The sequence below is a fragment of the Ovis canadensis genome, chromosome 19 (genome assembly GCF_042477335.2).
Source record: "Ovis canadensis isolate MfBH-ARS-UI-01 breed Bighorn chromosome 19, ARS-UI_OviCan_v2, whole genome shotgun sequence".
Classification (NCBI taxonomy): Eukaryota; Metazoa; Chordata; class Mammalia; order Artiodactyla; family Bovidae; genus Ovis; species Ovis canadensis.
This window is the reverse complement of record NC_091263.1, coordinates 36,640,817-37,794,249: the sequence shown is the minus strand read 5'-3', so window position 1 is coordinate 37,794,249 and position 1,153,433 is coordinate 36,640,817. Positions and strand designations below refer to the sequence as shown.

At 39.7% G+C, this 1,153,433-nt stretch overlaps 4 protein-coding genes, 3 long non-coding RNA genes and 2 pseudogenes across 13 annotated transcripts; 4 read left to right on the top strand and 5 right to left on the bottom strand.

Annotated features, from left to right (window-relative positions):
• Nucleotides 1-9,969: 9,969 nt before the first annotated feature.
• TRNT1 (tRNA nucleotidyl transferase 1) lies at nt 9,970-35,984 on the top strand. 6 transcript variants are annotated; one of them, XM_069561828.1, is made up of 8 exons: nt 9,970-10,059; nt 11,142-11,315; nt 16,744-16,937; nt 23,246-23,384; nt 27,934-28,060; nt 29,151-29,344; nt 29,926-30,179; nt 30,367-35,984. In XM_069561828.1, the coding sequence occupies exons 2-8, from the start codon at nt 11,168-11,170 to the stop codon at nt 30,619-30,621; spliced, it is 1,311 nt and encodes a 436-aa protein (XP_069417929.1). In that variant the 5' UTR covers nt 9,970-10,059; nt 11,142-11,167; the 3' UTR covers nt 30,622-35,984. The 6 variants fall into 6 exon arrangements, with proteins under 6 accessions (XP_069417929.1, XP_069417927.1, XP_069417925.1 ...); XM_069561826.1 differs by having other exon boundaries at nt 9,999-10,085; XM_069561824.1 differs by having other exon boundaries at nt 10,002-10,059; nt 11,168-11,315.
• Nucleotides 32,542-54,416, bottom strand: CRBN (cereblon). Its single transcript, XM_069561823.1, has 11 exons — nt 54,240-54,416; nt 50,711-50,823; nt 49,912-50,114; nt 48,925-49,074; nt 44,484-44,643; nt 38,198-38,260; nt 37,054-37,138; nt 36,377-36,492; nt 35,973-36,037; nt 34,920-35,051; nt 32,542-33,550 (listed from the first exon to the last, which is right to left on the bottom strand). Exons 1-11 carry the CDS (start codon nt 54,304-54,306, stop codon nt 33,370-33,372), a joined length of 1,335 nt encoding a protein of 444 aa, XP_069417924.1. The 5' UTR covers nt 54,307-54,416; the 3' UTR covers nt 32,542-33,369.
• Nucleotides 54,417-56,262: 1,846 nt separating this feature from the next.
• LOC138424621 (uncharacterized) lies at nt 56,263-347,047 on the bottom strand. The gene is made up of 4 exons (XR_011250889.1): nt 346,633-347,047; nt 139,858-140,008; nt 124,688-124,839; nt 56,263-56,381 (listed from the first exon to the last, which is right to left on the bottom strand). It is a non-coding gene; the product is annotated as an uncharacterized lncRNA (long non-coding RNA).
• A 90,195-nt stretch (nt 347,048-437,242) lies between these two features.
• LOC138424620 (uncharacterized) lies at nt 437,243-1,131,603 on the bottom strand. 2 transcript variants are annotated; one of them, XR_011250888.1, is made up of 11 exons: nt 1,131,266-1,131,603; nt 1,090,697-1,090,790; nt 899,048-899,186; nt 884,236-884,328; nt 874,294-874,370; nt 768,685-768,808; nt 694,291-694,409; nt 685,318-685,422; nt 579,689-579,847; nt 489,431-489,549; nt 437,243-437,713 (listed from the first exon to the last, which is right to left on the bottom strand). It is a non-coding gene; the product is annotated as an uncharacterized lncRNA (long non-coding RNA). The 2 variants fall into 2 exon arrangements; XR_011250887.1 differs by lacking the exons at nt 437,243-437,713; nt 489,431-489,549; nt 579,689-579,847; ... (1 more) ...; nt 694,291-694,409; nt 768,685-768,808 and adding an exon at nt 871,245-873,397.
• On the bottom strand, nt 474,607-475,176 carry LOC138424356 (iron-sulfur cluster assembly 2 homolog, mitochondrial pseudogene; annotated as a pseudogene).
• On the top strand, nt 662,663-704,931 carry LRRN1 (leucine rich repeat neuronal 1). Its single transcript, XM_069561816.1, has 2 exons — nt 662,663-663,143; nt 702,404-704,931. The coding sequence occupies exon 2, from the start codon at nt 702,683-702,685 to the stop codon at nt 704,831-704,833; it is 2,151 nt and encodes a 716-aa protein (XP_069417917.1). The 5' UTR covers nt 662,663-663,143; nt 702,404-702,682; the 3' UTR covers nt 704,834-704,931.
• LOC138424623 (uncharacterized) lies at nt 723,998-780,694 on the top strand. The gene is made up of 3 exons (XR_011250890.1): nt 723,998-724,112; nt 778,914-778,986; nt 780,062-780,694. It is a non-coding gene; the product is annotated as an uncharacterized lncRNA (long non-coding RNA).
• LOC138424774 (high mobility group protein B3 pseudogene) lies at nt 1,029,880-1,030,517 on the bottom strand (annotated as a pseudogene).
• On the top strand, nt 1,131,281-1,141,398 carry LOC138424618 (histone-lysine N-methyltransferase SETMAR). Its single transcript, XM_069561822.1, has 2 exons — nt 1,131,281-1,131,639; nt 1,139,219-1,141,398. Exons 1-2 carry the CDS (start codon nt 1,131,523-1,131,525, stop codon nt 1,140,020-1,140,022), a joined length of 921 nt encoding a protein of 306 aa, XP_069417923.1. The 5' UTR covers nt 1,131,281-1,131,522; the 3' UTR covers nt 1,140,023-1,141,398.
• The last annotated feature ends 12,035 nt before the right edge of the window (nt 1,141,399-1,153,433 follow it).

Below are 1,153,433 nucleotides of genomic sequence, written 5' to 3'. Positions count from 1 at the left end.
CAATTCTGATTTGTGTAAGGTGGTACCTCACTGCAGTTTAGATTTGCATTTCTCTAGTAATTAGTGATGTAGAACATCTTTTCTTATGTTTTTTGGCCATCTGCATGTCTTCATTGGAGAAATGTCTATTTATGTCTTCCACCTAGTTTTTGATTGAGTTGTCTACATAGAGCTGTATTTGCTGTTTGTATATTTTAGAGATTAATCCTTTGTCAGTCGCCTCACTTGCACATATTTCTCTCTTTCTGAGGGTTGCTGTTTCATCTTTTTTATGATTTCCTTTGCTGTGCAAAAGCTTTTAAGTTTCATTAGGTCCTATCTGCTTATTTTTGTTTTCATTTTCATTACTGTAGAAGGTGGCTCAAAAAAGAATCTTGCTGTGATTTAGAGAATGTTGTGTCTATGATTTCTTCTTAAGAGTTTATGATTTCCTCTTAAGAGTTTCATGATGTCTGGCCTTGCAGCATTCAAGTCTTTAATCCACTTTGAGTTTACTTTTGTGTACAGTGTGAGGGAGTATTCTAATTTCATTTGTTTACCATAGCTGTCCATTTTTCCCAGTACCCCTTATTAAAGAGACTGTCTTTTCTCCATTGTATATTCTTGCCTCCTTTTCATAGATTAGGTGACTATATGTGCGTGGGTGTATCTCTGGGCTTTCTATCATATCTTTTACTTCTTTTCCTTGCCTTATGTTAACAATTTGAACTGTGGTAAAATTTTGAAAAGAAACACTGGGAATAGGTATTCTTTTTGCTGATGTTAGCAGCAAAGTAGCCAGTATTTTATCATTAAATGTGATATTACCTGTATGTTTTTCATAGATGCTCTTTGCCAAGATTGTAGAAGTTGTCCTACTAATTTTCAGAGTTTTTAATCATGAATATATGTTGAATTTCTAGTGCTTTTGATGGTGAAAATCCAGCCTCTGTGCTCCAGTGCTGAATTGGATGTTGAAGACAAGAGTTTTGGGTAAAGTAGAAAAGAATAGCTTAATTGCTTTGCCAGGCAAAGGGGCACACAGCAGTTTCATGCCTTCAAAACCCAGTGTCTCTACCCAGAAGGATTTTGTGAGGAGCTTTATGTAGCAAAGGTGAAGATGCTGATAGGATCAGGGTGTGTGCAGGACTTGTCCTCCTTCAATCTGGGCCTCAGGTGATTTTTTTTAATATAATTGCTTTCAGTATTGTGTTAGTTTCTGCTCTTCAATGAAGTGAATCAGTCATATGCATATATATGCCCTTTGTCAGGCTTCCTTGGTAGCTCAGCTGATAAAGAATCCACCTACAATGCAGGAGACCCCAGTTCGATTCTTGGGTTGGGAAGATCCCCTGGAGAAGGGATAGGCTACCTACTCCAGAATTCTTGGACTTCCCTGGTGGCTCAGATGGTAAAGAATCCACCTGCAATGTGGGAGGACCCGGGTTTCATCCCTGGGTTGGGAAGATCCCCTAGAGGAGGGCATGGCAACCCACTCCAGTATTCTTTCTTAGAGAATCCCCATGGACAGAGGAGCCTGGCGGGCTTTAGTACATGGGGATGCAAAGAGTCGGATACAACTGAGTGACTAAACACAGCACAGCATCCCCTCTCTCCTGGAGCTCCCACCCACTACCATCCCACCTCGAGGTCTTCACAGAGCGTGAAACTGAAGTCTCTACAGCTTCCCACTAGCCAGCTAGTTTACACATGTAGTGTATAAGGCCAGGGGCAGTGGCCGGGAGGAGCAACCCCGCGCCCGAGGCCAGGGGCGGCAGCCAGGAGGAGCCACACCACGTCCAAGGAGTGGTGGCTGTGCAGGCACAGGAGGGCCTAGAGGAGCCATCCCACGTTGAAGGTCAGGAAGGGTGGCGGTGAGGAGATACCCCTCATCCAAGGTAAGGAGCAGTGGCTGCGCTTTGCTGGAGCAGCCGTGAAGAGATAACCCACCCCCAAGGTAAGAGAAACCCAAGTAAGATGGTAGGTGTTGCAAGAGGGCATCAGAGGGCAGACACACTGAAACCATACTCACAGAAAACTAGTCAATCTAATCACACTAGGACCACAGCCTTGTCTAACTCAATGAAACTAAGCCATGCCCGTGGGGCAACCCAAGATGGGCGGGTCATGGTGGAGAGGTCTGACAGAATGTGGTCCACTGGAGAAGGGAGTGGCAAACCACTTCAGTATTCTTGCCTTGAGAACCCCATGAACAGTAGGAAAAGGCAAAATGATAGGATACTGAAAGAGGAACTCCCCAGGTCAGTAGGTGCCCAATATGCTACTGGAGATCAGTGGAGAAATAACTCCAGAAAGAATCAAAGGATGGAACCAAAGCAAAAAAAAATACCCAGCTGTGGATGTGACTGGTGATAAAAGCAAGTTCTGATGCTGTAAAGAGCAATATTGCATAGGAACCTGGAGTGTCAGGTCCATGAATCAAGGCAAATTGGAAGTGGTCAAACAAGAGATGGCAAGAGCGAATGTCGACATTGTAGGAATCAGTGAACTAAAATGGACTGGAATGGGTGAATTTAACTCAGATGACCATTATATCTACTACTGCAGGCAGGAATCCCTCAGAAGAAATGGAGTAGCCATCATGGTTAACAAAAGAGTTCAAAATGCAGTACTTGGATGCAATCTCATAAACGACAGAATGATCTCTGTTCGTCTCCAAGGCAAACCATTCAATATCAGGGTAATCCAAGTCTATGCCCCAACCAGTAACACTGAAGAAGCTGAAGTTGAACGGTTCTATGAAGACCTACAAGACCTTTTAGAACTATCACCCAAAAAAGATGTCCTTTTCATTATAGGGGACTGGAATGCAAAAGTAGGAAGTCAAGAAACACCTGGAGTAAAAGGCAAATTTGGCCTTGGAATACGGAATGAAGCAGGGCAAAGACTAATAGAGTTTTGCCAAGAAAATGCACTGGTCAGAGCAAACACCCTTTTCCAACAACACAAGAGAAGACTCTACACATGGACATCACCAGATGGTCAACACCAAAATCAGATTGATTATATTCTTTGCAGCCAAAGATGGAGAAGCTCTATACAGTCAACAAAAACAAGACCAGGAGCTGACTGTGGCTCTGATCATTAACTCCTTACTACCAAATTCAGACTCAAATTGAAGAAAGTAGGGAAAACCGCTAGACCATTCAGGTATGACCTAAATCAAATCCCTTATGATTATACAGTGGAAGTAAGAAATAGATTTAAGGGCCTAGATCTGATAGATAGAGTGCCTGATGAACTATGGAATGAGGTTCGTGACATTGTATAGGAGACAGGGATGAAGACCATCCCCATGGAAAAGAAATGCAAAAAAGCAAAATGGCTGTCTGGGGAGGACTTACAAATACCTGTGAAAAGGAGAGAGGCGAAAAGCAAAGGAGAAAAGGAAAGATATAAGCATCTGAATGCAGAGTTCCAAAGAATAGCAAGAAGAGATAAGAAAGCCTTCTTCAGCGATCAATGCAAAGAAATCCAGGAAAACAACAGAATGGGAAAGACTAGAGATCTCTTCAAGAAAATTAGAGATACCAAGGGAACATTTCATGCAAAGATGGGCTCGATAAAGGACAGAAATGGTCTGGACCTAACAGAAGCAGAAGATATTAAGAAGAGGTGGCAAGAATACACAGAAGAACTGTACAAAAAAGATCTTCATGACCCAGATAATCACGATGGTGTGATCACTCATCTAGAGCCAGACATCCTGGAATGTGAAGTCAAGTGGGCCTTAGAAAGCATCACTACGAACAAAGCTAGTGGAGGTGATGGAATTCTAGTTGAGCTGTTTCAAATCCTGAAAGACGATGCTGTGAAAGTGCTGCACTTGATATGCCAGCAAATTTGGAAAATTCAGCAGTGGCCACAGGACTGGAAAAGGTCAGTTTTCATTCCAATTCCAAAGAAAGGCAAGGCCAAAGAATGCTCAAACTACAACACAATTGCACTCGTCTCACATGCTCGTAAAGTAATGCTCAAAATTCTCCAAGCCAGTCTTCAGCAATACATGAACCATGAACTTCCTGATGTTCAAGCTGGTTTTAGAAAAGGCAGAGGAACCAGAGATCAAATTGCCAACATCTGCTGGATCATGGAAAAAGCAAGAGAGTTCCAGAAAAACCTATTTCTGCTTTATTGACTATGCCAAAGCCTTTGACTGTGTGGCTCACAATAAGCTGTGGAAAATTCTGAAAGAGATGGGAATACCAGACCACCTGACCTGCCTCTTGAGAAACCTGTATGCAGGTCAGGAAGCAACAGTTAGAACTGGACATGGGACAACAGACTGGTTCCAAATAGGAAAAGGAGTACGTCAAGGCTGTATATTGTCACCCTGCTTATTTAACTTATATGCAGAGTATATCATGAGAAATGCTGGACTGGAAGAAACACAAGCTGGAATCAAGATTGCCAGGAGAAATATCAATAACCTCAGTAAGGCAGATGACACCACCCTTATGGCAGAAAGTGAAGAGGAACTAAAAAGCCTCTTGATGAAAGTGAAAGAGGAGAGTGAAAAAGTTGGCTTAAAGCTCAACATTCAGAAAATGAAGATCATGGCATCCGGTCCCATCACTTCATGGGAAATAGATGGGGAAACAGTGGAAACAGTGTCAGACTTTATTTTGGGGGGCTCCAAAATCACTGCAGATGGTGACTGCAGCCATGAAATTAAAAGACGCTTACTCCTTGGAAGAAAAGTTATGACCAACCTAGATAGTATATTCAAAAGCAGAGACATTACTTTGCCGACTAAGGTCTGTCTAGTCAAGGCTATGGTTTTTCCAGTGGTCATGTATGGATGTGAGAGTTGAACTGTGAAGAAGGCTGAGCGCCGAAGAATTGATGCTTTTGAACTGTGGTGTTGGAGAAGACTCTTGAGAGTCCCTTGGACTGCAAGGAGATCCAACCAGTCCATTCTGAAGGAGATCAGCCCTGGGATTTCTTTGGAAGGAATGATGCTAAAGCTGAAACTCCAGTACTTTGGCCATCTCATGCGAAGAGTTGACTCATTGGAAAAGACTCTGATGCTGGGAGGGATTGGGGGCAGGAGGAGAAGGGGACGACCGAGGATGAGATGGCTGGATGGCATGACTGACTCGATGGATGTGTGTCTGAGTGAACTCCAGGAGTTGGTGATGGACAGGGAGGCCTGGCATGCTGTAATTCATGGGTTCACAAAGAGTCAGACATGACTGAGCGACTGAACTGAACTGAAGTGAATGACGTTGAGCATCTTTTCATGTGCCTTTTGGCCATCTGTACATCTTCTTTGGAGAGGTGTCTACTTAAGTGTCCCAACCATTTTTTGATTGGGTGGTTTGTTTTTTTAATACTGAGCTGCATGAGTTGTTCATATACTTTGGAGAGTATTCCATTGACTGTTGCTTTGTTTGCAAATATTTTTTCCCATTCTGAGGGTTGTCGTCTTATTTATGATTTCCTTTGCTTCAACTTTTAGGTTTAATTAGGTCCCATTTTTATTTTCAGTGCTCTACTTGGTGGATCAAAAAAAATGCTGTGATTTAGATCAAAGTGTGTTTTCTCCAAGTTTTATAGTGTTTTATATTTATGTCTTTAATCCATTTTGAATTTATTTTTGTGAGTTTTGCCACCAGAACACATGGTCATAGCAAACACCCTCTTCCAACAACACAAGAGACAACTCTGCACATGGACATCACCAGATAGTCAATACCAAAATCAGATTGATTACATTCTTTGCAGGCAAAGTTGGAGAAGCTCTATACAGTCAGCAAAAACAAGACCTGGAGGTGACTGTGGCTCAGATCATGATCTCTTTACTAAAAGATTCAGGCTTAAATTGAAGAAAGTTGGGAAAACCACTAGAGCATTCAGGTCTGATCTACATCAAATCCCTTATGATTATACATCAGAAGTAAAGTTCAATGCTGTAAAGAGCAATATTGCATAGGAACCTGAAATGTTAGGTCCATGAATCAAGGTAAATTGGATGTTGTCAAACAGGAGATGGCAAGAGTGAATGTCAACATTGTAGGAGTCAGTGAACTATAATGCACCGGAACTGGCGAATTTAATTCAGATGATCGCTATATACTACTGTGGGCAAGAATCCCTTAGAAGAAATGGAGTAGCCCTCATAGTCAACAGAAGAGTTAAAAATGCAGTACTTGGGTACAGTCTCAAAAACGACAGACTGATCTCTGTTTCCAAGGAAAACCATCCAGTATCACAGTAATCCAAGGCTATGACCCAACCACTAATGCTGAAGAAGCTGAAGTTAAATGCTTCTATGAAGACCTACAAGACCTTCAAGAACTAACACCAAAAAAGATGGCCTTTTCATCATAGGGGACTGGAATGCAAAAGTAGGAAGTCAAGAGATACCTGGAGTACCTGGCAAATTTGGGCTTGGAGTACAAGATGAAGCAGGGCAAAGGCTAACAGAGTTTTGCCAAGAGACCGCACTGGTCATAGGGAGCACATTCTTCGAACAACACAAGAGATGACTCTACAGATGGACATCACCAGATGATCAATACAAAAATCAGATTGATTTTATTCTTTGCAGCCAGAGATAGAGAAGCTCTGTACAGTCAGAAAAATAAGACTGGGAGCTGACTGTGGCTCAGATCATAAACTCCTTATTGCAGAATTCAGACTTAAATTCAAGAAGGTAGGGAAAACCACTAGATAATTCAGGTATGACCTAAATCAAATCCCTTATTATTATACCGTGGAAGTGACAAATAAATTCAGGGGATTAGATCTGATAGACAGAGTGCCTGAAGAACTATGGACAGAGGTTCCTGACATTGTACAGGATGCGATGATCAAAATCATTCCAAAAAGAAATGCAAAAAGGCAAAATGGTTGAGGAGGCCTTACAGATAGCTGAGAAAAGAAGAGAAGCAAAAGGCAAAGGAGAAAAGGAAAGATCCATTCATCTGAATGCAGAGTTCCACAGAACAGCAAGGAGAGATAAAGCTTTTCTAAGTGATCAATACAAAGAAATAGAGGAAAACAAGAGAATGAGAAAGACTAGAGATCAAGATTGCTGGGAGAAATACCAAGCTCAGATATGCAAATGATAACACACTATTGGCAGAAAGCAAAGAGGAACTAAAGAGTCTCTTGATGAGAGTGAATGAGGAGAGTGAAAAAGCTGGCTTAAAACTCAGCCTTCAAAAAACAAAGATTGCAGCATCCAGTCCCATCACTTCATGGGAAATAAATGGGGGGAAAGTGGAAACAGAGACATTTTATTTTCTTGGGCTCCAGAATCACTGCAGACAGTGACTGCAGCCATGAAATTTAAAGACACTTACTCCTTGGAAGGAAAGCTATGACCTAGAAGAAATGGAGTAGCCCTCATAGTCAACAGAAGAGTTAAAAATGCAGTACTTGGGTACAATCTCAAAAATGACAGACTGATCTCTGTTCGTTTCCAAGGCAAACCATCCAGTATCACAGTAATCCAAGGCTATGACCCAACCACTAATGCTGAAGAAGCTGAAGTTAAATGCTTCTATGAAGACCTACAAGACCTTCGAGAACTAACACTAACTATTAAAAAGCAGAGACATCACTTTGCCAACAAAGGTCCCTATAGTCAAAGCTATGGTTTTTCCAGTAGTCATGTACAAATGTGAGAGTTGGACCATAAAGAAGGCTGAGGGTCAAAGAATTGATGATTTTGAATTGTGTGCAGGGGAAGACTCTTGAGAATCCCTTGAATATCAGGGATATCAAACCAGTCAATCCTAAAGGAAATCAACCCTGAATATGCATTGGAAGGACTGGTATTGAAGTTGAAGCCCCAATATTTTGGCCACTTGTTGTGAAGAGCCAACTCATTGGAAAAGGCCCTAATACTGGAAAAGATTGAAGGCAGGAGAAGAAGGGAGCAACAGAATTAGATGGTTCGATTGTATCAGCAACTCAGTGGACACGAGTTTCAGCAAACTCTGGGAGATAGTGAAGGACAGGGAAACCTGGTGTGCTGCAGTTTATGGGGTCATGAAGAGTTGGATACAACTAAGCAACTGAACAACAGCGTAGTGTTAGATACTGTTCTTATTTCGTTCTTTTATATGGCACTGTCCAGCTTTTCCAGCACCTCTTATTGAAGTCTTTCTTGTCTCTATTGCATATCCTTGCCTCCTTTGTCATATGTGAATTGCCCACAGATTGGTGGGTTTATCTGTGGGCTTTCTATCCTGTACCGTTGGTCTATATTTCTTGTTTTATGGTAGCACCATCCTTTCTTGATTACTGTGGCTTTGTAGTATATTTGGAAGTTGGGAGCCTGATTCCTCCAGCTCTGTTTTTCTTTCTCAAGATCGCACTGGCTATTTAAGATTCACATGTTCTCCTGAAGAGCTTCTCTGGTCTTTTAGTCTACAATAAAGAATGTTAACATATTTAATTTGTTGGGGGTTTTATTTCTGTAAAAGAGCTCAAAGATACTGTTATTTGTATCCCTTGAGTTGGAACCAGGACCCTGTCTGAAGGCTACATTACTGTGTCTTGCCTGTTCCTCACTTGCCTCTGCATCCCCTCCCTTACCTGACTGACAATGTTTGAAAGGTTTCTGTGCCCAGGAGCCTCTCAGGGTCCAGCTGTTTCACTTATTCTGCAACTAGAGAGATGATACAGTTTTTCTTTATCAGCCTATAATATGGTAAGTAACACTAATTGTTTTTTAAATATTGAATCCACCTTGCATTCTTGAATAAACCCAACATTATCCAACTTGATGGATTCAATTTGCTAATACTACATTAGAGATATTTGTTTTCATGTTCATATGGATATTAATCTGTAAATTTTGGGGGGGTAGTATCTATTTGAAGTTTGTTATCAGTGTATGCTGGCCTCAAATGAAAGGAAGACCATTCCCTCTATTTGCTGAGCAAAAACTGTACAAATTTGGTGTCCTTTCTTCCTTAAGTGGTTGATAAATTTGACCGCTGAAACCATCTGTGTCTGGAATTATCTTTGTTAGAAGTTTGTTGAACTAAACTCCGTTTCTTTAATAGCAAATGTATGGATGCGAGAGTTGGACTGTGAAGAAAGCCGAGCGCCGAAGAATTGATGCTTTTGAACTGTGGTGTTGGAGAAGACTCTTGAGAGTCCTTTGGACTGCAAGGAGATCCAACCAGTACATTCTAAACGAGATCAGCCCTGGGTGTTCTTTGGAAGGAATGATGCTAAAGCTGAAACTCCAGTACTTTGGCCACCTTCATGTGAAGAGTTGACTCACTGGAAAAGACTCTGATGCTGGGAGGGATTGGGGGCAGGAGGAAAAGGGGACGACAGAGGATGAGATGGCTGGATGGCATCACCGACTGGATGGACGTGAGTTTGAGTGAACTCCAGGAGATGGTGGACAGGGAGGCCTGGCGTGCTGCAATACATAGGGTCGCAAGGAGTTGGACATGACTGAGCAACTGAACTGAACTGATTCAGATGTTAAAGTGTCATCCAAGGTCAATTTTAGTATGTTGTATTTTTTCAAAGGATTTGTCTATTTCAGCTACAATATCAAATTGTTTGCCACACCAATTAGGGTATAGAATAGTAACGTGAGTCAAGTGCCAACCAGAGAGCAGGCAAGAATAACAAACAGTTACTGAGCCCTTCCCCTTTACTAGAGGGTAACATGACATTTAAGCCTGGCAATTCCCTGAGATAGGTTCTGTTGATAGTCTCATTTTACAAAAGAAGTCGGTGTCACTTGTCCAGAGTCACACAGGTATGCAGTACAGATGGGTGTCTAACAACCCCAGGGCCAGAGAAAGGTGCGGTGAGGTATAATTAAAATAAATGTACAGCCCCTGGTCCCTCGGGTCCCCCCAGGAGCAAAGCCTGGCTGTGCAGGACTGGGAAAACTGAGGAACCTTGCTGAAGGTAGGGTCGCTGCCGGCAGCGAAGTAGGAGAGACAGGGAGAGCCTGGTAAAGTACCGCCCACTCCCTTCTGCGACTTCCCATTTGCGGTCAACTGGCGCGCATTGGTGACGTCACGGTGCCTGCCGCCCGGAAGTGTACGCGAGGGCGACGGAGCCTTGGGGACGGTGAGAAGGCGTGCGGGGACGTGCGGGTGCGCGCTGCTGGGGGTCGAGGAGCCGCGATGGCAGGACTCTGGGGCTGTCCCACGGGCTTGGTCTTGGGGAAGGCGGGTGCGGGGGCGGTGAGAGGCCTCTTCCGCCCTCGGGAATAGAGCCCACTGTCTAGGTCGTGGGACCGCGTTTCTGCTACATCTGACTGACTGCGGGCTGATTCATCGGGCTTCCCCTGGACGCTTTCCCTTCCTTGCGGCCGGGCCTCTGGCCTCCCTTGTAGGTCCAGCACCTGTTGGGAGGGGACAGGACACGCCGTTTCAGGGCCTGGGTTCCCGCCTGGTTTTCTGGGTAGAAGCGTGGAAGGAAGTGTGGTGTTTTTCCTCCCCAGTCCTTTGGATAACGACAACTCGCCCCCTGGTGGGAAACGCCGCTCTGTGAAACCTGCTTTTCCAAGTAAAGAAATGGTTCTTCTCTGGGGTTTCTGTTGGTTTCTCTTTGCGATCTGTTGCTGCCTCCCAGAGGCCCACCCTACATGGAAAACGCAGCGTGATGATGATGGACGACAGATGGCAGGGTGTGAATGGGTGGGATTCAGGAGACTTGATGGGATAGGCGGATGGTGAATGAGGAAGAAGCGGGCAGCAAGAACAGATGATAGGAAAACATCTTGTTTTACAGTGCATAGGACATATCCCTGGGTCATGAGTCTCAGGTGTGTGTGAGCAAGTATGCTGATGTACACATGACTGAATTGTTCTGGAGAAGAGCAAGTGTCCCTGCAAGTGTTTGAGTTACATTTTCTGAAACCACTGTTCGTGGCAGCCTTGTACCCCTCAGGCTTCAACTGAGACCGGTCTCCCAGGAGAGCATCCGACAGTAGAATGCGGTGTTAACATAGTAGCAAGTGCCTCAGGAGGGCAAAACCGGGTTAACTGCAGGGGTAGACCCAGATGTAATTCTCCCTCACGTTGTCAGTGTTTTCCGTTTTTCACGGGATCAGGAAACGACTGTGTCTCTGTTGATAAAATCACTGCACATCCCCTCATTGTCCTGCGCTTGTAAATTTCATCGTGGTGTGCATGCTTATCTTGTAGATGCGAGGTGGTGACTTTCTCCCCAGATGCTGAGGTGCCTGGATCCCTGGCGCAGGCAGTTACTGAGCTGCAGCTGGAGTAGGCTGTGCCTTCTGAAGCACTCTGTGTTTACAATGAAGTTGCAGTCTCCAGAATTCCAGTCACTTTTCACAGAAGGATTGAAGAGTCTGACAGGTGAGAAGTCGGGTGCCTCTTCTTGCTTTGGAAGCTTGTATAAATAGAGAGGCAGAGAGATAATGTTTCAAGCCAACATTCAGTTTTTTTGTGAATGTAGAGCTAATGAAAGCAGGGTTTATTATGAATAATCCAAAACTATAGCCAAGTCATGAGAAGAGGCAAATAATGATTGCAGTAAAAAGCATGGCTTTTTTGTGTTACCCACATGTCCTTTATATGCATCTCAGAATTGGGCTTACTGACTTAAGGATTAGATACTTTTCCTCTTGTTGTATTGTTGAGGAAGCAGAGGCTTAGGAATGTGAAATTTCTTGGCACCATTTTTATAACTAATAACTGAAGAGCTTGGATTTGAACTTTTGCAGTCTGATTTGAGAACGCAGCTTGTCACCACTAAGCTATATTTCTGGCCCAGGTATTAGTGCTTTCCAAGAGAACCAGAGGCAGAAGTAAGTGGGAGTCATCTCCATTTGTGCATATATAAACCTTATCTGGAAGGGACACAGGAAATGGCTTTAGCTAAGTGCCTGGTCACAGGAGCTTCATGTTGTTTGCCGAAGTTCTCAACTTGGTATCAGCTGTCGCTGTTACAGTGCACACAGCTACATTGCAGACTTCATGATCTCTTAGCCATGTCTTTATAAATGCAGTGTTATTGTTCAGTGGCTCAGTCGCGTCCAGCTCTCTGGAACCCTCTGAACTGCAGTATGCCAGACTTCCCTGTCCTTCACTATCTCCTGGAGTCTGCCCAAACTCATGTCCGTTGAGTCAATGATGCCATCCAACCATCTCACCCTCTGTCATCCCCTTCTTCTGCCCACAGTCTTTCGAAGCATCAGGGTCTTTTCCAGTGAGTCGACTCTTCACATCAGGTGGCCAGACTGTTGGAGCTTCGGTTTCAGCATCAGTCCTTCCAGTGAATATTCAGGGTTGATTTCCGTTAGCGTTGACTGGTTTCATCTCCTTGTTGTCCCAGGGACTCTCAAGAGTCTTCTCCAGCACCACAGTTCAGAGGCATCAATTCTTAGGTACTCTGCCTTCTTTATGGTCCAACTCTCACATCCGTACATGACTACTGGAAAAACCAAAGCTTTAACTAGATGGACCTCTGTCATCAAAGCGATGTCTCTGCTTTTTAATACACTGTTTAGGTTTGTCATAGCTTTTCTTCCAGGGAGCAGGCATCTTAATTTCATGGCTAGAGTCACCGTCCTCAGTAATTTGGGAAGTATATTGAGGTGTATATATGTAGAAACATGACCTTACATGTTGGTCTGTCCTTTAGATTCACCTGGGGAGCTTTTATAGCTTACAAATGCTAGGGTCCGACTCTTGCCCTACTGACTGGAATCTCTGGGGAGTATGGGCATTTATAAATTTCTGTGAAAACTACTCCCTTAATTCTGATGCCCAGAAGGTGAAGGGACCGTTGCTTTAAAGGGACTGTCCTTTTAGTAGCTGACTTTTAATACCTGTCTGGCTGCACCAGTCTCGGCTGTGGCGTGTGGGATCTTCATTGCAGCACACAGACTCCCGAGTTTCGGCGCACGGGCTCAGTAGTTCTGGGACACGGGCTTAGTTGCTCTGACATGTGGGATCTTAGTTTTTCACCCGGGGATTGTACCCTTGTCTGCTGCATTGCAAGGTGGATTCTTAATCACTTGACCACAGGGGATGTCCCTGTATTAGCTTATTGACAAAGCTACTTTCCTGTTCTTGAAATAAGGTGATTTTTAGGTATTTGTTAGAAATAAATGGTCCAGAACTACTTGAGTTTTTTATAGACCATAGTTTCATATGGTCTTGAAGTGGGGGGCCTAAAGTAGATACTTCACTCTGAATTAGAGTGAAAAAGAGAAATGGGTGAAATTAATTTTAATAACTTTTTAGTACATCTCATTTAATTCAGCACATCTAAGATACTGTCATTTTAAAGTCCTATTTGTATAAATTATGAGTGACATATGTCCCACTCTTGCTTATAATCTTTGATATCTGGTGTTTAGTATAGACCATCTTAATTCAGACTCACCACATTTCAAGTGCTCAGGAACCACATGTGGCTACTGTGTGTACAGCTCATATCTGTAGGTTCCGACTTAAACTGAATGTGAGTTTGTTCTTCTTTATATGTCTCTCCCAGCTCCCACTCTTACCATCTTCACTGTAAGAGGTTTCTTGGAAGATAGCCAAATGACTGGATGTAGCAAATTTATTTATTTTGGCTGTGCTGGGTCTTCACTGCTGTGCCTTTTTTTTTTTTTCCGCCTAGTTGCGGCAAGTAGGGGCTTCTCACTGCAGGTGCTTCTCTTGTTGCAGGGCATGGGCTGTGTGGCACGAAGCCTTCAGTCCTTGTGGTGTGTGAGCTCAGCAGCTAATGGCTCCTGGGCTCTGGAGCACAGGCTCTCTAGTTGTGGCACATAGCCGTAGTCGCTCCATAGCATGTAGGATCTTCCCGGACCAGGGACTGCACCCATGCCTCCTGCATTGGCAGGTGGAATCTTTACTACTGAGCTATCAAGGAAGCCCCTTCTGTGTTTTTCTTTTGGAAACAAGACCGAGGATATTGATTACTGTAGGTCGTTGAACAGTTTTTTACCAGTTGCATTTGGCTTCCTAACCCTGACTTCAGGAGCCGAATGTGCTTTACCTTGAGGTGATGTCCCAGGAAGTGAGAAACGGAAGAGTGCGGTAGAGAGAGGCAGGATTTGGCCCATGGCCTTGGCCTTGAAACACCAACCCAGGTTTTCTTGGTTATAGTGGAAGTGGCAAGGATGTAATCTTTTAATGCAACGCCCAACAGTTAGAATGTCAAATAGTTACTTCTATATGATCTCTGCTAGTTTCTACAGACTTGAATGTCTTGCTAAAATACAGTGTTCTGTGTGAGAACCATGCACAAAAGCAACAAAGGAAAAAAAAGGCGGCTGTTGTACGGTGCTGCTGCGCAGCTCAATACTGTACCAGTTAAATCATGATGGCTGTTTTGCCAAATGTAAAATTAGTTTCCAGTGTGCAAGAATTTGGGAGGTTTAGGATAGTGTATGATGCTCATATAGAATTTTATGTCAGTTTATTTCATGTAATTTGTTTTCCTTTTGCTTAAGGATAGCCAAATAATACTGTTTTGTTTAGTTGCTAGGTCATGTCTGACTCTTTGTGACCCCATGGACTGTATAGCCCATCAGGCTTCTCTGTCCATGGGATTTTCCAGCCAAAAATGCTAAAGTGGGTTGCCATTTCCTCCTCCCAGGGATCTTCCTGACCCCGGGATCGAACGCACGTCTCCTGCTTTGGCAGGCCAATTCTTTACCACTGAGCCCCCTAGGAAGCCCCTCCTTCATTCTATACATGAGGCTAAAGTTCCAAATGTAATAATTTTTGTGTAAGTTAAATGGTGGTGGTTGTATAGTCGCTCAGTCCTGTCTGATTCTTTGCGACCCCGTGGACTGCAGCACACCATGCTTCCCTGTCCTTCACCATCTCCCGGAGTTTGCTCTAGTTAATGTTCATCGAGTCAGTGATGCCATCCAACCATTTCATCCTCTGTTGCCTCTTTCTCCTTCTGCCCTCAGTCTTTCCCAGGTTCAGGGTCTTCAGTGCGTTGGATCTTTGCATCAGGTGGCCAAAGTATTGGAGCTTCAGCTTCAGCATCTGTCCTTCCAATGAATGTCTCCTTGCTATCCAAGCAGCTCTCAGGAGTTTTCTCCAGCATCAGAGTTCGTGTGACCTGTTCATGGGTCATAAAATCAATTTAGTGGTCATGACCAATGTTAAAAAATAGAGGAAATGAGATAAGCAATAGAACAGGTTAGATTGCATGGTAATATAGTAAGGGTGAGTGCTGCTGTTTCATGAAACTCTTGTTTACCCTCCCTGTCTGAGTCTCATGAAAACTGCACTAACAGATGATTTTAGTGTTTTAAGGAACTGTGGACCCCATATTAAGGAATCACCGGGACTTGACTGGAAACGTGGGGCTGGAGGAGTATGAGTGCTCCCTCTGGGAGGGGCTCCCAGGAGTGGTTTCCATGTGAAGAGCTTTTAGTCAAGCGGGGAGGTAGAGGGAGCAACCTTGGTTGTTTTTCAGCAGATCATTCTGGGGAGTCTGCAGAGATGTGGAGCTGGGAGGAAGGTGGCGGAGCACAGAGGTTGGCACGGGGCTGGAGGGTGACGTCTTGAGTTGTGTGGCGGTGCTAGAGCTCTGATGCACCCTCCTGCCAAGGACCAGTAGGAACACCCCTCGGCGAGTCCAGGCAGAGTGGGGCTTGCTGACTGAGGAGAACCTCGAGGCCTCTGAGAAAAACCATTGTAGAAATGACTTTTTGTAGGATTTGGGCTTGTATCACATGATTTGGGGGCTTTGCTATGGATTAGGGTGTCAGGAAGCAGGGGTTAGTCTGATGGTCTTAAGAATCCTTACCTGGAAGCTTGAGGATAAAACTGGCACCTAAGGCACAGTTGTGTGTATTAACTGTGAGAGGGTGCTGTCCAGACAGTGTGCATGTCTCATCTTTATTCGCACGTGCACGCTGGTCTCAGGCCTTGTCTCGTGTGGACGTTCTCTGACATGGTAATGTTCACAGGAGAGTACCCAGGCCTCGCATGCCAGTCCAGCACGTAGCAGCAGCTTGGCTTCCGTGGGGAGTCAGGCTGGGCCCTGGTTCATCCTCACTGGATCCCATGTGGGTCCCTCAGTCACGTGGGTGGTTATGGTGGACTCAGCCTTGTCCTCCGCCTGCAGAGGAGTCAGCTCTTGGTCTCCTGGACTCAGTCCTCAAGGTGGTTGGCGTGTGTGGCTTCTCTGGAGCAGAGCTATGAGCTGGTTTTATATGTGACTTATTTCTGGAAGGATTCTTTGCAATGTTGACAATACGTGGTGTGATAGATAACATTTGATGGCTTCCTGCATCAGCATGCTGTTGCTTCAACAGAAAACACACTGAGGTTGTGCAGGAACACTTCACCTTTATAGAGTATTCCCTGTACTTTTGGGTGGTGATTCAGATTTACATTGATGACCTTGAGGTATTTAGATATTCTGAATTAACCTAAGGAAAATTCTGCCAGTTCCCTGCTTCTCATGATTGTTGAAGGCATTCTGCTGTAGGCAGGTCCCTTTGTTGCTGTGGGCTTTCTTCTCACAGGTTTTTTTTTGTTTTTTTGTTTTTTTTTTTACTAATTTTTAATTGGCAGATAATTGCTTTACAATGTTGTATTGATTTCTGCCATACCACAATGTGAATCAGCCAAGAGTATGCCGCAGCTCCTACTTCCCACCCCAACCCACCCCTGCTCTCCCAGTTTTATATAAAAAGACTGAGTTCAATTCTCTCTGCTGTGCCAAACAGATGGAAGAACTTGTGCTTCTGTGATTCTTGAAAGAAACCCACTGAAATAAAAAAAACATCCCTTTTTGTCTCAGAATTATTTGCCAAGGAAAATCATGAGTTGCGAATCGCGGGAGGCGCCGTGAGGGACCTGCTGAGTGGGGTGAAGCCACAGGATGTGGACTTTGCCACCACGGCCACCCCTGCTCAGATGAAGGAGCTGTTCCAGTCGGTCGGCATCCGCATGATCAACAACAAAGGAGAGAAGCACGGGACCATCACCGCCAGGGTGAGTGAGGAGTCTGACAGGAGCGGCCTTGTCTTTTTTGAAAACTTAAAAAAATTTTATAGATGATTTCTAGTGTTTAAAAACCTAATAGCAAAGAAGCCTCATTAAAAAAAAAAGTCTCCTCTGCCTTCTGTGATATCCTGCACCCTCCTTTGTTGCAGCCCCTTTTAGCTAATTTTTATAGCCGGTACCTTTTCCCTCCACGTTTCTAAAACAGACCTTTCTAATGCTTCAGTGTTTCTTTTCTGTTTTAAGTTTCCAGTCTTCAGATGTTGTTTATTGACTTCCTGCAAGGCAGATGGCTTAGCCTCCTCAGTGCCTTTCTGCCGTGATTTCTGGCCGGATGCGCCCCTTTTTGCAGCTAGGCGGCGGCGTGGGGCGCTTTGGCTCCATTCCTTGTGCGTCATGCTTGGGGTTTCCCTGCAGTTGGTGGTGTGTCTCCGACACGGCTCTGGGCCGCCACTCGCTCCCTCTGTGCCTGCCTGTGCGCGTCCTCTGGGGGCCTCACCGCGGCGGGGTTCAGTCCCTTCTGGAGCCAGCTCACCTGCTGCTGTCTGCCTCCTCCCACCCACGCTCACCCTGGGGGGCCCGTGCGTCAGACCCAGGAGTGTCCTTGCCCCTTTCCTTATTAGACCTGCTGGTTCCTGATCCCAGGGGCTGTTCTGTCTTGGTTTATGCCGTCATATTAGTAGCCTGAGAGAGCTTGGCGTGAGTGAGAACACTGTCATTTTGCCTCCATTCATGCTGATCGGATAGTTTGGTTGGCTGTGAAATTCAAGGCTGGGAATTGCTCTCAGGCAGAAATGTAAAGGCTTTGTTCTCTACCTCCCAGAGTTGCCACTGAGAAGCCTGAGCTCGTTCAGATTTCTCCCGTGTTCGAGAACTGATTCCCCCCTCCCCGTTTTGGAAGCCTTTCTGATCGCTTTATATCTGGTGTTTTTAATTTGAAGAGGACGTGCCTTGGCTTGGATTGGGCACTGCCTTGGCGTAGCGCACTGAGCGGGCTTTCTTGTGTTCATTCCTCTCCTGACTCCATCCCCTTTGGCAAATGTCTTCTCCTGTGGAAGCCTCTGAATGCTGGATGTTGGGCCACAGGGACTGATCCTCTAGTTTTATCTTTTACCTCTTATATTTCCATTTAATTTCTGTGAAACTGCCTTAACTTGATCATCCAGTTTTTCTGTTGGCAACTTTTGCTGTCTTTTTTATATTTTCCTAGGTCTTCTTTAGACTGTTTTTGAAAGCTTCCTGTTCTTGTTTCAGATGCAGTGTCACCTGACATTTCCCTGAGAGATCAGTTCTCGGTACTCTGTTGTTTCAGTCGCTGTGTTGTGTGGGACTCTGTGACTCCATGAACTGCAGCACGCCAGACCTCCCTGTCCTTCACCATCTCCTGGAGTTTGCCCAAGTTCAGGTCCATTGCATCAGTGATGCCATGCAGCCATCTCATTTTCTGTTGCCCTCTTTTCCTTCTGCCTTCTATCTTTCCCAGCTTCAGAGTCTTTTTAGTGAGTCAGGTGTTTGCATCAGGTGGCCAAAGTATTACAGCTTCAGCATCAGTCCTTCTGATGAGTATTCAGGGTTGATTTCCTTTAGGGTTGAGTGGTTTGATTTCCTTGCAGTCCCAGGAACTCTCAATAGTCTTCTCCAGCACTACAGTTCAAAAGCATCAGTTCTTCAGCACTTTGCCTTCTTTATGGTCTAGCTTTCACAACTGCACATGACTACTGGAAAGACCATAGCCTTGACTATACGGACCTTTGTCACCAAAGGAATGTGTTTGCTTTTTAGCACACTGTCTAGGTTTTGTCACAGCTTTCTTGCCAAGAAACAGTCGTCTTCTGATTTCATGGCTGCAGTCACCATCCTCAGTGATCTTAGAGCCCAAGAAGAAATCTGTCACTCTTCAACCTTTTCCCCTCTGTTTGCCATGAAGTAATGGGGCCAGATGCTATGATTTTAGGTTTTTAAATATTTGGTTTTAACAGGCTTTTTCACTCTCCTTCTTCACTCTTATGAAGAGGTTGTTTAGTTCATCTTTGCTTTTGCCATTAGAGTGGTATAATTCGCATATCTGAGGTTGTTGATATTTCTCCTGACAGTCTTGATTCCAGATTGTACTTCATCCAGCCCAGCATTTCTCATGATGTGCTCTGTGTATAAGTTAAATCAACAAGGGTACAGTAAACAGCCTTGTCATATTCCTTTCTCAATCCTGAACCAGTTGGTTGTTGCATACAAGGTTCTGTTACTTCTTGACCTGCATACAGATTTCTGAGGAGGCAGGTAAGGCAGTCTGGTAATCCTATCTCTTTAAGAGTTTTCTGCAGTTTGTTACAGTCCACACAGTCAGAGGCTTTAGCATAGTCAATGAAACAGAGGTAGATGTTTTTCTGAAATTCCCTTGCTTGCTTTATGATCCAACAAATGTTGACAGTTTGATCTCTGGTTCCTCTGCCTTTTCTAAACCCAGCTTGAACATCTCGAAGTTCTTGGTTCATGTACGGTTGTAGCCTAACTTGGAGGATTTTGAGCATAACATCACTAGCATGGGAGACGAGTGCAATTGTCCAATGGTTTGAACACTCTTTAGTACTGTCCTTGGGAATTGGGATGCTGCTGCTGCTGCTAAGTCGCTTCAGTTGTGTCTGCGACCCCATAGACGGCAGCCCACCAGGCTCCCCCGTCCCTGGGATTCTCCAGGCAAGAACACTTGAGTGGGGTGCCATTGCCTTCTCCAATGCGTGAAAGTGAAGTCTCTCAGTCATGTCCGACTCTTGGCGACCCCATGGACTGCAGCCTTCCAGGCTCCTCCATCCATGGGAGTTTCCAGGCAAGAGTACTGGAGTGGGGTGCCATCTCCTTCTCCAGGGAATTGGGATGAGGATTGACCTTTTCCAGTTCTGTGACCACTGCTTGGTTTTCCAAATTTGCTAACATATAGAGTAAAGCACTTTGATAGCATCATCTTTTAGGATTTTAAATAGCTCTGTTGGAATTCCATCGCTTCCACTACTTTATTGACAGTAGTGCTTCCTAAGGCCCACTTGATTTCACACTCCAGAATGTCTGGCTCTGGGTGACTGACCACACCATCACAGTAATCCAGTTCATCAAGATCTTTTTTGTACAGTTCTGTGTGTTCTTTCCATCTCTTCGTGATCTCTTCTTCGGTTAGCTTCTGTCCTTTTTAAGAGCCACCTTTGGAGGAAGTGTGCCTTTGACATTTCCAGTTTTCCTGACGAGGTCCCTAGTCTCACCCTTTCTGTTGCTCTCCTGTGCTTCCCTTCACTGCTCATGGGAGAAGCCCTCGTCTCTGTGCTGTTCTCTGGAGCTCTGCGTTTCATTGGCTGCACCTTGCCCTTTCTCCCTTGCTTTTCACTCCTCTTCTCTCCCGAGCTGTTTGTAGAGCCTCCTCAGATGCCCACTCTGCCTTCTTGCTTTTCTTTTACTCTGGGAAGGTTTTGTTTTCTGCCTCCGGTACCGTATTATGGGCCTCTGTCCATAGTCCTTCAAGCATTCTGTTTACTAGATCTAATCCCTTCAAACTATTCGTCACCTCAAGTGCATATTCGTAGGGGATTTGATTTAAGTTGTACCTGGCTGGCCTCGTGGTTTTCCCTGCTTTCTTTACTTTAAGCCTGAATTTTGCTATGAGAAGCTGATGATCTGAGCCAGAGTCCACTCCAGGTCTTGTTTTTGCTGACTGTATGTAGTGTCTCCATCTTCACCTACAAAGAATGTAATCAATCTGATTTTGGTATTGACCATGTGGTAATGTCCATGTGTAAAGTTGTCTCTTGTGTTGTTGAAAAAGGGTGTTTACTATGACCAGTGCATTCTCTTGGCAGAATTCAGTTAGCTTTTGCCCTGCTTCATTTTGTACTCCAAGGCCAGACTTGCCTGTTACTTCAGGTTTCTCTTTACTTCCTACTTTTGCATTCCAATCCCCAGTGATGACTAGGACATCTTTTTCTGGTGTTAGTTCTAGGAGGTCTTGTAGGTCTTAATAGAGTTGATCAGCTTCAGAACTTCCTCAGCATTACTGGTTGGGACATAGACTTGGAATACTATGATGTTGAATGGTTTGCCTTGGAAACCAACCGAGATCATTCTGTCCTTTTTGAGGTTGCACCCAAGTACTGCATTTCAGACTCTTGTTGACTATGAGGGCCACTCGATTTTTTCTGTTGCATTCTTGCCCACAGTAGTAGATATAATGGTCATCTGAATTAAATTCACGCATTCCAGTCCAGTCCATTTTAGTTCACTGATTTCTAAAATGTCGATGTTCACTCTTGCCATCTCCTGCTTGACCACATCCAATTTACCTTGATTCATGGACCTGACATTCCAGGTTCCTATGCAGTACTGTTCTTTATAGCATGGGATTTTACTTTCATCACCAGACACAGCCACAGCTGAGCGTTCTTCCCGCTTTGGCCCAGCCGCTTCATTCTTTCTGGAGCTGTTAATAGTTGTCCTCTGCTCTTCCCCAGTGGCATGTTGGAAACCTTCTGACCTGGGGGATTCATCTCTCGTTACCTTTCATCCAGTTCGTGGGGTCCTCACGGCAAGTATGCTGGAATGGTTTGCCGTTCCCTCCTCTGGTGGATCACGTTTTGTCAGAACTCTCCACTGTGACCCATCTGTCTTGGGTAGCTCTGCACACTATGGTTCATAGGTTCATTGAGTTATCCAAGCCCCTTCGCCACAACAAGGCTGTGATCCATGAAGGGGCTAGGTGCTTTGATGATGTCTTTATTCCCTTTGAACTTATTCTGTCTTTGCTGTTGGCATTCCTTCGGTGTAGAAACTTTTCAGTGTCTCTGTTGGAGTAATGGAGTGCATGCAGAATGCCCTGGGCAACTTACTGTAGCTTGTGTGGCAAGCATCAGCCTTGTTAGTGATGGGACCCAGCTGTCAGTATCAGGAGGGCTTTTCATTCGGGGACACCAGAGAAATCCTCTCGCATTACCCAGGTTGGAATAAGGCTGCTGATTAACATTTTGAAAACTGACTGCAGAAAGGGATAGAGGTCATGTTGAATTTTCTTCACAACCTTATTTTCTTTTCCCATGATTTTGTATATGATGCCTCAAGTTGTGATTATTTGGGGTCATCCTTTCTAGTTAATCTCTGGTTCTCTGCTTGGGCGAGGGAGGCACTCTGGGGGTCTCATTGTTTTCTGTAGATTTCAACTCTTAATATTTACACCATTTTCCTTGAGTTAACTTGTGCCTCAAATTCCTAATTCTGGAATTTCCCAGTGAGAACCGGTTTGTAGAAAACAATACATGAGATTGAGAGGAATTCCGGAACAGCCTCTGCGTATAAGTCGCTCAGTCGTGTCCGACCCTTTGCAGCCCTTGGACTGTAGCCTTCCAGGCTCCTCTGTTCATGGGATTTCCCAGGCAAGATTACCGGAGTGGGGTGCCAGTTCCTCCTCCAGGGGATCTTCCCGACCCAGGGATTGAACCCACGCCTCCTGTGTCTCCACATTGCAGGCAGATTCTTTACCCGCTGAGCCAGCAGGGAAGCCAGAACCGACTTTACTGATCATTAATGGCTTTCCATTCCTAAAGAGAAGATCCTAAACTCCTGCTTGGCGTGTGAAACCTTTTGCTCTCTGCCCCTAAATGTGGATGCCCTGTTTCTGCTGTGGACTTGCTCTTACGTGTACCCCTCTGCCTCTCCACTGTGCCTTTGCTCATCTTGAACTGTTGTTCTTCCCTCATCTGCATGTCCAGATCTCACTTACTCTTTCAGGTTAAGCTCCCATGTCACTGTAACAGAGCTGCTCTGCTTCTCCCAGCAGGGGGTAACCTCTCTTCCCAGGATGTACAGGCTACTTTATTTTAACGTAACTGAAGATTAACCAGCAGAGGAGCCGCCGGGTGTGTTGCCTGTATTTCTTCCTCTGTCAGTCCTTTGCTCAGAGGCTTATATTCTATAAATTGGTATTCAGCTCTTTGAAAACTGGAGCTATTAAAAAAATATTTCAAAGAGTAGCCTGGTTTTGTATTGAAGAACCAGAATATTTTAAAGGATCTTACTTTCTATCACATAATTTGTCACGCTTGCCATTTTTTCTATGCAAACTTATCTTTTTAAATTAAGATAGGTTTATTATTTCTTAAAAATGTTGTTTGGATGTATCTTTGAATACTGTGGGTGTCATTGTATTTCAAGGCATATGTGTACTAGTTGACTTCAGAAGGAAAGATATACTTGTCAGGACTTATATTTTCTTTTTCAATCCATCCAGTGATACTGAAAACTAATTTTTGAAAAACATTTACTTCCAGCTTCATGAAGAAAATTTTGAAATTACTACACTGAGGATTGATGTAGCCACTGACGGAAGACACGCTGAGGTGGAATTCACAACTGACTGGCAGAAGGATGCTGAGCGCAGAGATCTCACCATAAATTCCATGTTTTTAGGTGATGCCTGGGGGTCGTGTTCTACTTCATCCCTTCCAAATGCTTTCTTCTCACGTGGCGCGTGTCTTCTGGCAGTGTTCTCCCGCTGGAGGGCTTGTGTTAGTCTCTGTGCAGAGACAGGCTGTTGGTTAAAGCTGACTGTGGAGCCGAGATCTCTAGGTTCCGCTGCCTCGGTCGCTCTTGCTGTAACGCGAGGTGGCTGAGAGCAGCCTCGTTTGCAGGGCTGCCCTGAGGATTAGCGGAGTCGGTCGTGGCGAGTCCCTGGTGTGTGTGCACGTTCAGTCAGTGGGTCCTTATGAGTCGCATTGAAAGATGGTAGGCTCCTGGCGAGGACCGTGCACACGCGCGCGTGCTGCGCCTTTCTCCTGTCTTGCACGCACACACGCCCACCTTCCCTCTGCTGGCGCCTGTGGCGGACACGGTCAGTGATGCCACCTCCTCTGCTGCTCCACGTGCCCAGCTCTGCCTCACAGTCCTCCGTGGCACTGCGGCTTACGGACCGTCTCGTCTCAGCCCTGGCATGTGAGAGGAAACCTGTTGATCATCTCAGCGTAACGTTTTGCTCGTGAAAGAAAGCAGTGAGGATCGTAATGGGAGTCAGTGTGAATTAGGTTAGCGTTTTGGTGTGCAACTGAAGCATTGTTTTTGTCCCTTAAATTTTAGGCAAGTTCTTCGGGGTTAAGTCTTTGGATTAGGAAAGAGATGGGCATCCACTGGAAAGGAGGAAACAGTGGTACCCACTTTGTGGGATGGAGAAGGGGCTATAGACCCAAGTGGGCTCACTTTGCTAATTAGAGTAATGCCCAGTAACATCTAGGGTACTCCCTGGCTTGAGGTGCATCCATGCTCACTTGATGTACTTCAGCTCATTGAATGCTCAGGAAAACTCCATAAAGTAGGTATTAAACTCATTCAACAGATGTGGAAACAGACTCAGAGACGTTAAGTACTTGAGCCCAAGTCATGGAGAGCTTTGATTGGCACCAAGGCTTCCAGAGCCTGGGTGATTTATGGCCACAGGGAGCCTAGTTGGAGGCATGTTTTCTCTCCATTATGGGGTTGAACTCCAGGTGTTAATTTCTTCTTAAATCATTTTTACTTAGCGTTAAACTGCTCCAACTAGTTCAGTGTGTGAAAACTTAACTAATGTCTCATAACCAGACATAACTAAAAAAGAAACTAATATTCTTTTTCAAGATACTGTTTTATAAAAATAAAAGCTATTCTTACCGGTGCTACTGTTTGCTGACATTTGCTGAGCCCTTATAAAATGTGACCGTCTGTCACAGAAATTTAATCTTCCCACCAACCCTGTGAGGCAGATATTGGTGTGTAAATAAGGAAAATTTCCTCAGAGTCCTGCAGGCAGTAAACTGCTGAATTTGGATTCCAACTTAACAGTTTATTGACCAGAGACATATTAATACATCTTTCATTACCTGAATGTTATTGACTAGAGTGTTTATATTCAATATATATAGCTAGCTTCTGCAAGTTTCCTGGTCAATAATGTGTTAAGCAGCCTGGCTCCAGAGGTTAGGTCCTTAACCACTGCATTATACTCAGCACCTCAACTTTATTTCTAACTTCTACTCATCATTTTTTAAAAGCATATTCAGAGCAAAACAAAATACAGATGATACAGAGCACTCTTTACCTTCAGCCCGTTTTCCCATCCAGACTTTTTTCAAGCCTTATCAGAAAAGCGTTCCTAGTTCTGGGGGTGATGGTCACGCTGTTTCTCAAACTCTTGTTTCCCCTTTTGTAACACTGTGTGTTTTTCCTTTTGAAAAGATCAAATTTTTATCTTCCCTTTACTAAAAAAGATCTGGTTTCCGCAGTCCCCAGGGAGTTGCATCGATTCAGTAAGAGAAGTAACAGGAGACGGTATCCTGCATGTATGTTGTGATCGTATTGTCTAATTATTTTGGTTTGTTGTCATTTCCTGTTGTATCTTTCTGAATCTGGAGCCTTATAAATTGGCTCTAAGTGTCAAAATGCCAAGAAGAGTTTGGCAGAAGTTAAGCCTGAGCTTAGAGTGTGGCTGCATTTGCCGTAATCATGACGAGTGGTTACTTTCTTGCTTTCCCGCCTTCCTGTGATGCCACATGCTGAGGTCTCTCAGGCTCACGGAGCTCCCCATTTGGGTGGTTGAATGGCGCCTGCGTCTTTGCTCCATCTTAGTTTCCAGAGTGACCACCTGTCTCAGTTTGCCTGGACTAAGGTATCCCCCAGACAGGAGATTTTCAGTTTTTAAATCAGGGAAGTCCTGGGATAGCTGGGAGAACTTGGTCACTTCGCACATACCCGAGGTTTTATGTGCCTTATATTAAAATTGTTAAGTTTTTTGTTTTTGTTTTGTTCAACATAAGAGGATATTGTGCTAGAAATATGTTTATAACATTGAACAGATGTTAAGTTCACACGGTTCAGAATTCACAAGTTCAGAAGGCTGCGCAGGGAAGTGTGCCCGGGCAGATTTTACTGTCTCCTGGCCAACATGTAATTGGACTTAGGTCCTTGCTGAGCTGATGTAGGTCTGAAAAATGATTATCTCATAAATGTGCACTTCTTACAACTAAAGTTGAAAATCTTCATTTTTAAACCTTTTTATATTTCATATATATTTTTTAGGTCGTTTTTTTCCCTCTTTAAAAAATTTTTATTATAGTTGACTTACAGTGTTGTTTCTACTGTACAGCAGAGTGAATCAGCTGTACCTTTTTTGAATTTCATTCCCATTTAGGTCACCACAGAGCACTGAGTGCCGTTCCCCAAGCTGTGTACAGTATGTCATTAGTTACCTATTTTTCACACAGTATCCAATAGTGTATATATTTGAATCTCAGTCACCTGGTGCATCCCACCCCCTCCTCCCCGCCTTGGTGTCCATGTGTTTTGTTCTCTACCTCTGGGTCTCTCTCTGCCTTGCAGATAAGATCATCTCTATCATTTTTCTAGATTCCACATACGTGTTAATATCCAGGCTGTTTTTCTTACTTCACTCTGTGTGACGGTCTCCAGGTCCGTCCACATCTCTGTCAATGGCCCAGTCTTATTGTCGTGGCCGAGTAACGTTCCATCGTATGCGTGTCCCACATCATCTGTGTCCGTTCCTCTGTCGGTGGGCATTTAGGTGGCTTCCGTGTCCTGCCTGTTAGGAACGGCGCCAGAACATGGGTGCATGTGTCCTTTCGCATTATGGCTTTTCCCAGGTATATGCCCAGGAGTGGGAGTGCTGGTCACAGCTGGGGAGTTCTGTATTCAGTTTTTAAGGAACCTCCATACTGTTCTCCACAGTGGCTGCACCAGTTTAACATTTCCCCTAACTCAACTTTTCTATAAAAGTGTCTAGGATTTTGTAGATTATAGAAAGCCATTTGTCTCTGTGATACCAACTCTAAATGTTTTCCCCAGTATATTACCTTATGTAATTTCGTATCGTGGCATTTTCTTGCTACCCAAGAATGAATACCTAATGTTTCATGTAGTTGGATTCACTAATAGTCTCTTTGAAGTCTCTGGTAGTGTGTTTTGGTTTCTTTTGGTAACCACATTTTGAAAAGTCTTCCCTATGTTAGGATTATAAATTTTTTCCCTATGGTTTATTACAGCTTTTACTACATTTTTCCAGATAGTTTTGATTATCATTTCTTCTTTCCAGGTTATTTTGGCTGTTCTTATTGATTTTCCATTATTAACTTGAAAATCAGCTTTATTGTTTCTGCTCATTTCATACTGGCATACATCTTATTTACTGTGTTGTCTTTTTATTGCTATTGTAAATACAGCCTTTTATTCCACTATATGTTCCATTTGCTACTGGATACAGATGAACATTACTCATATCAGTACTTCACTGTGTAGCTCTTTCCCTAATTTTTTACTGTCTGTGATAGTTTTTAGTAGATTAAGTTTTCCAGTTTTTTCTGTTTAATTCCTTTAATTGAGGTAATGAAATACAGCCTTACATTATTCAGTATACAGTGTTTGATATTTGTATATATCAAGAAATGATCACCACAGTAAGTCTAGTTAATGTCTGATACCGTATGTACTTACAGAATTTTATTCCCCTTGTGATGAGAACTTTTAAGATCTACTGTCTTACAACTTCCGAGTGTGTTCTACAGTGTTGGTAACTATCGTGGGCCAGTCTCGGGGCTGTAGAGTCGGACATGACAGCACACACAGGTTGTGCACTAGTTGCCGTAGTATATGCCGCCTCCTCGGGACTTGTTCTGTAGCTAGGAGTTTGCACCTTTGACTGTGTCCACTCATTGTACCCACCCCGGCCTCTGACAACCACCAATCTGTTCTCTGTCAGCTTTTTTTTTTTTTAAGATTCTGTATAAGAATGAGATCGTATTGTATTTATCTTCCTCTGGCTTCTTTTACTTAGCGTAATGGCCTCAAGATCCATCCATGTTGTTGCAAATGGCAAGATTTCATTCTTTTTTTTTATGGCTGAATGATTATTATGTATGCCCCAGTGTTTTCCAGTTCTTATTTGCTAATAGTGATTTTTCTTCCCTCTTTTAATGACTAGGTTTTGATGGTACTTTATTTGACTACTTTAATGGTTATGAAGATTTAAAAAATAAGAAAGTTAGATTTGTTGGACAAGCAAAACAGAGGATACAAGAAGATTACCTTCGAATTTTAAGGTATTTCAGGTAAGGCTTTTTATAAATTACAATAATCCAGTTTTGAATTATTATTATGACCAAAGTGCAATTCTTTCTCGTCACGTGAAACGCACAGCAGCTTAGTGCACAGGGCTGCCGTCTCACATCTGTCTCCAAGAGACAGGACAGTGGCTTTGAGACACCTCATCTTTGCATTCTCCAAATCATTGGTTCGTCCTTTCTGTGGTGATCTTTTATATGATGCAGTTGTAAGTCTTTTATTTTCTGCATCAGTTGTTCATCACACGGGTATTTGAGTGCTTATCACTGTCCTGGGTGCTTTGAACCTGGAGTAACGAGTGGCAGTGTGCCTTAATGTGGCTTACAGTGCTAGGTGTTCATGGGAAATGTGTTAGATGAATCTGGAAGGTATGTAATGCACCCGGATGGTTTTGTGGGTAGCAGTCTTCAATGCTGAACCATAACACTGAAACTATTGTAACTGGCTAATTTGTATCTATTAATAGTTAATTTTTTACAGCTTGGGATCATGCTTAGAATATTCTTTGACAGATTTTACATTTTGTCAATGACTGCTATTCCTTTAGACTTCAGTGGTTGCAAACAGTCTCTCTACAAATAACAGGACACAGACTAAGGTACAGACAGTCGTTTAATTAGATCACTATAGAAATGCATTGTGAAGAAATAAGCGGTAAAAGCAGGTATACTCTAATGCTTCCAATAGAGTCCATGAAATACACTCCCATATCTGCAGTGAGATGTGTTTCACGTGACAGTCTTAATTGAAAGCATTAATGTGTACAGACAGGCAGCCTTTGAGGAAGCAAGACTACTCTGTGACGGTATCTTGGACCTGATTTAGTGCCTGCCTAAGACTGCTCTGGTTTATGCGTCCACTGTCAGTACCAGTCAATAGAGCTTTATTGAAGGCCACTCAAATTCACACTTTTTGGAGCTCAGGTTTTCTGAGCTGAGAAAAAAGACACGGTAGATGGGCAGATGATCTCTAAGGTCCTTCCTAGACCTCACCAGCAGCATCAGGAAGATGAAGAGCGCAGCTTTCTGGTGAAAGGCCAGCACAAAGGCAGTGCTTTTGGACACGTTTGCTTTGTAGGTTTTACGGGAAAATTGTTGACATGCCTGGTGACCACGATCCTGAGACTTTGGAAGCAATTGCAGAAAATGCAAAAGGCTTGGCAGGAATATCAGGAGAGAGGATCTGGGTGGAACTGAAAAAGATACTTACCGGTAACCACGTGAACCATCTGATTCATCTCATCTATGAACTCGATGTGGCTCCTTACATAGGTGAGTCCAACTTGTACAATGTTTGCATTTTTGGCAATGAAACATATCTCATTTAAAATTTCATAAGGAAAAAAAGTTAATTCCAAAAGGAAAAATGGACTTCTTTAAAATATGGTAGCCTCTGAGCCAGGAGTGGCCAGGAGTTTTCCCAGGCAGGGGACAGCGCAAGGGCAGCATGTGAGGGTGGACAAGGGGCCTCCAGAGTCGGTCCTTCGGGCTTTGAGCAGCTTCACCACGTTATCAGCTTTGTAACTTGGGTTATTTCCTGACTGCAAATCTAAAAAGGGATATGAAAATAAAAGCAGCTGTCTAATGGAAGAGCTGAGCGCTTCAGGGAGTTAACACATGTAGAGCATGGAGAAGGTGGGCCTTACACAGACAGTTCAGTAGGGTTAGACTTACTGTTCAGAGCGACAGTGGTGGTTTGAGATGTGGGAGGGGAGAGCAACAGTGGGCAGTGGTTCACCTGTAAGACGGACAGCAGACGGGACCAGCAGTGGATCCTAGTACCAGGACATTTCTGTGTATGAGAACACGGTGTGCTTAAGATAGGAGCTTTGAAAATGCTTCTGTCCCTACAGGATTGCCTGCTAACACAAGTTTAGAAGAATTTAACAAAGTCAGTAAAAATGTGGAAGGTTTTTCACCAAAGCCAATGACTCTCTTGACTTCGCTGTTCAAAGTACAGGATGATGTCACGAAATTGGATCTGAGGTTGAAGATTTCGAAAGAAGAGAAGAATCTTGGTTTATTTATTGTTAAAAATAGGAAAGATTTAATTAAGGCAGTAGATAGTTCAGAACCACTGAAACCCTATCAAGACTTCATCATAGATGTAAGTATTTTCACAGCTTGGTCAGAGTATAGATATCTCCACTAACTGCAACCAATGCATTAATACTAGGACCCACAGTGTATTATGTGAATTTCTTTTATTTTAAATGAAAATTTGCACATTGCATTTATTTAAATGTCAGCATAAGCTCACTGCAAGTGTGGTGATGTTTGGTTTTGGCCCTCAGTCTAGAGAGGCGGATGCGACGGCGCGTGTGTGTGAGCTTCTCAAGTACCAAGGCGAGCACGGTCTTCTGAAGCAGCTGCAGCAGTGGTCCATTCCCCCGTTTCCTGTAAGTGGCCATGACATCAGGAAAGTGGGCGTTTCTTCCGGAAAAGAAATTGGGGTGCTCTTACAGCAGTTGCGAGAACAGTGGAAGAAAAGTGGTTACCAGCTGGAAAAAGATGAACTACTGAGTTACATAAAGAAGACCTACAGTTGATGGGAGTGGACTACGAAAAGCAGAAGGTTTTGGTGAGACTCGTTTCCTTTCCCCTCCCTCTGAGTGAGATCTAAGAGACTCGAATATATAGCAGAAGGAAAGCCAGCTTAGGGGGTCTCTTCAGAAGAATGAAGGTCTTATTTTATGAAGACTATATTTCAGGCACTAAAGTCAAGTCTACTTCCTCTTAATCTGATTTGTTATCACTGAAGCTTGTAATTCTCTTGGAATAGTTCCCACTGAGAAAAGTAGTTAGTGCCTCTTAATCTGTCTAGGCTTTTTTAAAGTGGATTTTTGGTTGGTTTTATTGCATATGACAGAGCTGAGATTGTTCCTAAGAAGTGCTAAGTGTCTTGAAAAACAAGTTTCTTTGTATTTGCAATTGAAATAACTGGGTTAATTTAGTACAACGATGGTCTATGGTGTCAGTTTTTTTCTGAATTCTAGAATAAACTTGTGTTTGAATACAGCTGACAAACTTGCATAAAATATAACATATACAGCGTGAAGACTAGATGTGTCCCACGTGGCTGCCGTTGCTATACCCAGGACACGTTTGCAGGGAGCTGTAGTTTAGGATATAGCTGATAGTTTTCTCTGTCAAAATGAAATTTCCCTAACTTCCTGGAAAGCTGAGAAAGCTTAGCTTACCATTCTTGCGCCCACTATCTTGATAAACATTTCCTTTGATATTGGAAGATTAATGTGGCACTGATGTTATATATCAGGTGCCATGTATACTTAGTGACGGCACTCCTGTCGCTTTAAAGTAAAGAAAGGTTATGGCCCACATATTTGCTCTTTAAATATTTGAGCCTCTGTGCTTTCAGTAGGTTAAGAGGTGAACAGCACAAAGTATTGTTTATTTCAGCTGCTGTACTGACATTTTATAACTAACTTTCCTTTCTGTGTAGCCAGTCAGAGCATCTTTGTGCGCTTCAGGCAAATAGCACTTTTGGACTTGATAACACAAAAAAGCGCATTTCTGTTAAAACCCAGATAAGAGGAAGTGTGACAAACACTCAGTGTAACGGGGGCTTATGCTGCAAGAAAGGGAGCCTCAGAAACACCTGCACACAGGTCAGTAATTGAATGCTTATAAGTAACGCTTAAGATATTTAAGTACTAGTTAAGATATGTATTGGTCGCAACATTTTACAATTCCTACTATTCTATATGGGACGAACGCAGATTGAGCTATTAGAGGTCTGGTTTTGTCAGGTTAGAAGACCTCCGATTAGTATTATATGCATATTTTATATACCAGAATATTTTATTTGCAAGAGTCAGTAAACAGTACAGAACATTCTGAGCTTACACTCTTCCAGGGGCAACTGTAAAAGCAGTGTTTCCTTACTACAGCTGGGTTGGATGTAGAGATGTGCCGTGCTACCGAAAAAAACACTCTGTGGATCCCTTTAGAGGAGGTTTTGGTTCAGTGTAAGACTTCATGAACAAATAGTAAAGTCATAAAAACCCAAGGTTGTTAGTTGTAAAAAGGTAAAGAAAAGTTAGGCATATTTTAAAGAATCAACAGCATTCTTAAGTTGGTTTTCGTTTACTCTCTTTACATAAATATGCAACATGATACTCAATTTAGGTTTCTAGTCTAGGCAGTCAAAAGCATTGTATTTTTGGAAAAATAAAATACTGGTAAATTAAAATGTAAGAAACTTTAACAGTCCATTTTTGGTCACATACATTGTACCTAATTAGCTGAACTTTTCCCAGTGAATTATGTAAAGCAGTGGAGGAGTATCAAAATGACACCAATGTGAAAGGATCCAATAAACCCCTTGAATGTGTAAGCAAAGAGGTAGGTGGCAAGTCTGTCTGTCTAGAACTTTACCTTAAAAATTATTTCTTACACCTAAAGTATCCGCATCCGAGTAGATATTTTACATCATTTAAACAAACATGTTTAGCTTTGCTTTTATAGTTTACTTACAGAGTTTCTCACTTTACATTGAACAAAATAGCCTATGAAATACATCATTGCCTCTAGCCTGTAGGAAGGAGAACGTGTTTTAGCATCTGTGCTCCACAGTAGTCTGAGTTCAGATTCAACTTTGAAACAAAATAACCAAACACTGAGCAAATACACGAGATATTGCTATTCACTAACAAACATGTTAAGAAGACTTTTATTTTGGGGCTCAAACTGCATATTATAACTCTTTATTTTCAAAATTTACAAATCAGTATCTCAGAAACTAAAGAAAAGGAACAAAGCCCTTTTACCATGTACACATTTCCTTGCCTCTTTCAAAAAGGAACAGTACTAGAGCTTGGCACCCTACCTTCTGGAACGTCTGCCCTTTGGAGCACTGATGCAAACACGCCATTCTGTTCTGTGTATCAGGATCAAATAAATGATGAACTGCGTTAATTACAGCGACTGATAGGAATTTCAGATTTGTTTTGTGCAGAAAACATGCTCACCAGTTTCACAGATGTCTTCATGTCCTCTCAGTGATAACACTACCAGGCATAGCAAGAGTCCACAGGATAACAGCACCAAGCTCCTAAAGTAGGTATTCCTGCAAACCAAGTATTCTAGACTGCTTCTCATCCTCTTCAATAGAACATCTTAGTTTAAATCTTGAAATCCTGTTGTTTGACTAAGAAACTGCAACCTTCCATGTAATGTTGCTTTTACTTAGGTATGCATCAAAAGCAGTAATTTCCAAAGCAGGTCTTGTGTTAGAATACCAATGTGTTAAGTAACCTTATCCCTACTGTATTTGTTTATAAGCAGAGTATTACTTTGTCAGGGCTTATGTCATCTTCTGTATCTGGGATGGTGGGCAACAGAGCAGATCGAGTCAAACCCCAGAATTTTTGAGGTGACATGTCTTTTTTGGTGGCTGTAAATTTCCATCCAATATGGCTGGCACAGATCCTGCACTGGGCAATAGTCCAGGCATACCTACGAGATTAAAGAAAGGTAAATCAGCTCAGGAAATGCATCTCTGTATCCCACCCTATCAGAAACCTGTTAGATCTTTTAGTAGCCAAGTTCTAAGGATGGGGAAGAGAAAACTCAAAGCTTTGATTTATACAGTTCCCTGAAACAGACCTCACAAAAAAGATTTTCTAATTTGTATCAAGTCATCATGGTAATGCATCAGTCTTTATAAAGTTACTTGATTGTGCTCTTAAGCCATGCTTAAATTTTTTCTCCAATGCCAAGGAAGAAGGAAAAAGAATATCTAATTAATACAGATTTCTTTATACAATTGCTGGCTGCCAGGAACACATTGTAAGTTGTAGCAGCATTTTCTTAGTTGTTTTACATTGCAGTCAAGTTAGGAAATAGCAATAAGATTTAAGGACTCCTTTTCTAAAAGAAGAATGGTTTTGTGACATAATTTATCCAAAAATATAAGCCCTGGCATTAAAGGAAAAAAATCCCAAACAAGTCAGGATTCACCCAAACCATGTAATGAAACTTTTTCTCCAGAGATCCATATTTAGTATTTTTAGTAACCAGTTAATTCTACTTTTAGTCCTTCAGAATGCTATCACATAAGATTGGCCAGTCCAAGTGGTATGGTTCTAGGTCCAGAATAACAAATCTAGTCACTAAGCTCTGCTCGGCTTGCCTCTTTCAAAATAAAAAGGCTGAGCCAGCATTATTGGCTGAAGGGATCCCACAAGTTCTCAGGTAGTGTCGTAGGTCCCACAGTCATAATTTGAAGGTCAGTAGGTTAAGCCAAAAAAAGCAAAGCCTGCAAACTAGAAGAAAAGCTGGATTCTGCATGTTTTATGTGTATCACTGCTTGGGTAACAGTCGCTAATTTTATAAATTATAAAATACAGTGGACCCTTGAATCCACCTATGATTATAGTTGGTCCTTGTATCTGCAGTTCACTCTGCATCTAACAATTCAGCCAACAGAGAAGCACCAGTATGATAGCATTTTACTACTGAAGCACACCTGCACCTAAGTGGAAAGTGGAGGCCAGCAGTTCAACAGCATGCTGTTCAAGGGTCAACTCTAGTTTCACTGGATTATGGAACAGCTGATGTTTCATTTTCCTGTCAGCTCATTCTGAAGGGGTGTGGATCAGCCGTATAGCTGAGTTAAGGACTGCAGCTCACCTGACCATACATTCAGTGAGACTGTGTAAGAGTAACTTTTTCTAGCCAGTCATGAAATGAACGTTTAAATAGCTATTTATTTCATTGCCTATCTCTGATGATAAATTCTAGCAACTCTCCCTAATACTCTTTTGAGCTTTACTGCTCAATTAACGCACGCACACAAACCCAAAAGGGGACGCCACTACATTACCCAGGAAACCAGCTGTGGTCTGTAGAAGGCCGGCCAATCAGGTTCAAGTTGCAAGCCTTATACACGGTAAGCGTCTCATGCACGTACCCGTGAGGGTTCACATAAGCTGCCATTGGCCCACATAAAGATAAACTAAAACAGAATCAGAAGAGTCAGTATGGGGGAAAAGATCCAACAAAGTTCACCAAGAAACGAGGTTAAAGAACTACAGTGCAGTTAAAACTAACAAGAGGCTGGCAGTCAGCCCAGTTTTATTTGGTTTATGTTCTCCCGTGTGGCTTCCCCTGTGGCTCAGCTGGTAAAGAACCCACCTGCAGTGCGGGAGACCTGGGCTCTATCCCTGGGTCGGGAAGATCCCCTGGAGAAGGGAAAGGCTACCCACTCCAGTATTCTGGCACGGAGAATCCCATGGACTGTATAGTCCATGGGGTCGCAGAGAGTCGGATATGTCTCAGTGACTTTCACTGGTTTTCATGATGACAAAAAGGAAAGTAGTACTAGGTGTTAAAATCTTCAAGATACACATTGTAATACACAGGGCGCTCAACTTGCCCAAAAAGGGCAAGTCCCATAAAAGGTTCCATGTGGTCATTCTTGGGCAGCTGAGTACTGTGCAAAAAGCAGTACTATGTATCACACAGCATCAGCACATGTCCAGAAGCACGTCCTGCAAAACTCTGGCCCTATGTGGTGAAGCTGAGATTTGAGTGAAGTAGTGCATAAAGCCGAGGCATTCCTGCTAGGTCCGTAAGTACTGAGAAAGATACAGTTGATAGGTTTTTAACAAGATTGGGGTGGTGGGGAGATTTTCCTTCACCAGGCTCACTCATTGCTGTGAATAATCCTGTCCACACCCACTGCTGTTCTGGTACCCAGTCAGGAGGCGTGTCTTACCTACCACTGAGGTGACTTCCCGGATCTCATTTGCTGAGCATTTGTAATTTAATGGAGGGAAATACACGGAGAACAGAAATACAGTCTTGCCTGTTGTTCTGTTAGGGCAGTTGGGAAAATGTACTCAGACGTGTACTAAAAATGTAATAAAGAGCTCACCTGAATATTTCATTTTTGGTGGTTATTTCTGTTTCTTGACATTGTTTACAGCAAAGTGACGTACACTAAAATATTTAAGAGAAAATTAGTGGGGGAAATGCTCCAAAGTGTTGATTCCTCTAACTGTAGTTTTAAAGACACAACAAGAAAGACACAAGCTGATATATTCACTAAATTAATGACCCTCTAGGACACAAAGAGGAATGCAAAACAACTTCTCTGTCTCACAGTCTCAAATGAAGTGTTTAAATAACCTTTTCAAATATTTTTAATGCAATTAAAATTAGTTCTCTTTCCATGACTACATGACTAGACACCCTACAGACAGCCTTGGTGGTCCCAACAGTGCAACGCCCCCCACCCCAGACGGACAGAACGTGAGCATCCAGACATTCGTTACTCACTTTATTCATAATGTCTAGTTCACAGCGAAGTCGCTGGATCGCACTACCAATTTTAAGGAGCTGAATTCGTAATACATCATCGATAGGAAGACAAGCAGCTACTCTGTAAGAAAAATCTGAGAGACAGGATAGGTTTTTCAAACTTTTAAACTTATGAAGCAGATACATATGACTTATGAATGCAATAACATCCTTTTCGAATAAACCCTTCCCAGAGGCCACACTAAACAGTTATAAACAAGACTAAAATGCATCAGCTCTCAAGTGTATATATATGTATCTTAAGGACGTAACTTATTTTCCCATACTTGTTTTTGTAAATGTCTTAAACATGAAATCAAACCCATGTTATCAGAAGTCACTTATTTACTAAGACACTAGAAAAATAGTTAAATTGTACCTAATTAAGTCTTGGAACTAAGGTGACCTTTAAAGGCACCCTGAAGACCAAGGAAAGGAGTCTTTACAACCCAGACAGTGTTTCTGGATGCCAGCCGTTTACTGCAACCCGAGCCTTTTATGTCTAAAATAGGAATGCTCAGAATTTAAGACCCTTGTTACAGTTAACTAAAGAAAATTTTTTTTTCTGTAATTCATGAAAACAAATGCTTTTTGGTTTCATTAAACAGAAAACAATTTTAGTAAAACATCACAGGAAGAAAGCTGATTTTTCATACCTATTGGATTTGAAGGAAGAGAATCTTCTTTGAGATTTTCATCCCATTCGCGTAGCTGTTTCTTGATTCTATCCATTAAGGTTTCCTTGTTTGAAACGAGCCATAGTAAGGTTCACACACTTTACACTTCACTGTCAGCTTTTCAACTCAGTAAATCTAACATATTAGTAGCAATGTAAGTAGTTACTACCTAGTAAAGATCCAGTATATACGTGTCTGTTTTCTTACACAGAAATGCTTGCAGCCCCTGCTTAGCCCAGCATGAGGCTGGCTTTCTGGCCTCTCTTCGTCCCCTCTCTAGGAAAAAGCTGCACTAGCAGCCGCTACCTACACACCTTACCTGGTGCCTGTTTACCACATCAGAGTGCTCACTATCTTTCTGCAGTGGATATAAAAAATACTCTGGTCTATTACGTACTTGTAATGCCTCTTAAGCTGCTGAAGAGCAGAGTGAACCATCATTTCCTTCGGTGCTGCCCATGTGCTAAGTGCCCACAACCTACCAGTTCAGTAAGCCCAGAGCTCCAGCTCTGCGGGCAGGCTGATTCCCAAGGGAAGCCTAAGACCCTCTGCTGCCTCCCAGGACAGTAACAGCACCTCTACCCCCATGTTATACTCAAGTTCTGCCCCAAACCACAGGAAAGTTAACAGAAATCAGGCTTTGAACACAGCCTGTGTCTGTGACCTACATTCTGTGAACTATCCCAACAGTCTCTTACTGAATTTTTCAAGCTGTCATGATGCCTAATATAAAAAATTTGAACTGGAAAAGCACTGTTGTATACATCAATTAGTACACTAAAAGCAGGAAATAAAAGTGGACATACTTGTTTACAAGAGAACTAAAACCCTGTTAGGGTTCTGTATTTTTCTAAATGTAACTCTAACCTGACAACAGAAGTTTAAATGCTTAACACACCCAAAGATGCCACAGCATCTTGTCCTGAAGTTACAAGCCACTATCCACTGACAGAAAACTAAAGGTCTATACGTTCGAAGTCAGGCCTGTCTGGCAGGATGATTCCTGCCTTTTCCCCTTAGATGAACGGCACTAGTTCCAAAAATAACATGGCACTTGTTTCATCTAATGACCCTTACGACATGGCTTCTCCGAGAAGCAAAACTTTCAATGTAAGTTACTTACAGCATCATATAAGGAATACAGCCAGCGAGGCCATGAAGTCAAATTTGCACAATGAAACTTTCTCTGAAAAGAAAACAGAAGTCACTTAAACACCATAGAATCAAGATGGTAGGGTACAAGGAACCACATTTAAAAACTGATCTTGGCCCACAAAGACCTTCTAATTTCAAAAAAGATGAAAAAGTCTGCAGAGAATCCCATAAGAGATGACTATATTTGACAAAGATGTTTTTACTTAATTCCTATAAAATTTCAGTAACTGATGGAAAGACTCAATAAGTAAGATATTAGTCCTCAGAGTATATATTCAATGTGACACCAATGAATTGGAATTCAGAAGCAATTTAAAGTTCATCTGAACAGATGTGTGAAAGCAACCAAGAAAATCTGGAAAGAGAAGTGTTACACAGAACATGGACGCTGCCAGGACGCACTGCAGCGGTGCTGTTAGAGCAACAGGTTGGAAACAGCCTAGCCAGCTATCAACAGCAGTTCGGTATGATATGCTTAAAGCAGAGAGGGTGCTATACCTGACCCAAAAAAGCACAATATAAAGAATGAGCACATCTTCTCCACATACAAAACAAAGCCTGCACATCTACGACCTGTTAATTTTGTACAGAAGCCGTTCACTGACAGGGTGACACGTGACACTGGGCGGGGAAGGGCACTGTGCCTGCAAAACCAGACGGCGGGTTAGAGTGACCGCGGGAGTCACTTGCTGTGTCAGGTCCTCACGCAGTCAGCAACGTGAACTATGAAAATAACATCCAAGTGATTGAAACACTACAGTTTTTGTTTCCTTCATTTATCAAATCCTACTTGCTTGTAAGAACTGGAATGGAATGGTGAGCTTTCTCTAGAACCTGAGGCTTGCAAGCTCATAATGCAAGATACACAACCACAAGCTTCCAGTGTGTGCTGGGAAACCGTTCCTCCACTGGAGAAGCCTCTGCCTACAGGACACACAGCCTACCACTGCAAGACGTCTCTCATCCGTAAATACCACTGCTCTGACCGCTGCTCTTACTACTACTCTGGAACAAGACAAAAGCAGACTCTAATGTTCCTGTGGATAAGGTAATAAGCAATAGTAACCACACAAATCTTGAAAAGAGGAAAGTACTGATGGGGTTAGGGGCCATATTTTTACTTACAAAATTACAAACAGTCAACAGTTACGTTATGTATCCTGGTGGGGCATAAACAGACAGACTGATTACAGAACAGAAGAAAAATAAAGTAAAAAACAGGAATCTGGTCTATAAGGCAGCACAGGTGTGCTGAGTGAACACAGCTACCTGGACAGGTGCTGGAGTCACACCAAGAGAACTACACACGGCTCAAAGCTCACATTCTGATGTCATTAAGAAGAAGTGAAGTCAAAAGGAAAAAACGGCACGTTTCTTTGATGAATGAAGATTCCTTCACACAGGGAGGTATTGCTAGCTATGATTCAGAATACAGAAGTATTAAAAAGAATTCAACTATATGACCACCAAAATACAGTTAAAAGACAAATATGACAAATGAAAGAATGTTTGAAACTAACTGCAGGTAAAGGGATAAGCTTCCTTTACACACAGATAAGTGTGTAAAGAACTAGCAATAAATAGTAGGGGGAAGACAATTCCAATTAAAGGAAATAAGACATGCTCTTATACACTAAATGTCACACGTCATTCACATTCAGAGAAATTCAAGGTAAACCCTCAACAAGCTCCTGTATTTCACTTAACCAGATCAGCAAAAATTAAGCTGGATACTGTGCAGCCTTACTGAAACACTGAGTACAGAGATGAACAATCTCAAGTAAGAAACTTTGAAAATACATGTCAACATTACAAATGCAGTTGCCCTGACATCCAGTAATCTCACTTCTCAAATACTGACCTATGTGAAAGGTCATCTGTGTACATAACTGAGTCTAGGTCCGTCATTAATACAGAGAATACTGTGCGGCTTTCAAAATAAGAAAGCTCTGAAAACCAGAGAGCGGAGAATCTCCTGCACTCTTAAAACAAGGTGCAGGACAGCATGGATCCTCCTCCGTAAGAAAAAGGAAAGAAGTGAGAATATCTATCTGTGTTTTCATAAAGAAACTCTGAAAGAAGGCTGAGGAGCTAACCTGTGAGCTCCTATTGTTTGTGGGTCCTGCCCTTGAGTTACGCTCAGTTCTTCCCTGCTCCGTATGAGAAGCAGGAGGTTATAAATTTAGCAGAGACCAGAAAGATGAGCTTCAGGCACTTTCTTATCTCGTTTCCACATTACTTTTTTGCACTTCATACTCTTTTCTCATTAACATGGAAGGGCTTTATAAATGAGCAAACAGTGTGGGCAAGAAGGGAGTATCCTTAGAAACATATACACTGTGTTCTAAGTAGGTTTAAACAACATTTTCCTCATTTTGAGAGAATTTCGCTATAGTAAACAGTGAAGAGAAAAAGACACCGTGAGAAGAAGGAATAAAGAACTAGAGTTTTAAAGATCGAATCACTGAATGAGAAAGGTTTCCAGATAGAAGTGGGTTTGGAAGAGCACTGCCTGATTATACTGACCTAACTTCTCAATCCTGAGGGACAGTGTTCCCTTGTCAGAATGGAAGATAACCGAAGCGTAAATACTTTTGTCATTTCAACTGTTTTGTTTTCAATGGCAAATGTTGAGAGGTTATGTACAGTTTCAAGGTCAACTGAATATACTTCTGGAAGACTCCACTCCACTCCACTCCCAGATCCTTTAAGTATCATTTTCTGGTGGAAAAGTGGGTGGCAACCTGATTAGAGTGAGTTATCTAAGAATCAACTAAGCTTCTCCCAGTTCTGGCCTCGTGAGCCGCTTCTCAGACACCAAGACGCACGAGGCCCTGCTGGGGCCGTGGCAGGCACAGCAGTCAGATTGAGTAACTCCGCAGAGGGCTGGCCCGAGCCCCAGGTCGGCCCGAAGACAAGCACTGTGACAAGTCAGCGTCCACTGCAGGTGCAGCAGGCCGGCCCCTGAGACGGGCCCAGGCCCCTGGAATCCCCCCCCAGCGCCTCCGCCAGCCCTTCCCTGCACTCCCCGCCCCATGCCGGCAGAACGGCTCCCAGTGGGCTCTCTAAAGCGAGGCAGAGTCTGCAGGACGCCTGGAGTCCAAAATAGAGCGGCTGGTGTTTTTTCTCGGCCTAGTGATCTAGATCCAAATTTCAGAACCTAAGAAACTCTACCCGAAGTGTAAGCAACAGAACGATCAGAAAACACACACAGAGGAAGGCATCCGTAGCTATGAACACCTTTTATATCTCGCTCGCTCCTCAGCACCTTCTGTTTAATCCTCGGCAGTTCTGAACATGAAGAAAACTGACGGCCAATGTTTGAGAATCCAGAATTACTGGCGAAATAAGACAACAGGGGCAGGTCAGAGGATCTGGCTCCTAACGCCTGACGGCCCGCCTGCAGAGGCCTACGCCTGAATTCAACACGAACAAGCTGAGGTGCTTTAGCCATAGAACAGGAAGGAGTTAATCAGTAATTCACACAAAAGATTTTTACAAGTTCTGTTTGTCTAATCCAAGTTCAGGTTTAAGATGTCAAGATCCTACAGAGAAAACACAGAACTAGCTGTCCAGAGCGCTTAAGCCAGGAATTAACTCCACAGACTCTCACTCTATCCTCAGAACTGTGCTAAGAGGTAACTTAGAATTTGTAAATGCTTAAGAATTTTTAACAAAAAAATCTTGGTGTGGAAGAACTACTATATAAAGTACTTAATACCTCCTGGAAAAAATATCCAATGAGTGAAACCCACAGCTATCTAAATCCTGAGAGACTATGTATCCTGACACAGTGACCTCGCCACAGAGCATCTCAGCACCACCCAGGGCCGACACACTGCTGGGACTAAATGACTCCAGAGCAAAATCTCCCACTGTGCTACTGGTCAAATAAACATGATTTACAGTATATGTAAAGCATCTGTATTGGGGACATCCCTGGTGGTCCAGAGTACAACTGTACTCCCAATGCAGGGGGCCCGGGTTCGAGCCATTGTCGGGAAATTAGATCCCTCTCGCTGCAACTAAAGGTCCTGCACATGGCAATGAAAGATCCTGCATGCCACGATTAAGACCCAGTACAGCTAAAGAAATAAAAAATTAGATTAAAAAAAAAGTATCTTTATCAAGTCCGAAAAGAAAAGTACTGCGCAGCTAAACCAAGTTACTGTGAACTTCAGCTCTTTGCTGTTTAGTCGCTACATCACGTCAGACTCTGTGACCCTCCCAGACCACAGCCCGCCAGGCTCCTCTGTCCATGGCATTCTCCAGGCAAGAACACTGGAGTGGGTTGCCATTTCCCCCCTCTAGGGGATCTCTCCAACCCAGGGTTGAACCCTCATCCCCTGCATCTACTTCTGCTTTACTGACTACGCCAAAGTCTTTGACAGTGTGGATCACAACAAACTATGGGAAATTCTTCAGAGATGGGATACCTTACTTGCCCCTCCTGAGAAATCTGTAGGCAGGTCAAGAAGCAACAGTTAAAACTGGACATGGAACAACAGACTGGTTCCACATTGGGAAAGGAGTACGTCAAGGCTGCGTATTGGCACTCTGCTTATTTAACTTACATGCAGAGTACATCATGAGAAATGCTGGGCTGGATGAAGCGCAAGCTGGAATCAAGACTGCCAGGAGAAATATCAATCACCTCAGATATGCAGATGACACCACCCTTATGGCAGAAAGTGAAGAGGAACTGAAGATCTTCTCGATGAAAGTCAAAGAGGAGAGCAAAAAAGCTGGCTTGAAACTCAACATTTAAAAAACAGAGATCATGGCATCCAGTCCCATCACTTCATGGCAAATAGATCGGGAAACAATGGAAACTGTGACAGACTTTATTTCACTGGACTCCAAAATCACTGCAGATGGTGGCTGCAGTCATGAAATTAAAAGACACTTACTCCGTGGAAGAAAAGCTATGACCAACCTAGATAGCATATTCAAAAGCAGAGACATTACTTTGCCAACAAAGGTCCATCTAGTCAAGGCTATGGTTTTTCCAATAGTCATGAATGGATGTGAGAGTTGGACCATAAAGAAAGCTGAGCACCGAAGAATTGATTGCTTTTGAGCTGTGGTGTTGGAGAAGACTCTTGAGAGTCCCTTGGACTGCAAGGAGATCCAACCAGTCAGTCCTAAAAGAAATCAGTCCTGAATATTCACTGGAAGGACTGATGCTGAAGCTGAAACTCCAATACTTTGGCCACCTGATGCAAAAAACTGACTCATCTGAAAAGACCCTGATGCTGGAAAAGATTGAAGGCAGGAGGGGAAGGAGATGACAGAGGATGAGATGGTTGGATGGCGTCACCGATTCAATGGACATGAGTCTGAGCAAGCTCCTCAGACTGGTGATGGACAGGGGAGCCTGATGTGCTGCAGTCCATGTGGCTGCAAAGAGTCGGACACGACTGAGCGATTAACTGAACTCCTGCACTGGCAGGCAGATTCTTTACCGCTGAGCTATTACCTCAGATTAGGGCCCTAGGATAATCTACATCAAAATTAAAACCTTCGATGATTAGTACAGGATTCTTCAGGTTACTACAGAAATTGTCTTTCCGTATTTTTAAAAGACATATCTCAAAAATAATTTTAAATTTAGAAACTAGAAATTTTTTTCCTTTAGGGAGAAATCATAAATATTAGGTATTTTATACTCAAAACTGATACATCTCACAGATAAGTACAAACAAGTTTCACTGGTATCTGTCCTACGAGAATGATCTAGTCAAAAGGATATACATAGGAATTAATGCCCTACAGGCAATACTTTTAAAGAGCGCCTATTCTCAAGCCAGCTTTGGTGATGTCCTTACTGTTGCACAAAAACAGCTTCCTTTCAGAAGCCCACAAAGAGGAAGCAACTGCCACTGCACCCTCTCCCACACTCTCCCCTGAGTCTAGGTGTTTATGACTCAAGAGCCAAGTGCCTCCTGTGACCAGTCTAATAAGCGTTTCCTGCAGCACTTAGAACCACAGCAAAGTAATTCATAACTTAAAGGAATAGTAGCTGGAATACCTCACAGTATTCTAACATTTTACTTGATTTTGCAAACTGCTCTTACATCAACAGCTGCCTATGAAATTTTAGAAACTCCAGCTATGAACAAATGCAACTATAGTATTGCTCAGAAGATGTCTGGGGAAGGACTCATGACAGTTGTTGGTGTTTCTTTCTTTAAACAGGAAAAAAGCAACCTGTCTCTGCTTTCTGAACACACATAAAAAAATCAGTTTCTCACCTTCTGGTATTTCTGCCACCATTTATATGAACACTGGTCTTCCCATGAGACAGGTTTTGAAGGAAATATCTGGCACTTATTGAGGGACTCTAGTTGAACTGCAGACATGGTCGAAGGCAACACACACTCAGGAAGAATCTGCACTTTAGCCTGCTGGATTCTAGAAGAGAGCCAGGCACGGTGTTCATTTTTAGGATAAACTAATTCTAATCACTACGTTTCTAACCATTATGGATAGCTTCAAGTACTAAGACTTTCAAGGTTTTCTTTTTTAAACATATTAATCAAATCCTGATATTAAGATACAAGAAATTTTCAAAAAATACTGTATTTCATAAATCATACCAAAGTTAAAACCGAAGGTAACCAAAGATTTTTCTATTTCACTGTGGAATGGAAAATGCTATTTTTACATTTCAGACAAAGCCTGTAAATGAAATAAAGTTAAAAAATAAATATACCACCAACCCCTGATGTGTTGATACTTCTGTAAAAATTTCTTATTCTGGGACACCCCACCCTGCCCCTTATCCCACTTCGTTATGTTGCCTGACTCTTACATCTATCCCTTCTCATGAATCACCTATCCTAAGTAAGTAGGTAAAGGAAGAGAAACTTAAAAACCCTTTTACATGGATAAGACTACAGAATTATACGTAGCCTTATTTCTATGTGCATTCCTTTTCTCATTCTTAAACATTTACCCTGAATATGCAAAGAATCAAAATCTATATTATCTTTAAAATTATTTCTACTCATATAGTAAAGTCATCCTTCAACAATGCTACTTGAGAATATCATAATTGTAAGTATCTTCTCATGAATTAATGCCAAAAAGGCTGTACCTCCAAGCCATTGTCTTAGGAGGCACTGAAAGAATTATCTCCTATTATAACTTTTCAAATGCAGAAAGTATCAACACATCCAAATGCTAGAATGAAAAACAGTCAGAAGAAGTCAAATATATTACAAGTCTCTGCTTCACTATTATTCATGTTCAGGAAGTCTAAAGTGGTCTTTCATTGTGACCACTGTCTCAACCCACAAAAACTTATGACACTTTAATACTTCAGATTTATTAAATGAAAATAGCTAAACGTGTCTGAAAATATGTAGGTTTACTGCATGATGATATTAGACACACTCCACTCACCTCATTTCTCTCCTGCAAGCTCAAATTTAAGTCTACATGACTTTGGAAAATGGTAACATAAATCTGACTATGTTCAAGTGTTCTTATGTTATTAGAGTTCATTGAAGACAAAAATAACTAAATAATCACGTTTTCCTCACCTAATTCTTAAGATTTTATTATGATACAAACATCAATGCTACAGAAACATCAGCTTAGAGATCGTTTTGATAATTAGTGTACACAGGCTGTGTCCATCGCCTCAAGGGTGGACACTGCTCTCTGTTCCTGTGACGCACTGCAGTGTCTGCTGCACACACGGCTGGTTCTTCTCCCAGCAGCAGAGTTTTGCTTTTAACATAAACTAGTTTTGTTTCTTCCCAACCTGTTGGTGGCAGTTGTTGTGCAATTATAGCTATATAATTTATACAAATATTTTTCGAAGTGGAAGGAGCTTTATAAAACATTTTATTCAAGTCTAGTTGATTTACAGTGTTGTGTTCATTTCTGTTATACAGCAAAGTGATTCAGCGGTCTATGTATATACGTTCTTTTTCATATTCTTTTCCATTATGGTTTGTGACAGGTTATTGAATATAGCTCCCTGGGCTATACAGTAGAGCCCTGTTGTTCTGCAATTTATGTGAATACTGCGGCAACCAGGAAAATAAGTACAAAATTAAATCTGCTTTAATGAAACACTAGCTTGAGTCCAAAACATGCTTTCAAATCAGGTTCAGACAACCCTAATAGGGAGAAAAGTGCATGACTCTGGAAGGTTTCTGTGCTCAAAGCCCTTGTGAGTATCTTCGGAATCTCTAAAGAAAAACTACAGGTATGCACTGCAGACAGGTGATGTAATGAAAGCAGCTGATGCAAGAAAGACAGATGTCAGCTCTACCTGCAGACCCGACATAACGACAGTCCCTGCCTCACCAGCAAATGTGAAACGAATAAAGGGGCATTTACATATCTTAAGTTAAAATGTTTAGGATATCTATGTATGTATTTTCATGAGTTCTAGTTTTAATCACCTTTTTGACTAAAAATTACTCACTTCAATTATGGTAAGTACAAGGGCTTCTTTTATAATTACAAATAGAGTATTAATCTCCCCTTCCTCTCTACATGTAAGAAATACTCAGGAATTTCTAAAACAGTCCTACAGAGATGCAATCATACATTTCTACTTTTTTATTAATTAAAAAAAAATTCCATCTGTTCAGAAGATGTCAAAGAAATACAGACACGACTTGGAAAGGTCAGAAGGCAGCAGTACACCTTGTATATGTGAAGAGTCTTAATAAGACACATCACTATCATCTGGTCCTACATTACAGAGACAAGGAAACTGGCCTGAGTTGCAGATGTGCAAGGGGAGAATTGTGGTTTGGTGGGAAGAGCACTGGTTTGGAAGTCGGGGGCCTAGAACACACCAGCGGTGCCCACGAGCTGTACAGCTTTGGGCAAACTTCTCTCCATCGCACTCAGGTTCCTTTTCTAAAAAAAGAGGGGCCTGCACCACATCCTCTGTAGTCTCTGCCATCTCACCATTCCCACTGAAGGTAGTTCGAGGGCCAGAAGGGCAGGGGACCCAGAGAATTCTCACTCCACGGAGGTCTTTTCAGACAGACATTTTTGTGAAAGCCGTGGTGGTGGGTCTAAGGAATACTAGGCCCTTTCCCAGTCCTATCCCCCCTCATCAGTTTGACGCTAATCTCTACTTGAGTCCAATGCACATCCGTTTACTTGCTTTCAGAGTCAAGGCTCTGTTGCCATCTTGTGTTCAAACTAATTTTCCACAATCACAAGTCACTGATGTCGACACCTTCAGAAATATACTTTTCCCCAAGTCAATTTGCTACTTTGGTTTCTGGAATACAGTACTCACAAATATTCAAAATTTTATAAGCACATAGGTAGGAAGTCCTTTTAAAATGGAACTGTCAGTAAAATCCACGGCACAAACAGCTTGCTGTCTCAGCACAGGGCCCTCAGAGGGATGCTCACTCATCCATGGAACACTCATGGTCCTAAGTGCAGAACACACAGGCGTCGCATCGACTGGCCTGAGCAGCCTGCATCTTGAGGGACAGACAGACAACACAACACTGACGACCTGTGTTCAGCGCGGGGAGAGTTCCCGGAGTGAGAACTCTAGGGAGCACCAGGCGGGGAGCACCGAACCCCCATGGGCTCCGGCACTCCACCCTCCCTGCTCCTATGCTCGCTCAAGCCCCGGGGGGGGGGGGGATGAGTACACTCATATTTATGAATGCCCACTATGTGGAACCTGCCCTCATGCAGTTCACATTCTTAAATCTTAAAAAAGAAACACACCACCACCCTCTGAACGTCCTTGATTTCAGAAGACATTACCTGTCCAACACAGAGGACTGACAAGATTTTCAACTGTGACTACAGATAAGAGACCAATTCCCTAAGGCTGGGAGGACCCAGGAATTTGTATCTTTCTAAGACTTCACTAGTGATTCACTGGTGATTCTTATGTGCCAGAGTTAAGAACCATTCCTATAAAGGAAACACACAGTGATGAGGACAAATGCTCTGTGGTTTTTTTTTGAGGTCTGCAAGTGAACTGCATTTTTTAAAATGAGGTATTCCTTAAGGAATGAGGTATTCGTTCCTCACTAAGGAATGAGGTATTCCTTTAAAGTGCTAAATAGAACACTCAGAGCATTTTTAAACTGTATAAGGCACAGGGGTGACAAGCACTTCCTGACCACTTAGTAAACGTATGGTCCACTGTGGTGAGAGAACATTTGTGGTGAGAGAACATTTGTGGCGGAGATGGGTACGCAGGGTACGTGGTCTCCCACACCCAGACGGAGCGGGTGGCAAGCGTGACCAGCTCTTGTGGCACCCGATGCTGCACACAGCTCACCAGCCCTGACTTCCCACCCTTCCCAATTTGGAGAGATGTCTTCAATCCCAAAGAAGCCCTGTCCCAAATGACACTGCCTGTTGGGGTTACATCACTGCTCTGAAACCTAGAGGGGCATCAGAGTCACCTGGACATCATCAGAAAAGATGCTGCGGCCTCCTCCCCAACTGGTCACTCTCTAGGGATGGGAGGAAGGGCAGGAAGGCAAGTGTCTGTGGTTTTACTGCCCAGGTCACTGTGATGCAAAGCAAAGTTAGAAACCCCAGACTGCACTTTCAAAGGGAAAAGAACAACTAGGTACAAGCTATAAAACGTGAACGTCAGCAAAACAGACAAAATATAGGAAAAGTACTTCATTTTACGATGTTTGAGGAGTTTTAAGATAGACAGACAATGTTTCTTACCCGTCTGACTGTGTCCTGATCTCAAGGACTTTGAATCTCTGTCTTCCAATTGCTTTCACTTTCACAACCTCGATTCCAAAATCCTGTTCTTCTCGGTAGGCATATATCTCTGCTGTTGTTCCAAATTGTGCTTCCCTTTCCTGTACATTACTTCCAAGGCAAATTTTAAAAAGGAAACAGTTTTAAACATTTAATTTTCAAATATGCAAAGTTGACAAAAGCAATATACATGGGAAAACAATTTATAGCAATCATTCTCACTGCAAAGCTATTTTATTTTATTTATTGTAGAATCACATGGGGAACTGAGATATATAAAGAGGGCTTCAGGAAGTACAATTAGAGCCCACTAGCAGAAGAACAGATTTCTAGTCATTGAAAATAACCCACAGCTGACAGGGGTTAAACTGTCATTTCCCAAACTAAACATTCTTTTATTCAGCAGATCATCCTTTCTGCCGCTTATCAGCAGCTCTGTACTGGGTTGAGGGGGGAGGGGAGTGGGGACTTCCTGTATCAATTTCCTGCCCCCACCACTGATTTCCTCTAGTTCTCATGGGACACTTGACATTTAGCTTCAACTTACCACTTGTCTACAAGAGGACAACTTGGGAATTTTGAGAGACAGAAAATAACTAGACACTCCTTTGTAAAAACCATCCTTTACAAACAGTGTAAAAGCCCTCTTTTTCTTGAAGACAGCTCTTGAAAATAAGGTTCTAGAACTGTTCTTCATTATGTATTAATGATTTTAAAACTTTCACATACCAGAAAGTTAACTGTGTGTGAAAGTTAAAGCTTGACTTAGACAGTAATGATCACAGCAAAATACTCCAACTTCTACTTCCAAGCTTTTTATGGAAGTGTTTCACTCCACAGCCTTGTCCCAACTTCTATGCAGGCAAAACAGTAGTCAGTTTTGCCTTTAAAACAACCTCTCCTGTGAGTGCACAACAGAGTATTAGTCAGTTCACTCTGAGATTTTACCTGTACGCAAGCACTGCAAAGGTTCTGTCCTTCTGAATTAAATTCCGCACCATACTGACTTCTTGAGGACTGAAGAGCTGGAGAGGCAAGGTCTGCCCGGGGATCAGGGTCATCACCACCTGCGGCAGCACCGGGATCACCGGGCAGCTGTCGTCGTCATGCAGAGTCCTGCCGTGGAACTCCTCCATGTCGGAGCCCAGGTACTGCAGAGGGCACACACAGGCTCAGTCGTTACAGACAGGCCACGGGACACAAGCTCAACAGACTAACGCGCAAACTGACACGCACACGTGGACGGCACACCTATCCAAATAATACACCTGCCGTATCAGCGTCCCACAGGAAAATCTGACTCCTGGAAGGAGAATTCTCAATTCCTTGTGAAGAATCTCTCATATACAAATTAAAGAGCATTTTTTAAGCTCAAAATATTTGATTTTGACTAAGCTCGACACCTCTACGTCTGAAAAGCACAAATGACAAGTATAAAATGCTAGTTTGTTAAATCCTGGAACCCTGCGGTAAGGAGAATAAGCAGTACTTTAATAGCTCTATCACTGGCCAAGATATAAGGAGGGTGCCAAGTGTGCAAAGAATTACTTGTAATAGACAAAGTACCAAACTGCTTAAAAATTACAGCTTAACACTATCAGTTGGCAACAAGCCCACATCCTCATCCACGATTTCAAGCTTGAGGTAATATCAGGTAATGTTAAAAGCAGTCATTCATTTTCAAGAACTTTTATCTACAGTTAAATGTACGCATCTCTCATACTGGATCTAATACAAAGTTACATACTGTATGTGATGTCGGCAAACTAGTGTCAAAATTTATGATGTTTGGTTTCTTGGGTTCTTTGATATCCTGGTCTTCAACTTCCATTTCAATTTCATCTTCTTCCTCTTCCTCTGCTGTAAAAGTACAGTATTATAAGCAAAAAAACAAAAAACAGAGGGAAGGAGACGTAAAAGCTATGTTCCCGTTCAAATACATAGTTCCTTCTTAGGGATTCCAGGCCCGTGGGAAGAGGAGCTCTTACGAACACCATCCACACTTGGGAATCTCGACAGGACTGTGAAGAGGCAGCCAGAGGGGGGTCTAGGCTGGGTCTGCCTCTAACTACTTCTCTTAAATCAATGTTTAAGTTTAGAATAGTTGAAGACTTACAGAAAATTTGCAAAGATGGCAGAGAGTTCCTTATACCTCACACCTGTTTCTCAATAGGTAACATCTTAATTAGGGTGGCACACTTGCCATAACCAAGGAATCAGCGTTGGCACAGCACCATTAACTAAACACATTTCATTTGGGTTTCCTGAGTTGTTATCTACGATGCTACTTCTGTTCCAGGACCCTGCCCACGACACCACGTTACATCTAGTCGTCAGGTCTCCTTAGCCTCCTCTGGGCTGGGAGGGTCTCTCAGACTTTCCTTGTTTTTGATGGCCTTGACAGTTTTGAGGACTACTGGTCAGGTGCTTTGTAGAATGTCCCTCAAGTAGGAATTTTCTTGGGGAGGAAGCCCAGGAAGGTGAAGAGCCATTTTCATCACGTCTCATCAAGGGGGCACACTGCTGACGTGACTTAGAACTGCTGAAGCTGACCTGGATCACTGGTCAGGCTTCTCCGCTGGAAAGCTCCTTTCCCCCTCTTTTCCACACTGTACTCTTGGGAAGCAAACCACAAGGCACAACCCGCATCTAAGGGGCAGGTAGGGGTTGTGTCCCTTCCTTGAAGGGTAACTAGCTGCATAAATTATTTGACGTTCTTCTGCACAGGAGATGTGTCTCTTCTCCCTCACTAGGAACCAGTTCTGACACAGCAGACAATTCACCCCACATGACGAAACCTTAGTTTCCTCATTTGAAAAATGACAATGAACAAGACAGTCTCTAGAAAGTTTTTTCAAGCATTCAGAGTTTCTAAAGGAGACAGAAAGGAAGGAAAGAGGAAAGGGCTAAAAAGCAAGCAAGCTCCTAAATAAACTTCCAAATAGATAAAATGGCTTTGCAAAACAGTTACTTGCTGCTGTGCATATCATTGTTTAAATCTAACCACCTCCAGTTAGGTTCCTGACAAGAAAATATAAATGTTTTTCAATATGGCAACTGCTTTGGACTTTCTATTAATTCTTACAAAGTCCTTAGATATACAGCTTTGCCAAAGAGAACAACCTAATTATTTCAACTTAAATTCAAATGTCCAGTGACTTAACACTGCATACAAAATTTTCCTAAGAACAAAAAAATTCAATGAGACCAAGAGATAACAAAGAAAAATCTAAACCGATGACAGAAATGTGCTGCATCTACTTCCCTGCATTCACAATTCTGACAGCATGGCTTTCATTACGCACTTTTGACACTTTACTGCTCCGATATGCACTCTATAATGCAAAGTTTTAAAGGTCAACTTTTAGCTCAAAGGCTAGAACTAATTTTTAATTTTACATTTTAACTATTCTGACTTCATCTCAAAATGATTTCCTTCATATAAACTAGCCTTTCTCCCATATATGGCTGAAACCCACTTCCCCCTACTTGGCTATTTATGTATTATTTCATTTTATGTTTTTTTTTTTTTTTTTCTGGCAGGGACAGATTCTTCAAATCTTAAAATATTAAGCAACTACTTAAGCACTTAAAGGGAATTACTCTTCCAAACAACTCATACTCCATGAAGTATGGACAAATGAATGTTTCTAAAAATAAGTCATATATGATTTGCAGGGGCATGACTATTATATTGACAATCTCTCTGAGTCCCTTGCGCTCTCCATTTTTTTCGACAAAACACACCATTCAGAGCTACCAGGGTGAACTGTGATGACTCATCTCATGCAGGAGCACCATGTGGATACCAACAGAACATCAGCATCTTCCCTAACACACTGGATTTGGCACAGACAGAGTTGGGCTGATGTCTCTGAAAAAACAGCTCAGCTCTTTGACCAAATTCAATTCAGCTAGGTTGCTTCCAGATGGACCACTGACTCTGATTCTAATCTATTTTCATGGAAAAGGTCCTTTCCATACAGTGGGGGCATGCCTTCAGTCTCCTCCTCCTCTGGCCCACACCCCTCCCAGTGGGCAAAGTCATCTTCCAAGCACAGCTTCTCTTAGGTCTCAAGTCCATAACTGCTTCTCTCCAATCCATGGAACAAACTCACGATCCCACTGGCGAGAGATGCAAGCTTTCCAACACTCCAACCCAACCTACCTTCCAGGCCTTATCTTCTGCAAGCCAATCCTAGGTCATAATGCTTTTGGATGTCTGTAGTACAACACAGGGCTTTTCCCCAGTCCTTCTCAGCCATAATCAATCCCTCCCTCTGACAATTTTACTTATCTGGCCTACATCAATGGCCTTCTGCTAGTTATATTTTCAGGAACCAAATATACATGATAAACTTCTTCAAGTATCAGACTGTGCATTATACCTCTTTTTACCTTCAGGATACATAACACACTTCCTGCACACAGTGAAGTGACTCCGCTAATAGTCTCAGTTTGGCTGATACACCTCTTGCAAGGCAACTCTTGTCTACAGCATTCCATGACAAAACTGTACAATTATTCTGGACTTTTTTTCTGCCCACTATTCCAACATAAGGCCAAGGTCTAAATTTTCGCAAAACATAAAGGAAAGAGAATCCTGATTTTAATATCCCAGTTCTAAGTATCTAAAATTAGGTGTATTCTAACATGTACTTGTACTACGTCCTTACAAGCCTAAGAACAGACCAAACACCGGCGCAGCACTGGGTGGTTAAGAGACACCAGCTATGCAGACAGAGAGATCTGACTAGGACTCCTGGCCTTGCAACTGTGTGACCTTAGACAAGTCCCACACTAACCTGCCAATTCATTTCTCACCCACCAAGTCAGGACTACACAGTGACATGGGGAGGATAAAATGGAAAAATGCACGCAAAACGCCTGGGGCAGGGCCAGTGACACGGGAACACTTAATGAATTAGCTGTCACTCTTATGGTGGGGGGGATGAAGTCCCAGAAAAGTCTGGGATGCTGGGCGGCCTCAGTCTCCCTCTTTCCCCACCCAGTTTCATGCCATTTCCTTGGAGCCAAGTTCTGGGCACACAGAGGATGGAGAGCACGAGTCCCTGCCTTTGGGGACAGCCTCCTCCCTCCCCAAACCCTCGTCCGCATACTAGGGGGAGCCGAGATGCAGCAAGAACCACCACGGTCCCGGGCCCGCGGCCCCGAGCAGGTTCTGCACCACCCGCCCGCCTCCCCGGCCCCGCCGCGCCACTTGCGCCTCTGGCCTCGCCTCCTCTCGCTGCCAGGAACAGGCCCCAGACGGTTACCGGGAAGGAGCGGCAGGTGATTGCCCATGTTGTGCGCAGCGTCCTCCGGGTCTCCCTCGCCGGCCATGTCTGTTTACCCGCAAAGGAGCCTGGGACAGGGCGGCGCCCGGGCCGCCGGGGGAGAGCCGGGGCAGTGCCGCTGTCGCTGCGCCCCGGGCCACAGCTCCTCCTTGCGGCGCCCGCGGGGAGGACAGCGCACTGGCTTGCAGGGACCGGCACCGCGGGCAGGAGGGCCGGCACCGCGGGACTAAGCGCTGTGTCAGCCGCCCTTCGCGCTCGCTGCGCTTGGTACAGAGCCCTCGCCTGTCCCCGTCCCTGGTAGGACATTTCACACACATAGGGAAACAGGCTCAGATTCTTCAGTCTCCACCTTGGTCTTGACAAGGGAGACGGGAAGCAAATAGGAACCCGTTTATACAGCCTTAGCTCCAATTCTTCAAATAAAAACTGTATACATGAAGACTGGGAAAATGCATCAGTTATTCCAAAGACGGCTGGGTTATACCTTAGTTTCTTTACAACAATCAAAAGTAGTTTTCATATATCTTTTCCAAAATTAATAAGCATTGGTCTGAAACAAATACTAGAAATGATAAGAGAACAGAGAAAGGCCTATGATTGGCAAGTGAGATTGTCAATATAAAATAGCTCACTCGTTATTCAACTAAAATGAGTCATTGTGTTACAAGAGAAATAAAAAAGGGGGTTTTCCTAACAACAAACAAAGGGAAGAGTGAATGGCAAAACAGGCCTGTAAGAGTTAAGCAACCCTAGTTCTACTTTAACTTTTATTATTCACAGTACACGTACCTAGACTTGTCCTTCACAAAAGAATTCCACAATCACTCTCTGAGTCTGTGTGAATCATATACTCCACTGAATCACCTGGCGTTCATTTTTTTTTTTAATTGGAGTGTAGCTGCTTTACAATGTTGTGTTAGTTTCTGTTGTACAAGGAAGTAAATTAGCTATATTTGCCCACACTCCCCTGTAGCATTCTTCATTTCAGAAAGGTCATAAACCAAGAGCCCACCAGACCGTTACCTAGCTGTCTGATGCCACTTGTGGCCATTTGGAAATTCTGCAGAAGAAAGAAGGCAACAACTTTACTGCTTTGATCCTGCTCGCTTACCCCAGACCATGAGCCCTGCCTGTAAGACGTCCCCCTATTCCCCAGGGAGGCGGGCACAGTTTCAGAGGAACTCGCCTCTGATGTTCCATCTCTGCCTGGCAACGAAATAAAGCTACTTTTCCTTGTTCCTCCAAAACTCTGTCAGCACTGGTGCACAGAGGGCTATCTGGATGAAGGACAAAAGCTTTATTAGTGTCTTTTCACTCTTTTCAGTGAATGAAATAGAATACCTAAGCATGGTGGGGAGAAGGGTGAGAGGAAGAAACAGCATTGCTCAGGAGAAAATAATGAATCGAACAGTTTAAAATACGCTTGTTCCCAAAGTTTGCTCGCTGAAAAGTTAAAAGCCGAAAATCTCCTTGGGAGAGAGGCTGATGGATCCTTTCAGTGCCATTCTGCCTTCTGTCCCCGAACCACCACTCTGTGACCTTGATCAATTCTTTTTGGCTTCTAGCCATAAAACATGATCAGTTTATCCATTTGCCAAACAAGAGTAGGCCAAGCAGTGTCTCAGGTTTGTTCTAGCTAATAATGGCTGCAGTATTCATGATAGCATTGCCTTTTATGATTATATATAACCATTACAGGTTATAGATTAATAACAGTTACATAAGATATACTATCACGATGGGCTATTGAAAGTAAGATGGTCACTCTAGACAGGTGAAGGATGAGAGAAAGCAAAGTGCAAGAATGATAGAGCTATGAGAGAAAGGTATGTGTGTGTGTGTGTGTGTGTGTGTGTGTGTGTGTGAGAGAGAGAGAGAGAGAGAGAGAGGGAAGGAGGGAGGGCAAAGGGGGATTACAAGTACACAGTATATACATTATCAGTCTCGGTCTATAGAATTATATAGTTCTGTGATCTACAGAATTTCAAAGAACTGTGCTTACCTCCAATATAAGTTTCTTTACACAGGAAACATCTGGCTCCTAAACAAGGAAGCTCTGACCTGCCCGGGTCCTGCCCAGAGGTGGCACCAGCACTGTGCACCCTGGGTCAACCAAGAATCCTGTGGGGAAGAGAGGACAGCTGTGAGCCTGGCAGGGTCAGCAGATGTGGCTGGAAAAGCACTCGCGCCTCTTTCTTCTTTTGTGCTCGGCCCCCGGGTCACCGATGCTGCCATCTGTGCCCCTTTCACCCCCCATTTGCCTCCTTTCCCTCGCCTTCATTCACAGTCACCATCTGCTCCTGCATTCATTTCATCCCTCCCTACCCCCACCACCCCAAGTCTACCCAGTCATCCATAGCTATGTCTTTCAATAGGGGTAACAACAAATGGCTACTGAACAAAAACATCTCAGCAAGCAGGTTTCTTGGATTAAGCCCTGGTTATTAAAACCAAAAAGGAAAACATGATCATTCACCATTTATTTTTAATTGGGTAACTTTATCCTGAAGCGAGCCATCACACAGAGTAGCTCACATTTCTTCTTGCTTCTGTGAAATGTGTTCATTGATAAGAAGCTCAGCAAACCAGTGGGAAAGGAAACTTATAGCTTTGTCTTATAAGACAAACTTATAAGAGCTTTGTCTTATAGTTCAAGAATTACCTTTAATAGGATAAAATGAGGCTGATATTAGATGAGAGAAAATACAAATCAAAAAGGCCCCACTGTACTTTTAATTCTGGTGTCTATACACTGTTAGTAGAAAGGGATACACAGACTTGGAAGACAGTTTTTTTGGTTTCTTTCTGCTTTTTTATCATTTGCATATGCTGTATATTTTTAATGTGTTAAAGAAAGCTACTGCCTTGGTCTAAGCAGTCAAGCTACTACAGTAGCTTGAATAATGGTTTTTCGACCTCCACTATTGGTCTCCACAGATCATCCTCAGCAAAGCAGCTGGAGTGAGTCCCTTAAAGCACAGGTCAGACCATGTGAACCCTGCTCAGAACCACGCCTCCATTCCCCATCTCACTGTAAGCCACTTCCGCCCAGTGGCCTCCATGTCCTGACCTCCCGTGACCCTCCAGGCTCTCCCTCCGCTCTGGCCTCTGTGTTAAACCAAGCAGGGGGCCACTCCCATCACAGGGCCTTTGCACTAGCTCTTCCCTTTTCCTGGAATGCTCTTTCCTTATGTAGATCCATGACTTGCTCCCTTACATCTTCCAGGTCTTTGATGAAATGTCCCTCTTTAGGGAGTCTTTCCCAGATTATCCAACATCTAACTGCAACCCCACCCCTAGTCTCATCACCCTTTATCCTTCTCCTCTGTTTTATCTATTTTCCCCCGCCCTCAGAGGATGGATCAACTTCTAAAATACTGTGAAGCTTACTTTTAAAAAATATCCTCGTCACTGGGCTTCCCTGGTGGCTCAGTGGTAAAGATTCCACCTGCCAACGCAGGCCATGTGGGTCACATCGCTAACTGAGAAGACCCCACGTGCCTCGGAGCAACCAGGGCTGGGCACCACAGCTACTAAACCTGCGCCCTAGAGCCCAGGAGCTGCGACTACTGACGCCCATGTGCCCCAGAGCCCGTGCTCTGCAACAAGAGAAGTCACCTCAGTGAGAAGCCCGCGCCCTCAAACCAGAGAGTAGCCCCCACTCGCCACAACTAGAGAGAGCTCACACAGCAGCGAAGACCCAGCACAGCCAAAAATAAATGAACACGTAAAATTATTTTTTAAAATCCTCCACTGCAAGAGTGTAAACTCAGTGGGAGAGGTCAGAGATCTGCGCCTCTTTCGTTTACTCCTGTGTCCCAAGAGCTAGTAAGTGCTCAAACAATGTGTACGGAGTGAATGAATGAATGGCACCCTTAATGGGAGACACTGTTGATTGATCCAGCACCAGTTCCTCTCCTCTCCCTGACTAAGAACCCTCCTTTGGTTTGGGGCGATGGTGTGCCCAGCCCCGTGGGCTCACGTCCGCTCTCAGTCTGTCGTGCCCCAGTCCCCTCCCCCGTGATCTTCTGCAGCTCGTGGGAGCCAAGAGACACAACTCTGGCTGATGTAATGCAGAGAAAGGTACCTGCCGGAACCCATCGACACTGTTTGCAACCTGACGTGTGAGCGTGTACAGGGAGCGTGGCGCCATGCCCCAACCAGCCCAGGACAGCCGTGGTGTGTGTCCAGGGAACCAGGGCACCCACAGCCCCACTCCACTCCCCAAAGTGTGCCAGTCTGTACAACAAATCATATGGCCCAGAGGAGCTTGGAGCATCGTGCTGGGTCTACACAGTCTTCAACAACCCATGTGAGGATTCATATTCATGTTTAGCTGCCTTTGACAAGAAAGGGTTGAGATTAGGGATCTTGAATCCTCTGTAGCTCTGAGATTCAGGCTTCAAGGGCATCGTTTTCATGAGTTTGTTTGTTTTTTTAACTAGTTTAGTTGTGCTGTAACTTAAGAAAAAAAAATCTTTGGAATTAAAACTGTGGTAATTCTCATGTTCCTAATTGCCATTAACCACAAAGAGTTTGCAAAACTTGTCCAAGCAGAGAGATCTTTTTTTCACTTGAAGAGGACTCTTGAGTATCGGGGAAAGAAATACTCAGTCCTGCTATGCAGCTCTTCCTTCCTTCTCTTTCGAGCCCTGGGTCTAGCCCCATTGTCTCAGGATGTGCAGTTGGGCATCTATTATCCTGTAAATCCCACAGTTACTAGGGAATGAAAGATGGATCCTGTCTGCTTTATGCAGACCTAGAGGGGAGAGTGCAGGCATAAAACCAGATGGAGTAAGGATATTTCATGGCTCCTTCAAAATGTTGACAATTTTATTAACTACTCACTTTCATATTTCAGTAATATGGTGAATAATTTGGGATTCGAAGAAATACCTTTACATACATCTTTCACTGCTGTGGTAGTATTTCCAGGGACACCAGAGCCTATTCAAGTCCCAAGCATGTTGGATTATTCGCAAAAATGATTATGGGTGATGATACTCAGAGCTGCAATTCACTAAGACTTCCTTCCATCCCATCCATCTCTGACTTGACAGGTAAAGGAGGGGCGATTTTGCAGGACAGTAAAATGTGGGGCAATTTATGGTTTTAAACTTGTTCAGTGTTCAGACTCACCCAGGAGCTTTCCCCCACGGCAGTGTGCTGTTCCTTCCGCAGGTAAAGCACCTGGAGCGTCGGGGAGGATGAACGTAAAGCAAGGAGCATCGAGTCCTGGGTTCTGGTCAGCGCCTCGTTTCCAGCGGCCACCTAGACTGGGTCATTTCAACATCTTCTCCTTGGCCTTCTATTCTTGGCCTTGCCTGTTGTAAGGGTAACAGCCAGGATGTGTGAAGTTTGGCCGTTCAAAGAAAATCTCAGTGGCTTCACACAAGTGTGCTTCTGGCCCCAATCAGGCCTGTCTGGGTTTGGTGCTTCTCCGAGATGTCCCCAGTCTAGCCTGCTTCAATCTTGCGGTGCCTCTTTATCTTACACAGGTTGATACTCATTGACTGCTGTGGCAGAGAAAAAGCTTGATGAATTGAGCACTGCCTCTCAAACACTCCTGCCTGCCAGCAACATCTGCCCCCGCCACACACATTTCAGTGGCAAAGTGAATCCAAGGGTGACTTCAAAACACTCTGTCCTTTGGCTGCGCGAGGAACATCAGCCACACGATGGAACCAAATCAGAGTTTTCCACGGATGTCTGAGGACGTGTGTATGCACGTGTTTATGTGCTTCATCGCTGAGTCTCGTCCTGCTCTCTCCGACCCATGAACTACTGTAGCCCACCAGGCTCTTCTGTTCAAAGGATTCTCTAGACAAGAATACTGGAGCGGATTGCCATTTCCTTTTCCAGGGGATCTTCCCAACCCAGGGATCGCGCCTGAGTCTCTTGTGTCTCCTCCACTGGCAGGTGGATTCTTTCCCACTCTTGTCACCTGGGAAGCCCGTGTGTGCGTATATGCGTGTATGTACGTATACAAACGCACAAACATATATACACATATTTAGAAATATACACATATATATGTTGCAGAATGCTTTGCCCAGATGCATAAATAAATAAATATAACAAATGAAAGGGGGACAGTTGAGGCTTGTTTTTAGCTCTTGTCATTCTTCTACACTTAAGGGGGACTGTGGTTTGACAATCCCTGGACAGTTCTAAAACACCGTGATGTGACCCAAGGCCAGGAATCAAGTAACTCCATAAGCTACCAGCTCAAAAATAAGAGATCAGAACAATGACCAAAGCAGATATAATGACAATAAGGTATCTCATAGCATCTGTACTATGTGAGAAAGTCAAGCAATTCATGAGGGACGTGAAAAGACAGGAAAAACCGATCATATGAGGGTCTGAATAAATATGATTTCGATAGTGTGAAGATGATACAGGTCCCCAAATTCTAGTATATAAACTCTTAGCTGCCACTGAATTCAGTTTATCATTCACATCAAAAAGCAGCGAAAAATCTGGGTGTTAATTGGGAAAGATATGTCATATAAAGTTATTAGTGGGTGCACAAGGAATGTGAACTTCAAGATAAATAGAGTGGTGGATAAAAGAATCTAATAATGTATTCGGTAGAGAAATGATTAATAACTGGAAAGCCAAGTAGATAGAAAAAGTCTAAGATGATTTGCAAGCCAGGGCCAGAGCTGAGAACAGAAGTTGAAAATGTTCAGAGACTAGAAGCATTCTAACACTCCAGACTCTGAATCACTTGTCTTTCTTCAAACTCAGATTAACAAGCTTGTTCGCTGCTTGTCTGCTGTGTGCAAGGTACAGGAACCGGGGAAACTGCCAGTATAAGAAAACACATAGGAGTGCCTGTCCTCGGGGAGCTTAATCCTGCTAGGAGCAGAAGGATAATGAGCCACTTAGAGACAGAATGATCACTGCAATGTAGCATCTGCTCTTGGCTGTGCTCTAGTTTGAAGGCAGAGGTGGGAGAACCAAGGACATAAGCAACGTGACAAAGCGTCCAGTGCAGCGGTCACGGTCCACATTCTTTTTCATGTAAACAATGACGGCTGCTGGAAGGAAGGGACACATTTCAGCAAGCACTGAAGCGATGTATCACTCACTCACCGCCCTTCACAGAAATCACTTACAGGGGCGTCCCTGGGGGTACAGTGACTATGAATCCGCCTGCCAATGCAGGAGACATGGGTTCAGTCCCTGTTGGGGGAAGATCCCACATAACTCGGAGCAACTAAGCCCAGGATCCTCAACTACTGAGGCCTTGGTCTACAATGACTGAAGCCTATGTGCCCTAGAGCCTGCTCTCTGAACAGGAGAAGCCGCTACAGTGAGAAGCTCGCGCGCTGCGAGAGTAGCCCGGCTCACTGCAGCTTGAGCCAGCCCGAGCACAGCGATGAAGACCCAGCACAGCCAAAACTAATAAATAGATACATTTTTGAAAATTACTTACGGACTTAACATTAGCCATCCGAAAGCTTAATCAAAACTAAGGACCCAAGAAGAAGACGGAGTCATACACTGGGCTTGAGAATCACTGCTACCCAAACAGAGATACATACAGCCCCTCTGAGTGGACCAGAGCTTGGGTCCAGGACTGCACTCTTGAGATGGCTGATGCTTTGTTACGAGTTTCCTGTGTGCCTGGGCTTCCCGGCAGCCAGACAGAGCACTTCCTCTAAGTCAGAGGACCTAGTTCTCATTCTGTCACTGACCAGAAAGCACATATTAAATGCTTTCTCTGAGCCCAGTTGATACACATGCTTTGCACATATCCTCTCACGGAATTTACAGCAATCTTGAGACGTAGGTACTATCATCTCTATTTTTTATGATCACAAGTCACTTTCTGTGAAGACGGAGGGTCAAGACTGAGTGATTTCCTGGGTCTTAATGAGCTTTCATTTTCTATCACTCTGTGAATTCAGATCTTAGCTCACAGGATGTACCTTAACCTTCGTCCTATCCTCTGGGACCCTGTCCCTCCACTGCCTACATATACCTCCAGGTTCCTCCTTTTCATACAGTTTAGAGCACTATTCTTGATTCTTTAGACACTGCCCAGCTTCCATGCAGGCAGATTCTTTACTGTCTGAGCCACCAGAGAAGCCCAGGACAGAGGACCTGGAGAAGCACATCTATGGGGTGGGGAGGCGAGGCGAGGCATGGATACTGGTTTCTCGGGAGCAGTGTTTCTTAGGGTGTGGCCTTGAGTCCACTATACGTGGCAGGGGTTTTCCTGGATGGATTATACATGTATCACAGGGTCAAAGTCTTTTCTTTGGAGACAGCAGACACAAACCCATAGATTTTCATTTTGCTACACAACTAGGACTATTTATAAACACAGTTTAAAAATAAGGGAAACTAAAACTTGATTTACATAAGCTAAAATACCAGGCCATTATTAGACTTTGTTCAAGGCTTTAACTTTATATTCCATCAAGAAGTCTGGCAACCACCCAGTGCCTTGGCAGCATTGCAAAGCCTCTGCTGAGAATGTGCGCGCAGGAGATGCAGGGTCCCCAGAGCTTTCCTGGGATGAGTCCATGTTACATGACTGCATCTGCGCTGTCTTTGCTGGTCTTGGTCCTAGACTATTGTTCCTACTGATGCATGAATTAATATAGCTGAGGAACTATGCTGGGATTTGCTTTTACTGATCATTATGTTGGCTGGCTGAAGCACTTTCAGAGATCTTATTGTTACTGTGTTCACCCTAAGGTTTAGCCATCTTGAGGTTCTTTTGTTCTAGAAAGGCTGAACACACAGGATTGACAGAGGCAGGACTTTTACACTGCTGTAAGGAGTCAAGATCTAAAAAGTCAGAAAGGCACTGATCTACAATCCAGCCTGACATCGTTTGAGCTTTATGACAGGGCTGTTGTCCTGCTGGCAGGAGTCTCCTTGGGTTGGCTAAGATGCTTGGGCAGCAAAGTGACGGAGCTCCTTCAAATTTATGTCAGGTCTGTCTCTGGAAAAGCAGAGCATGTTGGGATTAGCCAGGCCCCCAGCAAAAGCTCTCGCTGTGCCAGGCTTGGGCTTAGAAGAACAGAGTGGTGAAGCTCTTATTATTCTGAAACACTCAAGCATAAATTCTGCTGATGATGGTTTGGCCCAATGCCTTGGGTGGTGATGTAATCGATGAATACAAAAAGGCAAAACCCTTTTCCTGCAACAGTATTTCCTACCTCACTCAGCTCAAGTGTCCCCAAATCCAAAAATCTGTCCTGATCTCGCCAAGCAACCATGGAGTTTGCCACTTTACTTTGAAATGTTGCGTTTGTGTGTCCCTTGGTCTGTGGCATGTCTGCTGAGGACAGGGACCAAGCCTCACTCACCTCTGTGTGCCCCATGCTGGGATGGGGCTGATCAACAACTGCTGGGCTGGATTCAACTTGAAAAAGAACGTGACGGACAGAAAAGTCCAGCCCCTGCCTATCTAGTCATAGTCTACCCTGCGAGAGGCACGGCTCCAGAGAGAACCCAATGCCGTTTGCAGCAACAAGGATGGATTCAGAGGTTACTATACTAAGTCCAGTAAGCCAGACAGAGAAATACCATGTGATTATCGCTTATAGGTAGAATCTAAAAAGGTAAGAATCAAATGAGTTTATTTACAAAACAAAAAGACTCAAACTTATAGTTACATCAAAGAGGAAGGGGGAGAGGGATAAACCAGAGGAGTTCGGGATTAACATAAATACACTAGTATATAAAAACAGAAAACCAATAAGAACCTATTGTACAGCACAAGGGACTCCACTCAATACTCTGAATGACATAGAAGGGCAAGGAATCTGAAAAAGCTGGAGATATATAGATGTAGATTATATATAGATAGATAGATAGATAGATAGATATACACACACACATATACACATATATATGAAAGTGTTCCTGGTTTAGTTGTATCCAACTCTCTGCAACCCCATAGACTGTAGCCCGCCAGGCTCCTCTGTCCATGGAATTTTCCAGGCAAGAATACTGGAGTGGGTTGCCATTCCCTTCTCCAGGGGATCTTCCCAACCCAGGGATCAAACCTGGGTCTCCTGCAGTGTAGGCAAATTCTTTACTGTCTGAGCCAGCAGGGAAAATGTGTGTGTGTGTGTGTGTGTATGCATGTATATATGTGTGCGTGTGTATATATGTGTGTGTGTGTGTGTGTGTGTGTGTGTGTATATATATATATATATATATATATATTCCCTACAGGATGAAATGGCAACCCACTCCAGTATTCCTGCCTGGAAAACTCCATGGACATAGGAGCCTGGCAAGCTACAGTACATGGGGCTTCAGAGAGTCAGATATGACTCAGCAACTAAACCACCATTATATACATCTGAATTACTTTCCTATACACCTGAAATTAATACAAAAACTATATTTCAATATTTTAAAAAGTAGTATAGGCCTCCAGACCCCAAGTCAGGACAAAGGAAAGGGGTAAACTCAAGTGTGGTTACAAAGCCTACACATTATGGAAGTAGCAGAGCTGGAAATTCAAACCCAGGCCAGTTTGTTTCCAAAAAGAACTCGGTCACTACAGCTGAAGGCAGGGCGGGTCATTATCTGCCCAAAGCTGAGGCATGCCGTGTGGGAGAGCAGACAGAGTGGAAAGGAGGCCGGTGTGGTGAAAGCCTTGGCAAACACAACGAGCATTTAGTCCTGAGAAATAGGAGGAAAGCAGAGAGACTGGGGTGGGGATTGGGGCATAGGCTGGTACCACAGCGGTCCTCCAAAGATGTCCACACCCAGTCTGTGGAACTTATGAGTATGTTACATTATGTGGCAACAGAGACTTTGCAGATGTGTTAAACTAAGAATCTTGAGATGGAGAATCACCTGAGCCTCTTTGGGGGACTCAATATGATCACTAAGGGTCCTCATAAGAGGGATGCAGGAGGGTCAGAGTCAGAGGAGATGTGATGCACCAGCCAATGAACTCAGGGCTTCTAGAAGCTGCAAAAGGAAAGGAAGCAGAGCCTCCCCAGGGCCTCCAGAGGAACACAGCCTTTCCACCACCTTGCTTTCAGCTCACTGGGACTGATTTTGAATGTCTGACCTTCAGAAGAGTAAGGCGATAAATCTGTACCCTTGAAGGCGCCGGGTTTGTGGCGGTTCACTGCAGTGGGGAGAGGAGAGCAATGCAGGGCGGACTGCTGGCGAGTCAGAGACCTGGGGGCAGGCTGCACAGAGAGCGCACCTTGAGGAGCTGGCTGAGCGGCCCTCCTTCCCCAGAGCCAGGTGTCCTGGCAGCAGGTCTGCCCTTGCTCCCAGCATCTGGCTGCCAGGGGGAGGGCCAGCTGGGGGGGGGCGGGGCCAGGAGACACTGCTGAGGTGGATGGGAGTGACCGCACAGCACCTGAGAGTCAGAGGCTGTCCAGGGAGTGCTAGCCACGCCCCCTACTGCCGCACAGTTCATCTTTTAAAAGAAGTCAGATTTTTAGCACACCTTACTCTTCGTCTCAGAATAAACAAACAAGTTCTCATAGTTTTTCCAAACCTAGAGCTGATCAGCATGGAGAGGCAGAGTTCAAGGTAGAGAAAGCGCCTTCGCTTGGGCTACAGGTACTTCAACTGCATTCAAACAATCCCGTGCAGCCGAGGAACAAACCAGGGAGTTTTCCTATTGGTTATAGCTTCGGGAGCAGCTTGGGTCTAGGTTTCAAATCTAGGAAAGACAAAGAAGGACTGTTCTCACCCAATTACCATCTGCAAAAGTACAGAAACCAAAGCACCAGTCAGTGAAAGTAATTTCAAACACATCAACAGAATGTGTGGTTTTTCACCACAGTGGCAAGGATGCCTGAAAATACCAGCTAAAAAAAGATAAAGACTTTTTTCAAAAAGTAAAGAAGGAAAGATATTGATGCCATCTGCCATATTTTTATGAGCTAATATGACCAGAAAATATTGATGCCTGTAAAAGTTCTCTGAAGTCAGGACACCTGCTATTAATTTTCATGTCTCATTTACCATAATTCTGTATAGTTTTACAGTAAATCCCCTTTATTTTGGGACTTGAATATGAAGATAAAAATGAGTTAGATGAATCTGAATTACATATTTATTCTACTTGCATCTCCTGGCTGTATGACCTTGGGCGGATGATGTCAACTTTCTTGGCTTTATGGTCTCACCTTTTCAGTGGGAGCAGTGAGAGCTCTCATCCTAAGGGGCTGAGATGAGGTGTGAGGATCAGAACTGTCCTCTCTGTAATTAAATATCAGGCTGAAGGAGAACACTAAGGTCTCATGGAGTAGCAGCTGTGATGTAGCATAGGTGATGCCTTATGCAAGCGGGCATGCGGTAAGTACACTCCTAGGTTGGCTACTTGAACTCCTAAAGGTTAGCTGCTCTGAACTATGACACATCTCAAGCCCAGATCCAAGCCCCTCGTTGGTTGTCCCTTCCACACACTTTGCTTTCAGGTTCTCTTGACAAGTACTAAGCTCCTTTAGGACTTCCCTGGTCACTCAGACGGTGAAGAATCTGCCTGCAATGTGGGAGACCTGGGTTCGATCCTGGGTTGGGAAGATTCCCCAAAGAAGTGCACGGCTACCCACTCCAGTATTCTTGCCTGGAGAATCCTCATGGACAGAAGAGCCTGGGGGATTGCAGTTTATGGGGTCGCAAAGAGTCATACACGACTGAGCAACCTTCACCTTCTTAGCTCTGACCTCACTCTTCCCCCATTTGGGATGATGGCGCCAGACAGGAAAACCCAACTCTGCTTGACAGATGCCAATAGGGGGCGCTAGCGGGATCCTGCGAGGCTGGAAGAGGAAACTTTAAGCCTTCAGGACGGCTTCCTGTCCCTAAGGCACCAAGCACTTCATTGCAACAGGATGAGTTTGTTCTCATACCAGCAATCAGATCCAGTATGGAGTTTTCCCAGCACTTATGAGAGTAGCCTTATCGCCTCTTCTCAGAGACCAAACACCAGCTGGCTGTGTCTCCTCCTCAGAGACCCAAATTCCTGCTCAGCAGGCTGGGCGAAGGCCCCTTCTCTGGGCTTCTGAGTTTAATAGCGTCAACATTTCCCTTCTTCCCTCCAGTCCCCGGAGGCAGGGTAACTGTTTCCTGCAGCTGCTACTCCAGGTGACCTTAGTCTTTTCTTTCGGACTGATATTTAGTTACAGAGACGACAATTGTCTATCTAGCTAATAGTTCTTTGTGTTAAACTCTCTCCTTCCAGGTAACTTGGGGGTTTTCTATGTTTCCTGACCAGACCCCAAGGGAAGCACTCTGGTGGGGTCTTTTGTAAGAAACTGTTACTTTGAATATAATCCAACTTATCAAGGAAGTTGCAAAAATTAAAAAAAAAAAAGTTCAAAAGAAAAATAAGCAAAACATTTGAACACATACTTCACCAAAGCAAGCCCACCAAATTTGAGAATGTCAACTTTCTTAGTAATTTAGGAAAATGCAAATTAAAACTCTAAGATACCTTCCCAGACTGATTAAGTTGGACAGAGATGCCTGGTGGGCTACAGTCCACGGGGTCACAAAGAGTTGGACACAACTGAGCAACTTAACTTTCATACTGAAAATAGCAAATCTTGATGACAATATGGAACATGGGGACTCTCCAACACTACTAGTAGGGATTTAAATTGGTTCCAGTCACTTTTGTAAACTGTTGGAAGGGCTTCCATAATGCTCACACAGGTGACCCAGCTGTTATATCAGAGGGATAGCCCCAGTAGAGATGCATGCATAAGATTAAAGACCTAAATGTAGGACTGGACACTACAAAACTCTTAGAGGAAAACATAGGGAAAACACTCTTTGACATAAATCACAGCAAGAACTTTTTTTATCCATCTCCTACAGTAATGAAAATAAAAACAAAAACAAATGGGACCTAATTAAACTTAAAAGCAAAGGAAATCATAAACAAGATGAAAAGATAACCTTCAGAATAGGAGAAAGTATTTGCAAATGAAGCAATGGATAAAGGATTAATCTCCAAAATACACAGACAGCTCACGAAGCTTAGTTAAACACACACACACAAACAACTCAATCACAAAATGGGGAGAAGACCCAGATATTTTTCCAAAGAAGCCATACAAATGGCCAATAGGCACATGAAAAAGATGCTCAACATCACTAATTATTAGAGAAATGCAAATCAAAAGTACAATGAGGTATGACCTCACACCAGTCAGAACAGCCATCATCAAACAATGTACAAACCATAAATGCAGGAAAGGGTATGGAGAAAAGGGAACAGTCTTGCACTGTTGGTGGGAATGTAAATGGTACAGCCACTGTGAAAAACAATATGGAGATTACTTAAAAATCTAAACAGAGAACTACATATGACCCAGCAATCCCACTACTGGACATATACCCTCGTTCAGTTCAGTTGCTCAGTTGTGTCCGATTCTTTGCAACCCCATTGACAGCAGCACGCCAGGCCTCCCTGTCCATCACCAACTCCCGGAGTCTACCCAAACCCATGTCCATTGAGTCAGTGATGCCATCCAACCATCTCATCCTCTGTCGTTCCCTTCTCCTCCCACCCTCAATCTTTCCCAGCATCAGGGTCTTTTCCGATGAGTCAGCTCTTCGCATCAGGTGGCCAAAGTATTGGAGTTTCAGCTTCAGCATCAGTCCTTCCAATGAACACCAAGGACTGATCTCCTTTAGCATGGACTGATTGGATCTCTTTGCAGTCCCAGGGACTCTCAAGAGTCTTCTCCAACACCACAGTTCAAAAGCATCAATTCTTTGGCACTCAGCTTTCTTTATAGTCCAACTCTCACATCCATGCATGACCACTGGAAAAACCATAGCCTTGACTAGACGGACCTTTGTTGACAAAGTAATGTCTCTGGTTTTTAAGAAAACCATAATTCAAAAAGATACACGCACCCCAATGTTCCCTGCAGCACTACTTATAATAGCCTGGACATGGAAGCAACCTAAGGGCCCATCAACAGATGAGCGGATAAAGAAGATGTAATGCATAGATCAACGGACTGTAACTCGGCTCTAAAAAGGACTGAAACTGGGTTATTTGTAGAGATGTGGGTAGACCTAGAGTCTGTCATACAGAGTGAAGTAAGTCAGAAAGAGGAAACCAAATATCGCATATTAATGCATGTATGTAGAATCAAGAAAAATGGTACAAATGAGCCTAATTCCAGGGCAGAAACAGAGATGCAAACATAGAGAACGGACACATGGGCATAGCAGGGGAAGGGGAGAGTGGGATGAACTGGGGGATTAGGTTTGACATAAATACACTGCCATGTGTAAAACAGTTGTTTTAGATAGCATATTGCACAGAGCTCAACTTGATGCACGTTGATGACCCAGAGGGATGGGATGGTGGGGCGTATGAAGGAGGTCCAACAGGCAGGGAATATGTGTATACATATTGCTGATTCACTTCATTGTACAGCAAAACCTAACAATACGGCAAAGCAATTACACTCCAATAAAAAAGGAATGTTCATAGAAGTATTTTTGGTGATAATTCCCATCTGAAATTAACAGAAATATCCTCCAACCATAGAATGAATAGAGACACTGAGGTCTACTTATATAGGGTGATATCTTACAGTAACAAATGATAAACCATAGCTACAATACATAGAACATGAGTAAATCCAATCCACTTCAATAAAAGATTAAAATATTTACAGCCTGAAGTTTCCCATTTATACTGGATACTTACTTTGAAAACTCACCAGCTTATCCCTTACTACACTCTACCTTGCTTTAGAGCCTCATCTCTAGATTGGGTTTCTTGGAATCCTCTGAAAACCTAGAAGGCAAAACATAGCTGTTATAACCATTGGTTATGGTGCCAGATATTGCCTACTATGAGAAAAACTATTTCAAGGCAGAGTTTTACTTGATTTTTGAATCTCCAGGACTGAATACACTGTCTGACTCAAGCAAGTGCTCAGGAAATATCTCCTGAATGGATCCTGAGGGATTTTTGCCTAGAGTGTCTCATTACTGTTCTCGCTACTCCAGTATAGTCCCTTGCATTGGGAAGGCATCCAAACATATTTCCTGAGTGTCTAAACTGAATTTTAAAATACAATTATATTTGTTAAAACCACATGATGCCTCACTGGAAAATTATTTTCAAATTCTTTTGAACTATTTGATGAATTGTCATCAATTTCCTAATACATCACCATCCAAATACCTTTTCTGCTTTGTTGTGCTTTTTCATTCCTGAAGTTTTTAGATACCCAAGAAACTATTACTTGATTTTCTATTTTCTAGAAGTTGTGAGTTGATATTACAGAGGTGGTAATGCTATGATAAAAATACTAGTGGCCCGTCCAGTTCAACCACAGGCCAGGTGGTTGATTCTGGCCAGTCCTACGAATTCCGCTTGTCCTTAGGCTGAAAGTGAAAGTATTAGTAGCTCAGTCATATTCGACTCTTTGCAACCCCATGGACTGCAGCCCGCCAGGCTCCTTTGTCCTTGGGGATTCTCCAGGCAAGAATACTGGAATATGTAGCCATTCCCTTCTCCAGGGGATCTTCCTGACCCAGGGATTGAACCCAGGTCTCCTACATTGCAGGCAGATTCTTTATCATCTGAGCCAAAAATGAAGAGGCTGGAATTCTTAAGGACAGGAAATATGTGTTCTGCCAGTGACTTTTCTTTCTTCCCACCCATGGCAGACATTGCTAATCGATCACATTACACTCATCTATTGAGTCTGAGTAACGGAAAACTCCTTCTCAGCATGGCACACCAGAGGCATACCCATCGACTGTAGTTGGCAACTATACAAAACTTAGTTATTAACCCTCTACTGAATGACATAAAGTTCCATTGACTCCCAAACTTCTATAGTTCCATGATCTATAAAAAGTTATATTCTCTGCAGTGACTCCAAGGCACTGCATAATTTTAAAGTGCATTCGGAACTATCAAAGAAAGATTACATTTTATTACTCACAGTTTCCAAGTTAAGAGTATTTTACTGTGTTATCAATCTTTGCAAATGAAGAATCCAGGTCCAGGGCTCACTGAACATTACTCTTCTCACGCATGCATTGTATTTCTAGGATGAGATCTCAAACTAGCACAGGGACACCTATCGAGTATCAAAATAGAAAACAGATACCCCAAATCTGAAACCCCCTGGTCCCTTAAGCATCAACAGTACAGCGAATTCTCCTAAAATGGTAGCACTTGACAGGTAAGCAATTTGTGTGCCTCTTTATTAGAGCATGAATTTAGAGAAATCAGGAATAATGATCTCAGCAATCTGAGCAGAGGCCTGAGGTCTGAAGTATTAGAATATTGTCTTCCGATTAGGTTTCATATCAAATCCCAGGTTACCTAATGGCTCTGGATGGACGTCTTTATCTACTGCTAAGTATATTAAGCTGAGTGTCTGGGTAACTGTTGGATAACAGTCCTGTCCACATGGTGCTACGTCGATGAGAGGAGTATGAGGAGTCTGTGGTTTTCCCAAACACTGCTGCTTAGAACAAGAGAGGCCAATAATGAGTGCCTTCTGTTCCAATCTCCCTCAAGAAGCTGTGTCCTCAGCTTCTCGGACATTCTAGAAGTGGAATGTCTTATATTAATTCAATTGCCAGGAGAAATATCAATAACGTCAGATATGCAGATGACACCATCCTTATGGCAAAAAGTGAAGAGGAACTAAAAAGCCTCTTGATGGAAGTGAAAGAGGAGAGTGAAAAAGTTGGCTTAAAGCTCAACATTCAGAAAATGAAGATCATGGCATCTGGTCCCATCACTTCATGGGAAATAGATGGGGACACAGTGGAAACAGTGTCAGACTTTATTTTCTTGGGGCACCAAAGTCACTGCAGATGGTAACTGCAGCCATGAAATTAAAAGACGCTTACTCCTTGGAAGGAAAGTTATGACCAACCTAGACAGCATATTCAAAAGCAGAGACATTACTTTGCCAACAAAGATCTGTCTAGTCAAGGCTGTGGTTCTTCCTGTGGTCATGTATGGATGTGAAAGTTGGACTGTGAAGAAAGCTGAGTGCCAAAGAATTGCTGCTTTTGAACTGTGGTGTTGGAGAAGACTCTTGGGAGTGCCTTGGACTGCAGGGAGATCCAACCAGTCCATTCTGAAGGAGATCAGCCCTGGGTGTTCTTTGGAAGGACTGATGCTGAAGCTGAAACTTCAGTACTTTGGCCACTTCATGCAAAGAGTTGACTCATTGGAAAAGACTCTGATTCTGGAAGGGATTGGGGACAGGAGGAGAAGGTAGGCAGAGGATGAGATGGCTGGATGGCATCACCGACTTGATGGACATGAGTTTGAATGAGCTCAAACTTGATGGACATGAGTTGGTGATGGATAGGGAGGCCTGGCGTGCTGCGATTCATGGGGTTGCAAAGAGTCAGACACGACTGAGCGACTGAACTGACTGAGGGGTAAACTACCTCTAACATTCTCAATGGTGACCATCATGTTAAGGGATCAAACAAACTAGTGATGATATCCACATTTTCCAGATAATTTAGGACAAAGTGCACTGTAGACCAAATTAAAGCAGAGATTCTATTTTTTATCTGGAGATGTGTCGGCCTGAGCTGACTGCTTGTGTGTCAGTTCATATATGCCAGCTACCTCCCCTTCCCCTGGTGCCTCCTCAAATTGGGGTCAGTTTCCCGGTTTGGGAAGCCAGACCTCAGAAGGTGGTGCACCGCTGATTTGCAAGTTACTTTACAGTTCTGTAAGTCAGAAGTCCCACTCCGCCTGATTGGGCTGAAATCGAGGCCAGAGGAACATTGGCCGGGCCGCAGCCCTCCCAGGCAATGCGGATTCTAAGATACCATGATGGAAGTTTACTTTTCAACCCTGCTTTCGTCTCAATGATGGAAACTTCTTTTTTCTTCTCAATGATGAGAACTTTCCCCTGTAGCAGAAAGGACTTCAGGTTTTGTTTGGGGACAGTTCCTGTTCGAGTCTCAGTTTAGTTACCTGCGGAATGAAGGAGGCAGCCTGAGAGACGGACAGTCCCCTTCTGCTCTGTGATTTCACACCTATCGGGATGCTGCTTTTGATCCCAGGTTTCTCACACCAGATCAATTACCTTTATGCTCCAGAGTTACATGGCAGATGCTACTTGCCTCTGACGGTTCTTTTACTATTGACGCTGGGTGCATGCCCGTGCAACTGGCTGAGCCTGAGTGGCATTTGTTATGAACTATGCAGTGTGTTTTTAGCCCGTCCAATAGTTTTCCTAGAGTTGCTGAAAAATTATTCTGGCTGAATATATGTGTGTATTTATATACATAAATAGAGCAGCTTAAATGGTACAAATGTATTACTTTACAGTTCTGTAAGTCCTGGTCGGTCTGACTGGGCTGAAATCAAGGCCACAGGAACATTGGCCCTCCCTGGACGCTTTAGAGAAGACCTTCAGTCACCTTTCCCAGCTTGTGAAGGCAGCACATGCTCCCTGCCTCCTGGTCTCCTTCCTCCATCTTCAAACCACCAATGACCTCTCTGGCCCTCTTTCCATCATCACATCTCTCTCTGATCACAGTCAGGAAGTGTTCCCTGATTTTGAGGACCAATGAGTAGGCCAAGCCCACCTGCATGATCCCTGCTAACCTCCCCACGTCAAAGTCCTTAATCTAATAACATTTGCAAAATCCTTTTTTTTTTTTTTTCCACATAAGGTAGCACATTCACAGGTTAGGGATCAAACACAAACATCTTTGGTGGGGGGCATTGTTCTGCCTCCCTCAATATATTCAAGGGAGGCCTTCAGGAAAGTCTTTTTCTTTCTTTTTTTGCTGCCAAGGATGAGGCATTGCGGGGGTGGGGGGGGGTGGGGGGAGGCGGTAAATCTAAAGCCTCAAAGTGATTCTAAAAAACACACAGCCTACAGGAGCTCATTCGGCTAAATATCTCACTTTGCTGACAAAGAAACATTGTCCAGACAGGGGTGTGACTTGCTCAAGGTCACAGGATTATAGAGGAGTGGCTGCTGTGGGCTCCAGCCCTCCTGGCTCACAGCCAACTCTCTTTGCACCCTCCACGTGGACCTTCTGGATTCATATTGCAAAGAAGCATTTTAAAATAAAAATAAAACCACTGATGGGAAGCTTTGTTCTACTTGAAAGAAGTGTTTTGAACGAGAAGAGAAATTTGTTAAAAAGTTTGTAATGAAATGTCAAGATGGTTTGCCATTTTACAAAAATATAATTTTTAATCCCAAGTGACAAAACTACCCTGTTGCTAAAGAGAGATGATATTTAAATAAAGGTCAAATAAAATCAGGGGGCGAATACAACACATGATGTATCAGAATATTTAGGATAAATTCAGAGGATCTGTGGGGACCTTGACAATTTTACCAATCTCTTTTCTACTCTTGTTCACCCTGTCTTTAAATTCCTGAATCTACGTAATCTTTCAGCATTCCATCCAGCATTCCCCCCACCCACCCACCCATCATTCCCACCTACAAGCTGTCCATTGCATACCAACCATGGGAGCAAAAAGGGCCAACCAGAGCACATCCCCTCCCCTAAGTACGACCAAGACTTCACTACTACGGTGGTTAATCCCTCTGCACCCCATTTTCCTTTGCGAGGTTCTTGATCTCTCAGTAAAGTGAATAATCTCCCTAGAAGAATCTCTGGGAACCCACAAGATTGCTCTTTAAATTGAATGAACTCAATTGCAAATAAAATCTGCAGAGTGTCCAACTCAAATCCATGTGCAGTTCAGTTATCTGGCCACCATTTCTTCTGCTGTTTGAGTAGGTCCTGCATGATTAGAATATGCGTCAGGGAACACTTGGCATTTGTCAGAAGTCAAAGTACAAACGTGGCACTGTGATTGAAATGGAATCCTTGTTGTTATGTGACTAAGTTCATGTCCAAGAAAGCAGAGGTGAGCACTTTGCTTCCAGTGTACTGACATCGACAAGCTTGGCGACTTACGAAGCTCCCAGTGGTGTCAGTCCAGTTAGTCAGTCCAGTGTCCGACTCTGCGACCCCATGAATTGCGGCATGCCAGGCCTCCAAGTCCATCACCAACTCCCGGAGTTCACTCAAACTCATGTCCAAGTGATGCCATTCAGCCATCTCATCCTCTGTCGTCCCCTTTTCCTCCTGCCCCCAATCCCTCTCAGCATCAGAGTCTTTTCCAATGAGTCAACTCTTCACATCAGGTGGCCAAAGTACTGGAGTTTCAGCTTCAGCATCAGTGCTTCCAAAGAATACCCAGGACTGATCTCCTTTAGGATGGACTGGTTGGATCTCCTTGCAGTCCAAGGGACTCTCAAGAGTCTTCTCCAACACTGCAGTTCAAAAGCATCAACTCTTTGGTGCTCAGCTTTCTTCACAGTCCAACTCTCACATCCATACATTACCACTGGAAAAACCACAGCCTTGACTAGACGGACCTTTGTTGGCAAAGTAATGTCTCTGCTTTTGAATATGCTATCTAGGTTGGTCATAACTTTCCTTCCAAGGAGTAAGCGTCTTTTAATTTCATGGCTGCAGTCACCATCTGCAGTGATTTTGGAGCCCCCCAAAATAAAGTCTGACACTGTTTCCACTGTTTCCCCATCTATTTCCCAGTGGGGGGGGGGCTACTTAAATCAGTAATATAAACATCAATTCATAACCCAGAGGAGTCTGGCAAACATCAAAATGTGAATTTCTAAGTTGTTCTTTGAGTTGATCAGTGATTCTGAAAGGCACTTGTTTAGTCCCAAAGACCCCAGCCTAAATAAGGTGGCTTTTGAAAACTAATGTCACCCCACTGAAAAATGAATGCATGCTAATGGTTATACTGTCAGAAGCATGGTCTCAAAAACTGCAGTTTCCCAAACTACCAGAGATATATCCAAACCAGTTTGACTGAATATCTTGAAAAAATGTTAGTCCACACCACTCAGAGAGATTACTCTAATTTTATTGTTCATATAACTGCTTTTAAATTTTTTTCACATATTATAAAGTATTTTAAATTCAATTAAATTCATTGGACAAATATTTATATTGAGTGTCTACTATACACATGGGGGATACCACGGGGAAAAACACAAAAGCAATCTCTACTGTTGTGAAAGTTACGTCATTTTAAAAGCAATGCTGGAGCAAAGAAGCAAATAAAATAACAAAAGGTTATTTTAAAAATTTGAAAAAAATAATAAGGGGCTGAAGTAGAGAAGGATAAGGATTTCGGGGAACCCCCTTGAGTGTGGGTATGAAATGAAACCCTTTACAACTGCCATCACAGACTTGAAAATTTCTCAAGCTTTGTTTATAAATAAGAATCTGTAAGAGTTTTGTATCTATTAAGTTTTAACTGCCCTTCATTTTATAACAAATATTCCACAACAGGCATCTGGTTAATTTTTACTCTGAATCCTAGTTGATGTTCATTGCATCAGAACTGGTATTTAATTTAATGACTGAAGATAATGAGAAATCATGATACTGTGCTATGCTTAGTCGCTCAGTTGTGTCTGACTGTGAGACCCCATGGACGGTAGCCCACCAGGCTCCTCTGTCCATGGGGATTCTCCAGGCAAGAATACTGGAGTGGGTTGCCATGCCCTCCTCCAGGGGATCCTCCCAACCCAGGGATCAAACCCAGGTCTCTTGCACTGCAGGCGGATTCTTTACCGTCTGAGCCACCAAGGAAGTCCAGGTATTTTTCGAATTTGATTTTCAAAGCCAAGTGCACATATATCCAATCACCACCAGATGGTGTAGTTGACATTTACAGAGAGTGCATGGAGGGAAATTGGATCTCTCTCTCTCTCTCTCTCTCTCTCTCTCTCTCTCTCTCACACACACACACACACACACACACACACACACACACACACACAGCCTCTCTCTTTCTAATAATGAATAAAGAAACCAAAGCAGATGGGAAAATAAAGGCATTAAAAATGCTCAACTAATTTTTTAAAGTAAACAAATGTCCCCTATCTTTGTGAAAATTAATAAGTGGGTCGGTAGCCCCTCTTGGAAGGAGGTCTGACTCTACTTACTGATGCTAATAATTTGAACTCATCAGTTTCCAAAATGTATTTACCACTAGAATAACCTTATGCCCTCTCACAGGAGGAAAAAAAAGAAAAGAGAAAATAAAAACCAAGAAAACATTCTCTTGGTTATTTTTAAAGTCCCACACTTTAATGTGTTAGACCATGGTGACATATTTCTACATTTTTTCCTGCTTCTTCGCTGGATCTCCATTCTGTTCCTTGTCCTGCCCCACCTACATCTCTATACACATTCCTGTTTAAATCATCATCATTTTCATCTTTGGGTTTAAGGAAAGGGAATATTGCCCTTCATTCTTGAGCAAGCTCTTGTATATTTTCATTCTTAAAAGTAAATTTCAAGAACTCCTGGGTTGGCTCTATATTTTAGCATCTGGATTTTCACGTTTTTCTCATTATAACCCCTCCCCTTTGTTCTGGCAGTTCCTCAGTCCCCTCCACCTCCTCCAGCAACTGGCTTCATAAACCTCAGGTCCCCCATTGATTTTCTAATATTCTTATCTCTGCCTTCAAAGTATTTTTATTTCTACAGGACTATAATGATTTCTTATATCTACTCTTGCTCTGGACACACCTCAGATAAATTTCAATTTCATTCTGCTCCGGCATTAGAGCCAATAACTCAGTCCTCATGTTTTGCTAACTGATTCTCCTCACAGTGTGGAGCCCTAATGAAAATGAGAGCTGGTCAGATTCACCTTGTTTTAGTCAAGTTTCTTTGTTTTGGGTGAGAGCAGCTCATACTTTTAATGTGTCTCAGAGATGCTACCTGACTAGCATAAAATCAGGGATCTGGGCTGCTAGTCCTGACTTCCACACATTAATCATGTGACCTTGTATGTGACCTCTTTCAGCCTCAGAGTCCCCTGTAAAATGAGAGCCTTGGAAACATGCTCTGCAGACCTCTTCTGATTCTATCATTTTCTAATTCTGTAAATCAGTGGCTTGATACTTTAGCAACCTCCTCCAACAAGGTGTTTGCTGACTTGTAACTAATACCTGCAAGCCTGCTCTGCTGGAGTGGGGATGGGGTGGTAAAAAGGGAAAGGGAATAAGGGGGAGAGGAGCAATGCCCTCCACTGCCCTTTCCTCCAATTCCTGTTTCCTTTGCACAAATATCCCAGTGATAACAAAACTGGACTAAAACCTCACCTACTTAAAAGGGGACTTAACTGGATTTCATAAGCCATCTTAAAACCCATGCAGTGCAGAGAATAACTATGACAAATACATGATGACATTAAATCTTATAGAAATTTAATCTTTAAAAAACTTAAAGGCATCTCTCCTTGACAAAGAGTGAAGACGGGCTTCCCTGGTGGCTCAGTGGTAAAGAATCCGCCTGTCTATGCAGGAGATGTGGGTTCGATACCTGATCCGGCAAGATCCCACATGCCACAGAGCAACTAAGCCTGTGCGCCCAAACTACTGAGCCTGTGCAGTCGCGCCTGGGAACTGCAGCTACTGAAGCCTGTGCACCGTACAGCCCGTTCTCTGAACAAGAGAAGCCACCACAAGGAGAAGCCTGCACACCGCACATAGAGAGCAGCCCTTGCTCATTACAACGAGAGAAAAGCCCATGCAGCAACGAAGAGCCAGCATAATGGAAAATAAAAATAGTGAAATTAAAGAAAAAACAGACTGAAGGAAAGACAGTTGCTCCCAAGAGCATGAACAGAGTATGAGTCCGTTCCCTACATCATTCCCTAGGCTGCTGCTGCTGCTAAGTCGCTCCAGTCGTGTCCCACTCCGTGCGACCCCATAGACGGCAGCCCACCAGGCTCCCCTGTCCCTGGAATTCTCCAGGCAAGAACACTGGAGTGGGTTGCCATTTCCTTCTCCAATGCATGAAAGTGAGAAGTGAAAGTGAAGTCACTCAGTCGTGTCTGACCCTCAGCGACCCCATGGACTGCAGCCTTCCAGGCTCCTCCATCCATGGGATTTTCCAGGCACAATACTGGAGTGGGCTGCCACTGCCGTCTCCGATTCCCTAGGTAGTGGTTCTCCAACTCCAGCAGTGCTCAGTATCATCCTAAGGGCCTGTTAAAATACTGACTGCTGAGCTCCACCTCCCCAGCGTCTCTGATTCTGCAAGTTTGCAGTGGGCTTAAGAATGTACTTTTCTATGATGTTCCTGGGTGCTGCTGATGCTCCAAGTCCAGGAAGCACTCAGGGAACCACTGGTCCAAGCAGAGCAGACAGCTGCTGCACACTCACTGTTCAGGTTGCTTGCTACCTGCTTAGGACTCTGGGATGGAATAATGGCCCCCAAACATGTCTACAGGCTGATCCACATAGCCTATCAATATATTACCTTAAACGGCGAAAAGAGACTTTGCAGATGTAATTGGTTTAAGGATCTCAAGATGACAGGTTATCTGAGATTATCTGGGTGGACTTTATGTAATCACAAGCATATTTCTAAGTGGAAGGCAAGAGGGTGAAAGGGAGGAAAAAAAGAGACACGACAACAGAAGCAGAGGTTAAAACGATGTGCTTTAAAAATGGAGGAAAAGGCCACAGGCCACGGAAAGCGAGGGGAATGTAGGAGGAGGAAAAGGTGAGGAAACATTCTTCCACCTGGCTGTTCCCCTCTACTCTTTGTTACATCCTCTAGAGTAAAGCAGTGACTTCTGTTTTTCTGAGTTATCTGAGCCATTCTCTCGCAAATTATCAAACCAAGGGTTGCAGGAACCTGGATTTACAGCTGGTTGGTCAGAGCACAGGCGGCAACCTGAGACTTGCAGTTGGCGTCGGAAGTGGGGCAGCCTTGTAGGTCCGCACGTTTAACCTGGGGGCTCTGTCCTAAAGCCAGGCTCTCGGTGTCACAACTGCACTGAAGTGCAGGACACCCTGCTGGTGTCAGAGAACTGGCTGGTGTGAGAAAAAGCTGACACAGGAGGTCACAGAAGTGTTCTGTGGGAATAGTAGAGGAGAAACAGAGTTTTTCTATCTGACTATCTCATTTTAATAAATTTGGGAAATTCCACCGCCTTTGCAGAAATAGGGAAAAGGCCAGGTCTGGCATGAGAATGAACTTGCGGTCTGGCCTGCCTGTAGCCATACCAGGCATCTCTGAATATCTGTTTTCAAAAAGACATGCCAAACATCTGCTCAGGGTGTTAATTTGCAAGACTACCTGCCTTAAATACCATCCAGCGGTGACTGATTTACAGAATCAGAAGCACTTACTATATGTTTTCTAAATCATTCACTATTATATCCCTATCAGTGTTGCACTTAGGAGGAAAAACATTTGTATTTAGTGTCTCTTAAATCTCATGCCTGTTTTAAGGACCAATGAGTGGGAAATCTCTAATAAATCCCTGATTCTTCAGAGTTCACGAAACACACATAATTATATTCTGTCAGAACAGAAAGCTTAAGGATTTCCCCTACTCCATTTTCAGGGCAAAGCAATCATCAGGCATTTACAATTTAAGCTGGACTCTCTTCCTGATGCATCACAGTTATTAAAGTTCCAGGGTTCAATATTAAAACAAACTAAAATGAACTATCTACAGTCAAACACATACTCCCACCAAGCAGCAAGTATATCTCCCAAATCAGACTGCATCTCTAGTCTGCATTTCTTTCTTCCTTCCTGCAGAACCCTGTGCTTACGGAGCTAGAATTTTTCACTTTCCAATATGTATTGGAAACTGTATTTTACTAGTAGCCACTAGTCAAGTATAGCTATTTAAATATGTTATTTAAAATTAAATAAAATTAAACATTCAACTCCTCAGTAGCACTAACTGTACTGAAAGTGCTCAGTAGCCACATGTGGCCAGTGGCTCCCAAACTGGGCAGTGCGGACATAGCTTGTTTCCATCACCACGGTAACTGCAACTGGACAGTTACTCTGTGCTACCAGGTGGAGACCACTCATGGAAAATGGGGAGGATTCCTTCTTTCATATGATCTGATTCCAAGAACTTTAGGGCGAGAAGAAACACTGGAGTTGATTGACCTTGTTCCTTAATGGTCATGTTGGCAACAGTTTACAGTTTTATAGCATCTGGGACTGAGGTTGGTCAATAAATGTTTGCTGAGGGACTGAATGAAGGATTTAGTGTTTATGGTGTGTTCATTTACCGAGCATCTCGCTTGATCTTTACCAAAACTTTGGGATGCACTAGGCTTCTGATTCCAGTTTCAAGATGAAGACATTAAAGACTATACAATTTGGCTGGTCCCAAACCAGCAAAAAGAAAAGATCAACAGGAAACCATGTTCCTTAATCAAAATGCAGGGAGGGACATGAGATGCACAACAGACTGGTTCTGTTACATTTTCAAGAACACACAGCAGTTGATAACAGGTCTAGGACTGAACTCTGGGTCTCCTGAAAGTGAGTCCAGTGTTTCTCTACTTTACCACATCATCATGTGTAACTTGAAAACATATTTCTTATTTCTCGATGCCAGAATTCTCCATAACTAGTTCCCAGTCTCTTTGACACTGAATTTGTGTCTTTGGTAATAATCTTCTAGACATTGCCTTCAAATTATTAGTACATTGCATTAACAATAACAATGTTTATTATTGTATTTTACCATATGACAACCTCTAAACACTTTACATTAATAATTTCATTGAATCACTTTCAGAGCCCTATGAGGCAGATTCTGTTATTGTTCTGTTTCAAGGGTGGATTAACTGAGACATGGGGGCCTGGGTAATTCATTAGTGATGTCAACTCCTGTGAAGTGATTCCAGAGCCTAAGGAAGGGAATCTTACTGGATGAAGAGAAAGATCCCTGCAGGGCAGCTGGAGGGTCCTAGAGCAGAAACACTGAGAAACATACAAAAAAACCCAACTAGGGAAAAAAATGTGCCAAAGAGAAAGAGATTTAAACATCCTCCAAGTGCAGAGGGTCCTGATGCCAACTCATGGCAGCATCAGCCCCATGAGGTTGAGCCCTTTTCACCTGCTTGCCAACCCCTGGTCTCAGCCTGGAGTATAAGCCAGCTGATGAGGACCAGGAGACCAAGAAGGAAAGCAGTGGGCTCCCACCATCTCCTCCAGCTTCAGCAAAACTAAAAGGCCAAGGCAGTACTGAGCAAGATGTACTATTAGATAACAGTTTAGACTTTTAGATTCTTACACTGGAAAGAAGATTTTAATTCCTTGATTTGAGATTGTTTTTGAGAATTAAAAGTCATTGGGAGATTTTATAATTAGCTGAGCATGACCCTTGAATGTTCTAAGATTCCACCAAGATTTCATCCAAGTGGTGAATCTGAACATATAAGGGGAGACAATGAAGTTGTCTTCTGCCTGCATGATATTGAGCCCAGCTCTGGACAAAAATGATTACAGAAGGTAAAAGGCTAAGTGTGCTGCCATCCAGGCTTCAGGGCTTCCTAATTTTATCCATCTCTCTACTCAGCTCAATTTACTACCTCTCAGACTAAAGGCTGGGCTATTTTAAAAGCCTGAGGGAAAAGTCTTTAACAATCTATGTTGCCCAACTTCCTCCGGGAATAGTAGTGAGGAAATGGATTTCTCCCAATGAAAATGTAGGGAGAGGATGTCACTGGTGGTCCAGAGATTAGGAATCCACCGCCAATGCGGGGCACAAGGGTTCAGTTCCTGGTCTGAGAAGATCCCACACGCCAAGGAGCAACCTAGCCCACATGCCACAACTACTGGAACCTTCGCGCCGTGGAGTCCACACTCCGCAGCAAGAGAAGCCACCACAGAGAGAAGCCGATGCACCGCAGTGAGAGAGTGGCCACTACCCGCCGCAAGCAGAGAAAGTCTGGGTGCAGCAACGAAGACCCAGCACAGCCACAAATAAATAAATAAAATTTAAAAAGCAAGAGAACGCGGGGAGAGCTTGTGAGGGCCTGGTCCCTTGGCCGGACCCTGGCGACACGCCGCTTTGCCAGGTGGCATCCACCTTTCACAATGCGCCAAACCCACGAGGCCCAGAAGAAGGGCTCTCCTCCTTCAGCTGTTCTGAGGCCTGGCTCCTGAAGCAGCAACGTCATGTACCAAGTCACCCGGTGAGTGCATATCCATCCGTAGGCTGAGAACAATACATTATATCAGGTAATAAAAGAGAGACAAGAGCGGCGGAGCAACAGGAACTCCATTCACTGATGGTGGAAGTGCAAAATGGTACAGTTTGGTGATTTCTTACAAAACTGAACATAACTACAATCCAGCAGTCTCATTCCTTTTATTTAGTCAAAGCAGCTGAAAATCCATGTCCACACAAAAACGTGTACCAGATGTGTATAATAACATCTTTCTTCATAATTGCCAAACCTGGAAGGAACCAAGATGTCCTTTGGTAGGCAAATAGTTTACCCTGGATTACCCAGGCCATGGAATGTTATTCAGCACTGAAAAATAAGCAGTCAAGGCATGAGGAGACACGGAGGAGAGTTCACTCCTTATCACTAAGCTAGAGAAGCCAACCTGAGAAGGCAGCACACTGTCTGATTCCAGCCATTGGAGAAGGTAAAAAGATCAGTGGTTGCCAGGGGCGGGGGGAGGGAGTGATGAAGGGCAAAGCACCGAGTGAGAATGTCATGCAAGTGTCTAAACCCATCGAATGAACACACCTACACCCAGACTGACTAACGTACACCATGGACTAACGATGAGCCAGTGTAGGTGAACTGACTGAAACAAATGCGCTGTTTCATTCGCAGTGTTGAAGGTGCGGAAGGCTGTGTGGGGACCGGGTGCAGGGGAGCTCTGTGCTTTCCGCTCAATTTCACTGTGAACCGAAAACTGCTTTAAAAAATAAACTCGACAAAAATACATTTAAAAAGCCAAAAGAAGACAAAGAGATAAAAGAGTGGCCCAGGATTTAACCTGCTGTCTCCTCTCTTCCTCTGGCCGTCTGGCCGTCTCTCTGGGGCTTTTGCGTCACTTGCTCATTATGGAGGACAGAAGCTGGTAACAGCTCCAACCTGGTTAGTGTCTGCCTGTGTCCCCCACCAACCCCCAGAGTCTCTCTCCCTCCCTTCTGCTCCCACAGGGAGAGAATTCTCTCCCCGCAAGGGAGACAACTGGACTAATGAAAAAATGTAAAGCAGAGATGGAAAACTGGCAGCCTAAAAATAGGCCAAATTCTACCTGAGGATGTATTGTGTTGGCCAACATTTTCTTTTCGTTTTTTCGAGCCACTTGCTACAATTATATTAATTTCACATTAATGAATTTCACATAAAAAAAGGTCCATGTTTGGCTTTTTCCTTAAAAAAAAAAAAAAGCAAAACTAGTAACAGAGTGCTCAGATTTTCACAAAGCAGTAGTCAGCTAAGCTGAGCTGCTGGCCATGCATCCATCCCTGCCCTGGCCTCGGAGGCAGTGAGGTCTGAGACCCCTGCTATAAAGGGATGCATCTATTTAAACAATTACCTAGGGGCAGAAATGCATGTTTTAAACTATAAAATTATTTAGGATATGAAAAGCATCAGTTCATTTCAGTCAGTCAGTCATGTCCAGCTCTTTGTGACCCCATGAACCACAGCACGCCAGGCCTCCCTGTCCATCACCAACTTCTGGAGTTTACCCAAACTCATATCCATTGAGTCGGTGATGCCATCCAGCTATCTCATCCTCTGTCATCCCCTTCTCCTCCTGCCCCCAATCCCTCTCAGCATCAGAGTCTTTTCAAATGAGGCAGCTCTTCACATCAGGTGGCCAAAGTACTGGAGTTTCAGCCTTAGCATCTGTCCTTCCAATGAACACCCAGGGCTGATCTCCTTTAGAATGGACTGGTTGGATCTCCTTGCAGTCCAAGGGACTCTCAAGAGTCTTCTCCAACACCACAGTTCAAAAGCATCAATTCTTCAGCACTCAGCTTTCTTTATAGTCCAATTCTCACATCCATACATGACTACTGGAAAAATCATAGCTTTGGCTAGATGGACCTTTGTTGGCAAAGTAATGTCTCTGCTTTTTAATATGCTGTCTAGGTTGGTCATAACTTTCCTTCCAAGGAGTAAGCATAAACTAGGACATTACTGATCTACTGCTACCTATAGAAAAATTCTAGAATCTTATAAAAAGTAAGCATTTATATGTGTCAATATCAGATGACCTTCTGCCAAACAAGCAGACAGTGAACGAATACGAGGGAGTGGAGAGCTGTTCTGAGAATCTGGGAATCTGAGATTTTATTTCTAGTTTGGCCTTCGGTCAACTGGACTACAATTCTCGTTTAACAACGGGTACTGGGGTAGCCAAAGTTCCCCAAAGAGTACTTCCTGGCACTCTGATCTCTTGAGTCTCTGTGTAAACAGGGTTCCATTTCCACATAGATTGAAAATGCTTTTACCTGGGTTTGGACAATAACTCTTCAATATTACCACATCAGAGTGCTTCTATAGGAATAAAACTTGGATAACTTTGTTTAATCTAGCACATTTTGCAGACTGACTTGACAAAAGACAGCGGTTATTAACTGCCCAGAACTTTCCTCCAGTGGCTTGCACGTTGATGAATCAGCTGTATTGGGATCAACCCAGCCTGTGTGTCTGATGGTCCCAGGAAGCTTTTAAAGAATATGTTTAGAATTTGAGGGGTGTGCACTTCAGGGTGTTTCTAATTCATCTGCATTTTATCCATTTTTTCCTTCTGGAGAGAACACTATTTTTCACCCTTGCTAAGATAACTGTAAAACAAATTAGCAATGGAAAGTATATTCTTTGCATTATCTGAATTTGATTTTCCAAGGTCTTCCTTACCCAGATATAATGGGTGTTCATCCCTTCCAAAGTGACCATTACGCTGCCACCATATTGAAGTCTGGCAAAAGCAGGGCTGTTGTGGAAACATTAAGAAAACATAATTATCGCACAATGGCACCACCTAATTTGCATATTGTTGAAATGCATCTTGATGGGAAAAGGAAACAATTTTCAGAAAATGTTTTCTGTGTCATGGTTACTATCCTCTTTGTTTCTCTTATCCACATGGGGTCGATCAGAATGCTTTACTACCTAAATTTGAAATAAATCAGGATTTTAGAAAATCTACTTCCCATGAATGAGGCAAGCTTAATCTTTTATGGTACCTCAGGGGTGAGTTTGGGAGCCCCTGAAAAATACAGCTCCTTCTGGAGCACTAAATTCCCTGAAAGAGCTCATGGAAACACCATTTCCTTCCAGACGATGTGATGCTCACACGCAGGCATGGGGGAGTGAGCCCGAGAGCCGGTGTGCCAGATATTAAGCCAACCATTCAGCGTTTTATGGATGAGATTAGATTTATGTCTTTAAAACAGTCTGAATGGGAATGTTCAAAGTCTTCATACAGAGCTCTATTTATTTTTCCCATGAAGGCAGAGACTGCTGCAGGTATTCTTTTCAGTGTTGAACCTTAACTCTTGTTTCCTTTTCTAGACCACTCCATGGCGAGGGGTTTAGGAATGACAGTGCCTAACTTCTTATAGTGTGTAAGGTCACCTTTGGTAGACTAGAGAATTACTCTCTGCTTAGAAAGAAACCTGGAGCCAGCATCTAAAAGAGAATTTTGAAGCTAAGAAACCACAAATCAAGGGCTTCCCTGGTGGCTCAGCAGTAAAGAATCTGCCTGCCAGTGCAGGAGACGTGGGTTTGATCCCTGGTCCAGGAAGATCCCACACGCCACAGGGCACCTAAGCCCGTGAGCCACATGTACCCCGGAACTGCAACTACTGAGCCCACCATGCCACCACTGCTGAAGCTCACATGCCCCAGAGCCTGTGCTTCACAACAGGAGAAGCCGCTGCAGTGAGAAGGCCGTGCACCACAGCTAGAGAACGGCCCCTGCTCACCAGAGCTAGAGCCAAACCATGCAGCAACAAAGAAGCGGCACAGCCGGAAATAAGCAAACGATGGTGAAAGGAAAAAGGAAAGAAAAGAAACCACGGGTCAAGAATCCAAACCGTTCGGATAAATCTGACGGGAATGCACATATATATATCAGTTCAGCTGCTCAGTCGTGTCCGACTCTTTGTGACCCCATGAATCGCAGCACGCCAGGCCTCCCTGTCCATCACCAACTCCTGGAGTTCACTCAGACTCACATCCATCGAGGAGTCAGTGATGCCATCCAGCCATCTCATCCTCTGTCATCCCCTTCTCCTCCTGCCCCCAGTCCCTCCCAGCATCAGAGTCTTTTCCAATGAGTCAACTCTTGGCATGAGGTGGCCAAAGTATTGGAGTTTCAGCTTTAGGATCAGTCCTTCCAATGAACACCCAGGACTGGTCTCCTTTAGGATGGACTGGTTGGATCTCCTTGCAGTCCAAGGGACTCTCAAGAGTCTTCTCCAACACCACAGTTCAAAAGCATAAATTCTTTGGCACTCAGCTTTCTTCACAGTCCAACTCTCACATATAAATAGCTTTTTACTACAGTTCAAAGAAGCAGGGTGCACAAATGCATGACAGATCTCTGGACTAGAGACCTCCAGTTAACAATGTGCTCATCATGAGCTGGCAGGTTCGTAGGTTTCATTAACAAATGTAGGCTATTTAACACACATACAAGGTTAGTATCCCACTCTCTTCCAAACTGCTCGGTCCAGATAAACACAACTCGTTTTGATCCCCAATGCCATATTTCCTAGAATAATGATAAGCCATAGAGTAGAGCTGTAAAGAACCTGCCTGTCAGGGCAAGAGACATAAGAGACGTGGGTTCAATCTCTGGGTTAGGAAGATCCCCTGGGGAAGGGCATGGCAAGCCACTCCAGTATTCTTGCCTGGACAATCTCATGGACAGAGGAGCCTGGGGGGCTACAAGTTCACAGGATCACAAAGAGTCGGACACAACTGAAGTGACATAGCAGGCAGGCACAGAGTGTGCAGAAGGGACTCTTGGAAAGGCAGGGAGGGAGGGTTTGGAAACCCTGACAATTTGGAGAACGTGAACTTTCTAAGGCAGAGGTTGGGTCCCCAGGTAGCTGGTTGCTTGGAACAACTGACCTACATGAAGAAAAGTTTTAATGCAGAGGTGCCAGCTGTAATGCGGAAGCAGCAGCTGGCTTTCTCTAGAAGGAAAAAAGACAGGGCTGGTGGGTGCAGATTATCGCTATGTGATAGTGGAAAAAATTATGTTCCCTCCAGCCGATCGTCTGCCAAAGACCTGTGATGTTTCTCAAGGCAAAAGGACCATAAGTGGATTTTCATGAATTGATGTACGTTCACAGAATGGCTTCTGTGATGTGTTTTCCCTTCCGGTTGCTTCAACTAAATGCTTTAGAGTATCTCTGCTATTTTCTATACTATTTCTCTCCTTCTCTCCCTGACAACTCCAATAATAAACAAAATTTGGATTGTCAAATCAGAAGGAGTTGAGTTCATCTGATATTATTAATCGAAGAAAATCCAACAATGAGATGAGGCCCCTAATGAGAATCTCTGCCCACATCCTTTTTGCTATCTAGGATGCTGTGGTAATTGAGGAAAACTACTGCAAATACAGCATTTCAGCTTAAAAATATTTGTGAAAGTTTTTCCTCCTCAGCTGCACCTGAATTTGAATGCAGCATGACTCCTATTACATTGGAATTCCAGAATCCCTCTAAATAGTCCACTACATTATTTTTAGGAAATCTTAAGACCTGAAGGGTTCAGAGCCATAAGAAAAATGGCAGTGGGCAGGCTGCTGTGTACATGGACACAAGAGCCCGTAGTGTGCCACAAAAACCATAGAACAGAAAGCTAAAAGCTCTAGAACCTGGAAACAAATACAGAATCAGCCAATAATGTCAGGGTGAAGGTGAAGGTGAAGTCGCTCAGTCGTGTCCGACTCTTTGCGACCCCGTGGACTGTAGCCTACCAGGCTCCTCCGTCCACTGATCTCTTAATACTGGAAATCTTCAAGCAAGGAGTCTGAAGGTCTAGCAAGAGCGGTGAGGAATTTTATAATGTAAGAAGCACTGCACTAATGGACTGTTTCTGGGTTTCCTATTATTCCAAATTGCTACAAAGTGATAATCAACAAAGCCACAGAAAGGGTAGATACCCTTCTAGCTGTTAGCCACACAGCAAGTCAGTTTTCCAGTCCGTTCCCAATGGCTGGCTCCATTCTCTGTCTAAGCCTGAGAGGAGTATCTATGCCAGTCTGACCCAGAAAGTCCTAGGTCTGCTTTATCAGAGAGGCTCTCCACCCTCTAGGGAGCAGAGTTTCTGGGAATAGAGAGCAAAAATGTTGGGTGGGGGGCAGGGTGAAATTCAGCAAGCATTTATTGAGCTTCTACTTCGGACAAAGGACTATGCTGGATACTTGAGATTCTGATGTGAATCCTTTTCCTCCAGGACTTCACAGTCTAGCTGGGGAGATAGACAGACAGACACACACACACATAGAGGAAGCGCCATCTCTAATTTTTCATTCTCTCCTCATCCCGTTATGAAGGTAACTGCTAAAATCATAGAGCTGGCCCTCAGGGGTTATGCTTTCCTCCTCTTTACCCGCTCCTCCTACATCTGACTAGTTTAGACTCACACCTCTGGACTGACACCTGTCTCCTAAGCATCCTTCAAACCTCCGAACTTTCCACTTCCAGGGCTTTAACGCTCTGCCACCATTAGCCGAATGGTGGTATTTTCACTTGGAAAACCTCCTGACTCCCTGCATCCTCCTCAAAACCCTAAGCTTGGCATTCAAGCCTTGCAGTTTTCTGCTCCAAATTATTTTCTGTCACCACCTATGGCTGCCTCTGTACACACACATAAGCACAACCACCTCTAGGCCTTTGTCTGATCATATTCTCTAGCTGGAATGTCAGACTGCCAACCTCTAAATATTTAAATCTCACCATCCTTAGCAATCAACTCAAACTCCACCTCCTCCATGACATCAATCTCAATAATGTCACCTGGAAGTAACCACCCCTTTGTCTTAAATGACCAGTACCATTTGATTGTCCTTATCTTTGTTTCCACACACTAGCTTGAAATATATTTACATGTAAAAAGTAAAAAAATGTTTTAAGTTACTTTAACTAAAAAAAAGGTATTAAGCTAATGATGGTAAGAGAGTGATAAATGATGTGTTTTAAATTTACATACAGTAGATTATTTTCCATGTCATTCCATTTAATGATAATATGCCCTGGAAGGAACCCAAGATGGGAGATAAGAATAAACATTGGGTCCCAGTCCCTGTGGATTTGCTTTTAGTGTATGCAGTAATACAAACATGTATTTCCTTAACTTTTTACTTCACTTTGGGGTATAGCTGATTAACAATGTTGTGACAATTTCAGGTGAACAAAGGGACTCAGTCATACATACACATGTATCCATTCTCCCTCAAACTCCCCATTCATCCAGGCTGCCACATAATACTGAGCAGAGCTCCATGCGCTATGCAGGAGGTCCTTGTTGCTTATCCGTTTTAAATATAACTGTGTGTGCACGTCCGCCCCAAACTCTCTGACTATCCTTTCCTTTCATCCTTCCCCTCTGGCAACTGTAAGTTTGACTAGTATGTATTTTTGAACACTAGTCCCATCCAGTTTACTAAGAGGTTCATATCGGAAACCTTGACTGCAGAGGCGGGCTCATGGCCTGGGCTAGACCAGAAGTAGTTCCCAAGGCAGAGACAGCACTGGGGATCACCGAATTTGATTCAATTTTCCTCTTTCTGGGAAACAAACTCCTCACTTTATTCAAAGAACTGATGATCTGTCCTACCTACTAGAAACACTGGCTCTGTTGGGCTTATTGAGCAAGACACCTTGGTCCTCAACACGGCCCACACCATTCCATGGGCCTCGTGCAGAATGCTGACTGGGCCTCTTGTGCGGGCTTTAGAAACTCCTTGTTAACTAGATGACTCTGGTATGTGTCTTACCTCCCCAACTCGAATAGGACTCTGGAGCTTGGAGAGAGGATCTTTGTCATTGCAGAACAATGCTCAGTGGACCTGTGTTCTGAATGAGGGGATGAACAAACTCTCAATTGTGAAGATGTCACACTTAGGAATGGCCCTTTAAACGTTTTCTTTTTTCTTTTTTAATTCTAGGAGTTTATCTTCAAATTGCCCCATCCAGTCTCTGTCACAAACTCCACCTTAGACATTTACAAAATGGTTATTCTAAGGCAAGGACCTTAGCTATGGCCACAGAATAGAAGGAGACTAGCTGTCTCCCTTTCCCCAACACTCCAATCCTGTGGGGGTACAGCAAGGTATGTCTATTTCTTAAGAATACAATTTTAATGAAAGGGACAGAGACCCATATTTTTTATAGACAAGTGGCTCACAAGTGCCAAGATACCCAGAGAATCAGTGGTGTACTCAAGATGGCCTCGCATCTCTGCCTTCCAGAAAGGCTCTTTGCTCTGAGATATATGGCACACCACGTAAAGCTGATTCATGCTCACAGTCGTGAAGAGGGCATGGCTGATGGCTGCTTCCTTATTTACCAACCTGTAGATCAGCCACTCGTCATTCAGATGCACAAAGTGGGCTGTGTTGCAAATGAGATGATACCGCCGAAACCATATTTCAGTTCAGGATAAGAGACTGTCAACTCATTGAAAATGTGTGAAAATAAATCTATCTGATATATATTTTTTTTTGATCCATTCCAGCAGGACATGATAAAACTGTATGTGGGTTAAGTTTTATTGCAGATGGAAAGAAGAGAGCGACGGCCGCCGCGCAGGATTGCTGAGCACATCGCCCTAGGTGAGGTCTCCTCTCCACTGCCCAGCAGCTCGCCTGTTCTTCCTTCGTCTTTTCCCTCAGATCTGTCCAATTGCATCATAAACTGTCAAAGTTGGAAGGGGCCTGATAGATCATTTTCGAGGATTGTGGCCTAAAGCATATAAGCTTTGAAGGATGTTGAACCCATTAAATCTTTCTTGCATCTAGGCAATTGCAGTGTCGTTGACTTTTGTCAAACTTTCGAAGAAGCTCCCAAATAATCATATTTAAAGTTAATTTTGATGTCTTATATATATATATAAAACAAGAGTAGACTCATGGATAGAGGGTCCACTGTTACTCTTTGTAAGTTAAAGGTGCAGCACCACAGCGGGTCCCTGGTTCCTGAGTCACTGCACAATGTTACCTCACAGAGTGGACAGTGGTTACCACTGTTCAGGATTTCTCACTTTTCCTGTTCTCCTTTGGTAATAAAGACCACAGAGGTGGGGCAAGCCTTAGGATGGGCAAACACAGTTCTATGACAGAGATGGTGCCACAAGATAATGCAATTCAATTCTGTTTCCTTCTTTGTGGGCACGTGGGAAAACTGTAATTTCCAGCCCACTTTGCAATTGGTGTCTGCCTCCAATGCGGGAGACCGGGGTTTGATTCCTGGGTCAGGAAGATCCCCTGGAGAAGGAAATGGCAACCCACTCCAGTATCCTTGCCTGGAGAATCCCATGGAGGGAGGAGCCTGGTGGGCTACAGTCCACAGGGTCGCAAAGAGTCGGACACGACTGAGCGACTTCTCTTCACTTGCAATTAGGTGGGCTCCTGCTATTTGGTGGGATATGCGTGAAAATCGTGTTGACATTTCCAATGATGGCCCTTAAAGACATTCTTTATAAACGTTCAGCTTTCTTCCCATGGCTCAAGACCTTGGAGGCCAGATATATAGATTAAGGGTTACAAGAAGAAGGGAGTCTGGACCGCCAAGTTATCTGATGGAGGACTGCCCTATGGATGCACACTGGCATTTGTATGATAGAAGTGAAGTCTGATCTGCAGACTCACGAAGCTGTGGGGAGTCACCATGGTGCAGCCTGGGCACCTTTAGTGACACGGTGCCCCACTCCCCTAGCACGTGAATTGGTTCAAGGGAGGGCCGGTGACATAAACGTGACCAGAGAGGCTCCGCGGCACCCCCTGCAGCTGTGCTTTGATAACAAACATCCTCAATAGCTTGGTGCCTCAGAGCAGCAAACATCTTTTCGTTCACATTACACCTCAGAAGATTAATGTTGGGTTTAGGGCTCTTCGTATCTTTTCATTCTTGGACCCAGGCCAGTGGATGAGTCCCTGAGGGGGTACGCCTGGTCTAATCACAGAGGAGAAAAGCAAGAGGGCTGGCAGAAACCCCTGGTGCCTCCTGAAGTGACGAAGCTTATGTCGGTATCTGACACACACTGTTTACTTCCATCTCAGTGACCAAAGCACGTCAGACGACCAGAAGCAAAGCCGACGGGGTGGGGTGCACGCCTGTCCCGGGGGAGGGCTGGCAAGCCACATGGCAGTGCCCAGGGAGGCGCGATCCTCTTAGAGGGGTGGGGGAATAATTGTTTTGACTAATAATACAACTGTTACCCCTTGGATTGGTATATAAATGTTGGGGGAAAGACGTTGCTTTCTGCCTGTAATCTACAGCTGTAACTGCTAACATGCATGTCTGACACCCTGTGGAAGAGGCCCGTCAAAGGTTCAGTTCAGTTGCGCAGTCATGGGAGACACTGGGTTCAACCCCCAAAAGGAGGAGGCAGGAAGGGGAGGCCAGGCGCACTGAGTCACCCTACTGACTCAGACCCCTCAGTTGAGGTCCTGAGACCCTGGGCTCCACAGCGCATTCTTTGGTTCTACGAGTCACCTACCCAGTAGCCATCCCACCACACCAATCGGCAGAGCCGACTACCCTCTGCTTTACTTTGTATTTTCGCCTCCGCTTCTCTAGAATTCCTGCCACTTGTAACTAAGAGAATCCCGGGTTATGTAACTTATTATATAATACATGTTATCACAAGATACATATTTTGTAATGTATATCTGCCTTGTGGAATTCAAGTTGAGAGAATCAAATAAGGTTAGGGTCAAATCCACTCCGTACTTTTCTAGTTATATGATCTTGGGCAACTTCACGCCTCAGTTTCTCCATCTGTAAAATGGGGCAACAACCTCCACCTCAGAAAAGGAGGCTAACCTGTCCCTCTCTCAGCCTTTCCCATTTCAGCTCCACCAGTCCAGCGACTCGGGTTGAAAGCTCTGGAGAGTTTATTGGCTTTTCTTTCTTTCTTGTTATACATGTTCCACATTCGGTGCATTGACAACCATACTGAGAACTCAACCTCTTCTCACCACTCTGACCACCACAGTCCAAGCCATCACCTCTTCAGACCCTTGCCTCCTACACTTTCTCTCCTGTGTTTGTGGTGCAACAAGAGGACTGAGTCTCGTGAAACACAGCTCACCTCGTGGCACACTCCCACTCGGTGCCCCTCACCTCACCCAGGGAAACGCAAACCTCTAACGGGGACACATCACACGTGGCCGGGCTGTCCCCCCCTGCCTGCTGCACCCCTGCTGCTTCCTCGCCTCACGCCACGCTCAGCACACCTCCCCCAAGGCTGATCCCGGAACGGTCAACACGCTTCTGCCTCAGGGGCTGTGCACTTCCAGCCCCTGGGCTTGTATCACTCTTTCCGGCATGTTTACTCCTTCCTTCCTTCCAATCTCTGGTCAAGAATGCCCTCATCCTGCAGGCCTTCCCGGATACCTTTACGTAAAACAACAGACTTCCCCTCTCCCCGTCTGGGCTTTGTTCATCTTCGTCAGAGCACAGGTAACCACCTGATATATATTTATTAGCTTATTTCAGTAAGCTCTAGGAGAGCAGAGACTGTTTTGTTAACTGTTTTATCTCCGCATTTCGAAACATTGTATGTGCTTTGTGAATGTCATGAATATACAAATGAACACAACTGATCTAGAGATTAATTTAAAGCACATAATACCTGTAAAGTGCAGTGTGAGGATGAGCACACAGTAGGACATCCAACCTTTGCTATGATCTCGAGGTATTCGTATGCTATGTTCACGGTCCTTGAAATAACAGAGGCTGACGTGGGAGAACTTGGGAGCAAGGCCCCTTTCGAAGCCCTTGACACCAGACGACATGAACACATCTCTGAAGCCCTGAGCTCCGAATATATTGCTGGCCTTCAGGGAGAACCCTGGAGTGCCGCCCTCCTGTCCCCAGTGACACCCGGCCTCCACCTTCCCTAGCAAGACCTCTCCGGCCACAAGCCTGGAGAAATCTCAGGCAGACACACATCAGGAAAAGGATTATTAAATTCTAACTGGATGGCCTAAAATAGACAGAAACCCCCCAAGTCTACCTGGTTGAGACAACAACAGGCAGAGCAGCTGCAGCACCTAGGCAAGGGTAGACCCGGATTTGTGAGCAGGCATCATGGTGAGAATTACCACCAGGGATGCTGAGGCTGGCTGCACCCAGGGGTGATGGAGAAGTCATCACTGTAGAGCCCACAGGCGTCGGAAAGACTAACTCTCTCCCCCATCCTCCATCCAGAACAACTGTGTAACTCCAGTGGCCCTGGTTTGCACACATTCTGAGGTTCCATCAGAGCTGTGCACAGAAAGAGCAAGGGGTCTAAGCGGCAGCTTCATCAGAGAATCTATTATATGTCCCCGCACACAGAGCGCCTATTGCACATTCTCTGATGACCGCACAGGGATCCTGTTAACACAGAGCAGCTTTATGCTAGCCGCGACCCCATGGAAGAGCTGGAGGAGCCATTTACTGGCTGGCAGCAGCCACCACAGAGGGAAAACCGTGGTCACCTGCCTCTGATCCGCTCTTCCCTCTCCCCAGCGCACCCTCGGGGTGGGGCAGGGCGTCTTCCGTCTGTATCTGTGTCCTCAGGTCGCCTCCTCTCTCTGACTCCCACCCTTCTCCCCTCCCGTCACCATTCCCTTTCTCCCTGCCTCGTTCATCAGCGGTGTCTCCGACACTCACTGGGCCCTGCATGGGCACTGGCACTGTGATGAAGATGGCCAGGACCCGCCCCTGAGCTCTGGAGCCTGCGGCCCACTGCTGAGTATGCGCCTCCCAGGGAACAGAGGAGGGAGCAGGAGCGCTAAAGGGGAGTCGGGAAGCTTTCTGCAAAGGCGCCTGAATGAAGGAAGGATTCGAAGGAGAGACGGGGTGAGAAGCGCCTTTGAGCGGGAAGGGAGGTCACCGCCAGCAGCCAGGGAGGATTTAGATTTATCTTTGTCTAATAGCTAACGTTTCTGGTATGCCTACCTTATGTCAAACACGACGTTAAGTCCACGACATAGACTATTTCATTTAATCTTCATTTAAGCCCAAGAGGAATGAGCCCCTTTACCAGAGACTGAGGCTAAGAGAAAAGGAGTAATCTCATTCAAAGCCCCACGGAGACACATTCTAATTTCTAGAATTAGAAGTTAAACCCAGACCCACACCCCTGGGCCTTACCGCCTTCTGAGTAGGGTAGAAGGACATCTGTTTAAAACACAGATGCAAAAGCCAGATGGTGACGGACCTGGGATGCCAGACGGAGTTTCAGATTTCCTTGGACAATAATGGTTAGGAGTGGGGAAGGGTCTGAAAACAGTTGAACAAAGCATTAATAAGCTCCCTCATTTAACCTTTGTCTTACAGCCTCGTAACTAGGCAAACAACACAAATTCTTCTCCCTCATCCCAGCTAACCATCTCCTGTACCCTCCTTAATTCTACAGATCACTCAAGAGAAAGGTAGTTTTTATCACGGCTGTTTCATCTCCATTTCACCCTCCTTCCAAGTGTCTTTATACTGTTTGATATTGTTGCATGGTATTTTAATACAGCTAGTTGCAACAGGACCCTAGAAATATGCATTAAATCAGTGTTGGTCACAGCAGACCTTTTGGTAGTGGCTTTTTTCCTAGTGCATTACTTAGTAATAACAAAACTTTCTGGCCCAGAAATCGTGATCTAATGATCATGTACATAGTTAAATGGTAAGCACATTCCCAAACTGGGATTTCAAACTTTTTCAGAAGAGTCCCCAGCAATTTTATTTTAAAGAAATCTGCTTATTCATTAAGCAGATTTTTCTTGAAGTAGATAATATAATCTCTCGAGTATAAGTTTTATTACTTTTCCTCAAGGTTAACAGATGAGGTCAGATATAAACATGCCAAAGAGCTTTTACCTCTCTGTACGGCCATTACCTGGATGGTTACTGAGTGCATTTTAAAATATTCCACGACAGCTTTGATTAGGGTCTTGACTTCTAAGTTCCTCACAGCAGCTCCCAAAGCAGAATGTTAAATAAATGTCCAGACTGTCTCTGGGGAACTGGGACCTGTTATCAACAGTTTCACACGGTTTAGAAATTTCTTAAGAAGAGAAAAAATTACAGCTGAGAAAGAAGACAAGATAAAGGCAAAGGAGAAAAGGAAAGATATACCCATTTGAACAGAGTTCCAAAGAACAACAAGGAGAGATAAGTAAGCCGGCCTCAGTGATCAATGCAAAGAAATAGAGGAAAACAATAGAATGGGAAAGACTAGAGATCTCTTCAAGAAATCAGTCCTGAATATTCATTGGAAGGACTGATGCTGAAGCTGAAACTCCAATACTTTGGCCACCTGATATGAAAAACTGACTCACTGGAAAAAACCCTGATGCTGGGAAAGACTGAAGGCAGGAGGAGAAGGGGACGACAGAGGATGAGATGGTTGGTTGGCATCACTGACTCAATGGACATGAGTTTGAGCAAGCTCTGGGAGTTGGTGATGGACAGGGAAGCCTGGCGTGCTGCAGTCCATGGGGTTCCAAAGAGTCAGACACAATTGAGCGACTGAACTGAACTGTTTGAACTGAAGAAGAGAAAAGAGGCATCAGCCTACTCTTAGCAAGGCAGACAGGCAAGAATATACGTGGGGAAAAGACAGTTTATTCAACAGGTGGTACTGAGAAAACGGAACGGCCACGCGCATAAGAGTGAAAGTGAGCCCCTATCTTACACTGTGCTAACAACTAAAGCAAAATGGGTTAAACACGTGAGTGTAACACCTGCAACTGTGAATCTTCTGGAACAGAAAATGGACAGAAGGCTCTCTGACCAGTCTTAGATCTGAATCCAAAGGCAATGGCAGGACTTCGCTGGTGGCAAAGTGGATAAAAATCTGCCAGCCAATGCAGGGGACCTGAGTTCAATCCCCGATCCAGGAAGATATCACATGCCGTGGAGCAGCTAAGCCTGCGCACCAAGACTTCTGAAGTGTGCAAGCCTAGAGCCCACGCTCTGCAACAAGCGAAGCCACTTCAGTGAGAACCCCTAACACTGCAACAAGGAGAAGCCCACACTTGTCTCAACTACAGAAAGCCCACCTGCAGCAAGGAAGCCCCCGTCCAGTCAAAAATAAAGAAAATTTTTCTAAAAAGGGCAACAACAGAAGCAGCAAAATGTCCGTTACTGGATAGATAAAGGAAATATATGTACGACTCAGTCACGAAAAAGAATGAAACAAAGCCATCTCCAGCAACATGGAAGGACCCAGCAATGAGCATACTAAGTGTATGGAGTCACACAAAGACACATCACCCTATTACGTATGGGCAGCATGTATGAGTCAAGTAAGTATAAATGAGCTCATTTACGAAACAGAAGCAGATGCACAGACTTACAAAAAACAAACAAGCTTGTTTCAACCAACAGGGAAGCCTGGGGTGGTGAGAGGAATAATTCAGGAGGTTTGGCTTAGCATATTCACAGCATGTACAAAGAGATAATTAATGAGGACCTACAGAATAGCACAGGGGGTCTCGATGCTCTGTAATAACCTATCAGGGCAAAGAATCGGAAGAAGTATGCGTGTGTGTGCATGTATATATAAACACATGGATGTGTGCGTGTGTGTGTGTGTGTGTGTGTGTGTGTGTGTATGTATCAAAATAACTGAATCAGGTGGCCATACACCCAAAAATGAGGACAGTGAAAATCAATGCTATTTCACTATAAAATAAGAATTGAATGAAAAGAAAGAACAGAACTGCCAGTGGCTTCCCCTCAGGCCTGGGTGACCTGGCTGCTGTCACCTTCCTGGAGCCTGTCTGGCCTGGGTCTGAAGGCTGGAGGACTACAGAGCTAGGCAAAACGTGAGGGTGTGCCAGGAAACGACTGCCCCCTTGAAATTGGAGTACCTGGTCCGCTATGGATGGGAGCCCAGTCTCCATGTCCAGGTGGTGCCTCATAAATGTCAACCAATCCTAGGACACTCAAGAGACAATGGAGCCACTGGGCTAAAATGTTCTGAAACGTCACCAGGCCTCAACTTCTTCCAGAGGTGGGGTCCACAGTGGACCCCTCGTTGTTCCCCACCTAAGTGCAAGAGGATCATCCGCAACCCACTTTGGCCAGGGTTTGGGTTTTGTCTGCCGGATGCATGCAAGGGGGAAGAAGTAATGAGCCTGGCTCTGGCATATTCCATCTATCCTACAACCCAGCAACAGGAGTTGACTCTAGGGCTCAGGATACTGAAGGAACTGGAGTGGGGCATAAAGCAGTGCCGCCACCTTGTGGACATTCCCTGTAACTACAAGTTTAAAACCACCTAGTGAAAGTCACTCAGTTGTGCCCAACTCTTTGCGACCCCATGGACTATACAGTCCGTGGAATTCTCCAGGCCAGAATGCTGGGGTGGGTAGCCTTTCCCTTCTCCAGGGGAGCTTTCCAACTGGCGGATGGAACCCAGGTCTCCTGCATTGCAGGTGGGAGTCTTTACCAGCCGAGCTGCAAGGGCGGTCCCCACCTAAGGGCACTTCAAATTCACAAGACCTGAGACCTGAGGGGTTGTAAAGGACACCTGCCCTCCAGCAATAAGAATCCCATGGAAAGAGGAGCCTGGCAGGCTACAGTCCCTGGCGTCATAAAGAGTCAGACACCACTGAAGACACTTAGCATGCACGATAAGCAAAAGCAAGGAGGTTCCTTAAAAAACCAGAAATGGAGCTACCACATGATACAGTCATCTCATCTTAAACCTGGATGCAGAGAGAAACCATAGTTTGAAAGACATATGGATCCCAGCGTTCACTGCATCACAGTTTACATGAGCCAAGACACGGAAGCATCCAGAATGTACATCATCAGACAGATGGATAAAGAAGATGTGGTGTATCTATGCACACAATGGATCATGACTCAGCCATTAAGTGAGTGAAATAATGCCTTTTGCAGCAACATGAATGCACCTGGCAAGGATAAGAGCATAAGGTCAGATAGACAAAGACATATAACCTATGATATCACTTACGGGTAGAATTTATAAATCAAATTTGTATAAATGAATTTCTTTACAAAACAGAAACAGACCCCCAGAAATAGGAAAAAAAACAACAACTCACTTTTACAAAAGGACAAGGTGAGACAGTGGGAGGAACAGTTAATGAAATTTGGATTAACAAACACAGTATATATACACAATACAGAGTCAACGAGGACCAACAGCATAGCATTTGGAGCTCTGTACTCAATAGACTGTAAAAAGCAATCCAGAAAAATAATCAAAAGAATGCTAGATAAATGTATAACAGAATCAGGTGGCTGTATCCCCCCAGACAAAGAGAGCAGTGAAAATCAATGCTATCGCAGAATTCAACAAAACTTAATTTTAAAAAGGAAGGAACGAAATTTCAACAGGATTCCACATGTGTAGATAACCTGGGCTGCGGTCACATTGCTGGTGCATGGGAAGCCGGGGTCCCCAGGCTGGAGTGGTGTGGAGCTAGGGAGCTGGTGAGGGTGTGCCAGTAAAGGACGGGCCCCTGGAGCTGGAGGGACCGGGCGACTGCGGATGGGCCCCGATCTCTAGATCCAAGTGGCACCTCATAGATGACAAGCACTCCTTGGGCACCGCAAACGTGGAGCCTCTGGGATAAAAGCTCCGAGAAGTCGCCTGGTCTCCTCTCCCAGGGCTGAGGCTCCCACCTGCTGTCTCCTTCCTCCTTGTCACTCCAAGTACAAGAGCACCGTCAAAACCCCGGTTAGGCTAGGACTTGGAATCTGTCTGCCGACTTTAGTGTAATGGGTATAAAGTAATGAGGCTCTTCTGGCATATTCCATCTAGTCTACAACCCAGGATCAGGACTTAAGCTCGGGCTCCGGTGGCCAAAGGAACCAGAGCAGGGCATGAAGCAGTGCTGCCGCCTTGTGGAGATTGCCTGTAACTACAAGTTGAAATCCATGGCCTACTGCCGCTGCTGCCAAGCTGCTCCAGTCGTGTCCGACTCCGTGCGACCCCATAGACGGCAGCCCACCAGGCTCCCCCGTCCCTGGGACTCTCCAGGCAAGAACACTGGAGTGGGCTGCCATTTCCTTCTCCAGGAGGTCTTCCACACTCAGGGACTGAACCCGCATCTTTTACATCTCCTCCACGGCCTAGGGGCACTTCAAATCGCCAAGACCTGAGGGGTTGTAAAGGACATCTGCCCTCCATCGATATCCTGGAGTAGGCCATGGAAAAGTGAAAGTGAAGTCGCTTAGTCGTGTCCGACTCCGTGCGACCCCATAGACGGCAGCCCACCAGGCTCCTCCGTCCATGGGATTTTCTAAGCAAGAGTACAGGAGTGGGTTGCCATTTCCTTCTCCAGGGAATCTTCCCGACCCAGGGATCGAACCCAGGTCTCTCGCACTGCAGACAGACGCTTTACCGTCTGAGCCACCAGGGAAGTCCTCAAAAGCCTATATGGCCTAAGTGCAGGAGAGGGCATGGGGAAGAGGGAGCCCTCTGCACTGCTTAGGACTTCCCTGGCGGCTCAGGTGGTAAAGCGTCTGCCTACAGTGTGGGAGACCCGGGTAATGAAATTGCTCCCAGCCATGATGGAGCACAGCATGGGTGGCCCCTTCAAACACGGAAACTAGAGCTACCACGTGATCTCATCTCACTCATAAACCTCACTGCAGAGAGAATCCGTAATTTGAAAAGACACATGCACCCAATGTTCTCTGCACCATGGCTTATGCTAGCTAAGACGCAGAAGCACCCGAGTGTGCACCATCAGATTGTCGGATAAAGAGGAGGTGATTATCTGCATACACAACGCAGTATGACTCAGCCCCCGAAAGTGATGAATAATGCCTTTTGCAGCAGGATGGATGCACCTGGTGGGGACCACAGTAAGTGCATGGAGTCAGACAGGCCAAGACATTAGACTCATGGTGCCATATGGGTAGAATCTAGAAATCAAATCGGTATAAATGAACTCACCGACAAAAGAAAAACAGACTCATAGACTGAGAAAACAAAGCTTTTTTTTTTTTTTTTCTTCTTCTCAGCGAAAGGACAATGTGGGATGGTGGGAGGAATAGTTTAGAAGGTTCGGATTAACATATACACAGTATATACACACAATATGTAATCAAAGAGGACAGAATGTACAGCACAGAGAAACCTACTCAAGAATCTGTAATAAGCCATCTGGAAAAAGAATCATAAAAAAGAACTGATAAATGTATATGTATAACTGAATCAGGTAGCTATAGACCCAGAACAAAGAGGATAGTGAAAATCAATGCTATTCCAGTATATAATAAAAATTAAATTTAAAAAGAAAGGAAAAGGAAAGAAATTCCAATGGCGTTCCCCAAACGCGCAGGTGACCTGGGCTGCCGTCACATTGCTGGGCACGTGAAGCCGTGGGTCCCAAGGCTGGAGTGTGTGGAGCTGGGAGCTGGTGAGGGTGTGCAGCAAAGGACGGGTCCCTGGACCCGGAGGACCCAGGCCACTGTGGATGGGCCCCGATCTCTAGGCGCAGGTGGTGCTTCATAGATGACAACTGATCCTCGGGCATTCAAAAGAAGGTGGAGCCTCTGGGATAAAAGCTCTGAAAAGTCGCCTGGCGGTCCACTCCCCCAGCGCCGAGGCTCCTACCCATAGGCTCCTTCCTCCTTGTCGCCCAGCTAAGCACTACAGTACCATCAGCACCCCAGTTTGACCAGGGCTTTGGATTTGTCTTTGGGGTGCAGAGTAAGGGGGAAGAAGCAACTAGATAGCAGCGCTGGCGCATTACACTTTATGCTAGAGTCAGGAGCAGGACTTACTCTGGGGCTCCGGTTACCTGAGGAACATGAGTGGGACATAAAGTAGTGCTGCCGCCTTGTGGACATTTTCTGTAACAACACCTTGAAAACCTGCAGAAGGGCACTTCAAATTCACAGGGAACCGGGCTTCTAGAGACACCTGCCCTCAAGCAATCTCTTAGGTTGGGTAATCAAAAAGCAATTTAACCTGGGTGAATCTTCAAGAGTACAGTCTCAACAGGTGGGCTCTTAGTCTCTGTTTCCCTCTCAATCTCTTTTTTTTGGAAGGCATTTGAAAAGATGCTCCTCATTTGTATTTATTCAAGAATCTCAAATTAAAACTACAGTGAGGTATCCCTAGGCCATTCATAAGGGGCATCCTCAGAAACCCTACAAGCTGTAAATATGGGAGAGGGTTTGGAGAGAAGGGGACCCTCCTTTTCTGTTTCTGGGAATGTAAGCTGGTAACAGCCAGTATGGAGGTTCCTTACTACACTAAAAGCATAGTATCACACAATCCACCCATCTCACTCCTGAGTCTGGCTGTAGAGAGAAACCATAGATCAAAACTACACATGCACCCCAGTGTCCACTGTGGCCCCATTTACCCTCCCAAGACATGGAAATAACCATAGGGTTCATCATCGGATGGATGGATAGATTGGTAATTGCTATCATGAGACTCTCTCTTGACTTCACTCATTAAAAATAAGCATTGGCTTTAAATAAGGTCAAAAGTTGAACTGCCCATACTTACCAAGCACTTCTTTTAACTGAGGCATCTAGATAAGAACATTTACAATTCTTCCTTTTTATTTTTCCCTTCTGTTCTTCCTGTTTCTTTCTTCCTGAAAATATTTAGCACCTACTATGTGCAAGCATTACACCAGATGCTTGGGGAGCAATAATCAATAAGAAGTGCCCCCTCCTTTCAAGTCATGGTCTACACTGGAAGCCAAACAAGAGGTCATTCATTCGTACATTCTCCAAACCATTACCTACTGAGAGCCTGCTTGCAAGCCCTGCACAGCAATGGCCCCGAAACACTCAGTTACCCAGGGATGCAGGTGAATGCTGAGGTGACCTGGGTCAAAAATGCCAGGATAGCAAATGGCCATGTTCTCAATTTCCTCTACCTGCATATTACATGTAAATAATGATAATAAGCTTTTGTAGACAAACAGAAAATGTGGTATATTTATGTACACACACGCACACACACACACACACACACAATGGAGAGTGACTCAGCCACACAGAAGAATGAAATAAGGCCTTTTCCAGCAACACAGGTGGCATGGAGATAATCAGTGAGTGAGTGAAGTCAGACAGAGAAGGACAGATAGCCTATGGTATCACTATGGGTTGACTCTAAAAATCAAATTGATATAAATGAACTCCTTTACAAACCAGAAGCAGATTCACAGACATAGAAAACTAACTTCTGTTTATCAAATGGGAATGGTGGGGTGGGGTAGGAGGAAGGAGGGAGAAATCAGACCGTTGGGGAGTTAGACCATGAAGAAGGCTGGGGTCCGAAGAATTGATGCTTTCAAACTGTGGTGCTGGAGAAGACTCTTGAGAGTCCCTTGGACAGCAAGGAGATCCAACCAGTCAGTCCTAAAGGAAATCAACCCTGGATATTCATTGGAAGGACTGATACTGAAACTGAAGTTCCATTACTTTGGCCACCTGATGCAAAGAGCTGGCTCATTGGAAAAGACCCTGAAGCTGGGAAAGACTGAGGGCAGGAGAACAAGGGGGCAACAGAGGATGAGATGGTGGGATGGCATCATCAGCTCAATGGACACGAGTTTGCACAAACTCCAGGAGATAGTGAAGGACAGGGAAGCTTGGCATGCTGCAGTCTACGGGGTCACAAAGAGTTGGACATGACTTAGCAACTGAATAACATTAACATACGTGGTAATACACACACAACAGATAATCAACAAGGACCTACTACACAGCACAGGTAACCCTACTCAGCACTCTTGATAACCTATGAGGAGACAGACTCCAAAGAAAAAGAGCTACGTGTACACGTACAATGGAATCAGGTTGCTGTACATCCAGAAGAAATATGATGCTGTCAATCAATCGTATTCCATCATATACATAATAGACTATTACTCAGCCATAACAAAGATCTCAAAATACACTCATATATTGAGTACAAGAATGAGAGGAGAGTGAGTGTAAGAATGAGTGAATATAGGAGTGAGCACAAGAATGCACCTTTTTCTGCTGAGTATTTTGCTAAGTATGTCAGAGAAAGACAAAAATTGTACGGTTTCACTTTTATACAGACGCTAAAAAACAAAACAAATGAACAAACAAAACAAAAGTCATAGATGTGGAGAACAGGGTGGTGGTTGCCGGACGGGAGAAGGGTTGGGGGGTGGGCGAGATGGGTAAAGGGGGTGAAAGGTACAAACTCCCAGTCATGTAAAAACTAAGCAATGGGGATGTGATTACAGACAGCATGGCGACTGCAGTCAGTAATACTGTATTCTAAATTCGAAAGTAAAACTTTTCTGACTTCATATGGTGATTGACTGGTAACCAGACTTACTGTGGTAACACTTTTACCAAGTATACAGAAGTCCAATGATTATATTGTATATCTAAATCTAATACAACATTGTATGTCAATTATAGCTCAGTTAATAAAAAAGGCAAGCAAGCAAATGTTTCCATTGAAGTTGAAATAGTTTAAGATAGCACAAATCCTCTTTACGATCATCTTATAAAAAGGGGAGGGAAGGAAGTAAAAAGAAAAAAAAGTGTAAAGGAAGTTAAAAAAAAAAATGAAATCCAGGATGATCTGAAAAATCCAGAGATACTTAGGCCTTCTCGTCCTCTTTTGATGTAAATTTCCGGTATACATCAAGCTTTCCTGGAAAAGGAGTGGGACTGGGCATAAAAAATCTAATAGTCATATATCCAGTACCAAAAAAAAACTTTTGGTTTTAAGATCCGTAGTATACATTTTCAGACAATGGCTGAGTATCTCCAGGGACAAGCCTCCTTGGTCCGTAAAGCATACACCTACTTTTCCTCTGTGTTGATTCCATGTGTTGATTCATACTTTTCATGCCCACAACATGAACACTGTGATGTTTAACTTTATTTGTCTACTTGACTGGGCCACAGGATGCCCAGGTAGTTGGTTAAACACAATTTCTGTGTGTGTCTGTGAGGGCGGTCCCGGTGAGATTAGCATTTGAATTGGTGTCTTGAGTAAACCATATGGCTCGCCCCACTGTGGGGGGCAGGGGCAGGGGGCAATCTGTTAAGGGACTGAATAGAACAAAAAGGCAGAAGAAGTTTGAATTAGCTCTGCCTGACTGCTTGAGCTGTAACATTAATCTTCTCCTGCCCTTCATGCTCCCAATTCTCAAGTCTTCAGAGCCGGACTGGAAAATACACCACCGGTCCCCGTCTCTCAGGCAACACCAGGTTTTCCTGGCTCTCCACCTTACAGATGGCAGCCTCCATAATCACAGGAACTGCCTTATAATAAATCATATACATACATATAGACATATGCGTATATGTATACACATGTACGTGGTACTACTGGTAAAGAACTCGCCTGCCAATGCATGAGACTTAAGAGATGCGGGTTCGATCCCAGGGATGGGAGCATCCCCTGGAGAAGGGTATGGCAACCCACTCCAGTATTCTTGCCTAGAGAATCCCATGGACGGGGGAGCCTGAAGGGCTGCAGTCCACGGGGTCACAGAGTCCGACACGACTGATGCGACTTAGCACGCATGCATATGTATATATGTGTGTGTGTGTGTGTGTATACATACATATATATAGTAAAGAGACTGCTTCTCTTGAGAACCATAATTCAAACTTTAAAAAATGTGGAACAATAGGTTACATCATAGAGCGCCAACTCAAGTGTCGACAGGAGTCCTGGGGGAAACAACTGAGGGTAAGAAGGCTCCCTCCCATTTTCGCTGAGACATCCAGCTCTCTCTGCCTTTTGCATTCTCCTGCATTCTCCAGGGATGCAGATATATGAAGCAGTTCATCTCAGCTCCAATGGAAGAAAATACAAACCCCAAATACAAATAGAATACAAATACAAAATAGAAATACAAATTTCTATTTCGTGCAAGTACAAAATAGAAACAGACACTTTGACTTGACAGAGGCTGTAGGACTTGACGGTACTGCAGCACACTGCAAACCGGGTGTTCTGTAAACAGAGGCCAGGTGTTACCAAGCCTTGGCTGACTGGTGCAGATGGCAAAGTGATACTTCAAGATTTGCCCTTTCTAAAAAGAGGAACAAGACATTTGGATTTATGCAAACAATCCAGTTTTTGAAGCTGGCCACTAATACAAATTTTTTTCTAAATGACATACATTTAGGGATAAACACGTTTGGGCCATCTCTGGCTCACAGATCACTAGCTGTAGACGCCTAGGCTAAATGGAATGCGGGTGGAAGTGGGGAGAAAAACAACCCTGTAAGAACATGGTAACTTCATCATCCTCAGAGGCTGAGAAAAGCAGATGCATTCATATGACTTCTTATGAGAAGACATGAGAACTTGTCAAATCAGGACCATATTCAATTCAAGGTAGTTGAAAAGATTATCAGAATGATGTGGTGGTAATATGAATTAATTGCATAGTGATCCGTCACAGATTACACGAAGTGAAGGAGAAAATAAAAACAAACACTGAGCTGGAATAGATTTTCAGGAGGAGCAGAGAAAGACTAACCCAGAGAAAGTGGTAGACAAGAAATAATTTCTATTCTCTTATCCATTTACTGAAAACATAAAGGGATTGAAAAAATTGGGAAAAATAGTTAATATTCTCACATGAACAAACAATTTCAAATTCAGAAGCACCATCAAAGGGTCCTCAAAAGAGCGATCCTTTTGTCTGGAATTAATGCACTGGCCTATGGTAATTTTTCTGCTTTGTTAAAATGTTCTGTATAATTTGTAACCTTGGGACAGGTGACATTATCATTCAGTCTTATTTTCTTTATTTGAAAAAGGGTGTTGAACTTGATAGCTTCTGAAAGTTCTTTCAACTTTACTATTTTAGGAGATTCTATTACAAAAGGTGATAGTTGTCCAAGGATAATTGGTACTGTCAAAAGCTCATTCAAAATGAATGCAATTAAAATGTGAACCAAAAATCCACAGCAAATAGTGAAATATTTGATTGAAATGATATGAAAAATGAAATCAAAATTATAAATTTTTTTTCAATGTTAACAACTTTTAAATTATAAATGCAGCTATGTATAAAGTGTCAGAATGAATACAACTGGAACCAAACATTGATTATTTGGGGGTGAGAATAATTTTTTTTCTGACCAATTTGAACAGTAGAGTGAAACAATACCCTTTATTTCATGTTTGACTTTCACAGTGTGATAATCAAGAGAGTCACTTCTGTAAAAGTGTTTGAAGGTTTCATCAGTTTTCCCAGGGGTCTCTATCTTTGATATTTAAATCTTTCTGTTCTGAAGCATTTACCTTGTAATCATTCTTGTCGATTTTCTCTTAATTGCTAGCTGTCTAACGCTCCTAGACCCTTTGTGTTCAATTAGAAGAGATTTCCTTCTCTTTCATAGGCTTTCTGAAATCCCACATTTTGGAGACAAGATTTGTCGAACTTTATTTTGTAATTGCTTTGCATTGCTGAAACAAAGAACTGACAAATATTCAGTCAATAAGGTACCACCCAACATGGACAAATAGTCTGTGTTTGGGGAAGGGACTAACTTTACAAAGGGTTAATTATCAGAAAAATATTTTTGTACTTACAAGATTCCTCACCCTCAAGTAATTTTAGGATAAAAAGTGAGCAATTAAATATTCTTTCATTCTTTTCAAAAAATGAATTTATAGCCTTTTACATGATTCTCTTCCATTTTAGTGAATGAAAGTATTTTTTCACTGAACACAGGATAATGTCATTATAGAAAAATTCTGATTTTTTTCTTTATCTCTTCAGTGATAGAAATCATAAATGAACCAACTGCTATTCTCTGAAGTTTATATTGAGGAGAAATAGACAAGAAAATGAGCTCATGTAATGAGTCTAAAAATCCAATTTCTGGGTATGGACCAAGGTTGGTACAGTTTCAGACCAGGCTCCTATGCATTCTTCAATAATAGAAACTGAAGTTTAGAATGCTAACATGACACCTGTTTAATTGCATGCTGTGAATTATATGTCATTATAGATTTTAAAAAGTAAAATACAGATTTCAATTAAAAGGGTAAAAATAAGCTAAAAGATAAAAATTGTCAGAAAATCTGCAAAGAAATGGTCCAAACAACTGAAATAAAAACTATCACACCCCTCTGATCAGAACCACCCACGTGAGGTTTCTTTTTGAAGTTGAAACAATTAATAAATAGTTAGCAGTGTTCTAACTAGCATGTCTAAGTATAACATGACCAGGGGCAAACTGCAGCTCACTGCTGGGCCACCCTCTGAATTAACGGTTAAAATCAAGACATTTTATAATTAAATAATATGTTCAGAACAAGGAGAAAATTGCAGCCAAAGGTCAAATCACCCAACAAGAATGGTCAACCATAAGGTGATACGCCAACTTTATCAAACAGAACTTGACTTCAGATCAGGTAGGTGGCAGCAGCCGAATCACTTCCGGCACTTGCAGGCACCACGGAGCAGGGCTGAGCACTCCGTGCGCTGCAGGACAGCGAGCAACATTCCTGCTCCCTACCCACTAAATGCCAGGAGCACAACACCCACCTCCCTCCTCCAGACTGCAGCAACCAAGTGTGTCCACACACGGACAGCGGTGCCCAGGGGCCACAACTGCTCTTGATGGAAAACCACTGGGGCTGTGGCTCTTATGTGATGGTAGGACTCACCGTTTTTACAGCGACTTCTCTTTTTAAAAAAAAAGTGAAAGTGAAAGTTGCTCAGTCCTGTCTGACTCTTTTCGACCCTGTACAGTCCATGGCATTCTCCAGGCCAGAATACTGGAGTGGGTTCCTTTCTCCAGGGGATCTTCCCGTCCCAGGGATCAAACCCAGTTTCTCTGGCACTGCAGGAGGATTCTTTACTGTCTGAGCCAGCACAGGACAGATTCTTTACTCCCTGAGCTAACAGCAAAGCCCAGATTCCTGTCTGGTGTCTCTATTGTACCTCACTGGATAACGTCTCAAATTTTGGTCCAGAATATGCCACATTTAGGTTTCTGAGCATTGTTGTTGGGACCATTTTTGATCATTTTTAAGCCACCTGTACTATTACTCAGTAATATTTCTTAAAGCTATTTTTTTCTTTGCACATAGAACCATTCTAGATGCTTTGGAGGGTAGTGAATTCATTTACTACATACAGTAGACACCACTGTACATCAGAGCTTCTGATGCTTCCAGGAATCTCAGCTGAGAAAAGTTGAACCTAATCTAAAACCTGGCAGTCACCCCAGTCAGCTCCATCTCCCTCACTCCTCCAGTCAGCTGTCCTCTTAACTCTGTTTCTCACTTCACACGGGCAGAGCCTCACACAAACAGAGCTGAAGAACACTCTACTTCTCATTTTCCTGGTAGGAATCCCCTTCCTCCTCCTTCTATTTATTTATTTATAACTGGCATATGGCATATTACTTTTAGGTGTACACTTTAAAGCTATTTTTAATGGCAATGCATTTATAATAAATGGAACAAATTTATTTAAAAAGGAAACATGTACCCCACTCCCATAAACAGAAGTACAGCAATAACTGGAAATTAATTTAAAATACAATACTGAAAGCCAGAACAGCTGTTAACTTCTAGCAAGATGGCACTGACAACAGGAATCTCATCAGCCTGAGGTCTGCCCTCTGGGGGACTAACAAGCGTGAGCGGAGCTGAGATGTGAACACCAGGCTGAGAGATTCCTTCCTCCTGTGGTACAATAAAAGGGAAGTGAGTCATTTTCTTACTGTGTTAATCAATGCTACCTGATATCATGAGCAACTTAAAATTATCATCAAACAACCATCCCACACTCTGAGGAACATGTTCTTTGTCTATCTGTGGACTTATCTGAAGGAGGTGTTCCTGAGGACACAAGGTCACTGCCATAGACTTCAAACCTGGATGACCTGCCTGGTGACCTAGAAACAGCGATAATTGTACCTCCTCATAAAGTTGTCATTTGAGAGTTCCATGAGCTAATCGACATAGAGTAGCCAGCATGCTTGGAATGTTGTTGGCACACAACGCTTTTGAAAAGTGCCAGTTTTCAAAAAGAAAGCCTGTCCCTGAGGTTGAGCCTCCAGGACCAGTCAGTATCTTTCGGAAGTGAAAACTCTTTCCCTCCCACCCTGACCCTTCTCTCCCTCAAATTATCTCTCTCTGAATTATCACAGTGTAGAACAGTCACAGGAGAGCTCTGCCCTCAACATTTCTAATTTCTTCTTAGACTCAGGAGCTTTGTGAGGTTCAGACAGGGGCTTGCCTGCTAGATAGGCTAACAAAACAGTCCCTCTGGTAAGGTTCGACGTCTCCTATCACCGTTGGCAAGCATCTCCTACGTCTCCTGCATTGCAGATAGATTCATTATCTCTGAGCCATTTGGTAGTCACGTGTCGAATCCTGCACTGAGGACATTCACCTTCATAGAAGGATGCGGCCAACCCTCATGCTGGGAGGCAGTGAGTGAATAAAACTGACAACTGAAGCGCTGTGCCAGACCCTCCTTGCTTAATCTTCTTAACTGTGAAGTTCCTCTCATTCCCCCCAAAATATGATGAACAGAAAGCTCAGGGAACTTGCCCAAGCTATGATGTTTAGCAACTTGTAGATTTGAATCCACATCTGATCCTAACAGGCATGTTATACCTCATCGGTAGCAAGCAGGCCTCTGTGGAATAGGAACAAATCGACTGAAAATGTTAACAGTCTGCATTTGCGCAGTATTTTAGACCTTTCAAAAGATTTTCACAGCTAGTATTTCATTTGTATTTACAAACCCCCATTTCACAGAAAAGCAACTCATTGATTCCAGAGGTAATTCTCTGATTACAGAGATCCACAGATATTAAGCTCATCCAGTTACCTTACTTTGGCAATAGGGGGTCATTCCAATGTAAATGTGTGTACTTTGGTCATTCCAAACTTGAAGCTGCAGTGCCAAGGCTGGGAGAGGTTTTTATTTGTATCACTGTGTTTCATTTATTACTGATTTAATTCTCAAACTGAGACAAGCTCATACTTTTCTAGTCTCAAAATTCCATGAAAGCCGAATTTTTTTTTTAAAATGTAGATGTCTCCTAAGTATACACGTTTCATCAAACATAATCTGTGATTTCCACCTGCTACTTTTCTCTTGGGCTGTGGACTAGTAAATATTTTCATGGCTATTTTAATACTATAGAAAATAATGGGTTCTAATATTCTGATTTAAATTATTCAGACACGCTGAAAAGATTACACAAGGCTTTACAATCGACACCCTACCCTGATGTTCTACATGAGCGTCTGGATTCTTTCTTTCCTCATTCACTGTTTTACTTTACCAAAACATTTGGTAACTTGGAGGCAACTTTGCTTTTAAGTTTTATTTTCCTACTGCCCAAACCTAGAGATAAAGCAGTCTGATACTCCAAATCCTACCTAAAACGAATCATAAGTATGGAAGGAAAGAGGTTGCCTCTAAAAGTAGCAGGGAAGTTTTGTGATAAGAAGAGAGAGGTGCTAGGAATCGTGCCTAGAGGAGTCAGTCTTCCTAAGAGCTCCCTAGACTGAATATGTCCTTTGAGGCCAATTCGCAGATTTCTAGTTTCTTTCTGCTTTTGATATCTGCTATTTGGCTACAGAAAAGCAAAATGGAAACGTTTTCCTTCACTTAAAAAGTATTCCTTTTGGTCCTTCCCTGGCAGGCCAAAGGATTCTGTGCTTTCACTGCAAGGAGGATGGGTTAGATCACTGGTCAGGGAAATAAGATCCCAAAAGCTGTGTGTCCAGGCCAAAAAATAGTGTTCTTTTTATTTTTTTGAAAGTGTAAGTTTGAGAGAACTGCATCAGAGAAAGCTGTCTCAGAGGGAACAGTTCTATGCACAGTTAGTGTAACTGAGTTCACTGGTTCTGGGATTCCACAGTCATTGTGAGGTCTTCCAGGAGACAGTCTGGCTTGGCCTCCAAGGCTCTCTGTCTAAGCCTAGTCAGGCTAAGTCACTGATGGTCAGATGCTCAGGCCTTCCCTACTCTTCTCTATGGGTCTTTGGCAGACTATAAAGTGGGAGCTTATCTTAGCTGTGTCTCAATTCCTTTTCAGTGTTTATTACCCTCTTGGACCCTCCTCTGTCCTCATTTCTAAACTGGATTATTACAATAGCTGGAGAATGTGACAGATGCTGGTATAAACGGATGAAACTCTTTTTTTTTTTTTCTTTTTCCTCTTGGGCATCAGCCAATATTTCCTTCCTTTGAGTTTGCTAAGGAAGGCAGGCATGTGAGTATGATCTGGTCACTGGAAGGCGGGCAAAGACAGGTCCTAATCCCAGGTCTCTTCCAGATACAGGATGATTGGGGGTTTAGTTACTAAGTCATGTCTGACTCTTTTGTGACCCCCATTGACTGTAGCCCACCAGGCTCCTGTGTCCATGGGATTCTCCAGGTAAGAATACTGGAGTGGGTTGCCATTTCTTTCTCCAGGGGATCTTCCCAACCCAGGGATTGAACCCAGTCTCCTATACTGCAGGCAGATGCTTTACAGATTGAGTTACTAGGGAAGCCTTGTTTTCCTGATTGACTATTTCTAATTGGCAATGGGCTACTAGGAACTCGAGCCCCAAGTTGATTAGAACAGCACCAAAATTTAGAGAAAGAAGGCTCTGAGTTAGAACTCTCCAATGAATGGAGTCTCTGAACTTTTAACATATGCCTATTATGGTATATGAAGTGAAGTGAAGTGAAGTCACTCAGTTGTGTCTGACTCTTTGCGACCCCATAGACTATAGCCTGTCAGGCTCCTCCGTCCATGGGATTTTCCAGGCAAGAGTGCTGGAGTGGATTGCCATTTCCTTCTCCAGGGGATCTTCCCAACCCAGGAATCGAACCCGGGCCTCCCACATTGCAGGCAGACGCTTTACCATCTGAGCCACCAGGGAAGCCCATTATGGTATATACTGGAAATTAACTTTGGGAGGCTGAAAATACCCCCTCCCACCAAAGATGTCCATATCCTAAACCTTCAAACATATGAGCTACCTTACACAGAAACTTTGCAAATATGATTAAGAATCTTGAGATTATCCTAGATTATCTGGGTGGGCCCAACGTAATCATAAGAGGGAGGCAGAAAGATACTTGACCACAAGGAGGAGTGTCAGTGTGAAACTTGACCAGGCATTATTGGTCAAGGAATGGAAGAAAGATCAGCCTAGAAGGTGGAAGGGACAAGGGATCAGATTCTCTCCTAGAGCCTCCAGAAGGAATGCAGGCCTGCTGGCGCCTTCCAGAAGGAATGCAGGCCTGCTGGCGCCTTGATCTGAACTCAGTGAGACTGATTTTAGGTTTCAGATCTCCAGAACTGTAAGTTAATTTATGCAGTTTTCTGTGTCTAGATCTGTGGTAATTTGTTACAGCAACGGTAGGGAAGAAATACACAGGCCTTTTGATTTTTTCCCTCTGGTTCTCTTTTATATTGTTTGCATTGTTACCTAGGCCACTTTGGGTAGATGAGACTGTCCTGTGAATGATAACAATAATAGGTAGCAAGTGCTGTGCCTTAACCATGGGCAAGTGATTATCCCTATCATTTTCCAGTTCTTATATCATTTAATCTTCAAAACAAGTCCAGGAGACAGATCAGATGATTAATTTCCTATCTCTGGAAATGAAGACAATTTTTAGAGAGAAGTAATTTACCTACAGTCACAGAGTTTACTGCTGATATATGCAAGTGGTACAATACCACAATTTACACTTTTAGCTGTTAGAGCGTAGGTATGTAAGTATCTCCATATGTGGGGTCCACACGCTCTAGAAGCTCTGGGAAAACTTGATTTAAAAAACTGTTAGCATAAATAATATGATAGTAACAACACCACTCTAAAACACTCCATTTAGAATATGTATTCACATTTTCCCAGGTAAAAAGGGCACATTTTATATTCATCTGTGAAGTGAAAGTGAAGTTGCTCAGTCGTGTCCGACTCTTAGTGACCCCATGGACTGTAGCCTACCAGGCTCCTCCCTCCATGGGATTCTCCAGGCAAGAGTACTGGAGTGGGTTGCCATTTCCTTCTCCAGGGGATCTTCCCAACCCAGGGATCGAACCCAGGTCTCCTGCATTCCAGGCAGATGCTTTAACCTCTGAGCCATCAGGGAAACCCTATAGCTATGGCTTAAAGATTGACCAATAACTCGGGTCAGATTGCAGCAGTTTTACCCAAGTGGCTCACTTCCTGTCATCAGATTGCACTACGTAAAATAAGTGCAATAAAAATTAATTTAAGTTTCCCTCATTGTATCATAACAGGTTATAGTGAACTGAAACTATATACTTAATTTTTTGCATAGAATATGTCACGTCATATTCAATAATCTAAATTTATTCAATGAACTCTTTGGACTTACTCAGCTCTAGAAAATCATTTAGATGGTGGAGAGATGCTAAGGGACCATGGCAAGTCTTATCTTTCTAAAATAGAGGTGCCTGCTCTGACTGTTCAGATTTTATTGGGTACTTCACTCCACCCAGTCTGAGTGTCCTCATCCATTAAATGAGACACCTTCCTGTCTTATCTGTCCAGTGGGGTTGTTGTGAGGCTGAACTAGATCACATGTATGAAAACACTTGGAAAACAGAAGCCCTACTGAAATAAAACAAGATTCTCATTAAACTTTAATTCTAACAGAAAGTCCAAAACACTTAGCTATTAAAATCTCAATCTTTCAAAAGAAGTTTTTAGGACAAGAGACACAGATACTGAAAACTCCTTAATTTCATGAAGTTTCAGTTTAAGAAGATGGAGTTTCTCTTTGTGCTGCTGGAAGCCTGAGAAGGAGAAGCAGCATAAAGCTGCCTAAGCTCTCCCTGAATCTTGACTTGCATTGTCCAGCTGATACTTGTCACCTGCTAGATTTCCAGGCCATATCCAGGCTTTGAGATAAGGAAAGGCCTGGATGATTATAAATACTTTAACCCTCTAGCTATCTTCTCCCAAGATCAGTAGATACTCAAAGCATCTCACTGACCCCTTCAGGTCTGAACTCAGTCAGAGGGCAGGTTTCTTCTTAGCTCCTCTGAGCCAGCTTCTGGCATCTGCTGGTGGAGGGGGTGGAGAGATGATGGAATGACATGTGGAGGAAGCTACTAGCACTGACGTGAAACACAGGGTTCTCACTGTGCCCCCAGCACCTGACATGAGACAAGACTGGGTAAGTGTTTATCAAATGTCAAAGGAAGGCAGAGCCACGATCAAGGCAGGTATAAAAAGCCAAACAGCGTGCAAGGCAATCACTGCAGTAGGAGGAAGAGAAAGAAGAGGAGAAAGGAGAAATGACTACTGTCTCACCCGTAGTATTTCTCATTCTCATGTCATGAACTAGCCAGTGTAAAAAAAAATAATCCAGCAGAAGTACGCAATACCAAAGGTCATCCAAAGATCCATGACACAACAAAGATGGAGATTCACCAGAAAGATGATCTCTTCATCCAAACTTGACAGATTAAATCAGACTTTCTGAGTCCAAATCCTGACTCTATTACTTACAAACCGTGTGATTTTCGTCAAATTCCTTATTTTCTTTGATTCAGTTTCTTTATTTGTAAGGTGAGATAATAAATCAATTCTACCTCAGTAGTTGTTGTAAATATAGAGTTAATATATATAAAAGCTTAGAACAGTGCCTAGAATTTATTCTTGACTGTGGTAGCTTAGAACAGTGCCTAGAATTTATTATTGACTGTGGTAGGCTTATAATGGCTCCCAAAGGTATATCCACATCTGAATCCCTGTGTGAAATTAGCAGTTAATTTCATGTGTCAACTTGGCTGGAACATGGTGCCCAATATCTGGTTAAACATTATTCCAGATTTTTCTAGGAAGTGTTTTTGGATGCGTTAATATTTAAATAAGCAGACTTTGAATAAAGCAGATTACCTTCCATAATGTGGGTGAGTCTTATCCAGGCAAATTAAAGGTCTTAATTGACAAAGACTACTGATCTTCTCCAAGCAAGAAGGAATTTTGCCTGCAGACTACTTTTGGACTTAACTACAACTTCTTCGTAAGTCTACAGCCTGTTGGCCCACCCTGAAGATTTTGGACTCACCAAGCATCCCACAGTATAGCATCAGTCAATTGCCTAAAATAAATCTCTCAGTCAATCTCTCTCTCTCTCTCTCTCTCTCTCTCTCTACATATATATATATATATATACACACACACACATATGCATATATCTATACATAGACATACCATAACTGATTTTATTGCATTTTGCTTTACTGAGCTTCGCAAATATTGCATTTTCCCCCCAAAAATTGAAGGTTGGCAGCAACTGTACATCAAGCAAGTCTATTGGCACTATTTTTCCAGCAGCATTTGCTTATGTCTCTGTGTCATGTTTTGGTAACCCTAACAATATTTCTAACATTTTCAATATTATTAAATTTGTCATGGCAATCTGTTATCAGTGATCTCTGATGTTACTACTACAGTTTACTGAAGGCTTCTCTTCTATGTGTCTTTCTCCTTTGTGTGTGGGCATATGCATCTCTGTGTAAACACACACACATCCACCCACACACACACACCCACACACCCACACACCCACCCCTGTTGACTGTGTTTCTCACAAGTCAAGGAACGCTGAGGAATGCCAAAAACTACCCAGAAAACTACAGAAGGCAAGACATGGGTTCTCCCCAGAGGAAATACAGTTCCAATGACACACTGATTTTGAACTTGCAGAACTGTGAGAGATTATGTTCCTATTATTTTATACTTACTTAGCTATGCCTGCCGCTTAGCTGCAGCACAGTCGGTATCCTCAGTTGTGGCATGTGGGATCTAGTTCCCTGACTGGAGGTCAAACCCAGGCCTCTTCCACTGGGTGTGCAGTGTCTTAGCCTCTGGACCACTAGAGAAGTCTATGTTCCTACTATTATAAGCCACCAACCCTGTGGCCATGTGTTACAGCAGCACTTGGAAACTAATACACTTAAGACACAGGTATTGTCTATTAGTACTCAGGATCTCCTCACTTACTAGACATAAAACATCAAGCAGTTTCAACAAAGTCCAAAACCAAGAAGAAAAGAAGTAAACTTTCTGAGTGTCTGTATCGATGTTTATCCATGAATATTTTCACACATCACTCCGCAGATCCTCAGTCAGAAGATCACGCTAAATGTTGACACCGAGTATCAACACTGTTGTTGTTGTTCAGTTGCTACGCTGTTCCACCTCTTTGCAGCCCCATGGACTACATCATACCAGGCTTCCCTGTCCTCCACCATCCCCCAGAGTTTGCTCAAGTTCATGTCCATTAATACCAAATGATACCATTGCAAAAAAATTTCCCTCCTCTGGATCCACAGAAGACAGTCCTGCCAAACTGCCTTGATTCCCCACTGGAGTGGGTGGGGGAACTCATCTTTGTGTCCCTCAGTGAGTCCCTCCCCCACCAGGTTCTGCAGCAGCAGTCCACAGAGCCATCCCTAGAATGAGGGGCCCCAAGGCACTACGATATTGGGAGAAGCGTCCTCAAGCTTTTCATGTTTGTGGGGCCCAGGGAGAAGCTTGAACTTGGGTCCCAAGTTGGCAAACACAACTGGAACTCATCTTTATCCTGCATTCTAGTGCTGGCTCATGAAGTGGGATGTACCGAGTGTTTTGGACAAAGGAAAGTTTGCCTCAACCTAGAATCACGTCAATCTCTAGGGCAGTATATAAGATCAAGAGCCCAACTGCACAAAAGGCTCCTTGTGAAACCATTCAGGCCAGTCGTGTCTCACCCATGCTCTTTAAATCCTTTACTGTGAGCGTTCTTGACCTCCAGTCATGAGTGTGCTCAGTTACTCGGTCCTGTGTGACTCTTTGTGACCCCATGGACTGTAGCCCACCAGGCTCCTCTGTCCGTGGGATTCCCCAGGCCAGAATCCTGGAGTGGGTTGCCATTTCCTTCTCCAGGAGTCATTAACATAGCCCTTCAGTATTTTTCAATATCTCTGTACCTCTTGAGGGGGCTTCCCTAGTGGCTCATTGGTAAAGAATCTGCCTGCAATGCAGGAGATGGAGGTTTGATCCCTGGGTCAGAAAGAGCCTCTAGAGAAGGAAGTGGCAGCCCACTCCAGTATTCTTGCCTGGAGAATCCCATGGACAGAGGGAGCCTGGTGGGCTCTTTACTCCATGGGGTCACAGAGAGTCAGACGCGACTCAGTGACTGAGCAGGTGCACACACATAACTCCTGCAATTTTACTCTTCAAATAAACTCATCACTTCCACCACAGCCTCATCCTACACGACCCATAAATTCGTGAGTTTGATGCAATATGATAGGTATGTGACTCAAACAGTCATCACATATATATTTATCCCACTGAAAACTATCCTGGCTATCTTCAGTTGGCCGTTTATCAAAGCGTATCACAGGCACACTCTGTAGCAAATGCTGCCATTATGTGTACGTGGCCTGGGGCTCACTGGAGCCGGGAAGGCCTCCTCAGCTGGGGCCGAGGTGTTGGAAAGGGATCAGAAACTCCTTTTCTCCCTAGTGCTAACAATCTTAGCAAATGGTCAAGATAAAACACCAATCCCTGCCCATCTGCCTTAAACCATTCTCATTCCAACCTCTCCAGGGAAGAAAGAGGCTCTCTTGTGACCCCCAGAGCAGGGGAGGACTGAGCTGTTTCCCTGACAGGGTGGAGGTGGCACAACAAGGCGGCCTCAAGGTGGTGACAACTAGACGTGCGCTAGCTGGAGGGTATCTGTAGCAACTTGAGTCGGGGGCCAAGGCATGACGCCTTGTCAGTTCAGTCAGGTGGGAATAGCACCAGGGAACAACATTCACACCTGCGGATTGAGGGTTTAGGGCTCGATTAGAAGCGACAGATGGGTCTGCCCCCATACAGCGGTGGGAAAGGAGCATCTGGGACTTCTGACAGCCCTGAGCAATGACGAGGGGTTTCCTGGTAGATGACTCTGGAAAATAAACTCACCATTCATGGAAACTCAGCAGCTGGCTTATTCCAGTTTAGGCCACAGCTCTTCTTTCTCCTCAGTTTCTCCAGCTGGCTCCACATTCACGACCTAATCACATTTCAGGTTTTTAAGCTGTTTTTTCCACCTCCTATTACATGGTGAAACCCAAGGAACACTCCTCTCCAGGGTTCTACCTTACACTGATTGCATCTGCATTCTGTGCTGGGTCTTCTAGGCTGACAGTAGCGGAACACAGCAGAAAGGGGAAGCCCTCTGAAAGGGGGACGCTGCCTTGTCACACCAGGACTCAGCAGCATCTTCCAGGATGAGGCAGCTGAGTTCTAGTCACCCCGGATCTGGCAATGACAACCCGCTGGATAACGCCATGTCTGTCCTCTCTGCTCATCCTTGTGCCTCAGTGCCTCTCGATTTGCTCAGGAACCTCCACCTAGGAAACTAACACCCAGCACTACTCTCTCTAGACATATTCTATTGCCTCGAACACCATCGGTCATGGAGAGATCTTTTAAAATGTTAATAACTTGGTTCATTTATATAAGAAGGTTAATATTTGAAAATGCCGTCCCCCCGTGTCTCATCTACACCTTAACATAATGTTCTATATTTGCAGTGTGCTCCCTGTGACACCGATGCAGGGAATAAATGAATATAGATTGAAATAATTAAGGGAAAAAGGCAAAAATTATTCTGAAACTGATGCCAACTTTTGTCTTTCAGTCTATTTTTTGTTTGTTTAATAAGGCATCTGAAGCTAGAAATTAAAAAATAATGATATGATAATGTCAGTTTCTTTCTAGTGAATCAATAGCGGCTATAAATCTAAATTTAATTTTATATTTAATAAACCCCTCCACATTCCCTGCATTAGAGTCAGGAAGCTGATTTGCTTCATGCCAATTGCTTTTCCTGCACATTAAGCTGAATATCATATCTAATCATCCGCTTTGGTGCCTTCCAAACATATCCAACCTAAAACCTGTCTCAAAATCGGTTTGGGTGATAAAACTTGTTATCCTTTTTATATGATTTATGTTGATTCTACCTTTTTGAACATTATTCTTAATTATCTTTGCTGCCTTGCAATTTATAACTTTAGGCCACCTAAAATGTACAAGTTATTATTTGATTTAGCTTTGCTCTCACATCTTTGACAGAGCATACTTTAGCTTCTGAGAACCTCCACAGTTTGATTTCTATGCCTTGCCTCTGTATTTAACAGTCCTTTGAAGTAAAAACAACAAGATACTCTCAAAGCTTCTTTTGGTAAGTGTGAAAAAGAGAGCTGGGATAGGACCTGGAGTGGTGTGGAGGTAAGGGAGGGGGTGGAGGGTGGCAGCAGAGGCTGGAGCAGAGCTTTTAAATGAGTTTCTACCAATCATTCTGAAATAAGGTTAACATATGCACACAGTTCAGATCGTGCAACCATGACTGTTCACATCACCCAAACTTGGAAGACTAGATACCCACTCAGACCAGATATACTCTTGATTAGTAGTTATGAGCTCCTGAAGACATCATTTCATACAGACTGTATAAACTATAAACTTCTGTATTAGAGTGTGTTTTGATGAACTATGGGTTGACCTTCCTATAAATTGAATTAGCTCAGTGGTGGCCATTTCAAATGGTTCAACCTAAAAGTGGGGAAACCTAAACCCTCTCTGTCCTCTAAGCAAAGATGGCAGTGTTCTCAAAATCCCAATGAGGGAGTTGCTAACTGAATTAGGTAAATCAAAGCTGCTGTTAGTGGAGCAGGGGCTGGGCCTCCAGGTCTACTCCTAATGGTGGTATGCTTGGCACAGAAGGAGGGAAAGGGGTGGTGATTTAACCCAGCTCCAGATTAGCCCCTATGTTTTGGATCATACGAAAATTTGACAGGTTACTTCCAAATCTTATCTGTCAGTCTGTAGCTACTCTGTATTTGCAGAAGGCTTAACTAAAGCCTAAGTAGCTCACTTTTTCCATGATGTGATTATTCCTAAGGCTACTGGTCTAATCCTTTTCGTATATCCTTTCCTCCCATATGAATATGGGAACATATTTTTGTATTTTAAATAGTGTATTTTTTATGAACTATTTAAACAACTCAGATGTAAAATTTCCCTCCTTATCCTCAGTCATGAGTCCTTCCAGATTTTTTATGCATACATATAAACATATACATCTTAAATGAAAATAGGTCACACTATATTTCCTATTCTATATTATGCTTTGATTACATCACAGCACATTGAAGACATCTTCCAGTGTCACTACAGAAGGATCTGCCTTAATGATTAAAATCATTGAATAGGATTCCACTCTATCATCACATCATCATTTAAAAAGTCAATCCCCCTCCCCCAAATTGGACAGCCAAATGCAGAAAGATGAAACTAGACAACTAACTCACACCATACACACGTATTAACTCAAAATGGTTTAAAAACTTGAATATAAGGCCTGAAACCATAAAACTTCCAGAAGAAGACATATATAATATGTTCCTTGGCACTGGTCTTGACAATATCTTTCTAGATGTCTCTCTTCAGGCAAGGGAAACAAAAGTAAATAAACAATTGGGATTACATCAAACTAAAAAACTTCTGCACAGCAAGGAAACCATCAATAAAGTGAAAAGATAACCTACTGAATGGCCGAGGATGTATCAGATAAGGAGTTAATACCCAAAATAGATAAAGGGCTCATACAATTCAACAGCAAAAGAATCAAACTAACCCAATGGGGGGAAATTAACAGATGAACTATTTTTTTTCAACAAATACCCACAGAGAGCCAAGAAGTACATGAAAAGAGGTTCAACATCACTAATGATGAGGGAAATGCAAATCAAAATCACAATGAAATGTCACTTCATACCTAAGACAAAGGTTATTTAAAAAAACAAAAATGAAATAACGAATTTTGAAACGGATGTAGAGAAAAGGGAACCCTCATGCACTGCAGGTGGGAATGTAACCGGCGCAGCCACTCTGGAAGACAATATGGAGATTCCTCAGAAGTAAGAATAGAACTATCAGCTGACCCAATTGTCCCACTGCTGGGTCTTTACTCAAATCATATGAAAACACTAATCTGAAAAGGTATCTACAAAAGCCAAAATTTTGAAACAACCTAAGTGCCCATCAAAGTATGTGTGGATAAAGATGTGAGAAATACACATACATACTTACACACAGCGGAGTAGTACTCAGCTATAAAAAGACAAAAGCCTGCCATCCGTGACAACTGGGTGGACCCTAAAGGTATTAGGCTAAATGAAAGAAGTCCCATGGAGAAAGACAAATACTGTATTATCTCACTCGATTGTGGAAGTAAAGAGCTAATAAAGAAAACAAAATATTGGAGAGTGTTTTGCCTATGTTCTCCTCTAGGAGTTTTATAGTTTCTGGTCTTACGTTTAGATCTTTAATCCATTTTGAGCTTATTTTTGTGTATGGTGTTAGAAAGTGTTCTAGTTTCATTCTTTTACAAGTGATTGACCAGTTTTCCCAGCACCACTTATTAAAGAGATTGTCTTTAATCCATTGTATATTCTTGCCTACCCGTGGTGGATTCATGTTGATGTATGGCAAAACCAATACAGTATTGTAAAGTAAAATAAAGTAAAATAAAATAAAATATATAAAAACAAACAAACAAAAGAATAAACTGGAACACTGTTCATGTGTCCCTGATATTAAAAAAAGAAAGAAAGAAAGAAAGAAAACAAAATAAACAACTGATAAAAAACAAACCAAACCAAGCAAAAACAAAAAACAAATAGATACAGAGGACAGAGTAGAGGTTCCCAAAGGCAAAGGGGCTTGGGGGAGTGAGGAACCACTGTATGGGGCTGACAGAGAAAAAAATTTTTGTGGTGAGCATATTCTAGGGTACACAGCAGTAAAACTATAATGGTGTATACATAACACATATGTTACAAATCAAATGTTACCTCAAAAACAAAAAAAAGCAAAACCCAAAGGACATTTGGACTTATTCCAATTTTTGGTTATTAGGAGCAATTCTGCAATAAATATTCCTGTACATATACAACTTTGTAAGCTTATACAATTACTTTCTCAGAATCCATTACTAGAGGAGGAATTGCTAGATTAAAAGGAGGGTACTTTTCACACACACTGATTACATATGTTCAGATGGCTTTTCAAGTTAGACCCCCACCATGACTTTATGAGAGCTCACCTCCTGTACCCTAACGAGTCCCAAGTATCATTGTACCTTTTGGTCTTCTTTTCTTTGATAGAGAACTAATGATATTAACTGTTTCGCTTCACTTTTTAAATTTTTAGCATAATAAAGAACTTCACATACATACAATGACATTTGAATTTCTTCTTTAGTCATTTCTATTTTTCAGGACTCTCAATTACAAGTTATCCATCTCAAATTCATCTAAAACATGTCAATCAACAAGAAAGGGATGCACTGACTCACCAGCTGGGAGAGACGTGGGAGTGCCTCAGAAAACTGGAGGAAGAACTGTAGGAACCTGAGCTTTACGGGCTGGATTAGGAAATTCGCGCTGCTAAGACTCCACGTCTTTTTTTCCCAGGTCTCTGCTTGGATCCAGACTGAAGGCAGGCTCTCTGTAAGGCAAGGAAAATAAATGGCTATTATTATTCTAGATTCACTTCCTTCCGGTTTAGAAACCTCACTGATAAGATAAGGTCTCTTTTCAATTTCTGTGTATTGGTCCCAGAGAAGTCCTCTAGCTGGTTCTGCTTGAGCCAACAGCTGTGTCCAGGACAACCAAGCACTGCAACTGACGATTTCGGAGTCCAGCACCTACCCTCGTGTCAAGAGTTAGATTCTGTTACCCCAGCAAGTTTGACAGAGGATAAATATACCAGGCAACCTAAAATAATTGTCAAGTGTCCTTGCCCATTTGCCTATTTATTGAGTTTTTTTTTTAATTTATTGGGCTAAGTTGATTAACAATGTTGTGTTAGTTTCAAGTGTATAGCAAAGTGAATCAGTTATGTTGCTGCCATCACTGTTCAGTCGCTAAGTCGTGTCCAACTCTTTGCAGCTCCATGGACTGCAGCAGACCAGGCTTCCCTGTCCTTCACTGGCTCCTGGAGTTTGCTCAAACTCTTGCCCATTGATTCAGTGATGGTATCTAACCATCTTCTTTCTCTGCAGCCCCCTTCTCCTTTCGCCTTCAGTCCTTCCTAGCATCAGGGTCTTTTCCAGTGAGTCAGCTCTTGACATCGGGTGGTCAAAGCACTGGAGCTTCAGCTTCAGCATCAGTCTTTCCAGTGAATATTTAGGGCTGACTTTCTTTAGGATTGACTGGTTTAACTCTTCTCCAGCACACAATTCACAAGCATCAAATCTTCAATGCTCAGCCTTCTTTATGGTCCAACTCTCACATCTCTATATGACTACTGGAAAAACCACAGCTTTGACTATTTATCTCTGCTTTTTCAAACAATGTCTAGATTTTCCAAAGTTTTCCTTCCAAGGAGCAAGCACCTTTTGATTTCATGTTATACATATGTAAATATGTATAACATATAAATAACATATCCACTCTTTCTTTTTTTTATTTCCCATATTGGCCATTATAGAATATTGAGTAGAGTTCCCTCTGCTAAACAGAAGGTACTTAATAATTATCCTTTTTTTTTAATATAGTAGGGTATACGGGTTAATCCTAAAATTCTAATTTATTCCTCTAATCCCTTACCCATCTAGTAACCGTAAGTTCATTTTCTACATCTGTAATTGTTTCAGAGAGAAATTCATTTGTAACATTTTTTTAGATTCCACTATAAACAATATCATACATTTGTTTTTCTCTAACTTACTTCCCACAGTATGACAAACTCTGCTGCTGCTGCTAAGTCACTTCAGTCGTGTCCAACTCTGTGTGACGCCATAGATGGCAGCCCACCAGGCTCCCCCATCCCTGGGATTCTCCAGGCAAGAACACTGGAGTGGGTTCCCATTTCCTTCTCCAATGCATGAAAGTGAAAAGTGAAAGGCAAGTCGCTCAGTCTTGTCCGACTCTTTGCGACCCCATGGACTGCAGCCCACCAGGCTCCTCTGTCCATGGGATTTTCCAGGCAAGAGGACTGGAGTGGAATGCCATCACCTTCTCCTAGGTTGCTGCAAATGGCATCATTTCATCGTTTTTGACAGCTGAGTAACACTCCACCACATACACATACTACATCTTCTTCCATCCCTCTGCTGACAGGACATTTCAGATGCCACATCCTGGCTACTGTAAATAGTGCTGCAATGAACACTGAGGTATATGTATCCTTTCCAACTATGGTTTTCTCTAGATATATGCCCATGAATGGGATTGCTGGATCATATGATAACTCTCTTTTTTTGCTCACTTTTAAAGCAACCTCAATACTGTTCTCCATAGGCTTCCATGATAGCTGAGTGGTAAAGAATTTCCTTGCCAGCGCAGAGATGTGTGTTCAATCCCTGGGTCAGGAAGATCCCCTGGAGAAGGAAATAGCAACTCACTCAGTATTCTTGCCTGGGAAATCTCATGGAGCCTGGCAGACTACTCCATGGGGTCACAAAGAATCTCACAAGACAGCAGCTAAAAGTCAGTAACAACAAATACTGTTCTCCATACTGTTTACATTCCCACCAATAGTGTAGGAGGCTTCCCTCCCTTGAATTTTTATGAGAGGTATAAATTATACCACACAAACCACAGTCGCTCCCACCAAACACTGCTTGTATTAATATATGTTTATCCTTCTCACCTGGTCCTTGTGGTTGTCTAGATTCCTAGAGCCCTGGCCCAGAGTTCTGGCTGCATGTGTCTAATGCCACCATCCTCTCTTCCTCTTTGTGGGACTGGGAAGAAGGAGAGGTCAAATTCAGACAGTATAGTTCTTAGATGTTTAATTCAAGCCCCTTTTCCCTGGGGCCTTAATGCCAGTCCTTCTGAGTTGCTATCTTCTTTTGTGTCCTTCCCAGAATTCAGCAAAGACATAACCTTCTCCTAGACCCCCCAAATCTATACCACACGGTTATTTTCTTTGTGTTCTACTAAACCCCCTACCAGTCATCTCTCTCAAAGTGCCAGGACTCCAAATGATCTGTATTCCTGTTGTTTGCTTCCATTACACTGCAATCTGCTCAAGGGCTTGGAGACTGCGTACCCTCAGCACTGTGCATCTGATAACAGATTCTCAGTAAACATGTGTGGAATAAAGAATTAGTTTACAAAATAAGGGAGTTAGACTGCATGGTTTCAGAGTTTGCTGATGCTAGTATTATTTGGATATTAATAATTTTTTAATGTCTTAGCCAAGTCGAATAAACATATTAGAAATGACTAAGGAGTAAGACAAGTTCAGGTTTGGATGGCAAAGTTGATATTCTTGGTCAGCTTAGTTTGATTTTGCTATTCTGCCTCCACATCTACTTCTGAAGATAATGTAATCCACAGAAAAAAGCATTTTTAGAATCAGAGAGTCTTGTGTTTAATTCTCTGATGGCTCAGCAGGTAAAGAATCCTCCTGCACTGAGGGAGACACAGGAAAGGCGGGTTCGATCCCTGGGTCTGGAAGATCCCCCGAAGGAGGAAATGGCAAGCCACTCTAGTACTCTTGCCTGAAAAATCCCATGGACAGAGGAGCTTATTAGCAGGCTACAGTTCTATGGGGTCTCAAAGAGTTGGACACAAGTGAGTGACTAAGGACATGCTTAATTCTGATTTCACTCCTTAATAAACATGTGAGTTTGAGCAATATACTTAATCTCTTCAGCATCTTTAAAATCATAATAGAGTCAAAATGAAAAGATAAAACAACAAAACCAAGAATAACAATGATTGTATCTAGGAACGTTACACAGGACTCAGTGAGATAATGGACGGAAAACATTAAGCCTGGTTCTGGCACATAGTAGGTGCTCAATAAAATACTGAATGACTGAAGCAAGTACATCTACACTATACATCACTGACAAAAGATGTGCTGACGGGATATTCTGGACTAGATCCAGAAGGTCAGTGGAACCTTGGAATTCAGACTCACATAATTCACTGAGCCCATACTGCACCCACCTTCTGTTGAAAGGTGCTTAAAGCCACCGATCCTTATTTTTGCCCTGTGTAATGAAACAATGTAGAAATCCATTTGTTCTTCTGTAATGTGAGAATATGTACAGTGAAATTGACATTCTTCATTTTTTTTTTAGCACCTTACTATATTGAGCTCTTAATTGGTCTGTGTTTCTTTATCAACTGCTGTAGTATTTTCCTGGGATTTACTTGGAGGAAGATCAGCTGGGTCTTTGTTCCTAGCTGGGTCTGCTGTGCAGTCCTCAGTGGAAATCATGTGCATGTGGGGTTCCAGTGCACTGCAGGCTTCACAGGGACAGAAAGAGGCTTTGAACAGAAGGGAGAATGCAAGCAAGTGCTGCCTCTGAAATGCAAATTCAATTCAGTTCTCCATTATAAAATCTAATATAGGTTACTGGGCTTGTAAAACATGTAGTTAACACCATCCCAAAGAAAGAGAAGAATGGAGGATTGTAAAGCCCAGATTTTAGAATCAGGTGGGTCTTTATTTATCTTTCCCTGACTCATCTCTTTGGGAGCAATGTTTCTCCTTTGAATGTGCTTTTATTTATTTTTTAAATGGAAAAACATGGCATCAAGAGGGGAAATCCAACTTGATAAATTTTCTATTGGACTGGTCTTGCATGGGTTAAAAGGATAGATATTTGTATTAAAAATGGGGCCTCTGTTGTGAACTGGGGAAGGAATACTTGACCAGGTGTGAGGAGAGTGACTTGCGATGGTCACTAACCAGCTGTGTGACCTAGAGCAAGTCACTGGACCTCTCTGGGCTGCAAATTCCTTCTTATATAATCATATCATTGGACCAGATCTGTAGTGTTCAAGTTATACTGTTATTGTGAAACCACCACCAAGATCCAGACCCCCTACTTCCACTACATACACACAAACATATTAAGCAACCAGAGCAGCTCCACATGTAGTTCTTTTTTAAGGCTTTCATTTTAAAAAATGACTGTGCAATGTAATGGTTACAAGAGTGTCCTCTAGAATCCAAATGACAGAGCTTGAATGTCTACTCTACCACTGGCAGCTGTGTGAAGTTAAATAACCTCTTCCACTTGCACATCTCTATAATTAACATTTTTTATTATTAAAAAATACTCTTTTTATAGGAATGTCTTATGGGTTAAAAGAAGTAAAGCACTAGCTATAGTGTTATGGCGTACAGTATCTACTTAATAATACTATTTGGGGAAAAGATTCTGAAACAAAAAGGAATCTGAATAATGATCTTTAAAATTCTATTTCTAAAATTCCTTTTTCTAAAAAGTAACTCTCATGAAACAACAGAAATGGGACTCAATATACAGGGTTTATTAATAGGGAAACACAAGCTTTCAATAATATACTGGACCAGCTGGACCTAACTGATGCCTATCTATAGGATATTTCATCCAAAAACAATAGATTTCACTTTTTTCTCAAGTGCATGTGGAACATTCCCCAGGATAGATCACATTTTGGGCCTTGGTAAATTAAAAAAAAATAAAGAAATCAATTCAAACATCTTTTCTGACCACAACACTGTAAGATTAGATGTCAACTATAGGAAAAACAAAACAACCATAAAGAACACATACAAAAAACAGACAGAGTTTCTTAGATTCCTTGACTTCAGAGGCAGCCTGTTTATACATATACTTAAGCTTACTGAGGTAAAATTTACAAGCAGTGAAGCTTTCTCTTTCTTGATACACAACTCTATGAATTTTGACAAACATATAACCATGGACTCACCACCACAATCACATACAGTTCCGTCACCCTCTTTGCCATCACCCTCCTCACCCTTGCAGTCCCTGGAAACCAGTCTGTTTCCTGTCCCAGCAGTTTTGTCTTTTCTAGAAAGTCATATAAACATAGTCACAGAGTATACACAGACTTGAGTCTGCTTTCTTTCACTCTGTTACATTTGAGAGTCATCCTTGCTATCATCTGTATCCCTTTTTATTAGTGAGTTCACCCCTTTTGATTGCTGAGCATTCCACTGTGAATTGTTTATCTACTAACCAGTGATGACTTGTGAAAAAAAAAAAAAACAGCAATAAACATTTGAGTTTATAAATGTTTAAGTACCTAGCAATGAGACTGCTGGGTCACATGGAAGATGTATTTTTAACTTTATTAGATACTGCCACATTTTGTTTCCAATCAAAACAATTTTTGTACTTATTTTGCAATCATCAGACATTTAGGAGAGTTTTGATTAGTTTACATATTAGTTTTCTATGGCTTTTATAACAAATTGCCACAAACTTGGTGGCTTTAACCTGCATGCATTTATAACATTGTAGTTCTGGGGGTGAGATACACAAAACATCTCACTGGGCTAAAGCTCATGTGTGTGGCCAGCTGAGCTTCTTTCTGGAGGCTCTAGGTAGGGTGAGGAAGTTCCCTGGCCTTCCCCAGCTCCTCTTGGCTGTCCAGTTCTTTGGCCTGCGGCCCCTCCCATCTTCAGTACAATCGCTGCTGGAGTTTTTCTCACTGAGCTATAGTCTGACACATGCTTCACCTTCATCTTCCACATTTAAAGGATTCTTGCGACTACACTATGCAGTGTAGTCCAGGATAATAATCTCAGCTAGTCCAGGATAATATTCTCTTTACTTTAGAGTCAGGTGATTAACAAACTAATTTCTATTTGCAATTGAAATTGCCTGTCACCATGTGACACTGCATATTCACAAGCATGGGGAATTTGGACATGCACTTCTTTGGTTGTGGGGGTGAGGTATTATTCTGCCAATCATGGCCTGCAACCTCATAGGCATATACTATTGTCAATTCAAAAGTTAAGTCATTCTAAGGGCTGTACAGTCATAGCACATTATAGTTTTAAATCATATTTCCCTAATGACAATAATGTTGAACATCTTTCCATGAGTTTTTTTTGGCCATCATATGCCTTCTTTCATGAGATGTTTGTTTGAAATTTTCCCTATTTAAAAAATTGAGCTGTTTATTTTCTTCTTACTGAGTTTGAGAATTCTTTATATATTCTTGATAGTAGTCTTTAATCAGATAGACATTTAGCAAATACTTTCCTTCAGTATATGGCTTTTATTTTCATTTTCTTTAGCAGTATTTTTGAAAATAAGATTTCAATTGTAGTGGTATCTAATTTATCACTGGTTTTCTTTTATGAAACAAGTTTTTTGTGTCTTAATAAATCTTTGCTTAACTCAAGGTAACAAATATTTTCTCCTATGTATTCTTCTACAAATTCTGTAGGTTTACGTATTACATTTGGATCTAGAATCCATTTTGTGCTCAGTTTGTATTTAACAAATCTGGGTTCAGGCTTATTTTTTTGAACATAGATAGCCAATTTTTCTAGAACCATTTCTTGAAAAGAAGAAATGCAATTTTTATCCTCATATATTTATTACTTAAAAGACCTTGAAGGAAAACTCTAGTTATTTTATTTTATTTTTTATCACTTCAGAACTTTTCAACTGGTTTTGATTTTTCATTACCTATGTGCTAAAGAAAACATACTCCTGAAACTGAAACATTTATTCATTACAGACCAGATTAGACACATACCAAGATGGTCAATACACAGCACCAGATTTATGATGAATAATTGATTTCTCACTGTCATGAGCTGAGCCTATGTAATTTGATTATGTATTTAACTAGTAATGGAAACTCATTAGCAGAATTCTATTTCATGCTTGTTTGCACCTGCAAACAATTTCTTCTTGTTTAAAGGATTGTTCCATTTGGTCTGCCTGATATAATTTTGCTCAGTAATACTGCATTGATGATCACTACTGAAGCTCACGTAGAAAGTATGAAAACATCTCACTAATCCCTTCCCACCTGTCTTGATTACTACTTCATAACACCCTGGTGACTTCTTGGCACAGAAACCTTTGAGTTGCATGTTTGGTTTAGAGAGCTGATTCTCAGTGACTTAGGGGAAGTTAGTTAAGCCAAGAATAAAGTATGGGAAACCTATAGAACAGTTTCTTAAAATCACATCTATGTGTTTGTAATACAATTCTGACATTTGTTTTTTATGATCTCTCAAGTTCTGTGTGGAGTGGGTTACAGGGAAGATTTCTAATGCCTACTAATTTGGAATCACTGGCTCCTTATGGTAAAGTACAATTTCCAATGATGATGCCTCAGACCCAAATATCACTGGCTGATACAGACCACAGATTTTTCTTCTGTTTTGAACATGAGTTCACAAAGCCTTTGAATTAGGTTGAAGTTGCATTTTTAGGGATGGCTGTGAACACTGACTTAGCCCACGTATTTGCAATTGGCTCTTCTTTCTTTCCTGTGTTATTTACAGATGTCACTTATCCACAGTCCTTCAGAGCAAACTGTAGTGAGGACGCAACAACCCAGTGGTAGTGCTTTGAGATACTCCATCAGCTATACGGAAGTGCTGTTTTTCAGTCACTAGGTACTGTTCGACTACTTGTGACTCCACTGACTGCAGCACGTCAGGCTTCCCTGTCCTTCACCATCTTCTGGAGTTTGCTCAAACTCGTGTCCATTGAGCTGACGATGCCATCATCATATGGAAGTAGCTCAGAGCCATAGATCATGGATTCCTGATGTATCGAGTTGGCCAAAAAGTTTCTTTGGGTTTTCCCTGATATTTTACAGAAAAACCCAAACAAATTTTTTAATCAACCCAACAAAAAGCAGCAAGGAAGTGGCCTACGAAAACATGAAAAGTGGTGGGTAAGCTAGGCCTACTATCCATCCACCTTTAGGAGGCACTTCATACACGTCAATAACCCTAAGGAAGACCTTCACTGAAGAATTCTGTTTTATTCTGATAGCTGCCCAAACACGTTTGGCCATGGAACACTTGTGTCTGTAGGACACCACTTTGGATAATGTTGACCTGGACTGCTGAGAGCAGTAAGGTGCTCAGAGGTTATCCCGTCTATGACCTCCTTTTTCTTATTCTGAGCATCTTAGCTTTTTCTTCCATTCCTCTAATATCAATAAATTTCAGTTTTCTTCCATCCTGTTATAACTTTAATGTTTTCCATTAACATTGGCTTGATGAGTTGTTTTTTTTTCCCCCAGTATCCATAAAGGAATGAAGTGAAAAGTATGCCAGCACTCTCATAAAAAAAGAAGATAATAATATTGACTAGTCTTATTACCGAGAAACTCAAATAAATTATTGCCCGTAGAAATCCTTAGTAAAATGTATAATAAGAGGATGACATTTAGCTATTATGAAAACTAGATATATAGATATAGATATGTGTGTGTGTGTGTGTGTGTGTGTGTATGGTCTCTAAGCTCAACTGGGGCATAGGGCAAAAATCCTTAAAAGCTGAAGATTTTTCTTTGGGTAAACACTGCCTCTAATTTCTATGCCACTCAAGACTGGAGCAGAGCAGGACACTGTGGGGCTTCTGGGTGTAAAATTCCTTCTGTGTCTCCCATTTCCTGATGACAGGAAATAGGCTTCATTCAGCCTCCTAGACCTTCCCTGAGTTCCAACAGGCAGGTACAAGGAGTGGCTAATCCAGGAAGAGAGGGGATGACAAGGGAGAAGGCAGCCTTGGGGCAGGCTCCTGGTTCCCCCTCAAGGGATATGCATAACAATGAGCTGTTCTGCAGATAGTGAAACCCCCACCAGGTGGGAGATGGTAACTGCAAGCTGCTTATAAGCAACGCAGACCCTCAGATAGGTTGAAATCAGAAAGTTGATGATGCTGACTCCTGATTACCTCACCATGAGCCAATCATAAAAATTGTTCACAATCTGACCACACCTTCCCGGTTGAACCATTACTATGAAGCTCCTCGCTACTCTCTCCAGGTTGGAACACACAGTTTTGAGGACATCAGCCCACTGTGGCCACCTTTCCCTAGCAAAGCAATAAAGCATTCTTTTCCACAATATTTCACCCAAGAGATTCAACTCGGTACTGAGATACAAAAGCCAAATTGTGGGTACAGGACCTCCCCTTTTTTGTTCTGTTGTCATGAAGTCCTTTGTCCTTTGATACAAGCCTGCTCTCAGGAAGGAATAAGAACTTATTTACATTTCAAAACGAATGTAGGAAGCTGCATTTCCAGTCCAAGGTGAAGCATGGGGACAGTATATTTAGATGGGGCTCTCTCCTCTCTGCTTGTCACCAGCATCTAATGATGCTAAGAATCATTAGAATCCTCTCTAGAAATTCTCTGTGTCTCTGACAGGTGATGTGGGTCATCAGAGAGTACAATACTCTTATCTGGGACAATCAGTGGCATAGTCAGTGATTCTATGATTTGAGGTGCATGCTAAGTTGCTTCAGTCGGGTCTGACTCTTTGCGACCCCCCTGGTGGTCTGTAGCCCACCAGGCTCCTGGTGGGATTTTCCAGGCAAGAATACTGGAGTGGGTTGTCGTGCCCTCCTCCGGGATCTTCCAGACCCAGTGATTGAACCCGCATCTCTTATGTCTCCTGCACTGGCAGGCAGGTTCTTTACCACCAGTACCACCTGGAACCCCCAGATGATTTGGGGAGGTGGGACTAGATTACAAGATCTAGGCTTCACCATTACTCAGAAACCATCTCCTCCTACTCCCAAAAGTTCTGACAACCATCTAGTTCTTGGTTCAATCCAACCCTGAGGGAAGACGCAGAATTCAGGCCTAGCTTTCAGGTATACAAATTTCCAGGTGGGGGAGAATCTTCAGTGTTTCGAGACGGACATCGGGTCTTGGTCTTCTTGGGCTGAGATGGAATAGGGGAGGAGTACAGTCTTCACAAAGATGGGTAAAGAAAGGAGAAGACTAGAGACCTGCAATTTCTGTTCTTTGAGTGTCAAATTTGCAAAAGAAAAATAATCTCCGAGGAGCTCCACTTTGAACTGGATGATTTCAAGCATGACCTAAGAATTAGGCACACGAGCAATTAGCAATGAGTCACAGTCCAGAGTGAAATCCCCCTGGTAAGGGGGTGACTTTTCTCTTTTCCAGAGCACTTGACACCTTGAACAAAGCTGCCTGCTGCCTCCTCCTCCTGGTGTGATAGGCTGAATGCTTATAAACAACATTTAAAAAAAAAAAATGCAGCACCTCACTATGAGAATAATGAAATCACATGAGTCCTACTTGTTCAAGAAAATGTGACTAAAACAGACTATTTGCAGTACTTTTGATAGTCTCTTCCTCTGGAGGGCAAACTTACTATCTTCCAGAGTTTTATCAGAGCATTCAAAAGGAGTCAGATAAAAACTGTAGGCCAGGTTTTGTGGTCTTGTTTTTAATTCTCCCCGCCCCCCGTACATAAACAAAAATTATCTTTATGGCTCTCCACAGAGTGACCGATCTGTAGATAAGCTCTTTGGCTCAGTTTTCTTTTATAGCCTCAAGAAATGTTCTGAGAAATATTTTGACAGAACACCCCTCAAGTCATAGAATTTTCAGCCACAGGGAACGGCAGCTGGGTTTTCATACTGACACATTGGAGGTGGTAATTTAAGAGGTGCTGCAGGAAGCTCCTAGAGTGAACCAGAGCTCAAATTCTCCAGTTCTCCAAAGTGTATGACTGGTTGGATGTCTGAGTCTTTAAGGCTGCGTTCTTGGGGCTGGAGTTGGTGAGTTGCAGTGCTGCATCTAACGCAAAGTTGCCCTGTTTGGATCTCTACGGGAGGCATTAGCTTGAGGCCGATGTGGCAGCTGCCCAATTCCCTGTGCCTGGCAGAAGTTTCATGTGGAAAATCTACCTCTGCATGATGCAGGCAACCCCAGGGATGCTGTTATCACTCCTCCAAAACGTCCTCTTCTGCCTCTTCTTCTCTTGTTTCCCCATGGTGTGCAATGAGATGAGACCAAGGCATATGTGGGGGTCAGAGTCTTATTGCTCTGGCTCACCGTACTCAGAAAGTGCTAGAATAAGCATGCAAAAGGACAAACATTGCTCCTGAGATGTACAATGTTATTTCATTAAATTCTTTCAGAATTTCATGCTTAGAAAAACCCAGTATTCCCTTAGACAGCTGTAAGATTATGAGAGCACAGGAGCATTTTGTATCTTCCTTTTTGCATGGGTTGCCAGGAAGCTCAGAAGTTGCTATGAGCTCTGTATTAGTTAGTTCCATTAACCTCCATTTTCTGCACAGTTTTTCTCTCCCCAGACATTTTTATTTCATTGATTTTTCTTTTTCTTCTTTGATTTTAGTCATTCTATTTGTGTCTTTCATTATAAGCAGTGAGAAATAAGTACATAGAAAACATTCATTCTAATGCCAGATGGATATTTCACCTTGTATATTTTTGTTCCTGGTGCTCTTCACAGTAATGGTTTTCATACGGGGGAATATTCTTTTTCAGAGTCTATTCTTAGGTACCTTACCAGGGATAGTAATAAAGGGAATTCTTGGTATGTATGCGTCAATAGAAGTTCCTTGAATTTTACATCAAGCTCCTCCAGCCAGTTGTTGTTTAGTCATGTCCAACTCTTTTGTGACCCCATGGACTGCAGCTTCCCAGGCTCCTCTGTCTATGAGATTTTCCAAGCAAGATTATTGGAGTGGTTTGCCATTTTCTTCTCCAGGGGATCTTCTGGACCCAAGGCTTGAACCCACAGCTCCTGCACTGGCAGGCAAATATTTTACCACTGAGCCACCAGGGAATCCCAGGTTAAGAGCTACTGGAGAAGAACAATATTTTAAAATTTCATTGTGATATGTTCTGATTGAATAGATCTATCATAGAACCCAGACATATGCAATTAAAATTTGTCTTAAAGGAAGGTTCATACAGGAGATTTAAAACACTGTTAGGAAGACTGTGAGAAGCAGTGATTAATCATAGTTTTAAAAAATGCGGGGTAAGGTGGAGATGAACTTCATTCTATAGGTCAAGGTCAAATGCCAACTTCATTCCCATAGAATATTATCTACCTCAATGAAATTGAAAGACAGGTGACCTGACATCTAATCCCTGCTCTGCCTGGCATCTTGGCGACCTTGAGGAGTCTATTTAAAGCCCATAGCTCTCCATCACATCATCTGTATAATAAATCAGTAAGCCTGTGATCAAAAGAACTCTTCCACCCACAAAATGCAATGATTCTTCGCCACCATTCAGGGAGATGGTGAATTAGAAACAGGTGGAATTTTCATGCAACCAGATAAGCAATGTGCTGTAAGAATGATGGGAAAAACCTTTTCTGTAAAAAGTCAAGATGGCTTGGTTTTCTGCCAGAGAAGTGCACAGCCACTTTTGTTTTCAACATCACAAAGGAGAAAAGTGAATTCACAAGTTGCGCAAAATCTCTGTTTCATCGACAGGAGTTGGAAGCCAAATACAACTGTTAAATATTCACAATCAATAAAACAAATTTGCAAACTTCATTTCTCTTGGAATAAGGAAACCTGGCTGAAAGAGTGCCCTGGAAGGCAATGAGCAGCTGGTAGGGTGAAGAGATGGACAAGCTCTGTCTCTTTCCCTCTATACTCATCTCATCTAGGATAGCTATTTGCCCACCTCTGAAGATGAACATTCTTTTGTAGCAATGACCACTTGAAATTAATGAGTTGATAATCCTGTGTCTCTCTTGGAAGCAGTTATGTCCAGGACTAATTACCTTAGGTGTAAAAAATACCTCTATTATTTTTTTTTTAGTAACTTAAACTCCTTTCCCATTGCTGTACCTCAAAGTACAGCACATTTTAAACAGAGGAGATGTAATTAAATTAGAAGTCGTGGCGGAAAGCTGTGGCAGCTGATAATAATTGCTTTTCAGAACCCACTATAATTGGTGCTCCAAGGATTTTATTTCAAAGCATCAGAGTTAATTTAGAAGGCTTGCTTTATCTGGACTGGAGCCGCTTTGATGAAGACACTATGTCTTCATGTCTCTAGGTTTTCTTAAATTTAACTAAACTGTTTTTTAATGATTATGTTAATAATTACAGTGCCACGATGCTATTTTATGGACACTGGAAGATAAAATTCAAATTCCCCTTCTGCCTATTAGTTAAAGTTGTAACCACGAAATGTACACAATTCTTGCTCATTAACTGATAAGCCCTTGAAATTCTACAACCAATAAAAATATCTCTTTCAGAGGGAGGTGGGAGGGGGGTTCATGTTTGGGAACGCATGCAAGAATTAAAGATATTAAAATTTAAAAAATTTTAAAAAAAATCTCTTTCATTTGGTACCTCCCATGTAGGATTTAATACATTAAATCAAGGCATAAGAGGGAGTTCATTAACAAACACCCTGATATACCACTGTATATCTGCTTTTTTAAACTAATTCCTTTATTTTGGTGTGCTGGGTCTTAGTCGCTGTGCACAAGCTTTCTCTAGTTGCAGGGCATCGGTTTCTCATCCAGCGGCTTCCCTCGTTGCAGAGTATGGGTTCCAGAGCACAGGTTCAGTAGTTGTGGCACACAGGCTTAGCTGCTTCGTGGCATGTGGGATCTTCCTGGACTAGGAATCAAACGCACGTTTCCTGCATTGGCAGCTGGATTCTTTACCAGTGAGCCACCAGGGGAGCACTAGGCCACTTGTTTTTGCTCACTGGATTTTCTCTGCCTAGAATGTCTCCCTCCCTTTTTTTTAATGATTCAATGAGTAAAATTCTACTTTATCTTTCAAGTTCCAGATTAAATGCCATCTGTTACGGAATGAATGTTTGTGTCTCCCCGAAATTCATATGCTGAAACTCTAACACCCAATATGATGGTATGAGTAGGAAGACCTAATTAGTAGGTAGGTGGGAGGTAATCAGGTCGTGAAGGTGGAGCCCTCATGAATGGGATTAGTGCCCTTAATAAGAAAAGATGAGAGCTTGCCTCCTCTCTCTCTGTTCTCTACTATGTGAGGATAGAATGAGAAGACAGGCATCTGTAAACCAGGAAGAGGGCCTTCACCAAGAATTTAGCCATGTTGGCACCCAGAACTTGTGCTTTCAGCCTCCAGCACTGTGAGACTTGCACCACCCAGTCTATGGTATTCTGTGTTAGCAGTCTAAACTCACTACCACACCACCTCTTCCACAAAGTCTTCCGTGACTGCACAAGAGGAGTGCATTTTTCCAAATCTGAGATCCAGGAGCTTAAGTTTCCCTATCTATACTACAGTGATCACAGGGATGTACTGGCCATAACTGACGCTTCCAGCTTAAAGCCATGGGACAGAACACAAGTCAGTTAAATACTAGACTCATCAGGGCACAGTTTTCACCTCTAAGCAATGCGTGCTAAATCTGCAGAATGGTATTTTGTATCTGAAAGGAGGCACTGGAATCTGAGGCAAACACATTTTCTTGCTGTGTGACCTTGAGAAAGTCATTTTACTGTTCTGGTTGTCAATTTTCCTTTGCACACAGTGAGTTTATCAAAGTAAAATTTCATTAAGAATACTTTTGCCTCTAGTGCTCTATGAGTATAATTACAGGTGGTACAATCCTTAAAACTGTGTCCAAGATATTTATAGCATTGAGACTAATTAAATCTACCTAATCATGCCAACAGAGATCAAATTTCTATGCAATTACCATTTTTGGCTTCATAAAGACAAAGTAATGCAAAAATTCATTATCTTACCACACCATGCAAAGTTGATCAGCTCTGTGAACTATGCCAGGTAATTAACAACAGGAGGCGAGATATTCCATCTCATTGTTGTGGCATCATCTTGACAAAACTGCACAGTCCCTCCCCTTGTGCAGAGAATATTTTGCAATGTTCACAGGCTCTACGGAGAGTAGAAAAAAGTAACCTCAATTATAGATCAAATAATGACTAGCATTATTATTTACAATAATAGCAGTAGCAGTAAAATGTTCTTGTTTGTCGGACAAATACTCTGTTCTGGGCACTATGTCATGTTCCATGTCAATTATATCATATATACAATGCTGTGAGGTAAGCATTCTCATTATCTGTTTCTACTGCAGAAACAGAGGCTCAGAATGGACAAGTAACTTGCCCTGGATTACACAGCTGGTGTGTAGTAGAAATGGGATTCAAATGCAGTTTGAGCTGACTCCAGAATCCTGGCCCTCAGCTAGAAGGTTAAAGTGACTCATATGCAGTATAACCAGTCAGGATTAGCATCCAGTTTGTAGAGGACTGGCCCTGTTAGGTATCAACAGAGAGCCTGACATTTAGCTGCTATATACATGAATGGCTAAAAATTACATCACCCTATTCTTATTTGTCTGTGTATGTTTCACAATTCTTGGACACCAGCTGGGTGGCCCGTAATTCAATTCAATTCAGACACAATCTACCTGGGACAGCATCAGATTCCAAAGATTAGGGGCTCAGTCCTGCAAGACTGCCCCTCCATACTTCAGATGCCAGTCACAAGTTCAGATTGCTACCTGGGCTTCTGACCAATTGGGTAGTACACTTGATGTTCCCATGCCTTCCTCCTTGGATTTAATTAATTTGCTAGAGTGACTCAGAACTCAGAAAAATATTTTGCTTGCTAGATTAGTAGCTTATTATATACTAAAGGATATACATACTCAGATATAACTCAGAAAGGATAAAGGATATAACTCAGAAACGGCCAACTGGAAAACATAAACAGGGCAAGTAGGGGGAAAGGGCATGGAGCTGTCATGCCCTCGGAGTGCACTGCTCTCCTAGAATCTCCAACCTGGAAGCCCTCGGAACCCCATCCTACAGGTTTTTAATGGAGGCTTCATTACGTAATTCACTATTGGTGACTGATTCAATCACCAGTCCCTTTCCCCTGCCCAGGAAGAAGAGGTTGGGAGCGAGTGGGACTGAAAGCTTAAACCCTCTAATCACAAGGTTGGGTCCCCTGCTGACCAGCCCCTCATCTCAGGTGCTTTTCCAAACTCAACTCATAATAATGAGAAAGAGATGCCTCTGTCACTCTCAAACTTCTGAAATTTGAAAGGTTTTAGGAACTGTGTGCCAGAAATGGAGATGAAAACCAAATATATATTTCTCATTATGAATCAGAATATCACCATGGCTCTACCAACATTTAAACTACAGAGACCATCCCACACGTGGGAAACTGTCACTGCCAAGTCCCCTGTGTGCCTGTCTCTTGGTCTTGGCTTCCAGAGCTCCTCCCTTGGGCCCCCCTTTCACTCTCTACTTTGTGGTATAGCCACAGACCTAGAAGCAACGGGTTGTGAATACTCATCATGGCGGGCAGGCCTGGACCCTCCCCCAGGGTTAAGGCTAGCATAGAATTTGATTTGTTGCTATCCTTGCCACAATGATTGTGAATTAAAAAAAACACATTACTCTTGGTCAACAGGATTATGCGTCAATGTATTATACATGTTGAAGGCTGAGAGTCTGTGTCTTCATTTTATAGGTGGATGGGATAGGGGACTGTATTAGTCTGTTTGGGCTGCTATAATGAAAATACCACAGATTGAGTGGTTTAAACAACATTCATTTCTCAAAGTTCTGGAGTCTGGGAACTCCAAAGTCATGGTGCTGGCATTTGGTTTTAGGTGAAGGCCCTATTCCTGATTCATAGCTTTCTTATGTGTTCTCTCCTAGCAGAAGGGATGAGGGAGTACTTTATAAAAGTACTAAGCTTATTCAAGAGGCCCCACCCTCATGAGTTAAGCACCTCCCAAAGACCCCACCTACTAATAACATCACAGTGGCATTAAGATTTCAATCTGTGAATTTTGAGGAAGACACAAACATTCAGAATGCAGTACCATCCAAAGACCCCACCTCCTGTGAGCATCACACTGAGGGGTTAGGATTTCAACATATGAATCTGGAGGGGCACTTTCAGTCTGTAACAGAGGCTTTCTGAAGCACTGACCTGAAATCAATGTTAAAAGCAATGAGTTGGTGACACTTCGATAATACCATTTTAAACACCATTCTCCAACAGAAGCAACTAAGCACTCTTTGGTGAACTGACTGATTCTAGGGCAAGGGCAGCGAAAACAAATAAACCTGGAGCATTGTGGAGTGCAAGAAAGTGAGGGAGGACCCCCAAAACAAAACAAGACCAGAGGATGTGGGCATATTACAAGGGCACATACTGAAAGAGTTCTGAATGGCTGAAGGTGGAACAATGTGAGCATCAGTAAGTGACAGGTTATAAGCCAAAGAAGAAAATAAATCCCCAGGAGCTCACAGTGATATAAATGAATGAACAAAAAAGTGAGGGAGAATCAATGACTCTTCTTTAAGAAGAATTTCAATTAATAAATGTAAACAGAGTGAAATAGAAAATCATCTTAAGCACACCACAGTAACAGATGCCACTGGGATGATACACTGATGGATACTAACATTGATGGATGAAATTTTAGGTAGAAAGAGAGTATTAGGATAGTTCCAAAGGTTCTCCTTCAAATATTTAGTAATAACACACAGGGGAAAAAGTAACTTTATAGTCAAGAAATCTGGAAAACCATCTTAGATAAGTGACCAAGTTAACATCACCCCTGATACTTAGCAATGATCATGTACCCCCTGATTTAACACACAGAGAAAAGTACATCGCCTGTGTGGTATCCTTTTCTCTTGTGCATCCCCACTTGAACAGTGAAGAAACAGACAAACACAAAGGGAGGGGCTGTCTTTAAAACAAGGCCCAGTACTCTTCAAAAGTGACCAAGTCATGAAGACAAAGATAAAGAAGTTGTCACAGATAAGAGGAGACTAAAGAAATGTAAAAATTAAATGCAATTTGGGATCCTAATTGGATCCTGGAACAGAAAAAAATAATCAATTGTAGAAAACTATTGAGATCTGAAAAAATTCCATAGTTTAGTTAATAGTAGTGTAGAAGGTTACTTTCTTAGATTTGATCTTTATTTTACGATATGTGAGGGGTTAGTCCAAGGGGAAGCTGGGAATGTGGGAACTCTGCATGGTTTTTGATACTTTTTTCTAAGTCTAAAATTATCTCAAAATAACAGTTTTAAAAAGTGAACTTAGGAATCAAAGCCCAGTAGAGTTTTCTACATTATGGCATGTAAAAAAAACATTCTCCCCTTTTCATGAAACTTAATGGAATTGAATATGGAATTTATCAAAATAAACAAAAATTTAAAGAAAAATTAAACCACCAACATGTGTTAACTTAAAAACATTTATTCAACAAATCTTTATCAATCTCCTACTATGAGCTAGGTAATACGCTATCACAAATATATATTTTTTCTTTTATAAGTATAACCTTCACTTTAAAACCTCTCTGTGGTATTAAGTAGAATTTTCTAGAATAAGCCAATCTATTTTTTCTGGAAAAACTGTTTCTGGTCAACTTGTGCCACCAAAAGATGCCCTAGGTGGCTGCTGGTGGTTCTATTTCCAAGTGTTATCCTGATGCCACCAGCTATGTGAGGGTTCAGGAAATTTTTGCTGTATTCTACTCTGGAACAATAACTTTTAGTGCCCGTGTGTTCCCTCAGTAAATAAATGAGAATACACTATCCCAACGCTCAGCTTGGGAAAGGTTAAGCTTAGCTGGTCTCTAACATCACAGGAGAGAAGAACCAGGGAGCAGCATCTTGACAAAGTGCCATCAAAGTGTCTCTCCCACTTCCCACCATAAATTAGGTCACTTCAATGTGATGTGACTTGATTTATGGATGCCAGACTATAGCTTCAGTTATGTATATAAGATGGGATGGAAAAATCAATCTAACCTGATAATTGTGCTCAGGGATAATATCCCAATGCACGATTTGATGAGAGGATTACACAGCATCTTGCAGTGAGTAACACGAACACAATTATGGGATCTTACACTGGCTACAGCTCACTCAGTTGACATGACATAGTTTCAACCTTTCTCTATCAAGTTTCTTTTCAGTGCTTCAGCTCAAGTGTTTACATGCCTTGAACTTTGGACTGCTGATTGGAAAAATTAAGGCCCACTTGACAGATTTGATAGCAGTGAGCTATGAAATAAAACAACCAAACAAAAACCCCAAGAGCTAAGCAAACGGGAAGAATGTAAGATCTGACAGGAATTGGAAATAACTGTGGATGCAACAATTATGATAATAATAAGGATTTCTTTTAAAAAGCAGCTACATCTGTGAATCTACTTCTAATTTTTTAAAATATTCACCAGTTAGTTGTATATTTAGAGGACAAACTAGCGGTTACCACTGTTGGGAGAAGGCAGAGTAGGGGTTGGGAATGGGAAGCAGAAACTACTGGATAATGACAGGCTCAGGGGTGTATGATACAACACAGGGAATACAGACAATATTTTGTAGTAACTGTATATGGAAAGTAACCCTTAAAATTGTATACAACTAGAAAAAATTTTTAATGACAACCTAAAAAGAAAAAGGCAGCTAGAAGGTGTGTACATATATGTGTATGTGGATATATACCCATACACATACACGCACTGAAGGTGAATAGGTTATATAGGGGAGAAAAAGAACAGAAATAAAAGATATTCCTGAGGAATGAATATGGATAAGACGATAATGAGGAGTCTAAATATATTTGTGGGCCTCACATGGTCTGGTAGCTATGCAAAGGTGCACCCTGAGAAGCACAGTCCTGGCACTGTAGGGTATTTAATGAAACCCCACTCCTTACTCGTGCCTCCTGAAAACAGTAAAGGAACCCCATGCACGCTGATCAGCAACACTTCTCCAAACCTCCTTCCTATATTGTATCAAGTCACCAAACACTCTTAAGCCTAAGCTCGAGGGGTTTTCTTCCTCTATACTTATTCCTTTCCCCCCAGTTCTTTATCATGTAGGTCCATTCCACTAGCTGTCTTCTTGCCTCTGATCTGCTTCTTGTGATTTTCATGTTTCCCTGGGAGAAGTTGAGCTCAGGGTCTTTACACTCTATCATTTTGACCCTTCTGCTCACCCCTACCCTGATCTTCTTGCTTGTGATTCTGTCTCATAAAAGATCAGGAAACTGGAGTCATTAAAACTCTTTAAGTGGGTATAGATGATGACAGAGGAAGCTGCGTGTGTACGTTTGGGGAGGGGGCACAGGGAACAATCCCATGTTCCAACCACAGAGAAGGTTGTGGCTTGTTCCAGAATCAACCTGGAAGTGAAAGAATCCCTTTTTTCCATGAAGAGGTTTCTCCTTTCTCACCACACAGCAGCTTCGTTGCCATGCCCTCCATTACAGAAAGAGGTTTTCTCAGACTTAAAATTTGAGAAATGCAAGCAAGGAGCCAATTTGTAATTGTTACCCATGGGTAATTCAGACACAGGGGGCCCATAGGTAATACCATTCTAGCTCTTGCTAAGCAGCTGCCTCCGCATCCAGCCCTCTTCCCCTCGAAAGTTTCATAAAAGCTTTTTATTACATAATTATACTTCTGTGTTCTGTAGTTGTGTGAGGTAACTTGCAATTAGCATACTTAATTAGGAAATTAGGTGTTATAATCACAATATGGAACAAAAATTTGTCATGAAGTTTTAACTCATAAACAAATGGATTTTTTTTCTTTAAGGAGGAAAAAACCCCACAAAAATCAATGTTAACTTTCTGTTTTGGCAGATAGTGAGATTTAATTTATGTGTAGCTAAAAGGGAGCAGTCCATCTGTTTTCCAGATGGATCCCGCCTTCCCCTGTAGTTGGGGATGAGTCACTCTGGTGTGTAACTGTCCCTTCAGTTGCTACTTGGGCTCTGCTTGGTGTTCTTTCTAGGGTAGACCTTAGGCTGATTTTCCATGAGACATGCATTATAGAGGGTTGGTGCTCAACTGATCCAGTTCACTCTATTTAAGATATGGTTAGTGTGCCCTACTGTGTGCTAGAGCCCTGAGGTGATAAAGATGGAGTGAATCAACTTTGATGGGAGACCAACTTCTAAATACATTGGGCACTGATACAGGGATACAGGAAATTAACAGGAACACTGAAGAGAGAATGCCTAATCATGAGAGCAAGACAGCCACCTTATATGGCATTTCCCAGGAATAAAAATCTATGTTTGAGCTGGATGCAAATAACCTGTTCAAATATACTATGTATCCCACACCATAGTTCTTTACATGGAGTCCAGGGACCCCCTTCAGATTTCATGAGTGGGCTTGATTTTCTGCTGGGCCTGCCTGCATTCTATCTGAGAACAGGTGATGAGTTTACCTATCTTGTGACATGGGAGACACGAAATTATAGGTAAAATGTCATGAATCTGCGTATTTTTTTTCCCTAGAGAAAATGTGAATGACTAATTTTTCTTTTGAACTTTTTAAATTCTGTATTGGGGTACAGCTGTTTAACAATGTTTTGATAGTTTCAGGGGAACATGTACATGACTATATGATATATAAACAATGGTGTCTGTGACCCACAAAATACTAATATTTATATTATAAATATATACATGACATTAATTTCACAAATATTGCCTAGGTGACAGTGAAGGGACACAGCTCCAACTTTCAAGCTGTCAAAGAAAACAAAGAACCAAAGAATGATATCGATGGTCAGTTAACCAAAGACACATGCTCCTTTTCCAAAGAGCAGCACTGCTGCTAGGAAGCAGCTGTCCTGTCCGCAATGTTTCACAATCCCTCTTGCTTCCAAGTGCAGCCTCATGATGAGTTTTTGCCAATAAATGGACATGATGTGATGTGTATCATTTTTAAGCTAAGTCAAGAAGTAGGTCCAAAAAATTTAAAAAAAAAAGAAAGAAATAGGTGTTTGTTCTCTTTGGCAATAACTGTGGAAGATGGCAAAGCTACAAGACAGAAGGAACCTGGGTTCCTGAATTACCCAGGAAAGGCTGTTTTGTTGAAACCTGCACTGTTAAGATTCAACAGAATGTGGCTTCAGTAAAAAATAAACATGTATCCTAATGGCCACTGACATTTTTGTGTTTGTATATCACAGAAGGTAAGACTGACTTGTGATACAAAAGCCAAGGTCAACTAGTACAGCCACTATGGAGAACAGTGTGGAGATTCCTTAAAAAATTGCAAATAGAACTACCTTATGACCCAGCAATCCCACTGCTGGGCATACACACCGAGGAAACCAGAATTGAAAGAGACACATGTACCCCAATGTTCATCACAGCACTGTTTATAATAGCCAGGACATGGAAACAACCTAGATGTCCATCAGCAGATGAATGGATAAGAAAGCTGTGGTACATATACACAATGGAGTAATACTCAGCCATTAAAAAGAATTCATTTGAATCAGTTCTGATGAGATGGATGAAACTGGAGCCAATTATACAGAGTGAAGTAAGCCAGAAAGAAAAACACCAATACAGTATACTAACACATATATATGGAATTTAGGAAGATGGCAATGACGACCCTGTATGCAAGACAGGAAAAAAGACACAGATGTGTATAACGGACTTTTGGACTCAGAGGGAGAGGGAGAGGGTGGGATGATTTGGGAGAATGGCATTCTAACATGTATACTATCATGTAAGAATTGAATCGCCAGTCTATGTCTGACGCAGGGTGCAGCATGCTTGGGGCTGGTGCATGGGGATGACCCAGAGAGATGATGTGGGGAGGGAGGTGGGAGGGGGGTTCATGTTTGGGAACGCATGTAAGAATTAAAGATTTTAAAATTTAAAAATAAATAAATAAATAAATTTTAAAAAAAGCCAAGGTCAACAGAGAAGTGATAAATGGAATGAGATACTAGAAGAGGGGTAAGGAAGATTCAGGAAGCATCTCAATTGTGACAAAGCATTCAGCAACACCTCAGTGATGAGTGGGTACCAAGGTGAAGGGCCCATGGAAGGTGAAAGGGGCTGGCAGAAAGTGGGTGATGGAAGGTAAGCATTTCAAGCAGAGGGGAAAAAAAAAAAAACAACCAAACATGCAAGCCCTGGAGGAGAGAGTGAGGAGGGACTGGCTGACAGTGGCTAGTTGTGACCGGAGTATAGAATGAAATGCAGGTGGAAGTAAGAGAAAACTGCAAGGTCTAGATCCTGAAGGATTTTAAACTTGATTCAAAGGGCAAGATAATGGTAACCATCTGATTTTGGATTTTGCAAAGATAATTCTGGTTGCTGTGTAAAGGATGAAGGCAGCAAGATGAAAACAGGGTGGTTAATGCATAGGCAATAGTCTAATGCTGATATGCAGGGACAGTCATCTAAACTGATGAAGAAGCAATGGGAAGAGAGGGAAGTGACAGGATGATGGGGACTAGATAAGAAGACAATACACAGAGCTAGAGTCAGAGATGGATGCTGATACGATAGTGGAAGGGGCAGAGGACTTTGAACACACGATAATGTGGCCAGCCCTGGTTTTGCTGTTAGGTTGGTGTGTGGTTTTTATCTAGGCAGGTTTAGTTTTACATGTAAACTGGATGGTAAAACTCAGATCGACATATATACACTACCATGTGTAAAACAGATGGCTACTGGAACCTGCTGTAAAACACAGGGAGCTCAGCTCTATGCTCTGTGATGACCAAGAGGGGCGGGTGGGAGAGAGGGAGGTCCAGGAGGGACAGGATGTATGTGTACGCATACCTGATTTACTTCATTGTACAGCACAGACCAACACAACACTGCAAAGCAATTATACTCTAAAAATGTTAAACAATGAAATAAAATCTGTTATCTATACAACAAAATAATGAGACCCTGCCTGTGGAAGTGTTTTATAACTCTGCAGAGCTTTATAATGGAAAGGTGTTCACCTAGAGATAGAAGCTACATAACCACAGTCCAGTTTTCTTTGCCTCAGCAATCTAAGGATTGGAGTACTGTTAGGACCATTTACAGATGGAATTTCAGAGGGTCCACATGGAGAAGGATCACTTTCTACTCTGGTGGATCAACCTCACAAAGAATGTGCAGTGATGCCTCCCTCTATGAACCCACTGTTTCCCTCAAGGTTAGTTATAAATGTTTCAGGTTGCCTCATCTTTCCTTCACTAAATGGCATTTGGAAACATTGCATGCCTTGATGTCTTTGAAGTTATCCTGTCTTCCAGCATAGCCCCTGGCTCCATGCATGTGTAGCTTCCTTGAACTACTCTTCCATCTCAATCTTCTTGTTACTGATAGCAATAAGATGGTCTCCATGATGGAGATTCATGGAGATCAGTGTTCTGAAGTCTCATTATTTCCACCAAAGGCACCGAGGCCTCTGTAGAGTTGGACAATAGAGAATGGCCTTTCCTTCCCTGAATTAATTTCTACAAGACTTCTTTGTGACCACAGGGTAGAAATACACTTGGAACATAATAAACATTTGCTCTGTGGCTCCTACTATCATATAACATGTGAATAATGCAGTTCTTTTCCTTTATTCCTGATACCAGCTGGGCTCACTGTGCTATATTTGACAGCTAATGATCAAGACATCGATTTCATTAAAAACAAAAGCCAAAACAGAACCACCTCTACATTTAACTAATACAACTTAGATATTTAAGTCTGACTTGCAGAAATACTTGCCATTTTCCTACACATCTGGATCTTGGAAATAATTAAAAACAAAGAAAAACAACCCTCTCTTCAACCAGATTGACAAAGAATTTTTGGGACCAAAAGAAACCCGATTCAAGCAATTATTCTTACATGTACTTTCTAAGCCATGGCCAATCTTGGTGGGTGGCAAGTCATCATTTATAGTACAATGAATCTTTGATTGAAGTACCTTTAGGTCAAAGATAAAAAGGAGCAGTTCATACAACACAGCAGCTGGTATGACAAACTCTTTGCATAAAACAACAATTTGCAGCAAGTATAGATGTATCATTAGTGCTTTTGGAACCATAAACCTCTCATCTGATTGCACCATTTAAAATGTTTGATAGAGTGTATTGTGATACCTAATTTAGTTGTACTCAGGCGGCAGCATAGATGATGCACCTCATTTGTGCTGTAGTTCATCAAATGTCTGCCATGCCCCTGTGATGAGAGAGGATTTCCAAAGGGAAAGGGAGGATACAGGGTGAAATGCAGTGGAGACGGGAGCTGCCACTTTGAATGTGCCACCTGGGGCAGGTAGATGATCCTGGAGGCCAGGCTGGGCAGCCCTCTCAGATGGGGTTTCTGCCTCACTGTGCTCCACAACTTAGCAGTAAAGCCTTCTACATGTGATGGGCACTGCAGTAGGTGGTGGTTTCTATCTGCTTAGCGTGTATTCCCATCTCCCTTCTGGTAACAGAACCCCCTTTTCCTTTGAGAAACTCCTCCATCAGCACAGGTGGTCATTTTGAGCCTGTCAAGCATCAAGCCCTACTCTTCAACACTGTGGACTGGACTGGGCACAAAGACCAAGCTGGGCCAGACAGTACACTTCCCCTCTGGAAATGGTGACGGGCTCAGGAACAGGCCTGGGATCAAAGTCAGATCAATTAGAGTTCATGTTCAAACTTGATCAAATTAGACAGACAGACAGCATGCTCTCAGTTGTAGCTCATAAGCTGTGAACACACAGGCTGGGGCTCTCAGAGACACATGTGTGACGTGCCACAGGCCGTGCCAGCAAACATTCACACTGCACGTTCCTGAGGCCAGGAGCTAAATGCACACTTGGACTCCCCAGGTGCACGTGCTAACATACTTCATTCCCTCCATCCCTTCAGGCAGCTGGTTTGGGTTAGGTTTCTGTTGCATTACAGAATTCTAATACAGTTAAACAAATGCAATTTCAATGAAGGGGTCAATTAAACATCTCCATGTCTCACTGTACTATGACCCATACTTAGGCACGACTCATGCTAGATTTCTGATTCCAGAGTATATAAAAAGATTACTCCTAGCACATTTCCTTTTTTTCTTTTTTTTTTTTGCAAGAGAGATAAAAATTACATTAGGGTGAAGTTAGCCAAGAGGCCATTTTTTTCCCCCATGTGTAGAAGGAGATTGTTTTTCAGTGTTAGAGCTAGGATGTCACCATCGATCACTGCCATAACAGACTCTGTGTGTACAACAATTTCTTCTTGGACAAAGGCAGAAAGAGGTATCTTTAAAGGTGATGAGATGTCATGGAGAAAAATAATCCTTTTCTGCATTTGTATCCCGCCCTCCATTTCAAGCCTCCGTTTCCTTTCACTTTTTTTTTTTAAGTAATGGCTTTATTAAGATATGTATTCATATGCTGTATAACTCACACAGTTTAAGTGTATAATCCAATGGTTTTTAGCACATTTACAGAGTTGTGCAACCTTCACTACAATCAATTTTAGACTATTTTAATCACCCCCAAAAGACCCTTTAGCAGGTATCTTCCAATTCTCCCCTCTCCTCAGCCCTAGGCTCCCATTCATTTGCTTCCTGTCTATACAGATTTGCCTATTCTGAAATTTCATTTAAATGGAACCTACATTACATGATCTTTCGTGACTGACTTCTTTCACTTAGCATCCTGTTTTGAAGGTTCATCCACTCAGGAATTCATTCTTTTCTATGGTAGAATAATAGTCTATTGTATAGATACACCATGTTCGTTTACTTATTCATTTGCTGATGGGCATCTGGGTTGTTTCCACCTTGGCACTACTATGAATAAACTGCTACAAACATCCACGTACAGTGTGTGTGTGGACATATGTTCTCGTTTGTCTAAGGTATGTTCCAAGGAAAAGAAATGCTGGATCATATAGTAATTCTATTTTTAATTTTTTGAGGAGCTGTTGTACTATTTCCAAAGTGGCTGCACCATTCTGCATTCCCATCAGCAGGGTGCGAAGCTTCCAATTTCCCCATATCCCTGCCAATATTTAGGTCTCTTTTTGATTATTGCCATCCTAGTGGATGTGAAGTGGTATCTCCTTGTGATGTTGATTTGCATTTCCCTGATGGCTAATTAAGTTGAGTACCCTTTCATGTGCTTGGTGACCATATTTTTCTCTTCTTTGGAGAAATGTCTATTCATATCATTAGCCCATTTTTAAACTGAGTGGTATCACTTCAATAGCAGTGCCAAGAGCCCTTTGGTGAACAGAATGTGGCCTCCGGTTTTGGAGTGACTACCTACTGCTGGGAAATGCACTCTGCATGATAAACGGTATCAGGAAGATAAATGGAAGGGGAGAGGGCGAGGAGAAATCAAGCATTTCATCCTCATCCTGGAGCAGGGGGTAAGCTGGGTGGAGAGGGCAGGATTCAGTCTGCATATCACCTCCTTGGGGATGTCTTCCTTGATAGCTTTTAGAGAGAGATGTTGTGAACTATGTTTCATATTAGACCTCTTTTTGTTTTCCTCATAACACTCTTAGGGCATAATTATTTCACTACTCTGCTTTTACTTATTTACTTTTTTATTTGCAACTGCTTCTCAGATCTTTGAGGGCAACGTTCACATCTGTCTTGTCAATGCTGTATTCTTAGCACCTACTTTTGTTGCCTGACATAGTGCTTTTGCTCAAATATGTCTTTAAAGGGAAACAGCTCATATTAAAAGATAGTTAGGTTAGTTTACCTTCCTCAAACATTGGGGAAAACGTCACAAAAGAGTCTTTACTAAATGACTTTCAGATAAGCTCACTCCTATCTCTCTGTTGTAACACTTAGAAGAATCAACATGCATAGAGTGTTTCCAATGTTCAACTCGGAAATCATGAAGAATACTGCACAGTCTGCTCATGTTCTCCACCCAGAGAAAAGTTCAGGTGAAGACAGGCTTCTCCTGCCCATGATTTATGGACCAAAAGGATTTTATTGATAAGGCCGTGATATCTATGTTATAATCCTACCATACAGAGCCCACCAGTGATGGAATTTAGGCACCCAAAGCCTCCACCCTTTGCTTTGATTCCATATTAAGCAAAAATTGCTTTTGGAATGAGACTACACATCTTATCTTACAAAGGCACAAGTTCTGAATTGCCCTTTGCCATTGAAGCATCATTTTCAAGTCATTTCTTACATTAGTCATGTTTGTGTAGAATAAATTGTTTGAAAAATAGTCAGAAAAAGCACATGACATTCCACACTGCATTATGAGGAATTTTCAAAATTATGAGTGATTTTTAGTGCCTGTTCATCTATTTACCATGTTGCAGAACTCCAGATAAATGGAAGGGCCTTTCTCTCCCTTCTCTACAACCCTCCATCCTGAGCTTCAAATCAAGTTCCCTGCTGGTGGCTGACTGGATACTGAGGAAGAGGGAGCATCCAGGTTCATTTTCAGGTGACCAGATGGGCATCACTGCTATCTTCAGAGACAGGGAGAAGAAGTATGCAAGGTGGCACTGAGAGCCAGTCTTTCTGGGTTTGAATTCTGACACTGACACTACTCGCTATATATTTTTGGGCAAGTTACTCCCCATGTCTTTGCCTCCATTTCTTTATTTGTAAAATGAGGACAGTAAGAGCACATTTCTCATAGAAATAATGTAAGGACTAAATGATTTAACATACAGAAAGCACTCAGAACTGCACTGGAAGAGAATGTTTATAATTATTTGCTTTCTTCTTCTTCCCACCTTCTTCTTCATCTTTGTTAATAACACCATCACCATATTTGAGAATGTGGCAAGAGCAAGAACTCAGGGCAAGTTAAGTCAACTGGAGACAAGTTCCACTTGGGCTATCTCCTCTGGGGCACCTGCGGGTCATCTTGTTAGGCATAAATGGAGAAACTGGCCAGGAGCTGCTGACATTGTTCTGGGACCCCGTGTATGCAGGTGACAGATTAATGTGCAGCACGGAGAGGAGTACACAGCTAGAGCAGGTGGAGGGAGAAGAGAAAGGGAGCGGTAGGCAATGTCTTAAAAGGGAACACAAAAGAAGAGGAACCAGCAAGCACATGCTAGGTGGTCATAAATCAGGAAGACACTAAAGGTAGTGCTGTGCTGCAAATGAATGGAGAAGGAAACGGTTTAGTAAAGGGAGCAGCCCAGAATACTAAGTGACCTAGAAAGTTCAAATAATATAAGCGATTAAGGAGTCTATTGATTGAGTAATCAGGAGGTCACCGGTAACATTTACTAGAACCCAGAACAAAGAAATGGCTGAATTAAAGTTGGAGGCCATGACTTGGTACATAAATTATATAATATCCTCTGATTAAAAAGAAGAAAGTAAACAGTTGATGCTAAGAACTTGGGGAACTGAGTCCTGCCTTGGTGTCTCTTTTCCACCAGGGTTGTTCAGGCAAGAAGCTTGCAACCAAGGAAGAATAATTCACACAATGGGGAATGATGTGTAACTTTAGCAGTCACTTGGCAAACACAGAATCCCAAGGGGTGGCCTCTTTGATAAACACAAACTGGAGCATGCATCTGAACATCTGGCCTGGTCCTTGGACTTAAGCTTCTCATCTCTATTGTACAGAAGCAGACATTTAACTATCACAATATTGTAAAGTAATAATCTTCCAATTTAAATAAATTAATTAAAAAAAACAAAAGAAATAGGAAAAAAAAAAAAGGTGATGGGCATACTGTCCTCACACAACTGGGACAGGAATTCCGGAGGAAAGTGGAGAGTGGCTGCATTTCTGGCAAGGCACAGATATCTGCTGCTGTGGACTGAATGTGTTCTCTGAAATTCATCTGTTGAAGCCCTAACTCCTTCAGTTCAGTTCAGTCGCTCAGCCCTAACTCCTTAGTGTGGTAGTTTTTAGAAATGGACCTATGGGAAATAATTTCAGTTAGATGAGGGTGGGGCCCTTATCATTGGATTAATATGCTTATAAGAAAAGAGTAGACAGAATGTTTTATGTCAGATATATTCAATAAAAAAAGAGTGGTTTCTTATTCACACGGGAAAAAATAGAAGAGTACAGAGCCTACTATCTTTTTTGCAGTCTGTCGTGTGAGGGCACAGCAAGACAGACGTCTGCCAGCTGGAAGAGAGCTCTCCTGGGAGCTGTATCAGCCAGCACCTTGATCTTGGACCTCCCAGCCTCCAGAACTGGGGGAGCATCAATCAATGCCTGCTGTTTAGTTCAGTTGCAGAGTCATGTCCAATTCTTTGTGACCCCATGAACCGCAGCACGCCAGACCTCCTTGTCCATCACCAACCCTCAGAGTCCACCCAAACCCATGTCCATGGTGTCAGTGATGCCATCCAACCATCTCATCCTCTGTCGTCCCCTTCTCCTCCAGCCCTCAATCTTTCCCAGCATCAGGGTCTTTTCCAATGAGTCAGCTCCCGTATCAGGTGGCCAAAGTATTGGAGTTTCAGCTTCAACATCAGTGCCTCCAGTGAACACCCAGGACTGATCTCCTCTAGAATGGACTGGTTGGATCTCCTTGTAGTCCAAGGGACTCTCAAGAGTCTTCCCCAATGCTACAAGCCTATGGTATTTTGTTACAGCAACCCAAGCAGGCTAAGACAGCTGCTACTAATAAAAAACGGCTGCATGAACACCCCACATAAACGTTGCTCCCTTGCTGGCTTCCTCCTCTTAGCACTCCCTCATCATTTTGCCCTATGGATAACCTGGAAATGTACGATGAGGGGCCCAGCTGTACTGCTCCCTCTTCTGGCTATTTCACTGAGCTGAGATTCAGGATTACCAGGCCATATATGTCCAAGGATGTGATTTCCATATCTGGCATATGACCTACAAAAATAATACTTTCTTGATCTTTTAAAAAGCACTCATAATGACTGAACACTTGGAGCTTATTATGTTTTTCATAGAACACCATGAAATATTGATATATTTAATTCCAGGAACAACTTCACACAGAAAATATGACTGTATTGTATGTTACAATATAAAATCATAACCATAAACACACATCCATAAAAACATGCTGTTGAATTAAGAGTGATTGGCTGTTTGCATTAATGTTTGCTTTCTACTTATTCATTTGATTTGATACCAGCTAGAACTCACCAGCAGATGAGCAGTAGCAGGTGCAGAAAGGCTGAAAAAATTTACCAAAGAAAAGCTTAAAATTGAGAAAATTTTATCCAGTAAGTTATATTTTCTGAAGATTGCAAAAACCCAGCAATTATTCTAATTTAGTGATGGAACATATCCGTTTTGCAGAAACTGAAAATCCCTAAGTGTGAAAGTGAAAGTTGCTCGGTCATATCCAACTCTTTGTGACCACATGGACTGCAGACTGCCAGGTTCCTCTGTCCATGAACTTCTCCAGGCCAGAATACTGGAGTGGGTAGCCATTCCCTTCTCCACGGGGGTCGTCCCAACCCAAGGATTGAACCCAGGTCTCCTGCATTGCAGGTCGATTCTTTACCATCTGAGCCACCAGAGAAGCCCCCAAATCCCTTCACTAGTTTTTAAAATTTCATACTGAATTTGTCTGATACTATAAAGGGCATGACTTGTTTGTTAACAGACTTTTTCCTGTTTGTGGAGGTATGGTAGGTGGGTAAAGGCTAAACTCACCCTTAGTTACATACAACCATATGTGAAATAGATCACTGTCCCATTCATACAACCCTTGCTCCCATACATACAACCCTGGACTTGAATAGACTTAATTGGCAAGAAGATTATCCACTTGGTCACCACCACTGATGTTGTTTGTCTCCAGCTTGGAGCTAGAGAGAAAGGGCAAAGATTAACCATGAAGATGAGCCTGTGAACTGAACTTTGGATGAGAGCTGGTCTCAGAAGGCAGCCTGATATACGTCATCTGAATTGAAGGACAACTGTCACAGCATCCCCAATTTACACCCAGAGGTTTCCAAATACCTAGCATGAAAGATGATCTGATCGCTTCCAGAGGTTCGTGTTGAAATCAGTATTTACTGATCATGTTTTTATTTCATCTATAGATTTTGAGCTCCCCCAAGTATACTTTCTGAGTCTGCATCTTGTACCACTTTCAGCTATAATCTACTGTTTTTATACTGAGGCCCTGTTGGTGTGGTACTACATTAGGGAGAAGGGAGTATTATTTTTTAATTAATTAATTTATTTTAATTGGAAGCTAATTACTTTACAATATTGTTGTGGTTTTTGCCATGCATTGTCATGAATCAGCCATGGGTATACATGTATCCCCCCATCCCAAACTTCCTTCCCACCTCCCTCCTCATCCCATCTCTCAGGGTAATCCCAGTGCACCAGCTTTGAGTTCATGTTTCATGCACTGAACTTAGATGGTGATCTATTTCACATATGGTAATATATATGTTTCAATGCTATTCTCTCAAATCATCCCACCTTCGCCTTCTCCCACAGAGTCCAAAAGTCTGTTCTTAAATTTGTGTCTCTTTTGCTGTCTGGCATATAGGGTCATCGTTACCGTCTTTCTAAATTCCATATATATGCCTTAATATACTGTATTGGTGTTTTTTCTTTCTGACTTACTTCACTGTGTATAATAGGCTCCAGGTTCATCCACCTTATTAGAACTGATTCAAATGTATTACTTTTAACAGCTGAGTAATATTCCATGGTGTATATTTACAACTTTCTCATCCATTCATCTGCCGATGGACATCTAGGTAGCTTCCATGTCCTAGCTATTGTAAACAGTGCTGCTATGAACATTGGGGTACACATGTCTCTTTCAATTCTGGTTTCCTCAGTATGTATGCCCAGCAGTGGGATTGCTTGGTCATATGGCAGTTCTATTTTCAGTTTTTTAAGGAATCTCTACACTATTCTCCATAGTGGCTGTACTAGTTTGCATTCCCACAAACAGTGTAGGAGGGTTCCCTTTTCTCCACACCCTCTCCAGCATTTATTGTTTGTAGACATTTTGATAGCAGCCATTCTGACCAGCATGAGATGATACCTCATTGTGGCTTTGATTTGCATTTCTCTGATAATGTGTGATGTTGAGCATTTTTTCATGTGTCTGTTAGCCAACTGTATGTCTTCTTTGGAGAAATGTCTGTTTAGATCTTTGGCCCATTTTTTTGATAGGGTCATTAATTTTTCTAGTATTGAGCTTCATGAGCTGCTTGTGTATTTTTGAGATTAATTCTTTGTCAGTTGCTTCATTTGCTATTATTTCTTCCCACTCTCAAGGCTATCTTTTCACCTTGCTTAGTTTCCTTCATTGTGCGAAAGCTTTTAAGTTTAATTAGGTCTCATTTATTTTTGTTTTCATTTCCATTACTCTGGGAGGTGGGTCATAGAAGACCTTGCTGTGATTTACATCAGAGAGTGTTTTGCCTATGTTTTCTTCTAGAAGTTTTGTAGTTTCTGGTCTTCAATTTAGAGCTCTAATCCATTTTGAGTTTATGTTTGTGTGTGGCGTTGGAAAGTGTCATTCTTTTACAGGTGGTTGACCAGTTCTCCCAGCCCCACTTGTTAAAGAGATTGTCTTTTCTCCACTATATATTTTTGCCTCCTTTGTCAAAGATAAGGTGTCCATAGGTACACAGATTTATCTCTGGACTTCCTTTTTTATTTCATTGATCTATACTTCTTTTTGCCAGTACCATACTGTTTTGATGACCATAGCTTTGTAGGATGGTCTAAAGTCAGGCAGGTTGATTTCTCCAGTTTCATTCTTCTTTCTCAAGACTGCTTTGGCTATTAAAGATTGTCTGTATTTCCATACAAATTGTAAAATTATTTAGTTTTGTGAAAAATATTGTTGGTAGCATTGAATCTATAGATTGCTTTGGATAGTATACTCTTTGTCACTATATTGATTCTTCTGACCCATGAACATGGTATACTTCTCCATCTATTTGTGCCATCTTTGATTTCTTTCATCAGTGTTTTATAGTTTTCTATATATAGGTCTTTTGTTTCTTTAGGTAGATATCCCTAAGTATTTTATTCTTTTCCTTGCAATGGTGAATAGGATTTTTTCCTTAATTTCCCTTTCTGTGTTCTCATTGTCATTGTATAGGAACACAAGGGATTTCTGTGTATTAATTTTATATCCTGCAACTTTACTATATTCATTGATTAACTCTAGTAATTTTCTGGTGGTGTCTTTAGGGTTTTCTATATAGAGGATCAAGTCATCCGCAAACAGTGAGAGTTTTGTTTTACTCCTTCTTTTCCAATCTGGATTCCTTTTATTTCTTTTTTTTCTCTGATTGCTGTGGCTAGGACTTCCAAAACTATGTTTAATAGTAGTGGTGAAGAGTGGGCACCCTGTCTTGTTCCTGACTTTAAGGGAAATGCTTTCAATTTTTCACCACTGAGGATAATGTTTGCTGTGGGTTTATCATATATGGCTTTTATTATGTTGAGGTATGTTCCTTCTATTCCTGCTTTCTGGAGAGTTTTTATAATAAATGGATGCTGAATTTTGTCAAAGGCTTTCTCTGCGTCTGTTGAGATAATCATATGGTTTTATCTTTCAATTTGTTAATGTGGTGTATCACATTGATTGATTTATGAATACTGAAGAATCCTTGCATCCCTGGGATAAAGCCCACTTGGACATGATGTATGATCTTTTTAATATGTTGTTGGATTCTCTTTGCTAGAATTTTGTTGAGGATTTTTGCATCTATGTTCATCAGTGATCTTGGCCTGTAGTTTTCTTTTTTTGTGGCATCTTTGTCTGGTTTTGGTGTTAGGGTGATCGTGGCCTCATAGAATGAGTTTGGGAGTTTACCTTCCTCTGAAATTTTCTGGAAGAGTTTGAGTAGGATAGGTGTTAGCTCTTCTCTAAATTTTTGGTAGAATTCATCTGTGAAGCCATCTGGTCCTGGGCTTTTGTTTGCTGGAAGATTTTTGACCACTGTTTCTATTTCCATGCTTGTGATGGGTCTGTTTAGATTTTCTACTTCTTCCTGGTTTAGTTTTAGAAAGTTATACTTTTCTAAGAATTCATCCATTTCTTACAAGTTGTCCATTTTATTGGCATCTTTGCTGATAGTAGTCTCTTATGATCCTTTGTATTTCTGTGTTGTCTGTTGCGATTTCTCCATTTTCATTTCTAATTTAGTTGATTTGATTCTTCCCCCTTTTTTTTCCTTGATGAGTCCGGCTAATGGTTTGTCTATTTTATTTATCTTCTCAAAGAATCATCTTTTAGTTTTGTTAAGTTTTGCTATCATCTCCTTTGTTTCTTTTTATTTTTGCCCTAATTTTTATGATTTCTTTCCTTCTACTAACCCTAGGGTTCTTCATTTCTTCTTTTTCTAGTTGCTTTAGGTGTAAAGTTAGGTTATTCATTTGACTTTTGTCTTGTTTCTTGAGGTAAGCTTGTATTGCTATGAATCTTCCCCTTAACACTGCTTTTAATGAATCCCATAGTTTTTGGATGGTTGTGTTTTCATTTTCATTTGTTTCTATACATATTTTTATTTCCTTTTTGATTTCTTCTATGATTTGTTGGTTATTCAGAAGCGTGTTGTTTAGCCTCCATTTTTATATAGTTTGCATTTTTAATAGTTTCTTTTTTTTCCCCTTCAGTTGACATCTACTCTTACCACACTGTGGTCAGAAAAGATGCTTGAAATCATTTCGATTTTTTTGAATTTACCAAGGCTAGATTTATGACCCAGGATGTGATCTATCCTGGAGAATGTTCCGTGTGCACTTGGTAAAAAGGTGAAATTCATTGTTTTGGGGTAAAATGTCCTATAGATAGCAATTAGGTCTAACTGGTCCATTATATCATTTAATGTTTGTGCTTCCTTGCTAATTTTATGTTTAGTTGATCTACCCATAGGCATGAGTGCACTATTAAAGTCTCCCACTATTATTATGCTACTATTAATTTCCTCTTTCATACTTGTTAGCACTTGCCTTATGTACTGAGGTGCTCCTATGTTAGGTGCTTATATATTTATAATTGTTATATTTTCTTCTTGGATTGATCCTTTGATCATTATGCAGTGTCCTTCTTTGTCTCCTTTCAAGGCCTTTATTTCAAAGTCTATTTTATCTGATACGAGTATTACTATTCTCCTGTTTTCTTTTGGTCTCCAATTTGCATGAAACATCTTTTTCCAGCCCTTTACTTTCAGTCTGTATGTGTCCCTTGGTTTGAGGTGGGTCTCTTGTAGACAGCATATATAGGGGTCTTATTTTTGTATCCATTCAGCCAGTCTTTGTCTTTTGGTTGGGATATTCAACCCATTTACATTTAAGGTAATTACTGATAAGTATGATCCCACTGCCATTTACTTTGTTGTTTTGGGTTAGAGTTTATAAACGTTTTCTGTGTTTCCTGTCTAGAGATGATCCTTTAGCATTTGTTGAAGAGCTGGTTTGGTGGTGCTGAATTCTCTCAGCTTTTGTTTGTCTGTAAAACTTTTGATTTCTCCTTCATATTTGAATGAGATCCTTGCTGGTTACAGTAATTTGGGTTGTAGGTTTTTCTCTTTCATCACTTACATATATCCTGCCATTCCCTTCTGGCCTGAAGAGTTTCTATTGAAAAATGAGCTGTTAGAGAGGGGAGTATTATACTCTGATTAAACTGCAGTGTTTTAGAAGCCTGAAACTCAGACTTGTCACCTTCACTAGTTTCTCCAGGGGTATAAAATTTTCTACCTGCTTTTTACTCCCTTCCTTGCCTATAGCATTTGCTATCGATTTCCTTGAAATCTTGACCCCTGTTCGATGTGCCCCTTTCTCCAGCCCCCACACTTCCCCAGAGGAGAGACAGGAAGGCTTGAGGGTCTGGAGGTAGAGGAATGTTCTTCCTCTACTGGGATAAGGCTCTGGCAAAATCTTTTTTCCTGGAGAGGAGATCTTTGTTACATACAAGTACAGGGTGAATTTTACTGTGATTAATTTCCCCCTGCCTGCCTCTTCCAGAGCCATGAGAAAATCCAGTGGGGTTCCTGGGAGTTATGCTCATGAAAGAGTGCATTCTCCAAAGCCTGTTGATTCTTGGCAATAAAAGCCAAAGAAAATTAATTGATTTTCATTCAATTGTTGAGTTGTTTTTCTTATTTTAAGGATGAGAAGATGTCTCCCAGCTCTTTACATGTCAGAACTGAGACCCAAAGTCTCTGTCTCAAAAAATGAAGACATATTTATTCACTTACATAACAAATTCACGGGCAGGGTAGAGATAAAGCTTCCCTCAGGAGTAAACAGGACTGAGGCCTTGAATGTTTCCAAGACTAACTTGTTGCTATTGCTGATTGCTGATCTGTTTTCTCCATGGCTACAGGCATCTATGGACTCACACCCTAATAGATGTTACCACACAAGCAAAGAATCTTCCTCTTCAGCTTCAATTAAAAAGAAAAACCTGCCAAAGGATTGTGATTGGCTAACATTGTTTCACATGCCCATGCCTTGAATTGTGGCTATGGAGGGGGAGGACTGGAATTACTCCAGCCTGGACTATGTATACACACTTGGGGCCACATAAATGGGACCATTAGTAGAAAAGACAACAGAAATTCTTTAAAAGTATAAACATAAGCATTGCAGAATGGAGAATGTAGAATAAAGAGGAAAAATAATCCACGACTAAGAAGGAAATAGCTCACTGAAAGCAAACTTTGCCACTTCACAATCTCATGTACTTAGGAACCCCGCCCCCCTTAGAAACTCTTTTTAGGAAACTCTCTTATACTGTTGTTGGCCACTATGGAAAACAACATGGAGTTTCCTTAAAAAAACTAAAAAAAGAACTACCATACGAATCAGCAATCGCACGACTGAGGATATACCCAAGAAAACCATAATTCAGAAAGACATATGCACCCCAATGTTCACAGTATCACTATACAATAGCTAGGACATGGAAGCAACCTAAATATCCACAAACAGAGGAATGGATAAAGAAGATTTGGTACATATATACGATGAAATATTACATGGTCATAAAAAGGAATGAAATTGGGTCACCTGTAGACTTATGGATGGACCTAGAGAAAATCATAAGAATGAAGTAAGTTGGAAAGAGAAAAATAAATATTATATATTAACACATATACATGTGGACTCTAGAAAAATGGTACAGATGACCTTATTTGTGAAGCAGAAATGTAGACACAGACATAGAGAACAAACATGGATATCAAAGGGGAAAGGAGTGGGGCGAGAGGAATTGGGAGACTGGCATTGGCATATATACACTACTATGTATAAAACAGGTAACTAGTGAGAAAATACTGTATACCTCGGGAACACCACTTAATGCTCTGTGGTGACCTAACTCGGAGGGAAATCTGAAAGGGAGAGGATATATGTACATGTATGACTCATTCATGATACTATGCAGTAGAAGCTAAAACAATATTGTAAAGCAACTACAGTGTGATAAAAATTAATAAAAGAAAGCAATACTTTTTAATCCCTTTCCATGTTAATGAGAAGGGATAATGTCAAGCCTTGCTTTTTATGGTCCTTCAGTAAAGTGGGTAACTAAGTCTATTAATCCGACAATACATTTAAACTGAGTTATACTGACAAGGGACTTCCACTATCTATTTTATCTAGTTGCAAACTATCAGAATATATCTCATGGGTGGGGGGATGGGGAGATCACAGCTGCTTTGCTTTATTAGCCAGTTTTATATTCCATGAATTCTTAGATTTGAAAAGGTTTAATACACAACTCAGGGCAGAGCTACAAGGCAGTGATCTCCACTATAAGCTGCTATACCCCCAAACCCTATAAAAGTAAAACTACCCTAGCTGGAATCAAGATTGCCGGGAGAAATATCAATAACCTCAGATATGCAGATGACACCACCCTTATGGCAGAAAGTGAAGAGGAACTAAAAAGCCTCTTGATGAGAGTGAAAGAGGAGAGTGAAGAAGTTGGCTTAAAGCTCAGGATTCAGAAAACTAAGATTACGGCATCTGGTCCCATCACTTGATGGCAAATAGATGGGGAAACAGTGTCAGACGTTATTTTTTTGGGCTCCAAAATCACTGTGATTGCAGCCATGAAATTAAAAGACACTTACTCCTTGGAAGGAAAGTTATGACCAACCTAGATAGCATATTCAAAATCAGAGACATTACTTTGTCAACAAAGGTCTGTCTAGTCCAGGCTATGGTTTTTCCAGTGGTCATGTATGGATGTGAGAGTTGGACTGTGAAGAAAGCTGAGTGCTGAAGAATTGATGCTTTTGAACTGTGGTTTTGGAGAAGACTCTTGAGAGTCCCTTGGACTGCAAAGAGATCCAACCAGTCCATTCTAAAGGGGATCAGTCCTGGGTGTTCTTTGGAAGGAATGATGCTAAAGCTGAAACTCCAGTACTCTGGCCACCTCATACGAAGAGTTGACTCATCGGAAAAGACTCTGATGCTGGGAGGGATTGGGGGCAGGAGAAGGGGATGACAGAGGATGAGATGGCTGGATGGCATCACTGACTCGATGGATGTGAGTTTGAGTGAACTCCAGGAGTTGATGATTGACAGTGAGGCCTGGCCTGCTGCAGTTCATGGGGTCGCAAAGAGTCGGACACAACTGAGCAACTAAATTGAACTGAACCCTAAAATGACTTCTTCATAGTTCAATCTGAATGAGATTGTCATATTTTGATTAATTTATGTTTGCTCATTCAAGCTTGACCTGAAATGGCCTTGTAAGTGCATGCATGCTCAGTGGCTCAATTGTGTATCACTCTTTGGAACTCCATTGACTGTAGCCCACAAGGCTCCTCTGTCCATGGAATTTTCGAGGCAAGAATACTGGAGTGGGCTTCCATCTCCTCCCACATGGGATGTTCCTGACCCAGGGATCAAATGTGTGTCTCTTATGTCTCCTTCATTGGCAGGTGGGTTCATTATCATCACACCACCTAGGAAGCCAGAAATAACCTTGAATCTACAAGAAAACTTCAAAGAAGGAACCAAAGTTTCAAAAAAACTTCCTGAAAAAAATAATTTTAAGGAGTGTAAGGCCTCTTTCTGTTAAACTCAACTTGAACTCATTTAAACCAAAAGGAAATGCATAGCCTCAAGTTAAAGAAAAAAACTCCATGGATAGGAGGAAGGGCATAATCTAGGGGTCTAAACATTGTCATCAGGACCTGCTCTTGCTCCATTTGTTGGCTCTGCTCTTTGCAATGGGCTCCAATCTAATGTTTTCCGTATGAGTTGATTTCCAGTGGAACAGAAAGCATGCTTCTCTCTCACAACCCCACCAAACCTCAAGTTTACAGCTTGAGACTTCCCTGGTGGTGCAATGGATAAGAATTTTCCTGCCAGTGCAGAGGACACAGGTTCGATACCTGATCCAGGAAGATCCCACATGCCTTGGAGCAACAAAGCCCATTCATAACTACTGAGACCACATGCTGTAACCACTGAAGTCCCCACACTTACAGCCTGTGCTCTGCAATGAGAGAAGCCATACAACGAGAAGCCTGAGCATCACAATGGAGACTAGCCCCCACCTGCCACAACTAGAGAAAGTTTGCAGGTAGCAATGAAGACCCAGCACAACCAAAAATAAGTCAATAAATAACAGTTGCCCCACCTCAAAAAAAATAAAGCTTTTAACCACCTGGTTAGACTGAGTCACTTACTCAAACCTCACTGCATCACTGTGCCAGGTAATGACAACTCTTAACTGGAGAGGCAGGACTAAGAAGGGTGGAGCCAGCATTTGTAGACTATAAACTCAAGAACAGGAAGGGGTGAGTTCTTAGAAGACAATCAGGGTTTGCACTAAAATAGTATTAACAGTTATAGGTGTTACACAAGGATGATAGCAACAATAGACATTTACAGGGTGCTTAGTATGTGCTCAGAACTCTTCTAGGCATTTTAAGTGTCTTAACTAATGTAATTCTCAGTATCACCTCATGAGAAGATAGGCTGAGTAACTTGCCCAAAGTTATACAGTTATATACTAACTGCTAGGGTATAACTGAAGTTATAAACTATTAGTAGAACAAGGATTTGAATGCAGGCAATCTGGCTCCAGGGTTAGTGCTATTAACTACTGCTCCATACTGCTGCTTCAGAGACATGTGGCAATAAAACCCCAAGGGCCACCTAGAAGGCAGGGTAGAAGAGTAGATGCTGGTCAGTACCTCTTCTTAGAAGACAGTTCTTCATATGATCTTCAGCTGGCTGTACACTGCAGCCTGATCCCAGACTGCCTAGCCCATTTAGAAAACAAACCCACCTGGGATCAAAGGCTAAACATCTTGACTTGCAATTATATACACTATTTCAGTCCTATATGTCTACTCTCAGCTTTAATATATGGATTTCTATAAAAAAAGCTTTCCCTTTGAAGAGAACCTTTGTTTATATATGAGTGCCTAAATCTGTTTCATTCTGTTTCTCCCCTGAAGGAAAACATCTCCAGTTCACAAATACTGTAGACCTCAGAGTGCTCCTCCATTCCTTTTCTCTGCAGACCCCATGGGAAGTCCACTGAGTTGGACGTTTGGAAACTGATTTCACCCTCCATGGCTATGCAAACCACCTGCGGTGCCCTTTGACGGCGGCAGGCAGATGAGTTTTAAGAGAATCCCGAAGAGAATTTTCACTGGCAAGGCAAAACATCTTGTTTCTATCTGATAGAGAAGCTTGTGGAGCTTACAGGAAAAATGGCTTAAGAAGATTTAAAGTCAGAAAAGTGAGTGGAAGTAGAGAAAGAAAACATTTAGAAATTTGGAGTTAGGAATTCTGAATAACTTACTTGGAAAAATAATCTTGAATTCAGTGAAAAATATTGTATAAACATACTTGAGGAGTGTTATTTGGATTTAATTAGCTATTTTTCTCACTAAAATGATTTATGCCGTGTAACAAACCATCTAAAACCTGAAGACATAAGACAACAGTCACATCTGCTTTCTCATCAGTTTCCAGGCTGACTAGGGTGGTCCTTTTAAGATGGCTGGGTCGGGGCTGGCTGTGCTGTCCATAATTATCACCTTCCTTCTGGAATCAGCAGGTCAACTGGGTCATTACTTTCTCATGTCAACTGCAGAGATGGCAGAGGGGATGAGCCCAACTGTGTAAGAACTTTTCAAGCCTCTGTTTGTACTGTCAGTCCAGTTCCAAAGAAGACACAGAGCTGGCCACCAGGCATATGAAAAGATGCTCAACACCACTAATTATTGGAGAAATGCAAATCAAAACTACAATGAGGTACCACCTCACACAGGTCAGAATGGCCATCATGAAAAAGTCTACAAATAACAAATGCTGGAGAGGGTGCAGAGAAAAGAGAACCCTCTTGCACTGCTGGAGGGAATGTAAATTGACACAGCTACTATGGAGAACAGTATACAGAGTCCTCAGAAAACTAAAAATAGATTTATCATACGAGTCAACAATCCTACTCCTGGGAATATACCCGGACAAAAGTATAATTTAAAAAGATATGTGCATCCCTATGTCCATAGCAGCATCCTTCACAGTAGCCAAAACAGAAATAACCTAAACATCTGCCAACAGATGAATGGATAAAGATGTGGTACATATACACAATAAAATACCACTTAACCATAAAAAAAGAATGAAACAATGCCATTTGAGAATATCATATTACACATTATCATACCAAGTCAAGTAAGTCAAAAGAAGAAAGACAAATATCATGTGGTATCACTTATATGTGAAATCTAAAATATGGCAAGGATTTCTGAAACAGAAACAGATTCACAGACAGAGAACAGCCTCATGGTTGCTGAGGGGGAGAGGGAAACGGATGGACTGAGAATTTGGGTTTAGTAAATGAAAACTATTACATTTAGGATGGGTAGACAACAAGGTCCTAATGTATAGCACTGAGACTATATTCAGTAACTGTGATAAACCATAATGGGAAAGGGTATAAGAAAAAAGAACGTACATGTGTGGATAAGAGAGTCACTTTGCAGTGGCAGAGATTGGCACAACACTGTCAATCAAGTATACTTCAATTAAAAAATATGAGACATAAAAAATAAAATAGAAAATACAGAGGAGAAAAAAAGAACTCTGCCCTCATGTATAAGGGACAAAGACATCTTGAATACATGCTAAGTGAGTGTTTTCTTTATAAAATATGACTTAGCTCCTGAGGTGGTTTCAAACTCTGAATGCCTGCCAACCCATAAGATTCTTCCTCAACCCACTCACAGATATTTCCTGCCCTTTTCAATCCATACCCATTTTTTATTACACAATAAATAAGATTTTAAAAATATTCTGTAAAAGGTGTGGGATCCTTTTCTGAGAGCAGGTTTTGACCTGAGGGGCTAGGGAGGACACAGCTGAACTCTTCCATTCTTTGAGGTTGTAAGATTCCACAATAAAGACAGAAGGTGTGCACACTGAGTGCATTCTGAAAGCAGAACTCAGCTCTCTCACTACCGTATTGTGTTTGTGTTGATTTGGTCCTAATCTTTGCAACCCTTTGGACTATAGCCCACTAGGCTCCTCTGTCCATGGGATTCCCCAGGCACGAATACTGGAGTGGGTTGCCATTTCTTCCTCCAGGGGATCTTCCTGACCCAGAGATCGAACCCTTGTCTCCTACATTGCAGGCAGATTCTGTATCATTGAGCCATCGGAGAAGTCAATACTGACAGCAAATACACAGAAGTTCTCTAACTTTAGTTTCTGGAAGTGTATTGACAACTTTCAATTTGCTGGACCAATGAGCCGGTGGAGCAAACCTGGATGATCGAAATCTAACCCACTCTCAACAGCTCTTCTACATGAAAGTCTTTTTAAAAGTGCTTCTGGAGCATCTGTGGTTTCTTCCTTCCCACTTGGTGCCAATAAACAGAAAAACAGGAAATGAAGGAAGGAAGGAACTCTTTAGAAGGCCCCAAATGTAATCAGCTTCAGAGCAATTAAGAATTGACTGTATTTTTATTATCATCTAAATCCCCACTGAGGTCGATGCTAAAAGCTAATTCGTTCTGGCTGTATCTTTAATGTATGCGATTTATTTTTTAAAAGTTATTTGCAGAAGAAAAGCAAAAGAAGACAAAGCTTCTGTTTTGATTGACTATGATTTCTTCATTGCTTGACTGGGTCAAATTAAACAGTTAAGTTATTAAGCCAGCCAAAAATGTCAAGAACTTTTTCATTGATGTAGACACAGAAAACACAATAGAGAATGAATGCAAGTAAATTTGACTCTCCCCCAGATTTCCACTTCTGTTCTACTTTCTGCAGAAACACCTCACACTTCAACCTTCCAGTCTCCAAAGGATTTATTTAACCTGAAGTCTGCTTTTCTACTTTTCTTTGACTAGATACACCTTGAATAAAATATTCAGTATAATATCTGTTAAAACACATCATTTATCTTGGAAAAAATATGATACAATAGAATACGAGTGCCCTTCTTGCTTTTTAAAAATGGGTCACTCTAAAAGACAATGATGCTAACCACTGTACCACATCAGTCACTCCGCTTTATGTGATATTTGTAATCAGCAGATCTGGTTTAATGAAAACAGGATCTCATTGCTACAGGAAGATTAGTAAGAGAAAATAAAAAGTGCAGATCTTAGAATCCTTCTCTGTTGGGGATACAGCACTTATACTGACTAACTGCATTTTTGAGTGTTAAAAAAATCTTACTTCATGATTTCCCCCAAAGCTGTCACGTGGTCTCAGTGGGTGGTCAGGAAGTGAAGAACAAAACATCAGTGAGTTGCTTCTCAGGGAGTCTTCCCTTTGATCAAGCTTGGAGCCCAGACAGGAAATAATATGCTCATTGCTCTATTGCCACTGCAGATCATTCATTAGTTGTAATTATTTTCTAAGATCTAGAGGGAGCCATCAAAAAAAATTAATCACGAATGGAAGGCAAGGCAGCCTTCTGCGATCATAAAAACACAAAGTGTGTTGGATATTATGGACTTTTTATGATTTACACTCAAACTTGAACGCAAGGGGGCATATGGCACATCAGCGTTTATTAACAAAGCATGGGGATTTACGATAAATCCTAAGTTTTGTTGTAAAATAAGTTGCCTTTTTATTGTGTTCTTAAAGTTGATTTTGTGAGTATGTGTGGAGGAGTCCTTTCTTGATTTTGACCTTGCTAGAAATATAAACTGGAAAAAACAGCATCCCATCGTTAAAGGGAGTTTAAAGATGAAGCCAGTCTTGCAATGTTTGAGCTTCTCTAAGCAGTCTCACCAAATGCAGGGCATTCTTTCCTCTGGAGAAGCTTGTTTCATTCTGGAAAGTTCAGGTATTTGGAACTCTTCCACTCCCTGACTTTACATACATGCTGACAATGCAGTTTCATAAAATAAGCCCAGTCTTTCTCCCATTGTAGCCCTTCAAATAATGAAGAAGGTATTGGAATCCTTTGCAATTTTCTGAAAGGTTCAAGACTGCAGGCTCTGGAATTCAACTACTCAGGTTCCAGTCAGGCTCCTACCACTTACCAGAACCATCCTTGGGCAATTATTTGGACACTCTAAGCTTCAGTTGGGGTTTCCAGGTGACATAGTGGTAAAGAATCCAACTGTCAATGCATTAGAAGCAGGGGACATGGGTTCAATCCCTGGTTGGGAAGATCCCCTGAAGAAGGAAATGGCAACTCACACCAGTATTCTTACCTGGGAAATCTCATGGACAGAGGAGCCTGGTGGGCTGCAGTTCATGGGATCATCAAGAGTTGGGCACAGCTGAGCACACAGTACACAAGCAAGCCTCACTTTTCTCCTTATGAACAAGGTTGTGAAGATTAAAGTGAGAACACTCACCTAAGTGCTTAACAGGGAGCTTGCCAAAAGGACAAGTGCTCGGTAACTGCTAATTATTATTACTGACGTTATGACTATGATTCTGACGAAAAAATTTGCAATTATGTCTTCATGTGACATGGTTTTGAGTCCCGTTATTATTGGGGTGACCAACTTATCCTGGTTTTAAAAGTGAAAGTCCACATCCTGGGAAGGTCTCTCAATGTCAGACAACCTGAGATGACTAGCCACTCTACTCCTCTATTGGTTTCTCACTTCAGGACTTCCCCTCCCCCAATTAAAGCACCTTTAAGGTGCCCCTGGAAAGATCTGCCACATGAGAGAGTCCAGGTAAAAGCTGCCCGGATATACATGGGTATAACAGAGTCACTTTGCTGCACAGCAGTAATTAACACAACATTGTAATTCAGCTATACTTCAACAAAAATAAATTTTAAAAAGACAAATTTAAAAGTTGTCTGAGACACCAAGAAATGTGTTTGGGTCTATTTATTGACCAACTGTTTGATCAAACCTTGCTTCTTTTTTGCCAATTCTTGTACATGTGATGCTGTACCCTTGGTCTTTAGACTCAGGCTCCCTGTGAACTAGCTTGGAATACCTCACGATGTATCTTATTTGATTCCTCACTGGTAAAACTATGTATGCAAAATGCTGCCTCCCATTTCACAGAACCAAACTAATGCTCATTTTTGCTTACTTGGTGTTGAGTTGGCATGTCTCCTATGACACTGGATAAATCATCCTGTACAAACTCACAAGCACAGGCTTAGAATGAAGGAAAGTCCATTCATCTGCACTCAAACGTACTGGCTTTTCAACAACTTCATGAAGCTCTCAGTGTTCTGTTCTCTAATGCAAGCTTTTTGTCTCTCTCTATATTTGCATTTTGATTTTGTGAGTATGTGTGGAGAAGGCAAAGGAGAAAAGGAAATACATACCCATTTGAATGTCGAGTTCCAAAGAATAGCAAGGAGAGGTAAAAAAGCCTTCCCCAGTGATCAATACAAAAAATAGAGGAAAACAATAAACTGGGAAAGACTAGAGATCTCCTCAAGAAAATCAGACATACTAACAGAACATTTGATGCAAAGATGGGCACAATAAAGGACAGAAATGGTATGGACCTAACAGAAACAGAAGATACTAAGAAGAGGTGGCAAGAATATACAGAAGAACTGTACAAAAAGATCTTCATGACCCAGATGTATGGTGTGATCATTCACCTAGAGCCAGACATTCTGGAATGTGAAGTCAAATGGGCCTTAGGAAGCATCACTACAAGCAAAGCTAGTGGAGGTGATGGAAATCCAGTTGAGCTATTTCAGATCCTAAAAGATGATGCTGTGAAAGTGCTACACTCAATATGCCAGCCAATTTGGAAAACTCAGCAGTGGCTGTGGGACTGGAAAAGGTCAGTTTTCATTCCAGTCCCAAAGAAAGGCAATGCCAAAGAATGCTCAAACTACTGCACAGATGCACTCATCTCACATGCTAGCAAAGTAATGCTCAAAATTCTCCAAGCCAGGCTTCAATAGTACGTGAACTGTGAGTGTCTAGATGTTCAAGCTGGATTTAGAAAAAGCAGATGAGCCAGGGATCAAATTGCCAACATCCACTGAATTATCAAAAAAGCAAGAGAGTTCCAGAAAAATATCTATTCTTGCTTTATTGACTACACCAAAGCCTTTGACTGTGTGGATCACAATAAACTGTGGAACATTCTTAAAGAGATGGGAATACCAGACCACCTGACCTGCCTCCTGAGAAATCTGTATGCAGGTCAGGAAGCAACAGTTAGAACCAGACATGAAACAACAGACTGGTTCCAAATAGGGAAAGGAGTACATAAAGGCTGTATATTGTCACTCTGCTTATTTAACTTATATGCAGCATACATCATGAGAAATGCCAGGCTAGATGAAGCACAAGCTGGAATCAGGATTGCCAGGAGAAATATCAATACCCTCAGATATGCAGATGACACCACCCTTATGGCAGAAAGTGAAGAACTAAAGAGCCTCTTGATGAAAGTGAAAAAGGAGAGTGAAAAAGTTGGCTTAAAATTCAACAATCAGAAAACTAAGTTCATGGCATCTGGTCCCATACTTCATGGCAAATAGGTGGGGAAACAATGGAAACAGTGACAGACTTTATTTTGGGGGGCTCCAAAATCACTGCAGATGGTGACTGCAGCCATGAAATTAAAAGACGTTTGCTTCTTGGAAGGAAAGCTATGACCAACCTAGACAGCATATTAAAAAGCAGAGACATTACTTTGCCAACAAAGGTTCATCTAGTCAAGGCTATGGTTTATCCAATATCATGTATGGATGTGAGAGTTTGACTATAATGAAAGCTGAGTGCAAAATAATTGATGCTTTTAAACTGTAGCGTTGGAGAAGACTCTTGAGAATCTTGGACTGCAAAGAGATCTAACCAGTAAAGGAAATCAGTCCTGAATGTTCACTGGAAGGACTGATGTTGAAGCTGAAACTCCAATACTTTGGCTAGCTGATGTGAAGAACTGACTTACTGGAAAAGACTCTGATGCTGGGAAGATTGAAGGTGGGAGGAAAAGGGGACAATAGAGGATGAGATTGATTTGATGGTATCACTGATGTGATGTACCTGAGTTTGAGTAGGCTCCAGGAGTTGGTGATGGACAGGTGATGGACAGTTATTCACATGATGAAATAACTAGTCAATGCTTTTCTAGAACTTCAATACAGTGCTTCCTCTACATTTATTTATCTCCTGCTCTGGCAGCCCTTTAACAAGGGAAAATGAGTTTGGTCAGGCCGAGTGCCTGGTTGCTGCAATAACTCCTTCCATTTACAACAGCTCCAAAGCCATCTATGTGCTTGCTGCAATGGACATGATTTCATGGAGAGACAGCAACAGGCAGAGCAAAAAGCTGCAAGGTTTCTTCCATCGCAAAGGATGACGACATTTATATATCCATTTTAAGGTGATGTTCAAAGTAGGAAGTAATGAGCATGCTCTTGGCCTGCCAGGGGTCCCTGGATTCTCTACAGAAACTCCAGCTGCTACGTGATTCATGCAGTGTTGCATCCTTCACAAGCAAGAAGCCTGCACAATCTCATTTCTTAAAGGTCGTTATATCCTCCTTGCCTTCCAACTGCCTTTAAGATTTTGGCCATAAGCCACCTACTCACCAGGTGCAATTAATTAATAGAAAACAGTCCCAGCACAGTTCAGAGTGTTCACTGCCAGATTTGGGTAAATCTAAGATAAATTTCTCAAGCATGGACTCCTTCTGCAGAGCAGGGTTTCAGACCTGCCTTAGCTTTCTTTTGATATTATGGTCTAGAAAACTGCCTGAGATTATAATTAACACAATGGTCTGGGGTGCACAGAAGGCACTTTTCTACTTCTCTTTCAAAATTCACAGCTAGATCTGCTCATCTTTAGGTTTTGAAAGAGGTTCCACATTGTTTATTCTCTTTTAAGACTTGTGATGTTTCAGATTCTCTTTCTCAAATGGAAGTTAGGGTATGGACTCCAACTAGGACTTCTGGTGCACTGGTAACACATTACAAATTCTAAGCAAGTTTTAAGGAGGACAGGGTGGCCTTTGGAAGTCTTTATCTTTCTGAATTGTGTAGAATGTGATTATGTTCTTTCTGTTATTCCATATACACTTAATCTTTCATTAGATTGTAAGCTCTCCAAGAATAGAAGATTTTTTAAATGTATTTTTGTGTTCTACCAATATCTGGAGCTACCTGGGTGGCTCAGTTGGTAAAGAATCCACCTGAAGTGCAAGAGACCTGGGTTCGATCCATGGGTCGAGAAGATCCCCTGGAGAAGGAAATGGCAACTGACTGCAGTATTCTTGCCTGGGAAATTCCATGGGCAGAGGAGCCTAGCAGGCTACAGTCCATGGGGTCTAGAAAGTTGGACATGACTTAACAACTAAACCACCACCACCACCGAACATTTAGCATGGGGTCTTATGTGAGTGTGTTTCTGTGTGTGGAAAAACATCTTCTAAATACAGAAATTAATCACACATACCCCTCAAAGTAAAGACATTTTGCTAGAATTACAAGCTATCTATAAATTGGAATTCATCATGATGATTGACAGATATCATTAAAGGGGGTTGTGTAGTAGAGTTTCACAAAACAGTGTGTGGCTCCATGGTCCTGCCTTATCATCTGCACCTTCCAGGATGAACAACGCTAATGGCAACAATTTCTATGTACAGGGTGGTTAATTGATCACAAAGTCCATGCTTACTCTAGTGTTGAGCTTTTGAAGCAGGTTATCAATAACCCTATTTCACAGCTGAGAAGACGAAGACTCAGTGGAAATGACTTTACTGTGGAAACAGAAGTACTAACTGCAGAGCCAGGATGTAACTGAGCTATGTGGCTCCTGTCACCCTTCCCAGTGTGGACATCCATGTCCCTGTTGTTTTGCCTATACTTCCATGGTATGTGGGAAACAAAGGTAATGTCCAGCAGTAACTCAAACCATAAACTCAGGAATTCATCTCTCTTTCTCTCATCTCTCTCCCTCCAATCCATTAGCTGCTGCTGCTGCTAAGTCACTTCAGTTGTGTCCGACTCTGTGTGACCCCATAGACGGCAGCCCACCAGGCTCCCCCATCCCTGGGATTCTCCAGGCAAGAGTGCCGGAGTGGGTTGCCATTGCCTTCTCCAATGCATGAAAGCGGAAAGTGAAGTTGCTCAGTCGTGTCCAACTCTTAGCGACCCCATGGACCATAGCCAGGCTACGGTACCGTACCCCAGGCTCCTCCACCCATGGGACCTTCCAGGCAAGAGTACTCGAGTGGGGTGCCATTGCCCTCTCCAGTCTATTAGCAGGTCCTCTTAATGTCTCCTATCAAATTTGCATTGGATTTGTCTTTCTTGATCTACACAGTTGACACCCAGGTCTAAGATAAACTACACTGTCCCTGCCTGGATGGCTGCAATCCTTCCCAAGGAGTCTTCCTCCTGTGGCTCTCACCTAAACACCAGGGTTCTCAACCTGATTGTGCATCAGTGTCCTCTGAGGCCTTATTAGAGCACAGACTTCAGGGTCCACCCTGGAGTTTTTGGAACAGGTCTGGGAATTTCTATCTATAACAAGTGCCCAGGTATGCTGCTGCTGCTGGTCCAGGGATCATACTTTGAGAACCACTGCTATACATGATCTGGTTTTCCCGTAACAGCTGGAATGGTCTTTTCTGTACTCAAATCAGACCAAGAAGCACCCTTGCAAATAAGCTTCCTTCTCATTTACACTCATTACAAAAACCTGATCACTCACACTGGAGTATGATGTCTTTTGGGCATGGCTTCAGATGCGCCGACTGATTTCCTCCTGGTTCACAGAGCCTTCTTTCCATTGCTCATCACTCAGCCTTCTTCCCACCTCAGAGTCTTTGACCAGGAACGTTCCTTCCCCAAATCTTTGAGCCTGTGGCTCCTCCTTGTCATTCAAATGTCAGCTCAAGACTGGTCTCCCCAGAGTTCTTCCCTGAATTTCCTCTTAAGAGCCACCCTCTCAGGGACTCTCATATTCCCTCATTCTGATTTTCCTATTTGTTTTATTTAATAATATTCTCCTCCTTCCACTAAAATGCAAGCTCAGTGAGAACCAGGCTGTAGTCTGCCTATTTCCTTCTCTGAATTTGATGCCCAAAACCATGTCTGGTGCATAGTGTACTCAGAAATATTTGATAAATAAATGAAGGAGTCTCCAAGAGTCTCTTAAGAACAAAAGTACCCTTTAGGCTTTAATAATCCAGCTAGAAAAAAAATAATAGTCCAGCTGGGATTCCCGGTCTCAGGCTTTCTGATTCATTAATTCCATGAATCCGATATCCTCCTTTCCCTTTGCAGAAACAACTACACAAGACCAAGGGAATCTTGCAGCTGTCCAGTTGGAAACAAATTATATGTAAAGAATACCTCAACCAAGAGCCACAGAACAGATTTTCCTCACTATTTGACTATAGGAGGAAAACAGACCCTATGGAGCTAAAGAATCTTGAGAGAGATGGGAAATTGACTCTAAGCACCACCCATAAATACCCTAGACTCTGCTACTGAATCCATGGATTGGATTAAGCTACAATCAAGAACAAGTGCAGTAGCGATAGGAGTCTGTGTGTGTGTAAGTAAATGAATAAACAGACAAAACATTTGTGGTTTGTATACTATCCCATCTTTTAGGGAAAGGCCCAATCTTTTCTTCTTTGCATGCATGGCCCTTGGCAGTGATTTCATATCTCCAGGGCTAGGACCCAAGTCTAGCCAATCAGATTACTCCATTCATCTTTTTTGTGATTGACCAAGAGATATGAAACTGCACCATGCTAAGTCATTGAGAGACTCCTCTATGAATTCTCCTGGTGGTACCAGTAAATAGCCTCCCTCAGCATTTATGAGGGCCTCTCTGGTGGCTTGGTGGTAAAGAATCCACCTGCCAATGCAGGAGAGTCAGGTTTGATCCCTGAATTGGGAAGATCCCCTGGAGAAGGAAATGGCAACCCATGCCAGTGTTCTTGCCTGGGAAATCCCATGGACAGGGGAGCCTGGGTAGCTACAGTCCATGGGGTTGCAGAGTCAGACACTATTTAGCAATTAAATAACAAATGCAATCATGAGAAGGATGTGAGCTTGGGGGCTTTGGTGACCACCTGGTCACTGCATGGAGAGAACCCATCTGAGAAGTAGAGTCTAGATATAGAGACACACGGTCTGGATGACGTGGGTTTAGCCCACGGATCCAAGTATGCTGAATCTGACACTTGGATTTCTTACTTAAGTGTATTTGAAACATACACTGTCACAACAGAAAGGGTGCTGAGGGATCCAGAGTGTCCCACATTCCTTATGAGACTACTCCCTGAGTCTTCCTGCTGTGCTGTGTTATCTTTCTGTCAGCACCTAGCTCAGGGGCAGAAAGAACCACCCACAACGCTGCACTGAAGCTACTGTGAATCTTGAGCCCACACACCACTGCAAGCATAGTACAGAAAATGTTATTAATAACAAGGCCTCCATTTCTATGGAGTTTTCTTTTAAAGATGCCAAAGAATCTAGCATATGTTTCTGTTCTCTTCACCCTGTTCCTGTAAGGACGAAGGAAAACAGATACTCCTCCCAAGCTGTGCGAACCCTAGGAAGTCATCCCACATCTCAGAGAAACCATTTTCGAAAGTGTTGAAATGGAGGGAGAAACGTGAGGCAGAAGTTTCAGATCTGACATTCATGAGACTGGGAGGCATAATGTGAAATCATGAGTGTCTTGACTGCACGGTTTTCCAAAATAAAATGTTGATATTGAATACCATTGTCTACAAATAGCATGGGAGAAAATTCATTCTACTTCATATGAGAATCCTTCAGTGTCACGAAAAGCACAGAAAAATCACTTCATGCTTCTCAACAGATCCTTTATCAAAAAGGAGCAGAAGATGAATTGAAACAGCGTTAAAAGATCCACATACTCATTTTACTGCCAACTCCCCTAGGGAAATGACACTGTAATTTTACCATAAACGGTGGGGCATAAGTCAGTATAATGTGCCTAGGAGTCAAGCTCTGAACTGTAGACATCTTTCTGGTTTCTAAAAGCAAATCTGACTCTGTGAAATATAAGTTTACATGAAAAAAATTCACCTCAATCCTTCCTTCTTAAAGGGTTCCAATTTGACTGATAATCTACATTCTGCCACTTTATCCAAAGCCTTTCAGGCCAATGTAACTTAAATGTGAACAAATTATGAGGCGCTGAACTGATGGGAATTTGTGTCATCATAAGCATGTGCCCTATTCATCAGCCCTTTGAACACTCAGTGTTTGTGCAATTGAGAAATATTCAAATTTATATTTATAGGACAGTTCTTGCTTCAAGTTGTAAAACAAAACATTGGAAGTCCATGGGAAATACAAGAAAACTTTTCAAGAAAACATTGAACTGTCTGCTAATTGATAAAACAAATAGAATAAAAATTGCAGAGAGAGGATGAGCTAGATGGAATTAAGAAGAAAAAGCTTATTCAAAGAACTGAGCTTTACCATGAGATTTTCTAGGGAGGCCTGGCGTGCTGCGATTCATGGGGTCGCAAAGAGTTGGACACGACTGAGCGACTGAACTGAACTGAACTGAACTGAGGGACTATGTCTGTATTTGGCAGTATTTGAAGAATTGCATGGTTTTTTTTAGTAAGGATGGAAGGAGGCTGTTTATAAATGAGGGCCAGAAAAAAGTATTATGAGGCATGATTGAAGAATATATCATTTTACACCATCCAAAGTACCAGTTAAGTGACGAGAACACTCTCTTAAGGATTGGTGCCTTACAAACAGCAGCAGTAGTAGCTGTTCTTTTTTTAAGTGAAAGTACACTCAAATATTGCATGGAACAAACTTACAGTAAAAGATTATAATTTAGGGCACTGAAATTAAAATTCACCAGAGCATGCTGCATTTTCATTGATTGAATCTGGAAACTCTATTTAGAAGATTCTTAGTGGAAGCTTACCTTCAAAAAAAAAAAAAGAGAGATTACAGATATTCCTGTCAACATCACATAGCGCTTATGAGGCTCAATTTTAGACAAAGGACACCATTTGATCTAATCCTTACAAAACTTGAGGAAAGCTTTATTACTTTATCCTCTTTTTCTCAGAGGGAGAAATAAAGGCACAGAGAAGTTAAGTCATTGGCCCATGATGACAAGCCAGTAAGAGGCAGAACCAGGAATTGAACCAATACAGTCTGGTTACAGAATCCATGCTCTACATGACCAGGAATTGTGCCAGGTGAGGACTGTGGCCACATGGTGGCTAAGAAAAACATCTCATCATGGCTTTTTCAACATAGTGAATCCTAGTGCTTAACTGCTGGCTCAGCCCTTAAAACCAATGCACAGTTTCTGGGAAAGAGCACTTCTGATCTTGAAGAGAACCTCTGATCCCTGTCCCTGGAGTTGGATGCCACCTGGTGGTGCAGTCAATGGTCTCCTCACCTCCTCGCCCACCCCTGACTCCCCCAAGCGCTACCACTGCCTCTCCCTGACTAGCTCCTGACAGTCATGCTGCAGTGGAATCACACGATGAGCAAGGCAGCGTTCCAGCTCCCCACTGCTCTCCTGGCACACAGCAGGTGGGAGGACCCCAAGGAAGCCGGGGAAGGGGCTATGCCATCCACAGGCCTAATTTATTGCCATGGATTCAAATACTCACTAGGCTAAAAGCCCATTCCTTTGCACTACTTTGTATCTGCCAAGGTTTGTCCCGAAGATCAGCAGGGAACTCTTGACATATTTTCAAATAGGAGCAAATACCACAGAAATCCAACAAACACAGTACAAGAATTCCAGTGAGAAGAATTATATCTAATACTTAGGGTGCTTTCCAATGAACTGATGCTCTAATTTGTACACCGTAAATTAAAGCAAATCATAAATATGCATTGTTAGTATATTTAGAAATGATTAGGTCCTCGTACTGACTTATTTGGGATTTTCATAATGTTCTATCAATTTGGGGAGTGTTCAAGCATTTTACTTCTGGTGAGACATTTATTTCAATAAAGTGATATAAAACCCTTCACCCATTCCTATTTAGAGCTGAGGAATAAACCTATTTGTAATGACTCTTACATAAGACTTGCATTGAATACTTCTTTATTGTAATCTGACATTACATGTAATTAGAAATAATATGGGAGCGGAATCAATCATCCATGGCGGAGGGATTGAGATAAAAATGACTCATTTGACTGGGTTGATTTGAAAAATTAATAACAGCAGAGGTAATTACTAACCTGGGAGAGCCAGACTCTTGATCATCCTTGAACACTTTTAAACATGAAGTACACAGAGACTCATTACTGTGAGGCACAGGCAGTGTGCTGGAGCCAACAATCAACTGGCTCAAGTGGCTCAAAACTCACATTCTCCAGATCAGTGCTTCTCAACCCAAGGTGACTCTGTCCCCAAGGGGACATCTGACAATGGCAGGGCACATTCTTGGTTGTCCTAACTTGGGGCATGGATGCTACTGGTACCCAGCAGGTAGAAACCAGAGAAGCTGCCACATATTTATTCTATAACACATAAGTGAGCCGCTAGGGCACAGAGGTGGAGACGGCAATGGCACCCCACTCCCGTACTCTTGCCTGGAAAATCCCATGGATGGGGAAGCCTGGTAGGCTGCAGTTCATGGGGTCGCGAACAGTCAGACACGACTGAGCGACTTCACTTTCACTTTTCACTTTCATGCATTGGAGAAGGAAACGGCAACCCATTCCAGTGTTCTTGCCTGGAGAATCCCAGGGATGGTGAAGCCTGGTGGGCTGCCATCTATGGGGTCACACAGAGTCAGACACAACTGAAGCGATTTAGCAGCAGCAGCAGCAGCAGCAAGGCACAGAGGAAATGGCAACCCACTCCAGTATTCTTGCCTGGAGAATCCCATGAACAAAGGAGTCTGGCAGGCTACAGTCCATGGGGTCGCAAAGAATCGGGCACGACTATGCGACTACCACTTCACTTTACTTCAGGACACAGAATTGCCCAGTGACAATACCGCCAAGGTTGAGAAACCCGGGCCCTAGGCGCTACCCAGAGTCACTGACTGCCCTGACTCAGAGCTCACATGGAGGGTCATTAAACAGACGTGCTAAAATTCATTGCATCACATGCCCAAATATGGCTGTTTATGCCTCAAGAAATCTGATGTACACTTTGTTTCATATTGTACAAAGTGGACAATGACCGCTTTGCTGGTAACCAAGACAGTAGAGCAAGCAAACTACCTACCAAACCCCTCATCAGGTTCCCAAGGTCTTGAAGCAATATGATCTTCCCTGCCACCTTAGTCCATCAGACAATGGCAGGTTTTGTTGGGAAGGATTTAGCATGCCTCAGATCATGACATTTGCATGGCTTACTTACCTACTTCATTCTTTCAAAAATCAAACAACTATTGCTACTCCTTTATCTCATACGATAGACACTATACTGTACTGTCCAGAGGAGTTAGCGATTTTCTGACATTCTTCCAGAGATGATATTTAATCTCAGACTGGATTTCCCAATATGCATCTTTCCCAGCTTCTCAAATGTTACACACTCATTTCATTAGAAGCAAGGGGTTTTCAGAAATAACCAATACTATCCTTCCATTTTAGCATTCCCTGGTGGTTCAGCCGGTAAAGCATCTGCCTGCACTATAGGAGACCTGGGTTCGATCCTTAAGTTGGGAAGATCCCTACTGGCTTCAGTATTCTGGCCTGGAGAATTCCATGGGCTGTATAGTTCATGGGGTTGCAAAGAGTTGGACATGATTGAGCTACTTTCGCTTTCATCTTCCCATTTTCAAATGAGGAAGCTGAAGTCTAACACCTTCCATAGTTACTTTTAGACTGTTACTCTTCAAGATACTTTTGCTGCAGCCTTCTGTAGAGTAGTTTTATTTCTTCACTCCTCTGCTATCATATTTCACCATGTTACTTGCTTTGGCAATGAAACATGAGTAGAAATGGTGTGTGCCACTTTCCGGTAGAAATTTGAAGAGCTGGCAGGTGGTTCTATCATGTTCTATACCTCTTTCTATGAAGCAAATAGCATCCTGAACAGGAACTGTTTATTCAGTTTAGGTTCCAGATTCAGGATGAAGCAAGGCAGAGCCACACCCAATTTGGAACAATGCAAACAAGAACTAAAGAGCCTCTTGATGAAAGTGAAAGAGGAGAGTAAAAACGTTGGCTTAAAACTCAACATTCAGAAAACTAAGTTCATAGCATCTGGTCCCATCACTTCAGGGCAAATAGATATGCAAGCAGTGGAAACAGTGAGAGACTTTATTTTTATGGGCTCCAAAATCACTGCAGATGGTGACTGCAGCCATGAAATTAAAAGACGCTTGCTCCTTGGAAGAAAAGTTATGACCATCCTGGACAGCATATTAAAAAGCAGAGACATTACCTTTCCAACAAAAGTCCATCTAGTCAAAGCTATGGTTTTTCCAATAGTCATGTATGGATGTGAGAGTTGGACTAGAAAGAAAGCTGAGTGCTGAAGAACTGATGCTTTTGAATTGCAGTGTTGGAGAAGACTCTTGAGAGTCCCTTGGACTGCAAGGAGATCCAACCAGTCCATCCTAAAGGAAATCAGTCCTGAATATTCATTGGAAGGACTGATGTTGAAGCTGAAACTCCAATATTTTTGGACACCTGATGTGAAAAACTGACTCACTGGAAAAGACTCTGATGCTGGGAAAGATTGAAGGCGGGAAGAGAAGGGGACGACAGAGGATGAGCTGGTTGGATGGCATCACCGACTCAATAGACATGAGTCTGAGTAAATTCCAGGAGTTGGTGATGGACAGGGAGGCCTGGAGTGCTGCAGTCCATGGGGTCACAAATAGTCAGACATGACTGAGCGACTAAACTGAACTGAAACAAGAAATAAACCTTTTCTTCTGTAAGCTGACATGTGAGGTCCTTCATTAATGCAGCATCATCAGCCTATACTGACTGATACAGTAACCCAGAAATTTAAAAAGAGCTGATTTAAGCCCTAGTCCTTATTCAGAGAACAGTTTTTTGGTACAAAATGAACAAAATATAATTCAGCTACACAAAGAATAACATACAACATTTGGGCATAGAGGCCTTGGTTTAAATATTTTGTGTTAGGTTCTATCTCAAAACTAATTGGAAAGGCTTTGCAGATTAACCCCACAACAGATCAGTTGCAATTGTGGGAATACTAAAAGGCAAAGTTCCTCAGCAAAGCATAGACCCAAAGTTTAGACTTTTCATAATCCTCTCTTTCAGATTATACAGGAGGTAAATCATCTTACACAGTACCAAACATCACATGGTTTCAAAATCAAAGATAAAAGCAAAACACAACAAAACTCCTGAAATTCAGAGAGCAAACAAAATATAACAGAGAATGACAGAAAGAAAGGAAAAAGAAAGAAATTTCAGACGTGGCACAGAACTATAAACATCATTTACGTGTACAAATTTACTGCATTATTTTCTAGTTAACGAGTTTTCAAATAAGCTGAGAATGTTCTTTACTTAACACTGTAATTTCACAAACTGTCAAGAATAAAGAACTCCACTGGGGTAAATGAAGATATGCTTGAATTTTCCTAGTTGCCACCTTGCTAAGGCTTGGAGCTCATGTTCGGCTGTGTGACAAATGATTCGAAGCACTGTCAGGCAGTCGTAGGGGAGCCCGGGTTGCTTGCTATACTGTGTGCTGGGCTCATTACTGTGCTGCTGACAGCCCCGGCTGAGAAAGGAAACAACACTTGTTTCAGGAGTGGAGATGCCGGGGCCAGTGTGGCAGGGACTGACAAAGCAGAGGAGTTTTTGCTGTTATCACTGGAATGTTAACTCTCCCCAGCCATCCTCCCCAGGAGAAGACCAGGCATGCAGGGAAAGACTTAATGCCTTACAATGAGTCTCTGTATCAGCCCCTAACACAGGACCTGGCAAACGGCGTGTTCTCAATAAATGTTTGTTGGATGAATGAATCGATGAACATCTCTCCTATCCAAACTTATCTGCTTTGTCCTTTTTTTCTCTCCTCTTGCCAGAAGAAACACTGAATAAACTTAATGATATGGTGATAACAGAGTGTTCCAGTTTTCCACTTTGAGGTTTCAACCCACACTAATTATCTCCCCATCCACCTTCCTTCTCTCTATTGTACCCATTACTCTAGTCCCACCAGTTCCGAACTCCTCTGAGAGATGAGCCTGCAGCTGACTCAACTCCCAATTCTTCCCCATGTTCAGCAAAGCATACTGCTCTTCGCAGGAGTCCTGTGTTTTAATTTTTAAAATGATGTTTTATATTCCTAATATGTTGTATCTTCAAAATGGTTGCTAATTAGAAAACAGACAGGATGAGAATAGAAAATGATGAACTCAAAAGAATGAATTGATGAAGAAAGGATTTCAGATGGAAAGGTGGGGAAATAGTTCTTGGACTCTTAACCTCCTATGAGACTGGATTTGAATCCTGGTTTAAAAACTGGCTTTAGTGTATGGTATCCATTCTCAGTGGGAGTGATATTGTCCCCAAGACAGTGAAAACTGGTTCTTGGGAGGCTGAAGATATTCTAAGATGTTACAACAGCTGGTGACTCTCCCAAAGGCCACAGTACATAAGTATATAGTACATAGGTTACATTAAAATTTCACGAGAGTGTGTGACTAAGAAAATATGTCTAAAAAGACTCTATGAGGGAATGGGAAAGAATGAAAAATATATTGATAAATATTGGTTTATAAGGATGTTTTTCCCAGCCCAAAGCAAAGTGGGTCGTGTATATTACTGTATATGTATGTATACATGTCGATAGCATAGGGGAGACAGATAATGCATGCAATTTCACTAATAGCACTTTTGGGGAAATACCTAGACTTTGAGATATTTCATTTCTTTGCAAAGTAAACATTAAATAACTCTGTTGATATCTGCATTATAAAAATGCCTCTGGTTATTTTATCTTATACAAAAACCTGTGAGTCACTGTTTTGAACAATGGACAACTCAATCCAAGTGTAAAATGAGTCTTGTCAAATATTTAACAAAGAAAGTAGCTTTAAAGTCTGTGAAGATAATTACTTAGAGTCTGAAAGAGATCATGTTTCCTAAAACCCTGAAAAGGGGTTAAGTTAGTTATAGTCTTCAACTGATAGTAAATGATTGTCTGGGCTGTTTCCTTAAATCATTAATTCATTCAATGCATCCATGCTTCCCTCCCTCAACATTTCAATGTTTAACGTGCATTCTATTTGATACATTATTAAAAAATGTGTTTTGTTGTACTATGTGCACGGATTTTCAATTTCTGTACATGGTAATGTTATGTATCCTGTAATTTCTTCCTCTGTTTTTACTGTTTTAAAGATCTCTCCATGTTGTTCTGTTGCTTCCTCTGCTGCAAAATCCTCCTGGATGTGTGTCCACAATGACTAACCCACCACTGTTCTAAAAATGCACACCCAGATAGTCTCCAAATCCTCAGTAACCCAAACACCCTGGCAATGCAGACCAGGGTTACCTGGGAAGAATCCAAGGTGGAGACTTTCCAAATTCATCCTGAAGATGCATAAACCATTTTAAAAAACTTGGGGACATCACTTGCCATAATCATATGAGTCTTCCACTGTTTAGCAGTATTTTATATTTCTGAGATATATTCCAGTTTACTATGATATATATTTGTACACTGTTGAATTAAGTTAGTGTATTTTATACAAATTTTCATAAATAGAATGCGCCTATAATTACTATAATTTTTTTCCTGTTCTTCTCTTTATATTTGGAATTAAGGCTACTCTAGCTCCACAAAATGATCTGCATAGCTTTTGCTCTTTTTTTTTTTTTTCTTGAACAACTTATATAACAAAGAATCAACGTTTTCTTCAAAGTTTGGTAGAACTACCAGTGGAAACATCTGGATGTGCAATTGGTTCAGACTTTGATTATCATTTAAAAATAACTGAATTCAAGACATCCATTTCTTCTAATTTTCTAGGAATTGACCCACTTCCATTAAACACACAGAACCAATACAATATAGCTTTTGATAAGCCTATCAGTCTTTATAAATGTCTATTGTATCTATGTTTATTTCTTTTTATATCCTGTGTTTGTTAATAGCTTTAAAAGTAAAGTCGCTCAGTCATGTCCAACTCTTTGCGACGCCATGGGCTGTAGCCTCCCAGGCTCCTCTGTCCGTGGGATTTTCCAGGCAATAGTACTGGAGTGGATTGCCATTTCCTTCTCCAGGGGATCTTCCCGACCCAGGGATCGAACCCAGGTCTCCCACATTGTAGACAGATGCTTTACTGTCTGAGCCACCACTGAGATAAAATTTAAATAGCATAAAATTCAGTTGCTTAAATACACTAAAGTGTTTTCTAAGGATTTTGAGTAACTTTAGAGTTGTGAAATGATCACCACAATCCAGTATTAGAACGTTACCATTGCCCGCAGATGGTCCCACTTTGAGGGTGGAGAGCCATGTAACCACATGGCTTTGGGCAGCTACTAGTCCACATGCTATCTCTATAGATTAGCCTTTTCTGGTCTGAAATTTGTATTTGTTTTTGTTTATTTTCATGAACCTTTTCAAAGAATCAACTTTTAATTGTGTTGATCTTCTCTACTTTTTTCCTTTAGTCCACTGATTTTGAAAGAGTTCTTCTCAGCCTGTCCCTCAGTGACAGTCAGTAACTACCAGAGCAGGACTAATGACACAGGCCCATTCTTTGCTTTGATAATCGTTTAAGCTGTGCCTGGGCACAGTGTCTGCTGAGTCTTTTCTCTTTGTAGCCTGTGTGATTTTCACATTTCCTGGGCAGGTTGCCCAAATCCTGGTTACCCTCAGACATCAGATGGCCAGGTCCTGTGAAGGAGACCCTAAAACCACTGGAGGAGAGAAGGATGCTGAGCTTCCCAGTTTAGCCATCCAAGTCCCCAAACTTGTCTAGGATCCCTAAATTTTAATTTATACCATTCAGAGTCATTGTATGCTTAGGAAAAATAAAAGGCAAAATATGAAGTGGCTAGTGAAGCCCTTTATGGACAAAGGGCTTCTACGCTTGAGTTACAATACCAACAGTTTCTGGTTGTTAAGGAACCAGAAGACTCCCATCAGTGCCCCTGAAATTAAAAACCAGAGTTGCATTTAAGGGACTAGAAAAAATTTTGATGTCCTGTGTCTCTTGTCTTGCTTTGCAAACACGTGCCTCCATCTATCCCCTTTCTTTCCACTCCACACACTAACTATAGGTTGGACCCCATGGAAACTTTTAAAATCTTCTTTATGGATCTGTACCCTTACCAATCATCAGGAAAGAACAGGGAGCAATATTGAGAACCTAGAGTTGGCCAGGCACTTCAAAGAATTTTCTTTTTGAAAAATTATAGTCGTCCTTAACGTTTGGCACCATTATCATTCCAATATTAGAAATGAGGCAACTGGGGGAGATCAGAGGGCCTGTCCAGACCCATGCCACCCCAGTCACTTAGTGACTTCCTAGGGTTACACAGATGGAATAAGAGCCAGAATGAAAGCTAAGACCCATCTCACTGCAAGTTTCAAGCTCCTTCTGACAGGGATAGAGTAGGTTAATTAAATAGTGAGTTTAAAAATTCAACTAGGGATTAAAAAGAGAATTTTGAGCGAGTTTGAGAGACCATTATAAGCTAATGACCACTCAAGAGAAGAAATCAGTAACCAAGCAACAATCCATACTCCTTGAAGGAAGACCAGGTACATTCAAGCTCCAGGCATGCTCAGCTACCATTTTGAGAGTTGAAACACAAGACAGAAGATACGGGGTATGAATCTTGTGACATGAAGTCAGGGAGTCAACGGTCCTTGAAGAGTAGCATTTCTGCATGTAGCCAAGACAGGAATGTAAGTGCAAGGGGGAAAAAAATTGGTGAAATAGGACATTGTACCAAGTGAAAGTGAAAGTCGCTCAGTCATGTACGACTCTTTGCAACCCCATGGACTATAGAATCAATGGAATTCTTTAGATCAGAATACTGGAGTAGGTAGCCTTTCCCTTCTCCAAGGGATCTTCCCACCAGGGATTGAACCCAGGTCCCCCGCATTGCAGGTGGATTCTTTACCAGCTGAGCCACAGGGAAGCCCAAGAATACTGGAGTGTGTAGCCTATCTTTTCTCCAGCAAATCTTCCCAATCCAGGAATGGAACCGGGGTCTCCTGCATTGCAGGAGCTATCAGGGAAGCCTACATTATACCAAAACCACAGGCAAAGGAGCACATTCCTGAGAGCAAAGAGGGCTACATTTTTACAACCACAGAAAAGTGAGGAGGGAAGAAAACCACCATCTTTCTCATTTTGGGGTAGACATCATGGCTCCTCCTCTGACTCTAGATGACCTAAGCAGGACTGTCACGGCACTGCTTAAATCATACGTATATAAGCAGAAGGGTGGTGACATATAATAAAACATCTATGTTTTAACGATGTAAGCCAATGATGTCTGCCCAAACATGAGGAAGAAGGTGGTTTTCTTCCCTGCTCGTCTGCTCCACGTGTGTCATTCTGGGGCCTAGAAAAAAGGGACAGAGGCTGCCTGTGGTTTGAAACTGGCACTGGACACTTCTGCTCACATTCCACTGGGCAAAGCAAGCCACACAACCAATCCCAGCACTGCTGGGGTGGAAAAAGAACTCTCCAGGCAGCGGAGAGGGAGGAAAGAGTGAGTGTCTGCTGATCGATAATCTAACTTACCACATGCAGAAAAGCAGTAGTCAGTATGATGAAAACCAAGCAGTCTAAACTTTCAGTTAGCCACCACTGCCTGCAGAAGCAGGGTTTCTTGATAAAATGCAGGATGCTCAGTTACAGTTTGAATTTCAGACAAACTTTTAGCAGAAGTACAAATAATTTAGCAGAAGTGCACCCGAATACCGCATGGGATACAGGATAATACTTATTCTAAACAAGAATTCTTTTGTTTATCTGAGATTATTTGTATATTCACTTGCTAAACTGTCCATTCTATGCAGATAGATTTTAGTTTAAGGCTACTTTTTTTTTTCCCTATAAAAAGGGAGAGATTAGCAAATCTTACAGATATTTCAGCATTAACCTGAAACCTTCCCCTCAATATAAGAATGACAAAAAGAGAACTGAATGACTGTTGCAGGTGAAGAGAGGAGTCCAGGGACCTGGGAGAGGCTCCCTCAGCTGCAGAGCCAGTGGCCGAGATCCTTCTCACCTTGGGACGCTTGGTGAAACTCTGGATTCTAATCTTTGCAAAGACAGGCAGAGTTGGATGCCTTCTTCTCCTCAGGATATTTGTTTCTACTTTCCAGAATGTCTAAAGGTCAGGATGTTTATTCTGATTTCAGGTTTAAGGTGTGTGTAATAAGATATGAGGTTTTCAGTAACTTCTGGCAGTCATAATTAACTTCTACAATAGCCATGCTCATCCCTAACCTTAATAGGTATACCAGAGCTAAGGGGAGATGGAGACTTTTCAACTTCCCCAAGATTCCTGAGTTAAGTGACTAGATGCAGAGCAGTTATTAATTATAAGTCAAGAACAGTGGGCATTTTCCTCATGGTTTGAAAACTGCAAATCACCTGCTCTGGCTACTGTGGTCCTTATGTGGGCCTGTGGGATTGTGCTGCTCTTGTATTTTATGAGAAAATGACAAGACTGGGTTTAATTTAGGCTGCCTCTAACCCAACTCAGAAACAATGAAGCACAAATTCAGTGCAAACCAGAGAACACTCTTAAGAAACACTGTCTCAAATCCTGAACAATCCTATGTGATGGGATCCTGTGCTTGAGGTAAGAGCTTCCAAATAGCTAAAATAGCCTGATTTCTTGGAGTCTGTTCTGGTGGCTCTGATGATCTGAGAACCCCGTCTACTTGTTCAAATTTTTCAAAGTCTGGAATAATGCTTGCTTCACATTCCCCCCTCTCCTTTTTCTCTTCTTCTTTCTCCTCCTCTATGGAACCTTCCCAGATCTCTATAGCCTCCAGGATTGAACTCTGAACTCATAGCCTTTGATCCTTGTCCCACTTATTTGGTAATGAACTGAACCTTGGAAATATGAGGTCACCAACACTGTTTGTGTTTGGGAGAAGGGGGTGGCTGTACAGTTGGGGTGTTGGAACACTGCTATATCCTGAATGGCCTTATATTTACCTCTGCTCATGTTTGGGGCTGGCAAACTCTTTTCTCTACATACATACACACACACACACACACACACTTATTTTCATCTCTGGAATTTTGTTATATCTAGTTCAATTTCCATCATGAATTGCCAGCTCCAACTTTAGCCTCAGAAAAACATCCCTGATCCTTGAATCACAGTTACAATACCCTCCATGATACTCTCATGGCCCCTCCACTACCTATACCAGGAGTTAAGTAAGATTTTCCGTAAACGCCCTATAGTAAATATTTCCAGCTGTGCAGCACACATAAAGCCTCTGTCACAACTACTCAACTCTGCCACTGTAGTGCAAAAGTAGCCTTGGATGTGGATGCATTCCAATGAAACTTTACTGATAGTGAAATCTGAATATCATTTCATCTTCATGTATCATTTGTTTTCAAACCATTGCAAATATAAAAATACTCCTAGCTGTAAACTAACGAGATGGTAGGCTGGATTCGGTCCTTGGGCTGAATTTGCTGGCCTCTGACCTAAACTCTTGTTTGTTTACTTGACTTTTTAAATCCTATTGCACTAAAATTTCCCCTCAGGAACTTCCCATCTTGAAATATCTAGGTCCAAGCAGGGCACCTGGTTTGTGTGGAAGAATTTAAGCTTTAGCATCTCAGATTTCATAGCTAACCACCTGCTCTGTTCCACTATGGTCCTCACATGAGCCAGCGGCATAGACCACTATGATCTCTAATTAGAAGATGGATGTTTTAGTTGTATTTCAGTAACATGAAGCTCTCTTTTTCCCCCTACAACACACAGACAGGAAAAAAGCACAATATCAGTACAAACCTGAGAACATTAAAAGGACTTTCAATCCTTTAAAGTCTTTTACAATAGAATTGTATGTTTGGGAGAAGGTCCTAGCCACAGTTCTATAAGTAAAATTATTCTATTTATTTTTATCTCACCTACCAAGTCTTTGTTCAATAGGTCCTGCTCACCTAGAAAACCCTCTGTGCTTTTTAAATATCTTTCAAGGCATGGACAATTCACTTTTCTTATCGTCCATGAAGTCTCCTCAGACCCATGAGTTTACATAAACTGTTCCCATTGCCTGGAATTTTCTTTGCCGTGGTTAACTCTTTCTTATTTTTAAGACCTCAGCTTTAAAAGCGCATTGCTAGAGAGGCTTCATCTGACCACCTGTCAACACAGACACCCATCCCCATTCTGCATCACAATACTGGTCTTTTCCTCTCCCAACACTATCATGATTTTTAACTCCTTCCCCAATTCCATGTTTGCTTTTTATGTCAATACTCTAGCACAGATCTTGACACATAGGAGGTTCTCAATAAATATTGATTGAATGAATACACAAGAACTTCACCGCCTGAGTGACAATCAGTTCAGTTCAGTTCAGTCGCTCAGTCATGTCTGACTCTTTGAGACCCCATGAACTGCAGCACGCCAGGCCTCCCTGTCCATCACCAACTCCCGGAGTTCACTCAAACTCACGTCCATCGAGTCAGTCAGATGGCCATCCAGCCATCTCATCCTCGGTCGTCCCCTTCTCCTCCTGCCCCCAATCCCTCCCAGCATCAGAGTCTTTTCCAATAAGTCAACTCTTCGCATGAGTTAGCCAAAGTATTGGAGTTTCAGCTTTAGCATCATTCCTTCCAAAGAAATCCCAGGGTAGATCTCCTTCAGAATGGACTGGTTGGATCTCTCTGCAGTCCAAGGGACTCTCAAGAGTCTTCTCCAACACCACAGTTCAAAAGCATCAATTCTTCGGCACTCAGCCTTCTTCACAGTCCAACTCTCACATCCATATATGACCACAGGGAAAACCATAGCCTTGACTAGACGGACCTTAGTCGGCAAAGTAACGTCTCTGCTTTTGAATATGCTATCTAGGTTGGTCATACCTTTCCTTCCAAGGAGTAAGCATCTTTTAATTGCATGGCTACAATCACCATCTGCAGTGATTTTGGAGCCCCCCAAAATAAAGCCTGATACTATTTCCACTGTTTCCCCATCTATTTCCCATGAAGTGATGGGACTGGATGCCATGATCTTCTTTTTCTGAATGTTGAGCTTTAAGTCAACTTTTTCACTCTTCTCTTGGACTTTCATCAAGAGGCTTTTTAGTTCCTCTTCACTTTCTTCCATAAGGGTGGTGTCATCTGCATACCTGAGGTTATTGATATTTCTCCCGGCAACCTTGATTCCAGCTTGTGCTTCTTCCTGTCCAGGGTTTCTCATGATGTACTCTGCATATACGTTACATAAGCAGGGTGACAATATACAGCCTTGACGTACTCCTTTTTCCTATTTGGAACCAGTCTGTTGTTCCATGTCCAGTTCTAACTGGTGCTTCCTGACCTGCATATAGGTTACTCAAGAGGCAGGTCAGGTGGTCTGGTATTCCCATCTCTCTCAGAATTTTCCACAGTTTCTTGTGATCCACACAGTCAAAGTCTTTGGCATAGTCAATAAAGCAGAAATAGATGTTTTTCTGGAACTCTCTTGTGGAGAGTTCCAGATCCATGATCCAGCAGATGTTGGCAATTTGATCTCTGGTTCCTTTGTCTTTCTAAAACCAGCTTGAACATCAGGAAGTTCATGGTTCACATATTGCTGAAGCCTGGCTTGGAGAATTTTGAGCATTACTTTACTAGCGTGTGAGATGAGTGCAATTGTGCGGTAGTTTGAGCATTCTTTGGCATTGTCTTTCTTCGGGACTGGAATGAAAACTGACTTTTTCCAGTCCTGTGGCCACTGCTGAGTTTTCCAAATTTGCTGGCATATTGAGTGCAGCAGTTTCACAGCATCATCTTTCAGGATTTGAAATAGCTCAACTGGAATTCCATCACCTGTATTTAAATCCCAGAACCTCACTTTCTAACCTTTCTCAGGCAATTTACATGGTAAGCTGTGTTTTTCTGTTTAATCTATAAAAGGAAAATAACCTGCTTCATAATATTGTTATAACTATAAAATGAGAATTGCACATGCAAATGCTTGGCACAGTGCAGGGCACACAGGAAGGCGATAAGTAGCAATACCTATCTATCTATCATCCATCAATTACTATCATTATATATCTCTTGAATATATGAATTCATATCAGAGAAAATCCAACTAATGCTTTTAAATCTGTTCTTCGTCTTTGGATGTGTCATGCTCAAAACCTCTAATTTGCTTTATTCTATGAAAAACCAGAACAAACAACCCAAACTGTCAGAGCCTTCTCACATTTTCAGCGTCTCATCCTGTAATTGCCCTTGGATTCTATACACGGACAGTGCATCCAGCCCTGGGTGGGTCTTTCACTAGTAAGACTAAATTCTGAGCCACTACCTTTGCCATACATACTTTAAAAAACATAAGGAATATTATCAGTTAGTCAATATGGTGGATGCTGGTTAGTCACATTTTATTATTATTTTTTAAAAATATCTGCCTCAGTTTTTAGCATTGGGATGTCTCCATCTAGCTTAAGTTTTATGCTAATGAAAGTAAGACTGTCTTCTTCAAGACTCCAGAAAGGTACGACGAGTTAAGTGTTGCAATTATCCAATGAGTAGACTTGGACAGTGAATCTCCAAAAGGATGGATTGTTAATTACAGCTGGATGACGATGACATTACACTCTCCATGCTTTCAGGATGAACTGGAGTTTAGCAGACCTTAAATAATTATAGGCATCAAACTAAAAGGCAGAGGGGGGTGATATCAGAATTTGATAAAAATGCATATGAGCATAACTCAGATCATGTTTGAAAATTTCTTTTTTACTTCCCTGCTTTCCAGGATACATATGATAGTGTACATTTTATTAGACCATAACATTTCCCTGTTCTAAATCATTGGTCAAGAAGGAAATATTGATGCCTTTTTGAAAACTGAAGATATGAACAACAGATACTATGAACAGAATTTTAATATTAATGCCACACAGTACTACGCTTAAGTGGCTGTTTTGAATTGACATGGTCCTTTTTTCTTTGAAAGGTTCACTATGGTTTTCCAAACTTTCCATAGGTGGCAGCAATTGTGGTGCCAGATTAAACAATACTTTAAAGAAAAAAAAAATCCTCGTACCTTTTGGTGGCTGAATTTGTTCTTTTGTCTTGCTTAGACTTTACTATGCACATACTGATATACATCCTGAGTGTAGGTGCTTTTTTGTGACATGCCTCTGGTCTTCACTGCCCAACACAATGTCTAGTACAAATGTAAATGAATTAGTAATATGTGACTAACAAATGTGTGACCAAATGAGTATCATGCAACAATGTAGTTTTAACAGTTTTCTACTCAATATAAGAATTATTATCCGATAATATGAATCTGTTAGGAGTGCTCTCTCTCGAGTGCAGCAGAAATAGGCCTCCTCCTTGAAATTTTCTGTTCAACAATCTTCACCTGAGAACTTAAGTGTGTTTGGAACGTGCAACTCCCTGGCTTCCTGTCAGTAATGAAACAGGGTTCTAGGTCTGATGTGAATCTACCTGTACCTACAATTTTTGCTATCATTACCAAAGACCTATTCAGGGGTTTGCATTTTGCAAGAGGAATATTGTGCTAGGCCACAGAATGGTCCCCAAAGGTATGCAGTCCTAATCCCTTCAACCTATGAATCATACCTTTTATGGAAAAGGGATTTTTGCAGATGTGATTACATGAAGGATCTCTAAGTGGGGAAATTGTCCTGGATAATCAAGGTAGATCCCAAATGCAATCATTAACATCCTTATAAAAATGAGGCAGGGGGAGATTTCAGACAAACTGAACAGACTGACTGGAGTGACACACCCAAGAGCCATGAAATGCTAGTAGCCACCAGAAGCTGGAAGAGGCAAGAACAAATCTTTCTCTAGAGCCTCTGGAGGGAGCATGGCTTCATTTATGACAAACCCATGCCAATACAGTACTCAGTGGTGAAAAGCTAAAAGCCTTCATGCTACAATCTGGACTAAGACAAGGATACCCACTCTCCCCTTTCCATTTAACACAGTACTTTAAAAAACATAAGGAATGTTTTGGGAGTCCTAACCATAGCAATCAGACAAAAAAAAAAAAAAAAAAGAAATGAAAAGTACCCACATTAGAAGGAAAAAGGTAAAATTGTTATTATATACAGATGACATGATTCTATCTGTAGAAAACCCTAAAGACTCCACACAAAAGCTACTAACTGATAAACAAATTCAGCATGGTAGCTGGTTACAGATGAACAAACATAAATTGATTGCATTTCTTTACACAAACAATGAACTCTCAGAAAAGGAATGCCAAGAAGCAACACTTTTCAAAATTGTGCCCTCTGAAATAAAATACATAGAAATAAACCTGAAAAAGGAGGTCAAAGATTTATATTCTAAGGAGTATAAAACATTAATAAAGGCAATTAAATATTATTCAAAGTAATGGAAAGATATCTCATGCTCTTTGATTAGGAGAATATTGTTAAGATGGTCATACTACCCAAGGCAATCTACAGACTGAATGTGATTCCTATTAAATTACCCATGACATTTCTCACAGAGTTACAATAAGTACTCCTAAAACTTATAGGGAGCCATTAAAGTCTTCCAATTGCCAAAGGAATCCTGAAGAAAAAGAACAAAGTAGGAACCATAACCATCCCAGATGTCTGACAACACTACAAAGATACAGTAATCAAAACAGCATGGTACTAGCACAAAAACAGACATATATGGATCCACGGAACAGAATAGAGAGCCCAGCAATAAACCCACACATCTAGGGTCAATTACTCTTTCACAGAGGCAGCAAGAATTTACATGGGTAAAAATTCTCTTTAGCAAGCAGCATTAGGAAAGCTGGACAGCTACATATAAACCAAGAACACAACCTCTCACCATACATAAAAATAAACTCAAAGTGGCTTAAATGCTTAAATATAAGACATGATAGCATAAACTCCTGGAAGAGATCATAGGCTGAACATTCTGACATAAATCACACCAATGTTTTCTCAGGTCAGTCTCTCAAGGCAATATAAATGCAAAAATAAACAAATGGGACCTTATCAAGCTTGCAACTACTTGCACAGTAAAGGAAATCATCAAAAAATAGAAACAAAAAATGAAAAGACAAACTAATGGATGAAAAAACTTGAGCTGGCCAAAAAGTTCGTTTGCTTTTTCCATAACATTTTATAGAATGTTAAGGTAACATATGATGCAACTGACAACAGCTTAATTTACAAAGTCTGCAAACATCTCATACAACAACAACAAAAAACAAACAACCCAAACACACCTAAAGGACAGCAGACCTAACAGACATTTCTTCAAAGAAGAAATACAGCCAGTAAGCACATGAAAAGTTACTCAACATTGCTAATTATCAGATAAATGCAAATCAAAACTACAATGAGGTACCAGCTTCCGCAGGTCAGAACGGCTATCTTTAAAAACTCTGTAAGTAACAAATGCTAAAGAGGATGTGAAGAAAAGGGAATCCTCTTACACTGTTGATGGGAATGTAAGTTGGCACAGCCACTATGGAAAACACTATGGGAAGTTCCACAAAAAACTAAAATTAGAACTACCATATGATCCAGCAATCCCACTCCTGAGCATATATTGAGACAAAATTCTAATCCAAAAAGACACATGCACCCCTATATTCAAAGCAGCACTGTTCACAATGGCCTAGACATGGCAACAACTTAAAAATCCATCAATAGATGAATGGATAAAGAAGATGTCATACATATCCACAATGAAATATTACTCAGCTATAAAAAAGAACAAAATAATGTCATTTGAAACAACATGGATGTAAGTAGAGATTACCATATAAGTGAAGTAAGTCAGAAAGAGAAATTACCATATGATATCACTTACAGGTGGAATCTAAAATAGGACACAAATGAACTTATCTGTGAAACAGAAACAGGCTCTCAGACACAGAGAACAGACTGTGTTTGAGAAACAGGAGGGGGCTGCAGAAGTGGTAGAGTGGGCAGTTGGGGGTAGTAAATGGAAGCTATTATATATGGAATACATGGACAACAAGGACCTTCTGTATAACACAGAGAACTATATTCAGTATCCTATGATAAACTATAATGTACAAGAATATAAAAAGAATGTATATATATAAAACTGAATCACTGCTGTACAACAGAAATTAATACAACATTGTAAATCAACTATACTTCAATTAAAAAAAAAGAAAGGAAGACTCTCAGGTTCTATCTCCAGAAAAAGAATCTGCAATTTACCAATATCAGAGGTAACTCATTAATACTTTCAATTTAAGAGAATCACTGCTCTTAATGATCTAAAAGGCTTTAGCCTTTTGACGAGAGGCTGCTTCTCACTTGTCAGAAGGTGTGAGGGTCACTATTTGGTGGAGGACAAGTGTTCGTTATAGGCTGGCATATGTGTGCATGCTCAATCATGTCCAGCTCTTTGTGACCCCATGGACTGTAGCCCACAAGACTTCTCTGTCTATGGAATTCTCCAGGCAAGAATACTGGAGTGGGTTGCCCTTTCTTATGCCAGGGGATCTTCCTGACCCAGGAACTGAACCTACGTCTCTTGTGTTTCCTGCATTGGCAGGTGGATTCTTTACGACTGCACCACCTGAGAAGCCCAACAGGCTGGTGAGAGCTCCATGAATGCCTGACGGTGGAGCCATACTGCAGGTAAAAATCTCTCAAACTAGAATCTCAACACATGTTAGAGAGGCGCAATGTATAAACGGCAACTATCTTGCAGCTGTCAGGAGAACTTCAAGATTCTTTAAGATGGTGCTCAAATACCTAAAAATGAGTTGACATTGACATGACCAGATCAAAACATATTTCCTTTATTCTAACTATTAACAGAAAGAAATTTCTGAAAAGCAGAACCACCCCTAGACAAGTGAGTTTCTTACAGCATCACAGGTGACACACTAACAAAGATGTAGCAAGGATACAAGCTTTAAGACAAGAATGACCAGGTAACCTTTAGAATCCCTTTCAATGGAAAGCTTGTATTTCTGTGATTCCTGAACATCACCAAAAGTCACATTTATACTTTAGCAACAGTTTTTAACAAAGCAAGAGGGTTGAATTACAGCATCTACAGCCAAGGAAGGACTCATTAAATGGTTTGGATGGATTCCAAAAGCTGTGCAGTACTGTTTCCTGACCTACAGAAGAATCCAGCAGAGGAAATTTACCTGTCAACTCCTGCTTTAATAGGCAACAGCAAACTGCTGGAGTCAACAACACAATCTACTAAATGTGGATGGCAGCTAATTTTTAATTGGCACTTTCTCTTGCACCTGCCATAGGAGTTTCACACATTTATCAACAAATTGAAAATGCTTACTTGGTATTTGCAATCCTATTTCTTTCATATGCAATCAACACTACTCAAATTAGTGTCCCTCTGAATACTCACAGGTATTTGGAGTGAAGAAACGATCATTTTACACTTGGCTAGTTGGAAAGGATTTCAGGGTCATAATTCTAACGCTTTTATTCTACAAACGAAAAGGGAAAAATTTTTTTGAATCTAGAATATTGATGGCAATGCTTCCTATTTCAACTCTCAGTAGTACTGGAAGTTTCTAGAATAACATGGAGTTTCTAGTAGATATATGAGATATGAGTGGAAATGTGGTGGGGGAGATGAAGAAGTTACTGCAAGAATATATGGATTGAAGAGTGTCCCTCCAGATTTTATGTCTACCTACAGCCCCAGAATGTGACTTATTTCCTTATTTCGAGGTAGGACTTTCAATTAGTTAAGATGATATCATACTGGATTAGGGTTGACCCTACATTCAATAAGTGCTGTCCTTATAAGAAAGCCACATGGAGATACACAGAGGAGAATACCATGTGAATTCAGTTCAGTTCAGTTGCTCAGTCGTGTCTGACTCTTTGCAACCCCATGAATTGCAGCACGCCAGGCCTCCCTGTCCATCACCAACTCCCGGAGTTCACTCAAACTCGCGTCCATTGAGTCGGTGATGCTATCCAGCCATCTCATCCTCTGTTGTCCCCTTCTCCTCCTGCCCCCAATCCCTCCCAGCATCAGAGTCTTTTCCATGGAGTCAACTCTTCACATGAGGTGGCCAAAGTATTGGAGTTTCAGCTTTAGCATCAGTCCTTCCAATGAACACAGGACTGATCTCCTTTAGAATGGACTGGCTGGATCTCCTTGCAGTCCAAGTGACTCTCAAGAGTCTTCTCCAACACCACAGTTCAAAAGCATCAATTCTTCGGTGCTCAGCTTTCTTCACAGTCCAATTCTTACATCCATACATGACTACTGGAAAAAACATACCCTTGACTAGATGGACCTCTGTTGGCAAAGTTATGTCTCTGATTTTGAATATGCTATCTAGGTTGGTCATACCTTTCCTTCCAAGGAGTAAGCGTCTTTTAATTGCATGGTTGTAATCACCATCTGCAGTGATTTTGGAGCCCCCTAAAGTAAAGTTTTGACACTGTTTCCAATGTTTCCCCATCTACTTCCCATGAAGTGATGGGACCAGATGCCATGATCTTCGTTTTCTGAATGTTGAGCTTCAAGCCAACTATTTCACTCTTCTCTTTCACTTTCATCAACAGGCTTTTTAGTTCCTCTTCACTTTCTGCCATAAGGGTGGTGTCATCTGCATACCTGAGGTTATTGGTAATTCTCCCAGCTTGTGTTTCTTCCAGTCCAGGGTTTCTCATGATGTACTCAGCATAGAAGTTAAATAAGCAGGGTGACAATATACAGCCTTGACGCACTCCTTTTCCTATTTGGAACCAGTCTGTTGTTCCATGTCCAGTTCTAACTGGTGCTTCCTGACCTGCATACAGATTTCTCAAGAGGCAGGTCAGGTGGTCTGGTATTCCCATCTCTCTCAGAATTTCCCACAGTTTATTGTGATCCACACAGTCAAAGGCTTTGGCATAGTCAATAAAGCAGAAATAGATGTTTTTTCTGGAACTCTCTTGCTTTTTTCCATGATCCAGCAGATGTTGGCAATTTGATCTCTGGTTCCTCTGCCTTTTCTAAAACCAGCTTGAACATCTGGAAGTTCACGGTTCACGTATTGCTGAAGCCTGGCTTGGAGAATTTTGAGCATTACTTTACTAGCGTGTGCTGCTCCTGCTAAGTCACTTCAGTCGTGTCCAACTCTGTGTGACCCCATAGACAGCAGTCCACCAGGTTCCCCCATCCCTGGGATTCTCCAGGCAAGAACACTGGAGTGTGTTGCCATTTCCTTCTCCAATGCATGAAAGTGAAAAGTGAAAGGGAAGTCGCTCAGTCGTGCCCGACTCTTAGCGTGTGAGATGAGTGCAATCGTGTGGTAGTTGGAGCATTCTTTAGCATTGCCTTTCTTAGGGATTGGAATGAAAACTGACCTTTTCCAGTCCTGTGGCCACTGCTGAGTGTTCCAAATTTTCTGGCATGTTGAGTGCAGCACTTTCACAGCGTCATAGCACATGTGTACTCAGTCTTGTCTGTCTCTTTTGCAATCCTTTGGACTGTAGCCTGCCAGGTTCCTCTGTCCATGGGATTTTTTAGGGAAGAATACTGGATCCAGTTGCCATTTCCTCCTCCAGGGGATCTTCCTGACCCAGGGATTGAACCCATGTCTCCTTTGTCTCCTGCATTGCAGGTGGATTTTTTATCTGCTGAGCCATCAGGGAAGCCCAGTGTTTTTAATAACTGTATAGAGCTCCATTTTTGGCTGCGAAGAATATAATCAGTCTGATTTTGGTGTTGATCATCTGGTGATGTCCATGTGTAGAGTCATCTCTTGGGTTGTTGGAAAGGGTGTTTGCTATGACCAGAGTGTTCTCTTGATAAAACTCTGTTAGCCTTAGCCCTGCTTCATTTTGTACTCCAAGACCAAACATTTCTGTTATTCTGGGTATCTCCTGATTTCCTACTTTTGCATTCCAATCCCCTAGAAAGAAAAAGACATCTTTTTTTTTGGTGTTAGTTCTAGATGCTATTCTACATCTTCACAGAACCGTTGAACTTCAGCTTCTTTCACATCAGTGGTTGGGGCATAGACTTGGATTACTGTGAAGTTGAACAGTTTGCCTTGGAAATGAATCAAGACCATTCATTTGTTTTTGAGATTGCACCCAAGTATAGCATTTGGACTCTGTGGTTGACTGTGAGGGCTACTCCATTTCTTCCAAGGGATTCTTAGCCACAGTAATAGATATAATGGTCATCTGAGTTAAATTCTCCCATGTCCTTTTTAGTTCACTGATTTCTAAGATGTCAATGTTCAATCTTGCCAACTCATTGACCACATCCTTTCACTTTGATTCATGGACCTAACATTGCAGGTTCTTATGCAGAATTGTTCCTTATAGCTTGGGACTTTACTTTCACCACCAGACACATCCAAAACTGAGTGTTGTTTCCACTTTGGCCCAGCCACTTCATTCTTTCTGGAGCTATTATTTACTGCCCTCTGCTCTTCCCCAGTAACACTGGACACCTTCTGACCTGGGGGCCCTATCTTCCAGTGTCCTCTCAGCACACACAAAGATGACATTTTTCAGCCCCTGTGCATCTGGGTGGAGCCACATGCCTAGTTCTGGACCATAGAATGTAAGTAGGAGAGATGTAGGTGCGTTTCTTCCAGGCTTGGCTCCTGAGAAATCTCATGCTTTCAGATGCTCTCTCTTTCTATTTCCTGTGGGGCCAGAAGTTATCTTTTTTTTTTTTTTCACTTTACAATATTGTATTGGTTTTGCCACACATCAACATGAATCCACCACGGGTGTACACATGTTCCCAATCCTGAACCCCCCCTCCCTCCTCCCTACCCATACCATCTCTCTGGGTCATCCCAGTGCACCAGCCCCAAGCATCCTGTATCCCGCATCAAAACTAGACTGGAGATCCGTTTCTTATATGATATCATACATGTTTCAGTGCCATTCTCCCAAATCATCCCACCCTCCCCCTCTCCCACAGAGTCCAAAAGACTGTTCTATACATCTGTGTCTCTTTTGCTGTCTCGCATACAGGATTCTCGTTACCATCTTTCTAAATTCCATATATATGTGTTGGTATACTGTATTGGTGTTTTTCTTTCTGGCTTACTTCACTGTGTATAATTGGCTCCAGTTTCATCCACCTCATTAGAACTGATTCAAATATATTCTTTTTAATGGCTGAGTAATACTCCATTGTGTGTATGTACCCCAGCTTTCTTATCCATTCATCTGCTGATGGATAGCAGAGACATGATGGAAGCAGCAATGGACCCTAAAGGCACTGTTTAGAGGGGAGCTACCCAAATAATGAGATGACTGGAACAATAAACTTCTGTTATGCTAGGCTACTGTGAGCTGGGGGACGTTTATTACTGCCTGGAGAATCCCAGGGACGGGGGAGCCTGGTGGGCTGCCGTCTATGGGGTCGCACAGAGTTGGACATGACTGAAGTGACTTAGCAGCAGCAGAGAGCTTCACCCTGACAAATACAGGAAGGTAATGCAATAAGTTAGGCAAGAGATTATAATGATTTGGATCTGGAATTGAGCAGTGGAAGTTGTCAAAAGTAGTTGAAACCTGGATATATTTTGAAGGTAGTTCACACCAGATTTTCTGATAGACTTGAAAAGGCATGTGAGAAAAAGAGCAGGATTAACACCCAGGATTTTGCCCTGAACAACTGGAAGGATAGAGCTGTTCATCGAGAGAGAGGACCACAGGAAAACAAGGTATATAGGCAAGGAGGCCGTGAGACAGAAGGAGATCAGGAGGTCAGCTTTGGCCATGTGAGGTTTGAGATAATTATCGGATATGTAAATAGAAATGCTGAGTAGTAAGTTAAACAACTCAACACAGTGGTGCTAGAGCCAACAAGCTATGAAATCCAATTATAGAAACTCCAAGAGTTTAATAAACCAATTACTAAACTATTGGTAGCTTGAAATCAGCTGTGGTAGGAATATTTACAGTACATGAACTGGCAAATGCCCAAGTCAAGCCTTTTGTTTTTTTCCCCCAAAAGAGCTGGTTGTTAAATATTCACTAGCACCCCACAGGTTTCAAAGTTGAGAGAAGAGGCCAAGTTTACAGATGGAATTATATATTTAAGACTTTTCCCCCACTAGTCATCTTAGAATCTACCTCAAGTGTCAGAAACATCTTTCATTTAGTGTTATTTTTGGCCATGTACTATTAACCAATTTTTTTTTAAGACAACTAGTCATACAAATAGACAACATACACAATTCACTTACATGGTTCACTCTTACATTGACAGCTATTACAGACTGAAAGTAAGTTTTTTAATTCTATTGCTAGTGTATTTAAGCAACAAATAAACAATTAAATAATTTCAGTTTTAAATCCCAGAATGCACTTACATATCTTATCCGAAATTTCCCATATTCATAATACCTCACATACTCCCATCTGAAAAAAGGAGTCCAACTGCGGCCCCCACACTGCAATGAACACAATAATCTCTTCTAACCTCAGATTAACCATCTGTGAAATAAGGATTGTATTTTCCCTGCCTGCATCACCGGATAATTGTGAAGATCAAATGAGAGAATGAACATAAAAGCGCTTTGTCGACTGTAAACAAACAGAACAAATGTTTATAGATCTAAAATAAAATGAGTCTCTACACTGATTGTGACCTTTGAAAGATTTATTAATGCATTCTGTGGATCGCTAGGTACAATCCAGAGCCAATCAAGTTGAAATGGTCCTACTCTTCTAGAACTTCAAAACACATTGACACATAATGGAAATTGATCTGGAAGGACTCCATGCCAATTTATACTGAACATATGCAAGAGAAATGCAAGAAAACACTTTATTTCTGTACTTTATTCCCTTCCTCATCCTGGACACATCATTCCTGGAAAGGAATCTGACTTTCTATTATGGAAAAGATGATAGTAAGACTGAATCTCATTTTGTGATATCAATATTGGTTTTGCTTTTAGCTTTTAAACAACATTTATTGCAGAAGATGTTTTTCTCTATATTTTAATTCCAACAGTCAAGCTAAGAGGGGAAAAATAGTGGCATAAAGTAATTATATATGTTTATGAGATACAGTGAATACAAGTATTTCTTTATCATTGATTCTATTATAGATTGACTATCAGTTCAGTTCAGTTGCTCAGTCGTGTCCGACTCTTTCCGACCCCATGAATTGTAGCACGCCACGCCTCCCTGTCCATCACCAACTCCCGGAATTCACTCAGATTCATGTCCATTGAGTCAGTGATGTCATCCAGCCATTTCATCCTCTGTCGTCCCCTTCTCCTCCTGCCCCCAATCCCTCCCAGCATCAGAGTCTTTTCCAAGGAGTCAACTCTTCGCATGAGGTGGCCAAAGTATTGGAGTTTTAGCTTTAGCATCATTCCTTCCAAAGAAATCCCAGGGTTGATCTCCTTCAGAATGCACTGGTTGGATCTCCCTGCAGTCCAAGGGACTCTCAAGAGTCTTCTCCAACACCACAGTTCAAAGCATCAATTCTTCAGCGCTCAGCCTTCTTCACAGTCCAACTCTCACATCCATATATGACCACAGGGAAAACCATAGCCTTGACTAGACGGACCTTAGTTGGCTAAGTAATGTCTCTGCTTTTGAATATGCTATCTAGGTTGGTCATAACTTTTCTTCCAAGGAGTAAGCATCTTTTAATTTTATGGCTGCAGTCACCATCTGCAGTGATTTTGGAGCCCAAAAAATAAAGTTTGTCACTGTTTCCACTGTTTCCCCATCTATTTCCCATGAAGTGATGGGACCAGATGCCATGATCTTCGTTTTCTGAATGTTGAGCTTCAAGCCAACTATTTCACTCTCCTCTTTCACTTTCATCAACAGGCTTTTTAGTTCCTCTTCACTTTCTGCCATAAAGGTGGTGTCATCTGCATATCTGAGGTTATTGATATTTCTCCCAGCAATCTTGATTCCAGCTTGCGTTTCTCCCAGTCCAGGGTTTCTCATGATGTACTCTGCATATAAGTTAAATAAGCAGGGTGACAATATACAGCCTTGACGTACTCCTTTTCCTATTTGGAACCAGTCTGTTGTTCCATGTCCAGTTCTAACTGGTGCTTCCTGACCTGCACACAGATTTCTCAAGAGGCAGGTCAGGTGGTCTGGTATTCCCATCTCTTTCAGAATTTTCCACAATTTATTGTGATCCACACAGTCAAAGGCTTTGGGGTAGTCAATAAAGCAGAAATAGATGTTTTTCTGGAACTCTCTTGCTTTTTCCATGATCCAGCGGATGTTGGCAATTTGATCTCTGGTTCCCTTCCCTTTCCTAAAACCAGCTTGAACATCAGGAAGTTCACAGTTCATGTATTGCTGAAGCCTGGCTTGGAGAATTTTGAGCATTACTTTACTAGCATGTGAGATGAGTGCAATTGTGCGGTAGTTTGAGCACTCTTTGGCATTGCCTTTCTTTGGGATTGACTATATAGTTCCAACAAATGGGATCTCCAATAATATTTTGGGCTTTTAACTTTTTATATAAGAATGGCAAATTAAAACATTAATAAAGAAGAACCCCTATTTGAATACATCAATATAAATGAATTGGAATTGTCTATAAATGTAAAATATCATGTGAGATTTTTAAATGTCTCTCAATGCATTTAGCATTGTATGCACCTTGGTGTTTTTGTTTCTGCTACTGAAGCTTTAAGAAAGAGGTTAGATAAAACATAAAGGATCTGTAGCATATAAAGTGGGAATTACTGTCTACTCAGTTTGCTGCTGTATTTGCAGGAAACATCTCTAGGCAACTTCAACTTCATAGAATTGAAAGGCACAATAGACAAACCAACTTTTAAGAGAATATCTGAATACTCTTGTAGCTTTCTGGCTGTTTCCTCCTAATAAAGCTGGTGCTGTATGTGGACTGTAACAAAGGACAAGAATGACTGCTGGCAACGTAGACAGGACTGACTTCAAGGAAGGGAGGGATTACCACTGAAACATGATGCACAACAATGAGGTAGAAGGGCGACTACTCATTCTTTTTTTTTTTTTCAATATCTTGAAGACCCAGATATAATACCAATTGATTTAATTATGCCTGACAATGAGTATGTTAGCCACAACAACTACACTGAATGGTAGACTCAATAAGACATTATGAAGTTGGAAAGAGGGACCAGTTAGTACGAGGATATGTAATAGTTACACACACACGTCCTGCTGTAGGTTAAAAACATCAACTACATGAGTATAACACAACCTGTGGTACACCTTGCTAAATTCCTGGTTTTCTTGACCTGACCGCTCTCCAGGTCTTCGTTACTTTTTCTGGCTTCCTGCTACTCAGGTGACCATCTTTAGGTGGACACAGCTAATTTCACCTTCCCTCTTCCCTGCCTCATTTTTCTCATGCCTCCTTCTGAGGATCTGCTTAGTGTGCATGCAAGTAAAATCTGATCTTACTCACTGAAAACAGAAACTGACATGAGTAGAGCAACATACCTCCTTTTGTTACTGTCCTAAGAAATAGGTGCTTACATATTATAGCTTCTCACTGAACTGCAAAATCTATGTAACAGTCATGCTTGATCGTCTGCAGAAGCTAATAGGACAATCTGTTACCTTTTTGGCTCTTTTTCCTCTTGCCCTCTGCCTTTTCCATGGTACTGCTCCCCTCACGGGATTTCACACTAAGATTACTCCTTATCTCTATCACTCTCACTTCACCTTCCCATCCCCCTGAAATAAACACCAACTGTGTAAGTACATGGAGAAGGAAATGGCAACCCACTCCAGTGTTCTTGCCGAGAGAATCCTGTGGACAGAGGAGTCTGGTGGGCTGCTGTCCATAGCATCGCACAGAGTCGTACAAGACTGAAGTGACTTAGCATGCGTGCATGCATTGGAGTAGGAAATGGCAACCCACTCCAGTGTTCTTGCCTGGAAAATCCCAAGGACAGTGAGCCTGGTGGGCTGCCGTCTATGGGGTCGCACAGAGTCAGACACGACTGAAGTGACTTAGCAGCAGCAGTGTAAGTACATCATATAGGGGGCTTCCCTGATGGTTAAGTTAAAGAATCCACCTGCCAATGCAGGAGACACAGATTTTTTCCCTTGTCCAGGAAGATCCCACATGCCCTAGAGCAACTAAGTCCTCATACCACAACTACTGAGATGGTGCTCTAGAGCCTGGGAGCCACAACTACTGAGCTCGTGTGCTCTCGAGTCCATGCTCTGCAACAAGAGAAGCTGCCTTAAAGAGAAGCTTGTGCATGACGACTAGAGAGCAGCTTCTGCTTGCCACAGCTACAGAAAAGCCTGCACAGAAACGAGGTCCCAGCACAGCCAAAAAAACCCCGAAAGTTGTTAAAAGTAAATAATATAACAAAGATCTGGGGTTTTGAATATAAGTTGTATATGAGAAACACTGCAGTGTAACTGCCCCTCAAATCACAATTCAATATCAGACTACCTTTATCAAAGGAGAGGGCATCTGATTTAAGTCCTACAGTCAAGAAGAAGAGGAGATTATATTTGAACCCATCTTGTCTAAGTCTACACCATATGATCTGATTCTCTCATGCCCTGTGCTTTAGGGATTCAAATCCATTTTGCATAATGAATGGTAAAAATATGGAGGATATTCTGGAAAAATTCCTTTGGTGGGATATGAAAGTTGTCTTTAAACAAGGAAAGTGTTGTTATTTCTAAAATTTGAGCTTACTATGTAAAATTCTAGTGAGAAATATTAAGATGAAGAAGCAGAAGAGCAGTCACACAACTACAACAAGAAAACTTTAAGAACGTGTGTGCGCCAGTCATTGCACTGCTTTATCTTTTATAAAAATTCTCATTTATGTTCCCAGCATCCCTACACAATGCTACTGCCCCCCTCTTAGAGACTAGAAAAGTAAGATTTGGATAGGTTGAGAAATTTGGTAAACGGTCCATCAAGGAAGTGGTGAAGCTAAGATCAGAACCCCAGTGTTTAATCACTTGGCCACTTAATCACATCTTGCCATTTTGAAGGCACAGCATTCAGATCACTGTTGCTGCTGCTGCTAAGTCACTTCACTCGTGTTCGACTCTGTGCGACCCCATAGACAGCAGCCCACCAGGATCCCCCGTCCCTGGGATTCTCCAGGCAAGAACACTGGAGTGGGCTGCCATTTCCTTCTCCAATGCATGAAAGTGAAAGGTGAAAGTGAAGTCACTCAGTCGTGTCTGACCATCAGCGACCCCATGGACTGCAGCCTACCAGGCTCCTCCGTCCATGGGATTTTCCAGGCAAGAGTACTGGAGTGGGGTGCCATTGCCTTCTCCACAGATCACAATAGGAAGAACATTTAACAATCAGAACTTTGGAAGGCTGCCGTCATGGTGGTGAATTCCTTGACAGTGAAGATTTGCCAGCTGACCTGCTAGGAGGCTGGTTCTAAGATGAGACAGAGCCAACACAGCATCCCAGTTCTATTATTTCCTCCACATAGGTGGGGCTGGAGGGCAGGACACAGAGCAGGCTCCAGAGGAACCAAAGCAGGAAGGTACAGTATCCAGGACTCATTCCACAGAAATGATAAAGGTTTATGCTGGGGTTGGGGTTGAAGTGAACTCAGAGTTTGGCAAGATGGAGCTCGTCAATGCAAACACTCAAGTAGGGATCCAAAGGTCTGATGATTGAATTGTAAGAGCCACTATGCTTTATCAACAAGGATCTTCTCAGACCATAGGCATTTATCCCTTAATAAGGCTTTAGACAAAGGTCCATCTAGTCAAAGCTATGGTTTTTCCAGAGTCATGTATGGATGTTGACAGTTGAGCATAAAAAAAGCTGAGTGCCAAAGAATTGATGCTTTTGAACTGTGGTGTTGGAGAAAACTCTTGAGTCCCTTAGACTGCAAGGAGATCAAACCAGTCAATCCTAAAGGAAATCAGTTCTGAATATTCATGGGAAGGACTGATGCTGAAGCTGAAGTTCCAAATCTATGGCCACCTGATGCAAAGAACTGACTCACTGGAAAAGATCCTGATTCTGGGAAAGATTGAAAGCAGGAGGAGAAGGGGATGACAGAGAATGAGAAGGTTGGATGGCATTACCAACTTGATGGACATGAACTTGAGCAAGCGCAGGGAGTTGGTGATGGCCAGGGAAGCCTGGCATGCTGCAGTCCATGTAGTTGCAAAGAGTCAAACACGACTGAGCAACTGAACTGAACTGAAGGCCTCAGATAAAGTTGGCCAAACCAGGTTTCCAGAATGGCCCAGATGTTTACTTACAAAGCTATTAGACAGTGAAACATGCTTAGCCAAGAGCTGGGCTTCATGACCTTCAAAAGTCCTACAAATTCAGTAAATCCAACTAATTTAGGAAGCCTAGTAAGGACTGGACCACTGGGGGAGGCTCGTTTAAGACAGAATAGTTTTGATGGACACCCAGGAAGTTGACAATACCCAACTGGTTTAGTTAGTAGTTGATTATCAATGAAATACTTCCTAATACATTGCTAGTATACTTTGGGAATAAAAGAGAAAATTGGTTCCTGTTTGAATCATACAAGACTTTTGAATTCTTTCAAATCATAATGGAAGCACTTAGGATAATCCCTTTAATTCATCCCTCAGCACTTCTCCAACCAGTGAACACATGGAACTGCCATTAACTATCCTGAAGTATCATTTATACAGAGACAGGGAATCAGCCTGGAAGCACCGACAACGGTTTGCACAAATGGACATAAGACCATGTGACTCATGAATAGCAGGCATATTTGGAAGGAAGAGAATCACAACACCAGCAGTCGTACAGTCACCAAGAACTCATCATTTCTTAAGGCAAGCTTCTCTCGTCTTTTCTCAATTATGCTTCATGCGCACTTATCTCAAAATTGAATTGAGCTGGTTCCTTCACAGATGGGCATAACAAATATTTTAGTTTCCAAGCACCGGAGATGGAAGAATGACTGGTACTGGTTCTCAAATTAGAAGCCATTAGGAAGGGGAAGGTTTTAGTGAGTGTGAAGAGTTAACCATATTTGAGGGAAAGTGGTATTTTTCCTGAATATCGGGAGAATTTAGTCCTCGGTGGGGGGAAGAGAAAGGGAGACTGAAGCTAGACTGTGGATCAGGTTGCTCCTCCGTCAGGCCGGGCCTCACCCCCACTTGTGAGCGCTGCACACGTGATGGAAGGAAGGAGGGCTCTTGGAGGGAGAAGCTCTGGAGGAAAAGAGGAGGCTTCAGGGAGGACTGGCAACTGGGAAGAGGTAAAGCCAGCTTGTTTCCTTCTGTACCATAACCCCCTGGACACACAGTGAATTGTGTTTAAATTAATACTCACTGCAATGCTAACCCAAACCCAGTCCCAACTCAAACACTAACTTAATGGAAGATCAATTATCTAGGTGAGTAAATCCTGAAAGCCCTTAAATAACTGTCCTGAAAAGATTTTTAAATCCGTATCAGCCTATGCAATTATGCTACTGTAATAACTGAGAAATGCTTTACATTGGGCTAAATAATCTCTGGTGCTTACTTTATGCAGTTTTCATATGAGGTATTAAAATTATCCCCCATTTATGAATGAGGAATCTGAGGCTTAGAGGGGTTACATGACGTACCCAAGGTCATACAGTTAGCTTCTGCAGGTGGACTGGGACTGAAATCTGACACTCCAATTCCAGAGCAGTGGGTGAGATTGACAGCCAGAAATGGGCCTTCAGTAATGGAGACTGGATGCCGAGACCTTACCAGTATCCCAGGTGCTATGTTAAGAGTTCCACTGTCTCAGCTGATGACCACTCTTATTTCACAGTCCTACTTGCTGCACTGCAGGTAATCAACAAGAATTTTAAAACCAATTGAGTCAAATGAGTCAAACCACAGAAACAGAGACTTTGATTAGACATGAAGATAAACAGAAAACTGAACTGAACAGAAAACTGAACCTGTGGCCTGGGGAAGCAACTCTTCAAAAATAAGAATAACTGTATCATCAGACATAGGAGTCTGGTGAATGAAATCACTGGTTGTCAACTCTGACTTTCTGTAAGGTTTGTTGTTTAGTTGTTAAGTTGTGTCCGACTCTTTCGAGATCCTATGGACTGTAGCCCACAGGTTCCTCTGGTCCATGGGATTTTCCAGGCAAGAATACTGTAGTGGGTTGCCATTTCTTCTCCAAGGGGTCTTTCCGAGCCAAGGATCGAACCCGTGTCTCCATGCTTGGCAGGCAAGTTCTTTACCACTGAGCCATTTGGGAAGCCCTTTGTTAGGTTAGGGACACTTAAAAATATATATATATATACTGATGTATTGGGCTTCATTCAAGGTCAATTAAATCACAATCTCTGGGGATAAGGCCTAGATATTATTTTTTAAAATATCTTGTGGTGTCTCTAGTGTGCAGCCAGAATTAATAACTGCTGATCTTCCCAGCAGAGGCCCCTTTCAACCCTGTGGTGCCTTCAGCACTCTTTGAAAAGCCTTAATTGTTTTCTTATAATAGATATGTCTTCCCTGGTGGCTCAGAGGTTAAAGCATCTGCCTGGAATGCTGGAGACCTGAGTTCGATCCCTGGGTTGGGAAGATCCTCTGGAGAAGGAAATAGCAACCCACTCCAGCATTCTTGCCTGGACAATCCCATAGAGGGAGGAGCCTGGTAGGCTACAGTCCATGGGGTCGCAAAGAGTCGGACACGACTGAGCGACTTCACTTTCACTTTCCTAAAGCCCAACATGAAGACTATGTAAGCCATATGTCCTCCTCCCTCCAACAAAGACACTGAAGAATGAAGCTGACATGTAACTTTCTCAAACTCTGGCATGTGTCAGACTTACCTGGCGGACTTCTGAAAAGACCAGCGTCTGGGCCCCACCCCCAGAATTTTGGATTTAGCAGGTGAAGGCAGGGCCTGAGAATCTGCATTTCTAACAAGTGCCCATATGACGCTGATACTACTTGTCTGAGGATCACACTTGAGAATCATTTTCAAGCAGAGTTTAAAGGAAAATGATGTAAAAAAAATACACTTATCTTCTGTCATCCCTATCAGTCTAACATATTCAAAGAAAACTTTATAACTAGTGGTGGAATTTCTGTATCAAATGGCATCATTGAAGGCTCTCTTCTCATGTGATTGCCATTTACTACCATTTCTAACTCCTTTTTTTTCAGAAGTTCAGTCAATCTGTTGCTGAACTAAAAAGATCTTGTCTGATTTGTCACTTAGACAAGTTTATTTTGGCACCCTAGAGAAATTTAAAAGTAGCCAAAATCAATCAGATTCTTTACTTTTCCAAACTCACTTGGTAAAGCCCTCATGCTTGGGTCTGGCCAGTATCTCAAACCCACTGTGATATGGCCAAAGTCAATTGTGTTTATGACCAGGAAACTGAATAACAGGGTGAGGAGGAGGAAAAGCCAACTCTGACCTGAGCTGCTATCCAGGAAGTCCACAGAAACCATCATGATTGATTTCAAGGGCAATCACAGCAGAGCATCAGGTCATTCAAAGCCAAGAATACTTTAGGGATGGTGACAGCATCTGTTGCTTACCTTAAGTGATTCCATCTGATCTGCATACCTATCTCACCCTACTCTCCTAAATAACTGCATTTCCCTTTAAAGGGTCAACCTTGGTTTCTGATCAGCTTTCCTCAGGTATAATCTTCTGGTCAGACTGGGAATTAAAAGACTGGGCTCTTTCATTAGTAGAAGGAGTAAATTTAAGTATTTAATTCCCAACTCACCAGCACCCAGATTAAGAAAAACATTATTACTCAAACCCTAGAAGCCCACTTTCTATCTTCTTCCAGAGATTAAGCCTATCCACAAATAAGCATATTCTAACTTCTAACACAGCGAATCAGTTTTATGTTTGAATTTTCTTTTTAACACAGGAATTATGCAGCATATACTCATTTGTGACTGTCTTCTTTCACTCAATATTATGTTTGTGAAATTAATTCATAAAAACATCAGGAGTTTGTTTTCAATGTTGCATAGTACTTCAATCTATAACTTATTTTACCTAATCAGCTGCTGATAGGTGGGCAATTTCTGAAAGTGAAAATCGCTTGGTTGTGTCTGACTCTGTGATCCCATGAACTATACAGTCCATGGAATTCTTCAGGCCAGAATACTGGAATGGGTAGCGTTTCCCTTCTCCAGGGGATCTTCCCAACCCAGGGATCAAACCCAGGTCTTTTGCATTGCAGGTGGATACTTTACCAGCTGAGCCACAAGGGCAGCCCAAGAATACTGGAGTGGGTAGCCTATCCCTTCTCCAGTGGATCTTCCCAACTCAGGAATCGAACCTGGGTCTCCTACATTGCAGGCGGATTCTTTACCAACTGAGCTATCAGGGAAGCCCTGGGCAATTTCTAGTTGAGGGCTATTAATAAATAACATGGCTATAACATTTGTTTTAAAGCTGGTTCAGTGGTGCCGAATTCTCTATGACTCTTGGGCAAGTCCTCTGGTGACCATCACAGGCAATTCTGTTCAGTAAATATACAGGATTTTGGGGTCATGGGATGTGCTTTTTTTGGCTTTAATGGATACTGGCAGATGGTTTTAAAACAATGTATCAAGTTTTACTCCCACTAACAGTGCCTAAGTGTTGTAGTTGTTTCATATTCAGGCTAATTCCTGGTGTTGACTTTCATTTAAACCATGGGGGTGTGTCTATAATAGTATATACCACTATGGCTTTAAATTGTATTTCCATAATGACTAATGATGGTGTTACCTATTTATTGCCATTTGTCAATCTCTCTTTGATACACAGTTCAAGTCTTCTCCACATTTTACAAATGGGTTTTCTGACTTTTCTTATTGATTTTTAAGAACTGTTTATACTGAATATGAACTCTGTCAGATTATTCATCTATCTAATCTATCTGCCTAATATCTTCTAGACTGTGGCTTACTTTCTCTTTTAATGATGTTTTTCACTAAATGGTCTTATATTTCTAAAGGTATTTTTCTTCTATAATTCTGGCAAACATGGAAGGAAACACTTCATAGAAAATAACAACTTAAATGGTATGACTTCTGATAGTCTTAGAGGTGAAATTAATACTCCTTAATTCACTGATTAGAAATCATGGCCACATTACTCTTCATTAATTTATACATTTGGACTTCTAGGTACTCATTTCACATATGGAGCCTGTCCATTACAACTTCTGCACAATGGCCAACTGTCAGTTGACTATGGTAACATTCCATCGAATACAAAAAGATTTCTAGTTATTATTCAATCATGTCCATCTCACCAGTTCACACAGGGGACAAAGGGAGAAGGAATAGGAGAAGGAGAATATTCAAATATAAACAAAGAGACTTAAAAAGATAACTGGGGAAGCAGAGAAAAAAAGCAGGCAAGGTTTTATTCAGCTGTAAATGAGGCTCTGAATGAAGTCTTTTGAGGAATTGGTTTAAGTGTCTTCAGAGGCCAGTTTCTTTTGCACTCTTCCACAGAAGACAATTTACATATGTAGAAGCCCCATATCTGAAGTAACCATAGTAACCTTGCCCTTCCATCCTGTTCAAGGTGTGCATTTTTCTCCATTTAGTGAAACCTCTCCATGCATTAGACATGTCAAACTTTCCATGTTGATGCAACATTAAATAAATGGATCAGAGTTGGAGGAAATGTTGCAGGAACTGTCAAGAGGATTGGAGGGAAGAGGGTAGAAGGAGACTGCCACCTGAGAAACCAAATCCATAGGGGATTTAGTGGAAATCACACCTGCCTGGGAAGATACAGACCTAGTCTGTGACTGCCAAGATGTATGATTTTTATTGCCTGGAATTATGTAAACTCAGAGGAGAAAATGTTAGAAAGGGAAGGGGCTCCCTTTAGCTGTGTTATAGTTAGTCTCTTAAAAACTCATTATCAGAGAAATGCAAATCAAAACCACAGTGAGGTACCATTTCACCCCAGTCAGAATGGCTGTGATCCAAAAGTCTACAAGCAATAAATGCTGGAGAGGGTGTGGAGAAAAGGAAACCCTTTTACACTGTTGGTGGGAATGCAAACGAGTACAGCCACTATGGAGAACAGTGTGGAGATTCCTTAAAACACTGGAAATAGAACTGCCATATGACCCAGCAATCCCACTGCTGGGCATACACACCGAGGAAACCAGAAGTGAAAGAGACACGAGTACCCCAACGTTCATTGCAGCACTGTTTATAATAGCCAGGACATGGAAGCAACCTAGATGTCCACTAGCCTATGAATGGATAAGAAAGCTGTGGTACATATATACAATGGAGTATTACTCAGCCATTAAAAAGAATACATTTGAATCAGTTCTAATGAGGTGGATGAAACTGGAGCCTATCATATAGAGTGAAGTAAGCCAGAAAGAGCAACTTCACTTTGACTTTTTCACGTTCACGCACTGGAAAAGGAAATGGCAACCCACTCCAGTGTTCTTGCCTAGAGAATCCCAGGGATGGGGGAGCCTGGTGGGCTGCCGTCTATGGGGTCACACAAGGTCGGACATGATTGAAGCAACTTAGCAGCAGCAGCAGCAGCAAGCCAGAAAGAAAAACACCAATACAGTATACTAACACATATATATGGAATTTAGAAAGATGGTAATGATAACCCTGTATGTGAGACAGCAAAAGAGACACAGATGTATAGAACAGTCTTTTGGACTCTGTGGAGAGGGCGAGAGTGGGATGGTTTGGAAGAATGGCATAGAAATATGTATATAATCATATGTGAAACAAATTGCCAGTCCAGGTTGGATGCATGATACAGGGTTCTCAGGGCTGGTGCACTGGGATGACCCAGAGGGATGGTATGGGGAGGGAGTTGGGAGGGGGATTCAGGATGGGGAACACATGTACACCTGTGGTGGATTCATGTCAACGTATGGCAAAACCAATACAATATTGTATAGCAATTAGCCTCCACTTAAAATAAATTTATATTTTAAAAAATCAAATAAATTGCATCCCAGCTCCAGCTTCTGGGAGATGCTCTCTCTGGGCAATGAGAACACCTACTAATCATGGAGCTGAGCAGATGTGAGGCTGGCTTACCTAGCGCTTGTGGACTGAGACAGTGATTCACAGAGCTAACGTGCCCTCTGTGCCCAATGCAAATCTCTACGCTGCAACCCTCCTATCAGACCATCTGCAGATTTTTCTGGGTTCCATGAGTTATAAACTTAAAACTGAAGTACATACTGATGGCCTGTTCTGTGTTGAAAAATTGATGATCTCATTCAAATGATCAGCACTGATATCAACAATATTATTCACTGTTTTCCTACTCTGGTGCCCCCCTGAAGTAATTTTTGGTGTGACAGTGTGGCGAGATGAGAATCTGTCCCAATGAATCTCTGAGAGGAAGGAAAACCAAAGACCACTCTAATACAGCTGACCTGGTCAATGCTTTGATCAGAAGTGTGCTGAAATCTCAAAGAGGGGAGAACACAATATTATCATAGTTCAATTTGAAAGCCCATCAGGAATGCATTTATGACCTTGTGGAGAAAATACCTGGATGTTTTCATCAATAAATGAAGCCACGGAGCTTTTTTTTTTTTTCACTTCAGAGATGCTATTTCTGGGATTAATCAGCTCGTGACTTGAGACCAACTGGAGGATGCTCAGGAACAGCCTTCTGACATAACAGAACACTCATTTTTATACAAACACTGCCTAAAGTGCTCACTCATTCCAATATGGAATAAGTATGGATTTTTAGTATAAAGCAGTGTCTCAGCAAAAGCACTGTAAATAACAATTTTCAAGAAAGAGGGAAAAAGGCATAGTAAATACAATTCTCCAGAGTCACCATGATCATTTAATATATATTTAAAGTCTGCTTATATTGAGGTTTACATATTCCTTTTCACAAACACAATCTCTCCCTATGCACCAAACTGCTTAGAGCATTGTTCCTTCTGTAAACGTTCCCTGCAGGCAAAAGCATATACTAAATCTGCATTCATGAACAAAATATGGCTTGTGGCAACTTTGAGGCTTTGCTCATTAGAAATGCTGGTTGCTTTTCCTGTTATTTTATAACGAAATTTGGCTCCTAGCTAACATTTCTCCCTAATAGATGCCTACAGTAAAGTTTCAATTGTGAACACTTTCATTACAATTTTTCATGTATAATTCTGCAGTAAATTTTATTTGTGGGAAATAGACCTATTTCTTTCAGAGAAAATCTACTGATTATACACATTCTCTCCACCTTCCTTTCCTATACAAAGGGAGGATAAACGTAAATGAGTCACCTTAAATGTGATAGGTGCTATATACATATGTATTTTTAAAATTATGTTTGTATTACTTTAGCTATTTCATAAATATTTCAAAGGAATCAGAATTTGACTTTAACCCATAAAAATTACTTTATAAGTAGTATTATCTAATTCAATTCCAGAAACATTATAGTGATTCTGATGAATACATATAAAATACAAAGCAAAACCAGTTCAGTTCAGTTCAGTCGCTCAGTCGTGTCCGACTCTTTGTGACCCCAGGAATCGCAGCATGCCAGGCCTCCCTGTCCATCACCAACTCCTGGAGTTCACTCAGACTCGCGTTCATAGTGTCAGTGATGCCATCCAGCCATCTCATCCTCTGTCGTCCCCTTCTTTTCCTGCCCCCAATCCCTCCCAGCATCAAAGTCTTTTCCAAGGAGTCAACTCTTCGCATGAGGTGGCCAAAGTACTGGAGCTTCAGCTTTAGCATCATTCCTTCCAAAGAAATCCCAGGGCTGATCTCCTTCAGAATGGACTGGTTGGATCTCCTTGTAGTCCAAGGGACTCTCAAGAGTCTTCTCCAACACCACAGTTCAAAAGCATCAATTCTTCGGCTCTCAGCCTTCTTCACAGTCCAACTCTCACATCCATACATGACCACTGGTAAAACCATAGCCTTGACTAGATGGACCTTAGTCGGCAAAGTAATGTCTCTGCTTTTGAATATGCTATCTAGGTTGGTCATAACTTTTCTTCCAAGGAGTAAGCATCTTTTAATTTTATGGCTGCAATCACCATCTGCAGTGATTTTGGAGCCCAGAAAAATGAAGTCAGCCACTGTTTCCACTGTTTCTCCATCTATTTCCCATGGTAGAGATCTCTTCAAGAAAATGAGAGATACCAAGGGAAGATTTCATGCAAAGATGGGCTCGATAAAGGACAGAAATGGTATGGACCTAACAGAAGCAGATGATATTAAGAAGAGATGGCAAGAATACATAGAAGAACTGTACAAAAAGGATCTTCATGACCTGGATAATCACAATGGTGTGATCACTCATCTAGAGCCAGACATCTTGGAATGTGAAGTCAAGTGGGCCTTAGAAAGCATCACTACTAACAAAGCTAGTGGAGGGGATGGAATTCCAGTTGAGCTGTTTCAAATCCTGAAAGATGATGCTGTGAAAGTGCTACACTCAATATGCCAGCACATTTGGAAAACTCAGCAGTGGCCACAGGACTGGAAAAGGTCAGTTTTCATTCCAATCCCAAAGAAAGGCAATGCCAAAGAATGCTCAAACTACCACACAATTGCACTCATCTCACACGCTAGTAAAGTAATGCTCAAAATTCTCCAAGCCAGGCTTCAGCAATATGTGAACCGTGAACTTCCTGATGTTCAAGCTGGTTTTAGAAAAGGCAGAGGAACCAGAGATCAAATTGCCAACATCCTCTGGATCATGGAAAAAGCAAGAGAGTTCCAGAAAAACCTCTATTTCTGCTTTACTGACTATGCCAAAGCCTTTGACTGTGTGGATCACAATAAACCGTGGAAAATTCTGAAAGAGATGAGAATACCAGACCACCTAACGTGCCTCTTGAGAAATCTGTATGCAGGCCAGGAAGCAACAGTTCGAACTGGACATGGAACAACAGACTGGTTCTGGTTCCAAATAGGAAAAGGAGTACATCAAGGCTGTATATTGTCACTTTGCTTATTTAACTTATATGCAGAGTACATCATGAGAAACGCTGGACTGGAAGAAACACAAGCTGGAATCAAGATTGCTGGGAGAAATACCAATAATCTCAGATATGCAGATGACACCACCTTTATGGCAGAAAGTGAAGAGGAACTAAAAAGCCTCTTGATGATAGTTAAAGAGGAGAGTGAAAAAGTTGGCTTTAAGCTCAACATTCAGAAAACGAAGATCATGGTATCTGGTTCCATCACTCCATGGGAAATAGATGGAGAAACAGTGGAAACAGTGTCAGACAACACCAAATATGGTTTTAACTTGCTATTGAATGGGATATCAGAATATTAATAATCACTAATTTTAAGATCAGCAGTTCATGGTTTGCTCATGTCACATTGCTGTGAACATAGCAGGTGTTCAATAAACACCTTTTGGCAGACTGATGATTATGTGAGGTTCAGGAGTTTAAAAGTGAGTGGGCTGTATTATTCACAACAGCTGAAACATGGGAGCAACTCAAGTATCCTTCAACAGATAAATGGATTAGCAAAATGTGGAGTATCATTCAGCCTTAGAAAGAAAAGACGTTCCGACTTAAACTACAACACAAATGAAACTTGAAGGAATGAAGCTAAAGGAACCAGTTACAAATGGTTCATTTATATGAGGTATTTAGAGTGGTTAACGGAGAAGGCAATAGCACCCCACTCCAGTACTCTTGCCTGGAAAATCCCATGGACAGAGGAGCCTGGTAGGCTGCAGTCCATGGGGTCGCTAAGAGTCGGACACAACTGAGCGACTTCACTTTCATTTCTCACTTTCATGCACTGGAGAAGGAAATGGCAACCCACTCCAGTGTTCTTGCCTGGAGAATCCCAGGGACGGGGGAGCCTGGTGGGCTGCCGTCTATGGGGTCGCACAGAGTCGGACACGACTGAAGCGACTTAGCAGCAGCAGCAGCAGAGTGGTTAAAATCATGGAGACAAAAAGTAGAATGGGGACTGCCAGGGGCTGGTGGGGAGGGAAGGTTACGGAGCTAGTGTTTAACGTACACAGTTTCAGTTTTGTGAGATGAAAAGTGTTTCAGAAATGAATGGAGGTGGTGGTTACACAACAATATAAACGTTTTAACATCACTGAACTATAAGCTTAAAAATGGTTAAGACAGTAAATTTTATCTTACATGCATTTTACCACATTTTTTAAAAATGGGGAATAAGTACTAATGGCTATAATGCAAAATGATATATTCTATTAAAGAATTTTCTCAGATATTCTTATAAAAGTTGGTTTAAGATGGTGAGTTTTCTGTTATGTGTATTTTACCATAATTTTAAAAATCAGGGAAAAAATGAGATGGGCTGAAAAATCTTGATTTACATAGCTTCCCAACAAAGAACAGAACCATTTGCCTTCTTAGAGCTTTCTGTATCCCTTCACTCCAGGACTTTAAGTCCTCTTTATACCCTGATGACCTGCAAGGTTTATCTCTCGGCCTGACTTCTGTTAGGAGCTCCTGGACGAGTGCATCCTCTCACTTGCTGGAGGTGCCCACCTGTGGGTCTCACAGGTTCCTCAGAGTTAACCGGACCTAAATCACACCCTTCTACACCGCTCCTCCTCCTTTTTCTCCCTCGATCATTGCTGTCTCAGCAAATGACTGTATAATCAAGCCAACCTCTCAAGAGGGAAACCAAGTGTCACCTCCTCTCTTGTGTCCTGTATCCAGAGCACCAGCAGGCCCTGTTGGTTCAACCTCTAACCTGTACCCTGAATATGCTCCTCTCCCACCCCGTCTACCCAGCCCATGGCCCTCCCACTTCCTCTCTACAACCCACTCTCCATCCAGACACCAGAGAAGTCTGTTAATAAGTAAGACCATGTCATTCTGTGTGCAAAATGTGTTCTTGTTTCTCTTTGCACTCCGAAGAAAATCTAAACTGTTTATTATGGCCTAGAGGACATGACCTTTGCAAACCCCTTTTGCCCTATCTTTTGCCCCCACTCCCCATCCTGCTCCAGCCTCACAGCCTGAGTCCAGTGAGGTCAACATGCTCCCCTCTTTCCTCCTTGAAGCCTTCATTTGTGCCATTCCTCCAGTCCAGAGCATTCCTTCCCTGTTCTTTGGAAGGTTGCCTCCTTTACAAGCTTCAGGTTTCAGTTATATGTTAGCCCCTCAGACCCTCCTGGACAGCCATATCTAAAATATTTCAACTCGCTGTTTTCACTCATTTCATTCTTCCTGGTAAGTGATTTTTGCAATTCTAATTATATGCAAGTAAATAAAATTATATAAACAACTATGCATGTAATTATACACAATTGCATAAAATATATAATTTCTAGATATATATCAGTAAGTATATATTTGATATGTATATTTAATATCTTTGTCTTATTAGACTGTAAACTTCATTAAAAACAAGGCTTAAATTATGTTCACTTTTGTTTCCCAATCTCTTAGCACACTGGACCAGACAGAGTGGAAACCAATGACCCATCTGTGGAATAAGAAAGTGAATTAATGTGTTGCATCTATATGTTATTCAAGAAAGAAACCGCATACCTTTTCAACATTAAGAGTTGACTGCATTTGGCAAAGGATGTGAAAAAACTCTTTGTAAGGTACCGAGGAAAGGAGAGGCATGATGATTTTCATTTCTTACTGAAGAAAATGGCTGATTTAGAAGCGTAACAGTGTATAATTTTATAGCTAAAAGCATCCTTTAAAGATAATTTTGTTCAAAGAGCAAATTTTAGAACTGAAGAAACAGCCCAACTCATGGCTTCAGATGTCTTACTCCCATTGTTCATGTGACCTACACCACCTACATCCTTCTTACCTTGCTTGCCAATCTCTACCTCAGGTTCTGAGTGTTGCTGGAATATTCTACAATTGTATAAAACTCACGTGTGAGGACAATTAGCTGATGGTCATACTTAGCTTTTAAATACAAAGTTTTGTGCTATCGAGCATTGCCCTTTCATCTCAGGAATAAAGACTCGAAAAAGAGCATTAAGAGATCACCTTCTCATGTCCCCTCTTCCTAAATAATGGATCAACAGTAAGCATCAAAACCACAGAAATCCCTCCTTCTCTGCATCTCAGTAGTACTTTGGATTACCAGATGGGATGGGGAGAACTTAAAAACAAAGGAACATTTTCATCTCCTTTTCTTTTATCCCAGAACTATTGATCTGTTAATTCAGGAATATGATTATGTTTTCAACTTAATGGAAATGAGAGATTTGTAATGGTTACAGGCCGTGTCTTCTTAAACATCAAAACATGTTGCAAATATCTTGGTCCTATGAGGTACTTTCATTTGTGTCTGAAATTATATAGAAATCTTTTACAAATGGTAACATCAAGGTAAGCAGGCTACTCTGTTATCCACGTAACTTCTGCAGGAGTTGTCGTGGGTATGCGGCATAGACATAAGTACTCTGTTAAAAGTACAGGCATGTGCTGCAATTTCACAGATCCTGTACAAAGACCAACAAGCAAACCTATGCGGTAGCTTCCTGAAGTGGCTTCTGTTTTATTCTTCCATTCTCCAGACTGCCTACTCTGTACATCAACTCAAGTACTAAGACAAAACACACATCAAATGCTAGGTTATGGTTCTAAAGCAGCGATATTTTGGTGGAGACGGCTAAGTTAATCAATGCCTGAAGGGTGCTATGGGAGTCCAGACAAGAAGCATAATTCAGTCTCCAGGGTCAGGGAAGGTCTCCTGGAAGTTAGATTATGGGATGAGAAAGGCATTTCAACCAAAGGCAAGTGCACAGAGTCAAGAGACGGTGGCAGGAAGAAAAGAGTAAACAATTCAGCTCACACTATGAAGTGGAGTTTAAAAAGAAATAGACAGCCCTTCTTGACAGTTAACGTTGGTAAATCCGGTCGCTTGGAAGCATTGTTAAACTTAACCTGGTAATGCTGGTCGTAAGGAAGGGGCACCGTAGGCTGCCTTCACTTGTCTGGAAAACTAATTATATGAGTACTCCTGGGGAGTAGGTCAGGAGACAGATCTGCACAAAACCCAAGTGTTCCCTGAGGAGAGGCCTATTTGCTAGGATTTTCCCTCTTAAGTCGTTGTTTTCCTTTTCCTAAATCTTTCACACTCCAGAACAAAGTCCTGTGTACGCTTTCATTTTGAGCAGTTTATTAAACTGTTCAAACAGATTCCAAGAGGAGCAGCTTTGGAATCTGACCTTTTTAATGAATTATTATTCTTAATGTTTGCAGCTCTCTATCCACCGGGAAAAGGGCAATGACTTCTGCAAACCAGATGGGGGCTTGGTAACAAATCTTGGTATCCTCCTGTTTTCCTCTACCCCATGGGTTTGAAGTGACTCTCAGCAACATTTGACAGATAAAATTATACTGTGTTTTGGCATGCAAGCATAAATAAAATGCCAGTAAAAAGAGGGGTAACTGCAAGGCTCATATATGCATTTATCTTTGCATGAAGCCTAGTAACTCTGTACTATGTCACAAAGATAATAAAAAAAAAGCAGATAGACTGAATTATGAGCATCTGTTTGTCTACTGAAAATAACTCAGCTATTGACAACAACACTGTTCATGATACTCACAGGGTGTGTGTTGTCTGTGGGGGCAAACAGCAGGATTTAAACCAGATAGCAGAATTTATGTTAGTAGGTGGACAGTTCCTTAAATTTTTATAGAGTTTACTTGATCACTTGCTTTAAAGGTGTGTGATATGAGGATGGGTCCACAGACCACAGGTGCTTTTTTTCTTCTTTTCCCTATAAGAAGAGTCGTAACATTAAACTCTGGATTTCAGAAAAAATCTATCAAAAGCATCTCTGCCTTCCCCTGAAACATTCTTCCTTTTTTATGTATGACTTCCTCATTATTACAGAGCTATGTGATGATAGCCATAGGCATGCTTGAGTTCACATTAAAAAAAAAAAGAAAAAGAAAAAGCTAGGAGTAATGTCTCACTTACCACCCACAAAACAACACTCTGGCCCTGCAGGAAAATATTCTCTGTTGTGACCTGGGGAGAGGGGAAGGGAACTTTCCTGCCTTAAAGTGCTATTTTATTTCCATTAGACACTTCCTAAGATTAGTCACTATAAGGTAACCCTGACCTTTCTCTGTATACTGTTAAATTAACCTCATCTACACAAGTCTGTATTAAAACATCTCAACTTTAACATTTGACCATAAGAAGATAGTTTTTACCGTGGAACATATGAAGGAAAAAAGGGGGGGATAGCTGATTTTTTTCTTTCTCCTACATCATTTAAGTGTTATCAGTTACCCAAAGTTACAGTCTTTAATTAAATGTTCCTTTCTAATTGTGACTGTTAGTTGTGACTTGGAATATCACTGACAAATACGGACTTCGCAAGGTATACACTTAATTCCACTCAAGTGATTTTAGGCCTTAGGTCTGGGATTTCTTTAGGTGCTTCTAGGAGGTACATTTGCCAATGAAAGTTTTTTTTCCTGTAGCTAGAATAGTTCTAAGCACTGATATTCTGGAAAGGTTTTCCCCTTTCCCTATAATAATTCTTAAAATACCACTAAGCCTCATTGACATTAAAATACCACTTAAACCATGTTTTAAATAAGAACAACTATTTAAGTACAACTGAGTACTTTATAACCAAGGTAAATGGTTAAAAATGAAATTCTATATTCAAGATTTCTGGTGGTATAAAGACTTGGCATTTGGCCACACACACCAAATCTACTATCTCCATTTACTCAACAGGGTGGCCTTTAGAGACCAGCACAGTGGTGCTGTTAGGGATTTAAAGCCAGATGTGCAGACAGAAATGGCTGTGGGAGCCAGACAGGCAAAGCAGAGAAGCAACCCCCACACCACCACCCCCCTGGCTCAGCCAGGTTACTCCATATGGGAATCTCACTCAATGTCACCAGATCTTCAGACTGGTTTTTAGAAGAAGGGTAAAAAATGTAGGTTTTTATGTGAAATCTGTATGTTTTAGCCATTGGCATGTCATTTAAAACATTCACCTCTACACAGTGTGAGTGAACACAGTGCTGACCAAAAGCCCACAGCAGGATGAATTACAATCCATGGGCGCCTATTTGGGAAATTTCTTTTAAAAAGACTCACTGTTCTTTATGTTTGTTATCTAGAATAGAACCTACCCGTTTTTGTCTCCTTAAGTTTCTTCTACTTTACATTCAGTCTCCCCTCTGACTTAAGTCAGGTCTGCTGCTGCTAAGTCACTTCAGTCGTGTCCAACTCTGTGTGACCCCATAAACAGCAGCCCACCAGGCTCCTCTGTCCACGGGATTTCCCAAGCAAGAATACTGGAGTGGGTTGCCATTTCCTTCTCTAAAGTCAGGTCTATTGAAGTATAATTTACACACATCAAAAATCATCCTTTTTAAATGTATGGTTTGATGGGTTTTGGGGAAAATGTATAGTCATGTAACCACCACTACAACTAAAAAATAGAACATTTCCTTCACCTCAAGAAGTTCTCTGGTGCCCCTCTACATACCCTCAGCTTCCAGAACACCTGATCACCTTTTTATCACCACAGTTTTGCCTTTTCCAGAATGTTGTTGAAGATTTTAACTTTTCCCTTTTTATTCCTTTATAATATTATGTTGCACACATGCACCACAATTTATTAAACCATCTACTTGCTGATGGGCACTTATATTGTTTCCTAATTTTTGGCAATAATGAAGAAACCTGCTGTAAACATTAGTGTACAGGTTATTTGGTGGACATATACTTTCATTCCTCTTTGGCAAATACCAGGAGGAAAACTGTTAGGTCATCAGTTCAGCTCAGTCGCTCAGTCGTGTCCGACTCTTTGCGACCCCATGAATTGGAGCATGCCAGACCTCCCTGTCCATCACCAACTCCCGGAGTTCACTCAGACTCGTGTTCATCGAGTCAGTGATGCCATCCAGCCATCTCATCCTCTGTTGTCCCCTTCTCCTCCTGCCCCCAATCCCTCCCAGCATCAGAGTCTTTTCCAATGAGTCAACTCTTCACATGAGGTGGTCAAATTACTGGAGTTTCAGCTTCAGCATCATTCCTTCCAAAGAACAACCAGGACTGATCTCCTTTAGAATGGACTGGTTGGATCTCCTTGCAGTCCAAGGGACTCTCAAGAGTCTTCTCCAACACCACAGTTCAAAAGCATCAATTCTTTGGCACTCAGCTTTCTTCACAGTCCAACTTTCACATCCATACATGACCACTGGAAAAATCGTAGCCTTGACTAGACAGACCTTTGTTGGAAAAGTAATGTCTCTGCTTTTGAATATGCTATCTAGGTTGGTCATAACTTTCCTTCCAAGGAGTAAGCATCTTTTAATTTCATGGCTGCAATCACCATCTGCAGTGATTTTGGAGCCCAAAAATATAAAGTATGACACTGTTTCCCCATCTATTTGCCATGAAGTGATGGGACCAGATGCCATGATCTTCATTTTCTGAATGTTGAGCTTTAAGCCAACTTTTTCACTCTCCACTTTCACTTTCAGCTTTTTAGTTCCTCTTCACTTTCTGCCATAAGGGTGGTGTCATCTGCATATCTGAGGTTATTGATATTTCTCCCGGCAATCTTGATTCCAGCCTATGCTTCTTCCAGTCCAGCGTTTCTCATGATGTACTCTGCATAGAAGTTAAACAAACAGGGTGACAATATACAGCCTTGACTCCTTTTCCTATTTGGAACCAGTCTGTTGTTCCATGTCCAGTTCTAACTGTTGCCTCCTGACCTGCATATAGGTTTCTCAAGAGGCAGGCCAGGTGGTCTGGTATTCCCATCTCTTCCAGAATTTTCCAGTTTATTGTGATCCACACAATCAAAGGCTTTGGCATAGTCAATAAAGCAGAAATAGATGTTTTTCTGGAACTCTGTTGGTTATAGATAAAAGGGTTGGGAGGGGCACAATAGCTGAGTGGGATTAAGAGATACAAACTGCTAGATATAAAATAAGTAAGTTACAAGGAAGTAATAGTCAACCACAAATTGGCACTTCCCATCTCTCTTTACAGGACTAAATCATGTGCTGCGGCAGCTACTGATCTTCCACATCCCCCTGAAGGAGCTCAGGGTGCAGAGCAGAAACGAAGCACTCTGTGCTCCAGGAGAACTAGCTAGACAGATCTTCAGATAGGTATTCTCAGGAGCTGACTTTATGAGACCAATTCTTTTACCTCCTCATACCTAGAAAAGCACTAAAATCCTTCATGGTGATGACTGTTTCTCATGACTAGCAGAAGTTTCACAAGACCAGCTGAAACTTTCCAAAAAATAAACATGTTTATTGCATGTACTCCCGGCCCTTCACCAAAATCACATATATACTGACCTTCCCCCACTGCGTCTTCAGAGCAGTTTCTCAAAGAGAACTATCTGAGGTACTGCCTCCAGGGTTGCAGTCCTCATATTGCCCCCAATAAAACTTAACTCACAACTCTCACACTGTGCATTTTTTTAAGTCAACATAATGTAAAGCACAGGAGCATAGCTAATATATTGTAATAACTTTATATGAAGAATAATCTACAAAAATACCAAATCACTGTACACTGGAACATAATACAATATTGTAAGTCAACTATATGTCAATAAAAAATTTTAGTATAGTTGATTTTTTTGTACAGTTGATTTTTCTATTTCTTAGCTTTGCAAATTTTCTTGGTACACTGTAAAGCATTTAATGTAAATATTAAAGGTAACAATGTTATTGAAAGAGCTTTGCCCTGAGTTTTTCTTCTGAGCATTTTAAATGTACTGTGAATGTGACAGAGCTCAGCCCAACAGATCACAGCACACACTGGAATTCAGATGCTGGGAGCCCGCCACATGGTCCACGACTCAGGCGCCTGGCATCAAAGCTCTTCCCTGCCTGCTTACATCTCAGCAGTCAATAATTCAGCTACTTCAGCAAGAGTGCCCTTCCCTACTCCTTCCAAGTTAATCTCAGAGAAGCTGTTGTGTCTTTCTAACTCCCCTGTCTTTGGAATATCCTCTTCCCTCCCTCAGCACAGCTTTAACAAGCAAGACAATGGCAATAACAGCTACAAAGCAGGAAGATGTCATTAGGAGTGCAAAGACCTCAGAAATACACTTCTGCTGTTTTTCTCAATCAGGATAAAACTTCCCACCTTGTGAAGTTACAAGAGGACGAATCACTCTCTTTGCCTTACAACTTGGCTTCTCCATCTAAGGTACAGCTTGATTTTTGTCACAATGTGCTTCTTAACAACCCCCTAGCAACACTTAGCAATCTTCCACTCTCAGAATCTTACAACTTATTTTGGTGGAAAGGTGGGTACATAAGCTTCAGTAAAATGGACACCAGAGAGAATAAGAAGCCAGGAAGCAAAGATAATGTTATAAAGAAGTTTTGCTGGCAGAGGAAAAGAAAGATAGGATGGTATAAATAAGGAAGGAATAATGTAAACAATGATGGACGATATTGGTTATAAAGAATAAAAGACTTCACTCCATTCAGTTGATTAGAAAACTCTTTATATGAACAGTGTTAGTGAGCAAGGTGGTAAACAGACTGCCACAAAATCCATAAAACACCTTCTGTCCAAGATACCATTGGCTTGCACACACCAAAGCCAATGGTCCATTCTCAGCACCTGCTTACCCCACCTATGAGTGCATTAGAATGGCAGGGCATTCCTTCTTTCCTGAAAGGTTTTCTTTATTTGGCTTCTTGGACTCCACCCCATTTCCTTATTTTTACTCCTTCCTCTCTGCCTTCTTCTACTCAGTCTTCTTTGCTGGTCCCACCTTATCTCCCCAATCTCAGGCATCAAACTGCTTTTCTTTCTTATCCATACTCGTGCTAGGGGATCTCATTCAGTATCAACTTAGATACCAATGTCATAGACAGAATAATACACCAATCCCCAAGGATGTCCTCATTCAAATTCTTGGAGCTTACTCCTTGGAAGAGAAGTTATGATCAACCTAGATAGCATATTCAAAAGCAGAGACATTACTTTGCCAACAAAGGTCTGTCTAGTCAAGGCTATGGTTTTTCCAGTGGTCATGTATGGATGTGAGAGTTGGACTGTGAAGAAAGCTTAGCACCGAAGAATTGATGCTTTTGAACTGTGGTGTTGGAGAAGACTCTTGAGAGTCCCTTGGACTGCAAGGAGAGCCAACCAGTCCATTCTGAAGGAGATCAGCCCTGGGTGTTCTTTGGAAGGAATGATGCTGAAGCTTAAACTCTAGTACTTTGGCCTCCTCATGCGAAAAGTTGACTCCTTGGAAAAGACTCTGATGCTGGGAGGGATTGGGGGCAGGAGGAAGAGGGGACAACAGAGGAAGAGATGGCTGATGGCATCACTGACTCAATGGACATGAGTTTGAGTGAACTCCAGGAATTGGTGATAGACAGGGAGGCCTGGCGTGCTGCAATTCATGGGGTCGCAAAGAGTCGGACATGACTGAGTGACTGAACTGAACTGATGCCTATTTTACCTTACCTAGCAAAAATGGAAGTAAGGTTGCAGATAGAATTAAGGTTGCCAATCAGCTGTCCTTAAAGTAGACTAGTCTGGTTTATCTTGAGGCTGCTGTCTTGGGTTTGCAGATGGTCCGCTTCGCATTCAGCCCTTCTATGATCTTTTCCATGTGTGTGTATCCCTGTTTAAAGGCCTGGTCTCCAAATACAGTCACATTGAGCACTGGGATTCAAAATATGAATTTTGGGGAACACACTTCAGCCTGTAAGAGTACTATCTATTTCCTTTATGGGTGAATGTGTGTGCAAGTTTACATGTGTGTGTGTGTATGTGTGTAAAATCAAAGCATATCAGTAGAAATACAAATAATTCTTATCTGGGTATAGGCTTTCAGTACTTTTATTTCCTTATTGAACTTCTCTGGACTTCCTAACTTTTCATTAATAAACACGTGTCACTTCTGGTGGCTCAGAGGTTAAAGCGTCTGCCTCCATTGCGGGAGACCCGGGTTCGATCCCTGGGTTGGGAAGATTCCCTGGAGAAAGTAGCACTATTGTCATTTCAGAGGAGGAAAAACTACGGCATTGGGTAGAAAGATACTCAAGACTGTGAATGCAGATGCCAGGTAAACACTTTGGAGGGTCATGAGTAACAGGAAAAGAACACATCAACTTTCTTCTTCATCTTCCAGAGTCCGTGAGAGTATTATCTAGACATGTTAAAGAGGTGACTTAGAACAATGTAAGTAAATGTGGGATATAATATTTATAATACAGTTGTATCAATTTCTCTGGGACACAAAGACTTCACTACTGTACTCCCAAAGTGTATTTGTAAAATACAGTCAATGGAGAATGTTAATAGGTATTAAAGGAATAAACTCTTCAGTGATCATAGTTGGGAAACTCAAAATTTCCCAATTTCTTTAAGGCTTTTCAGAATTTTATTATACATACATAATAGTATGTTATTCTTTTAAATTATAATGCTGTGACTCTCCATGAGGAAGACAAAATATATAGTATTTCTCAAACATAACTGGCCATGGAGCCTTGCCTCTATTTTAGTGTTTTAAGTAGTATTTTACGAAAGACAAATGGAAAAATGCTGTTGTATACAAACAACTCAAAAACATCCTGACTTAAAACTGAATTACAAAGATATAGTATGATACTGGGGGTTTGGCACTGGCATAAAGACAGACATATAGGCCAATAGAGCCAAATAGAGAGCCCAGAAATAAATCCATGCATATATGGTCTATGGATGGTACAAGGATACCAAGAATACACAATGGGGAAAGGAGCATCTCTTCAGCAAATGGTGTTGGAAAAGTTATATATTCACATGCAAAAGGATGAAATTGGACCTCTGCCTAACATCATACAGAGGAATCAATTAAAATGGATTTAAGACAAGACCTGAAACTGTAAAACTCTCAGAAGTAAACATGGGGTGAGAGCTTTATGTTGATGATCTTGGTAATGATTTTATGGATGTAACACCATAAGCAGAGGCAACCAAAACAATAATTGACAACAGGGGCTATATCAAAGTAAAATGCTTTTTCACAGTAAAGAAAACAATCAGCAGAGTGAGGTGGAAATCCATGAATGGGAGAAAGTATCTGTAAACCATATATCACATAAGGGGTTTATTTCTAAAATACATAAGGAATTATAACTCAAAAGCCAAAAACTCCCATATAACTCAGTTTAAAAATGGACAAATGACTTGAATAGACATTCCTCCAAAGAAGACATAAAAATGGCCAAAAGGTATATGAAAGCGGCTCAATACCACTAATCACCAGGGAAATGCAAATCAAAACCATAATGAAATATTATCACACACTAGTTAGGATGACTATTAGTACAGAAAAAAGAAAATAGACATCAGGTATTGGGTGAGCCTATATGGGAGCTGGAAACTTTCAACACTATTTGGTAGAATGTAAAATGGTGCAGCCACTCCAGAAAACAGTATGATGGTTCCTCAAAAAATTAAAAACAGAATTATCATATGATCCAGCAAACTCACTTCTGTATATACATCCAAAATAAATCAGTAGCTTGGAGAGATATTTGCCATTTCATGTTCATTGCAACATTGTTCACAGTAGCCAAAATATAGGAAAAAACCTAAGTGTCCATCAGTGGATGAATAAGTAAAGAAAATGCGATGCACACACACACAGGAATATTATTCAGCCTTAAAAAAAGAAGTAAACTCTACCATATGCAGCAACATGGATAGGCCTCGAAGTCCATTATAATAAGTGAAATAAGCCAGTCACAGAAGGACAAATACTGTATAATTCAACTGACATGAGGTATATAAAATGGTCATAATTATAAAAACAGAAGCTAAAGTGCTGATTGCTACCAGATAAGAGGGGTAGAGAAATAAGAAGCTTTTCAATGGGTATAAAATTATAGTGATGCAAGATGAATAAGTTCTAGAGATCTGCCATACAATTGTAGAGATGTACAGTTATAATAATGTATTGTACACTTGAAATTTGTTAGGAGGGTAGATGTTACATTAAGTATTCTTATCTTCATGTGCACACACAAAATAAAGGGATACAAGAAAAGTTTTGGCAGTGATGGACATTTCTTACCTTGATGGTGATTAATGGTATTGTTAGAATAATATTCTTTAGTGCAAAAAGTGTTAGTTGCTCAGTCGTGTCTGACTCTTTGCAACCCCATGGACTGTACGCTACCAGGCTCCTCTGTCCATGGAATTCTCCAGGCAAGAATACTGGAGTGGGTTGCCATGCCCTCCTCCAGGGGATCTTCCAGACTCGGGGATCGCATCCTGGTCTCCTGCATTGCAGGAAGATCCTTTACCAGCTCACAATACTTAATAACACAGAACAAGCAAAAATTAGTTAACTTTTGTACTCAACATTGAGTTAACTTCTGGATCAACAGCTTCCTCAAATTTCCTTTTGCTATAGGCTACCAATGAAACCTGATCCTCTTAAAATGTATTATTCTCTACCCTAGTTGGGTATCAGAATCACCTTTGTTCTTTTAGAAATTGGACCCTCTCTAGCCTCACGGAGTTAGCAAGCTCACGGGGATGAGGCTGCTGCATTTCTGCTGAAAACAAACCCATCAATCAATCTCCCTGCAGTTATTTTGATACAAAGCCATGTTGGGGACCAATGGCTTAGACATCTGAGCAATATTAAAACGTGACTATGCCTGTTATAAACTAGGTAAGTCCCACACACAGCCTGGATGGGAGGGAGATTTGGGGGGAGAATGGATACATGTATATGCATGGCAGAGTCCCTTCATTGTTCACCTGAAACTACCACGACATCGTTAATCGGCTATAACCCAGCACAAAATAAAGTTTCTGTTTTTGAAGGTAAATCCCACCAAAGATTGTGCTAGTAATAATTGCTATCTCAGTATGAAACAGGCCGGAGAGCAGGTTTTGATTGAGGGAAGTTTAGAAATAATTTGAAGGCTTTCAGAATGTCAATGGAAAGAGGGGAGGTTGCTGGGAATCTGACAGGGAAATGCATAGGCTTTGTTTTGAGAAGGAACCAAGTTTGAATCCTGTCTGTGTCGCTGCAACATAACCTTGGCCAAGTTACTTAACCTCTGGTCGTCTCACTTTTTTCCTTCCTTATCTGTGGAACTGAGAGATAGGAAATAGTGCCTACCTCTTAACAATTCTATGGGGATTAAGTTAAATGAAATCAAGTGGGAAATATATAATTTTGCCTTAACAATGTTGCTGGAAATTTACAAGAAATATAATAGTATCTTTTAGGACAAGCATAAAATACAACTCAAACATACATACAAATAGTTATCTCACCAAGAAACAGCAGCTGGGCTTGCTAGTTTTGTAATGACACAACCATGAAATATTAAAATTGTCTATGATTGGAAATTGCCAGGAGGGACACAAAGAGAAAGCATCCTGATAGGGAATAAAAATGGAGTTTGAGGCAGCTACATTTGCTCTAGCAGTGTTAAGTAGCAAATAATTCCTGCATTTTAAATACCAAAAAATTATGCTGTGGCCATAAGTGTCCCTGGAATAGGTGAAGAAAGAGTGACAAAGCAGTAGCTTTCAATCTGAAAATCACAATGACACATGGATTTTTTTTAAGATGTCTCATCTGACATTTGGCAGGCTGTCAGAGTCTTTAGTTATTAATGTTTACTACTTCAGAAGTTATATTCTTGTCCATTAAGCATCTATTATTATTATTTTATTTATTTATTTTCTGGCTGAAAGTTTTAGCTGCAAAGCCAGTCTCTCTATAGATATACTGCCACTGCCTTAACTCCTGAATGGGGAAGCCAGAGACGCCTCACCATAGATAATACAATAGGACAGCGAGGTCCTTCCTCCTTCCTCGCTTTCTTTCTTTCTGGCTGGACTTGGATGCTGCAGAGTTGGCTTGCGAAGTCAGAATGCATCGCCAGACATGGCAGGCTGGAGACGATTAAGTGGAGAGAGCTCATTTCCCTGGTTTTGATGTGGTCATATCATCTGTAAATTATAGCACTCAGCTGTTTTTCCATTTTGTCATTATTCTGCCATTTGTTTAGCTGCCAGTCCTATCCCTCCTCAACCATGTGCTGTTATAAATTCCAGAAGCAGCTGTTTCAGGAGTGAGCCAGTTCAGGGAAAAGAAATATACATAAAAGCAAATGGTATAAAAGCACATAACCTTTTATTTAAAATTGTTTACATTATTTTTTCATCACCAGTTCCTAACTGAACCCTTTAAACAAGGCCTGTCCTTATGTTGGTTTAGATTTGAATATGACTTGAATCTTTATTGTTAAACATATCAGAACTGGCCAAATACCCATTATAATTACAATTTTAGGCTTGTTCACCAGCTGGAACTACCTTAACCTTAGTCCTGGCACTTTCAGATTCATGATTCTGGAAGCTTTAGTGAGTTGTAAGAAAGAAGTCATTTTACATAAGCAAGATGTCTTCTAGCTATGCATTTTGCCATTTGAAAGCATTTCAACACTTTTTCTAAAAGAGTAAGTTAGATAACCTGCTGAGAGGATGACTCTGAGCTACCAGCCTCCTAAATGAGGCTGATTTGTGTTATCGCAATCTGTGTCTAAACGGTTGTAGTAGCTTTCTGTTATCTTTGTCAACATTCATTACCCACACTGATAACAATCACAACAGAAAAACACTATTCTACTTTGGGGAAACAACCCTCTCCCCTTCTTAGTCCATTTGACTTGAGTAGGGCTAGTTCCATCCCATGAGAATGAATTTGGGTTCATGACCTAAGCCTGGCCAATCATAGCACTCCACCTCCAGTACATTATTCGTCGAGGCATGGGCTTGTGAACCAAGGCAGACCAATAAAATTCAGTTCTGGGACTTCTTCCTGGAACCACTGGGGTAAAATGCTATTTCCACTGGCTGACTTAGCTTAGAGTCGCTGGTGGCTATACATTTGTTGGGGAATAAAGCTAATGAATAAGAAAACAAAGCCAAAATATGGACAAATCAAGAAACACGAGAAAGGGCAGGGAGGGAAGGATGGGAGGGGAAGAGAAAGGAATGAATGAGACATCATTTGAGCTCCTGGATACAGCTTTACCTAAAGATACAGGTCTCTGTGATTTCTCAGTTACATGAGTCAAGAAATCCTCATTTTTGCATAAACCAATCTGAGTTGTGTTTTCAGTTCCTTTCACCTAAAAGATCCCTGACTTCAAATCCCAAGATTAGGACACAGAAGATCCTGGAATTTTTCCTTGCTTTTTCTCCTTTTATCTTATATGTGCAACTTTAAATGAATCCCTGAATGTCTTAGCCTTAGCTTTTATTTTTGTAGAACATGAAATAATGGATGAAAAATACTCAGCCCTATTTTTAGCACATACTGCATTCAATAAATGACAGCTACTATCATTATTTTAATTTATAACAATAGCAGTCATAATAGTAATAGGTACTTTCTTTTCCCTATTGGCAACTTCGACAAAAACATCTTAAGTTTGACAATATGACTTGCATACTATCAGTTGCCTTAAAAAAATCTGCGAAATATGATTATTTTCACCAATTGTATGCGGAAATAGGCATCCTAATTTTCTGGAAATGACAAAGAATGGTTCAATTCACATGAATACACACACACATACACAAGCACTGGCATCTTCTTTGCTAATTTTGACAGGGGAAGTCATCACGGTTGCTACAATTTAGCTGTCTATTTCCTAAAGCATTACAGAGTACATAACTTATATGAACTTTCAAAATGCCACTTAAGGATCATTCCTTGGAAATGAAATTAACATGCTTAAAAACTGCAGTGCCAAAGCACTAGGAGAGTGCCTTATTTCACATCCTGAGTGGATGCAGAGGGGTGAAATAGAGTCTTACCTATGGGCTAAAATCTAAGGTTCTGGTTATCAGTAAGTATAGTAATTCAATAATAAATTGTAAAATGCTCCTAACAGTGTTTGAGACATAAAATATGCTCATTCCCTCTTCTCTCATCCATTCCTTCATTCATCCACCCATCCTTTCATCCATCCACCATGAAATTCAGGCCCTAAATGTGTTAATACAAACAAAGATGATTCAAACATAAGTATCTTTAGACCTTCAGTGAAAAAATAACTTAGCTAAATGCTGCCACTTCCCCAGCTGTATGCAAGAGAAACACTGTGTGTTGTACTTAATAGCATACCATACTAATATATATTAGTATTAATTATGAAATATTTATATATCATGCTGCTGCTGCTGCTGCTAAGTTGCTTCAGTCGTGTCCGACTCTGTGTGACCCCATAGACGTTAGCCCACGAGGCTCCCCCATCCCTGGGATTCTCCAGGCAAGAACACTGGAGTGGGTTGCCATTTCCTTCTCCAATGCTTGAAAGTGAAAAGTGAAAGTGATGCTAAGTTACACTGCCATGTGACAACCAAGACAAAATTTGACAGATGAGGAAACAATGAAACAACAGTTACTGACGCACAGGCAAGCCTTGTTTTCTAGCAAGAAGCCTTCATTACCTAGTCTTGACAGATTAATTGAATGGGAATCCAAATAGGCTCCCTTATGTTCAAGGGAGACCTATTTTATTTAGAATATTACGAGAATTCAAAAATCAGCTTGTGCATGGTTCAGGAAGTTGAAGCTAAAGACCTAAAAAGATCTGTGATCGGCACCTGCTTCTACTAAAGCAGGGGGAAAGAAAGATATCCTCTATTTGAAGCAGAACTGAAGGGGCTCTTGATGTACAAAAGTCGCTTCAAATGTACTGAACAAAATAATTGATTTTCCCTTGAAAGAATAGGAAATAGTACTTCTGATGCAACTGTTCTGTCACAACAAAGTTTTGTAACTTTTCTTCTTTTTTCCTTATCTTTTAAAACAAACCTTCTGAAAATAACTCACGGTTTAAGAGAAAATCTCTTACTTTGACTATGTCCTTTCAAGAAGAGGCAAAGTGATTCTATGTAGAAATAATTTATGATGAAATTGAGAGGGTGATGGGTGGTCCGCCTAGGCTTCCTCTCATTCCCAGAGGGTGGTGGAGGGGGCATGGGTTCTAGACACAAAGACTTGAGTTGAAATACTGGTTTTGCTCATAAATGTCTACAAACTTGGGCAAGGGCACATTACTTAAACTGTTTGAACCTCCATTTCTATACTTACAACAAGAGAATTATTTAATCTACTTCAAAGGGCTATAAGAATTATAGAAAGAAGTGTAAGCAAAGAGTCCTGTGTTCTCATGTGGTTATTTCTTAATATGCCTTTTCACCATGCCAAAGGAAACAGCCTGTGCTATAGATGAAATGTCCCTCTGTCTTTTCTCAATCAAAATTTACTTATGATGTAGTTCATTTTAAACTCAAGTGGGATTAAGTGTGCTCAGGGTGAAGGGTTGCCTGTCCTCTTCACGATTCCAACCCCTCCACCCCAGCCCTAGTCCACAACCTCCCTCCACCCTGGTAGAGCTCAGCTCAACCCCTTTGTGATAAATGGCAGGACTTTTCTTGCCTCTGATGATGGACTCCAATAATCAACAGTTGACAAGGCACAAAACAAACAAACAAACAGAAAACACTGAAAATAGGAGGAAGAAGGGAGGGAAAAAATGAAAACAAGAGGAAGAAGACACTCAAAGAGATGCAGGACAGTATTCTAAAAGGAGCAGAAGAGCTACTTCCTTTGTCCCCCTGAGCTCCATAACTGCTATATCTTGAAAGAGCCACCTGACTCCTCACACTCAGCTGGAGTCTCATTTACAAAACGGTAATAATTTTACCTCTCTCATAAGGCTTCTGTCATTCTGCGGGAAAACACTATAATAAATACTGAGTCACACCAGTGGGGGAAATTGTCGTCAACTAGTAGTTACTTTTTAAGTAGACCAGTATCTTGGCCTGCTAAAAATACTCGAGCAAGCCCAATGAACGTAAAGTAGGTCTGTGGAGTGAAAGAATCTAGTTCTTGAAGTCAGACTGACATAGAACCTTCCAGTTCCATCTAATTTCCCCAACTGTGGCTGTGGACATATTTCTTTCTTTCCAATCTTCAATTTTCTCCCTTAAAAAGCAAGCATTCCAACTCATCCTGCAGATTTTGTGAAGATTGAATGTAAAACATATGTAACACAACTAACAGAGTGTCTGGTACAATTTTACTCAATAAAAACTGCCATTATAAAGTAAGGGTTTCAGACAAGATGTATAATAGGTTTGGCAGTAGGGTTTTGGAGTAATTCTTCTAACATAGGTTCCTGCTGCTTTTCCCGTTCACATGGAAGTTCAGCTTTTTCTTAAAATGTCAGAGTTGTCATGGAAGCCCATATACAATTGAGTCCCTTTGGACGATTGTTGAGATGACCTGGTAGAAGACAAGATAATCCTTTACATAATCAGTTGAAAACAGGGTGACCCAAAGATCCCTTATAAGTCCTGATTTGGGGAAAGAGACCATAAAGTGGATTCCTTTTGCAGTTGCAACTAGAAAGAACTACCACAAAAGGAATGAGATTACCTAAATCTAGATGTATGCAGACAACCTGAGGAGCCTTCAGTGTTTCTGGAATCTAATCAAGATGCCAAAGGCAGACTATCAGGTTGTGCTGATTGGTTTTGAAGTGCTGCATAGAAATCTGTGCTATAGTCAGTTGCTGTAATGACTGACAGAGTTAAAATGCTTAAGATATTACTAAGCTCTGTCTGGAGGTAAAAGATAAGAGGATCATAGTAACTACAGAGGTTTTCCATGCCCCACTGAAATATTCCTTCAGATCATTAACAAACACAAACTTTTTTTGCTTTTTTCTCTGAAGGTTTTTGAAAAATAACTTACTTTTCCTAATTAAGTTCATAAAGATAAGGGTATGCCGTAGAGAGTAGAATATATTTTATTCATTGGGTATCTACTGTGAATTAGAATGCTAACATTACAGTTCACAAATCAATCTTTGGTTTTCTGGTTAGCAACAATGCCTTCACTAAAACTTAGAGACTTTTAAGTAAATTGTTAAAAGGATAAGTGTAAGGTCGGACCCTGGGGGCCATGATGGGCTGCCCCTCCTTCCCCTCCCACCGGCGAAAAAGTCCCTAAGGGAGGATCCTCCCGGATCCCGGGGACCAATGACAGCACACTCCGCCTCAGCTGCATAAGCCGCCCGGCCTCAGCCGCATAGAGAAACCAATCAGCTGGCGACATGGGGAACCAGCAACCTATCCAAACCCCCTTCCGCTAGCCCAGCCATCCCTCGCAGCCTGGTATATAAACAAACTTCCAATACAGCCCAGTGCTCGGATTTCCTCGACCTGCCCCGTTTGTGTCCGGAACCCCGCCTGGGAGTGCTTCGCTATTAAAGCCTGTTAGACATTTCTTGGTGTACCTGGTCGTCTTTTACCTAACAATAAGAAATGGGCAAAAAAAGGAGAAGGGGGGAGCAGCCAAAAGAGAGCAAGGCTGTTAATAATCTACTATTTCTGAACTTATTTGAACTTATTCAAGACATATCTGAAATTATTAAAGTTTTACATTGGGTATTTACAACAGAATCCTTAGAAGAAAGGATTACAGAGGAGACAAAGTGTGGTTTTTAGGATGAAATTTGGGAAAATGATGCAGCTTCTACTGTATAGCACACAGAATTCTGCTCAGGATTATATGGCAGCCTGAATGGGAGGAGCAACTGGGGAGAATGGATACATATATATGCATGGCCGAATCCCTTTGCTGTCCACCTGAAACTGCCATGACATTGTTAATTGGCTATACTCTAATAGAAAATAAAAAGTTAAAAAAAAATGATGCAGCCTCAAAATGAGAAATATGTAACAGAAGTATGTGTTGAGTGAGCCCTCCCCAAATTTTGAAAATAGTCCCAGTTTATAAACACTTTAAAAGCCTAAGTATATAGTATGTGGCTACTGCTACCGCTGCTAAGTCACTTCAATCGTGTCGGACTCTGTGCGACCCCATAGATGGCAGCCCACCAGGGTCCCTCATCCCTGGGATTCTCCAGGCAAGAACACTGGAGTGGGTTGCCATTATATATTTATTGTTAATAAGAATGTTTAGAACAATTATGTAGAATTAATAACAACTTAAGTGGAGGGACGTTCCTGGTATGTGTATAAAGTATAAGCAAGAGGCTCTTACAATCATTTTCTCCCCTGTGAAAAGTCAACAAAGTACAGTGACTAAGACCCTGGGCCCTGGAGCCAAGTGGGCCTTGGAACCCGGGTTTGTATTAATATTTGGCTTGACACTTCCTACAATTATGGTTTTAGACGAGTTAATTTACCTCTCTGAGCTTCTGGTTTCCATTTCTGTAAAATATCATGTATTAGTTATTTGTTGGTGGTGTTTAGTTGCAAAGTCATGTCCCATTCTTTGTGACCTCATGGACTATAGCCCACCAGGCTCCTCTGTCCATGGGATTTCCTAGGCAAGAATACTGGAGCATGTTGCCATTTCCTAACTCCAGGGGATCTTCCCAACCCAAGGATTGAACTCACGTCTCCTGTATTGGAAAATGGATTATTTACCACTGAGTCACGGGGAAATTCATTTGTTACTGAGTGCTACATAAAAATGATCACAAACCCTGGAGACTTAAAATAACAAATATGTATATTATCTTAGGCAGGTTCAGAGTCAGGAATTCTGGAACAGCTTAGCTGTGTTGCCCTGGCTCATGGTCTCTAATGAGGCTATAGTTGAAAGTGTAGACTGGGGTTGTATTTGATAAGGGCTGAGGATCCATTTCCACAATGGATGTCTCACAAGTCTGTTGGCTAGAGGCTTTGTTGTAGCCACGTGTTCTGGGAAACAAACTTACTCAGAAGGACAATGCAGATAGTTGAGTGCAGTTTATTACACTGGCAGGCCCAAGGCAGAGTCTCCTCTTAGCCAAGGACCCCAGTCAGTTTTTGTGAAAACCTTATATACCCTAAGTGTACATGCTCAAACCCACCTCCCCAAATTCTCTAAAACTAGTCTGAACCAAGGAAAAGAAAGATACAATCTAAGTTAACCCATGATTCGTATACCTTAAACCCGGGATTTGTATGCCTTAAGCCTAGGTAGTTGACAGTGGACAATTATCAATAGGCCTGTGGTCATATCCCAATAAGCATAATAGAATTTATGATTCTATTTGCTTACACAGATAATTAGGGTATTCTTTTAGGCCACGCAGAGTCTAGGTACAAGCCCTGGGGCTCTTCCATGTTGGGGGTCTGGTTTTCCAATTGGTATGTTGTTTCCATATATACTGGGCATATTCAAAGTTCACAGTCGAGCCCAAGATGGAGTCCTGCTTTCAAGATGGAGCCTGTTCTATCTGTTTCCTTTTTCAGCTTCAGTCCTTCACCATGAGAACCTCTCCAGTGGGCTGCTTGAGCATCCTCATGACATGGCGGCTGGCTTTCCCCAGACTAAGTGATCCCAGAAAGAACAAGATGAAAGCCATAATGTCTTCATGGTCTAGCTTGCTTTGGAAGTCATATACCATTATTTCTTTCACTTTCTATTGGTCACACAACCAATGCTAATACACTGTGAGAAGGGACTATACAAGGATATAAATACCTAAAGGTAGATATCTTTGTGAAATCTTGGAGGCTGGCTAAATAAACAATTTATATTGCTGTTGAATAAGATATTGCACACAAACAGCTTAGCTTAGACCCTGATACATGAAAGGATTTTTTAGTTAGTGGCTAAATGAGATCTTCATTTTTTTTTTTTTTCATTATGAGAGCTTCAGTTCAGTTCAGTTCAGTCGCTCAGTCACGTCCGACTCTTTGTGACCCCATGAATCGCAGCACACCAGGCCTCCCTGTCCATCACCATCTCCTGGAGTTCACTCAGACACATGTCCATCGAGTCCATGACGCCATCCTGCCATCTCATCCTCGGTCGTCCCCTTCTCCTCCTGCCCCCAATCTCTCCCAGCATCAGAGTCTTTTCCAATGAGGCAACTCTTCGCATGAGGTGGCCAAAGTACTGGAGCTTCAGCCTTAGCATCATTCCTTCCAAAGAAATCCCAGGGCTGATCCTTCAGAATGGACTAGTTGGATCTCCTTGCAGCCCAAGGGACTCTCAAGAGTCTTCTCCAACACCACAGCTCAAAAGCATCAATTCTTCGGCGCTCAGCCTTCTTCACAGTCCAACTCTCACATCCATACATGACCACAGGAAAAACCATAGCCTTGACTAGATGGACCTTAGTCGGCAAAGTAATGTCTCTGCTTTTGAATATACTATCTACGTTGGTCATAACTTTTCTTCCAAGGAGTAAGTGTCTTTTAATTTCATGGGTGCAGTCACCATCTGCAGTGATTTTGGAGCCCCCCAAAATAAAGTCTGACACCGTTTCTACTGTTTCCCTATCTATTTCCCATGAAGTGATGGGACCGGAAGCCATGATCTTACGTGCCTAGTTATAATTTACTGCCAATATTATTACTGCATGCTAAGTCGATTCAGTCATGTCCAACTCCTTGTGATCCTATGGACTATAGCCCACCAGGCTCCTCTATCCATGGGATTCTCCAGGCAAGAATACTGGAGTGGATTGTCATGCCCTCCTCCAGGGGATATTCCCAACCCAGGGATCAAACATGCATCTCTTGTCTCCTGCATAGGCAGGTGGGTTCTTTACCACTAGTGCCACCTAGGAAGCCCAATATTATTACTCAGTAATTTTACCAAAGACTTTAGTGCTGTAGTAACTTAACTAATAGCAAACAATACATCCTTATAGGAGATTAATCCCTATCTCCAAACATAAATACTACAAAAGACTCCTCTCTAAATCCTGCCCACTCTCTAAAGCCCTTCCTTAATTGAATCCAGGAAGTAATATATTTCTCTTTCTCTCTGCCAATGTATTCTGAATCGTTAACATGAGAGAGATAGCAAGAAATAATGAATTCCATCCTACTCTTCTATTATTGCTCTGAGGCAGATAGTATTATTTTTATCTTCTTTCATATAGAAGGAAACTGAGACTCAAGGAAACGAAATAGTCTGTCCAAGTTTACCCAGCAAATTAGATGGAGAGCCACAGATGAACCCAGGCCTTTTGCACACAATGCTCACTGTGTTTTTCTCTTTCTCATCTTTTACCTGGAAGCTAACTAGAGCCTGGTTTAACACGGATGCCTCGTTAGAGTGTGCTTTGGTTTTCATTTTTTCCTAACTACTACACTTGGAAGTCCTAGGGGTCCAGGTGAGCTTCTGCAGTAAGTGCTGAGTTGTGGGGCAATGTATGGTCTTGTTTTATTTCTGCAAACACAGCCCCTGAAACCACAAAATAAACCTTGTAGAATTTCTCACCCTTGTCTGTAAATGAGGTTGAACAATTCCTAAGCCTGCAAACATTTTCTGCAAGCCAAATACATCGCTGTCATCACCAAATCATTTCTTCCCTTTCAGGTGGTGCAATGTGAAGGGGACACCTTATTTTATTGCAAAATGAACAGTAAGTAAACAGAGAAATGTGATTAAAATTCACTTGAGGGCAGGCAGGAATTAAGCCATCCCATACCCATCAGTTTGTTGTCTGCCCTAAAGAGAGAAAAAGAAAAAATGTCACTGCAGCTCAGCTGGAAACTTGTTGGTACATCTTGTTAAATGAGTCTCTTGTTATCCTCAACTCTCTCTCTGCATCCTCTATGCTCTTGAAAGCACCACATGCAACACAATGTACTGTGATGCTCTGGGTGGAACTCGGGGCTATAGTTGAGGTTTGCTTGTTAACATGATTCCCTGGGGGCCTTTTTATACAATTACTGAGCTCAAAAGCTTAAACTGACTACATCCTTACCTTCTGAGCCTTTCAGAGCCATGCATTAAAGATGATTCAATACTCTTTAAACAAAAGACAACAAAAACCCTAAAATCTTCAAGCTATAGTTTCCATAGCAATTCTAAATCCTGAGCAGGACTGTGTTTTTAAAAATGTGGCTCAGTTGCAATAGGCCCTAATATCTCAACAGATATTAAGGTATTTCTCCTGAAAGGACCAGTAAATTATGTTTCATAGACTCAACATACTCAAGGGAGGCAATTGATAACTGGTTCAGGCCAAGGGCTGCACAGTCAGCAGATTTGGTTTTTAATTTAGTCTAGATCATTTCAGCTAGACAGCTAACTTAGGACGACTTATTTGAATTCTCTAAGCTTCAGTTTCCTCACTTGTAACATGGGTTTAAAAACCAGAATGCTGAAAGTACGGCTATGATGACTACAAGAGATGATACACCTAAAGTCTTAGTATGGGACCTGGCACATAGTAGACGCTCAAAAAAGTGCAAGTTGCAGAAAACAGAACAAAAAAGGATTTCTGCAGACATATATGCCTGAAAAGGTGAAGTAACTTATCCAAGGTTACACAGCTAACTCAGTTCAGTTCAGTTCAGTTGCTCAGTCATGTCTGACTCTTTGCGACCCCATGAATCGCAGCACGCCAGGCCTCCCTGTCCATCACCATCTCCCGGAGTTCACTCAGACTCATGTCCATCGAGTCCGTGATGCCATCTAGCCATCTCATCCTCTGTCGTCCCCTTCTCCTCCTACCCCCAGTCCCTCCCAGCATCAAAGTCTTTTCCAATGAGTCAACTCTTCGCATGAGGTGGCCAAAGTACTGGAGCTTCAGCTTTAGCATCATTCCTTCCAAAGAAATCCCAGGGCTGATCCTTCAGAATGGACTAGTTGGATCTCCTTGCAGTCCAAGGGACTCTCAAGAGTCTTCTCCAACACCACAGTTCAAAAGCATCAATTCTTCGGCGCTCAGTCTTCTTCACAGTCCAACTCTCACATCCATACATGACCACAGGAAAAACCATAGCCTTGACTAGACGGACCTTAGTCTAGTTGGGAGTATTTGTACTAGAAATCAGATCTGTTGATTCCTAGAGTATGGCTACTTCATTGTTCTGAAAGATGGAGGCTGGACATTACATGATGATACTCAAAAAATCTGTAAGCTCCCAAGAGTATGAGAAAGTGCACTGTTCTACCTGGTGCACAGACTATTGAGTTGGAAGAGAATGCCAGTCAAAAGAACACTAGAGATATGCTCAAACCAATGAACAAAGTGACCAGCTTGGGTGAGCTTCACTTCATTGTAAAAAGAATTATCAGGTAGGTTATTATTATACTTCACTCCAGACCATGGGCTATACATCCACACATGCTTCTGACTTACAGAGTCACTGATAGACAACAGTGCTTTGTGTTTCCCATCTAAGTTGCCCGCAGAACTCGGTCAGGAGGCTAAGGTAAAATTACTCATCATCCTATTACCTCAAATAATTTCCCAAAGGCGTGGGATCAAATTATAGCATCCTTAGAGGGCAGGCTTACTTCAACACTTAGAAGAGTTCAAGTAAAGTACAGATCTGCTTATAAGACCCAAAGTATTAATAGTTTTGAGTTAAGTCTGTGCATTTGGCATTTTATATAATTTGGGATTTTATGTAATTGTTATGTTTAAGAGAGTTCGTCCTATTAAGTTAGCCTTAAAATTCCACTGTAATATATTCAGTCCAGAAGCTGACGTAGAATTGGGATTTCCAGTTAAAATCATATACATTTTTATATAGCACTGGGAACACTTCAGTTTAGTTCTGTCACTCAGTTGTGTCTGACTCTTTGCGACACCGTGGACTGCAGCATGCCAGGCCTCCTTGTCCATCACCAACTCCCAGAGCTTACTCAAACTCATGTCCACTGAGCTGGTGATGCCATGCAACCATCTCATCCTCTGTCGTGCCCTTCTCCTGCCGCCTTCAATCTTTCCCAGCATCAGGGAACACTTAAGATAACTTGAAGTTCACCACATTTGTACATTGACTTTGCTAGATACATAAGGATAGTTTTAGTGCATAAGAAACAGACGACTGAGGAACCTCAAGGGCTCTGCCCATACTGGCCTGGAAGAGGCCACAGCAGAGTGAACCTTACCAGACTCCCTGTTAGGAGAAGGGCTATGATACTCAGCTTTCCCAGCTACACTAAGTCCACACCAAGGGGCCCCAGAAGTAGACAGGAATCTGGCTGAGGCACATGTGGGGGAATCCTCTGTAATGGAATCAAGGAGACCCTGCATTCAATAGTCCTTGCAAAACAGCTGCCCAAGTTGCTCCTGTGCCAAGCTGGAGTCATGGCCAGATCACTGCAGTGGGGATGGGGGAGACATTTCACTGTCAAGGGGCTACAGGACCCTGACCAAGCAGAGAGTGTGTGCCAGTCTTCCAGTGCCAAGAGCCTGGGCAGCTGAGGGGACATGACCATAGAGAGCTGTAAGGGTAGAGAACTGTTCTTCATAAATCCTCAAGGTCAAGTAAACCTCATTATCAGATACCATTTTAGAGAGAAGCAAAGAAGAGAGGACTCAGAGATTATAAAGGACTTTCTAATGTATTACACTGGACTACTTCTTAGACTGGGATAAAACATTAAGTGAACATGTGAGAAAGACAAATCAGTCATAGACAAAAATGAGAAAATATTTTCTTTGCACATTGTTCTCGTAGTGTGAGCAAACATGCCCTCTTTCAAATCTGGCTCGCTTTTACCTCATAGACTCAAAGAAGGGAGAGTTGGAAGTCAATTCAGAAATTATCTATACCAACAACCTCATTTTGCACATGAGGAAGGTAAGAAAATGTTAAGTGCCCTGGAGAGATAGAATAACAATGCTCAGGAGCTAGACCTGGAATCAGAGAGACCGCCACCCAAACTCTGCTGCTGCCATTTCCTGGGCTGCACGACCCATGGCAAAGTTACTTAACCTCTCTGGGCCTTAGTGTCCTTATTTCTAAACTGGGAACACCATAATGCTACTTCAAAGGATTTTTGTGAGAATCAAAGAGCTAAGATATTTCAAACACAGCATAGCACCTGGCAAAGAGTAACTGCTCAGTAAACAGTAGTGATGAGTGAATGCTGTCCCCGTTCAGCATTCACCATCATTCAGTGATGGGGGAGATAGGACAGGAACTGAGGGCCGGATGCAGAGATCCTCCTGTGTTTGTCTCCGCACATCTCCTCTCACGGCCTTTGTGATGCTGCATTCTTTCAGTTTTCAGGGTGCCCCACTGGATGCTTCTTGCTATTCTCCTTAGTGTTGCTTCTCCTCTCTAAGATCCCTAAATGGGGGAGTTCCTCATGGTGTGCTCAGATTCCTCTGTCTTCTCTCTACATTTTCAGTGTGATTCAATTCTTCCCCATGGCTTTAAATATGTCTACATTATGGCCATTCCACACTTACATCCCTAATCTCAGACCTCCTTCCTGAGCTTCAGATACTTCTGCTTAGACAGTATCTTTTCTGGGTGGTTTCCTGGCATTTTGTAGTAAGTCAGTCTCAAATGGAACTCTTAACTTGCAGCTTAACCTGTTCTCACTCTCTCGCCTCATTTGTTTCAAGCATTTCGATAAACGCCATCATCGTCATTATCCACTCAGCTGCTCATACTAGAAACCTATAGCAAGTCTACCTAGCACAGCCTCCAAAGTGGAACCCAACTCCATCTCCACGGCTTCCCCTCCAGCCCAACTTAAAGCACTTAAAGCTTAAAGTACTTAAAGCATTGATGATGATGATCCCTTAGATAAACTTTTTTTTTGACAGAGGGACAGTTTCTTCTGAAACATTCAAATTACACCTATGCTGCAGACATACACATTCAACATGTGGTCTGTAGACCAGCAGCATGAGCACAGCCTGGGAGCTTTTTAGAGATGCAGACTCATAGGCTTCACTCAGATCTACTGAATTTGGACTTCTGAATCCCTGAAGAAGGGCTTAGGAATCTGTTTAATCGGGGTCTCCAGGTGCTGCTTATTCATGCTACCACAGGAGCACGATGGGGGCTACAATGCAGCCCATGCTCAGAGCATCACTGATGAGAAGTATAAGCTCTCTGCCCAGGAGCCCTGGAACAATTGACAGCATGGAAAGTGACTGTCTCACGGGATCTTACCCTGTAACCAGGCAATATTTCTATACACCTGCAGAAGGCAGATTAACAAACTAGAACACTGGACTGGGAATCAGAAAAAAAAAAGTTTTAGAATGGGTATTACACTTTAATGAAGACACAATGTATACAATGGTTAAAATGAAATTCAAACTGCACACAATACCTACAAGAATTTTCCACTTATTCCAAGTGTTCTTTCCTAGAGCAAACAAATGTTTTATATTTCTCAGTTATTTCCTCCAGAAATCTTATTTACATGTTTACATGTTTCTTATTTTCTCCTGCTGTAACAGAAAATAAAATCATATTATTCTCCTGTAGCACTTTTTCCCTGAAAACTGTTGCTACTGACAGAGATTCCTTGTTCTTTCTAATGGTTAATTCCACTGAGTTTTTGTGTCTTAGTTTCTTTACTGTTGTTCATATAGACTGTTCCTGAGCTGTTGCTCTTACAAGCAATGCTATAAAAATATGCCTATTGTTGTATACGTGTGTGACTATACCTGTGGGACAGATGTCTGCAAGCGTATCTACCTCCACATTTGTCTTGGTTTGCTCATCAGATTATTTCTGGGGGCCACTGTAACTCTGTTAATGTTAGCTCTCTTCATAGATTATCCTGTTCCAGAAACATTAAAATATGTAAACCTTTTTTTACTGAGAAAAGATCTCAGTTAAAATATGCCAGCTTCTGCAGTGTGTTATAACACAAAACACTGATCAGGAAAAAGAAGGGTTTAAGAAGTTAGGGGAGGTAAATTGATTAGCATAAAATATCCCCAGCCAAGAACGATCAATGTTTAAATAATTCTTTCATTTTGCATCTGCTACCTACTTTTTTATTAAGACTACAAGGGTAGGGGAAGAAGCATTAATTTTCTTCTCCCCTGTGTTGCTGAACTCAAGGCATTTCTGAGAGTTCTGCATTTCCTCACATTTGCTTATGACATACATAAAGTATAACTTGGTGGTTTCTGTTTGCAGGAGTCTATTTTAATGTTAGTGTGTGTGTGTTTTTAACCTAGAAGGGAACTCACAGCATTCGCAGGATATGTATATACATAGACACATGCGCTGTTATACTCACTCACTGCCAGTAAGATTATGTGAGAAAATTCCACCACAAGAGGGTTATGGACAAGATTTTCTTTGCTTCTTGGAAGATGGAAGACTCCCTGACAAGGATTTTATTTTCATTGTAGTGGGCTGTCAGCATAGCCATTTATCATAGCCTGAATTAATAAGGCAAGAACAGAAGAAAGACGGCTTGCTGCCAAACAGCTTGGGGACGCTCGGGGCTGCACAGATCAATCAGCTGGACACCCGGGCTATTGTCTACTCATCAATTCATTTTCATTGAGTTTCAGAACAGATAACACCAGGCCTTTTTCTGAGGCATGAGCCTAAACTGACCACCTATGCTTGTTTCCCATTCCACCCTTTTAATCCCACAGGACACTCATCAAGGTGGCATTTTGTGTTTAGATTAAGCTCTTTCTCTCAAAATCAGCTCATGGAAGGACACTGCTCCTTTCCATTGCCCAAATGCACAAGAGCCTTAAGAATTTTTCAAAATAGGCAAAAGAGATTTGCATGAAGTGCATCTAAGATGCAAAGTCAGACCTCTGTGCATTGTGACAGTATAATAAATTAAACAATAAAATGCTTTCTAAGGTAATGGGAGACCTGTAGGCCACAAAGGAAAACAACAACATTGATTTCCAGTGGGCTGCTCTAATGGACATTTTGTTGTTCTCTTTTATCTAGAATGTTCTAGAAAAATAGTTTTCTAGCACATCTACGAAAAATAGTTTTCCTTTTTTTTCCCCCCAGCAAAGCATACCCTCTGCCACTTTCAGATCTTGTGTTTCTGGCTGAACTCCACAGTTAGAGCACTTGACTGAGGTGAGACACATCACAACATCCCATTTTCCAGGTCACAGCGATCAGTTCCTGAAGGGACCCATGACACAACAGGGCCTGTGAGACATAATTAGATTTCCAGGATACTTATTTATATTTTGCTGGCCGCAAGAGGGTAAGAATGTAAATGGAGCGTCACCAAGGGCCACTACAGAGGAGATAAGAGCCTCTGCCTGTACGGCAGAAAAGAGAAATGAGAGAGACGGAAACCAGAACTGATGGTGTTATTTGAGCTACTGGAGAAACCTGTCTAAGGCTTTATCCCTTCGAATTAAAGAAACTAATAGAATCCTCACAATAATAATTTAAAAAACCCAGTGAGAACTGAGTTTCTGCTGTAGTAAAAAAAGAATCTTAACTAATATAGTTGAAAAAATCTATTAATTGGGCTATTGACTTTAGTTCCCTAAATCCTAAAACTTTGAAATAGTTCCAAAAGCTTCCCTTTTCAGACAGAGTCAAATAAATAGCCTTTCTAATTTGGAAATCAGAAAACATGAATATACCATGTGTTAGCTAAGTAGCTAAAATATTTAAAATCTCTCTATGAACTTAGAGACATTTCCATTAGAGACATCTCCATTTCTATGAGATATCATCAGATGGTGAATACCAAAATCAGATTAATTATATTCTTTGTAGCCAAAGATAGAGAAGCTCTATACAGTCAGCAAAAATAAACCCGAGAGCTAACTGTGGCTCAGATCAACTCCTTTCTGCAAAATTCAGACTTAAATTGAAGATAGTAGGGAAAACCACTAGGCCATTCAGGTATGACCTAAATTAAATCCCTTACAATGATACAGTGGAAGTGACAAATAAATTCAAGGGATTAGATCTCACAGAATGTCTGAAGAACTATGGATGAAGGTTCATAACACTGTACAGGAGACAGGGATCAAAACATTCCACAAGAAAAAGAAATGCAAAAAAAGGCAAAATGGTTGTCTGAGGATGCCTTAGAAATAGCGGAGAAAAGAAGAGAAGCTAAGGCAAAGACAAAAGGAAATATACTCATCTGAATGCAGAGTTCCAAAGAATATCAAGGAGAGATAAGAAAGCCTACGTAAGTGATCAGTGCAAAGAAACAGAGGAAAACAATAAAATGGGAAACTTTAGAAATCTCAAGAAAATAAGAGATACCAAGGGAACATTTCATGCAAAGACGGGCACAATAAAGGACAGAGACATTATGGACCTAAGAAGCAGAAGATATTAAGAAGAGGTAGCAAGAATACACAGAAGAACTATACATAAAAGATCTTTATGATCCAGATAACCACAATGGTGTGAGCACTCCCCTAGAGCCAGACATCCTGGAGTGCAAAGTCAAGTGGGCCTTAGGAAGCATTACTATGAACAAAACTAGTAGAGGTGATGGAATTCCAGTTGAGCTATTTCAAATCCTAAAAGATGCTGCTGTGGAAATGCTACACTCAATATGTCAGTCAATTTGGAAAACTCAGGAGTGGCCACAGGACTGGAAAAGGTCAGTTTTCATTCCAATCCCAAAGAAAGGCAATGCCAAAGAATGTTCTAACTACTGTGCAATTGAACTCATCTCACACGCTAGTAAAGCAATGCTCAAAATTCTTCAAGCTAGGCTTCAGCAGTATTTGAACCAAGAACTTCCGGATGTTCAAGCTCGATTTAGAAAAGGCAGAGGAACAAGAGATCAAATTGCCAACATCCACTGGATCATTGAAAAAGCAAGAGAGTTTCAGAAAAACGTCTACTCCTGCTCCACTGACTACGCTAGAGCCTTTGACTGTGTGGATCACAAAAAACTGTGGAACATTCTTCAAGAGACGGGAATACCACCTTGCATGCCTCCTGAGAAACCTGTATGCAGGTTAAGACACAATAGTTAGAACCGGACGTGGAGCAACGGACTGGTTCCAAATTGGGAAAGGAGTACATCAACGCTGTATATTGTCACCTTGCTTATTTAACTTATATGCAGAGTATATCATATGAAATGCTGGGCTGGATGAAGCACAAGCTGGAATCAAGACTTCTGGAAGAAATATCAATAATCTGAGATAGGCAGATGACACCACCCTGATGGCAGAACTCGAAGCGGAACTAAAGAGCCTCTTGATGAAAGTGAAAGAGGAGAGTGAAAAAGGTGACTTAAAACTCAGCATTCAGAAAACGAAGACCATGGCATCTGGTCCCATCACTTCATGGCAAATAGATGGGAAAACAATGGAAACAGTGAGAGACTTTATTTTGGGGGCTCCAAAATGACTGCAGATGGTGACTGCAGCCATGAAATTAAAAGACACTTGCTCCTTGGAAGAAAAGTTATGACCAACCTAGACAGCATATTAAAAAGCAGAGACATTACTTTGTCAACAAAGGTTCATCTAGTCAAAACTATGGTTTTTCCAGTATCATGTATGGATATGAAATTTGGACCATAAAGAAACCTGAGCACCAAAGAATTCATGCTTCTGTACTGTGGTGTGGGAAAAGGCTCTTAAAAGTCCCTTGGACTGCAAAGAGATCCAACCAGTCCATCCTAAAGGAAATCAGTCCTAAATATTCATTGGAAGGACTGATGATAAAGCTGAAGCTCCAATACTTCGGCCACCTAATGCAAAGAGCTGACTCATTAGAAAAGACCCTGATTCTGGAAAGATTGAAGGCAGGAGGAGAAGGGGCCAACAGAGGATGAGACGGTTGGATGGCATCACCAACTCAACTGACGTGAGTTTGAGCAGGCTCAAGGAGATGGTGTAGGACAGGGAAGCATGGTGTGCTGCAGTCCAAGGGGTCGCTAAGAGTCAGCTAGGAATGAGCAAGTAAACAACAACAAATTCTATGAGATGTGAAGAATAGAGCTTTCCACTTTTGGTCATTGTTGACAGGGTAATATGAACGCATAAGAAGTGATGCTTTTGAACTGTGGTGTTGGAGAAGACTCTTGAGAGTCCCTTGGACTGCAAGGAGATCCAACCAGTCCTTCCTAAAGGAAATCAGTCCTGAATATTCATTGGAAGGACTGATACTGAAGCTGAAACTTCAATACTTTGGCCACCTGATGCGAAGAACTGACTCTTGAAATAAGACCCTGAAGCTTGGAAAGATTGAAGGCGGGAGGAGAAGGGGACGACAGAGGATGACATGGTTGGATGGCATCACTGACTCAATGGACATGAATTTGAGTGAATTCAGGGAGTTGGTGATGGACAGGGAGGCCTGGTGTGCTGTGGTTCATGGGGTTGCAAAGAGTCAGACACGACTGAGCGACTGAACTGAACTGAATTTGGACAAAATCTTCGCTAAGGATAACCCTTAAATCTGGAAAAAACAGAAAAACAAAACAAAGATATTGCAACGCTAATAAAATAGCGAAGAATTATTGGGCCAAAATAGGAGAAGCCAGTACATGAGAGATGTGTTCAGAATGTGCTCTTCTAGAGGATGAAGCTGAGAGTCTGAGCCAAATATATGAAAGTTTATGGGGAGGGATTAGAGTTCCAGGGCTTTCTACAGAGGTGGGTCATTATAAATGCAATCTGTGATGTGACCCTGAATATCCGTTATCATAGGAGAAAGGGTAAATTGCAATTAAAACGTTTCTCACATAAACTGATATAAGCTAGGATATTTATGGGTAATCTAGAAAATTAGCCACCTTAGAACTGAGTTAAAGTAATCTCAGATTAACTAGAGCCTCAAATACTCACAGCAGAAACAAAATATTTTACAGAGAAAGATAATATCACTATAGATCATGCATTATTTTTATAATTCTTAGTAATAATCCTGGCATACAATCAAAGATAAGAAGATATACAAGTTAATAAGATAATATGGGGAACAGCAGAAAAGAAAACAGAAAGCAATCCACAGTGTCTTCAGAACCTGAAGTAAGACTTTAAAACAACTATGCTTATTATTTCAAGGACCTAAAAAATGGACTATATAAACAGCCAATAGAATACTACATAAATCACAGAGATGAACAAGAGAATCAAATAGAAATTCTAGACTTAAAAAAAAACTAAAATTAATAATTTATTCGAAACATTTAACAGATTATACTCAGTTGAAAAGAGAATTCCAGTATTCCAGAATTCCAATACCCACTCCAGTTCTCTTGCCTGAAAAATCCCATGGATGGAGGAGACTTGTAGGCTCCATGGGGTCGCAAAGAGTCAGACATAACTGAGCGACTTCTCTCTCTTTCTAAAAATAGAATTACTGTATTTTTAGGAATAGAATTTGTAATTTTAATGTAGTACGATCTTTCAACATTTTTCTTGTTGATTAGCAATGGCACCCAACTCCAGTACTCTTGCCTGGAAAATCCCATGGACAGAGGAGCCTCGTAGGCTCCATGGGGTCACTAGGAGTCAGACACGACTGAGTGACTTCACTTTCACTTTTCACTTTCATGCATTGGAGAAGGAAATGGTAACCCACTCCAGAGTTCTTGCCTGGAGAATCCCAGGGATCGGGGAGCCTGGTGGGCTGCCATCTATGGGGTTGCACAGAGTCGGACACAACTGAAGGGACTTAGCAGCAGCAGCACTTTTTATCTCCTTATCTCTCCTAAGAAATGAGTGGCTGTTTTGAGTAATTTAACCTGTGTCTCTATTTCTTTGTGTGTCAGGTGAGTATTATGAAGTTGAGAGGATGAAATGAAATAAAGCATGTAAGTCACTTAGCGACTGCCTGGCACATCAGATGAGTGCAATTTTGTTTTAGTTATCCATCTACAAAAATGTTCCCAATGTGAGTCAACGTCATACCTGGGCAGAACTGGCTTCATTTTATACCATTCTCATGCCGATCCTTGCCTTTGAGTGTTTCTGTCTAAAGTGGTTAATGTTAGAGATGGAGACCATCAAAATATATCATCTCAGATTGAGGTGTTTCACAAATTTTACAAAGCGCTTTTCTTTGTATTTTCTAATCGAATTTTTCATAACAGCATGTGAAGTCAGGTGTATTTTTCCCACAGACAGAGGTGGAGAAAAGGAGAAGTTTAACTGCTTTGAGTGATATGCCAGAAGTCCCAGTAGCTAGTGAGTGGCAGAGTCAAGGTCTGAAAAACCCAGGTCTCTGTTCTGGACCCAGGACTCTGTGTCACGATGTACTTCATGAGACTATGAATGACTAGATGCTTGGTGGTGCCAGTGGGGACCATAAAGTCTCCACTGTTCAGTCTGTAATGCTGATGTTCAACCAAGAAGCTGAGGCAATGCCTCTTTCTTTTACTCAGTGGAAGAGACAATCTACAACCATCTGTTCAGTATTTGGGAACGAAACTTTTAAATTTCATTTCCTTTACTCCATGGTAATAAGAAACTCATTTCCTTCTGCTCTCTGATCTTTTTTTTTTTTAATCATTTTTTTCCATATGCTCTTTTGTTCTCTTCCTTAAAACTCCACCTCAACATTTGCCATTATGCTACATTTATGGCCCTGGATGACGGTGACAAATCTGGGACACAGAAGCACAATCTATGCTGATTTTCTGTCAAATACTTTGAGTTTGTTGCTCAAGTCAGTTTTTAAAAAATTTTTCAATTGGGGTATAGATGATTTGCAATATATGATAGTTTGATATATATAACAAAGTAATTCAGTTATATATTATTTTTCAGACTCTTTTTCCAGTATAGATTATTACAAAATGCTGAATATACTTCTCTGTGCTATACATTATCAGTTCAGCATTAATAAGCAATTCAGACTTTGGAATATTTACTCCCAAAGCTGATGCTGATGCAGGTCTGAGTTCATTGTTTTGAATGCCTTCCTTGAACTCCAAGTGTTAAGAAATACTCAGTCTTACAACATCATCCTTTTTCATGCCCACACTGGCAAATATACTTTTAGTCCTAACTACTGTGTCATTGATGTGGGAAGACACTAAAAGAAAAACTGGAAACAAACTCAGCTTAAAAAGCTGTTACAGTTTTGTTACTTTTATTAAGAAAAGATTTCAGGTCAAGTCTTTAGAAAACTGAAACTGATTTTTGTTTGTTTCACAATTGGCTTCTTTCTGCCAGCTTACTCTGGTAAGAATTAGTATGCTGTTTTGGAAAAGAAAGTTAGAATCTGAAGTCTAAATATTAATAAATTGAAGAAAATTTTATTGGGCTCCCACTGTTTTCCAAACATTGTGCTGGAGGCTGAAGATAAAGTGATAAAATAAATGAAGTCCTGGCCTTCATAGAACTTACAGGCTACTCAATTGTAAGCACAGGCTAGTTACTTTATCATTAGTTACTCATCATTTTTCTTATCTCTCAAATGGGGATGATAATTCCTGTTCTATTTATCAGGGCTATACTGATAAATATGAGATATACTTATGAGGAGTAGGATGAAGCTATGGTGAAAATTTAAGTCCATTAAAAATGTCAGGTGAATTTCAGTCCAAGATGGCAACATTAAAGTTTTCTAAATCTTCCTCCTCCCATGGACACAATGAAACTATAGTTATACATGGAGCAACTCCCCCTCAAAGAAATCCAGAAAACTAGCTAATCAACTCCTACCCATCAGGCAAAGAAGAAAATACCTTTATCACCCACACTGAAGCAGGTTAAAAAGCAGAGACATTACTTTGCCAACAAAGGTCCGTCCAGTCAAGGCTATGGTTTTTCCAGTGGTCATGTATGGATGTGAGCATTGGACTGTAAAGAAAGCTGAGCACCAAAGAATTGACGCTTTTGAACTGTGGTGTTGGAGAAGACTCTTGAGAGTCCCTTGGACTGCAAGGAGATCCAACCAGTCCATCCTAAAGATTAGTCCCGGGTGTTCATTGGAGGGACTTATGTTGAAGCTGAAACTCCAATACTTTGGCCACTTGATGCGAAGAGCTGACTCATTTAAAAGACCCTGATGCTGGGAAGGACTAGGGGCAGGAGGAGAAGGGGATGACAGAGGATAAGATGGCTGGATGGCATCACCGACACAATAGACATGGGTTTGGGTAGACTCCGGGAGTTGGTGATGTACAGGGAGGCCTGGCATGCTGCGGTTCATGGGGTTGCAGAGTCGGACACGACTGAGCGACTGAACTGAAGTGAAGCAGGTAGGAAAGGCACAGTTACATTCTTTCCATAAACCCCACCCTTGACACAGTGCCAGACAATCAGGATGGAACTCCCAATTCCAAGCTTCTCTCTGAGAAATGAAGGGTATGGAGACCAGATCCAGCATCCCTAATTTTAAGACACCCATCTGAGGGATGGGCTCCCCAAATACCTAGCTCTGAAAGAGAACAGGATAAAAATGCATATCTTGCAATCTTTTCCTGAAAGATGCCTATTTGCACACTTTAAAAGTTACTGCCTGAGGGTCTGGCTTCCTATTTAGCAGGTGTCCAGGGGCTGACCATAATCCTTCCCAGAGACATGGAGAGCCAGCAGACACCACCTCTACATTCTCACTTGAGCCTGCTGCCAATGTCTCCCTGGAAAGAGCTTATACATGCCTGAACCTCAGCTTGTCAGCTGCTGCCCAAGGGATGGGTCCCTAGATCACCTAATGTGATAGCCAATGGGGCTTGAATTCAGTAGTCTCACAGGACTACAGCAAACAGAGAAGTTATTAATATATACAGGAGCACCCTTGCAGTTATACACCCAAGTCCAATGCAGAGGGGCGAGAACAAAAGTTCATCTCCTTGGAAGTGCTGTAACTAGCACTGTATACTTTCCCAGCTGTGGCATGAAGATCCGACCTCCCACCAGCCTACGTTCAGGCATTAACTGAAAAATCTATTAATCTGATGGGAGTTCCCGTGCATGTAACAAATTGCTTTTCCCTTGTTCCTTTTAATAATCTTTGTCTTTAATGGTTGACATTTTGATTAAAACGTGTCTTGGCAGGGGTGTCTCTTAAGGTTCATCTTATTTGGAATTCTGTAAACTTCCTGGATCTGGATGTCCTTACTCAGGTTACAGAAGTATTCAACCACTGTTTCTTCAAGTGAGATTTCTGCCCTTTCCTTTCTCTTTTCCTACTGTGAGTTAATAGAATGAAGAAAATATAAAGTTTAGAGTAGAAATAAGTAAAATAGAAACCAAAAAGAAAAAAGGAAAAAAATAAGTAAAACCAACAGTTGATTTTTAAAAAAAATAAACAATAAACAAATCTTTTGCTTGACTTACCAAGGGAGGACTCAAACTAAGAAATAAGAGGATAAATTTTAGCTGATAAAGAAATTTAAAGGATCATACTGCTGCTGCTGCTAAGACACTTCAGTGTCCAACTTTGTGCGACCCCATAGACGGCAGCCCACCAGGCTCCCCTGTCCCTGGGATTCTCCAGGCAAGAACACTGGAGTGGGTTGCATTTCCTTCTCCAATGCATGAAAGTGAAAAGTGAAAGTGAAATCAGAGGCTACTATTAAAAACAACAAATCAGACAACCTGAAAAAATGGATAAATTCCTAGCGGCATACAACCTCAGAAGGCTGAATCATGAGTAAAAAAGAAAATTTGAACAAGCCAATTACCAGTAAGGAGATGGTATCAGTAATCAAATATCTTCTAACAAATAAATGTCCCAGACCAGACAGTTTTACTGATTAATTCTACCACACATTCAAGGAAGAATTAATACCAATTCTTCTCGATTGCTTCTAAAACATAGAAGTACAGGAAACACTTCCAAACTCCTTGTCTAAGGCCAGTTATTACCCTGATACCAAAACCAAACAAGGACACCATGAGAAAAGAAAAACATAGATACTAAATCCTCAACAAAATATTAGCAAAGAAAATTCAACTGTACGTTAAAAGGATTACACAGCATGATCAAATGGAATTTATCCAAAGGATACAAGGATGGGTCAATAAACACAAATTGTTCAATATGATACACTACATTAACAAAATGAAGGATAAAAAGTACATGATAATATCAATAGATGTAGAAAAAATGTGACAAAATTCAACATTCATAATTTAACTATTGACAAAGTGGGTACAGATGGAACATACCTCAACATAACAAAGGTTATGTATGACAAACCCAAAGGTAATAGCATCATAATCAGGATAAAAATCTGAAGGCTTTTTCCCTAAGATCAGGAAGACTACATTGCCCACTACCAACACGCTTATTCACCTCCTACTGGTAGTCCTAATCAGAGCTGTTGAGCAAGAAAACGCCGTAATGGTCATCCTAATTAGAAAATAAGTAAAACTGCTGCCATTTGCAGATGACACAAAACTGTATGTAGGAAACCCCCAAAACTATCAAAAATTGCTGCTGCTGCTAAATTGCTTCAGCCGTGTCTGACGCTGTGCGACCCCACAGACGGCAGCTCATCAGGCTCCCCTGTCCCTGGGATTCTCCAGGCAAGCTAGAGCCTTACAAATAAGCAAATTCACTTAAATTGTGGGATACAAAACCAATATATAAAAATTAGCTGCTTTTCTATAATAATGATTATCAGAAAAGGAAATAAAGAAATAAGCTGCTAAAATCTATATCCAAAAGGATAAAATACTTAGGAATAAATTTAACCAAGGATGTAAAAGTTTTGCATATGAAAACAGTAAAACACTAATGAAAGGATGTGAAGACATAAATAAATGGAAAGATTTTTCACACTCATGGATTTGAACAATCAAAACTGTTAAAATGTCCATAGAAATCAAAGCAATCTGCAGACTCAATGCAATGCCTATCAAAATTTCATTGGGATATTTTGAAAAAAATAGAGAAAGAATTCTAAAATTTGTTTGAAACCACAAAGACCTCAAATAGCCAAAGAAATTCTGAGCAAGAACAAAGCTATAGGAATCAAGCATCCTGATTTAAAATTATATCACAAAACTGTAGTAGTTAAAACAATATGATATTTGTATAAAAATAGACATACAAATCATTGGAGCAGAACAGAGAGCCCAGAAATAAACCCATGCATATACAGATAATTAATTTACAACAAAGCAGCCAAGAATATATTACAGGAAAATGACAGTTTCATCAATAAATAGTGCTGGCAATACTAGACAGCACATACAAAAGATGAAACTATGTATCTTACACCATATAGAAAAATAAACTCAAAATGGATTAGAAACATAAATTTCAGACCTGAAATTACAAAACTCTATAAGGAAACACAGATGGTAAGCTTCCTGACACAGCTCTTGACAATGACCTTCTGGATTTGACACCAAACGTGAAGGCAACAAAAGGAAAAATAAATAAGTGGAACTATTTTTAAAAGTTTCTGCATAGCAAAGAAAGCTATCAGTGCAATGAAGAGGTAATCTACAGAATGGGTGAAAACATTTGCAAAATATAGATCTATTTTTTGGGTAAATTATAGCCATGATAAGAAGCCAATATCCAGAATACATATAGAACTCAATAGCAAAAAGCAAAACCAAAAAATTACAGAAAAGCAACAACAACAAAAAAATCCAGTTAAAAAATGGGAAGAAGATCTGAATAGACATTTTTCCAAAGGAGAGATACAGATGCTAAGAGGTACATGAAAAGCTGCTTGACATCACTAGTCATCAGGGAAATGTAAATGAAAGTCACAATGAGATATCACCTCACACCTGTCACAAAGAGTACCATCAAAAAGACAAGAAATAATAACTATTGGCAAGCATATGTAGAACAGGGAAACCTTGTGTACACATGGGAATGCAAATTCCTGTACCCAGTATGGAAAACAGTATGGAGATTCCTCAAAAATTCAAACTAGAACTACCATAGGATCCAGCAATTTCACTTCTGGGTATAATACATCCGACAAAAATGAAAACAAGATCTTAAGGAGAAAGCTGCACTCCCATGTTCATTGCATTATCACTCATAAGGGACAAGACATGGAAACAACCTAAGTCGGTCATGGATGAGTAGACAAGGAATTAGGCATATAGGTGCACAAATACATGTGATATTTAGATATGTATGTGACATCTATGTCTATTTACATATAATATTATGTGTAATAATATTCTCATGGCATAATATTTAGCCATGAGAAGTAGGAAATCCTGCCGTTCATGACAACAAGGATGACCTTGAGGGTACTATGCTAAGTGCAATACACTGGACAGAGGACAAATAGAGCAAGGCCATGCTTTATAACTGGAATCTGAAAAAAGAAAAAAAAAGCTAAACTCAGAGTGGAAAAGTAGTTGGTAGGGGCTAGTAGGTGGGAATACAGAGGTTGGTAAAAGGTTACCAATTTTCACCTAAAATATGAATACAATCTGAGGATCTAATATACAACACGATGACTATAGCTGATAACATTATTACACAACTGACATTTGTTAAAAGATGACGACCTATATGTTCTCACCAAAAAAAAAAAAAAGAGATAAATACGTGAGGTCACATATATGCTATTCAACTAGATGGGAGGACTTCTTTCACAATGTATACCTATATCAAATCATCACAATATACACTTCAAATCTTACAATTCTATTAGTCACTTATACCTCAATAAAGGTAAACATTTAAAAATATTAGGTAATACTACACTATTCTTCATGAGATAGTCATATTTACACTCCTATGGTTAAAATGTGCTTCCAGATTATGGGGATTGAGCCTCCTTGGATCATTTTTAAAAGCAATGAAGTTTCATAACTATCATGATGTGAATTACTTAGATTTACGAGAAGCCAAGACACTTATCTCGAACCCAGAGAATAGTATTTATCTCTTGAACTGGACTAAGCATACTCCTTAGGGTACAAGCATATTTCAGAGATACTGCAGGTTTGTTTCTAAACCACCACAATAAAGTGAGTATCTCAATAAGGTAAGTCATGAAAATTTTGGTTTCTAAATGCATATAAAAATTATATTTATCTGTTGTTGTGTAGTTGCTAAGTAATGTACAATTCGTTTGTGACTCCATGGAATGTAGCCCACCAGGCTCCTCTGTCCATGGGATTTCCCAAGAAAGAATACTGGAGTGGGTTGCTGTTTTCTTCTCCAGGGGATCTTCACAACCCAGGGATGAAACCCACATCTCCTGCACTGGCAGACAGGTTCTTTACCACTGAGCCTTCTACACTGTAGTCTATTAAGTGTCCACTGCATTTTACCTAAAAAAACAATGTACAAACCTTAATTAAAAAGTACTTTATTGCTAAAAAATGCTGTCACTTGCCAATGCAGGGTTGTCACAAACCTTCAAATTATTTAAAAAAAAAAAAAAAAACCAAACACAGTATTTGAGAAGCAGGGTAAAGTAAAGCTCAATAAATCAAGGTGTTCCTGTATGTGGGAATGTGCCTGTAAGTAAACAGAGATACCACCTTATATCATGGAAATTTGCCAAAGCTTGAAAACTAAAACAGACACACACTGTAGGTTGAATATAAAGCTCAGATTATTTTTTTAGAAATAAAAAAAAAGATGTTTCAAACTTGTTACAGGCTACTGTAAGCTAACTCCCTAGAACTGTGAGGGGGTAATCAATCAATTGAACTTCTCTGTTCTTACAGTTTGTTTGGTGAAAAAGTTTGAGGTAGATCAAATAAATGATCAAAAGCAGCAGTTCTACATGGTACAGATTAAATCAGAAACCCAGGAAGGTTTTCCTCCATGAACTCAATACTGTGGTTCTCCTGTTGAGTTGACTGCTTTCTGGTGTTTCAATATAGGAAACAGTGGTGCCCTGATGGGGGACTGCTCCCAGCCAGCTGTTCTGGCCATTTGAGACAATACCCATGGGACAAAGCAATAGCTTCTCAGTAATGAGATGGCAAGATGGCTAATGCTCCCCTGGATTCAGGTTAACGTCTGGATAATGGTTTATCTGTTACCATTCCATGCTGCCATTTACAGAGCAAAATCATGATGAGCTTAATGTTTGAAGGATGGAAATCTTGTCTCTCAAACTTGATGAGGAGCTCCTTGATAGTCCAAATGTCTTCAGTCCTCCATATGGCCTAGAAAGTGTTGGGTAGAAATAAAGTTTACCTCTCTAACCAAGCAGCTAGACCCATCTTATTTCCCAAAGTACTTGAGGTGGCTCCAGGCAGTGTAGACACTCCATAAATAAGACCAATTTTAACCTGACTCTGCTCTCAAATAATAAGGTATTACCTAGGTCTTTTATTACTAAAATTTTGGCCAAGGCCTGAAAACCAAGGTCAATCAGAAACAAGCACACATTCTTGGTAGTGCCCTGTGAGATATTAACAAAAGAGAACAAAATAAGTCTGATGACTGCCATCACAAGTTGGAAAAAAGAAGGCAAGAGATTGAAGGCAGAGGTTCTTTGAAATAAATTTATGTGAGCAGGAAAGAGGGGATGGAAGTATTTGTCATCTTTTCTGTAGTATTTGGAGTACTTGTGAGAAGGGCAGCTTATTCACTGCCTGGCACAGCCCATTAGAATCTCGCTAGCATGTGAAATGAGAGCAACTGTATGGTAGTTTGGACATTCTTTGGTATTGCCTTTCTTGGGACTGAAATGAAAACTGACCTTCTCCAGTCCTGTGGTCACTACTGAGTTTTCCAAATATGCTGACATATCGAGTACAGCACTTTGACAGCATCATCCTTTAAGATTTTAAATAGCTCAGCTGGAATTTGATCACCTCCACTAACTTTTTTCATAATAATGCTTCCTAAGGCCCACTTGACTCGTCTGGCCCTGGTGAGTGATCACACCACTGCAGCCCATTATATCAGGCAGAAGAAAGGGGCCAGCAAGCTTATTTCCATGGTTTAGAGGGGCAAAAATGTATGACTCCTTGAGAATCAAGTGAATTCCACCTTGCTGCCCACCAAAATGAGGGGACTTCATAGAATTAAAACTGTGAGTGTATCACAGGAGGGGATGTTTCAAAAGGTCAGCTGTAGAACACAGCACCTGGATCAGAAGTCATTGGAATCTCTAAAGAACACAGTTATATACCCACAAGAATATCCAGGATTTACCAAGACAGAATTTGACAAGCAAGAGAGAACTGTGAACACAATTGACTAAAAACTCTTATTTTTTTTCCCCTTCCATCATTTGTTCACTCTTTGTCTCTTCCTTTCTCTTTCCCAAATACTCCAATAAACCAACCACTGAAGATTCAGGGCCAGAGAGAGTGAGCTGAAGGGCAAAGAAACATGAAAGAACAGAGTGTCCTTCTTCCAATTCTCTCTGAGCAAAGGAGTTAAGCTGTGCTGGCGGAGGAGAGAGGCTTTAACTGATGGAGAGATTGAAGTTTTGATTTAAACTGGCCCAGGTTTTTTTTTTAACATCCCTGTGTGGAAAAAAAGGTGGGGGAGGAATCTAAGCGTGGAGAGAAAGACCTCACTCCTGAAGGCAGCAATGGAGAACTCAAAGGTGTTCCTGATTCTATCCTACTAAACTGAACTGACTCGACACACGAGCAATAGTTAATTGCTGCAAAATGTTACAGTTATGGGACAATTTTCCAATTAAATGACCAGAGAAATACTTAATTCCTCTCAGAACCCAGCATCAGAGGACTGGACCTTCTTCTAACCAGGGAGCAAAAGCTCAGTATACATTATAGAGGGCAAAGAGCAGCACTCAGAATGATGAGAGGCTTTTATGTGTCAAAAAAAAAAAAAAAAAAGATTTTTTTTCTTCTCCGTTGTCAGAAAATACACAGGAATAAAATCCCTATGTATTTCTCTGACTTCAGAGAAAGGCTAAAAGAGGAGTTTTCACTATTTGTAATCACCCAAAGGCCCACAAAGGGAATGGGCCTACAAACTGTGGTACAGACCCACTATGGAATGGAAACATACCACTTATCCTAACCCTGTGTGCAGCAACATGGATGAATGTCACAGGTACAATATTTAGTGAAGGATGTCAGACACAAGAGTGCATACCATGTGATTCAATTTATGTAAAGTTCAAAAGCAGGAGAAACTAAGTGCGACTGGTAGGCGTCAGGAAAAGGTTAACCCTCGGTGGGGAGCAGAGCTTGCTAAGGGTGTGAAAGGGTCTCTGAGAGGAAACATTTTATTTCTTGACTTGGATTTGAAGGAACATTCAGTTTCTGAAAATGTGAATTATGCCCTCATTTTCAAACTATTTAACCATTCAATAAAATGTTCAAAAATGTTTTCCTACTCCTGTCCCCCCAAAAAGTAGATTACCTATTAGAAGTTCAGACAGGGGTTAATCTTGCGGCTGGGGACAGTGCCTAGAAGGTGAGCTGAGAGATTTCCTGACTTCCTGTGGGTATGTTCCCTTTGTGAACAGTCATTGAGCTGTACACATATGTGTGTGTGTGTGTGTATAAAACTGTATAGACACATCCGTGTAGTTCAATAAATTTCACCCTAAGATATAGGAATACTTAATTTTGAAATTTTAAACTTTATGTCCTGAATAATACCCTACAAAAATGCAACCTATCAGATCTTTTACCGTTTTAAATTTTATTATACAGTAAAATATTCCCCAGCTAGTCCCCTTCTGCTATGCTAAAACATTATCAGTGATAATCAATTACAGATCAGAGATCTTTTTTAGACCTATGAAACTCTATTTTGGTTCTCCTATTGTGTTTTTCTATCAGCCTGCTAGGATATTAAAATGACTATTTAGCTTGGGTTGGCAAATACATGGCAAACATATCCCATCGTGCATGCGTTTAAAACACCTGTAGTCTGAACATGTGACATATGTACATGGCTCACTACCCCTCTGCAAGTCTAACAAATACATCAAATTGGAGTCTCAAGCACAGCATCTCCGGGAAGACTCTCGCTTATGCAGGTGGATTGCGATAGCTCACTTCACAGCTCTGAAAAACTAGGCAAGCACCTGGAACAACAGATGCTCCATCAATATGACAATCGGGGCAGATTTAATTTTCTGAGATTAAAGAGTCCAGGCCTTAATCTGCTAACTACATAGAAACAAGGAGAGCAGTTAGAGTCATTTTACCAGATAACTAATAAGATTTAGTAAATAGAATCATTTTATCAACTAAGTACATGTAAGATTTCAGCTGGCAACAGATTTATCTGTTGTGATTGGGTAGTTGCCATTTTAATTATACTATCTTTTTAATGAAGAAGGTTGGGAAATTATGCCATTCAGAATACAGACAGGCTTTAGCAAATATTCAAAGAGCAGATAAATACTGCATGCACCTTATTAACTTTTCTACCAGCAAAGTTAAATCTATCTAATGTGTCCCATCTGAAATCAGAAACCACCACATGCACGTGAAAAACGCTGAATCACAGGCCCTATTTCATTCACAATTACATTAAAACAATTAGAGAAAGGCATAGTACACTGTAAAACAGAAATGGTGCTCTTAATCACTGAGCAATAAGTAAGGAATCATGGAAGGAATAAGGAAAGAGTAGGAAAATTATTTTGGTGTCTGCCTTAAGCCAAACATGCTTGGCAGCTAGAGAAGATATTTGATGCCAACCATGTGTACCAAAATGATCTCAGTAAAACTGAGGCAAAGAAGCAAATAGGAATGTTACTCCCACCACAGTGATATTGAATCTTTTTAAACAGAATTGTTATAGTTGGCTGTATCTCATAAAAAAGACAATCCTTAGAAGTTTGCTTTTAAGTTTTGATGGGTAGAAAATTAACTGACTCTCAAAAGCGTATGATTAGAGGAAGCATTTTATTATGCTGGGTAAATAAATAAATAAAATGATAACAGAAAATATGTCTTGTTGAGTTTTTGGAGCTTTGCAGTTCCGAGGCAGCGATAGCTCAAGTAGTTACCATGTCTATTACCAGGGAAGTCAGTGAGACATGAAACAAGGATGAACCCCATTTGCCTGGGCAAAGAGCCCAGGGAGGAAGTAATTGCTAGTTGGGGCACAGCTGCAGATAGAGGTTGATCAAATTCAAAAATCAAATGCTTATTTCATTCTGATAAAAATCATTAAATCATGAATCAACTTACTCCAGGCTCCTGTATAACCAGGAAATGACTATGTATACCATCTGCACATAACTGTCCCTTAATACACTGAAATGGTGACAGCAGCTTTCATCATGAAATCCCTAAATATAAACAATGTATCAAAGTGCAAGCAGTCATCATTCACATCTTATTTGGCCACCAGAATGAGACTCCACATATGAACTTGGTAAAGGAAATTAAAGCAAAAAAACAAAAAACCTCTAAATTTGGGAAAAGAAAAACTCCAGAAGGAGAATTTTGCTAACTATTTTAGTATGGTATTTCTCATTTGGCTGATCCTTATTCACATTTTCTGACCATATAGAGAAAATCTGACAGGTTATTACAAATTATATAATATAAATAGAATGGTAACGTTTCTTACTATGTCCAAACTTGTACTGTTGCCACACAAAAGGAAAATAAATTGAGAGATGAGTTGTTGGGACAAGGAATATGGACTTTATTTGGAAAGCAAGCTAACTGAGGAGATGGTGGACTAGGGGCCTTAAGAACCATCTTATCTGAGTTAGAATTCAGGTTTCTTTTATACCAAAAGGGAAGGGGGTGTGGTTTGTTGCTCCTATAAACCTCTAGTAAGACAAAACTTCTCCATAACCCTTCTTCACAGCTCTAACTTTACATTTATTGTGCCATTATTTGACTTGTATTTGACTTTACATTGGCAACCCACTTCAGTATTCTTGCCTGGAGAATTCCATGGAGAGAGGAGCCTGGCAGGTTATAGCCCACAGGGTCACAAAGAGTCAGACACAACTGAGCAACTAACATTTTGACTTTACTATTAAGTAGACATGATCTCTTCAACATACACATACAATAAATATTTGCTGAATACATGAGAATGAATGAATTGTGCTCTATTTAAGTCTGTGGTAAATAGCAAGCTGAAGCTGATATCTGCATTTGGTCTGCAGCTGCCATGAAACTGTGCCCCTTCACTATGGTCCTGTGCTAAATAAGTCGCCTCAGTCATGTCTGACTCTTTGCAGAACCAATGGACTATAGCTCACCAGGCTCCTCTGTCCATGGGATTCTTCAGGCAAGAATACTGGAGTGGGTTGCCAGGCCCTCCTGCAGAGGATCTTCCCAACTCGGGGATAAAACCATCATCTCTTATATCTCCTGCATTGGCAGGCAGGTTCTTTACCACTAGTGCCACCTGGGAAGCCCTTGACTATGGGCATATTTGATGGAAAGCCCTAACTGCTGGGCTCTGAAACCCTTCACTGTGTTTGCATCGAGGTCATGCCTCTTCCAGGGGTTCTGAGCCAATGGATGATTATGACAGGGATACTAAGGCAGCTCTTTCCAGGAGATTCAGATAACTTCTGACAGGAGCAGTGACTGGAGGACTCCCCACGGTTCTGGTCAAACTCTACTACCTTCCTTCCTTCTGTCCTTCACAAGGGCCAGACCTAAATCATCATCTTCTGTCTCTCCTGGTATATTTATCCCTTTTCCCTCTCAGATGTTTCCCTAGTAAATATCTTGCATATCTAATTGTATTATGGTATATATTTCTCACACCACCGAGATTAACACAGTTTGACAAAGACTGTGGGCTTGACGGGTGCAAATGTGCTAACATAATATTGCAAATGAAATGCTGAGGCATTGTGCCTTTGTTCTAGTTTATATTTCTGAAAATGACTTGTATCTTTTCAATATTTTATACATTTTTGCTGTGTGATATTGAATCAATTATCACTTTTGTACCTCAAGCAGAACATGCACAGTACTGTGCAATTAAATGAGATACTTAACATGAAAATCTTTGCAAAGTACCCAACACATAATAAAAGCACAATAAAGGTGAATATCACCACAATTACCATCATCACTGTCACTCTTCTCCTCTCCAACAGGTTCTACCCTCCCTCAAAAGGTAGAGTTGGGTGTGTAAATGGGCTTCACCTATTTAATCATCTAGTATCCAGAAACTAGTCTATGACTGTTTCTGAACACAACTTTACTAAATACCAATCAATGTTAAGTAATCTGTTCATTTTTGGGGGAACAGTCTTGTTTCATTCTACAGTTGATCAAATACAAGTTCAACCAAGCCAATTTTCTTCCTACTTTTTGCCAACCTTAGCTGATCAAAATTTATAGCTCTATTAAGCAGATAAAAGCAGTTTGGATATAGGAGATGAAGTCTTGCTACTTCAGTACAGAACAGTTTTCCTGTGATATGACCCTGACTTCTGAAAATCACACGCTGCTTTTGGAACCCATGGTCACTGTGGAATATTTTCAAAAGTATCTTTCTGGCTGTGCAGAAACATTGTTCAACAGGCTTAGGCTTAGTTACTAAAACTTGCTTCTCATTTTATAATCTATTTTTGTAATGTCAAAAGAGATTTCAGAGCTTGGATAAAAATGTCAAAATGACCATTATTTCAAGTGAAAAAAAACACAGTGAAAATATTTCAGTCCTTTAATATTTTCCTGATATGCTTCTCTGTCCTCCAACCTCTTCTTTCCAAAGGCCCGGTGAAGCTGACACAGGCCATGGGGCTGTGGATCAAAAAGTAGAGACTTGCTTTTTTACCATTGCCTATCCCTGGTGGCTCAGACAGTAAAGAATCCTCCTGCAATGTGGGAGGCCTGGGTTTGATCCCTGGGTTGGGAGGATCCCCTGGAGGAGAGCATGGTAACCCACTCCACTATTCTTGCCTGGAGAATCCCCATGGGCAGAGGAGCCTGGCAGGCTACAGTCCACGGGACCACAAAGAGTCAGACACGACTGAGTAACTAAGCACAGTACAGTATACAATATGAAGGTACTAATTTATTCTTGTCTTCTTAAAGTCCCAGGAAAAACATTTATAGTAATTTATTTTTCTAGTTGAAAAGATGGTCACTGTAAGCATTCAGCAGGAAAAAGATAACTGGATTTAAAAATACAAAGAGAAAATGACTTTTGAAGATTTTCCTCTTCATTAGGAATATTATGCATATTATATTAATTAAATCTTTAAAATGTTAAAATTACTATCTCTGGGTAGTAGAAAAATGGAAATTTTTTTTTCTTCCAATTTTCTGTGTTTTAACATACTAGTGGGGGAGTTAGCAGTCTAGGATTAAGTGAGGAGAATTGGTAATATGTCTAGAAATTAGAGATTAATAGGATTCAGGGGGTCAAATTAATTTTCTATTCTTTTGAGAGCTCTGAAAGGATAAAGTTGATGTCAAGGCAAACTTTCTGAAGCAACTGTCCAAAGCTCTGCTAAATACAATCTGTGAACTTGCCCTGTGGCCAACGATATGTGGTTTGTTTTGTTTTCTTTTTGCTTCCTTCTCCCTCAAATGCCTTAGAATTATAAACTGTATTATCATTAAAATGTAAAACTGAGATTCTGAAGAGGAACAGCTAACTGATATGCATGAGTTTTAACTCAGGATATGTTGCTCAGCTGGTGAAACTCTGTTCACGTCAAGCATTTTGCTAGCAATTAAACAATCAAGGAACTCATCCCAGATCTTCCACTGGATTTGAACAAACTGAATAAAATTATGGTTAAGAATGATTTATCATTATGGCTAAACAAATATATGGTTTTAAAGTATATAAAAAGTTTGTTTCCTTGATATAAATATTCCCTTCTATAAACATATTTTCTTATACTAGTTTTCTTATGGTAGGATTTTTTCATCAGAAGTATAAATCACATTCTGTATATCTATTATCGAAAATTCTAAACTTTGGGGACCCTATATATGTAGTTTTACTATGCAGATAAATGAGATATGTGACTAGAACATTCTCTACAACAATGTGCTTGTCATATGTCCCTATCCTAATCTCGGCAGTGAGCTTGGCTTCTATGTCCATATAAGATTAATCAAGAGATGAATAAAAAATGACTGGCTGTTACAATCCACTGTTTAGTCACACCCTCAGGGTCTCATTTTAAGCTGGCCTCAATCCGTATGCCCAAACTGGACCTGTTACTTGGCTTTCTAGAATTATTTACAAAATGTCCTGCAAACTAAATAATTATACTGCTAAACTTTTGTGTGTGTTTTTTAAGGATCAATATATAAAAAGCTACTGAAGAGATTAGATTATGTCATTCAAATTGGTAGTTTTATAATAAAGATTACAAGGTGCAAAAGCCTGAAGTGATATGTCCAAGGTCACTAAGTTAGACCTAGTGCGAATCGGGTGTCCCGATTCCTAGTCCAGTGGTCTTCCTCCTATAGCATGCTACCCTCTTCCACCCATGTAGAATCAGGTGGTGTATCTATTTATCATGATCCAGTTCCCTTTTCTCTGTAATCTTCTCAGGGGCATTTCTTACACATTGCACCTTTTCTGTGGATGTGGAATTCTCTTCTAATTTTTTAATTATTCTATACAAAATTAATTACTCTCTCATTTTCCTTTCTTATATTTGTGCAAAATCTGAATGCATAGTTACAGGTGTAGATCAGAAAGCTCACTGACAAGAGTACAAATCATTTTCCCTAACGCCTTCACACTTGTGGGCAGATTTGTAATGCTCAGAGTTCATTAGTAAACTAGTTCTGTGATCTAGAAAATCCTAGATAAATATCTTCATAAATAGGAAAATGCCAAGTTATGAAGGTGGAGGATCCCCAAAGTTGAAATGTTCCTCTTCTTATTGCTGAATAGACAATTAGCAAAATCAACTATTTATTGACTTGATGCTTTAACTATGTAGGACATATTTCATAATATAGATATTTTACTATATGCATATTTAATAATATACATTAAAAATAATGAAAAAACAATGAGTTCCCAAAGAAATTCTAAAGTTGACATTCTTTCCACACTTTGATTCCTATCTGTCACAGTTAAGTTTTGAATGTAAATATGAGAAGCAGTTTTAGAGAATCACTTTCTGTTTAAAATTCTGTTTAAGTATTTTCAGAATCAATAAAGTAGAAAGTGGAGGGTTATTCCTAAAAACTGAAATAAGTAATAAGTTTGTTCCACCAATGCAGTATTTTTTTCTATGTCCAATTCTATATTCTTTATTTCGGTATGATTATGACAAGCCTGGAAAATCCTATGGACCGAGGAGCCTGGTAGGCTGCAGTCCATGGGGTCGCTAGGAGTCGGACACGACTGAGCGACTTCACTTTCACTTTTCACTTTCATGCATTGGAGAAAGAAATGGCAACCCACTCCAGTGTTCTTGCCTGGAGAATCCCAGGGACGGGGGAGCCTGGTGGACTGTGCTCTCTGGGGTCGCACAGAGTCAGACACGACTGAAGAGACTTAGCAGCAGCACTAGCAGTATGACAAGCCTAAATATCTTGGGAGGAAAACAAAAAAGGAAACAAATGCAACTATGTATGAGTTGTTAAACTAAATATTTCAATGCTATTACAAGAACCTAGATTGTTTTCTGCACACTTAAGTAGTTTGGTAGATTTATATAAATACTCAACTCTCTAGAGATGGAAAGTTAAATACAGCAAATTACTCACTAATAAGGGCGTAACACTGAAGATATTAGGTAGTGTTAACACACTCAATTCCCCATCTTGTTTCCTCCTGTCATTCAAGAAAATTAGCACCAGTTCAGAGAATTAGAGATTTTGAAAAGAAGCAATACCTTTAAAATTTTAAACTCTATTTTTCCCCTAAAGTCAGAAGGGAAGGGGATGAATGAGCCCACGTGTGTAATTCATATCTCATCACCAACTGCATCTGGTCTCTCTTTATCTGACATACACATTCTTTCTCCTGAGTTTCCCTCTCATCTACAATGATTGGCAGAGAGCAAATAAAGCAGTGAGGTTTGGGACTGAAAGGTACCAGGTACAAAGAACTAATGAATGATTATAACATATAATTCACATGACTGTGAATAACCAACATATGACTATAAAGCATTAGAAAAAAATATAGAACTTTCTGCATGCAAACACTAATGTATCTCAACATCTCATATACTTGGAAGACTATTTTAATGTTAACTCATATTCATGAATGCCTTCTCCCCAGAAATACACACAGCACTGCTTTTGCATAATGAATGACTCAAAGCCTGTTTTCTGCTCTCTCACTGGCCCAAGAAAGCAGCTGGGGTGAAATGGAAAGAAGTAAAATTTTTTTCTGCTCTAGATATTCCAAGGTATAGCAGGGGATGCAAGCTGCGAGAGAAAACTATCTATTCCAAGAACATTATAGAGAGTTCCCTTCTCCATTAGACACGAGATTATTCCTTAGCCAGTAGTTATTGGATGGTGTGTGCTTCATTTCCAGAGGCTAAGGTTGGGATGATGTCTTTGCTCTCTAGCCGCTTCTATTATGTGTTAAGGAGAAGAGAAAGAAATAAGTGTAGAGGATTGCACATTACAGGCTGTGGTATACAGAAGCATCACTGACATATCTTATTAAAATGTAGATTCCCAGGCCCGCCATCGAGTGTAATAGCTACCATGGCTACATAAACTCTCACAAAATTTAGTGGCTTAAAACAATCATTTTTATTTTGCTTACTGTTTTGTGCATCAGGAATTTAGGAAGGGCTCAGATAGGACGTTCTTATTTGGAGTATTTCATATGGTTAGAATTAAGTGTTGACTGAAACTACACTCACCTGAAGGCTCAACTGGACAAGACTTTTCAATATGTCTCACACACATAGATATCAAGTAATACTGACTGTTGGAAGGAACTTAGTCTTTGCCAGCATAATGGTATCAGAGTAGTCAGACTTATATGACAACTAGCTTCTCCCACGGTGAGCGTCCCGATAGAACCAAGTGGGAACAAGAAAGCCTTTTTCGGCTTAGTTGTGTCATTTCTACTATAATGTTGGCTCATGTAGTACAAATCTGCCCAGACTCAAAAGGAGGAGACAAAGAGCCTACTACTCAATAGAATTATCAAAGAATCTAAGGCTATTGAAAAAAAAATCTTCCCTCTGAGATTAACAATTATATACATCCTCTCACTTGCAAAATATACTTGTCTCTTCACTTAGACTCCCAAAGTTTCCTCTTATTATGACATCAACTTAAATTCTAGGATATTGTCATCTAAGTCAGGTCTACTGTGGGTAAGGGTCCTTAGGTATGATTCCTTGAGGATGGGTTGTCTTGATCAAAAAACCTACCAATTAAAGAAATAGGTTATTTGCCCCCCAACTCTTATTACATATACTTGTAGCATGCATAGAATAACTGCTATATATAATCCTGTTTTAAAAAGGGGGAAAAGAGCAGATGAAAACAATCTCTGGCCCATAGCAATTTTGAAATCCAATCAGGTACATATTTCTAATTCTTTGAATTAGACTCAGCTATTTTTCATAGAGCTCCAAAATCACTGTAGATGGTGATTGTAGTCATGAAATTAAAAAACACTTCCTCCTTGGAAGAAAAGTTATGACCAAACTAGATAGCATATTCAAAAGCAGAGACATTACTTTGCCAACAAAGGTCCATCTAGTCAAGGCTGTTTTTCCAGTGGTCATGTGTGGATGTGACAGTTGGACTGTGAAGAAAGCTGAGCGCCGAAGAATTGAAGCTTTTCATCTGTGGTGTTGGAGAAGACTCTTGAGAGTCCCTTGGACTGCAGGGAGATCCAACCAGTCCACCTAAAGGAGATCAGTCCTGGGTGTTCATTGGAAGGACTGATGCCGATGCTGAAACTCCAATACTTTGGCCACCTGACGTGAAGAGTTGACTTATTGGAAAAGACCCTAATGCTGGGAGGGATTGTGGCCAGGAGGAAAAGGGGACGACAGAGGATGAGATGGCTGGATGGCATCACTGACTCGATGCACGTGAGTCTGGGTGAACTCTGGGGAGTTGGTGATGGACAGGGAGGCGTAGCATGCTACGATTCATGGGGTCGCAAAGAGTCAGACACAACTGAGTGACTGAACCAAACTGAACTGATTTTTCATAGATCTTTACTCTGCTCATGGATTTTTTTTATTCATGTTCCTAGCAATCCTTCTCTTTTTATTATAAGTGGCCTGTGTTTACACAAGCCATTATAATAACTTTAAAAGTATGATGGCCTTCCTGCCCATGCATGTATAAACCATTCCATTTAATAAAAGCCACAGTCACAAATCTCTTTGCAGTAAGTGTTTCTCTCTACTGGTTCCCTTTGGGACTGCCATGGTAAAACAGAATTAATATTTTTAGGAGCCCTATTGTCTGCAGAAAGGGTTTTTCCTTAAAATCCATAGGAAGTTGCATTTAAAAGAATCTATGACATAGCAATTTAAACCTTTCAATTTTCTTGAGAAGTTGTTTTAATCACACATTTTATTTTTACTGAAACATTTTACTGAAAGTTCTCTGGCTTTGATATTTGCCTCACAGCTCTTTTTTTCTTTTTCTTTCTGGAAGATTTTAACTATCACCCAAACCACTGTCAACTTATAAAAAAAAATGTACAGTGTGAAAGTTGCAAGTTAAATTTTATCTGGGGCAATATGAGGACTGTAGCCAGGGAGACAGTACCTCAGATAGCTCTGAGAAACTGCTCCAAAGAGGTAGCTGGGGGAAGGACAGTATATATGTGATTTTGGTAAAGGGGAAATATAGGCCATCAAGCACATACTTTTTTTTTTTTTTTTGTAGACAGTTTCTGCTTGTCTCATGAAGCGTCTGCTAGTCACAAGAAATGATCATCACCATGAAGGATTTTAGCACTCAATGGATATGAGTTTGAGCAAACTCCAGGAGACAGTGAAGGACAGGGAAGCCTGGCGTGCTGCAGTCCACTCCATGCTGGCTGCAAGGAGTCAGATACAACTTAGTGACTGAACAACAACAGATATGACAAGATAAAAGAACTGGGCTCATAAAATCAGCTCCTAATAATATCTAACTATCTGAAGACCTGTCCTGTCAGTTTTTCTGGAGCACAGAGTGCTTCATTTCTGCTCTCCATCCTGAGCTCCTTCAGAGAGTGTTAGAGTTCAGCAGCTGCAGCAGCACACGATTTAATCCCTGTAGAGGCAGAGGACAAGCACCCAGGGCAAGTGCCAATTTGTGGCTGCCAGCCTCAAATAACTTAATCTCTTTCCATATACGCTGTTCAACATTTATTCAAAAACAGGGGTAAAGACTTGCTTATGAACAGTGAGAACTATAAAGTAGAGCCAAATAAAAATCCCACAACTAAAAATACAAAAATTAAGAACTCAAAGTATGGGTTTACAAGCAGGTTAGATGCAGAAGAATCAGAATTAATGAAGGTAGGTAAGGAGAAAATGCCTAGGATGAAGCACAGTGGGAATAAAGGATAGAAAATGTAGTAAAAGCAAGATATGTGTGTGTGTGATATATATGTGTGTGTGTGATATATACGTGTGTATGTGATATATATGTGTGTGTGTGTGTGTGTGTATAATATAGCACACCAGGCTTCCCTGTCCATCACCAACTCCTGGAGCTTGCTCAAACTCATGTCTATCGAGTCAGTGATGCCATCCAACCACCTCATCCTCTGTGTGTGTGTGTATATATATAAATGGAACACAATAAGAAGATCTAATATGCGTCTTTAGAGTTCTAATAGAAAATAAGAGGGGCTTTGCTGGTGGCTCAGACAGTAAAGAATTTTTCTGTAATGTGGGAGACCCAGGTTTGATCCCTGGGTCAGGAAGATTCCCTCAAGAAGGGAATGGCTACCCACTCCAGTATTCTTACCTGGAGAATTCCAAGGACAGAGGAGTCTGGCAAGCTACAGTCCATGGGGTCACAGTGCTGGACATGACTGAGTGACACTTTCATAAAATAAGATGCAAACAATATTAAAAAAGGATAATGACTGACAATTTTTTGAAACAGAAAAAAATACACTATTAGTAGAACTATCTAGTCATAGCATAGTGAAACTGCTAAAAACCAAAGAGCAAGACAGAACCTTAACAGTGAAAGAAAAACAAAACACAATCTGAAAAGGGATAATAAGACAGACTGATAATTGACTTCTCAACAGAAACAAGAGAAGCAAGATGACTATGGACTGATACTTTCAAAATGCTAAAATAAAAGAACTCTCAACATAAAACCCTATACCCAAAAATCAAAGTGAAAAAGAGACATTTTTAGACAAACAATACTTGAAAGTATTTGTCACTATCATGCCTTCAATGAAAGAAATACTAAGGGGAGTTCTTCAAAACAGAAGGAAAATTATCTCAGACTGAAGTTCAAAGATACAGGAGGGAATGAGGAGAAACAGGAAGGATATATACACAGGTAGGTGGACTATATAACAAAAGATAAGCACAGTTTCTATGGGATTTAGAATACTTCTAGAAATCAGTCCATGAAAACAATAGTATAAATGTTTAAGAGGGTAAAAGGCCCTTGTCTCTATATGGCAAAATTTCCAATCTATATTTGACTCTAAGAAGTCAACATAAGTACAGTAGTATGGTAATATTTTTGGTACAGTCTCTAAAAGGAGAATAATATGATGTATGACTAAAAAGCCAATAGAGGGGAATATGGAACAGTAATTAATATAAGAGGCAAGGAAGGAGAGAAAAGATAGCACAATATGCCACACTGAAAACAAACAGTAAGATGGTACATTTAAACTCAAGTGGGAGAGGGAGAGGGTGGGATGATTTGGGAGAATGGCACTGAAACATGTATACTATCATGTAAGAAACGAATCACCAGTCTATGTTCGATACAGGATACAGGATGCTTGGGGCTGGTGCACGGGGAGGACCCAGAGAGATGATATGGGATGGGAGGTGGGAGGGGGGTTCAGGATTGGGAACTCATGTACACCCGTGGTGGATTTATGTCAATGTATGGCAAAACCAATACAGTATTGTAAAGCAAAATAAAGTAAAAAAAAAAATTAAAAAAAAATAAACTCAAGTGTATCAGTAGTTACATTAAAGGTAAATTTTTTTAAAAAGCACTATTTTAGAGACAAGATTGTCAAATGGAGTTTTTACAAGTACAATTCTATGTAGCTTACAAAAGCATGCCTTTATATCAAGATATAAAAAGAGTGAAAGTAAAAGAATGGCAAAAAAGCTATCATGCAGTTTAGAAAGAGCTATACCTAACCATTTTTTCCAAACAGGAAAAGGAGTACGTCAAGGCTGCATATCGTCACCCTGCTTATTTAACTTCTATGCAGAGTACATCATGAGAAACGCTGGGCTGGAAGAAGCACAAGCTGGAATCAAGATTGCCGGGAGAAATATCGATAACCTCAGATATGCAGATGACAGCACCCTTATGGCAGAAAGTGAAGAGGAACTAAAAAGCCTCTTGATGAAAGTGAAAGAGGAGAGTGAAAAAGTTGGCTTAAAGCTCAACATTCAGAAAACGAAGATCATGGCATTCGGTCCCATCACTTCATGGGAAATAGATGGGAAAACAGTGGAAACAGTGTCAGACTTCATTTTTGGGGGCTCCAAAATCACTGCAGATGGTGATTGCAGCCATGAAATTAAAAGACACTTACTCCTTGGAAGAAAAGTTATGACCAACCTAGATAGAATATTCAAAAGCAGAGACTTACTTTGCCAACAGAGGTCTGTCTAGTCAAGGCTATGGTTTTTCCTGTGGTCATGTATGGATGTGAGAGTTGGACTGTGAAGGCTGAGCGCCGGAGAATTGATGCTTTTGAACTGTGGTGTTGGAGAAGACTCTTGAGAGTCCCTTGGACTGCAAGGAGATCCAACCAGTCCATTCTGAAGGAGATCAGCCCTGGGATTTCCTTGGAGGGAATGATGCTGAAGCTGAAACTCCAGTACTTTGGCCACCTCATGTGAAGAGTTGACTCCATGGAAAAGACTCTGATGCTGGGAGGGATGGGGGGCAGGAGGAGAAGGGGACGACTGAGGATGAGATGGCTGGATGGCATCACGGACTCGATGGACGTGAGTCTGAGTGAACTCCGGGAGATGGTGATGGACAGGGAGGCCTGGCGTGCTGCGATTCATGCGGTCACAAAGAGTGGGACACGACTGAGCGACTGAACTGAGCTGATAACTAACCATAAGCATAACAGCGCTGCTGATTATAAAACAGTCTAAGGGAAGAAGCACTAGTGGAAATTAAAAGGGGCATTTCATAATCATAAGATAGTCTATCAACTAGGAAATTACAGGAATTCTAATTTTTTAGGTAACTAATGAAACAGCCTCAAAGTAAAGAAAACTGACAGAAAAGAGGAATTTAAAAAATCCACAGTCATGGTGAGAGACTAACACATCTCCATCAGTATATAATAGGACAATCCCCAAATGAGTAAAGTATAAAATATTTAAATAACGCAACTACAGATAGATCTGTCATGTAGAGAATGTTTCTCCAAAAACTGCAGAATCTGCATTATTTTAAAGCATGTGCAAAACATGCCAAAATGAACATATGATGGGCTATAAAGCAAGAATCAACACATTTCAAAGGACTGAAATCTATAGCATGTTTTCCCTGACTGAAGCAGAATTAAAGTAGAAGTCAATAGAAAAGATAATGAGGAATTCCCCAAATATTTGGAAAGCAAGCTTTAAACTGTACCAATGAGTAAAACAAGGAACCATATAAATTAAGAACTATTTTGATTTGAATAAAATATAAAAATTGTGAGATACAGTTAAAATCATGAGTACAGAAAATGTATATCCTGAACTATTTATAATAGAAGAAAAGTAAAATCATAAGAAAAGGAACAGCTATCAATAGCCTTCAAAAATAAGGGAAGGAAGGAAACTATTAAGCATAAAAATGTATTAATATCCTTAGTTTGTTAGATTCAAACACAAAAGGTGGTTCTTTGAAAAGACTTAATAAAATTGACAGTCTTAGTAAACTGATGAAGATCAAATAGTCAACAAAGGACTGATATCGATAAAATATAAGAAACTAACAAATATTTAAGAAAAAGATAGATAATCCAATTTAAAATACACAAAATACTTGATGACCAATAAGTAAATAACAGAGTGCTCAATTTCAATAGTCAGTGAAAAGTGCAAATAAAATCACAATGACTTCTCTCTCTAGATGCACTAGCATAACCTTCAAAAAGAAAACAAGTGACCAAGAATGCCACCTGACTACATCAAATGTTGACAAGGATATGGAGCAATTGTCTATTTTAGGTGGGAATCAAAATTGGGACAACTATTTGGGAAACCACTTGTTGAACACTGGACATGTGCAAAATATCTGATCTATTTCACTTCAAAGTATATACACAAAAGAGATGTGTGCTTATGTGCACTGAAAGAAGTGTACTGAAATATCCATTGTAATATCATTTAAAACAGCCCCAAGGTGGAAACATCACAAATGGTCATCAACAGTAGAAATGATTTTGCTAAATGTGGCATATTTGTGCAACAGGGTTCGAACCAACGGCTAAAAACAATGAATTACTATCAAACAAACCAACATGGATGAGTCTCACAAATACTGAAACAGAGAAAGACAACAGTAGTATGTCCTTAGTGATTCCATTTATGTAAAGTTCAAAAACAGACTAAACTCAGAAACTCAGGATCTAAAATTTTACCCTCCTTGCTAGCTGGAAAACTAGCCTGCCATGGTTCATGGATGCTGGCAGACATGAGAACTCTGGATCAGAGACAAAGCAACTTTAACACTGCTGACAGTCAGCAACTCAGCTGGTTTTGCATCAGCTCCCCTTGCCCTTGCCCCCGCCCCCAAGATGCACAGGGGTAACACAGGGCAGCCTAGGTAGATGCTGTTCACAGAGGGGATTTGCATCCCAGCTGAAGATCCTCACATTTAGGAAACCCCAATCTTTTATAATGGGGTGCAAGCAAACCTGTTTGATCTCTGCATAGGAAGGACATTTATTATTATACAGTCTAATAAACAGTAACTGAATCTGCCTTCTGCTCCAGAGGGAAATATTATCTCTACCTTCCAGGGTTGTCCAAACATTCTTGATAAGACAGTCTAGAAGAAAGCTGTCAGTGTCTTTGTTTGCAAGGCATCAAGAAAGACCCATGGAGAACTGTCTCTCAGTAAAACAACAAAACAGACTATACTCATCTATGATGGCAGAAATCAGGACAGGGTTCATCACTGGGGAAGGGCCACAAGGCAAACTTCCGGGACACAGGTAATGTTCTACTTTTTGATTTAGGTGGGCTTAGGGTTACACTCATAGATATGTACACAAATATAAACATTTATTGTAAAAACATAAAATACAGGTACTCCTCACTTTGTGCTATGTGCAGGGATGTAAAAATGAACACTGCAAACAAATTGTTTGCTCAGTCTCACAAAAAGAACAAACTTTTTAAAAGGGATTTCTAAGTATCTTATTTATTTTCCTTTAATTTTATATATGCTAAAATAGTGATAAGATTCAAAATATCAGTATTCGCTAACAGATATTTTATTAAGTATCAACTGTGGGTCTGGCATTTTGCTGGGTAATTAAGAATCTGAAATCAAGGAGACAATCATTTGTGTCTTTCCTCAGGAAGCTTACATATTTGGGGGTGGGAATAGGTGTGTTACCTTGGGCTACAGAATGAAGGCTGCTGACCTTTGCCTCTCTTCATTATAAATATTCATGTCACCCATGTAATGCCCTCTTAAGAAAATAAGCCATGATTTCAGTCCCTGCTGAGCTACTCTCCAGTGGCAGGAAGCACGAGGTAGTTCTCAAGATTCACAGCCACATCTGCAGAATGCCCAGGTGTTATTCATTCATACCCTTGATCCTACAGCGCTCCTCACTCACAGTTTCTATGGTGTCATGTCCACCTAATCAAGTGAAATACAGAATCTTATTCTATAGAGCTCACCCTGATGCTCCAGTCCAGATCAAGAATTCCCTTAGATGTTCTTATAGTATCATACACCTCTCCTTCTAGCACTTCAAAATTTGCAATTATATATTATTTGTGAGAAGATCTGATTAATGTCTCTCTCCCCTAAACAAAGCTCAGCTCCATAAATCCACAGTACCTGGCACACAGAGTAGGCACTCAACAAATACAGCTGAATAAAGGAACTTGGCTGTGGGTAAGCCAGGTTTCAGCCATAAGAATGTGATAAAAGAGAAACTGTTCTTTGACTTTCAAATTTCCTTTCTGATCATTGCCATTTAGCCAGAGTAGAACTGGTGTCTGAAGAGGTTTTCTCATTACATCATCCCTGGCTTTCATCCCACGACCTTATTTCTTCCCCTCTGCTCAGGAGAACATATTGTGGAAGGTCAGTAAGATGGATCTGGAGCCCCAGCACAATGTCTTCTATTGCCAAAAAGACTGCTTCTGCTCTGGGGCACACACCTGCTTCTTCTTTCTCTGCCAGCATGGTGAGGTGAGGTGAATTGGAAATGCTCTTCTTTGGGGGGCTGACGGGAAGAAAGCCTCCAGCTCACTCTGCTCTCCATCAAACGGCAAGTATTCAATAGGCACTTACAGTAAATGTAGGTATTCTGCACAGCACAGGACCTAACAACAATCGATGCAGGCACACAACAATGAGCCTGGCACCTACTTTGACCCTCCCATGCCCAGTCAGCAAATCCTTTTGAATGAAGTCCCCAAATGTCTTTCTCATCAACACACTTCTTTCTGTCTTCATCACGACCATCCAGTATCAGGTTACTATCTTCCTCTACCTTTGTCTCCTAAATGGTATCTCCACCCTTACTCTGGCCCTCTCTAGCTGTTCTCTCCACTGGAGCAGAAGTGCTAAGTAGTAGATCAGATCCTTTTGCCTCTCTTTACTGACCCCTGCCCCTGTATTTGTTCAAAGTCCAACCATGTTAAATCTTCTGCAATCATTCTTGGGATAAAAAACATCCAGCATGTCCTGGCCCTTACCTACTCTTTTAGTTTTACTTTATGCCACTTTCATACCTACTCTCTGCACTCCCATGAGTGTGACCTTCTTCACTCGCCTCAGGGCCTTTGCACATCTTGATCCTTTCATTATTGATGTCTCCCCAGCTCTGTTCAGTCAATTCCTCCCTCACTTTCAGTTACCAGCTCAACTATTGCTAACAAATACAATAGCTGGGTTTTCAATCCAGGTCTGTTTAGCTCTAAAAAATGGTACTTCTCCCACCACATGTTGTTTCCTCCCAGGAAAGAAACAGAACTGATGGGTGAAATAGATAGGCCACGTGCTAGTTCAAAGGCTATGACTGAACAGGCATTTTTTTCCAAAGAAGGCAAACATAATGACAACAGATATATGAGAAGTTGCTCAACATCATTAATCAGGGGAAAGCTAATCAAAACTATTATGAGATACCACACCTGTTAGGATGGCTTTTACAAACAAAACAAAACAAAACAAAACAAGAGATAACAACATTGGCAAGGATGTAAAGAAAAGGGAACCTTATACACTGCTGGTAGGAATGTAAAGTGGTATAGCTGTTACTGACTCCTGTTGGTGAGATTCTGTTTGCTCCCACATCATCTTTTTTATCCAACCTTTTAAAATTTTGAAGGGTTTTTTTCCTATCAGAAACCAGGGAAATAAGAATAAACAATACATACAAAACAAAAGGTGTATTTGAATAAATTTGAGGGAAAAAATTCTCTTTTCTTCATTAAACTCTTAGCATAATGGTAGGGAGTCTGTGTGTTCTGTGTGCTTGCATCTCCAAGACCTAGTACAGTGAATGCCATATAATGTTATGTATCAGGGGCTAACTGGTTTCTTCTCTGACAGATGGTGAAACTGAATGGAAGCAGCTCTGACTTTAGACGCATTCATTCATTTACACTGCCATGTTTTCCTTCTGAGAAAGAGTACCATGTACATATGCTTCTTCTCTTGTTTTGGCTACTGGGGCTCCTAAATACCTCTGCTCAGGAGCATGTTCATCTCCCTCACCCCAGCTTCCCCTACAAAAGCTCAAGTGACATTATACTCCTTTTAGAAAATCTCCTACCGATTTCAGTGTGCCCCAATTTTCCCCCAGGAAAAAAGAAAATTGTTCGGTTAACTCTTTATACACAGTCCATGTTCTTAAGGAACTCATACTTCAGTTAGAAGGTAAGATATGAGTCAGTACCACACATGGTGAGTTATTGCCAGACATGGTTCAAAGTCCTTACACAGCTGGAGGCCAGAAGATACAAGTGAGAAAGAGGAGCTGCATGGGACAAACAGAGCCTGGAGGCTCATGCCTCTGCTGAGTTGGTACGGGCTGGGGAGCCACCAGTCTATCCATAGAGGGTGGGATACCGAGCCAGTGTTGCAGATCTGCCTTTTCACAGTGGGGAGAAGCAGGACCTTGGTATTTAAATGAGAAATCCTTCAATGGGGATCCATTGAATAATTTTAAAACAAACTGTAGGAAAATAAACATATTCCTTGAGTAAATCTGGTCCATGGATAAGAAAGGACCTGTGGAATAAATGACACCATTGAACCACCATGCAGGGCTTAACGCAGACTTCATGTACTGGAAAAGTTGAGAAGAATAATGACTGATTTTGTCAGAGAAAGTTTGAGAGAACAGGTAAGTACTTAAGATGCTCTTGAGACATGAGTATCTTTAGATAAGCAGAAGGAAATGGGGTCTTTGTGGTGAAAGGAAAGATGTGTGGGACAAAGCTCTAACTAGTAGGAATGAGCAGGACATCTTACAAGTGATGAAAAAGAGGTGAGTGGATGGATCAAGTTGGGAAAAATAAAGGACAACAGTATCACTGCAGCCTGTAGAAAGTCATCTTTGGAACTTACAGTCTGTTAAACACCCCATGTGGGCTAAATGGGATGCCGGGTGAGGCACGGCTGAAGCAGATGGAGATGCTAAATGGAGAGAAGATGGGGTTGTGCCAGAGCAGGGGAGCAGGAAGTAGGTTCTGCTGGAAGGAAAGCCTCCTCCACTCCAGATGCTCAGCCAATATTTGTCAAACAGAATTTAACCCCTGGGCAGCGGGGCACAGAAGACAAATTGTCCCCTGGAATCACTTAATAATCTACTTCAAGTGTGTCAGTCAAGTGTTTCAGTAGCATGAACAATGGGAAAGGAGATCAGGACCTCTGAGAGTAAAGATGGAAAGTAAGACTGATGTGGGTTGGACCACAGGGAAGAGGGAGGAACAAGGGACTGTAGAAATGAAGAAAACAGGAAAAGAGTGGAGCAAGTTAAGGTAGAACTTTCGGTGATAAGCACTAAGAACTCGAGGTGGGATAGAAAGGGGCAATTTGACTTTTTAATACTTGCACACAAAGACATGGGTTAAATCTAATGATTTAAATGATTTAAGACATGGATTAAATCCAATGATTGCCGTGTGTGTGTTTGTGTGTGTGAGAGAGAAAGACAATAAAGGGAGAGAGGAGGAGGAGCACAGTGAAGACAAAGAAGGACAAGAAAGAGGAGGAAGAGAGAGAAGAGAAGATGGTGAGATGGAGCCAGGAAAAGGGGAGGAGAGAGCGGGGAGAGAGAGGTCAAGTCAGGTAATCCAGTGGCCTTTCCACGGCACAAGCAAGCGTCCCAGGTGAGCATGAGCGTGAAGCGTCCACAGGCTGGTCCTGCAGCTGAGTTTCATTTCCTCTTCCTTCTTTTGCAGTGTGAGTTTCTTACTATCCTAGGTGCGATTTTAAGTGATGGCTACTAAGTGAAAAAAAAAAAAATTTAATTCCTCTTTTGTTCAAATGAGGAAATAGCAATCTGTTTCAACCCAGGAGGAAAATACGGTTGTGTTGGACCTACTGAGAGTGCTGCGTGGTCTCCAATGTGAGATTTTCAGAGTTCGGTTTGACTCTAAGTGGTACTTGTTCTTTATGTGAGGACTGAGAACACAATTCCTTTATAGAATGCAGCTCCGCTGAGGAACAGAATGTGCATCTTGGTAGCACCCGCTACGGACACACGCTGTGCTGTGAGCAGCCACATGCTGGCAGCAGCTGGCCCAAAGTGGCACTGGCACTTTCTGAAGAAACTGAGTCTGCAGGGAAATAAGGAAGGCTAAGGAGAAATGAAGAAAGGAGAGAATACGGCTGAGACCAGGCCAGCAGAGGCAAGGGCTCTAACTCTAGCGAAGCTGAGAGGAGCCAGTGATGGGTTTCTGAGAACCCCACATGCCAGAAGAGATTTGCCAGCCTGTCAAGGACTGCTGGCGAGGGGCCAAGAAGGGATGCTAGGGGTTGAGTTCATCCATCACTTAGGGCAATAACTGTCCAGGCTGAGACCTAGGAGAGGAAGAAGAGTCATTTCCAGGGGGAGCAAAGTGTGCTCTTTGAAGAAGGGAAAACATCAAGAGGAGATTTTGCTTTTTAAAGGGAGTAATGCATGTTGGTTAAAAATACCGCTTGATGGCTTGTGCTGTTTGTTATGCAGCCCGCTGTCATTTTAAGCAGAATTCATCACTCACTGCTCCGTCAAGCAGGAAGGCAGCCAGAGACTTCCCCAAAGTTGATAGGATGGAACTTCTTCCATCTGCCAATTATGGTGACCTTCGAAATTCAACAGACCCTGTCGGGCACACACAAGCAACTTAATCCTGAGGAAAGCAAGAACATATTTGCACTAGCAGAAGATCCGCTGTGTCTGAGCATCTTATGTCATTTTAAACAACCAGGGGAGAAAATGTAAGTGCAGACAGACCTCAGCAGAGGACCAATGCCAAGCCCATGAATGGCAGAGATGGAAGATATTAAATTTTGTTACTTCACAGGCTACTGCATCAACTCTTAAGAAAAATCTCATTAAAGACACTTAAAATGTGGCCCAGACTGGCTACACTGCCAGACTAAAAACATTCTCTGATGACCATCACGTCTCTGAATAAGCCACTCAGGGGACATTGGAAGAGCTGGGCCTAGATCTCCCCTCACCATAACTCTCGAGACTGCTTTACTGATGGACAGGAAGGAAACCCAAGGGATAACTCCTAACATGATACGCTGACCACTGGCCTGGGTGCAGATGGCCCAGCCCACCTCATGCCCAGGCTTGGAGGAGCTGGGGAGCAAGGGACACATGTTTCTTGGGCTAAATCTGTTACTTAAGAACCTGCAGGTTGGACCATGGACTTTGAGTCCGAACAAATGGAGGCATCACCCTGTAGCCTGGTCACACACTGCCCTACAGAATAATGACAAACTAGGGCCCTTATTTACACAAACATGAAAGGCTCCCTGACTCAGACACTGGTGTCTGGACTGCAGGGGCAGCTGCCATGAAGCTTCTCACCCAGTGAGAAGCTCTGACTTGGCAAATGCTATAGATGGTGCCCATGAACACTACAAGAAGGGCTGCCAAATTTGATGGGGGAGGCACATTTAATCAACAAAACTGAGTCATAGAGATCGAGAAGAAAGAAAAAAAAACTTCATGATTATACCTAACAGTTTAAGAAAAGCCAGGAATGAATGAGTAGAACACCGAAGAAGAAAAAACATTGACTTCTATGCTTATTATACACCAATCTATCTTTCAAATTCCAGCTCAAATGCCATCCACTTAGCCAAGTTTTATTCAATCATCTTCAAAGTTATTTGCTTCATTTGTATTTGCTCTTATGCTTCTACATCATGGCACATATATCTCTACTAAGCAATTTCTATTTTACACCTGTATTATTTATCTTATCAATTTCCTCTGCTATTAATTATCCCTTGTGATAAAGTCTGAGTAATCAAAGAAAATAATGTGCTCATCCTTTAACATGGAAAGCAGTGCTTCATGTCTGTTTTTTAAAGATGCTAGGATAAATGCATGTTTTGAAATCAAGAAGGTGGCAGATCCAAACCAAAGCTTTGTTACTTGCCTACTACTGCAGGTAATGATTTCTTATGATCAGCCACTCAAAAATTTAGAAAAAATATTTAAGTTTTTTTTGTTACCTTTTAGTATTTTTGCTTTTTAATCTGCTCACTGGGCTAACTAAAATAACAGGCCTTTTATTTAACCTCCAGCTAAGAAAACAGTTTTATATAGAGAAGGAGGCTAATGGAAGTACATATTCAGAATGGGTATTAGTTTTTTAACATCTTTGCTCACCAGAGCTTCCTAATTTGGCGCTCTCACTTATGGTGTTTCTTGTTTTGGTTCTCAAAGAAAAACAAACAACCTAAAAGAGACACAGAACAAAGCCATCTAGATTCTGATGCCAGTTTCCTCCAGGGAATGATGCTCAGATGGATGTAACTATGGAAAAACAATTGTAAATCCTTCCTGTGAGAAATGGATGTTCCTATGTTCAAGGCCCACAGAGATTAAAAATGAGCTCTTTTAGGTAGATTCACATTTTTTTTTAATGCGTAAACAAAATGAACACAGAATTCTTTTACCAATTCCTGAGCTCAATCAGAAATCTTCAGCACATGTGCAGGTCTTTTCATCTTAAAAAAAAAAAAAAACTTGCTGCTAGATTTTAGGACTATCTCTATTTTTAAAGAGAAATCTTAAGGAATGTTTTCCTAACATAGTCACACACTCTCCAAAAAAAAAACCACAAAACTCCAGCTCATAAAAGTTTTATTTACCTATTTCACCAAATAATTGTTCTTTTGTTATAACTGTCATTGTTATTTTTGTTGTTATTACTAATCTTTCCATGACCATCCACACTTCTTAAGAACAAATATGCATTTTTGGAGTAGGAAATATATCCCATCTGGTTTGAGCGAGGCTAAATCCTTTCCACCAAGTGACATGCAAGATAGACTCCATCTCCAACATGACCTAAGCCCAGCCCACCAGAACCTCCATCCCACTGGGTGCCGGGATGGGCACATGATTCACCCTGTCAATGATAAGCTTCCCAGAGATTTGCAATATGGACACTTGAAGAAAGAATCTATCCCAAGTCATATAGGCTTGGGGTTATCAGGTTATCACCCTACAGATGGAAAAAACCTGCCAGAAAATGAAGTCACCAGACAGAAGTGGGCAGAGTTGAGAAAGAGAGGAAGAGTCAAGCTTCTGAAGCTGTCATATAGGTCTCTGTGTACAGTGGGACTTAGAGATTCAGTTAATGTGAACTTTATAGGCATGTGACCCAATAATGAGCTTATGATTTTTAGTGAATTTGACTGGATCCTGGGACACACAACACTAAGAGGTCTAATCAATAATCCATGCTTTGCCCGTTTTATGAAAACTGCAGTAGTAGTGAGGCTCTGAATGCTCTAAGTGGACCCTCACATCTGCATCTTTGGTCAAGCTGCCCTCCTTTTGCTCTCACAAAATCCTTTTCTGCCCATAAAAAAATGTTCCAACCTAAATCCTATTTCTTCTATGAGCTTCTTTCCTCCATTTTGGGGAACCTCTTACACAGGAAATACTAAACAATAAGAATTCTCAAAATGGAACTTAAGGATCCTTACAATCCTCAAATTATCCAGGAAGGTTTATATTTTGTCATTAAGTACTAATGATTTGAGCCAGACTTGATAAATCCTAAGAATAGAGAAATGAACAAAATATTCAAGGATTTTAATGTAGCTCAGATTCTACTGAAGGATGAGTAATAAGCAATCGATAACAATTTGGTGATGGAAATAAACCGGCAAGCAAATGTCAGATAGCAACAAATGTCCCCAAGGAGGTGAAACAGGATGATGTGCTACAGTGGCTGTGGGAGGACGGAGCTGCTTCAGACAGGTGGGCCTGTCTAAACACACACTTGAACATATTTAAGTAGAAAGCACAATAACAATAATTAAAGACAACAGTGGAAACAATACTTTTCCTTTAAAAGTGGTCCCCAATATGATAAACAGAGTTACCCTTTGACCCAATAATTCTACTCCTCAGTATACGTTATTGTTGTCCAGTTGCTCAGTAGTGTCTGAGTCTTTGTGATCCCATGGACTGCAGCATGCCAGGTTTCCCTGTCCTTCACCACCTCCCAGAGTCTGCTCAAACTTATGTCCATTAAGGTGGTGATGCCATCCAACACCATCTCGTCCTCTGTTGTTCCGTTCTCCTCCTGCCTTCAATCTTTCACAGTATAAGGGTATTTTCCAATGAGTCAGCTCTTTGCATCAGGTGGCCAAAGTATTGGAGCTTCAATATCAGTCCTTCCAATGAATATTCAGGACTGATTTCCTTTAGGATGGACTGGTTGGATCTCCTTGCTGTCCAAAGGACTCTCAAGAGTCTTCTCCAACACCACAGTTCAAAAGCATCAATTCTTCAGCACTCAGCTTTCTTTTTTTCTCACATCCATACATGACTACTGGAAAAACCATGGCTTTGACTAGACGGACCTTTGTCAGCAAAGCACTGCTTTTTGATATGCTGCCTAGGTTGGTCATAGCTTTTCTCCCAAGGAGCAAGTATCTTTTAATTCCATGGCTGTAGTCACAATCTGCAGTGATTTTGCAGCCCAAGAAAATAAAATTTGTCACTGTTTCCACTGTTTCCCCATCTATTTGCCATGAAGTGATGACTGGATGCTATGATCTTTGTTTTTTGAATGTTGAGTTTTAGGCCAGCTTTTTCACTCTCGTCTTTCACCTTCATCAAGAGATTCTTTAGTTCCTCTTCACTTTATGCCATAAGGGTGGTGTTATCTGCATATCTGAGGTTTTTGATACTTCTCCCAACCATCCTGATTCAGGAGAATCTTCAGTATATACCCAAGAGAAATAAAACAAAATGTCCATACAAAAATGTGTACATGAAAGTTCATAACAGCAAAATTCATAATAGCCAAAAAACTGAAGTAACTGTCATAAACTGAGGAATGAATATGTGTAGACATACAATGGAATATTACTTGACTATTAAAAGCAGTGGACTTCCCTGGTAGCTCAGTGGTAAAGAATCTGTCTGCCATGTAGGAGACACAGGTTCAACCCCTGGGTCAGGAAAAATCCCCTGGGGAAAAGAATGGAAACCCACTCCAGTATTCTTGTTTGGGAAATCCTAGGGACAGAGGAGCCTGGTGGGCTACAGTGTATGAGGTTGCAAAGAGTTGGACACGACTTAGCAACAAAGCAACAATAAAAGGAAATGAAGTCAACAGATAGAGTGGGGCAACATGTACCTTGAAAATATTACTCCAATTGAAAAAAAAAAGCCAGTCACAAAAGATCATATGTTAAATGATTCCATTCATGTGAAATATTCAAAATAGGCAATTCCATAGAAAGCTGGTTAATGGATGGCTGCTGGAGAAGTGAGCCTTGAGAAGTGACTGCTAACGGGTAAATATGGGGGTCTCTTTAGGGGTGCTAAAAACATTCTAAATTTACATAGTGGTGATGGTTCCACAACTCTGCACAACTACAAACTACTGAAGCCTTTAAATGGGTGAATTTTATGGTGGTGGTGGGTTAGTCACTAAGTTGTGTCCAACTCTTGTGACCCCACGGACTGTAGCCTGCCAGACTCCTCTGTCCCTGAGATTCTCTAGGCAAGAATATTGGAGTGGGTTTCCATTTCCTTCTCCAGGGGATCTTCCTGACACAGGAACTGAACCTGGGTTTCCTGCATTGCAGGCACATTCTTTACTGCTCAAGCTACAAGGGAAGTGAATTTTATGGTATATGAATTATATATCAATAAGGCTATTTTAAACAACCAGCAAAACAAGTCTATATCATTTGGGCTTGAGGGACACAGTGTACAGCTAAACTTCACTAATGAATCAAATACTGTTTGCATATTAATTGCATTATGTTTTTACTTTGCATTTCCTAGCACTTTTGACACCAACTAGAGCACCTAGTTCGGTATGGTAGGGATTGTGCCTTTCGTTTCTTTAGTATTTCTCCTACCCCAAGGGTATGCGCACAGTAGGGTTTCATTAAATATATGCTTACAGGTGGGTCATTTTATGAAAGGCAGCAAGGAACATGCAGTTTGTGTTGGTTTGCTAGGGCTTCTGTAACAAGGTACCAAAAACTGGATGGCTTAAATAACAAATTTACTGTTTTATAACTCAGGAAGCTTGACGTCTGAAATTGAAGTATTGGAAGGGTTGGTTCCTTTTGAGGGCTGGGCAGGAAGAATTTGTTTCAGGCCTCTCTCCTTCGTGTTCACATAGCATTTTCCCTCTATGTGTACGTGTGCCTCTATGTTCAAATTTCCCCTTTTTATAAGGACCTCAGTCTACTGAGCTAGGACCCACCTGAATGATCTCATTTAATTTGACTACCTGCCAGTGAGGTCACATTCTGAGGTACTGGGGATTAGGACTCCAACATATCTTTTTTTCAGGGGTAGGGGCTCAATTCAACTCCTAACAGAATCCATTTTCAATTTCTATTAAAAATCTTAACCATGAAGTGCTTGATTTTTTGTGAACTCCCTGATGGCTCCCAGGCCAGAGTATTCAGCCATGCCACAGGTAGTGATCACAAAGCTATTATTAAATCTCCAAAGTTGAACAGAAAGTGTCTCACTCCAGTGACCAGGCTGTAATTCAGCCCTTTTGCTGAGACTTTCTTATTTTGCAGTCCACTACTTTGCCCTATCACCAAATGAATTCATTTGGCTTAGCCTTATTCTTATGTCCACGGATTTCTTAATGTCAAATAAAAGGGCAAGCCAAGTGAGGTGTTGAATTTTTCTGAAAGGTACAAAGCATTACTATTTCCCAAGTCACTGGGAGGTAGGCCAGCCAGTATGAGAAAAAAAAAAAAAGGAAAAATAAATGTACACAAAGTTTGAACTGGATTCAATCCCTGTGGGTATGTTTATTCACTCAGTATATATCCACCTGGGACTGGGTTAAATAAAATAGTTGATGAAATGGATGCTTCTTTAACAAATAGAGCAATACACTTTTTAAATGCTCTTCTAATTATTTTATTTAAATAATGTTTCTAAAAGTCTTGAAAAGTGAACTTTTCTGTTTACTGTTGCTTTCTCACAATCAGGGAAACGTTTACCTTTAAGTCTTCTTGGACTCTTCATTGGCTGAATCAACAGTGTTTACACAGAAGAAGGCAGTGCTCAACTGTGGTAGCGTAATAGGGAAAGACAAATCTGACTCGATACAGGATCTGTTTCTTTTACTTTGACCTTTGTATTCTATTGCTTTTGCTACAAGAGTGTTGCCTACAGCCTAAAATGTGCAGGACAGCCCATTCTCAAGGTTCTGAGCTTTACGGGTATGACACTTTCCCGTTCATATAGAGATATAAAGTTACAGAACAAAGTATAACTTTTGTCTTGTTGGCAGTTTCCAGAAACATCATGAACTGACCTATGTGCACAGCTGTAAGAGCTAAGGATTCTGACTCCAAGAAGTTTGTAACTATCAATCACACTGCCTCCCCATTATAGTATATACTAAAAAAAAAAAAAAAAAAAAAAGCCTGAATGCTAACTTGGGCAAGATGCTTCTTTGGGACATTATTCCCCCATCTTCTTGGTCAGTTGGCTTTCAGTAGCAAATTAGGCCTGGAAGTCAGAACTTCCCAGACCTGTTTCTGGCTCTCTCCCAAATCAGGTATAACAAAGATATCACTGTTAACCCTCCAGAGCCTTATTTTGTTTATCTTTAAAAAGAACACAGTATTACCAAGGTAGTTCATCAGACTGTTAAGGTGAACTAGTTGATTATACCCTGAAGATACTGCAATTTTGTACAATTTGTGTTAAACTGTTCAGTGTTTGTATCCCCAATAAGGAAAAAAGTGCCTAGCCCTGAGTAAGTGCTTTATGAATACTGGTTAAATGGATGCAAAGCCATTAATACATCCTTAGAAAAGTATAGTTTTAAATAATCTCAATGAAATGTTAAATTTCAAAACCAAATTTTTTACATAAAATTCTATTTTTAAAACTATTTTTGAAATTTCCTATGAGTTTACAATTACTTGAAAATAAAAAGGTCAAACTAACAATAACAAAACAACGTCATAGCAAAACAGGTTTTCCCACATCTCTAAACAGACTGATAGCTGTCCTTTGTAGCAAGTCTTGAAAAACATTAAGATCTGTGGTTTAGGACAAGTGTGACTACCTAAAGAGAGCAGATGCAAAGGGTGTAAAGGAAAAGAAAGACAAAAGCAAAATAATTCAATGTATACACATCCACACACATGCAAAATGAAATAATTTGTAGGAAAAAAAAACTTCCGAAAGAGTTTTGTGGCTTCAGATTTCTCAAGTTGCCAGATACAGTTATAGTTGGTACACTGGATTACCTTTTAGTATTAAAAAAAAAAATGTAACTAGTTCTTTCACATGATCAGTAATTTGGGCTATGATATAATCCAAATTAGAAGGTAAAAGTTATAGCTAAAGCTCATTTTATATTCTGAGCATTTAGGGAGAAGTTTTGATTACTCGGTTACACGATGCAGAACTTGAGATATAAACTGCATAGAAAAAATTATTGCATTTTTTCCTGGGTTAACTTTCTCAGATGGTTTTAATTCCAAGAGGATTGCAAAAGTTGAAAGTTACAATGTGTTATTACAAATGCCTTTGTCAAGAATACATTTTAATGGCATCTAATTCTTTTCTTTTTCAGAATAAATACCAAAGTGTGGGAAGCATTACATATGTGGTTAACTTTTACCCCACTTCCACTTAGAGCTTTTCTCTTCTTATATAAAAATTTTTAACACCAGAGCAAAAGTGGAGAAAGCTCCTCGAGCAGCCCTAGATTACAGATGAACTCAGCCAAGGATCTCCTGTTCACTGGTGCTAATTTTATGAACTGCCAATGTCTTGAGCGATGTCATTAAACACATGAATTTATGTTAGACTAAGCGGCTATAAAAAGGGGCAAGCTAGTGTTCATGCTTTCAGTGTTGGACCATCTGAATTAACTGAATAAATATTTATTGGTATTGATCATCTACCCACTAAATTATGTAAAGCACAGTTGTGATGAATACCTAACAGAAAGGTATATGGCACCTCAAGGGAACGTAATTAGAAGGAGTGATGTAATACATAGAATCAGAGATTGCCCTAAGAAGAGACTTCAGCCCAGGAATGATGAGTGAATGAGTTAACCAGATAACATCCAAGAGAATTTAAAACACATCTGCATAAAACTTGCACATACATGTTAATAGCAGCATTATTCCTAATAGCCCAAAGAGGAAAACCTAAATGTCCATCAACTGCTGCTGCTAAGTCACGTCAGTCGTGTCCAACTCTGTGCAACCTCATAGACGGCAGCCCACCAGGCTACTCTGTCCCTGGGATTCTCCAGGCAAGAACACTGGAGTGGGTTGCCATTTCCTTCTCCAATGCACGAAAGTGAAAAGTGAAAGTGGAGTCGCTCAGTCGTGTCCAACTCTTAGCAACCTCATGGACTGTAGCCTACCAGGCTCCTCCATCCATAGGATTTCCCAGGCAAGAGTACTGGAGTGGGGTGCCATTGCCTTCTTCATCCATCAACTGAGAAATAAATAAATCAAGTGTGGCTTATTTATGCAATGGAATATTATTCAGTCATAACAGGAAATGAAGTACTGGCTTATGTTATAATATAGATGAATCCTGAAAACATGAAATGAAAGAAGGTCACTTATCATTTGATTGCATTCTATGAAAAATTTATCATAAGTAAATTCACAGAGACAGAAAGTAGGTGAGTGGTTGCTAGGGGCTGGAGGAGTAAGAGTGACTGCTAAGGGGGGTCTAGTGCTTCTTCGGGGGTGATAAATACTCTGAAATTAGTGGCTATGGTTGTGTAACTTTGTAAGTATACTAAATATCATTCATTTGTATACTTGAAGAGGATGGATTTTATGATATGTGGGCTGTATCACAATAATAAAAGAACTAGACCAAAAATATATATATATAATGGGAACAGTCTGACAAGTAAGAGGAAATGAAGGAAGCCTGGCGGTGTCTGAATAGAAAGGCAAGGGGTTGTGGGCAATGAAGCTGGAAAGAAGCGAGGATTCAGACCAAATGGTGCCTTATAAGGCACTCCATAACTGGGTTGATCTCAGTATCTTTTCACTTGTATTCTAACTCAACTCTACTTGACCAACCTTTCTGGCCAAAGAACGCACTCTCCCTTCATCAATTCTACCTCCTGGTTTTTAGGACATAATAGATTCTTTGTGCTGCTGTATTTTCCACAAGGAATTTTTGAAAATATCCGCACGCTAAGGGAGAGGCAGCACACGCCCCAGGGGTAGGTAGCTCTCCTGCTCAGCACGGCAGCTGGGGGGGCCATTCCAGACAAGTGAGACAAGGTTCCTAAACGCAATGCAATGTCATTTGTTAAGAAAAAAAAAAAAAAGGAGCTGAGTTTTTCTGAAGTCACAAGGATTTGGTTTTTGAGGGTTTTATTTTGAAGGCTCTGATAAAAGGGAGAATGGAAAAGACTATCAAGAGAGGATAGATCTTGAGACAAGGAGTAAGATGAAGAATGAACACCTGCAAGGCAATAGAAATAAAAGCAAAAATAAACAAAGGGGACCTAATCAAACTCACAAGGTTTTGTACAGCAAAGGAATCACAAATAAAATGAGCAGACAATGTACTGAATGGGAGAGAATATTTGCAAATGATGCAACCAGAAAGGGCTTAATTTCCAAAATATACAAAAAAGCTCATACAACTCAACAAAAACACTAACAATAAAAACAACCCCAAACAACCCAATTGGAAAATAGACATAAAGACCTAAAGATATACTTTTCCAAAGAAGAAATCCAGATGGCCAAAAGGCACGTGAAAAGATGCCGAACACCACCAATTATCAGAGGAATGCAAATCAAAACTACAGTGAGGTACTACCTCACACTGGTCAAAACGGCCATCATTTAAAAAGGCTACAAATAACAAAGACTGGAGAGTGTGTGGAGAAAAGATAATCCTACTGTTGGTGGGAATATAAATTGGTGCAGCCGCTGGGGAAAACAGGATAAAGGATCCTTAGAAATCTAAAAATACAATTACTAAATGATAGAGCAATTTCACTGTTGGGCATATATCCAATCAAAACTATAATTCAAAAAAATACACAAACCTCTATGTCCCTAGCAGCACTATTCACAATAACCAAGACATGGAAACAACCTAAATGTCATCAACAGAGGAACAGATAAAGAAGACGTGGACCATATATACAATGGAATACTACTCAGCCATAAAAAGAACAAAATAATGCCATCTGCAGCAACATGAGTGCAACTAGAGATTATCACATTAGTGAATTAAGTCTGAAAGAGAAAGAAAATACCATAGAGCATCACTTACATGTGGAATCTAAAATGTGACTCCAGCCTATCTACAGAACAGAAACACGGACATAGAGAATAGACTGCTGGTTGCCATGGGCTGGGCAGGGGGAGAGGGACAGAGTGGGAGTCTGGGGTGAGCAGATGCAAACTGGTTTACACAGCATGGATTAAACAAGGTCCTACTGTACAGCACAGGGAGCTATATTCAATATCCTCTGATAAACCATATGGAAAAAGATATGGAAAAGAGTGTATATACATGTATAACTGAATCACTCTGCTGCACAGCAGTAATTAACACAACACTATAAATCAGCTCTACTTCAAGAAAAAAGAAGAATGAGAGTCTGATTATGGACGGACCCCTTGGGAAAGCTCAGGCTTTGGTGTTGGCCTTCAGATTTGCGGAACTGTACATCCTGATTCAAAGTCCTTTCTCCCTTCTCCACTGTATTGACCATAGTTAATAGTTATACCTAATCTTGAGTGAAAGTCACAGGCATGACTTACTGACTGTTGGCTAGTTTCTGGTTTCTTTCTGAGTGCCCTGAACTTATTACCAGTACTCTTAAGGTCATTCCAAACTCAGAATAAAAGCTATCTGGCTAACAGAGCATAAAGACCAGAGTACAACTCTTCACATGAAATGTGTTTACAAGTTCCTTCTGTGTACCAAACCCATGTCTAGGTGCTGGTGGTTCTGGAGTATATAATAGCTATTCCCTGACCTCATGGAGCTTCTGTTCCATACCCTTCTCAAATATATATTGAACATCTTGTTTGCCAGGCACTGTGCCACACACTGAAAGAGAACAGAAGAAACTCAAAATGGCCTTTGATAATCTTGCTTAATGGCATTGCCCGTTGCTTTGTGAAAAACTAGAGCAAGCCAGAAGGAACATAATCTATTGACTGGGGCTAAATCACCTATAGTTCCTAAAATAACAGTTACATTTGTCAATTCTAGGTCTTCTAGCAAAGATACACGAAAAAGTATTCTTATTCTTTATTAAAGGAGAACTACCTCCTGTCTAGTATCCCATTCCCAATGCTTGGTGGGGAGGAAATATCATCAGAATCTATTCAGATGTTCAGTCTTTCAAGAAACAAAGATGAGCATAATGATGGGGCCACAGACTTAGATTCTAAGGGACTTTGAACAGCTTACATCTACAACTGAGCTCAGTTTTCCAGTGAGAAATATGAGGTAACAGATGAGCTTTAGAGTTTATCATGGGTAAAGAGTGGGTTTTTAGAAAATACTTTTTAAAAAAATTTGAAATAATTTAAATCCCAAGAAGTTCCTGTATATACTCCACTCAACTCCCCTACAGAAATTATCCTGCAGCACCATGATTAGTGGTCACAAGCAGGAAAATGAAATAGGTTTCAATACTACTAACTTATATATAAACCTTATTCAGATTCCCTGGTGGCTCAGAGATTAAAGCGTCTGCCTGCAACGTGGGAGACCCGGGTTCAATCCCTGGGTGGAGAAGATCCCCTGGAGAAGGAAATGGCAACCCACTCCAGTATTCTTGCCTGGGAAATCCCATGGACAGAGGAGCCTGGTGGGCTATAGTCCACAGGGTCGCAAAGAGTCGGACACAACTGAGCGACTTCACTTTCACTATTCAGATTTCACCAGATTTGCATACACTTTTCCCCTCATGATGTATAGCTCTAAGGAAATTTTTATCTCATACATAAATTTTATTCACTGGACAGAACTGATTTATCACCACAAAGAATTTCTTTCATATTATCCCTTAATAGTTAGTCATAGTCCCCTCCTTAACCCTAACTGCTGCAACCACTTCATTATCATAATTCTGTCCCTTTGAGAATAAAAGATTCTTTAAAACTATAAATTCAGTGACTTGTTTAACTTGTTTAAGCTTGTTTAACAAGAAGTTTAATTGTATTTGGGGTTTCTTAAGAGTGTGGCTTATAATTAATCCTATTTCTTGCCCATACAAACTAGCTCCTCCCTTTCTGCTGTTCCCCATTTCCCATTTTTCATTTAAAGAAACCCTCAGAAGAATCTCAGCTCTGAGCTAAGCTATCTCATGGATTTCAGATTTCTTTATTACTTTACTGTCCACAACCTATCACTGGCCCCAGCATAGTAAGAAGGGAAAGATTAATGTATGTTTCTATCAGGCCCCAGAGCTCAGCATGTTCATGCTAGTATGGGGGAAAAAAAAGAAGAAAAGCAATCTAGAGAGTTTTGCTTCATGTCCTCTCTGGTCACAGAACAGAGATTCATTTCGGGCTTTGGGGATTTGGGGAGGATCCTGAAAGTTAAGGCCACCGACGACACTTTAGGGCACTTAGGGTGTGCGGCCCGGTTGATATACTATCCCTAGTTCAATGTGGTATATGACTCCTTAAAATGTCATTTTTAAAAAAGTGGATTGAAAACCAAAACAAAACCAAGCTACGACTGTGACACCTCAGTGGGAGTTAGTGACTGTGATTCCACGGAAACCCCATGGGAATGAACAGCCACAATGTTCCACAGTTACCAGATGTGATCTGAAGCAAGACGGTGAAGAAAGATTTTCACAGAACGCAATGTCATGTCACAACTCTTCTCAACATGGAGAAGCTGCCTGAAAAGAAATTAACACTCAGGAATCCTGCCAGAAGTGTGCAGACCTAATTCATTTCCCTCTATTATTATTAAAGTGCTTTGGAAGGCTCTCTCTGAAGGCAACAGTCTAAATACACAGTTTTAATCCTGTTCTTTTATGTAAATATAGAAATGCTTCTAGAAAGTGCATAGTATGTAAGCACCAAGAAGTAATTTTTTTAAATATAAGTGCATTTTAATCAACTTTGTCAGTCAACAAATATGTTAAATATTGTTTCGATTAAGCTTAACAAATATGTGGGAAATGCCTCCTTTCATGTGCCAGGCATACTACTTAGACAATGTTCCTCTATGGAAGAAGGAAGAAAACGACACACCCCTGCAGATCAGAGGTTAAAGCATCTGCCTGCAATGCAGGAGACCTGGGTTCAATTCCTGGGTCAGGAAGATTCCCTGGAGAAGGAAATGGCAACCCACTCCAGTATTCTTGCCTGGGGAATCTCACGGACGGAGGAGCCTGGTGGGCTACAGTCCACAGGGTCACAAAGAGTCGGACACCACTGAGCGACTTTACAAATACAGAGGGAAGGAAGAGAGTTGCCATCACTGGTCCAGCTTGTACAGAAGCTTAGGCTCCAAACCTATTGTTCAAGAGCACTTTTTACCTCATTCCCCACCACTCTGCAAAGAAAGCAAAGATTCCCTCTGGATGCTCTGTCCTCATAAAGGTTCTCTGAACACTTGCTGCCTCTCCTGCCTCTGCCTTTTTCTTTTTCAGTTCCTTCCCCACCCTTGATGCCAGTATCTTCCATCCTCTTCTAGAACCATTTAATCACCCTAAAGGTAAAGGGTCAGTTCAAATCCCAGTGGCTACAGGAGAATTCTTACCTTTCGGTTGGCTCTCAAGCCCCTCTGAAACCCCATGGGAAGGAGCTGACATCAACCAAATACTCATTAAGGGTCAACTGTTCAGTGTGTATTGCCTAATTTCATTCTCATCATGAGTGAAGCAGGCACTATTCTCTTTAAAATGAAGATTAAATGAGTGCTCAGAAAAGACAATGCCCTTGTTCTACTACAGCTGGAAGTGGTTTAGGTACTTCCACCTAATTCTAAAGTCCATGATCTTTCACAATCTATCTTTGTCTGGTTCTCTCATTTACAATGATCTTTCACAATCTATCTTTGTCTGATTGTCTCATTTACAATTTCTTATCCTTAGGTGGTATTTTTACTTACTGTTTGATAAGTCTCTGATTTGTCTTGCTATTCTGACTATCAACCTCTCTGGAGCAAAGAACTCATCTTTCCAAATGTTTTTCACTCACAGCTCCTAGACTGTTTCTTAAATAGAAACTACGCAGTCATGAATGATTGCTTGAGGGTCTTTTTCCCCCTTTGTCCCCTTTTCAGCTACTTCAGGTTTGCCTGACTGATTCATTTTTAAACAGCTGAAGAGACTCCTGTTGATACCATGCTGGGCCCTGTGGGGCTCCTGGGCACGAGGTCTTTGTCTCTCCTATTTCTTTGACTATAGGAAACAGCCTTCATTCAGCCTCCATGAACTTCCCTCACTTCCAGTTGGCAGATTCAAGCAGTTGGAGGGAAGGAATGGAGGACCAAGGAAACAATAGCCAAGGGCAGTCTTGGAGCAAGGTCCTGTTTCCCCAACATAAGATACATACAATAGTATCTTTGAGCTATTCTGCAGATACTGAAACCCTCTCCAGATGGAAGAAGTTAATGATTAACAATGGTATGCTGCCTACCTTTGTAGACCTCATACCTGTTGGAGCCGAAGGGTGGACTCCTACTTACCTCATTAGCAATCCATCAGAAGAAAGTCCACAAGCTGATCATGCCCTTTTTGAGCAATTATTATAAAACTTGTCACTATCTTCCCCAAGTTGGGACACTTGGTTCTGGGGGGCATTAGCTTGCTGGGTCCCGCTGTTCCTGACCAAGCAATAAAGCTATCTTTTTCTACCTCCAAAACTCTGTCTCCTAGATTTGATTCCGCAACAGTGTACAGAGAAGCTGGGCTTGAGACATCACCATCTCAAAACAAGGATGCTATGGAGTAAAGTGTACACGGTCAGAAGGAAAGCCACAGCCATTCTAGCAGGATCCTTGGGCACAATGACACCAGAGACCAAGGCAGGCTAGGAAGCTGGCCCCCTTGCATGCTTACTAGCGTCCGCAAGACAAAAGATTGCAGAGGCAAGGAAACAGGAAATCCACATCCAGTCCCCGTATTTTACAGACAAGGAGCCTGGGCTCAGCACGTTCGGGTGCCTCCTTGCCATCCCCCGGCTCAGCATTCTTTCCTCTGCATCTCATGGCCCTACATTGTCCTAAGGATTTATTTCCCTTCCAATTACAGAAGTGTGAATACTAAGTGCCAAGAAGGTGAAATATTCTACACAGTAGGTGAAAGAGAAGTATTAATACAACACCACACCAATAACACCATTTCGTGGTGACAATAATGAGTTTCTATCATAGGGACTTTAATCTTTGCCCCACCACTTCCCATCCTGTATCTTTCCCACCTCTAGCTCCATGACCTTTAATTCTCAGCTCAATCACCTCTTCCTTGGAGAAGGCTCTCCTGATCTCCAGGCTAGGCTAGCTTCCCCTTACACAATTTCCTGGCACCATGTATTTCCCCTTGACTGTACTGGTTAGGTTTCTAATTACTTCTTTCTTTCCTGTCTTCCCTTATGATGCTGATGTTCTTTTGAGCTCTAGTGTCAATCACTGTGCCTGCCAAACAGATGCTTGATAAACGGTTATGGGAAGGATAAGTATTATGGCAGTATTATTTTCTTCTCTGCCTGCTTCTCTCCTTCCCTCTCCCCCTTTCCTCCTCTCCTCTTATACACTTAATCACACACATCCACTTATAATCATAATTCATTTGATAAAACTGTACTAAGGCCTGTTAAAATTGAAGAGGAAAAGTTAAAATTTACATAACCTCCAGCTCCTTCTGCCTCTGTAACTCAGCTTGCTCCTTGCAAAGTCTGGATTACACAGGTCACATAGTCTCAGAAAGTGGGGACTTACAATACTAGGAACTAGAGCTTATCTCACCCAGCCTTGTCCTGCTCTTTGCAATTGCCCAGCCCCTGCAAACCTGCTTAATCACGCCTGTCTGTGTAAAGGTCAGGCATCCCCCACCCATCTTGACTGCTGTTTCAGCGTGCGTGAAACTGAAGGAGGAAACAGAGAGAACAGACTTCCATTTGAAAGCAGGGCTCCATCTTGAGCTGGACTTTGGACTTTGACTATATGCCCAGTATCTATGGAAACGACATACCAACTGGAAAACCAGCGCCGCCCCCCTACCATGGAAGAGCTCCAAGGCTTGTACCCTAATTGTCTGTGTAACCTAAGAGAATCATAAATTCTACTACGCATACCCTGTGGGGTATGACCACAGGCCTATTTATAAGTGTCCACTGTTAACTACCCTAGGCCTAAGGCATATGAATCACAGGTTAACTTTGACTGTATCTTTCTTTTCCTTTGTTCAGACTGCTTTCAGGGAATTGGGGGAGGTGGGTTTGCGCACGTACACTTAGGGTATATAAGGTTTTCACAAAAACTGGTTGGGGTCCTTGGCCAAGAGGAGATTCTGCCCTGGGCCCACAGGTGTGATAAAATGCCCTCCACTATCTGCATTGTCCTTCTGAGTGAGTTTGTTTCCTTGAATGTGTGGCTACGACAAAACCCCTTAGTTTAAACCAGCCTATTCGCAGCTGGTGTTGCCCACTATAGTCTGTCTATAAAAACTCTGTAACCCCTTTGTTCGGAGCTCAGAGCTTGAAGCATTAACATCTCTGGGCCTGCTAGCGTAATAAGCCTGAGTTCTCCAACTCTCCAAGTGTGGTGCTTGGTTTCCCGATTACTGGTTTCTGCAATGAAACAAGAATACTGTTTGTTTATGTGTAACACAGGATGAACAATTTACCATTGCAAAGTTTTTTGTTTGTTTTTGGTGAAAGGCATTTTAAAATAATTTCATACTCTAATATATAAATGAAATATAATTTATATATTTCCAATTTATTGGCTGTTTAAAGCATTCTAATTTTTCAAAACATAAACAATACTGCAATAAATATGCAAACAGCTGTCTGCATTTTGGATTTTTTTTTTTTTGGATGGATTCCTAAAAGTGGAATAACTGGATTAAAGGGGAAAAAAACACTGAAAAACAAACAAACAAAAATATGTATTGAAACATGTGGTAAGTAATTTCCAGAAGGGAAATTTATTTTTGTAGCAGCATGCCTTTCTTTCAACTCAAGTGCTTATCCCTGAGTGGTCCTCAACAGTAAAACCAACCTTTATATTGGCAGTCACGGGGCCAGGGTCACCCAAGAGCAACTCAACAGTCAAAACTATCAAACAAACCTATTAAAAATATTGTGTGCAACCTCCCAACCTTTGCTCTTGACATTCTCTCTTCTCTGCTTCTTTAAGCATTATTCAAACGTTAAACTCCGGTTCAAATCTCATTTCTTCAATAAAACTCTCAACTCACTTTATACATAGCAACATTTTTAGGTATCTTTGTTAACCTTAATGTTAAGTAGAAAGTGCTTGAACCTTGCCTACCATAGTTTTAAATTTTCTTTTGGGGCTTAGCAGACTGTCTAGTATGTAGTAAAATTCCTTAAGACATAAAGGTTGACAGATGTGTTGGACTCCAGTTATTTTTAGAGCACCTACCAACTTCTCATTTGAGAAGTTTTCCCTTCTCCGCCTACTGGGAGCTGTCATCCATACGTCCCCAGCTTTTGTAACCCAGGGTTGGACACTAAATTCCAATTTGTGGGGTTTTACCCATACCAAGCAATTCTCCAACCCCAGCTGGATGTCCTAGAATTCAGCTCAGTGCTGACACTATCTTCTTGGGGATGGTGTCAGATCCTACATGTTAACAGTAGTCACAGGAAACTTCTCCCCACCCCACTTTATCAGACCCCAGTCACAGGTTGTTACCTGTGCTTCTGACTGACAGGCTACAGATTGGAGGTTCCAATGATCCCCTCCTTTGATTGGATTAATTTGTCAGAAAGGCTCACGTAACTCAGAGAAACATTTTATTCACTAGTTTACCAATTTAATTATAAAAGAATGTAATTCAGTAACAAAGAAATGCACTGAGCAAGGTATGGGGAGGAGGGCATGGAGCATTAGTTAATATCAGGTGCACCACTGACCCTGTGTTTAACAGATCTGGGAAGTTCTCCAAACTCAGTTTTTTGGGGTTTTATGGAAGCTTCAGTAGACAGGCATGGTTAATAAATCAGTGGTCATTGGTGACTGAACTTGTTCTATAGCTCCGCCCTGCTCCCCAAAGAGAGACTGGGAGAGTCAAAGTTTTATCCTTCTAATTATAGAGTTGGTTCCCTTAGCAACTACCCTCCCCCATAGGTGCTTTCTCAATGACACTTCATTAAGGTAACAAAAGACATCTTTATCGCTCTCATCACTTAAGAAATTCCAAGGGTTTAAGAAGCAGAGATGAGGGTCAAATATATATTTCTTATAAATCATGTCACAGCGTGATACCTCGACAGGCCAATAACAGCTCTTCCTGAGACTTTTGGTTGAAACTATTAAGCAAAAGCTTTCCATTAGAAAACTAGTTAGGGGCACAATGCAGCTTAAAAGCTGTTCATGGTTGGGTTTCCACCCCAGGGACAAAGCCCATTTGAGAATAAAACCAATGGGGAGAAAAGCAGAACCAAGGGAGGGATACTGTGTAAAAGACATCATTCAAGCAGCTGAATCCAGCTACTACAAGACTTAAGCTCCGCCCCTCTTATATGACACCACAAGTTCTCTTCTCTTTTAGATATTCTTAAATTAGTCTGACTTGAGTGTATATCACTTGTAACTAAATGAGTCATTCATCACTACCACAACTCTACTGTAACAGATTAATACACATTGAAGTTGTTGTAGCCACGCGTTCCGGGGAAACAAACTCACTCAGAAGGACAATGCAGATAGTGGAGTGCAGTTTATTACACCGGTGGCCTCAAGGCAGAGTCTCCTCTTAGCTAAGGACCCCGAGCAGCATTTGTGAAAATCTTTTATACCCCATGTGTACGTGTCTGAACCCAGCACTCCAAATTCCTTGAGACTTACATAAACCAAGGAAAATACAATCCCAATAACCCCATGATTCACATGCTATGTGCTAATGTGCTCAAACAGTCAAACAATTAGCCAATAATCAATAAACCCGAGGTTACACTCCGACTGATACAGAAAAATTTATGGCCTGTCTGCAGGAAGGGGTGATTAGAGTATGTTTTCTCTTAGGCAATGAGTAACCTAGATACGATCTTCAAGGTTCCCTGGTCTGGAGGCGGTCTTATCCTTCTGTTGTTGTTTTCATAGGCACTAAACACAGAGTTCAGAGTCCATTGGAAAGGTGGCCGAGCATGATCAGCACAACAGGCCTAAGATGGAGTCCAGCCCCTATGAATTCCTTCTTCAAAGTAAGCACATTATCCTGTCTATTTAGCTGCACGTTAAATTCAATACTGTTCATTTTTGGAATGGGAGTAAAGTCCTAGTTCCCAAGAAAGGTTAGTTTTTATGAGTCTGTAAGCCCTTAAGAATAATTTTTTATCTAGTCTTTGCCTCTTGGCCCTCATATTTCCCTCAAGCCATCTTGCCCCTATTTGACTTAAAGGAAATTAAACTTAGTAATTTCAAACTACATTTTAATTACTTCTTTCACAATAAACCAAATTAAATTTTAAAAGCTGAAGACATTTTCTCCTCTTGAATTTAGAGATGTAGCTTTTAATGAAATCTGATGTACTTTTTAAAATTTTAATAAATTTTCTACATCTCACCATGCAGTCTTTTTTTTTTTAAAGATTATCAATGTTTAATTTTGCTATATTATAATGTTATTTTTATGAAACTTCTCTTCTGCTTAGGTATTTCCTGGTAATCTATGTTCTAATTTCATCTCTGACAAACTTTGGTTTAAGCTTTACAATTATAGCTATCTGAATATTTTTCTCCTGAGACACTCTAACTTCAGTCAAAAAAAATGATTGAAGCTTATCTCTAGGAAAATCACATTAATTTATGAGGTACCAATTTTGTAATATATTTAGTCTACTCTATCCACAGATGCAAGCTTGAGTCATTGTAATATATTTAGTCTACTCTATCCACAGATGCAAGCTTGAGTCATTCTTTATAGATTCACTATGACTTTGTTCATATGAGACAAGTTTATCCAAACTTGTTAATTACCCAAATATTTCTTTTCAACTCTAAATCGAGTTTGGGGTTGCTTTTTCTTTAAATGGAACTACCCAAAACAAACCAAATATTTTATTGCTTACTTACACATTACATATACTTCTAAAAAATCATATAATATTCAAGTGTGTAAGGTAGATATAAAAAAATTCCAAGAAAAACCATTAGTAAATTTTGTATATTACTTTCCATTTTTCTATATTTAAACATTTAAGTGTAATTTGAATCAAATCATATATATTTCATTCTAATCTAGCCAAAATATTCTATATTGCCTTCCTCTCACCAATATACACATATTTAAAATATCATGGCTATTTCTGCAATATTATTTCATGCAGATTTACCTCATTCCTTTTATAGCAGCTTAGAACCCTTTTGGATCACTGTAACTTTATATAAGCAATCCTTTTCTGCTGGACATTTGGGTTGTTTCTAAGTCTGTGCTACTATAAAACAATGGGCTGACAACCACCATATTATTAAAATACATATATATATTAATGCAATTACTGGAAAATTTCCTTAAATATTAAACATATGCTGCTGTAAAATTCTAGAAGAAGCATCTTAAAAGATAACCATGTGTAAAACTGTAGCAGATATTAACAGACCCCAAGAAGTTTATAAAATATTACACACTCACCAAGATCATAGAAGACAACCTGTTCTCTCACTATTAAAACCTCTAGGCTAGTGGTTCAAAAAATTATGGCTTAGGAAACATCTGTCTTAAGATAGTGATACAGGTACTGCCAGCCAACTATTAATAGATAGTAACTGAAATGGGTTGAGTCTAAGAATCTCTATTTTTAGGTTTTAGAAATATCATCCTGGCCGTATAATTATAAAGGTATTTATTGAACAGAATGGTTAAAGACATTTTCTCATCTTCTAAAAGATATTTATCTGTTTCTATTTTCATATATTTATTGGTTATTTCTTGTGTCTTAACTGTCAGCCTATCTATTTTGTCCATTTTTCATTTGGAATGGAGTTTCATTTTCATTGACTGACATATATCCTTATTATATATTAAAGATATTGACTTTCTCTTAGTCAGGTATCTCATAAATACACTTTCATTACTTTACTTATGTAGTGAGATTTTTTTTTACCATGTAATACTTCACAGTTTTTATGCAGTCAAATCATTCAATCTTTTGACTCTCTCAGCCTTCCTCCTCACCCAATATTAAAAATATTTTCTTAGATTATTTACCGCTACCTAAACATTCAGAAAACGAAGATCATGGCATCTGGTCCCATCACTTCATGGGAAATAGATGGGGAAACAGTGGAAACAGTGGCTGACTTTATTTTGGGGGGCTCCAAAATCACTGCTGATGGTGACTGCAGCCATGAAATTAAAAGATGTTTACTCCTTGGAAGAAAATTATGACCAACCTAAATAGCATATTGAAAAGCAGAGACATTACTTTGCCAACAAAGGTCTGTCTAGTCAAGGCTATGGTTTTTCCTGTGGTCATGTATGGATGTGAGAGTCGGACTGTGAAGAAAGCTGAGCGCCGAAGAATTGATGCATTTGAACTGTGGTATTGGAGAAGACTCTTGAGAGTCCCTTGGACTGCAAGGAGAAGACTCTTGAGAGTCCCTTGGACTGCAAGGAGATTGAACCAGTCCATTCTGAAGGAGATCAGCCCTGGGATTTCTTTGGAAGCAATGATGCTAAAGCTGAAACTCCAGTACTTCGGCCACCTCATGCGAAGAGTTGACTCATTGGAAAAGACTCTGATGCTGGGAGGGATTGGGGCCAGGAGGAGAAGGGGATGACAGAGGATGAGATGGCTGGATGACATCACGGACTCGATGGACATGAGTCTGAGTGAACTCCGGGAGTTGGTGATGGGACAGGGAGGCCTAGTGTGCTGCAATTCATGGGGTCGCAAAGAGTCGGACATGACTGAGCGACTGAACTGACCTAAATTTCTTCACCAAACTAAGCTCTTTTTTTGGTACATACACATGACCTTTGAACAACAAAGGGGATGATTTGATACATTCATAATATATGGTCTGTCCCTTGTATCCTTAGTTCCCACCCATTGGCAGATTCAACAAACCACATACCATATAGTAGTGTACTATTTACTACTGAAAAATACCTGCATGTTTAGTGGACCCATGCAGGTGAAACCCAATTTTTCAAGGGTCAATTATATTTTTAAAATAAAAAGCTACTTTTCTAAACATTATTTACCAAACAATCTCCAAATACTCCCTTACCTGAACACTAAATGCTGGAATTTTGATGTCATTTGATTATTTTCCTTGTCTGTACAGTTTTTTTTTTTTTTAAATCTCAGAATTCAGAAATTCTACTAGAATTAGAATACATTTATTTAGTGCTTGGAAAGCTTGGTCAATATTTAAAATATAAAGTTTCTTGTCCTTTTTTAAAAGCAGATATATTATCTATTATTTTTTTTTAAAAAAACAGTTCTTTCATATCTCTGTTCTCTTCATAATTTCTATTATATAGAAGAAAGTTGACATTATGAGGCTTTCCTCCATCTCTATTCCATTTCTAAAAGTCTGCATAAACACTTTCAGTCATTAACAGAAGTTTTTGCAGATAGATGACTATATAGCTATGTTATTATCTATACTCATACAAAAGGGGAAATATAATTCAGTATTTTTCTTCAGCCAGGAAATAAAATATGGGCATGATATAATGGCAAAACTCAATACATATTCTTACTTTAAAGCCAAGAATGAGCACCAAGTGAGCATCAGGGATTTCTCTGAGTTAAAGAAACAATTGCTGAGGTGGTCTGGGAAGCCTCTGACTGCCTGAGCCTGGCAGCTAAAACAGATGCAGAAGTGAAGGGGCTTTGCAAGGAAAGAGGGAAAAAACTTGGAAATGCAGCCTTGAAAATCACTAAGATATCTCAGACATGACCTTCAACTGCCCACAGGGTTTCTTCTCTTTTAAGCTTTGACATTCCATGGTTCATCATTTTATTTTTATTTCTACCTCAGGCAAAGAGAATTTCTCTTAGCAATTTTTGTTTTCTAAAATTTTACACCATTTTAGGCCCTTTACCAAAAAAAGGTTAAATGGAAGAAAAAACATTCTATCCTAAGAAGTCTTTTTGATATCAATAAAAGAAAATAAAAATGATAGAAAGTAAAAGATTTTATTTGGTTTTATTCATGTTTCATGTATTTCACTTATTTTTTGCAATAATATTCTAAAACTGTTTATCCATCTTCCTTTGTTTAAAATACCAAATCTCTTACATTTGAGTAATAAATGGCTTTTCTTCTGTGTAAAAATTATTTAACAATCAAGTGATGCCTTTAATCAAGATAAAAATCATATTTTTATTCTCATCTGTATGTATTAGAGAGAATTCTAATGTACAGTCAAGTGACAAAAATTCAGTGCTAAATAGCATAATAATGTAGTAATTTGTTGGTTTCTACTCCCAAAGTTCTAGAAGGATAAGAGATGAAAACAAGGATAAGGGATGAAAACAAGGACTGAACCACAGCTGGCACCCTTTCTTATCATCTATTTATGTCTTTCAGCATTTTAGCCTTATTCTCTCAGTCTATATACAGGCTCCCTCATATGAACGTAAATCCTAATCTCTAACCAGGAAGAAAAGAAAAAGATTCTTCCTGATGTCTCTTTCACAAGGGACATGAGGAGGGACTCTGATTGGCCTAAGTGGGTCACATGTCTACCTTTAAGCCAATCACTATTCTCTGTTACATGGGCACAACAGGTTTTATATTTTCCATGGGATTTTTACATTTATCTGATTCTACCAGACATGTGTAGAAACATGCTCTTAGGTAGGTTTGTGTTCAGATGTGGAAAGCCTTGAATGAATATCTTATTCTGTAAATCATAGGAGTATTTCTGGAAAAGCTGTTTGCAAAAAATCATGCATCAAAGTATTTTACATTCGCACTAAAGAGCCAGTTCTTGATAGTTATTCAAGTTCTTCCCCTATGAAACATTGACCCAAATTCTTTATGGAGATAAGTGTCTTTAATTGGCATGTCTCCCAGGTTACCACCTTGAGAATCGGCCTAACGAAATAGTTTCTTAAATTAACTAAATGTGTCCCATAGCAATTTTGACTTGGCAGAAATGAAACCATTTTGAATCTAAAGGTGATGTTTAAATAGCCATAGTTAACATTTTATAAGTTAGAAAAAACAAATTTCTTAAATACACTTTGCCAAGGTGATATTTTGTAGGATTATTTCAAAATCAAGGACTAAGGTGTTTTCTTTTCCTATCTCTCACAGGAAGCTGGGACTGTCTCTGTTGGTACTATCTAAGATTTTTATAAGCAGGTAGTCAATGCTGTGACTAGGCCTTTGATCGACATCGCCTGTCTACAAGGCTGTGTACATCAAGAAAACACTTCTCTGGGTGTAAGGCCAAATACCCAGTAATGCAGGCATCTAGTAAAAAATAATATTCCCCAGTTGGTCTTATATTTCTGGGCTCAGAAAAGTCTTTAGGGCTATTTCTGGCCTCTGTCCAGCATCCAGACTGGAGACAATCAGAACTAACTATATTGCGGGGGGTGCCCTTGCACAAGGGGAGGCCTTGAGTGAGAAGACTTTGGGTATCATCCTTCCTTTGTCTCAGTGCATTTGGGAGCCAAAATTATTATCTGGGTTATTCTCAGAAATGTGTTCAAAAGACGTGTTACTATCTAAAGGAGAGGTTGAGAAACGATCACTATTGTGTCTGACAAACAAAAGAGAATGTAAGTTATTTGACATGTTGTAGCTTCAAACTGACCATTTCATACATGAAAAAAGCTAGTGGGAATAAAGAGCCAATCAGGTAGAAGATGACATGCACAGGCTCATAAAATAGCGTCATATTCAAGATACAGGGAAAAAACCCACTAAATTCTAAAAGGGTAGGTAATGCTCAAATATGCTCACCATATTTGAACAGTACCTGGGGAACTTCCGCTTTCACTCAATATGGAATAGCAGGTACCGATATACACTCCTGCCTGAAACAATCAAAAAGTAGACAAAACACAGAAAAGTGGTTTTCAAGATCCTGGACATCAGGCAATGAAGGACAATGATCTCTGAAAGACAGGAAACAAATGAGGTGGGTCCTAGGCGTATGCCAGCCCATCTGCCCAGTACAGTTCTCAGGTCACGACACAGGAGGGGACACAGGCTGAGTCTGGTGGACATCCTAGGTGAAGGAGGTAGAGCTGAGATTCAGGATAGACCACAGGACAGAAAGCGAAGAGAGCTGCACAGAGGCAACTCCGGGAAACCCATGAGTATTCAGCAGCACAGTCATCTGGGCACGTGGGAGAGAACTGCCTGTCCCAGACTTTTGGAAAGAACCACCCAGCCAAGAGAGAGGGACAAATGTTCAGTGCTCATAAGGAGCTGGGGATAGAGGAAGTTCCCATTCATCACAATGGTTACTCCCATATTAGTGAAATGTTTGTGCCCCAGAATGGGGCAATTTAAACATGGGAGTACTTTATTAAGAGCTTCCCAGGTGGCTCAATGTTAAAGAACCCGCTGCCTATGCAGGCGATGTGGGTTCAATCCCTGGGTTGGGAAGATCCCCCGGAGAAGGAAATGGCAACCCACTCCAGTATTCTTGCCTGGAAAAATCCATGATCAGGGGAGCTTGATGGGCTAGAGTCTATGGGATCGCAAAAGAGTTGGATACAATTGAGTGACTAAACAACAAGAATACTTTGTAATATTGCATATAAAGGCCAGATCCTAAGCCAAATGTCACATACCCTTTTCACAAATGGCATCAGAAAATGCACACAGGCCTGTATATGCAGTCAGGAGAGAAGGGATTACTTTTACAGGTCATGTAGTGGATAATCTTCTCACTCCAGTCTTAGAACTTTACAGGGAAGGTAAGAGGCTTGGCCAATAAATGTAAGTAGAATCTAGCATTTTTACTCTATAATTCAATCACTTTTTCTTTACTCAATGTTGTTTCTTCCCGCCACTATGACCTGTGTTAAGGGAACACAATACTATATACAGTATTTCTTCTCTCTTAAGCATTAGACCACTTCAAGTGCTATTAGAGAAATAGGAAGGTTGTTTTCTGGACTTTTGTGTCAGGGCCACAGTCAAAGCTTTAGAATATAGACAAATCTACATTGTTGCAGAAGCCACCAGTGAGTGCCAGGGCCCATCTGCCTCAGTCAATAGCCTAGCTTTGTTCAAACCCTTTATGGTCAGGTGGACCCATATCAGTAGGTTCAGGTCAGTAGAATGCTTGTCCCTTTCAGGCATGGACCACTGTATGTCTCTCTGCATGATGTTTTTCTTTCTTCCTCTTCCTCTGGCACCTTATAGCCACCTGTGTGGGGCTGTATCACATGGAGGAAGAGCTGTTCTTGTTTAGTCGCTCAGTCGTGATGGTTGAATGGCATCACCAACTCAATGAACATGAGTTTGAGCAAACTCGGGACACAATTTAGAGCCCCAGTGGTTAATGTCCAGCTTTTTGTTGCTGCTGTTAAGTCACTCAGTTATGCCTGACTCTTTGTGACTCCATGGACTGCAGCACACCATGTTTCCCTGTCCTTCAGCATCTCCCGAAGTTTGCTAAACTCATGTCCACTGAGTTGGTGATGCCATCCAACCATCTCATCCTCTGTCATCCCCTTCTTTTCCTGCCTTCAACCTTTCCCAGCATCAGGGTCTTTTCCAATGAGTCAGCCCTTCGCATCAGGTAGCCAAAGTATTGAAGCTTCAGCATGAGTCCTTCGAATGAATATTCAGGGTTCATTTCCTTTAGGATTGACTGGTTTGATCTTCTTGCTGTCCAAGGGATTCTCAAGAGTCTTCTCCTGCACCACAGTTCGAAGGCATCAATTCTTTGGCACTCAGCCTTGTTTAACGTCCAGCTTTCACATTTGTATAACTACAGGAAAAACCAAAGCTTTGAGGAAGAGCTGGGGTCCCTGAATAAATCTGTGAAGTGGAACCCTCCCCCTTCACCCTGCTAACAATGGCGGAACAGTAAATTTTCACTGTGTTAAACCACTGTATGATTTTCAGATTTACTCTTATTCACAAAGCAGGAACGCTAACCTAATAGACTTCTCTGAATTAGATCAAATAGGTATCAGTTGAGAGAGCAAAATACTTTACATATTACCTAGTAAAATTAGCAAAAATGAATGATTAAATATCAACAGAACTTGAAGGATTTTCTAAGAAAATGTAACAGCTGTTTTATTCTTAAAACTTGGTCTACAATTTGGGGTAGTAATTCCTATTTTATACTTTTTTTCCCATATTCCAAAGGTTTTATTTATCCATGACATCATGAGTTACTCTGAAATTTGTGTGCAGATTATCACACACACACACACACACACACACACACACACTTGAAGGGAAGCTTTCAAGTCCACCTCTGTTACTTACAGACATATGTACATAGGCCAAGCAAATATCTGACTAAAAATACTACTAAATGAACTATGGGGTCTGATGGCAAATAGATATTCAAACCTACAAGGGGTTACAATCAGAGTTGAGGTGTGCCTAGTTGACCAGAAACAAACAGATTGCCAATTACCTCTCCAGCAATGATGGGCATATTTGGACTCAACATACAATTGCAAATCGGGCTCTGAAACAATGGCAAACCATGTGCAACTTTCCCACATGGAAAAGGGAGGAGAAGCCTTCTGTAGAAAAGAAAGGGAAGTTTGGGAGGGTAAGAGTAAATAGAGTCCGTGGCTCTTCACTGAGTCTGGGCCAGGAAAGAAGAGAAGTCTTCTTCAGAGGGCTCTGCGGTCTTCTCAGGGCACGAGAGCTCCCCCTTCTGGGAGTTCTCTATTTCTTTGGTGGGGGGAGAGGAACCTACTACCAAAGAGAAATATGTTCTGCCCTTTTTTATTATCCATCTAAAGCTCTTGAAAAATTTATAAAACCCATAGGTCTCTTGACTTTCATTTTTCAAAAGATAATTTCTCGCTTGGAATGAGTAAGATTTGAAGCTCACACTGTGAGAAGTTCACCGAGACCATTTTTTATTGAATGCTGAGCACTTAGTGGTCCAAGACTACAGTCACTTTCTCTAAGTCAGGTAGGAATGAACTCACTCACAACTCGCAGAGTCAAATAAGGGTTTAAAGGGTAAGTTTTTGTTTCGATTAAGTGTTTTTCAATGAATTACCCACATAAAGGAAACTTTCTTTATGACCCTAACTCTGTAGTTAGTGTTATAGTGGCAGAGAGGTCCACCCCCTCCAATTCCCCTTTCTCCTCTCAAGGTTAAGTATAAAATGGGAACCAAATACTACTTCACAGTAGCAGCTCTGGAATTGCTATCAAAGAGGGTATGATGGCCGGAGTTTAATTGGAAAGGAGGTTAGGAACTTCCAACAGCGTTTGTTTCATCAGAAGGATGCTATTTTTTATACTGATATGTAGTTGATTTACAATATTATGTTAGTTTCAGGTGTACAACATCATGATTCAGTATTTTTATAGATAATATTCCATTTAAAGTTATTATAAAATATTGACTATATTTCTTAGGATCTATAATTGTACCTTATTTATTTACAAGGCTTCTATTTTTGCTTTGAAATTGAAGGAAATGTAACACACAGCAAAATTTACTAAAGATACTTTTTAGTGTCAAAAACAGTACTGAGAAAGTATCAACTGTTATTAAATATATATTTTTCTCTGAGAGGGTATGAGGTATCAACGGGTAAAATATCCCTTGATATTTTAAGGGAGAGGTGAAAAGACTCCACAGCTGCTGTGTTATAGAAAGATTTATTGAGCACAAGCCGTGTGCTAAGCATGGCTCTAGGCACTAGAGATAAGAATGGTGAACATAACAAACAAAAACCATGCTCTCATGGAACTTACATACTGCTGGACATGTGAAAATTACCTAAAATATATATTATGCAATACAAGAAATATATATATATTTTTTTCATATATATGTACATATATAGGTAAGTATAATGTTTTACACGTGTGTGTGTGTGTGTGTGTATGTCTAGCATGCTCTAAGACAAGTGAAGGAAAAGACAGGAAATGTTGAGAGTGAGGCTACAGAAGAGACATTTTAGAATTTTAGATAGGTCAGCCATGATGGGCTTCAGGAGAAATTCTTTGCATGAAAAATGGCAAATGAGGCCATGCTCTAAGATCTCTAAAATGTCTCCTCTTAGTCTCCCAAGGCAATAGAAATAAAACCACAATTAAACAAATGGTACCCAATCACACTTATAAGCTTTTGTACAGCAAAGGAAACCATAAACAAAATTAAAGACTACCTATGCTGCTGCTGCTAAGTCGCTTCAGTAGTGTCCGACTCTGTGCAACCCCACCGACGGCACCCCACCAGGCTCCACCGTCCCTGGGATTCTCCAGGCAAGAACACTGGAGTGCGGTGCCATTGCCTTCTCCAAGCCTACCTATAGACTGGGTGAAAATATTTGCAAATGATATGATCTATAAAGCCTTCATTTCCAAGACAAATGAACAGCTCCTACAATTAAATAACAACAACAAAAAGCAAACAACCTATTCAAAAAGTGGGAAGAAGACCTAATAGACATTTGTCCAAAGAAGACATACACATGGCCAATAGGTGCGCAAAAGGATGTTCAATATCACTAATTATTAGAGAAATATAAATCAGAACTACAGTGATGTACCACCTCACATGGGCCAGGATGGCCATTAAGAAGTCTACAAACAATAAACGCTGTAGAGTGCATGGAGAAAAGGGAACTGTCTTATAGTGTTGGTGGGAATGTAAATTGGTGCAGCCAGAATGGAAAACAGTATGGAGGTTCCTCAGAAAACTTAAAAGAGAGTTGCCATATGATCCAGCAATCCCACTCCTGGGTATATATCCAGAAGAGAAAAAACTCTCCTTTCAAATGACACACGCACCCAAAGTTCAGAGCAGCACTATTTACAATAGCCAAGACATGGCAACAACCTAAATTACCACTGACACAAACGGATACAGAAAAGGTGATACACACACACCCATTACTCGCCCGTTAAAAAGAATGAAATAATGCCATTTGCAGCAACATGGAGGGACCTAGAGATTATCATACTAAGTGAAGTAAGTCCAAAAGACAGATATTACTGACATTTATATGTGAATCTAAAATACAACACGAAAGAACATATGTACAAAATAAAACCCACAGATACAGAAAACAGACTTGTGGTTGCCAAGGTTGGGTAGGGGAGGGAAGAACTGGGAGTCTGGGATTAGCAGATGCAAACTAGTATCCATTGAATGGCCAAACAACAAGGTCCTGCTGTACAGCACAGGGAAGTATATTCTATATCCCGTGATAAGCTATAATGAAAAATAATATGAAAAAGAGTATTATGTATAACTGAGTCACTTTGCTGTATAGCAGAAATTAAACACAACACTGTAAATCAATTGTACTTCAGTAAAAATAAATGCAATGTCTCCTCTTAGATAAGTTCAAAAAATATGCCTTAAAGAGAAGAGTAAAAATAACTCATGGAATCACAAACTTTCACAGAGGCTGGAATACACTTAAAAGATTATCTAATTCAACTTATTTTATAAAAGAATAAATTGAAAAAACTGATTTTGAAAGGTTAGATGACATGTCCAAAATGACAAAGCCAGTCATGAGTAAATTCAGATGATCTGACTTTTCAGTGTTGTGTCCTCTACAATTTAAATGAAACTTCCCTTTTTAAATGTGATTATCTTTTAGATTATGTTCTAGAAAGAATTGGTGCTTTAAAACAACATAAATGGCTATTGGCAATATAATATAGTAGAAAGCCTTTGTCTGGGCCCTCCATTTAGATCTTGATTCTAAAGGAATGATCTTGCTAACCAGACAGATTTGGGATTTTGTTACTTTCCTCCTGGGTTTGCTGAAGAGACTAAATGTATAGTGTTTAGCACATAGTAAGAATTCATGACTATAATTATGATGAGAGTGTCAGAAGTCACCTATGTATAGAGGATTATCAGATTATGTTTGAGTGCTGCAAACCAGAACATTGCTCATCCAGTACATTAATATTCATGGTGCCTTCCAAAGGATCTGTGCAAATTGTTCATCTGACCTTAGAAGACATGGGAAGATAAGGCACACCAGTCTTGCTAAGAGCACTGGAGGGCTTTTCTCTGCAGGTGGTCAAGCTGTGTTGCAAAAATAAAATCCATTACAAATCAACTCTGAGTGAAAGTACATACCCATCTCATCTTGTCCTGTCAGATGGAGTGCAAGACTGGGTCTCAGAGTAGAAGCAGTGAAGCTCCACGAACACACATTTCCAAAACAATGGTGTGTGAAATGATGGTGAGGCCTGCAGTCACCAGAGTGGTGAAGCAAATGTTTTAATACAGGAACCTATTACAACTTATGAGCGAGCTGCAAGCTCTTTCCATCTAAATGCAGGACAAACAGTATCCCATTTTGGGGGACAACGGTGTGTGAAATGATAGTCCCTGTTGAAATAGCTGGAGTGAAGAAGCAAATGCATTAAGGTGAAAAGCTTATTACGAACTCAGGAGCTGTAAGCTTTGCTTCCCTCGGGCAAAAGCCTGCAGATCTCTGGAAACTGCAGGCTCATTCCTGCCATCAGGAGCTTGAGAGCGTAACACATGTGCAGGGATTCAGTGAGGTGTGAGGGCCCCTGTCCCACAGATGCAGACTGTTCCTCCTGTTAGCCTTGTGCTCACCCCCATGGGGCTCCGTGAATAACTGCTTGAGGGATAATCCTCAGCCATGCGCTCAAAAAGTGTTACGAACGCTGGTTTTTCAGAAAAATGTCTTCTTCGTGCATGTGCAATGGTGCTTAAAATTTCAACATGCCAATTCCTCTTGAGGCACTTTGCCATTTGGAATATAAATACACCTCATCAGAGAAGTCAGACATTAGGCTACTTTCCACACAACGTGAATTAACCCACCAACGTATGGTCATTCACACTTGAGGAATACACTCATAGCAATAAACCTGCTTTATAGAGGTTCATTGTGCATGCAAATATACTCTGGAGAGTGTTTTGAGACGGGCCTTCAATATCAGTAAAAGAGGGGTGAAAAGGAAAAAGCAGAGAGAGAAAGTACCTTGGAAAGTGGTTGTTTTCCTAGAACCAATTCTTCCCTTTTATTTGGAACATACTACATTTAAGATTCCTTTTCATTTCAGAGATATTAAAATTAGAAATGATATCATTTCTAAAGTTTTTCCTAGAAAAGAACAGAAGTACTTGTAAGATGGGTTTTATTAGATCAAAACTCACTTTCTTTGCTTTAAACAACATTGTATAAAGACTTCTTACAGAGTATAGAGGACAAGATCAAAGTTATGTCTCACTTTGGCTCAATTTAAGGCTTTTCACATCCTCAGAAGCTCAGGATGTTCCATATTCCTGACTTGGAGGAGTTGCATTCAAGTTAGAAGTCAGCTGTGCTCACTGTAATACTCTCTTAGACTAATGAAAAGAAAGTTTGAAATCTGACCAAAATTCAGTTCTACAATTATGGCAGAACATTAGGACAAAACACTAAAAGATGGGAGGAGATGAATTTTCTCCAAATGATTCATGTGTAAAATTGAGATTTTTTGACAGATGGGATTATGTGGCTTACTGTCAGAAACGATTAAGTCTACTGGGGGTTCCCATGGTATCCTCAACTCTACGGGAAAACACAGCAAATGAGAAATAATCTCAAACTTTAAGATGTTAACAATATTCTTCAAGAGACAGAAATTAAACATAGGAAACAGAATAAACAGTGTTACTGAGCACTGAATTTGTTAACTAACTTCAGCTGCTGAAACAATCTTCCAGCTGTAAGAGGAGGTTGGGGTGGTGTGGAAAGACCTGGGGATAGAATCCAGGAAGGTGCCTGGTGGACCTGGTGTCTCAGAAAACTCTGGAAGTCAAGCAGGCCTTAGACAGAGAGGAGAGCATAAGGCATTCCTCAGTGAGAATTGAACACCATAACCATACATCTACTGATGCTCAAGAGCAACAGGTCCCACCTAGCAAAGAAACACCATATGACATATGTGAAGACTTGGACGAGCAATACAACATCGTTTCATCTAACTGGAACGGTGGATACTGAAGAGACAAAGCACAGAGACGGTTCCTTGGCGATTTCAGAGATAGCAGATCACATAAATGAGGGAAACAGGTTTTATCTGAGAAAATACAGAGGGCTGAGAACTGTTGGCAACTGTGTGAGCCTGGCCTAAAGGCATTCAAATAAAAACAGAAAAGCATCTTACAGGCAATGTAGCTCATGGCCAAACTGCAACAATATCCTAACTCCTCCAGGCTGAGCTTCACCTTACCCAGGATTTTCACACACTCAGCATTAACAGCACTATTTTCTTGAAGACTCAATTTGGGATTCTCAGTGACCCTCTCCCCCACTTACTTCTCTAGACAGCACTCCTGTTTCTCCACTTCATCCATTCATATGAATGCTAAAGCCTTTTGTTCCCTGAAATGACCTTGAACTCCCCTACCTCTTCCATTCACTTTCTTCCCTCTATCTCAACTGTCCTTCCCATAAAAGGTCTTCTGATTCTTAAAAGATGTGTTAATTATGACTCAGTTATGAGGTATAGAAACCCAACCCAATGAGCTTAAGTGAAATACGGGGAGAGCCTGACTCAGTTCATATGAAGACTGATCTGCTCTTTATCTCCCAGGCTTTTGCAACTGTTTCCTTTCCTATACTCCTGTGGACTGGCCTCATTCTGTTCTTTTGTGGCCATTCTTCCTTGCATATAAGGGTGTGCTGGGCAGTAAAGGGAAGTATGGAAAACAAAGCATACCCAAGCTTATATCATCCAACTTAGTGACCCTGGAAAACAGGGTGCTTTCAGCATGTAGAAATAACAGTGTCAGAAAAGAACACTGATTGGCCTGACCTGCATAGTAACCTGTGCGTCATAGCACAGGTCACTATGATAGGCCAGGCATGGGCCACATGGTTCCCTTTTAGTCAGAGGTACCACATGGAGTGGGAAGGCTCCTTCCCATGAAGAAAGTAAGGGAATTCACTAAAAGAAGGTGCAAATACCAAGCTACCACAACCAATGCAACCATCAACCACACTACCCTGTTCTAATGCCTCACTTCAGGAATCAAGGGAGCTTAGTGAAAAGAGCACAGACCAGACCTCAGTTTAACAGGGAAATGGAAGTGGCAGTAGCCTCCTCTCCCCCACATGCCAAATTTGTTGTCCAAATCAGTGTGTTCAGGGCAGTGTCTGGAATATAGGAAATGCTCAATAACAAGCATTTGTAACTGCTGTATGATGCCGCTGCTGAATGATGCCGCTGCTGATTACGGTCATAACCACCGGTATTGTTACTATTATTACTACTCTTTTCCCCTTACTCGTCTCCTTTTCTTATGCTCTGAGCCAAAAGAGATCTCCCTCTCTTTCCTTCATTTGTGGACAAACTGAGCACCTTCACAAGTAAAAAATACTTGTTTGTGAAGGTACTCAGCCTTTTTTCCCCTCTTCATGGTAAATAAGCATTTGTTCTTTGTTCACTCTCTTCCCCGCTTTACCCACTCTCTTGCGGTAGCCTGATTCCTTGATTTTGAAACTGGGAATCAGAAGATGTACTAAATTCGATGGGGTAGGGCGGGGGAAGAAAGGGGCTGGAAATGGAGAGGGAAGGGGCCCAGGAGGAGAAAGATGAGAGCCAGGCAGCCTGAATCTGGGGAAGATGTTACTGGGGGAGTGTTGGTAAGAGAAAAGTTCCTGAGCAGGCTGTTCTGTGAGAAGCAGGAGAGGAGATGAAACAGGATAAAATGCAGATGAAACAGAAAGATCTATCCACATTTTCCCAAGATTGACAGCCTACATACATCAAATGCAGTCACAGTCTGCCTTCTTTCCTCCTCTCCTCCCTCCCTACATACACACAACTCAAATCACTAACTTTCCGTTGAAAATGAGAAACAGGTTTATATTTTTGGTTGTTGCAAAAATGTGTACACTGATTATGAGTTCACAGAACAAATGCAGGAAAACCTGCAGTTTTAAAAGTCACATATTTTCCCCATATTATGTGTGCTTATTAAATTATCCATTAAGGTAAAACATGGAACAAATCATGCATGTAAAAGTTATCATCTTTATCATCGTCTTCCCTTGAGCTGATGTCCTAACACAGGATATGGTATGGCCAGGGATTGGGCAATAAAGCTGGGTTATTTATTAAGACAAAGGGCTTCGCTGCCTCTGTTCACACTGCAATGCAGTGCTTGTGTGTAAGCACTCTGCCTCCAATGTGGGCTACAATACGATTTTTAAAAATCACTGTATTGTTGAAGATTTAAAAAGATCACTGTATTGTTGAACAAAAAATTTCTCCAAGATGTATCACTTATGACATGTATCTGGTATTTCACACCAGAGAAATGAAGGGGGTTACACTAAACATTGGTAAGTCTAGTGAAACAAATGCCAGCACTTTCTTAGAGGGTGTAACTGACTTATTTTACAAGGCTGGGAATACCTTTCTGCCTCAAGTCCAACATAGAGGAAATGCCTATGGATGTTTCCAAATACATCTTCCCATGCACATTTCCTCAGGACTTGCCTTCTAATACTCCTTCCCTTCAAAGACTACAAATGTGCAAGAACGCTTCAGGAGACCTTCTCATGCACCACAGCACCTTCAGAGGCAGAGAGCCAAGATGCAACTGCTTATATTCTCTATTCTATTGGCTTTGGACAACATTTATTTCATACCATGTTATGAACACTTACGTATTCAAAAGGTAGGCTAGGATGTTCAACTGGAAATCACGAAGCACTCAGCAGGTAACGTGAGCTGATGTTTAGAAAGGCTATTCCCATATTTCCGTGCCTTGGCTGCAGCCTTAGGCCTGGAGTTTGGAGGATGAAACAGATTCACAGGTGCCTCTGTGAAACAATAAGCCCAGGTCTAGCCAAGGCATAAGGTGATACTTTTTTGGATTCAAATTTCTATCAACACAGAATGGAAGTCTAGAAATGCTTGGACTTCTTAGAAACACCAGTTCTATTCCTCTTCCTAATGTCTGGTCATATAAATTTAGCTATCACCTGAGGTGTTGATGCAACTAAAGTTGTGTGTGTGTGTTCAGTTGCTCAGTCATGTCCAAATCTTTTGTCATCCCATGGACTGTAGCCTGCAAGGTTCCTCTGACCATGGACTTCCCAGGCAAGAATACTGGTGTGGGTTGCCCTTTCCTACTCCAGGAGATCTTTCTGACCTACAGATTGAACTCGTGTCTCGTGCGTCTCCTACATTGGCAGGAAGATTCTTTACCACTGCACCACGTGGAAAACCCAAAATTAAGATGAAAAGCAAAAGTGAAAGTCACTCAATTGTGTCTGACTCTTTGCGACCCTGTGGAGTATATAGTCCATGAATTCTCCAGGCCAAAATACTGGAGTGGGGAGCCTTTCCCTTCTCCAGGGGAACTTCCCAACCCAGGAATCCAACCCAGGTTTCCCACATTGCAGGCCAATTCTTTTTTTTACCAGCTGAGCCACCGGGGAAGTCCAAACTTAACATAAATTAATTAAAAAGGCTTTCCATGTGGTACGGTGGTAAAGCATCCGCCTGACAATGCAGCAGCCACAGGTTCAAAGATCCCTGGGTCAGAAAGACCCCCTGGAGTAGGAAATGGCAACCCACTCCAGTATTCTTTCCTGGAGAATCCCACAGACAGAGGAGACTGGCGGGCTACAGTTCATAGTTTCGCAAAGAATTAGACATGACTGAGTGACTGAGCATGCATGAGCATGTTATTAAAAATAATAAAAGGAAATTATTAGCTTTACTGAATAATAATAGAGAAAACTTTGCAATTTGTGTTGTTCAAATCTTACAGTTTTACATATGAAAAATTTTAGGTTTAGACCAGAAAGGTTAAACCATTTGCCCATAATACATGAGGTCATGTGGGAATACAAAGAGATGATTCAAGACTGAGAGGGCATATGTTATAGCCACAGACTCCAAGTGAAATCATAATTAATTCTTACCACCTGCCCTTGAGGTTTTAGATTTTAATACTCAAATCAGAATTTCATTTCCTACTGCTATCAATTTTTAATTTAATCTTGTTTATACTGATTACCATTTTATCCCTCTTACATATAATGCATTGCTCTCCACTTCTGTCAGTTTTAAGGCTTCATTTAAATCTCTGTACCAGAGGCACCTAATACTTATTGGAATTGGACAGAAGTTACCAACTAGCATATGCTTGGACATTCAAGCAGCAGAAGCCCATGCCTTCATTGTAGGCCCTCGTGCTTGATGATGTCACATATTCGGTCAATGACTTTAACACTGTGAGGCCCCTGAGAGCAGTGGCCTCCCCAGGACTGAGCACCGGGCTGCATACTGGGGTACACAACTGATGAATGGACGACGAAGGGATGGCAGTGTGACACGTGGAAGGCAGGGCTGGCACACCCTCCATTTACTGGGTAACTCAGTAGAGATACCGGACGGTTGACACTCTTAACAGGCAGAGAGCATTCCTGGACTTTCTCTTCCTCTGTTCTGTGTAAATAAACATTGCTCACTCTGAACCATGTAGTGTCTTCTGCACCTGAGAGAAGCAGCCTGCGATCACAGGGACTGCCAGAAACAGAGATCAAGGCTGGCCCTATCCCTGTCTCCACCATTCAGATCACCCATCTACGTTAACTAATCTAGGTCTTTCCCACGTTGCACTTTTATACTTTCACAGAGGAGAAATAAAAATAAGCAAAATTTAAAATATTATTAAGATAGATGAGAGAAGTGGTAGGGATCCGTGTGTCTGGGGAAGGGCAGTCACCTGCATCCTAGTCACAGAACAATGACCCAGACTTGGGAGTTCAGGTGGTGTCTGGTTTAGGGTTACAGCTGAGGCTGGATGCTGAGCCTGTTGGCCTTGGGAGCTGTGGTCAGTGAGAAGACCCCTGTGAGGCAGCTGGGCACAGCGGAGCCTTCGGCATGGCAGCAGCCCTCCTCAGGGGCATCATGCGCAGGAACAACATGTGATGCCCTGGGCCAGTGGGACAGACACACAAGTCTGTCCTGTAAATTTTGGAACACGTCTTCATCTCAGAGGTCTGGTGTCACCCCAGATTTCGTAGCGAGAGCATGGCTGACTCAGGACTTCTCATCTCATTACTTTTCGTAAATGATGTCTCCAAGCTGGATTTGGCTATAAGCTATGAGAAGAGAAGCTCTTTCTCCCCCTCCTACTACAAGATCTCTCAACCTACCCGCATCTCTAAACCAACTGTTGGCTCCCCTCACTACTGCAAGGTAGTCACTACTCATAGTCCTATTTGAAGCAGCCCCTCCAATTGTGCAGGAAACCCACTTGTCCCCACACCCTCACTCAGCGCTTCAGCTACTCTTTTTTTTCTACACTGTCAATCCCTATGTCTCCATCAGCACATCCACTTAATGGAAAAACTCCCAACTTCAAAACACATTGTCTTGATTCATGTCCTTTTCTAGCTACACATGGTCTCTCTGCTACCTTGAGAGTACAGCTCCCCTGACAGTTATATAGATGTTGTTCCCACTGTGTTTCCTCCCGCCCCTACTATTCTTTCCTCAACCCACTCCAGTCAGGCTCTGATGTGCCCCAGTCACAAGACGGGGAAACACATATCTGGTCCTCACTTTCTTCAACCTCTCAGCAGCATTTAATGCTGATGCTGATGCTGGTGTTTACTTCTGCCTCCAAACGCTTTGTTGCCTGAGCTCCCGGGACACCTCTCTGCCCTGTTTGCCTCCAACACACTGGTTGCTGCTTCTCATTCACTTCTGCTAGGTCCTGTTTTCCTTCCCATTTCTAAATGTGGGAAGACCCCAGAGATTAATCCTTGTTTCACTTCACACTCACCCCCTTGACAGTCTCATTGAGTCGCGAGGCTTTAAATGTGCTCTGCATGCGGAAGTATCCCAAATTTCATCTTCAGTGTCCACTTCTTCCTGAACTCCACACTCATATTTAATTCCTACCAAGCGTCTTTATATACCTAACAAGCATTTCAAATCTGTATCTTTATTCCCACGCCCACCCTCAACTATACACATTCCTAAGAGTTTTCTATTTTTTTAATGGTTTCAACATTTAATAGTTGTTTAGTTAAGGAATCATTTGTGGTCTGCTCTCTCAGAACTTAGATCAGATTTATTAGCAAATCCATCTGGCTTTACCTCACTAAATGTCACTTGTCACAATCTTACCACCATCCAAGTCTAAGCAGTCATCCTCTTTTACTTGTGCTATGTCAACTTCCTTCTGAGTATCCCGTATCATTCTTAATGTTGCCAAGAATAACACTTTAGAAGTGTATATCAGAGCATAACAGTCTTCAACTTAAAAGTCCCCAACTAATCCATCATACTTAGAATAAAGACAAAGTAAGGGCAAGGTACTTCTTGCATCCTCATCCAGCAACACACTTTCCTCAGACATGTATGCCCATACTGCCACTTGCTCACTTCAATCCCTGAGTTCCTGGTCAAAATACTACTTAACTTTCCTCCAGAGATCTTAATCCTAATGTCTCATATTATACACTGTTTATGTAATTACTTAAACAATTAAATAGTTATGTATTTTTCTAATGTTTATCTTCTTCACAAGAATGTACACTCCATGGAGCAGTAACTGCCTATTTGGTTTGCCATCTTTTCTGAATCACCTAAAAGAATCTGTGATACAGAGCCAGGCTTACTGTATTTTTGCTGAATGTATAAATGGCAAATTTCAATCAACCCAGGCTATTATATTTCAGTAACTTGCATTGAACTGAAGTGGTGAATTAACACTAAACTGTTACAGCAATTGCACTTATAATGGATTCTTTATGATTAATCTGTGCTTATTTCAAAGATGTTTATTGAAGAAGAAAATGCTAAGAGAAAACCAAACTGCATTTATGATTCTTCCTTTGTGCAAAAATTATCTATCACACAAAAAAAGTATTTTTAAAAATTATCTTGTTTTTAAGCTGCCATCAGTTTTTGCACTTAATCCCTCAGCCTGCAACATTATCCCTCCCCAAATATTTCCATGACATCACACCATCATTTGATATAAATATTTACTGCTCTGAAAAAATAAAGATATTATTTTTCTAGCACTGAAGATTGATTAATGCACATTCTTACAGTAAAAAGTAACAGGAGAAGACACTAGGAATACATAGAACTGACTATAACATTACTATACAAAATATATAACCAACTTCTCTAAATCAGTGAACAAGATAAGCAACAAAATAGAAAACTGAGAATAAGTAAATACATTTTACCGGAAAGGAAGTACAAGTGACCTGCTAATATATGAAAATATGCTCAATTTCCTAAGTTTTTGGGAAAAGCAAATTGAAAATCACAATAAGATACAATTCCCAACTAAGATATTGGCAAAAATTAAAAATTTTCATGGTAGTAAATATTGGTGAGGGTATGTAACAACAGAAACTATCAAACGTAGGCAGGTAAGCAAAGCATTACTGCTTTGGATACTCTTCACCATGATGTATTAAGATGAAACTTAGTCACATTCTGTTTCCAGGCAAATTCACTACTAGGTATGAAAGGTAGAAAAGCTCTTCCCTATGTATACAAGAAGTCATGTATAAAAATGCAATTATAGCTGTTCTTGGAATAACAAACACATACACAAAACCAAAACTGAAAAAAAAATCCAAATACCATATAACAGAAGAGAAAAATAAGCTCTATATTAATGTAGCAGAACATTGTTTAGCAAAGAATATGAATAAATTCTGGCTACACAAATCAATGTATATACATCCCAGAAACACACTGTTGAATCAAGAAGCAACTGTATACAGTATGATTCAATTTTTAGTATTCAAAACAAAAAAGCATTTTTAAGTATACATGTAGAAATGTTAAGAACCAGAAAGGAAGCAACAGAGTGATAAACAAATTCAGGATAGTGATTAACTCTGGGTTATCTGGGAGGGGGAAATGCATCTAGGAGGCTTCTGCTCATAAACTATTTGTTAGTTGGTTGGTACACAGATGTTTGTTTTGTCTTTCGATTGCACTTACATGTAGTAACATTTTTTGTTCATGTTCTCTATTTCTTAAGGGAAAAAAATGTACCACCATGACAGAAGCAGAAGGGTAAAAATAACAATGGAGTTAAGTCACAGAAACTGACTTAAAGTATTCCCTCTGCCACTCCAAGATAGGGCACCCTGAGTAAGTTCTCTCCCTCTCTGAGCTTCAGTCACTTTGTTGATAAATAAGGAGGGAAGAAGGGTGGGCAAGGTGAAGGCTGAAATTCCATACTATGACTCAGGCTCTGCTCTATTTCTGACTCTGTAAGTCAGAGGCATTCGAACAATGTGATTTAATGAGAAGAAACCTAAGTTTTATAAAATAATTTCATTGAGTATCTGGAAATATGAAATCAGTGAAAGTTTCATAGAACCATGCTGACTTTGCATAATCATATACAATAGGTAGCATATATGACATACAGCAAGACTACACCACGAATTGAAATGATCATTTCACTGTCAGAGGCAGCTTCGAAAAACATTCCCCCGCCTGATATTCATGCTTTGTGTGATCCCCTCCTGTTGAATGTGAGCTAGATTTAGTGTTTTGCCTGTAATGAATAGAATATGGAAAAAGTTAGAGGCATCATTTCTGAGATTAGGTTCAAAAGACTATGACTTTTGGTTTACCACCTCTTGCTTTCGGTGCCATCACTCTGCTACACACACACTGATGAAGCAGACTGTCTAAAGGAGAGGGCCTGTGGCAGGGAAATGAGCATGGTCTCTGACCAACAGCCTATGAGGAAGTGAGGACCTCAGTCCATGGGTCTGGAAATAACTAAATTTTATCAATCAACACTGGAATGAACGCAGAAGTGAATTCTTCAGATCATCCTTGAGATAAGACAGGGTATAGAGAAAAGGGAATATTTCTATACTGTTGGTGGAAATGTATATTGGTTCAGCCATTATGTATAACAATACGGAGGTTCCTTAAAAAATTAAAAAGACCTTTTTGAGAAGCCTGGAACTAGCAGATGTTGGTCCTTTAAGAAAAAACCTGTAACACCTAAATGCTTCTCCACCAAATAGGATTAAAGACCTAAATGTAAGATGAGAAACTATAAAACTCGTAGAGAAAAACAGAGGCAGAACACTCTATGACATAAATCAAAGCAAGATCCTCTATGACCCACCTCCTAGAGTAAATAAAAAAAGAAGTAAACAAGTGGGACCTAAGTAAACTTAAAAGCTTTTGCACAGCAAAGGAAACTATAAGGAAGGTGAAAAGACAACCCTCAGAATGGGAGAAAATAATAACAAATGAAACATCTGACAAAGGATTAAATTCCAAAATATACAAGCAGCTCACACAATTCAATGGCAGAAAAACAAACAACCCAGTCAAAAAGGGAAAAAAGACCTAAACAGACATTTCTCCAAAGAAGACAACAGATGGCTAACACGTGGAAGGATGCTCAATATCAAAACCAATAAGATATTGTTCAGAATGGCCATCATCAAAAAGTCTACAAAGAATACATGCTGGAGAGGGTGTGGAGAAAAGGGAATGCTCTTGCACTTTTAGTGGGAATGTAAATTGATACAGCCACTATGGAAGATAATATGCTGCTAAGTCGCTTTAGTCGTGTCTGACTCTGTGTGACCCCACAGATGGCAGCCCACCAGGCTCCCCAATCCCTGGGATTCTCCAGGCAAGAACACTGGAGTGGGTTGCCATTTCCTTCTCCAATGCATGAAAGTGAAAAGTGAAAGTGAAGTCGCTCAGTTGTGTCCGAATCTTCGCAACCCCATGGACTGCAGCCTACTAGGCTCCTCCATCCATGGGATTTTCCAGGCAAGAGTACTGGAGTGGGTTGCTATTGCCTTCTCTGGAAAGACGGTATGGAGATTCCTTAAAAAACTAGGAATAAAACCACCATATGACCCAGCAATCCCACTCCTAGGCATATACACTGAGGAAACCAAAATTGAAGAATACACATGTATCCCATTGTTCACTGCAGCACTATTTACAATAGCTAGAACATGGAAGGAACCTAGATGTCCATCGACAGATGAATCAATAAAGAAGCTGTAGTACAAATACAAGATGGAATATTACTCAGCCATACAAGGAACACCTTTGAGTCAGTTCTAATGAGGTAGATGAAACTAGAACCTATTATAAGGAGTGAAGTGAGTCAGAAAGAGGAAGATAATTATCATATTCTAACGCATACATATGAAATCTAGAAAAATGGTACTGAAGAATTTATTTATAGGGCAGCAATGAGAAACAGACATATAGAATAGACTTATGGACATGGGGAGAGGGGAAGAGAGGGTGAGATGTATGGAAAGAGTAACATGGAAACTTACATTACCATATGTAAAATAGATAGCCAACAGGAATTTGCTGTATGGCTCAGGAAATTGAAACAGGGGCTCTGTATCAACCTAGAGGGGTGGGATGGGGAGGGAGATGGGAGGGAGGTTCAAAAGGGAGGGGATATATGTGTACCTATGGCTGATCCATGTTGATGTATGGCAGAAAACAACAATATTCTGTAAAGCAGTCATCTTTCAATTAAAAAATTAATTAATTAAAAAAACCCCAAAACTAAAAACAGGACTACCATATCATCCAGCAATCCCACTCCTGGGCATCTATCTGGAAAAAAAGAAAACTCTAATTTGAAACGACACATGCTGGAAGATTTCTGATTACAGTTTCAATTTCCGTGCTTGTGATGGGTCTGTTAAGATTTTCTATTTCTTCCTGGCTCAGTTTGGTAAAGTTGTACTTTTTTAAGAATTTGTCCATTTCTTCCACGTTGTCCATTTTATTGGTATATAATTGCTGATAGTAGTCTCCTATGATTCTTTGTATTTCTGTGTTGTCTGTTGTTGCAGGATTTAAATTCAACACACAGAAATCCCTTGCATTCCTATACACTAATAATGAGAAAGTAGAACAAGAAATTAAGGAAACAATTCCATTCACCATTGCAACGAAAAGAATAAAATACTTAGGAATATATCTACCTAAAGAAACTAAAGACCTATATATAGAAAACTATAAAACACTGATGAAAGAAATCAAAGAGGACACTAATAGATGGAGAAATATACCATCTTCATGGATCGGAAGAATCAATATAGTGAAAATGAGTATACTACCCAAAGCAATCTACAGATTCAATGCAATCCCTATCAAGCTACCAGCAGTATTTTTCACAGAACTAGAACAAATAATTTCAAGATTTGTATGGAAATACAAAAAACCTCGAATAGCCAAAGCAATCTTTAGAAAGAAGAATGCAACTGGAGGAATCAACTTGCCTGACTTCAGGCTCTACTACAAAGCCACAGTCATCAAGACAGTATGGTACTGGCACAAAGACAGACATATAGATCAATGGAACAAAATAGAAAGCCCAGAGATAAATCCACACACCTATGGACACCTTATCTTTGACAAAGGAGGCAAGAGTATACAATGGAGTAAAAACAATCTCTTTAACAGGTGGTGCTGGGAAAACTGGTCAACCACTTGTAAAAGAATGAAACTAGATCACTTTCTAATACCACACACAAAAATAAACTCAAAATGGATTAGAGTGTGGTACCTGTATAACTATACTATAGAGAAGGTCTAGAATGTATTTCCCTCTTGTCAATGGACTTAACTGTTTACATTTAACTTAACATTTACTTTTTAAGTATCATGAATATTAAGATTTTTAAAAAATTGAGACATTTGAATGACATAAAATTTATTACTTTAGCAATTTTAAAGTATACAAGTCAATGATTTTTGGTATTTTCACAAAGTTGTATGACCTTCACCACTAATAAGACATTTTTATCATCCCAAAATGTAACTCTTCATTTATTAGCAGTTACTCACCATTCTTTCCTTCCTCCCAAACCACTAGCAAGAACTAATGTACTTCCTGTGTCAGTGAATTTTCTTATTCTGTGTATTTCAAATAAATGTAATCATATATGGTAAAAAAAAAAAAAAAAAAAAAAGATTGCATTCCGAAGCTTCAAAAAAAAAAAAAAAAAGATCTAAACGTAAGACCAGAAACTATAAAACTCCTAGAGAAGAACATAGGCAAAACACTCTCCGACATACATCACAGCAGGATCCTCTATGACCTACCTCCCAGAATATTGGAAATAAAAGCAAAAATAAACAAATGAGATCTAATTAAAATTAAAAGCTTCTGCACAACAAAGGAAAATATAAGCAAGGTGAAAAGACAGCCTTCTGAATGGGAGAAAATAACAGCAAATGAAGCAACTGACAAAGAATTAATCTCAAAAATATACAAGCAACTTATGCAGCTCAATTCCAGAAAAATTAATGACCCAATAAAAAAATGGGCCAAAGAACTAAATAGACATTTCTCCAAAGAAGACATACGGATGGCTAACAAACACATGAAAAGATGCTCAATATCACTCATTATTAGAGAAATGCAAATCAAGACCACAATGAGGTACCACTTCACACCAGTCAGAATGTCTGCGATCCAAAAATCTGCAAGCAATAAATGCTGGAGAGGGTGTGGAGAAAAGGGAACCCTCCTACACTGTTGGTGGGAATGCAAACTAGTACAGCCACTATGGAGAACAGTGTGGAGATTCCTTAAAAAATTGCAAATAGAACTGCTTTATGACCCAGCAATCCTACTGCTGGGCATACACACCAAGGAAACCAGAATAGAAAGAGACACATGTACCCCAATGTTCATCACAGCACTGTTTATAATAGCCAGGACATGGAAACAACCTAGATGTCCATCAGCAGATGAATGGATAAGAAAGCTGTGGTACATATACACAATGGAGTATTATTCAGCTACTAAAAAGAATACATTTGAATCAGTTCTAATGAGATGGATGAAACTGGAGCCAATTATACAGAGCGAAGTAAGCCAGAAAGAAAAACACCAATACAGTATACTGACACATATATATGGAATTTAGAAAGATGGTAATGATGACCCTGTATGCGAGACAGCAAAAGAGACACAAATGTGTAGAGCGGACTTTTGGACTCTGAGGGAGAGGGAGAGGGTGGGATGATTTGGGAGAATGGCACTGAAACATGTATACTATCATGTAATAAACGAATCGCCCGTCTATGTTCGATGCAGGATGCAGGATGCTTGGGGCTGGTGCACAGGGATGATCCGGAGGGATGATGTGAGGTGTGAGGTGGGAGGTGGGAGGGGGGTTCATGTTTGGGAGCTCATGTACACCCGTGGCGGATTCATGTCAATGTATGCCGAAACCAGTACAGTATTGTAAAGTAAAATAAAGTAAAAATAAAAATAAAAAAAAAATAAATGACACATGCAACCCCTGTTCAGAGCAGGACTATGTACAATAGCCAAGACAAGGAAGCAACCAGAATGTACACTGACAAATGAATGGATAAAGATGTGGTACAGGTATACAATGGAATATTACTCAGTCATAAAACAGAATGAAATAATGCCATTTGAGGTAATGTAGATGGATTTATAGATTATCATATTAAGTGAAATCAGATAAAAGACAAATATCATAAGATGTTACCTACATGTGGAAACTAAAAAATGATATAAATGAACTTATTTATAAAACATACTCACTCACAGGCTTAGAAAATGAACTTATGGTTACCAAAGGGTAAAGGGAGCGGAGGGATAAATCACACATTTTGGATTAACATATATACACTACTTTATATAAAATAAACAAGATCCTACTATATAGCACTGCTGCTGCTGCTGCTTAGTCGCTTTAGCCGTGTCTGACTCTGCATGACCCCTTAGACGGCAGCCCACCAGGCTCCACCGTCCCTGCGATTCTCCAGGCAAGAACACTGGAGTGGGCTGCCATTTCCTTCTCCACTATATAGCAAAGGGAACTATATTTAATATCTTGTAATAACCTATAATCCCCTGCCCATTGGGGAGGGTGAGGAAGGCAGGGGTGGGTGCGGCCTCTGGCCCTGACCTTCAGTTTTTTGGGGGGGGCTTCCCCAGTGGCTCAGATAATGAAGCATCTGCCTACAATGCGGGAGACCCGGGTTCAATCCCTGGGTTGGGAAGATCTCCTGGAGAAGGAAATGGCAACCCACTCCAGTATTCTTGCCTGGAAAATCCCATGGACAGAGGAGCCTGGTAGGCTACAGTCCATGGGGTCACAAAGAGCCAGACACAACTGAGTAACTTCACTGACTTACTCACTCACTCAATAACCTATAATGGAAGACTGAAAGCATGTGTGTGTGTGACACTCACACACACACACACATATTCTAACATAACACTGTAAATCAATTATAATAATAACGACAACAACAACAAAAAGACCACAGCTTTGTGACTGACCTTGAGACAGAGCACTCAGCTATGTTACATCCGGATTGCTGACCTACAGAAACTGTTAGATAATAAACATTAATGTTTTAAGCCACTAAGTTTTTAAGCAATGTGTTATGCAGCAGTAGATCAATAATGTGTTCATCAGTTTCACTTGGTGTTTCTAGCGGTGTTTTAATCTTTTAAACTTAACTGTGGCAGGTATCCTTTTGGCCATGTGATGAAATTTATAGAAAACAGGCTCATTATAATCTTTTTAAATGAGTGAGATACATAAAAGAAAACAAATTATGTCAAAATTTACATTAAAACCCCACCTAGTCCATTCCACTGTGCCAGATTCATAGTTTTGATTATACTAGTTACATGTTAAGTCACAGCAACTTATAGACAAGTTCTTATTAATTACTGATTTTCAAAAATTTCCTGGCAACCTCATGGTTATACTTTAATATAATCTCTAAAATAACTTTGCTTATCCTTCCTAAAACTGATTGGGAGTGTTTTGGGAAATGTATTAAATGTATGTATAAATTTTAGAGGCATTAAATTTTTATGATTTTAGGTCTTCTATTTATTCAGACCTTATGCTCATAATACCTATCTTACTTTCTAAATATTCTCTAAATAACAGTAGTAATAATAGTAATAGTATCAATTAAATGCCATGTATATCAATAGTTAATACTTACCATATGCCATACCAGGTACTAGATGTTTTACAAAAATTAGCTAGTTAAACCCTCACAACTCTGAGGTGGGAGCATTGTCCACTTCAAGACAAGAAAGCTGATGTTCAGAGATGTCAAATAAGTTTCCCCAAGTTAAAAAGTTAGACAGCAGCTAAAATGTGTATCTGCCTAGAAATCACATTTTCTCTAAGCCAAACCATGTTCTTGACCTATGCTTCCCAGGAGATGGTCAAAGGCAAAGACTTTTAATGTCCTATAGTATATATCAGAATGAATATATAGTTGTTTAAAAGAAATTCTATATTTCCAAACTGTATACAAATGTGTTTATAATTAAGATATTAACTCCCATTTTTGTCATTTGTCAACAGCTTTCAAGCATCACCTTTCTCTTCCCCTTCTGCACCTCACCAGGGCATGCTAATAAGAAAGCTGACTACACATTTAACACCTGTAGGAAGTCCTAAGATCTCAAGCCCTAGCTCTTGTGAGGAAACCCCCATTCCAAGCCCTGTCCCAACGTTCATAAAACTGTAAGCCCCTTATGCCTTTTACATACCTGCTTGTGAACCTGCCTTTCTTCCAGAAAACCTCACTGATGCATGTGTGGAATCACTGGTCTCAATATGTGAACAAAATGTTGAATGGATATTAATCCTACCTCCATAGAGTGATCACAGGAGCACTGAGCATTTCAGTTAGTCTTTTAGATGCATGCATGCTCAGCCACTAAGTCACATCCAACTCTTTGCAACCCCATGGACTGTAGCCGACTAAGTTCCTCTGTCCATGGATTTCCCAGGCAAAAATACTGGGGTGAGTCACCATTTTCTTCTCTATTGGATCTTCTTGACCCAGGGATCAAACCCATATCTCCTGCATTGGCAGGTAGATTCTTTACCAGTGAAACACTTGGGAAGCTCCAGTTTTTAGATATTATGACGTAAAATCTGCAGTTGATCTATATTACAAATTATTTTACAATGGATTCATTTCTTCCAAGGAAACTTATTAAATACTTATTGTGTAGCACACATCAGTCACCAAGGAGTTATGCAATATGATTCCAGCTTTGGGAACTGAAACATTAATTAAAAAATATAGCCTAACAAACACATGAAAAGATGCTCAACATCATTCATTATCAGAGAAATGCAAATCAAAACCACAATGAGGTACCGCTTCACACCAGTCAGAATGTCTGCGATCCAAAAATCTGCAAGCAATAAATGCTGGAGAGGGTGTGGAGAAAAGGGAACCCTCCTACACTGTTGGTGGGAATTCAAACTAGTACAGCCACTTTGGAGAACAGTGTGGAGATTCCTTAAAAAATTGCAAATAGAACTACCTTATGACCCAGCAATCCCACTGCTGGGCATACACACTGAGGAAACCAGAACTGAAAGAGACACATGTACCCCAATGTTCATTGAAGCACTGTTTACAATAGCCAGGACATGGAAACAACCTAGATGTCCATCAGCAGATGAATGGATAAGAAAGCTGTGGTACATATACACAATGGAGTATTACTCAGCCATTAAAAAGAATACATTTGAATCAGTTCTGATGAGATGGATGAAACTGGAGCCGATTATACAGAGTGAAGTAAGCCAGAAAGAAAAACACCAATACAGTATACTAACACATATATATGGAATTTAGAAAGATGGCAATGATGACCCTGTATGCAAGACAGCAAAAAAGACACAGATGTGTATAAGGGACTTTTGGACTCAGAGGGAGAGGGAGAGGGTGGGATGATTTGGGAGAATGGCACTGAAACATGTATACGATCATGTAAGAATCAAATCGCCAGTCTATGTCCGACGCAGGATACAGCATGCTTGGGGCTGGTGCACGGTGATGACCCAGAGAGATGTTATGGGGAGGGAGGTGGGAGGGGGGTTCATGTTTGGGAACACATGTACACCCGTGGTGGATTCATGTCAATGTATGCCGAAACCAATACAGTATTGTAAAGTAAAATAAAGTAAAAATAAAAATTAACAAAAATATATATATAGCCAAACAAAGGGGAAAAACCTACAGATTTATTCAAGAAATTATTAATGTGCTATTCCCTTATGAAAAAAAATTAGTCTATAGCTAGTTATTTAAAGCATTTGCTATTCTAATCACTAGGAGAAATTAAAGATTTATTTGGTCATATAAAGCTAAAGCTCACAATGTATGTTTGCCTTGCAATTCAAAGCCATTGACTGTTTGCCATTGAAATTTCTCTACAGACTTAAAATTTTTTCATTTATATTATAAAATGACAACTTCCAAAGTCTCTGAACGTGTCAACATAAAAGACATCATAGTTGAAGCATTATAGTTGGAAAGATAAATATCTTACCATCCTGTGCAATCATTTTAAATCAGGTTTCAATACACTGATGCTTGTATTGATTTGCCAAATATTTACAGTAAATTCATACACTAATTTGATAAAGATTGCATATTTATAACATTGTGATTTCAGGGTATATACCTCCATTTATTCAAGTGCATCTTGGTACTCGTCAATCAAATTCTATGCTTTCTTTTAACTAGGTCTTGTACCGTCCATGTTTATTTTATTTTTAGATCTTTCTAATAAAAATTAGAAATGATTTTTTTTTCAGTTTCTATATGGTTATTGCTAACATAAAGTGAAAGTATTGTTTCTGTTGTGGGATTTACCTTGAAAATACTTCGATTTCACTGAATTATTTTATTTATTTTAATAGATTTTTTTTAAATTTGGGAAGTTTATATATGAGCATATCATCTGTGAGTAACAAAAAATGTGTTCTCCTTCCAAACATCTGTTTCATGTATGCTGTTTGCTTTCTTGCCTTAACCTGAACTTCTAAAATAATGTTGAATAACAGTGATAATGGTGACCATACTACAGTTCTAGTTTTAATAGGAATGCCTTTTAGTAGGACATTCACTTTTAGGTTTCTATTCAATATCCATCATATTTAGAAAATTTCCTTCTATTTTTCTTTGGATTAAAAAAATTTGGAATAAGGATTAAATTTTGGATTAACGTATTTAAAATGTAATTTTAACCCTTGTATGGTAAGCTGGTTTCAAGCTCAACCCTCAGGGAACTGAACCAAAAATAACGCTCCAGAAAATTATTCATGTGTTCAATCAATAAATCAAGACTACTACTTCGGTGGCAATTCCTTTTCAGATACAAACATCACAACTTCTATTTACTTCAACCAAATGCTAACTAAACATAATCCTGAAACTTTTTCTTATTTTGAGGACAACTCTAACTATAGTTTGAAAAAAACAAAGAATGGCACTAGTAGAAAGTCTAGAATATTAACTTTCACAATTAATTGGGAACTGTGATTTCATAGAGCCCTTTGGTATTGTATGTTTGACCTGATTTATGATTCTGAGTATTATTTTTTTTTATGTTTTACTCCCTTAAACTAGATGCAGACCTAATATTAGGTAACAATTTACTTCTCATGGTGGCACAGATGGCTCCATGACAAGACATATTTATCAAAATAAAGCAAATGAAAAAACAAGTAATATTTAGCAACAGTTAAATAAGGCTCTCCAAAGTGCTAAGACTTTAAAGCAGACAGCAAAATGAAAATATAGTTATTACATCTGCCTCTGATTCATTTTCAAGTATATTTTGAAGCATGATTAATGGTTTTATAAATACTTTTCTCACTTCATCCATACCAACAAAGGATTTCAAATTAATTCACTATTTCTGACTTTATCCTTAATGGATTTTTAAAGTCCATGGCAACAGATCAATCTATTGCAGATTCAAATCCATGAAAAAAGTGCTACACTTTTTATATAACAGAAAGCAATGGGAATATGACAATATAAATGATACTGTGAAATAGAGTGGTACTATTTGCTCTAAACAGGAAAAGTGACATGGTCATTTTAAGAAATTTAATCACTAATACCCAAAAGTTATATTTTTTAATTTTTCTAGACAACTAATAGGCTCTCGTAAGATTTTAAAGGCTTATAACATACATACTATAATTTTAGCTAAATGTGTTCTTTATTAAAAATTTTCCCCAGATATTTGACCTCTTAAAAAAGCAAGCTAAGATTTTAAACACCCAAGAGATACAAATGGTTTCCAGCTTCATGGAACCTATATTTATAAAGGAATTTAACACTGTCACTTGAAAAGCAAAAAAGTTTCAAGAACTGCCAAAAGAAAAGAGGTTTTTGAAGGCTCATAAGAAAGAAAATTGCAAAGATCAAGGGCTGAAAAACTGTAAGAATAGACAAATAGATCAAAGGTACAAAAGAGACAAAATAATTCCCAAATAAATGGGAACATGGACTATGCCTGAGAAGGAAGGAACAGCAAATCAGGGAAGAAAGGAAGATCAGTTCCATAAATGACGCCAGGGAAATTTGCTCTTCAGATGAAAAGTTATTAAAATTAGAACCATAAACATCAAATGAAAAGAATTTATAAAAAAATGCAAGAGAATATATTGAACTAGAAAATACTTTCTTAAACAAGGCACTATACTAAAAGCGCAAACATAACAGTGAACATCAAGTTTCTCTTCATTAAAATTAAAAATTTTACATAAAAATTATAAAATATAATTAAATGACAAGTTAAGTGTTATTACTTGTAACATTATGAGGCAACTAAGGTTTGGTAATAATAAGAAATAAAACCGGATTATTTATCTAGGATAAAAAATATGACAGCAAAAACTTATCTAATACGTAGCATGTTCCAGACATTGTTCCAGGTACCTTATATCAAACCCCTTTAATCCTCACAACAAATTTTAAGTAAAATTATTCTTTCCATTTTGTAAAATAGGCAACTAAATCATAGGTAAAGTGTGTAAGTCATCCAAGGTCACATCCAAATCATATCCATTTCTTAATGGCAGAAATAGGACACATTAAGATTTACAAATCAAACAAGTCAAGATGAATAAAGTAATACGAAGAAAAAAATAAAGACCCTGGCCATATAACGCACAAGAAAGGAATACTAAATGGCTAACATACACATGAAGGCTTCTCAACTAAAAATGCAAATTAAAACACTAAGATGCAAATTCACACAGATTACATTGGCAAAATTTTTAAAGTCTGGAAACAGCTAGTGTTGGCAAAAATTTAACAAAAGGGAATTTTATACACAGCTGACATCTAGGAGAGTTTAAATACTTACAAACCCTCCAATCTAAGAACTCTACTTTTGAGATATTCTCAGTTGTAAGAATGAAAGGTAATGTATAAATACACTGTAATAAATGGAGCAATCACAATTGTGCAAGCTTCAGAAGGGTAATTCAACATGAAAAAATGTATAATCTAGATGATAAAAGTACAAAGCACAACCATGCTGTTTATGGTTATACATACATAGACACACATCTTATACATACACCGTAAGGCTTTTTACAAACATGTAGAAATGATACACATTAACTTCAAGTTAGTGGTTACCTCTAAGTAAGGAAAGAGACGAATAGGGGTGAGGTTTTATTTTCCAAACAGAAAATTTATAAAAATCAAACTTGGAAAAACATTAGTACCTATTGTGTGTACAGTAGATACACAGGAGTCAGTTATACTGCTTTTAGTACTTATTTTTACGTTGTATTTTTCTTTTTTTTTTTTCTTAGCTCCTCTCTTCTGTATCATTAAATTTATTTATTTATTTTATTTATTTTTTTTTTAATTTTAAAATCTTTAATTCTTACATGCATTCCCAAACATGAACCCCCCTCCCACCTCCCTCCCCATAACATCTTTCTGGGTCATCCCCATGCACCAGCCCCAAGCATGCTGCATCCTGCGTCAGACATAGACTGGCGATTCAATTCACATGATAGTATACATGTTAGAATGGCATTCTCCCAAATCATCCCACCCTCTCCCTCTCCCTCTGAGTCCAAAAGTCCGTTATACACATCTGTGTCTCTTTCCCTGTCTTGCATACAGGGTCGTCATTGCCATCTTCCTAAATTCCATATATATGTGTTAGTATACTGTATTGGTGTTTTTCTTTCTGGCTTACTTCACTCTGTATAATCGGCTCCAGTTTCATCCATCTCAACAGAACTGATTCAAATGAATTCTTTTTAACGGCTGAGTAATACTCCATTGTGTATATGTACCACAGCTTTCTTATCCATTCATCTGCTGATGGACATCTAGGTTGTTTCCATGTCCTGGCTATTATAAACAGTGTTGCGATGAACATTGGGGTACATGTGTCTCTTTCAATTCTGGTTTCCTCGGTGTGTATGCCCAGCAGTGGGATTGCTGGGTCATAAGGTAGTTCTATTTGCAATTTTTTAAGGAATCTCCACACTGTTCTCCATAGTGGCTGTACTAGTTTGCATTCCCACCAACAGTGTAGGAGGGTTCCCTTTTCTCCACACCCTCTCCAGCATTTATTGCTTGCAGATTTTTGGATCGCAGCCATTCTGACTGGTGTGAAGTGGTACCTCATTGTGGTTTTGATTTGCATTTCTCTAATAATGAGTGATGTTGAGCATCTTTTCATGTGTTTGTTAGCCATCCGTATGTCTTCTTTGGAGAAATGTCTATTTAGTTCTTTGGCCCATTTTTTGATTGGGTCGTTTATTTTTCAATTTTCAATTAAGCTTGTTTTTCAAATTAATGATACTGTGGAAATAAAAAATATGCTATGAAAGTAAGGATGATAAGGACAGACACAGCTATGAAAGGGTGGTGTTTTCAGTGAGTAGTAACTGAAGTTCAGTTCAGTTCAGTTGCTCAGTCGTGTCCAACTCTTTGCGACCCCATGAATCGCAGCACTCCAGGCCTCCCTGTCCATCACCAACTCCCGGAGTTCACTCAGACTCGTGTTCATCGAGTCAGCAGCTGAGAGCTACCCCACGTCCGAGGTCAGGGGCAGCGGCCTAGAGTGCCAGGCTGTGATGGCACAGGAACAGCGGAGAGGAGCTACCCTGTGTCCGAGGTCAGGGGCGACGGCCAGGAGGAGATACCCTGCGTCCAAGGCCAGAGGCAGTGGCCGAGAGGAGCAACCCCACGCCCGAGGCCAGGGTGGCGACCAGGAGGAGCAACCCCACATCCAAGGAGTGGTGGCTGCCCGGGCGCAGGAGGGCCTAGAGGAGCCATCCCACGTTGAAGGTCAGGAAGGGCGGCGGGAGGAGATACCCCTCATCCAAGGTAAGGAGCAGAGGCTGTGCTTTGCTGGAGCAGCCGTGAAGAGATACCCCACGACCAAGGTAAGAGAAACCCAAGTAAGATAGTAGGTGCTGCAAGAGGACATCAGAGGGCAGACACACTGAAACCATACTCACAGAAAACTAGTCAATCTAATCACACTAGGACCACAGCCTTGTCTAACTCAATGAAACTAAGCCATGCCCGCGGGTCATGGTGGAGAGGTCTAACAGAATGTGGTCCACTGGAGAAGGGAATGGCAAACAACTTCAGTATTCTTACCTTGAGAACCCCATCAACAGTATGAAAAGGCAAAATGATAGGATACTAAAAGAGGTACTCCCCAGGTCAGTAGCTGCCCAATACGCTACTGGAGGTCAGTGGAGAAATAACTCCAGAAAGAATGAAGGGATGGAGCCAAAGCAAAAACAATACCCAGCTGTGGATGTTACTGGTGATAGAAGCAAGGTCCAATGCTGTGAAGAGCAATATTGCATAGGAACCTGGAATGTCAGGACCATGAATCAAGACAAATTGGAAGTGGTCAAACAGGAGATGGCAAGAGTGAACGTCGACATTCTAGGAATCAAAGAACTAAAATGGACTGGAATGGGTGAATTTAACTCAGATGACCATTATATGTACTACTGCAGGCAGGAATCCCTCAGAAGAAATGGAGTAGCCATCATGGTCAACAAAAGAGTCCGAAATGCAGTACTTGGATGCAATCTCAAAAATGACAGAATGATCTCTGTTTGTTTCCAAGGCAAATCATTCAATATCACAGTAATCCAAGTCTATGCCCCAACCAGAAACACTGAAGAAGCTGAAGTTGAACGGTTCTATGAAGACCTACAAGACCTTTTAGAACTAACACCCAAAAAAGATGTCCTTTTCATTATAGGGGACTGGAATGCAAAAGTAGGAAGTCAAGAAACACCTGGAGTAGTAACTGAAGGAAGACTACTTTTCAGTGAGTCCTGTGGGCAGAAAAAAAGGAGAGAGAATCACTTTCAAATTTAAGAAAGGAGAAGCCACAAAGTGCTGACCATTGTTGCTAAGACATGTGCCAAGCATATTCAGCTGGCACAAAATTATTAAATATTTGAATGTTTTTATCTGGTGCATATAATTTATATCTCACCACGGTTCCCAAAGATCCTTCGCAAGTGCTTTATGTCTCCCATCAGGTTATGTCATTTATTTTGTTTATTTATGGTTATGAAAATTTCTGTCTGTAATCCTTGCGAGAGACCTGTATTTGACCCCTGAGTTGGGAAGATCCCCTGGAGAAGGGAAAGGCTGCCCACTCCAGTATTCTGGCCTGGAGAATTCCATGGACTGTATAGTCCATGCGGTCACAAAGAATAGACCTGAATGAGGGACTTTTACTTTCACTTTCAATCCTTGCAACAGAACAAAAGCGACAGGAAGATACAGAGCCAGCTTTGGAACTTAAGAAGAATACCTCTTCATTAGAACCTGTAGAGAAGGAGAAATGAGAAGAGATGGAAAACATCTGAAAAGTGGGGTTTTGAATGAGAACCAAGTATTAGAAAAAGATTAGTGAAAAGTGAACATTGCTCAGTCTCTTTGCGACCCTGTAGACTATACAGTCCATGGAATTCTCCAGGCCAGAATACTAGAGTGTGTAGCCTTTCCCTTCTTCAGGGATCTTCCCAACCCAGGGATCGAACCCAAGTCTCCCACATTGCAGGTGGATTTTTTACCAGCTGAGTCACAAGGGAAGCCCTTAATATGTAAAATGATAAAATATCTGGAACATGTTAAAATACCACATAGGTCTTTCTTACGTCTATTGTTAAAAGCATCTTCATCAGCTGTTTGTCCCCGATCTCTTATGTTCTGCTTCCAGATATCAGCATTTTTTCTACTTCAAATCTTAATTCTTCAAGCATGAAGTATTATTTATGTGACTACTGAATACCTTCCATGACTACGCTGTGCACTAGTCCTTCTTGGACTTCTGTGAGTGAAACCTTTCCTAGTCTTCATCTAGAAAAGAACCTTGGGAAGGTTCTTCTTCACATAAACAAGACCCGCCTATACAACTTCCCTGAATGTGTAAGAAGCTTTCTTTTCATCAGATTTAGGGTCTCAGCCATTTTCTCCTTAGTCCATTTTCTTTATCTTCTCCTTCAGAAACCTTTTGGTTTTACCACGCTTGAAAGCATGGCAACAGTGTTCAAATACTGAATCAGGCTGCATCTCCACTACATAAGAGTAAGTGATTCAACTGATTTTGTAAAACCCTCTCCTTTTATTAATTGGGAAAAAATGTCCAGCCAACTTTGTCTCCATGAGAATGGTGAATTTGCTATTTCAATCAAACTGGCTGATCAATCCAGTCAAATAAGTGGTATAATTTTTTCTCCAGTGAATTAATTAGTTGTTTAATTGAACTGAAGAGCTTTATAGGTTTCTTGGGTATTTCATGAATAAAACCACAATGAAAATCAACAGTTCAATGTGTCACTTTATAGTCAAAATGCTTTTTTTTCCACATTGTAATTAAGTTTTGGCTAAATTTCTTAACCTTGTGAAGCTTTGTTTATACACATTTAAAATTAATATGTCTCAAAATGTTCTGGATATTTTGGAGGACTGGTCAAGAGGATTATTATAAAGTAGTAGGAATGGAGAAGTAAAGTAATGTGCTGTAGGCATGGTGGAAGAGGTAAGTTTATTCATAAAGAAACTAATGTACCTAAATCAAGATTTACAGCGATTTCAAATTTATATACAAATATATTTTTAATGTAAAACACTGGTCTAGATACAAGCACCCTGAAAATGAAAAGAATAAAAGTTCCTACCTTTACTGAGTGTATTAATTAGGAAACTTTTGTCTGCTACAAATAAAAAATACTATTTGGGGTCAAATGTATTCAAAAAAATGTATCATTTCACATAAATGGAGTTTTAAAGAGTCCAGTTTTTTGGTGCGATTCGATAAGCGAGTTAATTATGACACTGAAGATATTTGGTATTCTTGGTAGTATTCATCCTGATATCTTCAACAGATCTCTACCCTAAAGCAGGTTCCTGTTTTGGTTACAAGGTGGTTAGTAGGACAATTAAGCCTATAACTTCTCTTGTTGTTAGCTACTACTATTCATGAGTGAATATGTGAATAAGGAAGGAAAGTTTAGGGGAGATATGGAGCAAGAGAAACTGAACTGGGAGAAGACAACGGCACAAAAATACAGAGAGAAAAAGTTCTGATTATTGAAAGTAAGCTTTTATCTTTCATTTAGTGGGGCCAATTGAATATGGATGCTCTAGGCTAAGAATACATTCTAGGAGGCATGCCAGGTATTGGCTTAGAATAATCATTATCCCCACTGCCACATGAAAAAACATAATGTTTAGCGGAGACTAGATAAAGAAAACTGCTATTCTCTTAGGCAGTGAGAAGCAAAGAAATGGATGTTGGATAACCAACTGATAATAGCTTCTACATTGATTTTGCAATTTATTTTTGCATGATGATAGGGAAAAAGGCAAGGATACATACAAACAATTACAAATTAAGACGTGATAAAATAAGTGGACAACCTCCTAAGTCAGTCAGAGTTGATATTAGAGTTGAATCATCCCTTCCATTCCTGAAATAAACCCTTAAAATTCTGGGTAGTATTATCGTTACTTTCAGAAATCCTCACTTTGTGAATGCTAGTTTGTACAGACTCTTGAGTTCATCTGGAATGTTTCACTTTGGGTTTCTTTTTGCATGTACTCACAATGCATGCTAATGTTTTAAACTTAATTGAAGATTTTTCTGTGATTTATAGTCATTTTTTCACAAAAAGACAAAGGTTTCAATTACTGCAGAGAAATTACCGTATATTCAGTGAGGAGAGAATAATGTGTGTTGAGATGACGACTTGTACGCAACACATCAGCTTGTCTGTGTGCTCAGTTTGAATATTTTACCTCAGCAAAAACAAATCAAAGCATGTCATAGATATCAGATTTTCACATAGTTGAAATCACTTATATTAAGTCCATAAATGTCAAGGGTATTCAATACAAATAAGTTATTAATAAGTTTTGTGAAAGGTGTATAAACCAATTATTAAGGAAACTTGAAAATCCCTCCCCAGCAAAGCATCACTGGAAATACTGGGACGATTATTGTAAATCAAATACTCACAGCAGATTTAGAAACTCCCTTTGCAACTTCTATGGTAATAATTTGATGTGGATGACTAAAAAAAGTCCGCAGCTCTGTAAATATCTTCGTTAAGAAAAGGAAGCAATTCTTGATTTGAAGAATGGGTGTTGAAAAGGGAAATGGGAACACATTCAACTGCCTTTGTTTTAAAAAAATACACGTAACTGTGCTTCTGAAGGATTGTTTGAAAGTAAAAACATGCTCTCAAGAAAATAGGGAAACTACTTTTAAAAGAAGAAAACAAGCAAATCAACTTGCACAACAATCAGTTTGCAATGTACAGAGCAGGTGTGCAGCCACGTAGAAAGCACCAACTCTGGCGGAGAAGGAAAGAGGATTACTCACAACAGGTCTCTCACATTTTTCCATGGTGCTGAAAGCCACAGACGGAAACAAGTCGAGAGTGAGACTCACAGCTTAAAACTATGGTTCTTCTCACGGCAGTGTAATGAACTTCATGCAATGATCATGCTGGATGGTTAACATGCCCAAGTTAGCAGTTATACTGTTAGTTCTAGGAGAGTGCCAGATTTAGTTAGACAGTAAACTAATCACCAAAGGAGGATTACTTAGTTTGTGGACTCCATCAAGTGGGCTGTATAACTTTGAAGTAATAAAGTAACTTATAATTAATCAAATGATTCAGATGGCTGTGTATAAAGACACACAGATGTCTCAGACTTCACAGTAATTTGGAAACAAGATTATAATAAAAATATGTTCAGCTGTTTGCCCAGAAAATTTAGAAATGAAAGTTACTAAAGCACTGTTGGCTATAAATACATGGGATATGATTTCAACCTCCCTCATGAAAAACATCTCTCTATACGATCTAAAATTCCTTATATTTCACTTGTCTCACTAATGCACACTCAAAATATAAGGATATTTAGAAATATTCACATCTTGAAAAATAAAAAAGCTAGAAGAATCAGGTTAACTAATGATAACTTTACCCATAACACCTATTTGACAGCATATCTTCCTTGAGAGAATGATAGTTTTGATAGGAATGAAGAGTATGTGAGCACTGGAGGTGCAAAAGGATTGCGTGGGTCAATAGAGTATACTTCTAGGATCTACAGACTGGAGAGGGAGATATCAGATGGATTTCCAGGGTCAGTTCTGTATCTGTCACTTACAAAGCTAGGAGGCACAAAATGGGAACTCTCAAAGCTAATCTGTCTCTTAAAAAAAATCACTGCTTCCTTCTCTATTAACTGTTCATACCTATGGCTTTATGTATCCAAGTGTCATCAAAATTTTAGTGAGTACCTACTATGCGCCAGATATTATAAAGTTATTTTTATAAAGATTATCTTATTTAACCCTTAAAACAATGGTCAGTGCATAATCCACACTTTGCAGATATGAAAGCTCGGTAATTTATCTAATACCACTTAATGAGAAGTGACAGAAATAGGATGTGAAAGCAGATATTGTGCCTTCAGGGACAATGTCCTTAATAAGTGTTATGTTTTCTCTGGATTGCTAGTTCCTATTTAGTCTGACCATCTTCCTACGTAGCTATTTTCTTTCTGGATACCTCCATTATTCTAGAAATTCCTTTTGGTTTTCTGACCATAATATTTTCTGGCTAAGAGCTTTCTTTGTTCTGGCAAAGCGCCGGTAATCTCCTTTTTCAACCTGTCTCCAGCAACACTTGACTTTGGTACACAGCAACAACTAAGCCTCCAAGATCTTAACCTGAAAGGGAAGGCACATAAAGACAGAGAGAAAGACAGGGGAGGCTGATGAGGCCAAAATCAGTCTTCTCTTCCTTAAAAATTTTAAACCTAACATTAACCGATACAGAAGATTCTCCTCAAGTTGCTGCTATACCATGACCTTCAGATAAATTACTTCACTTCTCTGACACTATCAGTTAACAAATGATACTTGATGATACTTTGAACAAAATGAACACGTTCTCTGCTCTCATGGGGCCTACAGTCTACAAAACTGGATAATAATCAAACTTTTGCAGGGCTGTTGTGATGATTAATAAGGGCCCTGTGCTTGTAAGGTGTCGACATTTATTAAAATTTAGTTTGCTTCCTCTGGGGAGAAATCAAATACTATCTATTCAAATTTAGTTAAGCTAAATTTTGCTTCTATGTTGGTATTACAAGTACTTGAGTTACGAAACCAAGGCAACTATTGATTACTTTCCTGTGCTTATAAGCCCAAGCCTAAGTACCAAAAAGGCTGCAGATAAACAGACTGAAGGACAAGACTGAACTGCCTCTCAGTGTTTTTCCTGTACAGAGATTGCTGGACTTTGCGGTTCTTATTGCCCATGGGGTAAGAGCAAGTCTTTTACAAGAAAATCTAGGGACTTCCTCAGCAGTCCAGTGGTTAAGACTCCATGCTTCCAGTGTAGGGGGTGCAGGTTTGATTCCTGGTTAGGGAACTAAGACACCATGTGCCGTGGAGCATGACTCAATTTGTTTTTAAAAAACTGAAAAACAAAAGTGGCCACAGCTGTGGTATCGTGGTGTGTTTCCAACTACATGGAGAAAGACAATGCTAATGGCAGTCTTAAGATCTGTCTCTGCATGAAATGACGTGAAGAAAGTCCCAGACCACCATTCTAACGTTTAAAACTGTATGAGTTCATCCAGTGATCTTGGATGAAGGAAATATCTTCTGAGCGTGAAGTATGTATTAGCATAAAGGGTGTCATCTCAATTCTCTGAGAGACAGGATTTTTCACATACAAACTTGCTTCTAACACTGCTAGTCAACACAGTTCTGCTTCAAGATAGCAAGGTTCTTCCTCATACCCTTTCTTCCGAATGAGGTTGGCAAGTACATCTCTACTTGGGCATGGAAGTAAATGGGTCCTATTCAGGTGCATGGAGACAAGGATGGTAACCCTTCTCCTCACACCACAAGGGTTCCAGGTAGAAACAAGAGTAACAAAGACACTATGCAAATTGACACTTACACTTAGGCCTCAGGGAGTTTATTGATATGCACAACCAAATTATAGGACAGCGAATCTAGCTACAAGGATGGCTGGCTTCAAAGGTACATTCAGGACTTTACTTCTCTGTGAGTATGTGTGTGTGTAAAGATAGACAAACACATATGTGTACATATAGGCAAAGTGAAATACTCAAATCCTAAATATGTAATGAGTTTTAATAAATGTATGCAACTGTCTACTCATCATAGCAGTCAAAGAGTTGAAATTTCTATCACACTCAAGGTTCTCAGCTGCCCCATTCTTACGGACAAATCCTTTCTAAATTGTGTTGACCTAACAGCACAAATGTCAAGAAAAGTTTAAGCTAAGTTTAGAAACCCCCTAAAGGATATCTTTTTAGAGTCCAAACATTTCAACTACTTTTCCAGTGTTTAATTAACCAACACTAATTGCTTTATTAATATATTTAACCCAAGTGCACATATGCCTTATAATCACATTAAACTTTTACTGGTTTTAAGTGTTTACAAGTGAGATAATAAAGGCTAATAAAACTGGCATTTTGGTATTTAAAGTATTTGATATTTTAGAACTATTTTTTTTAACTTTATCTACGGCTTACATTTTCTAAGCCTTCTCTAGGTACTCTGCTGAAGATTAATTGTCTATCAAGTTTATGTAAATAGGAGAACTAAGATTCCTGTGCATATTCATTCGTGAATTAAAAACAATGCTTTCCACCAGTTAGCTCTATAAAAGGGAAATAGACCTTGACCAGACATAATGAGGCATTTGTGTTCGTCATAACTGTAATTTACTATGACTGTTTGAAGAGCTATCAGTTCTTGTTTACTCTGTTAAGTGACAATAAATGAGGCTAAAATAAATTCAGATCAACACTCCTGGGTCACCTTAGTGAATTTGTGGAGCATACCATAACAGTATTTGAAACAACTGTAATTTTGGTCCTGTTGTGTGGCAGCACAAACTGCTACTGGTCTGTCATTTTGTATACCCAGTAATGCTCAAGGTGATCCATGGGCAAGACTGACTGCACAGTCACACAGGAATTTCTCACTCTTTTGAGATCCTTCAGGAGAAGTCAACTCTGCGGAGCATGCAAATCCTAGATTATAATTATGTGTAAATATATATTTCAATATTTTTTCCTAAAGCTAGTAATAAATGGAAAAATCATTAATAGTGTAGCCTTTTTTTCATCTAGCATAATTCACAGTTTATCCAGAGGGTGAATTTTAGAAAACTATAATCCTGCAAAATAATAGAAATATAAACTAGAAATTCCTTGATGTTACAGGTTTTTCTTAAGGATGACACCTCTGCCCTAACAGTTTATATAACACATAGATTCACAGGAGACCGGGCTCATGGGATTTTGCCTCCTTGCCCTTCAAACTGAACATTTCTGTTTCTACCTGATGAATTAATTATCTGAGGTTCTATTGAGAGAGAGAGAAAGCAGGTTGCTGGTTTTGACTATATATCACAAAGCCATTGTACCAAATCCAATTTGTTCTTTAAGAGAAGCTCCAAAACTCTAGTCATATGAAGGTATTTTAAGCTTGCTTGACTGGTTTTTTTAAGCCACACGGATCAGAAGCAGCAAATCCAAGAGGCGGCAGTGGAAGTCTAAGAATAAGTACAATCACTGATACAAAGCAACAACAAGCAATCACTGAAAAGGTCCAGTACTGGCATAAGGAGAGACATATTGACTAACAGAATAAAACTGAGAATACAAAAATAAACCCATATATTTTGACCAATTGATTTTTGACAAGGGTGCCACGTCCATTCGACAAATGAGCTGGAACAAATGGATTTTAACAGGCAAAGCATACAGTTCGACTCCCTGATCCGTACTGTATACAAAAATTTAGCGAAAAATATAACAATGACCTAAATATGAGTTAAAACCTTAGAGCTGTTAGAAGAAAATGTTAAATGTTTATCACCTTCAATTTCACAGTGACAACAAAATAATTAGAAGTAAAAAAAGATAAATTAGCACTCATCAAAATTAACAAAATTTTATGCATCAAAGAACACTATCAACAACATAAAAGGATAATCATTAGATTGGGAGAAAATATTTGTAAATCATGTATCTGATAGGGGTTTAATATACAGAATATGTACAAGAAAAAGACAACCCATTCAAAAATAGGCAAAAGACTTAAATAGACATTTCTCCAAAGAACATACACAAATGACCAAGAACCACTTGAAAAAAAAATTCAATTAGTCATTCAGTTCCCTGGTGGCTCAGACAGTAAAAGTATGTGCCTACAACTTGGGAGACCTGGGTTTGATCCCTGGGTTGGGAAGATCCCCTGGAGAAGGAAATGGCAACCCACTCCAGTACTCTTGCCTTGAAAATCCCATGGATGGAAGAGCCTTGTAGGCCACAGTCCATGGGGTCGCAAAGAGTCAGACATGACTGAGTGACTTCACTTTCACTTTCTTTCAGTTCAGTAGCTCATTCATGTCTGACTCTTTGCAACCTCATCAACTGCAGCACGTCAAGCCTCCCTGTCCATCACCAATTCTAGGAGTCCACCCAAACCCATGTCCATCGAGTCGGTGATGACATCCAACCATCTCTTCCTCTGTCATCCCCTTCTCCTGCCCTCAATCTTTCCCACCATCAGGGTTTTTTCCAATAACTCAGTTCTTCACGTCACGTGGCCAAAGAAGTAGAGTTTCAGCTTCAACATCAGTCCTTCCAATGAACACCCAGGACTGATCTCCTTTAGGATGGACTGGTTGGATCTCCTTGCAGTCCAAGGGACTCTCCAGTCTCCAAGACTCAAGAGTCTTCTCCAACACCACAGTTCAAAAGCATCAATTCTTCTGCACTCAGCTTTCTTCACAGTCCAACTCTCACATCCATACATGACCACTGGAAAAACTATAGCCTTGACTAGACAGACTTTTGTTGGCAAAGTAATGTCTCTGCTTTTGAATATGCTGTCTAGGGTGGTCATAACTTTCCTTCCAAGGAGTAAGCATCTTTTAATTTCATGGCTGAAGTCACCATCTGCAGTGATTTTGGAGCCCAAGAAAATAAAGTCTGACACTGTTTCCACTGTTTCCCCATCTCTTTGCCATGAAGTGAATGGACCAGATGCCATGATCTTAGTTTTCTGAATGTTGAGCTTTAAGCCAACCTTTTCACTCTCCTCTTTCACTTTCACCAAGAGGCTCTTTAGTTCTTCTTTACTTTCTGCCATAAGGGTGGTATCACCTGCATATCTGAGGTTATTGACGTTTCTCCTGGCAATCTTGATTCCAGCTTGTGCTTCATCCAGCCCATTATGGAAATGCAAATCCAAGCCACAATGAAACACCACTACATACCTACTGCAATGGCTATAATTTTTTTTAATGGAAATTAACAAAGATGTGGAGAGAGAGAACATTCATACAGTAAGTAGTTTAGTAGTACCTCAAAAATCTAAAAATAAAATTACCTTATGATCCAGCAATTCCACTCTTAGGCATATACCCCAAAGAATTAAAAACATGGGCTTAAATAAATACATATCCAGCACCATTCACAGCAGTCAAAAGATAGATACAATCCAAAATCCAAGTGTCCATCAACAGATGAAGAGATAAAGAAAATATGATAAATGCATAGACTGAAAGGTTGTTGTTGTTGTATGGTCACTAAGTCATACCAGGCTCTTCAGCCTAAAAGAAATGAAATTTTAATATATGCTACAACATGGATGTTCCTTAAAAATTATGCTAAGAGAAGAAGCCAGACACAAAAGGACAAATTCTATATGAATCCATTTATATGAAATGTCCAGAAAACTTGCAGAGACAGGAAGTAGGGACTAGCAGGGTCTAGGGATTATGGTGATGGGAGTTTTATTGCTTAATAGATATAGTTACTATTTAGAACGAAAAAGATTTAGACATAGTGATAATGGTTTCAGAATACTCTGAATATAATTAATACCACTAATATAATACACTTATAAAATTTTAAAATAGTACATTTTATATTTTACATGTTTTACCACAAAAATAACAAAATTGATAAAGACTGGAAAGGGATACATTAAAAAAAAAAGTAGTGATATTTACACATGAGTCAGTAAATATTAACAACTGGTAAAGCCCAGCCAAGCAGCAACCAATCAGCACTGATGTCAACTGCAGACGTGGGTCCAGAGGTACTGTGAGTTCAGTTTAAGTACTACCTTGAATCCAGCAAAAACTACTAGAGCTCATCTCTGAGAAAGCAGAGAGGAAGAAAAAGTCTTTGCATTCATATTCATTACAGTGCGATGGTATCAAAGCAAAGTTTGTTTGAACAAAAGAGCTGTAACATATTTAAGGCCCTCACTTTATGGATGAGAACAGTGAGAACTGCAAAGACTTGCCAAAGCTCCCCTGCATGGTGAACAGAGCCTGCACCACAGTCCTGCTCACAGGACCATCTGTCTTTGATCTTTTCACAAAACACATAGTAAAAGGGGGTGCAAGAAATCCAGTCTACTATATGAAAGTGAAACAAATGCTACAAAAAGGAAATATTAATCTCTGTGATTGTGATGAGGATCTGTGAAGCATTTCTGATTTTCTTTCTTCTCATCCAGGTTGGTCAACAAGCTACTCAGTTTGCAATGTCTCTGGTCCCAATTCTTCTTATACTTTCTTAACTGGACTGAGACTGTAGAGTGGTTCAGAAAACAGAGACCAGAGTTTGCTGTCAGTTCAGCCACGTACCAACAGTGTGAACTATGATTATGAACTAATCTTGCTATTATAAAGTTTATCTTGCTAAACTTCAGTCTCTTCATCTTAAAATGGGTATAAGTTCAGTTCAGTTACTGAGTTGTGTCTGACTCTGAGACCCCATGAAATGCAGCATGCCAGGCCTCCCTGTCCATCACCAACTCCCAGAGTTACACAAATTCATGTCCATCAAGTAGGTGATGCCATCCAACCATCTCATCCTCTGTCATCCCCTTTTCCTCCTGCCCCCAATCCCTCCCAGCATCAGAGTCTTTTCCAGTGAGTCAACTCTTCGCATGAGGTGGCCAAAGTATTGGAGTTTTAGCTTTAGCATCATTCCCTCCAAAGAACACCCAGGACTGATCTCCTTTAGGTTGGATCTCCTTGCAGTCCAAGGGACTCTCAAGAGTCTTCTCCAACACCACAGTTCAAAAGCATCAAATTCTTCAGCACTCAGCATTCTTCACAGTCCAACTCTCACATTTGTACATAACCACAGGAAAAACCATAGCCTTGACTAGATGGACCTTATTGGCAAAGTAATGTCTCTGTTTTGAATATGCTGTCTAGGGTGGTCATAACTTTCCTTCCAAGGAGTAAGCGTCTTTTAATTCATGGCTGCAATCACCATCTGCAGTGATTTTGGAGCCCAAAAATATAAAGTCTGACACTGTTCCCACTGTTTCCCCATCTCTTTGCCATGAAGTGATGGGACCAGATGCCATGATCTTAGTTTTCTGAATGTCGAGCTTTAAGCCAACTTTTTCACTCTGCTCTTTCACTTTCATCAACAGGCTTTTGAGTTCTTCTTCACTTTCTGCCATAAGGGTGGTGTCATCTGCATATCTGAGGTTATTGATATTTCTCCCAGCAATCTTGATTCCAGCTTGTGCTTCCTCCAGCCCAGCGTTTCTCATGATGTACTCTGCACAGAAGTTAAATAAGCAGGGTGACGATATACAGCCTTGACATACTCCTTTTCCTATTTGGAACCAGTCTGTTGTTCCATGTCCAGTTCTAAACTGTTGCTTCCTGACCTGCATACAGGTTTCTCAAGAGGCAGGTCAGGTGGTCTGGTATTCCCATCTCTTTCAAAATTTTCCACAGTTTATTGTGGTCCACACAGTCAAAGGCTTTGGCCTAGTCAATAAAGCAGAAATAGCTGTTTTTCTGGAACTCTCTTGCTTTTTCCATGATCCAGTGGATGTTGGCAATTTGATCTCTGGTTCCTCTGCCTTTTCTAAAACCAGCTTGAACATCTGGAAGTTCATGGTTCACATATTGCTGAAGCCTGGCTTGGAAAATTTTGAAGAAGTACCTTTGTATGCCCTGTGGCATTGCTGTGATAGTGGGACAAGACAGCATCTTTAAAATCCTTTTGTCTTACATATTATGAGCACTCAATCACTGGTAGCTACATTAATTACTCTTCTCATGAATGCTGCCACTACCTCAAACTCAGACTTGCCATCCTTATACCTATAGGGAAGACTTTTTGTGCCTCTATTGCATTCAATAGAGGTTACAAAACCTCATTTGCAAGCTGACTATTCTGATCTTGGTCCAGGCATTACAAACTGTATTCAGTTTAGTTGCTCAGTCGCGGCCGACTCTTTGTGACTCCATGAACCGCAGCTCGCCAGGCCTCCCTGTCCATCACCAACGGTGTATTAGCTGTCTCCTAACACCCAACCCAGCACACTTTCCTTGACTTTCAGGAGAGCATAGCACTAACACACTCCTGATTGGCAGATGTTAAGGGAATTGCATGTACCTAATAGTTAACTGTTTTTTCTCTCTTCTGTGTGAAAATTACAAAAGAGAATGAAACTATCCAAGACCAAATTTCAGTCAGTGACTAAAATGGAAAATGCAATTTGCATACTTTTCATGCTATTCTGCATCAATCATTAGCCCAGTTAGTCTTATACCAGGTTAGGATTAATGAGAAACATGAACTTTTCATCTCTCAGGTTTCTTGGGGAGACATTTCTGGATGGCACAGAAACATCCTGATTAAGAGGGAAAAAGTTACTCATGGAAGTAATCAGAGCTCATTCTTTGCCACTGTCCCTGTCTTGCCTTGACCTTTAAAACACAAACATTTGTGGTTGTTCTACCAAATACCTGACGATAACTAGGCAATACAAGAACTTACATCACCTCCAAAGTCTAGGCTTACACACACAAACAATGAAAGCTCCAGTTCTACATCAGAGCACTGGATATGCTACATCACTAGAAGCAACATGATTAAAATCAGTATGAATCTTTCAAAATGAACTTAAAAAAAATCTAATATAAAAATACACTTATGAAAATATACTTGAGAGTTATTTTCTGTATCTTTCAGAAATCAATAAAATTTTTTTTTTTACTTTACTACTTCCAGGCTGTCCTCTGTTACTTATTCAACAAAATTTCTCCTGACAAGTAACTTTTGATACTTTGTTGAAATGCACATCAGGATACAAAAAGTAAGAATTACTTTATGTTCTAACCTAAAAGATAAATTTTTAAAGGAACCTAATAACCTTATAAAATGATTCTTTACTTCACTGAAAAAGAAAAGTTACCTTTATCAGGGGAAATAGATAATTTAATGGCTCATGTAATGAAAAATTTTATGGCTCTGTCTTCAGGTACAGTTTGATCCAGGAGTCAACAGACAGTCTCAAGACCTACCATGTTTGATTATGCTTATCATTTTTGGTTTATTTTAGAATGTTTTTCACTGCTTGCAATCTGCAGCACCAGGCCTACAGTGCAGTTATTCAGGAACTCCAGAGGAATAGGTCTAACAGCTCAAGCCATGTTTAGCCATTATTGCAGAATTGCTCCCATTAGAGTAGCCAGAAGAAAACGGACTATGCCAGGCAGCCACATTTGGGTCATATTCTCACCCTTGAGAGTCGGGGGATCAATCTCACCCAAACTATGAGGACAGAAAGTGGAAGAAGTCTTCAGAAAACTCAGGCTACTGCTTCCAGAAGACCAAATTCTAAGCAGGCAGAAACAACTTAAACTTTAGGCCAAATTAATTGTTTCTCAACATGGAAAACTACTCAGAGCTCTCATTTCACTTTCTCACAGTGACTAAGAGCCCAGAGTAATACCAGCTCTCTATGCTGGTGCTGAATATTCTGTGATTTCAGAATATTCAGTTACCTGGCTTGCAGGCACACTGTTTACACTCAATGCTTATAAAGTGCTCAGGGCCCCAAACACACTATATAAACGCAAAGCGTCAATATAAATTGTGCTAAAAGAGGTATTCCTCAGTTAACAGGAGGAACAGCATGTCCACAAAGATACACCAAATGTTATAAAAGAAACGCTAATTTCTTTTGCTTCCTCACCACATAATTTAAAAATTGCTTTACCTACAACCATTATTTTAGAGGTTATATTTTCTCTCACAATGTCTGCACTTCAATCACTTGACTTTCTAAAGGTTATCATAACATGACTTTTTTTAAACCAAGACACTTCTAGAGGATGACAGAACCGTTTGTTAGAATTCCAACACAGTGACAAAAATCCTCTTTGCCCTCACTCTCAGTCTTGAGAAACATTGATTTTTCAAGGGCCTCTGATAAAAGATTTCAGTCATTTGGATTTTTTTCCCCGTCTTTTTCAGAAATAAAAAGAAATGGTTTGGATTAAAGGTATAAATTGCCCTATTTAATCACAGAAACAAATTTAGACCTTAACAGCACAAGTGAAGATGAATGAAAAACTAGCACCACACAGATGCTGCCAGGATAAAAGGTGGAAATCTCACCTGACAGGTGATCAATGAGACATTAAAGGTTAGAAGAATTATTAATGTGAGGGCAGAAGAGCAAAGGACAGTAGAAAAGAGCAAAACAGTGTGGGTTATGTTTTTTTATTCATCAGAAGGTAAGATGGTCTAGCTGAAACAAACTGTCTCTTGTAATGGTCACTACTAGTTGATAGTTGAAGGCCAAGTCAAAGCATTTTCAAAGACTGACCTTGTTAATGTTTTGTTATCATAATGGTGGGTTTCTATTTTTGTTTTGGTTTTCATTTCAGTTTTGTTTTGAATTCTAGCAATAAAAATTAATTTTGGTCTAAAGGGGTAGAAAGATATATTTCAGTGACTAAGAATTCAGTTCAGTTCAGTCGCTCAGTTGTGTCTGACTCTTTGTGACCCCATGAACCACAGCAGGCCAGGCCTCCCTGTCCATCACCAACTCCCAGAGTTTACCCAAACTCATGTCCATTGACACAGTGATGTCATCCAACCATCTCATCTTCTGTTGTCCCCTTCTCCTTCTGCCCTCAATCTTTCCCAGCATCAGGGTCTTTTCCAATGAGTCAGCTCATCGCCTCAGGTGGCCAAAGTTGTGGAGTTTCAGCTTCAACATCAGTCCTTCCAATGAATATTCAGGGCTGATCTCCTTTAGAATGGACTGGTTGGATCTCCTTGCAGTCCAAGGGACTCTCAAGGGTCTTCTCCAACACCACAGTTCAAAAGCATCAATTCTTCAGCACTCAGCTTTCTTTATAGTTCAACTCTCACATCCATACATGACCACTGGAAAAACCATAGCCTTGACTAGACGGACCTTTGCTGGAAAAGTAATGTCTCTGCTTTTGAATATGCTGTCTAGGGTGGTCATAACTTTCCTTCCAAGGAGTAAGCATCTTTTAATTGCATGGCTGAAGTCACCATCTGCAGTGATTTTGGAGCCCAAAAATATAAAGTCTGACACTGTTTCCATTTTTTCCCCATCTATTCCCCATGAAGTGATGAGACCAGATGCCATGATCTTAGTTTTCTGAATGTCGAGCTTTAAGCCAACTTTTTCACTCTGCTCTTTCACTTTCATCAACAGGCTTTTGAGTTCTTCTTCACTTTCTGCCATAAGGGTGGTGTCATCTGCATATCTGAGGTTATTGATATTTCTCCCAGCAATCTTGATTCCAGCTTGTGTTTCTTCCAGCCCAGCGTTTCTCATGATGTACTCTGCACAGAAGTTAAATAAGCAGGGTGACAGTATACAGCCTTGACGTACTCCTTTTCCTATTTGGAACCAGTCTGTTGTTCCATGTCCAGTTCTAACTGTTGCTTCCTGACCTGCATATAGGTTTCTCAAGAGGCAGGTCAGGTGGTCTGGTATTCCCATCTCTTGAAGAATTTTCCACGGTTTGTTGTGATCCACATAGTCAAAGGCTTTGGCCTAGTGAATAAAGCAGAAATAGCTGTTTTTCTGGAACTCTCTTGCTTTTTCCATGATCCAGCAGATGTTGGTAATTTGATCTCTGGTTCCTCTGCCTTTTCTAAAACCAGCTTGAACATCTGGAAGTTCACGAGTTAGTGAACAGTAAAGAATGATAATATACAACAAAGGAGGTTACAAAACAGCATGAAATACAAGCCATATATTTTTAAAAGATGGATATGTTATATTCAATGGTGCTTTGATCGTGCTTCCTATGGGCCAGACACTCTTCTGAGGGTTTAATATTTAACTCAGCTAACACCCCCTCTAATGAATACCAATAACCATCTGATACATGAGCAAACTGAGGCATAGGGAGTTTAAGCAAACGTCCTGTGGTCTTAGACAGTAAGAGAGAGAGAGAGATGGGTGCATCAATCTTCATTGATGTTTCTCAAGACATTAATAGTCATTACTTCTGAATATGGGAGAAGATTCTCTGTCAGGCTCACCTTGTTATTTAAAAATTCAGAAAATCATAAATATTTCCCATTGAAAACTATGTGTCTTTACAATCAGGAAGTAAATATCAACAGCTTTTAACATTTAGGGGATAGTGTTTCATATCCTGAACACTGCCTCGTGCTTTTTGATGACTCAGTTATGCCATCAAACATCTTAATCTGACTGCTGCCCAGTCAACTCAAAACAGTTCCAAATGGATGGAAGTTCACCTTCTCTCCAGACATTCCTCTCATCCTCATTCCACCACACCACCCGCCATCCATGGAGGAAATCTGGGCATCCCTTCAGCCATCTTACCCATTCTGTCTCCATTTGGACAGGAGGTGAGCAAGCTGAATTAATTTCACCATCTGCCTTGTTCTCAAACCTTTACCTTCTTGTTTGCCCTTTCTCTCTCCATCACTGTCTTTACCAACCTCAATAAAACTATGAGCATCTTCTGTGAGTGTTTTTGCAACAGCTTCCTAACTCTTCTGCTCCCTCCACTCGCCCATCACACTCATTCTCTCCATCTTTCTAATTTACCTTCCATCTTGTCTACAAAGCTACCTTTGTGGCATTGTAACTGTATCATGCCCCTGCTTAAAAATCTAAAGCTGTTCCCTCTTACGAAAAATAAAAACCAACTCCTTCACCTTAAATAGAAGGTCCTCAATAATCTCGATTATATACACCTTTCTCATTTATAGCATAAGCCTCCCTGTTGCTCTGTGTCTTCCTGCATGGGGTTTTCTGAGTTTACAAACCATATACTAAGGTTTCCCACTTCTAGAACTTGACATATGCTATTCTGTCTGCAATGCCATCTGTTGGATTTAAATCATTCTACTCTTAAGCCCTAGGACAAAGCCTAGTCTCCATTCATTATTCAATTAATATTTATTAGCCACTTGTTATGCACCAAGCAATTTGCCTGTGTACATGATATGAAAGTAAACTTAATTTAACCTGATTCTTGCAAAGGGTGACCAACTTCCCCAGTCTGCCCAGAACTTTATTACTTTTAGTACTAAAAGCCTCACATTTCAGGACATCCTTCAGCCTTAGATAACCCAGGGCAGGTGATATCTCATTCCTGTTACATAAATTTATCTTGTAACAAAGTTCAGTTCAGTCGCTCAGTCGTGTCCAACTCTTTGTGACCCCATGGACTGCAGCATGCCAGGCCTCCCCATCCATCACCAACTCCCAGAGCTTACTCAAACTCATGTCCATTGAGTCGGTGATGCCATCCAACCATCTCATCCTCTGTCGTCCCCTTTTCCTCCCACCTTCAATCTTTCCCAGCATCGAGGTCTTTTCAAATGAGTCACTTCTTCACATGAGGTGGCCAAACTATTGGAGTTTTGGCTTCAGCATCAGTCCTTCCAATGAATATTCAGGACGGATTTCCTTTAGAATGGACTGGTTGGATCTCCTTTAGTCCAAGGGACTCTCAAGAGTTTTCTCCAACACCACAGTCCAAAAGCATCAGTTCTTAGGCACTCAGCTTTCTTTATAGTTCAACTCTCACATCCATACCTGTTCAGTTTCAGTTCAGTTCAGTCGCTCAGTCGTGTCCAACTCTTTGTGACCCCATCCATACATGACTACTGGAAAAACTATAGCTTTGACTAGACGGACCTTTGTCAGCAAAGGAAGTTGGTTAATAAATGACTTGAATGAAACTAGTAAATAAACAAAGGGATTTCTTTTTATAACACCTTAGGATGGCTATTATCAGTCAGTCCAGTCACTCAGTCGTGTGTGACACTTTGTGACCCCCATGGACCGCAGCACACTAGACTTCCCTGTGCCATCACCAACTCCCAGTGTTTACTCAGACTCATGTCCATCAAGTCAATGATGCCATCTAACCCTCTCATCCTCTGTTGTCCCCTTCTCTTCCCACCTTCAATCTTTTCTAGCATCAGGTTTTTTTTTTTCCCCTGAGTCACTTCTTTGCATAGTTATTATACACATCTTTTATCTCTATGTAATTTTACAATAAACCAGAAGTCACCTTTATGATGGAGAGAGATACATGTAAGTAGCATAATATATAAACACAAATCCTAACATGAACTGAACCAGATTATCTGACTTGTGTAGCACAGAGGAAGCCAGAAGAGTTTGTGATTCAGTTCAGTTCAGTTCAGTTGCTTAGTCGTGTCCGACTCTTTGCGACCCCATGAATTGCAGCACACCAGGCCTCCCTGTCCAGCACCAACTCCCGGAGTTCACTCAGACTCACGTCCATCAAGTCAGTGATGCCATCCAGCCATCTCATCCTCTGTCGTCCCCTTCTCCTCCTGCCCCCAATCCCTCCCAGCATCAGTCTTTTCCAATGAGTCAACTCTTCACATGAGGTGGCCAAAGTACTGGAGTTGAAGGGCTCCCCAAAGAGAGGCAGGTAAGAAGGGAACGAATCTTTGTCTCCCACTAGGGGACTGGAAATTCAGCTTGTGTTTATTCCTATGACATGTGGCAGCAGAACGAAATGCTCCTGAAATGGTTTCAAGGGAGGATGGAGTGGGAATACAGGACATGAGGGAAAGGGAGTTCTCAGCCTCTGTTACTGAAAGTCTTCATTACTTGCATCTGTAAAATGGTGGTAATAAAGACACCTAACTCACAAATTTTTTAAAAGATTAACTCAGTGTGTCCAAAGTGCTTTGGACAGCACCTGGCAATGGTAATACTCTGTATCAGCTTATACCACCACAACCTCAGTACCCTTTCTATAGACCAGAAAAGCACGCAGAGGAGCCAAAGCTAGTGGGGCTGACTGAGCGCAGCACCTCTACTCTCACCCTTACCCAGGAAGAGGCCTACAGCAGGCGGGCAGAGAGAGGGCTGCGATTTCCACACCAACCAGGTTTCTCAGCATGCACTGGAGAGGAAAACAATTTAAGACCATCTTCAACCCTACTCTGTTTCAATGACTGAAACTCAGACAGGCTGAGACCTGGACGCTTTGTTCCAAGTGCTGCAGTGCTTTTTGCACCTGGACAAACTTATCCTCCAGCAACAAAGAAACTATATGGGACTAAAAATAACTGTGTGCCTCACAGCTGGGGCAAATTCTGCACAAAAGATACAAAAAACAAAAAACCTGGTTGCCATTTCTAAAGAGCCAGAAGCAAAAACAGGGTGTTGAAGCAAAACCAGGGTACTGATCATGCCCCCTACAGTCAACACCACTAGAGAGGTGGGCAAGACAGCCAAGCCACCCCTACAGTGCGCCCCCCAGACACACCTCTACCCTCACCCCATATAAGGCACAAGCTCACTTCTCCGGGATGGGGCTAGCAAGAGAATCTGTTAATTATTTTTGCTCCCTCCTATAGCTGGCATAGGAGTCTCAATAAAGCCTTGCCTGAATTTGTCTGGCCTCTAGTCAATTTCTATTTATTGGGAAAGACCAAAAACCCTGGTCAGTATCAAAACCATCTGCACTCCCATGAGCATGCACTGACAGGAACAGATTTTTTAAAAGATGGGTGAAAAAATGCACTGAGAAAGAAATCCATCTTTCAAAATATTCCAACACAACTATTTATATTAATAACAAAATTTAGTAAATAAGGAAACTATTTTTCACTCTTTATCTAAATATTATTGAACTTGAAAATTGTGGTAAATTGAGACTTGCTCACACAGATTAAAATAAACAAAGAGAAAAACATCCATCTTTTGCCAAAGGCTTAACACACAATCTGATATTTATATTGTAGCAATAGGAATATATTCATGCACTTTTTAAAGTTAGTTGAATTAAACAGGCAAAATAATCAAACTAAGTATATGTGTTGACAACCTTCTGGCCATCTTTTAAAAAAAATGGATTGAGTTAACTCAAATATAAAGGAATAATACATCCAGGGCTCAGGCACCAAAATTGCAACCAGATAGTAAGACAAGTTCATCTGAGTTCAACAGTTTGCATTCCAACAATGCCCAGATGGGATTCTTGAGTAGATGTGGCCAGTTCAGCTCATGCCTCTTCTTCAAGCCTCTTGCTCAAACATACAGCCTCAAGGAGGTACAGTTGATTATTGGGGATTTGTAATTGAAGACAAATCTCGGTTTCATTGACAGTAAATGTTAGGTTAAAACAATCTGAAAAGCAAATGACGATAAAGATTCCCCAGGCAGAGAAAGGTAGTGTAGGGGTTGGAGATCTCTGCTTGGGAAAGACCAAATCTGAGTATTCATCCCCGAGAAACATGCAGAACGCTTTGTGTAATCTGCCAAGGCTCCTTTCCAGCAGGCCCCCTACTCTCAACAGCTGTGGGCAAGTGAGAAAATGGCCATATTTTTCATGAAAAAACTGCATCCCACATGCCATCTGAGACTTCAACACTTTCTCCTACCTCTGCCCACAATAAAACAAACATACAGGTGTAGCAAAAGTGAATTAAAAGTCTACTAAGGTCATGAGTAAACTGAATCCTGGATTTGCAATTAATTTGTTTCCAGAAGTACCTTCTTTTAAAAAATAGACTGGCTAATAACCTTCTTTAAAAATACAGACTGAACTTTGCTGTTCACCTGAAACTATCACAACATTATTAACTGGCTATACCCCAATACAAAAAAAAAAAAAAGATTTATAAAAAAGGCATAATCCCTATAAATGTATGAACAAAATCCTACAAAATAAAAATAAAGAAAAACCTCTGCTCTGAAATTACAGAATAAAATGATTCATCCATGTTAAAAAAATACAGACAGTTGGACATTTAGCAAAGAATTTCATTATTTTACTATCAATTCCAGGGCATTCTTGAAATTACAGTCCTGACAATTTTGACATTTTCACTTGCCAAATACATATTAATGTGTCTTAAAGCCTCCTCAATAATAAAAGTTGACAATTTTTTTTTCCTAATGTAACATTTAAAGCTGGGGTGTTTCATGTTCGTTTAAATATGACCTGGTCTTGGGAATTTTGAAAAAGGAGAAGAATATTGACAAGCCAACACATAGTTCCTCCCTTAGCATTACTGAAATGATTAAAATGCAGTGGGATATGGCTGTTCAAATACTTGGGAGGAGAAATACCAAACCATGGTATTCCAAACATTCAAGACACTCATGAATAGGACACGTTGGGGACACAACTGCAGTCTGTATGTAGTCACCATACTTCTGGCCACACTGCTTTCTGAAGAGCATTTCTCCATGTTTAATTTAGAAGTTTTTTCCTTACATGAAAATGGAATCTTGAAAAGTCTAAAACATGATATTGCATATGCATATGAGCCAGACTATAAAGTTGAATTATGAGGGTGACATGAGAATGCCTAAAACTCCAACTCAAAAAATTCAATGTTTCCTTCAATGGATGATAATGGAAACTTCTGTGAAGTTGCTTTACCTGTATGGTTAATAACAAGGTGACATTTATGAAACTAATAAATGGTAAAGTCCATTATGGTTTAATGACAATTCTTGAACATGAACTTTGTAATATATTCGTTTATAAAAACCACTTGAGTCACTTAAATATCATTAAACTATGGCAAAATTAAAATGAGTTGTCTCCTCATGGACTCAGGTGTAGGAGAGTCATCGTTTGTGTTGGCTAGAGTAATTCAGTTTAGAGTCCAATGTCTAATGGTGGCAGGCTACTCCTGCCCCTGAGGGTACACACTCGAATCAAGGAGCGTGTCAGCTTCCCTGTGTAAAACTGGGGGAAGTGTAGTCGCTCAGACATGTCAGACTCTTTGCGATCCCATGGACCGTAGCCCGCCAGGCTACTCTGTCCATAGAATCCTGGAATGGGTTGCCACTTCCTCCTCCAGGAGATCTTCCCAATCCAGGGATCGAACCCATGTCTCCCATATTACAGGCAGATTCTTAACCACCTGAGCCACTAGGGAAGCCTCGTAAAACTGAGGAAACTCTTTTTTATTTCTTATTGCACAGTTAGAAAAACAGTGTGTCTTCTTCCAGACTGAAGCATAATTAAAAGCTTTCTGCTATGATCCTTGCTGTCTATGTTCCCAGCCGTGATTCTTACTATGTGGGGACTGACCACTGAAAGAAGCTGTAGGGAGTTTTCTTCAGGAATCAGCCCTCTCCTCTCACATTCTTTCTCATCTGGAGTACGGCCATCATCTAGGACCTGGAGTCCCTGCCCTCAGGACCTTGTCTTCCTGACCAATTTACTCCATTGTCATTTTCCTAAATGCCGCTTACATTTCTGCTTACAATTCTATACAGTAATATTTAAACTCCAAAGTATGGCAGAAAAAGGTATTCACGTTTGGCTCATCTTAATCGCTAAGGCATGCAGCAATCAGAGGAAAGGAAACAGTGGGTATCCAACCATCTTCAAAGAGGTTACTTATGCAAGTAAACTGAAAAAAATAATTAGAAATATTTAAACTCTAAGTTTCTGGCCTATCACATTGATTAAATCATTTCCTACACTAACACCATGAATTGAAAAAAAAAAAAAAAGCCAGAAGTTGAGGATGTAACAAATCACTTTCTTTTCCTCCAAAGAAACAGAGGATTTACTCAAACTAGTCTAGTCAAAACTCCTTTCTGGTGACTGCCTGCATTTACTGTGTGCCTACAGTGTCTGACTGCTATATTTACTTAATCTTTATTTCATTCTGTCTATAGAGCTCAATTAAGAAGGGAGTCAGCTGGACAGCTGCCTTGGACACCAGTTCATAAAGCACATTAAAATAGCCCTAGGATAAATGTAAATACAATGCTAGTTAAGTCAGTTTTCCACATGAGACTCCTAACATAATTGGCAAAAATAGGTAACACACTCAAGTGGAAATTGGAAACACTTCTCCTGGTGCTGAACTTACTCTGCTGAGTTACTTGTGAAGCATAACTGCAAACTGCATGTTTCAATTACAGGCTGCTCCAGTAGCCTTGAGACAAGCTGGCTGAGAGTCAGTTGACATTCTAAAACTGAGTCAGGCATGGTGAAATGGTTTCTTTTTTTGTTTTAATCTAAAAAAAGTGATTTAGTTCATTATCTACATTTCAACCCTTGGAATATGCCCCTAAGAAACATTTTGTTTCAGAAACTTAAATATAAATTGGAAGTGAGAACAAGAATGGTGAAAGGTAGGAAATGATTTGTCAACCTGAAGACCATAAAATTAGAATGTGTTACATTTGAACAAAATGTAACACCATTTACCTAAGTAAGTTACTTTTCTTTTTGATTATGGGTTATTAAAAAAAAAAAACCCTGAAAGACAATTTGAACCAAGTTAAAAAGTTGGCTGAAAATGTATATATCCTATAAACAGGAAAGCTGCTTTGTTTTGGTGTCTATTAAAGAAATGTTAAATACATATTTGAAAAACATCAACTTCAAGGAGTATCTCCAGATAGTTGGACTGTCTAAAGTGTTGTCTTGTCTCCATCCAGCCTGGTCCCTGGTAAACACACTTGTATCCTTCACAAAAGAGACCTAAAGATGTTAGTATCATATCAAGAAACTACTTTCAAGGAATAATTTTGTCAGAAGCCTGAGAACAAGAGATTGTATTTCCATCCTGGATCCTCAGACGTAAGCAATAGTCCATAGTCCAGAATTGCTGACAACTGTCATTTTTTGTTTTAGTTTTTTAAAAATATGAATTGACAGATGACATGAAATAGAGATGCGTATTAGAAATACCAGATATCAGAATTAGGATCCCAGGAGTCTGAAATGAGCTGATATAAAGAAACTGAACTTAGGAAGACTAAATATGAGAAAATTAAGTTTAAGTTTTACACTTAGGCATAAGAAGAAAAGGAAGAAAAAAAAAAGGAAGAATGCAAAACTAACATGTTAGAACACTTTCTAACACCATGCACAAAAATAAACTCAAAATGGATTAAAGACGTAAATGTAAGACCAGAAACTATAAAACTCCTAGAGGAGAACATAGGCAAAACACTCTCCGACAAATCACATCAGGATCCTCTATGATCCACCTCCCAGAATATTGGAAATAAAAGCAAAAATAAACAAATGGGACCTAATTAAAATTAAAAGCTTCTGCACAAAGGAAACTATAAGCAAGTTGAAAAGACAGCCTTCAGAATGGGAGAAAATAATAGCAAATGAATCAACTGACAAACAGTTAATCTCAAAAATATACAAGCAACTCCTGCAGCTCAATTCCAGAAAAATAAACGACCCAATCAAAAAATGGGCCAAAGAACTAAACAGACATTTCTCCAAAGAAGACATACAGATGGCTAACAAACACAAGAAAAGATGCTCAATATCACTCATTATCAGAGAAATGCAAATCAAAACCACAATGAGGTACCATTTCACGCCAGTCAGAATGGCTGTGATCCAAAAGTCTACAAGCAATAAATGCTAGAGAGGATGTGGAGAAAAGGGAACCCTCCTACACTGTTGGTGGGAATGCAAACTAGTATAGCCACTATGGAGAACAGTGTGGAGATTCCTTAAAAAATGAAAATAGAACTGCCTTATGACCCAGCAATTCTACTGCTGGGCATACACACCAAGGAAACCAGAATTGAGAGAGACACATGTACCCCAATGTTCATTGCAGCACTGTTTATAACAGCCAGGACATGGAAGCAACCTAGATGTCCATCAGCAGATGAATGGATAAGAAAGCTGTGGTACATATACACAATGGAGTATTACTCAGCCATTAAAAAGAATATATTTGAATCAGTTCTAATGAGGTGGATGAAACTGGAGCCTATTATATAGAGTAAAGTAAGCCAGGAAAAAAAAAACACACCAATACAGTATACTAACACATACATATGGAATTTAGAAAGATGGTAAAGATAACCCTGCATGCAAGACAGCAAAAGAGACACAGATGTATAGAACAGTTTCTTGGACTCTGTGGGAGAGGGCGAGGGTGGGATGATTTGGGAGAATGGCACTGAAACATGTATAATATCATATGTGAAATGAATTGCCAGTCCAGGTTCAATGCATGATACAGGGTTCTCGGGGCTGGTGCACTGGGATGATCCAGAGGGATAGTATGGGGAGGGAGTTGGGAGGGGGGTTCAGGATGGAGAACACATGTACACCTGTGGTGGATTCATGTTGATGTATGGCAAAACCAATACAATATTGTAAACTAATTAGCTTCCAATTAAAATAAATTTATATTAAAAAAACTAACATGAATAAGAGTATAGACTTTCATGTAAATGAGCAAAATAAAAGGAGGGAATGCAAAATATGGGTACTTAATACTGATTGAGGTTACATGCGTAACTGAAAATCTGATGAGGGAGGAGAGGACGGCACTTGGGCAATTTCAGGAGGAAGCAAAGAAGCTCAGGATCTTCCTAGGTGTCAAAGTGGTAAAAAATCCACCTGCCAATGCACACGATGAGGGTTCAATTCCTGGGTCAGGAAGATTCCATGAAGAAAATGGCAACCCACTCCAATATTCTTGCCTGGAGAATGCCATGGATAGAGGAGCCTGGTGGGCTATAGTCCATAAGGTTACAAGACAGTCAGGCATGACTAAGCAATGAGCATGGCTGATTTTACCATAAAACACAGTAACAAACCAAACTTGGGATTCAATTTCAGGAGGCGAACAGAGACTTGAAACCCATTTTTGGATCCTGAAACTATCCACAGACTCTCAGATTAAGACTTCGATTGGGAGAACTATCTTAGAGTTCATACAACCATAGATATGAACACCAACTTCACCACTACTACTAGGATAGCACTGGGCATGTTACTTACATTTGATCAGCCTTACAATCCTCATCACAACATAGGAATAGAAACATTTACTTATAAGGGTAGTGGTGTGGTTAAAATGAGATTATTTAATAGATTCAGCTCCCAGTTAGTAAATATTCCCTCAATGGTTGATTATCATTGGGAAGATAACATAGAAAAAGGACCCATGTGTTGTGTATGACTCAAAGGGAGTTACAGAGAGCTAGAAATTTGTTCAAAATAAAATGAAGTATAAATTGGTTCAGCTGCCAGGGAAAACAGTATAAAGATTCCTCAAAAAAATGAAAAATGGAACCACTAAATGATCTAGCAATCCCACTCCTGGATATCTAAGAAAACAAAATCACTAATTAGAAAAGACATATGTACCCCCGCTTTCACTGCAGCATTACTTATGATAGCCATGACATGGAAGCACCTATGTGTCCATCAATAGGAGAATGGTAAAGATGTGGCATGCAGACACACACACACACACATGCACACACACACACACACACAATGGAATATTACTTAGTCATAAAAAGGAATGAAATAATGCCATTTACAGTAACATGGATGGACCTGAAGGGTGTGATGCTAAGTGAAATAAGTCAGAAAAAGACAATACCATATGATTTCATTTATATGTGGAAACTAAAAACAAAATGAATGAACAAAAATGGCAAACAGCAAGAGTTATAGGTAACAGAGGAGAACACAGGTGGTTGTCAGAGTGGAAATAGGTAGGGGAAGAAAAGAAAGGTGAGAGAGATTAAGGGATGTAAAGTTTAGGAGAAAAATTAATGAGTCATGAATATGAAGTTTACAATACGGGAAACACAGTTAAGAGTTACTGTCTTTGTAAGGTGACAGATTGTAACTAGACTTATTGTGGTGATCATTCTGAAATGTACAGAAGGCCAATTATGCTTCAAAAACAAACATATTTATAGAAAAAGAAGATTTGTGGTTACTGGAGATGGAGGACAAGGGGAAGCAGAATTGGATGAAGGTAGTGAAAGGGTACAAAATTTCAGTTATGAGATAAATTAGTATTGGGGATATAATGTATTTACCACACGGTAAATATATTACTGCTGAGTTTCATATAAGAAAGCTGTTAAGACAGTCAATCCTAAGAGTTATCACAAGAAAAATTTATATTTCTTTAATTATATACATATAAACACATATATATATACATATATGAGATTATTGTCAGTAAGCTTACTGTGGCAATCATTTCATGATGTATGCAAGTCAAATTAATGGTCTAAACCTCAAATGTAAATAGTGCTGTATGTCAACTGTATCTCAAAATACTGCAGAATGAAAAGCACTGTCAGTTAAAAAAAAAAAAAGCCAGAGATAAAGCATTCCATTGTTTGGAGCTACACTCTTCTAATCAACCTTCTCTTGAGGTATTGAGCCTTCCATCACTAGAGATGGTCAACCAGGATCTGAAGAAATGGTTACCAGTGACAACATAAGACAAGCAAACACAGGGCTGAATTAAGTCTAAATAGGCCAGCCTGGGTCTGTACACACTTGGCCAGGAGTCAGAGCACGGTGGGTGAGAGGCATGGGAAGAGAATAGCGTGAACCAGACCTCTGTCTCCAAATTGAGACATGATATGTGGGAACTGTCAACCTTGTTGGGTGACATCTTTTTTACTCCTGTTTATAGGGAAAGTGTTGCTTAGTCATGTCAGACTCTGTGATCCCATGGACTGTAGCCTACCAGGCTCCTCTGTCCATGGAATTCTCCAGGCAAGAATACTAGAGTCGGTGCCATTTCCTTCTCCAGGGGATCTTTCCTATCCCAGGAATTAAACCCGGGTCTCCCGCATTGCAGGTAGATTCTTTACCATTGGCGCCACCAGGGAAGCCAGATTTGTAAGTTTAAGCAAGTAAGTATCCTTTGCAAAGTGTGATGTTTATGACTGAGAATACTGTAAATTATTAGATGTCTTTAGTAACTGCTGACTTGTAAATTTTGATTCATTTTCACATCAAGTTTCTTTTAAAACACCTTGACTACTCATGTGATGATAAAAAGAAATTTCCATGGGAAATAACGTTGAGAACAAAAGTCCCCCCGCCACCTCAAGAATTGCACATGCCTTGCTCTAGCATCAGATCTGGCCATCACTTGCTCCCCTCTCAGTCCTTGCTTCCCCTGTCCCTGAGGGAGCGTGGGCCCTAGAGGCCTCTAAGAGTAGGAGGTGAGAGGAAGCAGGTCTGGGAGTTCAAGTGTCATGGTGGAGCACCTGCAGTGAGATAGCAAGGACAGGCCCAGAAGCAATGGTGTCCAAAGAGAAGCAAGCAGTCAAAAATCTCAACTTGGAAAATGTCAACCAGGACAATGAGAAAAGGATGAAAACGGACAAGATGCTAATACAGGAGAGCCTCCAGCCCTCCCCTTGGGAGCTGTGAACACTGTGTACCTAGAGGAAATTGTAGGTGGTTCCGTGTTAGGCAGCCTATCCTGCAGTACAGATGGGACGTGACTCCGAGGCATGGAGAGCCACAGGTAAGGATGAGAGAAGAGAATATGGAAAGGACTGGGAAGGAAGTGAGGAAGCTGATGGAATATCTGAGGGAAAAGCATTTGAGTCATAAACTTTGGACAGTTGGTGGTGTTAGAGAAGACTCTTGAGAGTCCTCTGGACTGCAAGGAAATCAAATCAGACAATCCTAAAGAAAATCAGTCCTGAATATTCATTGGAAGGACTGATGCTGAAGCTCTAATACTTTGGCCACCTGATGCAAAGAGTCAAATCATTGGAAAAGACCTTGATGCTGAGAAAGATTGAAAGTAAAAGAAGAGGGTGGAAGAGAATGAGATGGTTAGATAGCATCACTGACTCAGTGGACATGAATTTGAGCAAACTGTGGGAGACAGTGGAGGAGGACAGAGGAGCCCGGCATGCTGTAGGTCATGGGGTCGCAAGAGTCAGACATGACTCAGTGACTGAACAGTAACAACTGTGGGCAGCTGGCACAGACCCCTCACCATGACCATCATGATGGCTTTCACCTTATGCCTTGAATCCTGATGTTTTCCCTGAAGTTAACTGGGAGACACACATGCTTCCTAAACTTACCGGTTTGTGACGTATGTTTGTTGTAAACCTTTTGGTGTTGTTTCTTGTGGGCCTCCTATTACTAGCTTCTAACTGAATGCTGTGCTTCTGACCCAATCTCTAAGTTTCTGTCAGCAGGATAGGTTTACCTCTTGCATGGATGTTCATTATATGCTACTGCTAAGTCACTTCAGGGGCCTCCCTGTTGGCTCAGCTCGTAAAGAACCCCCCTGCAATGCAGGAGACCTCGGTTCAATTCCTAGGTTGGGAAGATCCCCTGGAGAAGGGAACAGCTAGCCACTCCAGTCTTCTGGTCTGGAGAATTCCATGGACTGTATGGACCCCGGGGTTGCAAAGAGTCACGCATGACTGAGTGACTTTCACTTTCGAGTCCCTTCAGTTGTGTCCAGCTCTTTGCAGTGCCATGGACGGCAGCCCACCAGGCTCCTCTGTCCTTGGGACTCTCCAGGCAAGAGTACTGGAGCAAGTTGCAATGCCCTTCTCCAGGGGAATCTGAGTTTTACCTATTGCATGGAGAGATGTTCGTTATATATTATGAAACTAGTAACACAGTATAAAGAAGCAAAAGAATTAAAAAAAAATAAAGTCTTCTACTAAGGTCACTTCCTAAACCAAAATCTTCCGATTTGGTAAACCTCGTGGCAAACGAGAATCCTAAAATCAGGGGCTGGGGTGGAAGGAATCTGGGAAAGGAAAGGGTGTTCTCAGTATGTCACATCTCAGGCGCTGTACTGGAAGAAATGCAGGCAAACCTGTCGTGGCATCAACACACTGCAAGTGACAAAACCGTTCTCTCTGACAAGCTCTTGGGAAGCAACACAACACAGTATATCCTTTTAAGGCAGACTCAGGGGTGGGGAGGGAAGAGGGAAGCCGTGAAGACCAAGTAAGACAAGGCATAAAACAGATAGATGCATTTGGGTTATCAGCTGTCATTGTGAAAACACGCAGACACACACAATGAAACAGGGAAGCCAAGCTACAGGATTGAAGACTTCTAAGCTTGTACTTTCAAAATATGTATGAATGTTGCTACTGGTGATCAAGAAAATGAGTGTGTTTGCTAATTAAATAAAGTATGGGTTCTTTTGGAAATCAGTAATTAATTGATTACTAAAGATAGCCAATCACTGGAAGTCATGCTTACTACCTGAAGGGAATAACAGTGTCAAATAAGAGCATGTTGCCCATTCTCAGCTTAGCTTTCTGGAAGCTCATAAATTAGGTAGCCATCTGAGCCCTCCTGCATCCCACTTCAACACTCTAAATATTATATTTTTTATGATAGCTGAGAGTTTTCACTCTTATGTCTGTTGACAGAGCTGCTGATAATGCACTGTTACAGCAATCTGGTAAGAAATACCGGGATTTTTCTTTTTTTTGGCACTACTTCCTATGTGCAAAGTCACACTTACTAACTGTACATATTAATAACTAAAAAATAAAAACAAAATCTCTGTTCTTCACTCCCCTTACCTCCACTCACAACCAACTTCGTAAGCCTACTTTTCCTTATAGAACAAAAGGAATTCAATTCATTTCCTACTCATAAAAGATATTTTTAATTTCACAAACTGAACAGGCAAATATGTTTTCCTGTTTATTCACAAGCACCACTGGTTTGCATGAACCATGTTCCCTCTGGATGACCCACTCTCAGAGCAGTCTTTCTCTACTAAGCAACAAAGCCACTGGGCTGGAGACTGCAAAGAAATAGACAGTAAATGAAAGGAAGAGGTAAGTCCACAGTTTCAAAACTAAGTGAAGAATAAGTCGATAAAACTTTTTTTTTTTTTTTTTCTGTTCTAGAAACTGAAAAGATATCTTTTCTCTGATGAGGTGGCCAGTCAAGGCACACGGTCTGAAGTGCAGGTGTTTTGTCAGGCTCAGGGCATTATACGTGCTGGACTTCAGATAAAATATTATAACCCAAACTTTTTCAGGAGTCCCCCCGGAAGTGAAGAGTCATTGCTTTCCCAGGTCCTTCATCGAATCTTTAGATCACTCAGAAGCTGTGCCTGCACTTCCCTGCCTCTGTGTCATGCAATGCCACCTTGGACAGATCCACTCTTTCTAAAGGGAGGTTCCCGCTCAGTGGTTTCCCCTCGGCAGTGTAAGTAAATGGTGAGAATAATTAAAGTTGTCCTATCATGACAAAGGTGGTCGGACAAGACCCCCCAGCACTGCTCTCTGATGGGTAAGTGAATCAGTCTGCACAAGGACCCAGGGATCTTTCGTGAATAAAATGTTTCACGCCCTGTGATTGCAAATTGGTAACATTGCCTAAACCAAGATGTTCCTGTTTAAAACATGTGCACAAATACATATACATGATTTTTGCTTCCAGCTGTAGAAAAAACCTTCTGCCCCTAACTTCCACATTTTCTTCAACTATCACGTGCCCCTCTGTTTTGCCCTTCTTAACTTAAAAATCTCTTTTCTTCAGTCACTCCTCCTAAGATTTAATGCTTATATGTTTCTGAAGTGCTCCTGCTGGTCTAGACCTCATTTTTAAGTTCTCTTGCATAAAATCTACTTCAGAAGCTCGGCTCTGGTGTAAGGACTACTCTCTCACACTCTGGAATAGCAAAGAATGGTACTTTCTCTCACTCCCAAGACCATGCTGTATCCATGTCACAAGAACACACTGCTATCTTATCAGTCCCATCACACAACTGTCTTTTGAGTTTATTGTCAAGTCCACAAAAGCTCTTTGATGCACCGCTGCACTTCTTCAGCCTTCATTTTACAGCTGGTATTACAGGCCCAAGGTCAGAAGTTTACGCTGGAGCTTATCCTGTCATAGTCTGTTTATACCTTTGGTTTGTTGCCATCTTGGTGTTTCCATTGTGCCCTCCAGAATATTCCCAATCTCTTAGTTTTTGAATCTACACATAAGCTGAGGACACCATCTCAATTCAAGTGTGATATAGCTGGCTACAGTCAGAGATCCTTTCTGCAGCCATGGATCTCAACAATGGATCTAATTAGCAAGATCCATGCCCCCGATTTCTCCTAATAAAATGTTCAAAATTTTTAAGGGGGGTGCTACTCAAAGAAAGATGATAAATGCCAGTGAGAGCAGGTCTGTAAGAGAATTTATAAAAACATCTGAAACTTTCAATACCTATTTGCTCAGTAAACAAACTGTGGGCCTTAATTTTGCCTTCTATATTCTTTAATGTCAACATTCCTCCTCTCATACGGTCAATGCACTGTTACTAAGTGTTCATTTTCTACCATGTGTGGTAAGCTACAAAGACAAGTGAGGCAGGAGATCTTATCTTTAAGGAGCACCCAGTCTAGGTACAGCAGCAGGAACAAAAGAGAGGACAGCCAATTATGATGCAACTATGACGCAGCACACGGAACTGTGAGAGCACAGAAGAAACAGCTAACTGCCCAGAATGTGTGTGTAGACCTGAGAGTTAGGACAACTGCCTGGAAAGGTTAGTACCTCAGCAGAATTCTGCATGGAAGTGAGAGTTTGCCAGGTGAAAAGGAGGAGACAAAGATTTTCCATTAGAAGAAGCTACAGAAAGTACAGCTTGCCTGGGCTAGGGCAAATCATTCAGTACAGTGCAAATGCAAGAAACTGGGACACAGTATTGAAATGTAAGTCAGGAGAGGCAAACAGGGGACACATAATAGTGACCCTCGGGAACCACTGCATGAGATTGAGACTCCAATTATAATTTAACAAACAAACAAACACTGGGAGGTAGACAGGATCAGCTGTGCACTTTAACAGGATCATCCAAGTTGCAGGGAAGGAAATGTATCAAAGACAGGTGTTGTTAGAGCAGAAAGGTCAGTTAGAAGCTGTTATACAATCTAGGTGGGAAATAATGAGGGTGTTAACTCAGACAATGGTTTTGAAAGCCTGGGATGAATTTCAAAGTATTAAAGAGGATAAGTCTATATATTTTCATAACTCTCTGCATGAAGTAGAAGAGGGAGGGGGCCAAGAAAGATGCCTAGTCTTGTGCCTTAGGAAACTTGTGGAAGATAACCCTATCGACTAAAACAGGAAGCTAGTGAAGTGGGTAGGGAGGTTAGGGACTTGTGTTGATGGGAAACACAAGGAGAGCTTTGCTGTGGACATACTCCAAGTGGTAGTGGTATATTAGGATAGAGATGTCAAGGAAACAATCAGAACCCTGTAGAGAAATGGATAGGAATAGGAGGCATCCCAGCATCAGAGTCTTTTCCAATGAGTCACCTCTTCTCATGAGGTGGCCAAAGTATTGGACTTTCAGCTTCAGCATCATTCCTTCCAAAGAAATCCCAGGGCTGATCTCCTTCAGAATGGACTGGTTGGATCTCCTTGCTGTCCAAGGGACTCTCAAGAGTCTTCTCCAACACTGCAGTTCAAAAGCATCAATTCTTCGGCTCCCAGCCTTCTTCACAGTCTAACTCTCACATCCATACATGACCACTGGGAAAACCATAGCCTTGACTAGACGGACCTTAGTCGGCAAAGTAATGTCTCTGCTTTTGAATATGCTATCTAGGTTGGTCATAACTTTTCTTCCAAGGAGTAAGCGTCTTTTAATTTCATGGCTGCAGTCACCATCTGCAGTGATTTGGGAGCCCAAAAAATAAAGTCTGATACTGTTTCCACTGTTTCCCCATAAAGGGGATGACAGAGGATGAGATGGCTGGATGGCATCATGGACTCGATGGATGTGAGTCTGAGTGAACTCCAGGAGTTGGTGATGGACAGGGAGGCCTGGCGTGCTGAGATTCATGGGGTCGCAAAGAGTCGGACACAACTGAGCGACTGAACTGAGCTGAACTGAGGAGGCATCAGTGTCAGCTAGATGAATCCACAGGAGCAACTGGTATTTCCCAGGGATCTCAATAAGAAAAAGAAAACAGCAGAGAATCAAGTCTCTGCTGAGCATTGCTAATGCTAACTCACGATCTCGACACAGTAGTTTTCTGCATAATATGAAAATAGTATGTTTTAATCAATAACTAGAAGCAATAAAGCAAAGAAAAATTATTCCAAGCATTGACTATACAGAGGCAAAGAAGAAATAAAAACAAAAAACAGACTGATGCAACTGTAACACATGTACATGTTTTTTAAAACACCCAAAAGGGTTATTTTCTTTAACCAAAAATATGTACTCCACCATTTTTCTTGACATGTGCACTTTCTATATTTGGTCTATATTTGGTTTTGAAACATTTTCAGACAATAGTGGGATTTTACTTTAACCTCCCTCCCCCCCAAATTGGGGCAGGTTCACAGATAAAAGGCATGTGATGCGGCAAAGATTGGAAAATAGGAACCTGGGAGTCTCAATTAAAGGGGGCAAATGTTACTTAGCTTGTGACACTTGATGCCACAGAGCAACTCAGGCCCATGATCTTGCAAGTTCTCCATTTTTAAGCAAAAATAAAACCTCTGGATTTATATGGGATTTGGGAGTGGGGAACTAATTAAAAGTTGTGCGATGCTGGAGCAGTGGTGGCACAGCGCTGGAGCAACGGTGAGGAGATACCCCACGTCCAAGGGCAAAGGAGAAGCCCTAGCAAGATTGTAGAGGGGTGAATTCACATTTAGAATCAAAGCCTGTATCTGCCAGAGATGCTCAGATGGCTCAAACATACCTTGTGTGCACCAGGACACAGAGACCTCACAAAGACTGAGACAGAACTGTGTGTGCATGTCTCCTGAGGAGGTACAGGTCAACAGTGGACTGCTGCCAGGGCGGGGCTCTGGGAGCAGTAGACCTGGGTAAGGAGTAAGCCCTCTTGGAACAGGTCGCCATTAACCAGACCATAGAGCCACCAGAACTTACACATGGCTGGGGAAACAGACTCTTGGAGGGCACAAACAGAACCTTGCACTCCTCAGGACCCAGGAGAAAGGAGCAGTGACCCTACAAAAGACTGACCCAGACTTGCCCGTGAGTGTCCAGGAGTCTCTGGGGAAGGTGTGGGTTGGCAGTGGCCTGCTGCAGGGTTGGCAGCACTGAATGTAGCAAAGCCTGCATGGGACCTTTTGAAGGAGGTCACCATTATCTTCATTACCTCCACCACAATTTGGCCTCAGGTCAAATAACAGGGAAGGAACACAGTGCCAGCCTTCAACAGAAAATTAGATTAAGGATTTAATGAGCTGGTGACAGAAGCAAGGTCTGATGCTGTAAAGAGCAATACTGCATAGGAATCTGGAATGTTAGGTCCATGAGTCAAGGCAAATTGGAAGTGGTCAAACAAGAGATGGCAAGACTGAACGTCGACATTCTAGGAATCAGCAAACTAACATGGACTGGAATAGGTGAATTTAAATCAGATGACCATTATATCTACTACTGCAGGCAGGAATCCCTTAGAGGAAATGGAGCAGCCATCATATTCAACAAGAGTCTGAAATGCAGTACTTGGATGCAATCTTAAAAATGACAGAATGATCTCACTTCATTTCCAAGGCAAACAATTCAATATCACAATAATCCAAGTCTATGCCCTGACCAGTAACGCTTAAGAAGCTGAAGTTCAATGGTTCTATGAAGACCTACAAGACTGTTTAGAACACCCCCAAAAGATATCCTTTTCATTACAGGGGACTGGAATGCAAAAGTAGGAAGTCAAGAAATACCTGGAATAACAGGTAAATTTGGCCTTGGAGTACAGAATGAAGCAGGGCAAAGTCTACAGAGTTTTGCCAAAAGAACGCACTCATTGTATTACTCGGCCATTAAAAAGAATACATTTGAATCAGTTCTAATGAGGTGGATGAACTGGAGTCTATTATACAGAGTGAAGTAAGCCAGAAAGAAAAACACAAATACAGTATACTAACGCATGTATATGGAATTTAGAAAGATGGTAACAATAACCCTGTATGTGAGGCAGCAAAAGAGACACAGATGTATAGAACAGTCTTTTGGACTCTGTGGGAGAGGGACAGGGTGGGATGATTTGGGAGAATGGCATTCTAACATGTATAATATCATATAAGAAACGAAGCGCCAGTCCAGGTTTGATGCAGGATACAGGATGCTTGGGGCTGGTGCACCGGGATGACCCAGAGGGATGGTACGGGGGTTCTGGATGGAAAACACGTGTACACCCATGGCGGATTCATGTTAATTTATGGCAAAACCAATACAATATTCTAAAGTAATCAGCCTCCAATTGAAATAAATAAATTTAAATTAAAAAAAAGATTAAAAAAAAAGTCTGGGAGGAGGCCGGAGAATCTGCATGTCAAACACCAATCCCAGATATGCTGTCTGTCCACAGACTAAAGTGCGTTGCTGTAAAAAGCACTGACTATAATATCTATTCTATCCATCTCAAAGGGATATTAATATCTAATTAAAGAATTAGATGGTATGACCAAAAAAAAAAGAGAATGCACTCATCATAGCAAACAACATCTTCCAACAACACAAGAGAAGACTCTACACATGGACATCACCAGATGGTCAATACTGAAATCAGACTGACTATATTCTTTGCAGCCAAAGATGGAGAAGCTCTATTCAGCCAGCAAAAACAAGACTGAGAGCTGACTGTGGCTAAGATCATGAACTCCTTATTGCCAAATTCAGACTTAAATTGAAGAAAGTAGGGAAAACCACTAGACCATTCAGGTATGACCTAAATCAAATCCCTTACGACTGTACAGCGGAAGTGAGAAACAGATTCAAGGGACTAGATATGATACACAAAATGCCTGAAGAACTATGGATGGAGGTTTGGGACACTGTCCAGGAGTCAGTATTCAACACCATCACCAAGAAAAAGAAACCCAAAAGGTAAAATGTTGTCTGACCAGGCCTTACAAATAGCTGAGAAAAGAAGAGAAGCGAAGGGCAAAAGAGAAAAGGAAAGATATACCCATCTGAATGCAGAGTGCCAAAGAACAGCAAGGAAAGATAAGAAATCCTTCCTCAGTGATCAATACAAAGAAATAGAGGGAAAAAATAGAATGGGAAAGACTAAAGATCTCCTCAAGAAAATTAGAGATACCAAAAGAACTTTTCATGCAAAGATCAGCACAATAAAGACAGAAATGGTATGGACCCAACAGAAGCAGAAGATATTAAGAAGAGGTGGCAAGAATATACAGAAGAACTATACAAAAGAGATCTTCACGACCCAGATAGCCACAATGGTGTAATCACTCACCTAGAGCCAGACATTCTGAAATGAGAAGTCAAGTGGGCCTTAGGAAGAATCACTATGAACAAAGCTAGTGGAGGTGATGGAATTCCAGTTGAGCTATTTCAGATCCTGAAAGATGCTGCTGTGAAAGTGCTGCACTCAACATGCCAGCAAATTTGGAAAACTCAGCAGTGGCCACAGGACTGGAAAAGGTCAGTTTTCATTCCAATCCCAAAGAAAGGCAATGCCAAAGAATGCTCAAACTACCACACAATTGCACTCATCTCACATGCTAGCAGAGTAATGCTCAAAAATCTCCATGCCAAGCTTCAACAGTACATGACCAGTGAAATTCCAGATGTTCAAGCTGGTTTTAGAAAAGGCAGAGGAACCAGAGATCAAATTGCCAACATCAGCTGGATCATGGAAAAAGCAAGAGAGTTCCAGAAAAACTATTTCTGCTGTATTGACTACACCAAAACCTTTGACTGTGTGGATCACAACAAACTTGGAAAATTCTTCAAGAGATGGGAATACCAGACCACCTGACCTGCCTCTTGAGAAGCCTGTATTCAGGTCAAGAAGCAACAGTTAGAACTGGACATGGAACAATAGACTGGTTCCAAATAAGAAAAGGAGTACGTCAAAGCTGTATATTGTCAGCCTGCTTATTTAACTTATATGCAGAGTCCATCATGAAAATTGCTGGAGTGGATGAAGCTCAAGCTGGAATCAAGACTGCCGGGAGAAATATCAATAACTTCAGATGCAGATGACACCACCCTTACGGCAGAAAGCAAACAGCCTCTTGATGGAAGTGAAAAAGGAGACTGAAAAAGCTGGCTTAAAACTCAACATTCAGAAAAACTAAGATCATGGCATCTGGTCCCATCACTTCATGGCAAAGAGATGGGGAAATAGTGGAAACAGTGGCTGACTTTATTTTGGGGAGCTGCAGATGGTGACTGCAGCCATGAAATTAAAAGACGCTTGCTCCTTGGAAGAAAATTTATGACCAACCTAGACAGCATATTATAAAGCAGAGACATTACTTTGCAAACAAATGCCTGTCTAGTCAAACCCGTGGTTTTTCCAGTAGTCATGTATGGGCATGAGAGTTGGACTACAAAGAAAGTTGAGCACCGAAGAACTGATACTTTTGAACTGTGGTGATGGAGAAGACTCTTGAGAGTCCCTTGGACTGCAAGGAGATCCAACCAGTTCATCTTAAAGAAATCAGTCCTGAATATTCATTGGAAGGACTGATGCTAAAGCCAAAACTCCAATACTTTGGCCACCTGATGTGGAGAACTGACTTATTTGAAAAGACCCTGATGCTGAGAAATATTGAAGGCAGGAGAAGGTGACAACAGAGTATGAGATGGTTGGATGGCATCACTGACTCAATGGACTCCAGGAGTTTTTGATGGACAGGGAGGCCTGTTGCGGTGTTAGTCCATGGGGTCGCAAAAAGTCAGACACCACTGAGCGACTCAACTGAACTCATTAAAAATGTTAGGAAGACCAAACAGGCCAATTTTCCAAACTAAATATATACACTGAGCACTAGTCTTCAAATTTTACTTTTGGCCTCTGATAATCAACTTATCTCAAATTGATAGTTTTCTCCAAAATCTCACCACCAGGTATAAAATTCCAATCAGTTAATGACATATTTCAGGAACAAATATACATGAAAAGGTTTAATTTCCAACTTCTGGATGACTTGTAGGACTTCATACACTCCTGACCCTTCACTCTTCTAAATCACATAGTGCTTTCATCTCCTTGTGGCCACCAGAGTGAGCATACATTATTAAAGGGCTAATGAACACAGGCAGCTTTCTGCTGAGTTTGTCATTGTGATTAAAGAGTGAAGTGTATGAAGCAAACATCTGTATTCTTCCCCATGCCATATTTTTTTCTGAGAAACTACCTTATCACAATTAAAATCCAATTCATAGTTTACCAACATTTTTCCCTGCAAACACGACAGCATTCATTATGCCAGAAGAACTGACATCCTGTTCACTTTTTGACTGTACATTAAATTCTCACATGGAAAGCAGTCAGTACATAGATAAACATGGCTTGGGGGAACTTAAATTGGCTTGTGTGAGATTAAACATGTGACTTTAAAAGGCTTTTCCTTCAGGAATGCCTTTTCCTTCAACTGTGGAACTAATTCAAGTGGTTCCTACTATTTCTTGAGTTCTGTTATATCTATGTCATCTAGGTTTCTGTTGAAAGGCTGAGGAGTGTTCAGGAATTATTTTACTCTAAATGGCCAGTTGGACAAGCAATAAGCATTTATTAAGTACCAAATAGAAAAAATGAGGAAGGAAGAGAGTGAGGAAGGAGGGGTAAAGAAAGAAACAAGAAATGTAATACTGGCCTTTACGACGCTTGCTGTCTGGTTGCACTAGCAACCATATACCAACCTGAGAATACTTTCAAAGGAACCCAGCACAATTTTTGACTACCAACATGTGCACGCAGTGCTGCAAAGCAGAATGTGCAAGCCCTGATAAAACTTGAGCCAGTCTGAAAGTGGCAAAAAGTTTTCAGAGAAACTTGAGTACTTCCTTTTGGTATGCATATATTTTTTAAAAGCTACCGTGTGAATGTTCATGAAATCTCAGGAAAGATTCTAAGCACTCTGCATGTATCAGTCTCCACAACTAGGAGGTAAATGTATTATCTTCACCATTCAGTTGAGGTGTTGGAAGCTTACAAAGGTTGAGTAAATTGCTGAGAATCAAACAACCAGAAAATTGGGATTTGTAACCAGTTCTCCCTGACTCAAAAGCCAAGAACAGTTTTAATTACCAAGAGACACTGTTCATTCCCTGGAACATTGCCTGGCACAAAGGAAGCAACCCATAAATGTGTGATTGAAGCATGGTTCCTTGGACAGTTACTCATCACTAGCCACAAAGATTTTTCTTAGCCATTTCAAAAATGCCTTCATGATTTAAATATGAATCAGCACAATGCTTGAAAAAACATATGATATATGATGTCATGCATTATTATATATAACACTTTAATTAATAAACTCGCTCTTTCTAGTTACATTTTAAAAATTGTACTTGAAATACCTTGACAATTTCTATCATGTCTTCTAAAAATAGACATTTCTAAATTAAGATACGTTCCAGAAAACAAGTATCTGATATTTCGCAAAGGAACATAAAGGTAAGGGTTTAGCAGGCTTGATTGTCCTTGGCCAAATCACTATTCTTCACTGGATATCAATTTCAGGGATGGTTTCAAAAGCATGCACCTTCCAGGTTTTCAAGTCTATGGTTCTGCGATTTGGAAACATGAATTGGTTTGGGATAAACTAATCAATAAAGATATCTTTGTTACTTATAGCCTTAAGGCAACATGGAGCCAGTAGGGATGGATGGAAAACCAGGACTCCTTGATCCACTTCAGAAAGAAGGAAACTAATTTATGTGTAGGGACTACTGGATTCCAAGGCTCTGATTAGTTAAAACAGAATTTGGATATAAAAACATAAAATACCATTAAATAACCGGCAATCTTCTAGTTTAGACCTAAAAAGAGTTTTCCCTAATGGAGTAAATAAAATTCTACACATAGTAGGTACTCAGTAAGTATTTGTTGACTGAATTAATATTTTCCTCTCATATTCTGAGAAAGCAAGTAAAGCACATCAAAGGGGCAATGGAGATCTGCTTCTGAGGAAGAAACTAGGAATTCAACAGCAGATGTGCTTTCAAAATTTCAGAAAGTAGAGGATCTTTGTCAATGAATCGATTCTCAGGGCTCTATATTCCCAGACATTTTGCTGATGTGATGTACATTTTCAATGAAGGTGAACAATTTACGAGATAATTATAAGAAAACCAAATTAGGATATCCACTCCAAACCAACTGTCAAAACTTTTATTTTCAGTGTCATCTCTGCATTCTCAAAGATGAAACACTTTGGGGAAAAGAGTGCTTGTAAAAGTGAAAAAAGTTATTTTCTGTCAATTAGTACAGGACAAAAAGACAGAATCTACCACTACTGCATTCAGCAAGTGAAGGCCAAGGGATCTGATCTAGCAATGGGGACAGGCATGAGCAAGCACTAGCTGTGTGTCTTGGAATCCCAATGCAGATCTAGAATTCATGGCAGGACTCCGTTCTTGGGATGTGTGTATGGGAGGAGATGAGGAGGAGAAGAAAGGCATGCTTAGTTCTGTCAGCAGAACCAACATGATACACAGTGGAAGATTGAGTAAACTGACTTAGATAGCTTCCTGGAACTTATTGTGGCCCTAATGGATTCTTATGTAAGCAGGACTCTAAGGAGCTAACTTAGCTTCGTCCTTGAAACTGTGATTCTGGTCCTGAAGGTAGCTTAGGGTTGGCAATCAGAAATTCTTTACTTCTATCAGTGTGCCCCTGCTTCTTCCCAATGAACGTTTACAAAAGTCCTCTGAAAATGGATGGTGGTACTAGATACTCTGGGTCAGTTCAGTTCAGTCGCTCAGTCCTGTCCGACTCTTTGCGACCCCCTGAATAGCAGCACGCCAGGGCTCCCTGTCCATCACCATCTCCAGGAGTTCACTCAGATTCACATTCATCGAGTCCGTGATGCCATCCAGCCATCTCATCCTCGGTCGTCCCCTTCTCCTCCTGCCCCCAATCCCTCCCAACATCAGAGTCTTTTCCAATGAGTCAACTCTTCACATGAGGTGGCCAAAGTACTGGAGTTTCAGTTTTAGCATCATTCCTTCCAAAGAAATCCCAGGGCTAATCTCCTTCAGAATGGACTGGTTGGATCTCCTTGCAGTCCAAGGGACTCTCAAGAGTCTTCTCCAAACCACAGTTCAAAAGCATCAATTCTTCAGCGCTCAGCTTTCTTCACAGTCCAACTCTCACATCCATACATGACCACAGGAAAAACCATAGCCTTGACTAGATGGACCTTTGTTACTCTGGGTATGAAGCTGAAATTGATCAAGATGCAAAGATTTGTCACCTTGAAATTCCCATACCAATGCTCCAGCGGAAGAATTAATTAATTAATCTATATTCCAATGAGGACCTACCAGGGAACTATCAGAGGGTCCAGCTGTGAAAAACAGAGAGAAAGAGGAAGGAACTAAAAAATGACTACTTGGGCCCAAGTTCTGGCTCAGGTTTTGTAGAAAGTAACAAGTAATTTGATTCTGGGAACAGGCGAAGTGAATGTTATGACAGTTATAAAGATGTAGGGAAGGGTGGATTCAGGAAGTTTCCTGGGCAAATTAATTGGCTTATTTGAAACTGATTTGTTTTATGAAGGAATAATTAGATATAAAGTAGGAAAGGAAGGAATAGGAAAGGCTGATGATGACACTGGAATTCTGAATTACTATACAGAAGAACAACAGGGAGGCACTGTAGATTACAGAATAAGGATGAGATACAAAGAAGAGAGTATTTATGGAAGATTGTTCTGGCAGGTGTGTGTGGGATGGATTGGTAGAGGGAGGAGTGAGATGACAGAAATGCGCTGAGAAGCTATTTCAGGAACTTCTGTGAAGTTTTTGTTTAGGGCAGTGGTCCTTATTTTCAAGTGACAAAATGCTCTACTGGAGGGTCTAATTTGGAAGACTAGAAGAATAAAATAATCATTACCAAGTTGGTTCTCATCTCTCCCTTGGATCCCTTCATCCATAACAGGGGAATATTTATAGGTACTTAGTTATAACCTGAACATTTTTACAGAAAACTTTAATCTGGCAGCTGGAAACGAGAAAGAATTTCCTTTGCTCACTCCCTCTTTCACTCCCATGTAGCATGGGACGGGATGCTCAGAGACTGAGAAAATGTTTGAGAAGCGTGTATACCAAGGAATCTGTAAATTATGATTCTCAACCAGGTGGTCAGTGGCCAAGATGAACTTGTAATGACTCAGAGAAATTACATTACTATTTGTAATAGTGAATGACAATAATGAGGATGACAATGACAAGAATGCTCACCATTTCGAGAAAATCTGCTATGTACTAGAAACTGTGCCCTGTAGACATTTCACACACACTGTCTTAAATCACCACCATAGTCTTGCATACTAGGCACAGTTGGGCTACTCCAATCTTAGACAAGATGAGACAAGTTGTTTAAAAGACTTGCTCAAGCTCTCAGCTTATTGAAAAACAAAGTCTGGATTTGAACACAGGCATGTTTGAGTCTATAGTACATGGTTCCCACTATGTCACTAATTTGAAGAATGACAGAAAAAGGACACAGTGTCTCATGAGCTTGTAAAATATAATTTATGGTCAGATTCGAGCACTACCATATGTGATTAAGATATCTGCCCTCAATGTTTGAGAGAAACTCAGATACAGAAGTGCCAATATTTAGCAAATTTGAATGTATTATCTAATAGAGGTAAAAAAAACCTGAGATGAAAATCTGTTTCATCAGTATTTTGGTAGCATTACCAATATCTTTGTAGAAACAGAGATAAGTAGGATGCTATTTTAAAAGATGCTATCTTATTACACATTATTTCGTTAGCAAGCAGTCTATTATCCGTGGACACTGAGCCAATGTTATAATAGACTTGTTGGAAGCCTAGTGGAAATAAAAGTTTATGAGGCACAGCTTTATCTTTAAAACTGAAGTAATTCAGACTTTGAACTTTTAAAGAGATCAGTTCTACATAATTTATTCAATAAAATGCAGAACCCTAACTACATTTTATTTGTATATTATGTAAATGTGCAAATTACCTTTAATCGTTTGAATAATAATTCTGACAGCTGATGCTTGTTCCCTCATGGAGAGCACCCTCCATCCTACCCTTGGTCAGTCTTCCTGGTTATCTCTCACTTCTCCCCCTTGAAGGGTGCCTGGGTGTCTGCTGACAAGGCCGCCCTCACTTTCTAGGCAGCCTCACTACCTCCCTGTCCAACACCTTGCCCAAGTCTCAACAGCAGCTACTATATCATATGGCTTTATAACAGAAGGGCAAAGTGAGCTACAGAGGTGTACTTGCCCTTGTTTATACAGCTTGAAGGTGAGCCTGCTGAGATACTGATCCCATCCGCTTAACCATCCTGTGAGACTTGTACAGGATGCACACTTTATATATTTTTGCATCTGGGGACTTAGTAAGATGCCGAACATGTTAGAGGAACTCAATGAAGAAATGAACAAATACTCTGAACTCAAAGGGGGCTTTAGCTGCAGCCAACACTGTGCTTACCATCTACCCACAGGGACTGTCAAACAGACAGTGAGTGAAAAGGCAGTAATTGAGTACTTGCTCTACACTACTTTCTGGAGAAAAAGGCAAAACAGATAGCTTGAAAAATTGATCTACTTCTCCTTCCCCACTGCTCACCACCTCAAGGCCCAGTTAACAGGCACCATCGAGCTGGCTCACTTTGCAGAGGTCTCTTCTCTTGCCATGTGCCAGATTTGTTTTCCCCAGACACCATACGGAAAGGGCTCTGCTCAAAGCTTTCAACAGTTTTCTGTTTTCTACGTGTTTAATCAAAATCTCACCTCAGCCTATAGATCTCTCTAACCCAGGCTTATTTCTCATTATTTCCCCAAATGCATCTTTTAATTTTCACAGTGTCACAAAAATACTCTTACAATTCTCCTGAATTTCATTTTGTAGCCTGTAATTTTCTGAGAATACTGTTTGTTGAAGAATGACTTTTAAATTTTCAATATTTGAAAAAAGTCAAAAGAAGACTAATACTCTATGACTCGTGAAAATGACAAAAAATGCAAAATTCAAAATCGATAAAGTTTTACTGGGATGCAACCAACTTGTTTATATAGAATCTAAAGGCTGCTTTTATGCTGTAACAGTACTGGTAAGGTACCACAAAGACCATTTGGCCCAGAAAGCCTCAAATATTTACCGGATGCAGTTTATGGGAAAAGTTTGGGATAATAGGATCAAACAATGATATCCAATTGTTGAGTATCTACGCTATATGAGACACATGTCTATTCACTCATTATTTCATCGAGACCTCTCATCTGGGGAAGATAGGTATTTTTTTTCTCATTGTAGATAAGAGACAAGGACTAAACAACTGAACTAACAAGTTTGAGAATCAGAAACAGAGCTAAAAATCCTTGGATTTCACAGGTCACTCACAGTTTTTCCTCTGTGATGAGCTTGCTCTCCATATACTTGAGAACAAATGAATACATCAATAAGTGTGAAATCACACAGTATACACTGAATACATAAGCAATGTGGGATGCCAAGTAATGAAGTGGCTCTAGAGAAATCCAGCCAATTTAGGAAAAGTCTTTGGGCATCAATATAGCTTCTTGGTTTCTTTCTTCTCAATTCCTAACTTTACCTGACACATAGTTGCTTTTTTTTTTCCTCTAAGTTAAACATTAAACAATTGCAGATCCTTTCAGGTAGAACTTCAAAATTCCTTTTTATCACTTTTGTCTTTTATCTGTTGATCAATTTGTTCTTTAAAAGAACAGACTTTTTTCAAAGTACAATACTGTGCCTTGAGTCCCATAGGACAAATTTTAAAATCAGCCTTTCATACCACTGAGCTATCTGAGTTACCTAAGGTTACTGTCCTTTATTTTCCAGGACATACAGAATGGATTAAAGAGAAAAAGACAAAGGAAAAGGTTAAAGTTTTCCCCAAAGCACCTGTATCTTGAATCTCACAGTCAAAACTAAGGAGAATCACAGTGATATGGAAGGTAAACAAAAGAAATCCAGCCAAGATAATATAGGTAAACTCGTGTGATTTTTTCTTTTAATGACCCAAGTGAAACGGATGCATTCTGACTTATAGTTAGTTCTGGCTCATGTTTAGAAATAACTGACTGTGTAGCAGGTCCCATGCTTAACCCTTGTAAAGAAAACTGATCCTTAAGAGAACAGTATTTTTTCCACAGCTGTCTTCTGGACTTGCCTCTAATAATCAGAGCCAACATTTATAAATCATCATATATGTTTTATGCTCTCTACATATATTAATGTATTTAACCCCCCAATGGCATTGTGCGGTGGGTAATATTAATATTAACCCCATTTCATAGGTGAATAGCAAAAGTACAGGGAGGTTGGGGGAGTTGCCTACTGCCATTCAGTTAGCGATGAAACCAGGACTGAACAAATGTAATTCAGAGTGTATACCTCTAAGCAAATGACAGACTGCTTATGGCTTGCTTTTGGATGTTTCACTACCATTTAACTAAACATGAAATGGTTAAGTATATCATTTAATTAAATACTTTCATTGCATAATTTGGTGACTGCTCCCCAAGAAAAGCCTGTTCATTTGATTTTCAGTATCTTTTCCTAAGGCGTAGCTATTATGAAGATGGATTCCCCCAAAAGAGTTTTGATAAAAGCATTTACAAATAAACCAAAAAAAAAAAAAGCAACTACAAACATGTCCTTGTAGGAAATTCTAAATCTCATTTAGTACAATCTTGAAGATTTTAGCATTTACATGAAGATACGGAAAACATCTATGTCTATAACTTGTCTGGAAAGTAATTTCACATTTTTAATGAAGAAAGATGATCAGTATAACAGTAGATTATCATGTTTTAAATACAGCAACACACACACACAAAATCAATATGAAGTCATTAATCTAGTCAGAATGGAGACGACCTAGAGGCCAAAGATTGTCCAGATTGCAATGATTTTTTTGTAATGACATTCTTATTACAAATCTATTTGTGCAATTTTGAAATAATCAGTCCTAAGAACATAGCAAATTACACTGAGAAGAAGAAAAACAAGGGAAAAAAGCAAACCCTTTCGCTTTCTCTCAAATTGCATTGGTTTAAGATAAAAGGAATAGCTCTAATTCCCCTATTGTCACAGTTTCATTTATTTTGTTAGTTCAGTGGGACCACTTAACACCATTTACTTTAGAGCAGAAACATACATTTTTTTTTCCTATTCTCTACCTCATTCCAAAATAAATTTATGGAGTCAAATAGACTATAGAAGAAAAGCATTTGTCATGGACTTTGTTCCAGGTTTATGCAGTAAGATATTTTTAAAAAATCAAGGGAAGGTATGATGACTGCTAAACCCATCTCTCATCCCTAAGTTAGATTCAGGAGACATTTGTAACATAAGATTTTTCCATTCTTGCACTATTTCCAAATCTCAGCTATCATCATTGTAAACAGGTGACAGAAAGAGGCTGATTCAATTTTCCACAAAACGGCCACCTCTAAATTAAATGTAGCCTGGGAACTGTCCTGCTATGTTCTGATGGTAAGAATTACTGAATTAATCAGGTAATTATAAAAATTATTTTCTGAGTCCCTACACTTATTTAGGTAAATTTCTATACTATCATTCTGTTCCTAAAGAAACCAATGAGTATTTTTGAGCTTGATTTATTTTCTTAGGATGCCATTTTAAGCTAAAAAAAATCATAACAGAAGATGCATTTTCTAAATAAAAGCAGAGTAGTCGATGCTCAAGGGTTTCATATTGGTCTTGGTTGCTGAAGTTTATCATAGCGCCACATTATATATCGCTTTGGCTGTAATTATCTTATGTAAAAATACAGTCAATACCGTGAAAGCAATCACAGATCTAGAAAGTGGCAGAATTAGTGTCAGATGCAGTATCATTGCATATGCTTTGCTCTCTCACTTTAACGCTGATCAGTCTGGATTATGGATCCATATTTATTCTGAGTAACCCCCATGACAATATAATGAGGGAAATCTTGTTTCAATCACAGATTTGTGTATTAATGAAAACCAATACTATAAAGCAATGTTATCCTCATCTTTTCAAGTATATTGAGGTAATTTTGCTTCCAGTTACAGTGGTGTAGTTTCTATTAGACTACAGAGAAAAACTATTAACTCTGAGTAAAACTACCTGAAGGCATTGGAGAACAGCAAAGCGTAGACCAAATGTTGGAGAAGGAGGGCGGGGCGGGGGGGGGGAGGGGGAACAGGAAGGAATATAAACTTGCAAGAAGGTAACAACACAGGAAGGATTCTGTTTTTATTAACATATTTTTCCTATCAGAGGACAGGCCCTAGTCAACACCATTTGAGGTACTACAACTCAGACATAAGCCTGCAGTTTTACTGTTGAGTAGACCCAAAGGATAAAGTTAGAGATGCCACAAGTTAGTGAGAATGGTACTAAGGAAATATAGTCAGAGAGGGAAAATTCCATATTCTGGGCATACACTCTGCCCAAGTCTCCAGCTGACCCCATGAACAGATCAGACTCCGAGGAGCCCAACTAAGCCAAAAGAGCTGCACAGAGATTCGAGCTACTAAAATTACAAAACAGATAGGGGTTTAGTCAAGTTGACTGCTAATTTTGTTTTCAATATTCATCGGAATATAATAGAATACAGAGCTTCTCCATCATTGACAAAAATCAAATATAAAATTCAAAATTTAGATATATACAGAAACAGGAAAATATGGCACATAATCAAGAGAAAAGGAAATTAATTTAGGCTGAGCTTGAAATATCCAATCAGCAGGAAATCATTTAAAAATAACATATCAAAAGTGCAAATAACAGAAACAAAAACAACTGAAAATATCTCAAAGTAAAAAGCCTCTGTACAGTAAAATAAATAATCAACAAGATGAAAAGGCAGAATGGGAAAAAAAAATTTTCCCTACAGGATGGGAAAGTATCTGCAAACCACCTAACTTCTCCAGGGTTAATATCTAAAACATACGGGGAAAAGAAACAACTCAAGTGCATGCACACTCACATGCACACACAAATAATTCAATTTAAAAAAGAGCAAAGGACCTGAACAGCTATTTTTCCAAATAAAATATTCAAATAGCTGACAGATACATTAAAATGTGCTCAAAGTCACTAATCATTATGGAAATGCCAAAAATAAAAAAATAAAAGTAGATATCACCTCATCCATTAGAGGGCTTCCCTTGTGGCTCAGATGGTAAAGAATCTACCTGCAATGCAGGAGACCCAGGTTCAATCCTTGGGTTGGAGAGATCCCCTGGAGAAGGGAAAGGCTACCCACTCATGGACTCTATAGACCATGGGGTTGCAAAGAGTGGGACACGACTGAGCCACGTTCACTTTCACTTCCACCTGTTAGAATAATTTGATCAAAAAGACAAGAAATCAAAAGTGTTGGTAAGGATGTGGAAAAAATGGAATATTTGTGCACTCTTGGTGGTAAATGCAAACTGTACAGCCATTATAGAAAATACTAAGGACGTTTTTCAAAAAATTAAAACTAGAACCACTATATGATCTCACATGCTAGTAAAGTAATGCTTAAAATTCTCCAAGCCAGGCTTCAGCAATATGTGAACCATGAACTTCCAGATGTTCAAGCTGGTTTTAGAAAAGGCAGAGGAACCAGAGATCAAATTGCCAACATCTGCTGGATCATCGAGCAAAAGAGTTCCAGAAAAACATCTTTTTCTGCTTTATTGACTATGCCAAAGCCTTTGACTGTGTGGATCATAATAAACTGTGGAAAATTCTGAAAGAGATGGGAATACCAGACCACCTGACCTGGTCTTGAGAAACCTATATGCATGTCAGGAGGCAATAGTTAGAACTGGACATGGAACAACAGACTAGTTCCAAATAGGAAAAGGAGTACATCAAGGCTGTATATTGTCACCCTGCTTATTTAACTTATATGCAAAGTACATCATGAGAAACGCTGGGCTGGAAGAAGCACAAGCTGTAATCAAGATTGCTGGGAGAAATGTCAATAACTTCAGATTTGCAGATGACACCACCCTTATGGCAGAAAGCAAAGAAGACTTTAAGAGCCTCTTGATGAAAGTGAAAGAGAAGAGTGAAAAAGTTGGCTTAAAGCTCAACATTCAGAAAACTAAGATCATGGCATCTGGTCCCATCACATCATGGCAAATAGATGTGGAAACAGTGAGAAACTTTACTTTCTTGGGCTCCAAAGTCACAGCAGATGGTGATTGCAGCCATGAAATTAAAAGACGCTTGTTCCTTGGAAGGAAAGTTATGACCAACCTAGACAGCAGATTCAAAAGCAGAGACATTACTTTGCCAACAAATGTCTGTCTACTCGAAGCTATGGTTTTTCCAGTAGTCATATATAGTCATGAGAGTTGGACTATAGAGAAAGCTGAGCGCTGAAGAATTGATGCTTTTGAACTGTGGTGTTGGAGAAGCCTCTTGAAGAGTCCCTTGGACTGTAGAGATCCAACCAGTTCATCCTAAAGGAAATCAGTCCTGAATATTCATTGCAAAGACTGATGCTCAAGCTGAAACTCCAATACTTTGGTCACTGGAAAAGACCCTGATGCTGTGAAACAGTAAAGGTGGGAGGAGAAGGGACAACAGAAAATAAGAGGGTTGGATGGCATCACTGACTCAATGGACATGAGTCTAAACAGGCCCCAGGAGTTGGTGATGGACAGGGAAGCCTGACGTGCTGCAGTCCACGGGGTCGCAAAGAGTCGGACACGACTGAACAACTGAACTGATGCCTTTACAACATGGTAGCAATTTGATAAAATCTACTTTCTCATTTAATGATAATATCTCCAGCCCAGACTGTCGAAGTTCCGTAACATATTTCTTAGGAACATACATAAGTTCCTCCTTAAATGCATTTTGTTCTTCTTTCTAAAATTCACATTTACATTGTCACTGCTGCTGCTAAGTCACTTCAGTCATGTCCGACTCTTAGCAATCCCTTGGACTGCAGCCTACCAGGCTCCTCCGTCCATGGGATTTTCCAGGCAAGAGTACTGGAGTACATTGTCACTACTCACATCCTTTACTATTTCACACTGTGTCTTGCCTGTGTTCCTTCTCTAATCCTATTTTCCTCAGATCTTTCATTCACACTTCCTACTAGATCATTCTTTACAAAATATGGGTACAACACAGCTCTAATATTTGCATAAGTCAATATAGTCTTAAAATAATATTTGAATCTGGAATAACCTAAAATTTCATTCATCTATAATTTGGCTATTGCCTTCAACCTTATTTTCTATAATCCCTTTATTCAAGGCCTCAGAAAAAAAGGCAAGGCACATATCATGTAAATATTTAAAAGGTATAAATCAAGCAACATAGTAAATAAAATCTGCTTTGTATTTCTACTTTTATATACTTCCATATGAATAAAATTTAAAAATACGTGCAAATATGTTTTTATGATTTAAAATGAGCAATGTTTTACCATATGTAAAACAGATAGCTATTTGGATGTTGCTGTATAATACAGGGAGCTCAGACTAGTGCTCTGTGATGACCTAGAGGGGTGGTATGGAAGAGAGGCTTAAGAAGGAGGAAATATATGTATACTTATGGCAAATTCACATCATTTTAGACAGAAATCAATACAACACTGTAGAGCAATCACCCTCCAATAAAAAATAAAGAGATAGCTAATGTAACTATGCTAAAGGTTACATAAGGAAATAAAGGAAAATATGCACTTAGTAAATAAACAAATAAGGAATCTCAGCAGAGAAATAGCAAGTATACAAAAGGACGAAATGAATTTTTAATCCATTAAAATAAAGAGTTAATTCAATTAGGTTAAATAGCAGACTGGGGAGAAGTAGGAATAGGTACCCTTAAAGATAAACATATAGAGAGCATGTAATCACAAGAAAAGAGCAAGGGCAAAGGGCTGAAAAAAATAAACATAGCCCCAGAAAGCCATGGGACAAAATAAAATGGTCTATCATAAAGGTACTTGGATTCCAGAAAAGAAGATAAAGGGGATACAAAAAATATTTTAAAATAAAGGCAAAATGTTGTCTAAAATGTGGTTGAAGACATAAATTTACAGATTTAAGAAGCACTGCAAATACTAACAGGGATACGTGCAAAGAAAACCACACGGAGGCACATCTTAATCCAATTGCTGGAATCTAAACACTTCAAAACTTCACATCACCCAGAGAAAACAACGCATTACATGCAGAACAGTATCACTCACTAATGACTTTTTATCAGAAAAATGAATTCCAGAAGATAGTAGAATGACATTTTTTAAGTGCTAGAAGGAAAAGAAAAAAAAACCTACTCAAAATTCTGTACTTAGCAAAAATATTCAACAACTAAAAAAGCAAAAGATTTTTAACTAAATGAAAATTAAGATCTGTTATGAGACAATGTACATCACAAAAAATGCTAAATAAACTTTTAAGTTAGTTAAGTCACTCAGTCGTGTCCGACTCTTTACGACCCAGTGGACTGTAGCCCACCAGGCTCCTCCGTCCATGGGATTATCCAGGCAAGAATACTGGAGTGGGTTGCCATTTCCTTCTCCAGGGGATCTTCCCAACCCAGGGATCAAACCCAGGTCTCTCACATTAGAGGCAGACGCTTTAACCTCTGAGCCACCAGGGAAGCACAAATGCTCCTTGAAGCTTTAGAAATGAACTAAGAGCACCTAAATGTTAAACAAGTGAGTAAATATACAGATTATCCTTTTCTTTTCTAATTAAAAAAATCATGAAACTGTAGTATGGGGTTTAAAATGTGATTATTTCTAGATGAAAAAAATACATATGGCAAATAGAGAAAAGGAGGAGAAATGGGTAAACAGGGCTATCATTTTCATTTCATATAAAGTGATATAATAATAGATCTGAGTTGATGGTGCAGGTATACATACAGACACACACATATTCACTAGAAAACCTACAAAAAATAATTCAAAGAAGTATAGTTAAAAAGATAGCAGATAAATGAGGAACAAGGAGAACACAGACTCCAAGATTATCAAAGATCCGAGAAAGATCATTGATCTTTGATTCAATGCCAGAATCCCTTCTATGAAACATCTGACCCATTTTGCCCTTACACTGCTCAAATGCTTCCAAATGAGAAAGTTCTTAAGGCAGCCTGCTGCCTTAATTTTTTCTGGTTCTAAGTTAACACTTCTATTGAACAATGCCTCTTCCCTCCCACAAAAGTCTCTGTTATTTTTAAATTAAATATCTAGACATCAATTTCTTCCATATAGTTTTATACAACTTGCCAAAAATTTAAAGGACATGATTATTCATTTTATTTGTTGAATGAATATGCCTAGTGTATACTATGTGACCAGTCACAACAAAATGAAATTAAAGCAAACAAGTAAACATCACCCATTCAAGAAGTCAACATTCAGTAGGTGTTTATCATGAGTCAGACATTCTTAAAATCATTCTTTAAAATCTTTTAAACGCTATTTAATTCTCACCTTAAAAAGGTATATTTTTTAGTAAGACACAGAGGCATTAGTATATTTATAATATAGAAATACATTAGTGTATTTATAATATAGAAATACATTAGTGTATTTATAATATGGAAATATATTAGTGTATTTATATATACTAAGCATAGTATAGACACAGAGGCAGAGGCATATTTTATAGCTAAGACACAGAGGCATTATGAGATTCTCCCAGGGGTAAAGCTAAGATATGAACCAAGAATTGAAGGAATGAAACATATATCTAACCCTGAGTCTTTAAATAAGGCAGGGCTACTGTTCTGATATCCTCTGCCAGTGTCACTCCAGTTTTCTTTGCTTGCCTTTGCATGACTCTCCTCCTTCTCCAGCATCACCACACCTCCCTGTGACAGACTACCTCTCATTCTCTTCCCTGACTGTCCGATTTTTCCAGAAACCCATGCCAGCTGGTTTTAGGGCACTTGCACAATTGACAATTCCATCTTAGTCACAAAGGTCCTCAAAATTGCCTTATGCCAAATAGAATAAATAAAATGGTATTAGTCAATAAAATAATATTGTCAGAGATTACTAATCTTGCTTTAAATATAATAACATAATCAATATTATCATTACATATTACGTAAAGGACATCCTTGGTTACAAGACAGCTCCCAAAGTGTGAATTTCCAGACTTACCTTGAGTGTTCCTTCAATTTTCACATTTGATTTAGCTCTATCTGAATTATATTCTTTATTGATTTTCTTGGTGTATATTTCTGAAGTGTATCTTCTGAATAAAAGAGCAAGTTGATATATGGACCTGCTCCAAGCAGCAAAATATCTGGTTTGCTGGCAAGAATTTACTACTCTGTTAAAGAGTTACATAACTTACTTTTATAGGCTATTGTTTGACACAGTCTTGGTTCCTTATCCATGATACTGAGTTAAATATACTCTAGCAATAGCCCACGGTATTCAATTTTACATTTCACTGTCTCATAACATCACAGTTCACAGGTATTATCAAATAAGGTTTCTTTCTTTGCTATTCTCTTTGATAATTAATGTCAAAACTATGACTGTTTTGGTCTGTCTCCATCAAACTCTTGTCATGTGGGAAATATCACTTTGCTTTAAGTGTAAGTCAGTTTCATCAGTGATGGTGTGAACATCTAAAACACAGCTGGTGTTCTTTCAAACATTAAGTTCTACAAATATTATACTGAGTGGCTACTATTTATAAGACTGTGCTAGATTCTTCAAGGGAGAGAGTTGAATAGGTAATGGGCCTCCTGCAAGCAATTTACAGTTTATTAATGGAGACAAATATGTACTCAAATGAGTAACAGAATACAGCACAAAAATTATTAGGTAGCCTTAATTTTGTAGCGTTGGATACTGGCCAATTACAGTGAATTACTTGTAATGCTCCAAAGCAGATATTAATTCACCCTCGGTTACTGTCTAGGCCAACCGGTTGACTCCAGTTCTATAGACCAGTGTTACTCACAATGTGGTCCAGAAACCTGGGTAGGTTTGTGTGTTATTAGACCTCAGTGAGATAAACAAAAACAAGTGTTTACAGATGTTTATGAATATGTAAATGTATGCTTCCTGAATATAAAAATAAAATATTCTTATATTTTATTACTAATGTAGTTGACACTAACAATGAATTATCAATATTTTATTTATCTATATTCATCAGTTCTGAAAAATCCTCAGAACTAAGCCACATATTACATTATTTCTCATCACAACCCTGATCAATTTGTAAGGATTCCAATGTTTGGTCACCTCAACTGTGAAAACCAGGATGCTGGATGAGATATCTTATGTTGATATTTTATACTATGTTCAATTTTGAAGATAAATACAACAAAAACCAATTTGTTTTCTGAAAAACTAATTTCTTCATTTTGTAACTTCCTTGGAATATAACGCTTCATTTTTAAAGTCTATTTTATTGTATGGATTTTAATAGTTTCACTGAAGGATAATTTACACACAATAACATATTGAAAGGTCAGGGCGAGGTCAGGATGAAGGGTCAGGGCAAGGCCAGGAAGAAAGGTCAGGGCGAGGTCAGGACGTGTCCCAGTAGAGGGCACTGCAGACACGCCCCGGAGACGGGCCGGCAACCAAGCCGACCAATCAGGAGCCGACACGAAGCCCTCACTGTCCAATCAGGAGCTGACACGGAGCCCTTGGACACCAATCACAGCTGAGCCCGCGTTTTCTTCCTTATATGGGAGCCCCGGCCTGGACTATAGAACCCCTTCCCCACCCCTCACACTTCGCAGACTCCATTTACCCCACAGACTCCTTCTACCCCGCTGACTTCCTTTGCTTCCCAGACCCCCCCTTGCTCCCCTGCTTACCTGCCCCCGGGAGTTCTGCCTGAGGGCGACCACCCAATAAAAGGCCCTGAACAACGGTCCATAGGGGTGGTTCCTTCTTCCTGTGGCGTTTCTTACACATATACATTAATTTCAGGTGTAGATTGATGAATTTTGGAAGTTGAATAGTCATGTAACCTCCATCAAAACAAGAACTATGAAAATCCAACTATCTCCAGCACAAGGGGAGGGCTACAAAAGTGAAGGACTCACTTTAGGTAACTCCCTACTTTCCCTCCTTCAAACACATACTCTCCACCAAAATCTGTTTGCTTCTGTTCACTTTTCAATGCTTCTGTATTTCATAATTGTTTTCTGTGGCAGGAACTCTCAGGTAGGAACTTAATTTATTACTCCCTAGTGTCTATATATTTGTATTTGCTTTTAAATTTCATTTTTACTCATTAATTTTACTGTATTTTATAAAAGGATTGGTCTATGATGTTTGATTTTTTAAAAAACCTGGTTCTTCATTATGATAGTTTAAGAAGCATAGCTCCCAACCAGAGGGTCTCAACTCTTTCTATACACTCATCTGAGGAAATCTGTAAAAAGTAAGAGATTCAGACCCCATACTAATTCAATCAACCCTATAATTCTTATTGCTCTAGGTAATTCTGATTCACACAAACTCCCAAGAATCAGTCACTAGATTAGTATTTCAAAATTTGAGTTTCACCTCTTCTTGAAGCCACTCTGATGTTCCATTCATTTAAGGCTATACAGTAGACAGAGTTCACTAGCCAAGCTAAGGTCTATTACTAGGTGGAGAATTCTTTAATATATGATATGGCCATTAGTTTATTACTAACCTTGATCTTTTCATCCACAGATTGAAATCAGAATAGTGAAATAAGCAAAGACCACGTTTTGATAGTACATACTGGCAGGAATACACAAAGTGCTTTTGCTATTTGTCAATGAAATGGGCACAAAAAATGAGGACCATCACTCTCCTCCTTATGAAGCATAACTATTTTTTGTAAATTGGTAATATTCTCTCAAACACAACCTTCCCATTTTATTCCAATTTAACCTTCATGCAATAAAAAATTCTGAGGGCTTATGTGACATTACCAATAATCCTTATCTTTTTCAGTGGAATGTGTACCCTTCTGCTTTTCCCCCAAATTCATGTCAGTCACCAACTTAGCAGTTGTTCTCCTCTGAACCATGAGCAGCAGAATCACTGGGAAATTCTCAGATTCTTGAGTCTCACCCCCAACCTGCTTCACTGAAAGTTCTGGACTGGAGCTTTACAACTAAGAGGCCTTCCTGGTGCTTCTGCTGCATGCTACAGCTTGAGAACCACTCTAAAAGGAGATACTCCATACTAACTCATACTACTTAACCTTGCTGGTGGACTTAAAGAGTCCTAAGAATATAGCTGAATGTCTGAGCCACCAGGGAAGTCCAAGAATACTGGAGTGGGTAATTGACCCCTTCTCCAGGGAAACTTCCCATCGCAGGAAATCAAACCAGGGTCTCCTGCATTGCAGGCGGATTCTTTACTAGCTGAGCTACCAGGGAAGCCCAATAGAGGATACTAACTCATACTACTTAACCTTGCTGGTGGACTTAAAGAAAGGGAGCTAAGAATATACCTGAATGTCATCAAAGCTACAAAAAAGGGAATTCTCTGCCAATGTTCCCCACTCCCCTTTCTTCTCTTTTCAGGTCTTACCACCTATATGGCCAGGTTCCTAACTTACCCATTTTGACAAGGAAAATCTTAAGTATTCTCTCTCCTAGGAATAACGTTAATACTCTGAAGAGGATGGCTGGTGGTGAGAAAGCTTCATTAAAAGGTAACATTCTAACACTGGGGGTTGGGGTGTCATAGACCTCTATACTCCATGATAGAAGAAAAACTTCTGTGATTCCTGTTTGAGGATGGCCTAATGTAGGGTTCTGAGAATCTCTCTCCTACAATCACGTTAATTTCTATGGGAAAGCATTTATTTCATCTACCTCTACCTTTATTTTCCCATTTTATTCTTTAAACATTTATTATGAAATAAATGCACAGTAAGATTTTTAAAAAATAGATTAAGAGATTTTGTTGACTTGCCTCATATCTAAGTTTAATAAAATGTCTTTGCTATTCTAAACAAAATTTAACTGTAGTGCTGAGTTGTGATTATCCTGGTAGCTACGGAGCAGGCAGTTTCTTAAAGACCCCTTAAGAATGACCAAAGTCCATTATAAGTCCTAAAGTACTCTCAGCTAAAGCAATATAACCAGGATATCAAGATGTCTATAAATTTTAACCTGAACATTTACTTAGAAATCCCCAATGTTTCTCACCATATGCATAAGTTGAGCTTTTGTCTCACAAGTCAATTATAATACACACAGTTGTTTGTATAAGCAACTGAGACATTGAACACAATTTAAATGACATAATTTGGAAAGGGTGAAAAAAAAAGGGAATTACATCTCTTAGTGTGCCTGTTTTCTTTTAATGGAAAAGTGATTGAAAGGGTCCTTCTTAACATTCACTCCAGTAACCCACGTAAAAGCTGAACTATAATTATTTTCCTTCCTAGTAATTAACTGGGAATTTCTAATCATTTAATCTGAGCATGTTTTGATTCATTAAGTATCCTGTTCAAATTTTATTTTTTTTGCCTATCAGAGTATTAAATCCTCTTAAGAGCAAGCATATCGAGAAACTGATGTGTTCAGGCCAATAAATAGTTCTGATTGCCTTGCTTAGGTGAGAGAGGACGGGGGGATTTCTAATAAAAATTATTTAACAATTACCCAATCCACTGATAAATTAGCCAAGTGTTAATTGAGTTACACCTGAAAGGCAGATACTATATGACTCAGGAGAGATTAGGAGTGGTTCCATGAAAAACACAGAGTAAAAATAAAGTAACAAATGTTGAAAAAGGCTAAGAAGTTCAATAAAAATGCCATGATAACAGGTATAGGAGCTCATTTTTAATTTGGCAGAAATGGAAAAACCTTTGTTTTGCAACAAATATAAACATATTCTGTAAGACTAAGCACTGTGAAAAAAATACCATTCAAGTGTCTGAATCCCAAGAGTTAGTTCCTGCATACATTAATATGTCGAGAAGTCTGCATTCAATCAACTGAAAATCTCCAGTGAGTTCCTCATTCTCTAGTAAGTATGTTACATACCTCTGAAATGACAGTCTAGAAATCAACAGTATGTAAAAGTGAAACTTTATCCTTTGCATTTTGTTGTTTGAGAAAATAATCAAGTGGTAAAGAATTATTTTTCTTCCTCTTGTCTCCACTAGTGTTTGGTTCTGAATATGTATTACCTCCAAATAAAATTTTCACTTGCATAAGTGGAGATCTATTAAATTTATCATTACATTTGGGTCATAAAATTCTACATATTAGTTGTATGGCACTTGAAACACTGTCAAATTCTAACTGCATCACTACAATTTATACTGAGTCAAGCAACAAAGCAATGAGAGAGGTACATATGGTCTCTATCACAGTGTCAGCTCCTGAGGGCAAGAGTAGATAACATGCAAATTGACTCGTATGGCTGTGTTCCAATAAAACTTTATCAACACTGATATTAGAATTCCATATAATTTTCATGTGTTACAAAACATTATCCTTCTGCCTTGTCAAAGCACTTAACATGTAAGAGCCTTTGTTAGCTTGTGGGCCATATAAACACAGGCAGTGAGCTGGACCTGGACTGTGGGTATTATCTGCTGACCTCTGGGACAGATGTACCCCCATTTAATCCCAAAGTGATGGACACTTGTTTTGATTCTAACCTTTGCTGTAAGAGTGCTTCAATAGCTAGTACTATATGACTATTTATCACCTGCAAAAACATGAGTCTAAGTTTCTATTAATAAAAACAAACCTCTTGGTTAAAAAGCTATTTGCTTTTGCTGTTTTGATAGATATTCCAAATTGCTGTCTGTTGCTGCTGCTGCTAAGTCGCGTCAGTTGTGTCCGACTCTGTGCAACCCCATAGACGGCAGCCCATCAGGCTCCCCGGTCCCTGGGATTCTCCAGGCAAGAACCCTGGAGTGGGTTGCCATTTCCTTCTCCAAGAAGTCCATTGAGACTGTATTAATTTAGACTCCCAGACAGTGAGTCTGTTCTTCACAGCCTTCCCAGAAAACTGTGTTAAGCTTCTAGATATTATCAGACTGATAAATGAAAAATGGTATATAAATGTAGTTTTAATTCTCTGTCTATATAAATGAAGTCAGTATATTTTAATTTGCTTTATTATTAACAGTTAAGAGATTTGAATTTTCTTTGCATGAACTACTGTTAGTAGCCTTTTCTCATTATTCTATTAGGTTGGTAGTCTTATTCTTAATTTCTAACGTTCTCCATACATGAAGAAGGCACAATTGATAAATTAACTAGAAAATAAGGTGTAAAAAAGTAGAGATTTTTGTCAGTTTAAGTCATTGATATAACCCCTGCCTTTAGATAAGTGGCAGATAATTAATCATTAATTAGTCTCTATAAATGAATTATAACCTTTTTCATATTTACACTTTGCTTATGTTGATTCTTGCTATGTAAAAGTTTTTTTTTTTTTAATGTATGTCTATAGCTGACCATCAGAGAAGGCAATGGCACCCCACTCCAGTACTCTTGCCTAGAAAATCCATGGACGGAGGAGCCTGGTAAGCTGCAGTCCATGGGGTCACTAGGAGTCGGACACAACTGAGCAACTTCACTTTCACTTTTCACTTTCATGCATTGGAGGAGGAAATGGCAACCCACTCCAGTGTTCTTGCCTGGAGAATCCCAGGGATGGCGGAGCTTGGTGGGCTGCTGTCTATCGCACAGAGTCAGACATGACTGAAGCTTCTTAGCAGCAGCAGCAGTATAACTGACCATCAATATTTTATAGCTTCTGGTTTTTGAGAGATATTTAGTAAGAGCTTTTCTGTTCCAAGGTTAAAATGGAGTTCCTCCATGTTTTCTTGCTGCAGTTTTGTAATTTCTTTTCACTTAAATCTTTTTTTCTTGAGATATATGTAAGAGATCCTTTTTTTTTTTTTTTCCTGGAATACTACCCAGTTTTACCAGCTGCATTGCACAGTCCATCTCTTGCATTGCAACCATCCTGCCTCCACTATGAAATGCCTCTTTTGCCTTCTGTTTATATACATGAAGAGCTTCTCTGGTAGCTCAGACAGTTTAGTGTCTGCCTGCAATGCGGGAGACCTGGGTTCGATCCCTGGATTGGGAAGATACCCTGGAGAAGGAAATGGCAACCCACTCCAGTACTCTTGCCTGGAAAGTTCCAAGGATGGAGGAGCCTGGTAGGCTACAGTCCATGGGATTGCAAAGAGTTGGACATGACTGAGCAACTTCACTGGTTATATACATGAAAGCTACTGATATCTGCATATTAATTGCATAGTCTAGGACCCAGTGGAACTTCTGGTAGTTTTATATTTTTACTATTTTCCAGATATATGATATTATCTCTATTGTCTACAAAAGAGTATGAGTTTTACCAATTTCTGTATTAAAAACAGGAATATTTAGATACACTTCACATACCATAACATTCATCCTTACCACCTCTTTTAAAATTTGATTAACCTTTAACATCTCTCTCTTGTCTAACTGTTCATCCAGTAAATGTTACACAATACTGGTAAAAGATGGATTCCTGATTTTGTTCCTTCCTTTAGTCAGGAATGAGTCTAGTGTTGTCCCATTGACTTTGATGCCAGTTTTAGAACTGAAATAGATGTAGCTTTGTAACATTAATAATGCATTTATCTATTCTCCTCATAAACAGTTTAGTTTGTCAAATGTAGTAAGCATCTATGAAAATGATCATGACCTTCATTTTCAGCTATTATAATCAGCATATATATTCTTCTTTCCCTGTTCTATTTCACTTTTGACTTCCTACCTCCCCACCCCACTCCCCTGATGAAGTTTGTGTTGCATTCACTCCAGGTGGCTTCTGTGGTAAACTTGGCTGCTTTTGGCAGTCCCTAAGCACTTCTGGGAGAGACTGGGGGCAGGTGGGGAAGGGGACGACCCAGGATGAGATGGCTGGATGGCATCACTGACTCGATGGGCTTGAGTCTGAGTGAACTCCGGGAGATGGTGATGGACAGGGAGGCCTGGCGTGCTATGATTCATGGGGTTGCAAAGAGTCGGACACGACTGAGCGACTGAACTGAACTGAACTGAAGTACTTCTGAGTTAGCACATTTGGCTGTCACCTACTTTCACTGAAAACAAGAGTTATCAGGTTTTTTCCTTCATTCACCTTTTTTGCTTTAGCATGATATCCAGAAAGAAAAGGAAGAAACGGCTTTCTCATGCCACCAGGCTTGTACAGGAACTACAAGTCCTTCTAAAATATAAGCACTGCTGAAGATAAATTACGCAATCTTAACCATTTGTCCTCAGATGGAAATGACCACTGCCTAGTTATCTTCCCATTTTTCACTAGAAGGAGGTCTGTCCTGATACATATAACCGTCACAGCTCTTCCGCATCCCCTTAAATAGTAGAATAGCTCCATTTTTACTGCCCTCTTGCTACATGGCAGACACTGCTCTCAGTTCTTCAAAAGCGTCACCTCCTAGCTCACTCATGAGGGAGGCACTAGAGAAGCAGGGGATAGGAGTGGTTAAGAGGGTGGGCTCTAAAAGCAGAGAGTCTGCTTTGAATCCCATCCCTACTGCCACATCTGCAGCCATAAAATGCTGAGGGGATCTACTTCCAGGGCTGCAAAGAACATAGAAAATATATGAGTGCCTAGGACACAGTATGAGATGAGATACTATGAGATATAGGAGAAGAACACCCAGAGTAAGCTCTTACCAAATGTTTGCTATCATTATCCCAACTTCACAGATGAGAACAGAGATGACTTATTCAGTGTTCTGCAACTACTAAGTGATAGAGCCTTGATTCAAATCAAGCCAGTCGTTCTCCGAAGCCTCTGCTCTCAACATAGTCTCTCAGTTAGCTACGGCTACCATAACGTGTAAACAAACCGGGTGGCTTAAACAAAGGAAATTTACTGGCTCATGGTTCTGGAGGCTAAAAGTCCATGATTAAGGTGTCAGTAGGGTTGGCTGCGGGTCGATCACTAGCATTCCTTGGCTCTTGGGTGATCCATCACCCCAATATCTACCCTTAGGCTCACCTGACATTGTTTCCATCTCAGTGATTGTGTCTAAATCCCTCCCTTTTATAAAGACACCAGTTATACTGGGTTAGGGCCCAACTCTACTCCAGTATGACCTTATCCTAACTTAATGTCTCCAGTGACTGTACTTCCAAATAAGGTCACATTCTGAGGTACTGGGGGTTAGGATTCCCAACACATAAACTCAACCCATAACATACCCAGCACTAAGCAGTCCTGTGCCCCTCGCCCTCTTATATATGTGTATTGTGCTCTAAAAACTTACAGATATACTCAGATTTTATCCATTTATCTATTCTTTTTTCTTTATATGTGTATGGATTTGCAATACCTCTATGTCTATGGATAGGTAGTGTCTGCATGTGTTGCATATGTAATTACTGCATGTCTATGGACATTTAACTCTGTGCGTCTATGGCTATACCATCCATTCCTTACTTAATTCTCATAAAAATTCTGTGAGGCCCTATTATTACATTTACTTTATGGATAAAGAAACTGAATTCTGTCTCAGTAAGCATTCACTCATTCTCCCCCAGCCTCTCGTTCTCTCTTTAACATTTAGTCTTATACTTCAAGGAGCCAAGAGAAGGCATCAGACAGGATTCCACCAGGCTCCCATCAGCACCTCTGCGTAATCTCCTTGCATCTCCGCTGTTGCCATGGACAGAGCATCTTGCCTTATCTTATTGGATATGGTCTTTCAAGAATCACCTTCTTCAGCATCAATAATCATTGAAATAAATGTATAGAAATTAACACACGTGCTATGCAAAGTGGAGAAGGAAATGGCAACCCACTCCAGTGTTCTTGCCTGGAGAATCCCAGGGACGGGGGAGCCTGGTGGGCTGCCGCCTCTGGGGTCACACAGAGTCGGACACAACTGAAGCGACTGAGCAGCAGCAGCAGCTATGGAAAGAAAAAGAGCCATGATAGAAATAACAGGCAGGGTGGCCAGAACACCATATGAAAGGTGGTGGCACTAAATTAAGCTGGAGATGTAGACAGAGAGCCAATGGCAGAGAGCTTTGCATGGCATGGTTAAGAAGATCGATTTTCTCCTCACTGTAGTGAGGAACCACTGCTGCAAGTGGCATGGGCCAGTTTCCATGGAAAGAGATAATTACAACAATATGGCCAGGTCTATAATTCAGCAGAATATTGTGAGGACACAGAGGAAAGGTGGCGGCTCTGTAAGTGGGGTTAGGAAGGCCTTAGAGAAAACAGCTGATCTGACAAGTAAAGGATCAAGTGGGAGTTCTCCTCAAAGATGGCTAGCACTTAAATATATTCTTTGCCTTTTCACACCATGAAGGTGCTGTACTCACTGTATAAACTCATACTACACAAGCTTCCTTGGGCTGAAATTCAGATTTTTATTTTGCTCATGTACTTAAAGAATAAACTCAGTAACAATAATAATATGGAAATATTTTTTCAAACAGAATCTGAGATGTTAAAACATAAAACTTAAACCAAGCTGAGTTCTGAGCAGAGAAAACAGTCAGATTAGGGCCAACAAGTGAACATGGGGGGAAAAAAAGTGACAGCAACAAAGAGCTGGTGATATGACAGAAATAGAGCAGGGGACAGGCAGACATGGGTGACAGAATCTTGGATTAATACCCAAGGTGGATTCCGAACTTTGTCACTTCTTGGTGACCTTGAGAGGGTCTTCCCGCTGGCTCCCCTCCCTCAACTGGGAAATAGGCAAGTGGGCCTGATGATTTCAAAAGTCCCACCAGGCTGAAACATTCAGGCTGTCTCTGAGTCAATGACAGCTTAAGTAGGAAGGCCTCTCCTCTGGATGACCTACTGGTTTGTCAATGGTGAGTGATACAGCAAGGTGCGAAGTGAAAGCTGCTCAGTCGTGTCTGACTCTTTGCAACTCCATGACCTATACAGTCCACGAAGTTCTCCAGACCAGAATACTGGAATGGTTAGCCTTTCCCTTCTCCAGGGGATCTTTCCAACTCAGGAATCAAACCTAGGTCTCCTGCATTGCAGGCGGATTCTTTACCAGCTGAGCCACTAGCGAAGCCCAAGACTACTGGAGTGGGTAGCCCATCCCTTCTCCTACAAATCTTCCCAACGCAGGAATTGAATCAGGGTCTCCTGCATTACAGGTGGGTTCTTTACCAACTGTGCTACCAGGAAAATAGTAGCAAGGTGGAAGAAGGTAAATGAGGAGTTGAGTGTTCATTTTCATTTGCTTCTAAGGAAAAGCATCTAGGCTCCTTACTTATTACCCTTCACCCTGATTTTGCACAGTTCAGACTTGGGTTCAGACTGTCTCTTTCCTCTAGTGGGAGAAGTCACAAGAGACTGAAATAGCAGCACACATATAGTGAAAGCTTTTATTTAACTTCTGTTCTTCATCACTAGAGAGATAAACCAGCCAGAGTTTGATCATCTCTCATGGAGACTCTCTCCCCTACCCCTGGGTTTGTCCTGAAGGCAAAAACTTACTTTGTCTACCTAACAAAGCATAAGGGTAACAACTCTAACTTTTCTCCCAGGAGGGTGCTAAGATCTGACCCATGGGTTTGGGGGAAAGGTCTGTGATGCAGACTGTGAAGGCCTGGCCATCGTTTGGTCCGAAGATGCTTGGAAAGGAGTGAAGATCCAAATGGGGCTCCTCTTCAGTCCTCTGCATTGATCTGGGGACCAAATTCAAATCACAAACTTCAGGCTGTCTAGAGACCTCTTTCAGGGATTTTGTGAAGACCACTGATTGGCAGTAAATGAGATCTGGGTATTCTTGCAGTCTCTGGTAAATGACAGTTACATCCCTGGTTTCTAAATCAGGCATCCTTGGCCAGACTAGCGTCAATAAATCCAGTATTTCTAATATTTTCCTTATGGAAAATAATATTTTTTAATTTCTCAGAGTCTTTGCAATTGGCATAATGCCAACAAATAGTCAATTATTTTTCACTACATGAAAGTGAAGATTTAAGTCAGTTTAACAGCCAGAAAAAAAAGTACAACAAGCTATGGTCGCTAATGTGTTACCATGGAAACAAAATTCAGACTGGAATCCACTTCCAGTCTTCCTTGGGTTGGTAACTGATTGACCTAATCTACACAGAAGCAGCAAAAAGAAAGAAAAATCATAATAGAGTCAACTTTCTATTATCTTCATGTTATGGATAATTATGTATTAAATACAAATATATGTAAACCAATACATATATATTTTATACAATGGCAAATAATCTTCAGATGAAGTTTTCACTTATATGTACCCCAAGGCTTCAATTAACTTAAGTGTAGTAAGACAATTAAAAACCTCATACTCCAAATAATACAGAATCATAAGCTTCCCACAGCACATCAGCAAGCATGTTTTTTTATTGTCCAATTCCTTAAAGTTTCCATACTATCGTTCTACCAACCCAAGTTTCATGGCTTTGCACAATATATAAAAAGTCCCAAAGAACATAGTTCTGCAGCTGTTTCTCCCTATTAAACCCTATCATTAAACAGCTAAGGAAAATCTAACGTGGATCCTATGCACTGAAATTGGAAATCCTGCCCCCCACTGTCTTTGGTCTAAAATGGAAACCCTTTCTCCAACACTCCCCCACATACTGGGAGACTGCCTTAGGAGCTACTTCTTCATAGTTTAGATGAAGACAAATATGATACATTCCTCCCTTATGCCCTTGCTTTTAGGGCTTTACTTCATGTTTCCAGGTCATCATAGAAACAGTCTGCAGTGGGAGAGTTTCTGTACAGTAGCTTTTGAACTTGACACTTCATTAATATCAAATGATGAGCCAACAACTCTGTTTTGGCTTCCTTTAAGAGTCTCTTTCAGGATCCAAAGTCACCTAACACAGGTTACTCCAGAGGAAATTTATGATATCACAAGAGCGGATTTCATTGCAATAAGACACTTGTACTTTGGAGTGAAATGACTATAGATCATCTTAATGCTTTTTTTTTTTTTTCCACTTTTACTTTGCAAGGACTGAGCTATTAATTCCTCCCATCTATATAGACTAGCATTTCAGAAATCCTTCTTTCACAAGTCCCCCTGGGATTCTAAATACAGAAGGAACTCCATTCCTGATATTGACTGCTTGTAAATATCTTCCTGCACCTGTGTGAAGAGTCATAATCAACCAAGGTGACAACACTCACAGTTCTGGAAAACAAGCTCCCATAAGGGGAGACATGCAGCCCTGTTGGCACTGTACTTGCTCCAAAAGCCAGAATCTCCCAGACAGAAGAGTCCTCACATGAATCAATGAGAAAAGACAAGCACAGCTTCAGGTGCTTGTAAATCACAGTAGAGAGATTATTGGGTCTTTCATGTTCAAACTAGGAGGCATCATAGGCTTCCCTCAGTAAAACTCTTATTTCATAGATGACTTGGTTAAGTGATTTGCTTATAGTCAGGGAGTTAATGGAAAAAAGATGAGAAACCATTTCTGTTTTCACATCCTGAGATTCTTGCTAGACATGAATTTTGGAGGAGACACTATTCACCCTACACCACACCTCTGGAGTTATCTAGATATACTATGGACCATTACAATCATTACCAAAGGGTTCTCCATAGAGCAACATACTTTACTGTGAACTACTGTATTGCTCATTGCAGAATGCTAACAAGACTAAGAGAGGTTTGGACCCCTTGGTCATTTTAGTCTATTAGTATTGTGAGCAACATCTTTGTACATGTGATGCTATTTTCACAAGGAAATGGCTTTCTGGAGTGGATTTGCCTAGAGTCAGTATGCTGATTCACACTTCAGCTTCAAAGCTCTGAGAAAACTTTCTAAGCCAGGATTACAAGGTTAATGCTGCATGTGACTTACTCTGAGGAGAGATTTCCATCTTTAATAAAAGAGAAATAAAGGCTCATATGTGTTCAAGAAGAAAAAGGTTAACAAATAACCTTTTTAATAAAAGGTCTGGTCAGTTTTAGCATCTCATTCAGATTAAAACCAGATAATTTCAATAAATATGAGGGCTATGTGCTTTCACCCTATTGATACCAGAGCTGCAGGCAAAGAACTGTGTATGGGGATCTCAAATGATGCTCAGTGTTGTACCAGGGCTGTGTTTGGAGGGCATGGAAGAAGTGGGAAGGTGCATTTGGATAGAGATAAGGGAAGGAATGAAAAAACACAATTATAAATGGAAAATAACCACTGCGTTGCACACCTCTCCCCATTGCCCTTGTTTCTTTAAAAAGTCCACCTTTGCTATTCCAAGATCATATATCTTTGCTCTAGGAGTCAGGAGATTTGATGTATTGTCAAATAGGTAAGCCAAATCCTGAATCTTAGACCCTGTCCTCCCTGTACTTTTAGTCAGGAGGGGGATTAATGACCTCATGTGACAAGACCTTCTAGTTTTGCCATAACTTTGTTGTAAAGTGCTAAGCAAGAACATAGCAGAGCAAACCCTCTGTAAATGTTGGTGATAGTCTGTATTTTCATTTTATAGATGATAAAATCAAAGCTCACACAAGGCATTCATGGTGGTTTGATTACTCAATCATGTCCAACCCTTGCAACACCACAGACTGTAGTGTACCAGGCTCCTGTGTCCATGGGATTTTCCAGGCAAGAATACTAGAGTGGGTTGCCATTTCCCTTCTCCAGGGGATCTTCCCAAAGCAGGGATCGAACCCAGGGCTCCTGCAATGCAGGCGGTCTCCTGAACTGCAGGCAGATTCTTTACCAACTGAGCCCTAAGGCATTCATAGAGAAGCAAAGAAATAAAAAACACTTTAAAGATTATACTTTTAAGTTATGACACGTGTAATTAGAATAGGTCAAAAAATAAATTTCAGTAAAGTTGATGCCAAGAAAGAATAATCACTGTGTTTCTTAACCTTAACATCAAATGAAGGCATTTAACTGCAAAAGGTAAAAGGCAGAACCCTAAATTTATTTTAGGACCTGTGTGAACTTTAAGTGGCAAAGATGTAACAATGGCAGAAAAAGGGGCATCAAAAAGTGTTCAGAGGTAAATAAATTTACTGTGTCCTACCCCTGAAGTCAGTGCTCAAACTCCAGGTCAATCAGAGCTTCATTGGGTCTGTAAGTTGTCATGTGGGCTGGTTCAACATCTAGAGCTGCTGGACCAGCACTGCAGCAAGTCCCAGTGCAACTGATGCTATTCTTTATATCATTCTCTGTGAATTATTTCCACACTGACAAATAGGTCTGAAACATAATCCCTAGAGGTTTGGTGCAGGACCCGGTTTAAGAACAATTTATTATATTTTGTGGGAGCCTGGCCTGAGTGCAGGTGTAATGAAGCACAGGTAAAACAGGGAGGGCTACAGGCAGGCTGTTGTCAGATATTAACTGTTAAGAGGTGAAGGCTGGGGAGGAAGTGGAATTAAACTTTATGTCGGAGCTAGCAGAACTGGGCAAATGCCTTATTGAGTCAAAGGCCTGAGGGAGGGAGAGACAGACTCCAGAAAAGAAACTAAGTCACAAAGTCTGAGTTGAGGAGACTCAAAATGGAACCAAGATATGGTAGCAACAGAGAGATTCTCTTACATCTGAGGCATAGCTCTCAGTATCCAATGGAATGTCTGCTTCTTTGGCTATGGGGTTGAAGTTACCAGAAAAGGCTCCAAGCCTGCTTACAAGGGTTTTGACAAAGCTCCATTCCTTTTCAAAGGAATTCACCCATTTGTTACCTCTTTGAACAATTTCTCCATTAGACATTTGGAAACATATATGCAGAGTACATTGTGCAAAATGCCAGGCTTGTGAAGCACGAGATGGAATCAAGACTGCCAGGAGAAACGTCAGTAACCTCAGATATCCAGATGATACCACTCTAATGGCAGAAAGCAAACAGGAACTAAAGTGCCTCTAGAAAGTGAAACAGGAGAATGAAAAAGTTGGCTTAAAACACAACATTCAGAAAAATAAGATCATGGCATCCAGTCCCATCACTTTATGGCAAATAGATGGGGAAACAACGGAAACAGTGACAGACTATTTTCTTGGGCTCCAAAATCACTGTGGATGGTGACTACAGCCATGAAATTAAAAGATGCTTTCTTCTTGGAAGAAACACTAATGACAAACCTAGATAGCATATTAAAGAGCAGAGATATCACTTTGCTGACAAAGGTCTGTCTAACCAAAGCTATAGTTTTTCCAGTAGCCATGTATGGATGTGAGAGTATTGTTATCATTGTTGAGTTTCTAAGTTCAGTCTGACTCTTTTGCAACCTCATGGACTATAGCCCACCAGGCTCCTCTTCTATGGGATTTCCCTGGGAAGAATACTGGAGTGGGTTGCCATTTCCTTCTCCAGGGGAACTCCCCAACCCAGGGATCAAACCTGTGTCTCTTGCACTGGCAGGCGGGTTTTTTGCCACTGAGCCATGAGGGATGCCCAGTCAAACCTATAGTTTTTCCAGTAGCCATGTATGGATGTGAGAGTTGGACCATAAAGAAGGCTGAGTGTTAAAGAATTGATGCTTTCGAACTGTGGTACTGGAAAACACTCTTGAGAGTCCCTTGGATGGCAACGAGATCAAACCAGTCAATCCTAAACGAAATCAACGCTGAATATTCACTGGAAGGACTGATGCTGAAGCTCCAACACTCTGGCCACTTGATGGGAAGAGCCGACTCACTGGAAAAGACCTGATGCTGGGAAAGATTGTGGGCAGGAAAAAAAGGGGGCAACAGAGGATGGGATGGTTGGATGGCATCACTGACTCAAAGGACATGACTCTGTGAGTAAACTCCAGGATATAGTGATGGACAGAGAAACCTGGTGTGCTGCCGTCCATGGGGTTACAGTCAGACACAACTGAGCGACTGAACAACAACAAGTGAAGAACACCACCTACTTTTAGATAAGAAATGTATGGCACAATTGGAGAAGGCAATGGCACCCCACTCCACTATTCTTGCCTGGAGAATCCCATGGACAGAGGAATCTGGTGGGCTACAGTCCACTGGGTTGCAAAGAGTTGGACACAACTGAGCTACTAACACACACACACAGCACAACTGGTTTCTCATTTCCTTTTTAAGGTCAACAATGTCTAATTTACTCCTATGTACTACGTAAAGCCGGGGTAGATTGTGAATAAAATAGAAATTTCACTTGCACAGAAATTAACACTGAGGTCATGTGGCAAGCGGGCAAGATTTGAAAAGATTGATCCCATTTTCAGATTTATAGTTCTATTTTCATTACCTTCTCATCTGTCTTGACAGATACACAATTCTCAAAATTCAGGGAAAAGTATTAACTATGTCATGAGCAGGCAAGGCAGAAAAAGGACATTAGTCTTTGGTATTAACTGTCTAACATGACGGTTAAATAATTTCTTAGATACAATAAAAATATTACAGATGCAATTAATCTATTTCTTATAGATGCATGATTGGTCTATTTCCAGAGTAAAAAACCAAAGCAGAAAGCATCATCTAAATTTTCACTTTAATTTTTTTAACCACTAGTAGAATCCTGGCTGTAAAGGTAGTGGTGAAAAACTATCCCCACCCACCTAGATTCTTAACTAGTGGACAGACATTTAAAAGGAAGTCCCTCTACTTTGGAAGTTGACAGTAATTATACTTATCAAAACACTTAACTTTGGGCACACATTACTTTTATAATAAAAATCTAAGTAATTCGGGTGTGCTAGCTGGTACAAATCACCACATGAGTAAACAGCTGTAGTTAAGAGAGCCTGGAATATCTAATTACAGGATTATTTGCAGAACACTGCATGACCTTGCATTCTGACTTCATGTCATATGACACCATGATTGAAGGCTTCAGGGTCAAATTTAGATCTCCCGCTTGGTGACTGTGGTAATCAGTGTCTTCTGTCATTGAGTCCCAGACAATTTGAAATACATTGCTCTCCACTAGCAAGGTTACAATATGAGGAAAACGGTATGAGCTTTTTCTCTTTTTTAGCCTTTCTAAGTTTTAAGAATTTTTCCTAGGTCATTTTAATAAAATCAATAGGATGCACTGCATTTCATTCAAAACTGTTTGACATTTCTCGTACGTACTTAAGAGAAATGCAAGCCAGGACAGAAGTAGGCAAGAATGAAGAGAAAGGAGCATGTGCACCGGAAATTCAGCTCTATCATATGCAACCTTTCTTAACTTCACTCTGACGGAGTGGAATGATCTGCCCTACACATTCTCTTGGTTGTGAAAATTAATGAGTACATAGGGAAAAAAAAATCCGAGTGAGGTGACTGCCACAATATAAACACTCAGTAATTACTCTAGAAGAATTTATCATTCTTTATGCTGTGAGGTAGTAATTAAACCTGCTTTCCTATATGCAGGCCAGTTTATCCCATCATTCATTAGTGAGTCATACACTTTTCCTGTTGATTTTTTTAAAAATTCAAAGTCAAGTCACAACAGTAGATTATCACTGTGAAAACGTCAAAAGAGAGATAAAAGTTTTTTGTCAATTATCCCCAGATGTGATCTACCTGTCTCTTAAAGTATTTTTATGTGGTTCAATCAATGTCATTAGAATACTACACATACACAAATGCATGCATATATAATTTCTTCTTTCATACATTGGGTTGTCTACACTTAATATTCTGTGACTTGCTCCTGTCAGTCAATGATATATCTTGAAAATAGTCTCATGGCAGTGGGAATTTTTCTTAAAAAGTCAAATTTTTTAATAAAGTAATATCAAAATCCAGGGCAATCAAAAACCAAATCTTCCAGTAGGGGACAGATAATGATAGAGTATTTGAAAAATGCTGACAAAACTCTAGGAATCAAAACCCTATTTTGCCTCCCAAATCTAAACTACTATCCATGAATCACTGTCTTTCCACAGTTTGAAAATGATCATACGTATCCTCAATTCTCTACTTCATTTTTGCAAATACTAATCTGCCTTCTGTCCAAAATCTTAACAAAAGAGGCAAAAGAATAACTTCCACGTACAAAAATGATGAGAATTTTGGCTTAAGAGAGATCTCAAAGATGACTGGTGAGCAGGTACATGTTAAAGATGGAATATCTTGAGCTCACCTCCTCCCAAAGACACTCCAAAACTACTACTATATAGAGAGCAAGTCTCTCCAAGTAAGGCTTCAAGACTAGTATTAATAGAAGAGCACTTCCACAAAAAAGGAGGGGGAGCCATGTTGAGACAGGTGAAAGCGACAAAGACAATCTTGCCAGGGCCCCCACCCCCACATGCTGACTAGTGGAAAGGATATTACAGAAATGGAGCTCCTCCCTGAAGAGTAAGGGGTGCAAGCTGCACATCAAGTGCCCCAGCTCAGGGGACCTGCACTGGAAAGGCAAGTCCCCACTCGCACTTTGGTCTGGGAGAGCCAGCTCCAGGAAACTGAGGCTCTGCTCTTGAAGCCCTCTCACACAAACTTACTCCATTTTATGAGGCCAGCTTTATCATATCCAAATCACACAAGGACATTACAGAAAAAGAAAAGTACAGACCAATATCCTTAATGAACAAAGAAGGATAAAAATCATATGAACTACTCAATAGGCACAGAAAGCATTTGACAAAATTCAACATCCATTTATGATAAAGAAAAAAACTCAACAAAGTGGGAGTAGAGGGAACATACCTGAAAGTAATACAGACTACATACAAACCACAGTTAACATCATAATAAACACTGAAAAGCTGAAATTGTCTCCTCTAAGGTCAAGAACAAGACAGGAATGCCCACTCTTACCAGTTTTATTCAATATAATCTTAGAAGTCCTAGCCAGAGCAATTAGGCAAAAAAAGAAATAAAAGGTATCCACACTGGAAGTAACTAGCTTTGGTGAAGATGCAGAGAAAAGGGAACATTGGTACACTGCTGATGGGAATGCAAATTGGTGCAGCCACTATAGAAAATAATACGGAAGTTCCTCAAAAAATTAAAAATAGAACCAAGATATAGTCCAGCCATTTCACTCCTGGGTATATATCGAATAAAGTTAAAACACTAATTTGAAAAGATATATGCACTCCTGTCTGTGTTCATTTAATCATTATTTAGAGTAGACAAGATATGTAAGGAACCTAAACGTTCACCAATAAATGGCTAACACTTTTTGTGACACAAACACAATGGAATGATACTCCTCGTGAAAAATAATGAAGTCATGCCACTTGGGACAACAAAGATTAATCTAGAAGGGATTATCTTAAATAAGTCAGAAAGCGAAAGACAAAAATGGTATGATTCTGCTTATATGTGGAATCTAAAAAACAAACCAGAAGAGAGGGAATTAGGGGGTAAGCATAGCAGGGGAAGGGGGTCAAGGGTACGGTAAAAGATGGTAACTAGAGTTTGGGTGATGATCACCGAACCTAATGATATACACCTAAAACTTTTATAATGTCATATACCAATTTCATCTGAATGTGGGGGAGAGGGATGGCGGGAGGGAGAAAGAGATATGGTTGGTGTCTAGAAGCCACTGAAAGCTTCAGGTTGATAAAAACGTATGCCAAAGGACTTTAGTGGAAGACCTTATTCTAACTGCTTTATCAATGGATACTAATCTGCAGTGTAGTTAAATGATTTGCCCAGTTCCCTCCCAGCTAGTTTGTCAGAGCTTCAGTCATTTTCTCTCTGGGTGAATGCTATTTGTCTCCACTTGGAGCTGCCGTAACACAGGGACAAGCGGCAGTATGCCTGGAGTGCTTCAGCCGCTTAAGCAATGAAGCTCTTTCAGGATAGAAAACTTTCTTGCTGTTACATGATATGTTATTCTTTTAACAAGAAATACCTTGACACCATGTATCACAGAGCAGAATGAGATAACTAAGATACTCCAGGATTCTGACGCCATTTACCTGTGTGTGAGGATGATGGGGTATTACCATTTGAGAAACTCCTCACTGTACACACTCAATCAAGTGTGTATTATTTAAAGGGTACTATTTACTTCTTTTGGAGAAGGAAATGGCAACCCACTCCAGTACTCTTGCCTGGAGAATCCCATGGAGGGAGGAGCCTCGTAGGCTACAGTCCATGGAGTCGCAAAGAGTAGGACAGGACTGAGCGACTTCACTTTCACTTTCATTTACTTCTTTGGTAAGAGCTGAGCCAGGATGGTTTTGAATCCCTAGAGCATCCTGACTAAATGGTAAATTGGCTGTGACTATTTTTCAAAACAGTAGGTCAAGACCCATTAGAGGGCTGTGAAATCAGTTTAGTAAGTCAGGATTTGTGTGGCCTGCTAAATAAGACAGAATACATGTACATATAAATAATGAACACTGCATATAATAAGGATATTCATTGCTTTGCAAAATGTTGCATCTATGTTCATATTTGTGTGTAAATAAGTCACAATTTACTTCTTATTGTGGGTCTCAAAAATATTTTGCAAAATTGCTGGTCTACCTTACTATCCTCTTATAGCAGTCAAAGCTAGAGAGAGGTTCACCCTATTGACCAAAAACAGATTTTCCTCACATTAAACTAAGTGCTCATAGAGTGATTTGACAGGGCCAGGTAGGAAGTTCTACACAAAAGTTTACCCTCACTGAATATTACAGTGAATCAGATCCCTAACCCAACAAACCAGAATTCATGGGATTAAACAAAAAAAAAAGTTAGCATGCCAGAGAGAAGGAACCGTACAATGGGTTTCCTTTCTTTGCTATTTGATATATAAACTGAAATCAAGAGAGAAAAACATGCACTCTATAAAACTACTGAGGCTTGAGTAAGGGGTTCAGGGAAAGGAACATTGTAAACTGCCACTTCAGTAGGGTTTAGAATAAATCTTTTTAAAGCTGAGGAGAAATTACCAAGATGATCTAGATCATTCTGCCATCCTGCTCATGAAGTTGAGTGACATGTATTATGGTCACGAAATACATGAAAGATGAGGAAATAAAACCAGCTCCTGTCTGACTCAAAATATGCTGTTTTTTCCTACTGCACTCTCCTGTCCGAGATGGTAGCTGGCTGATACCAAAAGCCTTTGCTGTATATACTTAGGAGAAAGCAGGGAAAGGGAGGAAACACACAGAACAGGGAAATAAAATCCCAAAGAAAACTTAAACAATTAGACAATTTTAGTTAGGATTGCCTGAGGCAAGAAACATGGTCTTTAGGTACCATATTTTGAAAAAAATAATCAAGATATTATTATCTTTGGAGAGAAGAGACCATACAGAGAACACTGTCTCCTTCTCTTCCACCTCAGAAACTGAGGTGAAAGGAGAAGAGATTTAAGTCCCAGGGGGGCCAACTCCCAGTCTATGATTTTTCCATGATATTAACCTTATCCATATAGTTGGATTAAATCTCTTATAGATACAGATGGATTAAAACAAACAACAAAGTGCCCCAAATCACCCAGGAACTAAAGGAGAACTGCAAGTGTTGATAGGAGTTTCTCTTAAAAACCAGTCAGCTTTATAAATGCAGCAGGGCAAATGCTCTTGGGAAGATCAATCACTACCTATTCCTCAAACTTAGTTTAATAACCTATCTTTATCTCATAATGTGCTCCTGGGCAAAACAGACTGCATGGGTATTTGGTGCAAAATCATTTCATGAACCTTGGAGAACTTTCTCCTGTAATGATATTTTTGAATTTTTAAATGTTCATTTCCTGTTAGGAAAAAACCAAGTCTCAGGGGTTAGCTAGGTTAGGAAGAGTTCCTTAGGAAAGTTTTATTCCCACAAGACCTAAGTGATCAATATTAGTGGGATCAATATTAGTTGTTTTAATAGGTGAAGAGGATAAAAATCTGAGTCAGCCAACTAGACGTCTCAGCTTCACTTAGTGGATGACTTCATATATTGTGCTAATGTTTATGTCTTGATGACTCCACACTGAGGTTGGAGATCATCGTAATCTAGCCTGCTTAATGGGCTTTGTACAGCCTGTCAAACAACTCCTGGCAAGCACAAACTTAATGATGATGCTAATGGAGACATTATTGATGAAAATACAAGAACATCTCCTAAACAGAAGTGAAAAGTCTGCAGAGCAATCCATTAAAAAAATAATAATTTGTGAAACCACTTTACAGTAGGATAAAAACAAGGTTTTTTAGAGTTACAGAGACTTGTATTCAAAGGTCAGTTCTTCAACTTTTCTAGGAATACAAGTTTGAGGCTCCCAATAGGAAAATAACTTACTCAGTTTCCCCTGTTGTAAAACATGGATACTAGTGCCCTCCTTCATATTATTAAAATATCTTGAATAGATGATATATGCTCATAATGCAAAAAATATATAAGGTAAATAGAATATTCATGAAACAAATTCTTCTTCCTTCCTCTGTCCCATAGCCACTCAACTTTTCTTTCTGGTACAACCATTAACTAATTCACGACTTCCTTTCTGGAGATACTCTTCTAGGCATTTACAAAACACACGTTTATATGACACACATTCTATTTTATTTATTTATTTTTTTAAGGAACATTGACAAGTTCATTCTATGAGGCCACCATCATTCTGATACCAAAAGCAGACAATTATATTGCAAAAAAAGAAAGTCACATGCCAATATCACCGTGAACAAAGATACAAAAATCCTCAAAAAGATACAAGCAAACTGGATCCAAGAATACATTAAAATAATCATACACCATGATCAAGTGGGATTTATCCCAAGGATGCAAAGATTCTTCAACATATGCAAATCAATCAGTGTGATACACCTTATCAACAAATTGAAGAACAAAAGCCATACGACCATCTCAACAGACGCAGGAAAAGCTTTTGACAAAATCCAACACTTATTCATAATAAAAAGATACATATTTTAAAATTAGATCTGAGCACTTAGATTTAGCATTGTCATTAGGCAAAAAGGTACACTTTGTGAAGAACTAGCCCACGATCAGAGTATGAGAATTTTATAGAACCATGTATGAAACAGAAGGGTGCTCGGATTTGAGGAGCAGTAACTGAGAGGAAGCCATCACCCACTGAGGAGGAAGAGCATCTGACATCACTCAGCTGACACCCTGTATGGTACTGATGATGTTAACCATCTGTTCTTTTTCCTTTCACAGCTAGGGAATCATAAATTATCTTTTGCAGCACTCAAGTTCTACCCCTTTGTGTAGCAAACCTCCATGGTGGAAATAATAATCAGGCCAAAAAAACTGGGGACAGAAAATTGGCTGGAAGGTCCTTGTATGAAAAGAAATGGTTGTAAAGTAAGTTTAGGTGGATCTTGGAAGCCAAATTGGATATTTTGCTTAAGTTTAACTTTAAAATGAAGGGACATTATTGAATTCAATTCAGTAAGTTAAAAATCTTAAACGATGACAGGCAAAAAAAAAAAAAAAAAAAAAGAAACATAGCCGTAAGACTTTCATATATGGTTCTATAAAATGTTTTGAGGAATTCTCTATTTGCACACTTGGATTGAGAGGTCTCTCTGTATAGATAGCATTATTGTTCCTAATTCTCACATTTTCTTATGTTCATGCCCTCTGACGTGATTTTTTTCAATTTTCCCACTACAAGTAGAATATATTTCATTATTTCTTTGATTCTGATTTTAGCCATATGTAATGCTTTGGCTGAAAGAATGTATTTTAAAAGGATAGTCACACAGTTTTGAGCTCTGGCCTTAATAGATATTGGATGTTTCTCTTTGCCCCCCTGTGCTTTCTGCCATCTCCATGAGAGGATCCTGCTCTAGAAAGGTAAAAGTCACATGGACCATCAGAACCTCACCCTCTCTAGCAGTCAAGCCAAGTGTGCATCAGATGAAGCCCTGACAATCTGAAAATTCATGACTTAGGATGTATGATGGAGTTTTGAGTCAGTCAAATTTGATGTGGTTTGTTCAACAGCATTACAGTGACTACAGCCAACTCAGATCATCACACCTTTCTGAAGGTGAAGGAACTTGCCTGTGTTTTAGGTTAGCATGGTGATAGGTACTGAATTGGCATCTTTATTTTACAGCACTGCATCAAACCTAGTTCAACAACTTATTGTCAAATGACAAACTCCTTGGGTTTAGAGAGTAGCTGGAAATGTAGAATTGAATTTTCCTCTCTCCCAGATTAGGTGGAATATGACCTTAAAGCAGAGTTTCTCAACATCCTGGGCCATCTTTAATCTCTTGTTTACTAGATGCCAGCAGCATCCTCACTCTAGTTATAAAAACTGTGTCTCCAAACATTGCCAAAGGTCACATGAGGAGCAGAATTGTACCCAATGAACACCCACAATACTTCCATGAAGGTTCTCTTGAAACCTTGCAGTCTTTACGGCGAGTTAAAATAATGCTTACAAGAATGCAGACTGGATACAACACAAGGCTAACTGCTATCTCACTTACACAAACTATCACAAGGATTCAGCACACTGGAAGCCACAGCAGTATCAGCTGAAGTCCAACACATAACTCAGATTAAACATCTTCATTAGCCAAAGACTGAAGCACAAGGAAGTTTATAGTTTAAAATGTTTTTATGAAGCAAACTTCTAGAAGCTCATTCTTAGAGATCTGTTCTATCCTCCTGGTTTTTTGCTCCTTTTCATCGTTTTTTGGGAGTGTGTGTATTATGAACTCAGAAAGAATCAGCAGAACCAGCAGGGAGTGAGAAAATCCCTTTTCTTATTCACAATTTTCTTGACTCTTGACCAAAATCAGAAGCCTCTCAACTCATTCATCATTAGGGGATATCTGATCATACTGACTTCCACACAGCGCTGGAGCAACACCTAACACAATCTACTCATTGGCTCCTCTTATTCTCTTAACTACTGATATTTTATAAGAGTGTTTCCCTACCCTGGATGTCCATTAGCATCCCCCAGGGGGCTTCTATAATGTACCGATGCTTAATTTTAGCCCAGACCATCCAATTGGAGTCCCTGGCAATAAGCAGTGGTATTTTGAAAAATAACCCCAAGCAACTTTACTGTGCAGACAAGGCTGAGAATGAGTGTTTTAAAACGTCTGTTATATGATGGCACATTTGTGCTCAGAACCATTCCCCACATCAACACAACTACCCCAAGTCCCTCCCACTGTCCAAAAGGGTCCTACATGCTGTAGCCCCTGGCTGCTTTCTCTCCCCATCTATAACCAACCATCTTCCTAATGTTGCCCCAGCCCCACTGATTCCCTCACTACTCCTCACACCACCTAAAGCAACACCCTTGCCTCAGGGCCTTCACTCTTGACGTTCCCTCCTCCGGGATTACTCTTCCCCACATTCACCTGATTCACAGCCTGACTTCATTCAAGTGTCTCCTCATAAGGCATCTCTCCAGAAATGCCTTTCTTGACCTACATGGAAAAAAACGTTACTTGATACTCTCCATGCCCTAGTCATGCTGTATCTTCTTTCGAACATTTATTAATATCTGACAATAAATCTGTATTTGCTCATTATCCCTCTTCACATTAAGGCAGGGAGTGATCATGTTTTGGTTCAGTTCAACATGCCTACCATCAGTATCAGAGCACAGAACCTAGAGGGCATTCAAAAAGTATTTGGTAAAAATTTTAACAAGTATGAACCATAAAACATGTCCATGTTTACTATTTTAGGCATTGAAATAGGAGCTTCGTGACACCATGACCTCATTTCATCCTCAGGATAATTCTCATTATCCTTAATTTATAATTAACAAATCTGAGAATAAGGAATTTTAAAAAAAACATCCATGGCCAAACAGATAAAAAGCTCCTAGCCTGTGACTAGAACCCAGAATTTTTTTAATTCCAAAATTCATTTTTTTCCCCAACACTGAGAGTAACCCAGATTGAAAGCATATTCTAATATAATCAGTCCTTTCACTGGGTCCCCTTCTTGGACAGATTACAGTGAGGAAAACTCAGGCAGTCAAACACTAATGCCTATCAACTAGTTCTGTAACTGTGAGTAAAACATTGAACTACTTTTGCCTTAGTTTTCTTACCTATAAAGTGACAGTTTTGACCAACATGATTTTTAAGAACCGTCTGGGGCTTGAGAATTTTACTGGAGACAAAACCAGACTTGTTCTATGGCCAAAGACTATAGAACCACCGGGGTGAAGTTTACAAAGGTCCCGATTCAGGTTACAATGAGGACCTGATTTCCAACAAATACAGGCAGCATGTCTCTATCACCGTCAAGTTCAATCTTTGGGGAGTACTCTAAAGAGAATTCTTCCTTGTGCTATGGGTTGTACTTGAAAACAGCTAAGTTTCCCTACTAATTCTATGGTGCTCTATTTTTTATTAAGCACTATGTTTATGAAATAATTACCATCCTTTGCTTTGCTGTCCTATCACAGCGTAGAAACATGGCTTGTCTCTACTCCTCCTGAGACCTGGAAGCTGGGCCTCAGCAAGTGTGGTAAGGAGTCTTGGAGCCCAGTAGGCTGTGTCTGTCATTGCATGGAAGCAGTCATCACAGAGCTCTCCCCCTTCATTACTCATCCTGTGCATCACTCACAGGGGGAAGAAGAGAAAATCAGCAGTCAGGCTTCCAAAGAAACTGACAACCTGGATCCCAGCAGTTGGTTTTATTATCCCCCCAGAGAATGTGAGCAGTTGAAGTTCCTCATGGAAAGTCAATCAACAGCACGAGAAGATTCCAAGTTACTTATTTATAAATGAGAGCCTTGTCTTCAAACAGCTCTTAGAGGAAGCTAGTCACTAAGGACTGAACTGAACTTTCCATTCAGTTCCTTAATTCTCTAAAAGGCTTAGTTGTTTTTCCTACTGCTTCTACTTCCAGAAATAAACAAAATGCTTACAAAGTGGTATCAGTGGCATCACTTATCAGATAGCAGGCTGTGTTATGAAGTAACAGATGAGGTCTTTCCAATAAAATCAAAACAAACTGCAAAAACACGATATGCTTTTCTTTTGACTCAGAATAACAAAGTGGACCTTTCATTTCTTTATAACTCATACTCTCACTGTAATTTTACTTCAAATTGATATTTTAGGGACTGGGGCTAATAAACTTTTCAAAATTGACTCAAAAGTGGTAAAATTCAAATGCTGATGTCCTCTATTATGCAGAAATGCTTTTAGGAACAAACCACAGTCTCAAAGAATTATTTCCCAAAGTCAAAGTTGTTGCTGACACTATTTAAAGAAATGCTACTTAGGTTTGTCTTGGCAGGGTTAGAGACACAGATGTAAGAAGATGTTTGCCCACCTCCAGAGGAAAAGGAGGGGAGATGGTAATCACCAGAGATCATTTGGTGGATGATGTCTCACTGCACCTCTGTAGATGGGATTCAGAGCAGACATTCAGGCTGACTGTGAAAAATCTCATCCGTACATCAACCCCTAACCTACCTTCCCTGCTACTCCCCCTAATCCTGACAGAAAAGGACATTAAGTCAGATGCCATGATGTCTCACCACAGTTTTGTTGCTGTCATTTCCCTTCTTAATCATTAAATAAGTGTTTTCATGTCTTCTTTGAAGGGTGTTAATTTTCCTTTCTGCTGTAATATACTACCACAAACTCAGTGACTTAAAAAAAAATTATAATCTTCGAGTTCCATGGGTCAGAAGTTGGTATGGATTTCACCAGGCTAAAAATCTCAGGTCAGCAGAGCTCTATTTCTTTCCAGATGTTCGAGGTGGAGAATCTGTGTATGTGCCCATTCAATTTGCTAGCAGAATTAAGTTCAACGCCATGTAGAACTGAGGTCCTGATTCCCTTACTGACTAAGGGCCATCCCAGGCTCTAGAAGTACATGCGTGTGTTGATTTGTGACCTTTAGGCTAATTCACAAATTACTGATGGGAGATGCCTTAGACTTGACATAGTTCGAGTCACTCTTTGTCCATGATAGGACATAGCCCTTCTTTACTCCTACCCTCCACAATTTAGGTTTTACTCCACTACAATAACAGGACAATGGTCAATTATTGCTCTTCCTAGTTCAAAGGTATTCATGAGGCTGTATTCTCTAGAGTATTAGGACTTTGGCAGAAACACGTACACAAGCCTACTTGGGGGAAATGTATTTTCTTTCATGAGAGTGGAGTAGCAAGCCACCTGAAAAGATCCACCCCTGATATTTTGTTCTCCCATGGCAAGATAAGAAGGCAGGGTGTCTGCTTTGGAACTATCAGAACTCCTCCAGCCCACTCAAAAAAACCCCAAGTGCTGAGAGATTCTGGGCCTTGACATACATCCCCTCATGTTCCATATCTCCTCGAGTATGTTCCAGATCTCCTCTTGATCTTCCTTTGTCTCATAGGAAGATGTGCTCTTCCTAGCAGGGTTGTTTTCGGTATTCTAGTGCAAAGGTCAGAGAAGACTTTTCACACTACCATACCATGAAATTCTTTATTTACTTCAGAAGTGCTTGATTTGTCCCCGTTTTCTATCCCCCCAGCAAAAGCAGCTCCCCACCAGTTGAGACTGGTCATTCAAGTTCACAAATGTATCCCTACTAGCTACAACAGTGTCCATCATGTAATACTCAAATGATTCACTGAATGGGTCAATCACTAACCTAGGAGAGGTCCTAAATTATTTGAGCCTCAGTTTTCTCATCTGAAGGGAGATAACAGCTACCAACACACATGGTTTTGAAGAATCAAGTGAAAATTAATGTCCCTATTTCTCCAGCTAGAATACATGTGCCCTGGGAAATAATTTGAAATCCTAAGGCTATGTAAAGCTAACTGAAACACACAGCATAACTACTCAGGAGTTTGATTTTGCAAGAATATCCAGGGAAAAAACAGTGTTTATCTTTTATACTCAGAATAATTTTGAAAGTTATTAATTTATGTTTTGTCCTTTTTGCATTTTCCCATGCCTCACTTAAGAAGTCTAACATTTTTATTCTTTTACCTCAGGAGTATACGTGCTGGGGGGTGATAACAGTAGCCCACTTTTGTTCCCTTCTCCCTTAAAAAAAGGAAACATTGATGGTGATTATAGAAGAAAGGGACGACAGAGGATGAGATGGCTGGATGGCATCACTGACACGATGGTGGCAAGTCTGAGTGAACTCTGGGAGTTGGTGAGGGACAGGCAGGCCTGGTGTGCTGCAATTCATGGGGTTGCAAAGAGTCGGACACGACTGAGCGACTGAACTGAACTGATGCTCACTGGGCCAGAGGGAAAGAGAGGATAGATATAAAGAGAAGAAGAAAGATCCCCCCATAAAATGGAAGAGATTCTTTCTAGTGGGGGGAAGATGATAATAGGACGGATATTCATAAAGAAAACACTGTGAAACCCAAAGGACTCTCAAAGGGGAAAATGTAAAATTCTTGGATCTTTAGATAGCTCTAAAGGACAAGGAAACACGATAATGATTAAAACTGAATTTCCCACCAGCCAGGGAAACTACACACTCAGAAGAGGTGAATACTGGTTTAGAGAAATAAATGTGTCATTTCTTACAAAGTTATAGAATAAAAATCACTCCATTACATTGCCTTACAAAGCCTCACAAAGCTTACTCAAATCCTTGCACAATAAACAAAATACTGCTTTTTCATGCCAGTCCATTTTTTTGGTTTTTCTTTCAAGTGTATGTGCGTGTATAAGGAAGAACATGTATAAGCTCTGAGACTCAAAAAATGAATTTGCTGTAACTGACCAGAAAATGTGCTTTGGAATTCACGAAAGCCAAAGGTTATAGCACCAGCAACAGATTAGACAAGCCACTTTCGTAAGAATAGATTAAACTCAAATCACTGGCAGTGACAGAACTACACGTAACCAAAGTGACCACTTAGGACTTTTTGGATGCCCACAAACTAAATAGTTTGATGTATGTTCTTACCACAAAAAGATCCTCTATGTAAATTTGTTATAAAAAAATTATAGTATTCATGGTAGAATAAGCCTTCCACAATTCACCATTTATCTTCACCCCCAAATTTTTCTCATGAGTATTCCCAGAGGTGATCTAAGAGGCTGACTGCAAGAGAGAACTTTCAGTCTACCAACAGCACAAGTATCTCTGGAAAATGTGTTAAGAATGGCCACCGGAGCCTGAACATGTTACACTTGATTACTTATGGGTAACACTTGGGAGCACGGCTCTTCAGTGATGAATTTTTTTAACTCAAATTTACTGAAGTTTATAATACAGTACAAAAATACAGTCATCATCTATACCTATATAATTACATGGTTCGGGTCTCTTGAAAGATGCGGCACCAAGACACAGAACTGTCTGAACATTGAATCTGTTATGTTTCATTTGCTCAGTTTTGACTCAATGGTCATAATTGGGTAGATGCAATAAAACAACATCTTGCCAATAAACCACAAGTAAAAAACTACACTCTTCCTCATGGAGCACTTAAAAGCATCATTTCAATAAAGGGAGTAAATACAATTATTTTACAATTATTTTAATTTATTAAAAAATAAGTTATTCTTTCAATAAGGAGAGTAAGGAAGAGGATACAAACTTTGGAAGAATGTGAGACTTGAATTTCTTGCTACACAATCAGTAGTCCACTGCCGGCTACTTGTGCTCAGGTGATGTTTGTTCACTCACTCACTTTTACGAATACTTTTAAAACACATTGTATTTGCAAAAAGAATAAAAGTAAAAAATAGTCTCCAACTTCAAGGCAGTTTTATTCCAGTTATTCAAAAGGATTTCTGAGAAGTTTCTTAGGTCCTTTTGCCCTACAGCAGGGACTCATATTGTGTGTGTATCAGAACTGATGTTTGGTGTTATACACAATAACAGCAAGCATGGTTGTAAAAGTGAAATACTTGCATAGTGGCTGGCAAATTGCTGTCACTCCGAGCTCCTCCCACCATACCTGTGAGAGCTTCAAGATGCCCCAGATCCAACAATTCTCTCCACTGGGCCCCAAGAACTCCCAGGCCTGTGTTCTCATTGGACTGTTCCCACACTAGCCAAGTATCATATACTCCCCACATGTTACACTTCCTTTTCTTCTCCCCCTATGCTGACCTTTAATGCCTTTTGCTCTCCTTTCATCTGTACTTTAAGAGCAACCTTAGCACTCATCTCAGTCAGGATTCCATCCACATCACACTATAGAGTGCCTAGTTAAGGGACAGATGGAGCGCTACCCGACTCAGCCTTGAGAATTATACTGGAGTCACTGAGACAGAGGCACGTGCTTTCCCCTGGACTGTGACTATGGTAGAATAAACAGAGTGTTGGGTATCATCTTTGTCACCCCTGTGGAAGAATATAATAGGAGGCTGAAGACAGCATACAGACAGACAAGTCTAGGGGTGGTAAGAGACTGTGACAGACCCTGGATCCAGGTATGAGATGCACTCCCAGACTTTTCCAGTAAGGGGCCCAGAAGCTTTTTCTTTGGGTGGGATACCACATGGAACAGAGTTCCCAAGTAGAACTTTTAAATCATTTTCCCATCTCCAAATGGTGAAGAAAGCCTAATCCCCTTCCATACACATTCACAGGCTCTTCAGCCCTCTGGTTTCCTCTTCTTCGTTTAAGTCTCTACCATTCATCATTATTTAAGTCACATGTTAACGAGTTTACAGAAAACACCACTTAGGGAGGATTACTTCCCCGGGATTTCAAGAGTAGCATGAGGCCTAGATATTTTATAATACCGTCTGAAAGGGAAAAGCTGCAAAGAAAAGTGTTAGGGAGCACAGGAGAGGAATTTAATAAACTCTGCTTCGAAATTACCCAATTTCTACCTGGGCAATTAAATTCTGATTAAACTGCTGGGTATTAAGACACAAAAAGCTAAAATGGTCTCACACTGAGGGAACAGCTTTTCTCTCCATTTTCTTAGGTCACAAAGAATGGTGGAAGAACAGGAAGTGAAATTAGTATTTTGGCAACAGAAGTGGGGATTTCTAACTAGTTCTATGTTTCTTTCCAAGGGGAGAGGAGTGAGGAAGAAGCACACTGTTGTGACTATCAGGAGTTTAATTTTCCTCGGCTATATGTCACTCTTCTACCAACTAACCTAAGGAAATGAATTACAGGAACAGTTCTCAAAATGTAGTACTTGCACTAACAGCCACATTACCTGGGAGCTTGTTAGAAAGTTAAATTCTCAAGCCCCCACCCCAGATCTACTGAATTAGAAATCTGGAGGTGGGCCCAGCAATGTGTTTAATAAGCCCTCCAGATGATGGAGATATACCTGAGTGACTGAGAACCTCTGCAAAGGGAGTGCTCCAACCATGCTTCACGTGAGTATCACCTGGGGAACTTCTTGAACCCTCCAGGCAGCACTGGTACACCATACCAATTATGTCAGAAGCTTTGTGGATGGGAATCAGGTATCTGTTATTTCTCAAACTCCCTACATGACTACCACATTCAACCAAGCTCTAGAGTCATTGCATGACAGTGTCACTGGCTCAGGAACTGCCACCTTGGGGAATCCTAAAACTCTGGGTTTTGTTCTGCTGGCAAACTCTTCAAAGTGGGCGCCCAGAATAAGAGGAGGAGGCAGGGCTGGAGAGGGTCTCTGAGAACTCCAGCCGTGCAGTGCGTTCACCATCTCAGCGCCCCGCTAACTCTTAGCAAGAAAACCTCCTCTCCTCCATTATTCCCTCTCACGCTCCTCTGTTTCTTCCATGGCATTTATCCCTATCAATATTCATGTCATCATCCACTTCCTAAAGCCCAGTGATTACCATGGGTGGGGGGGGGGGGTGGAGGGCAATTTGCTTTAGTAGTAAGTAGTTGAGATACAATAAGCACTGAAATATTTGGTAGTTGACTGAATTACATCTTTACATAACTTATACCAGGTAAAGACAGTTGAACTCTTTGCTCAGCCACTGTGTTTCAAAGACTTGGCTGCCCCAAATTACACAAACGTCCAAGGCAACAAATCTCTGGATATAAAAACGGAATGTACCAAACCTGCCTTTTAAGCAGCAGCATCATGAAGAGTCAAAATTCTTAATTTTCACTCTGACTAAGCACTAGTTCATCTGGAAATTTCTTGCAGTCTAACCCTTTCATATTAATAAGCATCTCTCTTTTTAAATATCCAAGTCCTTCCTGCTTTTAAAATCTCACTTTAGACAAAATAAACTTTGTGAGGAACTTCAAGGGATCTTGGGCCACTTTCTCTGATGGCCATTCACAAAGTTCAGTTAAAGGTTCTTCCTGGTGTGGGTAAAGTGATCTATCTTTTGCCTAAGTGAACAGAACTACCATTGGTCATGTATCAGAAGCAGGTGCAAAGTAGCTCATATTTATTACCTGCCATGTTTTCCCTTAAAAATTCATTTTTCATTAAATCACTTAAACCCATGTAAGTTAATAAATCCCCTCATGCATTGCATCCCTGAGGATTAGATCATAAAGTTCAGCCAGTAACTGTAGGAGTCAGTCTTAAAATCAGTAATACAAACATCAACAGTAATGGATATATTAAAATGTTATATATACCTTCCCTACTTGTACTTTTACTATCACTTTGCCATGCTTTATAGGAACATGAGAATAGCTTATATAAAATATTTACTGTAATACGAGTTCAATACATTTCACACCCAGCAAAAAAATAAAATAAGCCAAAAAAAAGAAAACGAAAATTAAACCCTCCAAAAAAAAGCTTAATTTTTCCCAAGAATTTTTTTTAAGCTTAAGCATTAGCCAGGAGACTTCACCTGGCAGTCAATCCACTCTCCTGGAGCCTTCGCATCACATTCACTTCGTTCCAGTTTATTTTGCGAGTCATAAAAGCCCTGATCGCTGTCCCTACATTACCTCCAGATATTTGCCCTGACTACTCAGGCTAGAGGCCATAACAAGGCTGTGGAAATTTGAAACTCTTCTACCAAGCTCACATCTTCTTTGAAGAAATAGTTTTTCAGGTCCTTTGCCTAGTTTGAATCGTTTGTTGTTGATGAGTTTTAGGAGTTGTCTATATATTCTGGATATTAAGCCTTACTTAAAAGACAACAAAAAGAGGAAGGGGGAGACTCACTACCTAGTGTTCTAAGACCGCAGGGAAATCAAACGCGCTTGAACGTTTCATTTCAGATGAGAACGCAAACACCATACCTATGTGCTGCATGTAAACACCTTTACAGTTTAATAGAAAAGAGCAAAACAAAACAGAACGAGACCATGTATGGTGAAAGTACTTTGTAAAATGAAATGACTGAAAAGGGAGGGAGCCGTTAATCATAGTTAGCCAACACCTCTTTATTATTATTTTTTTTTCTAAGAATATTGCCGCAAGACGTCCTACCTCTCTCAATTCTGGGGTCCACCGCAACTCTGGAGCACGGAGAAGGCAGCCTGGATTTAATCTTTCCGCAGGACCCTCTTCGTGAGTCTTCTCGCGAGTGTGCGCTTTTTAAAAGAGGCCATGAGGAAACACGGAAGCTTTTGAGAAGTTGTCCGCCTGCAGGTGTTGACATAACACGGACACTCACACCTGTGCCTAAGGGCGCCATTCTCAGTACCGGGATTGGGCGGAAGGCCAATGAGAGGAGAGGCCTTCTCAGCTCAGCCTGCAGGATCCCTCCTGCTTCTTACCAGCCCAGCAAACCCTTCTCATTGGTGTTTTTTGTTTTAAACATTTATTTTTGGCTACCTCCTGTTTTAATTCGGAGAAGGCAATGGCACCCTACTCCAGCACTCTTGCCTGGAAAATCCCATGGACGGAGGAGCCTGGTAGGCTGCAGTCCATGGAGTCGCTGAGAGTTGGACACGACTGAGCGACTTCACTTTCACTTTTCACTTTCATGCATTGGAGAAGGAAATGGCAACCCACTCCAGTGTTCTTGCCTGGAGAATCCCAGGGACGGGGTAGCCTGGTGGGCTGCCGTCTATGGGGTCACACAGAGTCGGACACGACTGGAGCGACTTAGCAGCCGGTTTTAATTGCATCAGGCGGGATCTTCGTTGGAGCCCCTCCCTGGCTTCTCTGTAACTGTAGTGCAAGCTCAGTAGTTGCAGCACAGGATTAGTTGTGCTAGCAGGCTCAGTAGTTGCGACTTGAGGGCTCTAGAGTATGGGGTCACTAGTCTTGGCACGCCAGCTCCATGGCTTGTGGAATCTTTCTGGACCATGGATGGAACCTGTCTTTCTCCATTGGCAGGCCTATTTTTATTCATTGTGCCACCAGGGAAGTCCCCATGTTACCCATTTTTAAGGGTACAATCAAATGTATTAAATACTGTTAAAACCATCACCGCCATCCATCTCCATAGCTCTTTTCATCTTGCAAAACTGATACCCTATACCCATTAAATAATAATCCTCATTTCTCCAACCCCCAGCTCCTGGCACTCACCACTCTACTTTTTGTCTTTTGACAACTCTATTTCATATATTTAAGTGTAACTGTACAGTATTTGTCTTTTTATGACTGGCATGTTAAGTTTATCCATGTTGTATGTCAGATTTTATTTTTAATGCTGAATAAGATTACAATGTATGCATATACCATATTTTTCATAAACATTAATCTGTTGATGAACACTTGGATTGCTTCCACATTTTACCTATTGTCAGTCATGCTGCTGTAAACTTGAATGTACAAGCATCTCTTCAAGACCCTGTTTTTTATACCCAGAAGTAGACTTGCTGGATCACATAGTAATTCTATTTATAGTTTTTGGAGACACTGCAATACCATTTTCCATAGCAAGTGTATCCTTTGTACACTCCTACCAAAAACACACAAAGGTTTCAATTTCCCCAGATTCTTACCAGCACTTATTTTGTTTGCTTGTTTTGATCATACTAATGGGTGTATGATCCAGTAGTATCCATGGAAATACTTCAATGTAGCTGTGATTTGCACTCTCCTGAAGATCAGTAATTTTTATCATCTTTTCATCTACTTATTGGCTATTTGTATATCTTCTTTGAAGAAATAGTTTTTCAGGTCCTTTGCCTAGTTTGAATCAAGTTTGTTGTTGATGAGTTTTAGGAGTTGTCTATATATTCTGGATATTAATCCATTACCAGATAATTGATTTACAAATACTTTTATCCACTTCTTTGAATTCTCTTTTTACTTTATTGGTATCAAGTTTTGTAACACAGATTTTAATTTTTCACAAAGTCCATTTGTCTATTTTTCTTTTGTCACTTGTGCCTCTAGTGTCATATCCACTGTCTTTACCAAATTCAAGGGCAGGCCTAACTTTTGCCCTATGCTTTCTTCTGACAGTTGTAAGGCTTTAGGTCTTAAATTTAAGTCTTTGATCCATTTAAAATTAATTTTTCCATATGGTGTTATCAGTTCAGTTCAGTTCAGTCACTCAGTCATGTCCCACTCTTTGAAACCACATGGACCACAGCACGCCAGGCCTCCCTGTCCATTACCAACTCCCGGAGTTTACTCAAACTCATGTCCACTGAGTAAGTGATGCCATCCAACCAATTAGTCCTCTGTCATCCCCTCTCCTCCCACCTTCAATCTTTCCCAGCATCAAGGTCTTTTCAAATGAGTCAGCTCTTTGCATCAGGTGGCCAAACTATTGGAGTTTCACCTTCAACATCAGTACTTCCAATGAACACTCAGGACTGATCTCCTTTTGGACTAGTTGGATCTCCTTGCAGTCCAAGGGACTCTCAAGAGTCTTCTCCAACACCACAGTTCAAAAGCATTAATTCTTCGGTGCTCAGCTTTCTTTATAGTCCAACTCTCACATCCATACATGACCACTGGAAAAACCATAGTTTTGACTAGATGGACCTTTCTTGGCAAAATGTCTCTGCTTTTCAATATGCTGTCTAGGTTAGTCATAGCTTTCCTTCCAAGGAGTAAGCATCTTTTAATTTCAAGGCTGCAGTCACTATCTGCAGTGACTTTGGAGCCCCCAAAAATAAAGTGAGCCACTGTTTCCACTGTTTCCCCATCTCTTTGCCATGAAGTGATGGGACCAGATGCCATGATCTTAGTTTTCTGAGTGTTGGGTGTTAAGCTAACTTTTTCACTCTCCTCTTTCACTTTCATCAAGAGGCTCCTTAGTTCCTCTTCACTTTCTGCCATAAGGGTGGTGTCATCTGCATATCTGAGGTTATTGATATTTCTCCCAGCAATCTTGATTCCAGCCTGTGCTTCATCCAGCCCAGCATTTCTCATGATGTACTCTGCATGTAAGTTAAATAAGCAGGATGATAATATACAGCCTTGACGTACTCCTTTCCTGATTTGGAACCAGTCTGTTGTCCCATGTCCGGTTCTAACTGTTGCTTCCTGACCTGCATACAGATTTCTCAAGAGGCAGGTTAGGTGGTCTGGTATTCCCATCTCTTTCAGAATTTTCCACAGTTTATTGTGATCCATACAGTCAAAGGCTTTGGCATAGTCAATGAAGCAGAAATAGATGTTTTTCTGGAACTCTCTTGCCTTTTTGATGATCCAGCATGTTGTATATGTGAAAAGATAATTTTACTTCTTACTTTGCAATTAATGCCTTTTACTTCTTTCCTTTGACTGATTAAACTGGCTAGCACTTCCAGTACTAGTTGAATAGAAGTGGTAAAAGTGGGTAATCTTTGTCTTTTAGCCTTTAAACATTTAGACAGATTTGTGCTGTGGATTTTATAAATATAGTTTTTATTATCTTGAGGTAGTCTTCTTCTATTCCTATTTGTTGAAATTCTGTCATGAAAGAACGTAAATTTTGTCACATGCTTCTGCATCAGTTGAAATATTCATGTGGGGTTTTTCTTCATTTTGTTTATGTGATGCATTATAATCATTGATTTTCTTTTGCTAATACATTATATGACTGGAAACATAAATTATTAATTTTTTCAAAATGCATTAGCCTCCTAAACTATGTAGAAAACAAAATTTAGAGTTACAAGCCAAAGTTATAATAATACTAGCTTTTAAGCTAACAATTGCTTTTTAAAAAATATATTAAATCACGTAGAAAAAAAAGTAGAGCTATAAACCATTGTTTCGATAATGTTAGCTTTCATAATTGCTAATGCATTTACCACCAGTGCTATCTGTGTTACAAGTCATACAGCTTTGTGTTACTGTCTAGTGGCCTTTCATTTCACCCTACAGGACTACATTGATAATTTCTTGCAGGATAGGTTTAGTGGCAACAAAGTCCTTCAACTTTTTATTTATCTATAAATATCTTAATTTTACCCTCACTTAAGAAGGACAGTTTTGCTAGATTCTTGGTTGGCCACTTTGAATGCATCAGCTTATGGACTCCAAAGTTTCTGATGAGAAATCTGATGATAATCTTGTTTATGACCTCTAGTATATGATGAATTGTTTCTCTTACTGCTTTCAAGATTCTCTGATCGTCTTTGACTTTTGAAAAGTGAATACAGTGCGTCTCAGTGTGTGTGTCTTTGACTTTGTCTTACTCGGCTCTCAGTAAGTTCCTCAGTTTTTGTACTTATATCTTTCCTCAAATTTTGGACGTTTGCAGCCATTATTTCTTCAAATATCCTCTCTACCCTTTCTCTCTTCTCCTTCTTGCACTCCTCAGTGAGTATGCTGGTTCACTTGGTTTCTGGCTTTTTGGATGAATACTGGACATTTGAATATAATAATGTGATAATTCTGGAAATCAGATTTTTCCCCTTGCCTGGGGTTTGCTGGGCTTTTTTCTAATTCTTGTTTTTATTTATTGTCTTCTTTGCATTGTTGTAGCACGCCTCTGTGCTGAGGAACAGCCTGTGGTATTAACTTAAGGTCTTCACAGGTCTTTTCTGAGCCTTTCCCTGGACATGCACAGCACATGTCACCTTCTAATATTTCCATTTGTTCAGTTGTTTTAAAATGTCCAGTCATTAATGTTTATCTCCCAAGAGGGGAAAAAGATGAAAATGAAGGAAACAGTGAAGGGGGCCATTCCTTTAAACTACCTGGAGGTCACTTCAACCAGAGGGGGAGGGGCTTACAACATCAAGGGGGAGGTACAACATCAGGGGAAGTACGAATACCCACCTCTTTGTCTGCACCTTTGTGATCAGCAGCAATCCATGAACAGGTTTCCAATATTCAGAAGATAGGGTCTCTTTTGCCTACCTTGGTTCCTGAAAGCTGCATGCAGATTCATTCGTTTCATATTCCTGGAAGGAGTGGAGGGTGGGTAGCTGGTAGCATGCTAAGAGCTGAACTTGAACACAATTAAGCACGGTTTATCACCCAAGCCTTCCCTGAAAGTTGAAGCCTTCAATAGACTCCAGAGTTCCAAAATAGTTATTTCAGAAAGATTATGCCAATGCAATTGTTGTCTGGGTAGGGAGATAAATCCCCACTGCTTCCTACTCTGCCATCTTTCCAGAATCTTCTGCCTCTGGGTGGTCTTTATGATATTTTAATTTGAGGGGGCTGCTCTGATTCACTTTTGGCTTACCACTTGCTCCAGAACTTTTTCTGAGCACAATGTCTCCATCTCCAGGCCCTGGCTAGAACCTGGCTTTTGCCTTGAGGATGCTATATTGCAAATCTCTCTAGTAAAGTCTGTCAATTGTCACCTGCCCTTGGAATTTAGGGACAAGAGACTATTTTGTATTCTTTAGGAAAAACCTTTCTCCTCCAGACCATTTCTCTGCCAGGCATGTTAAGAGTTTGTGCATCTGTTACCTCATGTAAGCCTCACCATGAGCTAGTGCAGGAGATGCTGTTAATACTTCCAGTTAGTAGAGGAGGAAAGCAACTGTCATAAAGGTATGGTTTCTAAGCAAGATCACTCAGCTACTAAGTGTCAGCTGAGATTTGAACACCATTATATCGAAGTCTAGAGCCATTAATAATCCTGCATATCTCCCCACGTCCATTCTAGATTTGAGTTTGTCATTTCCCCTGCAACAATCCCATTACCTTTTTTATGGGTTTCTATTGCTTCCATATGAGAGTCCCACAAATTTAACAGCTTACAGTGACATTTATTACCTCACAGTTCTGTTGGTTAGAAGTGGCAGGGTGCTGGATTGATGTCTTTACTTTGGTCTCAAAAGAACAAAATCAAGGTCTCACACAGACCAGAGGCTCTGGAGGAGAATCTGCTCACAGGCGCATTTAGGATATTGGCAGAATGCAATTCCAAGTGGTTGTAGGATGAAAGTTCCTGTTTTCTCACCAGTTGGTGGCCAGGGGATGTTCTGGAGGTCTCTACATTCCCTGGTTTATGGCCCCTCGTCTTCAAAGTCAGCAATAGAGGGTTGAGCCCGTCTCACACTCTGAATTGCTCTAACTTCCCCTTCTGCTTTATTTCCCCTATCTCTATCTAAAGAAAATTCTCTGCTCTTAAGAACTATGATTAGATTGGACCCACGTGGTTAGTCCAGGATGGTCTTTTTATTTTAAGGCCATTAACATTAATTCAAACTGCAAAGTCCTTTTTGCTGTGTTATGTAACATACAACCATATTTTGGCTTTTGGAACCATGGACATCTTTGGATACCTTTCTGTGTACCACCCTTTGAACCTCATGCACTTGCTTATACCACTCCTTTCTTTACTTGTTATATCTTTATTTTCTCTTCTTCTTACAGTCATTTAAATTTGTGGTGTCCTTCTCCTCAACAATTTTTTCCTGTTTCACTTCTGATATTATCCTAAGATACATTTGTGACCATATGGGTAACATTTTTGCCATCAAGTATTTTGCTGCTGATATACTTTTCACAGTCATACTTTGTTTTGCACTCATCTACAGGGTGTAGAAAGAAGTAAAAAGTTGATTCCCAGATGCATATGGGGTCGAATTTTTGTTACCACATTACTGGCTTTCATTTGTGAGTTAATATATGCAAAATGGGTTTAAATCAAATTTAAGAAGGATGAACAATACCTGGTAATAGAGGATATGATTATACAGCATCCTTCAAAACATGTCAATAAACTGATTAAAAAAAAATCAAGGGTAAGCAATTTCATTGACTCAAATGTCAGAGTTTGGTAGAAAGAAATGTGATTTGAGAATGAAAGCTTTTAACAGTTCTGTGGAATGATAGGAATTGATTTTGGCATTGAAATTTGAATTCCCTTGCTGCTTTTAAAAACATATTAAGCACGAGCTCAGTACCAAATTTTGTTACATCAATATGATTTTAGAGAGAGGGAGCATGATTTACATGCTATATAAAACCCATTTTCTCCATTAGCGATAGAGAAATGCGGTATCATCTCAATGGAGTCACATACGATCTCAGTTAAGGAGGAGCGTCTGGGCTTCCCTGGTGGTTCAGATAGTAAAGAATCCACCTGCAATGCAGGAGACCTGGATTCAGTCCCTGGGTTGGAGAAGGGAATGGCTACCTACCTCGGTATTGCTGCCTGGAGAATTCCATGAACGACAGAGCCTGGTGGGCTATAGTCCATGGGGTCGCAAAGAGTTGGACATGACTAAGCAACTAATGCTGCTATACATAATGAAGACTTCAGAAGATGCTCAGGTTTTCTCTGTGGGTTGCTGTTTTACTGCATCAATTTATCCACTATGGCTGTGAAAGGCAGCCTAAGAAGTACCCATCCCATTGCTTCTGGACTGCCACCAAAGCGCCAGCCAGGAACCTTTATAGTCTACATTAGGACAAACGGCATCTTTCAAAATGAGAATTTTTTTTCATATAAATTACTTGTAAAAATAATGTATTCAGGCCTTGAGAAAAGATTTTTTTTTTAATTGGGCTTGAATTTTCTTCCCTGAATCCAACCACATAGCCCAAATAGTTTGTAAATTTTAAAAGTATAAGGTAAGGTTCTTGCTAAAAAAAAAAAAAAATTACATAGCATGGAGATTTTTCTGATTTGGTAGGTTTGGAATAATGGTCAAGAATCTGAATGTTTAATAAACACCTCCATTTAAACACCTCCATTTAATTTTGTTGATGATCATCATAAATGGATTGCTACGCTTTGAGTAATACTGTTTAAGTACTACTTCTCCTAGCTGCTATTTTAAATTATGGGGGAGGGAAAAAGATTAAAATGGGAGAGAAAGAGGGAAAATGGGAAGGAAGGAAAAGAACTGCAACTGTAATCTTAAAAGGAAGAAAAGTATCTTCTGCTTTTTTTCTCCCCACATCTTCTCATATTGCAGCATTAATAATAATACTTCCAACTAAAAGTCAAATTTCATCTTTCATTAAGAATTCAGATCTTCTGGAAAGCTGTGAGGCTCTAAGAGCCATTCAATGACTCAAGTGGAAATGCTTCTAAAAGGCTAAACTAAGAGTCAAAGTTTGAGCCGTGTCCTCAGAATCTCCCTTAAATGGGCTCCTATCCAAATGGCAATAATAGCCATTTACTCTTCTCACTGTTCTTCTTTCAAAAACACCAAAAGAAAAAAATTATATATCATAATCTCAGTGAATGGTCATCCTAATCATTTCAAAATGCAAATGCTTATAGAAATTTGAAGTGGTGATAACCATAAATCCCCCACTGACAGTGTAGTCTTTGAAAAATCACTGGACTGAGCTACTCCTTCAAGAGTTTTAATTTGCAATCAAGTCAAGAGCTATTCTAGTGAAGCAAGAAGCAAGAAACTTCTCTTTGAGAGGCAGAAGTTCAGTCCAAAGTGGGAAAGTAACTATAGGGGTGCCATGAAAAAATATCCAAGAGCCTAACACGTAAAGCCCATCTACCAAGTTTTGTTGTTATTTGGTCACTAAGTCTTTTCTGACCCCATGGACTGTAGTCTGCCAGGCTCCTCTGTCCATGGGATTTTCCAGGCAAGAATCCAGGAGGGGATTGTCATTTCCTCCTCCAGGGGATCTTCCTGATCCAGAGATGGAACCCTTGCCTTTTGTGACTCCTGCATTGGAGGTGGACTCTTTACCACTGAGCCTACCAGGAAGCCCCTGTCAACTTTCTCCAGTTACCAAATGAGTCTACACTGATGAATCTCCTATAGGTAGTCTTTTTCAAACAAGCAATTTAGATCCTTGTAATGAAATATAATGCTAAACACAGGGAGCAAACCTTCAACTGTAACAACTTCCTACTTACTTTCAACAATATATTTTAACATTTACTGAGCACTTATTGTGTGTGAAGTGCTACCGCCTAAGGTTGGGAATGAGGGGTCTAATGAATAAGACATGGTGTGATGCCCTCAAAGAGACTCACAACCCAGTAGGGATCTTACTATGAGTAAATAATTCCCAGAAGGAATATAGAATATTCCACTCTCAAGGTTCAAAAGAGAAATGAGAGCAAAGAAAGAAGAGGAACATTTCTTTGGTGATTCCTCCATGCCTGGCACTAAGTTTTGTGTATTTGTTCTTTATTGTTGGTCCAATATGTGGCTACTTTTCCATCATACCCTAGAAGCATATTGCTGGAATGTAAATCAAAGTTTTCACCATCTGGCTATGAATTCCCCCATCAAAAAACAAATAACAAAAATAATCTTCAGTCTTAAAGCCTTCATCATTTCTAAGTTCATGGCTTGTTTTACTATAAAATATCTTCTTATCTAGAAATTCCTTAGGGGCTAAATATCCAATAACCTTCAGAATTCAAAAGAAACAACACAGTCTCTTTGCAGGTCTGTTACTTTACACTCCTAATGTCCGAAGGGCTCCCTGGGTGCTTCATTTCCTTAAAAAAAAAAAAAATGTGTCCTCAAATGTAGGATCTAAATTGAAGTCAAGGTGAGACCTAGGCTTGCCTTGACATAAAACCACTTCAGGAGCTAGCCCCATGGCCGGATCTAGAGGCCTGAGCTTCTCAGCACTACTCTCTCCAAGCCAAATGGTGTACTGAGGGGCACAGCAGAGTTTCCGTCTGTACCATACTGCTGCTCTCCCTCTCAAGAGGGACTTTTTGGAAAGAGACCATGTCTTTCTTCAAAGTACAAATCTGGGTACACTGAGCACAGAGCTGTACAGTCTTTTCTGGTTGCTCCTAGAGCAATCTGAAGATAAGACGCTACTATTTTTGGACACTTGATTAAGGTCCTGAGCTATATGATCTTAAATCTTGAATGCAAACACTGACCAGCTGCTTGAGTCAAAGGCAGAGTGAAAAATTTGAAAACAGAATCAAGCAATTTAACACTGTGCTTCAAGGTTCAAATTACTGAGAGAATAAACTTAGTAATACCTATCTACCTCTCAAGATGAGATAACTAACAAAGATTTCTGCCTTTTTCTGAAATTTCAAAAAGTAGTGAAAGTTGATATTTTATATTCTGCCCACGTTGCAGAAATTAATGGGCTTCCCTGTTCAGAATAAGCAATGAGGACTCTGTCCTAATTGGGAGGAGTCCAAAATGTGGTAAAAAATTTTTCTGGTCCCTTTGTCAATTCATTTTAATTTTCTCTGTTGTATGGTCTTGAAAGTTAATTTTCTAAAAGGGTATCTTTATATATCATTATGATTTTCTCAACTAATCTTTCTATGTGGGATTATAAAGTCAAAACTTAGTTGATTACAAGCAGGTACATAATAATTTCTCTTTTGGTAATTGCTTCTTTTGATTAGATATATTGCTCTGTGAGTAATGCTTGATCCTCTGATTATGCAAAATGAATGAAGACTTTGCATACCTTTTGGAACAACATATTCTGTTGACTTCCAATAGTGCCAATAGTAATAATAACAGCAATAAGAAGAAGAATGAACTAGTTTGATTAAAAGATGAACTTCATCAATTAATCCAAATGGTGACACATAACTTTTTCGTTTTTACTTTTAAGATAGTTTTTAAAGAAAGTCAGAAAAACTGGGTGATAACATATCCTACATGACAAGACTGTGCTGGTGAGGGCATATCCTGGTATCTATTTTAATTGTAAAGTTCTATCTGTTAGGATGATCTCTAGAAGCACATTTTCTATTGCATTCATTATATGTGAGATTTCCTCCACACACAAACATATGTTTTCATGGTGGACTGAAATGCAAACTTGTTTTACACAACTAATTCCTTTGTAAGGAAGTGGATAACTCTAATGAACATGTATACAGACAGCATACAGTGATACAAAAAAAAAAAAAAAAGAAAAAACGAAAAGAGTAATTCAGGGTGAAGAGTTTCCCCAAGTGTGGTACAAGTAACAGTTGTAATAAAACAAAATCATTGCAGGTGGCATATGGACAAACATTTTTGTTTTCATGGTTTTCTGTTTATTTGACTATCCTTTAGAGAAAACATATAAGTAGTGCAATAAACCCCCAAATTTTATTATCTGAAATGCTTAGAAGGGCACAGGTATAAAAAATGATTTAGGAAAATCATTAAGAAAGTGCTATTTGAGTGGTATTGAGATAAGGCAAACACTGCAGTGTCCTTAGAATGACTGGTAGACACTGGCACAGAGGACTATAGAAACCGGCCCAGTTCTCTGGCACAGCCATTTAATAACTGTCAGATTCTTCAAACCTTCCCACAAGGACCTGGTGGGAGAATTTTTAAAATCCACCTAAATTCTTTAGTATGAGCCTGGCTACCTAGTAAGCACTCAATAAATGACAGCTGTAGTTATTCACCACTATTACAAATCTCATCCCAAGGATTCACCTAGCAACAAAACAAAGCAAACCCTTGGTAGTAGGCGGTTATGGGCAGACAGGAATATGGTTCAGAAAATCATACCCAGCTGTTTAATTTTTGTAAGAAAAAAATGATGAAAACAAGGAAGCAAACTGGGCTTTAATAATAATTCTTACATTTTTAAGATAAAAATATGTGTGCAGTCTAGCTATTTATATATTATACAGCATAGCAAACACCTACTTCCAACAACACAAGAGAAGACTCTAAACAAGGACATCACTAGATGGTCAACACCAAAATCAGATTGATTATGTTCTTTGCAGCCAAAGATGGAGAAGCTCTATACAGTCAGCAAAAACAAGATCAGGAGCTGACTGTGGCTCAGATCATGAACTCCTTATTGCCAAATTCAGACTTAAATTGAAGAAAGTAGGGAAAACCACTAGACCATTGAGGTATGACCTAAATAAAATCCCTTACAGTTATACAGTAGAAGTGCCAAATAGATTCAAGGGATTAGATCTGATAGACAGAGTGCTTGAAGAACTATGGATGGAGATTCATTACATTGTACAGGAGGCAGGGATCAAGACCATCCCCAAGAAAAGAAATGCAAAAAGGCGAAATGGCTGTCTGAGGAGGCCTTACAAATAGCTGTGAATAGAAGAGAAGCAAAAGGCAAAGGAGAAAAGAAAAGGTATACCCATTTGCAGAATTCCAAAGAATAGCAAGGAGAGATAAGAAAGCCTTCCTCAGTAATCAATGCAAAGAAATAGAAGAAAACAATAGAATGGAAAACACTACAGATCTCTTCAAGAAAATCAGAGATACCAAGAGAACTTTTCATGCAAAGATGGGCTCAATAAAGGACTCAAGTGGTATGGACCTAACAGAAGCAGAAGATATTAAGAAGAGGTGGCAAGAATACACGGAAGAACTATACAAAAAAGATCTTCATGACCCAGATAATCATGATGGTGTGATCACTCACCTAGAGCCAGATATCCTGGAATAAGAAGTCAAGTGAGACTTAGGAAGCATCACTACAAACAAAGCTAGTGGTGGTGATGGAATTCCAGTTGAGCTATTTCAGATCCTAAAAGATGGTGCTGTGAAAGTGCTACACTCAATATGCCAGCAAATCTTGAAAACTCAGCAGTGGCCACAGGACTGGAAATGGTCAGTTTTCATTCCAATCCCAAAGAAAGGCAATGCCAAAGAATGTCCAAACTACTGCTCAGTTGCATTCATCTCACACACTAGTAAAGTAATGCTCAAAATTCTCCAAGCCAGGCTTCAACAGTCAAGTGAACTGTGAACTTCCAGATGTTCCAGCTGGATTTAGAAAACGCAGAAGAAGCAGAGATCAAATTGCCAACATCCATTGGATCACTGAAAAAGCAAGAGAGTTCCAGAAAAAAACATCTACTTCTGCTTTATTGACTATGCCAAAGCCTTTGACTGTGTGGATCACAATAAACTGTGGAAAATTCTGAAAGAGATGGGAATACCAGACCACCTGACCAGCCTCTTGAGAAATCTGTATGCAGGTCAGGAAGCAACAGTTAGAACCAGACATGGAACAACAGACTGGTTCCAAATCAGGAAAGGAGTATATCAAGGCTGTATATTATCACCCTGCTTATTTAATTTACATGCAGAGTACATCATAAGAAATGCTGGGCTGGTGAAGCACAGGCTGGAATCAAGATTGCCAGGAGAAATATCAATAACCTCAGATATGCAGATGACACCACCCTTATGGTAAAGTGAAGATGAACTAAAGAACCTCTTGATGAAAGTGCCAGAGGACAGTGAAAAAGTTGGCTTAAAGCTCAGCATTCAGAAAGCTAAGATCATGGCATCTGGTCCCATCACTTCATGGGAAATAGATGGGGAAACAGCGAGAATGGTGACAGACTTTATTTTGGGGGGCTCCAAAATCACTGCAGATGGTGATTGTAGCCATGAAATTAAAAGAAGAAAAGCTATGACCAACCTAGACAGCATATTAAAAAGCAGAGACATTACTTTGCCGACTAAGGTCCATCTAGTCAAGGCTATGGTTCTTCCAGTAGTCACGTATGGGTGTGAGAATTGGACTATTAAAATAAAGCTGAGCACCAAAAATTGATGCTTTTGAACTGTGGTGTTGGAGAAGACTCTTGAGAGTCCCTTGGACAGCAAGGATATCCAACGGTCTGTCCTAAAGGAAATCAGTCCTGAATATTTGTCAGAAGGACTGATGTTGAAGCTGAAACTCCCATACTTTGGCCACCTGATGCAAAGAACTGACTAATTTGAAAAGACCCTGATGCTGAGAAATATTGAAGGCAGGATGAGAAGGGGATGACAGCGGAAGAGGTGGTTGGATGGTATCACCAACTCAATGGACATGAGTTTGAGTAAACTCCAGGAGTTGGTGATGGACAGGGTGGCCTGGCATGCTGCAGTCCATGAGGTTGCAAAGAGTTGGACATGACTGAGCAGCTGAACTGAACTGAACCTTTTGTATAGGGATGGTGTTCTCTTAGTCTTGACATCTTTGAAAGTGTTAAACATGGAATTTTCCCCTAGCTGGCTCTCAATAAAGGAGTAAAGAGATAGTTTTCACATGTATTATTTCACTAATTTTGAAGATTTCTTCATCTGCCATGACACTGGAAGGCAGCAAATATTCACAAAACAAACAGCTTTTGACTGATGTATTTTGTATTCTTGACAAGGAAGATTCTATTTCATAAAACAGTAACAAAAGTTTTCTAAATGTTCTCAATATTATTGTATCCTCTGTGCTGCATGTATTTACCCTGTTTCTGAAATTATACATGAAAAATCCTAAAACATCAGCAACAACATCTCATTACTGTAGCCCATTCATCTTTTCTTGCTCTACTTGCTTAGAGAGCATGGGTTCTTGTATGAAGGATAAAAAAAGTAATCCTAGATATTTTCCTATATTTGTACTGGGCATTTCACAGTTGATCAATAAATACTTGCTTACTAGTTGATTTTCTAAGCAGTCAGGGGTAAACTAATCAGAGAGCAATCCCATACCCTACACCCCCTAAGAGTGAGTGGTTATTCACTGTCATTTTTTAGTGTTTTAAAATCTTTTTTAGATAGATAGAAGGAATAGCAGTTATACTCATCCTTTACTGCTCTGAATTGCATTAAAACACAGAGGGATTCTGATCAATGGTTAGCATCATAGGACCTTAATAATTGTCATGTGAAGTGATTAGGTGGTATGTGAATATGAATACCTATTATATTTACCTGCCTTTTAGGATTTATAAGGGTGGATGATTACAGGTTTAGTCCTCTCAACAATGTTTCTGACATGTGGTCTCAAATGAGCAAATGAGGCAATTAAAAAGAATTGTTTCTATAATATAATAATAGAAATAATAAAAATATTAGAAATGTGGAGACAATCAATGCTCACCGATAGAGAGCTGGTACACCATGGGATAAGCCATGCAGCTCTGAATATAAATGAACCAAATCTGAGTGCATTCATACCTCAGGGCATCCATGGTATAATGTACAGTCAATAAGAGGCAAGTATGACTGGTATGAAGTGTCTGAACACAACCCCATTATATGCACATATCTGCTCTGCCCATGGAAATGTTACACAGAAAAGACATACCAAACTGTGCACCATGGGTCCCTGACGACTGGAGTGAGGAAAATAAGAGGAGGGCTTCTAGCCTTTGCTTTATGTATTCCTATCATAAACTTTTACTATAGTAACAACTTTTAATAAGCATTTTCATTTTATAACCTTTAAAAAAAAGTGTTTTATAAAGGTAGTCTTCAACTAGCATTAGCTGTTGCTTAGACTTATTGCCATGCTACCAGAGGTCATTGTCTACACAGCCTCCTCCTTTGCATACTTGTTTTTGCCTCCTCACTTGAGAGCTCCATAAAGATGTGTAGTTCCATGGCCGTATTCACCTGGCCCTTTCTTTCCAGTGTGGAGGGCCACTAAACAAAGGATGATTTGGAGCCAGCCTTGACTTTGGTTTAATGTCTAAAAGCAAGAGTTGGAATATTAATTCCATTATTTGCAAATTCGTACATTTGGTTGCAGGGAATAGAAACCCACCGAAGCTACCTAAAGTTGAGGGAAGGTTATTGTAAGACTATAGATCACAAATGAACTGTCGGAGGCTCCCAGGAAATGCAGGCAGAAGCTATGAAACTATGGGAGACCAAGTCACTCCCACCCGACTATATGGTTCTCTTGTTTTCTACCTCTGCAAAATAGTTTCATCTTTCCCATGGTTTTGATGCCCAATAACACATTTGCACAAGACTTTTCTTGCTATTAAATCTACTCAGGCCTAGAGTCCATGGGCTTGTTCAGCTTTTTACAATTCTTATGATCTCTTGTTGAGAGATGACAAGAACTGAATGAGACAACGCTTTGTTTGATACGCCCTAGTGTTTCTTGACACTATATGCAAAAGATACCCAACTTCTTTAAACATCAGTATTTTCAAATACAAAAGGCAAATAATAATATTGATGTCAATTTTTTAAAAAAGTCTTAGTATGGAGCTTGCTATAGAGTAATGCTTAATAAATATCAGGTTATGTTCTTGTTATTATTAAATTCATCATGATTATTATTTTAAGGATTTTAAGAAAACGAATGACCTGCTTCATCCAAGTGGGTAGACTTCATGCATGCTTCAGTTTCCACATAGGTTTTCAGAGCAGAGGACAACTTATTGCTTGACAGAGAAGGCCACAGGTAATAGTCTTGACAGACCTCTAAAACAGTTTATCATACATCAACAGTTCCTCAAGGCCAGACAACAATGGGAAAAGACCAAAATGTTCTTATACTTGTTTGAGGTAAAGGCATGTGGAATTGCATACAGACAGTAAAACATTTTAAACAAAGGCAATTGAGATACCTTTATTAAGCACTAACCAGAAGCTTGCTTTTAATGTAAGGGGAAAAAAATCTGTGCTGTTCACAGTCCTCTCTGTGTCTTGGTCCAGTGGAAAAGAATTTAACGAAGCATATAACAGGTAGTTACCTGCCAAATTGTCAGATACCCAGGGAATTCAATAATGAACAGTTTCCAAACCACGAGGTGACCTGTAGATCATTTCAGATCTACAAATGAGAAGGGCCTGCCATGAACTTTGGAGATGCTGTAACAGACATGCTGCTGCTGCTGCTGCTAAGTCACTTCAGTCGTGTACGACTCTGTGCGACCCCATAGACAGCAGCCCACCAGGCTCCTCTGTTCCTGGGATTCTCCAGGAAAGAGTAATGGGGTGGGTTGCCATTTCCTTCTCAGACACGCAGACATGTTTTAATCTCATGTTTCTTATAAAATTAGCAAACAATGTGCTTAGTGATAATCTAAACATAACACGCAGCTATCTGATTAACATAGAGTGTCAGTTTAGCTATCAACACTTAACATTTATTATGCTTAATGACATTCTTGCCTCAGATCTCGAAATCACAGGTGCTTCAGTGATGAAAAGTCAAGACAAAAGTGAGAAGTGAAGGCTTTCACATACTTTTCCTCAAATTTTGCTGCAACACAGTTTTTGACAGAGGGCTTCTGACTGCTCAATTTGATGGCCATACAAACTTATAAAAGCTGAAGTACAAGGTTTCCCAGGGGACGACATAATGAAATAAATGCACTTATGAATATGTATGGTTGGAGGAGCCCATCTGTTCTCCACCAACCTCTTTTCTTTCAACAACTCACAAATACCCAGCTCCCCCCAATGCCTCCTCCATGTTTCAGAAGAGTCTTCATCTTAAGTTTCTAAAAATCAGTAATGTTTCATCTCAGGCAAGAAATATAATTGCAAGATAAATGCTTTTATGGTCAGACTAAAAATAATAAATTAATAAATCAAAGAGTGCTAGTGCACACACCATGAACACTGAAGTTCTTTGCTGCTCTTCCTTCCCTCAGGAATGAAGCTCCTGACTTTTCAGCTAAACTGAAAGCCACATGGACCTGCCTCTTGGGTTATAAATATGAGAACAGGAGAAACTTCAATAACAGCAGACTAGATAACACTCTGTATGTCATTCAGGGATGCCGCATTAGTTCCAGTTGCTGTATACTCAAGTTCAATATTAAGTATTTCCCCTGATCTCTTTGGAATTCTTCACTCATCACTAATTTTGAAGGCAGAGGATGAGACCAATCTTACTGGTCAAAGATGAAAAGAAAATTTTTGAGAAATGAGAAAACATAGTTGACAAAGGACAAGAGATAAATTTCTTGGAAAAACTGATTACAAAATATTAAAAATTTTTGGTCAACTAAATCCTATTTGAAATACATAAAGAACACTTTTGCATACTTATACGATCCTTTTGGTAAATCTTTTATAAAGTGAATGCATATGAAAAGCACAATCATTCCTAATTCCTTTGCTTTGCAATTTCAATTTTGAGCATGTTTTGTCTTCTAAGAGAAAGGAATGCTTCTAGTGACTCTCTGTATTTTAGCAGAAAACAATCTAAGGTTAAACTCTGCTAACAACAAAATAGGACTTGAAAACAACAACAACATAGTCACAGCAGCAGGCCTTGTGTCTATTAAATTTTATTAAGCTACCCTGCTTAAAGATACAGTCTGTGAACAACTGTTATATCAGGAAACCGAAAACCATAGGGAAAAAATACCTTGAATTCTTAAGGGTAGTAAGACAGATTGGGAAAAGCCTACATGGTCTGGAATAAGAAGACAAAGCCTTAACACCTTCTCTGTTTAGTTAATGACAGTGTGACCTTGGGCAATCCAACGGTTTTTAACTCTCCATATTTTTAAATGTTAAATCAGAATAGCAATAGCAACCTCATCATGCTATTAGGATGATCTGATAAGGTAATAATAAACATAAAAGCACTTGATAAACCAAAAAGGATTTTCTGAAATAAGCCTGAAACACATGTTAAAGTGAATCAATTTATAAATTACATCCCTAATGAAAATAAAATGCATTTACTTCCCAACCACCTCTCATCATCAGGTCTTCCTTAAACAGTCACTTGTACAGACTAAAACAATTTCACTAATTTTTGTTCTCTGCAGCTTGCTACAGTAGCAAGATACTGAAAATAACTTGAATTATTAGAATTGCGCCCTGCCTGTATGAATCTTAAGAATGCTCCAGAACACCAGCACTACATCTTAAAAGGATGCTATCAAAGATAGAGTTCTAAGACCATTTTGCAGACATTATTTCACCTCTCTGTAGTCAGCTACTTCTCTGCAAGGCCCATTTTTGGCTGGCATTGTCTGAAGGCCTCTTTAGGCTCTGAAATTCTGAGATGCTAAGAGAGCAGTGTGGTAGAACAAGCACTGGGCTGAGACCCACCGTCTACATGGTTTTGGATGAAGCAAGTTACAGAAGCTCCTTGGGCATTACTTCCGATATCTGCAAAGTGGGGGTGGTTGAGCTGTCTATCTTCTGAGGTCTCTACAGCTCTGAAACTATATGCTGCTATAAGACAGCTGAAGTGGACAGAGATGTAAGGACAAACTGCCTGATGCCATTTAAATTGCTTCCAAAAGATTAAAACAATGTAGGTGTGCATGTGTGTGCAAAGTCGCTTCAGTCGTGTCCGACTCTTTGTGACCCCATGGAATGTAGCCCTCCAGGCTCCTCTGTCTAGGGGATTTCCCAGGCAAGAACACTGAATTGGTTGCCATGTTCTCCTCCAGGGGATCTTCCTGACCCAGGGACTGAACCCACATCTCCTATGGCTCTTGCACTGCAGGCAGATTCTTTACTGCTGAGCTACCAGGGAAGCCCCAAACACTTTATGCAGGGCTTCTATAATTAAAAACAAAAATTCCATCTTCTTTTGTGGCATTAAGGCAGAACTTAAGACTCATGTAAGGAATATGATTCTTTTTAGGGGCTCCAGAGAAAACATATCACAGATTTAATTTTTTTTAAGGCATAGTGTCGTGTTTTTAATTTTTAAAATAAGAGAGAGAAAAGCTACATTCTTGGAATAATGCCAGCTAGGCCTATAAAGCTGTTACATTTGGAACATCAAAATATATTTTCCAAATACTTCAAAGTTGCACACAATACAGCTTTTACGCAAGGGAGATGGGCAAGCTTCAGTTTGACGAAAATGCCAGATTTGGATGGTTTGATAATGTGTCTCAACTGTGAAAATCTTTCTAAATTACATTAGATCAGTTTCCAGAATGTACTTTTTAATATGGTGTCAGATTCTGTGCCAAAAAATCATTTAAAAGTAATTTAATATAAGGTTTTATGACAAAGGGATAAAGGACCACTTCAAAAAGACATTGTGTCTATTTGATAAGGACAAGGCACAAGGACTCACCCCAGAATTTCTAGTCCATGTTAATCCTAACTCCAAAGCACACACTGTACAAAATGCAAAAGTAGGTCAATTAATGACAATATCTTCTTGACGAGCTACTCATTGTTTACTTGGAATACACTTCTTGTGGGACTGGAAGCCTGAATGGAGACTTAGTCAATGAAACACTCACAGTGAATGAGTTCAGAATGCAACTTGACATTGGGATTCTGTCAGTAACTGCTGACAGAATTTAATACATTTAATTCTAAATTCATTAGTAAAACAAAGCTGAGGGGAATATCTAGAATATAACCTCTCTTCTTTTGAGACCACTTAAAAAAAAGAAACACACTAGCTTTACTGATGTGTAGTTTACGTAACATAAAACTCAACTGTTTTAAGTACACAAGTCCAAACTTTTGGTAAATTTAGAGTTGTATAAATGTCATTATAATGCAGGTTCAGAACTTTTCTATCACTCTGAAAAGACCTCATGGCTATTTCACAGTCAATGCAGAATGACTCCCTTCTTGGGAAACCACCAGTCTGCTTTCCTCCTAAAGGGTTGTCTTTTCTGGATATTTCACCTAGATAGAATCATACAGTAAGGAGCCTTTTGTTCTGGGTTCTTTCATCTGTCTTAATATTTTTGAGGACAAGAGTGTATCCATATTTACTTTCTTTTAACTACTGAGTTGTGTGCTACTGTATAAATACAGCACATTTTCCTGATCACCTGTTGACAGACATCTTGCTTGCTTCTACTTCTTGGCTATTATGAATAACGGTGCCATGAATATTTGTGTGCAAATCTTTGTTGTGTTTATATCAAGATAGGTTTCATTTCTTAGGGTGGTTATCTAGGTATAGAATAAATATGTCAAAGGATAAGAATATATTTAACTTTTTAAAAACTGACAGACAGTTTTCTAGAATGGTTATAGGATTTTACATCCCTAAGATATAAAGGAATCTGGTTTCTTCACATCCATACCAATACACATTACTGTCTGTTGCTTGAATTAAAGTCATTTTAGTGAACGTAAGGTAGAATCTAATTGTGATGATAATTTGCTTTTCCCTAAAAACCAATAATGTGGTGCATTTTTTCATATGTTTATTATTCACTTACATTTTTTCTTTGATAAAATGTCTACTATATCAAAATCTTTTCTCCAGTTTTAATCAGGTCATTTGTCTTACTGGTGAATTATAAGAGTTCTTTATAGATTCTGGATACAAGTCCTTTATCAGATACTATCTTTGAAAATGTTTTCTTCCAGTCTATAACTTATCTTTTCACTTTTTAAATTGTGTCCTTTGAAGTGTAAAATTTTAAATTTTTATCCAATTTGTGTCATCAATTTCTGTTACAGATCATGCTTTTGATGACACGTCTAAGTACTCTTCTCCTAACCCAGAGTCACAAAGATTTTCTTTTAAAGCTTGACTTTTAGTGCTTACATTTAAGTCAGATTCATTTTGATCTTATTTCTGTGTGTAGTGAGAGGTAAAAGTCTAAATTCTGCTCTGTGCATTTATGTATGAAACTGTCTCAACATTATTCATTTAAAAGATTATAATTTTCCCCAACTAAATTTCTGTTGCCCCTTTGATAAAAATCAACTGATGATAAATATAAGATCACTTATTTTTAATGAGTCAATATGGTACAGCGCTTAAGAGTTTTGGTTATGGATCCAAACCACCTGGGAAGAAATTTAACTGTGCCTTTTAGAAACTACATGACCTCGGCAGGTGACTGTATCACAGTTTTGCTCTGTTCAAGTGCCAAGGTGCCTCTTGAAACTACTCTCTTCTCCAGACTCCCTTTCAGCTAAGAGGTACTTTGTGACCCAGTTTTGGCCTAATAAACATAAACAGAATCAACTATATGGAATTCAGAGAAAGCTCTTGAGTCCTTGATAGAAAGAAGCCAAACTCAGCTGGCATGAATCTCTTCAACCACCCACTTCATCTTTCATGGAACATAACCAAAATGCCTAAATGGAGAGCAGCCCTCTTGTAGTCAAGATGCAGAAACTGTTAAGCATGATGGAGCAGAAAATTAGAAGTTAGCCTTGATCAACTGGATTAATGCTGGACTGCCTTCCTCTGACTTTGTGTATCATTCTGTTATACTTGTCACAGTTACTAGCAACTGAGTGCCTACAACAGGTAAATGACTCTGTGCACACTCTCAGAACACTATAAAGAGTTCTGTAAAATAAGTTTTACAATCCCCATTATACAGATGACAATATTGAGATTCAAATATGTTTAAATTAGGTGTCTTACAATGGTGAAGCATATCAGTTCAGTTCAGTCACTCAGTCCTGTCCGATTCTTTGTGAGTCCATGGACTGCAACACACCAGGCTTCCCTGTCCATCACCAACTCCTGGAACATGTTCAAACTCATGTCCGTTGAGTTGGTGATGATATCCAACCATTTTATCCTCTGTCATCCCCTTTTCCTCCCGCCTTCAAGCTTTCCCAGCATCAGGATCTTTTCCAATGAATCAACTCTTCGCATCAGGTGGCCAAAGTACTGGAGCTTCAGCTTCAGTATTAGTCCTTCCAATGAATATTCAGGACTGATTTCTTTTAGGATTGATTGTTTTTATCTCTTCGCTGTCCAAAGAACTCTCAAGAGTCTTCTCCAACACCAGAGTTCAAAAGCATAGATTCATCATCACCTAGCCTTCTTTATGGTCCAACTGTCACATCCACACATGACTACTGGAAAACCAAAGTTTTGACTATACAGACCTTTGCCGGTAAAGAAATGTCTCTGCTTTTTAATATGTTGTCTAGATTGGTCATAGCTTTTCTTCCAAGGAGCAAGCATCTTTTAATTTTGAGGCTGTGGTCACCATCTGCAGTGATTTTGGAGTCCAAGAAAATAAAGTCTGTCACTGTTTCCATTGTTTCCCCATTTATTTGCCATGAAGTGATGGGACTGGATGCCATGATCATTGTTTTTTGAATGTTGAGTTTTAAGCCAGCTTTATCACTCTCCTCTTTCACTTTCATCAAGAGGCTCTTTAGTTAGTGTTCGCTTTCTGCCATAAGGGTGGTGTCATCTGCATATCTGAGGATATTGATATGTCTCCCAGCAATCTTGATTCCAGCTTGTCCTTCATGCAATCTGGGATTTCACATGATGTACTCTGCGTATAAGCTAGACAAGCAAGGTGACAATATACAGCTATGATATACTCCTTCCCCAATTTGGAACCAGTCCATTGTTCCATGTCTGGTTCTACAATTGCTTCTTGACATGCATACAGGTTTCTCAGGATACAGGTAAAGTAGTTTGGTATTCCCATCTCTTGCTAAGTAAATCCTTACTCCAGTTTCCTGTTGATGGGTGGGGCTGTGTTACCTCCTGTAGTTTGGTCTGAGGCAACCTCCTTCAAAAGGAATTATGCCAGGACTGTTGTTCAGTGCCCCTAACCCCATGGCAGGCCACTGTCGACACACACCTTCATCGGAGACTCTTGGACACTCACAGGCAAGTCTGGCTCAATCTTTTGTGGGGTCACTGCTCCATTCTCCTGGATCCTGGTGCACACAAGGTTTTGTTTGTGCCCTCCAAGAGTATGATGTCCCAGTCTGCTTTCCCCAGTCCTGTGGAAGTTCTATAATCAAATTTCACTGCCATTCAAAGTCAAATTCCCTGGGGGTTCTCAGTCCCTCTGGTGGATCCCCAGGTTGGGATATCTGTTGTGGGCCCTAGAAATTTCACAGCAGTACAAGAACTTCTTTGGTATAATTGTCCATTTTGTGGGTTGTCTGCTCTGTGGCTCTGTGGTGTGTCTCCCAGGTCTGTTGCAGCCAGAGCCCCTGTCCCCACCGCAGGCCACTGCTAACCTGTGCCTCTGCAGAAGACACTCAAACACTCAAAAGCAGGTCTGACTCAGTCTCTTGTGGGATCCCTGCGTCCTGGTGCACACAAGGATTTTTTTGAACCCTGCAAGAGTCTTTGGCAGGCACATGGTTTGATTCTAAATGCAATTTGCCCCTCCTACTGTCTTGTTGGGGCTTCTCCTTTGCCCTTAAACATGAGGTATCTGTTTTGGTGGGATCCAACATTTTCCTGTAAATGGTTGTTCAGCGGCTAGTGGCAATTTTGGAGTTCTCACAGAAAAAGATGAGCTAACGTCCTTCTACTCTGCCGTCTTGTTCTATACTGAAGTATATATGCAGAGGTGAAAAGATGGGGCCAGTCTCAAATGACTGGGCTTGGCTCAGAATGTACTCTTATCACCACAGAACTTTTCATGTGCTGTGCCAGTAAGCAAGATGACTTCCCAGGGCAGGAGCTATGCCTGGTGTCTCTGTGTATCATACACTCAGCCTAACTCCTTATACAAAATAGGCAAGGTGTTCTCTTCTTCTGCCTTGTAAAGCTTAGAGCCAAGTCCTTACATTTTAAGCAGATATTTTTCTTCAGGAAATTTGCAAAAAGACAAAGTTTCTGGTAATTGTTTTTAATCAAAACGGTCAAGTAATTGACTACTGGTGGCTGTGTGAGCTCCACAGATTAATGGTTAGTAACAGAGTAATTTAAAGCATTTAGGAATTCACTTCACAGAAATCACCCTTTAGGTGGAAAGTACTCCAAACATTCCCTCTGTTCTCTCCAACTCAGCTGGTTATCCTTTCCCTTCAGAGAATGTTAATTGCACCACTAATGCCTTCTAGAATATGAGAGGTTCTAAATAAATGTATCTTCCATACCTCAGGTAAAGTGGGTTAAAAAGATGAATTTAGAACCAAAAAATGTTTTATTATTGTTATTCTTTTGTTTTCATTTGGTTTGGTTGGTTTCCACAAATAGTTTCATTTTCCAAGCAAATATCTTGGAAGATGTTAAGATCTTCTGGAAAAAGATTCTATGGTCAATTTTGAAAATTTTTTTCTTAGAAATTTATAATTCATATTAGCATATAAAAGGTCTTGGGAGATAAAAATACTTTTAACTTTGCTTAACTCAATGTTTCTCAAATTTATATGATATAAGAATTATTTTATTTACAATATTACTGACATGTGTGATAAAAGAGTCTAGTAACTGATATTTCAGGAGAATTAAAAGAATATCCCAACTGATTTGTTTAGCTATTTACTCCATCTAGGCCAGGGGTCAGCAAAAAACAAATATTGGCTGGTGATTTATTTTTATAAGGCCCAGGAGCTAAGACTGGTTTTACATTAACAAAGAATTGTAAAAATAAAAACAAAACCACAAAGAAGAATATACAGTGGAGACCTCTGTGGCTCAGAGGCCTGAAACATTTACTGTCCAGCTCTTTATAAGTAGCACTTGCCTGCTCCTGCTCTAGGACAATAAAATTTTAAAAATTAAATCCATATATCCTGAATATATAAAATATGGCTAAGAAAAGGGGAGAGAGAATGGAGGGAAGGAAGGCATAAGCCTGGAGTCTAAAATGCTGTGGCTGAAAAGTGAAGTCTCTCAGTCGTGTCCAAATCTTTGCAACACTGTGGACAGTAGCTGACCAGCCTCCTCCGTCCACGGGGTTTTCCAGGCAAGAGTACTGGAGTGGGTTGCCATTTCCTTCTCCAGGGGATGTTCCCGACCCAGGGATTGAACCCAGGTCTTCCGCACTGTAGGCAGACGCTTTACCATCTAAGCCACCAGGGAAGTAAAAATGCAGTGGGTGGTCTGACATACCAAGCAGCCCTTAGGACTGTGCAGGGTAATTTTCTCCCATCTTCTATTTGACAGCCCGAAGTATTCTCTCATCCGGAGCAGATGTGTTGCTCCTTCACCTTTCCTCCTATGTGTCTGAGGCTCTGGCCACCACGATCTTTTGACTGTAAATATGTTCCCGTTGGTCCACATCCCTCTGAAACAATGGAGCCCAGACTGGCTGTTGTTCTACTGAAATCCCATGGAGGCCAAGTAGAGCAGGCCTTCCTCTGTCTCTCCAGATCAGAGGACACAAGCTGGCTAACTACATGCCCAGTTACACACATGAGTGTCTTTTGTGAGGCTTCTCCAGCGTTTTAAAATAGAGGAAAATCACCCACTGTAAAGTTCAGGTGTCTGTTCTTCAGCAAGGGAAGACTAGGATGGGAGGATCTGGCAGCATCAGATCCACATTTCCCCATGCTTCAGTCATCCGGAGTGGAGTAGCCACTGCTCCTTTTATACAGGGCACCAGCTCTCTGGTCTGCCACACGCCCTACCACTCCCCACAGTTGACAGCAAGACTATTCTACTCACTAGCATGTCCTGACTGGTCCCTGAGGTATTCCAGTCTGTAACCTAGCTATCCTTTACCCCTGATGGCCTAGTTCTAGAAATATCTGTCTGCTGCTGCTAAGTTGCTTCAGTCGTGTCCAAATCTGTGCGACCCCATAGATGGCAGCCCACCAGGCTCCCCCGTCCCTGGGATTCTCCAGCAAGAACACTGGAGTGGGTTGCCATTTTCTTCTCCAATGCATAAAAGTGAAAAGTGAAAGTCAAGTCGCTCAGTCATGTCTGACTCTTAGCGACCCCATGGACTGCAGCCCACCAGGCTCCTCCATCCATGGGATTTTCCAGGCACGAGTACTGGAGTGGGTTGCCATTGCCTTCTCCAGAAATATCTGTTTAGGTATCTGCATATTTTCAATTCGTTTATTAGTGGAGAATTGGCCCAAAAGAAATGATTCATTGGCTTGAAGTTGTGATGGGGAAAAAGCTCAGGAAAAGAGCCTGGTTTCCCTGATGGTTTCAACTGGCCTCAGTGAGAGAGTGTGCTGTGCAGCTGGTGATGAGTGGTAGGAAATGTCCAGAACCAGAAAGAAAAAGGGAGCCTAAAGATGGGGCCGTGCAGAAAGAGCAGTGGACTAGGAAAGCAAATCCTTGGCTTCTATTTCTCAATTTCATTTAATTTACTGTATGCTCTTGGGCAGCTTGCTTAGCCTCTGTGAGGTTCAGTGAGCTCTTGGACAAACTGCAGATAATAAGCACCTAGTCTTGCCTTCCCTGGTTTGTCAGTACCTGATAAAATCAAGTAATAGATGCGGGAACACTTTAATATCTGTAAAGTATAACACACAAGTAAGGTATTGTTAATCTACTTTGCAGTTTGGCCTAAGGCTGACCTGGTAGGAAAAAAATTGAAAGCAAAAACAAAACAACCAAAAGAAAAAAAGTTTTTCACAAACTAAAAGCGCTAAGTCCCTCTAGGACTAAGACATCCATCTTTTACACTATAAACAGTGAGCTGTTCAAAGGCACAGATGGACCCAGCATGAACTGCTAAAGATGGATAATGATGGTCTCATATTCACCAAGAGTTTCAGACCAACTAGGCTTTTTGGCACAAGATACCAGCCTCTTGGACTCAGAGTGTCAGAGGTGAGGTGTGAAGTAGTTTGAGACTATCCAGCCACCACTGAGATCAACAGGGTTCCAATGAAAGATTGGAAAGTACTTTTCAGCCTAGACTCGGGTTTCATTCTCCCTGCTCAAAGTTCTCCCATGTGAGTGTGTTCCACAGTGATTCTCTATTTGCTTCCCTCTGACTCTCCAGGGAGTTCTGGGTTTGTTCAGAACAACTCCTGCATTCACAGCTTCTTGAAGTCTGGTGCCAAGGACAGATACATCAGTATGAACACCACTTGCTATATTCCCAGGAGGAAGCCAAGGATATACTGCACTGTGTTGTCGTAAAAGACAAAACGAAACTTCTGAAAACTCAAAGCAGCAGAAACTGTTTGGAATCACTCAAGCTCAAAACCCATCCCAATGTCGTGCGTTTCAGTTTGAGTACCTATTTAGAGATTTCTCCTGTAAGTTCATTGGACAATTTTTACATGCCTAAAGCATTGTTCACTTTAGAATAACTAATGGTTATCGAGCCAGTTCTTTTCCTGGTGAGCTGACCTCAGAGCTAAGGTATTAATGGGAGGACAGCACTGTAGCACAAAAGCTGTTCTTACTCCTGTTCAGCAAACCATAGTGAAAGAGTTCTTTGCAGAAGACAGAAAGCTAAATGGGAGTCTCATTTGGACTCAAAGTATAAGAGAATGATCCACAGTCATCAGAGCTGACAGAATATGGACTTTTTGCTTCAGGAGTCTGTGCTTGAGTAAAGTGGAACAGACTTTTGCTCCAGGGATGTAAAAGAGAATCAAACATCCAAAAGAGTGATACACTAGATCTAGATGACTTTCCATGTTCCTTCCAACTCTGATGTTCAATGTTTTCTGTTTTGTCCTTGGATAATTGTCTTGATCCAGCAGCTAGCTTTTACCAAGTAAGGCCAAGGCATGCACAACCAGCAAAAAATGGCTACAGTGTGATTTGTAGGGTGATACAGATGGTCTCTGCCCCAAATAAACATGCCCACTGATCTAGCAGACCAAACTTGAAAATAACAGTTTACCAGAATGCAAGATTTGGTTTACATATTTTCACAGAAGTATAGATAAAGTTGGTTGCTGCTGTTAGGATTTCCAAATCCATATTCAGCCAGTCAAAATGGATCAGGCTGTGATGGTTAATTTTTTTTTTTCTTTTTTTGGTCTCATTTTGACTTGGTCATGGGATCCCCAGATTAAGCATCATTTCTGGTTGTGTCTCTCAGAGTGTTCTAAGATTACATTTGGAGGAGGAAATGGTGACCCACTCCAATATTCTTGCCCAGAGAATCCCATGGACAGAGGACCCTGGTGGGCTATAGTCCATGGGGTAGCAAAGAGTTGGACATGACTGAGCGACTAACACTTTCACTTTCTGGTTGTGTCTCTTAGTGTTCCCAGGTTACATGAGCATTTAGACTAGTATACTCTGTAAAGTAGATGGCCCTTCTGTAATATGAGTGAGCATCACCTGATCCATTGAAGGCCTGAATATAACCAAAGAGGAACAGAAGAAAATTGCCTTCTTTGCCTCCTGCCTGCTAGGTTGAGCTAGGACATCTGTATTTTCTTGCCCTTGGACTGGTTCACCCCGTTAGCTGCCCTGGTTCTCAAGCTTTTGGTCTTGGACTAGAATTACATCACTGGCTTTCCTGTGTCCCCAGATTGTGGGATTTCTAAGACTCCATTATAGCAGGAGATAATGCCTCATAGTAAATAAATCTCTTCCTTTAAATATCTTTTGTTGGTTCTGTTTCTGTGTAAAGTCATGATTAATACATTTTGATTTCTCTAAAACAGAAAGCATTAATGAAGGGGAGAGATGGTATGGATAATGAAAATGATACTAGATTCTATTATGTACCAAACACTATATTAAAGGTATTACATAAATGATTTCATTTAATTCTCACTATTACCCACCCCTGCCCATTTTAAACATAAATAAATTAAGTCTCAAATAGTCTAAAACACTTTCTCGAGGAGTAAGCACCAGGCATGTAATTACAACTAAGACACTGGGATTCTTGCCATGAAGCAACAACTTTCTGGGCAAGAGAAGAGAGGCCAGATATAAGATGGAAGTGAAGGTTAAGGATGAGGATATTGGAAAGTGGGAAGAGAAACCTCAGCATTTTAGACAACCTGGAACAAGCCACAGAGCCCTAGGCATCCATGCCACACTTTCCTAGTGTAACACATGTGGAGTAAACCCAGAGCTTCCATACAGAGGTTTTCTTTTCAGCATCAATCTCTACCTCCTTCTATGCTGCTTCTTAGGAATCTAAGAGTTGTAGAAGCCTGAAAAGGAAACAAAGCAAGTCCTGCAGAGGTTTAAGGGGAGCCTGTCTTTTAATACTAATGCAGGTCAACGTATACTATGACAAGGGCCTCTCAAGCTGGGGGCATCAGGAATGTCAAAGAAGGAACAGATGTGAGGCCTTGAAGAGGACAAAGTCTCAAGAGTATGCTGGCTGGTGGCAGATCAGACAACAGAGCAGGAGTCAAGACGGTAGCCTCCTGCAGGCAGAGGCTTTGCTACAAGCTCCATGACAACAGCACTCCCGTCTGCTTTAATCTCTGTATCCACAGAACCTAGTACAACACGTGAAGACTTATTTCTAGTTTTTGAGCCTGAATGATTGAAAGATCAAACACAAGGAAAATTTTAGCAAGGGCTAAGGGAAAGGAGAAAGATGTTGATGCTTCTTGCAACATTACTCAGTTTTAAATATATTGAAAAATAAAGTCCAAATAGGCACTATTTCAGAAATTACTCAGAAGGAGAACAAATATAAATGCCCTGAAAGGGTTCTGTCTCATCTAAGGTTCAGTGAGTCGCTAACACTTAAATTTGTGCAGCAAATGATTTCAGCCTTTTTGGAGACCACCCTGCTTCCTCCAGTTCATATTTCTATCTAGGATTCATTCAACCCATATTTATTGCACAAGGCCCAGAGGAAATACTCAGGATGATTCGGTCATGGAGACTACCCTTTGGAAGCTAACAACCTAATGAGGAGATAAGTCAAATCCATAAATGACCAGAATATTTAAGAAATAGTAGAGCCTGATGATATATATGTTCACTAAACTCATTAGGGTAATGATTTCATGATATACCTAAGCCACACCTTTAACTTGTGCAGGGCTGTATGTCAATTATACCTCAATAAAACTGAAAGAAGGAAGTGGAAGAGCCTGGGCACTGACCAATCAGAATAGAGTTCTTCTAAAGAATTGGATCACAAGTTGGAGGATCCTCGTCAGGCGAGGCATTACGCTTAGTTGTTGGATTATAGAGACAGCCAAAGGTGCTGGGAGAGGACCAGGGTTAAAGAATATTCAGAGAATTTGGGAAAGAAATTATTTACCCACTGATTCAAAAGTATTAAAATACTGTAACCACTGGTACATAGAAGTAGTATACACCAGTTGATTATCAACCTTATAGATAATAATAACAGAGATAAATAAATATATCAGGTAGCTATTGCTGCCTAGAAAACCACTTGAAGGCACATGCTTTAAATAATGGCCATTGATTATTATGTTTCCTGATTGACATATGATTCAGTTGATCTTGGCTGGGTCCAGCTGTCTGTTTTTCAGTCAACTGGGGCCTCTATAATGGGTTGGGTTTAGTTAAAGTTGCTAGTCTCCTCATACATGTAGCACAGGTACAAGTTCAGTTCAGTTCAGTCACTCAGTTGTGTCCAATGCTTTACAACTCCATGGACTGCATTGTGCTAGGCCTCCATGTCCAACACCAACTCGCAGAGTTTACTCAATCTCATGTCCATTGAGTCAGTGATGCCATCCAACCATCTCATCCTCTGTTGTTCCACTTCTTCTCCTGCCTTCAATCTTTCCCAGCATCAGGGTCTTTTCAGATGAGTCAGTTCTTTGCATTAGGTGGCCAAAGTACTGGAGTTTCAGCTTCAGCATCAGCCCTTCCAATGAATATTCAGGACTCATTTCTTTTAGGATGGACTGGTTTGATCTTGCAGTCCAAGGGACTTTCAAGAATCTTTTCCAACACGATAGTTCAAAAGCATCGATTCTTCAGCACTCAGCTTTCTTTCTAATCCAACTCTCACATTCATACATGACTACTGGAAAAACCATAGCTTTGACTAGATGGACCTTTGTAGGCAATGTGATGGCTCTGCTTTTTAAAATGCTGTCTAGGTTTGTCAAAACTTGTCTTCCAAGAAGCAAGCGTCTTTTAATTTCATGACTGCTGTCACCATCTGTAGTGATTTTGCTGCTGCTGCTGCTGCTAAGTCGCTTCAGTCGTGTGTGACTCTGTGTGACCCCATAGACAGCAGCCCACCAGGCTCCCCTGTCCCTGGGATTCTCCAGGCAAGAACACTGGAGTGGGTTGCCATTTCCTTCAATGCATGAAAGTGAAGAGTGAAAGTGAAGTCACTCAGTCATGTCCGACTCTTGGCGACCCCATGGACTGTAGCCCACCAGGCTCCTCCATCCATGGGATTTTCTAGGCAAGAGTACTGGAGTGGGGTGCCATTGCCTTTGGAGCCCCCCAAAATAAAGTCTGCTACTATTTCCACTGTTTCCCCATCTATTTGCCATGAAGTGATGGGACCAGATGCCATGATCTTCGTTTCCTGAATACTGAGTTTTAAGCCAACATTTTAATTCTCCTCTTTCACTTTCATCAAGAGACTCTTTAGTTCTCCTTCGCTTTCTGCTGTGTGGTGTCATCTGCATATCTGAGGTTATTGATATTTCTCCTGACAATCTTGATTCCAGCCTGTGCTTCATCCAGTCCAGTATTTCTCATGATGTACTCCGCATATAAGTTAAATAAGCAGGGTGACAATATACAGCCTTGACATAGTCCTTTCCCTATTTGGAACCAGTCTTTGTTCCATGTCTGGTTCTAACTGTTGCTTCCTGACCTGCATACCGATTTCTCAAGAGGCCGGTCAGGTGGTCTGGTATTCCCATCTCTTTCATAATTTTCCAAAGTTTATTGTGATCCACACAGTCAAAGGCTTTGGCATAGTCAATAAAGCAGAAGTAGATGTTTTTCTGCAACTCTCTTGCTTTTTCAATGATCCAATGGATGTTGGCAATTTGATCTCTGCTTCTTCTGCCTGTTCTAAATCCAGCAGGAACGTCTGGAAATTCATGGTTCATGTACCATGAACTGGCTTGAAGAATTTTGAGCATCACTTTGCTAGCATGTGAGATGAGTGCAGTTACGTGGTAGTTTGAGCATTCTTTGGCATTGCCTTTCTTTGGGATTGGAATGAAAACTGACTTTTCCAGTCCTGTGGCCACTGCTGAGTTTTCCAAATTTGCTGGCATATTGAGTGTAGCACTTTCACAGCACCTCCTTTTAGGATTTGAAATAGCTCAGTTGGAATTCCATCACCTCCACTAGCTTTGTTCATAGTGATGCTTCCTAAGGCCCACTTACTTCACACTCCAGGATGTCTGGCTCTAGGTGAGTGATCACAGCATCATGATTATCCGGGTCATGAAGATCTTTTTTGTATAGTTCTTCCGTGTATTCTTGCCACCTCTTCTTAATATCTTCTGCTTTTTTAGGTCCATACCGTTTCTGTCCTTTATCGAGCCTGTCTTTGCATGAAATGTTCCCTTGGTATCTCTAATTTTCTTGAAGAGATCTGTAGTCTTTCCCATTCTATTGTTTTCCTCTATTTCTTTACATTGATTACTGAGGAAGGCTTCCTTATCTCTCCTCGCTATTCTTTGGAACTCTGCATTCAAATGGGTATATCTTTCCTTTTCTCCTTTGCCTTTGGGTCTCTTCTTTTCACAGCTATTTGTAAGGCCTCCTCAGACAGCCATTTTGCTTTTTTGCATTTCTTTTTCTTGGGAATGGTCTTGATCCCTGTCTCCTGTACAATGTCATGGACCTCCATCCATAATTCTTCAGGCACTCTGTCTATCAGATCTAATCCCTTGAATCTATTTGTCACTTCCACTCTATAATCATACAGGATTTTATTTAGGTCATACCTGAATGGTATAGTGGTTTTCCCTACTTTCCTCAATTTAAGTCTGATTTAGCAATAAGGGGTTCATGGTCTGAGCCGCAGTGCACTCCAGGGTTTTTTTTTTTTTTTTTTTTTTTTTGCTGACTGTATAGAGCTTCTCCATCTTTGACTGCAAAGAATATAATCAATCTGATTTCAGTGTTGACCATCTGATGATGTCCATGCGTAGAGTCTTCTCTTGTGTTGTTGGAAGAGAGTATTTGCTATGACCAGTGCGTTCTCTTAGCAAAACTCTATTAGCCTTTGTCCTGCTTCATTCTGTACTCCAAGGCCAAACTGGCCTGTACAGGTACAAGAGGCAGGTTAATTTGGTAAGTATTTTTCATGTACTTCCTTGAATTATTTCTGCTAAAACTGATTCTCAAAGCAAGTCAAGAATTCAGAATTAAGGAGTAAGGAAATATTTTCCACCTTCACAATGAAGGAAAAGCAAAGTCTCATGGCAAAACTCAGGGATACAGGAGGTGCTTATTGATGGGACAATAACCACAACAAATACATCTTTTATTGTCTGTTCTGTATCCATTCCTACTTTGGGAAAAGGCAGCTTAACTCTGCTTTACAAAAACACTCTTCCTTCACTTTTGGTCCCTGTGGTTGGTTCTACCCTCTAGCTCCTAAGTGTGGCATCTGTCTCAGCTCTGGACAATGACAGCATTCCATCCACTTTGGCCATACTCATTGGTTCAGAGACAGGCACGCGGCCACAGCCAGGCCGATAAGATTAAATTTTAGGAATTATGTTGGAGTTATTGGGAAAGAAATGTCTTTCTGACGGAGGTTGCTGAGAGGCTAAAACATAAACCTGCTTCTGGCAGTCATCTTGTTACAATGAAAGGAGAACATTGAGAAAGATGCCAATTCAAGGAAACGGTGAGAGACAAAGTACAAATGACTGAATGCAGTTGAAAGCTTTTGATCTTCTGCGTCTCGCTGTGCCTGTATCAGTCATTCTTGAGATTCTTTAGGTATATGTATCAACATTTCCTCCCTTTCTCCCTAGTTAGTTTGAGTTAGGTTAGAGAGGCATAAAGCCATTATGGAAAATAAATGCTGAGTAAACTTGTTTGGCCAGAAGGATTGTGGTAAGCTATTTAGAGAAGCTGTCATTTGAGCCAACCATGACTTAATATTTTGATTTGTGTGTGTGTGTGTGTGTGTGTGTAACTAAATGACCCTTTAAATTCTTCTTCTATCCCTGAAAGAAATAACTTACATTAAAAGGTCCAGCAATAGGAGACATATTTTGAAAAACAAGTAGTCAGACACCTCTTCCATTTCTTCTTGGCAAATTTTAGCATAGAAATGAAATCTCTCCAGTCAACAGCCTAGTTAATTTTCCAGTTGGTCTAACAATATATTTAAGGAACTTGCTTCCTAAAAGATTAGTTGGGCCCCACTGAGTTAGGGAGACACCACCCAATTTCTAGCAGTTAATCTACTCATTATGTATTTTATTCTTAACTTTTTTTTTTTCCCCAAGGATCAACTGAAGCATGAGAGATAATATAGTTTTCTTAAGCAATTGCTTTCAAGTTCTGATGAAGAAAGTTCCAAGCACAGATTTCACAGTTTTTCTCAAAGTTTTCAAGTAGAAGTCAGCTTGAAATCTGTTCTAAAGGATGCTCCTTCTCCCAAACAAAATTCATATTCTAATCAAAGTGACCCACACTTGGTCTTATTCAAATTTAGCCATTTTCCCATATATCCTGTACCTCTCTAAAATATTCTCTAGGACTGAAAATTTAATACATTGCAAAAAATAAAACACTTCACAGACACTCATATATCATTCCAACTGTTCCACTCAAATGGATAACATTAACTATTCTGTTTGTGCTGATGCTAATCTTAGAGATGAAAAAAATATCAAGGGGGAATATCTGTACACTTTTGCAAATGCTCCTAAAACAACCATGGTAACAATTCCCACAGCAACATTTATAACCCATGCTAACAGGCAGAAAAAGAAATAAGCATGAATACACTCCATAGGCATACCATACCCCATTTTCATACACAGAGACACAAACATTTGTGTGTTTGTGTTTTCTTTAAATTCAAATTTAAAAATTACCCTGCAAGCCTCACTGGTAAGGAAGATCCTGTTGGTAACTACTAGCTACACTTTGCTTCCTGAACTAAAATATGCTGATAGGTCAATTGGTCCTTCATGCTCAGTTGTACCTGACTCTTTGTGACCCCATGACCATAGCAAACCAGGCTCCTTAGTCCATGGGATTCTCTACACAAGAATACTGGAGTGGGTTGTCATTTCCTTCTCCAGGAGATCTTTCCCACCCAGGGATCAAACCTACATCTCCAGTGTCACCTGTATTGGCAGGCAGATTCTTTACCACTGAGCCACCTGGGAATCCCCAAAATATCCAGAAGATCACCTTCATCTACATCCCCTCTAGCTGTCCCTCAACTCTCTCTTTCTCACACATACGCACATGCACACAAACTCTACCAGTCATGGGGGCTTATGAGTTCCCCATACACCTCAGAGCACATGTGGGTACAGGTCCTTTTATTTTGGACAGCACCTTTGCCCATTTGCAAACTGTTGCCAAATTTAGAAATCAGTCATCATTTGGCTTGAGGATATATTTTGGAATATTCAGATGGATTCACTGTCATTGCAATTAAAACTCAGAAGGTAACACTGGAAAATGCACCTTGAAGTCCCCCATGCAGTTTTCCTTACTTTCCTCCATAGTCTCCTCAATATTCGTCATATTATATATATATGTATCGTTTTGCTTTTTATCTCTTCCTTTAGCTGTCTGTTGCCATGCAGTTTTCCTTACTTTCCTCCATAGTCTCCTCAATATTCGTCATATTATATATATATGTATCGTTTTGCTTTTTATCTCTTCCTTTAGCTGTCTGTTGCCATGCAGTTTTCCTTACTTTCCTCCATAGTCTCCTCAATATTCGTCATATTATATATATATGTATCATTTTGCTTTTTATCTCTTCCTTTAGCTGTCTGTTGCCATGCAGTTTTCCTTACTTTCCTCCATAGTCTCCTCAATATTCGTCATATTATATATATATGTATCGTTTTGCTTTTTATCTCCTCCTTTAGCTGTCTGTTGCCATGCAGTTTTCCTTACTTTCCTCCATAGTCTCCTCAATATTCGTCATATTATATATATATGTATCGTTTTGCTTTTTATCTCTTCCTTTAGCTGTCTGTTGCCATGCAGTTTTCCTTACTTTCCTCCATAGTCTCCTCAATATTCGTCATATTATATATATATGTATCGTTTTGCTTTTTATCTCTTCCTTTAGCTGTCTGTTGCCATGCAGTTTTCCTTACTTTCCTCCATAGTCTCCTCAATATTCGTCATATTATATATATATGTATCGTTTTGCTTTTTATCTCTTCCTTTAGCTGTCTGTTGCCATGCAGTTTTCCTTACTTTCCTCCATAGTCTCCTCAATATTCGTCATATTATATATATATGTATCGTTTTGCTTTTTATCTCTTCCTTTAGCTGTCTGTTGCCATGCAGTTTTCCTTACTTTCCTCCATAGTCTCCTCAATATTCGTCATATTATATATATATGTATCTTTTTGCTTTTTATCTCTTCCTTTAGCTGTCTGTTGCCATGCAGTTTTCCTTACTTTCCTCCATAGTCTCCTCAATATTCGTCATATTATATATATATGTCTCTTTTTGCTTTTTATCTCTTCCTTTAGCTGTCTGTTGCCATGCAGTTTTCCTTACTTTCCTCCATAGTCTCCTCAATATTCGTCATATTATATATATATGTCTCTTTTTGCTTTTTATCTCTTCCTTTAGCTGTCTGTTGCCATGCAGTTTTCCTTACTTTCCTCCATAGTCTCCTCAATATTCGTCATATTATATATATATGTCTCTTTTTGCTTTTTATCTCTTCCTTTAGCTGTCTGTTGCCATGCAGTTTTCCTTACTTTCCTCCATAGTCTCCTCAATATTCGTCATGTTATATATATATGTATCTTTTTGCTTTTTATCTCTTCCTTTAGCTGTCTGTTGCCATGCAGTTTTCCTTACTTTCCTCCATAGTCTCCTCAATATTCGTCATATTATATATATATGTATCTTTTTGCTTTTTATCTCTTCCTTTAGCTGTCTGTTGCCATGCAGTTTTCCTTACTTTCCTCCATAGTCTCCTCAATACTCGTCATATTATATATATATGTATCTTTTTGCTTTTTATCTCTTCCTTTAGCTGTCTGTTGCCATGCAGTTTTCCTTACTTTCCTCCATAGTCTCCTCAATACTCGTCATATTATATATATATGTATCTTTTTGCTTTTTATCTCTTCCTTTAGCTGTCTGTTGCCATGCAGTTTTCCTTACTTTCCTCCATAGTCTCCTCAATACTCGTCATATTATATATATATGTCTCTTTTTGCTTTTTATCTCTTCCTTTAGCTGTCTGTTGCCATGCAGTTTTCCTTACTTTCCTCCATAGTCTCCTCAATACTCGTCATATTATATATATATGTATCGTTTTGCTTTTTATCTCTTCCTTTAGCTGTCTGTTGCCATGCAGTTTTCCTTACTTTCCTCCATAGTCTCCTCAATATTCGTCATATTATATATATATGTCTCTTTTTGCTTTTTATCTCTTCCTTTAGCTGTCTGTTGCCATGCAGTTTTCCTTACGTTCCTCCATAGTCTCCTCAATATTCGTCATGTTATATATATATGTATCGTTTTGCTTTTTATCTCTTCCTTTAGCTGTCTGTTGCCATGCAGTTTTCCTTACTTTCCTCCATAGTCTCCTCAATATTCGTCATGTTATATATATATGTATCTTTTTGCTTTTTATCTCTTCCTTTAGCTGTCTGTTGCCATGCAGTTCTCCTTACTTTCCTCCATAGTCTCCTCAATATTCGTCATGTTATATATATATGTATCTTTTTGCTTTTTATCTCTTCCTTTAGCTGTCTGTTGCCATGCAGTTCTCCTTACTTTCCTCCATAGTCTCCTCAATATTCGTCATATTATATATATATGTATCTTTTTGCTTTTTATCTCTTCCTTTAGCTGTCTGTCTGTTGCCATGCAGTTTTCCTTACTTTCCTCCATAGTCTCCTCAATATTCGTCATATTATATATATGTATCTTTTTGCTTTTTATCTCTTCCTTTAGCTGTCTGTTGCCATGCAGTTTTCCTTACTTTCCTCCATAGTCTCCTCAATACTCGTCATATTATATATATATGTATCTTTTTGCTTTTTATCTCTTCCTTTAGCTGTCTGTTGCCATGCAGTTTTCCTTACTTTCCTCCATAGTCTCCTCAATACTCGTCATATTATATATATATGTGTCTTTTTGCTTTTTATCTCTTCCTTTAGCTGTCTGTCTGTTGCCATGCAGTTTTCCTTACTTTCCTCCATAGTCTCCTCAATACTCGTCATATTATATATATATGTATCTTTTTGCTTTTTATCTCTTCCTTTAGCTGTCTGTTGCCATGCAGTTTTCCTTACTTTCCTCCATAGTCTCCTCAATACTCGTCATATTATATATATATGTATCTTTTTGCTTTTTATCTCTTCCTTTAGCTGTCTGTTGCCATGCAGTTTTCCTTACTTTCCTCCATAGTCTCCTCAATACTCGTCATATTATATATATATGTATCTTTTTGCTTTTTATCTCTTCCTTTAGCTGTCTGTTGCCATGCAGTTTTCCTTACTTTCCTCCATAGTCTCCTCAATACTCGTCATATTATATATATATGTATCTTTTTGCTTTTTATCTCTTCCTTTAGCTGTCTGTTGCCATGCAGTTTTCCTTACTTTCCTCCATAGTCTCCTCAATATTCGTCATGTTATATATATATGTATCTTTTTGCTTTTTATCTCTTCCTTTAGCTGTCTGTTGCCATGCAGTTTTCCTTACTTTCCTCCATAGTCTCCTCAATATTCGTCATGTTATATATATATGTATCTTTTTGCTTTTTATCTCTTCCTTTAGCTGTCTGTTGCCATGCAGTTTTCCTTACTTTCCTCCATAGTCTCCTCAATATTCGTCATATTATATATATATGTATCGTTTTGCTTTTTATCTCTTCCTTTAGCTGTCTGTTGCCATGCAGTTTTCCTTACTTTCCTCCATAGTCTCCTCAATATTCGTCATATTATATATATATGTATCTTTTTGCTTTTTATCTCTTCCTTTAGCTGTCTGTTGCCATGCAGTTTTCCTTACTTTCCTCCATAGTCTCCTCAATATTCGTCATATTATATATATATGTATCGTTTTGCTTTTTATCTCTTCCTTTAGCTGTCTGTTGCCATGCAGTTTTCCTTACTTTCCTCCATAGTCTCCTCAATACTCGTCATATTATATATATATGTATCTTTTTGCTTTTTATCTCTTCCTTTAGCTGTCTGTTGCCATGCAGTTTTCCTTACTTTCCTCCATAGTCTCCTCAATACTCGTCATGTTATATATATATGTCTCTTTTTGCTTTTTATCTCTTCCTTTAGCTGTCTGTTGCCATGCAGTTTTCCTTACGTTCCTCCATAGTCTCCTCAATACTCGTCATGTTATATATATATGTATCTTTTTGCTTTTTATCTCTTCCTTTAGCTGTCTGTCTGTTGCCATGCAGTTTTCCTTACTTTCCTCCATAGTCTCCTCAATATTCGTCATATTATATATATATGTATCGTTTTGCTTTTTATCTCTTCCTTTAGCTGTCTGTTGCCATGCAGTTTTCCTTACTTTCCTCCATAGTCTCCTCAATATTCGTCATATTATATATATATGTATCGTTTTGCTTTTTATCTCTTCCTTTAGCTGTCTGTTGCCATGCAGTTTTCCTTACTTTCCTCCATAGTCTCCTCAATACTCGTCATATTATATATATATGTATCTTTTTGCTTTTTATCTCTTCCTTTAGCTGTCTGTTGCCATGCAGTTTTCCTTACTTTCCTCCATAGTCTCCTCAATACTCGTCATGTTATATATATATGTCTCTTTTTGCTTTTTATCTCTTCCTTTAGCTGTCTGTTGCCATGCAGTTTTCCTTACGTTCCTCCATAGTCTCCTCAATACTCGTCATATTATATATATATGTATCTTTTTGCTTTTTATCTCTTCCTTTAGCTGTCTGTTGCCATGCAGTTTTCCTTACGTTCCTCCATAGTCTCCTCAATACTCGTCATATTATATATATATGTATCTTTTTGCTTTTTATCTCTTCCTTTAGCTGTCTGTTGCCATGCAGTTTTCCTTACGTTCCTCCATAGTCTCCTCAATACTCGTCATGTTATATATATATGCATCTTTTTGCTTTTTATCTCTTCCTTTAGCTGTCTGTTGCCATGCAGTTTTCCTTACGTTCCTCCATAGTCTCCTCAATACTCGTCATGTTATATATATATGCATCTTTTTGCTTTTTATCTCTTCCTTTAGCTGTCTGTCTGTTGCCATGCAGTTCTGGCTGCCATGCAGTTCTGGCTGCCATGCAGTTCTGGCTGCCCAGTCTGTCTATGGTCATAGACATACTGCGGTTGTTTCTAGTTAAATTCACTGGAATTCGTGGCTAAAAAGCTCTTCTTACACAGACTCTAAAGGAAGGTTATCAAATTTGACAAACAAAAATATAGGATACCCAATTAAATCTGAATTTCAGATAAACAACAAATAATTTTTACTATTCGCAGAGACACACTTATACTAAAAATTATTTGCTGTCAAAAATTCAAATTTAAATGGGCACCCTACATTTTATAGTCCAAACTGAAAAAAACAAACAAACCCAAGTATCTATTATCTATATCAACAAAGGGACAACTTCCAGCTATGCGATGAGACCAGAAACATTTTACACCATAAGATAAATAAAGCAACATATTTTAAAAAGATTTAGTCACTAAATGAGCAAAGAATCACGAAATGTCTTGTGCGAATATGGAGTATGGAGCTTATTTTCAAACTTATGATTCAAGTATCAGTGAGGTTTAGTTCGAAGTTTTTCTGGGTGATGGGTTATTGGTTTCGTGAATCTAACACATTCCTAAGCATGAGAAGAAAATGTATCTGCTGTAACAAATGGGAAGCGAAGAATGGGGTGCACAGAAAATAATGGTAAGTAAACTAGCACATTAAGGAAGGGTGAGATGAAAAAGATAACATTTCAACAACAAGGTCCTACTGTATAGCACAGGGGAACTATATTCAATATCCTGTGATAAACCATAATGGAAGAGAAAATAAAAAGGAAAGTATATATGTATATAACTGAGTCACTTCGCTGTACAGCAGAGATTGGCACAATACTGCAAATCAACTATACTTCAATAAAAGTAAGTAAATAAATAAATAGCAAAACAAAAAGATAACATTCCCTTTGGCTTTCTCATCCTCTCTGGTCTAGTAACACAGTGTTCAAGCTATGCAATCTGTGATTCTGATCCACAACACAAATAAATAAGGACTTTCTTTAAAACGAAGCTTTTATACATAGCTATACACATTTATACAAGTAGCTCTGAAGGCCAGAGAACTAACTCCTGGAACCTTGGAGGTGCTACAGATGATACTGGTTTCAACCAGTTACTAAACCTTAGGTAACAGCATCCACAGGATTGGCCTTACAACTGTGTAGGAGAAATTAAATCAAGAGTAAAAGTTTCACATTCTGAAAATAGTGGTGAAACAACATCCTGAATTAAGGGAAAATAAAATTGAGAGAGGGTCATGATAGGAAGGAAACTTCTAGAATTGTTCTAATCCCAGGTTCCTCAAATCAGTCAGATGATAGCAATCTCCGGGTCACTTGTCATCACATCAAAGTTTGACAGAGAAGGATGATCCACAAGAGCAACCTTGCTGCGCTTGAGGATTGTTCAACACTTGAAATGAGCTTTGGATCAGTTCGTGGCTGAAGTCCACATGGGCCCCTTTGACGAAGGCCAAGCTATCAGAGTCAACCACCACTCTTGCCCCACCCTTTTCAAACACCCCCTTTCTCCTTGCCTGTCGTCGGGGTTGATAACTGTATCCAGTGAAAATTTGTACTGGAATCCGGAGCATCCACCTCCCTCCACCTCCAGCCTGAGGAATTCTGACCCTTCGGTGATTTCCAGAAGCCTCTGGACGCAGCTGTCGGTGAGGTGGATCTGCCCTTCGCCAGCTTCAGGGCTAGAGGACGACAGTTCCCGAAGCGCCCGGGGTCCGCGGGAGGCCGTGAGAATCCTGCTGCTCCTTTGCCAGGGAGTCACCACTCTCAGGGCCACAGCTGTTAGCCCCCGGACGGCCGCCATTTTCTTCTGCAGGCTCCCTATATATTTTTATAATAAACATTCGAACAGGTGTGTGGTGATATCTCATGTGGTTTTGATTTGACTGTGTGTATCACAATAAACTGTGGAAAATTCTGAAAGAGACAGGAATACCAGAATACTTGACCTGCCTCTTGAGAAACCTATATGCAGGTCAGGAAGCAACAGTTAGAACTGGATATGGAACAACAGACTGGTTCCAAACAGGAAAAGGAATACGTCAAGGCTGTATATCGTCACCCCACTTATTTAACTTCTATGCAGAGTACATCATGAGAAACACTGGGCTGGAAGAAGCACAAGCTGGAATTGAGAGTGCCGTGAGAAATATCAATAAGCTCAGATATGCAGATGACACCACCCTTATGGCAGAAAGTGAAGAGGAACTAAAAAGCCTCCTGATGGAAGTGAAAGAGGAGAGTGAAAAAGTTGGCTTAAAACTCAACATTCGGAAAACTAAGATCATGGCATCTGGTCCCATCACTTCATGGGAAATAGATGGGGAAACAGTGGAAACAGTGTCCGACTTTATTTTGGGGGGCTCCAAAATCACTGCAGATGGTGACTGCAGCCATGAAATTAAAAGATGCTTACTCCTTGGAAGGAAAGTTATGACCAACCTAGATAGCATAATAAAAAGCAGAGACATTACTTTGCCAACAAAGGTCGGTCTAGTCAAGGCTATGGTTTTTCCAGTGGTCATGTATGGATGTGAGAGTTGGACTGTGAAGAAAGCTGAGTGCTGAAGAATTGCTATTTTTGAACTGTGGTGTTGGAGAAGACTCTTGAGAGTCCCTAGGACTGCAAGGAGATCCAACCAGTCCATCCTAAAGGAGATCAGTCCTGGGTGTTCATTGGAAGGACTGATGTTGAAGCTGAAACTCCAATATTTAGCCACCTGATGTGAAGAGCTGACTCAATGGAAAAGACCCTAATGCTGGGAGGGATTGGGGGCAGGAGGAGAAAGGGACGACAGAGCATGAGATGGTTGGATGGCATCACCGACTCTATGGATATTAGTTTAGGTAAACTCCGGGAGTTGGTGGTGGACAGGGAGGCCTGGTGTGCTGATTCATGGGCTCGCAAAGAGTTGGACACGACTGAGTGACAGAACTGAGCAGAACAGATGATTAATAATTAACATTTTCAGGTACATATTACTCATTTAATATCTCTGTTACAAAAGTATTTTTTCATACCCTTTACCTGTTTAATTGGATTTATTTTTTTGTGGTTTTTATAGAGTTGTATAAGTTCCTTACATATTCCAGATATTGACCCTTTATCAGATAATGTGGCTAACAAGGGCTTAATTTGCAAAATATACAAACAGCTCATACAACTCAACAACAACAACAACAACAACAACAAAAAACTCAATTGAAAAATGAACAGAAGACCTAAATAGACATTTCTTCAAAGAAAACATGCAAATGGCCAATAGGCACATGCAAAGATACTCAATATCACTAATTACTTGGAGAAATGCAAATCAAAACTACAATGAGTTATCACCTCACACCAGTCAGAATGGGCATCATTAAAACATCCACAAATAACAAATGCTGGTGAGGGTGCAGAGAAAAGGCAACCCTACTACACTGTTGGTTGGAATGTAATTTGGTGCAGCCACTATGCAAAACAGTGTGTAAGTTTCTCAAAAAAACTAAAAATAGAATCACCATGTGATCCAGCAATCCTACTCCTGAACATATATGCAAACAAAAATATATTTCAAAAAGATACATGCAGAACTATTCACAGCAGAACTATTCATAATAGCCAAGAGATGGGGGCAAATTAAATGTCCATGGGCAGATGAAGGGATTAAGACGTGGGACATATATACAATGGAACACTACTCAGTCATAAAAAAGAACAAAATAAGGCCATTTGCAGCAACATGGATGCAATTAGAGATTATCATACTAAGTGAAAAAAGTCAGAAAGGGAATGACAAATACCATATAATATCACTTATATGTGAAATCTAAAATATGACACAAAACAGAAATAGAATCATAATTATATAGAATAGACTGGTGATTGCCAAAGGGTAGTAGGATGTGAGAGGGATGGATTGGGAGTTTTGGATTGGCAGATGCAAACTGGTATACATAGAATGATACACAAAAATGTCCTATTGTATATAAAACAGGGAACTATTTTCAATATCCTGTGATAAATCATAATGGAAAATAATATGAAAGGATAATATATACATTTGTATAATGGAGTCACTTTGCTGTATAGAAGTAATTAATACATTTTAATTCAAATAACATTAAAAAATATCAAAGTTCCCAACTAGTTTTGCAGTGTTGGCTATTTCCCCTTTCAGATCTACTAACATTTGCTTAATAGATTTAGGTGCTCTGACGTTGGATACACATATATTTATGATTTGTTATATCATCTTGATGAATTGATCCATTGTTCACTCTATAATAACCTTATTTGTCTCTTGTTACAGTTTCGGACTTAAAATCCAATTTGCCTGATATAAATACAGCTATTCCTGCTCTCTCCTGGGTTCTGTTTGCATAGGCTAACTTTTTACATTCCTTCATTTTCAGCATATATGTGTTCTGAAAGCTTCTGAAGTGAGTAAAAGTGTATGTGAGTCAGCATACAGCTGGGTTTTGTATTTTGTTTGTTTGTTTTTTAACCTATTCAGCTGCTCTCTGTGTTTTGACTTGATAATTTAATGTACTTACATTTAAAGTAGTCACTGATTTACTGTTGTCCTCTTGCTGGTTTCTGGCTCTTTTATTGTTTCCTTGTTTCTTATTCCTCTCTTGCTGTCTTCCTTTGGGACTGGCTGATTTTCCATAATGCTATACACTGATTTCCTTTGTATCTTTTGTGCATCCACTACAAATTTTTACTTTGTAGTAGCCATGAGGTATAAACAAAACATCTTGTAACATTCCATTTTAAGCTGATAACCACTTAAATTTGATTATGTACAAAATCTGCATACTTTTACCCCCTGACACACACAGACACATACGATTTTGATATCACAGTATACATCTTTTTACATGTATACTCATTAACTGACTATTGAAGCTATAGTTATTTTTAAAATATTTTTATCTTTTAATCTTTAGATGATACTTAAGTGATTATACACCACCATTACAGTATTATAGTATCCTGAATTTGATTGTATACTTATCTTTATCAGATGAACCTCCTCAGCTTTTGTCTGGGAAAATTTTTATCTCCCCTTCATTTTTGAAAGAAAACTTTGCCAGTGAAAGTACCCTTGATTGGCAGTTTTTTTCCCTTTCTTTCAGTGCTGTGAATATATCTTCTCACACTCATTCCCAATGTTTCTACTTAGACATCCAATAATAGCCTTATGGGTGTTAAGTTGTGTGAGATAAGGTTTTTTTTTAAGGTTCATTCTGTCTGCTCTTTGAAGAATACACTAGAAATAGGAAAGAATGAAGTCAGGAAGAATAATAGAAGTTACTGCAGCAATCAAGGAGACATGGGTGGTGGCTGCAGTCACAGAGAGAAAGGGAGCGCACTTGGACTATATTTTATAAGTATCAGTAGGGCTTGTTGCTTGATTGGACGTGAGAGGTGAGGGAGAGGGAGAGGGAGAAATCCAGGAGGACTTCTTAGGTTTTTGATATGAACACAAGTTTGATCATCAACGTCCACAAGGACTAGTGGAATAAAAAGGGATAACTTTTGGGCATAACTGATATATAATACAAAGATTTACTAGGACTTTTTCTCATCTCTCTTCATTGAGGATATCTGCAAAAAAAAAAAATGACACAAGCATTTGCAGAGAATAGATAGATTCAGGAAGGAATGTAGTGCGATTGGGTGTTGCTATTCAAATGTCCTACTGAAAGCAGTCACATAACCCCCAGTCTACTGCAACATCACCTTTATAAAGGAGTTTTGTCTGTGGCAGAAGACAGGAAGCTGCTTCTTTTTGCAGTAGACGGTCTGTCTATAGTGTGAGACACACCTTATGAAGGTGCTCTCATTCCAAAGAACAAAGTTGCATTTTTATCCATTGTATTCTGTTATTTTCATGCATCTTAAATTCAAAAGCATCTTGTCTACTTTTTCTTAACCCTCACTAATGATTCACCTTTTGGGAGCATTGCCCAAGTTGAAAATATCAAAGTAACAGATGTGATGCATTAAGAATTTGTTAAAAATAGACAGTGAATAAAAGGGTTAAATCAAAATTCCTCAGACTGACAGCATGGGCTTCTAAACAACTTGGGAATGGGTGGTACTCAAAAGTGTGCTGAATTAACTTAACTGACTCTTCCATTTCCATACCTGATTCAATATTTTATTTAGAGAATTTTTTTAAATTGAAGATTTGATTCTGAAGTGTTCTAATCACAGACTCGATGGACGTGAGTCTGAGTAAACTCTGGGAGACGGTGATGGACAGGGAGCCCTGGCGTGCTGCAATTCATGGGGTTGCAAAGAGTCGGACACGACTGAGCGACTGAACTGAACTGACTGAACTGGGATGAACCACCTTTGAACTATATCACCTCTTCCCAAGACACAGAATTGGCTAAATTCATTAATTGTCTTTTGATTTCATGGACCGTTGACATGTTAGCCTTTGTGGGTCCTGCTGAGTGGCTCAGGGTCACTAGTGCCCTTAGGATTTATAATCTTCTTAATTTCAATTATTCCTTCCTTGTCTCCATAAGCTTTTATAAGGCCTCCTCCTGGGTTTGCTTTTGCTTAACTGAATTTAACTGAATTTCCTCTCCTGCTACCTCTTCCCCACTTGCTTGCTTTCTCTGTGCCTTATACTTTCCCTTACTAACTTCTGGGGGATCCTCCTGCTGCACACTCTTGAAATATATTTCAGCTGTGGTAATCAAAGGCCAACCTTGCCGTCCACTGTGAAAATAAGTACTAGAAACATTTAATTCAGAAAAGATCTTGGCCTCTGGAGTAAAACTGCCTGGAATTCAAATCCCCACACCTCTACTTCCTGGCTGCACGGTCTTGGATGAATTCTTTAAATGTTTCTGAGTTTCTGTTTTATCATCTGAAAAGTAGGTGTGATAATAAAAACCATAAAAGATTATCGCGAGCATTTAATGAGATAATACACAGAAAGTTTATACTACATAATGCATAGGAAATATTCCCTAAATGTCTGTTATTATTGCCATTATTATAATCATCATCCTAGGGACGCTGTGCAGTTTGTATGCATGTTGTTTGTATGCAAGAAAAGCAATGAGCCCAGTGACCAACACTCATTAAGCTTTCAATAAATTTCAGGTATTACTATTGTACTCATGAATAACCTAGAATCACAAGATAGCATGGAAGAGGAAAATAGAAACTATTTAATCCTCTAATTTTACAGATGAGAAAACATGTTAGAGAAGGGGAATTAGCTGCCAAAGAGGACACAAAGGACAGCTCTGGACTCCACTGCAGCCTCTTTTCCAGGTCAACCTCCAGCCTGATTAGTAGGCAGTGGACAGAGGGGAGGATATTTAAGTTGGTAAGAAAGTGAGGAGCAGGAACATAAAGGAAAAATGCATAAAAGAAACTGCAGAGTGGATCCAGAGATCAACAGAACAGATATTGGTGGGACAGTGGAGAATGTTTCCAAAAAATTGGAATCATAATCGGAGCCTTTGAGAAATCAAATGCTGACAGTAAAAATTGAGACAAGGAAGAGAAAAGCAAGAGGGAATGAAAAAGTTTAACAGAGAAGTACAAGGAGTTTTGTAAAAAAGCTTAAGGCTTCCCAGGTGGCTCAGTGGTAAAGACTCAGCCTGCCAATGCAAGAGATGCAAGAGACATGGTTGGATCCTAGGGTTGGGTTGATCCCATGGAGAATGAAATGGCAACCGACTCCAGTGTTCTTGCCTGGGAAATCCCCTGGACAGAAGAGCCTGGTGGGCTAGAGTCCATAAGGTCACAAAGAATCAGATAGGACTGAGCATGCAAGCATGTGACAGCTTGCATGTAGGGACCTAAAGTGTTACATTGTCCATGACTTTGGTCCAGAGGTAAAGGAGCAGTTTTAGCACAAATGTTTTCCCAAAAGCCTAGGCTGATTTATCACCTGTGAGTTTCCACAGATTATTTATGGTGGGTCCAACAAGGAACTGCTATTGGGTGGCAGCTGTTGCTACCACAACTCTTACTGTTGCTACAAGAGTGTGATTTCACATGGTTCGACACTGACAACACAGCGCTGATAGGGTAGATTGTCACTGGTGACAACAATGGGGGAGTAAGTCTTGGACAAGGCCGAAAATGGGAAGGCCAAAACAGAACTACCAACCCAGTGTCATGAAGGGATGTTACGATCAATATGTGGGTTTCTCATCATGAAAGGAGCATTTGCCTAGAATGCAAAGGCACCGACACAAAATACAGAGGAAGGGGCTAGAATGGAGAGTGACATGTATCTGCAAAGAAGGTGCATATTAACTGGAAGATTACAGAGGGCTTCATAACTCATAGTTTGTCTTCCCTATTTGACTCCCATTGCATCTGTTATGGAGGTGTCCCTGGGGTGCCTGAGCCAGTCAGAGCATAATTACTCCCCACTGTTTTGTTATGTTATGGACTTCAAATGTCTTGCAAGGTTATGGAGTTTGAATTGCCTCCCTGCAGCAGAATCTGCATAAGATGGAAAAAGGGTCAGGCAAAGGGTAAATATAAGCTGGGATACATTTGCCCTTGGCCTGACCAAAGGCTAAAGGGAAGACTCAGCAACATCTTCTAGGGCTTCAGGTTTCAGCTAACAATACTGACAACAGGGAGGAAACCACTCTTGCCGCCACCACTGTCTTTGTCTCTCCCATGAAGGAGAGGACTGACTTTCTAATCTATGTATTTCTGGTCTGTTAGTATGTGCTTAATATGGCGCTGGCAACGATTAAGGGCAAAGAAAACTGGAACACAGACTGTGCCTCAAGGATTTAAGGATGTCAAGTCTTTTAGATCTTCAAGCAGAAGTCCTGCTTTTAGGTGACTTCTTACTTGCCTTCAGCACAGTTAACCAGCTAACTTGCCATTTGCTCAGAGTCTTGGGGGAGGTCAGTGGAAGAAACACATGCTATTTCTCAATTTTGACATGTCCTAGGGCCTCATAGAGATGAAGTAAAGAAGGATAGTTTCTGAAGTTTAAATCTTTAAATGGCCTTCCAGGAAAGGCCCTGGCATTCATACCACTGTCACAGCACCCACTCTCACAGATGCACCACTGAACCTAGATATGGCCTGAGCATCCTTCCTAGCACCACACTCCAGGCAGTGCTACCCAGGTAATAGGATGTGCAACAAGAGATGCCCTTCCTGGCTACTCCTTACTTTTAAAATATGAGTTATTAATGGATGCAGAAGTAAGACTAAGATGCAAGTTCTGTTACACCCAGCTCAGTGCCGTCGTACCTTGATTCTGCTTCTCCTCCCTTCTCCCATGCCAGTGAGGATCCCCTGCTCCTCTTTTCCAGCAACAGCCTTTGAAATTCCACATATTTCAAATGTGTGTTCAATTTGCAGGAAGCCCAGAGCTAGTCTTAGTGAAAGTGATATAAGAGGTGCACAAAGGTCCGCTTGCCCTGAGAGTATAGATCCTGGCAGGCTCTCCTTAGTGAGTCAAGACTATTCCTGTCCACATCCCCCAGCTTCAGTACAATGCAGACGTATCAGCAGGTCATGACTATCAGAAGTCAGGGTACCTACCTAAGGAGACACTTCTGGAAGAATGAGGACTTGAGAGTCAGCTAAAGGCAAATGACAATCATAGTCTTTCCCTTGCACAGACTTGGTGACCTCTCAGAAGCACAGTGCCTTTCTATGAAATGGGGCTAATATGACCCACCTGGAAAACCGGTGAAGTCAAACGAGATAATGAATATGCAGTGCATCATCCGTTGAGCTGGTAAAGAATCTGCCTGCAATGTGGGAGACCTGGGTTAGATACCTGGGTTGGGAAGATCCCCTGGAGAAGGGAAAGGCTACCCACTCCAGTATTCTGGCCTGGAGAACTCCATAGACTGTATAGTCCTTTGGGTCACAAAGAGTGGGACACGACTGAGCGACTTTCACTTTCCTCCATATCATAAGCATGATTTTCCCCAGGACTGCTGAACATAAAAGGACCACTGAGGGAGCAGACTGCAGATAAATGATATATTGAACTGAGAATTAAGAGCAAGAGACTGTCTTACCTCCGAAGTGGTAGGGCAACTGGGGGTGGGTGGAAAATGCAAAACGTCAAGGCGAGAGCACAACAAAGATCACAGCAACAGACAAAGCTGAGCACAGCCTGTTTGGCTATAAGAGCTGGGCCTGGAGCTTGAGTGACACCAGGAGACAGAGCAACTGCTGATAGTGAGGAAAAACCCAGCCTGGCAGGCACTGTGGAGTATTCAAAGGGCTCAGCAAAAAATTGGGTCATGGCATAACCAAGCAGCAGGCACCTGGGATTCTGGGAGAGGGAAGAAACTTGGCGAGAATCACCAAAGGGAATCCAGGAGGCAGTCTCTGTCTGAGGCATCTCTGGGCAGTCAGTAGGATCCCAGGGACCGGCAAGGGTTCAGAGTAACCTCAGCTTTTGGCAGGGATACTGTAAAATCTCATAAAGACCTCCACCCTAGAGCGGCTCTTATGGCAGGCAGGTTCCTGTGATATTGTCTCAGCTACCAAGGCCAGAGGCCAAAGACTGGGCTGTCTTACAGATGGGGATCAGGTAGCTCCTAAAGGTGGGAGAAAGACAAACAAGAGTATTAGAACTGGGTAAGGTCAGATAAGCATCGTAAGAACAGCAGAACCGGAGAAATCTAAGGTGAAAACTATAGCTGGCTTTTTTATCATAGGAACTGAGACACTTTGGACAAATGAAATTTTCAAAGCCACCAACTGTTCATCTGTAAAAAGAGAATAAAAACTAGCAAATAGCATCATTCTGGGGGCTACATAAAATGAACATAAGACATTTTTTCTTCATAACTTCATCCAAATCTGTCTTAAACTCCTATGAACATCTCACTAACTATATAGATAAAAGCATATAATATATGATAATATACAGAACATTATAACTATAGCATGGGCTTCCTTGGTAGTTCAGTTGGTAAAGAATCTGCCTGTAGTGCAAGAGACCCAGGTTCGATCCCTGAGTCAGGAAGATCCCCTGGAAAAGGAAATGGCAACCCACTCGTTTCTTGCCTGGAAAATCCTATGGACAGAGAAGTCTGGCAGGCTGCAGTCCATGGGGTTGCAAGAGTCGGACACAACTAAGCAACTAAACCACCACCACCACAGCTGTAGCATATCCAATGATGGGTACCACAGATGGTGGTGATATTAACAGCCCATACATGTCCATATCACTTTTCAACTGATACTCTTTGTTCTTGCTTGATCTTCACACTTTGTGATGTAGGCAGAAAGAATAACTATGAACTGGAAACAGCAAATGGTTCAGCAAATAGAGAAATATTTGTATTAATGATATTTTTTACTTTTTGTATTTTATAATGGTTTAATATCCTGAGACCTTATGATCTGGGGATGGAGTGCACCTCCCAGGGTTATTATGCTTGGAGATTACAAACAACTTGACTGAAAGTATGCCTTTTATATGCAAACCAACAAATTCAAAGCCCATACTTCAACCACTTCCTTTATCTGATTCTCACACACTGAGTCAGCACTCTCTCTGCCCTAAATCACTCCAGGACCAGATGCCAGACAACTGGGGACTACCCTACCTCCTAGACTCCACTGACATCATCCGAATACGCAATCTTAATCTTGCTTCGTTTGCCTACCCTGCCTTGTCCCTTCCTTTCCACAAAAACCTCAATGAAGACTACATTTCCTTCCACTCCCTCTGCTTCCTGACCAACCCTGGTGCTTCCGTACATGGCCCTGTGTCGCAAAGTGTAGTGTGTCTCTTCTTGGGAACTGCAAGTAACAAACTGTCAGTTCAAAGGCAGTTATTTAGTGACCTGTTGACCTCATCACACCTGAATAACAGCCATATCCCAGGTACATTTTAAAGCAATGCTAAATCCAATATGGTAAATAGCACCAGGGTATTTATAGGTACTCTAAAAAGTTTTACAAAGAAATAAATAGAAGCATTATATTACATTAAAATGGAAAGATCTCAACATTTCAAGCGGAAAAAAGTTATACAACAAATTTTATAATATGATTTTACTCATGGAAAAAAGTTAATTTGTTTCTCTACATGCACATACTCATGCATAGGAGGATAAAGGATTTATTGATGTGGCTAGAGCTGGAAACAAGGATGGGCTGAGGCAAGTGGGAGAAGAATGTTGAAGGAAGAGTTTCAAACTGTTTTATACATATGTCTTTACTCTGAATCTCTAACAAAATTAGATTCATGTTTTATTTAATGATGGCAAAAATGATTATTCAGCATCTGATTCTTAATATGTACATAATACAGTAACATAGAATGGATACTATTCAATAATAAGTATTATTTGGATATTATCAGAGCAAACCTTTCCACCAAAGGGCTACTAGGAGTTAGCAGCCTGGGGCACAATGAGGTTTTTAGAACTTCTAAATCAACTCTGATGAACTGTTAGAGAAGGGCTTATGTCAAAACCCAAAACTTACTAAAAGCATTTATCATTATCTCTCTATCCCCTAATATACGATCACTCATTTTTCCAGCATTCATAGTTTGCAAGGGATTTTAAAATCAAACCTTAAAAGCTAAATTTTTCTAGAATTCGTCTGGACTTAGCACTCAATGCCAATGTAAAAGCTCAGGATAATTTGTTTGCCTCTATAATTTCAACGTAGATCAGTACAAGAGTTCTTTATTGCCTCTAGCGCTTCTATAGCACTTGACAGTCAATCATTACAGAAGGAACAGTCTGGGATCCATAGCTTGGAGGTGGTTAGACTCCATTTTTCATGTGGTTTCTGTGGTTTCAAGTGAATTTGGGGCAGAAAGAAGAGAAGCTAGTGTCTTACTGTGTAGTCCTCAGAATTGAAAGTATGGACTGCTAAGATTGGAGGGTAGAGAAAGGATTATAGTTCAGTAATATTGGAAAGGATAAGATGTAGGCTGTGAAGCCTGACTGGCTTCTGATCGTCATTCTTGCCCTTGGATGTGTGACCTTAAGCAAGTCACTTCACTTCTTTAAGTATTCATTTCCTCGTTGGTCTAACAAGGATAATAACTGCATCAACATCATACAGTTATTATAAGGAATACAAATTCCTGAAAAACAGTAAATGTTCTATATGTGATTTGTTTTCCTTATATTTGAGATAGTATACTCTTAGTTTGGTAGAATCTGTGCCTTCAATCAAATTCATATTAATACATCAGCCACATGATAGCCTCAATCTCTGCTCGTAGGGGGCTTACAGCATAATTAGAGAGGTCAAGATATTCCTGCAAAAGGTTAGTAACCATACAAAGTTTATCTAGAGATTTAGGGCAAAAGTTGGCCACTCGTCTTTCCATCTTAATGGTCTGAATAACGAAAGCTATAGGGGTCTCAGAAGAAGGAGAAATTGCCTTACAGAACATTTCATACGAGTTATGATTTGACCAAGGTTTTGGGCCAGGTTTGTTTGGACAGAGAACAAGGTAGAAAGCCTTCTGGGTGGGAAAACAGAATAAGAAAAACCATGATGTATCATGAGGGTTCACAAAGCAAAAAGTAAACAGTTGATGTGGAGAATGAGTTTTGAAATAATTAGTTGCAGCTGATCGTGTTCTTTTTGAAGATTTCAACCTTATTCAAATTTAACTCTAAAACCCTGCTGTATTAAAGATTATGTCTTAGACACTTGTTACAATTGAGAATGAATTAAAGCAAAGTTCTAAAATCACCTTGAAAACAAACAGTAACCACTGCAATAAAATCTGAGGCCTAATGAAATATGGCAGGGCAAGACCCTAGCATAGTTATACCTATAGTGAGGTCCCCAGACCAGCAGCATGGCCATCACCTTGGAACTTGTGTGAAATGTGAGTTCTCAGGCTCACTTAACTGATTCAGAAACTCTGGGGGTGGGTCACAGAAATGAACGTTTTATAAATGCTGCACTTATGACAGTTATACCACAATCCCACTACATACATTCCCTTCAAGCTCACTTATTGAATATTTGTGTACTGCTTAACACAGAAAATTTCTCTATTATTACTTGCAAAGAGTTTTTTGCAGTGTCCTGCCATCCACTATTTTAGAGCAAATTCTTGGAAAGAAAAAAATCTTGAGCAGGTCTTAATTTTCTTTTTTCCCAATAGCAAAAAGAAAAAAAAAATCAAAAGTAATCAAATGGTTATTTTAATAATATAATTTATCTTCTTATAATGTGACTTAACAGAATCACCATGGAGAATGTTAAAAAGAATATCCTGTGCAATTGGAGCTTTACATTTTGTTTTTCTGAAAATGCTTTAGCTGTAAATGGGCCAGATCCCATTAGCAAACTTACTGTGGAGCCCAAAGGAGCTTTCTGACAGGAATATCCTGTCATGGTGGTAGCAAAAAGCATAAAAATTGATTTTAATCATTTGATCTCCAGGTGAGGAATTGATGCGAGAAGGTTAAGATGTTGCTAGTACATTCAATGTCCCTTTGTAAAATTTTCTGTAAAGGAAGATTTTTACCTGAAAACATCAAAACACATGAAAGAATAAAAAAGAAAAAGAAATCCAAAACTCAAAGCTCCAGAATAAATACAAGTTTAGCTGGAACCCACTATTAAAGCCCCATGGAATATCAAAGGACTAGCCCAAAGATCTTTCTTCCAGTTCTAAGTACTGGGACTTGAAATGTTTTCCACAAACACCCCCTTGAATTGCCTGTACCTGAACACCATTAGTTCAACATTTCTTGTAGATAGGTTATATTTTGAAGCAAACTTTGAGGCCAGACACGTACCAGCCTGAATGAGCCAGCAGTTAAAACTAAGTCCTCACAATGGCATAGCAGTCCCTCCATACTGTGACATCTGACTATTTTTCTATAACCTAGCAGCCCTGACCTAATTACATGAGACCAGTTGAGAGCTTTCTCTGGCTGACAGAGCAAGAGGAAGTCAGAGAAATTCAATGCACAAGAATGACTCAACAGCATATGCACCTTCACTGTTTTGAAAATGGAGGGGACCATGTGGCGAGGAACACAGGCTGCCTCTAGGAACCAAGAGCTGACAGTCAACAAGGAATCGCGGGCCTCTGTCCTAGGGCCACAAGGAATGGAGTTCCCCCAAGAATTCATCTTTTTTGAGAATAAACTTGGAAATAGATATCTACCCAGAGCCTGCAGATGAATACTCAGTCTAGCCAACATACTAATATTAGCCTTCTGATACTCTGAGCAGAGAACCCAGCTGAGCCCACTTGAACTTCATACCTGCAACCCTATGAATGAATATGAATATTGTTTTATGCCACTAAATTTGTGGTAATTTATCACAAAGCAATAGAAACCAATAGAAACCAATATATGAAGTGAAGAAATAAGTACATAAATGTCTAATCTAGGGATAAAATCAGATGCTAACACTCAAGAAATACTCAAATAATATTTGATAAATAGTATGGTGCATTGGAGAAGGAAACAGCAACCCACTCCAGTGTTCTTGCCTGGAGAATCCCAGGGATGGTGGAGCCTGATGGGCTGCTGTTTATGGGGTCACACAGAGTCGGACACGACTGAAGGGACTTAGCAGCAGCATCAGCATGGTGTATTTATCTATTACTCTTTTCTGAAACACCTTAATATTTCTTTACTTTTAGTTTCCAAGTCACTACATGATCAAAAATTAATACGATAGCACAGGCATGTCAAAATTAGGCACTGAAATAATAAATCCTGATGAGGCATTTAAGAGAAATTAAACCATGACAATGTCAATATTAGGGGGAAAAACTCCTTTCTATGGAGATGAGGGTGGGAGGATAAGTCCAATAGCACAATGTCTCTTGGTGTGCCATCTTATAATTAAATTAGGATTTGATGTCTACATGAAGAAACCATGAGGTCAGACAGGAATGTTAAATCTCTCAGCTATCTCTGGATTTACAAATGATCCCACATTTGCAGTTCACTTCATGTCAACTTTCCCTACTTTTAAGTGTCAAAGCTGACAGCCCAGACTCACTAAAATGATATATCTCTTAATGAAATCAGAAGTGAAAAGATATCAGATACGCTTTCTCTTGCTACAGGTCCCCAAGCTACTCACCCATGACGCAGCCAGGGACAATGCTGGGACCAGGAGCATCAGGAGGTAGCAAAGATAACCACACGAATGAGGACAATGTGAAGCCACCAAATAAAGGCCTGTTAATGTGTGGTGAACTCCTGCAAAGAAAGACATGATACACCAGACTGTGTCAACTGATGGCAGCTCAGGGATCCATTTTGCCCTGTTGGTTTCCATCATTCAAGTTTGGTGTTGATTATACTTTATGATTTCAATCTGGGAAATTGTACTGCTTTCAGAGAGGCCTAGATTACTCAACCACATAATGTTAGTGTGCAGGAGCACTTGGGAAGGAATCTAGCATTAGAGAGCTTTTTTCTTCTCTTCAGAGGGGGAAGGGACTTGTCTGAGACAACAGGGCAAGGGAGCAACAGGCCATGCACAGACTCTGTTCCATTTGTTAGGTAATAGCATTTCTTTTCAGTTTTCTCTGACTTTTCGGAGCACTGATGGGACCACTCTTCCATCCACCCCACCCCACTCCATACAATCCATGTTGGTTCACAACCTTAGGTGTTCTCTGGACAATATCTGAAATCTGAAACCCTCCTTGGAGGGCAGAGAGACATTGAAGAAAGAAGCAGAACACACCACACGGGTAGGTTGGAGGTTGGTCTCGGGCAGCCGTGAAAGAATCAGATCTCTGCACCCACCTGAATCTTAGAAGTTTATACAGAGGCCTTAACTGGGTGTAGTCATGTATACCAACAAGATGATCCCAACAACACCTTATGCTTTTAAGGCTACTTTCTTGAAATGACAGCTAGTATGGGAGTAATAGCAGGGTGTACATTCCAAGAACAGGGAAGGGTTAAGGGACCTCCAGATGCCCAAGACCAGCTGGAACATCACCCAGCCTTCACATCCTCTCAATGACCTCCTCCAACAATCCACTGTACAAATAGCTGAGAGAGTGGTGCTTTAAAGTATGCATCATATCACGTCACTTCTCTGCTTTAACCCTCTTGTGGCTTCCCTCCACATACAAAATAAAATTCCAGGCATTTGAAACCTCCAAGCTTCCAGGCTCTGCATTATGTGGCTCCTGCCAACCACCTTGACCTCCCCACCCTACTTTCCTTGCTCATAGCACTCACTCCCCCTCACAAGGCCTTCTTTCTGTTCATTAAGCCCATTCACCCTGCTTCCATCTCAGGGCATTTGCATTTGATGTTCTCTGTATGTGGAAGATCTCCCAGAACTTTACTGTATTGGTTCTTTCTTGTTTTTATCTCAGCCCTAGTGACACATCCTCAGAGAAGCCTGCCCTGACTACTCAGTCTAAATCAGGCCCACCTTCCTGCAACTACTTTCTAATTCCAGGACTCTGTTTACTTTCTTCAAGCACTTTTCACTATTTGAAATCATCATATTCATTGGTGAATGTATGCATTGTTTTTTACCACTGTGAGATCCCAAGACACCAGGGATCTCAGCTATCATATTCACACGCCTCTTATATCCCCAGTATCAATCAATAAAACTGCTGGGAAAGATTGAAGGCAGGAGGAGAAGGGGACTACAGAGGACGAGATGGTTGGATGGCATCTCCAACTGGATGGACATGAGTTTGAGCAAGTTAAGGGAGATGGTCAAGGACAGGGAGGCCGGGCGTGCTGGAGTCCATGGAGTTGCAAAGAGTCAGACACGACTGAGCAACTGAACAACAACAACATCAATCAATAAAATGGTGTCTAATACAGGGAAAATGCTCCAGAAGCATTTCCTGGGTGGGTGAGTGAATGAATAAGGACCACAGCTGCCATCTGCCAGCACCTATATGATAACCTCTATTAATCAGAATGTTTAACTAACCAAAAGAGCATAACCCCTTTCTGAATGTCCCAGAAAACAGAATTTCTAATATACCAATTAGTGTTACAGCTGCATTAATGGAATCATTAAGTGCCCAACTGATCAGGCCTATATATAACAGAAAACAAGAAAAATCACATGTAATTTATATCCACTGGAAATGGACCATCCAGGATACAGAGGGCTGACAGGAAGAGACCCACTTACCCTTTCCTTTGAGTTCTGCAGAAGAATTATTTTATTTTCCCCCAACTATGCTAACACAGTGTGCTTCATTGTTTCCTTCTTATGTGGAATCCATGAATTTGCAAAGGAAATAGAATCTCCCTCCCTTTGTTTCTCCTTTATGGTAAAATATGAAGCTTTTTCCATTCATGGAAACTCACAAAATCACCTGTCTCATAAAGTTCATAACTGTCTCACTGAATGACATAGTCAGAAAAAAAGCTCACTTCAAAATGTTTCCTAATTAATGCCAATGCCCCTTAATTCTAACAAATTGTGTTTTTTTTTCTTAAATTAATATATATAGGTATTCTAGTCCAAGCCAAAATTATTATTATCATGTGTTTATGTGAAAGACAACGTGCAAACTACTAATATGTTTCCCAATTCCTGACAAGTTATAGATTTAACATATTAAGGGTGGGTTTAAATTTTCTTCCAACAAAAGCATTTTAGTTGTATCAACCCCGTATGTGGAGACAAGCACTAGTCAGAAACCAGCAGTTATTTTTGCTTCCTACTCATTTTTTGCCCTTCATAAGATCTCAACCCTTGGGAGCTGACAAATAAAGATAAATTACCAGTCTGGAGCATTCTAACTAACTAAGCCACTGTAGTCACTTAAATGAATCTTGAAACCCTTTTTTTGCTATGTTAGCAAAAATTTCTCATTGTCTTCTGCTCTGTGACTAAGAATTACATAACACCAAGAAAAGGTTGTAAAAGCCAGGTTCATTATCACGCTGACTCTACCTTCAGACTTAATGATGTTCCTTCACTGGAAAAGGGACTGCTCTATGCCTAGGAAAGTGTGTGATAAGAGTTTTGTATCTTACAAGCATAAAACCTCTTTTTCATATATAAAGAGCATATATATGACTTTCAATTGATTCTAGACAATGTTATAGAGTATGATCAAATTAAAAATCCCCTAACTTATTTTAAGCATTGATATTATTTAATGCAAAAACATATTTCTAGTTACAGCAAGAATAGTAAGAGCTGACATTCACTGAGTTTTTCAAAAAACTCTATGTATAATACTTCCTTTAATCTTCAGAGTGATCCCACAGGTAGGTATTTTAATTGTGTAGTGATGAACACACTATAAACAAGGCATTCTAGAGGCAGACTGCCTGAGTCTGTACCCCAACACTGCCACTTACTTGTGATAGGACCTTGGACAAGTTATTTAATCCCTCTAGGCCTCAGTTTCTTAATCTATAAATTGGGAATATTAGGAGTTAACTACCTCATAGTGTTTTGTGAGAAATAAATTATAAACTTATAAATAACAGACTTAAAACAGTTAACCTCAATACAGAGAACATGATACTAGATTTTCTCAAACTTTGGTCATTTTTATACTTTGTATAGGGTTGGTCCATATACCTGTGTACCAATTTAGTATTAATACTGCTATTTACTTAATATTGCCTTTTTGCAGTGCAATTCTGATACTTACCGCCTAGAGCTAGGTCAAAGTTCAAATATGAAGGGAAGAATTCTCCACAAATTCACCTCATTTCAGACACCAGCCCCAAGCTCCAGGACTCTCAGACTATCCACAAATTCAGGGATTTCCACTACCTTTCAAGTTGGATAATTTCCTGGACTAACTCACAGAACTCGGGAGATTTCGACATTTATGATTATAGTTCTATTGTAAAGGACACAATCAGGACCAGCCAAATGTAGACACATACAGGGTGAGATCTGAGAAGGTCTCAAACACAAAATCTCCATGTCCTCAGAACACATTACCCTCCCAGCATGTTAGGGTGTCTCACCAATCAGGAAACTCAACCTGATTTGAGTTTTTTGAGAGATCAGTATTTTCCTTGCAGCTTCAGTACACAGGTATCAGTGAACCATTGGTCACATAATTACATTTAGCCTTCAGTCTCCCCAGAGGTCGGGTTGATGTCCCTTGGCTCAAAGCCCCAACCCTTGAATTACATGGTTGTGATTCAAGCATGGCCAGCTTCTATCCTGAAATGATGTAGGGGTTTACCATGAGTCACTTTGTAGTATGAACTAGGAAAAGCCCAATATGGATAACAGAAACACTTCTATCACACTTGGTAATTCCAAGGATTAAAAGGTTACGTCCCAGGAATCAGGGACAAAAGCTAGACAAAATATTTTAAACTCACTTTGGACCTTAAACAAGTTTACTATTTTTGTAAGCAGTAACATAAGGTTACCACAGGCTTGATATGCTAGATCAAGGGCATCAAGCATACGCTGCTACCGCTGCTAAGTCGCTTCAGTCGTGTCCGACTCTGTGTGACCCCATAGACAACAGCCCACCAGGCTCCCCCGTCCCTGGGATTCTCCAGGCAAGAACACTGGAGTGGATTGCCATTTCCTTCTCCAATGCATGAAAGTGAAAAGTGAAAGAGAAGTCACTCAGTCGTGTCCAACTCTTTGCGACCCCATGGACCACAGCCTACCAGGCTCCTCCGTCCATGGGATTTTCCAGGCGAGAGTACTGGAGTGGGGTGCTATCGCCTACTCTGAAGCATACGCTAGATTACACATTAATGTGTACTACACTTAAAATTTTAAATGTTTATCCGCATATCACCCCAAATCATCTCAGGTCATCATACACTCATTCATTTTAAGTTTCCCACCCACTCCCAAATCCATATTCTTTTACTTTATGTGTCCTTAGAAGTGTTCTTTTTGTCTTAGAAGTGTTCCATGTGAGTAAAATCAGATTGTGTGAGCTCCACAGAACTATCAGAGTCCCATCTGTTCATTTTATAGATAAGGAAACTGATCTCCTGCAGAAGAAAGTGACACACCCAAGTCCACACAGCTAGACTCCATCTCAGTCTTCTGGTCTCCAGTGCAGAGGTTCTTTTACTACTTTCAGAAAGCTTCCTGGCTGGTGTGGAATGGCTCAGAGGGGTGCCTGTAAAGGAGGGAGGAAAGGGAGAGTCTGACATGCCTCTTTTCATACTAAATGCTGATGGCATCATAAGGAGTAAGCAGTGTGTCAAGGCTGAGTTAGACTGACTGGCTTTCTGAACCATGAGGCAAATTCAACTTGGCTCTGTGATCTGGGTTTGTGGTCACTAATAGCTGGTTTATTGCCATCCAGGCCCCAAGTGCTACTTTTTCTCTGGTATTTAATGGACATTTTTGTGTGATATCCTGACCCCAGCCTGCAGGTATGGGAAAACACAGTTGCTATCCTTACTATTTATCTATCTCAACATGAACCTTAAAAAGAATAAACACAGTGTGGGTCACTGTGAAAATAAAGCGAAGAAAAGCTATGGTAAAGCAATTGTATTTTTAAAATGGACTCAGTTTTAGGGACTTTCTTCAAGCCTGGTAACAACTCCACTCTGCACAATGTTGACTTGTCATTTGCCTAATGGGAATGATAGAGTGAGGGCAGAGATGGGTGTCTATTTGTAAAATTCAACATTCATTTCCCCTGTCCTTGTATGTGTGCCCAGACACAATTGCGGCAAATGGTCTTTTAAAAATTTAAAAATACATTAAATAGACTAATGAGCCTCCAATAAGTGTGTATGTGAATAGCTTTTTCCCCTCCACATGGCTTTCTACCATGAAAACTAAGTGCATTCCGGGAATACATTGCAAGTAATCTCTTGACAGCTACTATTTTGGATGCTTATATTTTATACCTGCATTTAAAATGGACTCTGATACTCTGATATGTTTTGACTCACTGTTCTTTCTTTTTTTCTATCCAGTAGCAAACTCCTGTAATGTTCCTTTGCAAAATCTCTCATTGTCATCCTTCCCATCTTTCCTCTTGCAATCATACCAGTCTAGCCCTTCTTTACTTTGTCCTGGGATAATGAAAGTGAATTCTGAGCTGATCGGTCAGAATCCAGGGTCTCATCAGTGTGTAGCACCCCTCTCTGTGTACTGAAATTCATCATCAGTCCCTTGGGATCCCCGGATCTTTACTCTAGGTAGGGAAGAGGACAGGGAGTGTTAGGACTCAGGCTGGGAACCTGATTCCAAACCCTGACTCCCAAGGTCATTAATTCTGTGACTTTGGCAGCTGAATTTATCTTTCTGAGCCAAAGTTCACATATCTGCAAAAAGAGGATGAATTGCATACCTCATACGGTTATTATGAAAATTAAATGAAACAATCCATGTAAAGTACTTAGCACACCATCTTGCATAATGTAAACGTATAATAAATGGTAGTGTAAAAGATGATGCAATCTATTGAACAAACCTAGAGTTTCTTGATTATACTGTAAAGTCCTGCAAAAACTAAACCATTTCCCATGCTTTCCAAGTTTTTATTATTTGTTTCTTAAACAATATAACCAATGAATGATTCAGTCCAATCCTGAAAACCCTGGCTTTATGAGCAATCTATCCCCCAGGAACTGTGCTCCTGTTGACAAGATCAGGCAAAGCACCCCGATATACCACTTTATTAATTTCCATTTAGCCCCAGGCTGGCAAAACCTAATTAGCAGGTTGAAGGAGTCACCACTCATCACTCCAGATTAAGTTGTGGGTACTCATATTGGTAGAAATATAAACTTTATGAGTCTGCTGCTAATCCTACCAAGGGGTGAGTGCCAAGAGCACCAGACCGCAGAATATTTGCCCTGACTACTGAGACTTAAACTTTTATATTGTCCTGTTTGCACACTTACAATTTCATATTCTAAGTCTGTATCTTTGGCTAAACTTTGAGTTGCTTGAGGAGAGAAAAAAACCCTCTCATATATTTTTTTGTCATTTTCAGGGACAAAATTCATTTTCCAAATGACATGAAATAGTTGTTTTGTTTCCATTATGAAGTAAAGAGCTTAGTCAAAGATGCAGTGGACCAAACACTGGTTCTTACTCTGGATTTCCACTCACTTCACCTGGAAATTTAAGCGAAGGACAAGATTGTGTCTGATGAGAAAACTTCAACTTCAAGTAACAGGAACATGATTCAAAACTGTGTCTAACGAAAAATGGGGGCTCACCGACTTGCTAATTAAAAATTTGATGATTATGCTACATTCAAGAAAGTCTAAGTTCTGATTCTCTAATGATGTCATTGAAAACTTATCTCTTCCCATCCACTGTCTCTGATATTATTTGTGTTGCCTTCTTCTCAAGCAGCTCTACTTGCCTGGTGTCCTGATGACTTCTATCCACCCTCATCTTACCTTCTATCCTCCTATTACCAGCAGTATATGAGTTCTCCTTCCTAGAAGTGATGTCTACTACTTTGACTAGATTCTGCAAAACTATTCATTGTATTTGCGGGTGGGCAGAATCCTTGGTTGACAGTCTCCTCAGGATTGGATGCAAATGAGAGAATAGTTTCCTAAAAGACAACCTACAGAATGGGAGAAAATATTTGCAAATGATACAGTCAACAAGGGATTAATCTCCAAAATATACAAATAACTCACAGAGTTCAATATCAAAAAAACCCAAACAACCCAATAAAAACAATAAGCAGAAGATCTAAATAGAAATTTCTCCAAGATACATAGATGGCCCAAAAAGACACAGAGATGCTCTATGTTGCAAATTACTAGAGAAACGCAAATCAAAACTACAATGAAGTATCTCATCACACCAGCCAAAATAACTATTGTTAAAAAATCAACAAACAATATATGCTGGAGAGGGTGTAGAGAAAAGGGAACTCTCTTATACTGTTGGTGGGGATGTAAACAGTTACTATGGTGAACAGTATGGAAATCCCTTAAGAAACTAAAAATAGAACTACCATATGATCCTACAATGCCACTCCTGGGCATGTATAAGCAGACAACCATAATTAAAAACATACATGCACCTCAGTGTTCATTGCAGTACTATTTATAATTGACAAGACATGGAAGCAACCTAAATGTCTATTGACAGATGAATGGATAAAGAAGATGTGGGGTGTATATACGTATATATATTCCATTATATATATCTATGTAGATATATATATAATAGAGTAATATTACATTTGCAGCAACATGGGCGGACCTAGTGATTATCAAGTGAAATACGTCAGTCAGAGAAAGACCAATATCATATGATATCACTTATATGTGGAATCTAAAAATGATACACATTTGCAAAATGGAAATAGACTCACAGATATAGAAAAGAAACATAGTGGCAAAGCAGAAAGGTGGGAAGGAGGGATAAATTAGGAATTTGGGAGTAACATATACACACTACTACATATAAAATAGGTAATCAACAAGGACCTACCGGATAGCACAAGGAACTGTACTCAATATTTGTAATAAACTATATGGGAAAAGAATCTGAAAAAAGATTCATGTATATGTGCATGTGTCTGAGGTAACAAAATCACTTTACTGTACACCTGAAGCTAACAAAGTGCTGTAAATTAACCATACTTGAAATAAATAAATAAAATAAAAACTGGGGCTGTTCCAGATAGAGGAGCAATTTGGCACTGGGTAGACAAAGACAGATGTCTATTAGACCAACTAAGTGTCTCTAAACCCTGACTTTTGATGCTCACCTAGGTTTGGAGCCTTTTAGCAGCTTAAGGAGCCAGCCTGTTGCAGTGAAGAGCCCTATGGGCAACTTCCCTCTGCCCTTGAGTCTGGTTTGCACTACACATCCTTTGGGTAAGTTGATCCTCCTAAGTTACGCATCTTCTCTGTCTGTCTCATGGAATTCTTGTGTGGATTCTCGGGTCTGTGAGGAGCTTATCTGTTGAAGCTGGATTTCACAGGATGTGGCGTTGACTGGTCTGAAGTCAAGTGAAAGAGGATAATAAATACTTCATTTTAGTTTGAGTTTTACTACAATAAAGCCAAATGATCCCTCTCTTGATATCACAAGGCCATTTCTGTTTCATCCTGTATGTTTCACTCCATCCATCACTAGTGAATATTTACTAATTGCCTATATGTGCCAGCCACCAGATGAGGCACAGGTGTCATGAAGCTGGAGTTTTACGTCCTTTTTCTAGGCAGTTTATAGCCCAGTGAGTAGCTGACGTGACAGTATGTGATAAGCACTGTAATGATGGGATTATAAAATATCAAGGAGCATAAAGAAGAAAAGGGGACCCTCTTTTTCTTGTGAGGTCAGCAAAGCCTTCCTAAAAGGATAGGATCTGGAGTGATGGAGACCAAGATTTCCCTGGAAGAGAGCTTGGAGGAGTGACATTCCAGGGTGAGGGGAAGGTAATGTGAAGACATGGAGGTGCGAAACCTCCAGGAGGTTTTTAAGATCTGCAAGTGGTTACTCTGATGTGAGGGTAGTTGAGGGAGGAGAGGTTCTTTGGATGTGATGGTGGGGAGAGAGGTGGTGTGAGATGGAGTCAGAGAGGTAAATGTGGGAGATTCGGAGATGGGCCATCAGGCTGCTTTTTAAAAGAAGGACCTTTTAAAGAAGGACTTTAGCTGCGGGAATGCAGTTTGCAGCCAGCCTCCAACTGTCAGCACTTAAATGTCAGCCTCAGCTGCAGAGAGTGGTTTTGTCTGAGGTTTTGTTTTCAAGGCAGCCTGCGGGGTCAAAAGGCCCTATAGGAGATGCACTGATAAGCAGCACTCCTCCAGACCCGCTGGTAAGCAGGCTGGCTGAATGTCTGTCAAGGTGGGTATTGCAACTTCACTTATTTTGCTAAATACTTCCGCCTGCCTCTTTTTTTTTTTTCCACTGGCATTGCTCTCCAGTAAATATACATGCTTGTGACCCCATGTACTGTAGCCCGCCAGACTCCTCTGTCCTTGGGATTTCCCAGGCAAGAACATCGGAGTGGGTTGCCATTTCCTCCTCCAGGAAATCTTCCCAACCAACCCAGTAAATATCTTGAGCCCCCAATTCCATCTCAAGCCTGCTTCATGGAGAATCCAGTCCTAGAGATCAGCGTGGATCGAACCACAGGAGGCTTTGCATATGAAGCTAAGGTTGGTCCTGTGCTTAGGAGTTTCAAAAGGGGAACCAGTGCAGGAACTGTCCTCTGATAAACTCTCAATATCTCTCAAGTCTGAAACAAATATCCGAGGAAAACAAAATAAAGAAAACAAGCAGCTCTATCGTGTTCCTTCAGTGGGCACTTACTGAATGCCTACTCTGTCATATACCATCTGAGACACTGGAGACACAACACTGGAGACACAAAGACGAAAACAGGACACAAGGCCCACCTGGAAGGCTCTTTGGAGACAGCCTCTGAGAAGGCCCAGGCTGGTTACAAAGGACACATGAGCCAAACAAACAATGTGAACATGAAGATCCAAAACACAGGCTTATAGAATGCGCTTTGTTGGTTTCCTAGGGCTGCTGTAACAAAGACACTGAGTGGCTTTAAACAGAAAGCTACTCTAACCATTCTGGAGGCTAGAAGTCTAAAATCAAAGTGTCAACTGGGCCTGCTCCCTCTGGAGGCTCTAGGAAAACATCTGTCCTTGTTTTCTCCAAGCTTCTGGTGTAATTGGCCCTGCCTTATCTTCACATGGTGTTCTGTCTGTGTGTCGGTCTGTGTTTCTGTTCTCTTTTCTTTCGAGGTTATCAGTCATACTGAGAATATGACCTCATCTTAACATGCTTACATCAGCAAAGACCCTAGTTCCAAATAAGATCATATTCTGAGGTTCTGAGAGTTAGATTTCACCATTTCTTTTTGGTGGACACAAGTCAACTCATAATAGGCTTCATCAAGAATGTCACTGGCCTAGGCAGGCAATAATCACAATGAGAAGGAGCAACACTTTTATAGTCAGAGAGTCTAATATTGAAATTGCAGTTTCCCACTTACTGTGTGACACTGAACAAGTTAGTTTCTCCTCTAAGTCTTATCCTATGTATGAAATAGGAACAATTATCAGTGTGTGCTCATCAAGATTTCTCTCTCTTCTCTTCTTCCAGGCATACGACCTGCTTGCTGTTATACATGGTCATCTGACTTTCTCTGGCTAATTCAAGCAGAAATGGCACGCGTCAGCATGAGGCTGTAGTACTGAAGAGTTAGCACTCTATTCTCCAGGCTCTCTCCCCTGTCATGGCTGGCCTTAAAGATTTCTGTTGACGTGACAGCATCATCTTCCATCAGGCTGGCTTCCTGAATGACAGTGATCAGCAAACATTCCTATTTATCTGCATTGGAACTGTAGTGTAAGCAAGAAAGGAAGTTTTGTTCCTTCAAGACATTGAAATTTTGGTGTTCTTTGCTCATACATATAACCTTCCCTATATTGACAGATACATAGTATTGACCTAAGGGACTGTTGGGAGGTTTAAATGAGAAGAAGCACATGAAGTATTCACCCTGGTGCCTGACACATGGGAAGCCTCAAAAACAATGTACTGTTTTTATTCTGTCTAAATAAGAAGATATATTGTAGCATTTACACAACAAAAATTTTATGAGATTCATTCTTATTCTATTGTACTGAAAATAAAATAAACTCTTGTATTTAACAGCTGAGGTAGTTCATTCACATTGGTAACATTTATTTGATGCTTACTATGTGCTGAGTACTACTCTAACAGCTTTACATGCATTAACTTATTTAATCCCTATAACTGTTGTGGGAAGTAGGTACTAGGACTATGGTTTTTCACAGGTAAGGAAATTAAAGTAAAGATTAAATATAAATTGCCTAAAGTCATAAAGTCAGGAGACGGCAGATCAGTAATTGAACTCACGCAACCCAGTCCCAGCCTAAGCCCTTCACTAGACTCACATTCTTAAACAAACAAGGACAAACAACACAGTGTGTTTGAAAACTTTCCAGGACTATCTTGGAAGGGAAAATAGGAGTAGAGAAAGAAGCATCTTGCTCTCAAGATGCCCCAGGGTCAAATTACTCATTATCCCAGGGGAGTAACAAAACGCTTTCAGGTCTCATCTGCTAAACTTGGGCAAGATGGATACAAGACATGTGTGACCCAGAGACACCGTTTTGTACTGCCATCATCAACAGACCAACACATTTGGTCTTACCTAAACATCTATAAACAAGCAGGGCACACTACCTTGGGGCTGAGCACACACAGGAGTGACAGATGCTACTCACAAAGCTCTTCCTCCTCAAGGCTGCAGGAGAGACGGAGTCATTAGGAATTCCTCTGGAACCCAGAGTAATGGATTTCTAACAACCCCCTCAGACTGATCCTGTCAGAGTTTATGTGGGTTTGGCCCTGGTCCCTGTTCTCTGTGAAAAGCCCTAGTGTAGCAGGTAATGAAAGCACAAAGCCTTTTCTAGGATCAAGTTTTATTTCCTGAAAATAGTCTAGGATCTTGGAGTCAGAAGACCAGATGCACATTTTATGTTCTAAGGCATTCTACAGAGAAACATTTAGAATGAGCCATCTCTATCAGTTTCTTAGTACTTTGCCATAACAAACTACCACAGGCTGGTGGTTTAAACAACTGAAATTTCTTTTCCCACAGTTTGGTAGACCAGGAAGTAGAAATCAAGGTGTCAACAAGGTTGGTTTTTCTGAAGGGTCCTGTCTTGCCTAGAAGATGGTGGTAAGAAACTGCATTTTCACAGTTTTCTCCCTGCATCTATGTGTGTCCTAATCTCCTCTTCTTACAATGACACAGTCATATTGGATTGGGGCAGCTCCAATAACAACAAAGGTATAAACCTAGAAGTTACTAGAGGAAAAAAAACTGGAAAGTTCACAAATACATGGAGATTAAACAACATACTACCAAGCAAAGCAATGAGTTAAGAAATAACTAAAAAGAAAAATCAAACAATACCTTGAGACAAATGAAAAAGGAAATATAACATATCAAAATTCATCAGAAGCAACAGAAGCAGTTCTAAGGGGAAGTTCATAGTGATAAATACCTACCTCAAGAAACAAGAAAAATTTCAAATAAACAACATAACTTTACATCCCAATTAACTAAAAAGAAAACTTAGAAAGTCCAAAGTTAGTGTTATTATGGTTGTTTATTCACTGAGTCATGAATGAACCCACTAAGTCCATGGGTTGCAAAAGTCCTTTTTGCAACCCATGGTCTGTAACCTGCCAGGCTCCTCTGTCCATGGGGTTTCCCAGGCAAGAATACTGGAGTAGGTTGCCGTTTCCTCCTTCAGAGGATCATTCCAACCCAGGGATCAAACCCTCATCTTCTGCATTGGCAGCTGGATTCTTTACCACTGAGCCAACAGGGAAGCCCCCAGAGTTAGTAGAAGAAGGAAATAACGATGAGGCCACAATAAATGAAATAGAGACTAAAATGACAATAGAAAGATCAAGAAAATTAAGAGAAGTTTCTTTGAATTGATAAACAATATTGAAAAAACTTTAGCCAAACTCACTAATAAAAAGGAGAGAGAGCTCAAATACATAAAATCAGAAATAAAGGAGGAGATATTAAAAAGATTCCATAGAGGGACTTCCCTGGTGGTTCAATGGTTAAGACTTTGCCTTCCAATGCAGGGTGTGTGTGTTCAGTCCCTGGTGAGGAAGTTAAGATCCACATGCCTTGTGGTCAAAAAAACTAAAACATAAAACAGAAGTAATACTGTAACAAATTCAATAAAGAGTTTTAAAATGGCCCACATAAAAAAATTTTTTTAAAGATATCATCGAAATGCAAAGGATCATGAGACAACTACAAACAATTATATGCCAATACATTAAACAACCTAGAAACATACAACCCTCAAAGACTGTATCATAAAGAAACAGAAAATCTGAATAGGCCAATTACTACTGAGGAGATTGAATAACTAATCAAAAACCTCCCAACAAACCAAAATTCAGGACTAGATGGCTTCACTGGTGAATTCTACCAGCATTTCAAAACAAATTAATGCTAATCTTTCTCAAATTCTTTCAAAACTTAGAAGAAGAAACACTTCCAAACTCATTTTATGTGGCAAACATTTACCTGATACCAAAGTCAGAAAAGGACACCACTAGGGAAAAAAAAAATTACTGTCCAATATCACTGATGAATAAAAATGTAAAATTACTCAACAAAATATTACTTAATCAAATCAGCAATACATTAAAAGAACCAAATGCCATGATCAAGTAAGACTTTTTCTAGAGATGCAAGAATGTCTCAGCATTTATAAATCAATTAACGTGGTACACAACACTAACAAAATGAAGGATAAAAATCACATGATTGTTTCAATAGATGCAGAAGAGATATTTGACAAAATTAAACATGAATTTATGATAAAACTTTCAACAAAGTTGGTGCAGAGGGAATGAACCTAAGCATAATAAAGGTCATATATCACAGACCCATAGCTAACATCATATGCAATGGTGAAAAGCAGAAGTCTTTTCCTCTAAGATTAGGAGCAAGATAAGGATGCCCACTCTTGCCACTTCTATTCAACAAAGTATTGGAAAGCTAGCCAGTCCAATTAGGTAATGAAAAGAAATAAAAAACATCCAAATTGTAAAGGGAAGAAGTAAAACTGTCACCATTTGCAGAAGGCATGATATTAGATGTAGGAAACTTAAAAACTTTAACATAAACTGTTACAGTTAATAAATTCAGTAGATTGTAGGATACAATAGCACCATACAAAAATTTGCTGTGTTTCTATACACAAGTAATGAACTATCAGAAAAAGAATTAGGAAAACTTCCATTTACAATTGCATCAAAAACAATGAAATACCTAGGAGTAAATTTAACATTTAAGAATGTGAAAGACCTGTATGCAAAACTGTATAATATATTGATTAAAAAAACTGAAGGAGACACAAGTAAATGAAATTATATTTATGCTCATGGATTAGAAGAATTAACGTTATTGAAATGTACATACTACTCAAGGCAATCTGCAGATTCAGTGCAATGCCTACCAAAATTTGAATGGCACTTTTCATAGAAATAGAACAATCTTAAAATTTGTATGGAACAACAAAAAAATACCCTAAATAGCCAAAAACTCTTGAGAAAAGATAACAAAAATGGAGGATTCATACTCTTTGATTTCAAACTCTATTACAAAGCTATAGAAATGAAAACAGTATAGTACTGGCATAAAAACAGACACGTGGATCAAAGGAAAAGAATACAAATCTCAGAAATAAATTAATGATTAATCTACAACAAAGGAGCCAAGAATATACAATGGGGCAAGGTCAGTCTCTTTGATACATGATGTTGGGGAAACAAGATAGCCATATGCAAAAGAAGGAAACTAGACCACTCTGTTACATTATATACAAAAATTAACTCAAAATGGATTAAAGATTTGAACCTAAGACCTGAAGCCATAAAACTCAGACAGTAAACTCCTTGTCAAAATAAGCAAGTAGGATTAAATTAACTAAAAGGCTTCTGCACAGCAAAAAAAAATAATCAACAAAATGAAAAGTTAATCTATAAAAGGGAAGAAAATATTTGCAAGCCATATATATCTGATAACATGTTAATATTCAAGGTAGACAAAGAACTTGTACAGCTCAACAGCAAAAAAGCAATCCAACTAAACAATGGGCAGATAATCTAAACAGATATTTTTTCCCCCAAAAAAGACAGATAATAAATAAGCACATGAAAAGATGTTCAATATCACTAATTATCAGGTAAATGCAAATCAAATCCACAAGGAGATGTCAACCTCATACCTGTTGCATGCATGCTAAGTTGCTTCAGTTGTGTTTGACTCAGTGTGACCCCATGAACTGTAGCTTGCCAGGCTCCTCTGTCCATGGAATTCTCCAGGCAAGAATACTGGAGTTGGTTGCCCGGCCCTTCTTCAGGCATCTTCCCAACACAGGGATCAAACCTGAGTCTCTTACATCTCCTTCACTGGCATGTGGGTTCTTCACCACTAGTGCCACCTGGGAAGACCTGTTAGAGTGGCTATTAACAAAAAGCCTAGAAATAACAAATGTTGATGAGGACAGGGAACCAATTGGAATGCTTGTGCACTACTGCTGGAAATGTAAAACAGCATAGCCACTATAGAAAATAGTATGAAGTTTCCTCAAAAAATTAAAAACAAAACTATCACATGATCCAGCAACTCCACTTCTCGGTATTTGGAGAAAATGAAAACACTAATTAGAAAACATACAAGCAACCCATGTTCATTGAATTACTATTTACAATAGCCAAGATCTGGAAACAACTTAAGCATTCATCAATGGATGAACAGATTTAAAAAACTGGTTATACATATACAGTGGAATATTATTCAGTCACAAAGAATGAGAGAAATCTTGCCATTGGTGATGATAGGGATGGACATCAAGGATACTATGCTAAGTGAAATAAGTCAGAAACACAAATACTATATGTTTCCATTTATATATGGAATCCAAAAATAAGTCCACACATCATATATATATATGTATATGTGTGTATATGTGTGTGCATGTGTGTATATATGTATGTACATATACATATATGTATGTATATGTGTGTATATCCAAGCTCATAGATACAGAGAACATGTTTGTAGTTGCCAGAGGCAGAGGTGAGAGATGGGTTAAATGACTGAAGGGGATCAAAGCTATAAAATGAGTAAGTTATGAGGATGTAATATATAGAATACTGACTGTAGTTATTAATATGTGCCACGTATTTGGAAGATGCTAAAAGAATAAATCTTAAAATCCTCATCACAAGAAAAAAATTTGTGTAACTATGTATGTTGACAGATGATAATTAGATGGACTGTGATCATTTCACAATGCATACAAGTATGAAATCATGCTATATACCAGAAACTAATACACTGTTAGTTACTAAGTTATATATACTTCAGTTTTAAAAACTGACCTACCATACTAGATGCTAAGACTTAAAATGAAGTATTATATAATTAATACATGGTAGTGGCACAAGAACAGCCAAATAAATAAATGGAATAGGATGTGTAGCAATCATAGTTTAGTATATAAAAATATTAGTAGAAATATTAATGACTAATAAAGGTCAGAAGCTATGTTTAATGTATCAATACTTAAGAAGTACCAATTAAAACATCAAAAATACTACTTACAACTATCAAATAGCATATCTTAAGCAGAAATTTGTAAAATTATATTATTAACCAAGGAAAGCACTTAGGGAAATGAAATTATTGACTAGCTGACTTTGTAATTAACTAGCTTCTGGATTTTGATACATAAAATATTATTTTAATTAAATAATAAAGTATTGTTAAACTAATAAATATCATTCAGTTTTAAAAGTGTAACTATCAGACATGCTTATTATAGACAATTTTGAAAATATGAAAAAATACAAATAGTAACATTGAAATGATCTTAAGTTCTATCTCCCACACAGTCACTATTAATAGTGTGGTAGATTTTTAAAATCCATATATGATCATGGATTCTGTTTCATTCTCATGCAACATATGTTGATTAGCTCCTTATTTCATAAGATATCCTTTGAAAATACATTGATGGTTACAAAGCAGTTGGTATTTGCATATACTAGTCATTATTAAACATTAAGACATTTCTGATTTTGCCAAAAATAAATAATGCAATAAATATACCTATAGGTTATTATTTGCATATATCTCTATTTCTTTGCATTTCTAGAAATCAAGAATCTGGGTCAAAGGTCATGACTTTTAATTGCTGTTTAATTGCTATGATGGTCATATTAACTCACACCCTTTGTGTGGCAGTAAAAAAGAATGATAGCTTATCCTATTTTCTGCCCACAATTCCCATGTCTATTTTTATGATCACATCCTCAACATGATGACAGCAAACATTATTGTTTTAAAAATTCTACCAAATAATTTGCACCATAATAGATGAAAAATAGTATATTTTGTTAAGATTTTTAAGATTTTCTATTATTACAAATTGAATTCTTTTATATATTTATTTTCCATTTGCATGTGTATTGCTTATTTGCACCAAAGCCTTTTCCTATGCTTTCTGTCCAAGCCTGAGCCACAACATCCTATTTTGATTATAGGAACATCCTAATACATTTTAGTATCTTGGAAGTCAAGTTTCCTCTTCACTACTCTTCTTGCTCAAATTTTTCTTGGTTTATTACATTTTTTTTCTCCCCAAATCACATCAGAATAACTATGGTAGAATCTAGAGAATGTTCTTCAAAGATTTTGCTGAAATTGTATTAAACCTGTATATTTTTATGAGAAATTTGCTTTATGAGAACTGATTAGTTCTACTATTCAGTTTTTCTATCCATATAGTAAAGCACAATATTTGATCCCTTAAGTTTTTTTTCTCTAGGCATAATACATTACTTTCTAAGTTTATTCCAAGGACTTTAATATTTTTCTTGTTATTTTGAATATCATCTCTTATTTTAGTAAGTTTTCTAGCACATTACTGGTACAGAGGTAAGTTAATTTCTTAAATATTCATTTCATGCAACACAAATTTTGGAGTTTTGTTTTAGTGTCTCTAATAGATTTTTCAGTTAAGTTCCTTCCTTGTCATTCACAATAATTTCCTAGCTTCTATTTAACATTTACATAGATTAAAACTTGTATTATGATATAACCCATATCTTTTTCAAAAAATGAAGCCTAATTCTCTATGTCCAAGAAGTGAAATAGCCAGTCCAAAAGAACATTCAACATCTATCCATCGGAGTAGAAAGTACAAAAAAAGATAATTTTAATACCTCTGTTTACCCTTGAGGGCTACCTTCCTGTTTTTTGTATCTCTTTACTATGGATTCTCTAAACCTATATTTTTCAGGACACTCCTTCTCATTCCTGACATAACCTAGCATTAATGATTAATATCAAGGGACTATCAGACACTCAGTAAATGTCAATAGCTGCTTATTCTCTTAGCCTTTAAGCTAAATAACAAAAACAAACAAAAAAACCTTTCAAAAGAAAAAGGCTAAGTTAAAAGAACCCAACTGAAGGACAAGTTATAATGATGTATAAAAGTACTAATACTAAAATTGAAAAGGAAAAGTCTAGGTTTGAAAATTTCACTCCATTGTTTACTATCTGGGTGGCCTAAGATAATCCACTTAAATTCTCTTAGCCTGTAACTTTCATCTACAAAATGTAACAAAATGATAGATAAATAAATATCAATATTGATATTCATAGCAATAGTAAAAAACTCACCTTCAAATTCCTAATGCCCAATATATAAAAAGCATGCAAATAACACCTTGCTGATCTGTCTCCATTCTAATTGGCATATGGATTACAAATATTGAGGAAGTATTTCATGTCGTGAACCTCAATGGAGAAAATAGATATGATAAAGCAATTATCCTCTAAAAATTATTTAAAATAGATATGAAAACACCTTATGAACCGTAAAGCACATATAAATGCAGGGGCTTTTTATAAGCCCAAAGGAACACGTTAGTTTTTGCCATTAGAAGATATAAAGTACCAAAACCCTGTCTATCTTCCCATCTGCGACAATAAAACAGCAGCAACCAAAATTTCATTGTTGGGTTAGACTGGGACTTAAGAACTAGGCTCCATGCCCAAAGCCACCGGGTGCTGAAGAGAGGAGGATCTTCCTGACTCAGCAAAAGAGAGTTGAGAAGCACTAAGTGAGAAGACAGCTCTTCAGAATTGTTCTGTGACCCAGAGGCAGCCCTCCGGGCAAGCCGCAGACTCCCTCTGCTTCCCCTTGGCCGAGGGAAAGGCAGTGTCAGAAGACACAGGGAAACATATGGAGGGAGAACAGCATGCTGACAGCTGAAGCGCTGTTTTATAATAACACATAAAAGTAACAGCTATGCTAGTTAAAAGAGGATTTCTTTAAAATGCAAGCATATATACACACACAGATGTGTCTTAAAAACTGGGATAGAGAGGCTTTCTGAAGAGGCAGATTTTATCAGATGAAGAGTCAGGAGTTTGCGAGCTCTTGTCCACAACGCTGACATACAACAATGCTGGAAGTTGGGAGGGGGCCAAGACTCCCCTCCTCCTCCTAATCAGGGTCCTAACTAATGGATACGAGAAACTGATACAACACAACAGCTTTACCCATGGCTGGGCAAGCTCCCAATGAACAGGGGTTCTGGTAAGTAGTTTTGGAGAATGTAGCTTGGATTTGAGGTGAGTACTTCTTATTTCCTCTGGAAACCTGAATCTTGAGGTCAACCTGTGTAAGAAGAGTTGGGTCCGCAGAAGAGATGTGTTTACCCACCCAGCCAGAGGAATGGAAGACAAGGACCTGCCCCAAACCTCATCACCAGCAGAACATAGAGCACAACAAAACACCGGGTGGTCCAGGGTTTTCTTTTTAGTCATCCTGCCCTGTAGAAAATGTGGTTCAGTGAATGTCCCCAGTTTTCAGCAATCAGATTACTTTTTCCTCCTAATTTGGGGAAGAATAATAAGGAGGAAGATTATGGGGAGAGAACTTCCCTCTTAAATGGGGAGATTAATTAGGAGAGAGAAATACTACACTTTTTCCAACAAGTTATCAATGGTGTCATTATGTAGCTTGATATCTAAAGGATATACTGAAGGAACTCCATGTAAATAATACGTGAAATACACAAGATTTCAGTGACTTCAATGAGTATTCTATATTTAGGGTGACAATTCAACCAGTTGGCTATTGCTTGTATACCGGTACAACTATAAAGAGCTAGTTTCAGAAACTAAGATGCGTGGTCATTTGTATGTGTGTGCTCAGTCCCTCAGTCACGCCTGACTCTCTGCAACCCCATGGTCTGTAGCCCCCCAGGCTCCTCTCTCCGTGGAGTTTTCCAGAATAATACTGGAGTGGGTTGCCATTCCCTACTCCAGGGAATCTTCCTGACCCAGGGATTGAACCTGCATCTTCTGCATCTCCTGCACTGGCACACAGGCAGATTCTTTACCACTGCACCACCTGGGAAGCCCTGGTCATTTGCCAAGGAGTAAGTTATAAATATGGTGTAAGAAGGTCCCGAGGAGAGAAAGATTATGCTAGTGTAATCACCCAGGTCTGCTCATATGCTCAACTATGATAACATTATCCTCATTTAGATATCAGTGATTTGTATTTATCATCGTTCTAATTGGATCAGGAGACAGTTTCCCTAGCCAGAGCATAATGCTTGGAGAAGATATTCCCTATCTTAATGAAGTTCAAATATTAAAGATACTTGAAAGTACCTTTAGGCAATTGAGAAGCACTGAATTCTGTACATGATAAGGCAGAATTGACAGCTTGAGAGGAACTTGTGATTTAATGAAAGCTACTCATTTTGTAGTTGAGAACAGTGAGGCCCTAGGAGGTAAAGAGACACCCCAAAGAAACATCACAGCAGAACTAAAATCAGATCTTCCAGTCACAAGTGAGTTTTCACACAATGCTGTACCCTTTTCCTGCTTTATTAATGATAAATAGCTCTTATTAAGTAAATCCTTATGTTTGTATTTGGCCCATATTTGGCCACAGACTTTCCTTGCAAAGCTACATTTCTTGTGAACCACTCTACAATTTAGAATTTCAGGAAAGCAGGATGGTCTTCTCATTCAAACATCTGCACTAAGTTTGCAATTACTATTTTGTTTTACCATGTTATATTTTTATTATAATTTTTTTTACTTCAGGACAGTGATTCATGAATGGAAATTTTAAAGATAAGGATGCTACTATGAGTTTGTAAAAAACAACATAACTCTGGAGAAAATGCCCACTATTTGTTTAGCTTCTATGTTAATCTCAGAAGGGACACAAGGATTTTCCATGTGATCAATATGATCAACAGTCTCTATAGTTCCCCACACCAGAAAGAATCTTGTGAGTTGAGAAGGTAGACAAGAAGCAAGAAGAAGACAAAGAATTTCATGTTAAGGGGGCACACTAAATGAATTTAGGTCAAGTTCTATTGTTTGTTTATCTTTTCTTACTCTATTCTTAGAAGCATGAAATCATAAAGATGGGGAAAAGTCGACTTCATATGGAACTGAAGAGCCACCTGTTATGCCCAGAGTCCGAGTCCCCAAAACTGAGAGAATAAGACGTCCACAGCAACGCAAAAGCATAAAGGGGTTTATTGCTAGCTCGAGTTAGGGCCCAGGTCTCATCCAGCACAGTGGGATCCAACAAGAGCCCCGAGCTCTGCATCACATCTACTTTTATACAGACGGTTCTTTGTTTCTGTAACAGCATAGCTGATTGGTTAAACCATATGTTCATGCGGGTCTTTTAAACCTCGCATCCCTATCTGGATTGGCTCAGGTCTGGTGCGAGTTGGGGAGCTACGGGGATTTTTCTGATTGGTCTAGCTACACTGCCTGTGGGAATTCCCAGTGCCTCAGCTTTCCTAGAGACTAAACCTCAGGCCTAGCCTGCCCCTTAGAGCCTGTCCTGGCTCCAGTTTGGTCCTAACACACCCTGAATTTTGGCCCACTCCAATCCTGTGATGTTAGGCTCCTCATGCCCTAGTCACTTTCCTTCCTCTCTTTCACCTGAAAATCTCTCTAGTGGAAATAACTGTGTTTATTCTCCCAGCTCAGAAGCACTTCCTACTTCTTTACAAAATCCTTTCACCTTTCAAAATCTAGCTCTAGGAAACCTTAGTCTGAATGCCAGCTTTGTGATTTACCAGCTGTGTGACTAAGGGCAAGTCAAGCAAATCATTTAATTTCTCTGACTCTCATTTCCTCAGCTGTAAAATGAGATAATAACCGTATCTGCTTTGTAGGAAGTCACCATGCAAATCGTGTGTACATCACAAAAATACTCAACAGCATTATTTGGGTGATAGCAAGTGATGTTTTAAATTATTATTATTTTCTTCTTTCCACTAGTAACACCGTACGACTCCAGCAGGAACATTTTTACCCTCTGTGAGGGAACCTGAGTTAGCTGGTTCTATAATTTCTAAATCATTCTAGTGATAGTATATAACTGCCTGTAGATTAGCTAAGAAGCTATCCTGTTTAACTGCCTCCATCTAGCTCTGAGAACAGGGTGGTGTTGACTTCCTATAACTACCAGAAACAAAACCTGGCAGCAATTGACTGCCTCAGAGTCCTGGAGGCTAGCTGTCTGAAATCCATGTATCAGCAGGACCACGCCTTCTCCGTTGGCCCCGAGAGAATCCTTCTTTGCCTCTTCCAGCTTCCGGGGTGTGTCTGCAATGCTTGGTCATCCTGGGCTTGCAGACGCATCACTCCAGCTGTACAGCTCCTCCTCCCTGTGTCTTCACCTCATCTTCTCTCTGTGCATGTCTGTCTTTATGTCCAAATTTTTTATAAGGACATTAGCTATATAAGATTAGGGTCAACCCTAATGAACTCATTTTAATACAGTTTTACCACCGCAAGACCCTCTTTCTAAATATGGTCTCATTCTAAGGTCCTGGGAGTTAAGAATTTAATATAACTTTTGGGGGGGAGAGGACACAATTGAACCCATAACAAGGACCAAACATAAAGTTGACATGATCACACAGAAAGTTGTCCATGAAAATAGACTATTATTTTTGTTATATTATGAGCAGAATTACTCAAGATAAACTGTATATCTTCTTTGTTTTATGTATATTAGTCCTTTCTCCTCAGCTAAATTTAACTTCATTGAGAAGTGAAGCCATATTTTATTTATTTACTTATAGATTATTAGCCTGCTAGGGCTGTCATAACATTATACAGACTGGATTCCTTAAACAACATATATATATATATATATATATATATATATATATATTTTTTTTTTTTTTTTTTTTTTTCCCCTCACATTTCTGGAGGTTGAAAGTCCAAGATCGAGGTACAAGTAGGGCTGGTTTCTGGTACTTTTCTCTTTGGGTTGCAGATGGCCACTATCTTGATGTCTCTCTTCTTATAAAGACACTAGTTCTGTTGGATTAGGTCCCCACCCTTATGATCTCATTTAATATAATTATCTCCATAAAAGCCTTATTTCCAAATATAGGCACATTGGGGATTAGGGCCTCACCATATAAATTGGGTGTGGACATAATTCAGTCTATAACAATAATACTTTCTCCTAAGCAGAGGTCTAGCCATGTGATGATAATTAATCAATATGTTACACTTAGCAAAAACTTCATAGCTTCACTGGAAGAAAAAGAAAAAAGAACCCAAATGTCTGCATATGGGATCAGAGATGGAGAGTATTCATCAGACATTCTATAGTTGAATTACCTGATTTCATATAGGTTACTACTTTGAAGGACAAATATAAATTTATAAATAAAGCAATTCCCAAAATGACCCAAATATTTGTTGCAGGTCAGGTATTTTGTTGAATCCAGGGGAGGATTAAAAAAAATTATATTTTCAAATCTATTCCTAAAGTCCTTATTTTGGGGAACAACCTAAGGGTTGAAGGCAAAGCATACTATCTTTTTGAGTCTTCCAGAATGTTGCAGTAAGATTGTCATGGGTCTCCCATCAAGTCAAGTTTATGAGGCTTGGAAACTCCTTTTTGAATAACACCATAAAAACTGACCTCTGGAACATTGTCTCTTTATGCTTCAAAAGACTCAGGACTGTCCGCAACGCAAAGTCAAAAAAAAAAAAAAAAAATCTTGACATCTACCAACAGCTTACATCCAGCACGCCTGGTACTCTGATAAAGCCGCATGATCTCCTCTCTCAGGAGGGTCTGTGCAACCTTTGAGGAGCTGAAACTATTTCACTTTATAACTACTGTACACTCTCTTACCTACCTGACAGGCAGTTCCTAGGAGTTCTACTGTTACTAAAGTTCCATGAGTAGGGTGGTGAGGGTGGGCAGCTTAACCCCCATAGTCTTTATCTTACTTTATACTGTCTTGGGATGCAGGAGGAATGGGATCCAAGGCAGGATTTTCACAAGCCTGACATCTCACAGAAACTCCTCCAGCAATGATCATGCCTATAGTCTGTGACTATCCCATCAGCATTTACATATTTAGTTTGAAGTAGGTTATTTTGACCTTGGGCAAGTGGCCCCATAACTAAATCACTCATTCACTCATTCATTCATCCATCCATTTCTCAGCAAATCATTTGTTAAAGTTAATGACTGTCATCTATACCCAGTACCAAGCAAAGGGATGCAGGAGTGAGCCAAAGAGACTAAGTCTTTGCCTTCAAAGCAGTATATTAAACTGTAGATGGCCTGCCTCTATCTGGAATTGAAGGCAAGGAAAAGGTTTCTGGAGACTCTGTGTGTGTGTGTCCCCACAGGGCTGTGTTCATAGCAGGTGCTCAATAAATAACTGACGAGTCAAGAACCAGATGTCCAGGGTCAGCTTTGTTGCCTGGGTAGCTACTGATTTATGGTTCCATATGGTCAGCTTCTCTAACCTTCTCATTGCCTTCTATTCCAAGGCTGCATCCTTTTTCCCTCTGTATCTATAACTCCATTTCTAAGAGCACAGAACGTACTTTGCTTTTTGTTATCTGTTTTCAGATCCTGACCAGCCCAAGTAGAACAGAAAAATTGGAAGGAGTTGGAGGAGTTTTCTTCCTTTGCTTGTACAGGCTAACCCACAGACTGTCTGGGCTGTTTCTCCAGTTGAAATACAAAGTTAAAGCCATTCTCAATCACATTAACCATTGTCAGGAAGGAGCAGATTAGTTACAAAGCATGATGATGCAGAGAAAATTCTAATTAAGAGAGATGAGGGAATCTAACACATATCATCAGTCATTATGCTGTCATCCTTACCCATAAAACAAGAGGTGGTTTGTGCCAAGAGTCTGGCTATCCCTTTTGAAAGAGAACTATTTATAATTAGAGTTGTGTTGAATATTTAAAAGTTGCAAAATTACCATGTCTCCAGGGAAAATGCTTGTGGAACGATGCAAAAGCAAATCCAGAAAGATTTCTGATGCATTTAAGAGCTTCCAGTTTTGTATCAAACATGGAAAATGGGCCATAGCAATTAAAAGAAACATGCATTTTATAAAGCCATTCAGCTAATTAATTGTCATCTTGCAAATGCTACTAAGCTTATAGACTAATGATGAATGTCACAGTTAGTGATTATTCAGTAAATTAAAATTTAAGGTTCATTTTTTTGCATATTTTATAAAGTTCTTAATACATAGTTCTTTCTATGTCTGGAGTCATTTTTCTAGCACCTCTAGCTATCTCCAACACTAGAGAAAAACACCTGATATAAAGCCCTAAGTACCAAAATAGCTATTACAAAGCCCATTCACTTTTATATTCACTGTGAAGACCTCAGATCCTCACTGAAACACTTTTTTAACCTTTTTATTAAAATATTTCTAACTGTAGAAAAGTGGAGACTGTGGTATAATAGCTCCTATTTTACCCACCACATAGCCTCAGCACCTATCAACCCATGGCCAATCTAATTCTATTCATACTTATCTACTTCCCCTCTCATACAGATTATTTTGAAACATATGCAAGATATAAAATTTCATCTGTAAATATCTTGTTTTGTACCTCTAAAAGATAAAGACCCTTTAAAAATCCTGTTAAAAATGACCCTTATTATATCTAAAATAATTAGTAATAATATCTCAGTAACAGTGACCTATCTACTCATTACGGACTCAACTGTCTCAGAGTTGCATGTGTGGCTTTCTTTCCTTCAGTAGACTTGGAGCAGTAAATACGGGAGATAGGAGGGTGGAGGTGGGAACAGGGGACATGTAGCTATGTATTAGCTGAATAATTTTGGGAGTTCATTCACTTTCCTTAAGCTTCAGTTGTTTCAAAAACAATTATGGTTGTTATACTGGTTAAATCAGAGATGATACAATATATGAAGAACTCAGTATAATGCCTTGCAAAATGTTTAAGTGTGCAATGTCGGCTATTATACCTAAAATAGTTAAAATAAAAATATTATCAGCAATGTGAGAAGTCAGTGATAGGTCTATGTAAATTTGCTTAGATGACTCATCAGTGACCACATTGCTTCTAAATCAATAAAGGATATATTCTGAACCCATTTATTGTAACTTCACATTGAAACTACCATTGAGTACACTGTCTATCTGGAAATAGTCTCTTTCTTGTCTTGGCTTCTGTGATACCAAGAAAACTCTCTAGCTTCTCCTTATTAATCTTCAATGGGGGCACGTTCTCCATTCACAACTATTAAATATTAGATTTCTTCAAAGCACTTATTCCATTTTGTGCTTTGTTTTTTTTTTTCATCCTATATTCTTACTAATTTTGTTTGTTTTATCAACTTCCATGGCTAAAAACATTATTTATATGCTAGCAACTCCCAAATTTATATCTCTAACCCAGATGTCACTTGTCAGTTTCAGACATTATAACCACCTTCCTGATAGTCATCTTCACTTAAATGTTCCACAGTAACTCATGGAAATTCCCCGAACTGAAATCCTATCACTCTCTGTTTTGGTTATCTATGCTGTAAAATGAATCACTCCCAAACTGAAAGGTTTAAAGCAGTCAATATTCTCTTCCTCATGATTCTGAAGGTTATCTGGATGTTATTCTGCTCCATGTGGGGCAACTACTGGAAGGTCTAGAAGTCACTTGGCAGTTGATGCCAGCTACTTGCTGGAAGTTAGCTGGCGTGATCAGCCATGGTCCAGCTTCTCCTCTGGGTGAGCTTCTCCATGTCACTGCCTAGGCTTCCTTGAAGTTGGCAATTGGATTCCAAGAAGAAATATTCCAAGAGATGAAGGCAGAAGCTGTCTTTCTCTTAAGGTTTAGTCTCGGAAGCTGTGCAGCATCACTTCTACTGTGCTCTACCAGTTAAAATCGGTCATGAAACCAGCCCAGATTCAAGGGGAGAGGAAATAAATCCTACTTTTTAAGTGGTCATGGCAAGGTCAGACTGCTAAAAGCAAACAGGATGGGAGATCTTGCTTCAGCCATCATTGAAAACAAAATGTACGCCATTCTCTGTGTCTCCTTCCTCCAGAGTTGTCCCTTTCAGAAATCGTCTAACTTGGGATGATCTTACCATGATCAGCCTCCTTTAACCTCAATCTTCATGTCTTCTCATCACTGAATGTTGCCATTTTTACCTCTGATATCTTTTCTAAGTCTATCTCCATGCATCCTTCTATATATCTGCTCGCTGTATCTGCTGTCACAACTTAGTTCAAGACAACATCATTCTCTGTCTGGATTCCTGAAACAGACTCCTAATGGTTACCTTGCTTCCACTTTGTCTGTCTTAATCCATTCTTCCTAGAGCAGAAAGAATGATCAGTCCTCCAAGAAAATACATCAGTATTTTCCCCTTACTATTCAGTAAAGTGCAAATCCTTAGCCTAGTCTGTAGGTTCTATCTATGTATACAGTTTTACTTTCCATCACTCTCTCCTCCATATACATAATCACCATGGCCTGACTTTAGTCCTCAAACAGATCATACTCTTTCCTGCATCAAGAGCTTGCCTAAGCTGTTCTTCTATCTTAAGTGCCCTTCCTCCCACTCTGAACACAGCTTATCCCTACATCTCTTTCATGTCATAGCTAAGATATAACTTCTTCAGGAAAGTCTTCCTTACTCCCTCCAATGAAATCCCCCTACTATGTACACTCTCGAGGTATGGAACACCATTAACTTGTAAAACTTATCATATAAGCAATTAAAGAAGTTTTCATTAAATTATGGTGGGTTATTCATAGTATTTATATTCTATAAAGTCACCATGAACACTACATTAAAGAATACTGAAGTGTTTGCTCCTAGAGAAATATAGGGTTATATTCTTGTGAATCTTTGGTCATTACATTTTTGTCAACTACTCAATCCATAATTTTGTTATGTGTGTATCTGTTTAAAGTGCCTCTTAAAATATATATTGTTGATTCATTAGCACTGAAATCAGAGCCAACAGCACTATAGTCATGGCTGAAGGAAGCTGATCCAACACAAGTATTTTCTCTGTAAGGCACACCATAGCCCTCCTGTGCTAAGGAACACTAGATAGCAATAAATTGGGGTGGGGCATCCTAAGCAACAAACTGACCAACAAAAATAGAAAAACAGGGCATTCAATCTACCACGAAAGGGCTACTTGTTTACAGCATGCAAACTGAAACAAGAAGGCAGTGTTTTGTTTTTTTTTTTGCTTAATCTGAGCTGGGATCATGAGGGTTGGACAACTCTAAATCTTTGCTGCTCTGTGCCTGTCTGCAAATGGCTATGAAAGTGCTATAAGTGTTGATTTGGGAGTCACAAATAAATTTTAGTCAGTTGGTGAATTTACAAATATGGAATCTGGGAATAATGAGGGATTGACTGTCCTAGTTAAGTGAATGCTTCCCTTGCTAGATCATAACCTTCCTGAGAGTAGGGGTCTTGTCCGTCTTGCTCACTGTATTCCACTGTGCCTGAGACATGGTAAGTAATCAGTAAATATGTGTCCAATTGATTAACTTATATGATTTTATTATTTCTTTAAGGTTATAAAATCAATTCCTAACCTTAACTGCCATACAAACTACACAGAAGAAATATGATATACTTCACAAGAGTAGATGAAATATACAGACTAAAGTTAGCGGAGTCCTTGTGAGATGGGTAGGCTTGGATATAGGGCAAGTAAGGACTTCTGTGACTGGGCTGATGAGGAAGAGAGGCTTGGTACAGGTGAAAATCAAGGGACTGAGGGAAAGTGACCAGGGGTAGAACCAGCTCGTGGTATAGTAGTTGACATTCCAAAATGTAGGTCCAAAATTGTGCTTGAGACAGAGTGGTCCTAACAGAAGGGTAAGAAAATCAATGAATAGATATTTGAATTGGTAGATGTTTGAATGGCTAAGGAAAATAGAAAACTGAGGTGATCAAATTTAATCAGCATGATTCAATATCATAGATGTAAGTGACATCAAATTCCTTAGGTCAAGTGTGTGGTAGAAGAATACTGTTGGTTCTAAATACATTCATAGGAGAACTACAGACAGTGGTTTAAGTTTGTTTGCGTATGATTCAGCCCCTTGGAGAAGGAATTAGCATGATTTAAGCACAGTATCAAAATCCCAGCTGAGTAAGCTGGATCCTTAAACAAGCTGCCGTTGTAGTAAAGCACTGAGTGTCAATTATGGGAGAAAATCAAGGCAAAGTCACAACCACACACCCTAGACACCCACAGAAGAAGCCTGCTGAGGCTTAGTGGACATGTACCCTATACAACAGATTCAAATTTCAACATAGTGACTCTAATCCCAAAGCCCACTCTTGGTTTGTGTTAATAGCATTTTACCTACTCCCTTGGGCTTTAGTAAGCTGAGCTTACAATGGGACTTATAAGGCATTTCAGCCAAAAGGGACATGTCAACAGACAGTTTAACTGTTCTGAAATATTCCAGAGGGTTAACTGGACAGAGGACTTCAGGATTGACTTTGAAAGATTTAGAAGACATGTTTATTTCAACCAAGACTTTTGAATACACATTAGGTGAAAAGAACAGGAGGATGGGGAATTGAGGAGGGATCAATGCAAAATGAGTGTCCTTCATCAAGTGTGTGAAACTTCTGGATGCAAGAAATAGCCAATTTTGTTAATTTCCTGGGAGATTCCAAAAGACTATAAAGGCTGATGATTTTCTAATTAGCATCCACAGGACGATTGTACATAAAATTGTTTTAAGATGTACTAATGGTCCTTGAGAAGTAGAAAATAGATGGGAAAATGCTTTGGATGAGAGTTCAATCAAAACAAACTTTCAGAGTCTAACATGTTTCATGGGATTCCATGGGTATGTACGTGCAGAATGTAATCTACAGATGGCTCTATCTAGGTCACACGGGTAAACATACATAATTGCAGCATTTGCCAGCATAAGCACTGACAGACACCTGAAAAATCCCAAAGAGAAACAACTAAGCAATCTGTGCTGAAGAGCTAAGTCTGGTTTTTCTCACTCTTACTCAGTCTGGAAGTCTAACCTCACACGTGCTGATTTTGCTCCCCAAAATAACACTCTTCAAGAGAAAACTGAGATCACAGAACAGCCTCATGGGTTATGCTCAGGATAATCAGCTGAATTCCTAAGATGTCCTTCTGCTTCTGCATTAAATGAAGACTATTTATTTGAAGTCTTTTGGTCTTCAGAGACAAGTTGTGGTTTTGAAAATAACTCTGAAGAATAGTGTTATAAGACAAATGGGGGTCCATGGGTTTCAATAGGGCAGTGAGCCTAATGCAGAACCTAAATAAGACAAATTACCCCTGATTTACAGTCTTGTGGATGTGTCTCCCAGCACATGCACACATATCAAACATTCTCTCACGCATGCATGCACATGTGCACATAGAGAACTCTGAAGTGTGTATTCTCTCTTGGCCTCCAGAATTTCCCCAGTAGGACAAAACTCCCTGGCCCATAGTAAATCTGGCTTGATAAACACCATTCGTTAGGGATACCTTTCCTTCAGTGTCTTACTTCTCCCAGTCCCTACTGGTTTCTATTTGCCACCCAGATAAATTACTCACATCAAATCCTACCCCAATGTTTGCTTCTGTGGAGTTCATAGTAAGAAAGTAGGTAACATGAGTAACATAAGGTGGTAGTGTATACATAGTTCAGTTCTTTCAAATCTGTTATAGCTGAGCAGGCACAGAGAAGAGTCAACATAGTGTTCAATGACAACGACTCTCCAAAGATCCAAGCGAAAATGCCTGTGGAAGAATGGGTTTCCATCAGAGTAAATTAAAGAGCATTAACAGAAAGAATGGTAAAGGCAATTCACAAGGCTTCTGAGAATGAGAAACATTCAGTGGAAATCTTGTAAAATACCATAAAATTAAATGATCCACTCTTCAGAGCACTTGAAAAGCAAAGTTCTCAGAAAGAACAAATGCAGAATTCAAGGTTAGAAAGAACAGGAAAGGCTAATTAGCATTTTTCCCCGATAGTATCATAAAGGAAAAATTAAGGTAGAGGTTTGGTGAAATATAAGTCAATGTTGATTAACCTCCACACACCTTTGCTCACCTCTACTAATACAACGATCTTTTTAAATGGGCCACAACCATCCTGTTGCTGGTAATTAGGTTCGGATTTTGTGTCACAATTGTAATAGATTATTGATTGCCTCTGAAAGAACTTTATAGCTCCCAAGGCTTAGAATTCATTAATGAGTGCTGGAGCTGATAAAGTTGAGTTTAATTACATACTGTATGTCTTGTTGAACATTAAACTTGCATTTTTATTTTTTTTCCTTAGTTGAAATTTTATTTTAAGCCTTCACCAAATAGATATCTGTCTTAGCTGTACTTCATTCTTCAGAAGCCAGGGGCATCGATGAAAATTTAATTTGGAAAAAAGTTAGCATATTCTTCTTTAGGATGTAGTATTGTATATAGTAGTAAAGCTGTATTTGTGCCTGACTGGGTATTTTGCAAGGAGATCCGTAACCTGATCAGGTACTCTGTCCTGAGAAGCCTTCTTCCTTGTTCCCCAGCTCTCTACTGCAGCCCCGTGCCCCGTCATCTGTCTGCCTGAGAGGACGCTGGCACAGTGGCCAGGCTGACCACAGTCTCATGAGCTTGAACGAAAATGGGAAAGCACCCCGGGCTACTACTATCCAGGTTAGGGGTTGCTTGTCTGAAGAAATTCTGAAAGTTTCTTTTAAAGGGTCAGTGGGCTTGATCTGAAACCCCAAATAGTGTATGAAACACATTAGCAAAATAAAATACCAACACATCTCATCATTATTCATGATGATATGCTGGAGGGAAAGAGCAGTTTCTACTGGGAGCTCCACTCTCCCTAGTTTTCAAAACCCAAATCAAGTCTTCCTCTACTGATCATTCCTGGCCTACACAAAAATTTCTCCCTCTGCTAAACTAAACACTTTGTTTTCTTTTTTTTCTTCATTGGGAAATACGCAGTTCATCGGGACAGTCCTGGGATCAGGGATGACCTCGACCTCTAAGCTTTCCTCTAGGGCTGACTGCATTATTCTTGTGCAGGGGTTTGCACCTTATTGGAAGCCTAAGGAGACACAGATTACATAAAATTCTCTTTGAGGAGTGAGGCAGGGGGTGGGAATATCAATAGAGCAGTATGTTTAAAACATAGCAGAACTGGTAAGATACCCCACAATCTCTGAAATCTTCACAAGTAAAATTGTAATGGCTGATTTTTTACTGTTTTAGAAAGCAACTTTCTTTGTAGAATATTTCTCACACCAAAGCAAAACAACAAGAACCTGGGAAAATCTAACCAAAGTTTGACTATAAAAGAAAGCAGTAGCTTAATCAGCAGTATTAGCATATCTGAAGAAAGAACATGTCAATAGGAATCAGGGATGGTCTGCAAGGAATATAAAAATGTGTTCATTCAGGCCTATAGAGACGCAGTGACCTCTACCAGTCTGTCCTTATAGAGTCATTTTAAGGTCAGGAGGGACATTCCTTAAGACTGCCATCATTTCTGAAGCATGGCAAGGCAATGGGAAGAGAGAGGTCATGTGTTTCAAAATCTTCAGAGAAGAAATAAATAGTATGGGTCATTATAAAGAACATGAGGAAAAGATGAGAAATAAAATATATTAAACCATCTATATAAACTATAATCATAAGTCAGCATTCTATCTAAAGTTCAAGAATTAAAAATTGCAAAATTTGTTACAAACCCAGAAAATAAACAAATGAACAAATGTTATCATTACAGAATAATAAAACTAATACATAGTTCTACTAATATGCACAAGCAAGTGTAGACAGACCTCTCCTAACACATCTCACATTTTGATCAACTCCATGTTCTCCTAGGATTTTGCCTTATAGTCAAAAGCAACTTTGTTAATGTAATTTCACTTCCCACAGTGGGTCTGCTTCTAGGTGTAGCATTATTTAAGGGGGTCCTTCCCCCAACTAACTGTTCTTGGGACTTCATGAAATATAACTTCCTCTAGGTGCCTAACCGGGCGCCAGTTACGATACTAGCCCTGCACTTCCCGTGTAACATTTAGCACATAAAAAATCATAGGCTCACAGTCCTGTCTCCACTGCACTGTAATTTCCAGGAACTCAGGTTCTTTTTATAGGATGACCAACAGTCCTAGTTTGTTGAGGCTGGGTGGGTGGGGCAGGGGGTTGCTGGATGCAGAGATTTCAGTGCTAAAACTAGGAAAGTCACAGAAACTAAAGGCAGGACACAAAACTGATCACTCTGTTACACACTACTATTTTCAGAATACCTACCACAATGTCTACAAACTAAGTTCAAAATATATATAGGAAAAATGTGAGTAAAAGTACAAGTTTGTACACTATATCATAATTCTAAAATATACAATCCCAGATTAAAAGGGAATGTAAAGAGTAGTTATTTTGGTTGGTTCCATGATAGGATGATAGTTTTGTTTTATTGGGGGATTTTTACATTAAAAATTAAGTTTATTATAATTTTAAGTTGGTATACTGATTCTTTTGAACTCCAAATCATAATCTACTTTTCTTCTGAATCTTTTGCAGAACCTTCTGGAAAAATATAATTTTTTCCTCAAAATTCATTCACAGGTGTTACCCATGACACTCGTTTATCACATACCATTTTAGTGACTTGAAGTTCTTTCCACCCCTTCTTTTGAGTCCTAACTGCTTATCTAGAATAGACTCTCTTCTCCTGGAAGACAGGCATATGTTTGAGGGCCCTCCTGAGGACCTCATAAGCTCTCTGTCAAACTGCCCCCCTCCCAGCCTCTTCCAGCCCTGCCGTGAACCCTACACTTCATAATCCTGCAACCTGCAATTTACAGCTGATCCTGCCATACTGTGAAACTCAGACCCTCTCTGGAGTACAGAGAAATTCTTGTGGAAATGGCTAGACCATTCCTTCTTTATAATCCCCTCCTTTAAAGTCTTCATCGGCCCCAGGACAGCCATTGTGAGCAGAGTCTCTGTAAATCAGTCAGCCAGAGCTGTGCAGTGTAGAGGTTGAACACCAACTGGGCTCCAGTTCACTTATGTTTCTGTTGCACTCAGAAGCAAGAAGCAGTTTGCTTTTCTAGGTGGGAAGAGGAGGCAGGAGGATGTAACCTGGAGAGAGAGCAGCAGGTGTTTTTAGAGGCAAGATGAAATCTGGTTGGAGAAACAGATTATGTCTAGGTGGATGCCAATTCTAAGACTTGGACTAACAAAGTTCTCCAAGTTAAACCCAAGGCTTCAAAAGATGGAACTGAAGTCTCAGAGACCTTCCCTTGAAAACATCTGTTTTTCACGATCACATGCAAAATGTATAGAGAAGATCCATTGGCCACAAAACAATGTCTCTAATACCAGCTATACCGATGTGTCTCTGCCACGGGTAGGTGGAGTTCTACAAGCAGGGCTGGCAAATTTAAATCTTAGAGGAAGATAATTTTGTCTCTAAAAATATGCATCCATCAAATCTACAGTTCTTGAACTTGAAGGCAGAGGAAAATGGAAGAGTGATATGGAGAGAGAAGATTTCTGAGAAGTTCTCCATTATGCCTGTTCTGAGGTGAAGGGGGAAAAGAAATCCCTTTCTCCAAAGTAGTCAACCTACCACTGAATTCACATCTATTTACTGGGAATAAATGGAGCAAAAAAAAAAAAAAATCACATTCAAAATGCTTTGTAGAAAGCCCTCAAACCTAAGCCAACTTTTTTTCCTTCATTACCCCTCTTTCCCTCTTTCATTCCTAAGTGAGTTCTCCCGTCTTTGTGTGAATATTCAGGCAGGAACACAAAGCCCACTTGTCATGCTGGAGATGGAGAACATGGCAGGTCTAATGGGATTCCAGCCTGGGTAACTCCCATCATTTGTTCGAACATCTTATCACTTTATTCTGCTGTTCTGTGCAATTCTTCTAATCTGCATGACTCCATACTGTGTCTTCAACAACACTGTGTCATTAATACCTTTAAACAAACCTTTCTTCACTACTCTGCCCTAGTAATTTCCTTAAAAGCTTCTGGCTTATTCCTCAATTTTGGCTGAATTAACACACTATGAAAGCAAAGTCATAGGCAGAGAACAAGAACACTTGCTGATAACATACTCAAGAACAAGAGAGAGCAGAGAGGAGGGATCCTTGACCTATGAAGTTATTAAATATAATTCATAATATCACAGAACAAGTTCACTGCTACCAAAAAAACCCCTAAACCTGCATTTCTTCTGCAATCTCTTCCCCCAGTTGGATTTTGCTTTCTTTGTAGAATGGAGGGATTTTGCTTATATGTTCGATTTATCTGCTTATGACAAACACAAAGAGGAATATGTTCTGTATGATGCGATAATGGTGGATGCACGTCATTATGTGCTGTGCTCAGTTGCTCAGTTGTGTCCGACTCTTTGTGACCCCGTGGACTGTTGTCCCCCCAGGCTCCTCTGTCCATGGAATTTCCCAGGCAAGAATACTGGAGTGAATTGCCATTTCCTACTCCAGGGGATCCTCCTGAGCCAGGGATTGAACTTACATCTCTTGCATCTCCTGCACTGGCAGATGGATTCTTTACCACTGTGCCACCTGGGAGTCATAGTATATGGCATCATAAATAAATGTCTAAGCCCGTAGCATGTAATACACCAAACGTGAACCCTAAGGGAAACAATGGATTCTGGGTGGTTCCAATGTGTCAGTGTAGGTTCACCAGTTGTAAACAGTGTATCATGGTGGGGCTGGATGTTGACAGTGGGGGGAACTGTGCATATGTGGGGGCTGAGGGCACACAAGAAATATCTATACCTCCCATTCATTTTTGCCTTGAACCTAAATCTTTAAAAAATAAAGTCTATTAAAATAGGGGGAAAAAAAGGCAGGGGTGAGGGAGATGCAGCAATAAGAGCGAGTCCAGTCAGAAAAGTCCTGTGCACTGTCTGGAATGCTCTCTGCTTCATTCAGCCTGTCCAAATTCTTCCTACTGATCAATGCCCATCCCAAGTTCCACCACAGTCAGGAAGCTTCCCTGTGGTTCTCACTTTTAAGGTTCTGTTTTGCTCCCACTTGTGGATTCACTGTACTCTGATGACCTTGTGTAAGGCAAAAGGAAGCCCAAGAAAAAAGGAAAACTGCTCAGAATAAATAAAATACATGTGCAGACTAAACGCAGACCCCCAGCCTCCATGTTGTCATATCTGATCCTAGACAAACTCTCACTTTACAGGTGAGAAAGTCAAGGCCCAGAGAGGTCAAAATGTTTTTCCAAGGTGGCCCAGCTGGTCACTAGCAGAAATGAGACTGAACTCCCTGTGAGTCTCCTATGACTTGGCTCTGGCAGCAACACTGCCTAAAGTATAATTTTGAAAGTTTCCTTCCTAGTAGGAAAGCTAGTTTAAACCTCTTCACAAAATAGCTGCCTCATGGGTTTTGTCAGAATAGAAAAAGCTCTCCTGGAAAATGACTGTCTCGTGGGAGTGACTGCTGGGTCAGGTTTATGAAAAGAACGACAATTTGATTTGCGGCACTCACCCGTGGGAGCCTGGCTGCGTCTGCTGCTTTCTAATTGCAGGTGGGAAGCCCAGGGACTCTGAGGTGAAGCACACAGAGGTAGCCGTGCTGAGACACACTACCAGCCTGGGCACAAGCCATGCCTTCAGATAGCTCAGAAGATGTATCTGACTTGGCCTCCTGGCCCAACAGAAGATACTGCCTGGCCGAAGTAGAAATGGCAGTCCAAGGCAAGAAAGGAGAGAAATCTAATATGATTCAGGTCATTCACAGGTACAAATTGATGTTTCACCTGTTCTTCTCTTTATTTTCCTTTTTTTTAATGTCCTGTTTTTTTTTTGTTGTTGTTGTTTGTTGGTTTTAACCTTGGCCCAGATGGGTAAAAACGTCTTTTTTTTTTTTTTTTTCACGGAAGAAAAGCAAATGAAGCCAGTGTGGAGAGAGTAAGGGAGGATTTGTAAATCAAAGGAAAATATTACAACAGGAAAATCAAATGATTTAGTCTGTTATAACAGAGAGCCATGGACTGCATAAATAACAACATAAATGTATTTCTCACAATTCTAAAGGTTGGAAGTCTGAGATCAGGGTGCCAATTTGGTCAGGTTTCAGTGAGGAACCTCTTCTGGGTTGCAGACCATTTTATGCTATGTTTTCACACTGAGGGAAGGGAGAGGGAGCTCGCAGGGGTCTCTTTTATAAAGGCGCTAATTCCATTCTTGAGGGATCCACCTTCATGACCTAATCACCTCCAAAAGGCTGCACCTCTAAACATCCTCATATAGGGGATTAGGTTTCAGTACATGAATTGTGGTGACACACAAACATTTAGTCTATAGTGTCAAATATATGCAGGAGTTCAAACTGCAACTGGCCTATGACCTGGCTCTGCGATGAGTCAGTGGCCTTGCTGTCACCCTCTCAGAGAGAATCCTCCAAGCATCAGTCCTTGATGGTCACAGCAGGAATGCCCTTAATCAAGGCCTAAAAGTCCCCTCAAGACTGGCATCTTTGCTCTTCATCCTAAAGGATTCTCAATACATATCTGGTGATGAAATTAATAGACAAATTACTTGTTTCCATTTTTTTCCCCTTGCGCACACAAGAAAAGCACAAACACAAACAAAAATGATCTGGTTAGGACACATGGAGATAATTAAAATGTTGGACACGAGTGTATAAAAATCAAAAAGAGAACAGGAACATATGAGCAGCTTGGAAATGAATTTTAAAAGCCAAACTTATATATTGTCACCCAGCCAGGCAGTCAATTCCTTTAGTCCACACCAGCACAATTGGGATGAAACTGCTATGTCTGTTCCTTCTACAGACCTTTACAATCTCTTCTCAGGAATGAATGAAAGTGCTTGCTTAAGTTGTCTGTACTCTATCTGAACCAATATAGAAAAATTGAAAAGCAAACGCTTTTAAGACAAGTATTGCCCTTGGGTATTTTCAGAGATATATACACTCAGATAGTATCAGTTTCAATTACCACACTTTGGTTGCACAACATCCACCTACTTCCACACTGCTTTTAAATGTGACATTTCAGCACACATCTCATGAAAAACAGGAATGTGCTGTTCAGGTGGTCAGGAGGTCAGGCTCTGCTCTGGATCTGCTAAGAACTGAACCTGTGACCTCCTCAGTCTCATGTTTCCTCATATGTAAAATGAAGATTTGAGTATAAATTTACGAAACTTCTTTTAGCTTGATAGTTCCCTTTGCACTGATTTTGACACAGTGTTTATTCATTTACTCATTCATCCATTTATGTTCATTCATTCATTCAGCACATTTTATTGAGCCCTACTCCATGTGCAGCACTGTGTTGATAACTAAGTGTAAAGAAATGAGCAATGAAAATAGTTCCCGGCTTTATGGACTTTCCATTTGAGACAGTGAGACAGATGGTACTAAACTAGATATGGAAGCAAGAAAATATCAGCCTTGTTAGAAGGATGATCACCATGAGGAGGGACAGAACCCGATGTTGTGTTAGAGAGTAAATGAAGCTAAGCTGACTGGGAAAACCTAAAGCAACAAGTGGTCAGAAGTCCTGGGAATAGCTCCTGGCTGGGCTATAAACTAGGTATGTGACATTAGCCAAGTCTCTCTCCCACTATATCCATCTCCTATCACTGCCAAAACACACTGCCTTAAATTGAGCAGCTTAAAACAGTATAAACATAATATTTACATTTAGGTCATGAATCCAATATGGGCCTTATTGGGTTAATATCAAAATGTAAGCTGGGCTGTGTTCTAGGAGGTTCTAGAGAAGAATTCATCTTTAAAATTTTTTTGCTCTTAGATTGGTGGTAAAATTTAGCCCCTTGCTGTTGCAGGATCAAAGTTCCTATTGTCTTGTTGTCTATAAGAGGAGGGTCACTTCCAGCTCCTGCAAGACTTACATTCTTTGGCTGGAGGTCCCCTTACAACATGATCAACCATGAGTAGAGTCCTCTTCACATTTCATCTCTCTGATCTACTCTTTGGCCTTCCTTTTACTTCTGTAGGGACTCATCATTAGATTGGCCCACCAGGATAATCTAGCATAATTTCTCCTCATCTCAAGGTCTTTAACCTTAATCACATCTGCAAAGGGTAGGGTTTGCTGATATGTTATCTGCAAACATACCCTGTTATGCAGGGTAACACTTTCACAGATTCTTAGAATTGTGATATGCACATCTTTGAGGGGCCATTATTTTGCCAACCACAATGCCCCAGTTTCCTTTCCAGTAAATGAGGACACTGAACTTTTCAAAGCTCTTTCAAATCCAAAATGTCACAACTCTTCTGGGAGCCATATTTTGTCAAAACTAGAATTCATGTTTCCTTTCCGTAACAACTCATGAAGTTTGCTATAAGTGAAGGCAAAAGTCTCTAGTTTGAAGAGGGTATTCATCTAGGACCACTGATAGGAAGTAACTTTGGGTGTTGTGGTTTTATAACCACTGGGCAGTCTCAAGGATGGAGCAGGATGCATGCTCAGGGCTGACCCCTGAAACTAATTGTTAGATGACTGCTTGTGACCATCCTGAATGTAATAAAATAGAACCACTTGTTAAAGGCACACTTTACTAGCAAGTGATCAAGTCAATGTGATGGACTGTTTAAAGGTGTAGGTACAAGGAAAATACGTGCCAAGCTTCCCCAGATAGACCTCTGAGCACTTATCCCAGGTGTGGTGACCTGGGTCATGTCTCTTCTGGAAATGTTAGCTATCACAGGCTTCACTATGGTCAGGGAAGCATGTACACACATACTTGGAAAATGGAATTCCTACTTGGTCAAGCCATGGCTGGTAGCTTTGTGACTCTCCAACTTTGCTGGAAAGATGTGGATATTTTCTCCTGTTGTCTCTTTGTTTTTGTAAAGTGAGAGAAAATCAGACTGGTGGAGGTGGAAACAACAAGAATCCTGGTATAGAGGCTGGTACCCAAAGTGGGTGCAAAAGAATCTACATGTTTATCTGGACCTTAAGTGGACTTTCCCAAAAGCAGTGTTGGGTCCTGATAAATCAGGGCTAAAACCTCAGTGGCTTTCTTTGGTATTTACAGTTGGCTTTGGGAGGAACTGGCTGGGATTAGAACCGCAGCCTGGATGTAACCTGGTCACTTAGTCTACCCAGGAATTAAAGCTAGAGCTTGGATCTTCTCAAATAATACTTGAATATAAGTCCCTTGAGAGACACATCCATTTCTAGAACCTCCCAGGTGAGTTTGGCAATTCCAGAAGTTTTTTAGAAACTTTTGTAGAAAGTTAGAAAAGTTACGTGTGTCCATCTTAAGGCAGAAGATGCTGCCTGAAGTCTTTTAATAAGATTACTCTTTGACCCTAAGTCATTCTAACTTTTCAGTTTCATGATCTCTGAAGTGGGAATTAGCAATATCTATATCATACTGCCATTATAAGGTTCAAATAAAACAAAATAAATACAAGTGTTTTGTAAGAGGTAAACATCTTGTAAATATTACTTGCTAATGTTATTATGCATCACAGTTCCTTGAGCCAGGGTAAATTGAGGGTGTTCATTAATTTTGGTTAGCTGTCACAGTTTGTAATTGTATATTCATGACATTGTTGAATTAATGACTGCCTCCTGCCTCCTCCCTGACATCCAGTAAATTCCCTGAGAGCCGGGATAGAGTCTCTTTTTATCATTTTTTAATCTCTTTTGTCTTCATGGTCTTTGCCCATGTCATGCACTTAGGGGATACTCAATAATTATAAATGACTTGAGAGAGGTAAGAAAACAGGGAGAGAGTACAGTGGAATACAGAAAGAAAGGAAGGAGAGAAAAGGTGAGATTTTTGGAAGGAAAAGCGGACAGTGCAAAGCAAATGTCATTTCCTAAATTGTGGTCTAAAGTTATCTGTAATCTAATGTTATACCTCCAAAGAGAAAGTTGAACATAATAATAATGAAAATAATAGCTAATCAATATCAACTGCATAATCATAATAACTATTATGTACCACATACTATTAATTTTCACTGTTAAATTTTAGAACAGTCATTATGCGGTGGTACTAGATTTATCTCCATTTTACAGATGAGGAAATTGAGGTTCAGTATGATTAAGTTAACTTGCACAAAATCACACAGTAAGTGGTAGAGATAGATGGAAGTCGCACTCAGATGATCTAACTCAGAGTCCATACCATGCTGCTGCTACTGCTACTGCTAAGTCGCTTCAGTCATGTCCAACTCTGTGCGACCCCATAGACGGCAGCCCACCAGGCTCCCCCGTCCCTGGGATTCTCCAGACAAGAACATTGCGGTGGGTTGCCATTTCCTTCTCCAATTCTGTACCATGCTATTGCATGCTAAATTTTAATTTTTAGCTCAAAAAGTATTAGGGAAAACCTGCTGTGAAGACAAATTACTGAAAGTACATTGTGTCACAGGAAAGTAAAAGGAGTTCTATGAATTCCTCCTCCTAAAAAGTGCATCTTACAGAAGGACACAGGCAGAAGTATAGTGTAGGGTCAACAGACGGAAGATACTGTAATATGCTACCAGGCTGCTTTCATATAAATTTTATAAATAAATAATTTAGCAAATATTCAATAAAAAACAGGCATTATTTAAGGATATAGTCAGGTAAAATGACAAATGGCATGCCATTTCATTTTCTCCCAGGCATGCAAGTTTTAGCTGAATAAACATAAAAGAAATCAATCTACATGGTGCAAATGTGAGGGGAAAAACCCAAGATCTATGTCAGCAATAATAAAAGGCATCTACTGTTCTATAACAGTCAGCTCATTGTAAATGGATGCCCAAGCTAAAGAGAAATGCATGATGGGAAAGCCAAGAACCTCTTCCAGTTAGTTCTAAGCTGTCAACATTCAATTAAGGGCATATCTATGGAAAAACAGTTTGCAAAAAAACCCGCAAGATAAACTGAAGAGAGAGAGCCTAAAAAAGATAAACTCTTTGCTTTTGTCCTTTTGTATGTGGTTAGTAGGAATTCCAGATGTTAGCATGCTTTTAAAAATTTAATTAGCCTTCAAAAATTCCAGAAAGCAATACTTCTGTTGTGATGCCATAGATCATATCTACATGGAAAATTGTCAACACAAACTTCATAAAAGCTGACTGAGAGATATTTTGGGAAAAATCAGATCATTCCAACATTAACTGCATTATTTCCTAAACTTCACAATATTAAAGAGATTCAGCAAACAAAGAATTGGAGATTATTAGAATATTGATGATCATAGTCTACAAATAAAATACTAGTGACCCATGATCCAGATCTGATTCAGAGACAGATTTGTTTGACTTGCTTTTTTTTTCCCCAAGTTTTTAATTAGTAGCTAACATTTAAACACTAGGAAACTCTAAAAAATTGAAAAATACAGATTTCTCTTGAAAATGTGAAAGATCTGCAACATTAGGTTCTTCTTCCTGAATGGACTGAGAAGGGATGCCCCACTTCCAGGCTGGGAAGCTGTCTAGATTGTATCATCCCTACCAGCCCCCATTACCTTGCCCTCATTCTACTTTAATCATTTATATGGTCAGTATTGTCTCTGTGGTCTAATCTTTTCTTTTTTTACAAATAAAAGCTATACAGTCTGTGTGGTTTGAAAGGTCACAGAAATAGGTAGTATGTTAGGATTGGCTCTAGGACCCAAGACCTCTGTAGTTTAGTTTAGGTTCTTTGGAATCTAACAAAGATCTGTAAACACCAGGAGCATTCAATCTGCTGTTCCCTATGGCTCTTACTACTTCTTACCTTATGTTAGAGGTTTTTCTACATACTCAATTGGTCAATTTATTTACTTAGTGGTTACTGAACATTGACTGCATGCCAAATATTATGCTAAATCCCAGGGAAATAGTGGTGGTGGTGATAGTTTAATCGCTCAGTCACGTCCAGCCCCATGGATTGTAGTCTTCCAGGCTTCTTTGTCCATGTAGTTTCCCAGGCAAGAATATGGAGTGGGTTGCCATTTCCTTCTCCAGAAGATCTTCTGACCCAGGGATCCTGCATTGCAGGCAACTGAGCCACAAAGAAAGAAGCCCCCTGGTGGAGAAAACAGGCACAAATCTTAGCTCCTCCACTAACCTGCAAATCTTTAAAAAGGCAGTTTCCAATCTGATTCACTTTTGGGCTAATACCCAATGTGATGGTATAAACCATACCACTGCCCACTAAAATATAGAATAAATGAATGGATTTCTTCCTTGTTTTTCACAACAAACCTAAGATTATTATCGGCAGAGATTATCTCCATTGGGCTTCCAGGGTGGCTCAGTTTTTAAAGAATTTGCCTGCGATGCAGGAGACTCGGGGTTCAGTCCCTGGGTCAGGAAGATCCCCTGGAGAAGGGCGTGGCAACCCACTCCAGTACTCTTGCCTGGAGAATTTCATGGACAGAGGAGCCTGATCTCAAAAAGTCAGACTTGACTGACTTAACACTTTCACTGTCACTTTCATCTCCATTAGCCAACAAGTAAATCATGACACAGAGATTAAGTGACTTATCACAGCTTCAAAGTGGCAGAGAGATATAGATATTTGTTCATTCATCCCTGATTAAAACAAACATCTTTCTCTAAAGAAGTTTAACCAGCAAAAAAGCATAGCAGTACTCTATGAAGAACATGACTTCCGGCTAATGTATTTCACTACTACTCTAGAAACACATGGATTCTAATTTTAGATCAATTACTATTAAGTGTGTGATTTTGGATGGATCATTTAGCTTACTGATTCTCAATTTTTTTCATTCATAAAATATTAGTTTGGACAAGATGAAATACAGTGCTTTTATTTGGGTAAAATTCTACAGTCTTTTAAAAACAAAGAAAAGGTGTTCTCTGTTTATTGAAGCAATGCTATGGATTTACTAATTTCTTGATAGATTTATGCTCTTAATAATAATCTCCCTAGAGCTTATTGTGTGCTGGCAGCTTAAATAAACTATAGCTAATGTGGCTTCATAATTGGACCATGACAAATTTTGACAGGCACTCAATGCTGATTTGTTTTTAACAGAATAATAATGGTTCCAATGTGTTGATCCTCACCTCACAGGAGCATCATTGAAATAAAAATATCAGTATCTTATTTTATTGTTTCAAGTATCTTGATTTCATTCTGACTTATAATGAAAATGAAAACCCTAAACTACTAAGTCCTTTAAAAATCATCCTAGTATATGTAAAGACCAGTTCTTTTCATCTTGGAGCTCTTCAGTGGTTGAAATGTTGCCAGTTTATTATAATGGCATCCTTATTAAATTGCTCTAGAGGCACAAGAAAAAAGGATCCAATTTTACTTTAAGGCTACTTAATATTAATATTTTATATGAAAATTAGAGAGTTATATAGGTTCTGGAACTCTTAGAATACTGTGTTTTATTATGCACAGTGAAATGTTTATAGATAGTAAAGTAGCTGAAGGTCCTTCAGTTCAGTTCAGTTCAGTTCAGTTCAGTTCAGTTGCTCAGTTGTGTCTGACTCTTTACAACCCCATGAACTGCAGAATGTCAGGCTTCCCTGTCTGTCCATCACCAAGCCCTGGAGTTTACTCAAACTCATGTCCATTGAGCTGGTGATGCCATCCAACCATCTCACCCTCTGTCATCCTCCAGGTCTTCATTTTAGAAGACTTTCAACTTACAGACAATTTGAAACAAATGCCACACTTACATATCCCATGCTGTGTCTTGTGTGCAGTTTTTCTCTTGATGCTTCATGGGAAGGGCCTGTGTAATCCTTAGAGCAAAAGCACTAATGAAATATGATTCTCAAGTTTAAGGTCAAGTAGTAGATGTCTAAATAGGTACATGGGCAGCTTCTGTGAAAAACACAGCTGAAACTCTCTCAAATTATATACTCTTTAAATTAGGCCCAAGGTTTTAGTGTTGTTACTTTCTTTACAGGATCTTTTCTAAACAAAACTTGTATTAAAGTTTCTTTTTTTTTTTTTTTCCCCCAGGACCACTTTTCATCCATCACCAATCCTTCTGGTTGTCCTCACATTCCAGAGTCTTAGCTTGACTTCCCTAGTAAATACCCAACTCCTTTGCCGTATGTGATACTATCTATGTTTCTTGTTGAAAATGAGTTTCTCTACTTCTGTGAGGTTCTGCATTATGACATCAGACCACAGGAACTGAACTCACAAGAAACATGCCCTTCATTTATGAATTTTTCTAGTCCTGCCACCACTGTCCTAGTTACAATCAGGTAACAGCCGTGGTAGATTAACTGTATGGCAGTGTTATAACTCAGCATTTTCCCTCAGCTCAGACTCAACGAGAAACAAAGATGGAAATAATTAGCTGACAGAAGTTAGGGGCAGAAAAGTGTGCGGAATTTGCTTTTCTATTAATATGAAAATAGACAAAACTGGGCTAGAAGTGGGAAGGTGAGATTAGAAATATAACTCAGAGTAGAGAAACTGGGGTACTTGAAGCAAGAGTGAGGGAAAAAGGTTATACCTAGAGAAGGAAAGTAGACTGAGTGAGAGCTGAGTGATGACCTCCACAGGTTAGCCTGTTGGACGCCAAATATCCGAAGTCACCATCTTTCTACAAATCCCAGGATCTTCACCCCTTGTTGTCCGCAGAGGGTGGGAAAGTGGTAGGAAACTGAGCCCATTCCCCGCCACAGAGAGGACAGAGCCCATTTTATAGGGCCCATATAAAGGAGAATACTGGTAAGCATAGCAGTATCATTTCACGTGCCACTTCTTTCAATGGCCTTTCCCTTTCCCCTCTTTGAGCACTTGCTCGTGTCTTCGCCAACTATTGTATTTTCCCTCCAATGACTAGAGGGATTACACATCTTAGTGCTTCCAGAAAAATCCCAGTTTATTCCTATTGCATCACTGTAACCAGTGTAATTGTCTCTTTTGTTGTTCAACTATGAATAATAAATTATCACCTTATGAAGGCCCATTTTTAAGTTTAAAATTTTCCCTTTCTTCAAGGTAGAGCATTACTACCTCTTATGGGGAGAATTCCCTAGTTTCATAAGTTATAGTCTCTCCCTTTGCCAGGACTTCATAGCTATTTGAAGGGATATCATGATACTCTACCTTAATAAAATAGTAATTTGTGAACATATTCTTCCTCTGCTAGACTTGTAAAGGCCAGGACAACATTCCTTTTTTAGTGCTATCACCACTGATTTGTCGGAGAAGGCGATGGCACCCCACTCCAGTACTCTTGCTTGGAAAATCCCATGGACAGAGGAGGCTGGTAGGCTGCAGTCCATGGGGTCGCGAACAGTCGGACACGACTGAGCGACTTTCCTTTCAATTTTCACTTTCATGCATTGGAGAAGGAAATGGCAACCCACTCCAGTGTTCTTGCCTGGAGAATCCCAGGGACGGGGGAGCCTGGTGGGCTGCCATCTATGGGGTCACACAGAGTCGGACACGACTGAGGTGACTTGGCAGCAGCAGCAACCAGTGATTTGTATGCATATAGATAATATTTCTCAAATTGGTTTAAAGTTATATGTAATTTCAAATATCATAATCTTTGAATGTAAAAAAGGAGGGATAGATTTTCTTTTAAACTAAAATGAATTAACTGGCATTTTCTCTGCTTCACCATCACAATTTGTCTATACATCTATTACAGCATTTTTCATGTTATTTAGATATGCATCACAGCATAAGTGCAAGATACAGGAAATAGACAAAGATAATGTTTTGTAACAATTTTAGCACAATGCCTGGTTCATAGTATAGCTGAAAAATAAAAAACATATTGAATTTGATTTTTGTTGTATATACAACAAATTCATTACTGTAATGAATTAACGTACATGAGCATAAGCTGATGGAAATGTTCTAGAACTAGATTGTGGTGATGGTTGTATAACTACTAATATACTAGAACTTACTGACATATACACTTAAAATGGATGAACTTTATAATATGTAAATTATGTCTCAATAAAGCAAGTGAATAGACAAAGCAATTTAAAGACAATCTACTAAATTGCAGAATAGTTATGCAGAAAACCTAGAGGCATCTCCAACTTGCCAGTCACCTTTTGCCCCAGTTTGTCAACCCAAGAGTGTTCTCCTTCCCTCTGCTAGGAAGAAATGCTAGGAAGGTGTGACAGATGTAACATACCTTTGATAGTTTTTTTTTCTTAAAAAGGTGGTGTGGTGGTTCTATTACTGTCCATCAGTCGATAACTGGTTACATAACCAAGGACAAATCACTTCCCCTACAGATGTTCATTCATTTCTCTTATCTTTAAAACGAAAGGCTTGCAGACCTGATGCGCTATGCTTGCCCATCCGCAACACTGGAGAAGAAGTTGGCCGAGGTGACGACAGCTTAGAGGATGAAGAATAGACACATAACTCAAGCTGAACCAATTAGATTCCTCTTCTAGAACTGTGGGCTTCTGGGCCAGTAACTAGGACAAGTTAAGCGAAAGTCATGTCAACGCCTGTCGTCAGCCCAGTAGTTGGACTGTTGATAATCGGAGGAATGCCAGAGGGAAACAACCTAGAGTGAACAGCAAGAAAACGAAGGAAACCTGGAGCAGAGTTGAGAAATGGTGGCAAAGGACCTAGCTGCCTCCAGCATTTCCTGTGAGATCAAGCAATGCTCTGTGTGGTATTCTTGGATTCCATGAAACCTGTTGAATCCTTTTAATAATGCCCATTCTTTTCTTGCTCTAACTATTGCTATTCTTAGCAATTAAAATAATCTTGTCTAGAAAAGAAGTCATTGCACTGATTTCTGTGGTGGTTCCCAGCTCTTCTACTGTCTTTAGATCTGATGTCACTGCCCAGCATGCCTTTGGCACCCAAGCCTATCAATGAGAGAATGACTTCCTTGCAGATGAATCAGTAATTTCCCCACTAAAAACCACTTTCTTTCTCTTTAATAAAATTAACCTTGAATTCTCCAAACTAAAATATTCAAAGCTGAAACTTACATCAGTGTATATCAAGATTGGAGCACTATACAAATGAGTTAATTTTATTAAAAATCTATACTTTTCTAAAATTTCTTGGCTAATGATATGACTGAAATAGAAGAGTTTCTAACTTTCAAATCATGCAAACAATGTTATACGTTAACATGAACAAAAGCGGATCCTTGAATGAGAGCTAAGGAAGATTTCTTCTAGATTGTCAAATATATATTTGGAAATAATTGTTGGATAAGTTTAATGCAATTATGAGGCTGTTCCAACCCCTGTATTTTAGTGTAAGCTTGCACTAAAAATTAAGATAGCCAAAGTAAGGTGTGGGATTCTGTGGTCTACAACTGTTAGCAAAAGCCTCCTAGCTTTTAAAGAACACTCCTTCCACCTCTATTCTCTTGCTCTCTGCAGTTTCTAATCTTTGAAATAGGATAATAGCTCCCATGAGGGGGAAGTCGAAACTCTAGTGATTAAAATCCAACTATACCATTCTGCTTCACTCCCACTTCATAAAATGGATTTTGAAAATGACACGCAAATGCAAATCACCACATTACCCCATTTTACAGGGCTTAAATGATTTTATGAGCCTTCCAAAGAAGGAGCTAATACGCCCCATAAATAAAACAATCAAATTGTTTTTAAAGTCTCCAGCCTGTTTTCCCACCAGATCACCCACTCTGACTTTAAAGCTAGATCAGAAGTAGAAAATCAGACATGCTACCTAATTACACAGAACCTGTGAAACCACCTTTACCATCTTATTTTGTTGTAAGAATTTAGAATGACCACAGGACTTTTCTGGGTATCATACAAGAATAATTGGAATACAGCACACTGGACTCAAATGAGCTATCAGTTATCTCCTTAGCAAAGGTTCATTTATGCTCTGGAGCAGCAGTTCTCAGTCAGAGGTGATTTTGTCCCCCAGGGGCACCTGGCAATGTTTGGGTACATTTTGGTTGTCCCATTGTGGAGCAGGTTGAGTAATACTGGCATCTACGGGATAGAGGACAGAGTTGATGTGAAGTATCCTATGTCTGAAATTTGGTTCAGATATCAAGACCGGTGATCACATATACCACAGACAACCCAGGGGATGTGAAAGGTTTATTGCTTATACAATAATGCTTCCTGGAGAAGGGCAGGTGCCCAAGTCAGTCTGAAAATGGCTTGGGTTTTATTGTGGTTAGGAAGTAAATCTAGAGTTAGGGTTCGTGCTCCTAGGCCTGGGTATGCCTGATTTGAATTTCCCTGCTACTGCCAACAGTAATCCAAAATGGCAGAGTAGCAGAACATGCACACATCTCCTGTGAGTACACCAAAACTGCAACTCGCTGCTGAACAATCATCGATAGGAGAATGCTGGAACCCACCCAAAAAAGATACCCTACGTCCAAGGACAAAGGAAAAGCTGTAACAAGATGGTAGAAGGTTCACAATAGTGTTTAAAATCAAACTAGAGCCAAGGGTAGGAACACCCTAGCCTTCTTAGGACTGTTCGGATATGGGACAAAAAGTCAACAGGAAGTGGTAGGGTTTGGAAGCTGTCAGTGATCATCAAAAATGGAGGAAGTTTCTTTATCACATCTTACAATACATGGGACAAAAATACACAACAATACTTTTCCAAGCTTAAACTTCAGTAGCGCTAAGGTTTTAAGAGCCCCTGCACTGGAAGTGGGGTGGTCTGAGTCAGGCTCTGACTAGGTAGTGGCTGAGTGGATGTTGTGAGTGCTTCCAAGATGCCTCCTCAGCACCCAGCACTCACTTTTCCAGCTGTGCAGGCTGCTGACTGCTTGGGGCAGAGTTCCTCTGCTGGAACTGCCCTTGGCCAGCAAAGGAAGCTACGTCACCTGAGGCAACTCCCCTTCCTTGGGAGCAGCCTACAACCAGTATCAAGCTGTGGGGTTATAGCTGCTCCCCGTCAGCTGAGAACAACTCTGCAGGCCTTCCAAGCTCCCCATAGGGATCAACTGAGACTTCTGTCATAACTGCAACTCTGTTCAGTTTCTCCTACCCAACCATGCCTCCCTGTCCTTCTTTATAGGCATTGGGCCTGCACTGCTCTTCCTGATAAACCTCAGGAACTTGACTTTTTAAAAAATCTTTCTTATTTTTTAAATTATGAAGATATGATAATGCATTTACAGGAGACTTGGAAATTACAGAACAGAGTTACATATAGGTTCACCATATATTACCATCGTTTAAGTGGATAAAGTAAGATTTTTAGTTGGAGTTTCAATATCAAACTCTCAGAAATTAATAGAATGAACGTACAGAGAAGTAGAAGAATATAGTAGACCTGAAAAACAATTCGACATAATTAAGATTTATACAATTTTCAAACAACAGTAGGATACAAACTCTATTCAATGAACTTGACCTTTTAGTAACCAGACTGAGAGTGAGAAATAAAACTTACATTGTGACCAGAAACATATATACATGTATATGTGTTCCCTCTGTGTAAGTAAAATTAAATTTCACAAACCAATACTAATCATCATTATGATATACTCTGATATTTTCTGTTCTGTTTATTGCTTTTAAAGCTGTCTCTGAGCCAAACCATGGATCTCATAACCTGCTAATCTGTCTTGATCCACAGGCTGAAGTGTATTTATTTACGTGTACAACTAGATTAACTTTTTTGGCAGTCTATACTTTTTAAAATGTAACTAATTGTTTTCCTTCCTCCTTTGCTCAATTTGATAGGCCAATTGGATCCAAAGGCCTAATTAGTTCTATGTGTATAACCACAGAGTAAAAAGCCTCTACCATAAACCACTCTTAAAGAAATGGGACTCGTTACTTTCAATCATGTTTACATATACAGCTAATGCTAACAGACTATAAGCCTTTGCCAAAACCTACTCCATTTAGTTGTTTGATTATCACACCATTAGAACAACTGGCTGCAATGCTTAGAGTTAATTTTCTTAAGGAAGTCAAACATTCCCCTTGCAAACCTGATATACATAGTTTTAAGTGACTGACACTTTCTTTTTTGGATGGGAACAAAGAAAAACTTTGATGAGGTTACAGCAGAGAAAGTTTTACAAGTTTTCAACATGCATAAAAAGTGATTTAAAACATGAAGAATTGATATGCATGTCTCTTACCTTGTAAATATCATTTGCAAAGGTAGATGGAAGTTGTGTCTCATAAAGATATAGTGCCTCTGGGAGGCAGACTCATGAAAAGCCTGGGAAAGAACAGTAAGATAGGTCACTGAAAGATGAACTCCCCAGGTCAGTAGGTGCCTACTATGCTACTGGAGATTAGTGGAGAAATAACTCCAGAAAGAATGAAGGGATGGAGTCAAAGCAAAAAAAACACAACAACACCCAGTTGTGGATGTGACTGGTGATAGAAGCAAGGTTGGATGCTGTAAAGAGCAATATTGTATAGGAATCTGGAATGTTAGGTCCATGAATCAAGGCAAATTGGAAGTGGTCAAACAGGAGACAACAAGAGTGAATATCGACATTCTAGGAATCAGTGAACTAAGATGGACTGGAATGGGTGAGTTTAACTCAGATGACCATTATATCTACTACTGTGGGCAGGAATCCCTTAGAAGAAATGGAGTAGCCATCATGGTCAACAAAAGAGTCTGAAATGCAGTACTTGGATGCAATCTCAAAAATGACAGAATGATCTCTGTTTGTTTCCAAGGCAAACCATTCAATATCACGGTAATCCAAGTCTACGCCCCGACCAGTAATGCTGAAGAAGCTGAAGTTGAATAGTTCTATGAAGACTTACAAGACCGTCTAGAACTAATACACAAAAAAGATGTCCTTTTCATTATAGCGGACTGGAATGCAAAAGTAGGAAGTCAAGAAACACCTGGAGTAACAGGCAAATTTGGCCTTAGAATGCGGAATGAAGCAGGGCAAAGGCTAATAGAGTTCTGCCAAGAGAATGCACCAGTCATAGCAAACACCCTGTTCCAACATGACAAGAGAAGACTCTAAACAAGGACATCACCAGATGGTCGACACCAAAATCAGACTGATTATATTCTTTGCAGCCAAAGATGGAGAAGCTCTATACAGTCAGCAAAAACAAGACCAGGAGCTGACTGTGGCTAAGATCATGAACTCCTTATTGCCAAATTCAGACTTAAATTGAAGAAAGTAGGGAAAACCACTAGACCATTCAAGTATGACCTAAATCAAATCCCTTATGACTATACAGTAGAAGTGAGAAATAGATTTAAGGGACTAGATCTGATATGGACGGAGGTTCATGACATTGTACAGGAGACAGGAATCAAGACCATCCCCAAGAAAAAGAAATGCAAAAAAGCAAAATGGCTGTCTGAGGAGGCCTTACAAATAGCTGTGAAAAGAGGGGAAGTGCAAAGCAAAGAAGAAAAGGAAAGATATACCCATTTGAATGCAGAGTTCCAAAGAATAGCAAGGAGAGATAAGAAAGCCTTCCTCTGTGATCAATGTAAAGAAATAGAGGAAAACAATAGAATGGGAAAGACTAGAGATCTCTTCAATAAAATTAGAGATACCAAGGGAACATTTCATGCAAAGATGGGCTCAATAAAGGACAGAAATGGTATGGACCTAACAGAAGCAGAAGATACTAAGAAGAGGTGGCAAGAATACACAGAAGAACTGTACAAAAAATATCTTCATGACCCAGATAATTATGATGGTATGATCACTCACCTAGAGCCAGACATCCTGGAATGTGAAGTCAAGTGGGCCTTGGGAAGCTAAATCATCAGGAAAGGACATACGTGAAAACACACTAGTGAAGCCTTAGAAATGGCCCATTGCCCTACTTCTACAGAAGGAGAAACTGAGGCACAGGTAGGGTAAGTGATTCACCTCAGGGCACTATCTGACAGGCACCAAACTGGAAGAAGAACCTAGAAACTCTATTAACTTGTCCTCATGCTCTTTCTGCTACACCATGGGGCTTCTATCAGAGCAATTTCCTTTTTGTCAGGAAGAGTTTATGCTTTGTGATTTCCCAGGAGATTTATTCAAAATAAGCTCAAAGAAACAGGTGGCATTGTTTTCCGTTCAAAGTACATCTACCACAGGGCTTGCTGCCAACATTAGGAATATTTTTACTTCTCTAGAATCATTTCTAATAGAGGCAAAGGTTTATGCTATTGCTTTTCTTTTGATAAGTCAGGCAATACCCATATCTCATCTATTCTTCTGGAAATCTAGAAAAACTGCTAAAACCTGTTGTGTTTCAGTCTTTGAAACATTAACTGAGTCCTTGGCAGTAAAAAGAAGTTAGCAAAATTTTGGCTTAAAGTCTTGGGGAAATTATGCCTTATTTGCTCATTTTGCAGGTGTTTGAGCTAGTGCAGACTCTTTAAGTCAAGATCTTAAGGAAGTTCTAATTCTAAAGGAGCTTTATTTCAGAATTGCCCTTTCCAAATTCCTATCTGATTCTTTAACAGGCTTTGTAAGGAAATCCCTTTATCTCTTTTGGATTTCTGGAAATCCAGCTGGTTGTACCCAGAAAAGTGAACAATTGTGGTTAAGTAAATTTCAGATATTTTAGCACACACTAATGTGAATATTTGCTATTAGGAGTATGTGTAAATATTTTATGAAAAGAATGCTTGCCTAAAATAAACATTTCAAAATGATCAAATGAAACTTTCATTTAGAAAGTACCTTTCTCTAAAGGGTTCAGAAATGCTTTATAAACACTTGCTTGATCATAAATCAAGATTTTTAGCTTGAATCCATCAAAATACATTTCTTCTGTGGTGTCTTATCCCTAAGTACAGTCTCTCTCTAGGGAAAAATGTCCATGATTTCACTCAAAAAATAGTCTTACTATCTAGAAATCTAGAAGCTCGGCCTTTGGTCCTCTCTGTGCTATTAACCAGGTTGTTGACCTTGAGCAAGGCAGTGCCTCACTCTTTGTCTTAAGACCCGGAGGTTGGTTGTGAAACTTGTGAAAAGAATTTTCTAGTCTGATTGATAGGAGCTCATCTAACCCTAAACTCTGAGAATACTTTGGGTGATATCATCAGCCTTTGAATCTTATTGTTTTTGGTCAATTGTACTAAGGAGCTTTGCAATTTATTTGACAAAGATAAATCCCATTCAAAACAAAGCCCAATTTTCCAATTGTCTCTTTAGCATGTTTACAATTTGAATCCAAAATTCTAGTTGACATAAAAAATTGACCATGGGGTTAAGAAAAAGAATTGGGTCTAAATTCTAGCTCCTCCACATCCTAATCTGTAAATGGGAATAATAACACTAACACCATAAAGTTAGCAAGATTTTTAAAGGAGATAAGCTATGCCAGGCTCCTGGCACATAGTAAGCACTTGAGAGATGGCAGAGAGTCTTAGTATAGTTAACATTGACACTTTTATCCAGCTCATGAGAGAACTAGAAATAAGTACTTCCAGATGAGTTTAGGGAAAGAGAAGAGTGATTAGAAAGCTGAAAATAATAATGTTCATTTTTGAGAATAAAGTAAATATACAAAGAGAATCTTCTGGAAGCAAGAGGACTTCATAAATGAGAAGGATGTATTGTGCAGTTCAGAATAATACAGGTTATAACAGATGATCTGGACTTTAAAAGGATCCTACTTGATTTGGAGAATGAAATAATGGATTCGTTGTAACTTCTCAGTAAATCCACAAGCCACTGAATGTTTTATAAAACAACAAAAAGATCTATGTGCTTCTGAAGATGACTGAGATTTTCTTTAAGTAACAGGCAAAACAAAAAAAAAGGATGCTGAAAAAAGGTAATGTCAAATAGCATCATCAATGAAAATGGAATTGGAAACAATGATTTCTGAACTCTAAATTCTACTTCTTTAACTCATAATTATTAATGCATAGTAATAGATGATAAAAATCTCTCATTTATTTATTTGATACTTAAAGATCACCAACCATATGCCAAATTCTGTAGTGGGTACAGAGGAAAAAAAATATGGTAAGAGTTCCTGTTCTCTAGAATTCTAGAATCATCTATCCATACTCCCAAAAGATATCAGAAAACCCTGTACAGTTTTGTTCTACTGACTAAGCATCAGTAAGATCTCCATGTACTATGCTAAGTGCCTTCTACATTACATCATTTACCCTAACAGACACAATTCCATCTCTGCTGGAAAATGACAAGACATTCTCCAACCCAAGTCCACACTCTCCACTTGAACAGATGCTGTAATCAAAATCTTCATCCTTATAACTTCTGTATAATCCCCCTGGAGCCACACAGTATCAGGCTAATTCTTTTTCCACAGGCCAGCTGTTCAACGGATGTCAGCTAACAAGGACCCTCATATAATTTCCAAATTAATCACCCCCTTTCCAGATTCACTGTGTTTAACTCCTGTTTGCTGTTTTATCCCTAGGAGAGTGTCTAGTACTTAAGAGGAGTTCAGAAACATTTTTTTCTGATAAAATCCTAGCAACATACCTTAGATATATTACAGTTCACTGATATCCAACTCAGAAGCTAAAAGTCAGAAGTGAGCACACTCTTCCTGGTATCCTTTGACCAGTACAAAGTACAGTACAACCCAATGAAACACTACCTTTTTGGCAAAAACCTCATCCATTCAGCTTGAGTGTGAAATTAACTCAGACCCTCAGGTCACGCTCATGGAAACATATTTTGGGGCACCACCTTGCCAGCCCCTCATTTGTTTTGCTTTGCTCTTTTTAGCTCTCAACCAAGGTCTTTACATGTAACTTTGTTTATTTTTAATCTTGTTTAATCTGGCCCAGTTTGCCTATCTGACTGATTTTATTTAAATTTCTCATGTCGTTTCTAACCTAACCTAACCCTCTCCTAATTTCAAGCCTCTCAAGTCTGATTGGCTAACTTTCTATATGTTATCTAAATTATTAAAATTTTGAATGAAGCAGAGCCTCACAGAATGCCACTAGTAACCTGGCTCAAAGTTGATGCTGCTGTACCACTCAACTTTTGAATTCCCTTAAATCACTAACATTTAGCAGACATTTTCCTCAAGGACATTATGTAAACTTTATCAAACACATTGCTCAAATTTAATTACCCCAGAGAGCCTAGCTCACACTGTAGTAATTCCAGCTTAAAGCCAAGAATGCTGGGGGGTATCCTGTATTTCAGTTCATCTAATCTATTGTTTATTGCATATATATAACACTCCAAATCCTTTAGGACTTCATATTTTAAAACTAAGCCCAGGGTCTTAAGACTTAGTGCCTTAGTTCTGGGTACTTCTCTGCTTTTCTACCATACTTCCCCCTTACCTGCAGCAATGAACACTTATTAGTAAAGAAGAGAAGAGTAATTTGCTCAAGAGAATGGACAATAAAAGGGTTCATTTTAAGTGAACTTTAGTTAAAAACCTCAAAACAGTATCAAAATATTATCTAGCTATATAGATTTAGAAACCAATTTCCCTCACAGTTGTTTAACTTTTCTTCCTGATGCAAGAATCTCAATGCATGGACTAAATGTACATGATGACCTTCTATCCAACTGTGGATAGAGTAATTGAATAATCACAAGAGGAATGTTTCTCGGTATTGCACACTGATTGAAGACTAACATGTAGATTAAAGTCTGCATGCAGTAAACTGGCCAGGAACTTTACCAGAAAGAAAAGTATAGTTTTTTGATAAAGAAGAAAAAATATTATTTTGCCTTTAGAACAATTGACAAATCTAGACTTTTAGAATATGCTGTCTTTAGTTGTTCTGGTTTTACCATCTGTTAGTATAGAACAACTTATTTTTCTTGAGAGAAAGACAAATATCTATGACATATGTTTGCTTTAGAAGATGGTTTGTTTGAGCTGTTAACATAAATTGCAATGTCTTTTTTCTATTTTCATCCTCTCACAAGGATTCCACAGGAATACTTTATATTCCTATAAAATATACTTTTTAATAAAGGGAAAATATCCATTCAATGGATAGTTGAAGTTCTGTCATGTTTATTCATCACTGCTAAAGATTTATTCTGGAGGAGCTTAAAATATTATATAATAAGGATTGACATTAAGGTCTATCAAAATTGGTACAATAAATATCTACTGCCAAATTTTAATAGCTTATTTATTTATTTATTTAATCTAACTGGTTATGTTAGTGGGATGCTAGCCTTTTCTTTTGGACCTTGTAATATGAAATAATGAGTTTCTCGCTATTTTTAGTGCTGTTGAAAAGTCCCATACCAACATTTATGTTCTTCCTAAAACATATTTTATGATTGGATTCCTAGCTATAGTAGGCCTGTCACATTTTTCTTTATTTGATTCAGCATATATTTTAATGAAAAACAGGGTGCCCAAAATTCAATAATATGTGATTAGTAGAGTGATTACCTAAAAATAATATCTCATGACAGGAATGCTTCTGATATAAATTATTTTAAAACATTCTTGTAAGCTCAGCCTTTTCATTGCTCTTATGAATATAATATCACTTACTTGGGTCTAGAGCAAGGATGATAAATAGAAAATTAATAAATTTTTAACCATAAATATTCATTAGAACTTGTTCCTGATCAATCTGTGCATGTTTATCTTAGCTCGCATTGTTCTTTCAGTTCTTTCTAGTACTTTGGCTAGAAGCAAAATGACATAGTCATAATTCTGCAGGATTTGTTTTTTCTTACTGGTGAAGCTATTGAATGTGCATAACGGTGAAGGAAAAAGATTAAATGATAGATGAAGAACTGATGATGAATATCTTACTGATTCTAGATGAAAACTGGAATAAATTATTAGTTTAATAATATTGCTCAACACTACTAGCCTTCTGAAAATAAACAAAATGACATATAGTTACCAGAGTGAGTCCCTTCTCTAGTTGAAGATATTTAAAGATTGTAGTCCCTTGGGGATAAACTAATTTGAATTCTTCTGAAAGTATAATACATTTATTTTAAAAAGACTTTTAAGTAAAACAATAAAGAAGGATTCTTCAATTTATTGATCATTTCTTCATATCACTCACTGTATTGTCATCATTTACAGATGAAAGATTTACTTGCAATATAGTCTTAATATTTATTATAGACCATGAAGAAGAGGCTTGGATTTTTATTTAGGGAAAAGGTAATAAAACAATTTAAAAAGTATAAAACATTTTCTTCTGTGGTTCAATAAAAGGAATGGTGTAGTCTGGCTAATCAAGTAAGGGATGTAATATTAAGAAACCTGTAAAATCCTAGTAGAGTTTTTATTTTTTTAAAGAATTTACTATATTGAGATTTCTATGGAACAGCAATGGTTGCTTTGAAACATACTTTAAGATTTTACAGTGCCTCACAAACATTATTACATCATTAAAATGCAGATCAACTTACTCTCTCATACAAATATCAACTGAGTATTTATTAAGTGTCAGGCTACATGTTAGAATACAAAGATATTCAATCCATGTTCCCTTCTGTAAAGGAGCCTCTAGTCTGAGAGGAGGAGACAGACAAAAAATATACATCCACTGATAAGTGAAATATGGTGTTTTAATTTGGATTTCCCCCAAAGCAGACTCTGTTACAAATACATGGGTAGAGGTGGTTTATTTGGAAGGTGATCCTTGGATCACAAGTGAGCAGTTTACCCTGTGGGCAGCTGAGGTTTACTTCCATGGGTCTTGTGAGGAACCATGTGCCACATACCTCAGAATCAGCCCAGTAAGGGATGGATGGGCTGAGCTTTCCATTAGACACTTCCTCGTTGGTTGAAGCTTGTCTCTGGACTGTCTAGGCTATCAGCGAGAAAACAGCTTTAGGCAGAGAAGCAGAATAACACAGGTTCTTAAGGTGGGAAGGTATTGGCATACAGGTGAAATTATTCATCACAGATTCAGATAAGCTCTGAAGTAGCCAAGAGGGTATAGAATGTTAGTACCTACAGCCTCTGCTATGGATGATGTTGTAGCAGTCCATCATTGTGTGCTGGGGATACAGAAAAAGAAAATATTGGTTTTCTATCTGGTGAATCAGGAGAGACTTCAGATGACAACAGATGCCGAAGCTGAGTAGGTGTTTTCTGGGCAAACGTAGGAGAGTGCTAAGGAGGGCTGCTGTGTTGTGCTGTGCTTAGTCAGTCAGTCATGTCCAACTTTTTCTGACCCCATGGACTATAGCCTGCCAGGTTCCTCTGACTATGGAGATTCTCCAGGCAAGAATACTGGAATGTAATCAAAAAGAGTGGGGGAAAGACCTAAATGTGCATTTCTCCACAAAAGACATACAGATGGCTAACAAACACATGAAAAGATGCTCAACATCACTTATTATTAGAGAAATACAAATCAAAACTACAATGAGATACTACCTCACACCAGTCAGAATGGCCATCATCAAAAGTCTACAGACAATAGACACTGGAGAGGGTATAGAGAAAAGGGAGCCCTCTTTCATTGCTGGTGGGAATGCAAACTGATACAGCCACTATGGAAGATGGTATGGAGATTCCTTAAAAATCTAGGAATCAAACCACCATATGACCCAACAATCCCACTACTAGGCATATACCCTGAGGAAACCAAAACTGAAAAAGACACGTGTATCCCAGTGTTCACTGCAGTACTGTTTGCAATAGCTAGAACATGGAAGCAACCTAGATGTCCATCAATGCTGCTGCTGCTGCTAAGTCACTTCCATCGTGTCTGACTCTGTGCGACCCCGTAGACAGCAGCCCACCAGGCTCCCCTGTCCCTGGGATTCTCCAGGCAAGAATACTGGAGTGGGTTGCCATTTCCTTCTCCAATGCATGAAAATGAAAAGTGACAGTGAAGTCACTCAGTCGTGTCCAACTCTTAGCGACCCCATGGACTGCAGCCTACCAGGCTCCTCCGTCCATGGGACTTTCCAGGCAAGAGTACTGGAGTGGGGTGCCATTGCCTTCTCCACAATAGATGAATGGATAAAGAAGCTGTGGTACATATATACAATGGAATGCTACTCAGCCATAAAATGGAACTCGTATGAGTCAGCTCTAATGAGGAGGATGAACCTAGAGCCTATGATACAGAGTGAAGTAAGTCAGAAAGAGAAATATAAACATCATATACTGATGCATATATAGAGAATCTTTGAAAGATGGCACTTATGAATTTATTTGCAGGGTAGCAATGGAGAAACAGACATAGGGAACAGATACGGGTGGAGGGGAGAAAGGGGAGGGTGAGATGTATGGAGAGAGTAACACAGAAATTTAGAATGCTATATGTGAAATGGATGGGGCCGGTGGGAATTTGCTGTATGACTCAGGAACTCAAACAGGGCCTCTGTGACAATCTAGAAGGGTGGGATGGGGAGGGAGATGGAAGGAGAGATTAGAAGGGAGGGGACACAGGTGTACCTATGGCTGATTCTTGTTAATGTATGACAGAAAAGCAAAAAATTCTGTAAAGCAATTATCCTTCAATTAAAAAATTAAATAAAGTGGGAAAAAAAAACAAAACAAAAAAATGGCCACTGGAGTGGGTTGCCAAGCCCTCCTCCAGGGGATTTTTCCCAACCCAGGGATCAAACCATGGTCTCCTGCACTGCAGGCAGATTCTTTACCATCTGAGCCACCAGGAAAGCCCAAGAACCCTGGAGTGGGTGGCCTATTCCTTCCCCAGGGGATCTTCCTGACCCAGGAATCGAACCAGTGTCTCCTGCATTGCAGGCAGATTCTTTACCAGCTGAACTACCAGGGAACCCCGAAGGCTGCTGTTTACTTGCAAATAAACACCATGGACTATCAGATTACAGAGAAGCCAGTGAGCATGGAGCCCTACCTATGCAGTGGCTGGGATCAAATTCACTGCTTAGATAAATACATATGTGCTTTGGCTTGTGCCAAATGGAGCCAGTTTTCAAAGTCAATGTAGATGTTTTAACCTATTGACAATGTAATAGGCAGTTTCTTATGAGAATTACAGAAACAACTGCTTTACTTCTCAATCTTGTATTTTATCAGAAGATACGAAGGTGGAACCAGGAAGCTGGAAAGAGACAGACTAGAGTTTGATTGTCTGGAGCTCTGTAGGTAGTGAGACTTCAGGAGAGAGACTAACTTCTAGGAGGACAGAATAGGGCAGGGTGGGGCCTTGACCTCATAGAAAATAGGGAACTGGATGAGTTTTCACTGCAGAAACTAGACTGCAAAGTATGAGGCAGAGACTAGAAACACAGTTCTTGAAATTGTGCTCCAAATAAGGACAGAGAAACAAAGCCGGATTCTACCGACTAGAACTGAGATGATAAGTCAGAACAAGAATAGCAACAAGAGTGATAGATCCAGAGCACCTAAGCTTTAAAAGTGTTATTTCTGCATTTTCTTATAGACCGGGTAAGTAGTTTGAAAACATTTATGAGAATCATTTGGCAGGTTTATTTTAAATATGCAGATTCCCTAAGTTCCAACTCTACCCTGCCTGCCTATCACACTTCTGTAAATTTGTAGAGAAGTCAGGAATCAGTATTTTTAACAAGGGTCCCAAGTGACTCAAATGCTGGTGGTGTGTGCTGTATTAGATTAAATGTGTGCTCTATGTGATTAAAAACAAACAAACAAACTCTGTATTAAGGTAAGGTTGATTCCAGGATTTTGGGAAAGAAGTGAGCTTCAACTGACTGCAAAAATGCATAAAGCAGAGTGATAGACTCACCCCAGTATACCTAGAACTTCCCCAGTTTTAGCATGAAAAGTCCCATGTCCCAGAATACAAGTCCTGCACAGTCAGCCACCCTAGCATAAAGGGAATTTCCACTGAGCCAGGTAGTGCATGAAACACCTAAGCATCATCACCTCATATATCATATTACTTATTTCTTGAGTTAAATTTATCATTTTTATTAAGGTAAGATCTTCTGTTTAAAACCTCAGAAGATTCCTGGGTTAAGGTCCTGCTCCCAGAGGTTGCATACCTACCCCAAAGCCCCTTATCCTTATGCCTGGAAATAGAAGAACTCTAGAAAATAGAAGGAATTCAAAGAAAAGCAAATATAAGTGCATGCTAGCTTTTGAATGACTATCTATAAAAACATCTTAACATCATGTGCTGAATGACTATCTATAAAAACGTCTTAACATCATGTGCAAGACTGGCTCTGGGGCCAGGTACCTGGGTTGTATCACTGCCCCATCACTCACACGATATGTGAACTGGGTCAAGTTACTTCTAGTCTACAGCTCTGTTTCCTCATCTATAATACAGATACATTAATATTAATCATCAAAAGATTTATAACAGTGTCTTATTCACAGAATTAAGTTAGTCAACACATGTGTTGCCCTCAGGACAGTGTCTGCCACATAGTAATCACTCCACAAATACGAGTTACTGTGTTTATTAAAACCCTAAAATTGAATGTGACTCCAAGTCATCCAGTTTCTTGCAGAAATAACCCTAGTCTTTCAGGACTTAGACAAATTAAGCTGTAACATTCAAAGTTATTTCATACAAAGAAACTTCTTTTCCTATCACTTAAGATACCATGTGGAAATTTTTACCCTGCACTTCAGCTTCTCTCCGGCGCTGGTGGAAGGAAGGATGAATCAGCCCCTCACAGGATGTTTATTAGGGCCCCAGTTGGGCTCGAGCATCCAGAAAGCTCACAAGCACAGGGGGGAGGCTTGGAAACACTTCAAAGCCTGCAGACACTCAGATTGCTTCCTGAGGCAGGAGGATTAGTATTGGTGGTCTGTCCTTAACCACACACTTTACCTCCATATGTCTCAGCCCTCTTCACCTTTCCCTCTGACTGTGACAATGAGAATATTGAAATCAATAAGTTTGCCCTCCTTGCTCCAAATACTCAAGTGCTTCAAAATGAAAAACGGTTCAGGAGGAAGGAGCCAAGGCAGAGGCAGGGAGGACATGGATGAAGTTAGAACTGGCAATGACTACAGGCTAAAGGGACAGGGAAAGAGGACACTGGACAGAAGTCAGAAGATTCGGGTCTCACACCTGTTTTCTCACTAGCAGTAAAGGGGACAGGTAATTTCAATTCAACAGACCCTGCAATTTCTCCTCTGTAAAATAAAGGCATTGGTCCAGATAAGCAGCTATTATGTCTTCTGGTTCTAAAAACCCAAAATATATATTGATGATAAAATGTCAGTTGGTTTCAGCTTTAGTCATCTCTTTCATAAGTCCTCCTTCAGTCTCATCCTGTTAGAAAAAGCATTCTTCTAACATCCATTCTCAATTTGAACAAACTTATGTGTTTGTCTTCTCAGTTAGACTAGAGGTTCCTCAGGCGAAGATATTTTATTTTAATCTTGTTTTATCCCCAGTGCTTAGAGCCTCACCTGACACGTAAAGATGTTCAGTAAGTGCTGTGGAACTGAATTACCACACTAGCCTTCAAATGTGTATTAGTCAGGATCTTGGCTAGAAACAGATTGCCCACTCACACTGAGTAATTGTGGAGAACTGACTAAAAGGGCTGTTTACAAGGTCTAAGCAGATTTAAGGTAAATTTACCATCACTGGATGGTGAAGCACCCTAGGGCTGCAATAGCAAAGAGTTATACCCCTTCTAGCCCTGAAGGGGTGAGGGAAGAGAGCTGTTTCAGACGCCCTGAAAAGGTTGCTGCTGCTGCTACTGTTAAGTCGCTTCAGTTGTGTCTGACTCTGTGTGACCCCTTAGACAGCAGCCCACCAGGCTCCTCCATCCCTGGGATTCTCCAGGCAAGAGTACTGGAGTGGGTTGCCATTTCCTTCTCCAAAGAAAGTCATAAATACTGTGAGAGTCCTGCCTGATTGGAGTTGGCATCCTCTCGAGAAGAACGCAGCCGACCTGCATCCTAGTAGGAAAGGAAATGGGGGTCCCAACCTCACCCTCCCCTGCCCATCAAGTCTCTCCAGCTCCTGACAGTGCCTTCGTTGACTGAACACAACTGGACGCTGACACCACAGCAGAGGGTCTGTGTCACGCATCAAGGGGAGCCACTGGCACACAAAATGGGGTGACAAGGGTGAAGAGCAGATCCTGTGAGGTGAGCAGAGAACACCCAGAATCCTTGTTCCCTACATCATCACCTCCTCATTTCGAAATAACCTTGAAGGACTGTCCTTTCAGGTAACTTCTTTTCTCCACAAATATACGGACATTTCTTCATCAGGTGTGCACACACTATATACAGACAGTCCCTGACCTACAGTGGTTTGACTCAGTTTTTCAACTTAATGATGGTGCAAAAGTCATACACATTCAGTAAAAATCTAATTTCAGATTTTGAATTTCGAACTTTTCCCAGGCTAACAATAAGTGGAATAATCCTCTCTCATGATGCTGGGCATCTTTTTCCAGCCATCCCAAGATGAACAACTGTTATACTTACAATCATTCTGTACTCATACAACCATTCTGTTTTTCACTTTCAGCACAGTATCCAACACATTACAAGAGGTATTCAATACTTGACTGTAAAAATAGTAGGCTTTGCATTAGATGATTTTACAAAACTGTGGGCTAATGTAAGTTGTTCTGAGCACATGTAAGGCAGGCTAGGCTAAGCTTGATGTTCAGTATTTTAGGTGTATCAAATGTACTTAATCACTTAAGACATTGTAAACGTACAATAAGTTTGTCAGGATATAACCTGACATTCAAGTCAAGGAAGACCCATACACGTGTTTACACATTACTTCATAAGTCTTGCTTAGTTTCTAGCATAATTTTTTTTTTCCCTAACCAACCAAACTGTAAGCTCCCTAAGGGTAAGGATGATTTCTTCTACTTCTAGAAACATTTCTAGTGTATTTTTGCTATACTTACAACAGGCACTCAATATGTGTACCTTTAATGATCATCTTTAACAATATTTTCATATATCAAATTATGCAGTCAGTTATCTCTGTCATGTTAGCCAATTTCTAAATGTCTAGAAAGAGCCCAGTAAAATGTAAGGTGTAGCTAATTGTCTTCTACAGTGTTTCTGCTAAATAATGCTCATGGTGGCAAGTTATAAGTTTCTTTCCTTAGAAGACAGGCTTTGCCTTTCACTCCATAGTAGTTCCTGGAATTCATTCATTCAACATGCCTTTATTATTCATGAGAAGAAAAGTGCTATAGAAGGCAGTGTGAGAAATCAAAGGTCAATTTGACTTAGATTCTGTCCCAAAGAATTTTGAGCCCACTGGAAGAGAGAAAGTATTGAAGTAACTAGGAGGAGAGCAGGAAAAGACAATTCTTTTTTAAAAAGATGAAATGCTAGGGGAGTTCTAAGCAAGAGCAACATTTTGATGGAGGAATTCAGGATAGGTTTAAATTAGGTCTTTAAGAACACAGGCTCTTCAGGCAAGAAGAGAGGAGATATTTTCTCCCTATCTGCAGGTATCTTTACATTTTGTTTTGTATATTGTTTACTTTGCTGTGCAAAAGTTTTTGAGTTTAAGTAGATTCCATTTTTAAATTATTTTTGTTTTTATTTTCATTATTCTGTGAGACAGACCAAAAAAAGATATTGTGATTTATGTCAGAGCGTATTCTGTCAATGTTTTCCTCTAAGAGTTTTATGGTGTCTGGTCTCACATTTAGGTCTTTAATCCATGTTGATCTTACTTTTGTGTATGTTTTAATTTTGTTTTATTAACATAGCTGTCCAGATTTCCCAGCACCATTTGGTGAAGAGACTGTCTTTCCAACATTGTTTAGTCTTGCCTCCTTTGTCATAGATTAATTGACCATAGGTGCATAAGTTTATTTCTGGGCTTTCTATCATGTTCCATTGATCTATATTTCTATTTTGGTGCTAGTACCATACCATTTTGACGGCTATAGCTTTGTAATATAGTCTGAAGTTTGGGAGCTTGATTCCTCTGGCTCCATTTTTCTTTCTCAAGATTGTTTTGGCTATCAAGGTCTTTTGTGTCTCCATACAAATTTTAAGTTTTTTTTGTTCTAGTTCCATGACAAATGCCATCATTTGATAGGGATTGCAATGAATCTGTAGATTGCTTTGGGTTCAGTTCAGTTCAGTCCAGTCGCTCAGTCATGTCCGACTCTTTGCAACCCCATGAATCGCAGCACGCCAGGCCTCCCTGTCCATCATCAACTCCCGGAGTTCATTCAAACTCATGTCCATCGAGTCAGTGATGCCATCCAGCCATCTCATCCTTGGTTGTCCCCTTCTCCTCCTGTCCCCAATCCCTCCCAGCATCTGAGTCTTTTCCAATGAGTCAACACTTTGCATGAGGTGGCCAAAGTACTGGACTTTCAGCTTTAGCATCATTCCTTCCAAAGAAATCCCAGGGCTGATCTCCTTCAGAATGGACTGGTTGGATCTCCTTGCAGTCCAAGGGACTCTCAAGAATCCTCTCCAACACCACAGTTCAAAAGCATCAATTCTTCAGCGCTCAGCCTTCTTCACAGTCCAACTCTCACATTCATCGCTTTGGGCAGTATAGTCATTTTGACTATATTGATTTTTCCAACCCACAAAGATGGCATATTTTTCCATCTGTTTGCATCTTCCTCAGTTTCTTTCATCAGTGTCCTATAGTGTTCAGTAACCTGCCACTATCAGATTCATTGATGAGTTCTAGTAGTTTTCTAGTAGGATCTTTAGGATCTTTTTTGTATAGAATCATGTCATCTGCAAAGAGTAACAGTTTAACTTGTTCTTTTCCAACTTGGATTCCCTTTACGTCTTTTTCTTCTTCGATTTCTGTAGCTAGGACTTTCAAATGATGTGACCAACAAAGGATTAGTTTCCAAAATTTTCAAACAGCTCATGATGCCTAATAGCATCAAAGCAAACAATCCAATAAAAAAAATAGGCAGACGACTTAAATAGACATTTCTCCAAAGAAGACATACAGATGGTCAATAAACACATAAAAAGATGTTCAACATTGATAATTAGAGAAATGCAAATCAAAACTGCAATGAGATATCACCTCACACAAGCCAGAACAGCTATCATCAAAAAATCCACAAACAATAAATGCTGGAGAAGGAGAGGAGAGAAGGGAATCCTCCTACACTGTTGGTGGGAATTTAAACTGGTATAGCCACTATGGAGAACAGTATGGAAGATCCTTAAAAAACTAAACATAGAGCTACCATATTACCATGCAATCCCTCTCCTAGGCATATATCCAGAAGAAAAAAAAAAGAAAAGAAAACTCTAATTTGAAAGGATATATGCACCCCACTGTTTATAGCAGCACTGTTTACAATAGCGACAACACGAAAGCAATCTAAATATCCATTGACAGGGGAATGGATAAAGATGTGGAACATATATGTAATGGAATATTACTCAAACATTAAAAAGAATGAAATAATGTAATTTGTAACAACATGGATGGACTTAGAGATTGAGTGAAGTAAGTCAGACAGAGAAGGAGAAATATCATACAACATCCCTTATATATGTGGAATATGAAAAGATGATACAAATGAACTTTTCAAAACAGAAATAGGTTCACAGACTTAGATAATACTCTTATGGTTGCCAGGGGGAAGGATGGGGGAAGGGATAGTTAGGGAGTTTGGGATAGAAAGGTACACACAGCTATATTTAAGATGGATAACCAACAAGGAGCTACTGTATAGCACAGGAAACTCTGCTCAATGTTATATGGCAGCCTGGATGGGTCGGGAGATTCAGAGGGAATCAGCTCAGTTCAGTTCAGTTCAGTTCAGTCGCTCAGTTGTGTCCTACTTTTTGTGACCCCATGAATCATAGCACGCCAGGCCTTCCTGTCCATCACCAATTCCCAGAATTCCCCAAACTCATGTCCATTGAGCCGGTGATGCCATCCAGCCATCTCATCCTCCGTCATCCCATTCTCCTCCTGCCCCCAATCCCTCCCAGCATCAGAGTCTTTTCCAATGAGTCAACTCTTCACATGAGGTGGCCAAAGTACTGGAGTTTCAGCTTCAGCATCATTCCTTCCAAAGAAAACCCAGAGCTGATCTCCTTTAGAATGGACTGGTTGGATCTCCTTGCAGTCCAAGGGACTCTCAAGAGTCTTCTCCAACACCACAGTTCAAAAGCATCAATTCTTCGGTGCTCAGCTTTCTTCACATCCATACATGACCACTGGGAAAACCATAGCCTATATACATGTATATGTATGGCTGAGTCCCTTCACTGTTCACCTGAAACTATAACAACAATGTTAATCAGCTATACCTCAAAAATTTTATATTTATACAAAATAAAAAGTGGTTTTCAAAAAAGAGATAGGGAAAAGGGTACACTATATGCCTCGAGGGTTTCAGAAAAAAAATTATCTTGGTTTTCCTGTAAGTTAAAAGAAAGTGTCTACTGAGTATGTGACTAGGAGAACAAAGTGCTGAAAGCAGATAAGAAGGGCCTTGGATGGAGGCTGAGTCTGAACCACCTTTATACTGGCAGGAGGGAACCACTGAAAGATTTGAGACAGTAATGAGACCAGGAACTTCAAAGAAAAATATAATGACAATGTATTGAGTGATAATGCATTGAGAACTTTCTGTACCAAGCACCGCTCTTAACACTGTTTCCCAGTTGTGTAACTAAGGGTCAGGGTGGAAGGAGCAGTCCACTCTTAGACTGATATCATTTGGAAGTGCAGCCATGTGAGTACGGGAAAAAACTTCCAGACTTCCAGATGATTTCATTATTCTTTCTAACTCTCCATGGACAATGCATCCCTCCCCTTCTTGCCTGCATCTAGGGCAAACCAATATGTACATATTAACTCATTTAATCTTCAAAACATCCCTGTGAGGTAGATGCCTTTATTATTGCCAGAGAGGTACAGAGAGATAAGAGATTTTTTTTCAAGGTGACAAAGTTAGTAACTGGCAGAGCCAGGACCTAAATGCTGGCTGTATGGTTCCTAAAAACTACTCCAACCACAAAGAAGATAACTTCTTTGAAATCAAAAGTTATACCTACTAAAGGTAGCTTCATGTAATTCCATCATTAATAGGAACTTAAAGTTTTTTTTGTGTGTGGTTGATGATTCCAGGCCTAAAAAAATTGATTCATTTTCCCATAGATACATAGGATCCTAAATAACTCTGTCCTGATTTTAAGTTAGTTCTATTTTGAGTCCCAATAGACATAAAGCAAGGTATTTAATAAGATTCCAGGTGTATTTGACAGGAACCACATACCTACAATTGTCTAATCAGGCAGGTGGAGATTAGTGCTATGTCAGCAACTATATGGGCAAGTCAGGGAGTTAACATTCTCAATGGTTAAGTGAAATCACTTCTTGTTTTCTGACTGGACAGGCTATGAACATTTCTTTTCAAGTGGTCCAAGCACAATTATTCAAAATGGTTGCTCTTGATATTAAACCCTTCAATTATTATAAATGCCAAGGCCAGAAGCTCCATGTCAGAGTACATTTCAAGCATGATTAGGCATTACAAGAATTTCTTATTATTAGTTTTTACTCAACACTTACACTGCACTTTGGATAAGAAATTCTTCTCATTTGTGGATTCAGTACTCACAGTTTTGACTGTGTGGCACTTCCTGAATCCAGGTGTTCACTGAGCCTCCTTATTTGCACCATGCCTGCTTCCCCCAACCTCTCTTCTCTCCCTCTCAGTCACCACCACGGCCTCCACCATCACCATGCACTGTTGCCACAGTACCCAGTGGGACTATTGGCAGAGCTACAGAAGTTGGCAAATTATGAGGGCCTGAGCTTGGATCAAAGTCCTACAGATTAAAAGAATAGCAACAGCAACAATAATGACCACTGCTAATATCCATTTAGTGATTACCACTTCACCTGCACAATTTCATTTAATCTGCAAGTAACTCTAAGTAGGAACTATTCCTATCCCCATTTTCTACGTGAAACAAAACAAAACAAACAAAATAAAAGGAGACTCAAAGAGGTTCAGTGAAATAGTCAATATTATATTGTTTATAAGTTGTTGTGCCTAGATTTGCTAGGAGGCCTGTGTAACTTCAGAGTCCTTGCTCTCAGCTCCTTTACTGCACAAAGGATTTCCCCTGCAGTGGTACAATCCCAAGAAATAAAACAGCAAAGGAAAGATAGAGTCTGGGGAAAAAATGGAACTGTTTGAAGCAATTTCTGAAAGAAGCAAGAGTCTTAAGGTAGTTGAGATAGGGCAAATAGAAAGGGTTTCCTTTTTGTTTTTCCCCTTGGGCTGAGTTGAGCATTTACAAAATTCTGTGATCCCCATAGCTGTGAACGGCTGACACTGTTACTGTTTTTCTCTATTAAAAAATGATTTAGGAAAATTAAATCAGTTTCTCCAAAATATGAGAATCCCAGATCTCTCACCCTCCCCAGTGAGACCTTGGTTTATTTATTTAGGGCATAGAACTCTTTTGCCTTGCATTAGCAAAATAAAGTTTAAAAAAACCAAAATGAGATTGTACCCATAATATGTTAAATGAAACTCTCCAAATGAAGCTCATTTTAAAGTAATCGAATGCTACCTTTTTTTTGGTTTCACTTATTTAAGAGCAGTTCCATCCACTCTGCCAATTAGCATATGAGACATCTACCAGCATACTGTAAATGGTAGGGTGCTTCACCTGGTCTATTCTTCCTGTAGTCAGCAGGTCTTTTGAATCAGAGGAGAAGATGGAAAAAAACACACACACCAAATTTCCCTGCACAGCAATTCCAGACTTGAAGGCACATTGTAATGGCAAACATGTCCTCAATCCAAATGAACATGCTTCCTTTCCCCCTTGGCTTATCTCATTTTAATTTCATAATATATGTGTAGATCCATCTGGATCCAAATAAGGCAGAGTGTCTGCAGAGCTCTTTTTAAACCTCTTCCAGCTCTGCATCCCAGATACTCAGATGGCCTGGTACAGGAGAGAAAGATAAAGGCATAGAGGACTTTGTGCAGTACATTTTCTCAAAACAGGCAAGATAGCAGGTAGACTTTTTTCATGTGGAATAATCCTGAGCAGTTCTTAGAGGCTGCTTGGAAAGTTGATTTAGGAATGTTGATTTGAAAATGGTTCTTTAACCATGCCAGGGCTCAGAAGGAGAGTGCTGTGATCGATTAGTGGTATCTTCCATAGGTGCAGAGAGGAGACTCAAAGCGAGGCAGTTTAGGGGCCAGCATAATATGCAGGATAAGATGATGATGTAATCAATCTTGGTCAACTTCTGCTGATACTAAGGTTGGGTTTACCATAATCCATTTTCATTATTTGCCGCTGGGCTCTCTTATGTATACATGTCCTATCTAGGACTTGGAATTATGGATGCAGTTTAAAGTATTTAAAAGAATGCTGCTTTAACTCCTGCATGTGTATCCAACCAGTCCCTTCATCACCGTCTCCACTGACAGTATTATACTGCAAGGCACCATCACTTCTCACTTAGCTTTTGGAAACAACTTTCTAAACAGCCTCCATGAAATAACTCTTCTTGGCCCTACACACCTCTCCTCACTACTGACAAAAGACTCATTTCAAAATATTGACTTGATCATGTCATATTTTGCTGAAAACAATTTTGGGGCTTCTCATAGTTTTCAAGATATCGACAAGCCCAACATACTCAGCTCCCAAATCTGCTTTCCACCTTTATCTTTTATTGTGTCCACCTAATTCCTTCTGAGCTCCAGCCACATGGGCCTTGCAGTTCCTCAAATGCGCCCTACTGCCCTCACCGTGGGTCTCAGCACACACTGCTCCACCTGCCTGCTATTCTCTTTTTTCTGACAATTCCCTCCACATTTGTCAAGTCTCTCACCCCAGTCATCCTTTCTCTGGGAAGGTCTTTGTGAAGCAACTATGTAACCTGGTATCCAAACCAGAGTACTTTTGAGAGCTAGAGTGCTATCAAAAATTAAGGTGGACCACTAAATGGGCCACTCATATAATATGTGCTCACACTAGCTCATATCATTATATAGTTGTCTATCATGAGGGATGAAAAAGGCTGGAGAAGAGTGCTAAAAAACTCTCTTGCTTATTGAAGCTCAAACCACCTCCCCCATCCCTATTCCTCTAATGATCAAATACAACTCAAACTGTGGCCACCATATGTTTAAAAAATCAAAGATGTGGCCTTTTCTTCAAATTCTCCCATGGGAGAGATTCAGTATGGAAAAGAGAATACATTCACCATGTGGGCACTGGGTGGAGAGAAACAAACAAGGTTATTTGGACAAATGTCCCAGTTTCTCTTTTCCACTTAGAATTATTTTAATTGCTTGTTTTGCTTGTAAAAATTATATGTGCTCATTATTTTAAATTTTTTCAAGCAAAACAGATAAACAGAAAGTAGAAAGTTAAAAAAAAAAAATCCCTCAATCTAACCTTGTTTCATGGATCATTGTTGATAATGAGGAATCTATTCTTTCAACCTTACCTCTATGTCCAAACAAAATAGGTGTTGCTATTTCTGCAGTGAGATTACATCATAAGTAATGTTCTGTAACTTGCTTTTATTTTTTACTAAATATAACATGGGCATCTTCAGAGAAGGAGAAAAGCAACCTCTGACATCTGAGAGCTGGCCTGGTACTACAGTTAGAATTTGATGTTCTTTTGTTAAACATAAATAATTTCACAGAACATCAACAATTGACAAGGCCACTCTGTGACTATGATGGATCAAGATGAAAACAAGACAACCTGTACCAGGTCTGAACATGGATGAAACATGAACACTGTCCAAGCCACCAGAAAAATAACCAGACATTCCTGTTTCCTGACTAGTATCAGTGATTGCTGCTTTTTTATCTTTTATAACTTTATCTTTGCTCTACTCTGTCTTCCTTCCAGAAAAGATTAAGATATGCATTCACAGAATTGCTCCACTGCTTGACAGTATCCAATCCACAGCATAGCCCTGCTTCCTTAAACCCACTTCCAGACCACCAGACACAAGGACAGACACCCTGCAAGTCCCTTCTAACTTCCTCTAACTCAGATGCCCCACCATTCTCTATGCTATGCTTTCCCTCCTTGCAACAGGGAAGCCTAATTGGATAAACTACAGGTGTATCCTGGTGAACATTAGTTGGAGAGAATTTGATGTCAATAGGCATACAACTTTCACTTTTCACTTTCATGCATTGGAGAAGGAAATGGCAACCCACTCCAGTGTTCTTGCCTGGAGAACCCCAGGGACGGGGGAGCCTGGTGGGCTGCCGTCTATGGGGTCGCACAGAGTTGGACACGACTGAAGCGACTTAGCAGCAGCAGCAGCAGCAGGCATACAACTATTATTTTTAAAGATAATTCTCTGGCACTCTATTATATGAATTCACTGGTGTGTACATGGTCAGTCGTGTCTGACTCATTGCAATCCCATGGACTGTAGCCCACCAGGCTCCTCTGTCCGTGGAATTCTCCAGGCAAGAATACTGGAGTGGGTTGCCATTTCCTTCTCCAATATGAATTCAGTATATTTTACTTAACTGAAGATCTACTGATAGATATTTAGGTGCTCCCAATGGCACTGCAATGAATATTTTTCTTTACATATTTGTGTACACTTGTTTAATTATTTCCTTGGAAACATTACTAAAAATAATGCAGAGTCAAAGACCAGGCTCATTTTCATTTTATTTCAAACTAGTTTTTTGTAATATGAAGGTAATATATGGTCTTGGCAAAAAATAATAAATCAAAAGTTGAGATGAGCATATAATTATAAATAAAAGCTCTATTTCTCTCCACAGTCCTCTGGTATCATTTCATAGAGATAACCATGTATATAATTCCATAACTTTCATTCAAAGAAAAAACAGATAAAAATATAATTGTGTATGTATATATGTATACAGATGGTATCATTTTTTAAAAAAAGATTATGTTATACTTTTACTTAATTTTGATTCTGGTTGCAAAATTATCTACTACAATATTTACATTCCTACCAACAATGCAGGAACATGTCTATTTTTCAGCATTTAATTTTAAAATGTATACTATTAGGAAGAAAAACCTATGGCCAAATTTTCTCAGCTTTGCTTTCCTAATTTTTAAAAGTCAATTAAAATATCTGTTCTGCAAGGCTGTTTTGGACATTACATAGGATGATATATAAAGAGAAATTCCATGATTGTCTGGCCAACAAAATATACATAAATAAAATAATAACTTTTATTTGTTATTATAAAGTATTATTTATTTGCTTGTTTTTATTATTATTGTTATTTGTTTATCTGCCACATTAAACTAGCTGTATGTAGCAGTCCAAGTTCTATTATTTAATGTTAAGAAAATAAATCTAACATTTCTAACATTAAAATCTTGAGTTACTGTGTTTAATAACAGGGGGCTAAGAAATTTAAATGTGAGTTGGGCTGGCTACAATCTCTAGGAAAGAAGAATATCTTCCATGCTATCTTGCTAATCAGTCCTTTGGCTACAGTTTTCTATTGATCTCTCCCTTGGAGAATTTGAGAATATTCTAATTCTGAGAACTCTGGCACACAGGCACTTGATAAATGTCTCCAGATTCTATCTTAAACAGCAATAATGCAATTTGGGTGAAAATAAAGAGGCAGCCGGGCAGAGGCTCTGCAGGATGAACGGATAGATTTCACGGGCCCATTTCCCCATTACAGAAAGAGATATTTATTGCCTGCTGCACAGCTGAGGGACTGCATTTGGAAATGCCATAGACAGTGGTCTGTGGCTGAGGTCCTGGGGCTCAGCCCAGGATCAGGCATTTGGCAGGTTCAGGCCCAGAGTGGCAGGAAGCCTGCTTTCCAAACAGCAGCTGCAAAGAGAGGCAGAGTTTGTTAAAACTTATTTGGCCTCATTTTCATCTCCCCCGGCACCCTTCGGCACTCTCCCAGGCACAGTGCTGTCTTTGTAATCCAAGACAGGGAAGCAGGAGGGGAAGGGAGGGGGTGAGAGGAGAAGGACAGGGTAGGGAGAAGGATGAGGGAAAAAGAAAGGAAGAAACAGAGAGAGATTGAGAGGGAGAAAGGGGAGAAACCTGGAGAAAATATTTAGAATTCACTTACTGATCATAAGAACCACACTCAAGATAATACTAACAAAGGGATCTTTTCCGCAAAGGAAACCTGAGGTCTTCCTGCATTCAGGTCTCTAATCTGAATCTACACATGCATTATTATTTATATTATTATTATCATAATTATTTCCTTTGTTAAAATCCTTGATCGATACCTATTACTTTAACTTCTATAATAAATAGAAGTTTTAAATTTTACAGAAGAAACAGCACAGAAATATTAAGTCACTGTCCTAATGTACCTTCAGAAGTTGATGACCAAGGGGATATAAAGAAATAGATTCCAAGGATTCCAACCAAATGCATCCTATCTATACCAGCTTTTTGATTTCTCTTTTTCTCCATTCATTAACAGACTGATCACACCATTACCTAATGTCACCAAATTGACAGAAATAATTTGATAAACTAGATCAGCTTCTATAAACAAATCGTCTCAGTATGTGTTTGGATTTCAAGCATTAGCTTTGTCACTACCACTCAAAGTTCTTATCTCTCTGGGCTACAGTTTCCTTACCTGTAAGGCAATACCTGTAATGGGACAATAATGCCTATCTAAAAGGGTTATCATAAAAATGAAATAAGACAATGTTCATAAAGTGCTTAGTGCATGCCTGGCACATAGTGAGGACTCAGTAAATGTTACGGGAGGTAGTGGGAGTTCAGTACTCATGAATTACTATCAGATTATATCAACAGCATTTCCCACTTACAAGCAGACCCTGAAAGAGAATTCTCATCATTGCCACTAAATTTATCATGAAAAATGCAATTAAGATTGTCTGGACCTAGGGGAGAGAGTTGTTTTAAGAGGCTAGAAGCAGAGGGCAAACTTTAGTCTTTAGCTAGCCAAAGTCCCAAGTTTCACAAGATTAGAGGGTGAGAAGTACTATGAATTCTATGCTTCACTAGGGCAACCCTAGGAATCAATGCCATGCAGAAAAATCAGCCCAGCAAACTGGTGGTTCTTTTCCTTTATAAAGAGCAAAATTTATCTTTTCAAGGCTATAGAGAAAAATTTACAACATGCAAAATGTTGCATCCAATTTTAAGAATTAAGCCCCTGCAAAATGCCAAGCATGCCTTGACAGATGAAAAGAGATAAAAGATATATTAGCCAAAAACAGCTTTGCCTTTCTGCATTTATGATTTGCAACACAGTAGAGTTTTGATCCTAGATTATTCTCCCTGCTGGCTTGATGCTTCAGAGCATCAGCATCTTCTCTAACCTATTTAAATGCTAAGTGCATAAATGAATATTAGGTCAGGAGCAGAGAAATAGAACAGAAGTAGGGGAGGAGAAACAGCAAGTATGTAGGTAAGAATCTAGAAAATTTTATCATGCCTCTCCAAATTTTTCAGATGATAAGGGGAAAAAAGAATACAAAACAACAAAAAACCTGGATGATTTTACTCCTGTAACAAAGAAAGGTCTCTTCTAGTTCTGTGATTCTCTACTGAGAAAATTCAATCTCCTCCACACTTTTCATAAGGCATCAGACTCTTCATAGTTATTAGACAGCAGTTTATCATTCAGTTCAGTTCAGTTCAGTCACTCAATCGTGTCCGACTCTTTGCGACCCCATGAATCGCAGCACGCCAGGCTTCCCTGTCTATCACCAACTCCCGGAGTTCACTCAAACTCACGTCCACTGAGTCAGTGATGCCATCCAGCCATCTCATCCCCTGTCGTCCCCTTCTCCTCCTGCCCCCAATCCCTCCCAGCATCAGAGTCTTTTCCAATGAGTCAACTCTTCACAAGAAGTGGCCAAAATACTGGAGTTTCAGCCTTAGCATCATTCCTTCCAAAGAACACCCAGGGCTGATCTCCTTCAGAATGGATTGGTTGGATCTTCTTTCAGTCCAAGGGTTCTCAAAAGTCTTCTCCCACACCACAGTTCAAAAGCATCAGTTCCTCAGTGCTCAGCTTTCTTCACAGTCCAACTCTCACATCCATACATGACCACTGGAAAAACCATAGCCTTGGCTAGATGGACCATAGCCTTGGCTAGACGGACCTTAGTCAGCAAAGTAATGTCTCTGCTTTTGAATATGCTATCTAGGTTGGTCATAACTTTTCTTCCAAGGAGTAAGCATCTTTTAATTTCATGGCTGCAATCACCATCTGCATTGATTGTGGAGCCCCCCCAAAATAAAGTCTGACACTGTTTCCACTATTTCCCCATCTATTTCGCATGAAGTGATGGGACCAGATGCCATGACCTTCATTTTCTGAATATTGAGCTTTAAGCCAACTTTTTCACTCTCCACTTTCACTTTCATCAAGAGGCTTTTTAGTTCCTCTTCACTTTCTGCCATAAGGGTGGTATCATCTGCATATCTGAGGTTATTGATATTTCTCCCAGCAATCTTGATTCCAGCTTGTGCTTCTTCCAGTCCAGTGTTTCTCATGATGTGCTCTGCATATAAGTTAAACAAGCAGGGTGACAATATACAGCCTTGACGTACTCCTTTTCCTATTAGTTCTATGGAAAATATTGAACCACAGTTGTTCTCAGGAATATCTTGCTGTTTAAGCATAAATATCACAAGATATTTGATCACAGATACAGCAGGGAAGGCAAAAACCTACATACATCCCAAAAAGAGAAGAGCACAAAAAAATGACATAGGTGGGCACAAAATGTGTCTGGGGATGTCAGAGACAGATAAGACATTCTTTCTGGGAGTGTTTTAGAATGTGAATTGCAGACCTCTAGTTGTCTTCCTTTTGTTCAGCCAAGGTAGCCTTTCCTTGATCCTGAGATTATAGTGTTTTGTTATCATGTATTTGATAAAGCGGAGAACAAGAAATTTCCAGCACTGGGTTGGTAGTAAATGTCACCCTCTTCTTTCACCTGGTCACCCTATGAAAATAAATTCAGCATACCTAACAAAGATTTTCTAAGGATCTATTCAAAATAAAATTAAAAAGTATGACTCATTCTATGGATATTTTATATATCTTTAAAATGTAGTTGATTCAAAGAATCAAAACATATTGGTGTTGAAAGGACTTTCTAAAGTCACCTAGATTGAGCCATTTCAGATGGAGCAGAAGAATAGGCAATGAGGAAAAGGACAGAATCAGATTTCCTTCCTTCCTGCATCCCTCAAGTCCTTCCTACGTTTTGAGTAATACAGTTTCATTAGCTCAGGCACCCTATGTATACTTGAGAAAATAGAAATAAGTTGACACAGTGTCCGTGAACAGAGAAACAACTGTAACATAGGTAAGGGTTGATAATCATGTCAGTTTCTTCTGTATACATAGATTTAGGATTTTCTAAAGGACATGGCATCCGGTCCCATCACTTCATGGCAAATAGATGGGGAAACAGTGGAAACAGTGTCAGACTTTATTTTGGGGGGTCCAAAATCACTGCAGATGGTGACTGCAGCCATGAAATTAAAAGACACTTACTCCTCGGAAGGAAAGTTATGACCAACCTAGATAGCATATTCAAAAGCAGAGACACTACTTTGCCGACTAAGGTCCGTCTAGTCAAGGCTATGGTTTTTCCAGTGGTCATGTATGGATGTGAGAGTTGGACTGTGAAGAAGGCTGAGTGCTGAAGAATTGATGCTTTTGGACTGTGGCGTGCTGCGATTCATGGGGTCGCAAAGAGTTGGACATGACTGAGTGACTGAACTGAACTGAAAGGACTTGAAGATACTATGTTTTTCAGTCTCCCCATAAACCTGTTCACTCCTGAGTCTGCTAACCACTTTTCTTCTTTCCGCATATAAGACAAAACCTCCTTTAATCCAGACTCTGCTCCTAAAATTCTGAATTAATGGGGTCTGTGCAGGTTTAACTATGCATGCATTTTTGCTCATACGCCCCCAATTTTACCTTCAGCCCAGCCTCTCTTCTGAACTCTGTAGCAGTCTTCAAACTGTAATACTTGTACTAGCCCTGTGCACAGACTTTTCAAAAGTTATAGAAGTAAGAACAGTCTAAAGGGAATATATTTTCAGACCTTCAGTTTCCATGTATCCTTGTCTCTCAAACTCATCTGCCTAAGAAAGTGCTTCTAGTCAGCATCCTGCCACTTTTCATCTCTCCACTACCCCTGTTTTCTCCTCTTTTACCAAGAAAAGAACAGCTCTCACCTATCCTGGTTTTTACTATCATAAGATACATGAAATGGTTTCCAAATTTTTGTTTTCAGTAAATTTGAAGGAAAATTAAATTAACATATCCATTAATACATTATTAAAAATAACTTGATAGATTACTATCTGACTTTTTTTGCAAATATCTTTAAAAGTATTCATAGTATTGAGCAACACACTTATTGATACACATAAACACAGAAATCACAGACAATTGATATTGTATAGTATCTCATCCTAACAATAAGTAATTTTTATCCTTGACACAGGAGATAAGTAAAAAAGAAACCTGACCCCAATTGTTTCATCAAAAGATGTGTTTCCAGTACAATTCTACTCCGTGTTTACTGAAATTTGTATTATGTATTATTTTGATCAAAGTGTTAGTCACTCAGTCATGTCTGACTCTTTGTGACCCCATAGATTGTAACCCACCAAACTCTTCTGTCCATGGGATTCTTCAAGCAAGAATGCTGGAGTGGGTTATCATTTCCTTCTCCAGGGGATCTTCCCAATCCAGGGATTGAACCTGGGTCTCCCGCATTTCAGGCAAATTCTTTTCCATATGACCCATCAGGAATTTGTCAATTAAATATAACAAATAATTTAAACCAGGTGAAAATTTTAACATTCAAACTTTCTGGACATAAGAAATTTTCATTTTTAAACTATTTCAATTTATATGCATTTTGGCGGTAGCTAAGTAGATATTGATCAGTAAAAGATTCCAACAGAAAATTGTATCACTTAAGGACAAGATTCTTTGGGAAAGAAGAATGAAAATGTAAGTTCAATGAGAAAAAGGAATAGTGTATAATTTTTGACTACATAAGAAAAGCTTGTTCAAATATACTGTTAAATAGATAATGATGATCAAATCACTATGGTTTATAGGCCTGAGGATACATTTAAAAGAGAGATGTAATGGCTTACTTTAAAATATGAATAGTGACAACACACTGAAAATCATATTCTTTGTAACTATTTAAACTCAATAAAAAATATTAGATGCCAACTTACAAAGGTGCTAAAAAGTAGATTTTTCAAAATTCTTTAGATGGTTCAGAAACAAAAGCGTTAGAAGTCCCTTGCAGTAATGTCCAAATCTTTGTGATCCCATGGACTATAGTCCACCAGGTTCCTCTGTCCATGGGTATTCTCCAGGCAAGAATACTGGAGTGGGTTGCCAAGCCCTCCTCAAGAGGATCTTCCCAGCCCAGGGATCAAACCCACATCTCATTATGTCTCCTGCATTGCAGGTGGGTTCTTTACTGCCAGCACTTCCTGGCAAGCCCCTGTTCTTAAAGCTTGCTGTTGAAGCATTACCCAAGGACTCTGTCAGCATTGCCTGGGACCTTATTGGAAATAGAGATCTCAGTTTGCTACCTGAGACATGAAGAATCAGAGCCATTGTATTAAGATATCCAAGTGATCCGCATCCCATTAAAGTTTAAGAACTGCTCTACACGTTTTCTTCACTTGGGTAGTGGCTCCAAGTTAGCCTACTATCCCCTTAACCGTCAACAATTCCTCCACTGTTTTCCTGTCCCAGTTGATAGCAGCAGTATTCAGATAACCCTTGCTTAAAAGCTCAGAGTTATCCTCAAATCTTCCTTCTTAGTTACCACTCCTCACATCCAACCAGTGAGGGGGCCCAATCAAGTTTACTTTCATCATTAGTCACTGTGAACCAAGGAATAAGGATAGAAAGTTAAATAATATATATTCTGGGCCTAGCCTGAATATCTGTCTTCCAATGCCCTCTTCAGAGGACAGACTCTAAGGTGACCCACCCAACGGAACCCCACCCAACGGAACCCCACCTTCTGGTCTTCACACCTTTCTGTAATTTCCTCCCTTTGCTTTGTTGGGGGTGGGGTGGGGCAGGACTCAATGTGTGACTTGCTTCTAACCAATACACTACAATAAACAGGTCACCCCTGCATTACTTTGCAGGCTCATTCTCGAGTCTCCCTCAGCACTGCTGGTCTTAGCAAATGAACCCAGAGGATATAAACTGCATATGGAGACGGCCACGTGGCCTGGAACTGAGAGAAGCCTCTAAGAGCTAAGGGCAGCCTCTTGCTGACAGCTGGTAAAAAAAAATACTGAGGCTCTCAGAACTACACCTGCAAAAAGAAAGATATGCATAAATTCCACCAATAACCTGAAAGCACTTAGAAACAGATTTTTCTCCAGTCAAGCCTCCAAAAGAGAATACAACCTGACCAACATAATGATCACAGCTCTGTCAGTGATCCAACTGGGAGAGAGCCCAGCTAAGCCATTCCTGAATTCAGGAACATAAAATAATACACAGAAACTGCGGGATCTTGATATGTGCTAGTGTAAGTGGCTAAGTCTACAATAATTTGTTATGCACTGTAGAAAGTTATGTCTGCTCTGACAATGCCTTAGCTGGACAGGTATAACATGAGTCTCCTCACTGCCATCAGTCCATAGTCTCTCTCCCTTCTTTATCTAGTTTGACACTGCCAGCAGGGTAACCAAAAAATAAACCTCACATTTCACCATGTCAAACCCATGCTTAGAACACTCTAAAAGCCTAAAAACAAAGATTTCAATAAATATGTTAAGTGAATAAAAAGATGAAAATCCTTAGAAGTTACCTGTAATACAATCTTGTTGGAAGCAATAAACCATTCTATTTAAAAATGCACAGTGCAGGTCCTCTAGATACATAAAGGAAGATGATGAGGTCAGGGTAGTGGTTATTCTGCTTTATTTTAGCTTTACAGCTATCCTTCGCACCCTTTGCAAAATTATCTCTGATATGATTGTTCTTTACTTTGGTAACAAAAAGTAGGCAATCTTCCACAAGTGCTGAATTTATGTATTTTAAAGCCATGTCCAATTTCCAACTGCAGCCGGAAGAGAGCTTTACCAAACAGACTGTCCTGGTGTACGTTTCACTGGCTGCCCCTGATTTTGGGATCCAGCACATGTCCAGCCTGTACATATCCAGCAGACACGCTTCCTCAACATTTCCCTCCATTTTGCTTTATTCATTCACAGAGAGCTTTGAGTGTTGCCAAGTTCAAAATGTGTTGCTAAGAGACAAACTTACTCTGTGGATAAGAAGCAGGAATCAAAGGCAACTTGCTAATGGATTCATTACTAACCCGTTTATCAACCTTGGAAGACACAAAGCTGCTCTGCCTCTTGGTTTTCCCAAATATTAATTAGAAAAAAAGAAAAAATATATAAAGATGGATGTTCCATGCAGGGATAAATTGCTATTTAGTCTCATTTTGACAATTCAGCACTGGGCTGCAGTTACCACACCCACCGCCTGTCTTACCTCTGTCCAGTCCATGCTACACACCAGTGGCAGGTTAACATTCAGACAGCACTTCTCTCATCTTCTAAAGCCCTTCAGTGACTCCCTACTGCTTTAAGGACCCATTCAAGCTGTTCAGTGAGAGCCCTTTAGGATCTGGCTTTATCTTTCTGCTATAATTCTCTGTTTACCTTGCATGTTTGCACCTCGTCCACCTGACTCCCTAGTTAACCCATGCCTTCCTATCCCAATATTTTTCTGCTGCCACTCTGCCTGGCTTAGAATTACTTTAATATTTCTGCCAGTTGGAATTTTCCCCACCTTGAGATGCCTCTCTTGACAACATGCCCCCAACAGAGGTAATCCCTCCTTCCCCTGCTTCCTGTCACTTTTCTTTTTGCTGGCTTCACTGTAGTGGTTACAGTGTGTGTGATCATGTCTTTCCCCCTCAACTAGTCTATTGAGCTACTTGGTTCTAGATACTGGTTCATCCACACTTCTTTCCCACATGACAGCTCATAAGAGCAGACACTCAATTTGCTTATTGAAAAATAATATTTGCCGAGTGTCTTATAATAGGTTCAATGCTAAATATTTTACATGCATTATCTTCACTGAGATGCATAGTTCCATAATGAAGTTTCATCATCAGGAAGTTTGGGAAATGTTAAGTTAAAGCAATTTAACTTAAATTTCCTTTCTACAGGACGTTTTAGAACTGTTAATAGTGAAAGACTGTTGTAAATCTACAAGAAAGGAGTAATGCAGTAATATGTAGCTTTTAGAAAGCATTTTGCCAAAAATAAATCATTCTTTTTTAAAAAAAGATTTTCAGGTAAAATAATGTTCAACCTTTAGCAAACTCTGTTCCAGAGAAAAACTTAGGGAAAGCACCCCAAACCCACAAGATCTTAATGATCTGATGCTGTCAGCTTTCTATCTCTAGCACAAGCTCACCATTCCTTTTGCTCCATCCTAACAAACTCCTGGAGGTTTTTCAGATTTATTCATCTTTTGTTCCACCCTTCTCATACTTTTTGCTAGACAAATTTCTACTCTTCCTTCAAACATCTACTCAAAAGACAACTCCTCCAGGAAGCCTTCCTTGTCCATCTTCTTACCTCTTCCACCTGCCACATGCCCCATAATTTTCTTTACTTTGACCACAGTGGTGTCATCCGGTATATTTAACTTTTACACAGAGCACATCATACAAAATGCCAGGTTGGATGAGTTACAAACTGGAATCACTATTGCTGGGAGAAATATCAACAACCTCAGATATGTGGATGATACCACTCTAATGGCAGAAAGTGAAGAGGAAATAAAGAGCCTCTTGGTGAAGGTGAGGAAGAGAGTGAAAAAGCTGGCTTAAAACTCAATATTAAAAAATAACAATAATAAGATAATGGCACCTGGTCCCATCATTTCATGGCAAATAGAAGGGGAAAAGGTGAAAGCAGTGACAGATTGTCTTTTCTTGGGCTCTAAAATCACTGAGGATGGTGACTGTAGCCATGAAATTAGAAGATGATTGCTTCTTGGCAGGAAAGCTATGAAAATCCTAGACAGTGTGTTAAAAAGTAAAGACATCACTTTACTGACAAAGGTCCATATAGTCAAGGCTATGGTCTTTCCAATAGTCATGTATGGATGTGAGAGCTGGACAATAAAGAAGGCAGAGTGCTGAAGAATTGATGCTTTCAAATTGTGGTGCTGGGGAAGACTCTTGAGAGTCCTTTGGACAGCAAGGAGATCAAACCAATAATATTAAAGGAAATCAAGCTTTGGAAAGATTGATGCTAAAGGTGAAGCTCCAATACTTTGGCCACCTGATGCCAACAGCTGACTCATTGGAAAAGACCCTGATGATGGGAAGGATTGAGGGCAGAAGGAGAAGAGGGTGACAGGATGAGAAGGTTGGATGACATCACCAATTCAATGGACATGAACTTGGGCAAACCTTGGGAGATGGTGAGGGACAGGGAAGCCTGGCATGCTGCAGTCCATGGAGTCACGAAGAGTCAGATGTGACTTGGCGACTGAACAACAACAGCGTAATGTCTAATTCATTTATCAGAGTCTATCAACAGAGTGCAAAGCCCTCAGTAATGAAGGCTTAAGCAAACATAGAAACAGAGTGTAGAGTGCTAGTTATCAAAGTGGCTGTGGAGTGGAAGAAATAATGAGATGTTGGTCGAAGGTTGCAAACTCCCAGTTTTAAGATGAGGAAGTTCTGAGAATTGGATGTATAGCATGTTGACTATAGTTAATAATAATGTTTTATACACTTGAAATTACTAAGAGGGTAGGTCTTCAACATTCTCAACACAAAAAGAAATGGCAGTTATACGACATGATGGAGGTGTCAGCTAAAGCCTATGATGGTGATCATTTTGTAATACATAAGTGTACCAAATCAATACTTTGTAGACATTCAACTTAAAAAAATTAATAAAGCTAGAAAAGAATGTGAACATAAAATATGACATTAATAAATGCATACTGGTAATGAAAAAAATAAAATTTCTAACAATAAAAAATAATATTTAAATGTTATAATACAAAATCTTAAGTATCATTTGTTTTTGTATGTTCAAGGACTAAAATACCTGGAATATAGGAGATAGTATTAAATATACTTTGGATGAAAAAGTGGATGAAACTAATAATAAAAGAATGACTTTCTTTACAATAAGTTACAAAATAAGAGAAAATCACTACTATATTGCTAGCAGAAAAATAATTATTTAAAAGAAAAATAAATTCAACAGTTCTCTACATGAAGGAGATTTGATGACTAAAAGTATGGTATGGTTAATATATGGTTACATTAAGTATAGTTTTGGAATTTTAAATGGTTATCGTGAAATAAAAAATTTGAGTTGAATTCTTATTTCTCATAATCATAAATCCTACTACACATTTTTCACATTAGGATGTAAAATATGACTTGTGTCCACTAAGAACAGGTCCTGTCACCAAACTTGTAGGAAGTTGTTGTGGATTGAATTATTTATCCTAAAAAGATACATTTAGTCCAAACCCCCAGTAACTGTGAGGGTGACCTTATTTGGAAATAGGGTCTTTATAGATGTAACCAAATTAAGATGGGGTCACACTTGATGGGGGGAAGGGAGCTCTGATGCAATGTGACTGGCATTCTTACAAACAGAGGAGATAGAGAAAGTACACCATGCAAGATGGAAGCAGATTTCAACGGTTACCTATAACACTAGAAACTAAGATAAAGGCATGGGAACAGTCTCCCCTGGAGCCTGCAGAGAGAGCATAGCCCTGCTGACACAACCTCCTGGCCCCCAGAACCGTGCAAGAATAAATTTTTATTGCTAACACCACCTAGTTTGAGGTGCTTTGTTATAGCAGCCTAAGAAATATACACAGATGCTCACTGTTCCATGTAATTCATTTAAATCAGTGGCTTTCAGAATTTTGAGTTCAGGTTAAATTTCTATAGCATCAGATTGAGTAGATCTGGGGCAAAGTTCAGAAACATGTACTTAATAAATTCCTCTGGTAATTCCAATAATGATGGATTACAGAGAAAATTTTACAAAACACTGATTTAAACTGCCAAGGTATTTTGTTTTTTCTCTGACTTTTATCAAAAGCCAGGCTCTCTCTCCTGTGCTTTTTCATAAGTAATCTGGAGAACAAAAAACATACATGTGCCTTTGGGTCAATACTAATTCAAAATGGTCAACAATGATTTTAATAATAAAGCAGTGCTAGCTGAACTGACATACCATGTCCCAAATTATAGACCAGAGGGAAAAGAGTTAGCCAAATGGCTCTCCCACTGAATAGGGGAAATAATGGAAATTCTGATAGACCCTTATTTTGCAGTAAAGGGAGCAGATGTTGCAACAATACAGATGACTTGTGTTGCCAAAAGCTGTCCCTTCTTGTCCTGGTGGCTCACTTCAAATGTTTTAGAGTGTCCTCTCACTCACAGACCGCCTGCAGCACAGCCTGCATGAGAGTAGAAGGCTATCGGGGACTCATCAGAGATTTGTTGCTTCCACAAAGCCCTGACTTAGAAGCTCAGAGCACGGTTGGCACCAAGTTCCTTGCCTAAAACTAGTCCAACTGACCAGATGCTGAAGAATGTCAGAACTATATTTTATGTTGAGCTGGTTAAAGCTCAAAACTAACAGCAGCAGGACCCAGATTTCAGTACTGAGCAGATCAGTTAATGTGCGTGCATGTGCTCACTCACATCCAACTCTTTTTGACGCCATGGACTGCCAGACTCTTCTGGCATTTTCCAGGCAAGAATACTGGAATGGGCTGCCATTTCCTACTCCAGGGTATCTTCCTGACCCAAGAATCGAACCTGTGTCTCTTGCGTCTCTTGCATTGGCAGGAGGGTGCTTTACCACCGCACCACCTGGGAAGCCCTGCCATTCAAATCAACAGGCAAACCAGTCTTGATGGATCAATTATGGGCTGTAGAGCCTGGGGCTTGTCTTAGGCATGTCTGTACTTGGTGTGTGTCTTTAGCTCAAGTCATCTAACTCTTCTGAACCTTGGCAGCCCCATCTACAAAACAATGATAATTCCTGCCTCCCAAGGGTTACGTGGAGATTGAATAAAGCAGTGTATGAAACTGTGTTTCATAGACATGTTTGATAGATAGTGTACCTATCAAACACTAGTTAGTATGGGTAGGCAGTCACACATATTTTATTTGGCCATGGAATATACCATCAGCCCTAGGTACCTACTGCAGAGAGTGAGCTCAAAAACACCTGCTCAACCCACTGCCGTCACTGGCTGTTCCCAAAGAGTTTGTCCTGTGGATAGCAGGTGTGTCATACATCATGGTAGGTACCTTAGACATGGTAGGTACCTCTACTGTCACCCACTGTGAACAGACAGGTGGTGGGTCAATTAATTAAAAAAATAAAGGTTAAACTGTGAAATCCTTAAAAATGATACACATATACCTTACATTTATATTGTAATTTAAAGGAACAAATTAGATTCACTTCTAAGCTCTGGATGTAGGGCAAGTTATGTTGCTGTGGTTGACGTTTAAAACAGTGCAGGGATCAGAGTTCACACCACCTCTCGTGTAAACAACTCAAACAATGCATCATCTATTGGGATTTCCAGGTTTACTTTCTATAAAGCAGAGTGAGAAAGTAAAGACCTTTGTGAAACAATCTCAGTGCAGGCTCTTCTAGTTTTTATGATTCCCTCTGCCCCCAAGGTTTTTCAAGTTGTCTCACCCACATCTAATTCCACAGCACTTTTAGCAACTCAACCTTACTGTTTCCAAAACATTCACTGAGTCAACAACTCTCTTTCTGAACTTATATTAAATCAGTTGTGAAACATTTAATTGAAATACGTAATTACATAACACACAGAACTGGCATAAATAGATACGGCAGCAACACAGCTGACTCTTGGCAAGTAGACAACTGCACTGCTGGGAACAGAAGAACCAGGATGAAGCAGAGAGCAGCCCACTAGAAGGGAGTGATCTGCATTCTTCAGGCCTTAGGCAACGTTTTACAGTAGGAATAGAAAGCTCTGGTAGATCAAATGGGTAGAAGGAGATTGGTTAAGAATTTCTGATACAGCAATCTGTCTAATAGAGAAGCACTAGGCTGCCAGCAAAGAGAGTCTCTGAGGCCAACAGAATTGCATGAACCTGACAGAAGCCATGGAGAGCTGCCTTCCTGGTATCTTTTATCAGAAGTTAGGCAGAGAGCTCTGGAGCTCTTTGTAAATTCCCTTTAACAAATGACTTATTTCATTAGATCCCTGGATACTGAGAGATTCGGTCCTTGATGAGGGTTCTGCCCATCCTGACCAAGGAGGAAACAAAGCCCTGAAGCACCCTGAGTATTAGACTGTGAGCACTGGCAGACAGCTGAGCCTCCCTCCCTCTTACTTGCAGCCCCAGAAGGAGTCCCCAGGAGGAAACCCGCTTGCATGAGACCACAGGGCTCACTCTCAACCCAGGCCAGACTAGCTCTCTCAGGACAGCTTCTTTAACAAACAAACATCACCAGAGTCAATGACAAGAGCTCTTTCTTATGTTCAGTCACAACACTAAGTGCTGTAGATACATTTTCTTACCTAAGCTTTACGATAACCCTATGAATATGCTATTTACCCCCTCTCACAAATAAGAACACTGAGGATCAGGAGAGCAAAAACTTATGAACATACAGCTGGTATATTTAAACCTTAGTCTGTCTTACAATGGGACAAACGTCTTTAATCACATGACAGAACAGGAAGAGACAAAGGTATGGTGATTTATTGGAACATATTATTCTTTTAAAAACAACAGTTGTACATTTGTAATTATTTAAGCAGCATCCCTGAAGGCAGAGAGAAGCTTAAATTTCTAAATCTTCAAACTACAGGTGATGCAAAACTACAGAGTGTCCTGGGCAAGACAAGGGTGAACATCATTCTCCTGATAAGGAAATCTAGACTAATCAGTTTGGAATGATGATGATGACATAGTGGGGGATAAAGGTACATGAAGAGAAGGAAATGTGTGTGTAGCGGGGGTGTTCAATATCAGGCAGAAAAGTAGCCATTCCAATTTATTATATTTGCTCTTCTGCCTGAGAAAGTCTCATTATAATATGTTGCCCTAAAACATCACCTATGAAGCAGGCCAAACCTTTGTCACCAAGTACCTTCGTAGCATCTCTCTCACTATGATCAACAGAGGGGACCCTTATCCCTGGAATCACATCAACCAGAAGTTAAATGCTTTGGAAAAAACTTGGTCCTATGCCATTGCCCTCTCAGATTTAAAGAAAACTCATTCATATACTGTATCATTTTCTTTTTCCAATATCCCAGGGAGAATAGGAGAAAAGGTATTACGTGAGAAGCTCCATTTTCACAAAGACAAGATTTGCTCAATTTCACAAAGCTACTTACAGATATTAGAACAAGTTGTTTTCCTTAAGTACTCATTTGGTTAGAAATAAGAGAGCACAGAAGGAAAAAGAAAGACTGACCCCAAATGAATATTTCCTACTGATATTTTCCTAGTTAAAACTAAACTTAAAGAGATGACCACGTTAACATTTTGAGATGCTTGGTTGAAAGGTACATCACAGAAATTCAAAGTCTAATTTGGCACACTCATTAAATATGTGTTCATTAAACACCTACTACATACCTGCCAAAGTGCTGCACATCAGGCACACAGTGGGAAACATGAGCGCAGGAGCTCTGCCCACAACCCCCTCACTGTCTGCTCTGTGTCGTCCAGCTTGTATGAGACCAAATTCTCTAAGGCAGGTCCATGGCTGGCAGGTCCATGGCAACGATTAACCTTCTGAAAATAAAGAGAGATCTTTAGTTATCTGTGTATTTACTTTTCTAAGGAAAGGGTTCATAGCTTTTATTCATTTCCCCGATTCTTCACTTTAAAAGTTAACAACCAATAGTAAAAGAACCATGATTGAAATCAAGGAATGAACAAGCAGTTAATATAAGTGGAGGACCACTCTGCTCCTGTCCCTGTCTCTTCACCCCACCGCAATCTCTGGTCACATCTTATCGAGAAATCCCAAGAGCCACTAGAGTGTAACTGCATGATCCTTGCCTTGTAATCGCTAAAGTACTATACATAAATAATAGTTAATGCGATGGTCATTATTGCTAAATTTGTAGGTTTCTTCTTCCAACATTTTCCAAAAAAGTCAAATATTTCATGACCACCCACTGTCTTTCAAAGACATTACCTTGCAACACTGGTCATTTATGAAGTAAGAGAAGAAAAAACTGGCATTCAAGCTACTGCACTGGTCAGTTAAGTTTGATCTGCTTTTCATTTTCTCTTCTTATTTTCTATCCTGCCTTCCTGACTATGTTTCCTTTTGAAGGATAGAAAGACAATGAAAAACTTAGGTTTTACAGGATTTTTAAATGGTTATTAGTTCTGAATATTTTTAAATGATATTAGGGTATCCTGATGCTAGATGGGACCAAGTGGCTTTATGAATACAATAAATAAAAATACATTCCCAAAGAGCTGGGAATAAATACCTATGTTCCAAAACCCTTCTAGGAACTAAGGGAAATTAATGTTTTTCATCATAAGAACCCTGGGCAGTGTTCAGATTGCATTTGGAACTGCACAGTGGTTGGCTAGATTTATCCTCCTCCTCCATCATTTGTTATACACCATAGTAAAAATCCTCTGAAGAATTTAAGCTAGCATTGTCAGATAATTGCAGCCTTTAAAGACAGACACCTAAACAACAACCACATACACACACGTGTGCACACATATGCACTGCTTTCTACAGCTTACATTTCCCGAATGCATTGCCTATAAAGATGGCTCATTTTTTAGGAAAATCACGCATAATTTGACCAGTTTTGCCTTTTTAAAAGTGTGTAGCTGTATTCATTGCAAAAGCATTTGGAAATGGTTCTATTTGTTTCTTCTAGCTCAGCTCAGGCACTATCAGTTCATCTTGTGATTATGATAGAAATAAACACTCCATGGGGATCCTCTATTTTCAAAGTCAGGTAGGTGGGTAATGTCTCCAGGTTTTTCAGGATTTAAAGCAAAGTATAGGGTCGCAAAGATTTGGACACAACTGACGACTAAGCACACAGGACATATCTAGAGAAAGTGCTTCTGCCTTGTGCTGCTGTTAAATTGGAAGGAAACACGGTTATTTGGCTTTGCAGAACACAAGCAGTTCCCTTCCTCTGACAGCTCTTATAACAGTGACTGGAATAGAGGTAAGATCCTCAGGACGTGAAAATCAAATTCTATATAATCCGCTTACAGGGGAAGCAAATTAAAAGCTATTTTTGTGAGTTTTTGAGCCCAATACATGGTCTCCTCTGCAAATGAAATGTGACACTCAATCCATCCCTACCATCAACCTGAGGAATGTAAATCTGTCAAGAAGCTTAAAATTAGCTAACAAGTCCACATGAGCAATAGGCTCCCCTGCCCAAATTTAACATATTTGCTTAAGCTTTCTAAACAAAATCTGTTTCCTGCTTTTTGTTGGTAGTTTTCCTGCAAATCACTTAAGCATCCTAGGTTACTGTATTATCTCAAAAACAGCATAACTTTCTGCCTCTCTCTCTCTCAGTCATAAAATATTACAAAGTCAAATCTAAGCCAAAAACATAAGCCTATCTGAAAGCAGCTCTGTTGAGATGCTATTATTTTGTTGTTGCTGTTATACCCAACCATGGAGGAGGCAGCAGATGAGCGCTGTGGCCTTCCTCGTGAGCCCTGGCCTCTTCATGATGACTGTCTGCTGGTTCACTGTGCTGGCCGTATTGCTACAAACCACACTAACCACTTATAAATACAAAAGGCAAGTTGGATTATTTAAACCAAGCGGAAATTTAACTGGAGATATTAAAGATTTATTTTATCTTATTTCATTGGGTACATACTGAAAAGCAAACTTTTCTAAGGGTATAGCCTAATGGTTAAAAGTACAAGTTTTGTCATCAAATAGAATTGCTTCAACTCCACCTCTGTCACTAGTTAGCTGTGTGGCCTTAGGGAGGTTAACTACACTTTGCTGTGCAGAGTCTTCTATTTTTATATGAGGATAACAATTGTATCTCTCTCATACAGTCATTGTGAGGAATAAACTATGTGATTCTATAACCCCTCCTTCTTGGGTTGTCTTTGGAAATTAGACATTCGCCAGCCTTTATCAAAACAGCTTTAACATCAACAGAGGAATTAATAAAGAAGATGTGGTACATATATACACTGGCTTATTACTCAGTCATTAGAAAGAATGAAATAATGCCATATGCAGCAACATGGATAGACTTAGAGATTGTCATACTGAGCGAAGTAAGTCAGACAGAGAGGCAGAAACATCGTAAGAGCCTTTATATGCAGAATTTAAAAAGAAATGACATAAAGGAATTTATTTACAAAACAGAAAAAGACTCATGGACTTGGAAAACGAACTTATGTTTGCCAAGGGGCAAGAGTTATAGAATCAGAGAGAAGAAGGAGCAGAGGATAGGAGTAGGAATCAAGCAATCCACTCTGCTGATGGACAGTGTGATGTCAGAGAGGTGCTAGATCCCTCCAGCATTCACACCATATCAAAATCTCTGAGAGGGTCAAGTGCATGGCCAATGATCTTGTCTCTGCTATTCATCCAAGAATCAATATGATGAACCCTTGGATCCTTAAGGTAGCTTGAGTGTCTGTTCCCTACAATCACATGCTTCCCATCACAGTGGGCATTTTGTCCTCATTACACAACTGACTTTCAGGGAGCAGCATTGGACTGTATCTGCACTTTTTCCTCACAAGGGAGCTGCGAACCATGCAGTCGTCTTCAACTGTGAGCACATACGTGGCTTCAATCGGAGCCTTAGCAGAGGATGTCAGCTGGCATACCTCCCTCCTTGAAACTCACTATTTCCCTAATATTTCTCCACTCCACTAAAAAACAAGAACTAAGTGGAAAAGAGTCGTGTAATCCTTGTTGGAACCCTTGCTTCTCAAAACTGCTTCCTCTAGTCCTAAGGAACAGTCCCCAAGGAGAATCACTTGAGCTGTCGCAGTCTACAGAGATCCCTACACCTTGATGACACAACTCTCCAGCTCTATTCTCAATCAATTCTTGAGCAGTTGGAATGGTGAGCTTGACTTCAACTCACCAGTTCCTTAACTTCCTCAGCTGTTAACCACAGTTTTCCAACCCTGGAACCAATTGCTCTGTGTTAGTCTTAGCACATGTCTGCAAACTCCACACCCCAACTGCTTGCTTGTGATTCAGCCTTCTCTACTGTTTGAGCCTAGGATACCTATTCAGGTTTCTTCACCTCCCTCATCTCAACTGGAGAAGAGGATGAGATGCCACTCAGCTTCTGCTCTAGATACTCCTCAGCTGCAGCTAATGGCTCATCTCCTCTTACCCAGCCCTGGCACCAATAATCAGTCGAATCTGAAATTTTCACATCACTGCACTAGGAATCAGAAAATCCAGGGTTTAGTCCTGAATCCATTCTTCTTGGATCTCCACAGCGGCTTCTTGCTATGAAGACACTTCCTAAACCTCATTGATGTATTAATTTGCTAGGGCTTTTAACAAAGTGCCAGAACTTGGGTGCCTTAAAATGTTCCTTAGCTTATAGTTGACCATCTTCTCCCTGGGTCTCTTCCCTCTATATGTGTTTGTGTTAAAAATTTCCCCTTTTATAGGACACCAGTTACATTGGAGTAGTGACTCATCCTACCCCAATATGACCTCATCTTAGCTAACGACATCTGCAGTGAATCTATTTTTGAATAAGGCCACTTGCTGAGGTCCTGTGGATTAGGGCTTCAATTTGTGAATTGGTGAGACTCGGGAGGGAACAGGAGAGACATAATTCAACCTATAACAACTGGTGATCCCTGTTTTATCTTCTTGCAAGATTGACATGAGACTGAATATAAAAGCATTTTGCAAACTGTAAAGTACTACACAAACACAAGGAATTATTAAGACTTACAGTAGTTAATGGAGTTTGTTTTTTGAGAGTTACAGCACATGGCCATCCTATTGATTATTTTGTATACAACAACAGTCAAGAAGTGGATGTGCTACTTCCATGAAAGAAAATTTATTTTTTCTGCAAGTGATGTTTCTTTCTCATTTATTGATTTGCATAAAATGCTGCTTAATGGCTTAAATATTTATATTATATGGACTCAGGAAAAACTTAATTTCCACAAAATAAAAAGGTACATTATCTCTCATTGCAGACAGTCCTTTTCTCAAGACATTTACATTTCCTTCCCCACCCTACCCCCCCAGAACTTATGTAAATGGATGAGTAGCACAGAAACAAAATATAGTCTGCAGAGGAAAATGTGACTGGAAAAGGGGCTTGTACTTTGAAACCGAATCTTCATCATAAGAGTTTCCCCAAAGCCTAAGTAGTAGAGGAAAACTTGAAAATCAAACTGCCTGAAATGACAGAGATTTATTATTTCCCCTAAGGAGGAAAGAGAGGGAAAGCTTTCTGATTCTATCTGGGCGCTTATCCTAGATGTTAGTTTTGGCCTCATCTTCGGCCTAGGGAAGGATTGATAATAATCAACCACTATTTTCATAGAGAAGCTACAGAATTTTTTTATACCTTTGAAAATGGTTTTTTAATTGTACAATAGATTAGTTCCCTGCAGCTGCTGCAACAAGTTACCACTAACTTAAAATAACAGAAATTAATTTTCTCACAATTCTGAAGGCTACAAGACCAAAATCTTAGCAGGGCTATGGTCTCTCTAGGGGCTATAGAGAAGAATCAGTTCCTTGTCCGTTCCAGCTCTTGGTGGGTGCCCCTTCTTTCCTGGTCTGTGGTGATATCACTCCAATCTCTGTCTTCACTTTGCCTTATCCTCTGTGTGACTATTTCTTCTCCTCTTCTGTCTAGAATCTCCCTCTTCTCCCTCTTGTAAGGACGCTTGTGATGGCACTCAGGGCCAATAGGAATAATCCAGAATGACATCTTCCTCTCAAAATCCGTAACATAATCACACTCACAAAGGCCCTTTTTTTCCAAATAAGGTAACATTCACAGGATACAGGAACTTGAGGTGGGTATTTTCTAGTGGCAGTGGGGCTACTTTTCATGTATCACACGCAAGCAGAAAAAGGAAAACTGCATACTATTTTTCAGTTCATTAATTTGCAAGCTTTTCCCAAGAAGCCTCGTGGCTGTGAGATGGAAGAGCAGGAGTTGCAGAGGAAGGTGAGCTGTGAGCAATCCTGACCCCCTCTCCCCTCCATCAGACTGAACATTTCTGCACTTCTGTTGAAAAATGGCACCCTGTGAGAAATACCATCTCAAGAAAGGATTCAAGGGCATAAAAGCAAGGCTGAAAACCATTGTGATACTGAAAGTGCTTTTCTGGCTACAAGTTTGGGAACGCATGTAAGAATTAAAGATTTTAAAATTTAAAATATAAAAAACTAAAAAAAAAAAAAAGAATTTTTATAAACAGAACATGTACTCCATTGTGGGAGAGTCTTCTTCCCTGGTCAGACAGGGAGCCATGCAATCTATATTCTAAGAGGCACCACAGGACTTGATTTCCTCACCAGGATTAGGGGTCATACAGATCCAGGTAAATCAAAGTCTTCATGGGCCTCTTCTTGATCCCTTATTTGAAATTTTTGGCAATAGTGAGAGGGATCTCTGGCACCCAGGAAGACTAAGAGAGGGCTAGGGAGGCCATTTCTGTGATGTGAATATTTCAAGGCACTGTTTCTTAGAGGAGTATTGCCGTTTGTTTAAAAACATTACAGTTCCCCACAAGGAAAAGTACTGTATGATTCCATTTTTAAATCAGTACTTAAAATAGTCCACATGCATAGGGAGAGAAAGAAGAAAGGTGATTGCCAAGACCAGGGGAAAGGGAAGCTCTAGATTCATAGGTACAGAATTTCAGTTTTGTAAGATGAAAAGAGTTCTGTGCATCGATGGTGGTGATGCACAACAATATGCCTGTACTTTATGCCACTGAACTGTACACTGATTAATGGTTAAGATGTTCAATTTTATATGATGATTAGCATTAACTTGAAGATAGTAATTTTTAGAGGTGAAATTTCAGAAGCTATGTTGCAGACTGACGGGAGTAATATTTTAGGGACCTAGACACATTTTTTTAGCACCCTTAAAATCGCGCACAAAGACGAGTAACTAGTCTGAGTAAGGAAGGCCCCGTCCTCAAGCCTGGGAGAGTCCAGAATGCCTGTTGTGCATAGCCAGGTCTCATCACTGCTGAAGGAGGAGGTGCTGATGGGGAGCAAGACAGCAGGAGAACGGGCCTAACTGCCCTGTCAACAGGTAGACCGAGGACTTTCCATACCTTTCTCCTGGGGGTGGGGGGTATTCTCAGAGAAGACAGTAGCACCCCACTTCAGTACTCTTGCCTGGAAAATCCCATGGATTGGAGAGCCTGGTGGGCTGCAGTCCATGGGGTCGCTAAGAGTCGGACACAACTGAGCGACTTCACTTTCACTTTTCACTTTCATGCATTGGAGAAGGAAATGGCAACCCACTCCAGTGTTCTTGCCTGAAGAATCCCAGGGACGGCGGAGCCTGGTGGGCTGCCGTCTATGGGGTCGCACAGAGTCAGACACGACTGAAGCAACTTAGCAGCAGCATGTGTATTTTAACACAATTTTAAAAATTTTCTTCTGAAGTAAGGTCAGGGACAATGCTGCTGCTCCACTTAGATCCCGCTTGATTCCCGTTTAACCTATGTGCACCCTTTTCCAGTAAGATTTGGATTCTAACAAGCAGCACCCATAGGTTATCTTTGGAGAGCTTCCCTTAGGCTATTGTGAGCCACTCTTCACTCATGAATGCCCAGAAAGTGAGTGGGTGGCCCTTATCCAAATCAAGGGTACTCAGTGACGAGGACAACTCTAAGACACAGTTTATAAGCCAGAGTTTGCTTCAGGGTCAGGATGAATGAAGCTTCTGCAAGATGCTGCTTGAGATCTCACTTTTGCCTGACTTCCTCCCATAACAAGTCCCTGTCATACTTGAGAGCCTTTCCTTATGCAGTTAGGCACATGGACATACACGCACACAGATATACACATGAAACAACATTACTGTTTGCATTCTGACTGAGTCTGAGAGAACAAATTCATGCATCAGGACCAACCATATGATTCACTCACTGAAAAGTATAAAGAATTATTCTATCTTTTAGAATTTGTTGAGATTTTTTTTTAACATTCATAAATGTCATCAGGAAGTACGTTAAGAACACCTTAGGAGTGATACAAAATGTTAAGGCACTTCAGTATAGGAGGTAAGTAATTCAGGCTACAATAACCAAGAATGGCTGCATGGAGGAAGAGACTGGCCCTAGGAAGATACGAAGGATTTGGCTAAGTGAAGATTGGGGGATGACAACTCAGATAGTAGACAATCATGCCAGAAGTGAAGATGGGAAAATAAGAAACGTGTTAGAGGAAGGTATTAGAGAAAGCATGTTACATGCCATGCTTCCCTAAGCTACTCGGCCCATAGGCATTATGGAAGAAGTTTGAGATCAGAGAGTAGTAGGTTATTGCAAGATTGAGACTTAAAGGTGCTAAGCCGGAAGAGAGGGAAAAGCCTGGGGCTAAAATCGGCAGGCCACAGGGGTTAGATGCACAAGTATTTGAAGAGACCAAATTCATAACAGACTTGAAACAAAATGAGATTTTGAGTATGAAAGGGTAATTTTTAAAAAAGAAAAAAATCATGCTTCTCCTACAAATATAAAATTAAAATGTTTCAAAGATTTTATTTCATTAAATAATGAGAGAACAAGTAAGATGTAAAAAATGAGTTCAAAAGAGAATTCAAAGGACGTATATAGACAATCAGGAATGCAAAAATAAAACTGTTAGCAGATGCATCTAGGCAACTCCACCAGAACAAAAGAGGTGCATTTGTACTTCAAAAACAAGAATCATTTGCATTACCACTAGTTGTCAACAATTTACAGATCTATAAAATAGTTTGGTCAAAGACAGTAAAAGACCTAGACCCCTATAAAATCAAATAATCCGAAGCCTAAGAGGGTTAATGCTTCATATTCAATCGAAAGGACACCCAGAAATCTTGTGGCCATTTCAAAGCCTTTCAACTTTTCCAGACAGTGATCAAATAAGTTTGAGAAACACTGAGTTAAACAAAGCTATCAAGTGTCTTGTCTCAGTCTTTAATGGGTAATATATATTTAGAAACAACAAAAAGATAACATAGTAAAGACTATTTCCCAAATGTATTTGTTCATGAGACCCCTTATCATGGTGCTCTTTTAAAGATATTATAAAATATCAATATAGAGCTGCTTAGGAAATCTGCACACAAGTGCTTTAAGCTCTTGAAGCTAACAGAAGGAAAGAGTGGATGTCATCACTTCCTTAGCCTGAGGATCTTCATGGTTTTCAGAGTTTTTTACTCATTCCTGAGTGAGCAAATAGCTCCAACAGGTTTCCTGTAACTTGCCCTTATCTTTTCTTGCATTCCCACCTCCTTATCCCACCACATGGTACATAACACAGCTTCAAAGCAGCACTTGAAGGACTGAGAGGATTAGATCAGAGATGCTGGAGAGAAAGTATGCTTGTCCTTTTCTCCTCCCCATCCCACTTTTATATCGACATCTGTTATTTGTGTCTGGTGTGACTTGGGCTTAATTACAGATGGAGGCATTTCTCAAAAGAAAGGAATGGTGGTTAGGGTACACCTGCCACATTTCTGTCTGTCAACTTAGCTGTCTATTTTGAGTCTGTAAGAGCACTCACTGAAGAGTGAACAACTGTTCTCATCAGCAGTAAGCTGTTTGGAGTCAAGGATATCTTCTTCTAACCTGGCTGAGAAAATAAAGCTAAAGCACCAAGCCTTCTTTCTGGGCCAAACAGAACTCCTGGTCATTCTGTGGACCAGGGGACAAAGCTTGGCATTTGAAACCAGAAGACTTAAATTCAAGTCCTAAACTCCTCATTCATTAATTGTATAACTTGAGCCCCTCTTGGAGCTTCTATTTTTAGAAGTTTGCTTTATACATCAAAAAGCAAGTATGAAAATAACACTGAGTTCGGAGGGTTACTGCGAACATCAAACTTGACATTGAGATAACATATATGAAGCACCTACTGTATATCTGGCATATAATAATAACTCAATAAACAGCCCTCCAACTTACTACATTTACTTAAATACAATAAAACATTGTTATTTAGAGAACAGGCAGATGGTGTGCCACTGTTGATGGTACCCAGATGGTTTTACTTGATATATATATTTATTTTTATACATAATGTGAAAAACAATACTTACCCTTTAAACCCACAGTTTCACAGATAATTTTGTTTAGGAAAAAACTAAAGTATATAAGTTAAAAAAATCAACTATTAATAAAAAGAAAATATTCAGTTAATAGTATTACAGGTAGAGCATAGACAGAGTACGCTTGCAAAAGTGGTGAATCAGTAACAGAATTTTGGGAAACACTGATACTCTACGTGCTGAGTGGCTCAAAGAAGTTCTAGAAGCAAAAGGTGGAAGCTTCTGGAAGAACACTTCACTACAGAAGAGGCTTCTAAGATACCTGGACAAAAATAGGCTGGACCAGATAAGTGTTCTGCTTTTAGAGACATTCCAGGGAAGATGAGCAGATTTGCCGGCAGAAGTGGCACAGCAGGGATTCACATGTCAGATAGACGACTGGAACACACGGCCATTAAGACCCTTCTGAACCATATGTGTCTATGATTAGAAGGACTTCTGCTGCGGAAGCCTACAGATCACAGACAAAAATACTTAATAAGGGACTCCTTGGAAAAGGTAGTCTTCGGTAGTTGAGGGCTTGGAGGTTCTCTGTTGTGTCCTGAGGGTCCCGCTGATGCAGGCACTATGGCCTGCCTCCATCTCTCTCTGCATGCCAATTTCCTGTGAAGGTTCTGCGCTTTCTATTCACTGAATGCTTCCTTTGAGAATCAAGTCCAGATCCTCTGCTGCAGCGATTTCCTTTGGGTAAGAACTATGAGAAGGCACAGGGTAATTAAAGCCCACACTTGCAAGCCTGTCTGACTAACTGATGTGTACTCCCCTTTGACTAGGGTCTGATTTGAATAAGAATGCCAGCTGGCAGAGCCAAGAGAAAGCAAAGGCATAGGAAGCCTCTTTAAATTTTAAAAAGGAAATGTCAGACCAGGACCAGGTTGGCATCTTCAGCCACACTCCTCCACCTTCTTCCCATAAGACACCCCACACTCAAGACTGAAGACTTGTATAGCATTCCTGGGAGAGCCTCTACAGGGGGAAATATATATATATATATATATGACCTCCTGACCTAACTATCCATACAAAACATGTTTTATAGGTTGTCAGAGTAGACAACTGCCCAAGTGGAATGCTTTCCAGGGAGCTAGAAAAACCCCTCAGATATCCCCTCCTGACTGAAATCCCTTTAACAGCTAACCACGTCTTTATAAAGCAACTGCCTCCAGAGAAAAGAAATGCCATGATTGAAATTCAGGCTAAGGTGGAAATGACCAACTTGATCCTAGACTGGAGAATTTTACATTAGGAGTATTACTGCCACTGATGCTACTACTAAGAGGACCTGCCAGGCACTATCCTAAGAAATGCTTCCTTTGCACTCAGCCTTTTTGCACCCCTGTCCAAGAGGTACAGGTTTCCATTATTCTCACTTTACAAATAAGGGACTTCAGAATTGGGGAAGATGAGGACTTGTCCAAGTTCACACCTAGAGATTCTAAACCCGACCATCTGCCTGTAAATCTTTCATTTTAAACTAAGAAAAGGTAAGAGATTATTCAGACCAGCCCCTTTCTTTTAAAAATGAGAAACTGAGATGTGAAACTCTAGAATTAATCTGTCCACCAGGGTGCAGCCAGTCAAGTAGAAGAGCTGAAACCCAAATCTAAGTATTTCAGGAAAATCCAAATTCCAGGTTCTTTCTAATAAGCAGGTGAAATGTGACAGGCAGAGACATCGAGAATTCTGGGTGCCTGAAATTTAGAAGACAGAAAAGAGTGACACTGAGAACAATCAGCACGTAAAACATCTCCTTCACAGTTCTGCCTTGGTGGCAGTGCAGCTCACTGGAGCTGAACCTTTTGAGCTTTTGCTGTTCCATGGCAGCACCTTTCTAAGAGGAAGCCTTGTGTTTTGATATCAACAGAGGCACAGCATAGAGCTCCAGGCATGCCACGTTATCCACAGGGCCTCAGATAAAGTACTACCCCCGCTTGCCTGCAGGGGGAGCAGAGGCTGGCAGAGCAGAGGCCACTTGCCCACAGTCACAGGACCAGGGACCCGTAGAACACAAGTTCATATCTAGGTTTTCTATTTACAGCAATTGGGAAAATAGAATGGAGTAAGTCATCAGAGTTTCAGTTGTTGCTGTTTTGGTTTTTTGTTATTTTTGCTCATTTTTCTCTCAGAGGCAGGAGAGGAAGAACAGTGTGTTGGCCTTCGAGACGCTTGTCCTGGCTGTGCTCTCCCGAAATGGCAGAGCCCTGGGGCCCATCAGCAGTGAGCCTGCCTCCCTGGCCAGCCCCAGGCACCTGGTGCCACTCTCCCCACCAGGCCAGCTCTCGTAAGGGGCAGCCTTTCTGACTTCCCGTGGGAAAGGCTGCCCCTGTGACCTGGAACAGACAAAAGGGTCACTTGGAGAATGGAACAATTAGCTGCTGGGGTGGAACTGCTGTCATCAGTGACCTGGGCCAAAGAGCCCTTCCCCCATCCCAATACTTCAGCCTTCAGGAGGGAGGCTGGGCTCGGAGAAGGTCTTAAGCACTTGGAAGCTGACAGTCCTAGCATCTGCTGTTACCCACGATGCCAGGTCCACCCAGGTCTTGCTGGCATTTATGGGGGGTGAGTTTGCTCTAAGTAAGCAGCTGGGTTGGAGGGATAAATGCCTCTCGGGGCCTAGGATAGGTCTAGGTCCCAGTGCCTCACTTCTCCACGCCAAGGTCCCATGTGAGGGACTGTAGCCATTAATTAGACATCTGGACGATGATTGGAGCCCATGACTTCAATCCCTGTTAGGTTATTTTTGTTTGTTTCTTACTTTTTTTGATTGTTTTTAAACAAATCAAACCCTTCTGAAACTGTCTGAAAATGGAGAAGAAATGTCTAAAGGAGAGGCAGGTAACTAAATGGCAGAGTTCTGGCTCTGAAATCTTACAAACCTGGGTTTAAATCCCTAGTACCTCTCAACTTGTGTTGCTGCTGGGCCACTTCTCAATCTCTCTCTAAGCCTTGGTTTCCTTATATATAAATGAGAATAATAACACTTCTTATTTGTATTAGAATTGTTTTGATACTACACAATAAATGTTAGCTATTATCATACTGTAATGCAATTCCCTATTCTTTTGTCTGTATTCCCGTGAATAGCGAATCAGATATATAATAGAAACCACAGACTCTCTGCTCACCACTTGATGTAGGCTGAGTTCCCCTAAAAGTCATCCCCTAGACAAGTATTTGAGAGCAAGTAGTTCATTTGAGAAGGCAATGGCACCCCACTCCAGTGCTCTTGCCTGGAAAATCCCATGGACAGAGGAGCCTGGTAGGCTGCAGTCCATGGGGTCGCAAAGAGTCGGACACGACTGAGCAACTTCACTTTCACTTTTCAGTTTCATGCATTGGAGAGGGAAACGGCAACCCACTCCAGTGTTCTTGCCTGGAGAACCCCAGGGACGGCGGAGCCTGGTGGGCTGCCGTCTATGGGGTCGCACAGAGTCGGACACGACTGAAGCGACTTGGCAGTTCATTTGAAGCTAATCCCAGGAAGCACAGGTAGGAAAGTAGGAAAATAGGAAAATAAGGCAAGTAGGGGAAGGAGCTGATGATGAGAACATGTATCATCTAACCAGGAACTGACAAGGACAGCTGAGGTTCCATCCTATTAAGAAACTCTAGGAAGTCACACTTCCATGTCCCACATCTCAAGGGGTGGGACTGGGGTGCTTATTCACCAACAACCTTTGGATGAAGGGAAGGGCTAAGCAGATGAGGAAACTGGGCTGTTTATGCACTAACACGTGTTCACCGCTGAATGAGGGCTTCTCCCAAGAGGCATTAATTCCCTGGCACTCCCACCTGCTCTGGGCACCGGGTAGAAAACCCTGGGGCAGAGAGTTATGGAGCTTCATATGACAGCATCAGCATGGACTGCAGCAGTGGATGCCAGAAGGACATGAGCAGGGCCCCAGCAGTCTGCAACTCCTGCCACCTGGCCTTTGGTACATGCCTGACACATGGGTGGTGTGTGGTAAATACTGAATGAATGAATGGCAGAAATAGACACAGATATTGACAACTGTAACACAAGACAATAGCTGATCAGAATCATAAAAGAGGCAATTAAATTAGCAAGGGAGGTCAAAGGGAGATAAAGTTTATTTTTATCTAGGAGTTATTTGAAGGTAAAAGGAGAATGGGGCAGCAGAGGAGGAGATGATTACACAGCGTCACTGACTCAATAGACATGAATTTGAGCAAATTTCAGAAGGTAGTAGAGGACAGAGGAGCCTGGCATGCTTCAGTCCAAGGTGTCGCAGAGTTGGACACAACTGAGCAACTGAACAACAATAGGAGTTATTATAAAGATTTCAAAGAAGAGATAGCAATTGAGTGGGGGTACTTAAGGCTATGTTATGGGCAGAATTGTATCCCCCAAGAAATTAATATGTGAAGTCCTCGTGCCCAGTACCTCAGAGTGTGATTGGATTTGGCGATAGATTATTTGAAGAGGTGATTAAGTTAAAATCTAATCTATCATCAGTCTAGTCTATTATGACAGATGTCCTTAGAAGACAAGGAAATTTAAACCCAGACAGTTACAGAAAATAAGACCACGTGAAGATACAGGGAAAAGACAGCCTTCTATAAGCAAAGAGGCCTGGAACATATTCTTCCCTCATGAACTTCAGAAGGAGCCAATCTTATTGACACTTTGATCTCAGACTTCTAGCTTCCAACACTGTGAGGATAAAAACATTTCTGTCATCACACTGCTCAGTTCCTGGTACTTTGTTACAGTAGTCCTAGAAAACTATGCAGGATTTGTAGCTGAGATTCTGCAAGGTTGGGTCTCAGCATAGCAGGTTGCTTGCATATCGTAGAGGCTAAAAAACTTTATTTCATGGTGAATTTAGCTGAGTGGCAAGTGGAGGAAAGGGATTCTAACAGAGACAAGTGCAAGCATAACGGCATGGAGGACAGAAAGTGTGACAGCTGCTAGAAACAGCAAGTTCAGTTTGGCTAGAGCCTGAGTGTGGCATGGGGTTGGGATGCTAGATTGTGTTCAGAATGAATCAGTACGGTGTTAAGGAGTGTTGTTTGGCCCCTAGGTCGAGTTCGACTCTTTGTGATCCTGTGAACTGTAGCTGTATATTGTCACCCTGCTTATTTAACTTATATGCAGAGTACATCATGAGAAACGCTGGGCTGGAAGAAACACAAGCTGGAATCAAGAATGCCGGGAGAAATATCAATAACCTCAGATACGCAGATGACACCACCGTTATGGCAGAAAGTGAAGAGGAGCTAAAAAGCCTCTTGATGAAAGTGAAAGAGGAGAGCAAAAAAGCTGGCTTACAGCTCAACATTCAGAAAACGTACATCATGGCATCCAGTCATCACTTCATGGGAAATAGATGGGGAAAGAGTGGAAACAGTATCAGACTTTATTTTTTGGGCTCCAAAATCACTGCAGATGGTGACTGCAGCCATGAAATTAAAAGACGCTTACTCCTTGGAAGAAAAGTTATGATCAACCTAGATAGCATATTCGAAAGCAGAGACATTACTTTGCCGACTAAGGTCCGTCTAGTCAAGGCTCCTGTGGTCATGTATGGATGTGAGAGTTGGACTGTGAAGAAGGCTGAGTGCCAAAGAATTGATGCTTTTGAACTGTGGTGTTGGAGAAGACTCTTGAGAGTCCCTTGGACTGCAAGGAGATCCAACCAGTCCATTCTGAAGGAGATCAACCCTGAGATTTCTTTGGAAGGAATGATGCTAAAGCTGAAACTCCAGTACTTTGGCCACCTCATGCGAAGAGTTAACTCATTGGAAAAGACTCTGATGCTGGAAGGGATTGGGGGCAAGAGGAGAAGGGGATGACCGAGGATGAGATGGCTGGATGGCATCACGGACTCGATGGATGTGAGTCTGGGTGAACTCCGGGAGATGGTGATGAACAGGGAGGCCTTGCGTGCTGCGATTCATGGGGTCGCAAAGAGTCGGACACGACTGAGCGACTGAACTGAACTGAACTGAACTGTAGCCCACCAGGCTCTTCTGTTCACGGAATTCCCCAGGCAAGAATACTCAAGTGGGTTGCCATTTCCTTCTCCAGGGGATCTTCCTAACCCAGGGATCAAACCCGAGTCTCCTGCATTGGCAGGTGGGTTCTTTACCATTGAGACACCAAGGAAGCCCCATTAAGGAGTGTGGACCTTGTTAAACGGTGTTGTAGCAATGATCCCCTGCAACAATTACAGTTTCCTGGATCCCTCTTTTGATTCTGGGCTTGACTAGGTAGACATTAGCAAGTGTGGTGCAAGCCAAGTCTTAAGAAACCCTGAGACAGGTTCACTTCAGACAAGCTGTGCCAGGTAAGACTCCTAGACCCAGCGGCCTACTCACATTCAAATACATGAATGAAGCCATCTCTAGATATTCCAGCCCAAAGGAGCCAACCCAGACCAGAAAAAAAACCCACCAAATTGCTAAAAGTAATATTGATTGCTTTAGTCCACTAAGTTTTGAATGGCTTATGGTGAAAGCCACTTAATATAATAGGGAAGTCACTGAAGGTTTCTGGAGGTGGCAAAGGGGTATAACTGAGGTTTTATGATTAATCTGGAAATAGTGTGCATGATTTAGAAGGCAGCTGTTACAGCCATTCTCTAATAGGATTAGGTAAATCAATCTTTTGCTCTGCCTTCTGTGGATTTCTCTGGCACCAAGACCAAGATGGGGCCAGGCACTGGAAACCTTGATTATATAATGGATCCGTCATCTAGAGCTACAATTCACAATGACTGTGAGATCTGCTTTTTTGGACCTAAATTTCTCAAGCAAGAAGCAAATGTCAGAGGTGGAATCCCAAGGTAACAGAGCAATAGAATTATTATCAAATGCCAAAACAAGAGGGAGCAAAACAAAATAATGTAAAATTCATAGTGTCTGAACTGCAGGGGAAAAACAGTCTCAGTTGGAGTTTGGGTCAGACTAAAAGAATGGCTCTCACAACTCAGAGACAGAGCACATGTCTGAGCTGACTGTGGCATGTTCTTTAAAACTGCTTGGTCCTGACTCTTTTAACCTTGGGAGACAGCCCGCACCACTTGGCATAACTGGAATGTGATGAAGATATGGGGGATTATTTTTACTTCAGAGCTATGACAAAAGGCTAAGTGAGAAAGGAGATGGGGACTTTCTAAAGACTCTACCTGCCAATGCTGGATATGCAAGTTCAGTCCCTGGGTTGAAAAGATGCCCTGGAGAAGGACATTGCAACCCATGCCAGTATTCTTGCCTGAGAAATTCCTTGGACAGAAGAGCTTGGTGGACTAGAATGCATACAGTTGCAAAGAGTCTGACATGACTGAGTGCCTGAGCACAAGAAAGAAGGTATAGATCATTTCCTGATATTAGCCATCATATTCTTCTCCCTAACTTTTCTAAGAACTTGGTGCACTGTGTCATGCAAACAAACTCTACATAGAGACAGGCTTCCATAACAGGGCTCTTCATTTTGGAAGACCACCACATTTCCAATCAATCAGAGTACTCCTCCCAGCAGCACTGGGCTATGTGTTTCTGGTATTCACAAGCAGCCCAACCAAAGCCATGGGAACAATGTGACTTCCCAGAGAGTCAAAGCAAGCCAGAAGCAGAAGCTAAATCAGAAACCATACCTTCATAAATCATACCTCCTGTGTGACTTCATCCACAAAGCCAGCTCTACCCCAACTTAGCTATTCATAATTTCCCCAAAGATGAGAATGAGGATAATTCATGAAACTAGAGAAACTGCATGCTTTGTTTTCCACTAAATTCCAGTGTACTCTTTAGCATGGCAAACCACAGGAGACTTCAGCTGAGATACAGGGCAGAGAGACAGTGAAAAATTTGGGTCTAGCTCTGCTAAATTTGTTTCACCCTAAAAAAAAAATCATAATCCACTTTAATTATGATAAAGAACCCAGAAATGATTCTCTTTCTACCCCAAATTCCCTCTACACACACATTTTTTAACTTCAAAGGAAATTGATCCTCTGATTACTGGTAAGCAACATCACTGACGCGTGTGTTGAGAGCGTGAGTCTTTGTGTCTCTATGGAACCAATTATCTGCAGGGCTGGAAAATTAAGAAGCTGAATTATGTTTCCGTGGATGCATGTTCAGATGCTAGACATTAGTGCAGAGTTGAGAGCTATAATAATCCTCTCCAGATAAATCCTCATCAAAACACAGGACTTCAACAATCTGCTGTCTTCACTTGCTGAGGATGTAGGGCTTCAGGTTCAGGCCAGTATTATGCACAAGGCCTAAATTTAGTGACATTTTCATGAATTTTCTCTAACAGAGTTTCATACATATCTCGAACAGATTGTTAAGGGCACATTTCCTTTAAGTGGGACTAACTGGTTTCTGAACTTGGCCAGCTGCTCACATATAGATATTTGATACCATAGTCAGCTTTGAGTGAGATTGATGGGTTTTTGAATCTGTGACAAGAAAGCCCCAATTGAAGCATGTGCTGGGCTGAGCTTAGTCGCTCAGTTGTGTCCAACTCTTTCTGATCCCACGGACTGTAGCCCATCAGGCTCCTCTGTCCATGGGGATTCTCCAGGCAAGAATACTGGAGTGGATAGCCTTTCCCTTCTCCAGGGCATCTTCCCAACCCAGGGGTTGAACCCAGGTCTCCTGCATTGCAGACAGATTCTTTACCAGCTGAGCTACCAGGGAAGCCCCAAATGAAGCACAGTAGAGGGATAACAATAGAGTCTTAGGAGAAAAGAAACAACAATAGCCCCAAGTTTTAGTATTAATATTACATTGAATAGTATGGCTATTACATTAAATAGTATGGCTAATGTTATCAATAGTAATAGCAGATAATATCTTTTGAGCTCTTAGTAGGTGCCTATGTCCAAATACCAGCTTCATCACTAACTGTTGGTTTGACCTAGGAAACTTACTGTATTAGTTTCCAGAGCTGCTGAACAAAGTATCAAACTGGGTGGATTAAATACAAATTTATCTGACAGTCCTAGAGGCTAGAAGTCTGAAATCAAGGCGCCTTCAGGGCCATGATCCATCTGCTGGCTCTAGAGGAGAATCCTTTCCGGCCTCTCCTAGCTGAGGGTGTTTGCTGATGAGCTTCGGGATCCTGTGGTCTGTAGATGCGTCGCTCCAGTCACACGGCCATCTCCCCTCTGCGTTGGTTGATCTCTGTGTCTAAATTTTCCCTTTTTATAAGGACACTTGTCATACTGAATTAGGGCCCACTCTAATGACCTCATTGTAACTTGATTAGCTCTGCAAAGACCCTGTTTCCAAATAAGGTCTCATTCTGAGACACTAATAGCTAGGACCTTAACATACGTTTAGCTGAGATGGAAGGGGACACATTTCAACCCATAATAGTTACCTAACCTCCCTTCTACACTCATTTCCCCTTCACAGAATGAGGATGCGATGAGTACTGACCTCCCAGAGCTGCTGAGAGGACGAAATGAGATAATGTATGTAAAGTGTATCCACTATATGCATAATGCCTGGCATATAGCTGGAAGGCAGGAAATGTTAGCTATTATTATCATCAAAGTGGGGATATAGATCCTTAAAGCTCAGTTTGTTTCACTTTGCTTTACAGAGGAGAAGCCCGTGCTGATAATATTTTCCTCCAGCTCTAAAGGCCATAATGATTTTTCATAACACTATGAGTTGATTTTGACATCTCGTATTTTACCAATGTGTTTGCAAAAAAAATTTACTTTTAATTTGAATAACGCTATCTATTCAAACTATGATAAAATCACTTTGAATAAATACCTTACTCCTGGCAAGTAAATAAACCTTAAAGGTTAAAACTGTAATCAATTTTGAAAAGGTTAGTAAATCTTCTAGATTATCTCTAAAATATGAGAAATAAAGGCTCTAAAATGTAATATTAAGGACTTCCATTCTGCTAACAATGCTGATATAGGTTAAATATATTGCAGATACTGGGAGACTGCCTCACAACACTGAAAAGAGCATGACTTTTAGATTCAAGTATATCTGTGCTCACCTCGTAATGCTACTGCTAATGACTCTTATGGGACCAGGGGGAAGTTACTGAACATTTTTTATTTCTGATTTCATCATCCATGAAATGAGGATAATAACATTCTCTCAAAAGTAAGACAGCCTAACCACTGATGGATAATGGATAAACAAAATGTGGTATATACCTATCATGGAATATTATTCAGCATTTAAAAAGAAGGACATTCTGACACATGCTACAACATGGATGAAAGTTGAGGACATCATATGAAGGGAAATAACCCAATCACAAAAAGACAAATACTGCATGATTCCACTTATATTTTTCTATATGGATAATCAAATTCATAAAGACAGGAAGTAGAATGGTGGTTGTCAGAGGTCGGGGGGAGAGGGTTGGGGAGTTATTATTTAGTGGGAGTAGAGTTTCACTTTTTCAAGATGAAAAGAGTTCGGGAGATGCATGGTGGTGAAGACTATATATACAACAATGTGAGTATACTTAACGCCACTGAATTATACTCTTTTAAGATGGTACTTTTTATGCCATGTGTACTTTACTACAATTTTTTAAAATATGTTTTCAAAAATTAAAAAGAAAATGTTAGAAGGCCTAAGTAAAGCCACTAATTAGTATCTGGCATATATTTATAACAGGTAGCAATAGACACATCCCATGATTAATACTCTCCTTCCTCCCCCCAACAATCCTTGCAAAAAGAAATGGTGTGTGTGTGCCCATAGCAACTCAGTGTAAAAGACTGCAGATAATCCACTAACATTTGATTTTAAAATGAACCTAATTAAGTAGGTAGAAGACGCTGGATAAAGTGATAGGAAAACTAGTCCATGTGCTACTATTACCTTGTTTTGTGACTTTGAGAAAGTCACTTAGCTTCTTTGAATCTATTTTCTCATCTGTCAAATAAGAGGGTTGAACTAGGTGATCCATATTACATCCCAGTCCTTAAAAGTTTTCATTACATAAATAAAGCCAAGACATGGTATTTACGAATGAAGAATCATAGCTTAGTATGCTAATACGTCCGCTTCATGAGGAAAATAGGAGAGGGGAAATAGATATCTTTCGTCATGCTAGCATGGTAAATTGACCAAAGGAAGAGAAATTGATTTAAAAACAGGATGAAACAAGCAACCAATAGCAAAATGTTATGCTATTTCAACGTTACTGTATTTAAAAGAATATAGCTTTGCAAAATGAAAAAGTTCTAGAAATCTTTACCTAACAAAATACATATAATAAACACTTTACTGTGCACTTAAAAATGGTAAGTATGGTATATTTTTTATTAAGTGTTTTTTTTTTTTAACCACAGTAATAAAAAAATAGAAAGAATGTGGGCACATGATTTTCTTTCTTTGACCTTCTTCTCACAAGCGATACCAATGGCTTGACAATTTTCTTAGGCAGCAAATTTATTCTTCAAGGGAAGTTTTATGGGAAAATGACTTAAAAAACAAACAAACAAACTGAAAATGGAGTACTAGATGGAGGGGGACTAAACTTCCCAGTCGGGGTCTCTCCTCCTTGTTCCCTGGCCTACCCCTGAGCCCACTGAGGACTCCTAGGTCTGCAGCAGGTGAGTTTGGAAATCAATGCTGTGTCCTCTATAAAGAAATGTAGACGCCATCTCAGTGCACTCAGTTCGAAATTAATCAATAATGGTAGAGCTTTACCAGTCTAACCCCTACAATCCATCTAACCATTTACTATAAGTAATGATTAAGTGGACCTGAGAGGAGGTATTTCATCTGTTTCCATGAAGAGTTCATGGATGTAATAGAGGGGGAAAGAAAGCATCAGTGTCTGCTGTGTTCACTAATCCCAGAGTTTAGCACATGCTTAGTAAAGACATGCATAAATGATTACATTCCAGAAGAGACCCAAGCTCTGGGAAAGACATATCTAGAAAAGAAGTGTATTATTCATTAATTCATTCAAAATCAATGATTTCTTTACCATCAACTATATTCCAGTCCATTGTACACACTAGGGATAAAAACATAAATCAGTTTCTACACAGAAGGAATTCAGTGTCTGGTATGAGAGACGTGTTTCAGCAGATCATTCTAAAAATATTGTGGGAAATGAAGGAAAATTATGCACAGAATGTTATGGCAATGCCAGACCAGCTGAGAAGGAGGCAGAGAAGGTTTGCTGAAGTAAGGAAAGGAGAGCTAGTAGGCCAATGATGGGAAGAAGATTGGGTGGCCAGCCCTAAACATGAGTGCATGTGAGGGAGCCTTGGAATACTTGGGCCACAGAACATGCATAGCAAGAGAGAAATGGGAAAGATGAAGCTGAAGAGCTGTGTCGCAGTGAGCCTGTGCATGAGTAGGGCTCTGACTTTGCCTGGCCTCTTTCATCCATCCTAGGGAACCTCCAAGTGATACTTCCATGAAAACTCAGAATTTGTAATCCATAGTTTACTTGTACTCCATGGAGTAGGCAGGGAGAAAGAGCAAAGAAGATGGCTAAAAAGAAAAAGCAAGGAACATTTCACTTCCTCAATGGAAGCAACCATTAAAAAAAAAGAAAATCACGACATGACATTTTCCCATAGAAGTTTGATTTACTTGGCATCCAGAAGGCCTGATCAGGTCTTAGATCAGTCCCTTCAGGTACTCTCAATACTTTCCATTCTTGCAATGTGTCACTTCCCAGCTCTCTTTAATAAAGACATTACTTATGATCCCATTTTCTTACCAAACATTAGAAAACTTAGGCATCATTTCTCTGCAGGGCAATGCGAACACCTGAGTAATCTTCCTCTGGTCTGAAGGGGTGGGCAGTGAAGGGGGGTGGTGCTCTCCAGAGTTTGAGTCAAAATTCTGGCTCTAAGTGAGGGACTTCTTGGTACCACTTTTCCTTTCCAATACGAACGGCCACAGGTAAACATCAAATGAGCACAGAAAATGAAAATGACCTAGGGAAGACTGGAATTAAAATCTGATAGGAAAGACCTCAGAATTCTCACTACTGTTTCTAAGAAAAAGAAAAAAGTATGTATATTTTAAGTTTTAAAATCCTTTAGTTGATAAAAATCAAAGCACTGCTTTGTTCCACACCAGAGTACATGCACTTTTCACATGTCAAGGCACACTTCAGGAACCCAACAGTCCCATTTGCTATACGCAGACCACAGGTTACTCGGAGAATAGGGATTTCAGAATCAATGAAACTCAAAAGCAAATATCCTTTTGGGGTTCCCAAATCAATGTTCTAGAATCTGAATTATATTGGTAACCAGGGAGAAGCAAGCATTCTACTTCATTGCTCAAAGTCCTAACATTTCCCCTGTGAATTCAATTCTCAATTTCAATTAATTAAAGAAGGAAGAAAAACATATTGAAGTCTTAGAGTCTTCTAGTGTCCCCCTTTTTCATTGTCTGAATAGCAAAGTGAAAGTGAAAGTTGCTTTGTCCAACTCTTTGCCATCCCTTGGATTGTGTAGTGCATGGAATTCTCCAGGGCAGAATACTGGAATGGGTAGCCTTTCCTTTCTCCAGGGGATCTTTCCAACCCAAACTACTATATTATTCAGGACAATAGATTTTGCATATATTATCAGATAAACCTAAATCATTTTTGTGACTAAATTTAGATTATTGATTAAGTGATACTTGGGGGAAAAAGTTTAATTGATTTTGGTACCAATACTGGAAAAGATGGAGGGCAGAAGAAGAAGAGGGCTTGAGAGAATGAGTTGGCTTGATGGCATCACTGATGCAATGGACATGAACTTGGGCAAACTTCGGGAGATGGTGAGGTACTGGGAGACTTGGCGTGCTGCAGTCCATGGGGTCGGAAAAAGTCAGACACAACTGGGAGACTGAGCAGCAACAACCAATACTCAAGAAAAAAAAATGCTTCTACATTTTCAGTAAAACTACAACAAACTTTTTTGATAAAAATAGAGACATGGTGAAAGTTTGAAAATAAAAGTTTGAAGTCTTACATTGAAAAACAAAAGATGACAGATCCACAATTCTATGAATTGGTGTAACAACTTATTATTTTAAGGCTTTATTTTTTAGAACAGTTCTAGGTTCACACAGTTTTAGGTTCACATCAAAATTGAGTAGGAAATTCAGAGTTCCAAGGTACTCCAAACCCTGCCACACGCATGACCTTCCTCACCCATCCCCCACCAGAGTGCTATATTCATTGCAATCAATGAACCTATACTGACACATGATTATCACCCAAAGTTTATATTAGAACTTGCTCTCGGTGTTATACATTCTATGGGTTTTGACAAATGGATCCGCACTACAGTGCCATACAAAATGCTTTCACTGTACTAAAAATCTTCTGTGCTCTACCTATTCATCCCTCCCATTCTTCATCCCTCAGACAACTTCTGATTTTTTACTGTCTTATAGTTTTGCCTTGTCCAGAATGTCATGTAGTTGGACTCATACATTAGTAACCTTTTCACATTGACTTCTTCCACTTAGCAATATGCATCTATGTATGTTTCCTTCACATTCTTTCATGACTTGATAGCTCATTTAGTTTTAGTGTTGAATAATATTCCATTATCTGGATGTATTATACCACAGTTTATTTATTAATTCACCTATTGAAAGACACCTTGGTCATCTCCAAAGTCAACAATTCATTTTTAATCTCCAGTTTTTAAAAAAGTAGCTCAATTGTTATCTTAGCTCAATTGTTATCTTTATTTCCTCATTGAATTTCTGAGGCAACTCAGTCATACTCTTAACAGATGTGTGAATTCCCGACGACAAACAAGGCTGCATGATTGGCTTTGCTTGCTTCCTCTGAAAAGTAACTCACTATTTTCATAAGGCAGCCCATTTCATTACAGGATGTCCCTAATTATTATTAAACAGTTCTTCCTAATGGCTTACTCATCTGCATCTCTCAAAACAGTCCTTGTTCATTTCCATGTATATTTTCAAATGTATTTTTTAATCAAAATCTCAGTATTTTTTCTATTGTTTAAAGGGGAAAAACAGAATCATTTTATTTTTTTATCCACTTTTGCAATTTATTTTCTTGAAATATTCACAACAATCATAGATTTTCAGACAACTAACGTGACCTCTGACACACTTTTTTTCCTCCTAGATAAGCACTGCTAACCCTTGAAGCTTTCTCTCACAACATCATTTTGAGTCTCCCATATCATTCTGGCCATCCTCTAAACATGCTTCTTTTTTATAAATATATTTTTTTCTTCAGACTTGGGCACAATCTTCCATGAGTAATTGAGGGGATGCTGAGGAGAGGAAAACAATTATCTCTCGTGTGAAGAATATACCTTCCAATTACTGCAGTTGAAGGCTGAATCAGCTTTTCTGCCACACTATTCTGAGACCACATTAAACCTACAGTTAATTAAAACACTCCTTTTCCAACTGCTCCACAGTACCTCCTCACATCTTTGTCATATTCTCCATCTTAAATTTTGTCCTGTTACTCAGACATGTTATGTTAATCTGAAAAGATAACTTTGAAAACTTTCTCTACTATCCAAAGTATCAACCTTCTCACTCTGTTTTATGGTACTTGTGGTTTTGATCAATTGCCTTTAATTCATTCATCCACTCATTCATTCATTCAACCAGTACCAAGTGTCAATTATGGTGTCAGGCTCTGGGCCAGGTTCTGGGGCTATATGACACACATAAGTCTCTATTCTTAGGAAACATATGGTGTAGTGTGAATATCAGATTATAACTGATCATACTAATACATGTGTAGTTACAAACTGATGTAACTGTTCTGAAATTTTTAAAATGAAATTGTATTAATGGTTAAAACAAAGTAACCTAGTATGGATATAAGCAGGGAAGTGGTAATGAAAGGCTTTCTTAGAGAAATGGTGGTCAAGCTGAGACCAAAAGGACAAGTAGAGGTGATTAAACAAAGGTGTGGGGTGGAAAGTATTTCAAACAGAGAAGTCCTAGAAGAGAAGGAAGCATGTCATTATTCAGGGATCAAGCCGAGGCTGGAGTGATCTGGAATGCAGAGTGATGGTCACGGGAGAATCATGCCACAGACATACGCAGCAGCAGACCCTGTAAAGTCTTTGTGGGATGGATTGATGATTTGGCTGTGCTTTGTGCTGTGCTGTGCTTCGTTGCTCAGTTGTGTTCAACTCTTTGTGACCCCGTGGACTGTAGCCCACCAGACTCCTCTGTCCATGGAATTTTCCAGGCAAGAATACTGAAGTGAGTTGCCATGCCCTTCTCCAGAAGATCTTCCCAACTCAGGGATCCAGTCCAGGTCTCCTCCATTGCAGGCAGATTCTTTACCATCTGAACCACCAGGGAAGCCCAAGAATACTGGAGCGGGTAGCCTATCCCTTCTCCAGGACAGCTTCCTGATGCAGGAATTAAAACAGGGTCTCCTGCATTACAGGTGGATTCTTTACCAGCTGATTCTTTACCAGTTGCTATTTGTTCTTGTTACTTTTCTTGAATGCTACTTACTTCTGTACAATTTCTACACCTAGTAAATAGCTAATCCATGTTTATAAGTTGTATAAGTAGCCACCTCTAAGAGTTCCCTACTGAATAAGATTACTGTTTTTGCTAGCACTGAGCTCTATGTAGTAGGCACAACAGGAACACCCAGTGATTATAAGACTCGGTTTCCTCAGAAAGGATGCTGTGGAATCTTTTATGTTAGGAGTCTTTACACACTGCAGAAACCAAACTAGGGCATGTTCCCTAATGTTTTGGGACAGCATTCTCCAAAATGTGTTTCACACTACTTTGGTTGTTGTTGTTCATTCACTAAGCTGTGTCTGACTCTGAGACACCGTGGACTGCAGCACGCCAGGCTTCCCTGTCCTTCATGGTCCCCTGGAGTTTTCTCAAACTCATGTCTGTTGAGTCAGTGATGTTATCTAACCATATCCCAAGAAAAGGAAATGCAAGGAGGCAAAGTGGTTTCTTGAGGAGGCCTTATAAATAGCTGAGAAAAGAAGAGAGGTGAAAGGCAAAAGAGAAAGGGAAAGATATGCTACTTCTGAGTTATATTCAAAAAAGTTAGTTGAAAAGGTTTCCCTTGGCCATATATGCTTCAAAATATCAGGTTATGTATGAATTCAATTTGCAGAACTTCTCAAAGCATTAACCTATTGGTAGATACGCCATTTGTTTACCAATACTAAGAATGTAGCATATGCCATAAACAAGCTAACAGAGGTATGCTGGCAAATGTCTAAAAGCCAGCTCTCTAAGGAAAAAGAAATCAGACGCTCCAACTTGAAGTGTTTGCCAACCTCTATAATGTATATATTCCCACATGGTAGATTTCAAGCTATCAAAGTGACATCACTGAACCTGGAGTAAGGTTGAAATGCATGCACACCATCAGCCCTTTCCAGCCAACTCAAATTGGCTTCAGCACAGTGGGTATTAACCAATGATGAATAAAACAGCCATGGTATCTACACTTGTATAGCTTACAGTTTAATGCAGGCAACAGAAAATAAACAGATTAATAAGCCAATATATAAATCTGAATTGTAAAGGGGATGGCCAAGGGGAAACACAGAGCCCTATGAGACAGGGAAGCTCTGGAGACTCAGGAGGTGTCACATGAGTCCCCTCCAAAGAAGACATGTTAAGACCTAAATTATTAGAAGAAGCTTGTCAGATGGAAAGGGAGGAGAAAAGCATTTCAGGTGAGAGGAACAGCATGTGCAAAAACATTACCCTGCAAAGAATATGGCCATGTAGCAGACTATGAAAGCCAGTGTGTGTGGACCAAGAGAGCAGGGGAGAACGACAGCAGACAAAGCTGTGATGGTAAGTGGCTCCACACGCGTGACCTTGGACCTCCCAGAAGGGAGTTTGGATATTAAAAGGCAAAAAGAAGCATCTGAAGATTATTTTTGTTTTAAGAAGAAGGGAAATATCCTTAGAATTTTACAAGCTCACTTTGGCTGTTGTGTGGAAAAGGGCCTGAAGCATTTCCCATTGGTAACTGACAGGGAGCCATGCTTTGTCTCAGGTTCTTTCTTGGGGGACTCTTAAAGTGCATTTTGGAAAATATTATACTGGGAGTTTTAAAGATGCGTGTAATTTTTTGTTTGTTCAGTTGCTCAGTTGTGTCTGACTCTGCAATCCCATGGACTGCAGCATATTAGGTTTCCCCGTCCTTCACCACCTCCTGGAGCTTGCTCAAACTCATGTCCACTGAGCTGGTGATGTCATCCAACCATCTTGTCCTCCGCTGTCCCCTTCTCCTCAACATCAGGGTCTTTTCCAATCAGTCAGCTCTTTGTATCTGGTGGCTAAAATATTGGAGCTTCAGCTTCAGCATCAGTCCTTCTAGTGAATATGCAGGATTGATTTCCTTTAGGATGGACTGGTTTGATCTCCTTGCAGTCCAAGGGCCTCTCCAGAGTCTTCTCTGACACCACAGCTCAAAAGCATCAATTCTTCAACATTCAGCCTTCTTTATGGTCCAACTCTCACATCCATACATGACTACTGGAAAAACCATAGCTTTGACCAGATAGACCTTTGTTGGCAAAGTAATGTCTTTGCTTTTTAATACACTGTCTAGGTTTGTCATAGATTTTCTTCCAAGGAGAAAGTGTCTTTTAATTTCATGGCTGCAGTTATCATCTGCAGTGATTTTGGAGCCCAAGAAAATAAAGTCTGTCACTGTTTCCATTGTTTCCTCATCTATTTTCCATGAAGTGATGGGACTAGATGCTATGATTTTTGGTTTTTGAAAGCTAAATTTGAAGCCAGCTTTTTCACTCTCCTCTTAATTAGTTAACCTTATTTTTCAACCTCTCATGTGACAAGGAACAAATTCTTAAGCATGATTAATAGAAGCTTGTTCTTCGCTACTCCCTACGAAACCATCCCAAGCTTTCCCAAAAGGCTCACTGCAATCCCTAGTACTTCTACATATGATTAAAATGAAAACAGCTTTTTAAAAATGTGAATACCGAGGAAACCAGAATTGAAAGAGACACATGTACCCCAATGTTCATTGCAGCACTGTTTATAATAGCCAGGACATGGAAACAACCTAGATGTCCATCAGCAGATGAATGGATAAGAAAGCTGTGGTACATATACACAATGGAGTATTACTCAGCCGTAAAAAAGAATTCATTTGAATCAGTTCTGATGAGATGGATGAAACTGGAGCCGATTATACAGAGTGAAGTAAGCCAGAAAGAAAAACACCAATACAGTATACTAACACATATATATGGAATTTAGGAAGATGGCAATGACGACCCTGTATGCAAGACAGGGAAAGAGACACAGATGTGTATAACGGACTTTTGGACTCAGAGGGAGAGGGAGAGGGTGGGATGATTTGGGAGAATGACATTCTAACATGTATACTATCATGTGAATTGAATCGCCAGTCTATGTCTGACGCAGGATGCAGCATGCTTGGGGCTGGTGCATGGGGATGACCCAGAAAGTTGTTATGGGGAGGGAGGTGGGAGGGGGGTTCATGTTTGGGAATGCATGTAAGAATTAAAGATTTTAAAATTTAAAAAATAAAAAACTAAAATTAAAAAAAAAAAAAGAAAAAAAATGTGAATAGAAAAACCTAGAGACACTGAAAGTTCCAAGTCAGATGACACTGGCTGTTGATGGTTATATCTAAAGCTTTGTTGTTGTCAGAAAAACAGATGAAGCTGGTTCCAAAGTGGCACCATGCAGCAGGACGTTCTGAGACAATGGGAAGTTCTGTATTTTCTCTGTGCAGCCTTGTCGTTGCTAGCCACATGTATCTCCTGAGCTCTTGAAATGTGGTAATGTGATTGAGGCACTGAATAAATCTAAAATTTTATATAAACTTTGAAACTTTATGTAGCTTTAATTCATTTTAATTAAATTTAAATAGCCACACATTACTTTGGCTACTGCAAAAGATGCTGCAGTTCTAGAAGATATTAATGGTAAAGCAAAAAGTGGTGACATCTCACTTTTTATGGCTAAATGAAACCCCTGCCCCCAAATAAAGTCAGTCCCACAGGAGAGTGGTAACACACTGAAGGCATTGTAAAGGTCACTGCAATTTAATCTTTGAATGCTATTTTCTGCACCACCACCCCCCCCCCAACATCTTTTCCTGTTTAAAGCCATATATACACAGGAGAACTTATTAATATCTCTAAATAATAGATTAGTGTTATTTATTACTTGTACTTGTGTGCTCATTTTCTCCTAAAAATATCACCACATTTTAGACATAAAGCCTTCCTCTTTGATGGAAGACAAAAGTTGGAAGGCAATAGAGAACAGAATTGTCTTGTGACTTTGTTTTGTCAATATGTAGCTGCAACTGACGGACACAGCAACTGTTACCTGCACTCCTATTTTTCATGTCAGTACTCAGAGTTCCTTTAAATCTGCTTTAAGCTCCCCAAGCCCTTTTAAATTACATCATACCGAGTCAATACCCAGGATAAATGGCTGGGAATATATAGTCCATTAGAAATTCCCTACTGACCTTTTATTACAAGGTGTTTCTCAAAACATTCTGTTATTTGGTGAGATAAATCTTTCTTATTGATTTCACTCTTTAGCACCCCAATCATGAAGAACTGAACTTATAAATGGTCCAAGGCAAGGGGTTACAATTTGCTGTGTTCAAATGATGCTGTCGTTGTCTATTGCTTTCCTTCATTTCTTCATTATTGTCCTTGCCTCCTTCCTCATCTGTTCAACAAATTTCTCCTGAGAGCATCTTATGTGCCTGAAACAGCAGCAGGGGCTTGGGATGCAACCAGTTAAGACAGAGAGGTCTCTATCTACATTCACGGAGCAATGGATCACTACCAGACACAAGACAGCATGCTGGGCAGCATGGGGACATCAACAAACAGGTTTGGGAAAGAGATGAACATACGTGTCTGAAAAAAGAAAAGGGGAATAGAGAGATGGGCTTAGAGGACCAGCACACAGGGCTCAAATTTCATCCAGAAATTTTGCCTTTGTAACAAGGAAAAGAAAACTATTCCCCAGAATTATCTTTAAGGTTCACAGAAAGAGCTATTTGAAAATTACTGAAAATAGCATCAAGGCAAATCTTACTTCATCATCACATAAAGCGGTTATCATACAAGAGAATGGTAGAACAGACAAAATCTCTTTAAAGAGGTTTATGGTTTAAGGTTGATATATAGACCATTAAACCATCCCTAATCTAATGCTGACTAGATAGTCTAAAATCCTTAACCAGGCATTCAAGACTCTCCAAAATTTAGCTCTTACTTTTCCAAATTTGCACCACTCTACCCTTCTCAGGAACCTTTAGCTACAACCAGATGGGTCTATTCACTGTGTCCTGAAATGTTTGAGGATTTCTTGGTTTTCTTCCCAGATTCTTGGTAATTCTTCAAAGCCTAATTTATGTCATCTCTATATAGCTATATCTGATCACCCCAGCTTCTAAAGGATGATCTCTTTCTCCTCAGAACTGGTCAGGTACCTTGTGAACACGATAAATTTTTGACAGTGATAATTTATTACTTTGCAGATAGCAAATTTAACAGGTATGTATGTCAAAGTCATAAGAACAATGTGCCTCAGAGCCTACTTTTCATTAGTAACACATTTGCCTATACATTTATGGTATATAAAGCATTTTGACAAACCTTACTGCATTAAACATAAGCCTCACTATAATCCAGTTATGTTAGTATTTTCTTCAACAGTGTATAGAGGTGGATCCAGAGGCCCCAAAAAAGGAATCCAATCCATCTGATTCACTTAATCCAGTTCATTCAGTGAGTAAGATAATGTGTTAGTCACTCAGTCGTGTCCAACTCTTTGAGACCCCATGGACTGTGGCCTGCCAGGTTCCTCTCTGCATAGCTGAGTTTAAAATGAGGACTTTTGACTCTAAGTCAAATGCTCTTTCTAGTAACAGTGAACAGTTTTTAAACCTAGGACCCTTGGTAAATATGCCTCTGTGTGCTCCAGATAATTTTGGTCACAAAGTAGGTATTTTATGGATATATATGGAAAAACTGATTTATTTTTGATTAATGAATAAAATGAGAGAGGTCTCTTTCAAAATCAGCTTCTTCAGTACCACAAAAGAAGTGGGCATGGGGGTTCATCTTTGCTAGTGCCATCCAGGATAATTTTTGAATTAAAAAAACAACTACAGAAAGAAATTGCCTATGATTTCGACTGTGGCTGCTCCAAATACTTCTGAGTCACCTAATATTTAGATCTGCTTTTTCCTAATGGTTTCAGGACAAACTATCCAATCCTTTATGATTTAACAGCTCCTTCATAAATGGAAACAGGTCAGAACCAACTATTAATACCCAGGCAGATTCAGAAACCACCCAGATGGGTAATTTCAACGTGAATACAAAATTTTTTAAAGAGCTACAGAATGTCACATAGAGAATTAGCAATACAAAAGAGATAGAAGGCATTTTTGAAAAGTTTTTTTTTTCTGTGTATCACCTGTACATTTTAAATAGAGCTTCTACAGCTTACACGTGAATTCTACTTTCTAAGCAGGAATTGCCTCACTGTTAAGCATGCCTCTGGGTTAGGCATGCTTAATCATAATAGCTTCCACTTGCCAAATGTGTGAGCTGTGTTACGCCCTGTGCGGGAACTGTTTTACTCCTCACAGTAACTCTGTGAGCTCCATGCTGTAAGACTACTCCTGAGGAGGTGTGTGGACTTTCCATGCCAAGCACCTCTGACATTGCTGCTGCTGCTAAGTCGCTTCAGTCGTGTCCAACTCTGTGCGACCCCATAGACGGCAGCCCACCAGGCTCCGCCGTGCCTGGGATTCTCTAACTGCCTGCAATTAGGGCAGATCCCGCAGGTTACAGGCTCATTCCCACAAGACTGCCCCCCGACTTCAGATGCAGATCTCCCTCTTCAGATGGAATCTAAGTAGTGGGTCCCCAGGTGACTCATATTTCTGTCCCATTTGGCTAAAGATGAGTGATTCCTACAATCTCTACCCTCGAGTTCTGTCATTCACCAGAGTGGTTCACAGAACTCAGGAAAAGTTTATTTACTACTGCTGACTTAGTACAAAGGATATTTTAAAGGATACAAAACAATAGCTAGATGAAGAAGTATGTAAAGCAAAGTCTGGAAGGATCCCTAGTGAAGAGCTTGTGTGTGGATTTGGGGCACATCATCACCACCATCCCTGTACACAAACGTGTTCACCAACATCAAAGATCTCCAAACTCCATACTTCGGGGGTTTTTACGGAGACTTCATTACATAGGTATAACAGATCCAACCAGTCCATTCTGAAGGAGATCAGCCCTGGGATTTCTTTGGAAGGAATGATGCTAAAACTGAAACTCCAGTACTTCGGCTACCTCATGCGAGGAGTTGACTCATTGGAAAAGACTCTGATGCTGGGAGGGATTGGGGGCAGGAGGGGAAGGGGACGACAGAGGATGAGATGGCTGGATGGCATCACTGACTCGATGGACGTGAGTCTGGGTAAACTCCGGGAGTTGGTGATGGACCGGGAGGCCTGGCGTGCTGCGATTCATGGGGTCGCAAAGAGTCGGACACAACTGAGCGACTGAACTGAACGGAACTGAACTGAACTGAAGCAGTTACTAACTCCATTTCTAACCCCTTTCACCTCTCTGTAGAATGGGAAGCTTCTAATCATGGCTTACTCTTTCTGGTGAACAGCTCTCATCTAGGGGACCACCAAGAGTCACCTCATTCAAATAAAAGATACTCTTCCTACCCAGGAAATTCCAAGGGATCTAGAAGCTCTGTGTCAGGTAGTCAGGTACAGGGGGAAGAGATCAAAATATACAAATATTATTATTTCATGGGAGGAAGAATTCCCAAAGTGACTAGATGAACACAGGAGTATAGGAGGATTGTAACAGAGATTACACAATTACAGTATGGTTGAGGAGATTTTTGAGGTTTGATTTTTATGGTAGAAGTTGCTTTATTTATTTTTTGATGTGGAGAAAATTACTTAGAAAATTATATTTAAGGGAAGAATGTGTGACATAATAGCTAAATTGGAAAAAAATAAGAATTCGGTTTTGTTTTGTTTGTTTTCTTCTCTTTTAACAGTGTCAGAAGCCCTTTGATTCCATCATTTCTTTATGAGAATCTCTAGAGCCCAACTGTTAGCTTCTAGTAAGTTCTCTTAAAAAGAAACCTGGTATTTGCAGAGAGTAACTGATCCCCTGCCTTGGAACTCAATAATAATATCAAGAAGCCTGGAACACTGAAAGTTTGCTAAAGAATGATGGTGCTCTTGAGACCATCAGGACAAATGGCCAGTTTAAAGAGACCCTTAGTCACCAAGTTAAGGCAAATTGAGCATCAAAAAGAGAAAAATGAATTTGGCTAAATGGAACAAGTTTGAGTCTATAGGAGACCGTGATTCTACCCCAGTAACAAATGGGGAAAGTTAACAGGAAGTGAACTACAAGGTAGTTCTAATGCAAAAATAAGAATGGCTATAAATATATATATTTACTTTAAAATTGGTTATAATAATTAAAAGCAAAACTATATGTAGGTATGTTGTTTCTTCCATTTATTCTCCTGTACAGCTGCTCATAATGTATAGATACATACTTGCTGTCCAAATAGAGAAGGGTAGAAATACAGAAATACTGGATCAGTCAAAAAATTTTTTAAATAAACCCCTAAATAAGAAATACTTATTATGGCCACAGGTAACCAAGTAAAATGAGGTTAAGTCAATGGTCATACTCAATGACCAAAATAGAAAGAGGGTTCAACAGATAATATTGAGATAATTAGTTAGCCAAATGTCCTCAGAGAGTTAGATGGCCCTACTGATAATAATAAGATACTAATAAGACATAGATAAGTTGCTAATAATACTTATAGGATAGGAAAATATATAATTATTGGCAGGATAATTGATGATTATCAATTTGCTGGCCATGCAAAACTTAAAGACTATGTCATTCTAGGTAAAAGACACAAGTTGCAAATATCTAAACCTGTGGGGAAAACACAGAATTACTATCATGCCGTTAATATAACAAAGTATAGTTTTATAAAGGACTGTGCCAAACAATCAGTGGCTCAGGTTCAAATTAATTTGGGACAAGCAACCACCCCATTCATAGATCAGATATCAGCTTGTATTAGGTTTGTTTTGTTTTGGGGTTTTGGAGGGGGAACCACTAAAGAGCTTGCAATCTTGGGAACAAGTCAATATAAACTCTACTATAATCTATAAATTAACTTAAATATTATTGTAACCCTACAAAGGTGTTTAAGAAGATATATATATATATATATAAATATATATATATATAAAATAAGAAGAACTGATAATTTTGAACAAAGTTCAATTACAGAAAGAAGTTTAGTAACCATTCTAATTGTTTTATCTTTAAGGTATTTATAGTGTTCTAAAGCTTGTCACATTAAAATTTTAATTGTGATTTGTATTTTCTATGAGAGTTTACTTAACTGCATGTATAATAAATTTTAAATGATCAATTTTATGTTTCAAGTTTTGTATGTTAGGTATATACATTTAATAAACTGAGCACTCTAGAAAGTATAGATACAAGTTTATGTTCCTCTCTGTTAAATCAATCCCCAGGGCAGATGGTGGGGGGGGGGTGGTGGTGGTGGTGACATTAGTGGTAGAAACTATCTCAGAGAGGTTAATTTGTCCAAGGTCACACTGGAAACCTAGATCTGTAGGAATATAAAGCCTGTGTTTATATCTGCTGAGCCACCAACTCTTTGTAGACATCTTTTGGAGTCTCTTTTCTCACACTATTTAGGGAACTTTTAATTTTTTTTCATTTAACAGTAAGTGATTTTGATTTGTACAGACATAATTGTCCAAATAGATTCCTCATGAGCTGAATTAAGCCATTAGAACTATTTTTTAATAAAAATGGAAGAATTCATTGATAACATTTTAAGTAAAAGAATTTCAAACAGAAATGTAGACTTCTAACTTCTCTTGAAAAAAATAGCAGATCTAGCAACAATGGGCTATTATGTGACAAAACTCAACAGGAACTTAGTGAGGGTTATCCTTGGAAGATGGAGGAGGAATCGGCACCCACTCCAGTATTCTTGCCTGGAGAATCCCATGGACAGAGGACCCTGGCAGGCTACCATCCTCAGATTGCAGGAGACAGACACGACTTAGCCACTAAACCACCACGACCCATGGGAGGGGCACTTACATCCAATTTTCCTCTAGGTGCATATAAGGTGCTATTTTTATAGCAGACTTGACGTACTGAAACCAACTGCACAGAGACCATCAAGTATCTGCAGGCTTGTAGAATTCATCATCAAAGGGGACTTTTGATAGTACCAGGCACAATATAGAGATGTAACCTATTTTAAGACCTCAAAGACAATGTTTCTCCAGTTCTAAGATGCAGATTCTAGCATCGTATATAACCAATCAATATGTTCTCCTAACATGGAATTGGATATGCAGATTACATAAACACACAAAATTAGACACTGACCGAATAAGAAAAAGCCAGCAAAGGACACGGACAAAGAGCAGCCAAAGAAGTCAAATGAAACTAGAAGAGTTCATCCATCCATTCATCTCTCCATTCATTCATTCACAAAGGAGCTCTGCCAGGTAAATGACAACATTATAACTCTTTCCTGAATCAATCATTCATTCACCCAGTGGTTTTCAGTGCCCACTTTGTTCTAGGTTATGGAAGATGCACAGGGCACACAGCAGTAAACAAAATGCATAGGATCCCTTCCATCACCTGTTAAGTCACTTCAGTCGTGCCCGACTCTTCGCGACCCCATGGACTGCAGCCCACCAGGCTCCTCCGTCCATGGGACTTTCCAGGCAAGAGTACTAGAGTGGGTTGCCATTGCCTTCTCCCCTTCCATCACCTAATAGACCCTAAATGGTTAATCACACAAATAAAACTGGTAAATCTTGTAAAAGATGCTTAAAAGCCACAGTCATCAAGACAGTATGGTACTGGCACAAAGACAGACATATAGATCAGTGGAACAAAATAGAAAGCCCAGAGATAAATCCACACACATATGGACACCTTATCTTTGACAAAGGAGGCAAGAATATACAATGGAGTAAAGACAATCTCTTTAACAAGTGGTGCTGGGAAAACTGGTCAACCACTTGTAAAAGAATGAAACTAGATCACTTCCTAACACCGCACACAAAAATAAACTCAAAATGGATTAAAGATCTAAATGTAAGATCAGAAACTATAAAACTCCTAGAGGAGAACATAGGCAAAACACTCTCAGACATAAATCACAGCAGGATCCTCTATGATCCACCTCCCAGAATTCTGGAAATAAAAGCAAAAATAAACAAATGGGATCTAATTAAAATTAAAAGCTTCTGCACAACAAAGGAAAATATAAGCAAGGTGAAAAGACAGCCTTCTGAATGGGAGAAAAGAATAGCAAATGAAGCAACTGACAAACAACTAATCTCAAAAATATACAAGCAACTTATGCAGCTCAATTCCAGAAAAATAAACGACCCAATCAAAAAATGGGCCAAAGAACTAAATAGACATTTCTCCAAAGAAGACATACGGATGGCTAACAAACACATGAAAAGATGCTCAACATCACTCATTATTAGAGAAATGCAAATCAAAACCACAGTGAGGTACCACTTCACACCAGTCAGAATGGCTGCGATCCAAAAATCTGCAAGCAATAAATGCTGGAGAGGGTGTGGAGAAAAGGGGACCCTCCTACACTGTTGGTGGGAATGCAAACTAGTACAGCCACTATGGAGAACAGTGTGGAGATTCCTTAAAAAATTGCAAATAGAACTACCTTATGACCCAGCAATCCCACTGCTGGGCATACACACCGAGGAAACCAGAATGGAAAGAGACACATGTACCCCAATGTTCATCGCAGCACTGTTTATAATAGCCAGGACATGGAAACAACCTAGATGTCCATCAGCAGATGAATGGATAAGAAAGCTGTGGTACATATACACAATGGAGTATTACTCAGCCGTAAAAAAGAATTCATTTGAATCAGTTCTGATGAGATGGATGAAACTGGAGCCGATTATACAGAGTGAACTAAGCCAGAAAGAAAAACACCAATACAGTATACTAACACATATATATGGAATTTAGGAAGATGGCAATGACGACCCTGTATGCAAGACAGGGAAAGAGACACAGATGTGTATAATGGACTTTTGGACTCAGAGGGAGAGGGAGAGGGTGGGATGATTTGGGAGAATGACATTCTAACATGTATACTATCATGTAAGAATTGAATCGCCAGTCTATGTCTGACGCAGGATGCAGCATGCTTGGGGCTGGTGCATGGGGATGACCCAGAGAGATGTTGGGGGGCGGGAGGTGGGAGGGGGGTTCATGTTTGGGAACGCATGTAAGAATTAAAGATTTTAAAATTTAAAAAATAAAAAACTAAAAAAAAAAAAAGGTTTGTACCAGTGGTTGCCTACCGTAACTTAGAGAGTCAGAGAAAAATTTTCCAAGGATGATATATTAAATCATTAAGGACCATAAGCCATTGATCATCCCTTTCTAAACCCTGGTTGGCTTCAGTGTATGTTCAGTTGCCAACTGAATAAAGTGATAGAAGTAGTTCACATAAACTAAGGACCTATCAGCTGAGCTTTGTGGTGAGTGCTTTACACAGACCAACTCTTTAACCCTTAATTCTATTTTAAGATAGATACTCTGACTGTCTCCACTGTGTAGATGAGGAATCAAGCACAGTACTTGCCCAAAGCTGGAAAACTCAAATCCAGATCTGCCCTTTTAGAGTTGCCATGCCCTTAACCCTTGACTTTCTTTTTTTTTTTTTTTAAGGAGCGTTATCTGAAAAAGTTAATCTAGCTGGTAAATAGTTGCATACTAAACACACACACACACACATACGCACACACCAGAGTAGCATTTCCTGAAAGAATAAATATCAATGTATCTTAATCCATTTTTATAGTAAAGAGTTACTCCAGCAAGAACAAGCAAATCCTTCCTATAATACTTCTTTATTGAGGACAAATATGAGCTAGGAGACATGGTGCAGCATCCAGTCTCAGAAAGCAATTTTCAAGGATGGAGTATCTGCACTTTCTGTTGCAAAATAATGAACACATGGACACCACAGAATGCTTATCCAACATAGTTTGCCATGTTAGCATTTAAAATAGGAGAACATGTGCTGAGAGATATAAAGAAACGTAACTCTACATATGATTTCTTCCCTATTTGGCTCAACATTGATCATTTGCTGTTAAGTAAACACTTTAAAGTAAAAAGAGTCAGTGGGAATTTGGATCTTTTGGAAGAAATTTCATGGCAAAAGCTCACCATGGGGAGGTGAGAAAAGAGAAAGCAAAAGCCTTTATTGTTGAAGAAAAAGTAAGAGAAGCTGATAACTTTGGCTGAGAAAACTCTTTGAGATTGAATCATATCCATATGCAAGGAAGATCACTTTTTATGCAGTTGCATTGTGAAATACGGAGAAAGTTTTCCCCCTTTATCCAAGTTCAAAGAAAGATTCCCTAGATTAACATTAGAAGTGTAAAAATATTTTCTCCCCAACTTTTCCTCCAGCTCCCAGCTCCAATGTCCCTTCTTAACACTCTGACACTCAAATTTTTGTAAATATTAATTCATCAGAAAGTTTCTAGTGTAGTCTAAATTCTAATTCTTGAACACTCTACAAAGCACAGGGAATACCGCCCCAAAAGATAACATGCAAGCTTAAATTTTCTCTACATCTTTCAAAGTTAGAAAATCTGGACCTATTAATGTGGTTAACATGACATAACATGTATATATTCTGTTTAAAATTAATGACTATTTGAAAGAGTTTACAAAAAGCTGAAGAAGTATGACAGAACAATTTTTGTTTGGGGTTTTGGAATTTGTTTTTTTATATTGAGAGGGTGAGGAGAAAGAAACTTTTTTGAGTGCTATGATATGACATGATAAATTAGAGCAATATTTCTGATGTGCATTTAATTACGAATTGGCTTAAGCTTTCAAAAGGACAGGCCTTGTGGATAGACATGTCCTGAATATGAAACATTATTATATTAATGATGTATTAAATCATTTTTATAAAACAAAAAAACATTGCTTCTAGAGTACTTTAAAAAATGTTCACAGCTCTTTGTATATAGTATGCGAAGGAGAGAGAGGAGGTTTTGATAATTTAAAACACCAATGAGTTCCAAGGAATGGGATCATCTGACCAAGGCTGTGTCCTCATTCATTTGTCCCACATATACTTATTGAGGGCTTCTTAGGGCCCAATGGAGGGCTTCTTAGGGCCCAATTGGAGAAGGAAATGGCAATTTTCCAGTACTATTGCCTGGAAAATCCCATGGACAGAGGAACTTGGTGGGCTACAGTCCATGGGGTCGCAAAGAATCAGACAGGACTGAGTGACTTCACTTTCACTTTCACTTTTGGGCCCAATACTCTTCTAGGTCTTGAGGACAGCAGAGAATGAAGCAGTCTCTCTTATCCTAGGGTGGGTGATCTATTATGGGGAAACATAATAAACAGAGAGCAAACAAACATTCAACTAAATGTCAAGGAGGGACACGGTCTTTGAATATAAGTACAGCAATGAAAGATAATGGGCTGTGGAGTGGAAGGAGAGTGGGGGTAAATGAGGGAAGGGCTTATGAAGATAGTTTGCCATTGTCTCTAGCCTCAAGAAAGGGAGTGGTAAATCTGTGAAAGAGCTCTGCATTAGGAGCCAGGAGACATGGACTCCAGTTATGACCTTCTCAACAAAGATTCATTTTTGTTAGAAACTCTTATATTCAAGATCTTATGCCAGTATGGAAAAATGAGGAGGACTGAGAAATTCAGAAACTGGAAAGAGATCCTACGGCATTGCTAGTTTGAAGACCAAGTCTGTTGCTTTATTGGAAAGCAGGAAAGAAAATAGGAGTTGGAAGCAGAAAGACCCAATTCAATCTCTTAGTCACGTGATCTCAGGCAAGTCGCTTCATCATTCTAAGTCAGTATCCTCATCCATCAAAGAGAGATATACACCTACTTCAGGAAGTTTCCATAGGATTAAATGAAAGGAACCATGCAAAATTAGCTCAATGCATGGTTCATGGTAAGCACATAATAATTGGGATATGTTATTAATTATTTGTTGTCGTTTATGTTGTTTAGTTGCTAAGTTGTGTCCAACTCTTTGCAGCTGCATGGACTGTAGCCTGCCAGGCTCCTCAGTCCATGGCATTTCCCAGGCAAGAATATTGGAGTGAGCTCCCATTTCCTTCTCCAGAGGATTTTCCTGAGCCAGGGATCAAACCCATGTCTCCTACACTGGCAGGTGATGTCTTTACCATTGAGCCACCATGGAAGTCCAATATTAATTACTAGATAACAACACAACAATGCCTTTGAAACAGAGCCAAAAAGTCCTTTCATTTTCTCAAGATGCCCCTTCTTACTCCCAGGTGAAACAATCTGATTGTGGTAAATTGCTTTCTTTAGGCTGAATGATATCTGTCATGTTATGAACTGGTCCACTAAATACTGAGTTGGCCGAAAAAGTTCATTTGGGTTTTTCCATTATATCTTACAGGAAAACCCAAATGAACTTATTGGCCAAACTCAATATTTTCATTTTTAAAATAACAGAACCTACTTGCAGCTATTCTTTTCCATGGGGATGGTCTTAATCCCTGTCTCCTGTACAATGTCACAAACCTCATTCCATAGTTCACCAGGCACTCTATCTATCAGATCTAGGCCCTTAAATTTATTTCTCACTTCCACTGTATAATCATAAGGGATTTGATTTAGGTCATAGCTGAATGGTCTAGTGGTTTTCCCTACTTTCTTCAATTTAAGTCTGAATTTGGCAATAAGGAGTTCATGATCTGAGCCACAGTCAGCTCCTGGTCTTGTTTTTGTTGACTGTATAGAGCTCCATCTTTGGCTGCAAAGAATATAATCAATCTGATTTTGGTGTTGACCATCTGTTGATGTCCATGTGTAGAGTCTTCTCTTGTGTTGTTGGAAGAGGGTGTTTGCTATGACCAGTGCATTTTCTTGGCAAAACTCTATTAGTCTTTGCCCTGCTTCATTCCGCATTCCAAGGCCAAATGTGCCTGTTACTCCAGGTGTTTCTTGACTTCCTACTTTTGCATTCCAGTCCCCTATTATGAAAAGGACATCTTTTTTGGGTGTTAGTTATAAAAGGTCTTGTAGGTCTTCATAAAACCGTTCAGCTTCAGCTTCTTCAGCATTACTGGTTGGGGCATAGACTTGGATTACTGTGATATTGAATGGTTTGCCTTGGAGACGAACAGAGATGATTCTGTCGTTTTTGAGATTGCATCCAAGTACTGCATTGTGGACTCTTTTGTTGACCATGAAAAGTTATGACCAACCTAGATAGCATATTCAAAAGCAGAGACATTACTTTGCCAGAAAAGGTCCGACTAGTCAAGGCTATGGGTTTTCCTGTGGTCATGTATGGATGCAAGAGTTGGACTGTGAAGAAGGCTGAGTGCCAAAGAATTGATGCTTTTGAACTGTGGTGTTGGAGAAGACTCTTGAGAGTCCCTTGGACTGCAAGGAGATCCAACCAGTCCATTCTGAAGGATATCAGCCCTGGGTGTTCTTTGGAAGGAATGATGCTAAAACTGAAACTCCAGTACTTTGGCCACCTCATGCGAAGAGTTGACTCATTGGAAAAGACTCTGATGCTGGGAGGGATTGGGGGCAGGAGGAGAAGGGGACAACCAAGGATGAGATGGCTGGATGGCATCACTGACTCGATGGACATGAGTCTGGGTGAACTCCAGGAGATGGTGATGAACAGGGAGGCCTGGCGTGCTGTGATTCATGGGGTCGCAAAGAGTCAGACAGGACTGAGCAACTGAACTGAACTGAACTTGCAGCTATTCAGATAAGCATAAGGGAGGGAAAATCCACTGGAAATGTGTGCTAGTCATTCAGTCACTGAGTCTGAATCATTTACAATTGCAGGGCCTGGATTTCTCCAGATATGGACTCCTATGCAGACATTGGCCATGGGGAGAGAGGAGCCCTGGCTGTGTATTGAGAAGGTACATTTATATGTGTCTGACTGGTTGCATCCTAAAAACAATAAAAATTAACTTTGATTCCTTCATGGATTATTATTGCCCAGAGTATTCTACTAAAGCTAACATAGATATTTAAGTATTTACTTGAAATATATTTTTGTTATTTTTATTCCCTTCTCAGAAACAGAAGAGAAAGAATGAAATACAGAAAAAACGTTAAAGTTTTGCAAGAAAACAGCTAAGAGAAGATTAACCATTTGGCAAATGAGGGCAGCTGGGGAAAGCTTATGCCAGGAATGTGGACAGAATATGACAGAGAGACATGGTATATTGGGATAGAAGCTGTTCCCAAGGGGTATCTCTTACACATGATCCATGAAGCGACAGGTGTTTTTGGAAATAGGATCCTGTCTTTGTCTCAGGCCACATCCTCTGTCACAGAGGGGACAGAGAATTGGAAAAATCACCACCACACTGACAATCCTCATTAACCTCTGGCATGGAATAACATGTTCTTATCTACCAGCAATGGCTGCCCCTTCTGCAGCCTGCCTCTTATCTTCATTTGCAGGCCATGAAATTATCCCAGCCTCTGAAAGTGCACCGACAGCAAACATTGCTACTACCTGAACCTCTTTGGTGACTAAGACCCTCCTGAGGCCCAGTCAGGAGGGATGAGGATAAAGGTTTATCTTGTCGAGTACACATCACACTGCCTGGGCTTTTGAAGGAAGGCTAGAAATCATTCCTCTTTGTTAGGAAAACCCACAAGGATTGAACATCAGTCAAACTAAATTAGGAAGGGAAAAGGGAGGACAGGTAGGTAGAAGTCTGTTGCCATATACCCATGGCCACCCTACCGCCTCAGCCAGAATGTGAGCATACTAGGGAGAGAAGTCACATCCTTCTGTCACCTGTAAGAAGACGCTAAAGGAGGAATGGCCAGTCCAGGACACTGCCCAGTCTCTCACCTACAAAAGGCAACCCTGATCAGTGAGGACTGTTTTACTTGGGCAACCATAAATAGCCAATTTCAACCCAGTAATTCATGCACTCACAACTGATCAGAACAGACACAGAAGAAATGTGCTTCATATATTTTAGATAAGAGTGTGGTATAATCACCACACACGCATGCTTTTCCCTATAGGGGATGAAATCCTAAACACCCTAAGCTTAGGAATTAAAAAAAAGAAAAATTCCTGGCTAGATTTCGACTCACATGACACCATTTTAGAAACCACATGATCTATAAAGGAAAATGTTATCACAAAGTAGCAGATGTGAAGTTTTAAAATGTTAAGTGGATTTAGAAGAAAACTATACTTCTAAATGGCAACAGGTGGTCTTTGCTTCTCATACTCATTTTAAGAGAGAAGATAACAAAAAAGAACACATTTTGCCTGTCAACATGAGAATAGATAATCAGGCAGGAAGTGAAAACATAATGTTACAAGTCAAAACATTTGAAAGAGTTCTTAAAAATGTGTTTTCCATGGTCGGAAGTTTTCAATTGTGGGCGGGGGAGGGGGGGTGGTGGCCGTACATAAGCATATATTGAGTCATTTCCAACATGATTTCTTTTCTCAAGTAGAAAAAAATCTTTGCAGAGAAGGGTCAACTTGTATTTTACAAGCAGAGGAAATGGAATTGGTAGAGAATGAATGACAAAAAAATGCTCAGGTGACAAATATCGCATGTGTCTTCCCTACAGCAGTAGTCAAACTCTTCAGTATATTCAGTATATTTCCGTATATTCATAGCTAATATCCTACCTGGAAGAAAGCTAAGCCTTGCATTTAGCAAGGGGTCACTGTGTGGCTAAGGTCATGAGGTTTTGTGCCCAAGCAATTGTCTCAGAGTTCCTTGTTGGCTGCATTTTTCAATTGCTCAAATCTAGCCATTGCACATAAGCAAAAATTGTCTCAGTAAATGATATGATGAACTAATAATGTCTTGTATTACAAAATACAAGAATTTCAAGATGGAGAAACTCAACAGAAGAATCTAACCCATCTTCCTGCCAAAAATGGCAGTCTTGCAAGTGCTTTGCTTGGTCTTGTTTTAGATATTTCAAGTAAGGAGAATTTTTACTCCCTAAAACCTCTCATTGTTCAAGAGGTTTCTTTTCTTACCTTTAAATCCCATTATGCCTTTTGGCTACCTCTCATTAGTGTCATGGCCCAGGTGCGGGTTGGAAAAGAATTTCCAGACATGAGACAGAATGAGAGGGAAATAAAGTTCATTAGAGTGGGAGACACTGTTAGAACAGTGGGCCAGCTCAAGGAAGAACCAACATTGAAGAGCGGTCCTTAGTACACCCTTAAACCCGTGGTACAAGGAGTGGGACAGGGGTCTTGTGGGTCATTTGCTGATTGGATGAGGCACATATACTGGGTAGGGAGGTGGGGGGGGGCAGTAAGGCAAATATCTTCTCTCTATGGAGTAGGAGGGGAGACAGGTTATACTGCTCAGGAGGACCTGAAATTCATTAATAGTTACAACATGGGGGAGGCAAGGACAATAAGGGTCTGCTTTTTCCATTCCTGCATTCCAAGACCCTCCTTGATTTTATCTGCTCTTTTGCCCTTCAGTTCAGTTCAGTTCAGTCACTCAGTCATGTCCAACCCTTTGTGACCCCATGAATCGCAGCACGCGAGGCCTCCCTGTCCATCACCATCTCCCGGAGTTTACCCAAACTCATGTCCATCGAGTTGGTGATGCCACCCAGCCATCTTATCCTCTGTCATCCTGTTTCCCTCCTGCCCCCAATCCCTCCAAGCATCAGAGTCTTTTCCAATGAGTCAACTCTTTGCATGAGGTGGCCTAAGTACTGGAGTTTCAGCTTTAGAATCATTCCTTCCAAAGAACACCCAGGGCTGGTATCCTTCAGAATGGACTGGTTGGATCTCCTTGCAGTCCAAGGGACTCTCAAGAGTCTTCTCCAACACCACAGTTCAAAAGCATCAATTCTTCAGTGCTCAGCCTTCTTCACAGTCCAACTCTTGCATCCATACATGACCACAGGAAAAACTATAGCCTTGACTAGTCGGACCTTTTTTGGCAAAGTAATGTCTCGGCTTTTGAATATGCTATCTAGGTTGATCATAACTTTTCTTCCAAGGAGTAAGCGTCTTTTAATTTCATGGCTGAAGTCACCATCTGCAATGATTTTGCAGCCTAAAAAAATAAAGTCTGATACTCTTTCCACTGTTTCCCCATCTATTTCCCATGAAGTGATGGGACCGGATGCCATGATCTTCATTTTCTGAATGTTGAGCTTTAAGCCAACCTTTTCACTCTCCTCTTTCACTCTCATCAAGAGGCTTTTTAGTTCCTCTTCACTTTCTGCTATAAGGGTGGTGTCATCTGAATATATGAGGTTATTGATATTTCTCCCAGCAATCTTGATTCCAGCTTGTGTTTCTTCCGGCCCAGCGTTTCTCATGATGTACTCTGCATATAAGTTAAATAAGCAGGGTGACAATATACAGCCTTGACATACTCCTTTTCCTATTTGGAACCAGTCTGTTGTTCTATGTCCAGTTCTGACTGCTGCTTCCTGACCTGCATATAGGTTTCTCAAGAGGCAGGTCAGGTGGTCTGGTAGTTCCATCTTTTTCAGAATTTTCCACAGTTTATTGTGACCTACACAGTCAAAGGCTTTGGCATAGTCAATAAAGCAGAAATAGATGTTTTTCTGGAACTCTCTTGCTTTTTTGATGATCCAGCGGATGTTGGCAATTTGATCTCTGGTTCCTCTGCCTTTTCTAAAACCAGCTTGAACATTTGGAAGCTCATGGTTCACGTATTGCTGAAGCCTGGCTTGGAGAATTTTGATCTTTACTTTACTACCGTGTGAGATGAGTACAGTTGTGCAGTAGTTTGAGCATTCTTTGGCATTGCCTTTCTTTGGTCCTTGGGTCATCACAATTAGCACCTACTTTGTCCCCAACAAAAGTATGTATGGAGAGAGGGGAAAAAATAGGGAAACAAAGCATCGATTGTCAGTCAGACACTTGGAAGAGAAAACACGTACAGGAAAAGTAAGTTCAAGATGCTGGTAGGGGAAAATCCTGAACTCACCCCTTCTCCCCAGACACAAGTCTATAGCTATATATGGAAAAATTCCCTCTGAAAAGAAGCCAAGAAGTAGCTGAACCACTCCTCCACAACAACAAATAAAAGTGACACACTGAGATAGGAAGGAAAGGCAGAGACACCATTTCACCCAAAGCCTCACCCACTGCACTACAATACGCAAGCAAGAGGGATCTCATCAATAGTGAGCATTGCTCTGAGGAGAGAGACATTGGTGCTATGTTCTAATAGCTTTATTAGTTCACCCCTCAATTCACTGAATCCATACCACCATACTGAGGGTTAGAAGAGCATTTTCCTAGGTGAAGAGGCAGACATAGTGGTTGAACTCAGATTTTTCCATCTGTAAAGACTTCTCCTTTGACCCCAGCTACTCACAGACAGCATGATGGGAAGCTCTAAGCTACTGGGTCAGGGGAAGGGCTTAGATACAGTTCATATTTGCTTTAGCAAAACATTTCACACAGAATCTTCCATAATCACCAGTTGTTAGGGGGACTGGCAATTTTATTTGAACCAATGAGTGTTGTTTAAGAGATCAATATTGAATTGGAAAGAAGTCTCTAGGATAGTGCCACAGAGTTATGTACAGGGTCTAATACTCCAATATTTTAATCAATACATATGGTTAAAATGTAGAATGTGCACCTAGGTGGGGGGAATCTTTCGAACAAAACAAATCTGGGAAACAGCATTAAAATGGCTGGTGAAATCATGTTTGAAAATCACCTCCACAGGCAGCAATGCTGGGCTAAAACAATCAGAAGAAATTTAACAAATATGAAAGTAGATTCCTAATATTTAAGTTAAAAAAAAAAACCTATATGTAAGAAGAATGAGACCCAGATAGAGAGTCTTTTTTAAAAATTCATGACTTTCATCGTTCTACTGTCTGAGCTCCACTTTTGAACAAGAACACACATGGGATGATGTTATGGACTGGATAATTGTATTTCCCCAAAATTCACCTGTTGAAATCTGAAATCCTGAGGTAATGGCTTTAGGAGATGAGGGCCTCTGGGAGTGATTAAATCAGGAGGGTGAAGTCTTATGAATGGGATGAATATCCTTATATAAGCAGGCCCAGAGAGCTCTCTGACCTCTTTCCACCAAGAACAGAGGGAGAAGGTGGTCATCTGTGAGCCAAAAAGTAGGTCCTCAAGTAACACCACATTTGCTAGCACCTTGAGGTTGGACTTCCCAGTCTCTTGATTTGTGAGAAGTAAATATTTGTATTTAAGGCCCCCCTGTCTGTGGTATTTTGTTATATCAACATGAGCTAACTAAAACAGATACCATGCTGGCAGGTGAACTGGAAACAGGAGTGTGCGAGGCTAGGTCATGGGTTGTAGAGATGTCTTAGAAGGGACACACTTGGGATCTGGCCATGCAGAGCCTTGTTGATGTGTCCCACAAACAGGAGGAGGAAGAACCAGAGAAAAACTGATGCAAGGCCATGGGACACGACAGGAATGTAGGTCTAAGGGTAGTGCTGGGCTATTTGGATATGAAAGGGAGGCACAACCTTGAGGTCCTGGAATGACTGACCATGGGGCTTTCCTAGGTCATAAAAGGAGTAAAGTTGTATCCCAATAAAAGTTTATTTGGACACTGAAATTTGAGTTTCATTTCCTTGTTGTAATTTTCTTATGTCAAAAAAATATCATTATTCTTTTGCTGTCTTTTCCCAACCATTTTAAAATGTAAAAAACAACAACACACACACACACACTCTCAGCTTTTGAGTAGCACAAACACAGGCAGCAAGCCTTAGTTTGTCAGCTTGAGTGGTGGGCTGTAGTTCAGTGAACAAATAAATGAAAATGATTTCTTAGGTGTTCTAGGAAACAGAGATAGCTAAGAGAAGGATTAATGGAAGATGTACTTCAAGAGGAGAAAATAATTCTATGATAATCTAGATACTTTAGGAAAATTCTCAGGGGGAAATGCTAATTTTAAAAAAATACTAAAAATTCACAACTGTACGGTAGTTATCTGGACCAAAAATTCACCCCAGGAAACGTGAAACTGTTTCATTCAAAAGAGAGGAATATCATCATTCCATTCAGTTCAGTCGATCAGTCATATCCAGCTGTTTGCAACACCATGGACTGCAGCACACCAGGCCTCCCTGTCCATCACCAACTCCTGGAGTTTACTCAAACTCATGTCCATCCATTGAGTCGGTGATGCCATCCAACCATCTCATCCTCTGTTGTCCCCTTCTCCTCCTGCCTTCAATCTTTCCCAGCATCAGGGTCTTTTCAACTGAGTCAGTTCTTTGCATCAGGTGGCCACAGTATTGGACTTTCAGCTTCAGCATCAGTCCTTCCAATGAATATTCAGGACTGATTTGCTTTAGGATGAAATGGTTGGTTCTCCTTGCTGACCAAGGGACTCTCAAGAGTCTTTTCCAACACCACAGTTCAAAAGCATCAATTCTTCGGCACTCAGCTTTCTTTCTAGTCCAACTCTCACATCCATACATGACTGCTGGACAAACCATACCTTTGACTAGATGGACGTTTGTTGGCAAAGTAGTGTCTCTGCTTTTTAATAAGCTGTCTAGGTTGGTCATAACTTCTCTTCCAAGGAGCAAGTGTCTATAAATTTCATGGCTGCAGTCACCATCTGCAGCGATTTTGGAGCCCCCCAAAATAAAGCCTGTCACTGTTTCCACTGTTTGCCCATCTATTTCCCATGAAGTGATGGGACCATATGCCATGATCTTCATTTTCTGAATGTTGAGCTTTAAGCCAACTTTTTCACTCTTCTTTTCCACTTCCATCAAGAGGCTCTTTAGTTCTTCACTTTTTGCCATAAAGGTGGTGTCATCTGCATATCTGAGGTTATTGATATTTCTCCCGTCAATCTTGATTTCAGCTTGTGCTTCATCCAGTCCAGCATTTCTCATGATGTACTCTGCATATAAGTTAAGTAAGCAGGGTGACAATATACAGCCTTGACGTATTCAAGAGATGGGAATACCAGATCATCTGACCTGCCTCCTGAGAAATCTGTATGCAGGTCAAGAAGCAACAGTTAGAAATGGACATGGAACAACATCCTTCCATAGCTTATGACATTAACTGAAACTGAGGTGAGGATGGATACATTAGAGTTAAATATATACAGAGGACAGAGAATAGCTTCTCCGAGACAGGACTGGATTCCCTGTTACATTTTCAGACTGGCAACACAAAACTTTTCTCCCCAGAAGAAAGGCTTTTTAAAAATAAATACAAATTAAATTATTTTCTAAAACACTTTGGATGACCATAACATTAGTTTTTGTTTTTCTGTTCTTTTACACCAACTGATCCATTTTGATTTCATTTTCTTTGCACTTAGCAGCCGAAATGGCAGCTGCCTCTTTCCTGAAAGAGAAATATGAGAACAAAGCCAAGGGGTTTCTATTAGACGTGTACTTTACATGGAAAAATATGCTCCTGAGTACCATAGAATTGCTCGAATTGAAGATGTGCCAATGAATCATGTACTGCAACTAAACATTTGAATGCTATTTCCAACAAATATTGCTTTTATGTCAAATATGATGTTTGTAAATATGGCGTGTAGTTTACTAGTTTCTAAATGAACAATGTTAATAGAAATCCTAGGGCAAGAGTGACAGTATGGTTGTATATTACACTGCACAATTTGCCATCATACTCTTTACATTAAAAAATAATGAGTCTGGTCTCATTTGCAGGTTTCTTAAAAGCAAGCATCACGTGGCCACATGAAAATATGATGGCACAGCTCATAAATAGTAAATGCAGACAGGATTTCCTTACCTTTCTGAACAAGTACGGCTGAAAGATTTCTGGTCCTCAAGGGGCCCAAACTTATTAACAGAAATTTGGAAGTTCAAGGGGAATTTTTTTTTCAAGCCTTTAAGGAAAGTGGTAAAGTAAGGATTTGTTTCTCCCTCATTCTCTGGAAACCTACCATTGTATAGTTTAATCATTTTTAGGATGGAAAACCTCAATTTGCTTATGTTTATGATTAAGTATCACAACAGCTCCCTTTTTCCTAGAGTAGCTTTATGAAGTTATGGTCATTATATTTATCATAGTACTTGTATCAGTTTCTTATGACTGCCATAGCAAAGTACCACAAACTGGACGGCTTAAAAGAAATTAAATATGCTCTCTCACAGTTCTACCAGCTATAAATCTGAAGTCAAGGTGTCAGCAGGGCTGAGCTCTCTCTGAGACTCTAGGTAGAATCGTTTCTTTCCTCCTAACTGCTGGTGGTGACTGTCAATTCTTGCAGTTCCTCAGCTTTCAGGTGCCTCACTCCCATCTACACTTGCATCGTTACCTGGCATTCTTTCCCCTGTGTCTCTTTCCTCTCCTCTTATAAGGCATTAGTCATTCTGGATTAAGTACTCATCATACTCTAGTTTGACCTCACCTCAACTAATTACATCTAGTGACCCTATTTTCAAAAAGATTGCATTCTGAGAATCTGGGGGCCAGGATGTCTTTTGGAGAGGGGCATAATTTACCCATCACAGTACTTAAAGAAATTTGATCCTAAAAGATTTCAGACTCTATGAATGAAGAATACCGAAGACCATATCAACAAACATTTGTGTTGAACTTCTTCTGTGCAACAGTAAGCCTAACCACTTCTTCCTGGGCATCTTTTCTATCACAGGCACTATATAATATGTCCCTCACACAACACTGTAGTAGTTAGTTAACCATACTACTACACTGCAGGGAAGATTTTTCACTTCTGGTTGACAGATGAGTGAAATGAAGATCTAAGTGGTACAATAACTTGCCCAATGTCAAGTCAGGATAATAAGAGAAGCAAGCAATGAATATTCAAACTCAAGTTTGTCTGACAGGCAAAGCAGTGAGTAAACTTAAAGGGCCACGTGATTAAATAACAATAAAAAATTATTATTAATTTGCAGCGGGGTAGTATGATTTAGAAGGACTGTAAATGTTATGAAAAATCAGTGTATAGTCTGGAAGTCTTTACAATGTTTTATTCCAAACTCTATTACAGATTGGAATTACATTAAGAATTACCAATTTTTGGACATTTATTATCTACTAAGCCCTGCAGTAGACAGACATTTGTGATATGAGATCAAGCAAGATAGAGTCTCTTCCTTCAAGATACTCATTGCCTAGTAGGTGAGAAGGACAAGTAAATGGACAATTATTTGGTATAATCAAATAATAATAGGTAACATTTATCAGGTATTTATTGCATTCTTGAGTCTATTATGAGGGCTTAATGTACATTAATATATTAACCCTCACATGTGCTCTGTGAAGAGGTGTTATTTTGAATCTCTATTTTACAGATGAAGAAAGGAAAGGAAGGTTAGCTTTATGCAGAGCAACACTATCAGAGCATGGCCAAGCTAGGTTTAAGCTCACAGAGACTGGCTCCAGAAATCCATACCCTTAACTTGTTAAACTCTACTTGTTTATCAATAAAATATGAAAGAATAGAAGTAAGTAAAGATACTAAAGAAGCTCAAAGGAGAGAAGTATAATGAAGGCTATAAGTTAAGCAGAGTGCCTTGCAGGGTAACAGTACATGAGCAAAACCTAGAAGCAAGTGAGATCACAACAAATTCAATGATTTACGGTAAAATATGTGTACAATAGTCTTTGTGTGTGTGTGTGTGTGTACAATAATCTTATGTAGTTTCTGAGATTGCTACACATATTACATGGAACAAATTAGATTATGCCTTAGTTCAGTGCCTAACAACTGGAAAGCACCTGGTACATATGGTTTCCTTCACCATCACCAGCATTATCCCCAGGCTGACCACCAAGAGCTGTGCTGCTAGAGGGAATTCAGGCACCAGGTGGGACAGAAGGAGGTGAATTTGATCAGGATTTCCCAAACCAGAATGGTTAACAAAAGCACTTCAGGAGACTTTTTAAAATACAGATTTTAGAGACCCACAACAAACTAATTATCCAGAACCTCTCAGCGGTGGAATACAGGAAGTGCAATTTGACAAAAGAGTCAGGTATGAGATTTGGGAACCACCGAACTCCATAACCTTTATCTTTCCAAGCCTGACACTCTATGATTTCAACCTAATGTTTGATCTGCTATCTAGAAATTTGGGAAAAGTGATTCAAGTGGGAAAGAGTGAGGTAAGAATATTAGAATGTATCAAAGAGTAAACAACATGCTTCCACAGTTATTCTGGTATGGGATTATTTGATGCTGCTCAAAACAGAAGTTTTCAAATGTAGTTTTAAGAAAATCACCCCTCAAAAACATGCTGGCATATTTATTATGCTAAATTTCAACCAAGGGCTGATACTCAGTCCACCCTAAACCTGACCTCACCTCCTACCACATACTTGACTCTCTCACCATTCTTGACTCTCAAGCTATCTTTAACCTCATGCTGTTCTTTACTCTTGTCCACAGTAAGGGTGGGATCTTGTCCACAAAAGGACTCGGGGATAAAGTATGCCCAAGCATATCTGTTATGAATAATCCTTAGTAATTACATATAATATTTTTTATGTGACATAGCAGAGCAAAAATATTAAAGTGTGAATATTCCAAGCCTTACCTTCCTCAGTTGTCCTCTTGTGACAACTCTGTCTTTGATAGCTTGGATAGACAGGATTTTGTGATGGAGAATTTGGGCAGTGTCTAGGGAGAGGCCAGATAGAAACAGATAATGACTAGATTAAAAAAATTTTTTTTCATGGTAGAACATAAAGGGAAAACAAGGACTTTCTTAAATTAAAAGAAAAAATTTTGGAGTGTTGACAGTGAGGAGATAAAGAAAATGTTACGGTTAGTTACTAGACTAAGACTTATCTAAGGAAATAGGGAAAGATGATTTAACCAAAATAACAAACAAACAAAAAAATTGGGAGTTTCAGATTGTGTCTGCCTTGACGTTATTCAAGAGATTCCAGTAAAGATGCAAAGAGTTTAAAGTATTTTTTATTTATGCAGTGTATTTTTCTTCTAAGGCTACACTGACAAGGACTGGATTATGTAGAATACTAGCTTTTATTGGAGTTACACATATTTCAAGACAGTCTTTCTGAAGAGACCAGATCTAAATAACTTGCCTAAAAATTCCAGAATCCCAGGAAACTGGAGGGACTCTTTACTCAAGCCTCAGTTTAGATCTTTATAAAGAGCACAGATCCAACTGCCATATCTTCATAATGAAAAGGAGAATTTCTACTTAGTTATGTCAGTTAATTTGCCTGAAGACACAGACATCAACTGCACTCCTGTTCAATTTTTAAATTTAATGAAAACCTCGGTTTCTATTAGTTCTTTGCTTCTCAAGTGTTAACTTCCAAGTTTAAATGTACTTGCTAAAAAATATCTGAACTCAAATTAATTATGTTTGGGGTAGAAGTAAATATATTAATCACAGTAATTTTTCTGAGACCTAAACAGGCCACGTAGGTAGTTCATAGCTGGCAATGGAGCTACTATGAAAATAAGACACAGGTAGGTTCAAATCTTGCCTCTATCTTTAGCATGATACAGACAGCAAGTAAAGAGATGGAACCTGGTTGTAGTCCATGAGGGAAAGAGATTCCATCCAGGCAACTCCAGAAGTTATTCGAGAGCCAGTGACCCATTAGCTGAGCACATGCATTTCTTTCACCAAGACACAGAGAAGGCAAGCTCCTGTGAAATGTATCTGATGCTCTGGACAGAAGTTCAAAGCATCAACAGAGAATTCAACCTGAGGTCACCATAAATCCACTCTGAGAAATCTCAGAGAAATAGCCTTCATCATCTTCAAATTAGCAAATGGAGTACAGGACATTTTATCCTCTCACCTGTCCCAAGGGAAATGTGAAATGCTTTCAGGTCGCAGGTTGTTGAATATACTAAAACTTTCCACTGTGATTGGAAAACCTACTCCTCCCACCAGAGTTATATAAAACCCTCATATGTCATTCATTTGTCTTCACCTACTGATTACATTAAGTAAGCTGAGTCTTTCTTGTAATATATAAGTGACTATTTACTAAAAGTGTCAAGTTAAAGAATCCCTCTAACTATTGGCAAATATACCTTGAATGAGGGGTTCCTACTGATGGGAACAGAACTCTCCAAGGGTACAGAGAGTTCTGCTGCTGCTGCAGCTGCTAAGTCACTTCAGTCGTGTCCGACTCTGTGTGACCCCATAGATGGAAGCCCACCAGGCTCCTCCATCCATGGGATTTTCCAGGCAAGAGTACTGGAGTGGGGTGCCATTGCCTTCTCCAACAGAGAGTTCTACAGAGCTCTTATTCATGTGAATTAGCTGCTGTCTTGACAATATTTTTAAATGAAATATTTCACGTAAAATTCTGGATCTCCAGTGTTTCTTGGCAAAACCCAACCCATATTCTCACCAGATGACAGTCTCATATTACAGACTAGCAGCTGCCCAATTTAAACAGGGCTGTGCTCTCTAATGTGCACAGTCCCTACCAGGCCATTTTACTCACTTATCATCCAGTCTTCTGTAGACAACTTGGTTTGAGATTTCTGTAGTAAAGATTATGACAACATTTTAAGTCAAACCAGAAAAGCACCAGCCCACTCACAGAATTCTCATTTAGTGCTATTTTTATCTATCTCCATACACTACTTGTATTTGTATCTTTTACAGCCCAGTGTCTTCCACAGAATAGTTGTCATACATTTTAGTCTAATAAATGAATAATTTAAACTGAAGATAGTTGCTAGAACTTCTCCTCCTTTCTTTCAAACATAATACTTCTTTTAATACAGCCTGAAGTTACATAAGCTCTTTTAGAAATTAGAAACATTCTGTTGAACTCCCCCTTCTCAGATCATAAATATGAAACACCGAGAATAACATCTTATAATCTATGGGCACAAACTCAGGAACATCCTTCAAGCATCAGATGGTTCTAGTTATGCAATTTTAGTTCTCTCCAGGTTGGTTTAGGGAATATTCCCAAAAACCTGCTGATGAGCCATCTTTCAGAATCTATGGTACCTTTAGTCATAGGTGTATCTGAAACATCTGATCCAGTCATCAGGAGAAGACACCTAATGTGAAGACCAACACAGCCATTGCACAATACCATATGTCAAGATGCTGAGTGAACATTTGGCATAAAACCAGTGGCAGAAACTGCCTAATGTGAAGGTGATGGAGGAAGGCTGGATGAAAAGAGAAATGGGGGATTAATACTGGAAGAGTCAAACTAACTGCTAATGAGTGACATTTTCTCTGCTAGCTAGTATTCATAAAGAAAACTCCTTAGAGTTTCCTAAATGGACAGAATGACTAACCTATTATGTTAACAGGGAATTAGAAATTACAGAGAAGTTATATCCCCATTTAGCTAATATGGGGTTGTATATGCTGGTTTATCACTGCTTATAAACTCCAGAACCCACACTGTTAGGTTTGTCAAAAAACAAAATTTGAACTGTGTTTGAGCATCTCCTGTGGAGGTACAGGTCAGCAGTGGACTGCTGCAAGGGCAGGGGTTCTGGGTCAGTAGACCTGGGTATGGCATAAGCCCTCTTGGAGGAGGTCACCATTAACCCCACCACAGAGCTGCCAGAACTTACATAGGACTGGGAAACAGACTCTTGGTGAGCACAAACAGAATTTGTGTGCACCAGGACCCGGAAGAAAGGAGCACTGACCCCACAAGAGACTGACCCAGACTTACCCAGGAGTGTCCAGGAATCTCCAGCAGAGGCATGGGTCAGTGGTGGCCCGCTGCAGGGTTGGGGGCACTGAGTGTAGCATAGGATCTTTTGAAGAAGTTTGCCATTATCTTCCAGAGAAGGCAATGGCACCCCACTCCAGTACTCTTGCCTGGAAAATCCCATGGATGGAGGAGGCTGCTAGGTTGCAGTCCATGGGGTTGTGAACAGTCAGACATGACTGAGTGACTTCACTTTCACTTTTCACTTTCATGCATTGGAGAAGGAAATGGCAACCCATTCCAGTGTTCTTGCCTGGAGAATCCCAGGGACGGGGGAGCACAGAGTCAGACATGACTGAAGTGACTTAGCAGCAGCAGTAGCAGCCCTTATCTTCATTATCTCCACCATAGTTTGGCCCCAGGTAAATAGCAGGGAGGGAACACAGTTTTACCCATCAATAGAAAATTGGATTAAAGATTTACTGAGTATGGCCCCGTCCATGAGAACAAGACCCAGTTTCCCCCTCAGTCAGTCTCTCCCATCAGAAAGCTTCAATAAGCCTCTTGTCTTTCTCCATCAAAGGGCAGACAGAATGAAAACCACAGTCACAGAAAACTAACCAATCTGATCACATGGACCACAGCCTTGTCTAACTCAATGAAACTATGAGCCATGCTGTGTAGGGCCACCCAAGAACCGAAGACAGACGGGTCATGGTGGAGAGTTCTGACAAAATGTGGTCCACTGGAGAAAGGAATGGCACCCCTGAACAGTAGGAAAAGACAAAAAGTTAGGACACTGAAAGATGAACTACCCAGGTCAGTAGGTGCCCAATACGCTACTGGAGATCAGTGGAGAAATAACTCCAGAAAAAATGAAGAAACAGAACCAAAGCAAAAACAACACCCAGTTGTGGATATGATTGGTGATGGAAGCAAGGTCTGATGCTGTAAAAAGCAATATTGCATAGGAATCTGTAATGTTAGGTCCATGAATCAAGGTAAATTGGAAGTGGTCAAACAGAAGATGGCAAGAGTGAACATCAACATTTTAGGAGTCAATGAACTAAAATCGACTGGAATGGGTGAATTTAACTCAGATGACCACTATATCTACTACTGTGGGCAAGAATCCCTTGGAAGAAATGGAGTAGCCGTCATAGTCAACAAAAGAGTGTGAAATGTAGTACTCGGATGCAATTTCAAAAATGACAGAATGGTCTCTATTCATTTTCAAGGCAAACCATTCAATATGACAGTAATCCAAGTCTATGCCCCAACCAATAATGCTGAAAAAGCTGAAATTGAATGGTTCTATGAAGACCTACAGGAGAAGCAATGGCACCCCAGTCCAGTACTCTTGCCTGGAAAATCCCATGGACAGAGGAGCCTGGTAGGCTGCAGTTCATGGGGTTGCTAAGAGTTGGGCACAACTGAGTGACTTTACTTTCACTTTTCACTTTCATGCATTAGAGAAGGAAATGGCAACCCACTCCAGTGTTCTTGCCTGGAGAATCCCAGGGACAGAGGAGCCTGGTGGGCTGCTGTCTATGGGGTTGCACAGAGTCGGACACAACTGAAGCTACTTAGCAGTAGCAGCAGCATGAAGACCTACAAGACCTTCTAAAACTAACACCCCAAAAAGATGTCCTTTTCATTATAGGGGACTAGAATGCAAAAGTAGGAAGTCAAGAAATACCTGGAGTAATAGGCAAGTTTGGCCTTGGAGTACAGAATAAAGCAGGGCAAAGGCTAATAGAGTTTTGTCAAGAGAATGCACTGGTCATAGCAAACACCCTCTTCCAACAACACAAGAGAAGCCTCTACACATACATGGACATCACCAGATGGTCAATACCAATATCAGATTGATTATATTCTTTGCAGCCAAAGATGGAGAAGCTTTATACAGTTAGCAAAAAAAAGACCAGGAGCAGACTGTGGCTCAGATCATGAACTCCTCATTGCCAAATTCAGACTTAAATTGAAGAGAGTAGGAAAAACCACTAGACCATTCATGTATGCTCTAAGTCAAATCCCTTATGATTATACAGTGGAAGTGACAAATAGATTCTAGAGATTAGATCTGATAGACAGAGTGCCTGAAGAACTATAGTCATAGGTTCATGGCATTATACAGGAGACAGGGATTAAGACCATCCCCAAGTAAAAGAAAGGCAAAATGGCTGTCTGAGGAGACCTTACAAATATCTGTGAAAGAAGAGAAGTGAAAGCCAAAGGATAAAAAGAAAGATATACCCATCTGAATGCAGTGTTCCAAAGAATAGCAAGGAGAGATAAGAAAGCTTTCCTCAGTGATCAGTGCAAAGAAATAGAAGAAAATAATAGAATGAGAAAGACTAGAGATCTCTTCAAGAAAATTAGAGATACCAAGGGAATATTTCATGCAAAGATGGGCTTGATAAAGGACAGAAATCAAATGGACCTAACAGAAGCAGAAGATTGAGAAGAGGTGGCAAGAATACACAGAAGAACTATACAAAAAAGATCTTCATGACCCAGATCACCATAATGGTGTGATCACTAGTCTAGAGCGAGACATCCTGGAAAGTGAAGTCAAGTGAGCCTTAGAAACCATCACTATAAACAAAGCTAGTGGAGGTGATAGAATTCCAGTGGAGCTATTTCAAATCCTGGAAGATGATGCTGTGAAAGTGCTGCACTCAATATGCCAGCAAATTTGGAAACCTCAGCAGTGGCCACAGGACTGGAAAAGGTCAGTTTTCATTCCAATTCCAAAGAAAGGCAATGCCAAAGAATGCTCAAACTACCGCACAACTGCACTCATCTCACATGCTAGTAAAGTAATGCTCAAAAGTCTCCAAGCCAGGCTTCAGCAATACGTGAACTGTGAATTTCCAGATGTTCAAGCTGGTTTTAGAAGAGGCAGAGGAACCAGAGATCAAATTGCCAACATCTGCTGGATCATCAAAAAAGCAAGAGAGTTCCAGAAAAACATCTATTTCTGCTTTATTGAGTATGGTAAAGCCTTTGACTATGTGGATCACAACAAACTGTGGAAAATTCTGAAAGAGATGGGAGTACCAGGCCACCTGACCTGCTTCCTGAGAAATCTGTATGCAGGTCAGGAAGCAACAGTTAGAACCAGACATGGAACAACAGACTGGTTCCAAATAGGAAAAGGAGTACGTCAAGGCTGTATATTGTCACCTTGCTTATTTAACTTCTATGCAGAGTACATCATGAGAAACACTGCATCAGATGAAGCACAAGCTGGAATCAAGTTTTCCTGGAGAACTATCAGTAACCTCAGATATGCAGATGACACCATTCTTATGGCAGAAAGTGAAGAAGAACTAAAGAGCTTCTTCATGAAAGTGAAAGAGGAGAGTGAAAAAGCTTAAAGCTCAACATTCAGAAAATGAAGATCATAGCATCTGATCCCATCACTTCATGGCAAATAGATGGGGAAAAAGTGGAATCAGTGACAGACTTTATTTCGGGAAAGCTCCAAAATCACTGCAGATGGTGACTGCAGCCATGAAATTAAAAGACACTTGCTCCTTAGAAGAAAAGTTATGACTAACTTAAACAGCATATTAAAAAGTAGAGACATTACTTTACCAACAAAGGTCCATCTAGCCAAAGCTATGGTTTTTCCAGTAGCCGTGTATGGATATGCGAGTTGGACTATAAAGAAAGCTGAGTGCCGAAGAATTGATACTTTTGAACTGTGGTGTTTGAGAAGATTCTTGAGAGTCCCTTGGACAGCAAAGAGATCCAACCATTCCATCCTAAAGGAGATCAGTCCTGAATATTCATTAGAAGGACTGATGCTGAAGCTGAAACTCCAATATTTTGGCCACCTGATGCAAAGAACTGACTCATTTGAAAAGAATCTGATGCTGGGAAAGATAGTAGGCAGGAGGAAAGGGGAACTACAGAGGATGAGATGATTGGATGGCATCACTGACTCAATGGACACAAGTTTGAGTAAACTCCGGGAGCTGGTGATGGACAGGGAGGCCTGGCATGCTGCACTCCATGGTGTTGCAAAGAGTCGGACATGACTGAGCGACTGAACTGAACTGAATTCAAATGTGAAGATCTAATTTGCTTCATTTCATGATTCATACATCAGGCAGCATCCCATCTTAGCAGACAGAAAGGGGCTCCAAAATGAAAAACTTCCACAGGTAGACGGAAGCAGGGAAAGGAATCTATTCTAGCAAAATACAGATTGCTTCAGGTAAGATCACCTTCATTTGGGAAAAGCCAGGTGTCTATCAGGCAAGTTACGTCGCTAGTACTGACCAGGTAATTCCAGATTGACTCGTTAGAAGTCATATTTCTGGGAGAGGCCAAAACTGCAATCAGGTTAGGTGTGAAGTCTTGGTTTTCTGACAGGGAACTTAGCACAAGAGAGTCCATTTTGGATCTGTTTCATTTTTTTAAAACAATTTCCCCCTTATGATCAGATTCTCAGTTGAACTGACAATATATCAAAGTTTAAGACATTAGCACCACTCTCAGCTACCACTCTGTGTTCTTTTAGTTTTTGCCACATGGTACTCATAGGTCATGACATTTTTGCTAAATCTCTGTGGTACTCACAACTCATGACTTTAGGTTTATTCTCTCTCTCTCTTTTGAAGTTGGTCATTCTCTTTGTTCCTTTTTTTGATGTTCCAGTCTTAAGATCATTTTTTGGTGATTAGCACCTGCAAACATTCATTTAAAGATTCTGAGAGAATATCATTTACCAGGGGAAACATTAAGACTATTATAAGCAGGATAATTCCCAGTATCCGAAATGTATTTCAGAGCCATGATTCCCAAGGCCCAAGCCAATAAAAATAATGTCAAAGAAAGACTCTGTTGAAGGAGTACATTTTTAAGCCAACTGGACTTCTCAATGATCTAATGCAACTGAGTTTCAACCTCCCCCAAAGTGTTAATCCAGGTATAGCAGGTTGTGTTGGCCACAGAACAGATACTCCCTAACTCCCCTAAAAGACAGTCAAAGGAGGTCCTGTTATCAAGAACAACTTTGACCAGAGAGTCCTAGGATTTTTGTTTGGCAGCTATTATTTTAGCAGTGCATTCCACAGTACTTTCAAGAGTTAGGGAGAGACTCCTGATCATAGCCTCATATGTATTTACTCATGATCAGGGAAATAGAGGCCTGTGAAAGGAAGCAAATACTGATTTATGAAAGCATCCTGGTAAGACTGTTCTAACTCAATGATGTAAAATCAAGGGAGTGGACTAGTGAGGTGTCTCAGTCTGTCTGTGAAGAGTTAGGGGCACAGTTATGTAACCTAAAAGCATTGCTGTATTATACATCAGTCGCCCAAAGAATGGATGCTTTTGAATTGTGGTGCTGGGGAAGACTGTTCAGAGTCCCTTGGACAGCAAGGAGATCAAATCAATCTTGAAAGGAATCAACTCTGAATATTCACTGGAAGGACTGATGCTAAAGCTCCAATGCTTTCACCACCTGACGCGAAGAGCCAACTCATTGGAAAAGACTGCCATGCTGGGAAAGATTGAAGGCAAAAGGAGAAGAGGGTGGCAGAGGATGAGATGGTTAGATAGCATCATCAATTCAATGAACATGAATCTGAGCAAATTCCAGAAGACAGTAAAGAAGAAGGAAACCTGGTGTGCTGAAGTCCACGGAGTCACAAATTTGGACACGATTTAGCAACTGAACAATACCACGTGGCCATTCATTTAAAAAAAAAATGTAATTAGAGCCTTTTCAATTGTATCCAGCTTGTCCACACATCAACATTTCTTTCCACAGATTCTTTTTCCACCAACCTTCTACAACGTTTTTTACATTCAGATTCTATTGTTTTTTTTTCCTCTTCCCCACTCTGAAATAATCAGTCTCACAGTAGAACAAAATTACCTTCTTTTCTCTCAATAAAATGCACCTCTGTTCCTCATTTCTTCTCTTGCCAAAAACACAATCCTACTTTCCATGTTGCCCCTTTCCTTTCTAAAAGCATTAAATAGTTGTGAATAGTCTGGTACTGACAAATTTATAAATACATTCCATTAATTCCCCAAAGTATGTTTTCCTCATAGTACATTTTCAATGTGGCACAAAATATGTTTACCATTAGATCGAAATATCTTTAGTTCCTCTGTTAAAGGAAGCTAAAAAAATGTTTAAACTTGTTTTTAGTAACATTTCAGTGTTTTATTTGGAAATAATCTAAATATTCAATAAATTTGACTTAATTCATCATTTTAATTAACTTAGCAAAACCTCAAGTCTACAAGTAACCAAAAGGTTTCTGGAAACTGTTGAAAAGTTAACCTAGAAACTCTGATCCCATTCAGACCTATTATATTCATTACATCTTTAAACCACTTGTTCTTAATCATGTTTTGAATATCTATGAAAACTTCATTGGACATTAGACAAAGGTAATCATCTTCTTAAGCTATTTTTCTTGCCAACAAATGATGCCAGAGGTAACATGAATTTATTTAATTAGAAAACCCAGGTAGAATGAAAGTATTAAGTTTAATGCTAATAATTCTAAAGACATATCTGTTTTAATTAAACCAACAACCTTATACTAACCTTTATTTTCTAAAGAACCTATTATCAGGTTGTCAACTAAAACACAGTCACAACCTAAAAGTTAAGAATTATGTTTTTTACTCGATGGGAATTTTTTAGGACTTCAAGCCCCAGGCGACAGCATCTCAAATGATCCTGAGAGAACTGCTCCGAAGGGAGGGGAAACAGGGGACTGTGTGTGATCAGGTTAGACAGATTTTGTAACAAAGGGCAAGCACTCTAAACATAAAAAGTATTTTTGTGAATAAAGAAAACCCGATTTCTCAAGTTAAAGGATTTAACGCTTTTCTATGTATGGGGCTTCCCTGGTAGCTTATCTGGTAAAGAATCCACCTGCAGTGTAGAGAGGCCCCAGTTTGATTCCTTGGTTGGGAAAATCCACCGGAAAAGGGATAGGCTACCCCAGAGAAGGGAATGGCTACCCACTCCATTATTCTGTTCTGGGTCACAAAGAGTTGGACACGACCGAGCAACTTTCGCTTTCATTCATGGGAAGATGTAATAGTCTGGGCTCACTGAAATCATTCCTTTCATATGCATCTCAGCTATCTAGCGCCAGCATCCAGCGATCTTTCCAATCCTAAATTCCTCAGTTCTCACTGTAGGGAATGACTGCAGCCTGATGGTTGCCTGATCGCAGGTATTGTTCTCCTTCTTGGTTGTCCTTAGGGCTAGAAATTTACATTTGGAGGGTCAGAACTGCTGATGACTGTGACATCCTTGTTTACTGATATGGCAGGAAGCACTCCATTTCTCAAGGTGAACTTGAAAAACATCTGAGTTATACTTTCGCATTTCCAAGAGTTTTAAGAAATTTTCACCCATATAAGAACTTGATTTTCTTCAAGCCAATGAAATGGAGCTCTTTTACCAATCAGTTTACAGTAATATCATCATATCATTCAGAGGTAGAAATTAATATACATCTACAACACATGCATATAGATATAAAAACGTACAGACACAGATAGACACCTTATAGCTTCTGTTTAAAAATTTTAGCCATGAATTAGATACAGTAATACAAAGCCCACCAGTGCGACCCCATGGACTGTAGCCTACCAGGCTTCTCCGTCCATGGGATTTTCCAGGCAAGAATACTAGAGTGGGTTACCATTTCCTTCTCCAGGTGATCTTCCCGACCCAGGGATCGAACCCGGGTCTTCTACATTGGAGGCAGGCACTTTAACCTCTAAGCCACCAGGGAAGCCCAGTTATAAAAATAGTTGGATTCAAACTACATTTCTGATAGATGGAATAATTTAAAGTTACCTCCTCAGATGGCTAAAGGCCTTTATTAATATTAGTGGAGAAGACACTTAAGATTTTTTATTTGCCTAAGTGTCAGAATAACCTTTCCCTTTTTAGTTTTTCTTCTGATAAGAATTACCTCCCTGAAGTTTTTATTTCAAGAAGATGGCCTAGATAAGAGTTCTAGGAGAAGACCAGGTAGAATATTTACAGCTCAAAGGCACAGAGTAAGAATGTAGTTCCTCCAAGAAGGACTTTTGTTCCCTAAGGCCAAGATTTTTACAATACCTACAATTTGTTTGTCTCTGTAATGTTTTACTAAGTCTTTTCACAAAAGCTTCAGGTTTTTCTTTCCCTCTGGGCACATGGTTTCATTTTAGCTTAGGGGTTCAGTTCAGTTCAGTTGCTCAGTCATGCGTGACTCTTTGCGACCCCGTGAACTGCAGCACGCCAGGCCTCCCTGTCCATCACCAACTCCTGGAGTCTACCCAAACCCATGTCCATTGAGTCAGTGATGCCATCCAACCATCTCATCCTCTGTCGTCCCCTTCTCCGAAGGCCTTAAAAAAAAAATTCCTATCAGGCTGAATATCAGCTTCAAATTTAGCCAAATTCTGATGTGAGAGATGCTTTAAAAAAAAAAAAAAGAAAGAAAGAAAAAGAAAGACATCCTTTCAAATATCTTGTAACTTTTTAGCCAGGACGAACAGTAAATAATTTTGGTAACATAGAGTAATCCTTTTTGGATTAATGAGGTATCCCCAAAAAGGATGCAAGAGAGATTTTCTTTTTCTTTTTCTACCTGGTATTATAGACAGAGATTCAAGAGAGCAGATTCTGGTAAGAATTCTCAACCTTTACTGACTTCCGCAGGATCCTACTTGCAGGCTATGACTGGGGTTTAAAGTAGAGTGTAGCTATGATATCACCAGAATTTGGCAAGATTTTTTAATTTTAATTTTAGTTTTCCTTTGATGGTTTAAAAATATTACTGGCAGTTTACTAGTCCCAGAGAACCCCATGAGCTCTTGAAGGGGCCCACATAGGGCCTGTCCTTTGAGGGTAGAAGCAGCAGATTTGGAGATGGCTTTGAAGATTTTTCATAGAGCCGATGAGGACAATCTTTTTTCCCCAGTGTCCTAGTTGATTACAAGTGAGACATCAATCCCTGGGCCAGCATTTTGATGATGCTTGTGAGGGTGTGATATAGAAGACCCAGGTGTTATTTTAGCTGCCAGGACTTGAAGCTGTTGTAGTTGTTAAGGTCAATAGCTTAGCCGACTTTTGCTTGTGGTCTTATTCCAAAATACTTTCAAAGTGCACAGCAATGATCATGAATTCAGTCAAACCAATAGTCTCCCACCCTATTTTCTGCCCTTTTATCAGTCCACTTATCTTAGGAGATAATTTATTTACAAAAAGGGCAGCTAGAGCAGGTTATGCTCAGGCAGTCAGTCAGGTCCAGCTCTTTGTGGACCTATGGACTGTAGTCCACCAGGCTCCTCTGTCTATGGGATTTTCCAAACAAGAATACTGAAGTGGGTGGGCATTCCCGCCTCCAGGGGATCTTCCTGACCCAGGGATCGAACCAGCATCTCCTGCATCTCCTGCACTGGCAGGCAGATTCTTTATCACTAGCACCACCTGGAAAGCCCAGAGAAGGTGGAGTGACTTCATTTATTGAATGAAAGCTGGAATGCCTTAGGTAAAGCACTTCCAGACAGGCTTTAAAAATTGCAACAGAATCATTTTTGTTTTGTTTGCATCATTGAATAATACTCCAGCCTACATGGGCAGAGAAGACTAGGAATGGCTTTTAAAAGATTGGTTGCTACTTCATGAGCTTTATTTTTTGGTTCATGAGGGAAACATGTTGATGGCTGAGGATCTCATTCTCGGCATTATGTCTTTCTGCTTCCCATATCTACTTTTTGGCATCATCAGGTCCTACCAATATGTGCACCAGCAGAGTATATTGGTAAAGGATAGAGGGGAGCAATAGGAGTCATGTCAGATTTATTTTCTGTATTTTAGGTACCTCTTGGGTCTTTAATTTTCTACTAGTGTTTTGCAGTACATTTTTTGGTGAGGCTATTTTAGAATCTGGAAGACTTTTGGATGCTTGTGCACACCAACTTAAATAGGTATCCCATTCTGTTAGGATCCCACTCAGGAATGCTTGCTTTCAACTACACTTTTAAATGACCTATCTTGTCTAATTGGAACATTCACCACAATGGCCACTGTAATTCTAGACTGTTTTTAGTAAGATTTTGCCATTTTTGTAGATATTTATAACTTCTGGGACCATAGTTCTGAGACATAAAATAAGCAGGTGTACCAGAGACGGTATGCTCGAATTTTTGGAATTTAAGTATCCCATTTTATTACTGTTATTCTATTTGTTTATTTTAGCTAAACTTCTGAGTCTTTTGGAGCCAAACTATACCTAACAGGGATGTGCCTCTGGGTTGGGAATTGTGTAATGCTTTTCAGTGTACCTTGTTGCACAGAAATTTTCTTGAGATTGACAGGTTAGTGTCAATCTAACCCATTCTGTGACCAACTTAATGTAACACAGGTGTGTTAGGTGATGAGCACTCTAAAGGCTTTTAAATGCTTGGCTTATGTACATTTCTGTGACTTTCTGAGATCCTGATTAGCAGTAGTTTCTACTTCATGTAGCATTATCAATGTTACTGTGGAATGGCCAACAGAAAGTCCTGTGTATATCAACAGCAATTCCCATGAAACTGGGGGCTAGATAAAGAAGTGAATCCCAAAGAATGGGGGCTGCAGGACTGGTTTGTACAACAAACCATTTGCACAACAAATGCTGGTGGTGGTAGTGGCTGGGTGGTGGTGGGGGCTGCAGACTAAACTGCTAGCGGTTCCCACTGTGGATCTAGAGACAGAAACAAAGATTGTGGTGTTCCACTCAAAAGGGGAATTGTGAACTGAACCAAAGGCTTGAGTTCTAGATGGAGCCATCTGCTTGCTCATGCTGACCTACCCTGGACTGGAAAGCCAATTAGATCAAGAGCTCAACACAAAGAGAACAGAGCTCAGAACCAAAGGAAATTACCCTCAGCCCTCAGAAATGGAGAAAAAGAGAACTCAGAAGATTTTCCAGGTACCAGGCCTCTATTTCTCATTTTCCCTGAAACCATTGGAAGCGTTAGCTGCTCAGTCATGTCTGACTCTTTGTAACCCCATGGACTGTGGCCCACCAGGCTCCTCTGTCTATGGGATTCTCCAGGCAAGAATACTAGAGTGGGTTGCCATTCCCTTCTCCAGGGAATCTTCCTGACCCAGGGATTGAACCTGGGTCTCCTGCATTGCAGGCAGATTCTTTACCATCTGAGCCACCAGAGAAGCCCCATTGGGAGTCTCCTTCAATTCCACCATGGCCACTAAATTTGTTTAAAAAAAAAATTCAACTGAATAAATCTGAAGATCTAATTTGCTTTATTTCATGATTCATGAATTAGGCAGCATCCCATCTCAGCAATAGAAAGGGCTCCAAAGATCTGCACAAAATGGAAAATTTATAGGCAGAAGGAGGCAGGACAAGGAAGCTATTCTAGCAAAGCATGGATTGTTTCAGGTGAAGTCACTTCCTTTGGGGAAAGGCAGAGGGCTTTCACGCAGATTACCTCAGTAATACTGACCAGGTAATTCCAGATTGACTGATTAAAGGTCACATTCTTGGGAGAGGTCAAAATTGCAATTATGTTAAGTATGATGTCTTGGTTTGCTGACATGGGGCTTAGCACAAGCAACTCCATTTTGGATCTGCTGTTTCTTTTCTTCCTTTTTTTTTTTTGACATTTTAACTGTATTTCTCAGGCTCATAGCACAGAAAGATTTCTGCCTAGTTTGCATAGCAAAATGTATATATCTATCCTGTCTTTGTCACTTTTCCTTTCCACTAAATTTGCACATGGCAAGGAAATGGGATTAGCGCACATTCAAATAATGGGATTTAGACACAATAATTTATGTAAGGGAGGAGGCTTCAGAAGCATATGATCTGAGCTACCTCCTATGATCTATATAAAAATAACATTCATCATGGTAGACCTACATTTTAAAAAGTAGATTATAAAAAATAAACAGAGTATTTGCTGCATATTTTATCCCTAGGGCATTACAAACTAACCTCAGTACTTTGCGTTCCCAAAATTTTATCATGTTATGTTCTAGAAGCTTTCAGGAGATACCCAAGACATAAAAAGATCTCACTTGCACTTGGGAAGTTTTGTTAGTAACTTGGAATTCAACTAGTGAAAACATTTAAAGAGAATTTCCAGAGCAATACACAAGCACAAATGATGGAAGACAAGCACATGTATATGAAAATTCTTATTTTTAAGCCAGTAAAGTATGTTTCCTTAATTGAAGATAGAAAATTCCTAAAATATTTTATTTCCTTTCTGTGCTATACGTGTGTACTATCTCATTTAACCTATTCAAATACATATAGGGTAGATATCTAAATGACAATTGCTTCTATAGATGAGGGAGCTAAGGTTTGGAGAGAAAATAAATTTGTCAAGGGTCACCACAATACCAAGAGCTAGGACCAGAATCTCAGCTACCCTTCTGAATCCATTTCAGACCACTTTGGATCACATCACAGCTACAACCCAATGCAGTTTCTCATTTTAAATTCAGGGAGTTAAATTCCTCAAATGTAGAGAGGCTGCCTAATAGTGGACATAAAACTTGCTGGAATGATCAGCGTACTCCGGTCTAGCCTGACTTTACTGATTTTAGGCATCAAAATATTACATCCTGGGAAATCAGTCTCCCTTTAAAAAAGAAAAGTTTTCTGCACCAGTAAAGTTTTGCAGGCAAACTTGACAGTTGGCCACCTTACCCCTGGTTTTCCCACATATATAGGGGTAGAGTCAATCTTAACATCATTCTCCCAAGTCACCACCACAGCTTACATCTGATCCCCTAGGGCCTACCTAAAGCTCAGAGCCAAAACAACCCCTAAACATAGGAGAAGCTCAACAAATATTTGCTGAATTAGTGTCCATGTTTGTCAAGTTCTCCAGTTCATGGGCCATGATCATTTGCCTCCAGTCATTGTTCATCAATGTTTGCTGAATCATGTATAGATGAAATCAGTCTGAAATAAACTTTAAGGGCAATCTTTCCCTGGTGGCTCAGAGGTTAAAGCGTCTACCTGGAATGCAGGAGACCCAGGTTCGATCCCTGCATTGGGAAGATCCCCTGGAGAAGGAAATGGCAACCCACTCCAGTACTCTTGCCTGGAGATTCCCATGGAGGGAGGAGCCTGGTGGGCTACAGTCCATGGGGTCACTAAGAGTCGGACACGACTGAGCGACTTCACTTTCACTAAAGAGGTAAAGAAGGTTCCAAGGAAGGAAGAGATCTGTCTCTTCATCTTGATGATGGTATAGGACTTGGGGCTTGATTGAACATTTTTGAATATCACATCTCTCTCCTCTAGAAGATCAGTTGGTGGAGCCACATTTCCTCTCCTGACCAGCAACCTCCCCAAATTGCTGCTTGACTGCCAACACCAGCTGGGCTTCCAAAGGAGCAAAGGTCAAAGTAAGTGCCCCAGTGACTGTCTAGACAACATTCCTCAAGTCTCAGGCAATGTGCTCATAATTAGCCCATCTAATGCTTGTAATAACATAACACCATTACTATTATTATTCCTATCTTATGGATAAGTTGACTAAAGTTTCTAAGGGGGCTGAATCAGAAACCAAGCCTTTAGACACAAAGACAAAGAACATTCCATGTAATCATACAGTTGATGGACATGTCATGCCTCATCATGTGTTACCTCACCGACATCTGTTTTCTTTGAGTGTCTTGAAAATAATCAGAATAGTTATTTTCTGGTAATTGAAAGATATTAGGGAATAAAAGATTATGTAAACAGAACTTTGTATAATTTACAGTGGCTTAACTTTGCTTGTTCTCTCCTCTCATTTTTGGAACTTTGTACTTGGAATCTGTAGGTCTGAACCTGTGCCCAGCACTATAGCAGTTTTCCTATGACTGCATCTGCACGTACTAGCAAAGGTAAAATTCTTCCCTTGAAAAGCCCAGAATATGTCCTTCTGAAAAACAAACAAACAAACTATACATCTTCGTCAGATATTCACCTTTCTTTCCCTTGCACTCCTTTTCCTTTCCTTTTGTGTAAACTGGATGTTCTTGTACAGATATATCTAACTGAGGGAATCAACCAAATGTAAATGAAGCCATATGTCATGGCTTTAATATACTTAACTACTGATAATTATAGAGAATATATTGGAACTAGCTGAGTCCAGTAGAAAAATACTTATTTAAACTTCTCCACTTTAACCTTGGAAATGCATAGAATCAAGGAATTTTACAACTGAAGAGATCTTAGAAATACTCTAATTTGGTGGTTTTCTAGGTTTGATTTACAGAGCCATGGGAGCCTGTTTGATGAGTGACTGTTCAACAGGGTCCCATCAACATCAAGGAACAGTGACAGGAAAAGGTTAAATAGAGGTCCTGCTCAACTTCAGTGTGTACTGATGATATGTATTATGAGTTGGCCCACCCAGCACTTACTTCAACCCCTTTCTGGCTCTCCTCCTGCCCTACACAGGGCCTGGGTTCAATCAACAACACACACACATAAAAGTGAGCTACGTGAAAGGGCAGCCCAGAGGCTGGGGGCTCAGATCTTCTGGCAAAGACAATGGTAACAGCATTAGGCAGCCAACTCACTGAAAGAGACTCTGATGCTGGGAAAGATTGAGAACAGGAGGAAAAGGGGACAACAGAGGATGAGATGGTTGGATGGAATCATTTACGCAGTGGAAATTAGTTTGAGCAAACTCCAGGAGAGAGTGAAGGACAGGGAAGCCTGGCATGCTGCAGCTCATGGGGTCGCAAAGAGTTGGACACAACTTAGTGACTGAACAATTAACAACAACCTCATGCCTGTGCCTGAGGTCATGGTCTATGAGAACCCCATGCTAGAAGCCCCATGTCTCAGAAAGTCTTCCTATCTCCTGGCACAAGAAAAAAAAGGCTGACATATTCCACAAATTGCAAAGTGCTTCATTGAACAGTTTGACTTGATTCAAAAAAACAGCACTCAGGATGGACTTTCCAGGGGGCACATTTAAACCGGTGGTTGGCACACTGAGAGGGACATAACTAGTCAATGGTACACTCATATCTTCTGACTGTAGTCCAGGACATTTTAGAGATTTCTATACAAGTAATATTTGACTAATATATTTAAATCCATTCAGTTGCTCAGTCGTGTCGGACTCTTTGTGACCCCATAAACGCCAGGCCTATCTATCACCAATTCCCAGAGTTTACCCAAATTCATGTCTATTGAGTTGGTGATGCCATCCAACTATCTCATCTTCTGTCATCCTCTTCTCCTCCTGCCCTCAATCTTTCCCAGCATCAGGGTCTTTTCAAATGAGTTAGCTCTTTGCATCAGGTGGCCAAAGTATTGGAGTTTCAGTTTCAACATCAGTCCTTCCAATGAATACCCAGGACTTATCTCCTTTAGGATGGACTGGTTGGAACTCCTTGCAGTCCAAGGGACTCTCAAGAGTCTTCTCCAACACCACAGTTCAAAAGCATCAACTCTTTGGCACTCAGCTTTCTTTCTAGTCCAACTTTCACATCCATACATGACTACTGGAAAAACTATAGCCTTGACTAGACAGACCTTTGTTAACAAAGTAATGTCTCTGTTCATATATTTGAATAGCCAGTTCTAAACCAATTTATAAATCATAGGTTGTACATTTCAAAACCAAACAGATCTAAGTATGTAACTCAAGACTGGTGTAAGGTAATAGGCAGGGTGGCTTCTGAGATCATCTAAAAGTCCCTACCCCTTGAAAACAATCACCTTCAAGATTTGTTAATGTGTAGGCTTACTGCCACACTTATACACTGTTCTGGGAATAAAAAAAATGGTACCACCACTTTGGAAAACAGTCTGGCACTTTATTAAAAAGTGAAAAAAAAAAAGGCCCATGTACCATATGATATAGTCATTTCATGTTTGGGTATTTACTCAGAGAAATAAAAGCATATATCCAGATAAAGACTTGAACGTAAATACTCAGAGTAGTGTTATATGTAAGAGGCAAAAACTGGAAACAATTTAAATGTCCATTAACAGGTGAGTGAACAAACATATTGTGATATATATACAATGGAGTTCTACTCAGCAATAAATAACAGACTACAAAAACACAAAACAACGTGGATGAATCTCAAAATAATTATGCTGAGTGAAAGAAATTCTGGAAAGTATTAATGAACTTAGAGAAAGAAGAGTTTGCTGAATCTAGATTTGGGCAGCAAGGAGGGGCACAGAGGGTCGGAAGGAATAAAATACAGGAAGACACAAAGAACCCCTTGAGGGTGATGAATCTCTTTATTATCTCTATTGTGCTGATAGTTTCATAGGTGTATACAGAGGTCAAAATTCAACAATATAAATAAGTGAGTTTATCATATGGCAATTGTTTCAGTTTGCTGCTGCTGCTAAGTCGCTTCAGTCGTGTCCGACTCTGTGCGACCCCATAGACGGCAGCCCACTAGGCTCCCCTGTCCCTGGGATTCTCCAGGCAAGAACACTGGAGTGGGTCGCCATTTCCAGTGCTGCTATAACTAAGTACCATAAACTGGTTTAAACAACAGAAATTTATCTTCTGATAGTTCTGAAAGCTAAAAGTTCATGGTCACGGTGTCAGTAGAGCTAGTTTCTTCTGAGGTCTGTGAGGGACAATCTGTTTTGTGACTCTCTACTACCTTTGTGGCTTGCTGGCAAACACTGGTGTCTCTTGGCTTGTAGAACCCTCACCCTAATCTCTGCCTTTGTTTTCACTGAGTGCTCTCCTCATGGGCGTGGATGTCCAAACAAATTTTATAGGACTCAGTTGTTTTGGATTAGAGGTCCACCCTACTCCAGCATAACTAATCTTAACTAATTACATCTGCAATGATCTTATTTCCAAAGAAAGCCACTTTCTGAGGTCCTGGATTAGAACTTCAACATACAAGAAGAGATACAATTCAACTCATACAAGCAATTATAACCGAATAAAGCTGTTTAGGAAAAAAAAAAAAAAACTTACCAAACCAGTTCAACTTAAATTCAACCATCAATTTTATGTAAGAGTTGAACTTTTCCCATTGTTTTTCTAAAATTAAGTCACCTCTGAAGTGTGGACATGGTGCTCATCCTGCCTCTCTCTAGTTTAGACTACTCCATGTTGTGGGCTGATTCAGTTCTCTTATCCCTTTTTTTTCTCTCCCTTCACTTTTAACTCATGAAATTTCTCAGGAATCTTCTTTCTTGGAATGTGCTGAGACATCATATGCCCTTTACATAGTAACAAGACATCATTTATACATCAAAACCACCCATTTTCTCTCATCATTTCCAATACAAAGTGGTACTGTAATCAACACAGTCATAAACACAAAAACAGATACTGGCACTCGATGGCATTTTTCTTCATTCAGTTATAAGGATGCCATTCAATGATTCCGAATATGCTTATATTGACAGTAACTTTTCAGATTATTACTAGAATGCAAACAAGTAAAATTTTCTTACAGCAACCTAGCAGACTCCTGAGATTATAACCACAAAATTTTGGGAAGCCTGAGGATCCCAGTCTAAGTTATATTACTATTAATACTAGAGAATGATTCCTGATCTAAAAATCAGAGACAGATTTTAGGCTTAAGTGTGCCTGTTAACCAGCAGTGTGTCCTTGGACAAGGATTTAAATCTACCCAAACTTCCCAGATGTGCTGAAGTTCATGGAAATGTTAGCGTTCTTAAGACATGAGCTTGCTAATCTGTGAAATGAAAAGGTTGAGCCAAGTTATCTCTAAGGTTCTTTTCAGCCTTCAATCCTACAGTACTTGCTGAACAGAACTTCAATATAGATTCAATTCAAGTGACCAGCCTAAGTCACCACTTATATATCACATGTCTCTCTGTGCCTTTTTCTTCTCCCAAAGTCACAAAGCTCAAAAGCTAAGGCCCTTTTCCAAAAGACAGTGTATGGTGCAAGGTTTGGGCTAGATACAGACTCAAGGGTACAATGTGAATCAAATTTCAGAGAATAATGATTTCAACAGATGATTAGCCTGGTAGGCAAGTACTCAGTTATCAATGAAAAGGAAATACAGGCAATCCTTTACTCAGATGAAACTGTTAACATGCTCAGAGATGTAAAATGTGAGCATCTTTATTATAAAATGAAGTGCAGTCAAAAATGCAGACACATTTGACAGAGGAAGGTATTGAATGAAGTGGAGGGAAATTCCAAGAGCTTCTGTGTTTCTGCAGGATATGTATAAAACTTCTGTGTCTCCTTTGCCTGATGATCTTTCTTTTATAGCCTGGTAGACCCTTAGGACTAAAAGTCAATGTAGATACTAAATTTATGGTAATGGGGCACTGAATTCCCATGCAGTTTTCCTATGAGGAAATATTCTGAACTTCTTTAAAGTCTTATGGTTACTGAAAGAAAAAGGATATTAATGAAAGCAGGAGTACAAGCTGCTGTGGGGGCAGCTGACGGTCACCTCTCCCTGCTTTAAGTCTCTGGGAACTTTCGGAAGGCAACAGAGTGATGGTAATGAGGTTAGCCATCCCCCAAGAACAGTTTTAAGAGGAAGTGAGAGCAGAATACAGCCAATATTTTATAATATCAGTTGTGTCTGACCTTTTGTGACCTTATGGACTGTAGCCTGCAAGGTTCCTCTGTCCATGGGATTTTCCAGGCAAGAGTAGTGGAGTGGGTTACAATTTCATCCTCCAGGGGATCTTCCCAACTCAGGGATCAAACCTGCATCTCTTGTGTCTCCTGCATTCTTTACCACTAAGTCACCAAGCAGGAAGCATAAGAAGAGAGGAGAACATGGCCAGTATTTCATAATAACCATAAATGGAATATAACCCTTAAAAAATGTGAATCACTATATTGTGTATCCATAGCATAGACTATTGCACATCAACTGCACTTCAATTGAAATAATTTATAATAGAAAAAGAGGAAGTGAGAATTAGAAAGCCCTAACAGATGTATGAGATGGCTGGATGGCATCACTGACTTGATGGACGTTGAGTCTGAGTGAACTCTAAGTTGGTTATGGAGAGGGAGGCCTGGCGTGCTGCGATTCATGGGGTCACAAAGAGTAGGACACTTCTGAGCGACTGAACTGAACTGAACTGAACAGATGTATTACAGTGTATTTTGTTTGCTATAATGATGGCCTTGTCCTTGCTGTATGAACCTGAGTCAGTCATGTCCTGACTGACAGTCCATAGGAAGAAAATCTATGACAAACCTAGACAGTGTATTAAAAAGCAGAGACAGCACTTTGTAGACAAAGGTCTGTATTGCCAAAGCTATGGTTTTACCAGTAGTCATGTATGAATGTGAGAGTTGGACCATGAAGAAGGCTGAGCACTGAGAATTGATGCTTTTGAACTGTGGTGTTGGAGAAGACTCTTGAGAGTCCCTTGGACAGCAAAGAGATCAAAGCAGTCAATCCTAAAAGAAATCAACCTTGAATGTTCATTGGAAGGGCTGATGCTGAACCTCCAATACTCTGGCCATCTGATGCAAAGAACCAACTTATTGGAAAAGACCCTGATGCTGGGAAAGACTGAAGGCAAGAGGAGAAGGACCAACAGAGGATGAGATGGTTAGATGGCATCACTGACTCAATGGACATGAGTTTGAGCAAACTCAATGAGACAGTGAAGGAGAGGGAAGCCTGGCATGCTGCAGTTCATGGTGTTGCAGAGTCGGACATGACATAGAGACTGAACAAGAGTAACAACATATGTTAGGAACATAAACATTTTTTAATCCTCACAAACCCCACCATATAGATGCAAGGACAAACAAAGAGAATTTAAATAACTTGTTTAAACCCACACAGCTATGTTGTGCTGGAATATAATCCTTAGTAACATAAATAAAAGGCCCTAACTTGTAACTTGGAGAAGGCAATGGCAACCCACTCCAATACTTTTGCCTGGAAAATCCCACGGCGGAAGAGCCTGATAGGCTGCAGTCCATGGGGTCTCAAAGAGTCGGACACAACTGAGCAACTTCACTTTCACTTTTCACTTTGATGCATTGGAGAGGGAAATGGCAACCCACTCCATTATTCTTGCCTGGAGAATCCTAGGGACGGGGGAGCCTGGTGGGCTGCCGTCTATGGGGTCGCACAGAGTCATACATGACTGAAGCGACTTAGCAGCAGCAGCAGCAGCAGCAACTTGAAACTATTACAGTATATTGCCTCTTTAGTAGGTGTATTACCTGGCACAGAGTAAGTACTTAATTTACGTTACTTCATATTATCTATTATCATACAGGCAAAAGAAAAATAAGAATGGAGAGCAAATAATTGAAAACAAACATATAAACTAAAATCTTTATAAGAGCCAAAAACCAAAATAAACCTTTATTTATTAGTAAGGTCTGGCTGCCTAAACATAAATAGCAATGGAAATAGAAAAAAATTGAATATATTAAATTGATGCTTCAAACTATAGTTTACGCATCCATAGTTCAATACCCAAAATGGGCATTTCTAATGAGTAAGTTTACTACAACATCTGCTGTAGCAAATAACTGATAAGGCCTTATTTCTCACCAATAGAAGACTGGTAGAATTACATAGCCATAAAGCATTACAGTTTCAAAGACATTTTAATAATATGAAGAAAAAGCTCATGATCTAATTTGCTCTAATTATATAAAGACATTAATTTATTAATTGAGTCAATTCATCCATTCAAAAAATGTTTACTGAGTACCTATTACATGCTGAGTGCTGGGCTAGGAGATGGCCATCTGGTCTCTGCCTTCAACCAGTATGTAGTCTAGCTTTATAGAGTAAGCTTTGTCAATAGCCTGGCACAATCCCTTTATAAGACTCAGTTTTCTTATGTGTAAAATAAGGAGATTGGGCTAGATGACTGACAAGGGCTATGCAGCAATAAAATTAAGTGGAAATGGGATTCTTGATTCAGTTAGGCATAGACATTATTTGGTGTATGTGCAAGGGTATAACAGGACAAAAATTGCAAAAGTACCATAAACTTAGGAATGTGAGCTGTTTAGAACAATGAATCATCTTAATTTGTTCCAGACTGAGGGATTTCTCAGATGTGAAACTTTAGGACTGAAACCTCCAATGTCCTAGGAGAACAAAGATAGTTGAACGCCTTAGTTTCATGTCAAATTATTAACATAATTGCTGAAATTACATTAATAATTAGTAAAATTATTTTGCTAAAATAATATAAATTATTACAGAAACCTTAATGAATACCTTTTCTGTGTTGAAATGATTTCATATGCAGTACAAAACTGAAGGAACAGAAACTATGGACATGCAGGAAACTCATTCAATTGTCAAAAATTTTTAGAGAAATAATACGTTTCGTGTGTAAGTTAACAATGATCACAACAATCACATGAGTTTTACAGTCATTATCCTCTAAATGCTTGGTGATGATTGTTTTAAAACTATAATCTTAATTCAGAGGTTGTATAAAACACTGACCATCAGTGTCTCTCTCTAATTGAAATATATATTTACTATCAAGATACATTAATATAATATTTAGTACATATTATATTAATATTTAATATATTAAATAAATAATGTTTTACTCAAAGAGACATTTCTTTATTATTATTTTCTTTTTACTGAAGTTTTTGTTCAGTCGCTATATCATGTCTGATTCCTTATGACCTCATGGACTGTAGGCACTCCAGGCTCCTCTGTCTTCCACTATTTACCAGAGTTGGCTCAAATTCAGGTCCACTTAGTCAGTGATGCTATCTAACCATATACTTGATTTACAATGCTGTGTTAATTTCTGCTGTACAGCAAACTGATTCAATTTTATGAAAATGAAAGTTGGTAAGTCGTGTCCGACTCCTTGCAACCCCATGGACTATACAGTCCATGGAATTCTCCAGGCCAGAATACTGGAGTGGGTAGCCTTTCCCTTCTCCAGGGAATCTTCCCAACCCAGGAATCAAACTGGAATCTCCTGCATTGCAGGCGATTTCTTTACCAACTGAGCTATCAAGGAAGCCCTCAGTTTTATCTATATATGTAATATACTTTTCAGTATTCTTTTCCAGGTTTTGCACATAACTCCCTGTGTTATACAGTAGGACATTGTTTATACCACATCTTCTTTATCTTTTCATCTGTTGATAGACATTTAGGTTGTTTCTATGTTTTGGGTATTGTAGATAGTGCTGCTATGAACACAGGAATGCATGTAACTTTTTGAGTTATTGTTTTGTTTAAATATACATCCAGGCATAGGACTGTTGGATCATATGGCAAGTCTATTTTTAGTTTTTTGAGGAACCTCCATACTGTTTTCCATAGTGGCCTTTCCAGCTTATATTCCCACCAACAGCGTAGGAAGCTTCCCTTTTCTTCACAACCTCTCCAGTATTTGTTATTTGTAGACATTTTAATGAAGACAAGAAGGTGTCACCGGTTGAGGTGGTATCTCATTATAGTTTTGACTTGCATTTCTCTAATAACTATAGATGCTGAGCAACTTTTCATGTGCCTCTTGGCCATCTGTACGTCTTCTCTGGGAATATGTCTGTTCAGGTCTTCTTCCTATTTCTCAGTTGGGTTATTTGTCTTGTTGTTGAGTGGTATGAGCTGTTTGTAAATTTTGGAAGTTAAGCCCTTGGAAAGAGACATATTCTCAGCTTGTAAAAGTTATGCCTTAAAATGGCATATTATAATTTCATTCTTAAAGTACAGATGTCCTTTAAAAGATGATTCTCACATGACTACCTTCTAAAGATTCCATCTTTCTTTTTTCTGTTCTTTTACCACATATACTAGTACAATTAAGCTAATACCAATTATACTGTTTCTTCAAACTCAAGCTAAAGAACCTCAAGGGGATGGTGAGGGATCCCAGAGGAATTTGTAGTGTCTCAACAAGGCCAACTCCAGGGGCACGAATGCCTCCCTACATCAACAGTAAGACCTGGCTCTTGGGAACTCTGGGGCCCATCTATCAATTTCCATTCTCCTCCAAAGCCTCCAAGGTCTTCCAAAATGTAAGAAATAAATGAATGTTTACTAATAAATTTAGGACCCCAGTAACGGGTGAGCTCAGTAGGAGTAATTCAGATAGATTTAAGGATTCTACAAAAGAAACAAATGAGTTTGGTTTAGTTATCCTTGTCTGTTGACTATTTCCTCTTTATTCATTCCAGTGACAAGAGGTTTTTAAATGTCAGTTGATAAAATTATCCTGACACCCCTTTGCAGAGTTACAAAATGGCAGTTCCTAAAATTTGGACCCATTAACCATTTAGACAATTCATCACATTTCCAATGACTGCATCAAACTTCCAATTCCTTTATAAATGCTCTGTCTATGTCTGTCTTCCTCTGTCCCACAGCCATCTTTCCAACAGATAGCAATCCTGGTCTTCCCCACCAACCAGGCTCCCTTCCCACCTCTGGCACATATCTTTCTCCCTAATGATAATGCTCCTTCTGTCAGGAGCCAAATACATGCAGTGGTCAAGTGGAAACAGGCATAGCTTCCTTTTTCATTCTTGCTTTGGGGAAGAAGGAAAGTAGGTTAAATAAATGATATGGGTGCTTAAAAAGAAATGAATAGTGGAGGGACAGTCTGTTTCTCTCACTGGAGCTGCTAGTAGTTTTAAAATATTCTGTCACCTGTATCAGCTCTGTGAAATAATCATCCCACTTGTCTGACCTAATGACCTACTGAGGACCTAATTAGTCCTCACTACCGGGCTAATAATGCCTAATGCTTCCTTGTGCTGAAAGCTTACTTCAGTTCAGTTCAGTTCAGTAGCTCAGTTGTGTCCGACTCTCTGTGACACCATGGACTGCAGTACACCAGGCCTCCCTGTCCATCACCAATTCACAGAGTTTACTCAAACTCATGTCCATTGAGTCAGTGATGCCATCCAACCATCTCATCCTCTGTTGTCCCCTTCTCCTCCCACTTTCAATCTTTCCCAGCATCAGGGTCTTTTCAAATGAGTCAGTTCTTCACATCAGGTGGCCAAAGTATTGGAGTTTTAGCTTCAGCATCAGTCCTTCCAATGAATATTCAGGGCTGATTTCCTTTAGGATGGACTGGTTAGATCTCCTTGATGTCCAAGGGACTCTCAAGAGTCTCCTCCAACATCACAGTTCAAAAGCATCAACTCTTTGGCACTCAGCTTTCTTTCTAGTCCAACTCTCACATCCATACATGACTACTGGAAAAACCAGCCTTGACTAGACAGACCTTTGTTGGCAAAGTAGTGTCTCTGCTTTTAATAAGCTATCTAGGTTGGTCATAACTTTTCTTCCAAGGAGCAAGTGTCTTAATTTCATAGCTGCAGTCACCATCTGCAATGATTTTGGAGGCCCCCAAAATAAAGTCCGTCACTGTTTCCACAGTTTCCCCATCTATTTGCCATGATGTGATAGGACCAAAAGCTATGATTTTAGTTTTCTGAATGTTGAGTTTTAAGCCAACGTTTTCACTATCCTCTTTCACTTTCATCAAGAGGCTCTTTAGTTCTTCACTTTCTGCCATAAGGGTGGTGTCATCTGCATATCTGAGGTTATTGATATTTCTCCCAGCAATCTTGATTCCAGCTTGTGCTTCCTGACTAGACACCAAGAACTGCACCAAGCATTTTACAAGCTTATTCTTACTTAACCAGCACAACCCCTTGGGATAGGTACTGCTATTATCCCCACTTTATAGGCAAGGAAACTAAGGTTTGAAGAGGAAAAGTGACTTATCCCAGAGGGAAACAGTTCATAACTTGCAGTGCTGGGGTTTAAAGCAGTGTCAGCCTAGTTTCAGAGCTCATATGCTGGTGTCTAACTTGGTTTCTTCTTAGCTGGGCATCATACCAGTCTCATGAAGCCTCTTCCAAAACCTGGAGGCTGTTAGTGATCTTGCCTCCTAGTAACAGTAATTCCTAACCACCATTAACTGCTTCAACTGCTCCCCAGGACTTACCTCTGTCAAACTCCACTGTGCAAAGTACAACACTGTTTCCCTTCCTCTCCCAGAAAGACTCCCTCAGGAACCTGTGTTCTGTCTTTCCCTTATCATTCAAATTCTGTGTTTCTGCTAGATGCCCACCTCCTTTCACACAAGCTACTTCCAAGCTACATGTAATCAGCATGAGAAAATTTGACTCTTGGGAAAGGTTCTAGATTCACCTTACATTGAAAGTTTTGAAATCTTTTCTAGGCAGCACTCTCTCATTCTATTTGCAATGGGCCTTTTTGTATAGCTGTCCTTCTACACTTCATTTTACCTGTTTCCCTAAATCAAAATATCTTCTTTCCCTCGAGCCTTTTAAGGCACACTATGACCCACTGATATCTATATGACAGTTTCAGCACAAAAGAAAGTAAATGGACATTTGAGAGCATCAAATATTTATCAGGCATCTATGAAAGACATCAAGGAATGCTACAGGAATCAAGATAAAACATGACTATTATTAAATGCATACCATATTTTCAAGGAATTTAAAAGATGATACTATAATAATGAATTTATTCTTCCAAATTCCATGGAAGTTCTAAACTTGGACATCACAAAGAAATGTCATATTCTCTTGCCAGAAGCCACTTGGCACTGAGGGGTTAATAGGGCTCTAGCTTAAATCAGTAACAAGTACTAAGGGCTTCTCTGAAGTCTGGTTCCAAGGTGCCCACTTGGAGGATGAAACTTAGGTTCATGTGCAGTTTCCAAAAACCCCTTTCCACCTTGCTCTCTGACACCCCCCAATTCAAACAGACTGCATTCTCAATCCTTCGCTTATCTGAACACAACTTTCACACCTACAAAATCAGAGAGCTGTAATTATGAAGTTTCAGAAATGTTTTCTGAAAGCGTCCCTAAATAAGAAGCTGTTTCGCCATCCATTTAAGTGTCATAATAGTCTCTCTCTGCGGCAAGGACACAGACCATTTCCATGCGCATATAAGTCCAGGTGTGTACACACAGCCCAAGGAATCTCCATTCATTTTAAGAGGAAGGGTCAGGTTTCACACTGAGACTTAGCTGTCTCCTGGGTTGAATTTGTCTGCTTCTCAATCCCCGAAGCCCAAGTTCTATGTTGCACAGAAATCTGGCTCCATTGTGCCTAGGTGGCCTGGTAGAAAGGTTTCTGTTTTTGTTTTTTTCCTTTTTTGGGTACCTTTTCTGCTAAGAAACGGCAATGTGCTTTGCCTGCCTAACCCAGCCGCAGCCTGTCGTTCCTTAGACAAAAAGCGATGGCCCGCTGCTCCCCGCAGCGGCCGCGGCCGCGACTCAGGGAGGCCGAGCCACCCGAGACCCACGGCGTTACGCTTTTGTTGGGCCGGCTACAGATGGTGCCCTAGCACCGGGCTGAGTCGGGGTGATGTGGTGGGGCAGGAGGACCGGAGGGGGAGGCCAGGAAGGGGGTCGGGCGGGAGGGGAGGAGACCGCGGAGCAGCCAATGGGAGTACAGCCCATCAGCTGACCGCTTTTGCTTACACCAGGTGCACGCCGGCTGCGGGGAGCACAAAGCGGGGCGCACCGAGGGCGCCGGCAGCTAGCCGGTGAGCCAAGCGAGGCCCGTGCGCCCGCGCCTGCAGCGCCCTCCGGGCGGGGAGAGGGGCCGCCGGCGTCTGTGCCGGCAGCAGCATCCGCGCGGTGGCATCTCTAGGCGTCCCGGACGCCCTCCTTTGGACCTGGACACTCGCTGCCCCGCTGTCAGCATCCCGCTTCTACCCGTTATCCCGATCCTGCCTGCCTCTGCCCGGCCCCCGAGAGCCGGATTGAGCCCAGGCCCGCGCAGCAGCTGTTGCTCGTGTTACTGCCTCGCTTCGCGTCTTGGTGCTCTGCCGCGAGCCCCCTAAGGAGCCAGTGCCTGTGGGTTTGGAGGGAGGTGCCGCTCAGCCGGTCCTCCTCCTTCTCCTTTTCCTCCTGCTGCCGCCTCTGGTGCCTGGTCCGTGCGCACCCCGACACCCCTGCCAGCCGGGCCTCGGGGTAAGTGCGCTCGCTCAGCCGGGCAGTGGCGGGAGACGTGGGCGGCAGCGAGGGGAAGTCAAGGCAAACTTGGTGGCTTGGAGGGCCCGAGAAAGGTCTGGGGAACCGTGGGACAAGATCGCGGGCCTAAGAGGTACGAGGGGGCGCGGCTCATGAAGCAGGGGAAAATGACGGATCCAGGGGAGCGGGAATCTAGTAACCTAACGGGGGGCGGGGGAGAACCACTGGGGTCGGGGAGAACGGTAATTCGGAAGGAAGGCCGAACAGAAATGAGCAAAAGGCAGTGACAGGAGGCGAACCCGCTAGATTCCCGGGACCGACGGCGGGGAGGGTGATGCCCATGGATCCGGAAGAAGGAGGGTTGCTGGAATTTGAACTGAGGAATGCAGTCGGGAGTCGGAAAGGGCCCGGGGAGTTGCAAAGAGGGCTAAGAAACGGGGAAAGAAGATGGCAAGCTGTGGAAGAGAAGAGATAGAGGATGTCTTGGCGGTGGCCTTTTCGGCAGAAGAGTAAGGGGCGTAATTCACAAAGCACTTGAGTGTACTGAAGTGAAAGCATTCGAAAGAATCAACTCAGCTGTCGCGCTGTCTAAGTGGGGATAGACCTCACTCTGCGTCGCGTTTTGAGTGCAGAAAGGGTGGCAGCCTCAGGAGGTTTGCCAGGGATGCAGAAATGTCTGGGAAACTTGGTCCGCTCCAGGCATGGAGCCGGTGCTGGTTCCCGGCTAGGCTGGGATGGATAACGGGGAAAGTTTGCCTGCGGGTGTCTTTTGTGCTGCATGGAGAGCGGTGTGGGCAGCCGCCGACTCGGCACTTCCCAGGGCCAGGCAGTGACTGCCTCCACCGAGGGGAGCCCCTGTCTGATAGGCCCAGGTAGGGTGGAAAGATCGAGTAGCTAGAGGGGCTTGGCGCCCCCGGGACTGATGGGAAAACCAGTCCCAGGACGGTTGTGAGGAAGCCGGCGTGGATACTGGCACTGGGAGGTTGGGCGGTAGTACCGCCTTCGGGAGAGAGAGGGGGACCTTGCCTGCTGAGTTCACCCCTGTAGCCATAGCGCCTGGAACTGAATGAATGAATTACCGGGGTGTGAAGGTTTTGAGACATTCAGTCAACTCTCGAATCCCACAGGCCAAGAGTTGAGAAAAATAGACCCTTCTCTAAATCGCACACCACTATTAATATCTTTATTCCCAGACGCAGATAATAAAGAAAATGGAATTCATTGAGGGGACAGGTATTGCTGACTTGAGAGCTTTTTGCCTGTAGGATATTTGGGAAACACAGTATATTGTTTTGTTTTGCAATTTGCTCTGCCACCGTGGCCTCAAAAGCATTAACACTACTCGCATATGCCGATTATTTTTGAAAGCCAGGACTAGAGGACTGGAAAGTTCAGGAAGGTACTTTGATCAGTGTAAGTCTACAGTTAAAAAGTGGTGTTGTTGGCTCTGGGGCCATGTGTGTCCCTAAGTCTCTGATTTGCATGCAAATGTGAGCAAATCCTGGCAGATGTCTGGCCTCATCCATTCACATGAAGGAATTTGAAAAGACAAGGAGTCTTTAGTTAACAATAGACCTTAAGAAAATGGAATAAAGGCTCAGTGAGTTTTTCTCTTTGGGAATTCCAAGGCTTGCTGACACCTTTATTCAAGAGCCAAAATCTCTGAGTGTGACTGTACTGAGTGTCCAAGTACTGCTTGATCTTTACCTGGCTGTGTGATTTTGTGCAATATTCAAGCTGGATGTTCTGAGCTAGTGAAGAAAAGTGTTAAATGAAGCAGAAGGTAACTTAATTCCACTTCTGGTAGTTTGAAGTAATTTCTGAATTGACCCCTCAACTTTTATTTAGAGTTTCTTCTCTTTTCCTTTTAGTAACCCCACCTCCTGCTCGCATAGGCTCTCCATCCTCAGGGATATACAGTATAGTTGAAGACAGTTGTAGATGACTGACAGGAAGATCTCACTAGAAGATCTTCGTAGTCCACTCAAAATCAATTCAGTAACAGGCACCAAACTTGTAGAAGTGCAGGTGATGAGAGTGCAGGTGTGAAAACATCACACTCCTAGTCACCTGAGGGGCTTTAGGGCCACAGGACAGAATAGTGAATAGGGAGGCAGTCATGCAATGGACCCCCAAACAGAGAAATGGCAGCCTTGTCTAAGAGTAGCTAACAGACCACTGTACTGCTCACCTCCTGGCATTGATCAACTGCTGAACAAAAGGCAGGCAGTGTGGTCTGCACGTGAGTCCCAGGGATCATACCCACTGACAAACCAACCAGTGGCCTCGTCTTTTGTCAGTTTCAATCACTGTCAAGGGGAAGAAGAACCTATTCACTGAACAACATTTGCCCCTGTATTCTATATATTCACTGAAAAGGACATTAAAATACAAGTTAAAAAAAAGAGAGAGAGAGAGAGACAATATTGTTTTGAAGTTCAGTGGGGTGGGAGAGGTTTAGGGGATGGGTAACAGACATTAGTTTGCTATTTTACCTGTTTTCTTAAGTTATTTTTGCTGGTTCAATGACTTTTTTTTAAACACATAACGCAGTACTTTCCTAGAAGGGGAAAATTGAACTGAGTCAAATTTAAGTGAGAAAAGGTTATAGCCAAGATTACATTTTTCTGTCTTACAGCTATCTAGAAGTCAGAAAGTTACAAATCATTATAATAAACTCTTATGTGACTTAAACCTGGGATTCTGTCTTTACTATGGACTTGAAGGGTACCTATAAAATGCAGTTGGCATTTCTAAACTAGGCAATAAGCCATTTTATTTTAAAGTTATCATCTAGATATTTTTGAAACAAATGTGGTAACTTTAAAATGACCAAAGTCTCACCTTTTGTGAGAATTTCTTTGGCTGTTATCCTGGCTGTGTGAGATCTTTGTTCCACAAGTCTAATGAAAGGGAAAATTAGGGCTTATTCCTTGGTAAATAAAAGTAATAAAGTACCTCTTATTAGAAAGTATCACTCTGCTAAATAAAATCTTAGACCAGATCCAACTGCATACTCTGGTTCTGAACAGTAACATAGGTAGTTTTGCCCAGTGTCTGTAATTCCCAAAAAGCCAGGGGAAACATAACCCCACTGATTTCTCTCTGGTTCGAACCTGTTAAAGCTAGCTTTTTGACCTGAACTGTTAGAACAATTATCACATATTCTAAAGCAGTTATACTCATGAGAGTGAACCCAGTAGGTACGAAAGAAAATCTGCCTTTACAGAATTATACTGCTACTTCCCAAGCCAGTTGGGCGTGATTTTAAATAATCAGAATGGTAGACCTTTTTATGCCACCATAAACAAACCATAAACCATGAGTAAAATGTGGTAAATTATAGGACCTGGATGTCGTTTTTTACTAGACTTTCATAATGCTTTCTTATAATTTTAAGCTACAAAATAATAGTTTTTTGAATGATTCACTTGAGCACTAATGTAAGGTTGCTCAAATATTGTATTTAACTTTTCAAAATTATTATCCTGAATATCTATTTTGGGTTAAGGCAATCTGGAGATAAAGCAAATTCTATTTCAGAATTATAATCACATTTTGGTTTCTGGGAACAATGGAAGTATCTTTAACTCATGAATAGTGTTTTGATTAATATTTTTTTCAGGATGAAATTATAATTATATAGATAAAGTGTCAGAAAAACATGTATTCTTTCTTGTTTTGGCTCAAAGTGCAGAACAGAGACAAAAGTTAAACCCTATATGTAAAATTCAGTACTTTAGTGACCAAGGGAATCATTCGTTCTATAAGTCTTAAATAAAATTTGCTTTTTAAATTTTCTTGTTTTATCATAGTACTCTTTGCCTACTTGCTTCTCTTGTAGCTCAGCTGGAAAAGAATATGCTTGCAACGCAGGAGACCCCGGTTCGATTCCTGGGTCAGGAAGATCTGCTGGAGAAGGGATAAGCTACCCACTCCAGTATTCTTAGGCTTCCCTGGTGGCTCAGCTGGTAAAGAATCTGCCCACAATGCGGGAGACCTGGGTTTGATCCCTGGCTTGGGAAGATGCCCTGGAAAAGGAAACGGCTACCCACTCTAGTAATCTCACCTAGAGAATTCCACAGACTGTATAGTCCTTGGGGTCGCAAAGAGTCGGACACTACTGAGTTTCTTTCACTCACATTTGCCTACTTTATGGATCCATCACTGGATGTAGTATCCAAGTCTCAAAACAGACAAATGTATAATAAATTGTTTACTGGCATTACAATTATAATAGTATGATACAATCATATAGTATATATTTTCAGACTTTATGTACACCCTTGGGCTCCCTGGTGGCTCAGTGGTAAAGAACCCGCCTGCTAATGCAGGAGATGTGGGTTTGATCCCTGAGTCTAGAAGATCCCCTGGAGTAGGAAATGGCAAGCCCTGCCTGGGAAATCCCATGGACAGAGGAACCTGGTGGGCTATAGTCCAGGCTACAGTCCATGGGGTTGTAAAAGAGTCAGACATGACTTAGTGACTAAACAATGCCATGCCAACAGAAGTGCTAAACATTTTATTCAATAAATAAAATTTATTCCATTTTATGTTCAGAGTTTTTTTTTAAAGAAACAATATGCAGGCTTATATATTATTATTATTATTTTACTTTTTGAATATTTTCCAAAGGTCTAACAAAAGTAGAATATTATTAGCAGTTTTATCAGTTATCTGGTTGGTAACTCAGCTATCTAATCATAGCCAGGTGATCTTAGATCAGTTTCTTTACCCCACAAACCCTCCATTTCCTCATCTGTATCTGAAAAGGTTAGGTGGATAGGGTTGGAAGGACTGACTACCCTAATAAGTAAGATTGCTAAAAGGTTTGTGGGAGTTGTGCCCTCAATACCACAGCTAACATAAACATTTAACTTGGATGGAAGCTTTACACTTAATGCACTGAAAATCATCCTGAGATGCAAAGAAACTAGCCTTAAACTTGCACTGATACATTACTGGAGGTCTGTCAACTTTGACTTGGGGGTACCCTCCAAAAATACTGCTGCCTTTATTTATGACATTTAGTTTCAAAAACTGAGGCATGAAAACTGCTTTTACAGTGGCTTATTGCCTTCCATTTACACTCTTCATAGCTTAGGGGTTGAAATGTTATTTGAAAGCTCTGATTAATATAAATGACTGGTAATTTTCTGACCCAGGCCATCCTCGCTCACATCTATTATACCACTGGCAGACATGTGGACTCCACAGCTGCCCCCTCATTTGTGTATGAAACAGACACATTGGTGGCATTTTTTGGTCACCATAGTTACACTAATGAGATACATGTGACATGACGTTCTTCTACATGAAAGATTTTTGTGGCAAATAGTATGTAGACCGGGGGGTAAAGGGGGGTAAAGGGCAACTGTGTAAAGTTTGAGGACTATGTAGATTAATCTGTTGTCCATTTCTGGAGCCGTCATTTCATTCATGGGAGGACAGTCATTCTACAGTGAGATCCAGGAAGAGGCAACTGCAAGCCTTTGACTAACAAAGATTTCTAAGGGAGGCATTTCCAACAATGCTTAACCTCTACTGAAGGATGTCTGTTAAGTATTCATTTAAAAATATTTGCTACTCCTATTTATGACTGCCCTTTGAGATAATGTATTAGCATAGTCATTTTTGATTCATATAGGGAAAAATGGGCAGCACGAGTATTAGCATCCATCTCAGGAAGGCCCAGGAGACCAAAAAAAAAAAAAAAAAGTCAGCGTGCAGTATTAAGTAGGAAGCACAAAGAGAGAATCTTCATTTAGGAAAACTAAGAAAGCTTTACAAAGAAAGAAAGCTTGCTTAATTGGTTTCATGCCTATAATTTTCCCCTCTAGAAAAAAATGTTAGCATGGCAATAAAGAATATCATTAACCTGCATTGTTATTTCACAATAATAATAAGTCTTAATTTGCATCCATAATAATCACTGTAATCAAGTACTGGACAGGGAGTCAGGAAGGCGCAGGCTCATTTGCCAGCTCTGACACTAATGACTGAATGTGTGACCTTCTGGATGTCCTGCATCCCTCCTGGTGCTTAGTGTCCCTAGCCAAGTTGTGTTTTAAAGGATCCAAGCACACTAGTAGATGTTTCTAGTATTTCCACTGCAAAGTATGTGATTTCTGTCGTGTATGTCAGGATGAAACAGAGAGCTTAAGGTCTGGGGGACACAGGAAGGTGATCTTCCTGTTTCCTAATCCCACAGTTTAAGAGATTGTTTTGTTCTTTAAAAATCACCCCCACCCCTCCCACCATAGGACAATTTCCCAGCACCTCACTTGGATTCTTTTGAGGGAAAGAATTTTACTTGGGATACAGGGAGCTGCTTAGGATTATAGAACACTTGTTCACCCCATAAATATATACTGAGCACCAGACGTGTGCCAGGCACTAAAACTAAAAGAAATTAGCTTGATTTTTCTGCAGCTTGTACACTAAACCATCATAAGCATTTTGTTGCCATCAGTCACGTAATCTTCAAGGATTTATTGAATGCCCAGTATGAAAAGACACTTGGCTAGATCTAGCATGGAAGTTTTCACCCGGGGGTGACTTTGCCCCTTCACCCCCAATGGACATCTGAAGACACCTTTGTCAGGTATTGTCACAACTGAGGATGGGGGCTGCTACTGGCTAGAAGTCAGGGGTGATGCTAAATATCCTGAAATGAACAGACAGGCTCTCCATAGCAGAACACATTGTATCTGTTCCACGTGTCAGTCAGGATGAGGTTGAGGAATCCTGCTCTGGTGAGTTTAAGTCTGGTACAGGTGACAGAAAGGAGACTGGCAAGTGCAACAAAGCATTCTGTGATAGTAAAAGTGTGACTGCAGAATCTATACAGAAGTAGAAGCCTTCATCCAAATTTTGACTGCCAGCAAACACTGTAAGAAACATTCTGATTCATTCCCTGAACAGGCTATCACCTGGAATACCAATACTCAGCAGGAGACAATTTTAGACCTAACCTTACTGAACATAAATGAGTTGGAGGGTTGGTTGAAAGAGGGTACAAGCCTTAAATTTTCAAGAAGTCTACAGTGGGGACAGAGCTGTTAATTCCTTGTAGAACTCAGAATTCAGAATGTCTTGAGTCATCAGGAGAGGAGGCTGGAAACAGAATGAGTGTCAGTGACAAGAAACATAGGGCTGTACAAGCTGCTTAAAGAGCTTAAAGAGGAGATGTGGCTGACAAAGCGAATAATTCAGCAGAGTCCTTAAATATCTATCTCATTTGACCAGCATTCTGAGACACCAGATATTATCATTCCTTCTCCATTTCTTTTTTTTAATTAATGAACCAGAGCCATGGAAAGACTCAGTGTGACCTTGGACAAGTCACTTAATATTTCTCTAAGGTTTATCTATAAAAGAAGTAGGGTTGCAAGGCTCTTCTTCGTAATGCATTCAGTTTGTCTAATGTCACACATCTAAGGAAACAACAGAGCTGGGTGAGACCTGTCTCCCGGCCTCTTTCAGACCCAGTGCCTTTCCCATTCACACTGAAGCTGCTTCCTGGACCATGAAGTCGGAACAGGTAATAGACAGTGACTCAGCATTCTAGCTCTTGGGTTACCAAAGAGAGCAAGGATCTGGGATGCTTTAATTATAATGTATCATGCAGAGAAACTTAAGCTGGGTTTCCCAGACACCTAAGGACTAATATTTCTTTTTCTAATATTTTATTTCAAGCTGACCTTAAAAGCTTAAAAATGTACCATGACAAGCTCGGAAGAAAGGTTCATAGAAGAGTGATGCCAGGGTAAGAAAACGACATAACCCAGAATATGTGGACACAATTGAGATTGTTCTCCCTAGAAAAGAGACGCAGCAGTAGTGTGGCTTTCTGCCTTTGCTTTTGCTTTTTTTCTTTGGCAGGATTATTTTAACTTTTCTCTCTGAGAATAATGACCAGTGTATACATACATACACTTGCACCCCCACATATAACAGGTATGACATATTAGATTTCATACCGAGAAGTTTCTGTATTTGCTTTTAATAAAAGCAAAACGAATGCGAAAGTGTTAGTTGCTTAGTTGGTCTACTGTTTGTGACCCCATGGACCGGAGCCCACCAGGAGAGCTGCATGGAGAATTCCATGGAATTCTCCAAGCAAGAATACTGGAGTGGGTAGCCATTCCCTTCTTCAGGGGATCTTCCCAATCCAGGGATCAAACCCAGGTGCCCTACATTGCAGGCAGATTCTTTGCAGTCTGAGCCACCAAAAGACTGGCACATTAAAAATGAGTTTTGGGGAGAGCCTTCTGTCAAGGTTTTAAATATATAACTACTTCTCACTTCTCTGGAATGGTGTAATGTTTTCTTATGAGAAGGAAGACTGAGGAACTGCCTGACTGTTCAGGGTTTTCTCATTTTTGTAATTCTGTGATTTCCAAGATCATGAGTGAGAGTTATGTAGGCCTTCAGCCATGACCTGAGAGTTTCTAAGACACTAATGGAATTTATATTAACTTATCCAACCATGATAGAACCGCTGGAGTGGCAATTAACTGGATTTCTCCGCTTGTTCTTCCAGCTGATTATGGTTCTTTGCAGAGAGAACTTCACATCAGGTTTAAATTCCCAAAGGACCAGTTAGCTTTGCTGTGTCCTACAGGGATAGTCTATCTCTGGAATCCCAGCCAACTTCTGCACATACTCACAAACCCATCATTTCTCACCTGGGAGACCGGGTGGAAACCTTGGGACCCTTCAAAGCCATCTGAAGGAAAAACAGAAAGTACTTGGGCAAAGCTGGTGGGACAGTGTTCTCTTCATTCATTGAAGGATAACACTGTCCAAATAAACCCTACTGAAGAAGTTTCCAAATGATTTCACCCTCAAGATAGAGCAATGGAATCAGAGATTCACTCCATGCAAGTGAGATTCTTTAGTTTTTAGGAAGAAAATATTACATACGACTCCCAAGTTATAGCCCCAGGGCCTACCATGTTACCTAATATAAAATGTAGAAGCAGTAGGAGAAACATGTCCAACAGTCTTGTGCCTTCCCGGTGTGCCCAGAACCATCCCACATACCTTACCTGCATTCATTCATTTAATCCTTGCAATTACTCTATAATGTAGATGCCTGCTTTACAACGCAGGAAACTAAGGGACAAAGCAATTAAGTAACTTGCCCAAGGCCACAAACTAGTGTGTACTCAATAGGCACGTCAAATGAATGAATAGAATATATATGTTTTAGAGGAGAGAGTCCTTTATTTGAACTCTCAGTTTTATAGCAGTCCTGCTTTCTAAGCAGGTACTTTCAAGAACTGGCTCTGGATGACAAATGAAGTCTTAGAGCTGGTAAATGGCAGGGCAGGGATGTGAACTTGGGTCCGACTTTGAAACTGCACTTTAAAAGTCCTTGGCAGTGTTTCTTTCTCTTTAACTGCAGCTGAAAAACAAAAGGATTGGACTAGACTAGCTTTCATAGCCCATCTGGCTCTAAAAAGTCTATAATTCCATTATTAAGGGTTTATGTAAAATAAAATGATGTATTTATTTATTACTTTAAATTTTAAAATATGATGTTTTTATTTAACCAATCATCATTGAATTATCCTTTAAAATTATATTGTAATTATTAACAGCATGTTTCTAAATTGTATTTAAATAATTTTAAGTGGATGAAAATGCATACTTAAAGATTGTGTTCTCCTAACCATTACCATCACATGGCATATTGAGTTACTTCATCTGTTTAAATTTAGAAGGTTTCTAAAAGTTGAAAAACATCTTTATGGTACACATAAAAAAGAAGTAAAATGATTAGTTGTGAAAAAAAGTTATTTGATATTTGCAGAGATAAGTAGATTGCTTAATATTATGAAAAGTATTGAGTTTGCTATCCATATTAGAAACTACATGAGATTTGCTTCTTTTTTTTTTTTTTTTCTCCCATGGAAGGCTAGGTGTTTATTTTTGCTGCTTCTCAGACAAGCTCCTCAAGGTAAAAACAAAATGCACAGTTTCAATAGCACAGATTTTGCTTCTAAAGACTGCTGTGCTTTAAGAGATCCTTCTGGTATGCAAGTGATGCATCAAAAACAATGTGAGTCCCTGTCATAGTGTTACAGGATGTACAACCCAAGGCAGGGCAAAGAGAGTGGATAACCAGGCAGGTCTTAGAGCTGGGAAGAATTGGTTCCAAAACTGAATCCTGGCTCTATAACCTGGAGTGAAGTCAGTGAGCCTCAGTATCCTCTTCAGTAAAATGGGGATAATAATAGGCCTGCCTTACAGAATCACTGGACTCATTCAATGAGATAATGCATCTAAAGCCTTTTGCACAGTTCTTGGACCAACATAAGTACATAGTAAATAGCAGCAGTGGGTCATAGTGGTATTATTATATAGAAGCCCGGCATTCTGACTGCTATAGTGTCTGGATGCTCTTTTGTAGTCAAGTGGAGGTATTTTAAGAGACAAGAAGATTCAGACTAGATGTTTGAGAATTTGATTGTACACACAATTGTCACCTTTTGTGGTGGACCCCAAGAGAGCTTATATTTGTCCAAACATGCAAGAAATCTTGAATCAGTGGATGTACAATACTTTGAAAGAACTGGCAAACAGACGAATACATTAGAGCCTTTTTTTTGTTTCTAGATTGTGCTTTGTATCCATTCTGCCTTTTCTTTCTTTGAAAATATTATAATACCCCTAAGCTGTGATTCCTAGAATTAGATTTTCTAACCAGAGAGAAAAGGTACAGTTCAGATCTATCATTCCCCCAAAGAGGAGCTGAATTCAAAACTTTCTTATAATTTGTTGACTCAAAAGCTTCAACTCTAACTCTGTAGGATCCACTGTTAAGATAATAAATCATGCTGCTACCATTATTATTGTTGATTTTTTGAATCACCCTCTTTGTCCTATTTACCTTCTTGCTTCTTGACTAAACTGCAAAACTCCTGGTTGGGACCAGATTAAAATCCAATGCAGTGTAACCAAAAGTCCTCCTGGGAGCAGATCAGTCACAAAGCAAGAGGAAGTATCAGTCTAGCCAAATCAGGTGACTCTTAAGGAGACCCTTGGTAGACTGACATAGGAAAAAGCTGCTATGATTTAAGCCGCTCTACCTTGTTTCAGCTAGCAGATTCTACTTTACACATGAAGGGAAGGATTGGAATACTATTAAGTGCCTCATTTTCTTTGAATTCTATGAGGGCTGGAAATAATAATTACATGCAGAGAAATTTTATTGTCTGTCTCATCCTTCTAATCAGAGCTTCCCAACTGGTAGGTGGGTGTATTGACAGGTAAATGGAGATGCTGCTACTCTTAGCTGTTGGGGATAGACAGCCAGTGCCACCCAGTTAGTCATCTCTGGTTACTCTGGCCAACAAATAGCTTTTTCTAAGTATGCTGAGAGGAGGGTACAGCAACTCTGGGACATAGGTGTTCTCCCTGTTTAAAGATAAGGAAAAAACCTGACTCACAGAATGTGTCCAGTGTCTCAAGGGCAGTTAGTGTTTTTCCTCCAGGCTGAGCTAGTCACATTGTCTTTGCTTTTCCCGCATTTCCTTGTCCTCTCTTCAAGCGTAGATTAGCTTAATTTAAGATTATTTATTTATATCACTGTGATACCACCCCCTCCATCCTACAGCTCCTTGAGGGAAAGACTGTGACTTCCTCAGCCTTTTGTCCCTGGCACCCAGAAGAGTACTTTGGAAACACACAAATATTCAGCAAATGAAAGAGGAACGGGATTTCCATATTATATGTCCATTTCATTTTGCCATGCTGTTTCTTTCAAATAATTTAAAAAAAATTATTTCCTAAGGTTTGGTAGAAATTAGTAGCTCTTAAACCTGTATTATACTCACACATGTTAGTACATTATTATTTTAGACAGGGTGTTATAGAAAGCTGAACTCATTTGGGGATGCTTTTATGTTATTAATGCCAAGAAAGTACTATTAATCAAAAAGTATTCATTAAATGCATGTAGAATATCAAGTGTTATTAGCAGGGTAATGTGGGGGGATGAAAAATAATGTACAAGGTGCTATTTCCATCCCAAATAAGCTTTGAGACTCACTGGAGAGATAGATTGAATAGAAATAAGACAAAATAACAAAGTGATCATCTGTGGAAATTCCATACAACAGAAAAAGGGGCTTGGATGAGATGAGTCTAGGTTTGACTTTCAACTCTCTCCCATACTAGCTGAGTGATCTTGGTTAAAAGACTGAATTTATTTGCTCCCCACCCCTGCCCCAAGTTCTCTCATCTGTGGAATAGAGGAATGATGTGATCTCACAGGGTTGCTATGAGGATACATGGGCAAGCTCTTGCTGTAATGCTTAGAACATGACAGTCATTTACTTCAGTCACTTGACAGACACTAACAGCATCACCTCTGTCTCAGAGCAGATCTTTGTATGTGGACTGAGGAGCCTTGTGGGCTATAATCCATAGGGTCACAAAAGAGTTGGACGCAACTGAGCAACTAAACGACAACACTATGGCCCACTCTCACATGCATTGTATCTGGGGATATAGTGGTGAGCAGAACAAATGAAATGCGGTCCCTTCCCATGTGGGGCTCGCCTTCTGACAGGGGAAAAAGCATTAATCCAGTTATCACACAAGGAAATGTAGAAGTATATCTCTGTCAAGTCCAGTGAAAGAGAAGTTTAAGAGGCCAGAATAGAACATGCCATGGAGGCTTCTAAGAGAAGACTTCCCTGAAGAAGTGACATTTCAACCAAAATTTCAAGGGTAAGTGAAAATCACCCAGGCAAAAGGGTGCAGGGGAGATCTTTGTAAGCTAGGACCTGGAGGTTGGAAGAAGCTTGATGGGTTTGAGAAACAAGAGAGCAGACCAGTGAGGCTTAGAATAGAACAAAATTTTGAGGGAAATGAGTCTTACCTTCCTTTACCCCTTCCTCTAAAGTACACTGGAGTTCAGACAAGGCAGGCTATTATGAAGTTCTGCAAAGGAAGAGTTAGCATTATGTACAGAAAGAATGGGAGGTGTTGAGTTTAGTCTTGGAAAGAAGACAGCAGAAGGCTTGACTTCCTGGAGAGATGAACTGCTGGAACGACAGTTGAGTGGCATGCCGGTGCCTGACATATTTGGACTGACATGCCCAGACTAATGGAGAAGGCAATGGCACCCCACTCCAGTACTCTTGCCTGGAAAATCCATGGACGGAGGAGCCTGGTAGGCTGCAGGCCATGGGGTCGCTAAGAGTTGGACACGAGTGAGTGACTTCACTTTCACTTTTCTCTTCCATGCATTGGAGAAGGACATGGCAACCCACTCCAGTATTCTTGCCTGGAGAATCCCAGGGACGGGGGAGCCTGGTGGGCAGCCATCTATGGGGTCTCACAGAGTCAGACATGACTGAAGTGACTTAGCAGCAGCAGCAGCCTAGACTAAGAGCTCAAAAGGCACGAGGCAAGAAAGGCTCTCTTCCTTTCTGAGTGGTCCTGGGCATGTTACTTACCTTCTCCACCTCTTGGTTAAAGATATAATGCATGTGAGAGTGGGCCATAGCGTTGCCTTTTAGTTGCTCAGTCACATCCAACTGTTTTGCAACACTATGGACTATAGCCTGCCGGGCTCCTCTGTCCATGGGATTTCCCAGGCAAGAACACTGGAGTGGGTTGCCATTTCATTCTCTAGGGGATCTTCCCAATCCAGAGACTGAACCTGTATATCCTACTTGGCAGGTGGATTCTTTACCATTGAGCCACCTGGGAAGCCCAGTAAACTAATATACCCTCTTTTATTTTCTGCTTTCCATTGCCTGTTTTCCCCCTTTACTGTAGATGTAATACATGCCCCTTTATTGTAGACTAACCTCTGATTAAAACACTGGCTAACTAACAACATATCAACTGTGTTGCCCACAGTTATAAAACTTTAAGTACTGGTTTAGGATTGTCATTTAAATAACTCCTCTTGCTTGGTATGCAGATGTTTTAGGTGTAGAATATCATCCTTGTTCATGGTCTCCATTATAAAAGTTGCACTTTGCCACATCCGGCCAGTGTTAACATGAAAGAGGTGACTGATGTTGAATGTGCAAGATCCTCTAAGATATTTAGGTGGTGAGTAATTTCATTAGGGTGCTAATGACCATAAAACCTAGTAGTTATTGATTTGTCCTCCATGGAGAGAGATACTTTTCTGCCTGATCTCAATTGTTATGGTTCATAATACAGAGATCACTTCAATATTGAGTTAGAGTGCTGCCTGCTAATAATTTGTTTTAGCTCCATCTTTGTATTGACATATAACTTAATTCAGACACTACCACCAAACAGTTATCAAAGGAGATGATGGAGATAGAGTCACTTGTTTTTCGGCGAGATGCCATTATCCTTTGTATTTGTACTGTGCTTTATGGCAGAACATCTCTGGCTTCCCTGAACCCTTTTATTATTGTTCTACTTTTCTCTCCATGCCTCTTGAGGTCTCAAGTCTTCTATACTAGACCTTTATGAAAAAAACATTCAAGTTTCTCTCTGACCATAACCTCACTTGCAAACTCCTGTCCTATATTTTCAAATATCTGCTGGATATTTTCACCCCTAAAGAATCACAACATCATGGAAGTGTCAAGAGGAGGCAATGGTTTGGATCCAAAATGAACTATGGCTGTATGAGAGGATACCATAGTGTTCTGCAGAGGAACGTAGTCACTACACACTGGCCCAGCAGCGAGGGGACCAGAGGGAGAAGTACTCCGACCTTTCTCTCTATGGAAGCTCAGCCCACTTTCAGAATAAGCTCTTGCATGCCCTGTTTCGCAGCCAGGATCTCAAAGTCATCCAGGCTCAATACTTTGGTATTACGTGTAACTCTTTTCTCCCCTTTCTCCACATCTAGTCAGTGTAATATCTGATAGATGCCTCTCTACTTATAGCTCTCTGATGGTCTTTCTACTCTGTTCCTATCACCATGACCCCAGTTCCAATTCTCATTACCTCTCATTTAGCTTATTCAAAGTGCTTCTTGGTGGGTTTCCCCATATCCATCATGTTCCCTCTCCTGTCATACACAGCTGCTGAGTCAGTCTTTCTGAATTTATAGAAATAATCCCATAGTTCCCTGCAAAGACATTTAGGTGTCCTCACTGATACTGAGACTGTGCTGGGTATTCTCTGTACCCCCCCTGGATCCACCTTACCCTTTCTGCTTTGCTTTGTAAGCTGGGAATCAGATTGTATGGACTGTCCCAGTGGGTCCCTTGCTATCTGGTTTCTTGTTGGCTTCTGCTTCTTGCAGTAGCTAGCTCAGGGCTGTTTGGTCATCTTTTGTGAGTTTATCTGAACCTTGTCCATGCCTAGTAAATGGTCCCCTTTTAGGATTTTTTTAAAAAAATTTTAAAAAAATTTTTTAAAAAAACTTTTGAATGTAACTTCTGTTTTCTGCTAGGTCACTGACAAGGATAGTAAATTGAGAGAATACTTCTTAATGAAGCATTAAGCCCTCCATAGATAGGTACCATCCTTCTTTTCTGTCCTGATTTTCCACCTGTTGTTGTTCAGTCGCTAAGTCATATCTGACTCTTAGTGACCCCATGGACTGCAGCGCTCCAGGCTTCCCTGTCTTTCACTATCTCCTGGAGTTTGCTCAAACGCATGTTCGTTCAGTCAGTGATGCCATCCAATCATCTCATCCTCTGTCACCCCCTCTCTCCTGCCCTCAATCTTTCCTAGCATCAGGGTCTTTTCCAGTGAGTTGTATCAGGTGGCTAAAGTATTGGAACTTCAGCTTCAGCATCAGTCCTTCCAATGAATACTGAAAGTCAATTTCTCTCAGGATTGACTGGTTTGATTTCCTTGCTGTCCAAGGGACTCTCAAGAGTCTTCTCCAGCACCACAGGTTGAAAGCATCAATTCTTCAGTGCTCAGTTCAGTTCACTTGCTCAGTCGTGTCCGACTCTTTGCGACCCCATGAATCGCAGCACGCCAGGCCTCTCTGTCCATCACCAACTCCCAGAGTTCACGCAAACTCAAATCTATCGAGTCAGTGATACCATCCAGCCATCTCATCCTCGGTCGTCCCTTTCTCCTCCTGCCCCCAATCCCTCCCAGCATCAGAGTCTTTTCCAATGAGTCAACTCTTCGCATGAGGTAGCCAAAGTACTGGAGTTTCAGCTTTAGCATCAGTCCTTCCAAAGAACACCCAGGACTGATCTCCTTTAGCATGGACTGGTTGGAACTCCTTGCAGTCCAAGGGACTCTCAAGAGTCTTCTCCAACACCACAGTTCAGAAGCATCAATTCTTTGGTGCTCAGCTTTCTTCACAGTCCAACTCTCACATCCATACGTGACTATTGGAAAAACCATAGCCTTGACTAGATGGACCTTTGTTGGAAAAGTAATGTCTCTGCTTTTGAATATGCTCTCTAGGTTGGTCATAACTTTCCTTCCAAGGAGTAAGCATCTTTTAATTTCATGGCTGCAATCACCATCTGCAGTGATTTTGGAGCCCCTAAAATAAAGTCTGACACTGTTTCCACTGTTTCCCCATCTATTTTCCATGAAGTGATGGGACCAGATGCCATGGTCTTCGTTTTCTGAATGTTGAGCTTTAAGCCAACCTTTTTGCTTTCCTCTTTCACTTTCATCAAGAGGCTATTTAGTTCCTCTTCACTTTCTGCCATAAGAGTGGTGTCATCTGCATATCTGAGGTTATTGATATTTCTCCTGGCAAATATCTTGATTCCAGCTTGTGCTTTTTCCAGTCCAGCATTTCTCATGATGTACTCTGCATAAAAGTTAAATAAGCAGGGTGACAGTAGACAGCCTTGATCTACTCCTTTGCCTATTTGGAACCAGTCTGTTGTTCCATGTCCAGTTCTAAGTGTTGCTTCCTGACCTGCATATAGGTTTCTCAAAAGGCAGGTCAGGTGGTCTGGTATTCCCATCTCTTTCAGAATCTCTTCAGCGCTCAGCCTTCTTTATGGTCCAACTCTCACATCTGTACATGACTATTGGAAAAACCATAGCTTTGTATGGACCTTTGTTGGCAAAGTGATGTCTCTGCTTTTTAATATGCCATCTAGGTTTCTCATAGCTTTTCTTCCAAGTAGCTAGCATCTTTTAATTTCATGGCTGTAGTCACCATGCTATCTTAGCAGATGTTGAATCTCATTCATAATGAAGTAGTTCTGATTCCATGTACCTATTCCAACTCTGCTACTTTGGTGCCTTAACACCAGTAGTGTGCTGGTAAATGTTCAACATCTCTCCAATAAGATAATCCTGATTCCTAGGGTTTGCCAATTTCTGTGGTGTACTCCAAGCTAGGCTTCAGCAATATGTGAACCATGAACTTCCAGATGTTCAAGCTGGTTTTAGAAAAGGCAGAGGAACCAGAGATCAAATTGCTAACATCTGCTGGATCATCAAAAAAGCAAGAGAATTCCAGAAAAACATCCATTTCTGCTTTACTGACTATGCCAAAGCCTTTGACTGTGTGGATCACAACGAACTGTGGAAAATTCTGAGAGAGATGGGAATACCAGACCAGCTGACCTGCCTCTTGAGAAACCTATATGCAAGTCAGGAAGCAACAGTTAGAACTGGACATGGAACAACAGACTGGCTCCAAATAGGCAAAGGAGTACGTCAAGGCTATATAATATCATCCTGCTTATTTAACTTATATGCAGAGTACATCATGAGAAATGCTGCGTCGGATGAAGCACAAGCTGGAATCAGGATTGCCGGGAGAAATATCAATAACCTCAGATATGCAGATGACACCACCCTTATGGCAGAAAGTGAAGAGGAACTAAATAGCCTCTTGATGAAAGTGAAAGAGGAAAGCAAAAAGGTTGGCTTAAAGCTCAACATTCAGAAAACGAAGACCGTGGCATCTGGTCCTATCACTTCATGGAAAATAGATGGGGAAACAGTGGAAACAGTGTCAGACTTTATTTTGGGGGGCTCCAAAATCACTGCAGATGGTGATTGCAGCCATGAAATTAAAAGATGCTTACTCCTTGGAAGGAAAGTTATGACCAACCTAGAGAGCATATTCAAAAGCAGAGACATTACTTTTCCAACAAAGGTCCATCTAGTCAAGGCTATGGTTTTTCCAGTAGTCACGTATGGATGTGAGAGTTGGACTGTGAAGAAAGCTGAGCACCAAAGAATTGATGCTTCTGAACTGTGGTGTTGGAGAAGACTCTTGAGAGTCCCTTGGACTGCAAGGAGTTCCAACCAGTCCATGCTAAAGGAGATCAGTCCTGGGTGTTCTTTGGAAGGACTGATGCTAAAGCTGAAACTCCAGTACTTTGGCTACCTCATGCGAAGAGTTGACTCATTGGAAAAGACTCTGATGCTGGGAGGGATTGGGGGCAGGAGGAGAAGGGGACGACCGAGGATGAGATGGCTGGCTGGTATCACCGACTTGATGGAATGAGTTTGAATAGACTCCGGGAGTTGGTGATGGATAGGGAGGCCTGGCGTGCTGCGATTCATGGGGTCGCAAAGAGTCAGACACGACTGAGCCACTGAACTGAACTGCACTGAACACTTAGCATGACCAGTTTCAAGCTAACAACACACTGTCTCTAAATTTGGATTTGAAAAGAAGTGCTCACAATTGGCTCAGGACACTACTCTTTGCTTACAGCTTCACCTCCACCTAGGATGCCCAGCACCCCCACTGCCTGCCCCCTAACAGTGCCTTACACAGGAGAGCTTCTCAATCAACTATTTTCATTCATTCTGTCGTTCCTTTGAAGTGTACAGTAACCTAATTGCCAGCCACAAGTTGATGGTGATACTTCTGAACCCACAGTTTTTTCATGAGTGCTAACATGGGTGCTTGTTAGATTTTTGAGACTTAAAAGTCCTGAAGCAAAATTAAGCTACCTGTCCATGTTTTATCCCAAGTTACTGAAGCTTACTATTTAAAATTGCCTAATTCTCCAGGAAAGTAATTCTCATTTTCTGGTCTTGTGTTCAAATTATGTCTTCATTATCCTCATTTAAATGTAATGTGAAGTAATAATAAACCAACATTAATCTATTTCATCACTGTTATAACCAGTTGAACAAATAGTGTACTCTTAAAACCCTAAGAAATCTTGTAAGGCGTACGTTAGTCTTAGATAGATAAGCTTGTACTGCATTTTATTCTAAAATGTATTTTATTAAAAAAGAACCTTCTTATTTAGTCAACCTTTCTAAGAGATAACTTTCATTTTGATTCATTAAAAATATTATCCCTATATCTAAAGTTCAAAAAGTAACTACTAAAGTAATAAAGATGATCTTCAATAGCATTGAATTATTTTATATTTTAATGGTTATGATGGCAATATATTATAGATATTTAACTAAAACTATTCTTTTTACTTTTAATTTAATAAGACACATGAATTGAAGAGATTATGGAATGCATTATGATTTACAATGCCTGCTGGCATTTTAATGTTCTCAGCTGTTCCTTTGCACCATTGATTACGTAAAGCCTAAACTGTGTAATTAAGGGACCGTCCCACTAATGTGTTCTGGTGGATTTATGGCGCCCAGGTCATCGAAGATCTGAGCACTTTGTGTATTGGACCATTAATTTCAAATGCATACTAACATAGGCAAACACATTGGCATTAAGGAGAATCTATAATAAGAAGCTATTTCAAACTCACGGAGGTAGCTTTCACCTGATTTTAATTTACCAAAACAATTTAAAAACCTGATTACCAGAAATCCTAATTAACTAGAAATTTTTTCCTCCAGAGTCCACTTTTAGGAGAAAATGGGAATTTTGAAGAAAAGAAGTTAATAACGAGGGGTATAGATTTTAAAAAACAGTTTTCTAATATGAGTTCATTATCAGGGCCTTGAAGGAAAAAAAAGTCTTTAAAACCAAAAATTAACTACCCTTATCTAAGGCAAGAAAGTGGGTATTAAAGATGGAAACTAAAAGCTTTCTAATAAAGCTTTACATTTGCAGATTCCCTGAGCTTAATCTTCTGGTTAACCAAGGTTTTACTTTATAAGTTAGTTCTGTGTACCTGCAATTTGCTGCAGTGCATTCACACTTCTTATTGGAGGTCCAATAAGATCACTGAGGCAAGTGGGTTCACAGAATGGGTTCTGACTTCAGAATGTAACAAACTTGGGGGACTCCCCAGTGGCCCAGTGGGTAAGACTCTTTGCTCCCAATGCAGGGGGCCTGGGTTCCATCCCTGATTGGGGAACTAGAGCCCGCACACAAGCTACAACTTAGGTCTGCAGCTATAAACTAAGAGTCTGCATGCTACAGCTACGAAGCCCGCATGCCACAGTGAAGATCTCGCGACCCACAGCTAGGAACCAGTTCAGCCAAAATAAATAAATACATGTCTAAAAATAAATCACAATAAATGTACTTTTAAAAATGACATCTTTTTTTTTTTTTTAAGAATTTTAACAAACTTGGGTATAATACCAGCTCTTTCACCAGTTAGCTGTGGGAATTCTAGCAAGTCACTTAGTTGCTGGGCCCTAAAAGTTCATTTATAAAATGAGAATAATCACATTTGGCTCCATCCCATGCTATGAGAAAGTAGGTAAAGCATTCTCTACAGTGCTGCCCTCTTGCTGTATAACCTGCTCCCATCCCTGGTCTTTGGCCTGACACTCTTCCATAGGCAGCCCTTCAGAGGGAACATTTGAACGGACAGGCACCCTTTTTAGAGAAAGAACTTGAAACCACATTTATTTTCAGAGTTAGGGGACAGATGGCTTTATTTTGCTTCTTTAAAAAATATTGCAGTCTGTAGAAATACAGTGTGCTTAAGGTCTATCAAATTGAAGGGCAAATACTGTCAGTCACCTAAACACTGCAATCTTTAACCTTGAGTAGCAGGAACTTTTACACTGAGGATATATATGCCTCTGTATATCAGTCTCCAAATTTTACAGGAACATTTCAATGTGAAAGGGATATATTCTTGACATTTTCTCAGTATAAAGTTTAATAGCTTACTCCTCTAGTTGGCAAATTCTAAGTAGTCAGATTCCTTAGAGAAATACCTCAAGATGAGATCTAAAAGTACAGGCTCTCCTTACAAGAACACTGGGTGTTTTCATTTTTTAAATAAAATTTTTGTGAAAATATCTCTTAGCTAATAAAGATTACTACTGGATGTAAAAATATAACAAAAGGTGGTACAGAATTCTCTTTGAGCAAAGAAAAATGCAAAAAATATTCTGACTTGGATGTGAAAATGTTTGCCATTTTTTTGATGAAAAGTTATTACAGACTAAGCTCTCATTCAGGCTGGGAGCAAGAGAAAATCTGATACAGTCTAATGGAGTTGCTTGACTTGGTTGGCATCCAGCAGTCCACAGTGTTGGTATTAGCAGCCGACATATTGCTACTTTCAAAACCAACCATGAGTCCATTTTTTTCATTGGTCAGTCTGTAGTTTTGAAAGTATAATCAAGAGCTATTATAGCATGTGGCTCCTTATGCAACATTAACATGGCATGGTGACATCTATGTGCGCAATGAAAATATTAAGCAATATACTGTGAAGTTCTTAAAAAGAAGTAATGAAACAGCCTTCTGGACATATAAAGGCTGCCAAACTAAGAATTTTGCATTTATTTAACATTTAATCATGTCGGTAATTACAAAGCAATTATTTTATATAGACATATTATGGGAGGAGAATTAAAATAACTTGTAAAAAGACTAAAATTAATTGATTTCATGGCATTTTTTATGTCACTGCACTTGCTGATACTAAAAAGGAGCAATAAAAATAGCCCAGTTGTTGGTTCATGTTTTGTTCTGTTTAGCCTTCTGTCGGTTTCTCAATTCAATAATGTTAAATTGCTACTTTATGATTCCAGTTATGCAAATAGCTCATTTCTTACAAAGAGAGGAAAAAAAGAAAAAAACTTTCTTGATCCTGCAAGTGATGTAAACAGGGAAAAAAAAAAAATCCTGGTCCAGCTTCCTTTGCTGTCTTAGAATCTCAGGTTTAAAAGGGATTAGAAAGATGATAAGTTCAAGAATTCTTCAAACTGTATCTGCTTTATGACTTTGAAAACACTGGAGGAAAAATTATTTTGGCATAGAGCTGAGAGTTCATGAATAACCATTAGTCTTGCTTGCTAAGTCCTAGAAAAGAAGCTGTAAAGATCATCAAGTTTACCAGGGCATTTAAGAATGAGTACTTGCCTATCCATAAGATGTACAGGCAATGGCAGAAAACCACCTTTCTTCATGATTAGTTTCTGTTGTCGTAGGTATGCAGTGGGGAGGAGGAGGGTAAAGAGTCAGCACCTTAAATAAAATAATGATTCATGGAAAAATAATTCGGAAAGTAGCTAATACACATATTTATTGTTTAGTCACTAAGTCGTGTCCAACCCTTTTGTGACCCCGTGGACTGTAGCCCATCAGGCTCCTCTGTTCATGGCATTTCCCAGGTAAGAATACTGTATTATTTTCAAGACTGTCATAATGAAGTATCAAGGCTTGGGTGGCTTAAACACCAGAAGTCTACCGTTTCAGTTTGGGAGGTCGGTAGTCTGAAATTGAGGTATCCAGGATGTCAGCAGTGTCATGCTCCCTCTGAAACCTGCAAAGGAACCCTTCCTTGGCCCCTTCCTAGCATCTCGGGGTTTGCTGGCAAACGGGTGTTCCTTGCCTTGCAGCTGTGTGACTCAAATCCCTGCCTTCATTGACAAAAGGCATTCTCCCTGTATTGTCACCTTGCTTATTTAACTTATATGCAGAGTACATCATAAGAAATGCTGGGCTGGATGAAGCACAAGTTGGAATCAATATTGCCAGGAGAAATATCAACAACCTCAGATATGCAGATGATACCACTCTAATGGCAGATAGTGAAGAGGAACTAAAGAGCCTCTTGATGAAGGTGAAAGGAGAGTGAAAAATCTGGCTTAAAACTCAACATTAAAAAGACTAAGATCATGGTCATGACAAATATAAGGGGAAAAAGTGGAAGCAGTGATAGATTTTATTTTCTTGGGCTACAAAATCACTGCCGATGGTGACTGCATCCACGAAATTAAAAGACACTTGCTCCTTGGAAGTTAAGCTATGACAAAAAGCAGAGACATCACTTTGCTGACAAAGGTCTCTATAGTCAAAGCTATGGTTTTTCTAGTAGTCATGTATGGATTTGTGTTGAACCATAAAGAAAGCTGAGTGCCAAAGAATTGATGCTTTCAAATTGTGGTACTGGAGAAGCCTCTGCAGAGTCCCTTGGACTGTAAAGAGATTAAACCAGTCAATCCTAAAGGAAATCAACCCTGAATATTCACTGGAAGGACTGATGCTTACGCTCTAATACTTTGGCCACCTGATGCAAAGAGCTGACTCATTGGAAAAAAACCTTGATGCTGGGAAAGATTGAAGGCAAAGGGAGAAGGGGGCAGCAGAGGATGAGATGGTTAGAAAGCATCATCGACTCAACAGTCATGAATTTAAGCAAACTCTGGGAGATGGTGAAGGGCAGGGAGCCTGTCCTTTGCAATCCATGGCGTCGCAAAGAGTCAGACACAACTGAGTGACTAAATGACAACAATATTCTTCATGCGTGTCCCTCGGTTCACATCATCTTCTCTCTTATAAGGACACCAGTTACATTGGATTAGGGGCCCACCCTGCACCACTATGACCCCATCTTAACTAATTAACATCTACAACAACCCTATTTCCAAAAAGGTCACTTTCTGAGGTCCTGGGATTAGGACTTACCCTTACCTTTTTGAGGGAGGACAGTTCATTTGAGCCTTTTAACAACCTCATGAAGAAAGGATGCTCACACTGCTCCTGTATGTATAACTAGATTTTCATTCAATCTGTTGGCTCCAAAGCCTGAGTTTACATCTTCTAAAGAGTTGCCTTATCAGTTGACATGTTTTCCCTCCCCTTTCTTCTAGGTGGGAAATATAATTTCCTGAGTTCTCAAAAACAATTTCCACCTTTTCTACCATAATATGAATTTGCTCTGCTGATTTTTAAACTTAAATTTATTTCATATCTTCTAATATTATCTGACTCAAGGGTGTGATCTAGAAATGACAAATGTTTTTGATGAGAGCCAACTAAAATGCCTAAAACACAAAATAGTTACGGCACAATAGCACTTGAAAGCTAATTCATTCAACAACCAATGTTGAGTGCCCCCTCAATGCTGAGCACTCTACTAGGCACTATGTAATAAACGCCATCAAAAATTCTTAATTTCTGAAAGTTTCCTACAGTCAGCCTTATCTGTAAGAAATAGACAAAGAATGATGGCATTTGTTACAGGGTTTGACATTTTTTATTTAGGTTATTTTCTATTATTTTTTATACAGAATGGTCTCGGGTAACTGCTATTTTCAAAGATGGTAAGAAGAACAATGGTGTACTCTGATACCAAATTTGAAGGAAGGAGTCTTGCTTGCCTTATCCTGAGACTCTGGACAAAAGTATTCTTTTTTCATAACTTTCCTTCTGTAGTCAAATTATGAATCTTTTAAAGAGTGCATTGGCTTTCTTGTGTTTGCTTTTTGCAGTCCGTCATCCATACATACATCTGTTTCAAGTGGACTTTGTTCTCTGGAGTGGCAGTCTCCTTAAGTAGAAGATTGTTGAAAATATATTTTGTGATATATCTTGGTTGTTTCAGTCAACATTTATAGAAGACTCATAGGCAGGCACTGTGTTAGGCACAGCAGCTACCAAGAGGAATAAAACACAACTTCGGACTTCAGTGAAACATTAGCTTGGAGCTTGGGTCACCTCCAAAATACTTGGATGAGTAGGTAAAGGAAGGAAACAGAGTGACTTAGAGCAAAGCCAAGCCAAGCGACTTTACAGTGACCATGTAAAGATATCATCTGGCTGACATGCCTGCCAGACTCTCTAAGCTTGTGCTTGCTGACAGGGCAGAGCCCAGGATAGCCTGAGGCTGGAATGTTTAAACTTGGTGTGCTTTAGAGCACCCTGTGGAGCTTTATATACCCAAACCCTATCCCAGACCAAGGTCATCAAAAGTTTTTAAGGCATGAGAATCTGCATTCTTAAAGAGAACCCTGGGTAATAAACAACTAAGTCTATAAATCTAGGGCTCTGCTGCCCAATATAGTAGCTGCTAGCCACATCTGGCTATTTAAGTGCAACTGAAATAAGTTTAAATAAAAGTTTTAAATTCCATTCCTCAGTCATACCAGCTACATTTCAAGTACTCAGTCACTACCCTGTTGGGAAGAGCCAACACAGAACACTTCTGTCATCAGAGGTTTGGACTGGATGTTGCTGATGGAGCTGTCACAGGTTGGCAACTCTCATCTCTCCTTCTCAAGGATCTATACATCTCTTCATTCCTTCCTTCCTTCTGACGTGTATCTTATTTTACAGAGTCATTTGTATATTTTGTCTTCTTCTTCCCCACAGGATTATAAATTATTTAAGCCCAGGGTCTGGTCTGTCTGGCCCTGTGACACAGTCAGCACCCAATGAGCATTTGTGTAATTAAATTAATCTAATTAAATTAGGCATCAGTTTATTAGACCTCTTTTGCATTTAGACTAAATCCAGATTTCATCAGAGTCTGGAAAAAAGATCAATCAGAGAGCAAGATTTTCCTAAATCACGGGCATTAGGATGGATGGGGAGAAGTTTATGTGCTAAATTGAAAGATTTTTCTTTTTCTTTCTTAATTTAAATAAAAGTATGACTTTTAAAAGCACAAGGTTGGGCTGCCCTGGTGGTCTAGTGGTCAAGAATCCTCCTGACAATGCAAGGAACATGGGTTCTATCCCTGGTTCAGGAAGATCCCACATGCCCATTCATCACAGCTACTGAGCCCAGGCACTGAGAGCCCGTGCTCCTTCTACAGCAAGAGAAGCCACCACAATGAGAAGCTCGCACACTGCAATGGAGAGGAGCCCCCACTCGCCACAACTAGAGAAAGGCTGCACACAACAGCGAAGACCCAGCACAGCCAAAAAATAAAGTAAAAGAAAATAAAAGCATAGGATTTGTATCAGCCCAAATTAGAAGAGACCCAGTAGGACTGTGAAAATTGCTGGTTTAATATCATTGTCATATTTGGGCACTTGGAAAGCATGTTTTAATTGATTAAGATATTTTCTTTATTTAGTAAGTGCCCACTATGTAGATGCCAGGCCAGTGTCATCGTGAACAAGACAGAAACAGGGTCTCTACTGTGAAGCTCACTTTGGCCCTGGCAGATAAAACATTGCCAAGGACTTGCTCTGCCCAGACAGGCTGGGACAGTAGAGGAGCATGGTTTGGGCTCTGGCCTCACACAGATCCTGCATCACGCTGCTGGCTCCAAGATCTTTGCCAGCTTGTTTCGTTTTTCTGAGTCTCCATTTCATCATCCATAAAAATAGATAAATTAATGTTTCCTACCTCATAGGGTTGTGAACACTAAATGAAATAACTTATGTCAAGTGCTTAGTGCAGTGCCTGTGGCATTGTAACAGCTAACTGCTGTTAGTAAATATGGACTGATATTGTGACCTCTACTCAGTCAACAGGAACCCACAACAAACATTAGGTGTAAAAATGAGAAGTGTCTACAAGGTTAGAAAATAATTTATTTTTTTAGAAAAGATGCTTCCTATCTTTTTTGGGCTAACAATTTAATTCCCTTTGCTTCTTATTTACATCTCTGCACCCAGAGTAACCAAGATCAATAGGTAAGTATGTTGGTAAATGCCCATCCCTTGCTTCATTTTTTATTTCTTTGTTTGGTAAAGGATTTAATTCATTTGGAACATTTCTAAGACAATTAGAAATGGAAATATTCTGGTTGTCATTCAACCTCTCAGTATAGAGAGGTATATGTACTTTTAAATACAGTGCTTCCAAAGGAGAATTCTTTCAAGAGGTTTACCATTAAACTGCTAAATGCAAAGACTTAATTAGCATTGTCTTATTAAAATAAATATAATATTTTCTTAATTCTAAAAATGATATTGCCTTTGAAAGTATGTTCTGGAAATGAGCATTGAACTTTGAAGACAGTAATGAGATAATTGGAGAGTTTGCAGGTTGAGCCTTTTCTGAGTCCTGCCCATTGTTTTGTCTGAGAGAGAAGGACAGCTGCTTCTAAACTTGTATTTCATATTAAGGTAAAATAGAATAAAATTGTGGTACCTACCAAAGTCTCCTGTAATGATTCAATCCAAACCAAACTGCAGAACTATTCTTGTGCCTTTGTTCTAAAATCTTTCTAGAATTCTAGAAAACTGTTCTCTCCTTAACTGAGGAATAGAGGATGTCTCAGTGGTACACGAGCATTTTGGCAAAGAGATGATCCATGCCTAGATCTATTAAGCTCCAATCATTTGGGAAGAATCTGTATTGCCTTTAAGAGCAAAAATGCTCCCAGCCAGCCACTCTATACTTTTGATACTTCATTGACAGTCATACTCCTCTGATTCAAAGTCTGGGCTTCTTTGGGATGATCATGTGGGAGGTCACATGTTACATGTGGGTGTGTTAGGCCATGGGCTGTGGAGCCAGGCTGCATCAGTTCAAATCCTGTTCCATCACTTTCTAGCTGCATATATTGAACACACTACTGAATATCTGCTTTGGTTTCTACTGTGTGAAAAGGGACAATCATAGCTCCTATCTCCCAGAGATGATGTAAGGCAAAAGTAAAGCACTACATACAGATTGGGCTTGAGAGAGAGAGGAGAAAGGAAAGGAAAGAAGAGAAAGGTGTTCCAGATAATTTTCAGGAAATGTGTTCATTTTCTTGTTGGAAGAGTAGATATTAACTCAGTTTTTGGCACCTGACTGTATTTTCTAAGTTGAGAACTCCAGAGGAAATGTGTGATTATTGAGATTCCCAGGCACTGCTCAAGACATGCTCTTTCATTAAATCTTCATAGCACCCATGTGAGGCAGACAGATGAAGATCCCCTTCCAACAGATGAGGAAACCATGGCTCAGAGAGTTGGACTAATTTGTCCAAGGTGATATAGATAGTGGCAGGATATGGACCTAGCTCTGTCTGCCTCTTTAGACCATTTCTTAAAAAAATTGTTGAGTATAATTTCTCTTAAAAAGCCAGGATTAAGTAGTGTTTTGCCGTCATAGGAAGGGCTGCTTATATGGGTGCTACTATGAGTAGAAACTCAGAAAATAAGTGTCAAGTACCTAAAATCCTGGAGCTACCAGAGTCCTAAGAAATCATCTATACCTGGCCCCAACTCATCCCTTACAGGCGGGAAAGATGGCCAGCATGATCTGAGTTGGAGGCATAACCAGAGCTAAGGACTCAGGTCATCTAACTGTTGGTCTAATGCACCAATCCTGTATCACTCTGATTTTTGAACTGCCTCCAAACCAGAAAAGACTCACAACTAGATAAGATTATGGCCTGAGCTTTATGTCCTTGACTCAGTCTTATTTGAGATTTTAGACAAGTTACTTGACCTCTCTATAACACATAGGGATGATCATACATTATAGCATATACATGTAAGGCACTCACTATAGTGGTTAGTCCATAGTAAGTCTTCTATTAAAGTAAGTCTATTAATAAAGTTAGCTATAGTCATTATTATAGTATTCATGAGGCCTCTCCTACCTTGAATGCTCAGTTCCAACTCTTACTAATTTTTCAAATCCACTTTCAGTTCAGTTCAGTCGCTCAGTCGTGTCCGACTCTTTGCACTTATTATATTTGAATATCTGTGCCCTTTCTTACAAAGTTTGCAATATACACAGTCCATCATCAAATTTTAAAAAGTTTAATTTCTGCATTTTACAAATTAAACTTGTGACTTGGTTGTGCTTATGTAGAACAGATCAACCATTATAATCAATTCACTAGCATGTTTTAAAAACATCAATAGACATTGTCTAACTGACCTGGCTTAATTTTTTGGAATAAACTGGCCATTAGCATGATTGATGGAGCTATCCCTGTCTGTGATCCACCTAAGCAAAGGTTAAGATGGAGGTTACTAAACAAGCCACTGCACTCTTCCTAAATCGAATGACATTTTCCTCTGCTTCTAATAAATGGTAACTGATTAACGGAGTGCTGGAGGCCAACATTCTTCAGAGAGTTTTGGACCCTCCCCATTTAGACCCTGCCAGAATATGAATTTCAACTAACCCAAGACTAAGTGGAAGCAATGTGGGGTTCCATAAACAGCCCTGTGTTTGGAGGGTAGGAATGCAGTCAAGCTTGGCCTCCAAATATATGATCTCACCTCTCTGAGGTGTCCTCTATGAAATGAGAGCTTGTTTGAGATGTGCCAGGTGATCTCCAAGGCCTTATCCAACTTTCATAGTTTGTATTTCTCATATTTCAAAGGGAGATGAGGCTGTTTGCCTTTGATCAATTGAAACCAAATCGATTCTGAAGTAGATATTATTCCCCAGGACTCTTCCACAAGCCCCTTCCCAACCATACCAAGCCACCTACTTAGATTTGGGTTCATCCCAACCGGCTCTGGGCTTCTGGCTTTTGTTTTCTTTTGGTCTTTAAAATTTTTTTTTTCTTTTGTAATTCTTCAGTCATGTGTCCTAGCCTGTTCTGTTTACCATGCCTGGCCAACCCTCCCACAAGGGCTAATGTGCTGATGATGCCCAGTTCCTCTCAGGAGACTAATAAATTGTGCCTCTAGCTTATACCCTCAACTTAGAGACCAGCTGCACCTCTGAGCTTTTCCCAGAGGTGCTGGCTGATGCTTTACCTGCAGTGTGATGGATTTGCCCCAGCCCAAAACAGGAAGGAAAATTTGGGGTAATCAAAAGATATGTGTGGCCATCCTCTGCTTTACACACTACCGCATTTGTACTGCCTAAGCATGCCAGAGGATTTTTGAGTCCTTATTAGTTAAGAATAACATATATAAGAAGAAAATAAAATTAGGGAAGGGATGATCACAATTTTCTCTAGGAACCAGAAAAACCAACACTGAATTTTAAAGTGGTCAGATCAGGAACTGCTGAATGGAGGAGAAAGGCACTTGTGTTTTATTTTGTTCCTCTGCCAATTAACTGGGTCATGCTGGATCACCTAGGGTATCTCTAAGGTCCTGCCTTTTAAAGTAGGTGTTCCAAAAGAAAGGGGTGTAAAATGAATTTCTGTAAATGTAATGATTTTTTAAAAAGCACTAAGGTGTTGAAGGATGAGAAGCGGATGACAGAGGATGAGATGGCTGGATGGCATCACTAACTCGATGGACATGAGTTTGGGTAAATTCCGGGAGTTGGTGATGGACAGGGAGGCCTGGTGTGCTGCGATTCATGGGGTCACAAAGAGTCAGACGTGACAGCAACTGAACTGAACTGAACGAAACGCTCTTTTTAAAAGCGCTAAAGTGTTGAAGAAGAATCTTGAGAGTCCCTTGGACTGCAAGGAGATCAAACCAGTCAATCTGAAAGGAAATCAACCCTGAATATTCACTGGAAGGACTGATGCTGATGTTGAAGCTCCAATACTTTGGCCACCTGATGTGAAGAGCTGACTCATTAGAAAAGACTGATGCTGGGAAAGACTGAGGGCAGAGGAGAAGAGGGTGGCAGAGGATGAGATGGTTAGATAGTATCACTGGTCAATGGACATGAATTTGAGCAAACTCCAGAAGATGGTGAAGGATAGGGAAGCCTGGCATGGGGTTGCAAAGAATGGACATAACTTAGCGACTGAACAACATCAAAAGAAGTTTTCTTCAGAACAAAGAGTCACACACATCTTAATACGCTGAGCTTCTAATTATAGGTTTTCATGTGGGAAGTATTTGCTGATAATATTTGAAAACTGACATCTAATTATCAGGTACTCCCATTAGTTAAGCATTATTGGTGATATTGTTACCTATGGAGATATTTAAATAGTTCAGAGATTTCAAACTGGCCACATGCCATTAAAGGTCTCATAAAGCACATAGTTTTGTTTTAGCTTGTACAGATATAAATATCTGTGGATGCCTTTTGGAGTGCATGCACTCTCCACCTTTTTACATGACCATTATTTCCTTCTGTGTTCTACTCAACTGACTTTACCCACCTGACCCCTGAAGGTACTGCAGTTTGAGATCCTTGGCATAATCATCAAACACCATGCCCGTATAACAATTTAATAACCAAAAAAGAGAAACAAAGGAAAGAAGGAAGGGCAGGAAAAAGGATTACCTCTCTGAAATGGCAGGAAGTGTAGTTTTCATGACACTGGAGAATGGGCTGATGAGATGACTTCCTGAGGATTGTGTTGGTCTCGGAAGCTGCTACTGTCTTTCCTCTTGACCCACTTTCTGTGAGATAAATAAAATAGGACTCAGAGTACTGGATTTGCTCAAGGTCATCTGAAAAGTTTGTGGTGAAGCCAAAATGAAGAATCGTTTCCCTGGTGTGCTCGTTCTGTTGCTCAGCCCATTCACACACACTGCTGCACTCTTTGCTGATGAATAATGTGGGCTCTCAGGAACAGTTCCTTATGCAAAAGCGCCTCTGCGAGCTCCATTACATCCTTACAAGGGGATACACTTTATTGTTGCCTTAATGCATTATGGAGATGATTATAGCTCTTCCTCCCATATGCACCCCCTATCTGCGGTCACTAACACATGCTACAGGGTGCTTCATTTTGGATAATGTGCGAACAAGGAGCGTAATTTTGGGAAATGGTTGGAGAAAGAAATCTAAACGTCAGAAAGAGTCAAGGGCCAGAAGAAAGTGTAAGAAACTAATGCCTTTAAAAGCAGTTCTTGCAGATTCAGAGTTCAGAACGCATTAGCAAGACCTTCTTTCATTCTTAAGGGAAATAAAATATACCCTTCATAAAGAAACCCCTGCAATCTCTGTCTTTCTCTCTGGTTCTACCTGCTATAGCCATCTGCCTTGTTAGAAGGCCTCTGGCCAAGTCCTTTTCAGAACTTGCAGTTGCTGCTGCCAAAATGGCACTCTACTGATTTCCACCACCCTTTCATCCTCAATGCCCGTTAAGAGACTCCGATTCAATATGAGACACCAAACCTGTAAGTAGTGATGGCTAACACCTGTTGAGCACTTGCCATGTGTAGGATCCTCTACCAAAAGCTCCCTATTTAACATCTCATCCTAATTCTCTTACCAAAGAAGGCTTTATGATAGCCATTTTCTGAAAAAAGGAACCAGACTTAGAAAACTTCAGTAACTTGCTCAAGGTTACAGAGCTGAATTTGACACCAGGTCTGCTTCTCCAGAAACTTCACTCTTAACTCTGTGCTAAATTCCTGTTTCAAAAAGCTTACAGACTTTGTGAATCATTAGGCACTTGTACCTGGAGCAGAAGTCAAGGTGGCCTTCAGACATAGGGGAGTTCCTTATGGGAGGTCAATCCATGGAGTGAGGTTTGCTCTACCGTACCACACCCACTTCAGCCCCCATAACAGAAGAATGGATAGAGAGAGAATGTGTATGCAGACAATTTTTGTGTCTAACCAGAAGGAAAGCTTACTGGAATAAAAATCCCTTCTCTCCATTATTCAAGCCATTCCGCAAAGAAGACAATCAAACCTGAATGCTGTGTTAGCCCTGGATCTATGTGGGGAACAACAGAGCTAAAAGACTGATTTTTCTGAACATTATGTACATGGTGTGAATTTCGCCACCGAAGAAACTTTGCATAAAAGCATATGTCTGCTAAAGGCATTTTCTTCAGCTTTTAGGAGGTCAAAGTTTTAGTTCTTCACTGATGTAACTAGTAGTGTCTATGAGATGATGTTAATTTCCAGGTGAGAGGTTTGTGTTTCACAATTCGCTTGCCTGCAACAAGTTTTAATTTAGCCCCAGTGCAATATTTGCTCTCTGGGTTTATAACATTAATTCCAATAATACTGGGTAAAAATAGAATGGAAATGGTAAGCAATAATTATTTTTGAAATAATTAGAAAAAATAACTCTTTTTCTAAATACCTGTCATACCCAAGAGTCTTAAAGAGATTTGCTTATTCATTACCTCCCAATCACACTGCAGAGTGAGAATGAAATTTAACGGGGAAATTTGATGAGGCTCCAGAGATTCAAATAAGGATTTGTGGTCTCAGTCTGTGCTGGACTCTTTCCCAGATTCTGGGCTGAATACTTTCACATAGATTATTTTATTTAGTTTCCACATATGAAGTATGTATAATTAGTCTTACTTTAAGCCATGGAAACTGAGACACACAAAAAATGTATGTAGTTTGTATAAGGTAACACTTCTAGTAAGTAAGTGAAGAAGTCTGATTCTGAATCCAGACCACTTGATTCCCCCAGGATAGAATCCTTTCTGTAATTTGAGAGCTATCTGTGTTTAGTGTAACTAGAATTTGTACAACCGTCATGTTACTGTGACTTGCTTATTTCTTTTGCCCAGTTCCCTAAGAACTTCATGCATAAAGATTCTAGCCCAAATTCCTATCAACTATTGTGATTTTGTTAAACTAACATCCATCTGCATGATTCAGTGGGGGAAATGGGAATCAGTGCCAATTTCACTGATGGTGATGACCATGCAGTCCATTTCCTTTGAAATTTTATATGCAGAGCAGAGTGTTCCAAACATATAAAAAAGAAGCATCAAATTTAATTATATAATTGCTCATGGACTCTTTGAAAGGCATCACTGGCCAATTCTGGGCCTTTAAAGCTATGATTTGTTATTATTTAAGGGACCGTTCCTTTAAACTGCCATACTTGTTTATGGAAAACACGGTCTTCTCACATTTGACCAACTTTGGTCCAATCAGCCCTAGAACAAATCAGTTTTACTTTAAAAAATAATCTGTGCTAGCCATTTGTTATTTGTTGCAGAATTTAAGATCTTAATTTGTGTGTTGGTGATAAAAGTTGGCCTGTATTATGATTAACTTACTTTATTATAGTAAAAAGCCCTAACATTAAATGTTGTTGTTCAGTAGCTAAGTCATGTCCAACTCTTTGCAACCCCACTGACTGAAGTATGCAGGCCTCCTTGTCCTTCACTTAAACTTACCATTTTCCATTTTCTAAATGTATAGTCACACTGTTGTACGGAGCTCTCAAAACTTCTTCATCTTGGAAAACTGATACTCTGAGTATCAGAGTAAAACTGAGTATTAGTTTTCCAAGATGAAGTTTAAAAATTTTTTAAATCTAATCTCTTTCCCCTCTCTACAGTCCTTAGCAACCACCTCCCTACTTTCCGATTCTGTGATTTTGATTATTTAAATAATTCATATGAGTGGAATCTTAGAGTATTTGTCTTCTGTGACTAACATTTCATCTAGTGTAAATGTCCCCAGGGGCCATTCATATTGTAGATGTGACAGGATTTCCTTCTTTTTTAAAGCCTTTTTATAGGTGTATAAGACCCCACTTTATGTATATGCCATGTTTTCTTTTTCCATTCATCCATCAGTGGACATCTAGGTTGCTTCCACTTCTTGCCATTATAAATGACACTACAGTTTACATTGGTGTGCACATACCTGTTTGAGATCATGCTTTGAATTCTTTGGGATAAATACCCAGAACTGGGGTTGCTGAATCATATTGTTATTCTATTTCTAATTTTTTGAGGAGCCCTCCATACTGTTTTCTATAATGGCTACACCATTTTACATTCCAACCTGTAGTGCACAAGAGTTTTAATTTCTTCACATCCTCATCAAAAGTTTGTTCTTTTCTGTTCTTTTGACAGTGACTATCCTCTTGGGGCCCAACTTCATTCTTTTGCATCTGGATACCCATACCATTTATTGAACAGACTATCCTTTCCTCATTGTATAGTCTTGGCGCTCTTGTCAAAGATCTTCTGATAATATATGGAAGAGCTTATTTCTGGGCTCTCTGTTCCATTGGTTTTTATGTCAATCTTTGGTCATTATTACTTTGTAGTATGTTTTAAAATCAGGAAGTGTGATGCCTCCATCTTTGTTCTTTGTTTTCAAGATTGTTTTGGCTAGTCAGGGCTCCTTGAGATTCCATGTAAATTTTAAGATTTTTTTCTTTAATTATCTTTAAATATTGTCATTGGGATTTTGATAGGGATTGCATTGAATCTAAAGATCATTTGGGGTAGATAGTATCTTAACAGTGGTAAGTCTTCCAGTCTATGAACATGGAATTTCTTTCCATTTATTTTCATCTTCTTTTATTTCTCTTAGCAGTATTTTATAATTTTCAGTGTACAAGTCTTTCTCCTCCTTGGTTGAGTTAGTTTATTCCTAAGTATTTTATTATTTTTGATGCTATTGTAGGTGGGATTCTTTCCTTAATTTCCTTTCTGGGTGGGTCATTAACTTGTATAGCTACACAACTGATTTTGTGTCCTGCTGCTGCTGCTGCTGCTGCTGCTGCTGCTGCTGCTGCTGCTGCTGCTAAGTCACTGTGTCCTGCAGTATTGTTTAAATTGTTCATTAGTTTTAACAGCTTGGAGGATTTTTGCATGACATCTTTAGGGCTTTCTTCATAGAAGATCATATCAGCAAACAGGGACAGTTTTACATCTTCCTTTCCTCTTTGGATGGCTTTTATTTCTTTCTCTTGTCTAATTGCTCTGCCTAGGAGTTCTATTACTAAGGTAAATAGGAGTGGCAATTGTTGCATTGTTCATGATTTTAGATGAAAAACTTAAACTCTCATCATTGAGGCTAATTTTAGCTGTGGGCTTTTCATATAGAGGTTTTATTATGTTGAGGCAGTTTTCTTTTACTCTTAGTTTGTTGAGTGTTTTTATCATGAAAGGGTGCTGGATTTTGTCAGGTGCTTTTTCTGAATCAATGGAGATAATCATGTGGGTTTTGTCATCCGTTCTGTTAATATGGTGTACAGTGATTGATTTTCATATATTGAATCATCTTTGCATTCTATGTATGAATCCAACTTAATCGTAGTGTATAATCCTTTTAAAGTGCCATTGAATTCAGTTTGCTAGTATTTTGTTCAGGATTTTTGGATCAATATTCATCAGATATTGGTCTGTAGTTTTCTTCTCTTGTTGCAATAATGGCTTTACTTTTAAACACTGTTAATGTATGGTTCCTGAGACATAACCTATGTTTTAAAATGGTATAGGGACTCTATGAAGCTTTGTTCTATGTATAATGTTCAAAAATAAGTCTGGGAGAATACAATAAAGAGAATTTACAATGGTATACAAATAGAAACATCCTAAACACCTCCTTTTGTGTTAAGGAAGTTTTATTCTCAGCTCCCAAAGGAGCTGAATGCTAGTTTGAGAGAATATATCTTCCCTCCATGTTTGATATGATAGCTGACATTCTGAGCTTGTGTGGTGTGTTTGTTTAAAGAAGTTTGTGTATGTGTCAAGGAGAATTTTGAATATTTTGATATAATAACCTCATCATATAAACTAAAATGGAGGGATTCCGCATGATAATATTCAAAGGATAGCCCCATAAAAGATACTCTTCAATGATAACAGACTGTTTTGGGAGTCTCACACAACTTAAATATATGTTTTACTTTCTGCCATGTTTTCTTCAGTTCAGTCAGAATTTAAAAATTAGGTGAAATTCCATCTCAGAGTTATTAAAGGTATATTTATTCTTCTGGTTTTTCTATTATGAATTAAAATTAAGGAAAAACCTGTGGCAAAATGTTCTTAACTGAACATCTATTGTGACCACTGTCCCTATTTTAAGATTACTGTAAATGGAAACAAGAGTAGAATAAACTTGTGGAGTTAATAATATTTGGAAAATGCTATTCTCTGAGGTATGTTTTTATTTTATGGCATTTCTTGATAAAAGTCACAATCAGGTAGTGTTAAACATTGAAAAGTTTTGCAGATCCATGATATGTGCTCAAGTATCCACATCAAGGGGAGGAGGATGTCAGTATGTTTTACCCCACTGAGGACAGTGAGCATCTAGCATTACGCAGCACACAGCCTCCTTCTCCCACTTCTGATTTCCCAGATCTGTACTGGATGGTTTTTTAAAATTCCATCTTGTCTGCAAATAGAACTGCCTTATGACCCAGCAATCCCACTGCTGGGCATACACACTGAGGAAACCAGAATTGAAAGAGACACATGTACTCCAGTGTTCATTGCAGCACTGTTTATAATAGCCAGGACATGGAAGCAACCTAGATGTCCACCAGCAGACGAATGGATAAGAAAGCTGTGGTACATATACACAATGGAGTATCACTCAGCCATTAAAAAGAGTACATTTGAATCAGTTCTAATGAGGTGGATGAAACTGGAGCTGATTATACAGACTTAAGTAAGCCAGAAAGAAAGAAAAACACCAATACAGTATACTAGCACATATATATGGAATTTAGAAAGATGGTAATAATAACCCTGTATGCAAGACAGCAAAAGAGACAGAGATGTAAAGAACAGTCTTTTGGACTCTGTGAGAGAGGGAGAGGGTGGGATGATTTGGGAGAATGGCATTGAAACATGTATACTGTCATGTAAGAAATGAATCGTTAGCCTAGGTTCGATACAGGATACAGGATGCTTGGGGCTGGTGCACTGGGATGACCCAGAGAGATGATATGGGGTGGGTGGTGGGAGGGGGGTTGAGGGTTGGGAACTCATGTACACCTGTGGTGGATTCATGTCAATGTATGGCAAAACCAATACAGTATTGTAAAGTAAAAAAAAAAAAAAATAAAATAAATAAATACCTTTTAGGAAAAAAATAAAGTGATTTGATACCTAAAAAAAAAAAAATTCCATCTTGTTAGACCAATAACTTGGTTTGTGTATCTTATAAAACAACCTGAAAAATGTACAATTTTTCATTCTTTCTACATATATATATATATATATATATATATATATATATATATATAACAAATAGAGAACTGCATGACTATTTGTAGCATTATGCTTCTTGGTCCCTCACAAGGATAACTGTGTTTTGTAAAGAATGAGGGTAGTAATAGCAGCTAATATGAATTGAGACCTTACTGTCTATTGAACACTAGGCTTCAAACATGTTATATGCTCTACGTTATTAATCCTTATAGTAATCTTCTGAAGATAAAGGGAACACTAGTCACTGAAGTACCTTCAGTACTCAGAGCTGAATTGCATTATAGCAAGTGTAAGGAAATATATATCTCTACTTTTAATATCGTAGCAAATGACTGGACTGGTCTTGGGAGAGCAGGACAGACACTGAATCCATGACTTTTACGTGTGATGTAATCTGAAAAACCAGCAGCATTAGCTACTGTATGATCTTTACAAGCAGGCGAGCAATGCATATTTGACTCCAGAAGACCTTATCAAAATCAATAGATGATACATGGCTAAATAAAATCAAACATCTCCAGCTTTCCTTCTTTTACTTATCCTCCAATAACCACTGTATAGCTAAAATTAAATAGATGAGAGCTATAATAAGATAACAAATATAATTAACTTTTATAAGCATTTAATATCTGCCAGGCACTACACTAAGAGCTTTACATAGATTCTTTTAGTTCTCTCAATAATCCTATGAGAGAGATACTTTTATGACCAATCCTGCTTTATGGTTGAAGAAGCTGAGGCTTTAAGAGGTTAAATAACATGCCCTTGTTATTTAACATGTTAAATAAGGTTGAATAACATACCCTTGTATAGCTATTAAGTGACCATGTCATTTCCTATGAGACGGATGAAATCATGCATGTGAAATTATATATAAAGATGTACAAGTGTATTTGTATTTTTAATGAAGGCCAGTAGTGTGGTGGACTAGAGTCCTTTTACAGTTTCATTCAGTCAAAATCAGACGTGTCTATGAGAATACAAGAAAAACTGATATTTTTCTTTTGTAGTTCTGTTAAATTAAATTTTTGCATAAGAATAATTGAGCTAGATCAGCTGTGGCTGAATATGTCTACCATTTGGAAAAGAAAGAATTTGTGAAAACAAATGAAGAATACAATTAAAATACAAAGAGGAATGACCTTTTAATTTTTTTTTTTGAGCCATATATGTAGTTTCTACAGTTACCTTCATCTTGGAAGAAATGACATCTGTGGGCTTTTCTAAGTGTTTTTATTAAGTGTGTGTGTATATGTGTGTACCTGTGTGTTTAATGATTTCACTCAATAATACAAGAAGTCCCAATTAATTGTAAAAGTGAAGGAACACTAAAACTAGTTTAGTAAGTGTAATAATATATTAAAAGTATTCTACAAATTAAAAGCTTGTTTAATTACTTTGAATGTTATTAGATTTAATGTGATTGTCTTTTTAGTAGACAAAGAAAAGCTGTAATGTAGAATGTATATGGAGTAAACATAACATTTGTCCTAATCTGATTTTCAGGCACATCTCCAGACTTTGATTTGGCTGAAATAACTTATGCCATAGAGCTGTGCACATGCCTGGAATTGAGAGATACAGGTAAAGAGACTCCAGATTGCTTCCTGCCTTTTGAAACTCCAGGAAATCATCACTTCAGACTCTGGAATTCTACAGTTTTCAACAGAGACTTTGCTTAAATGTTTACATTTTTTGCTTGCTGTCTTTCATACCACTATATAGTGCTCGTGTTTTGTTAAAACTTAACAATTGTCAGGAGTTCAACTTGCTTGGCAAGCCAGCATGGCTAGGATGAGCTTTGTTTTAGCAGCTTACCAGATGGTGCTGAGCTTGCTCATGACTTCATTAACTGGGTCTTCCCTACAAAGTAGTGAGTGTCCGCAACTTTGTGTATGTGAAATTAGGCCCTGGTTTACCCCTCAGTCAACGTACAGAGAAGCCACCACTGTTGACTGCAATGATCTCCGCTTAACAAGGATTCCCAGCAACCTTTCCAGTGACACTCAAGTGCTTCTCTTACAGAGCAATAACATCGCCAAGACTGTGGATGAGCTACAGCAGCTTTTCAACCTGACAGAGCTAGATTTCTCCCAAAACAACTTTACAAATATTAAGGAGGTAGGGCTAGCAAACCTGACCCAGCTCACCACTCTACATCTGGAGGAAAATCAGATTACGGAAATGAATGATTATTGTCTACAAGACCTCAGCAACCTTCAAGAACTATACATCAACCATAACCAGATTAGCACTATTTCTGCCAATGCTTTTTCAGGCTTAAAAAATCTTTTAAGGCTCCACCTGAATTCCAACAAATTGAAAGTGATCGATAGCCGCTGGTTTGATTCCACACCCAACCTGGAAATTCTCATGATTGGGGAAAACCCCGTGATTGGAATTCTGGATATGAACTTCAAACCTCTCTCAAATTTGAGAAGCTTAGTTTTGGCTGGAATGTATCTCACTGATATTCCTGGAAATGCCTTGGTGGGCTTGGATAGCCTTGAGAGTCTGTCATTTTATGATAACAAACTGGTCAAAGTCCCTCAACTTGCCCTGCAAAAAGTTCCTAACTTGAAATTCTTAGACCTCAACAAAAACCCCATCCACAAAATCCAGGAAGGGGACTTCAAAAATATGCTTCGGTTAAAAGAACTGGGGATCAACAATATGGGGGAGCTCGTTTCTGTGGATCGCTATGCCCTGGATAACTTGCCTGAACTCACAAAGTTAGAAGCCACCAATAACCCCAAATTATCTTACATCCACCGCTTGGCTTTTCGAAGTGTTCCTGCCCTAGAGAGCTTGATGTTGAACAACAACGCTCTGAATGCCGTTTATCAAAAGACAGTAGAATCCCTTCCTAATCTGCGTGAGATCAGTATCCACAGCAATCCCCTGAGGTGTGACTGTGTCATCCACTGGATTAACTCCAATAAGACAAACATCCGCTTCATGGAGCCCTTGTCTATGTTCTGTGCCATGCCACCTGAATACAGAGGGCAACAGGTAAAGGAAGTTTTAATCCAGGATTCCAATGAGCAGTGCCTCCCAATGATATCTCATGACACATTTCCAAATCATTTAAACATGGATATTGGCACAACAGTTTTCCTAGACTGTCGGGCCATGGCTGAGCCGGAACCTGAAATATACTGGGTCACTCCCCTGGGGAATAAGATAACTGTGGAAACCCTTTCAGAGAAATATAAGCTAAGTAGTGAAGGTACATTGGAAATATCTAAAATACAGATTGAAGACTCAGGAAGATACACTTGTGTTGCCCAGAATGTGGAAGGGGCAGACACTCGAGTGGTGATGATTAAGGTTAATGGAACCCTTCTGGATGGTACCCAGGTGCTGAAAATATATGTCAAGCAGACAGAATCTCATTCCATTTTAGTGTCCTGGAAAGTCAATTCCAATGTCATGACGTCAAACTTAAAATGGTCATCTGCCACCATGAAGATTGACAACCCCCACATAACATACACTGCCAGGGTCCCGGTAGATGTTCACGAATACAACCTAACACATCTGCAGCCTTCCACAGATTATGAAGTGTGTCTCACAGTGTCCAATATTCATCAGCAGACTCAAAAGTCATGTGTTAATGTCACAACCAAAAATGCTGCCTTTGCGCTGGACATTTCTGATCAAGAAACCAGTACAGCCCTTGCTGCTGTAATGGGGTCCATGTTTGCCGTCATTAGCCTTGCGTCCATTGCTGTGTATGTTGCCAAAAGATTTAAGAGGAAAAACTACCATCATTCATTAAAAAAGTATATGCAAAAAACCTCTTCCATCCCACTAAATGAGCTGTACCCACCGCTCATTAACCTCTGGGAAGGTGACAGCGAGAAAGACAAAGATGGTACTGCAGACACCAAGCCAACCCAAGTTGACACATCCAGAAGCTATTACATGTGGTAACTCAGTGGATATTTTGCTTCTGGTAGTAAGGAGCACAAAGACGTTTTTGCTTTATTCTGCAAAAGTAACAAGTTGAAGACTTTTGTATTTTTGACTTTGCTAGTTTGTGGCAGAGTGGAGAGGACGGGTGGATATTTCAAATTTTTTTAGTATAGCGTATCGCAAGGGTTTGACACAGCTGGCAGCGTCTCTAGGCTTCCAGTTTGTGTTTGGTTTTTATTCTTATCATTATTATGATTATGGTTATTATATTATTATTATTATTATTTTGTTTTAGTTGTTGTGCTAAACTCAATAATGCTGTTCTAACTACAATGCTCAATAAAATGATTAATGACAGGTTGGGGTTCCCCTGTGCTTTTACCAGTAGCATGACCCCTTCTTCTGAAGCCATCAGCAGACAGTACCGTGTCCTCCAAAAAGCTAACACAAGGTTGTGAAGCAGCATTGAAACTTCTGTAGCAATCTGGTCTATAGACTTTTAACTCAAGAAGCTAAGGCTAGACTTGTTACCTTTGTTGAATGATGTTAGTTGACTGTACTGTAATGTTGTATCAACTAAATTGAATGTTTGCTTTTGAACAACAACTTTTCTTTTTGTAATAGTTAAAAGGCTTAGAACAAGCTAACAGGCAATAGAAATATGTATATCAGATTTTTTATGTAACAAACTACATGTTAATTGTTACCTTATTCTTTTTATCTTTAGTAGACACTTTAAAAAAAAAAGACAATAATTTTGTTGTGTTTAACTCACCAACATGTGGTGTATAATGAAGACAGAACTATAATAAATTAGTTTTGTTCTGATTTTTTAGAACACTTGCAATAATGTATCATTTATAGTTCTTGCTAGTTGCAGTGGTGATATTTTTCACATCCCTAAAAACAACCACCAAAATAAACTACGGACAGCATGTTGCTTTTTGAAACTAGGCCTAAAAAATTTTGATTTCTTTTTCTAAAGGAAGAAATAAATATTTTAATGAAAAGGATTTCTATATTTTAAATATTACTGATGAGACCTAATGGAAGGGAAAGTTCATATGAAGAAAAAAGGTATATTACTGTATCCCATGTAGAGCTAAATGTAGCAAAAGACACAGATACATTGGCTGTGTCACATTCCTTCTCTGTAAGGGTCTTGTTAAAAATATGATTTTTTTTTTTTAGTAGTAGTCATATTCCCCATCAGTCTAAAACATAAGTTCCAAAGTGTATTGCATGTTATTCCTTTAACAGCTGTCATTATGCCTAGATACATAATAATCCACATATCAGTGGGGAGATGTCTACTGAGAAAAGTAAGTGATTAATAGAAGAGAGAACAATTTCTCTACAATTGGCATTTTACATCCAAATAATAGGTATAAACAGTTTTGCAGAATAATGTGTTTCCCGAATAATGTGTGTGAAATTTAGAACAGAAGGAGCCAGATTTAGGTAGGAGGCCAGATCCACAAAGTAGGGGAGGGGGAAGATTTAAAGGTATAGTTAGAGGAAGGAGGACCCACTTGAAGATGCAGATTGATACAGCAGAGAAATGTTTTTAAAAGACTGTTCCAGCTGGCACCTGCTCCCAGAGACATGCTGTCACACCAGGAACGATGAGATTGTAAAAAGAAATTGAGAGCAAGCTGGTGCCAGCTGAGCAAAAGCAAGGGAAAGGGAGAACGAAGTGCAGGTGAGGAAGGATGAAGGATTTCTTTGTAAAATTCCTTTTCTGTGTGTGTGAATCTCTTAGAAAAAAATCGTCACCTTCCTTCCCATAGAGTCTACTGTGTAGAAGAGAAGTTCAAATGCTGAAGCAAGTGAGCTGCATAGAAAAACAAAGAGTATTTGAATAAGAGCATCTGTTTCCACAGCCTTCATTTGTTGGCAGAAAAACTGGGGCCCAGAGAAGGATTGTAACTTGCCCTGGTCAGACTTTTATCCATGGAGAAGGCTGCCTCCGTCTGTTGCTCTGGGACCAGCAGCCTTCTAGACTACGGTGCAGAGCTTCTCTTTTACAGTTCTCACAACCTCTGGTGCCCTTCTTCACAACGGCCTTGTATCTTCAAGTTCCCATTTATTCAGGATGTATTTTAGTACAAGGGCAAACGAAAGGGTCAGGAAAGCTTCTGCCTCACGGTATTTGCCTTTTACATGTAGGATACACCGGGGACTAGAGATGCTTTGGATGCAGCCTTGGTTGGGGAGGGTTTCCTGCTGGGGACTCTTGTCTTCAAATATCTACAAAGAGTAATGGACTACCCAACAAATTCTTCTGCTAGTTCTGCAAACTGTGAAAGGAGAATGATGCCAAAGCATTAGGCCCAGACCAGGGAGGAGGCATTGTTTATCCCATACAGCAATGACTTGAACCTGGCACATAATCAGCACTCAGATATTAGTGCCGTAAATGAAAAAACCACCACCACAACAATGACAAAACTACTTCCCTATTCTGGATATGTAACAAGGGATCGCAAGAGTCGGACACGACTTAGCAACTAAACCACCACCACCACCACCAATAAGCAGCAGGAAATCCGAGTGTTTTTTGCCAACTATCTTCTGCCAGGTCAGTTTGGGGGTAAAACCCTTTAACTCCTTCTCCAATAAAATATTTGAGCTTCTTTTTCTTTGTCCGTGCTACTTGGTTTGGTTTTCAGTTGAGAGAAAGCAAAATAGTATAGCACTTTTTTTTACCCTAACCAAGTATTTTCTCACTTGTACTTAATTTAATTTGATAGTTAGACAGCCAGTGAAATTAGACATCAAACTAGGTCTTGATTGGTAATGGAAGTTATATCACCTTTACCAATGAAGTGACTATTATAGGTCACTTTCTAATTTCATATTTTTCTCTTTCACTTCCTGTACCCTCAGGGCATATAATGTTTCTCTAACTTGATTTTACAAGGTTATTTTTGGATCAGTTTCTCAAAACAGGCATTCCCAAGTTTGCCTAATTGAACTGATGCCATGAATATAAAAACAAATGCAATGCTTGATTATCAAATTTTCCAATTTGCCTGTGTGATTGGCCAAAAGGTATTCTATCCATTCTTTCACAAACAAACAATACTGAAATCTATTATCTTCTCTTATGTGGTTTTCTATTTATTCATTCATTTATTTGCTAAGGACACCATGATCAGTCCTTTACTTGGTGTTTGCTTTCTATCTCTGTAGTCATGTTCCAGGGCATTTTCTTTTCTTCATTACTGGGGAAAAAATTTTCACATCCCTAACATTTTGCCAGGAAAACCATACTTTCTGCCTTTCTATTCACTGAAAAGGGGAGTTTAACTACTTCTGATGCATTCTAAATACAACTGAAAAATGCTTTCTTCATCTAAGTTCTGTCACTCTCACTCTGCTGGCAAATAGACTTTTTTAAAATTGTTTATTCATAAGGGATTACCTGCAGGGAAAATGTCTCTTAAAAGACTTTGACAATCACCATTCATCCAGAGTTCTGGAATTATTTTGACCTACAATCCCTGCCAGACTTGATCTAATCTGGTGTTGGCAAGATCTCTGCTCTGCCCCCCTTGCAGTGATACCAGCTCCTTCACTCTGTACTCCAAATCAGGAACTTAGGGTACATGGTAAGAATAAAGAGATAGCAAGGGAGTGCTTTATTTTTGTACCTGCTTATTCAGCATTGCCCAGCACAGGTTGAGAGAACTAAATGGATGTCTAGTATTGTAGAGCTCCTCAGACACTTGATGGTACTAATACGAAGTACATAGCATTTCCCAGTGATTTCACCATTAGGATATTTCAGGCTACTATTCTGTATTACAGATCCTGAGAATCTGAGGATTTAATTTAATCTCCAAAACAGTCCCGATAAACTGGGTTTTTATTCTTCACGATTTTATAGAAAAGACAACCAAGGCCCATTTGCTGTTGTTCAGTCACTAACTCGCGTCCAGGTCTTTGCAACCCCACAGACTGCAGAATGCCAGGCTCTTCTGTCCTCCACTATCTCCTAGAGTTTGCTCAGATTTATATCCATTGATCTAGTAATGCTATGTAACCATCTCCTCCTCTGCTGCTCCTTTCTCTTTTTGCCTGACACCATTCAGTCTCCTCCACATCCACCTGGCACCCTTCTAAGGTGGAAGGGGGAGCATCTACCAAAGGAGAGGCTGGAGGTCACAGGCATGTGGAAGAAGGCAGACACAGCACATACGGAGCATTCATGGGAGATGACTCTGCAAACTTAATATCTTAAAGTTCTTCTCTCTTCCCCTCTAAAGCTCTGTGCTAGGAATTTCTGAGATACCCATCAAAACTATGTTCACATGAGGCTTAACTTTAATTCTAACCTTCAATTTTCCTATAATCTCTCTGTTACATGCTCAGAAAATTTTAAAGATTGTGTGGAAGAAATTCCAAGCTCCTCCTTTCCTTAGCAGAAAAGCATGGAAGGTGTATGTAAAGTCAGTAACAAACTCAGTCTTTAGCTCTGAAGCTTAAAGAGGGAAATGTGGAATTCCTATAACTGGAAGGGTGTGTCTGACATACTTGGAAAAAAATGGGTTTTGTATAACCACCAAGTTTATGGAGTTGGTGAGATCTTTTTATTCAGGGATGTCTCTGTTCCCTAGGGGAAAAAAAGTATCCAGAGGCTGAAAGACATTAAAACGATGTCTTGATTTCTTATTTTTAATAAATGTGATAGCCTTCTTGACATACTCGAGTTTTGTCAGTTGTATACTACTTAATATGAAGCAAGGCCAGTTTCACTCCCTTCATGAAAGTAGCTCTCAGTACAGAGGGGGTCAGACCATTGCAGTCCTCCTCTTTGCACCTTGGCTTCCTTTCTCTCCCATAAGATTAAACTGACAAGGTAAATTTCAGCCTGGGCCCTGATAAAATGGTCATGAATTCCTAATTAGCGGATTGCCCTGAATTAAGCAGCATTTTAATGCATCAGTCTGCTCCTTAGCATGTCTCACTAATACAAACAAGACAGGATGGTCCTGGAGGGAAGAAGACCTAATGTACAGTGGTGACTTATGAAGGAAGAAGGAGGGAAAAACCTTTTTTTCTGTATGTAGCCCTCTGCTAGGAGCTTCATGTGGATTATTTACGTTTAATCCTTTTAATTGACCCTCCTCCCCCAGGTAGTGGGTACAGGGCAGGTAGCATTGTCCCTCCACTAGACAGGAGAAAAATGAATACTCAACCTCAAAAATGCAAGCAATTTACCTGAAATCATACAGCTTCTAAGAAGGAGGACTTAAACTCAAGATTTATATAAATAAAACTTGCAGTGTTTCCATTATAAAATGGTCTGCAAGCTAAATCTGGACCAGGAGTGTAGAACACTGAGCCCAAAAGCCAATTTGGCACTTGAGACAGAAGGGAAAATGGAGCAAAAGGAGGCACTGCCCAGCAGTGAGGCCTCAGAGTACCGGGATCTAATTTAAGACCCAAACTTGAGATCAGTATACAGAAATAACAGTAAGCCAGAGAGAGGAAAAAGTAAAGGACTATTTGTGATAGTAAATCCATACAATCAGATGGAAGACACTGAGGCTGAAGAAGAAAAAACAATTTAAAAAAAAAGGCAGGGGGCAATGGATAGGGGTAGAACTTGGCGTAGATGCCATATTTTGCCATATACTGAGCACTTACGCTCCAGATATTGTACTTATCACTTGACTCATATTATCTCGTGTAATCTTTAACAGTTTTATGAAGTGGTTATTTTTATGAAATGAATATATCCTATTTTTCACATGGAGAAACTCAGCCTCAGTTCATCAGTCTTAATTTGAAGTCAGATCTGAAGCCAAGATTTCAGCCCTGGCTGTGAGACTCTAAAGCCCGTGACTGACCGCTGAACTGTATTTGTAGCTAAAAGCCACCCAGAGGACTGGGCTGGCCAGCTCCTTTGCTTGATTGATTTGGTTCTTCCCTGAGAGTGAGGAGCAAGAAAAGGGATAGGTTTCATGACCTTGTGAGGATCTTGAAAGGATCTTTCCACAAAAGGTGTATAAACATGGGATTAACGCCACAGACTTCTGGTAAGAAGGAACATCGCTGCCTCATTCTTTTTCTTTTGTAACCGTTAAGGTTAGTCTCACAGTTTAATCATTTCCCTGCTCTGCCTTTTAAAGCTACACCACATCATTCAGAGCACAGAGAATATAGATGCTTGAGTAATCTAATCTTACCTTTCTTGCATATCATTCAGGGGGTGGGGGGAGGGAGGCCATAGTGGGTGGAAAGGGAAGACAAACTCCCAGGGGACCTGTTATATGTTCTAGACTAAATCCCATATCTTTGTGATCTCAATAGACTTCAATTTAAAAATACATTACTTTCTATCTTATAAGAAACAAATTGGTTTAAATACCTCCTGTTCTACTGATGAAACTATAAAAAAAGTCCACTATGAGCAGTAACTAAAAATGTATGCTCCTGTATTATTTTTCCTCTGATTAGAATATGACACATAACAATGTTCTGTTTCACCAAATTTTATTCTAACTGGCTTAGATGTGTGCATGACATCTTAAGAGAGTCCTATTTGACATTCATTTTTCAATAGTAATTTTTTCCCTTCAATTATAACTGTAACATACATTCATTATAGAGTATCTGGAGAAAAATAGTAAGAAAAAATAGTTTTTATCAAAATAACCAAGTGAGATTTTGGTATACTTTCTTCTAATCTTTTTTTCCCTCTGTGTGTATATTTATATATGTATATATACAACAATTATTAAAATATACATCTTTATGTATATAGAATTTAGAATCCTGGTATAAATGGTCTTGTATATTTTTTTTCCCTTCATGCAAAAAAAAATGAGCATCTTCTCATATTATTTATTAAATTCTCATGGAAAGCCTGTTGTTAAAGTCTGTATAATCCAGTGATTATGGATATCCAGTGATTGAAAAATTCCTTCTCTTGGAAGCATTTTACCTCTCTCAAGCACTAGAGGCATAAAAATAAGCATCCTGTGCCCATGGAAGTCACAAAGGAAGATGAACATCCACATACACGCTCACCCAGTATGAGCTCGGCCACCGAGGATCAAATGGTTGCATGAAAGCACAGGAAAAAAGAACCCTAGTCAGCTGAGGAACTCAGACGTCAAATCTCACCACCTAAGCTCAGATTTAGAAGGTGAGGTGAACATTCAACAAGCCAACAATCAGAGAGAGGCAGCCTGGGTGAAGGGAACAGAGCCCCGTGATCACAGAGTGTCCTGTGGCCTGGAAGAAGGCTTCTCAGAGAAGCTGGGGGTTCTGGAGGCACTCTGGTGATGAGGAAAGGGCTACTGAAAATACAGAGTAACTCACAGGAAGCTGAAGTAGAATAGTTTTTGTGCAAGGATGAGAAGGTGAGGCTGAGGAATGCAAGGAGAGTACTGGCTCCGGAAGGAGCTTTGTCCCCAGTTTAATTCCTTTTAGCCTTTCCACACAATCCCTGGAGGAGGCCTTCCTGGGAGATAAGAGAAGCTTGCAGGAGCAACCTGATAAACCTCCCAATCCCTGGGGCCTAAACGTGGAGTCTCAACTGTGGAGATAGGTAAAACTCAAGCATTACACAGATGAGAGATTGCCCTAATTGCTACCATCAGAGAGGCCTGCAATTAGTTCGAGTTTCCTTCAGTGATCCTGGTGTCAAGGAAATAGGAAGTGCATGTTTGGAAAACGGAAACTGATGATGTGAGATTATACAGCACAAAAATTCTCTGTTCAACTTGCTCTTTACCCACTGAATACAAACATTTCTGGTTCCAAAAAAATCTGAGTTTTTTAATGTATTAAACTAGGCCTTGGGCTGGCAATAGCAATAAAGAACAAGCTGTACCTTGACATCTACTTCCAAACTCACACACTGGACCACTCTTTGTTCCCCAAAGTAAAACAGATCAGACACTGCAGTGTAATCTAATATAAAATACTTCTGAATCTAGAATCTATTCATATGAGATTTCCTTTGGATTCTTAATTTGATTAATTCCTGAGAATAGAAATTCATGACAGCAAGAAGAGACTGGTAGAGAAGTTTCTTTTTCCTAATTCTGCTCTTAAAAAGTATGTTAGTGGACATAATATTTAGTAGTATTTCCGCCCCCCCTCCCCCGCCCCCTGCACTGGGAGATCTGTCCAAGCCTGTTTATACCTTTCATCAGCTCAGTCTCTGAACTATTGGTCTCTCTCTGGAGAAAGATTCAAATAACCATTCTACAGATATTTTCATTCCAATCATTGGGAATCATCTTCATTCCTCAGACAGACAGTGTAAGTTATAGTTAGCCTCCCATTAGGTATATAAATTGAGGCAAGCAGTTTTGTAGACAATGGAAAACACTGGGCAATCCAAAAGTCAATAGTGGTTTGTTGAATGAATGAATTCATTCACAATTTTGACTTTGGAGTGAATAACAAGTTTTTGCTAGAAACAGATTCCTCTTCCCAGTTAGATTTTCTTTTGTCTGGTAATAGAGTTTTGGACTGCGGCAGGGAGCAAGCTGTGCTTTTGGTTGATTTAGGGAACAGACTGCTCTTCCTGTTTTGTTTTTTTTTTTCCTGTATTGAGGACTGGGAAATTTTGCCTTAACTTCAACCCAAGTCTGTGGGTATCATGCAACCTAAAACATCTGCTTGGACTGAGCCACTTGTGGTGACCCAGGATTGTTGGGATTTCCTGAACACACCACGCAGCAGCTTACACTGTCTGGGCATATAGCAACTATCAGTGAATTTGAGATCCTCAGACACTCCCCATGCAGATGAATACATATTCTGTTTAGTTCACTGGAGTACACCTTCCTAATTCCACGGTTATAGAAGCTTTGTTCAAAATAGCACGGCCACCCTTTTGTTTTTGTTTTTCTCATAAAACTGTGTGTTTTGAAGACAAACAAATTCATATTCAATGTATCTCATGTTTCACAACTACCAATAGCAAGGCTGGAAAAGAGTTTTGGGGAGAGTAATGCCACTAGAGGAGAAATAGGAAAAAAGCCTTGCAATGCAGCCACTATAGAAATGACATAAAATGGGGACAATTTAGACAGACAACTATCTAAGGACAGAGAGCAGAGAGATACCCACCTCCCTGAAAGCTCTGTACCATGCAACCACAGTAGGAGCAGACAAAGGACAGTTTGCTGAAAAAGAGCCTTTTAAATGGATCTTTTGTGAGTCAGTCTCCTTTCCCCTCCCATTTTCCTCATTTTCTCTAGGCAAAGTGGTCTGACATTTCTATAATCACTCCTAACCCCCTCTCTCACTTGGGTTTTCCCTTGGGGAGTGAAGACAGCTTCTAGTTGGACCTTGAAAAGTAGGTCCAGCTTTGACTAGACAGGCTTTTGTTGGTAATGTCTTGCTTTTTAATATGCTATCTAGGTTGGTTACAACTTTTCTTCCAGGGAGCAAGTGTCTTTTAATTTCTTGGCTGCAGTCACTATATGCAGTGATTTTGGAGCCCCCCAAAATAAAGTCTCACATTGTTTCCCCATCTGTTTGCCATGAAGTATGGGACCATATACCATGACCTGATTTTTCTGAATGTTGAGCTTTAAGCCAACTTTTTCACTCTCCTCTTTCACTTTCAAGAGGCTCTTTAGTTCTTCTTCACTTTCTCCCATAAGGGTGGTGTCATCTGCTTATCTGAGGTTATTGATATTTCTCCCGGCAGTCTTGATATCAGCTTGTGCTGCATCCAGACCACCATTTCTCATGCTGTACTCTGCATAGAAGTTAAATAAGCAGGGTGACAATATACAGCCTGACGTACTCCTTTTCCTATTTGGAACCAGTCTGTTGTTCTATGTCCAGTTCTAACTGTTGCTTCTTGACCTGCATACAGATTTCTCAGGAGGCAGGTCAGGTGGTCTGCTATTCCCATCTCTTTTAGAATTTTCCACAGTTTGTCATAATACACACAGTCAAAGGCTTTGGCATAGTCAATAAAGCAGAAGTAGATGTTTTTCTGGAACTTTCTTGCTTTCTCGATTATCCAACGGATGATGGCAATTTGATCTCTGTTTCCTCTGCTTTTTCTAAATCCTGCTTGAACATCTGGAATTTCATGGTTCACGTACTGCTGAAGCCTGGCTTGAAAAATTTTGAGCATTACTTTGCTCGCGTGTGAGGTGAGTACAATTGTGTGGTAGTTTGAGCATTCTTTGGCATTGCCTTTCTTTGAGACTGGTATGAAAACTGACCTTTTCCAGTCCTGTGACCACTGCTGAGTTTTTCAAATTTGCTGGCATATTGAGTGCAGCACTTTCAAAGCATCATCTTTCAGGATCTGAAATAGCTCAACTGGAATTCCATCACCTCCACTAGCTTTGTTTGTAGTGCTCCTAAGGCTCACTTGACTGTGCATTCCAGAATGTCTGGCTCTAGGTGAGTGATCAAACCATCGTGATTATCTGGGTCGTGAAGATCTTTTTTGTACAGTTCTTCTGTGTATTCTTGTCACCTCTTCTTAATAGATGGTGATTGCAGCCATGAAATTAAAAGATGCTTACTCCTTGGAAGAAAAGTTATGACCAGCCTAGATAGTATATTCAAAAGCAGAGACATTACTTTGCCCACTAAGGTCCGTCTAGTCAAAGCTATGGTTTTTCCTGTGGTCATGTATGGATGTGAGAGTTGGACTGTGAAGAAGGCTGAGTGCCGAAGAATTGATGCTTTTGAACTGTGGTGTTGGAGAAGACTCTTGAGAGCCCCTTGGACTGCAAGGAGATCCAACCAGTCCATTCTGAAGGATATCAGCCCTGGGATTTCTTTGAAAGGAATGATGCTAAAGCTGAAGCTCCAGTACTTTGGTCACCTCATGCGAAGAGTTGACTCATTGGAAAAGACTCTGATGTTGGGAGGGATTGGGGGCAGGAGGAGAAGGGGACGACCGAGGATGAGATGACTGGATGGCATCACAGACTTGATGGACGTGAGTCTGAGTGAACTCCAGGAGATGGTGATGAACAGGGAGGCCTGGTGTGCTGCGATTCATGGGGTTGCAAAGAGTCGGACACAACTGAGCGACTGAACTGAACTGAACTTAATAGCTTCTGCTTCTGTTAGGTCCATACCATTTCTGTCCTTTATTTGCCCATCTTTGCATGAAAAGTTCCCTTGGTATCTCTAATTTTCTTGAAGAGATCTCTAGTCTTTCCCATTAGATTGTTTTCTTCTATTTCTTTCATTGATCACTGAGGAAGGCTTTCTTATCTCTCCTTGCTATTCTTTGGAACTCTGAATTCAAATGGGTATTTCTTTCCTTTTCTTCTTTGCCTTTCACTTCCCTTCTTTTAACAGCTCTTTGTAAGGCCGCCTCAAACAACCATTTTGCCTTTCTGCATTTCTTTTTCTTGGGGATGGTCTTGATCCCTGCCTCCTCTACAATGTCACGAACCTCTGTCCATAGTTCTTCAGGCAGTCTGTCTATCAGATCTAATCCCTTGAATCTATTTGTCACTTCCACTGTATATTTGTAAGGGATTTGATTTAGGTCATAAATTAATGGTCTGGTGGTTTTCCCTACTTTCTTCAACTTAAGTCTGAATTTGACAATAAGGAGTTCATGCCCTGAGCCAGTCAGCTCCCGGTCTTGTTTTTGCTGACTGTATAGAGCTTCTCCATCTTCTTTTGCAATGAATATAGTCAATTTGATTTTGGTATTGACCATTTGGTGATGTCCATGTGTAGAGTCTTCTCTTGTATTGTTGGAAGAGGGTGTTTGCTATGAACAGTGCGTTCTCTTGGCAAAACTCTATTAGCCTTTGCCCTGTTTCATTCTGTACGCCACTGTCAAACTTGCCTGTTATTCCAGGTATTTCTTGACTTCCTACTTTTGCATTCCAGTCCCCTATAATGAAAAGGACATCTTTTTTGGGTGTTAGTTCTAGAAGGTCTTGTAGGTCTTCATAGAACTATTCAACTTCAGCTTCTTCAGCATTACTGGTCAGGGTTTAGAGTTGGATTACTGTGATATTGAATGGTTTGCCTTGGAAATGAGCAGAGATCCTTCTGTCATTTTTGAGATTGCATCCAAAGTCTTGCTTTTAGTTCCTATAATATATGTGTTCCTTTCTGTTTTGCTTTTAGTTCCTATAATATATGTTCCTTTCTGTTTTGCTTTAAAACCTTCTCCATACCAATATTGCTGAGTAAAACTACAGTCAGTAACCCTACCCCAAGGCCAATTCTATTCCTGAAAAGAAACATTATTTTCAAAATTTAGGGGACTTCTTCTTTTTTCTACCATCTTGTGAAGGAAAAAGATAACAAAACAGAAATAATCCATCATAATCTGTTCAAATAGCAAAGCATTCTGGTTTCCATGCAATCATTTTTAACCTGAACCATAAGTGAAAATGACAGCTGTCATAGAGAGCTTCACATATAGAATCCCCAAGCCCAACTTATATTTCTGAGCCAAAAAATACATCTGATATGTCACCAAATCTTCCCCAGGCTCAAAGGCTCTTCAAATCTCACTATATATGCTTTCTAGGGAGTTTCAATGTAGGATGAAATGAGGTCTTCAGATGGAATAATACACATGGTATCCTGAGAGAGTTCCTTTCACTCCACACAGATCATTTCCATTATTGAGTATCTGCTGAGTCCTGGACATGATCACAGAGTAGTTGTGTCTACGAGTTAAGGCTGAGTGGCATGATGGGGAGAAATGACATTAAGATACGGGTGAAGGAAAAAACATGCTTCAGATGTCAACCAGTGGGAGTCCTGGAGAGCATCCTTGATTCAAGTGGCTGCCACTTCCAACTTAGGGAAAAAAAATGTAGGGGATATAAAGAAAAGAGAGGTCATTTAGAAATGTGGGGAGCAGGACAAGAGGAATTACTTTTGTGGAAGCAGTGTTGCCTATCTAGGAAGCAACACTGTGAGAGGATACCAGAGAATGAATTACATTTGAACTCAGGAAAGAGGGGAAGGAGTGAGCAAAAGCATGAGGCAGAAGAAGTCTCAAAGAAAATACAAATTATGGGGTACTCACAATAGTGTTTGCAGCAGTAATTAGTCCAGTTTGCTGGATCAGGGGAGAGAGAGGTGGTAAAAATAACAACCTTCTGTTGAGCCTTTATGTTGTTGGCATAAAAGTGAGCCCTTTTATGCATTATTTTAATGAATCTTCAAAACAACCCCCATGAGACAGTTTCCACTGTTTGCTCCATGAGAAAACAGGAGGTTTAGAAAGATTAAGCAATTTGCCCAAGGTCATCCAAGAGGCAGAATCAGATACTTAATCCCAGAATCTATGCTCACAACCACAACACTATTCTAGAATTTGACGGTAAGAACACTTAATTGCAGAGTGAATGCTTAAGACTTTATTCTTCAAGTGTTAGGGAGCTGGTGAAGGGTTTGAACAATAATGACATAATCAATGTCATTCTTTGGGAAGGTAAAGAGATTAATAATCACAGATCAAGGGTCCAAAATATACACAAAAAAAAACACCCCCCAGAACTTATGTAGAGTGGAAAAAAAAAAAAAGTACAACATTCAAGAACAAAGGCTCTTTCCCAAGCTTGACTACCATTAAGGAATTGAAGCAGTCTGTGAGAATCTCCATCCCTCCCCACCCTCATCTCATGTATGTCTCTAGGTCATCAAACTTTGGGCACCAGAACAAAGGAGGCTAGAGAGATGAGTGACTCAAATCCTCACAGGTGGCTGATGGAAAGTTTAACACACATATTGCCTCAACTTTTAAAGCTGTATAGAAACAAAAATGAATCACTGGAGAAGGAGTACACAGGTCGGAGATTATCTAGGGCAAATGATTCATCTCGGTGCATATTCCTACTATCTCCTGACCTCCTTTCTGCCTCTAAAATCAGTTTAGATTTTTAAAACTGACCAAAAAAGATGTACTTTTAAAGCAATTTAAACAAAACAAAATGTGAGAGGTCTTCACCAGAAAAGTAAAGAGATAAGCAAATTACTTTTCAAATTTAAAAAGAATCTATTTGGTGAATTGCCTATTTCAGTGCTACCAGACATGTATAATAAAGCTCCTTAGGAAGTTCCCATTGATAAAAGACAGGCCCACATGTTCACTATCACATGTCAGCTTATTTATTTCTTGTCCATAATTGGTATCTTTAAAATCACATTCGTGGGAAATTGCCTGTTTGGTTATTGGAATTTGAAAGCTCATGAGCAGTTATTAAGCATCTTGGCAAATGTGGTCAAATGCTGTCATAAAGGAACAGGAAGATTAGATTACAGTTCATATAGTTCATTCATTTCACTAATAGGCCTTTATTGAGCCCCTACTTTTTGTCAGGCACTGTGCTGGGCGCTGGGTACACAAGAAGAGCAAAGCAGACTCGGTTCCCGCGTGCCTCGAGCTTTTATGTTTCTGATGGGCAACCGGAGAGAAGTTAAATAATTAGTGAACTAATTGTAGCTTATGACAAGTCTTATGAAGAAAATGAAAGTACTGAATAAAAATAACTGGTGTGGGACAAAGAGGTTGGTCTGTTCCTTTCCCCCAGCGTGGCTACATACATCTACATTAGCTGTAGAACAACCTAATACGAGGAGATGCAATACCTTGGTGCTGGCACTGCAGCAAGAGCTGACTGTACACTGATGAGGATGCTTTGTTGGTTAAATATCTCCCTAGAAAAGGATGCACAGCAGTTTGCAAATGGCACTTCCATTCATCACTGCAGCACTTCTGAGAGGTGAGAGGGAGGTTCAAGCCTCATTACCTTTTCTTTAAAAAAAGAGGAAGGGCAATAACTAGAGAACTACTGCCAGCCAAATACCAAGGAGCAAAGCAGCTGTAGGGCTGATGCAGTAGCTGAGCTCAACTCCCCTGTTCCTAGCTGTTTCCACTAGACTGTTCATCCTGCCCTTCACTGTAGCTTAGGAACTCACACATGGCTAGAGGTTCTGGAAATAAACCAATTCAAACTAACTCAGCAAAAAGGGCTAATTTGTTACACCAAGAAAATTGCTCCCAGTAGTCACTCATATGAAGTTTGATTGCCTAAACTTATAAAATTTCCTATGTGAGAAATCTAAAAAGTGGAATCACAGACTGAATAATTCTCTTTTGATTATTTTGCCTGGTTTTTTCCCTTCTTTTACAACAACAACAACAACAATGAATAATAACCTTCCATTGGAAATTTCTTTGATATGAATCACAGTTGCCACATCCAACGGAATTTATTATAAGGCAAAGTCATCTTGAATCCCATATCCAGAAGAAAAGATCCAGTTATTCAAATAACCAAGTTCAGTTCAGTCACTCAGTCGTGTCCAACTCTTTGCAACCCCATGAATCGCAGCACGCCAGGCCTCCCTGTACATCACCATCTCCCGGAGTTCACTCAGACTCACGTCCATCGAGTCAGTGATGCCATCCAGCCATCTCATCCTCTGTCGTCCCCTTCTCCTCCTGCCCCCAATCTCTCCCAGCATCAGAGTCTTTTCCAATGAGTCAACTCTTTGCATGAGGTGGCCAGAGTACTGGAGCTTCAGCTTTAGCATCATTCCTTCCAAAGAAATCCCAGGGTTGATCTCCTTCAGAATGCACTAGTTGGATCTCCTTGCAGTCCAAGGGGCTCTCGAGAGTCTTCTCCAACACCACAGTTCAAAAGCATCAATTCTTCGGCGCTCAGCCTTCTTCACAGTCCAACTCTCACATCCATACATGACCACAGGAAAAACCATAGCCTTGACTAGACGGACCTTAGTGGGCAAAGTAATGTCTCTGCTTTTGAATATACTATCTAGGCTGGTCATAACTTTTCCAAGGAGTAAGCATCTTTTAATTTCATGGCTGCAGTCACCATCTGCAGTGATTCTGGAGCCCAAAAAAATAAAGTCAGTCACTGTTTCCACTGTTTCCCCATCTATTTCGCATGAAGTGATGGGACCGGATGCCATGATCTTCATTTTCTGAATGTTGAGCTTTAGGCCAACTTTTTCACTCTCCTCTTTCACTTTCGTCAAGAGGCTTTTTAGTTCCTCTTCACTTTTTGCCATAAGGGTGGTGTCATCTGTATATCTGAGGTTATTGATATTTCTCCCGGCAATCTTGATTCCAGCTTGTGTTTCTTCCAGTCCAGCATTTCTCATGATGTACTCTGCATATAAGTTAAATAAGCAGGGTGACAATATACAGCCTTGTCGTACTCCTTTTCCTATTTAGAACCAGTCTGTTGTTTCATGTCTAGTTCTAACTGCTGCTTCCTGACCTGCATACAGATTTCTCAAGAGGCAGGTCAGGTGGTCTGGTATTCCCAGCTCTTTCAGAATTTTCCACAGTTTATTGTGATCCACACAGTCAAATGCTTTGACATAGTCAATAAAGCAGAAATAGATGTTTTTCTGGAACTCTCTTGCTTTTTTGATGATCCAGCAGATGTTGGCAATTTGATCTCTGGTTCCTCTGCCTTTTCTAAAACCAGCTTGAACATCAGGGAGTTCACAGTTCATGTATTGCTGAAGCCTGGCTTGGAGAATTTTGAGCATTACTTTACTAGCATGTGAGATGAGTGCAATTGTGCGGTAGTTTGAGCATTCTTTGGCATTGCATTTCTTTGGAATTGGAATGAAAACTGACCTTTTCCAGCCCTGTGGCCACTGCTGAGGTTTCCAAATTTGCTGGCGTATTGAGTGCAGCACTTTCACAGCATCATCTTTCAGGATTTGAAATAGCTCAACTGGAATTCCATCACCTCCACTAGCTTTGTTCGTAGTGATGCTTCCTAAGGCCCACTTGACTTCACATTCCAAGATGTCTGGCTCTAAATTAGTGATCACATCATCATGATTATGTGGGTTGTGAAGATCTTTTTTGTACAGTTCTTCCGTGTATTCTTGCCACCTCTTCTTAACATCTTCTGCTTCTGTTAGGTCCATACTATTTCTGTCCTTTATCAAGCCCATCTTTGCATGAAATATTCCCTTGGTATCTCTAATTTTCTTGAAGAGATCTCTAGTCTTTCCCATTCTGTTGTTTTCCTCTATTTCTATGCATTGATCGCTGAAGAAGGCTTTCTTATCTCTTCTTGCTATTCTTTGGAACTCTGCATTCAGATGTTTATATCTTTCCTTTTCTCATTTGCTTTTCACCTCTCTTCTTTTCACAGCTATTTGTAAGGTCTCCCCAGACAGCCATTTTGCTTTTTTGCATTTCTTTTCCCTGGTGATGGTCTTGATCCCTGTCTCCTGTACAATGTCATGAACCTCAGTCCATAGTTCATCAGGCACTCTATCTATCAGATCTAGGCCCTTAAATCTATTTCTCACTTCCACTGTATAATCATAAGGGATTTGATTTAGGTCACACCTGAATGGTCTAGCGGTTTTCCCTACTTTCTTCAATTTGAGTCTGAATTTGGTAATAAGGAGTTCATGATCTGAGCCACAGTCAGCTCCTGGTCTTGTTTTTGTTGACTGTATACAGCTTCTCCATCTTTGGCTGCAAAGAATATAATCAATCTGATTTCAGTGTTGACCATCTGGTGATGTCCATGTGTAGAGTCTTCTCTTGTATTGTTGGAAGAGGGTGTTTGCTATGACCAGGGCGTTTTCTTGGCAAAACTCTATTAGTCTTTGCCCTGCTTCATTCTGCATTCTAAGGCCAAATGTGCCTGTTACTCCAGGTGTTTCTTGACTTCCTACTTTTGCATTCCAGTACCCTATAATGAAAAGGACAATTTTTTTGGGTGTTGGTTCTAAAAGTTCTTATAGGTCTTCATAAAACCGTTCAACTTCAGCTTCTTCAGCATTATTGGTTGTGGCATAGACTTGGATACCTGTGGTATTGAATGGTTTGCCTTGGAGACAAACAGATCATTCTGTTGTTTTTGAGATTGCATCCAAGTACTGCATTTCGGATTCTTTTGTTGACCATGATGGCTACTCCATTTCTTCTGAGGGATTCCTGCCCACAGTAGTAGATATAATGGTCATCTCAGTTAAATTCACCCATTCCAGTCCATTTTAGTTTGCTGATTCCTAGAATGTTGATGTTCACCCTTGCCATCTCTTGTTTGACCACTTCCAATTCGCCTTGATTCATGGACCTGACATTCCAGGTTCCTATGCAATATTGCTCTTTACAGCATCGGATCTTGCTTCTATCACCAGTCACATCCACAGCTGGGTATTGTTTTTGCTTTGGCTCCATCCCTTTATTCTTTCTGGAGTTATTTCTCCACTGATCTCCAGTAGCATATTGGGCACCTAACGACCTGGGGAGTTCCTCTTTCGGTATCCTATCATTTTGCCTTTTCCTACTGTTCATGTGGGTTCTCAAGGCAAGAATACTGAAGTGGCTTGCCAGTCCCTTCTCCAGTGGACCACATTCTGTCAGACCTCTCCACCATGACCCGCCCTGGGTTGCCCCGCAGGCATGGCTTGGTTTCATTGAGTTAGACAAGGCTGTGGTCCTAGTGTGATTAGATTGACTAGTTTTCTGTGGGTATGGTTTCAGTGTGTCTGCCCTCTGATGCCCTCTTGCAACACCTACCATCTTCCTTGGGTTTCTCTTATCTTGGGCGTGGGGTATCTCTTCACGGCTGCTCCAGCAAAGCACAGCCGCTGCTCCTTACCTTGGACAAGGAGTATCTCCTTACCGCCGCCATTCCTGACCTTCAACGCACACTTAAGCGCAGGTGGCTGCGAGCAGAGAGGAGCTACCCCACGTCCGAGGTCAGGGGCAGCGGCCTAGAGTGCCAGGCTGTGACGGTGCAGGAACAGCAGAGAGGAGCTACCCTGCGACCGACGTCAGGGGCGATGGCTGAGAGGAGCTACCCTGCGTCGGAGGTCAGGGGCGGCTGGGAGGAGCTACCCCGCTTCCGAGGTCAGGGGCGGCCAGTAGGAGCCACCCACGCCCGAGGCCAGGGCCAGCGGCCGGGAGGAGCAACCGGAGGAGCAGTTGCTGTGCAGGCACAGGAGGGCCTAGAGGAGCTATCCCACGTTGAAGGTCAAATAACCAAAGAACTTTAGAGAATCATAGATGAATGTCTAAAAGGGGTGAAGTATAATCAAAGAATAGTTAAAAATCTGTAAGATTCCAGACATGGTTTGAAGCCAAGAAAAGTAAAATAACCTATCAAAGGTTGTATACATATTGAGTCAGAACTCAAATTCCAGTTCCTTGGTTCTCAATCCAGTGCTCTGTTGCAGGTATTAGAAACTCTACTCAATAGTCAACACATCCCTGGGACACAGTGAAGAGATAATGTGGCTTCAGAAAGTAAAGGACATACTGTTTATCACATATCAAGACAACAACCTGTAGGTAAGCAGGGCAATGACTCCATTACTGAAATGCTTAATACTTTTTACATTTTAAAAGTTTTGCCACAATTAAGACATACACAAAAGCTACAAAATAGTACAAAAAAATTCCCAGATACTTTTCACCCAGATATACCAAATGAGAACATTTTACTACTTTTGTTTTATTCTGTCTCTCTCTTTTGAACTATTTGTTTCTTATATGATGTTCCTCCATCCTTAAATAATTCAGTGTGCATTTCTTAAAAATAAGAAAATTCCTCAAGTATTCTAACCACAAAAAATAAGAATATTCTTCTACATAACCACAGTACAATTTATAAAATCAGGACCATTAATACCGAGAAAATACTATTATATAAACCCTTATTCAGATTTTTCAGTTGCCTTAATAATGTGCTTTACAGAAAAATAAAAACTCAAGATCATGTATTTCATTTAGTTTTCATGTATTTTTAGTCTCCTTTATTCTGGAATAGTTCTTGAAATCTTACTTTGTAATCCATGACATTGGCATTTTTTTAAAGAGGACAGGCCAGTTATTTTATAGACTGTCCTTTAATTTGGTTCTGTCACTTTTTTTCATGATTAAAGTTATGCTGCTTTGGCAGGAATACACTGAGATCCTCTCAATGCATCCTATTGAAAGGCACATAAATATGTCCCATTGACCAATTAAATAATTTGATTAAGGTGATGTCTATCAGATTTCTCCACTGTCAAGCTATTCTTTTACCCTCTGTAATGATCTTGTAGAGAAATACTTTGAGGTGATGTAAACTGTTTTTCCCTGGTTTTAGCATCCACTGAACTTTCTTGATTGAATCAGTTATTAGTATAATGTTTGCCAAATAGTAATTTTGTGATTCTATCCTCCCTTCTTCATTTGGTAGTTGGATTTGGCTGTAAGGAAGAACTTTCCCTTCTTATTTGTTTGTTGATTGTTTATCAGTGGACTGGTGGATTCTTACTTTATTCAATAGGTTGTGATCATTTATAATCATTTTGCTATCTCGATTTGGCTAGTGGGAGTTCCTTCAAGTTGGCCCCTGTGTTCTTTTGACCTGCTGTCATCATTTTAGAGTACTCAAAGATTCAGTCTTCTACACATTTACAGATATTAAGCAGCTGAGCTAAGAAGAAGACCCTGAGATTTGAATGCAAGTGTAGATCTTCCTTGACTTGCTTTGGGGTTATGTCCCAATAAACCCATCATAAGTTGAAAACATTGCCAGTTTAAAGTACACTTCATACATCTAACCTACTGAACATCATAGATTAGCTTAGCTTACCTTACATGCTTTTACAACACTTGGCCTATAGTTGGGCAAAATCATCCAACACAAAACCTATTTTATAATAAAGTATTGAATATCTTCTGTAATGTAGTGAATACTATCAGTTCAGTTCAGTTCAGTTCTGTTGCTCAGTCATGTCCGACTCTTTGCGACCCCATGAATCGCAGCCTGCCAGGTCTCCCTGTCCATCACCAACTCCCGGAGTTCACTCAGACTCACATCCATCGAATCAGTGATGCAATCCAGCCATCTCATCCTCTGTCATCCCCTTCTCCTCCTGCCCCCAATTCCTCCCAGCATTAGAGTCTTTTCCAATGAGTCAACTCTTCACATGAGGTAGCCAAAGTACTGGAGTTTCAGCTTTAGCATCATTCCTTCCAAAGCAATTCCAGGGTTGATCTCCTTCAGAATGCACTGGTTGGATCTCCTTGCAGTCCAAGGGGCTCTCAAGAGTCTTCTCCAACACTACAATTCAAAAGCATCAATTCTTTGGCGCTCAGCCTTCTTCACAGTCCAACTCTCACATCCATACATGACCACAGGAAAAACCATAGCCTTGACTAGATGGACCTTAGTGGGCAAAGTAATGTCTCTGCTTTTGAATATACTATCTAGGTTGGTCATAACTTTTCTTCCAAGGAGTAAGCATCTTTTAATTTCATGGCTGCACTCACCATCTGCAGTGATTTTGGAGCCCCAAAAAAGTCTGACACTGTTTCCACTGTTTGCCCATCTATTTCCCATGAAGTGATGGGACCGGATGCCATGATCTTCGTTCTCTGAATGTTGAGCTTTAGGCCAACTTTTTCACTCTCCACTTTCACTTTCATCAAGAGGCTTTTTAGTTCCTCTTCACTTTTTGCCATAAGGGTGGTGTCATCTGCATATCTGAGGTGATTGATATTTCTCCCGGCAATCTTGATTCCAGCTTGTGTTTCTTCCTGTCCAGCATTTCTCATGATGTACTCTGCATATAAGTTAAATAAGCAGGGTGACAATATACAGCCTTGTCATACTCCTTTTCCTATTTAGAACCAGTCTGTTGTTTCATGTCTAGTTCTAACTGCTGCTTCCTGACCTGCATACAGATTTCTCAAGAGGCAGGTCAGGTGGTCTGATATTCCCATCTCTTTCAGAATTTTCCACAGTTTATTGTGATCCACACAGTCTGGAAGTGAAAAACAGAGGGCTTGTCTGAGTATGGAATGGTTGTTTATTCTTGTGAGTGGTTGACCATGAGATGCAGTTCACTAAAGCTGCTCAAAATCAAGAGAAAATACCACATGTCGCTAACCTGGGGAAAGATAAAAATTCAAAATACAATTTCTACTGAATGTATATCACTTTCACACCACTGTAATGTAAAACAGTCATAAGCTGGGAACCATATGTATTTGAATTTGGGAGAGTATTCCAGGAAATAGGGTGTAGTGAAATAGGAAAAGGTGAGGAAACCAGGAAAGGGTATATTAATGAGCAAGTAATTAATGTGGCTAGCTAGAGCAAAGCCCCGCTGGGAAAGTCTAGAAATGGTACAGAATGTATGCTCAGAGCCATCTCACTCAAGGAGTGGTAGAATTGGGGTATTTTACACTGAGATAGGCAGAATTATGGCCCCCAAATATATCCACGTTCTATTGACCAGAAACTGTGGATACGTTGTTACTTTACAAATGGGATATGATAAAATTAAGGAAGGACATTGAGATGAGGAGATTATCCTGGATTATCCAAATGGGTCCAGTGTAACCCTATTAAGAAGGTGGCAAGAGAGTTGAAGTCAGATAAGAAAATATGACCATGGAAGCTGAGGTCAAAGTAATTGGAGGCCACAAATCAAAGAAGTTTAAAAGCTAGAAGAAGTGAGGAGACAATTCTCCCCTAGGTCTTTGAAGAAGAGCACAGCCCTGCTAATACCTTGATTTAGTTCCATTGGACTTGTGTTACAGAGTTCTGACCTTCAAAACCATAAGATAATACATTTGTGTTTATTTGAGTTTGTGGTAATTTGATGAAGAGGAAACCGATACAGGTACCAACTCTTGTAATCCATTGTTGGTTAGGGACTGCTCCTGGGCTGATAATGCCCTAGGACTTCTGGTTTAAAGGCAGGTAAGTGCACTAAAGTGATCAAAACAAGCCTTCAAGCAGAGAGAAGCATGTAGGCTTCTACACCTCAGGTTGGTGTTCCTCCAACAACGTAATAAGGGCAGAGCAACCACTCCCTCTATTGTTATCACCAAACCCCAGCCTATCTCCTAACCCCCTCCCAGGGCAGCAAGCACTCTGTCTTCCACCACAACAATTCAATCAGTAAATAAACAGTGGGGAATATTATGGAAAGAGGCAGAAGAACTCTTGGCCATGCCTCTCTGGGGATCTCATCTTGTGATGTTATTTTCTTGCTAAGGATTCTTTGAAATTTGAGATAAATGGCCTTGTCTGTTATCACTGGAAAAGGCCCCAGTTAAGGACAGTTCAGTTCAATTGCTCAGTTGTGTCTGACTCTTTGCAACCCCATGGACTGCAGCACACTAGGCCTCCCTGTCCATCACCAACTCATAGAATTTACTCAAAACTCATGTCCATTGAGTCACTGGTGCCATCCAACCATCTCATCCTCTGTCGTCCCATTCTCCTCCCTCTGCCCTCAATCTTTTCCAGCATCAGTGTCTTTTCCAATGAGTCAGTTCTTCGCATCAGGTGGCCAAAGTATTGGAGTTTCAGCTTCAGCATCAGTCCTTCCAATGAATATTCAGAACTGATTTCCTTTAGGATGGACTGGTTGGATCTCCTTGATGTCCAAGAGACTCTCAAGAGTGTTCTGCAACACCACAGTTGAAAAACATCAATTCTTTGGGGCTCAGCTTTCTTTATAGGCCAACTCTCACATCCATACGTAACTACCAGAAAAACCATTGTTTTGACTAGACAGACCTTTGTTGGCAAAGTAATGTTTCTGCTTTTTAATATGCTGTCTAGGTTGGTCATAACTTTTCTTCCAAGGAGCAAGCGTCTTTTAATTTCATGGCTGCAGTCACCATCTGCAGTGATTTTGGAGATTAAAAAAAATAGTCTGTCACTGTTTCCACTGCTTCCCCATCTACTTGCCATGAAGTGATGGGACCGGATGCCATGATCTTAGTTTTCTGAATGTTGGGTTTTAAGCCAACTTTTTCACTCTCCTCTTTCACTTTCATCAAGAGGCTTTTTAGTTCCTCTTCACTTTCTGCCATAAGTGTGGTGTCATCTGCATATCTGAGGCTATTGATATTTCTCCCGGCAGTCTTGATTCCAGTTTGTGCTTCATCCCGCCCAGCATTTCTCATTATGTACTCTGCATATAAATTAAATAAGCAGGGTGACAATATACAGCCTAGAGGACAGGGACTTACAATTTACTGGTGTCATTGATAAAATTTCACTTTACAACATTTTCTGCAAGGTTTAATACTAAGTATCACAGATGAAACAAAATGTTAGTTTACAAACATCTATAGAGCGATGGACAGAAGAGCCTGACAGGCTACAGTCATGGGGTCGCAAAGAGTCAGACATGACTGAGTGACTTAACACGTTCACCATTTTTCACTTTTTTCCACAGAGCAAGCTCATGAAAACTGAAGGCTCTCAATTTATGCTAGAGTCACAAAAGGAGACTGTAAAAATATTCTAAAAAATATTGGAGAATGTTACTATTTGGCACTATTCATAGAAGGAAATATAGAATCTAAGCAGTATATACAGATATGGAGGATATGTAGAAATTGAAGTTCTTGCCCATTGCTGGTGGAAACATAAAATGGTGTTGTGGAAAATAGCCTGGAAGTTCCTCAAAAGGTTAAATATAGAATTATCATACATATGACCCAGAAATTCTGTCCCTAGATATACACCCAAGAAAAAAACACATGCCCACACAAAAAGTTATAATGAATATTCACAGCAACATTATAATCGACTAAAAGTGGAAACCACTCAAATGTCCATTAATTTATGAATGGATAACAAAATGTGAACATGCTAGTCACTCAGTTGTGTCCGACTCTTCGCACCTCCATGGACTCTAACCCCCCAAGCTCCTCTGTCCTTGGGATTCTTCAGGCAAGAATACTGGAGCAGGTTGCCAGTTCCTTTGCCAAACAAAATGTGGTATATATTATAATAAAATATTATTCTTCCATAAAAAGGAATGAAGTACTGGTCCATGATGGTACATGGCTAAACCTTAATAACACTACGTGAGAGAAGCTATTCACAAAGGGACATTGATTATACAATTCTATTTATATGAAAAGTCAAGAATAGGCCAATCCTTTGGGGAAAAAAATCTATAACAAGTAGTCAGAGGCTTGGGGATGGAGGGGAGAATAGGAGTGACTGCTAATGGGTATAACATTTCTTTAGGGGGGATGAAAACACTCCACAACTAGTGGAGATGGCTGCACAGCTTTGTGAATATACTAAAATAAAAAATGCCAAAGTATATACTTTTAAAAGGTAAATTTTATGGTACATGAATTATATCTCAATCAAAATATATAAAAAACAACAGAGAGAGAATAAATGGTATACTACTTTATTTCAAAGACTGAAACTTCTACAGCAACCATCGTATGTATAAAGCATTATAGCTCTTCCAAAAATGCTACTAAATTTTAATTAATAAAGCATGCTATTTTCCAGAAATTCCTAAAGGAGGTGTACTTGTGATTGGAAATTTTCTACTGAATCTTGTTTCTAAGTCTATTAAGTTCATGTTATTATCTACCCAGCACCAGCCTGACTCTAGGTGAGGATTTAAGAAGAGTAGAGGGAATATTATCTGAGCATATTATTCTTTTGCTTAAAAACCACCAGTAACTTACCATTCCCTGTAGCATAGTCTCCTGGAGGAGGGCATGGCAACCTACTGCAGTATTTTTGCTGGGAGAATTCCAAGGACAGAGGAGACTGGCAGGTTGCAGTCCATAGGATTGCACAGAGTTGGACATGACTGAAGTGACTTAACACGCACACAAAACTTAGGCTATCTTTCTAGTATGCCATATCGTGCCTTCACAATCTGGTCTATTTCCATAGCCTCTTTACCCACCACTCCTCAAGAGGCTCCCTCCCTCCAGGTATCCCAGTTCATCCTGACAACTCCTTAACTTGGATGCCATACCATCCTTTTTGCATTGCTAAAGCCCATCTCTCTATATGAATGCTCCTCACCTTGCACCCTGTCTGGGAAGGAGAACTGCGTAACACCTGTTAATGGTCGCCACCCATGAGGATGTGTATTCAAGGGAATGCTTGGTCTCCTGATCTGCTACAGATGGGACCATCAGTTTATTCTGTGTATCTTGGTTCCTGGCGCATGTGTGACACATAGGACACATTCTGCAAACATCTGTTAGCTGAATGCAAGAATGAACATTTGGATGAGATGTCTAAAAATCTAATTTAGAAGGCGAGAGGAAGTCTGATCTAGTATCCAAACTCCTCATCTGACAGCAAGCAGACTTGCCTTACAATTCTGGCCCCATCCTTCACTCGCTGTGTGAACTTAGGCAAGTCATTTGCATTACCCAGGCCTTGATTTCCACATTTGAAACTGAGGAACTTGGACAAATGGCGTGCAATGTGTTTTTCAATTCTAACTTTCTAAAATTTTAGAATTTTAGGCAATCTTGCAGCTGAGAAATACCTAGACAGCACAGAGTCAAATACTAAATTGTTTCATCGAGATTCCTACATCTGAGGTTCAGAGGAGGAAAGAATAGATGGGGAAATTTTGCAGAAAGGCAAAGAAAACATCAAACAAACCTTTTCTATCACCTGCTAGGATCTGCTTCACATTAAACCATGTATATAGAACTAAGTCCAGCTGCACATTACTGTGTCTAATAATTCTATTCTCCCAATTCTTCTTTCATGCTTTATTCCTTTCCCCCTCTTTCTCTAGAAGCACAGTACTCCTGAGAGTTGAAAATTAAGTTTTCAAGAAGAAATAAAAAGAAGTGACTTTATTTTGCCTAAAGAAACCAAGTTGAGAGGCAGCAATAATTGTACACGTAAGAACAGATAGCAGGCTTCTTCACTGCAGTTTCATCAAATCCCATTTTTCACCAAAATGATCTACAAAGTTGGGCTCTAGAAACATGAATTAAAGATGCTCAAGACAAGAATGCTGCATTTAAAGCCCTCATTTTAATTGCAAAGTTTTTAGGAGTACAGGCTCTGGAGGCAAACAGCCTAGGGTCAAATATAGGCTCTGCTGCTTACTTTGGACAAGAACTTAACCTCTTTGAGTCTTAACATCTCTGAAAAATGAGGATAATTATAGTAATTACCTCCATAGGATACTACTATAAAAATGTAAGAGATAATATTAATATATGTAAAATAATCAGCAACCTATAAGCATAGCTGATATTTCTCAAACATGTAATAATTTTAAAGGAAACAACATATTCTTAGACATATAGTCTTTTCCTATTAAACTGTTAGGCTACAAGATTGCCATTCTAGAGACTTTTTTTTTTTTTCTATTTGAGATCCATATAAAAGTTTCATATGTGGACAGTGGCAAAACTTTATGGACACAAATTATGAAAATATTAGTTTAGATAGACTTTTGCGGAATTGCTAGTATTAGGGCTTCTCAGGTGGTGCAGTGGTAAAGAATATGCCTGTCAATGCAGAAGACACAAGAGACACAGGTTCAATACCTGGGTCGGGAAGATCCCCTGGAGAGGAAAATGGAAATCCACTCTAGTATTCTTGTCTGGGAAATTCCATGGACCGAGGAGCCTGGTGGGCTATAGTCTATGAGGTTGCAAAGAGTCAGACACAACTGAGCACACACACACATTAATAATAGCAGTAATAAAAAATTCTTGTATTTATAGAAATAGTTTAAGCATAATTAATACTTGTCATTTGATTCTTCATTTAATCCTGAATTAGGTAAGAAAGTTGTAATAATCTCAGTTTACAGATTATTTACAGGTCACAAGTAAAGTCTCCTCTTAAATTTTGAATAGAGGACAGATAATCTGCTAGGCCAACCCGGGGAGGAAACCTATCTGGGAATCTAACAGGCCCTCACTCCCCCTGGTGGCATCCTTCTGAATTACAAGTACTCTTCTTGAGTGGACCAATCCCCAATCTAGGGAACGAATGTACTTTGCAAAGTAAACCTTGCCAAGTAATGATTAACATGACAGTGTTAATATTAACAATAGTAAAACTTACCAAATAACATAGTACATGCAAGGCCCTTGACTTAGATTATCCTTTAACAGTTGCTATAATCTAACGAAGTTCAGTTCAGTTCAGTTCAGTCGCTCAGTCGTGTCTGACTCTTTGCGACCCCATGAATCGCAGCACCAGGCCTCCCTGTCCAACATCAACTCCTGGAGTTCACTCAGACTCAAGTCCATCGAGTGAGTGATGCCATCCAGCCATCTCATCCTTTGTCGTCCCCTTCTCCTCTGCCCCCAATCCCTCCCAGCATCAGAGTCTTTTCAAATGAGTCAACTCTTCACATGAGGTGGCCAAAGTACTGGAGTTTCAGCTTCAGCATCATTCCCAGTAGATAACTGTTAATGCAGATAACAACTACACAGATGAAGACATGGGGGACAAAAACAGGTTGAATGATTTGCTCACACAGTAACTGGGGGAAATGGAATGTGAATCTAGGGTTCCCTGATTCTGGAGCTGAAACCGTTTAACAGTGCACTGTGTTTCCTCCAGCATTTCATACAAACGTGTCTGTTCAGCTCTAAAAACCCCAAAGTGTTATAACATATGTAGTCGTTCTCAGCTGACAAAAATCATGGGTTATAAATCTGGTAGGGAGCAGAATCCAGCCATTTTCCCTTTTCTTTCTAGGGCAAGACCACGATTTATGGGAGCTGAGTGAAGATAAAGGCATTTAGGGAAAGGATAGTGTTTTGAATGTCCTGTAATTCTACTTACAGACCATTCTCCTTCCCTCTTCCATAAAACTACTCTCTGTCTGGCTAAACCAACCACTGCTCCTCCTTGTAACATGCTTCTACAGACCCTCAGGTGACTCCCAATTTTTCTTGGAGATTTTAGGTCCCAACTCATGGTCACTTTCTCCAATACTACTCTTGTCATAATTCCTGGTGACTTTAATATTGCAGTAGAGAACAATTTCAGTTGTGTGGCACCTTAGTCCCTTAATGTCCTTTCTCATTTTCAGTGTACTTGTCCCCCATGTGACCTCAGTCACTCATTCTCATAGCCATATTCTGGACTTTGTCATTCCCTACAACCCTTTATAGTCTCAATTACAAATTTTCACTCTCCACCATCACCTCCTATCATTCCAGCTTACTTCAAAAATTAGTCTTTGTCCCCAGATAGGACAAGCAACCCTTAATGCCATTTCCCTGTCTATTTCATCCCCCATGTGTACTCACTTGCTGCTTACCCAGCTAGCATTCCTGGCATATCATTACATTCCTGATGTACATGCAATCCTCACTCCCCTACTCCTCTTCTTGTTTTCATACTCTCCAATCAAATCCTACACTAGCTAATTCCCACCCTATACAACCCTGAATTTACCCCTGCATTGTTGAACATGGGAGGGATAATGAAAAAAAGACAATGACTGGGAATGTTCTTCCTTAAGTTTATGACCACTAAACTCAAAAGGGTCTTACGGGTAACTAGCAATCCTGCAGCATTGCCCAGTGATTCCCTCTCTCCCTCTCCTGAGATAATCATTTCATGCCTTCTCCCTCCAACTCTTAAACTCCTCCTACGACACTTGTTCAGTCACTCAGTCATGTCCGACTTTGTGACCCCATGGACTGCAGCATGCCAGGCTTCCCCATCTTTCACTATCCCCCAGAGTTTGCTCAAATTCATGTCCATCAAGTTGGTAATGCCATCCAACCATCTCATCCTCTGTCACCCTTCTCTTCCTGCCCTAAATTTTTCAAACATCAGGGTCTTTTACAATGAGTCAACTCTTCCCATCAGGTGGCCAAAGTATTGGAGCTTCAGCTTCAGTATCAGTCCTTCTAGTGAACATTCAAGGTAAATTTCCTTTAGAACTGGATGGTTTGATCTTGCTATCCAAGGGACTCTCAAGAGCCTTCTCCAACATCATCAATCCTTCGATGCTCAGCCTTCATATGGTCCAACTCTTACATCTGTACATGACTACTAGACAAATCACAGCTTTGACTATATGGACCTTTGTCACCAGTGTGATGTCTCTGCTTTTTAATATGCTGTCTAGGTTTGTCACATCTTTTCTTCCAAGAAGCAAGCATCTTTTAACTTCACTTCATTTACTGTCTGCAGTGATTTTGGAGCCTAAGGAAATGAAATCTGTCACTGTTTCCACTTTTCCACCATCTATTTGCCATGAAGTGATCGGACTGGATACCATGATCTTAGTTTTTTGAATATTGAGCTTTAAGCCAGCTTTTTCACTCTCTTCTTTCACCTTCATCAATAGGCTGTTTAGCTCCTCTTTGCTTTCTGCCATTAGGGTTGTATCATCTGCATGTCTGAGGTTGTTGATATTTCCCCTGCAATCTTGATTCCAACTTGGGATTCACACAGCTTGGCATTTGGCATGATGTACTCTGCATATATGTTAAATAATCAGAGTAACAGTATACAGCCTTGACATACTTCTTTCTCAATTTTAAACCACTCCATTGTTCCATTTCTGATTCTAACTGTTGCTTCTTGACCCACATACAGATTTCTCAGGAGACCAGTAAGGTGGTCTGTCATTCCCATCTCTTTAAGAATTTTTCACAGTTTATTGTCATACACACAGGCAAAGGTTTTAGCATAGTCAATGAAGCGGAAGTAGGCGTTTTTCTGGAATTAGCTTGCTTTTTCTATGATTCAGCGGATGTTGGCAATTTGATCTCTGGTTCCTCTGCCTTTTCTAAATCCAGCTATGCATCTGGAAGTTCTTGGTTCACTTACTGTTGAAGCCTAGCTTGAAGGATTTTGAGCATTATCTTGCTAGCATGTAAAATGAGTCCAGTTGTTTGGTAGTTTGGACATTCTTTGACATTGCCTTTCTTTGGGATTGGGATGAAAACTGACTTTTTCCAGTCCTGTGGTCATTGCTGAGTTTTCCAAATTTGCTGACATATTGAGTGTAGCACTTTAACAGCATCATCTTTTCAGATTTTAAATAGCCCACTCCTCCTTACACTCAGCTAATGATTTTCTTTCTATTTTGCCAGGAAAATGGACATAATAAGAAGAGACATTCTCGATGTTCTTACCACCACATCTATGTATCCATCTGCATCTCCATCCATACATTCTGCCTTGCCTCCTGTTACTCCTGTTTGCTTTCTGAAATAACTGTTCTTGCTCCTACCTAAATTCATGCCCCTCCTCATTGTTCACTAGATCCCAGACCCTCTTGCCTACTTTAGGATATTGCTGTAGCAGTTGTTTCTTCTCTTTCATGCATAATTAAAATTTCCCTCCCTACTGAATTATCTTTGTCAGCATTCAAATATACTGTAATTTCTTCCATCTCCACAAACCAAAATAATCTTGACCCACTTCTCCCTGCAGCTATGACCTCATTTCTTAGCTATCCTTTAAGGCAAAACTCCTTTCTACTTCTTTCCCTCTCATTCTTTCTTTGACTCCTTCTCTGAAACTGGCCTTGACAAAGACACCAGTGATCTCCATGCTGCCAAATCCAATGCTCAATTTAACACCGCACCTTACTTGTGCACAGTGAGCAGCATTTGACACAGTCAATCACTTCCTCCTGGAAACAGTTTCTTTCCTTGGCTTCCAAGACATCATACCCTCTTGGTTTTCCTCGCATTTTACTGACCTGTCCTTCTAGGTCTCCTTTGCCGGTTTCTCCTTATCTCCCTGACATCTTCACAGTAGAGTGACCTGCAGTTCAATTCTCACACTTCTTATCCACACTTACTCTTGTTTCACAGCTTTAATGTCATCTGCATATTCACAGTTCTGACATTTCTATTTCCAGTTCATACTTCCCTCTTGAATATCAGTTTTCTGCTGGAAGACTGTAGCAGCTTATTTGACATCTCTGTCCTGATGCCTAAAGTCACTTGAAAGTTGTGTGTGTGTGTTCAGTTGCTCAGTCGTATCTGACTCTTTGTGACCCCATGAACTGTAGCCTGCCAGGCTCCTCTGTCCATGGAATTTTCCAGGCAAGAATACTGGACCGGGTTGCCATTTCCTCCTCCAGGGGATCTTCCCGACCTAAGGATCAAAACCACATCTCTTGCATCTCCTATAGTAGCAGGCGGAGTCTTCACCACTAGCGCCAAGTTAACATGTTCAAAACTAGACCCCTGACCTTTCTCCAAAACATGCTTTATCTCTAGTCCTCCCCATAGCAGTTAAGAGTAACTCCATCCTTCATTTGGTCAGATCTTGAAATCATCCTGGATTCTTCTTCCTCTCATACCACCTCGATTTTACTTACTCATTTATTTGTTGCCTATTTCTCTGAACTAAATTTTAGGTCCATAAAGTCAAGAACTTTACTTTGTTTTCATTAGTTTATCACTGTGCCTAGAATAGCATTGGTAAATAGTAAGAGCTTAATAATTACTCAACAACTCCCGAAAGTGGCCTGGAACAATTTATCATCCATGTTTTGGCCTCAGCTTTCTCCTTCCTCCTACTATCCTCTTATACTGTACTGGTGAGTTTTCTCATTAGTACTTAAAACAGTTGAGAGTCTCTTATATGTTCATGCCATTATTGCCTATCTCCACAGTGGATGGAAAATTCCCAAAGGGCAGGGACTATGTTCATCTTATTGATTTAACATCATGAGTGGCACATAGTTGTTGCTCAGTAAATAACTAGTCATTCTGGGTTATGAGGCAATAAAGTCTGTCACCCAATAGAAGCTCAATAAGTATTTTTTTGAAGATTACACAATTATTTAATCTTCCAAATGAAGGACTTCCACTAGGTGCAATGTGTAGGTCTCTTAGTGATTCTTAGGGAAGTGTTCAGATATGGGTCCACACAATTGCAGAACTATCAGAGAATGGGCAACTCTGCTGTGATACAGTCTTGTAGGATTGTGGGCCCTGAAAGGCCCTGGGAGTTAGGTGCCCAGGAAGACCTTGCATCATACCTGCAGGTCAGACGTGACTGTGGCCTGCATGCTTCCACTATCTTGGTAGGTTTTCTGTTGTAGTGGATGCCGTTTTGTTCTAGTGGTCTTGTGAGTAGGCTCTGGAGGGCCTTTCCTTATTGTTAATGCTGTCATCTTCATAACCCCTGCCAACTGTGGTAAATGGGCGTCCTCTGCTCAGTCTATGGCTCTCCTTCAACCCTCGTCTGTGGCTCCAAAGGGGCAATTCCTATTAACAGGCCCTACCTTTCTTCATTATATGCAGCTTTAGAAAGCAGCAGACACAAGACACTAAGTGGGCAGTAAACTTGTCCATTCACCTTTCACATTTAGAGTCCATAAGGTATGCTTTACTACTTGCAGAAAGTGGGGACTTTTCCTTCCTATTGACAGATTTTTTTTGTTGTTGTTTTAACAGAGATTCAACATTTCCTAAAATCACTAATCTCCCAAGAACTTTTCCATAGAATAGAACTGGATCCTAAGATTATTATCTTCATTTAAGAATCCAATTTAGAATAAATAATATCACTTGCTTAGTCATTTAAGAAAAATATATAATCTCCTCCAAGTCATCTTACTATAGGAAAAATTATACTAGGCCTTATTTTGATATATCCCAAAGTTACTTTTCTTCTTCTTGTGAACTTAATGCTGCTAACAATAATAAATAATAGAATACATACTTGTGATACAATTTCATTAGTGTCAAAATCCAGTTGACTTCATAAATTTGTAATTTATGTTTTTTAATTCTAAACTGAAGTTCTCACTTTCTATTGACAGATCCACCTATCAAAAGCTTGAAATTTCAGCAGGCCTAAATCGTGTCTTCAATGCCCTATTGATGAAATGCAATGTAAGTCACAGTTTTCATAGACAACAGAAAAGGGCTGTCACTTATAGATGTCTGTTTTCAAAGGGTAATTTCTACAGCTATTTCTCCTCACTCAGACAGATCATGTGACAGCCTGTGGAATTCCAGTTAACCAACCTCAGGAATTTCCAGTTATTTACTGTCTCTAAAATGAAAATCACCTTTAAAAACCACCTGTAAGTCCAAAGAAGTATTTGAGCTTCTAAGTCTCAGATTGGCCTCCCTTTTAATCCCCCTCTGATTTCTTATTTCTGAAAAACCACTGACAGCAGTATACAAATTAAGTTTCCAGAAAGGCAGAGAACCCCTTACTGATATAACTTAGGATAACGTTTTGCTTCTGCCGTCTTGCTCACTGCTAAGTAGCTTTAGTCCACAATGAACTCGGTGATCCTAAAATAAATTTAATATTCTCTCTTGTTGGTAGTAAACTTTATGTGGTGGTGGTTTAGTCACTAAGTCGTGTCTGACTCTTGCAACCCCATGGACTGTAGCCTGCCAGGCTCCTCTGTCCATGGGAATTCTCCAGGCAAGAATACTGGAGTGGGTTGCCATTTCCTTCTCCAGTAAACCTTTTATAGCTATTAATAAAATCTTAGTACACAAAGTGAATTTGGAGTGGAGTAACAGGTAAACTTACAGAATATAACAAGTAAATGGGATCTTCTTCTTATCAAGGATATTAATGACACAGATCGAAGGCCTAACAATATTACTAAGCAGAATTATAGATCAAATTTACTGTAATGAAAGCTCAAAAATCATTTGTATCATTGTAAGTGGTTTTCTAAAAAAAAAAAAAGAAAAAAAAAAAACTTTTACTTTCCAGGTACCAAAACAAATTCCTTAATTTCTGGGGGAAAATGCTCAAGGTTGTACTGTACTTTACACTAACTTCCAGGTGGTTTCCTGACCAGATTAGCTATCCAGGTGGCATTTGTGTTCTCTTTAGTCTGCTGTCCAGAAGGAACAGAGGTAGTAAAAATGAGAAGGGGGTGACAGTGAATGCAGGGAATTCTTATCTGGAAGACTTGCATTTGTTTGTCATGTGTCTGAGGCTTTTGTAGTTTTTATTCATGTAATAAATACAAGGTCAGGAGAGGAGGTGTGATATGGTGAAAATCACCCTGGCTTGTGGTCAGGAGACCCTGATTATAGCCCTTAACAACCTATAACTACTGTGTGACTCTGAGCTGATGTCTGCCTGCTATTTTCTTCTTCTACTAAATTAAAGGGGTTGGAAAAGCTGTTCTCTAAAGGTCTCTTCCAACCCTCAGATTCTATGATTAATGACATATAATGACTTATATAAAAGTACAGATAGAATTCATTCAGTCAAGTCATACTGCCTTAACCTAAATGATTTTTTATTTCAAAGTTCAAATGTAATTACAAAGAAATGGAGGGGACAGAAACAAGTTGCCAGTTAGAGCTAACAGGCATGCCAGGCAGCAGCTCACTTTCTTGAAATGCACATTGACAATTAGCAATTAACATCTTCTGGAGACAGGCAAATGATCAGGAAGCCTTCTGGCAGAAGAGGGAAATAAAGTTTCATTGTACCACTTAACAGATTTTTTATCACATGACAAATCAGGCACTTTTTCATCCATAGTGAGACTATATTTTCTACCATAATTAGAAATGATTCAAGGCCTGATGCACTCTGGCTGGGTCTGAGTCTGAACAAGACAATTTGTTTGTTCTTACTGACTTTGGTAGGTTTGTGCCAAAAAAAGAAAAGACCCATGAACTCCTCTTATCTTGTGGTGCCTGTAACAGCAAACTGAACCCTCAAACTGGCTTACTTGTAAGGAGAATCCAACTCTTGGCTTTGCTTCAGGTAAGGATAGATTTGAGAGCTAACATGTCACCAGGACCCAGTCCTCCCTTCTCTGGGCTCTGCTCTGCCCTGTGCTGGCTAATTTCCATGTTCTACAAGTAGTAACATGGCTGACTGTCAACAACATGGGGAAGTGCCTGTATTCTCCCAGGATCTAGTTCAATGCAAGTGAGTACTAATACTTTTCCCCTGAAAGTCAGAATAAAAATTCTGAGTTTGGTTATTACTGGCCTCAATTAAGTGACATGACCAAGCCCATTGCCCAAGAAAGAAATATGTGATGATCTTGGTCCTAGGTCACACATGCATCCATGAGGGGGGGTCATCCCCAGCCCCAAACTCTGCCAAGTAACAGAGGGGAAGAGAGTTTCCTCAGGGAAATTGGAATTGTGGTAGCTGGGTGATTTGTGGTAAATTACAGATTTCAATTTCATGCCTGAAATAACATGTGCTCTTAGAGAAGAGTCACAAATTTGGACAGCTTCCTAGAGATTGCAGTCTCATCTCTTTGTTTAAGGCTGAAGATTCTTAGACTTAAAGGAACTGAAATAGTGCATAAGGATTACGTTCATAAGCTTTGCAAGCAACCAATCCTGGCTTTGAGTTCTGATTCTGTAACTTATTAGCTCTGTGACTCTGGGAAACTTACTTTCTGATCTGAGTCTCATTTGGAACTAGGAGCAGTCATGAGGTCCACCTCACAAAATTGATAGGAGGATTAAATAAGACAGTGGATTTACAGCACCTAGCAATGCTGCACTTATTTCACATCCAATAAAAGATAGCTATTATTAATAGAGAGGGGGTAAAGACTTGCCCAAAGTCACACAGCTAATTAATGGCAAAGCTGAAAACTAAAAATGAGTTCCTTTACTTCTAGCTCAAAGCAAGAAGTGAATCAAACTGAAATTTAATGCACATAAGTTACTTATATCTAAAACATCACAGAATAAATCAGTTTCTTTTCCCAAATTGCTACCTGGAGGCTGCTGCTGCTAAGTCACTTCAGTCGTGTCCAACTCTGTGCGACCCCATAGACGGCAGCTCCCCAGGCTACCCTGTCCCTGGGATTCTCCAGGCAAGAACACTGGAGTGGCTTGCCATTTCCTTCTCCAATGCATGAAAGTGAAAAGTGAAAGGGAAATCGCTCAGTCGTGTCTGACCCTTAGCATGGACTGCAGCCTACCAGGCTCCTCCATCCATGGGATTTTCCAGGCAAGAGTACTGGAGTGGGGTGCCATTGCCTTCTCCAACCTGGAGGCTAACAGTCCCCATTTCATAAAAAAGCCACATGTTAACATCACCAGAACTTCTTGAGAAAGGGCCAGGAGAAGCCCATTGTATTTTACTCTACCAACCTTGAGAAGCAAATTAGAGAAGGTACCATCGACCTGATACACACAAGGAGACCCCTGGGAAGATGTGGCTAACCTGTCCGATTAACCACGTATTTCCTGAGCACTCTCTGTGTATCTGGGAATGTATGAAACAGCAAAATAGAAGCATGGTCTCTGCATTCAAAGACCTTATTCTTATCAGGAAATGAGTTGACTGGGTGATGGAGATGAAAAGTATTCAAGGCGTTAAGGGAGAAAGGATCGCTAAGGACAGGTATGGAAAATGCATCAGCAGCTAGGCCAGATTTGATTAAGAAGAAAGAAAGAGGGAGAGGGAATCCTCCAGGTGAGGGGTTCAGCATAAGCAAAGGTACAAAAAGAGATGAATATGATGTGGGAGAGCTGGAAGAGAAGCATGAGGGTAAAGTGAAGAGCAGGAAATGAAAGCTGAGAAGGCAGCTCTGGATTCAGGACTGAAGAGGCTGCATGTGAGTGGATTAAGGCTCAGGAGCACAAACCAGCAAGAAATGACTCCTCTATTCACAACATCCACTAGATCTCCAGCTCTTTACCTTAGCTCTCAAGGTCATCCATGCTCTGATTCATGCCCCACTTGGCTTTTCTTCCTCTTCTAGATATGCCTCATACTCTTACCCAACCATGCCGATCATTGTTAGCGAAACCTTCCTTGACAGAATCCTATCTGTAGTCATTTCCACATTTCACAGTGTGTTTCTTATACTTAAAATGCCTTTCCTGTCTCACCTCTGCTTGGCATACTTTTACCCACTGTAATGTTCAAGTCATGAAACCCTATTCATGAATAATCATTCTTTAAAATTGACAATAGAAAATAAGAGTTGACTAAGGGCTTTCATGTCCACTATTTCATTTAATAACACTCTTCCTGGAGCGTATCACATTCCAAATTAATTTTGACATATCCCTTTTCTGAATCCCATGCAAGAGTAATAGCAAAAATCATAATAATGGTGGTAATGAAAATAACACAACTCTTCAATAAATACTAAATGGCAACCCACTCCAGTATTCTTGCCCAGAGAATCCCAGGGACAGAGGAGCCTGCTGGGCTGCTGTCTATGGGGTCGCACAGAGTCGGTCACGACTGACGTGACTTAGGAGCAGCAGCAGCATAGTGTCATATGGAGAAGGCAATGGCAACCCACTCCAGTACTCTTGCCTGGAAAATCCCATTGATGGAGAAGCCTGGTAGGCTACAGTCCATGGGGTCGATAGGAGTCAGACATGACTGAGCGACTTCACTTTGACTTTTCACTTTCATGCACTGGAGAAGGAAATGGCAAGTCACTCCAGTGTTCTTGCCTGGAGAATCCCAGGGATGGGGGAGCCTGGTGGGCTGCCATCTCTAGGATCACACAGAGTCAGACACGACTGAAGCGACTCAGCAGCAGCAGCAGCAAGCACTTTGCATGCATTAACTAATTTAGTATTTAATAACACCATAAGCAAATCTGTCATACCCATTTTATCGATGAGAAAACTGAGACTCAGAGAGGGTGAGTAATTGCCCAAGCCCACAAAGCTAATAAATGGCACAGCCAAGGTTTGAACTCCAAAGTCTCTGTTCTTAACCCGTCATGCTATCAGAGAAGATTGTTGTCCTCTAACAGAAGTGATCATGTACTACCTTTGATATTTATCTATGTATATGTCTTAACTTCTTCATAAGATTTAACACTTTTTGAAGGAATAGAGCATGTTTACCTGTGTTAATAATAAATAATATTTGAATAGTAATTGGGTAACTTACAAAGCACTTTAGTATACCAGTACATGGAATTCATACCACAATATTGTGACATTAGATTCATGTCCACCTTGCATATGAGAAAATTAAGTGAGATGACTTAAGTGATATCATCAAGGATTTACTACTAGTAAGTTACATACTTTCCACGAATCTGGTACATACTTTCAACCAAAATCTGGTGGCAGTTGCTGGAGTTGTATAAACACTGTAATCCTCTCACACCTCCCCTGAGATAGCTGGGAGGTGTGTGTTCCGTGCCAGTCCTCAGAGGTCCCCAATGGGAAGAAACTCTGGTTACCTACAGTGACCTGCTTGACCACATACTCCTTATTGCCTCCTTCCTTATCTCACCTTCTCCAGCCCCAGTAAACTGCTTTCACTCAAGTTCTTCTCTTAGTGTCTGCTTCTAGGGAAAGCAAAATTAAGACATTCTTCCCGAAGCAGTGTTCCCAATGGATCAGAAGGATGAAGTTAGGGAGATAAAATAATCAGGAATTTTAGACCATGCAATTTCCATTTTCAATTCTTTAAACAAAGAAGAGAGAGAGCTGTTATAGTCAGGCATTTGATAGCCTACAGCCTGTTAAATTCATCGCAAGTCAAAATTTCTGCTTAAAGGGGCCCTGGTATTAAATTGACAGTTGCCTTGGAATTCAAAATAGAACTCGTTAGAACAGACTAGAGAGATTTCTTTTTTGCATTTCTCTAGTTATTTCCATTACAGAGAAAAACACACTTCTGTCACTTGCTCCTTTGCTCTGATTACAGCCTACAGTAATTTCTGAGATTCTTAGGTTAAACTGGAACTCCCATTTATGCCAGATAGCATAGCTTTTTCTGAAAGTCTCAAAATCTTAGCCTGAATCAAAAATCTTAATGTAGTCAAGGGTGTTAAAAAATAAACATGCAAACAATTTAATTTGATGAAGAAATATTTGGGAAAACAGAGCTAAAAATGCTCACACATAAATACATGCACATTGGTCAAGGGGATTATTTTAATCCAATGGTGGCTTTATTATTCTTATAAAATTTCTGGCCCTCTCCCCAGAGGGGAAAACTGGAGCAGAGAAATGTTAAGTCAAGTGGCAGAGCAGGGCTGATGCTTCAATAGCCACATCATAAAGAATACTTCAGATTGGGGAAAGCATATTCCTCAAAATCATAGCTTCATTTTCCATTTATCAACGGATACATTTATATCTTAAGAAGCACTACGCAGGTATAAATATTTTATTTCATATGATTTTAAAAACCATCTTTCCAGGAAGAGTCCTGTTTAAAATATGAGGTGGGAAGCTACTTACAAGCTCTGGTTAAGATGTCAAAGATGATATCTGCTTTAGAGATAGAAAATCTGGCACAGAGCTTAGAAGTGGTGTTGTTCACTTGGCCCTCCAGCTAAACCAGTGAGAAAACTAAGAGTAAAATCTTTGCATCTTCAAATTCCTCAGGGTTAGCCTGGCACATGGGGAGCGAGGGAGTCTGGGCTCTGTGACTATGTATTAAAACTAGGAACATTATTGAGATTCTCAGAACATCTTTGTTTAGAGGTTTATCTCAACACATAATGATTTCACTTATTCTCAGACTATCTCTAATGGGCAAACTACAGTTAAAAGACACTGCTTTTCTCTTCTAAGGAGGAAACAAAGAAAAAGGATTGCAGGAAGACTGTCATAGTCCCAAGAGGGACTGCAGATTGGATAAAGGAAAGTTATGAAGATTTTTGTACCACCAATACTCCATGTCTCACAAAGCAAAATTCTTAAATCTGGAAAAAATGAGAAAATTAGGGACTTGGGTATATAGAACAGTGAATGCCTGAGAAAAAGTTTTTAAAATTCTTACTGCATTCTTAGGAAGCTAAAGCAAAATTCACCTGCTCAGATAAAGGGTTGAGTGGGTCCAGTCAGTGTTTTGCTGTGCTAAGATGGGCTCTTTTATGACGTCATCATGAGCAAAGCAACAGCTGTGTTTTGGGAAGTGTTGAAGGCATCCTCTTCAGTACATTCTCTCACGCAGTTATCCTAAACTGGATAGGTTAAATAAAGGTTACCACAAGCTTGTTCTCATATTAGGCAGCATACTTGGTCTTCCTCCATATTCTATAGAAAGCTGCAGCCAACACTTAATCTAAAGAAATGCAAATTAAAACTACTTGCATTAAGAGAAAGCCCCAACAGAGCTCAAAAATTTTACTTAAAACCACATTGGTTTCTTAGTCTGGTCATTTATTAAATTTATGTTTATCATATGGGATAGGCTGGTTAGGTTATATTAATTCCATTTTAGAGATGATGGGGCTATGATTCATAGTAAAGAAAAGATATCAAGTAATTCTTCAGATTTAATAGCATGAAGCCATGTAGAAAGTGCCATTTACTATAGTGGAAAAAAGGCACTTTCTTTTGTTTGTTTGTTTTGATTATACTTCAACCAGGAAAGTCAAGGGAATGGCCTAGATGTTTGATATCAAGATTTCTATTCTTCTCATAGGCTGTGAGGCTGACTCTTTTCATTACTGATTCCTCCGTCTATTTTCAAAGGTGGACTTGTAATGGTAATGGTAATTGCCAAAGTAATTCCTCTATTATTGCTCTGCTCTTTGGGTGTCCTTTTCTTCAGCTAAAGGTTATCGCACCCACTAATCAGAAATATGGAAAATGCCCTCAAAGGTCATTTTTGAAGCCTTGTCTTAAAGAGAAATCTCTTTTGCAACCAAGTCAGGATCCTTTGCTATTTCCCCAAGAAGATAACTTCATAGACATTGTTCTCATTTGCAAGAACTTACCAATATTAATTGAAAATTTTCAGGGGGCAGAATTAAGTTGGAGTCAGGAAACATACTCTTGGGTAAAGCATTTAACTGCCCCAGTAACAAAATCTCTTATTTGCAAATTAGGGTGTTGGAATGATCTCTGTGGTACATTTCAGTTCTAGATCCATTATAATCCCATGTCAAATATGTTGTTATTAAAAATAAAGAAAAATACTTTATAATTGACTCTAATGGTACCAAGAACTTAACAGGTGTTCAAGCTGGGTTTAGAAAAGGCAGAGGAATCAGATATAAAATTGCCAACATTTGCTGGATCATAGAGAAAGCAAGGGAATTCCAGAACATCTACTTCTGCTTCATTGACTATGCTAAAGCCTTTGACTATGTGGATCACAAAAATACTGGAAAATTCTGAAAGAGATGGGAATACTAAATAGACCACTTTACCTGTCTCCTGAGAAACCTGTATACAGGTCAAGAGGCAACAGTTACAACTGGAAATGGAACATCTGGTTGGTTCAAAATTGGGAAAGTAGTATGACAAGGCTTTCTATTGTCCTCATCCTTAGTTAACTTTTATGCAGAGTACTTCATTTGAAATGCCAGCCTGTATGACTTGCAAGCTGGAATCAAGATTGCTGGGAGAAATATCAACAACATCAGATATGAAGATGATATCATTCTAATGGCAGAAAGTGAACTGGAACTAAAGATGAGTTTCACCTTTGAAGATGGTGAAAGAGTACAGAGAAAAGTTTGGCTTGAAACTCAACACTAAAAAAACTAAGATCATGGCTTCCAGTCCCATCACTTCATGGCAAAGAGAAGAAGAAAAAGTGGAAACTGACAGGTTTTATTTTCTTGGGCTCCAAAATCAGTGTGAACAGTGCAAGACTGCAGCCACGAAATTGAAAGTTGCTTGCTCCTTGGAAGAAAAGCTATGACAAACCTAGACAGCATCTTAAAAAGCAGAGACATCATCTTACTAACAAAGGTCCTTATGGTCAAAGCTATGGTTTTTCTAGTAGTCATGTATGGATGTGAGAGTTGGACCATAAAGAAGGCTGAGAGCTGAAGAAATGATGCTTTTCAATTGTGATGTCAGAGAAAACTCTTGAGAATCCCATGGTCTGCAAGGAGATCAAACCAGCCAATCCTAAAGGAAATCAACCCTGAATATTCTTTGGAAGGACTAATGCTGAAGCTCCAATACTTTGGCCACTTGATGTGAAGAGCTGACTCATTGGAAAAGACCTGATGCTGGGAAAGATTGAAGGCAAAAGGAAAAGGGGGTGGCAGAGGGTGAGATGGTTAGATAGCATCATCAACTCAATGAACATGAATTTGAGCAAACTCTGGTGGCTCAGCTGGTTAAGAATCCACCTGCAATGCAGGAGACGTGGGTTTGATCCCTGGGTTGGGAAGATCCCCTGGAGAAGGGAAAGGCTACTCACTCTAGTATGCTGGCCTGGAGAATTCTATGGTCTGTTTAGTCCATGGGTTCACAGAGTCAGACACAACTGAGTGACTTTCACTTTCACTTCCTGGGAACTAAGAAGATAGGACAGAGGAGCCTGGTGTGCTGCAGTACGTGGGGTGGCAACGAGTTGGACACGACTTAGTGACTGAACAACAACAATGAAATGTTAGAATTCTATAAACTAGAGATAAGGAATTACTGCCTGCCTCTTGAGCTATAAAGGTTTTTTTGTGGGGATCTGTTTTCATCTCAGAGACTGAGGAGAGCAAAAAGGAAAAGTTTGGTGTTGGATAAAAGGGAAACAATTTACCCATCTTAGTTACTAACCCTTTAACAACTGGTAACACTTCATTCAAGATCTCTGACTAGAAGGCAATCATTCACGGATAAATATAATTCATCTCTTGCATAAAACATGGAGGTACTTAGGGAAGGATGCCCTGTTTTCAAAATGGCAAGGTTTCTAACCATTTGTTAAAGCTAGACAGCCCATTTTTACCCACAGTGGTTAGAAGATTAGAAGGAGTAGTCCCAGAAAACAAGATTTTCAAAAACCAATAAACCCAGATCAAACAACTTTGAAGACTTAAAAGACAGAAGAAATTGATATTAAAGAAGCCACCCAACAAAGTAAAAATGAAATGAAATAGTGAGGGTGCCTTAGAAAGCTCATATTTCTCCTTGTGTAAGTAGAAAACATGCTACCTCCTGGGGCCCTTCTAACTCTAGAATCTTAAGATTCTGTGGCTTTATGATTGCCTATATTGTTTAATCGGAGAAGGCAATGGCAACCCACTCCAGTACTCTTGCCTGGAAAATCCCATGGACGGAGGGGCCTGGTAGGCTGCAGTCCATGGGGTCACTAGGAGTCGGACACGACTGAGCGACTTCACTTTGACTTTTCACTTCATGCATTGGAGAAGGAAATGGCAGGCCACTCCAGTGTTCTTGCCTGGAGAATCCCAGGGACAGGGGAGCCTGGTGGGCTGCTGTCTATGGGGTCGCACAGTCGGACATGACTGAAGCGACTTAGCAGAAGCAGCAGCAGATTGTTTAATAGATTAATGGAATGTAATTATTTTAAAATAATGTCAAATTAACTATCATTATCCTGCTCTTTCAGACATAGTCCCTTTTGCTGGGATTTCTTTGTTGACCATAAATCACTAGAATAACAAAACAATAGACTTAACCCAAATATATTAATATCCCAGATTTTCAGGTCATTCCCTCTAAAACTGAAACTAGATGGAAGTGTCATTGGCCTGACTTCATTTATCATATTTACCAATTCCACTGATCCATTCTACAAATTGTTATCCATTGTTTTTAAAGTTCACTTGGTTTAGATGGTATTTTCCATAATAGTGAGAAATGCAGTTAGATCTCAGAGTAAAGGCTTACACACTGTAATATTAATAGTTTGTTTTTCCATTATCCAGTGGACTATTGTCCTTCTGACATTAATTAGCATGAACTCTGACCCAGCTTTTATTTGCTTGGCCTTAATGAAGTAGATGGGGAAACAGTGGAAACAGTGTCAGACTTTATCTTTTTGGGCTCCAAAATCACTGCAGATGGTGACTGCAGCCATGCAATTAAAAGATGCTTACTCCTTGGAAGAAAAGTTATGACCAACCTAGATAGCATATTCAAAAGCAAAGACATTACTTTGCCAACAAAGGTCCATTTAGTCAAGGCTATGGTTTTTCCAGTAGTCATGTATGGATGCGAGAGTTGGACTGTGAAGAAAGCTGAGCACTGAAGAATTGATGTTTTTCAATTGTGGTGTTGGAGAAGACCCTTGAGAGTCCCTTGGACTGCAAGGAGATCCAACCAGTCCATTCTGAAGGAGATCAGCCCTGGGATTTCTTTGGAAGGAATGATGCTGAAGGTGAAACTCCAGTACTTTGGCCACCTCATGCGAAGAGTTGACTCATTGGAAGACTCTGATGCTGGGAGGGATTGGGGGCAGGAGGAAAAGGGGACGACAGAGAATGAGATGGCTGGATGGCATCACCGACTCGATGGACGTGAGTTTGAGTGAACTCCGGGAGATGGTGATGGACAGGGAGGCCTGGCGTGCTGCGATTCATGGGGTCGCAAAGAGTCGGACACGACTGAGTGACTGAACTGAACTAAACTGAATGATGTGAAACAGTTCCAGTGTTTCAGCTTTCCTTGGGGTTTCTTTGGATGGCTTATACATTTTTATGAAGGCTATTAAGAATGTGATATCATCACTTAGTGGCTCAGAGGATAAAGCATCTGCCTGCAATGCAGGAGACCCGGGTTCGATCCCTGGGTTGGGACGATCCCCTGGAGAAGAAAATGGCAACCCACTCCAGTATCTTGCCTGGAGAATCCCATGAACAGAGGAGCCTGGTAGGCTACAGTTCATTAAGAATGTATTTTAACAGTGATTTTTATCTTTGAATGCAAAATACATAAAATAATTTGCATTTGCCAGGTTATTGGGCTACAATTAGGCATCTGTGAAAGTCTATTGTAAATGATAAAATACTTCACCACTATTAATGATAATAATAACAAGTGTTTGATGTGATGTAGGGTAGTGACATTGCATGGGCTTTGAAGGCAGAGTAAACTGGGCTTGAAGCTTGCCTTTGAACTTTATGACTTTGGTGAGTTTGTTAACCTCTGAGTGAGTGCCACTTTTGCTGGCCTATAAAGTGCAAATAATATCAGTACCTACCTCTCTGCATCTTCCTCAATGCTAAGTGTAGAGGATATTTTTTAAAGGACTTACATAATGTCTGCTCAATACATGTCAACTATTATTATTAATTAAATTAGCTCAACAAATATTTGTTGATAGAAAAAAGTACTGATAAATTAATTAATCAACGAATTATTGTGAGGACTAAATGAGAAAATGAATGCAACAGACTTAGCACAAAGCCTAGATGATGCTCTATTCCACTGCCTCGCAGAAATCACCCATCATAAGGTGCAACATTATTGTGCGTTCCTCCAAGAAAGAAAATTTTCAGCCGATTAATTTTAAGACATAAATAACTATGAGACACATCCCTATTGCAAAGAGATAAAATTCTGGGAAAAAATGCACCTTAGAATCGATGAAATATAATAGTTCATATAAATAGTACTATGATAAGAGATAGAGAAGAGGAAAAGGAAAGACGGTAAATTCTCAATAAACGTTATTTCTCAGTAACCAGATCTGTGAATTTTACATTTATTTATATCTCAAACTATAATTCTTGCTAGAGAAGAAGAAAAAGTAAGGAACTTGCCAGAGAGAACCAACAAAGAATCATGGCAACAGTGACAAATCTCCCACAATATGCAGGGAGTCCTTGAAGGAAATGAGTCCTTGGGCACCAGATCCCCACCTCCTAATGCAAGTATCTCTTCCACAGCGTCTCTGACATACACGGATGATAGTTAGGTTGCATTTCATTCCTGAGCCCCTTTCAACAGGTCTTAGAGTTGCTTTTGTGGAAATGTAAATCCGCTTCCAGGGGCTGACACTGGAGTAGGTGGGGAAAGAATGGCAGTGTGTGGGGGTGTGCTAATCATCAGTGCCAACCTTGATGGGAAGGTGGGTGACACTTGTTAATTCTAAATGGCAAAGAGGGGAAGCAGCATTTTAAGTACAATTCAGGTAGAGCTGGAAAATAAATGACATAGAAAAGGTGGCAGAGCTCTCATTTATTTCAAAAAAGTCTTCCAGCAACTGAAATAGGTAGGAGAGAAGAGGTGGAAGAAGGCATCTGTGATAATGCAGGAATATCTTTGAGCAAAGGGGCTAAGAGAAAACAGTACAGTTGTTGCTCTTGGGTGTGTGTGTGTGTGTGTGTGTGTGTGTGTGTAGGTGGAGGGGGGCAGTCAGCAACATTTTAGGACACAAACATTTTATCCTACCAATCAGTCAGCATGTCAATCTTAAGCAAGTCTTCATGGCCAACAAACCAGCCCTATTAGAACCTAAATGAGTTTGAGAATAGAAGAAACACTGGAAACCATCTAACATAGGATTGGCTCCCAATCCTGACTACACTAGAATCATCCAGAAAGCTTTATAAACACACAAGTTCTTGAGACATTACCCCTAGGGATTCTGATTTAACTGGTCTTGGATGGGACCCAGCAAATGGTGTTGTTTAAAAGCTTCCCCTGGTGACTCTAATATATCCTGATCTAGTTGGGCTGCCATATGTGGGGTCACACAGAGTCAGACACTACTGACGCGACTCAGCAGCAGCAATTCAACCTCTTCATTTTACAAATAAAGAAACTAAGGCCTAGAGCAGCACAGTGGCTGCCCATGAATACATAGCTAAATGATCCAACAGAGCTAAGATTCTGTGGTAGTTCAGTCATTGATTTCAGTTCTTCATTTCTCTGAAGTCATGGTGTATCTCCACACCCACGCTATGGCCTCAGTGTGGCTGGAGTATAGACCTCTGCCGTTTGAATCTGGACTTTGCCATATGACGTGTTTTGGCCAATGGAAAGTTCGCAGACATGACATGAGCAATGCCTTGAAATATGCTAGCATGGGCAGGTCTGTCCTCTTGTGCTCCTGTCTTTTGCCATGAGAATAATATGTTCTGGGTAATCAGTTGCTGATTGAAAGAAAACGAGAAACTCACTAAGTAGAATGAATCCAGCCAAGCCCAGGGAACCCAGACATGTATGAGCCAGAAATAAGTGTTTATTATTGTGAGCCAATGAATTTGGGGTTGTTTTTAATGCAGCATTAGTATGGTAAGAGCTGACTGGAGCAGACTCAAGCCCAAGATTTGTAGTGTGTAGCTTACTTCATTGCTGGATCTCTAATGGCTTACTATATGTAGGCCAGGGATACAAACTGATGGTGATCTGCCACTGCTCATTAAAGAAAAACTAATCAGATTCCTCATTTATATAGTACATCAAACCTGGACATGTATAAGTCCTCTGCCTCTTTGAAACCCAGCTTATAACATCTGAAAGTACTTGGTTCCTGTACTGCTGAAGCCTAACTTGAAGGATTTTGAGCATAAACTTGCTAGCCTGTGAAATGAGCACCACTATACAGTATTTTGAACATTCTTTGGTATTGCCCTTCGTTGGGATTAGAATGAAAACTGGCTTTTTTCAGTCCTGTGGCCATTGCTGAGTTTTCAAAATTTACTGACATATTGAGTGCAGCACTTCAACAACATTATCTTTTAGGATTTGAAATAGCTCAACTAGAATTCCATCTCCTCTACTTGCTTTGTTCATAGTAAGTCTTCCTAAGGTCCACTTGACTTCACATTCTAGGATGTCTGACTCTGGGTGAGTGATCACACCATCGTGGTTGTCTGGGTCATTAAGATCTTTTTTGTATAGTTATTCTGTGTATTCTTGTCACCTCTTCTTAATCTCTTCTGCTTCTGTTAGGTCTTTACCTTTTCTGTCCTTTATCATGCCCATCCGTGCATGAAACATTCTCTTGATATCTCCAATTTTCTTGAAGAGATCTCTAGTCTTCCCTATTCTATTATTTTTCTGTTTCTATTTTCTAAATTTCTATTATTTCTTTGTATTGTTCATTTAAGAAGGCCTTCTTATATCTTCTTGCTATCTCTGGAACTCGACATTCAGTTGGGGATATCTTTCCCTTTCTCCCTTGCCTTTCACTTTTCTTCTTTCCTCAGCTATTTGTAAAGCCTCCTCAGACAACCACTTTGCCTTCTTTCCTTTTCTTTAGGATAGTTTGGTCACTATCCTAGGATAGGATGGTCACTGCTTCCTGTACAGCAGTACAAACCTCCATCCATAGTTCTTTAGCCACTCTGTCTACAGGATCCAAAATTCTTGAATCTATTAATCAACTACACTGTATAATCATAAGGGGTTTAATCTGGGTCAGATCTGAAAGGCCTAAAGCCTGAATTTTGCAATAAGGACTTAATGATATGAGATATACATATGTATCTCTCTCTCTCTGAGCCTGGTGGGCTGCCGTCTATGGGGTCGCACAGAGTTGGACACAACTGAAGCGACTTAGCAGCAGCAGCAGCAGCAGTGACTTATAAGGAATATATCTTACTATAAACACTATATATGTTGTTGTTGTTCAGCTGCTAAATTGTGTCTGACTCTTTGAGACCTCATGGACTATAGCAGGCCAGGCTTGCTTGTCCTTCACTATTTTCTGGAATTTTCTCAAATTCATGTCCACTGAGTCAATGATGCCACCCAACCATCTCATCCTCTGATGCCCCATTTTCCTCTTGTGCTCAATCTTTCCCAGCATCAGGAACTTTTTAGTGATTTGGCTCTTCTCATCAGGTGGCTGAAGTATTGGAGCTTCAGCTTCAGCATCAGTCCTTCAGTGTTGATTTCTTTTAGGATTGACCGATTTGATCTCCTTGCAGTCCAAAGGACCTCTTATGAGTCTTCTCCAGCAACACAATTTGAAACCATCAATTCTCTGGTGTTCAGGCTTCTTTATGGTCCAACTGTCACATAATATAAACTATTCCATTTAAAATTTTTCACTTTTTGATGCCTATAATCTGTCATTTCTGCTGACCTTTTTTCCACAGAACTTTTTGAAATCTTTTGGTATATTCTATCAAGAAGAATACCATCCTAAAACATTAGAAAAACCCTTCAAGAGACTTGTACTTTATCAGAATTAGAGAAGTTATCAAATGTATTGAAAGAAGTCACTGACTTTCAAAATCATCTCTTATTTTTCAAGAAGAAGGCAATGTAGAAACAAATTCTCTTCATTCAGTGAGTCCCCAGTTTGGGTTCTGAGAAGCTTAGAGACATTGTGAAGTCAAATCTTGTGTTATGTTTTTTTTTTTCCCCTCCGGGTTCACTCTTTTTGAGGTTTATGAGCAATATGGCTATATTGCTCCTCCTAAGAAAAACTTTTTCAGGAAACAAAAAAAACAAAATAAGACCCAGAGAAAAACCTGTTTTTCCTGATAATAAGTGAGAAGTATTGAGAACGTTTGTAGTTGGTGCCCTTCTAAACTCCCTTCCTCCAGTAATGCAGATATATAATGAATAGTACATGCAGTGGTTTGAATTCAGGCACAGCCCAGCCTGCTATAGCAGAGAAGTAAACTAGTAGGTGGTAGCAGCAGAAGGAACTCCTCAGATTGAAGCCTACTCACTTAAAATCTGCATGGGAAAAGAGACAGAACATGACATACAAAGTGAAGCAAAAGAGACACAAAATAGAAACAGAACTAAGATTCCTAGATTTTGATTCCAGATGATCCTTTTAAAGCAGGCAGTAATCCTTTTTTGCTTATTACTTCATTGACAAAAGGGATGAAGACAGATTTGACTGTATTTTTTTTTCAAGTGGAAGACAGTAATACACAGCATGAGGAAGCAGTAGCTCTAAATTGTTTGATTCAATATGTTTTATAAAATAAAGGTACTGTGAACTACGATAAAAATATAGAATGCTCAGTTAAATTAGAATTTGAGATAAATAATGAATGTTTTTAGTATAAGTATATCCCAGATATTTCATAGAAATATAGTAGTGTTAGTCGCTCAGTTGTATCTGACTCTTTGCAACCCTATGGACTGTAGACTGCCAGGCTCCTCTGTCCATGGAATTTTCCAGTCAAGAATACTGGAGTGGGTAGCCACTCCTTTCTCCAGGGGATTTTCCTGACTCAGGGATTGAACCCAGGTCACTTGCATTGCAGGCAGATTCTTCACCATCTGAGCCAGCAGGAAGATCTCAAGTATTTCATGGGATATACTAAACATTTTATTTGTTGTTTTTCTGGGATTCTATTAATAACATAACAGAGTATTTTGTATTGTAGCTGGCAACTCTAGTGAAAGTAGCAGTGTGTCATTTCAAAGACTAGGTCATAAAATGCATTATTACTTCCTCCTTCCTCTCTCATTGGGATCACTTTCTCTGGGGGAGGCCAGCTGCCATTTTGTCAAGACACTCAAGCAACCGTACGACTAGACCCACATGGTGAAAAACTGAGGCCTCTAAAGAACAGTCAGCAAGGAACACAGTCTTCCTGACAACAGCCTTTAAATGATCTTCACTACAGCCTCATGAGACACTAAGCCAGAGCCACCCAGCTAAGCAGAATTCCTTACCAAGAGAAACTGTGAAATGATAAACCATTTTTTTTTAAGTGGCTAAGTTTGGACTAATAGTAAGAGACAACTAATAGAGCCACGTCACTTAAATAGATGTATGTCTGTTCAGAATTCTGGTCAATCTTTCTGGCATATAATGAATCTTTTTGTTTAAAAGAAAATTTTCATGCAAAATATCACTTAATAGCATTCTCCTGTCAAAGACAGATCCAATATAATACTGACTGAAATCTTTAAGGAATAATTAATCAAGAATAATGTTTTTAGAGAAAATTTTAAATGAAAAACAGGAACAAATACTAAGTACACTGTCAAATACAACAGATTTTCAATCTGCATTAGAGATTACAAGCTTTCACACTGATTATGATATTTGATTACTGAAATAAAGCAAAACTATGAACCACCCCCATACCAACAAACTTTAGATGTTTCAATGATATGCTAAAGTCATACTGCTAGGATTCCAATGCAAATCTCAACACTTTTTTTTTTTTAAGTGCTTCTCACACCTGCAGAGTGTCTCTTTCTGACACTGGCCATTGATCTTAAATAATCTTCTGTTTCAGGCAGTTTCCAGTTAAAATGTTAAAATGAAGTATAGAAAACTGGTCATCAATCATGTGAAATCAAACAATAGTTAACTCCTGATCTCTGAAAACTGAGTTTTAATTTTAACTCAGCAGCCATGGTTGACAATGCCGTCGGTGGTCAAGGGTTGACTCAATTCTTCAGCAAGTCCTGTCATGCTATTTGGGTTAACATTTTCTATCATGAGAAGCTGTCCTAAACAACAATAACAACAACAACAACAAACTGACAAATTTGGGATGAACCTGTCATAAGCAAGAGGTGCAAGACAAAGAAAAACATGGTGAAAGTGCAATTCTTGTACTCCCACTCTTGGAGTTTTCATGCATGACTCCCCAGTGCCCTTCCCAGGAGTCCTGGGTGTGACTAGAGCCAAACTATGTAAGTTGTGCTATATAATTAATCATCAATTGTTTGTCGATTACATTATTCAACTTCAATGTACAGATATATATTGGAATCTTATTTTAAAATTTGAATTAAGGAAAAGCTTTATTTATTCTGTAAACCTGTTACATATTCAATGGGCAATATTATAAATGGAAGGGGAAATAATTATAAAAGGAAAGAGAAAGATATTAAAAGTTGGTTAGTAAAACTTTTTTAAGTGAATAAACTCAGGTAAATAAATTCAGGTCACAGTCAGAAATCATGGTGCAGAAGGGAAATAAAACAGTAAGAGAGTCAAGAGGAACCTCAGAAGGATTTGCCTTGAAGAGTAAGGAGCAACCAAGAACACAGGAGAGAGCTGAACAAATGGAAACCTGTTCCTCTTAAATGCTTCACTGTGGACTCCTGCTTGTCCTGGGATTAAAATGAAAATATTTGCACATAACTCAAGTGTCTTAGTCCAGGCTGCTATAACAAAGTACCATAGACAGCATGACTTGTAAACAACAGAAATTTATTTCTCACAGGTCTGGAGGCTAGAAGTCTAAGACCAATGCCACCAGCATGGTTGGCTTCTGGTAAGGGCCCTTTTCCAGACTGCAGTCTGCCAGCTTCTCTTTGTATTATTATATGACAGAAAGGAGACAGAAGAAGCAAGCTCTCATATGACTTCTATAAGGGTACTAACCTCATTCATGAGGGCACCACCTTCAAGACCTCATCTAAACCTAATTATTTAAAGCCCCATCTCCTAATACTAAACATTTAGGGTATCAACATAAGAATTTTGGGAGGACACAAACATTTAGTCCATGACATGAAGCAAATAGCAATTAGAAGGGTAGCTACAGGTTATCTCCACCTTGAGAAAAGGTCTATGGAGGACTTTGAAGATTACCAAAAATAAAAATAAATCAGGAAGGTGAAAAATTTAGGCATTAACAAAAAAATTACTTGAGCTTATAGCATTAAATAGATTTCTAGATTCTGCAGACCTATTGTTTCTCTCAATGCTGGTCAAATCATTGTAGGCAAAAAATGATGTGATTGCTTATCTCAGTTCTCTTACTTGTTCTACTCATAAGCACTGCTGCTTGAAAAGAAGTCCCAGGAACCCAGAACTCACTCTCCTGGAATCCTTAATGGATTCAGTGAAATGGAGCAATAGAACATCCTACACTGTTACTGGGCTTTCTTGGTGGCTCAGATGGTAAAGAATCTGTGTGCAATCCAGAAGACTGGAGTTCAGTCCCTGGGTTGGGAAGATGCTCTGGAGAAGAGATTGGCTACCCACTCCAGTATTCTTGTCCGTGGGAATCCCATGGACAGAGGAGTCTGGTAGGCTGTGGTCCATGAGGTCACAAGAGCTGGACACGATCAAGCGCTTAACACTTTCTTTTTCACTTTCACCCTCTTACCATGTCACAGAAATGAATGGTGTCTCTGCCCCAGATATGGAGCAGAGAGTCAACACTAACCTTTTCTTCTGTAAAAAGAGGAGTGCATCAAATAAATGCTCACAAAGCCCCAAAGTTTCTGCCAGGTACACTGCTTTCTTCTGAGAAAACTATTATAGGAAGAGGTTTATCCAGAGAGTAGCATGCTTTTTTCCATCTTCCCAGTCCAAATTAGCCATGAATGATTGAAATGGAGTTCTCTATGCTGGGAAGTGACTTTTAGGGTGACTTAGCTTGAGAACTCTGTCCAATAGGAATGCTTTAGATTACTAATGACCAACTATTCCAATTGATTTTCCTCTCCTGGAGAATTAGAATGTAAGATAAATAAAGAGGATTGGAAATCAACTCAGTAAGGGAGTGGAAACAAACAGGAAGAAAAAAGTCTGAGTTATGAAGGTAGCTGACTTAAGGTTTGTTCCTGGGTCACTAAAACCCCTGCCCTATTATGAACATTAGAGCTCTGAGTGAGGCATGTCTGTATATTTACTGACAGGGTTTCTAGTCTTTACCTTATAGAATATTTCTAACAGTAAAATCTCTCTTGTCTGAGGTAAAGTGAACATGTATCTCCTCCTTCCCATCAGAAAAAAAATAAAATAAAAACAAAAACTTGTTTAAGAAAAGAGCCTTATAATTTTGTTTCCAGATTTGTCTTGGCAACCTGGAACCTCTTTGCCAAATCTTGTGTAACAATTATATTAACTCTAATTGTTAAGAGTTTTGCTTCTTCTCCATGCCTTAGCCCTTTACATTTCCTATAGATAAGCTTTGTGTGTGTACGTATGTGTTTCAGACACCAGAATTTTTCTGATACTAGTTGCTCAGTCTTTGGAGAGTCAGACGGCCAAGAAAACAAGCCATACAGCTTAATGGAGCCTCTGAAATCTGCCTTCCCAAATATTTTTATGAATGCCTTCAAATGTCAAGATCTTTGGGCTTTAGCAATTTCTAATTTGTCTCAAAAAGAAAGAAATTGAAGACTGAAGTAGCAAACAGCTGTCCAAAGTTCAGACACAATCCTTACATGAATAATTCTGACCCCAGACACAGATGCAGGGCTGCAAAATACATCAGATTCTGTGTCTGCTTTTCAAAGGCTGATGTAGGGCTGGTATTTTCTTCTAAGTGGAGAAATAACTGTGTATAGTGAAATCTTAGTATGACTCCTAAAAATACCCTCATGTTTCTCTATTTTGTGAATTTTAACTCCAGAATCCCAAAAAGCAGATGAAATGAAATTGGTAGGAGAATAATTATAGACCAAGAATCACACCCCCCCCATCCTAGTTACGTATATAACATCCATTTCATTAATGCTACCTGTTTTTCTTTTCTACAAAATCAGCAGCAGACTTCTTGGCACATGGCACTGTAAAGCATCCTGAGATCCTCTTATCCAACACTTCAAATGGCTTTGTTATTTTTCCCTCTCTCCACACCAGTCCCAACCAAGCAGGAACTAGTTACACTCACTCAATAAAATGTACTTTTATTGAGCACAGCTTGTGTCTTGGCAGCATGCTAGATACAAGGAATATAATACTGAACAAGAATGCATGATGCCTGCCTTCTTGGAATGTATATTCCTCCACTGGTGCTCAACTAGGAAAAATATTCACTCATATACAGAATTTGGAAATAAATGGTGGTATCTTTGAGTGTCAAATGACTTGGACAATCTACTGGTATTTAGTGAGCACCATATGGGATAATTTAACACAGTGAAGAATTGTCTTGAACAAAATGCCAAAAACTCTGTGACTGAGAAATAAACAATTACAATAGAATGTGTTAAGTTCTATTATGAGAAGTATAGGAAGCCTTTGAAAGCATGTCAGGGACACCAACACAGTTTGGAGGTAGGAGCCAGTTTGCAACATTTAAGCTGAAAGAAAACCAATGGGAAGAGTTAGCAAGGTGGTAGTTGGGTAGGAGAATTGAGTTGCAGTCAATTTTATAAAATTACTGAATGAATAACTAAGTTTATGAATAACAGATGGATGATTCTTGTTTATCTCCCATTTATATCCATGAATTGTTGGTTTGGGTCAACGACTCTCTGTTTGTAATGTTATTTTAGTAACAAATATTGTCAATTATTGGGTAAGTTTGCATTTATAATACTCATCATTGTTTGAAGAAAGAGAGTAAAATCTCCAAAAGGTAAAACTTCACACATTTCCATGGACTGGACTTGAAATTTTTCTAGTTTACTTTCCTTTTATCTACTGTATCTTTACACTTCAGCTCAGTTCAGTCGGTCAGTCGTGTCCAGCTCTTTACGACCACATGAATCACAGCACGCCAGGCCTCCCGGTCCATCACCAACTCCCGGAGTTCACCCAAACTCATGTGCATCAAGTTGGTGATGCCATCCAGCCATCTCATCCTCTGTCATCCCCTTCTCCTCCTGCCCCCAATCCCTCCCAGCATCAGAGTCTTTTCCAATGAGTCAACTCTTCGCATGAGGTGGCCAAAGTGTTAGAGTTTCAGCTTTAGCATCAGTCCTTCCAAAGAAATCCCAGGGCTGATCTCCTTCAGAATGGACTGGTTGGATCTCCTTGCAGTCCAAGGGGCTCAGAAGAGTCTTCTCCAGCACCTCAGTTCAAAAGCATCAATTCTTCAGTGCTCAGCTTTCTTCACAGTCCAACTCTGACATCCATACATGACCACAGGAAAAACCATAGCCTTGACTATATGGACCTTGTTGGCAAAGTAATATCTCTACTTTTTAATATGCTACTAGGTTGGCCATAACTTTCCTTCCAAGGAGTAAGCGTCTTTTAATTTCATGGCTGCAATCACTATCTGCAGTGATTTTAGAGCCCCAAATAATTAAGTCTGACACTGTTTCCACTATTTCCCCATCTATTTCACATGAAGTGATGGGACCAGATGCCATGATCTTCGTTTTCTGAATGTTGAGCTTTAACCCAACTTTTTCACTCTCCTCTTTCACTTTTATCAAGAGGCTTTTTAGTTCTTCTTCACTTTCTGCCATAAGGGTGGTGTCATTTGCATATCTGAGGTTATTGATATTTCTCCGGGCAATCTTGATTCCAGCTTGTGTTTCTTCCAGTCCAGCGTTTCTCATGATGTACTCTGCATAGAAGTTAAATAAGCAGGGTGACAATATACAGCCTTGACGTACTCCTTTTCCTATTTGGAACCAGTCTGTTGTTCCAAGTCCAGTTCTAACTGTTGCTTCCTGACCTACATACAGATTTCTCAAGAGGCAGGTCAGGTGGTCTGGTATTCCCATCTCTTTCAGAATTTTCCACAGCTTATTGTGATTCACACAGTCAAAGGCTTTGGCATAGTCAATAAAGCAGAAATAGATGTTTTTCTGGAACTCTCTTGCTTTTTTGATGATCCAGTGGATGTTGACAATTTGATCTCTGGTTCCTCTGCCTTTTCTAAAACCAGCTTGAACATCAGGGAGTTCACGGTTCACATATTGCTGAAGCCTGGCTTGGAGAATTTTGAGCATTACTTTACTAGCATGTGAGATGAGTGCAATTGTGTGATATTTGAGCATTCTTTGGCATTGCCTTTCTTTGGGATTGGAATGAAAACTGACCTTTTCCAGTCCTGTGGCCACTGCTGAGTTTTCCAAATTTGCTGGCATATTGAGTACAGCACTTTCACAGCATCATCTTTCAGGATTTAAAATAGCTCAACTGGAATTCCATCACCTCCATTATCCAGTGTTCATAGCTTCCCAGTTAATGGTCAAACCTGAATGGGTTTAGGTTAAGTCTGAATTAAATGAAGTCATATTATTTGCTATCACACATTCCCAAGTACTCATAAGTTTCTAAATGCTTCTGTTTCATAAAGACTCAGCTATTACCTGTTTTCCTCAAGTCTCAGCTCTTGTTTGGCTGGAAAATTCTACCGGCCACAATCATTATCTTGCTTCAGCCAAGACTCATCAAATGTCCCCAGAGAGCTGCTCTCAGACATCTCTGTAGGCAAAGATAGGTGTACCTCAGGGCCAGAATCAGACACAAAAACTGTCAATGTTTAAAATGTGTAGGTGGCCAATTTAGGTCAGCTTAATTTTTTTTTTAAGAAAGAAAATAAACTGCATATACACACTATTTCTCTTCAATCCATCCTCAAGTAGTTTGAGGGAAAGACAAAGAGTTAGAAAAGTGGATATAAAACATTCAACACATTTAAAATCACAGGATGTTTGAACTGGAAGGGTCTTAGAGAGCCCAGTGCCCCTGGTTTACAGATGAGAAGAGTGAGAATAAGAGCCGGTAAAGAACTAGTCCATGTCATCATGCTGGTACTAAGCACCAGCATGGTTGAGAGCATAAGCTGTGCAGTCAGGTAATCTGAGCTGAGGTTCCAATGTTTCCACTTATTTCATCCCATTTAGTTTCAATTGCCACCCAAGTAATTGAATTATAAGGATTCTAATATATTTAGATTACAGGTTTAGTGTAAGAATTAAATAAAACATATACATAGAGGATTAATACAGTGTGCAGCAGGTAGTAAATGACCACTAAATGGTATGGACCTAACAGAAGCAGAAGATAATAAGAAGAGGTGGCAAGAATACATGGAAGAACTGTACAAAAAAAGATCTTCACGACCCAGATAATCATGATGATGTGATCACTAATCTAGAGCCAGACACCTTGGAATGTGAAGTCAAGTGGGCCTTAGAAAGCATCACTACGAACAAAGCTAATAGAGGTGATGGAATTCCAGTTGAGCTGTTTCAAATCCTGAAAGATGATGCTGTGAAAGTGCTGCACTCAATATGCCAGCAAATTTGGAAAAATCAGCAGTGGCCACAGGACTGGAAAAGGTCAGTTTTCATTCCAATTCCAAAGAAAGGCAATGCCAAAGAATGCTTAAACTACTGCACAATTGCACTCATCTCACATGCTAGTAAAGTAATGCTCAAAATTCTCCAAGCCAGGCTTCAGCAATACATGAACCGTGTACTCCCTGATGTTCAAGCTGGTTTTAGAAAAGGCAGAAGAACCAGAGATCAAATTGCCAACATCTGCTGGATCATGGAAAAAGCAAGAGAGTTCCAGAAAAACATCTATTTCTGCTTTATTGACTATGCCAAAGCCTTTGACTGTGTGGATCACAATAAGCTGTGGAAAATTCTGAAAGAGATGGGAATACCAGACCACCTGACCTGCCTCTTGAGAAATCTGTATGTAGGTCAGGAAGCAACAGTTAGAGCTGGACTTGGAACAACAGACTGTTTCCAAACAGGAAAAGGAGTATGTAAAGGCTGTATATTGTCACCCTGCTTATTTAACTTATATGCAGAGAACATCATGAGAAACGCTGGACTGGAAGAAACACAAGCTGGAATCAAGATTGCCCGGAGAAATATCAATAACCTCAGATATGCAGATGATACCACCCTTATGGAAGAAAGTTAAGAGGAACTAAAAAGCCTCTTGATGAAAGTGAAAGAGGAAAGTGAAAAAGTTGGGTTAAAGCTCAACATTCAGAAAACGAAGATCATGGCATCTGGTCCCATCACTTCATGCGAAATAGATGGGGAAACAGTGGAAACAGTGTCAGACTTAATTTTGGGGGGCTCTAAAATCACTGCAGATAGTGATTGCAGCCATGAAATTAAAAGACGCTTACTCCTTGGAAGGAAAGTTATGGCCAACCTAGTAGCATATTAAAAAGCAGAGATATTACTTTGCCAACAAGGTCCATATAGTCAAGGCTATGGTTTTTCCTGTGGTCATGTATGGATGTCAGAGTTGGACTGTGAAGAAAGCTGAGCACTGAAGAATTGATGCTTTTGAACTGTGGTGCTGGAGAAGACTCTTCTGAGCCCCTTGGACTGCAAGGAGATCCAACCAGTCCATTCTGAAGGAGATCAACCCTGGGATTTCTTTGGAAGGACTGATGCTAAAGCTGAAGCTCCAGTACTTTGGCCACCTCATGTGAAGAGTTGACTCATTGGAAAAGACTCTGATGCTGGGAGGGATTGGGGGCAGGAGGAGAAGGGGACGACCTAGGATGAGATGGCTGGATGGCATCATGGACTCGACAGATGTGAGTCTGAGTGAACTCCGGGGGATGGTGATGGACAGGGAGGCCTGGTGGGCTGCGATTCATGGGATCACAAAGAGTCGGACACGACTGAGCAACTGAACTGAACTGAAACATTAGTTATTAGAATAATTATCTATGGTAGAGAGCCACCTTAAAACACTGGGGAGTCAACCATACTATCTGGAGAAATCCTTTTCTCCTTCAGTTTTGCACCAAGACACTGGGCCAGGATAGTCCTGAAGGCCTAAGATGGAGATGGGGGATGGATTCTGGCTACATTTTCAAACTCCTCCTTAAACAGTCCTCCAATCCAAAGACTTCACTATTCATCCCACACTTCCCTGGAAGTGTAAGATGACAATCATCAATTTTGAATGTGACGAGATCCCAATCACAGGTTCTTATGCAAAAAATACTTTAGATATAGTCTAGTCTAATCATAGTCTGATTATGGAATTCTCAAAAGCAAGGCCTTAGTTCCCTATTATTATTATGTAATTTTTGGAAGGTCAAATATTCCATTACAGTGCTATGCACATAGCAAACTCAAAGAAAGTTTATGGAAGGTAGGAAGAGAATCATTTATTGGTCCTCCTTCTGCCTTTTCTTTGTTTCATGGGGTTACCTTCATCCTAGAATTCCGTGAAGCAGTCATTCAACAGTACCTTCAAACTTTGAACTGATGATAACAACAGCCAACATGAAGTGTGTACGTTCTGTGAAGGTAATGGCCAACAGCTTAACACAATCTCCTCATAACAAATCTCAGAGAAAAAGATTATTATCCTTCCCATTTTACACTTCTCATTTTACATATAATATCATCCCCAAACTATAACTTGGAAAATGAGGCTCAGAGGGAATAAGTAATTTACCCAAGGTCACACAAGTGGTAAGAGTGGTGCCAGGAATCAGACACAGGTAAACTTGAGCTCTTAACATGTGATCTTAGACTCTTAATACTTAATACTTAGACTCTTAATACCTGCCTGTAAATGACAACAAATGCATTTCTAATTTTTCCCGTACTACACAACTCCAGCAAATTCATGCAGTTCTTTTACTTTAGCCATAATTTCTACCTTTAACCAAGGAAGTAACAATAGGATATTGTATATTTCATTTTTTCCATATCCTTAGGCTTTTCAGTGCCACTGTCAGAATGGTCACTTGTTCACCCACATATCCAGCATAAGTCACAGCACACGGGAATGATGATAACAAACAGAATGCATTAACACTATTGCCACACTTGTGAACTGCCCTTTACCAAAAGAAATCAAGTAAGTTTAGGATATATATTGCAAATGCAGGGCAAAGCTGGGTGTTTACCAGCACTTGTGGAAACTGACGTTCAAACCCAAGACCAGACAGTAAATATCATTATGGAAGGCACCAATGCTGTCAAGTCCTTGCAAGGCTTAACAGCCAAATTAGCAATAAATTCTGACAGCCCCATCTATCAGCTCTATTTAGCCAATCTGATGGCAACTTTGTGTTTCTTTGCAGGCCCAGGGAACACACACTTGTGGAAGGAAAAAAAAATACACTTGAGTAAATTTAGTTTTGAATAATTGGGTCATTGAAATTCTTCGGCTAAAGAAAAATGACATTTGTAATTTATAGAAATGACTATTTAAAATACAGTTATGACTGCTTAGAGAACCCCTGAAACTAAATAAATTCAAGTCAGCACATTTAAGGAAGCTGTTAAGAGGAACCTAATGACAGCCCCTCTAATTACCACTCTAACAGAGCTGGTGTGGAAACCTGTCCTAAGCCAGCTCCCCTCCCCTGCAGTCACTGCATCTTGATGCTTGGGAGCCCAGGTCGGGTGGATCAAGGGCTCTCACATCCATCAGGCAAGCCCAGGTACTTGATGTGACCTGTAAAGAAGCAAGACACATTCTGGACAGAAAAGATGGGAGAGACTTTAAAAAATCTATTGGCAGTCCCCAAACCTCTTTGAGAGGATTCTTTCACAGAGCTTGCTTGCAAATGTCCCTACTAACCTGTGCTGGGCTTGACCTCCCAATTAAAGCTATTGTAGCATCTTAGAAAGCCAGATTCCAGACCTGTCTGCCCATTGAAAAATAATGTGGAGGGCTTCCCTGGTGGTTCAGTGGTAAAGAATCTGCCTGCCACTGCAGTAGACACAGGTTCAGAACCTGATCTGGGAAGATCCCATGTGCCACAGTGCAACTAAGCCCATGCACTGCAACTATTGAGCCTGTGCTCTAGAGGCTGGGAGCTGCATCTACTAAGCTCATGTGCCGCAACTGCTGAAGCTCGCACGCCCTAGAGTCTGTGCTCAGCAGCAAGAGAAGCCACTGCAATGAGAAGCCTGAGGGCCACAACTAGAGAGCAGACCCACTCACCGCAACTAGAGAAAAGCCAGTGCAGCAATGAAGACCCAGCACAGCCAAAAGTAAATAAATAAAATTATTTTTTAAAAAAGAAAAATAACATGGAAGTATTACTGCATATGATATCTGAATGAGAAGGAAGAGTCTACACTTCTCCAGCCCTCTTCTATGGGCACATTAGTATGGTGCAGACTTTATCATATCTCCTAATAGTAACACAAAAATGCTAGCAGGTGATACAGGAGAGAAAACATCTCCAGGTCACACTGGAAACCAGTGCTTCTGCAGATGAGTTAGGGGGTCAGCCAGGGTCCCCGAACAAGAGAAGTAAATTTCTTTCCTCCTTGCATGGACCAGTAATTCACAGATAACTGGTACAGCTGGGATATGTGATAGGCAAGAAACATTCCCCTCATTTTTGAAATAGCATAGAATTTGACTGAGATAAACATAAGCTCCTACTTTTTGGTTAATTCAATTGTGTTTGATGGATGGGAGGCAAGGAGAAACCTGACTTATCTGCAGTTGGTGAGAAAAAGACCTGCAGGTATTGATCGCAACTGAGCCAACAATGTGTGTGGTTGTTATTTGCTCTACCACAAACAGTGCAGTGTTCACAGATATATACGGTCTAGGACAAGGAAAGGTGAGTCCCACGCAGTGCCACTTGGATCATACCAGGTCCGGCATATTATATTCATCTCTGAATTACACATTTTAAGAGGCAATACAGGCAGAGACTAATCAAGAGGGTCAGTGGAAATAAAAATAATAACTGCAACAGCAGCAATAACTAATCCTTCCTACAAATGAGGATGCAGACTTGGAGAGGTTAAGAAACTTGCCCAATATCGTACAATTAAGTGATAATGCGGAATTCAAATATGGGCTTGTCTGATCCATGTTTTATTACATCACGTATATTTGTTTTCTTAGCTACACCAAGAGTTGCTTTATCACTGGGCCCATATTAGTCTTTTTTTTTAAAATAAAAATCATATACTTATGGTATATAACAAAATGATTTGATATACATAGTGAAATGATTACTACATCAATCTAGTTCACATACTCTCTGAGGGGAGTAAACTTTGAACTCCAAAATCCCGCAAGCATCCCATTTACTAAGTTTAGCCCACTCCCAGAAATCCACCAACTTCAGAAAAACAATGAAATCTGGTGACCTGGTTTGGCCTGACCTCATTGCTGTGATGAGAAAATGTGGTTCTTATCTTTTGATTCAATGTGGTCCATTTCCAAAATTGCATCTTTGAGGAGTAAATGAGACCTTAGTTTTAAGGAAATGAGGCCAGACTGAAAGATGTCCTTCTACAAGCATTTTAGCAAGTGTGGAAATGACATCTGCAGTCTTATCACGCCCAGGCTCCTACCCGTTTTAGTCAAATAGGCCCCTGGTCACTACTTTTAGTAACACTCACTGGACACAATCCAGAATATGGGCAGAATCAGGATAGAGGCAGAATTTGCCTTTGGTATCCCTATGATAGACACAAAAAGGCACTGCCCAGATCCCCTTCAAGAAAGGCCTCACTTCCTAACTGCGAGGAGTGTGGTCAGCCAACCGCATCCAGCTGTCACTTCTCTGGGGCTGCCTCAGCTCCAGGGAGCAGGCTCACTGAGGTCACACCTTTTTTAGGACAGCCTATATCCAGTGACTAAGCAAAGTGGGGTACAAAGGCCTTACTGTTTAGCTGGAAGAAAGACACTCTATGTGTGTAAAGACTTCAAAGATAGATTTTGCCTTCTACCTGGCACTACAAGACCAAATGCATAACAGTTAATAGTGCACAGAGGACACTGCGGTTGGGACCCCATCCTACCCCAGATGACCAGTCCAATCCAATCATCCCACTCAAGTCCTCCAGGAATCAGCTGGCCCAAAGATAAGACACAGGTCTTCACATGGTCCAACCAGCCTGAAGAGAAGGAATTATACTGTGCGGTTGGCTAGGAGATTTTCTTCTCTCACTGTATGTGAAAAAAAAAAAAAGCATGATGCTCCAGTTTACTTACAGCTGCCACGAGAACCAGCTATGTGAGAGAATGCAGATCAGAGACTGAAAGCTCCTGGGTTCCTGATGACACTGCTGAGTTGCTGAAGTGCTGAAATATGAAGCCTGCGCTACCGCTCTTCTTCCTGTTATATAAGATAATACATTTCTTTATTGTGGAAGCTATTTCAGTCTGGGATTTTGTTACTTTGAATATGTAGCTGAAAATATCCTAACAGAGTTAGGAAAACACTTAATACACAATCACTCCTATCCAGGGTGTTTTTTTTTTTCTTTTAATCCTTAGAGCTATATTAGAATTACTGCAGTTTTTAGCAGAAAGGGGCCATTTAGTCTAAGTTCCTCATTTATAGATTAGGAAACTGAGGTTCAGAAAGGCTGAGTGAGTTGTCTGAGGAGACAAAACTCATAAGTAGCATAGCCAGGTTTAAAAATTTAAAACTCGTTGACACCCAGCATCCAGACATTAATCCATTCATTCAACAGCATTTATAGGTATCTACAACATTTCAAGCACCGTATTCTCAACTTGGCAAGATATTGCTTCCCAAAATACATCATGGAAATGAACTTGCAGGACAATATTTGCAATCTGAGCGAGAGGACAATGATATATGTTTCACAAAGCCTTGTTAAGGCAGAGGCACTTGCAGAATGCTGCAAACAGTCTTCACCAACCAGAAAATCAGAGTGATCTAAGGAAGAGATGGGGCTTCCCTGGTGGCTCAGTGGTAAAGAATCTGCCTGCAGGAGATGCAAGAGATGTGGGTTCAATCCTTGGATCAGGAAGATCCCCTGAAGGAGGGCATGGCAACCCACTCCAGTATTCTTGCCTGGGAAATCCCATGGTCGGAAGAGCCTGGTGGGTTATAGTTGATGGGGGCACAAAGAGTCAGACATGACTCAGCATGCATAAGCATGCATGCAAGGAAGAGACGGGAGGAATGACAAGCTGATAGGAAAGATTTATCATATTTAAAACGAAATTCCAGAGCACTAGGAGGAAAGAGATATTTAACAGGATTATCCATGCACATTCACTTTTTATGGCTATTGAACTATAAAATGCATTCCTAAAAAAATCATATAAAATGAAACAGAAGGAAAATAAATGTCATTTTACTCCAGGCATGTATACTGGAACTCAAGTCCAGAGGGCCACAGTCCATCAACTCAGCTAAAGAATATTCATCACTGAAAGGAATTTTGGCAGGTATGAGTGGAGGTGAAAACAGATACTAGTGTTTCAACAATAACAGCAGTGAAGGTTCATGTAGGGCCTGCCACATTTTGTCACATAAAGCACAGCATATCAAAAACGGAAATGCCTCACTGGAACAGAGAGCAGCTGAACCCATTGTGGCTTCTACTCTATCAGAAATATCTCAGTGACCCTGAGCAGGACAGTCTTCAAAAAGAGATGCGCATGTGGGAGGAAGTTGGAGAGCACTGACCTGGGTGGGTCAGTCACGATCCTTCCCTCTCACAGCCCTTTCTGAGGGAAGCAGTTCCTCGAGCAGGGGAGGCCATCTCTTGTACAGAGGACTCTGGCTTCATTCCAGTCACAACTTTCTGAACAGCCATTGATTCGTAGAAGTGACTGAGCTTCAAAATCTCCACTTAACAGAGATACTAAAGATCAGAATTGCAGGGTGTAGACAGGGAATAATGGGGAGTTATAAGAAGCACCATAAATGATGAATTTCTGAGGACATCAGGACTTTTAGAAGATGTCAGTACTCTGGGACAAGTAGAAGGAGAAATTCTAAGGTACATAAGAAACTTAAAGATCATCCACGGACACTACTCTCAGAATTGTCCATGGGGCTTATACAAAATGCAAAATCCTAAAGTCGAGCCAGAGCCACCAAACCAGACTTCTGAGGATGGGTTCCCACACCCTATACTCAACAAGGTGATTATTATGCACAAAGTTAATGTTTTAAAAACATTGAACTAATTATGGCCCTTTATTTTATCCATGAAGAGGCTAAGGCACTGAGAGGTCACAAAGACAAAGCAGTACACACTGTGTGCGTTTACTCACTATTTCTACTAAAGACATTGCTCTCGCTTTCTCCTCTGATGGCTCATTCACAGTGCCTGAGCATCTTCATCTTGCTCACAGTGGATTTCCTTTCCATGTGTTTGCATTTTGTATTCATTCATTTAGCAAACACTTACGGAGTGTCCCTTATGGACCGAATCTCTTCCTAGGCTTCACACAAACAGAAACAGAATCTCAGAATCAGTGATCAAAAAGATATGCACTGCCTCCACACATAAAACTATAAACAGGATGTCTTTCCAAACATTTGAATGTCCCTTTTTTCTAAATCCCCAAGTGCTTATTATATGATTAAAGCTTATTATGCAATTAGTAAGAATTGTTGACAATATAGGCCTACACTCCTGTAATACCCCCAACCCCAGTGAAAAAAACCACTTTTCTGTTTAAGTGAAAACTAAACCTTGCTTGGGCTCTCATTTAGAAACAGGTAGAAAGAAATACGACTTCCTACAATGAGGCTTTAGCTAATGTAGCCAGATTTCAAACTGCTAACCCAGATCTAAGACCATCTAAAATTCTAACAGTAATGGTCATTAAACATCTAATAATCACCCACACACAAAGAAGACAATTAGCTGTTCAAAATGCCTTGCACCCATCTGAGCCTATGGTGCCTGTTGCTTTCATTTACAATACGTTTCTCTCTTTTACTGCCTGAAGACTATCATGAAATGACACCAGCCAATGCAAAAGGGCCACCATTTTTATTAAAATGAAGCACATAAAGAGATCCTCTCCCCTGAAAAGTGAACTAGAAAAAATACCTTCCTACAGTGGCACTTTCATAAGTCATAGGAAAGTGAGATATGAGGGAGAGGACTTGGGAGAGTCAGATTTACTAGGCCAGGACGCTGAAGCAGAACAAATGGTGACTCAAATGGAAGGTTCTGAGCACAAGAATGCTATGAAGTGGTCAGACAAAAAAGACACAAATACGCTGCCATTATTCCATTCATGGCTTTAAGGAGAGAGGCAGGCAAGGAAGAGAAGGTGGGGAGTAGCGTGGTCAGACCTTCTGACCTCCACTTACTTGCTCCTCATTGTTAGGAGCAGAACAGAAGAAATAACAAGAAGAGTGCAGAGGAGGAAAGAAAAGTAAGGAAAAAAGTGTTAGAAGGAAAAAACCCAACCTGACCCTCAGATAATTTCAGAGAAAGCCCAAGGAATGAATGTAAGCTGTCAAAGCAACAAATAGTCATAACATCTGCAATCTTTAAACATGAACTTCTCATTTTACAGAGTGATAAAGAGTTGTTTTTCTGTTTTGACTACCTCATTCCATTTCTCCTTAAACCCCCGCCTATAACCTCTGAGTGCGGATATCTCTCCATGTCAATGAAATTGCATGTTGGTGCTGACCTGTCATCTCTACACTTTTGTTTCCCACCAGCAGAGGCCCCAGAGGAGCTGTAAAAGCAGAGCAAAGTGGGCTAGGCCTGGTTATATATAGTTATGCAGAATAAACTAGGGCATGTGATTCTTTTGCCAATATGTGTATAGTAGATACTGACACCAAGTATCACAGAGGTAATCCTGTAAACATTCCCAGGAAATCTGTCATATGGTCTGGATTGCTGGATAAAGCACTCAGCATCACTAACAAAAACAGCATATGGGAAAAAGCCCCTCTCAATGTGATGTAATAAATGCAAAAATCACCATTAATTAAGACCCAAAGAAACCTGAGCTGAAATGAGAGTCAAGGTGTTCAAGATCAGTGAACTATGAATCCAAGTGTATTTAAATATATAATGAAATCTCCTTTCCAACCTACATAGTCTTTGCCAAGAACATCACAGGATTCCTTAATAATGGCTGATGGGTTTCTTTGCAAACAGAGTTCCATAGTCTGTAGTCTCACAGACTACAGACTGGCAGATATTGCTGTCACAAGTCACATTTTCTTCACATATAGGAACTTGCATTAGTCTCCTGTCACTATTAAAATAATAAATAGCAATTTTTCATAATTTTTATCTATTAAAATTATCATCAAATTTCATGCCTGCAACTGAGGATTCTTTCTTCCTAGTTTCCCACTTAGTTCTATTTTAAGGGACCCTATTAATGATTTTCTCTACTTGGAATAATTGGACAATCTAAAACTGAGAAATAAGCACTTTCCTTTCCTCATTGTTTCCCCATCTTCTTTATTTTAAAAGCCCCATGAGATCACAAACATTTGTCCTTAGGGCAATATCAGCAGTTAATGATTCATGTTCAAAGGCTTGAAGTTGTCTAATTAACAAAAAGCAATGTTTTACATAAGCCATTTTTGCTTTCAAGTTAATAGCATACAATATATACAAACACTGGATTGCAAGCAAGTCTCCAAGCCTGTGATGAGCTATTAATTCAAAACTTTCCAATTTCATTTTATCTAACCCAAACTTCAAGTCATTAAAAATGCACCATTTTCATTCTGATTTATTGGCACCTTTACGGTACAGTTCACACGTCACATCCTCCTATAATGTGCTCATAAAAATAACTTTTCATATTTTTATTAAAATATGCACTTGATTAATGAAAATTATATCAGCATATTTTCTGTGAAGTATATTCTTAGTAGTATCAATCATTATCAGTACCAGGATCTTTTAAATAGTCCTTCTTTAATGTAAATGGTGGCATGGATTAAGTATTTCCTCAAAAGCAGACATTTGGTAAAATTTTTGGTACTTATCACTGTGGCATCATTAATTTTTATGGAATGTCTGACTTTAAAATGATAAATACTAGCATTTTAAAGCTCTAGTATGTATGTGTGTTTCTGATATCAGTGACTCTGAAATCAGCAACAATCCAGACTCTAGATAAAACTTTCATAGATTTATCACGGTCTTAGATTTCAGACCAAAGTTGATTCCAGGGTGCTTGTTTCTCCAAAATGTCTGGATACTTTGCACATTCATTTAATATAACTGTTTATCTTCTTTTCTGTGTCAACACTAGCATCAGGAGTTCTACCTTTGTATCTCTAGAGTACAGTACAGTGGATAAGAGCATGTGCTTCAACTGAAAGCTGTCTTGATCTGAATTTTAGTTTCCCTGATTTCTACTTTATGTAACTCGGACAAGTTGCGCTTCAACTGAAAGCTGTCTTGATCTGAATTTTAGTTTCCTGATTTCTACTTTATGTAACTTGGACAAGTTACTTAAACTCTAACTCTTATCTAATAAATGAGCATTAGAACATCTATTTTATTCATAAAACTGATGGGAAAAATAAAGGAGATATATTTAGAATGGGCTTGAACTTGGGTAATACTCACCCCCCAAATTAGCTATTATTATTTGTATCCCTAGTGCACACAACTCAGGGATGAGAATATAGGAAGCTGTCATTGTTTAGTCACTAAGTCATGTCCTATGCTTTTGTGACCCCTCTGGACTGTAGCCTGTCAGGCTCCTCTGTGCATGCAATTTCCAAAGCAAGAATACTGAGGTGGATTGCCATTTCCTTCTCCAGGGGCTCTTCCTGACCCAGGGATTGAACTTGCATCTCTTGCACTGGCAGGCAGATTCTTTACCACTGAGCCACAGGGAAGCCTGAAAATAGTAAGTACTTCATATTTATTAAAAGAGTAAACAAATTAATTAGCAAGGCAGTACTAGCATTCTTGTTTCTAGATGAGCTAAACCTGCTTTAACAAAATAAAGAAACTTGCCCAAAGTCAGTGAGTGAGTGAGTGGTAGGACCAGTTTTGAAACTTGGGTCCATCTATGTCCAAACTTCAGCCGAAGACTTGTCTCCCAGAGAGGTCTCTGAGTTTGATATTGATTGTGACAACACCTAAGTTTCAAAATCTAACCAAGTGGATTTTTTTAAAAAAGTGATTAAAAATTATCACAGAAATGTCATGAGACTCTCTCCCAAATCGCTGCCAATTTATCTGTGAAGGAGTAATAGCTATGAAATTGGGACTTTGTTCCCAAATACTCTCCTAAATTCAGAAAAATGAGGGACAGATGATATTCTGACAGCTAACTTTCCCACTTAAGTCTCTGCCACTCTCAATCTTTGTCAAAATGTGTTTCTCATAATTAAGAATCATGGTTTTCAGAGAAGACAAGTGGCAACTCAATAGCTCAAAATCTGCTGAAAAATTCCATTGCATATTGAAGTGCCCACACACTTGAGCATTCTCACCCATCTCTCTAGTCCCAAAGGCTTTGCTTAATGAAGACAGCAAGATAACCATCTATACAAGAGTATTTTAAGTAGGTGTTCTCATCCTGCAGTGATAATTACTTGAGTTACTACCTTATACCTTGCTATGAAGAAAAGGATATTTTTTATGAGAAGGAAATGAATTCATTCCTTAACTCTTGGTAGATGAAATCCTTCGTATGTGTTCATCTAGTGGAAGTTATTACTAAGATTGATGTTCTTAATATATACATTATAAGGAAGATCCAGTTTTCACTGCAAAAGCCCTGCTGCTCTACTACCCTAATAGATATGTAACTTTTCCTCAAATGTTCTCAAAAAGAGGCTAAACTTATATGTAAGAATTTTTCACTGAACCTGATATATCTACATTTAAAGAGCTTTGTTCTCAAAGTACTTGCTTATAAGATTTATCTTTTCCTTTCATATCTTGTATTCATTAAAGGGAATTGGGTTTCATTCTTCCAGAGCTAAAAGATATGAACAAATTTAAAATATTAAAGAATCATTAATTAAAAAGTTGCCTGAGAAACATGATGGGTGGAGTTCATGCAAGTAATCGCTCAGTAAGTGTGAACTGATCTGCTCTAACATGCATGAGGCATGTCCTGGGGATAATGATATCTTCCGTAGCCTCCGCTATAGTCATAATGACTACAAAAATGTGGCAATGTCTCTAGACAATTCAAGATTTAAAAATAACTCTCTATTTGCTTTTGTTGAGGGCAGAAGGAAAATTCCTAAACATTCAAGTTTCACAATATATCAAAGTCAGAAAAGAATCAAAATTTAGAAAGAAAGAAGTCTTATTATAAAAGATGGCAAAACTATCAATCTTTTAATATCTATACTTTATGTATGCCTTTCCTCCTATTAATCCTTACCCCTAAAACACATCTATTTTACAGACATTTTTCCATAATGAATGTGTCTCTTTCTCACATTATTTTCAACAGCATACAAACAAAATTTGTATCACCCACCAAAAATTTGTGTATGCTTGGGGAGCAGACTGCATTATTACTCCCAAGTAATCACTTCTTCCTTAGAGGACAAGTACACATACCTTCCCATCACCATGAGAAGTGCAGCATCTTCTGTAGAAGGAAGATACACCTCTACATCAGTGACACTGAGCTTAGTCACATAACTTGCTTTGGTCAATAGAATGTGAACAAATATGAAGTATGACAAGTACAAGCTGAAGACTTCATACATAGCACAGATCTGCTTCTTGCTCCTTCCTTCTTCCCTCAAGAAAGAATATTCTGGATTGGGAGAGTTCTGTCAGCCTGTGTCCAGAAATCAGAAGACCTCATAGTGCAGAACCTTGGCTCATGCTAGCTGTGAAGGTGAAAGTGGCTCAGTTGTGTCTGACTCTTTGCTACCCCATGGACTATACAGTCCATGGAATTCTCCAGGCCAGAATACTGGAGTGGATAGCCTTTCCCTTCTCCAGGGGATCTTTCCAACCCAGGGATCAAACCCGGGTCTCCCACATTGCAGGCAGATTCTTTACCAGCTGAGCCACAGGGGAAGCCTGACAGGTAATATAGCCAAGTTTTCTTGTGATTTTAGTTGGTTTTGTCCCTGAAGTATAACCCATTCACCATATTCTCTGTTCTACCTCTTAGCAAAATTCTTGAAAAAACTTACCTAAATGAATATATTTCTGCTTTGCTTCTAGTCTCCTCTCAATCCTTTATAATTAGGTTTATTTCCCCCATCCCTATCCCAACTCCAATTCCACTGAAACCATTTTTATCGAGGTGTCTTCCACACTTCTAACACAGATGATTACTTCGTTATACTCATCTGGCCTGACCTCTCAGCAGCATGTAGCACAGTTGTCCGGTCCACTTCTCTTGAAATATTCCCATCTCTTGATTTCTTCCAATTTGCCTTCCACCTCACTGATCATCCCTTCTCAACCAGTTTTGCTAGTTTCCTCTCCCTTTTCAGTCACTGAAGTATGAGTTCAGGAAGGCCTATTCTTCATCTTTTCTGTCCAAATAGTCTCCCAAATGACCTCATCTGGACCCTGATTTTAAACACAGTCTGTATGAAACAATCCTCTAGCCCCAACCTGAAGGTTTAGCTCAAAGCTCATCTATCTTATTACCTTCTTGACATCTTCATCTGTGTGTCCTACAGGCATTTCAACTGAAACTTAGAAAAATAGGACTGTTATTTTTTCCTAACTTTCAGATCTTTCCCTTCCACAATCTTTCCAATCTTAGTTCACAATCACTGTTATGGACTGAATTTTGTCCTCCATTGTAATGGTAACAGGAGCTGGGGCCCTTGGAAGACAACTAGGTTATGAGAGTAAAGGCCTCATGAGTGAGGTTAGTACTCTTACAAGAGGAGACACAAGACAGCTTGCATCCTCTCTCTCTCTCCCATGTGAGGATGCAAGGAGAAGACAGCTGTCTGCAAACTGGGAAAAGTGTCTTCAGCAGACACCGGCTCTCACAGAGCTCTGACCTTGGACTGCAAGCCTCCAGAACTGCAAGGAATATTATTATTTAAGCCATCCAGCCTGTGAACTTTTACTATAGAAGCCCAAGCTAAGACAATTTTACACACATAGCTTATTAAGCCAAAAACCAAGATCAGAGTGCTACGTCTACAAACCAAGGAACACCAAAGATTGCCAGCAAACCACCAGAATATAGGTAAGAGGCATGGAACAAATTCTTCCTGACAGATCTCAGAAGAAGCCAATGCTGCTGACATTTCATCTCTTACTTCTGGCCCCCCAAGACTGTAAGACAATACATCTCTGTAATTTAAGCCCTACCAGTTTGTAATACTTTCTTACAGCAGTCCTATCAAAGGAATGCAAGTCTCCATCTTGCCAAGTTGTTGGTAGATTCAATCACAACCACTAGGGCCATTCTCCCTACCCTCTGTCTCATTCTCTAGATGTCTTTCCAGGTTCCAGTGTGATAACTGGGTCAAGCCAAGGAGGTAATATGGGGGAAGTGAGTCTAGGAAAAAATAATCACCATTGACTAGCTTACCTATAGATTCCACAGTCTGGACACACCACCATTATCTTCTGAGATCCCACCACATGGCTTGCTACTAAACTTCAGGGTACTGGTCTCTGATATACTTGGACCCATCAACCTCTGCCTCATTCCCATTCCAGGGAAGTTCTCATCTCTCTCTTTATTCTGCCCCTTCTCAATGAGAATCATAAAAACCAAGTAGAAAAACTGACTTCAAGCAGTCTCTGTGCCAGGCCTAATAAATGTCCCTGAGAGGAAGAACGAAAAAGACTTGGGCGCCTTATACAAGGGGCTTCCCAGGTAGCACACAGTAGTATAGAATCTGCCTGCCAATGTGGGAGATGTGAGTTCAGTCCCTGGGTTAATAAGATTCCCTGGAGTAGGAAATGACAACCCATCCAGTATTTCTGCCTGGAAGATTCCATAGACAGAGGAGCCTGATGGGTTACCATCCATGGCATTGCAAAGAGATGGACATGACTAAACATGCACGCATACACCTTCTAAAAAGAGAGACCAAAATTTTGTAAATATCACACATACAGCTCCCAATCATTCTAATTTATCCTGCCAAAGCAGAGATGTCAGGCAAGACTTATTTAACCAGGTTATAGCTTCACAATGATAGTATCATACCAAGATGATCACCCTGTGATGAGCTCACAACTAGAATCCAGTTGTCCCATAATCTGAATACCAACTGAGCCATAATGTTGTATGTCATTCAAAGGAATAAGCTGCAGAACAGAAATAATTCAAGTTGTTTCTAGAAACCCAAGCATTTCATTAGTCTCCTCCCATGCTGTTTCCTCTTCTCTTACCATCTCATTTTTGAATTTTTAGCAAGCAGTATACAATTATAAGAGATCAAATGGCGTGCTCTACATTAGTAAGTTTTCTCAGCCATTTTTGTTCTCTGCTTACAGAAACTTCCTACTTAATGTAGATTTCAAACCTCTCTGTTTCAGGAAATAAATCTGGTTGCTGCCTAATGGTACATTCATTATAATGCTGTTGTTCCTGAGAAGAAAGTTGTCTAAGGTAATTAAATAAGAGCTGAGTAGGTTTCTATTGAAGCAGAAATGCATAGCCCACTGCTTTTCCTATTGATAAAAAAATTTTTTCTCAATAAAACAATTTGGTATGGATAATGTAAACTGGACTTTTGTCATGTTCATTAGTTATCTTCTGCGTGACTACACTATTATTTCCCATTTTCTTGTTGGAATTTGGCATTCAGTGTTACAAAAGAAGTAAAGATGTATGTATTGTTCTCATACAAGGAAAAAATCTTTTGGATAGGAACCTCATGTATGTCTCTTAGTAGTGCTACCTGCAGATGTACTATAGCTACCAAGAAAGGTGTGGTCTATTGTATTTTATGGCTCTTCTTATTGTTCTATTAATACCTGTAAAGTATATGTTACATTATTTCATTTAAAATGGACATAAGAAGAAGGAAAAATTACTGGAAACTTGAATATTTTCCCACAGTAACTCTCCACAGCAGGTTTAAGTAAACTGCATCTCAATCCCCTATTCTACAAGAATAAGCTGCAGGAAATTTGAATATTACTCCTACTGTGTAGAATTACAAGGAGGAATTCTATAACTAGAGCTGAAAAGTTGCAGCATTTAAATGTAAGTGGTCTACATATTAGGTCCAAATTGCTCTAAATCCGTTGTCCTCAGAGTTGAGATGAATTTCCAACTGCTCTTGATTTGAGGGTGGTCACATATCACCAGAAAGATTGGGAGTCATGGGTATAAAGAAGAATTAAAGAAGCTTTTACTAAAATATCAGGGATTATAAAAGTTTTTTTAAAATCATCAAATAATTTCCAATGTACAAACAGTATGCTATAGAATGATGAATTTCCAGAATCAACTAAAGATAAGTTCTGATATGAGTCCATATTCAAAGTGATACTGATATGATCTATTACATATTGTCACTTTTGGAAAATGTTGCAAGCTTTGAAGATAACAGCACTGGATGCCCTCTTGGCAATGACATAGCATTGAGCAGTGATAATGTAACTTAAATGTTGGTGTAATTAACAAAGCATTAGCATCCCTGATGACTTCCTCCATCTTTCACATTAATACCTTGCAGACAGCAGAGTTCTATGACCTTCTTCTGTACTGGGGAGACAATAATCCAGATTTTGGAGCTGCAAAGGATGACAGAGATCATCTTTTCTGAACACACTCATTTTAGAGTTGTGAAGACCAAGCCACAGAAAGGTTAAGTGACCTATTCGAGCTCATAGAGCCAACTGTCTACAGAGCAGAAGCAAAGGTTCTGTCTCCTGACTCCCAACTCTATCCACTACCTCTTCAAACAGGTGTTTTCCACTAAAATATTTCTTTACATGGCAAAGGGAGCGCTCTGACTTGAAAGAAATTTCACACACCAAGGACCAAGTGGAGAAAGCATGCTGAAAGACAGGAGCCCTTCGTGAACCCCTTAAACAACGTCTGTAGGGAGCTGCTTTCCCTCTTCTTGGGTAAGACCAGCTGTGCTGAGGGAAGTCATTGATGAGCATGAGGAAACCTCTCACCTGACAATAGTCTGCAGGAATCTCCTCTGTGCCATATCATCCACACTCTTCCTGCTTCCTTTTAAAACACAAAGTGTCTTTTCACTTCCTTTTTTTCCTCAAGGGGAATCAATGCAATCATTATATTAAGGCCCCACTGGAAGCTACCACTGTGTACAAGCAACAACAATAAAGTTTCAAATTGATCATTTCTAGTTGCTGAAAGAAGAAAAGAATAGGTTTTCCCTTCTTGATTATGTTCATTATCATAGACTTCAATTTGTCTCAAATTACAAGGAAAAGTAGATTGAAATCCACAGCTGGATCCCCAGGTGTAACGTTTCATTTTTTAAAATCAATATGAAATTGAAGTCATTTTTTGTTAAGTATTTTTGGCTCCAGCCCTAAAGTACTTAGGCTATTATGCTGCATTTAGCCATCAAGATAGTTGATCATATTCAGCTTATACTTGCTTTTATGTTCAGTCTTTATTTCCTATATAACCATAAGGCTCTGAATGTCAGTAGTTTTGAGAGCTTCTGGGCTGTCAAAAACCTATATATAGTTTGCTCAGGTCTGAGTATTTATGATTGTTTTTCTGGGTCTATATCTTGCAAAGACCAATCAAGGGTGAATCAGATCATCGAGATACTTCTGGGAGGGGAAATGGAAAAAATAGATATGGTGCTTAGAAAAGAGGTAAAAACCACAAAGATCTGTCTATTCAGATTGACCATCTTCATCATTCTAGTTTCTGGTGTAATCGTTCAGTTTCTGAAACAGTACATAGAGTTACATGAAAGTCAGAGCCAGAAGGAACCTAAAACGCCAGAGCTGAGGAAACTAAGTAAGCAGCTAATTCACCTTCATTATTTTACAAATGACACAACTAAAGCCTAAAGAAAAGAAATGATTAGACCTATATCACAACCTAACTCACAGAGGTGGAATTCAAAACCATATGTCCTAATTGGATTTCTATTTCTTATAACACTGAAATCTTACTTAAGGTTTTTCCCAAAGACTAGCATGAGAAAAGGACTGAATGTAGGTGGTGTATTTTGGAAGTAAACACAAAAAATAGGAACAAAGAAATAGGAAGAGGAGGCAGGGAAGGAGGAAAAAAATGCAGCACTGATTCTGATACTACTGTGGACTCCTAGGGTCCATTCCCATGGGAGACTCTCTAAAATTAGAGATTGTGCCAAATAAATGTGACTGCACAGGATGGAAAGCTAGGGAACTTATGTATCATCCCTGGCTTGCATAAGTTTGCCTAAATTCTCAGGCTGCCTATATGTATGCTAAGCAAACCAAGTGACTTGACAGAATCCCTGACAGAAAGGCAGACAGACAAAGCAGGATGCTTGATTTGGGCCACATAAAGCAAATTTGCCATTACAGCTATAGTTGAAATCAAGTTGAACTAGGGATTGTGTCACAGGCCATGAAAAGGTCTACTACAAGTGGGCTTTAATCTATGTTGCCTTAGGGTTGTTCTTAGAGTCTCCAGGAGTTGCTGAGGGAGGCCTGGGAAAAGCCATATGGTAAGATTTGAGGGATTCTATTTCTGTTCCATTCAGAGCAGACCTCTAATTATCTATTTTATACTTTAGGGGCTTTACATGGGATATCACCTGAAAGAGGAAGTGGGTGTTTACTTGTGTATTAGCCACAATTCTTTAGTTGTAATACACAAACCAAATCAAATTAGCTTGAGAAAAAAAAAGTTCACATAATTAAGTCAAGGGTTGGTCTGGAACTTCAGGTACAGTTGGAGTCAGGGTTCAGACAAAGTTGTCTTGACATTATTTTACTTATGTGTCAGTCTCATGCTGTCCTACACACAGGGACTTCTATTGCAAAGGGAAAGACAGTGGCTGTCAACAGCTCCAGGGTTACATCATACCACCTTAGCAACGCCATCAGGAAGAGAGAGCTTCTTCCTTCTAGAGTTCATACAGTCATAGGAAAGGACTCAAACATCCTTCGTTCATCTGACACCTCTTAGACCAATCACTACTGCTGAGGACAGACATTTTAAGACTTTAGCATGCATCAAAGTCACCTTGTGGATTTGTCAAAGATACTCACTGTGCCCTCTCTCCAGAGTTTCTAACTTATTAAGTCTGGGATAAGAAAAAAAATAAACATTTTACACAAGGTCTATGTAATGCTGATAATGCTTATTCAGATATTGTACTTTGAGTACCACTTGCTACCAGGATAAGGGGTTGTTGTTTAGACACTAAGTCATATCTGAATCTGTTGTGACCCCATGAACTGTAGCCCACCAGGCTCTTCTGCCCATGGGATTTCCCAGGCAAGAATACTGGAGTGGGTTGCCATTTCCTTCTCTAGGGGATCTTCCCAACCCAGGGACTGAACCTGTGTCTCCTCTATTATCAGGTGGATTCTTTACCACTGTGTCACCAGGGAAGTTGCAAGGATAAGGTACTCTTAGTAAAATCAAATCACAAAGCAAGTACAGATTTCAAGTGGGTAGGGCTGGAAGAGACAGATTCCATGTCTTTCTGGGAAGAAGAGCAAAGACTTTGGCCACCTTTAATACACTATAGTAGACATGGTGAAGAGGTCTAACCTAAGTGGAATAGCACCTTAGAAAGGAATAGAAAAGAATAAAATAGGACATCAATATGTTAGGAAATGATGGTTGAGTTTTCTAAAACTAATGGAAGATGTCATACTAATAGATTCAAGAAGTCCTACAAACTCCCAGGAAGACAAATACAAAGAAAATATTATCTAGACACACCATGGTAAAACTGCTAATAAAAGTAAAAAAGGAAAGAGAATATTTTAGAACTGCTAGAAAAAAATAACATATTACCTTCAGTGAAACAATGATAATGGTGAAAGGTGACTTCTCAAAATAAGTGATAAAATCCAAGGAAAAAATGGAATGACATATATGCTAAAACACGGGAAAGGATATTCTTTCAAAGAAAGAGTAAAAAAGAAATGCTGTAATGATCAAATGATCAAAACACTGTAACAGAAATGAAGGATTTTTTTTTTTATGAAGGATGCTTTGATGGTTTCATGAGTAGACTGAAATCAACAGAAAAAGTAATAGAACTAAAAAGTTATAACAAGGTAGCAGGATACAACATCAGCATACAAAAGGAAATTAATTTCCTATATACTAGCAATGAACAAGTGGAATTTGAAGTGAAAAACAACACATTTATACTAACGCCATGAAGAATTAAACACTTAGGTATAAATCTAACAAAGTATGTACCAGATTGATATGAGGAAGATTACAAAACACTGACAAAAGAAATCAAAGAACCAAATATAAACAATCAGAAATTCCATGTTCATTGATGAGAAGATTTGATATTATTAAGATACTAGTTCTCCTCAAATTGATCTATAGATTCACTGCAATCTTAACCAAAATCTCAGAAAGTTATTTTGCAGATGCTGATAAACTGATTTTAAAGGTTATATGGGCTTCCTTGGTGGCTCAGAGGTTAAAGTGTCTGCCTGCAAGGCGGGAGACCTGAGTTCAATCCCTGGGTCAGGAAGATCCCCTGGAGAAGGAAATGGCAACCCACTCCAGTATTCTTGCCTGGAGAATCCCCTGGATGGAGGAGCCTGGTAGGTTACAGTCCACGAGGTCGCAAAGAGTCGGACAACTAAGCGACTTCACTAAAGGTTATATGGGGAGGCAGAAGAGTTAATATTAAAAAGAAACAATAAAGTCAGAGTAATAAACTATTCAACTTCCTTATTTTCTATAAAGTTACAGTAATCAAGACAGTGTGCTATTAATAAAAGAATAGACAAATACATTGCTGGAACAGAATAAAGAGCTCAGAAACAGACACATTAATATAGGCAACTAATCTTTGACACAGGAGCAAAAGCAATACAATGGAGAAAAGACAGTCATTTGGACAAACAGTGATGGAACAACTGTACGTAACATGCAAAAAAAAAAATCTAGACACATACTTTTCACAAAATTAATGCAAAGTAGAAGACCCAAATGTAAATTGCAAAATTAGGAGAAAATCTCGATGACTTTCATGAAAGGAATAGTTGGTAACTTTAATTAAAATTAAAAACTTCTGCTCTGTGAAAGATACTGTCAAGACAATGAAAAGACAAGCCACAAATTATGAGAAAATATTTACAAAAGACACATCTGATAAAGGAATGTTATCCAAAATACACAAAAAATTCTTAAACTCAACAATAAGAAGACAAACAAGTTACTTGAAAAATAGGCCAAAAGACATTCATAGACACCTCAGCAAAGAAGGTATACAAGAGGCAAATATGCATATGAAACGATGTTCAATATCATATGTCACTGGGGAATTGCAAATTAAAATAATAAGATACTACTACATATTTATTTTTGTTGTTTAGTCGCTCCCTCATGTCCAGCTCTTTTGAGACCCCATGGACTGTAGCCCACCAAGCTCCTCTGTCCATGGGATTTCCCAGGAAAGATACTGGAGTGGGTTTCCATTTCCTTTTTCAGGGTATCTTTCCTACCCAGGGATTGATCCCATGTCTCCTGCATCACAGGTGGATTCTTTACCACTGAGTCACCTGGGAGGCCCACATGCATCTATTAGAATGGCCCAAATCCCAAACACTGAAAACAGCAAATGTTGATGACAGTGTGGAACAGCAGAAACTCTCATTTATTCCCAGTGGAATGCAAAATTATACAGACAGTTTAGGAGACAGTTTGAAAGATTAAAAAAAAAAAACTAAATATATTCTTAAGAGGTGACAAGAATACACAGAACTGTACAAAAAAGATCTTCATGATCCAGATAATCACGATGGTGTGATCACTCACCTATAGCCAGACATCCTGGAATGTGAAGTCAAGTGGGCCTTAGGAAGCATCACTATGAACAAACCTAGTGGAGGTGATAGAATTCCAGTTGAGCTATTTCAAATTCTAAAAGATGATGCTGTGAAAGTGCTGCACTCAGTATGCCAGCAAATTTGGAAAACTCAACAATGGCCACAGGACTGAGAAAGGTCAGTTTTCATTCCAATCCCAAAGAAAGGCAATGCCAAAGAATGCTCAAACTACTGCACAGTTGCACTCTTCTCATATGCTAGTAAAATAATGCTCAAAATTCTCCAAGCCAGGCTTCAGCAGTATGTGAACCGTGAACCTCCAGATGTACAAGCTGGTTTTAGAAAAGGCAGAGGAACCAGAGATCAAATTGCCAACATCTGCTGGATCATCAAAAAAGCAAGAGAGTTCCAGAAAAAACATCTACTTCTGCTTTGTTGACTGTGCCAAAGCCTTTGACTGTGTGGCTCACAATAAACTGTGGAAAATTCTGAAGGAGATGGGAATACCAGAGCACCTGACCTGCCTTTTGAGAAATCTGTATGCAGATCAGGAAGCAACAGTTAGAACTGGACATGGAACAACAGACTGGCTTCAAATAGGAAAAGGAGTATGTCAAGACTGTATAACAGTTACCCTGCTTATTTAACTTATATGCAGAGAACATCATGAGAAATGCTGGGCTGGATGAAGCACAAGCTGGAATCAAGATTGCTGGGAGAAATATCAATATCTAAGGAGATATGCAGATGACACTAGCCTTATGGCAGAAAGTGAAGAAGAACTAAAGAGTCTCTTGATGAAAGTCAAAGAGGAGAGTAAAAAGTTGGCTTAAAGCTCAACATTTAGAACTAAGATCATGGCATCCGGTCCCATCACATCATGGCAAATAGATGGGGAAACAGTGGAAACAATGGCTGACTTTATTTTGGGGGGCTCCAAAATCACCACAGATGGTGACTGCAGCCATTAATTTAAAAGACGCTTACTTCTTAAAAGGAAATTTTTGACCAACATAAACAGTATATTATAAAGCAGAGATATTACTTTGCCAACAAAGGTCCATCTAGTCAAGGCTAGGGTTTTGGTTTTACCAGTATTCATGTCTGGATGTGAGAGTTGGACTAGAAAGAAAGCTGAGCGTTGAAGAATAGATGCTTTTGAACTGTGGTGTTGGAGAAGACTCTTGAGAGTCTTCTCTGCTAGGAACCAGTCCATCCTATAGGAGATCAGTCCTGAGTGTTCATTGGAAGGACTGATGTGGAAGCTGAAACTCCAACATTTTGGCCACTTGATGTGAAGAACTGTCTCATTGGAAAAGACCCTAATCCTGGGAAAGATTGAAGGTGGGAGGAGAAGGGGATGACAGAAGATAAGATGGTTGGATGGCATCACTGACTCAATGGATATGAGTTTGGGTAAACTCCAGGAGCTGGTGATGGACAGGGAGGCCTTGCATGCTGCAGTCCATGGTATTACAAAGAGTCATATATGACTGAGTGACTGAACTGAACTGAACTATATTCTTATCATATAATCTAGCAATAATGATCATTGGTATTTACTCAGATCAGTTGAGAATTTACATCCAATCAAATCTTACATGTGTACATTCATAGCAGCTTTATTCATAACTGCCAAAATTTGGAAGCCACCATGATGCCCTTCAGTAGGTGAATGGATAAATTAACTATAGTACGTCCAAAAATGGATTGTTATTCAGCACTAAAACGAACTGAGCTATCAAGCTGTGAAAAGATATGGTTGAAATGTAAATGCATATTACCAAGCAAAAGAAGCCAATCTGAAAAGATTACTTTCTCTAAGATTCTAACTATATGATATTCTAGAAAAGGCAAAACTAGGGAGACAGTGTGCTTGACACACTGAAGTACATAATAGGACCCGATCCAGGGTGCCCCTTTAAGTGCCTGACATGCCCGTCTGTAGAGTAGTACCCCAGCCAAGGGGGCCCATCTATGTGCCTGACACACCAAAGAACAGAGAAGGACTGCAGGCAAGGGAGCCCTCTAAGTGCCTGAATGGGCAGAGTTACAGAGAAAGCCTGGCCAAAGGGGCCTTCTGATCACTGGCTACAAGAGGCTCGAAAAAAGACTCTGATATGGCCATAACTCCTGTGGTGGAGGCAGTCCATGTCCCTGCACACTTGGCACCGCCAGTGGCCTTGCAAGCCAAGCAACTGTACCACCTTCACATAACTCTCACTGGAGAAGAGCTGCCACAGGTGAAAAAGCCTTGAGTCTGTGCGCACAGGGCAACTTCAGTAGCGTCTGACTCTTTGTGACCCTGTAGACTGTGGCCTGCCTGGCTTCTCTGCAAGGGAGGGGGGTTCTCCAGGGAAGAATACTGGAGGGTATTGGCCAATACTGGTTGCCATACCCTTCTAGAGCACTGTATTTCCTGTTGCTCTAGTCACCAACTCCCCTGAGAACCTGGTGCTGCCAGAACCCCTGCGACTCAAGCAGCTGCCCCACCTCCACACATGGTCCTGAGAGAGGCAAACCCAGGCCCTCCAGGGTAGTCTCAGAAGCAAACCCCAGCGGACGATCCACATGCAGAGGTGGAAGTAAAACCACAGCTGAAACCCAGGGGCAGTGTGGCTAAGGAAGAAGACCCAAAACCTTCCCACCAGCTGTACAAGCTGCAGATTAAATCCACATGCTCGACTAGCCAGACTCTGTTTCTATGGAATATATAAAAGGACACTGAGAGCTCCTACAAAAGAAACCACACTAGTTCTGCTAGCTGTGGACACTGGAGACAAGAACACACAGGAGTAGGACCAGATTAGAATCTGAGTGTCCCCCACGGCAGGTCCAGAGATCAGCACAGTGCTGGAGGGCATCCTAGGGAGGTGAGGTAGACTGAATCCCAGCAAGGAAAAGGACTCTGACAGCAGTGACTCAAGAAAAACATTTATTATTCTTATGTTTTGACTTGTTCTGTAGATTCTTTTGGATTCCACCCCTCCCCCCCCCACCCCATTGTAGTGGTCAATTTTATCGGTACTATGAAATCTAATTAAATTTTGAGCTTTTTTTTTTTTTTTCTCAGTCACATTTTTTATTGTTGTTATAAACCTCTGCCTCTATATTGGGCTTTTGCAGCTTTGTAGAATTTCCCTTTCTCTTTTTTCTCTTTTTTTAAACCTATTATTGTTTTTTCTACATTTACTCCTTTGTTTGCTTTTCCTACTGTTCTTTTCCCATTGCAGTTAATCTTTAATGAATATAAATCTTCTTTATCTACCTCTATTTAACGTTGCATATCTATTTTTCTTTCTTTTCCTCTCAACATATTTGTTAGTTTTATTTTCATTGCTTTGTTCTGCAGTTGGCACCTTGCTTTTGTTTTCTTTTCCAGTTTGTGCTTTAGTTAGTTTTGTTTGAGTAGATATAATTTTTGGTTTCGTTTGTTCACATGGTGAATATATTGTACTTTATTTTTGTTGGACTGTTTTGATTTTGCTGTGGGTGTGTCTGCATATGTGTATATTTAGTCACATTTTTTATTATTGTTATAAACTTCTGTCTCTACATTGGGCTTTTGAAGTTCTGTGGAATTTTCCTTTTTTTCTTTCTTCTTCCTTTTTTCCCTCTCTGTTTTTATAATTTTAACTTTAAAATGTTTAAACCTATTATATTTTTAAACATCTATTACTTTCTTTGCCTTTCCTACTGTTCTTTTCCACGTGCAGTTAAACTTTAATGTATATAAACCTTCATCTACCTCTATTTAACTATGCATATCTATTCTTTCTTTTCTTTCTTTCCTTTCCTCTTAATATATTTGTTAGTTCTGTTTTCATTGCTTTATTCCCCACTTGACATCTTGCTGTAATTTTCCTTTACATTTTGTGTTTTAGTTAATTTGGCTCTTAACTGCTAAATATTTTTTATTTCCTTTGTTTCCCAGATCAAACTACTGTATTCTATTTTTGCTGGACTGTTTCAACTTTGCTCATGGGTGGATATGTATATGTGTATATTCCATTATTTTAATTATTATTTGTCTGATTTTGTAACTTCCATTTGTCTGGGGTTCATCTTTGGCTTCTCATGTTTGGATATTTGTTTTAATCTTACTTAATGCCATAACAAACCATTGTGTAATCTTCGTTCCTGACCAGAGATCAAGCCCTGAGCCCTTGGAGTGGGAGCACTAAATTCAAGATCCTAGACTACCAGAGAACTAACCCTAGGGAGTATTAAATAGTGAGAACTCACACAAAGGAAACCACTTGAATACAACACCCAGCATCACCCAACCACTAGTAGCACCCTGGGCAGGACACTTCATCTAAATAACAAACAAAACAAAAATACAAAGACAATCATTAGCAGACAGGACTTCCACCTCACTGAGCCTTGCACATCAGAGAAAAATCAAACAAACAAATAAAAATTCAGCACAAATTTCATCCTATATGAAGCTTACACAAACCACTAGACCAACCTTAGGAGGACAGAAACCAAAAGAAAGAAAGAATTCAACCTTGAAGCCTTGGAAAAGGGGCCCTCAAACACAATAAGTTAAAAAAAAAAATGAAAAGGCAGAGAAATACTACACAAATGAAGGAACAAACTAGAAACACAGAAGTCCAAATAAATGTAAAGGAAATAGGCAAACTCCTGGAAAAAGAATTCATAATGATGATAGTAAAGATGAACAAAAACCTTGAAAATAAAATGGAGAAAATACAAGAATCAATCAACAAAGACCTAGAAGAATTAAAGAATAAACATACAGAGATAAACAACACAATTACCAAAATTAAAAATACTCAAGAAGGAATCACTAGCAGAATATCTGAAGCAGAAGAATGAATCAGTGAGCTGGAAGATAAAATAATGGAAATAACTGCTGGAGAACAGAATAAAGTAAAAAGAATGAAAAGAATTTAGGATAGTCTCCGAGACCTCTGGGACAATATCAGATTCACCAACATTTGAATTACATTTGAATCAGTTCTGATAAGATGGATGAAACTGGAGCCAATTATACAGAGTGAAGTAAGCCAGAAAGAAAAACACCAATACAGTATACTAACACATATATATGGAATTTAGAAAGATGGCAATGATGACCCTGTATGCAAGACAGCAAAAAAGACACAGATGTGTACAGCGGACTTTTGGACTCAGAGGGAGAGGGAGAGGGTGGGATGCTTTGGGAGAATGGCATTAAAACATGTATACTATCATGTAAGAATTGAATTACCAGTCTATGTCCAATGCAGAATGCAGCATGCTTGGGGCTGGTGCATGGGGATGACCCAGAGGGATGTTGTGGGGAGGGAGGTGGGAGGGGGGTTCATGTTTGGGATCGCATGTACACCCGTGGTGGATTCATGTCAATGTATGGCAAAACCAATACAGCATTGTAAAGTAAAATAAAGTAAAAATAAAAATTAAAAAAAAAGAATTATAAGGGTCCCAAAAGAAGAAGAGAAAAAGAAAGGGTATGAGAAAACTTTTGAAGAGATTATGGTTAAAACTTTCCCTAATATGGAAAAGGAAATATTCAGTCAAATCTAAAAAGCACAAAGAGTCCCATACAAAGTAAATTCAAGGAGAAACATGCCAACACACATACTAATAAAACTAACAAAAACTAAACACAAAGAAAGAATATTAAAAGCAGCAAGGGAGAAGAAACAAGTAACATACAAGGGACCTCATATGCTTAACAACTGATCTTTCAGCAGAAGCTGCAGGCCAGAAAGGAATGGCAGAATAAAGTACTGAACAGGAAAAATCTACAACCAAGATTACTGCACTTGGCAAGGATCTCATTCAAAATTGATGGAGAAATAAGAAGCTTTTCAGAAAAGCAAAAGTTAAGAGAATTCAGTACCAATAAACCAGGTTTACAACAAATGTTAAAGGGATGATAATAGTTAAGAAATACAAAAGAAAAAAAAAAAAGATACACAATATCAACCCCAAACAATTAAGAAAATGGCAATAGGAACATATGTATCAATAATTACTTTAAATGTAAATGGATTAAATGCTCCAACCAAAAGACACAGACTGGCTGAATGGATACACAAACAAGACCCATATATATGCTGTCTACAAGAAACCCACTTTAGACCTCAAGACACATATAGACTGAAAGTGGGAGGATGGAAAAGTATATTCCATACAAATGGGAAGCAAAAGAAAGCTGGAGTAGCAACCTCATATCAGAGAAAATAGACCCTAAAATAAAGAAAATTGCAAGAGATAAGGAAGGACACTACATAATGATCAAGGGATCAATCCAAGAGGAAGACATAACAATTGTGAATATCTATGCACCCAACATAGGAGCACCTCAATTCACAAGACAAACACTAACAGGCATAAAAGGAGAAATCAACAGTAACACAATAATAGTAGGAGACAAGTCCTAAAGGATACATTAGATGAGATGGATCTCACTGATACCTTCAGGACATTCCATCCAAATGCACAATACACCTTCTTCTCAAGTGCAAAGGGAACATGTATCCAGGACAGACATCTTGGATCACAAATCAAACCTCAGTAAATTTAAGAAAATTGAAATCATATCAAGCATCTTCTCTGACCACAATGCTAAGAGACTAGATAGCAATTACAAGAAAAAAACTAAAAACACAAACACATTGGAGATTAAACGACACATTTCTAAATAACCAACTGGTTACTAAAGAAATTTAAAAGGAAATAAAGAAAAATTCTAGAAATAAATGACAGTGAAAACACAACTCAAAACTATGGGATGCGGCAAAAGCAGTTCTAAGAGGGAAGTTTATAGCAGCAATACAATCCTACCTCAAGAAACAAGAAAAATATTAAATAGACAACCTAACTTTACACCTAAAACAACTGGAAAAAGAAGTGCAAAACCCCCCAAAAATTAGTAGAAGAAAAGAAGTCATAAAGATCTGAGCAGAAATAAATGAAAAAGAAATGAAAGAAAGAATAGTAAAGATTAATAAAACTAAAAGCTGGTTCTTTGAGAAGATAAACAAAATTGACAAGCCTTTAGCCAGGTTCACCAAGAAAAAAAGAGAGAAGAATCAAATCAAGAAAATGAGAAATGAAAAAGAAGAGGTTACAACAGACAATGCAGAAATACAAAGGATTGTCAGAGACTATTATGAACAACTATATGGCAATAGAATGGATAACCTGGAAGAAACAGGCAGATTCTTAGAGAAGTTCAATCTTCCAAGACTGAACCAGGAAGAAATAGAAATTATCAACGACCCAATTATAAGCACTGAAATTAAAGCAGTGATCAAAAATCTCCCTAAAAACAAAAGCCCAGCACCAGATGGCTTCACAGCAGAATTCTATCAAACATTTAGGGAAGAGCTAATGTCTATCCTTCTAAAACTCTTTTAAAAAATTGCAGAGGAAGGAACACTTCCAAACTCATTCTATGAGGCCACCATCACCCTGATACCAAACCCAGACAAAAACAACACAAAAAAGGAAAACTACATGCCAATATAACTGGTGAACATAGATGCAAAAATCCTCAACAATATTTTAGCAAACAGAATTCAGCAACACATCACAAAGCTTATACACCATGATCAAGTTGGGTTTATTCCAGGAATGCAAGGATTCTTCAATATATGCAAATCAGTCAGTGTGATACACCATATTAACAAATTGAAAGATAAAAACCATATGATCTTCTCAGTGGATGCAGAAAAAGCCTTTGACAAAATTCAGCACCCATTTATGATTAAATCTCTTCAAAAAGTGGACCTAGAAGGAACCTACCTCAACATAGAAAAGGCCATATATGATAAGCCTACTGCAAATATTATTCTCAATGGTGCAAAACTGAGAGCATTTCCCCTAAGATCAGAAACAAGACAAGGGTGTCCACTTTCACCTCTATTAATCAACATAGTTCTGGAGGTCCTAGCTACAGGAACCAGAGAAGAAAATAAATAAATAAATAAAAGGAATCCAGATTGGAAAAGAAGTTAAGCTCTCACTGTTTGCAGGTGACATGATACTGTACATAGAAAACCCTAAAGATAGTATTAAAAATTTACTATAGCTAATCAGTGAATTTAGCAAAGCTGCAGGATACAAAATCAATTCACAGAAATCACTTGCATTTCTATATATTAACAATGAAAAATCAGAAAGAGAAATTAAGGAATCAATCCCATTCACCATTGCAACAAAAAGAATTAAATGTCTAGGAATAAACTTACCTAAGGAGACAAAAGAACTGTATACAGAAAATTACAAGACACTAGTGAAAGAAATCAAAGACTACATAAACAGATGCCATGTTCCTGGGTAGGAAGAATCAATACTGTGAAAATGACTACACTACCAAACGCAATCTACAGATTGAATGTGACCACTATCACATTACGAGAACAAAAAAGTCTCAAAATTTATATGGAAACAGAAAAGACCCCAAATAGCCAAAGCAGTCTTGAGAAAGAAGAATGGAGTTGGAGGAATCAACCTTCCTGACTTCAGATTATAGTACAAAGCTTCAGTCATCAAGACAGTATGATACTGGCACAAAAACAGAAATATGGAAAGAGATAGCAAGTCCAGAAATAAACCCATGCACCTATGGGTACCTTATTTTTGACAAAGGAGGCAAGAATATACAATGGGGCAAAGATAGTCTCTCCAATAAATGGTGCTGGGAAAACTGGACAGCTACATGCAAAAGAATGAAATTAGAACACTTCCTAACACCATAACAAAGATAAACTCAAAATGGGTTAAAGACCTATATTTTAGGCCACAAACTATAAAACTCTTAGAGGAAAACATAGGCAGAACACTCGATGACATAAATCAGAGCAAGATCCTCTATGACCTCCTAGAGTAATGGAAACAAAAACAAAAGTAAACAAGTGGGACCTGATTAAATGTAAAAGCTTTTGCACAGCAAAGGAAACTATAAGCAAGATGAAAAGACAACCTTCAGAATGGGAGAAAATAATAGTAAGTGAAACAACTGACAAAGGATTAATCACCAAAATATACAAGCAGTTCATACAACTCAGTGCCAGAAGAACAAACAACCCAATCAAAAAGTGGGAAAAAGACTTAGACATTTCTCCAAAGAAGACATACAGATGGATAATAACACATGAAAAGATGTTCAATATTGTGCATTATTAGAGAAATACCAGTCAAAACCACAATGAGATATCACCTCACACTGATCAGAATGGCCATCATCAAAAAGTCTACAAAAAATAAATACTGGAGAAGGTGTGGAGAAAAGGGAATGCTCTTGCACTGTTGGTGGGAATGCAACTTGATATAGCCACTGTGGAAGATGGTATGGAGATTCCTTAAAAAAAATACTAGGAATAGAACCACCATATGACCCAGCAATTCCACTCCTAGGCATATACCCTGAGGAAACCAAAGTTGAAAAAGACATATGTTTCCCATTGTTCACTGCAGCATTATTTACAATAGCTAGAACATGGAAGCAACCTAGATGTCCATCAACAGCTGAATGGATAAAGAAATTGTGGTACACATACACAAGGGAATATTACTCAGCCATTAACAGAACACATTTGAGTCAGTTCTGATGAGGTGGGTGTACCTAGAACCCATTATAAAGAGTGAATTGAGTCAGAAAGAGAAAGATAAATATCATATTCTAACACATATATTTGGAATGTAGAAAAATGGTACTGAAGAATTTATGTACAGGGCAGTAATGGAGAAAGAGACATAGAGAATAGACTTATGGACATAGGGAGAGAGGAGGAGAAGGTGAGATGTATGGAAAGAGTAACATTGAAACTTACATTACCATATGTAAAAATTCCAACAGGAATTTGCTATATGGTTCAGGACACTCAAACAGGGGCTTTGTATCAATCTAGAGGGGTGGGATGGGGCAGGAGATGGAAGGGAGGTTCAAAAGGGAGGGGATATAGGTAAACCTATGATTGATTCATACTGAGGTTTGACCGAAAACAACAAAATTTTATAAAGCAGTTATACTTCAATAAAAAAATAAAAAAGAAAGACAGAAGGAGGAAGGGCCCTAAAACGCCCTGGGAGTCACTTCATTCAGAAGGGGAGGCGTTGCAACAATGAGGAGAGGTACAGCAACAGTGGTCACCTACCCCTTTTGTCTGCACCTCTGTGATCAGAAGCAGCAAAGTACAGATTCCCAGATACTTTTTGCTCACTCTGGCTCCTGAAAGTTGTGGGCAGGTTGCTCCAGGCACACTTGCATAGCTGCCTGCTACAGGACTAAGGGTGGGGGATGTGTAGCTGCAACTACGCTAAGAGCTGAAATGGACCAAAATTAGCCACAATTTACTATTCAAGTCTTACCCTGAAGGATGCAAGCCTTCAGTATACCCTAGTGTTCCAAAACAGTTATATCAGACAGATTCAACTAGTATTATTGTTTAGGTTGGGAGACAGATTCTTGATACTTCCTATTCTGCCACCTTCCCAGAATTCTCTCTCCAGGAATAACTTGAATAATACAAAGCTGGAGGACTTATACTACCGGACATGAAGATCTATGAAAAATGACAGTAATTATATTTTGGCCTAAGGACAAACAGATATACCAACAAAAGACAATAGGAACTGTGTCTCACACATATGTGACTACTTGATATAACTGTAGATCTAAATACAAGAGATGCACCATAGAGATCTAGGATATATTACTGGAAAATATTTTTGTAGCTTTAGAGTAGTCAAATATTTTCTAAACAGGACACAGGAAGCACTAACTGTAAAGGAAAAGATTGATGAAGTAAACTACATTACAATTAAGCACCTCTGTTCATTAAAGAAATATTTATAAGGTAAGCCACAGAGCAAGAAATATTATTTTCAATATATGTAAAAATTTTAGAGAGCATATATAAAAGGTCTTCTGCAGAAAAAATAATGATAGTAATAAAACAGAAAGAATGAACGGATGGGGCCAAAACAAAACAACATCCAGTTGTGGATGTGACTGGTGATAGAAGCAAGATCCGATGCTGTAAAGAGCAATATTGCATAGGAACCTGGAATGTTAGGTCCATGAATCAAGGCAAATTGGATGTGGTCAAACAGGAGATAACAAGAATGAACATCGACATTCTAGGAATTGGCGAACTAAGATGGACTGGAATGGGTGAGTTTAACACAGATGACCATTATATCTACTACTGTGGTCAGGAATCCCTTAGAAGAAATGGAGTTACTATCATAGTCAACAAAAGAGTCTGAAATGCCCTACTTGGATGCAATATCAAAAACGACAGAAATGATCTCTGTTCGTTTCCAAGGCAAACCATTCAATATCACAGTAATCCAAGTCTATGCCCCGACCAGTAACGCTGAAGAAGCAGAAGTTGAACAGTTTTCTAAAACTAACACCCAAAAAAGATGTCCTTTTCATTACAGGGGACTGGAATGCAAAATTAAGAAGTCAAGAAATACCCGGAGTAACAGACAAATTTGGCCTTGGAGTACAGAATGAAGCAGGGCAAAGTCTAATAGAGTTCTACAAAGAGAATGTACTGGTCATAGCAAACACCCTCTTCCAATGACACAAGAGAAGACTCTACACATGGACATCACCAGATGGTCGACACCAAAATCAGATTGATTATATTCTTTGCAGCCAAAGATGTAGAAGCTCTACAGTCAGCAGAAACAAGACCGGGAGCTGACTGTGGCTCAGATCATGAACTCCTTATTGCCAAATTCAGGCTTAAATTGAAGAAAGTAAGGAAAACCACTAGACAATTCAGGTATGACCTACATCAAATCCCTTATGACTATACAGTGGAAGTGAGAAATAGATTTAAGGGATTAGATCTGATAGAGTGCCTGATGAACAATCGATGCAGGTTCGTTATATTGACTGGAGACAGGAATCAAGACCATCCCCAAGAAAAAGAAATGCAAAAAAGCAAAATGGCTGTCTGAGGAGGCCAGTTCACAAATAGCTGTGAAAAGAAGGGAAGCAAAAAGCAAAGGAGAAAAAGAAAGATATACCCATTTGAATGTACAGTTCCAAAGAAGAGCAAGGAGAGATAAGAAAGCCTTCCTCAGTGATCAATGCAAAGAAATAGAGGGAAACAACAGAATGGGAAAGACTAGAGATTTCTTCAAGAAAATTAGAGATACCAAGGGGACATTTCATGCAAAGATGAACTCCAAAAAGGACAGAAATGGTACGGACCGAACAGAAGCAGCAGATATTAAGAAGAGGTGGCAAGAATACACAGAAGAACTGTACAAAAAATATCTTCACAACCCAGATAATCACAATGGTGTGATCACTCACCTAGAGCCAGACAACCTGGAATGTGAAGTTAAGTGGGCCTTAGGAAGTATCACTAGGAACAAAGCTAGTGGAGGTGATGGAATTCAGGTTGAGCTATTACAAATCCTAAAAGATGATGCTGTGAAAGTGCTGCACTCAATATGCCAGCAAATTTGGAAAACTCAGCAGTGGCCACAGGACTGAGAAAGGTCAGTTTTCATTCCAATCCCAAAGAAAGGCAATGCCAAAGAATGCTCAAACTACTGCACAGTTGCACTCTTCTCACATGCTAGTAAAATAATGCTCAAAATTCTCCAAGCCAGGCTTCAGCAGTATGTGAACCGTGAATCTCCAGATGTTCAAACTGGTTTTAGGAAAGGCAAGAGGAGCCAGAGTTCAAACTGCCAACATCTGCTGGACATTTGAAAAAGCAAGAGAGTTTCAGAAAAAACATCTATTTCTGCTTTATTGACTATGCCAAAGCCTTTGACTGTGTGGATCACAATAAACTGTGGAAAATTCTGAAAGAGATGGGAATACCAGACCACCTGACCTGCCTCTTGAGAAATCTGTATACAGGTCAGGAAGCAACAGTTAGAACTGCACATCGAACAACAGACTGGTTCCAAATAGGAAAAGGAGTATGTAAAGGCTGTATATTGTCACCCTGCTTATTTAACTTATATGCAGAGAACATCATGAGAAATGCTGGGTTGGAGGAGGCACAGGCTGGAATCAAGATTGCAAGGAGAAATATCAATAACCTCAGATATGCAGATGATACCATCCTTATGGCAGAAAGTGAAGAATAACTAAAGAGCCTCTTGATGAAAGTGAAAGAGGAGAGTGAAAAAATTGGCTTAAAGCTCAACATTCAGAAAACTAAAATCATGGCATCTGGTCCCATCACTTCATAGGAAATAGATGGGGAAACAGCAGAAACAGTGGCTGACTTTATTTTGGGGGGCTCCAAAATCACTGCAGATGGTGATTGCAGCCGTGAAATTAAAAGACACTTACTCCTTGGGAGGAAAGTTATGACCAACCTAGACAGCATATTCAAAAGCAGAGACATTACTTTGCCAACAAAGGTCTGTCTAGTCAAGGCTATGGTTTTTCCAGTAGTCGTGTCTGGGTGTGACAGTCAGACTATAAAGAAAGCTGAGTGCCAAAGAATTGTTGCTTTTGAACTGTGGTGTTGGAGAAGACTCTTGAGAGTCCCTTGGACTGCAAGGTGATCCAACCAGTCCATCCTAAAGGAGATCAGTCCTGGGTATTCATTGGAAGGACTGATGTTGAAGCTGAAACTCCAATACTTTGGCCAGTTGATGCGAAGAGCTGCCTTATTGGAAAAGACCCTGATTCTGGAAAAAATTGAGGGCAGGAGGAGAAGGGGACGACACAGGATGAGATTGTTGGATGGCATCACTGACTCAATGGACATGGGTTTGGACTCCGGGAGTTGGTGATGGACAGGGAGGCCTGGTGTGCAGCGGTTCATAGGATTGCAAAGAGTCGGACATGACTGAGTGACTGAACTAAACTTAACTGAACTGAATAAAACAGAAAAAAAAAAATAAGCATAAAAGTTGAATAAGAGCTTTGAAAAGAATATACCTGCCCGTTCCATAAATGTTTGAAAAGTGCTGAACTTTTTAGTTATCAAAGAAATGCAAATTTAAACCACAATGAAATAATATTATAACTACCAGAAAGTTAATACTTAAAAGGATGACAAAGCCAGGGATTGAGAAATTGAGGAACAACTATTATCTTCACACTCTTATTTAGTACAAATTTGGAAAACTGTTCAGCAGTATTTACAAAAACAGAACATACACATACACTTTGAACTAATAACATTATTTTTATGTATTTATCCAAAATATGCACACATATTTGTGCACCAAAAAGCATGTAGATGGTGGGCATAGCACAATATTTAGGTAGCTAAACAACCTAAATGTCCACCAACAATAAAACAGATAAATAAATTGTGGTATATTTATGAGATAGAATACACAACAGTGAAAATGAACAAGTTACAACCACATGTGACAATATGGATTAACTTCACAAATATAAATGGACGGAGCCATTCACAAAAGGGTACCTTGGATATGACTCCATTCATTTAAAGTTCAAAACCATTCAAAAATAATTCATGATTATGCAAGCCAGGAGAATTGTTGATTCTGGGTATCAGTTCAGTTCAGTTCAGCCGTTCAGTTGTGTCCGACTCTTTGCGACCCCTTGGACTGCAGCATGCCAGGCCTCCCTGTCCATCACAGCTCCTGGAATTACTCAAACTCATGTCCATTGAGTTGGTGATGCCATCAAACCATCTCATCCTCTGTTGTCCCCTTCTCCTCCTGCCTTCAATCTTTCCCAGCATCAGGGTCTTTGCAAATGAGTCAGTTCTTCCCAACAGGTGGCCAAAATATTGGAGTTTCAGCTTCAATATCAGTCCTTCTAACGAACACCCAGGACTGATCTCCTTTAGGATGGACTGGTTGGATCTCCTTGCAGTCCAAGGGACTCTCAAGAGTCTTCTCCAACAACAAGTTCAAAAGCAACAATTCTTGGCACTCGGCTTTCTTTATTGTCCAACTCTCACAACCAGACATGACTACTGGAAAAACCATAGCCTTGACTAGATGGACCTTGGTTGGCAAAGTAATGTCTCTGCTTTTGAATATGCTGTCTAGGTTGGTCAAAACTTTCCTTCCAAAGAGTAAGCATCTTTTAATTTCACGGCTGCAATCACCATCTGCAGTGATTTTGGAGCCCCCCCAAAATAAAGTCTACCACTGTTTCCACTGTTTCTCCATCTATTCGCCATGAAGTGATGGGACGGGATGCCATGATCTTAGTTTTCTGAATGTTGAGCTTTAAGCTAGCTTTTTCACTCTCCTCTTTCACTTTCATCAAACGACATTTAGTTCGTCTTCACTTTCTGCCATAAGGATGGTATCATCTGCATATCTGAGGTTATTGATATTTCTCCTTGCAATCTTGATTCCAGCTTGTGTTTCTTCCAGCCCAGCATCTCTCATGATGTACTATGTATATAAGTTACATAAGCAGGGTGACAATATACAGCCTTTACATACTCCATTTCCTATTTGGAACCAGTCTGTTGTTCCATGTCCAGTTCTAACTGTTGCTTCCTGACCTGCATACAGATTTCTCAAGAGGCAGGTCAGGTGGTCTGGTATTCCCATCTCTTTCAGAATTTTCCACAGTTTATTGTGATCCACACAGTCAAAGGCTTTGGCATAGTCAATAAAACAGAAGTAGATGTTTTTCTGAAACTCTCTTGCTTTTTTGAATGTCCAGCAGATGTTGGCAGTTTGAACTCTGGCTCCTCTTGCCTTTTCTAAAACCAGCTTGAACATCTGGAAGTTCACGGTTCATGTATTCCTGAAGCCTGGCTTGGAGAATTTTGAGCATTACTTTACTAGCATGTGAGATGAGTGCAACTGTGCGGTAGTTGTTCTTTGGCATTGCCTTTCTTTGGGACTGGAATGAAAACTGACCTTTCTCAGTCCTGTGGCTACTGCTGAGTTTTCCAAATTTGCTGGCATATTGAGTGCAGCACTTTCACAGCATCATCTTTTAGGATTTGTAATAGCTCAACCTGAATTCCATCACCTCCACTAGCTTTGTTCCTAGTGATGCTTCCTAAGGCCCACTTGACTTCACATTCCAGGATGTCTGGCTCTAGGTGAGTGATCACACCATCGTGATTACCATATGAAGAGGGTTTCAAGAGTTCTGATAAAGTTTTATCCTGATCTAAGCATTGGTGCAATGGGTATGTTCACTTTGTGGAATTTACTGAGTTATATATTTTCACTTTTTAATATATTCATGTAACTGTTAGACTACATATTCGTTTCTTTACCATAGACAGATCCTAGAAAAACACAGAGCCACAGATATTCACATAAAGATAAAAAATGATTTTAAACACTGTACTGAATTCACAAGCTATAAAGTACTAATTAAATTAGCAATATTCACAATATAAACCAACAGCACTATAAAAGATGCACTTAAATCATATTTTTATGTCTGTATATTATAATCGGTTTTTGAAAGATTCACCCCCAAGTTCCTTGTTATTTCATTTATTTAAAACTATTAAAATAGTTGTCAGTTTTTTAAACCTGAAGAAATATGAGCAACTTTTTCAAGTATGCAGAATAAAAATGAAAAAAGCTAAAGACTATTCCATTTTTGAACACTGAAGCTTTCAATATTAAAGAAAAAAAAAACCCTAATACCTAGCCTAGACTGGTATCTCTGCTAACGTAGTTACGAACTGATCTGTGTCTTTGAATTAGACACTATTGTTTTCAACTTGTCACTGAAACACTAAATAAGAGAGACTCCAAAAATACCTACTTAAAAATGTTCCAAGAATGGGAAGAACTGATCTTCATTTATAGTTCAGTTTTTAATAAATAAGTCATTATTAGGAAATCTGTGAGCTTATCTTACCTCCATCACCATATGACTTTAACCAAGTCATTTACCCTTTGGTCAGTTTCATCATATATAAAATGCAGGAATTCAATCAGGTCCCACTTTGCACAAAGTAAATGTTGATGAAGCCAAGGTCTACTACAGAGGATGGATTATCCTAGTTAATATTAACACTTGCATAAAATACACAGAAGGATTCTGTTCATTAATTGTCCTTAAATATGTATCATTCATAACCTTGAAGTCTTAATATTAATAATTTATGATGCTAGTTTGTGACATTAATTTTGAAAATGTATCTTCCTTTTTGATACTGAAGATTATTAATTAGCATTAATGTTGATAAAGCTAGAACATATAATTGTGCAACAACTTTTTAGTATTCTAACTCTGTTTGAAGGACTGTGTGAAGGTACAGAATCTCTCTTTTTCCCTTGCAGTTTTGAAGAGTCAACACAAATATCCCATAAAAAATGCTGGGTTTCTCACATGTCTCTGATAACATTGATAAGAAATCTGCAGTATACTTGATTAAAAACAGAATGGTTGGAGGGGGAAAAAAATCAATGATGCATCCAGAAGATAATACTCTTCTAGGAAACACTATGTTATTTTCAAACATGTCACTAATCTGCATAGGTTATTGTCAGGAACTGGTCTATCTCTATAATAAGTGTCAACATTAAAGGGACCTATTACTGTTCAAATTTGGAGAACATCAAGGTGAGCGAATTCAAGGTGGAATTTGGGTGAAGAACAATGTATATCAAAGGTAAACAAAATGTCTAAAAAGGGCACTATGACACACTGGAATGTTACTTGATAAACACACAGAATGATAGATTCATTATCCAGTTTTCTCTCTCGTTAAAATGTCCATATTAATGAAGTATGCTGTGTTCCCCAAGGATATGAAGAGCAACATTAGATAATTAAGCAAGAGAAAAACGCCAAAGAAACTGAAATAATATGACTACTCATGCTTTTCAGCCCCAAATACTTCTGGTGTTAATATTAGAATGACCTAAAAAAAATTCTCAGAGAATAAAAAATTTAACAGAAAACATCTCTGAAGCAAATATACAGATAAATAAGGTGCTTTGCCCAAGGTCATATAGCCAGTTAGCTAAAAAAAAAAAAAAAGAAAGAAAGAAAGAAAAAGAAAAAGCAAGGAATAGAACCTGTTACCAGTAACAGGCACTGCTCAGTAGTTTTGACATCCAAGAGGTCACTAGACCAAAAAAATAAAAAAGAAGAAGAAGAAGAAGCACATATGGCTATATCAGGAACTTCAAAGATTTTCTTTATACTATTGTACATGAGTAGACAAGGTCATATCACAAACTCTATCCAAGGGAGTAATACACAATACACACACACACACACACACACACACATACCTTTTTACTATAGGTACACAAATGTATAGATAGATAAAAATATACATATTATATTATATATAATATATATCAAATTCCTGTACATATAGTAACATCTTTTCCAACCTACTCCCAGTTCTTTCCCCATCTATAACCTTCATAAACCACATTCCATTAAAAAGCAGAGAGGCCATTTTCAAGAGAGACATAGAGGGCAGATTTTGACACCTCTTCAAACATCTAATGATCTTATCTTGTAGAAGATTGACACTGTTATAGCTCTATCCACTTAGAATTGAAAGAATGTTCCCAGATGAATCCAGATAGTCCCAATTTCTCTAGGTCAAACAAAGATATCACCGAGACTCCTTATGTGCCTCCCATAACATTAAGACATAATTATAGATAACTCCCAAATTATATAAATCCTGTATAGCAAAGATAGGGGCAATCCCAGCTCTAAGTAAATTACTAATTCTCATCACCAAGTATATCGTAAAAATGATTTAAAACAAAAAGGTCTGTAGGAAGTCATGCTGATGATTAAAAATAATTAAGATATCACTTAGATGTAAAAATATATTAAGGAGAACAGAGAGGAACTAAAAGCTTAGGAAAGTAGGCTTGGGATGTCTACTGATCCAGACTTTTGTGTATTAAAGCTAGCTGCCCATTACAGTTCCTCTTTATTCTTTTTGAATATTTCCATTTAAACCTGTCCAGCAGAATTTATTTTCCCACTCTTTACCTAGTGCTCTTTATGCTTTATCTTGCAGTTCTTCCTCTTTTGTCTGCTCAAGATTCAGTTCAGTTCAGTTCAGTTCAGTCACTCAGTCATGTCTGACTCTTTGCGACCCCATAAATTGAAGCACACTGGGCCTCCCTGTCCATCACCAACTCCCAGAGTTCACTCAAACTCACGTCCATCAAGTCGGTGATGCCATCAAGCCATCTCATCCTCTGTCGTCCCCTTCTCCTCCTGCCCCCAATCCCTCCCAGCATCAGAGTCTTTTCCAATGAGTCAACTCTTCACATGAGGTGGCCAAAGTACTGGAGCTTCAGCTTTAGCATCATTCCCTCCAAAGAACACCCCAGGCTGATCTCCTTCAGAATGGACTGGTGGGATCTCCTTGCAGTCCAAGGGACTCTCAAGAGTCTTCTCCAACACCACAGTTCAAAAGCATCAATTCCTCGATGCTCAGCTTTCTTCACAGTCCAACTCTCACAACCATACATGACTACTGGAAAAACCATAGCCTTGACTAGACGGACCTTTGTTGGCAAAGTAATGTCTCTGCTTTTGAATATGCTATCTAGGTTGGTCATAACTTTAACATTAGTGATTGTTACATTGTTTGGCTGTTTAAAACTTTAAACATGCAAAGAGTTCAGTGGGAAATAGATGAGTAATTAAGGATATTTTCCCTTAAATTTTCAGGCTAATTGCCTCAATGATTCCCTCTGGACCTTAGTAAAGCTATCTTATTATTTAATCATCTACTATAACTCACAATATATAGTGGACTATGGAAGATTCAATCTGAATCTTCTAGTCTTTCTGGTCAAAGACACCACTACCATTCACACTGGTTTAAGAAAAATAAGGTAAAATGGTGGCTCAACTGGCTAGTCAATCCTGGCATAAATCTGGCTATAGGCATAACTAGATCTAGGAGATCAAAAGGATTATCAGGACATTCTTTTCCATTTTAGGGCTCTGCTGTCACAGTACTTTCAGAAAGGCTCAATCTGTATTGTGGCAAGTATGAGCAACAGAAAGAAGCTTCCCACTTACACTCTTTCATCCTAGCAACCTAGTGGAAAGAAAACAACTCTTTCCAGAAGTTCCAGCAAAATGTTCCAAGACTGATAATCCCTAATCATGACCTGACTTAGATCATGCATGCATGCCTGACATAGCATGTGAGTTTTTTATTTGGTCCAGTCTGGATTTTCATGCAGTTTAGAGTCACAAGGTGGACTCAGGACTGCCCAAAGCATACAAGTTGATTGGGAGGGAGCAATAGTCTCCTCCTATACAACAATCTGTTTTCATTTTTTAAAAAATTTATTCATTTTTTAATTGAATCATAATAGCTTTACAGAATTTTTTTGTTTTCTGTCAAACCTCAACATGAATCAGCCATAAGTATATACATATATCCCCTCCCTTTTGAACCTCCCTCCCATCTCCCTCCCCATTCCACCCCTCTAGGTTGATACAGAGCCCCTGTTTCAGTTTTCTGAGCCATACAACAAATTCCCATTGGCTATCTATTTTACATATGGTAATATAAGTTTCTATGTTACTCTCTCCATACATCTCACCCTCTCCTCCCCTCTCCCCATGTCCATAAGTCTATTCTCTATGTCTGTTTCTCCGTTACTGCCCTGAAAATAAATTCTTCAGTATTATTTTTCTAGAGTCCGTATATTTGTGTTAGTATATGATACTTATCTTTCTCTTTCTGACTCACTTCACTTTGTATAATAGGTTCTAGGTTCATCCACCTCATTAGAACGGACTCAAATGCATTCTTTTTATGGCTGAGTAATATTCCATTGTGTATATGTACTACTTCATTATCCATTCATCTGTTGATGGACATCTAGGTTGCTTCCTCATTCTAGCTATTGTAAATAGTGCTGCAATGAACAATGGGATACACATGTGTTTTTCAATTTTGGTTTCCTCAGGGTATATGCCTAGGAGTGGGATTGCTGTGTCATATGGTGGCTTTATTCCTAGTTTTTTAAAGGAATCTCCATACTGTTTTCCATAGTGGCTGTATGAATTTACATTCCCACCAACAGTGCAAGAGCATTCCCTTTTCTTCACACCCTCTCCTTGTTTGTATACTTTTGATGATGGCCATTCTGACCAGTATGAGGTGATATCTCATTGTAGTTTTGATTTGCACTTCTGTAATAATGAGCAATGTTGAGCATCTTTTCATATGTTATTAGCCATCTGTATGTCTTCTTTGGAGAAATGTCTGTTTAGGTCTTTTCCCCACTTTTTGATTGGGTTGTTTGTTTTTCTGGTAAACAATCTGTTTTCTTGTCAGAAGAGACAATGAATACTGGTCTGAGGGGCAAAAAACAGAGATGTCCACTACCAGGACACATAGTCCAGAAAGATATAAGTGCCTCATGAAAATACAAATGATACCATGGAATAATCCCAAAGGTAGTATTTTAAGAAGTTGTCAGTATACTTTGTATTATGGAGATCATTACTACAACTGTTATTATCTTTATTTGGATAAAGATGTCATTTTCTGAAAGATTTATGGACTTTATATGTCAACTGGAAAATTGTAAAATGTTATTATCTTTTTCACAATTGGCCAAGGAGCTAGAGAATCAGAAAATTATCAAATATTACCTGATAAAGACTATAAAACTTTTAAATTAAATAAACCTGTATAGTTAAACTAATCATTTATATATTTGGCCATTAAAGAAAACAAACTATACTGTATAATTTCAGCGTTGCATTTAAGTGACATCTTTAAGTTTTTTATGGCTATTTACAGAGATCTTGAACTTATAAAATCTGCTACCACAGTAATCTCAGCAAATAATTAGCTCCTTAGGGAAAATCTAACTGTTCGTAACTTCTAGTTGAAATGGAAAATAGCCTTTAGCTCTTCTGCCTAAATTATGAAACATTTACTACTTATACATTGCTGCCCTCTATATTTGTAAGGAAAATTAAATTTTTTCTTATAAATGCTTTCAGACATTATATCTAACTTTTCAACATAAAGGTGAAAAATTATTTCATTTTAAGTAGACCTTAACAGATTTAGAAAAACTAATGTAACACACAGTTTATGGCCCTGCAAATTATTTTTTAAATGAAAAACCAATTCTGTCCCCCCACATTTTACAATCTCTTGTGGCTAGAAACAGACAACAAATTAAGTACAATGAACATTCTTTTTGCTTACTCAGGAAAGGTGATTATCTTCAAGCTAAGAGTTTTAAATGTATCTCTAAATAGGTGATAGATGATAATGTGAAATGTAAATCTGAATTCTAGTGTAAATGCATTTTATCATTTATGGATGTTTATTTCAAAAGGGTTTTAAGGTGACTTTTAAAATGCCAAAAGTAGAGGAAAATAAAGATAAAGCAATAGGAAAATAGGCATATTAGAGCAGCTGAAGTCAAGGATAAAGTTTGTACTCAATACTCACTTCATGAAGTTCACCTGCAAAATGTGGACATTAACCTAGGTATTTTAATTTAAAAACTCCTGAAGTGAACAATTATGGGTTATGTTGACACAAAATAAAACAGTGATCAGAGAAAGAGAAGAATCCTAAGTTGTAGATAAGTTGTACATGTCTATCTATATACATTAGAAGCTGACAAACTGAATATATATATATTATACATCCATATATCTATATATATTATACTTTATATATACAATACACTAGGAGATACAGATGTACATATCAGAGAGACTAAGATAGAGAAACAGAGACAGAGAAGTAGGAGAGAATGGTTATATCTTCTTTTGGTAACACAGCAATGTGAAGGATCTTAGTTCACTAACCAGGGATCGAACTTAGGCCCTGGCAGTGACAGCATCGAGTTCTAACCACTAAACTGCCAGGGAATTCTGATAAAGTTTATATCTTAGTTTAATGACTATAGACAAATAATTGTAAGGCTCTCATCCAAATTATTTTTTATGACTCCCAGTAGTTATGGCTAGAGATGTAATGAGGTAAATTATGTTGAAAATAACCCAAAGGGTCAATGTCTCAAGATCAATGTATTATGTACTGAGATTCTAAACTTTCATAACATCAAAAGCATTTTGAACCATGAGTAATGGTCTTTTAGACATTGTACAAAATAATTCTTTCTGTTTGGGATAGACTAGAGTTTCCTAGAAACCATGTTACCTCTTACACAATCCAAGAGGAGTTTATTGCAGAATGGCTAAAAGAGAAAGAAATGGCAAGAATGGTTCAACATTTGAAATCAAGTAATATAATCTATCAAATCAATAGACTAAAAAGAAAAAATCACATGATCATATCAATAGAAGCAGAAAAAGCATTTGACAAAATCCAATTCCCATTCATGATTTTTAAAAAAACCAACTCTTTCAGTAAACTAGGAATAGATGGGGACTTCTTCAACTTAATAAAGAATATCTACAGAACCCCAAAACTAACAGCATACTTAATGTGAGAAATTCAAGGCTTTCCCACTCAGATCAGGTACAAGTCAAGGATGTCACCTCTCACCACTCCTTTTCAACATACTGGAAGTTATTGCTAATTCAATCAGGTAAGAAAAGGAAATAAAATGTATACAGATTGGGAAGAAAGAAGTAAATCTGTCTTTGCAGATAATATGACTGTCTATGTAGAAAATCCAAACTAATCAATTAAAAAACTCCTGTAACTAACAACCAATTATAGCAAGATTTCAGGTTACAAGGTTAACATACAAAAGTTAATAATTTCCTATATACCAGCATAACTTGAAATTTAAAATGCAATACCACTTACCTCAACACCACCAAACCTGAAATACTTAGGTGCAAATATAATAACAAAATATGAAATCTATACAAGGAAAATTATGAAGCTCTGTTAAAGAAATTAAAAAGAACTTAAAAATGAACAAATATTTCATGTTTACTGGCAGGAAGACTTAATACTATCAAGATATTAGTCCTTCCCAAATTGATCTATACATTCAATGCAATTCCAATCAAAATGCCAATTATTTATTTTGTGGATACAAATTGAGTCAAAAATCTGTATAGACAGAAAAAAGATCCAGAATAGCTAACACACTATTGAAAGAGAAGAACAAAGTCAGAGGATTGACACTACCCAACTTTATGACTATAAAGTTGCACTAATCAAGACAGTGCAGTGTTGTCAAAAGATAGATAGATAATTGGTGGAACAGAATAAAGAGTTAGAAACAGACCCACATAAATATAGTCAACTGATCTTGACAAAGAAGCAAAAGCAAACTAAGTGAGAAAAGAGGGTCTTTTCAACAAACCATGTTATAAAATTGGGCATCACATGCAAAAAAAAAAAAAAGAACAAAAGAAATAGACACAGACTTTACATCCTTCACAAAAATTAACTCAAAATGGATCACAAAACTAAATGTAAAGTGAGTGAGTGAGTGAAGTCACTCAGTCATATCTGACTCTTTGCAACCCCATTGACTGCAGCCCTCCAGGCTCCTCCGTCCATGGGATTCTCCAAGGCAAGAATACTGGAGTGGGTTGCCATTTCCTTCTCCAGGGGATCTTCCCAACCCAGGGATCGAACCCAGGTCTCCCTCATTGCAGGCAGATGCTTTAACCTCTGAGGCACCAGGGTATAAAACTATAAATCTAGAAGATAATATAAAGGAATTCTAGATGAATTATTTGAATATCGCAATGGCCTTTTCGATACAACACCAAAGCTTCAACCCATGAAAGAAGTAATTGATAAGCTGGACTTCATTAAAGTTGAAAACTTCTTCTCTACTAAAGACACTGTCAGGAGAAAGAGAAGACACAGACTGGGAGAAGATATTTGCAAAACACACATATTATAAATGACTATTACCCAAAATATACAAGAACTCTTAAAACTCAGCAATAAGAAGATAAACAACCCAATTAAAAATGGGCCAAAGACTTAAATAGATCTTCACCAGAGAAGATATAAAATGGTTAATAAGCATATGAAAAAATGTTTCACATTATGTATCTTCAGGGAAAGGCAAATTAAAACAAATTTGAGATATCATCACACACCTATTAGTATGACCATAATTCAGAATACTGACATCAAATACTGCAAAACAGCAACAGAAATTCTCATTCACTGCTGGTGGAAATGCAAAGTGATGCAGCCATTTGGAAGACAGTTTGGCAGTTTCTTACAAAGCCAAACATTCTCACCAGAAAACCCAGCAATCCCACACCTTCGTATTTACCCAAAGGAGTTGAAAATTCATATTCATACAAAACCCTGAACATGGATGATTATAGCAGTTTAATTCTTCATTGCAAAAACTTGGAAGCAATAAAGATGTCTTTTAGTAGGTGAGTGACTAAGCAAACTGTGATACACACAGATAGTGAAATATTATAGAGCACTAAAAATAATTAAGCTAACAGGTCATGAAAAGACATGGAGGAAACAAAAACGCATACTCTTTAGAGAAAAAAGCCAGTCTGAAGAAGCTACATAATATATGATTCCAAATTCATGACATTCTAGAAAAAGTAATATAGAGACAGTAAAAAGATCAGTGGTTGCCAGTGGAGATGTGTTGGAGGAAGGATGAATAGATGGAACACAGGACATTTTAATGGTGGTGAAAATATTCTGCATGACAATGATAGATGTACATAATTATGCATTTATTAAAACCCATTGAGTATATACACCAAGAGTGAACAGTAATGTGAACTTAAATGGTCTTAGTTTCCTCATCTTATAATAAAGATAATAGACCTTGTTGCATGGGCTTGTTATAAGAATTATATAAGAAACTGAAAGTACTCAGACACAGTGCCAGTAGGATTATCTCACCACCAATATCATCTCCATCGTCATCATCACCAATTTCATCCTCATTCTTATCAATGGAATCTTTGTTTCCAAAAGAAACAGCAGAGCTTGTAACACAGTTTACCAACTAGCTGTCCTTGAGCACCAATTCTAAAGATAGTATTCCTATTCGGAGTACAAATATACATTTTATATCTATCCTTAAGTCCGAGAGTAAAGGACTCTATTAGTGAAATTCAAACTGTTAAGTCAGTTTCAATAGAAACAGAACTAATTAAATGAGAACTAAGTCAACTATATATCAAAGTCAGCAAAGCAAAGTTTTTAACACTGGTACTTGTTCAAAGTTCATTTCTTCATTGATTCTGATAAACTCAAGCCACAGTGATTGTATATTTGTTCTACTGCAGACTCCCTTTTCTTCAGCATGTGCTAACATCACAGTTTGAGGATGCTAAAATGGTTTGTCTTAAACAGCCATCACGTGGTTGGATGAGGTACAGAAAAAAGTCAGAGATGCGCAGCATTAGACATAACAGAGAGGGCAGGTCAGCTAAGATCCAAAGAAGCGGAATCCTGGAAGTACCCAAAACCCATTGATTGGTGGATAGAGGATACAAGGAAGCCATGGGTACAGAACACAACAGGCTCATAAAGTGTAATACTAAGAGGATTAAGATTTTGGAACACAATCTCCAGAAAAATAAGAAAGTTAATAGTAAAAGACAGGAATGAAAATATTCCCACATATAATTCAAGTGGGTTACTTTTTAGAGGGGTAATAGTGCTTCCTCTTCAGCTCTCTTCTTGATAACACAGTTGCTCACTCACAGATTCGAAATTAATTTACTCATCTTTTTGCAAATAACCTAAACTATGTCCATAGTAGTTATAATCAGCAACAATCAAAAGAACAGGGTCTTGAAATCAGGCACAGGATAGAATACTGGGTATTTGTTGTCAGCTTAAGGTGCCTTTCTAAGCAGAAGGCACTTCTAAATCAGGGGTTTGTTGGGATTTTTGTTGATCTTCCTCAGTCATGCATTTTCAAGTTCACTCATCCACTTCTTATTTCCAATCAGACTACCACTTCTAAACTTCCCCTAGAGGCCACCGCAGTTTGATGTCAAATAAGACCTAGGTTGGACTCCCAATTCAGCTATTGACAGGGCAAGCTATTTTACCATCCAAGTTATTTAGCAGTTCCAGGACTCACTACAGTTGATGGGAATTATAATATCTATCCAAACAATCTGTTATAGAAATCAAATGAGATAGTGTTTCGAAGACCCTAGCTACATGCCTGAACATCATAGAGTGATATTACAAAGAAGGCTAGTTGAAGAGTATTGGCACGACAGAAGAATGTGGTCTTTCAGCAGCTGAAAGATTTTTCTCTGTAGAGACAGAAGGTCTGGTTCTAACCCAGACACCTCTTTGTCACAGAGAGTACCTAAGGTATAAGTGCCTCAACCTTATCATTTGCAAAATGAAGTTGAATTAGAAGCGGCAGATCATCTATAAGGTATACTTTCTGCTATCCCAAATTAGAAATAAGTATCCCAGACTAGGAATTTTCCAATTAATTTGTCTTTGAGCTTAATGGTCTTACTTTGGATTCCCTTTCTATGCTCTCTAGTTTTCATCCCCAGTATTTCTGATTTCATGATTTCATGATTTCCTGATCATGAAGAACATGTAAGATGATACCAGTCCCAAAGAAGGGATGTTAGTATTATGGAATCATCAAAAACTTTCAGAACTGTCTAGATCTTGCATTCAGTTTTGACTCTGAAGTAGTTACATAACCTTGAACAAGTTATTTTAGCTGCCTAAGAATTTGTTTTTTACACTGAAGAATGAGGTTAATAAGTAATATTTACCTTAAAGTGCTAGCATGCGAGAACTTGAATTAACATCTAGTATGCATTCAATATTATATTTTATTTTTTATTATTTCATTCCAGTGACTTGACCAAAATGCTCCCAAAAGAATCAGGCAAAGTTTTAGGCAAATTTCACCTAAACATTCTGTGTAATTTAAGATAAAAATTGAAGCAATAATGAGTTATTAAAGTGATTTCTCTAAGTTTGCTACCAAATTGTGGCAAGATAAGACTATTAAACATGTGAAACCTCATGTTTGAACTCACTTCAGATTGAACTATCAAGAATCAAAACCACATCAGAAAATTCATTTTAAATTGCTGTAATGAGCACATGTTAATGGTGAGACAAAAAATTATTGTTCACTTCTGAAAGACCCCCAAACTGAATTTTTGAGAACTATTTCAAACCCTATTTTCATAAAGTACATCAAAATGTTCAGAAAGATTATTTGTGAATAATGAAAGACCATTTCAAAGTCAGGAAGAAAACTACATATTACCTCACTTTTCAGCTTTCATATTATTAGTTCAATAGGTTTATTTAAAAATCTTTCTCATCTCACACTGTGACTCACTAAAAGCAAATCTTGAAAAGTAGGAAACCTATAGAGCTTTTTGTTTTCTATTAAGTATCATCTGCAGAGCAAACATCAATAAAATATGACAGTCCTGGACCTGAATATGACAGCCTTTATATTGTTCTAACACATTGCTTATCCTCTCAGCAGAATAATCACTGATATCAGCAGGAAGGGAGATCAATCAGTGAAAATAGAAATGTAAATTTAATTCATGTATGAGCAATACCAAGTAACTTTCATATATTCTCAAAACTGATCACTTTTCAAAAAGTTACAATGTTTTTAAAAAAGTAAATGTGTGAGTATAATTGAATAAAGAAGCATATGCTTCATGAAGGTAGTGATGATCTCTGCCTTGTTAGATGTCTGGAAATATTCACCTAATATTTATTGAACACCAGGTGCTGTGGGTACAGTAGTGAATAAAAACAGAAACACAAGATCACTGCTCTAGTGACTTTAAAAAGAGAACAAATTATAAATAAATGACCAAAATAATTTTATAGCATGGTAATGCTCAAAGCTATGAAGGATGTTTCAGAAAATGATTAGGAGAGGAGGTGTAGGTTTAGCTATCATAGTCAAGAAAGGTCTAAGGAAAGGTTTTCCAAGCTGAGATCTGATGACAAGGAGGAGGGTGCTTTGGGAATAATCCTAACACAGAGAATTTCAGACAGAATATACAGCAAATATTAACAGTTGGTCAAAAACCAATACAGTATTGTAAAGTAAAATAAAGTAAAAATAAAAATTTCTTTAAAAATGCAAGCTTGAATCTGGTGCCTAGAAGTACAGAAATAGGGTGACTGTGCCTGGAGCCCATATAACAGGGGGAAGAGTGATAGGAGATGAGGTCAGCAAGTAGGTAAGCTAAGGGAGGAAATGTGGATTCTATAGGTGTTGCTAGTGGTAAAGAACTCTCCTGCCAGTGCAGGAGAGGTTAGAGACTTGGGTTTGATTCCTGGGTCAGGAAGATCCCCTGGAGGAGGGCATGGCAACCCACTCCAGTATTCTTGCCTGGAGAATTTCATGGACAGGGGAGCCTGGCAGAGCATGGTCCATGGGATTGCAAAGAGTCAGACACAACAGAAGCAACTTAGCACATTCTAAGAATAATGGAGGCACTGGAAGATTTTAAAGAACATGCAAATGACTGTGCAAGGAAGGGTCAGCATGAAGACAAAAGTAGAAGTAGGAGGCATCACTTAGGAGCTATCAAAATAATCTAGATTGAAAGTGATGAGGTTTGGATCAACACGATAAAAGCAAAATAGAAGTTGTCTCATCAGAATATATATTTGAAGATAGATCTTAGCCTCTGGACTGGTAAGATTAAGGGAAAACAGAAAGGGGTCATGTTTCTGGCTTGAACCAATTACGTATATGGATAAGACTACAAAAGGAACAGATTTGGGTGGAAAGAGTTCTGTTATAATAATTGTTTCTTTTCTTCTATGAATATCAATTAACATTCAGACTTTATCCACAGAAAGATGGCAGAATATACTGCACATCTATTATGTGTTCAAATGCTTACTTCCAGTCCAATATTGCCTTACAGCTCTATCCATGAAGTGATTTTTGTCAAATTATATGTAGACTTTCATCTATTTAAAGATACACAGATACTTTTGCTCTTTCACACCATTTGCTTTCTAAGTGGAAATGATATTTGACTATTATTATTAAAATCAAATAGCCCATATTGACCCTTGAAATCAAAGCCATAAGCGAGTTATACCTATTCATGACTATCTGAAAGATCATAAAAACCTACTAATGGTTCTAATGTTTTGTTTCCATCTATGTGAAGCCCGCAGCCCTGAGAGTGACCTGTAATTTAATTACATAAATAAAAGACAAAAGCTCAATCCCATAGTATCAGAAATTCCTAGGTCAAACATTGTTATACCAAAGTACACCTCAGGAAGTATCATATGTTTATCCACAGTCAAAGTAAAATTTAGTTGACTTGTATTGTTTAACCACAGCAGTAATTATAACAATAAGCAAAGCAACAATGGTTAACAATTTGTTGAATACATACTATTTACTTGAATCACCAAGCTCAGTACTTTATATGCAAGACCCTGTTAAGTCCTCAAAACAACCCTACACACAGTTGAGAAAACCAAGGTATAGCAAGTTTAAAGAACTTGACCAGATAGCATATTAAGTAAATAAAGGAGTCCAAAAGATGGGAATTTAGACATGTCCTATATCTTTCATTCATTCATACATACATGTCCTCATTCAATGAATGAATCTCTTCTTTAAAGATTTGCCACTGTAGTATTATACAAATCATAATAATGAGATAAAATTATTAAATCTTGGTATTGGGGGTCAGCACTTAATTACACGACCATCTAATTCAGACAACAGAAATGTTTTTAAGTAATATTTTATGCACAAGAAAGCAAAAGATAAGCAAAGGAACAAGATTAAAAATTAAGTGTAAACTCAAACTAAACAAACCAAACTTAACTAAATGATGTCTCCCCAAGTTTAAGTGTGTGATTATAACTAACAATCATAATACTCTGCCACCTGACCTCAGAACTGCACATGTGATGAAACTGAGTCAAAGTTCTCCCCCTAAGAAATTTTAGATTACAACTGATAAAGGAAGAGCTTGAGTTCTGAGTCACTGATCCAGAAGGACTTGAATCAGATACTGCTATCCTCATCCCTGCTACATAGAGAAAGCCTATATTCTGTAGAAAAAAAAAAATGAGATCTACCATGAAAAACAGAAGTGAGGGAAATAAAAGTCTTGACAACATCACTTGGGACCCTGGATCTACCTGTGCCTGAAGCCATTATAACACTTAACTTCAAAGTTATGAGTCGACAAATTCTCTTTTATTATTCAAGTTAATCAGAGTTGGATGTCTGTTGGTTGTAACCAAGAGAGAACTGAGTAAAAAAAAATAAAATTAAGAGCATCAGAGGCATATTGAAATTATCTGAGACTTTTTATAAATTGTTTGGGCAAATAATCCCTCAGGATAAAAGCATCTCTGATCTTAAAACAAGACTCTGGTTAAAACAAAGAAGAAATATGATAATTTCACTCCTGTCACTAACTTGACTGCACTCTCTTCCTTCTAGTTGAAGCCCTTCCCCTCTTTGTAAACACAGATCAACACAGATTTGTTTCACTCTGTTTTTAGATTTCTATTTCACAAAGGGCTATCTTTCAGGATGCCAGGAAATGGGCTTCAAATTGGAAAAGAGTAAAGAAAGGGAGGATAAATTTTAGTTTGCCACACATTGGCAAAATAGCTAACACTTCCATCAGCAAATGCTCAGGATTTCTGACCTCAGAAAGTTTTATTAATTACCACTAAGGAAATTAATCTAGTGGGTTCAGTTCAGCTGCTCAGTCATGTCCGACTCTTTGCAACCCCATGAACCACAGCACGCCAGGCCTTCCTGTCTATTACCAACACCCAGAGTCCAACTCCCAAACCCATGTCCATTGAGTCGGTGATACCATCCAACCATGTCATCTCCTGTCATCCCCTTCTCTTCCTACCCTCAATCTTTCCCAGCATCAGGGTCTTTTCAAATAAGTCAGCTCTTTGCATCAGGTGGCCAAAGTATTGGAGTTTCAGCTTCAACATCAGTCCTTCCAGTGAACACTCAGGACTGATCTCCTTTAGGATGGACTGGTTGGATCTCCTTGCAGTCCAAGGGGCTCTCAGGAGTCTTATCCAACACCAGAGTTCAAAAGGATCAATTCTTCAGTGCTCAGCTTTCTTCCTAGTCCAACTCTCACATCCATACATGACCACTGGAAAGTGGGTTAGCTACACTGAATATGTCAGGGGAATGGAGAAACATTGCTATTTTGATAATCAATTCAAAAGAAAATTAAATTTACTAATAGTTACTACCACTATTCATTTTCTGGACATATGTTAAAGATGAAGTCAGCTTAAAATAGCCACCTGAAAGTGAAAAGTAAAGTTAGTCACATAGTCGTGTCCAACTCTGCAATTCCATGAACTGCAGCCTGTCCCACTCCTCTGTCCATGGAAATCTCCAAGCAAGAGTACTGGAGTGAGTTGCCAGTTCCTTCTCCAAATAATAAAATAGCTAACTAATCTCTTAATATTCAGATATGGTGCAGAAGTGCTACCCAAAAGATATTTAATCATTTCTAATGAAGTAGGCTTTAGTCACAAACTACCTTAGACTGTTCAACCTGTCTTGTGCTGCCCTTTCCTTTTCGTGCTTTAGACATCAAGGCCCTTGGCCACTAGACTGCAGCTGTGATCAAAGTGCTCTAGGCTCTCCCACCAGAGCACAAGTCACAGGGCAAAGATGCAGACTGGGAAACAGTCTCTCTGGAAACTGTCTTGACCCTGCAAATGCTGTGTCTCAAAATAAATCAGTGTAGAGCAAACTCGGCTCTACCTTTTCCTCAACACTGGTCCCAGGAAAAGGCAAGGGATTGTGGGTTATTTTACCTTTGCTTACACTAGAGCTGCCCTATACAGAAGAAAGTCTTCTTAGTAGACCACACGGTCTTATACCCTCTTACCTTCAGACATAAAAGATTCCAAGCTTCAAGTGCAACAAAGCTGTGGGTGCTGACTTTTCCAAAAGATAGAAATCAAAACCCCAAAAAGACCACAAGTTCCCTTTGAAATACAGAAAACCAAGTCTTCTCAGAGTGGCTACTTTCTAGACACCCAAATGCTTTAAAGAACAAAAGCAGGTTGTCATATTTGTCAGGGAAAATAAAAAAAGCCAGAGCAGAGCTCTCAGGTCTCTCTCTTTGTGATAGGAAACATCTTCCCAATCCCCTGAAGCTCTGAGGCAAACAAGGACAGGGAAGTGATGAGGAAACCACATGAAGAAGGCAGGGGCAGTGCCATACTCAACACACTAGTTGCTGTACAAGGCCCAACATGCTAGTGCAGTGAAGACAAAGAAAAGTCTTGGTGCTTTTCCAGGAGTGCTCTAGCTTTTGGTTGCAGATCCTGTCATTTAGTCAAATATTTATTGAATATTTACTATATATCAGGCACTATTCTAGGCCCTATGGATACAATAGTCCACAAAACAAAAGAAAATATGCTTGTGTAAAAGTTATGTTGTAATGGACTTTGGGGAGAAAGATTGACAATAAATAAAACAAATGAGTAAAGTGCATAATACCTTAGGAAATAAAAAGTACTAAAGTTAAGCCAAGGAAAAGTACTACAATGAAAGTAGGCTTCCCTGGTGGCTCAGCTGGTAAAGAATCTGTCTGCAATGTGGGAGACCTGGGTTTGACCCCTGGGTTGGGAAGATCCCCTGGGGAAAGGAATGGCTACCCACCCAGTATTCTTGCCTGGAGAATTCCCTGAACTGTATAGTTCATGGGGTCACAAAGACTTGGACATGACTGAGCAACTTTCACTTCACTTCACTACAAAGAAAACATATGTATTACAAGTACTATAAGGAAAGGAAGCAGTATGGGGAGTGCCAGAGGAGCATATGGTAGGTTTGCAATTTTAATTTGGTTATCAGAGAAATTGTCAGTGAGAAGGTAAGCCTGAAAAAAGATTTGAAGGAGAGAAGAGAGTAAGCAAGTTATTTGGGATGAACAAGTTTAGAGCCAAATAAAGAGAAAGTGTAAAAGACCCCAAGGAGAAACTTTGCCAGTCAGAGGCTAGTGTGGCTGAAGTGGAGTGAGTGACGGGGGCGGAGACAGGTGAAGTTGTTTTAGATAAGATTAAGTATAAATTTATAAAGCTTTAGCATCTGCTCTGATGTGGGAAGTCTGTGAAGAGTTTTGAGCTGAGTTGTGATATGATCTAGTAGCTGCAAAACTAAGGACAGAAGTAAGGAGATTAGTTAGGAGACTTTCATAATAATAAAACTTTGGTGCTCTGGGAATGCAATGTGTACATTCAGTATATCATAGTTTACCTTCATATATAATGTATGACCTTAACAGCATAATAGGGCTTACTCACTGGATCAGACAGTAAAGAATCTACGGGAGACCCGGGTTTGATCCCTGGGTGGGGAAAAGGAAATGGCAAACCACTCCAGTATTCTTGCCTGGAAAATCATATGGACAAAGGAGCCTGGCAGGCTACAGTCCAGTTCAGTTCAGTTCAGTTCAGCTCAATTCAGTCACTCAGTCGTGTTCAACTCTTTGCAACCCCAGGGACTGCAGCACACCAGGCCTCCCTGTCCTTTAAAAACTCCTGGAGATGCTCAAACTCCATTGAGTTGGTGATGTCATCCAATCATCTCATCTTCTGTCATCCCCTTCTCCTCCCCACTTCAATATTTCCCAGCATCAGGGCCTTTTCCAATGAGACAGTTCTTTGCAACAGGTGGGCAAAGTATTGGAGTTTCCGCTTCAGCATCAGTCCTTCCAATGAATATTCAGGACTGATTTCCTTTAGGATTGACTGGTTGGCTCTCCTTGCAGTCCAAGGGACTCTCAAGAGTCTTCTCCAACACCACAGTTCAAAAGTATCAGTTCTTCAGTGTTCAGCTTTCTATATAGTCCAACTCTCACATCCATACATGACTACTGAACAAACCATTGATTTGACTAGATGGACCTTTGTCTGCAAAGTAATGTCTCTGCCTTTGAATATGCTCTCTAGGTTGATCATAGCTTTTCTTCCAAAGAGCAAGCATCTTTTAATTTCATGGCTTCAGTCAGCATCTGCAGGGTTTTGGAGCCCCCCAAAAAATAAAGTCTGTTACTATTTCCATTGTTTCCCCATCTATTTGCTATGAAGTGATGGCACCAGATGCATCTTAGTATTTTGAATGTTGAGTTTTAAGCCAACTTTTTCACTCTCCTCTTTTAATTTCATCAAGAGACTCTTTAGTTCTTCACTTTCTGTCCTAAGGGTGGCGTCATCCACGTATCTGAGGTTATTGATATTTCTCCCAGCAATCTTCATTCTGGCTTGTGGTTCATCCAGCCTGGCATTTCCCATGATGTACTCTGCATATAAGTTAGATAAGCAGGGTAACAATATACAGCCTTGATGTACTGTTTTTCTCAATTTGGAACCAGTCCATTGTTCCATTTCCAGTTCTAACTGTTGCTTCTTGACCTGCATTTGACCTCCAGATTTCTCAGAAGGCAGGTCAGGTGGTCGGGTATTCCCAGCTCTTGAATTTCCCACAGTTAGTTGTGATCCATATAGTCAAAGGCTTTGGCGTATTGAATAAAGCAGAAATAGATGTCATTCTGGAACTCTCTTGCTTTTTCCATGATCCAGCAGATGTTGGCAATTTGATCTCTGGTTCTTCTGCCTTTTCTAAATCCAGTTTGAACATCTGGAATTTCTCAGTTCACTTACTGTTGAACCTTGGCTTGGAGAATTTTGAGCAGTACTTAACTAGCATGTGAGATGAGTGCAATTGTGTAGTAGTTTGAACATTCTTTGGCATTGCCTTTCTTTGGAATTGGAATGAAAACTGACCTTTTCCAGTCCTGTGGCCACTGTTGAGTTTTACAAATTTGCTGGCATATTGAGTGCAGCACTTTCACAGCATCATCTTTTAGGATCTGAAAGAGCTCAACTGGAATTCCATCACCTCCACTAACTTTGTTCGTAGTGATGCTTCCTAAGGCCCACTTGACTTCACATTCCACATGTCTGGCTCTAGGTGAGTGATCACACCATTATGGTTATCTGGGTCATGAAAATCTTTTTTGTAAAGTTTTCTGTGTATTCTTGCTACCTTTTCTTAATATCTTCTGCTTCTGTTAGGTCCATACCGTTTCTGTCCTTTATCATGCACATCTTTGCATGAAATATCCCCTTGGTATCTCTAATTTTCTTGAAGAGATCTCTATTCTTTCCCATTCTATTATTTTCCTCTATTTCTTTCATTGATCACTGAGGAAGACTTTCTTATCTCTCCTTGGTATTCTTTGGAACTCTGCATTCAAGTGGGTATATCTTTCCTTTTCTCCTTTGCTTTTAGATTCTATTCTTTTCTCAGCTATTTGTAAGGCTTTCTGAGACAACTATTTTGCCTTTTGCATTTCTTTTTCTTGGGAACGGTCTTGATCACTGCCTCCTGTAAAATGTCACAAACCTCCATCCATAGTTCTTCAGGCACTCTGTCTATCAGATCTAATCCTTTGAATCTATTTGTCACTTCCACTGTATAATCATAAGGGGTTTGATTTAGATCATACCTGAATGGTCTAGTGGTTTTCCCTACTTTCTTCAATTAAAGTCTGAATTCATCATTAAGGAGTTTGTGATCTGAGCCACAGTCAGCTCCCCATTTGTTTTTGCTGACTGTATAGAGCTTCTTCATCTTTGGCTGCAAAGAATATAATCAGTCTGATTTAAGTATTGACCATCTGGTAATGTCCATGTATAGAGTTGTCTCTTGTGTTGTTAGAAGAGGGTGTTAGCTATGACCAGTGCATTCTCTTGGCAAAATCCTATTAGCCTTGCCCTGCTTCATTTTGTACTCCATGGCCAAACTTGCCTGTTATTCCAGGTGTCTCTTGACTTCCTACTTTTGCATTCCAGTTCCCTATGATGAAAAGGATATCTTTTGGGGGTGTTAGTTCTAGAAGGTCTTGTAGGTCTTCATAGAGCTGCTCAAGTTCAGCTTCTTTGGCATTAGTGGTTGGGGCATAGACTTGGGTTACTGTGATATTGAACGGTTTGCCTTGGAAATGAACAGAGATCATTCTGTCGTTTTTGAGACTGCACCCAAGTACTGCATTTTGGACTCTTGCTGACTATGAGTGAGTGAGTGAGTGAGTGAAGTTGCTCAGTCGTGTCCGACTCTTTGCGACCCCGTGGACTGTAGCCCACCAGGCTCCTCTGTCCATGGGATTCTCCAGGCAAGAATACTGGAGTGGGTTGCCATTTCCTTCTCCACTGACTATGAGGGCTACTCAATTTCTTCCAAGGGATTCTTGCCCATAACAGTAGATATAATGGTCATCTGAATCAAATTTGCCCATTCCAGTCCATTTTAGTTCACAGATTCCTAAAATGTTGATGTTCACTCCTGCCATCTCCTTTTTGACCATTTCCAGTTTACCTTGACTCATGGACCTAATATTCCAGGTTCCTATGTTCTTTACAGCCATGGACTTTACTTCTGTCACTGGTCACATCCACAACTGGGCATTGTTTTCGCTTTGGCTCCATCTCTTCATTCTTTCTTGAGCTATTTCTCCACTCTTCTCCAGTGGCATACTGGGCACCTACCAGCCTGGGGAGTTCATCTTTCAGTGGCTACAGTCCATAGGGTCACAAAGAGTCAGAAACAACTCAGCAACTAACACACAACATAATATCTCCATTTCTCCCTCTTATCCATTGTGCTATTTTCATATTTTATTCCTATATGTTATATAAACTCTATAATACATTGTTATGTTTATTATAAATATTATTTTTCAAAGAAATGCATATATGAAGGAAGAGAGTCTTTCGTATTTTCTCACATATTTACCATATCCTCAATGTGCCATTCTCTTTATAGTTCCAAGTTTCCATCTGGCATCATTTTCCTTCATTCTAAAACTTTCTTTATGATTTCCTGAAGTGCAAATATGCTGGCAATGAATTATATCATCTTCTTTTTTTTGTGAGGGGGGTCTGGAAATTGATTTATTTCACATTCATTTCAGAAGGATATTTTTACTGGATATAGAATTCTAAATTGATAGTTTTTTCAACCAAGCATTTTCTATTATCATATATATATATATATATATATATATATATATATATATATATATATATATTTGAGCTTTCTATTTCTATTTTCTTCTGGACTACTTTGTTTCTAATAGAAATCAGTGATTTTTCTTATTTTGTCCCTCTGTGTGTGTCTTTTTTTCTTTAAGCTGCTTTAAAGGCTGTTTAAATTATTTTTCTCATAATTTCATTACTATATGCTTTAGTGTAGTTTTGTGTTTACTCTGCTTGAGGCCCACTGAGCTTCTTGGATCAGGGGACACAGATATTTCTACAGATTTGGAGATTTTTCAGCCATATGTCCCTGTCCCAACCTTTCTTTCTGTAACTCCAATTACATATGTTAGACTTCTTATAGTCCCTGAGTTCAATGAGGCTCTCTCACTATTTTTTTTGTCATATCTTTTTATTTTTTCTTCTTTTTTTAATGAGACGATAATTAGTTTATGGTATTGTGTTGATTTTTCCTTAAATCAACATGAACTTTTTTCCTCTCTGTGCTTCAGTTTGAATAGTCTCTACTGGTGTGTCTTCAAGTTCTGTAGTCTCTTTTGGGGGGCCGGGGGGGGGGGTTGGTTAGGAAGGGTTGGAAGGTTAACATCTGTTGTTATACTCATTCAGTTAACATTTCATTTCTGATATTGTGTTTCTCAGTTTTAGTTCTATTGGTTCTGTTTACCATTTATCTCTTCATTATATTCATATTTTCATTTAAATTACTGTGCATATATATCAGAGTTGCTCTAAATCTGTATCTGTTATATCCCTATTATTTCTGTCATTCCTAGATTTGATTTTACTAACTGATTTGTCTCCCAGTGATAAGTCACATTTTCCTGCAACTTAGAATGTCCAATTTTAATTTAATCAAAGATATTATGAATGTTATATTACTTAGTATCTCGATTTTGTTGTCTTCCTTTTAAGGAGTGATAAAATATATTTTGACAGTCAGTTAATATTACCTGAAAGTGAGCTTGATCTTTTCAAGGCTCATTTTTCTGCTCTATTAAGGTAGGTCAAGAGCAGACTTTATTGCTAGTTTAATCCTACTACTAAGACATAACCCTTCTGGGGTTTCAAATGACAGGCCAGGTATTCAGTGAAGTCTCTTCAAAATGACTGGTTGGAACTTAGTTCCTAGGCTCTGTGATGTCTGGAAACCACATAGCTCACAACTACCCAGTTACATCATTACCCAACATTATGTAGTTTCATCATATATATTTACATCTTAGTACCCAGCAAAAAATTCAAGGTGAATATGATACAGATTTCTGGAGTGATTTTTCTACATAATTCTCTCCCCTCTGATGTTCTTTATCACAAATTTTAGTACTCTTGTACTCCACAAATTCCAACATTTTTCTCATTAACTCAGGAATACTGCTAGGTTTTGCTTTTCACTCTCTCTGAAGCACAGTACAGAAGGTGCCTGCAGGCCAAAAGCTTATCTCAGGGATCTTTTTTTGTTGTTGTTGTTGTTATTTTCAGCGAACATATACCTACAGTGCCTGTTGTCCAATAACCACAAAGCATTATTTTATGTTTTCTACAGTTTCATATTTTTTAATAGTGAAAGAATAAATGGAAAATGAAATGGCAACCCTCCCCAGTGTTCTTGCTTGGAAAATCATATGGGCAGAGAAACCTGGAGTTAGACATGACTTAAAATAGATGTGAAAATAAGGGAAGCAAAAAGCAAAGGAGAAAAGGAAAGATATAAGCATCTGAATGCAGAGTTCCAAAGAATAGCAAGAAGAGATAAGAAAGCCTTCTTCAGCGATCAATGCAAAGAAAGAGAGGAAAACAACAGAATGGGAAAGACTAGAGATCTCTTCAAGAAAATTAGAGACACCAAGGGAACATTTCATGCAAAGATGGGCTCGATAAAGGACAGAAATTGTATGGACCTAACAGAAGCAGAAGATATTAAGAAGAGGTGGCAAGAATACACAGAAGAACTATACAAAAAAGATCTTCACGACCCGGATAATCACGATGGTGTGATCACTCACCTAGAGCCAGACATCCTGGAATGTGAGGTCAAGTGGACCTTAGAAAGCATCACTACGAACAAAGCTAGTGCAGGTGATGGCATTCCAGTGGAGCTATTTCAAATCCTGAAAGATGATGCTGTGAAAGTGCTACACTCAATATGCCAGCAAATTTGGAAAACTCAACAGTGGCCACAGGACTGGAAAAGGTCAGTTTTCATTCCAATCCCAAAGAAAGGCAATGCCAAAGAATGCTCAAACTACCGCACAATTGTACTCACCTCACACGCTAGTAAAGTAATGCTCAAAATTCTCCAAGCCAGGCTTCAACAATATGTGAGCCGTGAACTCCCTGATGTTCAAGCTGGTTTTAGAAAAGGCAGAGGAACCAGAGATCAAATTGCCAACATCTGCTGGATTATGGAAAAAGCAAGAGAGTTTCAGAAAAACATCTATTTCTGCTTTATTGACTATGCCAAAGCCTTTGACTGTGTGGATCACAATAAACTGTGGAAAATTCTGAAAGAGCTGGGAATACCAGACCACCTGACCTGCCTCTTGAGAAATCTGTATGCAGGTCAGGAAAAAAGAGTTAGAACTGGACATGGAACAACAGACTGATTCCGCTGGGTACTAAGATGTAAATATATATGATGAAACTACATAATGTTGGGTAATGATGTAACTGGGTAGTTGTGAGCTATATGGTTTCAAGGCTGTATATTGTCACCCTGCTAATTTAACTTATATGCAGAGTACATCATGAGAAACACTGGGTTGGATGAAGCACAAGCTGGAATCAAGATTGCCGGGAGAAATATCAATTACCTCAGATATGCAGATGACACCACCCTTATGGCAGAAAGTGAAGAGGAACTAAAAAGCCTCTTGATGAAAGTGAAAGTGGAGAGTGAAAAGGTTGACTTAAAGCTCAACATTCAGAAAACGAAGATCATGGCATCCAGTCCCATCACTTCATGGGAAATAGATGGGGAAACAGTGGGAAAAGTGTCAGATTTTATTTTTTTGTGCTCCAAAATCACTGCAGATGGTGACTGCAGCCATGAAATTAAAAGACGCTTACTCCTTGGAAGAAAAGTTATGACCAACCTAGATGGCATATTCAAAAGCAGAGACATTACTTTGCTGACTAAGGTCCATCTAGGCTATGGTTTTTCCTGTGGTCATGTATGGATGTGAGAGTTGGACTGTGAAGAAGGCTGAGCGCCAAAGAATTGATGCTTTTGAACTGTGGTGTTGGAGAAGACTCTTGAGGGTCCCTTGGACTGCAAGGAGATCCAACCAGTCCATTCTGAAAGAGATCAACCCTGGGATTTCTTTGGAAGGAATGATGCTGAAGCTGAAGCTCCAGTACTTTGGCCACCTCATGCGAAGAGCTGACTCATTGGAAAAGACTCTGATGCTGGGAGGGATTGGGGGCAGGAGGAGAAGGGGACGACAGAGGATGAGATGGCTGGATGGCATCACTGACTCGATGGACGTGAGTCTGAGTGAACTCTGGGAGTTGGTGATGGACAGGGAGGCCTGGGGTGCTGCAATTCATGGTATCACAAACAGTCGGACATGACTGAGTGACTGAAATGAACTGAACTGAAATAGTGACTAAACAACAATAACAAAAGGCTAGACTTAGTAGGACTTGAAAAGGAAGTCCAAATCTCCATTTTACAAATGAAGCAACAGAGACACAGAGAGAGACTGTGACACACTCAAGGTCACACAGCTACTAGTAACAGCATTAAGCTCAGAATCTATATTTCATAACTCTTAAGTCCAATGCCTTTCTATTCCAGCATGCTGCCTCCTACAGAATGCCTAACAGGCAGTGCTGTATTCATTTCCTAGGGCTGCTGTAGCAAATTATCAACAAACTAGATGGCTTAAAACAGGAATGTATTATCTTGCAATTCTAGAGATCATCAATCTAAATTCAAGGTGTCAGCAAGCTTCTGGAGGCCCAGATGGAGAATTCATTTCATAACTCTTCCTAGTTTCTGATGTTCCCTGGCATTCCTTGGTTTATAGAAAAATCACTCCAATCCCTGCCTTTTTTCACAAGACCTTGCATCTGTGTGTTTATTTGCTTTTTTTAAATTTAATTTATTTTTTGAAGGATAATTGCTTTACAGAATTTTGTTGTTTTCTGTCAAACCTCAATATGAATCAGCCTTGGTATACTTATAGTCCATCCCTTTTGAACCTCCCACCCATCTCCTGTCCCATCGCACTCCTCTAGGTTGATACAGAGCCCCTGTTTGAGTTTCCTGAGCCATAAAGGAAATTCCCATTGGCTATCTATTTTACATATGGTAATGTAAGTTTCCATGTTATTCTTTCCATACATCTCACCCTCTCCTTCCCTCTCTCCCCATGTCCACAAGTCTATTCTCTATTTCTGTTCCTTCACTGCCAATCTGTAAATAAATTCTTCAGTACCATTTTTCTATATTCTGTATATATGCTTTAGAATATGATATTTATCTTTCTCTTTCTGACTCACTTCACTCTGTATAATAGGTTCTAGGTTCACCCATCTCATCAGAACTGACTCAAATGCATTCCTTTTTGTGGGAGTAGTATTCCCTTGTGGATATGTACCATAGCTTCTTTATCTAGTCATCTGCTGATGGACATCTAGGTTGTTTCCATATTCTGCTGCTGCTGCTGCTGTTGCTAAGTCGCTTCAGTCATGTCCAACTCTTTGTGACCCCATGGACTGCAGCCCACCAGGCTCCTCTGTCCATGGGACTCTCCAGGCAAGAGTACTGGAGTGGGGTGCCATTGCCCTCTCCGGCTTCCATATTCTACATATTGTAAATAGTGCTTCAATGAACAAAGGGCTACATGTGTCTTTTCTATTTCTTTTATTATTTTTTATTTTTTTTTAAATTTTTATTTTCACTTTATTTTACTTTACAATACTGTATTGGTTTTGCCATACATTGACATGAATCCACCACGGGTGTACATGAGTTCCCAATCCTGAACCCAGCTCCCACCTCCCACCCCATATCATCTCTCTGGATCATCCCCATGCACCAGCCCCAAGCATCCTGTATCTTGTATCAAACATAGACTGTGGCGATTCTTTTCTTACATGATAGTATACATGTTTCAGTGCCATTCTCCCAAATCATCCCACCCTTTCCCTCTCTCACAGAGTCCAAAAGTCCGTTCTATAAATCTGTGTCTCTTGCTGTCTTGCATTCAGGGTTATCATTACCATCTTTCTAAATTCCATATATATGTGTTAGTATACTGTATTGGTGTTTTTCTTTCTGGCTTACTTCACTCTGTATAATCGGCTCCAGTTTCACCCACCTCATTAGAACTGATTCAAATGTATTCTTTTTAATGGCTGAGTAATATTCCATTGTGTATATGTACCACAGCTTTCTTATCCATTCATCTGCCCATGGACATCTAAGTTGTTTCCATGTCCTGGCTATTATAAACAGTGCTGCAATGAACATTGGGGTACATGTGTCTCTTTCAATTCTGGTTTCCTCGGTGTGTATGCCCAGCTGTGAGATTGCTGGGTCACAAGGCAGTTCTATTTGTAATTTTTAAAGGAATCTCCACACTGTTCTCCATAGTGGCTGTACTAGTTTGCATTCCCACCAACAGTGTAAGAGGGTTCCCTTTTCTCCACACCCTCTCCAGCATTTATTGCTTGTAGACTTTTGGATCACAGCAATTCTGACTGGTGTGAAATGGTACCTCATTGTGGTTTTGATTTGCATTTCTCTGATAATGAGTGATGTTGAGCATCTTTTCATGTGTTTGTTAGCCATCCATATGTCTTCTTTGGAGAAATGTCTATTTAGTTATTTGGCCCATTTTGTGATTGGGTCATTTATTTTTCTGGAATTGAGCTGCATAAGTTGCTTGTATGTTTTTGAGACTAGTTGTTTGTCAGTTGCTTCATTTGCTATTATTTTCTCCCATTCTGCAGGCTGTCTTTTCACCTTGCTTATAGTTTCCTTTGTTGTGCAGAGGTTTTAATTTTAATTAGGTCCCATTTGTTTATTTTTGCTTTTATTTTCAGTATTCTGGGAGGTGGATCATAGAGGATCCTGCTGTGATTTATGTCGGAGAGTGTTTTGCCTATATTCTCCTCTAGGAGTTTTATAGTTTCTGGTCTTACGTTTAGATCTTCAATCCATTTTGAGTTTATTTTTGTGTATGGTGTTAGAAAGTGATCTAGTTTCATTCTTTTACAAGTGGTTGACCAGTTTTCCCAGCACCACTTGTTAAAGAGATTGTCTTTAATCCATTGTATATTCTTGCCTCCTTTGTCGAAGATAAGATGTCCATAGGTGTGTGGATTTATTTCTGGGCTTTCTATTTTGTTCCATTGATCTATATTTCTGTCTTTGTGCCAGTACCATACTGTCTTGATGACTGTGGCTTTGTAGTAGAGCGTGAAGTCAGGCAGGTTGATTCCTCCAGTTCCATTCTTCTTTCTCAAGATTGCTTTGGCTATTCGAGGTTTTTTGTATTTCCACACAAATCTTGAAATTATTTGTTCTAGTTCTGTGAAAAATACTGCTGGTAGCTTGATAGGGATTGCATTGGATCTGTAGATTGCTTTGGGTAGTATACTCATTTTCACTATATTGATTCTTCCAATCCATGAACATGGTATATTTCTCCATCTATTAGTGTCCTCTTTGATTTCTTTCACCAGTGTTTTATAGTTTTCTATATATAGGTCTTTAGTTTCTTTAGGTAGATATATTCCTAAGTATTTTATTCTTTTCGTTGCAATGGTGAATGGAATTGTTTCCTTAATTTCTTTTTCTACTTTCTCATTATTAATGTATAGGAATGCAAGGGATTTCTGTGTGTTGATTTTATATCCTGCAACTTTACTGTATTCATTGATTAGCTCTAGTAATTTTCTGGTGGAGTCTTGAGGGTTTTCTATGTAGAGGATCATGTCATCTGCAAACAGTGAGAGTTTTAATTCTTCTTTTCCAATTTGGATTCCTTTTATTTCTTTTTTGCTCTAATTGCTGTGGCAAAACTTCCAGAACTATGTTGAATAGTAGCGGTGAAAGTGGGCACCCTTGTCTTGTTCCTGACTTTAGGGGAAATGCTTTCAATTTTTCACCGTTGAGGATAATGTTTGCTGTGGGTTTGTCATATATAGCTTTTATTATGTTGAGGTATGGTCCCTCTATTCCTGCTTTCTGGAGAGTTTTTATCATAAATGGATGTTGAATTTTGTCAAAGGCCTTCTCTGCATCTATTGAGATAATCATATGGCTTTTATTTTTCAATTTGTTAATGTGGTGAATTACATTGATTGATTTGCGGATATTGAAGAATACTTGCATCCCTGGGATAAAGCCCACTTGGTCATGGTGTATGATCTTTTTAATGTGTTGTTGGGTTCTGATTGCTAGAATTTTGTTGAGGATTTTTGTATCTATGTTCATCAGTGATATTGGCCTGTAGTTTTCTTTTTTTGTGGCATCTTTGTCAGGTTTTTTTGGTATTAGGGTGACGGTGGCCTCATAGAATGAGTTTGGGAGTTTACCTTCCTCTGCAATGTTCTGGAAGAGTTTGAGTAGGATAGGTGTTACCTTTTCTCTAAATTTTTGGTAGAATTCAGCTGTGAAGCCGTCTGGACCTGGGCTTTTGTTTGCTGGAAGATTTCTCATTACAGTTTTAATTTCCATGCTTGTGATGGGTCTGTTAAGATTTTCTATTTCTTCCTCATTCAGTTTTGGAAAGTTAAACAAGGGGCACATACAGACTGAAAGTGAAGGGCTGGAAAAAGATATTCCACGCAAATAGAGACCAAAAGAAAGCAGGAGTAGCAATACTCATATCCGATAAAATAGACTTTAAAACAAAGGCTGTGAAAAGAGACAAAGAAGGCCACTACATAATGATCAAAGGATCAATCCAAGAAGAAGATATAACAATTATAAATGTATATGCACCCAACATAGGAACACCACAATATGTAAGACAAATGCTAACAAGTATGAAAGGGGAAATTAACAATAACACAATAATAGTGGGAGACTTTAATACCCCACTCACACCTATGGACAGATCAACTAAACAGAAAATTAACGAAGAAACACAAACTTTAAATGATACAATAGACCAGTTAGACCTAATTGATATCTATAGGACATTTCACCCCAAAACAATGAATTTCACCTTTTTCTCAAGGCTCACAGAACCTTCTCCAGGATAGATCACATCCTGGGCCATAAATCTAACCTTGATAAATTCAAAAAAATCAAAATCATTCCAAGCATATTTTCTGACCATAATGCATTAAGATTACATCTCAATTACAGGAGAAAAACTATTAAAAATTCCAACATATGGAGGCTGAACAACACGCTTCTGAATAACCAACAAATCACAGAAGAAATCAAAATATGCATAGAAATGAATGAAAATGAAAACACAACAACCCAAAACCTGTGGGACACTATAAAAGCAGTGCTAAGAGGAAAGTTCATAGCAATACAGGCATACCTCAAGAAATAAGAAAAAAGTCAAATAAATAACCTAACTTTACACCTAAAGCAACTAGAAAAGAGAGAACCCCATAGTTAGTAGAAGGAAAGAAATCTTAAAAATTAGGGCAGAAATAAATACAAAAGAAACAAAAGAGACCATAGCAAAAATCAACAAAGCCAAAACCTTGTTCTTTGAAAGGATAAATAAAACTGACAAACCACTAGCCAGACTCATCAAGAAACAAAGAGAGAAAAATCAAATCAATAAAATTAGAAATGAAAATGGAGAGATCACAACAGACAACACAAAAATACAAAGGATCATAAGAGACTACTATTAGCAATTATATGCCAATAAAATGGACAACGTGGAATAAATATGTGTCTTTTCAATTTCAGTTTCCTCAGGGTATATGCCTAAGAGTGGGATTGTTGGGTCATATTGTGGTTTTATTCCTAGTTTTTTTAAGGAATCTCCATACCATCTTCCATAGTGGCTGTATCAATTTACATTCCCACCAACAATGCAAGAGCATTCCCTTTTCTTCACACCCTCTCCAGCATTTATTGTCTGTAGACTTTTTGATGATGGCCATTCTGGCCAGTATGAGGTGATATCTCATTGTAGTTTTTATTTGCATTTCTCTAATAATGAGTGATGTCGAGCATCTTTTCATGTGTTTGTTAGCCATCTGCATGTCTTCTCTGGAGAAATGTGTTTAGGTTTTTTTCCCACTTTTTGATTGGGTTGTTTGTTCTTCTGGCATTGAGTTGTATGAACTGCTTGTATATTTTGGAAATTAATCCTTTGTCAGTTGTTTCATTTGCTATTATTTTCTCCCATTCTGAAGGCTGTCTTTTCACCTTGATTATAGTTTCCTTTGCTATGCAAAAACTTTTAAATTTAATCAGGTCCCACTTTTACTGTTGTTTTTATTTCCATTACTCTAGGAGGTGGGTCATAGAGGATATTGCTCTGATTTATGTCATCGACTGTTCTGCCTATATTTCCCTCTAAAAGTTTTATAATTTCTGGTCTTAAAATTAGGTCTTTAATGAGCTGGAAGCAGCACAAGCTGGAATCAAGATTGCCGGGAGAAATATCAACAATTTTAGATATGCAGATGACACCACCCTTATGGCAGAGAGTGAAGAGAAACTAAAAAACCTCTTGATGAAAGTGAAAAAGGAGAGTGAAAAAGTTGGCTTAAAGCTCAACATTCAGAAAATGAAGATCATGGCATCTGGTCCCATCACTTCTTGGGAAATAGATGGGGAAACAGTGGAAACAGTGTCAGACTTTATTTTGGGGGGCTCCAAAATCACTGCAGATGGTGACTGCAGCCATGAAATTAAAAGACGCTTACTCCTTGGAAGAAAAGTTATGACCAACCTAGATAGCATATTCAAAAGCAGAGACATTACTTTGCCAACAAAGGTCCATCTAGTCAAGGCTATGGTTTTTCTAGTAGTCATGTATGGATGTGAGAGTTGGACTGTGAAGAAAGCTGAACACCGAAGAATTGATGCTTTTGAACTGTGGTGTTGGAGAAGACTCTTGAGGGTCCCTTGGACTGCAAGGAGATCCAACCAGTCCATTCTAAAGATCAGCCCTGGGATTTCTTTGGAAGGAATGATGCTAAAGCTAAAACTCCAGTACTTTGGCCACCTCATGTGAAGAGTTGACTCACTGGAAAAGACTCTGATGCTGGGAGGGATTGTGGGCAGGAGGAGAAGGGGACGACAGGGATGAGATGGCTGGATGGCATCACCGACTCGATGGACGTGAGTTTGAGTGAACTCTGGGAGATGGTGATGGACAGGGAGGCCTGGCGTGCTGCAAAAAACTGAACTGAACTGAACTGAACTGAATCCATTTTGAGTTTATCTTTGTGTATGGTGTTAGGAAGTTTTCTAACTTCATTCTTCTACATGTAGCTGTTCAGTTTTCCCAGCACCATTTACTGAAGAGGCTGTCCTTGCTCTTTTAGATACTCGTGCCTCCTTTGTCAAAAATAAGGTACCCATAGGTGCATGGGTTTATTTCTGGGCTTTCTATATTTTTCCATTGGTCTATATTTCTGTTTTTGTGCAAGTACCATACTGTCTTGATGACTGAAGCTTTGTAGTATAATCTGAAGTCAAGAAGGTGGATTCCTCCAGCTCCATTCTTCTTCTCAAGACTGCTTTGGTTATCTGGGATCTTTTGTGTTTCCATATGAATTGTGAATTTTTTTGTTCTAGTTCTGTGGAAAAATGCCATTGGTAATTTGATAGGGATCACATTCAATCTGTAGATTGCATTTGGTAGTATAGTCATTTCCACAGTATTGATTCTTCCTGCCCAGGAACATGGAATATCTCTCCATCTGTTTACGTCATCTTTCATTTCTTTCATTAGTGTCTTATAATTTTCTATGTACAGTTTTTTTGTCTTCTTAGGTAAGTTTATTCCTAGATATTTAATTCTTTTTGTTGCAATGGTGAATGGGATTGATTCCTTAATTTCTCTGGTTTTTCATTGTTAGTATATAGAAATGCAAGTGATTTCTGTGTATTGATTTTGTATCCTGCAACTTTGCTAAATTCACTGATTAGCTCTAGTAATTTTCTGATACTGTCTTTAGGGTTTTCTATGTACCAGTCTGTATCATGTCATCTGCAAATAGTGAGAGCTTTACTTCTTTTCCGACCTGGATTGCTTTTATTTATTTTTCTTCTCTGATTCCTGTAGCTAGGACTTCCAAAACTATGTTGAATAACAGTGATGAAAATGGAAAAGTGTCTTGTTCCTGATTTTAGGGGGAATGCTTTCAGTTTTTCAAAACTGAGAATAATGCTTACTGTAGGCTTATCATATATGGCCTTTACTATGTTGAGGTAGGTTCCTTCTAGGTCCATTTTTTGAAGAGTTTAAATCATAAGTGGGTGCTGAATTTTGTCAAAGCCTTTTTCTGTATCTATTGAGATGATCATATGGTTTTTATCTTTCAATTTGTTAATATGGTGTATCACATTGATTGGTTTGCATATATTGAAGGATCCTTGCATTCCTGGAATAAACCCAACCTGATCATGCTGTGTGAGCTTTTTGATGTGTTGCTGAATTCTGTTTGCTAAAATATTGTTGAGAATTGTTGCATCTATGTTCATCAGTGATATTAGCGTGTAGTTTTCTTTTTTTGTGTTATCTTTGGTTTTGGTATCAGGGTGATGGTGGCCTTGTAGATTAAGTTTTGGAAGTGTTCCTTCCTCTGCAATTTTTTTAAAGAGTTTTAGAAGGATAGACATTAGCTCTTCCTTAAACGTTTGATAGAATTATTCTGTGAAGCCATCTGGTCCTGGGCTTTTGTTTTTTGGGGAGATTTTTGATCACTGCTTTAATTTCAGTGCTTGTGATTGGGTCGTTGATAATTTCTATTTCTTCCTGGTTCAGTCTTGGAAGATTGAACTTTTCTAAGAATCTGCCAGTTTCTTCCAGGCTATCCATTTTATTGCCATATAGTTGTTCATAATAGTCTCTGACAATCCTTTGTATTTCTGCATTGTCTGTTGTAACCTCTCCTTTTTCATTTCTCATTTTCTTGATTTGATTCTTTTTTTCTTGGTGAGCCTGGCTAAAGGCTTGTCAATTTTATTTATCTTCTCAAAGAACCAGCTTTTAGTTTTATTAATCTTTACTATTCTTTCTTTCATTTCTTTTTCATTTACTTCTGCTCAGATCTTTATGATTTATTCTCTTCTACTAATTCTGAGGGGCTTTTGTTCTTTTTCCATTTGTTTTAGGTATAAAGGTAGGTTGTCTATTTAATATTTTTCTTGTTTCTTGAGATAGGATTGTATTGCTGTATACTTCCTCTTAGAATTGCTTTTGCCACATCCCATAGTTTTGAGTTGTGTTTTCATTGTCATTTATTTCTAGAAATTTTTTTGTTTCCCATTTGATTTCTTCAGCAACCAGTTGGTTATTTAGAAATGTGTTGTTTAATCTCCAATGTGTTTGTGTTTCTTACAGTTTTTTCCTCATAATTGATATCTAGTCTCAGCATTGCTGTAGGAGAAGATGCTTGATATGATTTCAATTTTCTTAAATTTACTGAGGTTTGATTTGTGATCCAAGATATCTATCCTGGAGACATGTTCCCTTTGCACTTGAGAAGAAGGTGTATTGTGCATTTGGATGGAATGTCCTGAAGGTATCAGTGAGATCCATCTCATCTAATGTATCCTTTAAGACTTGTTTCCTACTATTATTGTGTTACTGTTGATTTCTCCTTTTATGTCTGTTAGTGTTTGTCTTGTGAATTGAGGTGCTCCTATGTTGGGTGCATAGATATTTACAATTGTTATGTCTTCCTCTTGGATTGATCCCTTGATCATTATGTACTGTGCTTCCTTATCTCTTGCAATTTTCTTTATTTTAGGGTCTATTTTCTCTGATATGAGGTTGCTACTCCAGCTTTCTTTTGCTTCCCATTTGCATGGAATATACTTTTCCATCCTCTCACTTTCAGTCTATATGTGTCTTGAGGTCTAAAGTGGGTTTCTTGTAGACAGCATATATATGGGTCTTGTTTGTGTATCCATTCAGCCAGTCTGTGTCTTTTGGTTGGAACATTTAATCCGTTTACATTTAATTATTGATACATATGTTCCTATTCCATATGTTCCTATTTTCTTAATTGTTTGGAGTTGATATTGTAGATCTTTTTTCTTCTTTTGTATTTCTTGACTAATAAGTCCCTTTAACATTTCTTATAAAGCTGGTTTGGGGTACTGAATTCCCTTAACTTTTGCTTGTCTGAAAAGCTTTTTATATCTCCATCAGTTTTGAATGAGACTCTTGCCAGGTACAGTAATCTTGTTTGTAGATTTTTCCCTGTCAGTACTTAAATATATTCTGCCATTCCCTTCTGGCCTGCAGAGTTTCTGCTGAAAGATCACTTGTTAAGTGTATGGGGTTTCCCTTGTATGTTACTTATTTCTTCTCCCTTGCTGCTTTTAATATTCTTTCTTTGTGTTTAGTCTGTGTTGGTTTGATTAGCATGTGTTTGGCACGTTTCTCCTTGGGTTTACCTTGTATGGGACTCTTTGTGTCTCTTGGACTTGGTTGACTATTTCCTCTTCCATGTTGGGGAAAATTTCAACTATAATCTCTTCAAAGTTTTCTCATACCCTTTCTTTTTCTCTTCTTCTGGGACCCCCTATAATTCGAATGTTGGTGGGTTTGATATTGTCTCAGAGGTCTCTGAGACTATCCTCAGTTCTTTTCTTCTTTTTACTTTATTCTGCTCTTCAGAAGTTATTTCTACCATTTTATCTTCCAGCTCACTGATTCATTCTTCTGCTTCAGATATTCTGCTAGTGATTACTTCCTGAGTATTTTTAATTTCAGTAACTGTGTTGTTTGTCTCTGTATGTTTATTTTTTAATTCTTCTATGTCTTTGTTAATTGATTCTCGCATTTTCTCCATTTTATTTTCATGGTTTTTTTTTCATCTTTACTATCATCATTCTGAATTCTTTTTCCAGTAGTTTGCCTATATCTCTTCATTGATTTGGACTTCTGTGTTTCTAGTTTGTTCCTTCATTTGTGTAGTATTTCTCTGCCTTTTCATTATTTTTTTTTAAACTTATTGTGTTTGAGGTCTCCTTTTCCCAGGCCTCAAGGTTGAATTCTTTCTTTCTTTTGGTTTCTGACCTCCTAAGGTTGGTACAATGGTTTGTGTAAGCTTCATATAGGGTGAGATTTGTGCTGAGTTTTTATGTTTGTTTGTTTGATTTTCCTCTGATGTGCAAGGCTGAGTGAGGTGGTAATCCTTCTGCTGATGATTGTGTTTGTATTTTTGTTTTGTTTGTTGTTTAGATGAGGTATCCTGCCCAGGGTGCTACTGGTGGTTGGGTGATGCTGGGTGTTGTATTCATTGTATTCAAGTGATTTGCTTTGTGTGAGTTCTCACTATTTGATACTCCCTAGGGATAGTTCTCTGGTAGTCTAGGGTCTTGGATTCAGTGCTCCCATTCCAAAGGCTCAGGCTTGGTCTCAACCTGGTGTCTCAGATTTGGGTCAGTTAGTCTACCTGCTTGTTGCTGATAGCCAAGCCAAACAATGATCCAGTTTTGCTGGATGGCAACATCCTTTTTTTCTCCTTAGTTCCTCTGCTCCTATTCATTCACTTGGCTGAGGTTTCACAGAAAAGTATCATGCTGGAATTTCCATCTCCTAAGCGGAGTGTGGCCAGCCCTCAGCTCCAGCCACATCCTGAGTGAGGCACTGTTGTCCACAGGCTGCCAGCAGTAAACTACTGCCAGGTTGGGTTCGGACTGTCACCCTTACGTCCTGCCTTCCAGCCCTGTTGGTGACCAGCAGCCTAGAATGCTGTCCCGGACCTGGAAAGCCTATGAGAGCCAGAGTGTCTTTTAGTAAAATAAGAATGTCTACTAATGAGGCTGCTAATTGCTCTTTTATCTATAATTTTTCACTAACAAATAACCTTTGTTTATCAGTTTGAACTCCTTTCCACCCCACCCCCACCCCCAGCACTCTCAGCAGGTTCAGATGGTACATTGTGAGACAAAGGCAAAAACAACAGGGAGAACCATCTCACAAAAAAAAATTAGCAGTAAATCTTCATGACTGGATAGCAAAGGCAGTGTGTCAAAAAAAAAAAAAATTCATCCTACTAGGATGGTGCAAAAGTAATTGTGGTTTTGCATTGTTAAAATTTGCTGTTTCATATTGAAATATATTCTTAAATAAATGTGGTTATATTATACATCATTTTAATGCACATTTTCACTTTATGCTTTTTTGCTAATGACTTGTTACTTGCTATTCATTTTATATTTATCTTAGACTACAGAAATGATATTAGACAAAAAGCAAATTCAAGCAATTTTCTTATTTGAATTCAGAATGGGTTGTAAAGCAATGGAGACAACTCACAACATCAACAACACATTTGGCCAAGAAATTGCTAACAAAAGTACAGTGTAGTGGTAATTCAAGATGTTTTGTAAAGGAGATAAGAGCGTTGAAGATGAAAAGCATAGTGGCCAGCCATTGGATGTTGACAATGACCAACTGAGAGCAATCATCAAAGTTGATCCTCTTAAAAGTACACAAGAATTTGCAGAAGAACTCAACGTCCGCCATTCTATGGTGGTTCAGCATTTGAAGCAAATCAGAAAGGCAAAAAGGCTCAATAAGTGAGTGCCCCATGAGCTGATCAAAAAATCAAAAAAAACTGTTTTGACATGTCATCTTCTCTTATCTATGTCTCTTCTCTTATCTATGCAGAATCCATTTCTCAATTGGATTGTGATGTGTGATGAAAAGTGGATTTTATACGACAACTAGTGATGACCATCTCAGTTGCTGGGCCCAGAAGAAGCTACAAAGCACCTCCCAAAGCCAAACTTTCACACAAAAAAACATAATGGTCACTGTTTTGTGGTCTGCTGTCCATCTGATCCATATAGCTTTCTGAATCCTGGCAAAGCCTTTATGTCTGAGAAATAAGTCCAGGAAATTGATGAGATGCAGAAAAAACCACAATGCCTGTAGCTGGCATTGGTCAATGGGAAGGGATCAATTTTTCTCCACGACAATGCCTGACTGCAAATTCACAACCAATGCTTACCAATGCTTCAAAGTTGACTGAATAGGGCTATGAAGGTTTGCCTCTCCCATATTCACCTGACCTCTTGCCTCTTCTTCAAGCATATCGACAATTTTTTTGCAGGGAAAATGCTTCCGCAGCCAGCAGGAGAGAGAAAATGATTTCCAGGAATTCATCGAATCCCAAAGCATGGATTTTTTGCTACAGGAATTAACAAACTTATTTCTCATTGGCAAAAATGTGTTGATTGTAGTTGTTCCTATTTTGATTAATAAAGATATGCTTAAGCCTAGCTGTAATGATTTAAAAGTCATGGTCCAAAATCACAATTGTGTTTGCACCAACCTAATAACATGAGTAGTTTGACAGTGCTAATTTGTTAAGAAAAAAAATATCTAGGACAGGTACTACCCTGAGATCCTTAAGTCATGCTTCAAAACATCATTTGCTACAAACACAACACATCCTAAGATGTTCAGAATATATCTTCCAATCCACATTTTCACCTGAGCTATAAGTCCTTTTGGGTACTGAGCAGCAGCCATCAATTTGGTTTGCTTTATGATATGGGCCAAACACAAACATTGACCCCTTTAATTATTCAAATCTCTAAAGCTGATTTAGAAGAAACCAGAATACTGAGTTGAATAGAAATAGCAAAAATAAAGGGCCCCATTTTCAATGAAAAAGGAAGCCTATCAATAAGAATTTCCACTGGACCACAGACTCTTCCACTCCCAAATTGACTTGGAATATCACAGCACAAATTGCCTAAAGAGGCACAAGCTGGGAAGGGATGGCAAAGATAGAGTAATTTAAGGCTTCCCTGGTGGCTCAGATGGTGAAGAATCCACTTGCAAAACAGGTGACCTGGGTTCAATCCCTGGGTTTGGAAGATCCCCTGGAGAAGGAAAAGGCTACCCACTCCAGTATTCTTGCCTGGAGAATTCCATGGACAGAGGAGCCTGGCAGGCTACAGTCCATGGGGTCATAAAGAGTCAGACATGCCTAAGCAATTTTTACTTTACAATGCATCAGAAATTAGAAGCATAAATTAGAAAAAGGTATTCTGGATATGACCAACCTAGGTAAGTAAAGAAAACAACAGATAATGGCCAAAGTAATTGAAAAATGAGCCTAACATTGAATGAGAGATGAATCACAGAATACTGGCAATTGAAAAGAATTTAGGACTCACACTCTTCACTTTAAAAAAACAGATCTGTCAGAGAGAGACCATGACTTGTTCAAAGTCATCAAGTTTAACACAGAAATGGGATCACACCCTTTTCAGTATGGTCCTCTCTCTACCCAAAGAGGATACAAAAGCTTATGTGCTTCCATTCTGTGCCAAGGTATTCACTAAGACAGAAGGAATGTCACAATTGAAAATTGTTAAATTACTAATAGTTGTCAACTCTTTCTCCCTAGAGATTCTTGTTAAACAGTGCCCCATCCATCAGGGGTGAATTAAATTCAGCCCTGCTTGAAGACAGAACAAAATGACTTCACCCAGCCCCTTAGGAACTTATGATTTTATGAAAAATCCATAAGCTCTCATCCTTCTAACATACTGATAAACTAGGTAATTACCCTTTTGATGAAAAAGGAACCCTTTTAATATCTATCCTCACTGAATTATGGACTTCAAAATTGAATTGGAGTCTAATAGACATCAAGCACTACTATATACTGGTTCCCAGCAAAGATGAGAGAAAATCTGTTTGATATCAGGGGACTCGGGGACAATAGAACATCCTTCCTGCCTTCTCTGGTGACTCCTTATTCTAAACATTAAGTCCATTAGGTACCCTCCTCAGTTTGTGAGACAGTCCCTAACAAAGCAGAAGAGGCATTAGCTGTTCCACCTCAACTGCTTGTGGTTTTTTAAATTAATTTTAGCTGAATTAGTCATTCAGCTGAAGTATTGTACAGACTTCATTGGAGATGCAACTTTCTCCTTTCCTACAACCTTGGCTGATGTCAGAGGGCTCTCTGTCTCACAGCACATCAGTTCCCACACTACAGTGGACCTGTCCCAGAATTCCAATATTTTCCAATGTCCTGACATCAGTTGAAACCCCTAATCCCTGTTTCCCCCATTACTGACTGAGGTCTTATATCAAAGGACTGATGGAACCACACCATCGACTCCCCGCCGACTTGTGCCCAGAGCCCACAGTCTGTATGTCTGCCCCATGATCCTGCAGTCTATTGGGGCTGCTCAGTTATCAGTAATGGTTCAAAGTAAGCCCTCACCCGCTAGCAACCCCATTTCATGGCTAAGACTACTATTCTCACTCCTAGATTTCTTGCCTAACTCCCCATTTTCAGGAAATCAGACCACAGACCTTCAGGTGAGCCTATCCAAGTTATGCTCACAGTTAAGCCCACACTTTTACAAGATCTCTCCATATTAATCCTCTGCGTTTTATTTTTATACAAATGTCAGTTTAAAGATATATAATCTGCAAATCTTTATCTTCTGGACATTGACATTGGAAAACTTTATTGTTTTTAGTTAATATACAACATAGAGTGACAAATGTAGCCTCAAAAAGTTGAACAAACTTTGCCCTTGAGAGTTCTTGCATACTTTTCATATTCAATACCCAAGGACACTTCTTTTCTCTGTCTGTGAACATGGAGTACAGCAAGGTTACATTAGCTAATAAAAGCACTCTGCTGACAAAAGATGCTTTTGAAAAGTCACTCAAAAAGGGAGCACTGGTAATAATAGCTTTATGAAAATAAAATGCCACATCTTTGTGAAGTTAGAAGTCTCTGGACTGTGGTAAAAATTCTGGTTAACCCCAAACAATGAAAAGTCTTTTAAGAGCCATGTTTTTCTCAGGCTGGCCTCACCATGCATAACAGCTTGAATATAAATCCAGACTCTCCCAGTCCATTTATCATTTCCTTTCCATGTCATATAGGGGTTCCCATGTGAAGGAAAGATCTGCAGAGTTCGATGAACGGCAGGTTATACTCTGAATACCAAATAGTGGAAATTATAAAAATCATGATATTGAAACTATTTCTCAGAAGTTAAAACAACAGTGAGGTACCATTTTTGCTTATCAGCTAGGCAAGAATGCTGAAATTTCAATCTTGGTTAGAATGCAAGCAAATGGTATTCTCATATACTGTTACCATGAGAATATATTTATTCAGACATTTGGATAGCATGTATTAAAATATAAAATTCAGATACCCTAAAACTCAGTGATTCCTCTTCAAGATATCCTAGAAAGATACTTGCACACGTGCAGCAAGGACTTTTACAAGGATGCTCATTATAGCACTGTCTGAAACAGTAAAAATATTGAGATTCAATAAAATGCCCATCATCGTGGGAATGGCTACATGTTCATCTGCACAAAAATTGAAAATAATGAAGTAGATTCACATGTACAATGACCCAGGCAGATATCTACATGACAATACAAACAATATAATCCCACATGTACAAAAAATAAAAACATTTAAAAAATACTTATATATACACAAACATATGACCAAAAAGCACATTTATTTGCATGTACATAAGAAAATATTAATAAATAAAATATCTAATAAGGTACTTATTTTTGTTGTTTAGCCATTAAGTCATGCCCAACTGTTTACAACCCCATGGACTACAGCACTCCATGCTTCCCTGTCCTTCATTATGCTCAACTCATGTTCATTGAGTCAGTGATGCTTATATTTATATTATATAGGTACTCATATTCAATATACAAAGAATGCTTATAACTCAATAAAAAGACCAATTTAAAAATTTTAGACAAAGGATTGGAATAGATGTTTCTCCAAAGAGGAAACAAATATGGCAATAAATACATGAAAGATTTTCAAGATCATTAGTCATTATGGAAATAAAAGTCAAAATCACAATGAAGTATCATGACACACTCACAACAGTGGGTATGATAAAAAAAGATAAGAATAAATGTTGATAAGGATGTAGAGAAGTCGGTATCTTCATACATTTCTGGTGGAATATGTGAAATGGGACAGCTGCTATGGAAAACAGTTTAGCAGTTCCTCTAAATGTTAAATATGGAGTTACCATATTATCTAGCAATTCTACTCCTAGGTACATATCCAAGAAAAATGAAAACATATGTCTACATAAAAACTTGTACAGGCATGTTCATGAAATATTATTCATGAAAGCCAAAAGGTGGAAACAACCCAATGTCTACCAAATGATGACCAGATAAACAAACATGGTATATACATAAATGGAAAATTATTCTCTCATAAAAAAGAATGAAGTACTAACATATGCTACAAAAAGGATGAAATCTTGAGAACATCATTCTAAATGATAGAAGTCAGACACAAAAGGTTTATTGTGTGATTACATTTCTGTGAAATATCCAGAGTAGGCAAATCCATAGAGACAGAAAGTAGATTAGTGGTTGCCAGGGGTTGGACTTACTAATATGGTGTTTATAATGTTCTAAAATTAGATAATGGTGATGGTTGTACAACTCTGGGAAAATGCTAAGAGCCACTGAGTTGGTCATTCTAAGAGTGAATTTTATGGTATGTGGATTTTAACTCAATAAAGCTATTATTAAAAGTAAATAATTTTGAAAAATCTTGAAGAGTACTTATCAAGTAATTTACTTTGGGTAAGGGAATTAATATATTTTTAATAAGAAGAATGAATTTTTATATTTATTGCCCTGTAATTTAAAATATATTGAAAATTTTCTAAGTACTACACAAAATGGTGCTACATATAAGAGAAATGCATAGTACTATGTTTCATCCTTCCTGATTTACCACTGAAGGAGAGATATTCATTGTAGAAAATATGCTCTTTTCTAGGCGCTGGGTATATGAAAATGAAAAAGTCATGTCCCTTTTCTTCCAGGAACTTATGGTGCATAAAAGAGTAGAGATAGGTATGCAGCCAATTGTTAAATAGTGCTAGATGCTGCAGTAATAGCATGTACATCTAGCAATGAAAGTACAAGGCCAGGGACCCAGGGGAGAAAAGCTGAACTTCAGAAGATAAGCAGAAGTTAGCCAAGGAGAGCAGAGGTGAGGGCAGACAGGCAATGAAAAGAGCATGGCAAAAGCCTTCATGGGTGCTGGGGCCTGGGGATGTTCAGAGAGATGTGGACATCAGCAGCTGCGGCATGAGTAGATGTTTTATGGGGGAGATTCTTGCCGATGGAAGGGTAGGCTGGAGACCGAGAAGGACTGTAAATTGTGCCTTGCTAAGGAGTCAGGGCACTGCCGTAGGCAAGAGAAAATGCCAGGGGATGGAGAAGACTGATGAAGAGACTATAAAAAGGAAAGAGATTCCTGAGTTAACCAGGCTGGAGACAGGAGGGTGAGAGAGAGAGCAGAGCCAAGGGAAGTGAAGAGGGAGGTCAGATTCAAGAAGAATTTCAGAGACAGAACAGGCAGGACTCAGGGACTCACTGGTGTAGGAGGGAAAAGGGGCAGTGACAACGACTTTCAGAAACCATTAGCTGTCAGAGCACATATGAAAGATTCTAGTCAGACTTGCTTGCCCCTCAGAAAATAAAATGGAGATGAAAGAAAGGACTTCATATCCGATAAGAGAAAATATGCCCTGTACTTTGTCAGTCTCTGGATAGACAGACTCTCTTGAGCTCCAGCTGTTGTGACATTATGTGCTGGGGCAAAGAGCATTTGTTCACTGTATCATATTCATGACATACCAGAGTATGTGCCATGCACTGTGCCAAGTATTTCACATGTATAATTTCTCTGAACCCTCAGGACACCCCTTTGTAGAGGTAGAAAACGGAGGCTTACTGAGATTAAGAAACCAGGTTCAAACACAGGCAGTCTGACTTCAGAGGCCAAAGTTCTTAATCACTATGCTCTCCTGCATCTGACAGAAATACCTTGAATGTTTGGGCTAAGCAGCTTTGCTTCTTCACTTTCAACAAAGTCAAGTCAGATTATAAACTCATCCTCTTTTTCTTCTCACAAGACCCAGTGCACACCCAGAGTGTTCAACACTTCCTCAGTTGAGATCAAAGTGACATTTCAACCTTCTCAGTGAGTTCCAGGATGTCTACAATGGCCATGTGAGGCAGGCACACCCATCGAGGGGCAGCACAGCTATAGGATCTGCCAGGTAATCCAGGCAAAGCCAAAGTGACTTCCAAAGAAAACACACAGTCCTTTGGGCTAGTGAAACTAGTGGGGATTCAGAGACTCACTAGAGGTGCAGGTAGGTATTTTGTTTTTGCTTTTATTTTTACCATCGAACATATAATTCTCTTTCTGCTTACATCACCCAATTTTCCTTTTGCAGACCACAGTTGGTATGGGCTCAGTATGCATGGTTGGAGCAAATGTACTTCATCTCTTCTTTCAAGGGTAAGATTATGATTTGGGCTTGACCAATCAGAGTATCTTTTCCATTTTGCCCCAGTAATTGGTTTCAAATTGGTCAAGAGATGCAATTCAGTCCTATGAGACTCAGACCCAGGAAACTTTTTCAAACTGACTGGGAAGAAAAAGTCCTGTTTGGACCTTTTAAGGAAGAATGGCTGAAGCTTCCAGGGACATCAACACAGCCAGACTCTGAGTGAGTAGACAAAACAGGAATGAAGAGTTATCAGACTAAAAGAAAAAGCAAGCTTTGTGTTCCTTAATCAAGTTACTCCTAAAACCTAAGCTGAACAGTTGGTTACACAAACTAATAAATTCCCCTTGATATCTCAGCTATTTTGAATTTCTGACATCTGCAACCAACAACAAAATCACAAGAAAGAGAAGCCTAAACACCTGCCTCAGTAACAACTAGAGAGTGCTGACTGGGCAGCTAGCTAGTCTTCCTGCAAAAGAAACATTCAGAGCAAGCTGCTACTTCTGAGGCATTTACTGCCAAGATGTGCCTAGGAAAAGCAGCTAATGTAAGAGCTGTCACATCTGGAGACGCTCAGCGTTGGCCTTGTAAATAGTACATTACATGGAGCAGCTGTGGGGCATAAGCAACAAAAGAAAAGTTTAAATAATCTCTGTGCACATAGCATGGATCTGCTGTCAGCCCCACTTTCTCACATTCTGGTAAATACAATTTCTTCTCTCCTGACATCTCGCATGAGCATTCTCCCACTCAAATGTCCTTCCAGAACAGCCCAGATGTTTAATCCTAGTCATTTTCAAAACTCTCCTCTAGTTTCACCTCCAATAAGGAATTTTCCCTGGTCATTGCCGCCTTTATGGACATTTTCTTTGAGTCCCAGTAGAGTTTACACCTAGTACCTCCTACATGGGATCCAGGAAAGAGCTGAGTTTGCATATCTAACTTGGGAAAATATTCCTGAGGCTTGATTTCCACAGGTACTGCAAGCCCACAAAAAGGGTACAAGAGGAGGAATTTGGAATAATTGCCAAACCTAAGAGGACTAGATTTTAATATTGCAAAGAAAAAGCAACAGGGTCTCTAATATTCTACAACTTTGTGTTTCTGTAGAAAAAGACGTTCCTGGGGAAAAACAAGTGCTCCTCATGAGCCAATGGCATTTATTTTTACAGAAGCATAAAAACACTCCTGCAACTTATATGAAATCAGAAAAGCTAAATAGCTAAATTTAGAAATTTAGAAAAATTCAGAAAAGCTGAATAGCTAAAGAAATCTTAAAAAAGAAGAACAAAGTGTGAGGCATCATAATCCTTGATTTCAAGATATACTATAGAGATATGGTAATGAAAACAGAATGGTTCTGGCATAAAAAGAGCCAAAATAGACCTATGGAACACAATCAAGAGATTAGTCTAGTAATATATAGTCTACTAATATTTGACAAGGAGATAGAATATTCAATGGGGAAAAGATAGTCTCTTTGATAACTGATACTGAGATAATTGGATATTCACATGCAAAAAAAAATGAAATCGGACCTTTATCTTATACCAGTCACAAAAATTAACTTGAAACGAATTAAAGACATTCTGACTCTATGACTATTCAGAGCATAATGTCAGGATTTCAGCTTCCCTCACTAATACCTAATGATAAAAACCCCTTCATGTATTATTGATAAGAGCAGCTAAGTAGACAAATAATAAAAATCTCCTGCCACTTCAAAAGAAAATGAAGAAACTGTGAGTAAATACAAAATCAACTCATCAGATGTATTTTAAAACCACAGCTGCTGGCTTTATGCTGATCAGATATTGCTCTATCCATGTGAGTATAAAGGAAGCCCCAGAAGGGTAAAAGGTGAGCCTTTTGGCAAACAACTGATTAGCACCAAGAAGCAACACGAAGTTAGATTTTTTCCAGTATTCTCATCAGACCTCTTCCCACTGCACCAAGCTGCTCCTCCTCTAAAAACAATTCTGTTTGGAGCATTAGTTGTCATTTCTATATCCATTGTCAGACATGACTGGAGCAACTTAGCACACACGCATGCATCCATTGTATATTTTTTTAAGCATGATGTTTGCCAGGCAGTATAACAGATAGTAAGTATACAAAAAGAAAACAATACATAGTCTTAGCACATGAAAAACTCATTATCCAGCAAGGAAAATGCAACATAAACTATGAGCTATACAGTAACTGCACAGCAAAATCAGCAAAGTGAACAGCGAAGAGAAAGCAATAAATTCTACAGAGAAAGAGGGAAGACGTTTTTGTTGTCATTTGGTTATTAAGTCTCGTCCAGCTCTTTTGTGACCCCATGAACTGTAGCCCACCAGGCTCCTTTGTCCATGGGATTTCCCAAACAAGAATACTGGAGTGGGTTGCCATTTCCTCCACCAGGGGATCTTCTCAAACCAGGGATCAAACGTATGTCTCCTGCATTCGCAGGCAGATTTTTTTTTTAGCCCTGAGCTACCTGGAAACCCCAGGGAAGTTTTTACACAGGGGTTAAGCCCCAAAGGATGGGTATGAGTTTTTCCAGGCAGAAGGAACCATGAGAAAAAAGGCATGGGTGTGAATGGCATGTGTGAGAAACAGCAAAAATGACTCACGAACATTCCACATTATGAGCAAGACAGTCTTTGCTTATACACAAACCTAATAAGATAAAACATCCTCACAGCTGTGCCGTGTAAGTTATTTCTACCTTCCACAGGCCTTCTAAAAGGGCATGACCATGTCCCACTTGCTTTTATCCAAGCCATGCTCACTGTCAGGAAAGGCCTTCCTCTTTTCCTCCATACCTATGCCCCACTGTCCTTCCTGGCAGATATCGAACATTACCACTTCTGCAAACTCTAAGGAGAGTTTATTATTCCTTTATGTGTGTTCCAATCTCTAGACCTCCTGCTAAAGAGCATTTTATTTATTTGTATACATACATGTCCATCTTCTTAACAAGTCTGGTGAAGGTCTCAAAAACAGCAGAACTTTAGATAATCATATGTTTGATAGATGTGAAAGAATGAATGACTTTTTAGATGAAAATCTAGGTGCTAACGGTGATAGAGAAAAAACATGCATAAGGCAAGTCCTCAAAGGAAATAGGCACATTTATAGCTCATAAGTAGAAAAATAATTTTCAGAATTGAATCCCCCAGGGAAACATTTCCATTCAGATGAAGTCCTAACTGTTATCCAAAGATTTTCACATGCAACTGCTTTGGCATTGATTTAAAATTCTGCCTAGACAGAGTCATAAACTCAGATCTTGTTAGATCCTTAGAACCCATAAAGGGTCGTTGGCAAAGGTAGATCTTCACGTAAAATTTAGACATGTTAAACACAAGTGTAAGGGGGAGAAAATGACTATCTGGTTTTTCTTTCATCACAGGGCATGTAATCATTATAGAGGTGTTAAACTCTTTGCTAAGTGTGAAAATGAGAGGAAATGAGGCTATTGACAAAAAATGCGATCAGATAGCAAATGAAAATTAATGCTGCACAAAACCTCATTTTCTCAGCCTCCTTGTCTCAATGTGTTATTCTCATGAATTAGGGTGAAGCACAGACACCACTCCTAAAAGTAAAGATTTTATGAAACTTTATTAAGTACCAAAATGCCCGCAGACATTGCCTCTCCTTTGACCTGCTCAAGCTACTCAGTCCTGGGGTAACTGAAACATCCAAGAAGCATCTCATTAGCAGCAACTGATGTCAGCAGTTGTGTTATTAAACTGCTTTGCTGCTCAAAATGGAAAAATACCCAGGATACGCTTTTACATAACCCTCTTCTCTTTGCAGTGTAACAGCAGAAACAGTAGTGCCTGGAATTGCCATTAATAATAATTTCAAAAACTTGGTCATTCCTTGGATGTCTTTGAATTAATGGGAAAGAAGCTACTACCTGCCAGGTAAAATGCCACACACCACTAAGAGAGAAGTGACAGGTAGATGACAGATAGCGTGCTGATCTGCTCAGACTTTACAGACTGGGAGGCCTTAGAAACAGGCGTTTGTTTTCTTAGTTTTGGAGACTGGAAGTTTAAGATCAAGGTGTCAAAGTGTTGGTGTCTCATGAGGCTACTCTCCCTGGCTTGCAGGTGGCTACCTTCTCACTATGTCCCACATGGCCTTTCCTCTGTGCTCAATCCTATATCTTTTCCTCTTCTTATAAAGACACCAGTCCCATGGGATTAGGGCCTCACCCTTATTATTTCATTTAACATTAACCACCTCCCTAAAGAAGCTATATGTAAATACAGCCACACTGCAGGTTAAGTCTTCAACATATGAATTTAGAGTAGGGGCACACAGTTCAGTTTGAGATATCTAGATAGATAGACAGGCAGGTGACTAGAAGGATGGAGGGAGGAAGAGGAGAAGAGAGGGAGGAAGGGAGGGAGAGAGGGAGGAAGGGAGGGAGGGAGGGAGGAAGGAAGACAGAGGGGAAGGAAGGAAGGGAGAACACTAACCTGTTCGAGAAGGAAGATTAGGATCAGATTTAAATTTCCAACACTGCATACATACACACACGGACACATACACTTGCACATACATGAGCCATAGTGCAATACATTAATCAAACATTCCACAAATATTTACTAAGAATTCTGTCATTAGCACTTAGGTGTTATTGAGTGTGTACTCTTGCCTGGAAAATCCCATGGATGGAGGTGCGTGGTAGGCTACAGTCCATGGGGTCGCAAAGAGTCGGACATGACTGACCGACTTCACTCACTCACTTAACTGAATTTCTAGTTGAAGATGCTTATATTCTAATATGGAAAAAATAATCTATGCATTAAGAAACTTGTTCTTCTATGGAGAAGGAAATGGCAATCCACTCCAGTATTCATGCCTGGAGAATCTCATGAACAGAGGAACCTGGCAGGCTTCAGTTCATAGGGTCACAAAAGAGTTGGACTTGACTTAGCAAGTAAACAACAAGGGAAGTCCCAAGCCTACAAAATAACTCCTAAAAATTCTAGTCCCTTGTTCTTTATTACAATAGGAGTGTACTTAAGAGACTATATATATTCTTTTTGTTACATCACACCAGACTTCTAAAAGACAAAATATGAAGGATATCACTAAAACTTAATTTACTTTAAAATTGTGAAAAGTCTCTGGTTTGAAATTATTTAAAATCTACTAATAAAAATAAAACATATTTGGCCAAAAAAAAAAAAAGAAAGTTGTTCTTAGCCTCTATTGCTGAAAGGATCTCTGTGGGATTTTTTAAAAAATGCATATCCTATAATCAAATCTTCTGAATCTAAATAGCCTGAGGAGGGCCCTGGGCATCTATATATATTTTTAAATCTCTCCAAGTGATTCTAAAACATAGACAATATGAAAAGCCAACTCAATTCACTACAATAAACACTGGTCTTTTCTTCTCAATACCAGTGCCCCTGGAATATAATATGTGAAGCTCCTACCACCTCAGTGTGAGTGAAGTCATCCAGGTGGCTAATAACAAATGGTCTGGGACAATAGTAAACCACTGGGCAAGATAAGGCATGAATGATTAAAGATAAATGTATAATTATGAAATGCCCTTATAAATGTGAGAGATTGCTATTATGCAGTAGAACACTATTTTACAATTTGAAGCTCAACTTTTTTCTAATGTTTCTAGGAAACACTCCCTGCTTTCTCTAGAGGTTTTCAGGGAAGACTCCACATGCCTTTTGTCTGTGACCCCAGCCCTATGGGATACCTGAGTAACTGTGAACCAAGGCTGATCAAGACCCTCATGCTTAGCCCTGCAAACAGGTTGAGTCTGGAATTAATCCTGCAGCCATTACCCTGGGCTTCAGTAACTTGTGAGCCAAGGGCAGCTGTATGTCTGTTGGACTACATCCTTCCCCTCAACCCCACTCCACCCCACCATATTAATCCATTCAACTGGAGCTCTATCTGGGCTTCCTGTTCTCTACTAAAACTCTCCCTGGAACCCTAACCTTGTTGGTGGGGGCACTGGCACTCCATTGCCACTGCCCAGCCACTGTCACTGGTACACTTCACGCTGGCTTCTAAACTTCTTTACATCTCCTTAGGGGCTATGCTGCTTTTACTCTTGGTGTGCCCAAGCTGCTATATGATTCTCAGATGTAATGGTTCTGCCTCCAGTGGGGTGTTTAGAAATTGCTGATAACATGTTTGGTTGTCGCAATAGAAGCTGTCTTCTCTCACATCATCACCCTGCTTTTATGAGCATTTAGAATGCGGGGGCCATTGAGAATAGACATCTCACAACATATCTGGGCAGCCTCACACAAGGATTAGTTGTAGTGTGTCTCTGTGAACATTTATGCAGGGGGAAAACCTCATTGATACTATCTGAGACTAGATGCTAACTTTTGGTTTACATATAACCTTAAAGTATATTTTGCAACAAGTCCTAAAAGCTAACAAATTTTCATTTACAGTCGAGCTTGTAAATGAAATGGAGACTATACCAGCTAGCGAGGACCTTTACCAAGAATTGTTCGTTGCTGCAAAAATCATTTCACCAATAATGCAATGACATTCTTGGTAGATGAGTCACAAATAACAAGATTATATTATTTTCTTGTGAAATGATATGTGCAGCTAGATATTACTCTCTATGAATTATCTTTGAAAGTAAAGTGGGTGTTACCATGTGTGCCTTGGAAAGAGATGTTAGGTGTAATAGGTTTGTGATATGAATATTAGCCTTTATTCAGGATAAAGTAAACATGCACAGTAACACTGTGCATCCTCAGCATACCCTCTCAGGGCTCAGCCCGTAGAGTTACACCAGTTCTTGCCCTCCTGCTCCCTGCATGCCCAGGATGGGTCAGTATGCTATGCTGCCAAGACAACCCATGTATAGGTACCATCCTATAATTCAGAAAGAAATTCTAAAACTTGTCTATAATTCACTGAAATTAAAAGCTAGATTCATATTAATGATAATAGCATGTGAGAGATTAATGATTATTTTTAAAACCTAAATTTAAGAATCCTTTCACATGTATTGGTTGTATTTGATGTTCACAACAACCCTGCAAAATGGAAGGAAAGATTCTGTATACAATGGAGAATCCCAATCCATTGAGAGGCTGAGAGGCTCAGAGTCACAGATCTAGCAGGGGAGAGCCGGGAATCAAGTTTTCACCTCCAGAAGCCGAAAGCTATGTTCTTCTGGCCTAAATAACACTGCCTCTCAGGTGAGACAAGCAACAGAGAGGAGTAAAAAACAACAGCAAGGCTAAAGTAAAAAGAATCAGTATGAAATGCTAAAATATGTAAATACAAGGATGGTAATGGTAACTTCTGAAAGCCTAAAAAGGGCAGCTCAAATCTAGCAGATATGATTAAGGTGGCTCTTTTGACATGTGAATGTACTCTTCCACTGCAACCCAACACAGCCCGTATCTATGGATCCTCTGTGTACTAAGCCGGTGTATATAGGCAAATGGCTCCCCAGGAAGACATTTGAAAATAACTGTGCTGCCCTCTACTGTTGAAAAAGGAGTAGAAATGTAAATGTGTGTGTGAAGTCGCTCAGTCCTGTCCAACTCTTTGCGACCCCATGGACTGTAGCCTACCAGGTTCCTCCATCCATGGGATTTTCCAGGCAAGAATACTGGAGTGCCATTTCCTTCTCCAGGAGATCTTCCCCACCCAGAGATCAAACTCGGGTCTCCTGCATTGTAGGCAGACGCTTTACCGTCTGAGCCACCAGGGAAGCTCAGAAATGTAAATAGCAAATAAATTTGTTATTTAAGTTGTATCTCTGAGCTGATAATAAAAACAGACAGCTGCTCCAAGTGCTACAAATACCACCTCACTTTAATCAGTGATTTCAAAGTAGCATTTTCATTTAAATAAATATTTGATTCATTACTGAGATCCAATGATTGCTTTGGCTTAATACAGATAATATAATTTCTACTTCTAATTGCTGTTATTTGGATTCTGTGTTCAAGTCTAACAGATATCCTGTACTTGTAGTTAGTTTGCAAATTCTTATAATGTCAGGGCTGATGTCAAAGCCCTAAAGGTCAAACAGAGGCAAATGTTTATCTTCTGCCTGACAAACAAATCTGACATGTAGGAGGCACCTGCCAGAAGAAATGTATTAAGGATTCTGAGACCCTGTTTAGGCTTAGAGAGAAAGAGTGCCACACTTGACTAGCAATATCTTCCAAGGAAGGGAAATTGAGATGATAGAACACAGACAACATTCTTTTCATCCCTGAGCTAGTCCAACCCACTCATTATAAAGATGAAGAAATTGGGGTCCAAAAATCTTGTCAAAGATCTCACTGCTGCTTGAAGTTAGGCTGGGTCAAGAATTCAAGCATCCTATACTCGGGACTGTTCTTATCATTACATGTAAGTTTCTTAGGTAGACCTCTAAGAAGAGTGCTCAAGAAATTCCAGACCAAACTTTAGAATGTAAAAATGATGTTCATTCTTAACATAGCTTAAGATAATTCCTAACAAGCAATGGTGTGCATGTTTTCTCTTTTCATAGACTGAGAGATTTTGTGAAAGTTGTGGGCCCCGGCAAAGCCCTTTCATCTTACAATTGATCTTTCTGATGATTGTTCATAAGGAAACAGAATTTCCCATTGTAGAGTCATTTCCATGGTTACCCATTGATTTCCTATAGGAAACGTCCTGTTTACATGACCATCATGTCTTTATTGTAAAGGTAAATCACCTTCTGAGTTTTCACTTTATCTGCAACCTTAGGCATATAAAAATGAGCTCTGCAAAATTAGCAGAACAAGATAAATAAATGATTCATGTGAGTTGGTTTTGCATGAATAAGTGATTAATCCTCTCAACCCTGTTAGGAGAGAATGCAGAATTAATGTCATTCTATGCAAATAGAAGCCCACTTTTCTGAATTCTGACCTAATTATGAGTACTTGTTAAGTAAAATATATGTGAAGTTTCTTGTAGCTAAAAAAGTCTGATAATATCCCTACTATAAATCAGAAACCAAACTTCTCTTTGTAGACCTTAACTGCAGATGCACATAGATGATATTGTGATTTATCCTAAAGGTTTTTTCAAAACATCCTGTATTTTAGTATGCCAATGGCAACTTACCTTAGTGATCCAAACATGCATTACCAGTACTTGCTAAATAGCCCAGTTCTTAATTTAAACCAGACTCCATGTGGCAGCCTTAGCAGTGTACACTGACTAAACTCTTGGAAGCAACACATCCAGGATACCAGTATCTTGGCATAGTGAGTAATGACCACTCATTAAATCAATAGAACATTCAAGAATCCAACATCAACAGAATAAAACTCCCTTAACTCAGGGACAGAAAATTCTATTCCATAGTGATATGCTTTGGCTCTGTGCTAGAGGCGCAGGTCTCTGTCTCCAAAAGCATTTCACCTGTAGTCAGGACTTCTAACGTAATCTCAGATCAACTAAATAATTCTCATACAAGTCACAAAATAAAAACACTAGAAGAATGAGGTCACCTTGAACTAGAAGATATTAAAAATAAAAGACTTCTTATATAGGAAGGAAAAGTGTATTTTCAGTGGGGGGCCTTAAAGAAGCAGTGAGATTTCAATAGGTTTAAGTGGGAAATTACAAAGCTAATAGATAATGAGCATTTACTAAGGGCCATGTACTCTGCTAAACCCTTTATGCTATCTAATTTCATCTTCACAACTATCCATTGAGGTGGTAAGCAATTATCATCTCTTTTTATAGGTGAGAAAGCTGAAGTGAAACAAAGCTCAAGTTAAACTCTGCAACTAGTATTGCAGAGCTGGTAGCAATGCTTTCAGTGCAGACGGTTTCCTGACTCTGGTCACACCCACACCAGTCCAGCAGAGGGGAAAAGGAACAAGAGTGTATGGGGATGCAAATCACACAGCATGAGAGTGGCAGAGGGTAAATCACTCCATCAAGAGATGAGTGGTATAGTTAGAGGGAGGAAGGGCTGGGAACACTGCAGGATGGTGGATTACAGAGATCTCTGAATGCCATTCTTTGTAGCATAAGACATGTGAGAACTGAACTCCAGCTGAGAAGGTGCCAATTAATTCAGGTGGCACTGACCTGTGAGGCGGGGGAGGGCTTAATCACCAAAACACTAAATGCTCATTATCCAACCTTTTAATTGGCAGTCTGGAAAAGTTATCAGCAAAGAACCAAGATTTGATCATGCTGTTAAGGAAAAGACAAGAAAAGGAATAAACGATCCTCTAATCTCTCCCAGACAACAAATCTGTTTTTCAGATGTATGTTTTCTTATCTTCCTGTTCCCACTGGAGACAAAACCAACAAAAGGAAGAACAGATGGGACTAGAAGCAGAAGGGAGCTGATGAAAGAAAAAAGCAAAAGCTGAGGGAAGGGTGTATATAAAAGGACTCAAAGGAGAGCAAAGGATTTTGAAATGTATGGTTATCTCCCCGGCTGAACTAAGCATACTCCAGTGACTACTTTGCAATGTTAAGTGGCTTTATCAAGTATCGGTAGAGACTGGTGCCTAGGAATAATCACAGAGCTCTTTCAGCACAAAGGTCATCTGACAGAACCAGGTCAGCTGTAAGACCCTGGGGCATGTGAATTATCCCTTAGGTATAAAATTGCGGTACAGAGTCAGAGATTATTACTAAACCTTCAGCTGGTACATGTGGAAAATTAAATGGGAGAAGTCAAGAGAAAAGGCATTGGAATGGGAACCAGGAGATGGTCAGTCCTTCTGAGAGAGGGGTATACACACTTCACCCGGATGACAAGGTAAGTGGTAGAGGCCCCAGATTCTACTTCCTGCCTCATAGGAGAGCCTGTTTTCTTCCATTTCCTGAGCTTCTGAAAGAGCCAGACCTTTATTCAAAACCTAGCTCTGCCATTGGTTAGAGGTGTGAATTTAGGCAAGTTACTTTCTCATTGCCATCGAGGTACATAAAACAAGTTCTTCACACTCAAAAAGCTAAGGTAAATCTGGCACAAATAGGAAGATAAGGCCAAACAGGAGGAGCAAGCACTAAGTTACTTGACTTTTTGCCCTGCAACAAGCTCATTATACTAAGGAGGTAAAATGTACCATTTCTGCAAGAGAGGGGTAAGCTCCTCCCCTTTTCCACAGCTTCCAGGCTAACTCTGGAATTGTTTTGGGGGAAGGGCAGGAAATCAGGACAGAACCTGCAATAATAGATAATATTTATTGATCACTTGGAGCTGTCTACTGTACTACTGTACTGAACAGTTTTATACACATGATCTTATTCAATCCCCCGATAATCTTACGGATTACCATCTCAATTGTACAAATGAGAAAACAGCTTCACAAAGATTAAATGACTTGCCCAAGCCCCACTGGAATTGGGACCTAGCTCCAGACTACTGGCAAGCTGTTTCATGAACAACAGTACTGCTGCAACAAAACTGGTATTTTTGCTATGACCAAACTCAGGACTCTACAGTGCAAACAACAAAGTCCTGCCAGTCCAAACATACATCTTAATTCCCAAGCATCAAGGCCATTCCCCTGGAGCTGAATTTTGGAATGCCCATTCAATACATTTTGTTACATTCCACCAATTTTTGAGGCACTTTGGTGATACAGCAATTACAAAGAAGCAAGAGGTGGCTTTTTTGTCCTCAAGGAACTTATAGTGTAGCATGAAGATGACAAGGAAACAGGTAAGAGCAAATTAAAGCATCCTCTTCTGAGATGTATTTGAACAGTTCAGGTGTACAAAGGAGGGAGGAAGGGAGGGAATAGGGAAGGAGACACTGAAGAGTAACAAGGAAAGAAAGAAGGAGACAAGAGGTCTTTGAGCACTAATTATGCATCATGCATTGTGCTAGGCCTTATCTCTCAATTCTCCCAACACTGTTGTATATAATATTATTCCCCAAATGTCCCTGCTCCAAACCCTGAAGAGGCTTTTCAGTACAATGAGAATGACCTCATCCTCCATGATCTGGTTCTTTCTTTCCTCTCTGACATAAGTCTTACCACACACACCCCTTCCTGGAACATTCCAAACTCTTTTCAACCTTCCCGCAGATGGTAAAGAATATGCCTGTAATGCAGGAGACCCCAGTTCGATTCTTGGGTTGGGAAGATCCACTGGAGAAGGGATAGGCTACCCACTTCAGTATTCTTGGGTTTTCCTGGTGGCTCAACTGGTAAAGAATCTGCTTGCAATGCAGGAGACCTGGGTTAGATCCCTGGGTTGGGAAGATCCCCTGAAGGGGAGAACAGTTACCCACTCCGGTATTCTGGCCTGGAAAATTCCATGGACTACAGTTCATGGGGTTGCAAAGAGTTGGACACAACTGAGTGACTTTCACTTTCACTCCCAACCTTACAGCCGTTGATGCTTGTTCTTTCCCAAGAAATACTCCCACCCTACTGCCCAACAGCCATTAGGCTGCCTCTCTCCTTTTCATCACTGTCTCTACTCAAGTGTCACTTCCAGAGGGAGGCTCTCCCTGACTCTTCTAAAAACCCATCTCCCACCTTCACTCTCAGTCTCCTTGCTCTATTTTCATTGTCTTGAAGGCACTTACATTACCTAACCTTGAACATGAGCTCTATGAGAGCAGCAATAAATCCCAAGTCTAAAGAGTATCTGGCACATAGTAATCACTCAAGTATATGAATAAGCTAAAAATTCTATCTTCACAAGATAAGGAAATAGAGGCTCAGATAAGCTCCTTCACCAGGTCATGCAGAAAGATCTAGTGACTTCAGGGGGTTGTGATTATAGCTCACTTCTGCCTGAGGCCTTTACCTTGAAATTCTCTCCTCCACTATTTCTCCACACAGCTGGCTCCTTCTCCTCTCTTTAGAAAGGCTTTCTGAGGTAACTCTAACTAAAAGTTACCCTCAGTTCAGTTCATTTCAGTTCAGTTGCTCAGTCATGTCTGACTCTTTGCGACCCCATGAATTGCAGCACGCCAGGCCTCCCTGTCCATCACCAACACCCGGAGTTCACTCAGACTCGCGTCCATCGAGTCCGTGATGCCATCCAGCCATCTCATCCTCTGTCGTCCCCGTCTCCCCCTGCCCCCAATCCCTCCCAGCATCAGAGTCTTTTCCAATGAGTCAGCTCTTCGCATGAGGTGGCCAAAGTACTGGAGTTTCAGCTTCAGCATCATTCCTTCCAAAGAAATCCCAGGGTTGATCTCCTTCAGAATGGACTGGTTGGATCTCCTTGCAGTCCAAGAGACTCTCAAGAGTCTTCTCCAACACCACAGTTCAAAAGCATCAATTCTTCAGCGCTCAGCCTTCTTCACAGTCCAACTCTCACATCCATACATGACCACAGGAAAAACCATAGCCTTGACTAGACGGACCTTAGTTGGCAAAGTAATGTCTCTGCTTTTGAATATGCTATCTAGGTTGGTCATAACTTTTCTTCCAAGGAGTAAGCGTCTTTTAATTTCATGGCTGCAGTCACCATCTGCAGTGATTTTGGAGCCCCCAAAAAATAAAGTCTGACACTGTTTCCCCATCTTATTTCCCATGAAGTGATGGGACCGGATGCCATGATCTTCGTTTTCTGAATGTTGAGTTTTAAGCCAACTTTTTCACTCTCCTCTTACACTTTCATCAAGAGGCTTTTTAGCTCCTCTTCACTTTCTGCCATAAGGGTGGTGTCATCTGCATATCTGAGGTTATTGATATTTCTCCCAGCAATCTTGATTCCAGCTTGTTTCTTCCAGTCCAGCATTTCTCATGATGTAAATAAGCAGGGTGACAATATATAGCCTTGACGTACTCCTTTTCCATTTTGGAACCAGTCTGTTGCTCCATGTCCAGTTCTAACTGTTGCTTCCTGACCTGCATACAGATTTCTCAAGAGGCAGGTCAGGTGGTCTGGTATTCCCATCTCTTTCAGAATTTTCCACAGTTTATTGTGATCCACACAGTCAAAGGCTTTGGCATAGTCAATAAAGCAGAAGTAGATGTTTTTCTGAAACTCTCTTGCTTTTCCCATGATCCAGCGGATGTTGGCAATTTGATCTCTGGTTCCTCTGCCTTTTCTAAAACCAGCTTGAACATCAGGGAGTTCACGGTTCATGTATTCCTGAAGCCTGGCTTGGAGAATTTTGAGCATTACTTTACTAGCATGTGAGATGAGTGCAATTGTGCAGTAGTTTGAGCATTCTTTGGCATTGCCTTTCTTTGGGACTGGAATGAAAACTGACCTTTTCCAGTCCTGTGGCCACTGCTGAGGTTTCCAAATTTGCTGGCATATTGAGTGCAGCACTTTCACAGCATCATCTTTCAGGATCTGAAAGAGCTCAACTGGAATTCCATCACCTCCACTAGCTTTGTTCATAGTGATGCTTTCTAAGGCCCACTTGACTTCACATTCCAAGATGTCTGGCTCTAGATTAGTGATCACATCATCATGATTATCTGGGTCGTGAAGATCTTTTTTGTACAGTTCTTCTGTGTATTCTTGCCACCTTTTCTTAATATCTTCTGCTTCTGTTAGGTCACACACTCTAAAAGCCTCCCTCACACACACTCCCAGTCACTCTCTATCACATTACCTTATTTCATATTCCTCATGCCACTTACTACTCTCTGACATTATCTTATGGTTTACTTAATTTTTATTATCTCCCCCAATAGAATGTAAGCACCATGAGCACTAAGACCACATCTTTCTTGTTTGCTGCTCCACAATGCCAGCACAGAATAGGCAATGAAAAATAAACGAACAAAGGAGAGTATGCACTCACATCACTTGGCACCATGAATGGCCCATAAGTGCTTGCTATCTACTAATTATACATACATACTTAGTAGTAGACATGATGGGAAGAGCAATAGTAATATTTTAGCAGGCAATGATCACAGAAAAAAAATTCAAAGCAAAAAAAAATGGTGTCAATAAAGGTGGTTTTTCTTAGATTGTATTCCCAAGGTAGATTTTCCCCATAAGTCTGTGTCTGTAAACTGGTCAAAGTAATCTCAGAGTTTCAGAGAGATGCTTTTTTTTCTTTATGGATCAAAAATATTGTTTCAACCAAAAGCATGGCTTTGGCACCTCCCTCCACAATTCCACATGTTTAAAAGACATTAGTATTTCAGTTTCAGGAATAGCATCCAATGCGCAGTTTAGTTTGGATTCAATTTTGCAACTCTCTACTGAAAATTGACAAAAGAAGTCTTTCTTCAGTATCCCCTAAGGATTCCAGGACCCCTACAATACCAAAATCTGTGCATTCTCAAGTCCTTTGTGTAAAATGGTATAGACTAGCTGGCGTTCCACATCTTGGGCACATCCACAAATTCAACCAACCGCTGGTGGAATTTGATCCAGAAGCTGCAGATAGGGAGGGCTGAACATAGTTATTCTCCCAACAAACAATTTGGCGAATTTATGAGTGATTATCCAAAAATGTCAGGAAGTAAAACACTGAACAACAAGGGAAAAAACCTGAAAATCCATAAGATGTGCAGTCTGAAACATTTAAATTTTTAATTCATAATTTAAAACAAGAATTGATTCATCTAAGAGAAAACTGAAAGAGGTGATAAAAATTGAAGTTCTAACATGGAGTAAAATGAATGAAGTGTTCATATGTCTTCAAGATTCTCTTACAGCCAACAGGGAGGGCAGGGCAACTTCTTGAGCCTAGAGTAAATCTTAAGTTTATTTTGGAATTATTTAGGCAAAGCTGCTATTGCTGAAAAGAATAATCCCTTCATAAAATTACACCCATTCTTGTTGATGTATGGCAAAAACAAACACAATATTGTAAAGCAATTAACCTCCAGTTAAAAATAAATATTTTTTTTACAAATACTATACCAAACACCCAGAGGTTCTACAACCATTTTGCATAAAAACATACAAAAAGCTAAAGGATGTTGCAAAGAAGAGTGGGTATGAAATAAAAATATGTGCATTCAAACCTGGACTCTGAATATGTAACATTGGAGGGATGGGACAAGAGGCCTGGGGTGTTGAATCTTGGCTTGGTTACCAAATTCCCAGCTATCTACCTATCTCTCTTCACTGCACTTCTACAATTTTCCTTGAGACAGAGTCTTAGCATGCTCAAGACTTATTCCTAGAGGGCAGGACTCCCAGGAAAGAAGTTAGCTTTCTGAGAAGTTCCATGACACTCATCAATGGCCCATTGCTTAAGTCAGTTAATTCTGGTTGATGACAGCAAGTCTTAGACCCCAGTACCCCAATAAAGCCAGCTTCCCCAGCCTAAACACTGGTGTGGCAAATCCTGCCAACAATTTACTAGGTCATACAGCTGCAACCACAAGGCTTGGACTCTAGCCTGCTAGTCACTTGAGGATAGGGGCTGATGTTTCTACCCTCAAAAATAAACACTGAGTTAAGAGCAAGTAGCTGGAGCCAGCTCATAATGCTATTGTATTATGGCTGCCTCCCAACTGCAGCAAAGATGAGTTGTTATTTCCTTAAAAATTCAGCTTAAAGGCCCCAAAGCTCAAGGATGGGACTCTCCCTATCCCCCAGAATATGACTTCCAGTTATGCCAGATTACTGTGTGCAACCCCAGAATCAGATGAATATAGAGAAGAGCCACAGATCTACTTCATGATTTTGTTAAGTTTCTCCCTAGGACTGATACATATACTGTCCAACTATTTGCCCTGGTTATCATAATACCTCCACTATAGCTAATACATATCAAGGGAGGGTAGTACTTCTTAACCATTTGGAGGTTGCAGAAATAGAAACGGAAGATTAAAATATGTGTGTGTGTATATACAGCTGAAGACTGGGTTAGTCTATATATCCACCTCCATAATAAGCATTTATTGAATAATAGGCAATGTCCTGGATATTGGAAAAATACAAACAATAGTCATGGTCATATCGATCTTACTCTTAAAGAATTTAGATTCCAGTAGGAGATATAAGATAGAGACACAGAAAATTACAATATAGAATAGAAAATGATTAGTGTCACCAAAAAAGTATAGTCAAAATGTCACAATAGTTCAAAAAAAAAAAAAAAAGATCTCAATGAAGTGATGACATTTAAGCTACAGAATGGCATTAACAGACAGAGAAAATGGCATAATCCAACACAGAGAGAAGCTGAAGATTGACTGGACTACAGGGCATGTTTGGGGAGCTTGGAAATATGGAAAGAAAGGTTATCTATATCTCAGTCACAAAGGATTTAACCACTAGACTAGGAACATAAGCTTTAGTCTGAAGACAAGTAAGAGCCACTCAAAGATGATAACTTCTCAGAGCTGTTGCTGGAGGAATTCCAGAGGCAAGAGGCCATCCTACCAGATGACTTCTTATGTCTTTCCTTCCTCTCATATTCCCTGAGTTGTTAAATTTATGCTGATGAAGAAATAATACTCCAATTTAGGCATGACCACACTGGTTGAATTAGAGCTTGAGTGTGGAGAAGTTACTATTGCCTTCTGAAAGCACTGGCTTATCAGAGGTGATGCAGAGAGAGCGAAATTCAAGAGACTAAAGGGAATAGAAAACCCAAGCCATAGAGGGTTCTTCTCTTCCTAATGATCCCCTTGGGCAAGAAGCTAACCAGTTCAGAGATTCAGCTTGACATCATCAGCTTGTTTCCTCACAAACAATATCTCAGCAGGAAAGTAGTATTTTTCCTCTTTGCCCCACTGGTTGACACATAAGTGGTAGTCCCTCCCCATACCTGATAGTTTCATTAAATAGCTAAAGGGAAAATAACTATTGTGGGCTGGGAGGCATAACCTAAACTCAAGGCATCTTTAATGTGATTAGATCCATTTACAGTGAACTGGAGCCAAGTGAAGCAACTATTTACAGAGCAACTGGAAGGGATTCACTGAACTGGAATGCAGTGTACTGAGCTAATTCTACAAAACTGTGATTACAAAACTACAGAGCTTGACCAAGGAAAAGTTCATGTGTTTAATAACCTTGTATCTAAAATTACACACAATCTAAAATCTCCTTCCTTTCCTACTATAGGAATTAGTGAACTATATTGCTTTACTTACACAAGTTTGTGTCTGAATAATATGACTAATGTGAACTGTGGTTTCTAGAAATTTATCATGAAGAAACAGACAAATATGCAAAGATGCATGCAGAAGGATGTTACTGCAGGATTCTCAAAAATAGTGAAAGACTGGAAATAACATATATAATCCATCAGGAGAGATTAAAATACAGTCACACATAAATCACAGCAAGATCTGCTATGACCCAAAGCAAAAATAAACAAATGGGACCTAATTAAACTTAAAAGCTTTTGCACAAAGAAGGAAACTATAAGCAAGGTGAAATGACAGCCTTCCGAATAGGAGAAAATAACAGCAAATGAAGCAACTGACAAAGAATTAATCTCAAAAATATACAAGAACCTCATGCAGCTCAATACCAGAAAATAAATGACCCAATCAAAACATGGGCCAAAGAACTAAACAGACATTTCTCCAAAGACATAGAGATGGCTAACAAACACATGAAAAGATGCTCAACATCACTCATTATCAGAGAAATGCAAATCAAAACCAAAATGACGTACCATCTCATGCCAGTCAGAATGGCTGCTATCAAAAAGTCTATAAACAGCAAATACAGGAGAGGGTGTGGAGAAAAGGGAACACTCTTACACTGTTGGTGGGAATGCAAACTAGTACAGACATTATGGAGAACAGCATGGAGATTCCTTAAAAAACTGGAAATAGAACTGCCATATGACCCAGCAATCCCACTGCTGGGAATACACACCGAGGAAACCAGAATTGAAAGAGACACATGTACCCCAATGTTCATTACAGCACTGTTTACAATAGCTATGACATGGAAGCAACCTAGATGTCCATCGGCAGATGAATGGATAAGAAAACTGTGGTAACATATACACAATGGAATATTACTCAGCCATTAAAAAGAATACATTTGAATCAGTTCTAATGAGGTGGATGAACCTGGAGCCTATTATACAGAGTGAAGTAAGTCAGAAAAAAACAAACAGAACACCAATACAGTATGTTAATGCATATATATGGAATTTAGACAGATGGTAACGACAACCCTATATGTCAGATAGCAAAAGAAACACAGAGATAAAGAACAGACTTTCGGACTCTGTGGGAGAAGGCGAGGGTGGGATGATTTGAGAGAATAGCATTGAAACATGTATATTACCACGTGTGAAATAGATCACCAGTCCAAGTTCGATGCATGAAACAAGGCACTCAGAGCCAGTGCACTGGGACAATCCAGAGGGATGGGATGGGGAGGGAGGTGGGAGGGGGTTGGGGATGGGGGACACATGGCTGATTCATGTCAATGTACAGCAAAAACCACCACAATATTGTAAAGTAATTAGCCTCCAATTAAAATAAATAAATTAATTAAAATAATAAAGTACAGTCACAAAAATGAACTGTTAGCCAGCCAGAAAAGGAATAAATTAGATGGAATAACAAGATGTCCAGATATTGCTCAGAAAACTAGGATGCAAATAGTATGCATTGTTGTTGCTCAGTCACCTAGTCATGTCCAACTCTTTGCCACCCCATGGACTGCAGCATGCCAGGCCTCCTTGTCCCTACCATCTCCCAAAGTATGCCCAAGTTCATGTCCATGGTATTGGTGATACCATACAGCTATCTCAGCCTCTGAACCTCTTCTCCTTCTGCCCTCAATCTTTCCCAGCATCAAGGACTTTTCCAATGCGTCAGCTGTTCACATCAGATAACCAAAATCCTGTAGCTTTAGTTTCAACATCAGTCCTTCCAACGAGTATTCAGGGTTGATTTCCCTCAAGATTGACTGGTTTGATTTTCTTGCTGTCCAAGGACTTTCAGGAGTCTTCTCCAGCACCACAGTTTGAAGGGATCAATTTTTTGGCATTCTGCTCTTTACAGTCCAGCTCTCACCATAGTTGATGAAACAGAGGTAGATATTTTTCTGGAATTCCATACTTTTCTCTATGGTCCAATGAATGTTGGCAACTTGAACTCTGGTTCCTCTTCCTTTTCTAAACCCAGCTTGGACATCTGGAAGTTCTTGGTTCACATATGCTGAAGCCCTAACATGTAAGATTCTAAGCAGAACCTTAGTAGCATGGGAGATGAGTGCAATTGTTTAAAGGTTAGCACATTCTTCAGTGTTACCTTTTTTGGGAAATAGGATGAGGCTGGACCTTTTCCAGTCCTGTGGCCACTGCTGGGTCTTCCAGATTTGCTGACATACTGAATGTAACACCCTGACGGCATCATCCTTTAGGGTTTTGGATAGTTCTGTGGGTAGCAGTATAGTATAATATAATATAGTATGGTAGTTTGGTGGTTTAGTTCTAAGTCAGACACAAGTGTCAGACTCTTGTGACCCCATGGACTGTAGCCCGCCAGGCTCCTCTGCCCATAGGATTCTCCAGGCAAGAATACTGGAATGGGTTGCCATTTCCTTCTCCAGGGGATCTTCCCAACTCAGGGATTGAACTAGGGTCTCTTGCATTGCAGGCAGATTCTCTACGAACTTAGATATGAATGAAACACCATAATATATTATAGTATGTATAACAAAATCTAATTTTTAAATTTATATATTTTATATATAAATACACATTCATAAAATTTAAATATATGTATCAGTTCAGTTCAGTTCAGTCGCTCAGTCGTGTCCGACTCTTTGTGACCCCATGAATCGCAACACGCCAGGCCTCGCTGTTCATCACCATCTCCTGGAGTTCACTCAGACTCATGTCCATCAAGTCGGTGATGCCATCCAGCCATCTCATCCTTGGTCGTCCTCTTATCCTCCTGTCCCCAATCCCTCCCAGCATCAGAGTCTTTTCCAATGAGTCAACTCTTCTCGTGAGGTGGCCAAAGTACTGGAGTTTCAGCTTCAGCATCATTCCTTCCAAAGAAATCCCAGGGTTGATCTCCTTCAGAATGGACTGGTTGGATCTCCTTGCAGTCCAAGGGACTCTCAAGAGTCTTCTCCAACACCACAGTTCAAAAGCATCAATTCTTCGGCGCTCAGCCTTCTTCACAGTCCAACTCTCACATCCATACATGACCACAGGAAAAACCATAGCCTTGACTAGACGGACCTTAGTTGGCAAAGTAATGCTTTTGAATATGCTGTCTAGGTTGGTCATAACTTTTCTTCCAAGGAGTAAGCGTCTTTTAATTTCATGGCTGCAGTCACCATCTGCAGTGATTTTGGAGCCCCAAAAAAATAAAGTCTGACACTGTTTCCACTGTTTCCCCATCTTATTTCCCATGAAGTGATGGGACCGGATGCCATGATCTTCATTTTCTGAATGTTGATCTTTAAGCCAACTTTTTCGCTCTCCTCTTTCACTTTCATCAAGAGGTTTTTTAGCTCCTCTTCACTTTCTGCCATAAGGGTGGTGTCATCTGCATATCTGAGGTTATTGATATTTCTCCCAGCAATCTTGATTCCAGCTTGTGTTTATTCCAGTCCAGCATTTCTCATGATGTACTGTGCATATAAGTTAAATAAGCAGGGTGAAAATATATGGATAAATTTGTGCATAAACATGTAGGATATATACACAAGATATGTTTAAAACAAAATATAGATGCACATAGGTACATATATGCAATATATTTCTATAGGTAGATAAATGTATTTATATACACAGAGAATGTAAGACAAAGAAAAGCCTAAATATTAGGAACCAAATTAGCAAGTTGACAGTAACTGTCTCTAGGGGTTTGGTACATTGGAGAATTCTTATTTTCTACTTGTATACTTCTGAGTAGATTGAATTTTGTTACAATAAGCATATATTGCTTTTACAATCAGAGAAAGAATATTTCTATCAAAAAAGGAAGAAAAAGAGACTCCAATCCTTCATTAACTTTTCAAAATTTAAATATTACTTATATTACACATAATTTTAAAATCTTTTTAAGATTGTTGAAAATAAAGGGTTGTATAAAATAAGCTCTTTGGTATACTGAAAAGAATACTGGATCTAAACTTCAAAGTCTTCAGTTTTGAGTCCTGGCTCTCTATTTTCTATTTCCAAATCTCAGCTTCTTCATTAATAAAACAAATGGTTATATTTACCGGCTCTCAAAGTCCCTCTTAACATTTTGTTATTCTAACTGGAAATAAACATGCCACGATCCAATTCTCCCTCATTAGAAATGGTCTGCAATGAGGCCTACAAAACTGCTATAATTCAAAGACAGGTGGGATTAGTCCCAAACCCTTGGAAGAACTGGGTCATATAATGGAGTACATTTCAATCTCAGGTCCCTAAATAGCAAACACATTCTAGCTCACTATGCAAAGAATATGAGGGAAAAGGGAACAAGTCCTTTTTGTGACCTGCAGTCAGAATTTCTGCCAATATTTCTATAACGATCCCCTACCTACTACCTACACACACACACATACACACACACACACACACACATACACACATACATTCACTCACTCAGTTAGTCACCATTTTTAGAGATGAAACTTAGTCCAGAGAGGTAAAGGGGCTTGCATAAAATCTCACAGTTAATGAGTAGAAAATTCAGGACTACAAATATGTAATTATGTTTAGGCTGAGTGTAATACTCTTTAGACCTTATAGTTCTCACCTGATGAGTCCATTCATAATACCTCCTACAACTTCTCTGAAATTTTAATACATTAAAAGGGAAAGGTTCTTTAAGATAAATCATTTCCATCTCCCTTTTCCCAATCTCATAATAGGCATGCTGATATATACTTATCTACTTTGAGGCTGCAATCATACCCAAGTGTAGATCTGAGTCATCCTAGCCACTTTCAAGGAACCAAACAAACTACTTTGAAATGGAAGATATTAAAAGAGTAAACTTAGAAGTGTGACATCAAGTGGGCCTTAGGAAGCATCACTACAAACAAAGCTAGTGGAGGTGATGGAATTCCAGTTGAGCTCTTTCAGATCCTGAAAGATGATGCTGTGAAAGTGCTGTACTCAATATGCCAGCACATTTGGAAACCTCAGCAGTGGCCACAGGACTGGAAAAGGTCAGTTTTCATTCCAATCCCAAAGAAAGGCAATGCCAAAGAATGCTCAAACTACCACACAATTGCACTCATTTCACATGCTAGTAAAGTAATGCTCAAAATTCTCCAAGCCAGGCTTTAGCAATATGTGAACTGTGAACTTCCAGATGTTCAAGCTGGTTTTAGAAAAGGCAGAGGAACAAGAGATCAAATTGCTAACATCCGCTGGATCATGGAAAAAGCAAGAGAGTTCCAGAAAAACATCGATTTCTGCTGTATTGACTATGCCAAAGCCTTTGACTGTGTGGATCACAATAAACTGTGGAAAATTCTGAGAGAGATGGGACTACCAAACCACCTGATCTGCCTCTTGAGAAACCTGTATGCAGGTCAAGAAGCAACAGTTAGAACTGGACATGGAACTACAGACTGGTTCCAAATAGGAAAAGGAGTACATAAAGGCTGTATATTGTCACCCTGCTTGTTTAAATATATGCAGAGTACATCATGAGAAACAGTGGGCTGGAAGAAGCACAAGCTGGAATCAAGATTGCTGTGAGAAATATCAATAACCTCAGATATGCAGATGACACCACCCTTATGGCAGAAAGTGAAGAACTAAAGAGCCTCTTGATGAAAGTGAAAGAGGAGAGTGAAAAAGTTGGCTTAAAGCTCAACATTCAGAAAACGAAGACTGTGGCATCCGGTCCCATCACTTCATGGCAAATAGATGCAGAAACAATGGAAACAGTGGCTGACTTTATTTTTTTGGGCTCCCAAAATCACTGCAGATGGTGATTGTAGCCATGAAATTAAAAGACGCTTACTCCTTGGCAGGAAAGTTATGACCAACCTAGAGAGCATATTAAAAAGCAGAGACATTTCTTTGTCAATAAAGATGGGTCTAGTCAATGCTACGGTTTTCCAGTAGACATGTAAGGATATGAGAGTTGACCATAAAGAAACCTGAGTGCCAAAGAATTGATGTTTTCGAACTGTGATGTTAGATAAGACTCTTGAGAGTCCCTTGGACTGCAAGGAGATCCAACCAGTCCATCCTAAAGGAGATCAGTCCTGAGTGTTCATTGGAAGGACTGATGCTGAAGCTGAAACTCCAATCCTTTGGCCACCTGACGTGAAGAGTTGACTCATTTGAAAAAACCATGCTGCTAGGAAAGATTGAGGGCAGGAGGAGAAGGGGATGACAGAGGGTGAGATGGTTGGATGGCATCACTGACTCAATGGACATGAATTTGGGTAAACTCCGGGAGTTCATGATGGACAGGGAGGCCTGGTGTGCTGCAATTCATGGAGTCGCAAAGAGCTGGACATGACTGAGTGGCTGAAAGAACTGAAACTTAGAAGGATAGAGCAACTCTGCTTAAGAGAAATAAAACAAACTAGGAAATGGAAGTGGAGAAGGCAATGGCACCCCACTCCAGTACTCTTGCCTAGAAAATCCCACGGACACAGGAGCCTGGTATGCCACACTCCATGGGGTCACTAAGGGTTGGACACAACTGAGTGACTTCACTTTCACTTTTCACTTTCACTTTGAAGAAGGAAATGGCAACCCACTCTAGTGTTCTTGCCTGGAGAATTCCAGCGACGGGGGAGCCTGGTGGGCTGCCATCTATGGGGTCACACAGGGTCAGACACGACTGAAGTGACTTAGCAGCAGCAGGAAATGGAAGAGCTAGGTTCAAGTGCTCATTCTGTTAGTTGATTGCTGTAGGACCTTAGTCAATGTATTTAATATTCCTAAGCCTCAGTTGTCATTTGTATAATTTAGGAACCATTCATTCATATATTCAACAAATATTTGAGTGTTTCCTTGTGTTAGCCATGGTACTAGATGTAGAGGAAATGATGTTAAGCCAAAGTAGATGCAGTTAGTACTTGTCCTCATGGAATTTGTAGTATTGTAGGAGAGGTCCTCATGGAATTTGAGGTATAGAAGGAGAGTTGAACGTTAAATAATCATACAAATAAATGAATGATGATTGTTAGAAAAATAATTATCATTTCAGAGTATATAGCAAAAGTACATGACCTAGTCCTGAGCAATTGATACTTCAACTTAGATTTGATAAATGATCAGTCATTAACTTGGTGAAAGGACAGAAGAGAATGAGGAAGCATATTCCAAGAATAGGAAGCACTATGTGCAAAAGCCCTGTGATAGCAAAAAACAGAAATGGCTTGAAGAACTAAAAGGAGGCAATGAAAATGGCTATTGAAAAGTTTTAAACATGAGAGTGAATGTTATAGAGCAGTTATGAGATAACATGAAATAGGACATAAAACATTGTTTTAACGATTGAAGTAAACAATATGCTAGATGTTAACAGGAGAAAAAGGTATAAAACTCATTTAAAACAACTCCCCACCCCCAAAACAAAGGCATTAATTATCAAAATACTAGCTGATGTTGTTCAATGACTAAAGTATTTTACTAGAAAAGGCAAGAATGGAATATAACAGCACCACAGGTTTTTGGTTTTGTTTTTTTTTTTTAAGTTGAAAATCTTCTAGTTGAAAGAGCAAAAAATATAAGGTTCACCAAGTTTAAAAGAAGAGTCTGACTTTATAGAAAACAAATGACAGGATTATCAGACATCTCCACTGCAGAGACAACAATGAATGCTAATCTAGCTTAATGCAGTAGAAATGAAAACTCAAAAGAGAAGCCATTCAGGTTGTGATCAAATGTAGCTTCTTGGAAACAATTCAAAATGCAATCATCTGACTTCCTGAACTCCTGAGTCAAGTTCCAACCAAAGAACTTATAAGCTGACTTTGCCACAACTGAAAATTTCTAAGATAAAATGGATATTTTATTTTGAACTTAAATGAAACTTTAAGAAAAGTATCAGTAGAATTGGTGGGTCTTTTTTCTTTCTTAAGAACACTGCTAGGGAACTTACTAATAGACATAAATGAGGGTGACAGTGTGTCAACTTTGATAAGGGCATTAATTAAATGAAAATTGACTGTTGACATTTCTACAAGTTCAAGCCAGTAGATCAAACAAAAACCCAAAGGAAGAGAGAAGGTCAAGGTGATATTCTACTTGCCAGAAAGTAAGTTAAAAGTTTCTGAATAAGCTAAGACATATGAAACTGCAGACCTGTGGACATTTTACTTATAAGAAGTCTAATAGAACCAACTAAATGGCAAGGAATTTCTAGAAACATATTAGGTAGCAACCAGCATGGCTTAATTTGTATTAGATCAATGTAAATTTTCTTCTTTAACAAAGTAGCAGATCATAAAAATTAAGTAAACAAGGGTATGTAATCTATTGTAACTTCAACAATCTTTTTAGTTCTACCACGCAACACAAAGTACCATGTAAGAGGAAATATAATGAGGTGGCCTAGAAGGTTATACCCAAAGAGTGGTTAATGCATCAGAATAAATTGCAGATATATTAAAGAATTGAATATGCAAAAATCAAATCATTAAAAAAGAAGTGAATATTATTAAATCTTTGGAAAGGGCAACTAGAAGCAATTTGAAGAAACAAAGGAAAAGAAAAAAAAGGAAAGGGGCTTGCTAAATCACCATCAAATGGATACACTTCCAAATACAAAAATAAAAAGACAAAACCCCAAATAGATAAATAACAGATAAAGGAAAACACTGGCAAATAATATGGTAGACACCAAATTACCGTTTTTAGTTCACAGCAAGGTTACCAAGATACGAGTGGAAAAACAAATGAAGAAAGATGAAGACAAGAGCATTAAGACCTAGTTTCTAGTGAGGTTTTTTTGGGGTTGTGGCTTTGATCCCTATGTATGTTTGTTCTCTATTATCGTATAACAAATTACCTCAAAACTTAATAGCTTATAATATTAAACATTCATTATGTCACAGTTTCTGTGAATTAGTAATGTAGCAACAGCTAAGCTAAATAAGGCAGCAATCATCTGAAACCTTAACTAGGGCTCAAAGATCTATTTCTAAGATGACTCAAATACATGGAGGTTGGCAGGAGACCTCAGTCTCATCACATTAACTTCTCCATAGGTTGCCTGAGTATCCTCTCAATATGGCAGCTGAATTACCACTTAGTGAGAGATCCAAAAGCAAGAGAGATAAGTCATAATGTATTTTATGACATAACCTCATAAGTCACACTCTATCACTTCCACAGCATCTTACTGATTACAAGGGTCAGCTTCATCCAGTGTGGAGAAGACTAAATGAAGGCTTAAAAGTCATAAAACTATCCACTGATTAATAATAGAAAATACAAACCTTTCCTTCATTCATTAAATGTTTATTGAATATCTGCAATGCGCTATCCAGAATATTATGTGCTGCTGGGGTCCAGCCCTGGTTGGATCCAGGAAATTTGAAGGGGACACGGAGTCAGCAAGGAGAGACTTATTTATTTAGAGATATAAAGAGAGATTAGGAGAGAAGAGTGTAGAGGAGAAAAGAGGCTGAAATTCCTTGGTTTACATAGAAATCCAATAAAGTCCTGAGACAAGGAACTTGCACCAACTACATAGGCCACAGGTGCCCACTTGAATAGCGGAGGGTGCCCGACCTTGGGCTCCCTCTCGCGTGGGTCTTGGAAGCCCAGGCAAATAAGTAGACATGGCGAGCCTCTATGCTCCAGATGGGAATTCAGCCTGAAAAGGGAGAATAAGAAAAGAACAACATGGGGGAGCTAAGCATCGGTGCAAGACTCACAACTTTATTTTCAAAGACAGCTTATATACCCCAAGTTGTACATAAAGTAATAATGGAATATGCAGAGTTATGCAGGGGCAGCAGTCCTGACCCTTATTGAGACCAGGCTTTCTTTTTGCATACCTTTCCATATACAAAAGGTCTCAGGTGATTTACATTATCTTCTGGCCAAGAGGCCTGTTAACATTTTTATGGCTCTTTTCCTAGATAAATGTCTATCAACCAGAAAACTCATTTTCCCTTGAAGTGTTTTTTCTTTAATCTGCATCACCCTCAAAGTATTAAATAAAGTTACATTCCTGTAGAACAAAGGTGCAGTGGGTTATAACAAAGAAATTATTTAACACAAAGATCTAATGTTGCTAATACCAAGGCTACTAACTGTTTTTCCTACATATCAACTATATCAACAAATAAAAGATATGAAAACTTGGCAGCAAGTATTGGCTCAACAATGAAACCCTTAATCAGTCCTATTCTAATGATTTTGACTCCTCAGAAGCCCCTACATTCGTAGGATGTTTTAAGCTTCCTGTGCCTCTCACAGTCGGGAGGCCACAAACAATCACATGCGCAGCTGTAGGAGTCCAGACAAACCTTTCAGGCAGGCTAGAAAGCCATCAGAGGGGTTTTTGGATTAAAACACTCTTATTATGCCCAGGAGACTTATTATCTAAAAGCTCTAAATTAACTTTTTCCAGATAAAGATGGTGAGGGGACAGCCCCCTGTTAATGTCAGAGGAGTTGGTGAAAGGCATAATATAGTAAGGCAGATTCTGGTTTTGGGGTAGATGCTCGAGTAGGTCCAGGGAGGTTCCCTCGAGATCCAACTCACCTTTGCCTGTCAGGTCTCTTCCTCATGACCTTTGCCATGGGCGGGATTCCTCGTGCTGGCTCCTGGCAATGTGCTACCTTGGTAAAAATAAATTCAAAATAGTTTATCTCAGCCACAAATAACTCTACCAATAGCAGGACACTTCAAAACTGAGCAAGAGTGAGAAATGTAGTTTTCAAGTGGCCCAGCTTCTGTAGGCCACTGTACCAATGGGAATCTCAAAACTCTATTCAATGGCCAGAGAGTTGTCCATTAATGTCAAGATACTTCTGACAAACACTACAACTGTCCCAAGCATGTCAGTACAAATTTCCAAACCAAGTCGGTAGTTTTCTTGACAGGACCAATGCAAGAATCATCAACTAATGCTTGAGAGGCTTAGATTTGAAACTTGTGGAGACTCTTGAGAATGTTTCAAATCCAACTCATAAGCCTCCCTGAAGGTCTAAAATACCATCCTGTGTACCAAAGATGATGCTTTTAGTCCACTAACCTTTGAGGAGGCATTCTGCTTTGTCTAGTATCCAATCAATAAATATTTGTGGAATAACTGTTAGATATCAGGCACTATATTGCCTTCATGGAAGAAATAGACAGTAAGCAAGCAAACAAACTAAATAGTATAGTTTGTTGGGCTCTGAAAATGAGACCTTTAAAAAGCTGACATTCCTTTTTTTTTTTTTTAAGGATAGATTAAATTTATTTATTTATTTATTAATTTATTACTATTTTTTTAAATTAAATGTTTTTTAAAATTTTACTTTACAATACTGTATTGGTTTTGCCATACATTGACATGAATTCGCCACAGGTGTACATGCGTTCCCAAACCAAACCTGGATTGTTCCTCTTGAAATCTTTATGAGGCCTGACCACATCCAAGTGGATCAAAAAATACAGAAAACTACAGTGAATTCACTAGTGTATCTGCTTCACGTGGAAATTCCTTTTGCCCTTTAAGTATTCCATTGCTTTATAGAGACCTTCCTTCTAAGAGTCCAGATCTGCTAATGATATAATCAATAATAATAACATAGTATTTGAAGTTTAGAATATTTTTCATAAATACTATCTTATTTAAAAAATAATAAGACAACATACTGTATGCTGCTGCTGCTGCTAAGTCGCTTCAGTCGTGTGCGACCCCACAGACGGCAGCCCACCAGGCTCCCCTGTCCCTGGGATTCTCCAGGCAAGAACACTGGAGTGGGTTGCCATTTCCTTCTCCAATGCATAAAAATGAGAAGTGAAAGTGAAGTCGCTCAGTCGTGTCCAACTCTTTAAGACCCCGTGGCCTGCAGCCTACCAGGCTCTTCCATCCATGGGATTTTCCAGGCTAGAGTACTAGAGTGGGGTGCCATTGCCTTCTCCAACATACTGTATTAATTCAGCTTATTAAGCATTATGAAATTGCTTGGCAAGAGCTTGGATTTTGCAAAAAGGAGAGAGTTTCTCAAAGTGTGGTCATGTAGCTCTGAGATAAAGGTCAACCTATACAGAGCTTTAAGGCCCATGGTAGGAATAGTGTTATATGCAGTGGGAAAATAGTGAATGATTTTCATCAGGCAAGTGACAAGTTCAGATTTAAATTTTCAGTTTGTAGAATGCTGTAATATACCCATGCAGTCATGTGATAACTGCTTAAGTGTGAGCTCGTTAGGTAGGGCCAAGAAATCAGGCAGCCTGATTTGACCCATATAGAGACCAGGACCCTTGGCCTCATCATGATTAGAACAGTGCCATTCACCCTGGGCACAGAAATAAATGCAGCTCTTGCTGCTGATTGTTAGTTTGTCCTCATTTACTGAAAGTGAAAAGTCTTCTCCTGATGATTCATTCACAAATCCTGCTGCTCTTCCTAATTAAAAAGTTTTCAAACAATTTGATACATTAGTTATTATAAGCCTAGACACACGAGGCATAAATCCTTTCTGCCACCCATATGCATGCCAGGATTTCACTGCTGTATCTTTCATCATTATGAGGGAGATTCTTCAACATAATTTTCATGACACTTTCTGCCATGTTCTCCTCTCAACATTTTTGGAGGGGGTGACTACTCAGAGGTAATGAATATCATATCTGGCATCTTTAAAAAATAAAGCCCTAACAGAGACTTAAGGGAGAAAAAAAGGTTGATAAGACATCAGCTTAGAATTGCTATGGAGCACAGACTTAGGAATGAACTGTGGGTTGTGCTTTTTTACACCAAAATCAATAACACAGTAAGAAACAGACTGAATTTGTGTTCATCTTAGGTTTCAGAAAATTAACTGACTCATTCTTGCATCCTTTTAAGTATTGCACCTTTTCATCAGTAAAATTGGTTATATATTGGGAATTCTTAAAGAGGGAATAAGCAATTATAAAAATTAAGCTGTCACTCCACTTACCTTAAACCTATTTATCCAAGGACAGGACTTTGAAATTCAACCTCCTCTGAGATAACTTCTCTAATTAATCCAGTCGCATGACTTGCTCACATTATATGACATTATACGTGGCCTCTGGCACAAAGCCACTAGCAAAAAGGCATGTGTCTTATTTGATTTCTCCATTTCCTATACCACACCCCACACAAACACCCAGAGTCAAGGACTTGGGTGTAAGGAATTTATTTATTTGTACTCACAGGAAGCGGCAGTTACAAAGTAGGGAGCCTAAGATATAGAGGTAGGAAAAAAGGAGGTGCTGATAACACTGGGAAACTGATGATCAATGAATTTGAGGACTAATTCTTGAGAGACTACAAAGAATGCCCCTAAGAATTTCCTCTGAAGGACAGGAGGTTGAGGCGTTGATCCCATTTTCCACTGGCTGAGGTTTGTCGCTACAGGCATGAACTCTATGGTATTCTGCCCTGCCCAAAAAGTGGACCAAGAGAGCGTCAGGGACTTAAAAAAATAAAAAGCCCTGAGACAGAAGAAAGAAGAGGAGTAGAAGGCTCTTAAGGCAGGATGTGGTCAGCCTACAGGTAAACTGTCCAGCACAGCTGCAGTGGAGATTCACGGTGGATCAGGAGAATGTGGCACAGGACACAGAAAGTATTTGCTACAGCACAGAAGTGATGCTGCCAGTGATAACACTGAAAGCGTGAACAATCATTTCACTTAATTCTTAGTGTTACAGAGAGACTGAGTGATCAGCTGGTTGAGTCTGAGAATTGCCTGACAAGTATTAAATGAGTATCTATTGAACAGTATGGGGAAATACATATGCTAAAGGCAAGGTGACCAGTTCTCAAGGAGTTTGCAATCTGGTAGGGACTATCAACAGTTACAAACAAACTAATATGTAACTACTGGTTCTGACCATAAAGGCACAAGAAGGGGAAAATAGTACCATAAAGGGATTAAGAAAATCCTTTCTGGAGTCAGATAGGCCTAGCTTTATATTAAGTCAGGATGTGCCCCGTGATCATTGACAAGGTGCTTATTCTCTCTGTTTCATAATTTGTTTATCTAAAAATTAGGACAAAATAACATTATCTGCTTCATGAGATGGTTGTGAGAATTAAACATATGTAAAGCACTAATCACAGCCTGGCACATATTTGGTAAATATTGGTTATTTTCATAAAAGTTTAATAAATGAGATTTCAGAATGAGAATAAGGATCTCATTTCCATACCAGACTCTCACTCTTTCTTAGAACAATATTAACCACAATTCAAATCCATACATTTTGCTACTACATGACTTTGGATAAATCTAAATGCCTGCCATTCAGTTCTATTATCTATAAAATGGGAATGACATTATCTGCTTCATAGGCCCCTGTGAAGTTTAAATGAGAGTTTCTCTAAAGGGTCCCCAACATATTTCATACCCTGAGAAATACTGATCATTACTATTCTCTATTCATTCAATGGATGCTTACTAGGCACTTACTATCTGAACCAGGTTTAAAGGAATAAAAAGATACAGGGCATGAATAAGGTATGGTCTCAGCAGTCAAAGTCTTACAGATTAACATTAATACTTAAACAAACCTGGGCATTTAATGGTATTCAAATTAATAAATTACCCTAATATCAATTTCTATTATCCTAATACCAAAGGGAAGGAGGGAGTAACGGGAGGAGGTGGGGAGGGAGGGAGAAAGACAGAGAAGAAACTAATATAGTTAGCTCTGAGACCGAATTCCTGGAAATAAAAGATAATAGATCTACCTAAATTCACATCCTCCTCAGTGGTAATCAAAAGCCCACAAAGAGAACCAAACTCAAAGAAGTTTCCTCTAATATCAGGTTAGTAATGTATTAATATAAGGGATATCCACCCCGGACTTGGAACACATAACAAATCTGCTCTTCCCCAATCTTTCAGTCCAGGTGAAACCAGGATGAAATATCTATTAATGATATCCAAGAAGAGGTGATGTCAGAATGTTGACTATAGAGAGAAAAAAAAAAAAAAAAGAATGAAGGTAAGGATTGCTTCCCCAGGTACAGTGCACATAAAGCCTCACCTACTTCTGAAGTTGGGCTTCCCTGGTGGCTCACTGTAAAGAATCCATCTGTCAATGCAGGAGATGCAGGTTCAATTCCTGGGTTATGAAGGTCTTCTGGAGGAGGAAATGGCAACCCACTCCAGTATTCTTGCCTGGGAAATCGCATAGACAGAGGAGCTTGGGGGGTCTATAGTCCATGGCATTGCAAAAGAGTTGGACATCACTTAGCAACTCAACAGCAACTTCTTAAGTCACTGCCTTCCAAAGCTGTAGCAGGGATTCTTCAAAGAGGAGGATCTAGATAGTACCCCAATTTTATTTTATCTCAAGAATGATCTTTACAGGTCTATCCTCCGCATTGGCTCAGTAATGTTCCTTCCTCATATTTGCAGAACTCTTTAAACCTGGGTTTGATCCCTGGGTCGGGAAGATCCCCTGGAGAAGGAAATGGCAACCCATTCCAGTATTCTTGCCTGGAGAATCTCATGGACAGAGGAGCCTGGTAGGCTTCAGTCCATGGGGTTGCAAAGAGTCAGACACGACTGAATGACTTCACTTATACATTACAAACCTTTAACGTCCATTATCTCATTTAATCTCACAAAACTCTGTGTGATATGAGACTTTTTATCTCCATTTCATAGATGAACAATCTGAGACTTGGAATGCTTATGCAGCTTGTTTGAGCTCCCATCAAGGTCAAAAAGGCTCAGTCTAAAACCCAAGTCTTCTGGTCCTATTTTCTACTCATTTCTCACATTTGCATGGACCTCTGAGGAAAGGGGAAGATGAAATCAACAGAACTGGAAGGTAGTGACAACAGGAAGCAATCTGTCCTCAGAAATCTCGAAGGACCTCCCTCAAATGAGAATTCCTACTTAAAGAACAGGTGATTCCATCTCTGTGTCATCACTCCAGGCAGTTAGATGTGAAATATTTCATGAGCATGAAACACCATTAGATTCAAGACAGTAGAATTGATTTGAAACTAATTGATGAGGAATTAAGTTGCTAAGGTTTATGCTGCTGCTGCTTTTGCTGCTGCTGAGTCACTTCAGTTGTGTCCAACTTTGTGAGACCCCATAGATGGCAGCCCACCAGGCTCCCCTGTCCCTGGGATTCTCCAGGCAAGAACACTGGAGTGGATTGCCATTTCCTTCTCCAATGCATGAAAATGAAAGTGAAGTCGCTCAGTTGTGGCTGACTCTTTGTGACTCCATGGACTGCAGCCTACCAGGCTCCTCTGTCCATGGGGTTTTCCAGGCAAGATTACTGGAATGGGTTGCCATCGCCTTCTCCAGCTAAGGTTTATGAGCCTTGCACCAATACTAATACAGAGGCACAGCGTTAACAACAAAACTGTAACCACTGGCAAAATGAGATTTCTGTGGAGAAAAGGTCTTTTCCTTTGGGCTAGAGGCAAAAACTGCGTTAGACAGTTTCAAGAATGACAAGATCACTTTCTCTTGTGTGGTCCTAAATAGGGTATAGAAACAACAGCTTCACCCTTCTAAATAACTCATTATTTGATAATGAGTCAAGGAAAAGTGCAGTTCTCCAGTTAAATTTCAAGCATTTACAAAAATGGGTATGTTCATATAGTATCCTCAAAAGCATAGCCAGAGACAATAAGAAAATACAGAGCCCCTTTACATCCACTTCTGTACATGCAAGTGGCTGCTACCATAGCAGAAGGCCAAAGGAATGTGATTTTAAGAAGAAAAGGACTAACGCCAGTGGACCTGTCAGAACACATTATCCACCTAGGCACCCCCTGCTCCCCGTGTAGCTAATTCAATCAATCCATTCAATGTGAGGAAAATCCACTGCAAAACAACTATTTTGGTTCTTGCTTGTTTGATACTGAGTTGTTCTTCACTGTACTGATTAAGAAAAGCAACTGTTTCCAGAGGGCAGTCCTGGACAGTGCCAGCAAAGCCCCAGGATCCAGTCTGGGAAGGCCCTTGGCTTCACACCAGCTCTAGAGCCTCAGTGTCAAACACCACGAGCCACACAAAGCTATTGAGCACTAAAATATGGCTGGTCCAAATGATACATGTGGTAAGTGTAAGCTATACATCAGATTTTAAGGACTCAGCATGAAAATAAGGTAAGGTATCTCATTAATAATTTCTGCATTGATTATATATTAAAATGATAAGATTTTGAGCATACTGGCTTAACTAAAATAGCTTATTGAATATATTGTTAAAATTAATTTTACTTGTTTTTTTGTACTTTTTAAAATGTGGCTACTAGAAAATGTAAAGTCACAAATGAAGCTTATGTCTGTGAATTGCATTACATTTTTATAGGACTATGCTGCTCTATAGGGTATAAAATGATGTTCAAAAAACTCTAAAAGGCATTTAGGTAAATTTAATAGGAGAAGGTATAATGTCATGTTTTAATACTCCTGTATTCAGGTAATTTGGAAGTAGCTTACTTGCCCTCTAGTGTACTTTGAAAATAAAAGGATGCAAAACATTGTGTGCGCTTGCCTGGCTGTTTCAGCAGTGTGAGTTTTCATTGTCTCCAGCAGCTACTGTGTCTGTTTAACTGATCTGCAGAGGTTCAACACTGCACGATGGGACATGTGGGTGTTTAACTGTAACACTTGAGAACACTACAGCTCAGCTGTTAGAATGTGGTGCTGAGGAGTCTAAAGTGAAGAGTTCAGTCCCCATCCAGACACACTGAGCTCAGCTTCTGTGAACAAGGGAGGCACTCCCCACCTGAGCCTGCTTTCTTGCAAATGTTTGCTGCTGCTGCTGTTTACTCTTGGTGAAATGAGGACCAGAACAACAGTGGTACTGCATGCTCCATCATCACAAGCAAATCATCACTACTATAAAGAGAGCCGAGTGCCATCCTTTGGGGGCAGTGCAGTGCATTCTTCTCTACCACTTTCCATACAAAGGAAAGCATATTGTTTCCCTCTGTTAAAAAAGAGGGATTTAAAAACTACATAAGCTGTAAGTTTAAAAAGCCAAGCAAAGGCAAAAACTTATACGAAGTACAGTGTCCTTTTCCTCGTTGCTTTCTGGGAAAATCATTCTCTAGGCACAAAAGGTCCCAAAGCTTTAAATCCTAGCCATCTTGTAGATTTAGAAAGCTGTAGTGGAAAGCACACGCTTGTGTACTGTAGTGTCATATCAGTTTTAAAACTTTACAATTAAACAACTCATTATATTAGATTTTTGCCTGATTTTTGCTCCTCAAATTACGAAAAGGCAGAATCTAGCAGTGCTATGTAATAGAAAGTGGGGTCCAGAGAGCCAGATCATAGGCCTGGTTTTGCACTGATGCTGTGTAGCCTGGAACAATTCATTTCCCTCTCTGGTTCTGAGTATCCCCCATATCATAAAAACAGAGTTTTGACCCTCATCTACTCTTATCCTATCATTCCAAAGCATCTGATCATCTTCAAAAGTCTACATGCATGCGTGCTAAGTGGCTCAGTTGTGTCCAACTCTTTGCAACCCCATGGACTGTAGCCTGCCAGGCTTCTCTGTCCATGGAATTTCCCAGGCAAGAATACTGGAGTGGGTTGCCATTTCCTTCTCTGGGGGGAACCTTCCCGACCTAGGGATCAAATCTACCTCTCCATTGCCTCCTGCATTGGCAGGAGAATTCTTTACCACTGAACCACCTGGTAAGCCCCCTTCAAGAGCCTAGTCAGACGTTAACTTTTCTCAAGTTCATTTTTTTCTGTTCATTTTTCAAGATCAATAGAGGTGACACCTCAGGCATTTGGCTGACCTTCATATTGAACAGCTGTGCCAGGCAGCTTTGGAATAGGCTCCTGTCTCCAGTGGCTTTTGCACCTGTGATCAGCCTGGCTTGAGAGTTCTGTTTTCTGTCTGCTCTGGCAGCAGGCTGGAAGTGACAGTGGTCACCTGTGTTGTTCTTTGAGCTTCCTATCCCTGATGACTGAGCCAAGAAATATCTAAGGGCCTTGTCAACAGCTCAGGCTGTCTCTCCTTCTCCTTGGCTCAAAACATAGTCCTGGGAATTACTTTGGCTGGATCTAGCTAAAGATCTGCCTTCTGAAGTAAAAGTTGACCTTCGATTAAACACCAAACAACAAGAAGACTAGAATAAAGTGGTCTTATCATAACTTGCCAACATTAACAGATCCATAGAATCTGGACAAAAGATGCCAAAAAAGTCATATAAGATAACATTCATAGAACACTTACTATAGACACTGTTAAGTATTGTACATGTGTTTCTAATGTAACCTTTATAAAAGGTCTATGTAACTTAATAGATTGTGGTTGTTTAATCACTAAGTTGTATCCAACTCTTTGGGACCCCATGGACTGTAGCCCACTAGGCTGCTCTGTCTGTGGGATTTTCCAGGCAAGAATACTGAAGTGGGTTGCCATTTCCTTCTTTAGGGGCTCTTCCTGACTCAGGGATTGAACCGTGCATTGGCAGGCAGATACTTTACTACAGAGCCAACGGGGAAGCCCTAATATATTACTTACACCATTATCATTACTGCCATTTTACAAATAAGGAAACTGAGGTTTAGAGAGATAAACATTCCCATAGATGCATAGCTACTTAGTGATAGAGGCAGGATGTGAAGATAGCTGCTGCTGCTGCTAAGTCGCTTCAGTCGTGTCCGACTCTGTGCGACCCCATAGACGGCAGCCCACCAGGCTCGTCTGTCACTGGGACTCTCCAGGCAAGAACACTGGAGTGGATTGTCATTTCCTTCTCCAAGGCATGAAAGTGAAAAGTGAAAGTGAAGTTGCTCAGTCGTGTCAGACTCTTAGCCACCCCATGGACTGCAGCCCACCAGGCTCCTCCGCCCATGGGATTTGCCAGGCAAGAGTACAGGAGTGGAGATAGCTAGATATGTTTAATTACAGAACTCAAAGAGATCCATGCTTTACCATCAGGTTAGTTTCTTAGAGCTTATTTGATCCAACAAGTCAAGTTAGGGCTGCCTGACTCAATCGTTTCTTCTGCTTGGGATGCCTAAACATTTTAAACAGTTGTGCATTAGTTCAAGTCCATTGAGAAGCAGGCACCAAGGCAGATTAGATGTCACTATTTATTTCTAAGCTTCCTTCCACCCCTGTTTTTTAACCCTTCATTTTCAGGAAAAAGGCTGGAAGGAAGAGGCCCACACAGGCCTCAGCAGGGATCAAGCTATTCACAAATTTCTACAGTTCAAATCTTCAGCAGACACAAGAGGGTTCGCGTTTTCCAGGTATGTCCCTGAAAATCTCCTTAGAAAGAGCTCAGAGACTCAGGATATTTCTGCATTTATGCTCATCTACCTATTTTTATCCTCTAAATTCATTTGATGTCTGCTCTTCCTTCCAAAGGTAACTCAGATCACACCAGGGCACCATGGAACATAAATCATTCTGAATAGAGTCTGTTTCTGGGCCACATCAGTGTATACTCAGGGGATCAACCTTTTAAAACTCCTTGCCAGTGTATATTTCAGTGCTCTGCTCTTATACTTACAACCTGACACAGGCCGCAATCTTCAGCATTTGTTCATTTTCCAAAACCATCACATTTTGCACAGCTTTCCAGGGCTGCTTTTGGAATCTTATCCTGTATGAGGGAGATCATAATGAGCAGAAGAGATCATAAGATATCATGTTTATCTTTAGCTCATCTAGGGAGACAGCTAAGGGGAAAGAATGATGCTTATTAATAAGCCCCCAGGCCCCTGATTGCTTCAGATCTGCCAAGTTAACCAAAACTTTACAGTGGTCTCCTTCACTGTATTTCTTAAGTCAAGCACACGTCTCTGAGGCTCTTCCTAAGCTGAGGCTGATTTATCAGGTGGTGCCTGCCAAAAGCCTAAGGCTCATGTGAAAAATGATTGAGGGCTGCTTAGACAATTTCCCCCAACCAGCTGCAATTTCACCACACTTCAAACCTACCAGACCCGGACTCTCATTTAGACAAGCAGCTGGTGTACTGGAAGGAGCTTTAACTAATAACAGCTACTAAATACATGCCAGTCATTTTATATACATTATTTCCATCCTGCTGACAATCTAAGGAAGTAGGTATGATTATCCCCACTCTATAGTGAATTGAATTAAAGACTAGAAGGTATCCATGATTTACCCAAGGTCACACATTTAGTGCCTCATGGAGAAAGGAACTCTTTCTGATTCTATATCATACTACTATATTGTTATGTGTGTTATGGGTGTTAGTCGCTCAGTCGTGTCTGGCTCTTTGCGACCCCACAGACTGTAGCCCACCAGACTTCTCTCTCCATGGAATTCTCCAGGTAAGAATACTGGAGTGGATTGCCATTCCCTTCTCCAGAGAAACTTCCCAACCCAGGGATTGAGCCCTGGTCTCCTGCATCGCAGGCAGATTCTTAACCATTTGAGCTACAGAGAAGTCTATATTGTTACCATCTCCAAATACAAGGCTGAAAACTTGACGCAAGTCCTACAGTTGTCAGCTGGGTAAACTTTGATAAACCATTTTTAACTTTACTCTAGGTCTTCACTGGTTTAGTTGAAGAATAGAAATAATGCTATTGAGTCTTAGTTTAGGATATACTCCCAGGAGTCAAATTGACAGGGTTTAAAACTCAATTCCATCCTCACTATTTTGGTGACCCTGAAAAAGTCAGTCAGCTTTATTTCTAAAATGGGGATAAGTAGTACCTACTTCAAAGGATAGTGAAAAGATTAAATAAGGTAAAATGTGTAGAGTGTTTGACATTGGCATATGATAAACATTCTTCATCATAATCATTATCTTGATAATGATATGACATTTTCCTTCACAGAATGTTTTTGAGGTTTGAATGAGAAAACATGTAAAAATGTGTTGTAAATGATAAAAGAGCTACACATATGTAAGGAAATAATATGTCAATTATGGACTATGCTATGAGATTTATACTAAGGATTCAACTGGAATTGGGAGAAAGTTCTAGGCTCCTCACTTAAACCTTAGGAGTATAGCGTCTTATCCACACCAGGTTAAACACTATCAAAGTACTTTACCCTGCACTTACTTATGAATTAAACAGAGCTAGGGTAAAAATCTTAAAATTCTTCTTTTTAAAACAATTTTCACCTTTGCCTGGCCTAGAAGGTATGTAGGCTTTATCATTAGGGCATCATCTGTATATAGGAGAGTAGCCCAAATGCCAAGATGCCTGGTATCAGATACCCCAGGCAAAGGGAAAATGTGGAAACTGTTAAAGAGTAGAAAAGATACAAATGTCTCAGAACAGAGTGGTTTGATGCCAGGCTTCCAAGGTTCACATCTCAGCAAGCGTGTGTATCAGTTTCTCAGTTTCCTTGCCTAAAATGTCCAGCAATTAATAGTATTGTAGGGTCACTAAGTGACAAAAGGTACTTCACAGAGATTAATATTAAATAAGTAATAGATATGATCACAAAAGTATACCACTTATTTGCTGAAATTGTATCTTTTGTTCCTAAAAATGTTTCCTTCCAACCTCTGATGAAAGTTTTGATGGTGATAATGTTGCAATGGAAAAAGTCTAAAATCAGGAGAAATCTGTAAAAAGAGCTACAAGATGTTTGTGCCCTATGTCAATAAGAATTGGCCACAAATATACATGTTTTATACAGACTTAAGAGTTCTTTTAGGCTTTTGGACCATCTATGGATAGTCAAGTTATTGAATGTAGGTCATTTTTTTTTTCTTTTAAATTGTCCCAGGCCATAAGTACAGAAAAAGAATCTCTGGTCTTGGTAGCAGAACCCATTTTATAGCTTAACCTAGTTTAATTCCAAACTAGACAGATCTTGCCTGGAAAACCCCATGCACGGAGGAGCATGGTGGATTGCAGTTCATGGGGTCGCTAAGAGTCGGACACGACTGAGCAACTTCACTTTCACTATTCACTTTCATGCCTTGGAGAAGGAAATGGCAACTCACTCCAGTGTTCTTGCCTGGTGAATCCCAGGGACGGGGGAGCCTGGTGGGCTGCCATCTCTGGGGTCACACAGAGTTGGACACGACTGAAGTGGCTTAGCAGCAGCAGTAGCAGTAGACAGATTTTGCTGGCAAAATGCCAAGATTTGCATCCTGGCTTCATCACTTACTGCAGATTTTATCTTAGGCAAGTTATTTAATCTTGCTAAGTCTCCCTTTGTCATTTGTAAAATGGGTATAATGAAATCTACTTCATAGGGACACCAGGAGAATTCTGAAAGTTTAGTTGCTCAGTCGTGTCTGGCTCTTTGCGAAGCCATGGCCTGTAGTCTACCAGGCTCCTCTGTCCATAGAATTCTTCCACCAAGAATACTAGAGTGGGTAGCCATTGCCTTCTCCAGGAAATCTTCCCAACCCTGGGATCAAATCCATGTCTCCCACATTGCAGGAAGATTCTTTATCATCTGAGCCACTAGTTTAACCCAGGCTTCAGCAGTATGTGAATCAAGAACTTCCAGATGTACAAGTTGGACTTAGAAAGGTCAGAGGAACCAGAGATTAAATTGCCAACATCTGTTGGATCATAAAGAAAGCTCAAAGGGAATTTCAGAAAAAACACCTACTTCTACTTCATCAATTACACTAAAGCCTTTAATCATGTGGATCAAAACAAACTGTGGAAAATTCTTAAAGAGAAGGGAATAACAGACCACCTTACCTGCCTCCTGAGAAACCTGTATGCAGGACAAGAAGCAACAGTTAGAACTGGACATGGAACAATGGACTGGTTCCAAATTGAGAAATGAGTATGTCAAGGCTGTATATTGTCACCTTTCTTACTTAATTTATACGTAGAGTACATCAGGCAAAATGTTGGGCTGGATAAAGCACAAGATGGAATCAAGATTGCCAGGAGAAATATCAACAATGTCAGATATGCAGATGATATCACTTTAATGTCAGAAAGCAAACAGCAGCTAAAAAGTCTCTTGATGAAGCTGAAAGAGGAGAGTGGAAAAGTTGGCTTAAAACTCAACATTCAAAAAACTAAGATCATGGCATTGGGCCCCATCACTTAATGGCAAACAGATGGGGAAAAAGTGGAAACAGTGACATTTTATTTCTTGGGTTCCAAAATCACTGTGGAGGATGATTGTAGCCATGAAATTATAAGAAATTATAAGCCTTGCTCCTTGGAAAGAAAGCTATGACAAACCTAGACAGCATATTAAAAAGCAGACATCTCTTTGCCAACAAAGATCTGTCCAGTCAAAGCAATGGTTTTTCCAGTAGTCATGTATGGATGTGAGAGTTGGACCATAAAGAAGGCTGAGCACTGAAGATTGATGCTTTTGAACTGTGGTGTTGGAGAACTCTCTTGACAGTCCCTTGGATAGCAAGGAGATCAAATCAGTCAATCGTAAAAGAAGTCAACCCTGAATATTCATTGGAAGGACTGGTGCTGAAACTGAAACTCCAATACTTTGGCCACCTGATGCAAAGAACCAACTCATTGGAAAAGATCCTGATGCTCAGAAAGATTGAGGGCAGGAGGAGAAGCAGGCAACAGAGGATGAGATGGTTGGATGGTATCTTTGACACAATGGACATAAGTCTGAGCAAACTCTGGGAAATAGTGAAGGACAGGAAAGCCGGGTGTGCTACAGTCCATGGGTTCACAAAGTGTTGAACTGACTTAAGCAACTGAACAACAGGTGAATTCAATGAGACAACAAATGTGTGGTGGACAGAATAATGCCCCTTCCTTTAAAAAAAAGTCGATTTTTTTTTAATATACCCAGAACCTGGGAATATATTACATGGCAAAAGGAATGTTGCAAAAGTAATTAAGGTTATAGACCTTGAAATACAGATACTGTCTTAGACTTTCCTAGTGGGCTTAATCTAATCACATGGCGCCCTAAAAGTGCAAGAAGAAAGCACAAAAGTAAGTCAGAGATAAAATGCATGAAAATTCCAAAGTATGAATGGGATTTAACTCACCATTGCTGGCTTTGAAGATGGAGGAAGGAGTCTGCAAGCCAAGGAATGCAAGCAACCTCTATAAGCTAGGAACAGTCTAAGTTGATAACCAGCGAACAAACGGGACTTCAGTCCCACCACAGTAAGAAACTGAATTCTGCCAAATACCTGAATGAGAAGAGAAGTAGAACCTTCAGAAAGAAACATAGCCTCCCCAACACCTTGACTTTAGCCCAGTGAACCTCTTTTAGACTTCTTCCCTATAGACTGAAATAGAAATTTTGTGTTGTGTTAAACTGCTAAGTTTTTGAAAATTTGTTAGGGCAGAAAATGGAAAAGTGAGGTTGAATGTCAAGTACTTAAAATGTGCCTGATACAAAATAAATATTAATTAATAACCAGTGATTTAATGATGGTGAGGAAGAAGAGGAGGATGACAACAAAGAATTCAAGTTATACCTGGAATTATGAATATTAAACCTGGTTGATAGCCACAAGATTAACCATTATTGAGGCCCTCTTAAAGGCCTAACATTGTACTAAATGCTTTCTATATAGTGAATTATTTTATCTAATCCTCACAACTGTCCTATGAAGTAGGCATGATTATTCCCATTTTACTGGAGCTCAGAAAAGAAAAATTCATCCACCTTATACTGAGTTATCCTGTAATGCAGAAGTTTTCAAGGACATAAGACATTTCTAAGCAGGAAGGTGGAAATTCCTAATGTCTCAAAAGATAGAAACACAGCACATTTGGTTGTTCCTTTAATGGACATGGATGCTTATGCAGCCCTTTCTTTCTATCAATGACTAAAGTAAGGCAGTTAGAGCTCTTTGAAGACAAGTTAAACACGGAGAGGTACACAGAAATAGAACTTGTAACTGTTTAAGAGACAGAGAAGCATTTCCTCATAAGACAATTCTGATCATGTATCTGATGAGAGCCCACGCATGTCCATTTTAAATAAGGAAACAAACCTCAGTCCTAAGCAGCTCAGGAAATATGAAATATTTCAGTTGGTCTGAGACAGAGTTTAGAAATGGAATCAAACATGCAGGCTCTTTTGACCAAAGTCATAAAGGATGACGTGACTCTTCTTTTCCCAAGCAGAGTGTGAGTTTAGGTAACTCATATTCCACGAGACATCCATAAAGGTATTATTCAACAGGTGGACACCACAGAAGTTTCCAATCCAAATTTTAGAATACTATTTCTCAAAGTATAGTTAGCCAATCACATGCATCAAAATTATTTGGATGATCTACTCTAAAAGCAATGAATTTGCAGAAGCCCAGAAATCTATATTTCTAACAAATATGTATTCTTTAGGTGATTCTCTTACAAATTCAAGTTTGAGAAACTTTTGTATAGAGATTCTCAAGGGAATAGAGAGGTAAGTTACTCTTCATCAACCATGAGAAATCCATTGACTGGTACCAGGGGAAGCAGAGATTCATTTAATTCCTACCCTACCTCCAAGATTTCATAGGCAGCTGCCTAACTACAACATAGGACAGACAGGCAGAAGTCATACATGGAGAAATAAGTAGACTGCTCTGGGAACACAGACACAGCAGTTAATTCTGGCTGGGGCTCTCTCTTCAGGATTTCAAGAAGAGGTATCATTCAGGCTTAGCTTGACAATGAGATCGGCAGCAGAGCATGGAATGAAACAAGCTAAGAACAGCCTTGCAGGGGTGGGAGTCAAGGTGAGCAAAGGCATGAAGCCATCTCCAGGATCTTGTGCATAGACTGATACTACTGTGGGAAAGGTCCTTAAAGGTTACAAGTGGAGAAGAAGACAAAAAATTAGTCTTAACTGGAAGACACCAAATACATCAATGACCATAATAATAAGATGAGGTAGTGAGCATTTTAAGTTTTTAAAGATACAATATGAGCCAGTCTATAGTTTAAAAATGACACAGGCTATACATTAATTTTTTTGTCATGAAAACAACTTATTACAAAATGAGTAGCTTACAAAAACAAATATTTGTCTCTCACAGGTCTAGAGGCCAGAAGTCAAAAATCAAGAATTGTCAGGGTTGTATTCTGTCCAAATGCTATAGAAAAAAATATTTCCTTGCCTCTTTCAACTTCTGGTGGTACCAGGCACACCAATATCTGCCCCTGTCTTCTTATCTTATCTCTGTGTCTTCTCCTCTCTGTCTCTTATAAGAACATTAGGGATGCACCCAGATAATCCAATATGAGTCCATCTCATGGTCCTTAAATTAATTACATTTGTAAAAACCCTTTTACAAATCAGGTCACATTCACAGGGGGTAGGACATGGACATATCTTTTGTGGGCATCATTCAATGTACTACAGGCAACCATAATGTAATACAGACTTGTTTTTGAAGGTAGATCTATTTGAATTTGAATACTTATTCAAAACAAGTTTTGCTACTTATTGTGTCACCATAATAAGTGGGAAAAAGTGGTGACAATACATTTTCATGGGGTTGTTATAAGGATTGTGTGTCATATACCAATCTAGGATATCTAGCATAGTTTCTGGTACATAATGGGTTCTCAAGAAATTATATTTAATGGCTCAGATCATGAACTTCTTATTGCCAAATTCAGACTTAAATTGAAGAAAGTGGGGAAAACCACTAGACCGTTCAGGTATGAACTAAATCAAATCCCTTATGATTATACAGTGGAAGTGAGAAATAGATTTAAGGGACTCGATCTGATAGACAGAGTGCCTGATGAACTATGAACGGAGGTTCATGACATTGTACAGGAGACAGGGATCAAGACCATCCCCAAGAAAAGAAATCCAAAAAAGCAAAATGGTTGAGGAGGCCTTACAAATAGCTGTGAAAAGAAGGGAAGCAAAAAGCAAAGGAGAAAAGGAAAGATACACACATTTGAATGCAGAGTTCCAAAGAATAGCAAGAAAAGATAATAAAGCCTTCCTCAGTAATCAATGCAAAGAAATAGAGGAAAACAATAGTATGGAAAAGACTAGACAAGTCTTCAAGAAAATTAGAGCTACCAAGGGAACATTTCATGCACAGATGGGCTCAATCAAGGACAGAAATGGAATGGACCTAACACAGGAAGATATTACGAAGAGATGGCAAGAAAACACAGAAGAACTGTACAAAAAAGATCTTCATGACCCAGATAATCAAGATGGTGTGATCACTCACCTAGAGCCAGACATCTTAGAATGTGAAGTCAAGTGGGCCTTAGGAAGCACCACTATAAACAAAGCTAGTGGAGGTGATGGAATTTCAGTTGAGCTGTTTCAAATCCTAAAAGATGATGCTGTGAAAGTGCTGCACTCAATATGCCAGCAAATTAGGAAACCTCAGCAGTGGCCACAGGACTGGAAAAGGTCAGTTTTCATTCCAATCCCAAAGAAAGGCAATGCCAAAGAAGGCTCAAAATACTACAAAATTGCACTCATCTCACATGCTAGTAAAATAATGCTCAAAATTCTCCAAGTCAGGCTTCAGCAATATGTGAACTGTGAACTTCCAGATGTTCAAGCTGGTTTTAGAAAAGGCAGAGGAACAAGAGATCAAATTGCCAACATCCACTGGATCATTGAAAAAGCATGAGAGTTCCAGAAAAACATCGATTTCTGCTTTATTGACTATGCCAAACCTTTAACTGTGGGGATCACAATAAACTGTGGAAAATCCTGAAAGAGATGGGACTACCAGACCACCTGACCTGCCTCTTGAGAAACCTGTGTGCAGGTCAAGAAGCAATAGTTAGAACTGGACATGGAAAAACAGACTGATTCCAAATAGGAATCCTTGAAGGAGTACATCAAGGCTGTATATTTTCACCCTGCTTGTTTAACTTATATGCAGAGTACATCGTGAGAAATGCTGGGCTGGAAGAAGCACAAGCTGGAATCAAGATTGCCATGAGAAAAGTGGCTCAGACAGTACAGCATCTGCCTACAATGCAGGAGACCCGGGTTCAATCCCTGGGTCGGGAAGATCCTCTGGAGAAGGAAATGGCAACCCACTCCAGTACTCTTGCCTGGAAAATCCCCTGGATGGAGGAGCGTGGTAGGCTATAGTCCATGGGTTCGCAAAGAGTTGGACATGACTGAGCAACTTCACTTCACTCACTTCAGATATGCAGATAACACCACCCTTGTGGCAGAAAGTGAAGAAGAACTAAAGGGCCTCTTGATGAAAGTGAAAGACAAGAGTGGAAAAGTTGGCTTAGGTAAAGCTCAATATTCAGAAAACTAAGATCATGGCATCTGGTCCCGTCTCTTCATGGCAAATAGATGGAGAAACAGTGGCTGACTTTATTTTGGGGGGCACCAAAATCACTGCAGATGGTGATTGCAGCCATAAAACTAAAAGATGCTTACTCCTTGGAAGGAAAGTTATGACCAACCTAGATAGCATATTAAAAAGCAGAGACATTATTTTGTCAACAAAAGTCCATCTAGTCAAGGCTATGGTTTTTCCAGTGGTCATGTATGGATGTGAGAGTTGGACTATAAAGAAAGCTGAGTGCCAAAGAATTGATGTTTTTGAACTGTGATGTTGGAGAAGACTGAGAGTCCCCTGGACTGCAAGGGGATCCAACCAGTCCATCCTAAAGGAGATCAGTCCTGGATGTTCATTGGAAGGACTGATGTTGAAGTTGAAACTCCAATACTTTGGCCACTTGATGTGAAGAGCTGACTCATTTGAAAAGAACCTGATGCTGGGAAAGATTGAGGGCAGGAAGAGAAGGGGACGACAGAGGATGAGATAGCTGGATGGCATCACCAACTCAACGGACATGAGTTTGGGTAAACTCTAGGAGTTGGTGATGGACAGGGAGGCCTGGCATGCTGTGGTTCATGGGATCACAAAGAGTTGAACATGACTGAGTGACTGAACTGAACTGAATGTTAATCATATAATATGACTTGTAGTATCATGTGAGATCTGTTAGAAAGGGCATGTATTTTAGGGTCTAAAGGAACAGGACTGAGAAATAAGTGCCCTGGGAATAATTCTTAACTCTATAATAAATCTGAAATTGGTAAAGTTAGGATTAAAAGAAGTAATATATGTAGAACATGCAGCCCCATGCCTGGCACATAGTAAGTCAGCTAGTAATGCTTAGTGATTACAAGGGCGAGACAAAGTGTCACTTTTAAGAGAAAGTCTAGTCACACACACAGAGATCTAGTGTTTCAGTTCAGTTCAGTTCAGTCACTCAGTCATGAGTGTTTAGAACATAAATAAAGCACTTTCATATGCAATAACTCATTTGGTTCTCCCCAAAGCTGTTTGATGTCTTACTATTCTGTCTTTGCCTGGGGCAAGAAGACTGTCCCTCCAGATGCTCAGGGAAAGGAATGCTCCCTGGACTATATATATATTTATTTATTTTTTTAACCAAGTTAAGTATTTCTGAGATTTTTCTGGTGACTTTTGGAAGGCAAAGTGGCCAAAAGAGAAATACTGACTGTGAGAAAGAAGACTTGTGTGTCGAGTCCTATAACTCTTTCCATAGGCCTGAGCAGAAGCTGCTGCACAAGGAGCTTTCTTACTCTGTCTCTTGCCATTTGCTTCCTTTTTATGATCCTTATACATAAATTCATATGAGAAAACAGGTCATATAGGGACTGTTTACATTACAGGGGCTCTGCTCTTAAAAAATTAAAATAATAAAAAGCTAATTAATTGTCAGAGTACCCATGTGAATCAGATCCTGGGTAGCATCTGTCATTTCCATCTGACACTGGTATCAGTGAGGTAGAAAGAAAAAGCCAAGGTGAAAGCAAATAGTGAAAAGCTCAGAAAGCCTTCACACTCTTCTGGGCACTCTCAGGGTTTCATAGTATGAAGACAACAAGGTTCAAAAACAAATACCTCTAAATGGTCAAGAAGACACAACTCAGAAAGGTGGATCATTTCAGAAGAGAAAACAAGTAAGTGTAAGTAGCCTATATCATAGAAAAATTTTAAGGATTCATATCTAGTCAAATACATTGAGAGGAGAGTGACCTATTGACATGAGTGAGGCAGAATAAAGAAATAGTATAGATAGACCACACTCTTTTTCAATGAAGAAAGTTCCAGAGCAAAGGTGAAATTAAAACTGGATTTCTAAACAATCTCAGATCAGGTCCCTTCCTTTTCATTCAGACATACCTGCTCCCTTCATTCAACTCTTAAAATAATTCCTAACTAGTCTTCTTGTCCTTCTTCAATTCTGATCCATTCTTCATGTGTCTATCACTTTAGCATTCTTCCTAAAATACACAAGTAGAAAACACACTAAAATAGAATTGCCCATGTGCTAATATAAAAAGAGATGAAGGTAGAGGGAGGAAAAGCATGCATACAATCTCTCTGATAAAGGAAGGCCAGTCAGTTTATTTTCTAAAGTTGAAATATGTATAAAATAGATAATCATATTATTATAAGCTAAAAATAGACTCACTATGATAACTAGCAGAGAGTTCTTCTCACTCTGTTCTCACATGGCAGAAGAGGGGAGAGAGCTCTCTGGGGCACTAATCTCATCCACAAGGGCTCCACCCTCATGACCTAATCACCTCTCGAAGGCCCTGCCTCCAAATACCATCATGTTGGGGGTTAGGCCTTCACATTTAAATGTATGGGGAATACAAACTTTCTTTGTTTTCCCCTGGGTATCTTTTTTTTTTCTTAATTGGATGAAAATTGCTTTACAATGTTATGTTGGCTTCTAATTTTCTTGTAGCACTTTATTTTGCATATTTTGCTAAGAGAGGAAGAGGAGGAGAAGTCAAGAACAAGGCCCTTTTCTTTCTCCATTTTTTTCTTCCCAAGATCATGCTCAAATAAGAAAGAAGACCTGAATCATGGATGCTGTTCTCTACAGACCACATGAAAGGTGTGGTCTCAGGCTCCTTATCTGAAAAATTTGTGCCTTACAAAGACAATAATTCTCTCCCAAAACTGTCTGAAATATTGGACTAAACTGCACTTCAGTGTGATAAAAGAAAATTACAGTCAAGTTTTAGTCAAAAGAACTATTAGCCTTGTGACCATGAAGAAACCACCTAATTTCTCTGACTCTATCATCTCAAATAGTAAATGGAAATGATAAAACTTATCTTGGATAACTTAAGAGCTAATTTTGAGAAGCAAATGAAATAACAGACATGAGAAAGCTTTGGAAATTATAAAGTGCAACATAAATATAAATCAATGCAACAAATACATCTACTATGTCATCTGATCTTTTTAACAACTCCAGAATACTGGAAAGAATTTTTATCCCCATTTACTGATAGAAAAAAGAAAAGGGTTATTCTGTTTGTTTAAAGTCCCTTTGCAAGTTGGTTATCAAGCCAAGACGAGTACTTAGTACCTGGACACCCCCTACTTCCTGGCTCTCACCTGTCTGGTTACTCTGTCTGTGCTATTATCCCCAAATCAGTCTTTGCCTTTCTGTGCATCTTGTTTCCTCTGACTTCAAGTTGGACTGGCCAAAAGAAAGACAAGTAGGTGGGAGGAAAGAGAGCATTTGGGGACATTTCTTCTGTTGCTGTCCTCTTGTCTCAGCACTGTGGCTCTGGCAATGACTGATCCCTCTACAACTCATGTCTAGAGCCTCATTCTACAGTGATAGGTCTCATGGGGCTCCAGTAACATTGGGTCCCAATGTTCAACCCTTGCTCTTCACACCTAGAGGGTGTAAGGGCTTCTTATACTCTGCTTGGCACCTCATCATCTTTTCCTGGCTACACAACTCTGAAAAGAACCTTCATTAAATTCTCTAAAAAATTCTACTTAAGCGTGCATTCTCTTATCTGCTAGGTTCATCACAATTCCAAACTTCTTGCTCGTAGGCCACCAAAGAAACTTTTACTCCCATCTCTAATTCCTCTGTCAGTCCTGTCCTCACTTTCCTCAGACTGCAGGAATCCCAGATCACCTCCATTGTGCTCCCAGTACTACCTTACCACCAATCTGAATCTTCCTTTTACCAATCCCTTTACCAATTTTAAAGCTTCTCGGTGCTCTCCTTAGTTCCTTTTCCCCAAGCCTTTCTTTTTCCTCAAGCCTTTCTTTTTCCTCTGTCTCACACTTCATTTCCCCGGAGTTGACCTGTCTGCCATATAATCTGGGTTAAGAAATGGCATTAAATCACCCTCTGAGTACCTCAGGAGAAACATATTCTATTCAAATCATGCATTTCTTTCAACTCCAAATTTGCAAACTATCCTTTTTTAAAAAAGGTAATTCTGTCTAAAAGGGATAAAAGTAACTGATCACCCTATCAATTTTTTTCCTCAAGGTTATATAGACTGTTCTTACACTGGCGTTTAGATCAAGTCCATCTTCATTCGAACTAGATCACAATTGTTACTAGGCATGTGGACTGGTAACTGTTTCCAAGGCTGCTATAAATCAGTGCTTCAACCCTCTTTTCTACCATCAAACTTTATGGCAGAAAACAGGCACAGTATTCATTTCACCCTCTAGGGTGCTTTTTTGCTAAAGACCATGAGTTTAGACATAGCCTATAATAATAGCTCTGTCTTCCTAGAGTGTGACTGGAGGGAAGAAAAGCAAATAAAAACATCCTTGCCTTCTTATGTTAGAATGCACAACTTAAGCATCCAAAGGCCAACATTTCCTTCAGAATTCTGAGCTCCCTCCTCCTCTCCTTGCTGTGAAAAGTAATGATCTGTTTGTCTCTGCTTGTCATTCAAACCATGTACCCAGGAAGCCAGCATCTGTCTCCTCATTGGCCTCCTCTTCCCTAAATGTACTGGCTATCACCAAAGTCAAACAGCACTTCTTGTGACGCTTTCCAAACCACACTAGTCATGAAGAGTGGACGATAATTACCAACAAATTGAAACAGTTGCCCCAAATGATGACTGCACAGATGTACAAACTAACGTATTTTTACTGCAGCTCAAGAGTGTGAAACGTCATAAGTGATTTGATGACATTTTAGTACTGATCACAGGTACAAACTATCCATGCTCAATTAAAGAAAGATGAAAGTTCAGCTTTCTATAATTAAAACAATGACTTGTTCAGCCTCAGGGCTAGAAATAAATGTTAAGGTTTTGCGTCTCTTGCAATCCTAAATGAAGATTTAGAGAAGAAAACTCTACTATCATTGACTTCCTTAAAACCAAGGTTTTATCCAAACTGAGAATTATTCATGATAAGACTTAAATAGGAAAAAATAAGTCATTTTTATTCTCTTTTGGCTGCTATACAGTGAATGACTTTCTTCACTATTATGTTTTGGATATTACATCATTTAGATCACTCTCGGTAAATCAATTCAGATATTTTCTTTGGATCCTGCTGCAAATATATGTAATTTAGGAAGATGAAAAAATACCTAAGAGTATATTTTATCATAAAATAAAAATCCTAAATATCCAGCTCTGCAGCTTACTACATCTCTGAGCCTCTATTTCCTTATCTTTTAAATGGGTCATGATGATGAGTTTTATCTATTAACTTGGCTAGGCTTGGTCTCCATTTATTCAATATAATCTAGATGTTGCTATAAAGGTCTGTTGTAGATGTAATTAAAGTCCATAGTCTGTTGACTTATGTAAAGAAGATTACCCTAGGTCATCTGGATAGGCCTGATTCAATCAATTGAAAGGCCTTAAAAGCAGAACTGAGGCTCCCTTGAAGAAGAAATGTTACCTGTGCTTTTAGCTTATGGCCAAGGTTCCAAACTGCTCTTCCTGGCAGCCTGCCCTATAGATTTCAGACTTGTCTAGCCAGTGCTCACTTGGGTAAATCAATTCTTTACAACCAGTCAATCAATCTACCCTGTTTTTCTGGTTATATATGACTGATGCCTGGGGATAATAATGCCTATTCTGTAGGAATGCTGTAGGAGTGAAATGAGGTAATGAGATTATGTGCATGAAATGAATTACCACAAAATGAAAGTAACGGAATATATGCAATACTACTTTTGGATGTGACTAACTCCAATCCAGCTAAAAACTTCATAAAAATGTCATCCTGTCTTAACAGGCCTTACCAAATCATTGTGCCTTTTAGATAATGCAAATCGTCTTACATTCTAAGGCTACTTTTTAACACTACCAGATCCTGCTTTACAATCTCAAAGACTAAGACAGACAATCATATCCAAGTCCACAAACACCCCAGCTAGATATGTTACTCTTCATAAGAAACTGATATTGAACTTGAGACAGAGTCTGTGGTTATGGACATCAGAGGTCAAGAAGAAGGCATAACAGTAAGGGTGGTATTCAGACAGGAACCTAGACAAGCTGAGATAAAGAATGAGTCCAGAGTCAGAACTAAAGGATAAATAGAACCAAAGGATAAATACATGAAATCACAGAGGGAGGGGTGGAGGTTGGGGGAGATCAGGGGCTACACCAGGTACTAGCTCAGGTCTTACCTGATCTGGACAAACTCAGCCCCCCAGTGGCTGGGTGAGGTAGTGGACTGGGAAGGGAGGACTTCTGACCCAAGTTGTTGCCAAATGACTCTTGGGCTCAGGAGAGTTCATGCCAAAGAATCAGGTAAACAGCAGCACCCTGTGGGGAAAAGAATCACCACATTCATGTAATTTTCTTTCAGGCGACACAACTGAATTACATTCCCCAGTCTCTCTTTCAGTACTCTCTGGCTGTGAGACTGAATTGTAGCCAGTGGGAAGAGAGCAGAGTTTCCCACTTCTAGGCCTGGCTCATAAACACCACTCATGTACAACTCTTCCTGCTCTCTTCCCTCGCCATCTGGCTAGAAAGGAGTCAATACTCAGGGCAGCTATAAGAGCCACATATTGAAGATGGAAAACCCACACAATACAAAGAGCCTAGATCCCTGAATTATTGCTTGGAGGAGAGACATTCAGGAGAGTTACCTGACTGAGAACAACTGCATTAGATTATTATGTTAGCAAGATAAGAACTTGTACTGTGTTAAGCCATTGAGATTTGGGAATTTATCTACTAGATCAGCCAGCTAACAAAAATTGTGACCAAAGTTGCCATGCTGTTGTAATAAAAATACACAAGCCTTGGCTTACTCAGGTAGACAGTGGCAAGGGAACTAAGAATGCAATCTGAGAAATGGAACTCATACTACGCAGTAAAATAACCCAGCACTTAAGCCAAACACTAATTAGAGGTTTTTCCTAAAGTCAGAACTATAATACGACCATTATTTTAATTACCCCTCCCCATTTCCCTCTCCAAATGGCCAGATTCCTTCCTCTCTTTCTGATTTCCCATTTCCTTCTTCAGTCTTTTAATCAGATTGCTTATCTCATCTGATGACACCATCTCCCCATTCCAGTCCTATTCTTTCTCAAGGCCAGATCAAGCCTCATCTCTCTGGGATATCTAGAATCCCTTTAACACGCTGCAATCCAAACCTCCTCTGAATATACTTTTGAGACCGTTTATTTGGACATGTAATCATACACAGTCCTGCACTTTCCTTTGATTCCACACCCCCACCTGTCATAAGTATCTTGTTAAATTCTTTAGGGAGGGACTAAACCATATATTGATTAATTTACTCAAACAAAGCATCCTGCAGAGCAATGGACTTACATAGTAGCTCTTAGTAAGTGATGAAAATGAATCATATTTCACCAGCTCTAATTTTTACAATAAAACCAATAATAAGCTGAGATGGTTGGTGATGAAACAATGCTAATACAACACAAAGGAAATGGCCAATAGATGTGTTTTTCGAACACCAACACCACTAGAGTAGTGGTATGGCTACCTGAAGCACTGCGAAGAGAAGGACCCTAAAGCCATACCCAGACTCCTCAGGAAAGTGTGCTATAATCTATTAGAAATGTCTGTATGGCACTGGAGAGGGAAGTAGCATCATGAAGTTTTAATATTTGCCATAGCTTATATAATCAATAGGGCTTCCCTGGTAGCTCAGCTGGTGAAGAATCCGCCTGCAATGCAGGAGACCCCAGTTCAATTCCTGGGTCAGGAAGAGCCCCTGGAGAAGGGATAGGCTACCCATTCCAGTATCCTTGGACTTCCCTCATGGCTCAGCTGGTAAAGAATCCACCTGCAATGTGGAAGACCTGGTTTTGATCCCTACGTTGGGAAGATCCCCTGGAGAAAGGAATGGCTACCCACTCTAGTATTTTGGCCTGGAGAATTCCATGGACTATTCAGGCCATGGGGTTGCAAAGAGCTGGACATGACTGAGTGACTTTCACTTTCACTTTATATAGCCAATGACTGGTGGTTAGACCTTTCAAGACTTTTAGGGTCAAATATCTAATTGATAATATGACTTGGATGTCACCTTGGCATCTCACACTTTTTTTATCTGGGTTTCCCCCAGTGGCTCAGCAGTAAAGAACCCTCCTGTCAGTGCAAGAGATGTGGGTTTGATCCCTAGGTCAGGAAGATCCTGGAGAAGGAAATGGCAAGCACTCCAATATTCTTGCCTAGGAAATCCCATGGACAGAAGAACCTGGTGAGCTACAATCCATGGGGTCACAAAAAAGTCAGACAGAGAAAGTAAATAACCACAGCACTCTTAATCCTATGCTCCCAACTCTTCTCTTTTCCCAGACTTCCTCATCTCAGCAAATGACACTAGCATATAGTCAGTTGTTCAAGGCAAAAATCAGGAGTCAGATTTTGACTTCCATTCCCTTTACCTTACACTCTCCCAACATCCTGCCAATTCTACCTTCAAAATATATTTCTAATTTGTCCATTTCTCTTCCTCTTCTCCAATCTATTACCTTAGTTCACTCCATCAGTATCTCTCATCTAAGACTATTGAAATAAATTTCTAACTGGGCTCCCTGTTTCTATTCTTATCATCTAATAGCCTAGTTTCATATAACAGAAGAATGACTTTAATCATTAATCAAATTGTGTTATTCCACTGCTTTAAACTTTCCAGTACACTTCTTTTCCTTTATACTTACAATAAAATTTTATCTCTTTTTAGTGGCCTAAAACCCTAGAAAGTTTGAGTTATAATTTATAATATTGGTCAAGAGTTTCTCTATGACAAATATTACCCTAGATTAGCGGGCTTCTGTCACACTCAGATTCAATATACGAAATATATCTCGCCTTACAAGCTTTAAACTTGCTGTTCCTTCTCTCTGGAACACTCCAGTCTCAGATATTTGTATGGCTGCTGCCTTTATGCATTTTGTGTCTCAGCTTAAATGCCACCTCTTCAGTGACTTCTCCGCAACTACCTTATATAAAACATCCTTCAAGTTCATTACTCTCTGTCACTACATCCTGTTTGCTTTTGGAACTGTTTTCTTGCATTTTGTCTCTCTTCTTCGATAGATCATTAGCTCCAGAACAGCAGGGACCTTCCCTAACTTCATCATTATTATCTCCCCAGCTGTGTGACCTGAGCCATCTCATTCTCCTTTCTAACCTTTATTATCCCACCTTTAGGATGACATGTTGGGATTAGGTGCTCACTACAGACTAATTCTGACATTTTTTTGTGTCCATGGTGCCAAGGAGGCTTTAGAGCTCAGGGCTTCCAAGACACTGACATTTCTAAATGCATTTTTCAAATGCAGTCAACCCCCTTGGGCAGCCCAGTGGGGAGGTCATGGAGAGCCAGAAAGAAGGAGGTCTGGTGAGCTGAATTACAGTTTCTTTGCCATGCCACTCCACCCATACTGAGCAGATGCAGCTCATTAGGTACTAAATGTTTAGTGACTGTCACTATTAATTGGTGGGTATTTATACTCCAAGGAGACAGTAAATCTCACACTGGACTCAATGACATTAGCCCCTTGCAGTCAGACAGAGCATTAGAAGTTTGACTCTAAAACATTACAAAACAGAACCCAGAGCTTACAACCTTCCCTACTTGTAAGAGTAAATGCTGGCTGCTAGTTACATAGAGCATTTCCTTAGTTACTAAGATGGGTGTTAAATATTTTACACGCCTTTAATTTCATCTTCATAACAAGTCTAAAGAATAGGTATGTTTACCTATTTTTACCTGGAAAACTATTTTCCATAGTTTTATGGAAGGAAAAACTTCCATATAGAGAAAAGAAGCACCTTGCCTAAAGATCACAAAGCTAATAAGTAATGAATCCTAGATCTGAAGTGGGGTCTGTCTCATTCTGAAGCCTATGATCTTGGCTGCTAAGTAACACTGCCTGCTTTTTATAATTACCACCTCATCATATGATTAAAATTATGTTCATCAAAACCGTTTCCATTCTTTTAAGTTCAAGCTCAAATGCTACTTCTTCCATGAAGACATGATTAACTTCCAGACAGACTCATCCCTTACTTCATCTTTCTCTGCATTGGACATATGGAATCAGTCAGTCAGAAAGGGGAAGGAGGGTCAGTAACTAGCACTTATTAAGAACACATTATGTACACTGTCACAATTAAAGCTTGTATCATTCTTACAACTATCCTATGAAGCCAGCATTATATCTGTTCTGAAAAGTGAAATGCCTTGGGCAGGGTCTTATGGCTCAAAGCAGCAAAATCCAAATTTAAACCCAGATTTGGTTTGATGCCTGCCTGAGCCCAAGGCATTTTTACAAAGTTACTGTGAGCTCTCCATTACATCCCTAGACTAAATAAATCCTTCTCTCAAAGTGCCAAATACCCCTTTTAAATAATCTTTTTCATAGTTAAAAGTGTATGTATAATTATATGATTAATTTTAATTTCCTTTTTAGATCTTAACTCCATGAGGCAATGACTATAACTGTTTACACTCTACTAAATTTCCAGAACATGACACATTTAGTAGTAAGGGACCTAAATAAATATAAATGAATAAATGAATAAATGAAGTTTATACATTTTATTGTACACATTTCATATAAAAATATGGCCCATTTCTGCTAGACTGTAAGCTCCTTGAGGCAGGTTATCTATCTAATTTATCTCTAGATACCTCATGATGCTTTATACATGGCAGGAATTCAATGGTGTGTGCATGCTCAGTTATGTCTGACTCTTTGCAACCCCATGGACCTCAACCCACCAGGCTCCTCTGTCCATGGGATTTTCCAGGCAAGAATACTGTAGTGGGTTGCCATTTCCTTCTCCAAGGAATTCAATAAACATTTGCAAAATGAATTTTCCTTAAAGGTAGGTCTGTGCCGTTTCAAATCCCATGTCATTGAAGGCTCCTAAGTAGGCACCAGACAAAATCACAGAGTAAAAAGACTATATTGTTACTTTACAAGGGAAGTTTGTCATCTGACAGGCATACGTTTGAAAGCCAAGACCAAAAATCTGTAATGTGAAACCCAATCACACAATTTTATCAGTTAGGATACATTAAGCTATGGTACTATGGTAAGCACTTGACCATCCCAGTGGCTTAAAGAAAAGTTTTAGTTTTCATTCTCATTATAAAATATTATAGGCTGAGGACACTGTTCCATATCATCCTAACTCCAGGACCCAAGCTAGAAGAGCATAACTGGTTGCCATGGCAGAAGGCAAATGAGAGAAAATCATGTAGCAGCTGTTAAAGACTCTACCTGGAAGTAACATTCTATCACTTCTACTCACATTTCATTAGCTACCTTAAAGAAAGTAAGAAGTATACAAATAATACATGCTGGAGAAGGTATGGAGAAAAATAAACCTTCCTAAAGTGCTGGTGGAAATGTAAACTGATACAGCCACTGTGGAGAACAGTATGGAGGTTCCTCAGAAAACTAGAGTTACTATGTGACCCAGCAATCCCACTCCTGGGCATGCATCCATTAAAAAAAAGATAATTCATAAAGGTACATGCACCCCAAGGTTCACTGCATTAGTATTTACAACAGCCAAGACATGGAAGCAACATAAATGTCCATGAGCAGATGAATGGATAAAGAAGATGTGATATATACACAATGGAATATGACTCAGCCATAAAAAGAATGAAATAATATCTTTACAGCCATGTGGATGGAACTAGAGATTATCATAATAAGTAAAGTAATGCAAAGGCAAGTATCCTATAACACTTTTATGTAGAATCTTAAAAAAAGATACGAATGAACTTATTTACAAAACAGAAATAGACTCACAGACATAGAAAACAAACTTATGATTGTCAAAAGGGGAAAAGGGGAGGGATAAATCAGGAGTTTGGAATTAATATATACATACTACTCTATACAAAATACATGAACAATAAGGACTTACTGTATAGCACAGAGGACTACACTCAATATTTTGCAATAATTATAAGGGAAATAATCTGAAAACAGAATAAATATTCAAACTTAATCACTAACACAAAATTATATGTCAATAAAAATTAATTTAAAAATTTAAAAGAAGGATAAACCTGAAATCACACACACACAAAGAAGGTATGGGAAGCCCTCCTATTCCACAGCAGGAAAAGGAACAAAAAATTGGTGAATATTTCTAATGACAACCACAATAACAGACCGCTTAGGAGAAAACACTGAGAAATGACTTAGAAACTGACATACCATCCAGAAAAAGCACTATTCTAAAAGCAATCTATGGTTACTAAAGTGATGAAATTGATCGTTTTCCCATCAGCTCTTTGGAAGCTTCTCTCTGGAGCCCAGTATCTATATCTGTAAAATAGGAATAAAAATAGAACTTTAGAACTACTTTGTAAGCTGTAATGATGTATGTGAAAGCACCCATCAAGGGCCTTGTACAGATGATCACTAAATATTAGTCTTGGAAAACACAATCTTTAAATCCAAGTTTTGTCTGCAAAGTGTAGGAAAAATTAATTCCTCCAGACATCTGAGAGAGAAAACCACCCACTTTCCCTTAAGCTTGGCAATGTTATTTGCTTGATATTGACTTGCTAAAATGACTTGCTGCATATAATCACTCACACACCCCTCTAATACCAGAACTCAAATAATTTAGAAAGGACTAACTGAACCACGTTCCATGGCAAAGGCGGAAGGAAGGCAGTGAAAGTAAGTCATTAAAATAATGAATGGGGCTTCCCAGATGGCTCAGTGGTAAAGATTCTTCCTGCTAATGCATGAGGTACAGAAGATGCATGTTCGATCACTGGGTTGGGAAGATCCCCTGGAGAAGGAAATGGCAACCTAATCCAGTATTCTTGCCTGGACAATCCCATGGACAGAGGAGCCTGATGGACTATAGTCCATAGGGTCGCAAAGAGTCGGACACGACTGAAGCAACTTTGTGTGCAAAATAATCAAACTATCTGTCCTTCCCGGATAGAACCACACCACCTTCATTCAAAAGGCTGTACAAGTTGCCAGGATTGCTCTCTTTCTGTGTTGTCTTCACATCCTTTGCCTGCACAGCGCTCAGTGGAGACCAGCAATGCACTTTTCCCAGCTCCCCCTCCTTACTGCTAAGATTCAGGACCACGTTCTACAAGCTCGCAGTATTTACTGTGGTGGATAGCATTTCCACCCTTCTACAGTCCACACTCGCCCAAGTGTATGACTGAAAGAGCTTTAAAAGGTAAATGCTCCCAAATTAAACATTAGCATACTCCCCATTCCATAAAAATGTCCTCAGGATGAAGGGAAAAGCATGTTTTACAGTCGTATTATTTATAAATAGATGTGCTATGTAAAAACCGAAGAGAGAAGCTCTCCACTTTTTCCCTCCCTACCCTCACCTTCACTGATGCTTCTCAAGGTCATGGCCTGATTCCAGGACACTGGGCCATGTTTGCTACTGGTGGCAGACTACTGAGCAATAAAACACCACAGCTTAAGTGTCTTCTCTCTCTTTCATGCTACTGGAATTATAAGGGTGTGGACATGCTCACTCATGGGAAGAGAGTTGGCCTTTCTATCTCTTAGTTTTTCTTCCTTTTATTCTATTCCTGCAGCATACGTGCTACACTGGCCCAGAGAAAGGTCAATACCGCACTTAGAATCATGATGGACACAAAACAAGAGAGTATCATCTAATCACCACAGGGTATTTTAATTTTCAGAATGTTTTTCATCTTCTATCTGCATGGCCACCAGCATGAGTTTCCTAGGGCTGCTGCATCAAAGCACCACAAACTGAGTGGCTTTAAAAAAAGCAACTTCTTATCTCTAAGTTCTGTAGGTTAGAAGTCTGCAATCAAGATGCCAACATGGCTATGCTCCCTTTGAAAACTATAATGGAATCTTTCTTTTCCCCCTTCTGGTGGTTTACTGGAAATCACACTGTTCCCTTTGTTTATAACTGCATCTCTGCCCTCATCATGACAGCATAGTCCCTGTGCATCTGTGTCTTCAACGGGGCCATCTTTTTACAGAACACCAATTATATTGGATTAAGGGCCCACTCTACTGCTCTATGACCAGATCTTAACTAATTACATTTACAATTGGATCTTACATCTAAATAAGGTAACGTTCTGAGGTATGGAGGCCAGAATTTCAACTGATCATTTTTTAAGGTGGGGATAAAATTGCGCCCATAAAGCAACACTATGAATAAGGTTTTTAGGAGGTATTATTATCAATAGGTTAAAAGAGTTTATTGAAAATTTCTAGATCTATAGCCTAATCTTTTTATTCTATATGTAAGAAAGGTGACTGAGAAATGAAATGGTGTCCTCAGTGCTACATGGTGGTGACAGGTGTGGACGGAAAGGATGGAGGAGTGGGTGGGTGATTTGGTTCAGTGAGGGTTATCTTACTGATCCCTCTTTGCTGATGCAGCAGGTTTGATGACTGTACAGGTATACCTTCCAAATATATTCTTTCCAAACATCATTAGTGAAAGAGAATGAGTATCCTGGATACAGGCGGGCAGGTTTACAGATGAGAGGTTTGTAAGTGATGATCCTCCCCTTCCTGGAACCACTGCTCTGGACATACATGTTTCACCCCACATGTGTGTTTCCCAGGGAACTTGCAGCTCATGAACTTGCAGCTTCATGCTTCCTGCGGCACTGTTATAAGACCACATAACTGCTGGGGAAGTTCCTCTCTCAAATGCAGTATCACTGACCTAGGTCCTAACTTGAAACCAATACATAACAATCCATCCTTTTCTTTGCATTTTTAATCCACTGTTTTTACACACATGCTTTGCTTCTCACTATATCTCTGAGAGATACACAAAACAATTATTATTTGAAAAATGAAAAAATAAGGATCAAAAAGGCTGAGCAGAAGGCACAAATTTACAGCAGAATTTAGGAGCTGGACTAGAATCCTAGAATCTCCTCTCCTAATCTACAGAGACTACAGTGCCCTCCCCTGTGCATTTGGCATGGCCTTTAAAAGTGGGGGGAAGAATAGCCATGCAATTCCAGAACAGGAAGGAAACTAATCTTATGAAGCAGTTTAGAAGGGATAGGAGAGGACAAACAATTCCCACGACACACACTAAAACATCAAGTACCTGTCACTGCTCCATGTGATCTGTGTCAGTTAATAATTTCACCTTTCCAGTGGAAGAGAAATATGAAATATGCATAAGCTTAGGAAGTAATATAATACCTTTAAAATCCTTCCAATAAAAAGTAAAGCTTCACCATAATCACTGGCTCTAAAACAGTTTGGAAGCCTTATAATCACCTTTTCTGTTGGCTAAAAACTGCTGTCTTCCACAGAATTAGTCTCTATCAAATCAATTTCCACAACAATCAATAGTAACACATTCAAAAAAGAATGTCTGAGAAATAATAAAGACCGATAAAACTAATCAGATCAGAGAAAACTCAAGCATGACCTTTTGAGCAATACCGTTTGTTATGCTGACATTCTGTTAAATAAATAACTTTAAATAAATGCAGGTCAACAGTGATAAGAATAGTATAAGAGCATAATTTCAATGTAGATTCCTAGTACAGCTTTCACAACCATCATGCCTTCACCTGAAACAACACATTCAATGTAAAGAATTTATCATTTAATGATAAAATGTTTTGAAATGTCAGTGCTGGGTCCAGAAATCATCAAAGGAAACCTAAGATTAGTAGAGACTGAAAAATTTGCTGACAGCAGCAAAAATGCCATGAAAATCCACCACCTCATTAAATTACATTTCTTTTATTGTCTCTCTGACATCAGTATCCCATTCTTTGAAACCCCTCCAAATGCTGTAGCAAAGTTAAAATATTTTATTCAGGTGTATGTTTATTTGCCTGCTTTTAAAGACTTCTTTATCCTCTACCCTCCATTTATCTGTCACAATATTTTAGCATCAAGAGCATGCCTGTTCCCAATACTATGTAATATTTATGAGATACTCACAGTATGCTAACTGCAAATAACACACTGAAGATCTCACATCTCCATACCCAACCTTCTTGACCCAGAATCCCAGAGAAATTGATCAACAACAATAATACCTCTTAACAGGTATTAAAGTTTGATTTTGTGCTAGGAAATATGCTAAGGGCTAATGCACATAATCTTTGTCATTTACACAACAAACATGGCTCTAAGTATCTTAATTATTCCCATTTTACACAGAAGAAAACTGAGACTCACAAAGGTTGGGAAAGATCCCTAAGACCACACAGGGGATGTGAATGAAGATCTCCCCAGTTCCTACACGTGATGAACAGCACTTGATCAATACACTGCACAGCTTCCTGGGCTCACTTTCCTCAGTGTGTGCCAGTGAACTAGACACTACAGTGAAGGGAAGATATCCTTTCTTTACTCTGAATGTTGCTGATCTCATCTGTCAAAGCGATCATAGCACATGGTGAAAAACAATTAGGAAACGGTTGAAAAGTACTCTGGTACAAATGATATTATAGAAAATAATATAAAGAAGCAGGAACATGTGAAAAGGAAAAATCATATGGTAAAACATTAGAAACATGCAAAATGATATTAGCTAGCCTTTACTTCCCTGGTGGCTCAAAGGGTAAAGTGTCTGCCTACAAGGCGGGAGACCCGGGTTCAATTCCTGGGTTGGGAAGGTCTCCTGGAGAAGGAAATGGCAACCCACTCCAGTATTTTTGCCTGGAAAATCCCATGGACGAAGGAGCCTGATAGGCTACAGTCCATGGGGTCACAAAGAGTCAGACCCGACTGAGTGACTTCACTTTCACTTCCACTTTTCAGGGCTTCCCAGGCTGCACTAGTGGCAAAGAACCTACCTCCCAATGCAGCAGATGTAAGAGATGTGGATTCGGTCTCTGGGCTGGGAAGATCACCTGGACTAGACTGGACTAGAGATCTCTTTAAGAAAATTAGAGATACCAGGGGAACATTTCATGCAAAGACGGGCACAATAAAGGACAGAAATGATATGGACCTACAGAAGCAGAATATATTAAGAGGTGGCAAGAATACACAGAAGAACTATGCAAAAAAAGATCTTCATTACCCAGTAACCATAATGGTGTAATCACTCACCTAGCGCCAGACTTTCTGGAATGCAAAGTCAAGTGGGCCTTAGGAAGCATCACTGTCTTATTACTCCCAGAGACTCACATCTGTCTAAAGCTATTATACCAGGTACTCTCTCTGTCTGAACTTTCTCTGCTGGAACTCCTGCTATCAAAACTTAGGCACCAAAGAAATTCATATAGTGTGAATTAAACCAGAAGTTCAAATAATAAAATATTAACAATCTTTATCTCTTGGGTAGTAGAATTATGTATACTTTCTGCTTCTTTCTGATTATGTTCCACATTTTTTACAAGGATGAATAGCTTTCATAATCACATAATCTATTAAAACATAAATAAACTGTGTTAAAATGAGTGCCAATAAAGGAATGTGAAGGATGGCAGGGGAGCAGCAAGGGTAGCCCACCAGCTGCTCTAGATGAGGAGGGAATTAAGAGCTCTCTGAGAAAGAGTTTGCAAGATGAACAAATGGTCAAGAAGTCAGTATCCTAAGGCAGGCTAGACCAAAGAATGGGAATTGAGGGGATAAATGCAAAGGTCACTTGCTAGTCACTCTTGTCTCCTCATCATCACACACTGTGTCAGGCATGAATCAGGGGAAGGCAGTTGGCCTGTGATGAGCTCAGATTTGATGAAAAGCACAGGAGGATCTAATAAAAGTAGATGGTACAGGTAAACAAAAAATTGAACTCACAGGCTTGTGTGCAATCAAAGTAAAAAGCAAGTTCAGGTTCCAACTTCACAATTTATACTGTGCCAACTTGGCATAGTCTAGTCACCTTTCTGGCCCTCAGTTTCCTTATCATATCTACAATAAAACAGAAATGAGACTAATGCCCACATGTTTCACACAGTTGTGAGGAGGACTAAATTAATCACATGGCTTTGTGAAAAGCACTTTGAAAAATATAAAGACTTATCATTGGGAAGGAAGAAGGAAACTACCAGTTAAGCAGCAGCTGCAGTGGCTCAGCCAAGTGAAGGAGGAAGTTGCAGGCATGGAAGGTAAACTGGCATCGGAAGTAACTTTTGAGAATAGATTATTTTTAGAGACAAGCACTCAGGCTCCAAAAATTTAATTAACTTGTCTCAAGTCACATAGAAATAATTGGTGGAGTTTGAACCCTACGCCTCTAACTTCTGTGTTCGTTTCTCTGTCTGTGTTGTTTTATGAAACCAGAGATTCAGGGACTTAGGAGAAATGCAATGCAGGCTTTGAGGCCTAGATGTACCAACAGTTATAACTGAGTGTTTGTTTTTTTTTCCTGTCCTGGACATTGTGATAAACACTTTGCATATAGCAGTTTATTAAATTCCCCAATATCCATGTGAGTTAATTGTTCCCATTTTTAAAAATGAGAGAACTGAGGTATTGAGATGCTAAATACAACCTAAGAACTCACAGATAGTAGATGAATGAGCCAAGATTCTAATCAAGGCAGTACGGCACCAGAATCTGTGTCCATAACCTGTAGGCTACACTGCTCCAAAGCAGGTGTGCACATAAATCCTACCGAACTGCCTTGTTACCCCTTTAAGCTCTGCCCACACCCCCACACCCAGTATAAAGGGTTACGTGCATAATAAATGCTCTTCTAATATTTGTTATGTTCAGAATAGGCCTTGGAGTGTAGTAATATTTAGTTATGATAGGGAATGAGGAGGAAGAAGCAGACATTCTGGGAGACAGACTGGATTTGGCAACCAAGAAGAAATATATACCAACAGGTGCCAGGTTAAGAGACCATGGAGCTGGCTGGATCATTCCAGAATGGAAAAGAAGCTCTTTTGAAAGATGCCTGGGAAGGTAAGAGGGAAATCAGGTAAAGGTAAAAACGTGAGGTTAGGGAAACCATTTGGTGACTGTATAGATGATGCATGCCTCAAGATAATATGTTGACCTAATATCTCTAATTATGCAAAATAAAAAGCACAGCAAGGGAAAATAGTTTTATTAGAAATAAACTTGAGCATGGTCCCTGGAAAAGATTCTGAGAGAAGAAAAGTTTTTAAGATACATTTAAGAAAATCCAAGCCAAAAAAAAAAATCCCCAAACAACTCAATATTTCTAATTGTTAACCTAATATTCTTTAGCATACAGATTTGGTTAAGAACTGTTACACTGCATTTAATTTTCAATTTGTGAGATGTCAATCTGGGAGGTTTTGTTAGAAACCAGTGGGGTGAGATTACTCTAGCAATTCCCTCAAAATAATGGATTATTGCATTCGACAAACCTGTAAATAAAACAGATCCCTTTCTTTTCATTAGAGAGAATGAGCTTTAGAGAAAAGGGGAAATTTGGGACAATGTATTGGAGTAGTTGATTATTGCAAACATACAGTAAACTTTAATATGACAGATTTCTAGAGGCCTTTATAATAATACCACAAATATACCTGCACTAAGTAAAGAAAAAGGCAGTTTAATTCCCTCCAGAGAACTCCAGCTTTAGCATAAGGCTAGAATATGGACAGACAATGCCTTCACCACTCTTATACGAAAGCCAGCTGAGCACCTAATGTAACTTGGTCTGTTATCTGTATTTATAGGAAAGCAACGTCAATACTTTCTCTACTGTTGCCCACTGTCAAGCCCTTCTATGTCAGTAAGAGCAGGAAGAGAAGGCCCCTGGAAATTGCTGTTCTGCAAATAAAAGCTTTAAATCCTCCAGCCAGTCATTAACTTTGAAAGAACATCTGAAATTTTAACTCTACGATACCTGAGAAGGTGGTGGGGATAGGTCTGTCAAGGGCATGACACAGGCAAGATCACGACGTAAGCAGTAGAGTGTTCCTGAGGTGGGGGCAGCATGTGCAAAGGCCCTCCTATAACGCATCAAGGAACTGACAGACAGTAGGGGGTACCTGGCGTACAGAAGGTCTGGGGGGTACTTGGCATACAGAAGGCCTGAAGAGATAGGCAGGCTCAAACCATGCCAGGTGTGAAGATTTTGGCTCTTATAAATGCAATGAAAAGGCACTGAAGCAGAGGTTGATAGAGGTGTGATAAGAATCAGATTTGCATTTTGAAAATTCTCTAGCTGCTCTATGGTAAAAAAAAAAATGGGTGGGGATAAGAGTTAATGGCAGAACTGAAGTAGTGGGGGTAGAGATGGAGATTAAGAATTGTCCAAACTTACATGGAAATGTGCACACGGAGTATCTGGGCAGAACAATGAAGGGCAGTCCCTTTTAAAAATTTTTTTGGCTGTGTTTGCTCTTTGTTGCTGTGCACAATCTTTCTCTAGTTGCCAAGAGCAGGAGCTACTCTCTAGCTGCAGTAAATGGGCTTCTCATTGCGGGGGCTTCTCTTGTTGTGGAGCACAGGCTCTAGGGCAAACAGACTTCAGTAGTTGCTGCTCTTGGGCTATAGAGCGCAGGCTCGGTAGCTGCAGTGCATGGACTTAGCTGTCCCTCAGCGTGTAGAATATTCCTGGACCAGGAATCAAATTCATGTCCCCTGCACTGGCAGGCAAATTCTTAACCACTGGGAATTCTTAACCACCAGGGAAATCTGGACGGGTAGTCTTTTAATCTGTATGGTTGGCTTTGCAGGAGGGTACTGTTTGGTGGGGATCAGGGAATTTGTGCTGGTTAAAAGTACAGACTTTGAAGCCAGGCTTCTTGGCTTAGAATTCCAGGATGTCAGTGTATACCCTTTCACAAGTTATGAAATTTCCTTACCTAGGTTTTCCTATCTGTAAAATGAGCATAATAAAGCAGTTTTCACAATCCCTTATCCAAAATCTTCAGAGTTAGATGTTTTTTTGAAATCTAGAATTTTTGAAGATATCAGGTTATATTAAATATTGTGTACTACCCCCAGCAGAGTCATGTGCAGGACCTCATAATCAAACCACTGATATGTTTCAAAGCAAAATGTATGGCTATTAACACTATGTAGGTTAATTAAGGCAATAACTAGAGTCATTATATCAATTCAAATCAGGTTTTGCTACCAATGAGTTTGTACCAACTTTTGAAAAAACAATTGCTTTTTCAGAGACTTTTGATGTTCAGAATTACAAGTAAGAAACTGCAGATCTGTAGGACCTTCCTCCTAAGGTTATTAGGAGGAATAATGAATCATTGTTTGTAAGCACTTGGGACAGTACCTGATACATAGTTAAATACTATAGAAGCATTTGCTGAATAAATAAAGCTCCTGTGTACAAAACTAGCTACAAAAGTAGCTACTAGGAACTTCATGAATTTAGAAGTTCCTAATCTGTAAAATACAATGAATTAAGGAGATGACCTCTGAGGTCCTGCTAGTTATCCATAAGACCAACAAAATGTCTTGAGGAATGCCTTTTCTGATTGTTTTGTGTAGAAGCCAGCAGTGGACCCTAAATCCACTCTTTGCCAGGTAATGGTAATACTATAGCAACTTTACCCTCTGCCCTCCCACCTCTTCTGTCCCTTTGGGCAGTTCAGTTACACAGAGTCCATTTTGTATTTCTTTCTCCTCCAATGCCATTTCACCCCCATCCTCTAGAATCTCAGGGTGGACAACCTCCTCTGCCTTCCAGCACGATTACAATGGTTCAGTCATGAACCTAAGTTCCAAAATCACCTATAGCAAAAGTGAAAGTCGCTCAGTCATGTCCGACTCTTTGTGACCCCATGGATGATAGCCCACCAGGTTCCTCTGTCCATGGAATTTTACAGGCAAGAATACTGGAGGAGGTTGCCATTCCCTTCCCCAGGGGATCTTCCTTCTCCAGGGATCAAACCTGGGTCTCCTGCATTGCAGGCAGATTCTTTATCATCTGAGCCACCAGGGAAGACCTAAATCACCAGTATGAATCACCAAGCTCCCAGAAAGGAGGAACTTCTGAGACGAGGATTCCCCTCCTTGCCTAGGAAATGGAAGGCAATAGCTATCCTCACTCTGCTTCCCTTCAAGTGTACTTGGGAAAGGGTCAAAGTTACTGTATTATCAAGGAGTGCAGCCACATAACTTTGGGAGAATCAGAAATTTAATTGCTCAAACCTTGACTATCTTATGTGCAACATCAGAATAATAAAAATAAAACCTGCTCTACCTTCTTCATACAGGTGCTACAAGGGTCAAACAAGGTGATTCAAGCAAAAGCTACCTTACAAAATATGGCTTATTGATACTATCCTCTGTTGCCTTAAAACTGAAATACTTGGTGCATGGGAACAATGTCCTAGTAATGGACAGTCCCCTCAAGAAAAGTTTAAAACTGCATTTCTTGGTAGGCACTTAAAATGCATTTTTAATGCTTTATTAAAGGGGAAAACAAACATTTATTGAGGCTTCACCATATGCCAAGGACTATTCTAGATATTTCTACATATGTCATGTAATCAGAAATCTCACTCTTCTGAACAACATCATGTGTCGTATTCAACTACTAAATGTTTCTTAAATTTTATTTCAAGGTGAATACAGTTTAATGAAAGTAAAATTCATTTGTGAGAGATTGTTAGCTTAGAAATAATAATCCCTTAAATCAGCACAGCACTTGACATTTTATAAAGGGTCTTTTCAATCACTGTTGCACTTGTTTGTCTCAATTATTAACCCCATTAGACAGAGAAGGAAAAGGAGGCTGTGATAAAGACTGATAAGGAAGAAACGCAGGAATCAAACCCAGGATTCAGTGTTTCTAGAATTCATGCTCTTAATCACCAATCTCTACACAATTTCTGCAGTCCTGAGAAGGACTGTACTGCAGCCAAATTTTTAATGAACAAAGCTGATTTTCTTTGCTCAGATCATTTCTACAAACTATTTCATTTAGAAGAACAGTAAACCAGAATGGGACACAGCAAAAAACAGTGAGTTTCATTAAACTGGTGTAGCAGATGCAAGCAGTACCCTGATGGTCACTTGCCACATGTGAATGGCAAAGCAAATCTTGGGTCACAATGCACCTCTTCACCCTCTCCCTCAGGTCCTACTAATAATGTTAATTAATGGTATTTAAAGTTCTAGAGCAGATGAAAATCGGTGCTTGTTTGCCTTCCCTCACCATTTCCCTTCCCCTGTCAAAAGGTACTGTGGAAAACCACAGTGCAGACTTAATAGGTTCTTCCCCACTTCAAGATGCTTTTTTTATTTCCTTTTTTGGCTTTTTTCTGCAATAAGACAGAGAAGCAATTACATCTCCGTCTGCTCATCTTGATACTTAGGCTTCGCTGAGCTGGAAAGAAAAGGGAATGGGAATGGGAAATCTAAACTAAAGACCTACAGCCTAAAGAAGATGAACAAAGTTTTTAATTCAGAGACATTGGCATAGAAATCTGCAGTTAAAGTTTCTACCCTACTCCATGTCTGAGAAAAACTTAATTGCATGTGATTAAGGCAAAATAGACATGACTGGCTTTGTTAAAATAATACTTTCAAGGTTTAGGAAGTCTAACGTAAATATACCTTGCATTTGGATAGTGATTTACACTTTACAAAGCACCTTCACATACATTATCTCATTTATTTCCTTAAACAGTGCTAATTCTCTAAGCACTCATTTGAATTTCGAATTTTCAAGCTTTTGGGAGAAAAAAAATTATCATTTTGAGTGCCTACCAAGAGCTACTTATAGTACTGACTGATTTGCATTCATTATCTCCAAACATCAAAACAACCCAGCAAGGCAGGCACATCAGTAAGGGTCCCAGCAGAGTTTAAAGTCATCTAACAAGGAATGCAGCAGTAACTTGAGGCTACAAACAGCACTCAGGGACTCAGAGAAACTAGCAAATGGCAACAGAACTGTGACTTTCTGTGGAGTGAATCAGTCAACCCTTGTGATACAGTAGGAAAATATCCAAGAAAACAGATATTCTGAACTCTCTGTTCACCTGCCCTCTGATCTATTCCTCTTACCCCTCACCCTTCAGCCTCCACTGACTGAACACAATTGAATCCAGGGGGCAAAGGATTCCATTGGTGGAACCTATTTGAGCACCTGAGCAAAGGGCAGGATGGAGAACGTGAAAAGAGGACCTAGAGGGAAGAATAAGTTATCCAACTAGACCAACCTTTTTCACTTCCTCTTCATTTCCTCTTATTTAATTCTGTGAAAGGAAAATCAAAATGGAGTTGGAATTGCTATGAGAGCTCTCTAAAATGAAGCCAGGAGGTCACTGAGGAAGTGGGACTTAATACAAGTCTCAACCTGGATGAAATCTGAACTATTGACCACCTACTGTCTAATGCAGGCATCTAGAATATCTGCACAATGTTCCAGAAACTCAAGATATTTATTGGACCCTTACACTAAACATAAGTAACTTGTGATAGCCTATGCCTTATGGACAAATATTTCCTTTTTACATCAGGCCAATCATAATTCTTCCAAGACAACTTTAACAACCTCTAGCTTTTGCCTTTATAAGCTTCTGAATCTTTCTCTTTCACAAATGCTCTTTTCTTTTTACCACAATTTGTGTCACCTAGGTTGCAATTCCTAAGACTTCAAATACAGCTCTTTGTTATTTGAAGCCTTGTTACTAAGATACTAATAATTATTGTTTGACAATTCAGTTGAAAAGATGCCACATCAGGATGGTATGATGTCAGTTTCAGTCATCTTCCCAACTGAAACCCAAAACACAATCAACCATCAATGTTTTTCATAAAATACACCAGAGTAAAGGAGAGATTACTATTTAATATAAAATATTACTGTTAATAGTTTCTATAGCTTCTGTATTTGAGCATAAGGCCTAAATTGGTAAGCACAGCAGCCAACCTTCATCCACTACTACTGCATGCTCCCTTTACCCTCTGCCTGCTTCTCAAATGGATGGTGTGCTTTATTTATAAGGTGACTCAAATCTTTACATCTGAAGTATCTGAATTTTCGGAGGTTTGTCTCTATTGGGTTCTGCAGTTGTCCTTTGATCAGGAATACTGGGCCAGAGGTCTCCCAGTGGATCCTTTCAGTCCCAGACATAGTCTTCCTCACTCCATTGTGTAACAGCAACCTAGTTCCCCCTGGTAATTGGGATCAGTCACCCTGCTAAGTACAGTGAACTCTTTTCTATCTGATGGTCCAGCAACTCATGGAGCTCATAATGGCCAAGTGCAGTTTCAGCCTCCAGTTCACTGGAATTATGTCTGTATCCCATTTGGAAGCATTCTTTCTTTGAACATTAAGACTTCTGGTACATGCAGCAGAATTTCTTCCCATGGTTTATTGGGTATATTTGTAGGAACATCCACTCCTATCTCCCATGGTTCTGACAAAGAGTCTTTTCTTGGCCAAACTTTAGCCAGGGTTCTCTGAATGCTTGTCTCAAGAAGGCCCTGAGTTTTGAGCTACCATGTTCATTTCTATATTGTCTGTTTTTAGCAAGACTTCGGCTAACTCCATTTAATGTGATCCCCTATCCTCAATATCCGATCACCCTCAAATCTAGTCAGGTTCCTCATCCTCCATTTTCCCCCAGGTGATGTCTGAGGTTCCTAGGCCTGCAGCAAGAATTCTATTAGGTCAGTTTAGTCAGAGCCATCCTTATTCCTGATGCTTCCTTTTAGTAATTTTCTATCCAATCACCCCCACCCTGCTTCTTGGCTATAAATTCCTACTTTTACTCACTGTTTTCTAAAGTTTCTCCCCTATTACAAAACCCTATTGTAGAAGTCTCTCTTACATAAAGTATTTCTTACCATCTTTAACAAGTATCATAAATACATTTTGTTCTTTAATAGTTCTAAGATTTAGGCTTTCTGGCTTTAAGAGAAGGCTATCCTGGCCATTGGTTTTGAGGCATGAAGGAAGGAAGCATTTCAAACTTGCAGTTTATCTTTTTACTAGTAAGTCATAAGTCAAAGGTCAGTCAGTCATAAGTCAAAAGTCAGAACTTTTCATAATGTTCACGGGGTTCTCGCGGCAAGAACACTGGAGTGATTTGCCACTCCCTCCTCCAGTGGACCATGCTTTGTAAGAACTCTTCACTATGACCCATCCATCTTGGGTGGCCCTGCATGGCATGGCTCATAGCTTCACTGAGTTACGTGGGCCCTTTCACTGTAACAAGGCTGTGATCCATGAAGGGGACTAATCAGTCCACAGTGCTGTTAAGTAGGGGCTTCAAGGTGATGTAACACATAATGAGACCAGTGAATTCCATGGGCATGAGCTGACAATGGCATGATTTTTGCTGGAAAATGTAACTGAGTCAGAGATGATATTGGGATACCACTGCAATGGCAAAGGAGCAGAGAACAGGGACAGCAAATATACACATGAAATATATCTTTATCCAATGAGGACAAATCAAAGTCCTTTCCATTAATTAACATAATGGATCTGTCACTAAGTAACCAGATGTTCCCTTTAGAAAATAGTCCCATGTAGATGGGCCTGCTGTGGACACAGTAAGCACTTGGTCTTTTGGAGACAAGTCTATGTTGTTGAGTCCATGAATAATCATCTCTTCTCAGCCTCATGGCCATTTATACAGAAGCCCACTGATCAAGCACTGGAGCATCCACAGAATGAGTATCTTACCCATTGGTTACCTAGAGCCTCATCCACAGGCAGAGTTTTCAGTGGTCATCAACATGGAATACAAATATCTATGCTTACTCCAAAAACGTCATCCACATACTTTCTCTCATGGAATTTTGACATCCAGGGGGTGCTCACTACCATTGTTCAAACTGAACCTGAAACCAGTGGGCAAGGAGAGTAACTGATATATTTCATAGGTCATCCTCCCAGAGTACAGAAGAGGCTAGAGAAGGATGAATGAAGACCATCCCCAAAGGGCAAAGAAACCGTGCTCAGTAGATATTATTGTCCCTTTTTCAGATAAAGAAACTGAGACATCAAAAGCTACGTCATTTGTCTGAAGTCACACAGCTAGATGAGAAGGCTGAGATTCAAATCTTCCATTCTAAAGCTTGTGCCCTTCCTTACACCATTAACAGCATGTGGAATAAAAGAAAGCCTCTCAGCTTCCTGTCAAGGAGAATTAGGTTCATCTGAGATGCAAACCAATTACCAGCTTAAAATGTTTTCTACATTGATAAGTAAAACCCAAAGTTTCCTCCTGTGGTCATTAAAATTAAGTCTTAAAGATTATTAAAATTAAATCTTAAAGATGAGTAAGGAATCCAAAGAGCTTATTAGCTCACTCAGTGGAATGTGTTCTTAAAGATGGCTTTACTTCTGATTGTCAGCCTCCACAACCACAGCCTCTTAAGCAGTGCTGTCTTACAGTAATATAATACAGCAATACCAGTAACTTTTGTAATTAATTAATTTAATTGTAAGCTAATTACTTTACAATATTTTGGTAGTTTTTACCATACATCGACATGAATCAGATATGGGTGTACATGTGTGCCCCATCCTAAACCCTCCTTTCCTCCCCCCTCCTCACCCCATCCCTCTGGCTTGTCCCAGAGCACCAGCTTTGAGTGCCCTGCTTCATCCATTGAACTTGCAACTGGTCATCTATATAACATATGGTAATATACATGTTTCAAAGCTATTCTCTCAAATCATCCCACCCTCACCTTCTCCCACATAGTCCAAAAGTCTGTTCTTTACATTTGTATCTCTTTTGCTGTCTTGCATATAGGGCCATCATTACCATCTTTCTAAATTTCATATACACATTAATATACTGTATTGGTGTTTCTCTTTCTAACTTACTTTGCTCTGTATAATAGGCTCCAGTTTCATCCATCTCATTAGAACTGACTCAAATGTGTTCTTTTTTATAGCTGAGTAATATTCCATTGTGTATATGTACCACAATTTCCTTAGTTCATAGAGACTCAAGTCAAGTACAAGGTAAGTATGCTACAACTACAACTGAGTAAGCAGACAGCTCCAAGAGGTCACAATTTTCATTTGAACCAAAATTTACTTCAAACACAGGAAAAACACAGTAGCATTCTAAGAAACACAAAAAACGAATGAACCCTATCATATCTTTTCTTATGTAGTTACTTCCCTGTTTTAGCCAACCCCTCACACTGAAAATGAGGACATAGAAGAAAAGAGAAAGACAGAAGAAACTACAGTTTCTTTACCTTCTAATCTTTTCTTATTCATCAGTTAAGTCTACATTTCTTAGTAAAAATGTGTGTTCATCAAGTGAAGTAATAACTGATTTAGTATTGCACAGCATTTTCACAGTTCTGGATTGAGTGAAGCTATGAAAACAAATTGAGTAATTTTAGTGATTCTTCATACAAGTTAAATGCCTTCATATTTACATTTGAAACTGACATTTAATAATATTATATGAATGGTAAAATTCATGCTATAATTTTTAAAATTAATTTTTAAATTTAGAATAATGTTAACTTGCAAATAAAATACCATGACAAATCAAGAGAGAGAGAGAAATCAAGGCTGAAAGGAAAAAGCTTTGTATTTTACTATGTGTAATGACATAGTAAATATATATATATTTTTTATATACATATATAAAATATGAACTCTCTCTATATAAAAATATATAATGCAACAAACTGATCAATAAATCTACAATGCTTTTTATTCTATGGTGCTGTTTTAAGTGATTTATGTATATCAGTTCACTGAATCCATACCACAACCCTACACAGTAGGTTCTGTGATTATTCCATTTCTATATGTGAGGAAGCTGGAGCAGAGGGATTAAATAACTGGCCCACAGTCATCAGCTAATTAATCAAGAGCCAAGGAAGCATGGATATAGAGTCTGTACTACTATAATCTCTTGAAGGAGCCCTCTGCAGAAGATGTCTATCACAAACAAGACAATATTTTACAAAAGATGTTGAAACTGGATCCTCTTGATACTGTGGGTTTCTTGCAGTCTTGGGGAGAATGGCCTTCTCTAATTTGACATTGTCAACTGGACGTTAGAGCAGTTCTATACGAGCTACCTCATAAAGTACCTGCTGGACAATTTCACCTGTTTCGGTCCTTCCTACTTTAACCAAAGGTTTCAAACTAAGTCTGAGAAATAAGACTAGTCAAGACATCAGCTCAGCCATTCAAAACACCCTAATTCCAGTTTTTGTAAATATTAATATCAGCCTGGTGCTGATTAATATAAATAAATTAAAATCAGTGCTGCAATTCATGGGGTCACAAAGTGACTGAACTGAACTGAACTGAATATCTCATATCTTCCTTTAATCCTTAAAATCACAAACTAGAATTTTGGAGCCAGAAGAGTCCATCAGTTTAGTTCAGTTCAGTCGCTCAGTCATGTCCGACTCTTTGCAACCTCAAGAATTGCAGCACGCCAGGCCTCCCTGTCCATCACCAACTCCCGGAGTTCACTCAGACTCATGTCCATCGAGTCTGTGATGCCATCCAGCCATCTCACCCTCTGTCGTCCCCTTCTCCTCCTGCCCCCAATCCCTCCCAGCATCAAAGTCTTTTCCAATGAGTCAACTCTTCGCATGAGGTGGCCAAAGTACTGGAGTTTCAGCTTTAGCATCATTCCTTCCAAAGAAATCCCAGGGTTGATCTCCTTTAGAATGGACTGGTTGGATCTCTTTGCAGTCATCCAGGGAAAATAGAAAGGATTATCTCACAAACCTATTCTGATCTGATTGATTGGTAGTAGATGCCTGGAGTAACTTGATGACAAGGATTTTGAGGCAGTTATGGAGCATGTGAGGAGAGTACATATCTCATTAGTGATGGGTCTACGGAGGGAGTAGCAGAAGTTCATATGCTATCCTGGCAATACAGTGGAATACTTTAGAATTTTGTTCCTGGGGTAAGATTTCCAAAAGTCAAAGTCTTGCTTCACTGCTCTCTGATGGCCAATCTTAACCAAGTTACTAAATCTCTCTAACCATCAATTCACATATTTGTAAAATGAGGATCATAACAATATAATATATGTAACCTGCTTACTGGAGGATCTAACATATCCTAAATACTCAGCCTATTATTATTACATACTGGCCATTTGTTGTGTCCAGCACAGGTCCTAGAGGAGACAGGCAAAAACAGTGCCACGCATAGGCCATTTCTGATTTAGTACCATCTCTTTAAGCATACAGATGGAAAAACTGAAGTTGTAGCAATTTGGAGAGACATTCTCCCAATCACATTTGTTGTCTTCCTCATAAGTGGAGGCCCTCAAAGAACACTGGGTTCTTGCCATGACTTGGTCCACAATCCACATAAAACCCTGGGCATATCACTGCTCTCTGGACTTCAGCATCCTTATTTACAAAATAAAGGAATTAGAATCTACTCCATCTCAACACAGCAGTCACTCCTAGAGTGTTCTGGAATTCCAAGGGATAATGACACTTTTACCATAAATCAGTGGATGTTCACTTCAGTTTAGTTCAGTTCAGTCGCTCAGTCATGTCCGACTCTTTGTGACCCCATGAATCACAGCACGCCAGGCCTCCCTGTCCATCACCAACTCCCGGAGTCCATCCAAACCCATGTCCATTGAGTCAGTGATGCCATCCAACCATCTCATCCTCTGTTGTCCCCTTCTCCTCATGCCCTCAATCTTTCCCAGCATCAGGGTCTTTTCAAATGAGACAGCTCTTTGCATCAGGTGGACAAAGTATTGGAGTTTCAGCTTCAACATCAGTCCTTCCAACGAACACCCAGGACTGATCTCCTTTAGGATGGACTGGTTGGATCTCCTTGCAGTCCAAGGGACTCTCAAGAGTCCAACACCACAGTTCAAATCATCAATTCTTCGGCTCTCAGCTTTCCTTATAGTCCAACTCTCACATCCATACACGACTACTAGAAAAACCATAGCCTTGACTAGACGGACCTTTGTTGACAAAATAATGTCTCTGCTTTCAATATGCTGTCTAGGTTGGTCATAACTTTCCTTCCAAGGAGAAAGCGTCTTTTAATTTCATGGCTGCAATCACCATTTGACTTTTTTCTTGTTTCTTGAGGTATGCCTGTATTGCTATGAACTTTCCTCTTAGCAACTGCTTTTATAGTGTCCCACAGGTTTTGGGTTGTTGTGTTTTCATTTTCATTAGTTTCTATGCATATTTTGATTTCTTTTTTGATTTCTTCTGTGATTTGTTGGTTATTCAGAAGTGTGTTGTTCAACCTCCATATGTTGGAATTTTTAATAGTTTTTCTCCTGTAATTGAGATCTAATCTTAATGCATTATGGTCAGAAAAGATGCTTGGAATGATTTCGATTTTTTTGAATTTATCAAGTTTAGATTTATGGCCCAGGATGTGATCTATCCTGGAGAAGGTTCCATGAGCACTTGAAAAAAAGGTGAAATTCGTTGTTTTGGGGTGAAATGTCCTATAGATATCAATTAGGTCTAACTGATCTAATGTATCATTTAAAGTTTGCGTTTCTTTGTTAATTTTCTGTTTAGTTGATCTGTCCATAGGTGTGAGTGGGGTATTAAAGTCTCCCACTATTATTGTGTTATTGTTGATTTCCCCTTTCATACTTGTTAGCATTTGTCTTACATATTGTGGTGCTCCTATATTGGGTGCATATATATTTATAATTGTTATATCTTCTTCTTGGATTGTTCCTTTGATCATTATGTAGTGGCCTTCTTTGTCTCTTTTCACAGCCTTTGTTTTAAAGTCTATTTTATCGGATATGAGTATTGCCACTCCTGCTTTCTTTTGGTCTCTATTCACGTGGTATATCTTTTTCCAGCCCTTCACTTTCAGTCTGTATGTGTCCCTTGTTTTGAGGTGGGTCTCTTGTAAGCAGCATATAGAGGGGTCTTGTTTTTGTATCCATTCGGCCAGTCTTTGTCTTTTGGTTGGGGCGTTCAACCCATTTACGTTTAAGGTAATTATTGATAAGTATGATCCCGTTGCCATTTACTTTATTGTTTTGGGTTCGGGTTTATACACCCTTTTCGTGTTTCCTGTCTAGAGGATATCCTTTAGAATTTGTTGGAGAGCTGGTTTGGTGGTGCTGAATTCTCTCAGCTTTTGCTTGTCTGTAAAGCTTTTGATTTCTCCTTCGTATTTGAATGAGATCCTTGCTGGGTACAGTAATCTGGGCTGTAGGTTATTGTCTTTCATCACTTTAAGTATGTCTTGCCATTCCCTCCTGGCCTGAAGAGTTTCTATTGACAGATCAGCTGTTATCCTTATGGGAATCCCCTTGTGTGTTATTTGTTGTTTTTCCCTTGCTGCTTTTAATATTTGTTCTTTGTGTTTGATCTTTGTTAATATGATTAATATGTGTCTTGGGGTGTTTCGCCTTGGGTTTATCCTATTTGGGACTCTCTGTGTTTCTTGGACTTGGGTGATTATTTCCTTCCCCATTTTAGGGAAGTTTTCAACTATTATCTCCTCAAGGATTTTCTCATGATCTTTCTTTCTGTCTTCTTCTTCTGGGACTCCTATAATTCGAATGTTGGAGCGTTTCATATTGTCCTGGAGGTCTCTGAGATTGTCCTCGTTTCTTTTAATTCGTTTTTCTTGTTTCCTCTCTGATTCATTTATTTCTACCATTCTATCTTCTATTTCACTAATCCTATCTTCTGCCTCCGTTATTCTACTATTTGTTGCCTCCAGAGTGTTTCTGATCTCATTTATTGTGTTATTCATTATATTTTGACTCTTTTTTATTTCTTCTAGGTCCTTGTTAAACCTTTCTTGCATCTTCTCAATCCTTGTCTCTAGGCTATTTATCTGTGTTTCCATTTTGATTTCAAGATTTTGGATCATTTTCACTATCAATATTCGGAATTCCTTCTCCGGTAGATTCCCTACTTCTTCCTCTTTTGTTTGATTTGGTGGGCAACTCTCCTGTTCCTTTACCTGCTGAGTATTCCTCTGTCTCTTCATCTTGGTTATATTGCTGCGTTTGGGGTGGCCTTTTTATATTCTGATAATTTGTGGAGTTCTCTTTATTATGGAGCTTCCTCACTTTGGGTGGGGTTCTATCAGTGGCTTGTCAAGGTTTCCTGGTTAGGGAGGCTTGTGTTGGAGTTTTGGTGGGTGGAGCTGGGTTTCTTCTCTCTGGAGTGCAGTGGAGTGACCCGTAATGGGTTATGAGACATCAAAGGTTTTGGGATAATTTTGAGCTGCCTGTATATTGAGGCTCAGGGGAGTGTTCCTGTGTTGCTGGAGAATTTGCATGGTATGTCTTGTTTTGGAACTTGTTGGCCCTTGGGTGGAGCTTGGTTTCAGTGTAGGTATGAAGGCTTTTGATGAGCTCCTATTGCTTAATGTTCCCTGAATTCAAGAGTTCTCTAATGTTTTCAGGCTTTGGGTTTAAGCTTCCTGCTTCTGGTTTTCAGTTTTATTTTCACAGTAGCCTCTAGACTTCTCCATCTATACAGCACCGATGATAAAACATCTAGGTTAAAGATGAAAAGTTTCTCCACCTTGAGGGACACTCAGAGAGGTTCACTGAGTTACAAGGAGAAGAGAAGATGGAGGGGGTAGTTAGAGGTAACTGGAATGAGATGTGGTGAGATCAAGAGAGGAGAGAGCAAGCTAGCCAGTAGTCACTTCCTTATGTGTGCTCTATAGTCTGGACCGCTCAGAGGTATTTACAGAGTTATACGGGGAAGAGGAGAGGGAGGAAGTAGACAGAGGTGACCAGGAGGATAAGAGAGAGGAATGAGTAGGAGAGAGACAAATCCTGCCAGTAACCAGTTCCTTAGGTGTTCTCTACCGTCTGGAACACACAGAGATTCACAGAGTTGGATAGAGAAGAGATGGGGGAGAAAAGAGACAGAGGCCACCTGGTGGAGAAAAAGGAGAGGCCAGAGGAGGAGAGAGTGGACAAGCCAGTAATCTCGCTCTCAGGTAAACTTGGGTAGTGAAGTTTGGGTTTTTAAATGTACAAAATTGACAACAAAGATTAAAAATCTGGAGTAGAGGTTGGATTTTCAAAGATACAATATTAAAGAAAAGCAGAAGGAAAAAGGAAGAAAGAAAAAAAAAGAATTATTAAAAAACAAACAAACAAAAAAACAAAACAAAACAAAACACCAACAACCATCCAAAGAGTATATATGGTGTTTGCCTTAAAAAAAAAAAAAAAGTCTTTTTTTAAAAAAAATAGTAATACTAGGTTATAGAAATAAAAATTAGAGGAGAAATAGAAGATTTAACAATTAAAAAAAAGCTCGGAAAAAAAAGAAAAAAAAAGCAAAAGGCAAAAAAAAAAAAGAATGATTTTAAAAATATTAAAAAATTAAAAATATATCTGGCTCTTCTCTGATGTTATGGGCCGTGTGGGCTCACTTCCAAGGTGGTTCCCTCTGTTTAACTTCTTCTGTTTGCTGGTTTTTAGGCTCACTAGTTCAGTCGCGCTGTGGGGAGGGGGGATGCTGCAAACAAATAGCACTGTCGTGTGCACACAGTATCTCTGCCCCGCTTGACCTGTCCTTCCTCGCGGCGCACAAACCGCTCCAGCTCTACGATGCTCAGCCGGGAACCGTCTGGGGCCGGCCCTAGGCTGCGTGCACTTCCCCGGTCCAAGCCGCTCAGGTTCGGCCCTCAGGCAGCCCTCAGAGGCACAAATGCGGCTGGGACTGCGCTTTGTGCCCTTCCCAGGTCCGAGTAGCTCAGGAGTTTGGCGAGCGCAATCGCCGCGGCTTGTCACCTTTTCCGCCGCTGCCGCTCAGCTCTCTGGGTGGACCGCTGGCGCCCCCCGTGAGGCAGACTGTGACTGTCCAGCACCCCCAGAAGTCTTAGCAAAGGAGCCTGCTTGCAGTTAGGTAAGCAAAGTCTCTCCGGGTCTGCAGTTGCCCCTTTCCAGACCTTACGGCTCTGGCTGCCTGTCCCCGGCGGGGGATGGTCTGCAGCCGGCTTTTTCCGTTCCGTCCTTTGTTCTGTGCTCAGTCCTGGCGGTGTCTTATGTTCGAGCTTTTCGCGTGGTAGCTATCCCACAGTCTGGTTTGCTAGCCCAAGTTAGATCGTTCTGGTGGAGCGTGAGGCGTTCCTGCCCGATTCTTACAAAGCTCTGCAGCCCGCGCCTCCCGCGCGTCCCTGCCCTGCCCCCACTTCCCAATGGCGGATGCAGGCGTCTGTGCTGCTTTTCCGCTGGGGGAGTTACTGGTGGGCTTGTAATCTCTTGGTTTTAATTATTTATCTATTTTTCCTTCCTGTTATGTTGCCCTCTGTGTTTCCAAGGCTCGCCACAGACTCGGCAGGGAGAGTGTTTCCTGGTGTTTGGAAACCTCTCTTCTTAAAATTCCCTTCCCGGGACGGGCTTCCCTTCCCGGGACGGAGCTCCCTCCCCACCTCCTTTGTCTCCTTTTTCGTCTTTTATATTTTTTCCTACCTGTTTTTGAAGACAATGGTCTGCTTTTCTGGTTGCCTGATGTCCTCTGCCAGCCTACAGAAGTTGTTTTGTGGAGTTTGCTCGGCGTTGAAATGTTCTTTTGAGGAATTTGTGAGGGAGAACGTGATCTTCCCGTCCTATTCCTCTGCCATCTTTCCCTCCCTCTCAGATGGGCTTCTTGAGAGGAGGATTTTTGTCACTGTATTCTTATTGCTTTATACAGTTCCTGGCACATAGTAAACAAATAATATCTATTGAGTTGAATTAATTTGTCAGTTCTTTATACACTGGAGTTCTTTTGAGATGTTGCAAATAAGCTAAAAGCCAGTTACTTTGTTCTGAGGGAGACAGTCTAGTGTAGTGGTCAAGATAAAGGGTTCTGGAGTTAGACTATATGGGCTCAAAAATATACCTCTTCCACTTACTAATTATATGACTGCTGGCAAATTACTTAACCTGTTTCTTCACTTATAAAGTAGGGATAATAACGCCTTTGTCACAGTTGTGAATAATAAATAGAATACATGATGGTCAGTTTTTTGTGCCAACTTGACTGCTGCTGCTGCTGCTGCTAAGTCGCCTCAGTCATGTCCAACTCTGTGAGACCCCAGAGATGGCAGCCTACCAGGCTCCCCTGTCCCTGGGATTCTCCAGGCAAGAACACTGGAGTGGGTTACCATTTCCTTCTCCAATGCATGAAAGTGAAAAGTGAAAGTGAAGTCACTCAGTCATGCCCAACTCTTAGTGACTCCAGGGACTGCAGCCTCCCAGGCTCCTCTGTCCATGGGATTTTCCAGGCAAGAGCACTAGAGTGGGGTGCCATTGCCTTCTCTGGCCAACTTGACTAGCCTATAATAAATACTCGTTCAATCAAACGTTAATCTAGATGTTGTTACAAAAGTATTTTTAGATGTTATTAATGTCTATAATTACTTGGCTTTAAGTAAGTGATATTATTCTTAATAATTTGAGTGGGCCTGATGGAGTCAACTGAAAGGAATAAAAGCAGAACTAAAGTTTTCCTGCTGATGAAGAAATTCCACCTATGGAGTGCAGTGTCAGCTTCTGCTTGAGTTTCTAGGCTTCCATATGGCTTGCCTACAGATTTTGGATTGCCCAATCCACAATCACATAATAACAGAAGCCAATCTCTCTCTATATACATAGGTTTGTGTGCGCTAAGTCACTTCAGTTGTGTCCAACTCTTTATGACCCCATGGACTAGAGCTGCCAGGTTCCTCTGTCCATGGGGATTCTCCAGGAAAGAATACTGGAGTGGGTTTCCATGCCATTCTCCAGGGAATCTTCCCAACCCTGGGACTGAACCCATATCTCTTACATCTGCTGCATTAGCACGCAGGTTCTTTACCACTAGCACCACCATATGTGAGTGCATGTGTGTGTGTGTGTGTGAATGTATATATATATGTTTTATGGTGGAACCCTGATTGATACAATACCACAGCATTTAATTAATGAATGTTGACTGCCAATAGTGTTAGTACTTTTCTATTTTTAAAATATTATTTACTGAACCCATAGAAAAAGCCATCAACAAAATGACTATAAGTGTAAGAATACATTTTTGTCTTTGTTTAAAATTCTCCATAAGGATCGTGCCTGCAACAAATAAATAGAAAAACTGTATACAGATAGACAAAGCAAATATGGAAAAATATTAACATTTGAGGAAACTGGTTTAAAAAGACATGGGAATTCTTTGCACCATTTTTTCAATTTTTATGTCTGAAACCATTTTGAAACAAAAAGGTAAAAATTTTTAAATAATAAAATCAATAGAATTAAATTAAAATTTTCCAACAGATTTACTCTGCAATATCCAAAGTTCTGAGACAAGAATTGCTAATGTAGGGTGGAAAAGATTAGTATAAGATGCCTATTTTTATAAATTGTGATATTATTTAATAAATAAGTTTTATAAATCCCTGATGCTATTTAATAACCAACTTAATTTCTCATATTAATTTCACATCTCTATGAACTATCAATAAGTAGGGGTTCCAAAGAGAAAAAGATTACATTCTGCTTAGGGAGAATGGAGGGAGAATGGGTATAATTTCACTGAAGAAAAATGAAAGAAGGGAAAGAAGTGCTTCTTGGGCACTGAAAGAAGCTAAATGAAATCAGTCTGCTGCAGATGATAAAATCTATTATATCTTTAATACTCTTTTTCTTATATAATAAGTGCCCAGCAGATAAATGACCAGACTGGCTCAATGTCTAGCAGGGTCCATATATTTAAAAGTTTCTCCTCTAGGCAGGGTGCTAAGAAGTTTACTAGAAAATATCTAGCTGTCTCCTGGGTCTGAGCCCTTCTAATGGATCAAAGTACACCCCATGGATAAATGTGCCCTGACTGCAAAGGTTGAAATCTGGGGCCATCTGCTAGGATGTAGCTTTGTTCAACTGCATCACTTTTGATTAAGAGATAGAAAAATGACTTCTTATTAAAATTATACTTCAAACTTCGTTGGCAGCTACTCAATTAGAAAGAACCACACAGACAGGCTGCCTACCCTTTAAACATGATATTTGAGCTAATACTCTGTCCTTTTGCCAAGACACACATTATTAAAATCCACTAGAGGCGAAAGGCACTGAAAGTTCAGCAGTCAAACCCTGCATGCTGACTGCCACTGCTCAGGGTGGCAAGGAGTGGCACCTGGTGTCATTTATGAGGGTGCATCAATGGACCAAAACTATCACCAGGGCACCTCCAGGTTGCACCCCAGTGGGACTGTGAAACACCCAGCAGACACAAAGAAAAATCTATGTGCTTCAAGACTTCATCTAATTTCCTTAATCTTCTGCTATTACTGTCTTCTATTTGCAATCTGCTCCAAGGAAAGCAATGACTATCTAAAATTAGAGTCTTAAAGTAGAATTTATATATCTGACTTCTACATTTTATAAAGTATTCTTTAAAACCTACCAAATATACAATGTCTTGTTAGATACTGCCCAAAGATATATGAGGTACCATCTCCATCTCTGTATTTAAAGAGAGTTTACAATCTATGGGAAATATAAGATCAATAAATATACACCAGAAACAAGGATGACATCATCTTTGGTAACACAGACATCCCCAAAAGAGAGAGGTTAGAAATGAATCTTGTAGGATATTCACTATAATGTTAACTTGTTTTCTCTTGGGTGGTAGGCACTGGGTTGATTTTTCTCTTCTTAGTACTTTATACCTTGCTTGGATTTTTACAAAAACAATACTCTGCTATTTCAAAAAAGAGAAAGCACTTCATGGAGGAAACAGTACTATTATGATGGTTATTATTTGAGATAATAGTAAATTCTTTGGGTACCTGGTCCTCATTCTGTCTCCTTGGGAAATCATTAAAAGAAGAGAGGTACCTTCTCCATGAGCCTAAGCAAATTCATAATTCCCACTACTTGCTCCAAGTATTCTTGCAATAAAGCCCAGGAAAATGCAAGCAGCACAAAGGCAATGCTCTTTTTAAATCACCAGTTCCAATGGAATGACTGCAGAAGAGACTGCACGGGAGCAGATGTTTCAGGAAATGCTGTTATTTGCCAAAAAGAAAAAATTAGCTACTGAGAACCCATTTATGGTTCTGACCTGCCTATGAACACCTGTCCACTCAGTAGTCGGTCACAGCAGCCAACAGAATGATGTCTTCTCAGAAGAAATAACATCTGTGCTGTAGAGAATCTGTGCACAACAGACCTCCCCACCACAGAACTCTAGAACAGTAAATGCTTAAATTGCTTGACTGGTTAGAACTAAACCTTTTCCAAAAACAAGGCCAGGTCATGAAGCAGACACAACACAGAACTGAAAAACAGAAGTCATGAGTTTCTTCCCAACTTTGGCATATAGTATAATGTGCAACCTTTGATTCATGGAGCCTCACTTGAATTCAATTAGCACATTACTATATAAACTGGGAATATTATCACCATGCCCTTACTATTTTACAAGGTTATCTATAAGGAACTTGTAAGGAACTTTACAAGTGACTATAAGTAAAATAAAGTTCATTCTTTTAGACATTCAGTCATGACAGTGTACTTTATATGTCTCTAAAATCACCTTAGATAAGATTGATGTCATTTGGCAACACATGGAAAAGACAATAATGCTAAGGAGACTTGATATTCTTTGTTCCCCTTTATCTTTTACATTTCTTTTTAACTAAGAAATACATATATGAGACATGCAGCTTTTTTTTTTACTTTCTTAATGTTTTTATTTGCTAAAAAATGTATCTAATAAGAGCAAGTTAGAATAGCATCTTTTATTCACAGTGTTATTTAAAGGTAGATGGAAAACTTTTTTTTTTATTGGAAGATAACTGCTTTAGAATGTTCTATTAGTTTCTGTTGTACAACAATATGAATCGGTCATAAGTATACATATATCCCCTCCCTCTTGAACCTCCTTCCCATCCCCCCACCCCATCCTACCCCCTCAACCCCATCCCACCTCACTAAGTTGTCACAGAGCAGCGGGTTGAGCTTCCTGTGTTATACAACATCTTCCCACCTGCTATCTGTTTTACATATGGTAATATATGTTCCAATGCTACTCTCTCAATTCATCCCACCCTCTCCTTCCCCTGCTGTGTCCACAAATCTGTTCTCTATGTCTGCATCTCTATCTCTGTCCTGCAAATCGGTACATCAGTACCATTTTTCTAGACTTCGTAGTTATCATGTAGCTGTTTTGATTAAAAGCCCAAAATGAAACAGAAATATTATTATTTTGATGTTATATTACAATTTCTTCCTACAAAAATAGATGATGTCCCAATGATGCTGCTGCTAATTCTGCTAAGTCACTTCAGTCATGTCCGACTCTGTGCAACCCCATAGACGGTGGCCCACCAGGCTTCCCCATCCCTGGGATTCTCTAGGCAAGAACACTGGAGTGGGTTGCCATTTCCTACTCCAATGCATGAAAGTGAAAAGTGAAAGTGAAGTCGCTCAGTCGTGTCCGATGCCTAGCAACCTCACGGACTGGGGCCCACCAGGCTCCTCTGTCCATCGGATTTTCCAGGCAAGAGTACTGGAGTGGGGTGCCATTGCCTTCTCTGGTCCAAATGATATGATATTGTAATTCATAATCCCTTCCCTTCTCCTTCTCCCAGAAAACCAGCAAATATGGAGACCACCCAGTAAAACACAAAAAGTGTATAAAACTGAAATTTGCAAATGTCTGAAATAAAGGTCAATATGGGAAGCAACTGATGTTTCTCTTGATGCAAGTTAATGTCAACTTCCTCCAAAAAGATCCACAGCAAAATAAAGCTAAGATTTTAAACATAAAGAACAAGAATAAGGGCCATTAAACAACCTAGCTGATGAGATAAAAGGTGCATCACCCCAACCATGATATGTATTTAAAACACTAAGCCAATAGTCCCATGGTGTTTATATTAATACAACATAGAATCAGGAGAAAATGGAATTATCATTAATAAATTTAGGTAAACTAAAACCTAAAACTAAGAAACACAAGAATCTGGAAACCACATTCACTATTTTAGCTTCTTCTGCTCCTTATTTGGGAATTTGCACCCTTGGAAATTGACTTCACCTCTCTGGGATTAATTTTCCTCTGTGATATTAAGTTAGACAATGTTTACAATGCTGAATAGCTATATAACACAATATAGGGGAGTTAGAAAGCCTGAGATTCAATATCTGATCTGTCATGAAATGTTAGGAAAGTCATTAAAAATTCCCTGAGACCCAGAATTTCTCATCTGTTAAAAGGAGACAGATTCACATGCTCTTCCTACCTGATGTAGCTGAATATAACTGAAAGTGTTTCATTCAGTTCAGTCACTCAGTCGTGTCCGACTCTGTGACCCCATGAACCGCAGAATGCCAGGCTTCCCTGTCCACCACCAACTGCTGGAGTCTACCCAAACCAATGTCCATTCAGTCAGTGATGCCATTCAACCATCTCATCCTCTGTCATTCCCTTCTCCTCCTGCCTTCAATCTTTCCCAGCATCATGGTTTATTCAAATGAGTCAGCTCTTCGCAGCAGGTGGCCAAAGTATTTGAGTTTCAGCTTCAGCATCAGTCCTTCCAATGAACACCCAGGACCAATCTCCTTTGGGATGTACTGGTTGGATCTCCTTGCAGTCCAAGGGACTCTCAAGAGCCTTCTCCAACACCACAGTTCAAAAGCATCAATTCTTTGGCACTCAGCTTTCTTCAGTCCAACTCTCACATCCAAACATGACCACTGGAAAAAACCATAGCCTGAACTAGATGAACCTTTGTTGACAAATAATGTCTCTGCTTTTTAATATGCCGTCTAGGTTAGCCATAACTTTCCTTTGAAGGACTAAGAGTCTTTTAATTTCATGGCTGCAGTCTCCATCTGCAGTGATTTTGGAGCCCCCCAAAATAAAGTCAGCCACTGTTTCCACTGTTTCCCCATCTATTTGCCATGAAGTGATGGGACTGGATGCCATGATCTTAGTTTTCTGAATGTTGAGCTTTAAGCCAACTTTTTCACTCTCCTCTTACACTTTCATCAAGAGGCTCTTTAGTTCTTCTTTACTTTCTGCCATCAGGGTGGTGTCATCTGCAAATCTGAGGTCATTGATAATTCTCCCAGCAATCTTGATTCCATCTTGTGCTTCTTCCAGCCCAGCATTTCTTATGATGTACTCTGCATAACGTTAAATAAGCATGATGACAATATACAGCCTTGATGTACTCCTTTTCCTATTTGGAACCAGTCTGTTCCATGTCCAGTTCTAACTGTTGCTTCCTGACCTGCATATAGGTTTCTCAAGAGGCAGGTCAGGTGGTCTGATATTCCCATCTTTTCAGAATTTTCCACAGTTTATTGTGATCCAATAAACTTTGGCACAGTCAATAAAGCAGAAACAGATGATTTTCTGGAACTCTCTTGCTTTTTTGATGATCCAGCGGGTGTTGGCAATTTGATCTCTGGTTCCTCTGCCTTTTCTAAATCCAGCTTGAACATCTGGAAGTTCATGGTTCACATATTGCTGAAGCCTAGCTTGGAGAATTTTGAGCATTACTAGTGTGTGAGACGAGTGCAATTGTGTGGTAGTTTGAGCATTCTTTGGCATTGACTTTCTTTGGGACTGGAATGAAACTGTAAATATCATGTGCTTATAATTAAGTACAAGGACTATGACCTAATAGAGACATCTAACAGAAAAAGACCTTTATTTTCTTCTTGATTTCCAAAGGTAAACAAAATGTGATGATTCTACTGCTCTGAACAACTATGGAGCCAATAGCTGATGAATTACTGATAATCCAGTGTGAAGTAGTGAGACTCAGAAGACAAATTCCTACAGACTCTGTGTGACCTCAGGCAAGATATTTTATCTGATCTTTCTCAGCTTCCAGACGACAAAGAACTAGGCGAATTATAATACCTAACACTTACTGAATGCTTAATACTTGCCATGCATTGCTCTTCCCATACCTTCCTTCTGTTGCTCCTACTGCTTCTGCTAAGTCGCTTCAGTCGTGTCCGACTGTGCGACCTCACAGATGGCAGCCTACCGTTCTCCTCCATCCCTGGGATTCTCCAAGCAAGAATACTGGAGTGGGTTGCCATTTCCTTCTCCAATGCATACATGCATGATAAGTTGCTTCAGTCGTGTCCGACTCTGTGCGACCCCATAGATGGCAGCCCACCAGGCTCCTCTGTCCACAGGATTCTCTAGGCAGGAATACTGGAATGGGTTGCTGTTTCCTTCCTTCTGTTACACCTCTAAATAGCTCTATAAGATGGGTAATATCATCATTCTCATTTTACAGGTGAAGTAACTGACACTGCTCAGGAAGGGTCATCTGGTATCTCAGTGACAGGCAGTCTGATTTCAGCACCTACACTATTGACCTCTAACAATTCTCAAACTTTTTCATCTGAGAACTGTTAAAAATTATTGAGGACCCCAAAAAGGTTTTGTTCAGAATTATATCTCCTGATATTTATTATATTAGATATTTACATTGAGAAAACTTGAAGCTTTATGAACACATTTAAAAATAAGAATCATAAAACCATTACCATACTATGCCAAAGCCTTTGACTGTGTGGATCACAACAAACTGGAAAATTATGAAAGAGATGGGAATACCAGACCACCTGACCTGCCTCTCAAGAAACCTGTATGCAGGTCAGGAAGCAACAGTTAGAACTGGACATGGAACAGACTGGTTCCAAATAGGAAAAGGAGTAGGCCAAGGCTGTATATTGTCACCCTGCTTATTTAACTTCCATGCAGAGTACATCATGCGAAACACTGGGTTGGATGAAACACAAGCTGGAATCAAGATTGCCGGGAGAAATATCAATAACCTCAGATATGCAGATGACACCACCCATATGGCAGAAAGTGAAGAGGAACTAAAGAGCCTCTTGATGAAAGTGAAAGAGGAGAGCAAAAAAGTTGGCTTAAAGCATCAGCATTCAGAAAATTAAGATCATGGCATCCAGTCCCATCACTTCATGGCAAATAGATGGGGAAACAGTGGAAACAGTGGCTGACTTTATTTTTCTGGGCTCCAAAATCGCTGCAGATGGTGATTGCAGCTATGAAATTAAAAGATGTTTACTCCTTGGAAGGAAAGTTATGACCAACCTAGACAGCATATTAAAAAGCGGAGACATTATTTTGTCAACAAAGGTCCATCTAGTCAAGTTCAGTTCAGTTCAGTCACTCAGTCGTGTCCGACTATTTGCGACCCCATGAATTGCAGCACGCCAGGCCTCCCTGTTCATCACCATCTCCCAGAGTTCACTCAGACTCACATCCATCGAGTCCATGATGCCATCCAGCCATCTCATCCTCGGTCGTCCCCTTCTCCTCCTGCCCCAAATCCCTCCCAGCATGAGTGTTTTTTCCAATGAGTCAACTCTTCTCATGAGGTGGCCAAAATACTGGAGTTTCAGCTTTAGCATCATTCCTTCCAAAGAAATCCCAGGGTTGATCTCCTTCAGAATGGACTGGTTGGATCTCCTTGCAGTGCAAGGGACTCTCAAGAGTCTTCTCCAACACCACAGTTCAAAAGCATCAATTCTTTGGCGCTCAGCCTTCTTCACAGTCCAACTCTCACATCCATACATGACCACAGGAAAAACCACAGGGACTAGAAAGAAAGCTGAGCACTGAAGAATTGATGTTTTTGAACTGTGGTGTTGGAGAAGACTCTTGAGAGTCCCTTGGACTGCAAGGAGATTCAATCAGTCCACCCTAAAGGAGATCAGTCCTGGGTGTTCATTGGAAGGACTGATGTTGAAGCTGAAACTCCAAAACTTTGGCCACCTCATGCGACGAGCTGACTCATTTGAAAAGAACCTGTTACTGGGAAAGATCAGGGGTAGGAGGAGAAGGGGACAACAGAGGATAAGATGGTTGGATGGCATCACTAAGTTGAAGGACATGGGTTTGGGTGGACTCTGGGAGTTGGTGATGGACAGGGAGGCCTGGCATACTGTAGTTCACGGGGTCTCAAAGAGTCAGACATGACTGAGTGACTGAACTGAACTGAACCCCATTACATAGTAACACAAATATAATATTTTGTAAAAAAATTATATTTTTCCAAAAAGTAAAATAATGAGAAGAGCAGCACTGTTTCACAATTTTGCAAGTCTCTTTAAGGTCTGGCTTCATAAAAGACAATAAGAGATATGGATTACCTTCCAACTCCATCTCACACTGGCAGTGAAACAAAATAATATATAAACAAATGGAAAAGAAACTAGAAAATAATCATTATAATTATACAAGCACCATTTTAACATTTATCTAATAAGCATCTTAAATTTCTAAATTAGAAGGTCACTATATTTAGTGAATGAAATGGAATAATAATCATAATGAGATTTTAAATTGCATTTTATACTTCAGTGATAATCCTAGACAAATCAGCCGTTACTAGCAATTACTGATAATTTATTTTTGTTAACAGCCTGAAAAAGTTTTTAAAGGGAAATTAATGATCGAGGGTTTAATTAGAAAAAAATATATATATATATATACATGCCTATTTGATTCTAAGAAGGTTTAATACAAATCTTCCTAAATAGAGCCATGGTCTAGGGAGGAAAAGGATGGTAAATGAAAGATTAATAAAGCAGGAAGACATAGTTTGGTTCCTGTGAGATGAGGTTAGAAGCAGCATCCAAACTTAGTATTAAGTGAGGAATCTCTGCACGACTGTGATTTACTTCCACCATTTCCTTCCTTAAGGCTCTGCCATGCCATTATTTCTTTCCATCTATTCCTTCCACTCCCCATACTAAAGTAGAGCCAGTCTGTTCTTTATGATGCCACGAACTTAAAATGTGACCTCAGGAAATAGGCAAAAATAATATTCTGAATTCCTTTCCTTGCTTGCTTCACCAGTGTTAAACTTTATTTAACAGTGAAACAATCTTTACTCAATCACTTTATTCACTTAATTCATAATGCTTTGTGGATAATGATTGTCTGCCTTTATCTCCCTCAGGTCTTAATACAAATATCACCTTCTCAGAGAAGCCTTCCAAGGACATCCATCTAAAATTGCAAGTCCCACCAGTGTTATCACTTCCCTATTATTTCCCTCTCCTCTCTTCTTTCTCTATTTTTTCCTATGTTATTTATCACTAGCACATTAAAATTTTCATTTATCTTATTTACTTTCTATATTCCCAGTTAAAGCATAGTTACATGAAGACATGTATTATTTTGTATGCTTCCTTCATAGTTGAGTCCTTAGCACCCTGGATGGAAATTGATTTCTGCTTTTATTGCACATAGCTCCTTCATTATTGAGGAGAATTTGACAAACACAAGTCTTCAAGTTGGCTATCCTAGTCAGATTCCCCTTGTGTGCTCAGCTATATTCAACTCTTTGCAACCCCACGGACTGTAGCCCACCAGGGTCCTCTTTCCGCAGGGGTTCTCCAAGCAAGTATACTGGAGTGGGTAGCCATTTCCTTCTCCAGGGGATCTTCCTGACCCAGGGATCGAACGTGTATCTCCTGTGACTCCTGCATTGCAGGGTGTTTCTTTACCTGCTGAGCCATTGGATAACTCAGTAGTAAAAAATCTGCCTGCAATGCAGGAGATACAGAGACACGGGTCTGGAAGATCCCCAACAGAAGGAAATGGCAACCCTCTCCAATATGTAGTTCAGTTCACTTCATTCACTCAGTCATGTCCAACTCTTTGCAACCCTATGGACTGCAGCATGCCAGGCTTCCCTGTCCATCACCAACTCCTGGAGCTTGCTCAAACTCATGTCCATCGAGTCAGTGATGCCATCCAATCATCTCATCCTCTGTTGTCCACTTCTCCTCCTGCCCTCAATCATTCCCAACACCAGGGTCTTTTCCAATGAGTGAGTTCTTCGCATCAGGTGGCCAAAGTATTGGAGTTTCAGCTTCAACATCAGTCCTTCCAAAGATTATTCAGGACTGATTTCCTTTAGAAGGGACTGGTTGGATCTCCTTGTAGTCTGAGGGACTCTCAAGAGTCTTCTCCAACACCACAGTTCAAAAGCATCAGCTCTTCAGTGCTCAGCTTTCTTTATAGTCCAACTCTCACATCCACACATGACTACTGGAAAAACCATAGCTTTGACTAGATAGACCTTTGCTGGCAAAGTAATGTCTCTGCTTTTTAATATGCTATCTAGGTTGGTCACAACTTTCCTTCCAAGGAGCAAATATCTTTTAATTTCAAGGCTACAGTCAATATCTACAGTGATTTGGAGAGCAAAAAATAAAGTCTGCCACTGTTTCCATTGTTTCCCCGTCTATTTGTCATGAAGTGATGGGACCTGATGCCATGATCTTAGTTTCTTGAATGTTGAGTTTTAATCCAACATTTTTACTCTTGTCTTTCACTTTCATCAAGAGGCTCTTTAGTTCCTCTTCACTTTCTGCCACAAGGGTAGTATCATCTGCATATCTGAGGTTATTGATATTTCTCCTGGTAATTTCTCCACAATCTTCCTTCTTGTGTTTCATCCAGCCTGGCATTTCACATGATGTACTCTGCATGTAAGTTAAATAAGCAGGGTGACAGTATACAGCCTTGACGTACTTCTTTCCAAATTTGGAACCAGTCTGTTATTCCACGTCTGGTTCTAACTGTTGCTTCTTGACCTGCATTCGGATTTCTCAGGAGGCAGGTCAGGTGGTCTGGTATTCCAGCTCTTGAAAAATTTTTCCACAGTTTGTGGTGATCCACAGAGTCAAAGACTTTGGCATAATCAATAAAGCAGAAGTAGATGTTTTTCTGGAAGTTTCTTGTTTTTTCACGATCCAATGATGATCAAATGTTGGCAATTTGATCTCTGGTTCCTCTGCCTTTTCTAAATCCAGCTTGAACATCTGGAAGTTCAAGGTTCATATATTGCTGAAGCCTGACTTGGAGAATTTTGAGCATTACTTTGCTAACATGTGAGATGAGTGCAATTGTGCGGTAGTTTGAGCATTCTTTGGCATTGCCTTTCTTTGGGATTGGAATGAAAACTGACTTTTTCCAGTCCTGTGGCCATGCTGAGTTTTCCAAATTTGCTGGCATATTGAGTGCAACACTTTCACAGTGTCATCTTTCAGGATTTGATATAGCTCAACTGGAATTCCATCACCTCCATTAGCTTTGTTCATAGCGATGCTTCCTAAGGCCCACTTGACTTCACATTCCAGGAAGTCTGGCTCTAGGTGAGTTATCACATCATCATGGTCTTGAAGATCTTTTTTGTATAGTTCTTCTGGGTATTCTTGCCACCTCTTCTTAATATCTTCTGCTTTTGTTAGGCCCATATTATTAGGCTCCAGTATTATTGCCTGCAAATGTACATGGACAGAGAGCCTGGCAGGTGACAGTCCATAGGGTTGCAAAGTTTCAGACACAACTGAAGTGACTTAGCACATACAAGTCTTTGATTCCCCAGCTGCCATAATGCCTGCAAGGTCTTTAAAGTTTAATAGATGAGAAGAGAGAAAAACCACAAAACATATTTGTTCAAGGGATGAGTGAATGAATGAACAAATGATCTTAACATTCTGTCTCTGAGGGGAGGAAAAGAAATAATTAGGTCATGGACTATGCTCTTAAGGAGTTCATGGCTTATCAATGACTCTCAACCAGGCATGTGTGACAGATGACATTCACAACTGTCAGACAGTTCCACAGCCATGCCCAACATTACAAACTCTGGCATTGAAAATGAACTACATATTATGTGTAATTCTCTCTCATGTGTCCTGAAATATCCTCCTTTTGCTCCTACTCGAGAAAGCTTTAGGAGCTAGGAATTCAAGAGATTGAAAACTATTTACACAGGAGTAACCTTGATTCTGTTGTATTTTGTAAAGTAATTTTTCTAAAATTTAATCCTTTCATTGTGGTTAGTAATCAATTACTTAGAACATAAATCATGAATGTTGGCTACATTCTAGAATTTTAACTCTGTCTTGTAAAATCGCTTGTCTAGAAGACAAGATGAAGAATGTCACTTGAGAAATAGGAGAAGCTAGTTAATGTATTAGAATAATACATAGTAAGTGACAGGAAAACACTTGGATGGTACAGGAAAAATATAAGACATCCTTGAATCTGTCTCAGAACGTGAACTTTTATTCCTCTTTGCCTATTCACTGGTGCCTCTGTAGCACAAAGTCTATCACATGCCTGGAACTCTGGGATTTTACAAATAAATAAATTATTGGGTGAAAAACTTCCTTTGCAATAAAAAGGAAGAACAATGGATTTGTTATTAACCGACATGCCAGAGATTCTAAAGGGCCCCAAACCTATGTAGCTCACAACTCATTCTTCAAGATTCAGCCACTACCTTCTACCAAAGTCTATCTGACTTTCCCAATCCAAACCTCATTTTTCCTATTCCTTGATCACATGTCTTGTTAGTATCTTCCTTAAGATACGCATCACATTTTACCTTGTGGAAGTCCTTCAGCTTCAGCTCTGAAGTATTTTCATTCCCTGACCATTCCTATTATCTTTGACTGGTTCCTTTGTTACACATACTCATGAAACCATGTTATTTTCCTTTAGGGAAATTATCTCAGCTGTAGTTATACATTTGTCTATAAAACACTTGATTTGGAAATGTCTCCCTGACTAAACTTTAAGTTCCATGAATCTAGTGACCACATATGATTTCATCATATATTCCTATCATGAGCATATGCCTAGTCATAGTAGTTGCTCTATTAATACTTGTTAAATTACTAAAACAATGATTAATATGTAATTCATATAATGCAGTATCTTCCCTAGGAATTTAAAGCTCCTTATATCTCTCATATACATGTTTTATAAATATGATAATGGCTTAATGAATATTAGATTGAATATATTTTCTAAAAGCTGTGTATATGTGCATGAAAGTATATAAGGAACTAAATGGATCTTTAAAAACTCATCACTGCTTTCTGTCTTTGGCTTCCACCTTCCTTCAAAAGATTTCTTTTTCTACCTGTACTCAAACTGAGTACTTATTTAAACTATTACAAGGTGTTATGCTATTGACAAAAGAACATGTTGCAGGATTTAAAACAACCTCAATAGGATAATAGCCCTTTGTCACTTGAACAAAAATTCATTCTTATTGAAATTAAGCAGCATTTACCAGAATCTAAAAGAAAAAAAATAATAATTCTGCCACACTTGGCAGCTTGGATGGACCAGTTTGTGCAACGTATTCACTGGTAATAATGGTCATGTAGGAAGGCCCTTTGGGACCATCGTTTACTCACAAAGACAGAAACATCACACCCTACTGCAAACATTACTCTGAATGCTACAATTTTATTTCAGCCATATTTTTGAGCATGTAATTTTTTTAAAAGAAAAAATCTTCAGGAGATGAGTTAGTAATTCTTGGACCCTTCAAAGGACAGAAGAAATATATTTAATCTCTTTGTCATGTAGTCATTACCTCTTCTCCTGAAAGGCCAAGTCAGCGCAGTAAAGAAAGAGACTGGAAAATCCTGCCCTGGCACCCTGGCCAGCTGCATGTACTTGGCCTGACATGTGGCACAGACCAACCATCAACAATCAATTCTTTAAACCCTCGTTAGGGCTGCTTGGCTACTTGTCCTGCTCTATAGCTCACTGTCATAGTCTCCTTTGAAACCCTGTGGCATCTGAAAAAACAATTCTGCATGGGGCTAAGGTTCTATTCTGGAGCACTCTTCAGTGAAGTGTACTTGCATTTGACCCTTTATATGTTCACTCACAGATGCTTCTTTTCATAGCAGTGCACAGGACCTGAAATAACCAAGAGATCCAAGTTCACTGGCCAGGTAGGCTCTGCTATATAGGCCAGGGGACTGTGAGCATTGCAAGTAGCATCATAGGATTCCCTCAGTTTCCACAGGGAGGTGAATTTCATGACCTCCAAGGGGTCATTCAAGAACAGAAAGTTTATGCAGTTGGTTAGACCACTGTTTTGATGTGCCAGGCCTACTTTTGTTTATGTTTCCTCATTGTTAATAATACATGAAGAGAATTTGACAAGGATACATTCTCAAATTGTTTAATACTATCAGATTCCTAGCCTACCTCCAACCCTGTCAGATTCCTTTCCTACCACAGAGGTCGGACAGAAAACAAATCTACATTGGTATTAAATCAAGAATTTTTAGCTAAGTGCTTAAGTATCCATAACTATAAAAAGTGTGTGTTGCAGGAGGCTGACAGAGGCTTCCATGGTGGCTCAGTGGTAAAGAATCCACTTGCCAATAAAGGAAATGTTGAGTTCAGTCCCTGAGTCAGGAAGATCCCCTGGAGAAGGAAATGGCAACCCCCTACAGTATTCTTGCCTAGGAATCTCATGGATAGAGGAGCCAGGTACTCCATAGTCCATGGGAACAACAACAAAGGGCTGGGAGTAGAGTGTCATTTAAATGAAGATCACAGTTCAAATCCAGAAATAATCAAGAAATCCATTTTTTAAAACTATACACGACAAACCATTCATGTTAAAGTACTGAACTTTGTGAAATCTATGGCCAAATAATACAAGAAGGTATCGCTGCCTCTTGAGAAACCTATATGCAGGTCAGGAAGCAATGGTTAGAACTGAACATGGAACAACAGACTGGTTCCAAATAGGAAAAGGAGTACATCAAGGCTGTATATTGTCACTCTGTTTATTTAACTTATATGCAGAGTACATCATGAGAAACACTGGGCTGGAAGAACCACAAGCTGGAATCAAGATTACCAGGAGAAATATCAATAACCTCAAATATGCAGTTGATACCACCCTCATGGCAGAAAGTGAAGAAGAACTAAAAAGCCTCTTGATGAAAGTGAAAGAGGAGAGTGAAAAAGTTGGCTTATTCTGAAGGCTGTCTTTTCACCTTGCTTAGAGTTTCCTTTGTTGTGCAGAAGCTTTTAATTTTAATTAGGCCCCATTTGTTTATTTTTGCTTTTATTTCCAATATTCTGGGAGGTGGGTCATAGAGGATCCTGCTGTGGCTTATGTCGGAGAGTGCTTTGCCTATGTTCTCCTCTAGGAGTTTAATAGTTTCTGGTCTTACATTTAAATCTTTTATCCATTTTGAGTTTATTTCTCTGTATCATGTTAGAAAGTGTTCTAGTTTCATTCTTTTACAAGTGGTTGACCAGTTTTCCCAGCATCATTTGTTGAAAAGATGCTCAACATCACTCATTATCAGAGAAATGCAAATCAAAACCACAATGAGATACCATTTCACACCAGTCAGAAAGGCTGCTATCCAAAAGTCTACAAGCAATAAATCCTGGAAAGGGTGTGGATAAAAGGGAACCCTCCTACACTGTTGGTGGGAATGCAAACTAGTACAGCCACTATGGAGAACAGTGTGGAGATTCCTTAAAAACTGGAAATAAAACTGCCTTAAGACCCAGCAATCCCACTGCTAGGGATACACACTGAGGAAACCAGAATTGAAAGAGACATGTGTACCCCAATGTTCACTGCAGCACTGTTTATAATAGACAGGACATGGAAGCAACCTAGATGTCCATCAGCAGATGAATGGATAAGAAAGCAGTGGTACATATACACAATGGAATATTACTCAGCCATTAAAAAGAGTACATTTGAATCCGTTCTAATGAGGTGGATGAAACTGGAGCCTATTATACAGAGTGAAGTAAGCCAGAAAGAAAAACACCAATACAGTATACTAATGGATATATGTGGAATTTAGAAAGATGGTAACAATAACCCTGTATGCGAGACAGCAGAAGAAACACAGATGTATAGAACAGTATTTTGGACTCTGCGGGAGAGGGCAAGGGGGGGGGGATGATATGGGAGACTGGCATTGAAACATATAAATTATCATATGTGAAATGAATCACCAGTCCAGGTTCGATGCATGATACAGGGTGCTTGGGGCTGGTGCACTGGGATGATCCAGAGGGATGGTATGGGGAGGGAGGTGGGAGGGGGGTTCAGGATGGGGAACACATGTACACCCATGGCAGATTCAAGTCAATGTATGGCAAAACCAATGCAATATTGTAAAGTAAAATAAATAAGTTAATTAATTTTTTTTTAAAGTTGGCTTAAAGCTCAACATTCAGAAAACGAAGATCATGGCATCTGGTCCCATCACTTCATGGGAAATAGATGGGAAACGGTGGAAACAGTGTCAGACTTTATTTTTCTGGCCTCCAAAATCACTGCAGATGGTGATTACAGCCATGAAACTAAAAGACGCTTACTCCTTGGAAGGAAAGTTATGACCAACCTAGATAGCATACTAAAAGGCAGAGATATTATTTTGCCAACAAAGATCTGTCTAGTCAAGCTATGGTTTTTCCAGTGATCATGTATAGATGTGAGAGTTGGACTGTGAAGAAAGCTGAGGGCCAAAGAATTGATGCTTTTAAACTGTGGTGTTGGAGAAGACTCTTGAGAGTCCTTTGGACTGCAAGGAGATCCAACTAGTCCATTCTAAAGGAGACCAGTCTTGGATGTTCATTGGAAAGACTGATGCTGAAGCTGAAACTCCAATACTTTGGCCACCTCATGCGAAGTGTTGACTCATTGTTAAAGACCCTGATGCTGGGAGGGATTGGGGGCAGGAGCAGAAGGGGACGACAGAGGATGAGATGGCTGGATGGCATCACCGACTCAATGGACATGAGTTTGGGTAAACTCTGGGAGTTGGTGATGGATAGGGAGGCCTGGCAAGTAACGATTCATGGGGTCGCAAAGAGTCAGACACGACTGAGTGACTGAACTGAACTGAACTGAAGGCTGTTACAGTCATGGAAGGAATGAGTAGGAATTAGATTTTGACCTGTGCCTTAAATTTGATTTTAAAAAAATTTAAAAAATTGGAGAGCAAGTTCTTCCACAATCATGCCAGTGTTTAGAGATAGAAATGAATAAATGTGTGCAGTGCTTAAACTCATGAGCTTTGCAGTTTGATAGCCTGATTTCTGAGCCTTGTTTTGCCATGTAGCTTTCTGTCCTTAGATAAGTTACTTAACCTCTTTGAACCTCTAAATTTCCTCATGTATAAAATGGCCATATTAAAAAGGCTTATCTTAGAAGGTGGGCTTATCTTATTGGCTTCCCTGGTGGCTCAGAGGTTAAAGCATTGGCCTGCAAGGCAGGAGACCCAGGTTCAATCCCTGGGTCAGGAAGATCCCCTGGAGAAGGAAATGGCAACCCACTCCAGTATTCTTCCCTGGAGAATCCCATGGACGGAGGAGCCTGGTAGGTTACAGTCCACGGGGTCGCAAAGAGTTGGACACAACTGAGCGCTTTCACTTTCCCTTTCACTAGAAGGTTGGAATGAGGATTAAATTATATGAAGTTACACAAGGTAATATCTAGGACAAAGCAAGCACTCAATAAATGTAAGCCATATTGACATCACTATAAATTAATGTTTGCTGATCACTTATCGTGTGCTCAAAATTCTCCAAGCCAGGTTTCAGCAATACGTGAACGGTGAACTCCTTGATGTTCAAGCTGGTTTTAGAAAAGGCAGAGGAACCAGAGATCGAATTGCCAACATCTGCTGGATCATGGAAAAAGCAAGAGAGTGCCAGAAAAACATCTACTTCTGCTTTATTGACTATGCCAAAGCCTTTGACTGTGTGGATCACAATAAACTGTGGAAAATTCTGAAAGAGATGGGAATACCAGACCACCTAACCTGCCTCTTGAGAAATCTGTATGCAGGTCAGGAAGCAACAGTTAGAACTGGACATGGAACAACAGACTGGTTCCAAAAAGAAAAAGGAGTACATCAAGGCTGTATATTGTCACCCTGCTTATTTAACTTCTATGCAGAGTACATCATGAGAAATGTTGGACTGGAAGAAACACGAGCTGGAATCAAGATTACCAGGAGAAATATCAATAACCTCAGATATGTAGATGACACCACCATTATGGCAGAAAGTGAAGAGGAACTAAAAAGCCTCTTGATGAAAGTGAAAGAGGAGAGCGAAAAAGTTGGCTTAAAGCTCAACATTCAGAAAACGAAGATCATGGCATTTGGTCCCATCATTTCATGGGAAATAGATGGGGAAACAGTAGAAACAGTGTCAGACTTTATTGTTTTGTGCTCCAAAATCACTGCAGATGGTGACTGCAGCCATGAAATTAAAAGACGCTTACTCCTTGGAAGAAAAGTTATGACCAACCTAGATAGCGTATTCAAAAGCAGAGACATTACTTTGCCGACTAAGGTCCGTCTAGGCAAGGCTATGGTTTTCCTAGTGGTCATGTATGGATGTGAGAATTGGACAGTGAAGAAGGCTGAGTGCTGAAGAATTGATGCTTTTGAACTGTGGTGTTGGAGAAGACTCTTGAGAGTCCCTTGCTCTGCAAGGAGATCCAACCAGTCCATTCTGAAGGAGATCAACCCTGGGATTTCTTTGGAAGGAATGATGCTAAAGCTGAATTCCAGTACTTTGGCCACCTCATATGAAGAGTTGACTCATTGGAAAAGACTCTGATGCTGGGAGGGATTGGGGGCAGGAGGAGAAGAGGACGACCGAGGATGAGATGGCTGGATGGCATCACGGACTCGGTGGACATGAGTCTGAGTGAACTCCGGGAGATGGTGATGGACAGGGAGGCCTGGCATACTGCGATTCATGGGGTCGCAAAGAGTCAGACACGACTGAGTGACTGAACTGAACTGAACTGAACTGAACTGTTGTGTACTAGTCACTTTTGTTGTGTTAGTTGCTCACTTGTGTCACCCATAGGCCCAAGAGATACAAATATGTAAAGTAAAACTATGCCCTTGACCTCAGAAAACTCTCAATCTGAAAATGAAAGAAACTAGTCAATAATTCACTGTGACATATGCACTACAGCTACAAAAATTGAAGCACAGAGAATGGGTAACTAACAATGGTTGGGAAGTAGAGAAGGATGAGGAAAAAAAGACTGCAAAGAGGGTAATGATTATTTATAAGTCTAACCAGGAATATATGTCATAAGAAAGAAATTTCTCTAGACAGAATAAATATCATTTGCAAAGGCATAGACACTTAAATGATATGAGAATTGCAAAGAGTTTGGGGGTGAATACGATTCAGAGCATGGAGAAAACAGCAAGCAACAAGGCTAGAAAATTGATAGAGAACCAGATTTGAACTTTTTTTAAGTAAAGGAATCAGATGATGAGAACTAAGAATTATAAAAATGGGAATCAAAAATTCCAAAGGCAAGGTTGAATCTGTAAATTATACCCAGATAATGAAGGGCTTTAAATGCCAGTTTGAGCATGAATTTAAGTCTATGGGCTATTGGAAAGGATTCTTAGTTCTAAAATAGGGGAAAATACCAAAATTCTATTTTAGGTAGATTAGGCTGTTGTATGTCCAAAATAGGAATTAAAAAGAAATTCAAAACAAGATAACTAGCTAGGAAGCTGCAGCATACATCCAAGAATAATACAATAAAGCCCTGGACCTGGATGTTGATAGTGGGAATGAAGAAAAGCAAACCCAAGGGATGCCTACATAGATCTGGATATAGCAAATAAATGAGAGTCAAAATTGCCTAGATAAAACAAAGTTTATGAGGGATGTGTGATAGTGAAATACACTGACTGTACACCATTTATTTTAAGAGGAAAAAAAGATAACAATAGAGAAGGCTATCAGACTTCTGGTATTAAACTCATTTATTCATCTATTCTATCACTCACTCAAAATTATATACTAATAAATTAGGACAGGCACTGGAGATAGCAAGATGGGGTAAATATAGATAGGGGAGACATGAAATGTACCTTAGAGGCTATTAAGACAAGGTAGAAAGTTGCACATTTTTTTCTAGTTTTTTTGTTTTGTTTTATTTGGAGCATGATTAACAGTATTGTGTTAGTTTCAGGTGTACAGCAAAGTGACTCCACTATACATATACATATATGTATTCTTTTCCAAATTCTTTAGAAAATTATACATTTAATAAAAGAGGGATTTCAGTGTAGTGAAAAATTACCTTCAATTGAGGAAAACAGAAAAGTCTTTATGGAGAGGTTAGGACATGAGTTAGGCTTTGAAGACAAAGTAAGTTCATCAAACCAGGGTAACCATATGTCCCAATTTACCCAGCACAGTCCCAGTTATGCTTTTTGTCAAGTATAATTATTAGTTTTTCTCTTCTGCTATCTCTGTAAAGTATTTTAGTTTAGATGATACATTATATGGTCACCCTTGTCATGGTGAATGGGCTCCAGCCTGTGCTCATAATCAATATCAATAAGAAGCTTAAACAGTGAAGTCAAAAGCCTGCTAATAATACACTTTCTTAAGCTAAGGCTGTAATACCTGTGCTTTGGTCCTAAAGTCATCTACTCACTTCTGGTCACCAATGATCATAAGGAGAGTAGAGAACTATGTTCAAAGGAAAGAGACAAAAATGTAAGCTGACTCCAAACCATGCTCACTCTGATTCCATCAATGAACCCAACTTTGAGGAAGCATCTTATGGAACCAGTGTTCTACAGAACATACTTCAAGAAACACAGGACCATATGACCAAAGAGCAGAAATGTTGAAAGAGAAAAACACTGAATAGGGTACTGATCATAAGTAATGTATTTCTAAATATGAGTCTAAGGTAATTCTATGTCATCTACAATGTAATTTGAAAATACTTATATAGTACAAGGGCTTCCCTGATAGCTCAGTTGGTGAATAAGCCACCTGCAATGTGGGAAACCTGGGTTTGATCCCTGGGTTGGGAAGATCCCCTGGAGAAGGGAAAGGCTACCCACTCCAGTATTCTGGCCTGGAGAATTTTATGGACTGTATAGTCCATGGGGTCACAAAGAGTCAGACATGACTGAGCGACTTTCACTTTTCACAGGGTATAGTGTACCCATAGGCCCTACACTCTAGCTTTCAAGATTTAAAATGGCTTTTAAAATGCTGACCATGGGACACTGTAAGTAACAGAATAAGTGGTATTCTGCTTTCTTCTTAAAAAGGATTCCTGTGCAAACCATCTCTATGAATGTAAATGCCAGAAGCCTCCTTAGCTGCAGAAAATCTAATGCCTTTAAAAGTTTTCTTTCAAAAGCTCTGAAGAATGAGATTGATGATAGAATCCCTAATGTCTCTTTTCTTTGTAATCCACACCACATAAGATTTAAGAGCTAACCCAGAAAACATCAAATGACTTGTTCAGACTTGTTCAAAGAGAAACACTGATGTTTTTGCCACCAACAAGAAACACTAAAATTTTTATAAAAGGTAAAAGGAGATATGACCAGCAGCATGTCTGCTGCATATACCTGCTACCACAAGCAGATTAATATAAAAAAATTCATATTTCTGACTGCCTGAATGGAAAAAGACTCTCACAAATTCACAGAGCATGAAAGAAAAATGGTGTTAGCAAATAATGAATATAAAGCTGGGTCTCAGTGACCTCCAAACCTATAAAAATCAAACACATTTTTATATAACTCTATCATTTCTTGTTTGGAAGTTGTGGTAAATAACTCTGGTAATTCATTGAGAAAAGGACAGCAAGACACTCTTTTATCATTTTAAGACCTTCCTCAGCCAATAAAGATACATCTTCTTGTAACCAAATTTTCTCTTTGGTCTTTAAAAATGGAAACTACATCACCATCAGGAAATACAACTAAGTAGTGGGGATTAAATTGGTCAGTGAGAATTACTGAAACATAATCCACCATTTAAGGATTTCATATGAACATGATGACAAAATTTGTAAAGTTTTCATGGTCCTCTAAGCTGATTTATTTGTATTATTACATTGGATTCTCAGGGAGTTTGTGTGATAGAACAGATAGGTGATATAATCGACATCAGAAGGTGAAGTCAAGTATTGCCAACTTAGTCATTACACCTGACAATGTACACTAAGTACAGAGTTGGGCTTATAACCTAAGAATCTTAATTCCCTAAGTGTCTTTCTCCAACACTATAGCTGACAAGCAACAAGTTCTCTACACTTTCTCCTCTATACCAAAATTAGCACATGCCTCTTTCATATTAAGTTTTAAAATAAATGTAACAACATAAAGAGTTATATTCACTTAGTCAAAATTTGGTGAAATGTGGACATGGAGTTTTTGGAGGTCCCTATCAAAGTAGCAAACACCAGCATACAGGCTTAGTCTTCATATTGCCACTGCACACAGCAGCTTGTCTGCATACATTTAATATCCACCCTGAAGTCAGAGGTCACAAAGAGTTGGACACGACTGAGTGACTGAACTGTACTGAACTTATGTAAGGACTAATTCTCAGAATGTAAAGGAATTGAACTCTATAGATTACCATGACAACCATTTCTATAGCAGGGCACAAGACCGAAATGAGAAGGAAAGATGAATTCTACAAAGATAAGGCCATGAGAAAAAACCCAGGGGTATCATCACAAAGAATGGGTCACAGATGGAAATGTCTAAAGACAGACAGATAGCAGTAAAAGAACTGGGCTGGGTGGGAAGTGGGGTGGGTCACAATTGTACTGTTTGAAGACAGTAGCACTATTGAGCTCTAGTTGAGTATCTCCATGTAAAAGACCATGCTGGGTGTTGTCAAACCTTCCTTTTTTTTTTTTTCTTTAAAGAGAAACCAGGTTATTATGAGGAATTTGTTTTACAAATTCTAGCAACCAAATGAAAAAATTAACACTGCATGGATCAAACTACACACATCTGATGGTCAAATTTAACCTGTGTGTCAAAATCAGCCTGTAGACTGATGAGTTTCAACCTCAAATTTTATGTTAAAGCTTTCAGTTTAAACAATATGAAGTCTTTTACCTTTTCTGGATTCACCTGTATCTAACTGCTCAAAGACACCCAACACAGGGGCCCTTAAAAGTAGACTAGAGTGTTCACTGGAAAAACAAGAGAGTTCCAGAAAAACATCTATTTCTGCTTTACTGACTATGCCAAAGCCTTTGACTGTGTGGATCACAACAAACTGTAGAAAATTCTAAAAGAGATGGGAATACCAGACCACCTGACCTGCCTCTTGAGAAATCTGTATGCAGGTCAGGAAGCAACAGTTAGAACTGGACATGGAACAACAGACTGGTTTCAAATAGGAAAAGGAATACATCAAGGCTATATATTGTCATTGTGCTTATTTAACTTATATGCAGTGTATATCATGAAAAATGCTGGGTTGGATGAAGCACTAGCTGGAATCAAGATTGCCAGGAGAAATATCAATAACCTCAGATGTACAGATGAAACCACCCTTATGGCAGAAAGTGAAGAAGAACTAAAGAACCTCTTGATGAAAGTGAAAGAGGAGAGTGAAAAAGTTGGCTTAAAGCTCAACATTCAGAAAACTAAGATCATGGCATCCAGTCCCAACACTTCATGGCAAATAGATGGGAAAACAGTGGAAACAGTGACAAACTTTATTTTCTTGGGCTCCAAAATCACTGCAGATGGTGATTGCAGCTATGAAATTAAAACACGCTTACTACTTGAAAGAAAAGTTGTGACCAACCTAGACAGCATGTTAAAAAGCAGAGACATTACTTTGCCAACAAATGTCCATCTAGTCAAAGCTTTGGTTTTTCCAGTGGTCATGTATGGATGTGAGAGTTGGACTAGAAAGAAAGCTGAGCACCGAAGAACTGATGCTTTTGAACTGTGGTGTTGGAGAAGACTCTTGAGAGTCCCTTGGACTGCAAGGAAATCCAACCAGTTTATCCTAAAGGAAATCAGTCCTGGGTGTTAATTGTAAGGACTGATGTTGAAGCTGAAACTCCAATACTTAGGCCACATGATGCAAAGAACTGACTCACTGGAAAAGACCCTGATGCTGGGAAAGATTGAAGGTGGGAGGAAAAGGGGACAACAAAGGATGAGATGGTTGGATGGCATCATCAACTCAATGGACATGAGTTTGACTAAACTCTGGGAGTTGGCTATGGACAGGGAGGCCTGGCGTGCTGCAGTCCATGGGGTCGCAAAGAGTTGGACACAACTGAGTGACTGAACTGAACTGAACTGAACTGAGAGTGTTCATATACTCCCTGGGATTGGGTGGGGAGGAAGTGATCAGAATCTAGCCTACTATAACCTTATTATTTCCTTATAGTCTCTGGTTTTATTTTAATTTTATGCAATGTTTGCCTTCTAATTCATATCTGTGTTGTTCCTTTTAATATCAAAAAATTGATTTGCACCTCTAATCGTCTAGTAAAATTGACCCTCCAGTAATAGATACCACATTTATCATGTGGTTTTCAAAACTTCTGAGTACTATGTTCAAGAAGCATAGCCTTAGATTAACCAGAGTTCTATCAAGAGTGTCACCCTTTCCCACCTCCAGCTGTCCTTGCACCTAAAGCTTTAGCTCCAGCTATCCATCAGACTGACAGCAGCCAAGGGCCAGGGGCTGGTGTGGCATACACAAAGAGAGACATGCTCCCAAGAATTTTCAGAGCTCACTCAAAATGCAGCCTTCTGGTCTTGCTTAACCTGATCAACACGCCAAAAGCTGTCAGAAACAATGGCCATGATTTTTCAGGCCTTTTCTGGCCTCTTGCCTTTCAAAACAGTGCCTCTGCCAAAGTGCCTAGAAGAATAATTTATCTTACCCTAGGGGTTGAGACTACAAAGCTTCCTTTCTCCAAAATTGTTTCACATCACTTTCATCTTTAATGCCAAATTTCACAGAGAAGTGAACATCGGAACAGCTCGGTGGGAGAGCATCAGATGGAAACTGAGGGTCCCACGGCAGTACTGCTCATTGAAGGTGCTAAGGGGAGGGATTTCACTTACTCAGGCCATTCTTGGAGATGTCTTCAGAGGAGCAAAAGAATTGTGGAATGCGCTAATACTTTAGAAGCATACTTGCTTCTGAGTAGTTGATGTCTCTAATAAGGTAGATTAAGGGCCAACATAATACACATTTCAAGGGTATAGACATATATGGACACACATCATCATATATTAAAATGCAGCAGAACCTGAAAATCTATTTCTTTGTTCCACTTATGTATTGTTTTTTAATTCTCTATTTCATTTCAAAGAGAACTCTGAAAGGTATTTCTTTGTATCCATCTCCAGATACAAGAAATATCCTTTGTATGGCAATGATTCATGGCTCTCAGAATAAAAGGAAGCTGTTTCCCCTGAGAGATTTTTGGAACTCCAAATGCACACTATTTTTTTCTGTAATAAATATCTTCATATTTTTATGCACAGTATCTTTTCCCCCTGACAATTGCATGATCATGTTAGCTGAATGTTCATACAGTATTTTGAGACCTTCAGAATTTTTCTTCTATCCATCCAAAAGCATTCTGCACATAATTTATTGTTCATGGTTTCAAAGCAAAAGAAAAAAAATGTAAAAGTTAAAACTGCCAGAGAACCATAGAGTTAATGTACCTCCGCTCATAGGCCTCAGAGGAAGCCACAAAGGAATTTCTGACAATTGCAATTTGTCTTATATATGCCAATACACTGTTCACATTCAAGACTCATTAAGCAGATTTGTAGCATGCCCGTCACATCTGATGTACTAGATCTTCAGAAAGTGGATTTTTTTTTTAACCATTTGTGATAGAGAAACAGATTTTCACCACTGAAATCCTTAACAAAAACAAAATCAAGCCTTTTCTCCATGGGTCATGAGATGACATAAGAAAAGATCAGAGTCTGCCCTGATAGAATGCCCAGTTAATATAACTTGAGGAGAAACTACTTTGCTTCCAAATAAGGAGCTGGATGAAAACAGGTTGTTGTGGACTTTACTCACTTACTATACTCTTCTTCACTCCCACCTCCAGCAAGATACAATAAGAAGTAGTGGTGGTTGATAATCTGGGCTTTAATTTTAATAGCAGTATATCCTTGGAGAAGTTGCTTTACTTCTCTGGGCTTAAACACCTTTATTTCTTAAATGGAGATAATAATGTTATATACTTTACAGCATTGCTTTGAAGATGATGTGTATAAAACTTGAGATTAGGCAAGTGCCCAATAAATAGTTTTGTTGTTGTTATTTACTGAGGGCCTACTAAGGTTAGAACACTCTTCCAGGGATTATCAAACAAAAATAAGAATAAAAATGACTTCACACTGACCTCACTCTGGGTCACATAAACTCTCTGTATACCTGTTTGCCCAGGCAAAAGATTATCTTACACAATTTTACTTGCAACTTCTTCCTTCTACTCCTTTTGCATCTTCTTTTCACAGCCAGGAGTTGGCTCATATTATTCTCTTTCCCCTCATTTCTCAACCAGTTTCAAGTTGCACTCTCAATAATTAATTAAAAATTATTACATGTGTAAACAGTGCTATTATATATGTTGGGAACAGTGCATATTGTGAACTAACAGTGCAAATGTTGGCTAACAATGATTCTTAGATATTCTAGAAATACCAGCTATTAATATTATTAATAGGCATTATCTAATAAATTTTTTAATAAGAGGCAGGCAACAGCACAAAGTGCCTTCTCTTTCTCCATGGTTGCATACGTATTTTATGTTGCATATTACATGCTGTAATTGGAGAAGGTCTCCAGGTGTTTATCTAACAAGTCAGTTATCTGTGTTTTCTGCTCTGTTCTGTTTTCATTTACAGTAGAGATCTAGATAATTTTTTTAAAGTTATAATTATTATATAATCACTTGCAGCACACAGCCCTGTGGCCCCCTCCTGTGCTTTTAAGTCCACAGATTCTGCTATAGATTTTTTTTTTTTCAGAAAGAGGCAGAGAATGTGAGTTTTACTTAAAATGTGATATGTATGTGTGTTAGTCACTCAGTCGTGTCCAGTTCTTTGTGACCCCATGGACTGTAGCCTGCTAGGGTCCTCTGACCATGGAATTCTCCAGGCAAGAATACTGGAGTGGATTGCCATTTCTTTCTCCAGGGGCTCTCCCCAACCCAGGGATCAAATCCACGTTTCCTGCATTGAAGGCAGTTTCTTTACCATCTGAGCCACCAGGAAAGCCCTAGAATGTGATATTTACAAAAAATAATTTCTAGGCTATGCTCCTTAACATCATCAGACCCATACAAAGACATTCACTTCTACCAATTCATCACTCCTAACTTGAATGTGAAAAAAACAGGAATTAGAAACATTAATAATCATGGTTAGAAACATCATAACACTAGAAGATATTCATCTGGAAAGTTTGATAAACAGTTTTATGCCAAAGAGAAACCCTGGGGTGTAATTCAAGCTTCTCTGCAGTGTAGCCGCTACATGCTCATTTGTGTCAGACTCCTTGAGACCCTCTGGACTGTAGCCTGATGGGCTCCTCTGTCCATGGGATTCTCCAGGCAAGAATACCGGAGTGCCATTTCCTTCTCCAGTGGATCTTTCTGACCCAGGAATTGAACCTGCATCTCCTCTGTCTCCTGCACTGGCAGGCAGAATCTTTACCAGGCTAATATTACTGTAGCAAATATTCTAGAAACTTCGCAGCAGTAATGGTATAGTCCAGCCTTCATTTGCCATAACTCAGCTAGCAGTGAGGGTATCCCCTTAATTTCTGGACATTCATCAACTCTTTTCTTGCTGAGGTCTTCCCTATTCTTCAAAGCTTACCTTTCTATAGCTTAAATATTTAACTGTGATTTTCTAAAAGTGCTTACTATTTTCTACATTGTATACTATTACACATGGAACAGTTATGACTACAGTTAATATATTCATTTGTCCTATCTCCTTAAGGACTTCCCTGGTAGCTCAGCCAGTAAAGAATCAGCCTGCAATGCAGGTGACTTGGGTTTGATCCCTGGGTTGGGAAGATCCCCTGGAGAAGAGAACAGCTACCCACTCCAGTATTCTGGCCTGGAGAATTCCATGGACAGAAGAGCCTGGCAGGCTACAGTTCATGGGGGTTGCAAAGAGCCGGACACAACTGAGTTACTTTCACTATTCATTATCTCCTTAGCTACATCTTAAGTTCTATAAAGACAGAGTGTATGTCTTTTCCATTGTATACATCCCTGTAGCAACAGCATAGTACCTGGTGGGTCCTGAATAAATTAATATAGCTTAATTAATAGGATGAAGAAAGGAGTAGAGAAAGAAGGAAACAAGGAAGAGAAATAGGGAGAGAGAAAGAGAGGATAGGAAGGACAGATTAGATTAATGAGACGTCTATGAATTTTTTAAAAACAATTATGTCTACCTTCCAAAAGCTTCTGATCTAACTGGCTTGATAAAAATACATATTTTTGTGCATCAGGAAGCCTGTCTATAACCACACAATCTAGTATTTGGCTTCTAAAAGGAATGCTATAGATTCAAAGATGATGGTCTGTGGGTGTGCAGAACTCAGATAACGCTTTATGTTATAAAAAAAAAAAAAGGTGCTTTGGGGGCTAGAACTTGAAGTGAAGAATTGGATAAACAAAAATGAAAGAGGATGGCCTGTCCTAGAATGCTCCTTGACACTTTGCCTCACTTCCTGTATTGACCATTAGTAATTAGTGACTTCTGATCTGAATAACACCATGATTGCAGCTTGACTTTCTTGTGCTTGAAGAATAGTTTTCATCACAGTAGAGGATAAATCCTAATATTTAATGGGTACATTGATTATGTATTGGGCCCTAGGAACTGAATATAAACTATTTAATCAAATCCATAGAAAAACCACTGTGATTATATCCACCCTATAGATAAGAAAACTGACACAGAGACACTTAAGCATCTTGTTCAAGATCACTCAGTTCAGTTCAGTTGCTCAGTCATGTCTGACTCTTTGCAACCCCATGGACTATAGCATGCCAGGCCACCCTGTCCATCACCAACTCCCAGAGTTTACTCAGACTCATGTCCATTGAGTTGGTGATGCCATCCACCCAACCCATCCTCTGTTGTCCCCTTCTCGTCCCGCCTTCAATCTTTCCCAGCATCAGGGTCTTTCCCAGTGAGTCAGTTCTTCGCGTTACATGGCCAGAGTATTGGAGTATCAGCTTCAACATCAGTCCTTCCAGTGAACACCCAGGACTGATAGCCTTTAGGATGGACTGGTTGGATCTCCTTGCAGTCCAAGGGACTCTCAAGAGTCTTCTCCAACACCACAGTTCAAAAGCATCAATTATTCAGTGCTCAGCTTTCTTTCTAGTCCAACTCTCACATCCATACATGACTAGACAGACCTGTGTTGCCAAAGTAATGTCTTTGCCTTTTAATATGCTGTCTAGGTTGGTCATAACTTTTCTTTCAAGGACCGAGCATCTTATGATTTCATGGTTGTAATCACCATCTGCAGTGATTTCAGAGCCCCCCAAAATAGTCTCTCACTGTTTTCACTGTTTCCCCATCTATTTGCCATGAAGTGTTGGTATCAGATGCCATGATCTTAGTTTTCTGAATGTTGAGCTTTAAGCCACTTCCCTGGTGGCTCAGACGGTAAAGCATCTGCCTACAGTGCAGGAGACCCGGTTCAATCCCTGGGTCGGGACGATCCCCTGGAGAAGGAAATGGCAATCCACTCCAGTACTCTTGCCTGGAAAATCCCATGGATGAGGAGCATGGTATGCTCGTGGGGTTGCAAAGAGTTGTACACGACTGAGCAACTTCACTATCACACAGTTAGGAAGTAGCTAATGTAAGGGTTAACGTCCAGTGCTTAGAAAACCTGGAAAACAAAAATTCCCTCACACATTTTTCAATTCCCTCACACATTTTTTATCTTAGTGATAACACAGAGTTTACCTGATAGCAATGTTTACCTTGGTTGATAAGCTTTTGCCTATACATTCTACATCTGTGTTGTCAAAAACCCAGAGATGAGAAGATGCTTGAGGATCCTGGGTATTTCTGTGCAGCCTTCCAGATCCACTCCCGACTCTCCTACACCCTGCTCTGCATCCCAGCTGCTGACTTGTGGGAACTGCAGCAATGCACCTGCTCTGTTACTTCCCACTGAGCTTATCTAGAGAACTGCAAGGACACGGAATCAGAAAAGTTAGGGCCTGTATTGCCTACACACCTTTATGTACTGCCTCACACTGGCTGTGTCCTCTACTACAAGGAGAAGACTCTCGATAAGTTCCAATCAATTGATCAATCAATTAATCAACCAATCTGTCTCTCTCCCCACTTCCCTTCCTCTTTCCATTCCTCTCTACCTCGCTCTCTCTTCTTGCTCTTGCTCTCACTCTCCTATTGCAATGGTTTACTCATTTAACATTTTAGGTCAAAAGGTGGTGTGATATGTGATTTTAATTCCCAGTCCATGCCAACCCCTGTTGCTTTTTCTATGTTTAGACATTTATGAAGTGTCCCTTTATTAAACTTTCCTCAATCACCCAATTTAAGTGTGCCATCTGTTTCCTGCAGGGAGTCTGTTATAGGTGATAACCTTGTGGATTAAAATAGTGATATTGAAAGCATAAGAAAAGGTTCAATTCTGATGTACATTCTAAAAGAAGTAACATACCTGGATGAAAGATTGATGCAGATAATAAGACAGAAAAATACCAGAATTTATTCTTAGATTTCTGAGCCCAGGTAAACTAGAAAACGAGAAAACTGAGAGAAATGAGGACACTAATAAAAGAATGAGGAGTTTTTATGTTACCATGATTACCTGTCCCTTCATTTGAATGTTTATTTGGAGCACTATAAGCCCTTTTTTGCAATTTAAAAATAAATTACACAATACAGATAAATTGAAGCACCTTCCATTCTATACTCCAGTTTTGTTTGCTAGCCCCTTTCCCAGAGAACTCTCTATTATAAATTTATTAATAATATAAATATCCTTAGAAACTATTTTATACTTTACATACTATTATCATTACTTATAATAATATAATTTTAAATTTTCATGTGTTATGTTTACTTTTTCCATAATTTGGTAACTTGAGATTTTCATCCAAAATTATATTTTGGAGATCTAACTACATTGTCATATATAGATCTGTCATTTAACAGTTATACAACAATCCTTCAAATGAATATGTCACATTTTCTTATCTGTTCTTCTACTGACAGACTTTGAACTTCACAATGTTTCAGTGAATCTCCTTGTAAAAATCTCCTTAGAAAACTATCTCCAGGGCTCTTGTGGCATTGCTGGACCTAAAGAAAAATGAGTCTAGATACCTTGACTTTGAGGTACAGCACTATTGGCTGCCAAAATTAAATTTTAATAGTCATAAAGAAAACAAGAAACTAAGATTAAGATATTTCTGTTTGCAGCAGTTAACTTTCTATTTTTTTTCAATTAGGAGATAAAAATAGCACCACTTAACCAGGCACTAAATCAACTATCTTGTAATCGTTATCTCATTTAATCTTCACACCTACCCTTCAGGTGATAACTGAAATTCACAAATGCTTCACTGTAGGTAACAGTTGCAATCTTTACCATAGGTACATTTTTTAAAGACTTTTTAAAAAAGCAATTTTATATTCACAGAAAAATTGAGAAGAAGATCCAGAGATTTCCCTCATAAACCCTCCCTGCACACAATATCAATGCATTATCAACATGCTCCACCATAGTGGTACATTTGTTACAAGTGATGAATCTATACTGACACAGCATAATCACCTAAAACCCATAGCTTACATAATGGCTCACTGCTGATATTATACATACTATGGCTTTGGACAAATATACATGTATCTATCAGTACAGTACCATAACACAGTATTTTTGATGACCTAAAACTGCCCTATTGCTAAATTTTTATGAAAATAATCCAACAAATAAAAAATTTCAACTATCTAGAGTGTATCTTTCTTTAAAATTGGGTTTTTAGTACAAATAAAGAGTAAAGTCATTAACAAATTAAAGCAGCTTGCAAGAGAGGTAAAAAGCAGAAGTTGGATAATCTACAAGCTAATCAATCCCAGGAGAAATCAGGAATTGACTCTAGTTGAACTCAAGAATATTAATTTGTCCTCCCAATGAGCGCTTCCTAATTTGAGGCAAAAAGATCTATTTTTCAACTAACTGTAGATGTCAAATTTGCCTCAGAAGCCCTCCAAGGGGTGAAATAAATTAAGATTCACCCTAGGTAAACATGAGCCATGTCTTTCAGGACCTTAACAATAAAGATACATCATCAGATAAATAAACTGTATTTTTCCATGATGATTTAGAACAAAGGCAGAATATGGTTAAAAAATTTTGTTTCCCTCCAAACCCATTTAGAAAGGAAGGACAAAATTACCTAGAGAGCTTTGTGGGGTGTTTGGTGTTTTCTATTTTCTGTTCTGTTATCTTTTCAATTTCATTCTTCTATTAACTCTTCAGGTCAATACCCCAATGGGGACAAAATGAGCTTCAGGGACAAGAAGCAGAAGCTAGTGCCTCTATTGTCACTAAAATCTGACCTGAGGTCACCCTCATTCTGTAGACATGGACTAAGACACCCAGAAGCTATGATTTGTCAGATTGTCTGCCTCTCTCTGTAAGAAGTCACCCAGCTCCTACCAAGGGCAGCAATTATGAAACTGCTGACACCCTACTTGATTAAATGCAGAATAGAGTTTTCCTTATGAGAGCTATACAGAGTTGGCCTTAGAAACACAGGCAGCAATAATGGAACAATAACATTTTGCAGTGATGTACTCTCTTAGTTACTCCACATGACAGCCCAAAAAGGTAGCTATTACTGAAGATACAAAACAGGAAAATGACAAAATTTAGGCCCTCTGGGTCTGATCCTTTCCCCCACAACACTATGGTGCCCAGGTCTTAAGAGGTGCTTAATAGATATTTGTAAATAAAGACCTCTGTAACCCACCTATCTCATAATCACCTGTCAGAACTGGCTGGCATTAAGAATTTGTTCTCTTTCAAAGTACAAATATAATGATCACACTTAAAAAAATATTTTGCCCTAGTAATTTCATTCTTGGGAGTAATTCAGCAAAAGCAAACCACTAAATATATGAGTCATTTGGTGTAGAATGTTCTGTGATAACAAAAAGAAAGGAAGGTCAGAAAAGAAAAGAAAGAACTTGAAGAAATAACCTAAATGCTCAACAATAGGATAGTAAATGATACTCTACAGGGAGTGATGAAAATATTTTACTTGGTCAAAGCTAGCAGTTTGTGTTTTTTTTTTTTTCCAAATGGAATGGATAAAAAAGAAAACAACTAAATGGAATGGAAAATATTAGATTACATCACCCTTGATGAAAGTGAAAGAGGAGAGTGAAAAAGTTGGCTTAAAGCTCAATATTCAGAAAACTAAGATCATGGCATCTGGTCCCAACACTTCATGGCAAATAGATGGGGAAACAGTGGAAACAGTGCCGGACTTTATATTTTGGGGCTCCAAAATCACTGCAGAAGGTAATTGCAGCCATGAAATTAAAAGATACTTACTCCTTGGAAGAAAAGTTATGACCAACCTAGACAGCATATTAAAAGGCAGAGACATTACTTTGTCAACAAAGGTCTGTCTAGTCAAGGCTATGGTTTTTCCAGTGAGAGTTGGACTATAAGGAAAGCTGACCCCCGAAGAATTGATGCTTTTGAACTGTGGTGTTGGAGAAGACTCTTGAGAATCCCTTGGACTGCAAGGAGGTCCAACAAGTCCATCCTAAAGGAGATCAGTCCTGGGTGTTCATTGGAAGGACTGATGTTGAAGCTGAAACTCCAATATTTTGGCCACCAGATGTGAAGAGCTGACTCATTCGAAAAGACCCTGATGCTGGGAAAGGTTGAAGGCAGGAGGAGAAGGGGACGACAGAGGATGAGATGGTTAGACAGCATCTACCAAGTTTTGGTAGACTCCAGGAGTTGGTAATGGACAGGGAGGCCTGGTGTGCTATGGTTCATGGGGTCGCAAAGAGTTGGACACGACAGCGACTGAACTGAACTGAACTGAATGAGTCTGGAGTTACTTTCGGTAAAAAGAGGCTAAACTCTTCTTACTTTGGGTAAGAAGGGGTGAGATGGGGAAAGGAAAGGGAGAGGAGGTGAAAGGGCTGTAAGCTCCATAAAGAGGAACTACAGCTAGAGAAAGCAGAACAGTGAACTCCAGATTTCTAATTATCTGTTTCAATCTATGATCCAATAAAGTGGAAACAATATGTGCTTTCATACGTTAAAAGTTGTAGATGTTTACTCATGCACCCAAGTAATTTTCAAGGCTATCATAGTACCTGCTAATGTTTGTCAATCAGTCAAATACTAATTGAAGACAATCTGCATAAAAGGTTATAATTTCTAATGCTTGTGGCAGCATGTGGTCTTCCCACTCCACACCCATTTATTTCCTTCTGGTTCTTATCACTGATTGAAAAGTCGTGGTTGGTAAAGCTAACAAAGAGACTTTTTTTTAATTAATAATGCTAAAAATGGTGGTCAGCACTAAGAGAATATTTTGTTTGAAAGATGTAGGGGAAAAAACCCTCAGGCTGTCTTTATGAGGAACAACAAAGATCCACCAACACTCATAGATCAAGGTCCGGAAAAAAGTCATCACAAGCTGGACTTTGGGTAGGAGAGTTAGAACAAACCACTCAAAGTTATCCCACTTTGGTTCAAATGTCTCCCTGAAAAGATGATGCAATGTACAAAGTATATATGCCTTCTCTAAATTTCCTTCAGATGTTTGGAATATAGACATTTATAAAATGTCCTATATGGCAAACAGATTGAAAGTTACTCATTCTCTGAAAGCTTCTATCAGATTCAACTTCCCCAGATTCAACTTCATCTGTTGATTCTTGGTGGAAATTTTATAAATGAACTTCTTAGGTAGGGGCTAGGAAATGGCCCTCAGTTAAATTGAGGGACTGAAAGCCTAAAATCAAAATCAAGCTTTTCCATTATATCACTGAACTTTTTAAAATATAGGACAGATGCTACCAATGAACAGGAAAAAAAATTACTCATACTGTGAAGGACATTAAGTCCTCTGGGTGACTTAGGTACCCTGCAGAACTCTCAATGGTAGAATGAAGGCTTTTACATTCTCTATCACAGCCCTGTGTAACCTATACTACCAACTAAGGACAAAATAAAGAGAAAATGAGTATAGACTCCCACGTAAAGAAAATAACTCTAAATTCTAAGAGTAATTTCTCCAATTAAGAAAAGATACTTAAAAAGCCCAGTTTTATCAAAGGTAAAGTATAAGTGTACAGATGATTTCAGAGTCCTTACTGTTCTGCCTTCATTGACCAAGCCATAGAAGTACACAAATGTAATCTATTGTTCCCATTGTATAGCCTCTTAATTTTATACATACTATAAGTGGTCAAGATAAAGATTAATGAGATCTCTAGTGAATTAAACTTCATGAAGCCACCTCAGCTGTTCTGCAGTTTCTTTGGGTAAGAAGCTACACTAGGGAGCCTTACTTCTTGGTTAAAATTACAAGACATAGAAATATTTGCAGGGACAGATTTTATTTTCCTGGGCTCCAAAATCACTGTGGAAAATGATTGCAGCCTTGAAATTAAAAGATGCCTGTCCCTTGGAAGGAAAGCTATGACAAACTTAGACAGCATATTAAAAAGCAGAAACATCATTTTGCGAACAAAGGTCCGTACAGTCAAAGCTATGGTATTTCCAGTAGCCATGTATGGATGTGAGAGTGGGACCATGAAGAAGGCTGAGCGCCAAGAATTGATGCTTTTAACTGTGGTGCTAAAGAAGACTCTTGAGAGTCCTTTGGATTGTAAGGAGATCAAACTAGTCAATTTTAAAGGAAACCAACCGTGAATATTCATTGCAAGGACTGATGCCAAAGCTGAAGTGCCAATACTTTGGCCACCTGATGCAAAGAGCCGACTCATTAGAAATGACCTTGATGCTGTGAAAGATTGAAGGCAAAGGAGAAGGGAGCAGCAGAGGATGAGATGGTTAGATAGCATCACTGATTCAATGGACATGAGTTTGAGCAATCCCAGAAAACAGTGAAGGACAGAGAAACCTTGCTCCTCTTGCGACAGTCCATGAGGTCTCAAAAAGTCGGACCTGACTTAGTAACTGAACAGCAACAATAGCAATATTTGAGAAGGCATTTTACTTAAGTCTGGTATAAGACATAATATAGCTTTCAAAAATTTCAGAAGCTGAAAATATTGAACTATTTGTCCATGTGCATTAGACACACATGCACACATCACATCACACACACACACATCACACACAGAAGAAGAAACAGAGTTCAGTTCACAAACAAGAACAACTGCCTCTTTAAAATTCTTTTAACTTATTTTAAATATGTAGCCTTTTTTCATGGGAAGAAATAATATAATCCTTGGGCTAGATGAAAGAGTTTTTAAATTGTGTGGGTTTTATTTGAACTAACTACATTCTTTCCATGTTTAGTCTAATTTATTAATGAAAAGATATTGTTTTAGACTACATGTCTTTATACAGATTTTCTAGACATGAAATTACATTTAAAAATACACAACTGAAAAAAAAATCTATCTTTTAAACAAATGATGCCTAACTCTGGGAAGATTAACTATTTGAGATGGTGGGTCTTCTACTGAGGAGCTCTAATCAGATAAACAGTTCTGATGTTTAAGAACTGTATTCTGGGAACAAGAAAACCAGACACTTGATTGAATAGAAGTAAATAAATGAAAAAGTTTTTATTATCTTTCATGACCCCTTCATATGCAAAGCTTGGTCTTTTTCAAAGTGTCTTCAAACTCTTCATATCATTATGTCATTTGATTTCTACAATATCTATGAGGTGGATCAGACCAGATTTAAAACCATCCCCAAATCTATAAACATACTGAGATACACATACACAGAAACACAAAAAGTTAATGTAAAATAGGGATCAATCAGACCTGGTAGCTAATTTAATTTGTTTACATCATAAAGTGATGCGCTATATCACTTGAAATCCCAACATCAGGGTCCACATCACCTACATCCCAAGATGTCTTCAAGAAATGCAGAAACACTCATTACTATTTCCCTGGATTTGGCTTTCTCATTTGCTCAGAATAGGCAACTTCCAACCATTAACACATGTAGTTGGTTTCCTGAAAAGCTTTTCCATGACCTGAAATTTTCAAAAGAGATATCAGTTGCTACCTGGAGGTATGCAGAACCTCTGGTTTTATCTTCTTATATTCCAGTTTAATCTACTAAATTTTTAACTCAGTAATTCTCTGAAGGTGTTTAAGATTCAGTGCTTAAATCCCAAATTTCTGAAGGGTCAGCAAGTCAAATTCATTTATAATTTGTCCCTGGATTTTTTTCCTTTTTATTCCCTTTTTTATATGAAAAGCAATAAAGCAGTGACCCTTGCTTTTCACTCACAGCCTTTATGGTCTATACTTTCATCACTTCTTACCTGATATCTTCACTTAGGGTATCAGGCTGAAAATAAGCACTACACAGCTATTGGCTTCTCACTGGACAATTTCAGCAGTTTCTATCAAGTCAGTTCAATGCCTGGTGAAAGTGACAGTTCCAAACTTATAAGTCCAAACCTGTCACTACCTGGAAGTTCAAGGACATGGGATTGCCATAGACAAAAGAAATCTCTTTGGTATTTTGTACACAACAAAACTTGTGAACATTTAATGAATGCTGGGTGATCAAAACAAAGCTTTACTTATTATCATATAATGAAAAACTCTTCAATCATTAAAAGCAACTATATATATTTGTATTTACTGACATGACTGCTCACAATAGTTTATGGAACTATATATAATATGGCTCCATTTTAAAACTTTATCCATGAATAAAAGAGAGTATAGAAATTGTGATTTTTCTCTAAGGCAGAGAAATCATAGATTTTTTTAATTGTTAAATTTCTATTTATACTTTTTAGTTTTTCCACAATGAACTTATATCTCTTACCTTATAATAATGGAAAAGTCAAATCCTATCTGTGGCAAGCTAACTAAAGCAAAGGTTAATTAACAAAGCCATGGTCTACGCTTTCCAGTCTTTCAAACATGGAAATAGTTAAAGAGTAAAATAAATGTACAGGAAAAGATTGCATGGGGATGTCCCTGCTGGTGCAGTGGATAAGAATCCACCTGCCACTGCAGGGGACACCGGTTCAATCCTGATCCGGGAAGATTCCACATGCCATGGAGTAGCTAAGCCTGAGCAGCACAACTACTGAGCCTACGCTCTAGAGCCTGTGCTCAGCAATGAAGTGTAGCCCCTGCTTTCTACAACTAGAGAAAGCCTGCACAGAGCAACAAAGACCCAGCACAGCCAAAAATAAAATAATAAATTTTAAAAAAAAGGCTGCATGGGACCAAATAACAAACTATTCCTAGGGAGAAACTAAAATTCTGATTTTATTAATAGGTAAGCAGGAAGTTGAGGGCAGCCTCTTCCTCATCTTTTCTGCAACTTACCTTCTCTTCCTTATTTGCCTTGGGAACAAATAGGTAGCATAGTGGATAAAATTTTGGACTTGGGAGTCAGAAGGCCTTTGGCTATCCTATTAGTCTCTATTAATTGGGTAAGATCTACCTCTTCGCTGAGTTTCAACTTATTTATTAAAAATGAGACAGTAATATATACTCATAGTATTATTGTGAAAATTCCCTGAGGAAGTGTGTCCAAAAATTTGTAGCATGGAGTTAAAACTCAAGAAATATAACTTAAACATAAATGTTTGCCCTTCTCTTCACTTTGGTTTTCTGCTCTGCCTGAAAGAGAAATGGATATATTACTTTATAAGGTTCTTAAATCTCACTTCCATGGACTACTTGACTCTAACTAATATTCAAATTATGATCTAACAATAACTATGCTTTTCTAATCATCCCACTGGGTCAAAGTAGACATGGTTCCCATCAAGAGTTTGATATAGGTCTGAATTTTGTTCAGCATACAAAACAGAACCTGCAATTTGTCTTTGCAGCAGGATTCTTGGTTTGAACCTAAGCTGTGCCTACCCTTAATATTCAACCGTGTTAGAACAAATTTGTCTGTCTGGTAGAATGGGCCCATAAGAATTCCATTTGCCCAAGAGAATGGGACCCTTCTTTACCAACAACACATAGAAATGTTCTACTTTGAATTCTTTGGAATTCTGAGCATGATTACTTCTAGTCCTTCTCTCCTCCCTCAGAAAGATACAAGAAGATAGTATACATATATGAAACAAGAACAGGGAAGTATGAAAAAGAAACCAAAATACAAGGAAGACTCTGACAATTTAAAGCATAATCACTTGTCCACATTCAAAATACAATAACATTTGAATCAGTTCTAATGAGATGGATGAAACTGGAGCCGATTATACAGAATGAAGTAAGCCAGAAACAAAAACACCAATACAGTATACTAACACATATATATGGAACTTAGAAAGATGGTAATGATAACCCTGTATGTGAGACAGCAAAAGAGACACAGATGTATAGAATGGACTTTTGGACTCTGAGGGAGAGGGAGAGGGTGGGATGATTTGGGAGAATGGCACTGAAACATGTATACTATCATGTAAGAAACAAATTGCCAGTCTATGTTTGATACAGGATACAGGATGCTTGGGGCTGGTGCACGGGGATGATCCAGAGAGATGATATGGGGTGGGAGGTGGGAGGGGGTTCAGGATTGGGAACTCATGTACACCCGCGGTGGATTCATGTCAATGTATGGCAAAACCAATACAATATTGTAAAGTAAAATAAAGTAAAAATAAAAATTAAAAAAATAAAATAAAATACAGTAGAAGACTTTCATGATTTAGCCAAGGAAATTTCCAGAAAACAGAACAAAAAAGATTTTTAATAGTAATAAAAATGCTAATAAAGTCTTTCTAACTAGCCTTTTAGTAGTTTTTAAATTTTATTAATATGTATATGCATTGCCTTAAAAAAAATTTAATTTTAAAATATTATTTACACTTACTGTATCCACATTGTCACTTTTAATTTATTCCTTAATGTTCCATAGTAATCACACTTACTAAGTCAACACTGACATCCTAGATGCCAAATCTAATGAGCTATTTTCAATACTCATACTATTGTAGAAATATACAACATTTGCATTTGACCACTCCCCAATCCTTTCTTGATTTCTTGGAGGGCAGTCTCACCTAGTTCTCCTGCTTTTAGGTCGACATCACCATTGTTGATTTTTCTTCTACATTACATTAAATTCTGATGTCCCTCAGACATTTGTCTTTAGTTATCCTATGAGTGTTAATCCATACACTCATGCTGGATGACTTTATTCTCAAGTTTCTATGATCAATCTATAGGTCAACAATTCCCAAATCTTTATCTCATTAGCTATATTTCTAGCCTTTTATATCTTTACTTGATATCCTTAAAAACACCTCAAACTTAACATGAGCAAAATTGACCTCCGTATTTTCCCATTTCCCCCCTCCCTCCAAAACACATATCCATTCTGCTACATTTTCCATCTGATTTAATGGTCTGCTACATTTTCCATCCAGCTTAATGGTCTGACCAAGTCAGAAACTGTGGGATCATTCTCAATTCCTCCCTCAACCTTCAAATCAGAAATATCTTTCACATTCAGCCTTCTCTATTCATCCAGATTGCCCCAGGCCCCCTGTTTCTCTTCAAATGTCATTCTCTTCCTATGCTAATTCATCCTCTGCATTACTGCCTATTATCTTCCTAAAAACTAAATCTGACCACATTCTTCTCCTGCCTAAAACCTTTCAATGGCTCATTATTAGTACAATTTTCTTTTCCTAGCATCAGAGTCCTTCACAATCTGACTACAACCCACACTCCAGTCAGTGTTGCCTTAATATACACACAACCTCTACTGCACAAACACACTGAACTCCTTATTGGTTCCTGAATGCCACAGGCCCTTTCATTACTTTCATCACATTCTGCTCCCACTCATATTAATTTTCAAGACCTTGCTGAAATGTCACCTTTTCATGAAGCCATGCAAAGTAGATTCATCTTCCTTGGTACTTCCATAGCCATGCCTTTTTATCTCCTCAACACTGAAGGTCAGGCTCTGGAGCTGCAGGAAAAGGACATAGACACACATATCCCACAAAGTTTCCCATGCATTTCCCTAATGGATAAATAGAAAACATAACAGAAGTGGCTACACAGAGAAGAAATATATGCAGCTTATCCTTGAGTAGCTTTTTCTGTTATTCTGTTCCCTACAGGTTGGGCAGCTACCACTGACACTCTCCCTTCTGATAGAATCCAGCTGTATTTTCCAGCTGTAAATCTTTGTACACCACCACCCTTTTATACTTGGACTTATATAACCATTTCAGAAGAGTTTCTACTAGCAAGCTACAATCTTCGTTTTTAAGAAATGTTAACAAACAACAGGTTCTGTTATTCTTAATCCAAACTCAGCATCCTCACAGGCATATACTCACTGAAATCTGAGTCAGGATACAATGTTTCTCAATAATGTCTCTGCCTGAAGGTTTCCACACACAGAAAGTCTGTCTTCCCATACCACTAAGATAAAAGTTGCCAGTTTATATTGTAATTTATATATTTGTGTTTCCATCTCTACCACTGGACTGTGAACTTTCTGAAATCAAAGGTCATATAATATTCATATTTATATACTCAGTGACAAGCCCAGATTGGTCACCTACTGGACATTCAATAAATTTTGTTGAATGAGCAAACATAATACACCTTTCAAAACCAAGTTCTTTGAAAATTCTTTCAGGTCCAAGAACCTGTTTGTAATTTTAGGCTTCTACAATTTGGCAAAGGATGTACACTTAAGAAAAAGGTATTTCAAAGAAGTATTCTCAGACAGTCAAAATTACAGGGTGTTGGTGATATCCTTGCACAAATCTGACCTGGACTACCATCTTCTGTTTCTCCTGTGGGGAAAATAATTATGATGCTGCCTGGCCACCTGGAGTCACAATTACACCTGTGGGAAACTCAAGGCCAAATGGCAGGCCAAAAGAAAGAAAGGGCTCCTCTCTTACTAGAGGTTTAAGGTAGAGATATCTGCAGGAGGGGATTTCTATACTTCTACAAGGAGGATGTTTGGGCAAAGCAGCTTCTAGGTAGATCATTCTAGCTGGACTGAGAAGCCTGCTGACTCTACACTCTACCCTTCCATTCAGTAAAATCTCCAACTTGTGCCAGGAAAGTTTCACAGTTTGGTGTCAGACACACTTGATTGTCAATTTTGGCTCTACCATTTAATAACTGCACGAACATGGGTGAACTGCCAAAACTCCATGAACTTCTGTTTCCTCTTGGTAAAATGAGGATTATTAAGGGCATGAGTTAAAGTATCTTAGTGCCGAGCCCAGTCTCCAGCTTTCACTGGGTAATCAAGTGCCGGAAGCAAATAGGAAATAAGTGAACTAGAACTTACTTTATGAGATGGAAAACCCTGGACCAGACTCCAGACCCACAGAGTGATAAGGTCAGCAACAACATTGTGATCCTGGGCTAGTCTCATAATCATTCAAGGATATAGTTTCCTCAACTATATTTTCAGAAAATTGGCCTTGACTATTAAAACATTTTCTAGCCATTATTAAGTTCCTAAATTTCATTTATGTAGTTTCTTTCCCCAGGCTCTCAATTTTATGAATAAGATTACTTTTAACAATGAAACAACTGAGACCAGAATGCTTAAATAACCTCTCTAAAGTCAAGTAGCGAACATATTATGAAAGACGGGAATTAATATATATTAACCCTTACTATATGTTAGATTCCATGTATGATTCTTGGATTTTATAATAGACATTATAGATTACAGCTGTTCAGGGAACACCAGGAGAGGTTTGGGTTTTTTAATTCATTTTTTGGCAAGGGTAACCACCTTTAACATTGAAGGTGTTTTTAACTGGTGAAATTTGGGATGTCAAAGGTCTACTTAAGGTAGAGTTTTTAAAGTAAATACTAGGTTTCTCAAAAATTTATATGTAGCATTACCATGCTGTTGTTGTTGTTCAGTCGCTAAGTCATGTACAACTCTTTGCAACCCCATGGACTACACCAGACCAGACTTCCCTATCCTTCACTATCTCCTGTAGTTTGCTCAAAGTCATGTCCATTGAGTTGGTGATGCTATCTAACCATCTCACCTTCTGTTGCCCCATTTCTTCTCCTGCCCTCAATCTCCCAGCATCAGGGTCTTTTCCAGTGAGTCAGGTCTTCCCATCAGGTGGCCAAAGTATTGGAGCGTAGACTTCAGCATCAGTCCTTCTAATGAATATAAAATTGAGGCTAATTCTATATGTACTGAGGCACAGAAAGTTTGAGTTACTTGCTCAAAGTCACACAGTTACTGTGGCAAGTTGTTGCTTACCAACTATTCCATGCCCTCACCTGAGTTTTCCAAATTTGCTGACGTATTGAGTGCAGCACTTTAACAGCATTACCTTTTAGGATTTTAAATAGTTCAGTTGGAATTCCATCACCTCCATAGCTTTCTTCATAGTAATGCTTCCTAAGGCCCACTTGACTTCACATTCCCAGAAGTCTGGTTCTAGGTGAGCGGCCACACCAACAATGACCTGTTGTTATCTGGGTCATTAAGACTTTTTTGTATAGTTCTTTTGTGTATTCTTGCCACCTCTACTTAACCTCTTCTGCTTCTGTTAGGTCCTTACCATTTCTGTCCTTTATCATGCCCATTCTTGCATGAAATGTTCCCTTGATATCTCCAATTTTATTGAATACATTTTTAGTTTTTCCCATTCTATTATTTTCCTCTATTTCTTTGTACTGTTCACTTAAGAAGGCTTTCTCATCTCTCCTCATTATTCTCAGGAACTCTGCATTCAATTGGGTATATCTTTCCCTTTCTGCCTTGTCTTTTGTTTCTCTCTCTCTTTTTTTTTTTTTTACTCCGTAGCTATTTGTAAAGTATCCTCAGACTTTAAAGTATCCTCAAACTTTGCCTTCTTTCATTTCTTTTTCTTGGGGATAGTTTTTGTTACCACCTTCTGTACAATGTTATGAACCTCTGTCCATAGTTCTTCAGGTACTCTGTCTACCAGATCTAATCCCTTGAATCTATTTATCATCTCCACTATATAATAATAAGGGACTTGATTTAGGTCATACCTGAATGTAGTGATTTTCCCTACTTTCTTTCATTTAAGTGTCAATTTTGCAATAAGGAGCCCATGATTAGAGCCACAGTCAGCTCCAGGTTTTGTTTTTGCTAACTCTACAGAGTTTTTCCATCTTCAGCTACAAAGAATATAACCAGTCTGATTTCTGTATTTACCATCTGGTGATGTTCACATGTAGAATCATCTCTCGTTTTGTTGGAAGAAAGTGTTTGCTATGACAAGTGTATTGCCCTGCTTCATTTTGTACTTCAATGCCAAACTTACCTGTTACTCCAGGTATATCTTGAATTCCTACTTTTCATTCCAATTCCCTATGATGAAAAGGACATCTTTTTTGTTGCTGTTGTTAGTTCTAGAAGGTCCTGTAGATCTTCATAGAAGCACTCAACTTCAGCTTCTTCAGTATTAGTAGTGGGGGAACAGGCTTGGATTACTGTAATGCTGAATGGTTTGCCTTGGAAAGTTACCTTATGACCTAGCAATTTCCTCTCTAGGTATTGGGTATGCCAAAAAGTTTGCTCGGGTTTTTCCATATCATGTTACAGAAAAATCCAAATGAACTTTTTTGCCAACTGAATATATACCCCAAAGAATTGAAAACAGGGACTCAAATACATGCTTGCACACATATGCTTATAGAAGCTCTATGCAAATTAGTCAAAAGTTGAAAACAACTCAAATGTCCACCAACAAATAAATGGATACACAAAGCACGGAATATCTATACAATGGAGTAATATTTAGCCACAAAAAGAAATGCTGCTGCTGCTGCTCCTGCTAAGTCGCTTCAGTCATATCCGACTCTGTGTGTCCCCAGAGACAGCAGCCCACCAGGCTCCCCCATCCCCAGGATTCTCCAGGCAAGAACACCAGAGTAGGTTGCCATTTCCTTCTCCAATGCATTAAAGTGAAAAGTGAAAGCAAAGTCGCTTAGTTGTGTCCGACTCTTAGCGACCTCATGGACTGCAGCCTACCAGGATCCTCCGTCCATAGGATTTTCCTGGCAAGAATACTGGAGTGGGTTGCCTTTGCCTTCTCTGAAAAAGAAATGAAGTACTAATATATGCTAAAAATATTAATGAACTTCAAAACCATGTTAAGTGAAACAAGCCAGACACAAAAGGCTACATATTGTATGATTCCATTTGTATGAAATAGGCAGACTAGGCAAATCCATACAAACAGAAAGCAGACTGGTGATTGCTAAAGAAGCTGTAACAAACCTAAACAGTATATTAAAGAGCAGAGACATTACTTAGCAAACAAAGATCCATGGAGTCAAAGATATGGTTTTTCCAGTAGTCATGTATGGATGTGAGAGTTGGGCCATAAAGAAGGTTGATTGTTGAAAAACTGATGCTTTTGAATTGTGGTGCTGGAGAAGACTCTTGAAAGTCCCTTGGACAGCAAGGAGATCAAACCAGTCAATCCTAAAGGAAGTCAACCCTGAATAGTCATTGGAAGGTATGATGCTTATGCTCTAATACTTTGGCCACCTGATGCAAAGAGCTGACTAATTGGAAAAGACTCTTATGCTAGGAAAGATTGAGGGCAGGAGAATAAAGAGGTGACAGAGGATGAGATGGTTGGATGGCATCATGAACTCAATGGACATGAGTTTGAGCAAACTCTGGGAGATAGTGAAGGACAGAAAGGCTGGCATGCTATAATCCATGGGTTTGCAAAGATTCAGACACAGCTTAGTGAATGAACAACAACAGGGGCTGGGGGAAAGTATGTGAGAATAAGAAATAACTGCTTAATGAATACATGGTTTTATTGGAAGATGAAAATGACTTGGAATTACATAGAGGTCATGGTTATAAAACATTTTGAATGTATTAGATGCCACTGATTTGTTGATTTTAAAATGATTAATTTTATGTTATATGCATTTCATCTTAATTTTTTAAAAGAGTTCATGCCTATTGCTATGAGTAAAAGGTAAAACTGGACATGAGACTGAAGGAAAACTAGTACCAGGAATCTGAAGTCCTTATCAAGATCTAAGTTCAAAGTTACTGAAACCTGCTGAGAGGGACTAACATGGCTATGACTGGTTAACTAGAAGGAAAGAACCCCAGGGGCTCAAAGGGAAAACTGCCTTCAACAGAGGGGAGAATCCCAGGCTCTTACCCCAGTTCAACATCAGGATATCAGTTGCTTTTGGAGGAGATCGGACAGTTAATGTTACCTCTGCACCAACAAACCAAGCACCAGAGGGAAAGTGGATGTATAATCACTCAACAACAAATTCATTCATTCATTCATTCATTCATTCCATAAATAACTACTGAGAATCTCCTTAATACAAGGCATTCTTCTATATTTTGGGTAAGACAGAGATGATCCTTATTTTCATGAAATTTAAATAATATTGAGGAAGATGCACAAAAGATGAGGAAAGAAAGAGGATAAATTCAGATAAGATCACAACAATGAAGAAAAGAAAGTAGAGTAATATACATGTGAGTAGAGGGGCTAAGAGGTACATCATCAGATAAGGTGGGCAAGGAAGCATCTTTGAAGAGATGATATTTTAGGTAAGTGAGATCTAATCTTCAGAGTGATGACTGGGATGGGAGAGTGATATCAGAGCACAGCAGAAACTAGCTTCACTAACACAGACATTTTCTCTTACCACCTAACTTCTCACAGAGCTTACCACCTAACTTCTCACAGAAGTTCCATATTCTGCATACAAACGACACAATGAACATCGCTGTAAATCAGAAAAAGAGGAACAGGCTAAATGGCATTCAACTGTGGGGTGTTTTTTTTGGGGAGGGGTGTTTTGTTTTGAGTTTTGTCTATAGGAAGCAAATTTTGGGCCCTAAAACACTTTCTTCTACTCATACTTAACTTACAACAAATCTCAGAATGAAACACATGTATTATACTAGCTATATTGATTAAATGGTTGGAAGCAAGAATTAAGCAATTTTCAAACTTCTACATAAGCAGGATTAGAACAGTAGCACAATAGAGAGAAAATAATGCTGAACTGGAAATTATGAGACCCTCAACTTTGTCAACATTCTGTGCAAACATAGGAAAAATCACTATCTATACCTCAATTTCCTCTGTACAATAGGAGAATTCGACTACAAAATATCTGAGATCTTTTCAAGTAAACTATATATGTGAGAGAAGAGGAGATTAGTAATCAGACAGAGACGTACACCCAGGTCATTGGAGATATTCACCAGATATGGGGACTCCATGAATGACTAACCCACATGGGTGATTATTTCTCTGGGGCACAAAATGCTTTTTCCATCTTAACCTGAACCATGGTACTTTTCTGATTCACCTCCTTTTCTAAAACTTCTCCTTCCCTCCCTTTACCTACCAGAATAAGAAAATTTAAACATATCTATAACCAGAGGTTAAAACAACATCAGTGTCTTAGGGAGTTTTTTCCTCTCTGAAAAACAAAAATTCCACTTTACGCATAACCTCCCTTCACTTACGGAGACAGAACAAAGAGATTTTTCTTTAAAATGGCATTAAGACAGTCCATTTCTCCTTTAAAGAAAATTATACAAGCATGCATATGCCCATCCAATTTGATAATAGAAAGAGGAACCGTCTTATAATCTTGGAAAGTGGAAGAAGATATGAGTTTAGTTTGTACAAGTAATATTTGAAACACAATTTTGTTCTTTCCTATAAATACAGACTATAAATCTTATTAATCAAACTTCATTTCCTCCCTTTGCAAACTAAGATTTTAATTGTTCTAATCCCTTCCCTGCTGATTTCTTGCTACTATTTCACACAGCAGCAGGTCATCTCTTTCTTTTCTCAGAAATACATTAGCACAGTGCCATAGTCCTAATAATATATTTTTTAACTGCGTGGAGAAAAAACAGAAGTCAACTCTGAAGTTCAGGGACCTAAAAATAGTCTTCCCAAGAGGACACACATTTACTCACTGGAAGCTAACATTAATTAGCTAGGCCTTCACAACGGAGAAAAAAAATCTCAACATTTCATTTTTAGGAATCCCTACCTACAAAGGGTCAATGTATGACCTTAGAATACTATTCATCTACTATTTACTATTTAATATTAGGTATTTATTTAATGCCTAATATTAAAACAATTGAGAGGCAAAATTTTTTACTCCTTGGTCACTGGAAGTCAGTATCTAATATCCACTTACATACATATAAAGGGCTATTTTCAACACTATAGTACATATAAAAATGCATTCACTGAGATTCAAAGAACCTTAGTTTGAGTCCCTGTTCAGTTGATAAGTGTGTGATTCTGAATAAATCATTTAATTCCTTTAGGTCTCATTTTTATCATCTGTAAACAGCTATAATATAGTTGAAGATTAGCAAAACCATATCAAAATCCTATAAAATGAATCTTTAATAGCAATAAAAAATATACTTTGTGTATGTTTCATTAAAAATCTGGAGACAGTGTAAAACTGTGCCATACAATAGAGTTCAGCTCAGTTCAGTTCAGTTCAGTTGCCCAGTTGTGTCTGACTCTTTGCGACCCCATGAATTGCAGCACGCCAGGCCTCCCTGTTCATCACCAACTCCCAGAGTTCACTCAGAGTCGTGTCCATCGAGTCAGTGATGCCATCCAGCCAAGTCATCCTCAGTCCTCCCCTTCTCCCCCTGCCCCCAATCCCTCCCAGCATCAGAGTCTTTTCCAGTGAGTCAACTCTTCGCATGAGGTGGCCAAAGTACTGGAGTTTCAGCTTTAGCATCATTCCTTCCAAAGAAATCCCCGGGTTTATCTCCTTTAGATTGGACTGGTTGGATCTCCTTGCAGTCCAAGGAACTCTCAAGAGTCTTCTCCAACACCACAGTTCAAAAGCATCAATTCTTCGGCGCTCAGCCTTCTTCACAGTCCAGCTCTCACATCCATACATGACTACTGGAAAAACCATAGCCTTGACTAGATGGACCTTAGTTGGCAAAGTAATGTCTCTGCTTTTGAATATGCTGTCTAGGTTGCTCATAACTTTTCTTCCAAGGAGTAAGCATCTTTTAATTTCATGGCTGCAATCACCATCTGAGTATCCCTAGTCATATGGGGCTTTTTTAATTAAAAATGATTAAATATAAAATATTATAAATTCAGTGCCTTAGTTGAACTACCCACATTTCAGATGCTTAGAAAACTGCATGTAGTCAGTGGCTACTGTACTGAGCAGCATAGTTACAGAATATTTGCATCATTACAGAACATTCTATTGAACAGTGCTGGTATGAAGGGACAGAAAAAAATGGATTGGGTTGTATCATCTTTATGCATCCCTAAGAGAAACTTTTTTTCATTCTTTTAACTGATTATTCCAATAGATATCAATCTGTACATAAACACTGGTGAGTATACTTTTTAACCAGTTATAAACTTGCCTGCTTTTTGCCATTAACCAACTATCTTCTTACTACTCATAATATCATGAGAGATATTATCAAATGTCTTGCTGAAATTCAAGTGCCTAGTGTCAATTGTAATGGACATCTGTAACTCTGCTGAAGGAAATAAACAGAGGATAGAGGCTCTTCTGTCATGATCACTGATCATTAAACCCATGCCAGTCCCTCCTGCCACCTTTTCCAAGTATGAATAAACTGTTACTAGAATTACATCTTTGCACCTCACAGTACTGTACTGCAGCTCAGATGGTAAAAAAAAAAAAAAAAAAAACCTGCAATGCCATATATCCAGGTTTGATCCCCTGGAGAAGGGAATGGCTACCTACTCCAGCATTTTCACCTGAGAAATCCCATGGACAGGGGAGCCTGGTGGACTACAGTCCATGGGGTCATGAACAGTTGGAGCAACTATAATTCACAACAGAGCAACTAAGTGTGTATGTGCGTGCATGCGTGCGCATACACACACACACACACAGAGTGTCACGTACAACCAGTGCCCTTCTGATCAATCTCCTTTCATTCATGAGTCCACAAAGATCACTGACAACATTCCAGTCATTTCTTTGCACCCATGTACATAATTTTTACATCCTAGATAATTTTAAATTCAGTTAAAATGAGATGTTCCCTGTGGATTTCAACTTTCTTCTCCATTAATGTTCTACTTAGTCAAGTTTGAAAATAATGACCCCTGACAGATTTTTCTCTTTCTTCTGTTAGCTTAGCCTTTCCTAATTTTTTTCTGCTATTATTATACCATTAAAACACCCTTCTTTACTCTTCTTCTGTAAACAAACTATGAGTAGAATTTTACTTCAGTTTACATTGTTTGGAGGAGTTTAATCAAAATTTGTAATCAATATCTAAATGTGCATTCAACAAAAATAGTTTTCTAGATGAATGCAAGATGAATAACTGAGCATTAAACAAAATACAGGGGGCTTCCCTGGTGGCTCAGATGGTAAAGAATCCACCTGCAATGCAGAGACCTGGGTTCAGTTCCTGGATTGGGAAGATCCCCTGGAGGAGGGCATGGCAACCCACTCCAGTATTCTTGCCTAGAGAATCTCATGAACAAAGAAGCCTGGAGGGCTACATTCCATGGGGTCACAAAGAGTCGGACACCACTGAGCGACTAAGCACAGCACAAACAAAATTCAAAGAATAAAGAGTATTCCTCCTCATGCTCAAAAACCCTTGGACATGTTAGTTTCATTCTTTTACAAGTGGTTGACCAGTTTTCCCAGTACCACTTGTTAAAGAGATTGTCTTTAATCCATTGTATATTCTTTCTTCCTTTGTCAAAGATAAGGTGTCCATAGGTGTGTGGATTTACCTCTGGGCTTTCTATTTTGTTCCATTGATCTATATTTCTGTCTTTGTGCCAGTACCATACTGCTTGATGACTGTGGCTTTGTAGTAGAGCCTGAAGTCAGGCAGGTTGATTCCTCCAGTTCCATTCTTCTTTCTCAAGATTACTTTGGCTATGTGAGGTTTTTTGTATTTCCATACAAATTATGAAATTATTTGTTCTAGCTCTGTGAAAAATACCATTGGTAGCTTCATAGGGACTGCTTTGAATCTATACATTGCTTTGGGTAGTATACTCATTTTCACTATATTGATTCTTCCAATCCATGAACACGGTATCTTTCTCCATCTATTAGTGTCCTCTTTGATTTCTTTCACCAGTGTTTCATAGTTTTCTATATATAGGTCTTTAGTTTCTTTAGGTAGATATATTCCTAAGTATTTCATTCTTTTCATTGCAATGGTGAATGGAATTGTTTCCTTAATTTCTCTATTTTCTCATTATTAGTGTATAGGAATGCAAGAGATTTCTGTGTGTTGATCTTATATCCTGCAACTTTACTATATTCATTGATTAGCTCTAGTAATTTTCTGGTGGAGTTTTTAGGGTTTTCTATGTAGAGGATCATGTCATCTTCAAAGAGTGAGGGTTTTACTTCTTCTTTTCCAATTTGGATTAATTTTATTTCTTTTTCTGCTCTGATTGCTGTGGCCAAAACTTCCAAAACTATGTTGAATAGTAATGGTGAAAGTGGGCACACTTGTCTTGTTCCTGATTTTAGGGGAAATGCTTTCAATTTTTCACCATTGAGGATAATGTTTGCTGTGGGTTTTTCATATATAGCTTTTATTATGTTGAGGTATGTTCCTTCTATTCCTGGTTTCTGGAGAGTTTTTATCATAAATGGATGTTGAATTTTGTCAAAGGCTTTACCACTTGTAAAAGAATGAAACTAGAACACTTTCTAACACCATACACAAAAATAAACTCAAAATCGATTAAAGATCTAAATGTAAGACCAGAAACTATAAAACTCCTAGAGGAGAACATAGGCAAAACTCTCTCCGACATATATCACAGCAGGATCCTCTATGACCCACCTCCCAGAATATTGGAAATAAAAGCAAAAATAAACAAATGGGACCTAATTAAACTTAAAAGCTTCTGCACAACAAAGGAAACTATAAGCAAGGTGAAAAGACAGCCTTCAGAATGGGAGAAAATAATAGCAAATGAAGCAATTGACAAACAACTAATCTCAAAAATATACAAGCAACTCCTGCAGCTCAATTCCAGAAAAATAAACGATTCAATCAGAAAATGGGCCAAAGAATTAAATAGGCATTTCTCCAAAGAAGACATACAGATGGCTAACAAACACATGAAAAGATGCTCAACATCACTTATTATCAGAGAAATGCAAATCAAAACCACAATGAGGCATCATTTCATTCCAGTCAGAATGGCTGCAATCCAAAAGTCTACAAGCAATAAATGCTGGAGAGCGTGTGGAGAAAAGGGAACCCTCCTACACTGTTGGTGGGAATGCACACTAGTACAGCCACTATGGAGAACAGTGTGGAGATTCCTTAAAAAACTGGAAATAGAACTGCCTTAAGACCCAGCAATCCCACTGCTGGGCATACACACTGAGGAAACCAGAATTGAAAGAGACACATGTACCCTAATGTTCATCGCAGCACTGTTTATAATAGGCAGGACATGGAAGCAACCTAGATGTCTATCAGCAGACAAATGGATAAGAAAGCTGTGGTACATATACACAATGGAGTATTACTCAGCCATTAAAAAGAATACATTTGAATCAATTCTAATGAGGTGTATGAAACTGGAACCTATTATACAGAGTGAAGTGAGCCAGAAAGAAAAATACTAATACAGTATACTAATGCATATATATGGAATATAGAAAGATGGTAACGATAACCCTGTATGCAAGATAGCAAAAGAGACTCAGATGTACAGAACAGTCTTTTGGACTCTGTGGGAGAGGGCAAGGGTGGGATGATTTGGGAGAATGGGATTGAAACATGTATAATACCATATATGAAACGAGTCACCAGTCCAGGTTCGATGCATGATACTGGATGCTTGGGGCTGGTGCACTGAGATGACCCAGAGGGATGGTACAGGGAGGGAGGAGGAAAGGGGGGTTCAGGATGGGGAACACGTGTATACCTGTGGCGGATTCATGTTGATGTATGGCAAAACCAATACAATATTGTAAAGTAATTAACCTCCAATTAAAATAAATAAACTTATATTCTAAAAAAAGACCCTTGGACATTTTAAACATCACATATTTTTCTCTCTTGTCTCATCTTCTCTTTGCATGTGCATCTGTTTCATTCCTTCTCTCTGACTTTCTACACACCTTAGTAAGCAAGGCAGAGAAAAGATAGCTGCCCAGAACCCCCATGTTCCTATGCTATAGTTCCAGATACACAGACTAATTCTCTCACAAATCAATATCTATTAAAGGCTGGATCAGATTTCCTTCCAACTTGTAACTTGCTTTTCCCAAGAGGTACAATCACATTGCATGAAGATGGCTGCCAGGAAGTTATGATCATGGTACGAGAAAAGTTTAAGGACACCATTGTAAGATAGAAAGACATGCCCACTACATCTGCTTTACCCCAATAAGTCTAAATTGGTAAGAGGGCACTCTTTGAATTGATGTCTTTTCTTTAAATCTTGATACCTTTACTTGTTCCCACTATTATAATTAGAAAGTTTCTTGAGAATTGTCAACCCTCTTGAGTCATCCTTTAGCTCAAAATGCTTTCAATGAGGATTTTTACATGTGAATTCTTGACTTTTGAGGTTCATATCCGACTCTGACCAAACTTCTCACCTGCTCTAAGAAAAATCAATAAATATCCCCCAAGCGCCCTGGTAAGTGCTAAGAAGGGGGACTTAGTTTCAGTAAGAATACAAAAGACAGCAGTATGTCAATAATTTGAACATTCAAAGGCTAGATCATAGATATATAAGCCTCACATGTCTTTGTGTAACCAATTCACCTCATAAAATTGATGGTTTAATAAAATCTAGCAATAGAAAACAATGATTAAGTATAAGTAAAAGTTATAAATGATAGATTCTGACTTCAATGATACCTTTTTCTCCTATTTTAATGGAAATAATAGCAGGTATAAACTATTATGGAGCTCCAGTAACAAGCTTTCAGCCTACATGATAAAGTTTCATATTCAAATTTACTACTTCTGCAAATTTCTTAGATTAATTAAACTTCCTAAAAGTAACTGAGGTAGAAAACTTTTTTTCTCACTGTTTTTCCTTAATTGCACATGTAATGAGGCAAAACCAAAACAGTGCACCTTTAAATGTGGTTTTTAATGAGGCATTTTCCACAGTTAAGGTACTAACGCTTTTGTTGTTATTACTGAGTATTGCTTTATGGTTAATACTTTCACAACCACAGAAACCTCCCTGATCAAAAAAGATGCTCATTGATAATCTTTTGCAAACTAAACTTGAATTAGGATAGCCAGGCTACTGGATAATATATTAGAATATGCTCATTTTATACAGTAACCATCTCACTAAATTACATAAATGAATATACTAGGTACTTGACAATTTTTACTCTCAATGCAAGGTACTTATTTAAGATAATATATTGTGAGCTTTTAAAAAAGTATGTGGTAACTGATTTCTATTATGGAAGTTAATGTTTTTATTTAATCTTTTCCTGAAGGCACTTAGAATTATAACCACATTAGCACTCATTCAATCAGCAATGTGGGAGGCTTCATTTGCCAAAGTTGAAAATAGCATGTTAAAGTGAGTAAAATTGTAAACTTTACAGTAGTATGCTAGAGCTGGCTTGTACTGGCTCAAGTGCCAACTATTACATATGAACTTTATAATCTGGTTGTTAAACACAACCACTATTAAAACTTAAAGTACATAAATACTCAACAAAGGAGGAAAAGAAGGAAACTTCCTTAACTTGACAAAGGGCATCTATGAATATTCTATAATTCACATCATACTTAATGATGACAGACTGAATTTTTCCCTCTAAGATCAAGAACAAGACAAGGCTACTTGCTCTCATCACTTCTATTCAATATTGTACTAGAGATTTAACAGGGCAATTTGGCAAGAAAAAGAAATAAAAATATTCAACTTGGAAAAGTAAAACTATCTCCATCTGCAGATGACACAATACTACATATAAAAAATCTTAAGGAACACACTTATACACACAGAGAAACACAAGGAGAACTGATAAACAAGTTATGCAAGGTTCAAGGATAGAAATTATGCACAAAATAATTGTATTTTTATACAATTATACTAGGCAATGAGCAATCCTAAAATAAATAGCATCAAAAGGAAAAACTTAGGAAAAAATTTAACAAAAGAAGTGTTTAAGACTTGTTCAATGAAAGCTACAAAATATGGTAGAAAGAAATTAAAGACCTAAGTGAACATGAAGATATTCTGTGTTCATGGTTTAGAAGACATAATATTTTTTAACTGACAATACAATCTAAACTGAGCTACAGTCTCAACATAACCTCTATCAAAATCTATACAGTGAAAAATTAACTTTACCTAAAAAGTGGTCACTATGATTTTTCCGGTAGTCATGTACGATTGTGGAAGTTGGACCATAAAGATAGCTGAGCACTGAAGAATTGATGCTTTTGAACTGTGGTATTGGAGAAGACTCTTGAGAGTCCCTTGGACTGCAAGGAGATCAAACCAGTCAGTCTTAAAGGAAATCAGTCCTGAATATTCATTGGAAGGACTGATACTGAAGCTGAAACTCTATTACTTTGGCCACCTACTGCAAAGAACTGACTCACTGGAAAAGGCCCTGATGCTGGGAAAGATTGAAGGTGGGAGTAGAAGGGGACTACAGAGGATGAGATGGTTGGATGGCATCACTGATTCAATGGACATGAGTTTGACAAGCTCTGGGAGTTAGTGATGGACAGGGAAGCCTGATGTGCTGCAGTCCATGGGGTTGCAAAGAGTCGGACACGACTGAGCGACTGAACTGAACTGAAAAAGTGGTCTTGTCTCTGCTCTTAGGTACCAGAAGGTGATCTCTAGGTCCTTGCAATACCCTGCCTGATAGGAGTGTTGCCTGGGGCATTAATCACTGAATAAGGAGTGTTGCCTGGGGCTTTAATCACTGAATAATCTAACTCTGTAATTTACAATGAGAATTTTGGGATATTTCTTATCAGTTTTAACTTCTGGAGGAAATAATACTTAAAGTATAGGCGGCATTTACATGAGGGGATGGAGATTAAAAATCAGTCATGTGAGGAACATCTGATCAAGCCCCAATAAAAACTCTAGACACCAAAAGCTCAGGTAAGCTTTCCAGGTTGGGAATTTTGAGGGTTTTGAATACAGTTACACATCAAGGCTGAGAGGAGGTAATACCACCCAAGATTTCACAAGAAAAAGACAACAAGAAGCTTCATGTTTGGATACTCCCCAGCCTTCATCTTATGCAAATTTTCTTTCAGCTTGTTCTAATTTTTGTCTTTTGCTATAACTATAATCATAAGTATAGTGCTTTCATGAATTCTGTGAGTTGTTCTACTGAATTATCAAACCTGAAGATGGTTGTAGGACTCCTCAAGCTTATAGCCAACTAGTCTGATGCTCGGGAAGGTATTTATGTGTATTTTATATGTATGCTGGATTTATTACATCATTGTTTGGTAACGAAGATTTCTTCCCAACTCCATGTGCAATGATTCACATTGGTACCTTGAAATTTCACCATGTTCAATTCTCAATTGATCGTCAGAGTATTTATATAATAGAAAACATCAAAAGCTATAAATCAGGGTTTAATTGTTTGGTTTATAATAATACAGATTAAACATAAAATTTTATTGTATGTATTGTCACTTAATTGTGATTAGCACAGAGTTGAAAAAATATTCTTCCAGTATTTGAAAATTATTATAAAATTCAGCAAAGAAATTGCTGACATCATTGAACAAAAAAGTAAAGTTCCAGCATATGTCCTCATTGTTTCACCTCCATATCACTTATTATTGTAAATTAAAGTATCAACCAAATTTCATGTCAGAACCACACTCATTCATCAATTGCAACCATAACTTGGCTATTGATACAAGAATTTGAGGGGGGGAAATAAACAAGAACATTCTGCAGAAATCAGTTGGCTGTATGGAATTTATAATAAAAAGTACTGTATAGTTTATTATTATTTGTAAATTGTGTGGTAGACTTCTCTTATGTCAGTAAAACATGTAATAAACGAGTAGATATCTATATGCACACTCTTTTTTTTTGAGATCCATTTGTTGATTCACTTCAGTTCAGTTCAGTCGCTCAGTCGTGTCCGACTCTTTGCAACCCCATGGACTGAAGCACATCAGGCTTCCCTGTCCATCAGTAACTCCCAGAGCTTGTCAAACTCATGTCCATTGAATCAGTGATGCCATCCAACCATCTTATCCTCTGTCGTCCCCTTCTCCTCCCGCCTTCAATCTTTCCCAGCATCGGGGTCTTTTCCACTGAGTCAGGTCTTTGCATTAGGTGGCCAAAGTAATGGAGTTTCAGCTTCAGCATCAGTCCTTCCAATGAATATTCAGGACTGATATCCTTTAGGATGGACTGGTTTGATCTCCTTGCAGTCCAAGGGACTCTCAAGAGTCTTCTCCAACACCACAGTTCAAAAGCATCAATTCTTTGGTGCTCAGTCTTCTTTATAGTCCAAATCTCACATCCATACATGACTACTGGAAAAACCATAGCCTTGACTAGACAGACGTTTGTTGGCAAAGTAATGTCTCCGCTTTTTAACATTCTGTCTAGGTTGGTCATAACTTTTCTTCCAAGGAGTAAGCGTCTTTTAATTTCATGGCTGCAGTCACCATCTGCAGTGATTTGGGAGCCCCTAAAAATAAAGTCTGATACTGTTTCCACTGTCTCCCCATCTATTTCCCATGAAGTGATGGGACCAGATGCCATGATCTTTGTTTTTTAAATGTTGAGTTTTAAGGCAGTATTTTCACTCTCTTCTTTCACTCTCATCAAGAGGTTCTTTAGTTCTTCACTTTCTGCCATATTGGTGATGTCATATGCATATCTGAGGCAGATTGATATTGATATTCTCCTGGCAAACTTGATGACAGCTTGTGCTTCAACCAGCCCAGCATTTTACATGATGTACTCTGCATATAAGTCAATTAAGCAGGGGGACAATATACAGCCTTGATGTACTCCTTTCCCAATTTGGAACTAGTCTGTTGTTCCACGTCTGGTTCTAACTGTTGCTTCTTGACCTGCATACAGATTTCTCAAGAGGCAGGTAAGGTGGCCTGGTATTCCCATCTCTTTAAGAATTTTCCACAGTTTGTTGTGATCTACACAATCAAAGGCTTTGGCATAATCAATAAAGCAGAAGTACATGTTTTTTTTTTTCTGGTAGTCTCTTGCTTTTTCTATGATCCAACGGAAGTTGGCAATTTGATCTCTGGTTCCTCTGCCTTTTCTAAATCCAGCTTGAACATCTGGAAGTTCACGGTTCATATATTTTGAAGCCTGACTTGGAGAATTTTGAGCATTACTTTGCTAGCGTGTGAGATGAGTGCAATTGTGCAGTAGTTTGAACATTCTTTGGCATTGTCGTTCTTTGGGACTGGAATGAAAACTGACCTTTTCCAGTCCTGTGGCCATGCTGAGTTTTCCAAGTTTGCTGGCATATTGCGTGTAGCACTTTCACAGCATCATCTTTCAGGATTTGAAATAGCTCAACTGGAATTCCATCACCTCCACTAGCTTTGTTCAGTGATACTTCCTAAGGCCCACTTGACTTTGCACTCCTGTCTGGCTCTAGGTGATTGATTCACTTAGCAGCACACTACCAATTTTAGTGTTATTATCCTTGAGGAAACAGGCATAGTCATTTGACAAACAACTGTATGGTAAATCTAATTACACGATTGGTTTTGATAAATTCTAGACATAGAAATGAGGCTGACAACTAGAAAGGTATAAAGGTCACCATTATTTCATAAAAAATGATATGGACCAGTTCTGCAATGACCCTAGCCTACTCTTTATAGACATACTGAAGGTTTATTTGCTGCTTAAACATGTGCACTTGGCATATGTGCTTCAATTAAAAGGACTGTTGTATCTCTTTTAGCCACTCAGACACTCCAAAGTACCACTCAACCTTTGCAGAAACCCAAGATGAGTGAGTCATAAATATCTTAGGGCATTTCTGAAATCTCTTAACTCATTTCTCTTAGTTCTTGCTCAGTCACTATTCTGACCTAACTCAAAACTTTCTCTACCAGTCACCAGCAGGCCAGAATCAGCCTACAGGACCTCCCCAGGGCACTGCAGCCAGTTGCTGCTGAACCTCCCATGCCTACTCATCAGTGGTCCATCACCAGTCCCAAACCACAAAGCTCAGGAGTCAGTCATCCTGGGATCTAATCCTGCTTATTAGCAGGCTGGCAGTAGCCCTAGGACTACCCAGGCCAGGTAGGAAACTACACCACAACCAGCCCTGCCCACCCACGACTGGCAACTTCCACACAAGGGAAGAGCCAGCAACAAATAGAAAGAAGACGAGTCTCTCTTACCATCACTTTCACAGTAGTGGGCCCCATCACAACAGAAGGGTCCATTCAGCCCACTTAGGAGGCACTCCTAAATCATATAGTTCTGGTGACCAGAAGGGAGTGTACTGCCAGGTCCCCTGTGACATATCCCACATAACCACTTCTGCAAGATGGGAAAACATAATCAACCTACTTCATACATACAAATAACAGAATTAGGCAAAATGAGGCAACAAAAGAATATTTTCCAAGCAAAGAAACAAGATTAAAAAAACCCAAAAGAAGAACTAAATGAAATGGAGATACTATCTGAGGCAATCTACAGATTCAGTGCAATCCATATGAAAATATCAATAGCATTTTCCACAGAACTAGAAAAAATAATTATAAAATTTAAATAGAACCACAAAAGACCCAGAATAGCCAAAACAAACTTGAGAAAGAAGAACACAGTTAGAGGAATCATGCTCCCTTATTTCAAACTATCGTAAAAAAAGCTATAGTAATCAAAACAGTATGGTGCTGGCATAAAAACAGACACAATGGTCAATGGAACAGAATAGAGAGCCCAGAAATGAACCCACAATTAAATGGGCAATTAAGGAACAACAAAGGAAAAGACAGCCTCTTCAATAAATGGTATTTGCAAAACTAGACTGTTTCATGCAAAATATCCAAACAGAATTTACTCTCACACATTTTGTACATTTATATAGAGAAATAAACTTGAAATGGATTAAAGCTTAAAGGTAAGTCCTGAAACCATAAAACTTTCAGAAGAAAACACAGGCAATATGCTTTGACATCAGTCTTAGAAGTAAGTTTGGTTGTTTTTGTTGTTGTTGTTGTTGTTGTTGTTGTTCTGTCTCTTCTTTCTACTCCTAAAGCAAAAATCAACAAATAGGACTACATCAAAGTAAAAAGCTTTCACACAATGAAAGAAACCATCAACAAAAATGAAAAGGCCAACTACTGAATGGGAGAAGATATCTTCAAATGATATATCTAATAAGGAGTTAATATCCAAAATATACAAAGAACTCATACAGTTCCACATCAAAAAAATAAACAAACAATGGACAGAGGACCTGAATAGGTATTTTTCCAAAGAAGACATACAAATGGCCAACAGACATATAAAAAGACACTCCAAATCATCTGGGAAATTAAATCAAAGCACAATGAGATATCACATCTCATACCTATCACACTGGCTATTATAAAAAATATGACAAATAGCAAGTATCGGTTAGAATGTAAAGAAAAGTAAACACTTGCATACTGTTGGTGGGAAAGTAAATTGGTATATTTACTGTGGAAAACAGTATGCATGAGCCTTAAAAAATTAAAAATAGAACTACCATACAACCCAGCAATTTTACTTCTCAGTATTTTTCCAAAGGGGCTTCCCAGGTAGTTCAGTGGTAAAGAATCCTCCTGCCAATGCAGGTTTGATTCCTGAGTAGGGAAGACCCCTGGAGAAGGAAAGCGCAACCCACTCCAGTATTCTTGAATGGGAAATCTCATGGACAGAGGAGCCTGGCAGGCTACAGTCCATGGGGTCACAAAGAGTTGGACAGAATTTTGTGACTTAAACAACAATAATCCTAACTCTTGGACTAGAATATATTCTAATTTCCACTGCACTTGACTTAATTCTCTATAGGATACCAGGGCATGAACTTGCCCTTCTGGTTTTCCCTTTCTAGAATTCATACCTATCAGCTTTTCTTAAAGTGTAAACCCTACTTGACTAAACTTCTCTGATGCATTTGTAAGCATTCCCAAGGTCTAGGGTTTCTCTCTCATTTCCACCAAACAATGTTTATTTGAATATCATTTTTCAAAGGATTCAGAAAACTGCCTCTTACTCTGTTCTTGTGTAATTCTCTATTCCAACCTAGAATGCCATCATTTGTCTATTTCAGTTTTCAAAGCAGAGTTTAGCTTTTTGAAAGAGAAAAAATGAAAAAATACTATACCTTGGAATCATCTATTCTTTGCTTTCCTTCCTACTTAAATAAAGATGAAATATATGTCTTTCTCCTGTAGTTGATAAAACTTTTTTTCTATTCCTCTATTCCTATTCCTATTTAATCCTTTATACCTTTTTTCTTGACTTAACCCAACCCTTGTCCTTACTTCTCCTTTGAAACAACATGATGCTACTTTATATACTACTTGTCTCCTAAGGATTTCATATTAATTTGTTATTAATAAATATTTAGTTTTCTTATCCTTTAAGCAGAAAATAGTTCAGATTGTCCTCAAAATAGAGGGATAGCCTTAGAAAGGGAAAAATTCCAACTGTAAATGGAAACCAAAAAAGTTTTTGTTTTGTTGAAGATCACAGAGCTTTCAAACTGAGATTATTAGCAACCTGCAGAGATTAAAATCAAAGAAATGTGATAGAAACAAGGAAGAGGGGGGAAAAAAAACCCTAAAGTTTCTAGAACATGAAAAAGCTTGTATGGCTTGGATTTTCACCTCATAAGCAAGTAAGAGACTATTTTAATACATTCACTTATTGACATTTAGAAGCATCCATCTTCATGTATGACATTAGACACACATAATAAGATTAGTATTTAGAGATTGTTATGAGAATAGCTCAAGTTAGTCATAAGCATATTTTCATTCTGGTTCACTGTATTTTCTGCCACTGCATTTTACAAGGCAATGTGTACTGGCTTTAAGAAAATGTAAGCAGTGTGGGTACTGCCTTGATCTTTTATCTCACTTTTTCCCTCATCTGGAGATAATCATCAATAAACAGGGAGCATATTGCAATTAGACATTATGGGAAAGCAAAAGTTCTGTTGGGATAGTCAAGAGAGAGGATAAATTGAAATTCACCTCAATTTATAAAATTTTCAGAAGCTCTTTCAAAGAGTCTTTAAAAAGACCTTGCTAGAAATGTTACATTATATTCATGCCACCACCCATAAGATAACTTGATCAGCAATGAAAACTAGCTTCCCAGGACAAGAAGAGCATGGTATGCCTCAAAATCTGGCCTGTTCATCAAGAGTCATTTCACTGCCACGTCATTCAGGAAGCTGACAATGACTATGGCTGTAGATATGATCTTTCCTTAAGAACACATCTATAGCACTTTTACGGCACTTTAACCACAGGCATCAAAGGCCTAAAATGTTTGGGTGGGGAGAAAGGTCCCAAGTCAAGTGATCCTAATCAATCAACCTGGATAAGTCTATAGGGAATGTTAGAAACTGCTGCTGAGTACAACATAAAAGTTTGGGACCTTTACCACTCATCCAAATGATTAGGAGATCTTTAGATCTGGGTAGCCTGTATGTTTTTAAGAGCTGCTCAAGCAAGACCAGGGAGCAGAAATTGTTGAAGCAGGGGCTACCACTTTTCTTCACAATCAATCCTCAAATATCAATACTATTTGATATTTATAATTGTATGCATTAATTACTTTAATATTGAAGGAGGAAACAGAACAGGCTCTATCTTGAAAGCAGGACTCCATCTTGGGCCGGACTACGGACTTTGAGCTATATGCCCAGTATCTATGGAAACGACATACCAACTGGAAAACCAGACTCCACCCCCCTCCCCCCCCTCACCATGGAAGAGCCCCAGGGCTCATATTTAGACTCTCTGTCACCTAAAAGAATATCCTAATTATCTGTGCAAACGAATAGAATCATAAATTCTATTATGCTTTTTGGGGTATGACCACAGGCCTATTGATAATTGTCCACTATTAACTACCTAGGCTTGAGGCACATGAATCACAGGTTAACTTTGATTGTATCTTTCTTTTCCTCTGTTCAGACTAATTTCAGGGAATTTGGGGAGGTGGGTTTGGGCACGTACACATAGGGTATATAAGGTTTTCACAAAAACTGGTCGGGGTCCTTGGCTAAGAGGAGACTCTGCCTTGGGCCCGCTGGTGTAATAAACTGCACTCCACTATCTGCATTGTCCTTCTGAGTGAGTTTGTTTCCTGGAACGTGTGGCTGCAATATGTGTTAAAGAACAAAAATCCCTCCAAGTTTTTCTAATGTACAGCCAAACTTCAAAACTATTCAATAAATGTGGTTGCTTAGGGTATTAGGTATCCCATAATCATAGGATACCTGTTAATTTCTCCCCAAACTTTCACAGGGAATAGTTGGTTTACGTTTATTTTCTCTTAATGAGAAACAAGTGGTTTTTTTGTTTGTTTGTTTTCTGTACTGCTGCAGAATACACAGAATTGTCACTTAGGTTTCCCAATTCACAGAGCTGATTATGGAATCAGTACTTTTGGCAGTTCTAGCATATGTCCTACAGTTCCTCTGGGAAGTTTGGGGACATACAATACACTGATGCTTACCACATATGGCTATATGGTCAGAAGTCTTTATCTACTCTGTTTTACTAAGATCAGGAGGTAGTCTTTTGTCTCTGTATGCCCAGTCCAAATAAGACATGCCATGTAATTTTCAATCCTTAACTGTCTGATAAGTAAATGAATAATAAATTTTAAGACATAGAAAATTAGTGATTATGCATTGCACTTCCTTGCACACTCCAGAGTACCTAATATAACCAATTTGTTGCTTGTTTAAGAACTATAAGACACAGATAAAGGCTAATTATTATTTTATGTATTTGAAATGTCTTTGGGAAAGAGATACCCTTGATCAGATCAGAAGTCCTGAAATTTTTAATTATAGACTCTCTAAGAATCTGAGAAATGCTTTGCACATTTTTTCACAGCCCCCATATCCTCCAAAGTGTATAAACATTTTAAGAGGATCTTCAATTTAAGTCCCCCATAAGCCATCATGAGCTTATGGGTCACTAGACAAAGAAGTGAAATAGAATCTACAATTTTTAAAAAACTCCCTGCAACAAAAGTGCCAGACCAGACTTCTCAGCTTCACTAGGAAATTCTACCAAACATACAAAGAAGAAATTATACCTATCCTTCTCCAGATACTCCAAAAGACTGAAGAGGAGGAAACACTCCCAAATTCTTTCTATGAGGTCACTGTCACCCTGACACAAAAAATAGACAAAGACATACCAGAAAATAAAATTACAGGCCAATATCTTTGATGAACATAGATGTAAAAATCCTCCAAAAAAAATTAACAAACCAAATTCAACAATACATATTAAGGCTCATATGCCACAATCAAATTGGATTCATTCCAGGACCACAAGCATGGTTCAACATATGCAAATCAGCCAATTTGATACACCACAGCAACAAAAGGAAAGACAAAAACTACATGGTCATTTCAACAGGTGAAGAAAAGCATTTGACAAAATTCAATGTCCACTCATGATTAAAAAAAGAACTGTCACCAAAATGGGTATAGGGGGACATATTTCAACATAATAAAAGTGATTTATGACAAACCCACAGTCAACATAATACTCAACAGTGAAAAGCTGAGAGCCTCCCCACTAAATTCAAGAATAAGATAAGAATGGTCACTCTCACCATTTCTATTCAACATAGTATAGCAATAAGATTAGACAAAGAAATGAAAGGTATTCAAATTGGAAGGAAAAAGGTAAAACTGTCGCTGTTTGTAGACAACAAGGTATACTATGCAGAGAACTCTAAAGTATCCACACAAGAACAATTAGAACTAATAAATAAATTCAGCACAGGAAACAATACACAAAAATCTGTTGCATTTCTTTACGTTAACAAAGAACTATCGGGAATAGAAACTTAAAAAACAATTCCATTCAAAACTGTATCAAAAAAAAAAAAAAAACCCTAGGAATAAACTTCACCAAGGAGGTGAAATGCCTATGTACTAAAGACTATAAAACATTGACAAAGAACGTTGAAGATGATTCAAAGAAATGGAAAGATATCCATGCTCTTGGTTTGGAAGAGTTAATATTGTTAAAATGGCCATAGGACCCAAAGTAATCTACAGATTTCATGCAATCTCTATCAAAATACTCATGATATCTTTCATAGAACTAGAATGAATAAACATAAAATTTATATGAAACCACAAAAGATACAGAATTGCCAAAGCAATCCTGAGGAGAAAGGACAAAGCTGGAGGCATAATTCTTCCAGGCTTTAGACCATACTACAAAGCTACAGTAATCAAAACAGTATGGTACTAGCACAAAAACAGGCATATAGATCAATGGAACAGAATTGAGAGCCCAGAAATATTACCCACACACATATGGTCAAGTAATCTACAACAAAGGAGGTGAGAATATACCATGAAAAAAAGACAGTCTCTTCAGCATTAGGAAAGCTGCATGTAAATTGAAGAAAGTAGAACACTCCTTCATATTAGATACAAAAATAAACTCAAAACAATTTAAAGACCTAAATATGAGCATGATGCCATAAGGCTCTTAGAAGAGAATGTATGCAAAACACTCTTAAACACAAGACACAGCAACATTTTCTTAAGTCAATTTCCCAAGGCAAAATAAATAAAAGCAAAAATAAACAAATGAGACCTAATTAAAAGCTTTTAGGCAGCAAAGGAAATCATTAACGAAACGTAAAGACAGCCTACAAAATAGGAAGAAATATTTGCAAATGATGAGACCAATAATGGGCTAAATTTCAAAAGATAAAAGCAACTCATACAACTCAGTAACAAAGAAATAGGCAACCCAATCAAAAAACGGTCAGAGGTTCTAAACAGACATTTCTCCAAAGACATACAGATGGTTGACAGGCACTTGAAAAGATGCTCAACATCACAAGTTATTAGAGAAATGCAAATCAAAAAGACAATGAGGTATTACCTCACACTGATCAAAATGGCTATCATCAAAAAGTCTACTAAAAATATATGTGGAAAGAGTATGGAGAAAGGAGAACCTTCCTAGACTGTTGGTGGGAATGTAAATTGGTTCAGCCACTACGGAAAACAGCACAGAGATTCCCTAAAAAATAAAAATAGAGCTACCAGATGATCTAGCAATCCCAATCTGGGGTATATACCCAGGAAAAACAAAAACTGTAAGTTGAAGTGATACGTCCACTTTATTGTTTATAGCAGCACTACTACTACAACAGCCAAGAAGTGGAAACAATCCAGGTGTCAAAGTGCCCATCAACAGATGATTGGCTTAAGAAGATGTGACATGTATAAATATATATGCCATAAAAAGGAAATTTTGACATTTCCAGCAACATGGGTGGACCTAGAAAATATTATATTAATGAAGTAAATCAGAAACAGAAAAACAAATTCTATATAATATCACTTACATATGAAATCTCATATACAAAATAGCAGCAGACTCACAGAAACAGAAAACAAAGTTATAATTACCAAAGATTAGAGGGAGGAAGGGAGGGACAAATTAGGTATATAGGATTAACAGATAAAACTACTACACATAAAATAGGTAAGCAACAAGAGTTTACTGTGTGACACAGGGAATTATATTCAATAACTTGTAATAACCTACAGTGAAATATAATCTGAAAAAAAAAAAAGAATCACTATGCTATATGCCTGAAACTAATGTAACACTGTAAATCAAGTATCCTTGAGCTAAAAAAAAGAATGACTAAATTAGGTCATCTCAAAGAATTTCTAGCTCTAAAAAGACCCATGATCCCAAACAAGGATGGCCACACTTGCCAATATCAAGTCCCAACAGGAACTCAAAGATTCAACCATAGAAATATGAAAAGCAATAGTTTCCAAGACAAAACCTTCTATGACAAAGTTTGGGACTCTCTGGAAGTAAGTGTCATTCTGCAAATAAAGGTTATTTATGTCCCCAGGCCTAGATCAGCTGTTGGTACAAGGCTGGTAGAGGAAAAGCATGTTTGCCTCAGGAGTTTATTGCAGGCAAATTACCACTGGAAAATACTGCTGGGGAAAATGCTGACCAAACAGCATCTATATTTACACAGCAACATATTCATTAAAGCAGAAAATGCCCACTAAATTTAGACAGATGCTAAGTGCCAGATTCAAAAACAGACCAATGCAGAAAAGTCGGTTCAAATTCAGGGATAAGTTGGGTTCCATGGCAATAACTTTTCCAAGGTGACCCTGACTATAAGAATATCAAGTATATCTCACATGAAGAAAGTTTTGTTTTTTCCTTGGAAACATAATGAGAAAGTCAGACAGTACGAGTCTGATCAAGAACAATAGCCATTATGTCTGTACAGTGAGTTCATTTTTGACATTCCAATGCATCCCAATGAGGATAATCATTTAGTAGCTTACAGTCTGTATTATTTTGACATAAAATATGACCTAATGGCATACACAAGCCCACTTTATGAAAGAAGGTAGTTTTCTTTGTATAAAAACTAGTTGAACTTAGATTTGAGAATATGTAGAGATAAGGGAGGACTGGTGTATCTCCATTCTTATATAAGTTAGGCCCAAGGAAGAAAAGGTAACTTTTTCAAGGTTATAAAATTAAGTGAGAAAGTTTCAAAGTCTAATTCATCAAACTCTTATTACTCATATTGTGATTCTCAGTGCAGTTGCAGAAGCAGCATCTGCTTACTTGTTAGAAATGCATAATTTCAGGTTCCAAGCCAGATCGGTTGAAACTTATTCTACATCCTAACAAGAGCCATAGTGATGTGTATACATTAAATGATGTATATGTTTGAGAAGTGCTGTACCAAACAATATGGTCTCCCTAATGCAGTCACATTCTTATTGTTCTGAAGACCGTTTGAGAAGCAGGACTGAGGAAAAGAATATTTATTTGAGAGATGAAAGGAGAAGTGGTAGAAATGTATCATTTGGAAAGCTCTAGATGCTTTCAGAAGGATGCTGAAAGATAGGAGACAAAGTGAATTATGGGAGACTTGGACCCTGAGAGAACCACTATCTCGGAAGCAAATAAGAAGAAAATTCTGGAGCTGGAAGAGGAAAGAAAAATTGAAGGACAGGACTAAAAGTAAATATCATTTTCTTTTCAGTTTCCCCTAACAATACATCTGTAAATAATATAAATGCATTTCAATACTGCTGCTGCTAAGTTGCTTCAGTCGTGTCCAACTCTGTGCCACCCCATAGACAGCAGCCCACCAGGCTCCCCCATCCCTGGGATTCTCCAGGCAAGAACACTGGAGTGGGTTGCCATTTCCCCCTCCAATGCACGAAAGTGAAAAGTGAAAGTGAAGTCGCTTAGTCATGTCCAACTCTTAGAGACCTCATGGACTGCAGCCTCCCAGGCTCCTCCGTCCATGGGATTTTCCAGGCAAGAGTACTAGAGTGGGGTGCCATTGCCTTTTCCACATTTCAATACTAGCCTTTAAGAAAAAACTAATAAGAGAGGTGAATAACTATGCCTGCTTACTTATAATCCAAGTCACTCCAAAGCACAATCAATCAGCTTTTTCCTGGGACTTGTAACTGATATTTGTAATGATGACCCTATAGCACCTAAAATCCAGAGAGGAATTCATCTGACTTTTGTGGTAAGTGTAATTTCAGTTTTGAGCAAGTTTTACTTCATTCTATTCTTGAAAAACAGATAGTTAATATGTGATGGCTTCATTTATTTTTAGCTTGTTAAAATCCTAAAAGCTGAACTACTCCCATAACTATCCTCAAGGTATGAGGGATCTTAAAGTCACATAGATAAGTAATGTCTGAAACCTCCAGATATCTCTCTGCTCATTCCTGAGTCCCAGAACTGAGAAGAATGCTTGACATCGAATAGGTACTCAGTAAACATCTGCACAATTAATGAGCAAATTCCTGGTGAGTAGTCTTCCTTCCAACTTCTCCTAAACTGGAAACTCAGAGGTATGTTACTGAGTAGGAAGGTATGCTTATTAGATAGTCTTTCCTGACACTCCACCAAATTCTACTTTCCTGCAATTCACATCTAATCACTTTGATTCAGAGGAGAGCAAATCTGCATCTTCTTCTACATGACTACCCCTCAGCTATAAGCAAGTACAGTGCTCTTCCAATCTACACATATATTACTTTGGGGTTTATTTTCATTTCTATACATAATACATTTGATTCATGATAGATATAAAGTTCACAGTCAACTTTAGCCACAAGTCCTCTATGCCTCCTTTATAACTGTATCAAAAAATTGATAGAATTCATATTCAAATCACAATCAAGGAGTTTAGGGGAGGTTGGGTTTCATGATGAATAGGTTCTATTTGTTCTGTATATAAGACAATGGGGGCAGAGGACAAGGATGAATCATCAATGGAAAAATATTAAGATTTTTATCATAAAAGGCTGCCTAGCCTATTCATCTCTCCTTTCTCCTCCTATTCCTTCAGGTACAGTTACAAAGAACCTCACTGGTTCCAGTTCTCTGAGTTCAGTTTTCAGGGAGGCATATTATGATTGATTTCATCATGGACTAACAAAAAAGAAAATCCCACTGCCTCTCCCCCTGGTGTCAACTTGCTCTCACTCTAGCTCAGTTCAGTTGAGTTCAGTCACTCAGTTGTCTCCGACTCTTTGTGACCCCATGGACTGCAGCATGCCAGGCTTCCCTTGTCCATCACCAACTCCCGGAGCCAACTCAAACTCACATCCATCCCATTGGTGATGCCATCCAACCATCTCATCCTTTGTCATCCCCTTCTCCTCCCGCCTTCAATCTTTCCCAGCATCAGGGTCTTTTCCAATGAGTCAGTTCTTCCCATCAGGTGGCCAAAGTAATGGAGTTTCAGCTTCAGTATCAGTCTTTTCAATGAATATTCAGGACTGATTTCCTTTAGGATGGACTGGTCTGATCTCCTTGCAGTCCAAGGGACTCTCAAGAGTCTTCTCCAACACCACAGTTCAAAAGCATCAATTCTTTGGTGCTCAGCTTTCTTTATAGTCCAACTCTTACATCCATACATGACTACTGGAAAAACCATAGCCTTGACTAGACAGACCTTTGTTGGTAAAGTAATCTTTCTGCTTTTTAAAACTCTGTCTAGGTTGATCATAACTTTTCTTCCAAGGAGCAAGCATCTTTTAATTTCACGGCTGCAGTCACCATCTGCAGTGATTTGAGAGCCCCCAAATTAAAGTCTGCCACTGTTTCCACTGTTTCCCCATCTATTTGCCATGAAGTGATGAGACCGGATGCCATGATCTTAGTTTTCTGAGGCTCCATTTATTCCAGCAGACAGGTTCTTGACCTTTGCAGGCCTATAAAACACTTAGCATTTGCCTAACAACTCAAGCAAAGGCATTTCACCTAAGGACCTGAGCACTATGAGAGAAAAGAGAATCACAAGTGTGCTCTGGGGGGATTTCAAAACAAATCTGTGAAAAAGTGGAGGAGGATGAAAAGGGGAAAGAAAAAAGCAGGGGAGGGAACGAAATGGTGAAAAGAGCAGAAATAAATAGATAGGATGTGAATGGAGGGGGGAGTGAAAGTGGGGAGGTTTAAGAGAGTAATGAAGGGGTGAAGGAATAGGAGGTAAGTCTGAGGAAAGGATGGAGAGTGATGACACCTCCTGTAGAGACAGGAGAGGCATATAGCATATGACTATTTTACTTTCTTACTATGGCACTCACAAATTACCTAATCTGGAGCCCAACTTAAAAAAACAAAAAACAAAAACAGTCATCTCCAAGGATGGAGGGGATGGTGAATGGAGAAATCTGTACCATTTTCCAACCTTCTGCATGTAATCAACACTGTCAGAGAATGAAGACGTGGATTCGGAAAATTCAGTCCTAAACAGCACTGACTATTGGAAGACCAGAAATCAGGATCCACATAAATCATCTATCTAACCTTTCATTTTATAGGTAAGGACTTAGAGAATGGAAGTTTCTCAATTCAGCTAGCCCCTGATTGGTACCAGAGTTGAGATAATAAATGCCTCAGCAGAAAAGCTATTTGTTGTCAGAATTTACAGTCTTTTCCTAGCCAATTTGAAAATGACAAAAACTATAGGCCAAACCTACATAAAAATTCCTTTAGAAAATAAACTATGGCCACATATTGTGACTAACTTATTGCTGTGTAGAACTAGATGCTCCCCTCTAACAGTTGTGATAGAGCACATAGATAAAAAGAACCAGCACCACCATCCCTTTTTCCTGTATTCCTAAGTCTGCAGAATTATCACATCAAATGAGGAACCAAATCAGAGGTGGAAATAGTCCTATAATAAGCAATAATTTCCCCTTCCCTGATCTTAAGTTAGCCAGCTAACCATTATGCCTTCTAAATATGATGCCTCAGCAGGAATCAGCTAATCATACGTTTTTTTTTTTCCCCCCACCTCAAGATAAGCAGCTCTGCACTATGCTAGGAAATCTCATTTTGCTCTATTCAGGGAAATTAAGGTCAGATGAAATATAAACCTCCTTTGGCACATTAAAAAAATTTTTTATACTAAGTTTAATCACAAGGTTTAATATCATCATTTCCACATGCAGGTATAGCTCCTACCCACACCTCTGCACAAACATTTCTTTTAATCTAATCTGAAATCTCCAAATGCCGAATTAAATTCCACTGTAGCTAATCAGGCAGAGAAAGATGGCTGTTGAAACCAGGGATGAGATAAATATCTTTCTCTAAAGTCATAATCATTTGCGGAATTTCTCACTTAAAAGATGGGGGTTGATTTCTACTGACAATTTTGATGTAGTGATAAGCAGTGTTTCATAGACTGTTTTTATAGAAGTCCTTTGCTTCAATTTAGTTACTGGAAATACAAGTACTAATAGTCTTCTGGGCCTTAGGCAGGTGACCTATTTCCCAGAATCATTAGAGAACCCTCCCTTACAGGAAGCCATCTTATGTGCAAGGGATAAGTACATGCATGCTTCCTTATCAAAAAAAAACAAAAACAAAAAACTAGAGCAGACGTGAGCCAACTATTTCCTGTAAAGGAACAAACAGTAAATAGTTTAGCCTGTGAGGTCGATACACTTGTCACTGCAACTTCTTAACTCTGCCACCGTAACTTGAAAGCAGCCACAAGGTATTAAAAAAATGCACTTGCTGTGTTCTAATAAAACTTTATTTATAAACACAGGCAATAGGCCAAATTTGGTCTGCAGACTGGGTCATCAATCCTGGGCTGAAAGGTTAGCAAATTCTCAAATCAGATCTCTAGAGACCTACTGAGTAGAAATTGCAAAATCTCATGTTTGGAAGGACTTTCATACAGAAATTATATCAATTGTGCATTTACTTACACAAATTCAACTTCATATGTTCTAAGTTCAAAAGCAGAGAGAGAAGGAGAAAAACAATTAACAATTTAAACACTGTAGACAATTAACCTATCATTGCATTTAGTTTAACCTATGACTGGTGAGGAAGAAAGATCTAAGGGAAGAGGAGAGAAATGTCATGCTTCCTTAATCTCGCACTTTTCCTGATTCTGACCGCTCTGAAGTTCCTGAGGAATTCTGGAACTCCCCGGAGCTTTCATCACATGAGCACATTGCCCTACAGAGCAATGTCTTAGCTATAGCACTTAAAGATACTCTTTTACTCTCTTACTATGCCACTCACAAATTACCTAATCTGGAGCCCAACTGAAAAAACAAACAAACAAACAAACAAACAGCAGTTATCTCCAAGGATGGAGGGGAAAGAGAAGCAATGAATTTGCTGAGAGTTTGAGGCTCTCTATAATGGTGTCTTCATAATGGATTTCCAAGGGTTACTATAATGAGTGATCTTAAAATCTACCTCTGCTGCTGTGCTATGCTCAGTCGCCAAGTCGTGTCTGACTTTGCAACCCAACAGACTGTAACACACCAGACTCCTCTGTTTACAAGATTGCCCAGGCAAGAATACTGGCGTAGGTTGCCAGTATTTCCTCCTCTAGGGGATCATCCTGACCCAGGGATCAAACCCATGTCTCCTACGTCTCTTATATTGGCAGGCGGATTATTTACCACTGAGACATCTGGGAAGCCCTCAAAAAATCTACGTCAGCATAAAATAAAATAGCAGTATACCTACCCCAGCCCTATTCAATTCTTGTAACCCCTCGACCCCATCCCCACACAGTTCACTGAGCCTGTTAGATATGATGAGCCTGGTAGATATGATGAAATATCCACCACAATAGAAATCTAATGACTTTTGGAGGTGACACATTCCTTCCTGATCCACTCCATTAGGAATTTCTTCCTCAGATTGAGTTAAACTATCTATCTCCCATAAGCTTTGCAGCTACTATGGATAATCCCCAAACAGGAAGCAACTGTCCCCAATTGACACCATTGAAATCTATGGTTATATACAGCATTTTGAAATTTTATTAACTTTGCAATTTTGGGTGAGGAAGACTGGGTGGTTCTCACATATGGGGTTGCTTCCTTGCCTGTAGGTTTGCTGTCCTACTTGGTGCCAAGAAGCAAAGCAAAGTAGTGATGAATAGAGTTCAACAGAGTTTTCCTTGCTTCAGCTGATGATCCATCTGAACCATTTGTCTATTTGCTCTGCCTATGAGAAATATCACCTCAGTAGGCTCATATTTATAACAGTAGAGTTCAACTGGATATCTTAGACATTAAAATTTAGCCTCTAGAGATTTGGTATACTGATTTATACTATTAAAAAGCCACTTCTGTGCATTTCACTGCTGAACAAAAATATGTAGATTAGGAATTACTCATAATTATCTCAAATTTATTTTCAATAAGAAAAGGAAGCGATGGTGATATCAGTCCTCTATGCCCTGTGAAAAGATGCACTGGGACTAGAATAGGACAACTCTAGGCATAATTTACCTTCTCATATAAGTATGCTAGGTTCTATCATGTCACCCTCAAAATTCTCTACTTGCTACGTAGTTTCCAAAACTCTGCTTATGGGAAACAATGCCTTTTGTTCCCTAGTTCAAGAATTAGCATGATTAAAAAGGAATCATTTATGATACAAATGTCACATAAATATCTAAATAGCCCATATGATTCCTGATACCAGGCTATGAGCCATAAAAGTGAATAAAGATTAGGATCATACAGAAGCACTAAATTAGGCACTTCAAGGAACAAAGGACTAGAAGAATCTGGATATTTAAAATAAAGTTAGACTTATTTACAAACTTGCCTAGGACAAATCAGTGAGAGATGGAAAAGGAAGAAAGGGCTTGATCCAAGAAGGCATTTGGTCATTTGTCAGATGTTCCGGAAAGGTAGTCCAATTTCTAAACCAGAAGGGACAGTATATGGATCCACTCCATAACCCACTGCAGAGATAGGTTTCAACACAGACCACTTTTACATCTGAAAACCAAACTGCCTACACCTCACTGCGTCAGTGGTTCACATGGCCCATAGCCATCCTAAATCCAATAACAGTGGTGATTCTGCTGGTCCCCATTCTCTCACTCAAAATCTCAGAAATTCAGCTCCAGAAGCACTGTTGAGTAATGTCACTGCTGCTCATGGATTCATGAGTATACAGAAGAAATATTTCTAGAATTCTCTCTCCCTGACAACTGCTCTAGTTTCTGCAGTTTACCTTTTCTTTAGATATATATAAAACACTGTCGGCTTATAATCCCCACCAACACAATGAAAGCTAGTTGCATGGCATAAACTAAGAAAAAACCTAGTCCTTCACTAAACTCTGGTCTTATGTATACCCCAAACAAGCTTTCAGGGCTCTGTTAGGTTACTTCCATAATCACAGTTGATCCTCACAACTATGGTGGGAGACAGAGAGTTCAAATTCCATCCTCATCTCACTACCAAGGAAATTGGAGCTTAGGTTAAGACACCCACCCAAGGAATCAGATCTGACTTGACAATCTAGCCAATAATCCATCCATTCATTTCTTTAACTTGTCGTCTTTCACTTCATTCAGGAAGAAGTGATTTTCTTTCTCCAAAATATTTTTTAATCAATAGATTCTCTTCATAGTTTTATATCATAATATTTTACCTCAGGGTCACTTTCTCAGAATCATTTGCATCGCTATATGAATTGGAGAGCAAGCATTGACTGGTGAACATCCTGCTTTAATTGGCCTATGTACCTTCTCATCCCAGAGCTCTACCCTCAAATCATCAAGAGGATTTATATTGTTTCCCTTATTGTTCTGCTTATCTCTATATACTTATATATATATATATATATATATATATATATATATATATATATATATTCCCTTTTCCAACATGAGGCAATTCAGATTTTAAGTTCTTGCCACATAAGTGAGACAGAAAGGCATCTATTAGCAATTACTTCTATCACAATACACCAAGGCTCTGCACCCTGTCATCAATCCAAAAGCTATTTAGCTTCTGGGCACCAAGCCCATTTGAATGATACTTCTATACTTAGGTCATGCATCTAATACTGTATTCTGTATTTATACCTTCTGGGTCTGATAGCCCTGCTCAATACCTGGACCAGGGAAATTGAACATATTACAGGAAAGCATTGATTTTATTTAAGCTAGTACCCTAATTGCTAGACAACCCAGGAGAATCCAATCCAATTAAGTTCAATTCAGACAGCACATGCTCTGTGCCAGGTATTGCACTAGGTATCCTTCACAATTACTAAGAAGCCAGAAAACACAGTCTCTACCTTCAAGGAGCGTATTATGGTCTTAGATGGTGACATGAATAATCATATATATATAAGGAAAATGAGGTAAGTTACAATAAAGATATAAATAAAGCATTTGCATACTAGTGAATAAAAACTGAAATTGTGGAATGTTTTACAAAACTGCAAACTCATCACCTTAGGACCACTTACTCTCACTCTAAGAAAATAGTTATTATTTAGCCCAAGTGGGCAAGTTGAAGGGAAAAGAATGCCCTTTTGATCAAAAGGGATTGATCAAAAACTTATAAAAGTCTGATGCAAAGTCACTGGGTATTGAACTATGCAGCAGTTCTGTGAAATTCTCTGTGTACCTCTCCACCAAGGAAATGTATGCCACTTTCCTTCCGATAGATTGCCAGGATTTCCAGGGCACTGCACATAAGCACACTGAACAGAAAAGGAACAAAGGCATTCAAATAATCAATTCTCCCTCCTTGTTTTCATCATACCAAAAGCAATGTCAATCTTCTTCCTGTCTTTTTAGTATTCTTTTTCATGTGGATTCTCATTGAAGGAAGGAAGGAACAGAAGGAAGAAAGAAGGGAGGGATGGAGAGAGGGAAGGAGAGAGACAGAGGAGGGGTGGTCAGGGAGGGAGGGGAAAGAAAAGACAGAAGTTTATAAAGACTTTTTTAAAAAATCTATCTTGTGACCTAGGAACCTCTTGAAAACCTATTCTAGGATTGTCCTTCAATTTGTTTGGTGACATTTTGGTTTTCCTGCATCAGCATCCTGGGATACTTTTCCTGGAACCACTTTCTTGGACACATCTTTCAGTTCCTTTGTATGGAAGGAAATTGAGGCCTAAGGAACATATGTTCCCTGCTTGAGGTCTAAACTGAAGCAGAGTTGAAACAAGAGCCTTGGTCTCCTGAAACCCAGTGCATACTCTTTCAACTTTTCCACACCACATCATGAATGGAGATCAATATGCATGTTTGGGTTTAATATTTTTTCTTAATTTCTAACATCAGCCTTTTAATAGACAGCCATCATTATATATTTTTCTAAGAATTTCCTTCTAAATAGGTGAATGGTATGTTTTATCCATTTCTGAGACAATTATGCCATGGAACACACAGAAGCCAGTACTGAGAATCACTTGTGGGAAGCCAAATAAAAAGTCAGAAACTGTCAGAACCACTACTTGTGTGATAGATATAGCTTGATGGTAGCAGTGGCAAGTCAAACAAAACAACTCTGCTCATTTCTTCATGCAGGGACCACAGCAAAAAGGTCAAAGAAGCAAGTTGTGGGATTTGGCTTGCATTTTTCTGAGAATGATGAGACAGTCTCCTGTTGCTTATTTTTTAGGTATAGAGAAAAAGCAAAGTGGGCATCTGATCATCAATTGCTTCTCTGAAATCCCAGCGTGAAGTACAGTATTCCAACAATGGAGAACCACAATCTTTCACAGGAGAATTTAATATGCTCACAAAGGTTTAGTACTATCTCGGACACTTAGCAGTGACTACTATCTAGTACATAGAGCCACTACTTTAAGGAGTTTACCATGTAGCAGACTATATGCCTTCAATAAGACAAGAACTAAGAACATGAATTAATTTTGTTTTTATTTGGAAAAGTTTCCATTTCCAAATATGATCACAACCACCATATGACAGATTTTGGACAAAATCTCTATTATTACTGTCCCTGTCCCAATTCAGTTTGGAGAAGGCAACACAGCACCCCACTCCAGTACTCTTGCCTGGAAAATCCCATGGACAGAGGAACCTGGTAGGCTGCAGTCCATGGGGTCGCTAGGAGTCAGACACGACTGAGCAACTTCACTTTTACTTTTCACTTTCATGCACTGAAGAAGGAAATGGCAACCCACTCCAGTGTTCTTGCCTGGAGAATCCCAGGGACAGGGGAGCCTGGTGGGCTGCCATCTCTGGGGTCACACAGAGTTGGACATGACTGAGGCGACTTAGCAGCAGCAGCAGCAGCGGTTCAGTTTAGTCACTCAGTCATGTCCTACTCTTTGTGACCCCATGGACTGCAGCACACCAGGCCTCCCTGTCCATCGCCAACTCCTGGAGTTTACTCACGTCCATTGAGTCGGTGATGCCATCCAACCAGCTCATCCTCTGTCGTCCCTTTCTCCTCCCGCCTTCAATCTTTCCCAGCATCAGGGTCTTTTCAAATGAGTCAGTTCTTTGCATCAGATGGCCAAAGGAATGGAGTTTCAGCTTCAGCATCAGTCCTTCCAATGAATATTCAGGACTGATTTCCTTCAGGATGGACTGGTTGGATCTCCTTGCAGTCCAAGGGACTCTCAAGAGTCTTCTCCAACACCACAGTTCAAATGCATCAATTCTTTGGCGTTCAGCTTTCTTTATAGTCCAACTCTCAAATCCATACGTGATAACTGGAAAAACCATAGCCTTGACTAGACAGATCTTTGTTGGCAAAGTAGTATCTCTGCTTTTTAATACACTGTCTAGGTTGGTCATAAGCTTCCTTCCAAGGAGTAAGTGTCTTTTAATTTCATGGCTGCAATCAACATCTGCAGTGATTTTGGAGCCCAGAAAAGTAAAGTCTGCTACTGTTTCCCCATTTATCTGCCATGAAGTGATGGGACCAGATGCCATGATCTTCTTTTCTGAAAGTGGAGCTTTAAGCCAACTTTTTCACGCTCTTCTTTAACTTTCATCAAGAGGCTCTTTAGTTCTTCTTTGCTTTCTGCCATAAGGGTGGTTTTATCTGCATATCTGAGGTTATTGATATTTCTCCCAGCAATCTTGATTCCAGCTTGTGCTTCATCCAGCCCAGCATTTCTCATGATGTCCCAATCCCGCCCAAAGCACATACACCGAATTTCAGTTTAATCAGGTCTCTATCCTACCTAAAAATCAATAATGAGCCAGACTTGCTTAAGGATGGGTATGAACTCTTTAGCCTGGAGTTCAGGGTTTTTTGTGATCTGAAGACAAATGAGGCTATCTGCCCTTCTAAGTCCCAGCTCTCTTCAGCAGCACGGTCTCCACAGTTATAATCATTAAACTGTTATGCAGTAGGTAGTCAATAAAAGTTTTATGCAAAAGAATTACAGAAAGATAAAAATAGCACAGTGGTTGAAAACATCGGCTTTATTTCCACTTAAAACATGTACACTTTTCAGTGTACATGTTGCTGTTCAGCCACTAACTTGTGTCTGACTGTGACCCCATGGACTGCAGCATGCCAGGCTTCCCTGTCTTTTACTATCTCCTGGGGTTTGCTCAGGCTCATGTCTACTGAGTTGGTGATACCATCTGACCATCTCATCCTCTGTTGCCCCCTTCTCCTCCTGCCCTCAATCTTTCCTACCATCAGGGTCTTTTCCAATGAGTTGGCTATGTGCACATATTGTACTTCAAAAAAAAGATTTTTTAATGAGCTGTCAAATTATTTTGACTGGATTAAAATTTGTGCTTTGCCATCTTCTGGTCATGACATTGAACATGTCACTTCATACTTCCTCTCTCTAAGCTTTATCTGTTAGAAGGAGATGTCATGGTATCCAGTGTCATGGTAAAGGTTCAGTGAGGTACATGTGAAGCACCTAGCATAGTGCCGAACACACAGGAAGAGATTAACAAATGGTGGCTGCAGTTAATATAGATGAATGAATGTTAATCTGTCTCAACTCCACATATTTCTCCACTTACTGAGTATATACTGTATGCCAGCAACCATATTAGACACTTCGAAGAACTTGTTGATTAAATTCCTCTTGATAATTTGATGTGTTTGATTTGATAATTTGATAACATTTGCTATACAGGTAATAGTGATCTCTCTCTTTAAAGCAAAAATTCAATTAGCAAATTGTGAGTATTTTTTCTTTCACTGACAGAAAGCAAAGAGATTTATCTGTACCTTTCCCAGAGGTAAATATTACATGTTGTAGAGGCTTGAACAGATATGGCTTGCAAATTCATGAGCAAACCTTTATCTAGAACAGCTACTATTAAACCTTAGGTCCCTAACCTTTACCACTGTTAGGGGTTAAATTTTAACTCCACAAAAGATATTGAAGTCCTAAGCCCCAGTACTTGTGAAATGGACTTTATTTGGAAAAAATCTGCAGATGATCAAAAGCTTAAGATGAGGTCATGAGAGTATATCTTAATCCAACACTACTGGTATCCTTCGGAAATGGGGAGGTTTGGACGCAGAGATAGACATGTTCAGAGAAAACGAAGACACATGGCAAGAAGGAGCCATGTGACTGAAGTGATGCATCTATAAAACAAGGAACACCAAGGATTGCTGACAAACACTAGAAGCTAGAAGAGGCAAGAAAGAGTCTCCTCTAGAGCCATCAGAGAGAGCATGACCCTGCAGGCATCATGATTTCGGACTTCTGGCTGTTAAAACTGTGACACAAATTTCTGTTATTTAAAGCCATCCAGTTTGGGGTACTGCAACCTGGCAAGCTAGTAAAATCACTATTACCAGTGCGATCTTTGGGGCTGCTGATCTGAAGAAAATTAGAAGGTCCTGTAACATACAGCCAGTGTGCAGGTCTCGTGCAAGTGGCATGCTCAAGAGCAAAGCTAAACTGCAAACTGCCTGCTTTTACAATAAAAAGTAGATATGTGTTGGCAGGCCTTAAAGGTTAACTGGAATAGGTGAAATATCTGACCTCAGCACTGAAAAAGCCCCGTTACAAGAACTACTTATAGATTCACTGAGAGAGTCTTCCTTGAGGAGCTTTAAAACAAAGAGCGCCCAAAATGATAGAGAATATGGATGAGCAAGAGAAATAGGACAAATGCTAAGATTTTAGATGGGGAATCAGTGGGAATGGAATTCAGCAGAGGTGGGCAAACTGTGGCCTGCAGATTAAATCTGCCCACCACCTTTATTTATTTTGTAAATAAAGTTTTATTGGAACACAGTTATGCTCACTTATTTACATATCATCTATTGTTCCTTTCATGTTTCAACAACAGAGTTGAGTCATTGCAACAGAGATCATATTGTCTGCAAAGCATAAAATATTTATCATCTGACTCTTTAGAGAAAAAGTCTGTTGAATTCTGAAGTAGAATGTTCTATCTATATCAGTGGTTCTCAAATGTTAGCAGGTATCAGAATCAGCCTAGTGGTCACGTTAAAACTCAGACTGCTGAGTTCACCAGATTTTTTTATTCAAAAACATGTAGGGTGGGGCCTAATATTTGCATTTCTAACAAGTTGCAATGGTCACACTCTGAGAAAAATGCTTTAAGTTTACACTGAGCAGATGCACCAGTAAGAGTGATTTAAGGCAGAGGGGAGAGGTAAAGACAGTTGATCAAAAACTGTTTTATTTTGTAAAACAAGACAGTTGGAGGACTTAGGCAACCAAATCTCAAACTTACTATGAAACAAGTAATCAAGGCAGTGTGGTATTGTCAAAATGATAGACTATAGGCCTATGGACAGAATAGAGAGCCTAGAATTAAGACATCACATGTATAGATAACTGATTTTTCACAAAGGTGAAAGTCTTTTTCAATGAAGAAAGAATTTCTTTCTAACAAATGGTGCTGGAACTGTGAATATCCATTAGCAAAAAGATGAACTTTAATCCATTATCCACACTCATACACAAAGAGAATAGTAGCTTTTTCTTCATGGTTTGTACAAAGAGTAAACCCAAAAGCATATTAGGTCAGACACTGATGCATGGACTATACTTCAATGTTTTTATAAGAAAGAAAACATAAAAGAATTTTGAAGAATGTAATAATGTATGTCTTTTATGCCATTCTCCCAAACTGATTAGCCTCATGAGAATACTTCTGAGGTTCTAAATATGAAGACTAATTAGTCTTAAAGATGAAAAAACAGAATCTTAACCTCAAATTCACACTTTAGTAAGAGAATTAGTCAAACATCCTAAGGAAGAAATATACCCTATTTTCAAGTATTGCTGAATGAACACCTTGCTCCATATAACCCAGTTCCCGCTTCCACTCCTACCACTCAGAATTTTGCCAGCTCCTAAAACTTTTGACATAAGCAGCAGCAAGAATTATTTGCAGATTCTCTATAATCTTGTGTAGGATTCCCTCATACATAGAGAAATCCCCTCGTCATTTACTTAACAAAATGTTGATCAGCACGTGAGAGCCTATATAAGAAGTTGGTCCCCAGAACAGGCAATAAAGTTAAAAGTAAAGGGTAACTTGACTTTGAGGTGTTGGTTAGGGGATAGCTAAATGGGAATTTCATAAATGTATCTAAATGTGCCAAACACATCCAAGAATCATAGGAACAATTCAGGCCACCTGATTTTATCTAAATCAGACCAGACAATTGTGAAAATAAAGTAGTAACTTGGTTCCTTGCCAAAGAAGGCTTTACACTTGAAATGGGTCTGAAGAGTGACTGGCATTACAGGTAGATGGGCTTCTGAGATGGCAAGGAGATGGAGCTGTGGGCTGGGGAGCATATGCTAAACAAAGGGAAGAGCATGTTCGGAGGTGAGAGAAAGCACAAGAAGTGCTTTCAGGAGTAAGCTAGTTCTTCTGTATATCTGAAACATGAGACACCAGAGGATGTGGTAAGAAATGAGACCATGATGTCCTTTTGTGCCAGGCTGATGAAAGCACACTTCATTCTTATAGGCATCTTCAACTGGAGGAGTGATGTTATTAAATGTGTATTTTAGAAAGATCCTGTCAAAAGCAAGATGATGTGTTTCATGCAGCAAGGATGGAGGCAGGGAGATTAGTTAGAAAGTTTCTATTGGACAAAGACTTCAAATAGGATAGTGGCCATCCAAGAACCTCAGATATAAAGATGACACTACCCTAAAGGCAGAAAGAAAAGAGGAACTAAACAGCCTTTTGATGAAGGTGAAAGAGGAGAGTGAAAAAAAGCTGACTTAGAACTCAGTATTCAAAAAACTAAGATCATGGCATCTGGCTCCATCACTTCATGGCAAATAGATGGGGAAAAAATGGAAACAGTGACAGATTTCATTTTCTTGGGTTCCCAAATCACCACAGAGAGTGAATGCAGCCACAAAATTAAGATGTTTGCTCTTTGGAGGAAAATTTATGACAAACCTAGACAGTGTGTTAAAAAACAGAGCCATCACTTTGCTGACAAAGGTCCATATAATAAAGCTATGGTTTTTCCAGCAGTCATGTATGGATGTGAGAGTTGGACCATAAAGAAGACTGAGCACCAAAGAATTGATGCTTTCAAATAATGGTGTTGGAGAAGACTCTTAAGAGTCCCCTGGACAGCAGGGAGATCAAAATCAATCCTAAAATAATTCAACCCTGAATATTCATTGGAAGGACTGATGCTGAGGCTGAAGCTCTAATACTTTGGCCACCTGATGCAAAGAGCTGACTCATTGGAAAAGATCCTGATGCTGAGAAAGATTGAAGGAAGGAGAAGGGGGAAACAGAAAATAAGATGGGTGGATGGCATCATCAACTCAATAGACATGAATATTAGCAAACTCCGGGAGATGGTGAAGGACAGGGAAGCCTGGCATGCTCAGTCCACGGGGTCGCAAAGAGTCAGACATGACTAAGCCAATGAACAACAAATGCAAGAACAAAATGTACTTAAATTTAAATCTTTATTTGAAGTGTTCGAAAAACTCAATCCACAATGTTTAGTAATTGGTTAGACGTTAGGAAAAGGGGAAAGAAGAGCCATCTAAGATGATTCTCAGATTTCTGGCTTGAGAAAACTGGCCAGAAAACTGAATGGTGATGTCAGTACCAAGATTAAATACCTGAAGGGGAGAAGAGAATTTTGAAAGATGAGAGGCCTGATTTTGGACTCAGGGAGTTTGTAAAGGCTCTAGTATTTACATGTGTATTTTCTAGGTATATGCTAAAAAATAGGGCCTAAAACCCAGCCAAGAATAATGAATAGCACCCTTTACTAAATTGCAGACATTCTTAAAAGCATTTTCTATATATAATTCATTTAATCCTCATAACAACTCTGTAAGATAGGTGCTATTATTATCTGTTTGGCAGATGAGGAAATAGAGGCTCAGACATTGAGTGACCCGCCTAAGGTCACAGCTAGGAATGGGTTTCGTAGCACACTTTCTTAAACTCTAAGATATCTAGCCAAAACTTCACTCTACAAATGAGAAATTGCTATTAAGACAAAGTCGTATAACTAGCTATTATTAGCTAGAATTAGATTATGGTTACTCAATCTGGAAATTAAACTTGAGTTCCATATTGGTTGATAAAAATTCTACTGCTAAAACATACCTCTTTGAATATTCAAGGAAAATAAGCTTATAATTCATTTCCTAACCAAAGTAATAACAATAATTTGTGTTCATTTTGGAGGTTAGAAAATCAAGTAAAAAGAGTGAAAACACATTTTATGAAATGGCTATCTATACCAGAAGGAGTCATAGGAATTTTTACACTGAGAATAACAGAGGAAAACACTGGCATGCAACTAAGTGTGTCTCCTATTGTGCTCCCATGTGAGGGTGGCCCCTGACTTATGTTTAATAAACGATGAGTTCTTAACTCATGTTTTCTTTGCCTCTTTTCCATTAGATCTTTTGTTCAAGGGAGTGCCCATCTCCCTACCTCTGCCTGTTTCCTCCTTCCTGGCAGTGCAATGCCACTGCCACCAAGGCTCCTGGCATACATCACAACTTACCCTGGGGAACATGGTTACTTAGAAGAATGCTTCTGTAGAGCAATTTTCCACCAATTAAAAATAAAAAAAAATTTTTTTCAATGCCTGAGCAACATTCTCAAACTGAAGAAGCAGCAGAAAATACCCTACCTGGGGATATCATCATAAATAAAAAGGTTGGACAGAAAGGAAAGGGTGAAAGAAGATCTGAGTTCTAGTCTTAGTTCTGCCATTAGCTACAATGTGACCTTGGGCTAGTGTATCAACTCTGCATCCCAGTTGCTTTGTCTGCAAAATGAAGGCCTTGAATCAGGTGGTTTCTAAATTCCTGTTCAGTTTTATAACTCACATATTTTGCAAGATTCCCAGAATCATCCTTATATGTGGGCAAGAGGGGCCTTTGTCCTGGGCCCCATACTTTAGAGACTCCCTAGGACCAAAGGAATGAGCCAACCCTTGAATTCATTTCCAAACATCCAGGAGACTAGAATTCTCTGCTTAAAGGGCCTTGAGCCAACTTCCAGAGAGGCTGCTGTCCACAGAGGATGACCATGCAGACTGCAGGATCCACGTGCACAGATGGACCTGGGACTGGTGGGAGAGGGCACAGGCTACTGAGTGGTTGCCTCTGCCACCATATACTGACACAACACTCTGAGGAATACAGAACCTAGCCTTCTGAATCATTATAATATTAATTTGTCAATGTAGGAGGAGAGAATATCTTTGATAGTTGGCTAGTGTGATTTACAACTTTTAAATATTTAGATACACAATGAGCAAGCTATCTTTGGTATTCTTGCATTAGGGCCTAAAAATATGAAAGGCTGCCCTAGAGATTCATGTGCAAGAGTCCAGGTCTTCAGAGTTCTGTAAGTTTCAGTTAAAACTACATCCCTCTGCCCCTTGTTTTTTGTTTTGATTTTTCCTGGCCTATCCCCAATTTTCTGTAAACTTATATTCCAATATATTAATTCACAAAAAAGTATTAATGAGTAATAGTGCTGACCCAAAGTATTGATATTTCAAAGTATTGATTTTTTAATATAAATTTATTTATTTTAATTGGAGGTTAATTACTTTACAACATTGTATTGGTTTTGCCATACATCAACATGAATCCATCACAGGTATACACGTGTTCCCCATCCTGAACCCCCCTCCATCCTCCCTTCTCGTACCATCCCTCTGGGTCGTCTCAGTGCACCAGCCCCAAGCATCCAGTATTGATATTTTAACAGAGGTTTCAATGCCTTACGAGGGATTTCTCAACTTTCGTATGCCTGCTGCTGCTGCTAAGTCACTTCAGTCAGGTCCGACTCTGTGTGACCCCATAGACAGCAGCCCACTAATCTCCCCTGTCCCTATAAGTCATCAAAAACACTTGCTAAAATTCAGATTACTGAGTCCCAGCCCAGATTCTAATTCGGTAGGCCAACGGTGAGGTAGAAGAGTCTGAACTTCTAAAAAGTACCTGAGGAGATCTACAGATGGTACATTGAGAAATGATAATTTATTTCAAAGAAATTATGTTTGTAGTATAAATTTCAGGCACAGTGGGAAAATTTAGTGGGGGGAACCTCAGGTATAGTTTCAGAACACTTCAGTTTATACTAGCAGATAGAAATCATAGTCAAAACCAGTATCGGGCTTCAGAGTTAACAAAACAGGCTCAAATCTGTAATTTGTGACATTCCTCACAATAACTCCATAGGTAGATTATATTATCTTCATTTTACATATGAGGAATCTGAGGCTGAAAGAGGGGGTAACTCAGCAACTCATACACTCAGCCCTAGTCAGGAGTCTCCAAGTATTCCTTCTATTACTCTTACTCAGCACTCCCATTATTCCTCAGGCAGACTTTCTAGGCTTATTCTAAACTAAGGATTTCAGTAGACAATGGCATTTGCTTGAGGATTTATTCATGTGATCTGACACATTTTTACCACTGGTTAGCTGGGACTAGACAGTTTACTAGCCTGGAAGTTGGAGAATATTTCCATTCCAGGTACAAGAAGACATTGTGCTTACATTTAAAGAACTGATTAAAAATTGAAAGCTTGCTGTCAGAGTTGAATTTACTCTAACACCAATGTATGAAATTAAGAATGCTTATGGCACCCCACTCCAGTACTCTTGCCTGGAAAATCCCATGGATGGAGGAGCCTAGAAGGCTGCAGTCTATGGGGTCGCAGAGAGTCGGATACAACTGAGCGACTTCACTTTCACTTTTCATTTTCATGCACTGGAGAAGGAAACGGCAACCCACTCCAGTGTTCTTGCCTGGAGAATCCCAAGGACAGGGAAGCCTGGTGGGCTGCTGTCTCTGGGGTCGCACAGAGTCACACACGACTGAAGCGACTTAGCAGCAGCAGCAGCAGCAGCAGTAACATTTAGTGGTGTTTTGAAATAACCACATCCAGGTTTAAATAAAACAATAATAAAGCTAAAACAAAAGCAAGTTCATTAAAATCTAATCATGTCCTTCTCCTTTATGCATTAAAATGGAAGCTCTGAGTGATGCCTTTAATTATAGTCCTGATGTTTTAGTTGCTAAGCAGTTTATTTAAAGTGACAGCATCATTTTCTTATTATATAATTACTCCTACTGAATTTGTAATGTAAACAAATAAGACACTAATAATTCAGAAACAGAAGTGAAATTGATAGCACTCATCAGATAATAATCTCAATGTACTTACTACAGATTGATGATTCAGACTTAATTTAGTTTCAGAGTTAACTAATTAGAGGAAAAAGTGTCACAGGCTCACTTCTTTGGCAGGACCTGCACCTAAAGAATCTATGGTGTTAACGACAAAAAAGATTCAAGGAAAAATCAGTGTTCATACTGAAAATCAGAATCAATATGATTTTCTTATTTTCTTGAAGCCTGCATATATGATTCAGGATATCCAAGACCAATGGAAGGAAGTTAAAATGAAACAGAATTCTCATTAATTAAAGCAAATTATTGGGAGCTGATCCACAAGGAAATGGGTTCAGTTCAGTTCAGTTCAGTCGCTCAGTCGTGTCCAACTCTTTGTGACCCCATGAATCACAGCACGCCAGGCCTCCCTGTCCATTACCAACTCCCGGAGTTCACTCAGACTCATGTCCATCGAGTCCGTGATGCCATCCAGCCATCTCATCCTCGGTTGTCCCCTTCTCCTCCTGCCCCCAATCCCTCCCAGCATCAGGGTCTTTTCCAATGAGTCAACTCTTCATATGAGGTGGCCAAAGTATTGGAGCTTCACCTTTAGCATCATTCCTTCCAAAGAAATCCCAGGGTTGATCTCCTTCAGAATGCACCGGTTGGATCTCCCTGCAGTCCAAGGGACTCTCAAGAGTCTTCTACAACACCACAGCTCAAAAGCATCAATTCTTCGGCACTCAGGCTTCTTTACAGTCCAACTCTCACATCCATACATGACCACAGGAAAAACCACAGCCTTGACTAGACGGACCTTAGTCAGCAAAGTAATGTCTCTGCTTTTGAATATACTATCTAGGTTGGTCATAACTTTCCTTCCAAGGAGTAAGCGTCTTTTAATTTCATGGCTGTAGTCACCATCTGCAGTGATTTTGGAGCCCAAAACAATAAAGTCGGACACTGTTTCTACTGTTTCCTCATCTATTTCCCATGAAGTGACGGGACCAGATGCCATGATTTTCGTTTTCTCAGTGTTGATCTTTAAGCCAACTTTTTCGCTCTCCTTTTTCACTTTCATCAAGAGGCTTTTTAGTTACTCTTCACTTTCTGCCATAAGGGTGGTGTCATCTGCATATCTGAGGTTATTGATATTTCTCCTGGCAATCTTGATTCCAGCTTGTGCTTCTTCCAGTCCAGCGTTTCTCATGATGTACTCTGCATAGAAGTTAAATAAGCAGGGTGACAGTATACAGCCTTGACGTACTCCTTTTCCTATTTGGAACCAGTCTGTTGTTCCATGTCCAGTTCTAACTGTTGCTTCCTGACCTGCATACAGATTTCTCAAGAGGCAGGTTAGGTGGTCTGGTATTCCCATCTCTTTCAGAATTTTCCACAGTTTATTGTGATCCACAGAGTCAAAGGCTTTGGCATAGTCAATAAAGCAAACCCAAGTAAGATGGTAGGTGTTACAAGAGGGCATCAGAGGGCAGACACACTGAAACCATACTCACAGAAAACTAGTCAATCTAATCACACTAGGACCACCGCCTTGTCTAACTCAATGAAACCAAGCCATGCCTGCGGGGCAACCCAAGATGGGTGGGTCATGGTGGAGAGGTCTGACAGAATGTGGTCCACTGGAGAAGGGAATGGCAAGCCACTTCAGTATTCTTGCCTTGAGAACCCCATGAATAGTAGGAAAAGGCAAACTGATAGGATACCGAAAGAGGAACTCCCCAGGTCATTAGGTGCCCAATATGCTACTGGAGATCAGTGGAGAAATAACTCCAGAAAGAATGAAGGGATGGAGCCAAAGTTGTGGATGTGACTGGTGATAGAAGCAAGATCCGATGCTGTAAAGAGCAATATTGCATAGGAGCCAGGAATGTCAGGTCCATGAATCAAGGCAAATTGGAAGTGGTCAAACAAGAGATGGCAAGGATGAATATTGACATTCTAGGAATCAGCGAACTAAAATGGACTGGAATGGGTGAATTTAACTCAGATGACCACTATATCTACTACTGTGGGCAGGAATCCCTCAGAAGAAATGGAGTAGCCATCATGGTCAACAAGAGTCCAAAATTCAGTATTTGGATGCAATCTCAAAAACGACAGAATGATCTCTGTTCGTCTCCAAGGCAAACCATTCAATACCACAGTTATCCAAGTCTATGCCCCAACCAGTAATGCTGAAGAAACTAAAGTTGAACAGTTTTATGAAGACCTACAAGACCTTTTAGAACTAACACCCAAAAATGATGTCCTTTTCATTATAGGGGACTGGAATGCAAAAGTAGGAAGTCAAGAAACACCTGGAGTAACAGGAAATGGGTTACCTTATAAAAAGTATATACCCCAACAAAAAAGGTACTAAAGAAAACAGACAGAGGATGAGATGGATGGCTGGATGTCTGGATGGCATCACCGACTCAATGGACATGAGTTTAAGTGAACTCCGGGAGTTGGTGATGGACAGGGAGGCCTGGAGTGCTGTGATTCATTGGCTCGCAAAGAGTCGGACATGACTGAGCGACTGAACTGAACTAAACTGAAAGAAAACAGGTAAGAGAGACTTGGTCTCAAGATAGTTTTAAAAGTCACTTAAACTTTTAATGTTTTGTGATCTCAGATTCAGATCATAATTAATTAAATCCAATTTCACGTCTCTAGGTATTTACAGAAAAAGTATTTTCCCTAGTTTAAAATATGCTAGACATTTTCCCATGCCCTTTTAAAAATATATTATTAATAAAATCATTCTGTAAACTTCTCTGATTTAAAATAAGGTATGATCATCTTATGTCACATACTAGATTTTGTTGGTAAAATTTAGCTGTAAGACAGTCAGACCTATGATGCTGTATTATAAAATAAGAAGTTAGGAGTTTCACATATCATGCATCTTTTATATATATATAAATTTCCCTAGAGAAATTATATTGTATGCAGAACTCAGAAGGTATAATCCTTACTGAATAATCCACAGTTGAAGCTTCAAAGAGATCATCTGAATACTATATGTATACTATATGTCCCCCATCTTGCTCTAAAGATGGAACTGTGTATGCTCTAAGTGCTTACATGTACACTCAATAACCAATATCGGGTGAATAATGATTTTTAGCTGCAGAAGATGATGATGGGTGTATTTTATTTTTCGTTGTTTCTTTGGATCTCATGACAACTAAAGATGCTGTGAATTACTTAACACAAGATACAGTATCCTACTCCAGTCCAGTAACCAACATGAAAGCACCTATGTTTCCTGTGTTCCACAGAAAGTCTACTGAGAGTCTCCGATGTTCTAAGCCTCAGGTCTAGCAGACAGAAACACACACACTGAAGGTAACTTCAGAGTCAGTAATAACAAGAACTGAGCAATTGAAATTTAATATTTGGATCCAAAAACAATACAAGCGATGCCACAGTTAATAATGATTACAGTGATTATAAATTAATATATTTGTATATAAACATAGATAACCACAAACATGTATTAATTATCAGGGTTGTGAATTATGCAAGCTGAAACAGGATTTTCTTGTTCTTATATATTCAGGAATGGTTTTTTCATGGAAAAAGTAGTTTATGGTAGGTGGGACTAAATTGAGGAATTGTCAGATTCAACTAGGATGGAGCCACACTGGACATACCAGAAGCAAATATCTGGCCCTGGATAGCTCAAACCTCCCTTTATTCTTTCTCTTTCCCTATGGATAGTGCCGTTAAGATGACTAATTGTGTCATCATCTGTGGTGGGATAATTTTAAATACACTCAAGATGTTACAAGTTCTGTGTTTAACAAACACTGAGGGAATTTATCTCCACACCAAGACATTAGGACAGTCTGAATCAACTTGGAAGCTTATGCTCATGGGCAGCTGTTTTATGTCACAAAATACCAAGACCCTACAAGACAATGATGAGAACCTGAAGACCAACACTGACAAACTTGGGGTCAAGTTTGTGTTTGGAGCTTCAATCCTTCCATTTTTTCCAGTAAGACTACTCATGTGGGTTGTTATAATAATGAGGTATAGCTGAACTGGAAGAGAATTATAAGGAGCAGGGGCATAATCAATACAGTGGATTATTATCATGTGCTCTTTACATTTAGACAAATTCAAATATATGTTGCTCAGTAAAAGTAATAATAATAATAATTTAAATAATGTAGGCAATTCTGTCTACCATTTCATTCAATAAGTATATGGCCAAGAGTGAGAGGCAAGTGAAATGCATTGATCCACTGTTTCTTAATAAATCTCAATTACTTTGTGCTGAGAAATAAGAATGTCCATATGATTAAGACCAATTTTATTGAGTATTTAAAGCTAAGATTTATTATACCCAAATTTTGTCTTACACACTGACTATGGAAGATAACTTCTCTATAAAGATGCAAATTAACTATTTAAACTTAACTAAAATTTTCTCCATGAAGAAAATGTGAGAAGTTATCTGTTCCCATGATTCCAGGAATTCAGGAAGTTAGCAAAGTTTCTGAGTGTACTGAGTCAAACTCTTCTCTTTCTTCTCTATACTATGTTGGTTGAATTTTACCTAATTCCAGTAAAAGTTTAGATCTACTCCAGAATCTGACATCTACTGAAAATGACTCTGATGGCAACAGATACAAACCAGTAAGTTGTTAGCATCTTCCAGCAGGACCTGACCTGTTGTACTATACAATGGAAAGTAGACTGTAGACCTTCTGAAATGGTAAAACAATTAAGAAGAAACACAGACTTTATGGTCAGGAAGCAGTTGAGTAAATCTTTGTTAATTTAAGGTTTGTGCTACATTGAAACACTGATTTTCTTCTTCAGACATTTGAGTTCTTGTCCAAACATGTGCTTTTTATTTATTTATTTATTTTTCATTCAGAATATGGTGAGTTTCTTAGGCCCAGGGACTAATTTGCTTAGTCTTATTTGCTGACATATAATTTCTAGTGCCTGGTATATTGCAGATACTCAGTAAGTTTTTAACGAATGAACAAACAGAATCATGGATTTTAAACTGAAAAGGACACAATTTTAAAAGGGTTCTGAATAAATGGAAATCAAAGTTGTTTTCAATGCAGCAACTGTGAGTAGTCATGCATCTATACTCACCAAACACAGCAATGTACACAGGGATGATGGTATCTGAGTATGCATGTCAATGATAATGGAAACATTAACTTATTAATCACATAGAAGAAATCAATAATTTCTTTTAATTTTGAATGTAATGTCTACTAGCAGTTTATCTTAAACTTCCTCTGGACCTCACATTGCCAAATAATGCTTGAACTTAACAGAATTAACAGTATTTGCTGACCATGCACCTGGACCTTAACATGTACTTCCTTGAGACACCCCAAAGTTACTATCTTGTACTGACCCTTGATAATAAAACCTTTTTATGCACAGGTGAGGTTTTCTCTAGAAAACCTTACCCAGGGTGGAATTCTAAGTAGTAGGTTTTGAACAAAACATTTGTTTAATGAGAGTACAACAGGCATACATAGGCATCTGAGATGATGTCTCTAGTGGTTAAGAGAGCAGGCTGGGAGACACACTGCTCAGGATTAGATCCTGGATCGTCTCTCAGTGCCTTTTCAAAGAGGTCACTCGTTGAGCCTTATTTTCTTCATGTATAAAACAGGATTAATAAGAATCATTACCACAGAAAGCATTTGTGAGGATTAAATGGGGTCATCATTGTAAAATAAAGCACATGGTGTGACCTCATTCTGCCAAGAGCTGTCCAGAGTGCTTTGGTTGTATTAATTTGAATAAATACCACAGTTAATACATGTTACATGCAATTAAGGTTAGCTATTGTTAGTGATTACTGTTATTAGTTTTGACTGTATGAAATTACCAATAATTCACCATTTTGACATACAAAAACAGCAGTTTCAATGGGTTTTATCTGATATTCTATGGGCTTAAGACACATAGGTGAGTTGGTCAAGTTACTCAGTTCTGTTAAATCAGAAAATGGGATTTGTACAGCTGTCTGTACAATCAAATCCAAAATATTAATCCATTGGTAATAGTCTCTGAATATAATAGGCTGGTATTATATTGTATTTGTGTTCCTGGTCTGGTCTTCAGACAGAGGAAGTTAATTTAGGAGGACTGAAATTGGGAGAAGGAGGAACTTGAATATGCCACACTAGCATGTTTCTATACCTCTCTGATTATCACACACAACTGACTGCCCACTGGCCCACTCAAGTCTATCTTTGTCCATCTGGGGAGAAATGATAATGTCTATGGGAAATGATTCCAGGAAAATTTTGAAAAGATAAGTATCTTAAAACAAAATGCATTACATTTCTAAAAGAGCAGTCATCATCATCTTGGGGTCAGGAATGATATTCCTGGGGCATTCCTGACAAATATTACTGAACAAGCTGCTGCTATGCTCGTTTAGTACCCACTAAATAGGGTCTGAGTTTAGCCAACAGTTGGCTGATGTACAAGTGAGAAGATGCATATGTTGTGATGAGACAAATGATAGAAAAGGTTAAATTTTACAAGGTAGGAGAAAGAGAACGGGAGGCTGGGATTAAAGACTCAGGTTGTCTAAGAACTAAAGTCAGGAGAAAACTAAAAATAAATTATCTACCCTTATCTGAGCTGACACTATCTCCCCACCCTCTCCCTAATCCTCTATCCCTTTGGATCAGTGATAATGCTTTCCACACCTCTAGCTGTCCCAGTGTGCTCCTATTCTTTGGCTGGCCTAAAAATCACATTTCTCTCATACTGAGATTATCTCAAACTGCCTTTTTCTGCCTAATATGAAGTGACTGCTTTCAACTGAGCATCTGCAAAATCAATTTTCTTCACCCTTCACTTTGGAATGCATTTTTAAATATAGCTCCAGTAGCTGTTGTACTTAACATCAGTGAACTGCCCTCCAATTTCGCTTTTCCAAATAATCATTGATATCTGTAGAGATTCTTAATCCCACACTAAAAAATCTCCCGAGTTGAATGATTATTTTTTTTTTACCAAAAAAATAAATATTCTCTGTGCTTTAAACAGTTATTTAATTAACTAAGAATCCTTATTGACAGGTGGTTTGTTTTTTTTTGTTTTTGTTTTTTAATGAAATGAACAGGAGCATTTACACAGGAACTGCTGGATGCTAATCATTTAGCTGGAAAAACTATATTACCTGGCTAATGGAAACATTAGGGAAGCACAGAATAAGAACTACGTGTTGGCAATGGCAATACATCTATAGGCAGCTCCAAGTTACCAAGTAGGCTTGCATTACTACAAACATAACAGAAGCAAAAGAGTTATAACATCCTTCCGGTCTCTCTAGAATTTACCATATGATGCATTCAGGCCTATGAAAGCCAGTAAGGAGTAGCTTTGGCATTACTGAGGAATGCGCTGTTAATATAAGCCTCAAAGGCATGTTGACCAGAAAAGTGACCAATGATAGCAGTAACAATCCCCTGCATTTGTAGAATACTGTACCCACTGACCTCCTTCAGTCTTGACAACAACCCTAAGATATGGGCATTATAAATGAAGTTAAAGAGGTTAAAGGACTAGCCAAGATCATGTAAGTAATAAATGGGAGAAGCCAAATTTTATTCAATATTACTCAGTGAACTTTCATTGATTTCTCACCCTGTGCAACTCTTTGTGCTGAGCACTAGGCATACCAGAAAACAAGTCACAACGCCTGCTGCAAACAATAAGGAGTATTCATTCACAAACCTGGTGTGTTTGAGAAACCAAAAGAAATCGGGGGAGGCCAGTACCTGGCCAGTGAGAGAGCCTGGTAAAAATGAAGAAGGGATGGGTACCATCATGTAGGTTACTTCTAAGCACAGAAAGAAGTTTGGATTTTTTCAAAAAAATAAATAAACTTAATTTTTTAAAAAAGCATGTTTCTAGAGAAAGACAGATGTATGATATCTCTTAGATGTGGTGGAATCTAAAAAAAGGGTACACATAAACTTAATTACAAAACAGAAATAAATAGAGACACAGACATAGAAAACAAACTTATGATTAATGGGTAAGGAGGAGAGAAGGATACATTGGGATATTGGGACTGACATATACACACTACTATATGTAAAACAAGGACCTACTGCATAGCATAGGGAACACTGCAACACTCTGTAATGGCCTATTTGCAAAAAGAATCTGAAAGAGTGGATACATGCACATGTATAACTGATTCACTTTTCTGTTCACCTGAAATTAAGAAGTTTGGATTTTATTTTACTAAAAGTAGAAGCTAATGGTGAATTTAAAACTAGAAGTGGCATGAGATGCTTTTTATTTTGAAAGAATGGATTGGAAAAAAAAGCAAGAGTGGAAACAGACCAGTTTGAAGGTGAGAGGTGAAAGCGTTGGGATATATTTACGCTGTATAACCAAATGACTTGCTGTTAATTAAATGTGCAAGATGAAGACAAAAGGGAAATCAAGGTGACTTCTAGATTTTTGGATGGAGCAGCTGAGTCATTGATGATGCTATATCAGGATTGGAGAGACAGACAGAGTAATAGGTTTAGTGGCAACAAGGGTGAAATCAATAATTCTGTTAAGGTTTGAAATGTGGGAAAAAAATTTAAAATGCAGTGTGATAAATGCCACTGAGATAAAGCCATATACTAAATAATATGAAAAGGAAGAGAAAGATTAACTCTGTGAGAGAAGGTCAGGGAAGCCTTCACAGGGAAATGAGGTTTAGCTTGTACATTTAAAAACAGTCAAGAAATGACCAGCGAGTGAGAAGGACACTTGAGGCAGAAAGGATAGCACATGTGTAAAAGCAGAAAGTACAAAAATACTTTGTGCTGAGCTTCACCCTATTGCACCAAAGCTGTTTCTGGAGGGCAGCTTGAGGTTTCAGGACCTAGCAAGGTGGTGAGAAAAATATGAGGTGATAAGTATATGACTAATGTAAAGAACAAGCTTAAAATTACAAAGACAAGAAGAGTATTAAATGCAAGATTAAAAACCCTGCATTCCAGTCCCAACTCTGCCACTAATCAGCTGGGCAAGATACTTCATGTCTCCTGGTTTATTTCTTCATCAGAAAAATAAGAGTGTAAAATTCAGTTATTTCGAAGGTAATCTATAGATCTGGGAATCAATAAAACTGCGGTTAGTTCTCATTCAGTTCAGTTCATTTCATTTCAGTCGCTCAGTCGTGTCCGACTCTTTGCGACCCCATGAATCACAGCATGCCAGGCCTCCCTGTCCATCACCATCTCCCGGAGTTCACTCACACTCACATCCATCGAGTCAGTGATGCCATCCAGCCATCTCATCCTCGGTCGTCCCCTTCTCCTCCTGCCCCCAATCCCCCCCAGCATCAGGGTCTTTTCCAATGAGTCAACTCTTCGCATGAGGTGGCCAAAGTACTGGAGCTTCAGCTTCAGCATCATTCCCTCCAAAGAAATCCCAGGGCTGATCTCCTTCAGAATGAACTGGTTGGATCTCCTTGCAGTCCAAGGGACTCTCAAGAGTCTTCTCCAACACCACAGTTCAAAAGCATCAATTCTTCGGTGCTCAGCCTTCTTCACAGTCCAACTCTCACATCCATACATGACTACTGGAAAAACCATAGCCTTGACTAGACGGACCTTTGTTGGCAAAGTAATGTCTCTGCTTTTCAATATGCTATCTAGGTTGGTCATAACCTTTCTTCCAAGGAGTAAGCATCTTTTAATTTCATGGCTGTAGTCACCATCTGCAGTGATTTTGGAGCCCAAAACAATAAAGTCTGACACTGTTTCCCCATCTATTTTTCATGAAGTTATGGGACTGGATGCCATGATCTTCATTTTCTGAATGCTGAGTTTTAAGCCAACTTTTTCACTCTCCACTCTCACTTTCATCGAGAGGCTTTTTAGATTCTCTTCACTTTCTGCCATAAGGGTGGTGTCATCTGCATATCTGAGGTTATTGACATTTCTCCCAGTAATCTTGATTACAGCTTGTGCTTCTTCCAGCCCAGCATTTCTCATGATGTACTCTCCATAGAAGTTAAATAAGCAGGGTGATAATATACAGCCTTGATGTACTCCTTTTCCTATTTGGAACCAGTCTGTTGTTCCATGTCCAATTCTAACTGTTGCTTCCTGACCTGCATATAGGTTTCTCAAGAGGCAGGTCAGGTGGTCTGGTATTCCCATCTCTTTCAGAATTTTTCACAGTTTATTGTGATCCACACAGTCAAAGGCTTTGGCATAGTCAATAAAGCAGAAATAGATGTTTTCCTGGAACTCTCTTGCTTTTTCCATGATCCAGCAGATGTTGGCAATTTGATCTCTGGTTCCTGTTTTTTCTAAATCCAGATTGAACATCTGGAAGTTCACGGTTCACGTGTTGCTGAAGCCTAGCTTGGAGAATTTTGAGCATTACTTTACTAGCATGTGAGATGAGTGCAACTGTGTGGTAGTTTGAGCATTCTTTGGCATTGCCTTTCTTTGGGATTGGAATGAAAACTGACCTTTTCCAGTCCTGTGGCCACTGCTGAGTTTTCCAAATTTGCTGGCATATTGAGTGCAGTACTTTCACAGCATCATCTTTCAGGATCTGAAAGAGCTCAACGGGAATTCCATCACCTCCACTAGCTTTGTTTGTAGTGATGCTTTTTGCACCTATATTAAAAATATATATTTATACATGTATACATAAAATGTTTGTTTCTATTTATACTCATACACACACAAAAATCTTTCATCTTACTTTAAAAAGGATTTGAGTCAGCCTAAAGAAATATATGACAAACCTAGCCAGCATATTAGAAAGCAGAGACATAAGCTTGCTGACCAATATCTGTATAGTCAAAGCTATGTATAGATATGAGAGTTGGACCATGAAGAAGGCTGAGCATTGAAAAAATTATGCTTTCAAAGTGCTTTGCTGGAGAAGACTCTTGAGAGTCACTTGGACTGCAAGAGATCAAACCAGTCAAGTATAGTAATCATTGGAAGGATTGATGCTGAAGCTCCAATACTTTGGCCCCCTGACACGAAAAACCAACTCATTGGAAAAGACTCTGATGCTGGGAAATATTGAGGGCAAGAGGAGAAGGGGGTGAAACAGCATGAGATGGTTGGATAGTATCACTGACAAATGGACATGAATTTGAGCAGACTCCGGGAGATGGTGAAGGACTGGGAAGCCTGGCATGCTGCACTTCATGGGGTTGCAAAGAGTCGGACATGACTAAGTGACTGAACTGAACTGATACATAAAAATAAAAGAACATTTATGTAGATATATATAAATACATATTTTTATACAGGTGCAAGAGGACTACTAATCATAGTTTTATAGATTTCCTGAACAAACATAACAAAACAGAAATAGATTCATAGATACAGAGAATAAGCTAGTGGTTTCCAGATGGGAGGAGGGAAGGGGGTGGGTGAAAAAGGTGAATGGGATTAAGAGGTACAAACTTCCAGTTATAAAATAGGTAAGTCACAGGGATACAACGAAAGGAATATAGTCAATAACACCGTAATAACTTTCTATGGTGACAGATGGTAACTAGACTCACAGTGGTAATCATTTCATAATGTATAAAAATATTGAATCACTATGTTGTAAACCTGAAAGTAATACAATATTGAAAGTCAACTATTCCTCAATAAAGAAGAAAAATACCTACTGTTGTATAATAAAGAAATTATCTTGTCTTGGTCCCTGGTCCCTGGGAGATAACCTCTAAACCTTTAGAACTTCCTGAGTGATAGGAGTAGCTTTGTTATTCATGAGTCTCTTGCATCATGCCTGATTTATACAAATGAGATAACTCAGGATGGGAGTTAATCATAGTAAAGACGACCCACAGGATTAGAGTGTTGAGGCTTTGAACCAGCCCAACCTCCAGGGAGGAGAGGGGGTATTAAAGACTGAGTTCATCCCACAACATGCAGGATACAGGATGCTTGGGGATGGTGAACGGGGATGATCCAGAGAGATGATACGGGGTGGGAGGTGGGAGGGGGGTTCATGTTTGGGAACTCATGTACACCCGTGGTGGATTCATGTCAATGTATGGCAAAACCAATACAGTATTGTAAAGTAAAATAAAGTAAAAATAAAAATTAAAAAAATAATAATAAAGACTGAGTTCAATCACATGGCCAATGATTCAATTAATCATGCCTCTGTAATAAAACCCCAACAAAAACTATGGACACCAACTCTCAGATATGCTTTGCTTTTTAAATGTAATACTGTTTATTTAATTTAAGAAACATTTCAGCATTATAAACATACCAAAAAAAAAGAGAGAGAACATTGCAGATGGTGTTTAGTACAGAAGGTTCTTGAAATTTCACTGATGCAATGGCTCTTGGCTTTGCTGATACCGAAGAGTTCTACAGCTTATTTAAGAAAACAAAGAGTTTAAACTACCACACTTCAACTAAAAAGGATCCAAAACACTTCTCATGCCAGCTGACCTCCCCTTCTCCACAGCTAAGAAGGGCAGTGGGATGTTATCTGGCTATATACAAAAACAAGACAACCTGAAGCTAGATGGATGCTCAGTGCAGTGTCCACAGGTCCAGCCCCACAGTGCATGCCCTGAGCTACGGCCCCTCCAGAATGCATAGCCTCCACAACCTCCACACCAATCAAGGACAATCAAGAGTGTATCTCAGTTCCTTTGTTCTTTTTACAAACTATAGATATGTACAGTTGAGAACTCGGGATTTCTAGCCAATGACCATAGAGTTAACACACCACCTTACAAGTTAAAAAAAAAAAAAAAAGGAAATGTGAGAAACATCTTTAAATGCCTTGTCACACCAACAGCAAAGTGCATGAAATGAGTAGAACACAAGAGCCTTTTCGTTTTAAAAATGTTTGGAAATATGTACAGCTTTGATACAGTTTTCGGGTGCTCCAGACAGCCATGGCCACTTCATGTAAACCACTGACAATTGCTAGAGCACTTTGAGAGACTACAATATGATCATGATCCAATTGGGTAATTAAACCTAATGAGGGCAACAGACACATCTTGGGGGAGAGGCTCCCTACTCTAAGGTATTCACAATAAGACAGATAACAGGTTTTTGTTCGTTTAATTCCTCCTCCTCCTCCTCTTCTTCTTCATCTTTATCTTCCTCTTTCACCTTTTCTGGGCAACTTTATCAGGACCCTTGGCGCCATCAGACTTCCCTATAGACTTATAGTCTGTGACATCCTCTCCTTCAGCTTCGTTGCCTTGTTGATGTATGGCTGCTTCTCGCTGTCACTTAAGTTATTCCACATCTTGCCCAGCTTCTTTGCCACATCTCCAATGCCAGGGTTTGTAGACTTGATCTTGGGGAGGAATTCAGAGCAGATAGTGGTCTCTTGGGGGCATTAGGGCCCTTCTTCTTCTTGCCTCCCTTAGCTAGTCCATAATCCTTCATTTCCTGATCATAGCGCACTTTATCCGCCTTTGCCATTTCATCAAATTTAGACTTCTCTTTCCTGGACATGGTCTTTCACCTCTCGGAGCATTACTTGGAAAATTCAGAAAAATTGACAGGGACCTCAGGGTTTTTCTTCGTATGTTCCTCTCTGCATGTCTGCACAAAGAAGGCATAAGCAGACATCTTGCCTTTTGGTTTCTTGGGATCACCTTTAGCCATCTTGACTGTATTGTTCACTAGTCTGAGCAGCGCAGGGCACGATGCACGGCTTAGCGCTCCACAGCCTTGCGCTACCTGCCTGGATGAGAGCTGCCTCAGCTAGCTTCCTCGTTGCTGAACACATGAAGTGATGGGGAAGGATGATGTATTCTACTTCCCTTCCAGGCATCACCCTAATTGTCTATTGGGCTGGTTCTGATTGACAACTTTTATAATAAAGCTGTAAATACAGTGCTTTCCAGAATTCTGTGAGTCATTCTAACAAATTATCAGACCTAAAAGAGTTAAAGCAACCCCTATATTTATAGCCAGTTGGTCAGAAGTGCAACTGGTCTGAGGACTTCTGAAATTGTGGCTGGTGTTAGAAGTGATGGTAATCTTTTAGGGAATTATGCCCTTAATTTGTGGAGTCCATGCTAACACTAGGTACTTGGCATCAGAATTGCACTGCAGCATAATAATAACAGAAACTAAATAAATAAAGAGCTACAGCCAAGAGGAATAGGGACATAAAAATAAAGAGATAAAAATAATGAGGTCACTACTTATATCATAAGAATGAAATCCAAGAAAGCTTTATAAGGATTTCAGAGGCAGCACAGTGTGGTGGTGAAGAACAAAGGTTTTAGCCAGACTTCAGGACTCAAATTCCACCACCACCCTTTACCATCTGGGTGACTACAGGCAAGTCGCTTAACTCTCCAAGCTCTGTAAAATGAAGATAATAATAATGCTCTACCTCAAAAAACTATTAAAAGAATTGACTCAATTCATAAAAAGTGTTTAAAGCCATTTCTGACATGTAAGAACTCAATACTCATTATTAGAATGGACCACAATGGCAGGCCACTGTCAACAAATTAAAGCACAATTTAATGAAAATTATTTTTTTAAAGAAGATATAGTCCAGATGTGAAACCCTAACAGTTTATCACAGGACTGTCCAATAAAACTTTCTGAATGACCAAAATGTTCCATATTTATCCTGTCCATTATGAAAACTTCCAGCCATATATTGCTATTGAGCATTTGAAATATGGTTGTTTTGACTAAGGAACTGAATATTTATTCTATTTAATTTTTATTTTATTTAAATTCAAATAGCCACATAGACAAATGGCTACCACATATTGGACAGTGAAGACAACTAGGGAAAATGAGAGCCCACATGCCCTTCTTTCATGAACAATATTTATAACAGTCAAGCTTCCAGCAAGGACTGCAGATGAGAATTCAAGTCCAAGTTACTGGTTAAAGGCAGGACCATGCTTCAGTGGGTATTCAAGAAAAGAACAGATTTAATATTTTGTGATATAAGTCAAGAAGCCTACCAATCAGGCATGAGCCTGGAGAAAAGCCCACTGACTTTGACATGGAGTTGGGCCAAGGTAATATTTGCGGACAAGGTTTTCTTCAGAAAACAGCCCAGAATTTATTACAATTTATAATTAGAAGATGACCCAAAGTTCTACAGACTTTATCAGGTTGTGATGAGAATTAAAAGAGAAAATGCACATAACTGTTTAGCATAATGCCCTCTACAACAAACATTCAATCAATTTTACATCATTATCAGAATTATTCTGTGCTATAAAATATGCCTGTAACTATTGCAATTGGAGATGTTAATTATCTCAATACAGTGCCCATGTAGCAACAATATTGAATTGAAAACAGTATTATTTACTGCTTAACTTAAGAAAACCTAGTGGTAAGTAAACAAGTTGACTTTCCATATAGGGTTCTTAGATTGTGACCAACTAAATGCTTACAGAACTCTGTCAAAACTGATGCTCTTTGGGTTTTGAAGTAACTAAAGTAATTAGATCAAAGAGCCATTGTTTGTGGAGGCTACTCTAAATTTGAGAAAATAAACTATATCAGCATTTAGGCAAATGTTTATCTGCCTGATCCCTATAGCAGGGATGCATGAATTTGCCTCATCCAGGAATAATATCAAGTCAATAAGATATACCTTAAGGGGGAGAATTTAAAATACATTGTATTTTGTCTCCTTTAAGATACTATCTAATCTACCAAGAAACTTACTCATGCCAATGACCTGGAATCTGGGCAGTAGTGTTATAAGTCTCACATAAGTATTAATAGCTAGGATTCTGTATCTAGAGCATAACCTATTGCTATACATAAGCCTAGGACTGATACAAGTTCAATAAAATCAAGGTTTATTCAAGGTTCCTAAGAAACTTATTCACTAACTGATGAAACTTATGTAATGTTCCCCAGTAAGACAAGAGTTGTGTCTACGAGCCACATAATCCTTAAAAACACTGTCCTGAGAAACCTAGAGTAGCAGCTTATAAAAAATGAAATTGGTCTACATCTGTATGGAATCATTTAGAGAGGTCATAAAGTATTTTTTACTAAAATCATCCTATATTTTTGTTTTTGTTTACCTCTAGCCAATAGGAGTAACAAGTAGTGAAGTGAAGTGTGAAAGTCACTCAGTCGTGTCCAACTCTTTGTGACCCCACAGACTATACAGTCCATGGAATTCTCCAGGCCAGAATAATGGAGTGGTTGGCCTTTCCCTTCTCTGGGGATCTTCCCAACCCAGGGATTGAACCCACGTCTCCGCATTGCAGGCAGATTCTTTACCAGCTGAGCCACAAGGGAAGCCCAACAACTAGACAAGGATCTAAACCTATCATGGACAGCAGTGCTGAATATTCCAAACGCAAGTGACCTTTTCCTGGGGCTTTCTATAATCAGAAACTACAACTGGGACCCAGACTCAGGTCTTCAGTTTCAAGGCAGTTGATGCTAGGAGTTTTGTCAGCATCACTCTTCTACGAGTGGCAACAAATAAACTAAGAATTATATGGTTTTCATCTCTGGTGACTTAGCTACAAAAAAAGAAACACTGATAACTTCAATGTATACTTACCACCAACTTGGAATTGCAATAACAATCAAAAAATAGTACTATGGTAGCAGAGGAGAGCTGAAATCGTTCCTTTGAGGTATCTCAAGTAATATATAATAATTTAGATAAATGTCAGTTATGGAACAGTAAAAAACACTACATGATTAAATGACATACCAGTTAGGAATATTTTAGGCTACACAGAGCTGAAAGGGTGGCTTAAATATTAGAAGCTTATTTTTCCCCACATAAGAGGAAGTCCAAATGCATGCCATTCTTGTTTCTGGTTTAGTTGACTCCAGAGTCTTTGAATTCCCTTTATATTTCCCTCATGGACACAGGTTGCCTGCTACAATTTCAACCAATAGGTCACATTCCAGCTTAAAAAAATAAAAAGGAGAAGTGGAATCTACTGAAGAGTCCATCTCTAGATCAAAAAATCTGTGTATAATCATCCAGGCCCACCATAGGCAATTGCAAGGCTTTGCCTGACAGGCCTCACAGTGGAAAGCTGCCCTCCCCACACTAGACCTGCTTATCACCAATGCACTACAATTTTCTGGAGCGAGAGTTTACCATCAAGGAAACTCACCTCTACTCCACCCATCTGAGCCAGCCATGCTCATATACATATCAGTATACACACATCTAGCCCAGGCATTTTTGCTCAGAGGTCCCCTTATCAGGGGCCTTGCCTGAGGCACTTCAGACACCTCCAGCAACCTCATTACTGGGCCTGGATTAAGGCATTTTCTCCATGGTGAGCAGTACTTTTCTACTCCTTACCCTTTTCCCCCTCCCTCTACCATAGCCCCCAGATCCATGAGAAGACAACAGCCCTCTGCTCCTCAGCAATGAAACATTTCCCCTCATCTGCACCACACGTATCTGACCCTTGTTAGGCATTGCTTCATAGGGAAAAATGGAGCACCTGGGAGCCAGTGCCACTTTTTGCCTCTTGCTTGCACTGTCACAATGAATAAAGACTTGACTGATACTTTCAGAATGGTTCATTATCCTAATTGAACACCTCAACACTTGGCAGCCTGTCACCTACATAAGAAAAAAAAATCTTCCCAGAGACCCTACAGCAGACTGCCACCATCATGGCCTTAACTGAGATACACATGGGCATTCTAAGTGAGTAGTATCTACAGCAAGAAACAGTTGGTGAACCAACCATCAGTGCTTGCCATAATTTGGAAATGAGTTCAATGGGAAAAATTAGGCTCAGGAGTTCAGAAAGAGAGAGAAGTGTGCTCTGAGCCTCAGGGAGGTCATTTCATCAGTCACTCAGTCCAGTTCAGTCACTCAGTCATGTCTAGCTCTTTGCGACTCCATGGACTGCAGCCTGTCCGACACCAACTCCCAAAGTCCACCCAAACTCATGTCCATAGAGCCAGTGATGCCTTCCAACCATCTTATCCTCTGTCATTCCCCTTCTCCTCCTACCCTCGTTCTTTCCCAACATCAGGGTCTTTTCAAATGAGTCAGCTCTTCGCATCAGGTGGCCAATGTACTGGAGTTTCAGCTTCAACATCAGTCCTTCCAATGAACACTCAGGAACCATTGCTTTTAGGATGGACTGGTTGGAACTCCTTGCAGTCCAAGGGACTCTCAAGAGTCTTCTCCAACACCACAGTTCAAAAGCATCAATTCTTCAGTGCTCAGCTTTCTTTCTAGTCCAACTCTCACATCCAACATGACTACTGGAAAAACCATAGCTTTGGCTAGATGGACCTTTGTTGGCAAAGTAATGTCTCTGCTTTTTAATATGCCAGTATTCTTGCCTGGAAAATCCTATGGATGGAGAGCCTGGTAGGCTGCAGTCCATGGGGTCATGAAGAGTCGGACATGACTGAGTGACTTCACTTTCACTTTTCACTTTCATGCATTGGAGAATGCAATTGCAACCCACTCCAGTACTCTTGCCTGGAGAATCCCAGGGACGGGAGCCTGGTGGGCTGCCATCTACAGGGTCACACAGAGTCAGACACGACTGAAGTGACTTAGCAGCAGCAGGTTGGTCATAACTTTTCTTCCAAGGAATACACATCCTTTTATTTCATGGCTGCAGTCACCATCTGCAGTGATTATGGAGCACAAAAAAATAAAGTCTGACACTGTTTCCACTGTTTCCCCATCTTTTTCCCATGAAGTGATGGGACCAGATGCCATGATCTTAGTTTTCTGAATGTTGAGCTTTAAGCCAACTTTTTTACTCTCCTCTTTCACTTTCATCAAAAGGCTCTTTAGTTCCTCTTCACTTTCTGCCATAAGGATGGTGTCATCTGCATATCTGAGGTTATTGATATTTCTCCCAGTAATCTTGATTACAGCTTGTGCTTCATCTAGCCCAGCGTTCCTCATGATGTACTCTGCATATAAGTTAAATAAGCAGGGTGACAATATACAGCCTTGACGTACTCATTTTCCTATTTGGAGCCAGTCTGTTGTTCCATGTCCAGTTCTAACTGTTGCTTCTTGACTTGCATACAGATTTCTCAAGAGGCAGGTCAGGTGGTCTGGTATTCCCCTCTCCTTCAGAATTTTCCACAGTTTATTGTGATCCACACAGTCAAAGGCTTTGGCATAGTCAATAAAGCAGAAATAGATCTTTTTCTGGAACTCTCTTGCTTTTGCAATGATCCAGCAGATCCAGATGATCCAGTGGATGATTTCATAAAGGAGATTAAACTTCGAGTGTTCTGAGTGATAGATAAGGCGATCAGAGGGCATGACAATGGACACATAGACTAAGGAAAGTTTGTTGCAGAAGAAATGAGCTCCTAGGACAGAAAAAGGAACATCCCACTGTTCTGAAAATAGGACAAACAATATTTAGATTCAAGAAACTGAACGTAATTGCCCAGCAAGGGTATGGGAAAGCCACTCTTATGGAAGAATCTTTAGCAGGTCTAGTGCTGGCAAGTAAACTAAGAAATGCCTATAAAACAATTGCTATTGTTTAGTCAAGCATGTCAGTAAACATTTAAGCCAAACATGTCAGTAAACATACATGCCAAACAAGTGCCCTTAATACATGCAGATTACACTCCTTGGAAAAATCAAGTGAAAAATTCCTTGTGCAACAAAAGGAAGAAAGCACCATCCTGCAACTAGCTCAGCTTTAACTCCCACTGAGATCCACAGGGTGTCCATTCATAAGACCAAAGCAGCATATGGCTCTGAAAATATAAGCCTCTGGTCTTACAATGAACAGAGTAATCTTAAAATTAAAACATCAAATCAAAAACAGTTCTGAATAACAACTAGTTTAAGTAAATTGCTCTTATCTTTTTGTTTGTTTTAGGCTTTATGTGTGAGAAGAGAAAAGGGAGCACTGGTCAAAGGGAAAATGTATTCAATAACAGCAGCAGATAAGATTAAAGTAAAATTTTCTTTATATTCCCTAAGAGGCATGTTTCTCCTGTTCCTTATTAATTGGCAGTGAAGGTTTAAGCAAACAGTGGTAACAAAACCAGTGAGTGGAGCTTTTTCACATAACAGGCAATTGGACACCAAAAGCTCAAGGACTAAGATCTTTCCTGCTATGTCCAAGTAAACTACACCGGAAGGAAATCTATAGTGAAAGTCCCCATTCAGGACAGTTCTCAACAGTCTCATTTAAAAACTAGATTCTTTTTCTTACCTGACCCGAATTGGTAGTTAGATATCCTGCTTATTAATCTATCCAAGTGACTATTTTTGAATATTAAAATGTGGGATTATTTCATCTTGCAATTATATTGGCAATGGAAGGAAATAACAAACTGTAAACCTACAACTGTCACCACCTTAAAAAATCACAATGAGAATCACAATGGCCCACTGCAAAAGGAGACATTTTAATTAATATGCCTCCCCGTGGCTTTGCCTTTCTTCTTGTATGCTCAGCTGGAGTAATTAGAGGAAAACCTGAGGGGTGCCTACCCCAGAAGCCTCACTCAGCCTCTCCAGCTGAGTCTCACTCTTGGCTGGCAACTGTCTCTACTGACGAAGAGACTCAGCGTGAGCTATAACGTACATCTGCTCTAGGGAATGATCCCTCCAGAGAGCCACCAGGAAGTAGCCTGTTCAAAAAGCAAAAACAATTAAAACCCTACTCACGTTAAAGAAAGAAACAAGAAACAATCATTTAAGAAAGATACCTTCCAAGCTATTACCATGTGATACAACTTCATCTTTAGAGATTTCTCCTTCTTTAACAGCTTTTTAAAGTATAGTTTACAATAGTATAACATTTACCCATTTGATGTATACAGATCAAATAATTTTAGTAAATTTACACAGTTGTAAACATCATTACACTCAAGCTTTAGAACACTTTCATCATTCCCCCAAAGTCCCCTTGTGTACATTTGCTGTCAATCCCTACTCCCAATCCCAGCTCCAGGCAACCTGCTTCTTGTCTCTATAGTTTTGCCTTTTCTAGCAATTTCCCATAAATGCAGTCACACAGTATATATTGCCATGTTAGTTTTACACTTAGCATGTTTTTGGAGTTTATCCATGTTCTTACATGTGTAATTCACTCCATTTTACTGCTGAATGGCACTTATTGCTTAGATATAACTGTTGTCTACCTATTCCCCAATTGATGGACATTTGGATTGCTTACAAATATTCCAAAAAGAGACATTACGTGTAACAAATATTTGGACACAAGTCTTTTCATATCTCTTGGGCATATTCCTACCTAAAAGGAAAATTTTTTTTGTCATTTGATAAATGTAAGTTCAACTTTGTAGGAAACTCCTAGGCAATTTTTCAAAGGAGATTGCATCATTGTCCACTTCCATCAGCAACATATGAGAGTTCTGGTTTCTATGTATCCTCAGTAACACTTAGTAATTTCAGTCTTTTCTGGTAGCATGTATTTTAGAGATGTGTAGGGGATTCTCAATGGGATTTCAGTCTGTATTTCCCTAAGGTCTAACAATGTTGAACATCTTTTCATGTGCTTATTTGCTATTCACAGATCTTTTTTTGAAGGGTCTGTTCAAATTTCATGCAAAGATGGGCTCGATAAAGCACAGAAATGGTCTGGACCTAACAGAAGCAGAAGATATTAAGAAGAGGTGGCAAGAATACACAGAAAAACTGTACAAAAAAGATCTTCATGACCCGGATAATCATGATGGTGTGATCACTAATCTAGAGCCAGACATCCTGGACGGTGAAGTCAAGTGGGCCTTGGAAAGCATCGCTACGAACAAAGCTAGTGGAGGTGATGGAATTCCAGTTGAGCTGTTTCAAATCCTGAAAGATGATGCTGTGAAAGTGCTGCACTCAATACGCCAGCAAATTTGGAAAACTCAGCAGTGGCCACAGGACTGGAAAAGGTCAGTTTTCATTCCAATCCCAAAGAAAGGCAATGCCAAAGAATGCTCAAACTACCACACAGTTGCACTCATCTCACATGCTAGTAAAGTAATGTTCAAAATTCTCCAAGCCAGGCTTCAGCAATATGTGAACTGTGAACTTCCAGATGTCCAAGCTGGTTTTAGAAAAGGCAGAGGAACCAGAGATCAAATTGCCAACATCTGCTGGATCATGGAAAAAGCAAGAGAGTTCCAGGAAAACACCTATTTCTACTTTATTGACTATGCCAAAGCCTTTGACTGTGTAGATCACAATAAACTGTGGAAAATTCTGTGAGAGATGGGAATACCAGACCACCTAACCTGCCTCTTGAGAAATCTGTACGCAGGTCAGGAAGCAACAGTTAGAGCTGGACATGGAACAACAGACTGGTTCCAAGTAGGAAAAGGAGTAGATCAAGGCTGTATATTGTCACCCTGCTTATTTAACTTATATGCAGAGTACATCATGAGAAACGCTGGACTGGAAGAAACACAAGCTGGAATCAAGATCGCCAGGAGAAATATCAATAACCTCAGATATGCAGATGACACCATCCTTATGGCAGAAAGTGAAGAGGAACTAAAAAGCCTCGTAATGAAAGTGAAAGTGGAGAGTGAAAACGTTGGCCTGAAGCTCAATATACAGAAAATGAAGATCATGGCATCCAGTCCCATCACTTCATGGGAAATAGATGGGGAAACAGTGGAAACAGTGTCAGACTTTATTTTTTTGTGCTCCAAAATCACTGCAGATGGTGATTGCAGCCATGAAATTAAAAGACGCTTACTCCTTGGAAGAAAAGTTATGACCAACCTAGATAGTATATTCAAAAGCAGAGATATTACTTTGCCGACTAAGGTCCGTCTAGTCAAGGCTATGGTTTTTCCAGTGGTCATGTATGGATGTGAGAGTTGGACTGTGAAGAAGGCTGAGTGCCAAAGAATTGATGCTTTTGAACTGTGGTGTTGGAGAAGGCTCTTGAGAGTCCCTTGGACTGCAAGGAGATCCAACCAGTCCATTCTGAAGGAGATCAACCCTGGGATTTCTTTGGAAGGAATGATGCTAAAGCTGAAGCTCCAGTACTTTGGCCACCTCATGCGAAGAGTTGACTCATTGGAAAAGACCCTGATGCTGGGAGGGATTGGGGGCAGGAGGAGAAGAGGACAACAGAGGATGAGATGGCTGGATGGCATCACTGACTCGATGGACGTGAGTGTGAGCGAACTCCGGGAGTTGGTGATGGACAGGGAGGTCTGGTGTGCTGCGATTCATGGGGTCACAAAGAGTTGGACACGACTGAGCAACTGAACTGAACTGAACTGATTCAAATTTTTACCCATTTTTCATTGTGTTATGTGCCTTCAGATTATTTAGTCCAAGATTTTTCATACTCTGAATATAAGTTCTTTATCATATAATTTAAAGTATTTTTTTCCCATTCTTTTTACTTGTCTTTGTCTTTCTTTTTTCTCAATGGTGTCTTTTGTTTTTTTTTTTTATAAATTTTTTTATTTTTTAAATTTTAATATCTTTAATTCTTACATGCGTTCCCAAACATGAACCCCCCTCCCACCTCCCTCCCCATAACATCTCTCTGGGTCATCCCCATGCACCAGCCCCAAGCATGCTGCATCCTGCGTCAGACATAGACTGGCGATTCAATTCTTACATGATAGTATACATGTTAGAATGTCATTCTCCCAAATCATCCCACCCTCTCCCTCTCCCTCTGAGTCCAAAAGTCCGTTATACACATCTGTGTCTCTTTCCCTGTCTTGCATACAGGGTCGTCATTGCCATCTTCCTAAATTCCATATATATGTGTTAGTATACTGTATTGGTGTCTTTCTTTCTGGCTTACTTCACTCTGTATAATCGGCTCCAGTTTCATCCATCTCATCAGAACTGATTCAAATGAATTCTTTTTTATGGCTGAGTAATACTCCATTGTGTATATGTACCACAGCTTTCTTATCCACTCATCTGCTGATGGACATCTAGGTTGTTTCCATGTCCTGGCTATTATAAACAGTGCTGCGATGATGTAAACATTTTATCTTTTATTGTTCATGGTTTTTGTGTCCTAAGAAATTCAAAGTTATAAATGTTTTCTCTCCTCTTTAATTCTAGGTATATAATATGTTAAGCTCTTACATTTAGATCTATGATCCATTTTGAATAGAACTTTGTGTACGATGTGAAGTAAGTGTTCAAGGAGTTTTTACTTTTGCTTTACATAGAGACATCCAATTGTTCAAGCACCATTTGTTGAATAGACTATTGCCCCACTGAATTACCTACAAGTCTGTAAAAAATCAAGGGGCCATGTATGGGTTTATTTGTGGACTCTGTATTGTTCTAGTGATTCATAGTCTAATGCTAACACCACATTGCCTTGATTATTGTGGCTTCATACTAAGCTTTGAAAATTAGGTAGCACAACTCCTTCGACACTGTCCTTTCAAAACTGCTTTGTTTATTCTAGGTACTTTCAATTTTCATTTAAATTTTAGGATCAACTTGTCAATTTATATTTAAAAGCCTGCTGGGAATTTTATAGGGATTCTGTTGAACTTATAGATCAATTTGAGAAAAGAATTGCCATTAAAAAAAAAAAAGAATTGCCATTTTAACTAAATGGACTCTTCAAATCCATGAACATAGTCTATCTCTCACTTACTTAGGTCTTCATTACTTTCTGTTAGCAAACTCTTAGAGTTTTCAGCATACAGCTTCTGCTCCTTCTGTTAAATTGATGCCTAAGTATTTTGTTCTTTTTGATTACATAATAAATATTTTCTTAACTTTGTTTTTGTATTCTGAATTGCTAATATATATAGAAAATACTAATTGATTTTTAGATACTGATCTTGTAACTTGTGATCTCTTATTCTTGCTTTATTGCACTGAGTAGAATTTCCAGTGAAGTGCTGAATAAAAGAGGCAAGAGCATATATTTGTTCAAATATTAAGGAGAGAAAGCATTCAAGCTTTTAATATTAAGCATGTTGTTAGAGGAAATTTTCATCTATTCCTAATTTGTTGAGAACTTTTATCATGAATGCATGCTGGATATTTAAAAAAATTTTTTTTATGTTTACTGAGCTAATCATGTAGTTTTTGTCCTTTTTCTTCTGTTAACATGGTACATTACACAAATCAATTTTGGGATAACCTTGCATTGCAAGAAGCTTAGAAGTCAGCACTTCATCCTAACAACAAGTAAAAAGATTAAAGTGTTAAAACATCAGTTCTCCTTAGATCCATCAGAGAAATGAGGCTACAGGACAAACTGCTGGTCTAAAAATTGGAGAGAATGACAAGCAGATACAGAGACACAGCTTACAACTTACTGGAGCATAAACCTGCAGGCAGAAACATCCTTGGAAACCAGCACCAGGGTAGGACTACTTGAACTGTAATTGACAATTGCTGGTGGTTCAGTGGGCACAAGTCTGAGAGACCACAAACTCCAGGGGGACTCAGTCATGGAGTAGGAGCCACACTTTTCTAAGTTTTACCTCTAAGAACTTCATCCTGTTTTCATTGTGACTACCAGAGAAAAACTCTCTTGTGCTTCCAGCAGGCAGGGGAGGGGGAAAAGATATCATTTTGAAATACATCAAACCATTCTGTTTTTCTTAACAAGGCCTGCCTTCAGGAGAAACAATTTTACCAGAGACTAACTTACATGGTAGAAGAGAAGCACAAACTCCAGCTCTCTCTAGCCATCCTATTCCACCTAAGTGGTTGGGGAGGGAGATGTGAGGTAGCAGGTACTAGACAGCACTGTGGAAGTTCACAATCCAGAGACATGGGCTCCCCAAAAGATTGAAACCAAATCACAGACTAGAATATTCCCCCTTCTCTCCACACATTATCACTACATTATTAATGCCCTACTTACCACAGTTTCCTTTCACCCAGTATATCATAATCACTAACACAAAAAAACAAAAGTTATACTGAATGGTAAAAAACACAGTCTGAAGATAGTGAAAACACATCAGAACCAGATTCAGATGCAGCAGGAATGCTGGAATTAAAAGATTTTTTTTTAACCATGATTAATGTGCTAAGGGTTTTAATGGAAAAAGTAGACATTATGCAAGAGCAGATGGATAATGAAAGCAGAGAGATGGGAATTCTAAGAAAGAATATATAAGAAATGCTAAAGATCAAAAACACTGTAATAGAAATAAAGAATGCCTTAGATGTGCTTATTAGTTTTACTGGACACAGCTATTAATTTTATGAAGAAAGAATCTCTCAGCTTGAGGATATAACAATAGAAATTTCCAAAACTGAAAAGCAAAGAGGGAAAAAAAAGACTCAAAAAAGAACAGAGAAGAATATCCAAAAACTGTGGGACAACTACAAAAGGTGTAACACATAATGGTAATAACTAACACATAAAGGGATAAACTAACCCTACATTCCTAGTACTGTTTAGATGATGATAATTCTTTTCACACGTTGCTAGACTCAGGTTGCCATTATTTTGTTAAGGCTGATTTCTTCTATGTTCATGAGAGATACTGGTCTATGGTTTTCTTTCCTTCTGATGGCTTTATCTGGCTTTGATATCATGATAATACTGTCTTCAGTTATATTAATTAAGAAGGTCTCACATCTATTTTCTGAAAAAGTTTATGTGGAATGAGCATTGTATTTTCTTTAAATATCTTATAGAATTCCCTAGTTAAACCATCTACACCTGGACATGTCTTCATGGGATATTATTCTTTTGATGATTCAACTAAATCATTGGGGAACTAGGATATGGGTAGCTCTATAGTTGTCTTTGAGAAAACATAAATTTTTACTTTCATGGAGTTTCACAAGTCAGTCACTCCATAATAAAAAGCACTATTTCATTATACACAGGGACCATGGTGGACAAAGCATTGACTGGTATTCAAATTCAGCTTCTGTCTTTACCTGGTAGTTGGGCCTCAGTACTGAGGCATCATACGTCACAGTTTCCTCATTGCAAAATGAAAGAGTAGAAAAGTTCTAAGATCCTTTCTGTTTTAAAATAATTTGGTCCATGATAAAAGAGTAAAAGTGAACTTTGCCACACGTGACAATATAAGAAAAAAATTTTATAACTCACAGCACAGACAAAATGTTATTCCTAATTTATAAGGAAATCCTAAAAATTAAGGAGAGGAAAGAGAACAAGATGGCAGAGGAGTGGGTGGACATGGAGTAGTGTCTCTCCACAGATACATCAGGAAGACACCTTCAGACACAGAAGTGCCTACAGAACACCAGCTGAGAGCAGACAGGAGTACCTGACCAAAGGAAAAGAACATATAAAACTACACAAAACTTGGTAGGACAAAGGAACTAGGGGGGAAAACAGGAGTATTAGTAGGACAGGACTTGCTCTCGGAGGGTGGGGGAACCGAAACAGGAATTCATTCCCACATCAGAGCAATTGTCTAAGTCAGAGGAGAAACATTTAAGGCTGAGAGTGAAACAGTTGATCTGTGGAAGCCTAAAAGGAATGAGAATCAGATAGTCCTTACTGCAGCCATACACACCCTGGACAGGGACGCAGGTGCCCTGGAAGACGCAGTGGCTGGGAGCTGGAGTTTAGGGATTGTGGAGCAATCCCAGGGCAAGTGCTGCTGTTGACTGTGGAGAGACAGATAGAGGGGATATGAGGGAGGAGATTGTGGTGGGAAATGCCTGTAGAGGAAAGCCAGGCAGTCATGAAAGGAAGGCGTTACTGCTGAGTCACGCATATGGGGTGGAACCATCACCTTAGCCTCTCTCTTCCCACAGGCCAGCATGCGCAGCTGAACAACAGACAGGCTGGCCTATCAAACACGTGATGCACTGAACTACAAAGCAGGACCCCACCCAGGGTGCCCCTTTAAGTGCCTGACCCACCAATCTACAGAGTAAGACCCCAGCCAGGAAGGCCCCTGTATGTGCCTGACATGCGGAACAACAGAGAAGGACCGCAGGCAAGGGAGCCCTCTAACAGCCTGAATGGGTGGAGCTACAAAGAAAGATTAGCCAAAGAGGTGTTCTGATCCCCAGCTACAAGAGGCTCAGAAAAAGACTGATAGGGCCATAACTCCTGCAGCAGAGGCAGTCCATGTTCCTGCATACTTGGCCCTGCCAGGGTCCCCGCAAGCCAAGCAGTTGCACTATCTTCATGCTCAACTCTCACTGGGGCAGAGCTGCCACAGGCAAAAAAAAAATCTTGCATCTACATGCACAGGGTCACTTGGCTAGAGCCCAACTCTTTGCAACCCTGTAGACTGGGGCCTGCCAGGCTTGTCTGTCAGGGAAGGGGGTTCTCCAGGGAAGAATACTGGAGTGTATTAGCCAGTACTGGTTGCCATACCCTTCTAGAGCACTATATCTCCTGCCACGCTAGCCACCAACTCCCCTGAGTACAGATGAATGGATAAAGAAGCTGTGGTACATACACATAATGGAATATTACTCAGCCATAAAAAGGAACACATTTGAGTCAGTTCTAATCAGGTGAATGAACCTAGAACCTATTATACAGAGAGAAGTAAGTCAGAAAAAGATAAATATAATATTCTAATGCATATATATGAAATCTAGAAAAATGGTAGATAAGAATTTATTTCCAGGGCAGCAATGGAGAAACAGACATAGAGAATAGACTTATGGACATGGGGAGAGGGGAAAAGAGGGTGAGATGTATGGAAAGAGCAACAAGGGAACTTGCATTACTATATTTAAAATAGATAGCCAATAGGAATTTGCTGTATGGCTCAGGAAACTCAAACAGGGGCTCTGTATCAACCTAGACGGTTGGGATGGGGAGGGAGATGGGAGGGAGGTTCAAAAGGGAGGGGATATATGTATACATAAGGCTGATTCCTTAAGAATTGATGCTTTTGAACTGTGGTGTTGGAGAAGACTCTTGAGAGTTCCTTGGACCGCAAGGAGATCCAACCAGTCCATTCTAAAGGAGATCAGCCCTGGGCGTTCTTTGGAAGGAATGATGCTAAAGCTGAAACTCCAGTACTTTGGCCACCTCATGCGAAGAGTTGACTCACTGGAAAAGACTCTGATGCTGGTAGGGATTGGGGGCAGGAGGAAAAGGGGAGGACAGAAGATGAGATGGCTGGATGGCATCACTGACTCGATGGACGTGAGTGTGAGTGAACTCCGGGAGATGGTGATGAACAGGGAGGCCTGCCATGCTGCAATTCACGGGGTCGCAAAGAGTTGGACCCAACTGAGTGACTGAACTGAACTGAACTGACTGAAGGATGATTCATGTCGAGGTTTGACAGAAAACAAAAAAATTCTGTAAAGCAATTATCCTTCAATAAAAAGATTTTTTAAAAAAAGGAAGAAGAAACTCACAAAGGAATAGAAAAAGAAAGTCCAGTTGTCATTTAGGATAAATATTTTCTATCCATGCAATTAAATACTAGATAATTGTAAAATTAATAAAGTCTTATGCATTAATATGGGCTGGATGAAATGTTATACAACTATAAAATACAACATGGTATAAAAAGAGAGAGAGAAGGGGAATGCTGCTGTACAGACCTTCAGGATATATTACTAAGTGGAAAATGTGATGTAAAACAATGAATATAGAATATAATGTTCTGAGAAAAGAAAGCAGGAAAGTAAGAATGTATATTTACACCTTTTTGTATATAAAATAAAAACACTAGAAGTACAAACAAGAAACTAATAAAAATTATTAGCCACAAGGTTGTGAATGAGGGGACTAAAGTAGATGAAAGAAGCCTTAATATATATTATTTGGAAACAATTTTGAAGTTTGAACCATGTAATGTCTTACTTATCTTTTAAAGAGAAGTACTACTAATGAAATTCAGCAGGGGAAAGTTTAAAGGTTTATACCAGAAAGTGGTAGAAACTGAGAAAATTATTTCTAGAAGAAACAAAATTTCATGACTTTCCTATGGCCTGATTTGAGACACCTTTGAGACACTTTCACATTTCTACAAGGGATGGGAACTTCATTTTAAAATATTATTACTTGGTCAAAACATTCAGTTGAGCCTCATGTTGCTTGCTTCATTCAGCATAGTGGTCACTTCTGGGAAGAGAGGAAGAGAAACAAGAATGCGGTGGGGAGGATTTCACAGGAGCTTGAACTGCATCTCCATTTTATTTGTTTTAAAAATAAAGATATTTATTATATAATAAAAGACATGGAGCAAAAGTGGCAAAATGCAGAGATCTGACAAACCTGGGTGGGTAAGGGAATTGTGTCCTTTTTACTGAAAACACCAGGACTCTGAGAAGAACACTAGAGTTTATTTAAAACAAAACCTTTCATTGTTTTCTGTGGACAAGACATACAGGGAAGAATAAACATATTTGAAACCAAAATCACAAAGACTTTGGCTCATCAAGAAGTCACGATATAAAGCCACGTAAGGTCACTAAGCTGTGAGTGCTCAGAACAGAGCAAAACTCAGCCTGCATGAGTGCCCTGCTGCTGTGAGTGGGGCCAAGGCCAGGACATAAAATGTCAGAATCCATGTGAGGGCATCAATTCACTAAACAGCCAGAAGCCTATTGTTCTTATAATTCCTGCAGGCAATGAGCATAGTTTCCAAATTGAAAACTAGACCAAGTAACCATGAAGCCTTCAGAGACAACATTTTGTTCATATTTCATGATTTCTTTTTAGGGAAATGCACAAGGTCTAATTACACAAGCTGTTTATTCTCCTCATTAGCCTTTTGGGTTTCAGCATGTGTGGGTTTTCTTAAGCTTTTCTCACTACTAAACTCAGCCAAATTCATGCTCACAGAGGAAGTCAGATTCCAGCTCTACAACAGATCTCCAAGCTACCCAAATCCATGGGGTAATCAAAAACATTCTGCTGGCTGCTACAGAACTTATACCTTTTCTCCTGAAAATAACTATAGCAGGATTTATGTCAATAACACACATTCCCTTCACAGGCTTAGCCTAGAGTATTTAACCACAATTACTCTCCTGAGCAAGATCTTTTTTGTTATTTGGCAAAGGTGAAGAGAACAGACTATTAATATAAATAATTACCTCATGTTATTCAACACTTTCCAAGTTTCAAAGCATTTTCACACATTTGATATTTATATCAATGAGAGGGGAAGGCATTTTTACATTCCCATTTTATGGATGAAAAAGCTGAGGCCCAGCAAAGTTAAGCAGTACCTTTGTCTTCTGCCCTGATTCCAGACTTCTTACTATGCCAGATATCTGGGAGGCTTACGTCAAAAAACAGATGGCATGATTTTACAAATTCCTTTCCATCCATATGATGCAAATTCTCCCATAATCATGGTTGCCAATGTATCCTATCCCTATGGACATTTTGGAGACCAGATTTCCCAAACCACTCTTCCCCCTCTTTTACCAGCCCTAGAACTGAATTTCCACCATTAAAGGTCAGTCCTCTGGCTAAAGAGCTGGACTTGATCATGTAAGTAAATTTAATACACTTGGAAAAATATAAATTCTCCAGCATCATGCTAGATTCATGGGATCAGATTCTCTGAGGAGTGTGTTTAGGAATGTGCATTTCTAACAAGCGCCCTCATGTGTTGTTGGTAACAAGTTGAGAGCCACTGCTTTCAGCAAGAAAAAACCTTGAGGTGTTTTGAGCCAGAAACTAGAGTCACCAAAGGATTATTGTTAAAAGATAAACCTTGGAAGCAGTGTTTAGACTATTCTGGAGTGGAAAGAGGCTGAGATTACTGCATTAGAACAGTTTGAAGAGTAGGATGAGAGGGAAGGGTAAACATAGGAATAGAAAGAAAAATTGTAAGGAGCATTACAGAAGTCACTATAATTTCCTCTCTTCATCTTTTACAAAATCTTTTATTTCACCAAAGCTCCATTGCCCACCACTAAGAGGCCAAGTTGATTCTTTGAGCATATTACACTGTGTCACCGTTCAGCTCATCTCCCCCTTGTGTGCTACTCTTCATGCAAGATGGCTTAATTAGTCTCCCATGACTAAAACTGAGTTCCTTTGCTAAATTCATTTGTTTTTTAATATAAATTTATTTATTTTAATTGGAGGCTAATTACTTTACAATATTGTATTGGTTTGGCCATATATCAACATGAATTCGCCATAGGTGTACACGTGTTCCCCATCCTGAACCCCCTCCCACCTCCCTCCCCATACCATCCCTCTGGGTCATCCCAGTGCACCAGCCCCAAGCATCCTGTATCATGCATCGAACCTGAACTGGCAATTTGTTTCACATATGATATTATACATGTTTCAGTGCCATTCTCCCAAATCATCCCAACCTTGCCCTCTCCCACAGAGTCCAAAAGACTGTTCTGTACATCTGTTTTCTGTCTCGCATACAGGGTTATCGTTACCATCTTTCTAAATTCCATATATATGCGTTACTATACTGTATTGGTGTTTTTCTTTCTGGCTTACTTCACTCTGTATAATAGGCTCCAGTTTCATCCATCTCATTAGAACGGATTCAAATGTATTCTTTTTAATGGCTGAGTAATACTCCACTGTGTATATGTACCACTGCTTTCTTATCCATTTGTCTGCTGATGGACATCTAGGTTGCTTCCATGTCCTGGCTATTATAAACAGTGCTGCGATGAATATTGGGGTACATGTGTTTCTTTCAATTCTGGTTTCCTCAGTGTGTATGCCCAGCAGTGGGATTGCTGGGTCATATGGCAGTTCTATTTCCAGTGTTTTAAGGAATCTCCACACTGTTCTCCATAGTGACTGTACTAGTTTGCATTCCCACCAACAGTGTAAGAGGGTTCCTTTTTTGCCACACCCTATCCAGCATTTATTCCTTGTAGACTTTTGGATAGCAGCCATTCTGACTGGCGTGAAATGGTACCTCATTGTGGTTTTGATTTTCATTTCTCTGATAATGAGTGATGTTGAGCATCTTTTCATGTGTTTGTTAGCCATCTGTATGTCTTCTTTAGAGAAATGTCTAGTTCTTTGGCCCATTTTTTGATTGGGTCATTTAGTTTTCTGGAATTGAGCTGCAGGAGTTGCTTGTATATTTTTGAGATTAGTTGTTTGTCAATTGCTTCATTTGCTATTATTTTCTCCCATTCTGAAGGCTGTCTTTTCACCTTGCTTATACTTTCCTTTGTTGTGCAGAAGCTTTTAAGCTTAATTAGGTCTCATTTGTTTATTTTTGCTTTTATTTCCAATATTCTGGGAGGTAGGTCACAGAGGATCCTTCTGTGCTTTATGTCGAAGAGTGTTTTGCTTATGTTCTCCTCTAGGAGTTTTATAGTTTCTGGTCTTATGTTTATTTTTTTTTTATTTTTTTTTTTTAGTTTTTTATTTTTTAAATTTTAAAATCTTTAATTCTTACATGCATTCCCAAACATGAACCCCCCTCCCACCTCCCTCCCCATAACATCTTTCTGGGTCATCCCCATGCACCAGCCCCAAGCATGCTGCATCCTGCGTCTGGTCTTATGTTTAGATCTTTAATCCATTTTGAGTTTATTTTTGTGTATCGTGTTGGAAAGTGTTCTAGTTTCATTCTTTTACAAGTGGTTGACCAGTTTTCTGCATGACTTGTTAAAGAGATTGTCTTCTCTCCATTGTATATTCTTGCCTCCTTTGTCAAAGATAAGGTGTCCATAGGTGCGTGGATTTATCTCTGGGCTTTCTATTTTGTTCCATTGATCTATATTTCTGTTTTTGTACCAGTACCATACTGTCTTGATGACTGTGGCTTTGTAGTAGAGCCTGAAGTCAGGCAGGTTGATTCCTCCAGTTCCATTCTTCTTTCTCAAGATTGCTTTGGCTATTCAAGGTTTTTTGTATTTCCATACAAATTGTGGAATTATTTGTTCCAGCTCTGTGAAAAATACCGTTGGTAGCTTCATAGGGATTACATTGAATCTATACATTGCTTTGGGTAGTATACTCATTTTCACTATATTGATTCTTCTGATCCATGAACATGGTATCTTTCTCCATTTCTCCATTAGTGTCCTCTTTGATTTCTTTCACCAGTGTTTTATAGTTTTCTATATATAGGTCTTTAGTTTCTTTAGGTGGATATATTCCTGAGTATTTTATTCTTTTCATTGCAATGGTGAATGGAATTGCTTCCTTAATTTCTCTTTCTATTTTCTCATTATTAGTGTATAGGAATGCAAGGGATTTCTGTGTGTTGATTTTATATCCTACAACTTTATTATATTCATTGATTAGCTCTAGTAATTTTCTGGTGGAGTTTTTAGGGTTTTCTATGTAGAGGATCATGTCATCTGCAAACAGTGAGAGTTTTGCATCTTCTTTTCCAATTTGGATTCCTTTTATTTATTTTTCTGCTCTGATTGCTGTGGCCTAAACTTCCAAAATTATGTTGAATAGTAGTGGTGAGAGTGGGCACCCTTGTCTTGTTCCTGACTTTAGGGGAAATGCTTTCAATTTTTCACCATTGAGGATAATGTTTGCTGTGGGTTTGTCATATATGGCTTTTATTATGTTGAGATATGTTCCTTCTATTCCTGCTTACTGGAGATTCTTTTTATCATAAATGGATGTTGAATTTTTTCAAAGGCTTCTCTGCATCTATTGAGATAATCATATGGCTTTTATTTTTCAATTTGTTTTTGTGGTGTATTACATTGATTGATTCCAGATATTGAAGAATCCTTGCATCCCTGGGATAAAGCCCACTTGGTCATGATGTATGATTTTTTTAATGTGTTGTTGAATTCTGATTGCTAGAATTTGTTAAGAATTTTTGCATCTATGTTCTCAGTGATATTGGCCTGTAGTTTTCTTTTTTTGTGGCATCTTTGCCAGGTTTTTGTAGTAGGGTAATGGTGGCCTCATAGAATGAGTTTGGAAGTTTACCTTCCTCTGCAATTTTCTGGAAGAGTCTGAGTAGTATAGGTGTTAGCTCTTCTCTAAATTTTTGGTAGAATTCAGCTGTGCTGGAAGATTTCTGATTACAGTTTCAATTTCTGTGCTTGTGATGAGTCTGTTAAGATTTTCTATTTCCTGGTTCAGTTTTGGAAAGTTGTGCTTTTCTAAGAATTTGTCCATTTCTTCCACATTGTCCATTTTATTGGCATATAATTGCTGATAGTAGTCTCTTATGATCCTTTGTATTTCTGTGTTGTCTGTTGTGATCGCTCCATTTTCATTTCTAATTTGATTGATTTGATTTTTTTCCCTTTGTTTCTTGATGAGTCTAGCTAATAGTTTGTCGATTTTATTTCTCCTCTCAAAGAACCAGCTTTTGCCTTTGTTGATTTTTGCTATGGTCTCTTTTGTTTCTTTTGCATTTATTTCTGCCCTAATTTTTAAGATTTATTTCCTTCTACTGACCCTAGGGTTCTTCATTTCTTCCTTTTCTAGTTGCTTTAGGTATAGAGTTAGGTTATTTATTTGACTTTTTTCTTGTTTCTTGAGGTATGCCCATATTGCTATGAACCTTCCCCTTAGCACTGCTTTTTCAGTGTCCCACAGGTTTGGGGTTGTTGTGTTTTCATTTTCATTCATTTCTATGCATATTTTGATTTCTTTTTAAATTTCTTTTGTGATTTGTTGGTTATTCAGCAGCGTGTTTTTCAGCCTCCATATGTTGGCATTTTTACTAGTTTTTCTCCTGTAATTGAGATCTAATCTTACTGCATTGTGGTCAGAAAAGATGCTTGGAATGATTTCAGTTTTTTTTTAATTTACCAAGGCTAGATTTATGGCCTGGATGTGATCTATCCTGGAGAAGGTTCCATGTGCGCTTGAGGAAAAGGTGAAATTCATTGTTTTGCGGTGAAATGTCCTATAGATATCAATTAGGTCTAACTGGTCTATTGTATCATTTAAAGTTTGTGTTTCCTTGTTAATTTTCTGTTTAGTTAATCTATCCATAGGTGTGAGTGGGGTATTAAAGTCTCCCACTATTATTGTGTTTTTGTTAATTTCCCCTTTCATGCTTATTAGCATTTGTCTTACATATTGTGGTGCTCCTATGTTGGGTGCATATATATTTATAATTGTTATAGCTTCTTCTTGGATTGATCCTTTGATCATTATGTAGTGTCCTTCTTTGTCTCTTTCCACAGCCTTTGTTTTAAAGTCTATTTTATCTGATATGAGTATTGCTACTCCTGCTTTCTTTTGGTCTCTATTTGCATGGAATATCTTTTTCCAGCCCTTCACTTTCAGTCTGTATGTGTCCCTTGTTTTGAGGTCGGTCTCTTGTAGACAACATATATAGGAGTCTTGTTTTTGTATCCATTCAGCCAGTCTTTGTCTTTTGGTTGGGGCATTCAACCCATTTATGTTTAAGGTAATCATTGATAAGTATGATCCTGTTGCCATTTACTTTATTGTTTTGGGTTCAAGTTTAGACACCCTTTTTGTGTTTCCTGTCTAGAGAAGATCCTTTAGCATTTGTTGGAGAGCTGGTTTGGTGGTGCTGAATTCTCTCAGCTTTTGCTTGTCTGTAAAGCTTTTGATTTCTCCTTCATATTTGAATGAGATCCTTGCTGGGTACAGTTATCTGGGCTGTAGATTATTTTCTTTCATCACTTTAAGTATGTCCTGCCATTCCCTTCTGGCCTGAAGAGTTTCTATTGAAAGATCAGCTGTTATCTTTATGGGAATCCCCTTGTGTGTTATTTCTTGTTTTTCCCTTGCTGCTTTTAATATTTGTTCTTTGTGTTTGATCTTTGTTAATTTGATTTATATGTGTCTTGGGGTGTTTCGCCTTGGGTTTATCCTGTTTGGGACTCTCTGGGTTTCTTGGACTTGGGTGATTATTTCCTTCCCCATTTTAGGGAAGTTTTCAACTATTATCTCCTCAAGTATTTTCTCATGGTCTTTCTTTTTGTCTTCTTCTTCTGGGACTCCTATGATTTGAATGTTGGGGCGTTTAACATTGTCCCAGAGGTCTCTGAGATTGTCCTCATCTCTTTTAATTCGTTTTTCTTTTTTCCTCTCTGATTCATTTATTTCTACCATTCTACCTTCTATTTCACTAATCCTATCTTCTGCCTCCATTATTCTACTATCTGTTCCCTCCAGAGTGTTTCTGATCTCATTTATTGCATTATTCATTGTATATTGACTGTGTTTTATTTCTTCTAGGTCCTTGTTAAACCTTTCTTGCATCTTCTCAATCCTTGTCTTCAGGCTATTTATGTGATTCCATTTTGTTTTCAAGATTTTGGATCATTTTCACTATCATTATTTGGAATTCTTTCTCAGGTAGAATCCCTATCTCTTCCTCTCTCTTTTTTTTTTTTTTTTTTGGTTTGGTGGGCATTTATCCTGTTCCTTTACCTGCTGGGTATTCCTCTGCGTCTTCATCTTGTTTATATTGCTGTGTTTGGGGTGGCCTTCCTGTATTCCGGCAGTTTGTAGAATTCTCTTTACTGTGGAGTTTCCTCACTGTGGGTGGGGTTGTATGGGTGGCTTGTCAAGGTTTCCTGCTTAGGGAAGCTTGTGTCAATGTTCTGGTGAGTGGAGCTGGATTTCTTCTCTCTGGAGTGCAATGAAGTGTCCAGTAATGAGTTATGAGATGTCAGTGGGTTTGGAGTGACTTTGGGTAGCCTGTATATTGAAGCTCAGGGCTACAGTCCTGTGTTGCTGGAGAATTTGCATGGTATGTCTTGCTCTGGAACTTGTTGGCCCTTGGGTGGTACTTGGTTTCAGTGTAGGTATGGAGGCATTTGATGAGCTCCTGTTGATTAATGTTCCCTGGAGTCAGGAGTTCTCTGGTGTTCTCAGGATTTGGACTTAAGCCTCCTGCTTCTGGTTTTCAGTCTTATTTTTACAGTAGCCTCAAGACTTCTCCTTCTATGCTGCTGCTGCTGCTAAGTCGCTTCAGTCAGGTCTGACTCTGTTTGACCCCATAGACAGCAGCCCACCAGGCTTCCCCACCCCTGGGATTCTCCAGGCAAGAACACTGGAGTGGATTGCCATTTCCTTCTCCAATGCATGAAAGTAAACCCATCTGTACAGCACTGTTGATAAAACATCTAGGTTAAAGATGAAAAGTTTCTCCACAGTAAGGGACACCCAGAGAGGTTCCCAGAGTCACAGGGGAAGAGAAGAGGGAAGAGGGAGATAGAGGTGACCAGGATGAGATGAGGTGGAATCAAAACAGAAGAGAGCAAGCTAGCCAGTAATCACTTCCTTATGTACATTCCACAGTCTGGACCACTCAGAGATGTTCATGGAGTTATACAGAGACGAGAAGAGGGAGGAAGGAGACAGAAGTGGCCAGGAGGATAAAGGCGGGAATCAAAAGGAGAGAGACAGATTCAGCCAGTAATCAGTTCCCTAAGTGTTCTCCACCGTCTGGAACACACAGATTCACAGAGGTGGGTAGAGAAGAGATGGGGGAGGGAGGAGATAGAGGTGACCTGGTGGAGGAAAAGGAGAGTCCAAAGGAGGAGAGAGCAGTCAAGCCAGTAATCTTGCTCCCAAGTAAAAATGGGTACTGAAGATTGGGTTCTTAAAGGTACAAAATTGATAACAAATGCCAAAAAGCTAAGATTAAAAATCTAGAGTAGAGGTTGGATTTTCAAAAATACAATATTAAAGGGAAAAAAAGTCACAAAAATTATAAAATATATATATGAAGTTTGCTTTAAAAAATAGGGTCTCTCTTTTTTTTGCAAAGTAATAATAGGTTATGAAAATGAAAATTAAGGGAGTAATAGAGGACTTAAAAATTAAAAAAAAATTAAAGAATGATAGTAAAAATATATCTAGGACTTCCTCTCATGTTGTTGTGGGCAGTGTGGGGTCAGTTCATTTTCGGATAGTTCCTTGATCCAGCTTACATTTCTCAAGATCTATAGGCCCCTTCCTATGTAGTTGGTACTAACTACAGGGTTTTAATCTATCGCACCTATCACTTCCAAGGAGGTTCCCTCTGTCTTAGCTTCTTCTGTTTGCTGGTCTCTTCAGTGTCTAATTTCTGCCCTGACACAAGGGGGTGGTGGTGGACACTTTTTTAGGCTCACTTCTTCAGTCGTGCTGTGGGGAGGGAGGGATGCTGGAAACAAATAACACTGGCGTGTGCACCCAGTGTCTTGGCCACACTGGGCTTGCCTCCGTTCACAGTATGTGTGCTTTCTATGTCTATACTGCTTAGGCTCTAGGTTGTATGCACTTCCCAGGTCTAAGACTCTCAGGTTCAGGTACTTGGGTAGTCCTCAGAAGTGCAGGCTCTGTTGGGCCTGTGTTCTGGGCCCTTCCCAGGTCCGAGCAGCTCAGGTGATGAGGCGTTTAACGACCACAGTTGCTGCGACTTATCGCCTCCCTTGTCCCTGCCTGCCACTTGGTTTTCTGGGTGTACAACCAGCGTACCTTCTCAGGCAGATGTTGACCATCCAGAATCCCGAGAAGTCTTGGTTAGCAACAAAGCCTGCTTGCAGTTTCGTAGATAATGCCTCTCTGGGGCCACAATTGCCCCCTTCGGCTTTGGCTGCCCTCTCCTGCCTGTCACTGGAGGGGTATGGGCTGGGCTGCAGCCAGCTAGCTCTGCTCAGTCCTTTGTTCTGTGAGCGGGCCTGACGGTGTCTTAGGTTAGGGCTTTTCACATGGTAGCTATCCCACAGTCTGGTTTACTGTCCCAGGTTAGTTCCCTCAGATTCCCTTGGGCATTGAGGCTCTGTCTGTACTCTGAGCAATGCAGCCCACACCTCCCTGCCCAGCCCCCACTTGCTAGTGGCAGATGCAGGCATCTGTGCTGCTTCTCCACTGGGGGAGTTATGGTTGGGCACGTAATCTGTGGGTTTTGATTATTTATTTATTTTTCCTCCCGGTTATGTTGCCCTATGTGGTTCCAAGGCTCGCCACAGACTCAGTAGTGAGAGTGTTTCCTAGTGTTTGGAAACTTCTCTGTTTTTTAAGACTCCCTTCCCAGGACGGAGCTCTGTCCCTACCTCTTTTGTCTCTCTTTTTATCTTTTATATTTTTTCCTACCTCCTTTCGAAGATGATGGGCTGGTTTTCTGGGTGCCTGATGGCCTCTGCCAGCATTCAGTTGTTTTGTGGAATTTACTTAGCGTTCAAATGTTCTTTGGATGAATTTCTGGGGGAGAAAGTGGCCTCCCCATCCTATTCCTCTGCCATCTGAGGACTGCCCCCGACTAAATTCATTTAGACTCAAAGAAAAAGTAGTGACTTTCTGTCACTGACATCCGAAGCACTTCAAATTCATTTTTAAAACTACAACTCTCTGCTTTCTGTACACACTGGAGAAGTTCATGAGAGCATTACTTTACAAATCCTTTTGTATGACTCACACTTTGTTCCCTAGGAGCTGAAACCACAGAATGCATTACCTAGAAAAGTTCTCAATTTTTCATTTATTTCCTTCATCCTTTGTCCTCACTTACCTCCTTTTCTTTCTTGCCTCCTTTCTATCTACCTATATATAAAACACACTCAAATTGTGGTCACGAGCTGTTCTTGGATATTTTGAGTTTTTATCTTTCTCATAGCAAATAGTCAGAAATCACATGAGCCTGGAACTCAGAATGCCTGAGTTCTAGTTCCAGCTTTTCCATTGCCTTGCTGAAGGACCTTGAGTAATTCAACTCTCCCTTTGGAGCTCAGCTTCTTTATCTGTAAAATGAGAAGACTGCACCAATGGGTATCCAAGGTCCCTTCAAACAAATACTCTCCAGTTCCACAAGTTGACCTCTCTGGATCCCAACAACACAAACATTTAAAGTCTCTGGATCCAAATTACTCTTTGGTTCATTTAAGTTCAGAGCATTTAAAATGTCTCTCAGAATGTGCACTAGAGTCTTATGCTAACATCAGTGGAGCTATAATAAAGTTGGTTTAGCTACTTAAATGTCTGCCCACACATAATTCTCACTGCACCTTCTTTAATCAGGTCTAGCAAAACTAGATAAGGGAAAGGAATCCTGATGAAATAAGTAGTCGTCTTAGCATCTGGTCACATTAGAGGAGTGTTGTATACCTTTTATTCACCACAGGTCTCTCTGTGGATAATCTTCCTTTGCCTTCCTCCTTGTACCATCACACTCACCAAGAAATGTGCACTGATGCCAAGGGCACATGTGGCACTGCATTAGCAGTACAAAGATGAACAAGACATGTTCCTTGCCTTCCTAAAGCTAGCCAGAGAGATATAGACAGTGAGAGAAGGAAGTGCTTTAACTTGCCATAAATCTTATTACTCAAAGTCAAATTTTCATCAAGCTAAAAGCAGCAAGTTTGGGTTTGGCTTGGTTTTGTGTTTATTTTTTTGCTCTGGCTTAAAAAAAAAAAAAGCAAGGATGTTGAATATATATAAGGAAATGTCCTGATGTCCATAGTGCTGACTGCTCTGCTCATTTCTCAGTGATTAGACAGCACACATTATCTCCTCATTCAAGATTCGCCACAATATGGAGCTACTATTCACTTGTTCATTCATTTAATAAATATTTACTAATTGCCTATTTCATGCCAGGCACTATGCAAGGAGCTAGGAATAATCTGGTGAATGAGAAAGATGATGTTTGGTTTACAATGTTTAAAATCTGGCTGGAAGGTGGATAAAAGAGATTAATCAAATATGTATAGGAATAAAACAGTATATATTATATCTATGAATTTTATATACATGCACACACTTATCTGGATAAAAGTCAGGAAGAATATACACTCAAATGTTAATTGCAGCAATTGCCGTGGGTAAGATTATGTGCTTTTTTTTCCTCTTCCTTGTAATGTCATATAGTTGTTGATTTTTTTTTGCAAGCATTACACTTTCATAATAAGAAAAAAGCCTTTCCATTGTAAAAATTTCATGTGCTTAAAGATTTATTGACATAGAAAAATGTCACATATTGCTAAAAATTAAAGTTGCAAAACAGCATGTGTAATAAGATTTCATTTTGATTATAGAATGCAATAACAGCAAACTAGAAAGACATATACCAAAATACTAATAGCAATTATCTTTGGTGGTATAATAAATCATTTTGTCTTTAATAGTTTTTTAAAATTACCTAAGCTTTCTACAATAAACATGTAGTAAATTTTTACTTCCTTTATCTTTGGAATCTCATTGCCTCTGGGAAGTCTTCTCTGACCATCTCCACCCTCGGGCCACACGTTGTCACTCTGCTAAAGGACTATATATTTTGTTGAGTCTGTTGCCATTTTAACACCAAGCATGAGATACTGTTCATAATTTTTTCTTGTGAGGGAGGGACCAGGTATTTAAGCTTTTTCACCCATACTAGTATCTGATCACTGTCAGTGAACACTGGGAGCTTCAGTGATTATCTCAAATCCTGGCAGGACACTTCACCACCAGTGTTCAGGGTTGGGTTGTGAGTTAGTAATGCAGGCAATAGCACTGCCCCCTCTCCAGTGGCCCACCACCTTTTTCCTAGCTCTCTCCAGAGTGACTATCAGGTTCATCTCCTCACACAGAGGAGTAGTTCATTTGTAAACTCAGTTCTTCTGCCTCAACCCATCAAGGTTCACTGCGAAAAGAACTAGCAGACAGAACAGAAGGAAGGGCTCATTATATAGAACATGATACATTTTACCCACAGGATTCCTGAGTCATTGCCCCTGGGCAGGAAAAGAGAGATTCAGAGAATCTTAAGTCTGGAAGTGTGGTAAGCGAGAAGATCAAGCTATGGATGGAGAAATGGGGTACAGAGATTAAAAAAAGAAGTGACGTGCCTAGGTTCCTGGGCAAGTTAGTGACAGAGTTGATCCCCCCACTGCAGCACAAAGAGAAAATACAAAATACTCTGCACAGAATGAAGGGACACTAATTGTAAAAGAAAAGTTCCACATTTGCTTCTGATTCTGTATTGTCTGAATCTCTGACAAGTAGACTGCACAAGATTTCTGAATTCATTATTAAAGCTTAAATCTGAATACTGGAGTGGGTTGCCAAGCCTTCCTCCAGGGGATCTTCCCAGCCCAGAGATTGAACCCAGGTCTTCTTCACTGCAGGCAGCTTCTTTACCATCTGAGCCACCAGGAAAGCCCACACTATATTGTCTGAATCTTTGACAGGTAGATTGCACAATACTTCTGAATTCATTATTCAAGCTCAAATCTAATACAGAAATACCTTTTTAAAATGAAAATACCAACAAACAGAACGATTTTTACTCATGGCATCAGCTCTCTGTCAAATCTCTGGACAGATTTCCAGAACTACTTGTTTGACTTCTTATCAAATTCTTGCTACACCCTCTAGCAGCAAAGACTTGTTGTTAAGAGAACAGACATCAGGATCAAACAGGTTCAAGTCTTTGTACAAACTTTGCTTCTTACTAGCTATGTGATTCAGAGAAGGCAATGGCACCCGACTCCAGTACTCTTGCCTGGAAAATCCCAAGGATGGAGGAGCCTGGTAGGCTGCAGTCCATGGGGTCGCTAAGAGTCAGACACGACTGAGCGACTTCACTTTCACTTTTCACTTTTATGCATTGGAGAAGGAAATGGCAACCCACTCCAGTGTTTTTGCCTGGAGAACCCCATGGATGGGGGAGCCTGGTAGGCTGCCATCTATGGTGTCGCACAGAGTTGGACACGACTGAAGCGACTTAGTAGCAGCAGCAGCAGCAGCTATGTGATTCAGGTGAGTTAATTACTTTCTTTGTCCCTCCATTTCCTCAGCGGGGAAATTGAGATAGCTCAGGGGGCTACCTTAAGCATTAAACAAGATAATGTATGAAAGTGCTCAGAAAAATGCCTGGAGCAGGGCAGCTGCTCACTTTGCCCACCGGTTTTTCATCATCACATTCCTTGAGGCTACTGTTCTTACTATCACTACTCCCAGGCTGTTTTTCTGACACATGACAGAGGGCACTTCTTTTTCAGCTGCTTTACTCAGGTGGCTGTTGTTCCCTGGAATGGCCTCCCTTACTGCTATGCTCTCAAAACCCTGAATTATATTTCAGACTCACCTCAAGATTCAGCACTCCAAAATTATCCCTAAATCACTGTCACAGATAATCTCCCTTTCCAAATTATGGTAATTCATTGGGAGGGTGACTATATAGTTAAATAAAATGACCAAGCACTGTGAGAGAACTTGAGGAAGGGGAAAGATCATAAGCTGTGGTATCAGAAGGCTCTGAATAAAAACCGCTAATCTGCCAACTACCAGATTTGTGACCTGGAACAAATAAATCACCTTAAATTTTCTGAGCCTTCATTTCTTCCATCTATTAGGCAAATGTCATAATCCATTCAGCCATTCTTTCTGTCCAGAACAGACTAACACAGAAGAGCATTAAAGGTAAAAGCAAGCAAAAAAGAACAGGGGGGTGGGGAGGAATAATCAAGAGTAGACCAAAAAATAAATAAATAAAAAAGGATGGGGAGCAAGCAGTGGTGAGGGCTGATGAAGATGGACAAGAATTCAGTTGAGGGGGAATAGTGTGGGGGACACATGTTCATAATTAGGAGAAAAGACAGTCATAATTCCTAGAGACAGAGGGCTCATGCCACAAGACTGACAAGAAAATAGTTTCTATCAGAAAGCAAAGCAGAGCCTGGCATCAGGAAAGACCTGGAAAGGGGATGAAAAGCAAGAACTTAGCCTTACAAGTATCAACAGATGACCTAGATGGGGTGCTTAGATATAAGCTGTCTAACTATGGGCTGTTTGATGTTGAATTCTGCTACCTAATATTTGAGTCATATTACAGTGACAAACAATAACTTTGGGCTCCCTAGCCTATTTTGCCTATCGCTTATTTTTATAATAAATCATGCCATGTGTACCACCACCCTCAACCTGAGCTCTTCAGAGACAGATGACCCAGCAGACAGAATACCGTGTTTCTAAGGATGCTACTCAAAATATTTCACAATCAGCATAGCAAGAGCACCATCGGTCAGCATAAACTCCTACCACAGTTAACCAGTACCATGGTTAACAAGTACCACTAGTGTCAGCATTGCCCACTCCCACATGATGAGTCCAACAGCGGTTGTTGTCGTTCAGTTGCTAAGTCATGTCTGACTCTGTGTGACCCCATTGGCTGAGGCATGCCAGATTTTCCTCTCCTTCACTATTTCCCAAAGTTTGCTCAAATTCATGTCCCCTGAGTTGGTAATGCTATCTAACTATCTCATCCTCTGTCCTTCATCGATCGCAGCCTCATCATGGTGAAGATGCTTGCATAACTTAAAGAATCTATGAGCTATGCCATGCAGGACCATCAAAATGGACGAGTCATAGTGGAGAGTTCTGATAAAATGTGGTCCACCAGAGACGGGAATGGTAAATTACTCCAGTATCCTTACCTCAAGAACCCCATAAACATGAATAGTATGAGAAAGCCAGCAGTGGACCCATGACCAAATAGGGCCAACTGAATCCTTCTCTTGGAATGACAAATAAGATCTTTTAGGAAAAAGAAACAAAGTTTTTTTTTTTTACATTAGGATAGCTAAGACATGAAGCCTGAGATATGAAAGCAGAATGAAAACAAAGACAGGCAGAAATGAGATGAACAAAGAGAAAATCTGAGTGAAGTTATGCCCTAATTCTCAAGTTCCTGGATCCTGCACTTCTGTCTTTAATTCTGTGATCTGTACCTTTATCCTTCCCAGTTACCTGAGCCAATCAACCCTTTATTTTCCCTTAAGCTTGTTCAAACTGGCTTGTCACATACAATTGAAGGCTCTGAGGAAAATTCCTCTGCTCATTGTGGCAAACCTTAGAAGTGGCCATATACCAAATTAATTATGGTAGAAAGACAAGGAACCATTCGAAGGTAAAAGAAGGGAAAGACCCTGCATCTAGGGATTGGCTTTGATGTGAAGAAAGCCATTTAGTCACAGCACATTTAGTCACTGGTGACAGTTAATGTTAGACATGTATTTGCCAGAATCTAAGAGGCTCCATTTTTAACTCTCTAGACCCAGTCAAGCTTGAAATTCCAGATCTGTCCCTGCGCTCCCTGATTTAGAGACCAATGAACTCCTTTTTCAGCCTAATTTTTATTATTTTATCGGAAATAACCATTACAAGAATAGAAACCTAAATTATATTTGAGATCAATGTCTTTGGGCTTCCCAGGTAGCTCAGTGATAAGAATCTGCCTGCCAATTCAGGAGACACAGGAGACATGGGTTTGATCCCTGGATCAGGAAGATCCCCTGGAGAAGGAAATGGCAACTGATTCCAGTATTCTTGCCTGGGAAATCCCATGGACAGAGAAGCCTGGTGGGCTACAGACCATGGGGTCATAAAGAGTTGGACAGACTAAACACACATATACACACACACACACTTCTTTGAACTAATATTTGAGCTGAGCCCTAAAGAATGAGGAAGAGGAGTAGCTAAGGGAAGAGTTGGAGGTTAAGGTTCAAAGCACAGAGAACAATATATGCAAAGAACCTGAGGTGGGAAAGAGTTTTTTGAATAAACTAAAAGCAGGGTTTGTGTGGAATCAGTGTTGTGGGGGATGAGAATGGGGTCAGATTATGTAGGGTATATGGTACACTTGGTAACTCATTTTTTGCATATTATGCATCACCATAAATCTACATTTGATGGCATGATTTAAACTCAGGTTACTTTAGCCCATGTTAATTTTCCTTGGACTTTGTTGGTGTTTCATACAGTAAAGAATCTGCCTCCAATGCAGGAGACTTGAGTTTGATGCCTGGGTCAAGAAGAACCCCCGGAGAAGAGAATGGCTACCTACTCCAGTTCCTTGCCTGGAGAATTCCAGAGGAGCCTGTCAGGCTACAGTCCATGATGTCGCAAAGAGTTGGATATGGTTGAGTGACTAACACTTTCACTACTTCGAATTTTCCTAAAAATCTTCTCTAACTTGAAATATAGCTACCCCATACCAAGTCACTCTATCTTGTCTTCTTGACTCTTTCAATATACACTTTCCAACTGCATTTAGCTGATTCTGGGTCCAAATTTTTCTCATCTTCTGCTAGAATGAATTACACACCCTCTGGTGGCAGATGGCAGGGGACAGAATACTCATGGCTGTTTCAATACATTTATGGAAAGTAGCCCCTATGGGGCCAATTAGAGCCAATATCCAATTCTAGGCACTAGTGATGGCCATATTCTCTAATCTGCCCTCACCTTTACGCAGCTCTGCTTCATTGCTTCTCTAGATCAGATGTAAGGGAAATTTAAGAACGGCAGACAATGTGGTTACTATGTTCAAACACCTGCTCCCTCTAAGTAAAGGAAATTCAATATTCTTTCCTCCAGCTTTCCAAGGGCACAAATCCTAAGAAACACTATAAATTCTTAAACCCTGACATATCAATTATTTTCAATGGACCACTTTAGTTAATTACAGAAGTATCAGTAGGAGCAGCCATAGCATTAAATGCTTTTTATAGACATTAATACATGTCAGGTACCTAGAGGAGCCCCTACATCCTTTGTCTCATAAGCTTACAAAGTAGATGCTACAACTTTCCCCAAATTATAAAGAGGAAAACTGAGGCTCTAAATGGTAAATTTTTATGACAAAGGATGCCCAGGTGGTAAAAGCAGGAAGTAAGACTCAAACCCAGATGCTAAAAGTATACCCATACCCATTGTGTTGTGTGACGTTCATCATCAAGAAACTGTGCTGGTTGGTGTACAAAGCAATTTAGATCAAGACAACAATTAGCCTCTAGGAACACAAGCTACAAATGAAATAAAACAAGTAAAGGACATACAAAGCAATAAGTAAAATGCCGAGCAAATAAATATACTCTGTGTAGTCAATTTCTCCCTGGCTGTTCTAAACTTAGGAAGCCCTGTTCCTTCTTGAATTCTTCCCTAGTGGTCACACGGATATACTGCCCACCCCACCAATCTTCCTCTCTAATAATCTAGCATCTGGCTGCTGCATACATTTTATTCCTCTAAAATCCTCTGGTGAGCTTTTGATAATCCACATCTTTTAAATGTCTACCTCCTCAAAAGTAAAAATGAGAAAACACGACAGCTTCTTTTAAATATGCTATTTCTCCTTAAGAGTTTCAGCTCCACTCCTTTTTGACTGAGTAATTAATATGAGGCAAATTACTAACTTCTCTGAGCCTTACTTTTTTCATCTGTAAAATTATTGATACCTTTTATATAGAGTTGCTGTGAGGATTATATGAAAAACCTCATACAGAGCATTTGGCAATGTGCCTGGCACATAGCAAACACTTAATAAATTCCAGCTATTACTTGTCATATTATTACATATTATCTGCTCCAAGAAAATATAAGTATAAAAATCACAGTTTTCAAATAGATAAACTAAATATTATTAACAAGATTAAAAGAATCTTTCTTTTACATGTATTTCCCATAGATAGAAAATATCTATAGATTATTACAAATGGGACCTGATGCTGTTTCTGCTCACAACACTTCTGACACCAAATGCATGGGTTTTTTCCTTCACATTAACCAATTCTCTGACTCTCTGGAAATCAACTGGGTATCCTGAAATTCAGTTCAATTCTGACATTAATACCTGGAATCAGCACAGACTCCACAGGTCTAAGAGCACGGTCCCATAAGTCTACTCCCACTTGAGATGCAACTGCAAGGACCAGGTGCTCTGGGTACCCACAATGCTCTTCCTTGGGCTGCAAAGTTGAGGGTTGCTACAAATCACCTTTTCAGGTTAGGTAATTTGCTAGAGGAGCTCATAGAACTCAGAAAAACACCCCACTTACATTTGTTGTTGTTGTTATGTCATTAAGTCATGTCTGAGTCTTTGCAACCCCATGGACTACAGAATGCCAGGCTTCCCTGTCCTTCACTATCTCCCGGAGTTTACTCAAACTCATGTACATTGAGTCGAAGATGCCGTCCAATAATCTCATCCTCTGTCATCCCCTTCTCCTCCTGACCTCAATCTTTACCAGCTTCAGGGTCTTTTCAAATGAGTCAGCTCTTCGTATCAGGTGGCCAAACTATTGGAGCTTCACCATCAGTCCTTCCAATGAATATTCAGGGCTGATTTCCTTTAGGATTGACTGGTTTGATCTCCTTGCTGTCCAAGGGACTCTCAAGAGTCTTCTCCAGCACCATTATTTGAAAGCATCAATTCTTCAGCACTCAGCTTTGTTTATGGTCTAACGCTCACATCCATACATGACTATAGGAAAACCCAGAACTTTGCCTAGACAGACCTTTGTCAGCAAAGTGATTTCTCTGCTTTCTAATATTCTGTCTAGGTTTGTCATAGCTTTTTTTCCAAGGAGCAAGTGTCTTTTAATTTCATGGCCGCAGTCACCATCTGCAGTGATTTTAGAGCCCAAGAAAATAAAATCTGCCATTGTTTCCATTGTTTCCTCATCTATTTGCCATGAAGTAATGGGACCTGATGCCATGATCTTAGTTTTTTTGAATGTTGAGATTTAAGCCAGCCTTTTCATTCTCCTCTTTCATCTTCATCAAGAGGCTCTTTAGTTCCTCTTCACTTTCTGCCATTAGGGTGGTATCATCTACATATCTGAGGTTGTTGGTATTTTTCCCAGCAACTTACATTTACTAGTTTACAATAAAGGATACAATGCTGACAGTCAGATGGAAGAGATGCATAGGGGCAGGTACATGCAGAGCTCCCAGGCACCACCCTCCCAGTACCTCAATGTGTTCACCACCCCAGAAGCTCTCAAATCCTGTTGTTTAGGGGCTTTTTATAAGTTTCATTTCATAAGCATGGTTGATTAAATCACTGGCCCTTGGCAACCATTAGTGACTGACTCAATCTCTAGCACCTCTCCCTTCAATGAAGGTTAAGGTTTGGAATGAAAGTGTCAATGTTCTAATTATATGTTGGTCTTTCTGGTGACCAATACCCATTCTGAAGCTGCTGAGAGTCCCCAGCCATCAGTTATTTTGTAAGGATACAAAAGACATTCTGATCACTCCTCAGATAACAAGGGTTTTAGGAGCTATGTGCCAGGAACCTGGAACAAAGACCAAATATCTATTCCTTACTGTATCACACTTGGGTATCCAAAAGCTAACTTACCAAAACTTCAGAAAGAGTCTGTGGGGTAAGAGGAAGGACATTTGAATTATAGTGTTTAATAGACCTACGTCCACAAATAATTCCTAGAAGGGAAAGAATATTATCCAAAAAAGACCCACTCATTTCAATATCTAGGTGCCAAGCCAGCTAATAGATATCCCTAAGCAATTCAGCATTCAAGAGGATAACAGAACACAAAATCTTCTACCCTGGAAGCAACTAGAGAACTGGCCTGTTAAAAACTGGGCACCATCCAGTTTTGAGAGGTGAGAATGAGTTTATTACAAGACACTGAGAAGCAGGAGGGTGATGTAACCTACTCTACAGTATGAGCGAGATCACATAACCTTTACAGACTTTACTTTTCTAGCTGATGAAATGAGATAGTTGTACGCGGATGGTTTTTTAGGCCCACTTTTGCTTTCAAATACAATAACCCTAGAAAGGCTACCATCGCCCATGGAAAATAATACAGAGACTTGTCTCAAATAATACTGCTCTTCAAATGGAAAGCCTGCTATTTTATGTCAACCTCTCATCAGGTCACTAACTTTTATCCAAACTAGTTAACAACTTAGTCCACAAGAAATGAAACCTGAACTGATGATTTTGAGGAGCAGATCACAGAGGTATTTGCCATCATGGTAGCTCCACTGATATGCCCTTTACTTTACATGCAAAGAAGGATGCATCTCCTTTTTTTTTTTTCTCTCTCTCTCTCTCCAGTTTAAGGGATTAATATGTTCTGGGAAAGAGAGAACCTCTTGAGCAAGCAAGGGGAGATGTAAAAGCCTTTCCTTAAGAAAATACTGTATCTTGATAACATATAATTCTTTTTTTCTTTATCTGTTTTTTAATTTATTTATTTCTAACTGAAGGGTAATTACTTTACAGTATTACATCGGTTTCTACCAAACATCAACATGAATCAGCCATAGGTTTTTATATCTTGATAACATATGTTTCTTAGCATTAGAAAATCACTGCATTTATTGGAGGAGAAGGTCAACAATGCATTCCTCTCTGGGCAAAGGAGAATCCTGGCAGTAGGAGGTAGATATATGTGTGCTCACAGGGATCTAGCATATAAAACCCTACCTTTCTTTATGCCACAGTCATAAGATATTATTGACATTCAGAGTGATCTCATCATAGAGGACTTCATTCCATGTTTTATTAAGCTTAGGGAAGAAAGGAATTTCTTAATCTGTTGAGTACCAAAGCGTATAGGTGCTGTTGGAGAGAATTTAATTTATTGGGAATGATTAGGATAGTAACTAAAATTAGCAAATGTTCAGTGTAAATTCCTCCTAGTACCTCATCGATAAATGGAAGTGGAGTTCATATTACACCACCAGACTCAGACACATGCATCAGTGTTCTGAACTGTAAACAACATAATGGACATTGACTAATTTAATCAAAAGCCAGCATATTGTGGGCGGACAGTGTCACAGAACTAAGGGGAGTCTGGAGGAGCAGGTTTAGCTCCATGCAGTAAGCAAGGGAATCCCAAGAGCCAAGAAGCAGGAAACACAACAAGCTCATTGTTGCAGCCGGAGCAGGATGCCACTGCAGCTGCTCCCCATGATGAATGATGTCCAACTGTACTTTGTGTCCTTAAATCACTCACTCAAGAGAGAGAAAGAATCTGACTGCCAGGGCCAGGTTGCTTGTCAGCCCCCAGGAGGAGAAGAGGGCAGAAGACTCTCTTTTTCAGATTCCATGGAGGCAGAGAGGCACCTGAAAATTTACCATCCCAACAACATCACATGAAATAATAGAGGACAGTTCTCTCAACAGATATCAGGGTACTATTCTAAAGGAAAGATTTATGCTTGCTTATGGCCAAAAGAAAAAAGGAGAAAGAAAGCTATCAACAACAACATGTATGTGTGTTTATCTATCATTTAAGAAAGACTTCAAGATCATATGATCTTATAAAGACCATCTCAGGTCATAAAAGATCTCATCAGTCAGAAAGTACAATCTCGGGTCCACTCTCACTACCTCAGATACCCAACCTGTTGTGCAGTAAGAAAGTGATTCCAACGTGGTTATTATATCTGTACTCAAAACAAGAATGTCCAAGCACCTGGTTGCTGGACCAAACCCCACAGGTTCAGTGGGTTATTGCCCTTACTTCCCTCCTCATCTAAAGGAGGATAAAAAATGCAAGTCTCACTAGGAGTCCCTAACATTCAAATTCAGGTACTTTGTATGTGTGGCTGCAGTTAACAAAAGCCTATGGATTAAAGTAAGGCCAATATCTGTACCCTATGCTGAGCCAGGTTTTCAACTGTGAATTCGAAACAAATGACCTGGATTTAGGAAATATGCATCCTTAGATCCAGGCACAAATGGCTATTTGGCAGCAGCCTGCCCTTTGTAGATCATTGAGCAAACACTACACCTTCTGTGGGAACTCAGCCAGCGCTTACTCTGAGATCTGCAGATGGCACCATGAGGGATGTCATTATGACCTATCACAGCAAAAACCCTCTGCTTCAAATCCTCCCACTTCACAGAACAATGAGGTGTAAGTTATAATAATAAAACTTGTAAGGAGTTATTCCCTACAATGGGCAATTTTCTTGTTTTTTATAACCAATTTTCATTTTTTAATATAAAATGATTACAAGCTCTTCTTCCTGATCCCTGAGGAAGTAATCAGCCTATGTGTTTTCAGTCAGCAATTACTAAACTATAAAAAAGTACCAATTTAATTTGGTGTGTTTTTGAATATCCAAAGAGGCTACCCTGTTCTAACAGAACACACAACAATTTGAATTATTTAATATAAAGTATGCAATTCAGTTAAGGCCTTAAAATATCACACTGCATTTTCAAAAAGTTTGAGTCAGGAGAAACTACGAGGGCACAGATGAGCAGACATGAAATGCTGTTACAGAAGTTTCTAGAGGGAGTCCCTGAACCTGTAGGAGCTAGGTGAGGACATCAGCTATAAAACTGAAGTTAGTATTAAATGAGCCTCAGAAAGAAGGATACAGAAGGAAATCTGTATACTGCTCTTTCCTTCCCCCAAACAAAAGCAACTGTGCTTCCAATGATGTACTAATAAATATTTCATTATATGCAGAGGTGTCGCAACATTCACCAGATTCTCCCAGGAACTATGTCATGCCTGCCTAACTAGGCATTAACATTTTGTTGTTCATCAGTAGGTTATAGGCACTAAAGTGGTCCCCTCCTAGCCTGAAAAAAGTATGCCCATTTTCCTATAGTGCCCAAATTGGAAACTTGAACAATTCTTTACAGGAAGCACAATGCTAACCATTTTATGGATGTTTAAAATCATGCATGGCACCTGAGAGCCAAGCGAGTTGGAATTGGGCTCTAATTCTGTTTCTAAAACAAATCACTTCACTTTTCTGATCCTGTTTTCTTACTTTCAAAATTAGGGGTTAGACTATTTGAACTATTTTCATAAATATTTCTATTTTATGAATTAAGATTCACAGAAATTAATCAGTTTATCAATGTTCAGTTCAGTTCAGTCGCTCAGTCGTGTCCGACTCTTTGCGACCCCATGAATCGCAGCACACCAGGTCTCCCTGTCCACCACCAACTCCCAGAGTTCACTCAAACTCATGTCCATCGAGTCAGTGATGCCATCCAGCCATCTCATCCTCGGTCGTCCCCTTCTCCTCCTGCCCCCAATCCCTCCTAGCATCAGGGTCTTTTCTAATGAGTCAACTCTTCGCATGAGGTGGCCAAAGTATTGGAGTTTCAGCTTCAACATCAGTCCTTCCAATGAACACTTCAGGACTGATCTCCTTTAGGATGGACAGATTGGACCTCCTTGCAGTCCAAGGGACTCTCAAGAGTCTTCTCCAACACCACAGTTCAAAAGCATCAATTCTTCGGCACTCAGTTTTCTTCACAGTCCAACTCTCACATCCATACATGACTACTGGAAAAATCATAGCCTTGACTAGACGGACCTTTGTTGACAAAGTAATGTCTCTGCTTTTCAATATGCTATTTAGGTTGGTCATAACTTTCCTTCCAAGGAACAAGTGTCTTTTAATTTCATGCCTGCAATCACTATCTGCAGTGATTTTGGAGCCCCCCAAAATAAAGTCTGCCACTGTTTCCCCATCTAGTTCCCATGAAGTGATGGGACCAGATTCCATGATCTTAGTTTTCTGAATGTTGAGCTTTAAGCCAACTTTTTCACTCTCCTCCTTCACTTTCATCAAGAGGCTTTTTAGTTCCTCTTCACTTTCTGTCATAAGGGTGGTGTCATCTGCATATCAGGTTATTGATATTTCTCCCGACAAATCTTGATTCCAGCTTGTGCTTCTTCCAGCCCAGTGTTTCAAGGTGAATATTATTACTGCATAGCATTTCACTTCAAATAGAAGCAGCAATTGAAAACTTTACTTTCAGTTATAAAATGTTTTCTTCTATGATCCTGTTTGCATTTCTTTCCCTCCTACAGACTTTGTAAAACCAAAGCCCTACATAGATGCTGAATGGAATCTTCCCATTTCTTATGCTCATTTCAAGCATTCACTCAACAACATGGACATGAATGCTAGTATATATTCATATGAGGCTTCCCTGGTGGCTCAGTGATAAAGAATCCACTTGCAATGGAGATGCAGGTTCAATTCCTGGGTCGGGAAGATCCCCTGGAGAAGGAAATGACAACCCACTCCAGTAATCTTGCCTGGAAAATTCCATGGACAGAGGACCCTGATGGGCTACAGTTCATGGGGTTGACTAAGCAACTGAGTATACACATATATGATAGACAGATATACACATACACAGATACACATATATGGTTTAAGGAGAGTAACACTGATTGAACTGATATTTTAAAAAGGTCACTCTGGCTACAGCACAGTGAATAAATTTTAAGAGTAATGCTGAAGGCAGAGAAACCAAACAGAAAGCAGCTGCAATAGTCCAGTTGAGAAACAATGGTGACCTGGGCAAGGAAGGATAACAATGATAGAGCTAGAAAAAAGTGAATGAAGCAATTTTTTAAAAAAATGTACCAAGGACCAGCTATAGGATTTGATGACCAACTAGATGCGGGGGGATTCAGGGAGATGGAAGAGTCAAGGTTGGCACTTACTTTTCTTGTCTTAGCAATTAGTTGATGGTGGTGCCATTCACTATAATGTGGAAGATTTAAAAGTTCTAGAAAGAAAGGATAAGTACAGTTTTGAATTTCATAAATTTGAGGCACCTGTGTGATAATAAACTAGACTAGAGATAAGATTTGGGAGTCAACAGCATACTGAAGGTAAGACCAACTAGGGAGAAAACACTAAGAAAGAAGAAAATAGGACCCAGAAGAAAGACCTTAGTGATAATCAGTCAGCAAATGACTAAATAAACTATTATATAAACCTATAGAAACTAAACAGCAATAAAAATTACACTAGGAAAAATGTTTTATGATATTCTGTATTTAAAAGGTACACCACAAAATTTAAAGTACTAATATTACCACTACATACCAATACTTACATGGAGGCATTCCAGGCTCTTCTTTGGGAAATTCTTACAGAACCTCATGCTTCTCATGGCAGTGGAAGGCTGGGACAAGAGGCAATCTGGACATTACCAGAGGATAAGAGTGCCATCACCCTTCCTTCTTTCCATGCAGGGCTGCCCTGAATTATTGCATCCCTCCCCCACCACCATGCCAAGCCATCTCTGGGGAGGTTTTCACGACAATGGGGAGGTTCTCACAATAATGGGGAAGTACTGAGGAGGAAAGACAAATACACCACTATCCCAAGAGGTACAATATATTAAAATTAAGGTATCACAATTTAGTTTAAAAGTCACAAAGGAAACTAATAGGAAAACCATAAACCCACAAAAATTGGCAGAGGACAATATGTGAACTGAATTCCTCATCTTTGTTACTACAACATCAGTACATATCAACAGAAATTTCCCACCCTGAGAAACTGAAGACTAAAAATATAAGCATCTTACAACTAACAGATGAGGAATGGCCAAAGGTGGATTTTTTTTCCCTGAAGTGAGCCTGTGAGAAGGGGGAAAGGGGAAGGAGCTTTTTCTCAGATAGAATCTATGTTTAGAGAAGTTTTAGGTACACAGCAAAACTGAGTGGAAATTCAGAGTTCCCATAACCCCTTGCCTCCACCCCCGACACTTACAGCATTCCTGCACCAGAGTGGTACATTTGTAACAATGAATGAACCAATATTCACACATCCTTACCATCCAAAGTACATGGGTTACATTAAGGCTCACTCTTGGCATTCTACATCCTATGAGTTTGGACAAATGGATAATGACATGTATCCATCACTATAATTTCATATAGAATAGTTTCACTGCCCTAAAAATCCTCTGTGCTCCACCTATTAATCCCTCCTTCTACTCCCAGGCCCTGGTAAACACTTATCTTTTCACTCTGTCCATAGTATTACCCTTTCCAAGATATCATATATTTGGAACTTCATAGTATGTAGCCTTTTCAGATTGGTTTCTTTCACTCAATAAAAAGCATTCAAGACTTCTCCATGTTTTTTCATAGCTTAATAGTCAACTTATTTTTAGTGCTGAATAATATTCCATTGCAGGCTTCCCAGATGGCTCAGTATTAGAGTCTGCCTTCCAATACAGGAGACACAGGTTTGATGCCTGGGTCAGGAAAATTCCCTGGAGAAGGAAATGACAACCCACTCCAATATTCTTGTTTTTCAAGTTTTGGAAGTTATTAGTAAAACTACTATAAATAGCAATATGGAGATTTCTGTGTGGATATATATTTTCAACTTCTTTGTGTAAATACCAAGAAATACAATTGTTGGGTCTTGTAAGAGTATGTTAGTTTTGAAAGAAAACACCAAAGTGTCTTCAAAAGTGGCTGTTGCCTCAAATCCTCAGCAGCATTCAATGTTGTCAATGTTTTAGATTTTTGCCATCCTAATAGGCATGTAGTGGTAGTTCACTTTTAAAATTTACAATTCCCTAATGACTTATGATGTCGAGCATCTTTTCACATGTTTACTTGTCAACTATGTACTTTATTTGGTGAGGTGTCTGTACAAATCTTTTGTTCATTTTTCAGACTGTTCACTTCCTTACTATTGAGTTTCAACAGTTCTTTGTATATTTTGTATAACAGTCCTTTGTCAAAGATCTTCTTTGCAAATATTTTTTCCCAGTCTGTGGCTTAGTTCATTCTCTTGACAGTGTCTTTTACAGAGCAAAAGTTTATAAGTTTAAAGTATTCAGATTATTATTTCTCTAATGAATTGTGCCTCTGGTGTTGTATTTTAAGAGTCACTGCCAAACCTATGGTAATCTAGATTTTCTCTTATGTTATCGTCCAGAAATTTTATAGTTTTACATTTTACATGTAGGTCCACAACTAATTTTGAGTTAATTTTTATCAAGTTTAAAAAGAAAGCTTTTCATTTTTATTTTGAAACCATTGTTACTATTTTATTTTTGTTTTCAACTGCATGTTTTAGAAGGATGGTGAACCTGATGATTCAACTTCTAAGCAATTATCCTAAGAAAATAAACATAGGTTTGGACACAGATATTTATTCAACACTCTGAATGTTTATTTATGATTATGAGAAATTGGAAACAACCTAAGTATCAAAAAAATCACAAAGATGGTTAGATATAGTATATTATATTCAGATGATGAAATTCTATAAAGCTATTAAAAATAACATTTTAAAACAATTTTTTTAATTTCCTGGTAGGATATACAAATATGTTATCAATTCAAAAATGGAATGTAGGTTATTTGTGTTTATTTTTATGTGATGTATACTAGTTTTATAATCAGAAAGGATTTAAAATTTCATAAAAGTGCTCAAAATAAGATTTACAGTGACAAATGACACAGGGACTAAAATAAAGATAAGATGCGTTTTCCCACTGTTATCACAAAATAGATTTAAGCACCCAAAACACACATAAAACTCCAGAGCAGAAATCAGTGGAAAGTAATTAGGAGAGTTTGGTTTATTAGGAAGAGAGCTGAGATAATTAGAAGAGAGATTTGGGGGTTAGGAAGGATAAATGACAAGATTATTGTCAGCAACCAGAGAAGTCTCTTCAAATATCTCTGTGTAATATGGTACCTCAAAAGAGAGCAAAGGGTCTTCAACTTCTGAAACCCTGTGATATAAGCTACAACCAGCCTATCCTGATATTTGTCATTTACCTTCACTGTGGGGCAAAAGGCTCTCAAATGAAATTTCACTGACCTCTTGTTCCAAAGTAATATGCCCAATTAAAGAGGGAGCAGCTTGGTAGGACAGGTTCTGGATTGAAATCTGAAGGTCCAAATTTAAGGTCCAGCTCAACTACTTATCTAGGGCATGATTTGGGTAAAGTAATACAACCAATATGGAACAGTCATTTCATATGTTAATGATACCAGCTGTGTCTCTATCACAGCACGGTCATGAGGACTGAATGAGTTCATATAAATGAGAGCTAAAACATATTAACCAAATGGATGTATTTTATAATAAAATAATTCTCAACCTATCAACAACAGATTGTTTGGCCTCCAGTAACAATTCAGAAGATCAAAAATTGCATTCTTGGTTGAAAGGACAAGTGACAGACATCTGGATGCCAAGGCAAGCAACCTCTTCCTCCCTGACAGCTCCACATGCAGCACTCCTGAGGCCCAATCCAAAAGGCAGATGACCTTCTCAGGTAGACAAGGGCCACTCTTTGGCTGAAGTTCACCTGTAGCTGTGCTTCCCAGCTGGAATCAAACAAGCTCTCAAATGCATCGCCAGCCATTTTTATGTCGTGTTGTTTTATCTACTCACTCATTTATTCATTCAGAGCAGATTATTTGCCAGGCACTGGAAACAACAGCAATGAAAAAAAAGCAGACAAAGCCACTGGTGTTCCCACCAAGAGGGGGAAAGCAAATATCAATCACAGAGTCATATAAATATAAAAGGAAATTTGGATGATAATAAAAACTAAGAATATTTAGTTGAAGGGGATGATCTGGACCTATTAGCTGGGTGAAGTCTTTCCTGAGCTGATAACCGAGAGATGAGTAGCAAGGGAGAGGAAAGTAAAAGGATCAAGTAGAGGGATCAGCATTAGGAAAGGTCCTATGGTACAGGACACTGACATTCAAGACCTGAAAAAAGGACAGCGTGTCCAGAGCACAGACATAAAGAAATGAAGGAAGGGTAAGATGAGAGTAAAAAGGCAGACTATGTTAAGTGGTTCTGTCTTTGTTCTGTGAGCAATGACAGCCACTGAAAGCTAATGAGCAGAGAAGTGACAAGATCCCTTTTGTATTAAGAAAGATTATTCTGCCCACAATGTATCAAGATGCCAGGTCACTGTATCTTTTACATATAGGCTTTTTTATACACACAGAGGTACTCCCACACCTGAAAACTTTCTGTTAACATTCTAACTTCAAAAGACCATCGTATTTCCTTGACCCTATTACAACAAGGCAATATTGATGACCAAAAACAAGAGATTTCTGATAAAACTTAACCTAAACCTTAACCTAATAATGTGTGGGAGAAATCAATAAAATGTAATGAATTTTGGGTCTCATTTTTCTTATGCTTTTTCAATACAATATACCAACATGTTTTGATTAATGAAAATAAGAAGATTAAAAGAGACAAGGGCCAAAGTCTGGAAAAACTGGAAAATTCTGGCAAACACTGTAAGTTTAGACATCAACAGCTAGAATGGAGGTCTTATCCTCAGTATTAAGATACACTAGCATGTTGATCAACAGTGAGATGTCAAAAGCAACTAGATTCTAATAAAAGTTAAAGTACCAGTATAAAGTTAGTACATGATCAACTACTTTGTGGATTTCCCTATAATAACTCCACTCTCACTCATATCCATCCTGAAATGCTTTCCTGGATGAAAGAGAAAGGAGCTGCTATAGCACTGGGACATTAAGCTCACACTTTCGTTTGTGCTAAAACCTTCCTTGTCCTCCCATCACTAATAGTCACACCTCCATATCCATAGGTTCCACATCCAAAGATTCAACCAACCACAGATCAAAGATACTTGAAAAAAATTCCAGCAATTTCCAAAAAGCAAAACTTAAATTTGCCAGACAATGGCAAGTACTGACATAGCATTTACATGGCATCAGGTATTATAAGTAATCTACAGATAATTTAGGGCTTTTTTTTTTTTCTTTTTGTTTGTTTTTCAGTCCCTAAGTCGTGTCTGACTCCTCATCCCCATGGCCCGCAGCACGTCAGGCCTCCCTGACCCTCACCACCCCCCATAATCCGCTCAAACCCATGTCCACCAAGCTGGCGATACCAACCATCTCATTCTCTGCTGCCCTCCTCCCCCCCCTAACCCCCACCCCTGCCCTCAATCCCTCCAAGCATCAGTCTCCCCCACAATGAGTTGGTTCCTCAAATCACATGGCCAAAGTATTGGAGCCTCAGCCTCAACATCAGTCCTCCAATGAATATTCAGGGCCGACCTCCCCCAGGATCGACTGGCCCGATCCTGCAGTCCGAGGGACTCTTCAAGAGTCCCCCCCAGCAGCACAATCCGGAAGCACCAATCCCCTTGGCACTCAGCCCTCCCCACGGTCCAACCCCCACATCCACACATAACCAACTGGAAAAACCACAGCCCCGACTGTACGGACCCCTGTCGGCCACGCGATGTCTCTGCTCTCCAACACGCCGTTCAGGCCTATTGCAGCCCCTCCCTCAAGGAGCAAGTGATTCCCAACTTCATGTCTGCGGTCACCATCTACAGTGAGTTACTCTGGAGCCCAAGAAAACAAAATCTGCCACTCTCCCCACCCTTTCCCCCTCCACTAGCCATGCAGTAGTAGATGTAATGGTTATCTGAGTTAAATTCACCCATTCCAGTCCATTTTTGTTTGCTGATTCCTAGAATGTCGACGTTCACCCTTGCCATCTCTTGTTTGACCACTTCCAATTTGCCTTGATTCATGGACCTGATTATTATTAGCATTAAAATGACATGATCTATGTCAAAACTAGGGCTTCCCTTGTAGCTCAGCTGGTAAAGAATCTGCCTGCAGTACAGGAGACCCGGGTTTGATCCCTGGGTTGGAAACATCCCCTGGAGAAGGAAATGGCAAGTCTGAATATTTTCTAGTATCCTTTCATGGAAAATCTCATGGACAGAGGAGCCTAGTGGGCTGTAGTTGCAAAGAGTTGGGCACAACTGAGCAGCAAACACTTACTTACTTACTTAGGTCAAAACTACCTGACAGTAGAAGTGAACTTTATTGTAATGCTATTCATACAGATAATTTATTTAAGAATTAAAGATTTTAAAATGTAAAAAATAAAAAACTAAAAATAAAAAATAAATAAATAAATAAATAAATAAATAAATAAAATCTTAAAATTACAAGCCTTATAATCATCACAATAAAATAAAGCAATAAAACAAAAAAAGAGATAGGACTCAGGGGGAGCAGGAAGGTTAAACAGACTGACAGGAGGAACAGCACGGTGATGAACCTGACCTTAGTCTTAGTCATGCACCCTGGCTCAGAGCAGGAGGACAAGGTGTATACACTTCCTGTGACAAGAAAGTTCAACCTTCTAAGGAAGTCTGACCTAGAGACTCAAGAAAAGTCAGGGAAAACTACAAATACCAGAGCATCAACTGGGAAACATTCATTGTGTGAGATGCTTCAAATATGGGGATAAGGAATCATCTCTGAATTCAAATCCTAGCTCATTTGCCAACAGCTCAAATTTAGGTCAGTTATTCAATCTCTAGGTGCTTCAGTTTCCTTCTCTAATAAGATAAATAAGACCCACTTATCAAAGCAGCTAAGTAGATTAAACTAGGGAATACATGTGAAAGAACACAGAACTGGCAAAACAAATACCCATTACTGCACCTTCTGCCTTATGTCTACCAACACCTATTAGCGGTTCCTCCTGCCAAGTTATTCAGTCTCTGCCTGTCCCATCCAGCTCCGGCTAAAGTCCCGCTTATTTGTGTTCCATGTACATATTAAAAAACCAAAAGAGCCTTTTCTAAATTTGTTATTTCTTCCCTTGATTTTATGAGATACTTCTTTCCTTTAAACACTTGTTATCATGATTTAATAATTATCTTAATCTTAGAAAGAGTGCTTGAAATAATCTGGTCACTCACTGAACAATGTGTTATCTGCAGAGTAACTGAAAAGATTCATTGGTCTGCAGGTTCTCCTTTGTGTCACGGTGGCGCCAATGCTCAAAGTGGCTCTAGGAGGCCAGTCTACCAGAACCACATCTCTTATTCAAAGGACAGGCAAGAGAAACAGCCAGATTATTCCAACTCCAAATCTACTGCTTCTAAAATAACTTAATTAAACTGCTCCCATTTTTATATGTGAAGTCGCTCAGTCATGTCTGACTCTTTGCAACCCCATGGACTGCAGGCTCCTCCATCCATGGGATTCTCCAGGCAAGAGTGCTGGAGTGGGTTTCCTTCTCCAGGGGATCTTTCCAACCCAGGGATCGAACCCAGGTCTCCCGCATGGTAGGCAGACGCTTTACCATCTGAGCCACCAGGGAAATGGCTTTAAACACAGATATGTAACTCACTGAAGTGAGCGAGTGAGTCACTCAGTTTCGTCCGACTCTTTGCAACCCCAGGGATTATACTGTCTATGGAAACCTCCCGGCCAGAATACTAGAGTGGGTAGCCTTTCCCTTCTCCAGGGGATCTTCCCAATCCAGGGATCGAACCCAGGTCTCCCGCATTGCAGGCTGATTCTTTACCAGCTGAGCCACAAAGGAAGTCCAATTCACTGAAAATGTTAAGTAAATGATAGCACTGTCTAAACTAGCCCTGTTGGGGGCAAAACATTTCAGAAAGACATGTAAGAGATATAGGATTTTTTAAAAAGGTTAATTGTAAATGTGTTTTGGGGGGGAGGGGGCTACCCATCTATACTTTTTAATAGTAAATATATCCTTTTCTCCAAAATCTTTCTGAAACATCAAACTCTAAAATCAGTTCTGAAAGATCTGATTTTTGCCTTAAGCCTGGCCATCAATAAGCAATCACAGCAAATATAAAATGGTGAGCCACTAAAATAATGTAATTGCTATATTTTCATAATTATTGAGTCAATCACTCATTCAATTCAACAATAAGTGCTTACTATACATGTAGCATTATGGCATTAACAAATTATAATTTTGTCCCTCAAATTACAAGATGAAACATAACAGCAAAACATATTGAGAGTCTACAGAGAAAAAATGAAAAACACAGCACTCCAAAGAACCAAAATACTTTAAAATATTTTAATTACCCCAAGTGACAGTGTGTTTCTTTCATTTACCATCTACTTCAAGTCCCTAGTCCCTACAGGAATTAAATAATTCTAATAACTAGTTCACTTAGATTATGATGCTGTTCCCTTAGCAGAGTTGAGTTTATCTTTCAGGAGTCTTTTCAAATTTTCAGTAATTATCAGGACCTCTTCTCTTCTGGCACAGAATAAGAACCAGTTGCTGACTCGTATTACTTCTGCTAAATACATCTGCCTTTGTTTTGTGATAGAGAACCCTATTAACATGCTTCCCCCTGACTCCACAACCTTTGGCTACTCTGTCCACTGATGTAATTACATTCTCACATTTTTGCCACAATTTGTATAAAAGCTGGCCTTGGTATATGACTTTATGATACAGAGATTCATTAGAAACTCCCACGCCTTTATAGCTGTCATTGTCATCTGAGACTTTTGCTTTTCTCTTTCCTGATATCTTTTAACTGAAGCTATTGTACAAGCCATCAAGAGAAGTGGTTAAGCTGCCAGCTTTAGACAAATGCCCCCAACTTCTGACATTTTCATATTTTCCTATGACAGAAGAATAAAGGCAAATATAACGGTAACCTGAAGAAGCACAGCACTAATTCTGTAGGTCACGGATCTACAGTTTTTGTATTACATATTTCCTTAACACACAATTCATTTTTAGTTAAGTTCAACCCATTTGTTTCAGGGTTAATGAGTCCCTATTATCTATGGAGCTTTAAGCATGGGCAATTGATTTCAAGGCATATCTATGAGTTGACTTTGTATTTTAAGTATTATCTTCTATCTTGCTACTTAAATGGAGTCCATGCAAATAGTAAAATCATATGACACACATGGCACAGGAGACATATAGTCTGCACTGCCCCACTGATTACATGGTGAAACACTGAGTCAGCAGCAGCAGTGGGACCAGAGTCAAGGTCAACTATTTAATTTACTATGCAAACTCCATTGCACAAAAGGTTCAGTTCTGAGGAATATGTTCTACAATTTCCACATGTGGCCCACTCTAAAGAACTTGCCTGCCAATGCAGGTAGAAGTGAGAGACACAGGCTCAATCCCTGGGTCAGGAAGATCCCCTGGAGGAGAGCATGTCAGCCCACTCCAGTATTCTTGCCTGAAGAATTCCATGGACAGAGGAGCCTGGCGGACTGCAGTCTGCGGGGATCACACAGAGTCGGACACGACTGAAGCAACTTAACCCACACACACACACACTCGGAGTTAGTATGTCCTCCCATGAACAGCAAAAATCAATTCAACTCTTAAATTTATCCTAGAATGAAATCAACAGGATACAAAATATCAATAGAGATTTCTATGTAAAGCTATTAATACTAGGTTCTAAAATTAGAATTCAGGATTTTAGAAACTGGCACTGTTCACTATTCACTACATTAATCTTTCAGAAAATCTGATTATAATCTACTGTAGTAAACAAGCAGAGGAGGATTAGATGGGGTGAGAAGCCCAGCTGGAGATCTGGAATGCCAGTTACTCTAAGCAAGACAGAAGCTGGAGCAAGCAGCTGACATCCAGACTAACATAAGAGAAGCAAGTTTCAAAACAGACACAAGGAGTCAGTCAAGAACTGAAGGCCTAGAAAAGCATGAAGCAGAAGAATGTAATGACCCAGCCAAGTTGCCACAAGACCTATTATTGCAGAAATCAAGTCTAATAAAATACAAAGAGTATCTGGAATCAGAATGCCTCAGTTCCAGTCTAGATTTGAAAACTCTTGACATAGATCATCTTGGGCTTGTCCCTTGATCTCTCTGTCTTAATCTCCTCATACAGAAAAGGAACTTTAGAAAGCTACTTTGCAAAGTTGTGGAAGGAATTAAGCATTTCATTAGAAAATGGTTTGTAAGACACAAAATGACAAACAAATGTAAAAGTGGTAGTGGTGGTATTTGTACGGCTTTTGCTATTAGATTTTGCTATTTCATGGAATAACATTTTGCATATTGTCTGATATATTTTCATCCTGCCTAAGTCTTATAGCCCCTGTGATCCTCTAGCCATTATGAGGCTGAAGCAGCCACTACTAGAGGGCAGGAAACAGGAGTCATTGCTCAACCTCAACTTAAGTCATAAAAAGGGTAGCACTCATGAAAGTAATAGGCCTCCACATAAAGAACCACACACTTAGGAGGAAAAAAGGTTGCCTAAATTCCAAAAGCCTCTTTATATTAAAAACCAGGGGCTACTTTAAGGTATCTATTTTTTTTTTCCTGTGAGCAGTAGAATAAAAAAAAAAAAGAGCATATGATGCAAGTGCAATTTTCCACTACAAAGGAAACCCCTCAAAACCATTCCGGAGCTGGATTAAGCAGGTGGAGGGAAAAAGGGAAGAGTTAGATGTAAGCGAGGGCTCCTTTCACCACCTCCCACCATCCCCATAGACCCAGGTTTCATTCCTAGATTCCCTCAGCTATACTTCGAAGATTCAAGAGTAGAAGGGGCTTTTTTCCTACTTCCACCTGGAATCTGAGGAGGATGCAAATTTTCAGCATATACTCAACCAACATGGGGAAGCTGTAGTAGAGAAAGAGGGGGTTATAGACAGAGGAAGATAAGATCCAGGCAGAGAAAAGGTCTATGAAAATAACATATTTCTAGAAACTATACATGGTACAGAAAAAATCAGACATGCCCAAACTGCCCCCACTGCGGCCTACAGACTTGCTTGAGAGGATCAGCAGATTTAAAGCATGATATACATACAAAGAGGGAGACACAGAGGCCATGGTGGCTCATGTGTAAGAGCTTTCATTCCATTATTCCTTTTTCACTGACTGACATCTGTTCACGTGCCTTGAGCCACATGGCAGACAGGGATTCCTGTTCCCAATTCAGATGTCTTTCTAAAGAATTGGTTTGGAAAATTAGTTTAGTTCAGTCCAGTTCAGTTCATTTCAGTCGCTCAGTCGTGTCCGACTCTCTGCAACCCCATGAATCGCGGCACACCAGCCCTCCCTGTCCATCACCAACTCCCAGAGTTCACTCAGACTCACGTCCATTGAGTCAGTGATGCCATCCAGCCATCTCATCCTCTGTCGTCCCCTTCTTCTCCTGCCCCCAATCCCTCCCAGCACCAGGGTCTTTTCCAATGAGTCAGCTCTTCACATGAGGTGGTTAAAGTACTGCAGTTTCAGCTTTAGTGTCATTCCTTTCAATGAACACCCAGGACTGATCTCCTTTAGAATGGACTAGTTGGATCTCCTTGCAGTCCAAGGGACTCTCACGAGTCTTCTCCAATACCACAGTTCAAAAGCAACAATTCTTCGGCGCTCAGCTTTCTTCACAGTCCAGCTCTCACATCCATACATGACTACTGGAAAAACCATAGCCTTGACTAGATGGACCTTTGTTGGCAAAGGTATGTCTCTGCTTTTGAATATACTATCTAGGTTGGTCATAACTTTCCTTCCAAGGAGTAAGCATCTTTTAATTTCATGGCTGCAATCACCATCTGCAGTGATTTTGGAGCCCCAAAATACAAAGGCTGAGGGAGATAAATAAGCTCTATGTTCTCTCACAGAGTTGGATGTCATTTGTCTTTGACAAGTAGCAAACCAAATATCGGGTAATTTTAGTTAACTATAAACTATGCAATCTACTGAGCCTCCAAATATAAAGAGTGGTAGTTTTCATCCTAATTTCCTCATTGTCCTTATACCACTGACATAAATAAATGGATAAATGTGTAATTTGGGATGTTTTATATGAAAAAAATTTATATTTCTGAAAAAGATCCTAATCTCCTACAAAATACACAATATCCGCAAAACAGAAATATAATTAAATGTTTCAAGTATGTCCTTTTATTTTCTTTGGGCTACATAAGTGTCATTTCTGGGACAACCAAATCCCCTGAAAAGTAACAACAAAGTAGCAAATATTAGTTCTGCGGGAGATTTTGGATTCCCCTTCAAACATGCACACATGCGCGCGCACACACACACACACACACGCACACACACTCACTGAGCTGTTTAAAAAACATTTGTACAACCTCCCACATTATTTATTCTCCCCAAATACAAAAACAAAGTAATCCCTAAATAGATTTACCCTTCTGAAACTGCTGAACTTTCAAATATTGAAAAATAAAACCCTGAGTGGCAGGAATGGAGAACGAAGGCAGCCAAGCTCATTATCAGCCTGCCTTTTCTCCTTTTTCACAGGTACAATCAACTCAAAGGTCTAACGGAGAGAACGAAAACTAGGAAAATTGAAAGTTACAACCTCAAGCAGTTTCTATCAAACCACTTTCTTCCCAATTTACTATAAGCACCCAGCCAACCTCTTCAATAAAAGGGAAAATCTGTTCTTTCACCAGGTACAGTGGAAAATCATGGCACAGGAAGGAACTCTACTTGTAAGATGAAAAAAACTGCAAATTGTCTGACTTGGTGAATATTCAGGCGGTGAACAAATAATTTGAAATTGCACCTCTGTTTCTTGATATTTAAACACAAAAAGATACCCTCTACAAAAGTGTTCATGGTATATTCTTTTGTAAAATGCCAACATCTCCACTGGCTGCTTGCTCTTCTGAAACCAGAATTAAGGAACATTTGATTTCTATCACCTAACTTTCAACCTAATTCATCACCAATTTGACTTAATTATGTGCTTTTCCATAAAGGTTCAAATTTTTTAAGATCCAGCTAAATTTTACATGTTCAGTAAGTTGTAGTGTAAGAAAAAAAGGCATTGTTAGAAAGCTTTTTAAGACATAAGCTCAATTTATGTAACTAATTCTTGGTTTACTTTCCAACTATTATTGTTTCCTTCAAAAAACTGAGAATGAACATTGCTTATCTCTAGCAAAGTTTCTTTCCATTGCTCCTGAACTTTCACAACTATCACAATTTGAATTTAAATGAAGAGCACCCCATTTGATCTACATATTTCAGAAGGCAAAAAGATAGCTTTTGTTGAGTATATAATTGTTTAAGATGATATGATCGTTCAATACAGAATTAAAATCTCAGATGAGAATTATTTACATGTTTCTGCTTTTTCATCAAAGTAATATTTGGATTAGATGTGAGATATGCATATAAGAAACAAATCGCCAGTCTAGGTTCGATGCAGGGTGCAGGATGCTTGGGGCTGGTGCACTGGGATGACCCAGAGGGATGGTGTGGGGGGGAGGAGGTGGGAGGGGGGTTCGGGATTGGGAACACGTATACACCCGTAGCAGATTCATGTTGATGTGTGGCAAAACCAATACAATATTGTAAAGTAAAAAATAATAATAATAATAAATAAAAAACAAAAAACAAACCAAAAAAAGATGTGGGATATGTGACTTTGGGGACTGTGGTTTGTTTAATTTTTTTTCTATCAATAAATCTCAGCACCTTGCCTTTTGGGTTATAACTGGCCTTGAATAATCTAGGAAGGGAATTGCAAGTCTCAAAATACCAAGCAATGAATAATTTTCCATTCAATTCTCTTTGCCTAGAGCTCAGTAGTAGCCGCACAAAACATAGTGGCAAAAGGATGTTTATGAAATGAATAACTTCCACTAAATATTTTTATATTATAAAAGTATCACCTCAACTTTGGAAAGCTGGAAAATACATTTTCAAAATGGAGGCTATTAAAACAACCCATAAATTACTACCTACAAAAGACAGTTACCATTTTTCATGTTTCTTTTATAAACAGAAGCAAGCCAATAATATTGAAAACCTCAATTAACTGAAACCCTCAAGGGAGGAGGTATAGTTGTGGTGATTTAGAAAGTTTTCTCAAATGCCATAATAGACGTATTGTTTTTGAACCAGAAAAAAAAATGAAAGAGATAAAATACAGTAATCTGTTTGCCTAGTTCAATAATTAGTGGATAAAGTATAATTTACAACTCCAGTCGTAAATGTGCTGTACTTTTCAATCATCAGGGTGAAGAGCGGTTGTATAGTAGCGCTAAAGAAATAGAAGGGCTAGAAAAGAGCTAGAAAATTCAAATGCTCACACAGAGACCAAACAAGTACAAAATGCCTGTCTGAAGAAGATAACCAATAGGCACTACTTAATTCTGGTTAAGGGTTGTCATGCGAAGGGTAAAAAAAAACTTAGTGTTATCTAATCCTCCTATTTTGTTGCTGGTGGTGGTGTTGTTGCTCCTTTGAGAGAAGCTGGAAATTTGTGTTTTTATGTGAAATTTCCAATTTAAAAATTTTCAATTAAACAGACATTTTTAAAACACATAAGCTAACTTGCATGACGATGAACCTAAATTGCCCTATCAATTAACAGTTTGGTTATCAGAGATTGAGTTGAACTTGAGTTAGATTTAGATCATAGTCTTGATCTACAGGACAAGATGGGAAGACAGGAAGCTTCCACAAAGAGAATTCAATATGTACAGAGACTTAGGGATTCACTAACATGTAAGCAGAATAATATTGAACCCTCTGCAAAGACATGAAAGTGAAAGTCACTCAGTCATGTCCAACTCTTTGTCTCCCCCAGGGACTGTAGCCTCCCAGGCTCCTCTGTCCATGGAATTCTTCAGGCAAGAATATTGGAGTAGGTAGCTGTTCCCTTCTTCCGAGGATCTTCCCAACCGAGAATTCTAACCCAGGTCTCCTGCATTGCAGATAGATTCTTTAAAATCTGTGACTATGTTACCTTACAGGACAGAAGGAACTCTGCAGATGTGAGTAACATTAAGAAGCTTGAAACAGGCGGATTATCTAGGATCATCCTGGTGGACTCAACCTAATCACATGAGTCCTTAAAAATAGAAGAGGAAGGCCAAAGGGTAGGTCAGAGAGATAGGACATGAGGATCTGACCTGCTGTTTCTGGCTTTAAGGATGAAAGAAAAGGGCAACAAACTGAAGAAGGCAGTGGCTTCTAGAAGGTGGAAAAGGTAAGATAACAGATTCTCCCCTAGAACTTCCATAAAAGAATGAAACCTTGCTATCACTTTGACTTTAGCTCAAGAGCCTTGTATTAGACTTCTTACCTATAGAACTGTAAGATAACAAATTTGTATTAAGTTACTAAGTTTATGATCATTTGTTAGAACAATGGTAACAAAATAATATAGTGTTCCTAGCTTTACATTTTATAGATTTGGAAACTAAGGTCCACAGAGCATAAAGATGAAGCTAGGAGAAAAAGACATTTGGTGATCTTCCCTTTGTACCAGCCTGCCTTGACTGCTTTAGTGTTTGTTTGTTTTTTTTTAATGTAATTTTCTCATAAGAGTGGAATCAATAACATGCACAGAAAAGAAAGAGAGGGTAGGGAAAGAGGAGAGGTGAGGACAGGAAAGAAAAGGAAAAAGGAAAAAAGAGAAACATTCTGTTTAACTAGAACTTACTGGAGTAGTAACATTTGGTTTGGGATTCAGAACTAGATAAAAGGACAAGTAAGTGAAAGAGAGAAAGAGATAAATTCAATTTAAAATGCAAAGCCACTCCACTATATAACCAGCCTACCTCTTTACTGTTACCTAAATGCCTGCTTTTGATCCTTCACTGTCTAACCAGTTTGGAATCTGCAGAAATGAAAGCAGCTTGGGCATGGGTTGCATGTCCTGCTGTCTCTGGAGGATTTGTGAGGATCTGTTAGCCCATGGATTATGTACATTTTCTGTTGGCTTGGGTGTAAACCATCTGCAGTCTAACTGGAGCTGTGATATGCCTGCCGAGATGATGATTGCAATCACAGCTCGACGGCAAGAGAGATGCCAAAGTCAGCAGCGTGAAGGACATCAGAGCTTAAGCCTGCTCGGAAAAATCTGTCCACTTTCACTCTTGCTTCCCCTTACAGGGTGCAGTAGAACAGCCTCGGTGACACACAAAGTCTTCTTTCAAAGGCGCCACAGTTAGTGCCTGTGCTGCTGGCACTTGAGCACTGATGCACAGAGACGGGGGATGACAGGAGTCGTTTCTACTGTTTGGTTCTAAAGGTTCAGAGCAACTATCCCACTCCATCTCTATATATAGCCTACAGGTTGTTCTTTCCGGCTGTCCTTGATGTTCATATCGGCTAGATTCACCAGGAAAAATATTCTGGGATGAGAACAAAGGGGGAAACCAAGTATATAACATGGTCTGTCTCTCTTATCAAAATGGCCAAAACTGATGGCATCTCCAATCTTCTCTGTGCACAGAGAGCTACTGTAAGCTGAAGTAGGACTAAGCCATGTCTCATGCCAAGCAGACAGCATAAAGGTTGGGTGGCTGTCCCTTCTTTCCTAAAAATTGACCTTGAGGGTACATGGAAGTGTGTCATCCCTGGGCCAGGTAGGAGGATGCATACTACTCAGCACAAATCCCAAGCATGATGGAGAGGCCTTGTCTAATAAAACAATGTAATCTGAGCCATCCTTCAAAGCTTTATAAATGCCATTGCCAACATTTTGATTTCCCAGACCACTACAGCTCCCACTGATAATCTTCTTCCTCTGAGTTCAAACTCTAACACCTCCGGTATTTCTCTGTGTGTTCGTCAATGACAGAAATACAGTTCAAAGTGGCCAAAGCAAAAAAGAAAATTATTGGCAGATATAACTAAAAAATACCCATGACTGTAATGCAATTCCTGGCATAGCTGCTTCTCAAGCAGTGCCATCAGAAAACACTTTCTCTTTCTCTCTGGCTCTTGGTTCTGTTTTTCCCCAAGTTGGCCCCATTCTTACTCAAGTGGTAGAAAGATGACTTCGGGTAGCTTTAAGCTTATATTCTATTATCTCAGCAACTCCAGGGAAAAAGTATGCTTCTTTTCCAAAAGTTCTAACAAAAGTCACAGATTTGAGTCTGTGATTCTGAATAGCGTAGCTTGACCACATGTAAGTGAAAGTCGTTCAGTCGAGTCTGACTCTTTGCGACCCCATGGTCTATACAGTCCATGGAATTCTCCAGGCCAGAATACTGAAGTGGATACCTTTCCCTCCTCCAGGGGATCTTCCCAACCCAGGGATCAAACCCAGGTCTCCTGCATTGCAGGTGGATTCTTTACCAGCTGAGCCACAAGGGAAGCCCAAGAATACTGGAGTGGGTAGCCTATCCCTTTTCCAGCAGATCTTCCCAACCCAGGAATCAAATCAGGGTCTCCTGCATTGCAGGTGGATTCTTTACCAACTGAGCTATCAGGAAAGCCCTAGCTTGACTACATGTCCATCCCTAAACCAATCATCATAACTAGAATGATGCAGCTGCCATGTGGTCATGCCATGATCCTTTCAGACAAAGCAAAAGGTCAGTCTCACACCAACCATGTGGTCCAAGAGTAGCTTGTTTCTTCAGGGAAAGTCAGAATGATACTCAAGATAAAAAGAGAACAAATGCCAGCCAGTCTGGCAAAAACAGCCAAAATCCAACTTTGCTCTAACCCAGGACTATAGTGATAGAAGTAGCTCAATGAGAGGAGGGGACTTGTGCGTATATTTTCCTTTCTGTTTCCAAATTTTCTTTAATGTTATTATATTGTCTTTATTTCTTAATGAAGGTGTAAGGTGTGGAATAAAGGCAAAGAATAACAATGCTAAGTTTTAAATAAATTTTGATATGATAATATAAACGTCAAGGGTTTTCTTCAGAATAACAGAATCTATCATTTGACATTATTCTTTTTAAAGTGTCCATGTATATTACCTCATTTGATCAGTTTAAGTTACTCCCTCTGGAGATGACTAAATAAGACAAATGACATCATGGATATGTCTTCCAAATGATTTCTGCTTCACTAAAATGTATTGCTCTGAAACCAAGAGCATGACTCCAAAGTAATTCAAGTAATAGGTATATAATGTTTTTCAAAACAGAAAGACAGAAATATTTCAACAGATTTCAAACATGCTTGGGAGAGATCCAGTACTATAAAAATCCAGTACTATAAAATATTAAAATTCCTTAGCCTAGCAGATTCAAGACCCTCCTTGACTCTCTAGCTTTGTCTGCTAGTATATCCAATCATGTAGGCCACATTCATCAATGCTGCTCACCAAGCCTTGCCATGGTTCTTCTCAGTTCATGACTAGGAGAAACCCCCAATCTATTCTTTGCCTAGAAAACCCTTTTCATCTTTAAAAACCTCACATACACAACACATTTTCCAGGAAACATTCCCTGATCCCCTTATTAAGCTCTCTCAGTTAAAGTATATTATTAACATTAATTCTCTTCTCTGACCCTTATTTCAGTCTATCTTATATTATACTTAGATACACACTCTTAGTGGGCAAGGATGTGCTATTTCCCATATATTTATAGCCTCTTTCCCACCCTGAAATTGCAACTGAATTGCTTATTTTGTTTTGTATTGCTTTATTTATTTATTATATCATTCAGTGGTAGAAGACCTGAATAAAAGAAGACAGAGTTGTTCCTGCAAGAGCTATAGACAGAGAAACACATAGCAAATCTTAAGTACTGTGCACATAACATTTTCCAGAGAAGCCTATCATTTTACTTCCACCTCTTTGTGGCAAAGAGAAGAAGAAAATGGCTATGAACACTACTAAGTAGGAAGCAAAGGTCTAGAAATGAAACCAAGTTCTCCTCACTATCGTCTAACTTTAGTAATCATCTGAAACAGGGAGGAGAGTTAAAAATAAAGCTCTCACCCAAAAGGCAGCCAGGATACAACCCAGTTACTTACGCTGAGCCAGCATCTTTTCAGAGCCACTTTCCAGGCAGTTAAATACAGCCACGTACAGTCCTCTGGGCCAGAGCCTGAGCTAATTAGGGAGTCACTGGAAAGGAACAGTGAGACTTTTAATAAAAGAGCTGCCACAAGCCATAGCATTAGTACTATGCCTCTTCAAAACGTCAGAGTCTGTTTCTTGCCATCACACATTACCACACTAACAATTAAGGGCAAAGGGGTTTGGGGTAATGAGAATTTTGTAAGCCATAAGTGTTTTTGTAATTTGCAGCATCAGAACACTTTAATAAAGGGAAGGCAGCATGGAAAGGCACATATTTTATTTTTCCATAGATATGACTTGTAAACATCTAAATCAGCTGCCCTTTCACTACCTTTAAAGTGCTTTTCTTTTGAGAAAAATAACATTCCATTTAGGTTTTCCATCAAGCTTGATTAATTGTGTGATAAAATGAATACTGTTTAAAAGGATATCATCAGAAAATAGGCTCATTGTAAATGAAAGGGGTATGTTAGAGAAGGAGCACCTTGACTCCCAAACTATAAAAGAGATACTTAACCAATATCAGACATCATTACAGCACTAATTTGTAACACATCTGACCCCAACTCTCATCACTTAATACAACAAAAAAGTGTCCTCTACATCTGGTAGGAACATGGAAAGCTCTGTGTTAATTTTTTTTTGTTTTACTTTTGAATTTCTGCTTGTGTTTTCAGAGACTCCAAGACTGATGATCTTAAAGACAATGTAGCCAAACACTGGGGACTTCCCAGGTGGCACTAGTGGTAAAGAATCCACCAACAATGCAGGAGACACAGGAGACATGAGTTCAATCCTTGGTTCAGAAAGATCCCCTGGAGGAGGAAATGGCTACCCATTCTGGTATTCTTGCCTGGGAAATCCCATGGACAGAGGAGCCTGGCGGGCTATGGTCCATAGGGTTGCAAAGAGTCAGACACAACTGAAACAACTTAGCATGCACACAGCCAAACCTTGAACCAAGAGATTAAACTTGTGAGCCATATTTTTATTTCTCTAAAATTCCTATTGTTATTTATAACAGTGACTTCAAGTCTGGTTGTCAATTTCTTTGGCAATAAGGATTCCTCATATAAATAACACTTTATAGCTTACAAGACACTTTTTCACAAATGTTATCTAAATTCTCACAGTAGTATCTCTGTTAATAGCTCCAAGCTTACCTAACTACCCCCAGATTATAGCATTTCATAAAAAGACAAAAATATTTTAAATCTTCCCAATTTATTTTTAAGCAATAAGAAATTTTTTATTTTTAAAAAATGAAAGAATTACAAGATAGTATTTTAGAAATCTGGGGCTTAACTAGTCTATTTTTTAGCAACACACACTTATCAAAGTATTGGAACTACAGCATTGAAATTTTCAAGCTTTAAATAAGAAATAAAATTTTAGTCATGCATCATAATTAAAGGATATCTAGTAGATACATACAAATACAAAGCAATCTTTAAAAAGTACCATGTTTCAGATTAGTTGATATATGCAAAAGATAGGGCACCATGATTAATAGGGGAGAAGAGAGTAAAGGCCTGAAGCATTAGAAAGAAAGAATGAATGAAGTAGTCATCCTGATAATCAAAAATTCAAGTTTCTCAAAATTCAACAGTCATGCCCAAAGGCAAAAGAAGAAAACTCCTCATGTGGAATAATTTTGGAAGCCATGAGAAACCTAACAAAGACACTCCATCAGACTCTTTCATTTGATGCCTGAAACTCTACCAGACATGCATCCCTGCTGTTTGACGATTTGACCCTATTAGAGTTCCACCCATTTGGGGATGGAGTGGGAAACAAAGAGCTCATATAATAACATAAGCTGTTCTAGTTTCTCTACACTTCATGCAACTAATAGTTAAAAAGAAGGAAATTTCTGAAGGTGAAGCTCTTACAATGAAGCAATGATACCACATAGTGACTGTTGTGTGTTAAATATTTCATAGCTACCATTGCACACTGAAACTGTGAGTTGGGTATTCTTAACACATGTCATTTATAAGAGACCGAGGCTCAGAATAGTTAGATCATTTACTCAAAGTTCAGGGAAAACAAATGACAAATTAGAGGTCAGAGTTGGACCACTGGAAAAGCTAAATTGGTGCTAAACTGAAGATGTGAAGATGGTTTTGGGCTCTTAAAAAGAAACCTCAGTATTGAAACAATAACTGAAGCATAACCAACTCTGCAGGTGATAAAGGGACCACAGGTCTCAATACAGAAGAAAACAAAACAAGCAAAGAGACCAGCAAAGAAATGGTCCCTTCCTTTCTTGTCTGTCCATCTGTCTGTCTCTCTCTCTCATCTTTCTCTGTTATCAAACACACACACCACTAAAATTCAAAGCACACTGATAAAGAGATGAAAAACTTAAACCATTGAATAAGCAATACATTTATAATTACACATTGTAATTCTTTAGGATTCTGTCACAACAAGGGTACATGTTTACAGAGACAAAGAGAATTGAGTGTTAGGAGAATTTTAATTCATGACAAGAAGATCATCAAAAAATAAATGGCACTGAACTTTGCCTCTGATTTTAACAAAGGACACCAGTATGTGGGAAACTCCATAAATGTAACTAGTGTTAAAAACTTAGTCACATCTGGTGCAGGATATTTCCTGGTTTTGCCAAGCAAAGAGGTTAGAAAACTTAATATTGATATTAACAAAGATGGTTATTTGATTTTTACTTTGTTAGGAACTTTCCTAGAGAGTTCTATATTCTTAAACAATATAATTTCACCAAGAGAAGAGTTTTGGGTACTACAAAGTAAAACCAAATCATGCAAAATAGTAACTGGCCAATTAGATCTGACTAATTATGCTAATTATCAGCTATTGGTAAGAGTAATATTGTAAATGACTGGAAATGCAAAGAGAGAAAACAAATCCTGGGACATGCCAAACTCAGTCACTGAAAATATCATAGTCAGCCTAATTCTCTGACATTAATACCTATCACTAATTCCATTCAGGGGGATTTCTGTAGTGTTTTTCTTTATGAATGTTTTTAACTCCCTGAAAAACTATAAATAACTGAAGTCCTACAAGAGAGGAAGAGGCGTAAGGTATGGAGAAAAAACGCTGACCAAATTTTAGTCATGGTTCTCCTTGGTACTCTTGAACTAACCACACCAAGTCTTTGACACCATGTATTTCTACTTACCAAATAAGGAGACTGAACTAAAGAAATCCTGGAGTCTAACATTATATGATTTTATAAGTCATCCATAACTATATTTTAAGAAGAATCCACTTTGTTCAAATGCTTCAAATGAAGCATTAATTAATTAAAAATTAAAACCGCAGTCTGTGCTTAGAAGTGTCCTTTAAAAAAGGGAACTCAATGGAATTCTGCTTTATTTAGAGCATTTTAAATGAAGTTATTCCTAACATATCCTACAGATCTCTCAATATATAGGAAGATTCAGCAAAAATATATATATTTTTTTATTTTGGAGAACAAAGTACTGGGAATTTCTATGATAATCAAACTCTGCTTTAGTCTCAGCACAGTTCTGCTAGTTTAACTAGCATCTCACTGCCCTCTCTTGGTAGATACTGAGATAACAGAAGCTGATTTCTATGCAGGGATTAGAACGTGGCTTTAGGATCCCCTGGAGAAGGAAATGGCAACCCACTCCGGTATTCTTGCCTGGAGAATCCCATGGGCAGAGGAGCCTGGTGGGCTACAGTCCATGGGGTCACAAAGAGTAGGACACGACTGAGCGACTTCTCTCTCTCCTCTCTCTTAGGCTTCCACAAGATAGTCTGATTCTTGTCAACAGAGGGATCTACCTAATAAGACAAGTATAAATGTAATCTATATTATTTAAAAGGTAGAAATCCATTGTTTTCAAGACTGGTTTCCTGCAAGAACCAATTCAGATGGACAGATACAGAATAATGTACACAATGTTTACTAGAGAGTGGTCTGAGTAGCAATCCTCCTTCTGGAGGAAGGGAAGAAAGAAGACAGGGGATGGGGCTGTAACGCGGTCTCAACAAGCGCCTCCATCAGCTGACCTGAAACTGGATGGCTCCCTCAGTTGGGGCAAAAAGACAGTGATATGACTCATATCAACTAGTCATTGGATACATTCTGCCTCTAGGAAGCAATCATGACCCTGGACAAGGTGATCAATTAGCCAAGGGCAGTTTCTGGAGAGGGCTGACACACCTGAGGACTGTCAGCTAGCAGCACTTCTAGAAGGCAGAGGAATAGATCTTTCAGTCCTAAAGGAGAATCTGGGTATCATATCAGAGTGTCTGCTACATAATTACTCTATACTGTGGTTAACACCTTTCTGTTTCTTAATAGACAACAGACAATCTTAAAACAATTCCAAAAATCAAAGGTAATAAATATAGGAAATAGTGCAACAACTTTGAGAAGCAATTTGGTAGTTTCTATGAACAGTAAATATAAATTTACCATATGAACCAGTAATTCCACTCCTGGGTGAAAGACAAATGAAAATACACATCTACACAAAGACTTATGCACGAAGAATGTTCTTAACAGCATTATTCAAAATAGACTCAAAAATGGAAACAATTCAATGCCTATCAACTGGTAAATGGATATGATGACAAAATGCATTATATTCATAGACTGGAATAATATTCTGCAATAAAAAGGAATTTAGTACTGATACATACATACTACAACAAGGATAAACTTTGGAAACATTATACTAGGACTTCCCTCGCAGCACGGTGGATAAGAATTTGCCTGCCAATGCAGGAGACACAGGTTTGATCCCTAGTCCAGGAAGATCCCACTGCCTCGGGGCAACTAAGCCTGTGCACCACAACTACTGATCTCACGCTCTTGAGCCCACAAGCTGCAACTATTAAAGTCCAAGAGTCTAGGGCCCAGATGCTGCAACTAATGAACCCATGTACTGCAACTACTGAAGCACACACGCCTAGAACCTGTGTTCAGCATGAAAACAAGCCACCACAATCAGAAACCCATGCACATCAACGAAGAGTAGCCCCCGACTCACTGCAACTAGGGAAAGCCTACCCAAAACAACAAGAACCCAGCAGAGTCAAAAATAACTAAGTAAATAATATATTATGCTAAACAAAAGAAGCCAAAAGAGACTGTGCATTACATGAGTTCCTACATGTAATACCAACAAGCAACTATATACACATTTAATGAGATCACATCTATTTTTCTTTCCTTCAAGATTGCCCTAGATGTTCATTTCAACTTACCTTCACCAAGATACAAAATACATAGGGGGGAAAGGCAGGAGTTAAAACAGAAAAAAAAAATATCTAACCTCTATTGAGAGCATACTATAGTCAATACTGTCCTAGGTACTCTTCATATATAATTATTATTTAACTACAATTTCTGTGAGGTGGATGGTTATTTTTATTCAATGAGTGAGAAATCTGAGGTTCAGAAGATTAAACAGTTCACCTGAAGTCATCAAGTATGGTTTAAAAAACAACTATGATTAAGACTATATAAACCAGACAATATATTTATGAATTTCAGACTACTTTGTGATTGTCTTTTTGGAGCTATGCAGCAAGACTCTGTCCCCTATGTATAGGAATGGAGTTTCCCCCGAAAAAAACTGACTACCCCATTATAAAACATCCTGGGGAGAAGTTTTTCCTGAAGCTGGATATTTCTTTTAAAAATTTCCTGGCCCATTTACCTGGACACCAAGGTTCAAAGCAATCGGGAATGACTGTGGGAGATGAGGTGTTTCTGACCACATAGAGATAGGACAGAAGGGACCAGCAAGCTGGCCTGGAATCACAGGTTGGATTCTCCAGAAGCAGATACTGAGATGGTTGTAGGGAGGGGGCAAGGTGTTTATTAGGAAAGAACATCAGTGAAAGGAAGCACTAGGAGGCTAGATAGGACAAAACAAGAAGTTCCACTGTGATCCAGGCCTGATAAAGCCTTGACCAACCTGGTGAGGCTCTCTGGAGCAAGCACTGCCCATCAGAGTTCTTGGATGTCACATCTCTGTGTCCACTGCACCTAGGGAGAGACCCCAGGTTTGATCTGCGTTATGAATAGTTGAAAATTATTCTCTACACTGCACATCCTTTTCATTATATTCTGGCCTCAGTTTGTGCTATGAGTGATTAGAAAAAAAGCCTATAACCATGGTAGAATAACAGACAGGAGAGATGTAGTTGTTAGAATGACTTTGTCTGCAAGTACAAACAGACTCAACTTGCTGAGATAATATGTATTGTTTCTTATGTGGGGAAATTCAGAGTTAGAGCAATTTCAGAGGTTATATGACTGGGGCTCCAGCTCCACTTCCCTGTGATTATCTTGCTTCCTCTCTCCTCTGCGTTAACTTCATCCTTAGACTGGTGGTAAAAGAGGAAGTAGTTCCAGACAAAATATACAAACAAAATAATGTCAAGAGTCAGAAAATGAATGGTCTCTTCTGGTGCATCCTTCATAAAAACAAGAAAACTTTTCCCCAAATCCCCTACTTCTACCCCAGCAGACCTTCCCTCACATCTTATTGGCCAAAACAAATCATTTATCACCTCTGAACCAATAACTAGCATGTGGTCCACTTGGAATCACCATGACTGGCTCAGTCTAAACAGAATCTGCCTGCTCTAACTACTGCTGAGACTAACGACCTCTAAAGCACAAAGCTCTGGGGAGCTTTGTCTGGATATTCAAAGTCAGAATTCTCTCAGGAACAACTAAAGGCAAAATGTTGGTCAGGTGTACAATCAACATTGTACCCTGCACAAATGCTCTAATTGCTGAAATAAGCAAGTGTCAGCTTGCCAGCAACTATGGTGCAAAGGTCAGAAGTAGCAGAACCTGGAGTTTGGGAACAAGAACAGAAAAAATCACATTGGCTTATTTCTGTTCATATCCTAGTATCTGAAGAGAATCTGTATATTTTAAGAACTCCCAGGAAGCTAATTTCCCAAATCAGTTTCATTTCACCGTGTCTCTAATTATCTTACACAATTGAAAAAAAAAAATTTGAACCCTGATTCTCATGACATCCAAGTAGTTCATGGGTACAAGCATATGACAGTAATTTCTCTCAGATCTCAAGACCCCTGGGGGATTTCACTGACCAGGAATCCACCTTCAATAACCAGAAAAGACATTAGGTGACTCACCAAGCAAGAAATGTCTAACTGATTTCCATAAACACTGCTATTACATTAAAAATGTAACTACTTATTTTACAATGATAAATGAGAATTTTTGAGTATAATATCAGTAGGACATTCCACCAATACTTGGTTGTAGTCCTATTTGTTTCCATTACAAGAAGGAAATGAAAGAAGAAACTCTGTCTCTGTGGAAACTGTCTGAAACTCTATTTCTATCACCCATTATATAGAAAAAAACTAAACTCTCCACATCATTCTCTGTCCCTCAACCCCAAAAGAGACACATTAGTTCTGGAGTGAGACAGGCCATCTATATTTTAATCAAATTCCTTGGGTGACACTGAGGCACAGGCAGGTTTGGTAATCACAATATAATCTAACTGTATCATTTGATAAATGGAAAAAAGTTCAAATGGTTAAAGAAAAAAAGCAAAAGCAAAATATCTAGGTCTCCTTTACCAAAAGCCTGGGATTCTTCCATTACCTCATCAGTTACATTATCATTACTTGGTTGGCCAAAAAGTTCCTTCAGGTTTTTCCATCTTGATTTTAAAAAGAACAAACTTTTTGGCCAACCCAATACACTAAAGTGGTATGCCAAACATTACATTAAGAACCAGTTGTAATTCTTTGGATCTAAGGAGAAAGACTGTTTAAGAGAAAACATGAAAATGTGGATTAGCTATAGGAAAACAGCTACAGGGTATGAGTTAGAGCAATAGAGAGACCAAGAGCTAGTCAGAAAGACAGGTGAAACTGGAGGGAAAAAAAATTTAGAGAAAGAACAGCAGGGGTTCTATCCAAGTTAGTAAAGGAGACTAGACCAACACAGGAGGGCCTTGCAATGAGCTAAAAATGAAAACCACTAATGTGCTTTAAATCCAGAACTCAATGAAACTAGCATAAAGGATAATGACTTCATATGTACCATTTCTGCATTATACTTTCCCACTCAGCATAATAATGTCATAAAGGCCAACTGGATTGCAAAAGAAAGCTATAAGCAGTGTTAAAGTATCTCCACTAAAAATTAGGCCAATACACAGGTCACTGGAGCCATAGGAAGAACTTCCCCTGAGGGGCCACTATTTCCAGGGAAGTAACTTCCAGCAGGGCCTATCCAAAGCTGTAAGGTATAGATGTGGTGATTTCATCATCATCATCATCCAATATGTACTAGATACCCATCTACTGTGCTAACCACTCAAGATAAAGAGACAAAGGAGTTGCTTCCTGATTGATAGGAAGATTGAAAATATACGGAATTAACTCAAAGAGTCCTAAAAGCAGTGCTATTATACTAGTAAATGTTTAATAACCAAGAGAAAGCCCTAACTTACAGTGTTTGCTGATTTCCATGGTTTAAGTACTATCATGATGGTCAGTTTCAAGCTACCAAGATGACATCAATCCAGCTAAAAAAATACCTATAAGTTTAACAATTGGCTCTTCTGAGATGGCATAACTGCCTCCAGCACACCACCGCTTACAGAGCATATAATTGATGTCTCTACCCTCCCCATGTCACATTCAGATAGAAAAACCAAAGCCCAGAGATAAAATGATTTGACAAAGGCCATACAACTACTAGGTTGCACCAAAACTAAGAGCAGAACCTAGTTTCTCATGTTTTCCACTGTAACTCACCCTGTAAGGCCGAAGACAATGCTTATGGCAGCAGTCCCCCACCTTTCTGGCACCAGGGACCGGTTTTGTGGAAGATAACTTTTCCATGGCTGCAGGGAGGGATTGAGGGGAGAAGGAGGAAGGGCACAAGGGGCCCAGGGGAGTGGTGGGCTTGGGAATGGGATGGTTTTGGGATGACTCAAACATATCACATTTATTGCGTATTTATTACTACTATTATAACATTAACTCCATCTCAGATCATCAGGCATTAGATCTTGGAGCTTGGGGACCCCTGCTTTATGGCATTTGAATTAGAGATTGAGAGCTCAGGTTCTGGAGTCCACAGGCCTGGGCTTAAATCCCAGGTCCAACTGGGAAGACATTATGACCTTGGAAATTTACTAAACTACTCTGAGCCTTATTTTTGTTATCTGTAAAGTAGAAATGATAACACTATCTATATCTTAATGAATTATGGTAAGGACTAAATGAGACAAACCTGTAAACTGCTTGCCAAACAGCCTGGCATAAAAATTTAATATACATTAGTTGGTATTATTGCAGCCCATTAATATCTGCCTGGCCAGCATTACTCAAAGTGTGGTCCGTGAACCAGTAGTTTGTTATCGGTCCTTGACAAGATAACTATAGAATATGATAGTAAGAGTTCAGAAATTTACTAAACAGTTTGACATTGCCACAACATCCAAGCATGGGATCAGTGGGCTCGTTTTGATAAATGAGGTATAAACAAGTTTGGATGCTGTCATACTCAGTGGTGAGTAGCATGGGGCCTAAACTGCATGCTAGTTAATAGCACACAATAAGACCTTGAAATATGTGATATTTCTAATGAATTTGTCACCTGTAACCCACAAGGGAATAAAAATTTGATAAAATGCAGGTACTTATTTTTAAAATTTGTTAGACTATTTTTATGATGTTACGATTTTAGATTGCTTATTTTAAAATTATACTTTAATAAGCTAAATTAAGACATAAAATTATTTTAACTCCAATTTACATATGCCAAGATAAACCTCACTGAAATATTTTTTCCAGAAGACACATTCATTTTTCTGCATACAGCAGCAGCAGTAAATCAAGTGATAATGGTGAAGTTTATTCCAAAAATGAGGACCAGATGAATTTGTACCAACTCTATTAGAAATATGATACCTTGTATATTGACTTTAGTTAATATACAAGGTATGTATATTAACTAATTTATATTACAAATTAACTTTATTAAAGTTATTACTTTTATTAAAGCTATTAACTTTATTAAAGTTATTAATAACTTTAATAAAGTTATTTAAAATTTATTAGTTATTATATTAACTTTAGTTAATATACAAGGTATGTATATTAACTAATTTATGTTATATTTGATGTATGTATATTAACTAATTTATATTATGACTTTGTGTAGTCATAATTGAGGGTAAAGTACTAAATTCACAATGTGTTATTTGTGAAGACAAGTTGACTGGTCAAAACTCAAGCAGATCTTATATATAAATCAAAAAGAAATAAGCTCAGAGCCAAAGAATTTTTTGAAAGAAAGAGTGCTGAATTAAAAAGTTAATAGAAGCAGATTTTCAATACCTCACATATAAATATGAGTGCTTTTAAGCCTTTTTTTATGTAGCACTCAGATTGCTAAGACTGAAAAAACACAAAAATGTTTTATTGGAAATGTAGGTGAATCTAGGGCAAAGAAAGTAGCTCAAAAACTACTTTTCAATAACACAATAACCCAGCATAGCCAGGCACTGGCTAATGATATAGAAGCTCAGTTTATAGAACAAATATAACTAGTAAAGTAATTTTTACTCTTAACATAGCAATATTTTGTAGTATATTTATGATTACTTTCCAGCTACACTGCTGATAAACACAACTAGTTCTGAAGCATATAAACTTCTAAATTCTCAACACTGTCAACACATGTGATTTGGAATTTAAATTTTGTATATGACTGTGGTCAAATGGAATAGCTCCAATAACAGGAAATGCTTTTAGAATAGTTACTCAAATAAGGAGAGGGGGTGACAGAGGATTAGATGCTTGGATGGCATCACCAACTCAATGCACATGAGTCTGAGCAAACTCTGGGAGATGGTGAAGGACAGGGAAGCCTGGTGTGCTGCAGTCCACAGGGTCACAAAGAGTTGGACACGGCTTAGTGACTGGACAACAACAAAGAATCTGAGTCAAAATATAAGTTACTGCACTACTTTCTTCACTGGAAAAGTCTAGTTATTATGGAGAAAAAAGTTAGCAAGTTAAACAGTGTACTTAGTGGTAGAGGAAAATTATGAGTTGCCATTAAAGTCAATTCACTTAAATCTCACACTAGTTTCTTTTTTATGTAATGATAAAAAGCTTATAATAAAAAAAAACTATATACAGACTAAATGGCAAAATACAGGTCATTTCTTCTCCCTGACAAGAACACTCATATCTATTCAAGATCAAAACACCAGTAAGAGAATCCCAGAACACAATGGTGAGTCTGAAGTACTCCCTGCACCTCAGCCATCAAGGCAGACTGCATTAGAAGGGCAAGTGAAGTGTCTACATGTTGACCACAGTGCCCCTTCTCCAGGGCAGGGCAGCACCATACAGAGAGGTCTCCCATCAGTTTTCTCCGGTGGGAAAAGAGAACCAGGGGTTGGAGGTGGCGGGGGGGGGGGGGGGGGGCGGGGGACACTAGCTTTCCAAAGCACTGTGGATCACTTTATGGGGAACTCTACTCTGATTTCTCACAGTAGAACTCTACTCTGATTTTACCACAGAAATCATAGAGGAATCTATGGGGCTCAAATACTGTGAATCTGATTGTGACAGAGAAGTGGGGAAGGGCTTTCAACAACCAGCACAAGGATCTTGTCAGACCAAGTTCACATGTGTAGTGCCCAAGTATTAACAGTAATCCCAACTGGTGGCTTTGCTTACCTGCAGAAACAAGCTGGGGGTGGACTCTGGCCAGGGAGCTTGACAGGATGCTGATCTGCTAATTTGAGTCCTCTAAGGAGAAATTTTCTCTATCCTAGATCCCAGCTTCCCAAACTCAGGCAAGGGGCTGAGTCATACCTCCACTTATTGTGGAGAGAGTTTTCTGTCCAGAAGGGCGGGCCCACATCTGACCAGGAGGGCAAGTGACAAGTCCTACAGGTTGTGTGTGCCTGCGGTGCTTAAGCTGAGAGAAGGGCCGACAGAACCAATAGTTTGTAGAGCAAAGCCAGAGGATCTCCTTAGCCTGGGAACACAGGATGTGCGATGGCTTGATTAAGACAACAAAAAGCTTTACCAGTTTTAGAGCTGCTTCTTTCACTGAACCCGGACAGGGAATTTAATTTGTAGCCTTGTTCATTACTTAATACAGCTTTCAGTTGTCTGATCAGAGAATCTAACCAGAGCACACCCAGAGTTGAATAGCCCACTCAACAGGCCTACATATCATGGCACTTGAACACAGAGCACAACCCGTGACTTCTCCTGTCTGCAGAGCAAAATCGGTGGCAACATCCGACCAGGCTAGAATCAGGCCCACAAACTGTACATCTCTACAGGCCCTGAGCCCTGGCCTGTTGCCAGTGAAGGGAAGCTATTAAGTTATAGTCCCATCAGCTACTGACTATAGTACCCAGTCCTGACCATGTAGTAAGCCTGACTAGAGAACTCAAGCAACCACAGAAATTGTCCTAAAACCTCACATGGGTAGGGAACCAGGCCAGCAGTCTTATCCAGATGTTCTCAGCCAGTGGCATACCCCTCATCCCCATCCTGAGAGCTCAAATAGTTGCCTCACTCAAAAATAGATCATCTGCCCAAAGACATCACCAGCGGACACACCCAGAAACCCAAACTAAGCCAACTGGTGGAGAACTATCTCTGCAAAGCAAAGCTACAAAGTCTGGAAGAGGAGCCCCATTACTCAAATGTACAGAGACCAGCATAACAAACCAAAGATCATGAAAAACCAGGTAAATATGATACCGCCACAGGAAATGAAGAAAGCTCTAATAATTGACCCTAAAGAAAAGATCTATGAACTGTCAAATGAAGAATATCCTCTGGACAGGGAGATAAAGCATAGAGCACAAAAGAGGAATTGCATAAAATAAGGCTGGACAAGTAAGAAGAGCCTAGATCATGAACAGTATCACATGATGTTCTTTGAAGTTCGTCCTCTGTGCAGGTGACACAAGTCACAGAAAGACCCCTCTACTTGCAGTGTGAAGAATAGATGGGCAGGGGCTAATTATGTGATTGGTGAGGTTACAGTACCTTTGTCTCAGGGAAGGGATGATGGGAAAGGGTGGCTATACTATGGGATAGAGAAAAGGCGAAGAGAAAAAGGTCTGATACACACTGCCCACCATAGGCTATCAGTCATAGATCACCTCATTTAATACTCACAGCAACCCTATCTCATAGGTAAAGAAACTTACATTTTAAAAGTAAAGTAATTGAGACCTTCAAGTTTAACTCAAGGTCACACACTTAGTAAGTAGTAGGGCCAGCACTTTCAAACAGGTTTGTTTGACCAAAAAGCCAAAAAGTCTGGGGAACATGTTTACAGTTCAGGGTGAGAGAAAATAATTAGAAGAAATAACACAGAAAGATGTAGAATTGTCTACGTATAAAGCGAACTTTCGAGGAGAAGATGGGGGGAATATGTACTTAGATAAAGAAAAATTGGAAGGATTTAAAGAAGATAATAAAAGTTGTTACCTGTAGAATAAAATGTAGGAACAGAGAAAGAAAGGTAAAAACAGGAGTAGGAATGAGACTCTTTACCATAAACTTTTCACATTGCTTTGATTTTTTAATCTATTTGAAAATACTTCCTTTTCAAAAAGTAGCATAAAACACTTCATAAAGACAGAACAATTCAGTACAATAGTAAAAATAACAATCCAGAATATAGAAGATTATATAAGGACTTGGAAATTCGCTTTGACTTTTTGGTAAAAGCTAACAATCTTAATTTTGCTAACTTAATATGCCTGTTTACTTAATATGCCAGCAGTGGCCACAGTACTGGAAAAGGTCAGTTTTCATTCCAATTCCAAAAAAGGCAATGCCAAAGAATGCTCAGACTACTGCACAATTGCACTCATCTCACACACTAGTAAAGTAATGCTCAAAATTCTCCAAGCCAGGCTTCAGCAATACATGATCCATGAACTTCCAGATGTTCAAGCTGGTTTTAGAAAAGGCAGAGGAACCAGAGATCAAATTGCCAACATCCACTGGATGGATCATTGAAAAAGCAAGAGAGTTCCAGAAAAATATCTATTTCTGCTTTATTGACTATGCAAAGCCTTTGACTGTGTGCATCACAATAAACTGTGGAAAATTCTGAAAGAATGGGAATACCAGACCACCTGACCTGCCTCTTGAGAAATCTGTATGCAGGTCAAGAAGCCACAGTTAGAACTGGACATGGAAACAGATTGGTTCCAAATAGGAAAAGGAGTATGTCAAGGCTGTATATTGTCACTGTACTTATTTAACTTATATATGCAGAGTACATCAGGAGAAATGTTGGGCTGGATGAAGCACAGCTGGAATCAAGATTGTCAGGAGAAATATCAATAACCTCAGATATACAGTTGACACCACCCTATGGCAGAAAGTGAATAAGAACTAAACAGTCTCTTGATGAAAGTGAAAGAGGAGAGTGAAAAAGTTGGCTTAAAGCTCAACATTCAGAAAACTAAATTCATGGCATCTGGTCCCATCACTTCACGGCAAATAGATGGGGAAATAGTGGAAACAGTGTCAGACTTTATTTTCTTGGGCTCCAAAATCACTGCAGATGGTGATTGCAGCCATGAAATTAAAAGATACTTACTCCTTGGAAGGAAAGTTATGACCAGCCTAGACAGCATGTTAAAAGGCAGAGACATTAATTTGTCAACAAAGGTCCATCTAGTCAAGGCTATGGTTTTTTCAGTGGTCATATATGGATATGAGAGTTGGACTATAAAGAAAGCTGAGTCCCAAAGAATTGATGCTTTTGAACTGTGGTGTTGGAGAAGACCCTTGAGAGTCCCTTGGACAGCAAGGAGATCCAACCAGTCCATCCTAAATGAGATCAGTCCTGGGTGTTCATTGGAAGGACTGATGCTGAAGCTGAAACTCTAATAGTTTGGCCACCTGATGTGAAGAGCTGACTCATTTGAAAAGACCCTGATGCTGGGAAAGATTGAAGGCAGGAGGAGAAGGGGACGACAGAGGATGAGATGGTTGGATGGCATCACCAACTCAATGGACATGGGTTTGGGTGAACTCTGGGAGTTGGTGATGGACAGGGAGGCCTGGCATGCTGTGGTCCATGGGGTCACAAAGAGTCAGACACGACTGGGCAACTGAACTGAATATGCCTGATTTGTATAGTTATTATACATTTTATTTAATATTATTTAGAACAAAAAGAAAACATCTTTAAAGACTCTGCATGGGTTAAAAAGACTACTAAGTCCATAACTGTACAAAAAGTAGAATCGATAATCCCTATTAACATTTTGTTAAACCACTAGTCTCCATGAAACATAAAATCAATGTACTTATCTAGCCATGGAAAGAAATCACATTCAAATGAATGGGAAGGTGGGGAAAGCTTTTTTTTGCAGTTTTACCAGAAGCAATACCTGGCCATTAATAAGACACAATGCTAAGAATTCTAAACCTTGTTTTTCAAAAAGAAGCAATAGAGGGGAAGGAGGTAGCGTTAACGGACTACTATTTCTATTTGATTTACAAAATCGCTCATTAGGATAAAAAATTTTTTCATACAAATCTTCCACAATTTCTCAACTCCCCAATTCTTGCCTTGTCAAAGCAAACAACAGAACTACTTGGCCCCAAGAGTGGGAAAAAAGTCTTTATGGTAATATGAATGGCTCTTAGCCACAGTTATTACAATTTCAACCCTTTTATGCTAAATGGCACTTTCAGGGAAAATAATTATACCCCCATAAGAGTATAAGGTGAAAGAACTGTTGCTCAGTCAATTCCTATTTAGAAAAAGGTCTTAAAAGGAAATTTTAGTTTAAAACTTAAAGGTCATAGATCATTTCTCTTAAGATAAGGTGTCTCAATCACGTATTCCTTTTTCCTGTGACTACTTTTGTAGACATAATATCTTCAAACGTTGTATTATACAAACAAGAACATCAAAAATGTCATTATTGATTAGATACTCTGCCCAGTGAAAAAAATTATTTTATTGGAGATGACTGTCAGAGCTATTTTTATTGCTCTCCTAAAGGCTCAATCTGTAATCATGCACTATACTTCTCTACTCTGAGAACAAAATGAATTAGATGACTGTCTCTCTATTTCAGACTGCATATTATACCATTCTAGGAGCTCAGACTGTGGGTCTGAAAGGAACTGACGACGTTCTGCATGGGGTGCATTTTCCTGACAATCTTAGACTCTCAGGGATAGAGAAATCACTAAGGAGAGAAGGCTTGCAAAGCTTCTGTAACTGTGCTCCTATTATTTTAAATCTCTTCTGGAAAATTCCCCCCAAATCCAACTTCTGGAGGCAACAATAAAGTCTGTAAAACTTCATGGAAAAGGAATTTCCACATGTCTATTTGCATTAAAAGACACAAATAGCACTTCTCTCTTCTATTCTTGACACAGTAAAAGTATATATTCAACTGGAATTGTTTGGTTGTCTATAGCATGAACTGAGGGGTCTATAATGTTAACTCAGTGTCTAAATACTTTCATCAACTCATCTGAAAATGCGACATGAAATATTTGTTCTTTCTTGGTTAAAATTTTGCCTCTCTAAAAATTGTCAAAATGCAAATAGGACTGAAAGATTAATAAATTAAAATATCCTTTAAATATTAAGATTTTGGGGAGAATCAGCACATTAGTTTATTTTTCAACATGTAACAGAAAATAGCTGATAGTAATAACATTTCTGATAAAGGGAGAAAGCACAGAATAAGCCTAAGTGTTGGACACCATATAATGAAGACAAGTGTAGGTATTACCCACCAGAAAGGGACTCTAGAAAAATAGCAAGGAGAGTTAAGAATTCGAAATGTGAAAAGAGAAAATGGAAAAGTACAAAAAAGTGGGCTTGCCATGCTTTTCTATTTATTTGCATACAAGTGGCCCTACTATCAACTTTCCATTATCTACATGTGAATGATCCACTTTAAATATCTTTGACATATCTTTTGCTCCACTGTGATTAATTTCTAGCCATCAAAAATATCTTTTAGCTAGTCCCCTATGGAATTCACATTAGTTTCACTTAAAAATTTTAAATGAAGAGGCGAAATAAACCTATCTTAATTTAAATACAAAGATTTAACTGATAACATTTATGTGGTCATAATTGTGATAGTGGATTTGCTAAGCTTCTACTTCTCATGTAAGTATAATGCTGTCTCTAAGAATCAGCTGATACTCCTTCCCCAAAGTAAAATGAGGCTTGCTTCTATTTCTGAGTAGAACCTATCACATTCTCAGAATTCAATGGCTGAGAGTCTTCTGTCCCTAAGCCACCAAATAAGGAAGCTGCACTATTTATTTCAGATCTCTTGTACACAATGGTGAAGTAACACACATAATCTCTGGTCAAATCACTATTGTCCATTAAACAAGCTGTGCATAAGATAACTTGACCTAATAGCCTTCCTCTTTCAGAAACACCAATAGCAAGAACTGTATATATTATCTCCATTACTCCTAGAACTCTACCCAGATGTATCTTTACTTTTCAAAAGGGCCTATATTCTATAAAGCCAAACACCAAAATACTAATAATGGCAATTGTTACATGAAATTATAAGCAATTTTTCTTCTTTGTGACTGTGTAGAGTTTCTGATTTTTTTTTACAATGAGAGTATATGATTATAATAAGGAAAAAATACTATATATACGGTTAATTTCAATCTTTGACAATGAAATTTCTCAAACAAAACTATTCTATTTCTGTAAATGCAAATTCAGTTCAGTTCAGTTCAGTCACTCAGTCGTGTCCGACTCTTTGTGACCCCATGAATTGCAGCACGCCAGGCCTCCCTGTCCATCACCAACTCCTGGAGTTCACCCAAATTCATGTCCATCAAGCCAATGATGCCATCCAGCCATCTCATCCTCTGTCATCCCCTTCTCCTCCTTCCCCCAATCCCTCCCAACATCAAAGTCTTTTCCAATGAATCAACTCTGCATGAGGTGGCCAAAGTATTGGAGTTTCAGCTTTAGCATCAGTCCTTTCAAAGAACACCCAGGACGATTAATACTTCTTTCCTAGTCTTAGGCATTTTCTTCCATATGTTCTATTTGCTTATATAAATGTATCATATTTTACATGCTTTCTGAGTATACATTCTGAATCTTATTACATAATTATATTCTCCCACAGTGGCTCATAGTCCCTCATATTTGTAAAGTAATTAGTAGCTGTTTGAGGAATGAATGACACTTCCAAGAATGCAAAGATTAGATTTCATGTAGTCATCTGATGCTGGGAGGGATTGGGGGCAGGAGGAGAAGGGGACGACAGAGGATGAGATGGCTAGATGGCATCACTGACTCGATGGACATGAGTCTGAGTGAACTCTGGGAGTTGGTGATGGACAGGGAAGCCTGGGGTGCTGCGATTCATGGGGTTGCAAAGAGTCAGACACGACTGAGCGACTGAACTGAACTGAACTGAGTCATCTGATACACACCAGAACTGTTAAAATGTTCAAATACTTCCATACTGATGGGTAATCCTAGAATGGTAATGTAATAAGCAAAAAAAAAGTTAACAAAATTTATAAATTATAAGTTCACTTCATTAATTCAAGCCTATTGTTAGGGTACGTCATAAAAATAAATCTTAACTGAGCCTCCTATACTAGTGACAGATAAGAAATATCTGCAACACCCATCGGCTTGGCCCATATTGCAGTATGCTGCAAGAGTATACTGCATATTCTTTGAGACATCTTAAAAGCATCACCAGTTCACAATATTCCCAAATTACATAGTCACTTCTATTTCTAAAATGTTTAGGGTTCTGTTTTTGTTTTTTTTTTTTTTTGTTAGTTTTGTTGTCAGTGCATTACAGTTCTTATGTAAGGAATAAATGCAATTTTTTGGCATTTATAAGACTATAATAATATTATAAAAATAAGTACTCAGAATTAAAAAAACTACAAAGTTATGATACTTTCTTAATGTTCTTTTGAATATTATAAATGTGAATTTTATGAATCTAGAGGAAAACAAAGCAGAAATCGTCTTAATGAAGAAACAAGACTGGGAACATCTAATACTATACAAAGTGATAACAGCCTAGAATGTAGAATGTCTTTTGACGCTAAGCACAGACACTGCAAAGAGAAATAAATTTTAATTCTGAAATGAAAAAATGACTTATTTGAACAAAAAATGCAATTGACTCATTTTCTTAACAAAATGGTAAAAAAAATGATGGTCAAATGTGTTATTGTTTATTTTTATCAGAATTCATTTTTATCAGAATAGCAATGATGTTAAGCCCACAGTCCCCAAATCAAATCCCTAAGGAAAATATGAAACAGGCGTTCATAGACTGGTAGTCTCTGTTCTACCTATTTTGAATAATTACTATGTGCCAAGTACAGTTCCTAACGTATAATTCCTCATCTGAATCTCAAAACTATCTTACACACACAGACTGGAAAAAAAATACAGCACATATATTAAAGGGATAGTATCCAAAATATATAAAGAACAATTGTAAAGTCTAACAACTTGATTTTTTAAATGAACAAAAGCCATGAACAAAATTCACAGAAGATAAACAAAGAATAAGCACATGACATGGTTCACATCATTGGTCAGCTATCAGGCCAATGCCAATTAAAAAGAAAATATAAAAGAATATTATAAATATGACTGTTTCCTGGTTGCCTAATGGTTAGGATTCTGGACTTTCACTGCCACAGCCTGAGTTCAATCCCTGATCAGGGAACTGAGATTCTGCAAGCTGCATAGCACATCCAAAAAAAAAAAAAAAAATCTAAAGAATATTACAAATAATTTTCACATACTAGAACATTTAAAATAACTATAAGTAAAAAATTACAAATCGAACTGCCTTATGACCCAGCAATCCCACTGCTGGGTATACACACCGAGGAAACCAGAATTGAAAGAGACACATGTACCCCAATGTTCATTGCAGCACTGTTTATAATAGCCAGGACATGGAAACAACCTAGATGTCCATCAGCAGATGAATGGATAAGAAAGCTGTGGTACATATACACAATGGAGTATTACTCAGCCATTAAAAAGAATACATTTGAATCAGTTCTAATGAGATGGATGAAACTGGAGCCGATTATACAGAGTGAAGTAAGCCAGAAAGAAAAACACCAATATAGTATACTAACACATATATATGGAATTTAGAAAGATGGTAATGATAACCCTGAATGCGAGACAGCAAAAGAGACACAGATGTGTATAACGGACTTTTGAACTCTGAAGGAGAGGGAGAGGGTGGGATGATTTGGGAGAATGGCACTGAAACATGTATACTATCATGTAAGAAACGAATTGCCAGTCTATGTTCAATACAGCATACAGGATGCATGGGGATGATCCAGAGAGATGATATGGGGTGGGAGGTGGGAGGGGGGGTTCAGGATTGGGAACTCATGTACACCCGTGGCGGATTCATGTTAATGTATGGCAAAACCAATACAGCATTGTAAAGTAAAATAAAGTAAAAATAAAAATTTTTTTAAAAGATATTTTATCAGTGTCAATAAAGGAAATGAAAAATATTAAGAAAAATCTATCATAACACTATCATGACATACGACAACATTACATTTATGACACTATATATTGTAGATAAAAATTATTAAGCATTTTTAGACATGAAATACTTACATAGAACTTAAAAAAAAATTACTATGGGTGTATCACTACAATCCAGATATAGGTTTTCATTTGCTTAAAAAAAATACATCTATTGCAAATATTTTTAAACTGTAGTCTAGGAACTTCTGGAATCTCTGAGATGATTACAGAGGGTCTGCAAGGTTAAAATTCAGTTCAGTTCAGTCACTCAGTCGTGTCCAACTCTTTGCGACCCCATGATTGCAGCACGCCAGGCCTCCCTTTTCATCACCGTCTCCCAGAGTTCACTCAGACTCACCACGTTGAAGGTTCAGGAATGGCGGCGGTAAGGAGATACCCCTTGTCCAAGGTAAGGAGCAGCGGCTGTGCTTTGCTGGAGCAGCCGTGAAGAGATACCCCACGACCAAGGTAAGAGAAACCCAAGTAAGATGGTAGGTGTTGCAAGAGGGCATCAGAGGGCAGACACACTGAAACCATACCCACAGAAAACTAGTCAATCTAATCACACTAGGACCACCGCCTTGTCTAACTCAATGAAACCAAGCCATGCCTGCGGGGCAACTCAAGACAGGTGGGTCATGGTGGAGAGATCTGACAGAATGTGGTCCACTGGAGAAGGGAATGGCAAGCCACTTCAGTATTCTTGCCTTGAGAACCCCATGAACAGTAGGAAAAGGTAAAATGATAGGATACCAAAAAAGGAACTCCCCAGGTCATTAGGTGCCCAATATGCTATTGGAGATCAGTGGAGAAATAACTCCAGAAAGAATGAAGGGATGGAGCCAAAGCAAAAACAATACCCAGTTGTGGATGTGACTGGTGATAGAAGCAAGATCCGATGCTGTAAAGAGCAATATTGCATAGGAACCTGGAATGTCAGGTCCATGAATCAAGGCAAATTGGAAGTGGTCAAACAAGAGATGGCAAGGGTGAACATTGACATTCTAGGAATCAGCGAACTAAAATGGACTGGAATGGGTGAATTTAACTCAGATGACCATTATATCTACTACTGTGGGCAGGAATCCCTCAGAAGAAATGGAGTAGCCATCATGGTCAACAAAAGAGTCCGAAATACATTACTTGGATGCAATCTCAAAAATGACAGAATGATCTCTGTTCGTCTCCAAGGCAAACCATTCAATACCACAGTTATCCAAGTCTATGCCCCAACCAGTAATGCTGAAGAAACTGAAGTTGAACGGTTTTATGAAGACCTACAAGACCTTTTAGAACTAACACCCAAAAAAGATGTCCTTTTCATTATAGGGGACTGGAATGCAAAAGTAGGAAGTCAAGAAACACCTGGAGTAACAGGCAAATTTGACCTTGGAATGCGGAATGAAGCAGGGCAAAGACTAATAGAGTTTTGCCAAGAAAATGCACTGGTCATAGCAAACACCCTCTTCCAACAACACAAGAGAAGACTTTACACATGGACATCACCAGATGGTCAACACCGAAATCAGATTGATTATATTCTTTGCAGCCAAAGGTGGAGAAGCTCTATACAGTCAACAAAAACAAGACCAGGAGCTGACTGTGGCTCAGATCATGAACTCCTTATTACCAAATTCATATCCAAATTGAAGAAAGTAGGGAAAACCACTAGACCATTCAGGTATAACCCAAATCAAATCCCTTATGATTATACAGTGGAAGGTTAAAATTATTTCCATAATAATGCCCAGATATCATTTGCCTTTTGTAACTACCATTCTCTAATTTTCATAAAACAATGATACCTCCCAGCCTTGTATATTTAAATAGACATGTATATATGTCTTATAGAAGCGTATCTTTGACAAATATAAAAGGATATATACTAGGTTGCTAACAACATATATCATGTTCCTACCTGGTGAGGAAGTGAAGAGGTATAAGGAAGAGGTAGAGAGAAAAGCAGCAGAAACAAAAAATAGCTTAAAAATGGTTATATGATTACATTCAGGTAAAATGATGGGAAAAAATATAAAAGCTTTTAAGAAGAAAAAAAAACAGAGCCCAAACCAATTTTCAAAAATCATTTCACCTATAGGTTGTCAAATTTTTGAGTCATGGTAACCTTGTATGTGTTAGTTGCTCAGTCATGTCCATCTCTTTTTGATCCCATGGACTGTAGCCCACCAGGCTCCTTTGTCCATGGAATTCTCCAGGCAAGAATACTGGAGTAGGTTGCCATTCTCTTCTCCAGAGGATCTTTCTGACAAAGGGATCAAGCCCAGGTCTCCTGCATGGCGAGCAGAGTCTTTACCCACTGAGCCACCAACCTTAGTGCCTGACTAATTTTTTCATGACATTCTTAGGCCAGGAGAAAATATAAGAGTTCTGTTACATCCAAACAGCTATTTATGTCTCAACCACTTAATAGCCATTTGGAACGATAATTCACATAAAATGAAATTTTTAATTTTATTCTTACGGACAGTTACTTACAAATGAGATGTGTGTGCCTACAGGTCACTACCCAACTCCTCAGAGGTTGAAAACTCACTCTCACTTCCTATTGGTTATCACTGGTACTTGTTTTATATCAATCACAGTAATCACCAAAACCCAACTTCACAAAGATATGACCTAATCAAAAGGAATATAGCCGAATTTGAGGTTGAAAATGAACTATCCTAGAACTAATAATTTGATGTTTAGTATCACTGTGTTCCCCTTGAATATTTAAAATAATCTGCAGTACCCCTATGAGTGCTCCTCGTAGGAGCACTATGCTCCAAGGTGTCTCAGTGCTTTTGGAAACAATATATTAAAATCATAGAGTGCCTTTCATTGTTACCTTGGTTAGTTCTGCATTAGACAGCCGTTTGTGATTAGAAAATTCCATTATTATCAGCTAAGATCTTAAAATAAATTAGCGAATCCTCCAGTATAGCAAAATAGGGTGATTTTTTGGCATCTTTCTGATAATTCATGGATTTGGACAGTTCATACTGCTGCTCTGACATACATGGTTTTTTTTCCTTCCCGTCTTATGAGTTCCCTTTCCCAACTCTTGTTCCTTGAAAAATTTAAAGATGAGTCCACATAAAAGCAAAATAATGACCTATGAGAGTTCAGGCACCTGCTGTTTTCAGTACAGGTTCATGATCATTTAGAACTACCTCACCAGAAAACACCTAGGGAAGTTAAGGTTATATACAATAATATAACCAAGTTCTTAATTGTTTCATCATTTGGTTCATAAATGCCAGTTTCCTAATCTCAGCAAATAAATCTAAGCAGTATGCAAATAGTACTGACAAGTGGAGAAACTACACGTAGACAGAATATTACTCTTGGCATAGCACAAAAATATCATCAGCTTCAGGCAAAAAATTAAGAAGCAGAAATTACTGTTCTATATGTCCTTCCACTTAAAAAATAAATACTCTAGAACTTTGGGGAAAGATTTTGAAAGAACTACAGTTGACCCTTGAACAATGAGTTTGCTAGGGGAACTAACCCTCATTCCCATGAAGTTGAAAATCCACATATAAGTGTAGAGTCTGCCTTCTGTATTCACAGTTTCACATCCATGGAGTCAAACAATGGCAGACTGGATCATAGTACTGATAATGACATAAAGGAAGCCTATAAAACTCAGACTGGAGGTAAAAGAGCAGTTGGAGGTGAGGACACTATCATCTAGGGATTGGGGTCAAGAATCTGCAGCTCTCTTTCTCCTCTTAGAATTTAAAAAGCCGTTTCCAGTTGCCAAAATACATCACACATTTCCTGCCTAATTAAATTCTCAGGCCCGTCCTATGAAACTGAGAAACTGATCTGAGAACAAGGAACATATTGTGCCACTTTGGTGAACACTGGTCACTCACAGATGATGTGTGAGGGAATGTTCTCACATTATGGCTTTAAAAATCTAGAAACTTGAAATAAAATTGGAAGGAACCTAAGAGACAGGGTTTAAACTCTAGCCTTCAAACACATATAGGTTCCTCTGTTCCTGAAGACTTCCTGGAAGTCTTCCTGGGAAGCACCACCTTCCCACATACACCCACATTTCATCACTCGTTCCAGTACTTCCTACACTATTATAGACTGGAACCACGATCTCTCTTAACTTAAACTCATTTTCTGTGACACTATCATCCATAAAAGGTAAATGTCTAGTTGTAAAGTTTCTAGCTGGAGTACAATGACAACAAAGGACCACTTAAAATAGCAACTAGCACAGCTACCCACAAGGCCTGCAGCCAGCTACTTTAGGATCCTGACTTGCCCAAGTGTGGACCAGAACTAGCCCTGGATCCCTAGGCCCCACTGTCAGCTGACCTGTAACCCAGCCTTAACCACCTTCTGGCCAGCAGCCACCATATGAGGCAGCATCTGGCAGTCAACTGCCTATCAGTGTACACACAATTATCAGCCCCACAACAAAACGGCCCAAGCAGCCAGCATGGGGGCACTCCTAGGGCATATAACTCTGCTGACCAGAGGGGAATGTGGTACTAAGCTCCGCAGGAATCTACATAAGGCCACTTCAAGAATGGGATGCATAATCAATCTAACCAACCTAACTGGCAAGACTATCAGATTTGAAGGGAAGATAGAGAGTTTTATAGACAAACAAAAGCAAAAAGAGCTCAGTACCACTAATCAACTTTAGAAGAAATGTTAAAAGGACTTCCATAAAGGGGAAAAATGACCACAATTACAAATTTGAAAATTATGAAAGGAAAAATCCAACTGATAAATATATAGTAAAGATAGTAAATCAACCACTTATAAAGCTAATAGGAGAGATAAAGAACAAAAGTAATATAATCATCTATAAATCTACATCCACAATAAGTAGTTAATTGTGGATCCCAAAATCCCTTGCATAAGGGATATGCAAAAGAAAAAGATGCAAATTATGTCAAAAACATTAAGTACAGTAGGAAAGTAAAAATTAAAAGTTGTGAGAATGTGTTTGAACTTAGGAAATTAACAACTTAAAATAATAATATATACTTATAAATGCTATTGGACTTCCCTGGTGGCTCAGATTAAAGCATCTGTCTACAATGCAGGAGATCTGGGTTCGATCCCTGGGTCGGGAAGATCCCCTGGAGAAGGAAATGGCAATCCACTCCAGTACTATTGCCTGGAAAATCCCATTGACAGAGGAGCTTGGTAGGCTATAGTCCATGGGGTCACAAAGAGTCGGACACGACTGAGCGACTTCACTTTCACTTTCTATAAATGCTATTGTATAAGAACCTCATGGTGACCACAAACAAAAATCTATAATGAATGCACACACAGAAAAAATAAAAGAATTCCAATATAACATAATTCAGTTATCAAACGTAAAGGGGACAAAGCAAAAGAACAAAACAAAGAAAAAACTATTTTAAAAACCCTGCAAACAATAAAAATGGCAATAAGTACATACCTATCAATAATCACTTTAAACATAAATGGCCTAAATGCTCCAAGCAAAAAGCATGGAGTGCTGGAATAGACCAAAAACAACAAGAAGACCCATCTATGTGCTCCCTACAAGAGAATCACTTCAGCCCTAAAGACACACACAGGCTTAAAGTGAGGGAATGGGAAAAGGTATTCCATGAAAACGGAAACAAAAACAAAGCTGGGGTAGCAATACTTACAAAAGGCAAAACACTTTAAAACAAGAGTATAACAAGAGTCAAGGAAGGAGTGATCAAGGGATAAATCCAACAAGAAGATATAACAATTATACTCAGAAAACTATTATATGATACTGATGGAAAAAATGGAAGGCCCCACTAGCAGGGGGAAAGATATACTGTGTTCATGGATTAAAAGAATTAGTCTTATTAGAATGACCATACAACCCAGGGCAATCTAAGCATTCAGTGCATTCCCTATCAAAATACCAATGACATTTCTCACAGAACTAGAAAAAATAATTCTTAAAAATTTTTATGGAACCACAAAAAGGCCATGGGTAGCCCAAAACAATATTGAGAAAGAATAACAAAGCTAGGGGTACCATGGTCCCTGATTTCAAACTATACTACAAAGCTACAGTTTTCTGAAGACTATGGTACTGATAGACACACAGATTAATGGAACAGAACAAAAACAGCCCAGAACAAAAACAGACACACAGATTAGTGGAACAGAACAGAAAGCCCAGAAATGAACCCACACTTTGAGGGCAATTAACCTACAACAAAGGCGGCAAGAAATATAATGGAGAAAAGGCAGCCTCTTCAATAAATTATGTTGAGAAAACTAGTAAACTACACGTGAAAGAATCAAACTGGGCTTCTCTCTCATACTATATATAAAAATAAATTCAAAATGGTAAAGCCCAAAATGTAAGACCTGAAACCATAAAACTTTTGAAAAACTACATAGGCAGTATGCTCTTTGACATCAGTCTTAGCAATATTTTTTTGGATCTATCTTCTAGACAAAGAAAATAAAAGCAAAAATAAACAGTGGGGCTACATCAAACTAAAAAGCTTCTGCATAGAAAAGGAAATAATCAATAAAATGAAAAGCTAGCTAACTGAATGGGAGAAGTTACTTGCAATCAATATATCTCATAAGGTGTCAATACCCAGAATATACAAAGAACTCATACAACTTAACATCAAAAAAAAAAAAAACCAAACTTGATTTTGTTAAAAGGCAAAGGTCCTGAATAGAAATCTTTCCAAAGAAGACATACAGATGACCAACAGAAACCTGAGAAAATGCTCAACATCACTAACCAACAGGGAAATTCAAATTAAAATCACACGGATATGTCACTTCACACCTCTCAGAATGGCTATTGTAAAACAACAACAACAAATAACACATGTTAGCAAGGGTGTGAAGAAAGCGGAACTCTCACGCTTTGTTGGTAGGAATGGAAATTGGTACAGCTACTATGGAAACAGTACAGAAGTTTCTCAATAATTAAAAACAAAATTCCCCACAAAATCAGCAATTCCACTTCTGGTTACTTTTTCAAGGAAAACAAAAAAACTAATTCAAAAGGATACATGCACTCTGTTCACTGCAGTGTTACGTCGAACAGCCAAGATATTGAAGCAACCTCACTGTCTATCAACAGAAAAATAGATAAAGAAGATGTGGTGTATACACACACATGCACACACACACACAGGAATATTACACACCCTATAAAAGAGAATGAAACCATGCCATTTGTGACAATATGGATGAGTCCAAAGGTATTATATTCAATTGAAATATGTCAGATGTATGATTTCTCTTATATTTAGAATCTAAAGAACAAAATAAATAAACAAATATAACAAAACAGAAATAAACCCACAAGTGTAGAAAACAAACTGGTAGCATATGGGAAGATGGAGGAAAGGTGGGGCAATAAGAAAAATAGATGAGGGAAATTAAGAGATTCAAACTTCCAGTTATAAAATAAGTAAGTCATGGGGAAATAACATATAGCATAGGAAACACAATCAATAATATTGGAATAACTTTTTGTGGTGATGGACAGTAACTGGACATATTGTAGGGATCATTTTGTAATATATAAAAATATCAAGCTACTATGCTGAACACCTGAAATTAATATAATATTGTAAACCAATTATACTTCAATTAAAATCAAATAAAAGTAAAGATAAGCAGAGGAGACATATAAATGAATAAATCATGTGGCAACAGATTAGAAATGGAAACACCAGTATGAATTCATGTATATGTATACTAATTCATGTGTGTCTATATATATACACACAAATATATCAACAACACAAAGATGTTGTGTGTCTATATATATATATATATATATATATATATATATATATATATACATCAGTTCAGTTCAGTTGCTCAGTCGTGTCCGATTCTTTGCAACCCCATGAACTGCAGCATGCCAGGCCTCTCTGTCCATTACCAATTCCTGGAGCTTACTCAAATGCATGTCCATTGAGTCGGTGATGCCATCAAATCATTTCATCCTCTGTTGTCCCCTTCTTCTCCCACCTTCAATCTTTCCCAGCATCAGGGTCTTTTCAAATGAGTCAGTTATTTGCATCAGGTGGCCAAACTATTGGTGTTTCAGCTTCCAGTGAACATTTATGACTGATTTCCTTTAGGATGGACTGGTTGGATCTCCTTGCTGTCCAAAGGACTCTCAAGAGTCTTCTCCAACACCACAGTTCAAAAACATCAATTCCTTGGCACTCAGCTTTCTTTCTAGTCTAACTCTCACATTCATACATGACTACTGGAAAAACCATTGCTTTGACTAGACAGACCTTTGTTGACAAAGTAATGTCTCTGCCATTTAATATGCTGCCTAGGTTAGTCATAACTTTTCTTCTAAGGAGCAAACATCTTTTAATTTCATGGCTTCAGTCACCATCTGCAGTGATTTTGGAGCCCCAAAAAATAAAGTCTCTCACTGTTTCCACTGTTTCCCCATCTATTTGCCAAGAAGCGATGGGACCAGACGCCACGATCTTAGTTTTCAGAATGCTGAGTTTTAAATCAACTTTTTCACTCTCCTCTTTCACTTTCATCAAGAGGCTCTTTAATGCTTCTTCACTTTCTGCCATAAGGGTGGTGTCATCTGCATATCTGAGATTCATATTCATATTTATTTGCATATGAATATGTGCATATTGATATTTCTCCCAGCAATCTTGATTCCAACTTGTGCCTCATCCAGCCCAGCATTTCTGATGATGAACTTTGCATATAAGTTAAATAAGCAGGGTGACAATATATAACCTTGATGTACTCCTTTCCTAATTTGGAACCAGTCTGTTGTTCCATGCCCAGTTCTAACTATTGCTTCTCGACCTGCATACATATTTCTCAGGAGGCAGGTCAGGTGGCCTGGTATTCCCATCTCTTTAAGAATCTTCCACAGTTTGTTGTGATGCACACAGTCAAAGGCTTTGGCATAGTCAATAAAGCAGTAAATGTTTTCCTGAAACTCTCTTGTTTTTTCGATGATCCAACGAATGTTTGCAATTTGATCTCTGGTTCCTCTGCCTTTTCTAAATCCAGCTGGAACATCTGGAAGTTCACGGTTCATGTACTGTTGAAGCCTGGCTTGGAGAAGTTTGAACATTACTTTGCAAGCATGTGAGATTAGTGCAATTGTGGAGTAGTTTGAACATTCTTTGGGACTGGAATGAAAACTGACCTTTTCCAGTCCTGTGGCCACTGCTGAGTTTTCCAGATTTGTTGGCATAACGAGTGCAGCACTTTCACAGCATCATCTTTTAGGATCTGAAATAGCTCAACTGGAATTCCATCTCCTCTACTAGCTTTGTTCATAGTGATGCTTCCTAAGGCCCACTTGACTTCACATTTCAGGATGTCTAGTTCTAGGTGAGTGATCACACCATCGTGGTTATCTGGGTCATGATATTTTTTGTATAGTTCTTCTGTGTATTCTTGTCACCTCTTCTTAATATCTTCTGCTTCTGTTGTATATATATATACATGTTGTATATACATATACATATATATGTATGCTGTATATCTATATACATATATATGTATAGATATGTATATACACACATAAATATATATATACACATATATATCAACAACAAGCCTAAGATCAACAACACTCCAGAATCAAGAAGCATACCTAGTGCCCAGATAATCATTTTTAATACCATTCTCTAATATAAAATATGAATACAATATGGAATTTATTTTTACTTAAATTGGTGCATTAATTGTAATAAACATATCTTACAAACGTAAAGTGTTAATTAAGAAGGGAAGCTGGATATGGGTTTATGAAACTGTACTATTTGCACATTTTTTGGTAAAACTATACCTGTTCGAAACACTAATGTTAATTTAAAAAACAGAGCAAACATGAAAGTTAATTTAATTTAATAGCACCTTGCACAATGGCCAACATACAACAAGTGCCCAATAAGCATGTGTTAGGTAGCTAAGTGAAAAAATGCTACAAAAAATACTACACATCATTTCTTATTAGAAATGATTCTAACATCCAGTAAACTGTATTGATAAAAACATGTTTTAAAACATGTTCTGCAACTTGTTCTTGTTCTGTAACTTACTAAGTTGCATTTTGTAACTACTGGCAGATCTAGATATAATGAGACCCAGATATAAGCAAACTACATGAATCACACATCATACTGACTGGCATACTTACCATTCCACCATGGTGAATAAATTTAAATTATGTTGGTTTTGTTTTTTAAATCACAATGAAACTTAGAAATACCCAGTTCTTAGCACCCAGACAAATAAAACATGTTTCCAAGTTTAGTACCTCTGAATAGTATTTTATTTCTTTATCAAAGTTATGCACTCAGTCACTTAAGAATTCTGCACTTAGTCAAGTTATACATCAAGTGTGACTTTCTCTTAGATTGCCTATAAATGTGAATCAAAACATATCAAGGCATAGGAAAGCATTTCTCTGAAATTCCTCATCACAATTCCTAAAGCATTTGAAAACTTTTTTCCTATCTTCAACAGTAAAACTTGAAGAAAAGGATAGAGTTATCCTACCACCTTGTGGACTGTTAGGGTATAGCTGCTTCAGAGCCTAAAGCATATTTTAAGAATGGGAGGACAGAAAACACTCAACAGTAGTTGCTCATGTTTTCCCATCACCTCCAGTTATTCTGCCTCTAATTCCTCATCTTTACATCTTAACCATTACTCAAAATGTAGTTTAAATGTCCTCACCATTATGTATGAATTATTTTATCAGCAAATTATAGACCATCTACAAGTAATTTTACTCTGGGTATTATGCCTATCAACGGATGGGAATATCAGACTATCTTACCTGCCTCCTGAGAAATCTGTATGCAGATCAAGCAGCAACAGTTAGAACCAGATATGGAACAACAGACTGGTTCCAAATTGGGAAGGGAGTATGTGAAGGCTGGATATTGTCACCCTGCTTATTTAATTTATATGCAGAGTACATCATGCAAAATACCAGGCTGGATGAAACACAAGCTGCAATCAAGATTGCCAGGAGAAATATCAATAATCTCAGATACACAGATGATACCACCCTTATGGCAGAAAGTTAAGAAGCATTAAAGAGCCTCTTGATGAAAGTGAAAGAGAGTAAAAAAGTTGGTTTAAACTCAACATTCAAAAAAACAAAGATTATGGCATCTGGTCCCATCACCTCACGGCAAATAGATGGAGAAACAGTGACAGACTTTTTTTTCTTGGGCGCCAAAACCACTGCAGATGGTGACTGCAGCCATGAAATTAAAAGACATTTCCTCCTTAAAAGAAAAGTTATGACCAATCTAGACAGCATATTAAAAAGCAGAGACATTACTTTGCCAACAAGTGTCCATCTAGTCAAAGCTATGGTTTTTCCAGTAGTCATGTATGAATGTGAGAGTTGGGACTAGAAAGAAAGCTGAGCACCAAAGAATTGATGCTTTTGAACTGTGGTGTTGGAGAAGACTCTTGAGAGTCCCTTGGACTGCAAGGAGATCCAACCAGTCCATCCTAAAGGAAATCAGTCCTGAATATTCATTGTAAGGACTGATGTTGAAGCTGAAACTCCAATAGTTTGGCCACCTGATGTGAAGAACTGACTCATCTGAAAAGACCCTGATGCTGGGAAAGATTGAAGGCAGGAGGGGAAGGGGATGACAGAGGATGAGATGGTTGGATGACATCACCGACTCAATGGACACAAGTTTGAGCAAGCTCCAGTAGTTGGTGATGGACATGGAACCCTGGAGTGCTGCAGTCCATGAGGTCGAAAAGAGTCAGACACGACTGAGCAACTAAACTGAACTTACTACATCTATTATATTTTTCACCAATTTCTAACTTAACGTGTTTGTTCATCTATCTCTCACCCCTATTTGGAGGCAGTGTACATACAAGTTTATGGACTAGCACAGCAGCATCCTCATAAGATGGAGGTAAAAAACATTCATGTGATAAATATTTGTTAAAAGAATAAATATGAATGTGAATGGTATGAAACTTCATAGGGACATATGAGAGAAAATTCAGAAAGCAATTATTCTATATGCAATCAATACAAGATTATTTTCATTTGGCTTAAACATAAAGTTGCAATTAATATTAAAAGATTTTAAATAATATTTTATAATATTTTCAGATTTTGCTAGAAAATAGAATAATTCATAAACAAGTAATTGCTGAAAATATGATAGGCTGAGGAATTTTCAATCATTCAACAAGATGGCAGATTTTTATAATGTTATATTCATATGCACTTTGGGTTGACTTTAATAATTCTAGTGGAGAAGGAAAGGGCAACCCACTCCAGTACTCTTGCCTGGAGAATCCCAGGGACAGAGGAGCCTAGTGGGCTGCCATCTATGGGGTCGCACAGAGTTGGACACGACTGAAGCGACTTAGCAGCAGCAGCAGCAGTGAAGGAAACCAAGTCATTGTTTTTAAATGGCCACATCATAGAATCATCTCTAATTATAAATTAAAATTATAAGATAATGACTAAATGAAAATGTGTCTTTGCTCTAAACCTCCATGCTACCTTATTGGTTCCTCTTATTTTCCAGCTGGTATTACAAAGTCTTACATTCACTGGAAGTATTTTGAGGACATGTAGACTGCGAATACTGAAACCGGCTCATGCCTGCTCTCACCAATAGCTTACTACTCAGAAATTTTCAAGCCATTTGTTAAACTGTTGGTAGGCTGAAACTGGTTATGGTAGGAACATTTATACAACAGAAATCAGAAAATAAATTAAAATACTTAAAAAATATTTTAATCAGGTTTAACTTTTCCACATCTCATTTTCTCTACTTGCATTATGTAATGAGGAGAGGCAGAGGAGTTCCTACTGCACAAGACTCGAAGGATTGAACAAAATAACCCACATAAAAGGCTGTGTCTACTGTCTGGCATATTAATCGTGCTCACCAAATACTATAATCATTCTCCTTACCCCATCACAGTGCCTTGAAAGAAGTAAATCTCTCAATAAAGACTCAGTTGTTAAATGATAAATAAAATAAAGAATTTCAATGGAATATTTTAAGACATGTTAACACTGATAGTAGTTCCAGGGTAAAAACAGGGCAGATCATTACGAGGGATATAAGCTCTTTGCTGAAAAATAACCCAGACTTCTTTTCTTTGCCTCTTCCTGCTCGAAATAAATTGACAGATTTTTATCTCAAAAATTTCCAGTTACATTCATTTAGATTAAAATTCTAGATATATTTATCTACATAAATATAGATATAAAGAGATATACAAATCTTTGTTTCCTTCTGCATTTTTCTGCCCTTCTGATTCAATCTAAAATGCCTTCCTTTCTCCTGTTCTTCTTAGTTTATTTCACAATGCAAAATATATAATTTATGTCTCATTTTGCTCCAGAAAAGGTTTGTTGTAAATAATAGATAATGTGGCTTCATGGTTAGTGAATAAGCTTTTTAAGTTTCTCCAACAGAAGAAAATGAAGTAGCTTTTTACTAAGTCTCTTTCACTGATCCCATACTCCTGTTTGATTGGCCAATGGCAGAAAATGGGTTTTCTTAAACTGACCCTTGGGGAAAGAAAAAATTAAGTTTCCAAGCACAAAGCTGAAAACCAAATTATCAAGAATTTCAGACACTTTCCAAAAAGGAACACAAGAAATCTCCTTGGCCTTCAAAGTTGATGTCACCCTTTAATCTCTTTACCCACCTCATCACAATCCTAATACGGTGTTTCTTTAGATATAAGGGTGCTTCCAATAACTATATTTAAGGATCTGCTGTAGCTTCATTTGCTGACTAATAAAACCAAAAAAATGGAAATAACTCTCCAAGCAAGAATACTGGAGTTGGTGGCCATTCCCTTCTCCAGGGAACCTTCCTGTCTCAGGGATAGAACCTGGGTCTCCTGTAACTACTTAGTTGCAAAAACAGACTGGCATATGATTTACTCCAGATGGTTTGGAATAAAATTCCAGTTGCTCAGATATAAATTTATTCATATAAAATTTTGCTCCCCTTACTTAGCTATTATTAATTAGCACAGAGATTTTTTAATGGGGGAAAAATAAAATATTGGCTCAATAATATCACTAAGATGATCATTTGCCCTAGAGAATATACAATTCTGTCCATGATCATTCTAGTTTAAAAATAAACAGACTGAAACAAATAGCACATCCACAATGCACTGGCTGATGCAAGTGCTTTGTTAAGTGAAATATTTACTTCAATCCTGGTCTACCCTTATCCAAGAACATTTCGATGACACAGTATGTGACAGAAGGGGCTTCCTCTAGAAGTAGAAATAGGTAGGTGAGTTAGAAATTAAAATTTCAACTAACTTGCAGGCACTGATAAGATGAAACAATACACTGTATTTGATTCACCTCCTGGTCTGTTTCCAAAGGACATCATCAAACACAATGATTCTTTTTCCCAACAGCTGTCACCACCAACTCGGCTATAATTTGTATTTTCCCTTTGTGTTTGAATTCAGACTGAGAGCAGATGGCTGGACTCAGTGCCAGGGCAGAGGTAAAATGAACTGTCTTACCTAAAGAGGTACTGCCAGAGTTCATTAAGACAAAAGTCCCAGCACCAAATACCTAAAAAATCTAGGGTCTAGAAAACACAATCTGAACTTCCTGTATAATTTACCAAATAAAAACAAAAAACTCACTTTGGGGGAAAACTTTAATAAATTTGCTAAGAGGTGAGGATAAGACTCACATATTTCATCTTCAGAGAGAATCGGTTTCTCCTGTCATCAACTCTGTAATTTCCAGTCTCTGTAAAAAGCAAATTATTATATTAAATGTTCCTATAAGCTGAGCTCACGGCTGAATTCCAGGATGTAAAATTTCACCTTCCAGAGCTAAAACTTTACTAAAGCAAATAGGTTCAAAAAATATTTCACTTTTTTAAAAATTGCAAATTAATATCACAAGGGAAGAGCTAAATGAAAGGTGAAACTTTTCAACTGAGGGGATTAAAGCTAGAATCAACTAGGGAAGGAAATTCAGACCTGCAAGATATAATCAGTCATTTATTAACCATGTAGTGTTTTTATAATATATAACTGAAAGTGGAAGAGTTAGGATTAGAATGACACTGGAAAAAAACCCTACTACTATTACAAAGAAAGTTTTATTTCCCATAAAAATAAACTTCTCGCCTTCTTTTCTGAAGGTGAAAAGTCTGGCATTCAAAAGGCCACTTATTTTGCCTCTCCTCAGTGGCACAGGAATGGAGAATTTGGTTGCCTCCATTTACTTAAAATGCCTAAAAGATAAAGACAGTGGAACTAGAAATTGCTCCTGTGGCCCTTCATAAATTGGTTTTCCCTACACTCTGATTAGTACCAAGAGATAGAATCCCAACTGCAAATAGATTTATATTATTCAGTACTTTCTCTCAGCTAACTCAAATTGGTAAAATCAAGGCAATAACAATTGACTGTCACAAGGCAGAGGCCTCAGTAGCCTAAGAGGCTATTCTTAGTAGTCAGATTTCAGGATTAGAATATCCAGTAGTAAGATAAAGATTTTTTTTTTTGAGGCAAAACAATTAATTAACCTGATTGTTTTTTCAAAGCCCAAGGACACAGAACTTAGGAAAAAAAACAACTCTCAACTTAAATGATGCCATTATCTACATGAAAGAAAGTGTTAGTCACTGAGTCCTGACTGACTCTTTGTGACCCCATGGACTATAGCCCACCAGTCTCCTCTATCTTTGGAATTCTCCAATTAAGAATACTGTAGTTGGTGGCCATTCCCTTCTCCAAGGAATCTTCCTGTCTCAGGGATAGAACCTGGGTCTCCTGCATTGCAGGCTGACTCTTTACCATCTGAGTCTCCAGGGAAGTTCCTCATCTACAATTACTATACTTTCAAATAAGATAAAAGATGGTGTGATATATGTATACATAGTATATATTTCTTTAAGTTTCATCATTTCTAAACCTTTATTTACTCCACAGTAGCTGGAAGAAGCAACAGTTAGAACCAGACATGAAACAATGGACTGGTTCAAAATTGGGAATGGGGTATATCAAGGCTGTATATTGTCACCCTGCTTATTTAACTTATATGCAGAGCACATCATGTGAAATGTAGGGCTGGATGAGGCACAAGCTGGAACCAAGATTGCCAGGAGAAATATCAACAATCTCAGATACGCAGATGACACCAACCTTATGGCAGAAAGTGAAGAGGAATTGAAGAGCCTCTTGATGAAGGTGAAAGAGGAGAGTGAAAAAGTTGGCTTAAAATTCAACATCCAAAGAACTAAGATCAAGGCATCTGGTCCCATCACTTCATGGCAAATAGATGGGGAAACAATGGAAACAGTGACAGGTTTTATTTTCCTGGGCTCCAAAATCACTGTGGATGGTGACTGCAGCCATGAAATTAAAAGATGCTTGCTCCTTGGAAGAAAAGATAAGACAAACCAGATAGCATATTAAAAAGAAGAGACATTACTTTGCCTACAAAGGTCCATCTAGTGAAAGCTATGGTTTTTCCCGTAGTCATGTATGGATGAGAAAACTGGACAATAAAAAAGGCTGAGCACCAAGGAATTAATACCCTCGAACTGTGGCGTTGGAGAAGATTCTTGAGAATCCCTTGGGCAGCAAAGAGATCAAATCAGTCAATCCTAAAGAATATCAACCCTAAATATTCATTTGAAGGACTGATGCTTAAGCTGAAGTGCCAATATTTTGGCCACCTGATGCAGAGAGCCGACTCATCTCCCTGATGCTGGTAAAGATTGAAGACAGAAGGAGGAGATGAAATGGTTGGATGGCATCACCAACTCGATGGATATGAGTCTGAGCAAACTCCAGGATATAGTGAGGGACAGGGAAGCCTGGTGTGCTACAGTCCATGGGGTTGCAAAGAGTCATACCCAACTAAGCGACTGAACAAGCTGGAAGAAAGGCAATCTCTGAATATGGCTAAGATATGTTAACACAAATGGTGAGAAACTTTGTCTTTACAGGCAGTTTCAGACCTGGGCCCAAATTCCACTCTACCTGTCATACATATGGAAGTGAAGTGAAGTGAAAGTCACCAGTCATGTCCAACTCTTTGTAACCCCATGAACTACAGCACGCCAGTAATTTACTTAATTTATCTGAACTTCAATTCCCAAAACTTTTTAAATAGGGATAATATTGCCTACTTCATGGACAAGAAACGTATATATACAATGTATATAATATGTAGAAATGTATATAGAAAAGAAACGTATATAGTATGAAGTATAAAGCCTAGAAATATGCTGCCCAATACAGTAGGCACTAACTACATGTGGCTATTTAAATCAAATTTAGATAGATTAAAATTAAATTTAAATTTAGTTCTACAGTCACACTAAGCATATCCCAGTAACCAACAATCACCTATGGCTGGTACAGAACATTTTTATCATCAGAGAAACTTTTGGACACTAGAGAAGGAAATGGCAACCCACCCCAGTGTTCTTGTCTGGAGAATCCCAGGGATGGGGGAGCCTGGTGGGCTGTCGACTATGGGGTCGCACAGAGTGGGACACGACTGAAGCGACTTAGCAGCAGCAGCAGCAACAGGAGAATATTAAGTTAATAGTCTAAAAGCCTTCTCTCTTTATTCTACTCCTACTGTTTCTTCTCCTGCAATGCCCTTTCCTAATCTCATAAATCCTATTCATTCTTCAAGGCCTATGGCAAATAACCCCTTCTCCATGAAGCTTTCTCCAAATTTCCCACCTACAAGTGATCTTTCTTTTGTTGTTCAATTTCTTAAACTTCCTTACATCCTTAGTTATACTCTAACGAATTGAATTGCATAAGTAACTCCTGGGTAACAGCAAGTACATAGCCAAGTCTGATAAAATATTTACTAGATAACTACCTTCAAGCCTATACTTCCAATGGTGTTTAAGACTCCTCATTCAGGATGATCCCATTTCCTATTAATAAGGATCTTCTCTTGGATTTGAATCATCCTCTGGGAAGACAGACAAGAACACTAAGGCATTTATAACTACTGTGTAATCATCTGCTGTGTGATAACTGTATGCACTATTCCCAAAGAACATCTGTAGCCTCTGGGGCAGCAGGCTGTGATCTTCAGAGTGAACCTGACACGTGTGGCTTTATGACAGTCCTGTCAGTATGAATATTTCAGTTCAGTTCGGTTCAGTCACTCAGTCATGTCCAGCTCTTTGTGACCCCATGGACTGCAGCACGCCAGGCTTCCCTGTCCATCATCAATTCCTGGAGTTTACTCAAATTCATGTCCATTGTGTCGGTGAAGCCGTCAAATTATCTCATCCTCTGTCGTCCCCTTCTCCTCCCACTCTCAATCTTGAATACAGCTTGTGCTTCATCCAGCCCAGCATCAAGATTTCCAGGAAAAATATCAGTAACCTCAGATATGCAGATGACACCACCCTTATGGCAAAAAGTGAAGAAGAACTAAAGAGCCTCCTGATGAAAGTGAAAGAGGAGAGTGAAAAAGTTGGCTTAAAACTCAACATTCAGAGAACTAAGATCATGCATCTGGTCCCATCACTTCATGGCAAAAAGATGGTGAAACAGTGGAAACAGTGACAGACTTTCTATTTTTTGGCTCCAAAATCACTGCATATGGTAACTGCAGCCATGAAATCAAAGGATGCTTGCTCTTTGGAAGAAAAGCTATGACCAACCTAGACAGCATATTAAAAAGCAGAGAGATTACTTTGCCAACAAAGGTCCATCTAGTGAAGTCTATGGTTTTTCCAGTAGTCATGTATGGGTGTGAGTTGGACTAGAAAGAAATCTGAGTGCCGAAGATTTGATGCTTTTGAACTGTGTGGTGTTGGAGAAGACTCTTGAGAGTCCCTTGGAGAGCAAGGAGATCCAACCAGTCCATCTTAAAGGAAGTCAGTCCTCGGTATTCTTTGGAAGGACTGATGCTGAAGCTGAAACTCCAAAGTTTGGTCACCTGATGTGAACAACTGACTTATCTGAAAGGATCCTGATGCTGGGAAAGATTGAAGGCGGGAGAAGGGGACAGAGGATGAGATGGTTGGATGGCATCACCAATGTGATGGACAGGAGTTTGAGTAGACTCCCAGATTGGTGATGTACAAGGAAGTCTGGCGTGCTGCAGTCCAGTTCAGTTGCTCAGTCCTGTCCGACTTTGCGACCTCATGGACTGCAACAGGCAGCCAAGAGTCAGATAGAACTGAACGAGTGAACTGAAGTGATCCACAACTGGAATCCATCTTCAGCTGAGCTGAAACCCTAATACTTTTATAAGAGTATCTGAAGCCAAAAAGTAGATGCTATCACTGAGGAATTGCAGAGAAAGTGAGAAAGGGGCCCTGAGAGAAACCTGTGACAACCGCCCCCATTTCAGTCACGCCCGAAGACAGGACAGTAAAGACGGTCTGCGCGAGGCAAGCGCACCCAGGACGGGGCCCCCACCATCTGTGAGAGAGGGTTTCACATAGAAGCAGCAGAACAGTCGAGTCAACGAGCTTTGGGAAAGTTCAAAATATTCCACTGGATTCAGCAATTTCGATGTTATCGGCATCCTTTGCGGTACCAGGCTTGGTTTTCTCAGAGCAGGGGACGTCAACAGGGAACAGAGATTCCAGTCAGGGAGCGCGCGGACCCTACACAGACTTCCGATGCCAGGTCAGGCTACCTGGCCTCCGAGCACAATCCCTGTAACACGCCCCGGAGCCACTCCACAAATTTCAGGTCTGCAGACACCCAAGGGGTGCCTTCCCCACCTCAGCGTAGGGCGCGCCCCTCCCCGCCCCCCGCCAGGTAGAACTTCCAAACCCTCAGACACGGACAAACGACGTCGCCTCGAAAGCCCTCCCTGGGCGCACAGGAAAACGTCAAGCACTTCACTGTGTCCCCAAAGCTCTGTCCGTACCTTACAAGGTTTTGTATTATTTGCTGTGCGTCTGACTCAAAGCAAAAAGTGAGCCAGACAATAAATTGAAGGAAAGCTGAGCGTGGAGCGAGGAGCCACTCGTGAGCAGCGGTATAAAAACTACCGCTCCCAGGAGGCTGTGGGGCCCCAGGGCTAGACTCCCAGCGTCCTCTGCGAGGCTCAAGCGGTCTAGGTGGTAGGAGCACCGTGTCGGGGCAGAACGGTCGCTGAGGCCCTGGAGAACTGGCCCTGGCACAATGGCAAAGTGTGAGGAGGCGCCTGAGGCCTTGAAGGACCAGCTGGACGTTGCGCGTGGCCTTGAAAATCTGCCTGTGAGCGCCTGGCCCCCAGGGGCAGAGCCTGAGCCCTTTCAGGTAGGGGCGGGGCTCGACTGGCCCGAGAGCTGCGCGCGGCCCCCGAGGGCGTGGCCGGCATCTTTTTTGTGGGGCGGGGCTAGGCGGTCTCGCGCGCTGCATGCGCAGCGTCGGGGTCCGGGCTGGCGCCTTTCCAGGAAGCGTGCTAGTAGGGTAGGAGGTCGTTGCGCTCGGTTCGCAATTACCTAAGTGGTCGTCTTTCGATGGTTGACGGTCACGCTTGCTTCGGGTTGTTCAAGTTTTTCGACCATTTTTTTTTTCTTAACCCAATCTCACAACTATCTGCGCGTGGAAATAGGTCTTAAATTGTCGTTTCCGGTTTTTTTTCAGTTAACTCTTCACAGTGACCTTTACAAGGTCTTTTCTACCCTAAGAATGGCAGTTCACTTAAGAGAAAACCAGAAGTTTCCTGAGGTGCCTTGGAAAAAGCCTTGAGAATCTGGCTTTTTCTCCTAGTTCTGTCCCCAGAACTCACTGAAAGATAGGGAGCAAATCACTGGCCTCTCAGGTCTCAGGTGTCTTGTTTTTAAGATCCCAGTGTCATGATTAAAAACTTAACCTTTAGAGTCAGACTTAGTTGAGGCCTCCCCCATGCTGTTGAGAGCTTTGGCAAGTATAAATAGCCTCGGCTAGACCTTCAGAGCCCTCTCGTGTGCTATTAAAATAATAGTACCTCTTTCCAGATTGCTTTGAGAATTACAGGTAAAATACAGTTCCTTGTTTGATGAAAGAACTCAATAAATGTTCACTAATATTACCTCAAAGCTCTTTCTGCTCCAACTTTTCACTCTCTGAGCTTGTCCTACATGTTGCTTAAGAAATAAGGAATGACCCAAAAAAAAAAAAAAAACCCACAAAAAACAAGAATGTTGGAGTGAAACAGCCCTGTACATGGAAATATAGGAGAGCTAGGTTCAGGGTTTATCATCTTAGCCATGTCTCAGAGCCTGAGTTTCTTCATCTCCAAAATGAAAGTAAACGTTTTATTCTCCTTGTCACACCCATAATCAATATCAAACCCTGCCTGTCCTCTTCCTAGGGTTATTTTGAGAATCAAGTAAGACAATAAAGATTCATAGCAGTTTTCAAAGAGTAGAGCAGGATATTTATGTTGGAAATGGTTATTTTTCTTCAAACTACGTTAGGCAGTTTGTGGTTAATAATACAGTTGACAAGCACCATATTAAACACTGATCCCAAAAAGCTTATTGAAGACCAAACACTGCTAAATGCCTGGTCAAAAACACTGATTTGTTTTCTTTCTTCAAAAAATAACTGAGTGCCTATAATGTGCCCGGCATGTTAAACTAGGCATAGAAGACAAAATGGTAACAATACAGTTCCTGCCCTTGAGCTTACAAGAGCATATAGAAAGCACTGTATGGGGAAGGGGTGGGGTGGAGGAAGCCCTGTGATTGATCCTTACACCTACAGTTGGTGGGCTTAAATGAAAATCAGGAAACTAAGACTCAATTCCATGGTGTTCTAGCTTCCTGGCTGTGTGCACAGCTCTGAGACCACTAAGAGTTACAAATAGAAGATAAGCTCCCTTCCTTAAGGAGCTTATAGCCTTACCAAGAAGTTAAAGCATTCCTGAAACATGTAATGACAAGTCTAAAAGTGCCTTCAACTAGTTTGTTCCCATATATTCATGAAGCATGATACCAGTCTTAAAAAAGGTCAAAACAGTTTGCTTGCCCCAAACCCTACCTTCACAGACATAGGTACACATAAGAATTAAGGCACAGAGAATTCAAGGTAAAAATAACTTTGTGTCTAGTTTGCTTTTGGGTCCTATATGAAAAGGCAAAAAGGACATTCAGATACTCAAGATTGGAAACAAGTACATCATAATGCTATTGGTGTTGAAACACAAGTAGAAAATAAACTGATTTTCTTGAACTAAGAGCTGGATCTAGCCATGTTTTCAGGTTTCTAAAACCAGCCTCAGATATCCTTTTTAAGATCTCAACTTGGCCTTGACAAGAATGATCTGGCTCACAGTCTCCTAATAGCTGCTTGGAGGAAAAACAAACTCACGGGGCTAGAGGCCAAGTACAAAGATTCTTGTAGCTGGTGTTTCAAAACAACCAAAAAAGGAATGAAGATTTTCACAGCACTTCCTTAAAATCCAGAATTGAGGTCTAGGGTTTAAGCCTGGAATATTGTGCAATGACATGTTTTAGTTTCTGGGGCTGTGGTATAGAATGTGACTCAAAAACATCAGTCTTTCAATCAGAAATTATTCAGAGCTGAAATTAAGCAGTCAAATAACACTCCCTGAGTCAGCTGCTCTGTGCCTAATACCATGGATAGGAACCCAACACCTATCACCATTCCATACCCCAAACCTCATGACCATGCCTTTCCTTAAGATATATATACTTGTTAGAAAGGTCAGACCTACACACTTAGTACAACCAGAGAGCCTGAAAGTCTCTGCCACTTAAGATTCCAAAGTTCATGCTATTAATAAGTGCACACATAGTTCAGAGAAGGGAGAAATTAATTGTATATGAGGGTAGCCAAGGAGGTATATTTACTCTAACAGTCTTCTCTTTGCATTTTGGCTTCTTGGGTGACTGCTTATAAAAAATTTTCTCTTAAGTTTTCTGTCAAAAAACGTGAATTCTCCACCCAGTTCTTCAAGGATCTGGTTTCTAGTGCATTTTGAACTGATCATTTTGTATTTATTTCCAACTCTTACCTGGTCAATTTTGTGCTTTGATACATACATGGAAAAAGTAAAGCTTATGTTGTGACAACTGAAAAAGTGATAAAAATCCCATGTCCTCTTTTCTGTTTTTCTGAGTGATTCTTTCTAAACCCCAGCATGTGCATGTTGTTTGTTGATAAGTCGCTAAGTGGTGTCCCACTTTTTTGCGACCCCGTGGAACATGTGCATAGAGTAGACAATAAGGCAGTATTTACTGATGAATGAAGACAGTCTGTACTGGGTCAGCTCTTGGTATTCCCTGCTCCAGATGGTTAAGTAATGGAGGTAGGAAGATAATCATATGGTTTCCCACAGATATTTTGGTTTGAGTATGTTTAAACCTGAGAGGTTTAACTGAAGAACCTGTTTGTTTTTTTTCCACCGCTACTAAATGGCTACTGTATAATTCATATTGAACACTTATGAGCCAGCCACTGGAGTAAGCTTTTTATGTGGTTTCTCACATTTATTTCCTTCATAGCAACCTGTAAGAGAGATAAGATAGGAAGGGAATGTTTAGAGAGCTTAAGTAATATGCCAGAAATATATGATGTTATAAATATAAAAATCTAGAAATGATATCTAGAAGAATTTAAGAAAGTGACTATTTTAAAAGTATGAAGAAGCTGACACAGAGTATAATATTATGTTAATTAAATTTCTTGAGAACATTCCCCCCTCAAATATAGCTATTATCCCTGATTTATAGTTGCTAACCTAAAGTTCAGCAAGTCACTTGCTGTAAGTCATGGTGCTAATACGAGCCTGGACCTGTGCATGTCTCCTCTGGGACATTCCATGTTCTGCATTAAGAAGGTCTCTATTGCTTGCCCAGAGTTCCAGGCAGCAGTCACAGAGTTCCTGGCTGGCCTCCTGCCCGCTTTGCTCTCATCTCACTTCCCAGCTGGAGACCTCATTGCTTATTAGCCGTTTATATCTTTGACTAAATTTTCCAGCCATTTCCTGGAACCATGCTCAGCTTCCACTCTGGGTGTATTAGTCAAGACTCATTTGTTTGTAAGAAACATAAATACAATACAAACTGACTCAGGCAAAAAAGGGAAGCAATTGCCCCACATAACAGCAGAGTCCAAGAGCAGTAACTATAGGCATCTCTGGATCCAGAACACTCAAGCTATCATCAGATATCTCTACCACCTCCCCACTTCACACCCCTGCTAGCACCCATGTCCTGTGGTGGGCCACACACTCAGTAGGTCGAGTGTCTGTGCTAGATCTTAGGAATGCCTGGTAGATACTCTACAATTTATGAACCCCTGTAAGAGGGTTTCCCCTGTGGCTCAGTGGTAAAGAGTCTGCTTGCAGTGCAGCAGCCACAGGAGACATGGGTTTGATCCCTGGATTAGGACAATCCCATAGAAGAGGACTGGCAACCCACTCCAGTATTCTTGCCTGGGAAATCCCATGGACAGAGGAGCATGGCAGTCTACAGTCCATGGGGTCACAAAGAATCAGACATGACTCAGTGACTAAGCACATACAACACATACATCTGTGTCAAAAAAGAAAATCACCTTAGAGTTTAGTGCTTTCTATAATACATTAAAATTATATGCACCTTTAAAGAAAAGTGAAAGTGTTAGTTGCTCAGTCGTGTCTGACTCTTTGCGACCCCATGGCTCCTCTGTCCATGGGATTTGCCAGGTAAGAATATTGGAGTGAGTAGCCATTCCCTTCTCCAGGGGATTTTCCTGACCCAGAGATGAAACCCTGGTCTCCTGCATTACAGACAGATTCTTTACTGTCTCAGACACCAGGGAAGCCCATCAGTTCAGTTCAGTTCAGCTGCTCAGTCGTGTCCGACTCTTTGCGACCCCATGAATCGGCCCGCCCGGCCTCCCTGTCCATCACCAACTCCCGGAGTTCATTCAAACTCACGTCCATCAAGTCAGTGATGCCATCCAGCCATCTCATCCTCTGTCGTCCCCTTCTCCTCCTGCCCCCAATTCCTCCCAGCATCAAAGTCTTTTCCAATGAGTCAACTCTTTGCATGAGGTGGCCAAAGTACTGGAGTTTCAGCTTTAACATCATTCCTTCCGAAGAAATCTCAGGGCTGATCTCCTTCAGAATGGATTGGTTGGATCTCCTTGCAGTCCAAGGGACTCTCAAGAGTCTTCTCCAACACCACAGTTCAAAAGCATCAATTCTTCAGCACTCAGCTTTCTTCACAGTCCGACTCTCACATCCATACATGACCGCTGGAAAAACCATAGCCTATGCTATCTAGGTTGGTCATAAATTTTCTTCCAAGGAGTAAGCGTCTTTTAATTTCATGGCTACAGTCACCATCTGCAGTGATTTTGGAGCCCAAAAAAATAAAGTCTGCCACTGTTTCCACTGTTTCCCCATCTATTTCCCATGAAGTGATGGGACCACATGCCATGATCTTCGTTTTCTGAATGTTGAGCTTTAAGCCAACTTTTTCACTCTCCTCTTTCACTTTCATCAAGAGGCTTTTTAGCTCCTCTTCACTTTCTGCCATAAGAGTGGTGTCATCTGCATATCTGAGGTTATTGATATTTCTCCCGGCAATGTTGAGTCCAGCTTGTGCTTCTTACAGCCCAGCGTTTCTCATGATGTACTCTGCATAGAAGTTAAATAAGCAGGGTGACAATATACAGCCTTGACGTACTCCTTTTCCTATTTGGATCCAGTCTGTTGTTCCATGTCCAGTTCTAACTGTTGCTTCAACCGCATATGTACCTTTAAAAACTCATCAATTGAAAAGAATTCTTCATGAACAGTTTTACAAAGTGATAGTAAAGTGTTCACTTTACAAGCACTTCTTAAAATGCCTCAGTAACCATTTCAAAGTTGACTCTTAAAATCTGGAAGTAGATTCTGTATAAGACAGTAGTCACTGAATCTGACTGATAGGGTATGTTTTTCTAAGCCATCTTTTATCCTTTTAGGACACCTCTGCCAAGCTAAAGCTGTAAGAACCCACACAAACAAGAGAAGCTATTTCCGCTCTCCACCCCCAAATCACTTTTTAAGCAGTATTGGCCTTCCCCCGCAGGTACACCCACTCACCATTCTTTCACAGGAGGATGTCAATCCTTCACCCCAGCTCAGCTTTTTTTAAAATATAGGATTCTGCACCTAACTGCATAGCTCCTCTGAGGCCTCCACAGGGAGTGTAACTACATGCTGTTCAATACTTTTTCTGAAAGTATTGACACAGTATTAATAGAAAACTGACTGCAAGGTAGGTTGTTCAAATGTTCCTCTGGATGCACTAAAATCAATCCCTGAATTACTACTGGCTATTCAACTGGTCTCTTGCTGACAGGCTGTGGCAGCATGCCAACAGCCTTTCCCGAGGGTCAGAATGAAGGAGATGAAAAGCAGTCCATGAAACTGCTTCCTGGAAAAGAACAATTTGACAGACTCATTGGTGACATTTCTCTCCCGTCTCCATGCTGGAAAAAGTCAATGCTTCTGAACAGTAAGACTGTTCCTTAGGACAGTACAAGCCATAGCTCTAACCATATTTCCCTCTTTGACTATCCTGGTGCACAGCCGGATGTCCAGTCTACTTCTGCTGCACACTTAGGTATCTAAGCTCACTTGACTTATTTTTCACTTCACCTTACTTTCCTTACCTGTTGTTGTTTATCTTACTTCTTTGTAAGTCTCATTAAAAAGTTCCTTTTTGGAACAAAACAAGTATAAGTCAATGAATTACTCTCTATATAAAGAAATACACTGGGCTCACCAGAGATACTTTGATCTTCAGGGTTGGAGAACATGCTTCATTCTGCCAGTGAGGAAATAACCAGAGGTAAGGCTTCACACAGAGATTTTAGAGTTAGGACTTATTTTTCATAACATCTTATAAATGGGACATTTTGAAAATACAGATACATTTAAAAGACCAAGAAACGTTTTTTTTTATCCCTTTCGCACTTAATAATAAAAAGATATCTATTGTATATATATGTATACAATATATCTACAATAAATTTCAGTATCTATTACTATTATATAACCAGTTTTCGAATTCTGTCTGCAAGTTTTTTGCCAAATTTCTGTTTTGAACATTGTGAAGACTCAAGTAGAACTATAAGGTAACAGTGTTTTTAAAAAGATGAAAGAATATATGAGTTTAGGTAATCTTCAAATTTTAAAAATTATTTCAAAAAATCAACGGAAGACTCTCCCAAAGGTCATTGATTTATCATTTATGACTTTCTTATCCTAAAAAAAGATCTCAGGTAACTCACAATAAAAATACATATGTATATGTATATTATCAGATAAACGTAAAAGAGATCAAAAACTGAAGAGAAAATACTTAGCTGTTTTCAAAAACTAAATTCAGCACTGATTTTCCTGACACTTAAAGCCAAGAGGGAAACAAAATGGATTACAAAATTTCCAATATCTGATAAGAAAGAAAGTGAAGTCGTTCGGTTGTGTCCGACTCTTTGCAACCCCATGGACTGTAGCCCACCAGGCTCCTCCATCCACTGAATTTTCCAGGCAAGAGTACTGGAGTGGGTTGCCATTTCCTTCTCCAGGGGATCTTCCTGGCCCAGAGATTGAACCCAGGTCGCCTGCATTGCGGGCAGACACTTTACCATCTGAGCCACCAGGGAAAATTTCATAATTTTTTCCTAGTGTTATTCCAATACCTAAAAGGAAACCACCGAATTTTAAGTCTAAGAAATAACCTTATGTTTTTTTTAAATTGGAGATGTTTTCAGACAGTATTTTAATATATTTTGTCATTTTTGTTCTGCTTGTTCGAATTGGGAAGTGTCTCAGCGAGAGCTGCTTGAAATACAGATGAGATATATGACGTACCATGCTGACTTACAGTGTTTCTGCTTTTTGCAGTATACTCCTGATCATGTAGCTGGGCCTGGAGCAGATACAGATCCCTCTCAAATAACCTTTCCTGGATGTGCTTGTCTCAAAACTCCCTGCCTCCCTGGTACTTGCTCCTGTCTCCGTCGTGAGAATAACTATGACGATCATTCATGCCTCAGAGATATAGGATCCGAAGCAAAGTGCACTGAGCCAGTTTTCGAATGCAATGTCCTGTGCCAGTGCAGCGAGCGCTGCAGGAACAGAGTGGTCCAGTGGGGTCTGCAGTTCCACCTCCAGGTGTTCAAGACGGATCACAAAGGCTGGGGACTTCGTACCCTGGACTTCATACCAAAAGGACGGTTTGTCTGTGAATATGCCGGTGAGGTGTTAGGAATCTCTGAAGTGCAGAGAAGAATTCAGTTACAAACAATACATGATTCGAATTACATTATAGCCATCAGGGAGCATGTCTGTAATGGGCAGGTAATGGAAACATTTGTGGATCCTGCCTCTATAGGAAATATTGGAAGATTCCTTAACCATTCTTGTGAGCCAAACCTGTTGATGATTCCTGTCCGAATCGACTCGATGGTACCAAAGTTGGCACTTTTTGCAGCCAGAGACATTCTGCCAGAAGAAGAACTCTCTTATGACTATTCAGGAAGATTTCTTAATCTAATGAATAGTGAAGATAAAGAAAGGTTAGATAACGGGAAATTAAGAAAACCTTGTTATTGTGGTGCCAGATCATGTGCTGCGTTCCTGCCCTATGACAGCTCCCTGTACTGCCCCTCAGAAAAGCCAAACACGAGTGAGGAAGGAAGAGCATAGGAGAAATGTGTCTGGCCTCGCAGTGGAAGAGAATGAGAAGGATCCAAGCTTGTTGACTCAGCCCTTCCTGGGTTCCCTTCTTATAAGCAAGTTACCCTCTAGGTTGGTCCCGGCTCTCCAGAAAGCAGCTCACTCATCCCTTAGTCTACAGGAGCCCAGTGGTTGCCTGGCTGCATAAGTTTAATTTGGGAATGTGGCATAGACTACAGATTGTCCAGCAACACTCTCTCCCTTCCTATCCGAATTCTCAGTTTTTAGCTGGGTATGTGACTATCGAGAACATAGTAAGTACTCTACATGCAGACCTTCAGGTTGCAAACTGTCAAAGATGCAGACATGCATTCCATCAGCGTCAGGTGTGAGTGAAGCCACAGCTTGCCCTCAATCTCCTGTTGCTGAAGATGCTTCAGCTCTACCATCATTCACCTCCTTTAGTCAGTAACTCTCCTTGCCTGTTCACTCAGCCAGCCCCTGTATGCCAGCTGTTGTACTGCACTAATGTACTTTTCCAGGTACTGTACTGTAAGATTAAAAATGTTTCATTTTGTGTGTATCTTTGTTTTTTATGTATTTGTGTGAAAAGTATTATAAACCTACCACAGTACAGTACTATATAGTCAATTGTTTTAGTTGGGTGTGTGCTCAGTTATGTCCAACTCTTTGTGACCCCATGGACTGTAGCCTGCCAGAATCCTCTGTCCATGGAATTTTCCAGGCAAGAATTCTGGAGTGGGTTGCCATTTCCTCCTCCAGGGGATCTTCCTGACCCAGGGATCAAACCTGAGTCTCCTGTGTCTCTTGGATTGGCAAACAGATTCTTTATCACTAACACCACCTGGGAAGCTCGTGTTAGTTGGGTACCTAGGCTAACTTTGTTGGACTTAATGAACAAATTGGACTTATTAACATGCTCTTGGAACAGAACTCATTCATATATTACTGTACTCATTCTTCCTAGTTAGATGTGTCTAAGGGACTGTGTTGCAGTTAGTGGAATATGAGGGAAAATGTGTCCTTAAATTGAGACATCCTTTCCTTACCCACCTCTCTTTTCGTCTTGGCTATAAGGTATACATGATAACTGGAGCTGGAGCATGCATCCTAGTCCCCTAAATGAAAAGGAAACCACACACAGCAAAGCAGCAACACTGAAAGGAGTCTGGGGATGGTATATTGTGCAGTGCTCTGTACCAATCTTGATCTGACCCCTCTGGACTTTTAGGTGTGAAACAGTCTTTCCATCATTGATGCTACTGTTATTTTGAATTTTCCAGTACTAGCACCAAACCTAATCAATGATCCAAGGATGCTATGACTATACCTAAGCCTTGCTTTACAATCTATTTTATCAGTAATAAAGCTGATATTTTCATTTCTGTCTGACTCCTGCATTTTATTTCTCATTTGTTGCTGAACAAATCAAGGGAAAGGTCATGATTGATTATCACCTACTAAAACCCTAACGATCACCACCAACAATGAAAACTATAACCATGAGGATGACTTCCATGTGTATAACCAAAAGTCATAAAAGGAAACAAACTAAAAATTTTGCTATATACCATGGCTATACTGGAAAACTTGTGAAGTTATGCCTCAAAACTTCAAACAGCTTCACTCCATATTTTAACAACATGAAAATAACACTGTCCACACCACTGAAGGTGGTGGAAATTTTATAATTGCATTTAAACTTCTGGAGAGGCAAACATCTCTAACTTCCTTCCTTAAAGCAAGAGTGTTTGCTTCCTTAAAGCAAAAACAAAGCTACTGTGGAGGTTTATTAGACTTTTTGAAAGCTAAAATGATTACTTGGGCCCTATAATTTTTCTTGTACATTTAAACTCTACCACCAAGAGACTGAGCTTTAAAAGGTATATCATAAGGTCCCATATTATATATAACATTGTACTCCTGTATATCATAAAAAGGATTGTACATTTAAGTGAATGAAATGTATGGTATGTGCATTATATCTCAATGAAACTGTTAAAGTAATAACTATGTTACAGTGTGCATATCCATATAACATCATCAGGAATGATTCCCTGTGAACAAATGACACTATATACACATAAAATGCCCTAAACTACAAACATACAAATCTGTTCTAAAAGAGAACAGATTTTTTCCTCCAAACTAATCATTTCTTCATACCAACCTTCCTCTGTAACTGTTTCCTTTGAAGCAGTCCTGCTTTTTGTAAGGCAGCTTGTAACCTGAACTTTAAAAGGGCCTTTCAAGTGCTTCAAGTAAATGAGCTACTCAAGAAGCAATAAGGAGAGACTCCTCTGGTTGTCCAGGTTAAGATTCCATGCTTCCACTGCAGGGAATGTGGGTTTGATCCCTAGTCGGGGAACTAAGAATCTGCATGCTCTGTGCCATGGTCAAAAAATAAAAAGTAAAGATAAAATTTAACAACAACATAAAAAGAAGAATAAGGAAATGGTCAGAAGGAACATGAGTGGGTCACTGATTCTACAAATACCCTTTCCTTCTTCCCTCTGCTCCTTATCTATTGAATATCACTGTCTGTGTATAAGCAGTTAGGACATGAGCAGTATCTTCCACGTGATGTCTCTTCCAAAGACAACTCAGCCTTGGAGTTTTTTGTACTCATACACAAGTGTATTCTTAAACAGCACATAGTCCTGGAAATCAGGTGGCGCTAGTGGGAAAGAATCCACCTGCCAATTCAGGTAGACATTAAGAGTCGGGGGTTCACATCCCTGGATCTGGAAGATCTCCTGGAGGAGGCCATGGCAACCCACTCCAGTATTCTTGCCTGGAGAATCCCATGGACAGAGGAGACTAGTGGGCTACAGTCCATGGGGTCACAAAGAGTCGGACATGACTGAGCACACGTGCACCTGGAAATCAGATTCCCAAAGTAAGAGTTAAGACTCTCACATCTTTTATAGGCACTGAATTAACTGCATTTACTTAATTGCTATGTTCCTAAAAAAGCTGACACATACTTTTGAGAACAAATATTAAAAGATATACTTCTGTTTGATTATTATAATATAAAAATATATAAAATGAAAGTTGCTCAATCATGTCTGACTCTCTGCTTTTTACAATTACAAATTACTATAAAATTAGAATTTTAAAAGGTGGTGTGTGTATTCATGGAATTAAAACATAAAAATAGCTCTTATGTCAGTTTCCACTGAATTCATTAAGAATGTGGAGATATGTACTTCAGAAATTGTTTTTGCCCAAAATAATAACACACTTAGAGAACACAACTTCTGAAGTCTTTTTAAAATTATTTTTTAAAATTTCAAATTAACAATCACAAAATAATATTAGTGGCTAGTATGTTTTATTCTTGACTAAATGGAAAATTTTGCCTTAATTGAAATGACTATTCAGAGATTATTTTACTCCCTCTTGTTTTCAATATTGAGCCCCAATACAGCCTAACTGAAACATAAGTCAGAAGGGGATTGAGTATACATCAACAGGAGCCTATCTTGCATAGAAGAGATGGCTTTATCTTAAATTCAGGAAGATCTCATTTAAAAGAGGTGAAAGTCTCCCCAACTTATTATCATTCCCTTGAGTGTCCAGAGTTTTCTTTGTGTTATACATTCCTTGTTACAGCTCCGCCACTCTCCAGTGCGTGAGTGCTCAGCAAGTTACTGAACCTCTCCGAATTCCCTCTTCTGGATATAGCATTATTGAGAGGATCAAATAAGTTAACACTTGTAAAGGGTTTAAACAATAATGCAGCACTAACATAGCTATAATGAAAAAGGCAACTACACGTGTTGACAAGCATGTGGAGAAATGAGAACTTTCATATTTTGCTGGTAGAGTTGTAAAATTGTACAACTACTTTGTAAAGTCATTTGATTAGTTCCTTAAAACACTGTGCATAGAGTAACCACGTGTCCTAGTAACTCCATTCCTAGGTGTGGACCCAAGAGAAATGAAAACATGTCCCACAAAAACTTGCATGCAAACCTTCACAGTGGCATTATTTGTAATAGTCAAATAGTAGACACAACCCAAATGTCCACTGACTCATAAATGAATAAACAAAATGTGACATCCACATCACAGAGTATTCAGCTATAAAAAGGAATGAAGTGCTGACAATGCCACAACACAGTTAAATGCTGAAAATATGTGAAATGAAAGAAGCCAGACACAAAGAGCCACAAATTATATGATCCTATTTATATGAGATGTCCAGAATAATTCCATAAACACATTAAGTAGATTAATTTTTGCCAGGGGCTGGTGGAGAGAGAGGTACAGGAGGTGACTGGTAATGGGTTCAGAGTTTATTTTTAGGGTGAATATACGAAAAACCACTTTCAAGGGATGAGTATCATGTTATGTGAATTCTATCTCCTAGTGGCTCAGATGGTAAAGAATCTGCCTGCAATGCAGGAGGTACAAGTTTGATCTCTGGGTCGGGAAGATCCCCTGGAAAAGGGCATGGCAACCCACTCCAGTATTCTTGCCTGGGGAATTCCATGGACAGAGCAACCTGGCGGGCTACAGTCCATGGGGTCACAGAGTCGGACACAACTGAGCAACTAACACTTTCAAAGTTGTCATAAGAAAAAGAAAGAAGATATGGGTGCCTCTCACATGGAAACTGGTAACCTGTAACTCTGAACTCTCAGGAATAAGCACTCTCAGAACCCAGGGAAATGCTTCTCCACTTTCTTTATTCATGTCCTCAAAACAAAACATCGAATGTGATTACATTATACTACATCTAATGTGATTTTTCTGTGGCCATCACCACTATCAGAGATAGACTCTGCTCACAAGGCAGCAAGATTTTAAACAGTAGGAGTACTTAGTTTGGTAAGAACATGGATAGATTAATTAATTTGTCAGATCCTTCCTCTCAACATGAATGCAATTCTTAAATAACAAAGTATGGTTTCCTTGTAGTATTGCATATCAGTCTTCTTGTTTCTCTTTCTCAGTTTGTCGTTCCAGTGGTTTGTGTGGTTTCTTACGAATTAGCACAGTATGCATTATAGTTGCACATGGAGGCAAATATTTTGTAATTCATACTACTTTTAAATTTGCAGATGTGTGTGTGTCTAGAAGTTTGATATCGGTTCTTCACATTACATGGTTCTTCTCATTTTTCTCATTAAAGAGATACTTAAAATGACAACGTAAGTGATAGCAGTTTATGTGACGAAGTCAACATCTTTTTCTACAATGATAATTCATCAGATATAATATCATTAAATGTTTGGACATGATAAGTAAATTTCATAATTTATTTTCAACTCTGTTTCAGCACAGTGAAGCTTTCTCAAACTTAATTTAAAAAAGACTATCAAAGAGCTACACTGACTCAAAAGAGATGTGTCTCATTTGGCATCACTGTTAACAGGACATCAACCATGTGAAAATCCTGTTTATAATAGCACAATTTATAATTTTACTGAAAGGAAGATAAGAAAAATTGATCCTTTAGAGTAATTATGTAAAAAATTATGAATCACACAGGTCATTATTTTATCCATCCAAGCATTGCCAACTCAACTTGATGCCAGGAATGAACAAGTATAATTGAAAGGGAAAGTGAAAGTTGCTCAGTTGTGTCCAACCCTTTGGGACCCCATAGACTATATAGTCCATGGAATTCTCCAGGCCAGAATACTGCAGTGGGTAGCCTTTCCCTTCTCCAGGGGATCTTCCCAACCCAGGGATGGAACCCAGGTCTCCCACATTGCAGGTGGATTCTTTACCAGCTGAGCCACAAGGGAAGCCCAAGGATAATTAAATTTCATCATATATGATATTTTGCCAACTTCAGTCATATAAAAACCCGTAACTTTATACATGATGTTTATTCTTATGGTTATGAAGACATTTTTGTCAAACTGGACTTATAAATTTTAAATATTTCAACATATTGCCAATGGTTCTTCCACAAGCTATCCTGGCCTTGATGCTTATAAAGGAGGGAAGGAATTGGCTCCCCTGGCTAGGTTGTTATGGGACTCACAGAAAATAGTGTATTTATATAGGCTGTAAAGTACCATATAAATTTGGTTATCATTACAGGCATATTTCTGAGTTTACACTGTGCTACACCAAACCAAACACATGCATATTATATTATCACAGTCAAGATTCATTTAGATTCCATATAATGGTAAGTCTCTCTTGGTGGTAAATGTTGTGGAAGTATTAGAATAAGTTCCCAAAGGAGATCTGTTAATCAATTAATTAAAAGAATATTTGTCTTTGATCATTTAATTACAGCCAAATTATGAAGAGTATGTGAAGAACATCCTTGGAGTTTACTTTTACTTTGAGGATAATTGCTTTACAATGTTGAGGTGGTCTCTGCCATACATCAGCATGAATCAGTCATAATCATATATAGATATCTCCTTCCTCTTGAAACTCCATCCCCACTCCATTCCACCCCTCTAGTTCATCATCCCTTTTACTTTATAATTATTTGGAATTTCCCTGAGATGATAAAAAAAGCCTTGCTCTCTTTGTATGTATTGTTATTCAGTTAATGGCATTACTTTTTTCCTCACTGCCCAAAACTACAAGTCATCTGTGACTCTTCCCCATAAATATCAGTCACCAAGTGCTATACATTCCCTGCCCTATGCATCTCTCAAATCTATAGTTTTGCCCCATTACTGTTGCATTCCAGGCATCCATCATTTCTTCTCAGACACAGCCTGTCTGCCTCCAGCCTCACCATCCCCACAGGGCATCCTCTGCCTTCAAACCCTTTGATGACTTCTTATCACACTCAGGATAGAGCCCAAAGAGCTCAAAGTGACCAGATGGCCCCTGACTCCCTCTCCACCTCATCTCTCACTCATCTTTCTCTGAGGTCCAACTTGAAAAGCCATGCTCTCTCTTGTCCTCCCCTTCCCTTCTGGAAGAAGCTTAAAGTAGCAGGTTGCTTAACTTTACCTTCAGAGGGCACTAGAAGGTGTGTGTGATTTTACTTTAAGTTGTTCTTACCTTCAGAGGGCATTGGAAGGGTGTGTGTGTGTGTGTGTGTGTGTGTGTGTGTGTGTGGGTGTGTGTGTGATTTTACTTTAAATTGTTCTTACCTTTGCCTTTTTTGCAGAATACTCTGGATTGTCTTTTTGGATACTGTTGGTATTCTTATACTCCATCTCCCAGGCTACCTGTTTACAAGGCTCCCAGGCAGCTAAAGTAACAGGAGAGCCGCAATTCTATTTCCCTGTCTCTTCTTCCTTCCTTCCCTCCTACTCCTGTTTCGGTCTGTGCCTAGCCATCACTTCCATCAGCCTGCTGTCTCCTTGTCATTCATCTTCCTCCAACCACCTACCCAGCCTTGTCCTCACTGCCAAGTCTCCATGGTTGAACTGGGAAAATATAAATTATCTGATGTACCTCAATACTATCCCTGCTGTGTACTTCAATTAGTCTTCTGGTTTAGACATATTCAATGCTCCCTGTATACAAGGGCAGCCAATTAAAAAGGCCTGAAGCCACTAATTCCAACCCCGCATGGCCCATGTCCTCTGCTCACCATGTGCCCCTCCGACCGGACCACCCTCCCCCCGCCCTGCACCCCCAGACCACTCTGTCTTTTTCTAATCTACCACTACCTCTAGGCATTTGTGCAGAGTAGGTAGATACAGCAAAGTGCTTCCAAACAAACCTGAAATGTATTTGCCTAGCCTGTATTAAACATAATTTAAAAGCAGAGACATTACTTTGCCAACAAAGGTCCATCTAGTCAAGGCTATGGTTTTTCCAGTGGTCACGTATGGATGTGAAAGTTGGACTGTGAAGAAAGCCGAGCGCCAAAGAATTGATGCTTTTGAACTGTGGTGTTGGAGAAGACTCTTGAGAGTCCCTTGGACTGCAAGGAGATCCAACCAGTCCATCCTAAAGGAGATGAGTCCTGGGTGTTCTTTGGAAGGACTGATGCTGAGGCTAAAACTCCAATACTTTGGCAACCTCATGTGAAGAGTTGACTCATTGGAAAAGACCCTGATGCTGGGAGGGATTGGGGGCAGGAGGAGAAGGGGACGACAGAGGATGAGATGGCTAGATGGCTGACGGACGTAAGTCTGAGTGAACTCCGGGAGATGGTGATGGACAGGGAGGCCTGGCATGCTGCGATTCATGGGCTCGCAAGAGTCAGACACGACTGAGCGACTGAACTGAACTGAACTGAGCTGAATCCCCTCAATTAGAACTTCCATTTACCCTCACAGCAAAGTGGGTTTGTTGTTGTTGTTTATTTTGGAAGTGTCTGTCTCCTGTTTCTCCTGTCTTCCCCAACTCTTAAAAATAACTTCTTTCTCCTTTCCTTTCCAGTAACCAGTCTACCTCTTTCCCACTCCCCCAACTGTACACTCATTGGAATGCATTCTCACCTCCATCAAGCGTGGAAATTAAGGATGGTTCTGAGACTAATCTTTGATCTTTGGCAAACCCCAGACCCTCCCAGTACCCTACCTTTCTCTGCAGAAACTGCTCCCAAATTTTTGACTAGTTTACAAGCATTCTGGCTACTAAATTGTTGATCTTTTGGGTTTAGTAAGAGGATTTTACGATCAACTAATATTTACTATCACAACCTTTTCTGAAAGAGAAGGTGCAAGGAAGGTGGGGAGGGGCACATATAATCTCTTTCAAAATATCTCAGCAGTTCTTAAAATGAAATCAGTGTAGCTTTATAAACAACCTGACACTTGGTCCTACTTTTCTTCCCAAAGACGAGCACTTGGGAAGTAGTTCTGGCTGATCCACCCAGTCACCTAAACAATTCTGTTATTCAGTCATTCATTGATTCCTCAGAAATCAAGTTATCTAGTGTGTGCTGGGTGGCGTGAGGTCAAGTCCCTGAACTCATATTTAATTCAGCAAAAGTTTCCAAGCACCTACTATGCTACATTTTGGAGAAACAGAGACCAAAAGCAATCTTCATTCTCAAAGCATGTACAGTCCAATGAAAGAAAAAAATAAGAGTGAGAGGGTCTCAACTGAAAGATCTACATATTATGTCTATACCTCATAGGTCTTCAAAACACTTTAATTTGATGTGTGTGTGTGTGTGTGCAAATTTGACATTTGTATCAATTTCTCATTATGATACCAGACAGAAATAGGTTTTCTAAAATTTAGGAAACTTATAAGGCTAAAGCCAAGGGAGACTTTTTGGCAACTATCATTTGAAATGGTTTAAAGTATAACAAGCATTCATTAGGCATTCGTTACTGGACAGCAATCCAGTGAAGTCACATTTTTTTCCCTTTTAAAGAAAACTTTTTTTTTTACTAAGACACCTATACTTTCACAGCTGGTTTGGTTAGACACCTTGTCCACCTACTCCATCACTGCCATAAAACATCTATGGCGATAACAAATGTTATTCACACTTTTTTTTAATTAAGAGGAAATTCAGTTAGAATTCTCCAATTGCAGTTTTAGCTTATTTGTTTATAAACAGTGCCACTCTGAGGACATACAAAGCAGTAAGTAATCATTTATCCCTTATCACAAAGCCAATTTGATTATTAGAATCTTACAGACATTATGGGACATAAAAACTCCAAACCTCCATGTTCATATTGCAAAACCCACAGGCTCCAAGAGAGAAAGCACATGCCAAGGGTAACCAAAAAGCCACAAACCAACAAGGAGTTGCTAGCAGGCCAACTTTAGGTCCTCAATGCAAATTTCAAAAACTGAGGTCATTTGGCTCTTTCTACATTTATAAACATTTATAAAAACACTTACTACATACCAGCTATCATTTTGGTGCTTCAGTACTATGGAAAGTCTTCTGTTGTTACTGTTTCTAAAAGCAAAAGCTACTGCTTAGTTTTGTTTTCCTGGCTTCGCCTCTGTGTTTACTTTACCAGGGACCCCAGTCACAGAATTCCAGAGGGAAGGGTCCCTCCTTGTGAAATGAGGGCTCTGCTATAGGTCTGTGCCAAGGCAGGTGCACACGTTTCCTCCCAACTGGTCTGTGTCATTCAGAAGGAAGCCAAAACACAGAGCCTAAATCAGAAGCATTTATCAGCTGCCAGTGTTTCCACCAAGATGGACACACGAGTGACTCCTTGGAGCAATGCTCCTTATCTACAGTCTCAGGCAGAATTTCCTGACAACAGTCACTACTCCTTTTCCCTACAGGAGAACTGATATACTTCAAGCCTTCATCTTACAGATAATGCAACTAAAGCTTACCTCTGGGGGTAAGCAGCCCCAGAGGTGAGAATGGGGATTTGAAAAAGTAAGTAATCCCAGGCCTCACTAGAGCCCTACTCACTCAGTCTTCTGGGACGAGGGCTCAGGAAAGTGCATTTGTGACTACTCCCGGGAGTACTTCTAACACAACAAGCCAGGCGCAGCATAAGGACCAGCTCTGAGGACATCAGATGGAGTAGGGAGATGGGGAATACAAAGCTGCTGAGACTCGATCACAGGCAAGGTTTCTGACCTTCAGGCTATGAGTTAAATTTTAAACTTTCAGGGGCCCCTAAGGTCTGAAGCATCCCAACCAAGCCATATATAGGAAAGGTCAGAATTAATAACTCAGAGACGGGGTCCAGATCACCAAACCACAAGGAGGAAAATAACACAGTAATTACAGGCAGTAAAGAGGTCACTGTGGATTGTGGGCAGGGGTAGGGAGTGGAAACAATTTACTCCTCAATACTGATTTCATTAACAGTGAATCACTTTTGCAGACTGGACTCATTTGCAATCATAATTGGACCGATCACATAACCCAGGGTTATATTTCAGCCACAGAGAGTGAGGAATGCTGCAATGGTGAGGCCAGATGAAGACCTCAGTTTGATTTCATTCATCACCCTCTGACAACTAGGTCCAACTCCTACAGGAGAATTTTCCTACACTGAGCTACCTTGGTTGGTCTCAGATTCGTTGTAGGATTAAAAAAAAAGAAAAAAACTGTACTGAAAAGCTGCAGCTTCACTGTGTGTGAGAACACAGATTGCGACAGCCTTTTTGGAGGGCTGTCAATATCCATCAGAATTTAAAATAACCATAAGCTCTGATACAGGAGTTAAGACTCCTAGGAATTTATCCTACAGAATCTATCTGCACAAACTGACAGATATATAAGTAGGCACAAACTGTTTTATTGGAACATTTTTTAACAATAGAAACTGAAAATAATCCAAATATTCATCAATAAGGGAATGCTTAAATAAATTAAGTCAGCTATTTAAAAAGAGCTAGATCTATACAGTACTTTCATGGGGCATGCAAAATATGTAAAATGAATAGCACTGATAATATGACTCCATTTTGTTTCATAAAAACCAAATATAAGTTGAATACATTGTGTATGATTTCTATGTGCCTCTATGTATTGGGTTGGCCAAAAAGTTCGGTTAGGCATTTTCAAAAACCTGACTGACCTTTTTACCAACCTAATACATATTGATGATCATCTGTACTCAATGTCTACCAACAGACATATGTATGATATGTGTTTGTAAATGGGTACAAAAAGTCTGGAAAGATACACTTACTGTTCATAATAGTTACCTCCTAGCACAGATTTGGGAGAAGGCACTGGCACCCCACTCCAGTACTCTTGCCTGGAAAATCCCATGGATGGAGGAGCCTGGTAGGCTGTGGTCCACGGGGTCGCAAACGGTCGGACACGACTGAGCGACTTCACTTTCACTTTTCACTTTCATGCACCGGAGAAGGAAATGGCAACCCACTCCATTGTTCTTGCCTGGAGAATCCCAGGGACGGAGGAGCCTGGTAGGCTGCCATCTATGGGGTCACACAGAGTTGGACACGACTGAAGTGACTTAGCAGCAGCAGCAGCACACATTTGAGAGAAGACCAGAATTCACAGAATGAAGGACACTTTGCATGTTTTTCAGAGTCCCTAGTTTTACCCGATGCATTTTATTGCTCTTATAATTTAAAAAAAACTAAAGGTTTTTCTAATGGAACTTGATGGACTTATTCAGTTCAGTTCAGTAGCTCAGTCGTGTCCGACTCTTTGCAACCCCATGAATCGCAGCATGCCAGGCCTCCCTGTCCATCACCAACTCCCAGAGTTCACTCAGACTCATGTCCATCAAGTCAGTGACGCCATCCAGCCATCTCATCCTCTGTTGTCCCCTTCTCCTCCTGCCCTCAATCCCTCCCAGCATCAGAGTCTCTTCCAATGAGTCAACTCTTTGCATGAGGTAGCCGACTTATTAATAAGATACTTACTAATAAAGGCAGTAGAAATTCGGAAACTAATCAGAGTAATAAGATGAGAGATCATTCTAAAACCCCTCCTCCTTTCCAAAGGTTCTCATCTCCACTGGATAGGACAAATGCTTCAGATAAATTTTCCCTATGGAATAAACATTTGCACATTCTTCTTTATCTTTTCCCGCTTGCCTCCCCAAATCCACAGTACCCCTCAATGAAAGGTTCTCCAACTTTAGGGATCATTTGTACAAAAACAGCAAAAACCAAAACCAATCTGGCCACTAGAGGGGGAACATTACATATAAAACCATTTCAAGTTGCCATGGATGGAGGTACCAGGGCTGGCTCCAAAAGAGACCAACGCTAACAGCCCAGAAGCAGTAATCAACATGATTCACCCCTTGGCTTGCCTAATATATCCTGGAACAAGAGTTTGTTAATAAATACAAAACTACAAATGTGAATGTGGTTTCCACATTAATGAGGTTTTTTTTTTTTTTTTTCCTCCCCACCAAACTGAATATTTATAAATGTTCTGGAACGGAAGAAAATGCTAAGTTGGAAGCTGTCCTGAAACCACGTCTTAAGAAACAATACCCAGTTTTCAGTCCCTTGGCAGAGTTAGGGGTAGCGAGTAAGAAACCCACAAAGACCAGGGAATTGACTCTTATCAAAGAAGTCCTCCCATATACTTTTTCAGAGCACTATTTAACAAGCATGGTGCAGGACCCTTTTCCTTTCACTCTTCACACATGATCTCAGTCGTCTTATCAGCTGTGATTTTTTCATAAATTTGAGCTTGGTATGAATGAGCTGATAATGCACCCTTTGATCTTCATTATTTCCAGCAGATTAATGTTTCCCACACTCAGCCTTCTCCTACCTCACCCCTAAAAATTTGCTTCTTTATGGAAAGATAATCACTTTGTAAAAACAAGCAGCATACCTTGGGAAAGAAAAGGATGTGAAGAAAAACATGTAGTCCTAACCTTGGAAGTCTCATTGCCGTATTGAAAATGATGTAAAACTGGCAAAGATTTGCAAGCAGATCACCCTATACTGGGACTTCCCTGGTAGCTCAGCTGGTAAAGAATCCACCTGCAATGTGGGAGACCTGGGTTCACTCCCTAGGTTGGAAAGATCCCCTGGAGTAGGGCATGGCAACCCACTTGAATATTCTTGCCTGGAGAATCTCCATGGAGAGAGG

Coding starts and splice junctions, on each gene's coding strand:
- TRNT1 (XM_069561828.1), top strand. CDS start 11,168: ATGCTGAGGTGCCTGGATCCCTGGCGCAGGCAGTTACTGAGCTGCAGC. Junction 11,316..16,743: donor AGGATTGAAGAGTCTGACAG/GTGAGAAGTCGG, acceptor TTTTTGTCTCAG/AATTATTTGCCAAGGAAAAT. Junction 28,061..29,150: donor CGAATTTTAAGGTATTTCAG/GTAAGGCTTTTT, acceptor TTTGCTTTGTAG/GTTTTACGGGAAAATTGTTG.
- CRBN (XM_069561823.1), bottom strand. CDS start 54,306: ATGGCCGGCGAGGGAGACCCGGAGGACGCTGCGCACAACATGGGCAAT. Junction 49,075..49,911: donor TTTGCAGTGCTTGCGTACAG/GTAAAATCTCAG, acceptor TTGCCTTGGAAG/TAATGTACAGGAAAGGGAAG. Junction 33,551..34,919: donor GACCACAGCTGGTTTCCTGG/GTAATGTAGTGG, acceptor TTAATCTCGTAG/GTATGCCTGGACTATTGCCC.
- LRRN1 (XM_069561816.1), top strand. CDS start 702,683: ATGGCTAGGATGAGCTTTGTTTTAGCAGCTTACCAGATGGTGCTGAGC.
- LOC138424618 (XM_069561822.1), top strand. CDS start 1,131,523: ATGGCAAAGTGTGAGGAGGCGCCTGAGGCCTTGAAGGACCAGCTGGAC. Junction 1,131,640..1,139,218: donor CAGAGCCTGAGCCCTTTCAG/GTAGGGGCGGGG, acceptor TGCTTTTTGCAG/TATACTCCTGATCATGTAGC.